Source organism: Lissotriton vulgaris, chromosome 2_1 (assembly GCF_964263255.1).
Source record: "Lissotriton vulgaris chromosome 2_1, aLisVul1.2, whole genome shotgun sequence".
Classification (NCBI taxonomy): domain Eukaryota; kingdom Metazoa; phylum Chordata; class Amphibia; order Caudata; family Salamandridae; genus Lissotriton; species Lissotriton vulgaris.
This window is the reverse complement of record NC_141687.1, coordinates 341395415-342548847: the sequence shown is the minus strand read 5'-3', so window position 1 is coordinate 342548847 and position 1153433 is coordinate 341395415. Positions and strand designations below refer to the sequence as shown.

Here is a 1153433-nt window from a genome sequence, read left to right as displayed (position 1 = left end):
TACACCAATTCTCCAACTTACTTGTAAAATAAAATTTAAAATCCAAAAGTCCTCAATAAATCCAATCCAATGATATGATGCAGCAGACATACGCAAAAAGTGATCCTTCCAGCTCCAAATCCAAATGAAAGTGAACAGCACATGGACAAAGCACTGGGAGGAGCCTGCTGGACAGGAACAGGAAGTTGGAGACTCAGGGGGACTTCCTTCCTCTTGAAAAAAAGAGTAGAAAAAAAGAGGACCCCTTGCACAAAAGACTACAGCCAAATCACAATCTGACGGTTTTTTCTGAGCAAAATGATAATTTTCAAGAAGGTTTTATCATGCTCGAGAGATCTTCTAATCCTGATTGTATTTTCTGCGTGTTCAGAAACGCGATCTTACCAACACTGCGCCGGAAGGAAGATCGCGCGTCCTAATGACGCGATCGCGCGTCCAAATGACGTGATCGCGTTCGCACAGTCTCGTGGGATTGTGCGGCCGGATTCCAAACCTCGTGGTGCACGCGACCGGGAGAGAAAATCGAGAAGGCGAACGCAGAACCACGGTAAGTCATTACCACGAACGTGAGAACGCTATTGAGCGTGCAAGGAAGAAAACAACTACGCTACGCTGTAGATTGCGAAGTATTTGACAACTTCGAGTTCACTGCGAAGCGCGAAGTTGCCGCAACATCACAAACTCCGCAAGCGAAGCGTAGTTCACCGCCCAGGGTTACTTTTTTGTCAATATATTTGCGCAGTGTACAGCACTTTGAATATTTTCCCTATTTGGAGAATGCTTGTGTGGGTGTGGATTAGGGGGTAATTATTCATTGCCTCTGCAAGAGAGCTGGCAGCCCAGGTCCCCGGTCAGCGCTTGGGCTCGGGGAGGCGTCGGCCCTAAACAAACTCACTCGAAGGAGGTCCAAAATGGTTGGGGGTGGCTTGTTAATATAGGGAGGGACGTGGCCTGGGAAAGTGGGCGACCTCAGAACAGGGTGTTTGGGCAGATGGGCTGCACAGCGCCTATGTTATTAGTATTAACTTAATTCAGAGGGATCATAGTGGAAATGGAGCTGTTTAAGATGGCGGGTGCGGGTGTAGATATTTGTTTTAAACAGAGGCTACCTTACTTTTCGCCTCGTCCTTACTGAAAGATCCTATGTTGACTTTCCGGTGGTTAACAGATGCAGCACATGCATTAAGTAGTTACGAATCTGGAAATTGTGCAGATTTTCGGTGGCTCTTGATCAATTAAGGTGAACCTTTTTCCTCTCAGTGTGACCTCTTCTGCACTTTTCATTTTCACGCTGTGCCCCCGCTGCACTCATGCAGAGACAGTGTTTGGGAGTCTGTAAATAATGGTCCTCGACCCTGGGAACTTTTAATGCATAAAGAATGGCCTTGTCAGAAGATAAGCATAAATGCTGGGTTTTGGGCGGTGTTAAATGCATTTAACAGAACAGCAAATGCCAGATTATATGAAAGCATTACACTTCAAGTGGAGTGCTAAAAATCAACATATTGCCTAAAGTTATATGTGTTGACAGTTTGTCGAATTCTGCATTGTTAATAAAAGTTGAAAGTCTTCATATTTGGTTTAGTTAGTTATTTTAGGGGATGTTATGTTGAGTGTGACCAAGTGTATTGCATGTAACCCCTTTGTTTTCTTTGCCAAGTGCACACTTCATAACTCCAAGTTACTGCGGTGCCATTTGTACAATATACAATTTGGAAATTTTAGGAAAATGCAGTTGTTAGGAATATGCAGCTTGGTTCTTTGAAGATTTGGGGAAAGAATATATTTGGGGCAGTCTAGTCTGTTAAACTGTCAGTTTGACCAGTTTGTGTCGCGGATAATACCCCTAGAATTCCGCCAATTTTGTTTTGTTTGGGTAGCTGACCCTTGCTGCTGTGAGTATTGGGCATCCCACCTGTTGTGTTGACATGTTGCCTATCCATTGAACTCTTCGGACAGTAATGATGTTATGTGAAGCAAAATTAATTCTCATTCTGCCTAGTGATGAACATAACCAATAAATGCACTTGTTCTTTGGTTGGGCCTCATTCGCAAGCTGGACCGCGTGGCAAGGCAGGTACATTTTTTAAAACAATGACCAGCAGAGAGGCCTCAGGAGGTAGGTGTATGTTTGGTAAGGAGTATGGAGGAGTGAAATATACTTGTGTTACCAGCATGGCAGCTTTCACATCGGACTGGTTAAGAATTTGCTTCTGATAGAACAAATGGCATCGAAACTGTTGGGGTGCGGTGTGATAATTGCTTAGGGGCAGTCTTGTTTGATAACCAGTTAGTTTAACATATTTGTGCCCCGGATAATACCCTTTGGGTTCCACCAATTTTGTTTTGTTCAGTTAACTGGACCTCGTTGGTGTTAGTATAGGGCACCCTCCTGTTGTCTTGCTGGTGCTTTTAGCAGCGAGATCAGTTCATTGCCCTTTAATACCCTTCAGAGTTAATTCAATCCCTTTTAAGACAGAAAGTACTGGATTAAAATTTTTGGCAAAGATGGACTCCATAAAGTCAGTATTGTCCTATGGTAGAATATCCGGGATCGATTAGAAGGAAGCAGCTTTTTAATGCCCAACCTGGTGGAATTCCTTACCAAATGCTTTCCCTATAACAGTCATAGTTAATTGAATTGTGACAGCACGAGGTTTCCTAAAGCCAAATTTGGTTTGTTATTTAAAATGCCTGTGCCTTTTAGTGGGCACAAGATTCAGTTTGAGCCGGCTCAGGATGTATCTCATTCTCAGTTGCATGTGTGATCCCCAAAGCACCCTTAAATATACATGGATTACTTATGCCCTTGCCACCACCAGAAGGCAGTGGGTGCAACTCCTCGCTCGATGTGAGCCTGGTTAGAAGACCTTGTTCATTATCTGTGTTAAGACTAACAGAGATGGAAGTGTTAGATGTTTTTAATTGTCATGACCGCAATGTATACTTTTTAACGTGCTGTTTTAATGCCTTTTTCTTTCTTTGTATGACTTTAATTAAGTCGAATAAAGATATTCTGACTGACTGACTGAGATGGAAGTGTCTGTTGCAGAAGCACTACTTGTAGTGGCCAGAGCTAAAGCTTTTTTGTGGCGTTCAATCTCTCTTTCACACTCCTGAGAGAGGCCCACCAGAAGGGCCATCTGTGAGTGGGCTTCCTGGGATGAGCATGGGGGTGTCTGGTGTGCTTAAAAGAAGATGGCTCTGTGATGTGAGGCAAGTAGTGCACGTGCGAGAGAATTAGCCTGGGAGGCTGGGACCAATAGACTTGGCCTTAATAGTGCTTTCTGAAGTGTGCAATGCAATTATATTGAGGATTTGGCTGGCCCCTCTGGGCCCTGGTGCCACTGCACCTGCTGCACAAACGAAAGCTGCACCCTGTTGAGTGGAGTTCACAAGATGGGATTTCTTTGCGTGAAAATGCACCATTTGCCCACTCTTTTTTCAAAATCTTCTCCCCCCCCCCCCCCCCCCCCCCCCCCCCGAACACCCATAGGTGGTTCAGGCTTGCTCGCTACCCGCAGTGTAGTACGACATTTGTTTTACACCTCACCACTTTCAAATGTCACCATCCGCCACTGTTTTTGTGAGCTGCAGACAATGCAGTCCCGAATAAAGAAGGGAAAGCTAACGCTCTGTGTTTCCTAGTTCATGCTGCAGGCAGCACAATTTGAGCAAAAAATGGTGCATGGACCCATCCTGAAGCAGAATGTGTTCATGTTAAAGGCCAGGAAAACCTAGTTCAACTTTCACTTCTACGGTCTCGATGTCACAATGAGCTTGGATCCTATGGTGCTGGAAAAAGGCCTGATACTTAGCAAAATCGCCAATATAAACCATAGTATAATTAATGTAGACATTTTTAGCAGTGTTTATTCTTTCCCCAAGATCAAAAATGCAACAGAATAGTGAAAACTGCACAGAATACAAAATCATGCCTACAGTACCTACACTGATTTCAAATAAACAAAACCCCATATGCCTGCTTGGCTTTCAAGTATACACTAAGTTCCATAAGTATGGCTAAACAATATAGATATAAATTTCACAGTGTGCATTGCACCGGGCCTCAGCCAAGTCACAATGCAAGCCATGAGGTTCCTTTACCACCTCAGCTGCTTCTTTATAGAGCAGCACAGTTTGCTGTCACCAAATAACCTATAGCTAACAGTATGCACAAGTATTCCTTTGTAGACTTCTCCCCTTGTGACCATTTTGGACAGGAAGTAGGGTCAGCTCAGACACTAACAGTATATAAAGTAGACCACACTATTATCAATATCTCTGTACAAAGAACACAGCATTGTAACATTGGCTTGCAATTACACAACAGCGAGCTCCTAATGAAATTTATCTTAAGTACTTAGGGGCAAATTTACAAGTCCTTGCGCTACTTTTGCGTAATTTTTCCCATGTAAAAAATGACGCAAAAGTGGCGGAAAGGGGTTGTAAATCTGCTCCCTAGTAGAGAACATTCCTTCGGTTGATATTTGTAATTTGTCTGAAGAATAGAGGAGCAGGAAGGTGAGTAAATGGTTACCATTAACCTTACGCCTGCTGCAATCAAACTTTAATGAGATGCAAACATATCCCCATCCTTGTTCATCCTGGATTTGTGGTGGAACTGGACTGCTGGAAAGAGGAGTTTGAGTACTGAGAAATGAGATAGACAGGGAGGTGAGAGAAATATTAAAAGTTACCTGTAAGAGCAAAATTCAGTAAACAGGGAAGGGAGCAGAGGAAGTAAAAACTTGAAAATAGAAATGAACAAAGGAAATAAAAACCCAATTCTTTATAAGCACTGGAATAGCACCAGGAATTTTTACAGAGCAAAAAAAGTAAAAACTGATAACCACTGTTTTTTTGTACAGTCTTTCAAAACATTTGAAAACAATGAAACAAATCCATTGGAATTCACAACAAATAGAAACTGACACTAGAAAAGCCTATCAGTGTGTCTCAGCAGTGCATTACGTATTTAAAAGATTTGATTTGATTTAAAAACTTCTAAAGTGCACTGCCCTGAAGTGTCTTGGCGCTAGCATAATTATATATCCAGTCACAGAACCATCAATAACCAACACTAGAAGCAACTGTACCACAAGATGAGAGATGGTTCAAAGTCACTGTGACACCATCTTTTAATCCTGACTTTACCTTTACATATCTTTAGAATCATGTATTTAACTTTATGAGGCAATAAACACATAATAAAAATAAACTTCCAGAATGCAGTGATATGTTAAATTAGAACCCTGAACAGGAACAGTTTGTCCTGGTGACAAAGAGCCATCTGCTCAGACTTGTACTACTGCATGTTTTTGATTTGGCATTGTAGTGCTTCCAGAGAGTTACCCATCACATTACAGTGTGATGGGTAACTTGATAGATGTTGTCATTACATAAGGGAGGGTGTGACTTATGGTCCAAATGTAAGGTCACACCTGTGTTAAGGTGTTTCCAATATGAGATGTGTTAAAGGAACATTGGGTGACAGTGAGGACATGGTAGATTGTGTTTACGTCGGAAATATTGCTTGTTGTGAAAAACATTAGATAGCATACTTGTGTGAAGAGGCTGTCAGTACTGTGATTTGGGATGACTGAATGCTGAAAGGGTCAGTTTGTTAGTGGGAGAGAGCTGCTGTGTTTACTTATCAACCTTCACTCCATCTTCAATTCCTACAATGCCTTCAGTATGGCGAACGGACAACACCTTCTCCTCCCAGGAGAAGAGGATGAAGGGCCTGGGATACCCACCACCAGTTGCTAGGTAACGATGGTGTGACCTGGAAGGTAAGAAACGAAGTCTGTCACGCAGGTTGTTTCGCCAGCTGTGGATGTCCACCTGGCGCAGTTGGTTTTAGGGAAAGCATTCAACCTATCCAGGATTCTGGCCCTTGTTTTCCTTTTCTGGCTCATGGTTGTTGTTTGGATCAGTGCTCCAAACAACTTGGTGAAACCCTGTTTATCTGGTCCACCATCACAGTTAGGTTGTTTTCTGAGAATCTGGATCATCTTCTTCCAGGACAATTAATACCTTTTTTTGGAAGATACTCAGCGGCTGGTGCTTCGTGTTCTGAGTGGCAAATGGTTTGTGTGGTGTGAGGAGTGTCTTTTGTAGTGATAACTGCAGGTGTTGTTGGTGAGTAAACTCTCATCAGGTGTGTGTTGATGGTTGCATCTGTCAGCGTTGACAGACACATCCACCTTTGGAAACTCCATCTGCCATTGCTGTCCTCTGTTATAAAAGTACCTCTGTCCCACTCGGACAGCGGACAACTCTAAATGTGGGGGGGGGGGGGGGGCAGATGTCCACCATACCAACGTTGATGGAGTTGTATCTGACAATGGAGAATGAGGGAACTGACAATGGAGGAGTAAAGGACAGACAACGGATCTACCTCCACCTTGACGGCAGGCAGTCTGTCGGCCAATACCATCAATAAAGCAGACAGTCAAGCTCCTGCCTGACAGACAGATCAGTTACGTCATGACAGAGGAATGATGACTCAAACTCTTTATCATCAAGCCCTAATTCTTTACATTATACATGTAGTAGGTTTTAACTTTGCCAAGAAGAGTAATTACCTCTCACCTCACGCTATTGTCTGTTTGGTGTATCATTCCCCCGCCTGTGGAGCCCTTACATTGCAATGAATAAGAGACTCATTTACATCTTGAAAGTACACTGAATCATCACACATTACAATATTTATTTCATGCATGATTTATTTAAAGAAAGCTAGTTTTTTATTTTGTTTTTTAATGCATCAGGCTTTTTAATATTTTAGGGAAGACAACAAGAAACCTGACCGATTGGCTATGCCAATGCATATAGCCATTTTGATCTCGGCAAATAAACAAAGGGACTAATTAAAGAGTTAATTTAGTGAGACAAGGATCTGGTGATCATCAGACGAGCTGGGCTACATATAGGTTTCAGGCAGAACCATGCAGGAGTTCACACTCCTCCCTAATTGATTCACTTAAGGGAAAAACGCATTTCCGAGCCTGTGTTTATCAGGTTACCCTTGGTGCATTCACTTGCTCCTCCCATGCACCTCTGCGCAGCTCATGTTCACAGTGTGCAGGTCTGGCCGATGGACACCCAGGCCTGGTCGCTCACAGCATCTCGGCCTGAGTCAAGGAGGATATTCGGAAAGAAAGGCCACAGCCAGAGACACTTATTGGGAAAGAGCACGTCACCTAAGGGCCTTCAGTCTTAATTCCGTTCTCACATTCAGGCACAAGACATGGGAGGCGAGATGGAGTGTTGTCTCCCACTGAGAACATATCTTAACACATTTCCTGTGTTGATACGTCGTTTCTGGTGCTAAGGACATCTAGACTTTGTCGTAATGAAACTTATTTCATTGCAGTTTCGTACTTTTAAAGTCACTGAATCCATGTCGAGAGTTACCACGTGCTTCATTAACACGACGAGCGTCCTGTTTACCCCCGGCACGCGGGGTGAAGCTAATCAAGCCGGGCTTTCAAGCATCCGCCATTAACATCTGTAGAGGGAGCAGGGCTTGCCCCTTCTAATTAACTCCTGTATGCTGAGTAGCGTTAATTAGCTCATTCGCCTCTTCCCTGGCAGGAGCGAGGGTGGCGGCAATGCAATTTGAAGTGTAATTAGAGGAAGGCACTTGCTTCCTTGATAGAGTGCTGTGTCCTGTGAGATTGGCTGCATACATTGTAGGTGGCAGCTGCAGGTTTGCTTTGGGGCACCTCGGCCATTGGTGGGTTGAATTTGATTTAACGGGAGTGGCTTTATAAGTGTTTTATTCGGGTGAACAGCAAGCTATAACTGGTCAAATTCCGTTCGGGGCATAACAAATTAATTAGTTGGATTTCAATTTTTGTTGCTGAAAGGTATTGCAACAGGATGCTATGAGGGTGGCTGAAAAGAAGTGACTCCAAAGGTAAGATAGGAAACTTCTTTTAATAAACCGACAGGAGCAACACAGCCTCCGTCTCCTTCCTCCCTCTGCCAATGGGTAATGCAGAAGAGCTCAAATGTTCACCTGGCTTCTGGTGGTTTTCCATACTAAAATAATAAAGAGAGAGCCCAAACCTTTGAGGCGGGTAATCTCAGGAACCACAGCACCAATCACAACACCCAATACAGCATTGGAAAGGGCAGTTGCAGCAGAAGGACATAGGCTATGCAGACGCCCACCATATGCATTTAAAAGGTAATAGAACAGTGCCAGCAAAGTAGTCCCTTGTGGGTGTGTCTGGGTTGTGTGGTGGGCGTGTGCTGGGGGCGTGTGGTACGTTCCGCTCTTCATGCCATATCTCATATCGTGTGCTAATCCCACCCTGCTCCCTTTAAATACCCCTGCACCCCATAAACATAACCCACCCTTACTCCTTAAAATACCCCAACACCCTTAAACACTAACCCATCTTAAACCTATAAATATACCCTGTACCCCAAAACCCAAACCTATCCCTAAACCCTAAAAATACCCCTGTACCCCAAAACCCAAACCTAGCCCTGAACACTATAAATACCCCTGTGCCCCAAAACCCAAACCTACCCCTGAACCCTAAAAATACCCCTGTACCCCAAAACCCAAACCTAGCCCTGAACCTTAAAAATAACCCTGTACCCCAAAACCCAAACCTACCCCTGAACCCTAAAATACCCCTGTACCCCAAAACCCAAACCTACCCCTGAACCCTAAAATACCCCTGTACCCCAAAACCCAAACCTAGCCATGAACCCTAAAAACACATTCTGTTCCCCCAAACCTACCCCTGAACCCTAAAAAAAAACCCAATACCCTAAAACCCAAACCTAGCCCTGAACCCTAAAAAATTCCCCTGTACCTCAAAACCTCCCCCTGAACTCTAAAAATACCACTGTACCCCAAAACCCAAACCTACCCCTGAACCCTAAAATACCCCTGTACCCCAAAACCCAAACATAGCCCTGAACCTTAAAAATAATCCTGTACCCCAAAACCCAAACCTACCCCTGAACCCTAAAATACCCCTGTACCCCAAAACCCAAACCTAGCCATGAACCCTAAAAATACATTCTGTTCCCCCAAACCTACCCCTGAACCCTAAAAAAACCCAATACCCCAAAACCCAAACCTACCCCTGAACCCTAAAATACTCCTGTACCCCATAACCCAAACCTAGCCCTGAACCTTAAAAATAACCCTGTACCCCAAAACCCAAACCTACCCCTGAACCCTAAAATACCCCTGTACCCCAAAACCAAAAACTAGCCCTGAACCCTAAAAATACCCCTGTACCCCAAAACCCAAACCTAGCCCTGAACCCTAAAAATACCCCTGTACCCCAAAACCCAAAGCTACCCCTGAACCCTAAAAATACCCCTATACCCCAAAACCCATACCTAGCATTGAACCCTAAAAATACCCCTGTACGCCACAACCCATACCTATCCCTAAACCCTAAAACTACCCCTGTACCCCTAACCCAAAACTATATCTGAACCCTTAAAATACCCAAACACCCCAAAACATATACCTCAGTACCCCAAAACATATACCTCTATACCCATACTTACCTTATCCAAACATTAAAAAAAACATGCTTTTACCATTCATGCATTTACAACGAATTTCGTTGTAAATGTATGCATGGTAATAGCATATAAAATGTAATGCCATGCGTTATAATGGCATTGCGGAGTCATGGTACTTTCGTAATGAAAGTATGCGGAGTGATGGTATGCGGAAAGAAAGTTGCGAATTATGGGTGTTTACCCTCCCCCAGTAAGTACATTGGTGGCACGGCGGCCCACATCTCCAGCAACATACTCATATTTTTTCACTACCCATTTGAAAAATGCACAGGTCTCTCTCATTGATGGCCAGCACCGACATACACTTTTAGACACACCTCCTGCCACAAGTTCTAGAATTGTGTACTTTAGAGCTGGGGAGCTACGTTCGAATTTCGGCAACAGCTCAACATTCTTTGATTCCAGGCAAATCGCTTTGTCTCCCCGTGCCTACCACAAATGAATGTATTCTTCAGTAATGTAAATTGTGCTCATGCCATGTTGTCGAGTTCGAGCTATATAATATTGCAAGGAAAAATAAAGTAGGGAAACTCGAGTTCACACACTACTGAACGCGCACTCGTAAGTGCATCAGCAGTGCACTGTCAATCGGAGCGTTTCACAGGCCTGTCGCAAATAAGAAATGCTATCAAAACGAAATCCTACAAAACAATATACTACTGTTCGGCAGCAATTCATACCCGGACAACGTCGGGACGGGCTGATAGTTTTAGGATAAAGGTGTGATAGAGCACCTACAGCACTCTAAATTTTATGGGTGTATTATACTCATGGTCAAATGCACTTACATATATTTTTTCATTTGCAATGTTTCATGATTATTAAAAATTGCATTTATTGAAGTCATAAAAACATTTGTAATGTAGTATGCACATTTAAGTAGAATTTTGTTTGTATTAGAAAGTTTAGTATTCCTGTATGTATAATGTGCAGGATGAAATTATACTCATATAATGTAACTGTGTACAGTTCAAGTTGCCTGCATTGTAGGCCCAAATTGCAGGTTGTTTTTAGTTTTGATTCTCTTTGGTTGCTCAAGAAATAACTGCTTAAGAAATAATATATCCTTTTTGTATTTGAAGATAGTATGTTCTCATCCTACTGCAGGTGCAGGAATGCAACCTCGTTATTCTTAGACTAAGGAGATACCCGGAATGTCTTTAAAGAAGACTGGAAGGCGAAAAGGGAGGACGCCTTTCGTGTCTGGCCTATCTGAGAACTAAGTCCACTAGAGAGGAGTTGAACAAACTAAGGCTCTTGTGGAAAGTTCCTAAAATATCTCAATGAAAAGGTTCATTATCTGACGTATTGTTGGCTGAACATTGTCTTTTTGTATGATGCGCAGGGACAGATTCGAGAGACTTCTGTTTTTATCGGAGAAGAAGGAGCACCTTAGAACAAGCTCTATAGCCTGAAGCTATCAGATCCATTTTGACGTGAGTACTTCTTAGGAAGTCAACACGTGCTGACACCTTTAGGGTATGATATAAAGGAGATAGGCAGGACCCTCATTTAGAGCAGTGAAGGGAAATATATTTTTCGTTTACTTCTCAATGAAAAGAGAATTGGACTCAGCTTCTATTCTTTGTTGCATTTCGATTTTGGAGTTCTTCACATTGTGCCTTTTATGCTGAATGAATTATATTCGTAGACTTGGCTCTGTATTGATTTTCATGTACCTATATACTCTGATATTGAGGGGCGTTCATATTCAATTATTTTTGGCCTTATAATAAATCCACAAACTGAAATTTGGAGTCTGTGGTCCTTTAAAACATAACTAATTTGTAAGTATAATCTTGAATTGTTTTGCTCTCCTCTACCACTTTTAGCAGGCAAATAAAAGAACATCAGTATTGAACTAAGAAGGGAAGGCAAGGAGTAAATTTATCGTAACCAGGTGTAAAAAGTATGAGAGAGAATCTGTGAGCACTGTTTACTGTTTAGGGGTTCATCTGTTATTTGGGCCTGGCTGCTACTGGGGCATTTTGGAAGTCAAGTCTAAATTACCCCCTTTTTGAAATTAGCTTGGATGTCCATCATTACTTGAATTAGGTTGCTAATAGTTGGTGTTATTTTCCCCCTTTTAGATTTATTGTGATTTTCGTTTCAAGAGGAGTAAAAAGACTTCCATTGGGCCATGCTCATGACGAGCTCAGCTCGTCATGCAGCACAGTGCTCGTGTGCTTATGACGAGCTGAGCTCGTCATGAACAAGGGGATTCAAAGGGGTTCAGCATCCAGGGAGAACTGCTGTAGCATTGAAGGTGTTAAGGAATAGAAGGTGACTTTACTGATTCTATACTAAAAGGTGAGATTTTGGAAGATCCTTGTTTGTCTAGCCTAATCGCCCATTCCTATTTTGAAATAGATATATTAATAGTGGGTTGTTTTTAATTTCTCAGATTTACACTAAACATTCTTCTCAAAAATATAAGAAGAATTTATCCTTAATCAGCTTAGACTTTGTACCATTTCGGGTGTCTTGAGTTCAGATATCCGGTCTTAGTTGAAGTTTTAATAATAGTGGACGTATATATTTTTTATTTTTTTAGTTTCATACAATAATTATCTCACATAGAGATACACGAAGAATATCTCTTTGGACTATTTGGGCTAAGGAATTAACTACACAGGTAAGGTGAACTATATTCGTATGTCAGCAATAGTGTTTTTGTTATGAGTTCGGTAATATAACAGATGACGTAATGAAGAGGGTCTTGATATTTACAGTGCAGTGGATACTTTGCTTCGGATAAATTGGACAGTTAAAATGTGTTTAATATTTTCTTTAGAAAAATTTGAGGTGCAGAAAGGGAGACACAGCTTTCACAACGTTGTTTGATTAACAACACATAGTAGGTACGTCTCGTATTCTGACATCCAAGGCTACATGGAGGGGTCATGTAAACTAATAGCATATATTGGAAATGCTTCTTTTCTAGTTATTATGTACAGCAATGCATTGATGTACTACCAAATATGGAATTGAAATAATTTTGTATTTTGCATAATTCTTATTTTATACGAATTGGAGTATGTTATTACGGAAATCTCTCATGTTGGTGTTTCCTACTGATGAAGTACTCACAGTACATAGACTGGTTAAATGGAAAGGTTATTAATGTATATTATTTAAAATGTGATCAAACTGAGATAACAATGTGCGAAACATGGAAAACTGACAAAAACGTTTAATTTTATAGTTGTTCTTGAACCGGGAGGATTATGACAGTGGTTATATTGAGATATTGTTTTGTTATTTTCACAGCCCTGATATCCCCTTAGGGACGAAACGCGTAGGCTGTTGGCTGTTTTTTATTTCTACAATAGGAAATATCATTGCATCACATCTGCAGATTGGATTATGAATATTGGATCGAATCATTTGTTTGTAACAAAATGAACGTTTCTGTTGGAAAATGAACTTTTGGTTATAAAAATTGAACAAATAAAACAAATATGGACTTCAACATGGACTGTTGATCGTTACTTTGTTAATTTTGGTGCTCCTTTCATCAATATTTAATTTGTGGTTCGTTTTTTTGGTCTTAACGGTGGACCTAAGGAAGAAGAGCACCTAACCAAATAACAGGATACAAACTGAATCAAAAACTAATTTTGTGGACTACTCCCTGGTGCATGCAGAGGGTTGCCCTCACCGTTGTTTTCCTTTTGTCTAAATTACACATGCTTGCAAAGTAGTGGTGTATGATGGGGAGCAAGGTATTTCCGGCATTGACTTCGTTTTGCATTCAGCTGCACTAACTGTTTCTGCAATATACTTTTTAGGAGTAATGAATGAAAGGGGCTGGACTCCGAGGTTTGATATTTTAGAAAAATGTAATTTTTTACTGGTTTTTGACATCGGTGCATTTTATAATAATGCACTATATGAATTTTTTATTTTTAGGTCTCGGCTAAACGCGCGGAAGCGCGTCTCGCCGAGATCTTTTGTTAGCGAGTGTGCTTCCCAGGAGACAGTTTCGGCCGCGCGCATCCTTGGAGCCGATTTGAAATGGGAACGCGCGCTGTGGCCAGGTGCTGTCTCCTGGGAAGCTCAAGCACCACACACGCATGCGCATACACACACACAAGCGCCCATGCACGCACGCACATACATACATACAGAGACACCCCCCCTGACACATACACACACACGCGCACACACACAAGTGCACCGAGGCCCCCCCTCCCTCACTCCCTCCCCCGCCGTCACCGTCGCACACATACATACACACACGAGCATACACGCACACACACAAGTGCACCAAGCCCCCCCAGCCTTTTGGAACTTACCTGGCCAATGTCGGGGACTCTGCTCTCAGCACGCGGCGCCCAACCTCCTGCTGGCACGGCCCGGGGCTCCACACCGCTCACAGGAGCCCCGGGCGCGAGACGCATTTGACTCCGCCTGCCTCCTCTTCCGGTCTGGACGTGGCCCCGCCACCATCACAGGCGACCGTGCCTGACTTCCGGGGCGGCCGCGGCGGGATTCCGGGGGCATTGTCAACCCTTCCCACGTTATTAGCTGCAATCTCACGTGTTGAAAGTGCAAGTGATGTGTTTTGACATCGCCTGCATAGTGCGAAAGACATTCCACCCGTTCGACTTAATGGATGCCCTGCCACAGAGATCACATGAAGCGAAACTGAAACGACGTCCAACACGGAATTGCGGAATTTGAGCATTACTGTTTTAGTTTTTACACGTCGAATTTCCTCGAGGGCCTAATGTCTTTAAATCTATCGATTTAAACCGATGTGCTCTTTTGGTTATTTCGTTTTCCAAGCAATTTACGATATGACTGATTCAAATGGTTCCCAATAATTATTTGCAACTTTGCGTTCTACACTATCAAAGAATGCTTATTTTTAGATATGTATATTGCATCTCATGATTATCCAAGTGAAGTTGTTATTTCTGATAAAATTGTTAATAAACAGCTTCTTGGTTCAGCATAGTTTCTATATCGATTGAGGAATACAAATGCTGCCTTTTATCAAGTTAGGAATACACTGATACGTGATTCACGAATCGAACTGTGATACTGAGTCATGCATTTATGGACTTTCTGCCCTTTATTACGCTCTATGCACTTTAAACCCTTAATCAAGCTCATATCCACCTTATAAACAGTCGATGGAATTAGTGCAAAGAAATACATTTTGTTTGTTGAGTACGTATATTAGCCAAGAACTAAATGAGCTTTTGTATCCCACAATATTGTGCAGAGTGCAGAGTGCTGAGTGCAGAGTGCTGAGTGCAGAGTAGTGAGTGCAGAGTAGTGAGTGCAGAGTAGTGAGTGCAGAGTAGTGAGTGCAGAGTAGTGAGTGCAGAGTGCAGAGTACTGAGTGCAGAGTGCAGAGTACTGAGTAGTGAGTGCAGAGTAGTGAGTGCAGAGTAGTGAGTAGTGAGTGCAGAGTAGTGAGTGGTGAGTGCAGAGTAGTGAGTGGTGAGTGCAGAGTAGTGAGTGCAGAGTAGTGAGTGCAGAGTAGTGAGTAGTGAGTGCAGAGTGCAGAGTAGTGAGTGCAGAGTAGTGAGTGCAGAGTAGTGAGTGCAGAGTAGTGAGTGCAGAGTAGTGAGGGGTGAGTGCAGAGTAGTGAGTGGTGAGTGCAGAGTAGTGAGTGCAGAGTAGTGAGTGCAGAGTAGTGAGTGCAGAGGAGTGAGTGCAGAGGAGTGAGTAGTGAGTGCAGAGTAGTGAGTGCAGAGTAGTGAGTGCAGAGTAGTGAGTGCAGAGTTGTGAGTGCAGAGTAGTGAGTAGTGAGTGCAGAGTGCAGAGTAGTGAGTAGTGAGTGCAGAGTAGTGAGTAGTGAGTGCAGAGTGCAGAGTAGTGAGTAGTGAGTGCAGAGTGCAGAGTAGTGAGTAGTGAGTGCAGAGTAGTGAGTAGTGAGTGCAGAGTAGTGAGTAGTGAGTGCAGAGTACTGAGTACTGAGTACTGAGTGCACAGTAGTGAGTGCAGAGTAGTGAGTGCAGAGTAGTGAGTGCAGAGTAGTGAGTAGTGAGTGCTGAGTGCAGAGTAGTGAGTGCAGAGTAGTGAGTAGTGAGTGTGCAGAGTAGTGAGTGCAGTGAGAGTGTGCAGAGTAGTGAGTGCAGAGAGAGTGTGCAGAGTAGTGAGTGCAGAGAGAGTGTGCAGAGTAGTGAGTGCAGAGAGAGTGTGCAGAGTAGTGAGTGCAGAGTGAGTGTGCAGAGCAGTGAGTGCAGAGTGAGTGTGCAGAGCAGTGAGTGCAGAGTGAGTGTGCAGAGCAGTGAGTGCAGAGTGAGTGTGCAGAGCATTGTGTGCTGCTGAGTGCAGAGTGCTGTGTATTGGCAATGTTAATGACAATGCCATTTATTTTTGATTTAAAGAAAAAAAATGTCATGAGCAATGCCAATAGCTCTACCTTTAATGATGCCGAGACCATTGCATTGCAAATGCTTGTTATTTTAGGTGATACACAGCCAATCATGTTTGTGTCTACATACTACATGTGTTAGGTTTCTTCCAATGTAATCAGTTTTATAATTCTCATGGGAGTAATTCTGTGTCTTTTTTTCGTGAGGGTGTTCTTCTCTCAGCACTCCTGTCTGACAAATGAAAGTACAAAAGAGTAGATGTTATTGTTAATTCAGGAGGAATGATGCCATTTGCATCTGCCCATGGCTTCTGGAGTAAGGCCGGGCAAAGAAAAGGACTGACTACTGCAGGTTTTCTTCTACCACTATGTCTGCATCTTTGAACATTTCGCAGTGAGTACCAAATTAAATGTCAAAATAGTACATTCAGGGGCGATTCCAATCCTGGAAAAAGCGCTCCGATTAGCCGTACAGAGCGTTTTTCCCGTACAAATTGTACCCTGCAACATCCTCCGTACGTACGACGAAGTACGATTCGTACCAGGAGCAGGACTCCGTATGAATCGTACAAAGACCGTATAACTCGATTCTCCGCACGATTCTCCCTCGGAACCCACTGTACGTGACATCTGTATGGATCGCGGCTGCTTCGATTCGTGTCGGGTACGAACCGTACGACCCTTTTCCTATGAGAGCTGAAAACAGCCGTAAAAGCAGAGTTTGCCCCGAAACAGGTACGGAATGGCCCCCCCCCGGGTATGGCGCGTACCCCCCATGATCGCAGGGGTACGGCGCATACCGCTGCGATCATTGGGGGTACGATCCGTACCCCGCGATCTCAGGGTGTACGCACCGTACCCCATGTTTGCTGGGTGTACGCGCTGTAAGGTGTGTATGTGATTGTGCGCTTTTCCATACAAATCGCCCTTACCTGACGTGGACCGTACGAATCGCGTCCTGATTCTCCGGTCCAGATCGTACTCGTCGGGTCGTACGGCATGTGTACGAGTCGTACGGTTCACTGTTTTAGCCTTGCAATACGTACGGATCGCGACGATTCGGACGGATTCACGGAATGCCGATCGTACTACGCGACTCGGACGGACGGGTACAATTCGTACGGAAAGGGCTCCGGAGACGAATCGTACAGACGTTTTTTTACCAGGATCGGAATCGACCCCTCGGTGTTTTTAGAAGACAATTTAGTTGAGTGCAAAGATCTTGCTTTTGCAAAAAAAAAAAATCTCTACATATAATTGATCTACACTGCCCTGGCACACGTATGGTCAGTATTTTCAACAGAGCTGTATAATTGATGATAAGTCACGCATTATTCGACTGTTTAGCTTAATAAAACAATGCTTGTGGTTTCCAGTTTGGTGTATGGGGCCACGTAATGGCTGAATATGATGAACCTGCATGTTAAGAAACGATCCCCAATCTAGTCAACAGAGGTGAGTAGGGTTTCAATGAGGGTAACCTCTTCTCATCTTCGGTCGCTTGGCCTTAGCAACGAGATGAACCTCAAGAAAAGTCCACACAAATTACTTGGAAAAAAATCCAACAAGACAGTAAAAAGTAAAAATGTTGCCCTGTCCACACTACATATCTACATAGAGTTGGTTAGCAGGTTCCAAGGCATGCTTATGAAAATTTATTTGGAAGGACTTGAGAACTGCACACATATGTTTTTTATTGGGGTAAAAGGAATCCCCGCTAATACTTCTTGCTTCCAATCTTGAAAAAGGTAAAAGTGGTTGTGCTGAGCTTCATAAAGAAAGCTATGTTTCTGCATCAAGTAAAACTAGCATATGTTAAAAATATTCCCACCCATAACGCACATTTGTCCAGCAAAGAGATTGTGAGGGATTCCCACGCCGGCGGAATGGCCCGACAAACCCAACATGGCAGCCGCCATGTCCCTGGCCGGAAGCGGGGTGAACTGCCAACCAAGGGTCAGGTGGGCAGAGCTGAATACAACAAGGAGACGCCGGGAGTTGGACTTTGGGAAGAGTTGGAGACGGAGACGGAAGGAGGAGAGGAGACCAGAGAATCGTTCCAAACTGAGGAGGATCATTGGAGAGGAGACCCCTCTAGGAGCAATGCCCTTGTGTCCAGCACTCCACGAGGTAGCGGAGGCTGGTACTCCCATCCTTATGGCCCAGGAGGGTCCTGGGTCCAGGCAAATGTCCCAAGCACGATTTCTATTGTTTAGGGTTTGGTGGGTGGGGTTACGGGCCACACCACCCTGAAGCACTGAAATCCCTTCTTGCACCTAGGCACCATACGTAGACAGCACAGGTGACGGGGGCACGTTTTCCCTAAGACAGTACCAGACCAGTGGCCTGACTGTATCCTTTTGTTTCTCTTTGTTCCATTTTCTGGTTCCCTCCTGAGGAGAAAAGCCAAGGCTGGGATGGAGCCACACCACAACAACAGTTTCCTGGGGACTTGGAGCCCTTTTGTTTTCACCACATACATGACTTTAGTTTTTCCTCATCCCGAGCCGTAGAACTGAAACCTTGCCCAAGAAGCATTGGGACAAGAATGAGAGAGAAAAATAAGGCATAATAAAAGAACTATACTACCACTAGCGACTCCAGGGTCCCTAAATACGGGAGGGGCGGTACGACTGGCATGGCCAGCAGACCACAGTGATGTAATACAGGTCCTGTTGAAATCAATCTGGCCAAATACTTCCCTCCACGAGATAGAAAAAACATTCCCCTGACTCTTGTTAAATGAAACTAGCCAGAGCTCCTAGGTAACAGAAGGCACTCCAGCCATGCCTCTTCAGTGAATGGAGGTTGCTACAAGGCATGTTAACGCATTCCCAGACAAAGAATGGAAAGGGGCGACCACTCGGTCCCCCCGAACGTATGGTAGGGGGCCCGGATCCCCCCGGGAAACCATTTTGGGCGGGGGGCGTGTCACGGCTGGTATGCCCGAAGTGGCGTAGCCGGGGCGTGCCTTTTCCTGCCCAAGAGGGGTTGTCCTAGACACCTACATCGTCGGCCACGCCCAGGAGGCGTACCGGAGGAGGGTACACGCCCTCCCGAAGAGGAATAAAGAGAGCAGGAATCCGAAGAAGCATCCTCTTGTTCCTGTGCTTGGAAGCTGCACCCACTCGTTGCACGTGATCCCTCGACGGAACAAGGAGCAATTTTGAGAACTTGTAATTCTTGTGTTTCTCTTTCAGTGACTTCGAGGCTCAGGGTTCAGAACCGTGTTGATCAACGTAGATCGGACACTCGATAATAATGCCTGGCAAGAAGGTAGGAAAGAAGTCCGGAACCGACCAGATGCTTCGCATGCTGGTAAGAGATATGGCGAACATGAAGAAGCAGATGGCTGCGATGAACAATCCAGGTAGGCCGAAGAAGCTAATAGGCCCGGCATTGCCGAAGGTTGTCCCCGAGGGTAGGGGGAAGCGGGTTAGGAATAGGGCGGCAGGGGGTGAGGTCCCGGTTCCCGAGTTACCCCCGGCAAGCCCGGTCATTCCAGTCGAGGCCCCGGTACCGATCCCAGACGCGGGTCAACCGATCCCGGTTGTTGTTACACCCGCCAGCGAGGAGGACATGCCTCCGGAATTAGCCGCCCAGTTGGCCGCATGGCTTGGCAGAAAGACAGGGGGTGCTACGACACCGGGAGACACGGCCGAAGAGGCCAAGTTACTAATGCAGCAGTTGCGGCAGTGGCGAGATGCCGCGAAGGCGAATCTCCCTTTTGTCCCCCCACAGGTGATCACGGAAGGACCGGCAGCTGGTGTCGAAACAGCAGCGGGAACAGCACCGGAGCCGGGTAAGCAAGCATTGCCGATGGCAAGGGAGGGGTCTTTGCCCTCGAGACGGGAGAAGGTGGTCCAACATATACCGTTGGCCACAAAAGAATTGATATGGGCTGATAAGTATGTGAACATGTTTTCCCTGCTGACTGACCATCGCGAGATGGAGTATGTTAAGACACAGAAGGAGTTGTGGCACCCGAGTGTATGGCGAGCCAAAATGGCGGGATTCAGGGTTGATGAGACAATCTCGAATTGGGCCAGGGCCTTTGCGATGTTTTCTGCAATTATTGGGGAACGTAAGCCCGAGGTTTTGCCCGAATTGTCCTGCTATCAGGCACGAATAATGGATTTTTATGATACATATGAGGGTGACGAATGGATGGGGTACGATATGAAGTTTCGTAAGGCCAAGGAGTACGATTCATCTCTGACGTGGGATTGTCTCGACTCGATCTCTTAGCAGAAGCAGCTCCTGCCGGGCGCGACGAAGTCGTCCTCGCCTGGCGGGAATGGGTCGTGCCTTCCCGCCATCAGCCTGCCTTTCGAGCAGGCCCCGCGGGTGACCACCAACCAAGGAATGGTGGGAATGGGGGTAGGAAAGGGGTCTGTTGGAATTTTAACAGAGGCAATTGCACTAGGCCACAAGGGACATGTAAGTTCAGACATGTGTGTGCAGGTTGCGGAAATTCTTCACACCCCGAGAGTTTGTGCCGAGCCAAGAATGGTGATACAGGGGGTAGAGGAGGGGCCAAACAGGTCTGAGCGGGACCATTGGGTACCGCTACCTACCCCTGTAGATATCATGACAATGATCCCCTGGCTAAACGAATACCCTGATCAGGTCTCCGCTGGGGTGTTGAGGAACGGCTTCTTATATGGTTTCCACATCCCGGCGGGGGATTTTCGAGGGGAACCACTTTGTAGAAACCAACTGTCGGTTCAGCATAATCCAGCGGTGGTTGAGAGAAAGATTGCAAAGGAGGTTGCCCTTGGCCGGGTAGTTGGCCCATATAGACACCCGCCAGTAACTAATTTCATCTGTTCCCCGTTGGGAGTAGTTCCCAAGAAGGACCCCGGGGAATTTAGGCTGATCCATAACTTGTCAGCTCCGAGGGGTCTTTCAGTGAACGATGCGATTGACCCGGGAGTTTGCTCGGTGCGGTACGCATCCTTCGATGATGCCGTCGCCATGTTGCATCACCTGGGGCCCGGAGCGCTGATGGCGAAGTCAGATATTGAGTCAGCGTTCCGGTTGCTCCCGGTACACCCACGGGATCAGCGTCTGTTAGGCTTTGTTTTCCAGGGCCAGTACTACATGGATAGATGTATGCCAATGGGTTGCTCCATCTCTTGTGCTTATTTTGAGAAATTCAGTTGTTTTCTGGAATGGGCATTCACCAAGGCCACTGGCCATACCCAGGTTATGCATTACCTAGATGATTTTTTGTTTTTGGGACCAGCCGGCGACACAAAATGTGCGCAGGCGTTACAGGAATTTTGCACTTTCATGAAGGGGTTCGGGGTGCCTTTGGCACCAGGTAAGACGGTTGGACCATCTACTTCACTCGAGTTTCTCGGAATTGAGCTCGACTCTGTGGAAGGATGTTTCCGTCTGCCAGTGGAGAAAGTAACGAAGTTCAGGGCTTCCCTGGAACTGTGCATTAGCAAAGAGAAAGTTACCCTCCATCAGTTACAACAAGCAGTGGGCCAGCTTAACTTTGCCCTAAGAGTGATACCAATGGCCCGCCCCTTTTCCCGCTCTATTGCACAAGCCATGGTTGGTCTCAAGGAGGGACACCACCGCACGAGACTGTCTGCAGAGGTTCGCCAGGAAATGCGCATATGGTTGGCATTTCTGGCGGATTTCAACGGTCGAGTGGTGTGGAACAAGCCACCAGCGTCCTCGGACGAGCTGGGTTTGTGGACCGACTCGGCTGGGAGCGTGGGATTTGGCGCCATCTTTGGTAATCGATGGTCGGCGCAAGCTTGGTCGACGTGGTGGCATACCAGCGGTCTCACAGGTAACATTGGGTTTCTCGAGTTGTTCCCCATTTTTGTGGCTCTGAAGGCATGGCCGGATGAGTTCCGAGATCGCTCTGTGGTGTTTTGGTCCGACAATATGACTGTCGTTGCATGTATAAATAATCAGGCAGCACGCTGCAAGTGGATATTGAGATTACTGAAGGAAATTGTACTACTTTGCATGAGACTGAACGTACAATTCAGGGCGAAGCATGTGCCAGGTGTACTGAACCAGGCGGCTGATGCACTCTCTCGTTCACACATGCAGGCTTTCAGGGGTTATCTACCTTCCGCGGACCTAGCGGTGGCACCATTTCCCGAAGCACTCTGGCTACTCGGTGCCCCGGATTACAAGACCTCGTGGCAGCAAGCTTAGCCCCCAGGACAAGGAAGGCATACGAAGGAGCGTTTCGTTCCTATTGTGCATTTTTGGGTCCGGCAGGGGGGGACAATTGGGGTCAGGAGGATTATGTCCTGAAGTTTCTAGTAGCACTGCACAGTGCAGGCCGATCAGTGGCAACGGCCAATAGACACCGGGCCGCCATTTCATTCATGGCGCATGCGCATGGCATCAAGGACCCGACATCGTCCTTTTTGGTGAAGAAAGCCCTTCGGGGTTGGCAACGCCTTGAGGGTCGTAGAGTAGACGAGAGGCGCCCGATTGGGTTAGAAAGGTTGTCCCTCCTGATAGCGATACTCCCCACGACATGCTCCTCCCAGTTCGAGGCAGTGCTGTTCCGGGCCGCTTTCGCATTAGCGTTCCATGGGGCTATGCGGGTGAGCGAGCTGGTTGCAAGAAATAAGAATGATGTCGAAGGAGGTCTGTGTCGGGACTGCATTCTGATTAAGGGTGACTCAATGATGGTCACAATAACCAGGTCCAAGACCGACCAGAGTGCTATGGGAGACAGTATTGTTGTCCAGCGCATGCGAGGGTCCCCCGTGTGCCCGGTAAAGTGCGTTGAGGAATATTTGGCACGAAGGGGGGAAACATGGGGGGGAAGCTTGCTGAGACACATCGACGCCACCCCACTGACGAGGTTTCAGTTTCAGAGGGTGCTAACAATGGCAATCGCAGCAGCGGGCTTGGACCCGGGCGATTTCGGGACCCATTCCTTTAGGATAGGGGCTGCTACAGAGGCTACAGCCAGGGGTCAGAGTGCTGAGAAGGTGAAACAACTGGGACGATGGTCCTCGAACTGTTATAAAAGGTATGTGCGGTTGCACATGTTGTGAAGTCATTTTCATGCACTCACGCTTCTTGTCTTCTGTTTGGTTTACAGTTTCGCGAGCAGGCTATGCGGGGCGGACTGGGCAGTCGACTCGGCACCTGGGGACCAGCGGTCAGAGATCACCGGCTGAGGAAAGAGTGGTGTGGGTCGTGGGCCACTCATACGTGAGACGGGCCGGGGACGTATTCAAAGCAGGTGACGTGACTCACGCAGCTGGGGAATACGGTGACAGGGTGACCTTCCACGGAAGGGGAGGGCTCTGTATTGACCAGTTTGAATCTTTTGTTGAGGGTCTCTTAGGGCGGCAGAGGTCACCGCCATCCGTAATCATAGTACACCTGGGGGGCAATGACTTGGTGACACTCGGTAGGCGAGTATTACTCGAGCGAGTTTTATCTACTGTTAGCTGGCTGGCGAGAAGGATCCCGGGGTGCGCGATAGCATGGTCCCACATGATTCCCAGGAAGGTGTGGCGGGGGGGCCTCTCTGTGTCAGCATTGAACCATTCAGTTAAAAAGGTCAATAACAAACTCAGTAGGTTGTTTCACTCGGCGCAGTTGCACTGTCTTCCGCACGGATGTATTCGGGGGGATCACATGTATCTCGATGATGGGGTCCATTTGTCCTGGGAGGGGAATGTCTTACTCATAGGTGACTTCATAGCATGGCTAAAGGGTTTGGAAAAGCATGACCTTTAGTAGGAGTTTGTGGGGGGGCCGGATAGCCGGTCAACTATCCGGCCTGTGGCGGTAAGGTCATGATCGGTGAGCAGTAATTTCAAGGTCCCTAGAGGGGGGGCACCACCCACTATGGATGGGAGCGCCCGGGGGGAGGCGGCCATTGGCCCCTCACACGGGGAGGCGGCACCCACTAAGTATGGGTCGCCTAAGGGAAGACGGTCATAGGCCCCTTCCAGGGGAGGAGGCGGCTAGATGCCCCTCCTACGAATTTCCCGGGGCCCGGATATCTGCGACGGCGGATGTGATAGACAGTGTGGGGTGGGAGGGGGGTCCACGCTACCTTCTTACAGACACCTCACACGAGTCCTCGGATGACCCTTAAGATGGCGTCGAGTTAAAATAGGGGGCCCTCGCAAGACAAGGGAAATTGGAGTTGGCACAGAGGTACAGTCCTCTGCGCGCCCGCCCTCACATCGTGAGGGGGAGAGTTCTGGTAGTAGGGATCTGACACCGGTTGCGACCTTGCCGTTGGCCCGTAATGTTAGGATGTACAATTTTAATTTAGAAAGTATGCATTTGCAGGATGTTAGACTCGGCTAGGAAATCCTCTGTACTAGAGATTTGTTAAGGTTAGCCAAAGAACATGTCTTCATCGAAATGTAATAAATTGAAAATTGTACATGATATGAAACTGTTATTTTAATGTTTTAATTTTGTTTCATATTTTAATAAATACGGCCGGGAGGGTAACTCCCTCCCGCCTTCCAAAAGTTCAGAACTGCGTCTGTCTTCCCATCCTTGGGGATTGTGTTGGGAGGGGGTGACAGGCATCCCGGCCATATGAATGCCTTTGAGATGCATCACTTTTCCCTGCGTTTTGTAAATGGAAGCCTTCATATGGCAACTGCTGACAGAATATGCCCACCCCACTGCACCCCACACCTCTGACTCTATGAGCTCAAGTTGGAAATGTAAGTTTTTTAACTATTATTTAAGATATTCAACTAAACTACTGTAAGTTATCCGTTTATTGTGTGATCTACTAAATCCCAAATGTATACACAAAAGTAATGGATTAGATGCTTGAATTAATCCCAGACACTGGAGCCACATCCCAGTCCATCGTTATTTGCACACCATGCCACCTCAGCTTGGACCCATCTATATGCAAATCAATCTTGACCCTGCTCCTATGGGAACAGTCCAGTCCGAGATGCCAGGCTCGGCCCTACCTGAACCAAAACACAAACAACAGTATACTTCAATTCTAAATCACAGAGGCACCCCAGGTGGGTGAATTTTAAAATATGTACTTCCACCATCAGTTCATGTTCATTCATGTAACAATAAGGTTAATATGTGCATCTGCAGTTGATCTATTTATTTCACATCTATAATGCCAGCCCGATGCACTGAGGTTAGATTAGGACTCCTGATTCAAGGTAGTACTTGAGAGTGAAAGGGGTCTCACCTTCTACCACATGGGAGAATAGAGCGGCTAGCCCTTCAGGCCTCAGTCCTCAGTAGATGTTATGTTAGGGGGTATTTATATAGCGCACATACACCGACAGTTCTCTTGGCACTTGAGTTGAGAAGCCACCGTTATATGAGTCCATACATAACTATATGCTTGGGTGAAAAGCCATGTTTTCAGCTTTTTCTTGAAACACATGTAATCTGCTGCATGTTTGATGGCACATAGAGTTAAAAAATTGGGGTCCTATTGTGAAAAAACTTGACCCTCCTGTCCTTTTACGTCTAAAACTCGGTACCTTCAATAAATTAATTTGCGCAGATTTAAGATTGCTCTTCGTGGAGATCCTTGTGGATAGGTATTTGGGGCCTTTTCTTTGATTCACTTTAAAGATAATGCATCCTGTTTTAAACATAGACCGCTGCCCCCATGGGAGCCAATGAAGCTCCTTCATCTGCGGCTTCATGTGGCAGTGCCTAGGTTGTTGATAGGTGATTCTGGCAGCTTGGTTTTGTATCATCTGTAATCAGTAATTTTGATTAATCAGGAGACCTAGATAGATAGTATTAGCGTAATCAATTCTAGACAGAATCAAGGTGATAATGATTTAAGTGCTGGCCTCTCTACTGTAAAGTCTTCTTATATTCCTAAACTTCCTGAGTTGGAGAAAGCAGGAGGACATAACTGAGCTTATATGAGGTTTAATGGATAGGTACACATTGCTTTGGATGCCAAGACTTTTTATCATACTCTTAGGAATGAGTGCGGAGCCAAGCTCCATTGGCCAGTGAGCAGGGGTGAAATAGTTAGTTTATTATTGGGAATGACAATCTCTGTTTTGTCAGAGTTTCATTTTAGCTTGTTGCTGTTCATCCACTCTCTGACCAACAGCATGGTATTGTGGAGGAACTCCTTGGAGTCAGATGTCTCATCAATTGTAAAAATCAACTGCATATCCTCCACATAATTATAGATTTTAACCTTTTGTGTTGTAGAGAATGTATCAGAGGGCGGATGTGAAGGCTGAAGAGATGGGTAGACAGGGAGGAACCCTGGGGTACCCCACAATTCATACCAACAATAGCAGAACTACGGGTTTTTTCAAAAAGATTTCATCCAGTTTAAGGCTGTACCCCTGAGACCTGCTGCAGCAATTTTATCCATTAGGATCTCATGATCAATGGTATCGAATGCTGTAAATAGATCCAACAGGATCAGTGCCTAAGTCAGCCTTTTCTATTAGGTCGTCCACTACGAATAGGATGATTGATTTGGTGGAGTGAGAAGACAGAAAGCCTGCCTGGTGGGAATCCAGGAAATTAGTTTCCTCTATGAAGAAGCAGAGATGTTTGGCTACATGTGCCTCTAGAATTTCAGTGGGAAGAGGAAGCAGAGATATGGGTCTATAGTTATCTAACTTATGGGGGTTAGCACCTGTTTTGTTTGGGAGCAGAATGACCACTGCTTCTTTAAAGGCTGAGGGTGCAACTCAGGGGCGTAACACAGGCCCACGCAGGCCCCGCGGTGCGGGGGGGCCCCACGCTCCAGGGGCCCCCATCGGGGCCCCGCTCTCCAGGGGCCCCCCTCACTCACGAGAGCCAGCAAGCCTATTCAAGGCTTCTAGAATTAAATGGTGCCAGTTGCGCGTGCCCAGCGTCCCCTTAAAGTAAATGGTGTGCGTGCGCGCCACCGCCCGGCTGCCTCTTGGTGCGCAGGCCTGGGCCCCGGCCGGGCCTCTGAGGTTCTTCATATTTAAATGGTGCACGGCCGCTCTCCGTTGTTTCAGGACACGTGCGCGCGGTCTTCGGGGTGGTGTACAGAGTGGGGCTGGTGATTAATATGCTCCTCGAGTCAAGTCATCTTCTGGACCGCGGCAGAGCTGCCTGGAGATGTCACCGCTCAGCAGGCCCAACAAAAAGTAAGTGCTCACATGGCAATGTAAGGACGTTTATTCAACAGTGAGTTCCCATCACAGTGTGCCTATGGAGCGCTTTAATTGTGAGGTTAAAATGTGCTTTAAATAGCGTGGCTTGCTGCAAGGCACTTTAAATGATACAGAGCCCTGGCTCACTCAGCTGCTGCACTGTGTGTGCGTGCGCACGTCGCAGCCTCTTCTCCCGAATGAAGGCCTGCACCGGTGCTCTATGCCTTGGTGGCTGTTAGTCAGCTACTTTCAAGTATATTGGCTCATTAAGGCAGCAGTGGTAGTCTGGTGCCAGGGCACTGCAGCCTTGCCCCCAGGTATGCTCCGAGCAGTGTTGGTGTCCAGAGCAGAACTCTGAGAGAACATGTCTTGTGCGCCCAGGATGTATCTGGGTGAACCATATTTAAATGGGTCCTTATCTGATCCACCTTTAAATCATACTGAAAGAAATTAACCTTCATTCCGTAAGCCTTTGAGTTGGCTTTTCAGTGGTGGTTTGACCTGGTTTCTGAGCATTAAAGTCATGAAGGAGCATGTTGTACCCATGTATTCGAGTAAATGTCTCTAAAAGAGGTTGTATGTCCCAGTTTTATAAACCTGTTAGCATTGGGGGAGGTGACAAGGCAGTCATCTCTGACATAGAAGTGATTGTGCTGTTTTTACACCTGCTCAATTATGAATTGTCAAAAACTCCAATAACATTAAGGAGGTTTCTCTAAAAATTGCTCGAGCTAAATTGGTGAGTCGTGTAACCTGGCAACAGAGAACTTGAAAGGTAGCGTTTCGGTTAGAGGTGGACATAAAACATTGAATATCTGAGCTAACTAGCTACCATGTGCTGTTCACAGAAGGAGAACCATCCCAGCACAAATAAAACCCAGTATTCTCTACCCACGCACTCAGCCCTGAACCAAAGGCAGGCATGCAGCAGTAAAGCCACAGTGTTCTTTTGGATATGGTTCCGTGATGTAAGCACAATAAACTGCAGACACCTCGGGGTGAGCCCAGAAGAAAGAGTAGTTCGTCAGTGGTAGGAGATCTTTGGGAGGGGGCGCAGGGTCTGCAGCCTCTGCTTCCAATCTCCCTCCGGTGTAAAGCAGTACCCCCTCATCCCATCGGAGATTACTTTGCAGATACATGACGTGACCCTGGTATTGTAATTGCAGCAGGTCCTGCAGGTAAAAGTTATTGTGCTTTGTAAAAGTTGTGTGAAATACTCAGAACTGAAGGGCAATTGTAGAGTTGTGTGTGACGGACTCAATCTTGGTATAAACAGCACAGTGATAGGAGGTACTCTTTCCAGACAAGGAGAGTGAGAGAGAGAGGGCACGAAGTTGTTCATGTTGAAATGCAACTTCAGCATCAGGGTGCACGGGCGGCAAGCACAATAGTTGACACCAGGCCTGATTCCAGGATTCTGAATGGTCTTAGGCACACGACCATTAAGGGAAAGGTGACCCTAAATGTCAATGCAGGAGCTACCTGAGACTGAAAAGCAGAAGAGAATAATCAAGTTCTCTGCCAGATATTCTGTGATTTGGCACCTCTGGCCCCCTGCATCAGCAGCCCTGGCCCCCACGCAGAAATCTCTGCCGCTCGGGCAGGCCCACGTTTAACAACTCATCTGCCCTCCACTTGTGTTTGGAGGGCAGCGTGGGCACAGGCTTGTGTCTGGGGATGAGCGCTGCACTGCCCCTGTCTTTAAAAGACATAGCTGACAAGTATAACAGACTCAACTCACCGTTGACTACAGCACCATCTGAGCCACCCGCAAGCGCAGAGAAAGAGGCTTGGAACCTGCCTACCTGTGCGATGCCAGCAGGGCCAAAGAGTCCAGCACTGCGCAGCATTGAGACGCATGCAGTGTAGCATCCAACATTTCCCATCAGTGGGTAAGTAGCCAGGCCAAAAGGGGCATCCACTGGTTATAGTGATGTCTCTTTGCAGAGGTGTAATTTGATATTTACCTCTGAAAAGGAAGAGTTTGGATTTAAGTATCAGCCTTATGGTAAAGTATATACAGTCAAACATGGTAAGTCATTGTGATTTATCCATAGTAGTGCAAGCAGGTGCAGTGGAGCAGGTGTAAAATTTAGGATGTGTAGAGATTGTGCAAGTGTATAGAGGAATTTTGAGGAGAGTCTATTAGTGACAATCCATTCCAGGTGTTTTGTAGCAGTTTCAAAATCTCTTTAAAGCTTCTCATTGCTCAAGTGTCATTTCTAATATTTCTTTCCACACAGTTTGTTGCTTTATTTTGCTCGCAAAAAATGTCACACATAATCATTGAATGTCACTCATAATTACACTGGAAATATGAAAATGTCACACATGGCAATCTAAATCCTTGGCCGCCATGCCCCCAGCAGCCCCCGTTTTCCAGCCTCCAAGGGCCCCATCAGCGCTGTATCACACACAGGCAACACTACACTCTCTTGCTGGCGTTGGTTGTACAAGTGAGTTGCCTCATAACAGTCCTACCTCATAAATTAAATGGTGCGTGCCGCATGCTGTGGGTGCAGGTGACCTCTGCTTCCAGGCCCAGTAACAAGGGTTATTGAAGGCAACTGCCTCGAGGCCAGAGACCATTTGTATATTTACATACCTTTGTAAACTGGTTACAGAGGCTTAGTTTTATTCTGGTTCCAGTAACCCCTGGGCCCCCACTCTGCCTATTCCTTGCATTTGAAATTTATATTTACTGTTGTAGTGTGAAAATGCATTACATGAAAAGAAATGTAAAGTAGAGTTGCCAAAAGAAAAATGCCAGACATCTGTTTAAAGAGCCTGGAAAGCCCTCGCCTTGGCACTAAATAGGGTTATAAATAAAAAAAGTATATTTTCATTTGTAATATGACTATTCTGTCTTTGTTCCCTTTAATTATTAGCCATGGATTTCATCATTGAGGCAGCCCTAGAACACATTTAACCCCTTCGGTGCTCATGACGGAGCGGTTCCGTCATGAGCGCCAGTTGGGCTGTGTTCATGACGGAACCGTTCCGTCATGACCACACCCGTTTTTAAGAACGTTCAGCACAGCGCGAAAATTCGCGCCGCGCTGAACGGGTTAAAGTGGATTCCATTTATATGTCCTGTTCGAAGTATGCACAGATAAGTGCTGATTATATGGCTTTAGGTGACTGCTTATTTTTGTCGGTGGGACAAAGTGGTAAGTGGTGGGCCGGGCCGCTGGGGGGGGCCCCCTCAGTGTGCTTTGCAGGGGGGCCCCCTCAAGTTTCGTTACGCCACTGGTGCAACTCCCTGTATGAGGGATATGTTCAGTAGGGAGAGAGTGCTCTCAGGAAGGGAGGTTAAGATGAGTTTTTGTATGTGTGGGGGGCAAACATTTTGTCCCACATTAGTTAGGTTCCTGACAGAAATGGAGTTTATGAAGCATTTATTAAAGGACAAATGGTGATATAATTACTTTTTGATTTGCCAATACACACTGAAAATGTTATGTAACTAAAACTTTGAAGTCTAAAAAAACAACAGTTAAAGAAGCTAAAATATTTCACACAATTTAAATGAAAATCATTTACTGTTCAATGTTTACAAGGTTAGTGAAAGCGCAAATGTAGTACAACAAAGACTGTCTAGATGCAATTGCTCAAAACATGTAAGGACTTAGTTAAAGTATGGTGAGCTGTACTTTATTACACTAGGCCAACAAGGTGATGTACTCCTCTGTCACAGTGGAGTAAATCCAATTTATTTAGGGAGCTTCACCAGACAGCTGGAGATCTCTGTACCTTCAGCAGAGCTCCTGCCATGGCGTCTCCACGAGAGGCATTGAAGATTTACTTTGTAAGCACCACATACAATTCACCAGCACAGCGAAGATTTTTGTTTTTGATTAATCCTATTTGTAGCTCTGGCTGCTTTTCAGGATCCAGAGGTTTAGACTGGTTAAAATCCTCTGAACGCGTCTGCACATAAGCAAGATGTTTTAAGTGCTCCCACACAGAGCGAGCACTAGAGAGAGAGCGGGATGGTTCAGGAATGGAATTATATCAGTCATGGGGTGGCACAACACTACCTCAATGTTAGATGGACAGGAGGTCATGGTACAGTCTGTAGGAGAAGCAGAGAACAACAGGTAAGTAGAGAATGAATACACCCAGGGAGAGTGCATACTATAGATTAATGTTTTGAGAGTCTTACTGGTTTCATAGTGGATGTTGCTTCTCTGAGCCTTAAGCAGACCTGCAACGAAGACCAGGACACCACTGCAAACCTACCAGAGGGATCTAGGTAGCAAATGAGAAAGGGAAGAACAATGTAAGCATAAGATAGAAAGGAAAGAAAGATCTTACACAAGGGAAGAAAACAAGAAATGTGAAGGGAGAGCCACAACAACATGTAACACGTTGCAAGACAAAGGCTATATAGCATGAATGGTCTTAAATACTGCTCTGCCACCAATGACCTGGAAGTGCATCCAAAACCAGAAAATGAGTTTAATGAACAGCCTACCAACTAGTAATCTAGTGTTCAGAACCTCTTCAGGTTTCCATTGGTCCATTCTACACAATCGCCTACCCTCATGTGACTTACACCTGATTGTTTGTTTGTGTTCCAGGAAAAAATTATGTTGGAATGTCCACCCGTAATAAGGAGGACAGTCTTATGTTTAATGACCAGTGGCCCATTGTCAGTCAGCCAAAAATGTCTACCCTGCAGAGGCAGAAAAATATTTGCAGTTAGACAATTTGCAACTTCCCTGACTAAATCACAAGTTTGTAGGACAGAGTACTCCGCCATGTCTTTTTTTAGCAGAGTAACTTGTTCATCAAACTCTAAATAAGAATCTTAGATTACATTATCTAGAAAGAGTTGATATAAAAACAGTGAGGTAAAAGGAACTAGAATAAGTATAAGCAAACAAGGAGCGTTTCATACATAAAAGAAGAAAAATGTAAACAAATACTGTTGAACTGGATTAGGATGAGTAAGAAAAAATAGCAGTCTATATGGGTGTAGGGGAATAATGCCTAGAAGTAGGATTTTTTTTTAGCTTTTCAGAACCATTTTGTTGTTATCACAAGTAAGAGCTGAGTGTGTAGTGAGTTGTGTCAGGCACAGTGATCTATCTAGAGAAATTATCCAAGACATTCTGATTTTCGAAGGCAGCCCAAGCCTAGTCTTTAATCAACACAGTTGATTGTGTTTTTTGTCCCATTTAGAGGGAAGATTTGGTCAATAACCACTAATATTCCCTACCAAGGGAGCAGAAAGCCCACTGGACTATCAGAGAAAAAAGTGATAAAAGTTAAAGGTTGGGGTGCAGGATCATCTTGGCATCAGGTGCCATCCATATCTGGACCAAGTGTGTGCCGGAACTGGAGGTTTTACCCCCTCTAAACCAGCTCATATGCCTAAGACTCTTCATGGGGGATGGCTGAAGTATTCAGGCTTAGTCAGCACACTGGTAACCCTAGCTACTTTGGACATTTCTGAAACCAGAAGACCCAGTGGAACCCAGAGTGGTGTGGCTTGTGTGGATCCCGGCACACTTTATTATCCAGATTGCCATGCAACTTGTCCACCATATTCTAAAGCAGGCCCAAAATTACCTCTTCCTCACACTTCCTCTCTCTGTATGAGGTTGGTTGCAGTATTCACATTCTTGGGTCGGCTGGTACCCAGAGATCGCTACCATATCTGGCTCTTTCTGAAAAGTGGAGACCCAGGGAAATCCAGAAAAGTGTGGTTTGTGTAGATCTCAGCATATTTATTTACCCAGTATGCCAAGGGAATTTGAAAAGTATGCCTAAACATACTCAATGATATATTTTTCCATAGGGGAGGTTGCAGTGTTTGGATCCCAGGGTCATCCAGTATGGAAGGAACCCACCAGCTCTGGGCATTTGAAAACTAGAAACTCCAGAGGACTCTACGATGATGTGCTTTCAATTAATCCAATCAAATTCTTATCCAGAATGTCATGTAATTGTCAAAACTATGTGTTAAACACCAAATTACCTTGGTTTCCATGGGGACAACCAAAGTATTCAGATTCATGGTTCGTCTTGATTCATTCTGAGTAAGGAAAAGTAATGGTATCCACATAAGCCAGGTATCTGATTTTCAGAAATGTCTTGGGTTCGCTTGTTTTCCTGGGTGACACCTGGCCCTAGGCCCAAATACTGCAGCTACTCACATCCTAAGGATTATTTTAACTCAAAGTAACAATATTGATGGTGCAAGTGGAGTGTTTTTCAGTCCTTGGTGATAGCCCACCAACACACCCGTATTTGTTGTGTGGGATCGCTAGGTGGCAGGATTTTCTTTGTCTCACAAATATATACGGGAATTCTGTGATTTTATCCATAGTTTGATACTTACAGGTTGTTCTTGGCAGGAATACATAGTGAGAGCATTGAAAGCCACCCCACCATGCACTTTCCTGAATGTGTAGTTTTCCAAAATATAAAGGTTGGTAGGTTTCTTACAGCGCTGGTAGACTTGGGGTACAAATACATCAGCCATCCACAATGATTGTGTGACAGAATATCAAGAACAACTGTATCGACATGCCAGAATATTGTCTACAAAAATTTTAAGTCAAATATTGCCAAAATATTTTATCAAAAATATTGTGGAACAGAATATCAGCAAAAAGCTAATTATATTGGAATATCAACATGTATAGCAGGGGTTTCCAATGGGTTGGGTAACAAGAACCACTTATGCTCAATGAAAAGCATCCTGAGCTATTAGTGTTGTTAGTGTTATAATAGTGACCACATCAGACAATATTATATTGGTGGCCATACTATGCAAGATTACCAACAATGATCACCACTGGGCATCAGGCAGGTATGCCAACAGTATTGCAAAATAGATTTTGCAAGTTCGGAATGCCTTTACATAAGTAATACTTAGCAGCCGTAGTATAGTAATAATATTAGTAATGTTTCCCCACCACATGATTTATTTTCCAGATATCAGGTTCAAACATATTTTGGAAATTCAACAATTTTTTTCCAAACATCATCTTATGAGTTCTGAAAATACACACATTTTCTTCTCAAATGCACACTTTTCAATGGTGGTATAAATATATTCAGCCAAACAAGAGCTTTTAATGTAGTATGCTGGGATGCACATGGAAGATAAACCTAAAAAAAAATGGTTTATAAATAAACATGTAAAAAACACAAGAGGGACCCCTCTATGCCAAGAGTCAAGGTACCATACACAGTTTGACAATTATACTACTCTTGGAAGACTAGTATTAAAAACTTTTTTCCAACTTACTTGCACCAGAAACATTCAGAAGATATATATCACTCCACCAGTCTTGACGATAGTCTATTTTAGGGTTACATTTGAGAAACAAAGTGTTGTAGGCAAATAATGAAATAACGTCAATACTTTGATTCTTTCAAGTTAACCGTTATGAATGACAAATATATGTCTCATATTGTGTCTCTCTTTGATGCTTTTAATCGAGTGTGAAACAACTAATTGAATTATTTTGAATTGTTTCATCGTGACTTTGTATACATATGTATGTGTAATTTTTATTTATACGTGAATACATTTTGGATTATATACGTTTGCTTTTGTTTTCCCATTCAAGGCTGATGGAGTGAAATATAGCTTCTGGTGCAAGTAAGTGGAAGAAATTTTTGAATACTAGTCTTCCAAGAGTAGTAGAATTCTCAAACCTTATAAATAAACATAACAAAAAAAGAACTAACAACAATAAACAATTTACAACAGTAGAAAAAGTGCTGGACTTCAAAGTACTATCCTACCTCAAATTGAAGCAAAAGTAGGAAAAACTTTTGACTTTGTAGAGTTTAGAGTTACTGCAACCTAAGTAAACACAGGGAAAGAGCTGGACTTTGGAGGAGTTGCATTTAGTATTCACACACTAAGGTAAGCAAAAGCACAGAAAGTGTTGGGCTTTGGAAGGGTTAGATTTAACATTCCCTTTACAACATAAGCAAAAGCAATGAAAGCGTTGGCTAGGAAGGGCTAGATATACCATTCCAATTCCTATTAATAACATTTTTTTAAATAGCTAATAACATAGAATTATGAAAACATATTCAAGAAGAAAAATATATATATTATCAATAATACAACTAAATAGAATTGAAAAATACTAATAAACATAATTTAACAAGTTAAAAATACAAAATACTTTTAAAATAAATACAATTCCCTGCCTTCTACACAGAGAAAAACACCAACCCAAAACCTTTTTAAAATGAGTTCAAAATAAAACAGTACTAACAATAAAAAAGCAAATAAATAAAACAAATACAATTACAATCAATAATGAATATAACATGTATTTAGCAAGGGTTATTAATAGGGACACCTATCAATAAATTAACAATCAATTAAAATGCAACCAATAATCCAGCATTTATTATTTAACCCCTTCGAAGCTCATGACGGAAAGGTTCCGTGATGAGCATCGGTGCTCCTGTGCTCATGACGGAACCATTCTGTCATGAGGAAAGGGGCAGGAAATGCCTCTGCTGGAAACAGCTGAGGGATTTCCATTTTTTTGTGTCTCAGGAGAGGGGTAGAAGCTTCTCCAACCTCCTGAGGTCCATCTGCTGTTTTCAGTCTAATGACGATTGTGTGCATGGTGCGCTGTCATTAGACTGAAAACAAAACTGAAACTAAGGGGTCGATTAGGATGTAGGGTAGATCGCCACCACCCGCACCGTGGTGGCGATCCGCCCTACATCTTACCCCGTCCGCCACCCATGTCTCCACGCCATATTAGTATGGCGGGGGGCCCTCAGCGGACGGAAAGACTGTCAGCCGCTTTTTCGCCCGGTCATCGAGTCGACGGGTAGGAAAAGGGTTTAATGTGGTGGCGGTGTCTGCTAGACTCCGCCATCCATATTAGTATGCTGGTGGAGAGAGCCCACCAAACCTCCACCTTTTAGCTCACCTCTTGTAGTTCGTCATCAGTTCATGCGTACTCTATCTTTATCACCTCTTTGAAATACGCCGCTGACCGCCATCTATCAGTCTTTTAATGATAGCCTGCCCCCCTCCCGACTCCTTTCGCATCATCGCTCATCTGTCTCCCGACCCGGTTATACATGTACCACTACATGTTCCACTTTAGTCCTCCCTTTTGGTCAGCTATTTCATCCTATATACCAACGCGTTGACTCCAAACACTAAATGTACATTTTCTAGGATCACCGCCACATTAGAGACTTTATATTTGCATTCAGCCTTTGCTTCCTATCTGTTGCCATGGCTATCGGTCTCTTTTAGAAAACTACTGTTTAAGTCTGTCCTTCATTACTTTGAACATGTGACCCAGTGGGCGGGCAGGTATATTCAGCTCCAGCCTGCCTGCCTCATTTCAGTCATGGCAGCTATCTGCGCCGGAACGTGCGTAGAGACACGGTAAGCCAGCTTCTTTCCCCGCACTGACCCTCGACTTTTGATTTTGCAATTGAACTATATACAAATTGAGGTCTTCTACCGGACTGTAGTTTAGCAATTGGTAGCTAAATATCACTTTGTTCCATCTTGCCTGATATCCCTACAGCGCCAATCTGCAGTAGACTTTACCGACTCGTACCCCTCCGAGGTTACACTCCAAGGGCCCTCATCATTCTACCGCCGACCTCCTGGTCAATGGTATCTTTCTGTGCGGTTGGCCCTTGTAAGTATTTCATTTCCTCTGCCCCCATTCCTGATTTTGCACACCCGATTACATTCGCCCACTTCAACCTGTATTTATCGTCTGTGACTTCCCTCTTTTACAGTTTCCTCGTTGTACTACTCAGCGAAGTGCAAATTGTATTCCATAGTCACCATATTTCCTTGGAATTCACGTTTCTCTTATCTTTGATATAGTCAGCAGCTACCATCATATAAGGTAACATTTATACTCTTTCTCCTTGTTTCCTTGGGTCTGCATTCAGCATTAATGTATTATGTTTATGCATACCCCTCCGCGGTATTACTTTCATGAACCTTTTTTACTATGTTTCCCCTTCCCCCCACCAGCCTTCTCGCGGTCCCATCCTTCGATGTGAGAAGCTCCCTCCCGAACCCCTGCAACCATTGTGACCCCAAGCACTCTATAACATTTGCAATATTAAGGTAATTCCAGCGTTACCCCCTGTCAACTAGGTCCGCTCTATTATTAACTTTATTGATCTTATCTTGTAGATTAGGATCCCCTTTGACTCCCCCCAGCCTCGTCACCGTCCCAATCACCTCTGTGAGAACCTCCTGAACCCTGCAATCATTGTGACCTCAAGTGCTCGATATTATTTTCATAATCAAGGTAATTCTAATGTTACCCCCACTCAACTAGGTCAACTAGGTCCGCCCTTGGACTCTCTATATTAACTTTATTGTTCTTACTTTGTAGATTAGGATCCCTTCTATGCCATACTTTCCGTAACAAATTTTCTGACGTGAATTCTCACTGCAGCGAGACTGTGTCCCTTAACCAAACGTGAGCCTACAGTCTATTACCCTAATTTGGAACATTCACCTCCCTTCTAGATATTCCCATGTTGCACCATCTAGTAACATACTGCATGCCGCAACTCTATAACCCACAGCACTTAAGCAGCTTTATCCAGCCTGCCTGCATAGTGCTACATATATTGAAGACTACACAGAGGAGGCACACTAGTAATCATTAGATCGAATTAACCTACACATCAAGTAAACTGGTCCTATATGGTACTTCATGGAAGATTTAATACCTTGGAGCACATAGACTCCCTTATACACACCTGATATCAAGCAGTGAGACTTTCAGTTTACACCTCGAGTCTCGCAGTTTCAGTTCCTGTTACCGTCTTCTCCACTACAGGTTACCCTCAGTGGAAGCTATATCTACCTCCTCACCTGGTCCTTTGAAATTTTTCTGGCCAAGCGCACCCATTTTTCAGCTTGTAAGTTCCTATCCTTCTGTTTTCTACACCTTAGGGTCCTGTTGGTATGCAGCTGCCAACATTTCACTCTCATTTTCGTGTCTATCTCAACACTACACTGTGGTGATTTAAATACTTTTTCTTACAAACTTTTAAGTGAATTATCTTGGTGATAGCTTTCTCTTTAATTTCTATAAATCACGTGGCTTTCTACCACGCATCACCTGGCAACGCTTTGAGAAGAAGAACACTACATTATCAGTTCTTTAAGCTTAGTGCAAAGACGTATATCCATACTGTACTATATGTATCATGTTTATTTGGATCCACATAAAAATGTTTCATCAATTCTCAGGATATACCTCTGTGGCTCTCCTGATGAAGGCACGCCCTGTGCTGAAACGCGCGTAGAGAACTTTTACAATTATTACCATCTGCCACAATATATCAACTGTTCAATTTTTAATAATTCTTTTTTATACATTTGCTCTAGATTGTATTTCATGTATAATTGTAGTTTATGTATTTGTGCATGTCTTTATTGTCTGGGACAAAGTGCTTACCGCCCGCAACTCATGGTAAATAAGTTTAATCTGATGTATATGCACCTGTATGTAAATGTTGTGTATTTCTTTGCGTATTTGTGTCTGAAAAAACTTTTTTAGATAACCACCAATAAAGATGAAATAATATGTTTTAAATAGTTGTTGTTTGATTGCACTAAGCTTGGGTCCTCCCCCACATCATGCTAAATAAATCAATGTAATGCCACTGGTATTTACTGCCTAGGAATGTTTTTTGTCTTTGGTAATTTACCCTGTCCTAGGAGTACTAGAACCATGCAGGGGGACCTATTTTTTCACATGACAAATTTCCTACCACACAGCATTCCCCCAGGTCTCCCAATAAAAATGGTGCCTCACTCGTGTGGGTTGCTCAAATACCCGCGACAGGCAAGGGCCCAAAACGTATTGAGGCGACATCAAAATTGCCTATCACAAAACAACCTGGTTTTGCAAGGAAGGTCACCTGGATTTTTTGCCCCGTGCTTGGCGGCCAGCTAGGGAACCCTACCAAAATCAAACATTTTTGAAAACTAGACACCCGGGGATTCTAGGGAGGTATGGCTTGCATGGATCCCCTAACGTTTTCTCACCCAGAATCCCCTGCAAACCTGAAATTTAGCTGAAAACAACACTTTTTCCACACATTTTTTGTGTAGGAAAGTTGTGGCATCACAGATATTTTGTAGGAAAGTTGTGGCATCACCGGGCTGACACAAATTTCCTATCACCCAGCATTCCTCCCAGGTCTCTCTATAAAAATGGTGCATATTGAGGCAACATTAAAATTGCCTATCACAAAATGTTTTGGGCCTTTGCCTGTCGTGGGTACTTGGGCCTCCCACACGAGTGAGGCACCATTTTTATTGGGAGACCTGGGGGAACGCTGGGTGGTAGGAAATTTGTGTTAGCCCGGTGATGCCACAACTTTCCCACACAAAAATGTGTGAATAAAGTGATTTTTTCAGCTAAAATTCAGGTTTGCAGGGGATTCTGGGTAAGAAAACGGTAGGGGATCCACGCAAGCCATACCTCCCTGGAATCCCCTGGGTGTCTAGTTTTTAGAAATTGGTGGGTTTTGTAGGTTTCCCTAGGTGCGCGCCGAGCCCCGGGCCAAAAATTCATGGGACCTCTCCTTGCAAAACCAGGTTGTTTTATGATAGGCAATTTTGATGTGGCCTCAATATGTTTTGGGCTCTTGCCTGTCGCGGGTACTTGTGCCTTCCACCCCGAGTTGTTTTTGCAATTATCACCCCGAGTCGGATGGGTATGCTCAGACGTGAGTCCCATGCTCTCCACACCACTGGAGTCAAGCTATCCTGGCTGAAGACGGCTGATAGCCAGAAACCGGTCCTAGGATGCTTGTTTCCGGTCCAGGAAAGACATGGCTTGGCAGTTCGTGCTGGACTGTTCCCATGAGGCACAGGGTCAGTGCTGATTTGCATATGGCCATGTCTGAACTGGGGTGGTGTGGAGTGCAAAAAAACAATGGATTTAGGCCCAGATCTCTGTGCTGGGGTGAATGTATGACATTGTTCTGCATTCTGTCCATCAACTGTTGTTTTTGCAATTTCCACACAAGTGAGGCACCATTTTTATCAGAAGACCTAAAGGAACACTGGGTGGTAGGAAATTTGTGTCAACCCAGTGATACCACAACTTTCCAACACAAAAATGTGTGTAAAAAGTGATTTTTTCAGATAAATTTCAGGTTTGCAGGGGATTCTGGGCAAGAAAACGTTGGGGATCCACACAAGTCATGCCTCCCTGGAGTCCCCCGGGTGTCTAGTTTTCAGAAATGTGTGGGTTTGGTAGGTTTCCCTAGGTGGCTGCCGAGCCCCGGGCCAAAAAGTCATGGGACCCCCTTGCAAAACCAGGTCGTTCTGTGATAGGAAATTTTGATGTCGCCTCAATAGGTTTTGAGCCCTTGCCTGTCTTTTATTCGCATGAAAAGAAATTGCTCCAAAGAACAGGATGCTGAAAACAAAATCATGGAAACCACAGAAAGACTGAGATCGAGAGGATATAGCAAGAGAATACTTGAAAAAAGCAAGAAAAAAGTTGAACTAAAAACAAGATCTATGATTATGTCTACAAAAAGAATAACAGATAAGTCAGATGAAGCACCAAGATTTGTGACAACATTCAGTAAAGAGAGTGGCATCATTAAGAGTAAGATTCAAAAATACTGGCATCTAATCTCTGGAGATCCAGATCTGAGAAAAATTGTAGGCACGGGACCTAAGATGAGTTATAAAAAACCTTCATCTCTGAAGGATCAATTGGTAAATAGCCATTTTAAATCCAAGAAACCTGCAAAAACAAATAATTGGCTAACAGATCAACGAAATGGATTCCGAAAATGTAATGCTTGTAAAGCATGCAAAATTGGCTTGAACAAAAATGCCTACGATGAACCAGATGGCAAAAAAACGCCTATTGAAGGACAAATCACTTGCTCCTCCACATATGTGGTCTATGTGATACAGTGCAGATGTGGATCATGCTACATTGGAAGTACAACTTGTGCTTTAAAAAAACGAATATTAGAGCACATTAGAGCAGTGAAGAACAAAGACTTGTCCTATGCGACAGCAAAACACATGATATCATGTCAGAAAGGAGACTGGAAAGCAATGTCGTATTTTGGGATACATATGGTCAACCTGGGAGAACGAGGAGGCAATAGACTACGCAAATTACGTCAAATCGAATCCAAATTCATCATCAAACTCAAAACCAAGATGCCCAGAGGGATGAATTTCGATGAGGAACTTTATGTACATCTGGAATAATCAATAACATTGACTCAATAAATATGCAGACTGAATATCGAACATTGTACCATAGGGTACTACACCCAGTTAAAAGACTAATGTTTGACAATTGATATACTGACAAAAAATCTCCATTAGAATTGTTATTCATGCTAGGAGTAGCGAGATATGATATATGTCGGGAGATTATCAATGGTTAATGAGAACAATGCCATGTTGGAAATGGGTACTACACCCAATACACGAGATATTGTCTACATATGATGATAATATGAGACCTTAAACATGATGTGCGCGTAAAGCAGAGCGTGTGTATCAAGAACTGTAAATATTAAGATTATACGTTGCAATCTGCAATTTGCAAATTTCAAGTGTAACATAACGAACTACTAGTCCCATAATGCACCATAAATGTCTACATTGGGATAAATAGTGGACATAGAAAAAAGCTCACTTACCGTGAACAAAGCCTGTGATGGCTGAAACGCGTTGGTCCGAGCTGGAGAAATAAAATACAAGCTGTTTAAAAATTTACAAACGCTGAGTGCCGCATCCTCGGTGAGAAAATTGCTGATTGGGCCCTGATCCGGCCCCTTTGTAGAGCACCCACAGTTGAGCGCATAGAGCCTGAGGATCGCTTTGGTGGAGAATATATATATATATATATATATATATATATATATATATATATATATATATATATATATATATATATATATATATATATATATATATATATATATATATATATATATATATATATATATATATATATATATATACAACCAACGGCCACTCAATTACGAATGAGCCCGACATATGCTGACTTGCCAACAGGATTTATTTAAGCAAAATTAGCAGAGTTCAGGAAACGCCAGGCAGACGCGTTTCAAGCGGAGATGTGCACTTTCATCAGTGCCGGTTCCCGTTTCCTTCTTTTCAGAGCCTTGCACCTGGGGGTAATTAAAGTGTCCTGAGCAGTCTCTGGCCACTCCTTTGTTGGTTCCTCCCCGCCTCTGTTTGATGTTGTGCTGCCTCCCGTGCACGTGATGTACCCAGAGGAATGCTGGTGCTGCGAGTCCAATGTGCCAGCCCGTCTAGTGAATGGCTAACAAATGCACAGTGGCTTGACTCACTGCGTTGCACTCCTCCGTATTCATATATATATATATATATATATATATATTCATATTACCTACTGGCGATAGCCAGTAGGTATATATAGTTAGGATTTTTTCTCTATGGAACTTTTGAAAATTCTATGCCTAATAACTTTGGCGTTTGTGAACGGAATTGGCTGAAATTTTCAGGAAAATGGCACATTTTGTTTCTGAGCAGCCCCTGAAAATTTGGTGGGGGTTTGTCAAGGGGGGGCCGAGAAAAAGGGGGGTCCCAAAACACGTTTTTCCCATGTTAATTTCCATAGGGCGGTTGGCCTCACTTTTAGCCCGAACGGCTGAATGGATTTCCACGAAACTTGGCAAAATTGTAGGGACTGTTAGCCTGATGTGCCTTTGCTAGGTCTCAATATATGTGCTTCAGTGGATTTTGAGAAATTAACGTTTAAAACAAGATATATATCTGTAACAGCGCTCCGGGTAGCGCTCCGGTTCGCGAACTTTTCGCGTATCGGAACTTTGCGAAGCGAAGCTGATTGGCTCTCCGGTGTCTGTCAACATTCTAAACAGTCCGGAGCGGCCGCCATCTTGTCTCTCGGTAGGATCGAGAGACAAGAGGAGGCCAAAACAAAGGGGGAAATGAAGGAAAGGGGGCAAGGTAGACCCCTTCTGACCCCCTAGGATTGATGAGGGGGATATTATAGAGCCACGCGAGGCCCAAAAAAAAAAAAAAAAATTCGATTTTTTCGCCGTAGAGACGCGTCTTGGTACGCGAACCGGGCAGCTAACCGGGAAGCTAACCGTAAATAATTAATTTACTCTCTTAATTTCTATGCAGGTAAGTACTTAATCAATAATAACTCAATCAGAATGAAGGAAAACAGAGTCCGTGGTGTAAGAGTTTCTAAGGGTTTTATTCCTCATAAAGGAATCAGGATATCATGTTCTGACCACCACACAGGGTGTCAGAAGGGATAGATGAGCGCGCTAACATTTTATTAACAGTACATAGCTTATATACTTATTTCATTCCATAAGTAATAGTGCAAGAGGCGTAACAGCTGAGAGAAGACAAGATAACAATATTACACGTGGTACATGTGCGTAATCAAGAGGCGTGAACTAGAGGTGTGTTCTGGAAACGTCACTGATAGGTGTCACAGAGGGGTGGCACTAACAGAAAATGTGGCAATGTCAGCAGAAATCGGAAGCTTGAATGCGCGCGCAGCTGCATGACGTGTAACTGGAGGGGTGCAGGGGACTTGACATTTACACTGACGGAAAGAGACAGAAGTCTGGCATGTCAGATCAACTTGTGCTTCTATCATATCTGATATCTGATGTTTAGGAATTAAGCTATCTGGGCAGAAAGGTCTCTAGAGCAGAAGCTATTCTATACTTGCTGTGAGTGCGTGTATAAGCGCCTGAGTGTCGGTATGAGAAGCGTGGGGCATGGGGCCTTCCATGGAAGCATGGCAACAGAGGCTATGAATTACTTGCATAGAAACAGGTCGGCCCTTTAGCCCTGTAGCTGAGGAAGGATGTTTACTGAAGCTAGCAGGCTGGAATGTATTTTCGGGGAGGGAAACAGATAACTCGAAGGTTATAGTCAATCTTGGCAGGCAGCAGGCTGAGCTGAGCACGGAGGGCCGCGCTAGAAGTAAGTCAGAGTTCACGGATACGGGGGCTGCCTGGGCAGAGATTTCTCGGAGTCAGAAGCCAGAAAAGAGGCTCGGTGGCAGAGATTCAGGGCCTACTTCAGCCAGGGCTGAAAAACGTAGGAGTACACTACAAAAAGACGTTGGCATAGCATACTTAGGAACGGACCATCCAACCCATTCATGGTGGGTCTGAAAGAGGACAAGTTAACGTTGGACGCAAATGTATTTGCGTCTTCATAGCTGGTACAGGAGGGAAGTTACATGCACTTTAACTCGTACATGGAGTCGGTGGGGTACTCGCTAGGGAACACAACTTGACCATAAAATTTATATTACCTCATTCCCTCCTTGTTCCCTACGGACCCTTCATGATATATCGATCCTCATAAATCGATCGGTTTGTTCTTGTAACATTATATGTTCGTCTTTCTTTCTTTGACTGTTTGAGAGACAACTGGAATGCTCAATGCAGGATGTGGCACACAGTCCACAAATCGCTGGCCCACACTGCAAGCACAGGCAGCAGCTGAATACTATAACAAGGCCAATGCCTAGGAAGGATAAGATCTTCCATCCCCAAACTGTTAACGTAGTCCAGAACCAACCGGACCAAGTCCAGGTGCCTGGATTCTGATGTATCTGATTTGCAATTTTATGTAGACGGGTAATAGCTTGATAGACAGATGGTGCATTTTGTGGAATGAAAACACAGCAACTTGACCCGATGACCTTACAGGCTCCACCTCTATCTGCCAAGATGACGTCAATTACAAGACGATTTTGAAGGACAACAACCCGCATAGCAGATTGCTCCTCTGTTAAGTTACCTAAGGCGGAGGCAGTTTCATGTACTACTGCTTCAAGCGTTCTGGTTAATCTGCGTATCAATTTACTGTTTTGGACAGGTCCTAGGAAGAAGAAGAATCCTTTATTGAAATCAGTGTACTGTTCCCATGCCGTTTCTGTGTAGTCGACAAGGGGAATATCTCTTTTGGGTCTATTCGGTGCTAGATTCGTATTTCTATGGTAATCAGGGGGAGCTAGAAAAACAGGTGGCAGAAGGAATGCAATGTAACAGGTACCATCCCAATCTGGAGGTAGACGAATGTATGCGGTATGACCACAAACAAAGTAGGAATGACTGGTAGCTTTAAAGGACGATTTACCATGGTCACTGAACTCGACCACAGTAGTGCATTTACTATGACCTACGTGTACTGAACCTTTCTTGCTAACACATAATTCACCTGTGACTGGTAATACTAACATATGGGGCAGAACTGGAGCAGCTTCGGATTCAACAGTAAGGATCATAAGGCTAATTGTGTAATTACCTAATCCATATACTTCATTTTCTAGATCAGTTCCTATTCGAGTGGGAAGCCCCTCTTTATCAGGGTAACAGACGTTGAGCAGGACTAAGTTCAAGTTTCCCCAAACCCAGCCCCCATCAAAAACAGCAATATCGGGATCTAAGGAATTAATTATTTTAAACCATGCTCCACAGGAGCCATTGTGAGTGAACGGGTACGGAAAGAGGGGCAGAGCTCCCTTGTAATTCTGGTAGGGAGGGAGTCGGCCACATATCCAACAGTCTGTAGCATTATTTGTCTGATGGGAATGGTGTAACATACTAATGAATGTATTGTTGCGCAGCGCAAGTCTGTAAGAGAGTTCATGTGCAGGAAGTTCACTAAAAGTGTGTTCAGCAGAGACATTGTAAGCAGATTGTTCACGCCTGAAAATAGGCCAATATATAGGTAGCAGAATGCTGGCAATAATAATTAAAATACTTAGAAAAAACATTATTAACAACGTCACTATACAGTGACTACGCAGTGATTTGCAGTATGTACGTTTCTTTGCTTCTCTCTCTCTCTCTCTATCTCGATCTAGGGGATACATGTCAGAAACTATTTAACCGATTCACCTAGGGGAGGACTTAAACAATTAAACTGTCTGACTTGCTAGATCGGAGCTTCATTCGATATAGTTCTTGGGGAGTCTTTTCTCGTTCGGCAACGGTAAAATCCTTCGTCTCAACACAGTCTTTGGTGGGGGTGGACGAGTCAGAGTCCTGTTTCAGTCCGTTCTTTAGTTCATTGCAAAGTTTGATGTGACTCGTATGGACCCACCCCTTTCTCCCCTCGATTTTCACAGCGGTCCTGGTGGTAAGCAGAACGGTCTTCGGGGATTTCCAACGGGGCTCCAGCGGACTTTTCCGGTCGAAATTCCGGACGAGAACCAGGTCCCCAGGACGGACCTCATGCGCCTTCACGTCGGTGTTGTCAGGGAAGGCTGCGGCAACCTGTGAACGACATGATTGGAGTGCAGACATCAAGGAGGCAAGGTAATCTGTCAACATGTTACAATCAATATCAGTGATCTTTTTCGGAATGGGCGTCCCCCACATATTCGGTGGTCTGCCAAAGACCACTTCGTACGGGGATAGCCCTGATCTAGAATGGGCGACCATTCTCATGTAGAATAGTGCCACGGGCAGGGCGACTATCCAGTCGACCCCTTTTTCCTGACAGATCTTGGCAAGGCGGATTTTTAGTGTCTGATTATGCCTTTCTACAAGGCCTGCTGCTTCGGGATGTCGGACACAGTGGAACCTCCACTGATATCCTAACAAAAGGGAAACTTGTCTCATCAACTCGGACGAGAACGGCTGTCCGTTATCTGAATACACGACACGGGGCAAACCGTACCGTGGGAAGAATTCACGAACCAACTGTCTGGCAGTGGTCGGAGCAGTGTAGTCTGGGACTGGGTATGCTTCGGTCCAACGGGACAGAGCACAAACAATTACAAGGACATATTTAAAACCTCGACAGCTATTCATCTGGATATAATCCATCTGGAGGACTTCAAAAGGGTGATCGGGAGGATGAAATCCTCCTTGCTCTACAGGGACGCTTTTACCTGGATTGAACTGACAACAGATCATGCAAGTACGCACTTTCTGTTTTGCTGCTGCTCGTAAGTGTTTGTTGTACCAGAGATTCTGTAAACTGTCTAACATCGCCTTCTCTCCTAGATGGGCCGGGCTATGTGCTGTATTTATCATGACTTGAACCATTGCGTCAGGGAGAAACCATATAGATTTTCCCTTCGTCACCCAACCTTGATCTGTCTGAATCCCTCCTAGTTCAGTCCATTTCTTTATCTCCTCTGGAGTAGCATGTGTCTGGATATCAATTACGTCTAGGGCGGGATCTCTAACTGCCATACACTTTGTTGGTACTATTGTTTTTGTTATGTCAGTAATCTGGGTGTGAGTTAGTGCTGTATGTTTTGCTGTCTGGTCTGCCAGGTCGTTACCCTGGGAAACAGAATCTGTGACTTTAGTATGTGCCTTACACTTCATGACTGATATGCCCGAGGGCAAATGTATTGCTTCTAACAGTGCTTGAATGAGGGGGCCATGTTGTATCTTGGCCCCATGGGAAGTCAGAAAACCTCGTTCTTGCCAGAGGACTCCGAAGTCGTGTACAACTCCGAAGGCATAACGGGAATCAGTATATATGTTAACATTTCTGTTCTTGGCTAGAATACAAGCTCGGGTCAGAGCGATGAGCTCGGCTGCTTGAGCAGACAGTGTGTCAATACGATGTGTTTCTTTAACTTCAGTTTCAGTGGTCACGGCATACGCGGCCACTAATTCTCCTGTACTTGTTCTCATGCATGAACCGTCCACATAAATTGTCAGGTCTGGATTTGTCAACGGAACATCTGTTAAGTCTCGTCTAGGCTTTGTTACTGCATTAATTATTTCTATACAATCATGTGAGGCTGGATCTGTCATACTTGTGGGTAACAGTGTTGCTGGGTTTAAGATACTGCAGCGTCTGATTTCTATGTGTGGCTGGAATAGTGTTAATTCATAGCCTGTCAATCGTGCTATAGTCAAGTGTTGAGTCTGGGTTCTGTTTAGCAAAACCTCTACAGAATGTGGAACTTGTACTGTTAACTGATGACCTAGAACAATTGAATCACTCTGTCTGATTGCTAACGCTGTTGCTGCTACTGACTTTAAGCACGCAGGGAGTGCTTGGGCTACTGAATCCAATGTACTAGAAAAATAAGCACAAGGCTTATGTGAACCTGCTTGATCTTGAGTGAGGACAGACAACGCTGTACCATCACGTTCTGTAACAAAAAGTGTAAACGGTTTGTTGAAACATGGTGTCGCTAAAACTGGTGCTTGACATAAGGCTTTCTTTAAGTCTTCAAAAGCTTGTGTGTGTTCCTGAGTCCAAGGGAGGGCAGTCGAAGTCGCTGCCTCCTGTGTCGTTAACTGGATGAGTGGCTTGGCTAGAAATGCATACTGGGGAATCCATTGTCTGCAGTACGAGGTGAGGCCTATGAAGGCCCGCACTTCCTTTTGTGTCTGGGGTTGTGGCATATTTGCAATTAACTGAATGCGATCGGGAGTGAGCTGTCTCCCCACTTTGGACAGCAAGTGACCCAAGTACACAACTTGCTGAACACAGAATTGTAGCTTCGAAGGAGACACCTTGTGTCCCTTGTCGGCCAGAAAGTGTAGAACTGTCAATGATGCTTTTTCACATTCGGGTTCACTTCGTGCGGTGATCAGCAGATCATCGACGTATTGCAGTAAAGCAGTGTTAACTGGCATTTGAATACAATCTAGTTGTCTCTTCAGTGCTTGACTATAGATGCTGGGGCTTTCTGTGAATCCTTGAGGTGCGCGCGAAAATTTGAAACTGCGTCCATTTAAACAGAATCCGAAGAGATATTGGCTCTCTGGATCAATAGGCACGCTGAAGAAGGCGTTCTTGAGATCAATTACAGTAAAGAACGTTGCTTCTGAATCAATAGCAGTCAATAGAGAGGAGATATCGGGGACCACAGGATACTGTGGGACAATACATTTATTCAATTCTCGAAGATCGATCACCAGCCGATATACTGGCGGTGCGTTGGGATCAGTACGTTTAAGAATCGGAATGATGGGTGAGTTACAGATATTGGAGTCGGTCTCGACGACCACTCCTTGGGCAATGAGCTCTTCAATGATTTTCAGTAAAGCCACTACAGCATCGGGTGGTAACTTGTATTGTCTGATTCTGGGTAATACAACACCTGCCTTGAGTGTAACACGGTATGGTGTAATGTGCATACATCCTACATCAGTTGGGCCTTTTGCCCACAAGTAATCTGGGACATTTTTTAATCTGACGTCAAACTCACGCAAAACATAATGGCCCTTGAAATCCCGCAGAAAGAGTCTAACTCCCTCCGGGGAACAGCAGATTATGGCTCCTAGAGCCTTCAATGTTTTAATTCCTAACAGATTTTCTGGACATGATTTCGTGAGTAACAGGTCTGTAACGCGTGATAATGGACCCACAGCCAGGGGGACTGGTTCGGACACTTCATTTACAATAGGCTGTCCCGAAAAACCAAGGGAAACATTTTGTGAGCCTGAGAGGGGTGCCCTTGGAACTTCGTCATGACTTATTGTAGTGCGACTTGCCCCTGTGTCAATTAAAAACTTTCTGTCTTTTCCCAATACTTGACTGTGTACATAAGGACCTTCTTGATCTACAGGAATCTCAATAAGAGGCAAGCCACCTTCCCTCTCTAGGCTGTTTCATGTATATCGGGAATATTCGGGGTAAGCAGACTGGGCATACTGGTACATCTGTTGTGAAACTTGCTGAGTTGCAGCAATGGGCTGTGGCTGTGGTACTGCTACGGTCTGTGCTGTCTGTGCGGATGCATGCATTGGCTGTGTATTCTGTGTAGACTGATGCTGGTTATGGTCTTGTCTAGGCGGATGCGGTCTTTCTTTAGTTTTACCTGTCGCTATGTTATGTTTCAGAACTGGGCATTCGTGTACGTAGTGACCTGGCTGCTTGCAATAATTGCATGTCCCTTTAACAGGAGCTGCAGTGTGACTTGTCTGGGTCGTACCCTTTCTGTGTCCGTCGGATGGGACTGTCTGAGCTACTAACATTTTCATCTTCGTGTCTTTCATACGTTTCTGTTCCTGATCTTGTTCTTCCCTAATTCTATTCTGGTGATATTGTAACATTTGTAACATCTGAGATGGCGTATTTGCTTGCCATGTACTCTCAACCTTGTACACTCGATTTTTAACTAACGGTAGGGAATTCTCTACTAACTTTGATACAAAAAGATGTGGGTACGACTCGCTACTTGGCTGGAGGCCACTATTAATAATAAAACATTTCTCGAATCTTGAATAGAAGTCACTAGTATCTTCATCTTGTTTCTGTTTACAGGACGAGATTGCATCCCAATCCTCCTTTCTAGTTGTCAATAATCTGGGCAGGACCTGTACTATCAAACCTGGTAATGCTTTAGTTTTGTCCCCAAGGCCTAACCCTGGGACCCGTTTCTTTTCCTCTTCCTCTATTTCTGCCCAGGCAATCTTTGTGTCTCCCACCTCCCATTCCTTTTCCTTTAATTTCTCGAATATACCCGTGGGCAATAATACTTTCAACATTTTCATGATATCATCATATGTGTAGTCCCCCATTAATAACATGTCTTTAAGCTCTCTATGGAAACCTGCAGGGTCTTTATCATGGCATGGTACTAGTTTCTTCATTTCTAACAGTTCTAATTTAGTCAGAGGCGTGTGCACATACACGCGTTTCAAAATTTTATCCTCACCCATAACAGGGTGCACTTCTCGTAAGGGGTTCTGACTTTCAATACCACCCCCGCACTGCATATGGTACATTTTCCTTTCTGGAGGTGGGGCGGGAACATATTCAGAGCTTACAAAGGTATCATATCTGTGCCGTTGTTCTAGAATTATTTGAATTAATTTAGTGCTTAGACCTCTCCATCTATCCATCAGTAGTGCTTCTAGTGTCTCGTGTAAGGGACCTGGATCGGAATAATGTTTTCTGTATTTAATGAGAAGGTGCTGAATCATGTATACACCTGCTAATTTCTGTTCGTCGGGGGAGAGGTTCAGAAATGTCTGCGCCACTGTGTCATCATTATATATGTCTGCATTTTCGGCCCATGATACAGCTGATCGGGCTAGTTCTTGTTCATCCATAGAATTGAGTACATGGTACCCAACTCGATCTCGAAGCCGTTTATCAGTTTCCTGGAACTGATGCTCAGCAGAATTCGGATTTGTCAAGGCAGAGAAGAAAACTCTCTTGCTCTCTGGACGGATACCCTTCCTAAGGTAAGTTCCCTTACCTACATATGCTATGGTGCCTATATCTCTTTCGGATTCTTCCTGTTCTTCTTCCTCCTCAGAGGAAACCTTTTCTTTCTCTTTCTGGTGTGCTGCTATCACTGCTTTCCTGATCTTCTTGTACATAGAGGCTATGCAATTCTGTCTGTCATGTTTTCCTTCAGCTATATTTTGACCCCATTTGTTCAATGCATCTAATTCACTCTGATCTGTTCCGGGCCTGTCTCGTTCTCTTATTAGACAATTTATGAAAAATCGTAGTATCAACGCTTGCATGTCAACTTTCTGTTTCTCCATGGCATCCTTAATACTGTCAGGGTCTTTCCCTGTCTGAACAAACTCATATATTCTATCTAGACGCTCCTTCATTCCTACATAGCACAACAAGTTATCAGTAGCAGATCTTAACCGTAACGATGCCAATATCATTAAATCGTCCTTTCCGGGTACTGGATCATATCTGCAAACTGACATGTTTTCTTTTAATGCGTCAAGGCGGGATGAATTAGAGGAGTGGGGGGATCTGTACGTAAGAGGACTCTGCATACCTCTGGTATTGAATCTGTGAGTTGGTGGCGGGGTCTGAGGACCCGCGGTCGTACCTCCTGAAGCGGAAGCTTGTACATTACCTCCCTGGGGAGCCTGTACCTGAACGTGAACTTGTCGTTTAGGTGGATCAGGCAAACGTGGTTTCGGTAGGTCAGTTTTGAGTACGGGAAGTGGCGGGGCTGGCGGAACAGGAGAAGTCTGTTGTGGTACCGGCGGAACGTGACCTGGGGGCGGAATACCACCCCCGTCCCTGTCTATAGGCAGGGCACGAACAGGCAGATTGGTGTAAGCTGGTGCTACATCGTCTAGATATGAATTTAGGAATATATCCTTAGTAGTCTTATGCATTACTTTAGTTGGAACTAATGGTGACGGCAAATTTTTCGGTATTTCTGAAATGGCGTTAGGGGTACCTTCGGCCAAAAGATACATGTTGTTCACTTGGCTATTTCGGATGCGATCTATTTGTTCTGCTTTTACTCGAATTCCTTCAGTAACTAGTTCGTTTTCTTGAGCCTTTTCTGATTCTTTAAGTCTGTCTTCTCTACGGAGTGCTCTTTCAGCACGTTTATGTGATTCCTTACGCCAAAATTCTATGGCGTCTTTCTGAGATTGTCTGGCTTTCTTTTTCCGTAATACCTCTTCTACCTTTATGATGCACTCGGCATCCCATGTTCCGTTAACTGGCCATCGGTATCTTTCCTCTAAGTGCTTGGTATAATCGGTCCATAATTCTAGATACAGGATGGCGTCTATGCCATGCTTATTATACATGAAATTACCTGGAGTGTCCCTAGGGGGGATTGGAGTCTCTTCCTCTAACATCCCTTTCCTAGTTCCTATCTGCTTTAACTTGTTAAAAAACGGCATTGTGCCTACTTGATACTGAAATGCTCGATCCTTGATACTTAATTTCGACTGTAACTATTTAAACAAGAAAACACAATAATGCACAAAAACAATCACATTCATACCACGACATTAATTACAAAAATATTTAGAACATAGATGGCTACCCCTCTATACTAGATGTACTGCTCAACAGTACAGATACACTGTTGTAACAGTGCAGAATTTCAGAAATTCGGAATACTAGATATACTGCTAAACAGTACAGATACACTGCCTAAAAACAGTGCAGACCGGACTTGCGTACCCAAACCCGTCTAGATACGACCCAGCAATGGTACTCACCGGGAAGCACGGAAAACAGAAGGCCTCGGAAAACTCGACTGGACTCGACTCGGAACTTCGGAAAACTTCGGAAAACTTCGGAAAACTTCGGAAAACTGGTGGGCCTCTTCACACCTCGGACCTTGCTTCTTTCGGCTGGGCTCTGGTCGGGATCCTCCGCACTCCTCACCGCCTCGTCTGGGCACTGATTGCAGTCTTCGTCACCTCCGTGGGTCAGAGGGAGATGCAGGAAATCCTGCCAGTACACGTGTATTCCATCTAACAGATGGCAGGGGACACAGTATGCAACGCGCCAACCGGCGCGTGAGGTGGGGGAGGGGTCCCTATTCGGGCGCCAAAATGACGTAAATAATTAATTTACTCTCTTAATTTCTATGCAGGTAAGTACTTAATCAATAATAACTCAATCAGAATGAAGGAAAACAGAGTCCGTGGTGTAAGAGTTTCTAAGGGTTTTATTCCTCATAAAGGAATCAGGATATCATGTTCTGACCACCACACAGGGTGTCAGAAGGGATAGATGAGCGCGCTAACATTTTATTAACAGTACATAGCTTATATACTTATTTCATTCCATAAGTAATAGTGCAAGAGGCGTAACAGCTGAGAGAAGACAAGATAACAATATTACACGTGGTACATGTGCGTAATCAAGAGGCGTGAACTAGAGGTGTGTTCTGGAAACGTCACTGATAGGTGTCACAGAGGGGTGGCACTAACAGAAAATGTGGCAATGTCAGCAGAAATCGGAAGCTTGAATGCGCGCGCAGCTGCATGACGTGTAACTGGAGGGGTGCAGGGGACTTGACATTTACACTGACGGAAAGAGACAGAAGTCTGGCATGTCAGATCAACTTGTGCTTCTATCATATCTGATATCTGATGTTTAGGAATTAAGCTATCTGGGCAGAAAGGTCTCTAGAGCAGAAGCTATTCTATACTTGCTGTGAGTGCGTGTATAAGCGCCTGAGTGTCGGTATGAGAAGCGTGGGGCATGGGGCCTTCCATGGAAGCATGGCAACAGAGGCTATGAATTACTTGCATTGAAACAGGTCGGCCCTTTAGCCCTGTAGCTGAGGAAGGATGTTTACTGAAGCTAGCAGGCTGGAATGTATTTTCGGGGAGGGAAACAGATAACTCGAAGGTTATAGTCAATCTTGGCAGGCAGCAGGCTGAGCTGAGCACGGAGGGCCGCGCTAGAAGTAAGTCAGAGTTCACGGATACGGGGGCTGCCTGGGCAGAGATTTCTCGGAGTCAGAAGCCAGAAAAGAGGCTCGGTGGCAGAGATTCAGGGCCTACTTCAGCCAGGGCTGAAAAACGTAGGAGTACACTACAAAAAGACGTTGGCATAGCATACTTAGGAACGGACCATCCAACCCATTCATGGTGGGTCTGAAAGAGGACAAGTTAACGTTGGACGCAAATGTATTTGCGTCTTCATAGCTGGTACAGGAGGGAAGTTACATGCACTTTAACTCGTACATGGAGTCGGTGGGGTACTCGCTAGGGAACACAACTTGACCATAAAATTTATATTACCTCAGGCAGTGTAACGGGAGTCTGAGGAGTAGCTGATTGGCTGTCAACATTGTAAACAGTCCGGAGCGGCCGCCATCTTGTCTCTCGGTAGGATCGAGAGACAAGAGGAGACCAAAACAAAGGGGGAAATGAAGGAAAGAGGGCAAGGTAGACCCCTTCTGACCCCATAGGATTGATGAGGGGGATATTATAAAGCCACGCGGGGCCAAAAAAAAAAAAAAAAAATCCGATTTTTTCGCCGTGGAGACGCGTCTTGGTACGCGAACCGGGCAGCTAACCGGGAAGCTAACCGGCAGTGTAACGGGAGTCTGAGGAGAAGCTGATTGGCTGTTATCATTGTAAACAGTCTGGAGCGGCCGCCATCTTGTCTCTCTGTGGGATCGAGAGACAAGAGGTGGAAAAAAAAAGGTGTAAATGAATGAAAGGGGTAAGGCAGACCCCTCCTGAACCCCTAGGATTGATGAGGGGGCTATTAAAGTTCCCTGCGGGGCAAAAGAAAAAAAAAATTGCGATTTTTCGCGGTAAAGGTGCTTCCTGGTACGTTAACCGGGCAGCTAACCGGCAGCGTAACGGGAGTCCGACATATTGTGTTTTTTGAACGTTTGTGATATGTGCACGTGTGGATTTTGTCTAATTAAGGTTAAAAAAAAATATATATATCTTTAAGCGTGTTCTGGCGCGCTTACGTTTTGGGTTTGGTTTGCGCTGCAGAGACGATACGTCACGGTTATGCGATGCATCATGAGGCGTCTCACGGGCTACGTGATACGTCACTTAATAAAGAATATATTTTACAGCTATAGATATTAGCTTTTAAAAAACCAATGAATTCACAGGAAAAACCATAGGTTATAGACCATATATAGTTAGGAATTTGCATTTACAAAACCTTGAAAATTCACTGAAAAAACCATAGGTTATAGACCATATATAGTTAGGGATTAGCATTTAAAAAACCTTATTTTATTTGCACAAAACCATTGAAATTCCATATATAGTTAGTTGCATTAACTATATATCGCGGACCCGCAATCCACTGCTAATGATGTCACATATTACATCATTCATGACATGGTCAGTGACATCACTGATGACATCACTGATGACATCTCAAATGACATCACTGATGACATCACTGATGACATCTCAAATGACATCACTGATGACATCACTGACATCTCATTTGACATTACTGATTACATCACTGATGATATCATTTATGTGATAATACATCTTCAGACTCTAATATAACCTTAGATACACTCAGTGTAAACAGGCACTCACAGACTGTCACACATCCATGGAGTTACTCACACACCTAGTCAGTCATGCAAAGAATCAATCACATCTCCATTTCCTCAACTATACAGTTATACACACCTTACTTATTCAAACATATAGTAACACATATTTACTCTCTTATACAATCCTTGATACAAGTTCACAATGATTCATACAGCCACTCACACATTCACTGGCTCTTATGTTCAGTTATTTATATATGTCAACTCTCACATGGAGTGTGTTTTACATATGTACTTACTTTGACATGTAGCACTGAGATATCCATTCACTCACCAATATACTCATGCACACAGTCAACTGTCCATACAGCTGTTTCTACATGCACTTTTGAACCCATACACCTAGGGAATCAACTGCTCACACATCTATGCACAGAGTTATACACCTCCCAGCCACCCACACACATACTCAGTCTCCCATACAAATACTTGGGCAACCATTCAATAACCCATATAGTTACTGATATAGCTACTGATTTAAACATGCAGCAGTTTACAGAACAACATAAATAATGATTGCCAAATTAAGACACTTTAATCACTAACCCATACACTCAGTGAGACACATTTAATCATTCTCTCATACAGTCAGTCATGCACCTACTAAATCCTTCATCCAGACACTTATACATCCACTCATTCTTCAATATGTAAGACATACTTTAACTTTACAGAAACATACAGTCACTGGGTGTTGTCATCAGTGATGTCATCAGTGATGTCATCAGTGATGTCATTTGAGATGTCATCAGTGATGTCATCAGTGATGTCACTGACCATGTCATGAATGATGTAATATGTGACATCATTAGCAGTGGATTGCGGGTCCGCGATATATAGTTAGTGCAACTAACTATATATGGAATTTCAATGGTTTTGTGCAAATAAAATAAGGTTTTTTTAAATGCTAATCCCTAACTATATATGGTCTATAACCTATGGTTTTTTCAGTGAATTTTCAAGGTTTTGTAAATGCAAATTCCTAACTATATATGGTCTATAACCTATGGTTTTTTCTGTGAATATATATATATATATATATGTGGCCTAAAAGCACTAGATTTTTTCCTTGGGAAAAGGCCTATGAATTGTTACCAGCATATCAAAGTGTTGATTGAGCTTACATCATGGTGTCTCAATAATAATTTCTTTCTTTTTGGGAGTGACCTGTATCTGCAGAAGCGTGGGGTCGCTATGGGGGCCTGTTTCTCTCCCAGCTACGCGTGCTTGCACGTGGGTTGGTGGGAGGAACGGGTCCTCAGGCGGCAACACGCCCAAGTTTTTTCTGATCATGTTTTGCTTTGGCTTCGTTATATTGATGACGTTTTTTTGTTATGGCAAGGTGATAGAAACAGTGCACAACTGTTCATTGATTCCATCAACATCAATAATGAAAACCTGAAATTCACTAGTTCCATTAGTGATTGTGAGGCAGAATTTTTGGACGTAAAAATCCTTATTCGCAATGGCCAACTTACAACTAAGCTACATCGAAAAAGCACTGCTGGCAACAGTATTCTTCATGCCAGCAGTGCACATCCGCGCCATGTAGTGGACAATATTCCTCTAGGTGAACTCTTAAGAATCAAGAGAATCTGCAGTACAGACCCTGATTTGGAATCTTGTACCAATGAAGCTTTGGGCAGGTTCCGTGCTAGGGGCTATCGTGAATCAGTACTACAAACAGCAGTGGAAAAAGCCAAGAGTAGATCCCGTGCGTCTCTATTAGAGACTAAAAACACTGCTGATACATCTTGTGCATCTGATGACAGCACCACGAACCCTAGGTTCGTAACGCCCTATAGCAGACAGGCCAGGCAAATAAAATCTATTTTGTCCAAAAGATGGCCGGTCCTTACTACTGATCCTGTACTGAAACCCCAACTGGCAGAAGCTCCTATTGTCACCTTTAGGAAAGGTCCCTCACTCAGGTCTCACATCTGCCATGATTTTCCTGAACTTAGAAAAAAGCAGGAATGGATGAAAACAAGGTCAGGCTTTATACGCTGCACCTCTTGCAGGGCCTGCAAATTTGGCAAAAGTACTCGGCAATACTACACGCCGTTCAGTCCTGACCCAATCCAGATCAGGGGTCAATACAATTGTAAAACTGAATTTGCCATCTACGTTTTAACTTGCACATGCGCACTTAGGTATGTCAGCAGTACACGACAACCTGTGCATGTTAGGATCCTCCAGCATTTACGGGCCATCGTCAACAATGACCCAGCCTATCCTGTGGCAAGGCATTTCAAGGCCATACATAACAACAACCTGGAGTGTCTGTCCTATTTTGTTATCTCTGCAATTGACAAGCCTAGAAGAGGCGGAGATAGGGTCAAGATGCTCAGAAGATTAGAATCCCATTTTATTCTTGAGCTTGACAGCATATCTCCCAATGGCCTCAACAACACGGAGGACCTGCATGTGTTTTTGTAATTCAGTTTTTGCATGGGCCGCCCCGTTATGTATTACTTTGGGTATTGGTGCCCTGATTGGTTGCCGCCTTCCCCCATGTGAATTAATACTTTGTCTCCTTGTTGGGTTTTTGCACGTAACATTTATCTTTTTTATACATGTTTTCACGGTGATTCACTTTTTTTATCTGTATTAATTTTTGGGTACACCTATTATTTGAGGACATAGACAATATGCAATTTTTGTGTTTCCTGATAAATATGCTTTTTCAACAGTCTGATAAGTGACAATGACTTTCCTGTGGTATTTTTACCAAATAGCCCCTGCCCTATAAATATGCTGCTACAGTCGTATGTTTACATATTGCGTTGTTTTGCACTTTGATTGACATAGATGCAACATTACAATGTTTACAATTAGCTTACTTTGCACAAAATCATTAGTATTACTATTGATTTTTTATTGCCTCTGTCATGACATTAATTGTTTTAAATTATGCACTTTGCACTTTTCTACGCAATTTTGCACTATGAATATTCTGTGCGGACGAGGGCTTCCTATATCTTATATTTGGTATTTTTTGTACAGGCATTTTAAGCTTTTTATGTCTTCTTTATTACAAATATCACGGGTTTTTAATATTGTCAATATGAAATGTGGATTTTAACCAGTAAATGAATTCTATTTCTGACTGTTGTAAATTCGAAATGTTTGGAAAACAGACTATGCTATGCATTACCAGTAGTTTGTCCTCGCTCTCTATTACCACAAGGTGTATGACGAAAAAACGAAAAAAAATGCACTTTTTTCACTGTTAAGCATTCAGTATTTAAACGCAAGCATTTCCAACTCTGATTGTCTGTGAGCAAGGGCGGATGCCCGAAACGCGTCAGATTGCTTGGTTCGGCTTTTGAATAAAACCTGTGCTTGAAGTAAACTTCTGGATCTGCGTGATTTCCTGGGTCGTTGGTTCGGAGCCTGGGAGGTTACACTTGCTGGATATATATATATATATATATATATTCACAGAAAAAACCATAGGTTATAGACCATATATAGTTAGGAATTTGCATTTACAAAACCTTGAAAATTCACTGAAAAAACCATAGGTTATAGACCATATATAGTTAGGGATTAGCATTTAAAAAACCTTATTTTATTTGCACAAAACCATTGAAATTCCATATATAGTTAGTTGCACTAACTATATATCGCGGACCCGCAATCCACTGCTAATGATGTCACATATTACATCATTCATGACATGGTCAGTGACATCACTGATGACATCACTGATGACATCTCAAATGACATCACTGATGACATCACTGATGACATCTCAAATGACATCACTGATGACATCACTGACATCTCATTTGACATTACTGATTACATCACTGATGATATCATTTATGTGATAATACATCTTCAGACTCTAATATAACCTTAGATACACTCAGTGTAAACAGGCACTCACAGACTGTCACACATCCATGGAGTTACTCACACACCTAGTCAGTCATGCAAAGAATCAATCACACCTCCATTTCCTCAACTATACAGTTATACACACCTTACTTATTCAAACATATACTAACACATATTTACTCTCTTATACAATCCTTGATACAAGTTCACAATGATTCATACAGCCACTCTCACATTCACTGGCTCTTATGTTCAGTTATTTATATATGTCAACTCTCACATGGAGTGTGTTTTACATATGTACTTACTTTGACATGTAGAACTGAGATATCCATTCACTCACCAATACACTCATGCACACAGTCAACTGTCCATCCAGCTGTTTCTACATGCACTTTTGAACCCATACACCTAGGGAACCAACTGCTCACACATCTATGCACAGAGTTATACACCTCCCAGCCACCCACACACATACTCAGTCTCCCATACAAATACTTGGGCAACCATTCAATAACCCATATAGTTACTGATATAGCTACTGATTTAAACATGCAGCAGTTTACAGAAGAACATAAATAATGATTGCCAAATTAAGACACTTTAATCACTAACCCATGCACTCAGTGAGACACATTTAATCATTCTCTCATACAGTCAGTCATGCAGCTACTAAATCCTTCATCCAGACACTTATACATCCACTCATTCTTCAATATGTAAGACATATTTTAACTTTACAGAAACATACAGTCACTGGGTGTTGTCATCAGTGATGTCATCAGTGATGTCATTTGAGATGTCATCAGTGATGTCATCAGTGATGTCACTGACCATGTCATGAATGATGTAATATGTGACATCATTAGCAGTGGATTGCGGGTCCGCGATATATAGTTAGTGCAACTAACTATATATGGAATTTCAATGGTTTTGTGCAAATAAAATAAGGTTTTTTAAATGCTAATCCCTAACTATATATGGTCTATAACCTATGGTTTTTTCAGTGAATTTTCAAGGTTTTGTAAATGCAAATTCCTAACTATATATGGTCTATAACCTATGGTTTTTTCTGTGAATTTCATTGGTTTTTTAAAAGCTAATATCTATAGCTGTAAAATATATTCTTTATTAAGTGACGTATCACGTAGCCCGTGAGACGCCTCATGATGCATCGCATAACCGTGACGTATCGTCTCTGCAGCGCAAACCAAACCCAAAACGTAAGCGCACCAGAACACGCTTAAAGATATATATATATTTTTTTAACCTTAATGAGACAAAATCCACACGTGCATATATCACAAACGTTTTATAATGTAACTAAAGTCCTAAAACCCTCTATTAACTACAATGCTTTTTAATGAGGTGCTATCATGTATATTGGTCACAAGATGGCTGCCAACACTTCTTGGATGAAGTGCTTACAGCCAATCAGATCAGATGTGTGGTTAGGCTCCGCCCAGATATATATCTTTTTTTGAACCTAAATTACTCAAAATCCACGGGAGCACATATATTGAGACCTAGCAAAGGCACATCGGGCTAACAGTCCCTACAATTTTGCCAAGTTTCGTGCAAATCCATTCAGCCGTTTGAGCTAAAAGTGAGGCCAACCGCCCTATGGAAAAATGAATGGGAAAAACGCGTTTTGGGACCCTCCTTTTTTCTCGGCCCCCCCTTCACGACCCCCCCCAAATTTTCAGGGGCTGCTCAGAAACAAAATGTGCCATTTTCCTGAAAATTTCAGCCAATTCCGTCCACAAACGCCAAAGTTATTAGACATAGAATTTTCAAAAGTTCCATAGAGAAAAAATCCTAACTATATAGAGACAAGATGGCGGCCGCTCCGGACTGTTTACAATGTTGACAGCCAATCAGCTACTCCTCAGACTCCCGTTACACTGCCGGTTAGCTTCCCGGTTAGCTGCCCGGTTCACGTACCGGGACGCGTCTCTACGGCGAAAAAATCGGAATTTTTTTTTTTTTTTTTTGGGCCCCGCGTGACTCTATAATATCCCCCTCATCAATCCTAGGGGGTCAGAAGGGGTCTACCTCGCCCCCTTTCCTTCATTTCCCCCTTTGTTTTGGCCTCCTCTTGTCTCTCGATCCTACCGAGAGACAAGATGGCGGCCGCTCCGGACTGTTTAGAATGTTGACAGACACCGGAGAGCCAATCAGCTTCGCTTCGCAAAGTTCCGATACGCGAAAAGTACGCGAACCGGAGCGCTGCCCGGAGCGCTGTTACAGATATATATCTTGTTTTAAACGTTAATTTCTCAAAATCCACTGAAGCACATATATTGAGACCTAGCAAAGGCACATCGGGCTAACAGTCCCTACAATTTTGCCAAGTTTCGTGGAAATCCATTCAGCCGTTCGGGCTAAAAGTGAGTCCAACCGCCCTATGGAAATTAACATGGGAAAAACGCGTTTTGGGACCCCCTTTTTTCTTGGCCCCCCCTTGACGAACGCCCCCCAAATTTCCAGGAGCTGCTCAGAAACAAAATGTGCCATTTTCCTGAAAATTTCAGCCGATTCCGTCCACAAACGCCAAAGTTATTAGACATAGAATTTTCAGAAATCCCATAGGGAAAAAATCCTAACTATATATACCTACTGGCTATCGCCAGTAGGTAATATATATATATATATATATATATATATATATATATATATATATATATATATATATATATATATATATATATATATGTATATGACACCAACTTCCTTCGTGGATACCTTTGCAAGCAAAGAGCGAAAGAACCGAGCCCAAACGTCGTTTTGCATGTGAAAATGATTTATTCAGTCATAAATCGGCAGTCCTGCCCGACGCGTTTCGGAGTCCAGCTCCTTGGTCACAGGTCAATATATATATATATATATATATATAAAGTCCAGTGGAAGGCTGTGAACCCGAAACGCGTAGGCCGTCCTATTTTCATCTGTGATGCACTGTGGTGTGTGTTAAAATAAAAATAACCCTCTTATTAATTTACTCTGGAGTGGTGCCGTGTTCTTTCATTGAAGGCCAAGGATCAACGAGGTGATTTTGTAATAAATAAATATATATATATATATATATGTCCTAAGTTTGCGACAGCGTCTGATGAAGGCATATTCGCCGAAATGCATTACGCCTCGCAACTTGTCTCAATAAAGTCTCCTCCAGAAGTTCCCCGCTGTGGCCTCTGATCTCTTGAACTAAGCGGTCTATTTGTCATAAATTAAACGCGCTTGTCGGCAGCGCGTATAAGGGGCCCCATTACTAAGTGTGCTCCGGCTTTGCTGACTAAAGTGGCAACGCTTTTCTTCAATTATCCGAGATATAGGACGCCGCAGGACAGCCTTGGACACCAGCCTGGGCTAAGTGGCTACTGCCGGGAGAAGCTCGTGACTTCACGTGAGGGTGGGATCACTATATCCGCACTCTATGGCCCTGCCTGACATCAGTGCACCACGGTTGAATGTTGGGGACCCGAGGAGGAACTTGACTGTAATTACAGGCGCTGCCTCCAAGAATCATATTCCCCTTTTGCCAGGTATTTCAGCGGGCATCAAGTCGGAATCCCACCACTGCACTTACCTGTCTGTTGCATGATGGGAGCTGTGGTTTGCAACATTCCAACTACAGCTGCTGGCGATTTGGTGGGGTCAGCTGACTTTCCTTTTCGAGGGAGGACCGGAGAAGTTCAAAAGGAGGGGCTTGGTGGTGTCCTAAGTTTGCTACAGAGTCTGATGAAGGCATATTTGCCGAAATGCATTACGCCTCAGAACTTTTCTCAATAAAGTCTCCTCCAGAAGTTCCCCGCTGTGGCCTCTGATCTCTTGAACTAAGTGGTCTATTTGTCATAAATTAAACGCGCCTCTCGGCAGCGTGTATAAGGGGCCCCATTCCTAAGTGTGCTGCGGCTTCGCTGACTCAAGTGGCAACGCTTTTCTTCAATTCTCCGAGATATCGGACACCGCAGGACAGCCTTGGACACCAGCCTGGGCTAAGTGGCTTCTGCCGGGAGCAGCTCGTGACTTCACGTGAGGGTGGGATCACTCTATCCGCACTCTATGGCCCTGCCTGACATCGGTGCACCACGGTTGAATGTTGGGGACCCGAGGAGGAACTTGACTGTAATTACAGGTGCTGCCTACAAGCATCATATCCCCCTTTTGCCAGGTATTTCAGCGGGCATCAAGTCGGAATCCCACCACTGCACTTACCTGTCTGTTGCATGATGGGAGCTGTGGTTTGCAACATTCCAACTACAGCTGCTGGCGATTTGGTGGGGTCAGCTGACTTTCCTTTTCGAGGGAGGACCGGAGAAGTTCAAAAGGAGGGGCTTGGTGGTGTCCTAAGTTTGCTACAGCGTCTGATGAAGGCACATTCGCCGAAATGCATTACGCCTCGCAAATTGTCTCAATAAAGTCTCCTCCAGAAGTTTCCCACTGTGGCCTCTGATCTCTTGAACTAAGCGGTCTATTTGTCATATACATATATATATGAACACCACATTCAACTCCTTCCCATTCGAAACCGACACAGACACAGGGAGATTTTGGCAATAAAATATTTTATTACATTATTTTGCTGCAACGCGTTTCGGCAACAACTGCCTTGATCACACAGTGATCACTCCATGTTTTGCGCGCATTAAATTAATAAAAACAGCAGGGTGACCCCATCACATGACCGGAAGTTTTACAATGGATCTGGGAGTCAGACTCATGTCAGCACATCAACAACAGTTAAAATCACTTATCTTATTAGTGCATTTACAGTGGTGTGCTTAGTAGGTTTTGGCAATACATTATTATTTCATAATGAATAAATATAAAATATATATGTATATAACAATTAAAATGTCATTGTTATCTATTTATATGATTGGGTTATAAAGTGCATATGCATCAATACTTTGTCTTTCCTGATTAATGTATGGTTATTTTTGTATGACTTACACACACACAGAATAATAGACTAGTTCCTGAAATCCAATGTTAAAAGCCTCACTTCAGAAACAATTCACAATAGAATTGTACATACCATTCTATCTACAGATACAGCGTGAGATGATCACATCACATTTTCATTAAAAATCATGAGGTGCTGTACCTTCTACCACTTCATCTTATTACCAGTTTAGACAACAAAAGGGGAAATACTCAATACCTCAACCAATTACTATACAACACAGTAAATAATTGGAAACATTATCGATCTTGTAAAGGTCCTAGGAGGCATATGTAGGTAGGTGTTTTGCGATCGCAAACCCTGAGATTCGCAGAATCCAGGGTGTTTGCGATCGCAAAAGTGTGTGATGCGATGTAGGTAGGTATTGTGCCACGCAAAATTGCTATTCGCAAAATTAGAGATTAGCAATTTTGCTGGCCATGGATTCTGCGAATTAAATTACGAATTCGCAAGCTGCATCCCAATAAAAGTGAAAATCGCAAAAAAGGTCACGCAAAATGCGAATTCGCAATTTGTTATGTAGGTAAAAATCGCATTTTGCGAATTTACAAAATCCGCTATTTTGCACTTCTCAAATACCACCAACTCAGAACAGGTGGTAACCAGGTGCAACCTATTTAAACTGGCCCACAATGCCACAGTGGCTTCTCACAATGGATGGGCTTTATGTAATAGCCAGGAGGCTGCATATCCGAGAGGCTGAAGAGAGAAGGAGACAACAGGAGAGGATCTACAGGACACACATCACCCTCTTCCAACGCACTGAGGAGGACATCCATGTGCACTACAGGCTGCACCCAGAGAATATCCTGGAGCTGATAGAGGAGCTGACACCCATGCTGGAGCACCTCACATACAGGGCACACACCATTCCCATACACATACAGGTGTTGTGCTCACTGCACCTCCTAGCGTCAGGGAGTTTTCAGGGGGTAATAGCCGCAGTAGGAGGGGACTCCCAGAGTGCACTTTCATGCTTTTTTCACGCTTTCCTCAATGCTATGATGCAGAGGATGCATAACCACATCAAATTCCCAAACACACAGCAGGAACTTGACCAGACAAAACAAGATTTTTACCAAATTACTCAATTTCCCCACGTGATTGGCTGCGTAGACAGAACCCATGTCGCACTGTCCCCCCATCACACAATGAGTATGTGTTCAGAAACCGGAAATCATACCATTCTTTAAACATCCAGGTAGTCTGCAATGCTAAACATGTAATCACAGATATTGTAGCAAAATTCCCAGGAAGCACTCATGATGCCTTCATTTTCCGACACTGTGGTTTACATCGTAGGCTCACAAATGGCGAGTTTGGAGAGGGATACCTGCTAGGTAATTGTGTGGCACACACAAACACTAGTATGTAATGTCTGAAATGGCAGTAAATCACTAAATATCAACATTATTCATCCTTGCAGGAGACAGTGCATATGCTGTGCGGAACTACATCCGAACACCCTACCTCAATCCATCCACAGCAGCAGAGCGGAGGTACAACACTGCCCATTAAGCCACAAGATCCACCATTGAGAGGACCTTTGGAATCCTCAAAAGCCATTTCCGTTGCCTCCATAAGAGTGGAGGTATCCTACAGTACAGCCGGAGACATGTTGCAAGATTGTGGTGGCCTGCGCAATGCTACACAACATCACTACCAAGAAGGGCATTCCAGTGGATCTGACAGATGCAGACACATCAGATGAGGAGGATCCAGCTCCCCAACGCAGACGTGCAGGTGGAGCCGGGGCAGCTGCCGGGCACCTGAGACGTGATGACATCACACAGAACTACTTCTAGGTGAGAAAAAAGACCACAATGCTAAATGTAATGCAAAGAAAATAGGTTAATTCCCTTAACTGCAGGATGTGAAAAGTCACACAGTGTGATTGTAACTATATTGGTAGCACATGTTATTGTCCTCACAGTTCCATCATAGAAGTGAGTTATTTAGTCCTCATGACATGTGTTGCCTCACAAGATGCCATAGATGCATGCCGCCCCATCACCTCCCGCGTGCACGCCCTGATGCCCCTCCTTCAGCCTGCACACTTGCCTCACTGTTGTCATCCACAGCTCTGGCCTGATGCCCACTCCTTCACCTTTCAGCAGGAATTGGTGGAGTCTGTGTGCTCCTGCTGGACTGCCTATTAGTGTCCAAGCTCCCTGGTGTTCCAATTCACCCGGTGACGAGAGCCCGCAGTTGATCTAGTGCATGTGTCACCTGCACCAGGCCCCTGGCAACATCCTGGCAGAAGTGTGCCATCTCATGTTGCTTGCTTATGCATCTCCATGCTAGCATGGAGATTGTAGTTGATTGGCGGCTGACAGCCCTAGTGAACTGGTCCAGGCGGGTGTGTAGCCGATGTTGTTCCCTGCGCCTGGCCTGCCTATCCCTTCTGTTCTCCCTCAGATTGGCCTCCGACGCTTGTGCGATGGTTCCCACCCCAAGTCTCAGCTCCGACATGTGGTGGTTATGGTGTGCTAGCTGGCGCTGGATTGACATTATCCGTTTGCTTTGCAGGCGCTGTACACGCCACATGTTGCCCTCCAGGGCTGCGAAGACCGAGTCTGTACCCGAGGAGGCATTGCTGGTGGTGGCACATGCCCTCTGTCTTGCCCCACTGCCGGTTGCGGTTGGTGTGCAGGATTGTGTTGTGCCCTGCCTTGGGATTTGGGTTTGAGCAGCTTGGGTGTCCTCATCAGCATCCGTAGACTCTGATGCCATTGGTTGTAGTGCAGGAAGAATTCTGCGCTGTTTGGGTGGCGCTGATGGTGTGTCCCTTGTGGCACCCTGCCTCTCCTGCCCTGCCCATTCCTCATCTGTTGCTGTCTCCCCCACTGCAGCCACTGTGTCCTGTGTTGTTGGTCCAGCTATATAAAAATAGCACACATGAGTTGTGTCAATTTTTTTTTCAAAACATTAAAGTTCTTGATACTACTAATGGCATGACTACTTGTCTATTTTGCACATTGCTAGTATGCCTGTTCCCTATGTACCCTTTGTATGTGTCACAGGACCAAGTTTCAGTGCATGGGACTACATGTCCCATAATGCAATTCTGGGTGACTCTGAACACATGGACTGGATTTCTAATCATGCATGGGTTATTTTGGGCTGTGAGTGGGATGGATATGTTTTGGGCATATTGGCATGCATCTTACTTTCTCTTGTCTCTATTTTCGGAGCTGTCAAGATCAGCCACGCCTGTCACTGACTCAGGCATGAGTGTGCCCTCCACCAACTCCTCTAGGGGTGTTGGATCTGGAGCAGTTGAGGTCCCACCTGCAGTCGGCCTTGCCTCTGCCAATTAATGGCGGCCACCCTCTCCTTTGATCTCTGCCTCGATTTGTACCACCTCTTCCTTAAGTCCTCAGTGGTACGGTGGGTTACGCCTGTGGCATTGACCTTTTCTTGGATGACACTCCAAATTTTTCTCTTCCTGGCCTCAGAAACACGGTGTGAGGCTTTCCCAAACAGGAGATCATGTTGCCTCACAAGCTCCTCAGTCAACACCTTGAGCTCCCTCTCTGAGAACTTTTGCTTTCTTTTCCTGCTGTGTTCCTCAGCCTGCTTGTCCCCACCCTGGGATTCCATTTCAGCTTCTATAAGTTGAAGAGACAAAATCACAGTCCCTCCTCACTGTCTCTCAGGCAGCAACTGACTCAGGCACAGGTGCAGGCAATCAGGTGCAGCATGGGCAGTCACACTTCCTGGTTGTGATGTCATCATTCTGCACCTGAATTGCTTTTTCCAGTTTTTGCGATTCCTTATTAGCGAGTTCGCTAATAAGGAATCGCTATTTGAGTGATCACACTCTGCGATTTGTTGGTAATCGCTATTTTATTGCAATTTTCTACTTACATCGCGTTTTGCAATTCCAAAAGTGCGATTTGCTGAAAATCGCATTTTCAGAATCGCAAAAATTGATTTACTTACATGGGGTGCCGCTCGCCAGAGAGTTTGTCAATTGTAAAGCTTTGCCAGCGCTCGTCCAAGCAGGAGTCTTTGTCGCTGCAGGAGCAGCTCACCTGTGAGAACTTAATTGGAGATCCCAAGTGTGGAGAAGCGAGGCCGCAGCGGAGGCGAGAGGCGCGGCCCGGGGACTGCGAGGGACAGCGTCAGCAACATCAGCTGTTCCCTCTTCCCGCGTGCGCCGCGCCCCCTCCCAGTGCCCCGCCCCCTACAAGGAGTTTAAAACCTCTTGCGGCCCCCGCTCCGCGGGAGCCGCTCGCCAGAGAGTTTGTCAATTGTAAAGCTTTGCCAGCGCTCGTCCAAGCAGGAGTCTTTGTCGCTGCAGGAGCAGCTCACCTGTGAGAACTTAATTGGAGATCCCAAGTGTGGAGAAGCGAGGCCGCAGCGGAGGCGAGAGGCGCGGCCCGGGGACTGCGAGGGACAGCGTCAGCAACATCAGCTGTTCCCTCTTCCCGCGTGAGCCGCGCCCCCTCCCAGTGCCCCGCCCCTTCCCTACACCTTACTTACTTAAACAGGACCTAACACGCGCATCGCGGGACGCGCGCGGGCGAAGCCCGGGCAAAGGGCGGGCCCTCTGTGGCCCTCAGGGGCCTGAAGTGGCCGGGTCGGGCCACCCCCCTAAGTACGCCCTTCGGTAGTCACAAGCTAAACCCAGGCTACACTCAGAGGAAAGTGGCAGTTAATACAAGTCAAAGATGACTAAAACCTGCAAAACCCCGATGGCCACTCGATCAACCAGCAGATTAAAAACAGTAAGTACACCTTTGCCCACTATAACCGCTATAGATAAAATGCTCCAAAAAACTATCAACGTAGTGGCGGATGCCATTCAGGATACCGAGAGGAGGCTCTCTCTGACGCCTAATCTATGTTTCCCAGACTTGTCCTCACATACTAGCGGAGAAGACCCAAATATGGAGGACTCAGCCTCATCACAGGAGTCCCTTCTCATGCAATCATTTTCAGAACTACCAAGATCGCACATCAAAGAAAAACCCTCCAATTCTTCTGCCACGGACCTATTAGCGAACACCCTGGATAACAGCCTTATGATTTTAACCGGTAGTGCAAATAACATCCAGCAAGAAAAAGACCCTGCTTCCGCACTGAAAGTTCACACCGTGGAGATTGCCCCATTAGCTATTGCTATAACTGAAACCCAACCATCTAAACTATGCAACACTCCAAAATTTAAGAGGAAAAAGCCCAGAATCACACTTCCTAAAAGGAAAATTCACCTTATATCAGGCAAACCCAAGCGATCGCTCAAAGACATGTGGCAGAAGAATAGTCTAGAGAAACTCCCTGTCACAAAGCGGGGTGGGTCCCAATCAACTTCCCCACTAGTCTACGATGCAAGTGGGAATACTAATCCCAAAACTGGTATCTCTCTAGTTAATGAGGAAACAGGACATATTGAGAAGCAGAGTAGTGTAATCTTGCCAACAATGAGAGAGATCGAAGCCCTAATTAAAACAATTCTACAACCCATTCGCCATCAGATCGACAATATAGAAAGGGCGCTGAGTAAATTTGAGAGAGCACAAAATGATATATCCTCTAGTATCCTCAGATTGCTCACTACAGCTAACACGCCCTCAACCTTTGTTCCATCTTCATCAACCCTAAATGTAAAAAACTCAAAAACAGTGAAAAAAGTAGATAACACACCGAAGAATATAGGAAAGCTAAACCATCCACAACTTCAGAGCTTACCCTTAACTGTTCAAACACCAAAATCTCAATTAGCTCCTACCCCCACTGTGATCCCAAATACACCTATGGTTAACACACCTAATACTCAAACAGATGAGGATGATAGCGAGTGGGCTGCAGAGGGTCACCTACCTAGTACCAACGTAGGTATATCTGAGGATAAAAGTCGTACGGCCCCTCCCAAAGGTAACACTCAACCCAAAGACACAGGAATACAGCCCTCCAGACTTATTACAACACGTCCACTAACACATATTAATCTGCCACCACAGGCCAATCCGTATACAATAGTTATGATTGGGGTGCCAAAAGTTGCTGCTAACAGGGAGGAAACACGGGAGGAACTGAGGAACAAAGCTATGCAATGGCTTTCCATACATAGGCCTCTCCCCTCAAATATAATAGGCACCATTCACCAAGTCAAAAGAGTAGAGTGGGTGGGTACTCGCTTTAAATCTACAGAGGGTGACTGTATTGTGGTCACCTTCAAATATCTAGGTCCGGCGAAATTCATCGCAGGATGGAGAAGCACTGGGACAAAAAGCCTGATTCGAACTATGGGACTTAGCTACTTCTATCCAGTCCGCTCAGATCCCTACAGGAACAAAACAAATTACAACTATACCCAAGAAGGATCTTACAGGACACAGCAGAACAATCAACCCTGGCTGACCACTGTCCCACCCTGCCCAGATACGCCAATGGGCCTAGACCAACATCCATACCCTCATTTATGGGGAAATAATGTCCACAACTATCAACCAATAGAAACAGCTGAACGCCATGGGCATGGTTACCACCGGGCCTTTAACCACACCAACTCACAATATAATGACTACGGGTTCCCTACAGCCAATCGTTACGATGTTTTCCTCAACCACGACCTACTGGAGGAGGTTGACTGACTGTCATTTGACCTGTTTCCAGTTTCACTTTCTGTAAAAACAAACTGTCTGGTAGGAAATATGAAGACTCTACCTAAAACATCTAATCCCCCAGTGGTCGTCATTTCTTCTAACACCACCTGCACAACGAATTTAAAACATTTAGTTAGCCCTAGAGTAAACCACGCTCAGTCCATCTTAGAAGACGTGGCAGGTATCACTCCCTTACCAACAGCATGTAAACCTCTTGTATCACCTGTAACTTTAAGGACAAACACCGTGATAAGGGACAACCCAAATCTGTGCTCTCCATCTGTGATAACACCTACATCAAACGTAGCACACTATGCAGCTAACACAATCAAGATACTGTCTTGGAATCTCGCAGGATTAGCCTAAAAAATTATTGACCCATCGTGGGAAGTTTTTGTCAAAAATTACACCATCCTGTGTTTCCAAGAAACATGGCTAATAGATACCGACATCTGTATTGAGGGTTATCAAAGTTTTTTTGTTCCCGCATCTCCCTCCCCCAGTGGCAGAGCAAAGGGGGGACTGGCAATATTCATTAGTCTATCTCTTAAAATGCAGATCAACCAAGTGCAGCTGGATAACAGGAACATGCAGGTACTGACTCTTAGAAGGGGCAAGAAAGCTATAACTTTAATTAACTTCTACAATTCTGTCGCAAATTTGAACGATTGTAATCTTGTCAGACTTGAAAGTTATCTAAATGAATTTGGTTCAAAACTACCACAGGATAAAATTCTTCTTGGTGACTTTAATACACACATCTGCGGTAATTCTCTCTCAACCACCTTGGGCTCCTTGGGTTGCGGACTCAGAACAGGTCCCCACTTCACGCACTGCCAGCGTGGAACTAAATTAAACACCCTAACGGACACCATGAATTTGACCATGGCGCTATCTATGAAAGACGACTCCTTCTCCTTCAAAGTTCCAACTTTCAAAGGATCTGAGTCAGGATCTTTTATAGATCATATTCTTTTTTCTGCTGGAGTTGCCCAACAGGTTTTAAATTTTGACATCCTTGAGAGCATCCATAGTGATCACAATCCTTTGCACCTTGAATTGCAATGCGGCCCCTCAGTGCTCCATAAAAACATTAAGGACCCTGGGGCACTTAAGTTGATCAATAATAACCGCCGCTTAAAATGGAATCTGGTAAACAGCGACAAATTGTATGAGGACGTTGCTTTACACTGTGAACATGAACTTAAGCTCTGTGCCACAAATTCCGCTCCTCCAGAATCTATTCTATCCGCCTTTGCGGTTGTGTCCAAAAGAATAGAGCAACTACTGACGGTAACATCCAAAGGTTCCATTGCTCAACATCCCCGCTGGTTTGATCATGCTTGTTCCTCTGCAAACCGAAAATTAAAAGCTGCTCTAAAAAACAAACCGAGAGACTCTGTACTTATTAAGGCCCTTCGGACAGACTACAAAAAGGCCCTTGCCTTACGCAAGAAGTCAATTAAAGCCAAAACATGGGAATCTTTGCTCGACCCCTCTACTTTGGGCAACAGCTCAAAATTCTGGAGTATAATAAATAAACCACTTTTTGGCAGTCCAAACGATGAGAGTCTCGGTACAGTTATACCAGAGGACGACTGGATCACTCACTTTGGAGCTATCTTCAAAAGCGACGCCCCACAATCTCCAGAACCACCTCATCTTCCTGAAAGCAACCCGCTACAATTCACGACTAAAGAAATTGAATTAGGGATATTTGGTCTCTCCAGTAACAAAGCCCCGGGCCCCGACGGTCTTCCACCTGACCTATTCAAGTCTAACATCACCCTATGGGCTCCCATTCTTACATCTGTCATCAATGCCGGGGTCGAAGTGGGGGCTCCTAAATCTTGGGGAGCATCTACCATCGTCCCTGTTTACAAAAAGGGGGACAGAACAAAAGCGGCCTGCTACAGACCAATCTCCCTGATAAACTCTGTTGCGAAGGTGGTGGGTGGGATTCTACTAAAGAGGCTGAATGCATGGGCCAAACAACACAACATAATGACCCCTGCACAATATGGATTCAGACCAGGTCATGCAACAACCACACAGTGTCTGAATCTGTATCTAATTAGTGGTAAATACACCCAAGCAAGAGAGGGAACTGTGTATATGGCCTTTATGGACCTTTCCTCTGCTTTTGACTGCGTCGATAGGAGCAAACTATGGGAAGTCCTGCAAAAAATGGGCGTAGAAAACAACTTGATCAACTTTCTGGCTGACTTACACAACGACACCCGAGCAAATGTGCGTTTTATAAGAGACATGAAAGTAACGAGAGATTTTAAAATTAACCGAGGAGTCAGGCAGGGCTGTATATTAGCACCTTTTCTTTTTAACTTATATATTAATGGACTTGAAGACCACCTGGTAAAAACAGACACGGATTACCCTCGAATTGGTAAAACAGGGGTACCGGTCCTGTTGTATGCGGACGACGCTGTTCTTTTATCCAGAACCGCACTTGGACTCCAAAAATTACTGGATTCTTTTTTTCAATTCATGTCCTCACGTGGCCTAAATATTAACAATTCCAAATCTTTTGTTATGACGGTTGGTTTAACTCCCAAAAAACAATACCCCTTTTCAGTAAATGGAGAAAACATACCACTAACAAAAACATTTTCGTATTTGGGTGTACTCTTCGATCATAAACTCAACTGGGGCCCTGCCATAACTAAAAAGAAAGGAGAAATACTGAGGACCAATTCTGGTATAATGGATTTCGCTCGCAAATTGGGTAACACTCCAGTGTCTGCCGTATTGAAGCTTTATCAGGCAAAAAGTGTTGCTGTGGCATGTTACGGAAGTGAACTGTGGGGGTTCTTACCAATAGATACCCTAGTAGATCTTGAAAACAACTTTCTGAAACAGGTCATGAGCTTACCAAAGAGTACCGCTAACTTTTCCATACATGAGGAACTGGGCATCCTTTATCTAGCTGACAAAATTGCTGCAAACCCTTTGCTCTGCTGGTTAAGCTGTTGGCGCAATACAGCGATTCCACTGACTCATAACATCCTAGCTGAAGCCCTTACTTGGGAAGGTCAACTCAAGTTACCCTGGATGAAATACATTCGCAATTGCTGTAAAGATCTGGGCAGATTAGACCTTTACTTAACACCCCAGAATACCACCAAGCAAGATGTCAATTTTGTAAAAAATACCTTTTATATGAAGCGACAACTCTACAGGGAAGAAATTGAGTTCAAAAAGTCCAGCGTAAGGAACCACGTACTAATAAAGACCTGTGTGTTCTCTGAACCTTATTTATCGTGGAATATATCCAGATATGAACGCTTCCTGCTGAGCAGATTTCGATTTGATCTCTATCATTTGCTTTTAGCTGTACCAAGTGGAGCCCATAGAGGCCAAGTGTTGCCAGCTTGCGGCTGCGACAATAAGTCTCCGCAAGACTTGGCTCACTTTTTATTCCTCTGTCCTTATTACTCAAGTCCACGTAATATGTTTTTAAAACCGTTGCTCAAAAAGATGAATTTTACACAAATTAAGCCCGCACTTCTACACCTTCAAATGTTACATGAAGACAGCACTTTTTTTATCTGTAAGTTCTTAAAAACAGCTCTAAAGTATAGATTAAGTATGGAAGGATGACTCCAAACTGAATTATGTTACAGTTACAACTCCGTCTTGATTAAGTATATGCACATAGGACCACTGTATCATGTCTTTTTAATAATCTCTTAATACTTTTTTCTCTTCAGACTAATGGAAGATAAACTTTTTCTTCTTTTTATGAATGAATTGTATATTATTGTATTCTGTGCTTTTATGACTGCTTTCCTGTCAGTCGAATAAAGAAACTTTTGATTTGATTTGATTTGATTTACTTACATATGCCCCCAAGTCTTTAACCCCTTAACTGTGCAGCGAGGTGCCGCTGTTGATCTCTTGAGATTGTGCGGCCAAGTGGAGAGATTTAGGGGAGAGAGGAAAGGAGTATGGGAGGTAGACAAAGAATGAAAAGAGGGTAAGAGTTGGGTGGGTGAAGGAAACCCAACCGGGAGACGAGGAAAAAACAGTATCTGACGTCCCGAGTGCTGTGATCCCAGTGGAAATCGTGTCATTCCCACACCTCCGCTGTATGGGGCTCCCTTTATGCTGTGGACTCTCTCAGAAGGGTCTCTGAGACTCCAGGGCATGATACTAGATCCTTCTTCAACAAGGGGAGAGGGAGTGATTTGGCAAGGGGCGCCATTCCCACACCACTGCTGTGTGTGGCTCCCTTGATGCTGTGGACTCTCTCAGGGGGGTTTCTTAGATTCCAGGGGATAAATGCTGGATCCCTCCCCACAAGGGGAGAAATGAGTGCTTTGGTCTTTAGGGATACTGGTGTAATGCGTTATAAAATAGTTTTACAATGGAGGGGACAGTTCCAATGTCTGCAGAATTGTGAGCAACCCCTCGTTCCTGCCAACAGCCCTCTTGGCGGGAGAGAATCTGAAGAGTAGTCCGTGGATAGTCGCCATCATAAGGTCAGGCAGGTCAGAAATAGTGGATTAAGGCCAGGGGCCTGGTGCAGGTGTGACCTGCACCAGGCCCCTGCCAACATCCTGGCAGCAGTGTGCCATCTCATGTTGCATGCTTATGCATCTCCGTGCTAGCATGGAGATTGCAGTTGATTGGCGGCCGACAGCCCTAGTGAACTGGTCCAGGCGGGTGTGTAGCCGATGTTGTTCCCTGCGCCTGGCCGGCCTATCTCTTCTGTTCTCCCTCAGATTAGCCTCCGAAGCTTGTGCAATGGTTGTCACCCCAAGTCTCAGCTCCGACATGTGGCGGTTATGTTGTGCTAGCTGGCGCTGGATTGACATTATCCCTTTGCTTTGCAGGTGCTGTACACGTCACATGTTGCCCTCCAGGCCTGAGAAGACCGAGTCTGTACCCGAGGAGGCATTGCTAGTGGTGGCACATGCCCTCTGTCTTGCACCACTGCCGGTTGCGGTTGGTGTGCAGGATTGTATTGTGCCCTGCCTTGGGATTTGAGTTTGAGCAGCCTGGGTGTCCTCATCAGCATCCGTAGACTCTGATGCCATTGGTTGTAGTGCAGGAACAATTCTGCGCTGTTTGGGTGGCGCTGATGGTGTGTCCCTTGTGGCAACCTGCCTCTCCTGCCCTGCCCATTCCTCATCTGTTGCTGTCTCCCCCACTGCAGCCACTGTGTCCTGTGTGTTTGGTCCAGCTATAAAAAAAAATAGCACACATGAGTTTTGTGTCAATTTTTTTTTCAAGACATTAAAGTTCTTGATACTACTAATGATATGACTACTTGTCTATTTTGCACATTGCTAGTATGACTGTTCCCTATGTACCCTTTTTATGTGTCACAGGACCAAGTTTCAGTGCATGGGACCCGCTTGCTAGACCCAGAGGTATCAGAGTGCTTTACATGAGGAAAAAAGCATGTTACAAGTTGCAAACGTTTAACAATAGTTACAAATTGAATAAATATACAGGACAGGAGTAATTTAACAAACACGAAAATAAGGATCAGAAAGCCCAGGGAAAGCTGGTAATCCACAGGAAGGAGACAGCAGCAGGGAAGAAAACTAGACAAATGTCTGAAGTCCGGCTGGGTAGGTGATGGCCACAGCGGTGTGCCAGAGTCAATCTCCCCTATATCTGTCAGAGCAGCTCCACCGGGAGTCGGCCATGTATGCGTTTCAGGCTTTGTCAGAATAGAGTGAGGAAAAGGAGGTGATCAAAAGTCTAGAATCCAAAGACGGGAGGTCGGAGCTGGCGAGGATGTCAGGAAATGAGAAGGAATGTGGTTTGGTATCCATAGACTGAAGAGGGTTAGAGGACAGAAACCTGAAACTTCAACAGAGATAAGTCCTCAATCGGCCACTCATGGGGACATTGAAGAAATTGAGTCTGGGCGCCATTTTAGAGTCAGGCAAGTCCCAGGTAAGGAGTGATGCTTAACCCCTCCCATGCTCATGACGAGCTCAGCTCGGCATGAGCCACGGACAATTTGACAATTTTATTAATAAACTGCATGATTACTTAAAATCTTTACAGTATAAGATAACAAAAAAAAAGCTTTTTGAACGTCCCGACTCCCCCCTCACATGTCCCATCCACTCATAAAAGTGAAAGTCACTTTAAGTTAAAATACTAACATATTAGTCCTGATTAGCTGTCCAAAACAGAGTTCTTTTAAAAGGAGTGATGTATAGGTTGCACCAGTGTTTCCCAACTGATAAGGGGAGGCACATGAAAGTTCGGTAGAGTCAATTCATGTACCAAGGGCTGTTGACGAAAGATGGATTCTTCGTGGATCTTTAAACCAGCCCAGGTTGGATAACTGGGGCCGAAGGCTTCCAGTTACTTTGCAGACAATGCCGTTAAGTGGGAGTCGAGTGCCATTTTTACCTGGTGTATAAATTTCCCAACTCGGGCTATCAAACAGGCCGTGGAGACTGAGAGGCACCAGTCTGAAGCCTCTCTGCAAGTTCTATAGTCCGTGTTCCGTAAAATCGGAAGCAGCAAGCGATGGCGGTCATTGGCCAGCTTTGTGCAGCAGCACAATAAGTGTAGCCAGGATTCTCTACGGTAATTGCATAGACGACAGGCTAAGGTGCCATCCGTACGGGCCCATTTGGGGTTGAAGTCCATGATCCTGAGGGCCAAAAGTCGAAAGTACAAAATTTTCTTTCTCGCGTAAGTGGATACTGGGTCTTGCAGGTAAGGTTGGGGTTTACCTGGAATATATGATTTGTCCAGGGCCTGAGTTAGTGGATATTGCCGAAGAGATGCAAGGTCAAGTCCAAAGGAAATGATCCGGACTTGGCGCTTAACTGCTTGGGCCCAGGCTGAGAATGGAATTTCGTGCAGGGGCAATCTCCTTCTTTCGATTTTCAATGCTGCAATAGCTTGTCCTACCTTTGAGTGCCAGGGGGAGCCCACCTCGTCAAAGATTGATTTTAGGGAGTGCTTTAGCGAATGTTCTGGCGCTTTCAATACTCTAATATAGAGTTTTAATTTTAAAAGGTCCCCCAGTAATACCAGCTCAGGTCGCTTAAGGCCTATTTCTAGCCTTAATCTATTGTTCCTTGCGTATCTAGGGGCCTGTAGCACCATCTTATAGGCTTTCGCCTGGGCCACGTTGACCACTTTGTCAAATGCACCTGGGTAGGCTATGTGCCCATATGCAATGGCAGGGATCAGTTTTGCCCGGAGCACTGTCAATATTGGTTCTGCTGAGGGACTGTCCAAGCGGTGGTATAAGCGTCTTAGCGACAGAATGGTTTTGTCAATTTTAGGTTTAAGCTCCTTCAGATGTTTAACTGCAGAGGCACTCTCAGAGACCCAGGTGCCCAGATAGTTGTAGGATGGGGCAGTGACGATACGGTGCTCCCCCAGAGACCATGAAGCTTCTTTTTTGAGGGGGTATTTGCCAAAAATGACGATTTTGGTCTTGCCCACGTTGATCCGTAAGTCATTTGACTTATTGTATAAGGCCAAACTGCTTAAGGCTCTTTGGAGCCCCACCCTAGTGTGGTCCATGGTCACTGTGTCGTCTGCATACTGGAGTGTTCCCAAGACGAGCCTCCCCAGTTTTGGAGGTGCTAAGTTAGCATCTTTCAGAGCTGTCCCCATGTCCGCAGTATACAAGTTGAAAAGCATGGGGGCCAAGATGCACCCCTGCTTGAGGCCCGAGTTGGTGTCAATTCTTGCAGTTGTTATTGTAGGGCTTAGCTTCACCTTGACCCTGGTGCCCTCATAGAGCGCTTTTATAGCTTTTAGCAGAGTCTGTGGTAGCCCCCAGGAGTCACGTTTTGCCCAGAGCCGATCCCTGTTCACTCGGTCAAAGGCTGTGGAGTAGTCTATGAAACAGCAGAACAGGGGAGGTTTGTTCCTCGTATTGGCCTTCTTCGCAAGGTAGGAAAGGGCTAAGATGTTGTCAAGAGTGGAGCTATGAGCCCTAAAGCCGGTCTGTGTGGGCGGAAGAATGCCGTTCTTGTCCACCCAGTCCTCCAGCTCCCTGAGAAGAAGGCGGGCGTATATCTTTGCTTCTACGTCGAGGAGAGCTATAAGCCTGTAATTGTCCGGGTTCGTGTGGTCCCCCTTTTTATGGATGGGGAATAGAATAGAACATTTCCAAGAGGATGGCAAAATTGCTGTGGCAAAAGAATGGTTAAATAAAGGGGTGAGTCTGGATGCAAAAAAGGCTGAGGCAGTTTTCAGAACCTGGGCCAGAATCCCATTTGGGCCTGGAACGCCATCAGTTCTAATGGCCTTGATGCACTTTAGTACCTCCATTTCTGTGAACGATCCGGTGCAGGTCGAGTTTACGCCTTCTGACGTAGCTCTTTCGGGTTCGATAATTTCCGCCGCCACCTTGGACCATGCACGGCTTCCTGCAGTGGCCTGATTTGACTCGCAGGTATACAGCCCCTTGGCATACTGTTCCCACACTTTCCCTGCAACACTATTTTCCTTTTGCTCTCCTCTGGGGGTCAGACTGTTGATGAAACGCCAAAGCTTGCTATTGTCATTTCCGTTAATTAAGGAGAACACAGTCAACCAATTCTGTTCAGTCTGCAGTTTTTTGTGGGCCCAGACTTTCTTTTTATAGTCTGGTCGCAGATCAGCAATGGAGTATCTCCCTGACAAATGAGTGCCTTTCTTTTGTGCCCTGATTGCCTTATTTAGAGCACGCTTACACTGTGACAGGCACCACGATGTTGCACGGCGAGGATCAGAGTGGAATTGGCGACTTCTTGAATGGTGGTTATTGCCCAGACGTTCCAATAAGTCGGAGGTCAGAGTTTCCCAGAGGGGGATGATGTTCTTAGTTTGAACTGGGTTAGGTTCTTCCTCCCTTCTAGCTACATAGTCTAGCAGGCTATGACTGAGATTGGTTGACCATTTTATTCTTTTAAGCACTTTGTGATGTTCCTCCCCCGTGGTAGTTCCAATAACTACTTGTAATTCTGCTTGTACCCGCGCAAGATTGAATGTGGCGCGGAGGGGCCTATGATCGCTTTCCTCTCTGTCGTCCACTGTAAAGTTGCAAAGATTGTGGGCAAGCCCTTCGTTGATAAAGATGTAGTCTATAGTAGAGACATTTCTAAAGGTCGGGTTGGTGGTCCATTCAGGTTGGGTCTTTTTTGTATTCTGTGGGTGGAGTGCAGCTTAAAATTTGCGAGAAATTCAGTCAGTAGGGCTGACTTCTTGCTTGATGGTGCCTCCGAAATTAAACCCAAGCCTCTGTGATTGAAGTCGCCCGCGATTATTACGTCTTGGTCCTTCCAATTTATTAAAAGATCTTCCAAAATTGAAATAAGTGATTCCATGGCCTGGGAGGATTGGGTTGAAATAACAATTAATTAGTAGAAGGGGGCAAGATTTTTGACCCGATGACAACCCACTGATTAGGATGGCTTGAAGATCAGGAGACCCCCAACTTTAATTCAGTTGTGTTAATTTTGCACGCATGGCTTACGTAGATAGAGAGACCCCCTGACGGGCGTCCAAAGATTATCCTTTTGGTCGCTGGTTTAAAATGTTCGTAAAACCACCAATGGCGGTCGTTGCCCTTGCCCAGGTTTCCTGAATACACAGTATGTCCCCCTGTGCGAGGTATTCAGGTGTAGTTATGTCCCTAAAGATGTTGCTCACCCCCGCAATATTCCATGAGATAATGGATAACTCGCAGACTAGGCCCCTAAGTGGATTTGAACAGGCGTTATTTACATGGCTGTTTATTAGGTTAGTGACACTGTCTCCATGTGGCCTCCAGCTGATCTGATGTCTGGTAATGTCGCTGCACGCTCCGTTGCCCGTCGTTTTGCTGGATTTTGATTTTTAGCAGGGTTTTTGCCCGCCCTGATTTCGCCCCTATATCTGGGCGGTTGTGCCTTATGCCTTTAGGAATGGATGACGGTTCGTGTGTGTCATGTTGCGGCAACAGGACGTGTGGATATTTCAGTGTCCTTGGCGCAACAACTTCAATGCCCCATTCAGCGAACAGTGTTGCTTCCTTAAGGATAGCCTGTTGGACTTGCTGACTCGCAAGTCCGATTATGGTGGAATCGTCATGGGTGTCTGTCTCCAGTCTCTTGAATATCACCCACTCAATATTTTCTGAGTGATTTGGGCCAGCGAGGCAATATGGCCAAAGAGGCGGACAATGTTGGACCTGTTCAAGATGTCAAATGAGCCTTTTGCTGTGTACCTTGGGGTTAACTGCAGCTCATAGGTGGATTTTTTTTGTGTGTGTGATGGAGCACAAACTCACCCCTTTTCCCTGGAGCTTTAGCCTCTGGTTACTGAAATTTAAAGGGTTTTTGTGAGTGGATTCTGGCTGCAGCCCATTGGGCCCCATGCTTGATTGGCCTTCCACACTCGGACATCTAGACTGTACTGGCTGTGCGCCCTGTTGTAGTTTGGGATTTGTTACAGACTCATGTTTCAGAACCCAACCGGAAGGGCTGGGGGCACTTAATGGTGCAGCGACGGCCACCTGTGAAGGCCTTTGTTGGAGAGCCTCATTGGTTTGACCCTCCATGAGAGGGATTTGTTGACTTTAGGCCTCACGCGAACAAGAGGTGCGTCACATGGCTTGCCCGTTTTAGACACCTGCTTGGGTATGAAAATGGGGAAGAGTGGTTTAGGGATACGTTTAGTTTCAGTGTCGCCCAGGGTTGATACCACCGAGGATGTGTTTCTGCTTCTAGCTTTGGACTTCTTAAGTTGTTTTTTAAGTCTTTTTTTGGCTCTCCTTGATAACGGAGCTTTGGCACTTGCTAATGCTCCTTCGACCCTCTCCACCTGAGAGGTATTAACAGACAGGTCATCACTAACGGTCTCGAGATCCGAGACCTCGGGGTCACCATTCCCTTTATTAGCCAAAGTAAAGTTAATGCGGGGCCCTACTAGGGGAACCTTTGTGGCGCTATTGCCCGTTGTGCTAAGGGTTGCTGTTTCGGCATGCTCTGTCGTCTGTGGTGGTAGCTTTTGTGCGGCTTGTTCTTGCGTGGTTATCTCGCCCTGACCCTTGGCTAATGCAAGCATCTCTTTTAAGACTTCAGGTAGACTTGCCCATTTATCAATTAAGACGTCACAAGAATTGGTGCTGGCGGCATGAGCTTGTTGGACATTAAGTTGGACTTCCAGCTTTGCCAGTTTATCATCTTGGCACACCAAATGCTGGGCTATCGATTGCAAAAGATCGATTTGGAGTTCCATCTTTACGGACTGCCAAAGCAGTGCCCTAGCCATTGTATCCTGGATTTCTCTTATTGCTGACAAGTTAAGGTCTTTAAAAGTGGGTTCATCAATTGGGTCGGTTAAGTCTTGGTGATGAGTTAAGCTCAGCGGACTCCAACCCTCCGTTTGTGCAGTTCTCGGGGCCTTAGCTCTTCCTAAATCAATAGGGGTAGTTTCAAGTGTACGTTCAATGGTCTGTTCCAATTTTAGTAAGAACGAAGTTGTTGGAACCTCCGTACCCTGGGGGATTGGCCTCTGTGTTTTCCTAGGTGTCACAGTTGCATTAAGACCCTTGCCTGTGCCTGTGCTCTTAGGGTAGGAGGATGCTACAGCCTCGCTTGTCCTCCCAGTGTCTAAATCCACGTTCGCCCCCAGAGTTGGCCTATCGTGAATGTCGGCAGTGATCCTAATCGGGTTCTTTGTCCTGGCCTCAGGCTGAAAGCAAGCTTAAAGGCTCCCAGGTGACTCGAAGTTAGCAGACTCGCAGGAGTAAGAGTCCCCTGGGGCCTGGTGGATCTTTGGGATCCCCGGTATGACATTGGTCGCGGGATCTTGTGACGTTTCATCCAAAGGTGAGGGGCAGTTTGAGGCCTGAAAGAATTGAGTGATAAGGCCTTGGGGGAGGGAATTGCCAGTGACCTGGTCCTGGGATTTTTGGGTACTTATGCTTCTGGTTACCCTTCTTTGTGCTAGACTCTCAGGGTTCACTTCCACCTCATCCTCCGTGCAGGATTTAATCTTCCTCAGCGTCATCTCTTTTTGCGCCGTTTGCTGGGGCTAGGCTTGTTTGTGCCTGATTGTGCTGGGGGGGAGGGGATACCAGTACTAGTGCTGATGTGGGCCCCTGTGTTGAGCTGTGTTTTTTGTTTTGTGGGCACGGAGGGGTGGGGGGGACGGAGGGGTTAGCAAGCGGTGCACACGAGGGGGGCTGCAAGCTGGAGACCTAGTCTACCAACCCCTCAGACCGCGCACTCTGGCTCTTACTTAGCGGCAACCTCTAACGGCTGCCGTGCTTGCCTCCACCTCTTACCTCTTATCTCCCGCGTCGACAGATGCACAGATGCACAGATGCACAGGCTGGTCTCAGTGGCTCCTGCGACTCCCGCCGCCTCTGGGGTAGCCCTGGCTGCTACTGTTACCTGGGCTGCTGAGTGTTCCCGCGGCTTCTGGAATGCTCCTGCCGCTGTAGGGGGCCTTGCTGCAATCCTCCTCCGCTTTCCAGACTGGCCCTGAGCTGACCAAGAGCTCTCGTGGCCCCGGCCGGCTGCCTGCCGAGGGCTCCCGCCGCTACCGGGCCGCTCCCGGTTTTTGCCCGCGGCCGCTGCTGCAAAGGCTGCGAGTTCTGGCGGCCACCTGCGGTCGCGCTCCCGCGCTCTGCTCTGCACTGCACAAGGGAGGGGGGGCAGGGAACAGCCAAGCCACCATCCTGTAAGCCGCCCGCACCGGGGGTGAGGCGGAGAGGCCGGAGAGACCGGGAAGGGTCAAAAATCCGTGGCGCTGCCTGTCCAAAACGCCGTCTCACTCACGTCCTCCAATGCTCTGCTGCCAAGCCAACAAACAGCAGGTGGGTCCCAAATTGCAGGTTGCAGAGGGGGGGCTCGATGTTCCGCCAGTGGGTTCCCAACCCCGGTGGCAGGTGGCTGGCAGCGGTGCACTCAGGGAGAATTTGTCGGGAAGAATTTGTCTTACTCGCTAAAGCCAAAGTTCTGTGAAGCTGCAAGGCTATGAGGCTGAAGACGCTCCAAGATGCTGAGGCGCCGATAATGCTGTGCTGCGCTGGTTTATTGCCTTGTTTACCTTGTGGTGTTTAAATCGGCAGATGGAGACGAGTGACGGGTGTGAAGCCGAGGGCCGGCCGCCCGACCGGCAGCCTGCTTTCCTTTCCCTTTCCTTTCTCACTACGGTGGCTTTCCGCTTCCCTTCGCTCTGTGGCAGCAGCACGGTTCTCGTGTGCTCATGACGAGCTGAGCTCGTCACGGTCGTTAGAACGCTCACACGCCAGGATAATTCCCCTGCTGTGCTGAGCGTTCTATTGAAACGGGCGTGGCCGTGACGAGCTCAGCTCGTCATGAGCACACAAGAACCGTGGCTCATGACGAGCTGAGCTCGTCATGAGCACCAGGGCGCTGTGCGCGCCTCTCCTCCCCCCAGCACAGCAGGGGAATCGGGCCAGCAGCCAAGGGGTTAAGGGGGACTGCTGTTTGTCTTGTCTCTTGTACTGAGATACTGAGGCCCTTGCGCTGAGCATTCCATTAAAACTGCAAGCCAGGGTTCCTGCGCTGAGCGGGCTGCCCCAATGTGTGATGCTGACTGTGGGAGAGGGGACCAGTCAGTGTGTTCAGGTTCGGGCCCTCGGAGGGTGGAAATGGGCTGTGAGTCCCAAAGAGAAGACGCTATGCTAGGAAACATAAGGGGAAGGGAGATGCCGATTTTCCGCCGCAATTAAGTTTCACGTCACGTCGGCAGTGTACTAGGCCCACTGCGGCTCATAGCAGAATCGGGAGAGCACCCTTTGCGTAGGCTTACTGGCTAGCAGAAAGGATCCTCCCGGTGCCACCTGGGGACTCTCACAGTGACCCAGCGGGGGAAACAGCAGCAGCAATTCCGATGAAGATAAGCGGAGCCGCATGAAGAAAGCGCGCTCCGAGGCAGCAGGCCTTTATTCCACTGATCGATTTGGCATCTGCGATATCCTCCAGTTAGATCCTCCACACCGCAACGCATCGGCGTCACCCATCCTGCAAAGCGGTGTTCCACACCGCGACACAGGACCTCAGGACTTCACGCTGGGGTTCAGGCGATAATGAAGCAGCTCGCCGATCATCCCCGTGGGGGAGCCTTCTGGCAGTCTAGGCAGCTAGGCAGGGCAGCTCCGTCCCCGATGCCGAGTCACGGGCTCTCAGTTCCACAGCCACCATCTTGCCTTCCGGACGCCCAGGCACATCAGACGCGATTTCGCAGCTCTCAAACTTCATCGGGAGGCGCAGTGGCGGCTGGTGACATTTGAAAGTTGGGGGGCGTAAAATTTGTGGCGGTATGCATGCACCATGGCAAGCGAGCATAGCGAGCGAGGCCGAACAATGTAAGGAGGGTTGGGGCACCTTTTAGTCCTTTTCTGTATCCAAGGCGGACATTTGGTATACCTGCCTGCATCAGACAGGATCCTGGTACAGGCATGTATATGCTACCAATGTCCGCGCTGGATAAATAAGTAAGTAAAGGTGATAGGTCATGAAACTCAAAGGCGCCTTTAGGTCTGACCAACAGCCTGTCTGACGAACAAGCCTCTGTTTTGGTGCGATCTCATCTCCCAGCAGGGAGCAGCACTGGAGGCCATCAGTGCTTGAGGCGGTCACGGACTAGCGATACTTTGATGTGTGGTGTAGTTCACACTTTGGCACAGAGTCATGCTGTGCAGACAGTCAAGCCCGTCAAATCCATTTTGCCACAGAGGGATTATAGCGATTAAAGTGGCGGTAATTGGTTGTGTTATTTTAGCCCAAATCCAAGGCAAGATTTTTCTTACATTACAAAACACTGAAAGCAAGAAAAATATTGCGGTGGATTTCGTCTAAAATAATGTTTGCACACACATAAGTGTTTTGGTATGCAGTATTTAATTTAGCTCCCGAGATAAACACTACTGCAAAAGAGACTCGAAACGACTTATTTTAGAACAAGTTAAAAAGGAAAGATTATACGTGGTAAATACTAAAAAGTAGTAATGGCAACCAGGGCACAAGTCCTAAAAAAAGAAGTGGGGGGACTCTCCAAAGTAGGCGTGGTCACAGGAAGTGACATCACGACAGGAAGTGACATCACGACAGGAAGTGACATCACGACAGGAAGTGACATCACATGTAAGGCAGATCTATCATTTGCATATAATGCAAGATTTAACAATTGAAGCTGCTTGGTACTTAAGCCTGTGACTTAAGGTCCCTGTATGGAGGAATTAGCAGCCCAAATGTGGATGAAGTTTGGCGAAGGTGACATCAACACATTTTCAAAACACTACAGGAAAGTTTGACTGCAAGATTTTGTATACATTACAGGTTCCCAGAGAGGCTGCTTCCCACACTCGACAATGACTATAACACACACTAGGGCTCCATATTCACGTTATTCTATCGATGAGTGTTATATGTTATCTCCCCACCTATTGTAAACTAGCGACTCTGTATTACATAGTTTTGTCCCAGCTGCCTCTCTCTAGCTGTGGCTAGATTTATTTATTTTATTTATAAAGTTTTATATAGCGCGAACTTGATCCTGAAGGATATCAGAACGCTTTACAATTTGCAGCAAAGGTAACAAATCAGAACATTAGTCTAACATTGGGAATCTTGGTTGAAGACAATGGAGCTGCCGGGGCATTAACTTGGGTCAATGCCTAAATTTTAGATATATATTTACTGGCCATTGTATTTATTTTAGCAGATTTATTTATTTCTATTTATTTTAGGAAATGTATTTAGTTTTGGTATATTTTAGTTTGACTTATTTGCCTTCATTTACTTCAGTGCAACAAAATATAAACATTGCTTTACCTTGTATTAATACTGTTTATTTTTGTGATAGTTCCTAAAAAAAGGGCCAATTATGACTCATGCATTGTAATGGTTGTTTCCCCCTTTACAGAGACTACTTACTATAAAATTGGGGTGGGCCTAGCTTATGATGTCATTTTGTGGGGACCCCTTGAAGAAAGCGGGCAGAACCTTTGCAAAACTTTGTGCCCCCCTATCCAGTAGTGCAATTATCCAAACACTGACAGGATTGAGCCTAAATTAAAAATATACTGACATACGTAATGCCAAGTCAGATGTCATCATGGAGTCATGTTTAAATGAACAATCCAGCGCCATCCTACACCTCCCCATTCCACAAAATTATACAATTCAGACCGACAACACAAACTAGAAGGGGGCGTTGCTGTCATCATTAAACATTCCATGTGGAAACAGCGACACACGGAAGAGCACACAAGGGTACACCATCATACTACTTACATTTTGTAGCCTGGTGTCAATTGTTCAATGCAGGGCTTAATTTGTGCCAGTGCTTAGCGCCGGCACTTAATTGGCAGGGCCGGGTCTAGTGGTACTTGCTAGTACTAATACTTAATTAACTCCTCAAGTCTCGTGCAGCCGCATCGCATTGTGTTTAGTTTTTCACATCTCAGTTTACCCTTAATTGTTCACGATCACTTGAATAATGAAATATTCTGAGTGGGAGAGCTCTTTGGCAGCACTCTGCCAGGTTTCTCTCTCGTCACTCTCATGCTGCTGTGTTAAAAAGCCTCGGTTCTACCGCACAAAGAATTAGGGTGACCAACTGGCATTGGTGCAAATTCAGGACGGTGAGTGTAAAAATTCAGGACAAAGGGTCAAAATTCAGGACACAAATTCAGTACAGGAGGTCAAAATTTAGGACAAAACTTCAGGACAATAGGTACGTTTTACAGACACATCAGAGGTCGCGCAATAGTATATAAGTAAGCCCAGCCATTTCCAAAAGTATTCAACCATTTGCAAACCTATCCATCATGTATCCTTCCATGTATCATTTCACTCATCCATCCCTTCATCCATCCCCTCATCCATCCTTTCACTCATCTCCATTATCCATCCATCTATCCACCCTTTCACCCTATCCTTCTGTACACTTATCCATCCACTCTTCATCCCATCCATCCATTCACTCATCCATTCAGCCATTTACCCTTTCACCAATCCAGCCATCCTTTCACTTACTAATCCTTCCACCCATCCACTCTTTTAGTCATCCATCCATCCTCCCTTTCTCTCTCCATCGACCCTTTCACTTAGCCTTCCTTCCATCCATCCATCCACCCACCCACCCATCCATCTACTCATCCACTCATGAATCCATCCATTGCCCCTATCACTCATCCATCTATCATTTCACTCCTTCACACATCTATTCATCCTTTTGTCCATCTACCCTCCCTTTCACTCACTCATCCATCCTTACACCCACCCTTTCACTCATATGTCCATTCATTCACCCTTGCACTTATCAATTCATCAATCCATCCATCATTTCACTCATCCACCTACCCCCCATCATCCACCCACCATCCACGCACCCACTCATCCATCCTTTCACCCACCCACCATCCAATCCACTGATCCATCCTTTCACCCATCCACCATCCACCCACCCACTCATCCATCCATCCTTTCACCCACCCACTCATCATCCATCCATCCATCCTTTCACCCACCCACTCATCATCCATCCATCCATCCTTTTACCCACTTATCCATCCATCCCTTCACCCACTCTCCATCCATCCATCCTTTCACCCACCCATCCATCCCTTCACCCACTCTCCATCCATCCATCCTTTCACCCACCCATCATCCATCCATCCATCCATCTGTCCTTCCCTTCATCATCCATCCATCCATCCCTTCATCATCCATCCATCCTTCCCCTCATCATCCGTCCATCCTTTTCCCTCATCATCCATCCATCCTTTTCCCTCATCATCCATCCATCCTTCCCCTCATCATCCATCCATCCATCCATCCATCTGTCCTTCCCCTCATCATCCATCCATCCTTTCCCCTCATCATCCATCCATCCATCCATCCTTTCCCTCATCATCCATCCATCCTTTCCCCTCATCATCCATCCATCCATCCTTCCCCTCATCATCCATTCATCCTTCCCCTCATCATCCATCCTTCCCCTCATCATCCATCCATCCTTCCCCTCATCATCCATCCTTTCACCCACCCCCTCATCATCCATCCATCCATCCTTCCCCTCATCATCCATCCATCCTTCCCCTCATCATCCATCCTTTCCCGTCATCCATCCTTCCTTTCCCGTCATCCATCCTTCCTTTCATCCATCCTTCCCCTCACCCATCCATCCATCCCATCCATTTATCCTGCCCTTCATCCATCCATCCTTCCCCTCCATCCATCCATCCATCCTTCTCCTCATCCATCATCCTTCCCCTCACCCATCCATCCATCCTGCCCCTCATCCATCCATCCTTCATCCTTCCCCTCATCCATCCTTCCTTTCATCCATCCTTCCCCTCACCCATCCATCCATCCCATCCATTTATCCTGCCCTTCATCCATCCATCCATCCTTCCCCTCCATCCATCCATCCTTCCCCTCATCCATTTATCCTTCCCCTCATCCATCCATCCTTTCCCTCTGTCCCTCATCCTTCCCCTCATCCATCTTTCCCTTCATCAATCATCCAGCTACCCTTCCACCCATACATCCAGCTATTTACATTTTCTCTCCATCCTTCCCCTCACTCATCAATCCATCTATCCTCTCTCATTATCCATTTATTCAATCTTTCATTCATCCATTCACCCTTTCACTAATTCATACAGCCATTCACACATCCCTTCACTTACTTACACTCCCACCTTTCCATATTAATTTTGAGCTGAGCCCTTTTGAGAAGAGGCCCATCAAGAACTTCACCCGTTCCAGGACTGGGATAGAAGCCACCCAGGGCGGAGACAGGATCCACCACGGGGGGCGGGGGGACAGGAGCCATCACAGGTGGGGGTGGACTGGAGCCACAACATGGGGGGACAGGTGCCATCACTGAGGGGAGGGCAGGAGCCATCACAGGAGAGGGAACACAGGGGTGGGCATGCAGTATTCTAGTATCATCTTGGGCTCCTCTCCTGCACAAGACAACGAGAAGACAGGCTCTCTGTTCAAAATGCCATCCCCCACTGTGATGTACTGTACTTACAGGAGATACTCTGAGAGAACTGATTGTTCTCCATACTTTGTTATTCAGTGTGGGTGCAATTGTGCCATTTCTTTATTTTCTTACATTATAGCCTGCATGTTTTAAGAACCGAGGTTTGCTTACAATTTAGTGACAGTAATTAAGCTATGTGAAGAGAACCACGTGGTGCCTGGGTGTAATCCGGGGTGTAATCTGGCCGAGTCTCGGATGTTTGGGGCCATGGGTAGAAATGGAATGTGTGAGCCCCCCTCTAAATAGCAGATACAAGACGCATTCAGGGCTGTTTGCATGTGAATAGATGTCGCTGCTCCGAAGCTGCCGCCCCTCCCTCCGTCACCTTCAGCACCTCTTAACAGCTCATCAAGGGCTGGAGGTGTGAGGGTAGCCATCCCGCTGTGCCTCTACAGTGCTGCTGGGGGTCTGCGCTTTCATACAGCATCGGAGTCAAGAAGGGAGCTGGGGGCAAGCTGGCCCGTTTAAAAGTACGGACAAATGCGGAAATGCTTTATTTACTTTGTGCGCGCCGCGCTCCCGTTTATAAATGGTGGACGCGGTTTTGATTTAGCAGGGTGGACGGCGTCCACCCTGAAAAACCCTCGGAAATAAGTGGGGGGATGCCGTCCACCCGCGTGGTACCCCGACTCGTGCCCTGATGGTAACAAAGCAAAGTTGCATTTGTTTTTCTTTCACTAACTAATTTGGACGTGCATACACACATTTGTACAGTACAGCCTTGGCATTCACAGTTAAAATTCCCTAAAAATAAAATATAGGTCATCTCATTCATTCACTTCCTTATTCAAAGTCCCGATCCATAGAACCCACTCCCAGCCAGGAGGAACACCAACAATTTCGGTTCCCAAAACACACAATACCACGTCGACAAGGTCAGAAATACTAGGCCCAAAACACCCCTTTTTCTGCTTCAATTTCAAGCGAGTACTGCCTTGCAAACAAAACTGGAGCTACCCAGCTAATCGAAGCCCAAAAATAAATGTGCAGACTACTCTAGTGCAAAAAAACGGTAAACCGCTTTGCCTCTCCATGAATCCCACTTCTCCACCGGCCCCCCACTAACTTTAACAGCCTTCCTTTATTCAGTTAAATGGTGTTTAAAACACTTTGTTTACACAGTAGTGGTTTGAGAACTCTACCCTGACTCCTCGCCGCTTTCCACAAGTAAGGCTGCATGCCACTTATTTTATCATTCATCTGCTTTTTTGCGCTTTCCAATTATTTAATAATTTAACCAATGTATATCCTGGTGGACATAACTGATCGTACTGTTTTGTCAAGTTCACCTTACTAGCTTCAGCTTGTCAAACTCGTCTACATAACCGCTCTAGCAAAACCCTTCAGATAGCATGAAGGAAGTAATTAGACAAAATCAACAAGACAGGCATTTAATTTAACGGGCCTCACGCCACGTTTATTACGTCTAAACAAATATGCCAAAACCAGCTTACTTACATGGTGGAGGCTGCGTGTGTAGTGTAATTTCCACTTTGCCACAGAGTCATGCTGTGCAGCCAGTCACTGTCTTGACTAGAAGGGAAGCTTCAAGATATGCAGCAACACCACCTTTCCACAGGCTCCAGCAGTGTGCCACATCTTCACGAGGAGGCTGCTTGCTAAAATAGCGAACTGCATTAATTGCAGCGCGGGAAACAGATACAGTGAGTCTGCGCAGTATGTCTTCTTCAAAAGTTTTGGCACAGATTTGCTTTTTCGGCTTCCTGTTAACAGCCTCAACCCCACCCTTTTTCAACTCCTCACAGGATAGGATCCACCCCTCTGTGACGAGTTGGGAAAGGGTGGGGATACCATGCTCTGTACCTCTTGACTGACGTGAGGCCACGGTATTACAGGGCTTCTGTCATAAACGCCCGGGTGGAAGTTAACGCTCACGTAGTCAAGGGGAGGAGACTGGAGCTCAAAGCTATTTCTTTGCCGAGCTGATGACATCACAGGCCTCCGGGCTGTGAGCTCGTCCGCTCGGCAAATACTCTTGGCTTTGGACCCGCCCAGGGGAGGTAGTTTATGGAAAGCGTCACATCCATGAAGCCATTACAACAAGCACAGTGAGTGGCAGTACAGCCCTCCGGTCGGCAAAATAGTTAAGTTAAAGTGTGTGAACGTTGTCTTTGCTATTTTAACAAGGATTAGTTTTATTATAATTATAGCATTGAATTTGAGCTTGAAAGTAAGGGGGGCGGAGCCCCGACGGCCTCAAAGAGAAAACGCCACTGGGGAGGCGGCATCAAGTTTTTCATCTTCACCAAGTGTTAAGATAGTTGAATCACCGCAGGTATCAGGATTTCCATGCGGCAAAACCCCGCTTATTGTCATAGCGCGCGGGGTCTGCATGGAGTTTCAGCTCCAAGCGGCCATTACCGCTGGCAACGCCTCCTGCATGATGTTAATTTTCAGACTGTTAAGCCTACCCAACCAAGAGATCTCCAGCTTTCCCACAGAAGAGTGAAGAACATAAAATGGAAGGCACGGCTCCGCCTGCCCGCCAAAGGGAATTGGTACAGTCGAAACAGAATATCACTCAGAGAGTACTTTTAAAGTCTCCATACCCATCATATAACCCCAATAAATCATAGTCCACCAGTTGGAGGGTCAGTTCCCAATGAGCCCCCCTCAGTGTCTGATGGAGACATTATGTGAATGTCGGATGCCCTCAAAGTTCTGGACATTGTCATGTGGCGTCTTCCCACCCATTGTAGATGCCGTATGTAAGTTGTAAAGCGACGCCATATGACATCAAACTTGGCTACTCAATCGCGTATAATGGCAGTTAATTTTTCCATAGCGGAGAATGACCAAATCTTCCCCCCTCTACATTTTCAAGGAGGGGGTAGAGACTGTTTCTACATCTGGGCCGCACAAGCTTCAACCAACAACAAATGGGAAAACAGGCAGCCCTCTGGGGTCATTTAAGGAAAAGGTCTATCTTAACCCTGGGCCCCCCTAGGAGGATCATGAGTGGATTGAGTGGTAGGGATGTATGACAGTACAATGCGGGGTATTACAACACGTACCGTTACAACGCATCTTTTACAATGCAAGTCGTTACCACGTCTTGCGCTGTAGGGGTGCGGACTTAGGAATAGTTACATTTACTATTCCAACACCAGCCTACGTACAGTAGGGAAGGTGTTGGAATAGTAAATCTACTATTCCTTATCCTTGAGCGCCCTCCAGCGCAAGTCGTGGTTACGACTTGTGTTGTAAAAGACGCGTCGTAACTGCACTGCGGGGTAACATCCGCGTTGTAAAGGATGTTCCCCGAGTGGTAGCAAGACATTCGTAATAGCCTGTATTGTATGTTAAACTCAACCCAAAAAGTATGGATCAGTGGGCAAGACCATTAAGTGTGCAAGAATGTGCCTTGTTCATCACACACCTTCTAACATAGGTCAGAGCCCCCGAACATCTTTGGTATTCTTGGGGGCATGAGACACCAATGAGTTAGTATCTTATATCCGTTCTCTTTGTAACAAATGCATATCGTGGATTTAGCTGCTCTCTGCCATATGACTCCCCATGTTTCATCTCAATATCTAATTCCCTTTCCCATTTTAATAGATGAGCATGTTTTTGAGGAGATCAGCTGTAGAATATTTACATACAACCACAATATACTTCTACGGTGGGTGTAATGAGGTAGAAGGACTCAATAGGTGTATCATCTAGCTGAAGGGTCAGTGTGTCAAGGGTTACGCTGGAAGGGATAGGTCAGAGATGCCCTACGGTGTTGCACCTTCCCCAGTAAGCTACAGGCCACCCTCTTCTACATGTCTGCACAGGAATGCTTTTGCTACTCTCAGGGACTTGCCTTACCAAGCAAAGTTGAGTATTTAAGCGTGAATCTGGAGGCAAGTCGACTGCGAGAAGACTGGAGGGAGAGTCTGTAAGACATGCAGGAGACAGGGCATGAAGTTCATTTTCAGTCTGTTCAGCCTACCCAACCAAGAGATCTCCAGATTTCCCCAGCGGTAGCGGTCCTTGAAAAGGGAAGTGAGGAGAGAGGTGATGTTACTAGTGTACATATCTTTTGTAGGGGATGGGAGTCAAATCCCCGGGTAGGTAATGGATGATGATTGCCACTGGAAACCGCTGCACAGAACAGGGTCCAAGAGGCCGTTCAGGGGGTATGCCACTCCGATGCCCCATGATTTTAAGAAGTTGATCTTGAAACCTGAAGCTTGGGAGAAAGAGTTTAATTCCTTAATCAGTGCTAGAATAGTAGTGTCTGGTCAGTGATGAAGCAGAGAATGTCACCAGCAAAAAGAGCCAACTTATACTCTGCCATTGACTGTCACACCATGTATTGTGAGGTTGGATTGAATTTTGGCCAATAAAGTCTCCATCATGAGGGCAAAGATCAGGGGGAAATAAGGGGCATCCTTGTTGTGTACCGCGGGTAAGCCTGATTGTTGGAGAAAAGGAGGAGTTAATTTTGAGTTTGGCAGTAAGCTTTTTGGAAATTGGCGTGAACAAAAGCTTTCATCTTGGGCCCTAGGTGGATCCTACCTATCCAAAACGCTGGAAAGGTAACTCCAGTCGACCCTGTCAAATGCCATCTTGGCATTGAGAGAGAGCTTCCACCATTCAGTCACCTCCATTAAGGCCACCGACAATCATGTATTATCGTTTGGCTGCGGACGAAGCCTGATTTAGGAAGGCCATGAGAATTGAAGCAAACAGTTTCATGTCACAATTTAGCAATGCAAACGGTCTGTAGGAGGAGCATTGAGTGGCAGGTTTGCCTGGCTTTAAGAGCAGAGTAATATGGGATTTCACCATGGTGTCTGTTACTACTCCGGGAACCATAAAATAATTGGATAACTTCATCCAAGGGATTAATCAAGAGAGAAACGTAATCTTGATAAAATGTCTCCATGTATCCATCAGGGCCGGGAGCCTTATATAAGGTGAGACTACTAATCGCTACCTGGCCTCGTCTGGGGTATCCTCTTCAAGGAGGCACAACTCCTTGGCTGTGTCTGGGGGGTACACAAAAAACAATATTATGTGCATAAAAAAATATCTTTACCTTCTAAATTCTGTTCCTCAATATTTATTATTAACAATATTTTCAACACGATATTCATGCAAATCGATATTTTTAAAATGATTTACTTGTTTTCTACCAAGACCACACAAGTCTATATTATTCAAACAGGAAACATCGTTAACATCGCAGTCAGTACACCGCGATGCTGTTACATCGCGGTCTTTACAACGACTGCGGTGTTACCACGCTATGCCATTACAACGCAAGTCTTTACATCGACTTGCGCTAACATTACAAATAGTGTAGTTTACTATCCCAACACCTTCCCTACTGTTAAGTGGACTGGAGTTGGAATAGAAAAATTACACATTTCTAATGTTAGCATGCCATCTTGCGCAAGTCGATGTAAAGACTTGCGTTGTAATGGCATAGCGTGGTAACATCGCAGTCGTTGTAACGACTGCGATGTAACGGCACGCGTTGTACTGCCTTGCGGGGTAACGTCATACATCCTATTCAAACAGAACTTCCTCTCTTCACCTGGCTAAATCTTTGAGCATTTCCTATCCCATTCAACAGACCAACCCACACATGTGAATACAGTATGGGGACACAAAATGTTATTATCATTTGAATTTTTCTATACAGTGGACAAAAACTCATTTTGGGGGTAAAACACACCCTCAGAATAACCTGCTATTATTGGTAGTTTGGAGTGGAACAGAAACCTCATCTCTCTAAACGTAGAATTTTGGGTACGTTTCAAAAATGCATAACTTCCTAAATTACATTTTTATTTCATTAAATATTTTCCATGAAGTGAAGCATGGTCAGTACACTATGAAACTAATTTTCTCTAAAAAAATCTGCAAAAAGCCTGGGTGGTATTATAGCCAATGAGCTGTCCTTGAAATTCCAGATTGGCTCAGTTATTTCAACTTCGTTTCTTATGCTCAGGAACATCAAAATGATAGCCTGATGACTGACACAAGATGCTATAATCATGGTGTTTATGGCCTTAATTACATTATGCCAATTCACTATTTCTGGGCATTTCTAAAAATCAAGTGTGCAGACTTCAGGTTATTAAGAATCAGGCAGCCAGGCATATTTTTTATCACTCTAGGTATTGTCGTAATACTCCTCTTTCATTGGCTCTCGGAGGATTGTGTTCAAAACAAGTCGTATCACCTTTCAGGCCGTTTTTTGCTTGGGCCATCAAACTAGAGTCAAGAACTATATTCCTGGTCAGATAGTATGCTCTTCCTCATCCAATTTATTGATTATTTAAATGTAATAAGATTTAATAAGAGAAGGATGGTGGTGTGTCTACAGAATTCTTACAATCTGTTATTTATTCTTTGTCTCGTTGCTGCGCTCACATGCACGTCCTTACTCGTGCCCTCCCTGTTTTGGAATTCCTCCCCAATCCCTGACCGGAAGTGGTATCTGGTTCCAGTCCCTCCCAGCATGTGGGTGCAGGGTCCTAGTGCCCCCTGACCCTGGTCACTACATCTTCCTCTTCTGTCGAACAAAAATGATGAGAGGAGAGGGAGAAAGAGAGTGAGAGAGAGAGAGAGAGAGAAAGAAAAAGAGGGAGATAAACCATCATTGTCCTTAGTCCCCACCATCATTACAGTTCTTCGATCAGTCTTGCTGGCCTTTTGCTCACTCTTTTCGGACATGTTTCTTCCGTTACCTTCTGTGATCCCTCTTCTTGTCTCTCACCGTTATATGTCCTTCTTCTGTTCTCCCCCATAACTTCCTCTCTTTCCTGTATGTCACGTTATCTGCTGCTGTGTCCTCCCCGTTTCCATCCATGGTCTGTAGTCCCTTGAAGTGAGTCTTATTCCTGGTGATCCTGTATGGGCCAGACGCAGCTGTAATCATTGACTCCTTGACACTTGTTATCGTAGCGGTTCATTTGATAATGCACTGTCCGATTTTCTCACGTGTTGCTGACGCCTCACCACTGAGTCCCCTTGCTTAATTTGCAATGGAGTGGCATGTCTCCTAGCGTATGCATATGTTTTCATCTTTTCCTTCCCCTCCTGGTCTCTGACAGCGATACTGCTGTGCTCGAGTGGCAATTTTGCCTTTAGCTGTGGTAGTCTCGTTCTACATGTCCTTCTCAGCACTGGTTCAGCTGTGGGGAGTGTTTCAATAATCTCTTAGTATTTGACAGAGTGCTTGTCCTATGGAAATCTGCACAAACGTTGCTCTTTGGACTGCCTTCTTTATGTTTTTCCGTGAACCTCTCCACCATGCATTCGCTTGTGGCCACAAAGGCGTTATTTTCCGGTGGTGAATGCTTAATTAGTCCAAGAACTTGCAAAATTCCTCCCCTGAGAAGGGAGGACCATTGTCTGTCTTTACGGTCTGTGGGGAACCCCAGACTGCAAATATGTCATCCAGTACTGGCAACAACACGGTCGCTGATGTTGACGAGACATGTCGCAGTATGGGGAATCTGGAGTATTTGTCAATGACCACGAGCAAGTAGTTTCCCGTGTCCAGTGGTCCATAGAAGTCTGCTGCCAACATTGTCCACACTGCCTCTGAAAGCTCCGACATCTTTAGCTGTTCCGGATTTGTTGGTCGTCCTGTTATTTGGCATGTGTGGCAATTTAAGATGGTGTTTTCCACCAGTCGATCTAGTCCAGGCAACCATATCTTCTCCAGAAGCATCTTTTTTGTTGCTACCATTCCTCTGTGCGATTCATACAGTCTGCCGACGTAGTGCACTTGGCATGACTATCCTTGTTCCCCTCATTATTATTCCTTTTTCAGTTTCTGATAGTTCTTCATTTATCTTTTTGAATACCAGCATTTCTTCCTTGTTAAGTCGTTCTCCCAAGGCGCTGTTGTTGTTGATGTGTCTCCATCTTTGCTGTCATGCCGTCATTTTGACTGCCTGCATTGTAGCGTCCTTTGCTGTTTCTTGCTCTAGCTGTGTTGTTGTGATTGGTGCGGTATTCCTCAGCCATTGATGCGCTTTCTTGTGCCTGCGGTAAGGGGTGCCGTTACATGTAATCAGCCGGGTTGTGTTCCTTCCCTGGCTTGTGCATGATCTTGAAGTCATAGTCCATCAGTCTTGTGCCCCTGTAAGGAGGACCGAGTCGGACCGGAAGTGAAGTACGGTTGGACCGGAAATGGAGTACGGCTGCGATGCCGCAACCCAGACCGGAAGGAGGCAGCAGTTTAGCGGCAGCCCAGGAAATCAGGGAGGAGACTGTGACGCAGGCGGAAGAGGGCGGCACAAAAGACGCAGCAGACCATGAGTCGGGGAGAGTCACCGGAGAAAGAGAGACGGAGAGCGCTGAGGACGGCGGCGCATCGGAGGCAGACTGAATGGAAGAGGAACAGGTGAGGAGACGGCAGAAGAGTGTTGTTCATAACGCGACCATACCCGGTGGGCTAAAGGAAGGAGAAGACCCCCTGGGTCGAGCCGCCACGGTCCTGGGGACGGGCCGTGGCCCAAGGCAATCCCTACAAGGATCGTTCTGGTGGGGAAGTATAGGGAGGTAGGGCACTGGAGTGATGGTACTCTCTTTTGATAAAGACCCACACCAACACTCCCCACACAGACATTGATGACGGTAGCACAAGGACAAGCCTATTTTGAGACCATAATTACTGACCCCGACTTGTATTTCACTTTCTTTTGCGCCCCACCAAGTGTATACAAGCAAGAGTGTAAGAAACAGGAGGACCCCGGCATACCCTACCACGACATCCTGGAGCCAAGAACTAGAAGAAGAAGCTGTCTCATACCTCCTTTTTATGTTGTTCTTTTGACTGGCCATTATACCCACAACTCCCTGCTATCCCTACCCACCTATACCTGAGAAAGGAAAATAAAAGAAGAGTTACGCATAGCATAATACGGCGTCCTGTGATCTATCCCAACCCAGCAACAGTAACTGCCCATTACAGCCCCATTTTTCAATGCGGTGCGGTATCTTTATGTTTGGATTGCTGTATATTGTCACCAGGGCCTGATGGTCTGTTATGATGGTAAATGGTTTTCCATAGATGAACTAGGGGCAGTTCACATGCCCATACCACTGCTAGGCTTTCCTTCTCTGGATGGGAGTATGCCCTTTCTATGTCGGACGAGCTTTTGCTGGCATACGCGACAATTTTCCTGGGCGAATCTCTGCATGGCATGTGTTGTGCTAGGATTGCTCCTAATCCTACCGGGCTGGCGTCCACCGTTAGCTCTGTGCATAGCAAAGGGTCAAAGTGTGCAAGATGAACCACAGCCACCACGGCATGTCTGATGGCCTAAAAATGCCCAATTGCATTCTTGTGTCTAGATGAATTTTTGACCCTGCTTTGTTAGGATCCTCAGCGGTGTGCTCACTGTGGCAATGTCTTTTATGTACCGAGCACAGGAGCTGGCAAGACCCAGAAATTACCTTACTTCTGCGAAGTCTGATGGAGGACTTGCCTTTTCCAGTGTTTTCACCTTGCTGGGGTCTGGCCTCATTCCATTCCTTGTGAAGATGTGTCTAGAAAAAAAAACAGTTCATTCCTCCCCAGTTCGCACTTGTCTTCATTTAAAGTTAGTCCAGCGTGTTCTAGCTGTCTGCAGACTTCACGTAAGGCCTTGTCGTGTTCATCATCTGAACGACCGAATACTAGGATGTCGTCACTGTAGTTCAAACTGTTTTTTACTGGCCTTATTACTTGCCGTATGATTTCTTGGAATATCTCCGCTGCCATGATATGCCAAAACAGAGCCGTTTGTAACAAAACAGGCCCATGTGTGTTGAGAACGTGGTGATAGACCGTGATTGCGGGTCGAGCTGATGATTTTCTTTGTACAGGTCTAGTTTCGCAAACTGGCATGTGCCCGTGGGACAGCTAATCATGTCATTAAGGTGACGTCCAGGGTGTCTTTCCCTCTCAATTGCTGTGTTGGGTACTCTCATGTCCACACATATGCAAATCTTTGAGGTGTTCTTTTTTGGTACTGCCACTATTGGCGACACCCAGGGGGTCGGCCCGTCTGCTGGATCTATGATGTCCTGGATTAGCAAGCTTTGTATTTCTTCCTCCACCTGTGGTTTCAAGTGTATTGCACTCGTCGGTGTTGTTGGGCCACGTATTTTATCACCGCATTGATATGCAAAGTTATTTGTCTTTCTTTTAGTTTTCCTATCCCTTGTAGTATGGCCGGATGTTCTCGCAAGATGTTCCATCTTTCTGACATTCTGTATGTCATTGCTAGGAGACCCATCACCTGCGCTGTGACGTTGATTAGCAGGCAGAGTGCTGGAAGGTCTCCTCGTAGGACATGTATTTCCTCTGTTCTTGGCCTGTCATTGTAAGTCAATGTCTCTATAAACTTCCCTTGTTTACTACTGTTTCCTAGAGCCCCAGGTGAATACATTGGCAGTGGACGGTGATAGTGGCGGCTTCACTTTCATATTTTGATACTCTGACATGCACATGATGTTGCATGTAGCCCCACTATCTAGCCCGAAACCTGTATTGTGTCTCCCTACTTTAATGTCTACTGTCGCTGTCTTCTTGATCTGGTGCTTCTCTACCAGATTGAGGTGTTCTGGTATTTGATCTTCCACTGGGGCAGTCGACATCAGATATGGCCATTCCACCATTTCTGGCGCGGCTGCTTCTTTTCAGCTGAGGAACTGCGATTTGTTATCTCCATGTGCCTTGCGTACCTGCTAGGCACCGTCAGTGGTCTAGCCTGTTGTCCTCGCTCACTTTTAAATTGACCAGTCATGCAGGCGCTTGCAAAATGATTTCCCCTGTTGTATTTCCTGCATTTGTGGCCCATTGCCGGGCCCCGGTCGACATGCGGAAACTAGAGCCTGCACTGATAGCACGTTTTCGCGGTGTGGCACCTCTCCTTTTGCCGTTTCCAGGTAGACGGTTCGCTTGCTCCACTCTTCTTTCTTTTCCGAGTTCCATCTGTCTGGCATTCGTCATTGATCTGGCTTCCGCTCGAGCCATGGTCAGTATTTTTTCTTGTGAGTATTCATGCCCGGAACTCCACTGACTGACAGCCTTCAATGATGCGCAGTCGTATTGCTTGTTTGTTGTCAAACTTCTCGAACTCACAGTACGTGACCAGTTTTCACAGTCTTGTTGCAAAGTCGTCGAGGGACTCCTCTGCTGTTCGACATGCGGTGTTGAAGGTGTACCTGTCGAAGTCTATGCTCCTTTGCGGGTCAAATTTGTCAGTGAGGCACTTTATCAGTTCCTTGTATGTAACTCTTTCCTCTGCGGGAAATGTTATTAGCAGGTCTTCCACTTCATCCCGATGAAATTTAGAAATAGATCCACTTGTTTTGCTTCTGCGATATCAGTGGCACATGTACCTTTCAAATTGCCTGATCCATCTTTCCCACCTGATGCCTGTCTGTGGTTCCGATAGGCTGAATGGCAGTGGTCTCCGAAATATTGCTTGTGTGCTATTCTTGTCACTTGCGTCGGTCATTTTGTTGTTATTCCTTCTTTCCTTTGTGTGTCCGCCTTCTTTTGTTGTACTTTTTTGTTTGTTTCCTCTTTGTGTTGAAATTTCCTTTTCTTTCCACCTTTTTCTTCTTTTCAATGGATTTTTGTTATTGCCTGACTTTAAAATGGCCGTCTGGCCCTCTCTTGCCTTTCATTGGCTGTCCTGCCTGACTCTAAGATGGCCACCAGGACTTCTGTAGGGGCGAGATTTGCTATCTGTTGAATGACCTGACTCTAAGATTGCCGCTGGGTCTTCTTCAGTTCTCCATTGTCTGTCCCGCCTGTCTCCATGATGGCCGCTGAGTTCGCGCAAGATTTCGGCTCAAATCTTCACGCGGGAGGCTAGGGGCTCTCTTTCAGTCAGCGGGCAGCTTTCTCCACGGTCGGTACCTTTTTTTGCTTTCCCCTCACCTCACTTTTCTTGATGCGGCCGGGTTGGGCTCCTGATGTCGCAGTAGGTGCTCCTACACGGACCAGGGTGGGCTTCTGGCTCCGTTAATCTCGCGATCGTGGTGGGCTCCCAATTTTGCATCTTCTTTCTTTGGGGCCCAAAGGACCAGGGTAGGCTCTTGGTTTCGTCTTCTGTAGTCGGGCGCACTCCCGACATCGCGATTTCACGTTTCGTTGATCAGAGGACCATGGTGGGCTCCTGGCTCTGTTTGGACGTCGTGGGCGAGGCACGCGCTTCTGGTGGTGACTTCTTAGCCCACCTTTGTCGCCAGTTGTCATGTCTACAGAATTCACGCAGAGACAGGTAAGGATTCTTACAATCTGTTCTTTATGCTTTGTCTTGTTGCTGCGCTCACATGCACATCCTTAATCGTGCCCTCGCTGTTTTGGAATCCCTCTCCACTCCCTAACCAGAAGTGGTGTCCGGTTCCTGTCCCTCCCAGCATGCAGGTGCAGGGTCCTAGTGCCCCCTGACCCTGGTCACTACAGATGGGTGGCATTAGGTTCTCTATACTTGCCCCTACACTTTGGAATTCTCTAGCCCTTGATCTTCGCCTCGTGAATGATTGTATGAGGTTCATGAAAGAATTAAAAACCTGATTATTCAGGCAGGCCTTCCACTTACCCCAGTCTGTAAAGTAGCTTTTATCTGGGTTCCATTATTGTCACTGAAAGTGCCAAGAAACGTGTGCTGTATAAGTTCGATTAACATAACATAGCATAAGTCTTGGTTTGGTTGATGGCTCTGGGTATTGTGTGTTTTTGGACAACTGTCAAAAACTATATATGTGTGACTGGAAGACTCTGGTGCATATGAAGTATTATTGTTGTAGATCATGTGTCAGTCCAAACACACACAAATGAAAATCTTGTCATCCATTTCTCTTTTTCCCTACTTATTTTCATCATTTGTAGTTCAATTATTTGTTACGTAGGGAAAACGTTTAGTAATCTATACAAATGATCCCATGAAGAATTCAGAAATGTATCTAGTTTTCAGAAATGCAGTTTTCTGGGGTCACCTAGGTTTTCACATCTCTTTTCCACACTGTTTGCAAGTAGGTAGTAACCACAAAAATAGGAAATGTTGAACACCACTTAAAACCTGTGGTTGAATATTTTTTTACTCTGCTGGTTTTTGAAGCGTGGGGCAAGGCCGATCTTAGCACAGAGCTTTTTATGCCATTTGTAAATAAAACACACACTTTCTTGCACAGCACTGTTATCCCATTTTTCTAAAAAAGAATGTGCTAGATTTTGCTTATTTTCACACCTCACTCCAGGGTAATCCTCAAGGCCTGGGATATCTTTTCCTTAACATATGAAAAAAATGGCAGAAATTTGCCTTGTGGAAAAAATGTTACGAAGGCTTAAGTGTAACCTGTTCCTATCAATAAAAAAAATGGCTCAGCACTGGGGAAAATCCTTGGCACTTAAGTTATTAAAAAACATGATGTAATGCTGACACCGTTCTGCACCAAACAGTTTTGTTTTTGAATTGTCTTTTTCTAAATAAAAAAATTATTGCTCCCCTTGCCATGGGAGTCATCTTGCATGTCAAGGGGAGCATTATTACCATTTTACTGTACCTCTCTGCCAGGGTTTACCTGGCAGTGACTGACTTTAAAAAAATGGCTATATGCCCGCTTATCCTAATTGGTCCATCAGAGAGGTTGTGGTGGAGTCGTCAGTAAATGAGAGGATAAGTTGGGTGATGTCTGCATAGGAAATTATGTTGAGACTGTGGGATTGGATGATGTTGGCCAGCATGGTCATAAATGCGTTGAAGAGCGTGGGACTTAGGGATGAACCCTGGGGGACACCACAGGAGATCTCCTTGGGTTCAGAGGTGACATATTTGAGGTGAATCTTCTGGGTTCTTCCGGTGAGGAAGGAGGTGATCCATCTGAGCATGCCCCTTGGATGCCAACGTCGTTGAGTCTTTCGATCAGAGGTCGAGGAGTATCAAAACTGCTGTTTTTCCTCAGTTGAGGGTTCGGATGTCATCAGGGGCTACAACGAGGGTGGTTTTGGTGCTGTGATTGCTGGGGATGCCGGATTGGGAGACGTTGAGTAGCTGGTTCTGGTCCAGGTGTGTCATGAGTTGATTCTTGATATGCTGGGTGGAGTTTGCGGAGTACAAAAAAAACTCAGCTGCTCTACGTGGAGCTCCGTTAGCGGCTGAGTGCGTTCGATAAATGCTGTTTGTGGTGATTTTCAGCGCGGGATGTTTGCCAGCACTGTGCAATCATCGCGAACGGCACCATGCACAGCACGAGCGGGCACGGCTTCCTTGCTACCACTATAGTAGATTTTTACTCGAGCAGCAGGTTCCTCAACGTGAATGGACGCTTTCTCAACACGAGCGGTCACGAGTATACATGACCATTTGCAATGAGAAATCCGACCACCCGCGTTGAGAAATCCACCAGGAGGTTGATTTTCCACACTCGTGCTCGCTAATTAGACGTTAACGATCGAGAACACAGAAAAATTTCACAAGGACGTAGATATTCCTCACTAGCCAACTTGATGTTGATGCGCGCGAGTGAGTAAAAAAATCTGCTACGCGCAGAAGAGTTTTTCGGAACTCCGCATACGCAGAGTGCAGCAAACCTCTTGAGCGGAGTGGAGTTTACTGCCCAGGCTTATTTCTTGAAGATCTTTTCTATTACCTTTGCTGGGAAAGAGAGCAGGGAGACTGGGCCGTGGTGTTTGAGTTTGCTGGGGTCGGCGGAGGGTTTTTGAGTAGTGGTCTGACTACGATGAGTTTCCAGGTGTCAGGAAATGTTGTGGTGATGATAGAGATTTGAGTAGGGTGGTGAGTTTTTGGACGATACTTTGGTTTCCGAGGTTTAAGATGTGGTGTAGGCATGGGTCTATGGGAGCTCCCGAGTGGATGGATTTCATGGTGGAGGAGGTGTCCTTGGTGGCGAGGATAGTCCATGTGGTCAGTGTTTGTTTTTTGTTGTTATGGTGGTGTTGGGGATGTCCATAGGTATGGGTTGGGGTTCAAAGTTTCTGTATATTGTTACGATCTTGTCGTGGAAGAAGTGGGCAAGGTTGTTGCACAGCTTATGTGAGGGTATGATTTTGTTTTTGCAGGCAGCCGGGTTGGAGAAATTCTGAACTATGTTGAAAAGTTCTTTGGTGTTGTTGGCGCTTGTGTCAATGTGTGCGGCAAGGGCTGTCTTCTTTGTTACCCTCAGCAGGCAGAGGTAGAGGTTGAGGGAGGTCTTGGAGACTGCCCTGTCAGAGGTGTCGTTGCTGGTGTGCCAAATACTCTCCAACTAGTGGGAGGTGTTGGTCATCTTGGGAACCCACTTGTTGATGGGTTAGCACACCTAAAGGAGAGAGCATCCCTTATAGAGGAACTAGGAAACTACTGTACAGAGCTGTCAAAGAGCCCAGGATGAGCTCATCAGCAATCACTCATTCCAGTGCAGACGTGACCCATATGATGAAGCATACCACCTAGTGTCAGTTAGGGATCTGTGTCCTTTTCTTAGATCAGATTGTAACAGAGGAAAAAGAAGCTATCAAACACTAAACACATTCTTGGTAACCTATGTTCCACAGTATTTTGTGTATATGGCTGGAAGAAGCAAAATAGTGACTGCAGTGGCATGTCTGTGATATCATTTGTTGCACTATTGTAGGTCTAGTTAAAGTGAGAGGTGGCTACAAGGGATTTTGTTCATTGATAAATTAGCCTAAGTATGATGTCTATCAGTTATAGGTTCTTTAACAAATTAAACCCGATGTATCCACAGGATTACTTTGACATTAATCAACAGCTTTTCAGGTAAATATATTCAGTGTAAAACAATACAATAAAGAGAAGAAGCACACAGCAAAAAAAGGTTATGTTTGAAATAGGTTGTATTGAAATCAATCACAAAGAAAATTCATGGGGACAGAAAATAGAACAAAACGTTCAACTAAAAGTCATGAAAAGCAGTATATCTATGTTAACTGGTCAATTCATAACAATGCATCAGCTCCATAAATAAATGAGGACAACCAAAATCATAAATGTATCGTGGTATCCTTCGGTGCAAACAATGCTGAGGAGTTGATGTCTTTGGTCGACGTTTCGGTCTTGTATGTTGTCATCTATAAGACCATCATCAAGACTTAACTTTTCATCAAATAAAACCCCTAAGGTACACACAATGTGTAGGGCTGATCTTCAGAATGGGCACTAATTCCGGCTGGATAATAGTTCACCAGAGGAATCTGCTAGGGCTCTTCTTTATAATTGGAGCTTGTATGGTGATGTAGGTCGTGATATTAAACACGAACAGAAGGTCGGTCTGGGATCATGGGTCGCTTTCCCGAGTGTTTCCTCACAGTCTCCAGTTGAGAAAATAACGTTATTTTCTCAACTGGAGACCTTTTCTGATCATTCTGGCCGTCTCCTGGGAATCTGAGACAGGGGTCAGACACGCGGGCCGATTGGTGTCTGTGGACGCGCACGTCCAGGCCGGCGCCGTGCTCATCCCCTGCATCAGATTGCCAGGAAGCCGAGAACACATACACTCACGGGCACACACACGCACGCAACAGCTAAACGCGCACACACAGACACATGCGCGCACACAGACACACATACACACACACACGCGCGCACACATTTCCCCCCTCACACCCCATTTTCCATGCCTAAGCGCACTAGCGGGCCCCACTCACCGGGCTGCTGTGCGATGCTGAAAGACACCCCGCCTCTCCACTCCTCCTGGGACCCGGGACTTCTCTGCATTTCCACCGGTACCACAGGGCACTCTCTTCCTCATGGGAGCCCCGCATCAACGCGCAACACCGGCCTCTTCCGGCCGTGTCACAGGCTCCGCCCATGTCACGGGCAAGGATGCCTGACATCCTTGTAATTATTATCTTTCAATGCAGTGATAGTGTCTGAGGTACTCGGAGTAGCACTTCCGCTTGTTAAACATGCGTTTCACTTGTTTGTATTGAGTTTGTGCTTGAAAAGTCCCAACAAACATTGTGATGAAAAAGTTCCCCTTTACTCGAAAGCACAAGGCCCGAAGCATGAAAGCGCAGCCAGCCCCCTATTGTCGGTTCTGGTGGAGTGATGTTTTAATGCAGACGCTTTTCACGCTCGATGTGACGTCAGCACTGTCTTTCCAACCACTGCTTGGGGCGCACTCGTCCAGCGTGAGGCACGTGACCGGAGCAGCAGCTGTTGTGTGGTGTGCTGCGGGCCATGCTCTCGTGCCATGCTTTGTCGTAGGCAGTCTATGCCTTCCAGATGACGTGCGTCGGATATATATTTTTATATATAGCCACTAGTGACACGAATGTTTCACTGGGCACGGAGAGCCTGACCCCTAAAATGAAACGCTTTCCAGAGGAGAACGGGACTGCAGGCTCACATCGGCCTGAAGCAGGTTGTAATGTATGTTAGTACCCCCACAGGATGCTCTCACACAGAGGGTAGGTGAAAGGTCTTCTTTTATTTAGGTTACAACATTAAGATATGAGCTAAGAGCGCCGAGCGTCTAACAACGACTAGCTCCGGTCGCCAACTGCCGATTTGGTTCCTTCGCGCCGTTTCTCTCTCTTCCGTGCGCATGCGCGCCTATCACGCTCTAGCCTACGGCGCAACGCGTCATCCCGTATGCGCCGATAGGCTAGAGCGCACACCACATATCTCCCCCCTTTACGCCATGCTTAAACATAACAATTCCTCCCCAATGTGAATGTCCTCCAACTGTGTCCATAGTCTATGTGGGGTGCCCGGGGGGCTGGCACCAATCTAGTGTCCATTCATCACAAAGTCATTATAACGAGAGGGCACTACAACTGCCCTTCCGCTGCGGGTGTGTCTTACCGGCATGTTCTCTCTCACCGCTGTCTCTCCTTGGGACACCTCAGTTTCTCTCCCGCCTGTTCTCGGCTCCGCACTCACTTGTCTTGCTTCTCCATCAGTCGGCCCGGCTCTCAATACTGCTTCTTCATGGTCCTCCCTTGTGCCTTCCTCTTGGTTGTCTGTGCCGCACTCGGGGAGCGCGAGATCCTCCTGGTGATCCAAGCTTCTCTCGATCTCCTCCGTCTTGGGCCAGACTAGGATTTTGTTGACCCTGGCCATGCGATCCTGCGACCAGACTCTGCCATCACTGAGGAGTGCCGCCCTGCCCCGCACCTCCTTGACTTGTAGCGGCTGGCTGAATTTGCTTTCGCCCTTCCTCTGTAAAGTAGGGAGTTTGATCCTCACCCACTCCCCTTCTTCTAGTTCTGTGTCCTTAGCGCCACGACGTTTGTTGTAGTGTGCTGCATAGATCTTCTGGGCTTTCTCCAGATTGCGTTGCACCACGGCCGGGGACCACTTGCTGGTGATGGTCTTCTCCCTCCATGCCACGTTGTCCCGTGTGAAGGGATGCCGTCCTCTTAACACTTGGAACGGACTGTACCCCACTACTGAGGGCGTTATCCGGTAGGCCCACATCATGTTCATCATTTCTACTTCCCAGTCCTTTCCTTGCGATATGGCTGCCTGAATGGAGCCCATGAGCACTCTATTGAACCTTTCGACCTGGCCGTTGCACGCCGGATGGTATACGGCCGTGTGTCTCACTTCGATTCCGTTCCTCTTCATGTATTTCTCCCACTTATCCGACACGAATTGCGGTCCGTTGTCACTGAGGATAGTTTTGGGTATTCCTTCCCTGAGGAAGAGCCCTGTCAGAAACTTCAAGATCGTGTCTGTGTCCATCGACTCTTGTATGTCTGCTTCTGGCCACTTGGAATACTTGTCTATTACCACACATATGTACTTATTTACGCCTCTGTTGTCCAGGATGGGCCCCAGGATATCTATGGCCACTTCCTCCCAAGGGCCATGTGGGGTGTCGAATTTCCCTAATGCAGGTCGGAGTGGGCGTAGCACTTTGTCCGCTCCTTGGCACTGTTCACATTCCCGCACCTGTCTCTCGATGTGGGCATCCATTCCTGGCCACCAATACATCTGCTTGACCAAAGCCTTGGTTTTCACTATGCCCAGATGCCCCTCGTGAAGCACCTTCAGCAGTCGGGGTATCAGCGTCACTGGGGGCACCACTCTCTCTCCTCTGTACAAGAAGATTCCCGAGTCACTCAGGGACAATTCTTCTCTCATCTCGTAGAAGCGCCTGACCCCCTCCGTTAGCTTCTTCTTATCCGGCCACCCCGACGTGAGATGTTTCTTTATCTCCATCTTCTCCTCGTCGAGTTCATATGCTGCTTGCCATTCCTGCGCACTGATGGACGACTCATGATCCTCCATGCTGGCGACCATCTCTTCTGTGTCCGGAGACTCTCCCGGTGCCTCCTCCATGGCCGCTGCCCGGCTGAGGTAATCAGCCACCCTGTTCTGCGTACCTGGGAGATATTCCACATCGTATGTGAAATCCAGCAATTTCAGGGTCATTTTTGCTATTCTCGGAGTGGCTGTGTCATGACCTGATGACGTCAATACTTTGATGAGTGGCTTGTGGTCCGTCTGGAGCCTGAATCTCGTGCCCCATATGAACTGGCGAAATTTGCTCAACGCCCACGTGACCGCCAGCATCTCTTTTTCAATTACGCTGTATCTCTGTTCCGTCGGGGACAGCGCCCGGGATGCGAAACTGATGGTTTCTCTTGTTCCGTCCTCCCTCTCCTGCGCCAAGACAGCCCCCAAGCCCTTATCGCTGGCGTCCGTTGTTACTATGGACTTTTCTGTGGGGCGAATCCCTGCAGGGGAATGGCATGGCTGATACAGTCTTTAATGGCTTCAAATTCGGCCTGGGCTTCCGTATCCCATTCAAATTTTGTATTGTGCCTGGTCAGTTGTCTCATCCTGTGTGTTCTCGTGGCAAAATGTCTAACAAACCTGCTGTAATACTCGGCCATTCCTAGGAATGACCGCACTTCTTCTTTGGTGGATGGGGCCTTGGCATCCTTTATCGCCTTCACGTTCTGCTCCTTAGGCGAGATTCCTCGTGTTCCTATCTCGTGCCCTAGGTAGGTCACAGTACGAGATCCGATTCTGCACTTGCTCCACTCCGCCGTCATTCCCTTGCCTTGCAGCACTTTCAGAACTTTATGCAGTTTCTCGTCGTGGTCACTTTTGTCGGAACCCATCACTAAGATGTCGTCTTGGAAGTATTGCACTCCCGCGATGTCCTTAAACAACCTGTGCATCAACTTCTGGAAAACGGCCGCAGCGGATGCCAGGCCGAAGGGCATCCTTTTGAATTGGTAGCATCCAAAGGGCGTTATGAACGCTGTGTACTTCCTGCTCGACGGGTGGAGTTCTATTTGGTAGTATGCAGACGTGAGGTCTATGGTGGAAAAGTGCGTAATGCCTTTTGTCCTGGCTAGCATCTCTTCAATTCTGGGGAGCGGGAACCTCTCCACTATGAGGTTTTTGTTGAGCTCCCTCAGGTCCACGCAGAGCCGGACCTTCCCATTGGGCTTTTTAACCACCACCAAGGGCGATAGCCATTCTGCACTGTCGACTGGTTCGATGATCTCCAGCTCTTCCAGCTTCTGTAGTTCCAGGCGCACTGCCTCACTTGTGGAGATCGGTATGTTCCGTACTTTGTGTACTACTGGAACTGCTCCCTCCTTCAGGATCATCTTATGCACGAATTTATCCAGTTTTCCAACCGTGCCCTCAAATACCTTAGGGTATGCTGCTTTCCAGTCCTCCTCCCTCGAGAGGGGCCATTCGTCTGTTAGCAGGATCTGTTCCTTCCCTCCGGGGTTGAGAACGATACCTAGGGCACCTGCGTCTCTCCATCCTAGCACGGATGGGCCCTTTTCCGCTACGTACAAGGTGCATGTGGCTGACCGTCCTCTAAATTCGAACACCAAGTCCTTGCATCCTACCAATGGAATGGAATTTTCCGTGTACGAGATGGGTCTGATGTCCGGCGGATCCAGGTCAGGACCTAACACTGGCGCGAAGTCCTCTTCCCATATCGATCTTTGTATTATGGTCCATGGGGATCCCGAATCCACAGCCACATATACCTTGATGCCTCCTATGTGCATGTGGGTGCGGGGTTTGTCTCTGCGCTTCCCGGATACGTCCAGCACTTGATCCTCGATGCATAGCACTAGGTCATCCTCTTCCTGCTCGTCCTCTTCACTGACGTTGGCCGTGGCAGAGTCGATGCACTTGACCGTGGATTTCGTTCCTTTCTTTCGGCAGACCTTCTCAAAGTGCCCGGTCAACCCGCAGAATGAGCCCCTGGCGCGGAACGCGGGGCAGCGCCTATCCTGGGCAGCGTGCGCGGTACTGCCGCATCTGTAGCACGCAAATTTTGCTCCTGGGCTGGGGCGAGGCATCTGTTTCCCAGGTCCTCTTGTGTCCTTCTTCGGATCTCCGTGCGTGTTTTTGGGTTTGCTGGATTGCGGCGCTTCATCTATCTTGTTGATCATCTGTCTGGGCCCGCTTTCTCTTTTCGCCGCGTCCGCGCCTCTCTTCGACATTTCCGCCTTTTTGACCATCGCCACTACTTCTTTCAAGGTGGTTTCATTCATTGCCCATAGCTTGTCTTGGACTGCTCTGCTGGTGGTGTGCATCACTATTTGGTCTTTTATGTATTCATCCTGTAGATTTCCATATCTACACGTGATGGCCAACCTGCGTAGGGCTGCTACATAGTCGTCGATGGATTCTCCCGCCTCTTGTTTCCTCTGTTGGAAGTTATAGCGGTCTATCGAGACGCAGACTGCTGGGCGGTAATGGCTGTCCAGGTCGTCCAATGCGTTCACAAAGACGTCCGTCTCCTCCGCGCCCCTCTCTTTGGGCACTAGGTTCTTGAACACTCTGACCCCTTCTGGGCCTAAGTTGTGGAGCAGAAGCCTCTTCTTCCTTTCCGGCTTGTATTCCCCTTCACTCTCGTCTTCTAGGGCTTCGATGTAATTTAGGAAATATTCCTTCCAGTCTTCCCATTTTAGTTGGGGTTCCCCTGGCCTGGTTAGGAATGGGACTGGTGCCATTAGGGCTGATGCCTGATTCGCCATTCTGGCTTCCCCTCTAGGTCCTTCTTCCTGGGTCCTATTGGTGGGTACACCGGGCGCTCCTGCGCTGCCTGCCGTGTCTCCTTGACCCCTTGGGCTACCTGGGGTATTGTCCCTCGAAACGTGCGCTGCCTGCGCTGTCCTCCCCCCTTCCTCTGGCTCGGGGGTATCTCCCTTGGTTGCCAGGTTGCTGCCTGGGGGCTTGTGGAGTCTTGGGCCACACTGACCTGGCTTTTGAGGTTGGTGGCTTGTCTCTGGTCGTGCTGTTGCGCTGCTGCCACGCCCTTGCTCTCCTTTGTCGGTCCTGTGCCTTCACTGGCTCGTGGGTGTGGGGGTTAATTCCCTTGCCGTCGTCTTGTACCCGATGGTGTCCGGGTCCCAGCCTCGTCGCCACTGTAATGTATGTTAGTACCCCCACAGGATGCTCTCACACAGAGGGTAGGTGAAAGGTCTTCTTTTATTTAGGTTACAACATTAAGATATGAGCTAAGAGCGCCGAGCGTCTAACAACGACTAGCTCCGGTCGCCAACTGCCGATTTGGTTCCTTCGCGCCGTTTCTCTCTCTTCCGTGCGCATGCGCGCCTATCACGCTCTAGCCTACGGCGCAACGCGTCATCCCGTATGCGCCGATAGGCTAGAGCGCACACCACACAGGTCTCCCTAGAGACAGCCGAGCAGGTCAAATCCTTAAGCAGCTCCTGTGCAGGGGAGGAGGGGGACACTACCTCCTTCGCTATACTGAAATAACCAGCTTTTGTTTTGGCACTCACTTACCTTACTCTTTGTCAACCTCTAATGTACATTGGATACTGGGTACAGTTATATTGAAGTGAGCTAGCTTTTTTTACGCAGTTATATTGAAGATGTTAATGGGACCGTTTATTAGCCGGCCGTGGCGTGCTGCTTTTCTGCTTCCAGCCTGCAAATGTGAACAGAGATTGGAGAAACCCTAGTGATGGCATGTTTCATAACTCCTGTTCTCAAAATCAATGTCAGATGTACACTGCCACGTCTCTTGTAACTCACCGCCTCTCGCTTCATTCGATTCTGGTACTCGTTGTGCAGCGATATCTTGTTTCTGAAGTACTAAGTGATTTAGTGCTACTTGTGAAGGATCTTGGCTGCATTACAGAAGTATTTGCATACACCTTAAAATACATCTGTATTTTAGATCTCCGCAGCTAGAACTCTATTTTTATGTTAGTCTTCCATAGAGTTTTCTTTTTTTATCCAGTAATCTGCATAGGTTCTGAAAGGCAGGATTTTTCATATTTGTGTGAGATCACAGACATTGTTAAGTTTATCTTTATTCATGCTGTTTCTTTTGAAGATAAAATGATAAGATGTGACTGGGGCGCAGGTAGTAGGAGAGAGACATGCATGCTTCATGAATCGAGTTCTGCTTATGTGTAGTACGAATGTTGCTTCTTCTGTTCAAGGAGGGCCTCGTTCTAATAAAGCATTGAGGGATTACATTAGTTAAACAAGCTGTGGTGAATCCAGTAGGTCCTGCCTAGGCTGGCTGCTGCATTTTTATATGTTTTTTATTGCAAGCATACTCTACAAAAATGGAAAGCAGAAAAAAATAAACATTCTACCATTTACATGTGGTGGTCATAATTTGAAATAAAAAAGAGTTGTGTAATTTTAACAGTAGGGTTGCTTCCTAGCAGGTAGGCTGGCTTAGACCAAATAAAGAAACTCTTTTTAGTTTGAACGTATATCGCAGGAAATTGATTTCTTCGTAGCGCAAAGAAGTGGTGCTATTGGCTTGAATTGCTATAACATGAATATATAATTTAAATATCACAATATGTGGGAAAAATATGGAAAGAAAATAGTCTTGGGAAATATTGGCCAGCATGTCAGGCACTGATGTACACCTTCTCTTTAGCCATTTATTCCATATGAGCAGGCAAAATGCTGCCACTCAGGGCGAGGGAGACATTGCCTAAAGTTGACTAATCTGTGCCCCGTGATGTTAGCTGTGATCGATGTATGTAAGACGTGACTGGCAACTGAAGAGACTAATGTATGAAGAGTGTTGCCAAAGCATCTCTGAATATGTAAATACATATTTGTATTTTATTTGTTAGGCTAGTCCTACAACGCATAAGTAAGCTTCAGTATTAATGTACTGAAATATCAGCATTCCTTTGAATGTGATCCAGCAGCTGTCAATTAATCCTTATAAAGATATATTGCATGCGACCCATACAGTCTTTAGTAAAGGCAGCACATAAAAATAATATGTTAAGAAAGCAGAAGGGGTCGTTGTTTTTTAATTTTTTTATTTACATGCTTAATAATGGCTGCCGCGCTTAATGAGACACGCAGCTCACCCATCTCGAAACAAGTATTTCCAATGCAATAGATCTCGCATTTATGCAAGTTTGAGCTGTTGCCATTGTAAATGACAATGCCTTTTATTTATGTATTGGTTTTTAAATTTTAAATGAAAAGCATGTACAATTACAATGTCAATTGCTTAAACTTGTCATTCCTTTCCTCCACATATTGTTGTCACTTAGCGCCCCAAGGCGGATTTAGGACTTATGCACGCTACATTAGGACACCGCGTAACATTATATTGTCCCTTCTCGCCATGCTATGCACCACCACGCCCAGGTGTTCATTTATACACCAATTCAAAGTTTGAAAAAAAATTGATGCAACGCATTGTCATACACAATGCCAATAACTCAAACTTTAATGCTGCGAGACCTATTGCATTGTAAATGCTTGTTAATATTTACCTTCACCTCTTTATTGGAGTGATTGAAGAGTCTGGCCTCACCGTATTTTCGTATGTGGGTTACTCTCAGATTATTTTTTCACTATCTGATGCTCATAATCAAGATCTTTCCCCACTCAGGCAAGGTCTGTCTAATATCTCCCTTTGGATGAACAGAAACGCCCTAAAACCTAATGGCACTAAAACCCAAGTTCTGATTCTGGGAAACAATTGCGAACTTTGGGGTATTAACCACTGGCCCGTGACACTGGGGCCTTTACTCATGCCAGTGAATAAGGTTAATAATCTGGGCATCATCGTTGATAAGAATCTTTCTCTTAAGCTGCAGGTCCCTAAGCTCACAGCCTTTTACTTCTCCACTCTCAAATGGCTTCAGAAAATCCTCTGGCTGATTCCTCGTAGTGCCCAGAGAACAGTGCTACAGGCATTGGTAATGTCGAGATTGGACTATGGGAATGTACTGTATCTGGGCGCTGATAAATCCTTGGTTCATCACTTTCAGATTATCCAAAATGCGGCCGCCCGCCTTCTTTTCCAGCTGCCTAGATAGGCTTCTGTCACTCCCTTACTTCGCAAATTACATTGGCTGAAGGTTGGCAAACGTATAAAGTTCGAGTTGTCTCTGCAGAAGAAAATATGGCTCCAGATTTATGATTTATTTAAAGGCACCTTTTTAGATATGGGCAAGTAAGGAGCTTATTTGACCTGGAGCTGTCTATCGACCATATCCAGAATGCCACTGCCAAGTAGGTTAAATTAAATTCCCATAAGGAATTACAGTTATTGCACTCTTATTTGGACATATGTATGATCTGTGCTTTCTGGCATTGTACTCAGTATAAGCAGTAATTGTTGATTTTTGTCTTACAAAGAATGCTCTAATGGGTAACGTCACCAAATGCACTCAATAAATAAATGAAATTTCAAAAACGTTGTTATGCGTTTGGTGTCAATAAATCTTTATTGACACCAAACGCATAACAACGCATTAATTGTTCCTTCAGCCCTCAAAGGATTACCAAATAGCACCTACCGAATCTAAGCAGAATTTCATCCTTCAATTGAACCAGGAGTGCGATTGTTCTACCACAAAACTATCATTATAAGACCCCTGTATGTGACCCAGAGACCTGACGGCCTCCTCTCTATCTCTTTTCCCTTTTTGCCACTCCCCTGAGAGGAATCATCGGAGAACGGGCACAGTAGAGACCGAGGACGAGGAAGAGAAGCCCACCTCAGTGAAACCGGCGGAGTTAACCAAGAAAAGACTGTCTTCTCGTACAAGAAAGACCCTATCAAAAATAAAGCATTATCCTAAACTAACGAGTGTCCGGCCCCTCAATCAACCCACGTTACAGAGATGAAAGAAAGTTGGGGGATTTCTAAAGAGGAAGGAAATGTGGTGTCTGCATTTTATGAACAGCAGTAGACGTTCAGAGGAAATGAAAGAGTGTCTAGCATGAATCTTTTTACATAGGGAAAACCCCAACCCCTCTTTAGATTTGAGAAGAAATTTGACCTTCATGTATTTCAGCCTGAGCTTCCTGCTTCTTTAGCAATGTACCACTTGATTATTGTTCAGCAGTGCCTCTTAATGGATATGTCTTGCCTTTGACACTTTATCCATCTCCAACTCTGCAGTAACATCACCGAAGGGCAGTCAGGTTAACACAGATGTAAAGCTACTGAAAAATGAATCTAGCAAGATGCTGGAAGAAAGGACACGAAGTGAACAGTGCCACTTTAGGATTTGCAAAACAGCTATCTAGAAAGCAAAGAGATATAACTTTTCCCATCACATCTAAGAAGCCACATGCCAAACGAAACACTCTTTAGGATCACCACAGAATACTGACTGCACCTCATCCACCATCCCACATATGCAGAAATTTAGCAATTTTGTAGCCAACCACTGCATCACAAAATCAAATAATGCTGTGTCCATTTTGTGACACAATTGACTGCTCAATACTTCACACTGAACCACAACCTAGGATCAGTCACTTCAACCTCACCCTCATTAATGGCACAATTCAAACTAAGGCAGGCCAATAATAATGCTGGCTCATCAACAGATCTGTGCCCCCTAAAAATCTTTAAAATTCTCCTCCAGACATCCTCTGTGACCATCCCTAAGCTGAATGTGGTTGTGATCATTGACTTGTCTAACCTGTCTCTCCAACTGCAGGTTAACCAAGTGAACAAAGGCTCCTTATATACCAGGAGAAAATCACTCTGCATTTTTACCTCATGAGAAATTAGATCACAGAATACAAGCCTGACTCGGAGTAGAGCAGTCATGCCTGACTAAACCAATGGACGTTGAATTGCAGCCTATTCTACAAGCTGCAACAAATACAAAATTCAGCAGCAAACATTTTCTACCCTTCTGCCCATGTGACCACATCATTCCCACCCTGCAAGTTCAGCATTGGCTGCCAATTGCAGATACATCTCTCTCAAGGCAATTTATTTTTCCCCAAAAAATCCGTAGCTCCAACTCTTTTACTATAAACTCTGGATCTTCCATCAACAGAGGCATCTCAATTACAGAATATTCAGAAACGTTTGCATTTCAAGGAGGTTTTCTTCATTCAGACATAAAAGCTCTGTAATTCTCTACATGATTGAAAAAGCATAATTGGCAACATTGTGGAGTGGTGTGGCTCACTGGTTAGAGGCAGCAGACCCGAAAGCAGATGTCGGCCCGGGACCAGTATTCGATTCCTGAAGCAGCAGGGTCTTGAGCCATGGTCAGCGGACTCGATAATTCTCGCCTCGGTGCCTACTCCGACCATGGGTCCCACTAAGCAACTCTGGGCAATATCTTGCTTAATCTCTACCAACGGCCCCCATCTGCGCCGGGGATGCTTGTCTTCAACTTGGAGACGCCCAGGAGGGACCATCTCACAGGGAAAGCCAGGATGGGTTCCCCAGTGGTATTCAGCGCCGGGACGCCCCTTTGCTGGGGCAGCTGTGCGCTTTACAAGTATATGACATTTAACATTGTAAAATTGTGAAAACAGATAAGTATCTATCTCTTCCCCAACACATTGCCTGTCAGCCACAGCTTGCATGATCGAATGCTACGTATATATAACCTGAGATGCTAAATATCACTCACTTTCTACAGCACCTTTTGGCACAAGTGGTTCTACAAGACAACTGAAACATGACTGATGCACACCTTTAATTCTCAGCCACCACAACCAACATTGTGAAAACGAGCCACATCGTGAACCCACACTCTAACCATGATAACCAGTAGTCATTTAACTACCTTGAAACTAGTACATTTGGGCTTCATTCAAGGGGGCAAAGTGCTATTCAATCGCCACAATACATATAGAGTTATGACTGGGAAACAGTGCACAACAGAAATGTTTTTCACTGACAGATTCTGAGTGACATCAAAAAGACAAAAGCAAAGCTCAAGTGGTTTAAGATGTCACCCTGACCTCCAAGGTGAAAACTATATATGTTATTCACTTTCTACCCATCTATAATTCAGGCACGGCTCCTCCATGTGGGCGGACGAGGTTCGCCTCACTGATTTCTCGCAGTGCAAGAAGCCGAAACATAAAATGGTAATTTAAATACCATTTTATATTTCTGCTTCTTGCGCTGTGAGAAAGCAGAAGGCAGGGTATGCCTGGTTGGGGGCGGGCAGGTGGGCGGGTCGGGGAGGAGTGACTTGCCCACTGATGTGGGCCCTGACTGCTTGGTCAGCCCTCTGGGGACGACCAAACCAGTCATGTGCACTCTACATAGGCTGCATGCAGCCTACATAGAGAAAATGGCTTCTCTACAGGCGCCCGGCTGTGTGCTTTTGGCACCAATCACAAAGCTGCCATTGCAGCGTTGTGATTGGTTTTGCGGAGGGGAGGGAGGATGTATGCTTCCTGTTCCAGGAAACGGGACCCGGCCAGGACCCGATAAGGTAAGTTTAAAAAAAAAATGTAAGCACCCCGCTCAAACCCTTCCCTGCCCTGCCCACCCAAGAGTCATGCGAGCCGCGACTGCTATCATTTTATGTTATTTGCAGCACCCTAAAATCATCTGCCCATGGTTTCAACTGCTATGCAGGCATTGAGAAGTTAGGGGAAGCCATACATAGCATGGCATCTCCTCAAAGTTCCACTGCAAAAGTAAAATTACTGGCCACCTTCACCCCTCCCCATCACCCTCTGGGCCTTCCTTTCCCCTGCTCACACATCCCAAATCTGTGCTCTCCAGTGCTGCACTCCCAGACTCCCAGAGAGCCCTGTCAGAACAGCCTGTAATTCCTTTATGAATTATGTAGCAAAGGTGGGTTTTAATGAATGATGTAGTAACAGTGAGTTGCTGACTCCCAAGTTGGAGTGGTAACTTATTCACGAAAGGGAAAAATCTCCTTTGGACCAATTCTCCTTTGTTGATTCTCGAAAAGGTTTTTGGGGGAGAAACCACCACCAAATATTGGAGAAACTTTAAAAAAAGACAAGCTTTTTTTAAAGTCAGCCCTGTTTCCTTTAAAGAAATGGGTTGGGGGCGTGGCCAAGATGGCGGGCTAGGAGGACGCACTCTCTGTGAACTCCGACGTCCCTGAAGCCCTGCACCGTCTACTAGCCGCTGATCTCCCCCGGATCGAGCGTGGAGGGAGACCGCCGCTGCCTGGAGCCCCGCTGAGCATACTGGAGCGATAGCTGGGCTGACCGCCTCCGCTGGACACCGATCGGACCCATCGGTGAGACGAGGCCCCGGAGTGCGGCCGGAGACCCGAGGCCCGCCACCCCGTGTCTCCCGGGGACACTCTGCCGTGGAGACACCGCGGCGGCGAGCGGCCCTGGGAGGCTCCCGGATCTGCTCCATCTGCGTTGCTGGTGCAGTGGCTGACCGAGCGGACAGGTAGGCCCGGCGATCGGGCGGGCCCAGCACAGGGAGGAGCCGGCGAGGGAGGCCTACGCAAGACTGGGGATTTGAGGGCCGATTGGGCCGCAGACGCCACCCGCACCCCGGACCCGCCCCTTCCAGGCCAAGTGCAGCCGGACCTGGACCGAGTGCTGCACCGGGGGCCCCCGGGGGTGTGAGACCGCTTTTGGCCCTGCTCAGCCGCGATCGCTGACCCTGCAGAGGCGGCTGACCGCCAGAGCCCGGAGCCCGGTCCAGACCTGGGGCTCGGCCCCCCGGGCCTCCACAGACTCCTGGCGCGGCGGCGCCGAGTTGGCACTGGGCGTGTGTGTGGCCCTGGACAGCGAGGGCCCCGTGGATGCGGCCCTGACATCATCTCTGGCTGACCGGCCCGTCCCTTCCAGGACACGTGAAGCCGGGCCTGGACCGAGTGTTGAATCGGGGGCCCCCGGGATGTGAGACTGCTTTGGGCCCTGCTCGGCCGCGATCACTGACCCTGAAGTGGTGGCTGTCTGCCGGCACTTAGAGCCCGGTCCGAACCTGAGACTCGGCCCTCTGGGCCTCTACAGACTCCTGGTGCGACGGCGCTGTGTTGGAGCTGGGCGTGCGTGTCGCCCTGGGCAGCGCGGGCCTCGTGGGTGCGGCCCTGCCGTCTTCTTTAGCTGACCTGACCGCATACCTGTGTGGGCGAGTGTGGCGGTGGTACACCTCGGAGGCGGACCCGGAGTGAAGAGCCGCTCACCGGGGAGGTTTCTCCGGCCGCTGGTACGACCCACATGGGAGCCATCTGCCCCTACGGGCCCTGCAGCTCCCCTGGTCCTGTCTGGACGCCTGGCGGGCGGATTTGGGCGCGGAGGTGGCACCGGTGAGGTGCGCCCGGAGCACCAGGATCGCACTCTGCCTAGCCGCTCGGTCCACGGGTGGAACCACTGGGGCCACTGATCACCTAGGGGCCTCGAGATGTCGGGATCCAGAGGGGGCAAGAAGGGAGAGCGCACCCTTACGGAGATGTTGGGCCGTGGGACCCCTCGCCAGGACAGAGGCCAGTCCAGCAACGCTCCCCCATCGAGCTCAAGAGGTGCGGAAGGCGGGGAGCCCCCGGTGACCAGGTCATTTCTGGAGTCGTTGTTTGGCACCCTCAGGGAGGACTTCCAGGCGTTGAAGCAGGAGGTGGCTGGAGAGGTCCGCGAAGTGCGCAGGGAGGTCGACTCGTTGGGAGAAAGGGTGGCCTCGGTGCAGGAAGCCGGCCACTCCAGAGATGAGGAGATTGTCCACCTACAACAGGAGGTCCTACGGCTCACAGAACAGTATATCGACCTCCAGACCCATAACGAGGACCTCGAAAACAGGTCCAGGCGCAACAACATTCGCGTCCGCGGCGTCCCATCTAATGAGGAGGGTGAGGATGTGACCGCCTATCTGCTGGCCCTCTTCCGGGATATATTGGGGGAGCCCGAAGACTTCCCAATGAGAATTGACAGGGCGCATAGAGTGGGCCCCCCCCCCCCGAAGAGCCTCGGCGCCCCCGCCGGACATCCTAGCCTTCCTCCCGGATTTCCCCCTGAAAGAGCGGATACTCAGAGAAGCCCGCAAGAAGCAGCCCCTCTCGTTCCGTGGCCACCAGGTGGCCCTTTTTCAGGACTTGTCAACCATCACCTTACAGAGGCGCAAATCCTTCAAGCTTGCCACGGACTTCCTACGAGAGCATGGTACACAGTACTCCTGGGGCCACCCCTTCAGACTTATTTTCCGATGGAACGGGAGGTTACATCAACTACGGTCCCTGCAGGATGTCTGCGAGGTGTTAGGCCTCACGGCCGCTGAAGGAGAGACTCCCACGCCTGACCACCGGCGACCCAACAGAGATGGCTGGCAGTCGGTCCGGAGACGGCGTTCTTCGGCCCGGCCCTTGCGACCCGACTCGCCTACAATCAGAGCGGAGATGGACAGTGCGCTCCAAGAGGTGGCTAGAGAGACGACGACCACGGAAGTGGCCTTGACGGCCTAATCAGACTCCGGGGGGAGATCGACATAGCTTCATCATCAACGCAGGTGCGAGGGTTCCGGGGACGGGAGGGGGCGGGGGGAGTGGGTAGTGGCTGGACGTCCACTTTACAAACTTTCCACGGCCTTGTCCACTAGGGACCGGACTGAGATAATGGAGTTACCTGTAGGGACGGGAGGTGGAAGAGGGGGGAGAGTAGAGGGAGGGTTGGGGAACCACCGGCTGGTGGACTCCTTGGACGCACTGAGGGACTGTTTGCAGTGTGCGAGATCTGGTTTGTTGGGGGGGGTTGAGGGAGTTGGGGGTCAAGAGGTGGGGTCCCGGGTGTTGGGGGATGGGACAGGGGAGGGGGGAGTTCTGAGTTCGGGGGGGGTTGCTACTAGAGCGGGCTGGGGGGGGACTAGGGGACCGTACTGTGCTATAGTATTGCTTGATTTCCTTATGTATTACTCATCTGTATCGCTGATTGCGGGGCCTTCCCTGCACTGTCTGCCCAGACTGGCTTTGCTTGCCCTGTGTGCATTTCCCTGATGGCCCTCAAGATTCTGACCCTAAATGTGAAAGGGTTGAATAACCCGGTCAAGCGCAGGGCAGTGCTCTCCCTTCTAGATAATGCCCAGGCAGACATCTGTCTTTTACAGGAAACACACCTCTTGGCCAGAGATTGCCATAGGATGCGCACGCCGAAGTTCCCCATACAGCTTTTCTCTTCTGACACGTCTAAAACAGCAGGGGTTGCCATTCTTGTCTCCGGGAAGTTCAAGGGGGAGTTCCTACACAAAGTGGCTGAACATAAGGGGAGGCTCTTAGCTTACAGGGTTAGATTGGGTGGCCTGGTGTTCACGATAGGCACGATTTACAGCCCCAACGACCGACAAGAACGATTCCTGCTTCAGGCTCTAGAGGAGGTGACGACCACCCCTGATAGGCACATTGTCCTGGGGGGAGACTTGAATATGGTCTTCGATGCGCCCTTGGATAGATCGGTTCAGAGACGCTCACAGGCGGGCGAATTCTCTCAGGCGCTTAGGACCCGTATGGCAGACCTTGATCTACACGATCTGTGGCGGCTCCACCCTACATCTAGGACGTACTCCTATATTTCCCATGCCCACAGGTCCTATGCGAGACTGGACCACCTGCTGGTATCGGGCCCGGTCTGCGAGTTGGCTTTGTCCTCCGAGATTGGAGTGCTATCCCTGTCGGACCATGCGCCAGTGGAGGGCGTTTTTCGCCTGCCCCTCATCTCCCCCTCCAGGGGGGTGTGGCGCCTTAGGGACACCCTGCTCCACAGACACTCAGTGGTCACACGCATACGTGATTCCCTGACTGAATTCCAATGCAACAACGATAACGGGGACACCACCCGGGCGACACAATGGGCTGCTCTGAAAGCGGTGCTCCGGGGCGAGTTCATCGCGGTTTCTGCAGCGGAAAATAGGGAACGCCGCGCAAAGCGAGAGGAGCTCACAGGTAAGGTGAGGGAACTAGAGCAGGTACACCAAAGGACAGGGGCACCCAGAGTCTGGCGACAACTCAAGGCCGCCAGGAAACTCCTTTCCGCATTGGATATGGACAGGGCGGAATATGCGGCGTTACGCCTAAAGCACAAATACTATAGCGGGGGGGACAGATGCGGTCACCTTCTTGCGAACAAACTTCGCGTACAGCACCAGAGACACCGGGTGAAAGAACTTTCTGTCCCTGGCGGGGGGACGGTAACGGAAGATGACAAATAGCGGAAGGGTTCCGCCGGTACTACGAGGACCTCTATGAGGGGCAGGCCCCGTTGGCGCGGGAGGAGGATGACTATTTAGACGCAGTCACTCTGCCCTCCCTTACCTCGGAACAGGCTCAATATTTGGACCGTGACATCAGACCCGAGGAGGTGATCTCGGCGATTTCCCGCCTCAAACCGGGGAAGGCCCTGGGCCCCGATGGCTACACCCCCCTCTTTTACAGGACGTTCTGCCAGGAGCTGACGTCGATTCTGACGCGCCTCTTCAATTCGTTCGCGGAACCTGGGGCCATCCCCCGGGACCTGCTCCTGGCGACGATATCAGTAATCCCCAAACCTGGTAAGGACCGAGCTGAGTGTGGATCCTATAGGCCGATCTCACTTCTGAACACGGACCTTAAACTTTATACGGGGATCCTCGCGGCACGGTTGGCACTCCACATGCCGGGGCTTATCGATCCAGACCAAGCAGGATTCATTCCTGGCCGGCAGACTGTGGACCACACCAAGCGGGTGGTCCACTTGTTGGAGAAGGCCTCCAGAGTTCCTGGTGAACGTATGCTACTTTCCGTCGACGCAGAGAAGGCGTTCGACCGGGTGCACTGGCCGTACCTCGAAAAAGTACTGTGTAAGATAGGCATCGGGGAGAAGTTTCGCACTTTAATACTCAATTGCTACAGATTAAGCATGGGCGGAAAATCTGTTTCGCTCGCGGATTTTGCGGATTTTCGGTAAATTCGCAATCCGCGAGATTCGCGAATCTCCCGCAAAATCCGCAAATCCGCGAGCAGCGGATTTTATGGCTTGCTCGCACTGTTCGCGTGAGTTCGCGGCTTCCCAGTACAACTTTGCGCCCCGCGAATAAGCGCAAAATTGCAGAAATACGATCTTAGCAAAACTGAAACTACTTACCAGGTTCAAAAGTTCAGGCTCATCATTAGTAGCCATTTCCTGTAGTGCTTCCTGAGGGGCCCCTCCAGAGTTCAGTTGCCAGTTGCAACTATTATGTGACCCTGCTCTGAACCTCAGAATAGTTACACATATGCCACAAAGGTCCTGAATTACAGCTAAGGGAGACAAGCAGGAGCCAGGCTGGAAGTTCAAATCCATTAATCAGCCCCTAATTCATTATTGTCAGTTGGGGCAGGGCAGGTGTTGTAACTAATTTTGCAACAATGAAAGCACTTAGCAAGTGCAAAAGATCACTAATCAGGAAGCACTAAGGAAGCAGGTGCCAGCTAAAAAAATATTCTGTGACACATTAATCAGCCCCAAATTAATTCAGGTCACTTGAGGCAGGGAAGGTGTGCTTGCGTTGCCACAATAATGTACACTGACTGGACAACCAGAGGGTGCTGTGATGAAACAGAGGGTGGCATGGGTGGGCCAGAGGGTGGCATGAGTAGTCAGAGAGTGGCAGTGGTGACAGAGAGTGGCAGTGATGAAGAAGAGTGTCCCAAACAGGCTGGACACGTAGAAACAACAAGTTCGCGAAACTTGCGACCCGACAGGTAAGTTCGCGTTTGCGAAATTGTACAAAACCCTCGCGAACTGGCAGAAACCCGCACGAACACACAAAAAAAAAATCTGCAAATTCGCGAGAATTCGCGGATTTTGCGAATTGCGAGTTCGCAAATCCACAAAATTCGCGAACGCGAGATTCGCAAAATTCGCCCATGCTTACTACAGATCCCCTTCCGCAGTGGTACGGGTGAACGGCTATAGTTCTGGTACCTTCGGGATAGAGCGGGGTACCCGGCAGGGGTGCCCGTTGTCGCCGCTCCTGTTCGCCCTTTATATGGAGCCTTTCGCCCACCGGATTCGTGCCAACCCGGCTGTTACAGGCATTCGAATGGGGGGATTCGTGCATGTCCTTAGTCTCTACGCGGATGATGTCATCCTAACGCTGGACGACCCAGGTCGTTCTCTTCCCGCGTGCATGGACGAACTGGACAGCTTCGCCAGGGTAGCAGGTTTTAAGATGAACTTGGGGAAGTCGGCGGCCCTTGACGTATCCCTGTCCCCCTCGACGAAATCTGCACTGCAGAGGCTTTATCCATTGAGCTGGTCTATGGACCTGGTGCCCTACCTGGGCATCCTCCTGGCACCCTCCCTCCCTGCCATGGTATCGGCCAACTACACGGCTATGGGCAGGAAAGTCAAAGACGAACTCGCCCGTTGGGATAAGGGGATGCTGTCACTGCTTGGCAGGATAGCAGCGGTAAAAATGACCCTCCTCCCGCAAGTTCTATATCTCTTCCGAGCCCTCCCGCTTCAACCCCCTAAGGGTTGGATCCGGCAGATCCAGGCGGATATCGCTCGCTTTGTATGGCAGGGCCGCAAACCCAGACTTAAGAGGGCTCTCTCCACGCTGGCGCCTGAGTCCGGTGGCCTGGGCATACCGGACCTGGCCAAATACTTTCAGGCAGCGCAGCTCCGCCATCTGGTAGAGTGGAGTAGGCGGGAATCCGACAAACCCTGGTTGTTCCAGGACCAGGCAGTAGCGGGACGCCCGTTGCAGGAGATACCATTCTTGCGTAGGCCCCACCGCCCGCCCAATCTCTACGCTTCCTATATCCCGAGGGTCCCATTGCAGGTATGGGATGCGGTGAGCGGCAGACACGAACTTACTACCTTCCCGTCGCCGTTCACTCCGATAGTGGACAATCAGGACTTTAGCCCAGGTATGGAGCCTGGCGCGTTCGCGCGCTGGCGCGCGGCCCGTTGCTCTGCGTTGTTCCACATGTATGGCCCGGAAGGGGCCACCCCCTTTCAAGACCTTCGGCGGGAGTATGCTCTGCCTGAGACAGAACGCTTGCGTTACATGCAGGTGCGTCATTGGGCGCTTCAACCGCAGGTGCGGGGCTCGGCCGATCGGACTCTTACACCATACGAACACTGGTTAGTGACGCGCTCCTCGGATGTCAAGCTCATCTCGGACCTGTATAAATTTCTGCAACCCCCCTCGACCCACATCTATAATCCTGGTCGTGAACGCTGGGAACGGGAACTTGGTAGGCAATTAGGACACACTGACTGGGACCGCATCTCATACCGAGCACGACACTCCGCTTACCACACAGGACTCACCGAAACATTCACGAAACTTTCCACTTACTGGTATTACACCCCCGCCCGGCTACACGAAATGAATCGTAATATCCCCCAGAACTGTTGGAGAGAATGTGGCCAAGTTGGGACACTCACACATGTCCTTTGGGAGTGCCCCTTACTGGGCCCCTATTGGGAGGAGGTGCTGGGGGAGGTTGACCGGTGTTTTGAGATTGAGCTTCCCCGATTCCCCGCTTATGTCCTGCTGGGTCTGCCCAACGACCTGATGTACCCATTGAAATCCAAAAAGGGTAGACAAATAGCAATTGCATTGGGCTCGGCAGTCCAGAACATTCTTATTCATTGGCGCACTACTACACTTCCCACTACAGTTGGATGGTTACACAGGTTGTGGCACGTCTTGGGGATGGAGAAGATGTCCCTGGTGGCGGCAGGGGAGATTGACACATTTGAGGAGTTATGGCTCCCCTTTCATACTCTGCTGCAGTCTGAATTCAGAGAGGTCACCTGCCCCCGGTACCTCAGACTGCTACGTCTGACGTCCCCGACGACCCCGACCACTTGATCTGCTACTGACCGTGGAAATGTTGGGGGCTTGAGCACTCTTACGCTTTAATGATGCATGGCACTTCTAGCACAGTACGGGGGGTGGGGGGTGGGGATAGGAATGAGGGGGGAGGGGGGAGTTGGGTGAGGGGAGTTGAGTTCTGATCATGTCTCAATCGATGGTGCGCCTGTCATACCACCTGAAGTACCGTTGACCCTTTTTTTTTTTTTCTCACTGTAGCAACAGGTCGCACTTCTATTCCATATTGATTGCTCTATTCTCGTTGAGACTCCTGTCTTTGTTGACCTGTTTGGTGCTGTGTTTACCTTTTTGATATTGCAATAAAATACTTTAAACCTAAAGAAATGGGTTGCTTTAAGAAAAAAAAATGAGTTTCTACATTTAAATGCAGTCTCAAACATGGTGATCCACTGACCCTTGGGGGCACCATTCCTGTGAACTGTATTAAACTGGAGTCCTTTGCAATTTGCAACCTACCTAATTAATATTAATACGACAGGTCAGATTGCGACCCACTCTGAATTGGAATTTTGCAAACTGACCTTTCAGTACACAGTTAATACCATGGGCAATGCACTTAATCACAGTAGATAGTTTATTAGTACAGCTTAGTTGACTAGTTACGTGTAGGAGAGTTGGAAGAAGGCACAAGTCCATAAAGTTGAATGTCTTCCTATTGACAGAATTTGGTGAACATATAGGGTAGCCATCAAAACCAGCTTAGCTAATAATCTTTCCAAAAAAGCAAGATAGAAACATAGCATTCTTCCTGATCACAAATTGCAATCTCAGAACACTTCACATGGGAACTCTTTTGAGGATTTACAACAGAAACACAAGACCCACTGAAGCAATGCTGTCTAAGAACTCTTCCAATCATGCTTCAAAACCATTGGCTTGGATTGTAAGGAAAGAATGTGGGTCTTTTAATGTTACAGTAAATTCAAGTCTCTCCCACTGAGCTGAACCTTCAGTTTCCTTTAGAGCAGTGGCGTAGCTAGACCTGAGACAGCCTAGGGCGGTACCTGCGTTTGCCGCCCCTCGGCGGGACTTCTTGAAGGGGGGGGCGGAGGGGGGGTGCTGGTGTATCCACGCATTGCCGCCTGCGACGGTGACACACTGAAGACGACAGGTGAGTGCTGGGGAACGGAATTTTGCCATTTTGTCACCCCACTCAGTGACATTTTGTAACCCCCTCAGGGATGATACCCGGGGCGACCCGCACCCACCGCACACCCCTTCCTGCGCCACTGCTTTAGAGGTAGGATAGCTTCCAGGTTTTTAACAATGGAGCCTCAGCTGGCTCTCCCATCTTGTAGGGTGCAGCCCATGTGTCACAGAGCCTCCATGTTGTTATTGTCAGAAGGCACGCCTTAAGGAGGTGGGCCTAATTCGGGTCTGTCCTATTTAGAACAGGGGCTTGGAGGCCTGCCCGCTTAACCTTACATACGCTTGTTTACACAGTAAATAATCCTTTCCTCTGACAGCAGTCACTAAGAGATCAGGCCAATGGCAGACACACAGTACACAAATTACTGTAACCTACCCATACCTCCTTTTCCACGTTTAGCAGGTTTTCACTACCATATTCTGAAATGGTCGAAAATCAACTCTATTCTCAGCCTTCAAATCTTAAAGAAAATCAACACAAGTGACTGAGACACTCATCAAAAGCAAAGTCTGTAGTCACATCTGTAGTCCTCCTTTACTTAACTCTTGTGTGGTAATATGGCTCTGCTTTAGCGCACAGCATGCATCATATCAATCCGTTATAGCAAGAAACCCACACTAATTTGCACTATCTATACCTTCTTATGACCAGATGTATCAACCTACACATGGACACAATACACATGATTTGCCATTTTTCGATAGCGTTCAGACTTCTGTAAAATATCAGTGTGGTACTTTGCATCCTTGCCCATTAAACATCATTATCGAAGATGGATGCAAATATTACTCCTTTTTCCATATAATATATGAATATGTCAGTAGGCCTATGAATGACTTGACAGAGTATGTCTTTTCCTGATAGCGCTTCCCCACAAAGGTATATCTCCCCCTCCCGTTCTCCTAGCATCGCGTGGGTGAGGGAAACAGTCAGAACACTGCGGTCTAAACTACGAGTGTTCCGACTCCGCAAGCTAAACCACCCTTGCCTTAACCACGCATATGCCTTAACCATGCATTTGTGCGGTTAAGACAATGGGCGGTCTAGCTGCTAACTGCATTGAGCGAAGCAGGGAGAGATCCGCAGTGAGGTAAGTGGGGTTGGGGGGTGGGTTGCAGGTACTCTTGTGGGCTGGTGGGTCTGTGGTAGTTTTGTGGGATGGAGTGAGTCGGGGTACTATTGTGGACTGGGGGTTGAGGGTTGTTTTGGGGGCTAGGGGGTGGGTTGGGTTTTTTTGTGGGATGGGTGGGTGTGGGTAGTTTTGTTGGTTGGGGTGCGTCGGGGTACTTTTGTGGACTGGGGGTTGGGGGTTGTTTTGTGGGCTAGGGGGTGGGTTGGGTTTTTTTGTGGGATGGGGTGGGTGGGGGTAGTTTTGTTGGTTGGGGTGGGTCAGGATAGTTTTCTGGGCTTGGGGGTTGGGTTTAGTTTTCAGGGCTAGTGGGGCTAGTTTTCAGGGCTGAGTTTGGGGGGTCAGTGGTAGTTTTCAGGGCTCAGGGGGTTGGAGTAGTTTTTAGGGCTGGGGGAATGTTGGGGTCGTTTTTTTAGTTAGGGATTAGGGTATTAGGTCTCAGGGCAGGGAGAGAAGAATAGGTAATTGGGGTAGTTTTCAGGGCTAAGGGGAGGGCAGGGCAGTTTTTAAGGCTCGGTCAGGTTAAGGGACAGGATTAAGGGACAGGGTTTTAGACTTAAGGAGGAGGGCACAATGTGGGGGTTAGGAGGGGGTTGGGGTAATTGCACCTCTGGGCGAGGAGGGGGGCCAGGGGAGTCTGTACCTGAGGGCGATGGGGAGGGGGGGTTGTGACGTTAGCCATGCATACCCCTTTACCATTCATGCCGCTACCACGAAATTACATGGTAAAGGCATGCGTGGTAAAGGAATGCGTGATTAAGACGCCGTCGTTATAAAGACCCCATTGTTTAGGCCTGCATGGTTAGGGAATTCGTGGTTCCATCATACAACCCGTGGGTGAATATAATGCATCTGTGGTTCAGAGACACCGACTCGGCAGCGCCCACGTGGATTCCACAAAATGGTTTTATCACCCCCTGCTTAAGGTGGTTCACAATCAGGGCTGTCCGGCGCAGGTACTGTTTGTGCTCAATACGGGTTTATAGGGTCACATTGGGGTTTGTGTTATAATACTTGTGCATAGTCATACTGCCATAGAAACCGGGAGCAACTGATGTGGCTGGAAGGCAGCATGCCAACTGTAATTTATTGGATTATTGATGATGCTTGTCACGCTTGCTGTAGTACATATTGTCAAAACTCAATACAGATGATTTAAAAAATGGCAGCACACCTGTAACCACAGGACCTACTATATAACCTATACTTTTAAAATCCCTACTACTAATTACAGCTCTTTGCCATCTACATTTCAGCCATTCTTAAATCAGATTGCATATATAATTATCAGCACTTAAACATGTAATACCAATTATTTTGAATAGATCTACATTTTAATAACCATATTAAAAACATCTCTATAAGTTAGAACGACATAACCTGGAAAAATTCCATGCTGATTCATAAGGAGGATTCCTTGTCTGCCCAGATTAGGTGGGCTGTGGTTTTCTATAGCTAACAACAGAAATGGTCTCAAAATGGATGCTAGTTTTAAAAAACATTATGCTTACTTACATATAGTCTACCATATCTATTTTTAGATTCGAGCCTGCAAGAGCATGCGCTAGTGCATGTGTCACTCACGCGAGACACAAGTGTCAACAAAAAGGGCTTGGAGCCCGTCCGTTGCTTCCCATTTGGTGGCTTTCATGGCAATCTTCTTTACAGACTTGTAATTTGTCAAGGCAGGCTTAACATCATTTCTGCCCCTTTCTTTGGAGCAGGAACTAAGCACTGATTGATTCAACTTAATCAGTGCCCGTCCACTGCTCTGGACTTGATTCAGATACTATTTTGTTCTGTTTAACTTTTAGTGCCCTGCAAACAGAAGGTGTGTGACTGGCAAAAACATGCCCAGCAGGACAAACAAAATTGCAAAGATTTATTTTCTATAGTTAACTTTCTTTTATTTTGCTGAGTCTTCTTTCCTCACTTTGTACTCATGTTTTCTTTTGATTTTGCTTGTGGGCGCTGTTCTCAAAAGATGATGATTATTTTATTGCAAAGCAACATTGTTTCTTTCTTATGTGTAATTTCTGAAATTATGCTTTAACACTTAATCGTGCAGTATATCCCAATCCATGCCAATACACCCCACCTCACCCCACACCAAATCGCTCCACTCAATTCAATCCACTCTAATCCACCACACTCCAATCCTCACTACCCACCCTACTCCAGTCCAAAACAATCTGCCCAACTCTATCTTGCCCTACTCCAGTCTGCCCCACTCCAGTCCACACCACTGTAATCCACCCACTCTAATCCAGAACGGTTTGCTCAACTCTAATCTGTCCACTCCTATCTGCCCACACTAATCTAAAACACTCTGCCCACTCCAATCTGCACGCACAAATCTGCCCCACTCCAATCCAAAACAATCAGCCCCACTCCAATCCATCCCACTCCAATTTTCTCCAATCCAAAACAATGTGCCCCACTCCAATCCGCTTAACTCCAATCCGCCCACTCCAATTTGCCCCACTCCAATCTACTCCATATCACCCCAAATCCCCCACTCCATCTCAATTCACCAAGTCCAATCTACTACAACCCACCCCACTTAAATCTACCCACCCCACACTTTACCGATCCACACAATCCAGCCCAACCCATTCTACCCTACTCCAATACAATCCACTTTACCTCACCCAATACAATCCGCTCCTCTCACTCCCCAATCCACCCCACTGCAATCCAATCCCCAGTCAAATTCGAAACTATCTACCCAACACATATTTGCCCCACTCCAATCCAAAACAATCTGCCACATTCAATTTAAAACAATCTGCCCCACTTAATCCAAAACATTCTGCCCCACTCCAATCCAAAATAATCTGCCCCACTCCATTCCAAAACAAACCACCCACTCCAAACCAAAACAATCTGCCCCACTCCAATCAAAAACAATTTGCCTCACTCCAAGCAGCATCACTCCAACCCAAAACAATTTACCGCACTCCAATCCAAAACGATCCGGCCCACTCCAATCCACTCTACTCCAATCCAGTCAAATCCAATCTACCCCACCACAGTTCACCCCACCTCAATCCAATCCATATCAATCCAATCCACCCCACTCAGTCCAATCCACCTTACTCCAATCCATTCCATCCCACTGCAAGCAATCTACTCCACTTCAACAATTCACCACACCCCATGCCAATACAATTCACCCCACTCCATTTCAACCACTCCAATCCATCCCACTCCTGTCCACTACACCCCATCCAGTCCACCACATTTCAATCCACCCACTCCAATCTAATCCACCTCACTCCAATCCACTCCACCCCACTCTACTCCAATCTGCCCCACTCTACCCCAGTCTAATCCACTCCAACCCAGTTCAGTCCACCTCACTCAGTCCAGAACGTCCAGCCCAGCACACTCCAATCCACCCCACTCCAATTCTCACCATTCAAATCCAATCCACCCCACTCCCATTGAATCCCCCCTACTCCAATCCACCCCCTCCATTTCAGTCCAATCAACCCCCTCCTCTCCACTCTAATTACCCCACTCCAAACCACTCTACTCTAATCCACCCCACCCTAACCAATCTAATCCACCCCACTCCAATTCACCCCAATCCAAAACTGCAGCCCCAAGTAATGCAGCCATATGAAACTATGAGGAAATAGGCACACTTAAGAATAGTTTTGACAATCATTTGGCATCCTTTCCAATGCGCTCCCCACATGGCCTGAAAGACTGACTGTGCCTTGAGGATGTGAGATGGGGCCCAATGTCAGGATGGGCGGCCCCCCATGGAGCAACAATGTGTTGGGTCCAAGACAGAAAAAGGTAGGGAAACTTGTTCATGCCTGAAGGTATGCACTCACTGCCCTCTATAAAGATAATTTCCAGATATCTAGGTTGAAATTGGTAAACCGCACAAGCAGGCCCCTGTGAGAAGTTAGCCTGGCATATGATGTCCACTATTCTAGTGGGCACCTTGCACCAGTACAAACGACACTTATTGATGGTAGGTTTAAGACAACCTCTATAGAAAGCTATCCTAGTGGTAGCTGTGGAGAGCAGCCTTCAGGCTGAGTCTTGAAGGAATGTAAAGCAGCTTGTTTTAACAATCTATAATCTCTTGAACGATCAAATGAAAGAGCACCACACCAGGTATATATATTTATATGAAATAATATGTATTTTTTCTAAAACACACCCCTCTAGTCTCTTTATGAGGCTAGAGGCAAAAGTACACTACAAGAACTTAAATAGCACACAGTAAATTTGCACAATATACACGTTTTGCCCTAGGGGCCTCACAAACCATATACTAAGAAAGTGGTTAAGAACCACATGAGGGATAGAAGTTAGGCCGAGGGCCTGTAGAACCACTGGGGCAACCAGAAACCACCCTAGGTAGGGACGCAGGAGACCCATGGGCGATGCGTGCAATGTCTAAACACAGCTGCGAATCACCATTGACTTCTATAGCGAAAGTTAAAGTTACAAAGTTAAAGATTAAGGACACTTAGGAGTGCACTACAGTGGAACCCCTTCAGTACTTGACACTTCGAGAGTCAAGACCCACGGGAGCACAGAAGTCGTGTGTTACCTCACCCAGGGAAGCCAGGTGCATAGGTGTTTTTTCATGTCAGGTTTTTTCGTTATTTTCAATGGAGAGCTGCAAAGATGTGCTACAGGCGACCAGGAGAAAAGTGTCCGGATGGATCCAACGGTGGATCGGAGATCTGAAGAACCTGAAAGAAGAGGGAACAGAGTCTGGGTCACTAGCCAGTGACCAGGATGGCGACAAGAGGATGCCAGCTGATGTCGGGTGCTTTCAAGTGAAGTAGGTGAAGCTTGACTCTTCAGCCATGAAGACCAGGAGGCGTTGATGACAACCAGGAGCTGGATTCGAGCTGTCCCCAACGGATGTCGAGTGCTGCAGCATCAGTATCTAGATTGGACCCAACAAGCCCTGGCAACAGCAACTCACGCAAGATGACAAGATTGACTTTGGTGAGGACCAGCAAGGTCTGAGGAACTCACCCTTTGGAGGAGCGTCAGGGCACATCCGGAGCAACCAGGGAAGCCCAAGAAACAAAGTAGATTCCTTTGTGGAGACCCACTAGCCAACAGACTAGGGATTGCGAAGGCGCCTCAAGCGGAAATGCTGAAAGCGGGCCCACGGAACACTCGTGGAGTGTAGGCCCACAATATTCAATGCAAAAGGTGCTCAAGGCTTAGACTATAAGTAGCCCAATGCACAACTTTGGGAAAGCTTGGGAAGTTGATGCACTAGCAAAGCTGTCCAGGAGTTCCGGTCCCACGTCTCTCGTGATAGCTACAGGTCTCAGCTTCGCTGGAGACTCGTGTCAGCCTCGGAGATGTCTGAAAGTCCATGTCCTGTGTCACAGATTCTTCAGGATCTGGCGGGAGCCTTGAAAATGCAGACCGACAAGATGCTTCTTTGTTGCCTGTTTGAACAGGAGAGTCACTCCTTGACCCCAAGGGAGATTTCTTCCATCTTCCAGTCGATATGAAACGACGAAGGTCCAAGATTTCTTCTACAGAGTTTCGTCCAGGGTAATCTAAAGTTTCAGTGACTGGGTTCCTATATTCATACTATGTTTAGGGGTTGGACTAACTCTAGGGTCCCACCTATGGGAGGACCTGGGGAGGGGGTAGTTACACCCCTTCCCCTTTGTCCAGTTTTGCACCAGAGCTGGGGCAGAGAGCTCCAGCAACCCGTTTGAAGTGGGAAATGCATGGGACACCTTGTGTGCCCCAGGCATTGTCTGAAAAGCATTCACTGAATGCAACCCACACTGCCCCAATACACTAAAGCCTTTCTGGGAAGGTGCTGGCACCTCCCTGGACAGGAAACCTATTGTACAGGCCTCCCCTGCCGGAGTTTCGTTCAGCAGCAGGAGGTCAGACTCCTGTCTGTGACAGCACCATCCAATTTGTGATGCTGGGGCTCTTTTAAACTATTACTAGGAAAGTAAGTGTGTACATGACTTCTTCCTCTAGAACGGTGGAATGCTACCCCCTCTGTCAGAACTGGCGGGGGGGTGGTAGTATTCCAAAGTGTTTGACACCAAACACTACATGTTTTGATAAAGCCAAACCAAAAGTTAGCATTTACCGCAAGGATTATAATGCACTTAAGAGTATATGGTATGGCCATATCACAGAACAGCTATAAGAAAGGTATTCTGAAAGCTGCAGAGGGGCTCAGTTCATGCTAGGGCACCCTCTCACACAAAACCAAACACTCTGCCTTCAGGATTGTAAAGGGCTGGCAAAGGAGTGACTTATAGGTTAATAAGTGTCTGTTTTAAATGCTAGATATAGGTATACTATATGTAAATGTAAATGTATTTGAGCTTATATAGCGCACAGCTACCCGCAGTGGGTGTCCCGGCGCTTGCTTAGGGAACCCGTCCTGGTATTCCCCTGTGAGATAACCCCGGCAGGGTATCCACAAGGTGAAAGCCAGGCATCCCGCCGCGAGGGGCCGTTGTGGAGATTAAGCAAGCTGTTGCCCAGAGTCGCAGAGTGTGAACCCGTGAGTCGAGAAGGCACCGGAGCGAGAATTATCGAGTCCGTGGAATTTTTAGCCCAAGACCCGCCGAGGTGGGGAATTGAACCCTGGTTCAGGGCCGATCTCAGCTTCCGGGTCTGCCGCCTCTAACCCCTGAGCCACACTTCTCCACAAATATATAAGTAAGGGGTGCTTACACCACCTTACCCAGGTTGCAAGTGCGGACCTGTGGTGCCATTTTGGAAGGCTTCCCAGGGGTGGCATAATACATGCTTCAGCCCCTGGTAGACCTCTGGGCTACCTATGCAATTGGTACCTAAGGTACCATATACTAGGGACTCACAAGGGTAACCCAGTACCAATCTGGAGTGTACCTAATGTACATGCAATCAATTTAGAGAGAGAACAGCTAGACTGGAGTCCTGATTAGCAGGGCCACAGCCAGACTAAAGTCGGTAAACCAGTGAAACACAGCAAAAAGTGGGGATAACCATAGGAAGCAGATTCTACTCTCCTACAGCTCCCAGGAGGAGTAAGACTATTTTTGTCCTGGGGTGGAGAAGTGTGACCAATTTGACCTGTTCCTTTCCCATTCATGCAACCGTAATAGGCTCCGATGTCTAGTGGTGCTTTCTATTACTTTCGAATGTCCATATTGAAAGCCAACCTCCCAAGTCTGCCTTTGTGGGGGATGCAGAAAATCTATATGGGCCCCTAGCCAGCCACCACCCCATACCTAGCAACAAAAAGTAATCCCTCCTGTCTAGTGGTGCTTGAGGAAATTTCTCATAGACACTTGTCCCTGGTGTATAGCAGTGATTTCTGCCCTCCTGCTATGGTCTTTGTTGAGAGGACTCACACAGATAAGTTTCAAAGCCCTTTTTATTTTTCATTAATAGAACCACCAACTCCAGCTGCCAGCCTTTTTGGTTCTCCTGGTAGTAACTGTCTCACACAAGATGCTACCATGGAGATGGAATATTAGGCTCATGCAGCTCTAAGATAAACATAACAGTCTTCCTTTTCCGATTGTATGTCTCCCACTGAGTACGGTTCTCAGGTGTTGATCCGTGCCCCCGAGCTCAGCATCAATTGAAAGCAGAAGGAGTACAAAGGCGTCTTCTTTGTTTACTCTCAGTAGTACGGACATCTGCTCGCTGTATTTGCTGACCATCATTCACACTATAACCAACTCAGGATACAGGGGAAGATCTTCCCCAGGAGTCCACTTGGGGTTCTGTAAAGGTATGCTCTATGGTGCAAGCACTAAAGGATTTTGATGCCCTGAATGCCATGGGCGTCTCCTCCAATGGAGCAGAGGAGTGTCACCCCACTTATGTGCCCCCAAACCCATAGAGATAAAAAATACAATGGTAATTCACTACTTTATTTTTTATCGTTCCGTTTTGAACCGAGCGTCAGGATGAGGCAGGGCCTGCACAGGGAGCAGGGAGGAGTGGTCGGCAGAGGGCTGCCTTTTGCACTTCTTTAAAGTGTGCATGTGTCTTTGGCCAGCCGTCTTGAGATGGCCAACCACACATGTGCACTTTAAACTTGTCAACCCAGCTGTCTTAAGACCAGGGCCAGCTTTAGTTCTGGTGGCACCTGGTGCGACAATCCTTTGCCCCCGCACTCCATAACCGTCTGCTCCGATTCACCTACAATTGCCAGGAAAAAGTGCCCATCATCTTTCCAATCATAAGTTGTTGATAAACCCAGTGACCCTCCTGAGGGTAGCACCCCCTCCACGGGTCATTGCCCTGTGCGGTCCCACCTGTGGCACTGCCCTAAAGCCAGCCCTGCTTAAGACAGCTAGGTTGAGAGCAAATGCAGGCATCCAGTACCCACGGGAGCGGTGACAGAGGCTGCTCCCACCAAACAGGACACTTATCACATGCTGGTTAACAGCACATGAATGAATGAATGAATGAATGAATGAATGAATGAATGAATGAATGGTTACGCATTTATATAGCGCATGGCTACCCGGAGGCATCCCAGCGCAATAAGTACCAAGTCATTACACCGGCTCAGAGAAACAGACAGGTTTTAAGGAGTTTCCTGAACGTAAGGTGGTTTGATTCAAGTCGGATGGCATCAGGGAGCTGGTTCCAGAATTTTGCAGCGTGTAGGGTGAAACGACGGCCGCCCATGCATGTCCTTTTAAACCTAGGGACTGACAGAAGTTTCTTGTGGTTCGATATGAGGGTCCAGGGAATATAATGGTGCTGAAAGCTGAAAGTCTAGTGTCAGAGATGGACTTATGGACAGTGCACATAGCCTTAAACCAAATCCTTTGTTGCACTGACAGCCAGTGCAACTGACGTAATGCCGATTTGGCCGAACTCCGCTTAGGCACATCCATTAGCTAGCGTGCAGCACAGTTTTGTACTATCTGCAAGACGTTAATAGTTCCCTGAGGGGCGCCCAGATATACTGCATTCGCGTAGTCAAGTTGCGACAAAATGAGTGTCTGGACCAACAGACGTCTAGCTTCAAAAGGGAGAAGATTTAAAATCTTTCTTAATAGTCTAATCATACCATAGAAAATTGCCGCAACCTTACGCGCTTGTACAAGAAAATTGAGATTGGGATCTAACCAGACACCCAGACTCTTAATTTGCTTCTTAGGGGCCAGGGGCAACCCAAGGCAGCTAGGCCACCAAGGATCCAAATTATTGGGGGCCATATGCCCCAACATCAATTTTTCGGTCTTGGACCCATTAAGTTTCAGAAAGGATGCATCCATCCATTCCAGTACTTTACTTAGGCATGAGGAAAGATTAGTGCCAGAGGTGCCATGTCTGGAGAGGGAGACTGCCAACTGGGTGTCATCGGCGTAGGTGACCAACTGGACCCCCCAGGGAAGAACCACCTGGGCTAGTGGTCTCATGTAGATGTTAAACATGGTAGGACTTAAAGAGGATCCCTGAGGGACGCCGTACTGTAAAGGAATCTGCTTTGAAATTGCCTCATCTTCAAAGACAGCAAAAGTTCTGTCCGTGAGAAAGGACTGAAGCCAATTCAGAGCCATCCCGGATACCCCAACATCACTCAACCTCTGAGTCATTATCGAGTAATTAACTGTGTCGAAGGCCGCGCTGAGGTCTAATAAAATAATAGCAGCGCGGCTTTCAGAATTCACTATTTTCCTTGCTTCTTCGATTACGGCTATAAGGGCCGTCTCAGTACCTTGCTTACATCTAAAACCCGTCTGGGTGGGATGTAAGACATTATTATTTTCCAGAAAGGTGGATAATAGGGAATTAACATGTTTTTCGGCCAGTTTACCTATCCCAGGTAACAAAGAAATGGGACGATAGTTTGCCCAATCCTCCGGATCTAAGTTGGGTTTCTTTAAGAGTGCCTTCACTCTTGCCTATTTCCAGGGAGGTTGTACCAGCCCGGTTGCGAGGGAGAGATTAATAACATCCTGTAGCACTGGGGAGACAATCTCAGAGACTAACTTAAGGGTGGTGGGAGGAGCGGCATTGGCCGGAGATCCAGACTTAAGGTTCCCCAATAGTCGCTGGAGAGTGGGTAAGTGAAGGGGAACGAATTCCTCCAGTCTAACCAACCCATCAGGTGGGAAACGGAGTACTGTGGGCTCCACCTGCTGAAACCGCGAGTAGATGCTGGAAACTTTAGAAGCAAAAAAATTTGCTAGCTCATCTCTACGACTCTGTGCATTAGATGGTTCAATGAGAGGGCCCGAAGGAGTAAACAGTGATGTAAAAAGTTTGAAAATTTCCCTAGGAGAGTTAGAGGCAGAGGCAATCTTATCTTGGTAATAGTTGGATTGTGTTGTCTTTATTTTATTTTTATAGGTCCGAAGAGCTGATCTATAATTGTTTTTACTGTTTTTACTGACCTCTGAGAAGTCCTTGCTCCATTTTCTTTCCAACTGTTTACAGGATTGCTTGAGAGTTTTTAATTTCGGAGTATACCATGCCTTTTTTATTGGCACCAATGCGGTGACACAGTTCTGTTTTCGGCAGGTACGGTCCAAAGAGGACTCCAGCCAATTATTCAAGGATGTAATGTAAACAGATTTATAAAGCGCATGGATACCCGGAAGCGTCCCAGCGCTAGAAGAAAGAGCCAAGCTCACAAAGGGAAGTGGAGTCAGTAGGATCACTGGGGAAAAAGAAAAGTTTTGAGAAGCTTCCGGAACCGTAAATGGCGTGGTTCAGCTCGCAGCTTCCGGGGAAGAGCATTCCACAGAGTTGCAGCATTCACAGAGAATTGGCGACCTCCAGTAAGCGCTTTCTTTACTTTCTGAATTCTGGCCAGGCATTCGTGATCAGATCGAAGGGGCCAGTTGGCCTTATATGGCAAGACTAAACTCTTCAAAATAGAAGGTCCCTTACCTTGTAGAGATTTTAGAGCGATACACACGGATTTGAACTTTATCCTTTCGCGAATAGGTAGCCAGTGCAGCGATCTGAGTGCCGATTTAGCTGACACCCTGGCCGAGGTGCCTGTAAGCAACCTAGCTGCAGCGTTCTGGATCTGTTGCAGTTTATTAATTGTGGCTTCAGAGGTGCCCAAAAAGAGGGCGTTGCTGTAATCCAGCCTGGACAGAATCAGTCCTTGAATTAACATCTTCCTTGAGGGCAGAGGCAGAAGATGCTTTTGCCATTATAGGATTCGCGCTAAGAGCTGGAACAGACAGACTTAGATTTGCAACCCATTTCTCCACTGGTAGCTTAGACCAGGCGCGACTCAATTTTTTTGTATTTATAAAAGGAGGTGCCTGGATGGGAGGGAACCAGGAAAAGGATAAAAGGGTATGATCTGACCAAGGAACTACAGTGGATTCCGTCAAGATTGGTGAAGAAATGGTAAAGCAGATGACCTGCTCTGTGGATGGAGCCAGTGACGATTTGTTTCAGGTGAAGCACATCTAAGCCTACCAAAAGACTTTGAGAGGCAGGAGTGTCAGGTTCATCCAGGTGGATGTTAAAATCCCCTAGAATGGACAAATTGGGAGTGATGCTTGCGTGGTTTATAACAGTGTTAGGAAGATCGTTACAAAAGTTAGCGTGTGCTCCTGGGGGGCGATATAAAAGATATAAATGAATCCCTGATAGAGTACATATGGGAGAAAAACTGATACAAAACATGACACTCTCACAATCAGAGATAGTGCAGCCCATTATTCTACACCCGAAGGTATTTTTATAAATAATTGCAATTCCCCCACCCTGACCCTTCTCTCGGTCTTGTTTCATGATGGCATATTTTGGGGGTAAAGCCCGAACAACATCGGGATCAGACGAGGCATTCGTCCAAGTTTCCGTTAAGAAGAGCACATCGGGGCATCTTCCTTCTAATAGCATGCAAAGTTCAATGGCGTGCCCAGAGCAGTCCTGGATTGGTCGAGGGAGTTTGCTGGGACCTGCACTGCAGTCCCAGCAGCAGAAGAGGTCGGAGTGAGGAGGACATTGTCACCGTCACCAGGATCAGTAAGTGCATTTCTTTTTGTTTCTTTTTTCATTTGTTTGCCTGCCCCCCCCCAACCCTCAGTAGATGCCAGCCGCCACTGCTGGTTGCAAAAACGTACAATCTATGTCCTTTACACTTCAGCTGCACAATTAAAATAACCAACTCCAAATGTGGCTGAGGGGAGGGTATTGCCCCAGAACAGAGCTACAAAATATTACTTACCCCTTAATCTCACAAAAGGGTGACACATACCATGGGTGCTGCAGGCATCTTACTAGTAAGTACAAATTGTTGCAGGTGATTTCCCATTGGTCTGATCAGCGGTCTGGGTCTAGAAACTGAAAGTGGAGGAAAGATATTGTAGAAAACTGGATTGTTTGACTGTGGGAGAGAGATACCTCACTGCTGATGTGAGCTGTGGCTGACCTCTTCCGCAGCAAAAATAATGTATTTCTTAAAAGAAAATACATATATGTAATAAATCCTAAGCTTATCCTTGGTATCTTGGCTCCATTAGAAGGGGCTTCACGTGACAGATGAACAGCAATGCCAAAACATAATAACTGTTAAGAAATAAACAGGATAAAGTTCCCAAACTAATTCAGTTAAAAAACACAACTAAGTCAATAATTAAAATGGCACAAAAATAAAGTACATTTAGAAGATTTAAAAAGGTTTTAGTGGTGGGTCAACTGGACAGCAGGGATGTTGCACTGATGAATCTTTCTGCCTCAAACTCTGACCAGCACTCTTTTCGGCTAGTCCGTAGCTCGGCAAACAACCCTTACAACCCAACTTTTACATCGCACTACCATTACAACGCAGTTTTTACATCGCAACATCCTAACATAGCATGCCATTACAACTCAGACATTACATTGCATGTCACTACAACACATACCATTACAACGCATGTCACTACAACACAGGCATTACAGCGCAAGACATTACAACGCATACCATTACAACGCATAGTACACTATCCTACTGTTGCACTCACTGGAGTTAGAATAGTAATTATTACCCCGACACTATCCAACACTTACCTTAAATGGGATGTCATGATATGCGTTTTAATGGTATGCGTTGTAAATGTATAATGTGATGTAATGGAATGCGTTGTAAAGGTAGTTTCTAAAAATGTGTTGTAGTGACATGCGTTGTAAAATCATGCGATGTAAAGTATGTTGCAAACAATATAAAAACTGTGTTGTAAGGGCATGCGTTGTAAAAGTATGCGTTGTAATGTCATACAACCCTGTAGCCCCTGCTGACAACTGCATTGCCTTACCCGAAGGTTATTGTGGGGGTTTTTAACTGAGTGGTGGACCATCACCTAGACAGATCTTACCCTTCATTGCCAGCGTCCCCCACACATAAATTAAGGGCTGTTTTCCGCAATTAGATAGGGTAATGGGGGCTCTTGGACTGCTGGCAGACACACAACACTGTGACTCTATACTGGGGCTCCTGTAGATGTCGAGTGGCCCTGCAGAAGCTTCAACTTACTATGGATGAGGGGGAATCTTGAACTTTCTTACTTGGGTGCGCAGCTACAGGGCTTGACCTGGTGGCGCTCTTATCTTTGGGACACCTTGGGTCATGGAGAGTGTGACCCGGATTTTGTTGAAACCAACCTTGCGTTGATAGTACGCTGTGAGAATATACTTATTAGGACAGTGAGACAGGTCTGGGTTAGGGTGCTGCTGAGGATGCATACGAGGGTCCCCTATACTTCTGAACTCCTCTTGATGACTGCACAGTATTTGCAAATCCCGGGGGAACCAGGGAGGCCTGAACACATGGGTCAAGGCAGGTTTTACTATATGGGCATGGGCCCGTGCAATATCAGCTTTGTAATTCTACTGCTCCAGACGTTTCACCACAGTACACAGTACACATTTCAAAATGTGACAGTTGCGCAATCCCTCAGGGCAATGGAGTAATTTACCAAATTACGTTAACGGACTTACCCTTTCCTCGCCAAAACATAAATCAGCCTGTTAATGTTGAGAGTTACGTTTTGGAACAAGTATTTGTCAAAAGCTAATCAGCTTTAGTTCACATTTGCTTGATAATGACTCTTTTATATCTTTTCGGAGAAGTTTTGACAGAATAATATTTAACTTGACATCAGTACTTCTGATTAGTAATGCGTCTTCTTTCATGAATATCAATATGAATAGAGGACAAACATGGGTACTATGATCTATAATATGCATTCTCTGATGTAGCCTTCCCAGTGGCGGCTCCTCCGCTAAGGCGGAGAATCGTCACCTCACGCCTCATAATAAAAAATAAAATGACTATAACATATTGTTATTATCATTTTATTTCTCCTATGGAAGTCAGTGGCTCTCAAGGTGGGGTGGGAATGGCCAGATTAGGAGGAGGAGTAGGTTGCACTCCTTAACACGTTCCATGCTGATGACGGAACCGCTCCGTCATCAGCTGCGGTTGGGCTGTGCTGATGACGGAACGGTTCCGTCATGGCCCGGCCGCAGCGCCTGCGGGGCGCTTATTTCCCTCCTGCGCGGCGCGTTCTTTTGAGCGGGGCGGGCCATGACGGAACCGCTCCGTCACGAGCACAGCTCAACCGCGGCTGGTGACGGAGCGGTTCTGTCACCAGCATGCGGCCGCCGTGCGGCCGCCCCGCCCTGTTAACGCTGCGGCGGAATAGCCGCCGCAGCGAAAGGGTTAAGTGCCCATTATACAGTCATGCGTACTTTGCTTGTTCCCCACCAGGCTACATTACACAGCCTGGTGAGGAACATGCAAAGCCTCGCAGTCCCCATCTGAGTGTCAAACCACGGTGCCCAGGCAAATCACAACACTACATTGCAGTGTTGTGATTGGCTTAGAGTGGCCTGGGTGCTTCCTGCTGCCGTCGGAGACAGGAAGAAGGAAGAGGACTGAGGAGAGATGGTGGCCGGCCTGACCAGGTAGTGTTTTTTTTTCTTCATTCCCATCCCACCGCCCCTGCCCTACCACCCCAGTCTAATAGCAGACACTATTGAGCCTTCCATCTCTGAAGTAGCCTTCCATCTCATATCTGTGCTATTAAGGGGTAGATGAGGATTTTTCTGAGAAACAGTGTTTGCCTGCATCAGAGCTAATTTCACACAGTGCTCTAGAAAAATTAGACCAACTGAGCAACCCAGCTTCCCAATTAATACAGGGTGCTTTTTGAATGAAGGGCAGTTTTGCAATTAAAAAAATTACCAACCAATAAACTGGCCGTGATTTCCAAAAATAAGCACTGTGGGATAGCTAAGCATGCATTGCTTGGAATGCTTTACTTCAAAAAACACCGTTCCATACAATTGTAGAAGAAGGCATTTTGGTTTTCAAAGTCCAATCAAAGCAAATGTTGAGATCTTCAAAATGTATACCAACTATTTTATAAAAGTAATTCTGGTGCTCAAAATGAACCCACACTTTAAGGGATTGCTCCTGATGCAGCAGATAATGATTTTAAGTGGTAACAAAGGGGTCTCCACCACTCCAATCATGATCACAGCCAGAAGTCCAATTCCAGATGGGTTTGCTGGTCCTTCCCGCAAAGATGTCCTGAAAGCCTTATCTTCTTAAAGGACTTCTGAGGGCCAGCTTTCCTGACCCAGAGTCCTTCCCCAAGCTGGCAGGAATGATCAATCACTTGTCATCTTCTTCTTGTCTACTTTAAAGCAAAAGCACGCTGATGTGATTGACGGAATTCCTTACCTAGAAAAATATTATCCAAAGTGCCCCATAGGCTCCACCTGTCTTCCTCAACAGTTGTGATCCAGTTCTTTGGACCTATGACAGAATGTGTCCCTTAAGACAATGTTTCCCAACTTTCCAATATTGTATAAGGGATCCTTTTCTGTGATTCTTTCTCCTTATTCACAGAAAGAAAAAGAAAAAAACAGTGTTCATTCATCTTATCTCCTTCCTGGAAAGTTTCAGGGTGATTGGTAAAGCAGGAAGAGAAAAAGAGGGGGTACCAAAACACTTTTCTCCCAATGCTTTTTCCATAGGAAAAATTTGTTACAGGCTCAGAAAAATCAGCTGAAAAGAATGATACCAAATTTAGCAGAATGCTAAATATTTATCCATTAAGCGTGCTTTTTCTGATTTGATGTAATTATGTTCAGCCGTTTTAGAGAAATTGAGGTTTAAAATGTACAGATATATGTATAGATATATGTTGCAGTGGGTCTCTAGCTGAAATAACTATCAAAACAGGCAATCTGATTGTTCCGGCCAGAGAGACATCAGCAAGAAAGCGTGATGTGATTGGTGGCCACCATTTTAGGAGTCAGGGATCAAGTCCTCCAGTCCTGAAAAACAAACTAAAAAGACCACATAAGGGGCCAGGGTAGGGATGACCTCACTTCCTAGGCCTTTGTGTTTCGGTGTGGTTCTGCATGGTTCTCACAGGAGCCAGCACAGCCCCCCTCCCCAATGTGGTCCAATGGAACTCCCATGGGACTCTCACAGACCAGCGGGACAAAAACAAATCTTTAAAAAAAAAATATATATATATATCAGCCAACTGACAACTCACTTCTGTGCCCACTGCCCACACAATTGTTGAGTACAGCCAAGGGAAGTGCACGTCGATGGTTTGGGCCTAGTGGTTCTCTTGGACCTGTCAGCCACCTTCGACACCATCTCCCATGACATTTTAGTACAACGGCTCTGGGAGATGGGGTCAGAGGGAAGGCCCTGGACTGGTTTAAAACCTATCTAAAGGACAGCTCCACTACTATGCATCTAGGCTCTCTGGCCACATGCAGCAGACCAGTACGCATTGGAGTTCCTCAGGGTCTATTCTGACCGGCTGATCACATTTGGTACTGCCCCTACAGACACATGTTCCATCTGTTAATGGTCCCGTAGGTACCTTATGTAGATCCGTGGCGTGCTGTCCACGGAGCCCTCAATGGTTTTAGGAGCCTCCTGTCAGTACTGTGCTGACTCTGCCATCGGATGCCCTAAAACCATCGAGGGCTCCGTGGACAGCACACCACGGATCTACATAAGGTACCTACGGGACCATTAACAGAGAAGGATTAATAGATCCTTCCCCAACCACTACATCTGAACATACAATCCTGTTCCAGTGTTATCACTGTCACCGAGACGCCCTTGGTCTCTTTTTGCACTTCACTCTGGTCCTGAAGAAAGCCCACTCGACCCATGCTGGCGCATTAGGGCTGAAACATGTCGACCTTTTTAGAACAATAAATACCAGTGTGTGAGATACCTCAATTGTCTCAATACACACACCTTTATTTTTAAATACAGTCTCGCACCCTGTTTGATTAAAATTTGAAATACAGGGTATACGAGCCTTTTTAATTTTTTACAGCATTGCACTTCCCTATCACTAATCACTACTGCTGTAACCAAAGGGTTTTCCTCCGGATGGAGGTTGCATAACCACCAACCCAATGATTATGCACACACGGGTCTAAGGAGCGGAGAATCAAGATTTACCGCTTTCGCTTAACATCAGACACGTGCATGAGGGTTTTTAATTGGGACAGAAGTACGCTACCTGCAAACCCAAATTAAAGCAGGACAAGTGATCCCTTCTCATTTGATTGCTAGTGACTGTTTGGGCAGCATGAGGCAAGCCCAAACAGTCTATTGTGTTTTGTGTACCGATTTCCGTTGTCCAAAGAGTTGCGTATCCAAGACGGATTATTGCATGGCTTCTGATGATTTGGGAATGATAATGTATGGGTTTCTCTCCCAGAAACCGGTCCTCGGAAGCTTGTTTCCGGTCCAGGGAAGGCATGGCTTGGCAGTTCGGGCTGGACTGTTCCCATGAGGCACAGGGTCAGACTGATTTGCATATGGCCATGCCTGAACTGGGGTGGTGTGGAGTGCAAAAAAACGATGGATTTAGGCCCAGATCTCTGTACTGGGGTGAATGTATGACATTGTTCTGCATTGTGTCCATCAACTGTGGTTTTTGGGTTTCTCTCCTAGCACGAAGTATTCTATTGTCCAGGAGTTCTGGTTATCCCCACAACACTACTTACCAGGCTTTGCTCTAGTAGTTCTTGTCTGATGACATTCCTCTTCCTATGGCGCTACATAATTAATGCATATTGGGCTTATTGAATGTAGAGGCTTTTAATAAGTCAGATATGCTATTATCTGTCATGAAAAATGAAAACAGACGCTCGTTCCCCACAGTGCAGTATTTACGCCCGACACTTTCAAATGTCACCAGCCGCCAGTGTATTCCAATCTATGCCATTCTAGTGCATTCAAATCCAGTATACGCCACTTCACTGTATGCACCCTCCACTGTACTCTGCACCACTATATGCAATTTCATTGTACTAGTCTACTGTATGCTATTCTGCTCTATTCCACTCCTCTCTACGCCACTCCAGTGTTCCCTATTCCACTGTACGCCTCACCACTCTACTCCACTCCACTCTATGCCACTCACCTCTACACCACTCCCCTGTACACTCCACTTTATGACATGACATTCCACTGTATGCTACACCACTCTACGCTAATCCACTGTACACTCCTCCAGGTTTCGCCACTCCACTGTACACTACTCCAATCTACATCAATCTACTCTTTCCTATTGCACTGAATGAAACTCCACTCTATGCCACTCCGCTGTATGCTATTTCACTCTACCCTAATCTACTGTATGCCGCTACAGTGTACGCCACTCAACTGTATGCTATTTGACTCTACAGCGTTGTAATGTGCACCACTCGTATCTATGCTATTACACTATATCCAACTCACAATATGCTATTCCATTTTATGGCACTCGACTGTATCCTAGTCCCCACTTCACTAAATACTATTCCACTCTACCCCCACTTCTTTGCATGCCAATATAACTAATGGTACTCCACTCTACTCAACTCCACTCTATGCTACTCTACTCCACGCTGCTCCACTGTATGCTATTCTATTGGGCGCTACTCCACTCTAAGTCACTCCACTCTACGTCACTACACTCTACACTATTCCATGGTATACCACTCCACTACACACCGCTCCACTCAATGCACTGTATGCCACTTCTCTCTACAACAACATTTGCCACTCAACTGCAGTACACTGTACAATACTTTAGTCTATTCTATCTCACTTCACTGCAAAACACTGTACCTGACTCTATGCCATTACACTGTACACCACTCTACGACAGTTTCATACACTCTACAACATGGCATACCATTCTACTGTATGACACACCACTCCACTCTATAACACTTTATTCCTATATATTGTAGGCCATTACAATATACTGCTCAGCACAGCACTGTACTATATGAGACTCCAATCCACTATATGACACTTCGGTTCACTCTACGCTATGCTGCTCCACTCGACTACACTGTTCAACAGATTAGCCCACTGTACACCTCAACAATGTATGCCACTCCACTCTACTGTACTCTATAAACCTGCACTATACAACACTCTAAAAGACCGAACGTCTCATCAGGCAGGGGGGAGGGAAACATGGCGCCCGCTAACTGAGGAGCAGTGCGCGTCCTAAACAAGCGCTCTCCTTCTCCCTGTTGAGAGCTCTCTGAGATGTGCTGAGCTCTGAAAATAAAGATCCTTTTACCTTCTTTTCCCTCATCGGACCATAGGAGGCTCACTGGATGTGTCCCGGAGCTGCCGAGGAGCCCACACATCCGCTTTTGTCAAGCTGGGCCGGATCTCGCATAGTTGTTCTAGAACAGGTAACAGAGGCTGGCCCCCTTAAATTAAACATCAGTACAAGCAAGAAGGGGGGTAAGAGGAAAGGGAAACGGGCTAAGAGCACCCAAGCTGTACAAACAACTGTTCTAGCAGGATGTTTGGTGGAGAAAGATGTAGAACGGTGTGCCCCCGGAGTCGCGACAGCTACAGCACCAGGGAAGGTGACAAAAGGGCTCCAACAGCAGGAAGAGACTCTTTCGGGACACGACAGTACCTTTCAGAGCTATCAAGTAAAGGGGAGGAGTATAAGGGGAGTCAGGGGTAGAGGTTCTATTAAAGCTCTTTCAAAAAAATAACTCTGTTAGGGTTACTCCCTCCCTACGCTCCTTCTTTAAGGTTCAGCCCCAGATTTTGAATATTTTAAATCAAGAGGCGCCTATCAGGATGCATAGTCTACTTTTTCTGTTAAAAACACTGCCTCCATGGAGTCTAAGGGTCTCCCTGAAATAGCTAGTACTATGTCTAAGTCAAATTCTACAGACTCTAGCAACAATCCTATTATTCCTGAAAATCTTACGCCACTCCCAGCACTACTCTCAGGGCCTAGCAACAGTACCATCAGTCCTGAAAATTCTACGCCACCTACGCCACTCACAGCACCACCCTCAGCGCTCTGTTCTCTGGAGGGCTTTGGAAGAGGCGGGGCAGAGAATTTAGTCGGGAGCTCAATAGAGGCTCTCTTTGTTTCTCTAAAAGAGGATATAAAACAAGGTTTCGCAGTGTCAGCAGTTAATCAGTCCGAGATTAGAGCAGCATGTGACATTCTGGAAAAAAAAGTGGATCTACTGAATACAAGGACCGAATCCTTGGAGGGGTCAGTAGAGGAGCTTAAGACGAATCTGGGTTCTGCAGAGGTAAAAATCCAAGCTCTACGTAAAGATGGAGACGCCTGCAGGAGAGAGTGGAGACACTTGAAAATAACTTGCGTAGAAACAATCTTCGTCTCGTGAAGATTCCGGAGGGTAAGGAAGGGAGCGACATTAAGACCTTTTTAGTTGCACTGCTTAAGGATTCTTTGAATCTCGAGGAGTCGTGGGTTTTTTAGAAAAGGATATCCAGAGGATCCACAGAGACCCTTTTCGACTAAATCCCAACAGGGCCAAACCTAGGAAGATTCTTATCAATTTCCTCACCTACGCGGTGAAAGAGAAGATTCTGAATCTGACCCTGAAGGCCAAATCTTTAAAGGGTCCTGATTTCTCCTTTGAGGTACGTTCTGATCTATCTAAAGTGACATTTGAGCGTCAGTGGGAATTAGGCCAAAGAATGGATAAATTTAGGTCACTGGGTGCCACAGTGCAACTGAGATTCCCCGCTTTTCTGAAGATGAATTACTAGAATCTATAAGTAATGCATCTCGGGAAAAAGAATGACCGTGGGCCTGGTGGGGGTTGGGCCGGGTCATTTCGTACTGTCTTAAGGCTGATCTTGAGCTGTGATATATTTGTGTATCTTTACCTGCCATCCCTCTTTGAATCTCTTTGTTTATCTTTGTGCATTTAACGTCTTTTGCCTGTGTGTGCTTGGAGCTGACAGAATTGGATAGAGAGGGCAAGCGGAAGAGTAAAAAAGGTAAAAAAAAATAAAAAAATAAAAGGTTTCAAATGAATGAAAAACGGAAAAGAAAATAAAGAAAACAATAAAAATGGCGTAAAATAAAGGGAAAGGTGTAAGGAAAAGGAGGGGAAACCTCCAAGTACACTTCAGGTAGGTTCTGAGTCAGAGTGTTGGAGAAAGTCTGATATATCTCTGTAGAAAGGCTGTCTCCCGCTGCGCCCTCAACAGTGGGAGAGCCCACATGGCTGCCCGAAGCTCTTCTAGGTCTAGCATAGCCTCAGCGCTGCTTCTGCCCAAGGGTTAAGACGTTCAAGAAGGGAGTGTATTGTTGTGGGTCCACAGTGTATACTAGCTGCAGATGATGTTGAAACACCTGTGCTATATTAGCTATGAACGTAGCATCCATGCCCACGGGTATCATCAAGTGTGTTATCATTGGCGGGTGTGTTTCCCATGAAGGATTCTGGCTAAGAGTTTCCCGGATTTATCTCCCTCCCGGTGTATCCTCTGACAGTACCATTATAAGGTGTAATAACCTGTCCTCGGTATCTGCAATATAAGTCGGCAGACAGCAAGTTTCGTCCAACAAGATTCTGGACTGATATGCACATTTAACATTTGCAATCTGGTGTAGTATAGTCCCGAAAAGTACCCTGTCATGTAGGACCTACGAAGATTACGGATAACATATACTGTGGGTCTGGTGGCAGACTGACTCTGTGTACACCCGCCACATATATTAGCCTATGGTTTGCATTAGAAAGCTCGCAATGCCACTAGAATCTCCTGTTATCAGAGAGATTAGTTTGTGCAACTTTAGAACACAATAGCCTTAGACTCGTGGAAACAATATATTACTTTTCACCCAGTCACTCTTGCTTGCTTGTTTTTACTCTAAGAGAGATACAGAGAAGAAACAGTAGAACGTGTAACACAGTAACAAAGATATAAAGCCAGCAGTACAGTGAATAAGAAAAAATAGTATTGGTGTACCATTTTTCAATGGCCACAAGCATATACATGTATATAGAATGCATTTATAAAATAAAGTGCGAACTCCTAAGATGCCTGTCTAGTCGTACCTAAGTGTACCTAGTATGTGAGTAGGTGCGAAAGAGCTAATGAGCCTAATAGCCTAGAATCTAAGAGCCAAGAATCCCGCTAGGATTTAGTCCAACCCCCATACCTGAATAGTGAGAGTGTGGAACTCCCTCCTGGTCTCAAGTTGGACACCCCGCAAGTGATGGTTAGACCACTGTTAGCTGGAGCGATATCATGCTGGAGCCGCAGCGTCTCTGGTCAGTGTGTCTGCCTTGAAGTCTCGGGTCCACCCTGCTTCCTGATAGCAAGAGGTGCTGTATTTATAGTCTATGTACGTGTGTTACCCATTGTTCAGTATGCAGATGACGTTTGGGGATTAAACCTTGTCCGTCGATGGGAGAGGTGAAGTGTACCTCCTGGAGAGTGTACTCATTAATTATTCATATGTGCTAAGGATGACATCTTAGCAGTATCGATCGGGCAGAACCCACCCTCGTCATGAACTAGGTGAAAAGTTTAGTCCATAAAGTCTGCAGACCATATAAGGCGTTATGTCCATACAAGGCAGTCTTTCCATATTTGGAGTTATGTCCTTATAAGAGTCGTTCATATGAAATGACGGGAGCTGATGTAGGGAAAGTGTACGATGTTCAATGGACCTATATTATGGTAACAATATTGAATATAACACCCACTCCACTTAATACTTAACAATAATAATACACATTTGCAAATACACATTGATAACAGTGTCAGTGTATAAAATTATCAAGCAGTCATTTAAAATGTTTTAAAACTTTAACATTTTCATTTAGTCTTTGATATTGTGGTAAAGTTCCGCAAATCACAGTTTTAAATGAGTACGATCACACAAGTTGAACTACTGCAAGCGTACTTAGAAGTGTCAATTTGCAAAGTTATTTTGAAAAGGGGAAAGAAAATTACTGAATTTGTTCCCAGCACACGGCGAGCCAGATTTAGATTAGAAGTCCTGGCTGGGAGACATAACATTATCGCTGCCTGCTACAGCACAGGACAAATACTGCAATGCCTCGCATAGCGCATCTAGTGTGCATAGATGAAACTCCTCGCTGACGGCAGCTGTTGTGGAGGTAGATGGTGCTGAATTCCATACCTCGGTGCCAATACTGGAGCTGAAATTCAATTCAGTCATGAAAACGCACCTGCGGTTCCGCAAGAAAGGCATGCATCAAGATGGGAATATACTGGGGACAGAGTTGTGCATGGGACCACAAGGGTTCTAGCCTGGAGTCTAAGTCCACTGGCGTCTCTGTGTCAGATGTCAAACAGATGTCTAACTCGAATTCTCCTCCGCAGATCAGGCATCGGAAGACAGGTACAATGTAGTCATTAAAGACCAGTCTGAAGGATAAGAACGAAGATGCACTTAGTTCTTGTAGGCGAGGTGCACTCAGATGTTGTACCATGCGCTCACGGTAATATCTTTAAAGGAGAGCTGTTGCAATCTCGCTGGCGGAAGGTCCGTCCATTGTGCAGTAGGTAGACGATAATCAGGATTCCAGCTACAGCTAGCAGGATCAGAGGTAGACCACCGAAAATGCCTCCAAATACAGAGTGTATAAAGTTAGGAATAACTCTCAGGATTGTCTGGAAGGTGTTAAGGAATCCTGACCCTATGGTCTTAAATAGGTGTACAAAGCTGTTTGTATCTGACATGTTAAAGATGAATCTATGACAAAATATCGAATACAAAAATATCTACCTACAAAAATATCGACCCGGAAGACCCGGAAGCTGAGATCGGCCCTGGACCAGGACCAGGGTTCAATTCCCCACCTCGACGGCGCTTGGGCTCAATAATTCCACGGACTCGATAATTCTCGCTCCGGTGCCTACTCGACTCACGGGTTCACACTCTGCGACTCTGGGCAATAGCTTGCTTAATCTCCACAACGGCCCCTCGCGGCGGGATGCCTGGCTTTCACCTTGTGGATACCCTGCCGGGGTTATCTCACAGGGGAATACCAGGACGGGTTCCCTAAGCAAGCGCTTAGATGCCTGCGATGTGGGTGGTTTGCGCTATATAAATACCTGTACATTTACATTTACATTTACATCGCAACAAAAATATCGATTACAATAATATCGACATCCTATCTCTAACAAGCTAAGTACAAAAACATCGGAAAAAATATATAGATGTCAAAAATATCGTTTTTTTAAAAATATGGTTTTTTTCAATTAAAAAAAATGTAATATTAACAAAATAATACTTATAAATGTAATAAACATAGTTAAAAATATATTATGATATTTAAAATTAATAAATAATGTAATAAAAACAAATAATAAAGATATAATACATAGTATATACTTCATTAATAATAACAAAAAAATATATTAATAACTTTTAAATAAATGAAAATATAATAAATTACAAATACATTTATATACATAAAATAATAATATAAATAACAATTAATAAAAATGTAAAACAAATTAAAATAAGTAAGTAAATGTTGGATAGCGTATGGGTAAAAATTAGTATTCCAACTCCAGAGAGTGCAACAGTAGGGAAAGTGTTGGGTAGCGTAGGGGTAAAAATTACTATTCCAACTCCAGAGAGTGTATCAGTAGGGAAAGTGTTGGATAGCGTAGGGGTAAACATTACTATTCCAACTCCAGAGAGTGCAACAGTAGGGAAAGTATTGGATAGCGTAGGGGTAAAAATTACTATTCCAACTCCAGAGAATGCAACAGTAGGGAAAGTGTTGGATAGCGTAGGGGTAAAAATTACTATTCCAACTCCAGAGAGTGCAACAGTAGGGAAAGTGTTGGATAGCGTAGGGGTAAAAACTTACTATTCCAACTCCAGAGAATGCATCAGTAAGGAAAGTGTTGGATAGCGTAGAGTTCAAAATTACTATTCCAACTCCAGAGAGTGCAACAGTAGGGAAAGTGTTGGATAGCGTAGGGGTAAAAATAAACATACTTAGAAATAAATGTATTTTTATAAATAATAAAAAAACTTAACTATTAAATAAATATAAACCATTTACAAATACCAATACATAATTATTAAAAACATGATTAGCAATAAATAATTAACAAAATAATTAATAAATAATACCATTTAATAATATTTAATTACCAATCAATAATTATTTAACAATTCTATAATTAACAAAACAATTAATTAAAAAACATTACTTAATTAAATTTAAATTACTTCCCACCCTATTCCCCTATAAACCCACAACCCGCTACAGAACATAATTATCAATCAATCAATTAATAAAAATTAATTACCAATTAATTAAAATTAATTACCAATTAATTAAAATTAATTTATTATTTGTACTAATTAATAATTAATTTAGTATCATTAAATTACTTCCCACCCTATTCCCCTATAAACCCACAACCCGCTACAGAACATGATTATCAATTAATCAATTAATAAAAATTCATTACCAATTAATTTAAATTAATGTATAATTCCTACTAATTAATAATTAATTTATTATAATTAAATTACTTCCCACCCTATTCCCCTATAAACCCACAACCCGCTACAGAACATAATTAACAATTTATCAATTAATAAAAATGAATTACCAACTAATTAAAATGAATTACCAATTAATTAAAATTAATTTATAATTCCTACTAATTAATAATTAATTTAGTATAATTAAATTACTTCCCACCCTATTCCCCTATAAACCCACAACCCCCTACAGTACTTACATACAAAATTTAATTAAATTACATAAAAATAAATTAAAAACATAATGAATACATAATTATATACATAAAATTAATTTGAAAATCGATATTAGTAACATCGAAATTATTAACATCGATATTACTAACATCGATATTTAAAACATCGATATTACTAATATCGATATTAAAATCTATCGATATTACTTACCTTCTATATTATGTCCCTTCGATATTTAAACTTCGATATTATTGTTTATCGATATTTAAATATCGATATTTTGTCTGCATACCGTTAAAGATATGTCCCACCATTTCTATGAAATGTAGAGGGCAGTAGGCACGAATTAGTGCTTGTATCTCTGTCGAGGTCCTTGCAATTTGGAGTTCAAAGGTTTCTCGAGCGGAGCTGTAAAAGCATGGCTTTCATTCTGCTCAAAGTATCAAACTGTATATAAGAAACATTCAGTGAAGGCCATACTAGTGCCTCCCTGACTGTATTTGTCGGATGAAACAATACCTGCATGCAGAAACTAACCCTGGTGTTCACGGTAACAAGATCTGTAATGCCTGGAAGTATGCCACAACAATCTTGATCGCCCAGCTTCAAGTAACTCCCATTCGAAAGTAGCTCAAACACTGGCGGTATCACGGCAGCCGGTGTCCCTTTCATGTGGCAAGACAGATTTGAAACTGAACCATTGCAGGCTCTGTGTAAAACAATGTCTTGGCATATGAGAAAACCGCTTAAAGCATTCTTGCAGTTTGTACCACTAAGCAATACTTCTCGAACCCCACTCTGGCATCGTAATTTATATGGTAAATCCCAAGATTTCTTAAAGTAAAGCTAAGTGTTGTTTTCCCACTGTGAGTATTGAGGTTTCTAGCCAATCTAGGTACAACTTCCCAACACTATAGATGCCACAACCCCTGGATGTTCTCTCTGTACATATCGTGGGTCTGGCCTATGTAAACTAAGTCCCTCTGTGATGTGCGGGAACCGTTTATGACATGTGTTTGTGTCTAAGAGCCAAACCACCCACTCCTTCCAATTAGGGTCTGATCTATTGTACTTTAGTAGTTGATAACAGTACAATTTGTCATAGTCTGATGAACCCTCCAACATTTCAGTATTAGAAAATGCAGCAGTTCTTTCAATATCAGATAACATTTTATTAACTGTTTCAGTGTCTCAATCATCAGAAAATGTACTGGAAGTAATGAAATCACTTTATGAGATTTTAAATATATGATTAATTTTTAAAAGTTTGGTCAGTCTGAATATGTTTAAATCAACTTTGTCCCATACTATACCAGGAGGTATAGGAACAGCTGTGATGTTCACTGATTGCACGTCTCTTTGTTGATGATGTGAAGATGTGTGTGGCTTCAGGAGGATGTTGACCTTTCGGGCTGTGGAATCTTGTTGAAGACAATGTCCATTAATAAGCATGCTAAAAGTCAATACTAAACCTAGCCATAAAATAAAAACATTATCCCAGAAATTGCCCAGAGTTCAATCCAAGGTGATACCAGGTATGTCTTTTGAAGAAAGAGGAGAAAGTTATTTAATTCTTGCTTGAATGGTATTTTGGCTGGCGTCGTTTCTGGCTCGCTTGGATCCAGTAAAAATGTATCAAAGTTAATGAAATAGTCGATCAATTGTAGGAGTTGCATCGGGATTGGTTGAAATGTTATTATCCTCTCGATGAGGCAAGTTGATGTAGACATCTGCATTTGGTCGAATTGCAACTTGTGAATTATTTTGATTGTCATTTTGAATTTGAATGTTCGGTTCAAGTGGAACAAGTTCCATAACATTGTTGCTCAGTCCTTCATTCCTTACTGGTGGCTCTTCAAACACGATGAGTCTTTCTGTTTGAACTTCTTGGATTGTAGCTAGAGGAGGACGTCTGCTGCATCGGAGTCCACTAGGCCTACTGTTTAGTATCAGCCACATAGTGTGGTTTGATTAAGTCGATTGAGACTAATCTTTTCTCCTTTTTCCGGCAAGAGGCAGGAGCAGTACAATTCTTGTTTCGTGTACTGCAAGGACTGGTACAGCTTTTCTGTAAGAAGGTACAAATTCCTTTTTGTCTGCAATTTTCTCCCTGACCAGATTCCCGACTTTTGGGATCCAGACAGGTCTTGCCATGACTACCATGACTTCTTCAGTGGTGGTCTGTTTTAGATGGACATTGCTTTGTTTCATCCTGGATTCTTTTAGATCCTGTAAAACAGCTAAACGATCATGGATATCAAATGATTTTTCATCCACCACTGCGCCTTCACAATCAAGATCAGGTACCCACATTTGTGTCCCAAAGAGGACCTCATATGGAGTGACACCTCCTAGTGAGTTTCCTGGCTGGTTGTTTAATGGCTGCTGGACCCCATAAGGGTGTATGAACCAAGTACCGCTCTTGCCTAATACCCTAGCTGTTAACGACTGCTTTAAGTCCTGTTTTTTTCTCCCCACAACATAATTTCTCTCAGGATGTTATGGAGATGAGAACCGCAATGCTCCGCCCATTCCTTCCATGGCCTCTTTGTAAGCCTGAGAGCTAAACACAAGGCCGTGGTCAGAATGTAATGTGCAAATTGTGTATGTACCGATAAAGACTCGTAAATCTTTAATAACAGTTCAAGCGTCAGCAGAATGCTGAGGCCATAACCATAGGAATCTTCAGCAGGAATCCACTGCCACCATGATAGATCTGTAAACCTCGTCCGTTTGTAAGGGGCCGCAGTGGTCCAAGTACACACATGCGGGAGGTTTGTCTGACTTCAGTAATGGCATCTGTGCCGGGTGTGCCACGTGGAGTCTTTTATCTGCTGGCAATTGTCGCACTTCAAGACATAGTTGTGAGAAGTTGGCCTGATATGTGATGTCCACTATTCTAGTGGGCACCCTGTATCAGTCCAAACAACCCTTATGGTGATGGTTTTAAAGTCAACCTTATAGACCAGCTATCCTACTGGTAGCATGGACAAAGCAGTCTTAGGCTAACACTTCAGAGAGCATGTGAAGCCTATTGTTTTATCAATGATAACCCCTTGAATACCAAATGAAAGGATACCACACAAGGTATATATCAAATATATATGTATTTATTACTAACACAACCCCTATGCACTCTTTATGAGGTCAGAGTTCGAGATACAGCACAAGTTACTCAATAAGCATACTATAGGTTGCACAAATACAATTCTGCCAAGGGGCCTCACGAACCATATACTAAGTAAGTGGTATAAGAACCACTTCAGGAATAGTGAATAGGCCTCTGGCCTACAGAATCGCTGGGGCTACATTGAACAACCACAGGTTAGGAAGTAGGAGTCCCACAAGATGTGTGTGCAGTGTCTAAACACACATGCGAGTTACCATGGACTTTCAATGGGAACGTAAAAGTTACAAAGTAGTTGATTTCGGACACTTCCGGATGGACTACGGGAAAACCCAGTTAAACTAGGACACTTGGATAGTTGTTACCCACGGGAGCACCGGAGTACTCGAGTTACCTCACCCAGGGAAGCCGGGTGCATAGGCGTTCTTTTGTGTCGGGTTTCGTCGTCGAATCCTATGGAGAGCTGCACAAAGATGCTGCAGGCGACCAGGAGGAAGATGTCCAAATGCATCCAAGGGTGGATCAGAGCAGTGAAGAACCTGAAAGCAGAGGGGACAGAGTCTAGGTCACTAGCCAGTGACCAGGAAGGAACCAGGAAGGAACCAGGCGATGTCGAGATGCAATCAGGTGAAGATGTGAAGCTTGTCTCTGCAGCCACGTGGACCAGGAAGCGGCGACGACAACCAGGAGCTAGATACAGACTGTCCCACAAAGGATCTCGCTGTTGGCGGTGTCGGCTTCCGGATTGGGGTCAACAAGCCTTGGAAAAGGCAACCCACGCAGGGAGGAATAACGGCTTCTTGTTCAGACCAGCAAGGTCTGAGGAGCTTCCCCTTTACAGGAAAGCAGGAGCAAGCCCAGAGCAACCAGGCAAGCAGCGTTGATTCCAAAAGACAGGCTCAGCTCATGCTAGAGCACCATCTCACATAAAACCAAACACTCTACCTTCAGGATTGTCAAGGCCTGCCATAGGGGTGACTTATAGGTATATATGTGTCTATATATAATGGTAGATATAGGAATACTATACCTAAGCAAGGGGTGATTACACGACCTTGCCCCAGCTGAGTGATCAGCCAGTTGTGTCAGTTTGGATGGCCAGCCAGGGGTGGCATAATACATGCTGCAGCCCCTGGTAGGCCTTGGATGCACCTATGCCCTGGGTACCTATGGTACACTATACAGGGGCTCACAAAGGTGACCCAATACCCAATTAGGTATGTACCTAAAGTACATGGTATGAATCTAGAGAGAGAACAGCTGGGCTGTGGGTCTGATTAGCAGGCCCACAGCCACACTAAAGTCGAGAAACCAGAGTATCACAGCAAAAAGTGGGGGTGACCATAGGAAGCAGACCCTACTCTTCTATACAACCCCCCTCACCCCCCAAACGCAGGGACATTAAACTAACCTGGACCAGTTGAGTCTTCATGTTCTAAGTGGAAATATCTGGAGAGTCCATCTGCATTGCCATGGTCAGTTCCAGGTCTATGTTCCACTGTAAAGTCCATACCCTGTAGGGAAATGGACCACCTGAGTAGTTTGGGATTTTCACCCTTCATCTGATTTAGCCACAAGAGGGGCTTATTGTTGGGGTTCAAGGGGGTCTGGGTCCTTCTGTCTAGTTCCCCGTTAGTGATTTGTCCTTAGAAGTGCCAGGTGCATATGTGAATTTATGGACGCTCCCTAGAGCTCGTTATAAAAGGGGGCTGCCAACAGGAAACAGGTGCTTGGTTTCGTTATTGGTCCCTTGCCGAGTGATTCCTGTTCCTGTGGTTCTACCTTGTTTCCCTTCCTTCGAGCTCCATTCCAGCGGTCTTTTCTATTGCTGGGTTTTGACCCCCTTTTTTCCCTACGCCCCCCCCCTGTTTTCCTATTCCCTTGGGCATTACTGAACCCTTTTATTGGGGACCTGTTTTTGATCTTTGGGGACGTTCCAGGATTCGCGGCTGCGTTTCCTTGAGTTGTATCCTCCCGTAATTATCCCTTTTTTGTATCCTAACCATCTTGTTATGCGCTGGTTTGGGTGGTTTCACGAAGGAGCTGAATAACGGCCGTTTTTATGCTACCTTCGTGTTCTTTTTTAGATTGCAGGGTTTTTTTGGGTATCTTTCATATTCCCTTGATACCATTTTTCCCCTGTTTCTTTTTTGTACAAAGAATTGTGAATTCCACCCTCTTAGTCATTCTCGGTGTTTCCCGAGTGGGCGTGGTTGGTCTAGGGTTACGCAAGGAAACAACCAATACGATTGCAGTGGATGAATTCCTGTTTCGTATCAAGCTACACCCATTTTTTATCCGGGGTAAGCAGGGAGGTCGGTGGTTTGCGTGTGTACTTGGCACTGGTCATAGTAATAGGGGTGTGTTTAACACTGTCCCCTTCTTTCATTTTAGTGGTCTCGTCTGTGTCAAGCTGTCAGCTGCCAAGAAGCCAGAGGAGACGAGTTGTGTTCCCCAAGACCTTGGGTTCCCTTGTTTTGTTACCCACCTTCTCTCGGTGTCATGTTCTCCACCATCCGTTTTGATTGCGGGTGTTGGGGGTCATGGTGAGGGTAGAGGATTGGACGTTCTTCACTCCTGCGGTGTTGGGCCAGTCGGCATCGGAACATTTATGGTCTGTCTGAATCTTGAAGTGAGTACCAAACAAGTATGGCCTCAGCTTCTTCAGGGCCCAAACCACAGCAAAGGCCTCCCTCTCAATAGCTGACCAACGTTTCTCTCTAGGGGTCAGCCTTCTGCTAATAAAAGCAATGGGATGGTCTTAACCATCTTCATTCAATTGTGAAAGAACAGCTCCCACACCCAACTCAGAAGCATCTGTTTGGACAATGAATTCTTTGGAGTAATCTGGACTTTTCAGAATAGGTGCAGAGCACATGGCCTGCTTCAGGTCATCAAATGCCTTTTGACAGCTTACTGTCCACTGAACCTTGTTTGGCATTTTCTTTGAGGTTAAGTCATTAAGTGAAGTCACAATAGACCCATAGTTCTTAACAAACTTTCTGTAGTAACCAGACAGGCCCTAGAAAGCTCTGACCTGTGTCTGGGTGGTAGGTGGAGTCCAGTCCTTTATGGTCTGGATCTTGCTCTCCAGTGGTTGAACCTGACCTCCACCTACAAGGTGGCCCAGGTACACAACCTTACTCTGCCCTATCTGGCACTTAGTAGCCTTGATAGTTAGGCCTGCCTTTTGCAGGGCCTCCAAAACATTCCTTATGTGGATCAGGTGATCCTCCCAAGTGGAGCTAAAGACAGCAATATCATCAAGATAAGCTGCACAATAGTCATCCAGACCGGAGAGAACTTGGTTCACCAACCTTTGGAAAGTGGCAGGTGCATTCTTCAAACCAAAGGGCATCACCACAAATTGGTAATGAACTCCTGGGGTCGAAAATGCTGTTTTGGCTTTTGCATCATCAGCTAGCCTGATTTGCCAGTAGCCTGCTGTCAGGTCAAATGTGCTCAAAAACTTGGCAGATGACAATCTGTCAATGAGCTCATCTGCCCTGGGTATTGGGTGGGCATCTGTCCCAGTGACAGCATTGAGACCTCTGTAGTCCACACAAAACCTCATCTCTCTCTTACCATCTTGGATGTGAGGCTTTGGCACAAGGACTACTGGACTGGCCCAAGAGCTCTCTGAGGGCTCAATAACTCCCAGCTCCAACATCTTTTGGACCTCTGTCCTTATACAGTCCCTGACATGGTCAGGTTGCCTGTAGATTTTACTCTTCACAGGTAGACTGTCACCAGTGTCCACCTCATGGATACACCAGTTTGTCTGACTTGGGGTCAGGGAAAACAAATGTCTATAGGCCTGTAGAACTTGTCTGCAGTCATGTTGCTGCTGGTCAGTGAGGCTGCCAGCCAAGGCCACTCCATCAACTGAACCATCATCAGGGTTCTGAGAAAGCAGGTCTGGGAGAGGGTCACTCACCTCCTTCTGTACCTCATCTGTAGCCATGAGCAGGCATATGTCTGCCCTGTCAACATATGCCTTCAGTCTGTTGACATGAAGCACCCTGTGGGGCTTCTGGGAGTCCCAAGATCAACCAAGTAGGTTACCTCTCCCTTTTGTTCAACAATAGTGTGGGGTCCAGACCATTTGTCTTGGAGTGCTGCTGGGGCCACTGGCTCCAACGCCTACACTTTCTATCCTGGCTGGTATACAGTCAGTACAGCCTTTTGGTCATGCCAGGCTTTTTGAAGTTCCTAGCGAGCCTCAAGGTTTTTAGAAGCCTTCTTCGTGTATTTGGCCATCCTGGAGCGGGACCAAGTACTTAGTCCACTATGTCTTCTTTAGGCTTTTTGAGAGGTAACTCCCATCCTTCCTTCACCAGACATAGGGGTCACCTTACAGGATGCTCAAACAAAAGTTCAAAAGGGCTGTAGCCAACCCCCTTTTATGGGACCTCTCTGTAAGCAAACAGAAGGCAGGGCAGAAGGATGTCCCACCTTCACCTAAGCTTTTCAGGTAATCCCTTGATCATGCCCTTCAAGGTCTTGTTGAACATTTCAACAAGCCCATTTCATTGTGGATGATAGGGGATGGTGAACTTGTAGTTGACACCACACTCCTTCCACATAGCAGTCAAGTATCCTGACATGAAGTTTGCACCTCTGTCAGAGACAACCTCCTTAGGAAACCCCACTCTGGAGAAAACTCCAAGTAGGGCCCTGGCCACAACAGGAGCTGTAGTGGTCCTAAGAGGAATAGCTTCTGGATACCTGCTGGCATGATCCACTACCACCAGTATAAATCTGTGCCCAGATGCTGTTGAGGGGTCCATTGGTCCAACAATGTCTATCCCAACTCTCTCAAAGGGAACCCCCACCACAGGTAGTGGTATAAGGGGGGCCTTTGTGGTGCCACCTGATTTGCCACTGGCTTGGCAGGTGACACAGGAGCGACAAAACTCCTTGGTATCTTCTGACATGTGTGGCCAGTGAAAGTGAGGGACAAGCCTGTCCCAAGTCTTGTTCTGGCCAAGGTGTCCTGCTAAGGAAATATCATGGGCTAAGGTAAAAAGGAAGCCCATGAATGCCAAAGGTATGACCAACCTCCTGGAAGCACCAGGCTTGGGGTCTCTAGCCTCTGAATAAAGGAGCCCTTCATCCCAATACACTCTGTGGGTACCTGTAGCATTCCTAGCAGCCTCAGCGGCAGCTTGCTGTCTGAGGGGTTCAAGAGAGGAGCAGTCCAATTGCGCCTGCCTCAGGTCTGCCCTTGAGGGTCCCCCTGTCCCAAGAAACTCAACCTGATCAGGCTCCAGTTCTTCTAGGACAATTCCCTCTTGGGTCTAACACTCAGCTTCCTGGGAAGTCTGATCCTCATCCTGAGGCAAGGGGGAAGGCACTGCCTTAAACCTTCTGCTCTTTTTCTTGGAAGGCACCTGGTCCATAGTTTCAGGATCCAGGGCCTGTTCAGTTTGGCACTTTTTGGCCTGTGACCTAGTCACAGCAAGGACATGTGCTGATATGCCCAGCATCTTTGCATGAGTCCTATGCTCCACTTCAGACCAGACTGAAGATTCTAGTTCATTGCCCAACAAACACTCTACAGGGAGGTCTGAACTTACAACAACTCTTTTAAGGCCAGTTACCCCTCCCCAGGAGAAATTAACAATTGCCATACTATGGGTGGTAGTGGCATTGCTAGCATTGGTCACTAGGTAATTCTCACCTAGTATGATCTGTCCAGGGTCCACAAAGTTAGGCGTCACCATGGTGACACTGGCACATGTGTCCCTGTAGATAATTAAAGATGTCTGTCTGTACTTGCCCAAGTTATTGGGACTCACAGTAGAGGACATAGCCATGTCCACATCACAGACAAGAACAGCTTGAGTTGGTACTCTGACTAGGCCAGAGTCCATCTCAGTTCCCAGGGTTAACCTTCAGGTACAACCTTCTGTTGAGAACCACCACTATTAGCTGCACTAGGAGGAACAGTTGCCTTAGGGGCAATGGTGGCTGGAGCTGTCTCGTTTTTGGTGCAATCACTGGTCCAGTGAGTATTACTTTTACAGATATTGCACCAAGGGTTTTCTTTGGCCTTCTTTCTTCTTGGATTTTTTGGAACCCACCTCAGTAGAAGCTTTTTGGGGACCTGTTGAAGACTTCTGGTCTTTTATTTTCTGATCCCCACCCTTTTGGTCTGGCTTCTTCTGATCACCACCTTGGTTCTGGTTTTTCTGCTTCACCCTGGTTCTGACCCATTTGTCTGCCTTCTTTCCCAATTCTTGGGGAGAGGTCAGATCAGAGTCAATCAGGTGTTAATGCAATAACTGGTTCTGACAATTAGTAAGTATTTGTTCTCTCATGATCAAATTATACAATCCTGTATAGTCCTTAACTTTACTGCCCAGCAACCAGCCTTCCAGAGCCTTAGTGGCACAATCTACAAAATCAGTCCAGTCCTTAGTCTGTGTCTTCTGGGTATGCCTGAACAGTAACCTATACTGTTCAGTGGTTAGGCCAAATCCATCAATCAGAGCACTCTTCAGGACTGTGTAGTTGTCAGCATCCTCATCACTGACTGTGAGGAGCTTTTCTTTACCTTTTTCAGAAAAGGAGAGCCATGAAATTGCTGCCCACTGACTTTGGGGTACCTGCTGTACTTTGCAAGCCCTCTCCAAAGCAGTTATCCACTTGTGGATGTCATCCCCTATCTTGTAGGGTGGGACAATCTTACTTAGGTTTCTAGTATCATAGGACCTAGTCTTATCATTACGGATATTGATACCACCAGTGGGTTCTAACCCACTTAACTTTTGCTCTCTTGCAAGAGCAAGTCTCTCTATGGCTAGGGCAAGTTCTTGCCTCTCAATCCTCAGATTGACTTCTCTCATTCTGGCCTGATGTTCTCTTCTCTCAGGGGAAGACATTCTCCTGACAACATCTGACCCTAGTGAGACACCAGAGTGCTGAGATTTTTCTGGATTGGGATCTCCTCCTTCTGTGTTCAGGGTTAAGCCTGCTTGGGGGTCTAGAAGGTACTAGGCCCTCTCCAGTCCCATGTAGGCTTAGGTTGCCCTGGGTAAGTATGCCTACTTGTACCAGGTCATGATTAACATCATCATCATCGTCCTCCTCCCGATTTTCATCAGGGGCATCTTCTGCTGATGGATGACCCTCTTCTCCATTGCCTGAAGGACCTGGCTGGGATGCTTTCTTAGCATCATGTTCTTCCATGAGCTCTATCAAGTGCTTGAGGGTAGGGTTTGAACCCTGTTTTAACCTCCTTGATGTGCACAAGTGCCTCAAATCATTGAAGGTTAGGGTATCATATCTGGAAGGTATCCTTAAAGGATCTTCCTCCACTGGGAGAGATCCACTTGGTTCTGCTCTCAGAAACATGATCTAGTGAGGTGTGGTGTGTGCACCTACCTACACTAAGTTTTACCTACTAAACCTCTCTAGGAGTTGTAGTCAGGGTGTGCTAGGCCCTTTGCTGTACAACAACTAAGTTCAGTAGAACTTAAGTATTTAAGACTAGATTTATATGTACCTCTATGTACCTTAATGTGATCTTTCAAATGATATCTCAAGATATTATGGTAAAAAAAATCAGCAAGCTCTTATCCCAACCGCTGCACACCAATGTGAGAAGTTGGCCTGATATGTGATGTCCACTATTCTAGTGGGCACACTGTATCAGTCCAAACAACCCTTATGGTGATGGTTAAGCATGGGTGAATTTTGCGAATCTGGCGTTCGCGAATTTGCGTATTTGTGAAATCGCAATCCGCAAAATCCGCGAACTCTCGTGAATTTGCGGATTTATTTTTGTGTTCGCAAGGGTTTCTGCCAGTTTGCGAGTGTTTTGTACCAGTTCGCAATTGCGAACTTACTTGTCGGCTCGCAACGGTCGCGACTTTGTTGTTTCTACGTCTGGTTCATCATCACAGGTTCACAGCACCCTCTGTTACATCACTGCCACCCTCTGATTCATCACTGTAGATTATGGGGGGAAAAGCAAGCACACCTGCCCTGCTTCAACTGACATGAATTAATTTCTGGTTCATCACTGTAGATTATGGGGGGGGGAAAGCAAGCACACCTGCCCTGCTTCAACTGACATGAATTAATTTCTGGTTCATCACTGTAGATTATGGGGGGGAAAAGCAAGCACACCTGCCCTGCTTCAACTGACATGAATTAATTTGGGGTTGATTAATGTGTCACTGACTTTAAACTTCCTGTCTGGCACCTGCTTCCTTATCTGTAATTTGCTTTCTGTTGCAGTGCAATTTTTTTTCCCAGGACCTTTGTGGACTACTTGTAGCTATTATAAGAGCCTGCTGTGAGGGTCAGAGCAGGGTCATAGAATAGTTGCAAGTAGGCAACTGAACTCTGGAGGGGGCCCTCAGGAAGCACTACAGGGAATGGTTACTAATGATGAGTTTGAACTTTTGCACCTGCTGAGTGCTTTCAGTTTTGCAAAACTTGTTTTTCTGTGGGGCACTTCCTTCCACCTCCCCCCCACCCCCCAAAATGGACTCCTTGCAAAAAAAAGTGCAGGCAAATGTCAACCTGAGTTATTCTGATAAAAATCATCATTTTCAGAAGGTTTATGCTGCTTGCTGGTGGATTTCTTGTGCAGAATTGCAAATTTTGTAATTTCGCGAGTGCGAGATTGTTGCTGCCCGCCTCATCTACATGTTCGCAATTGCGAACTCTCGCGATGCGTCGCCAAACTCCCACTGGATCCCGCAGCAAGATCCAAAATAGCGCAGCACTCGCAAAATATCGAGAAAAACAACTCGGCAAACGCTGAATGACAGTAAGTGAACTAAGCACGCCGCAATATTGTATCACCAAGCAAAAAAATCCGCTGCGTGCAAATTTGCGGATTTTTGGTAAATTCGCGAGAGTTCGCGGATTGCGAATTTACTGAAAATCCGCAAAATCCGCGAGCGGAACGGATTTTCCGCCCATGCTTAGTGATGGTTGTAAAGTCAACCTCATAGACCAGCTATCCTAGTGGTAGCATGCACAAAGCAGTCTTAGGCTAACACTTCAGAGAGCATGTGAAGCCAATTGTTTTACCAATAATATCCCCTTGAATACCAAATGAAAGGACACCACACAAGGTATATATCAAATATATATGTATTTATTTCTAACACAGCCGCTCTGCACTCTTTATGAGGTCAGAGTTCGAGATACAGCACAAGTTACTCAATAAGCATACTATAAGTTGCACAAATACAATTCTGCCCAGAGGCCTCACGAATCATATACTAAGTAAGTGGTATAAGAACCACTACAGGAATAGTGAATAGGCCTAGGGCCTAGAGAATTGCTGGGACTACACTGAACAACCAAAGGCTAAGAAGTAGGAGTACCACAGGATGCGTGTGCAGTGCCTAAACACACACACGAGTTACCATAGACTTTCAATGGGAACGTAAAAGTTATAAAGTAGTTGATTTCTGACACTTCCGGATGGACTACGGGAAAACCAAGTTAAACTAGGACACTTGAATAGTTGTTACCCATGGGAGCACCGGAGTACTCGGGTTACCTCACCCAAGGAAGCCGGGTGCATGGGTGTTCTTTCGTGTCGGGTTTCGTCCTCGAATCCTATGGAGAGCTGCACAAATATGCTACAGGCGACCAGGAGGAAGATGTCCGATGGATCCAAGGGTGGATAGGAGCAGTGAAGAACCTGAAAGCAGAGGGGACAGAGTCTGGGTCACTAGCCAGTGACTAGGAATGAACCAGGAAGGAACCAGGCGATGTCGAGATGCAATCAGGTGAAGATATGAAGCTTGTCTCTGCAGCCACGTGAACCAGGAGGCGTCGACGACAACCAAGAGCTGGATACGGACTGTCCCACAAAGGATCTCGCTGTTGGCGGTGTCGGCTTCCGGATTGGAGTCAACAAGCCTTGGCAAAGTTAACCCACGCAGGAAGGAAGATCGGCTTCTTGTTCAGACCAACAAGGTCTGAGGAGCTTCTCCTTTACAGGAAAGCAGGAGCAAGCCCAGAGCAACCAGGCAAGTAGCAATGATTCCAAAGGATGTCGTCAGGAGGGCCACTAGCCAGCGGGTTAGCAACTGCAAAGATGCGTTGAGGAGAAATGCAGGCACAGGCTCCACGTGGCACTCGTGGAGTGTGGAGGGCTGAGCTTCAGTGCACTTACGGCTCGGGGTTGGGGCTTCTCAAGTTCCAATGCACAACTTTGAAGACGCCTCAGAAGCTGCACGATTAGCAAAACACAGGTACTGCAGGTAGTCCAGACCCACGTCTCTCGTGTCCGCCAAGGGTCTCAGCTTTGCTGTGGATGTGGGTCGGGGTTAGAGAAGTCTGGAAGTCCAGAGGCTGCATCGCTAAGTCTTCGGGCTCCAGCGGGAGTGGCGACAAAGCAAACTGGCAAGTCACTGATGGTGCGTGTTTGCACAGGGTGGTCACTCCTTGACCACAAGGGAGATTCTTCAGTCTTCTAGTTGCAGTAGAATGTCGAAGGTGCAGAGTTTCATTTCAGAGTTTCAGTTCAGGATAATCTAATGTCTCTAGACACAGCTCCTAGCTTTATACTAATCTAAGGGGCTGGATTACCTGCTAGGTCCCTCCTATGGGTGGAACCTGGGAAGGAGGTAGTTACACCCCTTTCCCTTTGTCCAGTTTCACACCAGAGCTGAGGCTAAAGTGCCCCAGCACCTGGTTTGAACCGGGCTATGCATGGAGCACCTTGTGTGCCCGAGGCAGTGTCTCATTTCATTCAACCCACCCTGCCCCAATACACTATAGCCGGTCTGGGGAGGTGCTAGCACCTCCCAAGGCAGGAAACCTATTGTCTAGGCCTCCCCTGCCGGAGTTTCGTCCAGCAGCAGGAGGTCAGACTTGTGTCTGTGGCAGCAGCATCCATTTTGTGATGCTGAGGCTCTGTTTAACTATGACCGAGTAAAGCTACAACAACATGTCTTCTCCCTCTAGAAGGGTGGAATGCTACCCCTGCCGCCAGGACTGTCGGGGAGGGGCGGGGGGTAGTATTCCAAAGCGTATGACACCTCACACGACATGTTTTGATAAAGCCAAACCAACATTGAATGGGGTCAAAACGGAGGTGTTGATTTTCGGAGGCAAGGAGGGAATCTGGTCAATGAATTGGTGGCCTTCTTCTTTAGGAACCTGTCCACTGCCCTCTCAATCTGCCCGGAACCTAGGTGTCATCTTTGATACCAAACTCTCCTTTCAAAAACAAGTCAGTAGAACGACCTCCACCTGCTGTGGTGTTCTTAGAACCTTGAGGAGATTAGTTCACTATCTTTCCACCGATGCCCGTAAACTGGTGACGACGGCCCTAATCTCCTCGAGGCTAGACTATTGTAATTCACTGTACCTGGGAATTAACAAATCCCAGATACAGCGTTTGCAAACAGTTCAAAACGCAGCAGCCCGGTTTGTCACTGATGCCCCGAAACTCACCTCAGCCACTCTTATTAGGAAGGACCTTCACTGACTTCCCATCCAGGCCAGAATAGAGTTCAAGGTCCTATGTCTCACCCATCGTGCCTTGCACGGGCTTGGCTCTGAAGACATCAAACCCCTGGTAACTCGGTATGTCCCCGGCAGGGCACTTCGGTCAGCCAATAAACACCTTTTGCTTGTCCCTAAAACCAGCAAAGCCAGATGGGGCGATAGAGCTCCTAAAACTTGGAAAACCCTTCCGGCTGAGATCAAGGAACTCAATTCCCACCCCCTCTTCCGTAAGGCTCTGAAGACCTGGCTCTTCAGGCAGGCCTACAACTGATGTTCCAACTCGTCTTTCACCATACAGCTTTTTATTCCATCTCTAGCGCCTTGATGCCCTTGGGCAAAGTAGCGCTCTACAAATTCTCTCTCAACTCAACTCAACTCAACTCAACCGCGAGGATTATAATGCATTTAAGAGTATATGGTATGGCTGTATCATAGAACAGCTATAAGGACATGGTTCCGAAAGCTGCAGACAGGCTCAGCTCATGCTAAAGCACCATCTCACATAAAACCAAGCACTCTACCTTCAGGATTGTCAAGGCCTGCCATAGGAGTGACTTATAGGTATATATGTGTCTATATATAATGGTTGGTATAGGAATACTATACCTAAGCAAGGGGTGATTACACGACCTTGCCCCAGCTGAGTGATCAGCCAGTTGTGTCAGTTTTTAATGGCCAGCCAGGAGTGGCATACTACATGCTGCAGCCCTGGTAGGCCTTGGATGCACCTATGCCCTTGGTACCTATGGTACACTATACAGGGGCTCAGAAAGGTGACCCAATACCCGATTAGGTATGTACCTAAAGTGCATGGTGTGAATTTAGAGAGAGAACAGCTCAGCTGTGGGTCTGATTAGCAGGCCCACAGCCACACTAAAGTCGAGAAACCAGAGTATCACAGCAAAAAGTGGGGGTGACCATAGGAAGCAGACCCTACTCTCATACAATAGTCTTTAGTTTGCTTAGATAACCCTGGGCACCAATAGCGCTATTTCAGTAAAGAAATAGTCACTGTAGCGCCTCTGTGCGCAGAACCCAAACCCTCATGTGCAGCTAATATTAAACCTTGCCTACGTTCCATATTTGCTATCAGTCTCTCCCCCATTCCAGGAATCTGAGGCATATGGAATGTTTTGTGCATCTAACTTGTAGGAGTATTTGAGTGGAAATGTTTTAGTTACTGATGTGCTGCCTTTGCGTGATGCAATGACAGCTATCATTATATTTCCGTCTATTCTCGTCTTTGAACGAGTCAGCACAGACACGGAAGCTGTGCGAACAGCCGCCTCTGCGGCTTCATCAGCCAATGAATTCCCTTCAACGTGCATGCCATCATGTTGATGACGCAGTGTGTGGATCACGTTAGTCCTCGGTAGCTCGGATTGCAATTCCTCTACCTGTTGCATTTTGTGCTTTATTTGTGCCACCTTTTGCATCTTTAAACCCGTTTTGTTCCCAATGTTGTAAGTACTCATTGTGCAACTGTACACAGTAAAAGGAATCACACACGATTAGTGTGGGGAATTCTCGATCTGTATTTACAAGTGCCAGCATTAGTGCTTTTAATTCTGCCAAATAAGCCGTGCAGTCTCCTAGAGATGCATCTTTGTGCAACTAGGATGGAACTTGCCATCATGCATGCAACCTTTTATGATTGCATACGCTGTAAAAATATTGTTGCTCACTCCCTATGGCCGGTTGTGCAGATCCGTCAGTGTATATTACATATTCATACTGTTCAAGAGGCAAGATTTCATTTGGTAGAGGATATTCTTGTTTATATTGCAGGAATGCCTATGTTTTTAAACTGGGATCAAATATGTATTTGTTAGAATTGGGGGTCTCTGGTTGGCACAGGTAGGCACTTGTGACAAGCAGGGACCTTCTCCTCTAGTCAGAGCAAAGGACTACTCCCAGAAATAACCCCTGCTCACCCTCTAGGTGACGTGGCGCAAGCAGACAAGGGTAATCACCAGAGCATATATGCTTAAGCATTTGTAATATCCCACACAGTAACTTATCAACCTACCACACAGAGACACAAGGCTGTTCTTCTGTAAAAATATACTCTTTATATTAAAACGTTCAAGCAGGCTTTAGATACAGGCTTAAAGGACTTAGGCTGGTTCCAGTAACTTTCAAAATGATGCCACAGTTCTTAAATGCAAGGTTCAGTTCTTTCGTTGTCTTTCAAAACAAGTTGTGCGTTTCGTGGGACTCCTGTGCGCTTAGTTCGGTCCGAACAACGAGACCCTGCCGAACCTCACACGCCTTGCGGTACGCGGAGTACGATGCGGGTAATATTCACACAAAGAAGGTACGAGTTGTAGCACTCCTGTGTGACGCGTACTGCGCTTCAACAAACAAAGGCGTTTCCCAAGGATGCGCTCCTCAAGGACACTTCAGCCCGATGCGCCGCGTACAGCACAAGCGTACCAGGGTGCAGTTACTTTCCCAGGGGAGGGGTGCGAGCCGTACTCTTCAGCGCGACTCGGCAGCGTACAGTGCCCAGCGCACGGTACCTGTTTATCTTGAGGGCTCGAGGTGGACGAGGAGAAGGCCGGTCAGTCATCCCACGTCGCGTCGCTTTCCTTGTGTTGCGAGCTACGGCTCGGGGGCTCAGAGGTTGTGGTACATCAGGCAGCGATGGGTTGTGGGGCGAAGGCTCTTCTTTGCTACAGAGTCCGCTCTGATTCTCAAGGGGGGTAAGCGGCAGACGGTGATGCTAGGTGCGGTGCGATCCCCAAGGTACGGGACGTACACCAACCGCTCTTCGCGCCGCAGCTGGTCACGTCACAGCGGCGGGGCACTTCTAACAGGATGCCTCACGGGAAAAGGGAACACGGGCAGGAGTCCGTTCTTTACGTTGCGAGCTATGGCTCGGGAGCCACAGGGTCGCGGTGCTTGGACCGGACGGGTCCTTCACTTTGCGTTGCAAACTACGGCTCGGAGGCGCACAGTCACGGCACTCGGGTCAGGCGGGGCTGACCTTTACTTTGCGAGCTGCGGCTCGGCGGCCAGAAGTCACTTTGCTTGGCAGGACAGGGGGTTGCTCAGGCTCTTCAGAGTGCGCGATGACGGGGCACAGCACACTCAGCTTTCCGAGGGCAGCGCGGCAGAGACAGGCAAACACCAGCAGTAGCTTCTCCTTCAGGGGGGTAATGTTCCTGGGGCGCAGTTCACGGGGCAGGCTCACACGCAAGCCCTTGGAGATTGTTCACACAAATGCACAAGTTGAAATAAAGTCTTCCTCAGTCTTTGTCTCCTTCTTGCAGCAAGGCACCCACCACAGGCTAGTCTCTCAGGCTAGAGACAGTAGTCCTCCATGCAGCTTTCCCAGGTCCTTCTCTTCGGGCAGTTTCTTCTTGGCATAAACAGGATCTCCTTTCCTAGGAGCAGAGCTCCTACATTTATACTGAAAATCCTTTGTTCTTTCAGGCCAGGGTGGCCTTTGCCTAATCCAGGCCAGTTCCTGAGCACTTTGTTTTGGTGACTCTGGCTTCTTCATTCAGGGAGCAGGGCAGAGACATCAGACGCTCCCCAGGGGGTGGAGCCAGCATTGAGGTGGCAGAGCACAACCCTATTCAGAGTCAAGGGGCACTCCTCCCACCCATCCTGGTGTAATGTCTCTATTCACCACCTGGCAGCCCAGGCTGTCGCCTGGAATTCCCCAGCCCTGTCACTCACAGAAACCAGACAGCAGATACACATCCTAGCAGAGGTGGGCTGAAATGGTTAGGCAAACAAATACTAACTTTCTAAAAGTAGTATTTGCAAACGCACAGGATATTAAAATAAACTTTACTAAAAGAAGTATTTTATTATTCTGAGTTCAGGCATACTAAACTTGACTTTCTACCATGCTCTCTGAGTCTGTTGGGATTATAAAGTGTAATAATTTCAGCAGCCCATTCTAGCCTATGGAGAGCAGGTAGCCTTACAATAGTGAAAAACGAAAATGACTGTAATTCACTTTTAGGATATGCAACACACATCAGGGCTTGTCCTACCTTATGCTTACAATGCACCCTGCCCTTGGGCCTACCATAGGGGTGACTAATATGAAGTTAAGGGAGGTTTTAGTGACTGGCAAGTAGGTGCACTTGCTCAATCAGCATGACAGGACCAGACTGGCCGCAGGTTCTGCAATGGCAGACCTAGATACATTTTACTAGGCCGCTTCTGTGGGTGGCACAACCAGTGCTGCAAGCCCACCAGCAGCATTTGCATTAAAAAGCCCTGGCATTCCTGGTGCACTTTACTGGGGACTGACAGTAACCCAAATAAGCCAATCATGGAGACCAATCAATGTATACACTTTTCATAGGGAGCACTTGCACTGTGGCACTGATTGGCAGATGCAAAGTGCCCTGAGCAGCTAACACCAGCAAAACACATGAGGCACATCAGCAAAAAGTGGAAGGGAGACTCACGCCAAGGTGCCAGGTCTAACAGTATTCAATGTCTGTTGCAGTAAGGGAATTAGCCCATTGTATCCACCTGTGATGTAACGCTTTCGCATTGGGGATGCTGGCTTTTGTAACAGGTTCTAAAGCTGGTATTGGAGTTACGACAATAATGCGTTTTTCCCCTGAGCCAGTGCTCTTTCTCTTGCTACAGCAGTCTGAACGGATTTCGGAATTTTTTCTGGTGAAGTGAAACGCATTTCTGCATTTGTTTACAGGTGTGATTTGTATGCAATTGGTACAGTTTCTCCTTCATTAAAAGTTAAATAAGTGTACCCGCATTGACCCTCAATTATTCGTATCACAAAGTGGCGTACGTTTACGCATGTTTGTTAGTTTTTGGAGACAATCATGTCTTCCTGGAGTACAAAAGAATATTAGTATGTTCTTGTGTCCAATCTTTGACCGAAAAGTCTGGTATTATTAATTCATAGAAAGATTTTACCCTTTGTGCGTAATCTAAAATGTATGTCTTGCCAAAATTTTGGAATCCTAATATTGATTGTAAATTTGTTTAAAGATTTTGGAGGCTGGATCAGCGCACACTTTTCTAAAAAGTTAGCTGCCAGACTTTTGCCTTCACTTGACAGCTCATATCCCAAAAATAGGACATTGAGGTGGGCGATTGTTTACTTTTTAAAGTTGAACTTGTAGCCCTCTGCTGCAAATCCCATAGTAATGGTGCATACACTGGTCAAGTGCCCCTCTAAGTTGTCGTCTGTTAGATAAATATCATCCACATAGGACAACCCTTCTTCATCACATTTCTGAAGTACCTCTGTTACTCTTGCTGAAAATACACCTGGGATGTTTTTATACCCTTGTACCAAATGGTAGAATTGTCGCTGGGACCCCAACGCACTGAAGGTGGTCAAATACCTCTTTTCAGGTGCTATATTTTTGGCAGAAAAATCCATTTGAGATATCAAGAGTGGTTTTGTATTTTTTGCACACAATGTTATTCATTAATCAGGCACTATGTGCATTTTGGACATCAAATGTCTTTGTGCATGAGTTTAGATGTCTGTAATCTGAAACTAGACGGTATGTATTGTCTGGTTTAGCGACAAGAAACAAAGGATTGTTCATTGGAGAGGTACATTTTTCAATGACCCCCTTGTATTCAAGTTTATCTAAGATCTCCCTGATGCAAGGCGATGAAGTCTGCGGGCCGATTTTAGGGGAATGCGACTCAAGCCTCAATCAGTGATTGCGATGTGTAAGGCGGAAGGCAGAGCAGCAGCGGAGCATCATCATCCGAAGCTCGATTCCGCTATACCGAGGCTCAGTGGGGAATTTGTCTGAGTCTCAGCGGTGGAGTGAGAGGCCAGTGGAAGTATTGACCCCCCCCTCCGGGAGTGCAATGGGCTGAGCACGCGGCCTTGTGACACAGTACGCATTGGAGCCCCAGGCACTTACTCGCTACATAAGTAGTGAGATTTAGACCCTTTTTGTGACATTTTAAAATGCTGATGGCATTAATATGGCTCCAATCATAGAGGCGTAGTTTGTATCCCTTCCCTGGTGCTAGATAACTTAACTAGTATGGTGCCAATCTCGGAGGTGTAGTTACTACACCTCCGAGGTTCGCGCCATACTAGTTAAGTTACTTTGGTTCAGCACTTTCCCATGCGAGCAACATGCTGAAAAAACGAAGGTCCCCTCATGTCTCCTATTTAGAGTAGTCGTAATGGCCTCCATAAATATGATCCTAGGTGTTGTGTGTAGTCAGCTGTGTCCACTCTAGGACACTGTACGTTTGCCTTCGCGTCTATAAAAATAAAGTACTTACTTTCACCTGCTTACCCGATGGAGTTCTTAACACTAGGCAAGAATAAGAGCAACAAAAAGAACCCTCCCCTCCTGAGGTATGTGGCACTGCTATTGCCACTGCTGAGCCACTCGGTCATTTTCTCTCGGCCATGATGGCTTACTTGAGGGTCAATAAGGACTGTGAGGTTGAAGAGTGCAGGGGAGGGGAAGCAGAGCCGGAGCCAGGTGTCCCACGGTTTCAAAATAACTCCTGGGCCTCGCAAGCGGGGATCTTTGGGAGACAGACAGGAAGACGTGATGCAATGCGTCAAGCGCCAGCCACACTGGGACACCCTTTGATCTCCCAGAAGTAGTCTCAGTCAAGGAGCGTGGGCACTACAAATATTGTGGGAACGATTGGGGAAGAAGCGGTACAGTCTGCACATCATACACAAGCTGAAAGTTAGAGCTGAGCTCACAGCAACATTTTGAAGGGTTCCTGTTACGGTGAACAAGGTCACGGTGCATGTGAGTTGCTCATAGGAGAACGTGGCAGGAGGGGCCCGACGCTCATCATTCAATGCTTTGCCCGCTACTTTTTCAAAAATTTCTCGGAGGGACAAGAAATTGAGGTGGTCGGGCTCACTTGCTGCGCTTGCTCGCGTTACCTTGTCCCTAAAGTAAGATTGACAAAAAGGTGTGTCACCAACATGAAAAGTTTGGAAGGCTGTGCTTTAAAGGATATTGCCTCTTCGCATTAGGTGAAACTTTTAACGGGATCACGTGGTAGGTTGAGCTCTCATCCCATCCTGCGTGATTTTTGTACAGGGCTGGAGCTTGGGCTACTGCCCACTCCTCGCATAAGCATGTTTTAGGTGAAAGGGAACATAGTTGGAAAATGCAGCAAAATTATACTTTCTCCCCTGGTGCACTCCATAACGAATGCAGGAGGCCAATCTTGTTCTGCTAACAGGATGTCAAAACCAGATGATAAGTTCATCCAAAAAAGAGTTTTCACTTTCCTGGGCTTGTCCCCCTCCAGCCGTAGTGTTACTTCAAATAACCAATGTGGGACACTCATCCTGGTGTCTGGTGTTTCCACTGACTCTGAATGACTATTTCAGTCTGTCCCAGGTCACTTGCACACTCCCTGGGCTCGATCGAGTTGGTATTACAGTTAGACAGACCTCCAGTTCTGTTCTGTCTTCACCGCATAGCACTCATACAGCAATGGGCACCAAATCGACCCGTTTTTTCCTATTCAGCCGGCTGTCCCTGATGCTAGATAGACTCATTGTATTGTGGTGAATCCACCAGGCATTATATAGATCACAACGGGCACTATGTCGATCCAGATACAATCCAATGCAGACTATGTACACCTTCTAAAGCCTTTACATCCTGTAACTACGTTTAAAACAGTGGGAACTCGGTTGAGAGTATACAGACTGATACTATCACTAACATACACGGTGGTGACTAATTTAATCGATCATTTAAGACTGAATTATAACAATAAATATAGGCTTCTACCTAGACCAGGCCCGTTATCCCCATGACCGGTAACCTAATTGGCTGCTTGTTACTCACTGATAATGCCATACATATATCCCACACTCTGGGACAACCTTGAGGTGCTATAATATCTTTATACCTCTCCTCAGCCTGATTTACTATGGTTTCTCCCCTGATGTCAGACCTGCCGGGTACTGTTGACACCTATTAACTTTAACTACTAGGTGAGTAATTGCTTCTACTCATTTAGTTACCTTACTAGGTATGAATGCGGCTGCATACAACTGGTTTTATTGCTGTTAAGATATCCAACTTTGAATTGTCACTTTGGTTTTCAGCCACATACTAGTCACACTCTTCACTAGTATGTCACATTATCACTTTGTGCTCACGGTCACTACAGGGACTGCATTTTGTCACTCTCCTGTGGTAACGGCCTCTTTTGTCTCCCAATTTAGGCAAGAGCAGGTGTTAAACAGGTAGTACAACTTGTGTGCTTTTTGTAAATTGACACTTCCTATAGGTCATGTTTCTGTAGATAGTAGTCTTCATTTATACTAGGTCCAGAAGAATCGCATGTCAATTAATTTTAAGCGAGAAACATGTTGACCACACCTTTCACTTCTTAGTACTGTCCCGCTCTTGGAAACTTAAGTTCCAGCGAGTACAGACTAACTCTTATTTTAACTGCGGCAGAGGACCACCAGAATAAAATTGTTTTCTGGTACCTTGTGCCTCATTTTATCTCCACCCACACTGTCTACTTTGTTCTGGCCCCTCACCCACACTTCACCCATAGGCAGTTGGATAAAAAGATCTCCAATAAAGAGCCCCTCTTTGAGGTGTGCCCGTAAGGTGTTGCACCGCCTACCCAACGAGGAGCATTGCCTATGATGAAGCATGACACTCGCAAGGGTGTGTGAGGTCATTATATCCAACACAATGGATACCCAGGTTTAGCTCTCCAACGAGCACCACCCCTTACACCTCAGTGACCGTCCCTTTCTTCTTTTAGGAATAGCCCAGCCTCCTTTTTGTTGTCCATTATTCTTAGGGCTGCGACTGCGGCTGGACCTTTCACTCATCCTCCTTGAATGGTAATCTCAGCCCTTCTGAATCATAACCGATCCTTTCTCCCCCCCCCCTTTTTGTCATATATGTAATCATTAAACTCAGCTGTCACCAGAAATTCCTTTAGGTTCAGGCGAGCTATTGCTACTTCTGCTGCACCGTCTAGCATCGTCAGAGCCCATTCCTCATTTAGAAGTTGTGTTCTCAGAATTCTGGGCATCTCTGATTTTCAGACCAGCAACTTTCTTTTTTTAAAATTGTGGTTTGGGATTTTGCTTACCTTCTTTTTTAGAAGTAAAGTCTTGAGCGTGCTGCTTATCTCTGGACTGTGTGCCCTCCTCTCTATTTTCTGACCATCCTTCCCTGTCTGAGCTTTTCTTCGAGCCCTGAAAGGAACTAGAGGAACGTGTATCAGTATCCTGATACCTGTCAATTTTCCTAATATTATCCCTATTTCTGAGGTTATTCCTCTTTTCAGAGGGCTCCTGTGGAGGAGACCTACCTCAGGACTGAGATCTCTTGTCTTTAGAGTTTTCTTTTTTATTATCCCACTTCTTTTTAGAAGAAGTAGGTGCTTGTTTAAAATGATCCTTCTCAGGACTGCCCTGTAGTTGAGGTTTCAAAGATTTTCCCCCCAAACTATCCCTGCCTAATTCGGCATATGCAGTGTCAATTATTTTGGGTAGTTCAGCCTCCTGATCTACTGGTGAGAACTCCCTTAGGCGTTGACAGATTGCCACTGATGCTGCTTCCCCTTTAATATTAGCTAGTACTATGGCTGACACCTGGTTGTAGTTTTTTAATAACTTCATCCCTAAGTTTAGGGCAGGTTCTGCTTCCTAGTGGTTTTGTATTTGTCCTATTACATCTGGTACTACTGCTAATGAAGGAATACCATGTGTTCTGGTATATATGGCAGCAAAGACTGTACCCCAAGAGGTGCAATCCTCTACCTGGGGTGTAATCCCCATGGGCAAACAGGTTGTTAACATTCTGTGTTTTTCAAATGGTGTTGTATTTGCAAATACTGCTTCTAACTGTGTTTTCTTTTGAACTACCCAGACAGGGATTTATTCACGTTTTGTGGGCACTTTGCCCATTACCACTTGTAATGTTTGTTGAGTAATTTTAGTACCTGAGCTCTGTGTAGAACTGCTGTGGTTGTGATTACTGTAGGTTGGACCGCTAGTGTCCTTAATACAAAATGTGCCATGTTTCTGTAGAGCTTTAGTCTTAAAAATGATTTCCCTTTGGGTTGTAATCATACCACATACATCAATACTCATAGCATTGCCCCTTACCACACAATCATGCACTGGCCAATTAATCCAAAAATATAAATGTTTATTTTCCAATATTTCAAAAAACAGTTAAAATCAGATTGTTAAAAAACCACAAGATATCGATGCACTGTTCCACAATATTCTCCTCCAAGTTTTACAAATGCTATTTTTAAAACCAATTCATAACATAACATACTGCAAAGGTGACAGATCTTCATCAGCAAACATTTTATAAAAATTCATATTTATCCAAAAACATAAAAAGAACATCAACTTTATTGTTCAACATAAAAATGACCAAGAAGCGACGCGTTTCAGTGGGATTAAAGGTCCAACCACCTTCCTCAGGCACAATGATAACAATTTAAAAGAGGGGTCCCATCATTTGAAACCTTCTTATCAGTTGGAATTATCATTGCTTGGGGCAGTACTGGGGTAACTTTCAAAACCTCAACCTCCTGAAAATGATATGTCTCTAGAACCATCTGCCAGTACGATATATAGTCTCACCATCCAATGAATGTATACAGATATCGCCGGGCAGATACTGTTATTTGAATAAAGTGAGTTCTGATATGGTAACTTAATGCAGCCAGAAGATTACAATCCTATTCTCGTCCGTGTGTACTGATAACAATTCCTCATACACGATCCTCTCAAATTAAGAGATTATTTCGTTTTTTCACGTAAAATTAAAAAAGGGCTTCTGGGACCCGGGATTAATAAATCCCCGTCTCTCCCCGTGCGTCTTATCTTGAAGATAGTTCCCTCTCACAGTCCACGTCAGATACTTAACATCAAGTAGGGTTCCCATAGTGGTCCTCCGCTTCCTGGTACCTCTGCATCTTCACTATTGACACTCCGGCAGCCCCTATGACCACAAACCACTCACACAACCTTCCCCAACTACCCCTCCCCCAGAACATGCCCTAACAAAACAACACCCATCCAAATTCTCCACTAAACTACTTCCTCTGTAGCTACCGTGGAACTCTAACTACAATAACAGGGGGTGCCCAGGGGCCAGATGCCTCTGAATCAAAATTATACCACCGCCTCACACCATACCCCATTCCCTGTTACACCACAGCTCCTGCTGCTGTACTCCGAATTGGTGGGGGGCCTTCATCCATAGGACCCCCCCCCCCACCCACGCCACCATCACCCTCCATTCCACATCATCAAGAAAACCAAAGAGAAATGTCAGTACACAGTAGCGCCGCCCAATCCTGGAGAATGTGTTACTGTGCTACGCATCAACCAACTCGTCCACAGTTCCTGGCATAACATGGGGCAGAGCGACAATCGTCGAGTCTGATTCCTCCGATGCTGAACCAGCTGACCGCTTCTGAGAGTGAGTCGCTCCTCTTGAGTCTGGATCTTGCTCTTGAGATATCTCCATCACTGCCTTGAGCACCGCTGTTCTTTCTTTCTTTCTCCATCTGAGACCTCGTTGGTTTCTGGGACCGAAGCCGTTGTGGCATCCCTTCGGCATTTGACCAGCGTCTCCTTGTCCCGCCTTGTAGGACTCCTGCCAATCCCATGCTTCCTAAGGGGTGCTGAAGAAAAAGGTTTTACCGTCCATGGCCACTCTTAATCATGCCAGAAACTCCCCCGGTGCTGAACATTCCATTCGCGGGTGTGGTCATGATGGAACCATTCCGTCATACGCACAGCCCAACCGTGAGGCATGACAGAATGGTTCCGTCACAAGCATCGAAGGGGTTAATGATTGTCTTGAGATAATCTTTTCCTGATGGCTTCATCCTCTGAAATCTCCCCCTTCTCAGCTATCTTTTGTCTACCTGCTAACTTTCCTTTCATCCTGATCCCCTACAGTCCTCACACCCTCCATTTTTCCTCTCCCCTGTCGTGCAAGTCCTTCTGTGGTATTTCACTATTCCTTTAGTCTCCTCTTGCAGACTCGCTCGTCCTGCACCTTTACCCTGCACTCTTCCTCTTCCATCTCCCTTTCTCTCTTTCTCTGTTGGCACTCACTTTTTTCTTTCTGTCCTGCTGCCCTGATTGATTTTGATTTTTGATATTTATATAGCGCCGCAGTCACCCAGGGACATCAAGGCTGCAGTGCTCCACTTCTTAAGCTATCTCTTTCCTCATGTCAACCTGAACCCTGGGAGTCCTCCTTCCACTGGTCTTCCTATTCCTTCTTAATTATGTGGCCATTTCAATAGAACATGTGCAAGAGGGTTGCGGGTGAGAAGTACACGAGAGACCAACACAAAGCACATGGGGGGCATTTAGGGGAAGCATTTGAGGGCCAGTAGGAAAGATCTTGAAAATACATGTACTCTCATGGAGTTCTTACCCAAAAAGTGATAATATTCCCATAAAGTGGTGTGTGGAAGGGTAGATTCTAATCAGTGAGAGAGATGGTAAGGAAGTTATACCCTAGGGCAGGGAAAACACAAGGTGGACAATCTGGGATCAGGAAAGCCAACAAGAGCCAGGAAATGAGACTCACTTTAAAGCCAACCATTGATAACCAATGGACGGGCTGTAAACCCAGTAAGTTCTTGCCCTGTCCGGTAGGTTCGATCTACAAATGTATTGCACCCTGTATAAGATAGGCTCCCAGCACATGTTAGATTTTCTTATTAACTAATTGTACCCATTTACATTTCTGTCAGGTAGCGGGTGCCCTGGAGAGAAGATGTGTTTCTTGGTTAGCAGCCTGTCCCTCCACTCACTTCACAGTGTTGGAGACCCTCTCTTTCATTTTCAACCTGAGGCAACTCAAGATCAGCATTAACTTTTCATGAGAGTGGTTTTTTTTTAACAAAAGGTATGGGATCTGTTTTGGTAAAATTAAGGAAGCTTGGAAACGTTGTTCCCAGTAAATCCTGTCAAATTCACCCTCTGTGCAGGACCCTCAAGAAGAGTTCTGCACAGATATCAGCAACATGCACTATCCCTCTCATCTCCCTTTGCAAAGTATACTATTGGGATTGACGAACTGAATCCTCACATAATATCTCTACTCACTGCCTTTTCAACCTCTTCCTCTCTCACTTCCCCTTTTCTCTATCTGCTCCCTCCTTTCTCCTACCCTTGTTATTCATCTCTGCCTTTCTACCCCATATTCTTTCGCTCCGTTCCAACTACCTCACATTTTGTATGCACCCTCTATTTGTCTCTGTTACTCTGAGCATCTTTCTGTATCTCTTTTTTCCTCCTTTCTCCGTCCTATCTTCCTCTCTGATCCTCTTTTCTCTCTTTCACCATCTCTTCCTTTTCTCTCATCTGGCTAACTCTTGCTTCCTTTTCTCTTGTCTCTCTGTTCATTCTCACCATTCCCACCGTCTTTTCTCACTTTCTGTTTATGTCTCTCTCATCCTTTCTCCACATCATTTCTATCGCTGGTCCACACCTTATCAGTGTTGCTCCCTATCAACTCTAAGTCTACCTGCAGCAACAGAGCCCTACTTTGGGCGTTATTATTTATGGCACGAGGCTAGAATTGTGTCAACTCGCCCTGATGCCAGCAGTCAAATTATGTCTGTAGTTTATATGTTGGTAGCTTTTTTCATCTTTAGATACGTTCAGCAGTATGTGAATGTTTGCTCCATACTCATAATTCATAGAACATAAACCTTCTACTCCTGGAGGCCCTCTAGTTTAGAAAATGCGTACGTAAATCAATGACCTTTTGTCCTGAATTTTGACCTGTTGCCCTTTTTACAGTCACAGGCACCGGTGATGCGATCTCAGATCATTAGACCAGACGAGACCACGATGCAACTATGACTACAGGCTCATCCTGCCACCAGAGGACCTATGAAGCAATAGTGTTGCTTTTTATATATACCACAGAACATAACACCAAGTAGATGTAAAGTCGTAACACTTTGCATTTTCTAATAAGTTTGGACTAGGCGTGGTCTTAGGGAGTGTATTCCTTGGTCCTGACAAAAGCCACAGGGAAGGTTTGGTTTGAAATATGGAGACCGTTCAGAAAGTAGGATCATCGCATCCAAACACACTTTCTATTGTTCTTCTCCGTTTTGATCATACTGTCTGGATGATGGAATAAAACAAAATTTTCCTACCAGACAGATATTTCTAACTCAGGGGCGGCTGGTGACATTTGAAAGTGGTGGGGCGTAAACTAATTTGCATATTGCACCGCAGCGAGCGAGCCCGAACCACCTTGCATCCATTCATACATCATTCATGCATCCACCCATCTATCCACCCACCCACCCTGCATCCATACATCATTCATTCATGCATCCACCCATCCATCCATCCATCCATCATGCATCCACCCATCATGCATGCATGCATCCATACATCATTCATACATCCACCCACCCATCCTGCATCCATACATCATTCATTCATGCACCCACCCATCCATCCATCATGCATCCACCCATCATTCATGCATCCATGCATCCACCCATCCATCCATCATGCATCCGCCCATGATGCATGCATGCATCCATACATCATTCATGCATCCGCCCATCATGCATGCATGCATCCATACATCATTCATGCATCCACCCATCCATCCACCCAACCATCCTGCATCCATACATCATTCATTCATGCACCCACCCATCCATCCATCCACCCATCCATCCATCATGCATCCAAACATCATGCATGCATCCATCCATATATCATTCATGCATCCACCCATCCATCCACCCACCCATCCTGCATCCATACATCATTCATTCATGCACCCACCCACCCATCCATCCATCCAGCCATCCATCCATCATGCATCCACCCATCATGCAAGAATCCATCCATACATCATTCATGCATCCATCCATCCACCCATCCATCATTCATGCACCCACCCATCCACCCATCCATCCATCATGCATCCACCCATCATGCATACATCCATGCATCCATCCATACATCCATACATCATTCATGTATCCACCCATCCATCCACCCACCCACCCTGCATCCATACATCATTCATTCATGCATCCACCCATCCATCCATCATGCATCCACCCATCATGCATGCATCCATCCATACATACATCATTCATGCATCCACCCATCCATCCACCCAACCATCCTGCATCCATACTTCATTCATTCATGCACCCACCCATCCATCCATCCACCCATCCATCCATCCATTATGCATCCACCCATCATGCATGCATTCATCCATACATCATTCATGCATCCACCCATCCATCCACCCTCCCATCCTGCATCCATACATCATTCATTCATGTACCCACCCATCCATCCATCCACCCATCCATCCATCCACCCATCCATCCATCCATCATGCATCCACCCATCATGCATGCATCCATGCATCCATCCATACATCATTCATGCATGCATCCATCCATCCACCCATCCATCCATCATGCATCCACCCATCATGCATGCATCCACCCATCCATCCACCCATCCTGCATCCATACATCATTCATTCATGCATCCACCCATCCACCCACCCATCCATCCTGCATCCATCATTCATGCATCCATCCACCCATCATGCATGCATCCATCCATGCACCCATCCACCCACCGAACAATCATTAATGCACCCACCCTGCATCCATCCATCATTCATGTATTTTTATGACCATATAAAAATAAATTATGGACTCTAACAAGCCTTTAGGATCGATGTTGAAGGATGTGCCAGTTTACATATTACATCACCCCTACCTTTTTATGCTGGAAACATTCTACCGCCCATGTATTTGCCATCCTGTAAGCCCTAGGTATGTACTATACAAATTCACATACAAACATACACCAACATGCATGCAATAATAAATGCATATATCATGCTATTCCGCCTCTACCGTTTGTTAACATTTTGAAATTTTATAACCTTAGTTCAAAGAGTACATTATATTTGTGGTGACAGTTGTTAACTCATTTTGTGGAAAATGTTTATAAAATGAAATCTGTTGAAGGCTGTTGTTGCAAGTATCAAAAAAGAAATTCTGAGAATTTTTACATTTCCAAAACCCCATGCCGTGAAATAAACGGGTGACCTGGAATAGACGCACACATTTCCGCAGCAGATGCTTTAACACACTGAACTATCTCAAGTCATTTGTGCAAGCTAGTTTACTGGAATACCGAAAAACACACACTCCTACCTTGATACCGGTCCCGCACACGTCACAGGCTCACAGCGCCCCTGGCCAATCCTGGCGCCAGGGGCACAGGTACCCTCTCGCCCACAGCACGCCCATTAGGGCTCCTGATGGGCATGCGCAACGCCCCCAAAACACAAGTGCGCATGGGTGGGCACGGGTAAAAATTCATCCTCCGTCTCCACGCATGCGTACTTGTGTTGCCGTCTGTACAATCATGTCAATGAATCAACATGACGCCCGCCCGGCGGTCTGACGTCATGTTGATTCATTGACATGATTGTCATGAGGGAGCTGCGGGTGGCGTCGGGCAGGCGAACCGCGCCTGTTCTAACTTCTAAAAAAAAACTCCAACTCCTACCCCCCCCATCATTTTGTGTAGACTATACGGGGCTCCCGTGATGATGCATTCCACCATGGTGGGTGAGGGTTATACACCAAAGGGTCTTGTGCTTTTTAGGACAATTGGTCCACATCTCTGAGTAGGGCTCCAGCTTTTTGATGTACTTGCAAGTAAAGAGGGCAGGCGCGGTTCGCCCATTGGGGCGTGGGGGCGTAGCCCCCCCTGCCCGACGCCGCCCGCAGCTCCCTCATGACAATCATGTCAATGAATCAACATGACGTCAGACCGCCGGGCGGGCGTCATGTTGATTCATTGACATGATTGTACAGACGGCAACACAAGTACGCATGCGTGGGGACGGAGGGTGAATTTCTACCCGTGCCCACCCATGCGCACTTGTGTTTTGGCGGCGTTGCGCATGCCCATCAGGAGCCCTAATGGGCATGCTGCGGGCGAGAGGGTACCTGTGCCCCTGGCGCCAGGATTGGCCAGGGGCGCTGTGAGCCTGTGACGTCTGCGGGACCGGTAGCAAGGTAGGAGTGTGTGTTTTTCGGTATTCCAGTAAACTAGCTTGCACAAATGACTTGAGATAGTTCAGTATGTTAAAGCATCTGCTGCGGAAATGTGTGCGTCTATTCCAGGTCACCCGTTTATTTCACGGCATGGGGTTTTGGAAATGTAAAAATTCTCAGAATTTCTTTTTTGATACTTGCAATAACAGCCTTCAACAGATTTCATTTTATAAACATTTTCCAGAAAATGAGTTAACAACTGTCACCACAAATATAATGTACTCTTTGAACTAAGGTTATAAAATTTCAAAATGTTAACAAACGGTAGAGGCGGAATAGCATGATATATGCATTTATTATTGCATGCATGTTGGTGTATGTTTGTATGTGAATTTGTATAGTACATACCTAGGGCTTACAGGATGGCAAATACATGGGCGGTAGAAGGTTTCCAGCATAAAAAGGTAGGGGTGATGTAATATGTAAACTGGCACATCCTTCAACATCGATCCTAAAGGCTTGTTAGAGTCCATAATTTATTTTTATATGGTCATAAAAATACATGAATGATGGATGGATGCAGGGTGGGTGCATTAATGATTGTTCGGTGGGTGGATGGGTGCATGGATGGATGCATGCATGATGGGTGGATGGATGCATGAATGATGGATGCAGGATGGATGGGTGGGTGGATGGGTGGATGCATGAATGAATGATGTATGGATGCAGGATGGGTGGATGGATGGGTGGATGCATGCATGATGGGTGGATGCATGATGGATGGATGGGTGGATGGATGGATGGATGCATGAATGATGTATGGATGGATGCATGGATGCATGCATGATGGATGGGTGGATGGATGGATGGGTGGATGGATGGATGGGTGGATGGATGGATGGGTGGATGAATGGATGGGTGGGTACATGAATGAATGATGTATGGATGCAGGATGGGTGGGTTGATGGATGGGTGGATGCATGAATGATGTATGGATGGATGCATGCATGATGGGTGGATGCATGATGGATGGATGGATGGGTGGATGGATGGATGGATGGGTGGGTGCATGAATGAATGATGTATGGATGCAGGATGGTTGGGTGGATGGATGGGTGGATGCATGAATGATGTATGTATGGATGGATGCATGCATGGTGGGTGGATGCATGATGGATGGATGGGTGGATGCATGAATGAATGATGTATGGATGGAGGGTGGGTGGGTGGATGGATGGGTGGATGCATGAATGATGTATGGATGTATGGATGGATGCATGGATGTATGCATGATGGGTGGATGCATGATGGATGGATGGGTGGATGGGTGGGTGCATGAATGATGGATGGGTGGATGATGGATGCATGAATGATGTATGGATGGAAGCTTGCATGATGGGTGGATGCATGATGGATGGATGGATGGGTGGATGGATGGATGGGTGGGTGCATGAATGAATGATGTATGGATGCAGGATGGGTGGGTGGATGGATGGGTGGATGCATGAATGATGTATGGATGGATGCATGCATGATGTTTGGATGCATGATGGATGGATGGGTGGATGGGTGGATGGGTGGGTGTATGAATGAATGATGTATGGATTCAGGATGGTTGGGTGGATGGATGGGTGGATGCATGAATGATGTATGGATGCATGCATTGATGATGGGCGGATGCATGAATGATGTATGGATGCATGCATGCATGATGGGCGGATGCATGATGGATGGATGGGTGGATGCATGAATGAATGATGTATGCAGGGTGGGTGGGTGGATGGATGGGTGGATGCATGGATGCATGCATGATGGGTGGATGCATGATGGATGGATGGGTGGATGCATGAATGAATGATGTATGGATGCAGGATGGGTGGGTGGATGTATGAATGATGTATGGATGCATGCATGCATGATGGGTGGATGCATGATGGATGGATGGATGGGTGGATGCATGAATGAATGATGTATGGATGCAGGGTGGGTGGGTGGATAGATGGGTGGATGCATGAATGATGTATGGATGGATGCAAGGTGGTTCGGGCTTGCTCGCTGCGGTCCAATATGCAAATTAGTTTACGCCCCACCACTTTCAAATGTCACCAGCCGCCCCTGAAAGAGGGTGAGCCCTCTTCTGTAAATACCTCATGCCCCCCCCCCCCCCTCCTCCGTATACACTGTCCAGATTCGCTTTCGAGCCAGGTGGTCACCCCACACTGGAGTATACCTTCACACCTGCGCTGTTCCTGAAGTCTCCCTTCCCCTCCTGTTACCTCCAAGACTCCTCCTCCATGCCAGTCGCCCCTCACATGCAGTACCACAACCCCAGCGCCCCTCCTCTCCCTCTATGATCTTCTCCCCTGCAGACTCTCTTCTTCATTCTGTCATGCACTCCTCCTACCCCACCCCCTCCTTCATCTGCAGCCCCCTCCCTGTCTTGTTCTTTACCCTGCTGTCTCCAGTTTACTCCTCTCCTGCCTTTCTTCTTTCTTTACTTGCGGGGCCCCCCTCTCAATTCTCACGCGGGCTCCCAACGCCCCTCCACCCCCTCCCTTGTGCCACTGCCCTCCTTCCTCTTTGTAGTCTCCCTCTGAGGTCTCCTCCCCTTGTGATGCCCTCTCTTCTGTCATCTCTCCACCTCGTGTTCACTTGTACCATAGCTGCCAAGGTTTCAGATTGCTTATGTGTGACATTTTCATTTCAGTGTAATTATGAGTGACATTCAACGATTATGAGTGACATTTTCTCGTGAACGGTATAATGTTATCCACACTTAGTAGAAGCATGCATCCCTGCACTCCACGCCTCCCCCTATTATACAGTTTCTCTCTCCAATGCCTCTCGCTTCCTCGTGAAGTCACCATCCGTGACGTAGCCATCCCTATGCAAGCAATCAGATTGGATCCCACGCCCTGTTTTGGTAGTAAAAACACAGACCCTAACTCTGGTGAGGTGTGCCGCTAACATACCCCGGGCCTGGTGCCACTACATCTGCTGCACTGTTGGTTGCCACGCCCCTACTCTGAAGCTATCCTTGCTCACAAACACCTGCCGTGCCGTCCCTGGAGCTTGCCTCCTCCCTCTGTTCCCCACGGTGGTCTCTTCCCAGCTCTCCTTCCTGCAGCCGCCTGTCACCTCTCTCCCTCTCCGGTCTGTCCCGTGCCTTGTGCAGGCTGCGCCCACCCGTCCCCCGTGAGGTCGCCTCTTCCGTCACCCTGCAGTGTCCCTCTCTCTGCAGACTCTCTCCTCACTACTCCCTTTCACTCTCACCCATCCTTCCATTCTGTAGCTCCCTGCTCCGGCAGGCTCCCTCTCGGCGCTTCTCGTCCTGTGCGCTCCTCTGCCCTGTAACCTCCCACCTCCCTGCACTCTCACTCCCAGCTCGCCTCCATCCAGTCTCCCTCCTCCCTTTACCCTCCCGTCCCCAGCAGTCTCTCTCAGATCTACCCATTCCTCTCCAACCTGCCGCTTACCACTCGCTCCCAGCTCTCCGCCCTCTCTCTCTCTCTGCCTTCCGTCTCCCCTCCCGTCCCCTGCAGTCTCCGTCGCCGGCCTCCAGTCTCCTCCTCCCCGCAGCGCCCCCCCCCCCCCCCCCCCCCCCCCCCGCGCTCCCCGTCAGCCGGATGGTTGTCTCCGGGGCCGGCGGAGGCGGGCCCGGCATGTTCCAGGGATGATGCTGGGCTCCGGGCAGGCTCCGGACAGCAGCAGGTTCCCGCTGCATCACCTGGTCTGGAGGAACCGACCCCTGGAGCTGGAGAAGGAGCTCAGCGCGCGGCAGGTGGGTGAGCGCGAGGGGAAGGCGGGGCGCGGACACAAGGCATGGGGGGGGGGGGGGGGAATACTTGGGAGGGTGAGTGAAAGCAAAACTGGTGGGGGTAAAGGGATCAGAGGGTATAAGGAAAACTAGGGTGAGGGTTGAGGCGTGTGTGTGGAGAGCACAGGTGTAAACGGCATGGGCAGGAGCAGGGCTGGGGGGCGGAGGGGAGGGGGCAGAGCCCGCAAAATAAAGTCAAGGGGTGAATACGCTGCCGGTGCTTCCGTGCCCATGGGTGGCGGTGAGAACGTGGGCAGCAAAGGCACGAACTGGGTGAGGCAGAGGCTGCAGCGGTTCCAAAGATGTCTTGGTGCACATCCGGGCTGGGTACACGGGGAGCTGGATAGTCAACCAGAGCAGAGTGACTGGTGTTAGAGCTGTTCTGGGTGATGGGCTAGGTTCCCCGGGGCTGAGCGTCTGCTGTAGACCCGGCTAGATGAGAGACTGGGTTACCCAGGTGGGTGTGTCTGGCAAGATGAGAGACTGGGTTACCCAGGTGGGTGTGTCTGGCTAGATGAGAGACTAGGTCCCGGATTGGTGGGTGTCTGCTGTAGATCTGACCAGATGAGAGACTAGGTTCATGGGTGCATGTGTGTCTGCTGTATATCTGGCGGGATGAAAGACTAGGTTCCCTGGTAGCTGTGTGTCTGCTGTACATGTGCCTAGATGAAAGACTAGGTTGAGAGGTTGTATTCTGGGGGTCTGGATAGATGAGAGATTTGGTCACGGTTGAGTTTGCTGTAGACCTGGCTAGATGAGTCTTGATTCACGGGTGAGTGTGTTTGCTGTCGATCTGGCTAGATGAAAGACTAGGTTTAGAGGTGGTCTTCTGTATATCTGGCTAGATGAGAAACTAGGTTTATGGTTGGGAGTCTGCTGTAAATCTGGCTAGATGAGAGACTGGGTTCACGGGTGGGTGTGTCTGCTATATATCTGGGTAGACAAAAGACTAGGTTTAGAGGTGGTCTTCTGTAGATCTGGTTAGATGAAATAGTAGGTTTATGGTTGGGTGTCCGCTGTAGACCTGGCTAGATGAGAGACTGGGTTCACGCGTGGGTGGGTGGGGGTCTGCTGTAGAAATAGTCCACATGAGAAGCGGGGCGCACAGTGAGATGGGTCATTTGCTGGTGCGCACAAGGCCCTGCGCGCGCTGCTGCTGTGGCGGGGTGTGAGCGTGGAGCAGTGGGGTCTGAGTGACTGTGCACAGCGGGCTGGGTGGGTGCCTGCCGTGGAGCTGGCCTGTCTGAGCGGCTGAGACCAGTCCCAGGTGCGGTGCTGGAGGTCCGGTTGGGTCTGACATGGGCACGGATGCGTGGGCGCAGAGAGAGCCCTTCGGAGCGCACGTGCGCAGGGGCCGTAGATCCGCCCGGTACTAAGCACCGGCCACACATCTAACCTGGGATGGGATTCGGTGTTTGAAGGTCTGTGTGAGGGCCTGACGGCCGAGCTGTGGTGTGTGAATGTAGACCGTGGAGCAGCTCACACGTGTGCGGCTCGGTGCCTCTGGCGGGTTTGTGCGGGTGTGGCACTGGCGGGGATGATGGCTCGATGCAAAGCAGCGGTGCGCGGGTGTCTGGTGACTGCTGGTGTCCGCGGCTCCGCGCATCTTGGGAGGCAATTGCCTGGTTGGGTCAGAGTTGGTCGGAGGGCCTGGGTGTGCAGCAGCAGTCTGTGGAGTGACTACCAGAGACGGGCAGTGTGGGTGCTGTGTGCAGACGTGTGTGTCCATGTGCAGCTGGCCTCGTGTGAGGCCCTCCGGGAACAGCCTGAGTTGTTCCGTGCGGCAGGGTGTGCGCTCCGCTGCTGTGTGCGTGGCAGGGGTGAGGTCAGAGGTGCTCTGCATAGCTCAGGGAGTGGGGGTTAGATTGAGGCTTCTTTGTTTGGTGTCTGAGGCAGAGCGGCGCTGTGTTGGGCCTCGGTGCACACCTGCTGTACGTGGACGACAGGCTACCTGGCACGCTGGTGCACAGCTGGGATGGATGGAAGGGTGGGTGGTTGTCTAACATAGAACAGTCTGGCACGCGGGGTGAACAGCTGGAGTGGGTGGGTGTCTGGTGTGGTGTACAGCAGGCTGTTTGACTCACAGCTAACCCTGTGGGGGGGGGGGGGGGGGGGAGGGGGTCCCCGGCGTAGAGCCAGCGAGAAGCCGGGTCCGCAGCTGGGGTCGTGTGTGTCTAGCTTAGAGATGTTTGAAAGAGAAGCCGGACGAACAGCTGGGAAGGGTCGGTCTCTAGTGCAGAACAGTTTGAAGGAGAGGTTGGGTGCACTCCTAGGGTGGGTGGGTGACACACAGGCTACAGAGCTGACCTGGGGTGGCTGTGTGTCTGTGTACAGCAGGCAGGCACAGTGTACGTACACAGTGTGAGTCTGGTGTAGAGCCAGTGACATGCTGGGGTCGTGTGGAGGTTGCGTCTAGCGTAGAACAGTTTGAAGGAGAGGTTGGGTGCGCACCTAGGTTGGGTGGGTGTCTGGTGTAGAGCGGGTTGTAAGAAAGGCTGGGTGCACAGTTGGGGTGGATGTCTGGTGTGGAACAGTTTGAAGGAGAGGTTGGGTGCGCACCTAGGGTGGGTGGGTGTCTGGTGTAGAGCGGGTTGTAAGAAAGGCTGGGTGCACAGTTGGGGTGGATGTCTGGTGTGGTACAGTTTGAAGGAGAGGTTGGGTGCGCACCTAGGGTGGGTGGGTGTCTGGTGTAGAGCGGGTTGTAAGAAAGGCTGGGTGCACAGTTGGGGTGGATGTCTGGTGTGGTACAGTTTGAAGGAGAGGTTGGGTGCGCACCTAGGGTGGGTGGGTGTCTGGTGTAGAGCGGGTTGTAAGAAAGGCTGGGTGCACAGTTGGGGTGGATGTCTGGTGTGGAACAGTTTGAAGGATAGGTTGGGTGCGCACCTAGGTTGGGTGGGTGTCTGGTGTAGAGCGGGTTGTAAGAAAGGCTGGGTGCACAGTTGGGGTGGATGTCTGGTGTGGTACAGTTTGAAGGAGAGGTTGGGTGCGCACCTAGGGTGGGTGGGTGTCTGGTGTAGAGCCGGTTGTAAGAAAGGCTGGGTGCACAGTTGGGGTGGATGTCTGGTGTGGAACAGTTTGAAGGAGAGGTTGGGTGCGCACCTAGGTTGGGTGGGTGTCTGGTGTAGAGCGGGTTGTAAGAAAGGCTGGGTGCACAGTTGGGGTGGATGTCTGGTGTGGAACAGTTTGAAGGAGAGGTTGGGTGTACACCTAGGGTGGGTGGGTGTCTGGTGTAGAGCGGGTTGTAAGAAAGGCTGGGTGCACAGTTGGGATGGATGTCTGCCGTAGAACAGTTTGAAGGAGAGGTTGGGTGCGCACCTAGGGTGGGTGGGTGTCTGGTGTAGAGCGGGTTGTAAGAAAGGCTGGGTGCACAGTTGGGGTGGATGTCTGGTGTGGAACAGTTTGAGGGAGAGGTTAGGTGCGCACCTAGGTTGGGTGGGTGTCTGGTGTAGAGCGGGTTGTAAGAAAGGCTGGGTGCAGAGTTGGGGTGGTTGTCTGGTGTGGAACAGTTTGAAGGAGAGGTTGGGTGCGCACCTAGGTTGGGTGGGTGTCTGGTGTAGAGCGGGTTGTAAGAAAGGCTGGGTGCACAGTTGGGGTGGATGTCTGGTGTGGAATAGTTTGAAGGAGAGGTTGGGTGCGCACCTAGGGTGGGTGGGTGTCTGGTGTAGAGCCGGTTGTAAGAAAGGCTGGGTGCACAGTTGGGGTGGATGTCTGGTGTGGAACAGTTTGAAGGAGAGGTTGGGTGCACACCTAGGGTGGGTGGGTGTCTGGTGTAGAGCGGGTTGTAAGAAAGGCTGGGTGAACAGTTGGGGTGGATGTCTGGTGTGGAACAGTTTGAAGGAGAGGTTGGGTGCACACCTAGGGTGGGTGGGTGTCTGGTGTAGAGCGGGTTGTAAGAAAGGCTGGGTGCGCAGTTGGGGTGGATGTCTGCCGTAGAACAGTTTGAAGGAGAGGTTGGGTGCGCACCTAGGGGGGGTGGGTGTCTGGTGTAGAGCAGGTTGTAAGAAAGGCTGGGTGCACAGTTGGGGTGGATGTCTGGTGTGGAACAGTTTGAAGGAGAGGTTGGGTGCGCACCTAGGTTGGGTGGGTGTCTGGTGTAGAGCGGGTTGTAAGAAAGGCTGGGTGCACAGTTGGGGTGGATGTCTGGTGTGGAACAGTTTGAAGGAGAGGTTGGGTGCGCACCTAGGGTGGGTGGGTGTCTGGTGTAGAGCAGGTTGTAAGAAAGGCTGGGTGCACAGTTGGGGTGGATGTCTGGTGTGGAACAGTTTGAAGGAGAGGTTGGGTGCGCACCTAGGGTGGGTGGGTGTCTGGTGTAGAGCGGGTTGTAAGAAAGGCTGGGTGCACAGTTGGGGTGGATGTCTGGTGTGGAATAGTTTGAAGGAGAGGTTGGGTGCGCACCTAGGGTGGGTGGGTGTCTGGTGTAGAGCCGGTTGTAAGAAAGGCTGGATGCACAGTTGGGGTGGATGTCTGGTGTGGAACAGTTTGAAGGAGAGGTTGGGTGCGCACCTAGGTTGGGTGGGTGTCTGGTGTAGAGCGGGTTGTAAGAAAGGCTCGGTGCACAGTTGGGGTGGATGTCTGGTGTGGAACAGTTTGAAGGAGAGGTTGGGTGCACACCTAGGGTGGGTGGGTGTCTGGTGTAGAGCGGGTTGTAAGAAAGGCTGAGTGCACAGTTGGGGTGGATGTCTGGTGTGGAACAGTTTGAAGGAGAGGTTGGGTGCGCACCTAGGTTGGGTGGGTGTCTGGTGTAGAGCGGGTTGTAAGAAAGGCTGGGTGCACAGTTGGGGTGGATGTCTGGTGTGGAACAGTTTGAAGGAGAGGTTGGGTGCGCACCTAGGGTGGGTGGGTGTCTGGTGTAGAGCCGGTTGTAAGAAAGGCTGGGTGCACAGTTGGGGTGGATGTCTGGTGTGGAACAGTTTGAAGGAGAGGTTGGGTGCACACCTAGGTTGGGTGGGTGTCTGGTGTAGAGCGGGTTGTAAGAAAGGCTGGGTGCACAGTTGGGGTGGATGTCTGCCATAGAACAGTTTGAAGGAGAGGTTGGGTGTGCACCTATGGTGGGTGGGTGTCTGGTGTAGAGCGGGTTGTAAGAAAGGCTGGGTGCACAGTTGGGGTGGATGTCTGGTGTGGAACAGTGTGAAGGAGAGGTTGGGTGCGCACCTAAGTTGGGTGGGTGTCTGGTGTAGAGCGGGTTGTAAGAAAGGCTGGGTGCACAGTTGGGGTGGATGTCTGGTGTGGAACAGTTTGAAGGAGAGGTTGGGTGCGCACCTAGGTTGGGTGGGTGTCTGGTGTAGAGTGGGTTGTAAGAAAGGCTGGGTGCACAGTTGGGGTGGATGTCTGGTGTGGAACAGTTTGAAGGAGAGGTTGGGTGCGCACCTAGGGTGGGTGGGTGTCTGGTGTAGAGCGGGTTGTAAGAAAGGCTGGGTGCACAGTTGGGGTGGATGTCTGGTGTGGAACAGTTTGAAGGAGAGGTTGGGTGCACACCTAGGGTGGGTGGGTGTCTGGTGTAGAGCGGGTTGTAAGAAAGGCTGGGTGCACAGTTGGGGTGGATGTCTGGTGTGGAACAGTTTGAAGGAGAGGTTGGGTGCACACCTAGGGTGGGTGGGTGTCTGGTGTAGAGCGGGTTGTAAGAAAGGCTGGGTGCACAGTTGGGGTGGATGTCTGCCATAGACCAGTTTGAAGGAGAGGTTGGGTGCGCACCTAGGGTGGGTGGGTGTCTGGTGTAGAGCGGGTTGTAAGAAAGGCTGGGTGCACAGTTGGGGTGGATGTCTGGTTTGGAACAGTTTGAAGGAGAGGTTGGGTGCGCACCTAGGTTGGGTGGGTGTCTGGTGTAGAGCGGGTTGTAAGAAAGGCTGGGTGCACAGTTGGGGTGGATGTCTGGTGTGGAACAGTTTGAAGGAGAGGTTGGGTGCGCACCTAGGGTGGGTGGGTGTCTGGTGTAGAGCGGGTTGTAAGAAAGGCTGGGTGCACAGTTGGGGTGGATGTCTGGTGTGGAACAGTTTGAAGGAGAGGTTGGGGGCAAACATACGGTGGTTCGTGGTTGGGTGTCTGGTGTAGAGGAGTCTTGTTTGACAGGTGTCTAGTGTAGAGCAAGATGGGTGCACAGCGGATGGGGGAGGTCTGTTGTAGTTCTGCCTGTATGAGAGGCTGGGTGCACAGCTGGCGTGTGGGTGTCTGGCGTAGTGCTGGGTGCACAGCTGGTGTGGGTGGTGCAGAGCCAGTGTCCATGGGAGCCCTGGTTCTCAGTTATTGTTGACAGTTTTGGGCTCTCTGGATGTGTGTGAGGGACAGATCGCCGTCAGGCAGGCGGCGAGGGGGGGGGGGGGGGGGGGGCTGCTCTCTCGTTGGCATGTGGGGACAGCCGGGTGCTGGTTGGTTGCAGGGCGGGTCTCGGGTGAGTACCTCAGCGCTGAATAGCGGTACCCCAACGCTGGAGGGCGCAAGACTGTACCTGCCTCACACACGTCTGTAAAAACAGTCTCTTTCGTCACAATAAACTGACTAAAATGTATTTTCAAAACGAAAAGTTGTTCCTTGCAACCAGTGGCGGAACACTAAAGGATGTGACCCCTGCAGAATGTGATGAGGGCCCCCTGAGTCTCACATGTCTCAAAACTATTAATTGACTTTGGGCTAAAAGGGGCACACTTGAAGTGTTTTGTGGTGGGGGCAGGGGTGGAAGGATGGGGCCTCCTTTCACCACAGGAGCCTGCGTACCGCCCCTGCCAGCAAACTATGAAATTGCGAGAAAAGTTCAAACAAACAGTAACAACGAACATATGCTTTTTGTCTTGCTGAATGGACACGTGTAGTGATGGTTAGCGGCCTGAGACTTAGGACCTGGACACGCTCCTGCCCCGCCCCTGCCTCCTCGCGCCCTGCCCGGCATCCCCTCGCTGCCGCCCGCCCGCCCTCCCAGCAGCCCCGCCCCCAGGTTCCTCTATGGTATAAATTCTTTATTATCTGTCTCCGCGGGGCTCGGGGACTGCAGGGGGATTAAAAGGTTTGAGCTGTGCTGTAATGGCCGCCATGTCAGAGGGGCTCTTATCTCTCCTCCCGGATGGAGAGATGACCTCTTTAAATGCACCGAGAGACAGTTCAGAGGGGGCTGCAGCCTGGAACCTCTGCATAGTGCCGCAGTCTGCTGGGCATGGACATGTCTTCCGGGCGCACTGAAGTTATTTCACCTAATGTAGGAGCGTGGAGATGGGGTTTTACCATATCTATGTTGGCTAAGTAGCTACAGGGTTTTCACAAAACCACTTCTTAAGGAAAGGTGCTTAGGGATCTAATGGCCCTTCGCAGTGCAACCCCATTACATCAAATTCACATCATGCCACTATCAGGGCTACTGAAATTATACGCCAGGGAGAACCAATTTGTGTGGTATCGTTGACTAAATAATGCGGCAGGGAAAGGCAAATTATGCTATGAAATACTACACACATTTTGTGATAGTATTACTTCCTTATTTTGCCATTTTCACATTCCTGTGCAAAAGTTTCACCTCAATACCAGGTTAGCCCCCAACAGACAGCAATAAGTAACAGAAAGGGGACGAGTCTGCATTTTCAACTGGCCTCCCTGTGCTCAGCAACATACCCTGCCACGTTTTCAGTACATTTTAATCCGTCGGAACCTGTTAAAATCTGCAAATTATGCAGCAGATACATTATTTGATAAATGCAGCAATCCATAATTATAGGGGAAACCTCTCAGCATGATTCCAGTCGGCCTGACCATTATGTAGACACAACTACATCGACATAAGCCACTGGGTACAATTCACAACATCTATATATACTACCAAGAGGAGGCTACATTCACACTGTAAGTCTCGGAGCTAGATAGGGTTGGGGTCATACTAGGCAGATATAGGGTAAGGTTTAAGAGTGGATTTATTGTTAAAGCTAGGGGGAGGATTGGTGGACGTTTGCAGTGTCGTATTGAAGCTTTAGGTTAGGGGTACGGTAAGGGTCGTGTTAGTGTTAGACTGAGGGTTAGGTTTAAGTTTAGGGATGGTGTTGAGTTTTCGTTTTGCAGTTTTTATACAGCGCAAACTTGGCCCAAGGGCGATAGAACGCTTTACATGAGCATCAGATTATATTCTACAAGACTTAATCCTTGGGGGAGATACAAACTTTAATTTACGATTAGGCTAGAGGCAGCATATGTGTAGCATGAGCAATACGGTTAAGATTAGGGTTATATCTAGAGTTAATGCCAGTTTTAGGGTTAGGTTTACGGTAATGCTAACAATAGGTTTATTCTGATGCTGAGTGTATGTTTTAGGGTTAAGTTACGTGTTATGATTATCTTTAGTGATAAGATAAAAGGTGAGGTAAGTGTTAGGAAGAAGGGGAAGGCTAGGCTTAGAGTCAGGGTCATTGTACTTATGCAGACCATACATTGGTGTGGATGTGGAACATTGCATTATTTAAATGTGGTTCACTTAAACGTAGTTCGCTGTAAAGGTCCTGTGCAGTGGTAGAATCATTGTAGTGACATTAGAGGCAGTTAGAAGCACCTCAGAATGACTCTGAGAGCTGCCTGCAGAGACACAGCTCCTAAGGGGACTGGGGAATATGTTGGGGGTGGGGGTATGAAAAGTATCACATTTCCCAACATTAGAACGTTTTCAAGAAGTAACTTTTTCAGCCAAAAAGGGCAACATTAAAGTCCTCTTTGAAATGCCTCAGGCAAGGATGAATGTTTGAGAAGTATGTCGCAAAACAAATCCTTTCATAGGGCCTAATATTCTTCGACGAGCAAATTTACACACGTCTTCTCTTCCTCAGCTAAGTTTGCTGAAGAAGACAAGAGATGTGTATGTTTCTTTGTCAATGAATCAGAGATCAGTGAGAGCTGCAGCAGATGCCTTTCACTACACTCCTTTACAATGGAAGGCCCTTAAATTGTAATCTGTCTGTATTGAAATTTTAGGTGTTTGAATGATAGGTCAATTAAGAACTAATGACCTTTGATGACACTTTGTTTTTGCCCATGTATGCAAATACCAGTCTAGGCCATTGTATAATATGTATTTTTCATTGTAAAGAGACATGTAGGGTTGCTGTAATTTGTGCAGTTAGGATCTTCGGCCCATTTTCTTTGTCAAAACCCAGTCAACTATCGATTGGCCCAGTAGTCATTCAATAATTATTCTCCCTCGGTGCCAGTCTTTCCCCTCAGAATCTTTGCACAAGGACCAGCAGCTGACATTGTGTGAATTTCTGCATGCAAGATGATGCTCTCGTGTTTGTCTCAGTGTGGGACGCCCTCAGGGTTGCCATTGAAGGATCTCCTGATATCACCAGTAAATGTGCTATATATACACCACCCTTTGCCGCTTTCCTCTTACATTTTTATTCCCACTTCCCCTCACCAGTATCTCGCCAGCTGCTTCTGTTCTAGCCTGCCACCTAAGACCAGCTAGTCAAAGCTCATTTTCACTTTCTTAAGTGTGATATTAGTATTTTGGGGAGGACCACTTCATCCTCAAGGCTTCCTATGCCCCAGCTGACTTTTCTCCCCTCTTTTTCTAGCTCCGGGTCTTTCTTTTTCATCTCCCTTCTTTGAAGTAACTATATGGTTTGTGCAATTCTCTTTCCAAATAAGTAACCCAACCTAACTATGTGAATAGACTAACATTTGTTGTGTGACCTTGTGAGACTTCCACTAATGCTAGTGTAGCAGTGTGAGCAGCTTTTGTTTTTGAAAATTATTTTTATTCTGTTCCACTACAACAAACAAGTACTACAATGAGCATATAACTGAATATAGTGTGTCTACCATTTGCAGTGTGAGTACTTGTAAGATAACTATGTGACCTGAAACCCGCACCCACAAATCTATTGCTCAGGATGTCACTCAAGACGTAACCATTTGTGGACATTCCATCTCCAACTGGGATTCCTCAATTGTTGCCCCTTTATGGTACGGAAGTTGGATATTGGATCATTATAGATGTGAACCCGTTTCTTGGCACTAAGGTGACGTCAGTGACGGTGCCTTTGGCAGTGTGATGTCATCAGCAGGACTTGGACCGAGGCGTTAAGGTTGCATAGCTTCTTTTAGAGTTCCATCAACAACTAAAAACTAGATTTCTTGGATTTCTTAGGCAGATTTTTTGTAATCTGATCTTTGTCTACTACTTGATGCTGTATGACTCTGAACTGTGTTTTTTCCTACGTTATAGACAGATCCAATTTTCACTCTAGGTTTTTTGTCTGTAGTTCCCCTTTGTTTTTTCATCTCATTGCTCTGCGCTATAAGGCATTTGAGCTTATGTTGGGTTTTAGTAAATGTTTAATTACAATAAAATACACTGTTGCATTCCTAGACCTGCCGGTAACCATGATGGAAGTTCCCTTAACAAACAACACTTCTTTTGAAACTCTTCTGACAAAGTGCCTAGAGACCCCTCATTACCGTATTCGTGTGAATGAAATTGAAAGAGTCACAATAGGGTCATACATTTGTTACTATGGCACAAAATCCTACTCTTCTGGATTTGTATCACATAAAGTGAGCGCTGTGAATGGTAAATCAAGGGTGGCTTGTCACATAAAGCAAGCTTTGGGAGAACTAAGTTTAAACTCCACCTCTGCCACAGTTTTGGGTTGACTTGTGTCTTAAATCGTTGACTAGTTGGAGCAGCACTAGTTTACCACTTTAGACAGTGATTAATGGCTTCTTGTTATAAGAACTTTCAAAGTCTGAGCTGTTTTAGGCGTTAAATGTAGCAGCATCTGTTGACATATCTAAAGTAAACAACTGAACATAAAGCAATAACATACACAAAGCAACATAACAACACAATCAAAGCATAGCTGGGCACATCATTACAAAACAGTCATAACAGAGTACGATAAAACACATGAAAATCACATTGGAATGATGTAGCACAACAAAACATAACAGCACATAAACAACTGAAAACAACTGAACAAATCACCAGCACAACCAAATGTCACACAAAAAATGTGCAAAAACTTTCTTGTCACATATTACCACCTCAATAATCCTGTTTTCGTAATACAGAGATAAAGGGTGTTGGAGCAAGCACTGCTTAATCTACCACCAAAATCATGAAATAACATCAGTCAAAAATGTTTTGGGATCTGGCCTCTTGTGTCAACATGAATCACCCGCCATTTCTGTGAAATATCAGTACATTTACGTCCATGGGGATGGAGGAGAACATTTGTAGCAAAGAAAAAACGTTCTTAACCAGGTACACCATTTCTACTTTTGTTTCTGAAAGCAGCTGATCCCATTAGCATCACTTCTAAAAAGTATAATTTCCAAAGGTCTCGCAAATGTTGGGCAAATCCATCCTGCCTTTTCTCTGAAACTGGGATAAATGAGTACACTTCTGCAAGTCTTTCTTTAAAATATAAGATATTCATTTTAAAATGAAGCAGAGAATAATAGCCAGCATATGTATCAAATAAACCATGTTCTACTTTTTCTTGAAAACAACCACCTTCCATCAAGATCCAAGTTCAGCTATTCGTTGAGGGTCTCATTATCACACGTTCATTTGTAATTTGCACTCACAAATAGGGAAACCTTGACTTGAAGCAGTAGCAGGATGTGGGTACTCTGATGCAAAAGGTGGATTTTGCAAACTGCAGCAGTGACTCACAGAAGTACGAGTTTGCACATATTTGCAGACATTTTATAGGTACTTATGTACTCTGAAACACTGCTCATGTGAAAGTCATTAAGTACTAGAAGCATCTTTAGGGTGGGAAAGCCAGGATGACATGTCCAGATTTCATGGGGGTGTTAGTGATGGCGTTCACTACAGAAACAATATTTTCCATGGAAAAAAATGAGATGTTCCAATGCACATCTCAAGACCATTGACTCATGCAGAAAGTTCCACTTGGTGAAATTCCACCTGAGAACATTTTCTAAGTTGGAAACCTCTGAATAGATGAGATTTCTAGGATTACTGGCAGTGGCATCTCCCCTACCTGCCAGCAGCCAAAAACTCAAAAAATAAAACGATAATAACACAGGTTTTTAATAGTTTTACTTTTAACACGAATGTGTCTTGAGGCGGGGCCAGACGATGACAGTCTGGAGGGGGAGTGTTGGGCACTGCTGTCAGTGTGCATGTTGGTTTGACCAGTGGGCTTGCTGGGTTGGAGGCAGCAAAGCAAGGGCTCCCAGTCTCTCTGGTAGTGCAAATTGAGGGCACTCAGGCCAATCCTGATGCTGCTCTCATGCAAGAGAGTAGCATCAGGATTGGCTGCAGGGGAGTCTGGGAGCCTGTGCAGTGCAGCAGAAGAGCACTCAGCTGGCGATGCCGCCACTCTGCCCTGATACCAGCCACCACTGAGTACTGGTGCTGGTTTGTGAATCTCTTAAAATTGGCACATCTAGTTCAAACACAAGAGTAACATGTGAAATTGAATTTCTGAGTTGTTTGCGAATAAGATCCTACATGTCATGCAAATTTAGCAAGCATGGGTCCAGGCAGTACTGAGAAGCCATGGACCAATCATGCCATACTGGAGCTAAGATTGAGAAGCACATGTCACCCCAGCTGAATTCCAGAATTTCTTTATCAAGTTTTGCGAATTTGCAAAGTGCATGTTAGCTGCCGAATGTTTGTGTGCCAAAATATTATTGAATACTGGTAAAGGCTATGAAACCACAAAGGATGTGAATAAATGCTTTAAATGGAGGGCCTTCTTTAATACAAATGGCAGACCTTTATAATGCAAATACAAAATACCACCCATGTATTTGCAAGCGTAGATCAATGTTTACTTTCTCAGAATCAATAGAGACTCTGTTAATGGTTAAATGTTTCCTCGTGTTTTATACAGCAGCCTCCAAGTGTGCTTATAAAGTATTTATTTCTTGTCTTTATATTTTGCCGCACTGGGTAATGCTTGCTTACGGCGTATTGTACACATCAGATCTTTGCTTTGGGTGATATTTGCTGTTTTTTTGAATTCTTGAACTCTGCAAGTCTATGCTGATGCATAGGTTAAGGTGCCATTCCTATGAAAATGAGTTGCATCCCAGCCTGCACTAATTACATATCTCTACATACTACGGTTGTATTCTGGAATATCATGCACTGACTATTGTGTTACAGGAATATCATGTATATTTATATTTGAAGCCAACAAGGGCACCCAAACGAGTCAGCAAGGGACCTAGGGGAACAATATTTTTTGAGCAACAGTGGTCCCTTACATAAGCGAATATCAAGCACAATAAATACAGACACAGTCGATTCTATATTAGTATGACATGTCCAGCCGGACAGTGGTCTCAATGTTTACTTAAGGAGGGATAAGAGAAAAGAATTTCTTCAACAGTTCAACATAGTGGGGCACAAGCCAGTGCCCTACTAAAACACATACAGGTAAGTATAGTAAAGAACAAAGAACAAAACAGGGCTTTTTTAGGCAAAAGCTTTAGGATACTGTGATTTCAAATGAAACAGAAAATCCACGGTATGGTGTCCTTCCAGACAATGCGGTACCACCACATTGTCTGGAAGGACACCATACCGACTGAACCGGTCCTCCTTGCTCCTACGCGATCAAATTACCCGTGACGCGTACTCCCGGCTCCCGACCCTGGGAGGCCCGTGAATCCTGTCTTCCCGCCACCACCGCTTGCCGGGCACCCCCGGGCTCTCCGTTGGCAATAGAGGCTTACATCGACTAGGCATTAAATAATGTCCTGATGATGATCCCCATGATTACTTAGTGGGATCCAAAAGCCCTCAACTTTTACGTGCACCTTATACAAACTTATACCATGTGTCATGTATATGTAAAGGTGCCTCATGAATTTTCTGTTTCATTTGAAATCACAGAATCCTAAAGCTTTTGCCTAAAAAAAACCCTGTTTTGTTCTTTGTTCTTTACTGTACAGGCTTGTGCCCCACTACGTTGAACTGTTGAAGGAATTCTTTTCTCTTATCCCTCCTTAAGTAAACATTGAGACCACTGTCCGGCTGGACATGTCATACTGATATAGAATCGACTGTGTCTATATTTATTGTGCTTGATATTCGCTTATGTAAGGGACCACTGTTGCTAAAAAAAAACAGGAATATCATGACCACAATATTGAAGAGATAAGTGCATATAGGTTAGGATGGATTTACTATTCCACATCTACTTACCTTAAAGATACTATGTGAGTAAAGTATAGAACAGCTATACTTACCTAAATAAATATATGTACCTGTTGATATGTTGATCCTCAGTATTTTGGTCACAATACTCTTGTACCTCAATATTCAGTACATAAAATTCTGTTCCTGCACCCACCCATACATACTACCTACAAAATGAAAGCACCTGTCTACTGATTCACCGTGTGTCAGAGATTAAACAGGAAATGGAGATATCAGGAGAATTCTGGTAGTCAAAGTAGCCACATAATTGGTTCAGCCGTAACCTTTATGCATTACAAAACAGGAGCTTCAAAATCCCGAGTACAGTTCCCTTGCAGGTTCTAGGAGCTTATTATCCCTAGAGGAAATCCTTACACCTAAACAGGTCATTCTTGCAAGTCATGGTGGACAGACTAGTTGAAACAGCCCATTTTGTTTCAAAGAAGATGGAACGCCTTCACCAGCTATTTACAACCCATTATGCCCATGATAGTTGCAATAACCATTAGTTGTGACCAAAGGGAGCTTTTACAACCTACCCGTACCTTGTTTCAAAGAAGTTCTGCCAACTTGCCGTGCTCCAGAAAAGTGTTGCCAACTTGCTGTGCTTCAGAGTTCTGGCTACCCGCTGTGCTTTAGAGAGTTCTGTCAACTTGCTGTGCTTCAGAGAAGTTATGTCAACTTGCTGTGCTTCAGAGAGGTTCTGTCTCCCTTCTGTGCTTTAGAGAAGTTCTGTCAACCCTCTGTGTTTTAGAGAAGTTCTGTCAACTTGCTGTGCTTCAGGTAAGTTTTGTCAACCCTCTATACTTCAGAAACATTCTGTCAACTTGCTGTGTTTCAGTGAAGTTCTCTCAACTTGCTGTTCTTCAGAGAAGTTCAGTCAACTTGCTATGTTTCAGAGAAGTTCTCTCAACTTGATGTGCTTCTCTGAAGCACAGCAAGTTGAGAGAACTTCTCTGAAGCACAGCAAGTTCAGAGAACTTCTCTGAAGTTCTGTCAACCTTCTGTGCTTCAGAGAAGTTCTGTCAACTTACTATATTTCAGAAAAGTTCTCTCAACCTGCTGTGATCCAGAAAAGTTCTGACAGGCCGCTGTGCTTCAGAGAAGGTCTGACAACTTGATGTGTTTCAGAGAAATTCTGTCAACTTGCTGTGCTTCAGAGAATTTCTGTCAACTTGCTGTGCTTTAGAGAAGTTCTGTTAGCCGGCTGTGCTTCAGAGAAGTTCTGTGAACTTGCTGTACTTCAGAGAAGTTCTGTCAACCTGCTGTGCTACAGAGAAGTTCTGTCAACTTGCTGTGCTTTGGAGAAGTTCTGTCAACTTGCTGTGTTTCAGAGAAGTTCTGTCAACTTGCTGTGTTTTAGAGAAGTTTTGTCAATTCTCTGTGCTTCAGAGAAGTTCTATCAACCTGCTGTGCTTCAGAGACGTTCTTCTGTCAACCCGCTGCACTCAGAGAAGTTGTGCCAATATATTCTGGTTCTAGGGAGCCTTGTGTACGAAAGGTCCACTGCTCCACTTGTAGACTATGTTGACGAGTTTTGGTCCCATCTACAGGGCACTTCCTAGCAGTTTCCTTTCAGTTAAATATTTCATTCTTTGTTGGTGTGCTGGCTGAGCCCTCTCTTAGATGGACTCCAATAATGGGACACCCTCTCAAGGTGAAAATGGGGTCTAAATTAGTTTTAGGATACATAGATATGCATAATGTCGGTGGTTGACAAACCTATTGAAGCCCTCAGTAAAATAAGTCCTTGACACTAAACAAAACGTGTCCTATTTTCCTAAACGTGTGATAGGTTGCCACTTGCATAAAATGCATACGGATGCCAGAGAGCTAAAGGAGGTCTCTTGTCATAGTACTTGGTAACATTAGCAACAGCTCACAGGCCACCCAAGGCGTTGTTGGTTTGCCCTGGGAATGGCAGCCCTGGTGGGGCCGGGCCCCTGCCTAAAACACTCCTCCTCTCCCCCTTGAGCCCACCACTTGTGACAGCCGCAGCCAGCAAAAACAGAGTCTGTCCACTTAGCCTGGGAACAGCCATGCTGTTCCTGTTTACAGTTCACATTTTATTTACCCTTGGATTCCCTAGAGTATTTGCTTTTTTTTCAGGAAGGTGTGTTTCTGTGCATTTTTCATGCGCTATATTCCTAATGTATAGTGCCTAGTGTCAAAAGAGTTGTTCCGATGTAGCGGTGTGAGTTCAGGTTGTGGGTGGGCCACAATTTAGAGTTGTGGAGTTCAGGCCGAACGCAGTGCAAATGTTTCAATGTCTGTCAGTGGATCATATAGGGTTCCAGAGTAAATACACATACAATCCTTGGCCTCTCTACTGAGCGCACAGAGCAGTGGTCAGATGTGCTAACTGTAAATGTGATTACATGCAAAATATGTGAAAATGCAGTGGTTACAGGTGAGTGGGTGTGTTGTGTGTGGAGGGGGAATGGTGAGGTGAAGGAAATGCAAGGATGTGTGTGTTCAGGAGAGAGTAAAATGAGGGTGCAGAAGAGGAAAGAGATGGCGTGTGAGACGTGCAGATTGAGGGTTTTAGAAAGGTATGAGGAGACAAAGAGCGTAGACATCGAAAAAAAAGACCAGAGTGGTGGTGGGAAGAGGAGAACTGGAGTGATTGAGACGCTTGCCCCTTCAGGGGCGGCTCTAGGCTCATGGCGGCCCTGGGCAGGGAGCGTAGGTAGGGGGCCCGGAAGAGGGGGTCCAGGCGGGGTGGAGCGCGGAGGCCAGTGAAGAGGGGGGGGGGGGGTTAGGGTGTTTGGAAGTGGAACAGAGCCGCCAAATCCCTGCAGGGGCCGCCACGCAAATATGTATCCATCCTCAGAGGATTATTATATTAAGGATATATATCGGCATGGTGGCCCCGGGGGGTTTGGTGGCCCTGTGCAGGTGCACAGCTTGCACATGCCTAAAGCCACCCCTGGCCCCTTCCACTGACCATAGGAATGTTTAATTTAGAGTCTGCGTAAAAAAGTTTATATTACTATAGTGCACAGGCACAAGTACTGATTTGGTAGTATTGTACAGATGGAAACCCTTCTGCTGGATAAAAATGAGTATATCTCTGCTCTTAATGATAGTTTATAGTTTTTCTACTGCCCAGAATGTGCCCCACAATTCTTGTGGTACTACACAGTAAAATTAAAGGATACCAGATATCTAAACCGATCTATGTATTAAAAACTGGTATTAGCCGGACAGAATTTTCAAACTGCCTTTGCGTGCAATGAACCTGGCCTCGGATAGGATTAGGGAGAGTCTGGGTGGTGAATTTAAGTTCACTTCTGGGTCTTAGGAGTCAGGTTGTGCCAAAAGGGTTATTTTCCTCTGCTGCTGCATAGCCTAGTCAAGAGCCAGACGGATGCAAGAGACCTGGCTACACTCTATACACGATGCCCGCTGTTCACAAATATTTGGATCCAGTAGATGAGGTACCAGTTGCTAGATACCAACTTTGCCCAGTGGAGGTCAAACCAAGAAGGTCACAGCCTTTTCTCATAGTGCGTAGGTGTGGGAAGGGGTATGATGCTTGACCTTGATGAGGCGCTGGGCCACTTTTTGTATTAAGAGGGAATGTGGAGAGATACTGAGTCATTGGTGCAGGATGAGCATGCTTGGAAAACAGGGGCACTACTCATGGATGGTCACCTGCCCTTGTGGTTATTTGGGCCAAGCTGGTTGGTGTTCCGGTTTCAGTCATTGGTAGGGTACATAGTGTAGCCTCATGGTCCCAGGATGGATTGTAGGCTAAATCTTTGAAATATGGTGATGGCCTTCTTTTCCTTGAAATGCTTCTGCTCTGTAGACAATATAAGCAGTCAAAGATTTGGTGCATGATCCAATCGTAGATCTTTGTCTAGCTTGTCAAAGCTGGACAATGGCAGTAGGCAGCATATGGTTCCACATCTGGGAAGGCACTCATCAGGGCCATGCAGACTGACACTAGGAGCCTGATACTTTTCCTACCAGTACATCGAATCTGACATTGCCTATGTTTAAATGGCTGGCTCCTCAGAAAAGAGAGATTTTTTTGCAGGATCTTTTCTAACCTGGTGAGTGAGGGATTGGTTTGACTACCAGTGGTGTGTATTCTAGTCCAAAGCCAGACATCTGAAAACAATTCTGAGTTAGAGTATTGCAGTTCATCAGGGAAGACAGAGGTATGCCCATAGGCTCACCCTGAAGTGGAAAAATATACTGAAGGCTGACTCCCTTAAAGATAGATCTCGACTATAAAGCTTAACAGAAAGAAATGTCAGTAAGGGATACTGGAGGGCCGCACCACCAAGCTATACAGATTTGTTATCTACAGAAGCACAATCAATGTTGCCCACCTCTTTAGTCCACTGCCATAGGACCCAACAATTGTTAAACAATATTTTTAGATACAGAGATGCAACATAACATTTATTTAAAGCATAAATGCACAGTATAGTAATCAGATACAAATTCTTTCTTCATTTCTCAGTGACAAATCTGTTTAATCTTGTCTTGTCGTCACACAAAATGCCAGGAGATGTTTCAAAACCAGCAAAAACAGCCAACGCGTTTCGCCCTACATGGGGCTTCCTCAGGGCAAGCTTCACAACTTTCAAGTTCAAATGATAAATTGCTTCTGATACCCGTTAATGCTTAAGTCAAAGCTCAATAGTTTAAGACCTAGCCAATAAAGGCTAGGAAAGCAATCACCGTGGACTGGTATCTGTATTCAGTTCTGATATTGCAAATCTCATGTATTATATTCTTCAAATGTGACACAAACGATTCAGACTAAGCGTAATTACTTCAAAACTCCACTGTAGAAAACAGGCCAATACAATGGTTGACTCCAAACGGCATATGTGGCCGGCTCCGCCGAGTTGGCGTTCCTTCTCACAGATCGGTTTGCGACGATACATTACAACCAGATTACCAAATGCTAGGAGATAGGGGGTCGGGGCCTCTTCAGTTATATGCAAGTACATGGAATTTCCCTCCAGGGCTATGGGAAAAAGTATGTATCCACAATACTTGATAGAGTACCAAATAACCCCCCTATAACTAATGGTGAGTATAAATTGTGTGATTCCATGTACCATAATCACGTGGAATTAACTACATATTTCACAAGATTGTGTGGAATTAAGCAGGCACTTGCTAAATGTGCCCTAGTAGTTGATGTTTTCCCCCAAATTACTCCTAATTACACGGGGCTCAGTTGCTTTATTATCGGTAATTCCTCATCAAAGCGTAACAGGGAATTCCCAAATCTACTCTGATTACTCCAGCATATTAACATTTCTCCCATGTATACTTATAACCAGGCAAAAGAGATCACTTGTGCCTGGTCAAAGCACACGTGGGCACTTATGGTCTCCTCTCCTACTCTCAGCTGGCAGCAGTTCACTGCTCTGGTGAGGCACACATTTTAGTCCCTTGTAGTGTCTGACTGCAGAGACCACACAGGAAAAGTACAAAATGGGGCACTTGCGGGGAAGGAGATGACGTCCTTCTGGACTAAACAGGAGACATCTTTGACATTCCCACCAGCAGTAGCTTCTGGCTCTATTGGTGGACACAAGAGCATGGTGGGCTCTGTGATTCAGAGGCTTACAAGGGAACGGGCATACTAAAAGAAAATGAAGGACATATGCATATGGTCGTGAATAATGTTGCGAGTTAGCCACCGAAATATATGGATTGTAATAAATCCACCTTTGGGATTCACTGTTTAGAGGGCCACATTCCTTCTTAATTAGATTTGAGACATTCAGAATATATATATATATATATATATATATATATATATATATATATATATATATATATATATATATATATATATACCACCAACCAGCAAGATAGCTACACTGCATGCTGGGGAATGCAGTTCCAATGGTGGAGGGTCCGGTGATTCCCGGCAACAATTTCCAGGTATCCGACTCTACTTCAGTGTTCGGATATTACTTAAGAACTCACTTGGGAGCAGGTTGCACCAGAGGCATCGATCAATACTAAGTGGCATTTGAAAAAGGACTTATCCGAAACGCGTCATGCCAATTGAAAGAAATAAAAAGCTGTTTTAAAAAAGCCCCTCTGTGTCGCCTCAAATCTACTTCTACAAGAAGAAGGTTGCCTTGGGAGATATATATATATATAAATATATATATATATATATGTATATTACCTACTGGTGGTCGCCAGTAGATAGTTATAGTTAAAACCTAGTTCCAATAGGAAATCCGCAACATTCGATTTGGAATAACTTTGGCGCCGGTGGGCGAATCTTCGCAATTTTCTCCAAGAAAATGGCCTGCTCCGCTCCGCTCCGCTCCTTCTCTGAAAGTTTGGGGGTGATTCGTTAAGCAGGGGCTGAGAAAAAAGGGGGTTCCCAAAACGTGTTTTTTTCCATGCAATTTTCGATAGGGACTTTTAGCCAGGGCTACAGCCCAAATGGCTGAACAGAATTATACCAAATTTAGCAAAAAGGTAGAGTTCTGTTCGCAGATTGTGCTTTTTGTTAAATGGTGTAAATCCGTTCAGTAGATCCTGAGAAAATCAAAAGTAAACTCATAACTATATATGCGAAGTTGTCCCGTATGCGTACCTTCCCTAGCACGAGCTGCACGGTGATTGGATGTCAACTGTCTGTCAACACTCCAAACCGGGAAGTGTTGGCAGCCATCTTGTGCCTCGGTAGAACTGAGGTACAAGAAAGCTGAAAACAAATGTGGAAAACACGCAAAGGGGGCAGGGTAGACAAACCAGGACCCCCAGGGCCCCAAAATGTATATTTTTTTTAAATCGCGGGGTCCGCGTATGGTGCGCGAACTCCGCGAAAAAAAAAAACACCCGTTGGCTTTTTTTTTTTAAATTAGCCCCCGGGGGGACCAAATCCCAGGAGCATATTTAAAAAACAGTGTGGAGGTCCCAATACCCCCCAAACTGCCCCGGTGACCGCCACGCCCCGGGGCAAAGTAATTATGGTAGCGGGGGGCACACGGCCCCCCGCAGCCCAGGGGACCGGCACCCCCTGAGGCAAAGAGATTAATGATGGCGGGCCCCCGGGGCTTTGTTCTAAAGTATGCGGGGGCTCAGTGCCCCCCTCCCCGCAGCCCCAGGGACCACCACCCCCGGGGCTTCTTTGTACCTAAATACACCTGTGTGGGGGGGCTCCAGCCCCTCCCACATGCCCCGGGGACCGCCACCTCCCTGGGGCACTAATATGCAAATAGGGGGGTCCGTGACAGACCCCCCCAGCCCCAGGGACCACCACCCACCGGGGCTTTTAAAAGGTAGGAGGGGGGCCATGCGGCCCCCCATCCTGGAGCCCTTGATGGCCCTGGGGACTGCCACCCCCCAGGGCCGGCTCCTGCAGTGTCCCGGGGTTCCTACCCCCGGGACACGGCTGTTTGCTGTGGTAGGGCGGGAGCCTCGCGGCAGAGAGGTGTAAAAAGGGGCGTGGCCTCTGTACACCTCTCTGCAACGCAGCCCCCTGGCGCATACTGGAGGTTTCTGGTGGGCTAGTTGGCCCCCAAGGACCCCCAGTATACAAGGGGAATTAGTTCCGCCTCTGAAAAAGCGCCATGGGGGCTGCGTTGCAGAGAGGTGTAAAAAGGGGCATGGCCTCTTTACACCTCTCTGCAACGCAGCCCCCTGGCGCACACTGGAGGTTCCTGGTGGGCTTGTTGGCCCACAGGGACCCCCAGTATGCAAGGGGACTTAATCCCTCAACTTAGAACGCGTTACGGGGCATGTTTGCACAGTGGTGAAGTTAGGGGCAGGGCTTGAGGTGACATGTGTGCAAACACGCCCTGTGGCGCGTTTTAGGTTGGGGAATATATTCCTCTTCAATCCAGAGGTCCCCTAGGGGCCAACTAGTCCAACGGGTACCTCTAGTAGGTGCCACGGAGCTCCGTTGCAGAGTGTTGTAAAAAGGGGGCGTGCCCTCTGAACACCTCTCTGCAACGCAGCTCCAAGGCGCAAACAGGAGGTACCTGATGGGCTAGTTGGCTCACAGGTGACCTCAGGACTGAAGAGGAATATATTCCCCAACGTAAAACGCGCCACAGGGCGTGTTTGCACACATGTGTCCTCAGGCCTCGCCCCCTTTCTTCACTTTTAAGCGAAATATTACTCTAAAATCAGCCGAAGTACAAATTCTGATTTGCTCACCTGTTATCACGAGAGACGTCAGTGCTGCATCTTTGAGCGCAGGACCGACCCTGAAAAGTAAATGTAACCATACTTACAGTAACTTGAATTTCCTTCCATAGGCAAACATTGACCGGTTTCACATGGACATTTTTCTAAGTATGGAGTTTTGGAAGTTTAAAAAATTCCTGTAAAATCATCCGAACTACGAATTCCGATTTACTCTCCTGTTATCACGAGAGACGTCAGTGCTGCATCTTTGAGCCCAGGACGGAGCCTGAAAAGTAATTTTAACCATACTTACAGTAACTTGAATTTCCTTCCGTAGGCTAACATTGGCTGGTTTCACTTGGAAGTTTTTTTAAGTGTGGAGTTTTGGAACTTTAAAAAATTCCTCTAAAATCAGCTGAACTACGAATTCTGATTTACTCACCTGTTATCAGGAGAGACCTCATTGCTGCATCTTTCAGCCCATTACTGATCCTGAAAAGTAATTTTAATTGTAGTTACAGTAACTTGAATTTCCTTTCATAGGCTAACATTGACATGTTTTACTTGGAAATTTGTATGTGTGGAGTTTTGGAACTTAAAAAAATTCCTCTAAAATCAGCCGAACTACAAATTCCGATTTACTCACCTGTTATCAGGAGAGACATCAGTGCTGCATCTTTCAGTCCACTACTGACCCTGAAAAGTAATTCTAATCGTAGTTACAGTAACTTGAATTTCTTTCCACAGGCTAACATTGACTGGTTTCACTTGGAAATTTTTCTAAGTGTGGAGTTTTGGAACTTTAAAAAATTCCTCAAAAATCAGCCAAACTACGAATTCCGATTTATTCACCTGTTATCAGGAGAGACCTCAGTGCTGGAACTTTCAGCCCACTATTGATCCTGAAAAGTAATTCTAATCGTAGTTATAGTAACTTGAATTTACTTTCTTAGGCTAACATTGACATGTTTTACTTGGAAATTCTTCTGTGTGTGGAGTTTTGGAACTTTAAAAAACTACTCAAAAATCAGCCAAACTACAAATTCCGATTTACTCACCTGTTATCAGGAGAGACCTCAGTGCTGCATCTTTCAGCCCATTACTGATCCTAAAAAAGTAATTCTAATCGTAGTTACAGTAACTTGAATTTCCTTCCATTCGATATCATTGCCTGCTATATAACATATATATAAATTTAAAAAATATATAAAAAAATAAAAATATTACAATTTCAATATTTTTAAAAACATTTATTTTTCAAATGATATAAACAAATATGTAACGTAATTTGCAAAATAAAATATCTAAAAATAAATAATTTAAAATAATGTAGTAAATCACTATAAAGAAAGTATAACAATTAATACATTTAAAAATGATCATTTACAAAACCTTTGAAATTCACTGAAAAAAACCATAGGTTTCACACACGTTATAGTTAAAAATTTGCATTTAAAGAACATTAGAAAGTCTCTGAAAAACCATAGGTTTCACACACATTATAGTTCAAAATTAGCATCTAAAAAACCTTGGAAATTCACTGAAAAACCATAGGTTTCACACATGTTCTAGTTAGCTGGGCATTTCACTCATACAAAACCATTGAAATTCCCCCGTTATAGTTAACTATAACTTGCGCGCCCGCAATTCACTGCTGATGACGTCACATATTACATCACTCATGACATGGTCCGTGACATCACTCATGACATCACTGATGACATCTCGAATGACATCACTGATGACATCACTGATGACATCATCCTTGTGAAAGAGTGACAGACCTCTCAGCGTAATAGCGTAATATAACCCTTGATACACACATTCAAAAATAGAAACTAACATTTTCCAAAAATTGAATACCAATTCCAGTTAAAACAACATATTCAGTAATTCTTAAATCTACATACACATCCAGTCATTCACAAACAGTTTTACATAGGCACTCATACATGTACTCACTCATCATATGTACTCATACACCTATACATCTTATTACACACCGAGACTCATCTATAGAGTTACTCACACACATACTCACACATGCAAATAAACTATCAAACATCCATTTACTTGCATATACAGCTATACACCCACCACTACACTTACTTCTACAGAATGTACACATACTTACTCTCTTAAACAATCACTTATAGAAACATATACTTATTTATACATGAACTCTTACAATCTCTTGCTCCCACATATACTCACTTATATACATCACATATACATCAATACTCACATATACTAGTTTAACCCTTTCGCTGCTGATGACGAGCTCAGCTCGTCATCACCCACGGGTGTCGTGTGCTGATGACGAGCTGAGCTCGTCATGAAGAAGGGGAATCTGAATATTTCAGCACAGCGCAAAAATCCCCGCAGCAGCCATGTGGTTAAAACATATGTAGTTACTCATAAAGATACTATTGAGACAGTCATTCACTCACTAACACACCAATACACACACTCATCCACCCATACAGTCCTGCACACATGCTGTCTTCAAAACACATACAAATAGTGAGTCACCCATTCATGCATCTATGCGGTAAGTAATACTCCCCACCAAACCATACAGACACTCATACTGATACTCTAAAAACCAACTAATAACCCATATCAACACTCATGTAGCTAGTCACCAACCCATGCAGCCACTTATACACAAAGTGAGACACTGATACAGATATTTACATATTTAAACATTACTCGCTAATACATGTATTCACTAAGATAAACTTAATAAGTCAGTTATACAATCATTTTTACAAATAAAAATCCATTAGACACCCATTTATTCTTCTGTCGACTTTTAGATATACATATATAAAAATATTTATTTTTCAGAAAGACACACAATCACTGGATGATGTCATAAGTGATGTCATTTGAGATGTCATGAGTGATGTCATGAGTTATGTCACTGACCATGTCATGAGTGATGTAATATGTGACGTCATCAGCAGTGCATTGCCGGCGCACGAGTTATAGTTAACTATAACGGGGGAATTTCAATGTTTTTTTATGAGTGAAATGTCCAGCTAACTATAACATGTGTGAAACTTATGGTTTTTCAGTGAATTTCTAAGGTTTTTTAAATGCTAATTTTTAACTATAACGTGTGTGAAACTAATGGTTTTTTCAGTGAATATATATATATATATATATATATATATATATATATATATATATATATATATATATATATATATATATATATATATATATATATATAGATATATATATATATATATATATTACCTACTGGCCGTCGCCAGTAGGTAGTTATAGTTAGGATTTTTTTCAATACAAAATCTCAAAATTCTATTGTGAATAACTTTGGCGTCGGTTGACGAATCTGCCTGAAAATTTCCTCAAATTTGCCTCGCGGAGCTCCGGTCCTTCCCTAAAAGTTTGGGGGGGATTCGTCAAGCGGGGGCCCGAGATAAAAGGGGGGTCCTAAAATGTGTTTTCCCCATGTTAATTTCCATAGGGCGGTCAAACTCACTTTTAGCCCGAACGGCTGAATGGATTTGCACCAAACTTGGCAAAATTGTAGGGACTGGTAGCCCGATGTGCCTTTGCTATGTCTCAAGATATGTGCTCCAGTGGTTTTTACTAAAATTAACTTTGAAAAAATATATATTAGGCTACATTGGGCTATATATATGTTAGAGCCCAAATGTGGCCCAATGTAGCCCAAAGATGGCCACCAGAGACAAAAAAAACAAATGTAGCCCAAATATCAGCCAGATGTAGCCCAACTATAGCCCAATGACAGAATGTCCCAGAGTGTTCTAAAGAACAACTAGAGCGCTGAAAGTCTTACTTATGACAAAAGTATGGCACACCTGAAGTCATCTTGATTGGAATAAAGTGTTAACACTTAAAACATTTAATTTGCAAAGGAACAAAATGAGGGGGTTCATTTTGCCATAGAAATTATGATTAGTGCTGAAGAAAGAAAAATTGGGGCACATTTTGAGTGACTTCTCAAATCCTCTTATATTTCATTAAAAAAATTCTGATATGCAGTCTCCCAAGATGGCCACCAGAGACAAAAGAGCCCAAATGTAGCCCAAATATCAGCCAGATGTAGCCCAACTATAGCCCAATGACAGAATGTCCCAGAATGTTCCAAAGAACAACTAGAACGCTAAAAGTCTTACTTATGACAAAAGTATGGTACACCTGAAGTCATCTTGATTGGAATAAAGTGGTAACACTTAATACATTTAATTTGAAAAGGAACAAAATGAGGGGTTTCATTTTGCCATAGAAATTATATATATATATATATATATATATATATATATATATATATATATATATATATATATATATATATATATATATATATATATATATATTCACTGAAAAAAACATAGGTTTCACACCAGTTATAGTTAGGAATTAGCATTTAAAAAACCTATTAAATTCCCTGGAAAAACCATAGGTTTCACACCAGTTATAGTTAGGTGGAAATTTTACTCGCATAAAACCATTGAAATTCCCACGTTATAGTTAGTTGGACTCACTATAACTTGCGCGTGCAATGCACTGCTGATGACGTCACATATTACATCACTCATGACATGGTCAGTGGCATCACACATGACATCACCGATGACATCTCAGATGACATCATCCAGTGAATGTGTATCTTTCTGAAAAACAAATATTTTTTATACATGTATATCTAAAGGTTGATGGAAGAATAAATCGGTAAATAAATGTCTAAATGGATTTTTTTGTGTGTAAAATTGATTGGTTAACTGACTTATTAAATGTATCTTAGTGAATACATATATTAGCGAGTAATGTTTAAATATTTAAATATCTGTATGTGTGTCTCACTTTGTGTATAAGTGGCTGCATGGGTTGGTGAGTAGCTACATGAGTGTGTATATGGTTTATTAGTTGTTTTTTTGAGTATCAGTATCAGTGTCTGTATGGTTCGGTGGGGGATATTACTTAGAGCACAGATGCATGAATGAGTGACTCACTATTTGTATGTATTTTGAAGACAGCATGTGTGCAAGACTGTATGGGTGGATGATTGTGTGTATGGGTGAGTTAGTGAGTATGTGTTTTTGTAATTGATTGTTTAAGAGAGTAAATATGTTTCAGTTTCTGTAGAAGTATGTGTAGTGGTGTGTATATAGCAGTATAATCAAGTAAATGGTTTTTTGATAGTTTATTTGCATGTGTGAATTTGTGTGTGAGTAACTATATGGATGAGTATTAGTGTGTAACAGGATGTATAGGTGTATGAGTACATATGATGAGTAAGGACATGCATGAGTGACTATATAGAACTGTTGGTGAATGAGTGGATGTGTATGTAGATGTTGGAATTACCTAATAAGTTGTTGTAATTGGTATTGGTTTCTCCTTTTTTAAGAAAATGTTATTTTCTATTTTTGAATGTGTGTTAAAGGTTATTTTATGCTGATAGGAGGTCTGCCACTTTGTCACAAGGATGTTGTCATCAGTGATGTCATTTGAGATGTCATCAGTGATGTCATGAGTGATGTCACTGACCATGTCATGAGTGATGTAATATGTGACGTCATCAGCAGTGCATTGCACGCGCAAGTTATAGTGAGTCCAACTAACTATAACGTGGGAATTTCAATGGTTTTATGCGAGTAAAAACTATAACTGGTGTGAAACCTATGGTTTTTTCAGTGAATATATATATGTATAGAATTATACCATAAAGTTTAAGATACAAAAATACATTGAGGTGATCTATGGAGAAAGTTCACTTTCCCAGGGAGAGGGGAGGCCTTGGAAGGTGCGGCCCGGGCAGTTGCCCACTTTGCCCGTGCCGTAAAACGTCTCTATGTGGAGAGACATTCTAGCCCCTAAATTCCTGCCTTTCCCATGGGCAGCAGTTCAATTTCAAACAAGCTCCCGCTGCCTTTATATATGTAAAGATCTCTGATCTAAATACCCACTAGGGCGTATTGAAAGGTGATCTCTATATATATATATATATATATATATATATACAGAAACACACAGCAAGAAGGGCACGTTGAGACTGCCTAGCATTTCATCATTAAGTGTTGCTCTGTGAGGCCTCCGGTCACAGTGAGGCTCAGTACAGATTCACACTGGTGAGCACCCTGCATGTAGATGCACACACGAACAAATAAAGCCATGCCAAACCCGCACGCAAAGAAGGCCGCCACGTCTATTGGCCGACCACAATGAAGGCTGCAAATGGGATGTCTCGCCGACAAGGAGTCCTGACTATCACCCGGAGCCCTGGCTGCATTCACTTCCCACCCGGAGGCTGAGGCTGGCACAGCCCACTGCAGCGGCACAGAGGCTCATGTACCACGGTGCGTTGGACGCAGCTCGGAGAAGCGCATCCGTCACCTGCACCGCAACTCCGGCTCATTACAGGGCGGCGCCACAAGCCATCCATAACACAGTGTTAGCATCGAACAAGACACGCTCTTGCGCCAGGGCATTTTCCCTCAGCGCCCGCTCTTTTAAGAGAGACAGAGTATCTTTCTCAGTTCTGGGAACCTCGCAGCTGTCCCAGGCACTCTAGTCTTTTATTTGAATGTGTTGCGTGTGACACGCCCGGGATCTGTTGGCGCAGGGAAGAGGGAAGAGGTGGGCCGGATGTCCGTGGCTCCGTGTGGGGCACACAGACTGGGTTTGCGTGACATGGATCAGTGTTGATGGCTCTGCGGCAACAGGCGGGAGAGCCGCTTAAGGTATTCCCTGAAAAGTTGGGTCCAGGCCTCCAGGGACATGTATGCGGGTTTGGTCCAAGTGAGGGGGCGAGGCAGGGCCAGAGCCCTGGAGAAGCAGAGAGAAGGCATGACTCCATGTCTTGCCTCTTTTGTTCCTGAATGAGACCTATGGAGGTGTTTTCTTACTGAAGATGCCTTTGGCATGAGACAGGCTGGTGGTACCAGGGATGCTGCTGTCACTCACAGTAAGCCATGGCAGCGCCCAGAGCAGGAGAAGGTGGGATTGGTAGATGATGAAGATGAATTCAGATGTTACCTGGAACCCGAGCAAGGGTTGCCAGAGGATGTAATATTGATGAAGCATATTTTTCCATATAATAGATAGGCTTTGGTATTTGGTGTGAGGTTTTGGGAGATTCAGTTAGTACGGCCATAATGAGACAAGTCGGAGACTGTTACAATGAAACTGCACAAAAAGGTAAAAATCTTAGTACACTATTTTCCAACACGCCTATGTTTTGGGATCTGAGAAAGAACCAAGGGTCACAGGTACCCTCCCCGTTTGCAAACGTGGGATGTGCAAATTGCTCAACAATGTGATTTATGTGATTTGTGCACACAATTCTATTCAATAACGCAGTCTGTGCTCTTTTAGGTTATTTCACAAATTGTACATTTGGAGGGGGTTGCAAAGCAACGTGCCTAGTGAATATTAATTAGAGAGGTAGCAATTTGTGGCCCATGTGAGTGGCTGTGAATTTTGGGATTGAGCCCTGCAAGGGGCGCAGACTCCATTCCTACATTTGCATTCTCAAATTGGAAAGATTTTTGTAAAAAAAAAAAACGGGTTCATTAAAGGGGCAGTAGCCCATTTGGGAATACAGCAGAGTGGTCCTGTGTGCCATTGTTGAATTCTCCAGGGCCACTGACATGATTCTGGGGATTGTGCCCACAGAGACCAGTTTCTATTTGCAATTCAGGTGGTTAATTGTGTAATGGTCTGCAAACACAATTGAGATCACAAACCACTGATAGATACCTTTTTTACTATTTAATTAGAGTTCGACACACCTTTCATGCCCCATCCTATTTGTGATTTGAAATTGGTGGCAAAAGCCTTTTCGTCAGAAATAATTTTCTGGCATCTTAAAGAGTTTTGTATATTGTAAAAAGCCCTTTTACTGTCACAAATATTGTGATACAGGATTTGCAACCATAACAGGGCTTTGTACACTTCGCCATAAAATCACAGGACAGTGCCTTCCCATCAATGCAATGCCTCAGTACGTTTCTTTCGCATCTACAGGTGATGAGATATAAAGTATACCTCTTCTCTCTCCCTGGAGAAGCCTCGCAAGAATAGCTATGACTATCTTTATTTGATAGATACCAATAGAATGTACAGAGTTCCCCACCAGAAGGGAAATAGATTAAAGAAGTGACTCTCTCTCTGATGTGGTATGGTCGTGCAACAGGGAATAAGGTAAACCCTTGACGGAATTAAGGATGCCTCACACAAATAAAAGGCTGGACGACTGTTGCCATCCTACCTGATGATTGTCTTGTGTCATCATTGGCCTCCTGCTCCAGCGACAGGCTGGCGGTGCAATGCCTGCCGGGTAGCACGGGGCACTTCTTCCACTCACGCTCACTACTGCACACTTTAGGCCCCTCACACACACGCATCTATTGGCCAGGAATAAAAGAACTCCGCCAAAGAGTAGCACCCCGTGCTACCCAGCAGGCATTGCACCGCCAGCCTGTCGCTGGAGCAGGAGGCCAATGATGACACAAGACAATCATCAGGTAGGATGGCAACAGTCGTCCAGCCTTTTAATTGTGTGAGGCATCCTTAATTCCGTCAAGGGATTACCTTATTCCCTGTTACACGACCATACCACATCAGAGAGAGAGTCACTTCTTTGATCTATTTCCCTTCTGGTGGGGAACTCTGTACATTCTATTGGTATCTAGTTTGTAGGACACGTACATTGGACCCCGGTAAACATTGTCCTCCATCTGTCCCTCCTTGTTGTTAGAATATCTTTATTTGATGTCATCCTTTTAATTAATTTCCATGATTTCGAACAGTGGGGCATGAGAGCCTCTAGTGTTAACTCCCACATATTACTTTTTTTCTGTGTGTACTCAGTACAAAAATTGATCAATCACTTTTACTTCTTTTGTAGTCATTATTGGCCTTGTTTGGGTAAGCCTTTACTTCCTCATTACAGATGTAAACTCTTCGCTATCACTGCTAGAACTTGGGTCTTGCCGTTAAACCATGCCACCATAAGTAAATTGAAAGCCTAGGGCTCCCTGCTTTGCCTATTAAATGACAGGACCCTAGATAATTGGGTTTGAAAGAAAGTTTTTTCTAAAGAACTAGCAAACAATAAAATCAATTTCTATACAAGAAGAGACAAGCCCAGGGTAATGTGTAGAGTTCCACATACAAATCAAATAAATAAAGTAGTCAGAAAAGGACCGGGGTCTTTATGTACGTTTGTATTCTGGTAATAAAGACTGACATTCTTTAACTGGGCACCTATTTGGCACTTGGTGTTAGTTTTATGGGTAAAGCACTGGCAAGCAGGAAGGCAGGGATTTTTTGGGGATGGCAGTAGGGTTTATTTCTTGAACTCTACCCCTCACACTAAGCCAAACAATAGTGGGGATGGCTATTAGATATACTCAGTCAGAAATAGTGAATAAGGGTGGTCGACCAATGCTCAGTGACAGTGTTTGTTCAATGCTGGTACATGACAACATATTCGTTCCAAATGTTCAGGATAACTAATTACTATGTGAGTAATTCCTGTTTAGAGTGGTTTATTTTGACATTAGGGAATTAACCGCCGTATTCTTGGTCACAATACATCAGGCACCATTTTGAATATCCTTCGTATAAACATGCACCAAGTGCTTTACGTGATAAACATAGAAAACATGTTAAAACCTCCAACATAAAGAGCAAGTATATGGACTGACAAATACAATGTAAATTCAACATCAGAATTAATTGTAATTGTAAATATCGTATATGTTTCAATTGCATTTATCCCCATTTCACTTTTACATGGTTCCAAAGATGCATTGTTCATTATGTGTGCAAGTTTATAGAAGATCAGAGATCATTACATATATAAAGGCGGCGGGGACTTGTTTGAAATTGAAATGCTGCCCATGGTAAAGGCAGGAGGTTAGGGGCTAGATTGTCCCTCCATACAGAGACTTTTTAAGGCATGGGCAAAGTGGGCAAATGCCCGGGGGGGGGGGGGGGGAGGCCACCTTCCAAGGCCTCCCCTCTTCCAAGGAAAGTGATCTTTCTCTAGAGATCATCTCTATGTATTTTTGTATCTTAACCTTTATGGTAAAATTCAATATTGTTAGGCAACGTAAGTCTTGAAATCGCAAAAAATGGTTAGTAAAATTGTTCCAAACAGGGGGCTCCAAAATATTTCTTGCCCATGGTCCCCAAAATCTGTAAGATAACACTGCCTCCACAGCCTATAGGCAAGGCCAGGGAGGTAGTAAATTAACTTCCCACTACTCTTGGACAAGACAGACTGACTGTGTGTAGCCTCCCTATTCTCACACAGGTTTTTCAAACTGGAAAACTATATTCATACGTGGGCAGGTTTACCCTCCTACTTGTGAATCACAGAATACCAGCTCACCCACTTTTCAGCTTTCTTTGTTTTCTAATTGTTTTCTTTTGTTTTCCTCCCAGTGTTTGTGAGCATTGGGTGGAAATAACTTGTGACTTTCCAGTGCCCATGCTGACGGGGACTGTGTATACACTGGTGTCCTGTTGTAAGAGCAAGCACAAATGGTCGTTTGCAAAGTTTTTGAAAAATATAAATACTGTGACAAGTGCACTGGGTAGTAGCATTTTGTCTCATGTCTCCAAAATGGCTAAACAGATTTTCACCGGACAAGGAAAAGGCTCTCAGAGATGGAAAGGACACTGTACCACTAAAATGTCGTAACCATCCATGCAGTAGTTTTGCAGTATATCCAATTTTTTTTCTTTTTTTAATCTATTGGAAAGCCTTATATCGTACTTTTTTAGGGTACTTAGCTATTCTTGTTGGATCTACAATTTTATACTCCATTAAAATCTTGTTCATGAAAAAAATATCTACCTCCGATGGGTCTGACTGAAAGCTGTTGTGTTCAAAACTTGCATGGTTGTAGTTCCTTACATTTGGAAGGAACAGCCCTCCCTCTGCAATAGGGTAATTTAAAGTGCTAAGAGCAAGCCTAGATGTTTTATTAGCCCATAAAAAGGATGAGAGCATACTGTCTATCTCTTTACAAAAAGACGTTTGTAATGCACACGGAGCAGCTGAAAATAAAAAATTGAATAGAGGCAGGATAGACATACATATGAGTGCCACACAGCCTAGTATTAATAGTGGGAGTTGGTTCCACTGTGTTAAAAGGTGTATAACTTTTTGTATCAGAGGGATGTAGTTCAGTTGAAATAGATCCTCTACTTTCTCCGTCACATAAATCCCTAGATATCTCTTTGGATAAGAATTATACACTGATCTAAAATTTGGCAGTAGCGAATCGGTAGAACAATTGCACAGTAAAATTTCAGTTTTGGCCTTATTTATTTTATATTCTCCTATTGCCTGAAATTCCGAGAAAATCCCCAGGATTTCCTCCTGGGTGCATTCTTTAGGATTTAAAAAAAGGACAATATTATCGGCATATAGTTTTATATTAGTCATCCCTTGAAGGGGAGCAGTATGAGCCATTTTCTGTCTGATCGCTATTGTCAGCGGCTCTATAAACAAGGCAAATAAAATCGGGGATAGAGGGCAGCCTTGTCTAGTACCCCTATTTATTTGACAGGTCCCCACATTTTTGCAGTTAATTAGAATTTGCTCGTGTGAAACATTGTATACGCGTCTTATTATAGCCTTATAGCCCACCGTAGCGGACTATACCGGCTATTAAAAGCCCGCTGAATCGTTAAAGGCCCGAGCCGAAGGCGAGGGACTTTAACAAAACAGCAGGACTTTATTAGCCGTATAGCCCTGCTACGAAGGGCTATAAGGCTATTAGAACATTCTGCCACTAGAGGGCAGAATGTTCTAACAAATTAAACAAAGGGTTCACGAAGCTCGAGGGGATATAAATCCCCTCGAACTTCGAGAAGCCTTTGTAGAACATTGGAATAATGCTCTGCGGGCCTTTACCGGCCCGTAGAAGCAGGGAGCACTAAATTGTCTGCAATGGAGCTCCCAACATTCCAATGTTCTAATAATTGTGTGAACTCATCTGGGAAACCAAACTTTTCCAGAATTAAACATAAACAATTCCATGTTACCAAGTCAAACGCTTTTTCAGCATCTAAAAACCATACCTGAGCCTCAGTCCTGTTTTTAATAAAATAATTGAATGCTTCTATTAACCCCTTCCGTGCTTACAGTGGAGCTGTGCTCATGACGATCTGAGCTCTTCATAGCGGCCGCGGACGGCCCACGAGGGGCTAATTCCCCACCTGTGCGGACGTTTTATGGGAGTGGGCAGAGTCGTGACGAGCTCAGCTCGTTATGAGCACAGCTTCACTATGCAGCATGACGAGCCTAGCTCGTCACGAGCATCGCGCCACTGCGCGCGGCCCTTCCCCCGCTCCACGGGGGAATTAGCCCCGCGTGGAAGGGGTTAAAAATTTCGTGTTGGTAGAGAGATGTCTCGCAGCTACAAATCCACATTGATCCGCATGTGTAAGTGAACCCACCATTCTATTAAGTCTGTTTGTAAGTAGCTTTGTGAAGACTTTATAATCAAGCTTATGGATCTGTAAGAGTTGACCTTCTCCCTGTTTTTATCCTTCTTCAGGACGCTAACCACTACTGCTGTATGGAAAGATGTCGTAGGGTCACCACTCTTGAGTAGGTGGTTAGCGAGTTTTAAAATGTGTGTGTTGAGAGTTGAGGTGAATCTTTTGTAACATTTCGACTGGCAGACCATCTTCTCCAGTTGCTTTACAGTTTGCCATACAACTAATCACTACTTTGAGTTCTTCATTTGTTATTTATTTTAAGCGTTCTTCTCTAAATTCCATATTTAGGTGGGGAACTGGCAGATTATGAAGAAAGCCTGTAATATAATCAGAGGACTTATGATGATCTGATTGGTAGATTCCCTTGTACTGCTTAGGAAAGGCTTCATCGATATCCTCGGTTCTAGTTAGTCGTGATTTAGCTAGCTCATCCCAGATACTTTCAATTCTATTTTGAACCTGTTTCTCTTTTGCCTGCCATGCTGAGAGCGTTCCTGTATATTCACTCTCATCGTACACTGTCTGAAGATAAGTCCTACTTGCTACGTCCTCTAGTTGATAATACTACTCTCTCGTTTGTGTTTTTGCCTGTAGTAGCTCTTGTTTAGTGTTCAGATTACTGTCCTTATTGTACTCCTGGTTCGCCTGGGCGAGTCTTACCTCGATCTTTAGTCTTTCCTCTTTTTTTTGCTCTTTGTTGTGGGATTTCTTTTGAGGTAATTATACCTCTTAGCGTAGCCTTAAATGCGTTCCAAACTACATTAGTTGGAGCTGAGTCTTTATTTATGGGAAAAAAGACGCAAATCTTGTTGGCTATTTCTGTGCACCAGGACTCATTTTCCAGATTAAATTTATTAAAATACCACCTTCTAGGTGCTTTTCCCTCCCAGCTTCCAACAACAATTTCTATTTTATTAGGGCATGGTCAGAAAAGGCATTTAAAATATGATCATTCTTATTGACAGTAAGGTCGTGTGAAGTCAGGAAGAAATCTATTCTAGATGCTGAATCATATTTTGCCGAAAACATTGGTAATAACGCTTTCCTCGATTTTGAAGGCGCCATCTATCTACAATGTCTAGATCATTTTTACAACTAGACAGAGCAATGGAAACCTGAGGTTTATTTTGTTTTCGATCTTTTTTCGTGGAATCGCAGTATATCACATTTCAACAATTTTCCATGAGAAATCTAATTTTATTGGAAACTGAAAAACAATTTTGGGATCCCCTCATAATTTCTGTACCATTTGTCTAATCTTTACTGAATTTGGCGTGCGCTAGGAAGGTGTCAATGATAAAAAAGGGGGGTTATGGTTAGTAAATCAGCAATAAGTCACCACAAATTTACTCCACAAATGCACTGATCATGATTTTCGACATAATGCCACAAATTATATCACATATTATATTGATTGCATCACAAAAAACCTCAGAATTGACATGCATCCAGCCTCTGTCCCACCAAATTACATGCTTACAGCTGCCAGCCGTCCCTGAGCACAGTCCTGTGCCAACTCTAGACTCATGGCACCTCATTAAACAAGCTGTGAATGATTCTCATGTGTAAGCAGTGAGTCCTGTCCAACCCAAACTCACTGTGCACAACCTTTGGCTCTGTACTGCAGGCTTTGAGCACATGACTTGACTTATGAACTGTGGCCAATCCCTGTGCTCACAATAAATCTCATTGACCCAGCAAGGTATAGCCTGTGGCTATGCACCTCAATGTCTGGGCATGTCTGGCCCTGTACCAGGCACCCTTGCACCCAAACCAGCTGTGCGCTTCATTCAGTCATGCACACAAGGCTCTTGCCGCAGGGCCCTCATCCCACTGAACATATTGTGCACTCCCTTTGACTGTGCCCAATGAATTCTGAATAAATCATATACTATGAGTGTGGACACATGGTGTAGAGTGTCAGTGCTCTAGGCCCCCATGCACTTAAATTAATCACACTGACAAAGTGGTAGGGTATCTGGAACTGGCCCAGGGCATGTGCGCCTGGCCCCATTTATTAACAGGGTCATCTGACCTGTGACACCATCGATGGATTTGCGTGGAGTGATGGTGGACACCAGCCCTGAGGGAGGGGTTGATTAATGCATACACTCAGAAAAATTAGAACGTGACCAGCCGGTCACTATATCCCTCCCAACCTTTATAAAAATGGGACAACAAGTCCAACCTTATGGGAGAGAACAAAATAACAAACAACAACTCCACTGAGTTTATTCAAGTTGATGACGGGACAGGATACATGGACAGGTGCAGCTGGAAGCAACAGGCATCACGGCATGCCTCTGTCGTTTTCACCAGACTAATCTGGGCACGATTTCTTGCTCGCCAGTTCAAATTGTCACAGTTCACTTGAGCACTGTTGGTCATGTTTCACCTAGTCTCACCATATGGAAGTTTATATATACTGTTGGTTGTGAGGGTGCATGAGGCACAATACTGTAATCTGTAGCTAATACATTTTCAAAGGCACTCTGGCTCCTTGGCTAAGAATCCTCCAAAGACTGATAGCGTACCAGCGACTGTCAAAGATTCTACTGCAGATGCCGCAGCGCTTCCAGCTGCCAGACGGTGAAGCAGTTTCCAAAATCCTTCTCTTACCAGGTTTCCCTTCTTAAGGGAGTTGCATGAGGTCCTCTTTACAAGGCTTCAACGGAACTGTGTGGACTACGCCATGTGGTTTCAATGCCATTCTATGGGCCCATGGAAGAATCACTACAAGTCCAACCTTCAAGTCACTCACTTCACCTCAGGGGTAGTTGTTTCTAGGTCGGGGTACTCCTGCCATCCTGACTCGGATGCACCGGCATTGACAGGGCAGTCCTTGGGGTAGCCAGACTCCAACCGAGACCTTCGTGCTTCCTGGCGCCGGCTGGGAAGCTGCTGCAGAAACATCTCTCATGCTTCCTCTAGATTTAAATGTGTGGCCCCGTGCACTACTACACTTTCATCAGGCAGGTTTCGCGGGGTCTGTCACACCCTGTAACAGCATGGGCCCTCTTCCTCACCGGGCTCTCACTCCCGGGATCATGCCCAAACTGTCAGCTTCTCTGGTGCAGTCTTTGGTGCGCTTTTGAGTTTGTGCCCTCTGTTCTTCAGATCTAGCACAGTCTGTGTCTGCCAGTGACCTCCCTTCGCTCAGGCTCTCTTCCATGGGCACTAGGCATCACCACCTCGGCCTTGGCTTGCTGCACTGCCTTGGTTCCAATCAAATTGCTTACACTGTCCTCTTGACAGCTTTGCTGTCGGGAGCCACTTGACATGGGGACAAATAGCCTCCCAATACCCCTCACATTCATGTCTCTGGGTTCTGGCTCTCAGTGTCCTCAGCTCTGCCGGACGTTCCTCAATAAAATGTTCCATTTGGTCCCTTGCACTGATCCACCTGTAGACATCTGAAGTTCTTACCAGCTGTGCCCTATTCATTATCCTTGCTGGTCGCGGTGCTTCGCCTCCTATGACACATCATCATCTCCTCTGACTCCAGGTCTTGTGGAGACACCAGATGCTGCCCCACTCATAGGGATGCCAGTATCTTTTCCATGGATGGAGCCTTCACCCTGCACCGTGTGCTACAGCAGCCTCACCCACTTACTCCTGACATGTGGCCACTGTGAGGCCGCAGGTAATCACATTGCTTGCGGCCGGCACTGTAGGCCTCTGTGCAGTCTTTACTGCATGCAATGCTTTAGGTGGGGGCACGCACGGGCTAATGTCAGGGGACAGACTGTCTCAATATCACGCCTAGCCCCCTCGGGCCACATCCCATTTCACTCACCCCCACAGTGACGCTGCCACTTTAAACATACGGCGCTGGGTGTTGCCGCTGCTGCTTCTGCACCTCCGCAGCAGTCTCTTTGATCCTGCTGGCCTGACCACTTCTTCCAAAGTTCCTCCGGTGCAGCAGGGACACCGCTCTCCTTACCCGCAATGCAGCTGCATTTCTTCACACCGGCTGGCCTCTCACTTGGACTGAGTGAGTAACAACAGGCATACCCATGGCCCAGAGGGAAGGGGCAGCTGCTCAGCATTATCTTCCAAGACTGGGCAACTTTCCTGGCACCATGGCTCTATGTGTGTGTGCGGCCTCTGGATATTCGGGGCTGGCGTGGGCCCAGTTTTACTGGTATCAGAGTGCCATGCACCCTGCTGCCCAGTCTGTCCCTCTGGCACCTCACGACCCACCACTTTACAGCCAGGATGTGAGTCGCCGCACTAGAATCCGTCCTAATCCAGGTTATGGAGAATTAATCGATTCCATTTCCAAGCAGTGAGGCAGCTTACACTATGCCGCAGGGGTAAACATCATCGGGGGTACCTTCCCTGGAATGCGGTCACCTCATATGGTGCCTCGCCGTAATCCTCTGTCTCATGGGGCTTTTTCGGTGCCGTCAACATCCTGCCCATATGGGCACTTCAGCTGCCATACTCTGGGTCCATGTACCAGACCTGGCACTCTCCCCCTTATTTCACTGGGGAAACACCACCACTCCGCTGCTCCTCCTTTCTGTCCCTTACAGGTGACAGGTGGCGGCATTCTCTTCTCCTCCACAGGTTCTTCGGATGGACCGGCTTCCTACTCCTCAGACCCTCTGGCTCAACTCTCGCCCAGCGGGTCACTGGGGACACCTCCTGATCTGCCACTGCATCCCCGCTGCTGGTCAGGGGTGCCCTCAGGTGCAGATCACACTTTCTCCCCCCACACATCATGTCAGGACTACAGCCCTCCTGCATGCAGGGCAGTTCCCGCTCATCGCCAATGTAGAGTGTTAGGACTATAAGACAGCATGCACATAAAGTATTCACACTGACACAGTGGTAGGGTTTATGGAACTAGCCCAAGGCCTGAGCATCCGGCCCCTTTTAGTAACAGAGTCACATGACCTGTGTCACCTGTGATGGATGGGTGTGGGGTGATGGTGGAAATCAGCCCCGTGGGAGTGGCTGGTAAATGCATACTCTCAGAAACACTAGAACAGTGACCAGACGCTCAGTACATGGTACGGCCACATCTTGCACCTAATACCGATTCCCTGTGGGTTCTGGACACAGAAATTGTCTGGGCCAGTGCACATGTCTGTATTTTTTTGGCATATGGCATGCACAGGAGCAATATCCTGTATCCATACTTTCAGTACCCATAGAAGAGACAGACAGATAGACACACACAGACACACACACACACGTTCCTCTAGATATGGCCCACCCTCTTTGTTGTTCTCTACATTAGCTCTCTCTTTCCTTGATTTCACACTCTTATCTACACCCCTCTCCCACCCCACATTATCATATTGGTATTCATGACTCTAGCCACGGTACCAAAGTTAGAGCTAAACTTCCGAGACGTAAACATGTTGATTTCATAGGGTGAAATGGTACACTTCTGCTTTCCTCAGCCTCAGTGACCCTTTCGGTCCCACGAAAGGCAACACCATACCCAGTGCTCCCGAAGAGAGCAGCAAAAGAGGCTGTGAAGTGCCACATCTTTTCAAAGATCTTTTCTCAGCCCATGTTCGAACCTCCCACCAGGACCGCCTGCTTCTAATAAAGACAACATTGTTCACTTGGCCTCATGTGCAGTTCCCTGCTCCATTGGGCCACAGCGGCCTCTGACGAGCCCCAGGCAGCAGCAGGCTCCCAGGAGGCCTGGGTTATTCTTTTCTAGGTGTCATGGGAGTACCTGGAGCCAACGTGCCACCTGTGCCTGTCCCAGCAGTGATTGCAGATGAAGATGGCAAGAGCTGCTTTGTTCGCTGTTCACATCCTCAGTGGGTCTTGTCCCAGTAGCAACTCCTTGATTTCACTTGGCTGAGGGTGAATTGGCTGTTCCCAGCCTGGGTTATGTTGTTTGAGCACTGGTTGCCAGATTGACGCCCTGGCATTTAAAATTAGGTTCATTATTCATTAGTTGCCCAGTCTAGTTTGTTGCTTTTTTAGGTTGACTGTGCCATATTTTCTCCGGTCCTAGCTGCAGACTGGTTAAGAAATGGTTACTTCAGTGTCAACTACTTTTATTCCGCAATGCTGATTCTCAGGTTTAGCTTCTTTTCTGCACTTAGATTGTTTCACATACGTTGCTTTATTAATTTTGGGTTCATTGTGTGTTTGTGTGTAGGAGTCAATATTCTTGTTTTATTTTGACTTAATGTGTCCTCTTACCCTTTTCCCTCGTTCTACTTTCCACTTGTACTGGTTGTGATGGTTGCTTCTATCCCAGTCCTGATCATCTCTAGTTTCCACATGGTATTAGGACAAGATCATCCCTTGCATGATATACAAGCATGTTTCCCTGCCCCGGGGGCCCAAGTGCATGTATGTCTGGTATCTTGAAGTTGTTTGTTATGTCCCTGTGGTAATCTAGGAGTGTGTGAGGAGGCCTTGACCTGTCTCCGACTCTGTGAGATTCTGGACCTGGGTGGTAGAGGGGAGAGGCGCACCCATCATTCCCTCACCGCTGACAGTGGACTACTGCCCCCGTCAAGGGTATAGTGTGTGGAGCAGTGGTGGCAGCATATCATGGTAAGAGGAATCCATAATGTAACCGGACCTTTTTATCTGTGCCACTAGGGTACGGCCTACTTGCCCACCTGTGTAAAGTGTTGATTGTATGTGCATCTCCAGAGTTCTTGAAGTGCAACCAGTTCTGGTATCTGCAGGACAGCCAGTCTCCAATAGATGGGGAGACTTCACCTGAAGCCCAACTTTACTACTACTGAACAAGCTGGTTCTTCCCTTATGTGCCTAGAAACCTGCCTGCTTACTGAGAGAGTGTAGGAGATTTCTCGGTTACATAAGGAGAGACTGTCCAAGACAGAGGAGCGAGGCCAGGCGCGTCCCAGGGGGCTGTGGCGCATCCCTGAAGATGGGACTTCTCGAGAGATAACCGGTGCCTGGGCCTGAGGCCAGATCTCTCTTTGTGGTTCCAGGGGTGAACTGTTGCACTGTGCTCCTCATCGTTACAGGTGATGCTGCAACTACGTGATTGCTGTTGGCAGTGTTTTAATTGGAAATGTAGAAGTGCAGGTACTCACTGTTTACAATACCTGTCTGCTGCTAAGAAGTGCCGGTACTCTCCCATTAAATGTATTGCAGTGGTGCGGAGAAGTGCGGGCACTCTCCCTTTCAAATTACAGAAGTGCAGGCACTCACTGCGGACAGTGCCGACCCATTTAAAGCACTGGCTCCTGGGCCAAGTTGGGGATGAAACAGCGTGTTTGCTGCAGGCCCGGATGAGGGCTGCAACTAAGTGTTTGCAATAGGCCCGAATGAGGGATGAAAGTGTGTTACTAAGGTCGGCCCAGATGAGGACTGAAACTGCACAGCTGCCGTCAGCCCACCCGAGGCTGCACCTACCCTCGATCAACTCAAGACTGCGAATGCCAAGCCAGCCACTGCTTGATATGCAGGACATATATGCTTTGGCTTAGGCAGGGCCCCAGCACCTCAGAAATGCTTGCTTCAGTCTCAATTACTGGTTTGCAATTGGGTTGATGAGCAATTAAGGACTGTTACCAGTTAGCAGATGATCAGGATTCAGACCAGTCTTGTCTTTCAGGAGCAAATCAGAGGGAACACAAAAGGACACAAATTATCATTCCTGATGAAAGTAGGAATAAAGTAATGTTGGGGGAATGTGATGTTTCCAAAAGACTGATAGAACATGACAGTCTCAAAAAGGCTAAGGAGGCTAAGACAATTATTAGTCAGAATAGGAGATTGGGCATGGTAGCAGGTGCTTTAAGGCTAACAAAATCTTTTTAAAACATTTTTGTTTTTAAAAGTGTTTTTAGGGGAGTGTTAACACACTCCATGTCAGAATGCACTTGCTGCATGCTTTGAAGTTGGCTGTCTGTTGTTTTCTTGCTGTTTTTTCATAGGCGATATTCCGCGTACCTTACATTTCTACTCCTCAACTACTACTTAAACACGCGCACAAGCTGCTCTGCGTTTCCCTCTTTGACTGGTTCCTTCAAGATGGATCCATGACTCCGTCTCCTATTCTGTCCCTGACGTCATTCCTCAATGCGTCCTTGTGTTATACCTGTGTGACTTTATAACCACTTAATGCTGTATTGTTCAACTATGACTCTTATGAATCCCCTCATGTACCTTTTGTAAACATTATCACATAGCAAGTAAAGTGCTCTGATACCTTCGGGTCTATCTAATGCTACATAAAACTCAAAATAATAATAATTGTCACTTCTGTTTCATCTTCTTAAATACACATGTGATTGTTGCCATAGTTATGACTTCTTGTTTACTCTCTATTAGTTTTGCACTGGCTAGCCTGGCATTACCTTCTTGATTAAATATGGGCTTGTGGTGCGTTCACTGGCTATCCTGGTGATACACTCTCTTGTTTTCACTTGCACTTGTTATCTTTGGTCTAGCTTAATAATGTCATTTGAGGTTGCTTCCTCGACATTATCAATCACTTAGCGTGAATGTTGTTTGTGCTGTGGTTTCCACTGACATATTTTCTAGTTTTTACTTGAGTGGTTTGTGTATTTGTTGCAATAAGCCTTATTTCATGCTTACAACATGTTTGGTAGTTACTTTTTATCCTTTGACAGGGTATGAATTTGTTGCCCCAAAGAAGGAACTTACACCTATACTTGGCTTGCTATCGTGGTGATTGTGCAAGCCTCGGTGATTTGTTTACACTGGGGTTGGTTGTGCATCTGTTTCCCCAGGGCCTGGGCCTTATTTATTCAATGGCAAGTTAAGCATTGGTCACCCAAGATCTAACTTCTGATTTACATTGAGATGGCCTGTGTATTGCTTGCTCCAGCAGTATTTCATGTGCTCTTTTGTCAGTTGGGCCTTGGTTGCTTCTTGTTTACACTTGGCCTTTTTGTGGCTGCCTTCCTCTTTGCTCACTGGCATCCTGGCTTCATGTGTACACATGGATTTTGAGCGATTAATGATGTAGCTCTAGAAGTACATTTGCGGGAAAGGGACGTGCGATTCCCAGTTAGCACTGGAGGGGGCGGGGAGGTATTTTAGGTGTTTGAAGAAACCTCACTTCTCAGAAGAACCTGAGGCCTCGGGCGACTACTGAGCCTTCTCTGTGTCTCACCCAAGTCTTTCATTTGCCGTCGTTTTAGGCGAGAACGGGGCTTGGAACCAGTCCAGGGAATTGTTGGATGTGACCCAGTCAGGCGTCTGCAGGAACTGGTCCACAATAGACCGGTGTGTTGTGACAGGCAACGGATGAGGCACAGCATGAGATGTGTACCCGTGCGCATGCCTATGTCATTTGTGACCATTGATTGTACGTGCCTGTGCAGCAAACCAAACACACAGAACACTGAGGGTTAACACCTGCGTCCAACGAGAGACACCTACCCCTCCCACAGGGCACACACAGGTGGCAATGCGTGTGCCAAAGAAGTTGGCAGACAACAATGACTCACACAAAGAAGCATAGTAAGGAGGCTGCTCATTGATTCAATCGATGTCCAGTGCCATGATGTGTGGTTGTATCCTTACGATTGTAGGGCAGAAGAAAAGCGAGAGAGGAACTGGTCGTGGGTCAGGGTGAATCGGGAAAGGGATGAAGGTACAAGACCGGGAATGATAGTGCAAGGCAGTCAATGGAGAAACAGCACAGGGGGTGAGAGAGAGCAGGCCGGAAGCAGGAAGAGTACAAGATAGAGACAGGGAAGTGAGACACGTGCATCATTTACTGGAGACCGAGGAGACATACAAACAGCATTTCCAACTATCCTTGGCAAAGCAAATAGGGCTCGCCTTTGGGACCTATTGGTTTTGCTAATGCCTTTCGTACAGCGTTGGCAAGTTACTGGGCAGCAGGACAAAATAAGAAACAAATAAATAAAAATGAAAAAGGCAAAAGCACACTACTTTCCATGTCATATTATGGCGCATGCATGCGTCAGCACGCTTGCAAACCTACAAAATAACACAGGTACATTTTTTACTTTACCACTCCGAAATGGATGGGTAAATAAAAAAATAATCAATTGAAGCAGTGCAAAAGTGCTTTTTGCGGATGGGGAAATGGTACAGGGAGTGAGCTGGGGTGGGAAGTAACATGGACTGGGTGGAATGGAACAAGAGCAAGAGAGCTGGAAAACACATGCTCTCTGACGCAATGTTAAGCCACAAGGAAAAAAGAAGTTCCCTAAAAGTGAGTAAAGGAAGGATGGAAGTAAGGCAATCAGAGACATGGTAACACGACTGGGCTCTAGGGGAGGTAGAAATATTAAATGGACAAGCTGGGATGGGTAAAGCCATCAAATTAGAAGCAAGTAAATGAGAGGAATAATTGCAAGGGGGCCACAGCTCGGTCACGCCAGCAGTATGGTGGTTGCGCCGGGGCCCCGTGCCGGGCCCCTGCACCTGGGGGGGGGGGAGCGCGGGTTGCACAGCGCACAAAGGTGACGTGGCGCCCTGCCTCCCCAGAGCTTCACACGCAATTGGCTGTACATGCGTGAACCGGAAGCACTTGTAAGTGCTTCCGGTTCACGCGTCCGGCCAACGTTGGGCAAGCCGATCCGAACCGGCTTGCCCGGGCCTGCATATTATAAAGGCTGGGGAGCAGAGCGGATGGTCCAAAAGCTCATCACTGCCTGAAGGCAAACGCCGGCAGATACGCAAAACTCACCGCTGCCCTGATGGCATAATCGCCTCGGCAAGCAACTAAACCCCGCTCACTGCCTGATGGCATAATCGCCGCGGCAGGCACCCAAACCTCAACACTAACAGAAGGTTCTAGATGGACAAAGACGAGACTCTCTGAGGAAACATGCTGACAATTCTGCAAACTCTACTGACCGCTACCCGTGGCCCAACACTGAGCTGGCCATGTGATCCAACCTCAACTGTGACAAAGCGTCACACACCAATAAGACAACCTAAACAGCGACTACAAAATTCTAAATGAATGTGGAGTAATGAGGCTACTGCCTCGGTATCCAAAAACTCACCACTGTCAGAAGGAATCTGACAGGAGAAGACAAGACTCAGGAGGATGGTCTCTTTTTCAACGCTCTCCAGCCTGCAGGTCGCTTGGACGGGTCAGGGCCTCAGTCGGAGGCCCCAACGGTTCTCATTCATTGTTTGTTTTTCCTGCTGCAGGTATCAGCAAGGTGAAGACCAGAGAGCTTGCAGGGGCTGTTAGGCTCCCCTAAAAATGCTCTGCTTCTCCTCCAGTTCTTATAAAGCTGTTTGAAACTGATACAAATCCCCCTTAAATGGATACAGGGCTTCCTGGATTGGATACAAAGATTACCCAAATGGCCACAGTATGTCTTTTTCAACCAGACGGCTGTACTGTCTGGTGGGCTCGACCTAAAATAAAATCAAAAACACAATATGTAATTATCACCACCGTCTGGCACAGAGGCACAGCGCTGACTGTCCCCAAAGCCCCACAGAGAGCTGCGGCGTGCTGGAAGATTTCAAGATAAATGTGACTGCAGTGAAGAGAAGTCTAAAGCCATCCGGGAACCACACAAGGAAAAGGGAGGCAGAGCCATAGAGGATCCACTAACGTAAAATAGAAATAGAGAATATGTTTATGGGAAAGAAATACCAGCCTTGGACGAGTTTACTTTTTATAGTTAAGCCTACCAGTTTTCCATTTTTACAGACTTTTAGATTGAAAATATAGGCAGAAAACAATGTGCTTCCAGTCTGTATTTAAGTGGAAAAATACAGGAAATTGGGCTTCTTGTGAGGCACTCTACATGCTGTCTTTCACGAATTCAAAGTCAACGGCTAAGCAGATCGACAGCGGGGAGAGTCAACAACTGGATGAGATTTCCTCAAATACAGGCATACGTTAACATATATTTGTAGCATAATGCTAGCATTTGCCTGCGGATGTAGTGTTTTGTTATATTTGGCTACTTTATTTTGCTAAAACATGACAGGCATCAAAGTATGAGTGCATGCTTATAAATTACATTGAAAAAGAAATCGAAGTTTCATTTTGCGCTAACTTGACCCAAAGGTATCAGGTATCAGAGCGTTTTACTTGAGCCCCTGTTGCATTACACAAAGAGACGTTCACTTTTGTTAGGCACAGGGAGATTAAGTGATTTGCCCAGAATCACAGGATGTGAAGGCGACTGTCCTAGCCATGAGGTCCCCAATGTGGAGACATACCTTTTTACGGCTACATTTATTCTCAAAACACAAAATAAATACGAATAAGTACCAATAGGATGGCCAATTCATAAATATGGATAAATAACAATGCAATGGCCAAAACATAAATATGGATAGATACAGACGGAAATGTAAAAAAAAAATACCATAAAACCAGGAGCCCTAATTATAGGAAACGGAGACTGCATGTAATCAGGTTAAAGCCTGGGCACTTTTAATGAGGGTAATTTCCCAGGAATCGTAAGCATTAATAATTGATGTGCTTAGGGTACCTACTACTAAATGCACCTTGATTCGCATTAGAGCTCCTGAGCTGCAGGAAGTAAGTTGTTTTCATAAGATTATATGTGTGCCAAGCAGATGAGCCAAGATCTGATTGCACCTTCCATAACTGAGAGCTCCATTTATGAATGGTTTCAAATGTTTGGTCCCCGTCCTGTCTGCTTACGTCCATGCCTCCTTTTCACACAGCGATGCCTGAACCATTTCCTTTCTTACCCCACTGAGCTTTCATGAAGCAAAAGATGTCAGGAAATTACATTTAAAAAGTGAAAAAGAAGAAAATGCATAAAACACAACGCCATGCAAGAAATTATGTAAAGAAATAGCAATTTCTGCCTCATCCACTGGGGGCGTCACTTTGTAACCGGACAGGGCCTGGCTCTTAGAGTTCAGCAACACAATTGTCAGCACAGCCTATATTAATGCTCGCTCTCCTGTCTCTACTCGTATTGTGGGAATTTCAGAGTCCATTCTAACCCTGAGTTACTTTGTAGCACCTCAGGTTCCACTGGTTATTTTCTGCTGCACCTGTAGTTGCACCATATGAGGGAGGTTCTCCCCTTCCTTAAACCCAGGGCAAAGACTTTTGCAATATCAGCCAGCATTGATTCCAGGCTCGAGTATGAGTAACTCCTCATACTTGGGTCACCCCTGAGTACTTGATTCAACGACTCCAACTTATAGAGTGCTCCGCAGCTCACTCTACTGCACGCCATTCACATCCCACGCTCTTTCCCTTCTTGCTTCTCTTCATTGGGGACCCACTCACTGGACCACATTAGTTTTTAAGTTTTATGTTTCATCCTTCTTTCCATTTGTAGTTGCTCTATCATGTTTATTCACAAGCATTCGCTGCCTTATAGCCCAGTTCTGAGATCTTCTTCAGTACGCCTTCTACATACTCAAATTCAGAAGATCATGCCACGGTAGGCAGAGTTTTGGCTTAGTATCCCTCCATTTGGCTCTCTCTTACCCCTGTCTCTCTGAACTATTTGATCTCGCCTGACATTTCACAACCCCTTATAGCCCTGGCTTCTTTCCACAAAGGTATAGGTTTATACTTCAGTCAAGTACATTTCGACCATAGATAGCATATTGGACCTTTAGGTGTATGTGCGCCAAACAAGTATTCATTACTATAGCAACATAACATAACATTTAGGTTTTTATTTCCCATTCAACCTAGCAGTAGCAACACTACTCATAACAAAGGGGGTCATTTAAGTTTTCTTAAAACAGGAGGATTGCTATAAAATACTGTTTGTCTCTGCTGACAGAACAGTGTTTCCCCTGTTGCATTTAGAGTTGGCGCAACGACCAGGTTTCTGAAGGTGGGGCCTTAGCTGGCTGTGTTGTGGTAACCAGTCCCTGGCTGTCTGTTCACCACAGAGCTCCCAGATACTGAGCGCTGGAAAGAACACTGTATTTAGGGTTTCCAACACACTCTTTTCCTGTCATTAGCTTCCATTGCAAACTCTCCGGTTACACGCAGGAAAATACAACCCAACGTGCAGAGAGAAAAGCTTCTTCACATCAGGCCCATTCATAACTTGTTTGTCGGAAACAAACCCCTGCAGTAGAGGTTTCAGAAAACCAAAAAAAAAGGATGCCAAGATGGGCCAAACAAACATGTCACCCACTCAACTCTACTTTGACTGCATTGGCCACACTGCTGGATGCACTGTAGACAGAGATTCCCTCCAGGCAGGAAGGGATCACTAAATATGGAGGGCGGTTCTGCGCTAAAAGGTGATCTGCTGGGGCATCCACCTAACCACCAGGTGAGTGGCAACATCCGTTTGTTCGGTCAGGCTACAGACAGACAGGTATTCTGAAGTTCTCATCCCAGCAGTAGCATAAGTAGTAAAATAAAATACAAGAAGCAAGAAAAGGGTGCAGTACCACAGGCTGTTACTAGGTGTCCCTGTGGAGTTGTAAAGAGACCTCTATTAGCCAAATAAGGTACTGCACCCTTACTTATGCGCCTGCTGGGATATTGTTTAGCAAAAACAATCTAACAAACATTATTATTTCCAAAGCCAATAGATCAAACTTTCAGTAATGTGAGACCTATTGCATTACAAATGTTTGCTATCTGAATGCAGCAAGCAATCAAAATGGTGCAAAGTGTACGGAGTAGCGTGCCACAAGTCAACGGAAAGCACTCCAGCTCCTCGACAACAAAGGACTCCCTGCACAAATGCAACTGGGAAATTTAGCAAAACAAATCATACAGGAATCACCATAAAAGATAGGGAGCATGATAAGAAAAATATTCTATACACACCTCAGTTATAATATTTTGTTGATTGTGCATCTGTCACAGACGTACTGTCACGTCAGAACACGTCACCAACACGAATTTCTATTACAAAGATAGACTTCCAACTTTAAGTCAAGGGATGGCGCTCCTGATGCCGAACTGCACATACCACAGACTGGAAAGAATGGCCCCAGAGAGGCCCGCACTGCCTTTTAAAGTTCAACCACAGGAAAATGTAAACACTGACAAAGCCAAGAATACTGGTGCAAGGTGTAATTACATTTAATAAGACACCGAAGGGGAACCTAAAGACACGAGCTCCGAAGCGTTCCCTAACATATTTAGTGCTTCAAGTGCACCTCCCAGACAGCAGGGTTGTGCAGGGGGGAGGGCATGTTGGAGCGAACAAGGAGTACAATGCGTTACGGTCCGTAAAGTAAAGAAAATACAATGCATTACGGCCAACAGCAGTTCAGGAAGGACGGAAGCAATGCCGGGAGGGAGGGGGTGCAAGCGAGGAGGCAACAGATGGCCAGAGATGGCCAACCAAAAAAAACAATTGGTAATGTCCTCTGGGAGGGAACCGAGCACACAAAGCAGGACAGATGGACAGTACTGACCAACCAGAGTACAGGAATTTAGAAAGGATGGCTAACTAACCAACCAGAAGCGCTATGCTCGTTGACTGCTCATATCCTGAATGCAGCATGTCTCGAAGAGACAGCTCAAGCGCTGCCTAGGCAAGACCTAAAAAAAGTACAGTAAGAATGACATGGAGAGAGTGCGATTTGGGTCTGCCCTTTTCAGCCACTGGTTTTCATCATCTCTACTGTGTAGCCAAATATGGTTCTACATTATGGCGTTTTCTTTCCAGGTCAGCTGGGGCAACATACACACAGAGTACCAGATGTTTCCTCTAGTGGAAAAAAAATCTGCCCCAATGGTTGTTTGTATGTGAGAAAGAAAAGGTGCTCCCATTGTAGGTGCTGCATTCATCGTGCTGCCTGAAATGTCCAGTGGGGACATGGGCTGTTTTCCCAGTGACCTTGTGCTTGACTTGGAAGTTTAAAACATGTTCACTGCCGAGGGATTTGCTGTGAGAAACATCAACTGTTAATTCCAGAGTAAGACAAGGATTTGGAGACACTGCAGTAAGCTGGTGGGATGGGGAAATACATTTGATGTATAATCGAGTAATCCCCAGCTCAGAAGCCAGAAAGCTGTTATTATTAATTACTTCCTTGAAGTCTCCTGGTACCACAAATTGCTCTCACACTTCAGAAGGGCGCTTTGACACTTTGAAGGGAGGTGACCTCCTGAAAAGAAGTTATCAATGCCACAAAGACAGGCCTACAATGTGTTGTACATTCACATCTTACAGAATGCTACGCACCATGTGTGAAAGTTGCACAGGCACCTCAGTTGCAGCGCTTCCCCCACTGCCCTTTATGCACCTCTGTGCCTGCTGCAATAAGTCCCAGAGAGCTAGAGAGGGTTTTTTTTTGATAAGCAGCAGCGCCCTGGGCCCTCAATAACGACCTCCAATACCTCTACCACCTCTCTGGGGAAATGCCTGTGAGTTATGTGGCCAGTCCGGCGCCGCTGATGATCTTAAAAGGTACTGATTGCCTGGAATTTTTAAACAACAGCAAAGAAATCCGTCGTAGGAAGAATAGCTGGCGATTTCATTCTCTGCTTTTGCTGAGCTCTTTCTTTTTCAAGTAAATTGCGTAATTTCAATGTGCTTTAAGCTTGTGATGCCTTTGTCACACTGTCCATACATGGAAGAAGAGGCTAGCGCAGGTCCAGATTACACCTGTACTTGCGCATCACCAGAGCAGGTCCAGATTACACCTGTATCACCAGAGCAGGTCCAGATTACACCTGTACTTGCGCATCAACAGAACAGGTCCAGATTACACCTGTACTCGCATATTAGTAGAGCAGGTCCAGATTACACCTGTACTTGCGCATCACCAGAGCCTGTCCAGATTACACCTGTACTTGCGCATTACCGGAGCAGGTCCAGATTACACTTGTACTTGCATATCACCAGAGCAGGCCCAGACTACACCCGTACTCGCATATTACCAGAACAGGTCCAGATTACACCTGCGCTTCCATATTACCAGAGCAGGTCCAGATTACACCTGTACCTGCATATTACCAGAGCAGGCCCAGATTACACCTGTACTTGCATATTACCAGAGCAGGTCCAGATTACACCTGTACTTGCATATTACCAGAGCACGTCCAGATTACACCTGTACTTGCATATTACCAGAGCAGGTCCAGATTACACCTGTATTTGCATATTACCAGAGCAGGTCCAGATTACACCTGTATTTACACATCACCAGAGCAGGTCCAGATTACACCTGTACTTGCATATTACCAGAGCAGGTCCAGATTACACCTCTACTTGCATATTACCAGAGCAGGTCCAGATTACACCTGTACTTGCATATTACCAGAGCAGGTCCAGATTACACCTGTACTTGCATATTACCAGAGCAGGCCCAGATTACACCTGTACTTGCATATTACCAGAGCAGGCCCACTGGCCCAGATTACACCTGTAGTTGCATATTACCAGAGCAGGTCCATATTACACATCTACTTGCATATTACCAGAGCAGGCCCAGATTACACCTGTACTTGCATATTCCAGAGCAGGCCCAGATTACACCTGTACTTGCATATTCCAGAGCAGGTCCAGATTACACCTGTCTTGCATATTACCAGAGCAGGCCCAGATTACACCTGTACTTACACATCACCAGAGCAGGTCCAGATTACACCTGTACTTGCATATTAACAGGGCGGGTCCAGATTACATTGTACTTGCATATTACCAGAGCAGGTCCAGATTACACCTGTACTTGCACAGCACCAGAGCAGGACCAGATTACACCTGTACCTGCACATTACCAGAGCAGGTCCAGTTTACACCTGTGCTTGCATATTACCAGAACTGCCCCAGATTACACCTGTACTTGCACATTACCAGAGCAGGTCCAGTTTACACCTGTGCTTGCATATTACCAGAACTGCCCCAGATTACACCTGTACTTGCACATTTCCAGGGCAGGTCCAGATTACACCTGTAATTGCATATTACCAGATCAGGTCCAGATGACACCTGCGTTTACACATTACCAGAGCAGGCCCAGATTACATCTGAATTTGCACATCACTAGAGCAGGTCCAGATTACACGTGTACTTGCATATTAACAGAGCAAGCCCAGATTACACTTGTGCTTGCACATTATCAGAACATGCCAGAATACACCTGTAGTTGCATATTATTAAAGCAATCCCAGATTACACCTGTGCTTGCACATTATCAGAGCAGGCCCAGATTACACCTGTACTTGCATATTACCAGAGCGGGTCCAGATTACACCTGTATTTACACATTACCAGAGCAGGTCCAGATTACACCTGTGCTTGCACATTATCAGAGCAGGCCCAGATTACACCTGTACTTGCATATTACCAGAGGAGGTCCAGATGACACCTATACTTGCATATTACCAGCGCAGGTCCACATTACACCTCTAATCGCATAGTACCAGATCAGGTGCAGATTACACCTGTGTTTACACATTACCAGAGCAGGCCCAGATTACACCTGTACTTGCATATTACTAGAGCAAGCCCAGATTGCACCTGTGCTTGCACATTATCAGAGCAGGCCCAGATTACACCTGTAGTTGCATATTATCAGAGCAGGCCCAGATTACACCTGTACTTGCACATTATCAGAGCAGGCCCAGATTACACCTGTACTTGCATATTACCAGAGCAGGTCCAGATTACACCTGTACTTGCATATTACCAGAGCAGGTCCAGATTACACCTGTACTTGCATATTACCAGAGCACGTCCAGATTACACCTGTACTTGCATATTACCAGAGCAGGTCCAGATTACACCTGTATTTGCATATTACCAGAGCAGGTCCAGATTACACCTGTATTTACACATCACCAGAGCAGGTCCAGATTACACCTGTACTTGCATATTACCAGAGCAGGTCCAGATTACACCTCTACTTGCATATTACCAGAGCAGGTCCAGATTACACCTGTACTTGCATATTACCAGAGCAGGTCCAGATTACACCTGTACTTGCATATTACCAGAGCAGGCCCAGATTACACCTGTACTTGCATATTACCAGAGCAGGCCCACTGGCCCAGATTACACCTGTAGTTGCATATTACCAGAGCAGGTCCATATTACACATCTACTTGCATATTACCAGAGCAGGCCCAGATTACACCTGTACTTGCATATTCCAGAGCAGGCCCAGATTACACCTGTACTTGCATATTCCAGAGCAGGTCCAGATTACACCTGTCTTGCATATTACCAGAGCAGGCCCAGATTACACCTGTACTTACACATCACCAGAGCAGGTCCAGATTACACCTGTACTTGCATATTAACAGGGCGGGTCCAGATTACATTGTACTTGCATATTACCAGAGCAGGTCCAGATTACACCTGTACTTGCACAGCACCAGAGCAGGACCAGATTACACCTGTACCTGCACATTACCAGAGCAGGTCCAGTTTACACCTGTGCTTGCATATTACCAGAACTGCCCCAGATTACACCTGTACTTGCACATTACCAGAGCAGGTCCAGTTTACACCTGTGCTTGCATATTACCAGAACTGCCCCAGATTACACCTGTACTTGCACATTTCCAGGGCAGGTCCAGATTACACCTGTAATTGCATATTACCAGATCAGGTCCAGATGACACCTGCGTTTACACATTACCAGAGCAGGCCCAGATTACATCTGAATTTGCACATCACTAGAGCAGGTCCAGATTACACGTGTACTTGCATATTAACAGAGCAAGCCCAGATTACACTTGTGCTTGCACATTATCAGAACATGCCAGAATACACCTGTAGTTGCATATTATTAAAGCAATCCCAGATTACACCTGTGCTTGCACATTATCAGAGCAGGCCCAGATTACACCTGTACTTGCATATTACCAGAGCGGGTCCAGATTACACCTGTATTTACACATTACCAGAGCAGGTCCAGATTACACCTGTGCTTGCACATTATCAGAGCAGGCCCAGATTACACCTGTACTTGCATATTACCAGAGGAGGTCCAGATGACACCTATACTTGCATATTACCAGCGCAGGTCCACATTACACCTCTAATCGCATAGTACCAGATCAGGTGCAGATTACACCTGTGTTTACACATTACCAGAGCAGGCCCAGATTACACATGTACTTGCATATTACTAGAGCAAGCCCAGATTGCACCTGTGCTTGCACATTATCAGAGCAGGCCCAGATTACACCTGTAGTTGCATATTATCAGAGCAGGCCCAGATTACACCTGTACTTGCACATTATCAGAGCAGGCCCAGATTACACCTGTACTCGCACATTACCAGAGCAGGTTCAGATGACACCTGTACTTGCGCATTTCCCAGGGCAGGTCCAGATTACACCTATACTTGCATATTACCAGAGCAGGTCCAGATTACACCTCTAATCGCATAGTACCAGATCAGGTGCAGATTACACCTGTGTTTACACATTACCAGAGCAGGCCCAGATTACACCTGTAGTTGCATATTAGCTGAGCAGGCCCAGATTACACATGTACTTGCATATTACCAGAGCAGGCCCAGTTTACACTGGCATTTGTGCATTATTCTCGTTCTCTTGTTGTTTACATTGTTCTTGCAGTAACAATTTAGACTTCCTCACACTTGATCGTGTCAGTCAGCGTTGTGGGTTTTGATGTACAGTAATATTTCGAGATGGCAAGCTATTAGGAATGTGGAAATGGAAGTGTCAGTAGCCTTGAATATACATATGCTTCGCAAATGGCCAGCGGACGGTGCAAACTATGCTACTGATTTACAGAATATAGACAGAGGGGTTGAGGCAATAAGGTGCCGCACTTGTCAAAATGTATTGGGCAAAGATTAGGGGTTCTCTTGTGGTGCACCCAACCTACAGTACAGCCCCTCTCTACTTCAAATTGAAAACGACTTCCAAAATGTACATCCGTTAATGGTGGTTCAGCACTCACAGTGTTAGTAAAATTAAATATGTCTCATATAAGTTTGCAGCTCATCTCATTTCATTTGCAACAGTAATTTTCATGAAAACATAGCACATAGTGTGAAATGAACAGATGAAGAGAAGATGTCTGTATTCATTTATTTTTTATTCATGTTCTTCTTAAAAGCACGCCATTGAGCAATGTTTTCATGAAAATTACTGTTGCAAATGAAATGAGATGAGTGCCGACTTTACATGAGGCATATTTAATTTTACTAACATTGTGAGTGCTGAACCGCCATTAACTAACGCTCCCGATTAGTTAGATAGAAGAGATTGGTGCATATGATTTGCCCATAGTCTTGAAAAGCATCTCGATATGCCAGCTTTCACTCGGAGTAGATTTGTCAAAATAATCTAACTTTGAAGTTGAAAAGACAACACAAACATACCTGTTTAGATATATAGTAGAAATGTGCATCTACACTTTTATTTTACAGGCCTGAAACACAGTCCCGCTCTTTGCATTAATCCACTGAGCCAGGGCTCTGGAATGTCTACACTCCAGGAATCTGCGCTTCATTTGTGGACCCAAGTTCGAATCATGGAAGTTCTACTCATTCATTCATCCTTCAGAGGTCGAAAAAATGAGTATCATTGAATTGGATAACAATAAACATCCATGATTTGTCAATAAGACCAGGAGACCCCCTGTGGGTGGAGGGCACTCTACAAATACGCACTCAAATGATAATAAAGAGAATGCTTGAAAGTCCTAGAGGGAGGCCACCTTGTTGCAGCCAAACAGAAGTGACATCTCCTCCCTTCCCTGCCCTCCTCCCCTCTTCTCCCCTCCCATCTCTTACCATGATACCACCTCTGCTATGAGATTTGTGATTGTTCTCTGTCCATGGTGCTGAAATACCCACTGTGAGAGATAGATTCTAGATTTCTGTTTATCCAATGTCCATGGAGCTGAAAGGTAGCCACGTGTATACAGATACATGTACCTGCAGAGCCAGAGGGCTCCATGGACACTGTATATACACAAATCTGCCCACAGGAGCCGGGCGAGATGACCTTTTCAGGGATTTTGGGAGCGCTGTCATTTCTTTCCTTTGTAATATGTCGGGACACAATGAAACTCTTCTGGGGGTAGGAGAGATGTGCGAGAGGACATTAACGTGTCCTTGCTCTGACGCCCCCTGCAGTACGCATTGGTGGCTGCCTCTGTTACACTGCAGCGCTACCTGCCTTTGCTCGCTTCCTTGATGCTCACCTCTGCCTTGCTTCACGCATGCCCACGCCAGCACTGTGGCAGTGAGGCTTGTGTCTGCCATGGTGCAGTGACCATGTTCCTGTCCTGCTGCATTGATATCTGCCTCTCTCTGGCTGCATTGATAACTGTCCTGCCACGCGATACCAACATCAGCCTTGGCGCAGTGACAGCTTCACCTTCCTCTGTCACACTGAAGTGATACCTGCCTCTCTCATGCTGCAGTGATACCTGCCTCTCTCATGCTGCAGTGAGTCCTGCCTCTGTCACACTGCAGTGATACCTGCCTCTCTTATGCTGCAGTGATACCTGCCTCTCTTATGCTGCAGTTATACCTGCCTCCCTCATGCTACAATGATACCTGCCTCTCTCACGCTGCAGTGATACCTGCCTCTCACGCTGCAGTGATACCTACCTATCACACGCTGCAGTGATACCTGCCTCTCTCATGCTGCAGTGATACCTGCCTCTCTCATGCTGCAGTGATACCTGCCTCTCTCATGCTGCAGTGATACCTGCCTCTCACGCTGCAGTGATACCTGCCTCTCACGCTGCAGTGATACCTACCTATCGCACGCTGCAGTGATACCTGCCTCTCGCAGGCTGCAGTGATACCTGCCTCTCTCATGCTGCAGTGAAACCTGCCTCTCTCATGCTGCAGTGATACCTGCCTCTCTCACGCTGCAGTGATACCTGCCTCTCTCATGCTGCAGTGATACCTGCCTCTCACGCTGCAGTGATACCTGCCTCTCACGCTGCAGTGATACCTACCTATCGCACGCTGCAGTGATACCTGCCTCTCGCAAGCTGCAGTGATACCTGCCTCTCTCATGCTGCAGTGATACCTGCCTCTCTCATGCTGCAGTGATACCTGCCTCTCACGCTGCTGTGATACCTGCCTCTCGCATTCTGCAGTGATACCTGCCTCTCTCATGCTGCAGTGATACCTGCCTGTCGCACGAGGCAGTGATACCTGCCTCTCTCATGCGGCAGTGATACCTGCCCCTCTCATGCTGCAGTGATACCTACCTCTCGCATGCTGCAGTGATACCTGCCTCTCTCACGAGGCAGTGATACCTGCCTCTCTCATGCGGCAGTGATACCTGCCTCTCTCACGCGGCAGTGATACCTGCCACTCTCGTGCTGCAGTGATACCTGCCTCTCTTATGCTGCAGTGATACCTGCCTCTCTTATGCTGCAGTTATACCTGCCTCTCTCATGCTACAATGATACCTGCCTCTCTTATGCTGCAGTGATACCTGCCTCTCTTATGCTGCAGTTATACCTGCCTCTCTCATGCTACAATGATACCTGCCTCTCTCACGCTGCAGTGATACCTGCCTCTCATGCTGCAGTGATACCTACCTATCACACGCTGCAGTGATACCTGCCTCTCTCATGCTGCAGTGATACCTGCCTCTCTCATGCTGCAGTGATAGCTGCCTCTCTCATGCTGCAGTGATACCTGCCTCTCACGCTGCAGTGATACCTGCCTCTCACGCTGCAGTGATACCTACCTATCGCACGCTGCAGTGATACCTGCCTCTCGCAGGCTGCAGTGATACCTGCCTCTCTCATGCTGCAGTGAAACCTGCCTCTCTCATGCTGCAGTGATACCTGCCTCTCTCACGCTGCAGTGATACCTGCCTCTCTCATGCTGCAGTGATACCTGCCTCTCACGCTGCAGTGATACCTGCCTCTCACGCTGCAGTGATACCTACCTATCGCACGCTGCAGTGATACCTGCCTCTCGCAAGCTGCAGTGATACCTGCCTCTCTCATGCTGCAGTGATACCTGCCTCTCTCATGCTGCAGTGATACCTGCCTCTCACGCTGCAGTGATACCTGCCTCTCGCATTCTGCAGTGATACCTGCCTCTCTTATGTTGCAGTGATACCTGCCTCTCTCATGCTGCAGGGATACCTGCCTCTCTCATGCTGCAGTGATACCTGCCTCTCTCACGCTGCCGTGATGCCTGCCTCTCACGCTGCAGTGATACCTGCCTCTCGCATTCTGCAGTGATACCTGCCTCTCGCATTCTTCAGTGATAACTGCCTCTCTTATGCTGCAGTGATACCTGCCTCTCTCACGCTGCAGTGATACCTACCTATCGCACGCTGCAGTGATACCTGCCTCTCTCACGCTACAGTGATGCCTGCCTCTCATGCTGCAGTAATACCTACCTATCGCACGCTGCATTGATACCTGCCTCTCTCATGCTGCAGTGATACCTGCCTCTCTCACGTTGCAGTGATACCTGCCTCTCGCATGCGGCAGCGATACATTCCTCTGTCACACTGAAGTGATACCTGCCTCTCTCACGCTGCAGTGATACCTGCCTCTCTCATGCTGCAGTGATACCTGCCTCTCTCATGCTGCAGTGATACCTGCCTCTCGCATGCGGCAGCGATACGTTCCTCTGTCACACTGAAGTGATACCTGCCTCTCTCATGCTGCAGTGACACCTGCCTCTCGCATGCCGCAGCGATACGTTCCTCTGTCACACTGAAGTGATACCTGCCTCTCTCATGCTGCACTGATACTTGCCTCTCTCACGCTGCAGCGATACCTGCCTCTCTCACGCTGCAGTGATACCTGCCTCTCGCATGCGGCAGCGATACCTTCCTCTGTCACACTGAAGTGATACCTGCCTCTCTCATGCTGCAGTGATAACTGCCTCTCTCATGCTGCAGTGATACCTGCCTCTCGCATGCTGAAGTGATACCTTCCTCTCTCATGCTGCAGTGATACCTTCCTCTCTCATGCTGCAGTGATACCTCCTCTCTCACGCTGCAGTGATACCTGCCTCTCGCATATGGCAGCGATACCTTCCTCTCTCATGCTGCAGTGATACCTCCTCTCTCACACTGAAGTGATACCTGCCTCTCTCATGCTGCAGTGATAACTGCCTCTCTCATGCTGCAGTGATACCTGCCTCTCGCATGCTGCAGTGATACCTTCCTCTCTCATGCTGCAGTGATACCGGCCTCTCGCACGCGGCAGTGATACCTTCCACTGTCACACTGCAGTGATACCTGCCTCTCGCATGCTGCAGTGATACCTGCCTCTCTCATGCTGCAGTAATACCTGCCTCTATCATGCTGCAGTGATGCCAGCCTCTGGCACGCGGCAGTGATACCAGCCTCTCGCACGCAGCAGTGATACCTTCCTCTGTCACACTGCAGTGATACCTGCCTCTCTCATGCTGCATTGATACCTGCCTCTCGCATGCGGCAGCGATACCTTCCTCTGTCACACTGCAGTGATACCTGCCTCTCTAACGCTGCAGTGATACCAGCCTCTCGCACGCAGCAGTGATACCTTCCTCTGTCACACTGCAGTGATACCTACCTCTCTCATGCTGCAGTGATACCTGCCTCTCACATGCGGCAGCGATACCTTCCTCTGTCACACTGAAGTGATACCTGCCTCTCCCATGCTGCAGTGATACCTGCCTCTCTCATGCTGTAGTGATACCTGCCTCTCTCATGCGGCAGCGATACCCTCCTCTGCCACACTGAAGTGATACCTACCTCTCTCATGCTGCACTGATACCTGCCTCTCTCATGATGCAGTGATACCTGCCTCTCACATGCGGCAGCGATACCTTCCTCTGTCACCCTGAAGTGATACCTGCCTCTCTCATGCTGCAGTGATACCTGCCTCTCTCATGCTGCAGTGATACCTGCCTCTCTCATGCTGCAGTGATACCTGCCTCTCGCATTCTGCAGTGATACCTGCCTCTCTCACGCTGCAGTGATACCTACCTATCGCACGCTGCAGTGATAACTGCCTCTCGCATGCGGCAGCGATACCTTCCTCTGCCACACTGAAGTGATACCTACCTCTCTCATGCTGCACTGATACCTGCCTCTCTCACGCTGCAGTGATACCTGCCTCTCGCATGCGGCAGCGATACCTTCCTCTGTCACACTGAAGTGATACCTACCTCTCTCATGCTGCAGTGATACCTGCCTCTCTCATGCTGCAGTGATACCTGCCTCTCTCATGCTGCAGTGATACCTGCCTCTCTCATGCTGCAGTGATAACTGCCTCTCTCATGCTGCAGTGATACCTGCCTCTCACGCTGCAGTGATACCTGCCTCTCGCATTCTGCAGTGATACCTGCCTCTCTTATGCTGCAGTGATACCTGCCTCTCTCATGCTGCAGTGATACCTGCCTCTCTCATGCTGCAGTGATACCTGCCTCTCTCACGCTGCAGTGATGCCTGCCTCTCATGCTGCAGTAATACCTACCTATCGCACGCTGCATTGATACCTGCCTCTCTCATGCTGCAGTGATACCTGCCTCTCTCACGTTGCAGTGATACCTGCCTCTCGCATGCGGCAGCGATACGTTCCTCTGTCACACTGAAGTGATACCTGCCTCTCTCACGCTGCAGTGATACCTGCCTCTCTCATGCTGCAGTGATACCTGCCTCTCTCATGCTGCAGTGATACCTGCCTCTCGCATGCGGCAGCGATACGTTCCTCTGTCACACTGAAGTGATACCTGCCTCTTTCATGCTGCAGTGATACCTGCCTCTCGCATGCCGCAGCGATACGTTCCTCTGTCACACTGAAGTGATACCTGCCTCTCTCATGCTGCACTGATACTTGCCTCTCTCACGCTGCAGTGATACCTGCCTCTCTCACGCTGAAGTGATACCTGCCTCTCGCATGCGGTAGGGATACCTTCCTCTGTCACACTGAAGTGATACCTGCCTCTCTCATGCTGCAGTGATAACTGCCTCTCTCATGCTGCAGTGATACCTGCCTCTCGCATGCTGAAGTGATACCTTCCTCTCTCATGCTGCAGTGATACCTTCCTCTCTCATGCTGCAGTGATACCTTCCTCTCTCACTCTCTCACGCTGCAGTGATACCTGCCTCTCGCATGCGGCAGCGATACCTTCCTCTGTCACACTGAAGTGATACCTGCCTCTCTCATGCTGCAGTGATAACTGCCTCTCTCATGCTGCAGTGATACCGGCCTCTCGCACGCGGCAGTGATACCTTCCACTGTCACACTGCAGTGATACCTGCCTCTCGCATGCTGCAGTGATACCTGCCTCTCTCATGCTGCAGTAATACCTGCCTCTCTCATGCTGCAGTGATACAGCCTCTGGCACGCGGCAGTGATACCAGCCTCTCGCACGCAGCAGTGATACCTTCCTCTGTCACACTGCAGTGATACCTGCCTCTCTCATGCTGCATTGATACCTGCCTCTCGCATGCGGCAGCGATACCTTCCTCTGTCACACTGCAGTGATACCTGCCTCTCGCACGCTGCAGTGATACCAGCCTCTCGCACGCAGCAGTGATACCTTCCTCTGTCACACTGCAGTGGTACCTACCTCTCTCATGCTGCAGTGATACCTGCCTCTCGCACGCTGCAGTGCTACCTGCCTCTCGCATGCGGCAGCGATACCTTCCTCTGTCACACTGAAGTGATACCTGCCTCTCCCATGCTGCAGTGATACCTGCCTCTCTCATGCTGCAGTGATACCTGCCTCTCTCATGCTGCAGTGATACCTGCCTCTCTCATGCGGCAGCGATACCCTCCTCTGCCACACTGAAGTGATACCTACCTCTCTCATGCTGCACTGATACCTGCCTCTCTCATGATGCAGTGATACCTGCCTCTCACATGCGGCAGCGATACCTTCCTCTGTCACCCTGAAGTGATACCTGCCTCTCTCATGCTGCAGTGATACCTGCCTCTCTCATGCTGCAGTGATACCTGCCTCTCTCATGCGGCAGCGATACCCTCCTCTGCCACACTGAAGTGATACCTACCTCTCTCATGCTGCACTGATACCTGCCTCTCTCATGATGCAGTGATACCTGCCTCTCACATGCGGCAGCGATACCTTCCTCTGTCACCCTGAAGTGATACCTGCCTCTCTCATGCTGCAGTGATACCTGCCTCTCTCATGCTGCAGTGATACCTGCCTCTCGCATTCTGCAGTGATACCTGCCTCTCTCACGCTGCAGTGATACCTACCTATCGCACCCTGCAGTGATACCTGCCTCTCGCATGCGGCAGCGATACCTTCCTCTGCCACACTGAAGTGATACCTACCTCTCTCATGCTGCACTGATACCTGCCTCTCTCACGCTGCAGTGATACCTGCCTCTCGCATGCGGCAGCGATACCTTCCTCTGTCACACTGAAGTGATACCTACCTCTCTCATGCTGCAGTGATACCTGCCTCTCTCATGCTGCAGTGATACCTGCCTCTCTCATGCTGCAGTGATACCTGCCTCTCTCATGCTGCAGTGCTAACTGCCTCTCTCATGCTGCAGTGATACCTGCCTCTCGCATGCTGCAGTGATACCTTCCTCTCTCATGCTGCAGTGATACCGGCCTCTCGCACGCGGCAGTGATACCTTCCACTGTCACACTGCAGTGATACCTGCCTTTCGCATGCTGCAGTGATACCTGCCTCTCTCATGCTGCAGTATTACCTGCCTCTCTAATGCTGCAGTAATACCTGCCTCTCTCATGCTGCAGTGATACCAGCCTCTCGCACGCGGCAGTGATACCAGCCTCTCGCACGCGGCAGTGATACCTTCCTCTGTCACACTGCAGTGATACCTGCCTCTCTCATGCTGCATTGATACCTGCCTCTCTCATGCTGCAGTGATACCTGCCTCTCGCACGCTGCAGTGATACCTGCCTCTCGTATGCTGAAGTGATACCTGCCTCTCCCATGCTGCAGTGATACCGGCCTCTCTCATGCTGCAGTGATACCTGCCTCTCTCATGCTGCAGTGATACCTGCTTCTCTCACGCTGCAGTGATACCTGCCTCTCACACGCTGCAGTGATACCTGCCTATCGCATGCGACAGCGATACCTTCCTCTGTCACACTGAAGTGATACCTGCCTCTCCCATGCTGCAGTGATACCTGCTTCTCTAATGCGGCAGTAATACCTGCCTCTCTCACGCTGCAGTGATACCTCCCTCTCACACGCTGCAGTGATACCTCCCTCTCACACGCTGCAGTGATACCTGCCTCTCGCATGCGGCAGCGATACCTTCCTCTGTCACACTGAAGTGATACCTGCCTCTCTCATGCTGCAGTGATACCTGCCTCTCTCATGCTGCAGTGATACCTGCCTCTCTCTCATGCTGCAGTGATACCGGCCTCTCTCATGCGGCAGTGATACCTGCCTCTCGCACGCTGCAGTGATACGTGGCTCTCTCATGCTGCAGTGATACCTGCCTCCCTCACACTGCAGTGATACCTGCCTCTCACACGCTGCAGTGATACGTGCCTCTCTCATGCTGCAGTGATACCTGCCTCTCGCATGCTGCAGTGATACCTGCCTCTCGAATGCTGCAGTGATACCTGCCTCTCTCATGCTGCAGTGATACCTGCCTCTCGCATGCTACAGCGATACCTGCCTCTCTCATGCTGCAGTGATACCTGCCTCTCTCATGCTGCAGTGATACCTGCCTCTCTCATGCTGAAGTGATACCTGCCTCTCGCACGCGGCAGTGATACTTTCTTCTGCCACGCTGCAGTGATACCTGCCTCTCTCATGCTGCAGTGATACCTGCCTCTCTCATGCTGCATTGATACCTGCCTCTCTCCATGCTGCAGTGATACCTGCCTCTCTCATGCTGCAGTGATACCTGCCTCTCTCATGCTGCAGTGATTACTGCCTCTCTCATGCTGCAGTGATACCTGCCTCTCTCATGCTGCAGTGATACCTGCCTCTCTCATGCTGCAGTGATACCTGCCTCTCTCATGCTGCAGTGATACCTGCCTCTCGCACGCTGCAGTGAAACCTACCTCTCGTACACTGCTTTGATGCCTGTCTCTCTCAAGCTGCATTGGTACCTTCCTCATGAAAAACTGCAGTGATAACTGTCACTGTCACACTGCAGTGATACCTGTATATCTCATGCTGCATTGGTACCACCCTCTGAAATGCTGCAGTGATACCTCTCTCATGCTGCAGTAATACCTGCCTCACTCATGCTGCAGTGCTACATGTCTTTGCCAGGCTGCAGTGATACAGGTCTCTCTCATGCATGCTGCATTGGCACCTTCCTCATGGAACACTGAAGTAAAACTGTCACTGCCACACTGCAGTGATACCTGCTCTCTCATGCTGCAGTGATACCTGCTCTCTCCATGCTGCAGTGATATCTGCCTCTCTCATGCTGCAGTGATACCTGCCTCTCTCATGCTGCAGTGATTCCTGCCTCTCTCATGCTGCAGTGATACCTGCCTCTCTCATGCTACAGTGATACCTGTCTCTGCCATGCTGCAGTGATACCTGTCTCTCTTATGCGGCAGTGATACCTGTCTCTCTCATGCTGCAGTGATACGTGTCTCTCTCATGCTGCAGTGATACCTGCCTCTCTCATGCTGCAGTGATACCTGCCTCTCTCATGCTGCAGTGATACCTGCCTCTCTCATGCTGCAGTGATATCTGCCTCTCTCATGCGGCAGTGATACCAGTTTCTGCCAGACTGCAGTGATACCTGCCTCTCTCATGCTACAGTGATACCTGTCTCTGCCATGCTGCAGTGATACCTGTCTCTGCCATGCTGCAGTGATACCTGTCTCTCTCATGCTGCAGTGATACCTGCCTCTCTCATGCTGCAGTGATACCTGCCTCTCTCATGCTGCAGTGATACCTGCCTCTCTCATGCTGCAGTGATACCTGCCTCTCTCATGCTGCAGTTATACCTGCCTCTCTCATGCTGCAGTGATATCTGCCTCTCTCATGCGGCAGTGATACCTGCCTCTCTCATACTGCAGTGTTACCAGTTTCTGCCAGACTGCAGTGATACCTGTCTCTCTTATGCTAGTTATACCTGTCTCTGCCAGGCTGAAGTGATACCTGTCTCTGCCAGGCTGCAGTGGTACCTGTCTCTGCCAGGCTGCAGTGGTGCCTGTCTCTGCCAGGCTGCAGTGATACCTGTCTCTGCCATGCTGCAGTCATACCTGTATATCTCTTACTGCATTGGTACCTCCCTCTAAAACGCTGCTGTGATACCTCCCTCTCCCATGGTGCAGTGATACCTGTCTCTACCACACTGCAGTGATACCTGCCTCTCTCATGCTGTAGTGATACCTGCCTCTCTCATGCTGCAGTGATACCTGCCTCTCTCAGGCTGCAGTGATACCTGCCTCTCTCATGCTGCAGTGATACCCGTCTCTTCCACTCTGCAGTGATACCTGTCTCTCTCATGCTGTAGTGATACCTGCCTCTCTTATGCTACAGTTATACCTGTCTCTGCCACGCTGCAGTGATTCCCGTCTCTTCCACTCTGCAGTGATACCTGTCTCTCTCATGCTGTAGTGATACCTGTCTCTCTCATGCTGCAGTGATACCTGCCTCTCTTATGCTACAGTTATACCTGTCTCTGCCACGCTGCAGTGATACCTGTCTCTGTCACTCTGCAGTGATTCCCGTCTCTTCCACTCTGCAGTGATACCTGTCTCTCTCATGCTGTAGTGATAACTGTCTCTCTCATGCTGCAGTGATACATCTCTGTCTTATGCTACAGTGATACCTGTCTCTGCCAGGCTGCAGTGATACCTGCCTCTGCCATGCTGCATTGATACCTGCCTCTGCCAATGTGCACTGATACCTGCCTCTGCCATGCTGCACTGATACCTTTCTTTGCCATGCTGCATTGATACCTGTCTCTGCCATGCTGCATTGATACCTGTCTCTGCCGTGCTGCATTGATACATGTCTCTGCCATTCTGCATTGATACCATTCTATGCCATGCTGCATTGATACCTGTCTCTGCCAGGCTGCAGTGATACCTGTCTCTGCCATGCTGCATTGATACCTGTCTGCCATGCTGCATTGATACCTGTCTCTGCCAGGCTGCAGTGATACCTGTCTCTGCCGTGCTGCATTGATACCTGTCTCTGCCATGCTGCATTGATACCTGTCTCTGCCAGGCTGCAGTGATACCTGTCTCTGCCGTGCTGCATTGATACCTGTCTCTGCCATGCTGCAGTGTTACTTGTCTCTGTCATTCTGCAGTGATACCTGCCTCTCTCAGGCTGTAGTGATACCTGTCTCTCTCATGCTGAAGCGATACCTCTCTGCAGCGCTGCAGTGATACCTGCCTCTCTCATGCTGTAGTGATACCTGTCTCTCTTATGCTACAGTGATACCTGGCTCTGCCAGGCTGCAGTGAAACCTGTCTCTGCCAGGCTGCAGTGATACCTGTCTCTGCCATGCTGCATTGATACCTGGCTCTGCCAGGCTGCAGTGAAACCTGTCTCTGCCAGGCTGCATTGATACCTGTCTCTGCCACTCTGCTGTGACACCCGTGTCTCTCAGGCTGCATTGATAGCATTCCTGACCGTGCTGCAATGGAACTTGTCTGTGCCATGGTGCAGCGACACCTGCCCCTGCAGTGCTGGATCTATACCTGCCTCCCTCATGCTCAGCTGATTCTCGCCTTGACCGTACTGTAGTGAGACCCTTCTTTGTCACTGTGCAGCGTCATTGCCCTCTATGACCATGCAGTATTGCCTGTCAGTGACCTTTTGTAAGGACTCCTGCCTCTATCATCCCAAAGGATGCCCATTCTCTACCACGGAGCAGTGACATCTACCCCTTCGATGTTGCATTGATACCTGTCTTGTCCATGCTGCATTGGTACCTCCCTCTGCAGTGCTGCAGTGATACCATTTTCTGCCATGGTGCAGTGACATATCCCCCTTCCATGCTGCAGTGATACCTGGCTCTCTTATGCAGCATTGGTACCTCCCTCTGCAGTGCTGCAGTGATACTATTTTCTGCCATTGTGCAGTGACACATACCTCTTCCATGCTGCAGTGATACCTGGCTCTCTTATGCTGCATTGGTACCTCCCTCTGCAGTGCTGCAGTGATACCATTTTCTGCCATGGTGCAGTGACTCATACCTCTTCCATGCTGCAGTGATACCTGGCTCTCTTATGCTGCGTTGGTACCTCCCTCTGCAGTGCTGCAGTGATACCATTTTCTGCCATGGTGCACTGACACAACCTCTTCCATGCCGCATTGGTGCCTCGCTCTGCAATGCTGCAGTGATACCTGTCTCTGCTGTGGTATGACACCTCTGTCATGCAGTGACCACATGCCTAAGGTTGGAATCGACCTACCTTCATTTTAGGAATTGACTAAAATCAGAAGTCTTCAGTGTGCGCTTAGACTGAGGACCAGGAGCACAGGGAAAGTCACTGAGATGCAGCAGGCAATAGATCAGTCCTTACACTCGTTTGGATGTGAGTGCCCTTGAATCCTGCTCATGGGTCGCACTGCTGTACTGAAAATTTAGCAAAGATGTGCAGCTGCATACACCAACAATACTAACCCTTACAACACATATATCACCAAACATACACATGAAAACAGCACATTAACCAACCCATAGCACTGATAATCAGTTGTGTGTAAGAATGTTAACAGGATGTGGGAGCACACCGCTGACCTCTCAGGCAAGGTTCGCCCCTGGCATTCTGGTAAATGCAGTCTCTTGTAGCTCGCTCCGATATTTTTGAGTATTTTGCCAAGGTTGGCGCAGATAGTGCTGATCTCTAGACACGTGTTTCTGGTTTATTAACCGTCATCAGTAGAGAATACAGTCTTGTATTTTGGGGTTTGCTGAGTAGGCTGCCAACCATTATATCAGGTCCAGTACCTCTCACTGGCGCGCAGGAGCTTCATCCACGAGCACGTCAGCTCAATGACTCACAGGAGTACTTTAAAAAGACAACAGGATGTGGGAGCGCACCGCTGACCTCTAAGGCAAGGTTCGCCCCTGGCATTCTGGCAAGTGGTGATAGTAATTTTTACCCCTCTGCTATGCAACACGTTCCCTACTATTGCACTCATTGGAGTGGGAATAGTAATTTTTACCCCTTCGCTATCCAACACGTTCCCTACTGTTGCATTCACTGGAGTGGGAATTGTACATTTTAACCCTCTGCTATCCAACATTTTCCCTACTGTTGCACTCACTGGAGTGGGAATATAATTTTTTGCCCCTCCGCTATCCAACACTTTCCCTACTGTTGCACTGACTGTAGAGGGAAATTTAAGTTTAAAGATATTTAAATAGTTTAATGTTTTAATTTATAATAGAATTTTTTTTTTATTAGATTTTATATTATTGGCATATATATATAATTAATAGTTTATTAATTGTTTTAAAGTAAATATATATATTATGTGTGTGTGTTTAACTTTTTTGAATTACGTGTATTTGTTATATTTGTTAAAATGTATATTAAATCACACAAAAAATGTTATATAATATATTTAATATTTTTTATTTTTTATATATATATATATATATATATATATATATAAAATCAATGTTTTGTACAACTACATTTTTTACATCAATATTGTTTTCCCAATATTTTTGTACTTACCTGTTTAAGTATAGGGAGTCAATATTTTTGCATTCTATATTTTTACCTCAAAATTTTTTTCATCTATATTTTTTAGGTCGATATTCTGTTGTAATGCAACTGACTCTGTCATGGTTATGGTGGTACACTTCCGTCTGCCCCAGTTGCAGTTGCTTGTCTGACTCAGCCAGGGCTGCAGATACATGCCTGACTCTGCCTTGGCTGCAGAGACATGCCTGACTGTGACTTGGCTGCAGTGGTACACATTGTCGTACCACATTGAAGACGTGTCTTCCTCTATCGCATGGGATGTGCACTTTGGAGAATTGAACTTTGCATGGCTATGATATCAGAAGTTGCACCTTCCCAAAATGAAAGGCCTCTGCCCCTGTAGTCGAGCAAATCACTGACTAACACCCAAGAATCAATGGAGAGACCTCCATACAGGGGGTGGAGAGTGCCGGCGTGTGCCGTGTTCTCTATTAGCATGGGAAGAAGGGCCTTCTAGAAATTGAATGTGTAAGACAGGACATCTGAGCTGTGATTCTGGGAGAAGCGTGAAGCCGGCTAGTATAGCTGAGCCCATTATACAGAAGGCGCCAATGAGAAGGTAGGATGGAATGGCGGTAAGGTGGTGGATTTAACTTGGGGTACGTAGGTGAACGTTCAGTGCACTGCCATCTCTGGCAGCCGGGCTCCACCAGAAGATTAAGACGTTGGTGGGGAACCTTTGGATCTTTTAACCCGTTCGATGCGTCCGACGGCCCTGGTCATCTGACATTACGGTAGGCTTGTGCAGAGGAGCCGGGGGGCATCCGAACCACCCCCACTCATTATTTCACCCGCACCGCAGCAGAATTCGCGGTGTGGTCAACAGGTTAATTAACCCTACGCAGGTCTTCTCTGGAGAAGTTCTTGCTATGTAAACTGAGATAAGTTCACAATGTTGCAAAGCAGGGTTTGGTGATGAAGGTTTGATTGGTGATAGTAATTTTTACTTTGTTTTTGATTTATTTTAAGCAAGTACTGTGTATCTTATTTTATGTAGATATGGATTATGTTGTTCGTTAAAAAAAGAGACGGTATGGGGAAACGTTCCACTGGACGGCAGTTAGAGCTGTTCCAATGAGGGCTCTACAGCAGTGGCTGCTGTATTCTGGTGCTGCTAATAAACATAGGTTAAAGTTACCTGGTTTCTCCACGGACTTCATCACAACAAACTTCCTAATGCATCAAACGTAATGTAACATGGTGATTAGGACATTCTCATTAGGTAAAACTATAGGGCAGTGGCAATGATGTTTGTTAGTGTTATATGTTGAGGTTAGAGTAACATGTCTCTTTTGCAAGGCGGACATCTTAGTTGTTCATATGGAAGGTTTATTAAGTTTTCCTCTAATGAGTTAAGTTCCACAGCTGGTTACAATGAAGACCTGGTCTCAGTGATGTGTTCATCCAAATATTTCCCAAAAAGTCTATCCTCAAGGCACTGCATTTTCTGCAAAGTTGTTGTCTTATTTAATTGTTTCTCAAGGTGCAGATAATTCAACCACTGGACATTGATATTTTCTTGTCTAGTTTTAAGATTGTTTCTATATTTTAACTTGCCCTACTGAGGATAGAAATAAGCTATTCAAGTTAGAGTTGGAAAGACTAGAGATGAGATGCGATTTGTAAATAAGAATTGGGAGAGGGCTAATATCTGGCAGAGGTATTTAAGTTCCCTCTTTTACACAACCAAAAAACGCTTTGCAAACATCTCTAATTTGCTTGTAGTCAAAGAGTGTATGGAGAAGGGAGCCATCTTCCGTGCTGCAATGGCTACTTGAGTTGATGGTTAATGAATGCCGTATTCACAATGACTGGTATTTAGTTGGTTTGCATGATGAAGAACAAAGAGGAAGTTGTGGTACAATTTTGTATCTGTATCTATATATTTGTATGCATTGATCATTCAGAGCCTTTTTATAACAAGTGATTTACATGGTATTAACAACACTACATAAGAATAGTTGTTGGCGGGGTGGTTACAGGATTAGCTTTCTGATACTACAAGCAGTATGTGTGGAGCTTATTTACTTGACATACATATTTACCTAGATTTCAGAGGATCCAAGGTGGCAAAAGTGCCCAAGGATGGAAAGGGAGGAGCAGCAAATGGTAGTCAAGATTTTCCAAGAATTATAAAGCTGTACTTAGAGCCGAGAGGGTGGCTCAGCCCTGAAATTAGACCGCATTCTGAAGGATGCGGTGCAAGCAGTTTCTAAGACTGAAATGTTGAGACTGAACATGGTGGAATTAGAACCAGTGAAAGTTTTAGATGGAAGAGTGAAGTGTAAGTCGAGATGTGAGGTTTTAGAGTTAAGAGAGGCGGGAGTGTGATGAACAGCATATGGATTGAAGACTAGAGTAACATTGTATTCTCGACCCTGGATAACCCTCAGCAAATGATAGCTCTGCTTCATCACACTGGATGTAAGCTGCAGATATGGCCAACACCTCATTCCTGAACTGTAAATTCATCAGGAGGGACTTGGACTAAGCCTCGACCAGGTATTTTCTTCTGTCGTTCACTGGCAATGTTACTGTAGTAAATGTCCTCTCTAATGTTCTTCACTAGATAGACTGTACTATGTCATCTGTGACATAATAGAATGCCTGGGTGACTCGCTGGCTCACAGTGTCTCTCTCTACCTGGCTGTGGCAGTTGGTTAACTCAGGCTGAGCTGCTAACAGCTAGCTCCTGGTGGGGTCTTACTTCTGTACCTAATATCTTGGAAGGAACTTACAATAAAGGAACTGAACTCTACAGTGGACTCTGCATCTTCCTTTACTACAGTTACCTCACGGCACAACTCTGTACACTGTTCACCCTTGTATCAAACGCAATGTTTTTTGTTCGCTTGATGCATGGGGAAAAGGCCAGGCACATAATGCTGGTCAACACTTTGCAGACCTGCCAGTTTGTGAATTTTTTTCGCCATGTGAGGAGGAGGCACAGTCATGGCGGGGCAGGGCTTAGTTCTGAGCACGGTGTGGAACACTTTTAAATCCACAGTCCCCCTCTCACAACAAGCCTTCCCCCACCCAAAAGCCAAAAACAAAGTTTTTGAGGCTGTCTCAGATGGCTTAACCTCCAAACAATTCGCTGAAAATCTGCTCTCTGCAGGGGCTATGAGATAATTGTGTCATATCGGCTCCTCACTGGGTGACTGTGTGAAAAGTGCCATTATCGTGTGACACAGTGGCACTGTGGGAGTTGGCAGGGCTGACTTTGATCACCAATTCCTGTCAAGAACATCACAAATATTCGAAGGCGAAGTGTGATTGCCAGGCATAGTGGAGAAAAACCTCACCGTGAGCTCTTCTGCATGTCTGGCTTGTCAGTATCGTTCTCCAAAACAGAAAGTGGAACTAGCCACTGCTCCAGTTCATCTAGTGGAGCGTTGGATTGCATTGCAGGTGAGTTGTGATGTCACCAGCTGCTCAGGAGGCCTGCTGAGTGTCACTTTATCACAGCAAAATAAGTCTGGATTGGTCAGAGATTTGGTTCCTGATGTTGCCACTTGAAAGCCCTGCAAATCCCTAACACCTAAGTTCGACCTTAATCACAATGTATCTCTTCAAGATGGCACCACACAGAGATGTTCCTTCATCCCTGTTTGACCAATTTTAAAGGCGAGAGGAATATACAATAAAGATGCCCAATAAATATAAATCTGGGGTGTCAGCATTCACATTCCATGCATGCAGAATTTGAAGGGTTTCCATTTAGGATAGTCAGATGCTAACCCAGTGCTTTAGGTTGGTTGTAAAAGGTTAGAGGTCTTTATGAAGGGTGAAACCAAAGAGGTGTATCCAGAATCCTTTTGAAGAGGCAAGGTCTATCTGATTAAAGACGTGGCTTATGTGAAGTAAAATTCTGGGCCTGACACGGTGAGCCAACTGACCAGTCAGACCTATTGGCTTTACCAATACTTTTCAGCAGTATCAAAGAAATTAATAATTACGATGGTTTGCTTTTAATGATTAAAACTGAACATTTTTAATTTCTGAAAATGTGAGACTGAAAATTAAATATTACTAATGTCGATGTGAGGGGTACTCGTATTTTGATTGCCTCAATCACTCTTGTTCTCCCCTTCAACCACTTTCCTCTGCCATCTCTAAATCTGTTGGATACAAACACCTTTTTTCTCAACACATCTTCTGAAATCTTCCATCTGCATATCTCACACATCATTCTTGCCTGTCCAGAACCATCTTTTCACTCTCTCCTGCACGTAATTCCTTTAAACTTTTTCCCATAATACAACCCACCCACTTACCTGGAAGCACCCTGTATTGTTTTCCTTTCATGCTGTCCATATTCCGACAGCTGTGTATCTTCCTTCACTGTCCACAATTACAATTTCCATATATCACCATCGCTCTGTGCCCTCTGAAGAGAGGCCAAGGATTGGATGAGCATGGAGTCTGAACACCTTAATGACCTTGAATGGCACTGCTAGAAATTCTCAGAGCCTTCAGACACCTCTCTGGGGCTCTCCATTGTGCCCTCTCATAGACACCCGTACCTACCCTGAACTCACCAGAAACAGGGCCTAGATTTACTAAGATTTTGCATCAGGATTGCGTCACTTTTTGGAGTTACATCTTTGCAAAACGTTTGTTAGGATTTACTAAGCTATGTAAGCCTGATTTGTATGGCTTTGTAAAATAAAAAAAGTAATGCATGGCAGGGCTATGCTTTGCTTTACTTTGCTTTGGAAAGGCATTCAAAGGGTGAAGCATAGGTGTTCCCGTGCATCCACCCATGGATTTTGACACAATCCCAAATTTGCTAAAGTCTTTAAATCTGGGTTTGCTGCAAAATGATGAGCCTCTGTGAGGCTGGCATAACGAGGAAAAATATCTTTATTTCTCCCCATTACTTCCCCTTTGCATTCTGCAGCACACATACAACGAGATATAAGCCTCCAAGAATAGTTTTTGTGCAGGAAGGGACTCTTTCCTGCATATAAACTATTTTGATCTCAATGCAGTCACTCTGGCGTTGTGGCGCAAGGGTGTCTGAGTTGGTGCTAGGCTGCCCCAAGTGCGCCAGCGAAAGGAAAGCGCAGAAGTGCGCCATATCTTTGTAAGTATGCCACATATCTGTTCTATCTGTTTCACGCAACACAGTGCTGAAAGTGCCCTTGCTGCGTTGCGTGAAAGTTAAGTAAATTCGGGCCTTAGCCATCACTCAGTTCACAGTGTGCACTGTACAAGGGCCTTATGATACAAGAAAAAACGAAAACACAACATCTTATTGAAGCAGATAGTCTTGGGAAGGGTAAGATGAAGTAAAACATGTGAAATGTAAACAGAGAATGCATCACTAACCTGGATTACCTAGAGACTTTTTATAGTTATAGTTGAGAAATTGTTCAGTGTTGTACCTGTAAAGTTATGTGTTATAGACAACAGTTGGTCCTAGACGTAAATTCATCATGCAACACAGTTCCCATAGTACTCAAATATTTCTTTTTATGGTCCGCTTTAGATTGAATCACTAAGGTTGTTAGAAAAAACACGACATGATAGATATATTTGCCCAGAATGTCAATCGATACATAAGAAGCACTGAAACATTGAAACTTCAATCGAGTCCAGACGGACTCACTTATTTAATATACATTTTGAAAAAAGATTGGCAAATTTATAAAATTATTTACAAAACCAAGGGGTTCTAATATCAATATAGTGCACAGAGAAGAGTGAAAGTAAGTGCTCAAGTGATTGATCAAAGAGATCAGTGAAACAAAGTTAAAATGATTTATATACAAGAATGAGCCTGCCCTGACTATAAAAGCTTGCAACAAATGTAATTCTTTTTCACTGGCTGGTGGTTTTTAAAGTCCTCCGTATTCCTTGATTTGCACTGCTTGCAAGGGGATTAGGAGGAGGGGTGGGGGGGGCAGGAAATTACAGGTGCAGGCTCCAAAGGAGAGTGTCGACGTTTCGACCTACAAAGAGACCGGGTGACTGAATTCCTCAGAGCAGGGTCTTCGTCAGGACGGGATGAGGAACGGAAGGGGCAAAGGATAACTCAATGTGCACGTAGATTAAAAGGACCCCAATGTCAGTGTCCACCCTTATGTGGTATGCCAACACACGTGCGACGTTTGTCCGCACCAAAACTTATTGCCGATTTAGCACCACGTGTTATGTCGGGAAATCGACTGGTCAGCCACGGCGGGTGCGTTACTTCCGCATTTTCACCGAGAGACAGAGTGAAGCTATCGGCAGCACATAGGAGAAGATTGACTCTTCCGTGCTTTCGGCATACAATTAAGCAATACCACCTACACCAGCGTCAGAACGCTTTCCCGACATAACACGTGGTGCTAAATCGGCAATAAGTTTTGGTGCGGTCAAACGTTGCACGTGTGGTGGCATACCACATAAGGGTGCCCACTGACATTGGGGTCCTTTTAATCTACGTGCACATTGAGTTATCCTTTGCCCCTTCCGTTACTCATCCCGTCCTGATGAAGACCCTGCTCTGAGGAATTCAGTCACGCGGTCTCTTTGTGGGTCAAAACGGCGACACTCTCCTTTGGAGCCTGCACCTGTAATTTCCTGTCCCCCCCCCCCCCCCCCCCTCCTCCTCCTAATCCCCTTGCAAGCAGTGCAAATCAAGGATTACGGAGGACTTTAAAAACCACGAGCCAGTGAAAAAGAATTACATTTGTTGCGAGCTTCTATAGTCCGGGCAGGCTCATTCTTGTATATAAATCATTTTCACTTTGTTTCACTGATCTCTTTGATCAATCACTTGAGCACTTACTTTCACTCTTCTCTGTGCACTATATTGATATTAGAACCCCTTGGTTTTGTAAATAATTTTATAAATTTGCCAATCTTTTTTCAAAATGTATATTAAATAAGTGAGTCCGTCTGGACTCGATTCAAGTTTCAATGTTTCAGTGCTTCTTATGTATCGATTGACATTCTGGGCTAATATATCTATCATGTCGTGTTTTTTCAAACAACCTTAGTGATTCAATCTAAAGCGGACCATAAAAAGAAATATTTGAGTACTATAGGAACTGTGTTGCATGGTGAATTTACGTCTAGGACCAACTGTTGACCCAGGTCCTTTGACTATAATTGGGTCACCCCTTGTTTTATAACAAGTACCTGTAAAGTTAAGCACGTGAATATAAATCCCAAAGGGAACAGTTTTAAGTCAGTTTTTAAATACTGGGGTCTAAGACCCAGCAGGACGCGCCTCTTTTAAAGTCCTATGCGAACCTCTGAAAACATCGAGTATGAATCCCAAAACATTCTGTAGCAATGTCAGCTTGCTCAGTGAGTAGAATTAGTTGGGTAGCATTAAAGAGGGAAATGCCTCGTGTTACAGAGGTCCTGTGTTCCTTGTGCCTAGGTGGATCTGCGAAGGAATGACCCATCATAACGATTCAGCTCTCAAGTCTGGGAAGTCGTATTTTATTCAAATTAAATGTATATTCAAACTAAATATACAGAAAATGGTGACGGAGGGCTTTCCTGAAATAAGCCAGGCAGAAGTTTGATAGATTTTGAGCAGCATAATCCTCAAAGGCAATCATCTTGCCAAGTTCAGCTGTGTATTAAAACAATGGGATAAAAGAATGGGGGGGGGGTCCAAGCTGAGAGTAAATAAGAGCTTCGAAAACAACACACGGGTTTCTCAGGGAGTAGAAAGAGAGGAGGTGGATCTACACATTGACAGGAAGATTCAGAATGAGGGTTGTCTCTGGTTGAGAGGTAGAAGGAAGTTGGATGAAAGCCAAGCTGCAGAGAGTTTAGGTGGGGGGGTCAGGGCCAGCTTTTGGCATGGGTAAGCTGGGCCCAGGCGCCAATCTCCATAGGGGTGAACACTGCCTGCATAAAGGTCCTTGTAAAAGCAATGCCCCTCTTCTTTCGCTCCAGTAAATCAATGTAAAGTGCTTCTAATGCTTTAATGTGCTGCAGTTGCTGTTTTTAGCACCCTGTCAGCCCTACCTCGACCTTCCCTCTATCTCTCACCCCCTGCCTCTACACGTCAACACCCCCTTCCCAGCAAACAACTTGAACCAGTCTGGGGAAGTTACGTTGTGGGTGATTCAGACGCGCTGGGGAGACGCGGGGATATGAGGTGGCCTTGATGACGCCACCCAGGGACAAACCTGTGAAGAGGGGCTGCGACCTCAGTTTATTCACCGGCCCCAGCGAGGGCATCAGAATACTTCTTTCTGCACCGGGCGTTAATGGAGCAAGGGTCGGCTTTGGGAGAGACTATTGCGACGTGACAGTCAATATAACGAGCAGAAAATATTTGCTGCAAAAATATTGACGTCAAATTTCGTGAAGGCCACTGTATATCAGAAGTATAAATGTATTACTATAAAAGTTACGTCGCGCGGGCGTGTGTGTATGTAGGCACACCTATATTTACTTACCTTCACAATATTTTTGTGATGGATATTCTGGCAACATTTTTGTGGTACAAATTTCAAACTCGATATGTTGGTAGTGAACTGAATTGACAGATATTCTAAATGTGTTTTTTGGGTAGGACCGTGGATGAATGTGATCTGATTTTATTTAGAAGAGAATGCCATATGATTTCTGGCGTGTCTCCTGAGGAGGAGTTTTTTCGGGTGGATTATATCTTGAAGGGTTTTGAATCAGTTTATGATCTCCCAGGAGGGTGGGGGCTGAGCGGGGATGCCTTGGAAGGGAAGGTAGAGCCGGAGAGGAGCTCTTCCAAGAACAGATGGCCCCGCCGGGCCCTGATGCTGAATCATTTCCAATAAGTGCGTCTAGGAAAGGGCATTACCGAGGGGCCTCGCGCGCGTTGTTTTGGTGTCTGCGCATCTTCCTTTTCCACACTCCACTCCCTGGCAGTGGGAGGGGGGCCGGGAGCTCAGCTTTACTGGAAGCGGAGGGCAGGCCCGGCTCCTGCTGCTCCACTGCGGCCCTTCATCTGATTGGCGGGCGCGGCCCATACTGTCGTGCGGCGCGCGCCTTCTGCCACATCTAATGATGTGTAATTTGCTTCAATGAGCCTGACATGACTCTCCCTTTGAAGCAGTGCGGCTTCATACCTCGTGCATTAGGGTAGCAGCAGATTGACGGGTGCTGTAAACTCGGCACGGAAGGGGCGGAGCCAGGGCTTTAAGTAGTCCAAGCGATTAAGGGCGTGGCTTAAAAAACAATTAAATCAAAAATCTGTGCTTCGCATAGATATGTACCCAAGCCCCACTGCATTATCTCTCCATGTCTGCAGTGGCTTGAGCCTGTGCCATCGAGGTGGTGGGTTAGCTCAGTATGAAAGGATTCTTTAACTCAGCAACTCCAAGTATGCAGGCAGAGGTGGGCACAGTAAACATAAGGAGATGATGGACAGAGCGCTAAGCTTTTCAGACACTCCCCCCAGTCACAAATCTGGGTTGAGTCCTTCATAGTTCTTTAGCTCACTTTGCCACCCCAGTTCTGACACAGCTGTATGCAATTCAGTCTTGACCCTGTGCCTCATGGGAACAGTCCAGCCCAAACTGCCAAGCCAGGTCTTCCCTCAACCGGAAACAAGCATCCTGGGACCCGTTTCTGGGTAACACCCTTCATCAGCCAGGCTAGCTTGAATCCAGTGGCAACGTGAGCAAGGGACCCACGTCTAGGCACAGTGCCTGGCTGTGAATACACAGAAGCATCAAAGTTTGACGTGAGCACGAGGCTAACCTTGTAGGTGCTATCACAGCCTTTAACTTTATCGAACTACTGCAGTCCCCAGGCCCTATACTTATGCTCATTTAAGAATGTTTCTGTACACCTAGCTTATGCATTAGACAACTATGACCAAAGATAAAGGTGTGATATGCCTTAGTTATACATTTAAAAGGTTTCAATTGGGCTAACATCATAGTTGGTTGAGTGTTTGGAAAACTGTGCATAAGTTTTGTTGCGTAGCATAGTTCATCCACATTGTGAAATTAAGTCTGCTTTGGATAGACTTGTGAACTGCGAGTGGTGCAAAATTGAGTCAGGACTTTTTTTTAATGCTACATTCATCCTCTGTAGATCAGGACACTAGAAACCTGCTCTGGCAAGGACAGTAGGGCTTCAAAAGCTCACCAAGCTGTCCAGGTGGGATTACAGTAAGGGCCGAGCTAACGCTAGGTGACGTGAAGGTTGAGTCAGCTACAATATGATTCATTGTTCTATATATAACATAACACATGTATTTGTAAAGCACACTTATCACCCATGGGTCTCAAGGCACTGAATAACAGATGTTTATTGTTACCCAACTCAATGGTACTCATTTTATCAACCTTAAATAGATGAATGGCTGAGTGGACCCACAGGGGTTTGCACCTGTGACCATGAGGTTGAACACAGAGCCCTGCAGTGGCTGCATTAGTCCACTGAGCCACCAGACCCGGCTATATATAATAAGTACGCAGAACCAGTTATGGTTATTAATAAGAAATCATACTTAAATAAACATATTAACATCATAGTGGAGTAAAACTGAGCAAGATATGAATTCAGGTAGCTTCACATTTCTAGAGACATTGCAAAATATTATTTTGTGGTTGGGCTCTTTCTGTGAACTGCAGGCCCGTTCTGATTCTGTTCAGAGTTCCAAGATGTCAACAAGGCATGCTGACAGGGGTCTTACCTTTCCCCTGTTACAATTAGAAACGACTAAGAATGTATGATCATGGAGTTATAGTCCCAACATTGTTAGTGACAAGGGGACTATTGTCCTGGGTTAAATACCAATTCCTCCTTTAGCTTTAAACCCAAAAACATTCAGTAGTCCCAGACCTAGTGAGTATGTAAATGACACTGCAGAGCTCAAGACTCGTGATCTCTGGATCTGGAGAATAGAGCTTCGCTGTTTGCGGAACCTCTGCACAGCTCGGCAGTCATTGGGATTCCTAATGTATCTCAAGGACTGTTCTGTCGCCTCAATTAAGGTGGGTGTGGAGTCGTCCCTGAACAATTGCAGATATAAACTCACGGTGAGTGGGTTTGATGAAGAGCGCTTTATATTCTTTGTTCAGGGGAGTTGGGTAGCAGCTGTCTGTCAGTCTGTAAATTTGCTAGGTTAAAACGTTATGTGTCAGCCAATCCGGAATACATGAATGCTGATAGGCTCCCGCTCTCTCTTGGAGAGTCAAACGCTGGGTTGGATTGTCGCGTGTATTCCGAGCACCTGTCGCATAGGAGAAAACCAACCTCTTATCCATTGACTCCCTCATAGTTGAGGTTTGTGATCCCGAAGGAAAAGACCACCCACCATCACTGCCACCGCTTCAAGAACCATTGCAGTCTTAAAATCTCCTTGGCAGCAGAAGGGATCCATCTTACTGACAACAAACTAAAATACTGGAATGGTTAGGTCCTTTTATTGTAAAGTATATTTATTCATTTCATTTGATGCTATGGACACCTTGTGACGTCACTGTGCTGTGGAGAATGACAAGGTAGTAATGAATGTAGCTGAATATACAGCCCGCATTGCAAGCTGAAATAACTCTGGCCTCTTTGCCAGTATCGTTTCAGAAAAGGGGGTGGTGATGAACAGAGTGTCTGAATTAAGCAGACTACTCTTACCCAGTCCAAAGATCAGGGCTTGATCCATCACCGTTATTTATCTCACTGCACCATCCCAGCTCAGAACCTGGCTATATGCAAATCAGTCTGTCCCTGGCCCAGTGCATCATGGGAACAGGGCAGACTAAACTACCAAGCCAATTCTTCACCAGAAAGGAGACAAGCTACCGGGGACCGGTTTCTGGCATTTTAGCCGTCTTCGGCCCGGCTTGCTTGAATCCTGATGGTGCAGTGAGAAAGGGACTCATGTATGAGTATACCCTGCCACACCTATAGTGGCCAAAAACGTTTCAGAAAAGGGGGTGGTGATGAACAGAGTGTCTGAATTAAGCAGACCACTCTTACCCAGTCCAAAGATCAGGGCTTGATCCATCACCGTTATTTATCTCACTGCCCCATCCCAGCTCAGAACCTGGCTATATGCAAATCAGTCTGTCCCTGGCCCAGTGCATCATGGGAACAGGGCAGACTAAACTACAAAGCCAATTCTTCACCAGAAAGGAGACAAGCTACCGGGGACCGGTTTCTGGCATTTTAGCCGTCTTCGGCCCGGCTTGCTTGAATCCTGATGGTGCAGTGAGAAAGGGACTCATGTATGAGTATACCCTGCCACACCTATAGTGGCCAAAAACGTTTCAGAAAAGGGGGTGGTGATGAACAGAGTGTCTGAATTAAGCAGACCACTCTTACCCAGTCCAAAGATCAGGGCTTGATCCATCACCGTTATTTATCTCACTGCCCCATCCCAGCTCAGAACCTGAGGCAGAGAAACAGAGAACCTTGATGGAAACTAGTTCCACCTGAACTACCTGCTGCAGGAGTCTGTACCACATGAATCAAATCTTATTAGAAGCTTCCAAACAATGCTCCATATTATTAAACAACATACATGGAATGCCTTTCTTAAAAAGTTATGCAGAGGCTCAACCTTATCATAGATCTGGAATAATACTTGCATGGGCCAAGAAAAACAAACTAGCCAATCCCTCTGCCCTTTGACACTGGATTAGCAGCAGCAGATACTGAACTAGGTGTGGGTCTAATACCGGACAGTCCTCACATGGCCAAACACTCTACATTATTTTAGTGCCCGGGAATCTTTATGAAGTTCAATCATGTGATCGATCACTTCCAGGTCCAACATGGAAAAACATCTGACGCCTGGAGACTAGATAACTAACAGTCCGAGTACCTTCACTGAGACGACGGAGGCCTGCATGCATTCCTAACTTCTTGTTTTTTTCCGGAGTCAATACAATGGGGAATATGCAAAGCAGTCATGAACATTTTATAATCCGATTCCTGCACATCCACAGATGAACAACTAAATACATGATTTGCACCATGCACCTAATAGGCATTTATCAGGATTCTTTTTACAGCACTTCCCATGATTCTTTTTTACTTCAATGTTGAAATACTTTCAATTTCCCGAAATGTGGTACAGAAACATGTTAAATTCAGATACCATTAGTGGTACTGTCACTCACTGCGAAAACCTATCCGGCAACACCGATCACTGGCAGCTATAAGGATCCCTGGTCCTGACACAGGTCCTCGTATCTGGCACAAAGACAAAAGGTGATGGTGAAAGGACCATTCATTTATAGACCACTCTCTTTACATCTTTGAAGGTACTGCACCTAGTTAGTCAATGAAGTAACGGGTCCGGGGCGCTGTGAGGCATACCTTTTAAATATTTAGTGTCCAGTAATTCCATAGCAGTACGGAGTGCTTTCTTTACAGACATCTTATGAATAGAGTTCTAACAGCAATGCAGCAACAGGAGCACTGCAGTTTACCTGGGACATTCTATCAACGCCCAGATGGCCTCCGATGCATGGTTATGTGTGTACCCCACAAATGCAAGTCCTGTACATGGGATATGTGCTTATGGCCAACTGTGCTATTTGCGTGCCGTTGGCCAACTGTGCTATTTGTCAAGAGTACTTAAGACATCCATGTACATCAGGATTCAAGCAAGCCGGGCCGACGACGGCTGAAATGCCAGAAACCGGTCACCGGAAGCTTGTCTCCTTTCCAGTGAAGAATTGGCTTGGTAGTTTGGTCTGCCCTGTTCCCATGATGCACTGGGCCAGGGACAGACTAATTTGCATATAGCCAGGTTCTGAGCTGGGATGGTGCAGTGAGCTAAAAAACGGTGATGGATCAAGCCCTGATCTTTGAACTGGGTAAGAGTGGTCTGCTTAATTCAGACACTCTGTTCATCACCACCCCCTTTTCTGAATCCTCTTTGCCAGTATGGCAGAATAAAGGTGACCAAGTAAGAGCCATGGAGTCTACAGTCTCAATGTGAGAGTGAACTCTTTAGACTGATCGTGTGCTACAAACTCCACAGTCTGTCGGTGTGCCCCAAGCTCGTCACAACTATGTACATGTATACCTGCCCAACCACGTTAGATATTCTGTACATACCTTAAGTTCGTCATACTATCCGGCCATGCACACCAAACATGCAAACTGTCAGTGTGCTTAACAGTCTTCACACTCTCTAAGAGCTACAAGTTAACTACACAGTTTGTTCATGTTATATTGTTATGTTATGTTTGCAAAACATATAGTGCAGGTGCACCCAAGGGTTTATTAGTGCTGTGACAGCCAGAAAGGATAGGAGAGAGGTCTCTGGCTAAACAAAAGTGTGCCTAAATAGCTAGGCCTTCAAAAGCTTTCTAAACCTCAGGAAGTGATGTTTCAGCCTGATCAAGGAAGATAAAGATGTCCTTAAGATGGTGCCAGGACAGAGATGCTCCTGCCCCCTGCTTTCTGTCGCTTGAACCGAGGTATCCCCAACTGGTCGGAAACAGAGGGTCTGAGAGGTCAAGAAGAAACATACTTCTTAATTCTGCTTGCTACAAAGGCTGGAGCTTGGGCATGAATGGATTTAGAAATAATACAAGCTGTTTTAAAAAAGCTCTCTGTTTAACAGGAAACCAGTGAAGCTTCATCAATGCGGTAGAGATATGTGCATGTCTATGCAATTTACTGATTATCTTTTGTGCTGTACTCAGAATGATTTATAATTTGTGTAAAGAAGTTGACGGGAGACCCAAATACAGGGAGTTTGCATAATCCAAGTGGGACACGATTACCTCTGCAATAGCTGCTTTCGAGATCCTCAGGTGAAAGAAGGTGAGCAACCTTCCTAATGGATTTCAATCGGCCAAAGCACTTTGTCATGACTGCCTTGATCTGGGGGACATGGACAGTTGATTGTCTACCAAGATGCCCAGGCTCTTGGCAGAGGCCTCTGGAACAGGATGGGCACCGAGCTGTGGTGAACAGAAGGTATTGGTCCAGAGGTCTGTCCTGTGATTGAAAATAACAAGCTCATTCTTATCGGCGTTGAGCTTGAGGGCATCGGTGCCCATCCATTTCGAATTGAAATTCAGGGTACATTGAAATTCCTGATCTGAGAGCTTTCAGACTGTCCATCTGCTCGAAGGCTGGAAAACTGTCAGCCTACCTAAAACTCATCATACTGTCTATCCATAGGCCTTAAATTCATCACACCACCTAGCCGTGGTCCTTAAGTTCACCACATTCTTTCCATGGGTCTTAAGTTCACTACACTGTCTACCCGTGGGCCTTAAGGTCATCACAATGCCTGCACATGGGCCTTACGTACATCACACTATCTATTTGTGGGCCTTTAGCTCATCACACTGTCTGTCCATTAGCTCCAAGTGCTTTAGTATGGACATGTGCCTCAGGCTTGTCATGTTGTATGGCCATGGGCCTCAAGTACATTACATTGTGGTCTGAGTACCTCTCTATGCATTCTAAAAGTACCTATACATACACACATAGGGACCTGAACACCCATATCGTTATAGAGAAAATTACACCTGCACTTGCTGAGATTCACCAACCACGTCTTTCCGACTTAATTGAAAATGACCCTAAATCATAACTCAAGATTCACATCCTTATCCAGACTTATTTCTCTCTAGCTTGTTCATGCTTTGCTAATTCCTATAGATACTTGGGCATCCCTCATCATCGGAATCAAGCTCTTCACACTTTGTTCAGGTGCCCTAACTCCAGACATTGTCTGTTGGCTTTAAGTTACTCACACTGTTTTATGGGTGCCCGAGCACATCACCTATCTGTGTATGTGTCTCCTTCTCTTGAAATATTTCTGTGATATTGTTCGAATAGGGACTCTAGTTGGCAGTGGTTTACACCCTGTCCAAGTAAAGACCCTCACTCTAGTCAGGGTAAGTAAGTTACACACTAAGAATAACCCATGCTCACCCCCTTGGTAGCTGGGCAAGAGCAGTCAGGCTTATCCCTATAGGCAATGTGTAAAGTATGTGCACAAACATAAAGTAACACAATGAAAATACCACAAAAGTACTCCACACCAGTTAAGAAAAATAGCCAATATTTATCTGAGTAAAGCAATACCAAAACGACAAAAATCTAACATACAAAAGTCAAGATTAGAATTTTCAAAGGTTAAATTAAGTATAGCTTTTAAGAAAACAATAGCTCCTATTGGGCTATGTGGTCGTGCTTGACATCGACGACTCCACAAAATCAGACCTACCTCAAGAGAGCAAATGCCAGCGTCGGGAGCCACACGGACCCCGGTACAGTACCTTGTAGGTGTCGGAATTCAAAGATGGGCATTGAGCCGAGTGGGGACCACAGATTTGGTGCACGCTGCGGCACTGCATCAAAGTTGCAGACAGGTGCTGGTTTCGAAGTCGATCGACGTTGGATTCTTTTGGTAGCACTGAAACTCACTTACAAAGGCCCAGGAACTCGATCTGGCACCACTTGGCAAGTAGGGCTCTCAGCAGAGGACCTCAAGTGCTACAGGTGAGGTCTTTGATGGCCATAAGACTTCCAACAGGCGGCACGCTTAACTCAAGGCGCCAAGCTTAACTCAAGCCCTTGGAGAAACTTTAGAAAGCAGGATTTAGAGATCAAAGTCCAGTTCTCCCACTTCCAGGACAGAAGCAGCAGGCAGCAGGCAGCAGGCAGCAGGCAGCAGGCCAACACTGCAAAGCAAACAGCATAGTGGCAGTCCCTCCTGGTAGCACAACTGCTGTTCTTCGTGGAAGAATGTCTTCAGTCCAGAAGTGTTCTGAGTGTATGGTGTCAGGGGTCCAGTACGTATACCCATTTTAGCCTTTGAAATAGGGAGATTTCAAAGAAAGGTCTTTATAGTGCCCAGGATCCTGCCTTTCCTTGCCCTGGGTCCAGACTACAGGGGGTGGTGACTTCTTTCTGTGGGGACAGACACAGCCCTATTCAAGTGTAAGTGTCAGCTCCTCCCACCACTTTAGCTAAGGAAGGCTCATCAGCCTGCTGATGAGCCATCAGGATATGCAGGCCACACCTCAGCTCCCTTTGTGTGCGATTGTCTAGAGTGAATTCACAAAGCCTAACTGTCATCCAACCCAGATATGTATTCTAGAGACAGGCAGAGGCACAGAATGGTTACGAAAAAAATGCCAACTTTCTCAAAGTGCTGCAGCAACAAATGATGGACGGATTGCTGAATTAATCAACCAGTCACCGCCAGTCAAGAGATCTGGGTTAAATCCATTGTTTTTTTGCTCACTATGCCACCCCAGTTTGTACCCAAACAAATGCAAATAAGTCTTGACCCTGACCCATGATATGAAATGAACTGTCATTCCTAATCTGAGGGAGGTTCAGAGCCAAATATTTGTCCTGAAGAAGGTGGTCAAGATTTGATTTAGTCCAACAAAACGTGTCAGCGTATTCATGTGTTGAATCTGACTATAGCAAGGGATTCTAGATAAAAAACATTCATTCCAGTATGACTCTTGTTAGTTAGGAAATTACAGATCAGTGCCACTAACAGATGTCACAACACTGTTTTTTAAGGGTCTCCCATTTGATTATTGCTTTATACCATATCTTTTTTGTTTGATTGCATCCTGTTGTGCCAATGCCATTGAGGGCTTTGGAAAGGAATTTTTTTAATTCATAGATTGTTTTGACTGATATGGTTTTTTTCGATGCATTATGGGATTATGATAAAGAAGTTGGGTATCTATATGTAATCTATACAACCTCAACTGCACGCCGAGGTGAGCGGTGGGGGGAGTGAAGTCAACGGTTGTATGTCGTGATTCATTGATAGTATCCACAGTGTGTCATCTTGATCCTAAGGGGAGTCTTTTATTCTACTGATTTGTAGTGCTGTGTTCCCTTGGCGTGAGGGGCCCCTCTCATTTTCTCTACCTTTAAATACACTGCACCCTGTCCATGGGGCTACCAAGGGCCTACCTTAAGGGAGTCTTTAATGTAATAAAAGAGTAAGGTTAGAGCCTGGCAAATGGGTGCACTTGCTAGGTCGAAATGGCAGTTTACAGCTGCACAGACAGGCTCTGCAGTGGCAGGCCTGAGACGTGTTTGCAGGGCTACGGGCATGGGTGGCACAATCAGTGCAGTAGGCCCAGTAAGAGCATTTGGTTTACAGACCATGGCCAGCCTTGGTGCACTGTACTATGGACTTACTAGTAAATTAAAAGTGGACAATCAATAAGAAACGGGAAACATCACTTACAACGCAAGCATTAGAATGCACTACCATTACATCGCAACCATTACAACGCATACCATTACAACGCATTGCGCTGGGGGGCGCTCTAGGATAGGGAATATATTTAATTTACTATCCAACACCTTCCCTACTATCCACGGGGACTGGAGTTGGAATAGTAAATTAAATAACTCACTATCCAGCGCCTAAAAGCACTATGCATTGTAATGGTATGCGATGTAAAAACCGCGTTGTAACAGCAGGCGTTGTAATAGCCTGCGTTGTAACGTCATAGATCCATAAGAAACCAATTACCATTTCATTTTAGACATAGAGCGCTTGGACTTTAGCACTCGTCAGCAGTGGTAAAGTGCCCAGAGTCCCGAAGCCAGCAAAAAGGAAATTCAGCATACAGTAAAAAACAGGAGATCAGAAGCAAAAAGGTAGGGGAAACCCCACCTAAAGATGCCAAGTCTAACAGATATGTTACAAACTATTCAAACAGCACAGTAGTAACAATTTTCAAAAAGCACTTGGTGTGGTTTGGAATTAGTAAGTGTGGTGATAAGTTGATGCAAACCAAAGACACCTCCCATGCAGGATATGTCTCGTAACCCTCAGCCTTACATTCAACCCATGTCTGTGCATTTGTACACTTTGTTTAACTGTGCTTTTTGATCTTGTGAGCTTTTTTCCCTAAAACCTCGAGTTTCTTTCATGTATCTACTGTTTAGGTCGGCGTTAGCTGTCATTTGTTCCTGCTTTTGTACTCTGTGTTCTCTGTTCCGTCTCATTTATGGTTGTGGGCGATCACTACAGAAGTCTCTATTGGGCACTTGTCTTGATTTTTACCACCAACCAATAAGCAAAGATGAGATCTGCATGTTTCGTCACTGACATTGTCATTAAGAAGTGGTGTTGGTTTCGGTGTCTTCATGTTCCGTAATAGTACCCTCATTGATTAATTTCTTTCTTTTTTTTATTGCAAAAAATAAACAGAGCATTGTAATGACAATGCAAAAACAACAGTTGATGGACAGAATGCAGAACAATTCATACATTCACCCCGGTACAGAGATCTGGGCCTAAATCCTCGTTTTTTTGCTCACCACACCACCCCAGTTCAGACATGTCATGACAATGCGGCACATGCCATGACCTTAGATCCATGGTACTCTCATTGATTTTGTGCACTGCTCTAGTGGGCGCCTGTGTCTTTCCTTAGTAGTGGTTTTACAGTGGGTGGTTTCCAATGGTTCCGTTTCTGGTGCCGTGAATATGAATACACTGCAACATATGAAGGAATGCTTGAATGAATCTCAGCCACTGGTGATGGCTCCCAGCAGCATTCCAGTCCATTGTTTTTTTTTGCCCATCGTGCTACTCTTGACAGAGCAGTCATGTGCACATCAACCTTGGTCCTGCTTTAATAGGCTGTTTTCATCCCATTTAGGCCTCGGCAGTGCGATCTTGCTTGACTGTTGTGGAACAGCGAGCACAAGACCCATGGCTGGTCATGCCCATCCCATTCAAGGTGTTTACTGCAACAAATAACAAAGTGATAGAAGGAATGTGTGAAATAATCTCAGCCACTGCTGAATGATCAGGCTGTATTCCAGTCCATTATTTTTTGCCCTTCTGCAACCTTAAATCGATACCAGCCACGTGCAAATCAGCCATAGTCTTGCACTCACTAAAAAGGAACAGTCCAGCCAGAAGTGCCATACCAGGTTTCCTCCCGATGGCATCATAAGATCTAAAAGCTACGTTCCTTCATACTGATGTCTTGTTTGAACCCCTCTCCGTCTCCCTGTCTCCAGGTCGGTGTCCTATTGTGCGTGTGGTTTTATCCTTGAAGTCTGTGGTGCTTGAATCTGCTTTCCTATGGCCTCATCTCTCTGCGTTTTATTCGTATTTGTCTAGCTCCAATGTCCAATGTTTGTATTCCACTCTTGCTGGGTCAGCTTTTCCTGTTTCTGTGTCCCTAATCCCATTGTCTTCTTTCCCTAACCCCTGCCCCCGACTTGTGCCCTTTTCTGTTTGCTGCTTCCCTGTCTGTGCCTTCTATTTATGTGCCTACCCCTATGCTGCTTTACCCAGACCTGTGTCTCAGCTGGTTGCAGAACCCCATCTCTATGCTTGTGTCTCCTTGTTTTGTTGCCCTCTGATCCAGTGTATGAGCCTTCTATATCTAGTCGCTGTGCTTTCTTGTTCTTTTATGACCAATCTCTGCCTCTGTTCTCCGCCACCCTACAGTCTGAGTTTCCTTGTCTCTATTGCTTTGTCCCCTTATTTGCGTCCTTCTATTTTCTTTGACCCCCCTCTGTGATTCCTTGTTTTGTGCCTTGCCTGCATCTTTTGAGCTTGTGTGTCACTGTCCTGGATTCTGTATCCTACTTGTCCACGTGACTACCCCACAGCGTCCATTCTGTCCTATTCCTGCTCTAAGTCTCTTTTCTCCTCACATCTGTAACCCTAATTTCTCTGTGCCTACACCCCATTCCACTGCATTTCTTTGCCTCTGTGTCTCAGTCTCTCTGTCCCATGTCCGTACCTCTGTTTCTTTGGCTGTCTACTGTCCATGTGTCTTTTACTCGATTTCCTTGCTGGTGTTTCTATTTTCTACCCTCCTGTCTTTCTCTTTGCCTGTGTCTTCCTGTCGCCATGCCTGTATATCCTTTTTAGGTTTTGCCTAGCGGAAGCTGCGCTCTGCGCAGCTTTTCCGCGCAGGCGAAATCCTGTTGAGAACTGTAGTGTGGCTTTTGTTCGGCCCTCGTCCTTGATTGGCTGGCTCCGTAAACGGAGCCTTGCCATTGGACGAGGGGCCTGTCCGTCAATGCCGGACCAGACACGGGGGCGTTCCCGACATTCTTTGGCTTTTGCCGACGTCACGGGACGCCGGGAACGCCCCCGTGTCTGGTCCGGCATTGCCGGCACTACTGCGTCTCTTCTCCTCCGTCGCCGGCCTCCAATCTCCTCCTCCCCGATTGCATTGCCCCGTGACTGGCCGGCCGGCCAATCCTAGCGCGGCCGGCCGGAAGTGCCCGCCCCCCGCAGCCCGGGGAAGAAGGAGAGGAAGACGGCAAGAACTATGGCGGCGCCCGCGGGGAGACCGGAGAAGTGCCTCTCCGTCCAGGTGAGTGGCTTTCTTGCCGTTCCCTCCCCCCTCCCACTGCCCGTGTGCCCGCCCGCCTCCCTCCCGCTGTCCGTGAGCCTGCCCGCCCCCTCCCGCTGTCCGTTAAACATTAAGGGCGCCAAGGTGCGCACCGTGGGCAACGAACCAAGTTTCACCCACGAGTCTGTGGGTACCAGAAATTTACGTTCCGCCGGCTGGATTAAATGAAATTCCTGTTTTTACACACGTTTGCAATGTTTTTAACTTTCTGGCCAATATCGCGACGATATATATTTTTTCCCGCTAAAACTTTTGCGTAAATATTCTTCAACAAAAAGTAGTTTTGCTAGCTTTATTTTTTTCCTTGAAAATATGTTTTAAAAAGCCATCTTCAGCTGTGGCTGAAAGACTCGGCAAACTGTTGCTTCGTTGTGCTCTTTGTTCTGCTTTAGAGCACATCTGTGTGTTTTCTCGAAGTGTTGTTTAAAATAATAGTATTCCCCACTAAGGTTCGCCGACAGCGCGGGAGCGAAGTTCCGAACGAAAAACTCACTCGAAAGTTCCTCTTGAGCGCGGCGTAAAATGCCCAGATGTCCGGTCTGAAGGGGTTGACCCTAAAAGAGGGGTCCGGGGACATTGACGACCTCGAGTCGACGACACATCTGGTTATATCATGAGACCCCCCCCCCCGCAATCAGGCAGTTAGTCACGTGCCAAGCCTCTCCCCTCCTGTGACGGCCGGCGGGGGTGGGGTAAAAACAGTCAAATGGTAACGAGGGTGTCAGGCCCCCGTCTTGCCATGCCAAGGCGACAAATAAGGCAGCATTGCATTGGAAAAAATGCCATCGCTCATAAATGCAATTCACATGTCTTGTGGGTGGTGTAGGTATCGGTAGCCGACCGGGCTGCAAGTTTTACCCGGGATTACGTGCTCACCAATCGCAGAATAAACACCCACCCTGCCACAAGAGACGCATTCTGCAAAAAGATATGGTTTCAGACCAGAAATAATCACGTTCCAGTGAACATACGGTCCTGAACCACAAATAATGAATCTCCCACAGATTGGGGACGGTCCATAAAGGAATCTCTCAAACCCACAACGTGGTCTCTCGCATAAAGGATGCATATATCAAAGGTGACATGGTGCCCACTGTAAAAGGCCTGCATACTACGTCACTACGCGCGCTAACCAATAAAGGACTCATCTCCCGCTGACAGTAAGGTGCAGCAGATGAATGCTGTGTGCAGGCCCTCCTCCGCCGAGGATTTATCAGGCGACGCCGGGCTTGGGTCAACAGCGCTCGCTCGTCTTTGAGAACCCGCGGTGAAGTGTCGTCTTCAGAGGACGGGGGGCTGGGGGAGTCGGGCACATGTCGGGTTTTATTGTAGTCAACATTGCCAGCTTTTAGTATGTTTTAAGAGCTAACAGTTTTGTAAATAGAAATAAGTGAGGCACACGCACTGTACGCATTGTCATTTGCCTAAGATCACACCGTTCATTAATTCATATGGGGGTAGCTAAGGTTAGAATTCTAGTTTTCAAACTACGTTGCGAGACATCACAGTGGGTTAACCACCTGCTGCTGAGATCTGTATGTGACTTCGAATGGAAGAGATGCGGTTTAATGCTTAAGTTGCTGAAACCACTAAATTGGGTTTTAATTATGGCTTTGCTCAGGACAACATTTTGTATTTTTTCGCACATCATCCTGTCTTTCACTATAATCGGTATCATGTTTGGCAAAACTGAGAAAGCAAGCCAACAGGCTGGATTAAACACCGAGGAAAAAACAGGGCCTCACTGTTGAGTCAGAAAGCGCCTATGCTTGGGACCCTGTTTTCGTGCCTCTGTTGCCTGCTTGTGACCCTGTGTTCGTGCCTCTGTTGCCTGCTTGTGCCTCTGTTGCCTGCTTGGGACCCTGTTTTCGTGCCACTGTTGCCTGCTTGGGACCCTGTTTTCGTGCCTTTGTTGCCTGCTTGTGGCCCTCTTTACGTACCTCTGTTGCCTGCTTGTGACCCTGTTGCTTGCTTGTGACCCTGTTGCTTGCTTGTGACCCTGTTTTCGTGCCTCTGTTGCCTGCTTGTGACCCTGTTTTTGTGCCTCTGTTGCCTGCTTGTGACCCTGTTTTTGTGCCTCTGTTGCCTGCTTGTGACCCTGTTTTCGTGCCTCTGTTGCCTGCTTGTGACCCTGTTTACGTGCCTCTGTTGCCTGCTTGTGGCCCTGTTTACGTGCCTCTGTTGCCTGCTTGTGGCCCTGTTTACGTGCCTCTGTTGCCTGCTTGTGGCCCTCTTTACGTGCCTCTGTTGCCTGCTTGGGACCCTGTTTTCGTGCCGCTGTTGCCTGCTTGGGACCCTGTTTTCGTGCCGCTGTTGCCTGCTTGGGACCCTGTTTTCGTGCCTCTGTTGCCTGCTTGTGGCCCTCTTTACGTGCCCCTGTTGCTTGCTTGGGACCCTGTTGCTTGCTTGTGACCCTGTTGCTTGCTTGTGACCCTGTTTTCGTGCCTCTGTTGCCTGCTTGGGACCCTGTTTTCGTGCCACTGTTGCCTGCTTGGGACCCTGTTTTCGTGCCACTGTTGCCTGCTTGGGACCCTGTTTTCGTGCCACTGTTGCCTGCTTGGGACCCTGTTTTCGTGCCTCTGTTGCCTGCTTGGGACCCTGTTTTCGTGCCTCTGTTGCCTGCTTGTGACCCTGTTGCTTGCTTGGGACCCTGTTTTCGTGCCTCTGTTGCCTGCGGGGGGGCTCGCAGCGAGCCCACAGTGTGTGGGGTGGGGCTCGCAGTGTGTGGGGGGCTCTGTGTGGGTGTGTGTGTGGGGGGGCTCTGTGTGGGTGTGTGTGGGGGGCTTTGTGTGGCTGTGTGTGGGGGGCTCTGTGTGGGTGTGTGTGTGGGGGGGGGGTTTGTGTGTGTTGGGGGGGCTCTCTGTGGGTGTTGGTGTGTGTCATTTGCAAGAGATAAAGCTAGTCGCATTGTAAATGACAATGCCATTTATTTATGTTAAAAAAAAAACATAAATAAAAATAATGTCAAGAGCAATGCCAATCGCTCTAACTTTAACAAAGGCAAAACCATTGCATTGTAAATGCTTGTTTGTTTTTGTCCGTTTGTCCCTGTGTCTGCCCCGGTGTACCTGTGTTTTTGTGCTTCCTTGCTTGTCTTGTCTGAATCTCCATGTCGCGTATCTATATCTACCTCTTCCTGTGTTGGTGTTATCTTGTTTCTCTTCTGCGCCTCCATGTCTACGTATCCTTGTCTCTGTGCCTTACTTCATGGTTGTCTACCGGTGTATACTAGCACCAGTAGCTGCCTTTATCTGTTTGCCTTGCCTATGTCTATTTGTCCCTGTGCATTAGTTTCCTAATTTGTCCTGCCTGTGTGTCCTTGTCCCCGTGCCCGTGTGTTCTTCTTTGCCTTGTCAGTGCCTGCTTGTCCCCATGCCTTTGTCTCCATATCTGTCTTGTCATTGTCTTCTTGTCCCCATGCCTTGTCTTCTTGCTTGTCTAGCCTTTGTCTCCATGTTCCCGTGCCTTGCTTCTTGTTGGTCTAGCCTATGTCAGTACAAGTGTCTTCTTGTTTGCCTAGTCTGTGCCTCCTAGCCCCCATGACTTTGTCTCCTTGTCTGTCTTGTCCTTGCCTCCTTGTCCTCATGCCTGTGTCTTCTTGCTTGCCTGCCTTGTCTCCTTGCTCCTGTGCCTTCCTTCTTGGCTGTTTAGCCTTGTTTATTTGCTCCAGTGCCTTACTTCTTGGTTGTCTAGCCTTCTCTCCTTGCTCCTGTGCCTTACTTCTTGGTTGTCTAGCCTTGTCTCCGTGCTCCTGTGCCTTACTTCTTGGTTGTCTAGCCTTGCTTCCTTGCTCCTATGCCTTCCTTCTTGGCTGTTTAGCCTTGTTTATTTGCTCCAGTGCCTTACTTCTTGGTTGTCTAGCCTTCTCTCCTTGCTCCTGTGCCTTACTTCTTGGTTGTCTAGCCTTGTCTCCGTGCTCCTGTGCCTTACTTCTTGGTTGTCTAGCCTTGCTTCCTTGCTCCTATGCCTTCCTTCTTGGCTGTTTAGCCTTGTTTATTTGCTCCAGTGCCTTACTTCTTGGTTTTCTACCCTTGTCTCCTTGCTCCTGTGCTTTACTTCTTGGTTGTCTAGCCTTGTCTCCTTGCTCCTGTGCCTTACTTCTTGGCTGTTGAGTCTTTTCTCCTTCCACGCTGTATCCGGCAGGGGGAAAGAAACCGGCTCATCTCTAGTAAGATGAGGGAATGGCCATGTCATTGCTGACGTTAAATTGCTTTACATTTCGCGACAGTACTTGAACACATGGATTACCAAATAATTATAATGGTTCAGGTGTTTTATCATTTCAGACAGTTTTTTAGGTCCTTCGGAAGTTAGGGTATTATTTACCTAAAGAGTAGTAAAAGGTCCAAAGTGTCTGTGAGGTTGAAGGGCGAGGCCCGAGCCACAGGTATGTACACTGCATTGATGAGCTTTGAGGTATGGTCATTCCGAAGCTTGAGGTGACCTGCCGGAGCTCGTGCCTGGAATGTGCGCAGCTGAGGAACCTCTTCTGTGTGAACAGAGCAAGCATGGACACTGAGCGAGAGGGATCTGGGCCTGGAGGTCTGGAGCTTCTAGATCCCTTGTTGTAGTTTGACACCCTCTCACATTGGGCTTGGAGATGGTTAGATGTGCTCTGTTAACAAGGTGTTCGAAGAATAAGGTTTGTTTCATCCCTTCGTTGAATGAACGTGGAGCACAAAGCGGCTTTTCTGAGCACCTAGGAATGGTATTCCAGGCTCTTGGCACTGCACCTGAGCTGAAATTGGAGCAGCGTTTCAGTGTTTTGTGAATTTACGGATTTCCAGCTTGTGGTTGTCTTTGTATCTAGAGTGTCTTTGTTCTCTCAGGGCCGTCAGCTGCAGTGCCAGGTACGTGGGTGTTTGCATGAAGTCCTTTGTCGTCTTGCAGGCTGTTCTTAATGAGCTGTGGCTTTCCTCTAGCAGTAGGTGAGGGGTCTGAGGCTATGGGTGACGTGCTCTGACCTGAGGAGTGGAGGTTAGTGGTGCTGTTGAAGCTGCTCAAAGTTTCAGTGGGGGTAGGTTTGATTTTGGTAAACCCGCATGCAAGGCGGTGCCCTGGTCTGGCCTGGAGTGAAAGTGGTCATGGACTTCTGTACCGCGCTTTTCTTCGGTGACTGAGCTGCTCAGGTTTCCGATGGTGTGCAGTGGTCATTGCGCAGCTTTTCACTTTGCTCTTTGTCTCCGCCTAAGGAGAGTTGTTATCCACATTGGCCATTTTACCTTTTCCTGATCCCGCCAAAAACCCAACACCACCCACGTTTTGTGACAGCCATTCCTGAGCAGGGCAAGAACATTCAGGGATGGGGTAGGCCTTAGCCTTTGACTCCGAGTACCTTGTCAACAGTTGCGTAGCCAGTGTGTCATGGGTCTTAGTGCGGGGTAGGTGATGCCCTCCATGGCTGTTAACAGAATTGTAAAATATACCAATAATGAGGCTTCAGTGGGCCCCTCAGTCCTCTGGCCCCTAGAGCCATTGCACCTTTTGCACCACTGGAAGCCACGCCCCCAGCTCCTGGCCTCTTCTGGCTCATTCTAGACTCGAAGCTTTATAGGGAGGTTGGTGAGTGCACCTGCCCTCTAACGTATATAGGGAGGTTGGTGAGCGCACCTGCCCTCTAATGTTTACAGGGAGGCTGGTGAGTGCACCTGCCCTCTGATGTTTACAGGGAGGTCAGTGAGTGAACCTGCCCTCTAATGTTTACAGGGAGGTCAGAGAGTGCACCTGCCCTCTAATGTTTACAGGGAGGTCAGTGAGTGCACCTGCCCTCTAACATTTATAGGGAGGCCGGTGAGTGCACCTGCCCTCTAATGTTTACAGGGAGGTCGGTAAATGCACATGCCCTCTAATGTTTAGAGGGAGGTCGGTTAGTGCACCTGCCCTCTAATGTTTACAGGGAGGTCAGGGAGTGCACCAGCCCGCTCTTGTTTACAGGGAGGTCGGTGAGTTCACCTGCCCTCTCTTGTTTACAGGGAGGTCGGTGATTGCACCTCCCTCTCTTGTTTAAAGGGAGGTCAGTGAGTGCACCTGCCTTCTCTTGTTGACAGGGAGGCCGGTGAGTGCACCTGCCCTCTAACGTTTATAAGGAGGTTGGTGAGCGCACCTGCCCTCTAATGTTTACAGGGAGGTCAGAGAGTGCACCAGCCCTCTCTTGTTTACAGGGAGGTCGGTGAGTTCACCTGCCCTCTAATGTTTACAGGGCGGTCGGTGAGTGCACCTCTTTCTCTTGTTTACAGAGTGGTCGGTAAGTGCACCAGCCTACTCTTGTTTACAGGGTGGTCGGTAAGTGCACCTGCCCTCTCTTGTTTACAGGGTGGTTGGTGAGTGCACCTGCCTTCTAATGTTCGCAGGGTGGTCGGTGAGTGCACCAGCCCTCTCTTGTTTACAGGGAGGTTGGTGAGTTCACCTCCCTCTTTTGTTTACAGGGAGGTCGGTGAGTGCATCCTGCCCTCTCTTGTTTACAGGGTGGTCGGTGAGTGCACCTGCCTTCTAATGTTCACAGGGTGGTCGGTGAGTGCTGCGCCTGCCCTCTCATGCATCAGCTGGGTTTCTTTGGGACTATTAAGGGACTGGTTTTGGAAGTGATGGGTATAGAACCACCCCCACAAACACGGCAGTGCAGGCCAGCGCCGCGGCACACACTGAGTACCCACCTGAGCGCAGACGTCACGGCCTCGGTATCGGAAACTACAAAGGTGCGATAGCGGATTCATTGCCTGTGAACCTTGTAATATGAGATGGCATCTGTTTGCTCACGAGACCGTAAACTGTTCCCAGTGTTTGAGACTCGACGTCTAATTTCCGTTGTTCCCTCCTCGCGCCCGGCGCCCTAATTCCTTTCCAGGCGCAGATCAATATAACTGACAACCCGAGCTACGCAAATGCCGTTTGACTGACTCCAGGCCGCGGTTTCTTCTCGGGCCCTGTGTGCGGCGCCCATGGGGCCAGCCCCGGAGGCGTGTTTGCTTACGGGGCGGAAGGAGAGACGCTTCGGTACCTGAGCTAACATCCGCTTTGCATGAAGGGTGACTTCTGGGACACCCTGCCGAAGGGTGGTGCAACGAGCCAAAACAGGCCCAGGAGCAGCACCAGGGCCTGGCACACCCCACGGGGCACCTGGTGAGGGGGCTGGGCTAGGGTGGGAAGCTAAGGCTGGCGATAGAGGGATGAGCGGTTTTAGGAGTGTGGTGCACAGGGGTACATCCCCCTGGGGCCACAGTCGTGCGTTGTTTGACTTTAGACAACATTTCCTTAGCTGAATCCCGAATCTTTTCCAAAAGATCTCAGAAGAAGGACAGCCTTTTCACATTACCCTTCTGGCTTACCTCTTCTCTGCCAGAGTTTAACATTAGGAGTAGCTAGCGGCAGGAATTTTTACTACCCTTTGCCACATGGTGCCCCTAGCACAGTCCTGGCAGGGCCTGGTCACCAATGCTATGAATGAAGCAACAAGAAGAGAAAGTAAGCAGGGCTCTCAGATCCCTATTTACTCTAGGTAGTTTCCACCCTTGACCTTTGACCTAGCCCCTCAGCAGTAAATAGGAAACGTGGTCAACCCTGTGCTGTGACTTTCTTCCAGTGTCCCTGGCATGGTGTGTGGCACTCATGAGTTTGTAGTGGTGATTACATTCGAGAGGAGACAAGAATCACGCATTCCTTACGACGAACAGACCCAGATCTCGCAATGTGCCGAATAAGTAAAACACTTTGAAATAGTAGAAACAATAAATGCACAGAAATATGACAATTACATTTCATAAAGATAAGTCTGATCACCATCCTCCTTGAAGGAAGTGTCTCAAATAATAGAGTGGAAGCTCAGAGTGAGTTGCATCAATGTTTGTAGCTGTCAGTGAAGAGGAAGGCGGCCTGACCCAGAGCTCAGTTATCCATGACGATGCAGGATTCTGGGTGAGCTGACTTCCTAGTTCAGGGTCTGCTAGCTCTCACGCCTTGATTAAAGAAGTGTGGTGAATTTCAATATCCACCCTGGACTGGCACCAGCTCAGAAAAGAGCAGCATGCGACCTTCCTCCCGAAAATGGAGGAGTAAAGGAATTCTGTGTCCTCAAAGAAAGTTCTGTGCAACTTCCTTTTGGTGCATGCGCGTCACATTTTGGCGCATGAGCATTAAACTGGGCCAGGGCAGAACTTCTCCTTAACATTAGGATATATGACCCCCAGCAGTGCAGAGTGCAGGTGTATAGGTCACTCTCCAGTGGCTGCAGCTCACTTTGGACAGTAAAGAGAAGCGTATTATAAGCCCGCTGCTATAGTGGACTTCTTCACTATGTAAAAGCCCAGTCTAGAGGGAAGTCCTTTACTACACAGTTAAAATAGTTAGAACTGCTCGTGCATAACACAGATTGGAAGTGTGTGTATTTGCATGTGTACAAAACTGACTCCAAAATCTGCTTCGCCCATGGCTGATAGACCAGGTGCACCTCACTACTCTGTCCTGCATTGAGCAAGTGTCATCCGAAGCCAGACCCACCCTTAATGCAGTCAAAGAGCTGAAACTGTCCCTGCGGTGGTTAGACAGAATATTGGAAACAAGACTATTGTTGTCAAGAATATTGAAGACAAAAGTATTGTGAGGGAAAACTTTTGTACATAAGCAAAGTTTTACTATATAATATATGTACCTTGGCAATAAATTTGTATCGTCATGGGGCGTAGATGTAGAGTTAAGAATAATAAATCTCATTCTTACCTATTTGCACTTACCTTCTCGATATTTTGGTCCTCGATATTTTTGACACAATATTCTGCCAACACAGTATTTTTGTTTACGAAATTGTGTCAGTCATCTGTTCCTGCAGCGAAATACCTTCTCATCACATAGTGCAGACCTTGGTAGTCTGAAAAATGGACTATGGAAATCCTATCCTCGCCAGAATCCCCTCAGCTTCATTATCTGCTATTAATGCGACCATCCACTCTGCTACTAGACTAATGTCTGACACAAATATATGATCACATCACGCCTGTGATGAATGACCTGCACTGGCTCCCACTAGCAGCTAGAATACATTTAAAAGTGGTGTGCATTACCTACAAAGGCATGCATACGCAGACACAAAATAACTATGTTTAATTGCCAGCTTCTCAGCGGCCAATAGAAATCTCAGGGGCATCTCCTTCCTCAGGAACTGTTTTCTGAGACAAAATATTCTACTCCTGTAAAGCCACTTCCATAGTCGTTTCCAAAGCTGTGCTTTCAATTGGAAGCACCGGCTGAGACAAAATAACTTCAGAGAAAAATTTACACGGAGGCCTTAGACACAATACCGCACTTGTTATATCTGTGGGAACCTATTATGTGTGGTGCAACAATCATGAGAAAAAAGACCTCCTAATTCTCTAATAGTGAATACATTCATATAAGCAATTACAAGAAGATGATGATCATTTCTAAAGTTTAACACCATTTACAGAAATCCTTCGGAGGGAGGCGGACGTTCGCCTGACTGTGCTTCATTGAGTCTACGCCGGGACCACCGCCAAGCTCCAGAAGAGACTCCAGCGGATCCAAAACGCCTCAGCCAGACTCATCCTCGACATCCCACGATCCAGCCACATCTCCGGACATCTCAGAGACCTTCACTGGCTCCCCATCAACAAGAGAATCACCTTCCGCCTCCTCACCCACGCACACAAAGCCCTACACGACCAAGGCCCGAGCTACCTCAACAGCCGAGTCAACTTCTACGCTCCCAAACGCCACCTCCGATCAGCCAACCACGCCCTCGCCGCCGTCCCCCGCATCCGAAGAGCGACTACAGGAGGAAGGTCCTTCTCCTACCTGGCCGCCAAGACCTGGAACTCCCTCCCGTCCGACCTGCGCCTGACCCAAGACCACCTCTCCTTCAGGAAGAAGCTGAAGACCTGGCTGTTCGAGCAGTAGCGGCACCCCCCCCCCCCCCAGCGCCTTGAGACCCTACGGGTATGTAGCGCGCTTTATAAGTGTCACTGATTGATTGATTGATTGATTGATGCAGTGGCCAACATTGGCCTGAAATACTGGGAAATAAAGAAAAAAAGAAAAAGCTTGATTTGAAGTACTGAACATATTATTCCTATATTAATTAAGCAGAACAAGATCTCTATGTCGTTAGACTCTGGAGAAAATACATCATTGTAAGAAAGCATCACATGACTGAGCCCTGAAGAAGTCATGTGAAGGGACGAAACGCGTTGACTACACCGTAAAGAATAAAAAGAAGAACGGATTACTGAAAAACTCAATACATGTCTCCATGAAATCTTTTCTATCTTATTTTATGAGAATAATGATTTGAGTAAATTAATTTGCCCTTGGAAAGAAGTGTGTGCTGATCATCTTCTTCTGATCTGATCTCCAGAAAAAGACTCAGAACAATCTTTTCCACTTATATCCAAATTGCTCTTGAGGACTACAATGATACTCATCATCCTCTGGTCCTTCCAGGCTCTTTTGTCTGCTCATCTTCCCCAGGTCCTGCTCCTCATCTCTCTATCCCTAAGTTTCCATTTCTTCCTTAACTATCATCTTGGTTAGTTAGAATTTAGCCTCATGGTCTGTTCTGTTAGTGCTGAGTTTGTGGAAGTGATGGTGGTGGTTAAACATTTACTCAAAGATGCCCCGAGGAGGAGTGTACTGTATAAAATGCAAAATTCATACATTAAAAAAGTGTAAAACCCCATAGTGAAAAATATGCCATCCCTTGCCAGCTGAGAACTCAGATGTATCTGGCACAACCTCACTTTACACATTTTGCTGGTGCATGTTCCCCTGCATGTCATTATTCAGGCTGCTGTGCATAGCATAAAACAATGAGCAGGATCTTGCTGTTTCTTCCATCGTTCTCTTTAATCCAGCCCTGAATTGCCTTAATGTGTACAATCCATTCAGTCACCCTTGGGCATCCCATTGGCACAGAGCCTGGAGTTGCTTCTAGCACCGCTCTCTTCTTCATTCACTCTGCCTGTGTGCTGTTCAGTGGGTGTGATCACCGCCTCTAGAGTTTATGATGTCATTCTTAAGTGCTTTGATACGAGCTCCCTAGCCAACACCTGCCCACTTAATGAAAATAAGGGAATGATACATTTAGAGAGGTAGCTCTTCTTCATTTAGAATCACTCGGGCTCCCTCTGCCTCACCACAGGTAAGCTCTGGTCCCCTCTGCTGGACAAAATTGTATTTTATGTGAGCCTCGAGGATAACCCAGTTGCGCTGTTGTTGTCATGACAATCAATAGAAAACCAAACATTCCAGAGGGTACACCAAAGAACTAAGAATGATGAAAAGCTACTGCAAGCAACAGGATGGAAAATGGGGCACCAGCAAGGAGACCACAGACAGACCACCTTCAGGACAGCCCTCAACCACTACCACCGCCTACTGAGAGAAAAGACAAAGAACGCCCTTGCAGACCGCATCCATGCCAGTGCCAACCACAGCAAAGAACTCTTCAACATCATCAGAGAATTTTCAAAACCCTCAGCCATCGAAAATATCACCTACTTCCAAGAACTTTACGCATACTGGCGGACTTCTTCCACAAGATCTCCACCATCTACAAGAACTTCGAACCTCAGCACAAGCCTTTAGACTTCCTCTGCCACCACACACACACAGAAACCAACCCAGACCATGGACTTACCACTTGGGACCAGCTAACCCCCAGGACACCACTGCCATCCTGAACTCTGTCCACTCATTAGCCCCCACTGACCCATGCCCACACCACATTTTCAACCTCGGAAGTAACAGCATCAGCAGTGAGGTCACCAACCTCTACAACATCTTGCTTGCCGCAGCCACCTTCTCCGAGAATGGAAAAATGCAGAAGTCAAGTCTCTACTCAAGAAACATTCCGCTGACCCCAGAGAATTGAAAAACTACTGCCCTATCTCCTTGCTCCCCTTCCAAGTCAAAGTCCTGGAAAATGCCATCAACCACAAATTCGCTGAACACCTGGAGAAGAGCCTTCTTCTAGACTCTTCCCAATTTGGATTCCACACCAACCACATCACCAAAACTGTGTTGATCGCAGCCATTGATGACATCAGAACCCTCCTTGACCGGTGAGAAATGGCGGCTCTGATCCTCCTCGACCTCTGAGCAGCTCTCAAAACTGTTTCCTTCCATACCCTGATCAAGAGTCTACATCACAACAGGATTCATGGAAATGCCCTGAAGAGAAATCACCTTCTTTACCGGAAGAACCCAGAGTGTCCGCCTACCTCAGTTCACCTCCAAACCAAAAGTCCTAATCTGCAGCATCCCTCAAGACTCTCCCTTCAGCCCCACACTGTTCAACACTTACATGACCCCACTAGACAACATCATCAGATTCCACGAACGATCATTGCTGCACTAGCGCAGGTCGCGCTGCCAGCAAGCCACGATATTTTAAAACTTCCTTTAGACTATTTTTGTTGTTCCTGATTTGACTTTTACCCTGATTTTAACTCTATCCTTGTCACTGGGCTGCCCCCTTACTTGCATTTAATTCGGAAGACGCACCGCCATTCGGCGGGTCCGGGTCCCGGGGCTGGAATCCTGTGGGCGCCATCTTAGCTTGGGGTGAGTGTGTTGTAGCGCGGGCGCCATTTTGGAGCGTCCCGACGCTCGAGGTGTTCAGGGAGACGCCTATTTAAGGCGGACTCATTTTTCCTCTCGCCCTGATCATTGCTGCACTAGCGCAGGTCGCGCTGCCAGCAAGCCACGATATTTTAAAACTTCCTTTAGACTATTTTTGTTGTTCCTGATTTGACTTTTACCCTGATTTTAACTCTATCCTTGTCACTGGGCTGCCCCCTTACTTGCATTTAATTCGGAAGACGCACCGCCATTCGGCGGGTCCGGGTCCCGGGGCTGGAATCCTGTGGGCGCCATCTTAGCTTGGGGTGAGTGTGTTGTAGCGCGGGCGCCATTTTGGAGCGTCCCGACGCTCGAGGTGTTCAGGGAGACGCCTATTTAAGGCGGACTCATTTTTCCTCTCGCCCTGATCATTGCTGCACTAGCGCAGGTCGCGCTGCCAGCAAGCCACGATATTTTAAAACTTCCTTTAGACTATTGTTGTTGTTCCTGATTTGACTTTTACCCTGATTTTAACTCTATCCTTGTCACTGGGCTGCCCCCTTACTTGCATTTAATTCGGAAGACGCACCGCCATTCGGCGGGTCCGGGTCCCGGGGCTGGAATCCTGTGGGCGCCATCTTAGCTTGGGGTGAGTGTGTTGTAGCGCGGGCGCCATTTTGGAGCGTCCCGACGCTCGAGGTGTTCAGGGAGACGCCTATTTAAAGTCGTCCTCTCCCGCGCAGCGGGAACGCGCAGTGGGACGCCGTCGCTTAGCCGGAGTCGTGCCAGAGTCCTGCCCGTCTGCGCCCGTCCGCGTCGAGGTAGCGGGTGCGGGCTATGGACTCTGGATCCCTCCCATATTAGCAGCCTGTGTACCATGTCGGCGCTCAGGTACGATCGCGCGGCTCTCATCTCCATAAGAGATAGTCTTCGGGTTTGTAATCATGACCCTCTACCCCCTCTTTCAGGACCTTATGAGTGTACCTGCGGTCTCTTCTCTTTGACCTCCCCCACTGGAGTCCTTCCAGTTAGCAGGACGATTCGTGGTACTCATACGGAATGGTCCGGACAAGCACTTAATATATGGAGCCTGAATGTAAGATCCTTGGTTAAACACCATCAGTCATTGCGGGACATGATTGATGTGGAGCTTCCCGATATCATCTTCTTGACCGAAACTTGGTTACAGGACGCTGACACGGCCATCATCAACCTGGCTTTCCCCTCTACCTATACGGTATCCATCTTAAACCGCTCGACGAGGGAAGGTGGTATAGCCATGGCGACTAAGTCTTGTTTCCCGGTTGAGTGGAAGCCCCTGGATCTCTCTATGTGTGAAAGTGCATCGTTCAAGGTAAAGGTTCGTCATCAATTCACCCTCAGCGGTGTGCTTATCTATCGTCCACCTGGGAATGACACTGCCTTTAAGGCTACCCTTGTGGATGTAGTTAGTTCCTTGTCCGCGACATGCTCCAACTTTAACATAGTAGGGGACCTAAATATACATCTGGATCAGTCGTCTTCTCCTTCCATCAGCTCCTTGCTGGCGGACTTAGAAGCGCTGCAGCTTGACCAACTGGTCACCTCCCCCACCCACATAGGAGGACACATATTGGACCCTTTTTTTACTACCTTAGCTCGGGCTAGATCAGCTGACCCGAGGGTGGTGGGCTGGACTGACCATTTATTGGTTAGAGTGTCATGTCCACTTGACACTCCACAACTGAAACCAGTAGGTAAACAGAGTTTAAAGCGCAACTGGCGTAAACTTAAGCTGGAGGAGTTTGTCAGGATATTAGAGGCACAACCCCTGGGCAAATTGCAGAATGTAGAACAGGGCTATGATCAATTCTGCAACTGGGTTCTTACCGCCCTCGACTCTCTTATACCCTTGCGTTGGGCAAAATGTCATGCGAAAAGCCGTAGCCCTTGGTATAATGAGACTCTTGCCGAGCATAAGAGAACCTGCCGTCAAGCTGAGAGGGCTTGGAGAAAAGCTTTCGATCCCATGTTAAAATCATTGTACTTTGCCCAGCTCAAGTCTTACCACAGAGCTATCTGTCAAACCCGGGCCGCATATTACGCAGCTGAGTTCTCCAACAGCCCCAACCCCTCTAAGTTGATCTTCAAGGTACTTAAAGACCTGATGGGGAAACGGGCCACCTCGCAAGAAATCTGTACGGACTCGCACTGTGAAAGCTTGGCATCCTTTTTCGTCGAGAAAGTACAGAAAATCTACTGAGGCTTCGCACCAGCTGCCCCCGGGGATGCTCCTAGCGACGTAGAAGTCCTGGTGTCTGAAACCCTGTCAACCCTGCCGACTATGTCTAATGAGGTATTTGACACTCTGAGCCTCAAAATTAAATCTGGCTCTCCCTCAGACCCTCTGAAGCCGGAGCTTTTCGCCTCTCTCCCGCCCCTCTGTCGTGAGCCCATTCTGGAGCTCATCAATCTCTCCCTCAGTGAGGGCGTAGTTCCGTTATCCTGGAAGCAGGCTGTGGTCAAGCCCATTTTGAAAAAACCGAATTCTGACCCCTTGCTCCCGGAGAACTATCGGCCCATCTCCCTCCTGCCTTGGACCGCCAAGGTCACGGAGGCACACGTGAATACCACTCTGTCTGCCCACCTCTCGCGCAATAATATCTTAGACGAGAGTCAAAATGGGTTTCGTGCTCAGCACAGCACTGAAACGGCTCTGCTCTTCATGATCGAGCATTTGCGGACAGTGCTGGATGCGGGGCAGACCGCGGCGCTCTTATTGTTGGACCTGGGCGCCGCGTTCGACACGGTGTCTCATGACATCTTGCTGCGGCGTCTGGAGGAGGTAGGGATCGTCGGGAAGGCCCTTAAGTGGTTCCGCTCATTCCTCTCGGACCGGTTTTTTAAAGTAGCCATTCCACCTGGCCAGTCCTCGTACCATTCTTTGGATCTGGGAGTCCCTCAGGGCTCTGCCCTCAGTCCCACATTATTCAACTTGTATGTGAAACCGCTGGCTGCCGTCGTCAGGCAATATGGCCTTACGATGACATCGTATGCCGACGACACGCAGCTGGCGGTGACACTCAGTGGGAACCCTGAGGTGACTGCGCCCAGATTCCAGGCGGGACTGATAGCTGTGGCTAGCTGGATGCGTAACAACTGCTTACAGCTCAATGCCAAGAAAACCGAGGTCCTGATTGTGGGGAAGCAGGCGGAACTCTGGGGAGACCAGTGGCGGCCTCTCGAACTGGGGGCGATGCCCATTCCAGTGGACGTAGTTAAAAATCTGGGAGTATGGCTGGACTCTAACCTTTCTTTTACCAGTCATACGAAAAAGACAGCAGCTACCTGCCATGGCATTCTGCGAGGACTCAGACCAGTCCTCAAATTTTTCGATCCTCCCACACGTCAACTGGTGGTTCAGGCCTCTATCCTCTCACGGATAGACTATGGGAGTGCCCTACTCCTTGGAGTCAACCAGGCTGAGGCGACTAGGCTCCAGAGGGTGCAGAACGCTGCTGCACGGGCCATTGTAGGCCTCCCAAGACGATGTTCGGTCTCCCCTGTCTTGGCCTCTCTGCACTGGCTTCCGGTCAGACAGAGAATTAAATTCAAGGCTCTCTGCCTGACATTCAAGATTTTAAAACTGTCTTCTCCCCCGGCCTTGACAGGCCTTATTTCTTCGTATGTCCCTACGCGATCCCTCAGATCCGAAGCCCAGTATCTGGCGAATAAGCCTAGGTTCAGGCTTAGCAGGATGGGAGGGCGTTCCTTCCGTGTGATGGCGGCGGATTTATGGAATTCTCTTCCTGTTCAAATACGCGCCCTTAACAGCCTGACCCTTTTTAGACGGGCCATTAAAACTCACCTGTTTACCTCTGTCAGTTAAATATCCCCCTTGTTCAGCTTTGATCTGTTATGTTGCTGCATATGATCAGGCGCCAGGACGCCCCTTCGCTGGGGCAGCTGTTGCGCCTAATAAATGTTATTAACATAACATAACATAACTAAATAGCATATCTAATTTAGACACCACCAATTTGCTTGCTCTTAGAAGATCCTACAACCACAAGAGCCAACCTTCAGAGGTGTATGATGAGCATCGCCGACTGGATGAAAACAACTGTCTGAAACTCAACATAGACAAAATGGAAGTGCTGATCTTCACCAACAACACCACCCCTTGGAACAACTCCTGGTGGCATCAGAGCTAGGACCCTCACCAAAACCCACCAACTATGCTAGAAACCTCAGCATAATCCTGGACAGCAAACTAACCATGGAATCCCAGATCAATGCAGTCTTCTCCGCCTGTTTTCTCACATTTCACATGCTTCGAAAGATCTTCAAATGGCTTCCCATCAACACCAGATGTACCGTCACTCAGGCCCTAGTCACCAGCCGACTAGACTGCGGGCCTGATTACGAGTATGGAGGTCCACAGGCCTGAAGTACCCGCTGTGGCGGTCCGACTAATGCCACCACAGAGGGTCCACCCGCAGTATTCTGAGTGTGGCAGTCGGACAACCACAGGACCGCCATGTCCACAGGGATCCAGTATCCAGCGGCACTGGCACAGTGGTCAGGAGCAGTAAAATGCTGGTGGTGCCGCTGTGACACTGTCAAGCATATTATGAGTTGCCGGTCTACCACCCATTTCATGGCAGTGAGCCTGCCACGAAAAGGGTGGCAGAGAGGCAACGAAGGGAGCCCCACAGGGCCACCTGCTGCTCCTGGGCCTGGGGGTGCATGCAGGAAATGGTGCATGCCACACCATGCAGAAATGTGCAGTCCGCGATCTCACAGCGGCAGTCTGCATGTTAGGTTCTCCTATGAGCCTAACAGACCAATAGCATGAAACCCACGCAGCATTGCCCGCCCTGGATTACACTTGTAATTCGCAGGCAGGCGCACTAAGGGCTTGTCCGTTCTCCTGTCGGCATGGCAGTGGCAGGCCAACAGGAGGATCAGCAAACTCTTATTCAGACCATACAACAATGCACTCAATGCAGGATTCACCACTCACCTCCTGGAGAGGTCCCAAACCATACAGAACTGTGTGGCAAGACTGATCCTAGTCCTCTCCAAATAGACCCACATCACCCCTCACCTCAGAAAACTCCCTGGCACGCCATATAGAAGAGATGCCAATTCAAGTTGATGATCCACACATAAAAAGGCACTGCACAACCAAGGACCAGCAAACATCAACCACCACCTGAACTTTCACCAGCCCTCCAGACTCCTGCGTTCCGCTTCTCTCTCCCTCAGCTCACACCCCCCCCACCCCCCCGGATTCGCAGAACCAGCTGTGGAGGATGTTCTTTGTCCTGCATTGCGGCGAAAACCTGGAACGACCTCCCACTACACCTCTGGACCGCCACCTCTCTTTTAGAATTCCGACAGAAACTCAAGACCTGGCTGTTCACCTGAGCCTACCTGATACAGCGCAACCCCCAGCGCCTGGATACCCTCATGGGTGATTAACTGCACTTTATAAATCTACTGATTGATTGTTTGAATAACAAATCCATCTTACCCTCATCATCTTTCAGTATGAGTCCCCCGACTATCTTGTCCTTTCCTTCTAACTATTGCCAGCTCGCTTCCACCAAACAATTCAAACATGATCAAAATGTAGATCACATGCCTGAATCCACGCATGATGTGACCAACTCAGCCTTTTACCTTTTAAAGGTTGGTAAAAAGGCGTGCTTTTGAATTGAGTGATGACAATACCCACTATTTAACCACCACTCAACTGTTCATTTTGACAACTTCATGCTTGCTCACTGAGCTTAAAGTGCATGTATTGTTTCATTCTTCCGCTATTTTTATGCCATTGCAACTTATTGCCATAGCAACAGCAATTCTATCAAGCCATCCTACTGATTTCCAGTAACGCTTTGCAGACCTGCATAGATTGGCATACGGAGAGGCGGCAGAGACCTATTGGAAGGAACAGAGTTAAACTCGGAAGATAGTGTTGCAGCTCCTATAGATATAGACATGTGTTCCAGGCTTACCTCATCAGTCCTTGGGTAACTCTTCTTAAAGTCCTTTCAATATCTAAGTGTTGTGGGTTGAAGTTAGTCCACCTGTTGATGCCCATGTCTTGCAAGCCAGTGAGCCCATTTATTTCCACGCCTCTTTTGCTGACCTCCGATAGCACCCTGGCTCACCTCCCTGGAAGAGGTGTTACCTCATCAGAAGTGCTTTATTAATTATTATTAACGACTTATAATACGCACATTTACGCCAAAGGATTTCCAGCCGTAAGGCAAGTGCAGATTGAATATCCCAGAGCAGTGAACGAGAATAACCACCTCTAAAGGTTTTTGCAAAAGGTGAGAAATGACTTACAGTTTCTAAGAGCGAACAGTAAAGAGTTCCACAGCTTTGGACTCAGTTAGGCAAAGGGACGGCCTTTCATACGGGTTAAACAAAACATTGGTACAGTGAATGAAGCGTGCTACGAGGATCTCAAAGACCTAGTAGGCTGATAAGAAACTACCAGTTCCTGGATGTAGCATGGTGCCAGGCCGAATTTGGCCTTAAACATATAACATTGTTTTCTTTAAAAAAAAAGATTTTTAAAAAAACATATAACACAATGCTTTGAACTCCATACATTTGGAAACCTTAAGCCAGTGTAGTTCCTGGAATAAAGGATAGACTGAAGCATACTTGGGCAAGCGTAAAAGCAAGCTAGCAGCAGCATTTTGAACAATTTGCAAACAATAGACAGAGGTCTTGTCCGCACCCAAGTACAACACATTACCATAATCCAGTCTAGATATGACTACAGCCTGAATTACAGTCCTTTGAACTGCTAAGGGGTTTAATCAGATAATCTTTTTCAGCCATTTAAGGACCACAAAACAGGTGGCAGTTACCTTAGCCACCTGTGGCTTTATAGAGAGTTTGTCATCAATAAGAGAGCCTAGATTTTTCACTTTGATAGGCGGAATTGGCAGAGTCCCTAAAGATTCTGGCTAATGTTTTGGACCTCAGGGAGAGGTGTTACTAACCAGAACCATGACCTCCGTTTTGTCACCACTAAGTTTGAGTGAATTTTGATTCATCCATGACGAATTTTTCACCATGCCTAGGTGCAGCAAGGACGGGTCGTCGCTCTGTGCCGATGAAAGATAGAAGATGACCTGAGTACATTGGCATATGAAAAATGGGTACGTCCACAGCTCTCTAAGTCCAGCAAAGGGCGGACATAGATGTTAAAAATGAAGGGGCTCAGAATAGAACCTTGCGGAACTCCAGAGGTCAAAGCCTGTGATTTAGATTTTACATTTGCCGAAAAGGCTTGAAACGAATGGTCCTTTAGAAAGGAGACAAGCCACCCCAAAGCAGAGTACATTTTCATATCCACCTCTCCACCACAGTACACTATGTACCCCTGACCTACACCATTCCCATTATTTGAACGTTACATTTTAACATTGGTTTCCAGAAACATTTGACTGCTCATTTTTTCTAGATTACTAGCACAAACTCTGTGCTCCTTTATCCTTGGTTTTGCCCTCACTGGCCTCAATCTGTCTTCATGCCCTCTCTTTGGACATGACTCTGTCTACAAACTGAACCTATGCTGACTGCTAAGCTCTGTCTGGAATGTGTGTGGATTGAATGGAGAAGTGTATTGTCTGGGAATTAGGGCTCCTAAGCTAGGCCCTGCAATTGAATGCACAAAAAGTTCTAGAAACAATGCCTAGAAAGGAGAATTGGAAAACTAAGTGAACAAGGCAGTAACTGAAAATTAAGTTTGGAAATCTATGAGGCCGATTTTGAGTTTGGTGGGAGGAGGATACTCCTTTGGGATGATAGAGGACATTGCCCCTGCCATCCTGAGAAACCTCCACCCACCAAATCTAGAACACTCTGCTAGCCCCCAGACCATGCTGAACATTGAGAGTAACTGCCGTTAGGAAGGTTGCTGTTAATTTTGTAAAAGTTTGACAGATGACTCTGTCAAAACACTACGTCTGCCCGTGAAACTTTTGCAAAATTTAGATTTTTCAAAAAGAAACTCCAAAAGCATGAGCTTGTTTTTGAAAACTTAAAATCTAATGACCCCCACTTTGTGACCCACCTTAATGTGGTAGTTATTATTTTTTATACTGTCCCTCACCCCTAGGTTTTACTTGGTGGTGATGGACAGCATGAGAAAACACAGTACCCCATCCACTTTAAGTAAGGTGGACAGTTTTATGTGCTAACCTCCGATGTTCTGTACTCCATCATGCCATCGGAGGAGTATGATGGCGACAAAGCCAGAGTAGGCTCCATAGTCGACAAACGTAGGGTCTGTCCTCCACGTGCATGCACCTTGAGTTTGGAAGAGAGCATACTCCATCACCGTTACGACGAAGCACCCTCTCCACAAAACTCTAAATCTGCCCCAATGTATGGAATTTTAGTGTCAAAAGAAAAATCCTGGAATTAGGAGTCTAAAGCAGGATCAGGGATTTGGCATACAAGGCAGTGTCGGTGAGTTGGTATCAGAAAGCGATAAGAGAGTACTGGGTGTAGAAAGCAATTTTGTTTTGAGATTAGGTGCAGGAATCAATGTGTAGAAATCAAATGTACAAAACTGTGTTTGGGAATTAAGCATGTGGGACGTGGCCATTCAAGCAATGACAAGGAAATGTGTAAACATATGAGTATCGTAGAATTAAGTGTAGAAAGCAATCACTTCAGAGTGAGAATTCACCAGTTGGGCACTCGGCAGATAGGAATTGGGTTGAATGGTAGGATGTTCACTGATTGAAGGGGCCTGGTCCCTCTGGGAGCTTCAGAGACAAGGACTTGGAGGCTGGTGTTCACAGTTCCACAAAAGCTTAGAAACAGGTTAAACCACTAGTGCAAAGCGCAAATAAAACAAGCATTGGCATAGCCAATAGGTCTCACCTTTGGGGCCTTATAAGTATTTAGTTATGCAGCACAATATCCTTCCTGCAACAACATCAACTGTTGCATGGCTAAATACTTATAAGGTCCCAAAGGCGAGAACTATTGGCTATGCCAATGCTTGTTTTAAGATCTGGCCTAGAGACAGCCTTAGCTCTTTTTTTATCCTCATATAGTAAAACATCATACATAAATAGTAAATACGTGTATACAACAAGCAACACCAGGATCGAGGGAGGAATGTTGGTGGTAATTAAAGCAGGACAGAGGATGCGAGGGTGTGGCAGTGGGTGTGAAAAAAGCAAGAAAAAACAGCTGGAAGGAGGCTGAGTGAGGGAGGGAGGGAACCAACACAAGCGATGGAGCAGGAATGGCAGGAGCGAACTATGCTTGGCTTGGTTGCTGAAAACAAAGTAAACCAGGAGAGAGGGGCTGAAGGGGAGGGGCGAGGATCAGCTGAAAACACAAGCTACAAGGGCTTGTGTTTTTAGCCTAACCTAGTTCGTTTGCAAGCAATTAACGAGGTTCAGCTAAAAACAAAAGTGCTGCTTAAACAAAGACACACTTTATTTCCCTATGTACAGTCATTATATTGGGGACAGATGTCCTTAACCCCTCAACATTGTAAGGATACTGACTTGTAAAAACAGCAGCAGAATTTAGAAAATACATCCCGTCTGGGCAAAGTTCGTAGCACACATTAGGGATGCAAACGTGGCCGAGATCAGGGGACTGTGTGCCACGAAGTTCCCAAACCAGCCTGTCACTGCTGTGGCGCAGCTGCTTCCCAGTAAGCAATCTCATGTCCGACCATTTGGGAAGCTGCACACAGGTTGTGCGCCGAGTGGAAGAAAAGGGCTGTGGGATGGGGGGAGGTGAGGGCTGGGGGACAGAGAGCTGGCGCAGAACTCCGAGAAGGAAAGAAAAGAAGCAAAAAAAGAAACTGAAAAATACCCTATGTCACCAATGCAGCACTGATCTTGGGAGAAACTTCCACGTTGACCGCAGAGCATGCAAGGAGCATGAGGCACGAAACAAATAGAACAACAACAACAAGCAACGCAAGGGTCGAGGGTGGAATGTTGATGGTAATTAAAGCAGGACAGAGGATGGGATGATGTGGCAGCGGGTGTGAGTGGGTGTGGGGGTGGTGGAGGCCAGCAGAGTGACACAATCTGTGGTGGGGGAGGGGAGGGAATTGAAGCACGGAGAAAGGCACACAAGGCTTAATGAACCTTGACAGAAACCCACATGGCGGCTGCACGCGTACACACAAGCTTGAGGCCAGGAAAAGCCTGTGGTAGCAGTTTCAAAAGACATTCACTAAATTTCTTGCAGGGCAGCGCATGCGCTGGCTCAGCGAGACCTAAAAACTAGCCAGTTTCCTACTTTTACCATGGATGCAAGAAATCTCAAACTCTTTATCAAATTCTGCATGAGGGAGGTCCTGGTTCAAGTGCAGGAAGTTATGCTTGGCCTTTGGTCACAACCACAAATAGGGCCTATAAAATTCCTGGCCCTTAGGCCTCAATGCCCAAGAATGTCAACGTTCTCCAGAAAAGTTTGCAGGTTTTAACATGCAACCCTACTGGAAGAGGTTGGACTCAGGTTGTTTGCTTTGAATGACTTATACTAACAGCCAGCTTTGAAATTCTTCTGGATACTGCTGGTTGCTACTTGGCTAACGAAGCCGGCGCCCTCTCAGGTGGACATTCTTTCAGGTGCACATTATACTCATTACCCTTTCTTTGTTATGCTGCATTTGGTCTCTATTTAACGTAGCATTGTAAAAAGGACTTGAATTCTGCTTACTTGGGCCTCTTGCAGGTTTTTTATTAGGTGGGCAAAGGCATTTTGTGGAGTGAGGATTTTAAAGCAACGTCTGCGAAATTGGCATTTGTGTTTAATTGCAGGGCCAGCTTTTCTACCGGAAATGCTATACAATGTACCCAAGGTGGTACATAAGGACTGGATTGGTTGGTGGTTGCATAAACAAGTTTGGGTAAGGATAAAGAGGGCAGTGGAGGGTTGTTGAGTGGCAGGCACTTAAAAACATTTCATAGGGTCCCAGTGAAAGTGTAATGAGGGCAGGCTTCTAGGATGGCGTTCAGCTCAATGTAGCTCAGGAGGTTTGGAGACAGCAGATTCCATGGAGAAGATGTGGACCTGACTGTTCTGAACAGCTGGATGGATCCAAATGCACTCAGGTACAGTGAGATACATTGAAACACAGGGTGATTGCATGGGTGATACATTACTAGGGGAAGTTATTAGATGGAGCACAAAGGCTGATTATGTTGGTGAGGCAGGAAAATGAGAGGTTGGGAATTAACTTCCATAGCAGAGTGAGTGGACTGAAGCACACTGCTATGTGCGGACAGCCGTCCTGCTTTTGAGCAAAGCAATGAGATGGGCTGGCCTGCAGCACGTTGAAAGCTGTGCATGTAAAAAAGTTGATGGCTTTATCCTTGGGAGTGGATCAGTGCTGAGAGAGGTGGACGAGGAGGCTGCTACAGCTGTACAATGAGTCAATGACAGGGTCTTGGTGCAGTTGACTATTGGGTTCTTCCAGATCCTGCTAATGTTGAGGAGTCGGGCGAGGGCAGTCAATGCACTGGAGGTGATGCAGAGGCCAGATTGCATTCCAAGATGTCAAGCCTAATGGGCAGAGGCGAGGGACTTGTGGCTGTACGGAGGAGGTTGCCAGATGTAGTGCTGCAGAAGTAGTTTGATGAGGGGGGAAATAGATGTTTACTTTTTTCAAATTAAGCGTGAATAGTGGAGGGCCCACCAGTGCTTCATGGCTGAGAGACAGGTTGCAGCCTTGGACTGCAGTTGGGGAAGTGAAGACAGAACAGGAGAACATTGGGATGTCATCAGTAAACATCTGGTTTGAGAATTCAAGGTGAACAAAATGAGGATGGATCAAGGCGATGGAAGGAATACAAAGAAACAGAGAGGGAGTAGTACTCAAGGTGTGTGTACAATTAGGCAAGCCTTGCGCAGCAGATACCAAGGAAGGGAAGAGTGGTGAAAAGGTAGCATTACCACCAGAGATGACCATAAAGAAGGACAGACCACAGCGATGACATCCGAGGTCTCACTAAAAGTAGTTTTGGGTGTTTTCCTAGGTGGAGGGGGTCGAGTGGGCTGTGTGTGTTGCGCTGACGCATGAGGTAGTTGAAATATGCTTGCTCTAGAGTTTAGAAAGGACTGTAGTATTTCCCTTTAATACTTGAAGAACATTCGGGATTAGCGCCGAAACGTGTAAGAATTATCAGTGTTGCCGTTCGGTGAGCACATTTTAGATTTTAGTTTCACCCTATTGTCCTCACCCGTATAAAATTAAATTATATTGGAAATTAAATGACTTCTCAGAACTGGATGGTAAATTGGCAGTCACTAAAAGCCGCTGTCTGCCTGTGTACACTGAGTGTGCCTTGCAGGGTGTCAGTGCACTGTACACTCATCCTTGGAGGTGCTGGGTTAGAGATCCTTCAGGAGCCCTGAAGCTGGCTGTGCGTTTCAATTGAGTCTAATTTGTTTCCTGTTGAAAGGGCTCCTTCACCCTCAGCAGCAGCTGATTCCAAGCTCTCTATTTGAAGCAGACACCTGGTGCGGTTATGGAAGACCGGGGTATCCATCTTTAGTGGAGATGGGCCTGTGTTTGGAGCTGGGCATCCTTTCCACTCTGTACGTAAAAGCCCAGCTGGCTCGCGGCATGATCTTGGGCACAGACACGCTGGGGGGTCTCAGAGAGGCTTAAATAAATGAAGGGACATGAAGAGCAGATAAGACAGCGAGGCCTCAATGAAAAGGCAAGAAGTAGCCTGAGGTGAATGGAGGACACGGTGAATGAGTGACTCACTGAATGCGCTTTGACAGAACCCAGCACCTCTTTTGGATCTCCTGGTGTTGATGTCAGGCCGCATATCAGAGCCATGGAACAAGAACATCTGCAGGTGGAAGGGAAGGACTGCCGAGGGTCTACATTATTCAGACTTTTGCCTTCTGAATATAGGGGGTGTTGCCTCCCATGGTTATTAGTTTATATTCGGGCATCCAACATGGCTCCAAGAGGGCTGTATCCACCACAGATGTTTGGGATGAGTACTGAATATGTACATACATTTTATTGTCATTCCCCGTTTGTACTTTTATCTCACGCGGCTATCCGGAAATCTGGCTTCGATCAAGACCTATTGGACCTTCACTTTGGACCTTTACCTCTAAGGATTCTGAACATATGGAGATCCAGAGTTGCTTCACAGGGAATACATTTGTCCTGCAGTTATACTGGTGCTACCTTGTGCAGACACATAAAGGACAAACGGTGATAGTAAATCTGCCTCCTACCGGCCAACGTAACAACTGATGCTTGTGACTTGGGATCTGTGCCTCGATTTTTCAGACCCAAATCAGTGTAGGACCATTTGGGGGTTATCTGGAGTGATGCAACATTGCCTTTTCTTTTGAGTATCACTCTCTGGAGACCGCATTGTTTTTTAATTTTTGGATGCCTCCGGAGTCTTAGAGTGCCATCATTAAGAACAAGCAGCCATTTAGCATTCATTTCTCAAGAACCTGCTCCAGAGGGTGCCGTAGTACTCGGGCATGGAATTGATAGCATCCCTGATTATAATGGCTCTTTATTAGACTGATGGCGACGGTATCCATCTTTTTAGTAAGACGCTCTGAAATATGAAGATCTGACTTTAGCATCTGTGGTGGGGCTTGGAGGAACATCGCAGAGTCTAGCGTGATTCCTTGGTCATACACTTGTATACCACTGGGAGCAACTTTGCCTTAACTGGGAGGGTTCAAGTTTCATGGAAGGCTGGATTGTCCCTTTAACCTTACAGAATACCTTCCATGTTGTCAGCACCTGCTTGTGAATAGCTGTTGGTCAAGAATTCACTGATTTTCTTCATTTACTCTCCGGACTGAGGGTGGTCCATGCACGCCTTCAGTAGAATTCATATGTCGTCTTGATATGATAAATGCTTAGGCCTAATTTAGAGACTGGCAGTGTTTACAGATTTCCGCCGCCATGGTTGAGATCTTTGTGCTTTCAGAGTAGACCCTGCCATGTCTGCTCCTCTGAACGCATTGTTTGTGTCCTGCGCAGCCACCATGGTCAATGCGGCCATCAAGCAAACTTTTTTGTTTTACAGATACAGACTCCCAAGGTTGCAGTTTGTTTCTGTAAAACAAAGAATTCATGACTCTGACACCCTGGAAGTTTTTCCAGGGTGACCAATTTTAGGTCTTCACTACCAGGCAGTGCAAGCTGTCTGTTGTCGAAAATACCCATTATCTACTTATATTGGGCTTAAACCCCGCCTATTGCTTACTATTGGCTGGCCGTACTGTCACTCTCATTTGCTTGCTTTTTATTCATTCGTTGTGTGGGTTTTCCTTTCTCTTCTTGTGCTTGTACCTCCCCTGGAGCTTGAACACATTACGTGTGTCCTGCCACGGCTTCCTTTCCAAACACTACTGTTTTCTTTTGGGTTAAGAACTCCATGTGAGTACATACATTTTCAAACTGTCTCCCTTTTGTACTTTTCTCCCCATTAACTGCGTGTTGCTCGTTGTTACCTACGTGCTTCTTCCCACATTCTACTTGTTGCTCTCGTCCTTCTCTGCCCATGTTGCTTCCTCGCCTGTGTGCTTCGCCCCCACTTGCCCCACTCTGCTCTCTCTCACCTGTTGCGTCTTTCCGCTCCTTGTTACTTCCTCCCCCCTACACCCTCTCTATTGCTTACTCCAACCTGCACCTTTACGTTGCATCCCCCATCTGCACCCTCTGTGATGCTTCCCTCACCCAAATCCTTAGTGATGGTTATCCCCATCATGAATGCTGTATAACATAGCTAAAACCATTGGCAAACCAATATGTCCCAAAAGGAGACCTAATTGGCCTTTACAGTGCTTGTACTTTTTTGGGGCGGGTTTGGGCTTCCAGACTTTTACTGATGGTGCCAAATTTAAAAAAAGTACATTACACCGTCTGCTTTAAATAGACTGGACGGTCTGAGATATAAACACCTATGGCCCTAAATCCGTAGCACCATCAAGTTTCTGCCTGTGAAAATCCATAAAGGAATCAATTGTAGTCCTTATCTATATTTTTTAACCCTTTAAGTGCTCCATGTAAGTGATTGAAAAATCCCATTGCTCACAACTCTGGTATTATGTTCTTAGTCTCTATAGAGAATTAGATCGTGCTTGTAGTGCCTCTCCATGCTGTCACCCATGACTGCCTGGCCAATAGATGTGCTTGTGGATAGCATAGATAACTAAACAAGGATATGGTTTCCTAATAAAGTTCAAATAGCTGCATATGGTCTAGAGCAAAAATACTAATGTTTTTCAGAAAGGCTTTTGTTTTATTTTATATGGCTACTGTGCACACAGCGTACACTTATCCGTTAAACCAATGTGGAAACAAGTAGTTGTACCTTAATTGTTTCACTGATAAAAAAAAAATATGGATAAATACCAGTAAAATGAGAAAAAAATATGGATAAACAGTAAATACAGATGAAAATGAGTAATAACAAATAAATGGCATGAAATTGGAAGAGCTTATTCTGACTTCACTGGCAGATGGGTTTGTATATCACTTGGGCAATAATAAGGGCATTTGTGTGCAGTGCCATCTTCATGCGTGGGCACGCCGGGCAGTTGCCCGGGGGCTTGACGAGCATAGGGGCCCGATGCAGACCAGAATTTAACACACATTTTCCGTTAAACATTTTTATTCCTGTGGGTGGTTGTGTAGGCAGGGCTCAGTGCACTGCTTTGCCCGTGTGCCTATAATGCTGTTAAGCAACCATGTGTGTGTGACCTCCATGAGCCATCTCTTACTGAGTTGGATAGAGGTTCCTGCCCTTGCTATTTGATCCATGCCATCCATGCCAGGTAGGATATGTCAGGAGTGGGTGTCCTGCCCCCCACCTTCCCCAGTCAGGCCATCCAGTCTCACAGAGCCGGGTGGTTTCTGATACCAAAAGAGACAGAGGGAATGTGATGAATGGTGAGAGGGGGACTTGTGATAAATGGACAGAAGGGTGAAAGGAGTGGCAGAGAGCTGGTGGCGAGTGATGGGTTTGTGGCAGGGTAAAAGAGTGTAAGAAGTGTGAAACGAGAGATGTGGCAAAAAGAACTTGCTTTGAACAGGGACGGGGAGTAGGGCGAGAAGGAGCGGAGGAACAAGCCCTGTTAAGGATGATGGGCGGGGAGAGCTAGGGACCGTGATGAATGGAAGGACAGGGAAGAAAGAGAAATAAAGCCTGTCATCTATTGAAGGATAGAGTGAGAAGGTGAGGAGAGACCTCGAGATTTAAGGAATGGATCTTACGCGACTGGGTCTGGATCCTCCCTACTCACAAGAAGTGTCATAAAATCCATACGTATTGTATTACTTTAGAATGAATGAATGGACAGGAAAGATGGAGCCTGTAGGGAAGTTATGTGATTCACAGGTTTTACCTAGGGTTTATTGTGTTCAGGAGATGTTTTCTTGCAAGCTACCGCCTCCTACCTGCCACTAGTGGGCTTTCTTTGATAATCTTTATTATTTGGAACTCCTGCTATCTCTATAGGTAAATGCTGTGTTTTATCAAAAGCACACTTAGGTGGTGAAATATCGATTTCATATCCTTTTGACACTCCTTCTTTCTCCATTTTGCAAAACCATACAAAAGTTGATGGGAGATATGCTTTCAAATGGTCTAAACCACTGATATTCACTCTGTGTAAGATTCCAACAACCCATTGTTTTCACCCACTGTGCCATTCTAGAAAGAGGCCCTCATTATGCAGATCAGTATAAACCCTGCTCCCCATGGGAACAGTTCATTACATAATACAGCGTGATGCCTCCTGCAGAAGGAAAAACCAAACCCCAGACCAGTTTCAGCCTTGTTAGGCCTCATCGATGAGGCAGAGCTTGGATCCTTAAGTACCGCAAGCAAGGAGCCCACATCTGTGCATTCCATTGGTCACCTAAGGCGTTGCATCAAGCACATCAAAGTAGATGGGATAAATAATTGAATATACTCTAAAACATGGGTAATGGCCCTGGTAACATTGACTTGAGTCTGTGGATTGTGGCACTCTCTGGTACATAAACCTTCATTCAAAGAAGTATTCAAATTGATCTGGTGTGGGGTGCCGGTGGGTATAACCCTCTGATCCGGGGCATAAATGAGACAATATGAAAGAATGCGCTGTCTACAATTAGATCAGCGTCCCCACTGGTCACACCTTGAAGTGTCAAGAACGTCAGTCAATTGTATGCACTTGTATAAAGTGTTTTATTGACTTTTCATGCTGATATCACAATTTCCGTGTTCAATAGTCACACCTTTTATGACATGAGGCACATTTATCATGAATTAACTCAATCTCAATGCATTTGGGGACACTGCCTTTCGTCAGCGAAAATTTCCATTCTGTTATGAACCTTCTAAATCAATGTGTCCCTGCAGTAGCATTCCAGCCCATTGTTTTCCCCTGTTGTACCACTGTAGACAGAGGCCTGCCTTATGCATATCAGAACTAGCCCTGCTCCTCATGGGAACAGTTCTTTCTGAAATACCAGGTGAGTACTCTCCTGAAGGGAACACAAGTACCCCCAGTCTGCTTGTGTTTAGACTTATTGCAAGCATTCCTCCTAACCCCTTATTGATTTTTGAATTTAAATACCACAGCATTCTGACCCTAATTTTGGTGGATCAGAACCCCCCTTAACCCCTTCAACACTGATGACGAGCTGGGCTCGTCATGGCGTAGCCTCCTCGCACGCTGATGACGAGCCCAGCTCGTCACGTAAAGTGTGTTTTAAAAAATCTCAGCGTACGAGCGGAATTCCGCTCGCACGCATTGACAACGATTCACAGCAAATTCCCTGGGGTGGCCAAGAGCAGAGGATCCAGGCAAGTCTTGCAGACGTGGAAGAGGAGGCGAGGCAGCTGGCAATCCTTGCAGAAGTTAAAGCAAATACATAGATGGAAAATCTGTAAGGCAGGAAAACGATAAGCCTGAAGAAATTTTCAAGTGAACGCAATAGCTAGAGTGAAGTACCAATACATTCCAGATTCATTGAAGACAGTGGGGGAAGTCCCGCTACTGTTTTCAGCCCCTTGCCAACAGGAGTCCTCTAAATCCATACGATGGAAACTCCTTACCATTGTATGGGTTTAGAGGACTCCTCTAAAGAAGTAGAAGTCATACAACAATTAACCAGTGAAGTCAAAGGTGGATATCTAAATTAAGGTGCAATCCTCGGATGTCAGCAAGCGTTGTGAGGGAAACATCGGACTGTAAGTGGGTTGGAAGCAGAGAGCAGACTCAAGATTGTGTGATAGAGATGTGGGATTGGGATGTGGCTGTGGACTTGAGATGCTGTGATGGCTGCTCTTCCCCTGCAGGAGTGTGTGGTGTGAAACCAGAAAGGTATAACATGCAGGATAAATGGTAAAGGAGCACAGTGGAGCCATCAAGGTTGTAGAACAAAACCAGTATGAAGGAGGAGGTAGGAATTATGGGAGTATCAGAGCATCAATCATCACACTGCTTCTTTTAATTTCAAAAGTTGTGGTTCTTGGGCATTGTTAATCATGTTCAAGATGTTCCTGGGCAAAATGGACAGGGCTGTGTTGGTGTGAAGTTTTGTGTTTTTCACCCAGTAATGACTGAGGAGGTTTACAGATAAAGAAAATACTTCCATATATGGGTAAATCATGGTCGTCATTGACTTTCAATCAATCAATCAGGGTGTTTAAAGCACTCTACTCACCTGTGAGGGCCTCAAGGCGCTGGGGCGAGGATGGGGCAGCTCTGAGTCAGCAGGAGAGCCAAGTCTTGAGGCTCTTTCTAAAGGTGTGCAGAGTAGGCGAGCATTTGATGTTAACTGGGAGCTTGTTCCAGGCTTTGGCTGCATGTAGGAGAAGGCTCTTCTGCTCTGGTTCTGTGGATGCGCAAGGTTTCTGCTAGGGTGAGGTCGGTGGAGTGGAGGTTTCTTATGGGTATGTGGAAGGAGACTCTTTTGTTGAGGTATTTGGGTCCGGTGTTGTGAAGGGATTTGTAGGTGTGGGTGAGTAGCTTGAAGGTTACTCTCTTCTCTACGGAGAGCCAGTGGAGGTCTCGTAGGTGTTGGGTGATGTGTTCATGTCGTGGGATGCTGAGGACGAGCCTGGCCGCTGTGATATGGATGGTCTGGATTATGTGGAGCAGTGATTTGTTGATACCGGTGTAGAGGGCATTTCCGTAGTCCAGTCTGCTTGTTATGAGTCGTGGGTGGCAGTCTTTCTGGCTTTGGGAGGGATCCACTTGAATGTCTTGCGGAGGATGCAGCGGGTGTTGAAGCAGGTGGCGGTGACGGCGTTGATCTGGCGGGTCATGGTGAGGGAGGAGTCGAGTATGATGCCGAGTTTCTGGCGTGGTCCGTGGAGGTGGGGATGACCGAGAGTGGTAGGCCATCAGGTGTTGTCACAAGCTGAGGGGGTGGGTCCAAGGATGAGGACTTCTATCTTTTTGAAGCCGAGGAACAGACAGCTGCTGCTCATCCAAGCTGCAACTTCTTGAATTCCTTCCTGGAAGCTGAGTCTGGCGGTTTAGGGGTCCTTCGTGAGGGAGAGGATGAGCTGGGTGTTGTCGGCGTAGGATACTATGCTGAGTCCATGCTGTCTGATGATGGTGGTGAGGGGGTCTATGTAGATGTTGGAAGGCGTGGGACTGAGCGATGATCCTTGGGGTACTGAGTAGTTGATTTCTGTGGGTTCGGAGTGGAAAGATCCTTTGGGTTCTGCCGGCGAGGAAGGAGCAGAGCCAGTCGAATGCGGTTCCCTGTATGCCGGCGTCGTGGAATCTGGCTGAGAAAGTGCGGTGGGAGACGTGTTGAAGACTGCGGAGAGGTCCAGCAGGATGAGGTCTGCGGTGTGGCCTTGGTCAAGGATGGCGTTCTCTTCGATGAAGTTTGTCAGCTGGGCGTTGATGATCTTCTCTGTGACTTTGGCTGTGAGGGGAAGGAGAGAGATGGGTTGGTAGTTCTTCAGGTCCGTTGGGTCTGCCGAGGGATTCTTGAGTAGGGGCTTGACTTTTGTGCATTTCCAGTCATCGGGGAAAGTGCCAGATTCCAAAGTAGGCTTTGATGGTGCGTCGTAGCTCAGGCGCTGTCGCGGTGGCGGCTCCGTGGAAGATGTGCTGTGGACAGGGGTCGATGGGGGCTTCTGAGTGACTGCTCTTCATTGCCATGATAGTGTCTTCGGTGGTGTCCGGGGTCCAGGTGGTGATGGTGGGCTGGCTATCGGCGCTGGGGCCAAGGGTGGTTTCTGGAGTCTGTTCGCTAAAGTTGTCGTAAAGGGCCTTGATTTTCAGGTGGAAGTAGGAGCCGAGCTTGTTGCGTAGGTCCTGGGAGGGTGTGACGTCTGTGGCTTTGCTGGGTGGGTTGGTGAATTGCTGGAAGATGCTGAAGAGTTCTTTTGAGTTGCTGTAGTTGGTGAGGATTTTGTACCAGATGAAGGTCCTCCTAGTGGATCTTATGAGTTGGTGGCATTCTGTCATGGCGTTCATTTTTCAAGACGTCTTCATGAGTATCTGGCTTCTTGGAGATTGGTGGTGAACCTGGTGGCCTTCAAGGAGCTTTGTCTGTCAGGGGTGTGGAGAGAGGCAAGCTTGTCTGCGCAGTTGGTTATCCAGCGGTGTAGCGGTGTTGGCGTCGGTCGATGCGGGGGGCGTGGATGAGGGTGGAGCTGAAGTGCTCCTCTGTGACCTTGCCCCAATTCCTTTGCGGTAGGTGGGGAGTGGGTTCGAGAGCGGCGCCAGTGTTGCAGAGAAGTATACTCAATGGTGGTCTATCCAGAGGGGCTGCGTGGTGTGGCTCTAGTGGATGTTGTTCCCTCCTGCGAAAATGGGGTCGAAGGTGTGTACTGCCTTGTGAGTAGGGGTGGTGACGAGCTGTTTCAGTCCAATGTTGGCGAGGTTGTCCAGGAGAGCAGTGGAGTTGGGGTTGCTGAGGTTGTCAAGGTGGAAGTTCAGGTCTCTGCTGAGCATGTAGTCCATGGAGGCAAGGGCGTGGGGTGCAATGAGGTCAGCGATGGTAGTGGTGAATGAAGTGCTGGCCCGGGGAGTCTGCAGGTGAGGGTGCCGTGAAGAGTAGTTCTAGGGCTGGTCTGGATCTGGAAGTGAAGGTGTTCGGTAGTGGTGGGGGATGGGAAGTTGCTTGTACTGGAGGTGGAGAGTCGTATAGAGCTCTTGTGTGCAATGTCGACTCCTCCTCTTGGGTGGTTGGGCGGTCCTTCCTCTGGATCTTGTATCTATCAGGTATGGCGGTAGCGATGCCAGGGGCGGAGGAAGAGTTGGTCCATATTTCTGTGAAGAAGGTAATATCTGGCGAGAGGGTGTCAAGGAGGTTACAGATTTCTACAGCATGACTGTGCCGGGAGCGCACGTTGAGGACGATGCACTTCAGGGCTTTGGTGGTGTTGGCACCCGGCGTGGGTCGCGGAGGGTGGTGAAGGTTTGGCAGCAGTGGCGGCAGGAGAATTGGCCATGGGTGGTGTTCGACGTGTACAACTGGCAGGTGTTGTTCCTTCTGGGGTTGAGTGCGAGGAGGGCAGATGAGTCATAGCAGTGGGTGGTTGGAGATTCAGGGTCTCTGGCGCTGGTCGCAGTTGGGTCACGGAGGGGCGCAGACGGGCTTGCCCTTGGTGCACCAGCGGTGCGCCTGCTGTGCGCAGCCACGCATCGGTCCCAATAAATAGGGAAGGAGGGAGGGAGGTGCAGTTGGGAGTCGGGAGCGGGGACCGGCTGGGGGTGGGGCCGTGGAGGCAGCAGCAGTGGGAAAGGGACCCGGGCAGAATAACAGGCAGAAAATGACAACACAGAACAGAAACTAACAAAAACAGAACAGAAAATAACAAAACAATAATAACAGATCACAAAAAAAAATACAGAGGCACAATAGCAGCAAGACAGAACAAACATTGGAATAGCCAACAGGTCCCACTTTTGGTACCTTGTAAGTGTTTCATCAGAGCTATTCATTTTGCCAATGTCTTTAAGCTACGCTGTAGAGAATTGTGGCTGCTGGGCAGCATGCTGAAAAGTTATAATGAAAAAGTATCAGAAGCATTTTGTTACCTTATATATGACCAAGAAGGCTTTATGTACAACTGAACTACCATATTTAAAAAAGTATTTACAATAAAAAATTTCCTCAGCTTTCTATTGTCCTGATATTTTATTGTAAGTTGTGTTTGTGGAGGGGGGGTATCAGCTATCAACACACCCAGCCTTTACTGTAATGCAGACAAGTGACCTAGAAGGTCCCCTCATGGAATCACACCCGAGTGCTAATGCAGCCCTTCCCCCCAGTCCTCGCAGACAGTCATTGAATCACACACCGAGGCCTGATGGCTCAGATGGGCCTGCGGTCTGCTTGAAGCTGGGGTGACCTCGCCCAAGCCCTCTGCTTCTGGAGCACCCCCATAATGATATTACACAGTCATTTATGTAAGGTGCGTCACAAATTGAATTGTGTCTTAGTACCTACAGACTAGGTGCTGTGTTAGGTCTTTATTATGTTATATAAGACTTGTTCAATGCGTCATTGTAAACAGGGGTACCCTGTCCGGAGTGACTGCAGGCGGCTGCAGCTTTGGTTGCAAGGTGTCTGTTTGTAGGAAATAAGTTGTATGGAAATAGTTTGGTGTGGTGCACAAAGTCCTGAAACGTTATTTAGTCATGTCATGGTGAGCTCGAGGCTGTCAGTGTGCAGGAAGTGAGTGGATGCTGCAAGCTGATTGCCTGTGCGACCCATGGAAGCAGGTAAAACAGTAAACACACCTCTCTGTTAATTGTAGGAGACTCACTAGGGTAGGGGAGCTTTGGATACAGACAGGCAACAAATACGTTGTGTAGGTGAATGGCTAGACTTGCATCCTATATAGTGTCTCATGCGGCACTTAATTCAGGCACCGACAGCAGGTTAACACTGCACTGGTACCCTAATGGCAGCAATAAACTGCGATCAATTTTCTCAAAATTAATCTGACTCTATCTGGATCAGGGCCCTCGAAGGTACCGTGACTTATCTGGAACACTACAGAACAGCGCTATCTTTAGGAAGAAACACGCCTGAAGATAAAATACTACGCCTACATGTAGTGAACACCCGGATTTACACACTTTCGATATCGATCCGGGCAACCCTCATGCCCCACTCCCAAAAATATTACGGGGTAGACTTACCTCGGAGTCGAAAGTAGACAAGGAGGATGTGTCCTTGTCGGAGCAGTCCAAGAGAAGTAGCCGGTGCAGAGGAGTGAAAAGGGCAGGAGGCAGGGAAGAGTTGGTACAGATCGTTGTTAAAGGCACTCAGTCCCATGTGCCTGGTGTGGACGGGAAGAAATTTGAAGGGGTGCCAATCTCCTCCCTGAGCTTCGGATAAGCTGGGACTTAGGTGTGTGGGCTGGTCCGGGTCCTTGTGAGGTGAAATCGCTCCCCTGGAGTGGGTGGCCGTTCTTCTCCTGCAGAGGTGTTGGTGCCTCTTCTGGTGAACATCCAGTCCCGGGATGGTGGCAGAGGAGGTGGGTTTATGGCTCCTCTCACCTGCCCTCTGATGAGGGGGTATTACCCATTGTGCTGTCATCCGCTCATGCAGGTTCTTGCGCTGGTGCTGTCAGCCAAGTGCCTGCTGTCTTCTGTTCTAGAGCAGCGCTACTACTTCCTGTGCAGGCTCCACCGTGCGGGTGCGGCGGTGGTAAAGGGGGAGAGGGGTGGTGTTCCGCCCATACTCTCTCGCTCCTGTCAGGTTTGCGTCCTCGGAGATTAGGTGCTGCTACATGTGGTAATAGTCCCTCCTTGGAAGTCTTCAGTCTGCTGTCTTTTGGAGTAGGGTACCACTGTCTGCCTGCCTTCCTCTGCATGGGTTTGGGTTTGGACTACGGCAACTCCCTCTACGCCGGAACCACCGCCAAACTCCAGAAGAGACTCCAGCGGATCCAGAACGCCTCAGCACGACTCATCCTGGACATCCCCCGTCGCAGCCACATCTTCGGACACCTGAGAGACCTGCACTGGCTCCCGGTCAACAAGAGAATCACCTTCCGTCTCCTCACCCACGCACACAAAGCCCTACACAACCAAGGCCCAGGATACCTCAACAGCCGCCTCAACTTCTACGTCCCCAAACGCCAGCTTCGATCGACCGGCCACGCCCTCGCCGCCATCCCCCTCATCCGAAGAGCCACCACAGGGGGACGGTCCTTCTCCTACCTCGCCGCCAAGACATGGAACTCCCTCCCGACCCACCTCCACCAGACCCAGGACCACCTCGCCTTCAGGAAACAACTCAAGACCTGGCTGTTCGAGCAGTAGCGGACCCCCTCCCCTAGCGCCTTGAGACCCTCTGGGTGAGTAGTGCGCTATACAAATGCCTTGATTGATTGATTGATTGGTTGTGCGAGGAACGTGATGTTGAAAGGCGGGAGCATAAAACTCTTGTGTGACGGGGTGGGTGGTTGTTCTTTGGGGTGGGAGGCACATTGACCGCTGAGCCCTGCAACCTTAAGGCTCACTTTTCTGCGGGGAGATAAAAGGGGATCGTGTTATTCCCAGTTAGTGTGGTCTTGTATTCCTCCCCAGCCACGTGGCAGCAAAAGTGAAAGCGACCGTGAAGTAAAAGCAGCTGCAGCATCCCACAAGTGGTGCGCGCATGCGAAATCTGATACAAAACAGATGGCACACTGTGCGCTGCTGCTCGTAACCGCAAGTCATAGGCCGTGGGCGGATACATTTCCTGGAGAAGGTGGGACATGCACCCGCCTTTGCCCAATTGCGTTCTGTTTTGGCACGCAAAGACCAATAGAAAAAAGCTAAAAGAAAAACACATGCACAAGCGTGTGAAAAGTCCAGAGTGATTCCAAGAGGTCGTGTTCCTAGAGCAACCTATGCGCGCTGCGCTAGGCTCGACATTAATACAGGCACAACACAATACAGAACAATAGCGGAAGCAGCAGAAGAGCAATGCTCTCCCACTGGACCACCAGGGATGAGACACAGGAAGGAGCCTGCGGGTGGAGGAGGGCCTTGAACACCTACCTGGAAGATATGTTGGGGACAGCGGCAGGCGACGCAACAGCGGAGCTGCTCGGACGGAGAGCGGGACTTTGGCCAGGAGGTCAGAGGTCCTGTTGACCTTGGAATGGGTAGCGCTGCTTTAGGAGGCTGTTTTATGACCCTGTTGGGTATGGCCCAACTAGCTACATGTGAGCAAACACACATGCTCGTGACACATACACACCATCCTCCCTATAAAGTGATTCTGTTCATACATAACAACCACCATGCTGTAGACCTTGGCTTGAAGGAGAGGGTAAATCATAGTTTCTGGGGCTTTCTTGATTGTAGTGGTGCAGCGGGTAGGCATCACCCTATGATCTTGTTGTCCACACTGTGCCACAAACTAGTATCTGCCCCCAAGCAAGTAATCACTATACAGCCAGATAGGCGAGGGTACTTACCTGAGAATGGGGATCACTTAAATACTTTCAGCTCACCGAAGACCACAGTTTCTATGTGGACGTCAGGACTGTTACCCTGTTGTGTCTCTGGGAAGCAGAGCCCACAATTTGGGGTATTAATTTGGTAAACTTGCAGGGGAAATTGTGGCACCACTATATGGTACTCAGAGTTAAAACTTTTAGTCTCACAACATGAACCTTAGTCTTCGTTTTCCTCTTGATGCTTACTATTTACTGGTAATATAACAAAGATATGACAGCCTTTTTCCAGTCGGATATGGCTGCTTCTATTCCTATTTCCTCTCTGTGGCCAATATTCTTGCCTGGAATTCAGTCCAGACAATCTTTGCTTCTGTTCACAGGGCACTAGCTCAGTCTCGGAAGGGGTGCATACCGTGGGGCATTTGCAAAAATACACCTTTCTAACATGATCCTGGTTGGACTCTGCCTCACTATCACCGGTGTAAAAGCATATCTTTTTTTTTTTAAAGCTTGCTGTTTTTTTTTTCTTGCCGCTAGTCTTAATGCATTCATAAGGCGTCTTCTTCGTGTTGTAGATGACGCTGAGGAGATGACACTTCAGCCATACCATAGTGCTTTGAGTCATTATGATGCTGCCTGAAATTACTTGTTTAGCCTCCTCTGCTCATACCGTATTTGGTCCTGTGGATATGTTTAAAAAGACATGATTTATTGTGCACTGTTCGTGACTCTTATCTGAGAAGCCTCTTTTGTCTCCTTTGCATTCCGGTTTTATGTAGGCTGCATGGCTGTGGCGTATCGAGGTTCCCACTTTATAAATATGCATCACTTGACTTACTGAAATAAACAAACCTGTCCCTTGCTCCTCAACCCCATCCTTGCCGCGCACCTCGCGCGCCGAGGGTGCAGCAAATCGATCCCGCTGCATTTTTATGGGCTTGTCCCAGACCAATTTAATCACCCCATCATTAGGCTGTGTGGCTTCATCGATTGTCCTTTTCTTAGCCACGCGCCGGGAGTTCATCCTTCACGCTGCGCTCGTGCCTCTGCGGCATTTCGCTTTAGAGCAGCACGTGCCCCGCAGGGGTAATTGCATTTATAGAGCGATTACAACCCCTGGCGAGGCTTAACTATAGATACAGCGAGGTGCCAGGCCACTGCCGTCTCTAGGCGCCACCCCGGGCCTGGTATACGCAGATAGGTGCGACCACACCAATGGGGGAGAGAGAAAGAATACACACACCTGGTCATGGTTGCATCTTGCTCAGACAGACTGGGGGGTCTCAATGTTACCCCTTGGCTCTAGAGTGCCTTCTAGAAATTTAAAGAGGAAGGCAATTAGCCCTTTGGCTCACAAAATGTGGATCTTTGCAAATGGACCTCATTACGTATATACATCACCGAGATATTGTACATTCAAGAATGCATTACTGCTGACGATACTGGTCTTTGGCTATATTTCCTACAAAATAAAATATTTGGAGCCTTACATTCAGGTGAACATACTTTGACGAACAGTTAAATATATTAAATTCACGCCAGACTCAATATCTCAGAATTCAACACCAGTTGCTGGTCATTGGTTTTCCATACATTTGGTCCAAACATAAGAAGTATACAGAATGATGAAAAACATGATTATCACTGGTTTCAAATTACTCCCAAATGTTGGCAAACTTCAATATTATGTAAATATCAAAAAAGGACTAGCTTGGTTGTGTTTTACCAGTGGAGACTCAGTACGTATGACGGCAAACCATTTGGTTTGGTTGTTAAGCCCTCACCCACCGACCTAGTCGGTGGCATGCTTCATCATCGGGCCCACCACAGTAACGCCGAATGCGTCCCGGGTGTGCTTCGACTCCAGATTACTGAGGAGCTGGTATACTTCTCTGAGTGTGCTGTGAGGGGGTGTATAAGAAAGTGAATTAAAAGCTATGCTGTAGGTCCCAGTGCCCGAGGGTATACAGAACTTTAATAGCTGGGCCCACGCTAGCGTATAAAAAGGCAAGCGGACGCGATGGAGCGGGTTATGAACTCCCGCGTCCTATGTGGTCGACATGTTTCAGCCAGGCCTTTTCTTTATAAAACTGGCTTTCCTCAGGACCAATGAGAGTGTGGGTGAAAAAAATTAATATTAAGTGAAGTGTTTAAAAATGTGTCGCACACGCTAAGGTGCTATACGTGTGTGGAGGGGGGTTCCCTCCGCTTTACTGTACACAAAACATAAAGGACGAAGACAGACGTACATGGTAGAGTCAGGTAAGTATTAATTACCAAAAACACAACGTCCTGCCGGCAAGTTAAAGGTGAGTGAACGACCTCTATCGGCGGGAGTATAACGTGGCCATGAAAATGTATGGCGGCAGTGAAAATAAAGGGCGTATTCTAAGCGAAGTGAAAAGTGGTGGACTAAACAGCGGAGGATAGTCAATGGGTGAGAATGGGTAACAATGTTTCCTCACACATGCTATTTGCTGTAAAAGCCTCAAAGGTCACCAGGCAGGGAAGAGCGGACCCTAAAAAGTTTATAGGGAGGCAGGGGTTAGAACCTGTTGGGAGAGAAAGTAGCTTACCTACTCCGACGTGAAGGATGGATCTCAGTACTTACGAGATTACCGGCCTCCGTGCTCCATGAACCTGTAGTCCTGCTGCGGTGTCCCGAGTGAGTTGAGATCAAGAGCGCTCTGGTATTTATGCTCGTTCAGAAAGGGCGGTACCTGCAGAGGGGTGGAGCAAGGGGTGGAGCAAGGGGTGTAGCTGCGCATGTTGAGAGAACAGTGTCAAGTGCTCATGAATTACGCATGCGCAGAAGTGTATGATTGTTTATTAAGAGTAGCACAGTACAGAGGGACAGGGCCACGAGTCCAGACGGAAACAGGACTCAGTAATTCAGTGAATTCCATGGTATGGAATCGTTAAGTCCAAACAAGTGGGTGGAAAGGCGGTAAATCCACCGTTGTTCCTTGGTGTGAAGGGTTCTTTCATCGCAGTTATCAAATTTCTCGATGACTGTCCACGTGAAGTCGTTAGGGGTATGGTTGTGTGACAGAAAATGTTCTGTCAGTTTGCTGATATTTTTGCCGCACCTCATGGTGCTCCTGTGTTCGGTCATTCTTGTCCTTACTTTTCTGGTTGTCATCCCGACGTATCTTAGGCCACAATGACATGTTATTAAGTATACCAGGTTGGCAGAATTGCAATTGGTGAACTGCCGTTGCGTCCATATTTTGCCATCTTCGAGATTGAGGGTTTTCGATGAAGTGGTCAAATGGCAGACACTGCAGTTGTTGCAGGGTTGGTGTCCAGTCAATTTAGGCAGCCCCCATGCATTGAGGATAGTGTTGTCTGGGGGACGTTGGATTTTTCTTGGTCTTGTCGAGACCAACTGGTCCCTGAGGTTTTTAGCCCTCTTGAAGGCAAAGCGAGGGAGGTCCCACTTTCTGGTACCAGAGTTGATTATTTTCCAGTTCTTCCTGATGATACTGGACACCTGATTAGAGGCTGTGTTGTAAGTTGTAACGCAGGTCATCACAGGAGGTTCCATTGGTTTCGGTATGGTTTCCAGGAGTGCATCCCTGTTCAAATTGCGTGCTCGTTTACAGGTTTTAGAGATAATTCTAGTGGGATACCCACGGTCTTCCAGTTTGTGGACCAAGGCTCCCGACTGTAATTTGTAGTCCTGGATGTTACTGCAATTGCGCCTGATTCTTAAAAACTGGCCAAACGGGAGGTTTTCTCTGAGAGGCCTAGGGTGGAAGCTGTCAAAGCGTAGTAAGGAATTACGCGAGGTGGGTTTATAGTAGGTGGTGGTACTTAAACCATTGTTCTTTGCTGTGATATTGAGGTCCAGAAAAGCCAATTCAGTGTGACTGCTCGTGCATGTGAAGCGCAGGTAAGCATCCCGATCGTTAATCCACGTCAGGAACTGCTTCAGGGTGTCTTCGTTGCCCTCCCATATGATGAAGATGTCGTCAATGTAACGACGCCAGGTGATTATGTTGGCCGAGTACGGGTTGGTTGGGGACTCGATGTGGCTGCGTTCGAAGTGGTGAACGTACAGTCCGGCCACGCTGGGGGCAAAGACACTCCCCATCGAGGTTCCATTGGTCTGGAGGTAGAATTTTCCTTCATACTCGAAGTAATTATCCTTGAGGGCCAGTGCCGCACACTCAAGGATAAACTTACGTGGAGTGCGATGTTGCCAAGTGGTTTCCATCAGAACATCATGTAGGACTTGTAAAGTAGCATCCTGGGGTAAGCTTGTGTACAAACTTTCGATATCCAGTCCGACCAGGAGCTGAGAGTCGGGATTGAATGGCATGTCTTTGATGACATTCAGTAGATGTTTAGTATCCTGGATGTAGGATGGTGTTTTTTGTACAAGGGGATTGAGAAAAAAGTCACAGAAGCGTGAGAGTGGTTCGAGCAGAGATTGGATGCCCGAAACTATGGGTCTCCCTGGTGGCGGATGTACACCCTTATGTACCTTTGGTAAAGTATAAAAATACGGAACCCTCGCGTTCTTGGTGCAAAGATAGTCGCCCTCCTGTTTGGAGATGTGTTCTGCATCAACGGCCTCTTTGACGGTTCGGTTGATTTTTAGTTGGAGTTCCTCAGTGGGGTCTTTATTCAGAAGTTTATAGTTTCGAGTGTCACTCAATAAGCGACAACATTCCTTGTCGTAGTCACACTTGTTCATGACCACAATCCCTCCTCCTTTATCTGCAGGTTTTATGATGCGGGTCGAGTCGTTTTGTAGATGTTTAATGATCTCGCGTTCTTGGAAGGAGAAGTTGTTGAATTTGTTTCCTGGTTGTAATTTGTCTATTTCTGCATAGACGGCATTTTCGAAGGTGATAATTTCCACAGGTATGCTTGTCGGTGGCGGAGTGAAGGTGGATTTCACTTTCAAACCGGTTTCATTGATGTTTTCTTGATTGTTATCCTGTTTTTCTTGTTTTTCAAAAAATGCTTTCAGTTTTAATTTGCGGAAAAATTCAGCGAGCTCAACATGCAGTTTGAATGTGTCAAGACGAGTGGTAGGAACAAAGGAGAGGCCTTTATTGAGGACAGCAGTTTCCTCATTAGTTAGGGGTAAGTCTGAAATATTGAACACCAGAGGGTTATCCAATCGGGGTTCGGTTACTTGCTGGGCCCCGCTTGTTCCCGGGATTTGTTCCGGGTATTCGAGCTGATCGGGTCTTCTTCCGTTTCCCAATGTACCCGTTGTCCGGGATTTCTTCTCTTGCCGCGTGATCTGCGGCCCTGGCCTAAAAAAGGATACCGTTGGTTTTGGTTGTTTTGAAAATATGGCATCTGTCCTGGGGCATACATTGGAGGGTATCCAAAATATGGAGGCATGGGACCAAAAGGAGGAGGGCCGAAATTATGTTGTTGTGGGGGTCCTTGCCAAGGTTGTGGCCAGTTTTGGCCTCTACGTCCCCTTCCTCTTGTGTTGTTCGAGCCCGTGCTGGACCCACTTGAGATGGAGCTGTTGTCATCAGAGTTATCTTGACCTTTGGTCGGTGCAGTGTAATCGTCATCGGCATATGGGTATGTTTTCGAATAACTGAACCTTTTCAGGTCCTTTTCAAACTTTTTCATTTTGGTTTGTGTTAAGTATTCATTATACTCTGAAATCTCACGGTTCTGATCTTCAAGTTTTTTCTTATAACCAGTAAGGGTGGTCTTGAAATGTGTTTCTGATGCCTGGATTTCTATGACTATCGCGTCAGATAAGCGTTTAGCAGTCTTGATGATTAGTACCAGCCAATCTCTGGTGCAGTGCCACGCTATTTGGGCCCAGTCCTTCCTGAAGGTGACATCATCCAAGAAGATCCGGGGGGCGTTGGTAACTAGCAAGCCCCTTGGTGCTGTATTGGTTCGTAGGTATTGAGCGAGGACGATGCCATGTAGGATCGTGCGAATCCTGTTCCGTTTTTTCTCAGTGAGAGCGTCCCAATCTGAAGTCTGTGCTACGGTAGAAGCTGTAGAGAAATCTGCCTGGAGTGACGGGTCTGAGAGGATTTCACTGATGTCATCCTCCGTGTAGGTTAGGCCAAAGTTTTGCGCCATGATGTTACGGTGTTAGTATATCTCTCGCAGCTGTGCGCTGCCAAGTATCAGCAAATCAAAACGGAGAGAGAGGACTAGATAAGCCAGTCCGAATCCCCAATTTTAATATGTAAATATCAAAAAAGGACTAGCTTGGTTGTGTTTTACCAGTGGAGACTCAGTACGTATGACGGCAAACCATTTGGTTTGGTTGTTAAGCCCTCACCCACCGACCTAGTCGGTGGCATGCTTCATCATCGGGCCCACCACAGTAACGCCGAATGCGTCCCGGGTGTGCTTCGACTCCAGATTACTGAGGAGCTGGTATACTTCTCTGAGTGTGCTGTGAGGGGGTGTATAAGAAAGTGAATTAAAAGCTATGCTGTAGGTCCCAGTGCCCGAGGGTATACAGAACTTTAATAGCTGGGCCCACGCTAGCGTATAAAAAGGCAAGCGGACGCGATGGAGCGGGTTATGAACTCCCGCGTCCTATGTGGTCGACATGTTTCAGCCAGGCCTTTTCTTTATAAAACTGGCTTTCCTCAGGACCAATGAGAGTGTGGGTGAAAAAAATTAATATTAAGTGAAGTGTTTAAAAATGTGTCGCACACGCTAAGGTGCTATACGTGTGTGGAGGGGGGTTCCCTCCGCTTTACTGTACACAAAACATAAAGGACGAAGACAGACGTACATGGTAGAGTCAGGTAAGTATTAATTACCAAAAACACAACGTCCTGCCGGCAAGTTAAAGGTGAGTGAACGACCTCTATCGGCGGGAGTATAACGTGGCCATTGTGTTTTTGGTAATTAATACTTACCTGACTCTACCATGTACGTCTGTCTTCGTCCTTTATGTTTTGTGTACAGTAAAGCGGAGGGAACCCCCCTCCACACACGTATAGCACCTTAGCGTGTGCGACACATTTTTAAACACTTCACTTAATATTAATTTTTTTCACCCACACTCTCATTGGTCCTGAGGAAAGCCAGTTTTATAAAGAAAAGGCCTGGCTGAAACATGTCGACCACATAGGACGCGGGAGTTCATAACCCGCTCCATCGCGTCCGCTTGCCTTTTTATACGCTAGCGTGGGCCCAGCTATTAAAGTTCTGTATACCCTCGGGCACTGGGACCTACAGCATAGCTTTTAATTCACTTTCTTATACACCCCCTCACAGCACACTCAGAGAAGTATACCAGCTCCTCAGTAATCTGGAGTCGAAGCACACCCGGGACGCATTCGGCGTTACTGTGGTGGGCCCGATGATGAAGCATGCCACCGACTAGGTCGGTGGGTGAGGGCTTAACAACCAAACCAAATGGTTTGCCGTCATACGTACTGAGTCTCCACTGGTAAAACACAACCAAGCTAGTCCTTTTTTGATATTTACATATTAAAATTGGGGATTCGGACTGGCTTATCTAGTCCTCTCTCTCCGTTTTGATTTGCTGAAACTTCAATATTATACACATAATTTTGTTTATCAGCATATTCAGTTTTCAGTTGCAATTTTACACCCCAAGTTCACTGGAAAATTAGAAGACAAATCCAAACTTCGCAGGAAAGTTCCAATGAACAATTCTCAGCTGGAGAAATATTACTCACTGGACACCTATCCTAGAATTTATCAAAAAGAAAGAAAAGATTCCTTTCATAGGGGAACTTGCAGTTTTGGTACAAACCCCAGTTCGACGATTCAGGCTCCTGATGCCAGGAGACAACTATTAAGTTAGACAAAAACAAGAAATTCCAAAGGGAGGCCTGTGGTGTGTGCAATGCCATCAAAATTTGGGATCTCCTCAACAAGACCTCTTGGTACACAGAAGAACTCTAGGACTCCAAAAGATTCTGCAAACAGCTGGAAAGGAAGTGGAGCACCAACCATGACGCCGACGCCAGATCAACTTCCATGGCTGCCCTCAGGCACTACCACCACCTCCTGAGAGTTACCAAGAGAAGAGCCCTTCCCAATAGGACCGAGGCCAGTTCCAACAGCTGCAAAGAGATTTTTGCCATCATCTAGGAATTTATCATCCCTTGAGGCCTCAACCAGCTCCATCACCCCTCCCAGGAACTCTGCGAAAACCTTTCAAATTACTTCATCACCAAAATCGCGTAGATTTATAATAACTTCAAAATGCATCCGAACCCAGAGGACATCATCAGAAAACTGCACACCACCACTCGGACAGACACCTAACCAAGTGGAGAACACTAACTGAGGAAGACACCACCTCAATCATGAAGACCATTCATTCCGGGGCCCCCACAGACCACTGTCCACAACATGTCTGCAACCTAGGAAGACCCATGATCAGCAAATTCCTCATCGACTCTGCAACTTCCCAGAGGAGTAGAAGCATGCTACAGTCAAGACCTCCTAAAAACACGTTGGCTGACCCCAACAAACTAAGCAACTTTTGGCCTATTTCCATAATAGCGTACCCAGCAAAGGTGATAGAGAAAGCAATTACCTGGCATCTCACCAACCACATGGATCTCCACAATCTTCTCACCACTCCTAATCCGGATTCTTCAGCAATCACAGCACTGAGAGGGCATTTATCGCCATCACAGGTGAGGTCTGCATCCTCCTTGACTGAGGAGAAACAGTCGCTCTCATACTGCTGGGTCCTTTGAAGCATTCAACACTGTGTCGCACACCAAATTTATCAAAAGATTCATAACATAGGCATCCAAGGCTCAGCCCTTAATTGTATATGCTCCTTCCTTCCAAAGAGAACTCAGCGAGTCTGACGCCCTGCCCTCCCCAAAACGTTGGAGGCCAAGGACCTGATCTGTGGAGTCCCTCAATGATTATCCCTCAGCCCCTTCCTGTTCAACATTTACATGACAGCACTCATGGACATCATCAGATCCCAAGTCATCTTCATCACCTCCTATGCCAAAGACATCCAACTCATCCTCTCTGTCAGACAAATCCCCACAACCAGATCCAACTTCACTGAATGCGCGATCCAGGTAGCAGAACGGATAAGAGACAACTGCTTGAAACTCAACACAAATAAGACCGACATGCTGAACTTTGGGAACAAAAACTCTGCCCAGGACTCCACTTGGTGGCCATCAGTGCTCAGTCCTGCTCCATCGCCCACGAACCACACACACAACCTGGGGATCATATTAGATGACAAACTCAACATGGCTTCTCAGGTAAACGCAGTTAGCTCTTCTTGCTTCACATGCTACACATCCTTAAGAAAATCTCCTGATGGATTCCCAAGAGCACCAGACATAGCGTCACTCAAGCCCTAATTACCAGCAAACTTGATTATGGCAACACACTCTATGCCGGAATACCCAACCACCTCCTCCACCATCTTCAGCCCATCCATAACACCCCTGCAAGACTCCTCCTAGACCACCGCCGGTGCGCCACATCACACCTCATCTCAGAGATCTCCACTGGCTGCTGATACACACATGCTGCTAATTCAAAATCCTCATATGCACACAATACACTACATATCATTGAACCAGCATACCTCGACTCCCGCCTTCTCTTCTACCAGCCCACAAGATACCTTCACTCTGCCTCTTTTTCTCTCGGCCACACCCCACAACCCCAGAAGCAGAACAGGATAGCTAGCCTTCTCGTACCTCACACCCAAAACATGGAGCGATCTTCCTCTACACCTAAGGACCTCCTCATTTCCTGAACTCCGTAAGAAGCTGAAGACCTGGCTCTTCAACTAAGACCTTGGAGACCCTCACACCTGATCCAGCACCTGCATACCCTTGGGTGATTAGTCGCGTTTTACAAATCCCTGTAACATAACATACAATAACATAATATCTCTGAAAGGTCAGAAGTGTCAGGGGAGTAATCCATTCTCATGTCCAGTGCTTCAATTCTGAAACAAGATCATTGTATGTCCAGCTTACTTCTATAAGGCATGAAAGTGTTATGAGGCAGTCACATTCCAGAATTCCATGGAGGTTATATGGAATAGTCACTTACAAGTCAGGTGCAATTCTTATTGGTCAGGAAGAGCTCAAACAGTCCCATGCCAGGCACAGCTCTGTCCTCCAACAATTTATTTTTTTGATTTCAAATGTTTTTATTACAATATAAAATGTGCATATCAGAGGTTATATATGCAGTACAGTATAGTAAACATAATAGAACTGCGGCGCCGTTGTCGTCAGAGGAGAAAAGGAGAAAAGGAAGAAGAAAGGGGGGGGGGGGTTCCTCCAGCAATTTATTAATGACATCTTGCAATTTCATTCTAGTTCACTGCATTTATTACCCTAGGTGACTTAAATCTAATGCGGCATAACCCTGACAATCCAATTTCTGCCTTACTGGTCCACTCACTGGGAGATCGTGGGTTCAGCTCAGTTCATCCCCCTTAAATAGGCCAATATTATCGATTATGTGTTTAATACCATTTTTGTAACATATACTCAGCGGCCCCTGACAAATGTTGCACCATGTATATGTTGTGACATATTCCTTTTTTTTATATTTGGGTGCTCACCCACTCTTCCACATACCATTCGAGTGAGAACGTGGCCTTGGATCTCTCTCCCTGATCTTTTCACCCCTCAGCTTGGCATCCTTTGAGCCTCCTTCTACTTCCTGGCAGAGAGATACATTTAGATATCTATAATGGGTGAGCTGATGGAGAAAATTCATTCCGCCAAGTAAGCTAGAAATATAACTCATTAGACCCCGTGTGATTCACTGTAGATCAAACAAATGTAACACGTGAAATGCAGATTAGAGGCTTCATGAATAAAGCACTATAAAAAATAGAAGACAAAGTTCCTTAAGTCAACTAGCTTAGAGGCTATAAGGCTGTGCTTCAATCTGCCAAAAAGAGTATTGATCTATATCACCGAAGACGCATCCAGTCATTCAGTGATGTTAATCAGATCAGTACAAATTTCCTAGCTTCGATCCTGTAGATTTTTCAATAACTCATCAATGACCTTAACCTCTTCTTTTGACTGAAATTAAAGCTATAAGACACAGCCTCGCTGGTAATAATGGATATACCACAAAGACAAGAGCATAGTGCTCTGCAGGGTTTTACTTTTGGTTTCTCCCTGGCTAGTGAGCTGCTGACTACTCTTAAGCCCACCAATTTCACTCGCCCGCCCCCATTTTTGCCGTAAATTTTTTATGAACATGCCAAGATCCTTACCCCAGTGATATCTTCATCCATCCACCGATCCTATGTGAAAAGGTATTTGTGCACATCTTGCAATGAAAGGCTAGTTTCACCCCTATCTGTAGAAGCACCACCTAGATCAGGGGCGCAGCCGACATTGTCAGGGAGCGTTTCTGGGGAGGGGCAAAGTATGTAAATGTTCTAGTGCTGTTGGGCCCGTTTAGGAGGAGTTGGTTCAAATCTAGCAACAAATTGCATATTTATAAGCACTTTATATTAATGTAAAGATAGTAGAATATAATGTTTCCTTTAGAGTCTATCAGACAGTTTGTTTGAAAAAAAGCATTGGTCACATTATAGCAAATAACATTATCTTTAGTCCAGTTTCAGTTTCATCACTGTGTGAGCATTTTGGTTCATGGACTACTGGAATTGTGTTTATAATTATATTTATATTTTACTTGTTGTTAAGACACAACTGCATACATTCATAAAAATTAAATAAAAGCTAACAAAAAGTGTGCAATATCCTTCAACACATTGAGAATAATCAAATGACCTTAACATTAATTAAATAACACACTTTATTCTTTTTTTGAAAGGTTACCAATTAGAGTTTTCTCACCACTGTCAGGATCTACCATCAGATCTTCTCAAACAGCACAGTCATATGCACGTTGTAAAAATGCAGGTCTTGTATGAAGTTTTCTTGGGCTATTGACTCAATTTTTAAAAACTTTTGTTGTGCTGTTAGTCTCACTTGGTTTGGTGAACATTTTCAAAGGCCGCTCCGAGCACCATTGCAGTTTGCTTTAAGGTTCTATGGTCTCTTCATTGGTGTCATTGGCTATACTGCAACTGGTGTTTGTTAGTCTATTTTATCTTTCAGCACGCGTTTCCCAAATACACCAGCCTGGGTCGAAATATATATCTCACCCTTCTCTTTCATAGTGTTTCTAATATGATTCCATTAAAGCAGCCGCTCCCAGAGTTTTCCTTAATCCATGGGTACTTCTTTCTAATCCGCATCATTATAAAAGACAGGTAGAAATGTATAGAGTGCGAATGAAAAAAAAATCTATGAAAAGCAACTAAACAGACATACTATTTTACATGAATAGGGTATCCTTCAAATAAAATAATTAAAGCACTGACATTTATGCACCACTATCACTTCAGCACCAACCAAACTGCTGCCTGCTTGAAAGCTGCTGCTACAATCTTGCGCGTCTGCCAATGCCTGATAAGCTTTAATGTGATCTACAAACTGCTGCACGGGGTGTGTGTGTGTGGGGGGGGATAGTTTGAGTTTGTAATGGTACTAAATACACAGGATTTTCAAACGACTGACAGGTAACATTACCAAGGAGTTTCCTGGACATCTACCTGCTAAAATGATCTGACTGTATGATTCTACAGTGCCACAAGTATTGTCGTCCGTCAATTAGACAAATCACATTATAATACACAGATCAGAGCCAGAATGCTAAGTGCTCCAGGCAAAACAATGCTTTGCTGCTGGGTTGCTCTCGATCTAGCATGAAAAAAGCATTTTTTGTAGTTTGCTTATGATTTGGTGCCTCTTTCTGGGCCAAAAATCACAAAAATACCTCTGATAAATAGTTATATCGCTTTCAGGTAGCGGGGCTTCCACACAAGAAGTGTGTGTATAAAGTGAAACTGAAAGAGCTGTGAGTTCAGTACAGTCTATTTTTATATTTTACACAATATTTGTTTTATAGACTATTCCATGCCAGCACATAACCAGGTCCGTATAGTCATGTGCCCTTATGAATTTGGAATTTAATCACAGATATGGGGTCATCAGAGGCACTAGGTCTAGGGAAAAAGTGCCTGTTTTCTTGTAATGGCCCTGTTTCAGAGCCCACCAGCTGGTCCTTAATCACTGACAGACTCCCCTCATTGAGATTTAAAAACCTCAACTGGCTCTCAGTTACCTCCAATTAGCTTTCAGAGACTGTCAACTCTCCACCAGAGGCACTTAGCCGCCTATCAGGCACACCCAGCTGGTCCTACAACATGCCATACTATGTAGGCTCCAGACCCTCAAGGGATCTCCAATCAGTTGCTCGTGAGCTACTGTAGCTCTCCAGCTACCTCTGAGTTTCTCACCTGTGTGCAGCCCAGCGTATTACATTGGAAAACTTTTGCTTGGTCGAATTATTATATATATAAACAAATTGAAATGATACATCTCTAATAGTATTAGTAGCTCCGAATGCGTTTCATTGAACATAAGTAGCTCTCAGTACAGAAAAGGTTGGAAACCCCACCCCTCGGCCATGTGCTAGCTACCCTTCACCTCCCTTCAGATACCCCAGACAACTCTGAAACGTCAATGACCTACTGCCAGACTCTCTGGACCGGCACTTAAAGATGCTCAATAAGCTCTCAGAGTCCTTAGGATCTGAGAGCCTTCAGACACCCCAGTTTGTCATCAGATACATCAGTCAGTCCTCAATCAACATTCAGCCACCCGTAGCTAGTCATTAGGTACAGCATAAACTGAGAAACTCCGCAATCATCCAGGCACTGACTGCAGGCACTCAAAGATCCTCATTCTACGTTCTGATAACCCAATTGATATATGCCCCAATTGGACCTCTGCCAGGAATTTAGACACTTGTTGCTAATCAATAGCCACAAGATGTCTCTTAGATACTCGCACCCTGCCATCGCACATTCCCAGCAGACCTTCTGAGACTCCAGCACCCACCAGACAACCTCAGACTCCCTGAAGACACCCTAGACTATGCTTAGAAACCCACAGCTGGCACTCAAGACTACCAGCAGGGTGCAGCCTGCTCCTTACACATCTACATTTGGCTTTTAGACACACCATACTGTCCTTCAGCCTACATTGAGATAAAATCTGCTCAGTCATGTTCTTAGAAACACTTGATGTATCCTCCCACGCAACCAGGGGTCCCTTAGAAACCATGAGTATGCTCTAATAGGACCTTGGACTGTTCTACCATCAGGTGTTCCGCAAGCGCTCCCAATCAGGCCTCAGAGACCGAAGGCATGCCGTCTGGCACTTACATGAGGTCCTCAGGCGAAAAGAAAGATTGTCTTGAATTACCCCCAGCTAACATTCTTCCAGCCAGCCATCAAAGACCCTCAACGTGTCCTCAGACACCTCTAGTATAACCTAAAAAGGCACCTATTAAACACATGCTGGCCCTTGGCTAGACCTTCAGAGACCATCATGCAACCTTCGGACACCCTCTTCCGTTCCTTAGAAACCAGTACATAAAGTCCTTTTACGCCCTCTGAGATATACACTATTCAGATTCTAGGGCAACACTTTAAAGTTGGTGATGACAATCAAACGGTTCTACTCAAGGTAGCTCAGTCTGTTACATCTGGCACTATGGGCCATGATACTTGCATTCCTGGACTATCCGCCAACATAAATGCTGACCTTTTGCCGGGGTATTGGTTTCAGTGGATTCAAGAGGACAGATCACAGCTCAAACTCTTCCTAAGTGGTAGGATAAGCATGACCTGTGGTATTCCTCAGGGCTTCCTAGTGTAACCCACCCGTAACAACATCTGCCCCCTTTTACTCCATCATTCCTCGGTGTGCTGTAGAATGCCAGTTTTGTGTTGAGAAAGCAAAAGGAGTCAGGCCCTTAAGGACAGGTGAGTCGGCTGGACCCTATATACATGAGCAAACACACAAAAAGTGCCTAGCCACCTACATTTACATCCACACTTGAGGAATGTCGAAAACGCTAGCTGTCAAGTTCGACAAGGTACTTTTATTTATACCAGTTATTTCATAATCGATCAAAGTTTATCAAAAACTGTAATTAAAGGCATACAAAACCAAATATCTACATCACGTATTTACACCAAAATTGTCGTAATTGTATCTACACAAATGTGTTCTGAACTTGACACATAAACAGTCATGAAACAAGTCAAGGGACAAATCTAGTACAAACAGAAAACAATTTATACATGTGCAAAAGAGACAGTGATTCTCTGCAAATGTGATAAACGAATAAAGCATCAAAATTGAATGAGAAAAGAAGGAAAAGAAGGAGTCAAGTCAATTTATGACTGTTATTGCCACCAGTAATTGCTGGTATAAAGTATTAGATCGCAGTTACTCCTTTTTAACAAGCCTTGTTAAAAAGGAGTAACTGCGATCTAATCCTTTATACCAGCAATTGCTGGTGGCAATAACAGTCATCAGGCTAGGCACTTTTTGTGTGTTTGCTCAGTTTTGTGTTGAAAGCACCAAGCTACATATAGGCTTTCAGGGGCCTAACAGGATTTGTGATCTCTTCGGTCCTGTCTTCACACCATCGAAGCATGAATGCAGGGCAGTTTCGCCACCTAAATAGGGCAAAGACAGACAGAGTTATTTTCACCCAGAGAAGTTCTTCATTGTTTGAGGTTATTTTCTTGCTTCCTATATTAAATGGAAGAGAAGAGAAACTCATTTCTCTTTCTCCACTCTTGCAACCCCTCCAATCACCAACAATAAGAGTGCTATGAAGTTGCTTTGTTTGATAACATCGAAAATTTTCGGCACATTTCTCGCTTCCAGTATGGAATTTCAGAGCAGATTAGTAGCCTTGCTAAGAGTTGTTTATACCTGCTGTGGATCATGATTGTCGCTTCATCACAGGGCCTTGGATGTGACTCAGCTGTCAATGATCCTTAGACGACAACAGTGTTCTCTGTGCTGGCCTCCCTAAGGCTTTTCTGCACAGGCCTCAGATGGTACAGAATGCATCGATAAGAATGGTCTGGAGCTTCAAAAGGCGAGGATATGTGCCAGAGGTCATAAGATCTTTGCATTGGCTCTCTTTGCATAAAATAATTCTTTCCAACCTACCTTGCATCAAGGACCGGTTAGTTGGTGTGAACACAAATGCCACTAAGTAGCTCCTCTGGGTTCTTTGTCTCCGTACCCCCTTTCAGACTCTGTTTCTGTACCCTCTTTCAGACTCAACTCTAAGGGCAAGTGGTATCTGTCAATCCCCCTGATCCTGTATGAAACAATCTGCCAACTCAGATCCTCTCTTGTACCAATCCCACCAGCTTTACACACCTGATCAATACTCACCATTTCTAATGTCACTCTTCTCTCAGTCCCCAGCGCCTAGAAGCCCTTTGAGTACATAATATAAATGCCTTGTGCCAGTCAGCCAGTAAATCGGCTCTAGAATGTCTGTAAGTGGCAAAGCATGATCAGTTACATGCCCAGCTCATCTCTGACAGGAGTGGCTGTGATAGGCAGCCTGTCGACAGCCAGGTGCATGGCAATCCTTCAAAAGTCAGTAGAAAGCAGGGCATGCAATGGAAAGGCTGGTGGGTGTGGAGATGAGTCAGTCTCTTGTCAGGCTCATTTCTGAAAGGTTGAGAGCCAGGAAGAGATAGTCAGTCACTTATCAGGTTTCTGCTGAATGCCTGGGCACACCTAGCATGTGAATGCCTTCGCCCCAACCTTATCTGCCTCTCAGAGTCACCAGACTGTAGAAAACACACAACCCTTTTAGATAGACCAGTCCTCTCTGAAGGCGCAAAACGGATTGAAAACAGAATCTCGCGAGGAACGGTATTTGCAGTGCAAAGGAGGTAAAAGCAAGAAGAAGGGCGAGCCAAGGTGCAGAAATCAATCCAGTAATAAATGGAATTCGCGGACAGACGGGTTTTTTTCATTGTTGTCCTGTGCAGGCACCTTAAGAAGCAATTCTGAAACGACCCCTCTTCGCCAACGCTGCCTGTTTCACATTAAAACCCCATTAACTTGCTGTGCCAGAGAATCCAATCATCAGATACTGTATTTGTTTACTCATTAATGCAATTTCAGGCTGGGGCACTAAGTGGACTCTCGGAGACATAGTGAATTAAATGGCAGATAAGGACTGCAGTGCTTTCGAGCGGCTTGTAAGATAGCTCTGTGGGGTGAGCCTAGCTGCAAAGTCTGGTGTCTTTGATCATGTTTTAGGTGGGACTGACTCATTCATTTTTTCTGTGGTCAGTTGGATTGCTATGGAAATTATTTGCAAGCAACAGTCCTTTCTCAATCTCTCTACAGGCATCTCAGAGATTTTGGTGGACCTGGGTCAACAAACTCATATGTCGCCCTTAAAAACAAAGACCTGTTTCAAAGTTTCTAAAAATACCCTTCAGGGAAGGAGAAAACACAGGAGCTCCAGTATCTGGTTCCTTCTGCTGGTATTAGACGAGTTAGCTGCCTCTTTATTGATAAAGAGGACATGCCTGTTTCATAATCTATAAATAAATGGTGTAGCACAAGCACGGGAACCTAAAACAGCGAGGGACCTGGGAAATATCGACCAATTTCCTAAAAAAAGAGCATCTAGCCACGACTTAAATTCATCACATTTAATAATAGAAGGTAAAGAACAGTAAACATAGGGATGATCTCAGTTGGTAGTTATTGAGATGGCTTTGTCTAATATCCTGTCCATCCATCGAGTTAACCATACCCGACCCAAAAAATTAGCTATCGCTATCATAATTGGACCCTCTACTGTTGCTTTAAATAATCTAAAAGCCTCAATATATGACCTGATGCCCAAGGCAATACAAATGGGTTTCAACCAGCGTCGCCTCTGGTTGCTATAAGCAGGGCATGCAAAAAGAATGTGAGGCACGGATTCTTCTTTATCTAAGCAGAGCGGGCAGTTGCTACTACTGTTATCTGCTTTGAACCATTTTGAAATAAAGGCATTATTGGGTACAGTTATTAGCAGTGTGTGTGAATCAGGCACAACTGAGTGAGTGTTGGGTAAGCCTGAGTGGAGCTCATGGAGTTTCATTCCGCGTAGTTACCAAAAACTCTGTCAAATTCTGTGGTGTTCCGTGAGCAGGCGGAGTAGTGTTCGGCGGCCACCTAAGGAGCATATGCCAGCAAAACTGCAGAGATTTCCCAAGGAAGGAAAGATGGTTAGTTAGTAGAGGCATTATTTGCATAGATTTATTGTATAATTAAAGGTGGAATCTTGTGGTAGGGAATCGTGATGTGGCACAGCCAAACAGTAGCTTGAGGGACTCAAGGGCATATTTTTCTATCACACGTGCACACATGAACAACGGTTACTGCCATCCCTCAGCCCCAAAGAGGGATAGCTGGAGATTGGGGAAGGTGTTGTGGATAGCAGGTCGGACAGCACGTCGCCATCTGTGAACTTGTCGTCAGCTCCTTCGTGAGTCTTGCTGCCTTTCCTTTTCTCAACCAGGGCACCGGACTTGTACACTCCTCGCACCCTGTTTGTTTCCACCGTGCTTTGGCACTAGCAGAGACACAGATCAATGTGTTGAGTGTAGGGTCTCAGCTCCTCCTCTTTCCAATCTTCTGTGGTTGGCAGGAGAGCGCCTAGTTGGTCACCTAGGAAACCGGCATATAGGCGGTAGAGAACGCCCAAAGCTAGCAGTACTGCTAACACACCCATGCCCAGCGGCAACTGGCAGATTCCCATGTGGGCCATGGAGGGGTCTTTGGAAAATCCGGAGTGGGGCGACACGACTGCAGAGCACAAAGAGCCGCCTACCGTACGGCCCATTCACCAACGTGCTCGGCGATGACAGTGCGGGAAGCAACTGGGTAGCAGCTAGACTGTGCACACTGGCTGGATAATTTTAACCAGTAAAATAAACACATCTGCACCTATTTTCGTAGGCAACTGAGGAATTTACCCTCACATAAGATGGCCTCCCTTGGCCATTTGTTTTAGCTGTCTTTGCTACTATTTAACTCTTTTTTCTTTTTCTATTGTACTCATGAAACAGACGCTCTAGCTTATAGTCTCAATGGCTTGACAACTATGGTGTGAATTACTGTATTCATAGACAGCGAGCCAGAGTCTTTCTGGGAGTCAGGTACAGTAATCTACTCCACTGAGCAAATATACATGCATAATCAAAATCCAACTTCCGCAGGCAAAGGTTCACCAAAGTCTCTCCAACTTTACTCAAATGACTAGAAGAAGTCACCAATAGGATACATGAAGTGAGTGAAAATACCCAGCCTAAACAAGTCACATTGCGTGTGCCTGTGGTGGTCTCTGGGCAGATCCTCCTCTGAGCTATCCTGTGCCAGGGATTTTCAGTTCAATGTATGTTCTGTTCTATGGCCACTCAGTTATTGCTGCACACAATTCCAACGAGGTCGGAGAGCAAGCTGGATTCCTGCACTTGTTGTGAATACTGATTTTAAGAGCATGCATACAGCGGGGTGTTTTCTCTTCCCACAGCCTAGCAGTTTCAAAGTAGAGCAGCCTTTTTAGCTAGGCACTGGCAGCTCCCGAATCCCCAAACACCGAGCATGCCGGTACACTCAGCTCGGCTGGCAGGTGGTGGAAGTTTTTTGCTGAACTCCAAGCGGAGCGCGGAGTTGCAAAACTCTGCAAACTTCGCCCGACAGAGCCGAGTTCGACACCCACCCTTAGCATTGTGTCTCTTTTCATGCACGTTTGTGGGAAAAGCCACCAAGTAACTCTGAAAAATATGCCATGTTTTCATACAGTTTAATGCAAACTGACTATTTTAAGAGGCTAGAAAAGCTTGTAACGTGTAAAGGAATATTGCATCCTTGACCCAAGTGATGTCTCCTTCCCTTCGAGAGAATCCGTCGTGGGCCGTCACGCTGAGATAAATCCTTGAAGCACGTGTGTTAGCAGCTTATCAAGGACTGCACATACGTCGCTTCACGTCTAGAATAACTTGGATACTAATATTTACCCTGCGGGATAATCTGTTTTGTGATTTGTGTGAACAACCCGACGGTCCTCGACGTTCTTGATACTTTTATTCCCACTTTGGAATATCTGCACTAGTATATGTACCATTACATTGGCCAGTTCTTTCTTCAACTTGACTGCACAACTGTAAGAAAAATCATCTAGTATAATTGCCCTGACTAAGCTCCCATGGTTGGGGAGCGAAACGCGTTGGCTGTCCTGTGCACTTTGAAAATACGAAAATAAAAAGAAAAATATATTTTTTGACAAAAAACTCTGGTCCTGTTGATTTACTTCGAGCTTAGTGCTGCCTCCATTCTTCTTTAAATCCTTCCCTACTCTACCCTTCACTCACCAATCTAAAATGAGGGGACTGCTTCATGTTGACTGAATGAAATACTGAGAGCGGCTAATAATTCATGTGAAGATTATAATTTCCAACCCACATACTTACTCCAGCAACATTTTTATAGCTCCTTTCAACCCACAGACTATAAAATTATTTTTTTTTAAACTATATGAAACCCCCAATTTGAACCTGTTCAGTGTGTATCCTGAGTGAGATAACTGATTCAGGGACAAATCTTAGGAACTGATTTAGAGAGTCATTCTTGTAGATGTGAAACCAGAATATTTCGAGCCTGTACTCTACTCTTGTTTTACCTAAACAAGCATTAGAACCCCTTGCAGAGGCACTTGGGGAATGCAGGGGTTATTGGGCTCAACTGTGGTGGTTGAAGCCCTTTTACTTCTGATGTCAAGGGGCACAAACTACTATGGATCTCAAGCAACTGAGCGAAGTACTCCTTTCGTACTTGACTCTCAGTGGTAGCTGTGGTCGAGCAGTCAAAGCTCCCTCGGTGGGTGATGCGGATACATGTCAGTGAAAGGACTCCTGGCTGAAAGTGCAAACAGTACGAACACTAAATTAATATCCTGTCAAATACTTTCTTTAATATGAAAAAGAAGTATTTTCTTTCTGACTCTACACATGCAAAGGTATACGATATTCAAAAGCAACAAAACAATCCCTCCTAGGTCGGGGCTCTAGTAGTTATCAGGGAAATCCCTGTCCAACCCTCCTTCATGTAACTTGTTTGGAGTTATTCCCCATTCACTGGTGGCGGCATCTAGGCGATGCACACTATTAAACCGTACTCAAGAGTTCTCCTTTGACTCTTCAGGACTTTAGTCAAAAGTGTCTATGGTGCTGTAGCACCATAAGCAGCGAGTCTCCAAATAGTCCTGTTCACATCTTACCTGCTCTCGCAGCATGGAGGGATTTGGCAGAGCAGCAGGTGCCCTTGGAGCAAGCGCCCTTAAATTCTGCTCAATTTGGAGAAGTCGGGCTGCTCGCAGCCCATGCTGCAACACCCGGCAGTGCAGGCTCACTCCTAAGCGGCACTGCCAGAGTCCTTCTCAGTTGGCGGAGCAGCTCCTAGTGTGTGAATATGCTGTAAGTTGGCTTTATCTGGGAGTGGGGGTGGGTGGTATCCTTTCCTTGTTCCCAACTGGAGCCCAGTGAGTGTTCGATATCATCCACGTCATCTTCAGCAGCCCTCTAGCCAATCAGGTACAGTTCCTTCACCGTGCGTGTCCAACCTGTGGAGCGTAGCTTCAGTCTCTCTTTCGGGTAACAACCCGAATCCTTTGGCACATTGGTACCAGCAGCCCCTCCGGGCATATGGGGTTGCAGCCGTACTAAGTAAACACAGGCACCAACTTTCTTGTTGCAATGCTCACACTAATTCAGTCAGCGGTCCCAGCAATTCAGCAGTAATAACTTTACCAGTGCCCCCTTCTGAAATAGAGGGTCAGCGCAGCGTAGTGGTACGGGTTTTTCCAGAGCCCTACAGCGCTTGACTCTTGGGTCAGTCTCCAGCAGCCTCCTCTTCCTCACAGAGCACACTGGTCTTAGCTAGCAGGTGGGCGCTGCTTCTCCAGTCTCCAAGGCAGGTAATCTTGGTGTCTTGGGGGATGTCTTCTCATCCCAGCATGGAGACTATCACTTCTTTTCCTCCAGTCCTAGTCACAGGAAGAAGTCTTGCAACCTGTCTAGTTATTTGGCAGATGACACATTTTGGAGTCTCAACATCCCTTCTTATATTCCATTTCCAGACACCAAAATGTAATTTAGGGTCTGAGTTTTTAAAGTTTGATGTCTGTCACAGCAGGCACGACTCTGAAGCTGATTGTCCCACAACCCAATTGATGGGAGTGACCAGAGTTCACACCTGGATGTCAGCCACAGTGCTGTGCACATCAAAAGACTAATCCCAGACCCCCAGCCCTACTTTTTATGATTTCCTGATGAGCCTTATCTCGATTCCTAAGATGCGATCTATCACTGAATTAGAGCAGTCTTTTGAAGTGCAAAGGGAGTCTCTTCCTTTTTCCCTCCAATGTTTGTCCACACCCAGCTCACGGGAATGCAGCAACACACACATCTGTCTGGAGGGGCCACTCGCCTCCTCGTGTCTTCACCAGGTAGGTCTGGGCTTCCCAAAATGGAACCCAGTGTCCTCCATGTAATTTACTAGTGCAGGCACACTTACTATTTGTACATTCACAGCACACTGTTCAGCACTAGTACCGCCATGCATTGTACCCTTACATATACACATGCATTCAGTACACACACTCACTCTGCACACTGTTCAGCATTGAAGCTTTTCTATATTTAACCAAGGTGTACTATGTACAAACACACACCTGGCCACCATACATGTACAGTTTTGTGGCTTCTGGTACTTCAACAGTACTCTGGTTAATTTGAAGTCAATCGCACTGCAGCTAAATTCCACAAAAAGAGCATGCTCCACCCGTGTTTTCATCATACCTTTGCTTGGGTGATTGATAGATTACCTGCTACATTTGACCTTCTAGAATCCAGTTTGTGCTTGAGATCTCTTGCACATAGTAATGGAATGAAGCACAAATCTAATGACAAGGATCCTATAGAATCCCTCGATTCCTGTGCTGAATCAGGTCCTGGAAAATTTCTCAGAGAGTTTCTTTCATACTGACCAATGGTGCTCGTGAACCCTTATGTCCTGTTTTTTATTGAGTGCTGGGATTGTGATTGCTGAAGGTGACATGCTCCAAGATGCTACTGTGCCAGAAGACTTAGCAGCAATGCTGCAGGCCCTGTAGATGACTGAATGTCAAAGGCTAGCTCACTCCAGTCTTTGGAGTCATTTTCAGCCTCACTTACTAGAAACACCACACACTGCAGTATGGACTCTGCGTATTCCTCTCTCATCTGCTCTGCATGGTTCTGGGTTTTAGTAACATCCAAAGTAAAATGTGGACTTGCATTGACTTCAGCCATACTTTTCCACCTTTACCAAAGATCTGAACACATCTGGGTTCATTCCATGTTTTATGTAAATGCTTCTTTAACGGTTCATGACGCTACCTGCAGTGTGATGGGTGCTCTGGAATAGTGAACTGGAGTTTGGTGGCTTTAGTAGGATTGTTTTCCCTTATCCCTTGTTAACTGTGGATTATTCAACAGTTGTATATACACTTTCCACTTCTTGCCCCCTTTAAACCACTATTCATACAAAAAATCTGGCAATTAGAGGCACGTTTCAATAGTTTTATGAACTGCAGGAACACTATGTGGAAGATATTCTTATCTTTTCCCACAGCCTGCTATTCATTAGCACAATCCGGCTTAATCCCTCGTGCCCACTTGTTTAAAACAATTACAAAAAACACAAAACAGTGGTCAGTCAGGTCACTCACAACACTACGCCCTTCTATATAAGTGGATGTGTGTTATAAATAAAGGTGTAGAGAAAAGAGAAAGTATCTCATGTGCGCACCACCAGAGGAGCTACTGGTAGGTTCTCACCAGATCGCCCACGTTTTTATCATCATTGATAACTTTCTCAAGTGAAAAAAATGTGAAATTTCTGTCCAGTGAAGATAAAAGTGTGAAGAGCAAAAAGGACAGACAATTTAGACCCTGTGATAATAAAATTGGGCTAGACTCACGCACAACCTTGTCACTTTTATTCCAAAGTGCGTGAGTGTGTGCGTAAGTCTAGCCCAATTATTATCACGGGGTCTAGAAGCTGTTTGAAAACGGAAGAAAGTTCCCTCAACTCGATACAGCCCTTCGTATAGCGGATAAATACATCATGTAAATGTATATAAGGATTCATGAAGTGAACACATATTCCTAAAATGCTTCCAGCACTTCCCAAAATATGCACAAAGCTCCTTGAAATGTCTATTAACATTGAGAAGGACCAGGTTACCCTTTTCACGTGGATTTACCACCTGCAGAGATACATTCACGGATGAAGAAACTATGCAAATCAAACTGATTTTCCTTGAAGTCATTCTCCAAGATCTGAGATGTCTGTGATGCAGCGCTTATATCCTAAAACCCTTCACTTATATCACCAATTCAGGAACATCTTATTTTTACTCATTGGTGGGGCCCATAACACCGTGAGTTGCACATATACACACCCTTCAGATTACACTTGTCCCTGAATCAGTGATAAGTAGGCGAGCTGCATGATATGCGGGGTACCTTATTACATATTCTTATGTAACTTTATACATTATATAAATTAGCGTTTCTAGACACTCCAAAGTCATAGAGAATAGCATCAAGGTTCTCCACTATTTGGTTGATGGACCAACTAGTAGGAATCAATTGATGGCGATTGAGTCCAGCTCAATCACATTATTCCAACAACTTCAACATTTTATCAGCAGGACTCAATTTTAATAATCACAGACTCGAGTTTATATATTATAAAATGTTATCTCAATCATTAAGAGAAATTCTATATTATGAAAGTTTTATTAAAGAATTACATTCTAAGCATTTAATAATACATTTTAAGCAAAGTAAAATAAAAGGAACTCATTACCCCTTGGCCATAGGGCGATGATAGAACAGTAGACCATAGAATAGGTTCCCCCGCTGACTGTCTTTTCTAACCTCCTCGATGTCTTCCTCCCGACTTAATATCCCCGCAACAAATCTCGTTTCTCTTCCCTATCAAAAGTTTAAAGTCCAAAAATGTTCAAAGTCTCTTGCACCATAAGAAAAATCGTCCCAAGCGACAGCATGTCGTGGTGCAAAATAAAAGGCCACACCAAGAATATTTTCATAAGCCATTTTATACCCTTTCACTAAATAACTATTTCCAAAATTGAAACTTTTAGGGGTCTCACTCATCTCTCATTGGTCCATTGGAGGGGTGGCGATGATCACCTCATGTCCTCCTTGCTCAAACCAGTTCGTAAAAGTGAAAAATCATTCCACAGTTTCCCATGAGCTAACCAAATTTTCTCATATGTACTTGTATATCCTTTTGTATCAGTTTCTCACAGTCAGTTTTCAATGTTCATACTTTCCCAGGCTTTTAAATCCGGACAACTTTGGCACAACTCTTGTCTGTAGGCCAGGCTGGCCTTGACATCTCTTGCTCCGGGCATATGCCATTCACACGTGACTGCATTCTCTCTTTACGCATGCGTGGGGGCCATCTTTAATTTTTCATCTCCACCAGTTTTCAGACTAGGCCTCTCAGCCCAAAATGGAAACTACTTTTAGAACAAACATAACTGAAATTCGATATAGGAATCAAACCCTTCTGTTTACCTCCCACCTTCTAATGTTTCCCCTGTTAGGTGTTACCTAGCGAATCAACATATACGCGTTTTACTTACCATCTGCATTCTTTTGCCACAATAAGATTTCTACCACAAGCACAAATACATGTGTTTATTTCTCGTTATTACAGCTCTATATTAGGTAGACTCATATTTCATTAGTAAGGATTGTGTTCGAAAATAGCAGTTAGTTTTTCCTGTGTGTAGTGTCTAAATCATTGTGTACTTTGTTGATTAGTTTACATGCTTCACACAATTAATATTATTATAGTTATGAGGGGACAACATTGTAGGGGGTACAAACATATTTGTTTCTCCCCTGCTCCATCATCTGCAACCCAGGATCCTTGAATATTGCATCTGTCCTGGTGCTAGGCAAACATACAAAAGATGCAAGCTTCTGCAAACTGCACGCTCATTCCACTTACACCTTTTCCTATTTTTCAGTTTCTATTTTAATTATAAACCTCTTCATTACAGTAATTATGGAACAATGTACCTTAAGAGCATTTCGTTCATTTTAATTAATCCTCAGAGCCCCAGATGGCCTGAAGCAGCAGCTTCCCGAAGTCAATTTCCATCCTGGATACTAGTTCATGGGTCCATCCGTAGGGACCTCCCTGCACTGTATGAGATCCTCGTTCCGCTGCGTATCGAAGGATTGCACTACCGGTGTTGGCGGCAAGAACTGTAGGGTTTAGAGTGAGGGAAGAGGAGGGAGACTAGGAGAGTCCCGGCCTGGCCTGGCTCTTTGCTGCCCTGTGACAAGAAGGGTAGCTTATGCAGTCCTGGCTTTTTCAGAGGCGCTTCTAGTTTACTTTGCAGCACAAGTACAAGAGTACATTGATAAACCGGGACTGGGAGAGTGAGTCTCAACTGCCATCAAACCACCATGGGATATATAGGGGTGTGCAATATTCACGCTGTCTGTACAACGTGGTGCCATTTCAACGCAGTCAGTACAACGACTGTGTTGTTACCACGCATACCATTACAACGCAAGTCATTACAACGACTTGCTGTTAGGGGCTTTAGTTGTTGGATTTTCAATCCAACACCTTCCCTACGGTTGCACAGACCGGAGTTGGAATAGTAAATTATACTATTCTAAACGCAGACGCCCCCCCACAGCAAGTCATTGTTGTGACTTGCATTGTAAAGGTGCACGTGGTAACAACAAGGTTGTTGTCCTGACTGCGTTGTAAAGGCATGCGTTGTAAACGCATGCGTTGCAACGTCATATATTCATTCATGTGATATCCTACTGTGTAATTGCAGAGAATTTAGGCAAAATTACTCATAATAACACAAAATGCAAATCTCTCATTTATCGCTATATTTCAATATGAAATGTGTGCTTAAATATGGCATCATTGTAGGAATTTCACGTAAGAAGTGTAACTTGAAATTCCTCCTCATCCCAGTCCACAGGAGTTAGGACTGGTACGAGGAGGACGTGGATGTGATGAGGGTGTAATGGCCCACTCCCTCAGAGTATATGGGTCATCTGTTTACTTGGATATTTTAGTGTGGTCTGGAGGCTTTGGGTACATCATGGTCTAGTATTCCTTGGTCGAGTTTCACGAGTTGGGGAAGAGGGCGTCTGACCACGTGACACAGTTCTCTTGTTTAACCTCACCTAAGGATCCAGACCACTGCTCCTCTCTGGGTCCTCTTTCACAGAAAGAAACTTAAGACATTCAAGGCAGGAATAAATTTGAGGTTAGATGTGCAGAGACCTTTGTTTAGCTCAAGTTTTAGGTGCCCATGGGCCCAGCTTGTGATCTGGTGATGGCTTCTCCCAAGGCATCCAGACCACGTTTGCACTTGGGCCTGCTTCACCCTGCACATCATTGTAGGCAGGGATGAACCTGGGTTCGGGTATGTGGAACACTTGGTATCACACCCTAGCACTGGGGGCCTTAAGAGTGAATGATGGACTGGTTGCGGGAATGTCGGCCGTGCAACCAGGAAACATGTTTTTTTTTTAAAGATTATTATTCCGTCTAAATAAGCAATGTACTAGGCATCCGTACAAACTTTACTGCATAATTATACATATACAAAAAACATCTATCTTTGCACTAGTTTGATATGCGCCAATATTTCTACCATTATGCAGATTCCACTACCCTACTCAGTCGAACTGTGAAAGTCTGCAGTCTATGCACAATTGAATCATTCGTACACAAGATCAGTGGTGAACTGGAGTAGGACAAGTGCAATAATTGCGCACACACTGCAAGATTTGCACGTGTTCTTTTAAAATATGCGTTTACTATTTTGCACAAGTGGGGTTCTCCATTACAGATCCGTTCTCATTCTCGTCTTTGTTCTCTTACAGAGATGTTTGACTTAACAATCCCCCAATGGAGGCATTGGTTGCAATTGCGTCTTACACCTATCACGACTGCTTTAACACACTGTGTGATCCTTGTGAATCGCTTATCGTCCTGTGCTTCGTTCCTTTATCTGCCGAAATGTGGCGTGGTAGGGACTGGCTGACCTTCGGATTGTGCTTTATAAGCAGATATTTGTTTTCATGCAGAGAACTCAGCCTCTCAGGTTGGACCCGTCACTGTTTGCAGGGTGCATTTCTACCCTTTGCAATGCTTGTAGCGCTTTGAAAGTTTGGGTCCCCTTTTTATTTGGCTCTGGGGGTTCCCAAATACCAGTGTCAATGAGGTCTGGTCCGTCCAGCCTGCTATTTATAATGGACTGCGGTGGGTGATTGGAGAACTCCGAGGTACCTGATCTTTTATAGCGTAAAGAGGACTTTTTCATTGAAATCTTTCCACCGCGTAAATGGCTGCCCTTGTTGATGGCTCGTCTGAGGTGACTCTACTGTGGAGCATCAAGGATTGCAAATCGTCTGGCTTTGATGCAATGCTGTGTGGTGTCTTTATGCTCATTTGTTCTGCATGTTTCTGCTGTGATTTGATGGAGGAGACAGATGTGCTGTTGAGGCGTGATCTCTTTCCAACTACATGACTGTGGTTGCGAGGTGGGTGCATGTGAGTGCTGGGAGGTTTGTCCAACGGGTCCTGTTGAGGGTAGAGTGAAGGCCGACATCAGAAGAAGATGCTAAGCTGTAAGTGCTGTAGGGAGTCTCATGTCTGCGCCATTGGTATTCCCACTCCATCCGCCGCGTGCTACTCTGCGTCCTTTCTCGAAGAGAGGAGGAAGGGGGCAGGTCGTGACGGACTCTGGACGCCTGGGGGATTGTGGTGACAGATGAAGTGTCTTCAGCTGGGCACGTGTCAGTGGATCTTTGAAAGATCCACGCTCCGGGGGATGAAGCTGCCTTGACCATTGAGCGCTCTGCCTCTGGAGGACGGATGGCGTCACTCGAGGCTCGGCTCCGCGGAGTCTTGTGGTGGGTTCAGCTGCAAGGACCAGTGTTGGGGGTCTCCGAGTGTAGACGCGGCCCGCTGTGTGCTGGACTGTATCCTTCTCCCCCACTCCTTCCAAAACTATGTATGGGGTTAGTGCATGTGTCTCCACGTACAGCATCGTGTTCATTAGGCACCGAAAGCAACTCTGCATGGAAAACTGCACAGATGAATAAGTGGTGCGTAGGACACCGTCGCAGCCAGGGAAGGGCCCGGGGAGATGTGCTGAGACAGTAGACAGGCAGGTACATTTACACACTATCCCAGGGCGTGAGCGAGACAGAACATATTACCTTTCACCACTGTTGACTACACACTCTGGATATTTTGTCGCATTTATGCATTCAAGATTTACTCTGATGTACTATGGACATACTTAAGTAAACTGCTTGTCCCCTCATGCGGCTTGCAATTTGATTTACAAGGAGGCCGGTAAACATTGTGAGTCATAAGCATGAAGAATTCTGCTAATGTAGTTACTTCATTTTATGCTGTACCATAATACGACATTGCAATATTTGGTATTGATTGTGATTACTTCATAGAGCTCTGATATGAATAACTTAAAAGCAACCATCAGTTATCAATACATATATTGCCCAGGTTCTCAGGAATATTGGGGAAGGCTCTTTCTTCTTCTCCTTCATGTCCGAGGTATAGCTGACATCCGTTCTGACATCTGTCCATCTTGCATGGACTGTGCAGCTGATGACGTCAGACGGGCACATTCTGTTAATGCGCATGCGCTCATTGAGCACTAGTGAGGTACCCTCTTCCCTTGCCCCCTCTAGGGTGTGCACTGACCTTGCCTTCCATCCACTGCCCCTCTGAGGTGCAGCACGGGGGTGGACGGTGCTGCGCACTGAGGCCTCTTCACAAGCGGCATGGGCGCTACTGAGACCCTGGTGAGAAGCGATCACCAGGGACTCTCGACACCCAATGGCCATGCTGCAGAGGGCACGTGTGTGTGTGACATGTTAGTTTAGATATCAACTGTCATGTCCTACCGCCCAGGAACTCACACGGGACACGATGTGATATCACAGATATTCTCTTTATTGGTTGGCTTACATCATGCCTGTATCACGACCTCCTTCCTCGAGGTCCAGCTTCAGAATGTTTCCTCTCCCCGCCCCATGACCGGATGTGGTGTCCGGTGTCCCCTCGCCCCTGCGCTGTCCCACAGGGTCCTAGTGCCCTTGTCCTGGACAGGACATCTTCCCCCTTGTTGCAAAACAAACATTTTTCTTTTTGAAAGAGGAAAGAGAGAGATAGAGAGAGAGAGAGAGAGAGAGAGAGAGAGAGAGAGAGAGAGATAGAGATGTTGGTCGATGGCCCATAGGCCTCTTCATTTACACCTCCTCAATTAGTCTCTTTTGTTCCATTTGTTTCCTTCTTGATCGCTGTTTTCTGATGTCCGCTTGAGCTTCTTCCTTTTGTGTGTCTGTCTACAGTTCTTGCTTTGACCTTTCAGCTTCTCTTGCTTCTGCCTTGCTGACATACGACAGGTGCCCTGTGACGTGACACTGGCCAAGCTGCCGCCTTTGCCATCCGTTCTTTTGCTTTTGTCATCTTCAATTTGCCTCCGGGATCTCGTTGCCACATTTCCTCGCTTGTCCTTCTTTGACCATCGCGATTTCTCCTTTCTTTTATTGGTAAGTCTCTTCGGTCTGCACTTATTTTGTCTTCCACTGGTGGCCGTCTCGTCTTGTTCAGTCTGTCGGGTGTTACTATCCATGCCTCTTCCATGGTGGTGTCTTTCTTTGTCTCTTGTTCTAGCTCTGACGTTGTTGCTGATATCGATGCGTTGTTCTCTAGGATGTAGTTTAGGTGATCTTCTGCCCTTATTCTTGCGTCTTTTTTTGTATGGCCGTGAATGTCTGGACATGTAGTCTGCTAGATTTTGTTCTCTTTCATGCTTGTTAATTATTTTCACTTCGTAGTCCATCAACCTTCTTCCCCACCTTTCTGTCCTTGGTGGTATATTTGCTTTTCGGTTGCCATAAATCTTTCTTAGCGATTGGTGGTCCGTCACTACTGGTGATCTTGGTGATTCTTTTTCTGCTTTGTACTCCAGGTGATCTACCATTGGTGTTACCCAGGCTGTCGGTCCGTCTGCCGGCTCGATGATTTCTTGACTCATTAGTGATTTTCTCCCTTTCAGCTTTCCTAGTCCTTTTATTTGTTTCTGATATTCTCTTGAGATGTTCGTGGCGCCGCTGTCGAGCACGAGCCTCGCTTTGTGGGGCCTCACCTGTTCTTCTTTTCTATTTCTAGCACTTGTTCACTGACTCTTCGTGCTTTCTGTCATTTATTTTGTCCTTTAGCTCTTTTTGGCACTTATTTTCTTCCTTTGTTTTACTTTATTTCGCCTCTTCTGGGCTTTCTTAGTCCTTTTTTTCTTATATTCTCCTTTTCTCTTTTGTGATCTTTTATCCCTTTTTCTTCCTTTGTTTTACTTTATTTGGCCTCTTCTGGGGTTTCTTAGTCCTTTTTCCTTATATTCTCCTTTTTTCTTTTTTTTCTGGTATGCACTTGTATTATTTCTTTGTCTCTTTGTTTTATTTCTTTGTCTTCTCCTTTTCTTTATTTCTCTTTTCTAGGTGCTCTTTCTGGCACTCTTCTGTTTTCTGTGTTCTTCTTGGCACTCTTCTGTTCTCTGTGCTCTTCCTGGCACTCTTTTGTTATTTCTTCTGTTATCTTTTTCTTTTGTCCTCTTTTCTACTCTTCTATTCTCCGTGCTCTTCCGGCACTCTTCTATTCTCTGTGCTCTTCCTGGCACTCTTTTGTTATTTCTTCTGTTATCTTCTTTCTTTTGTCCTCTTTTCTTTATCTCCTGTGCTTGTTTCTTTTCCTGGTGCTCAACTCGGCACTCTTCTTTATTTTCTCTTATGTGTCTTTATTTTCCTTTCTTTCTTTTTATTTGTTGTCTTTCTCTTATTTACTGTTTTTGTCTTTGCTTGTTCTTTATTAGCGCTCAATTCCCTTAGTTCTATTCTCTTATTCGTCCTTGTCACCCTTTGTTCTTTCTTTATTATCTTCTTTGTCTGTGCTTTGTTCTCTTGTATCTTCTTTATTTGCACCTGTTCGTTGTGCTGTCACCTTCTTTTCTGTTCTTTGCTCTAATGCCTCTTGTTCGACCCTTATTTTCTTATTTTTTCTCTTTTTGCCTTTGCTTGTGCTTGTTTGTGCCTTTTTCTTGATTTCCTTTCTTTTCTTTCTTTTGTCCTTTTATTTGCCCCTTTTCTTCTGGTGTTTCTCATATGCCCACTTGTTGTCCTTATTTATCATTCTTTGGGCCTTTTCTCCTCTTTGATCGGCACTTTCTAATGTTTTTCGCCCTTTGCCTGACTCCAAAATGGCCGCCGCGCTGTTCTCCGCTCCTATTGGTTCGTTTTGCCTGACCTTAAGATGGCCGCCAATCTTCTCGTGAGACTTCCTGTCCAATTACAATGCCGCCTGACATTAAGATGGCCGCTGCGCTTATTCTTCGTTTCTATGGACTCTCACGCCTGGCCCCAAAATGGCCGCCGAGACTCTCGCGAGAGCTCGCGCTGGCTTCTCAGCTCTTCGAACTTCGCGCTTCTGTTGCTGGCTCTTACCGGCTTTGTTGCTTTTCCTTTTTGCGGCGGTCGGGGTGGGCTCCCACGTCGCTGCTGATTTCATGATGGCGCTTCACTCTTCCCTCTTCCTTTTGGCCACGACCCGATCCAGGGTGGGCTCCTGGTTTCAAATCGCGATTTCTGCACGCAGGGACCGGATCCGTCCTTCGTCGCCAGATGTCATGTCCTACCGCCCAGGAACTCACACGGGACACGATGTGATATCACAGGTATTCTCTTTATTGGTTGGCTTACATCATGCCTGTATCACGACCTCCTTCCTCGAGGTCCAGCTTCAGAATGTTTCCTCTCCCCGCCCCATGACCGGATGTGGTGTCCGGTGTCCCCTCGCCCCTGCGCTGTCCCACAGGGTCCTAGTGCCCTTGTCCTGGACAGGACATCAACTTTGCAGTCAATCCCTCCTCGGGATGGGGGCTGTGGCTCAACAAAATGTGAGGGGGTCCCTCTGCAAGGTACATGGAGCTCCCCCCCCTGCAAAGTACAGGGAGGGGGCCACCCTGCTCCAGACCCAAACAGGAGCTCTCAAGCCAGGGGCCCACCACCCATGGGCGGTACCGGAAGCCCCCCCCCCCCAGCTCAGGGGCCCCACACCATGGGGATGCATAGTCTATTGTTACACCACTGGATTAGGAGAGGGTAAATGCTGAAATGCCTCTCATAACCTGGTACTTTCCCTAAACCAGAATGTCTGCTTCCTTCCTACCGAGGCGATGACGTCACTCCAACTACAGCTACTGATGCAGAGGGACAAACTGACCAGCGATGACCTAGTCCTAAGGATTATTATTAAAGTGCAGCAGAATTCCTGTATGGAATTCCTCCAGTCTCAATCACTCCTTGGCGTTGTTCCACAACAGTATTTTCCAGATGCAGGAACAGCGCACCTAAAACCTGCCACTATAATCGCTTATGGAGAGGGCTCCATTTCCCTACCCCTGCTCGACCCTCAGTCACAGCACGAAGAGCGTGTAATGCTGGCATGTTCCCTTTCGTTCCTCCCCCCACCCCGACTCTTCCTCCACCCCTGCCTCGCACTTGAGCCCTCTCAGCCAGCTCAGGGCAGCTGGTAAATGTCTCTTAAACCCCATGAAACTGGGAATTCTGTGCGGGATCCCTGCTGGAAACAAAGGTTCCACACCATTATTTCCCATTTTGTGGGGTGTAAGTTGCACTAGCAAGAATTGTAGGCAGAGATATTGCAGAGGTGCCGGCCACCTGGACCCCCTAGCTCGTCATCAGTACCTTACAGTGGTAGAAGTACTCCTGAAACTGAAGCCCTGCAGCGGGGCCGGCTGTCGTGCTGTGCGTCTGGTGCGGCCGCACTGGTGGCTGACCTAACTTACCATTTAAAAACACCTTCTCTTCTAGCAGCACTACAAATGTCAAGAAAACGTTTCTGATTAATGGCCCTGTAAGCAGGGCTTTAAGTGGGCCGGGTCTCAAGGGGTCTGAACACCGGCAGTTTTTTAAAGGGGGCCTCGGAACGGGTCTCTATCGGGCTCTGTTTTGAGCCCTGGCACAGGCTCTACGTTTTTTTTTTTAACGGACTGCAGTGACAGCAGTTTGCTGTCACTGCAGTCAGGACAAAAGTGCCAGGGCGCAAACAGCCAGATAGATAGAGACCCGTTTCGAGCCAGCTAGCACATCGATGTGCGCTGCCCACACTGCTCACTTCTCACTAGTGGAGAAGTTACAGCATGACGGAATGCCAGGTGAGCGTTGTGGGGGAAGGGAAATCCTTTAATGAGAGTCATTTTCTTTCTGGATTTCCCTTCTCTTTCTGAAAACGCAAGAGTAGCAACATTGTGGGGGGGTCGCCAGGGCTTTAATTGAGGCTTTTTCATTATTATATGTAACGAGCCATAGTTGCAGCTTATTTATCTTATGCAACTAATAACCATTGACAAAGCCAATAGTCCTTACTTTTTGTAGGTATGATGTTACTGGTCTCACATATCTGGATGCAATGACAGAAACACCAAAATACAAGTGGGGCGGTACACTATGCTAAACACAGATATTTAGCAAGTGTTTTAAAGCCACGCCCCTAATTACACTGGCCACACCCCTTTGAGAGACCCCCCAGTTTTTTCATCCCACTTATAGCCCTGCCTGTAAGAGAGAGAAATTGGAGCTTTGTCTAGTGGCATAAAGTAGCCCAGATGGTTAACATGCCTGCTGCAAAGAACATGCACATGTGCAGATCACAGATGTTTATTTTGAAGTCAGGGCTGGATTGGGAACGCAAACCGGCCCTGGCAATTGAGTCAGACTTGGCAAGGTGTGGGGGAGGGTAGGGGTGCTGGTGGGAAACACTGCTGCTACTTTTGGTACATGGGGTCGATATACAGCACTGTTGCAAAACCAGCCATCTGTACCAAAAATGCTAACCACCGGTCCCCACACTTCTGGCCCACCGGAAAACTCCTGGTTGCCTCTACGGCCAGTCCGTCCCTGTTTGTATGGATAGCTGATTTTTTCACAGAGATCCTTTTTCTGTGGTGGCGGGCATAGTGCGCGGGTGGTGAGGGCGGGCACGTGGAGGGAGCTTCGAGGCGGGCCCAGGGAGGAAACACTGTGTCTCTGCTCCTGTTCTCCGAGGCACAGGAGGCACAGAAAAGGCTCCCCTGATGAATCACAACACTGTAATGCAGTGTTGTGATTGGTTAGCACCCAGGTTCCCCCTGACCAATCAGAACGCTGCAGCATTGTGATTGGTTTTGAGCATCCTGGTTCTATGCTAAACCAGGGAATGGGGGCCTGGGCTTGTTCTCTTCACGCAGGCTGTAATGCAGCCTGCATGGAGAACGGGGAAAGAGTGCCCTAGAGTGCCGACCAAACAGTCATTGTGCACTCAGGAGTGGACAAACCACTCCCCCCGGCCCGAGAGCAGAGCACCCCGTCCACCTGCAAAGCAATAGGAAACATAAAATGATAATCACTCAAAGTTATTATCATCTTATATTTCCTTTGCACTGCACGGCTTGAAAGCATTGGGGCGACGCTGAGCTGCCTCTGTCCTTTTATGACCCCAGTACATAAGATACAACCCTAATATAGAACAGTGACTGTTAAGAGCTGTCATCAAGAGCTGCGTGCAAACTGCAGAAAATTGTTAGGGCGTTATGTTTTTCGCCCCAGTCTTTCATTATCTATTCCTAATGCTGCTAAAAAAGCTTCGCTTGGGCCCATATACATCCTTATTACTAAAGTCAGCCTTTACCAGCGCGTTACAAAGAATAAAATGTATGTGAGAGAATGATGGGCACTTTTGCCGGTGGTAATGGGAGAATCCGAGGAGGAGGTCAGGGGGGGGGGGATAGAGGGAGGTTATGGGCAAAGCTGTGGCACGGGCGCCACCAGGGCTCGAGCCGGCCCTGCACTGCCGCCTGCCAGTGCAGGGCACGGCTGCCCAGTCTCCAGCGGACGAGAGGCTGACATGACATCGCCTTCCTGGCCTTTCATTTGCATGCGCGGCTCTTGATGTTTTAGGCTGTTCTTGGCCGAGGCCGCGCCTGCCTCGCGCCAGCCTGCTTTTCCTGCTTGCATGCAATGTCAGCTGCATTGTTTGCATATCTGCTCCCACCGAGCTCTTCCCAGAACGGCCCAGCCTCCTCTCATGTCTTTGAATGTGTGGTGCTAACTTTTTCAAAATGTACAGATTTTTTTTTTCTTCGCAGAGGCAGCGCGTGAATCTTTAATTAGCTGTGTATTAAAACTCCCAGTTTACATGGTGTTTAATATGGCAGTATAGCTCCCACATCACCCTGGACGGCGTGTTTAATATTTGATCACCAGGTCCTCTTCACATCCCCACCGATGCAAACCCTGTTTGCACGGATGAGGGAGTCCGGAGTTTCTCAGATTTCATCGTCCCCGAGCCGATGAAACCTGACAGCTGAATGTTCCCCCGATACATTTTGGCAGCTCAGACCTGCCTTAATGTAACCAGGGAAAAGGGCAGATAAATACCAGGACGTGTGGATTTCCGTGCAGAAAGCACGAGAATCCGACGATTAGACCTCATTTTAGAGGGCCTAACTTGCAATCCCACCCTTTGAATTCCGAACCAGGGGTATCTGATCTTAACTGGTGCAGTAAATAGAACCTGAAGCACTAGTAATCAGTCCCCTTGGGGCGTCACTTTCTATGTCATTCCGGCGGCGGCGCAGAGTGCAGACCTATATCCAGGGCTTTAAGTGGGATGAAAAAACTGGGGGGTCTCTCAAAGGGGCGTGGCCAGTGTAATTAGGGGCGTGGCTTTACACATTTTACGCTAAAAATCTGTGTTTAGCATAGTGTGCAGCCCGACTTGCATTTTGCTGTTTCTGTCATTGCGTCCAGATATGTGATACAACAAGTAACATCATACCTACAAGTAAGGACTATTGGCTTTGTCAATGGTTATTAGTTGCATAAGAAAAATAAGCTGCAACTAATGCTTGCCTTGTTACATATAATATTGAAAAAGCTTCCAATTAAAGCCCTGGTGACCCTACCACAATGTTGCTGCTCTTGCGTTTCAGAAAGAGAAGGGAAATCCAGAAAGAAAATGACTCTTTAAAGGATTTCCCTTCCCCCACAACGCTCAGCTGCCATGACGTCATGCCATCACTTCTTCTAGTGAGAAGTGAGCAGTGTGAGCAGCACACATCGATGTGCCTGCTGTCTCGAAACAGGTCTCTATCGGCTCTCTTTTGTGCCCTGGCGCTTTTTTCCGGACTGCAGTGACATGCTTGTCACTGCAGTCGGGGGAAAAAATGGAACCACCTGTGCCAGGGCTCAAAACAGAGCCCGATAGAGACCCGATTCGAGCCCCCCTTAAAAAAACTGCTCAGACCCCTTGAGACCCGGCCCACTTAAAGCCCTGCCTATATCTATGAAGCAACGCATAGCTACTTTGTGGCTTTTCATGGCCTCCTGGATATGATGTAAAGCAACGCAGCATAAGTCGCTGTGCTGTCTTACATTGCGTCAGGGGGGAATTCTTTGCGTGGTGCAGTGGGTTTTCCCACGCAACACGCATGGGTTTTGACATATCCGCAGATTTCCAAGGACCTGTAAATCTCAGATTTCCAAGGACCTGTAAATCCCAGATTTACAAGGATCTGTAAATCCCGGATTTACAAGGACCTGTAAATCCCGGATTTACAAGGATCTGTAAATCCCGGATTTACAAGGATCTGTAAATCCCGGATTTACAAGGATCTGTAAATCCCGGATTTACAAGGACCTGTAAATCCCAGATTTACAAGGACCTGTAAATCCCAGATTTACAAGGACCTGTAAATCCCAGATTTACAAGGACCTGTAAATCCCAGATCTACAAGGACCTGTAAATCCCAGATCTACAAGGATCTGTAAATCCCAGATTTACAAGGACCTGTAAATCCCAGATTTACAAGGATCTGTAAATCTGGGAATGCGTCAGAGCTGTACACAGAGGCGTAACGAGGAGAAATACTGCAGCACACATAGAAAGAGGAAAAAGCTCTATGGATTCTTTTTTGTGTGCAGAAAGGCGTCCCTTCCTGGACAAACACAATCCTGCCAACAACGCAGGCAACGTTGCGCCATGGTGCAAGGATGCGTGCGTTGGCACTAGGCACCAAATTGTAAGCTGGCTGAAAGGACAGGAATGCACGATATCTTGTAAATATGGAGCAGTCCTGCCATTTCAAATTGGCGTTGGGGAACGCAGCAAAAAGACTTGCCTCCTAAGCCAGTCCATTGTAAATGACACCCTGAGGGTATTCGCTCTTCGCTGTGCTACTGTCAGACGTGATAACAATAACATTTGTACAGTCTGCTCACAACCAATCTTTCAACTTTGTACAGCTGTAAAAAAAAAGTTTAGCTATTCGCTTACCCAATCCTAGTTGCTTATTGACTTTAGAAGGATGTAATCCTATATCTGCTAGATTCAAATCTGTGACCTGAGGGATGCACATACTTTTCCGCAGTAGTTTCTTGAACCACAGAGATATCTTACAGCTCACTGCTTTTTCCTCACTGATCTTTTGTGGTCTAATACTATGGCGTTGTCTCCACTCCAGCATGCGGTCTAGTTTTAACCAAATAACTTTTCTTCAGCAATTGAGTTTAAAGCAAACTGTACATATATAACATTTCTGTGCACCTTCACTTATGTTTGCCTTTGCGCGAGACCACTTGTTAGAAGCTGCACTTCTAAAAAAAATAGTATTGTGGATGTATGAGATTATTAACGATTGCTTTATTTCCACATAGTTGGACTCTTGCCATAGGCTACCCCTGCACCTTCCACCCAAACATAGTTTTTCTATTTTTCACACCATGCCTCTAAGCGCTTTACCGCAGATAAATGGGACATGATGAGAACATCACTGTAGTCACCATGCATGACACTATATCACCTCCAATATAAGCCACTCTACAAACCCACACCCTTCCAACCAAGCTTTTGCAATGCAAGAGGTCTCGCATTTGAGAGAGTTTAATCTATTGGCGTTGTAAATGACAATGCCTTTAATTTATCTGTTTTGATAATTAACACATAAATAAAAGTTATTGTAATTTACAATGCCTATAGCTCAAACTTCTGTAAATGTGAGGTCCATTTCATTTCAAAGAAGCGGCCGCCATTGCACCTGGCTGCTTGGAAGGTGAAAGCACGCATGGCATGCTGAATGTTGCAGGAAAGCATGTCTTTTCTGCTGTCTGAGAAATTCATGAAAGACAATAGTGCTCTCAGACTGAATAAGACCTATTGTGTAACTATAGAAGTAAAAGGGCCAGTCCTCATGGGAGGTTACAAATGCAAAGAAGGCGGTACTAAAGAGGGACTAACAAGCCTATTAACAAATCAAAAGCAAGCATTTACAAGGGGCAATGACACAAGCCAATGAAAAATATGGGCGGATAGTGGGCTGAGCTTCAAGTCCATAGTCAAATACAGCTTGCCTAGCAGAGCAGCACATGAACTGCCCAGGCTCGACCTAACAGGCACAGCCTGCAGAGCTTCCAGCCCTCCAAAATCACTTGGTGACTGGTCAAAGAAAGTACAAGGCGCTGTATTCATGCAACTACAATGCAATTAACATGACCTGTTTATATTCACAGATTGCATTGATGTTTGTTGATACATATTTCTATGGTGATGATTTTCCACTAAACTGGGAATCGAGTCCATTGACTGGGCTGACTATTTACCTCCTGGGCCTATATTTGCTATAGTAGTATATATCATGAGAGAGGTGAAGCTCTCATACTGACCAAAATCTTCTAGGAGGTGGGTTTCAATTGGTTAAAAAAAAACCTTAAGTACAGCGGCCCAATGTTTACTAATTAGCTTACTGACAGAGGTGCCAAATGCCACAATTGCCCGCTACCAAGCATGCCCAGTCCTGATTCCACTGAGTGCCTCTTCCTTCCACCACTTTACTCTGGCCTCTTTTTCCTCACTCTTGGTTATTTTCCATCCACGTCACAGTTTTCATCTTCCTATTCCTTAATCGCTTTTCTGTCTTTATCTTTTCTGCTCTTTGGTTCATAGTTTGACAATGAACAATAAGCCATGTCCCTCAAAAGTAAGTGCTGGCACCAAACCGCCTGCAACCAATGGCACAACTGATGCATTTCCAGGATCGGACCATCCAGTGCCCACAAAAGTCTGCACGTGCCTGAAATTAAAATGGTGACGTAGCGGCATCCCTATCTTCCGGATCCCAGATATCAAATATGCGGACTGTGAGCGACCTCTCACAGCAATCAGCGATTTAAGTAACATGCCTTACAGTGGTGGAAAGTAAAACCCAATTAGAAAGGTCACTACATCAGCATTCCAAGTCTCAACTCTGCTTCTCTCTGTTAATGATTTCTCCTGGCTTTTGGCCATGTATCCTAGCAACAATATTTCATAAAACTGTTGTAGAAATTCACATTTTTAACAATCCTTCCCTCTTAGTGGCCACTAAATGAATTAGTCGCCTGCACGCAGCTCTTACATGACATGACACTAGTAAGTATGTATGTATATAAAAAAAAAACGCCCCCACTGCCGCAAAATCTGCCCCATCCTGCATGCCTCCTGGTGAAACACCCAATGCCTACTACGGCCAATCCGGCCCTGTTCCAGACTCTGGGTGGAGAAGGCTCTTGCTTTGTTTTTAATTTACTTTGCCCTTCTTTGTCTCCTGTTTGACAGTGTCCTGGCTGTGGGTGTACCGAGGGCCACCGTAGATGGTGAGCGTGTCAGCCAGATAGGCAAGGGTGTAGGGTTGTTGGCCATGATGTTTTTTTTAGATGATGCAGCTGGTTATGACGATGTTCAGGCCAGCATGAGGGGGAACTGGAATGCAATTGGGGCGGGGACGATGTGGTCATGTATACTTACTGTACTCAGGAAATTACCATTAGACTCACGTTGTGACCAGATGGAAAGGCGCCATATCAAACTATGAACAGAAAATAAGTACAACTCTTCACTGCCTCATTAAAAGAGTTGGTGAAACTGGAAAGTGAAAACATGGCCTGCAGAACAAATATGAGACTAGTTGGTAACTATTGGCAGGAATTTGAAGTGGAAGGCCGTGTGAATGTTGTATGTTTTCAAATTCTTTTAGTTTGGAAGCCAGAACGGGCCATGATTATTTGGCAAGAGCAGGCGATGATTGAATCGGCATGTATAACTGCTGCTTTGATAGTTTTCAGAGTCATTGCACAAATGATGAAAAAGTGTAGGCTTTTCTAAAATGTAGATGAAATATGTAGTTGGTTTAATTTGGAAATCGCTATAGAAGCATCTGAAAAACCTAAACCTCCTAATGGGGAAAGAGTAGTTTGGGGCACTGGTATTTAATGGTTTTGAGTAAGGAAAGCAGGACATGTGCAGTGGCCTGTTCACAGGATCCTTGACTTGACTCAACGCCTGGCAAAACCTTGACACAAACAACAATCACCGGACAACTATGAGCAAAAGCATGAACTAATGCTACCTTATAACGGCAGCTCTGGGAATGGTATTTTGTGTGGCTCTGGTCTTCCATGATCCATGCTAACGCTGCCAGTTGGGCCTATGTGTGCCCCTAGTATGGCCACAAGCCAAACGCCCCTTTCCAGAGTATGAAGATAGCGACACAGCTTCACATCTGAGGCAACAATCAGAGACAGTCCTGGGTGAGGGGAGGGGTGTAATGCCGGCCACCGCAGTTGCTGTTGCGTAGGGGGGCTCGCGTACGAGGGCCCCAATTCACTCTAAAGTCTAATGATATCTGGGAGATATGGGAGTCTAGGGGTACCCTCATCACATTCTCAAGAGAGGGGGCATCATTACAACACTGCCCTAGTCAGTGAACACATGAGAGAGAATAATGCCCCCCTTCCCCTGTTTGCCCCCTTTGCCGTTTGCCTACCTCGCGGGGGGTGCAGAGGACCAGCACAGACCTTTCATCTACAATGTTTCTTGTTACTACACAGTCCTGTTTGCGTTAAAACCAGTTATCCAGCCTCATTCACGGTTCACAAAAGGATTGTTTGCTTTTTCGTTTGACAATATTACACCTGGGAAAAGTCTCTTTGTTGGCGTGTGAGCGGCAGGAGCCTTTGCCACAGTGTTTACGTATTAACAATGTGTTAATATTAAGCAAATTCTGCTCTCTCTTCCCTTTCTGAATACGTCGTAGGCTCTGACGGAACCACTGTTCTATTTTAAAAAAACACAATAGTGAGCTGAGTTAAAAAAAACTGTTTCCAATCCCACCTACATGTGGAAATTTGATGCAGGAAAACTACCGCTCCCTGTGCAGATCCCCGCGAGAGAACTGAATTTGCATTAAGGGGTCAGAGTAACTTGTTACAAGGTCCAGCACCCTCTCCCTGTCCATTAAGAAGACCCAATATTTCGTGGGGGTGAACACTCCAATGTGGCTTGGTTCTAGTGATAGAGAGTCTTACACACGGATAGTGTAAGCAGGTAGGAAGGATGATGGGAGGCCGGGAGGGCCGGGGCGGCATAAGGCTTTTGGGATCAGGACGATCTTTTGATTTTTTTCTGAGGTCATTGAGGGCGGCTATTCCAGGACCTGTATTAAGAAATGTGTGCTACGCTTCCAATGTGGTCAAATACTGGGTGGGTGCCTGGGCTTAGGCCTGTCCGAGAAGAAGAGCCCTTTGCGGGACAAGCTGGACATTTTGTCCTGGAGGTGCTTTGAGGCTGTTCCCTTGATGGATTTGTATAATATGAAGAGGATGCTGACTTGGCTTCTCGGGCTTTGAGAGAAGCCAGTGGGAGCTGTGGAGTGTGGGATGAACCTGGACTCTATAGTTGGGTGCTGAGGCAAGCCTTGCGACCACATTTCATGGTTCATTGGTGTCTGTCCGAGCTAGCCCATAGAATAGTGGTGTAGTCTAGTTTAGCATTGAATACAACTCACAGCAATGGAAAGGTGCTCCTGAGGGTGTATCGAGTAAGACCGCATTAGTATTGGGACCTTGGTTAGGGACCCAGACAAGGGAGTTCAGGCCAAGGTCAGAGTGAAGATGTAAACTGAGGTTTTTAATTCATTAAAAAAATATCTTTATTGCATTTTATCTTTTCTTATACAGTTGCAACACATTATTATTCATATTCAACTTACAGTAAGAGCTGCCATGGGCCTATGTACATAAAATGTAGTATGAATGGGTAAAATTGCCTCCAAAGGAGTTTGTTAATGAACCTGAGTTGGTAATTTGTAGCTATTGAGTCGGTAACTTAATTAACCTGAATGAAATTAATTCGTTGACAATTAAATATGCAAGTGTGAAATCAGGACTAACTAGACAAGACAAAACAAAACAAATAAAGTAATACAATTTCAAACAAAGGACTATTAAGCATGTGTATAAGCAAAAAAATAGATTTTATCAAAATTTTGGTCATCAAGGGAAATTACAATACAGAAACAATATGTACAACAGGAATACAGGAAGAAAATCAGAGATAAATCAAAATCACTGTAATGCCTGTAGAACACCTATCCAAACAGATGTAGATAATTTTTCTTTGGATAAGGTTGGGAGTCGACGTTTCGGTCTTTATGGGTGACTCGTTAAGACCATCATCAGGACAAGGGTAAATTAATATTGTAGCTCCCTTAAAGCGACAAGACTCTTTTCTTATGTTGAGAGGTTTTAGTACAATCAGTCCAAAGAGATATTTATCTCAGTTGCCTCTAGGGCAACAAACAGAAAACGAATTATGTTGAATTAAAAATATTCCACTTCACAAGGTAAAGGATGGTTTGACGTCTTTGTAAGTTGACGATCTGTTCAAATAAAAATAGTCAAAACGGCATCTAGCTGGTTTAAATCCGTGCTTGATTCCGTGGGAATCTGTTTATATCCCAATGGTTCGCTAAACGCGGGAAATATTAGCGTGTACCGAAGCAGCCTCTTGAATTAGTTAGGGAAATGCTCGGCGAAGAACAGTCTGTATGATTCTCGAAGGTTCCCGGAAGCGTAGGGTCTCAGCCGTCACTGCGCAGTGACGCTAATATTTCCCGCGTTTAGCGAACCATTGGGATATAAACAGATTCCCACGGACTCAAGCACGGATTTAAACCAGCTAGATGCCGTTTTGACTATTTTTATTTGAACAGATCGTCAACTTACAAAGACGTCAAACCATCCTTTACCTTGTGAAGTGGAATATTTTTAATTCAACATAATTCGTTTTCTGTTTGTTGCCCTAGAGGCAACTGAGATAAATATCTCTTTGGACTGATTGTACTAAAACCTCTCAACATAAGAAAAGAGTCTTGTCGCTTTAAGGGAGCTACAATATTAATTTACCCTTGTCCTGATGATGGTCTTAACGAGTCACCCATAAAGACCGAAACGTCGACTCCCAACCTTATCCAAAGAAAAATTATCTACATCTGTTTGGATAGGTGTTCTACAGGCATTACAGTGATTTTGATTTATCTCTGATTTTCTTCCTGTATTCCTGTTGTACATATTGTTTCTGTATTGTAATTTCCCTTGATGACCAAAATTTTGATAAAATCTATTTTTTTGCCTATACACATGCTTAATAGTCCTTTGTTTGAAATTGTATTACTTTATTTGTTTTGTTTTGTCTTGTCTAGTTAGTCCTGATTTCACACTTGCATATTTAATTGTCAACGAATTAATTTCATTCAGGTTAATTAAGTTACCGACTCAATAGCTACAAATTACCAACTCAGGTTCATTAACAAACTCCTTTGGAGGCAATTTTACCCATTCATACTACATTTTACCCAAGCCCCCAAAGGTTTATTGGGTCGCTCACTTACAATTCTCTATGTACATAAAGTCAGGTATTTCCACTAAGTGGCATAGAAAGGTTTGCATCTTCAGCTCACATAGCGCTATACATGCACAAAGTATCAGAGGTTCTAATTGCATACGTATACTGTTCTCTCCATCGACATATAAATATATGTAGCCCGTGTGCGCATCACAAAATCGGTAGCTGCCTGTGTGCAGTTACAGCAGGTGACTGGGAGATACCCGTAGCAACTCCTGTGACTCAAGTCGCATTTCCTCATGCTCAATATGTGTGCATAATAATAAATAGTGCTAGACATCAACTTTTGATTATATTTGAAAAAACTTGAACTCCAACTAAAAGAAAAGAGGGAGGAAGAGGAAAAACGGAGAAAGGGAAAAAGAAAAAAAAGGGGGCGGGGGGTAGATATATCAAGCACCAGAAATAGTTGAAGGCCATCAGTTGAGTAGCCTTCCGAATTAAGCTGTGGCTGAGTCGGGTTGTGTGCAATGTGTGCGGGTTGCATTTTCTATTGTAATCATAGACCTGTAGATGCCAGAACAACGTATGACTAAGTAAGAACCTACGGAATGTCGCCAAGGCCTATGTGGTCGTGTTTTAGTCCGACAATTGCGGTAGGTATCAACGCTGTATATAGCATAATGGCCTCATTTGCCAGACCTTCAAGTAATGTCATCTGCCTGTTGCACTGGAGGTGTGTCTGGGGCAGCATGAGGTTGCGTGAGGGCCTTGAGGATATCATCCCAGGATTGTGCTATGGGGTATTTATGCAGTCCCGCCGTTTCCTCCCTATGGAGGACAGTGCTTTTCCCCTGCGCCCATCTAGGGATTTTATCCAGCTGAGTGTCGCGGGGGATCCTTGTGTTTCCATCTTTGAGTAATTTGTCGCTTCGCAGTTATTGGGCTAGATCACGAAATATAGAGCTCACCCTACTGGCTTTATTGCATATATAAAATCCTAGAATACAGACCTCCCACGTGTTAGGTATTTGGGTACTAGTGCAGTTCGTGAGTGTCTCAATTACAGTGCGCCAGTAGGGCAATAGCAGGGGACAGGACCACATCATATGAAGGAAGTCGGCATCTATAAGCCGACATCTCGGGTAGCCAGAAGAGGTGATGTTAAAGTATTTGTTTATTTTGTCCGGTGAGAGGTACGCCCTGTGTAATATATGTCTGTATAAGTTTAAACCGTGAGTTGAGTGGTATATGTGTGGCGCTGGCTAAGACACGTTCCCACTCCTTATCAGTCCAAGGTCTACCCCTATCCTCAGCCCAGCATGTTCAGAGACTTTGCAATGGTTTCAATACGTGGGTAAGTAAGGCCTGCACTAGCAAATGGACCACATGTGACCCGTCCCCCATGACATGCAGATACTGCACCAGTTGATGTGTTGGTGGCTCAGCAGTCAATCTCCCCATGCCAGCATCAACGCCCTTATGATAGCCGCGTGAAGGAGAAACTGACCCACAGGTATACCACAGTCTGCTGCCAGGGTTGCAAAGGGCATAAGAGTACCGTCTACATACAGGTCTCCTATTGTTTCAACTTCCGCCTAATGCAAGGCTGACAACTCCACGTCTGTCACCGCTCCTCCGCCTCTGGGCGTCCGAATGAGTGGTAGCATCGGGGCATAATCGCATCTTTGGTGGGTTGTAGGCTCCTCTTGGAACACCTAGGAGCCAGCTCAATGTGGATCAGTTTCAATTGGGGAGGTTTTGCCAGTGGATAAACAAACTTTATATTTGGGACTGTGTCCACAGGAACAACTCGGTCGCCGTATCCGACAGGTTCCTACCACTCAGCCATTTTTTGGCCCATTGTAGCTGGGCAGCTAGATACTAGAACTCCAAATGAGGAACCGTTAGTCCTCCCTGCTCAGGTGGCGCATATAATTTCTGCACTGCTATTCTGGGCCTTCCCGTATTCCAGATTAGTCCACAACTCAAGCCTTCCAGTTCCTGAATTATATGTACCGGAACATACACAGGAAGGTTCGCAAAATAATACAGTAGTCTTGGTAATACTATCATTTTGACTAATGTAATGCGACTCATGACATTTAATGGGAGAGTTTTCCAGAACTGTATCTGTGCCTTATCAGATGAGATATATATGAAACACAATGTCCCAATAGGTAACAGTAGAAAAGGCAATTTAAGTTGTGCATGCAAAAAGCATTACATTTGAAGGAGAACAAGGAGGCTCAATTTGTTTGTACGTGGCTTGTAATTCACCAATTTCTGGGATAATTACACTTGTAAATACAGTTATAAAGCAGCACTGTACACGAAAAATCACGTGACAACCCAAAAAGCACTTGGTGACAAGGTGATATATACAAGTAGAGGTGACGACGCAAGTGAAAAAAGGTGAACAGCGTGGACGGCGCAAAGTGACAAAGTTATATACAGTGTTGGCTCAGGAATTGATACATTCAAATCATTTTAAATTGCATTAGGAAACAGTTATGAGCCAAATGTTGGAATGCGCCAAACAATTGCGCTGCAGTGTCGACGGCGTTTCGATCCACAGTTATTGGGGATCCTCTTCAGGACAGGGTTGACGGATAGTTGTAGTGCTGGGCTTCAAGTAGGCGCTGGTTCAGTGTAGTGACCAGTCGTCGTAGAACAATGAATTCAAGTGAACGGAAGGATCATCGTGAGTAAGTAAAGATACGGGGAACCGTCTAGGTCGGCGTATCTGGATGCAAGGCTTCTTTAGTCGATGCAGAGGCAGCGTCTGGATCTATCTGTGATTTCTCAGTTCCGGGTTGTAATTCAACCTCATCGCAGGTTGGAACCCGCGCTCCTAAATCATCCCTTGCTTATCCGTGGAGGCAAATGTAGTCAGTAGGGAAGTGAGCAGAGAAGATAGTGCTGCTAGGTCTGGCAGGATAGGATCAGGTGGTGTGGATAGGCATGGGATGTTTAGTCGGAAAGTAAAAGGGGAAAAGTGTGTCGGCTGGAAGAGGAAGAGTTGTTCAGTGGGGGGAAAGAAGAAAGTTTGTGGTGGAGCCTGGGTGGGGGAGTAGGCCAGGGTTGCAGGACTAAACAGAGAGAGGGCTTGAATGAGGGAACAATGTGCAACTGGACAAAGATATAGTGATGGTGAAGAAAATGGAACTGGAGTTGCAGAGGGGAAGAGTTCTGGGGATAGGACGACTAGGGGGATTAGAGGGAGGCTGGGGTATGGGGGTACAAAAAGAAGGACCACATTTAGCCAACTGGAATAGAAATGGCGGATTTGAACACGCCTCTGACGCTGCTGTGGCTGTCTCACTTCTGGACATCAAGAACCCAGTGTTGTTTTCTTGTAAAGTGACTAATTTGCCCCCTGTAGGGGGACAGGTAAAGCAAGGGCTCAAGAAGGAACCATGGATTAGGAGAAAGGCAAGGACAGAAATTGAGGTTATATCATATTGGTTGTCTGGATAGCATTTATGATGCACTTGGACAGTTTGGAGGTGCCTCAGGTAGACACCAGATAAAGGAAGGGGACTACGTGGTCGGGGCGGGGTAGTTGACAAAGAAGAGAGGAAGAGGCAGATTGGTGGCGCTGTTCCTCACATATTCAATCTGCAAAAATAGACAATGCTCCAGAGAATGCTATCAATCAAGGACAAACACTATTTAGAAAAATGCATCCTACCGATCCCCATTAGGCTTCCTCTCAATTTCTCCAATCTCCAGCTTGTAAATTAATGGCTGAGGTCCGCCTCCAGGTTGGGGAGCATGCCACCATTTCTGTAAACACTCAGCATTTCTCTCTGGAGTCAGGAGCTGTTGTGTTCTGGTATGAAATCGTGTGTCGGATCTAGAAATTGCTGGGTTATCTCCAGATATGTGTACTGTCAGGGTGAGATCTTACTAAAGGCCTTTGTAGCGCTAGCCTAGCCCCCGGTTTCAAGGGCCCTTTCCCTACCCGGCACTCTTACAATCTGACCATTGCTTCTGGGACTTCAAGTGTTAACCCCTTACCCGGGTAATTGAGGGACCAGCCTTCAGGTTGAGCTTTTGCAAGGCTACCTACCAGTCTCAGCCTCTGGGTTTGTTGTGCAATGTAGGCGTGGCATGTTGGATATTTGTTTAACCCTTTATGCCAACCTTGGATTGCTTCAAGGAGCTGCAGAGACACAGAAGAGTTATGTCATGTGAGAGAAACAGGCCACAAAAACAATGGAAGTGAGAGTACTGGAGAAGGAAGAAGAAGGCAACCTGGTGTCAGGTCATGCTGTTTGTCAGTGTAGCCCTTATCCCAACATTAGGCCCCTTCAAAGCGCTATGGCGAAAAGGAATGGGACACAGCGACCCTTGGGATAGAATAGGAGAATGTTAGATGGGGTCGGTAAAGAAAAGGCAGACTTCCTACAAAAAAAGGTCAATTAGCACTATGACCTGGGACGCAGGGGGACATAGGGTGACTGTGTACCCCCGCTTTCCTTTCTCTCATACCTACAAGAAAGTGAAAGGCTTATGCTGCCTGATCTACTGCATTCTGGTCTTTTCCCTGCATTTAAGATACACTGGGCTCGCTTTAGATCATGACAGACGGAATCTGTGGGCTGCATCCAATAGGAGCCGACCAGCCACCTCTTGCAAGAAGAAGTGAAAGCTGCGAGTCAGTCAACTGGATAGCAGAATTTCTACCTCCATCAGAATTTTATCACGCTCCATCGGTATCAAAATGAGGTGGCTGTGCCCACCACCTGAGTCCCACTTCCCTTGTGACTGGAAAGAATGCGGGTGGGGTTCTGATGCTGCCCATCACCTGTGAGCTGGCGGCAAACTTCAAGGCTGAGGAAGGGAGTCTCTGGGGCTCCCCTGGCTTGAAGCACCTGAGTAGCATGTCAGAATGAACATTTCAGGATCTCCCTGAGCCACGAGATCCCTGGCCTCCATAGAAATCTTTAGATACAAGGGGAACCTTGGGACCAGCGAGGGAATGCCCTGGATTCCCAAAAAGGCAATTCTAGGTGCACTGGTCGACAAATCCCACATGCTGCCTGGGATTAAGGTATTCTGAGATGCCAGGAATTTACAGAAATTACAAACAAGTAGTATTTTAGCATGCTGGGTAAACTGGATCCATCTGCAAGGGTCTCGCCCTGAAAAGAATGAACTTTCTTATTGCAGCACATAGTGTGACAGCTTGCCTGCTTAAGGATTTAAGCAGAGCCAGAGGTTAATTTGAGCTGGTGGTTGCAAGTGGGGTCAATCGGAATTCAGATTAGGGGACCAGCACTTATTTTTCTCCACCAGGCCTTGATCCACTACAAGAGAGAAAAACACAAAAGGGGGAAAGAAGGAGGAAGAGAAAGGTGGTAAAACGGTGACGAAGAGAGAAAGAAGAAATAAAATAGAAACTGCAAATGTGAGATAACAGGCAGGTAGTGTCTGGTGGTGGATTAAGGAGGCTTAGGATGGAATCAAGAATACGTATCTTTGGTATTAGGCACCCTGACCTTCGATAGTCCGGACGCGAGATTCATAGCAATACTTTGGGCCCCAGCACTTATCCTTTTTACATATTAAGCATCGGGCAGAGTCACCTTAGTGTCTGCTATCTCCCCCTGGACTCTACACACAGTCTTGAAACGTCGTATTTCCAGCCGGTCAACTTTACAGGCAGGCCCTGTTTGTAAGGAGCCGCGTGGCTCCAAAGATGCTGTAAATCTGAGGGATTAAGACCATCTGACTGGAGGACCAAGAGTAAAAGAGCTGCCTTTAAGAGGCATATAGGCTTCATGCACAGAAATACTAACGCATACAGATGCATGCAAAAAATCCCCATTGGAACCAGAGCTTTCCCAGGCCTCACGTTTCTTATAGCCCTGCATTCCCATGTTGACAATAGTTTTGAATGGTCGCTGTGTTCTTGGAATAGATGGTGGCCATGGACAGTACTCGCTAGTCGATGGGTTCCACTGCAGCGACGGGTTGCCCATTGTCGCTGTTAATATACAGACAGCCAGGTTGTTATGGGAGGGACCAGCACAAGGATAAGGAAATAGAGATTACAGGTATCTATGTGTTCAGGGTGGACTCTACAAGAAAGAATATATATATTTTTTTACAACACAAACAGAGCAGTACAAGTGTGCACAGGGTCTCCACAGAAACGTAGTCACAGATCAATGCATATATTTTCATACCAACACCACATCTTGCCACCCTCCCTCTCCTGGGGGTCTCATAAACCAATAAGAAAGAATATTTGTATCTCAGTGCTCTGAAATAATGAGGAGTAATGTGGGATGGATTAAGGTGCCTGAGAAAGACTAGAGTGCTGGTAGGGGCCGAGAGGGTTTGTTTGGGCTTTACAGGGGCTGAATTATGTTACACTATTGGTTATTTGCTTAGCAAATATGCCTCTTGAAACACTGAGGGAAAAAAGAAGAGGGGTAAAGGTTATGTGAAATGGAAGAACAGAACTGTAAAAGGGAAGCACAGTACATATATGAAGAGAATGTGATGTTATGCATGTACTGTTTGCTTTGCTTTAAGGTCTCTTCAAAGTTCTGTGATAGGACCAGAGAGGACAGTGCATCTGCGAGCCCTATGGAGCAGAAGAGAGAGGAAAGGAGGGAGCATGGAGCTGCCTGTACAGAGCATACATAGCCTTTAGATTCCATCTGAACTGTGTAATGAAGAGTTTAGTACAGTAGAGTGGGGGTTTTCCTCTTCTGGACAGAAGTACAGTCCTCGGTACACCAAGAAGGGTTGCATCCCCTTCTGTGTAGTTAGCCCAGTGTGACCTAGCCAATCGGGCAATCTTTGGCACAGAGGCAGTGTGGTGTTTCCATCGACATAGGGCCTGGTATTTGAAAAGAAAGTCTGAGATGAACAACAGTCCCCTCCAGATAAGGTAGAAGATCTGATTCAGTGCAGTCAGTGGAGACCTTGGTCCCCATGAGACATTTTACTTCCCTTTGCAGAGTCTGGCAGGATGTAGCTTGCTTTATTAGAACTCATTTTCCAAAGGCAGAGAATAAGGTATTCCAATTTCACTATCACTGCACTTCATTTGCACTTCCGCACCCCCTGCTGTTCTTTGTCTCCAAGAAGCGCTCTCTCGTAAGCGCCTTTGGAGTTGCCTTCAGCGCCCCATGATCCTGCAGTCTTTCTTCTAATATATGTGCTGTTGATTAGGTTTCCCAACACCTCCTTCTTGTAGCTCGGAGTGTGATCTGCTCAGGTTAATATTAATAGACCTGACGGGACGTGCTGTCTAATTTTAAATGCGTCAGTGCGAGGCAGGCTGCTTATAGCATTATACACTTCCCTCCTTGGAGTTCACTCTGTCTTTCCTTTCCCGCCTTCTCTGTGCAGCCCTGTTTGTCTGGTCAATAGCAACACGTCACCTTTAATTGCCACCATTTTCAGTTCCGTCACTGAAGTGCAGCGACACTGACGTTTGTCTCCAATCCCACAGTGAGCCACAAAGCCACACGATTGATCATTGATGTCCAGCTTACAAGCTTCAGGCTACAGCCTTTACTTCTAAGCAAACTATGTCTATCACCAGGCCTTTGCCAGTGGCGGCCCCTCCATTAGGGCGGAGAAGCGCCGTCCCCTCACCACCCTCAAATAAAACGATAATGAAGCAGATTTTAAACCCGTTTTATATTAATCCCCTGGACCCGCCCTTAGGACTCTGACGAGTGCTGGTTGGTGGTACCAGGGGGATGACCCTACTGGTGGGGGAGTGGTAGTGCAGGCCCTTAACCAGGGCTTTAAGTGGGATGAAAAAACTGGGGGGTCTCTCAAAGGGGCGTGGCCAGTGTACTTAGGGGCGTGGCTTTAAAACACTTAGTCTAAAAATCTGTGGTTAGCATAGTGAGACACCCGACTTGTATTTTGCGGTTCCTGTCATTGCATCCAGATATGTGATACAACAAGTAACATCATACCTACAATAAGTCAGGACTATTGGCTTTGTCAATGGTTATTAGTTGCATAGGATAAACAAGCTGTAACTATGGCTTGTTACATATAGTATTGAAAAAGTTTCCAATTAAAGCATTGGTGACCCTACCACAATGTTGCTGCTCTTGCGTTTCAGAAAGAGAAGGGAAATTCAGAAAGAAAATGATTCTTTAAAGGATTTCCCTTCCCCCACAACGCTCACCTGACATGACGTCATGGCGTAACTTCTCCACTAGTGAGAAGTGAGCAGTGTGGGCAGCGCACAACCATGTGCTTACTGTCTCCAAACGGGTCTTTATCGGGCTGTTTTGCGCCCTGGCACTTTTTTCCAGACTGCAGTGACAGCAAACTGCTGTCACTGCATTCCGGAAAAAACGGACCGCCTGTACCAGGCTCAAAACAGATCCCGATAGAGAGCCGTTTCGAGGTCCCCTGAAAAAAACTGCGGGTGCTCAGATCCCTTGAGACCCGGCCCACTTAAAGCCCTGCCCTTAACTGTGCATGAGGGTTTGGCCTGACGTCACAGGTCTGCCAAACTCTAAAGAGCAGTGAAGCTCTCTCCAGCCCCAGCTGCGCTGCTGGGGCTGGAGAGAGCAGTCAGCCTGGGAGCGTAGGTTGCCAGAGCTCAGTCCAATCCTGAGGCTGCTTTCATGCAGCATCATGATTGTTCACAATGCATTCTGGGAGCCCGTGCCCAGAAGAAGGAAGAGAGCGATGCAATGGACGACGATGGAAGCGTGCAGGTACGTTTTCTTTAGTTTTATTTCTTTGGCACCGGACCTCCCCTCCCCACTCTCCACCTCCCTCCTCCGGCCCGCCTCGTCACTTTGGCAGGAGATGGGCCACTACTGCCTTTGGCCTCACAAACATATCTGGCAATGGAAAGTGGGGCTGAATATCAGCTGAGTAGAAGGGTGTTTCACAAACAATGAATGCTTATCGTTTAAACAAAAAAGGCACTTAGTATAGACCCTTGTGAAATACTGTTGAGCATACATGGCACTGGGACCCGATTCAGGCGGGAGACTCCCGCTTTTCAAAGCAAACAAGGGATTAATTTTGGCTGTCTCCTCCCCCACACCCCCATAAAATCGCCACTGCTTCAACAGAAAATCAGTGGGAGAAATACATTCTCCCAATCCTTTTTTTTTTTTTTAAATCTCACACTTTGCTCTTCTAAAATGATGGTAAGTATAGTTAAGAAAAGGCATAGAAGATGAGGGTGCCACCTAGCAGGAACCAGAAGAGGAAGTATCTGCCAGGGGCGAGTCAAGCAATCAGAGCAGAAGCACAAGTGGCCGGAGGAGAGAGCTATGAAGTGCAATGATCACAGTGCTAGCTGTGTGATGGAGGAGGAGGCGATGTGAGAGACAGGCAAGCAAAGGGAGGAAGAAAGGGGAAAGAAACATTTGAAAGAAGCTGGGATCTACTTAGATGGTCTGTTTTACAGGCAGTCTGTTTTGGGGGTAAGTGGATTAAAACATATAGGCAGATACACAGCAGCTGTCTATCCACAGGGGAAGAAGGGTGCTGTGTCCACCTACACCAAAATGGGGAGATCAAACAAGTCTAATATTGCTTATGGCAACATCTGCAAGGCAGAGGTGGTGTTGAATGAGTAAAATGAAGCCAAACGGATAAGAATACCCGTTGGCGAAGAGGCTTGCAACCTGAGCAGAAAATACAAAATCTTTAAAGGCCCAGATTTCACCTATTTCTGCTGTAACGAAGGAGGACAACATTTCAAGCAAAGGTACACGGCCAAGCACCTCTCATGCTCTGGAGGCCCCCCAAAGAAAATTTAGTAAATATCAGGTGAGCTTAGTTGGGTATTGGCTCAAACCCTAGACACTTTGACACCCTACGCATGCAAAGATGAGATATTAGTCGCTTGGTGGGCTGCTTCCCTGACACCACATGAATGAATCATAGGTTCAACCTGTGTTACGCTTCTGGCCTCATTTCTCCATGCAAGCCTCATATTTTTTGTTGGATCCGAAAGACACATGCACTTTCTAGGGTACCCGAGGTGGTATCCTTCTGCCTTTTTAGAACATCCTCCCACACTAGACAATGGGATGAAAGGAGACATACCATGTTTCCGTGCTTCAGCTAGGACAGGAGCATGGCATGGAATTGTTTATTCTTAGCCCAACTTTCTGATCTGTGAACCTTACAAAATACAGCTTTCATATATGTCTCCACAAGCTAAGTTTCATTTTGATCTTCTCTGCCTGGTACCTTCCCACTCTCCCCATATTAACTCAGCTTTCACCTTTAGGAAGAGGTCTTGGATCCAAAAATGTTAGCCGCAAAACAGACAACGCCTGTTCTAGACAACTCAAACCTCAGCCTATCTGAAAGTTGCCTCCCGCCAGCAAAGTGTGTTAATTGAGTCTGATGGACACTGCAGCTCACGTCTGTCCTTGCAGAGCAGAGCAGGGCTGGACCGGCTGTACTGTGCATCGAGCATATCCCCGGGAGGCCGGAAGGGTGGAGTCCGGTTAGGCAGTGTGGTGGATGTTTTTTTTAATAGTGCTGCAATATCTGCCCCCAGTAACAAAATCAGGAGTGCTTCACAGTCCCCCAGGGCTGGTCCGACAAAATTGCCAGTGCTGCTTTGAGTTCCCAGTCCGACCTTGTTGCAGAGAGGATCTTTCTGCTCTCTTGTAGGACTGTATTGTACTGTAAAGTTTATATAGCCCTTCCTGCTCCACTGTGTGACGTCAAAGAACATTATCAAACAGGTAACACTGTTCTTGGGAAGGAAGAATCCTGTGCCCTGAGTGCCCAACTGTACTGTTGTAGGGATCCCTAATGCTGATTTTTATTTGTCATGGGCGAACACGGATAATGCTTGTGTGCCATGACATAGGGCTGTCTCACGGATTGCAGTCTTGTTGGAATGGGAGGGATGCACAAAGTGCAACCCCCATAGCGGTGGAAGGCTACTGAATTCACCAGGAGTTAAGCACAAGGGTGGTGGTTGCAGCATACCGTGTAGTGATCAGTAGTAGTGAGCAAGGCCTTTTTTCCCTATGTCACTGGAATTAGTCCTACAGACTCAGTGAACTTTTTAAAAGTTCTGCCGCTATGTGCTTAGCTCACTCTTGGCCTACATCAGGTAGATGTGGAGTGCTTCATTGCACAGGAGTGGTGACTCTATGTTAGTTGTATGTCTGTCTGGAAAGTGTATAGTGCAAGGATGGAGCAGTACTGTGCAGCACATGTGCGGTTAGTACATGTACACTTGAGAGGCATACAGTACATGAGAACTGTGGTGCTGTGCAGTGTGTGCACAGGGACAGCATGTGCTGGGTTTATGTGTCCTTGCTTGAAGTGTAGTATATGAAGAGTGAAGTGTTGTGCAGCATGCACATAGTGAGTGTTTGTCTTGGTAGAGTCTGTGTTTTAAAATAGTACACCCTGGTTGAGATAGAGAAAAACTTCAGTGCTGAGCAGTGGGGGCAGTTTGAGTGTGAGCATAAGACTTTTGTTTGCCATATGTAGGGTGATTGCACCGAAGAGTCTGCACCTGATGGTAAGCAGCAGAGCAACCCTGTATTCCAGAAGGGGCTGCCGGTATCACTGTTGCCAACTCTTTGGGTCATGGCTCGGGTGAAAGGATTACTGATGTGACCAGCGGGTCTAGCCCAGCAACTGCACTTGACTGTTTCCCCGAGGATCGTAGGACATCGCTGAAGACGTCACACCCTCGCCAGGGTTGTAGTTGAGAGCCTGAGAACCTCCCTTCACCCCTTTTTCTAGGAGAAGCACAGCTTACCTTTTGTGCCTACTGAGCCGGAGTAGCTTTGATCAATGGAACCGGACTTGAGCATTGCTCGATATGAAGAGTCTGAACTACTGGGTGCTGCCGCGTCCATCGAGAGCAGTCTTACTTCACCATACAGGATCTGGAATTAAGAGCTCCCAAAGAGAGGGCCCTCACTGCACTGCTAAACACTGTCACACTGCCGGAGCGGGCAAGACTGACACCAGGCCTTCGGGGCCCCATGGGGATTCACTGCTGAAAATGCTGCAGCACTATCAACACTTTTGACTGAAATCCTGAAGTGTCAAAAAGGAACTTTTGAGCATAGCCTACTAGTTTGCATTCCCTGATGGACCACCACTGAATGGGGAATAACCCTGTACACGTTACATGAAGGAAAGTGGGACAGGAATCTACCTGACAACTACTAGAACCCCAACATCAAGGACGATTACGTTGTTGCTTCTAAATGTCATATTGCTTTGCATGTGTGGCGTTAGAAATGAAATATACTTTTTCTCATAAAAGCAAGTGGTTGGCTTGACATTGATTTATTGTTTGTACTATTTGCACTTTGAGTTATGAGTCTTGTTTGCTAACCAGTATCTAAGTCCACCCCTACAACCCACTGTTCTCCACCTCCCTCCCACCCCCTCCACCCCCCAAGGAGACTTGACTGCTCTACCACATCTACCACTGAGAGTTAAGTCAAGAAGGGGTACTGGGCCCAGTTGAGCAGGATCAATAGTAGGTTTGACACTGGGACTTCAGGAGTAAAAAGCCTCAACCACCACGGCTGGGCCCAGTAACCCCTCCGTGCCCCATAGCCCTCTGAAAGGGGCCGGACAACTGTACACTGTAGAGTAGTGCCTGGTTGACAGAGTGTTAAACGTGTTGTACTCCTATGCATGGTTTAAAGAGCTAGGTCAGGTAGGGTAAGAAGACAAGCATTAAGTAAAGCAGAAGTTAGATCTACAGGAATGAGGAGAGAAGGTAGGTTCTGAGACAAGAAAGAGGCACACATTCAGAACTTCGGCGTTCATGAAATGTGCCAAACAACTCTAAATTGCAAAAGAGAAAGTATAATATGACATTACTCTTACTTTCAGTTCCCAAGATTAATAAGTACCACCCCTGTTGAGGGACACTTAGCCTTCTTTAACCACAACTTTTGAACTAGCTCCCCAAGCACATCAACGCTAGTTAGTCATACCCAACTTTCAGGAAAGTGCTCAAAACATACTTATCCATTAAATTATTCCACCACCTCCTTTTAACTTCTGTGTTTCCGCGTTCTTTAGCGCCAAGAGGTCTCTCTGAGGTGAGCTTGCATTGTATAATATTCGATTCAAAATCAATAAGTGTAGAAACAAGATGGCTGCAGGAATTTGTTGAATCTAAATCTTAGATTGCTCTAAGCAGCGGAGTGGTACTAGCATCGGGAGGTGAGATTGCTCTAAGGAACGGAGTGATACTAGCATCGGGAGGTGAGATTGCTCTAAGGAACGGAGTGATACTAGCTTCGGGAGGTGAGATTGGTGGGACTAAGGAGCGGAGTGAAACTAGCATCTGGAGGTGAGATGGGAGTGATACTAGCATCAGGAGGTGAGATTGCTCTAAGGAGCGGAGTGATACTAGCATCAGGAGGTGAGATTGTTCTAAGGAGCGGAGTGATACTAGCATCAGGAGGTGAATTTGGTCTAAGGAGCGGAGTGATACTAGCATCGGGAGGTGAGATTGCTCTAAGGAACGGAGTGATACTAGCATCGGGAGGTGAGATTGGTGGGACTAAGGAGCGGAGTGAAACTAGCATCTGGAGGTGAGATGGGAGTGATACTAGCATCAGGAGGTGAGATTGCTCTAAGGAGCGGAGTGATACTAGCATCAGGAGGTGAGATTGCGCTAAGGAGCGGATTGATACTAGCATCAGGAGGTGAGCTTGTCTAAGGAGCGGAGTGATACTAGCATCGGGAGGTGAGCTTGGTCTAAGGAGCGGAGTGATACTAGCATCGGGAGGTGAGCTTGGTCTAAGGAGCGGAGTGATACTAGCATCGGGAGGTGAGATTGCTCCAAGGAACGGAGTGATACTAGCATCGGAAGGTGAGATTGGTGGGACTAAGGAGCGGAGTGAAACTAGCATCTGGAGGTGAGGTGGGAGTGATACTAGCATCAGGAGGTGAATTTGCACTAAGGAGCGAAGTGATACTAGCATCCGGAGGTGAGATTGCTCTAAGGAGCAGAGTGATACTAGCATCAGGAGGTGAGATTGCTTTAAGGAGCGGAGTGATACTAGCATCAGGAGGTGTGATTGCTTTAAGGATTGGAGTGATACCAGCATCAGGAGGTGAGCTTGCTCTAAGGAGCGGAGTGATACTACCATCAGGAGGTGAGCTTGCTCTAAGGAGCGGATTGATACTAGCATCGGGAGTTGAGCTTGCTATAAGGAGCAGAGTGATACTAGCATCAGGAGGTGAGCTTGCTATAAGGAGAGGAGTGATACTAGCATCAGGAGGTGTGATTGCTCTAAGGAGCAGAGTGATACTAGCATCAGGAGGTGAGCTTGCTATAAGGAGCGTAGTGATACTAGCATCAGGAGGTGAGCTTGCTCTAAGGAACGGAGTGATACCAGCATCAGGAGGTAAGCTTGCTCTAAGGAGCAGAGTGATACCAGCATCAGGAGGTGAATTTGCACTAAGGAGCGAAGTGATACTAGCTTCAGGAGGTGAGATTGCACTAAGGAAGCGGAGTGGCACTAGTATCAGGAGGTGAGATTTCACTAAGGAGCGGAGTGATACTAGCATCAGGAGGTGACATTGCTCTAAGGAGCGGAGTGATACTAGCATAAGGCGGTAAGCTTGCTCTAAGGGGCGGAGTGATACTAGCATCAGGCGGTGAGGTTGCACTAAGGAGTGGAGTGATACTAGCCTAAGTGAGATATTCAGGAGTTGAGACACATTACAGTCGATAAAGGCGATGGTTTGGAAACAGTGCCTCCTGCTCAGCCCCTGGGCTGTAACCATGTGTCTTATGCTGTTAAAGTCAGGAGGCAGACAAGTTCGCCTCGGGGAGCACCCTGGGCACTATTAGTACAAGGCCAGGCCGGAGGCGGATATGCAGCTGCCTGATATAAACCTTATGCAAAGAAGAGAGTCCCTGGTCCACAGTGACTGCTTTACCGCGCTCCGGTGATGAAGGAACCGCTGCTGTTTCTGAGCCTAGCCCTTTGAGGTACTGCTGCAGTCCGCTCCAGGGCAGTATGCGTTTCCTGCACTGATACCAGGATGAAGCGCTACCTGAAAAGTTACATGTAAGCGCTTGATTGGATATACTGATGGTGAAAGGTTGTGGACTGCATACACTACTTCTCCAATACAATGAGAGCTTTCCACAATGAAACACAAAGGTGAGGGGTGGATGCACGCCTACAAATCCCTCAACAACATCAGACCCAAATACCTCAACGAGAGAGTATCCTTCCACATACCCAAGAGGAACCTCCGCTCCGCCGACCTCGCCCTGGCAGAGCTCCCCCGCATCTGCAGAAACAGAACAGGCGGGAGAGCCTTCTCCTACATCGCAGCCAAGATCTGGAACGACCTCCCGGTGAACATCAGAAGCAACCCTGATCCTGCACACGTTCAGGAAGGACCTCAAGACCTGGCTCTTCGACTGATCCGGTGCTGCCCCCTCCCCGCTAGCGCCTTCAGACCCTCAAGGGTGAGTAGCGCGCTTTACAAACCCCTGCTTGATTGATTGATGCACATAAAGCTCTCCGACTTATCAGTGTTTATTCATTGGACCCTGCCTATGAGAAAAGGACCAGTATGATCTGCATATGATTGGTCTTCGTCTAGGGATTGGAATTCTCACCTCCCCCATCACATTTGTGTGTCTACTAGAGATAAGTGCAGTGGGTATTTTCAAGTGGTAGCGAAGTGGATGGCACGCTTGCTGCGCTACAGGACCAAAGCTGCTCCTCACTGAGGAGGCCCAATTAGGGCAAAATCAGTCTGTGGTTGTTTGTGTATGGGTTTAGAGGCAACATGTCTGACAGTTCAGACTTGTTTTTAACTCAGCAGGACCAGTTCTGCAATGAATGTGGCCAAGGCCTGTCTGGAGTAGCACGTGGGGGGAAGGGGGAATGCCACCCTCAGTGACCTGAGGCTTTGACAAGCATTCCACCCATCATCTCTGCGTTGCAACAAAATAATATTTACTCAACCAGTGATGCTAAATTTGGATCACAACAAGGAGGGGCTAATTAGGGCTGGGAACAGAGAAGTGTAATGTAAGGTAAACCCGCGCCACACCTTTGCAAATGTAAGGCCTCCCAATTACCCCAATACCTGCCCTCAAGCAAAGATGCGCTCAGATTCTTTAGGTGAAAAGGAAAGGGGTGGAGAGTGCTCGAAACTCACTTACCCTTGGGCAAAAGCAGGCGGAGTAATGCCAGATTTAGACCCAAGTCAGCCAGCTGGCAGGCTGCCACTTACCAAAATAACTCTGCTTTCTGTAAACAGCTTCGGATTCAAGCAGAGGTTGTTGGAAAAAGCACCCTCCTGCCCCCAGTTTCCCTTTTTTGCGAGAGGACATGGCAGGGCACGGCCAGAGCCAGCCACTGACAGAAAGCAGACTCTGGAGCAGACAAACAGAATTTGTAATCAGATGAGAGCTTAAAGGTCAATCCATTCTGCCCTGGTTTCTGCCTACTCTAACCACAGGTTCTTATTGGTCCCCAGCTCCTCTCTAGGATTTCAGTCTTACAGCTGCTGTGCGTCTTTACTGTGCCTTTCTGAACGTGTCTTACTGTGGCGCTTCGTGTGTTCACGGTCCTTTGTCCTTTTAATAAAAATGTGTCTTAGCATTCTGCACCTGTGTGCCTTGATATCTCCCAAACCGCAGTTAGGTCAGAAAGAATAATTCTCATCCGGGGTCTTGGGCTCCACTGATCTGCTCAAAGCCTTATTTATCCTTGCCGATGGTGCTGCTGTTTTATCTAGTTTTGGATTTACTTGGTTTCTTGAGTATTAGATCTGGCTAAACCAGCTTTAGATGTTGCTATAGCTCATGTTATCACACAATAACATCAAAAAGAGAATAGATGATGGCCTTTGCTCCACACCTTTGTTTATTTTCTTAATCAGCTTTTGATTGGGTAGCAGTTGTGTTAGTCTGCCTATGAAGTAGTTCCACTGCTCATAACTGATGGTGACATTGTTATTACACGCCTGTGATAAATACACTATGAAGGGTTTCTACATGGTGTAACCCACTGGCAGTGACAGTACGAAGGGGCTTTTACATTGTGAACCCTGACAAATACAATAAGAAGGGGTTTTACATTGTGAACTGAATGACAAATGCAACAGAAAGGGGTTTAAAAGAAGTCTGAGACAAACACCGTAAAAAGGGGGATTTATATTGCTAACCACTGTGACACATTCTTACACAGATCACTTGTTCACGAGGGAGTATAGAGGTGTGGTTTTCATTATGCAGAGTTGTAATTTTTTTCCTTCTATTTAGTAGTGTGCGAATTAAAATAATTTTTCTTTAAAAAAATAAAAGCTCTGGGTGGATTTTGATTTAGTAACTGTTGTTGTGTGCTTTGTGATGTTCACACCAACTCGCTGAGTAAGGTTTGTACTGCTCTCCCTTTCTACCCTGAGATCAGGGGCTAAAGGCTCAATTTGGGTATAATTTTAAGATGAACCTAGAGCGAAAACTGCCATTTTGTTGATCATTTTGTTTATGAACATTTGTTATGTTATGTTAATACATTTGGTAAGCACACAAATACCAAAAGGTGTATTGGCACTGGTGGTCCGGAGTAAGCCAGGGCCTCTATTTATTAAACAGCCAAGTTTTCAGGGCCCTCCTAAAAGCAGACAGGGTAGGATGTGTTCTAATGGGAAAGGGGAGATTGTTCCAGAGTTTAGTGGATACCACCATGAAGTACCTGCCATCCAGCTAGTTTTGTAGAATCTGGGAGTTGATGTACGTTTTGCTCCTTCTGAGCGAAGATGTCCTTTAGGGACATACCAATGTAGCAGGTGTCTCAGGAACTGAGGGCCAGTGCCATGAAGTGCCCTATAGGTAAGCAAAGGGTCTTAAAGATAATACGGCTCTTAGCTGGGAGTCAATGCAGCTTTTGCAGGTGTTTTCCGACTGATTGAAACTTGGAAATTCTTAACGAGAGCCTAGTTGCAGCATTCTGAATCATTTGCAAATTGCATAGCTGATTCTTAGGCATACCAAGACAGAGCCCGTTGCAGTAGTCCAGTTTGGCCAGGACTAGTGAGGTAACTACTGTTTGCATGCTGTTCATAGGGATAAAAGGTAATATTTTCATGATTACCTTAAAGTAAGAAGAAGCTAGATGAAGAGACGGTGTTAACGTGTGCCTCAAAATGTATCTATAATCTGCCCGAGGTTCTTAGCCTTGGCAGCTGGGATGGGTGCAGTCCCCACTTCATCATGTAACTTGATACATGTATCTGTACCCTTTCCCAGTATTTTACTTCGCTTTGGTACTTTGTAATGCCTTATAGATGTGCTCTAATGTGTTATATCGTATGTAATTACTATGCTGCACACTCGTATATCCTGGTTATGTTGATTGATCACTAGTGCCACTCCTGCATTCTATAACTTACTGTATGTATATGTTCCTATGCACACTATTACATGTGGGCTATGCTGATTGATCAGTAGTAATACTCTTGCACTATGTAATCTACTGTATGTATGGACTTGTTTTCCCGCACATGTGTACCACTATACTATACTCCCCCATTCCCTCCTAAACCATCTTCGCAACATGGATCCTATCGGCAATCCTATCGGCAATCACACATATAAAATCATCTACCCACCGTCACTCACCAAAAAAGCCGCTAAACGCTTTAAACACAACTTCCTGAGGTCACACCCTGAAACGCCCTTTGCTGACACCTACTTCTCACCGGTCAATGGATCCCTGTACACTGATATCCTATTCCATACCAGACGTAGAGCGCAATGGAGAAAAGCGTTCTTCACCCTACTCACCGTCTCCTCCACCAGGAAAACCGCCCACAGCCTAACTCTCTCCATCACATCATCCCAACTCTTTCCAGGCAGAGCCACCATCACCATCTACAATAACGGGATTATTCTAGCTCAATCCACAGACAGGAACCTGGAACTGCTAGACAACCTGTTCCCCACCTTCAAAGAGCACCTCTCCCATCCGCGGTCCAACAATCGTATCCCCTCCAGTCCCACCGACCATGACCTCACAGCCACATACCCCTCAATGAGGGTCACACCTACCACTCCTGATCGCCCATCTCTCACCCACAACCACTCTATCCCAGTTCAGCACCATGCAGTTGTAACACACGCCTCAAACACAGACACAGAGCGCTCCTCCACATACTCCGCTCACACCCCCACCCTTTTTACCAACCCCCAGACCTCCACATATATCATCAACACTCCTATCACACCTACAGCGGGCATCACTACTCCGCTCACCCCTAACAGCACAGATCTCACACACAACACTTCTAACCTAGTCCAGCACCAGGACAACACGCAAGGCGACGAATCCCCCCCCTCATCCCTCCCCACTCTCAGACCACATTACCCCCTAGCCAACCACGCAGAACACACCTCTCTTAATTTAACTCCCCCTCCCCACAACAGGACCACCCCCTACCCCACTTCCCCTCCTACTCTCAGCCCCCATTACCCTTCCTGCTCTCCAACCACGACTTTCAGTCGCCCAGCATACACCCTGACCCCCCCGCCTACCACCAATGCCCTCACTCTTACCTCCAACCTCCTCCCTACCTCATCCACACCCCTCCCACCCAAAACATCTCCCCTCCCTAACACCTTCCCGTACACTAACACAACGCATACCTCCTCATACACCAGCCCAGGCTCCCACCTGCACACGAACTCCCTGGTCGACCATTCACCTCCGACTACCGCCCACACCTCCACCACCTACCCCACGATGGACATCATCATGGCCACCCTCACCCAGATCAAAGAAGACATACACAACATCAAGGAACTACTCGCCACCCACCCCATGCACCCAGCACCCACCTCCCCTCCCAACTTGTCCCCTTGCCCTCCAGCTGACTCCCTCACTCAACACGCCCCAAACCGGGCATCAACTACTGTCCATAGGCGCAGCAACTGCCCCCGTCTCCCTCGTCGCCCCTACAACCCCCCCTCACACAACTACACCTCCCCGCCCAACGGGTCCCCCACCCTTCCGACTAACTCTCTCACTCAACTCTCCCCCAACTTGAACTCACGCCCAGCTAGCAATCGCAACAACCGCCCCCGTCGCACCCACAACTCTACTTCTGACCGTGACACTCTCACCCTTCTACGCTCCTACGACCCAGCCCCCCAAAATCACATAACCACCCCACACCTCAACATTCCCACGATACACTCAAATCCCCTTAGACCCCCCACACTAAACAGCAGATTCTCCATCCCCAATAACCTCAGAAAAGTCCCTCTCTCGCTAGAAAAATCTACCACCCGCATCACACCTCGTCTCAAATGCACCCTCCTCAACTGTAGATCGGCCTCGAAACACTCTGCCGAAATTGCTGATCTACTATTATTAACGGACCTTGACCTAATCATCCTGACCGAAACATGGCTAACTGAATCCTCGACACCTATAATGGACATTCTGGTCCCTCCCAACTACCACATTATCAGGCTAGACAGAACAGGCAAATTAGGTGGTGGAATTGCATGCATCTACAGGAATAACATCACTGTTCAGAAAGTCAATTCTACTTCCCTACCATCCCCAACAACCTGGGAATACATCTGCCTTGACATTATCAGTGAGGGCAAACCGATATGTTCTCTTCACAGCATCTACCGCCCACCCAGGGATAACTCCAACTCCACCTTTTCTCAACAAATCATGGATATGATCTCAAACAATTCTGGACGGCAGCTCACCCAAATATACCTGGGTGACTTCAACCTCCACTGGAATGATGGCAAGGACGCGGTGGTAAATAGTCTTAAAAACTTCCTTGATGCCCTCAACCTCACCCAAATATGTAACAGCCCGACCCACGTGAAAGGCTCTATCCTCGACCTGGTCATCTCCAAAGAGGAATCCACCCAACTCGACTCCATCCAACCCTGTGACTGGTCGGATCATCATACTGTCACATTCTTCATCAATGAAAAAGTTAAAGCTAACCCGGCTCAAGTATCCAAGCCAAAAGTCTGGAAAAGAGACATGAAGAAACTCAACCCAGACTCTCTGCCCCCTAACAGGTGCAATCTCCTACTGCCACCGGCAGGCGATTCGAACGTTCAAAAATTGACTGACCAGTATCTCAACGCTATGACCTCCATAATTAATGAGGCTGCACCTTTGCAGCTAAAAAGAACCTCTACTAAAATCTCGAAACCATGGTACGACGGGAGACTCAATGAAGATAGACGAGACATGCGAATGGCAGAGCGTACCTGGAGATCAGCTCCATCAGCAATGCACCTAAAAGACCTAAAGGAAAAGAGAAACGCCTACTTCAGGAAAATAAAACGCTCAAAATCAGACTTCTTCAGCCTCCAGCTCGACCAAGCAAAAAAACGTCCGAGAAAACTGTTTGAGCTAATCAGATCACAATCCAAGGATCAACCCCAACCATCCATCACTGCGCGTGAGGCGCCTTCCTGCGAAGACTTCGCTGCTTTCTTTTCCCAAAAAACTGACAACATAAAGAGCGACCTCCTTATTGACGCAAGCCTCTACTCCAAACCACAGTGCCTAGCAGCCACTGAACCAAAAAACAATGCCTCATGGTCAACCTTTGGCACATGCTCAGAAGAAGAAATTGGCAAACTGCTCAGCACCCTGAAACCATCCAATCACCTCACGGACCCCCTTCCTGCTGCAGCAGTAAAAGACTTTACCCCCCTGCTTATCCCTCTCTGGACTAAAATTATCAACAGCTCTCTCCAACAGGGGAGCATACCTGACTCACTAAAAGTTGGTCAGGTCACACCTCTCCTAAAGAAACCTACAGCCGACCCCTCTGATCTCAACAACTACCGTCCCATTACCAACATTCCCACCCTCGCCAAACTGCTGGAAAAATGTGCACAACTACAATTGGCCAAACACATTGATCAATTTGATCTTCTCAACCCGCATCAATCAGGCTTCCGAGCAGGGCACAGTACAGAAACGGCTATGACTCACATAATTGACGACGCACTTCAAATGCTAGACCGGAACGACACCTGCCTCCTCATCCTCCTTGATCTCTCCTCAGCATTTGATACTGTTAAACATGAGAATCTACTAGAGCTCCTAAACACAAGAATGGGCTTATCTGGAACTGTTCTCAAGTGGTTCACCTCCTTTCTTCACAACAGGTCGCAGAAATTCAAGAGCAACAACAGGATGTCATCGCCAATACCCGTAACGCTAGGTGTCCCCCAAGGATCCTCGCTATCCCCAACTCTATTCAACCTAGTCATGGAACCTCTCACCACCATGTTACAAGCATCCAATGTACACTTTCACATGTACGCTGATGACACCCAACTCTATCTCAAAATACAGTCCCCCAAGGACATCTTGCTCCTGAACTCAACGATCAGATGCACCCAATCCTGGCTGGCCGATAATCATCTCAAACTCAATGCCCTGAAAACAGAATTCCTTCTGATCTCACCTCCAGCGAAGGCCTCCACCACTCAAATTTGGCTTAAAGACCTAACTGCACTCAATGTCCAACCCACCATCGTGGACTCAGCAAAATCACTAGGCATAACACTCGACACCAATTTGAACATGCAGCAACATATCAGCAAGGCAACAAAGGGAGCAAACTTCCAGATCAACACTCTGAGGAAACTTAAACCCTACCTCCCAGCTAAGGACTTCCAAACCGCAGTACAAGCACTAGTCATACCTCGAATTGAATACGGCAGCATCGCCCTCTGTGGACTCCCCCTAACTACAACTGCACCCCTAAGAGCTTCTCTAAACGCTGCAGCGAGACTCATCACTGGGTCAAAAAAATACTCCCATATTACCCCGGACTTGAGATCCCTGAACTGGCTGCCATTTGAAGCTAGAATTCATCTGAAAATCGCCTGCCTGACACACAAGGCGGTACATCTAAACTCACCCAGATACCTCGCTCAGAAACTGACAATCTCTGGAGGAACTAGAAATACCAGAGGCTCAAACAAGCTTCTGTTGAAACCTCGAAGATTCCGGAAGGAAAAAACATATAAGCGCTCCTTCTCGGGAATGGCGCCCAGGATTTGGAACTCTCTCCCGCCCGAAACAAGACTTATCTCTTCCACCACACTCTTTAAAAATGAAGTAAAAGCTATCCTCATGGCTAAATACACCTGAACTACTATCTGTTAGTACTCTGCACGATCTATACTACTTGTTTGACCCTTTTGATTTTGTATTAACTGCTCTATTACTCACATGTGTGGCCTTGTAGCCACTTATTTGGGCTTAGCGGCCACCTACTTGTATCATTTGACCTATTGATGTATCTGTTTTAACCATGCTCATGTACTTCTCTGTGTAAAGCGCTCTGATATCTGCAAGGATCTTGTCCGCGCTATATAAAACTTTCAAAATAAAAATAAAAATAAATCTGGCCACTAGCTCTGTGACCACCTTGGGGAGAAATTACCAAAGATGACTATTTCACTTTTTCCAGAGTTTAATCTGAGACAGTGTGAGCTCATCTAGGGACTGACTGCCAGCATACACTCCCTAAATATTTGCATCAGTGGCAGATTGTTTTTAAAAACAGACAAGACAATTTCTGCATAAGATGTTAATGCCAAACCGAGGGATCTGATAAGTACTGCTGATTCAGACACATAGATATTAAAAAGAGTGGACTCAAAGAAGAGCCCTGTGGAACCCCACATGGAAGGACAAAGGAAGGAGAGTCATAGCTACCCAAGGCAACCAATTGTATTCTCCCGGACAGAAAGGAAGAAACCAGCGTAAGAGCTTTGTCGGAAATGCCGATAGAATTCAGACGATTAAGTAGCAAATTATGATCGACCGTGTTGCAGGCCGCCGACAGGTCTAGCAGAATCAGAGCAGCAGTGCCTCCTACATCCAAGGCAGATTTGGTACTGTGTTCTGCCCTGAAACCAAACTGGGTTTAATCTAGGCAGTAGTTGTTATTGTACAGATAGAGAGTTAGATGTTAATTTATAACTTTTTCCACCAGTTTACCTGGGAGAGGAATACATCAAATGTGCCTGTAATTATTCAGTTTGTGGGATTAAGGCTAGGTTTTTTCAGCAGTGGCAAAATAGATGCCCTTTTCCAAATAGAGGGAAACACGCTCTGTATGAACATGGAGTTAAAAATGGAGGTAAGACTAGGACCCAGAATCTCCCTGGGTTGCTTAAACATACTGGGGGGAGCGGGTCGTGGGGAGAACCTGATTTGGCCTGCTGGATAAGAGTTATGACCTTATCATTGAGGATTGGTTTAAATTCATACATTTGATTCGGCATCCGTTGTGCTAGCTTGTTTATTACGTTTTATTGGTCATAAGTGATAGAAACGTTGTTAACACAGATCCCTGTGCAAATAGGAAATGGGTTTGAAAGGTGTAACCCTGTGGAAAATACATTAAGAAAGGGTTTTACATTGTTTGCTCCCTGACAATACAATAGAATGGATTTTTTTATTGCAAACTCTCAATTAAGTTAGGAAGGGGTTTCCCATTGTGACATCTCTGCTACATTGTGCTAGTACTTTGGCAAATAAAATTAAAGAAGAATTTACATTTGAATTGCTATATTTCAGAATATTGAGTACAACGTTAATACTTTGAAAATGATGCACTTACCAGAGGACAATAATGAACTATCTGATATGGTTGATAAATATCGTGGCTTCATACTCAATGAGAGCTGACATGCCTACTAAGGTGCAAAGAAAGATGTGGGCACTACTATGTTGAAAGGTACACGCTGTAATGGCGGAAAAAAAAGCTATTTGAAGGGATTGCTGTAAGTCCTCCGTTGTTGTTTATGAAACATCATGTGAAATCAATTAACTGGTATCTAATAGTGTGACGTGATCAAGGCCAGCTTGGCTGGCCAAAACACGTAATGGCAGGTTGCGGGAGCACTGCATACAAAAATGAGAAACAATAAAAAATAACTTTGAATCACAGGAAGTGGTGTTCGTCTGTCTCTTCATCGCCGAAAGGAGGTTGAGGACGTCATTGGATTTAATGACATATATATATATATATATAAAAGCAGGCACTGACCCTAAATACCTCCAAACGTTAGTGCGTCCATACGTACGTAACCGACAATTAAACAATTACCGTCCTATTACCAACATACCCACCCTTGCCAAACTGTTGGAAAAATGCGTCCAACTCCAATTAATGAAACACATTGATCGGTTTGACCTCCTCAACCCTCATCAATCAGGCTTCCGAGCAGGACACAGTACTGAAACTGCTATGACACACATAATTGATGACCCCCTTCAAATCCTAGATCAGAACGATTCCTGCCTCCTCATCCTTCGTTGATCTCTCCTCAGCATTTGACACTGTCAAACACGAGAACATACTGGAGCTTTTAAACAACAGAATGGGTCTATCTGGGACTGTTCTCAAATGGTTCACCTCCTTTCTGCATAACCGGTCTCAGAAATTCAAGAGCAACAACCTGATGTCCTCACCAGTGCCTGTAACATTAGGCGTCCCACAAGGATCTTCCCTATCACCAACATTGTTCAACCTGGTCATGGAACTACTCACCACCTTGTTACAAGCATCTAATGTACACTTTCACATGAACGCTGATGACACCCAACTATATTTGAAATTACAATCCCCCAAAGACATCAAACTGCTGAACTCAACGCTCAGAAACACCCAATCATGGCTTGCCAATAATCACCTCAAACTCAATGCTCTGAAAACTGAGTTCCTTCTGATCCCACCTCCCGCGAAAAGCTCCACCACTCAAACCTAGCTTAAGCACCTTACTGCACTCAATGTCCAACCTACCATCGTGGACTCAGCGAAATCTTTAGGCATAACACTTGACGCAAATCTCAACATGCAACAGCATATCAGCAAGGCAATTAAGGGGGCTAACTTCCAAATCAATACTTTGAGGAAACTTAAACCCTTCCTCCCAGCCAAGGACCTCCAAACTGCAGTACAAGCTCTAGTCATGCCGCGCTTAGACTACGGTAGCGTCGCCCTCTGCGGACTCCCCCTTCCTACAACTGCGCCTCTGAGAGCCTCTTTGAACGCTGCTGCAAGACTTATCACTGGATCAAAAAAACACTTGCATATTTCACCTGACCTAAAATCCTTAAACTGGCTGCCTTTTGAGGCCAGAATACATCTGAAAATTGCATGCATGACTCAAAGGGCTATACACCACAGCTCACCTGGCTACCTCACTCAGAAACTGACAATTTCTGGTGGCTCAAGAAACACAAGAAGTACAAAGAATCTTCTTCTGAAACCTCGTATATTCCGGAAGGAAAAAACATATAAGCGCTCCTTTTCAGGAATGGCACCCAGGATCTGGAACTCTCTCCCTCCTGAAACCAGACTTATCACCTCCACTACATTTTTTAAGAAAGAAGTGAAAGCTATCCTCATGGCTAAATTCACCTGAACTTGTACTTCATTTTGGAACTATTGGAGACTCCTCACCTTTGTAATATTCGTTTTATCTGACTGCCTACTTGTATTATTGTTTTAGCTGATTGACAATGCTCCCACATGTGTATACCCTATTTTGCTACTCATCTATTCCTATATGTGTTCTCTGCTCAAAAGCTTGTTAATCGCTCTCCTGTTTCTCCTACCCCCTGTTTTTGTGTTTTTTGTAAAGCGCTCTGATATCTGCAAAGATCTTGTTCGCGCTATATAAAACTTTCAAAATAAATAAAATAAATAAATTCCTATTCTCTGTCCTGGCGCCGGGAAACCCTTTTTGGGTAGCTGAGCGCCTTATTGATTTAATAAATAAATTAATTAATAAATATATATATATTGGAGTTACCAATAATAATGTATTATTTACTTTTATACACCATCACAATACGGTGGTGGTAGATATTCTGACTAGAATATTTTTCTAAGACAATAATTAAAATTCAACATTCTGGTAGAATACCTTGTGGACTCTGTGACAAATACAATAGGTAGGGATTTTCCATTGTGAAGAGGTTTTACATTTTCACATCTCTGTTACATGTGAACTCTGACAAATGCAGTAAGAAGGGGTTTTCCACTGTATATTTTGATAAAAACTAAAGGAATATTTTACACTAAGAATTCAATGGCAAACACCAAGTGAAAGGTCTTACATTGTTCAGCTTTAAGTAGCCATTTTATACAGATCTGTAGTTTAAAAGGGGCTCCAGTGGTCTGGTTTTCAATTGTGCATTTGTTATTTTATGATAATTATTTAGTTATGTGTAAAGGAGAGTACCTTTTCATTTTAAAAGTAAAATCACTGGCTGGATATTGACTTATTACATGTTCTTGCGTATTTTGTGGAGTACTGAGGGTCTAGCCCACAACCCTCCATGAGTTAGCTTTTAGAATGCTCTGCCTTGCTACCCGTTGGGTGAAGGGCAAAAAATGCGTACTTGATACGCATTGTGTAGTAGTGAGGTAGCCTCAGGGCTTTCTGCCTTCCTTTTTGTGAATATTCTTCTTTGCTGGTATATGTTTGGGCAATAATGGTGTTAGCCCATGTTTACATGTTTACTGCTCATACCTCTTAGAGACATTGTTAATAAAAAGCAGAAGTCAAACACATTAGGAATACCGGTCTTTGTATGGTTTTATCTGTATATAATAGCACAGAAGGTTTTAACATTGTGTTCATTTACTGGTACAATAGAATGAGATTTTTTTTATGGGTAAACTCTGTCAAATGCAATAGAATGGGGGTTTACGTTGTGAACTCTATGACAATAACATTAGGGATGGGCTTTGCAATTTTTGTACAAAGAGAAACCTTTTTAACACAATTTTCTAGCTTGGGTGGGAGTACACTGTTTTCGTTTATAACGTTAGGTTTACTCTTAACCCCTTCACTGCGCGGCTATTCCGCCGCAGTGCTAAGGGGGCGGGGCGGCCGCGCAGCGGGGCCGTGCTTGTGACGGAACCGCTCCGTCACCAGCGTCGGTTGCGCTGTGCTCATGACGGAGCGGGTCCGTCATGGCTCAGCCCGCTCAATAGAACGCGCCGCACAGGTGCGAAATCAGCGCCGCGCAGGCGCGGCGGCCGGGCCATGACTGAACCTCTCCGTCATCAGCACAGCGCGACCGCGGCTGATGACGAAGCGGTTCCGTCATCAGCAGGGGAGGGGTTAAACCAAGTGTGATTATTTTCTTTGTAAACATAAAAGAACTGTCTGGATATTGATCAGTCATGATCATATGCTTTGCAAAGTTCTGAGTCACACCCCACCTTGCCAAGTAAGACTTTAACTGGTCTGCCTTACTAACAATACCTACAAATATACACTTAATCCTGGATCTGGAGCAGCAGGCTGTCCAACTTAAAAGCACAATATTGCTTGCTAGGGGTAGTAAGTGCTATATAATGCAATTACAATACAATATATAACCAGCACTAAAACTAATACTATAACTCTTAGCAGTAAGACAGTTGATCACAGTTCATACAGGTTGCTAAACAATTCAATGCAGGGAAATACCACGCATGCCTTTACCCCACATTTTTTTCTAGAATGCATATGTTTTTACAATGTATGCCTTTACCATGCATTGTTTATAAATATATTAATATATATAAACAATGTATTTGTGGGGAGACACTCCCATACCCTTGAACTTACCATAAATGCGTGGTAAAGGCATGCGTTGTAAAGGCATAAACGTTGTAAAAATATGCGTGGTAAAAAATGCGAAGTAAAGACACCACGTGGTAAAAAGCTTGTTGTAAAGGCTGTTTCCTGACACTCTTACACTCACATAAGACAAAACTGCTATGGGTCAAGTACTGTTGGTCCACAGCAATAAACCACACATCACCAACTGAACGGTTACCGAATAAGATCTGCCACACACCAAAGGCCAACTGAGGACTCTAATTTAGTCTTACACTGCAGGTCCTGACAACATACCATAATCTCTTCCTGGCATTTCCCAGTGATAATCAGATTTGGGATGATATTAGCATAGTCCATTCCTGGCAGATCTCTCTACTGATTCTCAATTTTACTTATGCCTGCTCAGTACCATAAACTTTAAAACAAATATCTCAGAATGGACAACACAGTTTAGTAACAAACTAAATTGACTATTAACATAAGACATACCAAAAAAGAAGCTGCAGCGCTCCTCAAAGCTGCCAGTTTACTGAAAACCAAAAACTGCAGTCCGCACTTTTTCATCCATCACACTAATAAGAGCTGCATTCAATAACATGAAAACTGCACCTCGGCGGTCCTCATACACAACAAGGAAACACTTCTCACACAGTATCAAAACAAAGACCACACACTTCCAACCAAACACACTACATGGTGTAGCATGCTACCCATGTAGGCAAGTGCTTCCGAGCCCCATGTAAGGGTAGGAAGGGTTCTATAAATGTTGCAATACAATACAGTAAAATACCCTGAGAGTCAAGCTTTAAAGAGATGTACTTTGTGCCCAATTTGTGTTCATCAGTAACGCAGCCTCAGGGCTTTGTCTCCGTCCCTTTGTTGATCATCCCTTTTAAAGGTATTTGATTGGGAAGTGGTTGTGTTAGCCCATCACTAAAGTAGTTTCATTGCACATAACTGATAGAGATACTGCGAACATCATGAGAGTTAGTGGAAAGGGGGTTTGCATAGCCGAACCTAATGGTAAATACAGTAGAGAGTGTATGTTAGTTCTGTATGAATTAAAGTCTGTTTATCCTTTTAAAAGAAATAGCACTATGAGGGCATTTATTATTTTTTGCCCTACAACCCATTGTATCAGTTTTTACATTCCAATATAAATTGCGATGGACATACTTTTTTGATACCCACTTCCCAAAGGAAAACTGTCCTGCTACTGTCCTTGGCCCCAGAGCACCATACTGTAGCACTCTGAAGTCCAGCATCTGGTGCATATCTGGGTGCACTTAAAAGGCAAGAGGTAAGGGCCTGATACTCTCTTCAGTGGTGTAACTGGTCCATGGTGATGCAGAAAACACAGCCAGTTATGCACTTGACTTGGGGGGCAGCTATATATGCAGGCAGGGCTGGCTCTAGGGCTGTGCGACTGCGACCGGTGCCACCAGACCGGGTGCTGACTTCAGGGGGCTCTGTGCTTTTATTTTGGTTTTAAAAGCATCTGCTGCCGCATTCCTGGCCTCCAGCAATTTGCAGGCAACAATCAAAATGGCAAGATAGCTAGGGTGATTATTGTTCTTTGCTGGAGAGAGATTGGTCTAGTTTTGATTTTGACCGATCATAGATTAGCACAGAGGGTTAATGTGCTTCCTGCAAAGAACCTGTTCCATGCAGATCACAAAGTGCATATAATATAAATAGGTCAGTGGGTCACTGCTTTTCTAAGAGACATCTTTTGTTACTTGCTGTTTGTAAGTTAAAATCCTATTATAGAACAGTGAATATAGAACTGTCATTAGAGAACTGCATGCACACTGCAAAGTATAGATTAGAGCATAGATTAATGTTGCAGAAAGGGTTCATTTGAGTAGAAATCGATACTTATTATTAAAATATTCAGTTTTCAATTCTGAGTTTGTGTTTCTCCAGACCAACCACTTTTTAACTATTCTGTCTACCAGTATGGATGACATGTCACTCCAACACCTTGCAGTCCTCTGGCTTATGTAACATTTCCTATACATTGATTTACACATGTATGAAGGATTGTCTCTGTGTAATGTGTGTGTGATGCAAAGTGCCACCCTACACTGGCATGAGCGGTGCTATATAAATAATTGAATGGATCTGACATGGTGAGACTTAAGCGGAACTGTTAAAAGGTGGTGGTGAGGGAATCCGAGGTGGAGCATTGGGGCAATAGTGCATTGCTGCCAAGGTTACAATCTGGACTAGGAACCTAATAGTGCGAGTAATTGTTTCATATTATTGGCACAACCTGGTGCAATATTTTAAATACAGAAAGATATAGTTGGCAGAAACCATAACAGTAGGTTTCAAGCGTTGTAGCTCAGGGGCAGTTCTCCCATAGGAGCTGTCCCATTGAGTGACACTATGTTTCTGACTCTTTATTTAAAAAAAATAAAATCTAAATTAAAATACTTCTTCAACATCGCACGACATTCATTGCTTCCGTAATGGGGACGAGGCTACCAAAGAGCTCTTTCTCCTGGCAGTAGGCATGATTGACAGGTGACAGCTGGGGCTGTGTATCTGAACTGTGCATTGGCCGACATTTTGCTGCGGCCAGTCTGACATGCACAGTTCAAGCTTTCACAGTCAGCACTTTCAGGGAGCTGGGGAAGCAATGACACAGTCCCATCGGGCTAGGATTGAGCACGGTGTTCGCCTGTCCCAGCCAATTCTGACTCTGCTCTTATGCTAACTATTACAGACAGCATGAGAGCAGTGCTTGGATTGGCGGGGAGAAGACGTGGCACTTAAATTGGCCCTGCAATCCTGCATGCACTCCATTATAGGCATGCAGTGCGGGACGGGTGTATTTTCATTGCATGGATCCTAGGGGGTAAACAGTTCAATGAAGATCGTTGTGGTAAGAATATTTTTTATTTCCAAACGACAGTACTAGCTGCACAAACACCTCCCTCCCCCGTCCTCCCACAAAGTGGCTACTTTTCAATTGAGTCCGAGACCAATGTGTGTGTACAAAAGGAAAAAGTGAAATGTTCTAAGCGCGTAGACGCAGGTCGGCCAGCACCTGGCTGTTAGATTTCATGTTGTCTAGTTTTGCAAGTCAGCTCAGCAGTGAATTGAGATGCATATCGTACTTGAAATGCAAATATTTAATTTGCAAATCACAGTTACCAGGTGTTCTTCATTGGAACATGGAGAGCTGCTTCTGAAAATGAAATGTTTGCATTTTAGATGTAAAATGAATGCAGGTATCCAGACCTCATGTGGTGCCAGGCAAAGGGCAGTTCAGGAACATAAAAATGAGCTGGGGAGGGGTTGGTGGCAACCCTGCCTCCTCTATTAGCTCCGCCACTGATATATATATATATATATATATATCAGTCCTCATTTGAACCCTAGTAATTTTAAGATTGACTCCTGTAATCTGAGCAACAGGGAAATGTGTTAGATGTATTGTGTCACGGCACATATTCCTCTGAGGTCTCAAGGAGCTACATTTTGATTGAGTCTAGGATAAAGTGGTATAAGGTAGAACAGTCTTACTTTGGGAAACTCACAATTCAGCCGAGGCGCATTTGGTACTTTATCTCTCAGGCCAGTACATGATGGCCGTGGAGTTTGTATGATAAGAGGCACTGGATTCAAAGGAGAAATGTGAATCAGCCAAGAACCTTACCTTACTTGAGAAAAGTTACCGACATTTGTGTTGGTAACTTCATTCTCACGACCAATGAAGTGATGCGTTTCTTGACCGTAAAGAGTCCAATGAACCACAACTAGAGTGTTCATGTATCTTGCAGATGAAGATTGTAAATGACCACATGCAAAGTGTTTCAGTACTGGTAACTGGAGCTACTGTGTCCCAAGAGCACACTGTCGGGCACTGCTAAGCAGGGCACGTGTGCTCCAAATAGTGCACAACTGTTTTGGATCAGTGTTCGTGGTGCCCCCATTTTCGTGCTTCTAAACATGCCCAGTCTACTCATATTAAGATATATATAAAAAAAATTATCAAACTCTCTTAGTTCTGAAACATTCCAATGTGCCCCAATTCATCCGTGCCCACAATAACAGCAGCATAGGCCAGCCTGAATGTACAGACGGCTATTTGTGGATCTGTTTACTTTGTCGTTTCGTTGTTACACGGACACACACTGCAGCTTATGAGGTCTCCCTGCACAGGAGTTTTATCACTCGAGCAAAATGAAAACCAGAAAAAAACTTTTCATTTCACTGCTCCCACACGGGAAAGGTCAGCGAGTCACCGGACAGAGGGAAAAACGCAGTCTGTCTTTGAAGCCTGAGCATTTTAAAATTCACACAAGAGCCCCTGCTCACTCCTTCCTAGCCTGGGATTTCGTTTTACAAAGCAATCTGAACAGGTTGAGTTGTATTGTAATTGCATTTATATAGCGCTTACTACCCCTGACGAGGCGTCAAAGCGCTTTTTCGGCGAGTAGCACGCAGCTCCGGGACTGATAAAGGATTAGTGTTGAATTAGTATAGTGAAACATGCAAGTACATTTTAAGTGGTGGATAGGTTAGTCAGGTATTTGGACAAAGGTTTGTATTTATATAGCGCTTGTTGACGCACGCTATTCAGGAAGCCTACAAAGGATTAGTGGTGAATTAATATGGTGAAATATGAAGTAATTTCAGTGGTGGATATTGGATGTATGACGTTACAACGCATACTTTTACTCCGCATACCATTACAATGCGGTATTTACAACGCATACCGTTACAACGCATAGCGCTTTGGGGTGCTGGATAGTGGTAAGTATAATTTACTATTCTAACTCCAGTCCCCGTGGACCCTAGGGAAGGTGTTGGATAGTAAATTAAACGTACCTCTTATCCTAGAGCGCCCCCCAGCGCTATGCGTTGTAATGGTATGCGTTGTAATGCCTGCGTTGTAGTGGTAGTGCGTTGTAAAAAATGCGTTGAAACAGGTGCATACCGTGGATATTAATCAGTTACTTGGAGTGAGAAGGATAGCGGAGGGATAAAAGGGGAAGATCGATTTGCATTCATATAGCACTTGTTACCCCTGATGGGTGTTGGAGCGCTTTTCTGGCGAGTAGCACGCCACTCCGGAACCCATAAAGGAAGGCTTTACTCAAGTAAGGCCTGCTGTAATTTACCTTCAGTTCCTAGGTAGCACTTATGTTATATTTAGTGTTGCGAGCTTCTTGGTAGCTGCGATAAGAACGAAATCTCGTTTAACAAGAACATGAATTTATTAACATTTGTACTGTTCACATTCCTTGTATTGAAATGAAATTTTATAGTCCATTGCACTTTATAATTCCTGCTGCTAACTTGTTTTAACTATGTGTATTTTTGCATTTGTAATGTATGTATATTGAATTTTATACTTTTTATGATTTTTACAATCGAATAAAGTGTACTTGACTGACTGACTGAGTAGTGGATATGTTATTCAGTTATTTGGGTAGTATATTAGTATAGTTTAATATGGAATTTGAGAAGTAAACAGGTTAGTCTGTTAATTTCGATTGAAAAGGATAATGGAGGGATTAAAGAGTGAAGGATTAAAACAAAAAATGTTTTAGGTCTTAGCAGTAGGAGGAGGCTTTTGGATGAGCATAAGGAGTTTTGGAGGGGAGGACTCAGAGGGAAGAGTTTAGAATTTGTTTTAGGGGATCGGTATAGTAAAAGGTGTTAGATGATGCAAGGAGGGGTAGAGTAGGAGAGAGTCTAGAAAGGGTTATTTTGGCAATCATAGTAGTGGTATGGGGTTAGGGATAAATGAGAGAATGGATGTAGAGGATATATTGAGAGATGTATAGGATGAAAGAAAGGGTAGTGCATTGGAAGGAGTAGTAGAAGAAGTTGGAGATAAGTCAGAAGGTTGGGCTAGAAGATATATTGAGTGAAGTATAGGCTGAGAAATAGGGTAGTGCATTGGAAATCCTAAATTAGAAGAAAGTGATAAATATATAGATCCATAATTACATTGAAAGTATATAGATACATAAAGGAGGTAAGTATATGTAGATTAAAGATATTGATAGAGGATGAGAAATAGGGTAGTGCATTAGATATGCTTTTTCAGGAGAAAAGTTACAGACACACAGATCCAAGTATCAGCTCCCAGAATGCCCCGATTGTGAAATGAAAGCAGTGGACTGAAATCATTACTGTAGAGCACGATTTTCAAACAGTTGTTTCATGCTACAATCTGCTGTAAGCATTTAGTTGATGTAATGGTAAGGCTTCAAATCGTTTACGTGCTATTGCGAACTGTACTCCTGTTTTTTAATACCCCTTTAGGCAGCACAGCTTTAAGAGATTTTCTCTCCATTTGCACAGTCTTACACAGTGAGTAAATCTGGGCACCTAATATGTTGAAATGGAATTTATAGCTACCCATCTGCGGCCAATGTGCACAATTTAATATAAATCCTTCAATTTCGCAGTGTCCTTATTTCATATCCCTGACTCATGAAGATACTTGTGGGGATATTTACAAGGAAGTGGCAGAGAGAGGCATTAGCCTTCCTCGCTTAACGCCTCCCTCCGCCACTTCTGAAATGCAAGGCAAACCATATTTACAACAATATGGTGCAGCCTTGCGTTTCCCCCTGCGATGGCGCTACACTTAGCATGGGTATCTGCTTGCAGGGGAGGATTGTTTATGTGTAGGAAGATGTCCCTTCCTGCACACAAACAATCCTGAAATGCCATTTTGTCACTTCTATGGGTGCTGCTTAATGCAGCACACATGAAAGTGGCAAAATGGCATTTTTTTAAAGATTGTTTATGTACAGGAAGGGGGACCTTCCTGTACATAAACAATCCATGGCATTTTCCTCTTTCCATGTGTGCTGCACACATGTTGCGCAGCACACATGGAAAAAGCAAAAACGAGGAGAAATAATGCATTTGTCCTCGTTTCGCCAATTTAAGATGAGGTATTCCCTGCTCTTTAATTTTGGCATTGCCTCCTTTGTATGCCACCCTTGTACATATGGGGTAGCGTCAAAATCAATCTGTGTTGGAGTGGAACGCCCAGTGCAACACCCACCGCCCACCTCTTTTAAGCTAACCATAGCATGAATGGGGGCTTTATTTACAAGACAGCGGTACGCCACATTAAGTGGCTTAATGCTGCCTTGTAAATAGGGCTAAGCCCCTATTGCAACCGCAACATCGGTAAAAGGAACATTGTGGTGGCAATAGGGGCTTGTACATATGCCCCTTGGTGTTTGAATTGAGACATGAATGTTGTTATGCATCAAACTGACTTCCATGCAATAACATCTCATATGGCAACAAGGTGTAGTTTTATATGAGTGTGTGAAAGAGTTGCATCACATTAAGAGAGCCCCATCCTGATTGAGACAATAGACATAACGAAAATATTTAGTGCCACAAGACCTGGGCGCCCTATCTCAAGTGTTTAAATATTTTCAGGGGACACTTTAAGAATTGTCTTATAAACCTTACCATTTGAAACCAAATGCTTTAACAATTGTTTCTTTAAATGTCCCATTTGGCCATCTATTTTTCAAAATTTCTAACACCTATTAACGTCCTTTATGATAATGTAGCTCACTTGTTTCACATGCTTCATACGTCAAACTCATCGCCAGAACTTGCGCGGCTCACCACTTTCAAAAGTCACCAGCCGCCACTGCTGTAGCTTAAAAAAAATGACTGACAAAGGAGTTATGTTGTTATGAAAACATAAAGATGCACATTTGTCACAGAACTATTGTGACTCCAGGAGTCTGCTTTGACTATATACTTTATTTCAATTGGCTTGTTCTTTTTTGTGTCTTGTAAAGTTCAAGCTTCGGTCGCCGTCTCCTCTGAGTGCATTGAAGGGGGAGTGGTGAAGGGACGCAGTAAGAATATATCCAATAACAACACTACGCTGACCAGTAACGCACACAACACACACAATACAGTACTCTAATCTAACCCCTATCCATTACAAGTCACCTATAAATAGCATGAAACCTAATCAAACACAATACCTACCAGTCAATTTGACTCTGGTTGAGCAGTATGGCAGAACCACAAACGGCGCCAGATTCCCACGCAAAGGGTAGAAATGTGCTCTATAAACTCACAAGGCACAAATGAAGCTGAACTTCCAAAACTGCTTCCTAGGACCGAGGGAGGAAATTAGCATGGCTTGATGTATTATTTCCCATTAGAGTCACACGCTAGCATCTATCTGGAGACACGTTCAGTGAATTATGCCTCCTAGGCTGGGTACAAGGCACCCATCAAGGCGCAAAGATTAGCGGCCTTGCCAATAACAATTTATTATTCGTTGCGGCGCTTGTAGAGGACACTGCAAAAGTGGCAACAACGCACAGCAAAACAAAAAAGTGCATCACCAGCAGATCAGTGCCTTCCTGGAAGAGAATGCAATATCTTCCTGTCAATGGGCAGAGAATTACTGTTAACCCGTGCGCCTTGTGGTCACTTTACAAAATAGGTTTCTGCTTAAATGTTTTCAGGTTTCACCTAAGGACATCTGTTGCCAAAGATCTAGTGTGGGCAATACCAAAGCTTACAGTGGGCTTTGGGTCAGCTCATTGGGAAAGAGGGGAGCAGCACAGACACTTACAACAGGTTTGTGTGAAAAGGGCTGCTTTATTGAAACAGGTGCACATTACAATACGACCTGGGTATTTGTCTTACAAAACTATAACCTCACTATACACCTTTAAACACCTATGATGAACTACCCCGCCCTTAAAATACCCTAACCCACCCCATAACAACAAAAAACTTCAATAATATACCTGCATCAGAGCTAATCAACTGTAAGTGGGACCTCTAAAAACCCATCCCTTATCCTACCTCAATTAATATTTGAACCTCATTCAGCTTCCTACCTAACCTTGAATTTCCTGTCATCCAGGTGTCAACTTGCCTACCTGTTCCCTTTCAGCCTGAACTGCAGCTGACAAAAAATGCTTCTGTAAATCATGGCAACTTCTCAGCCAACCGCCTGTGCACCTGAATCGAGTGACGACCTAAACACTTAGTTTCCCCTGCCCACCTATCTACAATAAAACCAACCAACCCCTTCTCCCCTCCTTCCCCCCCTCCATGGGGGACACATTACAGAAAATAAAAACCACATTACCTTAAAATAGGGACAGGAGGGTGGAGACGAAAGATTTTCCTGCCTAGGTACCAGCCACTGTGTCACCATGACACAATGGCGACTAGCATTTAGGAAAGCGTTAAAAACCTGGCTTTTCGGACAAACTGTTTAATCCGGCCCCCGCAGCAGCTCATGTAGGAACAGCGCCAAGAGACCTATGGTGTAAGTGCGCTTTACAAATCCCCTAACATAGAACATAACATAGAACATCAGGGCCAGACTGGAAATCCAAAGCAGCCCTTGCAATTTTATCGGACCAGCTCTCGGGAGGGTGGGGGGAGGAATGCAAGTGTGAAACACTGCTGCTTTTGTTACTGTGGGCCGATAATGCAGCACTGCTGCAAAACCGGCCCCCAGCCTAAAACCTCCATGCAGTCTCTGGACAGCACCAGCACCCCAAAAACCCCGGGGGGCAGACCTCCCTGTATTCGCTGCCCCACAAGTCCCTATTGCTTATCATTGATTGGCTTGCTTGTCAATCTTGTTTGAGTGCTACTTATTTAATGCCTATCCTTCCTCTTCTTGTGGTTGTCCCTCCCCTGGGGCATAGCTTTTGACTGGGTGACTTCTACTCCCAGTCAAAGGGATACTTTCTTTTGTCTTTAGCACTCCATAGTAGTGCATGTGTTTTCTTTCTCTCTCCCTCATATGCTACTTTCCATCTTATATCCCCGCCACCTATCCATTGCTTCTGCCCTCCCACTTGGCTTTATTAGTCATTTGCAAAATATATCACATTCACCTCCTACAGTGTTCATTGTTTCTCTAGCCTCTCTGGGGCTGTATTACGGTATGTGGTGCATTTTCCTGGTTAGCGCTGGGAGCACCTTTCAAAAGGTGCACCAATCGCTAACCAGGAAAAGGTGCTGCGTTATATTGAATGCACTGCTCCCAGGACAGCGCATTCAGGTGAAAAACAGAGTGGCTGCTTTGAAGCAGTTCCGTGTTTTACAGTGTAAGCATCAACCCGCCTGCACTATTAGAGATCCCCTTGAAGGCGGGTGCAGCGTGTGACTGCACTCTCTTGCAAGAGGATGTCACAGGGGTCCGTGGGACCTCCTTCCCCCCTACAGAGTGCTGCCACCAGGGGGAGGGGGCGCACTGACCGTGTGCCACCTTTTAGGTGGCACATTGTCAGTGCGCTTCCTGACAGCTTCTTTGCCTCTGCACCCACGTCTGTAATACAACGTGGGCGCAGAGGCAAAGGGATTCCCTCATTTGCATTGGGTTTCAACCCCCATACAAATGAGGGAACACCCTCTGATGATATCGCTGGCACTTTGTGCGCCAGAGCTATAGGTATTACACAGGGGACGCACAAGCGCCTGCGGCCCCTTCTGTACTACCAAAGTGCCCTGGGGCGTGCAAAGCAGGTGGAAACACCCTTTGCGCCCCTGGGGCACTCCGGTAATACCAACCCTGGTGTATTTGCTTTTCTCCCATTCACGCCCACTTAACTAATGGTTTCCCACCCTGCCCAATTGAATCATTTTTTTCAAAAAACATTTTCCCTTTTTTTGGAGGGCTCAGCAGCAGCAATTTCTGCCAGAACACTCCTTTTTAGGTCTGGTGTTAGTCCAAGATCTTTTCATTTATTAAAATTATATGTATTATTGGGACTTCCAGCCAGGCCTCTTCATCCATTGGTCTGTTATTGTGTCATTCACATTTTCTTTCTTTCCACAACAGCATACAGCATGGGTTCACTCCACTTCAGTTGCTGGCCTAACTAAACTGTGAGTGACAGTATGTTTCCCTTTCACAAGGAGCATATACATACATAAAGTAGTTCCTTTAAGTCCTAGGGACTACTATGGTAATGCGTGTTTTTGAGACAAAAAAATATGTTTGCTATTCCCCAATGTATTTACCCAAAGTTTTTGCATATTTGAGGGCCTGCCACTTCCTAAACAACAAAGTTTTGCAAAAACAAAATCAAATCAAATCAGTGAATTTGTAAAGCGCGCTACTTACCCGTGAGGGTCTCAAGGCGCTGGGGGGGGCTGCTGCTACTGCTCTTCGAGGAGCCTTCTGAAGGTGAGTAGGTCTTGCGTCTGCCGTAGATCGGTGGAGAGGGTGTTCTAGGTCTTGGCGACAAGGAAGGAGAAGAATCTGCCGCCGGAGGTCGTTCGTTGGATCCGAGGGACATCTGCAAGGGCGAGGCTGGCGGAGCGGAGCTGGCGGGCGGAAGTGTAGAAGTTGAGTCTGTCGTTCAGGTAGGCTGGTCCGGTGTTGTGGAGTGCTTTGTGTGTGTGGGTGAGGAGTTTGAAGGTGATTCTCTTGTTGACGGGGAGCCAGTGTAGGTCTCTTAGGTGGGCGGTGATGTGGCTGCGGCGGGGGACGTTGAGGATCAGTCGGGCTGCGGCGTTCTGAATGCGTTGTAGTCGTCGCAGGTGTTTGGCCAGGATTCCTGCGTGGAGTGCATTGCCGTAGTCCAGCCTGCTGCTGACGAGGGCTTGAGGCACCATTTTTCTTGTTTCGGTCGGGATCCACTTGTAGATCCTGCAGAGCATGCAGAGGGTGTTGAAGCAGGAGGAGGAGATGGCGTTGACCTGCTTCGACATGGAGAGGGAGGAGTCTAGGATGAATCCCAGGTTGCGTGCGTGGTCCGTGGGTGCTGGGGCTGCTCCCAGTGTGGTCGGCCAGCTAGTCATCCCACGCAGAGGGGGTGGGACCTATGATGAGGACCTCCGTCTTGTCCGAGTTCAGTTTCAGATGGCTGCTCCTCATCCACTCAGCGACTGCCTTCATTCCCTCGTGGAGGTTGGTTTTGGCGATTAGTGGGTCCTTGGTGAGAGAGAGGATGAGCTGGGTGTCGTCGGCGTAGGTGATGATGTTCAGATCGTGCTGGCAGGCCACTTGAGCGAGGGGGGCCATGTAGACATTGAACCGGGTTGGGCGGAGGGATGAGCCCTGGGGTATGCCGCAGATGATGTTGGTGGATTCGAATCGGAAGGGCGGGAGGCGGACTCTCTGGGTTCTGCAGGAGAGGTAGGACGTGGTCCAGTCCAGGGCCTTCTTCTGGATTCCGGCTTCCTGGAGGCATGTTCTTAGTGTGCGGTGACAGACCATGTCGAAAGCGGCTGACAAGTCCAGGAGGATGAGGGCTGAGGTTTCACCATTGTCTAGCTGGCGCCTGATGTCATCTGTGGCGGCGATAAGGGCAGTCTCGGTGCTGTGGTTGCATCTGAATCCGGACTGGGATGGGCCTAGGATGTTGTCGTCCTCGAGGTGGCAGGTCAGCTGCATGTTGGCGAATTTCTCGATGACCTTCGCCGGAAGGGGAGCAGGGAGATGGGCCGGAAGTTCTTGAGGTCTTTCGGGTCCGCCTTGGATTTCTTTGATTTCGGCGTGCTTCCAGCTTTCCGGGAAAGTCACTGAGTCGTAGGAGATGTTGATGATCTTTCATAGCTGGGGGGCGATGGTTGCATCAGCTTTGTTGAAAACGTGGTGTGGGCATGGGTCTGTTGGGGATCCTGAGTGGATGAAGTTCATGGCCTTATGAGTCTCTTTGTTGTTGATGTGGGACCAGAAGGTCAGTTGATTGGTGTAGGTGGCGTTCGGGGTGTGGTCTGTTGCGGTCGGGGCGGGTGAAGAGTTGAAGCTGTCGTGAATGTCGGCGATCTTGCGATGGAAGAAGGTGGCCAGTGAATCTCACAGCTCTTGCGAGGGCGGGATGTCGTTGGTGTTGGCGCTGGAGTTGGAGAGTTCCTTCACTATGTTGAAAAATTCTTTGCTGTTGTGTGCGTTTTTGTCCAGTCGGGCTTGAAGGAAGATCTCTTGGCTGTTCTGATGAGGTGGTGATGTCTGCGGGCGTCGTCCTTGTGGGCTGCGTGGCTGTCTGGTGTGCAGTCGTGGAGCCATTTTTTCTCCAGCTTCTGGCACGTTCGTTTGGAGATCAGGAGATCTTCGGTGTACCAGGCTGCTTTCTTGCTGGGGTGGTTGATGGAGGGTTTCTTGATTGGGGCGAGGGTGTTGGCACAGTCGTCGATCCACTATCTGAAGTTTCGGGCGGCGGTGTCTGGGTCGGTGGGTGGGTTCTGGGAGAGGGTGGAGGTCAGCTGGTCTTCTGTGACTTTGCTCCAGCAGTGGCGGGGCAGCTGTTGGGTGTGGTGGTGTGTGGTTGGTTTCTTGAAGGTGAAGTGGAAGCATCAGTGGTCGATCGAGTGGAGTTCGGTGGTGTGGTTGAAGGCGAAGTGGGTGCTTGTGGAGAAGACAGGGTCAAGCGTGTGGCCGGTGGCGTGGGTGGGTTCGGTGACGAGTTGTCGGAGGCCGAGGTTGGCGAGGTTGGCGATCAGGACGGTGGAGATGGCGTTGTTGTTGTACTCGAGGTGGGAGTTCAGGTCCCTGAGGAGGATGTAGTCTGTGGAGGCGAGTGTGTGGGTGCTGGCCATGTCAGCGACTGAGTCGCTGAAGAGGGCCCGGGGTCCAGGAGGTCTGTAGATTAGTGTTCCTCTGAGGGTGGTGTTCGGGTCCGTCTGGATTCAAGTGCAGGTGTTCTGCGGAGTTGAGAGAGTCATCTGTGAGGGTGTGGACTTGGAGGGAGGACTTGTGGATGATGGCTATTCCTCCTTGCATTCCGTTGGTGCGGTCTCTGCTGGAGATCTTGTATCCGTCCGGGATGGCTATGGTGATGTCCGGTGCCGAGGAGTCGTTCCACCAGGAAGGCAATGTCTGGGGTGGTGGTGTCGAGTAGGCCCCAGAGCTCGACGGCGTGCTTGCGTTCAGAGCGGGGGTTGAGGAGTATGCAACAGAGGTGGTTGGTTCCAGTCCTTGGAGGTTTGGTGGTTCTGTCGCAGGTGAAGTTGCAGGTGTGGCAGGAGAAGGGTCCGTGGGTGCGCTTCGGGCGGCCTGGAAGCAGCGGTGGTCTCGGCTGGTGTTGAGAGCGTGGAGAGTGTTGGTGTTGTATTGGATTCTGGCATCGTGGTGAGCGTGGGGTCAAGGGGTTCTGGCACTGGGCGCGGTCCAGGCACGGACAGGCGCAGACAGGCTTGCCTTTGGCATGCCTGCGGCGCGCAATAGGCATGCCCGCTGCGCTTGTCCGGGCGGTGGCCGCCATTTAAGGCATGAAGGCAGGGAGTAGCAGCTAGGAGGCGGGAGCGTGGCGGCGAGGGGGCGTGGCCGCAGGGGGCAGTGGCGGGAAAAGACGGGCACAGAACCAAAGGGGGTTGGGGGGGAATGAAAACGGGTGAGAACACGGGGAACGAACGTGCAAAATAGGCAGGAGCAAGTATGCAGACAATGAGAGTACAGTAAAAAACAAAAGAATTACACAGCGGTGATCCTGGGGCACACGACACTGGAATCCCCTCTAGGAGCGGCGGAAGGCAGCAGCGGCGAGTATACTCAGGTGGTGCTACTCGTCAGTAGGGGGGTGACCTGGCATACAAGAAGGATCAGGGGTCAAAGACAAAGCGTAGCAATCACTGACAAAGACAAAAGGCTGGCAGCAGTTTCCCGACTTTTTGGCTTTGACATTGCTTTTTAATATTGCACTTGGCACAAAGTTAATTTATATATTATTATTTTATTCACAGCTCCAAGAATTACTCCTGCCATCTTGGGACAGTACATAAATAACTGGCAAAATGGCATCTGCATCATGTTGCATGTGCACACATTCATACATCATGACACTAGGCAGCGGTAGCATTGTGCCACATATGTAGCTTGGCATGATAATATATGCGTGCATATTCATGAGTGTGGGGTATTTTTTGCCAGTGCTGTTCAGCCATTCAGCATCGGTAACAAGGATTTTATTTGCACGTTGCAAATGTTGAAATGCATCAGCAAAATGTTTTGGCAAACCCAACTGTTTGCATTTGCAAAGCCAAAAGGCAAGACCTACTGGCTTTGTCAATTGTTACTTACTGTGAATCTGAGGTGAAATGGTTCATACAGAAGCGCGGGGCTAGATCTATTGTTGCTAAAGTTCATCACTGTGCTGTGTTTATATACGCAGCGTTTGCAATGCGACCATACCAGAGAGGAGGCTGATCTCAAGGATTTGCAGAAATCCATCTTCCTCCTGAGTTATCAAATATCCTGGGATCATCTTCCAGAGTAGCGTGCTACTCGCCGAAAAAGCCCTTTAACACCCCACCAGGGGTAGCAAGCACTATACAAATGCAAACCTTTTCCCTTCTCTGTCCCTCCACTAACCTTCTCAATCAAACTAACTTTCATATTTTCACTACACTAATTCACCACTAATCCTTTATGGGTTCAATATTAGCGTGCTGCTCGCCGAAAAGGCGCTTCAACACCACATCAAGGGTGGCAAGCGCTATATAAATGAAAGCCTTTTTCTCTCTTATATCCCTCCACTATCCTTCTCAATCCAAATAACTGACTAACATATCCACAACTCAAATTACTTTCATATTTTCACTATACTAATTCACTACTAATCCTTTATGGGTTACGGAGTCGCGTATTAACCACCAAAAAAACTCTTTGACGCCTTGTCAGGGGTAGTAAGCGCTATATATATATATATATATATGCAATTACAATACAATTACAATCTGCAAATGCAGAGCTGGAGGCCCACAAGGCACAGCAGACCTCCATCTTAACATTCACAATGTAGCAGCATTGTGGTTGTAGTGCCAAGAAAGGTAGACCTTTTGGGGAAGGCGCTGGAGCTTTCAGTGGTCCATCAAGCCGTTGTCGTCTCCGCCCTTATTCCCAATGCCTCCAGCTGTCATCGCACAATAGAAGCTGCCCCTCATAGACAGTGTCTCCTGTTACCCTCAGACCAGACCAGAGGTGTCTTTTCAGTGCTTTGCCATCTGGATACCCTTGGGCACTATACATACGTCACTGGTTATACGTGATTGCATTTAATTTGTGATGATCACAATTTAACGCATTTCCTTAAGCGCGGCGCCTCTCAGCCATTACTTTCCCGTTGCGATTCACAAACATTCACAGGGTTGACACTGCGAGTCGCAAAAGGGCAGTAGCGGAGGAACTGGATTCTGGAACCAAATGTAACCCAGGAGATTTTCAAAAAGAATCCGTAGTCCACGTATAATCGTTTCGAAAGAAATCGATTTTGTACGTTTTTTCTATTTTGGTAAGAACAACAGAACTAACTTGTTTTGCCTGCACCTTATCTATTTTTCATATTTGAAAAGTAGAGAATAGTTATTTTCCTCTTATTGCATACAAACATCACAAATAACTATAAGTCAGGTTTTGCTGTGCTTACTGTGGTGCAAATGCTCCTTTTTAAACAAATAAAGCACCTGTTTATTCAGCTTTTTGAAATTTCTGTAATGTGGCCATGGAAGTGCAAGGGAACGAATACCAACTACTTATACTGAGTGGGATTATTAGAGGGAGTTAATGTTGCTTAGAATACGCCATAAAAGCCAACTGAGCAGGCGCTGCGCAATGCCGGAGTCATGGCTGTGCATTAGAGCTGCAGGCAGGTTCTACATGGTGCAAAAGCTGCAAGCGTTTGAGGTTTCCAGCCTCAGGATTTAACAGAAAGGTCACGAGGTGTGGTGTGAGATGGTGCGGTCAGCCCTGAAAGTTTGTGAATGAGCACAAATACATCCCTTTGTGGTCATTCATAAACTGGTTTCTGACCATTGAAAATTGTGGAATATTTGCTCCTGCAAGGGCTGAAATAAAGCCCTCTGAAGGTCGGAAGGGAAACCAAACCCCTCTGTACTTTGTAGGATGAAGGGAAAGGGCTTTTCTATGTCTCTAAGGAGAAAAAAACAACGAAATGGGCTGCTGTACAGCGCCCCGTCTTTCTTCAGAGCGGGAGGGTACTGCGCATACTATTCCGACTTGGTGATATCTTCCTGCACAAAGAAGTCACATGACTTTCCCAGCAGTATCCCTAGAAAACTGTGACTAGCCCAGCTTTCCAAATTTCCTACTTCCTGGAAACTTTTGTGGTTACCTTGAAGTCCTAAACCCGTGAGTAGGAGTACATGAACTAGTGTAGATTTAAGGGACCCAATCTCACTTGTCTACCAAGTGAATCAGCAGTTTTGGAAAATTCGTCAGGACCTTGGGCACCACCCAGTATGGGCTCTTTCTCATCGGGCTTCAGGCGGCAAAGTAAGAACATCCCACCCTCTCCTTTTCTCCATGTGAATATGGGATCTGTGTTTGCTGTGCAGAAAGGTGAATGGACACTGATGAAATGGCAGATCCATTATTCATTGCTCTCTTTCACTCCTTCATTACTTTAGTGTGTTTCCATCTAGTTATGCTTTCACACATAACCATGCTCTTCCACGTGCCTTCAGCCATCTTGAATGAACAAGGCTTGCCTGTGTTGCCCATCATACACCGAGGCATCTGAAGATGCCTGGCTGCAGAGCCTAGAGCAGATGAAGGACTAGAAGCAAAAGAGCCGAAACATGCCTCGCGCTGGCCTTCTGATGGAGAGAGGTAGTCTCTTTAAAATGATGGTGCCCAAGAAAGGTTTTGAGAACCATCCTCGCTCAATTAATTCCAGCATCTGATCTGCACATGAAACCAAACCACACAGCTGCACCTCCTTTTCAGTCCCCCGGGTTTGGTGGAGCGTTGCATGGCCGATACCACCTGCAGTTCTGTTAGGGTAGCCCCTCAAAATTCAGGAGGGTGTAGAGAGGGTTTTCTCGCCAGTTCTTCTCCTCGTCCTTTTCCAAAACCAGTTGTTGTCTTGATTTGTTAGCGGTGCTGACATTTTTGGGGGACATCAAAGAAAGTGGTCATGTCATAGGAAGAGGGTGGAAGAGCCAAGTCCAGAGACTTACGACCCCCCCCCCCTCATTTATGCAGCCACTGAATTGCAGAAATGCTGTCACACCTAAGACCAGTACGGTCCAAGATGGCCTCTCTGATACCAAGGCACCATGGCATCCTGAATCCGGGTGATGAAGAGAGGTCCGCAGGACCCTCCTTTACCGAAGAGCCATTGTTTGCACTAAAAAGAATGCGCACTGAGATAAGGCGTGGGTCGGGATGACAGGGAAAGCTGGACCAGCTTTTGACTACGATGTATTTTTCTTTTTATTAACACATTTTATTTGGTTTTCCTGATACAGTCTGCACCATAGCCCTGCAATCACATTTAGGAAATAACATAAGTCAGGAGTAGTACCATAGCATTTAAACATTCGCAACTCCTGCACAGCTTGCAGGTAGATAAACATGAACAAAGTGCAGACATTTCCAAATCCCAGTGATTGTAGAGGCGTTACATTAGCACAGGCACCGACAGTAACATAATGTAGTGTGAATCGGTCAGTAGTCATTTGTGCGCGTGGCAATCCCTGTCAATTACGATGTATTTTTGAGGATATATCTTAATGTTTACTCCTTATTCTAAAATTTTTTTTTTTTAAACTGTGCAAATGCACAAGTGAAAAAGAAAAAAGTGCCCAGAGCCACAGTAAGCACAAGCAACAGCAACTTCAAATGGAACCCATCTCTCCTGGTCTAAAGATTGATTTATAGTGAGCCTTTCGCAAGCACTCACAAATGCTTCTGTCAGCGAGGAATTGCATTATATAGAGGTATTCCTGATTTATGCATGTACTGTCATAGATAATGTATGAGCATACCCAGAGATTGACATTTATCTAGTATGACATTAAACCTGCTGAGGTATAAAGATGTAGCAGGACTTAATTAGCATAGTTATTTATTTACAAAATGTGGCAGTGTGGCGCCTTGTACTGAGCCCATGCAAGGTCACGGGTCAATAGCTCTCTGAAAGGTTGGGTTATGCTAGAACAACAGAAAATAATGGTAGATTCATCTAAATCTGGGCTCACATTTGGTGGTATGGTTCTAAGGAAAAATCCTGAAGGAAAGTAGACGTATAAAAAGCAAAGACTTAATCATGTCCTTCTCGGGAAGTGATGTAGAAAGAAGGATATGTGTTTAAACCTTCATCCGCTATTTTTTATAAGGTTTGAGGGATCATCATATACGCAGGGGATACTATTTTTTTTATTTTTATAAATAGGAACACATATCATGTCTGTTACGGGTTAGAGTACATACAATGTGTACTCCTGATACCTTCCAATGAGAAGCGACATTATCTTTTGACCTGCATTTACAGTATTGAAATTAAGAATAAAACGAAGAAAATACTTTTCTTAGCTACGTGCCTAATCCGGGAGTTATCATAAATTTAAAATACCAAATTCTGGGATGCTGTCCATAAAAATCTAGATAGCACTGGTCAAGATTTAAAGGCACACTCAAACATATATGTGGAAAAGAGTGCCAAGAGCCACAGAAGGCATCCCGCTGGGGTTTGACGGACGTTTGGAGGGCGCATCACCCCGCGTCTAGGGATTATTCATACTTCTCGAGCCTCCATGAGCTGCATGTCAGGCTAGATGGCTTTCTTGGTTCGTCCGAACTAGTTTCGGCAGCGGTCCGTTCAGAGTACTTATCGAGGACCATCTCGGACCATAACCCCCTCCTGCTGGACATTCGCTGGTTTCCTGGGACACCGGCGGTACCCACCTGGAAGATGCGCCCGAGATCCTCGAGGACAGTGTCTTCAAGGCGGACCTAGGGGAGAGAATCTCGGATTATTTTGCGTCCAACGGCGGTTCCGCGAGTACTAGGGCGTTCGAATGGGACGCTTTTAAGGTAGTGGTGAGGGGCTACTGTATATCTAAGAAGGTGGGCATGAGGCGTGTTATCCTGGCTGATTTAGACACAGCGGACCGGGCACTCCGCGAGCTTGAAGTTAGCCGCCCCGGACACCCGGAATTGCAAACACAAACGGTAGAGGCGAGGGAGAGGGTAGCGGTGGAGGTCGAGCGGCTCCGCTGTTTTGATTATAAGGCCTATACGGTCCGGTCTATTGCGGAGGGAGACAGGTCGAGTGCATTGCTGGCGTGTTTGGCCAACCCTACGCGCCAGTCCCAGATGACGACAAATATGCGTAGGGCAGATGGGACCGAGGTATGCACCCAACCGGAGATTCTTAGTTGCTTCCGGCATTACTACGAAAGTTTATACCGCAGTCGCTCCGCACGTGACCCAGACCGGCTTGATAACTATCTTCGCCCACTGGAACTCCGCACAGTAGGACAGGAAGTAGCGGAAACCCTGGGCTCTGATATCAACTTGGGGGAGATCCGCGGGGCCATCAAACGGATGGCGAGGAACAAGACCCCGGGCCTAGATGGCCTTCCGGTGGAGTTCTATGCAGCTTACGCTGACCTCTTGGCCCCTCGGTTGCTGGTGGTCTACAGGGAGGTGAAGAGGTTGGGTCGACTCCCTGGCTCGATGTGTGAAGCGTTGGTGGTTCCTCTCCTCAAACCGGGCCGAGACTCATCTGACCCGGGGTCCTACCGTCCCCTATCAATGCTGACGGTAGACTACAAAATATTGAGCAGCATCTTGGCCTCGAGGCTGCTGGGACATATGAGTTCCCTAGTACATGAGGACCAGGCCGGCTTCATCCCACGGCGGAATACGACTATGAACATCCGAAGGTTGTTCCGATTGCTTGGGGAACCACTTGTGGATGCCCCGTCCCCGGTAGTCTTGTCGGTGGACCTGGAGAAGGCTTTTGATAGCCTAGAGTGGGACTACCTATGCACGGTGTTACGGAGATTCGGCCTCGGGGAGGGATTTGTCAAATGGACTGCGGTCCTCTATGCTTCCGCTTCGGCCAGGGTTAGATCGGGCCCTTTGATTTCATCGCGATATCCGGTGGAACGTGGCACGCGGCAGGGGTGCTCCTTATCCCCGCTTCTTTTTGCACTAGCGGTGGAGCCACTGGCGATGCACCTTCGCTCGGGAGCCCACTTGTAATGGCTGGATTTTCTGTTTAGATGGGATCAGCCCCCAGGGGCCCCTGTGACCCAGCCACAACGTACTCACCTTCCCTTCTTAGATCGTATTCACAATAAGTAGATATACAGATAAATATACAAGTTGCACCTAAGAATGGGGAATGACAATATACATATACAGATTTTCTACAATATCTTATTCACATCAGTTGGCCTCGCGGTCACCCCGACCCAGACCGTTCTACCCTAGGGCAGATCTGACACACAATCTGGTGCGTCTACACACGGGCCTGCAGAACCCAATGCTCCCTTTTCCAAACCGTTCGCGATCCTGCGAAACCTACACACTAGTTCGACCACCTAGTGCTCTCATTAGCTCAAGCCACAATCCTGTGGGTATAAACACTGGTTCGACCCCCCAGTGCTCTCATTAACGCCGCATATCAACGACGACCACATTCCTATGAACACCTATACATATATATTGGGATATTATCTCAGCTGTCTACTCGGAATGAAACTACAATAATGACTTTGGATATGGGTCCAGATTGTATAGTGTACTCGCTGCTTTTGGCATCAAAGGTTCACTCACTCCCTATTTGTGTGATCACCACTTACCTGATTGGGATTACTCATCCATTCACGTGCCTAGCTTTCACCTAGGAGTATCGTTTACCAAGATTGAACATAAGCACCAGGCACACGGTAATTCTATATGAATTAGGATATTTATTAACAATAAACATGAATCACATTACTATGCAATAATACATTTGCAAAGGGAATAAAAGATAAAGGTTAGGGTGCACATACTATAAGGATCGGTCGGACTTCACCTGGTTAATGGGAAATCGGGAATCGGCAGTCATCTAGGCTCCTGTCTCGTCTCTGGGTCCTGGCTCGCCTTGCAGTCACCCTCAGCCGTCACAAGTACACGTCTGCACTGCTAGGCTCAAACTCGTCTGCTCTCCCTCAGGACCTCGGAACCTTGCTGTTAATTAGCTACCGTCTCTCTCTCTCTCTCTGCATTAGTGCGCTCCGCGCCACTTCTCGTTCAGTCTATCTTCAGAGAGTTTCGGTCTTAAATCTTTCTCCGACTTCAAAGATGGCGACTTGTCCACCATGAAAGTGAATAATGGCAGAGATGCTAACGGCTAGATGCCGCCTACGGACTAACTGACAAAAAGACTAACACCTTCGCTAATATCAAAGCCCGTTCCTTCATGGAAATTCACGGCCAGTAACCTGCCGCCCACCAAATTCTTGTACCTCCCCGTACCAAGGACACTTTCCCAGCCGGCCGGCCTGAAGTTGTGTCTTCGGAGTGGAGAAAAATACATTCCTTCGATAAGGGTCAGCCTGAACCGGTTCTCTCCAAGCGAACAACAGCTTAAAACTAAAACATCACACTTGACCTAGAAAGCCTTCTCGAGCTACCAGGCAGAAAGCAAAATGGAGTCTGTCTCGTTTAAGGCCTACGGAGCCCATAATATGCATAGCTCCATGAAAAACAGATCGGCATGTTAGCAAATGAGTGAATCATGACTAATACTTATATATCTAACCCCTCACTTAAATTCATAAGCCTTACTCTAAGGGAAGTAACACGCAAATGCCTTTATATATGTATGACAGGGTCCCTGTCTATCGGCCTAATCCCTATGCTATGGGGGTGATAGGCTGGAGTCACTCTCCATCATTCTCCTTCTCCAGAGAGCTAGCAAAAAGACAGCCATAACATTACACCCCTTGACTCCAGTCTATTATCCACCAACTAAATGGAACTAACGTCAGTAGACGAATAATATGAAACAAAACTAACTGATCTACGAGTCTTAGTAAATCTAAAAAATTGTAATAGGGAAGGGATACACTGAATAAAGCAGCAAATTGCTATAAGGATACAAACAGCAACAATAACCCCTCCCAAAATTTGTCGTAAAAAATGCATGTCAGGGAGCCAGTTAAAAAGCCAGTCAAAGAAACCCTGATCTATGTGTTCTCTAATTTCTGCAGTCAAGTCGTGGAGTTTATTAATATGGGATTGGATATCTTTAGAATGGTCAGATAAATTAAAACAGCATAGACCTTCAAATTCAGAGCACTCGTGCCCATGTTTCAACAACAAATAATCGATTGCAGCACGGTTTTGCAAAATAGCTCTACGTTCACCTTGGGAATCTAATAATAAATCGGATAAAACAGCAGACGTTTGATTGATTGACTTCACCATCCAGCAGGCCATTTTGCCGATTGTTTTGGCATTATAAACGGCCAATGCCGGAACACCAATAATAGAAAAGGCTAAACCAAGATATTCAGATCTAGAAAAAAGATGAACAGAGGAATCACAGTCTTCATGTAATGACATAGAGTCTCGAACAATACGAGAATGGGAAGGAGGACGTGAAGAAAACATTAGCAAACTTAACCTAGTGATAGCACATGGGCCACCAGAAATATTTGCAGGAATATAGGGCCAAGATGAATTCCCGCAGGAAAAGAGCCATCCAGCTGGTAATAACATTGAACGATAATGGCTAGTGGCTACAACTAAACTTTTACAGGTCATATTGTTATTCACTGAAAGACATGAATTAGGAAGTCTTTTTGAACACAGTAAACGTTGATGAAATGAAAAAGTAGTAGCTGCTTGGAGTTTCAATCGCAGACACTCAGAAATGGCCTTAGGATTGCAGGTCATAATAAAACAAAGATCACCAGGGGTAATATTAAAAGTAATAATTCTGGAATTAATAGGGACATCCAGGTCTGGAAGAAGAGTACATGAGGGACAAAATTCATGGGCCGCGAAATCGCCCAGAATAACATTAGGTCGGGCATTGGAAACATTAAATACATAATGTAGAGTTTCAATAGATGCAGGGACAGCAACCAAACAGGTCGCTAAAATGTCAGTGACGGACTTCATGGGGGTAAGGCAAAAATGCGGAGAGTTCGTCACTCGCTTCGCGAGTGTGATCCAAAAATTTGAAGAGGCGCGCCACGCGGACCGCGCGGCTCTTATTGTCCCATCACTCGGCGTCGGTGGATCCTCTCCTCTCCCGGCGTAGCAAGCCAAAAGGAGTCCAACGCCGACACATCCTGCAGCAGCAGTCCAAAGAATGATCTGAAAGAATAGAAACACAGGCCTTAATCATTCTCGTAAGTAACATTTATCAGCTGGGACAGCTTCCCAGCCATCTTTCCCTGGCTTCATCACCAAAACGGTGTTGTCATGACCGGTCGCAATAATATCAGCCTGTTCAGGAGGATTTTTAGGCGATTGCACCCATATTTTAGCTCCAGGAAGATCAGACGATCCGAAGCCTTTTTGTCCTCGCACAGTTAGCAACGTTGGGGCAGAGCCTTTCTTGATCTCACCACTGAATACAGGCATAATCAGTAACTGAGCAACACGGTCAGACTTTTTAATCAACAAATCAGTCTCACTGCTATTAAGCAAGAGAACCTTAATCTCTCCCTGATAATCACTGTCAATCACTCCTCCGAGTACTTGTACACCTTTCAGGGCCAGGCCAGATCTAGGGGCAATTAATCCAAAACTACCGGCAGGTATAGAGACACCAATGCCAGTTTCAACAATGATTCGATCTTTTCCTGGGAAGTGTGCATCATTTAATGCATGCAGGTCGAGGCCTGCGGAACCTGGGGTTGCTCTACACGGAGCCAAAGCACCGGGGGTAATTTCCCAATATGTGACCGTAGTTGCAATAGAATTAGGTTTCGCATCAACATGTGGAGGAAACAAACGCATCAAAGGAGATTCAGCATGTAACAAAGGACAGTTATTTAAAATTAATAAAGCTTGAAGTAGGACATCTCTCCACTGGCTGTAACGGTCATCAGTCAACTTGCGCAACTGTTCTTTCAACAAGCCATTCATTCTCTCAATCAGTCCTGAAGCTTGTGGATAATATGGAATATGAAACACCCAATCTATATTATTCTCCATACAGAATTCCTGCACCAATCTTCCACGAAAGTGGGATGCATTGTCTGATTGAATTTGGAATGGGACACCATAGTACAGAATAATTAGCTCCAAGGTTTTAATAGTATTCACTTGGGTAGCATTCTTGCAAGGGAAAGCGACCAAAAGGCCACTATAAGTATCAACCACTGTACAAATGTATTGACAATTTCTGCTCATGGGAAGCGGACCAATATAATCAATCTGCCAAATTTGGGCGGGCAATTTACCTCGATGTAAGTGACCTCGAACAATTTGAGGCACCTCTTTCTTTCTAGAATGTTGGCAAATGGGACAATGTAGAATGGCATCTTTAATTAAAGAAAAGGGAATATGAATTCCTCTATCAGCAGCCCACCTGTTAGTGGCTTTCTCTCCAAAATGTCCTGCTTTCTGATGGGCCCATTTCGCCAATCCCGCCAAATCAGAATCTTGCATGTCAACCACTGCCTCAGAAATTTTAGACTGTTCATCTGCAATGTTATGGAAAAATTTGTCAAGGGAGTCGATTGGAGTATGAGCATCCACGTGAAAGATCGTTACAGTACTCTGCGGAAGCAGTTCCCAAATTTCTTGCCACAATTCTTTACCCCACAACTCTTTGGAGTGCAATTCCCAATTGTGCGAGTGCCATGTAGGCAACCACACCGCTAGTCCATTTGCAGTGGACCAAGAATCAGTGAAAATATGACATGTACCTGGTAACTCCTGTTTCAAAACTTGGTAAACTGCATAGAGTTCAGCATACTGACTACTCTTACCGTCTCCAGTTGTGCTCAATAATTTCTGTGTAATCGGATTATAGGAGACAGCTTTCCAATGTCTTTTGTCACCAATGAACTTCGCAGAACCATCCGTAAACCACACATGTTTTCTATCCTCCGCGGACAGATCATCAAATGATTTACCCCACTTCACGGGAGACTCCTGCACTACGGGAACCGAACACTCACTTTCAACCTCATTGGAGGGCGCCTGCGCCACTCGCTCATGTAAAACCGCCACACCTTTCGGACCCACACGTGCCCTGTCCTGAATGTACCATTTCCATTTAATCACACTAGCCTCCTGAGCATGTCCAATTCGATGGGACTTCGGTGAACTCAAAACCCACTGCATGATGGGAATTTCAGGCCTCAAAATCACAGCATGGCCTAAAGTCAATTGCTCGGTATCCACCAGAGCCCAGTAACAAGCAAGCAACTGTTTTTCAAAAGGTGAGTAACGCTCACCAGCCTCTGGCAACTTTTTGGTCCAAAAACCCAATGGCACTTTTTGTCTGCCCTGCTTTTGCCACAAACTCCAATTGGCATACAGACCTTCCACGGACACATTCAAATCCACATCACCATCACTCACGGGCCACAAATCCAAAGCATACTGAATAGCTTCCTTAGCCAAATCAAAAGCAGTCTGTTGAGGTTCGCCCCATTCAAACGCATTCTTTTTACGAGTGACTCGATACAAAGGAGCCAAAATCTGACTCAAATGGGGAATATGCTGACGCCAAAATCCAAACAATCCGATAAAGGATTGCGCCTCTTTCCTATTTCTGGGAACAGCAAAATCAAGTATTTTTCGTTTAACCTGTGGAATCACCTCTCTGTGACCCTCATGCCAATTAATTCCTAGAAATCTTACAGCTTGGGATGGAGTTTGTAATTTGTCAGGATTAATTTCCCAACCTTTCGCTCGCAAACAATCAATAATTTGATCTAAATGGGACTGTACCTGGTCTTGCGTTTCACCTTGAATCAAGATGTCATCAATATAATGACAAATCTGAACTTGTGGAATCGTGGGCACTTCAGACAAATGTTCCGCCACCAGCCGGTGACAGATCGTAGGACTATGTACATAGCCTTGAGGAAGACTCCGGAACGTCATTTGACGTCCATTCCATGTAAAACTGAATTGCTCCTGGCATTCGGGGGCAATCGGAATTGAAAAGAATGCATTAGCAATATCAATAGAAGCATACCACGTACCTGGATGCTTTTGAATTCTTTCAATCAGTGTAACAATGTCAGGCACTGCAACAGTCAATTTAGGTGTATGTTTATTCAATTCTCGATAATCAACAGTCATGCGCCAAGAGTTGTCACTTTTGCGCACGGGCCAAACAGGATTATTCCAAGCAGATGTGACCGGAGTAATGACTCCCGCGTCAACCAAATCCTGAATCGTAGCTGTAATTTCTTCATGACCACCCGGGATGCGATATTGTTTCTGAGAAATCACTTTCGTCGCTAAAGGGATCTTAATAGGTGGCATGCGTAAACGGCCAACCCGTACGGGTCTGGTCGAAATGTACTGTCTAGTACCAAATTGATAGTAACCATCATCCAAATGCAAAGCCATACCTTTCAAAATGTCAATTCCAATAATGTATTCCAAAAGTGGCACGACCAACACAGAGTATTCTCTACGAGGAATCCTACCAATTTTAATTTCAAGTGCAGTTTGAATTGCGGGTGTTTCTTTACCACCCAGACCGGTAATTGTGAAAGACTGTCCATGAAATTTTCTCGACTTACCATGAATTAAAGTGGCCTCCGCCCCAGTATCAACTAACGCTCGGGCCCTTTGGATATTACGATGTTTCCAAAAAATCTCAATATCTACATAGGGTCTGTAATCTCTGTGGGCCCACCTGCGTACCGGAGCTTGACCTATTTCCTAGTCATTTTTCCTGCGTTCCGTCAACCAAGACAGATCAGGGTAAATGTTTTCAGTTTTCTTGGGTATCAGAATTTCTTGTTCATATCCGTCTCCAGTACGAAACGGATTAGTATCGGGTTCAAAAAGTTGTGAGTTACGGTCAGAGAGTCTGTTACGATCCTCCCTCCTTCGTACGTCAGGGGAATAACTCCTTGTATCTCTACGTCTGCTAGAGCCACGATCATCTCCTCCCCTCTCACGATCATCCTCTCTCCCCCTCCCCTCATTACGACGGGGGGAACCACCACGTTCATGGCGCCGATCATCACGGCGATCAGAATTCACACGTCGCCTCTCATCACCACTGTCATCTGAACCACGATCATACTCATTCTTTCGCACACTACGGGCACCTTCCTTTCGATCCAAACCACGCTTACGAAACATATCCCATAGGACATTATTAGGTTCACCATCAATCTCTTCCCTTTTGATACCATCAGCAAGGAGAGCAAAAAACATGTCACGTCTAGAGAACTTATAGTCCCCACCAGTACGACCCTCAGGTCGGGATTGTCTTTCAGGTTTAAACCATTCACCCAGCTCACCAAGCTGACGAACAGACTCAAGCACAGCAGACAAAGGATTGCCAGTTTGGTTAATCAATAAAGTCATCATGACCTGCTTGTAAGCAACAGGAGAAGTACGTATAATGCGGTTACGCACAGAAGATGTTAAAAGACCATCCAATAATTTGTCAGCAGTACTAAGGAAAATACACGTTTTCATGACTTCTTCCTTTAAACGTTGCGACGCATCGCGCAGAGTATACCACGGCTTTTCATCAGAGGGCCAATCAGACTCAGTTGGATATTTATGATTACAGCCATCAGACGCAAGCTGGAGCAAAGAAGTTTGAACATTACCATTAAAATTCCGAAAATGGTCCTGAATAGTAGAATCAGAACTCAAAGAGCAAAATCGTAAGCAATCAACAGCATCGAGCATAATACCGGAAGCGCCAAGCTCATAAAGGCGCACCATCCAGGTAAGCAAGGTCTCACCAGGCCGTTGTTTAAATCGTTGCAGGATGTCGCTGATCTCCTGCTGAGTAAAGTCTTCAATACAGTCAAGAGCGATACCACCCGGATTACCAGGGGCTTGTTGTAATTTCCGTCGAAAGATCGGGTGAGCAGAAACTGCGGGAAGAGCTTCCGAGGAAGCCCGCATCTTAGACTTAACAGCACAATCAGGGCAAGCTACGTCATCCGCACGGGAAGAACGAGCACGGTCACAATCGGGAGTTGAATCAATACACGAAGCAGATTTACAATCACGTCCGGAGCGAGAAGACTCGCGCTTATCACCCTCCTCTGCCGAGGAGTCAGAAGTATGAGAATCCCAGATATTACCGTCCCACTCATCGGGGTTCCAATCCATTCCAGCTTTTGCGACAACCATACGCACTTTGCGTGAAGACACACGTCCACGACGATGTTTATACTTATATCGTGCAATACGGACCGCAGCCCTTTCGGCAATGGTCTGATATGTTTCAAGTTTATCGGCAAGCAATTTATTTTGACAACGCAACAAAGTGTGCGCATTTTGCAACTCGACACACTGTCCTTCCGAATCTTTAAACTGTTTCTGTAGTTGCACAAACCTCTCATGCATTATTCTGTATGCATTAAGAATAATCCACCCTCTGCGTCCTAAAATAGGAAGCTCATCACCCTTCACTACTGGCGCTTTCTGTAGGCACGAAATCACATCAGCAGGCTCCGCCTGCTCCAAGAATGAAGACCAATTTTCACTCAAACCAGTAGAATCAGCCCACTCACGGGCCAAAGCCTCGTAAGGCGTAGACTCCCAGCCGGGAATCTGGATCGGTAATTTAAAAACCGACGGTGATTTTTTCACAAACATAATGACACACAAAAAATTATATACACAATTATAAACAAAATTTTATACGTACAAGCCGAGCGCAAACCAACGAGATGAAAACAACACAATGCACACAGGCTTCGTAAACAGTTCGTGACGCCAGATGTAATGGCTGGATTTTCTGTTTAGATGGGATCAGCCCCCAGGGGCCCCTGTGACCCAGCCACAACGTACTCACCTTCCCTTCTTAGATCGTATTCACAATAAGTAGATATACAGATAAATATACAAGTTGCACCTAAGAATGGGGAATGACAATATACATATACAGATTTTCTACAATATCTTATTCACATCAGTTGGCCTCGCGGTCACCCCGACCCAGACCGTTCTACCCTAGGGCAGATCTGACACACAATCTGGTGCGTCTACACACGGGCCTGCAGAACCCAATGCTCCCTTTTCCAAACCGTTCGCGATCCTGCGAAACCTACACACTAGTTCGACCACCTAGTGCTCTCATTAGCTCAAGCCACAATCCTGTGGGTATAAACACTGGTTCGACCCCCCAGTGCTCTCATTAACGCCGCATATCAACGACGACCACATTCCTATGAACACCTATACATATATATTGGGATATTATCTCAGCTGTCTACTCGGAATGAAACTACAATAATGACTTTGGATATGGGTCCAGATTGTATAGTGTACTCGCTGCTTTTGGCATCAAAGGTTCACTCACTCCCTATTTGTGTGATCACCACTTACCTGATTGGGATTACTCATCCATTCACGTGCCTAGCTTTCACCTAGGAGTATCGTTTACCAAGATTGAACATAAGCACCAGGCACACGGTAATTCTATATGAATTAGGATATTTATTAACAATAAACATGAATCACATTACTATGCAATAATACATTTGCAAAGGGAATAAAAGATAAAGGTTAGGGTGCACATACTATAAGGATCGGTCGGACTTCACCTGGTTAATGGGAAATCGGGAATCGGCAGTCATCTAGGCTCCTGTCTCGTCTCTGGGTCCTGGCTCGCCTTGCAGTCACCCTCAGCCGTCACAAGTACACGTCTGCACTGCTAGGCTCAAACTCGTCTGCTCTCCCTCAGGACCTCGGAACCTTGCTGTTAATTAGCTACCGTCTCTCTCTCTCTCTCTGCATTAGTGCGCTCCGCGCCACTTCTCGTTCAGTCTATCTTCAGAGAGTTTCGGTCTTAAATCTTTCTCCGACTTCAAAGATGGCGACTTGTCCACCATGAAAGTGAATAATGGCAGAGATGCTAACGGCTAGATGCCGCCTACGGACTAACTGACAAAAAGACTAACACCTTCGCTAATATCAAAGCCCGTTCCTTCATGGAAATTCACGGCCAGTAACCTGCCGCCCACCAAATTCTTGTACCTCCCCGTACCAAGGACACTTTCCCAGCCGGCCGGCCTGAAGTTGTGTCTTCGGAGTGGAGAAAAATACATTCCTTCGATAAGGGTCAGCCTGAACCGGTTCTCTCCAAGCGAACAACAGCTTAAAACTAAAACATCACACTTGACCTAGAAAGCCTTCTCGAGCTACCAGGCAGAAAGCAAAATGGAGTCTGTCTCGTTTAAGGCCTACGGAGCCCATAATATGCATAGCTCCATGAAAAACAGATCGGCATGTTAGCAAATGAGTGAATCATGACTAATACTTATATATCTAACCCCTCACTTAAATTCATAAGCCTTACTCTAAGGGAAGTAACACGCAAATGCCTTTATATATGTATGACAGGGTCCCTGTCTATCGGCCTAATCCCTATGCTATGGGGGTGATAGGCTGGAGTCACTCTCCATCATTCTCCTTCTCCAGAGAGCTAGCAAAAAGACAGCCATAACACCACTATACGGGCTTATGGACGGCAGCGGGCCCGCATTATGTTTCGCTGTACGCGGACGACCTGTTGCTCTTCCTGGAGGATCAGGTCGACGCTTTGCGGGGAGCGGAATTGGCGCTAACGGAGTTCGGAGCAGTCTCAGGCCTCCGAGTGAATTGGTCTAAGACCTGTCTCTTTCCGATGCGCAGGGGTGCCCCCGCCCCTGCGCTAAGTAGGGAGATCAGATGGGAGCCCGACTGCTTTAAATACCTTGGGGTATTTGTTTACCACGACCAACCCGACCTCCTAGATGGGAACATTGCCCGTTGTATTCGAGCACTTCGAGGTTGCATGGACTTTTGGGCCACGCTGCCGCTCTCAGTGGCGGGACGTATCGCCCTGCTCAAAATGGTGGCGCTCCCCCGGCTATTGTATTACTTCCGAACTTTGCCGATCTGGGTTCCACCGGCCACGTTTCGTCGCTTACGTTCTATGGTGGTCGGGTTCCTCTGGGGAACGGGCCGGCGGCGGGTGGCCCTCAATACCCTGATGAGGCCGAAGGACGAGGGGGGGCTTGCTGTGCCGGACTTCGAGAAGTACTATCTGGCGGCGCAACTCCAGACCTTCGCCCAGGAGATAGCCAGGGAATTCAGAGGCCCGGAAGACGGTAGAGGGACGGGTATGGCCAGGCACGTCCTCTCCTTTATCGCGCTGCGACAACGCTTGGTCCTACGGGACTTGTCGATGGAGGAGCGGACTATCCGACTATGTTGGAATCGGGCTCACGCCAGAGGCCGCCTACGGATGCCATATGCGCCTGAAATACCGTTGGGGATGCTGACGGCCCTCCCCCACGGAGGGGATTGGTCACGATTGGCGGACTGGGAGGATTCCGGTTTACAGCTCGTCGGGGATCTGTACGAGGATGGAGCGCTCCTGTCCTTTCAGGATCTCATTGACCGCTTTGGGATCCCCCGGGGCGACTTTCTGCTGCACTCGGCCATTGTGCGAGTGATCCAGGCGCACTGGCAGAACGGGCTGGAGGAACCCCAATTGTCTCAGGTGTGCCAGTACGTGATGATGTCGGCGGGCACGGTGAAGGCGGTCACTTGCCTCTACGGCAGGTTGATTACCGAGGGGTTGGTTCCTCTCACCACATTGAAGTCCCGCTGGGAAGAGGACATTGGTAGGGAGATCCCGGAGACGACCTGGGCCCAATTGGTGAGACGTGCCTGGAAGGGTACACGTAGCGCCCGTTTCCAACTGGTCCACTATTATGTTCTCCATAGAGCGTACCTGACCCCGGTAAAGATCAGGCGTTATTTTGCCACGGCTTCAGCGGAATGTCCTAGGTGCCCGGCTCAGGAGGCAGACCTCCTACACATGTTATGGGCCTGTCCGGGACTGACGTCCTACTGGCAGGAGGTAGCGACGACTCTGGAGGAGGTGACGGGGAGGCACTTATCATTCGATGTGGCGGTAGGGCTCTTGCACTGGTTCCCCCATACCCCCCGGAATAAAATCTCCAGTAAATTTATCGACCTGGGGCTCCTACTTGCTAAGCGAGAGGTGACCAGGAACTGGAAGGCACGAGCTGGTCCGGCAGGTAGCAGATGGCACAGTGAGCTTTTGAAATGGGCGGCGGGTGAGAGCGCGCTAAGATACCAGCTGGCTTGGAGGCAGGGTAATGAGAAGGCGCAGGAGGCCGCGTTGGAGTGGGAAACGCTGGTGCAGGCCCTCAGGGATTATTGTGCCCCCAGCGACTCCGAAAGTGAAGAAGCGACTCGCCCCGAGTCCCGATGAACGTCAGCATTGACAGTACTATTACCTTCCCCGTGGGTCAAGTAGTGGATCCTATGTTGATGAGCTCCCTGGCGCTGATGGTGGGGGGGGGGGGAGGGGGGGTTTTACAGTTAATGGGTATTTCGAGGGGGGGGTTTATTTTGGGGGTTCTGGGTTTGTTTAGAAAATCAGATGACGGACAGTGTGTTATCCGGACCAGCTCCAGCATTCTACTGACCCCTGTTGCATTTCGCCGCCCAACCCCAGGGTCATGGGCTAGTTGGCTGTGTACAGACTTTACGGAGGGGGGTCGGTGGGCTTTATTCTGTATATGTTGCTTATGATACAATGCTGGTCGCTACTGTATTGATTTACTGATTCCTGCAATAAAAATATATTTAAAAAAAAAAAAAAAAAAAAAAGAGCCACAGAAGGCATCATGGGTCCGGTGTTATTTTATGACAATCAATGAGTGACAGAAAAGTGTTTCTATGAAGACCTAGAGAAATGTCATGGAAGGTTTACTAACCAACAGATTTGTAACAAGGAGCACAACAACTTCGTCAGTTACATGTCTTTTGCTTCCAAAATAAACACTGGCAAAACCAATAGAGCTGGCTTGCATGTACTGAAACATTAATAAAATGCTCCCCTCAATGAAATCACAAAACAAAGAGATTGTTTTTTGTTTACAATGAATCAATAGGATAAATAATTAATGTTTTTTATGATTCAGAGTGAGTAGTTTTGAGATGTAAAATAGTTCCTCATGCATGGCACTGCATGCGCTCCATAGGAGGTGGAATGGCACATCAAACAACCAATAGCTTGAAGTGCAGAGTATTAGTCCCTTGGATGGAGCTAAAGCCCACTCTATATATAGTTGGAAGGAATTGATAACAACAGGTCTTGCAGACCGCAAACAGACCAATCCTAAGAAGTCTGATCCTAATTAGGGCATACATTTTTATATATGCCGAGACTCACTTCACATATAATTCCAAACAAATTACATTTCAGAATGATAGCTTTGTAGAGTACAAACTGCACTCATAGATACCCTTCAACACACCAACAACTCATTTCAGAACTCTCACCTGAACATATTTCAGGAGGGCATCGAAAGAGAGCCAGTGGGTGAGAAAATGCCATATTCAAGAAGTCAACCGGAAGGACAGCTGCACTCACAGAAGACAGTAACAGTCTCACCTCATAGTATAGTGATGTGACCAAAGAGACCTGATGTATTTCACTTGGGCAAAGATTTCTAACAGTGAAACGTACAGGTCCGCGTTATTCCTTCCCGCCCCGCTGGTCTCTGGTTCAGACGAGTATCTGCGTCTTGGTTTTTGGTTTTCCAGTAGGATGAGGAGTAACTGATACCACTGACCTGATCATGCCTCAATAAAGTTTATAATTGCTTCCATTTATTGAGTTTAATTCCAGAATTGTAAGAGCGATGGACTGTAGAGGTCTCCGCTCTAACCTTCATATTAACATGCATGAGACAGACCCTCCTAGAGCAGAGTGGCGCAGGCCAGGCGAGCTCTCTCTGGTCATTTGTGTTGTAATCAATATGGCTTAAATTGTACTTAAAGTGAACTGTAGGTCCTTTTAAAGTAAAGATGAGAAATGTCATGTTGTACAGCATGCAGTGTCTCCATGCGCGGAAATAGAGTCGATTTGTTTTGTATAGAAACACATTCGAGCATTTATGTTTGCTGCTTTCAACAATACACAGTGACCGAATTTAAAGGAAAAGATGCTATTGATTTGTTTACATATAATTTTATTAATGAAGCAGAAAAAGAGGATGAAATAAATCAATCAACCTTTACCTACTGCTAATAAAGATATTTAGGGCCAGATGTAGGTAGCCCAATACCGGTCAGTAACAGCCGAAAATACCGAATTTCGGCCGTTACCGACCGGTATTGGCATTTGAGATGTAGGAGGCATGTTTAAGGATTCGGTGATTTACCGAACGGTAATTTAAGGAATCGGTAAATTACCGAATTCTTAAATTCCGATTCGGTAAATTACCGAATCCTTAATGTAGGGAGCACTCAAGTGAGTGCATTTTTCATTTAAGGATTCGATATTTACCACCAACTACAAGTTGGTGGTAAATATTGAAAACCTTTTAAAAATGCAAATTTGTGCTTTTCCAAAAGTGCCATGTGGCAGACATACATGCCCTTAGGGCATGCATGTGTGTCACATGTACACCCATGCACTATTCAGGGGTGCAACAGGGTATCAATGTGACACCCTGCTCCCCTTGTAAGTCTTCCCCCAATCGGTAATTCTCATTCATTCCTATGGGCCTTCAGGCCCATAGGAATGAATGGGAATTACCGAATCGGTAAATACCGAATTTTACCGATTCTGTAAAATTTACCGCATTTTTTCCTACATAGCATTTACCAAATTTTTTCCTACATAGCTTTTACGGATTCTAAAATACTGAATCGGTAAAATTCGGTATTTTAGAATCGGTAAATGTAGATTACCTACATATGGCCCTAAAATGTAACCATTGGGAAAGGTCTGTGTAATATTGTAGCAAGATATCTGATTATAGGCAACTGAAGGTTAATCAACAAACACACAATAACTGAAAATGTAATTGTGTAAATGAAATTAAGTTAAGAGATTAAGTGAATGCTTCATAGAAAACGTGTCAGGTCTCTTGAATAAACCCAAAGCATGTGCAATTAAATCAACTGTGTCTTCATAATAATAAACTCAACATAGATGTGCAGCTTGGTTAGGCTTCATGCTGTTGCTGACACAAACAAATTGTTAGTGTAGGTGAGCCTGGAACTGGGGCAGAGTCCCTTGCACAGTGCCAGAGATTTGCCAATGCTTGGACCCCCTAAGGCAGCGCATGTGCTGTCGAAAGCAAGGCATATTGTTATCATTCCGTGAGCTTGGAGCCCACCCATTGCTTACCATTGATTGGTTTCACTGACACCCTAATTTGTTTACTTCTTATACAGTAGCTGTGTGGGCTTTCCTTCCTATTCTTGGGTTGGTTCCACCCCTGTGAGCCTGCTTAATTGTTTTAAAAAAATTGCTTTTTTCACCTTTTTGTTCCTTATTAGTTACTGATCTAGCTTGGATTGTTAACTAACAAAAGAAAAAAGCATTTGCCTCATTTTGTGAGTGCATGCACAATTGGTACACATGGTTACAAAATAATGCGGAAGCTATGCAGTGGCGCAACACAAAAAGATGGGGCCCCCTAGAGAATATGAAGAGAGGCCCAAGCGTCGTCCTTATCCCACAGATATTCACTGGCCTTGGGCCAAATGAGGGGCACCCTGATGGGATGGCTCATGAAGATTAGGAGGCCCTTTGTGCCGCTGGTGCTGCATGGACCTATGCTACGCCCCTAGGATTATGATGCTCAGCCACGGTATCTGCATTTATTCCTAAGGTATCATGGAAGACCTTGGGTGTGTACACTGCTTGTGTGTTCTGAGTTCCTTCCTTGCAAAATATTGATAGGTATAGGTGTGTAATACGGCAAATAAGAGAGTGCATGGACCATGAAGATGCCCCTGTGCATCAAGTGCTCTTCCTGCCACATTATAATGGCTTGAGGAATTTGCCTTTCAGCGTCATTTTGAGCCTGTGAATGAGCACCGGGCTAAATCTGAGCACCGGAAGCTGTTCCTGATACCGGATGGTGGTACTGCAGCGTCTAACTCTACTGGTGCCCCCTGAGGCTGTAATTTAATTGAAAGCTGATCCTCAGTAGCAGGCTGTGGCATATGAAGGTACCAGCAGGGCCTTGGAGATGGTACAGGTGCAGTTTGAAACTGCTCCTGGGCTGTGGGGCTTAATGTCACGTGGGCTGTGGGGCTGAATGTATTTACCAAAGTATATGATGGCAGTGCATTTTGAGGCTGTACATTGCCTTCTTGGAACAGTGTGTGCCTGCAGCCTCTTCGGCTGTCCCTAGCACAAGATGGCAAGATTGCGAGATTAGAGACATTACATGCGGTGCTTGCCTGCAACTGGCCACTAAACGCCGTTCCTGGCATCCGATACCCTAACCATGGCAGTCTGAAGATGCAAAGAGGCATTAAGCTAGAAGCATCTCCTTTATCAGGTCTCGCAGACTGAGCAGTGAGGGGGACAGATGAGTGAAGTGTCACATGAGTTCAGGGTGAGTAGTGTGGTTGTGTGACTGCAGGGTGAGGTACAGAGTGAACAGCACAAGTGTATTGTGAGTGCAGAGTGATCACTGTGAGTGCTGGGTGAGCGGGTGAATGCTGTGAATGCATGGTGATCAGTATGTGCGCATCATGATCGTTGTGAGTGCAGGGTGAGCGTGAAAGTGAACGGCAAGAATGAGGAGTGAATGGCCTGAATGCAGGGTGCATTCCCAGACACTTAAAGTAATTCAGCATGTTATTGACGGCGGCATAGGGTTTCAGCCATAAGTTAAACTATTGCTATTATAACATTAATCAGAGATCGAGGGTGGAGGAAATAAATAATGTGCTGATCCTGCAACAAACTTCCAGTCTTATGATTGGGGTTGCCAGCTCATTATTTTGATGTCCCAGACGGTACAAAAAAAACCAGTCAAATAAAGCTGTATTTTCAGCACTTATCTATGCATACTTCAAACAGCAAATATAAATAGAAAGCACTTTTACTGTGTTCAAGGCTTGCCTGAATGATCTATGACTGATAATTGAAGGGAACAAAGCAGAAAACTCACATTACAAATGAATACATACGTTTTTTTATGTATAACCCTATTTAGTGTCAAGACGAGGTCTTTGCAGGCTCTTTAAACAACCTATGGCTGGCATTTTTCTTTTGGCAACCTGACTTTATATTCTTTTTCATGAATGTATTTTCACATTACGGCAGTAAATGTAAAATACAAATGTAAGGACTAGGTAGACTGGGGGCCCAGCGGGTACTGGGACCAGAAAGAAAAGTAAGCCTTGGTAACCATTTAACAGCGGTATGTAAATATGTAAACGGTCTTTAGAGTCTGTGAAAAACTCGGGCATGCCACAGATAAGACTCCAGACACTGCCCAGCCGAGCCCACAGAAGCTCGGGCTGAGATACTCAACGGGGTCTGAAGCCCTTTTAGCCCTATGGGCATTGCACACCTGGCCTGATATGTGATCCCGTCTCCTCACACTGATCATGGGTCTCAAGCACCTCACACTGGCTGACACTATAGGTCACAAGCTCCTCACAGTGTCTGTGTTCATTGATCGCAAGCTCCACAACCGGTCTGATATGTAACCCAATCTTCTCACGCTGTCTGTTTGTGCATCACAAGCGCCTCACGCTGGTTGTTAGTGGACCACAACCTCCTCACACTGTCTGTGCACTCGACACAACCTCCTCACACAGTTTGTGCAGTGATCACAAGCTCCTTGCACTGTCTGTGCACTGATCACAACCTCTTCACACAGTCTGTGCACTGATCACAAGCTCCTCACACAGTCTGTGCACTGATCACAAGCTCCTCACGCTATCCACTGGTCACAAGCTCCTCATGCTGTCCACTGATCACAAGCTCCTCACACTGCCTGTCCACTGATCACAAGCTCCTCACACTATACACTGATCACAAGCTCCTCACACTGTCCACTGGTCACAGTGTCCTCATACTGTCTGTGCACTGATGACAAGCTCCTCATACTATACACTGATCACAAGCTCCTCACACTGTCCACTGATCACAAGCTCCTTGCACTGTCTGTGCACTGATCACAAGCACCTCACACTGGCCACTGGTCACAAGCTCCTCACATGGTCTGTTCACTCATCACAAGCTCTTAGGACTGTCTGATCACTGATCACAAGCCCCTCGCACTGTCTGTGCACTGATCGCAAGCTCCTCGCACTATCTGCCCACTGATCACAAGCACCTCACACTGTCCAGTGATCACAAGCTCCTCACACTGTCCACTGTACACAAGCTCCTCGCACTGTCCACTGATCACAAGCTCCTCAAACTGTCCACTGATAACAAGCTCCTCACACTGCCTGTTCACAGATCACAAGCTCTTCACACTGTCCACAGTTCACAAGCTCTTCGCACTGTCCACTGGTCACAAGCTCCTCGCACTATCTGTTCATGGGCCACAAGCTCCGCACAATGTCTGTCCATTGATCACAAGCTCCTCACACTGTCCACTGATCACAAGCTCCTCGCACTATCTGTCCACTGATCTCAAGCTGATCACAAGCTCCTCACACTGCCAACTGATCACAAGCTCCTCGCACTGTCTGACACTGATCACAAGCTCCTCACACTGTGCACTGATCACAAGCTCCTCGCACTATCTGTTCATGGGCCACAAGCTCCGCACAATGTCTGTCCATTGATCACAAGCTCCTCACACTGTCCACTGATCACAAGCTCCTCGCACTGTCTGTCCACTGATAACAAGCTCCTCACACTGTCCACTGATCACAAGCTCCTCACACTGTCCACTGATCACAAGCTCCTCATAACATAACATGTGTATTTGTAAAGCGCACTTTCACGCATAGGTATCTTGGCACTGAATAACAGATGTTTATTGTTAGCCAACTCAAAAGTACTAATTTTATCAACCTCAGATTGATGAAAGGCTGAGAGGACCCGCCAGGGTTTGAATCTGTGACCATGAGGTCAAACACAGGCCGCTGCAGTGGATGCATTAGTCCACTGAGCCACCAGACTTGGCTCATCACACTGTTCACTGATCACAAGCTCCTCAAACTGCCAACTCATCACAAGCTCATCGCACTGTCTGACAATGATCACAAGCTCCTCACACTGTCCACTGATCACAAGCTACACACACTGCCTGTTCACTGATCACAAGCTCAGCACACTGCCTGTTCACTGATCACAAGCTCCTCGCACTGCCTGTCTACTGGTCACAAGCTTCTCGCACTGTCTGTGCACTGATCGAAAGCTCCTTGCACTGTTCACTGCACACAGGCTCTTCACACTGCCTGTTCATTGATCACAAGCTCCTCGCACTGTCTGTTCATGGGCCACATGCTCCGCACAATGACTGTCCATTGATCACAAGCTCTTCACACTGACCACTGATCACAAGCTCCTCACACTGTCCACTGATCACAAGCTCCCCAAACTGCCTGTTCCATGATCACAAGCTCCTTGCACTGTCTGTTCATTGATCACATGCTCCTCACACTCTCCACTGATCACAAGCTCCTCACACTGTCCACTGATCACAAGCTCCTTACACTGTCCACAGTTCACAAGCTCCTCGCACTGTCCACTGATCACAAGCGCCTCACACTGTCCACTGATAACCAGCTCCTCACACTGCCTGTTCACTGATCACAAGTTCTTCACACTATCCACTATTCACAAGCTCTTACCACTGTCCACTGGTCACAAGCTCCTTGCACTATCTTTTCATGGGCCACAAGCTCCGAACAATGTCTGTCCATTGATCACACACTCCTCACACTGCCTGTTCACTGATCACAAGCTCCTCACACTGTCCAATGTTCACAAGCTCCTCGCACTGTCCACTGATCACAAGCTCCTCACACTGTGCACTGATCACAAGCTCCTCGCACTATCTGTTCATGGGCCACAAGCTCTGCACAATGTCTGTCCATTGATCACAAGCTCCTCACACTGTCCACTGATCACAAGCTCCTCGCACTGTCTGTCAACTGATAACAAGCTCCTCACACTGTCCACTGATCACAAGCTCCTCACACTGTCCACTGATCACAAGCTCCTCATAACATAACGTAACATGTGTATTTGTAAAGCGCACTTTAACCCATAGGTCTCTTGGCACTGAATAACAGATGTTTATTGTTAGCCAACTCAAAAGTACTAATTTTATCAACCTCAGATTGATGAAAGGCTGAGAGGACCCGCCAGGGTTTGAACCTGTGACCATGAGGTCAAACACAGGCCCCTGCAGTGGATGCATTAGTCCACTGAGCCACCAGACTTGGCTCATCACACTGTTCACTGATCACAAGCTCCTCACACTGCCAACTCATCACAAGCTCCTCGCACTGTCTGACACTGATCACAAGCTCCTCACACTGTCACTGATCACAAGCTCCACACACTGCCTGTTCACTGATCACAAGCTCCGCACACTGCATGTTCACTGATCACAAGTTCCTCACACTGCCTGTCCACTGGTCACAAGCTCCACACACTGTCTGTGCACTGATCACAAGCTCCTTGTACTGTTTACTGCACACAGGCTCTTCACACTGCCTGTTCATTGATCACAAGCTCCTCGCACTGTCCACTGATCACAAGCTCCTTGTAATGTCTGTTCATGGGCCACATGCTCCGCACAATGTCCGTCCATTGATCACAAGCTCTTCACACTGTCCACTGATCACAAGCTCCTCACACTGTCCACTGATCACAAGCTCCCCAAACTGCCTGTTCCATGATCACAAGCTCCTTTCACTGTCTGTTCATTGATCACATGCTCCTCACACTCTCCACTGATCACAAGCTCCTCACACTGTCCACTGATCACAAGCTCCTTACACTGCCCACAGTTCACAAGCTCCTCACACTGTCCACAAGCTCCTCACACTGTCCACTGATCACAAGCTCCTCGCACTGTCCACTGATCACAAGCTCCTCGCACTGTCCACTGATCACAAGCTCCACACACTGCCTGTTCACTGATCACAAGCTCCGAACACTGCCTGTTCACTGATCACAAGCTCCTCACACTGCCTGTCCACTGGTCACAAGCTTCTCGCACTGTCTGTGCACTTATCACAAGCTCCTTGCACTGTTTACTGCACACAGGCTCTTCACACTGCCTGTTCATTGATCACAAGCTCCTCGCACTGTCCACTGATCACAAGCTCCTTGTAATGTCTGTTCATGGGCCACATGCTCCGCACAATGTCTGCCCATTGATCACAAGCTCTTCACACTGTCCACTGATCACAAGCTCCTCACACTGTCCACTGATCACAAGCTCCCCAAACTGCCTGTTCCATGATCACAAGCTCCTTGCACTGTCTGTTCATTGATCACAGGCTCCTCACACTCTCCACTGATCACAAGCTCCTCACACTGTCCACTGATCACAAGCTCTTTACACTGTCCACAGTTCACAAGCTCCTCGCACTGTCCACTGATCACAAGCTCCTCACACTGCCTGTTCACTGATCACAAGCTCCTCACACTGTCCAATGTTCACAAGCTCCTCGCACTGTCCACTGATCACAAGATCCTCGCACTGTCTGACACTGATCACAAGCTCCTCACACTGTCCACTGATCACAAGCACCTCACACTGTCCACTGATGACAAGCTCCGCACACTGCCTGTTCTCTGATCACAAGCTCCTCACACTGCCTGTCCACTGATCACAAGCTCCGCACAATGCCTGTCCACTGATCAAAAGCTCCTCACACTGTCCACTGGTCACAAGCTTCTCGCACTGTCTGTGTACTGATCACAAGCTCCTTGCACTGTATGTTCATAGACCACAAGCTCCGCACACTGTCTGTCCACTGATCACAAGCTCATCACGCTGTTCACTGCACACAGCCTCCTCATACTGCCTTTTCATTGATCACAAGCTCCTGGCACAGTCAGTCCACTGATTACAAGCTCCTCACACTGCCTGTTCACTGATCACAAGCTCCTCACACTGCCTGTTCACTGATCACAAGCTCCTTGCACTGTCTGTCCACTAATCACAAGCTCCCCACACAGTCCATTGATCACACACTCCTCACACTGCCTGTTCACTGATCACAAGCTCCTCACACTGCCTGTTCACTGATCACAAGCTCATTGCACTGTCTGTCCACAAGCTCCTCACACTGCCTGTTCACTGATCACAAGCTCCTCACACTGTCTGTCCACTGGTTACAAGCTCCGCACACTGCCTGTTCACTGATCACAAACTCCTTGCACTGACCACTGATCGCAAGCTCCTCACACTGCCTGCTCATTGATCACAAGCTCCGCACACTGCCAGTTCACTGATCACAAGCTCCTTGCACTGTCTGTCCACTGATCACAAGCTCCTCACACTGTCCATTGATCACACGCTCCTCACTCTGCCTGTTCACTGATCACAAGCTCCTCACACTGTTCACAAGATCCGTACACTACCTGTTCAATGATCACAAGCTCCTCACACTGCCTGTTCAGTGATCACAAGCTCCTCACACTGTCCACTCATGACAAGCTCTGTACACTGCCTGTTCAATGATCACAAGCTCCTCACACTGCCTGCTCATTGATCACAAGCTCCGCACACTTCCAGTTCACTGATCACAAGCTCCTTGCACTGTCTGTTCACTGATCACAAGCACCTCACACTGTCCATTGATCACTCGCTCCTCACTCTGCCTGTTCATTGATCACAAGCTCCTCACACTGCCTGTTCAGTGATCACAAGCTCCTCACACTGTCCACTGATCACAAGCTACCCACACTGTCTGTTCCATGATAACAAGCTCCTCACACTGCCTCTTCACTGATCACAAGCTCCTCACACTACCTGTTCACTGATCACAAGCTCCTCACACTGCCTGTTCACTGATCACAAGCTCCTCACACTGCCTGTTCACTGATCACAAGCTCCTTGCACTGTCTGTCCACTGATCACAAGCTCCTCACACTGTCTGTCCACGGGTTAGAAGCTCTGCACACTGCCTGCTCACTGATCACAAGCTCCTTGCACTGACCACTGATTGCAAGCTCCTCACAATGCCTGCTCATTGATCACAAGCTCCGCACACTGCCAGTTCACTGATTACAAGCTCCTTGCACTGTCTGTCCACTAATCACAAGCTCCTCACACTGCCAACTCATCACAAGCTCCTCGCACTGTCTGACACTGATCACAAGCTCCTCACACTGTCACTGATCACAAGCTCCACACACTGCCTGTTCACTGATCACAAGCTCCGCACACTGCATGTTCACTGATCACAAGTTCCTCACACTGCCTGTCCACTGGTCACAAGCTCCACACACTGTCTGTGCACTGATCACAAGCTCCTTGTACTGTTTACTGCACACAGGCTCTTCACACTGCCTGTTCATTGATCACAAGCTCCTCGCACTGTCCACTGATCACAAGCTCCTTGTAATGTCTGTTCATGGGCCACATGCTCCGCACAATGTCCGTCCATTGATCACAAGCTCTTCACACTGTCCACTGATCACAAGCTCCTCACACTGTCCACTGATCACAAGCTCCCCAAACTGCCTGTTCCATGATCACAAGCTCCTTTCACTGTCTGTTCATTGATCACATGCTCCTCACACTCTCCACTGATCACAAGCTCCTCACACTGTCCACTGATCACAAGCTCCTTACACTGCCCACAGTTCACAAGCTCCTCACACTGTCCACAAGCTCCTCACACTGTCCACTGATCACAAGCTCCTCGCACTGTCCACTGATCACAAGCTCCTCGCACTGTCCACTGATCACAAGCACCTCACACTGTCCACTGATGACCAGCTCCTCACACTGCCTGTTCACTGATCACAAGCTCCTCACACTGTCCAATGTTCACAAGCTCCTCGCACAGTCCACTAATCACAAGCTCCTCGCACTGTCCACTGATCACAAGCACCTCACACTGTCCACTGATGACCAGCTCCGCACACTGCCTGTTCTCTGATCACAAGCTTCTCACACTGCCTGTCCACTGATCACAAGCTCCGCACAATGCCTGTCCACTGATCAAAAGCTCCTCACACTGTCCACTGGTCACAAGCTTCTCGCACTGTCTGTGCACTGATCACAAGCTCCTTGCACTGTCTGTTCATAGACCACAAGCTCCGCACACTGTCTGTCCACTGATCACAAGCTTGTCACGCTGTTCACTGCACACAGGCTCCTCATACTGCCTGTTCATTGATCACAAGCTCCTGGCACAGTCAGTCCACTGATCACAAGCTCCTCACACTGCCTGTTCACTGATCACAAGCTCCTCACACTGCCTGTTCACTGATCACAAGCTCATTGCACTGTCTGTCCACAAGCTCCTCACACTGCCTGTTCACTGATCACAAGCTCCTCGCACTATCTGTCCACTGGTTACAAGCTCCGCACACTGCCTGTTCACTGATCACAAGCTCCTTGCACTGACCACTGATCGCAAGCTCCTCACACTGCCTGCTCATTGATCACAAGCTCCGCACACTGCCAGTTCTCTGATCACAAGCTTCTCACACTGCCTGTCCACTGATCACAAGCTCCGCACAATGCCTGTCCACTGATCAAAAGCTCCTCACACTGTCCACTGGTCACAAGCTCCTCACACTGCCTGTCCACTGGTCACAAGCTTCTCGCACTGTCTGTGCACTTATCACAAGCTCCTTGCACTGTTTACTGCACACAGGCTCTTCACACTGCCTGTTCATTGATCACAAGCTCCTCGCACTGTCCACTGATCACAAGCTCCTTGTAATGTCTGTTCATGGGCCACATGCTCCGCACAATGTCTGCCCATTGATCACAAGCTCTTCACACTGTCCACTGATCACAAGCTCCTCACACTGTCCACTGATCACAAGCTCCCCAAACTGCCTGTTCCATGATCACAAGCTCCTTGCACTGTCTGTTCATTGATCACAGGCTCCTCACACTCTCCACTGATCACAAGCTCCTCACACTGTCCACTGATCACAAGCTCCTTACACTGTCCACAGTTCACAAGCTCCTCGCACTGTCCACTGATCACAAGCTCCTCACACTGTCCACTGATCACAAGCTCCTCACACTGCCTGTTCACTGATCACAAGCTCATCACACTGTCCAATGTTCACAAGCTCCTCGCACTGTCCACTGATCACAAGATCCTCGCACTGTCTGACACTGATCACAAGCTCCTCACACTGTCCACTGATCACAAGCACCTCACACTGTCCACTGATGACAAGCTCCGCACACTGCCTGTTCTCTGATCACAAGCTCCTCACACTGCCTGTCCACTGATCACAAGCTCCGCACAATGCCTGTCCACTGATCAAAAGCTCCTCACACTGTCCACTGGTCACAAGCTTCTCGCACTGTCTGTGTACTGATCACAAGCTCCTTGCACTGTATGTTCATAGACCACAAGCTCCGCACACTGTCTGTCCACTGATCACAAGCTCATCACGCTGTTCACTGCACACAGCCTCCTCATACTGCCTTTTCATTGATCACAAGCTCCTGGCACAGTCAGTCCACTGATTACAAGCTCCTCACACTGCCTGTTCACTGATCACAAGCTCCTCACACTGCCTGTTCACTGATCACAAGCTCATTGCACTGTCTGTCCACTAATCACAAGCTCCCCACACAGTCCATTGATCACACACTCCTCACACTGCCTGTTCACTGATCACAAGCTCCTCACACTGCCTGTTCACTGATCACAAGCTCATTGCACTGTCTGTCCACAAGCTCCTCACACTGCCTGTTCACTGATCACAAGCTCCTCACACTGTCTGTCCACTGGTTACAAGCTCCGCACACTGCCTGTTCACTGATCACAAACTCCTTGCACTGTCCACTGATCGCAAGCTCCTCACACTGCCTGCTCATTGATCACAAGCTCCGCACACTGCCAGTTCACTGATCACAAGCTCCTTGCACTGTCTGTCCACTGATCAGAAGCTCCTCACACTGTCCATTGATCACACGCTCCTCACTCTGCCTGTTCACTGATCACAAACTCCTCACACTGTTCACAAGATCCGTACACTACCTGTTCAATGATCACAAGCTCCTCACACTGCCTGTTCAGTGATCACAAGCTCCTCACACTGTCCACTCATGACAAGCTCTGTACACTGCCTGTTCAATGATCACAAGCTCCTCACACTGCCTGCTCATTGATCACAAGCTCCGCACACTTCCAGTTCACTGATCACAAGCTCCTTGCACTGTCTGTTCACTGATCACAAGCTCCTCACACTGTCCATTGATCACTCGCTCCTCACTCTGCCTGTTCATTGATCACAAGCTCCTCACACTGCCTGTTCAGTGATCACAAGCTCCTCACACTGTCCACTGATCACAAGCTACCCACACTGTCTGTTCCATGATAACAAGCTCCTCACACTGCCTCTTCACTGATCACAAGCTCCTCACACTACCTGTTCACTGATCACAAGCTCCTCACACTGCCTGTTCACTGATCACAAGCTCCTCACACTGCCTGTTCACTGATCACAAGCTCCTTGCACTGTCTGTCCACTGATCACAAGCTCCTCACACTGTCTGTCCACGGGTTAGAAGCTCTGCACACTGCCTGCTCACTGATCACAAGCTCCTTGCACTGACCACTGATTGCAAGCTCCTCACAATGCCTGCTCATTGATCACAAGCTCCGCACACTGCCAGTTCACTGATTACAAGCTCCTTGCACTGTCTGTCCACTAATCACAAGCTCCTCACACTGCCAACTCATCACAAGCTCCTCGCACTGTCTGACACTGATCACAAGCTCCTCACACTGTCACTGATCACAAGCTCCACACACTGCCTGTTCACTGATCACAAGCTCCGCACACTGCATGTTCACTGATCACAAGTTCCTCACACTGCCTGTCCACTGGTCACAAGCTCCACACACTGTCTGTGCACTGATCACAAGCTCCTTGTACTGTTTACTGCACACAGGCTCTTCACACTGCCTGTTCATTGATCACAAGCTCCTCGCACTGTCCACTGATCACAAGCTCCTTGTAATGTCTGTTCATGGGCCACATGCTCCGCACAATGTCCGTCCATTGATCACAAGCTCTTCACACTGTCCACTGATCACAAGCTCCTCACACTGTCCACTGATCACAAGCTCCCCAAACTGCCTGTTCCATGATCACAAGCTCCTTTCACTGTCTGTTCATTGATCACATGCTCCTCACACTCTCCACTGATCACAAGCTCCTCACACTGTCCACTGATCACAAGCTCCTTACACTGCCCACAGTTCACAAGCTCCTCACACTGTCCACAAGCTCCTCACACTGTCCACTGATCACAAGCTCCTCGCACTGTCCACTGATCACAAGCTCCTCGCACTGTCCACTGATCACAAGCACCTCACACTGTCCACTGATGACCAGCTCCTCACACTGCCTGTTCACTGATCACAAGCTCCTCACACTGTCCAATGTTCACAAGCTCCTCGCACAGTCCACTGATCACAAGCTCCTCGCACTGTCCACTGATCACAAGCACCTCACACTGTCCACTGATGACCAGCTCCGCACACTGCCTGTTCTCTGATCACAAGCTTCTCACACTGCCTGTCCACTGATCACAAGCTCCGCACAATGCCTGTCCACTGATCAAAAGCTCCTCACACTGTCCACTGGTCACAAGCTTCTCGCACTGTCTGTGCACTGATCACAAGCTCCTTGCACTGTCTGTTCATAGACCACAAGCTCCGCACACTGTCTGTCCACTGATCACAAGCTTGTCACGCTGTTCACTGCACACAGGCTCCTCACACTGCCTGTTCATTGATCACAAGCTCCTGGCACAGTCAGTCCACTGATCACAAGCTCCTCACACTGCCTGTTCACTGATCACAAGCTCCTCACACTGCCTGTTCACTGATCACAAGCTCATTGCACTGTCTGTCCACAAGCTCCTCACACTGCCTGTTCCCTGATCACAAGCTCCTCGCACTATCTGTCCACTGGTTACAAGCTCCGCACACTGCCTGTTCACTGATCACAAGCTCCTTGCACTGACCACTGATCGCAAGCTCCTCACACTGCCTGCTCATTGATCACAAGCTCCGCACACTGCCAGTTCTCTGATCACAAGCTTCTCACACTGCCTGTCCACTGATCACAAGCTCCGCACAATGCCTGTCCACTGATCAAAAGCTCCTCACACTGTCCACTGGTCACAAGCTTCTCGCACTGTCTGTGCACTGATCACAAGCTCCTTGCACAGTCTGTTCATAGACCACAAGCTCCGCACACTGTCTGTCCACTGATCACAAGCTTGTCACGCTGTTCACTGCACACAGGCTCCTCATACTGCCTGTTCATTGATCACAAGCTCCTGGCACAGTCAGTCCACTGATCACAAGCTCCTCACACTGCCTGTTCACTGATCACAAGCTCCTCACACTGCCTGTTCACTGATCACAAGCTCATTGCACTGTCTGTCCACAAGCTCCTCACACTGCCTGTTCACTGATCACAAGCTCCTCGCACTATCTGTCCACTGGTTACAAGCTCCGCACACTGCCTGTTCACTGATCACAAGCTCCTTGCACTGACCACTGATCGCAAGCTCCTCACACTGCCTCCTCATTGATCACAAGCTCCGCACACTGCCAGTTCACTGATCACAAGCTCCTTGCACTGTCTGTCCACTGATCACAAGCTCCTCACACTGTCCATTGATCACACGCTCCTCACTCTGCCTGTTCACTGATCACAAGCTCCTCACACTATCTGTCCACTGGTTACAAGCTCCGCACACTGCCTGTTCACTGATCACAAGCTCCTTGCACTGTCTGGCCACTGATCACAAGCTCCTCACACTGTCCACTGATGACAAGCTCTGCACACTGCCTGTTCAATGATCACAAGCTCTGCACACTGCCTGTTCACTGATCACAAGCTCCTCACACTGCCTGTTCAGTGATCACAAGCTCCTCACACTGTTCACTGATCACAAGCTCCCCACACTGTCTGTTCCATGATAACAAGCTCCTCACACTGCCTCTTCACTGATCACAAGCTCCTCACACTACCTGTTCACTGATCACAAGCTCCTCACACTGCCTGTTCACTGATCACAAGCTCCTCACTCTGCCTGTTCACTGATCACAAGCTCCTCGCACTGTCAGTCCACTGATCACAAGCACCTGACCGCAGTGGAGAAGGCCAGAAGCATTTTGGACACAGGAGGATCAGTGGCAGTGATCCTCCTAGACCTCAGTGCGGCCTTCGACACTGTAGACCATCCCACCCTGATCCACCGACTGGGAGAGATTGGAGTAACGGGTCTGGCCCTGAAATGGCTAGAATCCTTTTTGACTGAACGCTCCTTCCAGGTGCGGGAAAACGACAGCTGCTCGCCCATCATCCCCCTCCGGTGTGGAGTGCCACAGGGCTCATCTCTGAGCCCTACACTCTTCAATGTGTACATGGCCCCACTGGAGAAGAGGGTCAGTTCGTACGGCGTGTCAGTCATCAACTACGCCGACGACACTCAGCTGGTCGTCACCCTTACCCACCCTCACCATGCACCATCTGACCTCCACGGCTGCCTCTCCGAAGTCCACCGATGGATGAATCTCTCCTCATTAAAATTAAACGGGTCCAAGACTGAGATCCTCCTGATGGGCCATAATGGACCCTCTCTACCACCGCACCTTTGGCCCAGGTGCCTAGGGGACCCCCCCGCACCCAAGGAAGAGGTCAAGAGCCTTGGTGTGTGGATTGAGAAAGACATGAGTTTCAAAACCCAGGCAAAGAGAACCGCAGGGACTTGCTTTGGATTACTTAGAGCCTGCAGGAAGATCTTTCCCCTGCTCCCAGAGACTGCAAGAAGGCTCCTCATACAGGGTCTAATCCTGGCAAGATTAGACTACTGTAACGCTGTATACTTGGGAGCCCCTGAAGCCACCCTGAACTCACTGCAGAAAGCCCAAAATGCCGCAGCCCGGTTACTTACGGGCACTCCTGGAAGATCCTCCGCCAGGCCGGCCCTCAACTCTCTCCACTGGCTCCCAATCAGAGAAAGGGTTTTGTTCAAATCCCTCTGCCTGGCCCATAAAACAATCAATAACAACGGCCCCCCTCTTCTGAAAGAACTTTTAATCCCTTACAAAGCAGAGAGGGATCTTCGATCCAACACAGAAAATCTCATTGTTGTCCCTAGAGTGAGAAAAGCCAGGACTGGTGGCCGCCGTTTTTCGGTTCACACGGCAAAACGATGGAACCAGTTACCCCGAAAACTTAGGACTGAACCGAACTATCTCCAGTTCAGAAAGACCCTGAAAACCTTCCTTTTCCCGCAAATATAATCCCCTAGTTGGCTAAAAATCTCTGGAGAAGCAGTTCAGCGCTGGGATGCTCCTCGGAGTTACTACGCGCTTTACAAAATTATTAAATAAAAATAAAAAATAAATAAACCTCACACTGTCCAGTGATCACAAGCTCCTCACACTGTCCACTGTACACAAGCTCCTCGCACTGTCCACTGATCACAAGCTCCTCAAACTGTCCACTGATAACAAGCTCCTCACACTGCCTGTTCACTGATCACAAGCTCTTCACACTGTCCACGGTTCACAAGCTCTTCGCACTGTCCACTGGTCACAAGCTCCTCGCACTATCTGTTCATGGGCCACAAGCTCCGCACAATGTCTGTCCATTGATCACAAGCTCCTCACACTGCCAACTGATCACAAGCTCCTCGCACTGTCTGACACTGATCACAAGCTCCTCACACTGTGCACTGATCACAAGCTCCTCGAACTATCTGTTCATGGGCCACGAGCTCTGCACAATGTCTGTCCATTGATCACAAGCTCCTCACACTGTCCACTGATCACAAGCTCCTCGCACTGTCTGTCCATTGATAAGAAGCTCCTCACACTGTCCACTGATCACAAGCTCCTCATAACATAACATAACATGTGTATTTGTAAAACGCACTTTCACCCATAGGTCTCTTGGCACTGAATAACAGATGTTTATTGTTAGCCAACTCAAAAGTACTAATTTTATCAACCTCAGATTGATGAAAGGCTGAGAGGACCCGCCAGGGTTTGAACCTGTGACCATGAGGTCAAACACAGGCCCCTGCAGTGGATGCATTAGTCCACTGCGCCACCAGACTTGGCTCATCACACTGTTCACTGATCACAAGATCCTCAAACTGCCAACTCATCACAAGCTCCTCACACTGTCACTGATCACAAGCTCCACACACTGCCTGTTCACTGATCACAAGCTCCGCACACTGCCTGTTCACTGATCACAAGCTCCTCACACTGCCTGTCCACTGGTCACAAGCTTCTCGCACTGTCTGTGCACTTATCACAAGCTCCTTGCACTGTTTACTGCACACAGGCTCTTCACACTGCCAGTTCATTGATCACAAGCTCCTCGCACTGTCCACTGATCACAAGCTCCTTGTAATGTCTGTTCATGGGCCACATGCTCCGCACAATGTCTGCCCATTGATCACAAGCTCTTCACACTGTCCACTGATCACAAGCTCCTCACACTGTCCACTGATCACAAGCTCCCCAAACTGCCTGTTCCATGATCACAAGCTCCTTGCACTGTCTGTTCATTGATCACAGGCTCCTCACACTCTCCACTGATCACAAGCTCCTCACACTGTCCACTGATCACAAGCTCCTTACACTGTCCACAGTTCACAAGCTCCTCGCACTGTCCACTGATCACAAGCTCCTCACACTGTCCACTGATCACAAGCTCCTCACACTGCCTGTTCACTGATCACAAGCTCCTCACACTGTCCAATGTTCACAAGCTCCTCGCACTGTCCACTGATCACAAGATCCTCGCACTGTCTGACACTGATCACAAGCTCCTCACACTGTCCACTGATCACAAGCACCTCACACTGTCCACTGATGACAAGCTACGCACACTGCCTGTTCTCTGATCACAAGCTCCTCACACTGCCTGTCCACTGATCACAAGCTCCGCACAATGCCTGTCCACTGATCAAAAGCTCCTCACACTGTCCACTGGTCACAAGCTTCTCGCACTGTCTGTGTACTGATCACAAGCTCCTTGCACTGTATGTTCATAGACCACAAGCTCCGCACACTGTCTGTCCACTGATCACAAGCTCATCACGCTGTTCACTGCACACAGCCTCCTCATACTGCCTTTTCATTGATCACAAGCTCCTGGCACAGTCAGTCCACTGATTACAAGCTCCTCACACTGCCTGTTCACTGATCACAAGCTCCTCACACTGCCTGTTCACTGATCACAAGCTCCTTGCACTGTCTGTCCACTAATCACAAGCTCCCCACACAGTCCATTGATCACACACTCCTCACACTGCCTGTTCACTGATCACAAGCTCCTCACACTGCCTGTTCACTGATCACAAGCTCATTGCACTGTCTGTCCACAAGCTCCTCACACTGCCTGTTCACTGATCACAAGCTCCTCACACTGTCTGTCCACTGGTTACAAGCTCCGCACACTGCCTGTTCACTGATCACAAACTCCTTGCACTGACCACTGATCGCAAGCTCCTCACACTGCCTGCTCATTGATCACAAGCTCCGCACACTGCCAGTTCACTGATCACAAGCTCCTTGCACTGTCTGTCCACTGATCACAAGCTCCTCACACTGTCCATTGATCACACGCTCCTCACTCTGCCTGTTCACTGATCACAAGCTCCTCACACTGTTCACAAGATCCGTACACTACCTGTTCAATGATCACAAGCTCCTCACACTGCCTGTTCAGTGATCACAAGCTCCTCACACTGTCCACTCATGACAAGCTCTGTACACTGCCTGTTCAATGATCACAAGCTCCTCACACTGCCTGCTCATTGATCACAAGCTCCGCACACTTCCAGTTCACTGATCACAAGCTCCTTGCACTGCCTGTTCAGTGATCACAAGCTCCTCACACTGTCCACTGATCACAAGCTACCCACACTGTCTGTTCCATGATAACAAGCTCCTCACACTGCCTCTTCACTGATCACAAGCTCCTCACACTACCTGTTCACTGATCACAAGCTCCTCACACTGCCTGTTCACTGATCACAAGCTCCTCACACTGCCTGTTCACTGATCACAAGCTCCTTGCACTGTCTGTCCACTGATCACAAGCTCCTCACACTGTCTGTCCACGGGTTAGAAGCTCTGCACACTGCCTGCTCACTGATCACAAGCTCCTTGCACTGACCACTGATTGCAAGCTCCTCACAATGCCTGCTCATTGATCACAAGCTCCGCACACTGCCAGTTCACTGATTACAAGCTCCTTGCACTGTCTGTCCACTAATCACAAGCTCCTCACACTGCCAACTCATCACAAGCTCCTCGCACTGTCTGACACTGATCACAAGCTCCTCACACTGTCACTGATCACAAGCTCCACACACTGCCTGTTCACTGATCACAAGCTCCGCACACTGCATGTTCACTGATCACAAGTTCCTCACACTGCCTGTCCACTGGTCACAAGCTCCACACACTGTCTGTGCACTGATCACAAGCTCCTTGTACTGTTTACTGCACACAGGCTCTTCACACTGCCTGTTCATTGATCACAAGCTCCTCGCACTGTCCACTGATCACAAGCTCCTTGTAATGTCTGTTCATGGGCCACATGCTCCGCACAATGTCCGTCCATTGATCACAAGCTCTTCACACTGTCCACTGATCACAAGCTCCTCACACTGTCCACTGATCACAAGCTCCCCAAACTGCCTGTTCCATGATCACAAGCTCCTTTCACTGTCTGTTCATTGATCACATGCTCCTCACACTCTCCACTGATCACAAGCTCCTCACACTGTCCACTGATCACAAGCTCCTTACACTGCCCACAGTTCACAAGCTCCTCACACTGTCCACAAGCTCCTCACACTGTCCACTGATCACAAGCTCCTCGCACTGTCCACTGATCACAAGCTCCTCGCACTGTCCACTGATCACAAGCACCTCACACTGTCCACTGATGACCAGCTCCTCACACTGCCTGTTCACTGATCACAAGCTCCTCACACTGTCCAATGTTCACAAGCTCCTCGCACTGTCCACTGATCACAAGCTCCTCGCACTGTCCACTGATCACAAGCACCTCACACTGTCCACTGATGACCAGCTCCGCACACTGCCTGTTCTCTGATCACAAGCTTCTCACACTGCCTGTCCACTGATCACAAGCTCCGCACAATGCCTGTCCACTGATCAAAAGCTCCTCACACTGTCCACTGGTCACAAGCTTCTCGCACTGTCTGTGCACTGATCACAAGCTCCTTGCACTGTCTGTTCATAGACCACAAGCTCCGCACACTGTCTGTCCACTGATCACAAGCTTGTCACGCTGTTCACTGCACACAGGCTCCTCATACTGCCTGTTCATTGATCACAAGCTCCTGGCACAGTCAGTCCACTGATCACAAGCTCCTCACACTGCCTGTTCACTGATCACAAGCTCCTCACACTGCCTGTTCACTGATCACAAGCTCATTGCACTGTCTGTCCACAAGCTCCTCACACTGCCTGTTCACTGATCACAAGCTCCTCGCACTATCTGTCCACTGGTTACAAGCTCCGCACACTGCCTGTTCACTGATCACAAGCTCCTTGCACTGACCACTGAACGCAAGCTCCTCACACTGCCTGCTCATTGATCACAAGCTCCGCACACTGCCAGTTCTCTGATCACAAGCTTCTCACACTGCCTGTCCACTGATCACAAGCTCCGCACAATGCCTGTCCACTGATCAAAAGCTCCTCACACTGTCCACTGGTCACAAGCTTCTCGCACTGTCTGTGCACTGATCACAAGCTCCTTGCACAGTCTGTTCATAGACCACAAGCTCCGCACACTGTCTGTCCACTGATCACAAGCTTGTCACGCTGTTCACTGCACACAGGCTCCTCATACTGCCTGTTCACTGATCACAAGCTCCTCACACTGCCTGTTCACTGATCACAAGCTCATTGCACTGTCTGTCCACAAGCTCCTCACACTGCCTGTTCACTGATCACAAGCTCCTCGCACTATCTGTCCACTGGTTACAAGCTCCGCACACTGCCTGTTCACTGATCACAAGCTCTTTGCACTGACCACTGATCGCAAGCTCCTCACACTGCCTCCTCATTGATCACAAGCTCCGCACACTGCCAGTTCACTGATCACAAGCTCCTTGCACTGTCTGTCCACTGATCACAAGCTCCTCACACTGTCCATTGATCACACGCTCCTCACTCTGCCTGTTCACTGATCACAAGCTCCTCACACTATCTGTCCACTGGTTACAAGCTCCGCACACTGCCTGTTCACTGATCACAAGCTCCTTGCACTGTCTGGCCACTGATCACAAGCTCCTCACACTGTCCACTGATGACAAGCTCTGCACACTGCCTGTTCAATGATCACAAGCTCTGCACACTGCCTGTTCACTGATCACAAGCTCCTCACACTGCCTGTTCAGTGATCACAAGCTCCTCACACTGTTCACTGATCACAAGCTCCCCACACTGTCTGTTCCATGATAACAAGCTCCTCACACTGCCTCTTCACTGATCACAAGCTCCTCACACTACCTGTTCACTGATCACAAGCTCCTCACACTGCCTGTTCACTGATCACAAGCTCCTCACACTGCCTGTTCACTGATCACAAGCTCCTCGCACTGTCAGTCCACTGATCACAAGCACCTCACACTGTCCAGTGATCACAAGCTCCTCACACTGTCCACTGTACACAAGCTCCTCGCACTGTCCACTGATCACAAGCTCCTCAAACTGTCCACTGATAACAAGCTCCTCACACTGCCTGTTCACTGATCACAAGCTCTTCACACTGTCCACGGTTCACAAGCTCTTCGCACTGTCCACTGGTCACAAGCTCCTCGCACTATCTGTTCATGGGCCACAAGCTCCACACAATGTCTGTCCATTGATCACAAGCTCCTCACACTGCCAACTGATCACAAGCTCCTCGCACTGTCTGACACTGATCACAAGCTCCTCACACTGTGCACTGATCACAAGCTCCTCGCACTATCTGTTCATGGGCCACGAGCTCTGCACAATGTCTGTCCATTGACCACAAGCTCCTCACACTGTCCACTGATCACAAGCTCCTCACACTGTCCACTGATCACAAGCTCCTCATAACATAACATAACATGTGTATTTGTAAAACGCACTTTCACCCATAGGTCTCTTGGCACTGAATAACAGATGTTTATTGTTAGCCAACTCAAAAGTACTAATTTTATCAACCTCAGAATGATGAAAGGCTGAGAGGACCCGCCAGGGTTTGAACCTGTGACCATGAGGTCAAACACAGGCCCCTGCAGTGGATGCATTAGTCCACTGCGCCACCAGACTTGGCTCATCACACTGTTCACTGATCACAAGATCCTCAAACTGCCAACTCATCACAAGCTCCTCACACTGTCACTGATCACAAGCTCCACACACTGCCTGTTCACTGATCACAAGCTCCACACACTGCCTGTTCACTGATCACAAGCTCCTCACACTGCCTGTCCACTGGTCACAAGCTTCTCGCACTGTCTGTGCACTTATCACAAGCTCCTTGCACTGTTTACTGCACACAGGCTCTTCACACTGCCTGTTCATTGATCACAAGCTCCTCGCACTGTCCACTGATCACAAGCTCCTTGTAATGTCTGTTCATGGGCCACATGCTCCGCACAATGTCTGCCCATTGATCACAAGCTCTTCACACTGTCCACTGATCACAAGCTCCTCACACTGTCCACTGATCACAAGCTCCCCAAACTGCCTGTTCCATGATCACAAGCTCCTTGCACTGTCTGTTCATTGATCACAGGCTCCTCACACTCTCCACTGATCACAAGCTCCTCACACTGTCCACAAGCTCCTTACACTGTCCACAGTTCACAAGCTCCTCGCACTGTCCACTGATCACAAGCTCCTCACACTGTCCACTGATCACAAGCTCCTCACACTGCCTGTTCACTGATCACAAGCTCCTCACACTGTCCAATGTTCACAAGCTCCTCGCACTGTCCACTGATCACAAGATCCTCGCACTGTCTGACACTGATCACAAGCTCCTCACACTGTCCACTGATCACAAGCACCTCACACTGTCCACTGATGACAAGCTCCGCACACTGCCTGTTCTCTGATCACAAGCTCCTCACACTGCCTGTCCACTGATCACAAGCTCCGCACAATGCCTGTCCACTGATCAAAAGCTCCTCACACTGTCCACTGGTCACAAGCTTCTCGCACTGTCTGTGTACTGATCACAAGCTCCTTGCACTGTATGTTCATAGACCACAAGCTCCGCACACTGTCTGTCCACTGATCACAAGCTCATCACGCTGTTCACTGCACACAGCCTCCTCATACTGCCTTTTCATTGATCACAAGCTCCTGGCACAGTCAGTCCACTGATTACAAGCTCCTCACACTGCCTGTTCACTGATCACAAGCTCCTCACACTGCCTGTTCACTGATCACAAGCTCCTTGCACTGTCTGTCCACTAATCACAAGCTCCCCACACAGTCCATTGATCACTCACTCCTCACACTGCCTGTTCACTGATCACAAGCTCATTGCACTGTCTGTCCACAAGCTCCTCACACTGCCTGTTCACTGATCACAAGCTCCTCACACTGTCTGTCCACTGGTTACAAGCTCCGCACACTGCCTGTTCACTGATCACAAACTCCTTGCACTGACCACTGATCGCAAGCTCCTCACACTGCCTGCTCATTGATCACAAGCTCCGCACACTGCCAGTTCACTGATCACAAGCTCCTTGCACTGTCTGTCTACTGATCACAAGCTCCTCACACTGTCCATTGATCACACGCTCCTCACTCTGCCTGTTCACTGATCACAAGCTCCTCACACTGTTCACAAGATCCGTACACTACCTGTTCAATGATCACAAGCTCCTCACACTGCCTGTTCAGTGATCACAAGCTCCTCACACTGTCCACTCATGACAAGCTCTGTACACTGCCTGTTCAATGATCACAAGCTCCTCACACTGCCTGCTCATTGATCACAAGCTCCGCACACTTCCAGTTCACTGATCACAAGCTCCTTGCACTGTCTGTTCACTGATCACAAGCTCCTCACACTGTCCATTGATCACTCGCTCCTCACTCTGCCTGTTCATTGATCACAAGCTCCTCACACTGCCTGTTCAGTGATCACAAGCTCCTCACACTGTCCACTGATCACAAGCTACCCACACTGTCTGTTCCATGATAACAAGCTCCTCACACTGCCTCTTCACTGATCACAAGCTCCTCACACTACCTGTTCACTGATCACAAGCTCCTCACACTGCCTGTTCACTGATCACAAGCTCCTCACACTGCCTGTTCACTGATCACAAGCTCCTTGCACTGTCTGTCCACTGATCACAAGCTCCTCACACTGTCTGTCCACTGGTTAGAAGCTCTGCACACTGCCTGCTCACTGATCACAAGCTCCTTGCACTGACCACTGATTGCAAGCTCCTCACAATGCCTGCTCATTGATCACAAGCTCCGCACACTGCCAGTTCACTGATTACAAGCTCCTTGCACTGTCTGTCCACTAATCACAAGCTCCTCACACAGTCCATTGATCACACACTCCTCACACTACCTGTTCACTGAGCACAAGCTCCTCACACTGCCTGTTCACTGATCACAAGCTCCGCACACTGCCTGTTCACTGATCACAAGCTCCTCACACTGTCTGATACATCGTCCAATCACCTCACACTGTTCATGGGTCAAAGGCTTCCTACACTGTCGTTTCACAGATTTATTTATTTATTAAGGAGTTCTATATAGCGCTAGCCAGACCCAAAGGTTTCGGAGCACTTTACAACACTTTGTAAAAAAGGAAAACACAAATCATAGCAGTGAAACCACATGGTGCAGAAGAAGGCTATGCGTGTTGCATAACGATAGAGGGAAGGTTTTATAGTCTCGTAATAGTGAACACAGTTGTTCTAGCCGCGCAACCTTCCGGATCACAAGCTTCTCACACCTTCCACCTATAAAACCTTTTTTGAGGTGGGTGATAACTGATAAGGAGCGTCTTGGGACTCGGGCAAGCAGAGGCCAGAAGAACTGAGCGCATTGCAGTTGCGGTCCCAAAACGTCTGGGTGGCCACTCCTGGATCCCATCTTAAGACCTGTCATATTGAGATGTGTGTGGCACTGTCTCTTTAAGAACACATACCCATGCTGCCATTTTGAGAGGACACCAGCGAGTGAAGGAGGCAACACTATTACCTCACCTGCCAGAGTCAAAAGCTCCCAGACCATTTGTGCAGCTATCAGCTCCTGCTTTCGCCCCCGCTAATGACCTCTCAGAAGACTATTGGATTTGAGAATGGACAGCCTCTGGCACCGGAGCAAGGGCCATCCCTTCAGGGCCGCGACGTCCACCACTTCGGTTCTCCTGGCCCTAGGCCCAGGGCGGCTTGTTCCTCTAGTCCCCGAGTGCTTTTCCATCTTCACGCATGCGCGGTTGACACTGCAGGCTGCTGAAACGAGGGTCCTGGGACCCTGACGCGCATCAAGTGGACGGACAGCCCCGGCTCCAGAGACAGCGCGCAGCGGCATTGATTGCACGCCTGGAGACGTGTCTGCGATGAGTGATGGGCCCGGGAGCCGGGGTGTGATGGAACATCACTACATCGGACGCCTCGGCATGGATTGCCCACGAGGCGCGCCGACGCTGCAGTTTCCGTGTCTCGCTGAAGGAGAAGATCTATGGCGCGGCTCGCGCTCACCGGGTGACTTTAGGTGTTTTTCAATCCTACTTTTAAAAGACGTGAGTGGTCCTGTGGGCCTCAGTAAATGAAAGAGCCATTGAGCATTAGGCTGTAATACACTAACAAACGCACCGCTAGAAGGCAGGAGGCGCAGAAGGGCCAATGTGAAGTGTTCTTACAAATAAATGTGACGTGGCTTGACTCTAACAGGCGCCATCATGGAAGGAAATAGATATTAACCAAGCAATGAGCACGCGAGGAATCCAGAGACTTATCACCAATCCGGAAGCAACGTGCTGACAGAGAAAGCAGCAAACACACCAGTGTGCACTTGCACTACGTATTCCCACCTCCAGTATTTCCCCTAAGGGCATATAGAGGGCAGCATTTCACTACTAGACAATCAAACTCTGCATCACTCAAATAAGTGCCAGACCATGCAAGTGGAATGGGTGAAGGGTATGATGGATGGATGGATGAATGAGTGAAAGGATGAATCAATTGATGGATGAGTGAAAGGGTAGATGGATGTATGATGAGAGAATGGATTGGTGGATGAGTGAAAGTTTGGATAGAGGGATGGATGACTGACAGGATGGATGGGTGGATGCATAGGTTTGGAGATGGATGTCTCGGTTGGATATGGGTATAGGTGGATTGATGGACGGACAGATGGAATGGTGAAAGACTGAATGATGGATAAATGAATAATTGGATTACGATGTAAAGGTGAACTTTTGGATATCAGTGGGTGGATGGAAGGATGAATGGATAGATGTTTGGAAGGAAGAGACAAGAGAGCTCTTCTGCGGAGGGTGATGATGCCTTGCTTCGCTTTCTTTTTGCCATTAGAGCTTTTGTTCAGGAGGAGGGGGGGGGGGGATAATTTTCTGGGTACTTCCTTGGTTCCATCAATAGTAAACCAGGCCATATCTGGGGTACATATGACACCTGACTTGCTTCTGATTTCAGTTGTGGCATTTTCGTCAGGGCAGGTGGAGGCATGAATATTTCCAAGTTTGTTTTAAAACTATTACTTTTAATAAATGCCTCTCAACGCAATGATAGAATCTAAAGTACAAAGGTCAAATGCATCTGCATGTTAAAGAAATACACTTTTTTTTAAAGCAACTGTCTAATAGTTTTACAAGATGTTTGTTGCATGAGTTGCATGCCGATTAGTTTCAATTCTCTGCTTGTGAACAGGCATTGAGAGCCAAGCCTGACCCTTGACGTGCTTCTTGCACGGCTCTCCCAGATAAGGTGCTGGCTTGCCAATCTATATCCAGTCTGCAGCAACTGAAACTTGATGTCACCGTTGTGCAGACAGCTGATCAGACGGGCCCTGCCGAGCAAGAGGGACTAGGTGATTGGGTGTATCCCACCCCATAAAACCTTCTGACAGCTTTCTGCTCCCCAGTTCTGACCTGTGCTCTATCCTACTGTAGTAGTGTTGATGAACCCTCACAAGTATGCTGGCACACTCCGGCGCTTGCCTGTTGTGCCCTAATTTCTAATATTGCTATGTCCACACGCTGCGCGTGTGTGCCTCACAGTTGGATCTAAACAACCCCAAGGTAATGCTCCTCTTTTATTGCCTCCTCATCTAGCATTGGGCCTTCTTCCCAGAGCCACCCAAAAGGGCCTTAGTGCTGAGATGCATCTCTTCTACCTGGACCACTGAGGAAAAATAGAAGCACAGGCGCAAACTCAAGCCAAGCAAATGATTCTGAAGGCTGTTGATAACCAGAACCCTGCAGGGATTTCAGTATCCTGCCGTGTCTGCACCGATGCTCTCCATGGAACATCCGGCATCTGTGGGCCAAATCACCTAGTCAACTAACATGTTATTATCCACTGACTCCTTCCAACTAGTGCTTCTTCCAGGCCATCATCAAATTACTACATGGTCACGTCTCACAGACTGAGTTTCATTTTTTATCAGATGAATAATACATTAATTTCCCAGTTACCTCCTCCTTCACTTAGTGAACATGTCTTGAAACCATTAATTCCAAACTGGTCAAGTGCAGAACATCTGGAAGCATCCAGTAGATCATGTCAGAAAGGAGTCCACAAACAAGCCGACAGTCCTTTTGTTTTGATTTATTAGCCCCTCTCGATGCCCTGCAAGTCCAATTGGGTCCAGTTATGTCCATCTTGGTGGGAGTTAAGCGCCTAGAAACCAACACTAGGGCTCTGACATGGAAGATTTTGTTTAGAAAGGACAAGGGACCCGAATATTGGCTAGGGACCTAGGGACCACGGGTAACAATTCTATTAAGAGAAACAATGGACCTTAGCAGACTGAAGAATGAAAAACGAAAATACAATATAGGCCATAATAGGTTACTATATGAATCCACAGTCCAGCCGGACGAAGAGTTTTATTCAACAATACTTAAGAATACAGTCAGATAATTCTGAAACAACGGTTTCTATAATAGGGCACACGCCTGTACCCTATATAGGAAAAGGAGTGTGTAGAACATTTTGTGGCCTATATTGTATTTTCGTTTTTCCTTCTTCAGTCTGCTAAGGACCATTGTTACTCTTAATGGAAGATTTTGTGGCAACACCATGAACCTGCGCTATCACATCTAAACTCCCACCAAGCGCTAGAAGATTGTTCCAGGTCGCCTTGCACCAGACTTTGTACCATTGTTGCAGTGCACAAGAAACTGACTCGTGCTCCACATCCGGGGTTGAACAAAATTGTGCACCAGCTGCTAAGCACCGTTCTAGACGGATATTGATATAGGCAAGGCATGTTAGTACTACCGCCTAACATATATAGTCATTCAGGAAAAGGACTGATTACATGCATTATCCCCAAACTTGCAAAACCGCCTTTTGAATATAACACCTGAAGACATTCACACAACCCATCAAGCTGCCTCTAGTATGAAGTATAGACACAGCTTCTTTCTGCATCTTTCTTCCACCATGTTGGTATGTTGTCACATGAGGTATTTATAGGCCCACTGGTGTCCAGTCCTAGTTTGTTCACCACATCATGCCTGTCAGATATTTTGTTGACTCGTTCTTTTGCTGATTCTGTTTCATTGCCTTGCAGATGGGTAGATAGAGTACGTGCGTTTGTGTGCACGCATGTGTTTGTCATACTTGTGTGTGTTTGTTGTGGGTGTTTTTTATGTTTGGATTGGATGTGAGCATTTGGACATTCACTTTACTTTGCAATATGTTGTTTAAATGAAAAGAACAACTTCTACACATTCCACTGGAAAGATATACATTAGAACACACTCTAATGTGTGATTTGTGATGATTGTCTTATTCTACAAATGTACCCGAGCATAGTGTGGAACACCTGAATACAGAAACTTAAACAGGCATTGGCAAAGCAAATAGGTCTAGCATTGGCCACAAGCCTTTGAGCTTTGTCAATTCCCGTGTTTTATCACGGTTTTAGAAAAATATATCTGTTGGGGAAGCTGTTGGGCCCTCATGAATCTAAAAAAATGCACTACCTCAAAGCAATACTATTCTTTAGTCTTCAAAAGATACATTGCCGTAGTACTATCTGGGACGAAAGAGAATGACTCTGTATGTGGATGCACCCCTTATGGAAGGGAAGAATGCTGTCAGTTGCAGTGAAGTCAGCCAATGGCTGAAGTAAGCTGACCCACTGCCTCTTGTATGCTGTAGTGGATAGAAGACAAATGTGAGTAACATACCAAAAAGCCTGGCTGAAATCTCCTATATATTTTTAGTAAATTCAAAAGGTCATGGCTACCACCAGCCCTAAAAGTATGAGTACAATTTATTTTTATGTATTTATTTAAAGAGTTTTGTATAGCGCGAGCGTGACCCTTGGGCATCAGAGCGCTTCACATTACATGAGGTAGGTTAGAGATAACATCTTGTATAGTAGAACGTTTTACAGTGATATGAGGTAGGTAAGTATACAGCCATAATTGTTAACATAAATATATACAGACATATAAGGTAGGTTTAGGATACAGCTTGGTATCAAGGAGTACTGGGACTTCCAGTACCAAATAGTTCTGGAATGTATTTTCCCTATGCAATCTCCCTTCCTGAATCAGGCGTGGTATAGTACCGTCAGTGGTTCTCCCCAGTATCGCTGGTGACTTTCTCTTTACTTACATTGCTGTTCTGTTTGGTTACATCTATGTCTCGGTGCTAGGGATTACTGTCTTGTCTATGGTAGGTACTTATTCATTAGGAAGATCTTAGCTTCCCTCTTAAATGTTGCCGTATTTGGAATTTTCCTAATGTTTGGAGGGAGTGAGTTCCAGATTCTGGGGGCTGCTCCTGAGAAAGCTCTATGATACGTAGTGATGAAATGTTGCATCCATAAATCTAATAGTGACTATTTAGGCCTCCAAGTAGGTGTGCAACTGTCATTGGGATCAAAAGGCTTCAGCGTCCTCCCTTCTCGTGTGTGGCAGCTGGGGCTGAGACAGTTTCCCGGGCACACACACAACCGCACCCGAGTACTTCACAGGTCTTTAAAAGACCAATCGCTTGTAAATGAGGCTTTGTTGCTTCGTCACCCCTTCTAGAGCCCCTGCATCTCCAGTCCCCCCCCTCCCAGAATTTTTTCTTAGCCCTTCCCCCCAAAAATTTGGCTCTAGTTGCGCTCCGGCCTCCAAGGCATTATCAAAGTGTGGCACAGCGGCCAGGGCGGCTGACTTTGGAGAGTGGGGCTCAAGGTTCGAGCGCCAGGGACAGCTCAGCATCATGTCACTCTGGGCAATAGCTCACTTTATCTCCCCAACGGCCCCACAGCGCCTGGATAGCCTTAGGGGTGATAAGTCACGCTTTAAAAATGCTAAATTACATTTGTTATTTATCATTGAGCACTGGTCTGTTACTCTGATACCTACCAGTGAATGGGAAAGTGTTTCAGTGAGGAATGAACCCTTTTAGTGGCCAGTGATCATGAGCCTGGTGATCCAGGTCGCCGTCACACCCCAGGTCAGCGGGTTACCATGTATCCGGTCCTGGCATTTTATTTGACAGTCTGATGCACTGTGGGAATTGTGGCCTTGAGTCCTCGTGAAGATCACCCATGTAAATAAACAATAAGGTCTTACAGTGGGAATAGCATTACTGGAAGCATTAGTGTGGCACTGAGAGGGTTTTCTGAAAAAACGAGGAATAAACAGCTCTAACCTGGGAGCTGCCCGTAAATGTTGCCTTCTTTCCAGGGTGTGCTGTGCTACTGGCGATAATTGCTGGTAATTCTCATGAGAGTTGCGGTTACCCAATGATCGCACATTTCCTCTGCACTGCCGGTTTACAGGCATGCTCTCACTGAGGGGGTTCGTTTGCTAACTCCCTCATTATGATTTCAGCTGAAAACACGGCGCGAGATCGTAATCCTAATGTTACATTTGTCACTGTGGCATGAAAGTAATGCTGTCCCCTCCTGCCTGTCCTATACGAATCTGCCTGTGATTATCCGTACACTCTGGAGTTCTGTCACTGTCATTTTACCGTTGCCACTCCCTGTTTATATTTCTTCCATTCTCTCAGTCCGTCTTCCTCTCTCTAGCTCATTTTCATTCTTTTTTCCCTTTCCTCAATCTTTGGTCTGTGACTATTTTTTCACTATCCTCTTCACACTATAAATTCTTTATACCTCTTTTCCATTCTCTGCCCCGCACACTCCTGCTCGCCCTCTTTTATTCCACATGCTCCTCTTTTTCGCCAGTTATCCTTAAAGCTTACATGTATTCCTTTCATCTGTCTTTCTCTCACCACAGCCATTCCCTCCCTCACTTCTCATCTTCCTCTCTGCCTTCTGTCACTCTCATTATCCACACTGCCCTCCCCTCCCCTCTTCTCCCCTGCCCTCCCCTCCCCTCCCCTCCCCTCCCCTCCTCTCCTCTCCTCTCCTCTCCCCGGCCTTCTGGTAGTCACAGGCTACCTGTGCAGCTGCCAGTCCGAGTAGTGGCCTGGGCGCAGACCGTGTCATTTTAAGGGTTTTGGGTGCCCTGGGTAAAACACTTTTTGGAGGCGCTATATAGAACCCATTTTAACTTTATGAGCCATTTCCTGATAATTGAAGCCTCCATGATACCAAACAATGCTAAATTATAAGTTATACAGGATCATGCACAAACAGCTGCAATATGTCGTGCCCGCGATCACACAAAAACCCTTAAGATGGCACTGGGCAGAGAGACAGAGTGAGAGGTAGGAATAGAGATTTAGGGGCAGAAATGCAATAGATAGAGGTCAAATAGAGAAAAAGTTCACTTTCGCAGGGGGGCCTTGGAAGATAGAGGCCCTGGGCAATTGCCTCCTTTGCCTATGCCTTAAAACGTCTCTGGGCAGAGCGGGATGGCATGGGTGGGCACCGAAGCAGGCACTTGCACCTTTAGTGCACGTGCCAGAGTTGGGAAGTTCTTAGTACTTGCACACCCATCACCCTTAGCTATCCTGCGACCCACACGTGTGCTTATTTCTTATTTCACCCTTATTCATCATGAGAAAACTGGCAAATGTCTTCCTATTTATCCAGCCAGGCCGGTGTGTTTCAAACAAACGTTTGAGCTGGAAAAGCACTTCATTATCAGGTAGGTTCAGCCAGGGCTCCAGTCAGGGGTACACGCAGGTACAAGGCGTCCGTCCCCCCACTCTTTTCACAGGGTGGATACCGTCCCCCCTGCCAAGAAGCTGGGCCCCACTGAAATATGCTGAACGGGTCCCGGTGTAATTTTCAGACATCGGGACACGTCCAGCACGTGACGTCATGGAGTCATTGTAAGTCCCCCCACTTCTTTTTACAGGACTTGTGCCCTGGGTTCGGCTTAGATGCCTAGGGCCTAAGCATCGATGGGTATAAACGCTCTATTGACCCAACGAGACCAACCCTGTGACCAACAACCTTGCACTGTACACAAGCGAAGCCTATGGACTTTGTCTAGTCTTGTTCCTTTTGTGTCGAACCAATGAAAAAAAAAAGTGAAGTCCTATTTTCTGGCTTCATGGGCCACAGGGCCAGTGTCATATTTACTTTCTGTTGCACATTACATCTAAATTTTAGCTGCACTTATTTCAACGTTCATTGCACTGACATCACCTGGCAGTGGTACTTCTTCAGAAATACACACGGAGAATGATAGGCCGAGCTGGCCCCGCTTGGATTGAAACCAATGAACCACAGATTGCATAGAGATACCTGTGACAGGCGCCCCACCCACCCCTCTATCGCATTGCACGTTCGGCTTCAGCTGTCAGGATAGAGAAACCAGGCTTTGTTCTGATAGTAGCAAAGTGCAAATTAAGCAATTCACTTGTTACTGCACGTCTAAAAATAAAACGCGCGCGAGAGCAGGGGCGCCACGGGCGTCCCCCATCAAAGCAGACCAGGCCATACATTATTCACCAGAGACGAGCGCAGCGTGGACTCGGGCCTGGCCTTTACGTCGGAGTCTACCGCCCACCTGAGGACAAGGAGAATGGGGAGGGGGCGCTGGGGTCAAGCGCCCCAGAGCTGGAATTTAAAAGCATTTCAAGCAGGGAAATGAGGCCTGTGGCCTAGGGAGGCCTTGAGCGGCAGCTGGCAGCGCGGAGTGAAGGTGTGCTGAATTATTCAGCAGGATGCGGCTGCCCCCACCAGACCAGTTCTGCCTACTGGAGTGGAAGTGCAACCCGGGCGGTGCGCGCGGCGGAGGTACCACGTGGTGTACAGGCGGAGGGATACCAGCATGTCTCCACATGATGAAGAAAGAAGTGCGCTGTGTGGGGACCCTCGTACTTGCGCTGTCGCTCGAGTTGGAAGGGGTGATACCTGGGTAATACCCAGGGTCGGATTGGGATCACAATTCGGCCCGGGCACTGACGAAAAAAGTGGCCCACATTCAAGAGGCGTGGCCCATATTTAAGGGGCGTGGCCCACATTCAAGGGGCGTGCCCTTTCATGAAACTCTATTTGCACAGACAAGGAATGAAAGTGGGAGGATACTGTTCTTGCAAAGGACACAGGGCAAAGGTGCCAATGGCCTACATGCTGAATAACTAAAAAAAATAGCAAGGCCCCTTTCTGTCACAAAATTATTCCAGCCCTCCAGCATAGGAGCACCTGAAAAGCAGAAAAGCCCCTGCTATTACTAACCTACTTAGCCCTCCCCAGACCTTCAGCTCAGGAGCACATGAACAGGTAAGGCCCCTACAATCAGTAAATTAATCAGCCCTCCAGGCCTCGGGAAAATGTCCTGGCAGGGGAGCAGAAAACATAGCTTTCTGGGTCATCCAAGGTAGCCAGGTAGCCAGGGGGAGGCTGAGGTGAAGCTGGTGCATGGGAAGTGCCTGGAAGTGCCTTCTCAGTGTGTTCTGGCAGTTTGAGTGTTTACCATTTACTGTAGTATTACCCTTGTACCTGTGTATGGTACCCTTTTGTAACTTGCACACGTCACTTTTCTCTGGTATCACTGTATGCTACCTCTCACTTTTGTTTGCTTTAGATACTTGCACAAGTGCCACCATTGCCTACGTAACGTTTGTTCTTGTGCTGGAGTGTCTGCCATTTATTGCAGTATTATACCTCTACTTGTACTTTGTACGCTTTTGTAACCTGCACACATATCACTTTTTCCTCCTGTAATGTACCGATTGCTACCTCATGTATTTTGGTTGCTCACTATTGTCACTTTTGAATCATGTAACTTAACGTTTGCTTTTGTAATTTGTCCACTTGTAATTTTTCTCCTCATGTATTATTGCTGTTCCTTGTGTGAAGCGCTGTGACACCTTCGGGTAAAGTCCGCGCTATATAAAATCGCATAAATAAATAAATAAAATAAAAAAATTCCAAACATCACCAGGCCCCCACAGCAAGACCCATTCTTCCTCGTTCACTATGCCCTGAATGTGAAGGGCTGTGGGCGAGGTGCTAAGACTAACACCGTTTCTGGGCTGCTTGGGCTCCAGGGGGGCCGAGGTGAAAATGGCTCAAAGGCCTCAGAAACACCTAGCCCCCAGGGAGGCCGATTCTTGCAATCACCCCTCCCCAGCCCAGCCTCAGCTTGATTGCTTGGCAGGGCAGGGGTGAAGGAGAGGCCACAGCTGACAATTGCTGTCCGGCCGCACAGCGAGGCTGCTTTCATTTTCTCTGTCTGTCTCCGTGCACTATGTGGGCCGTTGTTAGACGGACCGGGAGGGTCGGCCGAGATTACGGGGAGAGGTCTCCGGGGAGAGCCGTCTCCAACGACTGTACAGACAAGTAACTTCCCCCCCACAGACGGACACCACACAAGACTGAAGGTTAACGAGACTTTATATGCACTTCTTAGGTTACGATAGTATGATACAAGGAGGTCTGGACTCAGGGGTCCCCTCGATTCAAGTCTTTGGCTGAGGAAAGGGGTAGCGGGACAGTCTTAGTTACCAATGAGTACAAAATAGCTCTCAATCCTCGAGCTCGGCGTTCGGGATGATCGGGCCGTGGCGGAGCCAAGCAGGTCCCGAGGTGGATGAAGGAAAGATGACGGTCCGCGGCGGAGCCTGCAGGTCCCGGTGAAAGATGACGGTTACAACGGTCCGCGGCCACGCCAGCAGGTCCCGACGACGATGAAGACTGTAGGTTACGACGGCTGTGGCAGCGCCAACAGGCAGGATGATGGTGCACAGGACAGAGCTACGGCAGCGCCAGTAGTCCGTCCAGGATGAGTTCCTCTTTACGTCTCTCGACTCCAAGATACAACTGCCTTCCTGCTCTGGAGCTGCCCCAGTTATAGGGCTGGCGTGCTTTGATGTCCGGACCCTCGCACTTGGAGGTCGGGAGGTCCGGGATGAGGGAGTCCAGACACCCAGCAGGGGGGTGGAGCCAGCGCCCGGGGAGGCGATGGGCGAGCGGCACTTGGCGGGGGAGAGCCATCGGCACCTCTTTCTCCCATTGACTTGCCAAGTAGCCCGCTCACCTCCTGGGTGGAGGGTGGTGCCGGAATGTCTGAGGCCGGGCTGGGCCCAGGGTTGAGGTCGATCGGGGGCCAGGCGGCCTCGTGATGAAGTGTCCAAGATGGCGGCCCAGGCTGGGCGCGTGGGCCGGCAGTGGATCGGACCCACGAGGTTAATGTGCTCGAGGCAGGGGTCCCTGAGGGGATGGAGGACGTGCAATGGTGGTGTGTGGTACTTGCGTGACCGGGCTCGGGCCTGGTTGAGCCGGGGGAGAGCGGCCCTTCACGTGGCCTGTCCAACATGCGTCCCCCCCAGCTGAAGGCGGGGAGAGTTACCCATCCTCTTGGGGACTCTCCTCGTCGAGGCGGAAAAACCGGGACAGGCCATCCGCGTTGGCGTGATCTGGCCCGGGCCGGTGTTCGACTGTGAAGTCCATACCTTGCAAGGAGATGGACCAGCGTAGCAACTTTGGGTTTTCCCCCCGCATATGCATCAGCCACTGCAGGGGTCGGTGGTCGGTCTGCACCCGAAAGCGGGTGCCAAAAAGGTAGGGCCGGAGCTTCTTGAGGGCCCATACCACCGCGAAGGCTTCCCTCTCTATGGTGCTCCAGCGTTGCTCCCGTGGTAGGAGTCTCCGGCTGATGAAGGCCACCGGTTGATCAAGGCCTTCGGTGTTCACTTGAGACAGGACCGCCCCAATGCCCTGGTCGGAGGCGTCCGTCTGGACGACGAACTCCCGGCTGTAGTCTGGGGCCTGGAGCACAGGGGCGGAACACATGGCGGCCTTCAACTGTTCGAATGCCGTTTGACACTCTGGGGTCCAGTTCACTTTCTTGGGCTGATTCTTTGACGTGAGTTCTGTGAGCGGCCCCACTATGGTACCATAGTCTTTCACGAACCTTCGGTAATAGCCCGTGAGGCCCAGGAAGGCTCGTACCTCGGTTTGGGTGATAGGGGGCTGCCAGTTCTGGATGGCGGCAATTTTCAGCTGTAGAGGGGCCACTAGGCCGCTTCCCACCTGGTGTCCGAGGTAGGTCACAGACCCTTGTCCAATTTGACACTTGCTGGCCTTGATCGTGAGGCCAGCTCGCTGAAGGGCTTGCAGCACTGCTCGGAGGTGGTGGAGGTGCTCGGTCCAATGGTGGCTGTACACAGCGATGTCGTCGAGGTAGGCGGCGCTGAACCCTTCGAGCCCCGCCAGGACCTGATTGACGAGCCGTTGGAAAGTCGCTGGGGCATTCTTCATGCCGAAGGGCATGACCGTAAAATGGTAGTGGCCATCGGGGGTGGAGAAGGCAGAACGTTCTTGTGCTCGGGGTGTGAGGCCGATCTGCCAATAACCTGCTGTCAGGTCGAAGATGCTGAGGTAGCGGGCAGCTCCCATTCGGTCGACCAGTTCATCTGCCCGGGGGATGGGATGTGCGTCTGTTTTGGTGACTTCATTCAGGCCCCGGTAGTCGACGCAGAACCGGAGTTCTGGTGTGGCTCCGGGGGCGGCTGCTTTGGGGACCAGTACGACCGGGCTGACCCATGGACTGTCTGAGGGCTCGATGACCCCGAGCGTGAGCATCTTGGCCACTTCCGCCTGGATGCAGGCCCGTACCCGATCAGGTACGCGGTAGGCCCGGTGGCGGATAGGAGGGCTGTCTCCGGTGTCCACATCGTGCACACACCAGGAAGTGACACCTGGGGCGAGGGAGAACAGACTGGCGAACTGTGACAGGAGGGCTTGGCACTCTTGGCGTTGTTCTCTGGTGAGGGTCTCCGAGAGTCGGACCCCATCCACGGAGCCGTCCTGCTCCTGGGTCCGCAGGAGGTCAGGGAGAGGCTCGGAGTCGTCTTCAACCCCATTGTCTGTGGCCATCAGTAGGCTGAGTTCTGTTCGTGCAAAGTGGGGTTTCAGTCTGTTGGTGTGGAGGACTCGGGGTGGGTTCCGGGAGGACTCCATATCGATCAGATAGGTGGCAGGACCCTTGCGCTCGATTACCTTGAAGGGCCCCGTCCATTTGTCTTGGAGAGCGCATGGCTCCGTGGGGGACATTACCCATACCTGTTGTCCCGGTTCGAACTTCTGTTCCTGGCGAAATTGTTCTTGTGTGGGCCCCCCCTCTTGGGCCCACTGGTCAAGGTTAGCGAGGTCGGAAGGTTGAGCAGGTTCGAGGGGGGTGTCATGGTCGGTGGTCTCGGCTGGGGCGACCGGAGGCGGTGGCGCCGGCCATTCTGGTTCTTCCGGGTGATGGTTGGCACGGGCGGCCATGGACCGGGTGGTGACGCACGCCCAGTCCGGGACGCCTAACATCCCTAAGTGTTCTTTTCGCTCCACGGCTGCCCACGGGGAGCTCTCCAGGTCATTTCCGAGGAGGCAGTCCACGGGGGCGTCGTCTCGGACCGTCACCTTCAACATGCCGGAGACCCCTCCCCACTCAAAGGGGACGCAGGCCATCCGACACAGACTTTCCGAGTTGTCGGCTGATCGCACAGGGCAGAGAATGTTCGGTAGATATTGTTCTGGGGTCACCAGGTGACAGCGGACGGCTGTCACACTGGCCCCGGTGTCCCGAAGGGCTTCGGCCCGTCGTCCATTGATGCTCACCCATTGGCTGTACTTCTGGGTGTTAGCGGGTAGGGGGACCCGCGGGACCATGTCTCTTCCCCCTAAGCACGCGAGAGTCATGGCGGCTGGCTCCCACTCCTGATACTCTTGCTCGCCTGTTTCTTGTTCCTCGGAGATCTGTTCTTCCCCTAGTGCCGCGGCGGCCACTTGGCGGGGTTTTGGACTCTGATACTGCGGGCAGCTTGGGTCGTTTGCATAGTGGCCGACTCGTTGGCATCGGTGGCACGTGACATTGGCTCTGTACCCCGGTCGCGCCGGGGTGCTGCCCCGGTTGGCCGGGGGGGTGGTGCTGGTAGCGGGGGCGGCCGGAGTGTTGTCTCTTCCTCGTCCTTGGCCCCCTCCTCCTCCTCTGGGTCGGTGGTGACCATTGTTGTTCCTGCTCTGCTCGTAGGACCCATTCCGGCCCACTCTGGTGATCTCCCACCGGTCAGCTTCGGCTGCGAGCTGCCGGGGATCGGTTAACTTGCTGTCGAGGAGGTGTTGGCGTAGTTCAATGAAGCAATTGTTGGACAGATGCTCCCATACCATCAGATTGAACAGCTGCTCGTAGGTCGTGACGTTGTTTCCTTTGATCCAGCCTTCGAAAGCTCGGCTAAAGTACGTTACATAGTCCACCCAAGTTGTACCCGGGATGCGTGTGCAGTCTCGGAACCTCTGACGGTACATCTCGGGCGTGAGGCCATAGCGGGTGAGGAGGGCCGCTTTCATATGGTCGTAGGAGGTCATCTGGTGGTCTGGGAGCTGTAACAGGGTATCGCGGCCCTCATTGAGGAATCTGCCCCATAGGCCGGCTCCCCAATCGTTTCTATCGATCCGGTGCGCAGTCATAGCGATTTCATAGGCCTTAAACCATTGCTGGATGTCGTCCTCTCGGAAATATTCTCGGACCACATCCTTGGGGATGTGTACCTTTTTCTCCGTGGTCCCTGGGGTGTGTGGTCTCTCGGGCACCCCTAACTCTTTATTCTGCTTGCGCAGGTTGATCTCGGCTAGGTTCCGTTCGTGCTCGTACGCCAGTTTCTTTTCCTCGAGCTCCCTTTGTCTCTGTTTCTCCTCTCTTTCTTCTCGGAGACGTAGGTGCTCTAAGTTGATTTTTTGTTCGGCCAACTTGAGTTCCACGTCCATCTTGAGTCGGGCCATTTCTAGCTCGTGTAGTCGGGTTTTTTCTCTTTCTTGGATCTCGTCTTGCGAGAGACCGGTTCTTTGCCCTTCAGGGGCCGTGTTGGTTTTTTTCGCGGTGTTTTGCTCAGGGGCTTCGGCATCCCCGGTCTCTGCCCACGATTCTAGGGCATGCTTAAAATCGTCCTTGGTGTTTAGTCCGGTGGTAGCGATACCTAGTTCGATGCAGAACTGCTTTAGTTCACGATGACTGTACTCCTCTAGTTTTTCCATTTGGAACTTCTCAGTTGATCCGCTTTCTTTAGTTGTCATTGTGGTTCGTTGTGGGGTGAGCTACTCTCTGTACGTTATGCGGTGATTCGGATCGCGCCGCTGGCCACCAATGTTAGACGGACCGGGAGGGTCGGCCGAGATTACGGGGAGAGGTCTCCGGGGAGAGCCGTCTCCAACGACTGTACAGACAAGTAACTTCCCCCCCACAGACGGACACCACACAAGACTGAAGGTTAACGAGACTTTATATGCACTTCTTAGGTTACGATAGTATGATACAAGGAGGTCTGGACTCAGGGGTCCCCTCGATTCAAGTCTTTGGCTGAGGAAAGGGGTAGCGGGACAGTCTTAGTTACCAATGAGTACAAAATAGCTCTCAATCCTCGAGCTCGGCGTTCGGGATGATCGGGCCGTGGCGGAGCCAAGCAGGTCCCGAGGTGGATGAAGGAAAGATGACGGTCCGCGGCGGAGCCTGCAGGTCCCGGTGAAAGATGACGGTTACAACGGTCCGCGGCCACGCCAGCAGGTCCCGACGACGATGAAGACTGTAGGTTACGACGGCTGTGGCAGCGCCAACAGGCAGGATGATGGTGCACAGGACAGAGCTACGGCAGCGCCAGTAGTCCGTCCAGGATGAGTTCCTCTTTACGTCTCTCGACTCCAAGATACAACTGCCTTCCTGCTCTGGAGCTGCCCCAGTTATAGGGCTGGCGTGCTTTGATGTCCGGACCCTCGCACTTGGAGGTCGGGAGGTCCGGGATGAGGGAGTCCAGACACCCAGCAGGGGGGTGGAGCCAGCGCCCGGGGAGGCGATGGGCGAGCGGCACTTGGCGGGGGAGAGCCATCGGCACCTCTTTCTCCCATTGACTTGCCAAGTAGCCCGCTCACCTCCTGGGTGGAGGGTGGTGCCGGAATGTCTGAGGCCGGGCTGGGCCCAGGGTTGAGGTCGATCGGGGGCCAGGCGGCCTCGTGATGAAGTGTCCAAGATGGCGGCCCAGGCTGGGCGCGTGGGCCGGCAGTGGATCGGACCCACGAGGTTAATGTGCTCGAGGCAGGGGTCCCTGAGGGGATGGAGGACGTGCAATGGTGGTGTGTGGTACTTGCGTGACCGGGCTCGGGCCTGGTTGAGCCGGGGGAGAGCGGCCCTTCACGTGGCCTGTCCAACAGCTGTTTTTTTTTCTCCCCTTTCCTAGTCCACTCTCTGTGGACTGGGACCGGGGAGAAAAAAACGGCCCACAGAGGGCACTGAGGCACCGGCCCTTTGGCCCATTCCCGAATGTCCGCCTTGCCAATCCGCCCCTGGTAATACCTAGCAGGGGAGGAACAATAAGTGAGACAGACACAGTGGATAGTCGGTATGGACCGGAAGGCCTTGTCGACCCCGGCCCCTTTATTTAATCCCTCTGGCCACGCCTGGCCAGAGAGTGCAACATAGTGTGGTGGTGCTTCCGGCCTCTGCCGACCCTTGGAAACACTAGACCGCTACATTCCTTCCCAAATAAGTCTTTTAACCAAAATTTACATGAGTATGCTAGCACACAAAGTCTGCAAGTCTTTGGCTGGGTCTCGGCTTTGGTCTGAGGTTGTACGGGCGCCGACCAGCTATGGGTTCCTGTTCAGGACTCCGTCTCCGCGGTGATGGTGACGCTCTTGCGGGAGTACCTGCTGGCGACTCTTGAACATGATCCTCCGACACATCCACACAAGGTTCTCCAGTGGGTGATGTTTCTGCATGTTGCGGGGCGGCCGGCACTGACGATACCTGCTTAAACCAGGAGATGTTTCGTGTTAACTGCTCTCCATTTCGTTCTACAGTGACAGGCGTGCCTTTTGTAGATTTCACGACCCATATTCCAGCTTCGTAAGGAGTGCGAAACTTTCCGCCCGGCCGCCGGGCTCGTATCAGCACGCAGTCTCCAGGGATCAGTGTCTGGCAGTTTGCTCTCCTTTGCTGACTGGCTTTGTCATTGGTCTTCTGTCTTCGCTCTTGGGTTGCCTCCGGATTGTACAGTTCAGGAGCCCAATTTTCCGCCTTGGACAGCATGTCACGCAGCGGCCCCATCAGCATGAGCGACCAGGGGGATCACTGCGCTGTGCTGTGCGGTGTGCTTCTGTACTCCCTGAGGAAGTGTTGGAGTGCTCCCTCCGGATCGGTTCCTTCTGCAGTGGCTATGCGCAAAATCTTGTTGATCGTCCACATGAATCGCTCAACTTCCCCATTTGCCTGGGGCCACTGTGGTGTGATGCGGTGATGCTTTATTCCTAGTCCCTTCAGGAAATCCTTGCATTTGCTCCCTTGAAACGGAGGTCCATTGTCCGTTTTGAGGACATGGGGAAGACCGAAAAGGGCAAACGACTTGCTCAGAATAGGCTGGATGTTCGCAAAGCTGGTGGACGGTGCTAATTCCACCACAGGATACTTGGTGTAGCTGTCGACTAGCACTACAGTGATTCTCCCGTCCGGGAAACTTCCGAAGTCTAAGCTGACCCATGACCACGGGGTGGGGCTGGATCTTCCGTGTTTACTGTAGCTGGAGCTTCAGGTCCGCTGGTGAGCTGACAGGATCGACAGTTTCGAACTACTGCGTCAACGCTGTCTTCGAGATTGGGGAACCACACCTTTTCGCGCATCCTGGATTTCATCCTTCGGGTGCTTTGGTGGCCTTCATGGGCAAGCATTGTTGCTTGTTCTTGTAGTCCTTGTGGAATCACGACTCATGATCCTCTCAGGATAACGCAGTTATCTGCGATACTGATCTCGTCACGAACTCTCCAGAATTGTCCTAGGCGTGTCCTGTCAGCTTCGCTTCACCCTTGGATGTTTCAGAGGAAGCCTCCCCACGAGCCGCCTTTCAGTGCTTCGGTCACTCGTTGGAGGATTACGTCCATTGCACTGTGTGTCGTTATCACATACACTGACATTGCCCGAGGGCATGACCACTGAGATACCATGTTCACAAACTCCTCGGTCTTTGCTTCTTGTTCGGTGTCCAGCTCCACTGCAACGGCTGGGTGCCAAGATAGAAAGTCAGCCAGATTTTTCGCCCCGGGTCTGAAGGACCGGGTTTTAGAACCCAGCGGCGTCAGGGAAAACGCCCGATGCCTTCGAGTTCCCCTGCCTTGGCAAACAGAGACACAGGATACTTCTTGATGACGTCAAAGACCAACGTTTATTGGTTGCAACCAGGAACAGAGGTCTACGAAGCACACACACGGGTGGTTCGCTAGAGACTGCACAAATTCAATGAGCGGAGCATGGTCTTTTATGCCAAAAATCAAGCCTCAGGCAACATTCAAAATTAGCATTGGGTTCATACAAACTGACCAATAGAAATGTGACATTTTGAAAGTAACGTATGACGACAATCCCACTTTCCGTTGCCCAGCCCACCAGAAATGACCAAGCACATTCCAATATTCCAGTTCGATCAGGCCGGACAAACCCATCATAAAATCACAACCCAAATCAGTGATTATGTCGTAAAGGAAGGAGCAGAAACAGATTGGAAGCAAGATAGAAAGGTGGGTGCAGTGTACCATAAACTTCGGCATTTCCTGCTCTTTGATCTTTATCTGACCAGCTGCTTAACAAGGAACTGGATCAGCGAGGTCAGCCTCGGGCAAGGGAGTCAGTTCGGCCAAGTCATTCAGAAGTCAGCTAAGGTGTACGTGTCCCAAAGACTCGTTCGGCCGCAGTCATCGGCCTATGTGAGGGCAACCACACAAAATGGCTGCCACACACAAAATGGAACCCGAAGGTTCAAACGAAATCCCTGAATACATAGTGTTCTCTTCGATCGATTGAAGCGAAAACACTCGTACACACTACACTCATGATTTGCGGTCTGCTGACACCAAAATCGTCTATTTCCGACGATCTTTATTGAACGGGTTCGGAACCACCGATCCTCACCCACAAACTACGGAACTACAGGTCTGTATACTAGGTCCATTTGGTATTGTTGCTCCTGTATTGCCCAACGTTCAATCCGAGGCGGTGGGTGAGGAGCAGTTCCCTTGAACAACGGGATTAGTGGCTGGTGGTCTGTCACCACTCGAAAAGGGTGGCCGCTAAGGTAGAGATGAAAATGGTTGCATGCCCATTTCACGGCAAGTGCCTCTCTATCAATTTGTGAATACCGCCCCTCAGTTGTGGTCAGTGCTTTGCTTGCAAATGCCAGGGGAGCCCAGATCCCTGGCTCAGTTTCTTGTGTAAGCCGTACCCCTAAGCCAACTGGACTTGCATCCACTAGCACTTCGACGTGTCAAAGTAGGCCATGGTTGTGCCATCTAGTAGTGCCAATTTCACTTGGTTAAAGGCATCATCCTCCACGCGTGTCCACTTCCACTGGGTTTCTTTTTTTGTGAGACTTCGCAGGGGCTCCGCAATGGTCGCCAAGTTCGGGAGGAATCTTGCACAATATTGCGCCATTCCTAAAAAGCTTCTTACCTCCGATGCGCTCGTCGGGGATGGGGCAAGCTACTTTGACCCCCTCCGAGTTAAATACATAACCAAAGAACTGTATTGATTTTTGAAAGAATTTACACTTGTCTTTGTGTAAGGTCACTCCATGCTCCGCTAGCCGCTGTAGTGTGGCTCTGAGTCGCCGATGATGTTCTTTAATGGTTTTTGAATGAATCAGAATATCGTCACTCACGTCCTGTACGCCTTAGAGGCCTGACAGGATTTCCTTCACGGTGTTTTGAAAGATTTCAGCCGACGATGATATTCCAAAATTTAATCTTTTGTAACGTCGGAGCCCAAGGTGAGCCTTAATTGGTGGTAGCCAGCGTTTAAATCTAAGTTTGAAAACCACTGTGAGCCATTTAAGTCAGCAAGTATGTCATCTACCGGGGGTGTGAGGTGTCTCTCCAGTTTTATGGCCCTGTTGGGCATCCTCATGTCTATGCAGATCCGGATTTTTCCTGGTTTACTGGGCTTTTCAGCTATGACCATGGGTGACACGCACGGCGTCGGGCCCGTTACCTTTTCAATTACTCCTTGCTGTTCTAGCTTGATCAGCTCCTGCTCGACTACCGGCCTGAGATGAAACGGGATTCTCCGGTGCCTCAGTGCAACCGGCTGGATTGCTTTGTCGATGTGTAACTTCACAGGCTGTCTCTTGATCATTCCCAGACCTTCAAATAGCTTCGGGAACAGCTGCAGGACATCCTCCGTTTGGAGCACTTTCACAGAGTTGGCAAAAGCGATTAGGTTGAGATCTTCTGCAGTGTGGCTCCCGACGAGCAGATCCGCCTCCCTGTCGACAACGTGGAACGTTGTTGTGACTTCTTGATCCTCCGACCTCACCTGGACCACTATTTTCCCTTTAAGGGGGAGTGGCTTCTGGCTTCCATACGTGAGGATCCGAATCTTGGACGGGGTCAGTTGAGGTCTTGGGTTTAGACTCTTGTAGTGCTGCAAGCCCATCACGTTCACTGTTGCTCCGGTGTCGATCAAACCAGTCACTGTCGATCCGTCGATCTCAATCTGGCATTTTGGTTGTGGTCTCCGTCTCTTCTTCAGGGCACTCGCGAATGATACGAAGTAGCACTCGTCGTCCTCCTCTGTGGAGGACTCTTCTAGACACGAGTAGTGGCGAGATGGCTTCTTCACGGGCCGTGATGTCGGTGTTTCTTCTAGGGACAGATGCCTCACTGCACCTGTTAGTGTCTTCTTCCCTGAGGGGTTCCTTCCTCGAAAACCCCCTCGACACACGCTTGCAAAGTGATTCGGCACTCCGCATTTTGAGCACGTCTTCCCTTTCGCAGGGCAGCCATCTTGATTGTGTTCTTCTCGCCCGCAATACCCACACAGTGTGCGTCGCGTTGTTCGGGTAGGCCATCTTCCTCACCCACTCTGGTTGGAGGTACGAATAGCTTCTACTCTTTCCGTCTTCACGCTTGCTCCGGGATCTGTTTGTGGGTTAAGTGCTGCCTCCATCGCCATCGCCCAAACATCCGACAACTCGTGCGATCGAGCGAGGAGCAGGATTTCCTCCAACGTGATGCATGGCTGATACAATACTAGCGTCCTCAGCGGCTTGTTGCAGGAGCCTTGAATAAGTTGTGCTGTGACTTCCTTAGTCGTATCATTCTCTGTGCACGTGCTCACCAACTTTCGGAGGCGTGTGTGAAATGCGTCCGTTGTTTACCCTTCTCTTTGTCTTGACTGTCTGAACTTGAACCGTTCATAGTGGGGATTAAGCTGAGGGTCGAAATTAGCATTAAGTGCCCTGACTGCGGCATTATAGTCATTGGGCGCTCCGGTGTTTGGGAGATGCGCGAACAGCTTGTAAATCTCGTCCCCTCCGAATTGAAGGAGTAGCGACCTCTTGACCTCATTATCTGTCTCTCTGGTGGCCACAAAATAATTATTAAGGCGCCCAATCCACACTGCCCACCTTGGGGACGCCATCGCCTGGTGAATCAGTTCGCTAAACGGGGGTAATGCTTGAATTTGCAAGTGCGCCGAGTGTTGAGGCTGAGGTTGTACAGGAGGTGCTGCTTGTTGCTGCGTTGCTGCTGTTGGGGCTTGCTGGTTCGACATCGTGGGCTGCTTGTGGGGCTCCTGTTTTCCTCTCTAGACTTCTAGCTGCTTGGAGCTAAAACTACCCCTTTTGTCTCCTCTGTGGTGTTGGGTCTGCAGTTCTTACCACTGCGGGTAATTGTAATGCTTTCCCCACTGCTTTCTTTTGTGTTCGGTTACTGTTGCCAGTGCTTGTTTATGTTTGTTTTTTCTCTGCCAATGCTTGTTGGCTTGTTGCTGGTCTGTCCCTTTTTTTCCTTTTCTTTTCCCTTTTTGTTTGTGGGGCATCTACTTTCTACTTTTCCTGCCTGCTGCCGGCTCCTGTTGCTGCTAGCGCTCTTCTACGCGCTCAGACTCTCCCGGGCTGGGCCTCGCACGTCTTCGCACATGCGCGTCTTCTTGCGGGCTGCCGACTGCTCGGGCATGACGCGGGCCTACTGCTGAGGCACACGCGTCTTCTGGAGCGGTCTCCCCGGTGCCTAGTCACAGCTTCTGTGGCGGACGCTGCTTACCGGGGGTCGACCGTCGCCGCTGGATCGTCCCGGTGCTCGCCGCTGCTGTCGGCCGGCCTGCGGGTGGCGCACCTCTTCTACAGCGCCTTATCAGGTATTTCCACTTTTGCAGGGGTGCTTCGGACCACGCGGGCAGCGCGACCCCACCCTCGTCGCCAGTGTGGGGACCCTTGTACTTGCGCTGTCGCTTGAGTTGGAAGGGGTGATACAGTGGTTAATACCTAGCAGGGGAGGAACAATAAGTGAGACAGACACAGTGGATAGTCGGTATGGACCAGAAATCCCAAGCGACCACTCTGGCCCCTTTATTTAAGCCCTCTGGCCACGCCTGGCCAGAGAGTGCAACATAGTGCGGTGGTGCTTCCGGCCTCTGCCGACCATTGGAGACACTAGACCGCTACATGCTGCACTTCAGAGTGCGGGCTGTGAGCCCACATTACAAGTCAACAGGCGGGCTTTGCAGAGTGCCGCACGGCCTCTACTACAAAATGTATCCACATGCACCCTGAGGGCAGAAACTAAATGCAGGATGGTCGCTCAAGGCTCTTCCTGCAGTCAGGGGCGTAATTAGACCCGAACTTTAGTAGGGGTGTTGGGTCTAACACTCCCAGCCAGGGCTGGCCCTAGCACTGTTCGCATACGGTACAACTGTCTTTTTTAGCTCCACCTCCCCCATTTCCTCCTCCATAAATTCCCTCACTACCACTCACCAACAATGCACCTCATCTCTCTATTGCCCCTTTCTAACAGACATAACTTTTTTTTATAGCGCCACTCATAGTTTACTCACATTCACTTCTGAGATCTGCATGGTGCACGTTCTTTATTTATTTATTTATTTATTTATGTATTTATTTATAACGTTTTGCAGCAGGTGCATTAACCCTCTGCCCTGTGAGTGGCAGAAGTGCCCATGTGAGTACACTGTGAGTGATGCAACAGTATGAGAGTAGAGTAAGAGGAGTGACTGCAGGGTGAGTGAGGTGACCATATGAATTTGGGTGCGGATGTAAGTGAAGCGTGGGACGAATTCAAGCATAGTTAGTGATGGGCTTGTTTGAGTGAGATTGCAGATTGAGCAGTGAAGTGTCCCATGAATGCAGGGTGAGAAGTGTGCTTGTATGACTGCAGACAGTTGAGTGCGAGGTGAGCAGGTGAATGGTGTAAGTGCATGGTGATCCGTGTGAGTGCATTGTCAAGGATGAGAGTGCAGGGAGAGCGTGAAAATGAAGGGCGAAAATGAGGAGTGAGTTGTCTGAAGGCAGAATGTATTCCCAGACACTTGAAATAATTCAGCATTTTATTGACGGAGGCATAGGTTTTCAGATACAAGTCAAACTATTGCTATTATGTCATTAATCAAGGCTCGAGGGTGGAGGAAATTAATAATGTGCTGATCTTGCAACAAACTTCCAGTCTTATGATTAGGGCTGCCTGTTCATTATTTTGATGTCCTAGACGGTACAAAAATAAGCAGTCACTTAAAGCCGTATTTTCAGCACTTATCTATGCATCCTTCGAACAGCAAATATAAATAGAAAGCACTTTTAATTGTGTTCAAGGGCTGCCTGAATGATCCAATACTGATTATTAACGCCTTAACTGCGGAGGTAATTCCACCGCGGTGCAGGCGTTCTAAAGGGAGGGCGGGCTGCGATGGCCAACGGTTGTTTGCAGCACCAGGGAGGGAGTGCTCCTGTCGGCTGTTGGCCAACGGGAGCACAGAAGGGGTTAAAGAGACAAGACAGAAAAGTCACATTACAAATGTATACATACTTTTGTATTTATACCCTATTTAGTGTCAAGACAAGGTCTTTGCAGGCACTTTAAACAACACATGGCTGGCATTTTTCTTTTGACAACCATACTTTATATTCCTTTTCATGAAATGCATTCTCACACTACGGCCGTAAATATATAATACAAATGTAAGGAATGGATCCAGGGGGTACCGGAACCAGAAAAAAACAAAGCCTCGGTAAATAGTTTACAAAGGTATGTAAATATGCAAATGATCTTTAAAGACCTGAAAAAACATGGTTGTGCTGGAGATAAGACTACATACACTGCCCAGCCGAGCCCACAGCAGCTCGAGCTGCAGCAGCCCGGGCTGGGGCACGTGACGGGGGTCCTGAAACCCTTTTAGCCCTATGGGCGTTTCGCGCCTACCTGCAGTGCATGCCACTTGTGTGAGTATTCTGTAACTGTGTGGCGCAGTGTGACAGGCCTGACCTCGGGTTTGCCAGACTGAGAACACAACACTGGCCACAAGGCTGGAAGTGAGCTTAGTGACTGCGAGCAGCTAACTACGCCGCTGCACTGCGTGGGCCTGCGGGCTAGAGTGAGGCCAGCTTGCCCTTGACCCCACCGAGGACCGCCAGGCCCCTGTTGCCGCTTGTGGTGAAGTGGTTGCATATCAGCGGTGGGGCCTCAGTACCTATTCCAGCCCGCTCGCTGAGTGGGCCATGAGGAAGAGCCCTCAATCTCCCAGGCACTGGTTGCCCCTGCCACGCTGATGAGTGCCACCAAATCTCGGCCCATCAGCTGCATGCCAAGTGAGGGCGAGTCTGAAATGGCTTGGCCCCTAGCTCCTCATGCCACTGAAATGACACAGAGGTATGGTTATGGTAATTGGAACTGGCCCAGGCCGTCGTGCGCCTGGCCCCTTTTATTTGCAGGGTCACCTAACAGGTGACACCTGTGATGGGTGAGGAGTGAGTGTGGGAGCCAGCCCTTGGGGAGTGGCTGGTTACATGTTACATTTATTAGGAATACTAGAACGTGTCCCACAGGACACTATATCTCTCCCAAACTTTATTGAAAAGAAACAAGTCCGGCCTGTGGGAGAGAAGAAACAACAGTTCAAAACACCACTGAGCCTCTTCAGGCAGTCCTTAGGACAATACAGGATCAGCAAAAAGGTGCAGCTGGTCGCACCCTGGCATCACAACACGTCCCCTTGGTTTCACCATATGGCTCGCGTCACAAGTGCGACGTGGATGAAGTCTAAGCTTCTCCCAATCTCGTGTCCATGGGTCACAGTCTCTCTGTGCCGTGTTCCTGGATTCAGCCTGGGCTCATGGTGTTGAAAGGATTCAAAACAGTTCAAACTGGGGAATGCATCAGGAGTGGAGCAGGAGTCCACTGCAGAGAACTCTTTGAAGGAGCTCTGGATCCATGGATGGCAAACCTTCAGAGACAAGGACGACATTGCAATGGATGGGAGTCAGTCAGTCAGTCAGTCATAAGCTTTTATTCGATATGCAAGATATCTTATAAGCACATTTACAATACAATCATTACAATGTACAAAAAGCATCACTTTAAGAAGTCAGTATAAGAACTCATTTAAAAAGGATAAAAGGACATGAGGTGCCCGATAATAATTTAGCTAAAAATAGGGTTAAACCGCTACTGACAATCTCTTACACCGAATAAGCCAAAACTGTTTTAAAAATTTTGCTGTTTCACATACAATGGGGGGGGATGTGTCCGTGGTTAGGATGCGCAAGGCTACTAAGTGGCTACGTGTACCCATGTTCCGGCAAAGGGGTTTCAACCAAAAACTCCTAGGCCTTGCATAGTCAGGGCATTCAAATAGAACATGCGCAATGGACTCTACCCTACTCGGGCAACAAGCACAATTGGGGGACGTGCGGGCCACTGATTTCCATTTTGATGTCACAGCACCAAGCGGGAGGGATCCAACTCTAAATTTAAAATAAAGGGCTCGATCAAAGGGGAGGGTAATCAGGTCCAGGTAGGGTTCAAAAGCCACAATATCTTTGACTAATAAAAAGGCGACAGTAGACTTGCAGTGGTTTGAGTTTGTAATTAGTTGCTCCGCAGTCCATTTCCAGAAAAGGGCCTTAACAACTTCTTTCGGAGGCGCTGAACGTGTTGACCAACAGTCCCCAAGACCGATCTTCTCCAGAAGCTTTTTAGTTTCTCTTAACCATCTTATTTTAGCCCAACCCCCCGAACTCATTATTTCCCCCAGGCCATCAGCGTAGGATTTTAGCTCTTCACCCCTCCAGATTCGTGTCCATAGGAGGAGAGGGCGAAGCTGGGCTTGATCTTTAATGTTTTTACAGCCTGTATCCAACAACACTGGTACAGATGGTGTGCTCAGTGGGATAGAAATAAGTAAGCATGGGCGGAAAATCCGTTTCGCTTGCGGATTTTGCGGATTTTCGGTAAATTCGCAATCCGCGAGATTTGCGAATCTCCCGCAAAATCCGCAAATCCGCGAGCAGCGGATTTTGCTCGCACTGTTCGCACTGTTCGCGTGAGTTCGCGCCCCGCGAATAAGTGCAAAATTGCAGAAATACGATCTTAGCAAAACTGAAACTACTCACCAGGTTCAAAAGTTCAGGCTCATCATTAGTAGCCATTTCCTGTAGTGCTTCCTGAGGGGCCCCTCCAGAGTTCAGTTGCCAGTTGCAACTATTATGTGACCCTGCTCTGAACCTCAGAATAGTTACACATATGCCACAAAGGTCCTGAATTACAGCTAAGGGAGACAAGCAGGAGCCAGGCTGGAAGTTCAAATCCATTAATCAGCCCCTAATTCATTATTGTCAGTTGGGGCAGGGCAGGTGTTGTAACTAATTTTGCAACAATGAAAGCACTTAGCAAGTGCAAAAGATCACTAATCAGGAAGCACTAAGGAAGCAGGTGCCAGCTAAAAAAATATTCTGTGACACATTAATCAGCCCCAAATTAATTCAGGTCACTTGAGGCAGGGAAGGTGTGCTTGCGTTGCCATAATAATGTACACTGACTGGACAACCAGAGGGTGCTGTGATGAAACAGAGGGTGGCATTGGTGGGCCAGAGGGTGGCATGAGTAGTCAGAGAGTGGCAGTGGTGACAGAGAGTGGCAGTGATGAAGAAGAGTGTCCCAAACAGGCTGGACACGTAGAAACAACAAGTTCGCGAAACTTGCGACCCGACAGGTAAGTTCGCAATTTGCGACATTGTACAAAACCCTCGCAAACTGGCAGAAACCCGCGCAAACACAAAAAAAAAAAATCCGCAAATTCGCGAGAATTCGCGGATTTTGCGGATTGCGAGTTCGCAAATCCGCAAAATTCACGAACGCGAGATTCGCAAAATTCGCCCATGCTTAGAAATAAGGGATTTTAGTAGCTTGCTTTCTGCTGTCGCCAAGGTATCCAGTCGGCAGTGGCCCCACAGTTCTGCCCCATACAAGGCTGATGTCACTACCTTGGCCATGTAAATATCGATTACCGGGGTAAGTGATCTCCTAGGTGAGGCCCGGAACTCCCTCATGAGAGCTCCTCCTACTCTCCTGTGGTTAAGGACCATTTTGTCAATGTGATTTGCCCAGGACATCCTGTCCGTTATCCGAATGCCGAGGTAATCGAATTCGGACACTTTCTCTAAGGCAACAGAGTTAAGGGTAGGTGGGCGGCCCAGTTTCCTTGGTGGATTTAGGACTAGATATTTTGTTTTGTCCACGTTGATTATTAACCCTTTTGCAGCACAAAACTCCTGGAAACGCGTTAGCAATTTCTGGAGGCCTTGGGGGGTCTTCGAGATCAAAAGCGTGTCGTCCGCAAAAAGCAGAGTGGGGATCCGGACTCCTCCGAGACAGGGTGCGTCAGCTGGTTCTTGTTGGAGATGTTCTACCACCCCATTCACATAAAGTGAAAATAGGGTGGGCGCCAAGACGCAGCCCTGTCTTACATCCCTGGACACTGGTATCTTCTCGGTGAGTTCTCCGTTTGTACCCCAACGGACCTGTGCAAAGGTATGGGCATGGAGGCTAATGAGGAGGGACAAGATGTAAGGGGGTAATCCCAACTCATAAAGCACCCTCCAAAGCTCTTCCCGGGGGACTAGGTCAAAGGCAGTCTTCAGGTCTATAAAGGCCAAGTAAAGACTACCCTTGCCTAGTTCCACCACTTTCCACCCCAGTAGTGCCAACCTAAACACCTGCTCTATTGTCCCCATTCTAGCCCGAAAACCTGCCTGAAAGTCCGATAGGATTTTATTCTCCTCCACCCAATGGAGGATCCTTCCGAGGATAGCTTTACGAGCTATCTTTTGGGTGGAGTCTATCAGACTTATGGGGCGGTAGTTCCCCGGGGATTCCCTGCATCCTTTTTTGTATATCGGGACCACCACCGCCCCTTTCCAGGATTCTGGCACTGCCCCTCCCATGATGATGTCGTTTAGGAGAGCAGCAATAACCCTTCCCCATTCCGCTGGGTATGCCCTCATAAGGTCCCCCGGGAGGCCATCTGGGCCCGCTGCCTTACGAGGCGCTACCCACCCTATAACCTTTTCAATCTCTAAGGGAGTGAAGAGATCATAGGCGTGAGGTTCAATTACTAATGTAAGGTTCAACCCAACATTCAGTACCCCATCTGGAGGGAGGTATAAGGCCCCAAAATGATTTACCCATTTTTGAGGAGGGATGTTGCAGGGTCTCATAGCTGCATCGGGTTTATTCCGTGCGGCTATGAGATTCCAGAAGGCCCTTGAATCCTTACTTTTACTGGCTTGGAGCAGGTCTTCCCAGAATTTGTCTTCCCACTCCCTCCTAGCAGTTTTGAGGGATTCCTTATAGGCCTTCCTTGCTTCCTGTATCACACTTCGGGGTTTGTGCTTTACTGCCTCAACTAGGCTTGCCTTGAGTACCCTACATGTTTGGGTATACCAACCATCGTCTTGTTTTTTAAAATCTTTGTTACCCGACTTGCTAGGGTGTGAGGTAAATACATTAGTCAAGGCTTCCACTAAGGAGACAAAAAGCCCACTCACTCTACCCACCCCTTCTAGGGAGGACCCAAGGGTTTTCACTGCGTGATTTAAGAGGGTTAAAATTTCCCCTATCTTTACCTCAGAGAGGACCAGTTTTGCCCATTTTATTCGTCTACCACATGGGGATACTTCAGACTCGTCCGGGGGTGCAGCTACCCCGTTAATATTGGCCTTCCTTGCGGGACACCACCACTGGTCCATGCTTAAAGAGACTGGGTTGTGGTCGCTTTCGGTCGTAGGGACCACCTGCATGTCCCTTACATATGACCATAGGTATATATCTATTAGTAAATAATCTATCCTAGAGGTGTGTCCTGGCCTATTGTACGTGTGGGCACCCCCCCTATCCGAGGTTGTCCTCCCATTTGCTGCCCTTAAGTTAAATTCAAGGCTCAGGGAATATAGCTGGAGCGCCACTTCTGTCCACCTCCTAATTGGTGGGATTTCCAGAACGGGGATCCCCAGCCTGGTATCCTCCTCGTCTTGGTCGAGGGCAACGTCCGAGCCCAAAGGCTCGAACGTGCAGTTCATGTCGCCCGCAACCAATGTGCGCGTCTTGTACGAGGTATTCTTTAGCAAGGTCTCGAGGAGAGATATTACAAGAGACTTTCTCCCACCCTTGGTCCCCCGGGCATAGACATTATAGACATTTAGGACCAGTCTTCCCCTTTGATCTATTAGGGTGATATTTTGTATGTCCGGGCAGCCTGTTGGAAACTCCTCTACTATACAGTTTAGAGAGGCTGCGACCCAAATGAGAAGGCCACCCAGAGGTCGCCCTCTCCCTGTTTCCGACACCTGTGCAGGGGAGGAATAGGAAGAAAATCCCACCCTATGAACCGGCACCAGGCTCCATGTCTCTTGGAAAATACACAGGGAGTGCTCGTCAACCCAAGCAGTAAAGTCTGGTAGAGCCAGTTTTCTTGCAATCCCTGCGACATTCCAGCTGAAAACCTTAAATACTAGGTCCGTCACAGCTGGAGTGTCGCTGGGCGCAAGAATGTCCCTGTCTGTGGTCCTCCTCAGAGGTGTCTGAGGGGAGCAGGGGTCTTGGGAGGTGGCTTTAGGGGCTACTATCCCACTTGCAAGGTTAGTTTGGGTGGGTGATACTCCAATTTGGTCTACTCTACTCCCAATTTCCAGTCAGTAGGGCCCTGGTGCCCACAAATGATTCACCCTTTTGCCCCCCACAGGCCCTACCCAGTGTGTCTCCCAGTTTTGACAGAAATCAGGGGAACTTAAGCTTCCTCCAGTTAAGCTAACAATTTGCCTGGGGTAGAAATAAGAAAGATCTACCACTTTAACCCCTGGAGCCCCCATGTTTTTAATAGGAGTACAGATCGAGGGCACTACTCTAGGGTCTTGAAAATTTATGATTATGCAGCCCCCCTTTTGAGTTTTTTTCCCCTGCCCTACCCACCCTACTCTACGGACACCTAGGATGATACCATCCACACCCAACGGAATTGGCTTGTTTGCCTTCAGCCAATGGATACACTTATTCTTGAGTGATTGATGGTTTTCCGTCTGGCCTTCCTTTAGAGGGAGAACGTTAACCATGACAGCAACAAAAGGTTGACAGTCTGGCGGGAGGTTTACTGGAGGGATCCGGCGTACTGGGTAACTAGGTACCGATAAAGTGGTAACTGGGGCTATAGGTCGGGGTATAGAACTAGGGGCTTTCCCTGTCACTAATCCATGCGATTTGTTGCATGTGCCTGGTGTTTGGGTGACTATCGTTTTGCCACTAGCTGTCTGTGGCTGCTTTTGTGGGAGAGGCTTGGGCTTATTTAAAGCAGGCTCTAAATGTGTTGGTGGCCCCTTGTGTTTTGGCCCTGCTTTGGGACAGGGAGGAGATTTGGGAGCTGGGGTTGTTGCACTATTAGAGCCAACCTTTTTTAGACAGATTGGGGGCTTAGGGTCTCTCTGGAGTGGTGGTTCGTTCCCCTTTGCGACCGTGTCCTGTTTTTCACTCACTCTGGTTAATTGTTTAAATGTAGTTTTGAGTGAGTAAAATCCGTCAAGGGTTGATTGCTCTAATTTATCTATCCTCACCCCTAGACCCTTAACCTGAATTAGCAGAGGCCTCAAGAGACTATCTAGCTTCTCAAGGATGTTTTCAATTGTTACAGAGTCAGTGGGCTCAGGAGCCTTGGCGGTGTTAACATCTGAGTGTGGCCCCCTGGGAGAGATCGCAACATCCCCTTCTTTGTCAACTTCATTCTCTATAGACCGCCCCCTTATGTTTCTCATACCAGGTCCAGAGTGCTTTCTTACTCTTTGATAAAGAGCGGCCTGTCTCACTAGCCTACCCTTTTTGCGTTTTCTTGCCTTTTTGTTTGAGAGCCTATTCTCCTGCCTGGTTTCGGGAGTTTGGATGTTTGGGGACTCCCTATCTATCTCCCCATCTGGTATAACTATAGTGGGAGTGGGCGGTTTTGGAGGCAGAGGATCACTGGTGGCTTCGTTACGGAGATTAGGTGATACTGGCGAAGACAGTTTACTAAGACCACCATCTTCCACAGTGGCAATAGGGAGAAGCGCGGCCAAATTTTCCAACCTATCTATATTTTGCCCTATTTCAGCCAACTCAGGGGGGTCTATAGAGTCGCCAGACACACCAGGTGGGGGAGCAGAGTAAACCCTCTCACTGACCGGTGTAAGCGACAGGGCAGCAACCCCCAAAGATGAGCGTCTTGAAGGGAGGTAAACCTCAGATAGACGCCTCTCAGACATGGCAATCTCCTTTTCAATCACCGCTGCCACCCTGGTGATGAAGCGGTCCATGGTTCCTATAACAGGGCTTCCGGCAATGGGCCCCCTTTCACCATCACTCCTAAGGAGTTTTCCGGATCGTGTAGACATGATTGCAGGGAACAGCTCGGAGTCTCACACAGGCCGTATGTGCTCACTGCAGCTGGGAAGGAAAGGGACGTGGCCCAGCCCAGCCTTGACAGCCCCTGACGGCCACGACGGCCCGCCCTCTGCCCGGGCTCAGCCCGGTGTCGCCCGCGCGCGTCCCGCGACGCCGAGGGGTTGACCCGCCTTTGTAGCGCCTCCGGGCGCGCAGGCAGCGGGAACCGGAAGTGCACGCAATGCCCGCTGGGAGCTGTAGTCTCCAGCCGCCGTGAGATGGTGATGGCGGCGAGACCTACAGCGTTCCTGGACCCAGGGGCAGAGGCTGCGTGTGTCGAGTTATCCTCCAGGTAGGGTTTGGCAAGAAAAGACTCCCGCTCCACCGAGGGGCTGACCCGCCTTTGTAGCGCCTCCGGGCGCGCAGGCAGCGGGAACCGGAAGTGCACGCAAAGCCCGCTGGGAGCTGTAGTCTCCAGCCGCCGTGAGATGGTGATGGCGGCGAGGGATCACTGAAATATTATCGACGGTCACATTATCGACTTACCAAAATATCGTTGACAAATTATCGACGACAAAAATATCGACTTTCTATACTTATTACACAAATTACAAAAATATCGAGTAAAAAATATCGAGTACTTACTATATCGAATACATAAATATCGCTTCAATAAATATCGACTACAAATATATCGTTGGACATGAAATTAGCCCTAACACTACAAAAATATCGACTACAAAAATATAGACTACCAAAATATCGTTAAAAAAAAAATATTGAGTTCATGTTTGTACACTTTCATTTCCAAAATACCATCTTAATCATCAATAAAAGTCATTGCTCTATACAAAACACATTTCACATATAATACCTGTTACTTACATAAAATTACTATTAATCAACATTTGCTATACATTCTATTACATGCATTTTATCATTTTCTAAATATTCTTTGCATTTAACAAACATTTTCATTATTTATTTTCACATAAAAATCTATTTCATTTAAAAACGAACCTGCTTTAATGCGGGAATCACCACATACCACCATTCTCACATCAACAAACACTCCAATTAACTAAAAAAAATTCAAACTAGCCTATACAATGCTTCCTTACATCCTACAACCAATCAAATCAAAGCACACATAATACATATACTATAAAAGGGATACATGCATTCCACCATTTGTTGCTGCTACCTCTCTGGAAAGTAGATGCCAACACTCTGAAGATTTTGTTGCAGAATAAACATCTTTAAAGATCCAGCTCACTAGCTAATTAATCAAGTAAGTAACACTGCATTTTTTAGAAATCTAAATTAGAAGTGCACTATTTCCCTTACATCTCCTAACTCTTACACTTATTTTATTTTCTTCTCTTCCTACATTTCTGATAGAAACTACTCCAACACAATTCCTATTACATGGTCATATTTCTTCACGTGCAAAATCAGATAGTAAGTATATAATAATGCTCTGTTATACACCAACTGCTGTTTTTAAACACTAATTTACAAGAGTATTTAATTTTTAAAAACATTATATTTACAGATATACTGAGATTGCCCTATTTCTACACCAAAAAGGATAAAACTACACTAATTACACATGTAAGTATAGATGTGTTTGTTATGAAACAGCCAATTTTCTTATTGCACATTTCTAAGCAACATATCTTGCTTTTTACATCTTCCCTATAGATCATTTGAAAGATCCAACATCAACTATAACAAAATACAAGAGTACCCTTCTGAAAAATGTAAGTATAATTGTAATGTGTCTAAAACTGGCCACAAAAACGCTAACTATATTCTTAACACCATGTTATATATTTTGAATTGCCTCTACAGATATTCTGAAAACATCATACATCTATTCTACATATCCTATGAAAACATCCAACACAAACTATACCAATATACAAGAATACCCTTGTAAAAAATGTAAGTATACTTGTCATTTCTCTAAAACTGCCGAAAATAACACACACTATGTTCTTAACAACATGTTATCTATTTTATATTTCCTCTACAGATATTCTGAATACATCATACAGCTATTCTGCCTATAACAAAGAAAACGACTTATTTAGAAGTTAGTATACTTTTAAATATTTCCCATTTCCAAATGGTTCAATATAAAAATTATAATAATTTTCATTTATTTCTTCTATCTACTCTACAGATCAGACCTGTACTAACTTGATGTACTCCACCAATTACTACAACTGTACTATTTAAAGAAGTAAGTATATGTAATTTTTACATCAAATGTACAAGTAAGCAAAAATGACAACTGCTTTTTAGTAAGAAAGACGTTTGTTATGTGTAAACATCAATGTGGCTTTTCTATATTTTCATACCAACAGCAAATAAAGACATACATACAAGAAAATCCTTCAGAAGACATTTCTGCTTTTGTGACTACTACTTTGATTAACTGTAAGTATAAATACATCATTAATGATGTTAGCACCACAAAAGGAAAAATATGTGTTTTGATTTTGTTTCTTTCTACTCTTTCCTAGAACAAGTAAATCAAAATGACTGAAGGTGCAGAATTTGTCATGTCTCAGAAAAATAAATTACTATTATGCTACATGGGTTATGTGTATAATCAGGAAAGACAAAGTGGTAGAAAAGTTTTTTGGAAATGTACCAAATATTACTCCAACAAATGTTATGGGAGGGCTACTACAGAGGAAACTAATGTGCTATTTACTAGGGAACACAATCATCCCCCAAATGTCACAGAAATTGAAATTAGAGATGCTTTAGAAAGTATTAAAAGTGCTAGCACACAAAGTGATAAACCAACAACACAAATCCTTAAAGAAAAACTGGTAAAAGTCCCAGCCCATGCTTCAGGTCAACTACCCTCTATTGACTCCCTGAAACGCACAATTGCACGCACTAAACGACTCACTAGCACAACCCAACCCAACCCAACAACTTTTGAGGAAATAATTATTTCACCAGAAATGGCCATCACACACAATAAAGATAAATTTATCCTTTTTGATAATGAAAGCAGTACAAACAGAATAATTATGTTTGCAACTGCAAGTAATTTACGAAAAATCCAACAGTGTCCCCAATGGATGATGGATGGAACATTTAAACCATGCCCAAAACCTTTTTATCAACTGTATTCCATCCACGGTTTATACCATAATTCTAACATACCTTTCATTTACTGTTTGCTACCCAACAAACAGCAAAACACTTACACAGAAATATTAAATGTTCTCAAAACGGAAATCAATAATTATTTTCCTGAAAAAATAATTATTGATTTCGAATTAGCTATGATTAATAGCATTTTGAGAACATTTCTACACACAGCAATCCAGGGTTGCTATTATCATTTTAATCAGAGCATATGGAGGCATCTCCAAAAATCTACTTTAAGTATACTATATTCTACAGATAGCACCTTTGCCTATCAAGTTAAAAAGTTAATAGCCCTGGCCTACGTCCCTGTTACAGATGTAGCGGAACATTACAATTTATTAATTGACAGCACATATTACAAGAGGAATGAGGATAAACTAACCCCATTACTGGACTATTTTGAAGACACTTGGGTGGGAAGGTTGCACAGATCTGGACATCGACGCCAGCCCAAATTCCAAATCCCTTGGTGGAATGTCTATCTTAGTACTTTAAACCAAGAGGCTAAAACAAACAACAGTGTAGAAGGGTGGCATAATGCTTTCCAAGCAACTACAAACAGAGGCAAACCCACATTCCATAACCTTCTAGAAGCTTTGAAAAAAGAACAAAGCTATCAGGAACTAAGAATGGAACAATCAGTGTCACAAATAGGTCCAAAACTCACTAAACAAACTAAACAAATGTTCCGACTACTTCAAAGTCAAGTCACATTATACCCTACAACTAGAGGATTAGAATACCTGTCAATAATAGCTAAAAGTCTACTATAAAAATGTCAACTAAATATACTAATGTCTTCTTACAATAATAGTAAAATTTAAATGTCATAAACATATATAATCAATTATAAATAATACATATTTGTTTGACAAACATATTAAAATTATGAAAAATAATTCGTAACAAATATGCAATGTTTATAAATTCATCACACATACACATAACATTAAAAATCGACATTTCCCACCCAATGATAAATGTAAATTAAATACTTACAATTTTTGGAGATGAGAAAGACGCAATCAAGCAAAAAGCAATCCATACAATCCAATCCAATATCTTACAATTCCAATATGGGTAACCCTCAAAAACCCGAAAATAAAGCATAAAACTTAAAAAAACGCTCCAGGAAATCCCGAAAACAGTAGTGTGGACACTTTAGTATTTAAAGTGATATACACACAACTTTTAAAAAACGGTCACGCATATCAATGTATCAATCCGATTCGAAACCCTTCAAAAAACCCGAAAAAGGTAGAAAAAGTGTTAAAACCGCTCCTGGCAAACACGAAAAATAGGAGATAAATGTCAAAATATAAGCATAACAAGTCAAACATTTGTTTCTCCGTAAAAAAACACGCTTCCTTCCATGTAGTTTTCATGCGAGGAACCGGAACCTGTAAAATAACATACATAACGAAACCCACCCACAAATACCCCCTTCACATTTGTAAATATACTAACAATTAACATTAACCATGTAAGAAGACATTTCGGAACACTTAAAATAACACTTGAAGCAAAAAAATCACGACACATCTATAACGGAGACTTTTCACCAAAACGCTACTTAAACAATTAATACATACACCAAAATACACTACAAAGTTCGATTATACCCTCAAACATGACCACTTACTTATAATTTGTAGGTAAAAATAACCTTACCTCTCTCCACGCGAAGCAACTCCCAACCGCGAGCTTCTCCAGTCCAGAATGGAGCACAATAACCTTACGCGGTAAAAAAGTAGTCCCCTTAACCCATTTGTGTAAAAGTATAATAGACAATACAATGTAATAGTTTAAAAATATAATACATACACATGTATAATTTAACAAATTAATACACTATACTCATTACAATTTTCCTTATTTAAGAAAAATAAATATATTTAATATAAATTAATATATAATAATTATTATATATTAATAATATTAAATAAATATGTAAGGCTTTGAATAAAAGATGTAAATATTTGGTTATTGTGTACATTTATATGAATAAGTTTGTGTTTATTTTTCAGTAAACATTATAAATGTTTATGGTAATAATTAATAATAATAAATAATATAATTTATTTATTGTTATTAATATAACAATTTGAACCATTTACTATATAAACAATGGCCAGAAAAAAAGTATTTATTTTATCTGTGAATGTATTTTTTTTAGAAAATAAGAAATGATTGTTTATGTTTATTAATTAATAATAATAATAATAAATAAAATAGTTATTATTTTTATTAATTATTACAAAATGTTTTAGAATAATTTCTAACTATAACAAAAGTATATAATAGCTTAACTAATATTTTGGCAATACCAGATATTATAATTAAACATATTGTTTCCCTATACAATTATAAAGTTTACAACCGAATAGATTTCTATGTTTAATTGTAAAACAACATTTTCTGAGAAATATACCAACAAATATTTTATTTTGTATTTCAATTTCTTCTAACAAATGTAATAATAGTCATGTTACTTGTTAAAATAAAAAATGTTTTATATATATTTAATGATATTAATATTTAATATTAACATTATTAAATATTAATGTAAAAAATGTATTAAACATCATTTATTTATGTATTTCAATATAAATACTTGTAACTGTAAGTGAATGATGGGAATATGTTAAATTTACTGAAATAATGTTGTAAACACTTTTATTTTTATTATTGACAACATGTATATAAATGTAAATGTGTTATTCTATGAATACTAAAAGTCAAAATAATGTGATGTTATTTTTGTTTGTGATTGTATTGTAGTACACAATAAAAATTTTAAAAATTGTTTAATAAAATTTTTTGAAAACATCCATGTAGCATTATTTTTTTATATTAAAAGACAGTAATGAACAAATGTATGCAAATGTGCTGCACACTGACCAATTTAATATGTCCTATTGCTACTCCAGTCAAGCTAATATCATAAAATGTGGTGGACACTGACCAATGTTTATTTAGTAATCCAACTCCAGTGTAGGTAATATCAGTGTTGGTGCTGGACACTAACCAATTAATAATTAGAATTCCAACTCCACTCTAGCTACTGTCTGGAAAGATGCTAATACATATATTTTTTAGATAAAAGTAAAACTTAATAATGTAAAGTTATATTTCTTTTATTTTCCAGTAATAGCTTTAATGTATAAGTGTTTTATTTTACACTATACACCAGCACTCCAAAATACCCTAAACTGTCCCTGAACACTAAAAATACCCCTTCACCCCAAAGCCCAAAACTGACCCAGAACCCTACAAATACCCCTTTATCCACAAACTTAAAACTAACCCTGAACCCTACAAATACCCCTTTACTCAGAAACTGAAAACGGACCCTCAACCCCAAAAATACCCCTTTACCCAAGAACTTAAAATTGACCCAGAGCCCCAAAAATACCCCTTTACCCACAAACAGAAAACTGACCCTGATCCCAAAAAATACACCTTTACCCAAGAACTGAAAACTGACCCTGACCCTTTAAAAAACTCCTTTACCCACAAACTGAAAACTGACCCTGAACCCTACAAATACCCCTTTACCCACAAACTGAAAACTGACCTCAACCCAAAAATACCCCTTTACCCAAGAACTGAAAACTGACCCAGAACCTCAAAAATACCCCTTTACCCACAAACTGAAAACTGACCCTGATCCCAAAAAATACACCTTTACCCAAGAACAGAAAACTGACCCTGAACCTTTAAAAAACTCCTTTACCCACAAACTGAAAACTGACCCTGAACCCTACAAATACCCCTTTACCCACAAACTGAAAACTGACCCTCAACCCTAAATATACCCCTTTACCCAAGAACTGAAAACTGACCCTGAACCCCAAAAATACCCCTTTACCCACAAACTGCTTCAACATTCTTCGCATACTCAGAAAAACATTTCGCTGGATCCCCTCCGAAACAAGGAAAACAGTCACCCACGCTCTGGTCACGAGCCGACTGGACTACGGAAACACCCTCTACGCAGGTACCACCGCTAAACTCCAGAAGAAACTCCAACGAATCCAAAACGCCTCAGCCAGGCTCATACTTGACATCCCACGCAACGAACACATCTCTGATCACCTTAAAGACCTCCACTGGCTACCCGTCAATAAGAGGATCACTTTCCGACTGCTTACCCACGCACACAAATCACTCTACGACATCGGCCCAGATTGCCTCAACTCTCGACTGTCCTTCTACACCCCCTCCCGCCAACTACGTTCTTCCAGCCAAGCCCTCGCCACTGTACCTCGCATCAACAAGACCACCATGGGAGGCAGATCCTTTTCATACCTGGCTGCTAAAACATGGAACTCACTCCCCGCTTACCTTCGCCTCACCCAGAACCACCTAGCGTTCAGAAAGCAGCTTAAAACGTGGATATTTGACAAATAATCCTCCTCCCCTTCCTAAGCGCCTTGAAACCCTCTGGGTATGTAGTGCGCTATACAAATTTTATGACTTGACTTGACCCTGATCCCCAAAAATACACCTTTACCCAAGAACTGAAAACTGACCCTGAACCTTTAAAAAACTCCTTTACCCACAAACTGAAAACTTACCCTGAACCCTACAAATACCCCTTTACCCACAAACTGAAAACTGACCCTCAACCCAAAAAATACACCTTTACCCAAGAACTGAAAACTGACCCAGAACCTTTAAAAAACTCCTTTACCCACAAACTGAAAACTGACCCTGAACCCTACAAATACCCCTTTACCCACAAACTGAAAACTGACCCTCAACAAAAAAAAAACCCTTTACCCAACACCTAAAAACTGACCCTGAACCCTATAAATACCCCTTTACCCACAAACTGAAAACTGACCCTAAACCCTATAAATACCCCTTTACCCACAAACTAAAAACTGACCCTGACCCCAAAAAATACACCTTTACCCACAACCTGAAAAAAGTCCCAAATCCCACTAAATACACCTTTACTCACGAACAGAAAAATGACCCAGAACCCTAAAAAATTACCCTATACCAAAAATTATTTAACTGACCCTGAACACTATAAATAATAATGTACACAACATTAAACATTAATATTTAATTAACAAAAAAATAATAATTAACAAAAACAAAAAGAAAATATATTATCACATTAGCTATAATAACAAATTTGATTAATTAATATAGTTTAATTCCAATTAATTAATTAACATGAACATAAATTTATACATTAAATTTAAATGCATCCAATTAATGTAATTAAGTCATTATTATTAATTAATTACCAATTAATGAATTAAAATAATAAGCAAAATATTAATAAGATAATTAACTCATTATAATTAATTTTTAACCAATTTTTAAATTTCAATAATATGCTAATTAATAATAAAATAAATCACTAAGTATTATTAATTAATAACCAATTTATCAATTAAAATAATATACACATCAATAATAAAAAAAATCACTAATTATTATTAATTAATTACCAATTAATCAATTAAATAATATGCTAAATACTTAATAAAACAATTAACTAATTAATTTTAATTAATTACCAATTAAAATCTAATTAAAACAATTAACAAACATATATTAATTAATTAATTATTATTAAATTACTTCCCACCCTATTCCCCTATAAACCCACAACCCGCTCCTAAACATTAACTACTATTTATTTATATTATTATTATTATTATTTTTTTTTAAACATTTTTTTCTACATATTCTCGATATTTTTTACTTTCACTATTTTTCGATATTTTGTCTGGTCGATATTTTTGAGTCGATATATTTGTATTCGATATTTTTTGGTCATTTTTTCAGTCGATATTTTGTCCAACGATATTCCTATAGTCGATATTTAGTTAATGTTGATATTTTTCCGTCGATATTTTGTCCATTCGATAATATGTAGTCGATATTATGTCCCGTTACGGGCGGCGAGACCTACAGCGTTCCTGGACCCAGGGGCAGAGGCTGCGTGTGTCGAGTTATCCTCCAGGTAGGGTTTGGCAAGAAAAGACTCTTCCTCGAAGGCCTTGATGTTTCTTGGTACCCGTTTGGTGGAGCCATTTCAGACTTCTCTCTCGATCCAGTGCTCCCTCACATGGTCATTTTCTTGAGGCCCTTTTCACTGGGCTGCTACGGGACTGTCTGGGCTGTGCAGGGCTTCAGATAGCAAAATCTGCTTCTTCATTTACTACCAACTCAGACCAAGGCCTTATGAGTACTATGTATACTCTGCACACATTCCAACACCACCCAGCAACAAACAGGGGGCTGTTGAGTAGCTGATGTCATGAGTGGTCAAAGAGTATGTGATGTCACTTACGCCGCCCATTGCTTTTAGATGAATCAACTTCCATGCGTCGCTCACCCTCCACCACATATTTGGATTTTGGGATGTTGAGAAGACGCCAGCATTAGAGGGTCTTAAATGGCAAGAGGAGGAGTGGGTGTGATTTTCTTGCGTAGGTATTAATGGAGTGTAAAAATCAGGTGCCAGAGGTATTTTTAATGAGCATGTAATTCATGAGCAAGAGGTATTTGCCTCAACTTGTAATACGCTCAAAGTGCAAAACTTGCCACTTAAGTGTTTGCTTCAGATTTTCCACTTTGAGCCCTACTTGGAATATACTGCTTTAAAAGCCCTGATTACTTTCTGTAGTCTCTGCTTCTTGCACTCTCTCTTGCTATTCAGCAGCAAATAGGGGCTAAGGGTGGTTCGTACCACCATCAGCTGTGGTCATTGTGTAGGACTTTGTCGTTTCTGTAGATCTTTTCTTCCTCCTGATGAAGCGCCAAAGTACTGTTCATTGTAATGTCCTCATCAGAACGGAAGAATCCCTAGTCATTTAGTTAGCTTGGATGTTGATTGTGAAGTTCTGGTCAATGATTGCACCAAGTTCCTTCACCACCTTCGAGGTGGTTGGTGGCGTTTTCATGGCCTAAGTGGATATGGGGGTCCTCATTTTGCTTTGTGGCTCCTTGGTGTTTTTCCATTTTGGTGAGTTAAGTTAAGGACGATGCTTTGGCATCCAATGGTCTACTGCCAACATGCATTCACCAAGGCCGGAGGTCTTATGGTGTAAGGGTTTTGATGAGTTTTAAGTACCATTTACATACACACAGTTCTTCACTCTCGAGTGCACTATTGTGTTTATTTTTTATTATTGTATGTGCTGTTAAGTCGTTGATAACTATATGGCGTATCAGCAGTGGGCTGAATCGGTGTGTTAATGCAGTCTTATGTATCTTAGTATGTGTTTGTTTGATGTTGTTAGGAGGGGAGTGTCGGTGTGAGCACGCTGAGTTCCTCCTATATGGCGTTTCAATGCAAGGGCTGAAAGCGTACTCCAAGACTTGCAGTTATTCGCTGCCTCGAATAGCTCTCCGATGTGTTTTGCAGAGATTTTATAAATACTCAGTCTGTTGCTTGACTTCCCACTATGTGTGTGGTTAATTTGTTGCCTTGGATTTCTTTGCTGCTACAACACGTCATACACTAGATGGATGTTGCTAGAGGTACCACTACAAACTGTAGTGTGAGACCCATGCTTTGCCTATCCTCGGGTATACTGGCGAATCACCCAATGGCCAAGCTCTGTTGTCACCATTACAACTTCCAGTGCCATGGTAGGATAGGCTATGCCTAATAACACTACCGTCCTGGGGTTTCTGGCATGGATGGTGGCCCAGTGTTGCTCTCGCTGACACACAACATGCAGTCCCACTCTCAGCCCACACTCTTAAAGAACCAGACCTGCAATCAAAGTCCATGAGGTCAAGGTGCACTGGATGCTAGTCCATCTCCATAGCTTCTCATGTCCACCAGAAAGGGGGAAGCATCCAGCCTGGTCTACCTTCCCCGTGTGGGCAGATATACGCTGCAAGCTATAACCCAAGCGGGCCTTTAACACAGTACTGAAAACTACAGCTATTACTGTGGTTAGCAATGGACCTTCAATAGATTGTAAAACTGGCTTCAGGAAACTACAAAGCCATTGATGCTATGCATTGTAAGGTATAATTTGGAAACAGGCATTTTAAATCCCCTTTGATCTGGATTTTAAATGCTTGGCCTTTTCATCCTTTCAGAAGCCATGTTCTGCCTCTGCGAGGTTTCCTCTGTCTCTTCAGCTTGAGAGCAGTCCACTGCATAGGCCACTGGAAGTGTGCTGTGTTCTCAGCAAGAAGGCCTGTAACAAATCACCGATGTGAGGATAGATCTAGACCTCAACAATCCTTTTTTCAATAGATTTGCTGCTGTGAAATGGCAAAAGCATGCTTGAAAAGAACTGTTTTTAGGAAGGGTAGTTTAGTAGTTCTGCAATGTGTTGGATTAGCTGGGGTGCATTTTCATGCTCTGTAGAATCTGCAGACAGGAGGCGGTCTTTTCACAATGGTTTTCTGTTCTCTTTCTCTGCAGGTGGAAATTGATCTGCTGGACCCACGTGGACGCACACCCCTGCACCTTGCCACCACCCTTGGGCACCTCGAGTGTGCCAGGGTCCTGCTCAAGCATGGCGCTGATGTCAACAGGGAGAACCGCAGTGGCTGGACAGGTAGGTGCTAGCCCCTGTTCATTGCTGGGATCCGCAGAGGGTGGAGAGGTAGGTGCTAGGCCACCATTACTGCTATAACCCACAGAGGCTATAAAAGGCAGGATCCAGCTTCACTGCTCATAACACAGCGGCTGGACAGCTAGGTAGTAGCCTTTTTTTCACTGAGATATGAGTGGCAGGGTAGGTAGGTACAAAGCCCTTCTCAGGCTACTTTATCACTGCTGAGATCAGCAGAAACTGCACAAGCAGATACCAAGGCCCTTTTCTGCTCCATGCCTTGCACATGTCGCTGTTGAGTGAGTGACATTGAGGACATAAGAATTCTTTTTCAACGCATGAGTGTATATATATATATATATATATATGCGGGGGAACACTGAGCAGCTGGTGCTTGCGGCGAGAAAAGGGCCAATTCTCGCAATATTATTTTCCCAAACTTGAAAAAGTATGCAGCGCTCTTCTTGGCTAATGTAACTCTTTATTAGGTCATCACTCTCCTCCTCCTATGCGTTTTGAACGTCAAGTTCTTGATCACGGTCATTAACAGAGTCCATTTTCACTTTCTGCTATTTATACCAAATCTCCACATCCGCCCGCAATGAGGCATTGTGGGACTGGTAGTTGATGTTTTCTACATTTGTGTTCATATTCTTATTTTCATGTTACCATTGTTCCAACATTTTTTCTCTTTAATACCTCCAACGCCCTGAGCGATCTCAAGTGGATCCCTGTTTGGTACTTTGACATCGATGCCATTATTGGCTAGTAAAATGGCGTATCCACACCAACCCGTACTGTATGTGGGATAGGCCTGGTAAAGCCCCTCCCCCGTTTGATATTGTCACTCTATTGTAGAGGCAATAAGGTCAACACCTGAGGCCTCTGCACACTCGGACGCTCGTTGCATTGATAGAGGGTTGGTATGGACATTGATTAGTAACATTGTAAAGAGGTTAAATCTATGTATTAAGGTAGCATATCACTGCACACACTTGAATGGAGGGTGAAGAGGGCCCTTCCACAGTGCATGTTTGGTCTGGAGACTGATCCCTTTCTGGCTCCAGGCCACATGAACGGGATAGGTGGGCATGCCCCTACTGTGGTGCCAGCAAGGAAACTGTGGAGCATTCACTGTTCTTTGATCCACTTATGTGAAGAGGAGGGTAAATGGATATGCCCAGTATGTTGAACAACAACTCTGCTCGACACGGTCCGTCTACTGTGGTGACCCCCCTACAGCTAAATTATTTCTACCGTCCTCCCCACAAGATGATGCAACCCCCACCAGTTTTTCCGTTATATAACAGGTTTGGAATATTTCAGGACCTGGACACATTGGACTGACTGCCCTCCGAAAGCACCGAACTGCCTTCTGTGTGTTTTGACACAATCCAGCTAGTGGAAACACCTCCAGAGGCAGCCCCGTTAACATTGGAGACTTCTCCACCTAGTATATTATGTGAACAACAGGGGCATGTCACAGCTAAATTCGTCTCAGGAACTAACCAGAGTCCTTGTTTGAGGAATGATAATAACTTACAAATTCTCAGTTGGAACATTGCGGGTCTGAAGACCAGGATGGAAATTCCTTCCTGGAGGGACTGTGTCAATTGTTATGACATATTAATGTTTCAAGAAACATGGTGTGTTGAGGACCTGTCGCTTGAGGGGTACAGCTGCCATAACAGGACTGTTTTAGCCCCCCTGTTTGGCCGTCCTAGCGGTGGACTGTCCATTTGGATAAAAATCTCTGCAGAAGTAAAAGTTGACAAACTACTAACCAATTGTCCTAGCTTCATGGCACTCTCATATACTCAGAGGACAAGACTATGTCTAATCAACTTCTATAATAATGATTTTTCGTCCCAACCTAACCCAAATTTTATTCTTTTATTTGATTTTATCAATGAAATTATGGATGGACAGGTACATGGGAAATTTGATGGCATTTGTTTAGGAGGGGATTTTAATGCACATGTACATCCAAGAAATCCCCCATGCAAAAGAGGCATAGAACTGTTAAATCTTCTCGCTACCAGTGAACTTGTCAACTGTATGGAATATGTAGGTATGGAGAACAGCGCCTCCCCATTTCCCACTTTTATTGGCCATGGGGGAGGCACCACAATTGATTATGTTTTCGTCTCACCTCTTGTTGCCAAGGCTTTAACAAAGGCCGAAGTAGTGTGTAAAATTTACAGCGATCATTATCCGATTGCCATTCACTTATCATTGCCGAGGGGTAAGTGTCCAAGACATGAAATAGGTGCAAGGGATTTGGAAGTCTCAACAGATAAATTGAGGGTAATCTGGAAGGGAGCAGACAATAAGGGAATCCTAGCAGGAATTTGCAAAAAATATCCAACTTTGATCGAAAATTGTCTCACTACCGATGACCATGGGGTTAACGTGATTAAATCATTCTCTGAACTTTGTTCTGTAATTAAAGGTGAGATTTCCAGACCAGCTTCTAGTAAGGCTGAGGAAACGCCTAGATGGTTTGATGCCCCATGTTCCAAAGCAAACAGGATGCTTAGAGCTGCCCTAAAAGCTGAACCTAGGGATATACCGCGAGTAAGGTTGCTCAGAGCAGAGTACAAGCGTGCCCTACGCACTAGATCAAATGAATTACTTAAAACCCACTGGGATTCCCTGGCACGATCTGTTGACCTGAAAGATACCACTGGGTTCTGGAAGGAGGTAAAGGTGATAAGATCTATTGGTTCCAACTTGACCGAAATTAATTGTAATATCACTGGTCCTACCTGGGTTGCACACTTTGGAAAAATCTATGCAACACCAGATAATCCTCCTCTGTCGCTACCCTCCCTACACCCACTGAATATTTCTGTATTCGAGGTAGCTGATGCTATATTAGAAAGCGCTGGGAATAAAGCGCCCGGTTCTGATGGGCTCTCTATTGACCAGCTAAAATGTGAGCCCGGTTTTTGGGCCCCATTGCTTTGCAATGTTTTTAACAATCTAACAGACGGGCAAATCCCAGAAACATGGTCACGTAGCATTATTGTTCCCATTTTTAAGAAGGGCGATAGGCTGGATCCTGGGTGTTACCGCCCAATTTCTTTAATTGATAACACCTTGAAAGTTTTGGGACGGATCATATTTAAAAGGATTAGAACTTGGACTGATGAGAATAACATCCTACACCCTAGCCAGCTTGGGTTCCGTAGTAGTGTCGGAACGGTGGAACAATGCCTGAACTTAAACCTGATCATGGCAAAATATAATATTGCTAAGAAATCCCCTTTATATTTTGGTTTCATGGACTTGAGCTCGGCTTTTGATTTCGTTAATCGTTCCCGCCTTTGGTCTACCCTTCTTGAATATGGCTTAGACGACCATCTGGTACACTTTTTAGCTTTTTTTACACCGCGACCTAAAAGCATGTGTGCGTGTGAATCAAATGGGTGAAGTCTCTGACGATATTAGCATTGGCAGGGGGGTCAGACAAGGGTGCGTGCTGGCCCCCCTCCTGTTCATTTTGTACATCAACAAGTTAAGTGGCTCTCTGAGCACTTTAACTAGTGATGTGCCTCACGTAAATGGAGTCCCTATAACCACCCTCCTTTATGCAGACGATGCGGTCTTGATGGGCCGCACTCCAAAGGCACTCCGCATTTTAATTTCAGGTTTTGTCCTTTTCATGGCCGATTTAGGCCTGACAACTAATTTTAAAAAATCCCTGATCATGAGTTGTGGTCCTAAAAATCACAAAATCCCCCAGATCAATTCAGGGTCAAATGTTTTAAAAAGCACCAGCACTTTCCCCTACCTAGGGCTGCTATTCTCAAATAGCGGTACGTGGCATGCCCATGTATCTTATGCCAGGAACAAGTTGGGTAAGGCCATTAACTGCGTAACCTCCTTGAGACAACCCAACCACGCTGATGTAATAACACCCCTGGTCAAGGTCTATCAAACCCAATGTATGCCAACCGGCACTTACGGCGCCGAAGTCTGGGGTTATACCAACTGCTCCCATATCCAAAGAGAAGAAAATAGATTTTGCCGGAAGGTGCTGGGGGGGGGTTATTTGTTCCCCCAACTATGTATGTCACAACGAATTAAATATTCCATACATAGAGGATTTCGTGAGATCTAGACCAGCACTATTCTGGATAAAGATATGGAACAACACGGCTGCTACCTTGACCCGTGAAATTATTCTGGATTGCCTAAAATGTGATAGGGGACACCATATACCATGGTTGAAAGCAGTAAAAGAGTGCCTTGTAAGTGTGGGGTTGGGCTCTCTGTTTACATCACCAAACTTAATAAATCGCTCCCACAAGACCATCACTCTAAGGGCATTGTATGATTTGTACAGCGAAGAGCGTGATAGAAAGAACTTGACTAAATGCACTGTTGTAAAATATTTGGCTTATTCTGAACCACATACTAAAAAACCTGGCCCACCATACAGATATTTACGTCTGCATCTCGGCAGATGGGTTAGGGGTTTACTGTTTCGTTTCCGAGATGGGAGCATAGTTAATCTACTGAACTTCCCACTGGGATACAATAAACACCTTGAAACTTTAAACTGTCCATGCAACCCTAACATGAAGCAAAACCTTATGCATTTCTTGTTCTTCTGTGGTTTCTACAAAAAGCTCACTGGACATTATCTAATGCCTTATTGTAGAAAAAATGGTTTGACTAATTTTAAATCAGCTTTGCGGTCTTTTCTATTATTGGGATCAGATGAAGTTACTTTTAGGGTGAGCTGTTTTCTCAAAGCTGCTGTCAGATTAAGAATCGCTCTTAACACTGAGGTATAATCATCGCACACTGCACTTTTTATTATGCATTTTAGAGAATTTTTTACCTGCTCGTGTTCACCTCTTTGTAATAGTTTTTTCATGTGTATGTAGATATAATTATGATATTGTCCTAGCCATCCTTTTTAACTATGGTCGTTAAAACTGTGTTTTTAAACTGTGTTTTTTAAACTGTGCTCTAAAACATTTTTTCTCTTAAAAACCTATTTTGGATTATGAAGGGACAAATTTTGTTTAGCAAATGGAATTTGATTATGCTTGATTGTTCTCGGATTTATTTTTCAAATGTCATTACTGAATTGAATGTTTTAAATGTATTTTGTCTGTACTTTTATGGATGTTTTTTATTCCGAATAAAGATCTTTTGACTTGACTGATCCCTTTCTAGCTCCAGGCCACATGAACGGGATAGGTGGGCATGCCCCTACTGTGGTGCCAGCAAGGAAACTGTGGAGCATTCACTGTTCTTTGATCCACTTATGTGAAGAGGAGGGTAAATGGATATGCCCAGTATGCTGAAATGTAGGAGTTAGAAAACATGTTGAGGCTCTTCGTATTTTAAGATAGGACACAAGTCAACGCTTTGCCTTTGCTGTCTCCCCTTACCGTCTGATGATGGAGAGAACTAGGTGCCTGATTTCTAAGCCTAATGCGGGTCCTGGTATCACAGCGGCACAGGGTGCTCCCAGTGTCTCTGCTCCCCCTCACTAGCACTTCGAGACTCTCTAACTCATAACTCTATCTGTACTTTATTAAAGCATAGGGTGCCGTTAGAAACTTTGTTTTCCCCTATGCTCCAGCACCATGAGAATTCACAGACCAAGACTGCTTTTGTTCACCTCTGTGACTCTTTTTCTGAGTTTCTGAAATGTTTTGGCTGTATCGATTTTTATCCAATATTTTATGATGCATGTTTGAGCTAAGCAGGTTTTATCGCTTTTTTGGTGCATGCTTGTTTGATTTTAATGTTTATGCTATGTTTTATTGCTCTATTATGGCTTACTGCCTAAATAAAGATTTGCTAATGATAATAAACAATTTCACTATTTAGGTTCCCTCCTTTGCCACTCTACACATTTCATGCTCAATTGCAGACTGTCCTGTAGGGAAACCAAGAGCTGTCTTTGAAAGACCAGTAGGGCTGAGGAAGGGTAAGTGACAGAGCAGATAGTTTTTGACAGGAGAGTAAGTCTCAGTCCTACTGGCCTCTACTTGATAAAGATGTGGGAGAACCTCCCACTTCCCCTGGACGCCAGTCAGTGGCTTTTCTTGCATATTCTTACAACAGAAACATTTGCAGGCTAAGGACGTCCAATGTGGGTCCAAAGTGGCCAGATTTTCCGAAGAGGAATTGACTATGTAAATGTCTCCTTTTTACAATCCTATGTAAAATAAAGTATGTATGCTCAAAGTCTGCCCTGGGCCAACTTTGGACACCACTATTGACGACAGACTTCCATCGGTTAGTGTACCAACAATTCTGATGTGCTTCACTTGACATCATTTATTCATGTTCAGCATTATTAAAAATACGCACCTAGAAGTGAGGCTTATTCACAGTTGTTGCTATACAAACGTTATCATGTAGTGATATTTGTGAAGCCCTTTTATACCCTTTGCAAGGCCACAGACGCTTTTTGGAGGTAGTAATCAAGCATCAGAACAAACGACAAGATGTAAGAGTGCACACAACACAACCCTCAACAGGATGGTTCCACAAAAAGCCTGAACTATATCACAATGCTGTTACTTATAATCTATTGTGGCACCAAAATGAGACCCAAAACACTGAGTAACTGTAGGTCTAAACGTAGAGTGTGGAGGAAAGTCTGACACTGACCTAATCTTTAGTCAAAGCATAGTGAAAAGGATGAATAACAGTGCATGATACTTCTTCAGGTGAAAAAGTACACATCAGTCATCTCTCGGTTCCGCCCTTGTCATCATTTTGGACTCCTTTCACCAAAGAAAGAGCTCCTGCATTTGTTGTAAATGCACAGTATGAACATGGATGACCCAATGTAACTAAATGTATGGGTGGTGTACCCTTCTAGAGGTGACTGAAAAGCAGTGCGTGAAAATATGGGTAAAAGAGTGAAATAGGTGAAGGAATATAAAAATTGGATAATAGAGAGCTAAATAACTTTATTAGGTGTCTCTCATATTTCCAAATCTAAAAAACCAGTGCGGGATCATAGCAGTTTCAAACAAATATCTGCTATATTGATGAAAAAGGTCAACATGTTTCTGCAGTTGGTGGACCTCAGATAGTGTCCGCTGCTTTCTTCAGGACCGTGACTTCGCTACTGCATAGAGGCTAAAGGAATTAGTTAGGTGTATTTAAAACGTTAAATGAACAAAAAGATGTCACCTGGACGTCTTTGTAGAGTAATCATCCTTCTAAAGGAGATGGCGTCCATGAAGAACAGGTGAGTGTATCGGACAAACACAACAACACATAAAGAAAAAAGAAACAAAGACACATTGGTAATTGTAAGACCATCACCACATGAATACTGCCTGCTAAGAAATGTGACAACTGAGAAAACAAAATAAATGAGGCAACATCACCCACAATCTGGCTTTACCGATAGAAAATTATAAATGTGCTATTTTGTATTTTACGTGAATTACATTTTTCATAAAGGCAATCGAGTAGCCAACCTCGTGAAACAAGTACTGAGTGCAATGTAGAGCAGCAACGAAAGAGGGAGAAGGCGAGACTGTTAAAATCAATATTATTGTCAGCATATCGGTGTGTGCCTCGCCCCAACGCTGTCTGTCCAGTAAGGATTAGGAAGGTTCAGCCCTGTTGCCTCCACCATACTCCCCCACCCCCTCCACTAGCTGGTGGCCTTATTAGCAACACAAGTTAGGCAGCGCTTGGGCAGATGCTGATGGAATCTAGTTGGCACATATACATTTCTTCAGATCATGCCTTTTAGGTCCCAGTTGCAGGCTCTTATTGTAGAACGTGGCCCATGGGCAGACAGCATTTCGAGAAACAGCGGTCAGTCGAAGCTGAGAGGGTCATACAATGAATGGGTCGATGGAACCTGACAGTGACTGATGCTCCGGACTGCTGTAAGAGATCACTGGACCAATTAATGACGCTCTCTTCCGTAGCTATAAATTCAATTAAAAAAATCAAGTAATAGGAGCACATTGCCAAGAAAGTAAGTAGTGAAAACCCATTTAGAGAAAAAACAAGAGAATAGAAATACAGTTTTGTGGAAAACAATAGAAAAAAACATGAGAGGTTTAAGACAAGGGAATATAAAGTTGCTTAAAAAGTTGAAAAACCGACCGTTTTAAAAAGAAAAACAAACCGTGGACCACACAGAGAATCTCATCTAGACGACATATTTTAAAATTGAAGTAAAAAACGAAGTAAGGATACATAGGTATATGGAGACTGGGTAGGGAAAGGGTTAAGACGCTAAATGGGATAGGGAAAGGTCCCACAGGGAAGGGGATATACGTGTCAGGCCCTCTCCACTAAGTGCGCAGCGCCATTAACATAATCGCAATAACGGGACCCGGGACACTGCTGTTGCTTTCCGCTTGGTCCGGACTAACTCCGGGGCCACGCCTCCTTTATTATATAGCTCGCGCGGCGTGACGTATCACGCCCGCGCTAGCGCACGGCTACGTGCGCGACCACTAGACTGCAAACATGTAGTCTCTGAACATTACACTCCTTTCAACCTTTATTAAAACAAAATCACAACAGGTAATAGTTAAAGTCACTACACCTCGCCTGGTAGAAGAAGAACATAAATGGCCGGCAGGCCTGTTACCAGTCTGGTGATAAGGCGTCTGAATCTCAGCCTACTGCAAAGTCCGCCAGCTGCGAAGATGGTGCTGGTTTTCTTCTTAGCCCATAGCCTGCGGCCTCTCCCCGAAACAAAACCCTCCGTGGAATGTCCTGTCGGGCGGGGGCTGGCGACAGACCATCCCCAGATGGGTGGGGGCTGGCAGCACAGTGCCTCTCGGACGCTGGTGAGTTTACCGCTGACTGGTCCACGGGGCTTCCGTGATCACTCCCCGGGGGACTGGTGTTGCACTCTGCTGGGCTTGGTGGGGCTCTCTCCTGTTCCTGACTGGAGTGCTCTTCGGATGGGGTGGAGGCTCGCTTGAAAAATGATACATTGCGTGTGACTGTTTCTCCGTCGCGTTGGGCCGTGACCATCGTGCCAGACCGGCGTGTGACTGTCCAAGGTCTGGGTTCGAAAGGGAGTCTGAACTTGCTCCCTGGGTATCTGTCTCTCACATAGACTTGATCTCTTTCCCAGATGGACGACTCTTTGGCTCGGCGTCTGAAACTGGCATAGTCATTTGAGCGCTTTCTGTTGAGCAGGGTTTGCCGGGAGCTTGCTTCAGTTGGGGTCCAGGTATGATGATGGGGTATCGTGTCTCTGATTATTCTTCCCATTGCCGATGGCCCCGGGGCAGCTGTGGTCGTGCGATGAGGCGTGAGCCGGTATTCCCTCAGGAATGTGTATATAGCTCTCTCCAGCGGTGCTTCTTCAGCATGTGCGATCCGGATGACTTTGTTGAGAGTCCGCATGAACCTCTCTACCTCTCCGTTAGCTTGAGGCCATCTGGGAGTCACCTTCCGGTGCTGGATTCCCCATTCCTGGAAATAGTCGGCGTACTCTTGACCTTGGAAGGGTGGCCCGTTGTCGGTCTTAACCTGCTCGAAGATACCATGGGTGGCAATGATTTTTTCGAACTTTGCGACCACTTCTTTGGCAGCCAGTGAGGTTATTATTTCCACCTCTGGATATTTGGAAAAGTCATCAATGAAAACGAGCATGTAGCGGCCATCCGGAAGGTGTCCAAAGTCTGCGCTCACTTGTTCCCAGGGCTTTTCTGGGTTATCTTCGGTGATGACCGGGGGTGGTGATTCGGGTGGCCCTGCCGCTTGGCACCAGCGGCACCCCTTGACTGTCCGCTCGACTCTTGTGTCCATTTCCGGAAACCACACTTTTGCCCTGAGTCTACTTTTTGTCTTCACCATTCCCTGGTGGCCACGGTGAGCCAGTTCAATAGCTTGTTGGGTCAGACTCATTGGCATCACGATTCGTGGTCCTCTGAGAAGGCATCCTTGACTGTCCACTGACAGTTCGTCCTTTATCTTGAGGATGGTTTCTAGGGCACGCTTCGCCTCGGGCGTCCTCTTGTTTAGTGATGTTTGAAGTGTCCTCCAGTCGTTTTGTCGTAGAGCGTTTGCTACTAGCTGGAGAACCTCATCACTGCGAGTCGCCTCCCTGGGATGCCTGGAGAGGTAGTCTGCCGGGTTTGTTGCACCGGGCTTGAATTCCAGCTTGTAATCATACTCTTGAAGTTGAAGGATCCATTCCTCTATTCTGGGTGGAGGTTTGGATACTGATCCCCTGAATAGTGGAAGTAGAGGCATGTGATCGGTAGAGAAGGTGAATGGATGCCCATAGACGTATACATGGAAGTGTCTGCAGGCCCAGTGGATTGCGATCGCCTCCCTCTCGAGCTGAGAATACCGTTGTTCGGTTTCGGTCAGCGACCGGCTGGCGTAGGCGATGGGTGCCCAGTCCTCTCCACCTTGGCTCTGTGTTAGCACCGCTCCCAATCCGTATGGGCTTTCGTCCACGGCTATGTTGGTTGCCTTGGCAGGGTCGAAGTAGGACAGAGTCGTGTTGGCCGACAGGGCCGCCTTGGTGTTTTGAAATGCTAGCTCCTGCTCTTCTCCCCACTGCCAGGGGGTAGTGGACTTGGTGAGCTCCCGTAGTGGTCTGGTGAGGTTGGACAGGTCTGGGATGAACCGCCCACCGAAGTTTACCATCCCGAGGAAGCTCCGCACCTCCGATGTGTTGGTCGGCGCTGGGGCCGCTTGCACGTCTCTCACTTTCTCAGGGTCTGGGGCCACTCCTTTGTCGGAGAATGTGTATCCGAAGAAGCTAATTTTGTTCTGCAGGAATTGAAATTTTTTTCCTATGCAGCGTACGGCCTGACTCCTTAATCCTTTGCAATACATCTCTGAGCCTCTGGTGATGTTCCTCCACAGTGTTAGCGTATATCAGCAGGTCGTCGCTGACGTTCAGGACTCCTGTGAGCCCGCTCAGGACCTCCCGAATCGTGTTTTGGAAGACTTCCGCGGCGCTCGATATTCCGAAGTTAAGTCGTCGATAGCGCCGGAGTCCCACGTGGGTGGAGAAAGTGGTAATGTATCGGGAGTCCGGGTGTAGGAGTAGCTGGTGATACCCTGATCTTAGGTCCATTTTGGAGAACCACTTCGCTCCGTTTAGTTCTCCCAGGATATCGTCTATTGTGGGTGTTAAGTGTCGTTCCCTCTTCACTGCTGCATTGGGCAGGCGCATGTCAACACAGATGCGAACCTGCCCTGGCTGTTTGGGTTTTCGCGCTACCACAATCGGCGACACCCATTGGGTGGGCCCGCTGACTTTCTCGATTATGCCTTGTTTTTCGAGGGTCTCCAGTTCCTGTTCCACCTTTTTCCTTAGGTGGAATGCTATTCGTCGATGCCGGAGGGCGACAGGCTGAATGGACCGGTCAATGTGTAGAGACACTTCTTTTCCTCGGAGACATCCGATACCCTGGAATGTGTCTTCAAATTCTTCGAGAATCGTGTCCAGTTCTTCCTCCAACACCGCCATCGCGAAGGATATCAGGTGGAGATCTTCAGCTGTTTGGCCGCTGAGTAGCATCCCACTGCCTTCTTTGGTGACGTAGATGGTTGACGGTGTCTTCCGGTCTTGGTGCTGTATCTCCGTTTGTAAGCACCCAATTAACGGTATTGGTGTCTTTTGTCCATAGGCAAAGACTCTGATCTTGGCCGCCTTCAGCTCCGGTTTTTCTCACAATTGGTTGTAGACATTTGCCGCCATGAGCTCGATCGTGGCTCCTGTGTCGATTGTTGCTCTCACCTCTTGGTGTTGTACCATTATTCTGCACTTCAGGAGCCGCCGTTTCTTCCTCTGCGGCTGGTCTATGGCAAACACATAGTGAACTGGATAGCTGTTGGCGTCGTCGTCCATGTCCTCGCTATCTGGGTCTTCCCTTACGGCATGGGCTGCTTCGGGCTTTGGCTTGGAGGATCTGCACACTGATGCGAAATGGTTCATGCGCCCGCACGACCCGAATTTCCTCCCGCGCGCTGGGCAGTCTTGTGCCCGATGTGGTGCGCCGCCGCAGTATCCGCATTCTTTTCGACATTCTAGTGGTCTTCCTCTCCCGAAAGGGCGTTGCTTTGGCCGTACGACATTGATTTGCTCGGCCACATTAACTTGCTCTGTCTTGACAGGTCTGTGGAGATCTGCTTCCATGTGCGACGCTCTCGCCTGTGACAGCTCTTTGGAACGACCTAGCTTTAAAATGTCCGCTAGTGGTTTTCCATCCTCTTGGAGGATCTTCACCCTCAGGTTGGAGGAGTAGCAGCCTTGAATGATCTGGCCGCGAATTTCTTCCTGCTCGTCGCGGAAGCCGCATGTGCTCGCCAATTCCTTCAGACGGCCATGGAATGCGTCGAGGGATTCTTCCGCTTCCTGTCGCGCCTGCCTGAAAAATGAAACGCTCGTAGTCTTTACTGGCCATTGGCTCAAAATGTGCATTGAGCGCATTGAGAAGCGTGTCATAGGTATGAGGGGTGGCTTCCACCAGGGTCTTATAAATCTGATGAATATCCTTCCCTCCGAGATGTAGGAGGAGTGCCCTGCGCCTTTCTCTCGCTGTACCAGCTCCCTCAAAGTAAAACTGCAGCCTCTCCGTCCAGTCTTTCCATCGTGGGGCTAGGTACGCTGGAGCCCCATCGACGACAAAGGGTTCGATGGGCGGAATGGTCGCCATGGCGGAGGGAGATGGCTAACCGATGCAGTGTGGGAACGCAGGGGCGGGCAAAGTAGGCTTGGTGCTCCTCCCTGAAAGAATTGCCACACGGGCCGTCGGGGAAACGCTGTGTTCGGCCCTGCTGGAGGAGGCTCTGCTGCAGGCCTCAGGGGCGTGCTCCCTTATGCTCCGATGGAGTCGCTGGGTATAGGTAGGCCTAGTACGCGTAGGACTGCGCCGGTATCTGGTTCACTAGGTCTGGCCACTGCAGATGCACATCTCGCCATGTGCTCGTCGCCACTGGGTCCGCCTGCGATGTCTTCCGGTGCGTGCCGCCACTCGCACGTGGGGCAGACGGCCTCGTACCGAGGTGCGGCGTGCGGGGCCTGCATGGGCCGGGAGTGCAAAACATGCAGCTGCAGAGCAGGTCAAACAGTGCTCCAGGGCACACCATGGGCTCGATTATCCCTCGTCGCCATTGTCGGGCCCTCTCCACTAAGTGCGCAGCACCATTAACATAATCGCAATAACGGGACCCGGGACACTGCTGTTGCTTTCCGCGTAGTCCGGACTAACTCCAGGGCCACGCCTCCTTTATTATATAGCTCGCGCGGCATGACGTATCACACCCGCGCTAGCGCACGGCTACGTGCGCGACCACTAGACTGCAAACATGCAGTCTCTGAACATTACAATACGCTCATTTTACAAATGGGTCAAATGGCTGTTAGGGAATGCACCCCCGTTTCCTCCCCACCCCTAAAAAAGCAGGTAAAAAGAGGGAAGAAGGATAAGTAAGGTGGGAGCGATGAAGAAAGCAGCTTTACTAATGCTTGCAGAATTGTGAGCTGAAATTCGCAGTATTGACTTCGGCATGGTTTGTTTTCCAAAAGCTTTAGCTAGCCGAATGACATTGTTATTGTTGAACCATTCAAAGATGGCGTCACATGTCTGAACACCATATAACCTCAGTAAGAACTGTTACAGCTCTTACACGCGGTGCGGCATGACGTGCATTATGAAAACAAGCTATTATTACTATAGATTTGCACGAGCCATTGACACTGTATGGCTTTTGAAAACGCTGTGTATTGAACCTGTTTAGTGATCAAAGCCCACTCCGAGTGAGAAGAGAATTACCGATAACCCTCAGAATTGGGCTGCCTAGCACTGCAATTGTATGTTTGCTGGGGAGGAGAAACTTTAGTAAAATTGGGGCAGGTCACGTTACTCAAAGGTCACTAATTCATGTAATCTATGATTATGATGTCATTTACTTGAAAGCCACATGCGCATTTCCCCATACCTTGTTTTGAGTTGTCATAATTAAGCCACCCTGGCCCACAAAACTCATTCTTGGGCTGTGATGTCATCTTACAAAACGCTGAAACCCCAACCGTACTTGTGAGGTCATTTCTCAAACCAAAAGAAGCGGGACTGGACCCTACTGAGGCTGGGATCATTCCCTCGAAAGACCTCACTCCAAAATGGAAACGACGAACGAATGCCGTCTCTGCGGACATGGAGGCGAGTCACTACTACAGTTTCTATGCATTTGTCCTGAGCTACAAGACACTCAGAAAACCCTCCTGTGGGAACCAATGAGTAGAGATCAAATAAGGACCTCCAGAGCAGCTGTCATAAAGTGTCTCGGAGGCTCCTCAGTCCAACTGTCCTGCAAGGCAATAAAACCCTGGAATATAGCAGCAAAAGAAGTAGACCAGAACGAGTGCTGAAGCGACTGGTCTACATAGTACTGCTTTGTTTACCTGTTTGAGATTTAGCTGCTCATATTCTCTCAGCACTTGCCCGTTACAATATAATACCGTGGAATTTTAATTAATTTCCCCAGAAGTTTGTTCTATTTTACACAAATGTATTGCCTTGATGTTTTAAGTACCCTGGTGGTTCGCTCCACCCTTTTATGATTTTAAAGAAATCAAATAAATGTATTTCATCATCATCATCATCATCATCATCATCATCATCATCATCATCATCATAATTAAGCCAACGTTTCTGGGATACCATTTCTAGTTATGTCATCTTAATAATTTCACTTTTCATATGCAGGAAAATAGTCCTGTCGGTGGATATTAATGGACATTCTGAATTTGAGCCGGGCTATAGTAGAAACCAGGGCCCAAGCTTATATTCCTTAGGAACATGCCCTTCTAAAATACTTCCCTATCACACAACAATAGCGCCAACAGAATTACCAATCAAAATGGAAAGATGGTATTGAAACTAGTCGAGCTGAGAGTATGTGGAAAATGACAGAGGAACAACTAATGTACAAACGGTAGAGCTTTTCCTCAGTAACACTGCCAGTGTATCATGGGCACTGGTGTAAGGAAGGAAATGTGCCCCATGGCTCCTGGTTGTATTATAAAATAGACCAATAATCAGGGCTCAGGGGCCTGCTCAGGCCTCTGAGCCATAGTGCCACTGCACCTGCTGCACCAATGAAAGCTAAGCTGCTGCTTTGGCTGTCCAGAAAAAACAGTAAACAGACATAGTACCATAAATCATCAAATTGTCCATGTGTTGTCAAGAGTATTAGATATTGAAAAACAGTCCCAGGCTGATAGATTGCCAAAGATTCGATCCCTGTAGCTATTCAGGTTAGTGTCTTCATCAGGACAAGGGAGGATTCACATTTAGTGCTATGTGGAAGTACATGCTGCATACACCAATGACATGGTAGAACATCAGGTTTTCATATCCTAAAGTAATCTTAATTAGGTTAAAAAGGATTTCCTTATAGGTTTGAGCGCTCTCGTGTCCAGCGATAAGCACAATCAAGCTGGTGCAAAAATGACAAACTAGATACATGAGTTGAAAAATAAGAAACATGCCTTCCCTAAGACACTGAACATAGAGACGTAATAAGCACTGAAATATTATTGAAACGACTCAGTACAAATTGAGATAGTTTAAAGGTCTTTAAAGGGTCTAGGTTGCACTAATAGGTCCAGGCTATGTGTGCTATATATAAATGTGGTTTCGTGTCCAAGTGGCCATGTCTCTTCAATCACTTGCTTGTTTTCCTGGCAGTGCTCCAAGAGGCAGTCAGCACACAGGACCTGGAGCTGGTTCGTTTGGTGTTGCGGCACCGCGACTTTCAGAGGGTGCTTAAGAGGCTGGCTGGTATCCCGATCCTCCTTGAAAAGCTTCGCAAGGTGAGTGCAGCACCTGCTCCCTTCCGCAGTCAAGGAAACTTTGTCTCTTGTCCATACATTTTGTCTCCTCTCCTCCAGTCCATTCACTTCCCTGCCTGGTCCCTCCTCCATGCCTGAAGTTCAGATGTAGTATTTGGTGGGATCAAATCTCTTTATAGAGGTCCACCTTCTGGCTATTCTTTTACTGATATTAGCTGTAGGGATCCAAGAATGATACATTTTAGTTGTTTGTCCTGTTTTTGGATCTCAGATCGAGGTTTGTGTTTCTTTGTGTGTTTAACTTCTTTATCTCTGTGTTTGGCTACTCCAGAGTTCTTCTAATGAGTCATGTGTGTGTGTTGTAGGTGCAGCTCATGGCAACTTCTGCCACACAAATCCATATTTGTGGTGTGTTTGTTTTACGATTTAAATAAAGTATCATTTGGTTTATGAACGGAGCGTGGTAGTGGATATTTGAGTTCATGCCAGGGATGGACTGGGACAAAAAATTGGCTTAGCCTCCAAAATAAAAGTGGCCCACTGTAGCAAAGTGGAAATATCAGGGAAGTCAACAATAAAACCCAGCCCACTGCCCCAATGCGTCTAAAAACAGCTCTTGCACTGATCTTTCAGAGCAGCCTATCACACCCTATATGCCAGTCCAACCCTGGTTCATGAATGTTCATGTTTTTTCTGCTTCAGACTTATTAGAAAAAATACTGTGTGCCTTACTTGGAGCACACACGAAAAGAAGCTACCCTGAATACATAGTCGTTGAGAATTGCAACCATATCCTCACAAGCACTGAGCACTAAATCAGTGAGTTGCTAGGCATCTCAAAAAATTTAAAGGACTGTCCTCACACACTACCAGGTGTCATGCTTCATTATTGGCAGTCCACGCTCTCTAAAAACTGCGTTTGGTAGAAAGCGGGCCTAAACCTGGAGACAGGGAGGCAGCTCTAAAAATCAAAGTGGGGGGCCGTGAAAAAGTGATTTTAAAAACCAATGTAAGAACCCAAATCCATATTATTCACTGGGTGCTACTTGGTATTAAAAACGAAAGTGTGGGGATTGGGGGAACTAATACCCCATCACCACCATTTTCGTCGATATGTTTCTGCTGTTTTGGCCAAAGGTTCCGTGGGATTCATCAGGACGAAAAATAGGGCTCCTATCTTACCAAATCCGGTCAGATATTACCACTTTGTTAGGGTGACCTGCGTCATCCTCTAACTAAACTGTGTTTCTTAAACTCCAGAACAGGATTTTATTGCCCCATGAGAGGAGGGGAAGAGGGACCCTGTAGTCGCACTTGCCTCAAGGTGCTTCCCTCACTGTCCTCTTAGACGTGCCTACTCCTCTCACCTGGTGCTGTGTGAGGACAGTCCTTTACATTTTTTGATATGCCTAACACCCCACTGATTTAGTGCTCAGTTCTTGTGAGGATTTGGTCCCTATTCTCAATGACTATTTATTCAGGGTAGCTTCTTTTTGTGTGTGCATGATGAGTTCGGAGTCCAGCCGACCCTGAATACCCCGTAGCCTCTAGTTCCCTCCCTTGGAAAGTGCCAGGGTGTTGTTTGTTGATATTGCCTTATTCAGAGCTCATATTACAATTATTTGTATTGTGTGTCTGCAGAGGACCCTTTGAAAGGAGCCTTTTCTTTTTGTGTTTAAATCTTTTTTTATTAACAATTGAATAAAAACCATTTAAGAATTTCAATAATAAGTGGACCGTAGAAATTTCAATATTAGAGTGACATGAACCACGTGCTGATAATGTACAAAATTATTTTAATTTAATTTTTAGTATAATTTTTGATTAACCCAATAAATTTTTTTTCTTTCTTTTATCATTTTGTTAGTGAAAAATCAGTACTTATATTTCATTTTCATATTCGGAAATTAAATACAGTACATATCACTTTATTCTGTTGGTGTTATAGTACATTAACCGAATCCTATCCACACTCTCTTTCTCACTCAACCACTATTTATCTATCTATCTATCTATCGCCCTCACTCTATCTATCGCCCTCACTCTATCCCCCTCACTCTATCTATCGCCCTCACTCTATCTATCTATCGCCCTCACTCTATTTATCTATCGCCCTCACTCTATCTATCTATCGCCCTCACTCTATCTATCTATCGCCCTCCCTCACTCTATCGCCCTCCCTCACTCTATCTATCGCCCTCCCTCTATCTATCACCCTCCTTCTATCTATCTATCACCCTCCCTCTATCTATTGCCCTCCCTCTATCTATAGCCCTCCCTCTATCGCCCTCACTCTATCTATCGCATCACCACTGCATCCCTCAGCACCACCACAACATCACTCAGCGCCATCACAGCATCAATCTGTGCAACCATTCTACAACAACTGGTTCAAATATGTTCTCTCAATGTTTCAAGATTTATTACAAATGTCACAAAAAGTTGTTATTATTTCACTTCTGTTCTTGGATTTTCGTCACAATAAAATACACTGAACATAATCTTCATAAAAGGTATTTACAAAAGTTTAAGCTAGTGCCATTATAAATTACAATAACTTTTATTTAAGTATTAATTAGTAAAAAAAAATAAAAGCCATTGTTATTTGTAATATCAATATATCTAAGTCACGTAAATACAGCACATATTGCATTACAAATGCTATAGGTGTCACATTTGCTAAAGTTAAAACTATTGGCATTGTAAATGACAAAGCTATTAATTAAGCTACTTTCAAAACCAACACATAAATAGAACATTTGTCATTTACGATACCAATAGCTCAAACTTTCCTAATGCGAGATCTATTGCATTGCAAATGCTTGTTTGTTATTGATAGCTATTAGTCCCCCTCTTACTACCACCTTCATAGCCTCCCAAAGTGTAGTGATGGATACCTCAGGAGAGTCATTAATGTCTAAGTAGTCTTTAATGCATTTGGTTGCGACACCTCCTTTTTGTGGAGCATGTATTATTTGAGCCTCCAACCTTCTGCCCGCCTCTGTTGTGGTGGTAACTGTAGCTTAATAGTCACTGCTTTATGGTCTGAGAGAGCCGCGGGCTCTATGTCTATGTCCTTCACCACTTTGTTAATTTCTGTTGTTCCTAAAAAATAATCAAGTTGAGCATAGGACTTGTGGGCATGCGAGAAGAATAAATATTGCGATGCATAGGGATGAGACTCCCTCCATAAGTCTACCAAACTAATTTCCTGTAGCCATTTCTTCCCCTTGATATCTCTCCCTTCTGATTAAAGCTAGTATTTGACCTATCTTTGGCTTTATCTAGAACCAGATTCAAGCCCCTCCAACCAACGTCATGCATGTTTCCGTAAACAGGACTTTACAGTGTTTGACAATCAGAATGGCGACTCCAGCTTTCTCTTCTACAGATGAGGAGGAGAACTGCTGGGGGACGCCCTCGAGCGCAGCCGATGCCAATCTTTGGGCAGTAGGAGCGACTCCTGCAGTAGACACACATCTGCCCCTGAGTTTTCTAAATAGGAGAGAATCCTTTGTCTTTTAATGGGGTTATTAAGCCCCTTTACATTTAGTAAGGACTTTCACTACCTTCCGTGACATTCCAAGTGACCTCTGCCAGTGCTCATATGGGCCCCATTTCGTACGCCAATTCCCAGCTCATCCTGCTCGCCCCCTCCTCCCCCCTGTTCATTGGTAACATTTGTGGATACCTCTGAATACTGGTTCCCCCTTCCCCTCCCTCTTTAACCCCAACTAGAACAAAAGTGAACATGCCCCAAAATAGTACAGGACCCTCAAAACCAGTCCGCGTACCCTTGGTAAACCAGTTTGTAGGGTGCATAGTGTGGCCACAATCTGCCCCGCTCCCATGAGTTCCGCCCGCCGCCCACTCGACATAGCTATATGCACTTATCTGACCCCTGATGCAGTTCAAATGTCATCTTTGGAGCAGGACTCATTGGATAATACTTCCAGAATTGCCTGTCTCTCTTGTGCGATCGTCTCCGGATCTGGTTTCGACGCTTCATCCAAAAGTCTGCCTCCCAGAACACGTCTCCACTGCTCTCTTTCTGACGTTTTGTCCCCACTCTCTGAGTCTTCCTGTTGGGGGTTCTCGATACCAAGAATTCAACATCCTTCCTGTAGTAACCGAATCTGATGCAGCTTGCCTTCCCACCTAAAGTTAAGTCTAAAGGAATGCCCCCATGAATACGTGGTGCCTTGATTCTGTAGGTGTGTTGTAACTGGCCTGAAGTCTTGTTGTTTCTGCAGTGTAATCATAGCCAGATTCTGGTATAAAGCAATGGTGCGCCCCTGATATGTTAGTGGTTGACTATCACCTACCGTTTGTAGTATTTGTTTGTTCAACTGAAAGTCTGGTAAGTATGCCAGGATATCTGGGGGAGGCGCCGGTGCTTTTTTTTGCAGACCTACCCTATCGGCCTTGTCTATTTTAATTTCAAAGTCCTGGGGCACCTGTAGGATGCTTCTAAAGAAGCCCTGGAGGTACTGTGCGATATCCGTTCCTTCTTCTTTAGGAGGCACGCCCTTCACTCGTATGTTATTTCTTCTGGAGTGATTCTCCACGTCCTCCGCATGGGCTTGGATATCTATCTGTTGGACATAGAGGCGTAGAGGCTGCAATTGTTCCACCTCTTCATCTAGGGCCATCTCATGGTCTTCCATGCTGGCTACTCTTTCCCCTACTCCGTCAAGATCCTGCCGCACTTCTTTTATCTCTTTTGAGAAATCCCCTCTAAGAGCCTGCAGGTCTTCTCGGAGAGTGGAGAATAGATGCTTCGAAAAGGTGTGCGTGACCGGTTCCCCTGTTTTCTCCATTTCTTGTCCGCCTGTTGAAATCCGCGATTCTCTCCCATCTCCCCCGCTTGCCCCCGTCATCTTGGTGAACATGTCCTTTACATTTCTGTCCTTTTTGCCACGTGTTGTAGACACCGCTGTCCCAAGCTTGTAGCAGCTATTTCAGCACTTTGGTAGTGGGGCAAACTCCCACTGGATGCATGTGGGGTCCCCTCCAAAGATTCTGATTGCCCCTAGTGCCTCCCTCCGGCCTCTTTCTCGCTTCACTTTCCACCAGTATGATGCTGTCCCAGAACTTCCGCCTCTGGGTGCGGGGCACCTAGCTTTCAAGTTTGACTTCCAAACTGAGTAGGGGCCAAGCTTCTCCTATCCCTCCTTCTCCTCATTCGGTTATCCCCTTGTCCCAGGTTCTTAGGGAGTGTAGGCCCAGTTGATGCTACTTGGCCCAGTGCAGTGCATTCATTTAGGCGTGCTTGTCACCCGCTGATGGGTACTTTATATCTCTGCGGGGTTTGCCAGCCCTTGTGCATGCCTTCACTGTTGCCCGCCGTGCACCAACAGCCTGCTTGTCACGCCCTTTGTGCCTTCACATTTACCGGTGAATGTGCAGCAGGCCAGGCTCCTCCGCCCTGTTTATACTCCTGCTCTGGAAGCCTGCTGCATTCTTAGTACACTTCGCGCTCACTGGCCTGTTGGTCCAGTGCCTCTCCTTTCCTCCACCTCACACCATCCCCTACTGCTGGCTTCTGTAGGGTGCGGGCCCAGTCTGCACTGTCTGGCACCAAACAATGGGTACCTCCCAGTCTTCGTGCCCCGCTTTGCCAGTGACCCAACGTTGCGTCAGGAACCTCCGCCTGCCACTTAGGAGACATCCCCTATTATGTAGCCTGCATGTATCCGTCCAAGCGCCACCATCCCCTGTTGCGGAGCCCTGACGGAGCGGACCGCAGGACTGGCTCCTGGGCTCTGACCCGGCTCTACTGCTGCAATTTGCCGCACTCACCGGAATCTCCACATGTGCTTCAGGTGCGGACTCAAAACCCCTTGCTAAGGGATATTCCTTGTTGCTTCTCCCGCAGCGCCGTAGCTAGTCTCCAGGGTCCTTCAGATCTGCTCTCTTCGGCCGTGGCACTTCTTCCGGACACTCCCTGCTCTCAGACCGGGGTCTGTGCTGCCATTTTGTCCTGCTGCTCTCGTCGTCCTTTATTCACCTTTCTCGTCATACCCAGCACTGCTGCTGTGTCGGTGGTTCTTTGCGTGCTCTCGCTGCTTCCCCTTCGCGTCCTGTGGTCTTCAGCTATGTAGTAACGTTGGGCAGAGACTCAGCGGGAGTACGTTAGCGGGGAGACAAACTAGACACGTCTTACCCGGTCGCCATCTTGGCCACGCCCCCAAGCCTTTTCTTTTTAAGTGCATTTTTTCTTTTAGATTCTACAAGTGATAGGTGCATGCGCTTTATATGGCTTTTGCAAACACCAGCCAACTGATTGCATAGGCACGAGGACCACCAGACTGTGCTAATATATTGCATGTGTTCTGGTGTTGTCAATGCTTATTGGTGACCATAGCTGCCAGTAGTTGGCTGTTGTTTTTAAGGGCCTGATTTAGAGTTTAGCAGATTAGTAGTCTTTCATGAACATGATGGATAACCCATAAGTGGTATTACAAGTGCCTTATTGGTGTTACAATGTATTTTCGAGTTGGGGTGCTGTTCCATAGCATCACCTCACAAATGCATATGTGGTACTGGACAGCGTTTAATTTAAACCTGAAACCAGTTCTGCCTGAATAACCTTTTAATGCCCTCTTTATTGTTCATTTTCCATCTACAGTCTATACCTTTTCACCCCTACTAACTGCACCACAAATACCATAGCATAAAACTCACTTATCAAGTAACCATCCGCCAAGTTCTAAGAGTAGTGGTAAACTGGTAGGGGTAAACTGTCATCAGCTGCTTCGGGGAGCGGGGATGACTCCTATACACATTTGGTGGTATAACAGCTCAACATAAGCAAAAGGAAACACAAAATGGGCTTTGCAAAGCCCACGTTTGCATCCATCCATTTAGTTCAAGAGAGACAGTTTCCATCATTTTGTTTTACTCTTTTACAAACAAGTTTGCCCAGTCTATTTGTAAGCTGAACTTGGAGACCAGGGGGCATATGTAGGTAATTCATATTTACCGACTCTTAAATACCGAATTTTACCGATTCGGTATTTAAGAGTCGGTAAATATGAAGGGGGAGATGTAGGTAATTCGAATTTAAGAATTACTGAATCGGTAGGATTCGGTATTTACCGATTCGGTAAATACCGAATCGGTATTGCTCATTGATTCCTATGGGCCATGAAGCCCATAGGAATCAATGGGCAATACCGATTCAGTATTTACCGAATCGGTAAATATCGAATCCTGCAAGGGTGCAGGGGGTGTCACTTTGACACCCTCTAGCACCCCAATTCCGGACTTGTGTGCCATGTGGCACACAGACATGCCCTAAGGGCATGTATGTGTGTCACATTGCACAGGTGTGCATGCACAGATGTGCATGCACACCTGAATTCTGAGACATATGAATGATCTGAGACATAATACCAATCTTTTATCTTTCCGGAAAGCACTCAAGACACATCTCTTCTGTGAAATATAGCTCCCCTACCCCTCTTACAGGCATCTTTTCTGGCACCAACAGCGTATCTGATAACACTAGCAAACCAAGCGCGGAGATACCCCTCTGGGGTCGAGTCCAGCGCTATAAAAGAAAATAAATAAATAAATAAATAAATTCGGTATTTTACCACCCAATTGGATTTGGTGGTAAAATACCGATTCTTAAGGGCCTGTGACACTCTTAGGAGTGTCACCTACATGTGGATTTACCGAATCGGTAAAATTACCGATTCGGTATTTTACAGAATCGGTAAATTTACCGAATCGGTAAATTTACCGATTCTGTAAAATGATGGCCCCTACATGCCAAATCCTAAATACCGGTCGGTAACGGCCGAAATCGGCCGTTACCTACCGGTATTTTCTCTCCTACATCTGGCCCCAGGTTCTTTGCAATGCAGTTTCCTTGTAGGGGGTGGTATTAAACTATTTTCCGAGAATTATTTGAGCATACTGCTTCTAAATGTCTTTGCATCGCCTATGATAAAGCGTCATACATTTTAGCACCAATCGGATTTATTTTGGAGCATCCTAGTATACTGGTTACAAGGCTTAGGAGCCTCATTTGTGAACAATAGTCGCTACCGATAAGTGCTTTATCAAACAGATTGAAAACAAATGTTTTAATTGATCTTTCAGTGCCTACTGCTTGTTTCGGAAACCAAAGGAGTACAATTCCACTGGTGGAATGCACAACAGTGCTTGTCACGTATACAAAAACGTCATCCTGTATTACATGTGCAGAACCCCTGATCTTGTTGCTCGTATTTTCTGCCCCCTATTAAAGCAACTTGCTAATGCTCCACCAAAGACTGATAAATAGAAGATGGTTTGGCCTAATTGCATTTTCAGAAAAGATCAATGTTTACCACCTTAACTGCCAAATCCACATGACCTCAAGAGAACATCCATAATTAGATTTGTAGAGCTTCATTCCTTATGGGTTTGGATTCCCACGAAGAGGAACCTCAGTGCAGTAGTCGGAAATGGTGGCAGATCTTGACCAACAGATCTTATATATCATTACAAGTGCATACTGTCAAATGCTCTTGGACTTTTGAAGTTGTTATCTTGATCAGCAGGGCACAAGACCTAAAAAAAGAACTGGGGGAACTAATCTAGTTAATCAGTAAGCAAGTGGCATCACAGCGCGTGACATCATGCCACGTGACATCACGGCACGTGACATCACAGGAAGTGGCATCACAAGAAGTGACATCAGATCTTAAGCCCTAACATACATATTTAGCAGGTGTATGATGAGTACATTGGAGCACATTTCCTGGTTCTGGTCACGGTTGGAGCACTCTCTGAATAACTATATTTATACTTATATTCCAGCAAGAAACGTAAATATATAAGCAATTACAAGGACGATGGTCTGATAATTAGCTCGAGTTGGTTCTCAGAAACCTATTGATTTAAATGACTGTTCACCTTGTATGATACAAGCCTTATAAAGACCCATGCTGAATGGGACTACTCATAGGTTTTGCCTGGATGTATAACGATACAACGAGGGCCATTTTTTTTGTTTATTGAGGTTTTACAATTCATAGATCTCAACACATACATAACACATAGATTTACATGTGTATTTAAGTATGAAACAGTCATGTGCTAACACACATTCGTTATCACTAGCTCATATCCATTATAATCGCCAGACAATAGAGAATACCTTATGGAAGGTGGGTCCTCCCATTATTATGTGTCATCGGCAATAGCATTATGGATTGCGGGTGTGTTTGCTGACAATGGACCTGCATAGACCCAGTTCAATCGTGTGTCTGTTCCAGTATTTTATGCGTCCTTTCTTGACTGAGTGCATTCCCAATAAACTAGCATCAGAGCTCTAACTGCTGATGCCGAACTTTGAACCTGTAACTTTTGGGGTGAACTGTGGGAGGGGTGGTAAAGAGACACCAGATTTTTGTTTTGGAGTGGTCAACAATGAGGGCCATTTTAATGCGGTCTGTTAGATCGCGGTTTTCACAACGCAAGTCGTTACATCGACTTGCGCTGGATTTAGGAATAGTGTGAATTATTATTCCAACTGCAGTCTACATACAGTAAGGAAGGTTTTGGAAACAGTAATTTACACTATTCCTTAGTCAACAGCGCTGTCCAGTGCAAGTGTAGTGAAAACCACGATGTAATAGTACCACGTTAAAATGGATGTATGGTAAACGATGTCACCCTTTTGCCTGGACTCTGGCGGAACTTCTCACCAATTGACAAGTGCCCTGAGGAAGTCGATGGGCGATATACCCAAGACGAAACACGTTTTGGCTACATCTCGACTATACCAACTGCGTACTTTGACTATCAGGAGCCATCTGTAAAAATTCCAAGGCTCTGAATAAGATGAGAGAATAAAGAAGATTGTGACTATATAACATTTGGACTGACAATTCCTTGCATTTGCTCTTCTTGATGTTATAAATTTGTATTTGTGCTCGGGAATGGGATTGTGATTTTGGTTTCTGTTCTTTGTGTACTTATGTGCACATAGGCTTCTGGGATACGTAGGAGGCCATTCCCCTACCTCTCCCTTGAACACTTATTAGATAAGATACAGTGCTGTGATTACAACTAATGGTAATGCACAAAGTTTGACCTAGCCACGCCTCTATATACACATTTCAAGTATACTTGTAAACTCTCCTGAATTAGGCAGAAGTTTTACATTTTTGTACGCTACACATAAAACAATGTTGCCTTTTGTCAGCGTAAAGATTCCTCTAGCCATAGTGCTTTAAAAGAAAAAATAGTGATATTTAAATTATTAAAACGCCTCCTCAGGGGTTGTAAGCACTATATAAATACTATTTATTTTGTGCAAATACTGGGAAAGACCAACACATCTGCCATTCTTACAGTGCATGCATATCTCCTAAACAGGGCTGAACAAAGTGAAAAGCTGCCTCTCTTAAGTATGTGTGAAGTGCTAACAAGGTGTGAGCCTTTGTTTCTCTTCTGCTGCATTTGCTTCTGGGTGTGAGGCTCCTGACTGCTGCCAGCCAGGAGTCTCGAACAAAAGGAGGCCTGATGACCCCTCAGACTCGGCGACCTTTGTTAAGAGCCAGCAGGAGTTAGAAATAAGAGAGGCCCGTCCCCTCCTGCTCGTTCTTGCTGATCGAAAGCAGATAACAACTTGCAGGCACTACTGAAAGTCTCCCAGTGTTTTGAAATTACACCCGGACGATTTCAGCATCTTTATCAGTGGGGCTTAACTTCTTGGCAGGGGGGACGGAGTCCCCCCTTTGAAATAAGTGGGTGGACGCCATGTACCCCTGACTCGTGCCCTGTTGTCAGTACGACTACGCTGACATCGTATGTGACTGTGTGTGTGTTTGTAAGAAGCCCTCTTTGTAGGTTGACCAGGGGGTTGGTTCCGATTCGGGAAAAAATGCTCCGAATAGCCGTTTGGAGCGTTTTTCCCGTACGAATCGTACCCTGCAACGTCCACCGTACGTACGGCGAAGTATGAATCGTACCAGGGCAGGGCTCCCTACGAATCGTACAAAGACCATACAACTGGAATCTCTGCACGAATCTCCCTGGGAACCCGCTGTACGCTACATCTGTACGGTTGGCGGCCGCTTTTTCCGACCCGGCAAGTACGATTCGTGTCGGGTACGCTCAGTACAACCCTTTTTCTACGGGAGCTGAAAACAGCTGTAAAAGCCGAGTTTGCCCCGAAACAGGTACACAACGGCCCCCTCGGTACAGTGCGTACACCCCATGATCGCAGGGGGTATGGTGTGTACCCCTGCGATCTTGGGGTGTACGCACCGTACCCCGCGATCTTGGGGTATACGCACCGTACCCCATGTTCGCTGGGTGTACGGTGCGTACACCCTGCGATCGCTGGGTAAGGTGCGTACACCCCATGATCGCAGGGGTGCGCACCATACCCCTGCGATCATGGGGTGTACGCACCGTACGGTGTGTAAGTGATTGTGTGCTTTTCCGTATGAATCGCCCTTACCTGACGTGGACCGTACGAATCGCGTCCTCATACCCCGGTCCGGATCGTATTCGTCAGGTCGTTCGGCATGTGTACGAGTCGTACGGTTCACTGTTTCAGCCTTGCAATACGTACGGATCTCGACGATTTGGATGGATTGACGGAATACGGATCGTACTACGCGACTCGGATGGACGGGTACGATTTGTATGGCGATGGCTCTGGATGAAAATAGTACGGACGTGTTTTTTTCCAGGATCGGAATTGGCCCCCAGGTGTCCCGGATTTGCCCAGACGGTCCTGGTTTTCACCAGCTGTCCCGGCAGATTTCAGGAATTTTAGCTCCTGTCCCGGTTTTTAGATAGGGTCGACAGAAAACGGCAAGAGTTGCTTTTTTGTGTTTTACAAAGCACAGATTGTTAGCAGTTGTTTCAAGAAAGCAATTTATTTAACAGGCTAACTTCGGGGTTAAAAAATTGCATTGTATGTATGTTCTAACGGCCTGTTCTGTAATTCTCTGCTGCAGAGTGATGTCATTTTGGGTGCTCAATTGAAGTAAAACTGTCGTCCTTCTATTTTCGTGAAATGTCCCGGTTTTTGGCTTTACAATTCTGGTCACCCCACCTCTTTGGGAGACAACTGACATTCTAATGAAGGTCCGCAGGGTCACCTGTGACCTGAGGCCTCCATGGGGCAGAATAAAGCTGATGACTGATTCCAGTCCCGTTCCCAAGTGTGCACTAAAGCGTTGATTTAGACACAGGCAGTAATGGTTGTTGTGCCACAAAACACAGGAGTTTATTGTGAGTTGAGCCTGATCAAATAGTTTGGAACACTGATGTCCAGCGGTCTTCCATTGTAGAATGTGAGGTTCTTGCATCAGGCAGTGAGCTGGGCATATTGGAAGTGGTCCTTAGAACGTTCAAAGTGTCTCGAACTAGTAAAAATACAGTTAGGTAATATGCCCACATTAGGACAATTTGATGTGCGTTAGAGGACAATTTTGACAACTGATGCTAGCCTGCGAGCTCTCGGAGCTGTGCTTGCTCAAATAGAAAATGGTGAGTGTAGAGTCCCCCCCTAGCTCTGGAACGCATAAACGACCATGCCACACACAGAGCTCTCTAACCCATGTCTTTATTCTTTAGCATGCAACCGTTAATTGAACATACTGTGTCATAAACATTATCGGCCACATCCAGACACACCCCAACTGATTGCGTGATAGTATAAGGAGTCTGCCAAGGATCACAAGGGTCCTACTGTTCATAATCACACAACACTACATTGAGGAGGAAGTAATGGGCATTACACCACATAAGGTTTTATTTATGGGGAACACCTTTTGTTGTAACCAGTGATCACAAGTCGTTGGTGAATGTGCCACACCAATGTGTAGCTGGTAGATGGAGGGAGTCAGAGAGTCAAATTTTTAGGTTCAGTATTTGACGGGTTCCAAGAACAAGGCTGCTGATTGCCTTCGCATGGTTACAGGTTGTAATTAATAGTCCAGAAGAAGAGTCGACGGTGCTGCAAGAAAATCCTGATGCCTTGAGAGAATAAATTGAAAAGGGCCTTAGAGGAAGGAATTGTTGTGCTAGAAGATCAAGAAATATGTCATTAATGGTTGGCCTGATATAATGCTTCTCTCTGATACTGAAAGACAGTTTGATGCTGTTAAAGAAGAGATATGTGTAGTGGAAGATGAACTGTGTTGGGGTGGTTGGAGAATACCTCCAGAAGATGTGAGAGGAATGTTTACGAGAACAGAACTGGTGGCCTGGTATGGACAGGATGGTTGAAAGTATGTTTATCATTTACCCAGGCTGATAAGAGTAAAGTTGTAAGATAAGCACCTCTATCACCTGTGCAAGTTCCGGTGCAGCCATGGCAAAAGTTAGGATCGAATATTGTTGGACCTTTTAGACTCCTACAACAGTAGGAGAGGTTTGAAGGAAAGGTTCTCCATGAAGGTTGCTCCCAAAGTCATAGCAACAGTTAATGGCATGCAATTTATCTCACAGGAGATACAGAAATTCCTTTATGGATTTCACATCAGTGCCCTGCACTTTACCTTAAGCAAGCACATGGTCTGGCAGCAGTCATGATACGATGTTGAAGACGTGTGCAAACAGCATTGCGGTGCAGTGTTTTTGACAGAAACATAGAGAGAACCCTTCTGGGAAAATCGTACCACACTTCATTTGATCGAAATGAATCCACTGTTTGAGAGTTTAAAGGGGAGAAAGGCAGGAACTAAACTAGCTTACGGTTGGCTTTCCTTGAGAAGTAAAGTAATTTGCTCATGATCAACTGAAATAAATGGGACAATAAAATAGCATTAAGAGAGGTGCAAGAAATAGCTTGATTCCTCTCACAGAGGTATGTGAAGAGAGAAACTACAGGATATATGGGTCCTTGATATAAAATTACGGGAGTTAAAAGAAGTGTGGTGGTTATGGAAACAGGGGATCACTGACAGAGTATTGACGACAGGAATATCGAGGTACTCTAATATCGTGTACAGAATATCGATGTCAAGAATATCGACATCCTATTTCCATAAAGGTAAGTACAAAAATATTCAAACCAAAATATTGTTGTTTACAATATTGTTGTTCAAAATATCGTTTTTTTAAATGTCTTAAAAATATAAAATAAATTAAATAATAAAAATAATTAATAAAAACATAGTTAGAATTAGTTACAAATGTTAAGAATTATAAATAATAAATGTAATACAAAAAACTATTAAACATACTAATATAAAAAATATTATATATATTTACTTAATAATATTGATAAATAATTATGTTATTAAATTATAAAATGTTAGAAACATAATAAAAAATTACAAATACATATATATATATATATATATATATATATATAATGCATACACCTGTAACATAAATATAAAAATAAATATATATAATACGTTTAAATATTAAAATAATTATTTAATTTTAAAACAAAATTTTACACTACTTTAACTAAAACAGTAGTGAAATTTTGGGAAAGCGTAGAGAATAAAATTACTTTCCCATTCCAGGGAATGCAAAAGTAGGAAAAGTGTTGGAAAGCGGAGGGGATAAAATTACTATTCCCACTCCAGCGTGTGCAACATTAGGGAAAGTGTTGGATAGCGTAGTGGAATAATTTACTATTCCCACTCCAGGGAGTGCAACAGTAGGGAAAGTGTTGGATAGCAGAGGGGAAAAATTTACTATTCCCACTCCACGGAGTGCATCAGTAGGGAAAGTGTTGGATAGCGGAGGGGATAAAATTACTATTCCCACTCCAGCAAGTGCAACAGTACGGAAAGTGTTGGATAGCGGAGGGGAGAAAATTAATATTCCCACTCCAGCAAGTGCAACAATAGGGAAGTGTTGGATAGTGGAGGGAAATAATTTAATATTCCCACTCCAGCAAGTGCAACAGTAGGGAAAGTGTTGGGTAGCGGAGGGGAATAATTTACTATTCCCACTCCACAGAGTGCAACAGTAGGGAAAGTGTTTGATAGGGTAGGGGATATAATTACTATTCCGACTCCAACAAGTGGATCAGTAGTGAAAGTGTTGGATAGCGGAGCGTAGTAATTTAGTATTCCCACTCCACGGAGTGCAACCGTAGCGAAAGTGTTGGATAGCATAGGGGATAAAATTACTATTCCCACTCCAAAAAGTGCAACAGTAGGGAAAGTGTTGGATAGCGGAGTAGAGTAATGTACTGTTCCCACGTCAGCAAAATGATAAACATTAATTAATAAATACTTAAATAATAAAAAATTATTTACCTCCCACCAAATCCCCCTATAAATGACACCACCAATATTGTAATACATGACACAATTAACATAATTGCTTAACAGTTAATTAATTAATTAATTAATAACAATGAACAATTAAATAAAAAACAATCTAATAAATTCATTCACACTATTAAGACTATAAAATAGCAATAACGAAATATTATATAACAAAAATATTAATTTTTTCATTATTTCCCTATAAATCCACAACCTGCTCCTAAAAGAATGACACAATTTACATATTTACCAATTCACTATTAATAACTAATAACGAAATATTAATTAATTAATAATACACTATTCAACACTATTAGCAATATAAAATATTAAACACACAAATATTAATTAATAAAAATGATTAATTATTTATAATTAAATTACTTCCCACCCTGCTCCCTAATAAACCCACAATCCACTCCTAAAAAAATAAGAAAATTAACATATTTACTAAATAATAACTACTCAATAATATCCAATTAATAACTAATTAATAACAAATTATTTAACACAATTAACAAAATAAAATATTAAATACCTAAATATTAAATAATATAATTATTAATTAATTAATTATAATTAAATTGCTTCCCACCCTACTCCCCTATATAATCACAACCCACACCTAAGAAAAGTACACACTTAACATATTTACCAATTAATAATGAATCAATAACCAATTAATAATAAATTAACACAGTTAACAATCTAAATTATTAAATCCCAAAATATTAATTAATTAAATTAATACATTAATAAATTATGATTAAATTACTTCCCATCCCATTCCCCTATAAACCCGCAACCCGATATGAAACTAAAACACAATATTACATTTTTATAAAATTAATAATTTCTAAAAATTAATACAAATATTATAATTAAATTACTTTCCACCCTATTCCCCTATGAACCCACAACCCGCTTTGGAACTAAAATACAGAAACATTTCTTAACATATACATATACTAAAATACAGAACACAAAAATAAATTTTATATTATTAACAACGATATTTTGACTAATGATATTACTAACTTCAATATTAACCAAAATGATATTTCTTATCTGCATGTCGATATTTTGGTCGACGATATTCTTGCAGGTCGATATTGTGTCACATCAATATTTAAACATCGATATTAAGGCATATCGATATTTAGACATCGATATGATGACTCTATACTGGAAAAAGGGGATGTAAGGAACATGTAATGGTTGTTGTAGACCAAGAGTAGTTTGGGTCCACCTGAGTACACTTTGAGTGACTCATGGTTCAGGCCTACCTCTGTAGGACAAACGATGATCTATTTAGTGCAAAAAAGAAATCCAATGGATGAAAGACTTTGCCGGCACTTGAATTTTCTGTGTTTGGACTCAAGCAATAGGACTTGTGGGGGTAGTAAGCCTACCCTAAACATTACCACTGTGTCTTGAATGATTTTGTTATTATTCCTGTCAAGTTCTTTTTAATTAGTTTTACATTTTCTTCAAACGTATCTTCGTTATGTTCTTTGTTGTTGGTAGAAGGGAGATGTGTTGTGAGTTGATTCTGATGAGGTCGTTTGGAACACTGAAATCAATGTCTTCCATTCTAGAATGTGAATATCCTGCATCAGGCGGTGAGCAGGACAGAATAGAAGAGTTCCGTCCTGCAATTCTGTGGTGGTGGCAACTTAGTTGTATTTTTAATTTACTTATAAAGTTATATATAGCTCGAACATGACACATGAGGGTATCAGAGGGCTTTACAGGGGAGAGGAGTAAGAAACCGGAAAAGAGACAGGAATAATCGCAAATATAATATAAATACAATCAGAGAAGAATAAAAAATGTAGGGACAGGACTCCCATAGGATAGTAGACTAGTTGTCTTGATCAACAAATGAGAATATACTAGGGTTAAGATCAATCGATACAGGGTATGATCTTAGGCCAACCATTTGTTCATCAAAAATGTTTTCACTTCTATTTTTAAGGGGGCAGTAGACGGATTCAGATGGATTTCCTTCGCCAAAGAGTTCCACATGTTCGGTACAATACCCGAACAAGCTCTGTTGCATGTTTTTTTGTGTTGAAAATCAATAAAACCTCAGATTGTACTTGAAGTATGGGCATTGTTGCATAGTAGTTACATCAGAGTGCTGTGGCCCCTTTTTTCATTACTCTGACCTATCAAGAGACCACAGTAAGGCAGCCTTCCCAATGGTAGATAGATATTTTTTTATTGCACAATTAATACAAATCATTGCAATCAAGCCATGTAAAAACAATATAAAGTGCATATATTCCAATATTTTAAAAAGGTAAATACATTTTTATCACTCTTATGTTCTTAAGTTTAAAAGTTTAAACACCGCTTAAGCAAATATAAACACGAAGCTTTCCCCATGGTGGAGCTTCAACCCGCTTCACCAACGAGAATGGTGCAGATTGCCAACAAAAATGGTGTCAGACCGGTCGTCAGATACAAGCTGGTTGTTCAGTGCCATTTTCAAAAGAACCCATTCTAAACTGCCTTAACATCATATTGAACGTGCACAGAATGGCGTATAGGTTGATAGACCTGCTGGAGGAAACCTCCCTGCATGTTAGAGGCACTTGTCAGAGACCACTCTTTAGGGGTACATTATAGCTATCCACATATGAAGACCGACAATTCGACCTTACTGCATGGACATGATGGGATTGCAGCCACACAGTTTGACCTGAGGCATATCCTGATGCAGCAGCAGATGCCCCTCTGTGGCAATGTTGGCCACTTCTAATCATCCTAAACTCTCAGGTGGATGACATGCCTACCATCAAAACTCGAAATGACCAAATACTTTTTTCCGGTTTCGCCAGTGATCTACTATTGGCTCAATCTTTGTCAAATGCAAAATCACCAAGCGTTTGAAACACCACAATCTCGGAGTAGTTAAAATACATAATTGCCCACCATTTAATTTTTTGGGTGCTTTGGAAATGAAGTTTTTTAAAGTATCTTTGTTCATGGTTTCCTTATTTTGGGGTTGTCAGTCTAGTTGTTTTTTGTGAACTGGATTTCCTATGCTTAGATTAATAGTTGTTATTGTGTTAATTGCTTGTTAATTGTGTCTATCCATCACCTGCAGTATTGGGGCCTTGCTACCAACCGGCTACTAGACAAACAACATGAGTATTTGTGTTGGGCCAATACTCTCTCTTTGTGGCATACAGTTTGGGTGGGAGTTGATAGTTGTGTGTGCTTCTCTGTGCCTGCATTTGTGCATTTTTTTTACTTTGTTATAGAAAACACTGATGCTCTATGGTATGAGGTTTTATTTCAACAATGATGCTAATGGTCAGAGGAGCTTTTAATTTGTCTATAACTTTGATCTACCCATTGGATTACATTCTGTATTTAAATCCCACAGTCCTTTTCTCTCAATTCCTACATCTTATTCTGCCGGCTTCTTTCGCACTCATATCTAGAAATGCGGAAATAAGAGATAGAGGAAAACTCATTTCATATGGCTTGTCATTTCTTCTTGGAGAGCCATTTGAAGCTCAGTTGCACTCAGCCAAATAGAACAAAGTGTCCTTCATGGACCCCTGTTTCAGACAGCTTTTCTTCAAGCCTTGCAGTTGGTTCCCTCATCACTCTCTGTGTCAGCTGTAGGGGTGATTGATGTATCTTAGCCTGCTGGCTGTTCTTACCACCTTACCTGGGTCACAACTGACGCTGAGCGGTGAGCCGCTGGTAATTCTTTTTTAACAATATTCCTTCCTTCTCAAGTTTGTTCAAGAGGACTTCAGGATCATAATAACTTGTTAGGTCTCACCATGTGCGGTCACTTGCTAGACTTTTTGTACACATACCTGGGACTTAGAGCGTGCCCATTGCTTACCATTCATTGGCTTCATTGTCAATCTAATTTGCTGACTCCTTTTTGGGCAGCGAATGCAAGCATTTCTTTGACTTCACTTTTGGTTTGTGTGGTTCCCCTTTCCCTGGAGCATTGCCCAAGCACTGCTTGCTTTTTTTGGGTGCCCTTTAGCTGCTTCTTTTGTCTCAACCGTTTTTTTTCTTTTTGCAGCATTTCGTAAGACTGTAAGGGTTGTCTCGCTCTGAATTTTCCTTCACGCAAACGCTTTTGCTGTTCATTTCCTATGTTCATTCCCGTTTAGTTTTTATTCTTTCCCCATCTATTCTTTTGTTCAGCATAACAACACCAGCAGGCCACAGGTTGTGTTTTTCCTGTTAAAAGTTTCTCTTTTAACATGATTTAAAAATACTTTAATGGTTTCACGCTATTGCTATTAAGCAATCACTCATTTAATTTGTAGCAAAGTGCTTTTTTGGTTCATATTTTAGGATTTATGGGATGTCTTGGGCATGATTAAAATGATTTATGCAAAAAACATTGTGTGCTTTAAATTGGTTTATGTTTACACAATTGCGGGTTGGATAGAAAGTTCTAGCATGAAATTAACATTATTTTGAAAAGCATTTATTTGTTTGGCCGCTCCTATTATGCTTTTTCTTTTAGCATAATGTGTACATTTTAACAAAGATTACCATACCATAATATACAATGACAGGCCATAACATTCCATACCATTCCATACCATACCATACTATACCATACCAGACAATAAAAGGCCATACCATACTATACAATGACACGCCATACCATACTGTACAATGACACACCATACTGTATCATACCGTACCATACCATATCACACCCTACCACACCGTACCATATCACACCATACTATATACTGACATGCCATTCCATTCCATTCCATCCCATTCCATTCTAGATAATGACAGGCCATACTTCACCATTTCATACTATACTATACCACAAAATGTCAGGCCATACCTTACCACATCATACCATACCATACCATACTATACAATGACAGGGTATTCCACACTATACATTACTATGCCACACTATACAACAGAGTTCATATTATTATATTACCTGCAATGTACATATTACCTTATTATATATTACATTATAATATAGTATTCCTTTTGCACAAAAAGTTGAACAACATGGCTAGAAAAATTTAACAAAGATGACAGTCCGTAGATCTTGCATTAGTATGACCTTCTGTCTGTTATGTAGCACTGCAGACTGCAAATCTGCTGTTTCTAAATGCCGTAAGAAACGGATATTGTTATTACCCAATGTAATTGTATTCAATTTACCAACCTCAACATGATAAAAGTCGGAGTTTGCCTTGCTAACATTTGAATCTGTGACCTTCTGATCATTGCAGATATCCATGGTTAGCTCAGCTCACTGAGGGCTAGGTTTAGAGTTCGGCGAAGGGGCTACTCGTGATAGATATCCCGTCCAGCATATTACAAATGTATTGTTTCCTGCAGCACTTGTAACACAGCAGATGGGATAGCCATCACGTTTGTGACGGAGAAGCCCATCCGCCGAACTCTAAACATGGCCCTGAATCACTTCTATCTAATCAAAGTGGAGCCAGAAAGGCATGTCGCCCTAGAGGCCTAGAGAGACCACCTGTTATCAGTGGCATAATGCAAGGTGATTGATCCCCATGCAATTTTTGATAATGATCCCAGCCATCCAAATAAACAAATTCACAACTGCTCAAGCGAAAGCGTGCCGTTCACAGAGACTCCTTAGTGTAATGCCAGTGCAGCGCTGGTATTCTTCAAGTGTCTGCGACTCTCATTAGTAATGACAGTAGGGTTCTGAAGAGGAATGTGTGAAATTATAAGGCCGCGATCTGAGTTGGGCAAAGTACTTAACCTCTACACTTCACAAATTGTGGAATTTCTGTACTTCTCCCAACGTTACCTACAGGTGAAGTTTTCATGTATCAAAACGTATTAATGGGACCATTCCTCGCAGAAATGTTTTTACAGGAGAATTTCAAGCCAAAAATTGTTTGTCTGCCACTAATGGTAGTTTTTTTGTGCAATTCTGTGCCACTAAGTGGTGGTCTGTTGCTGCTGCCTTTCATTGCCCAGTAGTAACACTGACCCTGTGCATGCTCTGCTAGAACAGCCAGTACATTGTAAGGATGGCTTCAGGTGAGCTCTCATGGCCATTAAGAAGGGTGGGTGCTCTATTGTCACACGGAGTTCACCGCTTCATCCTCATTTCTAATGTTCATCTTGATGGCAGAGCCTATATCATCAGATGCAGTGTCTTGCCCACCAAGTTAGGTCCTTGAGCCTTAGATGGTGTCCCCTGTACAACTTGCAAGTTGGGTATTGTAGTGTCAGATGTAATCATGTATCATCATGAGTAATACTCGAATGTCGAAGATCTCCCATGTAGAACATGATTGCTTGGCGATGGCATCACTAGGCACAAAATATGTTGGGTGTAGTAACCTCAGAGTATTATCCACATTGTGAGGTTTGACTGTTGTTTCCTAATATAGAGCCTCAAATACATTATAAAGGGTTGAGCTGTACTGACAGATCATTAACCAATTGATCAATAAGTTCTTCTAAAGCATGCTAATCACCCGAGGGGTACCCAGATGCTGCATGAGATGGAGCTACTTGAACAGCCAGATCTTGAGTCCACTCCTGAATTTGGCGAAGGAGGTAGAGGTCTGGAGGTGGAAAGGGAGGTCAGTCCAGGCTGTGACTGCGAGGTGGGAAAGGATTGTCCTCCGGCTTTGGTACGATGGATGTGGGGGATGGTGGCAAGGACCAGGGAGACAGACTCAAGTGTCTGGTGGGTTGGTGGAAGGTCAGGCGTTTTTCTGGTATTCTGGTCCTGTGTCGTGGAGGGCTTCATAGGAGTGTGTGAGCAGCTTGAGATGGCATCTCTTCTTGACAGGGAGCCAGTGCAGACTATGGAGGTGCGGGTGATGTGGGATTATCTGGGCAGGTCCAGAATGAGTCTTGCTGCTGTGTTCTGGATGGTTTGGAGGTGCTTAAGGAGGATAGTGGTGGTTCCGGCGTAGAGGTATTCCCGTAGTCAAGTGTGGTGAGGGCTTGAGAGACTGTTCTTCTGGTGTCATTTGGGGTCCATCTGAAGACTTTGTGGAGCATTCTGAGGGTGTTGAGGCAGGTGGGGGCAACCAAGTAGAACTGTTGTATCATGGAGAGCTAGCCGTTGAGGATGATTCTGCGGTTGTGGGCATAGGTGGAGGGGGTGGGTGCTGGTTTGAGGGTGGAGAACCACCAGGAGTCATCCCATAGTGAGGGGGGTCTTCCGAAGAGGAGAACTTTGCTTTTGTCACATGGAGTTTGGTGCTTTATCCTCATTTAGTTTCTAATGTACATCTTGATGCAGAGCCTATATCATCAGATGCAGTGTCATGCACATCAAGTTAGGTCCTTGAGCCAAGTTGATGTCCCTTGTACAACTTGAAAGGTATTGAGGTGTCAGATGTAATCTTGTATCATCATGAGCAAAGTTTGAATGCCGAAGATCTCCCATGCGCATCATGGTTGCTTAGCAATTGCATCAAATGACACAAAATATGTTGGGTGTAGTACCCTCAGAGTATTATCCACATTGTTAGGTTTGACTGTTATTTCCTCTTATAGAGCTTCACATACAATATAAGGGTTCAGCTGTGCTGACAGTAAATAAAACATAATACATAATGCATGTGCAACAGTTAGGTAAAAATCTGGTGTTATGTACATTACATGGGTTGTGTGTTGCAGACTCAAAGAGTGTCATCCTTGTTAGGAGACATCGAAGGTCTGGTTGGTGAATTAATCCCATGTTTATTATGAACTTAGGTGGTGTATTGTATTGCAGTACAGGTATTCTCATGTTCCTTATGAGGGTTGGATGTGTTAGGGTGTTCTAGCATTAGATGTTCTCATGTACATTAGGAATGTTGTGTATAGAAGGATTCTGTATCCTCAGATAGTTTCATGTTCTTTATGAAAGTTAAGCGGTATTGGGCGTTGTAGCCTAAGTTAATCTCATGTCCATTATTAGCTTTGGGTGGTATAGTGTTGTAGCTTCAGATGTTCTCATGTTCATTACGAGGGTTAGATGTGTTAGAGTATTGTAGCCTAAGACAGTTTCATGCTCATTATTCAGGTTGAGTGACCTTGGGTATTGTAGCCCAATGTATTTATTATGACATTGGGTGGTGTAGGGTGTTGTAGTTCACATATTCTCGGGTTGAGTGACATTGGGTATTGTAGCCCAATGTATTCATTATGACATTGGGAGGTGTAGGGTGTTGTAGGTCACGTATTCTCGTGTTCATTATGCCAGTTCGGTGTTTTAGTGAATTGTAGCTTCAAATAATTTCATGTTCATTATGAGGGTTGAATGTGCTGGCGTGTTTTAGCCTCAGATGTTCTCGTGTTCATTTTGATGGTTGGATGTGTTAAGGTGTTGTTGCCAAAGACAGTCTCATATTCATTATGAGTGTTCAGTGGCATTGGTTGTTGGAGCCTAAGTGAATCTCAAGTTCAGTAGGAGCATTGGATGGTGACGTTATTGTAGTTTAGGTATTCTCTTGTTCATTATGAGTGTTGAGTGGCATTGGTTGTTGTAACGTAAGTTAATCTCCTGTTCATTGTGAGTATTAGGTGGTGCAGGGCATTGGAGTTTAGGCATTCTCATCTTCATTATGAAAGTAGGGTGTGTTAGTGTAATTGTAGCCTCCATTAATTTCATGTTCATTATGAGGGTTGGGTACGGAAGGGTGTTGTAGCCTAAGTTAATCTCATGTTCTTTATGTGCATTGGATGGTGAAGTTATTGTAGTTCAGGTGTTCTCATCTTCATAATGATAGTTGGGCGTGTCAGTGTATTGTAACCATAGATGATTTCATTTTCATTATGAGGGTTGAGTGCATTGGGTGTTGTAGCCCAAGTTAGTCCAATGTTCCAGATGAGGCGCGGGTGCATCAGGATACTGTCACCTCTGATAGTCCCATGTTCATTATGAGGCTTGGGCGCTTCAAGATGTTGTAGTCACAGCGTCACGAAGAGGACAGATGTGGTACAGCAGCCTTCACTCTAGACAGGTGACACTCCTAAGCATGAGCTTTCAGCTGTTGCTGAGTGACTGATGCTGAAAAGATGATGATCCTGGCTTGGAAAGATGTCTGAAGATGGGTCTCAACAGTCTGAATCCAAAGGTAGTACTGGCAACGCTTGAAGTTACTTGACTTGCCTCAGTAGGTGAATACTTCAGGAGAGTAAGAAAAAAGTATTTTAGAAGAGTGTTGACTGAACATGTGACTAAACAGAGCAGCAAAATAAAAAATTGCAGAACGGTAGAACTGCATGAAAAAGAAACCAGAACATGAACTTGACAGGGAGAAGATTGATGGAAGAGCTCTAAATGCAGGGGTTCATCAATACAGATGATCTGACTGGTCCAGATAGACCGGTGAGAAAGGGGCCTTCTTGAAAGCTCCTTTGTTATGTTATGTTATGTTATGTTAAAATCATTTGTACCGCTCACGGTCACCCAACGGTTTCATGGCGCTCAAACAAATACGGGAAACAGGTGCAGGAGTTACTCGAAGGCTTGCTGAAAGAGGAGAGTTTTAGGCGTTTTGCGGAAACAGTCATAGCTAGAGAAGAGTCGAAAGGATATCGGGAGGGAATTCCAGAACTTGGGAGCTAAGAAAGAAAAACACAGCCCGCCGTGCTTTTTCCATTTGAATTTAGGGACAACCAGTAGGTAGTACGAAGTGGAGTGGAGAACTCTCTGAGGCACATAGCACTTCAGGCTAGAAGAGATAAAGGCAGGAGCTTGGCCAGACAGGGCCTTGAAGATCGTACAACCAAGTTTGAACATGCAGCGCTTAGCCACAGGGAGCCAATGAAGGCTCCTAAGCAGCGGCGAGACATGTTGATGTTTAGGCTGGTGAAAAACCAGTCGAGCTGCCTGGTTTTGCACCAGCTGCAGGCGGTGAAGATGGTAGGCAGGGATCCCAACATAAAGAGTGTTGGCATAGTCAATACGGGACGTGATGAGAGCCATGATAACAAGAATAAGTGCATCCGTGGTGAGAAACCTACTGATTTTACGAATCCTGCGAAGGTGGAAAAAGCAGGATGACGTGACTGCATTAATTTGAGGGAGGCCTTCAAGGGATTTGATTCAAAACAAAGATCAGTTGTTTAATTTACTTAGAGGCTAAAATTAAATAGCCTAATGTGTGAGTCTTTTACTTGAATATGCACAAACAATTTATAAAACACATCAAAACATATAGACATATAAACAACAAAACACAAAGGTGTATCGAAAAAAGAGCTTTATCAAAAATTTCATTCAGTCAGCAGTAAATCAAAGAAGCAGGTAAGGCAATGCTGATATGAAGAGCCTAGTAGCATTGCCTTACCTGCTTCTTTGATTTACGTAAAAGACTCACACATTAGGCTATTTAATTTTAGCCTCTAAGTAAATTAAACAACTGATCTTTGTTTTGAATCAAATCCCTTGAAGGCCTCCCTACCCTTCCATTGAACCACCCAAGCCCTCAAGGGTATATTTGGGTCTCTCACTCTTTGTGAATCTGCATTAATTTGAGGCCTCATAGACAGATCGCTGGATATAATTATACCAAGGCTCTTTACTGAATTGACAGGGCTAGGCGGGGACCCAAGAGAGGGGGGCTAAAAGTTGGTATTCCAGGGGTTAGCCAGCCCGCCTATCAGTACTAGCTCGGTCTTGGTGGGATTCAGTTTCAACTGGCTGTGGAACATCCACTCCAAGATGTCAAGCATGGTGGATTGAAAATTGACACAAGAGGAGAGGGAAGAGTCAATGGGGAAGATCAACTGCAAATCATCGGCGTAATTAAAGATGGTAACCGGGGTATTACGGAGGGAAACTATGAGAGGTTGCATATACAAATTAAATAAAAGCGGACTCCGCAGGATAAGGGGGAGTAAGAAGCAGAAAAGGTGGACAAGTGCACAGCCTGAGACCGCCGATGTAAAAAAGATCTAACCCACTTGAGGGCCAAGCTTTGAATGCCCGCATTGTTGACACGCTCGATCAATATTGCATGATCGACCGTGTCAAAGGCCGCCGACAAATCCAACAGGACAAGTGCCTGGGAGATGTTTCCTCAATGTGTCCATCACAGCCACAATGACCGCCTCGGTTGAGTGGGCTGGCCTAAAGCCAGCTTGCTGATCATCCAAAAAGGACGAGCTCTCAATGAACGCACTCAGGCAACGAGTGACATATGTCTCCAGAATTTTCCCTAAATAAGGAAGAAGGGAGATTGGCCTAAAATTACTGAGGATCGTGGGGTCGGCATTCGTTTTTTTCAGTATAGGGACCACGACCGCCTGTTTAAAGAAATCCGGGACTATGCCGGTAGCGAGGGAGTTATTAAGCAATGCTAGCGGAGGATCAGGGCAGGCCAAGAAAGCATCTTTAAGAATTTGGGGAGGACAGCAATCATTGGGAGAACCAGAGCTCACCCTATGTAGCAGAGAGATGAACTCCTTGGGAGAGATGGGAGGAAAGGCATCCAGACGGCAAGGGTTCATGGGGGGTAATGACGGGGGAGTAAGGGAAGAGGGGGAAGGGATATTGTTTTTAATGGTAATAATTTTATCAATGAAATAAGAGTTAAGGGAATCACACAGGACTTGTGTAGGTTGAGGTTGGGGGGTTACCCGATCAGGTAAGGAGGGCTCGTTAACAATGGAAAAGATGTCCTTCGCCTTAGAGGCTGAGTCCATTATTTTCTGTGAGAAGTAGGTGGTTTTAGCCAGCAGGATAGATTTTTTATATGCTTTCAGACGATCTACATACACGGTTTTTAATTGCTGATCATAGTTACATCTTCAGCGGCGCTCGGCTTGGCGAAGAGCCCGTTTGTCCAATTTCAATTGATCCGTGAACCACCGCTGGGCGTCATGGGGACGCTTAGTTTTTAAGGTTTTCAGCGGGGCCACTTTATTGCTGGCAGACAGCAGCCATTGTTCAAGGTGGGAGGCCTAGTAGGCCACCGGGGCCGGGCCCTTGGGGGCAGTGGTGGCTCCTTTATATAGATCCCTCTAACTTGAGCATGCGCAGAAAGGAGAGGAACTAGTCAGTTAGTTCCAGAATCTCCAAGTGTGCATTCTCTTTGCAGGAAACACTATTCTTCGGCACATTCTCCGAACGAAGACAGCGCCTTCCATGCCGTTGATATAGCGCACACGCTGTCTCTGCCAAAGTCCCTGTGTCTATTTTTTTCAGCACTTGTCACGCAACTCATAACACAGTTGAAGACAGGTAAGTAATACATTTTACTCCAATATTCCTGACACTTTGTTTCATGTTATGAGGTTTGCGTGCATTAGGATGTTGTAGCCTCATTGGCCCACATTCATCATGAAGGATGGATGTGGTAGAGTGTTGAAACCGAGTGATACTCTCATGTTCCCTCGTAGGGTTGGGTGTTGTCTATTGTTCAAAGCGGTGCCTATCCTCACACGAAGTCTCATGTACATCCTGAGGGTGGGTGTTGGAAGCTCAGATGGAGTCTGATGCGTGGTGGTGACGTGTGCGTCTGTAAGTTTGGTTGGGGAGTCCTAAATACCCTGAAAGGTAATGGAAGTTTCTTACTAGTTTGTGAGGTGGAATCGCAACCTGGAGTCTTGATAAGAAAAATGAATTCTCACTGCATTTGGTGTCAGTGAAGACCAATATTTAATGTATATTGAATCACTGATCATAGACGAAGGAATTCATGTTTTTTTTCTTTCCCTAACAGGCACAAGACTTTTATGTTGAAATGAAGTGGGAGTTCACCAGCTGGGGTAAGTGAGCAGGAAGAGCCAAACATCGGGTCACCTTTTGCACAGACCTAGGTCAGAGGTTGCCTGCTTTACTTGTTCCTCTGAAACTCCACCTAAAACCATATCACATGTACATACTGCTGCACCAACAGCCCTCTCCACCTAAACCCAAACTTACCCACCCTGCGCTTCCTTCTACCTCAGTCTCAACTTACTCCTCCTTGTAGCTCTACTATCCACCAGCCGTGTCACGTCAGTCATGTTTCACTTGTACCCCCTCCCCTCCACCTTTGCCACCAGTTCTCATCAACCAAGTCTGAAAGGACATCATATGCATTTACTGGCAACCCACCAATCATACGCCTCAATATTACGATACTAGACCTACGCCTAAGCCTATAACAGCAGCAGTCTGCATTTCAGCCTGGACCTCCACCACCGACAACGCCTGGAGCACCACCAGACTCTGCACCTACAACAGCTGCATAGCCTGCTACACCAATAGCTCTCTGCCCTCCACCCTGAATATACACCGCATGTACCCTTTGCTTCATCACCACTGTCAAAACCTTCGGTAGGAACTCGGACATGTTTATTCTGGGGAGGGGCTCACTTTTGGATGAGAAATGCCTGAAACGAGACACGGAGGCTGACACTCATGCACGGCACGGGCACACTTAGGGGCCTATTACGATTGCGTTTTTTCCCGCATCCACCGGGCCGGCGGAAGCCACCGCCGGCCCGGAGGATGTGGAAAAACCGCAGCGGACCCACCGCCACATTAGGATGGCTGGTGGGTCCTGGTTTCCGTCCGCAGCTTTTCTGCCACGGTTGGCTTACAACCGCGGCGGAAAAGCTCTAATATGGTGACGGTGTCTCTCAGACACCGTCAGCCATATTAGGATGGGCTGTTTCAAATGCTTTTCCGCGGTGGGTTTTCCGCCGTGGAAAAGCATGTGTAACTTCACTGCGGGGGCCCGTTGCGGGCCCCCTGGGTGAAGGGGGGTGGGGGGTGCACATGGGGGCTACCTATGGTACCCCTCTGCATTTGTATGCAGAAATCGGCAGGCTCCGCACGGTGCCTGCCTCTTTCTGCATACAAATGCAATGTATGCATTTTTACCATTGCGGCGGATGCAGCTTGAAGCCGCACCCGCCGCAATGGTAAAAATAGAGGATGTGACCGCCAGGGTGGCGGTCACATCCTAATTGCACAGGAGTGAACTCCACAGGCCATGCTGAGGTTCCCTCCTACTCTATGGTGGCGGACGGACTCAGGTCCGTCCGCCAACATAATTGGCCCCTTAGTATGGGAAGGGAACACACACGCACACTAGAATAGGGAGACAGGGACACCCTGACCCTGGAGAGTTGGTCACTGACACTGGGCTAAAAGGACACTGACAGTGTGCACACACAGACAGGGACCCTGACACTGAACCAGGAACACAGTAACTCTGGGACGGAAACACACTAACTCTGGGACAGGAACACACTAACTCTGGGACGGGAACACCCTAACTCTGGGACAGGAACACACTAAATCTGGGACAGGAACACACTAACTCTGGGACAGGAACACACTAACTCTGGGACAGGAGCACACTAACTCTGGGACAGGAACACACTAACTCTGGGACAGGAACACACTAACTCTGGGACAGGAACACACTAACTCTGGGACGGGAACACACTAACTCTGGGACGGGAACACCCTAACTCTGGGACAGGAACACACTAAATCTCGGACAGGAACACACTAACTCTGGAACAGGGACACACTAAATCTGGGACGGGAACACACTAACTCTGGGACAGGAACACACTAACTCTGGGACAGGAACACACTAACTCTAGGATGGGAACACACTAACTCTGGGACAGGAACACACTAACTCTGGGATGGGAACACACTAACTCTGGGACAGGAACACACTAACTCTGGGATTGGAACACACTAACTCTGGGACAGGAAAATACTAACTCTGGGAAGGGAACACACTGGCACTAGAATAGGAAATTACTCACACAGGGAGACTCTGACTCTGGCACAGGCATAAGAGGCAGCAGGCTCTTGGATAAGAAGACACAGACAGAGACACAGTGAGATTGTAACACACTGACACTGGATCCAATGTGCACCAGCAGTGGGCTAGTGACACATGAATACTGGGCCTAGGACACACTGAGATAGAGATGCGCCGGCACAGACATTGGAGCAAGGACTCAGGGGCATATTATCAAGAACGGCGTTAAAATGATCGCCGCTTTAGCGGCAAGAAACTGACGCTAAAGCGGCGATAATGGGCTTGGTAATATGACCTTGTGAATTCCCATAGTAGCCCAGGTTCACATCAGAACCTGAGCTTCTATGGGAATTCACAAGGGCATATTATCACCCCCATTATCGCCGCTTTAGCAGCAGTTTCCTGCCGCTAAAGCGGTGATAATTTTAACGTGTTCTTGATAATATGCCCCTCAGTGGCAAAGAAAGATTCCTAAACTGGGATAAGGAGACACTCTGACAACGAGAGCCTTATACTAGGACAGTGTGGTGTCAGTGTGTCATAGTCAGAATATTACTTAATTATAATGCATAATATAGTTTACACAAATATCCCGCCCTTTCCTCAGATTTGACTAAGAACTACAAATCCTCAAAGCAGTAGGTAGAAGAATCCTGGCTGGACAGTCATATTTTGGTGTATGTGTGTAAATAAACTCCACAGTTTTCTGGCTCTACATCCACCTACTTTCCCGATTGACTGCTTCACACCGGAGTGTCAAGAAAACTTTAAAGAGCCAAATTTTCATCTCAGAACCGGGACACGCCACCAGGTCTTATCACCGAACCTTGTGTGGTGCTGCCCCAAGGATATCGAACTCTCTTCCGCCAGAAGTACGCAGACTCTCCTCGACGACGGCGTTCAAATTGGAAGCTAAACAATTAGCAAATTCTTACCTTAAGAGGGCTAGGCCTACTTTGCTCTGTGTCATTGTTCCGGCTACCATGAGTCCTCCATTTGATATGGCTCCTCTTTACTGCTTCTTATTACTCCCCTTCGTTGCCCGCTTACACTTGTTTATTGTATTACTTTCCTTTTCCCACTCGATGTTCGTTATTGCATTTATGTCCTCCCTTCCATCCTATTGTAAGGCACTCTGATATCCTTCGTGATCGTGTTCACTCTATATAAAACTTTATAAATAAAAAATAAAAGGTCAGTTGGGAACACACAGACTGTCAACTTTGATATTCTTGTGTTGTTCAAAGATTTGGACAGAGCCCTCAGATCCTCTTACGTCAACATTTTCAGCACCTCAGTCTGAACTCATTCTATCAGTACGAAACCTTCTATTGCATCTCATTATGAAGGTACGCAACACACTGTTTCACCAGACTGCCCATGTACCTGAGTATCAACTCACATCACCTGTACCACTGTGGGCCCTCTTTAACATAGACAGTCAAATACCTCTGTGTAAATTACCTATTAACAACCCTTATCACCACCTTGAGTCAAGACAATTTGTAAAGTGTGGAATGTAACTTCACCAATTACTATTCTTATTATTGTTATTAATAACTATTACAGCCTAAGGCTCTTAAACACCTCTTAAATATCCAACACCTCTCCCTCTCTAACCCAAATGAACGCCAATTTTACAAAATTTGTAATACTTGTATAAAAGAAGTTGGATACTTGTGAGCTGCGCACAGGAAATCTAGAAGCTTAAAAAAAATGTAAGGGCAAAAATGTAGGACTATTTTATGACATTATACATGAATTACGAAATATCAATTGTTGAGATTTACATTAGGCTCTGGAAAGGTGACGGTCGGATGTAACGTCTAGAAACTATGTTATTTAGGAAAACCTATTTTAGACTATTAGAAATTTAAAAAATGTATTGGTTTGTATTTTAAATTGGTGTATTTTCTATATGAATGTAGAAATTGTAAGATTTTTGTTAATCATGCACATAAAATTTACCTTAACCTCTCTAACCTGCTCTCAACTAGGAAAAGCATACAGGTTGGGCCTCCAACTCTCTTCCCTTTTGTTTCATTCTCAACAGTACCCTTGGTTTCCAAGATCTGTCCGAGTGACACTTATAGAGTGTGGAAACGTGGGCAGAACCTCCGAGTGGACACAACACTGCTAGGATTTGACCACATGGCCTGGCAGCGAGGGAGCCGTAGCTTCATCTTCCGGGGACAAGGTGGGTAGTGTTTGTCTGTGCTCCCTGCCTCATACTGTTCCTTCCCGCTTCCCTCACTTCTGATCAAAGATTTTTCCATTCTCTCTGTCACTATTTACCCTGCTCTGCTCTCTCTCTCTCTCTCTGTCTCTCTCTCATTCGTCCCCTCTACCCTGCATCTACTTTCCCTCTCTTTTATCCTTGGTTCCCTACACTGTTATGAAGGATATACTCATTTGTTGTTTCCTTTAAGGAAGCACTTGGTCTAGGTGACAGTAGAGCCAGTGCTCTCTCTTGCTTAATATGTGTGCACAGAGGGCAACCTTTACATCCTCTCTCCTCATGAAACTGAGAACAGTCAAACCAACACAGCATGTTTCTTTAATGCCCTTCAGGGAAGTCAGTCCATTCGACCAATGATGGTCATATAACCCAGTTCCCTCAGTTTTTCAAGAATTATAATCCCATGCTTGTCTGCGAGATATTCTATGGAAACAAAGGCAGGGGGACATTCCACACTTCCTCCATTTGAACGTTTCTATATGATTTTAATATATGGCTCGACAGATCAGTGTTAAAATTACCAGCAATTAAAATATGATCAACTTCTTTCTTCTCAGTTATCATAAAATACATTCAAAGATTATAAGTAATCCTGTGTTATAAATCAAACACAGGGGGGCGTACACATTAAATATCAACAACAGGAGAGGGAGGGAAAGGACACTCTTAGTCCCCCAGATGTATATGTTTCAAACAACAAAAGAGTATCGCTTATTATATGTGTAAGCACAGACACATGAGGTCGGTTAGCTGGAGGTGATTACATCGCATTGAATTTTTATAAAGCCCTCACTCACCACCCTGGTTGGTGACATGCTTCATCATTGGGCCCACCAGGAGAAGCCGAGTGCCTCCCTGTTGTGCTACGATGCCAGGATACTGCGTAGCTGGTTTTTGTGGCAATAGTGTGAAAAAGTAGTCTAAAAATGTCACCGTTGAATACCACGCAAAAAACTTTATTCAGTGGTCAATGTGACACGTTAAAATATGTGTGAGGAAATTACCAAATTAAATTGTTTGGATATTTCCACTTAAAGTGGGGTCGACATATTTTTGCCCTTGATGTGTTATTTACTGGGCTTTCTTCAGGACCAATGGGAAATGTACCTCGGCGTTATGGACGCGCTAAGGCCCACCCTGACCAGAGGATGTGAAAGTTAAAATAGGTGTAAAAACTATAAGTGCAAACAAAAGAGAACACACCCACAAATTGTGGGATTTACCTCATATTTAGAGGAACCTGTATGGTTTGTTACTAGAAAGATCCACGCCCCATAGGTCTCGGGCGGGGGGTGGAGGCGACAATGGCACACCGCCCGCAACGCCTAGCCTGGAGTGGACCTGATGGGATCATAACTGAGATATATATCACTTGAATGATTTAAAATTGTGTAATTCAGTGAAAACCTGTAAACAAGCGATCCCTCCACTTTCATGGACTCTTGTGGAACAACTAAAAAGAAAATGGGTTCCATCTGGAAATTGCCCGTTTCCCATGGCTCCTGGAGGCAAAGTATGGCTGCCTCTTATTTTAATAATGAGGCATCCTTCTGTTCACCTGAGAAAAACCCCAGTCGTGTTCAAAGAAAGAATCATTAGGTTATGGCTATAAAGAGGATGGGGCTTTGTCAGGGGACATACATCCATTAGGCACACCGGGGAGCCATGTCCCAGGTGATTAGCATCTCTGTCCCAAGACTCTGGATGTGATAAAGCAGATGCATTTACCACTTTCCCACCTGGTCCGGAATGGACTACTATGGACTGAGTTTCTGAAATTACATACTTAGAGCATGTATGCACTCTCCTGGTAGTGGAATCACCTTACATGAAGGGAAGATCCAGTGCTCGTAGATGCTTCTTGACAACTAAGTCGAGTGACTGTGCGTATATCAAATCTTCTACAACTGGAGAAATCCCAGTGTTTTTGTATGGTAGTCTGACAGTCGCCTTTGTCAGGATATTCAGATACAAAGAACACTCCTTCAGAATGTGGCCTAGAGTTAAGAGTTGTATTCTCCAGCAATTTAAGAAGGAGTATTCTCTGAAGAACATGGTAGCCTTCTTGAAACTGAACATACTCAGCTGGTAGATTAAAAGGACCCTCCAATGGTAAATCAGGAGTGGTTGAAAGATTGTGGTCAGGTGATAGGTTATCACTTGGTGCAATATTAAATAAATCCAGAGTACATTTATTAGTATTGCTTATGGCAGGTGGAAGTGGAAGACAACAATCATCTAGATTCAGAAGATTAAACTCCAGTAAACTCTTAAGGAGTTGGGTCTGGTTTGTTCAGAGTATACACAATATACCCGGACTGGGGGAGGTCCCACACCATCTCCCAACTGGGGTTAGTTTTAGCATTTTTCCTCACCTCTAACCATTGAATTTAAGGCTGTTGGAGTAGGTGGGTGGACTGTGTTTGAGATTTCTTGATTAATTGAAATCTTTGAAAAAACGGTGAGACTTGGAGGGAGCAGGTTAAAGGACCAAACATGTAATCACACCCTTCTAGGTGCTTTTTACCTTTGTTACACCATTCTTTCACTAGAATTCTCCCAAGGGTAGCTTTCTTATGGTCATTGCTGTATTCTAAATTATTTGGTTTTCGACTAAAAAAGTGTAACCTAATATTCAATGAGCAAACCTTCCAGCATTGGGAACCGTGCCTGGAGACCCTCATTAGGGTGCTCCTCATTACAGTTTCCAGAGGCATCTTGTGCTCACCCAGCTCGCTGACTATGTCCCCTAGTGGCTTCCATTACTCTAATGGCCACAGGAACTCCCCTGTGAGGAAGGAGGACCCAAGCCACACCAAGCGCCGCCTTCGTCCCCTCTGGACTCAGAGGTCACTGTTGATGGCCTTCTCATCTTCCCTTTTTCCTTTCTTTACTGCAGTGAATCCTCCATGCTTTGGAGCTCGTTCTACTCCTCTCCTCACCACTGCACTCCGCACTGCTCTTTACCACTGGGCTGGTTGTTTTTCATTGTTGCATTATTAAATACTGTTGAACAATACACAGGTGTCGACCACAGTAATTGGTACAATACGAGACATTTCTACCATTGTTATATCCTCATTACGTGTGCCCAGGAAAGTGTTCTCACTTTGACAGCTGCGCCGTGGCCATGATGCTCAATGTTCTCTTCCTCCACAAGGGCGAGGGTAAGGCGAGTCAAAACTCCAGCAGTGCTGACAGCTCAATGCCAGCACTGTTATTTACCAGCAGCATGCCGGGAGCTGGAGCGGGTGCAAAGAGCTTATTCTACCTGCCTTGACCTCTCTCGGAGCATCACTGAAGGCCACAGAACTCCTCAGAACTGAGCAAGCAAGCCCTGGTGAAAGGTGGGCGGGCACCGGAGGCCATTGCAGAAGCAACAGCGACCAATGACAGTGCAGCGCATGTGAAGGAAGTCATGAGTACATCTTATTCCAAGAGACTACAGAGAGCACCTGCATGACTCGCTGTGTTCAGTGCATGAAGTGGGCGGTTCCTCAGTTGCTCATAGGTGGATACTGTAAAGAGAAGTTCAATCAGGTAAAATAATGACTTACTGTAAATTGATCCGTGCTCTAGCTCTCACTTCTCTTCCCACAATCCCACTCCTAGGTGTAGCGACCTACGACAAGATAAGAGCGCCAGTCTGTTCACTCATGCACCTCATCAGAATGCTGCCCAGATAGGTAACGATGCAATTCACGAAGGCAGACCCTGTGGTATACTCTGCCACCTCTCCTGGGATGTTCTTCAGCTCCTCGTCAGGGTTATCAAGCACTATATGAATGCAATTACTGTACAATTAAAATCCAATGATGCTCTAAAGACACAGCTACCAGTGGATGGCCTAAAACTTCTCGAAATTGAATATAACTTTTAGCATTATTATTCACAAAACCTCTGAGGTGGACACCTTTATTAACCTCCAGTATTTTCCATATCTGGCTCTGGCACCATTTCTTTACTGTTGCCACGATTGCTGCTGGCCACCCTTAGGGGCATCCTTCACATGCCCTTCAAATGCGTACACCCTTTACTTGCCTTACTGTTGTAGTGATGATGATTTCAAATGTATTTTACCACTCATGACTGCTTTGGACTGCTGCTGTTCACCAGTGTATATATAAGCTACATGCTGTACTATTATATTGCTGACTTCAGATGTGTAGATCCACCTCGCATAGCCACACCTGCAAATATTCTGCAACTGGATTAATCAGTTTCGCTAAAGGAAACTATGCAGAACAAGCACTGTGCCAGCATCCTGGGTGTGGGAGTGAGACATAAAACCAATAAGGTTCTCAACCCTGCTGATTCGCAGCATAGGTTAAGGGACGCCCTTTTTCTGTTTTTCTGTTTTCTAATTCTGTTTTGTCACCTTTGTGTCTTTCTTTGGTTCCATCTCTTGTGAAATGGGCAATGGAGGTATAATTCATGAGCTGTACAGCAGGCATGCTCAAACACATCTACAGAGCTGCTTCCTTCCAACGTGCCGCACCCAAGATCTGCCTATCCTGTGTGTTCAAGTTCAAGTTCAAGTTCAAGTTCAAAAGACCTTTATTCGAATTCCTTAAAATTCATAAAAGTACCAAACATAATTCATCAACAAACATAAAGTAATTAAACATACAGATAGTAATTAAAAATCAATATACATATAACATACCCTTTTATGCAGTGACAATACAATGTGTTTTAAAAACAATATGCTAATTTCCATAGTAATGTTAACAAAGCTGATTTATCATACTCATGGGTTTTCCATCGTTTTGCGTGCTCGTATAGCCAGTCTTAAAAAAGAACTGACGCGGAAAGTCAGTTCATCACTATCCAAGGCAATTAACATGTTATATGAGTCTTGAAGGGTCAGTGGTCTGGATTTTTTAAAATACGGAGTTAAAAACCATTTGATGTACACAGAATAAAATTTACAGAAAAATAAAAAGTGCAAATCATCCTGAGTGCTCACACCATCACAGGGACATGAGGTAGAATCAACGCTATGACAATGTCCTAGTGGAAATGACAACATAAATTTTACTGTTCCTGCCCTTAAACGAAACAACAATGATCTCTCCCAGCTAGTCATAGGCAGCGAGAGATAGGGCGGCAGAGTCGGTCCACACAAACCATTGCCTATATATTTCGTTACAGTTGATTTTTGTAATTCGCTTCTGAGTCTTTCATTGTTGTAAAGTGCATATAGTGCGTTCTTGACCTGAACTTTGTCCTGCAGTTCTATAGTTGTGGGATCATTAAACAAAGTTCCTCTGCCAACTTCATTCAAAGATTTTAAAACTTCAGACAACCATGGAATTCTCATTCCATGGTCGCTACTTAGACAGTCCTTTATAATATTCTGAGTAAGAGCAGCAGCTTCATTCTGCCAGATTCTGATCCAAAAGAGTGCCGGTCTTGCTCTAATAAAATCACTAATATATGGAGTATTTAGTTCACTATGACAGATAAAGGTTGATGAGGAGATTGGTACACCCAACACTTTCCTGCAGAAGCGGTTCTCCTCACTTTGGATGCATGGACTGTTTCTTGATCCCCATACCTCCGCTCCATACGTGGCAACAGGTGCGCACTGTAATTTAAAAATCTTTAAAATAGCCCTAGTGGCACCTATTTTCTTTGGGCGCGGGAGACTTAGAATAGAGTTGTTGGCTTTCGAGAACTTGCTCGTGGCGTGGGCCATATGCCCACTCCACGAGCCGTTCGCAGCGAAAACCAACCCTAAATATGGGAATTTAGTGACAGATATCAATTTATCTGTGCCTAACTGGATGGTATTAAGTTTCTTTTTGCCAGGGCCACAGGACATAATAAAAGATTTTTTAAAATTGACCTTTAAATCCAGATCCTCCATGAACTTAACAAAACTATGTACAAGCAGACGAAGGGCATTAGGAGTGCGGGCCATTAGCACCGCATCGTCTGCATATAAAAGTACTGGAAGTGGTTTCCCTGAAACAAATGGGACATCTGTGGTAACTTTTTTCAGACAGGAGGATAAGCCATTAATATAAATGATGAACAACAGGGGTGCTAGAACGCACCCCTGTCTCACCCCCCTTCCTATCTCAATGGCTCCTGATACCTCTCCGCCCATCCCGATACGTACCCGTGCTTTCAGGTCCGTATGGAGATAGGCTAGGAAATTTACCAGAGTGTCATCAAGACCATTAGTTGAGAGAATGGACCAAAGCTTTGATCTATTAACAAGATCAAAGGCGGACGAGAGGTCCATAAATGCAAGGTAAGTGGGGGAGGAGCGGGCAACACTATATTTGTCAATTATCAATTTTAAGTTTAGGCATTGCTCCACTGTTCCTACCCCACTACGGAACCCCATCTGACATGGGTCTAAAAAGTCATTGTCATTCGCCCAGTCCAGTATTCTGTGAAAAATTATACGACCCAATACTTTCAAAGTATTATCCAAAAGGGAGATAGGGCGATAGTTCGCTGGATCAGACCTATCTCCCTTTTTGTAAATAGGGACAATAATACTGGTGGCCCAAGTAGTTGGCATGGCTGTTTTTGGTAAACTGTTAAAAACATTAAGAAAAATGGGTGTCCACAAATCAACATCATGTTTAATGATGTCAATAGGGAGACCATCTGGTCCGGGAGCTTTATTTCCCAGACTCTCTTTTATGGCTATTCTAACTTCATGCTCTAAAATTGATAGACCACCTGATTGGTCAGAAATAGATGGAGAATACTCCTCTTTAGGGGCTGCATAGATGTTAGAAAAATGGGTCTCCCATGCAGCACTTGTAATATTACAACTGATTTGGGTAAGTTTCTTTCCCATTTCCCGTGTTTTTCTAACAGACGACCAGAACGGGCCGCTGCCACCCAAGTTTGCGCTGATTACCAAAGAGTCCCATTGGTCGGAAAGTAAATTAGCCTTCCGTTCTGATATTGTAGCTTTGTACTGTTTCCTAGCTAACTGAACGGTTGTTTTACACCTGGGTTTCATGGAGAGAGCCTTTCTTAGTTCTCTATTTGCCAGGGAACATGCTGAATCGAACCATCTTGGCTCTTTACCTTCTATGGGTAGTGGAACAGACAAAAGGCTTTTGATGGCTGAACATAACGATTCAAAATCAGCAATTAATTGATCATAATTATTACTTAAAACTTTACAAGAGTCAATCAAATGTGGGAATAGCAATTGTACATTTGTTAAAATAGCCTCACAATTCACTCCCCTCCATTTTAACCGTAGGCCATCAATTGATGGGGTAATGTCCCTTGCACCATTTAATTTTTCGAAAATCGAACTTGGGGCAAGATCCAAAATTACAACCAATGGATTGTGATCGCTAAAGGGTGTTTGTAAAACAGAAGTTTCCACTATGCAATCTATTAACAGTGGTGACATAAAAACGTAATCAATAGTGGAGCTACTGTTCCCACCAATATATGTGGGAGCGTGATGGGAGTCATAATTATGTCCTACACTCAAAGCGTCATCTAAGTCAAATTCAGTGAGTAGTTTGGATAGTTCAAAACCCCTACGCTCTGCTGGGTCAAAATAAACATGATTGACAGATCCAGCACTCCCTGCTAATTTTGCGTTAAAATCACCCCCTATTAATATACATGACTTTTTGTCTACTGCAAGGGAACATTCCAGATTTCTTAAAACATTAGATAATGCCAAAAAATTCTTGTTTGGTACAGAATAAAAATCATTGTTATAAAAATTTATTAAATAGATTGTGGTCTTTGACTTCAATTTATACTCAAGAATCTGGATGTTGGGGTTTGCCGGACCATCGTATTGCAGGTTTCCAATTGTACCACCTGCAAGAATCTTGATCCCGATGAAAAGACCACCCACCGCTCGGCCAAAACATGGTTTTGGCGATGTTAAACTAAAGCAGTGATAGCCCTCAATAAACAAATTACCAACAGCCCATGTTTCCTGAAACATAACAATATCCGCATCATTAATTATCTTAATCCATGCAGGATCCAATAATTTGGATTCTAATCCTGCAACATTCCAACTTAAGATTGTTAGCCCATGAGTGTTGCAACGGTTACTTGGCCTAACCCTAATACAGCTACTCCCTGTTTTTTCAGAAATGATATTAACAACTGCAGGTTGATTGTCGTCAACAGGCATTAGGTCCAGGATTTCTTCGGTATCACCCATAGCCTGAGCATGTACAACCGGAACCTCTAGTATATCAACTGTAGTTAGGCTATCGGTATCTTTTGTTGGCATTATATTCAGTCAATCCTGTTCATCTAGGTTGGAAAAATAGTCAAAACGATTATAGGTAGGGATGTTAAATGTTGACCTCGCTTCGTATGATGGTTGGAATAGATGAAGATCAGAGGCAGGATAGGATCTATCTCTATAATAGTTAGCTTGCTGCATGTTTGGGAATTGAAAATGGTGCGGAGGGTAACTAGGGGATACTAACATTGGCATCTGGTTTGGCATTTGGTTCCGCCAATTATTGTTGCCATTCAAATGACCAAAATCCTGATTTTGTAAGAAGAGCGGCGATTTGAATCTTGCACCAAAATTCAAATCTTGAAAGGTGGTTATGGGATTGCTCTCCATGACTTGGTTCTGGGGTATCAAATGTCTATAGAAATACCCTAAGGGAAGGAGTGTAGTAATGAATTCCCGAGTTGAGGGTGATGGGGCGCTTGCTAGTGTTTTCTCTGCCCACTGTGGGTTTTTAAAATTAATTATAACACAGTCACCCTCAAACTTTTTCCTGAGTGGGCCTATCCAGCCCACCCGCTGAGTATTAATAATTTCTCTTGCACCTTCTATTGGGAAATTGCAATTTGCAATTAACCAATGTAGGGTTTTGTTTTTAAGAGATGTGGGAATTTCTTCTTGGTCCTTCCTTAGTTTGGATACATTAACTAGAACAAGGACGTAGGCCCCGCATTCAGGTGGTAAATTAATGCGGGAAGGAACATGTCTAGATGTTTTTTGTGGTGGTTGGGCCTGGATGGAACCACCTCCAGAATTTGGGGGCTGGCCCATCATAGGGACATTTACATGTTTCGTGATATTATCCTTCCTTATTACAGGGGCTGCCTTGTTACATTTCGCTGTTGGTTGGCTGACACTTATCCCCTTCGGTGGAGCTAGGGCAGGTTTGGGTGGGTTAACTGTATTTGTAAATAATACCTGAGAGACATTCGAATCGGGACCCACTACTTGATTTTGAGTGTGTTGACTTGTGTCTTTTGCAACGGTTACTTTAGCTAAGCTCTTAGTTGGCCTGGTTAGTTCTGCTAGATGCTTTTCTATCCAGGTGAGCCTACTTTCGATAGGAGATAGATAAATACCAAGAAGTTCACCCAGTTTTGCCAATATATAGTCATTCATTAACTCAGTAGGGTCGATCAATCTACCATCTTTTACTGCTAACCCTTCCAGGTGTTCCGTTTCTTTTCCTTTCCCAGCCTCATTCTCATGGCGATTGTTAGCTGTGACCGCAGTCCTGCTTATATTTAAGTTGGGGTTGGGGTTGATGCTAATTTCTTCCCCTTGGTGTTTACTGACCCTAGGGGCTTTTGACGTGGGTGCGCTTTGGTTATGTTGTAATTTTTGAATAGCGCCCTCACGTCTGCCCCTTACTTCCCTAACATTCTCTGCTGATATAATTTCAGGTGAGGGAGTCATATGTAGGTCAGGGGTCTTCTCCAGATCTAGGCTAGTGTCTGTATCGGAATCAATCAAGGGAATGGAGGCAGATAGATTTACTTCATTGGGTATGGTATAAACATCAACACACGTGTTCAGTAAGGATCTATTGTTATTAACAGCTAGAACCTGAATGGGAGTAGTAGCAGAAGCAATGAGTCCCAAGGAAGAGCGTCTTGCATGAGCAAGATCTTGTGAGACCCTACGTTCCAAAAGGGATATACCTTGATTTATGGCATCATTGGCCTTGATTATAAAGTTGTCAATAGGACCTGTTTTGCTAACTTTACTACTGCCCCCGGCAGCTGCAGTTCTGCTGCGACTTCCCCGTGGAGACATACTTATTAACGGTAGGTAAGGGAAAGTAGTAACTGTAGTTGATGTCACCTCAGAAATCGAAGTGTAAGAACTACAGCAATCAATTTATTAGTTAGCAAATACCTGGTACCTAAAATAAAATATACGTGGTCCCACAGTCTGTGAAGCAACAGCAGCAATAGCTGATAGTAACAGTCTGGTTTTCTCCCGATCCAATAGTCTTTAGAATGGTTGGCAAAAACACAGAGTCACTCGGAGAGGACTACCAAATACCTTATGTTGATGGCAACGTTAGGGGACTGGACCCGTCCCGTCCACCTCCGGCCGCTGACGGCCTAAGACGGCCCGCCCTCTGCCCGGGCTCAGCCCGGCGCCGCCCGCGCGCGTCCCGCGGGGCGGGAGGCTCTCGGAGCTTTTGTGGCGCCTCCGGGCGCGGGGAGAAGTGTGTCACGCCCTCTCCGGGGCTGCTGGGACCGGTAGTCCGCTGGTCCGCTGGTGAGTTTGCCTGGAGCCGTTTCCCTCACGGCGGCGTCAGGCTGTCCAAATGCCCCCCAGGAGCTCTCGGCGCTCGGAGCTTTTGTGGCGCCTCCGGGCGCGGGGAGAAGTGTGTCACGCCCTCTCCGGGGCTGCTGGGACCGGTAGTCCGCTGGTCCGCTGGTGAGTTTGCCTGGAGCCGTTTCCCTCACGGCGGCGTCAGGCTGTCCAAATGCCCCCCAGGAGCTCTCGGCGCTCGGAGCTTTTGTGGCGCCTCCGGGCGCGGGGAGAAGTGTGTCACGCCCTCTCCGGGGCTGCTGGGACCGGTAGTCCGCTGGTCCGCTGGTGAGTTTGCCTGGAGCCGTTTCCCTCACGGCGGCGTCAGGCTGTCCAAATGCCCCCCAGGAGCTCTCGGCGCTCGGAGCTTTTGTTGCGCCTCCGGGCGCGGGGAGAAGTGTGTCACGCCCTCTCCGGGGCTGCTGGGACCGGTAGTCCGCTGGTCCGCTGGTGAGTTTGCCTGGAGCCGTTTCCCTCACGGCGGCGTCAGGCTGTCCAAATGCCCCCCAGGAGCTCTCGGCGCTCGGAGCTTTTGTGGCGCCTCCGGGCGCGGGGAGAAGTGTGTCACGCCCTCTCCGGGGCTGCTGGGACCGGTAGTCCGCTGGTCCGCTGGTGAGTTTGCCTGGAGCCGTTTCCCTCACGGCGGCGTCAGGCTGTCCAAATGCCCCCCAGGAGCTCTCGGCGCTCGGAGCTTTTGTGGCGCCTCCGGGCGCGGGGAGAAGTGTGTCACGCCCTCTCCGGGGCTGCTGGGACCGGTAGTCCGCTGGTCCGCTGGTGAGTTTGCCTGGAGCCGTTTCCCTCACGGCGGCGTCAGGCTGTCCAAATGCCCCCCAGGAGCTCTCGGCGCTCTGAGCTTTTGTGGCGCCTCCGGGCGCGGGGAGAAGTGTGTCACGCCCTCTCCGGGGCTGCTGGGACCGGTAGTCCGCTGGTCCGCTGGTGAGTTTGCCTGGAGCCGTTTCCCTCACGGCGGCGTCAGGCTGTCCAAATGCCCCCCAGGAGCTCTCGGCGCTCGGAGCTTTTGTGGCGCCTCCGGGCGCGGGGAGAAGTGTGTCACGCCCTCTCCGGGGCTGCTGGGACCGGTAGTCCGCTGGTCCGCTGGTGAGTTTGCCTGGAGCCGTTTCCCTCACGGCGGCGTCAGGCTGTCCAAATGCCCCCCAGGAGCTCTCGGCGCTCGGAGCTTTTGTGGCGCCTCCGGGCGCGGGGAGAAGTGTGTCACGCCCTCTCCGGGGCTGCTGGGACCGGTAGTCCGCTGGTCCGCTGGTGAGTTTGCCTGGAGCCGTTTCCCTCACGGCGGCGTCAGGCTGTCCAAATGCCCCACAAATGTGTTATTTGTATAGGTCATATAAAATGCACTGCAAAAGGGGGTGGTGATGGACGGAGCATCTGAATCAATCAAACACTCACACCCAGTCAAAAGATCTGGGTTTATTCCATCACCGTTCTTTAGCCCACTCTGCCACCCCAGTTCAGACATGGCTATATGCAAATCAGTCTGACCCTGTGCCTCATGGGAACAGTCCAGCCCGAACTGCCAAGCCATGTCTTCCCCGGACCGGAAACAAGCTTCCGAGCACCGGTTTCTGGCATTCCAGCCGTCTTCAGCCCGGCTTGCTTGAATCCAGTGGCAAAGTGAGCAAGGGACTCACGTCTGAGCATACCATGCCACACGTATGGCGGCCAAAAGCGGTGCAAAAGGGAAAGGTGATGGACGGATCATCTGAATCAATCAAACACTCACACCCAGTCAAAATATCTGGGTTTAATCCATCACCGTTCTTTAGCCCACTCTGCCTCCCCAGTTCAGACATGGCTATATGCAAATCAGTCTGACCCTGTGCCTCATGGGAACAGTCCAGCCCGAACTGCCAAGCCATGTCTTCCCTGGACCGGAAACAAGCTTCCGAGGACCGGTTTCTGGCATTCCAGCCGTCTTCAGCCCGTCTTGCTTGAATCCAGTGGCAAAGTGAGCAAGGGACTCACGTCTGAGCATACCCTACCACACTTATGGCGGCCAAAAGCAGTGCAAAAGGGGGTGGTGATGGATGGAGCATCTGAATCAATCAAACACTCACACCCAGTCAAAAGATCTGGGTTTAATCCATCACCGTTTTTTGGCCTACTCTGCCACCCCAGTTCAGACATGGCTATATGCAAATCAGTCTGACCCTGTGCCTCATGGGAACAGTCCAGCCCGAACTGCCAAGCCATGTCTTCCCTGGACCGGAAACAAGCTTCCGAGGACCGGTTTCTGGCATTCCAGCCGTCTTCAGCCCGGCTTGCTTGAATCCAGTGGCAAAGTGAGCAAGGGTCTCACGTCTGAGCATACCCTGCCACACTTATGGCGGCCAAAAGCGGTGCAAAAGGGGGTGGTGATGGACGGAGCATCTGAATCAATCAAACACTCACACCCAGTCAAAAGATCTGGGTTTAATCCATCACTGTTCTTTAGCCCACTCTGCCACCCCAGTTCAGACATGGCTATATGCAAATCAGTCTGACCCTGTGCCTCATGGGAACAGTCCAGCCCGAACTGCCAAGCCATGTCTTCCCTGGACCGGAAACAAGCTTCCGAGGACCGGTTTCTGGCATTCCAGCCGTCTTCAGCCCGGCTTGCTTGAATCCAGTGGCAAAGTGAGCAAGGGACTCACGTCTGAGCATACCCTGCCACACTTATGGCGGCCAAAAGCGGTGCAAAAGGGGGTGGTGATGGATGGAGCATCTGAATCAGTCAAACACTCACACCCAGTCAAAAGATCTGGGTTTAATCCATCACCGTTCTTTAGCCAACTCTGCCACCCCAGTTCAGAAATGGCTATATGCGATTCAGTCTGACCATGTGCCTCATGGGAACAGTCCAACCCGAACTGCCAAGCCATGTCTTCCCTGGACCGTAAACAAGCTTCCGAGGACCGGTTTCTGGCATTCCAGCCGTCTTCAGCCGGCTTGCTTGAATCCATTGGCAAAGTGAGCAAGGGACTCACGTCTGAGCATACCCTGCCACACTTATGGCGGCCAAAAGCGGTGCAAAAGGGGGTGGTGATGGACGGAGCATCTGAATCAATCAAACACTCACACCCAGTCAAAAGATCTGGGTTTAATCCATCACCGTTCTTTAGCCCACTCTGCCACCCCAGTTCAGACATGGCTATATGCAAATCAGTCTGACCCTGTGCCTCATGGGAACAGTCCAGCCCGAACTGCTGATTTCATATAGCCATGTCTGAACTGGGGTGGCAGAGTTGGCTAAAAAACGGTGATGGATTAAACCCAGATCTTTTGACTGGGTGTGAGTGTTTGATTGGTTCAGATGCTCCGCCCATTACCACCCCATTTTGTACCGCTTTTGGAAGCCATAAATGTGGCAGGGTATGCTCAGACGTGAGTCCCTTGCTCACCTTGCCACTGGATTCAAGCAAGCCGGGCTGAAGACGGCTGGAATGCCAGAAACTGGTCCTCGGAAGCTTGTTTCTGGTCCAGGGAAGGCATGGCTTGGCAGTTCGGGCTGGACTGTTCCCATGAGGCACAGGGTCAGACTGATTTGCATATAGCTATGTCTGAACTGGGGTGGCAGAGTGGGCTAAGGAACGGTGATGGATTAAACCCAGATCTTTTGACTGGGTGTGAGTGTTTGATTGGTTCAGATGCTCCGCCCATTACCACCCCCTTTTGTACCGCATATAAAATGCACTGGCAGAGCATCATGACAATTTGTTTATGTCTGATTGAGCCCGTCGGATTGGATTCCCCTGTTGTTGTGTCTCTGTGCTGTCTCCTTCAGGATTCGCCTGCTCCTTACATCATGTCTTTTGTGCTCACTGCCGGTCACTGCACCTATGTTCTGAAATGCCCTATCATGTCTAAGTCTTGCTGTCTTAACCTCACATACAGGAAAAACCTTTAATTAATCGTGTTCTGTATTATTGATCTTATGTCTATCATTGATGCTTTCTGTTGCCTTGCACTAAAGTGGAAACAGCTAAGTTTGACTTTTTCCCATCACTGTGAACTGATATGATATTATATAGAGATACAGAGATTTATAAAGCGCACACATTCTTAGCTGAATGTCACGGCGCTGGCTTCAAGCTATCTGCACAGCCAAACAGTGACACTATTTCTGTTGAAACATCCAGGTTTTTGTTTTTTTCTTGAAGATTGATTCCTCAGCTGTTGTACGTTATTTCAGGCAACCTACCCGAGAAAGGAGAAAAGCCTGCCTCCAATTCTCACTCGATGAATCTTGGGGATCTTAGCCAACCATCCGGTCGAAGAACGGCGACTACTAGAAGGAGCTTACTCCTTAATACTTTCCCTGACATTGCCTGTCCTGGTGGCCTGCAGTGCTTTGTGAGCAAGGACTTGTGTTTTAAAAAGGAATCAAGATTAAACAGAGCTTGACAAGTGCCAGTGGAGCTGGACCTGTGCAGTGTTCACTGTGCACCCACTGGTCCACGGACAATCACTTCCATGGCCGAATGTCGGGCATGCAAGCTAACCGCATTCATCCTGTCCCTAAAGTAGGATACACTCAAGATGGCTCCTGCTTATGAAGGGGACAAAATCCACCCACACAATCATTTGTTAGTTCCAGGACATCCTCTTCACCCTTTCCATTCAACGATGGGCCCATCAGGCAACCACACAGATGTGCAAAGGTTTTCAACCCGTGCACACATGGGTTTAAGTTATGATCCCACAAGACAGATGAGCAGCTACTGGAAACCGACACACAAGCAAGGGATTTTTGGATTATTTTGCACAAGCACCTAGGTATTTGAGAACTGTTTGAGATGGAGATGAGAAGGGCCAGAAAATGTCTAGTGGTACTTGAGGAGTGTATCACGCAAAAAAAGCAAGTTGTTTTACCACTGTAACAGACTAGTGTCCAGTTCTGGAGATTACTTTTGAGAAATCATGAAGTCCATAGGAGTGTTAGATAGATGGTGTAATGTCAGTATCAGAAAGGAAAGGAAGAGTTTGCCAGGATCAAACGTCAGCATTCTGCGAAAGAGATGAGAGGGGGAAGATACGAGCGAGACATTGAGATAGCTCCAGAGTTTGAATACAATAAATGAGCACCCGAAATGGAAGAGCGCAAAGGCACCTTTGTACAACCTGTTCTACGCAGAGAGGGCTATAAGTGCTACAAAACTCTTTTCAGTAGCAGCCGGCAGAAATAGATACCAAGGGTTGACAGTGACACATGGAAATAACCAGTCATAGTGAGGAAGAAAGCTTGAGGTAGAAAAAGGCAAGCAGTTGTTTTTCAGGATTTCCCATTCAGAAATTCTGCTGACTTAAATATTGTGTCATAAATATTGTTAACCCCTTGCATGCTGCCGCGATTCTGCGCCTGTGCAGCAAAATCGCGAGTGAGCAGGTTTATGATGGCCCCAGCCGTCATCAGCACACGAGCGCCGTAGTGCATGACGGATGGGGGCCGTCATCAGCTTGCAAGAGGTTAAAAAAAATATTGTCCATTGAGTTCTAAGCCTATTATTATGGTAGACCTGCAAACGTAAAACAATATTTCACTGTCAATGTCCAGGAGTATTTCACATCTCTTAATGGACATCAGCTCTTCTGAGCCTCAAAAGACAGCTGGAAGCCTCGTCCAGGAGGGGCTTCCAACTCATCTTCACTGCTACTTTGTGATATCGGCTCCTCACCGTGATGGGAAACAACCGTTACAACGTATGCTTAACAATGCATGCTGTTACCCCGCATGCCATTACAACAAAATAGCTTGCTTTAGGGGTATAAGGTGTTGGATTTACCTCTAACACCTTCCCTACTGTTGCACAGACTGGAGTTGGAATAGTAAATTAAACTATTCCAAACTCCAGCGCACCCCGACAGCAGGTTGTTGTAAAAATCTGTGTTGGAATGGCATGTGGGGTAAAAGCATGCATTGCAACGTCATACAACCCACCGTGATCAGTTACTGCACTGCTTTGGTTGGAAGAGGAACTATCAAACTAGATGTGCCAGCGGTGGGGATTGTTAACTGCTGTCATTGCCCCTATATCATTGTAAAAAGGTATTGTTACACATCCACAGGGCTGTTTCCTGGATTTTATAACCTCTTTGAGCATTAAACAAAAAACTGAATGGTCAGACAATGTAAACCCTAGTGTGCTTTGCCATGTTTTAAACCTTAAAAGCAGTTGCAAAACCAAAATAGATGTACAATCCTTAGGTGAGCACTCAAAGGCAGCCATGATCTGGCACTGGACAAAATGAGTTCAGGCTGTGCAAAATTGTCTTAAATAGGAAAGATTGGTGTAAAATAACATTCGCACACCAAAGCTGTGGTTGTTACGGCATAGAGACCTGAACACCGGGATTTAGCATGGTGTCAAGCTTTTACTGCGTATCCCCAGTACTTCATGTAACCTTCCGGTGCCTCAGTCTTACAGACAATTCAAGAGGTTGCAGCATTGTCACAGGCCCTGTTTTAAAGATTGAGGCAGAAGACCTCAGTGGTGGGACATGTAAAAACTCTGGAAAGTGTCATGATGTGCACTGGTTCGCGTAAGGTGTCCTCAAGGAAGGATGCATGATGATTGGTTGAAGCACGCAACTCAAGGTTGGCCAAGCTGTTCATCTTAATGTCTTTCTGTTTCCCCCACAGACACATGTGCAGTGGTGATGGAGATCGATCATGACCGCAGAGTGGTCTATTCTGAAACACTGACGCTGGTGTCTCAGGACCGGGAGGTCCTTCTGGCTGCTGTGCAGCCCTCTGAGGAGCAGGCCATGAGCCGCCTCACCGCACCCGTAGTCACCACCCAGCTCGACACCAAGAACATCGCCTTCGAAAGGTACGGGAAGACCTCGACACACAAGCCTTTAATGAGACAAACTGGGAATGAGATAAGCTATGTATACCTAGGTGTCTAGCACTGGGTGGAATGATTGGCCCTGGAAGAGTATAGGTTGTATGCAAGAATATCTCATGGGTACTATCAGTGTGCCAAAATATTGTAGCCTAAAAATCGTGGACCAAAATATCTAAAAAGTAAGACTATATAGAAAAGTATAGATTTACTATTCTTAACCCCTTCGATGCTTGTGACGGAACCATTCCGTCATCAGTCACGGTTGGGCTGTGCTGATGACGGAATGGTTCCGTCACGACCACACCCATTTTCATAGAAGCCCAGCACACCAGGATACTTTCCCTAGCAGCCAAGGTGTTAACACCACATCTTCATATATTGAATATATTTATGCATATATATTGACAATATACATATAAGTGGAGTCAGATTCTGTAAATATATACTTACCTTCACCATGTATTGGTTCTCAGTATTTAGGCTGCACAGTTTTGGCACACCAATATTTCTCACACAATATTATATAAGTAGTATACCATAATTTGGTTCTTGAAGAGGGAACTAATGGACAGTTAACTAAAGTGTATGACTCAAGTGATGGACAATATGTTGGAGAAAACTAAAAAGTGATGGAATGTGCACAGAATAATTATAAATGATTCAGATGGATTCACAATTTCCATTTATCGCTTTTGTGCTGTGGAATGGAGGTACTCCATGTCATGTGGGTATGTCCAGAGGTGAGTCACAAGCTTGTGCTAGTGCACGACTTAGGAGATGGGCTGGACTCTCCCTTCACAAGCCAGGCTGATACCGGCAGACCCGAGAGCAGAGGACGGCCCGGGACCAGGGTTCGATTCCCGGCGCGGCAGGTTTCTGGACCAGGGTCAGCGGACTCGATAATTCTCTCGCCTCGGTGCCCACTCTGATCAGCGATCACACTCGGCAACTCTGGGCATTAGCTTGCCTCATCCTCACTAACGGCCCCACCAGACCGCTGGGGATGCCTGGTCTCACCCTGGAGATACCCATTAAGGGACCATCTCTCAGGGAAGCCAGGAAGGGTTTCGCAGCGGTCGAAGCGCCTTGGGACCCTCCGGGTAAGTAGTGCGCTATATAAATGCCTATACATTTACATTTACATACATATAATTGGTTATGATATGCAGTGATACAGACAAGCTCCTACCAGCCGCGGGAGTGGGAGTACCTGCCGGGCGGTGATGTGGGGAGGGGCAGGGTGGGGATGGTAGTAATTATGGATTACAGAGCTTTACAGGTAAGTAAACATATAAATAAATGAAACAAATTTCATTGCGTGCACTGCATCGCCAAATCGATTCAGTGCGCGCATTGAAATTCGTGTTTATTTATTTATATGTTTACTTACTTGTAAAGCTCCGTAATCCATAGATTACTACCCCACACCCTACCCCTCCCCCTCCCCACATCACCGCCTGGCAGGTACTCCCACTACCAACCGCGGCTGGCTCCTACCTATGGAATGGATTGTGGCCAGAGTTATTATCAGGGGTTTAGATTAATTCAAGTATGTCCTTCCACCAATAACAAGTGGTGTCCCACAATACAAATACCAATATTAAACTCTGAGAACTTCTAATTGGGAAGTGTCGTGAATCTATCAAGGATGTAAACCTGAAAATTAATACTCAGGTGCGAGAGAGGCAAGAGGTAAGAGGTTCTGATATAGCTGGTACACCACTGTTATTGAAATCCTAACACAATTACTAACACAATGTTTACACAAATTTTGCAAAGTGGATTAAAGAGGCTGTTCACAAGAGTTTTTTGTTAAAAAAGCGTATACAATTTTTTAATTATTATTTCATACAGTTTGGTATCTCAATGCATCAAGAATCATTCTTGTTTTATGTAATGTTTTATATTTTATAAAGTTTGTATTGATTGTCAAAAGTATTGAGATGTGTATTCATCTATGTTTTTAACGCATTGAGATACCAAACTGTATGAAATAATAATTAAAAAAATTGTATACACTTTTTTAACAAAAAACTCTTGTGAACAGCCTCTTTAATTCACTTTGCAAAATTTGTGTAAACATTGTGTTAGTAATTGTGTTAGGATTTCAATAACAGTGGTGTACCAGCTAGATCAGAACCTCTTACCTCTTGCCTCTCTCGCACCTGAGTATTAATATTCAGGTTTACATCCTTGATAGATTCACAACACTTCCCAATTAGAAGTTCTGTGAGTTTAATATTGGTATTTGTATTGTGGGACACCACTTGTTTTTTCTTCTCTTCCCCCTGGTCCCAGACAAACCAAGATAGGGGGCCTCCTAATTTTTCAAGCATTCACCAATAACAACATTAAAGTGTTACAGGAATGAGTGAAACTCCATAAAATGGAATGATGTCAGTAATGTCCAGAGTAAATCATACTGTATCGAAGTGTAAAAAACTCATACTGTATAGAAGTGTACACAACTATAAAATTTGAAGGATGAAACTCTATAGATGTATATGAGACAGAGCTGTGGGAAATTAGTGATTTTTGAGAGGGCCAAGGCCCATTTCATTCTTTATGTTTTATTCATTGATTTTCTCTGGCAGAAACAAATCGGGTATACTGGGCTGGAGAAGTGAACGAACAGAGACTGTGAATGGCTATGAGGCCAAGGTAAGGCTCTCGCAGCATCATTGGTCCAGGCTTTGACCACCAAAGGTGAGGCCAGCTAACATGTTTAATGTCAGTGCCAGGTTGTACCAAGACCAACTAGCACTGTAAGATGGCTGGGGCAGTAGCACACTTCAGGATACTAGAGGCACTCCTACAGGCATAGAGGGCTGTACTTGGACACATAACCCACAAGGATGTAGCTACATCCAGCACTAGCCAACATGTGACCATGACATTGCTCTAAGTAGTTGGAGCACACCATCATGGCCATGGGGAGACATCAGTTAAGTCCTTGCCTTTTGGAGGGTGTTGCATCAATCAGATAGGTTAATCACTTCTTGCATGAGAGTTGGTAACCTGTTGAAGGAAGCACCACTGCTCCAGGCATTATTCAGAATTTAACCGCATCGCTGCGGCGGTTATTTTTCCGCTGCACGGCTTTTTTCTAAAAGCTGCGTTAGATGACGAGCTCAGCTCGTCATCAGCACACGACCACCGTGGCTGATGACGAGCTGAGCTCGTCATCAGCATCGAAGGGGTTAATGGGGCTTAGCTCACAGGGACTCATCCCAGCGGGATGATTGGGATTTAGAAGGAGGAACATAAGCTTAGAATGTGTCATGCACTCCTCAGGCAGCCGCTGATCCTTTGGGTGATGTGGACCATCAGGCACATCAGTGGCGGTGTAGTACCATAGAGAGTGTTACAGTGAATTGGAAGTAGATCAACATGTTTTAATATCGGATCTATGCATGTTGGGGTAGATAATGGAGACCTCCTGGTAAGCAAGCCATGTTTGGGTGGCACTTTCCTATCCATACTGTTTGGTTTTTATCTGTGCAGAGTTTCCAAGTGAAATAGAAGTTTGTGTTACTGCGCCTGACAATAACCACTATTTCCCTTGGCACAGGTCTATAGCGCTTCCAACGTAGAGTTAGTGACCAGAACGCGGACAGAGCACCTTTCAGACCAGCACAAAGGGAAAAGCAAAGGTAAATATAAGCAAAGGTGTATGTGTAATGCTCACTACAGAGATTCACTAGTTTCTAGCTATTATCCATGTTCCCATATAAGGTAGAAACATAGTGAAAGAAACATGTTTCCCAAAAGATAGCACCAGTTGGCCAAACTATTAAGCTAAGATTATAATTTAGTTCTGGGTCTACAGCACAAGAGTGAGTGCATTTAATGTGGGCAGATTTGTATACGAACCACTTAGTGTGTAGATTATTTACATTTAAATAATTATACTTAAATATATCTTATGTGGATAGACTGAAAATGTAGATTGGATTTATCCTTCCTTGGCCTTCGTTGGACAAACCAACACTGGAGCACAAATCTCCCCGTAAGGAATATTTCTACCAGAAACGATTGTACAAATTTACCGGTAGAGATGTTTCATAGCTACATTGTGATTGGTAGAAGCTCTACTAACAACTCAGCTTCACACCATCACTTTCACTGAGGATCTCCTTTCTGCCTAGATCTTCACTTGGACCCACATTAGTCGTTTTCTCTTTATTCTCCCTCTATATATTTTATTCTGTCTTTGCCATCAGGGCCGCATCTCACTGCTTAAGGTTAATTTGGGCATTATGACAGCCAGAAATCGAACAATGAAAATTCTGAAAACAATAGCCTAATGCCCGTGGCTTCCCTAGATCAGGAACACAATGCAGAACCCTGACGATAAGAGGGTTGCATCCTTTAGGGGGCCCCTGCTCAGCCGAGAGACATTGTGTTTCGGCCGGTACCATGACTGAGTAAGATTTTAGTGGTCCGTCACTAAATTTTGCATCGGTCATGGGAGTGATTTCCCCATAGACTACAGTGTGTTTAACATGTCACTTCTGGCTATGGAACCTTAGAAGTTTTTTTTTCTTGAAAGAGTTACCCCATATTACATATGTCCGGACTGCCAGTCTTACAAATCCCATTGCCTACTCTCACTTACATTTAATATTACTTACTAATCGATTTTTTAAAATTAAGTTATGGAAGTCAATCTGATATTTTAAAGCGTGCAAATATTTTAACTTAAAGTTAGTTCTACATTTAGAAATAGGTATGTATTCGTTTCTCTTCCAATAAGTTAACGGAAACTCTTCTTCCTGCTTTGGCCAACATTGTGGTTTCCTGATTTTTATGCAGGCAGTAAAACACCCCTCCAGTCTTTTCTGGGAATTGCTGAGCAGCACGTTGGGCCCAACAATGGGGTAAGTAAATAAGGCTTTATAGAATCATTCTTGGACCGGTGAGAAATTTAAAGAACGTTTTCAGAGATATATAGCCAAACTGGTCACACAGGCAGATTTGCGATCTACAGCAATAGATGTACATACAGAAACAAAAACATATACAAACGATCCAATGTCAAGGATGTGAAGTAAAGAAATGTTTCAAAAGTTTTACAAAAACTCCACACAATCATTTCCTAGTGTCGTCACACACAAACATAAACGGTTTACTTGACTGAATATATAGAGTCATAGATTGGTGACTATGACTTTAAGGGATGTTTTTTCACTGAGAATGTCTGGATGACATCATAAGAGCAAAGTTCGAGTTGACTGCGGCGTCACTAAAAACCCTGGGACCTAAAACATTCCTGTTGTTCACTTTTTACTTATCTATGATATTATGTTACATGTGGATCGCCAATCATGATGCCCCTGTTTTCACCTACTACACAGGGCAGAAGTAAAGCAATGAGCTGCCATTCGCCCACCACCGTCTGTGTTTTCCATTTTCCTCCCATCCCAAAGCTGTACTCTGGACTCTTCGTCTGAGGAGAGAGTTACTCCTGCTTTGAAAGGCTCTCAGAGCATTCTCAGAGCAACCTGGGATTCTTTTTTGATGTATTAATATAGGGTGACACCTTTTGTGCCCCACTGTTGTTATGTGATTGTAGTGAGTAACCAGTTTTAGAATCTGGCATTCACGTTAGTGGCGCTCAGTGAAAGCCATACATAGATACCCTCCACAGTAATAGGCAGAGGCTGTAAATCCTCTTATTGATCAATGAACTCAACGGAGCACTGCACAAATACAGACACATGCATAAGAAGACTTAACAATCATAGGGTCAGAGTTTTCTCAAGCATGTGAGACCAGGCTCTGATCTATGATCAGCTTGGTACATTTAGAAAGTGATCAATAAGTGGGCCTGCACCCTACTTTTCTGCTGATGAATTGCTGAAGGTAGTTTGCAGAGCTCAGCAGTGTAGGTTCCAACATGTTTTGAAGTGCCCCTGGTGATAGGCTATCTCATAGGTGTATTTCGAGTTGCTATTTCGTAGTAACCTCAAACTTCTCACTTTGTGGAAACGTTTTCAATTATATGTGCTGTGGTTTTCCTGCAAGTTTTGTTTTGTATTGTTTCCTTACTGCCCAAGTAAGTGAAGTACGTGTGTGTGCGGGGGGGGGGATGGGGGTGTCTCTATCTATAAACAAAACAATGGACTGGGTGCCTTTCAAAGATGACCTGTGTCCACCCAGAGGAATAAGCCGTTAGTACCTGAGTCTCTTCAACCACTTCAATCGAAATAAAACCTTTATGCAGGCAATTCATTTTTCATCCCGTTAACCTATGAACCTACAGTAAACAATAGTGTTGGTAAGAAACGTGGCGAGACCACATGAACAGTAACCTGGAGACAAACAATGCTCTTTATTGCCTGCGTACCTTAAACTTCATTTGGGTAAGATGTCCACCCCAGACTCAAGACACAGCTAGAAGCCAACATTCATGGACTTCATTAAGGGGTCGCAGTTGTGACTCCATGCTTGTCCCTTGGGACCCCTGCCACTGCCTTTAGGACCCCCAGCATCAAAGGTAGTCAAGGCAGTGCAGGGAATAGAAATTAAACGGGACTCTCTGAGCTTTGTTTACTTTCTGACGCCTCGAGGGAACGTAACTGTGTATAGCACATTCAGTATAAAATGCTACTATATTAAACATTTGTAACGTGTGGCTCTTTTGTGAGGTGCTCCAAGATTAGTTGCAACTGGTGCATGAAGGCATGAAAACAAACTATAAAAAAACACAAAAAATAACACTTGGAAAAAGGTGTTTCGATTTCTCTAGCTGCCCCTGGATGGCAAGGGAAACAAAGAAGAGGCAAGATAGAGAGCCCAGGGAAAGCTGAAAGAATGGAAGAGAAAACAAGTTGGTTAAAGTCTGTTTAAGCCCCTATAGTCTCGCAAGCTCAATGTGCATGCGCATTGACAGGCGAGACATAAAAAGGGCACTACAGAGTAATGTAATAGATGAGGTGTGTGTGCGTGTGTATGAGAGAGAAAGAGAATACAGAGCTGGGAGAGATAAAAACAGCTGTGAGAGAGATATGCATTACAGAAGGTGAGGGGGTAGCGAAACCGAGACATGCGGGAAGGAGACAGGAAAATGAAAGGAGAAAGCAAGTGAGAGAGTAAGACAGATGAGAGTTGAAGGCGGCCAGTGAAAGAGGTGTGATAAACAAGCTGGCTGGAGCGAGACAGTTTAGAGCGAATCAGGGCGACAGAAGAGAGAAAGAGACACATGATAAAGAGACCGACTCTGGAGAGACAACTGAGAGGCTTAGGGAGGATAGACGGGTGGAAAAAAGATCATAGACTGATGAGAGAGAAGTGAAGACATTTTAGAGAGAGGCTTTAAAGAAGCAGACAGGTTAGAGACAGCTGAAAGAGAGACAAAGAAGGATAGACAGGTGACCGGTATTCGGTAGAAAGAGAAGCATACAAACAACGTAATCTGTGGGCCTACTGGAGCAAAATCCTGTTAGTAGAAGGTACTGAGAGAGAATGTGCCAAGTTGATTACAAAAAGGGGAAAGTGTACAGAGGGAGGAGACCCTAAAGAATAGATTGGATTCCCGTCACTCACCAAAGTGGGCATCCTTCCTACCATCCACTATACCTCTTGATCATAGAGGAAATCGTGGTGGATTCATCCCTCAAGGGTCATGAAGAAAGAACAGAAAGTGATAGCTCTTCTAAATCACACGGATGTGATCACAGACAATATGTGGGAATGATAGGCGCAGTGCATAAGTGTGAAGGTGAAATTAAAAAAGGATTATAGGAAGAGAACTTTTATTTAGATATCTCCTATAATCCTCATTAAAAACAGTGCAAAAGCAGTTTTCAAACATAACTACTTATAAATGAGGTCGACATGTTTCAGCCTAATGGACTATTCAGTTCCAGGCTTTCTTCAGGACATGTCTGTTATTAGCGTTGCTATTAGGTTGGAATCCATACAACCTTCTGAACCAAATTCGAATCCTCCGTATCAACGGGATGCAGATGGCACCCGCCGTCTCTTACGAGGAGTGGACCTCACCTCGCCTGTTAACAACTCAGGACTAAGAGGCCCGCTCTATCCGTCAGGATAGCTCTGCCTTGACCTGAGCTGGATGTGGAGAGAAGAGAAGCAGACAGGTTATAAACAGACAGCTGAGAAAGGAAAGTGGGAAGGTACAGTGGCGTAACAAAAGCCCCCGTAGCCCCCACGGTGCGGGGTGCCCAGGAGCTTCAGGGGGGCCCCTCAGCACAGTAGCTTGGATTGACAGCTCCTGAGTGAGTCCAGAAGAGGGGGGCCCTCCATCTAGTTTGAAGGGCCCCCACCCCCCTTCAAGTTTCGTTACGCTAATGGGAAAGTAGGACCCATAAAGGATAAACAGGAAACAGAGAAAGCGGCTAGAGTAAAAAGTAAGAGATTGGTGAGAAATTTAGCTGAGAGAGCAGAAGAGACATGCCAGAGATGATAAAGAGACTGGAAGGTGGCAAACAGATGGCTAATGGAGGAGACAGATAAAAAAGGGATAGATGCGAGAGGGATACAGGTGAAATAGAGTCAAATAATATAGAAAAGGAGAGAAGGCAGATGACAACAAGGAGAAACACGAAAAAAAGTAGGCAATAGAGAGAAAGAGATGAGCTGGGGAGAGTGGGAATATAAGAGATGACGCAAGAGAGAAGACAGTGACAGAACAAGACAAGAGAAATGTGAAGCACTGAAGAGAAATACACAACAGAGAAATTTGACATGAGAAAGAGAGATTTGAAATGAGAGAAGGGGAGAGATAAAAGAGGGAGACAGGGGCAAGGAAAGCAGTCATTTTCTACATCAAATAAAGCGGGCACTCTAGCATGATGATGGACAGTGGAGCAATGATGGTGAATATCAGAGCATACAACAGGTGTGCTTGGGAATTGTAGGCCTTTTTATTTTATAAAAAAAATAGACACTGCACTTATTTCATGGTTGTTCATTTTGGTGAAATCATTTCCAAGGATTTGCTTCAGGACAAAGGTCTAATGATGTCCCTTCCTGTGATGTCCCTGCGTCGGTTTTGTGATGTCACTTCCGTTACCCCAGGCATTTTGGTGAATTGACGTCCCTGCCAACATTCTGAAGAGTTCCACTGGGCAAGACCCACTTTTACTTTCAAAGATTCCAAGCAAAAACTCAGAATAAAGTAATCATTAGGAGGCAGCATCCCGCTGAGGTGTAACATTGGGTGTTGCTCATTTTGAATGTGTATTCTGAGGCCACCTGCTACTGTTTTCATTCTGGGGTGAAAATCCTTACTAAATAGATGTCATTTAGGAACATTGAATGCCTCCTGTATTTACGACTCATTCCTCTACAGCATACTGACGAGCCCAATCAGAAGAACACACCACACTGATTGTTGAACATCTGAGAGATGGCCGGCTTTGGCTGACAACACCACGTTTAAAGTGGCATCCCTTGGGATTTTTACCTTATTTTGAAACTATTGAATCAGTGCAGTTACAAAGTTGATATTCTTAGTTCTGTGTCTTGATCCGCGAGTGAATTACGGAGGTGAACTCTCTCGGCAAAAAAAGGACTGTATGGTGAGTGTGTGATCATAGTGAGGGCTTTTTTATTATTTGAAATCCTCAGAAGGTGAAGCATGTTAAGCTTCCAACACTTTTCTATCTGAATATTATTTTTATCTAGATGGGCAAGTATTTTATGACTTTCTATGTTCATAATTATTTGATAATATTCATTATTTTGTCACTGAATAGAATGGAGTAGATATTTACCAATTTGCATTGATTGTTATGAGCGCTCTTCAAAAGTGTTGGCTGTTGACCGCTGTCCTTTATCTGTTTAGACTCTTATCACCCAGACGCTCACAGATACCAACCCCACAGCCATCACACCCGAAGAGTACTTTGACCCCGACTTTGACCTGGGAAACAGGGATATGGGTCGGCCGATGGAGCTCACAACCAAGACACAGAAGTGAGTTATAAGATCCACTACGCTGTATCATCATTGGAAATTGGACCACACTGACAATAAGATTATATTGTCTCAGTCCATTTCCTTTCCATGGCCAATAAAAGCTGTGCGTCACCAGGCAAGTCCAAGGAAGGATTGGTTGTGGGTTGAGATGTCTCTCATTGGACCAATCTAAATGTACACACTTGGTAGCTTTCAAGACCAAACAAGGGTGTTTGACAGATGTATATGTGTGTTTGACCAACAAAAGAAGTACTAAGTTAATGTAGATTTCTCCTCATCGGTTTACTCCTCCCAGGCCCTACTTTTTGGGGCTGACCATAGTTATAATATTTTTTAAGAAACCATTGTTTAAAATGTAGGCTTCTCCTAGAACAGCCATGCCAGTATGTCCTCCCATGAGCCCATCACACAATAAACAGTTTTTTCCAGAGTATGACTGGGCCAGGCTGAGGATTAACCCTGACCTTGGCCAACCTATATTCTGGAAAGCCTGCAGGTAAGTTTACCCTATCTACTCAGTACTGTGCTGCTCTCTCTCGCTGAGCCTACATATTGCCATCATTGATTCGACAGTCAACGAATGGTGACAAAGGTGGATGATGCTACTACTAACACTATGGAATAGGCCAATGAGCTTAATGGGGAAGAGTCTGCCAAGGAGCTTGGCTCGCTCTGGCAATGTCCTTCTGTCTCAGGCTCCTTTTCTGAACATCAGGATGAATCAGTTTCTCTCTACAAAGTACGACCACGTTCACCTTAAATAGCATACTACTTGCTGTTTGGAGGAAATTATTTCAAATGAGATGCTATTTTGTCAGCCATAGAGCTTAGTTTATCTTCTGCATCTTAAGAAGTAAAAGTATTCCCTGAAAGACATTTTCATTGGTATCAAGATCAAAGGAGTCAGTCACTTATGTATTTCTAAAGGATCTGTCCAAGCCTCTAAACATGCACTGACCTCTTCTTAGTACATATGATTATGGTTAACTGCAGAATGCACTAGTCTTTGTCAAATTAACATTACCACGAACTATTGCATGCATATTTTTGCTAGTGTGTCTGAACCTAAGAGTTTTCTAAGAGTTAAAAATGAACTGCGGTGTGTTTTTCGCAGTATGTGATGTGTGCAGATGCTCACAGCATCAACAAGAGAAGTGTTTTAGCACCTTCTCCTGAGCACAAATGTGTGCCATTCTGTAGGGAATTCATCCACTTTCTGTCTTGTCTTTCTGATAGTATTTCTTTTCAATTAGGGCAGGACGCCTGAACGAAATACTTACTTGTCTTGGGTTGTGCCTCGTAATTTGTGTTTGTGTCAATGCGTGATTGGGTAGCCACTGACAGCAAATGTTCAAGCTTCCCTGCCATTCCCAATCGCCTGATGTCTACAAGGGCTATGAAATGGTAGGTATAACTGGTATATTGTGTTGTGTACAAAAGCTGGAGCAGGGACCTACATCTACTACTTCCTGTGCAGCATTGCATCATCGTTTCAAGCTTGGGAAATGCTGGCCTGATGAGTGGGCTCCAAATTATCGCTCAGGCATTTGCAATGTAGCCCATATGCTGTACCCTGAAGCGCTTGTGTGGTGTGTGGAAGTGAATGGCAGAATACTGGGAAAGTGGTGTTTTGTGCTGAGGAGTGTGGGAATAAGAATTTGCAATATAGCTTCGAATGTATGGGGAGAATGTGTGTATGGGTTGTGCAAGGGATGAGAACAGTAGAACACGAGCAGTGTGTAGTCAGAACAGAAGTGTCACCTGGTTGCTTTACAAAGTATTTGATCCATCTTAAAAGCACCAGAATCCAATTTTAAATACAGTTTGTGTCATATTGAGGTCTTCAGAATTCTGTTATGAGTTTGTAAAGTAATTTGCAAACAATGCAGACTCATCAACAAGGGCGTCATGGCTCACCCCTGCCACATGTGAGCCTATACATACTGCCCCTTGTCTCTGTCCACACAGCTCTGTATTTAATTTAATAGTATCCATGAAAACACAACTTGTGTGTGTCCATGAATCCTTCCAGTAAGCATGTCAGCCCTCAAGGCCTCTCCAGGCTCTGATGACAGCAGCAAAAGGAGGAGTGGGTTGAGTCACGGTCCATCTACAGGGTGTTATTTAAGAGCACAGCACTCTGTTGGTGGATGTTTAAAATTACACATGTTTGAGGAACATACTTTACCTACTGTGCCCTCACACAGGTACAACCTATTTTATTTGGGAGACATACTGCACATGCCTCAGGAAGCATCCTATATCTGATAAAAAGGCGCTGTTAGGGCACACAACAGTGCATCCTTGAGACCAACGAGAATCTACCCAGAGCAGCAGGGGTGGAAACCCAAGCCCTAGCTTCTGATGGGGCATGGATTTGAGCACCGGCAGAAGCTCAGAGAGGACTTGAGGTGGACCTTCCTCAGGCCTCTGTTGCTTTGTCTGGCTCTTTGTTTGAATCATGCCTTGCTTGGTCCCATTTCCAGTGTTGGATGCCTGCCATGCTGGAGTAATCAGCAGAGGCAGGGTAAGCAAAAACAACTCCAACGTGTTATTCTGTGCATTTGTTGGTGAGAATGAATGAGAATAGGTGAGAGAGTTAGAGTATCAGTGAGTGTGTTTGTGAGTGAGTTTATGAAACTAAGGGGCATATTTACAAGCCCCCGTCGCCACAATGTCGCTTTTAATGACGTTGTGTTGGTGATTGGGGCATTGGCACCTTTTCACTCTGTACTTAGCATGAAAGGGGTGTGCAGTGGGTGGGGTGGAGGGCGTTCTATCGCAGCAACCATTGATTTTGACGCTGCCCCCTATTTACAAGGGTGGCGTAAATAGGAGGCAGCACTAAAATGAAGACCAGGGAAAACCTGGTCTTAAACAGGTCCTTCCTGCACATAAACAATCAAAACAACAAATTACGTTTTGTAACTTTTATGTGTGCTGCATTAAGCAGCACACATAAAAGTTACAAAATGCCAGTTAAAAATTGTTTATGTGCAGGAAGCAAGACCTTCCTGCACATAAGCAATCTTCCCTTCAACGCAAACACCCTTGCACTATGGTGCAAGGGTGCTTGCAAATAGGGCCAGGCTGCTACATTTAGCGCCAGAGCAGGGGGAAATTCAGGGATGCACCATATTGTTGTAAATGTGGTGCAGCCCTGCGTTTCTGAAGGGGCAGATTGCAGTGTTAAGCCAAGGAGGCTAACGTTGCGCTCCTCCACTTCGTTGTAAATATGCCCCTAAGGGTGAGGGAAGGTGAGTTTGAATGAGTTGAGTTAGTAAGAGGTAGAGGGAGTGAGTAGCAGGTGGTGAGTGTGAGCGAGATAAGTTGAGTATGAAAAATTAATTGCCAGGGGTGAGAAAAAGATTTGATTTAAATATTTGTAAAGCGCAGCTGTCACTCCGGAGGGAGCATCCTGGCGCTATGTGGAAGAGGCAAAGGTGAATGAGTAGGTATGAGAAATGATCCTGTTTATACAAGTGAGGAACAGAATGCATCTGTGACCCCGAATATCCAGGTTTTCAGTAATTTTCCGAATAGGGACGCGGATTCTATTGCCCTTAGATGTGTGGTCATGAGATTCCATGCTTTTGTTCCTAAGACCTCAAGTAACGTCCCTCGTTTGGTTTTGTATCTAAAGGTGGGAGGCTAAAGAAAGTTAGCTGTGGAGGATCCGAGAGTCCTAGCCATGATGTAATGAGTAAACTTAGCTGCCATGTATTTGGGTCCAGAGTCTCTAAAGGCTCTAAAGGTGATTGTCAAGATCTTAATTACATTTATTTTTCGTATGGGCAGCCAATGCAGAGTAATGAAAACTGAGGCGGTCGATGATCGACAAGGCATTTTCAGCACCAAGCAAGCCGCTACCGTCTGTACAATTTGTAGCTTTTTTTTACTACTTGTTTATTTGTTCCTGTGAAAAGGCTATTGCGATAATCTAATCTAGAAAGGATCAGTGCTACTGCCACTGTCTTCTTTGCAGAGTAGGGAATATAGTCAAATAACTTTTCAGGGTTTTTATAAGGTTGAACCACATTCCTACCACTGCAAGACCTTGTGGACGAAATGACAGAGAAGCGTAACATTTTACTCCCAGATTCTTGGCAATTTCAACTGTGTTAGGTGGGGCAGGTGCGTCTTCTGGCCACCATAGGCTCGAATTGACGCGATTCTCTTTCCCTATCAATAGTATCTCGGTTTTATCTGTATTACATTTAAGATTGTTTAGTCTCATCCAGGGGATGATCTCTGTCATACATTGCAGAAAATGAAGCTCTGTTTTGGTAGTATCTTTATCCAGAGCCAGGATAAGTTGTGTATCATACGCGTATGAGGTTGTATCAGTATTGAAGGAGGATATTAAACAAGATCAGTGGAGCCATATTGATATTAAATAAGAGCAGGCTGAGAGAGGAGCCCTGTGGGGAGCCTGAGGTAATCTGGCTTTTGGTTGAGAGGAAATGTCCTAGGGTCACTGTTTGTCTACGGTTGGTAAGAAAGTATTTTAGCCAGGCCAGAGCGGTTGAGGATATCCTGCGCTGTTTGATTCTTGATAGAAGGGTGTCATGCGAGATGGTATCAAACGCGGCCGACAGATCCAGTAGGATCAGTACCACATTTTTCCCTTGTATAGAGTCAATTTCAGTGTGTGTAGGACTTCCAACAATGCAGACTCAGTTGAGTGTTTGGTATGAAAACCAGATTGGCTGGGGTGTAGTATCCTGGCTTTCTCCAGGAAGTCAGTGAGCTGTCTATTAACCGGTCTTTCGCAAATTTTGCCAAGAATTGGTAGTAGTGATATAAGGCGAAGATTGGAAAGAGTAGAGGGATCTAAGTTCTGAGTTTTTTGTAGTGGTTAGACAGCTGCTTGTTTCCATTCTGCGGGGATTGTAGCTTTAGTTAGGGATGAATTAACTATATTGTTGATTACTGGATTAACAATGTCTATCATTTTACGGAGAACCGCATGACAGTTTGGCGTGACTGTTCCAATGAGATGTACTCGAAGGCCTGGAAAGACAGTCCAGTAATAGTGGGGTTGGGTTTTAAATCTATCGACTGTGTGTGTAGAGTATTACATTCTTTTTGAATGTTACAAATTTGCTCATCGAAGAAGACCGAGATTTGATCACATAGCATCTCTGATGGTGGAATATCCTTAACTAGCACTTTTGGGGCAGTAAGGGATTTTACCACTGACAAGATAATATTTTGATCATTATGAGCCTTTAAGATTCTATTAGAGAAATACTCATTTTTTGCAAGCTTGAGTTGTGAGTGATATTTTTTCTACTTAATCGGAAGAGGTTCAGTTCTTCTGCTCTGTATGCTCTTCTCCATCTTCGTTCTAGTGGTTTACACTGGAGCTGGAGTACTGCTAGTGTAGTCGTATACCAGGGTGCTGAAGTTTTAACTGTCTGTTGGTTTGTAGCTTGCTCTATAGGAGCTCATTTGTTACTGGTCGCTATTATCCATGTATTTAAGCGACGAGTGTCCTCTAATGTGTTGCCTGATAGGGTTGGTAGAGTAGCTGTTATACTTAGCTTTGTGTTTTCCCTGCGACTCAGCTGGTGTGGCTCTTGGAATGTCTGATGTCATGGGAGAATCCTGTGTGCCTGGCTTAAGTGGGGTGGCAGTTGATGGCAGGCAGGCTGAGTGGCAGGGAGGCCACTCCTGGTGGGGTTATATTTATATTCTTCTTAATTCAACACAGATCAACCTAAACCAGATATAGGATACTCACCATCCTCTTACAACTTCCCAGGGCACTCACCACCCCATAACTATTATAGGACACTCACCTTTCCAAACTACTATAGGACACTCACCACCCTCAACATTTGTTCACTATAGGGCACTCACCACCCAAAAAACTACTATAGGGTACTCACCACCCTAGAAATAGGACACACACAGATCAACCTAAACAACATATGGGCACACACCACCCCAATACACTTGCATGGGGTACTCGCTACCCCACAACTGACCACTACAGGCACTCACCAACCAGAAACTGACACTATAGGGCACTCACCACCCTAGACAACACCCTTCCACATGGACCACTTTCAACAACAATTACTACAGCACAGGACGTTCCTCACCCCAAAACTGTTCGCTATAGTGGTTAGTTTTGGGGTGGTTAGTAAAACGTTCACATATTTTGTTTGTCTATGATGGTGAGTGCCCTATAGTTGTCAATTAGGGGTGGTCAGTGCCCCGTGTAGTGGTATTAGGGTAGTGAGTGCCCTATATCTTGTCTAGGGTGGAGAGTGCCCTATAGTGGTTTGTCTTGGGGTGGATAGTGAACCATGCAGTGGTTTTGGGTGGTTAGTGCCCTATGTCTTGTCTAGGGTGGTGAGTGCCCTATAGTGGTATGTTTGGGGTGGTGAGTACCCTGTGCAGTGGTGTTAGGGTGGTGAATGCCCTATAGTTTGTGGGGTGGAGTGTGCCCCGTGTTTTGTCTAGGGTGGTGAGTACCCTAAGTTTTGGGGTGGTGAGTTCCCCATGTAGTTTGAGTATTATTTTGGATTTTCATACATTAATTGTCTAAGGGTGGTGAGTGCTCCATCTTGTTTGTCTAGGGTGGTGAGTGCCTTAAGTTTTGGAGTGTTATGTTCCCTAAGGGAGGGGGATGGGCAATGTTATTGTTATGTTTAGAAATGCATTGTTTATTTTTGGAAGTTGATGTTTATCTTTAGTGTGCAATGTATTGCTTTCTGTTACAATGCTGTGTATTTGCAACTCAATTGTTTTATTATACCCTGCATTGTATTTGGAACGCTAATGTTTTCTTTTCAGATTGCATTGTATCTGTTCACATTTCTTTCATCACTTGTGAATGGTCTTTTCCCTAAGGAAGGGGGATATGTTATACTTAGCTTTGTGTTTTCCCTGCTACTCAGCTGGTGTGGCTCTTGGAATGTCTGATGTCATGGGAGAATCCTGTGTGCCTGGCTTAAGTGGGGTGGCAGTTGATGGCAGGCAGGCTGAGTGGCAGGGAGGCCACTCCTGGTGGGGTTATATTTATATTCTTCTTAATTTAACAACTTAATCTGAACTTGTAACGAAACCTAATTAAACCTACATGATAATTATACATGACCCATGGTCTTCTTTCAAGTACAACAGTAGCCTTTGCCAGTGAAAGTATGAACGAGTGAGAGTGAGTTAGTGTTTGAGTGTCTGTGAGTGTGCATTAGAGTAAGAGAGACAGTGAGTGTGTGTGTGAGAGAGAGGGGAAGTGAGAATCAATAAGAGTTAGAATGAGAGAGTGAGGGTGAGGGAGTGTGAATATGAGTGAGTTAGATTGAGTGAAAGAGTGTGAGTGAGCAAGTGTGTGTGTGGGTGATTGTGTGTTATGCTTGTGAGTATTCCGCTGGCCATGTCATACACAAGGTAATTCTTGGCTTATGGAGGTCCTTGTGGCCTGACTTACTAGAGGTCATTCTTGTAAGGGAGAGCATCTGTTGAATGGGAGCACACTGCCTCACATCACAGCATAGTTCGCCCTTAGCATTGTGGTAAATGCAGTAGAATGTTTGCGCTTACTTGAATATTAGCTGTAGTTTTTCACCAGAGTTGGTGCAGATAGTAATGTAAATTTCTAGACATGTGTTTCTTGATTTTTTCCTTCGTCGGTAGAGATAAAAAAAAACTGATCACAACAGTGGTTGCTGAGAATGCTGCCCCAATTCTTCTAGGTCTCAGTACCTCTCACTGGCGCACAGGTGCATCTTCAAAAGCCCGTAAGCTCTCTGGCTCAAGAGAGCCTTGTTAAACAGAAGGGGAATGGGAGCACACCGCCTCACATCACAACACAGTTCGTCCCTTAACATTGTGGTAAATACCGTACAATGTTTGCGCTTTCTTCTAGGGAATCTCATTGCTGACATTTTATAATGCATTCCATATCTTTATGGAGTAAATACAGCATAGAAATAGGTTTGTAGTTTGAGGGAAAATGCAGTACTCTTGAGCTTTTATGTAGATTGATGATTTAACCTGTTTAAAGATAACTGCACCTTTCCTTTGTAGATGAAGAAATGTAGGAATATTTTGATGTCATTAAGATTTGTCAACCAGACTCTACAAGTATTACCTAAGAAGAGTTTTACACAAGGCTTTGACTTTAAGTAGGGTGTCTCCAAGACAAGGGAAGAGCGTTGGTGGAATCTATGATGTTATTTGATTTTGGTGGCAAAATATTATTTATTTATTTATTTATTCATGTTCTTGTAAAGTATTACTAACCCCCAACGGTGTAGGAGCTCTTTAGGATCAGTTAGAATGGTTAGGTGGTACACCGGCAGATGAGACAGGTATCAAGGAGAACCAGTAACCATGTGACCTGATAACCAATTGTAGCAAATGTGTCTTTTCTGTATGGTCACCACAGATTGTTTGCTTTTTTCTCTACCTATGTTTTGTCAATAGCAATCTATGCCCCCTGACACTGTTATTCAGGACCCCTGGCCCTAAAATGGTATTGGCAAAATTGGTTTCACTCCATTGGTCTATTTAACTTTTTTGTACAGCCATGGGAGATGGCACAGAAAATGCACAATGGCATCTCTGTTAAATGTCAAATGTGGGCTGCAGTATGTATTTGCACCACCCATATATAAATATATGCCAGGTGCCAGGAGTACCTTGCATGCATTTCCCCGGGACCTTACCTTGAAGGTATCTGGCCTTGTAGAGCTCTTCCCAAATAGAGCTTCCAGTCATGCCTTGTTGGAGGATTTTGCGAACCAAAAATTTGACTAAGTATGAAGGTAAAACTGTGGTCCAAGGTGCAGGGGAAAAACGATCTGCTACGTGAAGTAAGCTCAGTCACTAGGAGCTCCAGCTTTGACCCACTTTGTGACATTGGTGCCAAATGAATGGCTTCAGAGATAGCTCAACAACAATGCATCTGACTTCAAGGAACTCTTGTCAGCATCGGCCTTGCTTCATGCCTACCTGAAGGATTCTGGCTTTTATTTCAGAAACTAAGTAAATTTAAAGTGTTTGACCGCCATGACCCACTCTACTGCGCACATTCTCAAATCATACAGAGGTCCTGGTCAACAGAAAACTTTTTTTTTCAATGGTGCTTCAAATTTTTTAACCACCTTTATCTTAAATCTTTAAACGATCAGATCATCCTATCCAATTCTTATGATTTTAATACTCATTTTGTTTATTCTAACTTGCTTAGGGAATTGCTCTGTGCTGTGTTTTTTGCTTGACTTTGAAATTGCTGATTCTGCTTGAGTTTAATGCACACTTCTTTGGGAAATTGCCCCTGCTTGTGGCATAGCTACCAGGGGTTGAGCAGAGATTCTCCAAGTACTGTGCTCTGGCCAGACCAGATTGTGTTTATTAAGTCAGTGAGGGTCACCAAGTGAATAACCTAATTTCCGACACAAATAATTTAATCCTGGAAAGAGATTATAGTGATGGAGTTGATTGCAGAACATTACATTAGCTGGTTTTGGGTTTCTAACCAGCAGATCCGAAGCCGGACACAGATAAGGCAGGTGCAGGGAAAGTTTCCTATAATGATTTCTAAATACATTTTTAGCAGTCTTTGGAATCTTAAGAAGTCTGTTTTCAGTTTGTGATGCAGTGGGTAGGCGTTCCTTACAGAAGATATTGAACATGAAGGATTCTACCTCTAAACATCTTACTGTGGCACTGCGCATAGGCAATAGGTTGTGGGCTGCCGACATTATCCTTGCTTCTAGGTGGAGACTGAGCATGCAGAGCTTTATGATTGAAGCATATGGATTTGAAATTTGATCTTTCCATCACTGGGAACAGTGGAGGGATCGCAGTACAGGTGAAATATGATCAAAGTGATTCCAACTAAACAGAAGACAAGTAGCATGGTTCTAGTCCTCCTGGAGTTTGGAGATTGATTTGTTAGGAAAGCCCGTGTGAAGGCTGTTGTATCACTGCCAAAATTCCAGAGTAGCATTGATAGAGCAGGAGGATAAGGATGGTATTGTGTAAACTAGGAGCAGTCTCCAGTCCACACTGCACTTAATCAGATGGATCGTAATCCCTTTCTGAGGCTTACAGGGATCTATTTGAACAATTCAATTTGCTCCACAGTAAAGACAGAAATCAGTACATTTACAAACCATAAAGGTTTATTAACAAATTAGTAAAGTTAACATTTTAAATCAGTTAGTTCAATACTAATTCAATAATCACCGGGTTACAGAATAGCGTAAATCAGGCAGGCAGGTCAAATAGGCAATACAAAGTTCAGTTATTGAAAGGCACAGGAAGAGCCAGTTCCCCTTAAGGGAAATACCCTAAGCTAATCTAAAGGGGAACTTAAAGTTGGGGAAGTCATAAGCAGCAGGTCTCAGCGGGCACAGAATCTCACACAGAATCTCACAAAGAACCAAATGAAGGTTCTAATCGAGAAAAGGAGAAATTCACTTGCTCTAGGATGTAAGTCTATAAACAAACATATCAGGAGCTTTGAGTCTCAAAAGAGAGAGAGAATGTTCTCCTGCAAAAGTGGACAAGGGCAAGCCTTCTGACTAACTCAGTTCGCACAGGTAAACACGAAAATATGTCAAAGAGGTACCATTCTACAGGTTTTCACTGAGTAAGAACTATTCAAAAGCAATGTTCCTGATGTACTTGGCAGATTGCCAGATTCTTCTATCATCACAGCCTTCACAATATCTCATAAAGGAGTATTCGCAGAGTGAGAGTGAGAGCGCGCATAGCACGCAGAGCACCAGGCCCACTCCAATACGTCCTGAAGCGCCACTGTTCCATTCGTCCACCCACACCATGAACGCATGAGTCATGTACAAGCTATGAGTGTACCACCAGTTCTCTACTTAGGTTAACCATGTTGTGCCAACTGTCTGTCGCTGTCATGAGGGTGGGGGAGGGGTGTACAGGTTGGATTTGAGGAGGGACTCTAGATCTCTGGTTGTGATGATTATTGTTGTTCATTTGTTACTAGGGATATTGGTCTTATAATATAAGAATATAAACTGAACTTGCACTGTTATAATCAATCAATCAATCATATCATTTGTAAAGCGCACTACTCATCCGTGAGAGTCTCAAGGCGCTGTGGTGGGGAATGCTGCTACTGCTCGAAACGCCAGGTCTTGAGGAGTTTTCTGAAGGTCAGCAGGCCTTGGATCTGCCGTAGGTGGATAGGGAGGGTGTTCCAGGTCTTGGCGGTGAGGTGGGAGAACGATATGCCGCCAGAGGTCGCTCTTCGCAAGCGGGGAACTGTGGCGAGGGTAAGGTCGGCTGAGCAAAGCTGGTGGGTGGGGGTGATAAAGCTGAGTCGTCTGTTGAGGTACGTTGGTCCGGTGTTGTGGAGTACCTTTTGTGCATGGGTGAGGGGCTTGAAGGTTATCCTCTTGTTGACCGGGAGCCAGTGCAGGTCTCTCAGGTGGGGTGTGATGTGGCTGCCATGAGGGGTGTCGAGGATCAGGCATGCAGAGGCATTCTGGATGCGTTTGAGTCGTCGCAGGAGTTTGGCCGAGGCTCCTGCGTAGAGGGCATTTCCGGAGTTCAACCTGCTGCTGACGAGGGCCTGGGTGACCATTCTTCTCGTTTCAGTGGGGAACCACTTGTAGATCCTGCAGAGCATGCGGAGGGTTGGATGAGTAGTACTGCTAACGAAATAATGAGATTGTATGTAAACATGATATGATATGTGGATATCACTGACTGTATATTGCTTATAGGATCATAAACTGCATATGTATGTCCTTTGTCTCTGATGCTGTGGAAGGGGTTTTAATAAAAACAAGTTTAAAAAATAAAACTAAAGAAGTATTCACTTCCTCTGTCTCTCATCCCGTGAAGGTGCTCAGAATCATCGTTCAAACCTGTTCATTTGTACACTACGACCTTCAACTATAAGCTAACAAAGAATAACTATTTTTTTTTTTTTTTTTTAAATTTTTGGAGACCTTTATTGTGCATGTTGCAGAAGTACAAATACGGGCCTACAACCATCCGGCCGGCCACAAAACTTATGAGCACAGATGTCAGCATTACGGTCTTCCGACGGCATCAAGTATTACGACAGTAATTGAACACAGTTACGCTGGAAAGGGCATGCCGCCAGGGAGAAGGATCAGTAAGGGTCAATTTTTAAAGTTTGATAAAAGAAAAGTCAGTGAAGGATAGGCATAAAGGAGATCCGAGTCCATACATTGAGTCCACATGAGTAGGCAACAATAGATATAATATCAGTTACATGAAGCTCGTCGTCAAAGCGGCAAAACAATAGAAGAACAAATCGGTCAACAGGAGCCACGCTCATGCCACTTCCAGTGCCACCCACTCCTAACCACCCCCTATCGCAGACCCAGAAAGGAAGACAGTATGAGAAAGCGCAGGAAAAGAAGAAAAAAGGCCCATAGAAACTAAATACAAAAATTAAATCTACCCCCCCACCCTGCACCAACGCGGAGGCTACGGCCTACCCCCCCCCGACAATGTGCCTGTCGCCCCATAAAGAACCCGAAATGTAGTTCAAGCAAAAAGGAAGAAAGGAAAAAGAAGGAAAAGTAATAAAATGTTACCATGAGATATAGAGAGTGAGAAAAGGCCACCCTAATCTGCGACCCTCAAAAACTACAAGTGAAGCGGGAGGAGGAGCCAATCAAACCATTCCCGGTACCCCAGTTAGAAACACAATCCCACACATTTCGCGGCTGTTGTGAGCCAGTCATTAGTACAAACGCAGTTAGGAAAAAACATTTAACTTATGCGACTGAGGCAAGAATGTGCAACTTCCAAGCCCTGTCCCACCAGCCCAGCAACCGACATTACATGGAGAACCTAGCCCCGACCCGACCCCGGACAGACCCAAAAATGAAGCACATGGAAAAGGCCCGCCCCCATCAAGACAAAGAACCAACCTGGCCGCACATCGATCTAGCCCTGGCCCGAACGTGGATACACCCCCAGACGCGGCGCCCAAGAGAGGCCCGCCCACCACATGACCGAGGAGTAAAATGGCAATAGGGAGAAGGTCAGCAACAAGAATGCACAAAATGGCCACAATGAGTCTTCAGGGAGTCGTACAAGCGCAGCAAAATGTACCATAATTCCACCAAAAGCACACGTTGTTGTCAGCAGGATAGAAAAGAGGTTCATACAGCCCCATTGCAAACATTACCAAACAGTCCCGCCATACAATCCGCCACCGCCCCAAAAATTTTGGTAAACAAGTACAGTCTCGGTATAGCTAAAGACGGGGCGAGGCTTATCAAATCACACCTTACAACACATATGGACTAGTTCCCGTTTCGTGTCCCCGCCAACCTGTCAGTCCCGGTCACAAAGTTTAGCACATCAGCCCTGTCCAGAGCGCGTGCGTTCCTTAAAACTCGGCAACCGATGAGAGCCAGCGTCACAAAGTACCTGAGAGCAAAATGGCCACCGCCGATGAGGATGGGAAAAGAAGAGGCAAAATGGCCGTCCCATTGTAGCAGCCGAGCAGCAACCCATCAGAAAAATTATCCCCGAGTGCCAGAGAGTAGATCCGGGCCAATGCTGGAGAAAGGGCACTCGGGAGGCAGTAGACGCAGGGGGATACTTATGTAGCAGCAACGAGGGTCGGGGGCATAACACCAGTCCTAGAGACAAAGTGCCAAGTTCCGCCGGGAGTTGCAACAGTGTATCCCCATCCGAGTCACCAAGCAGCACCGTGTCGGAGTCACAACTTCGGGGAACAACCTCCCCCTCGTCTACAGCGGCCGGCATCACAGTATCCCCCGTGTCCGTGTCAGCTGGGAAAGTTGATCTCACACTTCGCCAGGGAACAGGCACACCGTCCCCTTGCAACTGTTGCACCGCACCGTCCATCCGGTCACCAAGCCGCGCAGAAAGTGACCGCAGTTCCACCTGAAGTGCAACGAGCGCGTCCATAACATCTCGGCGCGTTGGCACTCTCTGTACTTTAGATTGCCGCTCCATACACTGCGAGTGCCGCAATGGAGCCTCCAGGTCGCCGGCAAGCGGCGAGATAATGCCAGCGGGCGAGTCAGCCATCGGTGTTGTGCAGGAGGCAGCCGCCATTTAGGACATCCAGGCAGAGGGGGGCTGCCTTCCAGGAGGAAGCCAAAGGGGACCCAGGGAGCTCGAACTAGCTGTGGGAGCCGAGCGTAACAGGAGGGGTGCACGGGGGGGGGGGAACACCACCGCCGCGCAGCAAGAAGGGGACAAACCGCAAGGTGACCCGCCCAATGGCCGCCGTAGCTCGGCTGCAGCTTCGGCCAGCGGTGCGAGAACTAGTGCGACCCCCGCTCCTCACCACTTCGGCTCACCAGGACGGGACTGTTGAGTGCAGCGCTTGGATTTCGTCCCAGGTCCCCAGCTCCGGTACCAGAATCGAGGACGATCTCATTCCCCGGGTCAGTGCAGGCGGCCGTCGTCTCGGAGGTCCTCAACGGCAGGGAGTGGCGCCGGTCTCAGGACAAAGCCGCGGAGCCCAGCGCTCGGCACAGCGCTATCATCGGGATTCCGGCAGGCAGGGACTCCGGGAAAACACCCAGCGCCTCAGCGCGATCTCGGCCACCGTCTGCGGCTGCAAAATCACGGGTTTGTGAACAGGATGTGGGTGCAGAACGCACTAGCCAGCGGAGCCGGGAATCGAGCGTCCGTTCAGGTCGCCATCTTGGCTCCTCCCCTGAAGAATAACATTTTTAACAAGAACATGATGACTTCGATGCCTAAAACAGAAAGAGAGTTATGCACATCAATCAGAAATGCAGTGTTTACTTTAATATGGAGTCAGGCATTTAGGCCCACTCATGTCAATGTTAGGATGCACATATTGTAACTTTAGTAAATTAAAAATCACTTGTTTCTCTAAATCTGAATGTAAAATAATGTATATGATAATTTGTTCATACATGCAAATAATGGTTATGCGTGTTACATGTTAACATTTCATTTAGCGCAAATAAAGGATGGTGACTGTGAGAAGTTGGCCTGATATGTAGTGTTTCCAATTCTGGAACCACTTGGTATCAGTCCAAACAAACCCCAAAGATGTCAGGTTGTAAGTCAACCTTGTTAGACAAGCTATCCTAGTGCTAGCATGGACTAAGCAGCCTTAAAGGCTTAACTTAAGAGGTCGTGTTAAGCGAGCTGTTTTACCACATACAATCCTGTAATCAAATGAAAGGACACCACACAAGTATATATTATAAAAATATATGTGTTTATTTCTAAAATAATCCCCAGTACTCTTTATGAGGAAAGGGGCACAAGCGTTAAATCAAAAGCACAGTATAACATACAAAGTTGCACAATTTTGGGTGAGGGCCGGTGGCCACTTAAACCATATACTAAAAAAGTGGTATAAGAGATACCAATCGAACAGTGGTTAGGCCTAGGGCCTAGAGATTCGCTGGGAGCAGTCAGGACTAGCAATGCTGAAGTCGGGAGTAGCCCACGGAACTCGGGTGCAGCACGGAAAGTGTGGCTTGCACCAATGCAATGTCAATGGTGCGTAAAAGTTACACAAAGTGAGTTAAAAGATACTTCCGCTGAACCTAGAGGAACAAAACTTTAGACACAGACCCTAGAGGTGTGTACCAGTGTAGGAACACCGGCGTTGCAATGTTACCTCACCCACAGGCCGTGGGTGCACAGGGTCGAAGTGGCGTCGGGTTTTGACACGCAGGCTCTTGGTGCTTGGAGCTGTTGAAGCTGCAGGCGATGTGAAGCAGAAGTGTCCGGTGCGATCCAAGGGTGGATCGAAGTAGAAAAGTACCTGAAAGCAGAGGGGACAGAGTCTGGGTCACTCAGCAGTGACCAGGGTGGAACCAGGAAGGAACCAGGCAATGTCGGGCGCAATCAGGTGGTTGTCAATAGGCTTCTCTCCGCTGTCACGTGGGCTCTGGGGCATCTGCGACGTCCAGGAGCAGGTCACGCTCTGTCCCACGTAGGCTCTCGCCGTCAGCACCGTCGGCTTCAAGATTGCAGCAAACAGCACTTGGCAAAAGCAATCCACGCGGAACCGGGAGATTGCTTATCACTTGAACCAGGAGGGTCAGAGTGGGGGCTCCTTTTTACAGGAGCTGGTGCAGATCTGGAGCAACCAGAAAAGCGAGTCGTATTCAAGTTTTCGTCGGCACAGGGGCCACAAGCCAGCTGGCAAGTGACCGGACCAGCGCGTCGAGCCAACACAAGCAGAAGGGCCCCACGCAGCACTCGTCGAGTGTGGAGGGGGTAGCTCTGGTGCAAGTGGAGCTCGGGGTTGGGGCTTCTCAAACCCCGGTGTACAGCTTCGAGGGTCACTCGTGGGCTGCACGGTCAGCGTCTCGTGGCCTTTTCAAGATGGCGTGCCCCACGCTTCCAGTCGCCTCCACTGGTCTCAGCTCTGCAGGGACTGTGGATCGGGCAGGGAGAAGGCAGACAAGCTTGATCTCGTCGATCTCTGTCGCTCGAGTTCCGGCGGGAACTGCAACAAAGCAAGGGTCGAGGGCTGGATGTTGCCTGTTTGCACAGGGTGGTCACTCCTTGACCACAAGGGAGATTCTTCAGTCTTCTATGTTGAGTAGAATGTCGAAGGGTCCAGAATCCGTTTCTTATGTTTCTTCAGGATGATGCGAGTTGCATTGGCACTGCTCCCACTCTTATTCGAATCTGGTGGGCTGGACATCCTGCTAGGTCCCCTCCTATGGGTGGGACCCAGGAAGGGGGTGGTTACACCCCTTTCCTTTGATCCAGGCCGCGCTGGGACTGGGGCTGGAAGGCCCCAGAACCGGTTTGGCCGGATTATGCAAGGGGCAGCCTTGTGCTCCCCAGGCAGTGTCTGGTTTCTTTGAAACCTCCCTACTACAATCCACTATCTCCTGTCTGGGGTGGTTTGACACCGCCCTGCGACAGGAAACCCTTTGTCCAGGCCACCATATGCTGAGTTTCGGTCAGCAGCAGGAGGCCAGACCCGTGTCTGTGGCAGGGGCATCCATTTTGTGGATCTGAGGCTCATTTTAAATCAACCGCGTTTCAGTAAAGTAACATGTCTTATCCCTCTAGAAGGGTGGAATGATACCCCCGTCGCCAGAACTGGCGAGGGGGTAGTATTCCAAATCATATGACACCTTACACGACATGTTTTGATAAAGCCAAACCAAAGTTGCTATATAACCGCGAGGATTATAAGGCGCTTAAGAGTATATGGTATGGCATTATCCCGGATCAGCTTAGGGAGTTGTTCCCGACAGCTGCAGACAGGCTCAGCTCATGCCAGAGCTCCATCTCACATAAAACCACGCACTCTGCCTCCAGGATTGATGAGGCCTTCCATAGGAGTGGCTTACAGGCTATATATGTGTCCAGATATAGGTTTAGATATAGGTATACTATATCTAAGCAAGGGGTGATTACACCCACTTGCCCCAGCTGAGTGATCAGCCAGTTGTGTCAATTTAAGAACCAGCCAGGGGTGGCAAAAGCTATGCTTCAGCCCCTGGTAGGCCTTGGTGGCACCTATGCCCTGAGCACCTATAGTGCATGGTACAGGGGCTGACAAGGAGTCCATTTCCAATTGTGGTATGTACCTAAGGTACATGGAATCCATTTTACAGAGAGAGCAGATAGCCTGGGTCCTGATTAGCAGGGAACCAGGCCAACTAAGTCGAAAACCAGCTAAACACAAGGCAAAAAATCTGGGGTAACCATAGTCAGGTAGCCACCTTCCTACAGTGACATTGTGTCACTAGCATATTTTTTTTAGATGAGCATCCCATATTACCAATTCAGACTGCTGGCACCCATGGGATTTAAAAGAGTCTAACTTCTCAATGGATTCTCTATTGAAATTCAATTAATATTTTTTCATAGAATAATTAATCTCACAAATTATAATTATAACTGTACGTGAAATCCCCGAGCCACGTGGGCAATCAATGCAGCATTGTGCATGAACATAAAGGAATTAGTCCTTACATTGTCAACCTAGTACTATTTGCCCTGCAGAGATGGCATTTTGGTATTACAGTAGGACTTGTGCACCCCTCTTTAGAATACTTAATGTGCACCTTCTGTTTTCATGGTGGTGCATTTGAGATGGGGAGTTACCTGCTGTCCATGGAAGCTTTATATTTTTTTAAATAGGCAATACCCACGTGATCTGGTGCATGTCTGTATTGTAAAACATATACCAGGCCAAGGCACCATCCAATGGAGCTGGAGAACCATGAACATCCAAGTGGTAGTGGTCTACATTTAGAACCCCTTTGGCGGGCGCGGGAGCGCACTGTGCAAAAGGTGAATTGGTATTCTCAGCTCATCACCCACTTGAAGGGTTCAAGTATGCACTGCACTGCAAGGCGAGGGGCTACTGTCCCCTACTTGGACATGTTTACTTCTTTGCTGCATTTGGCTGCTCGTCTTACATCTGACACAAGGAACTTTGCCCACATCATCCTGGTGCTCAGAGACCTCCACTGGCCACCACAGGACGCCAGAATTAAATTCATGCTTGCCCATTTTACTTCAAGGTTCTTCATCGACAACATGCCAATTACCTCTAGGCCATCCAAAAGGATTCCGTCACTGACAAAGATTTCAGAGGCATAGATGTCCTAAGTATAGACCCTCTTTGGAACTCTTTCTGTCTAGCTATAAAATGCCATGAAAAATGACTCCTCTTCCGGAAAACTTGAAAGAATGTTGGTAAACCTTGAGCTGGTCTTGTAATCCAATATCCCATAATGCTCTTGTTTCCTCCTCTCTATTTCACTCCATCCTCCGTCTCATCTCATCTCCTTTCCTCATTTGGCAGTAAAGAAATGTTGATTGCCATGTTTCATCATAAATCTGTGTTTCTTCTCTTTGATTTCTACACGTTGAAATGTATGAAGACCCAGGTCTCTAAAGTTGTTATTTGCAACGTGCATTTAAACCTGTAGGGGCTGAGTTCTGTTTTATAAAAAGGGCAAATAAATGAACATTTTGAGCGTAGTAAGGCAATACACTCAGCCTTGTCGGTACACTCTTTACCCCGGTGGGTTACAGTACCTATTAGCAGTCACACTGCATAGATTTTTATAAAGTGAGCCGAATGGGGAACTAAGGCTGGTTTAGAGGGATCCCAGTCTGCTAGCTACAGTTACTCATAAAACACAATGAGGAATCCTGGCTTTTGGTGCATATGGCTTCCTCCATTTCTTTTCTACCAGTATTTAATTTCTACTGGTGATTGCAGGTGGCAAGCGTTGGCATTTTTTCTTAGCACTGGAACATATTTTTTAGCACCAGACTGATATCCAGAACACGGGATGGAACGGTAGAAAAAGGGGAACGAAGAGAAAAATAAAAAGCAGTGAAGAAGGGATAAAGTAGGGATGAGAAATAATCTACAACATTGAGATAAAGTGTTGGTTGGTGGAAAAAAGGCATGAAATGGAATCAAGACTTGGTAGCTGAGGAGGAGCTACGACAGCAAGCAAGATGGCCGCATAGTCTCTCGGCTCCGCTGACCTCCGTCCTACGCTTCAAGATCCTGTCACCTATCCTGATTTCCTGCCCCGGATCCGTGTGTGTGCACTAATCCGCACTCCGATGGTGTGATCCCGGGGTTTTCCTGACATTGTGGAGCGTAGTAACGTCGAGGACCGATTTGTGGCCTAACCTAGTCTGGAAGCCGGGGTGTTGAGTGCTGGCTATGCCGGGTCCGAGTTGAACAACAGCGGACTGTTGAGGGTGGCAGGGTCCGGTCTGTGGAACTTTCGAAATTTTCGGATTGCTTTGCTACCATCTGCAGCCTGGTGTTGTGTTGGAGGTGAGGAGACGAGTGACGCACGGTGCTGTGTTGCGGGGGTCCCTGACTCGGAGGCCCGGCATTTGCATCGCCGGCGCACCTTGGGTTGGAGTCTCGTTGTGCACTAATGCATGCTGACGGTTGGTCCCTCTATGCCTGAGGAAATATGGAACCGGGCGGAGCAGGCCCAAAGTGGCCCATCATTGCGGACGGTGCTGGCGGCCCCAGAGGCACTTCAGGCGACTGTGGCAGCTCAGACCTGCGGCCTGTTGTCGGCGGCAGATGGACTTAAAGGACTGAGACCGGATCCTGACTCGATGCCCGAGACCCGGCAGCCAGCTTGCCTTTTGATCGACGCCCCAGTGGCGCACTTAGACCCGGTGCTGGAAGCTGTGCCTGCCCCTACAGAAGTAGATCTACTCGTACGGGCTGTGATCGGTGACTTAACTATCTTTTTGGAATCCCCGTTTTTGCAGCTGTCGGAACATTCAACTGCTGTCCCTATCCTGGAACCTTTTACTCGGTACTGTGAACTGTTTTGGATTGTGTCGAACCCCCTCCCCGGTCGGTTTCTCAAGATGGCGGATGTGATAATGCCTGGCTTCGGAGACGGGGAGGGACATTGTTGGTACCAGCGGCTTACTTTGGGATCTACTGTTCTGTTCTTTTTCCATCTGCTGAACCATGTCCGACCACTTCTGTGTATCTTTTGACATTTTGATGATGGGGCTTTATTCGTCTGAGGAACTCGGCGAATTTGATAGACGGGGCCAAAGCTGAGACTGTTGTTTGGGTGGTTCTTTGTGGTTTTATTGGTAACGGGACTGCTTCATTAGATTAACGGAGTCCGGGGCAGGGTTGGCGGTTCCCCCCGGGATGTATTTTCAGTTTGGAATATTCGGATGCGACAGTTTCGGGGGGACCCCTTTGTTAGGGTGGGGGGGAGAGACCGGGAGCACGTAGAAGATTGCCCTCCTCCATTTCCCCTCTTAGGGTGGGGTTTACTTTCTTTCTGTCTTTCTCTGGGTCTTTCTATATTTCGGGTTCCAGTTCTTGGGCGACAGGCATGCTGCTAGGGGGGTAGGCCGTAGTCCTCTGCAGGGGTGCAGGGTGGGGGTTTGGGGGATGGGAGTTTTGTTTTTTGCTTTATTTCTATGGCCTTTTTTCTTCTTATCCTTCTTTACCCTTTTCTTTTCTTCTTTACTGGGTCAGTGTAACAGGTTCATTTTTATGGCCATCTCTGCTGTTTCATATGTGCCTCAATTCTCGCGATGTTTCAGTGCTACTGGGCGGACATTTAGCCGTCGCGAACTGTATTTGTACTCTCGCTTATCCTGAATAGTATATCTTAACGCCGCTGACTTACACGAAGATGATTTAACTGTGGACATATTGCTATTTCGCCCCCTCACCCCTTTTTTTCACAACTTGAGGTATTGTATGGCACCTGATCCTTCTATCTTATATTATAAAATGGAACCTTTTTATCCGGTTACCAACTTGATATGTTTTACAACCAGTACGTATTGTGGACGTGGCGAATCTGCTCCCCGGGATGCTGAGTCTGGGTTTTGATTGTTTTATTGTGTTGCAACTGCTTAGCGGCCGGCCCTGGGGGTTGTAGGCCCGTGTTTGTACTTGGTTGAAATGTCAAATAAAGGTTTTCCAAAAAAAAGACTTGGTAGCTATGGTATTCAGCAAACCTGTGCATTTAGCAACATCATCAGCATAAGAAAACTTTGCCCCACTCCCTAACGTATTTCTGTAAAAATGAAATGCTTCTATTATTCAGCCTTTTCTTTTAAAACCATGTATTTCTTGTGGTGTCACACATTTTCAACTTGCTTTCTGCAACAGGCTTGTCTTTTTGTTTTATCAATGCTGCGCTGAGGGTATGAAGGTTTTTAGGTCTCGCCTGAGACACCACATGCGCTGTCTCTTCGAGACATTTAGTAAGTGGCTTTTTAAAAGTGCCACCAGAGGCTTTTGCTGGCCTACAGCTTGTGTTCACGAGTTTGTGCACGTGCACTGCTGCCATCTGTGTTTTTATTGCTGTAATCAGGCTCCTCTGCTTGCACTACTCCCTCCCTTTCCCCCTCCCTCCTGGTCAGCTTCATTTGTGTCTTCTAGCTCTGAATCATGCTTCTCTGCTCGCACTCCCCCTCCTTTCTCCGCCTCCTCTTCGTCAGTTTCACTTGTGTCTTCTATCACTGTGAATGCTCCTGCTTCCACTAGGCACACACACCACCAGCCGTCAGTGCACGCTTTCACCAGGCACACACACACCACCAGCCGTCGGTGCATGCTTTCACCGGGCACACACACCACCAGCTGTCGGTGCATGCTTTCACCAGGCACACACACCACCAGCCGTTAGTGCACGCTTCCACCAGGCACACACACCACCAGCCATCAGTGCACCCTTCCACCAGGCACACACACCACCAGCCTTCAGTGCACGCTTCCACCAGGCACACACACCACCAGCCATCAGTGCACGCTTCCACCAGGCACACACACCACCAGCCGTCAGTGCCCACTTTCCCCAGGCACACATACTACCAGCTGTCACACACTACCAGACGTCGGTGCACGCTTCCACCAGGCACACACCACCAGCCATCAGTGCACGCTATCACCAGGCACACACACACTCCACCAGCCATTGGTGCGTGCTTCAACCAGGCACATACACCACCAGCCGTTGGTGCAACGCTTCCACCAGGCACACACACCACCAGCCATCGGTGCACGCTTCAGCCAGGCACACACACCACCAGCCGTCAGTGCACACTTCCACCAGGCATACACACCACAAGCCATCAGTGCACGCTTTCACCAGGCACACACACCATCAGCCTTTAGTGCATGCTTCCATTAGGCACACACACAACCAGCTGTCAGTGCACGCTTCCACCAGGCACACACACCACCAGCCGTCAGTGCACGCTTCCACCAGGCACACACACCACCAGTCATTAGGTCATGCTTCCACCAGGCAAACACACCACCAGCCGTCAGTGCACACTTTCACCAGGCACACACACTACCATTCGTCACAACCTACCAGCCGTCAGTGCACGCGTCCACAAAGGCACACACCACCAGCCGTCAGTGCACGCTTCCACCATGCACACACACCACCAGCCGTCAGTGCATGCTTCCACCAGGCACACACACACCACAAGCCATCAGTGCACGCTTCCACCAGGCACACACACCACCAGCCGTCGGTGCATGCTTTCACCAGGCTCACAAACTACCAGCCGTCACACACTACCAGCCACAGGGCATGCTTCCACCAGGCACACACCACCAGCCATCAGTGCACACTTTCACCAGGCACACACACACCACCAGCCGTCGGTGCACGCTTCCACCAGGCACACGCACCACCAGCCGTCAGTGCATGCTTCCACCAGGCACACACACACCACCAGCCATCAGTGCACGCTTCCACCAGGCACACACACCACCAGCCGTCGGTGCATGCTTTCACCAGGCTCACACACTACCAGCCGTCACACACTACCAGCCACAGGGCATGCTTCCACCAGGCACACACCACCAGCCATCAGTGCACACTTTCACCAGGCACACACACACCACCAGCCGTCGGTGCACGCTTCCACCAGGCACACGCACCACCAGCCGTCGGTGCACGCTTCCACCAGGCACACACACCAACAGCTGTCAATGCACGCTTCCACCAGGCACACACACCACCAGCCATCAGTCCACGCTTCCACCAGGCACACGCACCACCAGCCATCAGTGCACACTTCCACCAGGCACACACACCACGAGCTGTCAGTGCACACTTCCACCGGGCACACTCACCCCAGCTGTCAGTGCACGCTTCCACCAGGCACACACACCACCAGCCGTCAGTGCACACTTTCACCGGGCACACACCACCAGCCGTCAGTGCACACTTTCACCAGGCGCACACACACCACCAGCCATCAGTGCACGCTTCCACTAGGCACACCACCAGCCGTCAGTGCATGCTACTACCAGGCACACACACCACCAGCCATCAGTGCACGCTCCCACCAGGCGCACACACCACCAGCCGTCAGTGCACGCTTCCACCAGGCACACACACACCACCAGCCATCAGTGCACGCTTCCACCAGGCACACACACCACCAGCCGTCGGTGCATGCTTTCACCAGGCTCACACACTACCACCCGTCACACACTACCAGCCACAGGGCATGCTTCCACCAGGCACACACCACCAGCCGTCAGTGCACACTTTCACCAGGCACACACACACCACCAGCCGTCGGTGCACGCTTCCACCAGGCACACGCACCACCCGCCGTCGGTGCACGCTTCCACCAGGCACACACACCAACAGCTGTCAATGCACGCTTCCACCAGGCACACACACCACCAGCCATCAGTCCACGCTTCCACCAGGCACACGCACCACCAGCCGTCAGTGCACACTTCCACCAGGCACACACACCATGAGCTGTCAGTGCACACTTCCACCGGGCACACTCACCCCAGCTGTCAGTGCACGCTTCCACCAGGCACACACACCACCAGCCGTCAGTGCACACTTTCACCGGGCACACACCACCAGCCGTCAGTGCACACTTTCACCAGGCGCACACACACCACCAGCCATCAGTGCACGCTTTCACCAGGCACACACAACACCAGCTCTCAGTACAGCAGGCAGGCTCTTCTCAGAGTTTCTTGGTAAATATGTGTTCGATGCCTGGGAGGGAGTAGGTCAAGTTTCCTTAAACCATGCAGTATGCAGGTGCAGTACATGAACTCCTGTGTGAGTGAGCCATGCTGCCTGCGGCTCACTCACTCCACACTTGTAAATTGCACCTGCACCAGGGTTTTTCTCATTTGCAAAGTTTGGCGCATGCACACAGCTAGGCAGCCCCAACGCCCCCTGGAATGACTGCTTCCTACAACCAAAATGGAAACAACATTCAGAGCAATGAAAACAAGTTCATTTGATGCAAAGAACTGTTAACAAAAAACCATGTCCAGCTATTGTAGATCTGGCAACTTAAACAAAACAACAACAAAAAGCAAACAAGCATTGGCATAGCCAATAGGTCTCGCTTTTCGGACCCTATAAGTATTTAAGTTATGCAGCAGAATATCCTTGGTGCAACAACACCAACTGTTGCATGGCTAAACACTTATAAAATCCCAAACGCGAGACCTATTGGCTATGCCAATGCCTGTTTTGGTGTAGGTATGAACTCAACTGGTCTATCATTTGAAGATGATGGATGAAGCAGCTACCCGTGAAATTTCCAAACGTACTATTTGTAAAGACTTTGGAACATTATATGGTTATGTTTTGTGTAATGCTGATTATTTTATGGTGGATCTAGTGAGACATTAGCCAGAGTGAAGAAGATGATTTGCGGTCTGATCCGAAATGTGGAGATATTATTATTATTATTATTATTATTATTATTAAGAAGCTTATAGAGCGCACAGCTACCCCCGAAGGGGGTGTCCCGGTGCTACAGAATACTTGTCAATCAGAGGGGGAAGGACCGAAGCAGGTAGGAAAGAGGGAGAAAGAATTTAAGGGAGAGTGAACAGCCAGGTCTTAAGTTTACGACGGAACACTTGCTCAGAGTCGATAAACCTGAGGTCCAATGGGAGGCAGTTCCAATATTTGGCGGCAGCCACTCCAAACGTTCTGCCACCGCACCTGGCGCGGCGAAATCTGGGCACCACCAGGAGATGTAGACTGTTAGATCTTAATGTTCTGACAGAGCGGGAAAGTTTAAGTCTTGTACTCAGGTAGGCAGGACCAGAGCCATTGATGGCACGAAAGGCCAGGATCAGGATTTTAAACTGGATACGTCTGGAGATGGGAAGCCAGTGCAGTTCTTTCCGATAAGCCGCAACAGAGTGGCGGAAGGGAATATTTCCAGATAATATGGCGGCTGCATTTTGAATCACTTGTAACCTTTCAACAAGGTAGAGAGGGGCGCCTGCATAGAGACTATTGGCATAGTCTAAATGCGACGTGATCAGGGCATGGACAATGGTCTTACGAGAGTCCAAAGGGAGGAAAGGAAAAATCTTCCTGATCATGCGCAGTTTGCCAAAGCAGGCGGATGTCACCTTGTTGATCTGGGCTTTACAGGACAGAGTGTTATCAAAATGGAAACCCAGATTGCGGGCAGACTGAACTGGAATAGGAGGCGGATTCAGAACAGCAGGCCACCAGAGGGTGGTGGGGGGAGCAGATTTTTGGTTAAAAAATAGGACCTCTGTTTTGTCAGCGTTTAGAACCAGATGGTTTGCAGCCATCCAGGAGCAAATATTGCCCAGGCAGTTGCGGAAGTTAGAGAAGTGGTGATCAGAGTGGTCTCTAAAAGAAAAAAAATAAGCTGCGTATCATCAGCGTAAGAGACCACCCTGACCCCCCACGACTCAACCACTCTGGCAAGAGGGCCTAAATAAACATTAAACAACAAAGGGCTCAAGGCCGAACCTTGAGGCACACCGCACAGGAGAGGTTTATCGTCTGATTCAAAGGGCCGCAGAAGAACTCTCTGTGTCCTCCCAGTAAGGAACGAACTGATCCAGGTCAATACAGTGCCTCCAATACCCAGCTGCTGCAGGCGATCCAGTAATATATCATGAGACACCGTATCGAAAGCGGCGGACAGGTCGAGGAGGACCAGCATAGCCTCCTCTCCCCTGTCCACACACTCTCGAATCGTCTCCGATACCTCTAGCAGAGCAGTTTCTGGGAGAAGAGCAAACAATGTAGAAGGTGGGGAATTTGTTGTGTCACTGACATTTTGTGTTTGTTATGCAAATAGTGTTGTGAAGGAATCTAATATTGTCAAGTGTGAGGATGACTTTGTTGGTGTGTATGTTCTCATGCCTTTACAATTTCAATTATCGATAAGAGTTTTGTTGGATAGGGATTGTAGATGATCGATAAAGTATGTTGATCGGCTTGTGATTTAGGCAACATCTGATTTACATTAAGAAGAGAGCAGGGCAAGGAGTCCAGGCTATTATCCCTTCCCTATAACCCGGACTGTTTATTTGATGGGATTCATAGACGTAGGGAGAGCTCATCATTAAAACCACAAGAAGTTTCCCTGCTGAAGGCTTGAAAGTTAGAATAGGAGTCACCCGGAACAGTGTCGATGTTGGACATATATTTGGTGACTGACCCAACATTGCAAAGACAACATGAAGTATGCATTACCGGTCTCTGTACTTCTTTTCTCATCACTTCTACCCTTTCCTTGTTCAATTGTATTTTGAAGGTAAAGCAGGTCAATGGCAATAAAATGTGATGGTGTTTTAATCACCCCGGTTCATTTCATTTCCGTTCTTAATCTCCCCCTGTGCAGGTTCAAGGCAAAGCTCTGGCTCTGTGAGGACCACCCTTTATCCCTGGCAGAACAAGTCGCCCCCATCATTGACCTCATGGCCATCAGCAATGCACTGTTTGCAAAACTGCGAGATTTCATCACACTCAGACTACCTCCGGGCTTCCCTGTTAAAATAGGTTTGTGACCAATATGTGTGTGAAATTGTCTAAAGGTTTACGGTATGCCTGTCTCTGGAAAAATAGCAATGCATGATTCCTCAGGGGTTTTGATGGATATCTAGATCTGGTCGGTTGTTACTCAATGGGCATAGAAGGTATTCAAGTTCTGAAGGTGAAAGATTACCAACATCTAAAATAATCCCCGCCTCTTTTGCCAAAAAACGAGAGAGTAAATGCACATGTCCTGCTGTTTATAAAGCACTTCATACTGGCCATGACCCTATTTCCAAGAATTTCAAATTAGAGTATGCAAGGGAAACATGGCATAGTGAAAAGAAGCAATGTGGCCAAGGTGTCACATTTTGCTCCAAGGGATAAAGCACTAAGATATCCTGCTTTTTCATGGACACTAAACTTCCATAATGGGGAAACAAGTTTCCATAATGGCAGCCAATCCAATATCCAGTGTGAGTGATTTTTGTGTTTATTTGTAGGTTACATTTGATGCATTGTATGTGGAACCATCTTATCCCTCCCCAAACACACCCCTACGTATTTGCAGTAGTTGCTTAATGTCAACTATGTCTCAGTTAAGCCCCTATTATCAGCCAGCAGCGGCAGAGCAAGCAAGGACAGCAGGAGGGTTGTAGAGAAAATACCAGACAAAATACCCACCCACTCTTGCTCATTTCTCTCCCCTGATTTCCTTAGTTGTTTACCTCAAACTTCTTTATCAGCGCCTAGAGCGGATTTCTGTTTTTGGGACTGTGGTCAGCTCCCTGTTTCTAAGGCATATAACTAACCAAGGCATAGGATAGGGCCAGTTGACAAAGATAACACCATCTATGGCAGCATGACATGGAATATATCAAAATGCACAGAACCTTCACTCAAATTGGAACAGAACATACACTGGCACTGGGACAGGAAATACACTGGCACTGGGACAGGAAATACACTGACACTGGGACAGGAAATACACTGGCACTGGGACAGGAAATACACTGACACTGGGACAGGAAATACACTGGCACTGGGACAGGAAATACACTGGCACTGGGACAGGAAATACACTGGCACTGGGACAGGAAATACACTGGCACTGGGACAGGAAATACACGGACACTGGGACTGGAAATACACTGACACTGGGACAGGAAATACACTGGCACTGGGACAGGAAATACACTGACACTGGGACAGGAAATACACTGACACTGGGACAGGAAATACACTGACACTGGGACAGGAAATACACTGACACTGGGACATGAAATACACTGACACTGGGACAGCAAATCTCTTCACACTAAGGGATAGACACACACCAGTGGGACCAGGAGACTCAAGCAATGGGAGTGAGGCAGTGGGCCAGGGAATAAACTCTATACAGAAACAGGTAATGCACTGACCCTGCGACAGTGTAGCACCCACGTCAGGGACGGGGAAAAGTACACAGGAATTGAATACACTCACACCCGGTGTGAAAATTCAAAGGTAGCAAACAACAGTCTGCAAATCAAGTTACCCAGGAGCAGCAAGAGATCAGGTAAGTGACAAAAGCAGTTCTGTACAAAGCCGGATAATGTATGTTACATACCCTATGTTGAGAGATTTATACTTCAGATCCACTCCCAGTGCCCTGCTACTCTTGTGAGGAACCCTTTGATATCCCCCTGGACTGGTCTATAGGTTCTCTCACAGGGGCCCGTCAGGACTCATTGTTATCCCTTACTGAGCCATATTATCACCTTATTTGGACATGGGGTTTCATCAGTGCATCAAATAATATCTCAGTATATGTATTCGAACAGAAATTCCAATCTTCCACATCCTGAATGCCCGCATCACTTTTGGGAACCTGAATGGCTGTGAAGAGCGCGTGAGTTCGGTGCGTCAGAGTCCGGGCAGCGAGGCGCCTTCCCCCAGCAGTGACTCCTCCAGCGTCAGCAGTTCCAGCTCCATGAGTATGTATCCACATCATTACCACTGCTGACTTATTTCACAAATAAAGTTCTCAACTCTTGTGTTGCGTGATGTGATTTGCATCTGTATTTTACTACTTTCCTTCACAAACCCACTAATGTCATCTGTTCGAATTAATTTAGGCTTCTTTGATGTGGGTTTACTCTTTTAGTTAATTTTCTCCGACTTTCCTAATATTCAACTCTTCGTCTTCGGCATGTGGTCTCTTCTTCTCCTTCAACAATGTGTAATGTGAGACTTGACGGTCATACTGTTTGAGTTGCAGTAAAGTTCTTTGGTGCACTGTGTCTTCTAGTTCATAATCCAAGATGGTTGACATATTCTGATCACAATGAAGTGAGAAGAACTTGAGGCGACTGTTTGTTGTCATAAAGTAGGCAATATCACATAACGCTATTTATATTTTTATTAACATCTCATGTTGTCCTTTTATGATGATAAAAAGTGTTGCACACCTGCATTGGCAAGTCAATATGCAGAAAAGCTGGTAGTTTTGGCCACCATTGAGTCTAGTTCCACTTGAGTTCTGTGCCTATTTCCATGTCATTCCCATGATTTACATCCATACAATACCTGGCCCCACTCCGGCCTATTGACAGAATTGTCTGTGGGACACTTCCTAAAGATCTGTTGTAGACCTGAAACTGGCCCATTGAGGGCATCCCACTCTGTTGTAGGGATTCTGCTCAAAAACAGAACCATGCTTGGGACCATATAACATAGGCATATAAGGACTTAGTCACCATACCACCTCAGTACCTGTGAGCCTGAGTCAGACTAGTTATAGTGCTTCACTTGCCCTCCTATCCTTACCAGAGAAACAAGTGAATTGGCACCCCAGAACTGAACACTTTTGACCCGTTTAGGGATCGCGATAACAGGACACACCCTTTTGCTCACTCATTCGTACTTGTCAACAATAAAATAAAAAATATGAAGGAAGTTTAGAATATTTATTCAAACTATCATGTCCTAAAATGCAGTATTCGTGCCACAATTGGAAAACAAATGCATATCAAAAATACCATTAGCCTTGAAATGGTATAAGGCAGATTAGCCTTCCCCTTTTCTACTGAAGCTAAATACTTATATATCAAAGATCTCTGGGATTAGTGGCTAACCCCATGGAGGGCAGTGACACTGGCTGCTGGGGTGGCCAAGACAGAGCCTGCTGCACACTCCACTCTACAGTAAGAGGCCCTCAATGCAAAGCAAAACCAAACATTCATGAACTTCCGGTGTACTCTATGGAATGCAGGGCATGAGTTGGGGGTACACGCGGGTGGACGGCGTCCACCCACTTCTTACACAGGGTGAATGCTGTCCACCCTGCCAAGAATTTGGGCCCCACTGAATAACGTGCTGAACTAGTCCGACACTTTCAGCAGCACCTGCACTTTGTCTGCTTCCATCTGCAACAAGCAACAACGTGCAGGCGCATATGGGGCTTTCTTGTTTCAGACTCCTGCGGGGCCATAACAAAGCGATACAAAAGGGGATTTTGGACGGAGCGTCTGAGCAAATCAAACACTCACCCCCAGTCAACTGATCTGGGTTTAATCCATCACCATTCTTTAGCCCACTCTTCCACCCCAGTTCAGACATGGCCATATGCAAATCAGTCTGACCCTGTGCCTCATGGGAACAGTCCAGCCCGAACTGCCAAACCATGTCTTCCCTGGACCGGAAACAAGCATCCTATGAACGGTTTCGGATTCATAATCCTCATCAGCCAGGCCCATAACAAAGGCGGAATCTGAGGGGTCATCGCATCTCCTTTTGTTCCAGTCTCTTGGCTGGGAGCAGTCAGGAGCCTCACACATGATGTAAATGAAGTGGAGGGGAAACAAATGCTCAAACCTTGATAGCTCTTCACACTTACTTAACCTCTGCCGTGCTCATGACGAGGCGCGGTGCGCCGGTGCTCATGACGAGCTCAGCTCGTCATGAGCTGTGGAACGCTCACATGCGGGGATAATTCCCCTGCTGTGCTAAGCGTACAACGGAAACGGGTGTGGTCATGACGAGCTGAGCTCGTCATGAGCACACAAGCACTGTGCCTCATGACGAGCTGAGCTTGTCATGAGCACCGGGGCGCTGTGCACAGCAGGGGAATTACCCCCGCACGGAAGGGGTTAAGAGAGGCAGCTTTTCACTTTGTTCAGTCCCTGTTTAGGAGATATGCATGCACTGTAAGAATATCCAATGTGTTGGTCTTTCCCAGTATTTACACAAAGCAATTACATTTATATAGAGCCTACTTCCCTTGCGGGGTTGTTGAAATAATTTAGGTACCATTTTTTTTCTCGTATAGCTCTACTCATTCAAATGCAGGGTGTTAGAGCGCTTTACATCAACAAGTGCATATTACATGTCCCAAAAAATATGTTTGTAAATGAATGTACAGGATGTATTACATAAAACTGGGGGATTGCAAGGTGTAAAAGTCACATATCTTCCATAGCTCACTGTGCTGTTACCCTCGCAATGCGTCCAAACATACACATGATAGACCTGCTAAACATATATGTGAGGGCTTTAGTTCAGATGTCACTTCTTGTGATGCCACTTCCTGTAAAGTCGTGGCCAGTGATGCCACTTTCTATGATGTCATGCTACGAGATGTCCTGGGCCGGGATATTGCGCACCGTGATGTCGCGACCGTGATGTCACTTGAATTCTGCCTAAATAACTAGGTTAGTTCCACCACTTCTTTTTTAGGGCTTGTGCCCTGATGGAATGTGCATAAAGGTGATCACCACAGATGGGGCAGACTCACTGAAGGGGTCAAAAGGTATGAGCAAAAAAAATCCTGCATGTCCTTCCAGGTTGGGTTCAGCTACAGCCAAAGAGAGCTCTGTGTCTTGTCTTCTCCTGTCAGATTCCTTCTGACAGTGGTGGGTTTTTGGATACTGAGGCAGTTGCCTCATTACTCCATATTCATTTAGAATTTGTTCGTCGCTGTTTAGGTTGCCTTGTTGATGTGTGACCCTTTGTCACAGTTGAGGTTGTATCACAGCCAAAGAGACACAATTCAACTGTGAATTATACCCAGCTCTGTGACTCCAGCCGAGCGTCTGTTTGTGTCTGCGGTTGCCTATTTACCTGTCGTGATTGCTGTGCCTGCCTCTGTGTCTTTACAGCTTCCTGTCGAGGGTGTGAGATAGACCCGGCCTTGTTCGAAGCCCCGCGTGGGTACAGCGTGGTGGGCAACCACCGGGACAGCAGCCGGGAGGAGGAGGAGGACCTCCTGCAGTTCGCCATTCAACAAAGCCTGCTGGAGGCCGGCAGCGAATATGACCAGGTAGCCTGCACCGCCCTCTGCTGGGTACTGAATGGAACCGACCCAAGCTAGCAATAATGCCTTATTAGAACAGCGGCCGCTTAAACCCTTCGAACCCTTGTCTATTCCATTGAGCTTAAAAAGAGGCAGCCAGGTTAACATGTATAACTTCGTAATGAATATGTGTTTTGTAGCAGAGGTCCACCAGAGCTAAACAAAAAAACAAAAACAAAAATATGAACATTTAGTGTGCTGAAAGTTATTCCCAGTATGCACTGAAAAACCTTTTGCCATAGCTTTAGTAGCTAAGGGTGGGAACTGTTTCTCTCTTTAAAGCATGTCCCCATAGAAGCAGTAGGCAGAAAATGAAAACACCTTTACTTTGGCTATACCTCCAAGGCAGTAGTTCTTAACCTTTTGACTTCATTAGACCCCCACTTAATCATTACTGGACCCCGAGGACGCCCCAATGAATCGTTATTGGAATCCTGGGACCCCCTACTGAGCCATTACTGGAAGTCGAGGGCCCCAGCCTAAGCATTTTCGATGAGTTGAACCACAAAAAAGTTCTAATGAGGTGAATCCTTTGTCCAGACAGTATTAACAAGTCAAAATGTCAAAATCGTGTAGTAATACTATCATAACTAGACCATATAATTAGATAATATTACTATGTACCGCATGATCTGCCACCTGCATAATTTAGTCAACTCTGACATAATTTGATCCAACCGTGCTGCCCAATTCCAGCGGCTCTGCTTATCAATAACAGACAGAGCGGGTTCATTAAGTAGTAATTATACTTACTCACTGACCCAGTCTGCTGTCCCACCGGGCCTGGGGCCGGCCCATGCTCTCCCTGCTTAAGGGGGGAGTTCCTCTGCCAAAGGCAGTGAGATACTAAGAGTGGTAGCTCTTCTACTCCTTAAAATGTGTCCCCATTTCTACAGCATTCGAAATGTTCCAGTCTTTAAAATGTTTTTGCACACATGCAGTAGTTAAGAGCGGGAAGTCATTCAGTCTAGTATGTCAGCATAGAAACAGTAGCCAGGAGCAAGAATTGTTCCAGTCTTTAAAATACGCCCCCTTTACATGCAGTACCTAAGTGTGAAGTTCCAGTCTTTGCCCACATCGATTGTGATGTCATCAACGTGGCCTGAGCTCTAGACAGATATCCCATTGGACGATAAATGTGTACGCCCTCTTCGATGGAACAGAGCTTTTAGTAAAAGACACACAGGATATATTTTGCCCACATGTTGAATGGGCGGCAGGGGAGAGGGGTTAAGGGTACTGCCATCTTAACACATGGGAACGCTGGGTAGTTGCTTGGGGGCCCACAAGTGTAAGGGCTGTATGCAGACCAGAATGTAACATTCATTTTCTATTAACCCCTTCCCTGCGCCGCGAATTCCGCTGTGGCGCAGGGGGAAGGGGTGACCAATCGCAATGGTGTAGGTATGACGAGGTTGGCACAGTCGGAGCAGGTAAGCCATTAGGACTGTTGGGCAGCGGATGGGGCCTAGTTGTTTAGAGAGATACTAGGGCTATCATGCCTCGCAAGGAGTAGGTAAGGTGCAAAATAAATAGTACTACAATAGAAGACCTGCAACTAAGTATTGTTTAGATCTGGCCTTTCGTGTCCCCAAACCAAGGCCTGCAGGTTAAATGTAACGCAATTCAGTAATATCTATCTCATATTTTACTGCAACATTAATTGCACTGGAATACTTTTTTTTTATAAACTGATTTTTATTGTTTTTGGAAGCAAGAAACAACACATGACGTCCCCCAGCACAACTGCCTAATACTGGAAGGGCTTATTATGAATGGCAGTAAATCCCACCTGTAAATATACATCATAGTCGTCCACAGTACTCCAACCTTTGTATGTTTTTGGGGCATCCCCTGGCCTCCTCATATACAGTCTTCTCTTTAGTTGAACACAAGTCCATCTCCTGTTTCCATGGATCTAGCGGAGGAGAAGAAGGCAGCCGCCACCCTCTAGCAATAGCTGTCTTTGGCAGTGCCACTCCAATCCCACCAGGTTCTTGTCTCCACTGTCATCACACACCCCTTCCAGGACTCCTAACAGAATGGACGTGGGTGAGGTGTCAAAGGCCCCCCCCCCCACTCTGAATGACCCCCACCACTCTGGATAGTGCCTCATTGATCTGGCCCTAGTATCTCGCAATCACCAGACAGTCAAAGACCATATGATAAAAATGTGTAGGTGTCCGAAAGCAGGGCCAACACTCTGGCGACTGTAGTGTGCCTGTGCGCCAAAGACGCTCAGGTGTATTGTAGGTCATGTGCAAATAATTAATCAATCTAAGCCAACGCTTGTAGGATATAACCTGTACTCTGGGCACCATGCACGCGTCTCTCCAGTCTTGAGTCTTCCGGGGGCCCCTCCCATTGTTCCCACTGGGACCGGAGGGGTGCAAACTAGTCAGGGGCAGGGGCCATCTGGGTCAGTGAAATGGGGGGTGCGCTTCAGGTTTTCTAAAAAATCACTCTGGCATATTATGGCAAAACACATACATGAGAAGCAGGGCATGAGGGAGCTCAAGAGGTAGTGAAAAGGGAGAGCAGTGTACATTGTTAGGGGTACTTCAAACACAATATTTTGTGAAATAACTAAAAAAAAATTGAAAACTTCTAAACAGAGGAGAGAAAGAGTATATGTATTTATTTTTTTGTCTGTGTGTGCATGTAAAAATCCCAAATGTAATCTGACATACACCTCACCATAACTGACTGAAAGCACCTGTCCCCAACTATTTACAAGAAAATACATTTATTAGAGGGTGTAACACCTCTCCTGAAGCTCCACCCCGGGTCAGGAAAGCATATCATAAGGGATCAGTAGATACGTGAAATTCCTTTCTCAATGATACATCCCATAAGGGTCTGGAACTCAAGGGGGCTACCTTCAGGGATGTTCTCCAATAAGCCACGGTGTTTCTCCAGAGCATGGCATAGTTGCAGGTAACTATAAAACTGAAATCCATGGAAGCCAATCTCTTCCTTTAGAGCCGGATAAGATATAAGGTATTCACCCTGCCATATGTCCCCCACCCTGGAAATATCAATCTTGTCACACCCATCAAACCCTTCTAGGGAGGTTGTCTGCTGCAACCACCTACCCACCCAAAGGGGGGGTCACCTGCATAACCTTCCGGTCCCATCCAACCTACTGCAGTGCCATACGCTAAGTCTCAAGAACCACCTTGGTGGGCTCAGGAAGGGAAGATGGAATAGGATTGCTATGCAGTAGCCCCTCCATCTTGCTTAGACCCATCCTGGCCACCTTGTTGACCACCAGCAGTTGGGCCACCCAATAATAAAGACACACATCCGCCATACATAGCCCCCATCCCATGGGGGTTGAATACATTTCCTATACTCTATATGGGAAGATTGATCAAGCCACAAGAAGGCCCGGATTTTGGCCTGTAGCTGTTGCCACCAAACCTGCGGCAAGCACAAGGGATCCTTTTTTAAGACATAAACCAGACAGGGGAGGGTGATCATGTTAAACAACGTGGTGCATCCTTAGATAGTAAGAGGTAACTTCGCCCTACAACTGGGGTCTGATGTTAAGCAGGAGTACACAGGTGGGCATTCAAGCTCATGCTGAGACCAGGCTCGAAAGCCACATACATGCCCAGGTACCAAAATCTCAGTCTGCACACTTCAAACCGCTGCCTCAAATCTCAGCACCCACAGGGGAACCAAAACTGAGCTGAGCAACGGAACTGCAGTGGTTGAGACCTTGGATGTATCAAGCTATCTAAAAGTTTTGCTCATAAGCCTTGTACTAATAACAATTAGAAAAGCATAACACCATCTGTATTTACTCTTGCAGAGCCTGTGAGGTGACAAGATGTGCGGGGGAATCTGATGAGAGGGGGTAAATGCAGGAGTGAATGACTGATGCAGCAGCATTCATTTTTTCCAAAATGTAGGTTTCACCAAAATGTGTATACCTAAATCATGTGTATATGCGAATAACTAAATCATGTTAATAACCACACTTCTAAATCTCATATTTAACTCATTTGAACTGTAAACATTATAATTCATCCTTTGCATATTGGATCTAACATATAAATCATTAATACTCAATATTATTTGTTAGACAAAATATAGGCTTTTAGAAACGCGTTATACCTCCACTGTGCAATGCTACACCAACGTAGAAACATCAAGAGGGCTCACACATGCACCTCTATTTCGATTGGCTTTGTGAGTTAACATCCCAGACTGAGGTATAGCAAGTCCATGTCTGTAGCTACACCACAAACACCTTTACAGCACTGAACTATCCACAGAGCTCTTGCAATTCTGGAAAACAGCCAGGCTTGTCAGAAGTTAACGGGTCAAAACTTAATGCGGGCCCTCGGGCATGTTCTTCTGATTTGGTCAGGTGTGATGAGCAATATCTCTTTCTAAGGGTTAAAAAAACACAACTTCAGAGAAATAGAAAATGTAGCTTCTGGCACCATCTAGTGGTGTGCCCACACAACTTGTTATTAACAAAGACGTTAGGCTTGCAGCAATTAACAATCTATAAATAAATTATGCTGAAGGAGAGCAGGCCCCTAGGAAACTTGGGGCATAATGCCAGTCCTCTTTTTCCTCTCTCCCTCCCCCCTCGCGCCCCCTGTGATGGCAATGACTATATCATACACTACTGTCCCAGTGCTGAGGCACAGCTTTTTGTTAGGTCAATCATTAGCCAAATCTCTTTGATTTTTCTAAAATTGTGCATAATATACTTATGCATATGGGCTTCCAGCTCGCGCTCTCAGTCCATTGGTCTGTTATTTTGTCACTCACATTTTTCTTCTGTCCACTACCGCATACAGCATGGGGCAGTGGGTGAACCCCACTTTAGCCGATGGCTAACTTCATTGTGATGACAACATTATGACCTTTCACAAGGAGCACATCCACACACAAATTAGTTTTCGTTTCAGTCCCAGAAACCACTGTGGCAATGCATGCATTTTGAGACAGACTTTTTTTTTATTTAAGACATTTTTTTTAGAATGACAAGACAGCTTCCCCAGCAGTAAAGTTAAACAAAAACCTTGAAAAAACAAAACAAGTATTAACAAAGCCAAAAGGATGGTATCCAGCGCCCGATCTACTAGCTTTGCCAAGGTTTATTGTCATAGAAGTGATGACTTCATGGACTGACGGCACATGCGCGCGGTGCTCTGCTCTGTCAGCAGTAGGTGTCCTGCAGAGTCTGGTAAATCTCCTTGCTGCCGCGACAGGGTTGAGGCTTACCTGGTTTCCAGCCAGCTCTACTGAATGAGCTGAATAACACATGACTTAATAAGAGCCTCGCGGGTATCCCTTGATCTCGTGCCATTTGTCTCTCGCGCAGCAGGTGAGATTGTGCCTATGGGCTTGATTCGGCCTCCCACCAGGTGCACTGCATAGGTAAATCGGCCAACATCATTCTGAGGCCTTTGTCCAGCTGTTGGCCACTAGCTGTACCTACCAGTTCACACCAGTGAGTACCTTACAATTGTAAGAAGAGGTGCACAGTGGCGGCACCTCCACTATGGCGGAGGAGTGTCGCCCGCAAAAAAGATAATAGAAACCGCTTTATTATCATTTTATTTTGTTTCCAGGCCGAGTCTTGGGGGCGAGGCTAGGGGGATGACAGGCACCGACGGGGAGTGATGGGCACTGCTATCAGTGCGCATGACGGTTTGGCCGTCTGTCTCAGTCCAACCAAACCGTCGTGAAAACACTGAAGCTCTCTCCAACCCAGCTGCATTGCTGAGTTGGAAACAGCAAAGCACAGGCTCCCAGTCTCCCTGGGAGCACAAATCCTTGACACTCAGGCCTATCCTGAAACTGCTCTCATGCATGAGAGCAGCTTCGGGATTGGCCTCAGGGGAGCAGATGACCGGCGATGCAGCGGGCTGGAGGTAAGTTTTTTTTTGGGGGGCGTCGTCACAGGGAAGGGAAAACTCACAGGCCCTGGGACAATCTGTGCTGAGCTGTGTATTTATTTCCCAACAGAATTTTTTGGGGGAATGGGAAAGTAATCTTTTTTAGGGTAATAGCACTTTGTTCACTTTGCATCAGGGGGCGTTGCATATGTGAGAATTCCGTCCGAAAGCCCTGTCTACTAAAATATTAGAAGGGGCTCAATGTAAAAAAAATAATGCCTTTTTGAGGCAAGCACAATGTTGGAGAAATATATTTATTTCTCCAAACAGATCGCAAATGGTGCAAAGATGTGTCTGTAGTGCTTGGCGATAGTAAATATGGCCCTGCGCTGCTCTCTCCCCTATGCGCTGTGCAGCAAGTTTGGTTGGTGTGCAATGCTGCGCCACAAATCCGATAAAGTATTAAGATTTGTTTTAAATGAGGGTGACTAGGAGGGGCTCCAGGTATAAGTGGGGACACCGCTATTATATGCATTACTGTGTATAGGAATGTGAGGTGAAAATGTTTGTTCTTGTGGTAGCTAAAAATCCTTAGTTCAGGTTAAGCTAAAGATATATTCACTTCACGTCAATAGCACCCAGTCAGTGAGCCTGGAGCCACATATTTAATGTTGCGTGGCGGGGGGACGGTATTGCAGCTCAATAAAGTTTAAGTACTGCAGACAAAAAGTTAAAGCTAAATTCTACACCCTTTGTGCACTGTTAGTGCTCGCGCAAAAGCAGCCAGGGTGTGAAAGGCCACCAAGTGCAGCTGCGCACCAGCACGCGTTCCTCGAGTGACGTCATCGTCTCCTTTTTTTTTCCTCACTTGTTCTCCGCCATTTTCCTCTGTAGGTGACCATCTGGGAAGCTCTGACCAATAGCAAACCGGGAACTCACCCGCTGCCCCACGAGAGCCGGAGAGGAGAAAGGTTAGTAAGGCCTGCAGAGGCGCCATGCAGGCCGGGCCCCGGACCAGACGACAGTGCACGAGGTCAATGTGTTTTAGGTTTGCCTTCTCTTTGTTACTATTGCAGGGGGTGACGGTGGTGGTCTATGCAGTCTCGCTGGTTTAGGGCTTGCATGTCTCTGTGGGATGCTCAGACTGGAGATGTGTTCTTGCTGTTATGTTATTGGAGGGTGTCTAGAGGTCATACGTCTAATTCTGGCTCGCTCTCTTGATCTACTCTGTGATCCTGGGAAAACTGTTTGATTCAGTGCCACGGTTCTTTCCTCTGACAAAACTGAGAGTTACTAAAAATTCTAACTCCTATTTTTAAGACTATACTAATGCGTGTTTACATTTCTATTTAACTCCTGTTTTGATGTTGTGTTCTGTCTATATTCTGCAGTTGGGACCCTCTGGGGTTGCCTCTTGAGAGGGGAAACACCGCTAATGACATCATCAGTGTGCTGGGAAGAAGTCGGTCTTTAGAGAACGACAGAAAGCTAAATGCCCATTTATGGGTAAAGCAATCTATAGTTTTCAGCAGGGTACAAGTCCTAAAAAAAGAAGTGGGGGGACTCTCCAAGTTAGGTAGTATCACAGGAAGTGGCATCAGGAGGCGCAACATCACATCACAGGCCTGCAGTCTCAGCGGAGAGGCCAATGATTGCCTGCAAAACACCCTTTGAGTGACTGGCTCTCCCACTAACTAAATCTCTTGCTTGATCAAGCTCGGTGATGCCCTCTGTCAGACACACACTGGAACTCCATCACCTTTTCGTTCGAAAGGTTAATCAGTTGCCCCTTACACCCCAACTCACATAATATTTTCAGCTTGCTCACTCACCCCCTCTGTCGTGCCCACACGATGGCACTAGGACCCTGGGGACTCAGGGCCTGGGGACAGGGACACCGGACACCACATCCGGTCAGGGGAGGGGATGAGGGACAGTCGGGATCAGGACCTCGGAGCAAGAGGTCAGGGGGCAGGACGCGCCGCACCACAAAGCTATTGTATCTAATAAAGGAACACCTACCACACTCTGCATGTTTCCTGTCTGGTCTGTGGGGGCACACGACGCGACAACTGGCGACGAGGATGGGATCGGAACACTCCGACGTGAAGAAAAGGCGATTTTAAACCAGGAGCCCACCCTGGATCGCGTTGTGACCAGAGAAGGAGCAAAAGGGACGTCAATGCAGCGGCAGCGACACGGGAGCCCACCCCGATCGCTGCAGGAGGACCAGGAAAGTGACCGAGCGACCCCCGGTAAGCGCCCAGCAAAGCAGCAAAGAGCGCGAAAGTAAAGACTGAGAAGAGAAGAAGGCAGCGCGAGCTCTCGCGAGAGTCTCGGCGGCCATTTTGGGGTCAGGCGCGGCAGCCAATCACAAGCGAGAATAGAGGTGGCGGCCATCTTGAAGTCAGGCAGCGCTGAGAGTGGACGCGAAGTCCCGCGTGATCAGCGGCGGCCATTTTAAAAGCAGGCAAACGAACCAATAAGAAGCCAGAACGGCTCGGCGGCCATTTTTAAGTCAGGAAGAGATCGAGTTTTGGACAAAAAGTGCCGATTTCGAAATAGAAAGCGATGGAAATGCAATAAAAGCCATAACAGAACAAGTAGAGGCCTAAAATACATGAAATAAAGGACAAGAAGGGGAATAAAAGAGTAAACCAGACATAAGAAATAAAGTGAGACAAAGGAAAGTGAGAAAGAATAACAAAATAATAAGAAGTAGAAAGAAGTGATGGCAGAAACAACACAAAGCGCGCAATACAGAAGACCATTGCCATTCAGTCTGTCTGAACCACAGACAGGGATAAGATGGGAGAAGTGGCTCAGACGGTTCGAAAATTATGCAGAGGCAACAGACGTCCTAGAAACAAAGAAACGAGGACTGCTTGTAAATCTAGTGGGCGATGAGGTCGAGGACCTGATGGTGACGCTACCAAAGCAGGAGATTGACACCTATGACAAACTGATCAAATGCCTAACAGACAAGTTCGATCCGCAAAGAAATGTGGATTTTGAGAGATACAGCTTCACGATTGCTTTTCAACAAGCTGAGGAATCATTGGACGAATTCGCAACGCGGCTGAGGAAACTGGTGACGCACTGCGAGTTCGAGAAATTTGACAACGAACAGGCCATAAGATTACTCATAATAACAGGCTGTCGAGACATAGCATTCCGAACAAGGATACTAAAAGAACCGATAGCCCTAGAGAACATCCTTGCACTTGGGAGAGCGGAAGCGCGAGCAACATCACACGCTCAAGTGATAGAACGTGGCAAAGGAAGAGGTGGAGAACAAATCAATAGAATGGCTAGCAACAATAGAACAAAAAACTGGAGACAAGACAGAGGGGATCAGCCAGCAAGGAAGCCGCAAGAAGGAACATGCTACAGATGTGGTCTGGAATTCCCACACCGAGGACCATGCCCTGCATTTGGCCAGACGTGCAGAAAATGCAACGGAAGAGACCACTACGCCAGTGTGTGCCGAGGAGCACAGTTCAGGAACGATCGGGGAAGAACGAGCAGAGGAAAAATGTCGACAAGGAGACACATCAGACACGTCGAGACTGGAGTGAGAGGCTCATCAGCAGAGTCAGAAGGAGAATATGAAGAAGAAAAAACAGAACGCCTATACCTCATGACAGAGGGCACAACGGACTCTGAAGATGATGAGGAAGAGGGCGATGAGACAATATGCTTGATAGACAAGAAAAAGATACGGAAAACAGAGTCAGTAACAATAAAAGTGGGGCCACATGACGCCACTTTCGTTCTGGACAGTGGTGCAACGTGCAACATCATGTGCGTTTCGGAGTATGAAAAAATGAAAATAAAGCCAACCCTGACGCCGTCACGGGTGAAAGTTTTCACGTGGGGGGCAAAAAGACCAGTGATCAACTTGGGAAAGTTCAAGGAAGAACTACGGTACAAAGACCAAAGGACAACGGAGCGGATACATGTACTCAAAGGAGACATCCCCGCGCCATGTTTGTTGAGCAACGTCACAGCACAAGTGATGGGGCTAATGGAAATGACATACCACATGGCGGAAAAAAAAAATCTTAAAAGAATATCCAAAACTGACAGAAGGTCTAGGAAAACTGAAGGGGCGGCAGATAACACTGCACATTGACGAAACGGTGAGACCGGTTGCGCAACATCACAGAAGGGTGCCCATACATCTGCAACCACAAGTGGAGGAGGAGCTGAAGGCCCTCCTACAGCAAGACATCATCGAACCAGCAGATGGTCCAACACCGTGGGTATCACCAATCGTGGCCGTCCCAAAGAAGGATAAATCAAAAATAAGAATATGCGTGGACATGAGGATTCCAAACAAGGCAATTGAACGAGAGCGACACCCAGGCCCACACCTAGATGATATGATTAGCTGCCTCACGGGTACAAGAAGGTTCTCAAAGCTAGATCTATACAAGGGCTACCACCAGCTGGAACTTGACCCCCAGTCACGGTACATCACGACATTCTCTACTCACCTGGGATTATTTAGATACAAGCGCCTGAGCTTTGGGATTTCGTCAGCTGCGGAAATATTTCAAGAGACAATTCGGCAAGTTATCAGGCCCGTCAAGAACAGTCTGAACTATAGCGATGACATCCTGGTGTTTGGCAAATCGGATGAGGAACACGACACCGCCCTAAGAGAGGTGTGCTCACACCTAGAAGAAGCAGGTCTAACGCTGAACGCAGAAAAATGTGAGCTGGGGCGGAATGAGTTGGTGTTCTTTGGTCACATCTTTTCCAAAAAAGGAATGCGGCCAGACCACAGCAAAGTAGAAACTTTGGAGAAGGCAAAAAAGCCCACAGACGTGGCAGAAGTGAGATCGTTTCTGGGACTAGCGAGCTACTGCTCGCGCTACATCAAGGATTTTGCCACTGTCAGCGCACCATTGCGAGAGCTGACGAAACAGGGACAGAATTTTAGATGGACCAGTGAATGTGACAAAGGGTTCGAAGAAATAAGAAAGGCAGTGACAGCAGTAGATCATTTAGCCTATTTTGACCCGCAACTGTGCACAGAGGTGACAGTGGATGCAAGCCCCGTGGGTCTGGGAGCAATCCTAGCGCAACATCAACCGGGGAGAGATTCCCCAAGACACATCGTCGCATATGGGAGCAAGAGTTTGACAGAGGTTGAGAAAGGGTATTCACAACCCGAAAAGGAGAGTCTGGCGGTGGTGTGGGCCTGTGAACATTACCACATGTTCGTATACGGAAAACCGTTCACGATAGTAACGGATCATCAAGCACTAATCACGATATATGGCAACCCAAATGCAAAGATACCACCCAGAATAGAAAGATGGGGAATAAGGCTCATGGACTACAATTTCAAAATCATCCACAAGCCAGGCAAAGAACAAAATCCAGCAGATTACGTGTCAAGACACCCACTGCCACAGAACTCCCAAGTGACCACAATGGCAGAAGAATACCTCAACTTTGCACTAAAACTCAGTACACCAGCGACAATAACAATGAGTGAACTGGAACGAGCAACGAAACAGGACGACACCATGCAAGAGGCGATGAGGATCAACAAAACTCAACGATGGAGGCATGTAAACAGCGACATGCATGCAGACAAAGGAGTAGACAAAGAAGAACTGCTGGCATTCAAAAGAATACACGAGGAACTATCAGAAAGTGAAAATGGAACAGTAATGAGAGGCACGAGAATAATAATGCCTCAGTCGCTGAGGAAAAGGACAGTGGAGTTGGCACACGAGTCACACCGGGGCATGGTGGCCACAAAAAAGATGCTGAGGGAAAAGGTGTGGTTCCCAGGACTTGACAGCATGGTGGAAGAAATGATAACAAAGTGTCACATATGTCAAATCATCGGGTCACCTCCAAGACCAGAACCACTAAAAATGTCTCCCCTACCAACAGCGGTGTGGACGGAGCTGGCCGCAGATTTCTATGGGCCTCTAGAAACAGGAAATTACTTCCTAGTAGTGATCGACGAATACTCAAGGTTCCCCATTGTAAAGGCAGTGTCGTCGACGTCTGCGAATGCAACACTACCAGTGCTGGATGACATCTTTGCAGCGTGGGGCTCGCCACAGACATTAAAAACAGACAATGGCCCACCGTTCTCAGGCGAAGAATTCAAAAGATTCATGACATACCTAGGCATATATCACAGGCGCATAACGCCCCTGTGGCCGCAAGCAAATGGAATGGCGGAAAGGTTCATGGGGACCATCAAAAAGGCGGTACAAAGAGCAAAACTGACGGACATATCAATTGGACAAGCGCTATGCCAGGTACTGAGGGACTATCGAAACACGCCCCACAGCTCCACGGGGAGATGTCCCGCGGAATTGGTACTAGGGCGAGTGAGCAGAACACATCTGCCACAGATGGAAGAAAAGAAAAACTTGGGCCAGGAAGACATCGCCGCCAAAGACAAGAGGCAGAAAGAAAAGATGAAAGAATACGCGGATCAAAGACGACACGCAACAAACAGAAGGATAGAGGAAGGAGACATGGTGTTTGTGAAACAGCGACAGATAAAAAAGTCAGACAGGGCATTTGCAAGAGAACCAGCAGTAGTGGTAAAAGTGAATGGGCCCATGATCACAGCCACAACTGGCCAACGAGAAGTCACCAGAAACAGCTCCCATTTCAAGGCAGTGAAATTAGAAGAAGAAACAGGGATGCCAAAACAAGAAGAGGCCAGAGAGACATTGCAGGGAGATCATGCACCAGAATATGGAGAACAACGACCAAGGAGAGAATGCAAAAAGACCAAGAGACTAATAACGGAGATGTAAGGAACATAAGCCACATCACATCTCTCTCTCTCTCTCTCTCTCTCTCTCTCTCTCTCTCTCTCTCTCTCTCTCTCTCTGTCTCTCTCTCTCTCTCTTTTTTTTCTGTTTCACCTACATGTTTTCTCCATCACTGACGTGAGCCACGGGACAGCTGGCGAACAACTTTTGTTTGCAACAAAGGGGGAGATGTCGTGCCCACACGATGGCACTAGGACCCTGGGGACTCAGGGCCTGGGGACAGGGACACCGGACACCACATCCGGTCAGGGGAGGGGATGAGGGACAGTCGGGATCAGGACCTCGGAGCAAGAGGTCAGGGGGCAGGACGCGCCGCACCACAAAGCTATTGTATCTAATAAAGGAACACCTACCACACTCTGCATGTTTCCGGTCTGGTCTGTGGGGGCACACGACGCGACACCCTCTACTACTGTCGCTCTCTCTTAGTCACTGTAAACATCTTTTCCTCCATCCTCTTCACTCCATTCACCAAGAATCAGCCCAAAACAAGTCCTGAGGTGCATTGGGAGTGCAGAAGTACAGTGGTGAGAGGGAGTTGATGGAAGAATCGAGAGAGGCAAAGGTGAGGGAGGTGGGGCTGGTGATTGAAAAGCAGGGATATGAAGAGACATCAAGACAGGAGTGGAGATGGATGGTGACCGTCAGTCCGGGAAATTTCAAGGATGCGGCCGGAATCACCGGGAAATGCTTGTTTGGTGCACTGTTATCACAATATTGATGGGCAGGGTGGACGTTTTAATTAGCAGGGTGGACAGCGTCCACCCTGTAAAACTAGTGGGGTGACGCCGACCACCTGCATGTACCCCCAAATCGTGCCCTGGATTCCACAAGAGATAAAAACACGAGGCACGTGAGACTTCACACAGTTCAAAAAAAAATAATTCACCTGTGGGCTGGATTTACTGCGTGACTGGCTCCAGGTGCTTCTGCCTTCAGCATCGGAAAGCATCCCTTTTAACTTGCACTCTCTGTTACCATTGAAGCGCACTCACCAGGCGCTAGAATCCGAAAACACTACACGATTTATTTGAAAGGCACACACCTTTCTTCCTGACAGAGACCGGAGCAGTGGGAACCGAATAACCGCAATCAACCAGGCGCTATACTTCTGCTAAGCTAAAATGCGCTGTACATAAAGGTGAAAAAGCCCCCACACACCAGCTCCACCATATGCTTAGTTATCCCGCAATGAATGTCAAGTGCAGTTCTGAAATGCCCGACACAGCGTACTGTTTCACAAAGTTTGGTATGCGGCGCACTTTTTACGCTTTGGATGCTTTGGATGAGCAGGGCAGGGTGAACGGTGTCCGCCCTGAAAAATAAGTGGGGGGACGCCTTCCACCCGCGTGGTACCCCGACTCGTGCCCTGTGTATTCTGCATGCGAGGGAAGTTGTATGAGGGCGTGGCACTTGGAGCTTTGCTTAGTGACAGGTAGTTGTGCCCTTTGCTTTAGTTAGTCCTAAAAGAATCATGTATATTCAACAATTTATCACATCATCCAGCGCCAGTAATCAGATGCTTCTGGGACAGCCATGCTTTGTGTACATAGAAAAATAACTGCAAAACGTTTTCATCTGCTTGTACGGAATGCTGTCAATACTGACATTTTCAGATTTATTTGGACGGGGCGCGGTGAGAGGAGTGGACACGAAGGGCTCAAAGCTCCTAGCAGACTGGGCTGTCCTGTCCAGCACTGGGTCCGAGATCCGAAGAGCACCCCTGTTATGCTGTAATCCCCTACTCGGGCTTGCTTCACCATGCTCTACTTCTGTATTACTTATAAAGCAAATCTCCGCACTCCTACACCTCCTCCTTACTACCCATACAAGATATATAAAGCAACCCTGTTGTGGGGCGGGCGTAGCTTTTTGCCCTGACTTCTGTTCCCTGGAGCGATCTTCCTGTCTCCCTATGGCATCCTAAATCCGTCTTTTGTTTAGGTGAAACCTGGAAACCATTACGCTTTTTTAGCCTTGTCGAAGTATCCATTGATCTGCGTAGGTTGTGTTAGTTTATCTTTAGCACCTAGGAGCCACATCAATGACCGAAGTTATGATCCATAACACAACAGTGTGCAAACATGACCAAGCCAGCTATAAACCTTTTTCTGCATAAATTGACAGTTGAATTGTGCAGACTACAAACATCAGTAAATTAGCTGTAGTTTTATGGAACATCTGGGTTCTGAACATAAGGGATGTCCTACTATATTTCCTGGCAGAAAGCTACTGTAGTCGGTATACAAGAACACATTTAGGTGGGGAAGGACTGGTTGACAAATGTCATAAGTTCGGTATCGGAAGAAGCTATGGATGGCATGGGGATGGGGGCGGCGGTGGTATCCCTTGCAATGCCATGCAGGGCAGCTCCTCTGGCATGGTTCAGATAAAAAACTTTGATCACATGATCAGGAAACCACTTCCAGATGGTGATATTCTGCATTTCATAAATTTAACGCTGAATATGAGGTAACGATCCGGGGGTTTGTATACTTGTGGATGCATAGCATTCTTTATGGAGGATAATAGGATGTATAGAACAGTTATGCTTTTCTCATGAGGCGCAGCCTTGTGAGAAGCGTGTGATCAGTAGGGAGCCTTCACCGTAGGACTGAAAGACGGGCGACATTGGTGGCTCTCGTGCTATCTAGTCTTTAACAAATTCAGTGACAATGACAACTATCTCCCCGTGTAACTTAAAGCCCTTACTGTTAGCACCACATGTGTGGTTGTTATTCACATTTGTATAGCTCTAACTGCTATTACTAACATATGACTTGTGTGTCTGGTCCCTTTTCCATGTAGATTTGGGAAGTCTCTCAATTGATTGTATCAGAAAGTAACCGGTTAGTATTAGATTCCTTACCTTAGAATTTCTCCATTTACAAAAGGGGGTGGTGATGAACAGAGTGTCTGAATTGAGCAGACCACTCTTACCCAGTCCAAAGATCAGGGCTTGATCCATCACCGTTATTTATCTCACTGCCCCATCCCAGCTCAGAACCTGGCTATATGCAAATCAGTCTGTCCCTGGCCCAGTGCATCATGGGAACAGGGCAGACTAAACTACCAAGCCAATTCTTTACCAGAAAGGAGACAAGCTACCGGGGACCGGTTTCTGGCATTTCAGCCTCTTCGGCCCGGCTTGCTTGAATCCTGATGGAGCAGTGAGAAAGGGACTCATGTCTGAGTATACCCTGCCACACCTATAGTGGCCAAAATCGATTTACAAAAGGGGGTGGTGATGAACAGAGTGTCTGAATTGAGCAGACCACTCTTACCCAGTCCAAAGATCAGGGCTTGATCCATCACCGTTATTTATCTCACTGCCCCATCCCAGCTCAGAACCTGGCTATATGCAAATCAGTCTGTCCCTGGCCCAGTGCATCATGGGAACAGGGCAGACTAAACTACCAAGCCAATTCTTTACCAGAAAGGAGACAAGCTACCGGGGACCGGTTTCTGGCATTTCAGCCTCTTCGGCCCGGCTTGCTTGAATCCTGATGGAGCAGTGAGAAAGGGACTCATGTCTGAGTATACCCTGCCACACCTATAGTGGCCAAAATCGATTTACAAAAGGGGGTGGTGATGAACAGAGTGTCTGAATTGAGCAGACCACTCTTACCCAGTCCAAAGATCAGGGCTTGATCCATCACCGTTATTTATCTCACTGCCCCATCCCAGCTCAGAACCTGGCTATATGCAAATCAGTCTGTCCCTGGCCCAGTGCATCATGGGAACAGGGCAGACTAAACTACCAAGCCAATTCTTTACCAGAAAGGAGACAAGCTACCGGGGACCGGTTTCTGGCATTTCAGCCTCTTCGGCCCGGCTTGCTTGAATCCTGATGGAGCAGTGAGAAAGGGACTCATGTCTGAGTATACCCTGCCACACCTATAGTGGCCAAAATCGATTTACAAAAGGGGGTGGTGATGAACAGAGTGTCTGAATTGAGCAGACCACTCTTACCCAGTCCAAAGATCAGGGCTTGATCCATCACCGTTATTTATCTCACTGCCCCATCCCAGCTCAGAACCTGGCTATATGCAAATCAGTCTGTCCCTGGCCCAGTGCATCATGGGAACAGGGCAGACTAAACTACCAAGCCAATTCTTTACCAGAAAGGAGACAAGCTACCGGGGACCGGTTTCTGGCATTTCAGCCTCTTCGGCCCGGCTTGCTTGAATCCTGATGGAGCAGTGAGAAAGGGACTCATGTCTGAGTATACCCTGCCACACCTATAGTGGCCAAAATCGATTTACAAAAGGGGGTGGTGATGAACAGAGTGTCTGAATTGAGCAGACCACTCTTACCCAGTCCAAAGATCAGGGCTTGATCCATCACCGTTATTTATCTCACTGCCCCATCCCAGCTCAGAACCTGGCTATATGCAAATCAGTCTGTCCCTGGCCCAGTGCATCATGGGAACAGGGCAGACTAAACTACCAAGCCAATTCTTTACCAGAAAGGAGACAAGCTACCGGGGACCGGTTTCTGGCATTTCAGCCTCTTCGGCCCGGCTTGCTTGAATCCTGATGGAGCAGTGAGAAAGGGACTCATGTCTGAGTATACCCTGCCACACCTATAGTGGCCAAAATCGATTTACAAAAGGGGGTGGTGATGAACAGAGTGTCTGAATTGAGCAGACCACTCTTACCCAGTCCAAAGATCAGGGCTTGATCCATCACCGTTATTTATCTCACTGCCCCATCCCAGCTCAGAACCTGGCTATATGCAAATCAGTCTGTCCCTGGCCCAGTGCATCATGGGAACAGGGCAGACTAAACTACCAAGCCAATTCTTTACCAGAAAGGAGACAAGCTACCGGGGACCGGTTTCTGGCATTTCAGCCTCTTCGGCCCGGCTTGCTTGAATCCTGATGGAGCAGTGAGAAAGGGACTCATGTCTGAGTATACCCTGCCACACCTATAGTGGCCAAAATCGATTTACAAAAGGGGGTGGTGATGAACAGAGTGTCTGAATTGAGCAGACCACTCTTACCCAGTCCAAAGATCAGGGCTTGATCCATCACCGTTATTTATCTCACTGCCCCATCCCAGCTCAGAACCTGGCTATATGCAAATCAGTCTGTCCCTGGCCCAGTGCATCATGGGAACAGGGCAGACTAAACTACCAAGCCAATTCTTTACCAGAAAGGAGACAAGCTACCGGGGACCGGTTTCTGGCATTTCAGCCTCTTCGGCCCGGCTTGCTTGAATCCTGATGGAGCAGTGAGAAAGGGACTCATGTCTGAGTATACCCTGCCACACCTATAGTGGCCAAAATCGATTTACAAAAGGGGGTGGTGATGAACAGAGTGTCTGAATTGAGCAGACCACTCTTACCCAGTCCAAAGATCAGGGCTTGATCCATCACCGTTATTTATCTCACTGCCCCATCCCAGCTCAGAACCTGGCTATATGCAAATCAGTCTGTCCCTGGCCCAGTGCATCATGGGAACAGGGCAGACTAAACTACCAAGCCAATTCTTTACCAGAAAGGAGACAAGCTACCGGGGACCGGTTTCTGGCATTTCAGCCTCTTCGGCCCGGCTTGCTTGAATCCTGATGGAGCAGTGAGAAAGGGACTCATGTCTGAGTATACCCTGCCACACCTATAGTGGCCAAAATCGATTTACAAAAGGGGGTGGTGATGAACAGAGTGTCTGAATTGAGCAGACCACTCTTACCCAGTCCAAAGATCAGGGCTTGATCCATCACCGTTATTTATCTCACTGCCCCATCCCAGCTCAGAACCTGGCTATATGCAAATCAGTCTGTCCCTGGCCCAGTGCATCATGGGAACAGGGCAGACTAAACTACCAAGCCAATTCTTTACCAGAAAGGAGACAAGCTACCGGGGACCGGTTTCTGGCATTTCAGCCTCTTCGGCCCGGCTTGCTTGAATCCTGATGGAGCAGTGAGAAAGGGACTCATGTCTGAGTATACCCTGCCACACCTATAGTGGCCAAAATCGATTTACAAAAGGGGGTGGTGATGAACAGAGTGTCTGAATTGAGCAGACCACTCTTACCCAGTCCAAAGATCAGGGCTTGATCCATCACCGTTATTTATCTCACTGCCCCATCCCAGCTCAGAACCTGGCTATATGCAAATCAGTCTGTCCCTGGCCCAGTGCATCATGGGAACAGGGCAGACTAAACTACCAAGCCAATTCTTTACCAGAAAGGAGACAAGCTACCGGGGATGGTGCAGTGAGCTAAAAAACGGTGTTGGATCTAGCCCTGATCTTTTGACTGGGTGAGAGCTTTCTGTTTAATTCAGAGACTCTGTCCCTCACCACCCCTTTTTGTAAATATTTTTGTCCACCCTAAGCGTGGAAGGGTATTCTCAGATGTGAGACCCTTGCTCATTGCACCATCAGGATTCAAGCAAACCGGGCCGAAGACGGCTGTAATGCCAGAAACCGGTCCCCGGGAGCTTGTTTCCTTCCCAGTGTAAGAATTGGCTTCTGTAGTTTGGTTTGTCCTGTTCCCATCATGCACTGGGACAGGAACAGACTAATTTGCATACAGTCAGGTTCTGAAACTGGGATGGTGCAGTGAGCTAAAAAACGGTGTTGGATCTAGCCCTGATCTTTTGACTGGGTGAGAGCTTTCTGTTTAATTCAGAGACTCTGTCCCTCACCACCCCTTTTTGTAAATATTTTTGTCCACCCTAAGCGTGGAAGGGTATTCTCAGATGTGAGACCCTTGCTCATTGCACCATCAGGATTCAAGCAAACCGGGCCGAAGACGGCTGTAATGCCAGAAACCGGTCCCCGGGAGCTTGTTTCCTTCCCAGTGTAAGAATTGGCTTCTGTAGTTTGGTTTGTCCTGTTCCCATCATGCACTGGGACAGGAACAGACTAATTTGCATACAGTCAGGTTCTGAAACTGGGATGGTGCAGTGAGCTAAAAAACGGTGTTGGATCTAGCCCTGATCTTTTGACTGGGTGAGAGCTTTCTGTTTAATTCAGAGACTCTGTCCCTCACCACCCCTTTTTGTAAATATTTTTGTCCACCCTAAGCGTGGAAGGGTATTCTCAGATGTGAGACCCTTGCTCATTGCACCATCAGGATTCAAGCAAACCGGGCCGAAGACGGCTGTAATGCCAGAAACCGGTCCCCGGGAGCTTGTTTCCTTCCCAGTGTAAGAATTGGCTTCTGTAGTTTGGTTTGTCCTGTTCCCATCATGCACTGGGACAGGAACAGACTAATTTGCATACAGTCAGGTTCTGAAACTGGGATGGTGCAGTGAGCTAAAAAACGGTGTTGGATCTAGCCCTGATCTTTTGACTGGGTGAGAGCTTTCTGTTTAATTCAGAGACTCTGTCCCTCACCACCCCTTTTTGTAAATATTTTTGTCCACCCTAAGCGTGGAAGGGTATTCTCAGATGTGAGACCCTTGCTCATTGCACCATCAGGATTCAAGCAAACCGGGCCGAAGACGGCTGTAATGCCAGAAACCGGTCCCCGGGAGCTTGTTTCCTTCCCAGTGTAAGAATTGGCTTCTGTAGTTTGGTTTGTCCTGTTCCCATCATGCACTGGGACAGGAACAGACTAATTTGCATACAGTCAGGTTCTGAAACTGGGATGGTGCAGTGAGCTAAAAAACGGTGTTGGATCTAGCCCTGATCTTTTGACTGGGTGAGAGCTTTCTGTTTAATTCAGAGACTCTGTCCCTCACCACCCCTTTTTGTAAATATTTTTGTCCACCCTAAGCGTGGAAGGGTATTCTCAGATGTGAGACCCTTGCTCATTGCACCATCAGGATTCAAGCAAACTGGGCCGAAGACGGCTGTAATGCCAGAAACCGGTCCCCGGGAGCTTGTTTCCTTCCCAGTGTAAGAATTGGCTTCTGTAGTTTGGTTTGTCCTGTTCCCATCATGCACTGGGACAGGAACAGACTAATTTGCATACAGTCAGGTTCTGAAACTGGGATGGTGCAGTGAGCTAAAAAACGGTGTTGGATCTAGCCCTGATCTTTTGACTGGGTGAGAGCTTTCTGTTTAATTCAGAGACTCTGTCCCTCACCACCCCTTTTTGTAAATATTAGAATTTCTCCAGGCGTCAGAATGGATTCGGAAAATTTGCGTAGCAGTACCCCTGTGCGTCGGTAGGCATCGTCTGTGGCTCCGCGTCCGTCGGTGGCGTTGGCGCCGGGATGACGTTGTCGAAGTACTTAGACGCCGCCCTCGCGTGCTGACGCCAGTTCTTCTTTTTTCCTTTTTGGATTCGTTTCGAGTCATATGACTCCATTGGTACAGGTAGGGATGCCCGGGTTCAAGCCCTGTGCCGACTGCCACAGACTGATGCCGGTTACCGACCCCCATCGCCAGTGCCTTCATTGCCTGGGGCCCGACCATGATGACAAGTCGTGCCCCTACTGTCGGGCCTTGACGTCGAAGGCTAGGCGGGATCGGTCCCATAAGCACCTCGAGCTCCGGCAGTCGGCTTGCGCCATTCGAGGTCCTAGTCCGGAAGGAGGTCGAGGGACCGGTCGTGGGGTTGGAGTCATCACAGATCGGCGAGTCGACACCACTCGTCGGGCTCCAAGTCCTCAGGTAAGAGGCACAAGAAGTCGAAGAGGCAACATCGCTCTTCTGACTCCCCGACGCTCGCGCGATGTGGCCGGGGGTTCGGGTGACACCGCCACCGTGGCTCTGCCGGAGCCGCAGGCATGGCGGCCTGCTCCATAGCCACCAGTCCAAGGGCAGAACGCGACGCCGGAGGAGATCGAAGCCTTCCTCATGGCCATGAGGTCGCTCTCTCCTCCGTCGGGTTCTGCGGCTCCTTCGGGCCAAGCGGCCCCGACTGGGAGCCCAAGCGGACCGGGTGCTTCGGCCTCAGTACCGTCTGGTGCTTCGGCCCGGCGTCGTCGGCGACTTCGGTCCTGCCGCCGCAAGGCTCCGCTGGATCCGAATCTGGGTCGTCGCTGGTCGACCTTACGACCCCGCCGGCGTCGGCCCCCAGGGTGTCATCCTCGGCATCGTCCCCGCACGACGCCGTCCCTGGTCCACTCCTCGGTCCGGATCCGGCGTTGGAGCGGCGTCGCTCAACGCCTGATTCGGCGCCGGCCGAAGAGGAATTCTTCGATGAGCTGGGTCCATCCTTGACCCCTGAATTTCTGGACACGGACGACGAGGGAGACTGGTGGGGGTCTGAGGACCCTGTGGCACGTGAGTGCCAGTCTTTACAGGACTGGACACAGAAACTAGGGGAAGCCAGTGGCCTGGATACATCCCCAGACACTGGTTTTGTCTCCTCTCCTACCGTGGCTACGGAGGAGGGGCTGCTTATAGTGTGGTGCTGACGAGGGCGGCCAAGGCCTTGGCTCATGAGCTCCCAGTCGCAAAGGTGAGGTCTAACATCCTCACCTCAACATCATCTCCTACGCCGACGACACCCAGCTCATCCTCTCCCTCACCAGCGACCCCACCAGCGCCAGAGCCAACCTACACGAAGGGATGAAAGACGTCGCCGACTGGATGAGGAACAGCCGCCTTAAACTGAACTTGGACAAGACGGAAGTCCTCATCCTGGGATCATCACCCTCCGCCTGGGACAACTCCTGGTGGCCCCCGGCCCTGGGCACCGCTCCCAAACCGACGGACCACGCACGCAACCTGGGCTTCATCCTGGACTCCTCCCTGTCAATGACCAGACAAGTCAACGCCATCTCATCCTCGTGCTTCAACACCCTGCGCATGCTCCGCAAGATCTTCAGATGGATCCCCACGGAAACCAGGAAGACCGTCACCCAGGCACTCGTCACCAGCCGACTGGACTACGGGAACACCCTCTACGCCGGAACCACAGCGAAACTTTAAAAAAGACTCCAACGCATCCAGAACGCCTCCGCTCGACTCATCCTCGACATTCCCCGACACAGCCACATCACCGGACACCTGAGAGACCTGCACTGGCTCCCCGTCAGCAAGAGAATCACGTTCAGACTCCTCACCCACGCACACAAGGCTCTCCACGACCTGGGCCCCAAGTACCTCAACGACCGCATGACCTTCTACACGCCCACCCGCCAGCTACGATCGACCGGCCATGCACTCGCCACCGTACCACGCATCCGCAGAGCCACCGCCGGAGGAAGATCCTTCTCCTACTTGGCAGCCAAGACGTGGAACTCCCTCCCCACCCACCTTCGGCGAACCCAAGACCATCTCGCCTTCAGGAAGCAGCTCAAGACCTGGCTGTTCGAGCAGTAACTTTCCCCTCCCCCAGCGCATTGAGACCCTCCCGGGTGAGTAGTGCGCTATACAAATGACGTGATTGATTGATTGATTGATTGAGGTCCTTAAACCGCAGGTAAGCTCCCCAGAGCCTCTACTGCCGTTTAATGAGGCTCTCACGGACATCCTGTTGGGCACCTGGTCCAGGCCCGCTACAGGTCCCCCTGTAGATAGGAACGTCGCTAGGCGCCACCGCCCTGCTCCGGGCGACCCTAGTTTCTTGTCCACGCACCCCACCCCGAGAGCCTGGTTATCCAGGCCTCTACTTCCCAATCTGCATTCCCGACTGCACCACCAGATCGGGAATCCAAGCGGTAGGAACAATTCGGCAAGAAGATGTTCTCCTCCCTTAGTTTGGGATTGCGGTCGGTCAACACTGCATGCCTCTTGGGCCGTTCCACTCTCTCTCTGTGGGATACGGTCGCGAAAGTGCTGCCTGAGTGCCCGGAGGGAGCCCGGGTGAAGCTTGCTGAAGCCCTCGCGGAGGGAAGAGACGCAGCGCAGTATTTAATACGATGTGAACTGGATACCACGGACTCGCTGGGAAGAGCGATTTCCACGTCTGTGGCCGTTCGCCACCATGCCTGGCTGAGATCCGCCAACTTCTCGGCCGATGTCCAGAACACTCTTATGGACATGCCGTTCGATGGCAGCCACCTCTTCGGTGGCAAGGCAGATAGTGCACTGTATAGCTTTAAGGACTCCAGGGCTACGGCCAAGTCCTTGGGCCTGTCGACCCGTGCCAGCAATCTTCTGCCCAGCGCTCCTTTCGTGGCCACGGAAGGGGCACCCCCACACGTCCTGCCAGCCACAGGCTGCAGACTACCATTTAGCGCGCCATCGGGCGTGGTTACCGTCGAGGCGGTAACAGGGGACAACAGCGCGGCCAGTCCACATCCACCCCCGCAGCATCCGCCTCAACGCCTTCCTAGTCCGAGCTTTCAGGCCCATTTGACGCCAGTGGGGGGCAGGGTTCGCCATCACCACCTCTACTGGCGCTCCACCACATCGGACAGGTGGGTGCTGCAAATCGTCCAAAGGGGCTACTCCCTCCCTTCGAGGCGACCCTTCCAGCCATGCCACCGCAGTACCACTGCATGTCGGGGGATCACTTGCAATTTCTGCAAGAGGACGTTACGGCCCTCTTGGCCAAGGGGGCCATTGAGCGCATTCCTGGGCCAGAAGTAGGGTGTGGCTGTTACTCCCACTACTTTCTGGTTCCCAAGAAAGGCAAAGGGGGCCTACCTCTATCTTGGACCTGGGGAACGTCAACAGCTTCCTCCGGATGGAGAAGTTCAAGATGCTGACTTTGGCTCAGGCCTTTGCTGCCCTAGACCCGGGAGACTGGATGGTAGCGTTGGACTTGCAGGACGCCTATTTCCACATTCCCGTCTTGCCGGCCCACCGTCACTACCTGCGGTTCACGGTAGGCCACGAGCACTTTCAGTTTACCGTGCTCCCCTTCGGCCTTACCAGCGCCCCACGGGTGTTCACGAAAGTGATGGCGGTGGTCGCAGCTCATCTGCGCAGGTTAGGGATTTCAGTCTTCCCTTACCTCAATGACTGGTTGTTGATGGCGGGTTCGCCCCAGACAGTTGTCAGCCACTTCCAGACTACTGCTGACCTCCTGCACCTGCTGGGATTCTCCATCAATGTGCCGAAGTCACACCTGTGTCCTTCTCAGAAGCTCCTCTTTATCGGAGTGGTTCTAGGCTCGGCGCAGTTTCGGGTTTATCCTCCCGAACAGCGGGTTCGGTATATTCAGGCTCTGATTCCGATCTTTCAGTCGTTATCCCGAGTCTTGGTCAGGTTGACGCTGCGGCTTCTGAGGCTGATGGCCTCCTGCATCCTTCTGGTGCATCACGCCAGGTGGCGGATGCGGGCTCTAGAGTGGGACCTGAAGTTTGTGGGCCCAGCATCCGGGCAACTTGTCCGACCATGTCTTGATCTCGGAGGGCACTGCTAGACAGTTGCAGAGGTGGCTCGCGGACCGCGATTGGGTCAGCGGCAGATCCCTCTCCCTACCCCAGCCGGAGCACGTCGTTGTGATGGACGTGTCCCTCCAGGGCTGGGGGTGCCACATGGGAGAGGCGGAGATGAGAGGCCTCTGGTCTCCGGCGGAGTCCCGGCTCCACATCAACCTTCTGTAGCTGTGGGTGATCCGGCTTGCACTGAAGTGATTCCTCCCCTCTGTCCGGGGGAGTGTAGTGCAGGTGTTCACGGACCACATCACCGCCATGTGGTACTCCAACAAACAGGGCGGGGTGGGGTCGTGGACCCTATGCCAGGAAGCTCTGTGCCTCTGGCAGTGGCTGGAACATCAGGGCGTGACCCTGGGGCGTCTGAACTCAGCCGTCGGTGCATGATGAATCACGAATGGTGTCTGAACTCGGACGTGGCGCAAGGTATCTTCAGCAGTGGGAAGAGCCTTGGTTAGATCTATTCGCCACAGAAGAGAACGCGCAATCTCATCAGTTCTACGTGTTGGAATTTCCAAGGCTGCACTCGCTCGGAGACGCTTTTCGTCGCGAGTGGAGTTGCGGTCTGTTGTACGCCTTTCCGCCTATACCACTTCTGCCCAGAGTGCTGAAGAAGATCAGGCGTGACCGGGCCCAAGTCATCCTTGTGGCTCCGGACTGGCACGAAGATACTGGTATCCTGAGCTACTCAGCATGTCAGTCGATCCCCCAATTCGTCTGCCTCTTCAGGAGGACCTTCTGTCGCAGCAGCAGGGGACGGTCCTCCACCCGAACCTGTCCAGCCTCCACCCCCATGTGTGGAGATTGAGCGGCGACAGTTGAGGCCATTCGACTTGCCTCCTGAAGTCTGATGTTATTCTGGCAGCCAGGCGTCCCTCCACAAAATCGGTATACGCCTGCAGGTGGAACAAATTTGTGGCATGGTGCACAGCAAAGGCTATGGATCCACTCTCTGCCCCTCTTTCTGAGGTTCTCCTCTTTCTTCTTTCTCTTGCCCAGCAGGGCTCTGCTCTGGGCACTATCAAGGGCTACCTCTCTGCCATTTCCGCCTTCTTAAGGCTCCCTGATCAGCCCTCTTTGTTCAAGTCCCCAGTTGTAAATAGGTGCTTGAAAGGCATCACTCATATGTTCCCCCCTGTTCCTTTCGTGATGCCTCAGTGGGACTTGATTGAACCTTGTTTTGACTTATCTGATGTGCGCTCCCTTTGAGCCACTTCATAACTGTCCTCTTTGTCTTCTTACCCTTAAGACTGCATTCCTGGTTGCCATCACCTCTGCCAGGAGAGTGAGTGAGCTCCAGGCTCTTTCTTCACAACCTCCTTTCCTTTCTGTCCATCTGGACAAAGTTGTGTTGCGGACGCAACCCTCTTTCCTGCCAAAGGTAGTCACAGCCTTCCACATTGAGCAGTCCATCACCTTGCCCACCTTCTTTCCGCCTCCGCATCCCTCGAAAGAGGAATAGAGGCTCCACCGTCTGGACCCAAAACGTGCGCTCTCATACTATCTGGATCGTACAAGCCAGTTCCGGGTGGATGACCAACTCTTTGTTGGTTACGTGGGCGCTAAGAAGGGACGGGCGGTGCACAAACGGACCATTTCCCGATGGGTCGTCTTCTGCATCAAGGCTTGTTATTCACTGGCTAAAAAGGAGGCTCCTGTGGGGCTACGTGCCCATTCCACTCGGGCCACGGTGGCTACTACTGCACTGGGTCGGGGAGTCCCCTTGCAGGACATCTGTCAGGCAGCTACGTGGGCCTTGCTGCACACGTTCGCAAGACACTACTGCCTGGACAGCCAAGTCCGGAGAGATGGCTTTTTGACTGTTCCGTTCTCCAGGACTTTTTGGTGTGATTATTGGTTCGCAGACCCACCACCGGGGTTGGTATTGCTGGGGAATCTATTCTAAGGTATGGAATCTAATACTAACCTGTTTCTTTCAGATGCACAAGTTACTTACCTTCAGTAACGATATATCTGTAAGAAACAGCAGTTAGTATTAGATTCCTTACCGCTCCACCCATCTTCCCCGTTCTGCGAACCGAAATCTAGGGTTGAGGTCATCCCCTTTTTTGGAAGATACTTATAGGTGTTGTGTGTGTGTGTGTCCTCGCCCAAAGACTCTTCCATTCCCTAGCCGTAATATGAAAGCAGCGAGAGTTGGGCAGGGTGTGGGGTCCCCTTCTCACTGGCACATTAACAACGGGGAGTAGCAGTGAGCTGTGCTGTGCTGGAGGGCATAGCTCAAAACCACCCGAAACCATTGGGCACGCCTGGGTACACGGTTGTCTATTCTGGCACATTGGGACCTTTCGCCAATTGGAGAAGGATGCTGGCTTGCAGCAGCCTCCTTTTCTTCACCATCTTATCTGAAATCAAAAGGCCCAATCTGTTAACATTCAGCAGGCTCTCACTGCGGTGAGTGCATTTCTGTTAAAACGAGAAGGGGAGCTGTCCATGTTAATAGTTTACAAGCCAGTCTAGAGACAAGCGATGAAAAGTTGCTGACGTGACACTTTAAGCTGGATCCACGGGCTCATGTCCTGGCTATTAATGCGAGTAGTGGCCCCTTGTAAACTAGCCAGAAGCCAGTGATTCCCAGGCCGGTCACTGTCCAGTGGGACAGTCCGTGCTGTGTGGTCGTGCCGCGCCTTGCTGCACCGCCGTCATGACAGTACAGGCAGAGCTTGAAGGGAAGGATCAGGGCACAAGTCCTAAAAAAATAAGTGGGGGAGACGCTGTCACCGGAAGTGATGTCATGACAGGAAGTGACGTCACGAAAGGTGGCTTGCACCATCGGGCTCATTGCCTCCCCTCGCTCCCCCCTCTGTTCATTTTTTTTTTTTAACAAAATGTATTGAGTTTTGCCGGCCAGTAAATATATATTCTACCAAAAGTGTCATGTTAAGATACATAAAATGAGATGAGCAAGAACGCTATTGTGGGCAATTCAATTATAACAACTAAATTGCACATAAGAACCCCCCACCCACCTCCCAAATATCCTACATTGTGCTAAAACCGGCTGGCATTCAGTTCGGCATTGTCACATATCTTAAAACATCTCTTCCCTCTGTTCATGGCACCATCTTTTTGGTAGTCCCTCCTGTACCTTTATGGCTCGAGCATGGGTGGCAGTCGTTCTTCTGTGTTTAGCACGCAAGTTCTTGGTCGTCTCCTTTCTATGCCTGTGGCTCCACAGTTTGTTGCGATTGCATCTGAGAAGCCAGCGCGTGAGCAGCGCACTGTGAGCTCCAATCTCGTCCCAGAGAGGTGAGAGTGAAGTCCAGCTGTTTGGCAGGGAGGACGGTGTCCACCCGGTAAAATAAGTGGGGGGACGCCGTCCACCCGCATGGTACTCCGACTCGAGCCCTGGTTTTCAGCCTGAATGGAGAGAGCGCAGCCTCCGGCGATTCTGGGAATCACAGGCAGGCTCCATTGAGATGGAAGAAAGACTGCCCCTGGCTGTAGGGCACACATTTCTTGTAAATGAAAGTGTATTCAGTGTATTCTGCATACAGTTCATCCAGTCTACCGCACTCACCACCCTCCCTAATAAATGTATGTTCTGGTTAATAGTTGGGTACAGGTGCTTTCACTCGTGTATGGTGAGGTATCTGTCGGATTTCACCCCTAATTTTTACAACACACACAAACACACAAAAATCACACACACACTCTCCCTGTCTGTTTTGAAAGTCTCCAAAAACATGTGGTTTGTTTTAGAAAATATGTTTGTAAGAGTGTAGATTAGTACCCCTATCACTCCGCATTCATCTCCCTTTCCACTGCCCCTTTAGCCCCTTTCATGCACCATGCTTGTCATATGGTGTATTTTAACATTATGTGCCAGCGTGATAGTTGGAAAATCTGAAGCTCATACCCATCTCAATCTTACTGACTAAGCTACGCCCCTGGCTATGGCACCTGGTCCCAATGCCTGCAGCATTCCAAAGGGACTGTAAAGCACTATCATTAGATGGTGTCAGATATCTGAGATGGAATGGATCCAGGCGTTGATGCCTCCATGACATCTGCTGTGATCCACAGGTCACAAGGTAAGGCCCACTTAGCAGTTCATCCTTTTAAGGCCAGCAAAAAGAATACCAATACATGGTGTAATAGCAATATCTGATAATTACAAAACTTAGATCATTTAAAGTTTTGTGAGTGGCGTGTACACTGGCCGAGTCGGTAGAGGCTCTTGCCTGCACTCTCCGGGCATACCCAGCATACTCAGAGACCCCTGCCATGTCAGCAAGGCTTACTTTAATGGAAGTGCTTTCTGGTGTAGCAGAAGCACTTCTGACAAATGCGAAGTGCAGGCTGGTGCCCATATGATGGTGGCCAGTTGGCTTTATTTCTGTTTTGCAGAAACCTTCTTGAAAACAGGCGTTTTTTCTGCAACTCAATTCTCCTGACACACAGCAAGTTTTCTCCTGGGACAAAGGCCCACAGACTATTTTTCCTACCCAGAACTATCATACCACGAATGGCGGTCCTGGTCCTGGTCAGATGAATAATGCATCTGAAGGCCAGCCCATTTAAGGTGGGGCTCCTGCACCACAAAAACTCTTATCAACCCCCTTAGTCCCAACGAAATTGTACATGCTTTCCACAAGCCCCATACCAACCACATACAGGTGCTGCTAGAATTGGGGACACCTCGTAGGCTAGTATGCTGGCATACTTGGCACTGAAAAAAGGTTGGAGTCCCTGTCTTTACCGTGGCAGACTAGAATTGCTGAACCATTACTCTTAGACGGGGTTTAAGTTCGTCAAGATCGAAAAAGCACCAAAACGCCGCGCCGACTGTTTCACTTTTGACTGTACATATATCTATTGCAGTACCACCGTTGGTGGTATTTTTTAAAAGTGGTTTTTATTAGGTTTTAGAATGTAACCCTGATCGGGAGGTGAAGAATACATTTTATGATTACTTTTAATTGATAAAAATTGCTTGCTTAATTTGTTTTTGAGTTTAATTGTTTATATGCTAGTTGTCTACTCTGCCCTGCTTGTGTTATGCATTTGTTATAAAGGTAGGAAGAATTACTTTTACTTCCGAACTTAAACCCCTTCTAAGAGTAATGGTTCAGCAATTCTAGTCTGCCAGGGTAAAGACAGGGACTCCAACCTTTTTTCTAACGCCAAGACCCCCCTCCCTGTCATAAGTTACAGGGGACCCTCCTTCTTGATTTCACACATACTTGGCACTGAAACAAGACAGACCTATAGTTACGCTGCCAGCATGACAAATGTGGGACGGAGACCGTACATCACTACTCGAAGACAGGAAATGGCATAGAGCTTGTACAGTGAGTCTCATGAAATGCTAACTTCAAGTTAGCAATTTCTATGTTCTACATCTCTCACCAGCGATACTGCGTACTGATAACGCCGGACTCTTATCTAATCTTTTATCTTACCTTTTCCAATCTTAGAAAATCCTCTGATTTTTACCTGCTAAGAAGTGTAAAGGTGAGTAACTTAATTTACCACAGAATTTAAGCAGTTCAATCATGTAGATCCAAAGGACCACAGACTCCAAATCGAAGGTTAAGGGATTTATTACAAAGCCGAATATAACTAAACATACAAGCACCTCAGCACGAGGTTAAGAAAATAAATGGGCAAAAGTAATCCTGCGCAAGAGTCTCATTCGACTCAGAATAAAAATGAGAGTTATCTCCAAGAGCATCAGGCATGCGATAACTGCTCCAACTTCTATACGATCATTCATTAACCTAAAGGGAAAATCGATTAGTCTGTCCCCACGCTATCACTAAAGTAACATCCCTACATAGCATCATTCCCAGGCAAGAGAGGAGAAAAGGTGTCAGTGGTTAGGACTTCCTCAGAAGTACACTCTCTTGAGCTTGTTTTAAGATGCTCCTTCTCCTAACCAGCCTTCTCCCGTTCTCTCCTTCTCTAGCTTTCTCTAGTTCTGCCTCTCGTCCCTTGGGGCACTGTCCTAATACAAAATCCCAAAACAGTAGCACAAAACCTTAACATGCCCCTTCAGAGGTTTCTTCTTCTTGTACTTTTCCATCGAAACTCTGACTTCGTCCAGCAACAGTTTGGATGTCCTTGGGTCCCAGGCACCATTTCTGCAGAGAGTATCATATCTGCATTTCTGTACACTCCCATGACGGCTTCTCTTACCATCCTAACTCCTAAAACAAGGGGTTATTCTGTCTAACGAGACGTGTCTCCTTGCACCTGCAACAAGAACCATGTGAGCAGTATAGCCTCGCAACCACACAAATCTGCTGGATACCTTCGAATGAGAGCCTTCCCAAGGAAAATACATGTCAGGCCTACGACATTTCAGCTAACATAAGAAATCACAAACAGGCCTTCTCCTAAACGTATATGCGATTTGGCCTTTACACATCTAAATCATGTAATAATAGTATTACATTCATAAACACAAAAGACATTACGGGGCATATAATCAAGCCTATAAGTGCCCCTTTAGCGGACGTTTTTGGCTGAAAAGCGGCGATAATGCCATCGCATTATTAGCAAGGACACTCTAGCGCATGTTTCCTTGTCTTAGCACCGGTTTTCCTTACGCCTTGCATCGCATAGTAGGCGTACCCTAGCAAAACAACATTAAAAATATCGTTATCTGTCCTTGGCTGTATTTACAAGCCCACCCAGGACACATATAGCGATATTAAAAACCGCGGTTATCGCCGGTATTTTAAGTCTGTGAAAATCCTGACTTGACTATCTTTTACATAGTAGGTGGATTGTACGGCTAAATCCACATCTCCCTATCACCAAGGATTCCCCTATCGATGCAGGTTTATCTCTGGATTCACAGCAATAAACCTGCATTTCACCGCTACCGCCGGATTTTTCATCGCGTAGAGATAAGCGCTGTAAATAACGCTATATCTCGGAGATCAAATCCGCCGATAGCCGGCGTTAAACAAAATTGCGCTAAGCGCGCTCTACGATATTTATCGCTGATCGTTGATGATATGCCCCTACATTTCATTTTCTAAATGAATGAGCATACCTACATGTGCAGACTTTAATATGGTGCACATTTAAATCTAATGCATCACTTTATACGCAAACTAATTCATTGGGCATCATTTAAAGTACATTTCAAACAAACACTACATTAGTCTTCATAAATGAAATGACTACATTTCTATTCGCACTAATATACGTTGCATTATTACTACATTTCTAATGACTACAAGTTAATACATTCCTTTAGATATGCGGGTGATATCGGTGATTATGATGCACCCCTACAATTTTCAGAATAACATGGACGCTCTATCAATACAATATACCCACCAAGACTGGATACTTGCCCAAGATGCAGGGTGGAAGGTGCAGATTTTCTGCACATGATCAAGTATTCCACTCATCTGACACCCTACTGGGAAACCATTATACATCGCCTATGTGATGTTACTGACATAAACATTGACAACACTGTTAGGAAATGCCTATTGCCAGGGCCGCTGGAATCATGTGACTGTGCGGCTGCAACATTTTTCGCATAATTTAAGTTTTACTGCATTTGCCACATAATCCATCATCTGCTACATAATGTTAAGATTTTAACAAAAATATAATGTCTCTAGCTCAAACAGTACAAAAGTCACTAAAAGTGCAGCGTCACATGTTTTTGCGTAGTGGAAGGCCCTTTGTAAAGCTTAACTGGACACCATTTTGTTGCGTATTGCTATATTTGAGTGTTAAACTGGAACTAATGAGGTGCAACCAATGCCAAGACAGTGTTAAGAAGTGTAAATAATTACATAAAATGTGCCCCATTACGCTGCTTAATTTGCCTTTTCTTTTTACTCAACCCTCTTTTTCATTTTGCATTTCAATAAAGTAATTTCTTTTTTAAAATGTGCCCCATAGGGCTGCATTTAAGGAAAGAAATCTAATAAGAAAAAAGTTTAGGAGTTGGTAGTGCTATATCAATCAATCAATCAATCATCAATCATAGAACTTGTAAAGCGCACTACTTACCCGCGAGGGTCTCAAGGTGCTGAGGGAGGGGGGAGGTGGGAGGGGCTACTGCTACTGTTCGAAGAGCCAGGTCTTGAGGAGTCCTCTGAAGGCGAGTAGGTCTTGGGCCTGCCGTATGTGGGTAGGGAGGGTGTTCCAGGTCTTGGCGGCGAGGTAGGGAAAGGATCTGCCACCGGAGGTCGTTCGTTGGATGCGGGGGACGGTTGCAAGGGCGAGGCTGGCGGAGCGGAGCTGGCGGGTGGGGGTGTGGAAGCTGAGTCTGCTGTTCAGGTAGGCTGGTCTGGCGTTGTGGAGTGCTTTGTGTGCGTGGGTGAGGAGCTTGAAGGTGATCCTCTTGTCGACGGGGAGCCAGTGTAGGTTTCTCAGGTGGGGGGTGAAGTGGCTGCGGCGGGGGACGTTGACGATCAGTCGGGCGGAGGCGTTTTGGATGCGTTGTAGTCATCGTAGGTGTTTGGCTGGAATTCCTGCGTAGAATGCGTTGCCGTAGTCCATCTGCTGCTGACAAAGTCCTTTGTCACTGTTCTTCAGCATGTGGAGAGTGTTGTAGCAGGAGGAGGAGACGGCGTTGACCTCTTTAGACATGGAGAGGGAGGAGTCGAGTATGAATCCTAGGTTGCGTTCTCTTGGATCCCAGCTTCTAGGAGGCGTGTCATTAGGGTGCGATGGCAGACCGCGTCGAAGGCGGCTGACAGGTCCAGGAGGATGAGGGCTGATGTTTCGCCGTTGTCTAGTTGGCGCCTGATGTCCTCTGTGGCAACGATGAGGGCCGTCTCGGTGCTGTGGTTACATCTGAATCCGGACTGGGATGGGTCCAAAATGTTGTTGTCTTCCAGGTGGTGGGTCTAATGCAGGTTGACAATTTTCTCGATGACCTTTGCCGGGAACGGGAGCAGGAAAATGGGCCGGAAGTTCTGGAGGTCCTTTGGGTCCGCTTTGGGCTTCTTGAGGAGGGCGTTGATTTCGGCGTTCTTCCAACTTTCCGGGAATGTCGCTGTTTCGAAGGAGATGTTGATGACCTTCCGTAGTTGGGGTGCGATGGCTGCATCTGCTTTGTTGAATACATGGTGTGGGCACAGGTCTGACGGAGATCCTGAGTGGATGGAGTTCATGACCTTGCGTGTCTCGTCGTCGTTGACGTTCGACCAGGAGGTCAGGCGGTTGATGCTGGTGGTGTTCACAGGGGAGACGGGGTCTGGCGTAGTCGCGACGGTCGTGTTGTTGAAGCTGTCGTGGATGTCGGCGATCTTGCGGTGGAAGAAGGTGCCTAATGAATCGCATAGTTCTTGTGAGGGCGGAAAGTTGTTGGCTTTGGCGCTATGGTTGGAGAGTTCCTTAACGATGCTGAAGAGCTCTTTGCTGTTGTGTGCGTTGTTTTCCAAGCAGTCTTTGAAGCAGGATCTCTTGGCTAGTCTGATGAGGTGGTTATGTCTGCGGGTGGCGTCCATGTTAATGTTATCTGGATTTATAGAGCTCTCGTTTACCTGGCGGGGTCTTGGCGTTATGAACAGTGGGCATGCCTCTAGTTCTGAAACAACCAGGTTTTCAGGCCCTTCCTGAAGGAAATGAGGGTCAGGGCGCTCCTAAGTTCAAGGGGGAGGGAGTTCCAGAGCTTAGTGGTGTGATAGTGAAAGCTACGGCCGCCCCATTGTAAGGTACAGATTTTTGGCACCTGAAGAAGTTTGGTGCCTGAGGATCGTAGATGTCTGATGGGCTCGTACCAGGTGAGCAGATTCTGCAGAAAAAACTGGCCACTTTGGTTCAAGGCTTTATAGGCGAGAGATAGAACCTTGAACTTGATCCGCTGCTCCACCCGGAGCCAATGCAGTTTGCGAATTTCTGCAGAAATCGAGTCGTGCCTGGGGATGTTAGCTAGTAATCGTGCTGCTGAATTTTGTACACTTTGTAGTTTTTTTAGACATTGTTTCTGTACATTACCCAGAAGACCGTTGCAATAGTCTAGTTTGGACTGTATTAGGGATGTTACTACCGTTTTTTTGTGTCTGCTGGGAGGTAAGGGAGAATCTTCCTTATTTTCTTTATGAGGAAGTGACTGGCTGAAACCGTGGCGTTCGTATGCTGGCTATAGGAGAGTTTATGGTCCAACCACACCCCCAGGTTCTTAGCTTTTACCACTGGTTTAGGGGGCTCGCTTAATTCTGCGGGCCACCACAGGTTTCCCCGGCTGGGTAGTAGGTTGCCAAAAATCCGAATTTCGTTTTTTTCCAAGTTTAATTTGAGGCAGTTTGTGTTCATCCATTGGTTAATGGAGGCATACAATTTAGAAATTGTAGAGTGGGGGGACCTCATTTCTGTAAGCTGTTACTTCTGTCTGAGTGTCGTCAGCGTAGGATGTAAGGTTGAAACCGAAACTTTGCATTAGCAGGGCCAGCTCTGAAACATACACATTAAAAAGTGAAGGGCTCAACGAAGAGCCTTGTGGCACCCCACAGGGAAGGGAGTAGGGCTCCGAGAGAAATGTGTCTGGAGCTCGTCGGTGAACCAGGTGGCTCTCTTGCTGGTGTGGCTGTTTGAGGGTTTCTTGAGCGGGGCGAGGGTGTTGGCGCAGTCGTTGATCCACTGTGTGAGGTTGCGGGCTGCGGCGTCTGGGTTGGTGGGGTCGGTTGGTGGGTTCTGGGCGAGGGTGGTGATCAGCTGGTCTTCTGTGACTTTGCTCCAGCACCGGCGTAGCAGCTGTTGGGTGCGGTGGTACGTGGTTGGTTTCTTGAAGGTGAAGTGGATGCAGCTGTGGTCGGTCCAGTGGAGTTCGGTGGAGTGGTCGAAGGCGACGTGGAGGCCTGTGGAGAAGACGGGGTCCAGCGTGTGGCCAGCGGCTTGGGTGGGAGTGGTGAAGCGTTGTCTGAGGCCGAAGTTGGCGAGGTTGTCGATCAGGGTGGCGTAGTTGGCGTTGTTCTTGTTCTCGAGGTGGAAATTCAGGTCCCCGAGGAGGATGTAGTCCGTAGAGGTGAGTGCGTGGGTGCAGGCGAGGTTGGCGATGGAGTCGCTGAACTGAGCCCGGGATCCGGGGGATTGTAGATGAGTGTTCCTCTGAGGGTTGTGTTGGGGCGGTGTGGATCCGGAAGTGAAGGTGTTCAACAGTGTTGAGGGTGTAGTCCGCATGGGTGGCGACCTTGAGGGTGGACTTGTGGACGATGGTTATTCCTCCTCCGATTCCGTTGGCGCGATCCCTGCGGGTGATCTTGTAGCCATCCGGGATGGCTATGGCGATGTCGGGCGCCGAGGAGTCAGGAAGGCCACGTCTGGGGCGGAGGTGTGGAGCAGATCCCAGAGCTCGACGGCGTGTTTGCGTGCGGAGCAGGTGTTGAGGAGTATGCAGTGGGTCCAGTCCTTGGAGGTTTGGTGGTTCTATCGCAGGTGAAGCTGCAGGTGCGGCAGGAGAAGGGTCCGTGGGTCCGATTTTGGGGCGGCCTGAAAGCAGGTGTGGTTTCGAACGGCGTTGAGTGCGTGGAGGCTGCTGGCGTCGTAGTGGAGTCTGGTGTCGTGGCGATTGCAGGGTCCAGGGGTTCTGGCGCTGGGCGCGGTCCAGGCGCAGACGGGCTTGCCTTAGGCGCCCCGCCGCCATTATAAGTGGAGGTGGGATGGAGGAGCAGCTGGGAGGTGGGAGGAGGGTGGCAGGGGGCAGCGAATTGGCGCGGGGGCGGGGTCAAGGAGGCAGCTACGAGAACTGCGGGGAAGGGGAATGGGCACTGGGGAAGGCGCAAAGGATACAACGGCACAAGGGACGCAAAGTGGCAAAAGGGACACAAGTACACAAAACGGTAAGAGGCAAAAGGAACGATGAGCACAAAAAACATAAAGGGACACAAGAAGGGAGTGAGACAGCAGTGGTCAGTGGGCACAGACCACAGACGGAAGAGCACTGGTGGAGCTGCAGCGGGGGGGGTGCGACCTACCTGGTAGGGTCTATGGTCGCTTGACCTTACCAGGTAATGTTCAGTATTTTTTTCTGCATTATATAAATCATTTACTTTTTGTGGGGATTTTTAAATTAAAACTTCAAAAAATAATTATAATTTAAGATATTTAAATTGTGTAATTGTACTTGAAAATAAGTTAATTGTGCTGCAACATTTTTTTTATTTTGCTTTACATTTAAAATAAATATAAAAATAGTTTAAATAAAAATGTACTATACAAATATTTTTAATTTATTTTTGTTTATTGAAGTTTTTAAAATTTCCTTACACTTTACCATAGGGAGATCTTTTTCCTGGCGACGGACCTCTGCCTATGTGTGAAAACGTACTAATAGTTACTTTAAACTTGAAAATTTGGCTCCACTCTCTGGTTTCAGGGGATGGGTCACCTGTAAATCTACATTTTGTAGTAAATTTACATTTGGATTTGGTGACTATCCAAAAGTAGTATATTTAATACAAAGTGTAAGAGTAATTTACATGTGTTGATATACTCGTGTTATTGTACCTTTTGTGATTTGGCTCTTAAAGTAGCATTTTTTTGGTCATTTCAGCCTATTTTGTGTCTCTATAAAAATGCCGAGATTCGATTACTAATTGTGGAATATAAAAAATGCAAACTGTCATAAAAATCTGTGTTTGTACAGTGCTTCAAATACCAGTTGTTGTGGTATTTTTAAATTCAACTCTTCACAGTCTTATTATAGGCAGACTTCACAAATGCAATGTGATAGAAGGTTCAAAATTAGCCTATATTATAGTCCAACTTATGAGGAAGGATGAATACCCAGATCTGTGACTGTTCAATCCCAATAACATCTATAGAGGTGTCCCAAATTCCAAACCTATCGAAAGTGATAGTAGGTGCACCATTATTCACATATAACCAACTGAATGCCAACTTTCCTAGCACCTCCTTTATTGTGCCTTGTTGTTGTGAGAGACACAATATTTTCTCAATGTTGTCCTTGGAAGGCAAGAGAAAGAGACAATACCTAACAGCAAAGATCGGATAAAACACATGAAAGTGAAACAAGGTAATCATACAGGCTTGTAGAAAAGGAACAAAAGCATTTTCACAAAATAACAGGCCAACTGAATTGGAGGATTTGAAATCATCCATCCCATCAGGCACTGGATAACACATGAGCCACTGACAGCAATCAACAATGAAGTCCTATGGGAAACTAAGCAAAGTGGCACAAACTAACAGCAGATCAAAAGAGAAATAAATTCAAGGTAAGATAGCAGACATGCTTGCAGTGCAAGGCGGTAAGAGTGCGAAGGAATGCCCAGGCTACCGTGATCACAGCTTAGCCGTACCATGTGCAAGACATTCTACACACAGTAGATGTGCTTCCGGCAAAGCAGCCCACACAATGCATTTGTGTTGGAATGAAGAGCTGGGGGTGACAGGCAGGCAATCAAACGCATGATTGATTGGGATGTACTGCAATAGCCTCTTGCTCGCTGGGTGCACCATAGGCCATTGTCAAATGGCTCCAACTGTACAGAAACCCCACTGCTTGTTAAAGGAGAACCATATGGACAGAACTGGACTTCCTCTGGCTGTCTTGGCTGTCTTAGCCAACAGTCCTTTAAATCACAGTGGTCTTTTTTAAATCAATGGCAATAATGACCTCTCCGTACTACAGGACATTGAATTGAGCAGTACTAGTACTGTTGACTGCACTGGATTACGTTTAATGGGATCATTCCAATATTTCCTGGACTACTTTTTTCATCACTTCTTGTTCTACCTTGGAACTTTGAAGAGGGAAATACGAATGTTTACCAACATGTGATATAAACGCGTAGTCCTGCATCACACTTTTCAAATTCTTTCATGAATAACTTGATAGTTTGCAAATTGATGTTGAACCCTGAGGTACTGTTGACCAAACTGCACTGATGATTTTGAGGTCTGAGCCCCAGTAAAAAGCCAACGTTCAACAAGAAGCTGTTCTGTTGTGAATCATCCTCTTACTCACAAGCTTTGATGATTTGCCGATGCCGGCCAATGCCTTCACACATCCAAGGCCACGCCCTAGTTTTCTATGCTGCGTACCGCTCTGCTGCAGAGACTTCCTTTCTGAATCTCCACCTAGGTATCTCCTATCCATGATAAGATGATCAAAACCAGCTGTCTATGGGTATCGTCACCTTTCAACATGACTATCCGTTTGCAGATACTTTAAAATGTTCATTTGTTTTTGGGATCTTTGTCTTAAAGTCAAGAAATTATCAGGTCAATAATAACTGAAGCCAAGTAACAATCAGCTAACGTCTTTTTAAACCTTTGCCTAAGAACCAAAAAAATAAATATTACAAAGCAAGTCTAGCTAAAGGACAAATATATATATTTAAACTCAAATTTAAGTTTGGAATAGCCACTTAACTAATGACAAAATCGTGATCTGAGAATTATTGACACATATTTTCAGATTTTCCTTAACATGAAGAAAACTCGTATAATAAGGAACCTCTCCTTCACACGCTCCCCCAATGCTCCAAAGAACACAATAGCCCTCCTGATCCCAGTGCTCAGATTTGAGCATCACAGATCATCATTACCCAGCGACAATACATTCTCCCACTCATTTCCTTATATGTGATATACATGACTGTGCCTCCAAAATCAGGACTCCTCTACCATTAATCTATCCTCATTCTCCTACACCCACTGCTTCCCCAAATTCCGGACTTCGATACCGATTAACCCTAGCAATCCAGACACAGTCGAATCTCAAGATTGTCCTAAATCTTAACATCATTGAGAGTAAAATTGACATCCTTATCGTGGTAATGACATGAATGGCATCAGACATCACTAGATCCTAATCGTGCTCACTACCTTAATGAATATGTTTAACCTCCAACAATAACTCAACTAAGCCGCTACCACCAATGACAATACCACAAAGACTAAACCTCCAAAGACCAAAGATCGATGCTAAAGTAAGTCATCTGCTCCCCATACAAAAATGAAGATGTATTAAGAGATTTTGACAAAGAAAAATCTTGCAAAACAAATTGAGAAGGCTCCTACATCCCTACCATTGAAATAAGGGACGAAAAATAGAGTAGTCATGTTAAAGGCATAAACCAAAGAAAACTATTAGAAATAAAAACTGTTTGAACCAGCCGCTCCGTCTTTCCCACTGCAGGCGGCACGCTGCCATCTTCTGAAGCGTTGATAGAGAGTCTCCTACAGATGTGTGCTATGTGGGACTGCGCTTGCATGCAGGGAAATGACAGGAGGGGCTAAGGGATCCACTTCCCTCCCTTTCAAGGGACGACCTCAGGGGAGCACACACTGACTCTGCACATTTTTGTGGTGCACAATCAGTGCACCTTCTGACGGGCTCTTTGACTCTGCACTCCCCGTCTACGGTACCTCGAAGGCCCACAGAGAAAGTGTTCTCTTTATTCTTTCGGGGCCACCCCAATGCAAATTAGGGATCACACCCACAGAACGTGCTGGCGTTATGTGTGCACCCTGGTGTCCTATACAACATAAGGGTCTGCTCAAGCATCTGTGGCCCTTCTGTAATACCAAAGTGCCCAATAGTCATAGAAAGCAGGCCGGCACACCCGTTTAACCCCAGGGGCACTTTGTGTAATACCATCCCAGGTAAGCAATATAACTGTTCAGGACCAGAGAGTATTGCATTTTTCCAGATTTGTGAAAAAGTAGCACTCTTCATTGAGTGTGTACACCCACTTTGGAGGAAGGTCGGAAGCAAGATGAGTAAAAAGAGATATTAGTTTTGTGGATGATGGCTTCCCCCCCCCCCCAATAAAAGGCACTTGTCAGAAAAGCAAGTGACGATGAGAAGAGCAAGGATGAAGGTGGTCTCCCGCTTATAACAGTTTGCAAAGTGGCAAAGATGTTGCTTATGGGTGTATCGTTGGTCCCAGCAACCTCTTTGATGCAGGGGGCAACCACCCCGGACTCCCAGTTCAGGCCAGCACTTATGAATATCTTTGAGATATGGCCCCTCACTGCATTCTGCTTGGAAGGGGGAGGGGGCATTGTATGCCTATGTCACGAACTATGCTGTAACAAAAACAAATTATTGTTATACTGAAAAAATATTTAAATAGAAAAAGGTTTAACACGCATGAAGGATTGAGGATTCTACATGTAATGAATTCAAAATTATACTGAAGTGCAAAACAAATGAACAAAAGTAAGCCTAAAATATGTGACTAGAGCATTAATGGTATGGCTCTGAAATGTAAAACTTTCTTTGGATGGGCACAGTCCTATATTAAACAAGCAATGACAAAAGCAATAGATTGGTGTTTTTTATATTAAAAGTGCATCTACTCAAAATGGCAATGGGAGGTGAATGGATGGATTAGTGAGGGCATGGATACATGAATGGGTGAGTGAGTGCATGGATGAATGAATAGATGATTTTGTGCATTAGAAAACTAAACGAGTGCAAGGAGTGAGGAAGGAAAGAGGCTGAAGGACTAAGAACCATCTCTAAATACGAGGATTGGAATCCTTATTCTGAGACAACCTAAGAAGTGGAGCATGGTCAGTAAGCAGCAAAAAGAAACTTCCCAACAAATAATATTGCAAAGCCTCAACTGCCCATGTAATAGTTGAACACTCTTTTCCAATGGTTGAATAATGGAGTACACGGGGCAGAGTTTTCCACTAATACACACTACTGGATGTCAGTCCTCAGCCTCATAAAGCTATCTCATTGTGATAAAACAGCTCCAACTCCATATCCGGAAGCCTCAGTTTGTAGAACAAAAGGTTTTATGAAATCTGGACATTTTAATTCAGGTTCCTAGCATAATATTTCTTTCAACATTTCAAAACTGCGAATTTGGTCGTTTGAACAGGCAGACAGTGCGGCAAGATGACCTGAGCGGAGCATATCCTATAAGGGACTAGTCAAGGTAGAGAAGTTAGGAATGAATTTCAGATGTTATGTTATGTTAAATAAACTTGTATCACGCTCAGCTACTCGACAGAGTGTCCCGGCGTGTGCAAAGGTAAAGGCAGATAATACCCCTCCAAGCCCAGAAAGACCAAATGTCCCATTTTGTTTGAAGTTAAGGGATTCAACAAATTGCCTCAACCTTAGTTGCCTGTGGCTAACGGCTCCGGATTGAATCATGTGCCCCACGTATTGGATTGAATCAGTGGCTAACACATGCTCTACCAAGGGCTGACTTGTGTAGGGCAGAAAATATCTGATTTAGGTGTTTCATATGTAGTTCCCACGATGGGCTGAATATTACAATATCATCTAAGTAGGCAACCAAATATTGACAATGTAGTCTTAATACTTCATTCATTTAGCACAGGAATGTGGCGGGAGCCCTGTGTAATTCAAAGGGAAGGACTTTGAATTGATATAGTTCAGAGCAAGTGACAAATGCTGTCTTTTCCTTCACCTCCCTTGTTAGGGGAATTTGCCAATACCCTTTTGTTAAGTCCAGTGTAGACATTACTTTGGAAGGCCCTAGATAATCTAATAACTCATCAACCTGAGGCATGGGATAGCTATCAAACGTTGAGCTACTATTGAACTTCCTGGATTCAATAAAAATTCTCAGGCTTCCTTCGGGTTTTAGGATCAATACTATTGAGGAATACCAGGTGCTCTGTGACAGTCAGTGTTGTCTTCCTTTAACATCTCCTCAACCTACCTTTTTACCACTTCCCGCCTGGCTTCTGGGATCCGATAAGGGCGGAATTTTACTACCTGACTGTTATCCATAATTATATCACGATGGACCAGATCGGTTCTCGCTGGATTTCTAGAGAACAAAGGACAGTATTTCTGAATAAGGGTTCTCAGTTCCTTTTCCTGGTCTGGCCATATTTGTTGGACTACCTTTACTGAGGGTACCCCTTCTTGTACACCAACCAGACTGAAAGAAATGTATAATGGATAAAAATCCCGGAACACAAAGAGTTGGCAGTCACTCATGGAGTTACAATTTCTGATGCTTTCCATTCCTTTAATAAATTTACATGGTAAATCCGACCCTCTCAAGGTTTATGGGTGACAGTTACTCTGTATATGACCGGAATCATTTTTTCCATAACAGTATAAGGGCCCTGCCACGTAGCTACTAACTTGTTATCAGTAGATGGAAGTAGAACATGGACTCATTCTCCTTGTCTGAATTCCCGTAGGCGAGACAGGCTTATCATAGGCAGACCACTGATGTTCCTGTGCCTTTCCCAAGTTCTTTTGAACTTGATTCCAGAAAGAAGTGACATTCGTTCTCAGGGTTGTCACATACTCTAACAACTCTCTACTCTTTTATATCTCCTAGCCACATTGTCTGCTGCCATATCTGAGAGTCTGCTGTCAAAAGAAAAATTCAGTTGGGGGGAAAAAACCAGTTGAGTTCTCTTTATGGCATCGAATAGAATAAAGAACCAGTGGCAATTTCTTATCTCAGTATTTCCCAGTTTTGTAAATCATCTTATTTAATATAGTCTTAATGGTAGGGTTATATCATTCCACCAGACCATTTGTCTGGGGATCATATACTGATATCCTTATTTGTTATACCCCTGGTACAAACATGAGCCATTAGTTTTGACATAAAGGGGGCCGTTATGTTTTGGCGTAAAGTGTTCCCCGTGGTTTGTCAAAAGCTCTTTAGGAAGTCAACGCGGACAAGAAAGTGATCATGGCTTGGGCTATCAAGGTGATGGTCATGCTCGTTAATGGTATGGCCTCAGGATAACGGGTCGCATAGTCTAATAATACCAATACATATTGATGCCCCCACATGAATGGTAATAAGGGCCCAACCAGATCCATGCCTACTCAATGAAATGGATCTTCAATAACAGATAGGGGTTGGAGGGAGGCTTTGATGACTCCCGATGAATTAATCAAATGACACCGCTCACAGCAGACCCAGAATTTCTTTGCCACTTATGCCCCGGGCCAAAAAAACCTTCCTGTAATATAGTCAACAGACAGTGCCCAGTGACCACACTGACCAGGCACTAGGACCAGCCCGAGGGAAGGCCGAGGGCGGGAGGAAAGGGAGGAGCTGGGGGACGAGAGGGCAGTTCACTGCTGACCACCATGGCTGTAAGACCTGAATAAAGAAGCTCCCTAAGTAAGAAGTTGTCCGCGTGGTTCATAGGTCACTAGACCACTACAACTGGCGACGAGGGTTAAAAGACACCCTGTGCATGTGACTAGCGCCTGCAGCGACCTGCGACCGACTGACCCGGGCTCGCCCCACGTATGGAGGCTTGAGCGCGCTGCGACCGGAAAGGAAGGAGAACGCCCACCGAGTGCCCACCTCGGCGGCGTGCGGCCAAGAAGATCGCCCACCGAGTGCCCACCTCGGCGGCGTGCAGCCAGAAAGAACGCCCACCGAGTGCCCACCTCGGCGGCGTGCAGTGAAGAACAACGCCCACCGAGTGCTCACCTCGGCGGCGTGCAGCCAGAAAGAACGCCCACCGAGTGCCCACCTCGGCGTCGACAGCGTGGCGAGACGCGGACCTGAGGAGCGCCCACCGAGTGCCCACCTCGGCGGCGACGGCGTGGCGAGACGCGGACCTGAGGAGCGCCCACCGAGTGCCCACCTCGGCGGCGACGGCGTAGCAAGACAACCACCCACCGAGTGCCCACCTCGGCGGTGAAAAATAAAGACTGCCTTACCCCTGTGCCTCCAGCGGCGGATCCCGGTCTGGGTGAGTGAAAACGCCGACCCAGCCAGGCTCCCGGTCAAAATCGGAATCAAATTGGCCGAAATCCCGCCAGAAACGAGATTCCCGGCGGCCAACTTGGAGTCAGGCGGCCTCGACCAATCCCCTGCGAGGGATTGCCGGCGGCCATTTTGAAGTCAGGCAACAGTCTTGAAGTACCAAAAAGAAAAAAAAAGCACTGGCGAGTGCAGAGAAACAAGCACAGGCGAGTGCAACAGAGTACACAAACAAGCACTGGCGAGTGCAACGGAGATAACGAACAAGCACTGGCGAGTGCAACGAAGGTATCAAATAAGCACTGGCGAGTGCAACGAAACTTGCAAACAAGCACTGGCGAGTGCAACGGAGATAACAAATCAGCACTGGCGAGTGCAACAAGAACGGACGAAAGAGTGAACACAGACTGCAAAAGGCGTCAAGACCTACGAGCAAACAATGCCCGACCCCGCCCCGGAAAGCATGTCGCGAGCATCTCTCCTGCGGCGTCCTGAGCCCCTTATTGTCGAGTCTGGCAGGAGTATGAGCCTGCGGTGGCAAGAATGGATAGAAGACTTTGACAACTTCATGAAGGCGTCCAAGATAACGACCGAGGAAGACCAACTACTCTTCCTCAGGAACCTGATTGGCAGGGACGGTGGACGGATCATAAAAGAACTGCCAACAGAATCGCTGGTGTCCTACACTAAAGCACGGGAAGCCCTGAACGGTAAATTCCTGCACAAGAAGAATGTTGACTATGAGCGGTACACTTTCAACCGGGCCCTGCAAGAGAGAGATGAACGAATGGAGGCATTCGTGACTCGTCTGGATCGCCTGGCAGAGCATTGCGAGTTTGATAAATTTTCGAAGGAAGACGCTATGCGACTAAGAGTCATAGAAGGATGCCTCTCCGAACCATTGAGATGCAAGCTACTGAAGAAAAGCTATGCACTAACGGAAATCGTGGACATGACGAGAATAGAGGAACAAACTGACGAGCATGCAAAGAGCATGGAAAGCGGGAAAAGCGAGCGACCGGAGCGAGCCTTCAGGACGCAGTCTCGGCGCGAACCTAGGCGGTCTCCGCCAAGTGATCGTTTATCCAGGTCCAAGAAACACCACCACCAATCTCACCGGGGGCACAAAGACGCAAGATACACGAAAGGACGGTCGGACAAGCACACCAAATGTTACCGATGCGGCTACGACTTCCCACATGCAGACGCATGCCCAGCGCTGGGAGAGCAATGCCGGAAATGTGGGAGAGACAACCACTTTGAAAGCATGTGCGGGGCCATATCAAAGAGTGACCACAAGAAAAGCCACCGACGATACCCGAACTCAAGCAGTCGCCATCATGTCAGGGCTGTCGAAGACAAACTTGACTCGTCCTCCGGGTCTTCACAATCAAGTGACCGCTCCTGCAGGACATGTCAGTCTCGGTGATCATCCTCCAGAGAATCTCGATCTCCACCACCTGCTCCTCGAAAAGAATACCTCTATCGGGTAGCAGACCTAGACCAACTGAAAGAGTACCCGCGTCTGGACATCAACGTTGGCTCTCACCCCACCCAGTTTGTGCTTGACAGTGGGGCAACGCTCAACTATTTACCAGCCACTGAATACCGCCGGATGAATCCACAACCCGAACTAATGGAGGCCCATGTGCAAGTGTATAAGTGGATGGCTGAAAAGCCACTGACGTGCCTCGGGAAGTTCGAAACTGACCTATCCTATGAAAACCGGACAATACCAGCATACATCCACGTCATTGACGGGCCCGAAGCAGACTGCCTCCTGACCCTGGCAACTGCAGAACGGCTGAAACTGGTGGATATCCTATTCAGAGTCACTGACAAACCAGCACTCATCCGAAAATTCCCAAAGCTGTTCCAAGGCCTAGGAAAACTTAAGAACTGTCAAATAAAATTACATATAGATGAACAAGTCACGCCGGTGGCACAACACCACCGAAAAATTCCATTTCACCTCCAAGAAGCAGTGGAGAAGGAACTCGGAGACCTGCTAGAGGCAGACATCATCGAGAGAACGGAAGGGCCGACCCCGTGGGTCTCCCCGGTCGTAGTGGTCCCAAAGAAAGGAGAAACTGGCCGAGTTCGTCTGTGTGTAGACATGAGAGCGCCCAACACAGCCATTGAAAGAGAGAGACATCCTGGCCCACACATCAGTGACATGATCACGTCCCTCAACGGAGCAAAGATATTTTCAAAACTGGATCTCAACAAAGGATACCATCAGCTAGAGTTGCACGAAAGGTCAAGATACATCACAACATTCTCGACACATCTTGGACTATTCAGATATAAGAGGCTAAGTTTCGGAGTGTCATCAGCGGCAGAGATATTTCAAGAGGCCATCAGGAGAACAATACACCACATCCCACAGGTCCTGAACTACAGTGACGACATCCTCGTATACGGAGCAACGGAGGCTGAACACAACAAGGCGCTGAATGAGGTCTGTCAAGCGCTGCAGGACGCGAACCTCACACTTAACAAAGCTAAATGTGAACTGCACAAACCAACACTAAAATATTTCGGACACCTGTTCTCTGGAAACGGAATGAAACCAGACCCAGAAAAGGTAGCAGCGCTGAATGACACACCAAGCCCAAAGGACGTTGGCGATATACGATCGTTCCTAGGTATGGCCAGCTACTGCTCCAGATATATTCCCGACTATGCTACACTAAGCTACCCATTAAGGAAGCTCACTAAAGAAGGTCAATCTTTCCAGTGGTCCACCCAGTGTGAAGGAGCATTTCGGGAAATTAAGAGAACTGTTGAATCAGCAAAGAACCTAGCATACTTCAACCCAGCAATGAAAACGGAGATAACGGTGGACGCCAGTCCCGTAGGATTAGGTGCCATCCTGGCACAGTATGACAGGGACGAAGACCAAAGGCACATAGTAGCGTATGCTAGCAGAAGCCTGACGGACACAGAGAGGGCCTACTCGCAACCAGAAAAGGAAAGCCTGGCGGTTGTCTGGGCGTGTGAACACTTCCACATCTTCATTTTTGGAAAACATTTCACACTCATAACGGACCACCAAGCCCTAATCACAATCTTCGGGAACCCGAAAGCAAAAATGCCACCAAGAATAGAGCGGTGGGGCCTAAGGCTGCAAGAGTACACATACACCATCATCCACAAGCCAGGCAAGGATGCAAACCCAGCAGACTACATGTCACGACACCCCATCAAAGACAACAAACGAGAACAATCAATAGCGGATGAATACATTCACTTCGTAGTGAATCAAGCGAGGCCTCCGGCTGTACCACTGGATGCAATCTGTGAAGCAACACAAACGGATACCACCCTGCAAGAAGTGAAACACATGATCCAAACCAACGGCTGGAGACGCAAGTCAAGCAATGGACAAAACAACACTGACATGGCGGCATTCAAACATGTCCATGAAGAACTGTCGATAGCCGCCAATGGACTCATTCTACGAGACACCAGAATAGTAATACCACAACAACTCAGACAAGGGGTTGTCAACTTAGCGCATGAGCGACACCGGGGCGTTGTAGCTACAAAAAGAGCACTCCGCGAAAGGGTCTGGTTCCCAACACTAGATCAGATGGTGGAAGCGACATTGAAGGACTGTCTGCAATGTCAACTCGTAAGTCGTCCAGACCCCCCTGCACCGCTACAAATGTCCCCACTACCGGAGGGCGTCTGGCAACACATCGCCATTGATTTCTTCGGGCCGATCAAATCGGGCCAATATGTCCTGGTCATCTTGGACGAATACTCCAGATTCCCCATCGCCCAGCTGTGCACCTCCACAAAAGCATCGAGTGCCATACCCATCCTGGAAGAGGTTTTTGCCGCCTGGGGAATTCCCCTAGTGGTAAAGTCAGACAATGGACCACCTTTCAATAGCCACGACTTTGCTGAGTTCGCCCAACACCTCAACTTCACACATCGCAAGATCACGCCACTATGGCCCCAGGCCAACGGAATGGTTGAACGTTTCATGGCCACGATCAAGAGGACCCTACAGCAAGCAGAACTGACCGGAAAGCGCCCGCAGACAGCACTTGACGAGGTGCTGCGGGCCTATCGAAACACGCCTCACTCCACCACGGGCAAATGTCCCGCTACCATCATGCTAGGACGCCCAGTGCGCACCAGAATACCAATGATGAATCTGATTGCGCCAGAAATGGATTCTGACTCTGATCACGAAGAGATCGCGGCAAGAGACAAAGAAAAAAAGGAAAAGATGAAAGACTATGCGAACGAGCGATGTCACGCGGCCCCCCGCAAATAAAAGAAGGAGACTGGGTGCTGGCAAGACAAGAGCAGCACCGAAAGACTGACTGTCGATATAACGAGGTTCCACTCAAGGTAATCCAACAAAAGGGAACCATGATCACCGCGGAGACTGAAGGGAAGAGACTCACCAGAAATGTGACATACTTCAAAAAGTGCGGACCCACTGTCACCGAGTCACTGGCCAATCCCAAACAGGAGCCGGAAGACCATGAGATACTGACAACCAACAACTCACCACCAATGGAGGTCACTGATGAGAATGAGAGCGACAACCCCGACCTTCAAGCACGCCCCAGACGTGTGATTAAGAAGCCATCGCGTCTGATCGAAGAACCTTAAAGAAATGAACTTGTGATCTGATCAGGGACACGTCATTATGCCACCATTCACCGAGGGGGGAGGTGTAATATAGTCAACAGACAGTGCCCAGTGACCACACTGACCAGGCACTAGGACCAGCCCGAGGGAAGGCCGAGGGCGGGAGGAAAGGGAGGAGCTGGGGGACGAGAGGGCAGTTCACTGCTGACCACCATGGCTGTAAGACCTGAATAAAGAAGCTCCCTAAGTAAGAAGTTGTCCGCGTGGTTCATAGGTCACTAGGACACTACACTTCCCAACAGATATTTCTCCATTTTCCCTCTTTCGGAATTTTTCTCTCCCAACTGACAATGGGCCAAATGCAATACCTGTAAAATGGATGGCGTACTATTAACTACATTTTTTCTCTCATCCTTTAATGTAACTTAATACAACAACCCTTCATGAAGTAAGGTCCTACTCCGTCTCTCTCTTCATGGCTGGCTTGTTTCCAGGTGGATTCTACGTTGCTATCCTTCGCCCTGGCTGTCCAGAACCTCCAGCTGTGTTCCTTGCTGGCATCCCTAGATCTAGACACATTTATTGGTTTGCTGTGAAGGCCTTTTGCAAACAACTTTCTCTCCTTCTGTCTATCGCACTTTTACTTCCTCTCTCGCTTCTTACCAGTCTCGATTTCTGCATTTTCGAATGGAGAGGTCTTCAACCAGTCAGTTTCCTTGCTTTTAGATCCATAGGATACAATATGATGATGAAAATTAAGGTGGCATGTTCCCCGGATCATATTATCCACCAAGTCAGGGACATTTATTTTTCTTTCTGCCCCATCTATATCTAGGGATATAGTTGTTCTCTGATAGATTTTTCTATCTCTATGTACACAGGTTATGGCCACCTGCCTTTTTGTCTCTTTTTTAAAGGGTTTACCCACTTCAGGTGTAGAACTGAAAAATGACTTCCAGAATCAGCCTATGCGTTAATTGTAATACCATTAACTTCTACAGATTTCCTATATACTTTGGATGGTTCTGTAATGCATAGCACATTCTCCATACTGCACCCTACTTTAATATGCTCTGGGCCCTGTATTTTCTGTGGGCAATTTCCCACTCTGCTCAATTACCAACATTGAGGCAGTGCCTAATTTGAGCCACTGGTTTCCTGTGCTCTGTACCAGCGCTTAATTGTTAAAACCAGTCCTTATGGCTGTCTGTCACATGGTGGCCGTGTTTGTCTTATTTAGAGAAAAGCATAACAGTTGTTTCATCATCATCATCATAAAAACTTTATTCGGCATCAATACAATACCATAAAAGTACCAATAAAAAACCTTCAATAACATAAATAACACAATAAAACCGATCCCGGCATAAAATACATGTACCGAACAGTCCATAAAAAGGAATTGGCGTCATTAGATAACATTTTAACACTCTTACAAAAGTTCACATTCATGACAGGTTGGCCCAATGAGTTTGCATTTCTTTAAGAAGTGCCCTTGCCTACACAATTCATTTACAGGACTTTTGACCTAGCTGTTTTGAAGTTAGTATAATTATACCTCTCCTCTGGTATTTCTAGAACGCATTGCCAACCTTAGGAAGTTAACAGTAGAAAAAAAGGTTAGCACCTCTGAAGACAATTTAAAAAACAATAAAGCCACCTTGGCCTGCTTGAAACCCCCCTTTTTAAAAATACTTCTTTAAAAACGCTTCCTGGGGTGCTCGTAGTAGGGACACAATAGCACAAAGTGATGGGTGTCCTGCGGAGACCGTTGGTCGCAGCCGCATGGGCCCTTCAACTCTGTGGTCTTAGTGTAACCTGCCGGCAGATACTTTTCAATGCCCGGGCAAGATTTGGTCAAGATGTGCATTCTCACAGAGGGTTTATTCAATTCACTGCCCTCCCCCCGGTCAGCCACGTATTTTGTGAATACCGTGGTAACATAGGCCTTGTCTGGCGGTAATAGTTTTGTTGGATTATTAAAAAAGTCCGCACACCCCAGGGCTGACAAAATTCCCTCACATACTTCAGCCATGCGATATTTCTTCCTTGATCTCGTGCCAAACAGTCCCTCATAATCCCCTTGGTTAGTGATGCTTCGGGTTTAGTCAAAATCTTAATCCAGAACTTGATGGGTTTTAATTCTGACCTATCTCTGTAGACCATGACGCAGGCATGCCTGACTCTAAAGCAGCATTGATGACTCTGGTCAGGATTGGTGCCCACAATTGTACCTCACTCAGGAAAAGATCAGGGGGGGACCTCGTCAGGCCCTGGGGCTTTGTTCTTCGTCAGCCCCTCTACGCTTGCCTGTATTTCACCCAGGGAGAATTTTATATGTCCAGCATTCCCGCCCTCTTCCTCAGCCACTATATGGTCCTCTATCCTACCATAATTATATAACCCACTATAGTGAACATACCAGGATTCTGGCAGGATGTGATTTATGTTCGGGATATTAGCCTCTTAGAAGCAAGGGTCATTAATAACCCTCCAGAAGGCAGTCATGTTCTTTGACTCTACCGCTTCCCTCATGTTCTCCCAGGCCTGGTGTTGCACAAAGATTTTACAGCGTTTAACTGCCTGCTTATACAGTGCCCGACAGGTGGACACCCTACTCTTTTCCGTAGAGACTATTTTAGGGCCCACTTCAGTTCTTTTGCAGCCCTAGAGCAATCATAATCGAACCACCAAGGTTCCTCCTTTCTCATCCTATCGGATTTGGTCCTGAGTAAACTGTCAATGTGCTTGGTGACTTCTTGATGTGCTATAACCAACTCAGCCCCATTCACCAGAGGGTTTAACACTTCCATACACATTATTGCTTATCCGCTAATAAAGCTCTATAGAGGGCATCACCATCTGCCTGAGACCATGTGAGTCTCCTCCCTTGGTCAGTAGCTGATAAGACGCCACTCTTCCCCATAGAAGGAGTGGGCTTGGATAGATTTGGGTCCCTAAGTGAGAAAACCAGTGGGTTGTGATCACTAAATATACTTGGTTGTATCAGAAACCCTAGGATCCTGGTCGTAATAGAAACATAAATATAATCAATAAAAGAGGCGCAGCCTCTTCCTTTAAAAGTTGGGTGAATCAGACCATTCTCCCCTATGTTGATCAGATCCATGGTATGAGAGAGGGCGAAGGATCCTAGCAACTTATTTAATTCCCTTCCCTCTATTGTGTGCTCTAGATGCGGTCCCTCTTCTAGTGGGCATAAGGACCATTCCTCTGTTCTAGGTTCCACGTTTGGGCATAGGTGACAGTTAAAGTCACCTAATAGTGCCAACTGGGGTGCCCTGCCCCCCTTCTCATATATCCCGCTTACCCTACGCTCCAATTCCTTAAATCTTATTAACGACTGGCCCGATAATCCAGCATTATAAAAATGTATAAAAATTAGCTTGAGGCCCCTCGTACACAATCTGACCCCTGCACAAATTTTGAGTCCCATCCTAGATCATCCCACCTCCCCCTAAGGCTTAAATCCACGTATATGATTAAACCTCCCTTCGCTCTTCCTACCATTCCCTTGCACACCGGGACAAAGTACATTTTGTAACCCTCCAGAGCGGACAAGCTACTGTTCGTCTCCTGTGTTTCCTGGAGGCAGATGACCTGGAAGCGCTTTATATAAAGTAGCCATTCCGGGTTAGAAATTTTGGATGAAAGCCCGGCTATATTCCATGAGATGATCTCAATAGAACCATAACTATGAGTGTCTGGGCATTCTGATATTGACCAGGTTGCGAGCCTAGGGGAGGTACTATTTCCTAGAGTGTTCCCTTTCCTTGTGAAACCCTGAGAATCTCCAGCGGTAATCTTCGACATAGTCCTCTCGGCCTGTGGTCGTGGTGTCCCTCTCCCACTTATATTCAGGGATGCAGCATACAGAGCTCCATCCTCCCCGGGTAATTTACTCTTTTTGCGTCAATCGATATTATCTAAGGCTGAGACTTTTGCTAGCAGACCATATCAATTGGATAAGTGAACCGGGGTGGCACCTCGGGCATAACCTGCCTGGACACTCCTCTGGTTATCACTGGAATTTATTCCCTTCCTATCTCTATAAAAGAACCCCAGTGGTAACATCTTAATAGTCGAATCGTCCTCTGTTTGAAAGAGCCCTTGCCCATAATAAGGAGATCTTGTACCAGTCCAGCGAACCTAAAGTTTAAAATCACAGTGTCTCCTGGAAAGCACTTCCTGGTGCAGCCAATCCAGGACACCCGTCTTGCCATTAGAATGTGCCTGTAATTGGCGATATTAAATTGCAGATTCCTATTCAGCCAATGGGCCGACATATTAATTAACATTTGCGAAGTTTCTTCTTTAGTTCCACCACACGTGGGAACCCCTGTCAAGAGTAGTGTGTAAGGAGAAGCTGCAGGTAAAAGATCTATAACCGGCAAGGCCATAGAGCTCCTAACCCAGTCATCTTGCACAGACCGACTATTCTGTCTTGCTAGTACTTTTTCTGTTCGATCCCCTCTATTTTCCAAAACCCCTTGTGATTTCAGATTCTGGTCCTCAATTCCCTCTCTTATCCGACTAGTATCTCTCATATCAGGTCTTACACTTGGGGCATTACCCACCCTAGATCCTCCCAATAAATCTTTGTTAGCAAACTCCTTTATTACCTGCTGTTGTTCACCACTATGTGCTGTGTTGCTGTGTCTCTCTGGGGGCAGCACGGCCCATTAAAGGGCAGAAACTTCTGAAACCCCCAAACTATCTGCTGTATGTGCCATTACAATATTAATGTGATTATTGGTCTGGGCAAGCAACATAATCACTTTCTCTTCGATTAAGGTAATCATTTTGTGTAGGGGTCCTAGGTGAGTATTGAACATTGTTTCCAGCCTGGACCACATTTCTGCGCCCCCCCCGCCCACCACATTACCTGCCTTCCTACATTTTGTGCACTGGGAATTCTCCAATTGCCCTTCTGTGGTTATAGCCCTGGCCGAGATTAGAGCTCCTTTCCTCTTGGAATTAATGTTCTCATTTTGACTCCCCACCCCTCGAGTTCGCTTGGTTTTTGCCAATGGGTCCAATTGTGGGGTAGTAACCTGTCCAGTCTCGCTTTGTTCTAGTCGTGCCCTTTTTGATCGAGCGGCCACCTCCCCACCTTCCATTAAGGTTTCTCCATTTTTATTTGAAGACACGGCCAAGATGGGGGTTCCCTCCATCTGACCTAGCCCTCAAGATGATTCTATTTGTGGGTCACAACCCCCCTCACTCTCCTCTCCTGCCGGTGTTATCATGCACAGCCTCTCCTGTAATATCTCAGTTGCCTGTACTGACGATTCTGTCACTTGTGATTCTATAACCACAACATCTGGGCTATTGGCAATATAATCGCCATTTACAGTATCTTTATCTATTGGGTAGTCGACTTTAGGTGACCTGGCCAATACTATGGCCCCCATTGATGACCTCTTGTGTGATGCAAAAGCATAACAACAGTTGTTTATTAATTCAGTGTAAATTAAAAATGACTAATACCTGCCACCAAAGCCATTCTTTATAGCTTCAGAGGCCTAGAACAGTCAGATTGGTCACTCTTGTAAGAGTGTGATTGTAGTTGTGTTGCTACTGCAGTTTACAGCGCTGGCAAGGGCAATGTGGGGGTGCAAGCAGAAGTGGCCCCCTGAAGGGGTCCCTGGCACTTACAGTTTTACAAATTAAGCACTCCATTGGGGATCTTGAGTGAAGCTATTTGCCAGTGGATTCAATGGCTGTTTGTTAATTGGGGATAACTGATGTTCTTAGTTTGGTAAATGTTTTTCTTACGTTGATAGGTGACAGATAAGTTTTAATTTCAGGAGATCTGTGGTATGCACACGCTAACTCAGTGGCCACAATAACTGTGAGATGCAGATGTTGTCAAATCCAAACTCGTGTGCAAGAGGGTAAGGTATCCAGAAATTGTTTTAGAAGTACTTTATTCACCTATTTTTCCATGGTGGGTGTAGTAGGTTGTAACAACCTATTCTCTAGATATTAAATGCAATAGTATAACACCTAAGGATTGTCCCATTGGGCCTACCTTTCTTTCCTGAACTGTACCCGATAATACTCCACGTCATATCCGAGCCTTTCCCATATGGCCTTTTTTAACTTCAGGGTATGGGGTAGTTCCAGAGGAACTGGCAGTCTGATTGGCTGTTGTTTGCAACGCCTCAAACAGCAAAGGGGCCACATATTTCCCCAGCATTCTGTGGGCCCAGTGGCGGTGGTTGACGTCCTCTCAAAGTTCGTAAGAAAGAAATCCGGATCCTCCTCAGCTTGGTAGCTCTGTAAGACTGTACTGGGAACATTTATGCGGACCTTAGGTTGAGGATAAGATCTGCGAGGCACAATTTAGCAGTGTCCTCCGCCTGTTGGTTATTAGTGATTGAGGTGGCCTCATCTTTGAGCGCAGTCAATACAGTCTCCCTGTTCTGCAGAGCGGATTGTGCCTGCTGTTCTTCTACCAGCTTTAGGTGTCCTTGCTCTTCTGCTAGTTGTTAAATCATGTCCTCTACGGTGACTGACTGTGATAATGTTTTGCAGCAAAAAAGTATCTCACTTATGACACCACTGTAAATGGGCAACAAACACCACGCTAGTCTTATTTGACCAGTTTTAAGGTTGTTTATTGGCCTCAAAATGAAGGCAACAACAAAGGTGTGTACCTCGGGGCAAACGAAATTAGCAAAATCTGAGTCTAAATTACTCCCAAAGCCATACCTTCCGGTGGTACCGTCACCATGTTGGTCAGCATGTGTGGTTGTCAGACCTCCAGCTCTTCAGTGGTTATCTGTGGCTTTAATTTACTCAGGCCCTCGGTTCTCCTCACTCCTGGGGCTTCTATTTTCCTCAGACATTCCCCACCAATCAAACCACCCTCAAAACCACATACGAGCCACTTACCTGTAGCCACTACCCTGCTAAGGGCTGCAGCTTCCGTTTCCGCAGCGACTCCTTCTATTGGGTTGCTGAAGCACTGGTGTCTTCCTGCACCGTCCTCAGTCGGCTGGGCCACCGCCTTCTCCACTCTAGAATCTCCTTCCTGCTCCTCTGCGTACTGCTCTCGCTCTCGCTCGTGGAGAAGTGTGGCTCACTGGTTAGAGGAGGCAGACCTGGAAGCAGAGGTCAGCCCGGGACCAGGGTTCAATTCCCGGCTCGGCGGAGTCTTGAGTCCTAAAATGTCCATGAACTCGACAATTCTCTCACTCCGGTGCCTACTCGATTCACGGGTTCACACTCTGCGACTCTGGGCAATAGCTTGCTTAATCTCCACAACGGCCCCTCGCGGCGGGATGCCTGGCTTTCACCTTGTAGATACCCTGCCGGGGTTATCTCACAGGGGAATACCAGGACGGGTTCCCTAAGCAAGCGCTTAGAGACCGGTTGGTGATTTGCGCTATATAAATTCCTGTACATTTACATTTACATTCACTCTGCTCCATTGAAGATTTTTCCATCACCTTCCCCAGACACTCCTCTTCTGCTCCTTCCTTCACATCGACCTCCTCTGTTGGGTGACCGCCCCTTTAAATCCAGTCTCAGCTTTCCTCTTTCAGTCATCCGCAGCCAATCACAACACTAGACTGCTAACCCTCCTCGACAGCGGATTCATTTGCTGAGGTATCGGAACTCCCCTATTATAAGGAGGCTCCTCTCTGCTCCCACCATTGTTCTTCATTTGCTCAGTCAAGCACTCATCCATTCATCCAAGTAAACCCATCTATGCACTCACTCATCCATCCATACGCCCATCCACTAACTCAGTCTTGTATTCACCCACTCCTCTCTTACTGAGAGACAGAAGTAATTATATTCATAATAGGTTAAAATATTTCCTATGGTCCTGAATACAGCCAGCAACTTTTCTATTCCAGCATCGACCCACTCAAAGGTGCAGAGAGGGACCATGGGGACCGATCACATTGCAGACTGAAGGCACACTGCTTCTTTAGCAGCTGTCATGGCAACGCTCCCACACTGCTCCCAATGATATACAGTAACACTACATCATGCTCTGAATGCATCCTTGAAGTAGGAGATTGTTCTATACAGCTCTGTAGTAGTTCACTTCCCACTATTCTTTCCTAACATCACTTGGTAGTCTCAGACATTCATTAATAAATCTTGAGTCACAGCTGTGCTAGATTGTGCTTGCATCCTTGTTGGTGAACCATCACCTTTTCAACAGAAAAAGAAGTACAATGCACTTCTGTGGCAGTGCATGGGCAATTCATTGTCAATGCATTGTAATGGAAGCACTCCTTAGGTCAGTGGTCTCCAACCTTTACAATAGGGCCACGTCCAATAAGATTCTAGTTCTGTACACCTCATTTAGAATTACCTATAATGACCACCGCTGCAGCCATTCACTCAGGTAACTGTACTCTTGCTCCTGCTGTCATTCTTCGATGGTCAAGTGTTCATTCACACAATATGTTTGATACACCGGAACCTGCAACATCACTAGTCTTTATGCAACCTTGCTTCACTGCGAGCAGAGATAGATGGTCAAGCTGTAGACGGTCCCACTCCCACAGGCTGCCAGACTGTGTGTTTATCAGTTAGCATGGAGACCTGCTATAGGTTTGGTTGTCTGCTACTCAAGAGATCTAAGATTTGCTTCAACAACTCCTTCCATGAGTCTAGTCCCTCTCTATGACCTACTGGACTGGGCTACCCTCTCACAAACTGCTTCCAGGGATCTGTTGAGCCACAAGTAGCTCCAGAGCTACTTGGTGGCGACCCCTGCTCTAGGCCAATACACCTCATATTTCAAATATCACAAGAGAGGTAACCTCAATACACTAAAAGGGGCCTTGCTATCCAGAGGACAGAACTCCTGTTTCTTTAACAGACTTTCACCCACATATTTCTATGTGGCATGCTTCATCATCGAGTCCTCACCTGGTATGTTTTTACAGTGCCAGGTGGGCTCAAACCCTCTTGTGCTACAATTGTTCAACTATGAGAAACACTGTTTAGGATTTTCAAGAATTGTGAAAAAATCCTCTAAATAACAGTTTCCGAAAATGTTTTCTGTAATGTTTTATGTTTGAGTGGAGCACTTAGAGGATTTTGAAAAATTGCTAGCTTGTGAGAATTCACTTAATTGAAACAAATCAAAAAGTGTGCACATATGCAATCATATGTCTACATGTTTCTATATTCAGAGAGTGCACTTATTTTCATGTATAATTTTACAACGCCTCTTTGGTGGTAATTTCTCTCTTGATACATGGGGGTCACATAATGTTTATTTGAGGGTCACTTATAATTCCATATACGGGTTTCCAACATCCATGAGGAACACTTTGAAATTCATTGAATGATTTAAATGTGTTGTTTTCAGTGGTGGCATCTATAATTCCATATATGTTTCCTTATATTAGTTCAATACCACTTTACAATTGTAAAGCACTATTCAGACCCTCCAGGATTTAGCAATTTACCAAAGAATTGCGAAATCGGCAGTTTTGTAAAAATGCTGTAATTTTTATAATACTGCCTGCGAAATTTGGAAAATATGATCATTTAAAAAAAATCTTTTTTTCCACCTCTCAATTATGAACTGTCATTGGCAGCGATATCCGGAGCAATGCAATGGTTGGTGCAAGCTGCAGCGGCCTCCTGATTGGGGCCCTGGCCCTTATTTATTTATTTATGTGTTTTACAAATGATGCACTGGTGTCTGCTCTTGAGTCACAAGACTGTAGTCTGAAACGTGACTTTAACTACAGTGAGATGCTCACGTCCCTTAGGTGGAGCCAGGAGTGCTCTTGTGAATGCGAACATCTGGAAACTGCAACATAAAATAAAGGGCTAGATGTATCAAGCATTTTTTTGGTCGCAAACGCTGCGAATCGCAAAATAGCAGCGTTTGCAACAAAAAAATCGCTATTTGAGATTCGCTAAAGGGTATCTTCTTACATCTAGCCCTAAGTTGCTATTAGTTTGCGTTTAGGGACGGGACTAGGCTTGGAAGCATGTTTAAATTGGATCAAATAGTTTGACCCTGTCTTTTAAAGCTGTAATTAGACAGACTTTCTTACTCCACTAGTTTAAGTCATTCTCAGGGGCCCTCTTTGAGCTAGGACAACAGGAAGTGATGTAACATTGAAGGACACCCGATTGGTTAGAAGTGATGTGAACAACATGTTAAAAGATAACAACCTCTCCAGGAAAAGACGGGTGCCGTGTTTCGAGCTCACAACGAGTGGAGGAGAGTATGCACACGCATAGCCTTTTGTTATCTTAATTTGAAGACTACGAGGAACAAGCATTGTCTAAGCCAATAGGTTTGACTCTGGCACTTGAGCACTGAATCAGGCAATAAAAACATCTTCTGCTGTGTAAAACACTTATAAAAACACAAAAAAGATACAGTTCTTTGACCCGATCATGAATCATCTTTTTCCTTAATCTCTCTTGGTGGTCCCTGCCTTTGTCAGGCTCTAACCTTAATCTCTGCTGCTTCAAGGGCATCACCACTCTGGTGGTGTGGGCGTAAACGATCGAAACAATAGTAAGTCCAGCCGCACATACTGTCAACCACTGGCACTGCAACACCTTTCCCTAGCAAGTAATGGAGGTAGGGTTTTAAACAAACGCACAAAAGGTGATGGGAGGAATGCTTGTAAATAGTCCGTCCACTGGTGTTCAGACACTACTACCTTACCTTACCTTGGGTCAAGTGCTTTCTGGTGGATAGTCTACCCCAGTGCTTAATTTTAGCCCAGGGTTTCTGGCGCTCGGCATCATTGAAGTACAGCGCAATTTTGAAATAAAATTATGTGTCCTAGCATCTGCTTTAGTGGTGCGTGCTGCTTTTGTAGTGCAAATTTAATGTTTGCTCCCGTTTTTCGGAAACACTTGAGAGCTACACTGAGACAATAGTTTGGCCTCAAGACGGCTGGTCTTGTAAGGAGCCCAAGAGCTGACCTTATAGGGGAAGGCAGGAACTGGCTCAATAGTGCTCTCGAGGGATACTTTGCATCAGTTTCTCTCCATGGCATTTATTAGCCCTGCTAAACATGCCTATTTCAAAGTGGAATACTCTGATAAAACAGTTTTCATTGATTTCAGGCTGAAAATGAATGATTATGAGTAAAATAAAGTGGTGCAAAAATGCCGTAAAGTTCCATATTTGTGCTGCTAAATTTGCGAATCCATGCCACAATATCCTGGGGGGGGGGTCTGACTATTGGACTAATATTTATTTGCATTAATTGAATGATGTCATTTTCAAGGATTGTGGAATGGGCATAGATGACTTGTGACTCAGCATTGTGCATCCGAAAGCTTTGCCACTTGCTAACTTGTGGTTCCTTTTGTTTGCAGGACACCTCAGCACACACCACCACTGCCCCCACAGCCTCGCAGCCCCTTGCCCAACGGTACCAGCCAGCTATTTGTCTCTTACGATGAGCAGCTACGCTTGGCCATGGAGCTCTCTGCCAAGGAGCAGGAGGAGGCCGAGCGCAGGAAACGACAGGAAGAGGAGGAGCTTCAGCACATCCTTCACATCTCCCTGACTGAGAAATAGCACATGATCAACCCAACTGGACCATCTGGGCATTACCGCCATCACTTCCAGCATTAACGGGCAGTCCAGGAGTGTGGCCACTGGACTAACTAAGGGCCCAGGAAGTGGGCTCCAAAGGGTTTACAATGGCTCAACATGGCACAGGACTTACTGACACCTCACTCACAGGGTATGGCTAATCTCCAGGCATGGAAACAATTGCAAGACTAACCAGTAGGAAGGCTCAGCAAATCTACACATCAATTCAGTTGGGCGCATTTCAAGATTTGGGAGTCAGTTTCCTATAATAATGCACTCTTCATCATAGCAGAAGAAGGCAGTGGAAGTGCATCCTGGGTGAGCTCTCCCTTTCCACATCTCAGCACATGGACATGGAGGACTTAGGTCTCGTTCCTTGCACAAGAGCCATCTGATCATTCGCCTTACTATATGTTGATACATGGAAGAACTGAGCACCACAAATTTTTATTTAGGCAATTAGATAGTGGCTGAACACCATGTGGCCTAAGTGATCTTGGTATGAGCCAGGCGTGGTGAGTGTCACTACATATGGACAGATGAGGTGTCTCTTTTTCCACTCAGAGGTTGCCAATCTCAGGAACCTCTCTTGTGCACCCTGTGCCTGATTTTGTCACTGTAAAATGGTTGCTCCTATATTCTGTCCTCTGGTATCACTTGACACTATAGACATATATTCATTCATTGGCACTGCTGGTGTTTGGGAAGACCAGCTTTCTGTCTATGGTGAGGCAGCTTTGGCCGACTTTGACTGTAGTGTGGCAGTGCCATTGTGACTCACAGCAGTTGTGTTCCTCTACATAGTTGGTGGCCCCTGATTTACTATGTAATGCACAAATTGTTTATTCATTCTTCGAGTTCAGTAGAGCGGAGTGCAAGGTGACTTGAATGTGCCCAAAACCTCGGTGAATCATCCCTCTGCTGCGAAAACCTTTGACGAAGCATAAAAGGGGTCTGTTTAATGGCTGTCTCTTAGTTCTGATGCTGAGTGTTGTAAAAAGCATGAAATCTGTTTTAAGTATTTTTTACAGAAAGACTGGATGACATCTTGCTGTAAGTGGGAATTTGAAAACAAATATGTGGATCTCCTGCAGCTGAGTCACAGAGGGCTTCCTGTCAATACTTTCACAACTAAACATTTTCACAAGATCAGGCCAATGACGAAGAGCACACCAAATGCACTGACGCTACTCTACAATCACCATCCTGGAGAATCACCTTTGCCATTCCCTGTACCCACCACTAGACTGTGTGCTAAACTCACCATAAGCGCTTACTCTTTTTTTACCACTAGGGAAAACCCTGCATTTACCACGAGTGCATACATTGGAGTGACCACTGGGGACAATCTCCTTTTACTTAAAGTCTACACCACTCTCTTATTTATATGATATACCCCGCACTTGCCACTATATTATGCGGTGTATTCACCATTAGATTAAAGTCATCATGAAAGTATGAACCCTGTACCTAGTTGTAGGGTGTAATATGCACACACTACTGGAGAATACGCTGGCCTACAGTTTTTACTAGGGTACGCTGTGCTCTTAGTACTCAAATACAATATGCCCATACTAGATTAGAGTACTCTAGAGCTAAGAGTAAGGTACATGAAACACTCATTGTTAGTTTGTATCCAGCACTTACCATCAGACTATACCTGCTCCAATTACTTAGGTATACCCTGTAATTGCCACTAGGCTATACTATGCAACCACCATTCGGATATGACCAATAACCTCTCAAAAAGGTAATCTCTAAAGTCAGCACCTGCTACCATTTGGATTTACGCTTCACTGACCACCAGAGAATACTCTGATCTCTGACTTACCATTGGAATGCACTCGCTTCTAGCTGGCACAGTGTCATCTGTTTCAGTAGCCATATTTACTTTCGACCAATAGGACATACTCTTCTCTCACTACTTGCTGTCACCGCTAGGGTATACACTGAAAGCTGGGCCACCACTAGTGTATACTCTGCACTCACTACAGAGTATATGCTATGCACCCCATTTGAGTGTATTTTGTACATTTTTCACTGCAATCAGATCTTCTACCATTATGTCTCTACACACACCCGGCATCCAGTGCTGTGAAAGCGTATCCAGTCTTGATTACTTTGCAATGGGATGGCAATACACCAATACATTGACGTATAGTTTGACGATTGTTTAAACCAATCAGAGAATATGATTTCTGGCTCAGTGTCAAGCACAAGCCATAGGATGACTTGGGATAATAGCTTCAAATATGCCAGGTACATTTTCTGAATTTGCCCTGACACTCGCCTGTCATAGTCGATCAGGATACTCAAACTGCCCTGAACTGACTTTGGCATAATGGGCTCATGGCCTGCTTCGAGAAGCGTGCTATATTGCTGGAGCCGGGAGGGAAATATTGGCTTTCATAAAAACTTTTATTTATTGATAACAATATTATTTCACCACAGGATTTGATGGGTGGTGTGGTACATAGTACCTTACTATTTAGAGACAGAAAGCGAGTTTCTGAAGAGCAGCAATACCAAATATATTCTTGTGCGGTAAGGGTAGGGTACCAATAGAAGACTTCGGGCACTTGAAGGCAAGGATACCAAACACCGGGTTAGAGAGCAGGAGCACTAAAAGAAGAATTTTAGGCATTGGTGCACCAAACAATACCTTTGAGAACTAGGACACAAAAAAGTCATTGCGAGAATCCATAACACCCATCTTGGGACAGGCCCATCTGATGGCACTTTGGAGTGTAGCACACCAAAACACACCTTAAGACCCTAAAGAAACATTCAAGAGGAGGGACTTTAAAACAAACATTGAAGAGGAGGGACACCAAAACAAACCTTAAAGAGGTAGGACACAAAAGAGATTTAAGAGTGAAACATCAAAATTAGGCTTTATGGAGGATTACTTAAACACCATGGAAACTAACAATTCAACATGGAGTGGATACATCATAGAAACGGACAATTCAACACGGATTAGATACACCATAGAAACCGACAATTCAACATGGATTGGATACACCATAGAAACCGACAATTCGTAATTGGATCGATTCTTAAAGAAGAAACTCTCAAAAAACCTTTATTAAATGGTGCTATTATCATCAACAGAAATAAAGAAAAACTATCCTCTTACTCCACACATCACCCCTTCACTCGTACATTTTTATTGAAATTCAAAAAATGTGAAAGAGCTACACATTATGATAAACGTTTCAACATAAAAATGCTGAAAACTAATACCTCAATCTGCAAAATTTCATATTTGAAAGCTTCAGAATTGTGTTTAATCATCAAAAGAATCTGAAAATCAATTAACATTTTGATTTGAAGTCCAGACTGTGCTGAACAAGTGTGATCACCATCTTGAGTTATTTATTTGTTTGCTGCTTTCTCAAGTTCCTTGGAAAGTTGTTGCGGTCCCTCTGATCATCCCTGAAAAGGCTACCTTTGGGATTCTGATAAAACCAATCTCAATAGCACGAATCCTAACAGTGACCGAGAGCACTTTGCAGTGGTCATGTCTTGCCCAATTCCATCTGAAACTATACCATGTTGAATTTGTAAATGTATAGGGGTAACAAGCTTATCTCACCTGAATTAAAACGTTTTTTTGCACTTGCAGCTCTGATTGGAAATAATCTTACATTTTTGGCCACGAAATATTACTTTATTCACATGGAGCATTCCATCTAGTATGGCCCATCCAGCCCACAATCCATTACCTTTTTTAATCCCCTGCAATATCAGCTGGGACGTGACTGACATTCTATAATGTACTTTTGCACCATGAGGCAAGCCTCAACCTTTTACATATCTACTTTTTTATTTGAACCCCTTTTCACATCTGTCTTCTCAGGTTTGAGTTTTTCCAAGTGCTTTTTATATTGAGATCTTTAGTTTGCATCAACGTTTTTGTTAAAAAAGTAGTTTTGTCTATCTTTTTTTTTTCGTGCCCAAAAGATTATCTGGCGCAGCCCAAAGTGGGGACGGTGAAGGGACTGTGCACATTTACTAGCAAGGGTCATTATACTACTTGCTTGTAGCTTGTGCTTACGGTTGCCCTCAATGTGAGGAAATCTTGATTAAAGACAAAGGACATAAAAACCACCCCTTAACAATCCCCCATGTCTTTTACAGGAATGCCTTGTTTCAAAGAAAGGAGACTGCAGTTTATTTTGTTTTCCTACCTTAACGTATGTTCAAACACTAAACTGTTACCTCTCCTCACACCTTCCCCACCATTAAATGTGGTTCTTTTTTGATTTGATGGGACTGTCCGAGGTGGCAACCCCGGCGACCAAAAGATAGTTTCAGTTAATATGAATTTCTACTTAGACGTGGTACCACCCTTACCATACTTTATGTTGCCATTTGGTCACAGTTAATGCCCTCCATGGTCACACCTGTGAGAATACTTGTTCAAGGAACTGTATAACACCAGAGAATTATTCTCTCACTTTCAAGGTAAGTAGTGGAACTGCATTCAGCACTTTATAAGATGCAACAGTTTGACCTTCAATGAATTATGATGATTACCCTTGCAGAGGGGGGGGCTAAAAATTGCCACCTGTGTTTTGTTTACCTCTGTAGGTGATATGTCAACCATTACACATTCTTTTTTCATTAAATCCTTCCATTCCAATTGCACATTTAAAGCACTAAAGGGCATCCAAGCACCCAATAAAGTTTTTTTTTAAAACAGGGATAAATCAGAATAAAAGGTTCTTGACATAGCGATGGAACTCTGTCAATCTTAATGCTTTGAACACCACCTGGGACTTTTTGTCCATGCCAGAACCACAGTGAAGGTAGTCCTTGCTCCAGCAGCTCTAACGCATGTACATCTAGGAACCACCATAAGACCTCTATCCAAGGAGCATAAGGTTCTCATTGGCCCTTTGAAAGAAGCCAATCTCTTTAAATTCTGTAGAGTTTTTATAAATAGTGTGCTGTCAGTGAGAATTAGTGCCTCCAAGGTCATACAAGGCACTCAGAGCCAGTGCAGGCGGTGGAGAATAGGGCACATATGAGTTTTCCATGGACATCCAGGTACGACGTTTGCTGCCTGCTTATTAATCTTTTGAAGTTGATATAACAAGACTTACGTCAAGCCAGAATTCCAACTTGGTCCCAGTCTGTGTCAGGTATCCAGCATAGGTCCAGGAAGGGCGAATCCATGCTAGATTTTTAAAATAACATTTGCCTGTATAAATAAGTGCCATTTAGATTCATTGTTCACAAATTTATCTTGGGTGCCAATCCTGAAAATATGTTATGTATCACGTCTTCCTGGACCTATGCCGGGCACCCGTTTTATAGAGGAAAGAGCTGAGTCACAATAAAAGCTTAAGATAGGAAGCGACTCCAACCACTTAAGCCACTTGTGCCATTTGGGCAGGGTGAGTCCGATGAAAACTCCTAAAGTTTGCATCCTGAAAACTACTAAACGTTGCATTTGGAAGTTGTTGGGATAATATTTTGAATAAATGAGAGATACTACTCCTGAATAGCAATCAAATAATGAATGATAGCACACAGCAAAAAACTATTATTTCAGGTGAGGCAGTTAGCCTTGATCTTAGTCTTCATATATTCAAGGATGTTCTGGGAAATGGGGTAATAGTGGCCTAGGTCATAGTTTTACAATGAGCTGACTATAGTTGGCCTAAGTATGGAAAGACGCACCACACATTGTTAGTAAATCATGCAGAAGCAGCAGGTACTTGTGTTAAACAGGAACACCAATTGACAGGAGCCCTGGGGCCCCGCACAACAGGCGTTCAATACTATAAAAACCCATATAGTGTGACACAACTCCCACATCTTGGGAGAAAGGAGAAAAACAGTTCCCAACAGACCATCGTTCCCTTAGGACTCTAAGATTATAAGAGTTAAAGTCAATGAGCCGGTCCCACAGTTTTAGTCCAGCCACCTCTCATTAATCCAGAGCTCTTCACTGCCCCCTAGAGCATCTAACAGTATAAGCAGAGCACTGCCATTCCAGTTGAGTTTGCAATGGTACATATTTACTCTGACAATTACTTTATGCAGGAAAGGGATATTAGGAATTGGCCAGAAATTGGTATGCTGCAAAGAATCGAAGGAGCCTTTACTGAGTAGAGTAAAACCATGATGCTTTCAAGGTTTGCAGAGCCATGGCAGAGCTGAAGGCGCTACTCATCAATTATTTTAATAAAATGACAAAACATGTGTGCTCCTTTTTTGTTAACCCCCCTGTTCCATCTGTAATATTAATGATCTGAAGCAGCCACATGTTGACACAGTCTTACATAGAAACCCCAATAATTAAATTAAGTAGGCCTTGGAACCTTATGGCCTTTCATCTATGAGGTCCAGAAAGCCATTACCGTTGCTCTCCAGTAGAAGGAAGAGCACATTTTGGTGGTAGATTTTCTGGTAATTTGGGCTTTTCTAAAATTGCACGTTAGTGCCTCCAATCTAGCATTTTGGATACCCACTCCAATTTTATTGAAACCCACACCTTTCCGGTAAATTTGTTGTGCCAATACAAACTGACCTCTCTGGCTGTGAGTAGGGTGGTATTGTAGGCAGTGATGGCGCGAGTTAGTGCATCTGTCAGTGAAATCCAATCATAAATCCTGCAGCCCCCATATAACATTCACGCAGTCCACACCAATCTGTCACGCAGACAGATCTACTACCACTTTAATAGTACATCTTAGGCTGGCCCATGGTCCTACACTATTAGCTACAGGATTTGGACAAACATTGTCAACGTATTGCCATATACTGATCGTGACAGGTTTTGTTTCTACATTAGGGACAGATCTTCCCTAGGTTCGACTCACGGCTGAACCTGTGCGTATATTACATCCTGAAAAGTGGTAGCGTGTTCATATAACACATGATAGAACTTCTTTTTTACATCCATCGTCTTACGTTGTGTGATGGAGCAGCTGCTGCTACGTGTCTCGGCTGCGGCGGGCTGGAGGTATGTGCTTTTATACTACCAAGATGGCGGCCACTCATAACGCATCTGCCTCTTGTTCCTACACACCACCAGTGCCCTTGCGTTAAAACAAAGTTACAATTATTCTCCTTTTATGAATGTTATTCTACAATACATCCATATGCATCTTGACATATTTTATTCTCATCACCTGGCAGCTGGGTTGGATGGGGATAAAAAATAGGCCCGGGCATGATAAAAAACAAGTGGCCTACATTTGCATATTGCCTTTCTGTAAAAAAACTGCTTTGGTGAAGTTTTATAAAACGAAGGGGGGATCTCCGACAGAGACTGTTTTCTTAAGTTTACTTAGATAAAAAAAAACACCTGTAACAAGTGAGGCCACTTCTGCTCAGGCATCTGGCCCCTCCCCATCCCCAGAATGCATACATTAATTGCCCGACCCAGCGAGAGAAAGGGAGTGACACCTCTGCCCATTGATAAAAGGGAGGTAATGGACATCCATCTGCCTCCAGAACGGCTACTCAGACACCCAATGGGCCGCTGGTGGCATCTGAACACACCAGACACATCCAAAATGGGCCCCCAGGCTGCCCAAAAAAGCAGCCCAAAGCAGGAACTCGGATACCGGCCCCTCGGCCATTGCCCTAGTGCCCGCCTTACCAATCCTACTCTGCCTGGCAGGGTAGCGCAGCATCCGTTGCTCATTATTAAGAAACCACAACCGGCGTCTCAGGTTTAAGTAGGCGCAGCATGTTCTGGAAGAGATTTCCTTCTTCTAAGAACGTCTACAGGTAGAAATGTGCTTAGGACAATTCTGTTTGGCGTTAACCAGCTAACCTGCATTTGTGTGATAAACTGCCCCCTTTACATGTTATTCCTCCGGATCCCGCGTCTGTCCTGTAAACCGACTGATGTCCGATAGTCATGCTGTTGGTCACCTGCCCAGATCCTGGACTTTTAACTCTAGTGCACAAAAACAGGGTCTTCCGTGCTGTCCAAAATGTAAGATTTTTTAGAGCCAGGTTGACGTATAATTCCCCTCAGAAATTAAGTGACGTCAGCAGTTTTAGGTCCTGAAATGGTAACATGACAAAACGATCCCATATGTTTAACCCTATTTAAGTGCCGATTTCACTATTAGTGAGCAGTTTCCCAGCCAAAACCTTTTTTTGTTTTACTTGAAGCAACAGGCTCGGGACAGCTACAGTACTCTGTAAACATCAGTGCATTTTTTAATGGGGGGGGGGGGGGGGCGGGGGTGGAACGATAGTCATTTTTTAAACTTTTCTAAAAGACAGAAGTTAAAATAATGAATTTGTATTTTGCATTTTCGGTATGTTCGTGCCAGCTGGACTGGTTATGCATTGAAAGCAAGTGATGACCATGCTTCGTGCAGTACATGACACAAAAGTAAGTCCCAGGCATTTCTAGCTGAGTGTAATGTTTTTACACAGAATGAGGCGAATCAACCCTGCCTTCCCCTAGCATGTCAACATGCGCATTGCCTGGATCTTAGTACTGACTTTCGAAACCAGTCATCCATTGAATAACCCATGAGAATGTACCGGGCTGATGATCTCGTGGCCCTCTTTGCCATTCCACAAGGCACCATTTGCTAAATTTCTGAATTGGCAAACTCTTTAATTTTTAAATAAATACTGGGTATTAGAGGAGATGGCGGAACTAGTCTCTGATTGATGCTAACACATATACCCCTCCTTTGGGATTCACTCACCATGTAATTCTTAAACAAACTGAATTTTGAGAGGATGTAGCCTTATGGCTAGAGCTCCCTACTTTGGAGCTGGGAACCACGTTTGAACCTCAGCAACGGCTCAGCATCCTGTGATTTTGGGCAAATCACTTAATCTCCCCGCGCCTACAAAAGAATGAATGTGCCCTTGTAACGTAACTGGTGCTCATATAAAGTGCTCCAATACCTTCAGGTGAAGTTTGCGCTATATAAATCTGTAAAACACAAACACAATGTTTTAGACCAGCCCCTGTGGCTGCATTAATACAGACCGCAAGGAGGACAGTTACAAGCACTAAAATGGCAAGAGTGAGCCTCCACTGTAATAAAAGGTGCCATCAATATACTGTATGTGAAACTGCTTATGTTAACATATTTTGACTCAACATATTTTTACTCAATTTAAAGAGATCTTGGGCAAATCCAAACTCTCTTTTCCTGGCCTGGGATTACACCTCTTTTACAGCCGCCGTATCCTGGTGCACGGACTTTGTGGTATTCATAGTTTGAAGTATCAAATATGTTAGCTCAGCCATAGTTTATCCTCTGAATACTGATATTTTAAAATATCTGGGATCGTTTTTCAATCTATTTCTCGGTGGACCTCACTAAGGAGGGAGCTGGAGGAATTAAATCTACATCATCAACATCTACAGTTGATCTCAGTCCTGCAATTAAAGAAAACTATTCAGTTCTCTGTCGCATATGCTCTAATCCCAGTAACGCAGCCTGGGCCGTTGTGTTGCTTAAAAGTGGCTATGGTCACAACCCTTATTATTGGAAAAGTGTGGCCCTGCTCTTATAAGTAACTGTGACATAATTAAGTTGCCCTTCATGAATAAGGTAGCCTGTGTTGCTTCATAGTTGGTCAGGGGAATTGCTGATATTCACTTGTGGCGGCCTCACAGATCAGAATTGCAGTCTTGCTTAGTACGGAGACCACTTCCCTTTTCTAAGCGGATAACTCACTACATAGTATAAGTACACTATTATTTAAGCCTGTTATTTTGTGCATCACATGTATGCCTAACGGGCCCATTTTTTCGTCCATAAAACGTTTTACTAAATACATAAACATTCACATATCACACCATCATTCGCCTGTAGCCCCATCAACTAGTTGGAACACAAATAGATATAGCTTAAGTGCGCTCAACTGTGCCCTTCTTGCTTTCACATATTTTTAGAAGAATCCTGCATCACTGGAGAGCCATATTTGTTTAAGGTACAAAATGGAGTTTGGGTGGGTTTCCTATTAAATGAACAGTCAAAATGTTCTCACTCATTAAGAAGTCCTCAACCGTTGGAAATCTAATCTCCTATAGGATGTTGTTGCAGAGCCCTCTTTTTAATTGGAAAAAACCATTCATACGGACGTTACCTATGTACCAGTTGCAAGATGGTAGTTGCAGGAATTAAGTGCATGGAGAATGAGGGTGTATGCTGGACATCTCACATTCCAGATGAAGAAAAAGACCAATCATGTAGTATACCTAATCTGAAAGATTCTAAATGCATCTCTCTTTAACAGATTCTCTCTTAAAGACTTTTCAAAACAATTTCCTAATATAAATATGGATTGCAGTTTTTCTGATTATTTATTAAGCCATGTGACACACTAGGTCAAGGGACTGTGCCATGATGTCAGTTAAAAGTAAAGTAAAACACAATTTATGTGGACAGGCCAGAGGTAGAAGTTTGAAAGCTCAATGTATGTAATGGTTGCCAACATTGCACAAACCCCACATAAAATCCGTAAGGCTTTGACTTTCACAAGCATATTTGGAATGCCTACGAAAAGGCAATATTATTTCGTTTTGCATGGAATTAAAAACTAACTAACATGTTTCCTTACACCAATAAATAAAAATAATTCAGTGTTCTGATCACATTATTGGTACCCTTCGGATTTGTCATAATGAATGCAGAACGAACCAACAAAAATTTGAAATTTGTTTGACTCTTCCATATCCAAATCTGCCCAACAGCCTAATTTGACCGAAGCTCACTTGTTTTAGGTTTTGTTTTACCCATTGACTCTTCCTTTTACCATTTGTTAGTTCTTTCGCAATGTTTTTTCATTTATTGGACATAAGCAAGAACAGGTTAAAAAAAAAAATATACCAATAAAAAAAATTGCACAACGAAAGTTTTGATTATGATATTTTTGAAGACCATATCCATCTGCTTCAAAAATAGAAAAACATTGTTAACACTACCTATCAGTCAAGAATAATATAAATGATCAGTTTAGGCTTAGATTAAAATTTGTTTTATGACGATTCTATTTTTTATTTGCAGTTTTGCTTTACTGCCTTAGATTTCTATGAAATGAAGAAGTTGGATTTTAAAATGTAATTATTTTCTGTCCTAATTTAACCTGAATTTAGATGAATGTGACTTCTCAGGAGGGACCAGGTTTAGGCATCTGAAGTTAAGTTACATTTTTCTCTCTTACGTCTGCTATCTAGCGACTAGATGCTTGGATCGCTAAGGGAACCTGAAGAAGCCCACCAGAGTAAAAAAAAAACCTTCTCATTTACAAAAAAAAAACATTCTCAAAACCCATTGGTGGTGATGATAATGATAGCATTTGAATAGCACATTCTATGCGGTGCTCTCAAGGCGCATTGAGAGACTTCTGTGAAAGACATTTGAAAACTTGAACAAGGCTGGACTAACACTTAAAAACATGGAATCTTTGATTTATTTATTGTTAAAGAAGCAGATACTTCTGTGAATGCAAACAAAGAATATATATAAAACAAAAAAAGAGAATTCTTAAAGGGTACTGTTTCATGTTTTTACAAAGTCTTTACTTTTATTCACCCATGGTTACAAAATAAAAAAAATTCAAAATCTATAAAAATCCACTTGAATGCCAATCATGACAGGGATGAGAGGGGAACACACTGTGTGTGCATCAGTCATCTGAAGTTTTCATGTCTGATGTCACCTTTTTGTTTTCACAAAAGATTATTTCTTAATGTAAGCATAAAAGCAAAAAAAAGATATGTATAATAGGAATTTGTGATGCCCTTCTTCTTTGAGGCGAGGGAAGTGGACAGCAGGTTTAGTGGCATTGTGTTTGCTTACGTTCAAAAGCTGAAGGCCACAAATAAAAGCAAACCGACAAAGGCACAGTAGGAGTTTGATTGATATTTTAAAGTGGAGGGTCTTAAATCTGGATGTGCATGAGAAGAAACACAGAGCAAGAAAAATTTACACCAACCACAGCTTATTGCACAATCGGCTTTTGGATAGTGGATACTGTGTGAGTATCTTCCACCCTAAATCATTCCTATTGGAGGAGTAGTTCCTTTAAAGGAGCACCATTATTCTCATACTAGCATTTCTTAATCATCATGTTTGATTTGAAACTACACACTTAGTATTTGTTGTTACCCTCCAAACTTTGAGGTCAGAAGATTTTCTGAGTATCGCCATCCTGAGGAGATGTCTTATACTTATTTGTGGGCCCATCAACTGATTACACAAGATCACATACACACCTGTTATTATGGTCTTTTTATGCCATCAATATGTTCTAATGACAGTTGACTGACTGGTCGTTCCATCAATATGTTCTAATGACAGTTGACTGACTGGTCGTTTCAATAGATGTTTACTAACGTGATGCAAAGCAGCGCAGCAACCAAAGTCGCTGTGCTGCTTTGCGTCAAAGGGAGAGTGAAAAAAGTGCTATATCTGGTAAGATATGGAGTTCTTTTTCTCTCTTCCCCATGCTAGTGCAGGTCAGCTTGCGATGGGCCAACACACACACCCTTATTTATTTATTTATAAAGTTTTAGCACCATAGTGCAAGTGTCTGAGCCTTCTATCAAGCATTGTTTGCGTAACTATTTTGCCCACTTTATATTTGTTCTGTACAATGCAGCACACTGCAAAGTGTGAAAAGTATGAGGAAATAAGAACATTTCTCCTTCGTAGTACCTTCCTTGGGGAGGCGTAAGGTTTTGGTGAAAACCCTTGTCAAACTTTGTTTGTAGATATGGATTTGTGTACAAACCCATGGTTGGTTGCATGGAAATTGCCCATGTGCCACTCATGGAACTCCTCCTTGACACAAAGTAGCCAACTTTAAAAAGCAAATTCTGATTTGCATTAGAAAGTAAATACCACTACAACAGTTTTGTAACGCAAACCCAGTGCAAAGTATCAGTAACTCTGGGCCTTAATTTATAGTTCTCAATGTTTCCCTCTTTTTCAGGGAGATTGGCTTATTGTATTCATCACAGGTTGGTTATTTGTCCTTTTAAGCACTTCTTTGACCAATGTGGAACAACTTCTTTATAACTACAAACTGCAGTATTGCTTTGCATGAAATCTAATAAAAAGATGTTCGATAAAAATTAACCATTTGCTACTGGAAAAACCACACAACTGATGAATAGACCTAGAACAAATAATTTCAAATTGACCTGCTGGACCAGTCTAATATTTGGAGAACATTTAAAGCAGGGGTACTCATAGTACGGCCCGTGGGCCGCCAGCGGCCCGGCAAGCCTTCTTTGGCGGCCCGCGGACCTTGCACACATCCTACCGGTGTTTTTTTTTTTTTTTTAGAATGTCAGCAAACACCGCAGGTTGGACTCCGAGAGACTCTGCTCTCTGGGGGCTGGGCGATGTTCCGGTAATAGAGTGGAGATGCAGGGGCGCTAAGGAGAGGCGAATCACAACAAAGCCTCATTTGCAAGTAAATGGTCTTTAAAAGACCTGTGAAGTACTCGGGCCATACTATGAGTACCCCTGGGCTAGAGATAGCACAACATTAAATTGTGGCAACTCCGGCAGAGGGCGACTTGCGTGTCCTACCCCAGACATAACAGTTCTCAATTTAGGAAGACGAGCCGGCGGGGACGTGCTTCTCATGACTTTAGACTTTACGCTGGCCAGGAAATGGAAATTTTTCCAACCGGCGCAGAGCAACAAAAACAAGACTTTGAATATACGCGGGGAGTGTTGTTTGTGTGATGTTTTGGAAGCGGCCAGTGCGGTGTTTACTAGCTGTGGTGATTTATAAACTATGAGAATTAAGAAGAGAGGTTTATATTTGTCAATAGACTCACAAGATGCGACGTCTGTCTCATGGAACTTGAGCCATTGGCATTTTGGAATAATTTGCAGATGTTAAAAATGGATCTTTGCGCAAACACACTTTTATATATTATTTTATGTATTTTTTTTAAAGTTTTGATTTATTGTGTGCGTGTCTGTATCCTTATATGTCCTCAGCTCGAGTAAGACACTGCCGGTTGGACTCCGAGAGACTCTGCTCTCTGGATGCTAGGCAATGTTCCGGTAATAGAGTGGAGATGCAGGGGCGCTAAGGAGAGGCGAAACACAAAAAAGCCTCATTTGCAAGTAAATGGTCTTTAAAAGACCTGTGAAGTACTCTGGTGCGGCTCTGTGTGTGCCCTGGGAAGCTGTCTAAGACGGGCTGCCACACCGGGGGAAGGAGCACATTTTAGGTGGTCACAATTCAGTTCATCACGAGAAGAATCAGAAATGCTGTGCAACTTCACATAAGGCTGCTTTGTGTTACTGCTCCGTCATGGGAGGGCCTCAACCTAAAAATTAATGTTGCTGAACACTTGGTAAGATCACACACAGCCAGCCCTAATAAGTATTTTCAATTAGTACACGACCTTTCAATTTGTGAGATATGCTAATCGTTCTTGCAAAGTATCTTTTTTTTTTTTTTAAATGCACTAAATTACGATTTTGACAGCATTGTTTTCACCTACATTTGCCCACAAAGTACATAGATACTGAAGGGGAATCATACATATCCCTGTACTTTTATGGTTCACAACTATGGCTCCCAGTTTTATGGTATTTATTTTTTTGCCATTTCCGTCTGTATTTATCCATATTTATTTTTTGGCCATTTTTTCTGTATTTATCCACATTTATTTTTGCCACAAGCAAAAGATGAAGCTACACGGACACAAGAGAATCGAGGGAACAACAAACTAAATGGCAACAAATTCAACACACAACGATCACAATGCAAAAGGGACACCACAAGCCACCAGGCTGCAGACAGACATGGGGTTAAGTGTGCGTCCAGCTACAAGAGTTGGATCTAGAACTAGTTACAGACCCAGAACATGAGATAATATAGGGTAATGTTTGCCCAACATCCTGGGCCTGACCACATTATTTCGGACAGCCCTCAGCACATACAATGATCTCTCACCATTGACCACTGTACAGGCACATGCAGCAGAGGAAGGGCCTATTGAGAGATGGCTGAACTCCAGGTATTTGCAATAGAAGGTGTTCTCGGGGTAATGAGAGATAAAGTTTTATGCTGGAGAATATTGTCATCAAATATAGGAGTGGAAACAGTGACTGGGGTAATGCAAAACCTCACACCTCTCACAGGCTGCACCTGTCTACTTAACTATCGAGTACTCTCAATTTGAGAATTTCTGTTTTCCTCTGTGTAACTGCGTTTGCACACTAACGTTTATTAACATTTTTTTAAACAAAATGTGTATATGTAGAATACCAGCCCTTAATGTAAAACAAATGCTTCTTGGCCAAAAACTATTCATCCTTCAGTGTATTATTGGCATTATAAAAACACTGTGCTGTTCAGTGTCATCACAACATGGTTGCCGAATTTAAAGTGTGGATACAGAATGTGTAACGGATCCTGACATGAAATGACTGATGCCATTTCAGTTGAGTAAACTGTTAAGATTTCTGGCCTGCTTCCACAACAAATACAGACCTAGTCCGAACTGCAACAATGAGATAAAACAGGCTTCTATGTGGGTGTCAGTGTTTGATTTTCGAGTGGCCTATTCCCCTTTTTATGGAGATTGATGATACAGGTTGCCTTGCTTTGGCGCTGCATGTGTAACACCTCATTGATTGCTCGCTAATGTGCCCTGCTAAGAATTCTTTGTTTTGCTAATGCCCTGCTACCTTCTACCTGGGCTGAGATGTAGAGCCAAATTTCGGGGTGTGTGCTACGAAGAATTTCGGGGGGGGTGGGGTGGGGGCTTATTCTCCCAGCAATATGCAGAGCGGAGATGCAGTGACGCTATGAAGGGGTGAGAAAACATAACAAAGCCTCGTAACTAAATAAATGGTCTTTTAAAGACCTCTGAAGTACTTGTGCGGCTGTGTGTGATCCCGGGAAGCCGGGCTGATACACACAGGTGGGGTGGGGGGGGTCGGGGTCACAGGTCTGAAGCCCTTTGAGTCCCATGGCTGCGTGCCATTAATCTGTCCCCTGAGGCCACAGAAAGAGACTTGTCGACTTGTCGAACAGATGCTGAGTTCAAAAGAAGGGCTGGGGCAGCAACAAAAGGAACAGGGGCATGGCAACTCTGTGCTGAAGCATGGCAATATACTAGTATTTTGCCGTTTTTACATATAAATACAGACAAAGGAAAAATTGTTTTCCATCTGTATATATATGTCAAAATCCGTTTAAACGGAAAACCGGTAGCCCTATTCACAACCAAGCATACCTCTCCCCAGGACTGTTGCTCCTTCCCGTGGTACTCATAGTGAGGCCGGCAGGTCTTCCTTGGTGGCCCACTGACCTTGCAGTTAATGTACCCATGGACTTTCAGAAACCAACTTTTACCAGTGACAGAAGAGAGTGGTGAGAGAGGAGAGAAGGAAGAGTGGAGAGAGGGGGAGAGAGAGTGTGGAGAGAGAAAAAGGAAAGAGAGAGAGTGACAGGTTGGTGAGAGAGTGGAGAGAGACTGACTAAGAGAGAGATAATGATTTACTGAGAGACTGACTGACTAGAAGAGAGAGAGACTGACAGACTGACTGACAGAGACTGACTGACAGAGAGAGACTGATTGAGAGAGACTAACTGAGAAAGACTGAGAGAGACTGACAGAGAGAGTGACTGAGAGAGACTGAGAACCTGACTGACAGAGAGACTGACAGACCAGCTGACTGACTAAGAGAGACTGACTGATAGAGAGAGATTGACTGATTGGGAGAGGCAGACTGACTAAGAGAGAGACTGACTGAGAGACTGATTTACTGACAAAGAGAGACTGACTGACTGAGGGAGAGAGACTGACAGACTCAGAGACAGAGTGGCTAAGAGAGAGAGAGAGACTGACTGACTGAGAGACTGACTGTCTAAGAGTGAGACGGACTGGGACAGAGAGACTGACTGACTAGGAGAGAGAGACTGATTGCGAGAGAGAGAGTGACTGACAGAGAGGGACTTCCTGACAGGGAGAGACTGACTGAGAGAGTGACTGATAGAGAGAGAGTGACTGATAGAGAGAGAGAGTAACTGACAGAGAGAGAGACTGACTGACAGAGAGAGAGTCTGACTGACTAGGAGAGAGAGAGACTGATTGAGAGAGACTGGCTGAGAAAGACTGAGGGAGACTGACATAGAGGGTGACTGATAGAGAGAGAGTAACTGACTGAGAGAGAGAGACTGAAAGACTAGCTGACTGACTAAGAGAGACTGACTGACAGAGAGAGATTGACTGACTGACTGAGAGAGACTTACTGACTGACTGAGAGAGAGACTGACTGACTGGGAGAGACAGGGGCTGACTGAATGAGAGCGACAGAGAGAGAGACTGGCCTCAGCAGTCATGGAGTTTGCTCCAGGAATAAAAAGTAAACCCTTGGGAGTACTCTTGACTTTATGCAGTTTTTGGTCCATGCCTTTCCACCATTGCGTTTGCAAGACATTGCAGGCTATTGCGGGGCTAAGGATGGGCCAAAAGTAATGACGGAATTGGGGTAAAGTGTGTATGAAGCTATGCAATGCCTGTTAAGATTGCATTGTCTACTTTTTTAAACAGGGTTGATTTTTTTACTCTAGTCCCGCCCTCCCACTGACCCCGCTCCCCACTGACCCCACCCCTACCACTGCGGCCCTCGGCCACAAACTACACTGTCATTTTCGCCCCCTACAGAAAGTTTGTGAGTACCCATGATTTAAATGGTGCCACTGATTTGGAAGGTATTTCATGTGATGAACGGTATTACCTGCCAGAATATGTGTTTGTCCAAGCAGTGGGTGGGGAGGGATGGGTCTACTCAGGGCAAGGTGTCATTTCTAATTTTTGTTCAAGCCCTGTAGGGTATGTTGACCCTTATAGAACAGTACCATTGTTTTAATTAAGAGCCACAGAGGCAGGCCAAACCACAGTAGGCTAGGGTTCTATTTAGAACAGCTGTGAAACCCAGGAGAGTAGGATAGAGGGCAAGCACCCTCTAAGTTGTGGTCTTTTCTTTTTTGATGAAGCCTCATGAAGGAGTAAATATCTGAAGCTGGATCCTCAACACCCTCCTGCAGCCACATCACTGCAGCCAACTCAGAGATATCCACTGGCTCCCAGTCAACAAAAGAATCGCCTTCAAGCTCTTCAGACACACCAACAAAGCCCTACTCAACACAGGACCTGCGTAGCTCAACCACCACCTCGCATTTCACATACCCACAAAAGACCTCTGCTCCACCCAAATGGCCCTGGCTACCGACCCACGTATCTGCAAGACCACAGATGGAGGAAGACCCTTCTACTACCTCGCAGCAAAGACCAGGGACACCCTGCCTCTCCACCTCAGGGAATCGCCGTCACTGCTTCAATTCAGGAATAACCTCAAGACCTGGCTCTTCAACTGAATCAAAGCACCTTTGACGGACCAATAGCTCTCCCCCAACCTCCAGCACCTTGAGACCCTTACGGAGGTGTAGTCACTCTTTACAAGCCATTGATTGATTGATTGATTGATTGATTGAACCATTTCAGTGTGGCAATAGGAGTTTGACCCGAGTATGATTTTAAAACCAGGTGTGACAAATCACGTACTGGTTGTGAGTGAGGATTGATTAAATGAGCAACAGTAGAAGAGTTACTTGGGAAAAAGCTGGATAGCTAAAGAAGTATATGAACCATATCAATTTGTTGAAAAATTCCTCCTCACTGAGGTAACGAGCATGTTCAAAGAAAACAATAAATGACCGGTAACATCTAGGGATCGTTGTCAACAGTGTGATCGCTAAAAAAAAGCACAGCAGATTAAGATTCTGCATGGATTTGAGAATCCTGGTCAAATATAATATTGTTTAAATTAAATGCTGTTGATGTTGCAAGGGGCAATATTTGTCAACAAATTCTATGTAATATCTGCTTCACATCATATTTATCCAGAGTCCAACACATAAACCGCCCTATCCCCATGGGAGTGACTTTTCAATGCAATTGATTAGCTCTTTAGTTTTGCATCTGTGGTCAGCATTTGAAGCCTAATTTGTTTATGGAGCTGAAAGATATATTATACTTCCAAGATGGCATTTTAGTGTTTGAGTGGAATGAGGAAGAGTATAAAAACGCCTTAGTTGCTGTGTGGTGTAGAGGCTTGCTAAAGCCGGGCTAATTCTATGAAAAGAGAGAGATAAGTCCATGTTCTGAGACACTTAGGGCAAAGTCCGCCCGCCATCCTCACGGTAAAAGGGACCGCCCCCCATATGTGCGGGCGTCCCGTGAGTGTCATTAAGATGCGCCCGCCACGTTGGCGGGCGCATCCTGCATTTTTAACATTGCGGGGGTCGGTGCTTTCAGCACTGCCCGCCGCAATGCCAAAATTGCATGTTGTGCATGCACATGAAGGGGGGTACCATAGGGAACCCCCATGTACCCCCCAACATCCTGGGGGCCCGCAACGGGCTCCCAAACTAAAAAACCGCATGCCTTTCCGTGGCGACAATGCCGCCACGGAAAGGCTCCGTCCCGCCTGCATCCTGATATGGATGGCGGTGTGTAGCAGACACCCCACCGTATGAAACCCTTTTCCGCCCGGTCGACTTGTCGACCGGGCGGAAAAGCGGCAGACGGTCTTCCCGTCCGCCGCGGTCCCCCCCCCCGCCATACTAATATGGCGGGAGGAAATGGGTGGCGGGCAGGCTAGAATGTAGGGCGGATCGCCACCGCCAAGCGGGCGTTGGCGATCCGCCCTACATCCTAATAGGCCCCTTAGAAATTGGGTCACACGCTTTCTGAGAAGGCTAAAAGCCTGAAAATGGGTTGGTGTGATATCATAAACCAAGGGAATAAGGAAGAAGAAAAGGCCAAGGAGCATGCACTCGTAATCTTAATAACACAACAAAGAATACTCCTAGTAGGCTGTCAGGTTTTAAAATACATGTCTGAAATCTGTGGGTTCCATAGAATTCAAGGACCACGGTTCTCATCTGCCCAAGAGTGGCATGCTTCATGAGAGGTCCCCTCCTCACACAAATCCACGTGTGGTGCTGTTGTGGGCTACTGCCCTCCGGAAAGGGAAGATTTTGGAGTGTAAACACGTCAGGAGTGGATCCTCTATGGGGAGTGTTGTGGATGCATAACAGAATATTTGCAGAGGGAAAAACTATCTCCTGGCAGACCCTCAATTGTATTTTTGCCCCCAGTGTGTCGAGGATAAAAAGTAGTACTGGAAATAGAAAAGGATGAAGCTGGAGATGGATCAGAACAGGAATCTGCCGAGGAGACACTGCCAGTATGAGTCTCTAAAACACATTTATGTTAACCTGTCTAGACCTGAGTCCTTCGAGGGTGTATACCTGATTAGGATCAAACCTCAGGATCACCACAACCCCCACCCCCTTCCCCTAGCGAGGCATGAACAAAGTCGAGCTTTTGAGCTCTAACCTGTTTAACAGTCTTCCCACCCACAGTATTCACAGAATCACCAAGAAGTTCACATTTGAGACACACATAGAGACACCCACACGGGTGCTCAGTCACGCGGATGCACTGTCAATCACAAGGATCCCATGCATGTTCACTACAGCACCCCCAGGTTACACATCCATGAAACTGCACTCCTCCTGCCTAAACATGCACTGTGAGTCCAGGCCTCTAAGCACTACATACCCACATTAGTAGTGGTGGGGTCTTACACCTCAAACTTTGAAAAGGTTTGAGGGTTTATTGAACCATGAATCACCTGAAAATGTGGGTGGGTCAAGTTAATGGCAGTTCGGTTTTTCCAGGACTACCCATGAACCTCTACTGGACATGCGACCTCTAGTATCTCATAACAGTCAGCTCTGTAAATAAACATGAGTGAACCACACTACTTTGTGCTTCTAGTTTAGAAGTTATATCTTTGTGTCGAAAATGTGATCTCAGATTCCACATTATGGAAAATCTGTACCAGAAAGTGAAAGAAGGCCCCCCACGAACAAGCCATATGTCGAATATGAAACAACAAGCATGGGCAGAGCATCAAATGTTTCAGAAAGCATTACAGGTAAAGGGAGCTGTACAACTCACTAACCACAAAACGCACCAGGAAGCAGTAATCCAGCTGACCAGCTCCATAACAGTGGCCCAGATTTATCCCAACATCGTTACATGACCCTATCCTTCCTATAGAAATACATCCTGCAGGTTGAGCCTGAATATTTCTGTTCAGCGTTTGAAAGACGTGCAAGGAATGCTGCCTGACTAAAAGATGGAGTACATTTCTCCATTTTCTGGAGGTTTTCAGCTGTAGCAATCGACTTCCACTTGCGGAACCCACATACCCCAAAATCTTTAACTCTGTTGTTGCCTTTGACTCTGTACTGAAGCAGCTTCATACTATAGAAATACCTCACACACACACACACACACACACACACACACGCACACACACACACACACATATATACATACATACATGCATACATGCAAAGCAGTATGGTGGCAGGGCCAACGAATGTGGGAACACAAGTCAAACAGCCAGAGCCAGATATAAATACAGAGTTGGTTCAGGCGGCAATAGCTTAAAAAAACACCCCAGAGAAATAAGAAGGCCTAGTGCTGAACTGCTTGGAAGTGTTCCTGGTGGAATAGCGACTGTGGCAACGGTGCTCTCTGGAACATTGATTTTGGCTCTGCAAATGGGGTGCCGCCAAAGGATGAGATACCTAAAATGGTTCGGATTTCATGTCTTATTGGTTGTCTTATGGATTGTGGCTGGAGAAGAAAGTGTGGGATCTTCCAAAACATCCCCTTCTCAGCACAAACAGGAATAGCTCCTTAGTGGCAGGGGCAGCACAGGCAAAACAGGGAGCCCCCACATTGAAACATAGGGCAGTGAGTGAGGCAGCTACTGTCTGAGCAAGAGGAACACGTGGAGAGATATGCTAATGCTGCAACACTAGGCCCATAGATTTTGGAGAAACATTTGGGAGTGGAGAAAAAAGACTGCTCAGCAGCCATATGGTGGGTGAGCAGAACAACAGGGGGCAGGAGTTTACCAAGATGAAGCCATATCTAAGGATTCAGATGGGGAGAGCATTGGGGTGGGGGTACTCTAAATCGACACAAGCTGCAAACACATTTAGGTTGCTTAATTCACCATTAAGCATAACTAAAAATAAAATCTCCTGGTCTGAGACTTACAGTTAAAAGCAATTAAAAATACTTGTACCTGTTCCAGTGAAGGATATCAAGGGAAATATCTGGAAACTTGGTGCTTGCCAAAAAACCCCACTATATATCGAAAAGGAAAGCTAGTATTTCAAGGAGTAAGGCACGGGGCAAGAAAACCGCACAGTGCCATATCTTTAGCTTATCTGGAGAGGCTGTTGATTCAAATACAGGTGTTAGGGTGGTCAAGGACACCCAGGTTCACAATGGTTCATTCTCTGCCATTTGAAAACCCTACTCAGCTCATTGTCAACAGTTTTCAGTAATCATTCACAGATCTAACCAACAGGGATTTTGATTCACAAATTCAGAGGGCCAACAGTTTTAAATGTTGCCACAGCCTGGATACAAAATTAAGGTTTAGGGTAATCATGATATGTGTTATAATTTGCTTGTTAAAAGAAATGATATATGAGAGTGCCAGACCAACAAATCCAGGGGGGTATGTCCTTTTTCATTTGTTGTTGTAAAAGTAGACCAAAAAAAAGCCACAGCACTTTTAACTTAATTGTGAATTAATCTTTAAATTAAATCATCTTTAACTAATTTAGATATATTAAATAAAAATATATTTATTTGAAGTTTACATTATAAAATAAATTCCCACCTAAATTAAAAATAGTATTATATGTTTATCACGCATTAATGTTATCAATATTGTCATGCCATCTTTCTGCTCACAAGTAAAAGAAAGAAAGGGAGTACCAAGCTCTATCCCAAAAAACTAGGACAGTCGATGCAAGAATCCTTCCTAAAGAGTGTAGGCTTTCTTCCTCACTCATTGGCTCTGAACGTACTGGGAATCAGCATCCTATTCTTTCAAAGGCTCTTCAAACAGAGAATCTGAAAACTCATGCCTCTGATCAGAGGATTGCAAAAGCAAATAATAGGATGTCTGCCTGTATAGCAGAAGTTGGGAAATGAACTGTCGAAATGGACGTTGCTATATCAAGGTTGATGGACAAGTTAGGTAAAAAATAAGAAGCAGTAAGGTATATTCAGAGGAAACTAGAGGATATTGAAAGTTGGCAGCGGGAGCAATAACGTTTGGGTGCTGGAAATCAGGGAAAGAGCAGAAGGTGAACAACCCTACTCAGCTCATTGTCAACAGTTTTCAGTAATCATTAATGGATCTAGCCAACAAGGATTATGATTCACATATTCAGAGGACCGACAGTTTTAAATTTTGCGACAGTTTTACATTTTGCCACATCCTGGATTCAAAATTATGGTTTAGGGCAATTATGATATGTGTTAGAATTTGCTTGTTAAAAGAAATGATATATAAGAGTGCAAGACCAACACAACCAGGGGCTATGTCCTTTTTCATTTGTTAATGTAAAAGTAGACCAAAAAAATGCCACAGCACTTTTAACTTTATTGTGAATTAATCTTTAAATTAAATCTTTACCTAATTTAGATATATTAAATAAAAAAATATTTATCTGAAGTTTACATTTTAAAATAAATTCCCACCTAAAGTAAAAATATTATTATATGTTTATCACAAATTAATGTTATCAATGTTGTCATGCCCTCTTTCTGCCCACAAGTAAAAGAAGGAAAGGGAGCACCAAACCCTATCCCACAAAACGCAAAAACTAGTATAGCAGAGTCAAGAATTCTTCCTAAAGGGTGTAGGTTTTCTTCCTCACTCATTGGAGCTGAACGTATGGGGAATCAGCATCCTACTCTTTCAAAGGCTCTTTTTTGGGCAGAGACCAAACTGGTTACAAGATGCAGCGTTTTTCGTTGACTATCTCCTTGGCCATCAAAAGGATAAACATGATATAAAGAGAAGAGTAGGAATGAAGAACTTAAAGAACAATAATGAAGACAGCACCTCCCCTCCCAAGGGATTCCACAAGTAGTGTCATGCTGAATGGATATTCATCAAAGCTTCAGAGGAACCAAAAACATGGCCATACTCTGCAGTAAGTTTTACTGTTAGAAGAAGACTGTGAAGACTCTTCAGTGAGCCAATTCTTTCAACAAGAAAGAGGGTTGACTCATCATATAGTTCCAGGGAGCAGACAAAAACTACTCATACCTCAAAAATAGAAGCACGCTGTGTTACAACTGACTCATGGCTATCCTCTATGCCTAGGCAGAACTTTTGGCCTCGCACTACTGCCCTTGGACACAAGGCTGCACCAGTTCCAGTGTCCTCAGCACTCACTGTGCAGAGTCTTTGACTTCTCCGCATATCCTCCTTTGGGGTCATGGGGCACTTGATTTTAAGATCTGTGCATAGTTTACAGGTCACAGGTTTAAATCCAGCCTTTCTTCTTCGCAAGGTTGATAACATAAGTAGGACTTAGTAGACTAATAGTAATGTTTGTTGTTTACGGGTATGTAAAAAAAGATATTATTGTAGGCATGTGGTTAATACATATAATACACTTGTCAACTGTGTACTGGATTAGTAAGACATGTAAAATATAGCAAAGCCCAGGCAATAGCAGACAAGCCTTACCCCAATCACAAGATAGTTTTAGATGCATGATGTATGAATAGAAAATGAGAATTTGTAGATAAAAGCACATGTATTTCCATGCAAGTATAAAACAGAGAATACATGGAAAATAAATTGCATTATAATAAAATTAGCCTCCTGTGACCCTCCCCTGATAGACTGTAGAGTGACACTGCTACAGACACTCAACACATCATGGGTCGAGAGGAGGTGGACCAATGGGGCGGCGGGGCTACGAAGAGGGTTTATGGAGTCTCCCGAACACTGAGGTCATTTTTGTGTTCTTGCATTCACCTGTAGAGAGTTTGGTTACAAGGGTCACGCTCCTCATGCAGTAGCGGTCAGTGGTGGGAGTAGCTGCCGGGCGGTGACGTGGGGAAGGGAGGGGCAGGGTGTGGGTAGTGATCTATGGATTACGGAGGATTACAGGTAAGTAAACATATAAATAAATAAATCGATTGTTGCGTGCACTGTATCGCATTTGGGGATGCAGTGCGCTCAACGAAACTGCTCTCCACCCAGCTGTCTTAGACAGCTAGGTGGAGAGGTTTACACTACCATGTCAGGCTGACTGTCGGATGACAGCCGGCCAAAGTGACATGCGAAGTGTAAACTGGTGGAGTGAGCACCACTCCCCTGCTGCCAGTGAGCAGCAATGCCCTACCCCGAAACACTGATTGGGCTCTGAGCAGTGAAAAATTCATTTTATTACCATTTTATTTATCACTTTTGCTGCACTAGCAGCAGGGGGTGGTGCTCCTCGGCCATCAATGGGGGCTGCCACTAGTCCATGCCACTCATTTTTGAGGACCAGCGCTTAACTTCTTTTTGCATTAGACATTTCACAATCGCAAGAAAAGCACACAAAGCAAAAAGAAGGAGGAATATAAGGTGGGAAAATATGTCACAAAGGGAGAAAGCAGGAGCCTGCAAGAGGAAGATAAAGGGCAGGAGTAAAGAGGTGCTGGACTGAAGAGGTATGAGGTAGAAATAAGACCATGCAGCTTTGGTATTAGGTCCGACATTTAATTGCACCTGTCGCGAGCTTCTGAGCAGATCTTTGGGTGCCGGCACTTATTCATATTTAAATTAAGCACTGTTTTCCAGTAAGCCAATGAGTACCTTTCAGGACTTGCTGAATCAGATCTTTGTAAAGAAAAGTCTCTGAACTCCTCCTGGACTACTGTTTAAATACTTCTGCTTTACTTACATAAAGGCAAGTGCTCAGAGTTACCATAACCATATTAAACAAAAGCAAATCAGAGGGAAGAGTTTCACAGTTCTCTTGACATAACTGAGGAACAAAATCCTTTCAAAATAAGATCACATAGCTTTCATGGGTTCCAAAACATGTATCTTTAAGCAACAGATAGATCATCCTATCAGCAGAACACCCAAACCCTCTTATGCAACTCATAAAACCACATACTGAGCCAAACTACCACCAAGATGCCACCACAAACATACCCTACAAACCACACCTACTGAACGCAATGTCCAAGATCTCCTCACCCTGTTGAGCACATCATAACATATTCTTCACTCAGCACTCTGCATGTTTGAACCCACACAACGTAAAACAATCAATAACAGACATCCACCAGAAACAACCAAAGGCAAACAACTACACAGCCCCTGGATCATCAGACAGAAATCAGTTCACATGCAGTTTTTATGGCCCAGCCTCGGCCAGTTGAAACTGGAATGTGTATGCTGATCACCACTACAAACATAGCTTATCAACCACAGACAATGGCACCGCCCAGGCTTGACACAGTTACAAGCACCTCAATGATAACAAAAAAAAATACATTAGATCATAGCACAGGCTGATTCACACTCACAAAAACAAAAATCAAGATGCATACCACTCAAGACACCTAACCTACAACAAATCAGAATCTAGAAAGAGATTAACATACACATCAACATTATATAGTGACAAACAATGCAACAAGGTAAAACATCACAAATCCTTATTTACCCCTCCAATGTAAATTGATACTTGTATAGGGCACTACTCACCCCCAATGCAACGCTACTACCACTACAACCCATCCTTGGCACTTGATGGCTATCACCATCTCCTTGCAACACATGGTAACTGCTGTCTGTCAATAGCTGTAATATGGTGTCTGCCACCCATTATCTGGTGGCATCCACCCTCTACATAGGGTGTATGCCACCTTTAGCATCCGGTGGCCACCCAAACCCCTTCGCTTGTCAGAGAGCCTGGCATACGGTTGTGCACCTTGTTGAAATATAGACATGTTAACCATTTTGGTGACTGTGCCATACTGCGATCCTCCTCGAAATACAGTGGGTATTCTAGTCATTATGTTGGTCTTGCAATAATGGTTTGGTTTAATGCCATTGGAAAAAAGAAGTCAGTAGGACTCAGATAGCATATGATTTATACAATGTCAGCACACATTTGGTAAATCCTACTTGACGTATTAGACTGTATATTAGAAATTCATCCTTTTGCCCTGTTCACTCCCATTTACTGCTGACTGGTATTGGTGGTAACTGACTCTGACTGTGCCCCGGGCTCTCCTAACCAAGCCCAGGGCCAGTGCTCTGATTAAAACAGGTACATGTAATTGGGTACACTTACCATTGGCAATGACAGACCGCTTTAAGTCCCCAGTATATCATAGGGCCAGAGCAGATTCAATCTACCTTTGAGTCCCTAGTAGATAATAGGACATGGAAGTTTAGAGGCCCAGCATATTTTCTGCAATTGCATGTGTGCACTGCTGTGTGCTTGATGTCCTTTTAAAAGCAGCCCTGCCTTGCAGCCTGTCTTTAAATATGAATTCTCACAATGGGTATTGGCAGACCCTATAAGTCCATAGTATATATTAGGGCATGGAAGTTTAGGGGCCCAACAGATTTCCTGCACTTGCTTGTGTCCACTGCTGAGTGCCTGCTGTCCTTTAAAAGGCGATACCAAAGGGGGATGATGGACGGAGCATTTGAGCAAATCAAACACTCACCCCCAGTCAACTGATCTGGGTTTAATCCATCATCATTCTTTAGCTCACTCCGCCACCCCAGTACATGGCCATAAGCAAATCAGTCTGACCCTGTGCCTCATGGGAACAGCCCAGCCCGGACTGCCAAGCCATGTCTTCCCTGGACTGGAAACAAGCATCCTGGAACCGGTTTCTCCCTTTGGTGTCGCGTCATTTAAAAGGCAGCCTTGCTTTGAAGACTGTCTTTAAAAGTAAATTGTATGCAAATTCGACTTTGGTGGTATGGGCATTTTAAAAGTGATAATCTACCCTATTTGTACATATTTTGCACCCCCTCTCCTCTTGGTGTCCCAGGGATGGAGGGCCATGTAACTATAAACAGTGAACTTATAAAATATGATTTATATGCCAAGGTGAAGGAAAAACTGGGCATTTAATTTTCCCCATTGTAGTTACTTAGCTCCATAGGCTAACCTTGCAATATTTTATTCACGTATAACTATTGTTAAGAAAGGAGAACAATGTCATTCAAAGACTCAAAGGATTGGTACTGATAACTTCAACAACTTGCCACTGTTGAATTTATCACAACTGGTACAGAGAAGAAGTTATAGAACTTTCTTTTCTGTGAGCCAAAATCCAGCCTTCAAGCAGCCCCTCCTGATTGGTCAGCCTTAACAGGCTTAGCCAAGCTTCTTTGATAAAGTGATAAGTGGCTGGCCATGGCCAAGGTTATCTGATGGGGGAGATCTGCAGCTTCAAGGACCTGGTTACAGAGAAGGGGCTGGTTAAATCAAACTGAGCTCAAAAAGAGAGCAGACCAGTAAGGAATGGCAGCCCTACCTACCCCCACATCCTGTACCCCCAGCCAGATGGCAGACTTAGGACAGGAATTAGCAGAGGTCAGTGGGAGGAGAGCTAATGGAAATGAGCCACACTGTGGGTTGGTTTAGCCAGCTCTTACTACTCTGGAGAAAAATCATCCATGTTGAATTTTGGAAGTGCAGTGCTTTGTGGGACAAGAAGATGACACACTTTGGAAGAATTTGTCAAGCTTTTAGGTGGCACCCAGTATCTCATTGGACAGATGTTCCCCCTGCTTGTTGCCCCAGAAAGCTGAATAAATATGTGAGAGCTACATAGTCTCCCAGATCTGCTGCCTGAAACTACAAGGGGAAGAAGGACTGCCCTGATGGAATCTGGATTTGCACTCAAAGTCCTACACTCTGACTGACTGCTCATGCTGCACAATCTGGTACTACAGCCTTGGAGACTATACCTTGCTTCAAGACGGACCAAGGAGTGGACTTCCTTCAAGCTGAAGGGTAATAGAACCCACTTGCATCATCTCTACCAAGAGACCCCATACTGGAATGTGTCCAGTGAACTTTTAAGGATTTGGCCAAGTACATTGTGGGAATTGTAGTCCAGATATCCAGAGACCATTTAGGAGATTCAATACCTTTGGATTGGTGTTTTGGACACTTGAAACCTACAAGGATACCTTCAGGAAACATCTCCTGAAGTTGGAGTACATTTGTGAAAGAACTCCAGGAGGTTACGACCCGACGTCAGGAGTCAAGCCGACTACTTTCAACTGTGACCCGGCCAGGATTTCAGGTTTGTCCCGCTGAAAGCTATGGAGCTCCAGACTTCCAGGATTTCACCAGGGCTTTGCAGAAAGTCAAGCCAGCAATCCCTCATCGAATCTGGCCTGCTGTGGAGGGTTGATCGACGTTGGAAGAAAAAGCTGTGGAAAGGTTCCTAAGAGTGAAGGTAAAGTTTTAACCGAGGACTCCCACTTAATGTATCTGGCCAGTGCTCCATCATGATCTGCCTTAAACTTTGATTTTGTCCCGGTCAAGAGCAACCAGATGTTTCCAGGTGGCGTTATAAGCTTATAAGCACAAGAAAATGTTAATTCTTTACAAATGTATATCTCCAGCTCTCTACATTGGATTTTTATTGTTTGGGTGTCTAATTGTTCATACAAATCTGACCTATTTGTATACATTGGTGTGGGATTTTCTTTGTTCTTGGTGTGTTGCTTATTTGGTTTATTTTTGTTTTTGAATGCTTACACTCCTGTATCCTAAGTCAGGCCTGAGTGCTCGCTGCCAACTACCAAGGGTTGAGCGAGGGACTAATTTATTGAGACCTTATTGGACCTTACACTGCGTTAGTGGGTAGGTGCATACTTACCCCTACCAATGACCCACTTTCCAACACTGTACTATTCTTACATACTCCATTGATGCTATCAAGTCACCTTGGCTCTTGCATTATATTTAAGACACCTCTAGGTGTTGCACATGCACCACTCACCAAAAAGTTCCATTTTCTAATTTTTATTGAAATTAAAAATGATCTCTTCTTAAAAGAAATTATTTAATAAATACCTCAAATCTTACCACAGCAGTATGAGGGGATTTTGAATATGGTAGACATTTGGAGGGCACAGAGGGGCAATGTCTTTCAGCTCATAGGGTGATTTTGTGACTTGTCACAGCTGATGCATTTTAGACAATTTAATGTCTCCCTAGCTTAGAAACTAAAGACATTTCATTCCTACCTCTGAGGCCTCCAGCATTCTCCATTTAACACATTAGTATGAGAAAACAGTGCGGGTCAGTTTGTAGTTAGTGAAGGGACAGAAGACTTCCTCACTCATCAGTGGGCTGGAGGTGTCCGTTGATGGTTCGTGCTTTGCTTCTGCCCCCATAGCACACCTGAGGAATAACTGAGCGATATGGGTAAGCTCAACACCATCTAAACAATGAGTCTTCCCAGCCACGCCTGTGAAACAAAACCAGCCCATCCAGAACTTCCCCTGGGCCTGGGCACTAAAGCAGAAGGTTGCTCTATGCAACAAATGCCACTCAATGGAATCAAGGAAACCCCATATGGAGTTGGACTTTGCATGACCGAGCGAACCGCTGAAGTCTCTCCATGAACGGTGGCAAAGCATGTATTTTTATGGTTGGCTGTCATGAATGAAGGGCTGAGGAGAGAGCAACCTGACTTGGACATCCTATGAGCCTCATTTCCACCACTCTGTTCTGCAGGAGGCCATCTTGGATGTTGAGAGTTCTTGATCAAGCTTTGCAGTGCCTTCTTGGATGGCGGGAACGAAGGTCTTTGCTCTAGTCCGTGCCATTGGTGAGTTGGGAAAGCTTATTCTCCAGTTCTGAAATGCGTTTCCCCTGGACCCGCACAGTCACCTGCAGCATTCGCATTTCCTCCACCAAGTCTTCCAAGGATACCTTTTGCTATTGACAGGAAAGAAAACCAAAATGATCCGTTACTTCCAAACACCTCTTCCTGCTGTACTTCACACTCTAAAGTGCCACAGTCCACAATGCAAAGCTGGCCTATGCAGGGCTCAGGCCTTATGTGTAGTGTGGGTGAGCACTTGTCTCAGTAACCCAAGGGTTCTAAGAGTGGAAACGTATTCTCAGTGCAGAAATCCAGATAGATGCACACAACTTCCATGGCCAAGCCTATCTTATAGAACTTTATTTCAAATAATATGTTTTCAGAGGGACATTCTCAAACCCATTACGTTAACCAATTCTGCATTTTATGTATAAATATACAGTGTTGATGAAAGTATGCTTTCAGCAAAAACCTAATAAGCGATCTTTTCCTGATTATAAATGCACCTGGGTGAGGTGTACATAGGCATTCTATACCCTATTTTTCATTGGCCGGCTCATATTTCAACGTGCACTGTAACTATAATTAGAAATAGAATGCAACATTTATTGATTTTAAAAAAAGATGAGTTTATACTTTTTTCTTTATCATAATATCCAAGGAATACGTAATGTTACACAAGACTTCGCTTACGGCTTAAACAGTACCTATAGGATACAGAAATATGTAAGTCACATCCTGTATTTAGTCTCTTCACACCAACCTACTGGGGAAGACTATTTTTTAGGTTAATACAGACAGGGTCCACAATGGAAGGCCAATTTGTTTAAACTATCTATGGTGCAGGCTTTATTCAATGTACGTTCCTCTGCAAGTGAATTGCTTTGTGACCTCTACAGCACTAACTAGCTTTGCCTTAAGGGAGGTACCCAGCCTAGTCCTTGCATGCAGGTAGACTGTGCATCTCTTTTAAGGAAGACCTCGTGCTTGTAGTTGCACATAGAAGGCAATGGCTTCAGGTCTCCTAAGAAGTTAAAACTCATATTTGGTTTTGGAAGACAGCAGCCCCAACTCTCCTACATGGGGCAGCATCACCTGGAGAAGAAGCCTGCATGTAACATGGAAAAGGACGCTCGTGTGGTGGAATACATGCTGAAAAGACCTGCATGTGACTACCAGGACCTGGAATCAGCCCAGCCTTTTATCATCCACAGATTAATAAAATCAGTTCCATTAAGTTGGGTGGTACTAAAACTTGAAGGACCCATAGACAAGTTAGTTTGTAGTGAACCTTTCTTGTGTCAATGGTCACAGTTATCATGAAGGTGAAAAGTGACTTTTATTAAAATACTTGTTGAAATGTGGTGGAGGCCTCATCTTCTGTAGTTAATATTTGGGGATTGGAGGATACCCAATGGACCACTGAAAGGTAAGAACAGAGATACCGGGGAAGGTTTCAAATTGAAAAACTTACGTTGAAGTTGGCGTCACTGGAAGAGAAGCTGCGGCGTGGTGCTGTTGGGGGTTTGTTGTCCAAGATGTTTTTCTTGGTGACTTTAAGCTCTCTATTCTTAACAGGAACATACCCATCCCTTAACGAGACCAGAATGGGGTCTGCATCTTTTCCTGAAATCCACTCTTCTGCCTCCAGGGCTGGCTCAGGGCCAGGAGTGTCTGGGTACAAGTCATCCTGGAATAGATCGGACTGTGGGAAAGAGCGAGAAGATGCATTAGGCATTGTAATGTGCAAACGAGTCTTCTTGGGCAGCACAAGCTATTAACTGAATCATCTCTAGAGTTACTCAATTTTGCAGCATAAAGAAACTGAGACACAGTGGATCGAGATATTTTATTAGTTCTGCACAATTTGGTCGTGCGAGGGAGCCAGAATTATCACCCAGGCCATACCTTAGTTCCAAAGTTTTCGCAGAGTAACTCGACCAGAACTCATCTTCAACGAGACCACATGGAGTTAAAAGTCTCTCATCCCTTGTAGCTGAAGTCCCCCAAGACAGCAGTTTGTAAGAAATTCCGTTGTTTTATAAACCTTATTTTTATATGACAGCCTCCCTAAATAAGAGCAAGAGGTCTGCCTCCCATTTTTCATCCCTAGTGCAGGAACACTAAGACTATTTTTAGATATACAATACAATGCGATGCGAATCGCCAGAATGTATAAAGCGCCCTGGTACCAGCGGTTTCCTGGCACTAAGACTGAAGAGTAACAGTGACCGGCAAAGGGGACTCAGAAGTGACATGTTTTCAACTTTTTATGATAGGCTAGCAGGGTAGGGGCAGTGGTGATATTAACTGGAAGAAAGTTCCTGTGCTTGGCAGCTCGAAAGGAAAAGACGCTATCCCCTGTTCTGGAACCCATAGGCCTATGAAGAATCCTACACTGTTTGAAGGCATTGGACAATACATTGAGGGAACCCAAAGAACGGGAACTGCCCTAGTCCAGTCAAGCTTTAAGGAGTGCTTGGACAACTCATTTCCTGGAGTCCATAGGCCACAGAGGCAGGATTTTTCGTAACATTCTATGTGATAAAAGCAGGAGGCTGCACCATCCTAGGTGATTTCAATCTACACCTAGAGAAAAAATCAGACCCCAAGATAGCGGCATTTATTGATGCAATGGCAAGCTTCGACCTGAAACAGAAAGTCAATTTAGAAACTCATAACGCTGGACATACACTAGACGGTATCTTCACATCTTGCCAGAACCTAAATAAAATACACACCCTCCCAATCCCATGGACAGACCACAAACTAGTAAGATTTACGCTGGAAGTTAAAAAGGACACTGGAAGACCAGTGGAAATTATTAAGAAAGTAACCTATCGTGACTGGTCTAAAATTGACAACCAGGCATTCATAGAAAAACTCCAATCATCCCATCCAACATTTAATGACAATAGCAATATAGCCTGTAAAGAATTTAATGAGTGGATAGACAAGGCAGTCAATTCGACCGTCCCTCAGAAAAAGGCAACCTTGAAAAGAAAAACTCCATCACAACCATGGTTCTCTGAAGCTCTAAAAACACAAAAACAAACGTGTAGAAGAGCAGAGAAAAAATGGAGAACTAACTACGACGCCCACCTTAAAAAAGAATATAAAGACACCTTAAACAATTACAAAAAATTAATAATAGAAGAAAAAAGCAAATACTTCACTAAAAAGATTAACGAGTCAAAAAACTCCAGCAAAATTCTTTTTGACACCGTCAAAAAACTTTCAAAGTTCGAGAACAACAACCCAGAAGCACTGTCATCAAATTTCTGCAACATACTAGGGGACTTCTTTGTTAACAAAGTCTCATCAGTATATGACTCTTTTAAAAATCAGAATACCGAAACAATGGAAAAGGACATATCATACTCAATAAACCCTGTAACACAACAAGACCAAACATTAGCTTTCAGATTCATACCCCCTACAGCTGAGCAGATCCAGAAAGAAATCCACACCACCAACTCAGGTAGTCCAACGGACCCCTGTCCACCCAGAATCATGCAGGCCTGTTCCATAGAACTAAGCCTAGTTCTGGAAAAATTATTCACCAAAATCATTAATACCAACATCTTCCCAGATGACTGGAAAATGATATCCATCAGACCACTGTTAAAGAAACCCAATCTAGACGGCGAAAGTCCCAATAACTACAGACCCATAGCCAGGATCCCTTTTGCCGCAAAAATTCTGGAGAAGCTGTTAAACAAACAGCTCTCTCAACACCTGATGGACGGAGATTGGCTGGACCATTCACAGTTCGGCTTCCGGGTAGAACATGGGACGGAGACAGCCCTGATCACAGCAGTGGAGGAACTCAGGAAAATAATGGACAACGGATCGAAGGCCGCGCTGATACTACTCGACCTATCAGCGGCCTTCGATACGGTCAGCCATGAAATCCTTATTAATCGGTTAAAAACAGCAAACATACATGATTCAGCCTGCGCCCTTACAGCCTCCTACCTAGAGAGCAGAACATTCTCAGTTGAATCAGGAGAAGCGAAATCAAATCTGTTCAGCCTACCATGCGGAGTCCCGCAGGGTTCATCAATGAGCCCCACTCTTTTTAATTTATATGTAGCTCCTCTTGCACAGATAATAAGGAACAACGGCTTCACCCCTATATCTTACGCCGACGACACCCAAATTGTAGTGTCAATAAGTAAGGAGGTACAAGACACAGCAGAAAAATTCCAATGCTGCATGACAAAAATCAGCCAATGGATGAAAATGAACTGCTTAAAACTGAACGGCGACAAAAGTGAAGTCATGATACTAGGAGGAGACACAAACATATGGTCCCCTCTATGGTGGCCTACAGATATGGGAAGATGCCCAGAGTCGTCAGAAAAGGTGAAAAACCTAGGGATCATGTTAGACACTAACCTTTCTTTTGACGCTCAACCAAGCAAACTAGCTTCATCACTATGTTACATCTTAAAAATGATTATAAAGATTTTACCATACATACCATATGACTCACGAAAGACAGTGGTGACAGCATTAGCCTTGTCCAGACTGGACTACGGAAATGGCCTATATGCCGGAGCAAGAAAGAAAATCCTTCTTAAGCTTCAACGCTTGCAGAATGCAGCAGCTAGACTGATACTGGAAATACCAAAATTCGAAAAAGTAAGCCATAAACTAAAAAGTCTGCATTGGCTCCCAATCGCAAGCAGGATACAATTTAAATCACTATGCTTGGCATACAAAGCAATAAACGGAACCGGATCAAAATTCCTAAAAACACACCTGCAACTATATGAGCCAAACAGACCTCTTAGATCCAGTCAAATGAAACTCATAAAGGTACCCAGATTCAGAAGAACCAATTGGGGCGGTAGAAGTTTTCTGGTACAGACGGCAAGAACATGGAATCAACTACCGCTAGACATAAAAACCAGTCCATCCCTGAAATCCTTCAGAAAGGAAGTTAAAACATGGCTTTTCACTAAACATCTCTAACCATACACCTTCAATGAGCTATTGGGATTTCTAAGCGCCAAGACGCCCTCGGGCATTCGCGCGCTATACAAATAGAAAAATCAAATCAAATCAAATCAGAAATAGCATGCTCATTCTTTAGCTCACTCCACCAGCCCAGTTCAGACATGGCCATATGCAAATCAGTCTGACCCTGTGCCTCATGAGAACAGTCCAGTTCGAACTGCCAAGCCATGTCTTCCCTGGACCAGAAACAAGCCTCCTGGGACTGGTTTCTGGCTAATCAGCCATCATCAGCCAGGCTAGCCTGAATCCAGTGCCAAAGTGAGCAAGGGACCCACGTCTGGGTATACCCTGCCAACTTAGGGTGAACAAAGCGATACCAAAGGGGATGATGGACGGAGCGTTGGAGCAAATCAAACACTCACCCCCAATTGGGTAGAATTACCCAATGCGACCGATTGCGTCCTATCCGCTAAAAAGGAGGAGACCAATGCCAGTGCCTTTCCGGAGATACTAAAGGAATGTAAAGTTTTTTTTGTTTGTTTTTGTTTTTAATAATTTTTATTGCCATTTTCACATTTACAACATATGACACTTAACAGGTATAGTCTCTTCACGATTGTTCTCGCAGGGGCCCCTGTCATTGAGTTTTGGTTGTTGGTTTCTATGGGGTTTTCCATTTGTCCATATCTGCCCGCGCTTACTTGCCCATCTGACCTTCAAACATTTAACATAAAACATGTAGGTACTTGCGATTGTTCTGAGGTGTTCAGACATATAACACATAACATATAAGTATTGGCGCCTGTTTTAGGTTTGACCATCAGCCTGGTGGGGGTGCTTGAATCTACTGTCGATCCAGTCTCCCTGTCACGTCCGCTACACCTGCCTGCCTCAGCTCCTTTTGTGGGATTGCCCTCCCATTAGTGCAGACTGATTTTCGTTGTTCATGGGGGTTCGTATGTGTTTAGGAACTTGTCTAGGGTTGCCCACAACCCCCTGTTGGGGTTCTTTCATGGTGGGTATGTTAGCGCTGTGTTGTCGGCTCCTCTAAGGAATGTCACCCAATTCAGCCACCCCTTGAATATGCCTTTGGCTGTGTCTTACTGTCTTTCCATTTAGTGAGCACTGTTTTGGCTGCTGCCGTTAGGAGGAAGTCTAGGAAGTTTCTGTCTTGTTGTGTGGCTATGTCTGCCATTATGAGTGCAGTGGTGGTCGTGGCAAATTCTTCTTCTTTTAGTGTACAACCTAAGGCCTTATTTATGAATGTGAAAACTTTTTTCCAGAATTTTCTGACCTTAGTGCAGTGGAAGATGAGGTGCGCCAGGTCCCCCTTTTCTAGGTCACAGTTCCAGAAGCGGTTGTTTTCTCTAAGTCCTAATGACGTTAAGTGCGCTGGTGTGTTTTGTGCAGTAACCAGAATTTTGTCTGTGCTAGCACTGGGGAGATCATATTTTTCGAAGGGAACGCCCAGAGGGTGTGTAGTTCTTGCTCAGTGAGCGTGGTATCTAGTTGCATTTCCCAGTAACTGAATTTCTTGGTGTTAAGCTTTGAGGAGTCGGGTCGGAGGAGTTTGTATAAGTGGGACACATGGTGGCCCACTTTGTTTAGGTTCTCCATATAATGAATAATCAAGGGTTTGTCCTTTGTTATTTTTGATTTAGCTATGGCTGTTTTGATTTTGAGGAAGTTGTAGAGTTCTATGTCCGGTAGGTTGTGTCTGGTTTTTAGATTGTTAAAAGTGTATGGCTTTCCCTCGTCTTCCAGATGTGCAGTGTATGAGAACCCTAGTCTTTTCCATGATTCTATGTCTAGGGGTTTCCCCCTATATTTAATCTTGGGGTTTGCCCAGAGGACTTCCCAGTTCGAGTTTTTAATGCTGTGTTCAAGTTTCTGGTCAACCTTAAGTAGCGCGTGTCTTGTGTTTTTAAATATAGGGTTATTCTTTTGTGCCTGCTTGTTAGCGGTGAGGAGAGCTATAGGGTCGGTGTTGTTTAGAATGGCCTTCTCGATGGTGAGCCAGATTGGCGTGTATTTCTGGTTTGGTAGTATCCAGTACATTCCCTGTCTTGCTATGAAGGCCGTCTGGAATGTCCTTAAGTCCTCCACGTTTAGCCCTCCTAATCTCTTCTCTAGTTTTAGTTTTGGGAGGCTTATTATAGGTTTTTTGTCTAGCCATATGCATTTGTTTATCATTTGATCTACCTTGCAGTGAAATTAGTCTGTGAGTGTGAGGGGGAGCATTCCCGCAAGGTAGTTTACCACTGGTGTGATCATCATCTTTATGGTGTCTATTCTCCCCCACCAAGTGATGAATTTGGGCGACCAGGATTCTAGCTGCCCTTTTTGAGGGTTAGTTTCTCGTTATGCTCGAGGGGGGTCTTCAGATTTTTCCCGAAATGGATCCCTAGGTATTTCACGAACCCGGGTTGCCAAGCTATTCCTGAGCCTATTGCCTCTCTGGTTGTGTGTATGTTGAGTGACATGCATTCCGACTTGTCTTTGTTTAGTTTGTATCCAGAGTGGTTAGAGTACCAGCCTATGGTGTCCATAAGGGCTGTGATAGATGTTTCTGGGTCTTCTGTTATTATGAGAATGTCGTCCGCATAGACAGCAAGTTTGGTTGTGGTCTTGTTAATGGTGACTCCCGTCATATTTCTATTGGCTAAGATGCCTCTAATTAGGGGCTCAGGCGCTAGGAGGAACAGTGCCGGGGACAGAGGGCACCCTTGTCTCGTCCCCCGTTGAAGGTTGAATTTGTGTGAAGTTGACCCGTTTATGGCTATCTGTGCCTGTGGGGTTTTATATAATGCCATTACTTTCCTCATGTATCTTACTCCCAGGCCAGAGCTAACACAGAGCTCCAATCGGAGAGACTTGATACTAAAAGACAAAAACAGGCATCATAAGCACAACGATGGCGAGCCACAAGCGGAGCCTCCACAAAAATATGCAAACCAGCTGGTACCCCAGAGAAGGAGCAGGAGATTTGAGCTTCACCAAGCAAAAAGAGGGCTAACAAACATGGCTGGCAAAGATGGCGAAAACACTCAGCTACCGAAAAAAAAAAACCAGAAGGTCATGCGGAGTCCCCCATCAAGCACAAACCTGACATCAATAACACACTGAACAGTATACTTTAGTTCACGACCTACCAAATACAACCAAGCAAACCACAGACGCAATCCAGCTTGAACTGGCGGCAGTCAGAGCAGACATCCACGCAGCAAACAACAGATTATCACTGGTGGATCAGCGGGTGAGTGATATAGAAGACGGGGGCTGTCTCACAAACAAGGCGATCGTAACGTTAACCAAGTCGACAACAGTCCTCCAAAAACAAGCAGTGGAATTTGAGGACCGCAGCAGAAAAAAAAAATATAAGAATCCTAGGAATACCAGAAGGAGAGGAGGAAAAAGCGGGCTCATGCGTGGCACTCATACAGGACCTCATACCAAAGCTCACAAATCTCAAATTCGATAACCCCTTTAAGCTAGACAGAGCATACATATAGGTCACCGTCTATAATTACGCGGATGACCTCCAGCTCATCTTTGATCTGTCCCTTTCTCCTCTCTCTGTCTCTAACTTCCAGTCAACTATGACATTCATCAGGGACTGGATGAACCACAACCACCTCAAGCTGAACCCGGATAAAACCGAGCTGATTCTCACTGGTGGTTCGTCCAGCCCCTGGAACTCTCTCTTCTGGCCCCCCTCTCTTGGTCCCGCACCGACCCCCTCCACCACGGTCAAAACACTCGGTGTCAAAATAAACAACCAGCTCACCCTCCATTCACAAATTAATTCCGTGGTATCCTCCTGCTTACTCACTCTCCGCACCATCCGCACTGTTTCCCGTTTCTTTTCCCCCCAGGCACTTAAGATCATCATGGCCGCACTAGTGATATCGCGACTGGACTACGCAAACGCTCTCTACCATGGCATCCCCGCGTACAGTTTGCGTAGACTCCAGACTATCCAGAACCAGGCAGCCCGGCTGGTGTACGGCCTCCCTCGTTATCACCATTCCACCCCTCTTCTCAGGGAGCTTCACTGGCTCCCTGTAAAAGAACGTTCCCTCTTTAAGATAGGCTGCATGGTCTTCCAGGCCCGCCAGGGCACTGCCCCCGCTTTCATCTCCTCATTAATCAATCCCTATGTACCTGCAAGAGAACTTCGGTCTTCCTCCAAGTCCCTCCTTCAGATCCCTCGCTTCACTCGTAAAAAGTGGGGCGGGGCCAATTTCTCCAACCTGGCTCCAACTTTCTGGAACTCACTCCCTGATCACCTCCGCTCTGCCACCCAGTATCTCCCCTTTCGTAGAGATCTGAAAACGTTCCTCTTCAGCCAGGCCTTCCCCACTTAAACTCTCTCAATACCCCCTTTATCTTTTCCTGGTCTTTTTTCCTCAGTTGCCGATCCCCCTAGCGCCAAGGAACCGCAAGGTGTACGCTGCGCTCTAGAAATATTTTAAATTAGAAATTAGAATACATATTGCCTGCCTTCAAACTAACAAACAGATCGGGCCTGAGACATATAATCTGCAAAACGCTACGCTCACATCACACAGATGCCATTTTTGGAGTAGCAAGGAAAAACCCAAACCAACATTGGAATGGCAACAAAATACTCCTTTCACAGGACTACTCGAAGACCACAGTAGACATAAGAAAAGGATTTCTAGCCCAGAGAGACAAATTAAGGAAAGAAAACATCATGATCTCCTTCGCTGGCCCCACTAAACTAGAATAAACAGCAGAGGGAGATCGCACACATTTGAAGACCCAATGGAACTATTAAGATATCTGCTCAGGCCAGTCGAACAGGAAATGGAGACTACAGCGTTGGCGTCGAGCAAGAGGAGCGCGTCACCAGATCTTGCGACGGAGTAGGAAGGAGCTGCAAGGAGAGGAGAAAAGAAAAGGGAGGAAAATGACAGACACTCAGGATCAGCCTATATGGTCCATAGCTGGAAACAGGAACTCTGAATGAAGTAACTTTAAGGGACAACATATATACCTCAAGATACCTCAAGATATCAAAGTCTGCCTCATGAACATGCCAAAGCATAAAATACGGTAAATCGACCATTCCGAAGACAGCATGACATGGTTTTGGAGGTCAGAACCGTGGAACCAAAGAGGAGCGCCCAGACCCTTTGAGCACTGGCGAGAAAAGAGCCACGACCGGCTAGATGACCTTGTTATTAACTTTCTACTTACAACAAAGAGGGTAGCGAACTAGATAAACATCCGAAACATATGTGTCTAAATGTCAGAAGCATAGTCTAAAGTAAAATATAACCACCATAGCAAGCCAATATATCCCGGGGAAAGGGCGGGGTGGGGGGGATCTTGCCCTTGCACGTCTACAGTAAGAGGCTCTAGCTCAGGGAGGGGAGGGGAGGGAGGAGGTGAGGGGTCTGTCTGTATTGGCCTGTACGACTGTATTGTCCTGTCTACGTAAGTGTCCATGTTATACCTTTTGTAGACCGTCCTGTCCGATTTTGCTACACCAATCATCTACCCTGTCACACGCCACTATGCGAAAAGAGGCCAAGCACCGCAGCCATCAACCCAGAACAGAACACGAAAGCAATTTAAAGTTTTTAACAGAGTTTTATGGTCTACCATGTCGAAGGTCTCCGACAGGTCAAGCAGGACAAGTGCTGCACCGCCCCCTGTATCTAATACTGTTCTTATTTATTCTGTTGCCTTTATTAGTGCCGTTCAGTGCTATGTTCTGCCCTGAATCCAAATTGCGCCTCATCCAGTAAGTTGTGTTCACGTCAATATGAAGCAAGCTGGTTGTTCATGACCTTTTCAGTCAATTTGGCTGGAACTGGGAGGTGAGTTATGGACCTATAGTTGCCTGGGTATAGTGCATCCAGGTTAGCGTTTTTCAAAAGGAGTAGAGGCTCTCTTCCATATGGAGGGGAAGACATCTTTGGAGAACATGGAATTGAAAATTGCCGTAAGGCTAATTCCAAGGATTTCGGGGTCTTGTTTAACAATCAATGGAAGTAATGGATCATGAGGAGATCCTGATCTTATTTTGGAGATAAGAGCAATTGTCTACTCAGCAGTTACTGCTGTGAATTCTGCAATGATAGGGGCAGTTTAATGTGAGACACTTGATGTGTTGTGATTTAACAAGCTTGCCTCATTGCCAAAAGTGATGAAGATGTGCTCCACTTTGTGTTGGAAATGCTGGGCGAGGGCATCACAGAATTTCTGAGAGTTATCTCTTCCTTTTCTTTCGGGGGTGAAGAAAGTTTGGTTACCACCTGAAAGAGCTCTTTGGAAGAATCTTCAGCCTCTCTGATTTGTTTTAAAAAATAGGAAGCCTTTTCTGACAGGATTAGTTTTTTATAGTCTGCTAAAAGTGTTTACCAATTCCTGTTCATCATAGATTATTCTCCAGCATCTCTCCTGTCTTCTGCACTCTTGTTTTTTAAGTCTAAGAGTGTCCGAAAACCAGGGGGCAGATGGAGTGGTCCTGTTCCTGGAGGATTTTTTTAGAGGGGCTATCCGATTGGCAGTTGTTGTAAGTCAATTATTGAAGTGGATAGAGGCCTGTACTGGTTCTAATGATCCTGTGGTGAGTAATTGAGTGAGCTGGAAATTAAGTTGGTTGTTATCTACCTGTTTTCAATTAAGATATGACTTAGCTGTCTGGTCGGGTAGCCTAGGTAGGACCTTGAGGGATTCATCAAGCTTGAAAATAATAGTCCTATGATCAGTCCAATTTAATGGTAGAGTTAGCTTGATCTCGAGTGCATCATGGTTGGGGAAAATCCCATCCAAGGTGTGGCGGCCAGATGTGTGGGGCCTTTCACCCCTTGGTTTAGCCCAGCAAGTGTCAAAGTGTCAAGTAGTGAGATCGTATTTGGGTCCGTGTCAACATCTAGATGAAAATTAAAGTCACCTAGTATTGTGAAATTGTTCTCCAGCCCACACGTTTCAAGTGTGTTCAGGAAAGCAAGGAACTAATTTTTCTTTTCCCCTGGTGGACGATATACCAATATACCTTTGAATACAAGACAGTTGGCTATTTTAAAGCTAAAGGATAAGGCCTCACAGTCCTTGTACAGCGCCTTGAGACCCTACGGGTGAGTAGCAGCGCCTTGAGACCCTACGGGTGAGTAGCGCGCTACACAAATTCTGTTGATTGATTGATTGATTGGAAGGGACGTATTCAAAGGAGGCTGAGAGATTATCTTTATATATCATAGCAAGACCTCCCCCTTTTTTTTGCCTCCTGTCTTGTCTAAAAACTGTGTAGCCAGAAGGTACCGCCATGCCGAAATCCAGTCCTGAAGTTTGGTTGGCTCATGTAAGGAGCCAACTGTAATTGCCACCATATGTGAAAAGTTACAGGACATTGGATGCTAGTTAAATGGCAGAATAACACACAGAGTTGTGAAGTGAGGTCCCTGTTCAGTGAACATGCAGGAAGGAATCTGTGATCCCCTGTAGTGTTCCTCTAGGGAACAGACATGTGGATCAGTTTAATATTTGGCATATTTATGGGACAACACAGTGGTGGTGTCTTCAAGTGTGAGCAGTGAAAGTCTTGTTTGACCCCAATATTCCACTGTCAACCGTAATAAGATATTGCTTGTTGACAATACAATAACCTCCTGGACAAACCTCTCCTCCTGGGTTCAAAAATCTTTTTACAGAACAGAGGGCAAACGTGGTGGAAGGGTAGTTGTAGCCTAAGCCACTGAACCAACCTGAAATGCCATTCCTGGTGCAACCTATTAGTCGCTAACCACCTCTCCATTAATCCCAACTGTTCTCTCATCACGCTTGTACTCCCTCACCTGGACACAATCCTAATTTTCTGAATACATAGTTGGAATTGGCACCATAACTCCACATGAAGGCTGTTAACGTTGTGATCATGAGTGGTTTCAAAGTATGGGTAGATAGGCTTGATTTCATACCTTCTACAGACCTCTTGCAAACATTCAGCCCTCGGCTTCTAATAGATAGCATCCCAGCACACAGCACTCCACACACCCTATGTATCTAATCACGTATAACACCGAAACCTCACATTTAGTGGTACCGCCACAATTGTGGTCAGGCTGATATTTTACCTCCACCAGCTAGACTAATCTAACATAAACACCCATCACCCACAATTCTACCACACCACAATAGCTAGGAGCAAAAACTTGAGGGATCGCCCTGAAAAGTACATGGAGGGGGCCCGCTAGAACTCAGTCAGGAGCTCTCAGGCCAGGGAACTGTTTTGCAGGGATGCGCCAGTAATTGTAAATATGCCCCTCTATTTATATTTAACAATTTAAAGATGGGGCATAGGTGTGGATATTCGTCATGCTATGCTTCCTTTATATAGCAGATGGGTAAGGTTTCACAAAAACAATGTTTAGGGCTGTACCTTTAGGCAATGTCATCCTTCAGCTCACGTTGATTTTTTTGTCTAACTGATTTACCCGTCCATACTGTTAAACTTAGTTAATTTACTTAAGCACCTTCAAAAAGTGTAAAAACTCTCCACCAACGATTCTTACGACCATTAAATGCTTTTAAACCCCAATCCTCCAAGCACTAAACATGAAAAACTGGGCCAAGATGTTCATAAAACAAAGTATTGCTGTTTAAAGTGCCAGTGCGTTTTGCAATTAAGAAGTACAGTCTGTCCTTACTCCTTCTTTTTGGACATTTCTTTTAATAATGGCGTTAAAAACTCTACACCCCTACAAGCAAGGGGGACTGACATTCCCCTTAGCCAGATAATAACAGCTTGCCTACATGAGCGTATTCCAATGTTCCTGAAAAGTGCTTTCAAAAGGATTTTCCTTTGCGTCAAGGGTACTGGACAGATACATAAGATGTGGGCTAGTGCCTCTTGTTTGTATCCACAAAGTCTGCAGGTTAGATTCTGCGACAGATTTTTCCAAGAGGGAATAAAATCTTATGACTCCATATTACCAAACGGAATAACATGAATAGATGCTTTAGTGCTAATTAAAAAACGCTCTGCCAGATACCCATGAAGGCAGAAGTTAGAATAAGAGTTTATCACTATCCAGGCATGTCTCCTTTGCACGAGTGCCTTCTTATCTGTTAGAGTAGATGCAATTCGAGTGGAGGCATTTAGTACTTGATTAAATGCTGCTTTTCCCATGTTTGCTACCCGTGCTTCTTGAATATCTAAATCCTTAATTGCCTGCTTTAAGTGACTTCCGCAAGAACGTTTTATGTTGCTGAGTTGCTGTTCCTCGATTTCCCGCCAGCATAAATTATTAATGGATCCCCTTTCAGAAGCTCGCAATCTCCAGCACAATTTTATAAATGCGCTTTTGCATTGACATGCTTGAAGCCAAACTCGAGGCGAACTTGGGCCGATGACGCTGACTTGTGTAAATTGAGTACCGATCAGTAGATTTCGTTTGGCTCTTGTTCGGCGTGGCTATTTCCTGCCCCTGCATAATTTCTGTGCCATAAGATAACGATGGCAGTAGCCAAGCTGCCATAACCGTGAGTAGATGAATTAATGACTGGCAGCTCAATTTCTGTTTTAATGTTTTTAATTCATAGGTTAGCGTTTGTGCTTTGGTCTGGATGGATACAAAATGGGGGTTTCCGGTCATTTGCTGGTCCACAATGAATCACAGATATTTATATGAGCGCACTTCATCCACTTTCTTCCCTTTCAAAAACCAGGAGTGAGTTTTTAATAAAAAATTGACCAACTGAATCACTTTGGTTTTGTTCAGATTTAACTCAAGCCCTTGCTTGACAATATTGTTTTTTAGAGTGAGCATCCATGCTCCATTGCAGGCCTATCAGTGTTTTACCCAATAGGACGATATAGTCCGCATATTGGAAGGCAACCCAAATTCTCTGTAACAAAAGGTTGGCGGATGGCTGTTGTCCAAATCCAAGCGGCACCTAAATCTGCAAGATATAAATGAATTAGACTTGGAGCCAAAACACATCCTTGTTTGAGGCATTTTTGTTTGTTACTTGTCTGCAGTCTCCTAAGTTTCTGTCTGTAATTCAAAAATCAAACTTAAAAGATCTTTTGGCCGACCCCAATTTTCTCCATAGTTGACCTCTGGGCACACAGTCGAAGGCTGACTTAAGGTCTATGAAGCATGCAAATAATCGTGATTTTTTGTAGCTTGGCCTTCTCCATTAGGAGGGTTAAAGATGTTAAATGTGTTAATGTCCCCATGCCTATTCTGAATCCTGTCTGAATTATTGGTATTAGTTGTTTTTCTTCTACCCATAATTTTAAATATTGAAGAAGACATGATGCTTAGCGTTTGGCCTCAACATCGATTAATGCTATGAGCCTATAATTTAGAGATTACACATGATTTCAATTTTTTTTAAAAGGATGGAAGATGTGGCCTGTCTAAGACTGGTAACCAATTTGAGTGATAAAGATGGTTGAACATTGTGATCAAATATTGTGCCCAGTAGATTACATCTTGGAATAAAGCATTTGGTATTCCGTTAGGTCCTGCTGCACTCTCAGATTTAAATCTCTTTAGAATTCCTTTGAGTTGTTCTACGTCTTTCAACAAGATGGGTTTTCTTTATATTCGGCTTTAGATTCTCAGTAAATACATGAATACCCAAGGTGGTCATACAATTTGGTTGGTACGGCAAGATTTGCCTCATGCTCGCTGTTTCTGTCGCTGAATACATAGCAAGGTTGTCTGCTTCCCATGTTGCTGTATCAATCCCTGCATTATACTGCCTTTCTTTTCCTATTGTCAAGTCATGTGCTGCTCAACAACACCGTGAAGACGAATTTGAGTTATTCAAACCCACAATCGGCAATAACCATGATCCTCTCACCAACATTTCCAAACCTTGCACCTACCAAATCAATGGACTACCTAAGCTCATACCCACTTTCATCTCTCTCAAGCCTCTTGAGACTGATGAAACGCTAAAGCTGCCCAGAATTAAGTATTCAAAAAAGTATTAAAAAATGTGATGGATGGAATGCTTGAATTTTTCTCAGCCATTGGTTATTATTCGGGCTGTATCCCATTTCAATGTCATTATGCACACCATAACACCTTAGTTTGGACTCAGTCATTTCCAAATCAGTCTTGACCCTTCTCCAGGCCAGGCCCTCCCTGAACCAGAACACAAGCAACCCAGGGCTGGTTTCGCCATTAAATGTGCTCTTTAGTCGGGTATAGCTTAATTCTAGTGGCAGCCGGGTGCACTGGATCCACGTCTGGCCAGATGCAATAAAAGTGTCCAATTCACCAATGGACCCATGTTCAGTTGCTTTCCTTTCACAACTCCTCCATCCTCTTTCCATGCACGTAATGAATCTTATACATGTCTCCCTCTTATCTGGCAAGGGGTGGTGATGGACAGAGTTTCTGAATTAAGCAGAATACTCTCACCCAGTCAAGAGATCAGGGCTAGATCCAACACTGTTTTTTAGCTCACTGCACCATCCCAGCTTAGAACCTGGCTGTATGCAAATTAGTCTGTTCCTGTCCCAGTGCATGATGGGAACAGGGCAAACAAAACTACAAAGCCAATTCTTTCACTGGGAAGGAAACAAGCTTCCGGGGACCGGTTTCTGGCATTACAGCCGTCTTCGGCCCGGCTTGCTTGAATCCTGATGGTGCAATGAGCAAGGGACTCACATCTGAGTATACCCTTCCACGCTTATGGTGGACAAAATAATTAAACAACGAGGGGTGGTGATGGACAGAGTTTCTGAATTAAGCAGAATACTCTCACCCAGTCAAGAGATCAGGGCTAGATCCAACACTGTTTTTTAGCTCACTGCACCATCCCAGCTTAGAACCTGGCTGTATGCAAAATAGTCTGACCCTATGAAGCATGTTACTGTCATTTCCCTCCTGAAAGAGAAAATACAGACCCTAAAATCTGGACTAATTCCAGACCCATCTCTAACTTCCTATTCCTCAGCTAAAAAAAAGTAAAATTAGGGTAAGAAACGGTGACAAGAGTAGGAGGAACTAAATACCCATCTCATACACAAATTCTCTTTCTTCGTTAGAGCACATTTTTAGAGTTATATCTGTGCTGCTGTGGGAGAAATTAGTAATTGTAGGTTCTGTAATATTACAGCAAGAGGTTTCATTCGGTCTCAATCTTTTCATTAAACAAAGTAAACAAAATCTGCTCATGAAAAGTATATCAGATGTCAGGAGCACCTAACTCCCTCACATTACCAATTCAACAAGAGAATAACTTAATACATTCAAATGATAGAAGTATTGTCCGTCATTTACCCATTTAATGATATCAAGAACTCTCTATGAGCCTCAAAGAATGTAGATGAGAAAGAAGAGAAACAAAGCAAAGGCGATTAAAACCTTGGTGGTACTCAGAGCATCATATGCCCTCCTCCACCCATCACACTACCTCTGCCCTAGCTCTGTTGTGGTAGGGCCATAGTTAATTGCCCTACCAAAACATTCCCAGAGCAATGAATATCCACCATGTAACATCAGTAGATACGTTTTACAAAAAACGTCTTGTATGAATCCAGTGGGAATTTACAGAAGCCAAACTACCCTGTGTGTATCTTTCTGGGACTTCATGGTGAAGCATGGCTGAAGTATCTCCCTATTCTGGAACCCAAGTACTTTGTCCCTTCTTTCGGCAGACATCAAAATGACCATCATCGCGTCATCTCCTTCTGAATTGTTCGGAATTGAAATGAGAGGCCACCGGGCAGCCCAAAGGTGTTCCTCACTGTTATTTTGCTGCCTCAGATGTCAGTGCCAGTGTCAACGTCAAATATTTTTCACATTTCCTTTATGAATGACTTAACTTGGATCTCTGTGGGGAGCCTGAGAACCCTCAAATGAGTCACCTTGCACAGGTTGTCAAGCCACTAATTGTTTAGTCCAACAACGTGATGCCCTCTGTTTTCTGGCCTTAACCCATAGTAAATTCAGAACAGCCTTTGTTTCGCACTCTAAGATCTGTAGTCTGCTTCATGCCTGTTTATTCTCCCACACCATACATGTAATTTACGTCACAAGCCCTCATGATTTTCTGGCACAAATGTAACTGCATTTGTAATAATTGTCAGGTCATCTTGCAGCATTAATAATTTTAGGCCAATTGTAGATCACCAGGAGTTAAAACGCTGTCTCCTCAGTTGAAATGGTCTTTCCACTTAGCACTCTGGATGCCATTGATACTGCCCAGCGCTCAAGGCTCCACTCCCCCAACCTTTTATGCACCTGGCAGCTCCAAACAAATCTGCGCTCCCAGGATGCCATTGACACCAACTCCAAAAGACGGCCCACTATCTGGTGCCACCACCACCTCCTGATACCTCTACGGACTGGGTGGACATGGGGGCTTGAGAGGTCCCTGCCATCTATAGCCCTCAAATTTCTGGAAACAGTTTCCCCCACTACCTCTACAATTCCAATGGTCTCAGGACATCCTCGGAAGAAATAGCAGATTTGAGATCGGGCATTGATCAGGAACACACAGAAATCACTGCCATCTTGGAACTGGATAGGCTCAGATCAACCCCTCGCATTCTCTCATACACCCACCCACACTCCCACAGCTAGATATTTTTTACAAGCAATTATCTGGACTTCATCTCAGGTCAGCACCTTACCTTGCAGTGAGCTATTGAGTATTCCAGACACTTCTGTGTGTCTAAGGCTTCTGCCTAGTCCATCAAGTGTTTACGTTTTATAACGCATGAGACTTATGATGTTATAACACATTATGTACACAAGTAGACCGTATTATTAGAAAATCAAAAGACTCGCAGTGAGTCAATGCTTTTTGAGAGTCAGCAGATCTAGGTCTTTTTGTTCTGGCATGACATGGGATTGAATCTTCCCCAGTAGTGCTGGCTTTTCAAATAAACTGATCCATCCAGGGGCGTCTCCTCTGCTAAGGTGGAGGAGCGTCGCCCCACTGCTCTTTGGGGCTGGGTTAGGACGGGGTGGTGCTGGAGTCACAAAAGGAGGAGTAGTTTGCGCACTCCAAGTACCCATGATTGCAGTCATGCATACTTTGCATGTTCCCCACCAGGCTGCATTACACAGCCTATATGGGAACATGCCCAAGCCCCCATTTCCCATCTGAGCGCTGATCCATCAGTTACGTAGCAGGGGAGGGTGGAGTGGGGGAGCAGTCTGCCCCGGGCAGCACAGGTTTTGGAGGCTGTAACCTACCCCGCTCTTACCTGCGGCCGTTAAGGTGCGGCGGGAATCCCCAGCACCCCACTCTTCCATTCACCCACTGCGGACGACAAATGCAGGGCTGCCATGGGCGGCATGCAGCCTAAGTACCCCACTGCAATCCACAGTGCCACAGAGCCAAATCACAATGCTACATTGCAGCATTGTGATTGACTATGGGGAGCCTGGGTGCTTCCTGGTTCTGGGACTCGAGAAGCGGAGGAGAGACGCAGCCGGTGGAACTGGTATTTTTTTTTGTCCCCCATACCCCCACCCTCCACCCTAATTCTCTGCCACCCGCTACTGGATCCATCAGATCTTCCAATAGGCCAACCTGTCTCTGCTCTTAAATTCATGACACATGCATCATGGTTGCTTGCAGGGCCAAAGCTTTAATTGAACATGTGATATTGCCCTTTCAATAGTAAGCTGCAGGGCCAAAGCTAATACATAAAAAATCAGAAATGAGTCTGCTCTGCCTGCAGCTTACTATTGAAAGGGCAATATCACATGTTCAATTAAAGTTCTAACACAATGTTACTTGTACACATTGAACAGTCTGTTTATTGCTCTGAAAGTCAAGTCTCATGGACAGTGTTCATTTACAGCATTACTGATAGCCCAGTTCGAAGCCAGTGTAAGATATAGAAATCTGGGCTAACATTCACATAATGGTATAAGGCAACAACTTCCCATAACTTTGGTGACATCAAATTAGCCTTAGTTTTCTCCAACCCCCTTCACATATAGCTCACCTTCCGTGGTACCGTCATGGCAATGGGCTCGCATTTCCGCTCGTGCAATTTGAAGAATCTGTGTAAAACATTGGACATTATCATTAAAAGTACAAGGCGGCTATGTCATTGTCATTGATATTTTGTACAGTCCTACATATCAAGAATGAGACAATTTCAGGGTGTTTCTTATTACTCTAGAGAGTGGACTGATGAAGTTAGCAAATAAGGATTTCTTTAACATGTTGTGTGAATTTTTCTATATTTTTAAATATATTGTTCCTCTCTGGGTACTTTGCCTATTGAATTTGATATCACATTCTCATCTCATCTTACTGCAATGTTCCCATTGAAGTACCTCCTCCTGTACGAAGAGCTTTTGTAAGTGGAAAAGTATGTGCTGACCCAGGGCTCGGATTCAAAACCAACAAAACTTTGCACAGCTGGAGAAAGGTATTGAGACAGTCTAGTACTACTGAAGCACCTTGGGCCCGATGTAGGTAATCCTCATTTACCGGCTCTAAAATACCGAATTTTACCGATTCGGTATTCTAGATTCGGTAAATGAGATGTAGCTAAAAATTCGGTATTTTCTACCGAATCGATAGGATTCGGCAATTACAGAATCGGTATTTACCGATTCAGTAATTGCCATTGATTCCTATGGGCCTAGGCCCATAGGAATCAATGGCAATTACTGAATAGGTAAATCGGTATTTACCGATTCAGTAATTGCCATTGATTCCTATGGGCCTTGAGGCCCATAGGAATCAATGGCAATTACTGAATCGGTAAATACCAATTCGGTAAAAATACAGAATTGTCAAGGGGAACAGGGTGTCACTTTGACACCCTGTTGCACCCATGATTTTGGCTTGTATGCCATTTGGAACACATACATGCCCTAAGGGCATGTATGTGTGTCACATGGCACAGGTGTACATGCACAGATGTGCATGTACACAGGTAGCGCCTTGAGACCCTCACGGGTGAGTAGTCGCGCTTTAACAAACTCTTGATTGATTGATTGATTGATTGATATTCGTTATTTACCACCAAATAGTATTTGGTGGTAAATAACAAATCGGTAATGGCCTGTGGCACTGTTTAAAGTGCCACCTACATCTGTATTTACCAATTCGGTAAATTTACATATTCGGTATTTTACAGAATCGGAAAATTTACCGAATCGGTAAAATTAAGGCCACCTACATGTCAAAACCCAAATACCGGTCGGTAACGGCCGAAATCGGCCGTTACCGACCGGTATTTGCCGTCCTACATCTGGTCCTCAATTCGTTGAAGGTAGAACTGGTCAGAATAAGTTAAAGTCAATCTGTGGAAACTTTCAAATCTTTCAAGGAGATCCAAAAGATTCCCTTGATTTGGTGGATCTCATCAAAGATTCAGCCTTCAGTCACACATCGTTCCAGCAAGTTGGGTCTTCAAGGACAACCACCACAATTTGTGTATTTTTGCCTTAAGTCCTTTGAATGAGGTGGGGTCGTTTGCAATGTGTGTTAAGGAAGGCTGCCCTTACAGTTGTGATTTCCTACTTCTGTTAACATCCGTGTCCCATCATGCAAATGTGGCCTTTCAAAGGAAGCAGGTACCAACAAGATACACTTTTCATGCTCTTTTTTGCCTGCAGGGCTTCAAAAGATAGTTAACTGCCACCTGCATATCAAATGATCAAACTTTGAAATAGTTTTTGTTTTGATGGTGCTTGAATTACAGGACAATTCAGGTGATTTAGGTGTATGGCATTTCGGTTCACCGTGATCTAATTGAGGGCTCCATTGACTTTCCCCACTGTAGAGCACATCAGTATCTTGGAGTTCCTTTTTAAGTCCACCGACTTCAGCTTGGCTGCCTCAGCATAGAACAACCAAAGTTCATGACCCTTGAAGATCTGTCAGTCAGGTGCCATGACAACAGTAGTTTTAGCTTTGCCCTCTCCTTACTCAAGATGGAGGAATACCAATTGAAATCATATCACAACTGGTCAATATAGATTTTCATGATGCAATAGATATTAGATTCTCTCAATGAATGATCATTGAACTGATATATTTTCTTTCTGTAGTTATCATGACATTTGGCCTCATTGTTCTGGAAGAGGAAGCCTTGGTTTGTTAGTACGGCACCACAGGCACTTTGAACAGACTGGAATGTTTCACTGAGACACACTAGTCTCTCTCTCAGTAACTTGCTAGCCTTTTGCCTCTCCCCTACCTTCTAGAAAGAAGGTCAGTACAAGTTAACCACTGGATAGAAGGAGGAAGAGCAGCATGGACCTTTTAACCCTTGGACTTAACATGTAGCTATCCCCCCAAAAAAAGACTTGCTTGACTCCCTGTTTCAGTCTAGCCCCAACCCCACATTGACCAGTGTGGAACTCAAAAGATGGGTCTCCACAGCAGGTCAGTGGCTGTATGTTCTGGTGCAAGCCAGGAACATGGCTGCTGTATGCCAGAGTGTGTTGCAATTTAGGGCCTGATTTAGAATTTGATGGACAAGTTACTCTGCCACAAATGTTACAGATATCACGTTAACCGTACTACGAGTGCAATATAGACTATGGGACTCGCGGTGGACAGAATATCTGTCACATTTATGATGGAGCAACCCACCCACCGAACTCTAAATCAGGCCCTTATTCTTTCAAATTGCACCACACATGAAAGACCTCAATTCCCCATATAAATGGTTGTCTGGCACCTCAGAATGAAGGTGGACTTGAACCAATACTGCACTGGTTAGAAAGGTGTAATCTCCAAAAGGCCTTCTTCTCCTGGGTGATATATACCCTGGACTGTTCACTAATCTATCATTTGAATAAGTTGTTATATATAGTGAGATTGGGGACTTGGGAATTGGCCATGTGTTTTCATCTTCCAAAGGATCATTAGCCTTTTTTCCATTTGTCCTCTAGGGATGACCTCCACATAGGAAGGAGGACCACTGGGTACGGCATGTCATTTCTCACTGATAGAAGATGTGTTGTGTACTATTCCATAGTCCTCTAGTACCCCTGTCTTCTTTAAATTTGAAGTTCCATGCCTCCTTTCCTCTGAATGGATGGGACTCTGCATTTGAGAACTTTAAGTACAACAGACACTCAGAGTGCAGGCAAGGACCCACCAGTAGGTTCTCAGACAGGACATGGAGTAGGCGCCTTGTTCAGCTACTGCAGCTGCTTGTACCTTTTTGCATATGTCTCTAAACCAGTGTGATGTGGCAAATATGCATAAAATGAAAAAGAGGGCATCTAGAAATCAAAGAACAAGCACTGACAAGGCCAGCATGCCATTTTATGAATAGATCTGTGGAGAGTAATGCAGGGAGAACCTATGTCTGTTTGAGGGGGCGGGGTGAGTGCAAATAGAGGGTTGTGAGTCTTCAATATAAACCCCCTCCCATGCTCCCATGCCTAGAGAAGCTGCTGCTGATAGATCTACACTAGTGGTGTGTGCAGTAAGAAACTACTTTGTCACATTACCAAAGTCATAATATAAAGTCAATGGCACAGTTTTACCATCCATGAAATGCAGTGGCCCATATATTAAGAACGAATACTCGCATCAACAGCTAAAACTGTGTGTGGCCTGATGCTAAAAAATATGGGGTAGGGTACTGCAGTATGTATTTACCAAGCACATGAAAAGAAAATTCCAGGCTACATTGATCTGTGTAAAAAAATGGAAAGGTGAGCTTGTTCATCAGTGAAGGTGTAGTTAGTGCAGTCATGAGTACATTGTAACACTTGTACTTGTTCAGAGTTGTGCATGTTATTACATATGGCAGGCACTGGTTGGTCAAAACTCAGAATTAAACAAAAATGACAAGCAGCTTTCAATCATGTTTGGTACACAGGCATTGGGAATCAGAAAAGCCCAGGAGGTATGACAATCAGAGCTAAAAATTAGAAGAGAGAATAAAAGTATTGTGTCATGCAAACTTTTTCTACTGCAAAGAACTGCTAACCAAGTCTGAATTAAGCATCTGAAAAAAAAATGTCTACACCAAGAGAAAATATCTTATCTCTAATTTTTTGCTGTTGACTGATAAGTGATGCCAACTCCTTCTCTACGGTGTGACAGTTCAGTAATGTATCTCTATTTATTGCATTACTTTAAAGATTCTGAAAGAGCATATTCCAAGGTACAGCCACTAAATGTCTCAATTCCATGTAATATGTTGCTGTGAGTGCCCTTATATAAAATAGACAGCACTTACTCAATCTCTACATATTCAGACTCCAATCAAACAATGGTTGATGTTGTTAAATAGCTCAGTGGGTGAAATGCATCAACCATTAAATGCGTAAGTGCCACAAGACCTTCTCCACTTCTAGCTCTAGCTCTGCCACTATAAGATACCCCCATGTCCTGACCATGCCCTTACCACACCATGGTCCATTCAAGGGCCATTCTCCTTTTACATCATTGCCCATTATTGGTCCAAAACCCATTCTTGTGTATGACCTCAACTGCTTGTCACCCCACACAGGCCCCATTATTTAGGGTTAATCGGCACAGCAAACAGCAGAAGCTATTTTCAAGGTACCAGCTATGACTATGCTGTTTTGAAGTAGTCTACATCATTCTCCATCTCTGCAGTATTGGGGGAGTCTATGCTCTGAATGAAAATACGCCCCCGCTGTGTAGTTTGAGTAGTATACAAGCAAGTTGTTTATAGGAGCATGCACAACACAGATGTCATCACAATACAAGAGTGTGGCATTAGTTTAATGCAATATTTTGCAGGGATTTGAGTCCTATTCCCCATTCCCAGTCACAGCTCCACAGGAGTCTCTGCAATCCCATAGACAAGGTGGGGCAGGAACTCAAAGAGCATGGGGCCCTTTGCCAAGTTCCATTACTGAGGTGGTCCCCCTGAGGAGAATAACTCTTACGTAGCTTCCAAAACTTCTGTGTACCTTATAGGGCGAGAGTGCTGAAAGAGCTATAAGTTAATTGCTTCTGCAGAAATTCAGCATAAACCTGATGACATCACAGATTGTAAGGGGCCACGGAGATCCTAAATCCAACCACTCCTTAGTATATTACATTTTGTAATCCGGTGGTTCCAATATTTCCCCTTCACTTGCCAGTATTTGTCTTCCTATTAAGTAGTTTTACACAGTATGAAGGGGTGAGAGGCAAATCTCTCTATTCCAGCCTCCCCAATCATTTAGCACTAACACATCAGGAGAAGTAGCGAGCAGTGTTGAAAAAGTGGCACATGCTCTGTAAGAAAAGGATCACTGAAAAAATATCGAATACAAAAATATAGACGAAAAAAATTTCGAAGTAAAAATATAGAAAGACAAAATATCAAAATCCTATCTACAAACAGGTAAGTACAAAAATATTGAATCAAAAATATCGAATAAATATATATACTTAATAAAAATATCGAATTTATTACAATAACTTACAAATAATTTAAAATTAATGAAATAATAACTATAATTAATTAAAACATACTTAAAAATACTTAAATACCTTCAACATTATTAAATAATTATTTAAGTTAAAAATACACATACATATATATATTAACATAATATTAGTTAAACATATACAATATTTTTACTGTAGCATAGCAAGTGGTTAAAATTTACTATTACCACTCCAGCAACTGCAACAGTAGGGTAAACATTAGATAGTGTAGGGGTAAAAATTACTATTCCCACTCCAGAGAGTGCAACAGTAGGGAAAGCGTTGGATAGCGTAGGGGTAAAAATTATTATTCCCACTCTAGAGAGTGCAACAGTAGGGAAAGCATTGGATAGCGTAGGGGTAAAAATTACTATTCCCACTCCAGAGGGTGCAACAGTAGGGAAAGCGTTGGATAGCGTATGGGTAAAAATTACTATTCCCACTCCAAAGGGTGCAACAGTAGGGAAAGCGCTGGATAGCGTAGCTGTACAAATTACTATTCCCACTCCAGAGGGTGCAACAGTAGGGAAAGCGTTGGATAGCGTATGGGTAAAAATTACTATTTCCACTCCAGAGAGTGCAACAGTAGGGAAAGCTTTGGATAGCGTACGAGTAAAAATTACTATTCCCACTCCAGAGGGTGCAACAGTAGGGAAAGCGTTGGATAGCGTAGGGGTAAAAATTACTATTCCCGCTCCAGTGAGTGCAACAGTGGGGAAAGCGTTGGATAGCGTAGGGGTCAAAATTACTATTCCCACTCCAGAGAGTGGAACAGTAGGGAAAGCGTTGGATAGCGTATGAGTAAAAATTACTATTACCACTCCAGTGAGTGCAACAGTAGGGAAAGCGTTGGATAGCGTATGGGTAAAAATTACTATTCCCACTCCAGTGAGTGCAACAGTAGGGAAAGTGTTGGATAGCGTAGGGGTAAAATGTACTATTCCCACTCCAGAGAGTGCAACAGTAGGGAAAGCGTTGGATAGCGTAGGGGTAAAACTTACTATTCCCACTCTAGTGAGCTTAACAGTAGAGAAAGTAAATATTTAATATATTAATAAATATAAATTAATATCAATACCAATAAAAAATTAATTTAAATACCAATTGAATGCAATATATTAATTAATCAATTAAAAATATATATTAATTATTAAAATTCATTAACTATTAATACAAATTAATTACCAATTTACAATTAATCAATTAATAAAAATGAATTACCAATTAAGAATTATTTAATTACCAATTAAAAATTAATTAACAATTCATTCAAAATAAATACCAATAAATACATTAACATATTTAATTAATTATAATTAAATTACTTCCCACCCTATTCCCCTATAAACCCACAACCCACTACAGAATTAAATAACATAAAATTAATAACTTAAAATAAATTACAAAAAAATATACACTTTGCACACATATACTAACATACAAAACACTTTAAAAAAGTCGAAATTATAAAAAATTCAATAATTTTAATAACCTATATTATATACTTCGATATTTTGACTTTCTATGTTTATAAAAATCGATATTACATTACTTACCGTAAAAACAATATTTTTAATGACTATATTCTGTCCATTCGATATTTTGTCCATTCTATATTTTGAAGTCGATATTTGTGTAATTCGATATTTTGTACTCAATATTTTGTCTGTATACCGTAAGAAAATACTGCCCTCACTCACAAAGTTGTGACATTCTTCTTTGGGCTTGCTTACAATACACCCTTGCGCAGACCAAGGCCTGGGGTGGTGCATAAGGGAGGGGAAGACAATGCACACATAAAAAAGAAATGATATCTCAATATGCTTTTTGATCACTGAAAGAAAGTGCAGTAAAGATATAAAATTAGCTTGGTGGTGTCTTTGTGCAACAATTTAATGTATCTGCTTCCCACAGGTAAACTCTTGTTGATCAATATACTGAATACACGGTCACTTGTTAACACTGTAACCAACCAATACTTAAAGGTTTTATCTCATTAACACAAACCAAATACGTTTTACTCCACTCCAGTAATTGTGCAAGAGCACACTATGCTCAGACCTGTGTTTAATTCTGACCACCTCACGATGTATGCACTTTTCCCAGTGTAAGTGTGACTGAAAATAGAATAGTAAGTATGTTACTCCCAAAATATATGCACTTCCCTCAATGTTTCATTGCCTGTAGTTAGAATAGTAAATCTGAACCTCCTTTAATTCATGCACTTTCACATCTCACCATCCACACGTTTTCTTTCAAATATTTAGACAATTCTAAATGTCAATGTATAGCACACTTTTTTCACCTTGTTTGTGTTTTGTTGTATTTTGATTTTTTTAATTCTTATGTGTGTGTTTTATTACTGTTGCAAGAAGTAAAAAGTAAACATTGATATTTAATGAATTATTGCTTTAATATTGTAACAATCCAATACATTAATTATATATGTTTCCGTATACATCTTTTGTAATGTAAAATTTAACATCAATTACATAACCTTTTTGACTGTGATTTTTTAAAATCTATTAATTTACCTAAATGTAGGTTTTTAAAATATTTTAATTAAATTTCATATGAACGACATTTGATTTAATTTATATTTTACTATGCAATAAACGAGTGTTAAAAGTATTGTTTTTACAGTTAAGATATTTTGAAATGTTTAGGCTTAACCCCCCTAAACTGAAAATATCATCAGCCACAGTATTTACCTAATTTAACACATGAGCTGCCATATAGTCCAGCTTTCCTTATAAATGCTGTTGCACAAACATTCAGCCTGCACTTGGCTCTCTACCTATTCCTCATATTTCCCTGCACATAAGCCTGCAGACACAATCTGATCTCTAGAAACCCTTCTCAATGTACACATCTGAGACATAAGCAGGTCTAAAACGTATTGTACAGAACAGCTATAATCCTTTCCAGTGCTACCCTTGACACTCAGTACCATGTATAAACAAATCCTAAAAACACACTTAAAATGATTTTACTTTGTTTAATAAAGTAAAAGACAGTATATGCCTTGCATTAATGACTATGCCTCTGAGTCTACACTTACTATTACCAGAATAAATTAAAATAGAATTTCAAATCTTACTCTTCAGAGGCTTATAATCCAATTTCTCTATTCAGAAAATGTGTATCACTCTCTATTGAATTCAAGAACCTTTACCTACCTACCCGGGACAGTGCTTGGTTATCAGATCCCTTCCCTGTGCCTTTAACATTTAACTCACTCTTTTGCATTCTCTACCAGAACTTTCCTAGTGCGATTCTAACTACAATGACACAGATTTCACAACACTGCAAACTGTGAAAATCCTTGTCAACACATGTTCCCAGAACTTGAAATCTTTGTCATTTTTAGAATAATGTCTGATTATACAAGCAGTAGCATCTTAAATATTCTATGGTATCGTATTGTTGTTGCATTTATGAAGAGTGTCAAGTGGGGTAAAAGGGAAGCGCTTTCATGTCATGCGTGAAAACCAGGGGCGTGCTCTTTTCATGATTTGTCACTGTATTTAGGTAAGAGGCTTACATGAAGTATGACGTAAGCATTAAAGCAGGTCAATGCATGGGTAAAGAGTATGTGAGTACTTGGTGACCTATGGAGAAGTGCTTTGTGTTTTGCAAGTATGATGGCAGAGAAAGCGTAACCCATGTTTCCACAAGTATAAGGTAGTGCCTGGGCGTAGTTCGCAGAGTTTTGCTACGAGGAACTCCGCGCAGTAACAAAAAAACTCTACGAACGGAGCGGAGTTCACTGCCCAGGCCTAGTCAATTGCAGTTACGGAGCATGCAGATATTTAGCTATTTAGAGTGGTCTGTAACAACCAGTTTAAACCACATTGAGTATTACCCCTCTTTGGTGGTGTATGCTTCCGATTACTACAGTGTAAGCTCCCGAATTTCACACAGGAGTGGCAGAGGAGCAACTCATGTAAATGGGCCCTATGCACTAGCTGTATTCTATGTTCTAGCACTATACCCAGGAGTGTCAGAGGTGCCACTTCTGTGAATGTACATCGTACGACCAACTGTAGGATATGTTTTTGGGAGTCTAGTCAAAAGCGGCTGAGAGGAAACCCATGTGTATGCTCTGATGTTTATCAAGGAGTGAAACAGAGTACCAATACTCTGGGCCAGAAAAGGTGAATGTTTTAATAGGATTTCCTAGGTTTAGCACAGATAAACCCAATCCAGTGTTTTTTAAATCAACTAGATCTGGCAAATGCTATTTAGCAATTTACACTTTACTCCCAGGGGTGGTGTTTATATAAATGTAGGCAGAACCAGAATACATTTCCTTTTAGGTTAGTCTGGAAGGTCCAGCTAATTATGACTCCAATCGATTCATATCAACAGCATTATACGACCATTCCGTATTATGTGTTAAAAGAATTACTCCAGGAGCAACATATGAGCATCCCAGGGTTGGTTTTCTATTTATCAGTTATAGAGTCAAGAAGTAAAAAATAGAGGACTATAGCATAACATCCACTTCTAGAAACACAGAGGTATAGAACCTAATCATAAAAAATCATATACATACAAACAGACACAATTCCAGTCACTTATCGTAATCATATCCATAACCACTTTTATACTTTGACAGCATATTTGAGAAAATACTAAGGCAACCGTATTAAGAAAAAACATAATTTTGTGGTTTATGGTTCAGTGTGTGATATGAAGGGAAATAAGATGGCTTCACCATTGTTTAACAAGCTAGCCACTTTCCAGGTTATTCGTCTAGAAAATGTTCTGTTTATATACTTCCTTTATTACCAACTGGTGGAGTGGCCATTATTTACAAGGAGAAGTGGGACCTCCGCATGGGCATTGCTAATTCATGGGGTAACTGTGAGTCCTTGGACTTCAGTGTTCGCTTCTCAGCCCACTTCACTATGGGAGGCTCTTTGATCTTTAGGCCCCCTGGTCCGGTGGGCTCCTTTCTGGAAACTTGGGATGGTGCTGTCATCTCTAGAGCCTTGAAGTTCACTCAGTATATGGTGCTAGGAGACCTTAACATTCATTTTGACCAGGTTAACAATAAGGACTCACTTGATTGTTTGAAGTCCTTGCACTTTGCTCAATTGTCTCAGTGGGTCAATTTGCCTACTCATAAGGCAGGCCATATTTTGGATCCTATATGCACCAACTTCCCCATTGTAGTAGAGGAACCAGGTACGGTTTCCTGGTCGACCACTTTATAGCATATTTTACTTGGAAAATAACTAACTGCGAACCAATAGTATGCACTAATGTTGAGCCAGCTTTTGGTAAAATCAACCATCTGGCGCTGAGCCAAGCCCTGGAAGTCTCTAGACCCTCCCTCATAGACCCTCCCTCATGGGAAATCTCGAGGGTCGGCTTGCGGTTTTTAGTAACTGGGTTTGCAGTGCCGCGGATTCGCTTGCTTCGCCACCTTGTTCTAGATTTTCCAGGGACTCTCCATCTAAGCCCTGGTTCACCCCCGATCTTAAAGTGCTGAAACACAAGTGTGAAATTTCGGGGCGGGCCTGGCGCCGCAGCAAATACTGGTTGAGGGCCAAACAGAGGCTCCGCTCTCAACAAACAATCTATTATGATGCAATAAACCAGGCAAAAAGGGAATTCCATGCCTCTCGCATTGAATTAGCAACAAATAACGCCAAATACATTTTCTCCATTGTACAAAGCTTTATTTCCCTTGCTGCTCTTTCTAGGGAGTCCAAATCTACGGACACGTGGTGTGAGAGCCTTTCTAATTTCTTTCGTAATAAAATCTTGGCTATCCAGGCGGCCTTCGCCCCCTGCAATATGGACACCAGGACTATGATGGTGTCACTACCTGCTGATCCAGAACATTCCCTGTACACCTTCAGGCCCGTGGACCTCTCCAAGTCCCTTAAAATTCTCAAGGGCCTGAAGTCAAGCTCGACTTCGGATCTTTGCCCGGCCAGATTGTTAGCAGCTGTTGCCGGGACCATTAATAACGAGGTCAACAGCATTATCAATCTGTCTCTTGTGGATGCCTATGTACCAGGCCAAGATTCTGCCTCTTTTAAAAAAGCTGTCCATGATCCCTTCATCCTAGCAAACTACCAGCCCATCTCCCTGCGACCTGGCTTAGCCAAGGTATGCGAGAAGGTGGTGAATAGACAACTCACGGAGTTTGTCGAGAGAGAGGGTCTGTTACATCCAGCCCAGTCAGGGTTTAGAGCCTCCCACAGCACAGAGTCTGCCCTGGTGGAAGTTGTGGAGTCAATTAGGGAGTGTTTGGAAGCTGGAGGGAAAGGCAGCATTGGTTCTGCTCGACCTGTCGGCGGCGTTCGACACTGTCCCTCACTCCCTCCTCCTATCGAGGTTAACAGAGATTGGGGTGTCAGGCGCAGTGTGGGGTTGGCTCAGATCCTTCCTAGAAGGACGGGTGCAACAGATATGGCTTCCCCCATCTTCCTCCTCTGCTCAGGTAGTGGCCACAGGGGTTCCGCAGGTGTCCTCCCTTAGCTCCCTCCTTTTTAACATCTATGTTACACCTCTGGTGTACCTAGCAGAGCAACATGGGGCTAAGGTCATGGCATATGCTGATGACACCCAGCTCCTTTTTACTTGGGACAAGAATGTTGACTCGGTTTCCTCGGCTCAACATTGCCTGTCCTCTATTTTTCAATGGCTAGCTGCTGCACAACTCAAGTGCAATGAAGAAAAATATGAGATTTTGCTCTTTGGGAAGTTCCCCCGGAGTTTCTCAGTCCCACCTCTATAGGGAAACCGGCTAAGAACTTAGGGGTGTGGTTCGAGGAAAATCTCTCTTTTGCCACACAGATCAAAAAACTTGTGGGGACCTGCTTTGGGCTTCTAAAATCTTTGAGAACATTTCTCCCACTTCTACCTATGAAGGCAAAGGAGTCTGTTATCTGCGCCCTTATTCTGTCTCAATTGGACTATGCCAATGCCCTTTATGTGGGCTTTCCGGATTACATGCTAAGGAAACTTCAGGTGGTCCAGAATGCGGCAGCCAGGCTCCTTTTGGGGATTCCGGCCAGAACTAGCATGAGGCCGCACTTGCGCTTTTTGCACTGGCTGCCGGTGGCTGAACGGGTCAAATTTAAATCCCTAGTCATGGCCCATCGTGCCCTGCATGGGCTTGGCCCCATCTACTTACAGAAACGCTTTGCCTTTTACACTCCAGCTAGTCACTTGCGTTCTCTGTCCCAGCGCCTGGCCTTGGTCCCCCGCTGCCAACATCAGAGACTTGGAGGCAGCTCCATGGCAAGGAAAGCGGCGGTTACCTGGAATGCTCTTCCTTTTACACTCCGGAATATTCAGGATCCGGGCATTTTCAAGAAGAACATGAAAACTTTTTTCTTCGCCTAATTTTCTGTTGGTTACCTCTCTGTGCTCCGCACCAGGACACTTACGAGTATCTGTGCGCGATACAAATCCAATTAACATAACATAACATAACTGGAGTACAACTATACCTGTTCACAGCATATTGTGGAATGTTGTGGATTCATGTAACACCCACTAAGCATTTATTTTAGGTTTCATAGTTGTTGGTTGCCTGTAAATTTATGTCACATGACTATATGTTTCACTTCTAACCAGCAACTGTAAATATTACATCTATGACTGCTGCTTATATAGATAGATACACATGCATGTCTGCAATAGTTCAGGATAAAGGTCAGCCTTTTCTGTCAGATAATAGGTGTAATCTTTTTTAGTGTCCGAGGATTTCCAACTGCAGCAAAACAAAAGCATTCACTTATCAATCGTTTGTAAAATTCATATGTGCCACATGAATGTAGATTACATTCAGTATCTAGAGTTTTAACATCATTTAGATTCTATATAGAGGTGCTGCTTGAGGATGCACAATTTGAAAGTATAAGCACGAATCACAAAAGTGTCCTTTGGCAAAGTTTGCCAGTGGTTTGTAAATCTTGAACAACTTAGAAACGATGGAAGAGTAGAAACTGTCTTTCCCTTCTAGGAACTATCGTACTATACATAACTGATTAGAGGGCCCGTTAAGAATTTCATGTACAAAGCCAAACAAGTCGCTTAAAAGTTTGTTTCAGACAACTGTACTCTATTTCTATTCAATGGGAAAGTTATAAATGTAAAATAGGGTCTAAATTATTTTTGCTCGTGTGTCTTAAAAGCTGGAAGTTACAGCGGATAGTTATTTTAAATTTTCAAAGTCATATACATTTCAGCCACTGTTGTCTTGGAAGCTGAATATGGGCCACCTGTCCTCAGAAGGCTTTTAGTTCGAGCCTAGCAGCAGCGTACATGCACTGCTCCAACTGTGAGGCATTCTGTATTAGGGTTTGCACTAGAGGCCCCGCCCACTCTGCACCCATATTTGTCATTGGCTTTGTGTCATTGTCCTTCTTAAATGCTGGCTACTGATTGGGAAATAGGCTTGTTAGTCCCTCCTTGGTACCGCCTTTTCTCCATTTGTTACCGCCCATAAGGACTGGAGCATTTACTGGTGGTGTTGCATGGCGTGCTTTATCTAGGCTCTCAGTACTATTTTGTCTAATGTTTTTTTTTATTTGCAGCGCCGTCCGACATTCACTTTAGCGGCCGTGCTTCTTTACTTAATTAATTTGCATGCAGCGCGGTCTGCTTTCACTTTATCGGCCGTGCTGGTTTATTTAATTAATTTGCAGTCTCCCAGCAGACAGTATTGAACCTCGGTTTACCTCCTACCACTTCGAGGTCTGCGACTTGAGGGATTTCCCTTAGGTAGGTGAGTCGAGACCTAACTCTCTAGATAGAATTTCAGTTGTCTTTGTTAGACCATTTTGTAAGAGCATTTTCATTTTCTTTTATTATGCTTGTTCCTGGCGCCTTTTCTGTTTTGGCCCTCCCGTACTCATGCTGGTTACTCCTGAAATTATCCACATCACTTGTCCTTAAACCTTGGACAGGTAAGTACTTGGCTCTTTGGACTCCATATATGCATGGCACCAATGGAGACCTGCATTTCTACTGTGTCTGTGTTTACCCACTGGCAGACCTTGGGTCAATAGTCTTTTATTCAATGATACCTTTCGGAATTTCATAACCCCTACCACCATTGGCACATTCTGAGGGGAATCTGTGGTGCATGTTTTATACCTCACTTGACCCTACTCGGTTCATTGGTGAGATGGGGCTTTATGCTTTGTCCCATACAGTACACTCTTGGCACTTTCTGCATGAAACCTGTAGCCCAATTACGAACGTCTTCCTACTTTTTCCCCATTTCCTGTCTATTGCTCAGTTTATCGCTTATTATTTCTTGAGCCGAGTCACTCTGCTCACTGCTTTATTCATTATTTTTATGTTTTCAGAATGTGCCTACTGTTTCACACCAAGACTCTCTGATTCTCCCATGTTCTTAGTGCCCCGAAGAAGGTTCGACCTCTTTCATAGGTCAATACCTAAAGGTGCGTTGGCGCACTTTGTGGAGACGACCTCAACACGACTTTCATAGCGATAATATATATAAGCGACCCAGAACTGTATTCTCTTAGGATACTGACTAACCCATATCTTGACAAAACAGCTCTGTGAATAATCTTTGTTTGTTATAGATTTCAGAATAATACACTGAGACAGATCCAGTCTTGTACAAGTAGATTTTTTTATCCTGGGTTGAGCCTAGAATATTGTACAAAGAACGTTTCCTTAAAGTTATCTATTTTTTGTATTGTTTTTAAAATGTGTTAATTGTGTGTGTTATATGAATGAGCATTGTATGGAAGCGTGACTCTGTTTGTGTCTTGGCGTCGTATTTATTAATTGGTTTATTCTTCATGTTCTATTAATCATCATGCTATGATCAAAGAATACTTAGTTTTGACTATGTTTGATATGAATGAAAACAGGAATGCAATTTATGTTGACTTTTTGTGATTGATTTGAATGTTTACTTTGTAATTGAACTACTGTATTTCGATTTGTTATATATATAGTGATTGGAGTGTTACTAGGCTTATGTTGTGACTCGTCTGAGCACCTCTATGAGACGAGTTTTCTCTGCCTACTAAAGCAGTTTGCAGACAGGTTTATTTTCTCTTTAGATTATTATTTCCCCCAATTACCTAACTGCGTATCTATTTCCCAGAGGCCCTCCTCTTTTGTATTTATTGTCATTTACAATGTCAATTGCTCAAACTCGCATAAATGTGAGACCAATTGCAGTGCAAATGCTTGTTTGATTCAGATGCCTGCATGTAAGTTATTGCAGAGTATCTTCAAAATATTTTTAGTTGAAAAACAGCAGCATACTTCATACCACAGTTATGAGACTTCTAATACTTCGCGGTGTGATGCGAATATATGGATATACAATAGAATATTTAAAACAATAATAATGGTGGATTAGTTAATATGAGCTAGAGTAAACATACCAATGTGCTATTCTAGTACAATCGGCATTTATAAAGGCTTCCAGACTAAAATAATCTGAAGTAATTTAGGATGTATCAGAAACTGTAGTTATCTAGATAAGCATTGTCATATCCTCCAAGTGATAACTCATGCTTTGTTTGGAAGATTACTGTTTTTAACATACTGTATTTTTTAGTTACAGTTTGTTTGAAGAAACAGCCCTGCTGATAGTTCCCAGGCAACCCTAAACAGAATGCTTTTATGGTAGGCCACGTACTGAACCAAAGCAGGTAGGATTTTTACCAGGAGGTTAAACTGTTAGTTTCTTGGAAACCATTCATGGAAGGTGGAATGGATGATAGAAAACGTTTTTGTTTCAGATTTACAAAGTTGTAATTCTTTCAGATTGATTATATGAAGCCCATTCTGTTCTTGGTTTTCAGGTTCTTTGTTACTTTAACGTTCTTCCACAGGGGTTCGCGATGCTCTTCTTTTTGCCAGCCGAAACACGTTTCGTCCTTGTACGGCACGCAAGGGAAACTTTCTCAAAGCTGTAGGTGAATTTATGAGTATAAAATTAAGGGTTACATGAAGACATAATAGTAAGTCCATAAATGCTTGAATATTCAGTATGGAAGGCACCGCCATACAGGAACACTACTGTCTTGAATGTTATGTGGAGCAACCAAAGGATATAAGCAATGTGGTAAAACAGTCATCAGCAACAAACGTACAATCAGACAACCTTTTTTTCTCACTCCTTCCTTGCCAAAGTTTCTTTTAATACCAGACTATTAAAGTTGTGAAAATTTTAAAGTAACGTTCCCCAATTTACCTCAATCTTTGATTCAGAAAAAAGTAACATATAAACTCTCACTCTATAATTATGAAACATAAATGGTTCCCACTATTTGATATAGCTCTTTCTGCTAGTTTCTACCTTCCCCTCATGCAACTATGAGACTTCTCTGAAAATCACAAGCCCCTATTTCCTTTATCTATACTAGTATTGCTCTCCATCTTTTCAATTCTTGCCTATGCCTAACATTATCTGCTTCCTTGATGCTCTTTATCACTATAGCACGTCACACAAATCTGTTCCTGGTGTGCAGTGCGCCCTGAGATACAGTGATTTACCAAAACCCAATAAGTTGTGCCTGGGTAAATCAGCGTATTGAGGATAAAGATACTTTTGCTTCATGTGACCCTAAATTTTCATGCCCATAAATTCACCTATAGCATTGAGAAAGCCTTAAGCCTGCGCACCACAAGAGGATGAAACATTTGTCAGAAGTGGTAGTCATGATGGCAAGAGTATATTCCAATAGGATGTAAACTGAGAGAGGGCCAGGGAGGTGTGGTGATGGAGGGTGGGCCTCTGTCAGGCTGTACAGTGTAGACAAGAGGCCATGGCTACCTGTCAATTTTAAGTTTGATGGTGATGTTATTTTCTCTCATTCTTTCAAATAAGGTCTCATATTCCACTACTACAGGTTCCACGGGTGTTCCTGTGTATTTTCCTGCTACTACACTGCTGACTTTTTTGCCTGCCCTAAGTGTATCCTTCAATATTAAAATATTGGCCTCACCTTCAAAGAGAGAAAAGAAAAAAAGACAAAAAAAAGAAAAGGCTGGGTTTAAGACCCCAATAGCTCCTTCACTTAATCTCTATTTTAAGCCGGTCCCTAAGGTGCTGGTGTTGAAACCTGACTCTACCCCTCAGCTTAAAGTTAGGGCCGGTGAGGTAGTAGAGCTTGAAGAAAAAATTGAATATACATCAAAATCTATGGAAGAAGAAGAACGCGAACAGGACTGGTCAACTCTTTCAACACCAAACCCATTTCAGGTTTTGGATATAGAGATGGAGGCGGATAAGGGGGCTAGTTGTGATGCAGAAGCATCTATGGAGCAGATATTCCAATCTACGACATCAGGCACATTAAATACGTTAGCTGAAAGTTCACTTGCTGTCTCTGCTGAATTGAAAGAGAAGGCGGAAGAAGATATATTTACAAGGAGGGATGGGACCCTTAGCAATGAAAAGACAATGTTCTCCATAGTCGAGTTGGGCTCAGGACAGCAAGAGAGATCTGCCCCATCAGATGTGTCTGTCATGGAACTCTTAAGAAAACTGGAACAGGATATCCATTTAGGTTTTGAAGCCTCTAGAAAGAATCAAGAGCGTATTAGTGCTACATGTGCGCTGTTAGAGGATAAGATAGATAAATTAACGACACGTGCAGGAGAGATGGAATCCGCAATGAAAGTGGTGCAGGGAAGAGTTCTAGATAACCGTAAGGAGATAGAGACTCTATATTCTAAAGATAGGCAAATGGATGAAAGGGTAGAAAGGTTGGAAAATATGCAAAGGCGCAATAACCTAAAAATTCTCAAACTTCCAGAAGGAAAAGAGGGGACAGATATAAAGACTTTTGTAGTGCAGTTGCTGAAGAAAGAGTTAGCACTAGAGGAAACGGAGGAAAATTTGGCTCGTGATATTCAACGAATACCTAGAGATCCTTTTAGGTTGAATCCAGACTGGGCTAAGCCAAGAAAAATTTTGATTAATTTTGCGACATACTCATTAAAGGAAAAAATTCTGTCACTTGCTTTAAAGAAAAAATCTATTGTGATAGATGGAGTATCAGTTGACATTAGGTCAGACTTGTCACCAGCTACAGCAAACAGGCAATGGGAGATGGGAAAGCGATTAACACCCTTAAGAGAGATAGGAGCTACGGCTCAATTAAAATTTCCCGCCTTTCTAAAAGTTATGTGGCACAATAAAATGTATACATTCTGTACCGTGGACGAGGTAGATGCTTTTTTGGATGTGATTCATAATGTAAAGGAATAGAAGTAGAATATCGGCCATAATACTCTGTAAAATAATAGAAAAGACACCACCACTGAGACATCCACAGGCCTAGGCCATGGGAGTAATGGTTGGGTTTTCCAGGGAGGGAAGCGAGTGTAGGGAGAGGGGAGGGACAGGGGCAAGGGAGAAAATTAAAAAAAACATTCCTCATGAGCAGTCTTGCTGTGACTTAAACAGAAAGAAAATTTGGGTAGTATGTGACAAGTATGATAAGGATGACGAGCAAGGCTAGAGATAAGGAGCTAAGGTTCCTTACATGGAATGTCAATGGGCTCCGAGTTAAATCTAGGAGATTGCTGATTTTGAAATATTTAGAAGATTCACCAGCGCAGGTCATCATCTTGCAAGAAACACATTTAACACAAAAGGAAAGCAAAGAGATATTTAGTACTCAAAAATGGATTGCACATGCTACCTATACATCCCAAGAGTTGGTTACTAAGGGGGTAGCTATTTTGATTAAAAAAGGATCCGATGTAGTAGTAGAAAATAGTGTAGTAGATAGTAGAGGAAGATGGGTGATTTGTAGATTACGACTGTCGAGTGAAGTGCTGATAGTTGTAGGCTATTATGGTCCGAATATAGATGACCCCACAGTTTTAGAGAAAGTTGAATTGGAGTTATTGGATTTTCCAGGTAAAGTCATCATGGCAGGGGATTTCAATACAGTATTAGACGGTAAGCTGGATAGAGCGGGTAATGCCAGAGCAATAATGAATAGTAAAATGACTGCCAAAGTTAAGTCAATGATGGGGCAACTAGGACTCTGTGATATTTGGAGATTTAAATTTGCACAACAGCTAGGGTTTACTTTCTATAATAAAAAGTATAAACACAACTCACGGATAGATTTTTTTCTGATTGATAACAGACTGAAAGAGAGAGTTATAGGTGTAGATCATATAGGGGCACATCTATCAGATCATTCTGGGGTGAGTTTAAATTTGAGTTTGGAAGCAGAAGAAATTATTTCAGTTTGGAGATTAGATCGGACAATTTTAGCTGATGCAGAAGTCCTAGAAACTCTTAAAGAAGAGATACAAGTTTTTCTAGAAGTAAATGTGGGCTCAGCTAAGGAGGATACAGTATGGGAAGCGTGTAAAGCGTTTATGAGAGGTAGAATGGGAGCTCAGGGTGCAAAGAAACGAAGACTGTATTATAGTCAGGTCTCAAAGTTAGAAAAAGAGATTCGAGAGTGCGAAATTAATCGAATCTCCCAGGATGTGACTACTTTAGACGGCCCATGGGAGAAAAATCTTTTAGACTTAAAGGTTCAACTTACTGCGATACTTACACAACGAGTCAAAGAGAGATGGGAAGCTAGTCAGTTGGCACATTTTTCATACGGAGAGGGATGTGGCAAGTTACTAGCATGGAAAGCCAAGAAAGATGTCGTACGGAATCATATTAAAGAGATTAAGAAACCGGGCACAGATCATACTATTACAGAAAACAAACAGATTGTAGAAGCATTTCAGGAATACTTTACGAATGTGTATGCAGAAGACCTTTGTCCAGATAAGGATGAGATTGAGACCTGGCTACCTCTAATAAAACCATTGTCAGATGAGGATATGCTTGGGCTCAATAAGGAAATTACTCAAGAAGAGCTGATAAAAGTGATCAAAGATAGCAAAAGAGGGAAAGCCCCTGGACCAGACGGTCTACCCGCAGAAGTGTACAAAGCCCTAGGAAATACGTTGGCCCCCACTCTGTGCCACTTGTATAATAAATTTTTTAGGGGGGAAGCGAAAATTCCAAGTTCTTGGAACGAGGCAAATATTGTTTTAATACTCAAACCAGGGAAATCTCCAAAAAATATGGATGCCTATAGGCCGATTTCACTTTTAAATTGTGATTATAAATTTTTTTCTAAAATTTTGGCCGACAGGCTAGGTAAAATCATCCATAAATTGATACATGAAGATCAAAGAGGTTTCATTAAGATGAGGTATTTAAAAGACCTTACCTACTCTTTGATAGGCATGATAGATTTAGCCTCTAAGTATGAATATCCCTTGGCAGTGATAGCATTAGACGCTGCCAAGGCTTTTGACCGAGTTAATTTTGTATATTTAAAAACTCTCCTGCAATATATCAACTTAGGAGATAAATTTACGCAATCCATTTTTTCATTATATTGTGCCCCGATTTCACGAGTACTTATAAATGGAACTCTCACACTTCCTATCAGGGTAATGCGGGGTACCCGGCAAGGATGTCCCTTATCACCTTTACTTTTCAATATATATATAGAGCCTCTTGCTTGTAAAATTAGAGCCTCAGAAGAGATACCCCCTTTTGCTGTGATGGACTGGTCAAAGAAATTAGGTTTATATGCGGATGATATTATAGTTTATTCTACTAATTTAGTTAGCTCTTTGGAAAATTTAGTAAACACAACAAAAGACTTTGGTAGGATTTCCGGTTACCAGTTAAATCAAGAAAAGACTGAGATAATGACTTGGAATCTTAACACAAGAGGGGCAAAAACTAGTCAAGTCAAGTCAAGTCATAAAATTTGTATAGCGCACTACATACCCAGAGGGTTTCAAGGCGCTTAGGGAGGGGAGGAGGATTATTTGTCAAATATCCACGTTTTAAGCTGCTTTCTGAACGCTAAATGATTCTGGGTGAGGCGAAGGTAAGCGGGGAGTGAGTTCCATGTTTTGGCAGCCAGGTATGAGAAGGATCTGCCACCCATGGTGGTCTTGTTGATGCGAGGTACAGTGGCTAAGGCTTGGCTGGAAGAGCGAAGTTGGCGGGTGGGGGTGTAGAAGGACATTCGAGAGTTGAGGCAATCTGGTCCGATGTCGTAGAGTGATTTGTGTGCGTGGGTGAGCAGTCGGAAAGTGATCCTCTTATTGACGGGTAGCCAGTGGAGGTCTTTAAGGTGACCAGAGATGTGTTCGTTGCGTGGGATGTCTAATATGAGCCTGGCTGAGGCGTTTTGGATTCGTTGTAGTTTCTTCTGGAGTTTAGTGGTGGTACCTGCGTAGAGGGTGTTTCCGTAATCCAGTCGGCTCGTGACTAGAGCGTGGGTGACTGTTTTCCTTGTTTCGGAGGGGATCCAGCGAAATGTTTTTCTGAGCATGCGAAGAATGTTAAAGCAGGAAGAGGATACGGCGCTGACTTGTCTGTTCATTGAGAGTGAAGAATCCAGGATGACGCCAAGGTTCCGTGCGTGGTCTGTCGGGATGGGTGCAGTTCCGAGGGCTTCCGGCCACCAGGAGTCGTCCCATGCGGAGGGGGATTTACCTAAGATGAGGACTTCTGTTTTGTCTGAGTTCAGTTTCAGACGGCTTTGTTTTATCCATTCGGCAACTTCTTTCATTCCTTCGTGTAGGTTAGTTTTGGCGGTGCTGGGGTCCTTCGTGAGAGATAGGATCAGTTGAGTGTCATCTGCGTAAGAGATGATGTTGAGGTTGTGTTGGCGGGCGATGGCCGCGAGGGGGCTCATGTATACGTTGAAGAGGGTGGGGCTGAGTGAGGATCCTTGTGGTACGCCGCAGATGATTTCAGAGGCTTCGGATTTGAATGGTGGGAGGCGGACTCTCTGGGTTCTTCCGGTGAGGAACGAGGTGATCCATTCGAGTGCCTTTCCTTGTATTCCGATGTTGTTTAGTCGTTGTAAAAGGGTGCTGTGGCAGACTGTGTCGAAGGCTGCAGAGAGGTCGAGGAGAATGAGGGCGACTGTGTCTCCATTGTCCAGTAGAGTTCGAATGTCGTCTGTTGCTGCGATGAGGGCGGTCTCAGTGCTGTGTTTGGCTCGGAAGCCAGATTGTGAGGGGTCGAGAGATTTGTTGGTTTCGAGGAAGGCGGCGAGCTGGTTGTTGACGGCTTTCTCGATGACTTTGGCCGGGAATGGAAGAAGCGAGATAGGGCGGTAGTTTTTGAGTTCGGTGGGGTCTGCTGTTGGTTTTTTCAGAAGGGCGGTGAGTTCAGCGTGTTTCCAGTCTTCTGGGAAGGTAGCGGAGTTGAAGGAGCAGTTGATGACGTCTCGGAGGTGCGGAGCTATGACGGAGTCTGCTTTGTTGAAGATGTGGTGAGGGCATGGGTCTGTGGGGGATCCAGAGTGGATGGAATTCATCAGGCGGATGGTGTCCTCAGTGGAGATTGGGTTCCAGGTGTTAAGGGTGTTAACGTGGGGAAGATGGTCAGCTGATGGTAGGGTGGGTTGGCTTCCGGGTTGGCTGTCAAAGCTGTTGTGGATGTCAGCAATCTTGTTATGGAAAAAAGAGGCAAGGGAGTCGCAGAGGGTTTGAGAGGGGGTGATGTCGTTGGAGTTGGCCGAGGGGTTGGAAAATTCCTTGACGATGTTGAAAAACTACAGCAGAAATGAGATATCTTGGTGTCAGGATTACACAGAAGATTGAGGACTTGGCTAAAACTAATCTTGATAGAGGGAAAAAAGAGGTTGGTGATATGCTAAAAAGCTGGATGAACATACCTTTGTCAATATATGGGAGATCTAACCTTGTAAAGATGGTGATTATACCAAAAATTACTTTTTTGTTTGAGACTATTCCGTTGTGCTTTAAAAAGGAATGGCTGGCGAAAATACAAAGTATGATAATTTCATTTATTTGGGCGTCAAAAACCTCTCGAATTTCATGGAAGAAAATAAGAAGAAGTGTAAATAAAGGAGGATTGGCGGCTCCAGATCTACAAATATATGCATGGGCTTTTTGTTTAAAAAATTGCAGGATGTTATTGGGTACCCTTGTTCATTCTCAGATCGGCGGACTTTTTGGGATAATGCTGAAGATATCAGGTTATCACGAGTTTGGTTACTTATATAAGTTTGGAGATCCCAAGTTTTTTAAAAAGGTGAAACTCAAGACTTTGAGGGACCTGGCTGAGATTTGGTATAAAATAAGAAAAATATCTAAGATCCCTTATCTTAGTTATATGGCTCCGATATGGGAATCGCCGGGAGCTCCTACCTGGACAAGAGATGCGTTAGCTGTAAATTTGATAAAGGAGCCCGCCTTGCAAAGATGGAAAGATTTATTTCAAGATGGAAATTTAATTTCTTGGAGTTCCTGCCAACAAAAGTGGGGCCCAGTTTTTTCGAAATATAAATACTTACAGATTCAAAGTTGGGCAAATCAGGCAGAATCAGGGATTGGACGGGAAAATGATTTTGAACTAAAGTTGGAGTCAATGGGTTTTAAGAAGGAAGTTGCTTGCTGGTATTGGCGAATATTGGAAATCGAGGATGGAATATTTGACTTACCAGAGACCCTGTGGAAGAAAAGCTTGCCAAGGATCGCTACAGAAGACCAATGGCAAGTAACTATGAGCATGCTATACAGAATTGTCAAACCTGCAAACCTAAGGCGAAATGTTTTATTTACCATTCACAGGGCATACTGGTCCCCGTACAGGCTCTCTAAATTTAAGGATGGAGGAATTGTCGAATGTCCAAAATGTAAAGCTCCAAATGTCGATGACTTACATATGTTTGTATCGTGTCCGAATATCAAACAATTTTGGATTGACGTGAGTAACTCTCTTTACAAATCATTGAATCAACCCATCGAGGTAAGCCCTGAATTAATTATTTCTGGGAGATATGATTTACAAAACAGAGTTTTGGGTAACAATGTTAGACTTATTTTTTATGCTATGTTGTTAGCACGCCGAGAGATATGTAAATTATGGGTCTCACCACTTAGTCCTACTTTATTGGATTGGATCTTAGCCATGAGATACATGGCTAAGCTTGATATGTTAGATCACTCTAAAAGAAATAGAGGTTTTTGGATACCCTTCCTGCTAAATTTTGGTTAAAGTTATATTTATGTTAAAAGTCCGATGATTAAGCCCGTGCCTGTCTCGCTGGTATATGGAGCATCCGAAGACGAGGAATAGAGATGGTGGAGGATACACATCTTGGGTCAGGTGGGCAAGAAGGATAGTTGAGAGGAGACCAGACCCAAAAATATGTGTTGTCTGCGCCCCATTACTCTAAACTAGCCTAAGAGACAATAACAGCCCAGTGGTGGATTAGTACAAAGTTATGGGCGGGAAGACGGCAAATGAGGATAAAAAAAAAAAAAAAAATTAAAATAAAAGAGAATGCAATGTCCCCTAAGTGTAAAAACCTTCATTTCTTCTGTGGGTCTAGTTTTGTATCTTCTATTCACCAGTTAAAATATGCAGAACTTGTTGATGTGGTTTGTGTTGCAAAGCTCTCACAGTATGGGCTGGCTGACCTTGCAATCTCACATTTGCTGACATCCAGGCCCCGCTTTGGCATGAATCCCATCCCTCTTTGGGGTTCCTTACTGCTATATGTGCTCAAATAATGCACATAAGGCGCCTCATCTGTGATCTCAAAATACCGGATGCTGCTGTCACCCTGCGGAAAGAAGACAAGATGTTAGTGTGATGCTTCTGCTAGGACAAGAGACCATTGCCAAGTTTTGAAAAATAAATTGATTTGCCATTGACAAGATTTATTTGTACCACTCATCCCCTTCTTAAGATGGAGAATATCCCTGAAGGTTTTGCGCTCCACCTTGTTTCAACAGTTTAAAGCCCTACAAATGCTGAAAACGTGAGTGTTCATTGCCTTTGAAATACAAGATGCCTGTTTCTGTTTCCTTCTAGTTCTATGGTAGCTCTGCAATGCATATTCCCTCCTTCCTCCAGAGACTGACCTTCCTGCCTCACATTTCTTTTTCCTCTCTACCCACACTGACACCCCCCAAAACAGTTACCTTCCTTCCACTCCACCTCCTCCGCCACGCACACAATTACATTTTCATCTCTATGGACATTTCAACCCCTCTCTCCTCCGCACATCTGCTTCTCCACATCATACACCCACTAATCTTTCCCTCCACGATTATAGTGGTATATCTCCCCTACACAAATGAATGTTCCCTCCATTCTATGCAGATTTTTATGCATCATCCTTCCAAGCACAGAGTTACCTTTCTCCACCCTCCACTGTCTGTGAACTCTTCTCTAGATACACACAAAACAGCCCAACCTCAAACCACAAATCGAAGTGCTGCCTCCACACAATTTCTCCTCCTTGCTTCAACAAACTGACCTTTTGTATTTCAATCTAAACAATGATCACCTATGACATGTACAGAATAAATGGTAAATTATCACACCTACATGTCTTTTGATCCTCTCTCCCTATGATGTACTTCATGTGCCTTCATTAATACACTGACCTCTATTCATTCCACAGGCAGAATAAAGGTAGAAATATCTTTCACTGCCCATCAAAAACCTGTGCATGCTGACAATCTGACCTGATTTGCCCAACACTATGCTTCAAATTCCATGAAAACGTCCACTGAAAAATCGATAAAAACGGGTTTGATAGAAAGAAACCTCCCTATAAGTGCACTCAATTGCATACAGATATATATATTTTAATTTCAAGCTCTCTGATGCATTATTGACCTATAAGCACCTCTTTACTGCTTTGTCATGGCCATGATTTACCTTTCCACACAAGTAGACTATATTGGAATCTGCATCGTAGAACGGCAGTAGGATGCCATTGCTGGTATCCATTTCTTGCAGGTTGATGGGCTCTTCAAAGTTAGTCTATGCTCAAAAAGAAAAAAAGGACAACAGTAGCATTTTAGAAACCAGTGCTGATCCCACATCAAAGACATCTGTTAGTAGCAAATGCATTCTTGAGTCCCTTTTAGTGTCTGCAGTGAATGCTAATTTAAGGGATTGCTCTTCTCAAAGCAAGGCAGGGTAACTGCATACCCTTTGTATATCAGAAACCCACTCCACCCTAAAGCACTGCCTTTCTCTGACTTGCAGACTTGAGTACAGTCTCTGATAGGTCTACTATTCAACAGACAGCATAGGGCACCGTCAACAAGTGGTCCTAATATCCTAGCGGATTTGTACCAATTTAGAATCATTAGATACAGAAGACGATTGGTGAGGGTTTCAGTGATTACGCTTTTTTCACTAGCTATTCACAAAGACTTTTGACCTAGTAGGTGTGACTTTGTCCTTTCTTATGTGGCAACTACTCCTGAATGTCCAATAGAAAGAATCTTTGCAAATTGTCCCACTGACTTCTCCCTCGAATGGCTTTTGTCAGTGTGGCAGCTTTTGTGCAAGCATTACAGAATTGGGTTGATAAGCCAGAAGCTATGCCTTTACTCTTGCTATTAGCTGGTTCCGATGAGATGTAGCAAAGAAGAGAACAATTCATCTTCTGACGTTAGGAACCCTATTGCACAATCAACATAAATTCAATATCAGCCCTAAAAAGCCAAAAGGAGATAAAATAACAACTAGCACAATACCACACATGATACCCCTTTGTATTCGCACTGGATGGTAATTTCATTACATGGGTTTTTCTGTTGAATACTGCAGTGATTGTCTAAAGTTATGCTCCTATTTTCCTAGCCTTAATTTTACCCACTCTAGGTCCTGAAACTTTTATTGGGCTAATAAAAGCATTAAACTAGTGTAATATAATGCATAGGCTGTCCAAATCTGACAGTGTATGTGATTCACCCAGTTTATGTACTATGTATACGCCACCTCCTATTTTTCATCACATAAAAAAGTATGAAGTCCTGCATTGTGGTTAATATAGTAGTTTGTTTTTGATACACCTGGGATGTTGATGGTATTCTGATGAAATGCGGTCCCCTGGAAGCCTTAATGAGAATTACTAGAGCAAATACATACTGATGATCTTTATTAATCATGATATACTGAGTTTAGAGGTCCATTGCATTACAATAAATTTACCATCAGTGACCCACCTTCACTCCCATCATGCACTGTTCTCAAGCCAGTGCTTCCCACCCATGCAAACACACAGCACTGCAACCAGGAGACAGGGTGTGGCGCCATTGTCAGCAGAGTGACCTGTTGGATGTGGTAGTAAGGGATGGACGTTCACTTGTTTGGTAGGCCTTTGGTACGATGTGTATTCGTTTATTTATGCATGTATTTGTTTACCTTGCTTGTTTTCTAGATTAGGGCAGTGTCGGTTATGCTGCCCGCTAGACAGACGAACCACCATGGATTCTGATCGAGCAGCTAGGTGTTGTCCAGTTGTGGGTATGATTCCTACATACAGACACCCAGCTCTCAACCATCAGGGTACATGACATCATTGCCAGAAGTCTCAATTGATTTGCATACTTTTATTGATCGCTGAGTGCACCTCTTCATGATGGGGCATGGAATTAGCTAATGTAGCAAGATTACGTCATTGGACGCACCATTATGCATGAGGAGGTATTGTCACGGAGTAATTGTCAGCAGATGAATAGGCTCTGGACTCTTGGTGACACAGTGCTTCGTTTCCATATTGAATTGGTGTTAATGCCTTTTACAGTAGACTATAGGTGTCATTTAGGAGTCACCAGGGGGTCACAGCGGCGAACCCTGGCTTGCCTCTTCCTACCCCTGACACTGCCTTTGTGTCCCCTAGCCTCAGAGGCGACAAAATCAGTGGCAAAAACACAGAGCCCGCAAATCACTCCTTGTTTTCTGATAATTTTTCAGTATACTAATAGTGAATAAAATATGATTCACTATTGGTGTAATAAAAACTGGTGCAAAAATCGGAGGAACGTGACTTTGGTGCCAGCTTAGGTAATTAAAAAACTGCCTTTGAATGAATGTTGTGCGCATGGCTGCAAGTGAGAGTGTATTTGTGTGTGAGAGAGCATGTGTATTTGGGAGCATGTGTGTGTATATGTGAGCCTGTATGTCTATGTGAAAGCATGTGTGAATGAGTGAAAGTGACAGGCATAGGTAGATAGCGAGTGAGAGTGTGTAATATTGAGTGTCAGTAAGTATCGCTGCTTCAAAACCCCCTTGTCCACTCCTCAAACTCCGACCAAGCAGCCATTAACCTCACCCAATGGCTATCCAACAGCGCCGACATCCTAGCGCCGTTGAAAAAACGTCAAACCAAACTAGGCAGCAAAAACGCCTCCTAGTTCAACGATGATCTTAAGAAATCGAAGAAACTCTGTCGCTCCCTCGAGAAGGCCTGGAAAAAAGACCCAAACACCAGCACCAGGGACGCCTTCAAAAACGCCACCCGCATACACCACCAATTGATCCGGACTGCCAAGAAAGCCGCATTCAACGACCGACTAGATAACAACGCCCACAACAGCAAGGAATTATTCAACATCGTCAAAGAATTTACCAACCCCTCAGCCAACTCCAACGACATCACCCCCTCTCAAGCCCTCTGCGACTCCCTAGCTTCCTTCTTCCACAACAAAATCGTAGACATCCACAACAGCTTCGACAACCGACCCGGAGACCAACCCACCCAACCCTCCGCCGTACCTTCACCCCCCTTGAACTTCCTTAATGACTGGAACCCAATCTCCACTGAGGACACCATCCGCCTGATGAACTCCATCCACTCAGGATCCCCCACAGACCCATGCCCTCACCACATCTTCAACAAAGCTGATTCCATCATAGCACCACACCTCCGAGACGTCATCAACTGCTCCCTCAACTCCGCCACCTTCCCAGAAAGCTGGAAACACGCCGAACTCAGCGCCCTTCTGAAAAAACCCACAGCTGACCCCACCGAACTCAAAAACTACCGACCCATCTCGCTCCTACCATTCCCGGCCAAAGTCATCGAGAAAGCCGTCAACAACCAGCTCGCCGCCTTCCTCGAAACCAACAAATCCCTCGACCCCTCACAGTCCGGCTTCCGAGCCAAACACAGCACGGAGACCGCCCTCATCGCCGCAACAGACGACATTCGAACTCTACTGGACAATGGAGACACAGTCGCCCTCATCCTCCTCGACCTCTCCACAGCCTTCGACACAGTCTGCCATAACACCCTTCTACAGCGCCTCAGAAACATCGGAATCCAAGGAAAAGCACTGGAATGGATCACCTCGTTCCTCACCGGAAGAACCCAGAGAGTCCGCCTCCCACCATTCAAGTCAGAGGCCACTGAAGTCATCCGCGGCGTACCACAAGGATCCTCACTCAGCCCCACCCTCTTCAACGTATACATGAGCCCCCTCGCAGCCATCGCACGCCAACACAACCTCAACATCATCTCCTACGCTGATGACACCCAACTGATCCTCTCACTCACCAAAGACCCTAATACCGCCAAAACCAACCTACATGAAGGAATGAAAGAAGTAGCCGAATGGATGAAGCATAGCCGTCTAAAACTTAACTCAGATAAAACAGAAGTCCTTATCTTAGGAACCTCCCCCTCCGCCTGGGATGACTCCTGGTGGCCAGAGGCTCTTGGAAAAGCACCCATCCCGACGGATCACGCACGGAACCTGGGCGTCATCTTAGACTCCTCACTCTCGATGTCCAGACAGGTCAGCGCCGTCTCATCATCTTGCTTCAACATTCTTCGCATGCTCAAAAAAACATTTCGCTGGATCCCCACCGAAACCAGAAAAACGGTCACCCATGCACTGGTTACAAGCCGCCTGGACTACGGTAACACCCTATACGCCGGTACCACCGCAAAACTCCAGAAAAAACTCCAACGCATCCAGAACGCATCAGCCAGACTCATACTAGACATCCCGCGTAAAGACCACATCTCCAGTCACCTGAAAAAACTCCACTGGCTCCCCGTCAATAAGAGGATTACTTTCCGCCTCCTAACCCACGCACACAAAGCACTTTACGAACTCGGACCCGATTGCCTCAACACACGACTTTCCTTCTACACCCCCCCCCGCCAGCTACGATCCTCCAACCAAGCCCTTGCTACCGTACCTCGCATCAATAAAACCACCATGGGAGGTAGATCCTTCTCCTACCTGGCTGCTAAAACCTGGAACTCACTCCCCACTCACCTTCGTCTCACTCAGAACCATCTAGCATTCAGAAAGCAACTTAAAACTTGGATATTTGACAAGTAATTCCCCACCCTTCCTCAAGCGCCTTGAGACCCTCTGGGTATGTAGCGCGCTATATAAATCCATTTGACTTGACTTGACTTGAAAGTGAGCGACAATGAGAGTGACAGCAAGTAAGAACGAATTAGTGTAAGAGATTGTTAGAGAGTGTGAGTGAATATGAGTGAGAATGTGGAGTTGTGCTTCTGAGTCTGTCATTGGCTTGGCATGCTGAAAATACTTCTTGAAACACCACTGGCAAAGTACTGGCACTGCCATACTTGAGGCAATTCTTAACAGTACAGACATCTGTGGCAAAATACAGACACTGGAATTAATTCTTGGCATAATAGCATCAATGGTGAAATACATTCACTGGCATACTAGACGTACCTATTACGTATGGGGTGCTCATGGAAAAATAATGCCATACTTGAAGACATTCTTAGCATGGGCGCACCTGTGGCAAAATGCTGGTGCTACCACATTGGAAGTGATTCCTGGCATAACCGAGTACAACCTGAAATATGTGAGGGTGGCAACCATGACAAATTCTGACCCTGGCATACAGCGGTATTTTTTAAAATAGTGGTCACCTATGGCATGCACAATATAAATGGCACATTTCTGGTTTGGCACATTGGGGGCACCCTTGGCACATGGGGCCCGCATGGCAAAATGTGTACCTCAGCACATTGGAGGTTAATTTTGACATATGAGGGGACACATAGCACATTTGGAAAATGGGGTCAACTCCAAAGGAGCAACAGGTTTCGGTGGCTTGACACATCATGACAGAATTTGAATATTTAACTAATTTTCTTTCAAACCTATGGTATTTTAGCATATTTATGTGACAAGTTGTGCTTTAATGCTCTATTACATCCCTTTCTTTTCACTATTGTTTATGGGAAAGAATATGGGAGAGAAACTCCTTAGAAAAGGTTGAACGTACCCGCTCACTACAATTCAGGACAAGTATTATGCCCCAGAGCATTCAAAGATCAAGCCAGCACCATAATAAGGACATTGTAAATAGACATGCTTGTGTTGTTACATTAATCATGACATTATTATGGAAATGTAGCAATATTTTTGGGAGGAGAGGGTCAGTGTTTTCTTTATTCATGTGCCATTTCTTTGAATGACAGGGAGAAACTCCCTTCCACAACGCTCCTCCTTTTCTTTTTTGGTTTGGATTTTGATAGCACAGCTGTCAGACATATTACTAACAGCATATGGATAGTGGGCTTTGAGTCTCCACCTATCAACCGCTGATTTACCTCAATCAGCCTCTTTGAGCCCTTTGCTAGAGACTTTGACAATAACGTTTGGGCTCAGCCCACAGGATTACATGTTTGTCACTCAATGTTATTTTTGTTTGGATGTTTCCTTCTACCTACACCCCATTGCTCGTGCTGAACTGCATGAGGGACTACTTTACAACTATGGTCCTCTCAATCAGCCTTTCCTGCACTGCACACATCAGCACATACCACTATTCCACTCAAGACTTTTGTCTTTGCCAATGCTATTCAGTTTTTGAATCTTGGCAATCTCATTTTATAATTTCTTCAACAATATGTAATACAAAGATGTACAGAGAGAAAGTGGGCTTTGGGTCAGACCCCCATAGCCAATGTTTTCATGTGTATTTCATGCATTGCTGTTGCTTAAATGGGCTACCATAAAGACCATGGGATGGTTCCATTGTCCCACCGTTGTTGCCAGTAAGCTTTGGTGATGGGTCCATCAAGTGGTCCTTATTTTAGGCTGCAGAAGTGACATGTAGCTTGAGACACCGCGTTTTTCTTTGATGCATCCACTTCAATAACATTACAGCTTTATAATTGCTGATTTGTGGCTTTGTTGTTTACAAAATACTTGCTGTTTGCATTCTGAACCCTATACTTAAGGAACAGTGCACTTCTTAAGTTGTCCTCACACATCCATTTGGTTCACTTTGCTGTCACAATAACATGTCACATGAATGTCTTGTTTCCTTTACAAATAAAAAGGTGCCCACAGTTGGTCTTTTCTAAGGAAGCAACGAAAATACTGGGCCTTTGCTAAAAGAATCTACTACACAATATTGCGCAATGTATGTCCTTTAGGTTGTTACCTTCCAAGGCAAACTTCATCATCTGACTCCCTTTTATAATGGTTTTCTTTGAGGCTACAGCTTAACTCTGTTAATGCAGGCTGTTTAGGATATAGCTCCTACCCCAGCTTCCATATTGTTATAGTCCTAGATGTTACTTGAGTATAGGACTTTATTTCTGAGACAGCTGGTTGCAACACAGATAAAGTTGCCCCACTAGAATCCAACTCTCTTGCTTAGAAAAAAACTGCTGCACTGGCTTTGCAAATGTTTGCTACATGTTTAACTACGGTATTCATTCGTTTTTACCTACTTGCACTTCTCCAATATCTTAGGGCATTTCCACTTCCAGGGCAAATTGCCAACCTCATTGTTCAGCACCAAAATTAAAATGTTATGCGTCTGTAGCCAAGGTAGGGCAGTTTTGAAGCCTTAAAAAATAGTTTCAATAATTGCAAATGTTTTCAAGTTTCTGTTATTCAAATGATTGTATTATGTAATATTCCGATGCTATTGTTAGGAATATGCCTTCATACCCCACTGCCAGGTATTGGCGAGGGATCTAAGCGTCAAGAGGTTACAGCTCAGTGACTGGCACGAGCAGAGCATGAGTAAGGCCAGGAACAGAGGGTCATCCCGAGTAGCAACACTGGAAGAAGAAGATACGGAGTGCGCAGGATCCGTCTTTACCTCAAGCGGGGAAAACAAAGAGGTGATATGGATAAAGTGTGTTCGGGACAGATGGTGGCCCCCAGACACAAGCACGGAGCAGAAGAGCCTCCTCAATGACAGCCATTGAGAAAGGTTCAGGAATGATAGGGGAGAGGATGTGTCGTATTGGCCAAAGCTGCCGACTTTGAAACTGAGGAAGCAGGTTCGAGCCTGAACGTTGGCTCAACATCCTGTGATTCTGGGCAAATCACTTAATCTCCCTGTGCCTACCAAAAATGAATGTGTCCTTGTGTTGAATGTGTCAATCCGTAATGTAGCTGGTGCTCATGCAAAGCGTTCCAGTACATTCGGGTCAATTTCGCACTATATGAATATGCAAAAAAAATATATATATCCCTCCCAAGGCTACACTCTCGGTGGAGATGAGGAGTGTCAAGAGACAGACCTTTACCTTTGAGACAGGTACTTGGGAAAGACGAGAATGGTTAGGACCTTATTATTAGTGCCAGTAATCAGTACTGGATTGGGATGAGGAGTGCTTGGGAGGGACAGTAGTTCACCCCATTGACAGGCACTGGGATACACTGAGAGCTATTTTGGACAGATCTCCATCCACAGGGACAGATATTGAAGTGCAAGACAAAAAAGATTATGGAACATCCGGCACCTCTTAGTAAATTTAAAATTGGGTCATTGTGATATGGAACATTTCTGTAAACTCTATTTTACCGGGTCATAGCATTTCCGCTGTGGCATTGTACCAACACCCTTCGCCTGGATCTCCCATGTAAAGATGTAAAGTAGCTACAGTGGGCCTGATTGGTGAAAGACTGAATCTAGGTTATCGAAAAGATGGAAATAAAATTGAGTTGTTGAAGTCAAGTGATGGTTCTTATAACTTTGAAATAAAACCTGCATCATCATTCCCTGGGTGGAATTGCTACATTTGATAGACGCTGGGGTGAATTTTAGGAGCTGCCCTGCTCTAATTGATATGTGTTATCCACAGAGGTTTTATGGTTTCAATGCATTGTTTAGTTCTGTTTCCTTGCTAGCCTTTCCACATCCTTCACTCCAGTGATAATAATGTAATAATCAAATTATAGTATGCTTGACTGTATGTTATATTTTGAAGTGTGTGGTTTGCATTTATGTATCCATAAATCAAGAACAAGCAAGATCCTACACCAGAGCCCTCTGGGGGCTGACGCTGCAGGGTCCTAAAGGTGACAATGGCGCGCACACCCCCTGCCGTGCCCCGCCCTTTTACCGGGTCCCAGAGGCCCAGCTCCCTCTGACTCATTCGACTGAAGCCTGTGGTAAAGATGTTTCCATCTCGGGTGAAGATAGCCCTCATCGGTCGCATCCCGTCGTGGGGGGCAAATTTCTCCTAGGGGAGGAAGACGAGTTATTTGCAGTTACAAAATACGAGGAAAACACAGAGATGCCCCACTCAGGCGTCCGGGGCAGAATTGGCCACGTGCTGCACCGCGTCCAAGGTCACAGGAAGTCCAGAATGCATGCGTGTTAATGTTATCATCTGTCATTCCCAGCATTCCAGTGGGCAGGGGGGCTCACTCCAGTGAATTGTAGCATGGACTCCCACCCCTCTTTTTCCGTTGTGCCCAGTGTGCTACCTGCGACTAGGAAGACACAACACCTATCAAGGGAGAAGCCCTTTCTCCAATTGTGCTGTGGATTACAATTTACATGTAGATACTTGCTCATAAATGTGACAGCAAATCACCCCATCCTTAGTCAAAGGGCTAACTAGGTCAAGCCCTTGCAACAAGATAGTTGTATACATGTGACCCTGTGCTGCAGTGTTTAGAGCCATGTGTTGGAGAGTGTGTGCTCTGGTTGTGGGACGAGGACTGAAATGGGAAAATTACCTAAGCATTTTAAAAGCAATATGTACCATTTCACAATTCAAAATAGGGGACTGTATTTCTAATGAAGAACAGAGCAAAAGATGTCTCCTGTTGAGCTCATGACTCTGACTGAAGACCAATGTCCACTCCAAGCACTGGTCTAGTATATCTTTTTATGAATGTGTATGTCTATGCATTGTACTAGATGACATACCCCTCACCACTGGTCCTGAGGCAAGCCGCTATACATCTACAGAAGGTATGAGGCTGAAACATGTCGACCACCACAGTACTATGACAGGTTTAATACACTTCTGCTATAAGTTTTGCTCTTTATCCTAACCCTGGGATGCCCCAATAAAGTCTATGGTGTCCTCGGAGCTAGTTTTATTTCACATACACTTCCCGCCAAACCTTGCACACCCTTCACCACACTCTGCTCATCTATAGGTTTTATTATACCTCTAATTCTACATTACAGCATCCCTGAGCTCCTGCCTCTCAGAGAGGGGGTTGTAGCCCAGTTTGTGACCAGGTTCACATTGCGAGGAGGTTACTCTATGATGAAGTACACCACCTTCTGGCGGGCAAGGGGAGCCATCCTATAAAGGGGACACTCATGTATTCTTCTGCTATCTCCACCAGATCCAGGGGCCCAATTGTGTTATATGAAGACCAATGTTCCCAGCCATTTCTGTGAAAGAAGATTGAACAATTTCAGGAAGGTTAAGGGGGTTTCAACGGATTGCCCATGGGGTAATTTAATAGCCACCCCAACAAACTAAAGATTGGGAAAGGAGATAAGTTAACAGTTTGCAGATGTATGAATAACACCCGATTGTTGAGGTCAACAATGCATTCCACTGGACCACTTGCCCAAATTCACCACCTACATTCAGTATCGACTTTGGTAAACACATCCTTTTCCTGTTACCTTGACATGGCGATGCAACAGGGGCATTCTTAAACTCTGTGGCAAGGATCCACAAGCAGACAACGCTTTGAGGAAACCAAGATGGCGGGTGTGATTTTTCCTCTTGCTCATCAAATAATTATGCTGTGCCATGGAGTGCTTAATGGTGAATTTGTGATAAGAAAGAGTATCTATTTTATGATTATGCTGGTGCACATTTTAATACCACAGTAATGTTTTGAGGATTCTAATTTATGTCTTTTTTAACTTTATGAAAAGTGAAGCAACAACCCAACATTTCTTGTTGGCAGACCAGGCGGAGGGATGTGCACAGCATGTGCACTGCACTCATTTGTAGACCTTTGGCGTTTTGATAGTGCCGCCCGCATAGCCTCAGGAGTCTTTAAGATGGCTGTTCCACCAATCACAGATCAAGAGGGCCCTGGGCTGCTGGGAAGAATGGAATTACCGGAAGGGAGTGATGAGGGCCATGGCACGTGGAATCTGGTTTCGCCTTAAATTCTCTGCTTGTGGAACCTTTTGACATACACAACATCCATGAATATTAATAGATAAGAGCGTAGAAAACACCTTGTCATACCGGATCCCACAGAGCAAGCTGGCGTTCGCTCATCCTGCTGAAACCGGTGGTGAAGATTTTGCCATCGGAGATAAAGACGGCCCTGACTGGACGAGCTCCTTCATGTGGCCTCTCTTTCTCCTAATGCGATTGGTTAGCAGATTAGTGGCACCACAACAGGTAAACACAGACAGAGACACAGACATATCACATTAGTATGAGATCAGTGACACAGCACCAGAGCCGAAGTGGCTTGTAGGAAAATCATGCGATTTCCTTGACTTTGGAGGTATGGCGATGAAATGACAGACCAGACTACCGCAGTCCTACTATGACGACAACTATATGCATGAAGGCAAATAGATTCTGGGTAATAAAACCACAAAACCTAAGGAGAGCCACATTAGCTGGCCTTTCAAGATGAGGGATCCAGTGTACAAGGTAAAGTGTGTGTGCATGTGTGTCTTGAGGGAGGTATGTGTCTCAGCATAAAATACAAACCAAAGAGAGGATAATGTTGGGAGTTGGTAATGTTGGTCTCTACAGCAGAATAAGTGAAACCTACACCATAGATGGGGTAATACTGGGCACTAGATGTTGGGATGCAGTGTACAGGAGGCCAATGCTAGAGCTGACTCCAGAGGAAGAGAAGCGGTCTATATGGTGGTGTCATGCGGGAGACACCACCAGAGGAAAGGAGCCAGAAGCCGCAGCTAGAGTAAGAATAACTAACTCCAACCAAAGGATGTTCCTGCTCTTAAACGGGTTCTCAAAATGGTAGAGATGGTGCAAAGGCCCTTCAGAAGCCTTCCGAAGTGTAACTTTGCTGCACATTTAATACTATGGCCTGATTACGAGTCAACTGACTGCCAGACTCACGGTGCACAGTGGTGGTGGTCTCCCGACTGCCCTATTACGATTCGGGCAGTTGCACCACAACAGCCCTGTTGCAGCCGGAGACCGCCGCAGTCCCGCCAAGCACATTAGGAGTTTCCTCTCCGCCAGGTTTTCATGGCAGCTTCTCCTCCGTGTAATCCCTGGCGGAGAGGAAACAAAGGGGTCCCTACGGCGCCACCAGTGCCTTTGCGCCATGTGGATGTATACAGGGGGGGCACAACGTGTGCGGTATACAGTCATGATGCTCTTCCGTGGTGTATTAAAGGTGATGGAGTGATGGGGTGATGCTAGCAAAAGGCAGGTAGTGGGACTGGATATATCAAAGGGCCATGCTTTGTGGACATGTTTTTTTGCTGTGAATGCTTGAGAAGGAATAACTGAAGGTGCCTTGCATTATGGCATGTCCTTGTGCAGATGCCTGGGAGGGGCAAATCTAGGGCCTTTGGAGAAATGCCTTTCTTCTATGGATTCCCGGGAGAGAATACCTCATGGGTCTTTGGTGACATGTCTTTTTTCGGCAGATGCCTGGAAGGGGATAGATCAATGGGCCTGGAATTATAGACATGGTTTCCTTTCCATGGATGCCTGAAAGGCGAAAGAGAGATGGGACTCACATCATAGACAAACCTTCCCTCCCTGGATCGATAAGTGTTGCAGAGCTTCATGAAAAGCCATAACAAGGTCATGTCTGCTGCACCTTCCTAACACAGGCTCCGATTTCCAAACAAGGCCAAATCATTGGCTCACCATGCACAGCATGCATTTAATACACAATGTATGGCTTTTCTATATTTGGAAACAAAATTGAGACAAGACCAAGTAGGAGAGAGACAAAGAAAGAGAAAGTGACAGAGACTGAAAGTAAGAGAAAAAATCAAGAGAGAGATACAATGTCTAACAGCGAGTAAAAGAATAGGTGAGGAGAGAAAGGAAATTAAAGAAAGAACAGAGTGAAGTGAAGAGAAAGGGCAAGACCAAGAAAGAGATGGTAGATACACAAAGAGAAGGCTAGAGGTGGGTGAGCCACTTAAAGGTCGAGCCAGATGCTGGGTTCTGGCTCAGCTCGAGATCCTCTTGGAACCTTGAGCCCAAAACCAGCCGAAATGCCAAGCGGCTTCTGCCTGCCGCCCTTGATCTACTCCTGTGCACAAGTTAAAACAAAGTATTAACCTTTCAGGTAAAAAAGAGAAGGATAGATGCCCATTTACTGGCTGATTTGTACATAATGAAACCAGAAAACCTAGAATTAATTCTAGCTTCTCTGCTTAACCAAAATCTGATCTTAGGCAAATCATTTGTGTCATCAATCCCCTTTTTAGGTCTCGCCTGAGCCAATGCGCTTGCGCATTGCTCCGGCAAGATTATAGTAAGCGGAAAAGAAAAGTCTACCACAACGGCTGCGGATCGCATACAGTTCATGTGATCTATGCGCGTGCACACCATCGCCAGCCACATAACATACCACCATTTGTCTGTGCCTCGGCATCAGACTTCAAAGGCTGCCGCTCCCCGCGCGCACATCGCGCACCACCATTTGTCTGTGCCTCGGCATCAGACTTGAAAGGCTGCCGCTCCCCCCCCTCCTCCCCCGTCACAGCAATGCCGAGAGCTTGTTGTTTCTGGACGAAAGTGAAAGTCTACCGTGCTTGTTTACAGTAGCCTTGCTCCTCAAATGCTGTTGCTGTTTTGACATCTCTCTAGGGACACTCAGCTTGAAAACACTCGACTTGCTAGCTACATCCGCTATGCTTTGCCTCTAGACACGTTGATCCCTCGCAAACTGTGCTGACTCTGCCACTCCTGATTCTGAAACTGACCAACGCAGTCACCACGCAGTCTCTTCTCTCTGTCTTATGATGTCTGCCCGCCACCATTTACTTCGGACCCCCACCCTCACACACCCTCACCCCCATCACCCTCACCCCGTCACCCTCACCCTCCCTCTCCCACACCACCACATCACTCAGGAACACCATCACATCACTCGGGGACACCACCACATCACTCGGGGACACCACCACATCACTCAGGGGCACCACCACATCACTCAGGGACACCACTCAGGGGCACCACCACATCACTCAGGGACACCGTCACATCACTCAGGGAAACCACCACATCACTCAGGGACACCACCACATCACTCGGGGACACCACATCACTCGGGGACACCACCACATCACTCTGGGACACCACCACATCACTCACATACACCACCACATCACTCAGCCCAACCACATCATCACTCAGCACCATAAAAGCACTGTCCTTGCTTGCTAGCAACAAGCATTGCCATAGCCAATAGGACTCGCATTAGGAAAGTGTTAGCTATTGGCTTTGTGAATGACATAGCTATTAATTTATATATTTTCAAAGCCAACACATATTTAAAAAAATTGTCATTTACAATACAAATAGCTCACACTTTCCTAATGCGAGACCTATTGCATTGCAAATGCTTGTTCTTCATTACCTCTCAACAAATCTATAATGTGACTTAATAATGTCAGCACTGCTGCATATTAAAGAAATGTGGCTTTTCTAAAAATGTTGTAGAGACTTTATCATGTTTTGTTTACATGGTAAATATTTCCAGAGCTCGACTTGTGCATGGGCTCTTAGAGCCGAGCCCGACCCTTGGCACGGCTCTGGCTCGGCTCTCCCTGTTCATTTGTTGGTTCGCCCACCTTTAGGGAGGGCATCGAGGCATGTAAGAGAAAGCTATAGATATGAAAGGTATAGAGAGATAAAGTCAACCAGAGAGATCATAGCAGAACGAAAAGAGAAGACCAGAGAAATAAAGAGAGAGAAGAGAGAGAAGAGAGAGAGGATGGGATGACGTAAGACAGAGGCAGCAACAGAAGGTATTCGAGTAAGAGAGATTCAGGGTGACGGGACGAAACATAGACACAGACAAAAGACAAGACAAAGAAAGTAAAAGCAACATGATGAGTGGGGGTGAAGGGGGAAGAAAAGGGGAGACGGAAAGTGAGACTGGATTAAGAGGTTTGTGTGGAAAGGGAGAGCTGCCGAGAGAAAGACAGCTAAAGAGTAAGAGGAGATAGAGTGGGTGAGCGGCATAGAGGGACTGGTGCAGACAGAGAAACAGGGAGAATGAAAGGGACAAAGATAATAAGAGGGAGAGACAAAGAGAAAGAACCTATGATAGAGACACCACATTTGTGATGCAGCGGTGGTGTAAACCATTCGCCAAGCTGCACCCTATTTACAACGTGACGCATCTAGGGAGATGTGTCACGTTGTAAAGCCCTGCGCCACATGAAACCTGCGTTAGGTTTCATGTGGGTGTTCCGGCGCAAGGGGGGGGGGTTCGTCGCAGGAACACCTCTGAAAAGTGCCTGAGTGAAATCTACAAGATTTCACTCAGTCACTTTTCCGACGCCGCTGCGGCAAAACCTTGCGCCTGCTTGAAACAGGCGTAAGGCGTGACGCACCATGTTGAGGATAGGCCAGGTTGGAACAGTGCTGATGTTGCATCGCGGCCGCAAGACAACTCCAGCACTGCGTCAACCTTATGCCGGCAGATACCATGATGTGCCGCATTGTAAATGCGGCGCATCTGTGGTGGCGCAAGGGTAAACTTGCGTCACGCATCTTTCCTGGCACATCCTAGCTGATTTGCAAGGATGCGCCAGGAAACGCAAATCTGCCCGGTACGTCTAATATGGGCGGATAGTTGAAGGTCAGACAGAGAGAGGGAGACAGTGAGAAAATGAAAAAGAGAAAGTGGATGAGCAATAGTGGCATAAGGGGTGATAGCAAAGAAAGATTACCAGTGCTAATAAGGGAGAGCCAGAGAGCGTGGTAGTGATAGGAGAGAGGGGAATAACAGCCAGTGACCGGGAGAGGAAGTGACGACAGTGACAGAGATGGCTGCAGTTACTCACAGCCACCGCTTGCTGCTTCCGGGGGTCAATGATCCGGATTTTCTTGTCCTTGCAGGTCGTGCAGATGAGGCTCCCGTTGTGATTCCAGCTCACATTGTAGATGAGGTCGGGGTGCATGTCGTCCAGGGTGATGAGCGCCTCGCCCGTCCCAACGTTCCAAATATTGATCAGATTATCACTTCCTGGAGTGGTGGGAGGAGAAGAGCCGATAAGAGATGGTTAGAGAGGGCTTCATACTACTGCGTCCCAGGCAACATTGAAGAAAATAAATCTGAAACACTGCTAATTACTTTCAGTGCATTCCATTCCATCTTTTTTGAGCTTGACTGTTCCAAGCTATTTTTTTTTTAGTTTTGAGGTAACATACAACAGGTGTGTTTCACAAGGTGCATGCAAACACTACAGTATGGTGGTGTAGACATACAGCTACTATCAGTTTGGTCATTTCGGTATATCCCCTAGGCTAACAGTCTAATCCAATCTTATAGGATGAGGAGGTCTCACCCTCAGTTTGTGGTATGCTTCACCACACTCTGGTAAGATAGTGCTACCAGGGCGGACTAAGTAGCATTTGGAGGGAGTTCCTAATAAAGATTCAGCTGGATAGAACTGTTATCCAGATATCTAAGAATACCTTGGAATAAAACTAAAGGAAATACCTTTATTCACAGGTACCCCAAGTATGAATAAAATAATGGCTGGGATGAGTATGGTTACTATATCATGGTCATTCATGTAATATAATGTTAATGAATTGTGTGGCATTGTTATGTACTGATTATTTCATGTGGCTTTAAGAGTCTGTATTCCTTTGAATGTTTCTGAGTGTTCCTGGCTCGAGGTTCGCTTGGTGACCACAGTTACTGAGTGAACTCCGGCCGTCAGGACGCATATGTATCGTGGGTGAATAACTCAGATTAAACTTCTTTCTTCTACATAAGAAGTCTACAGCCTTCATGCTTATTACAGATTGGCGACGATTGGGATCATCTTTATTCACCCACCAACCCACGCAAGGGATTACATTTGTTTTAGTACTCTACTGGTTGTTAATTGTTTTGGTGATAAGCTGGCATAAATCACCTGTGGCCTACGTCAGTATCGACAATTGGTTTGCTTCAATCTTTCATCTACGTCGGATTACAGTAGGACCAACTTTATTTTTTCTGGTGTAGTGGCTTTTCCTTACAACCCGATGGTGGAGTAACCGGTGGAGTAACTGTGGTGTTTGCGTTTTCGAGGACATGTACTGTGGAGAGTTTTGTGTCTAATATCCGAGCTGGAATCGAATTGTGGAAAGGGCGGTGCATATCAATTTTGGCAAACGGAGATAGAATGTGCATCTTCTGAAGTTGGCCATCTATTCCACTTACCGCCTCGCTCACAGTCATTGTCTTGGCACTATTTCGGAATTCTCTGCTTCTGAAAACTCGGAAGCGACGTGGTTTATTCAACAGCGTCAAAGAATTCTGGGCGTCAAGGAGTGTGACGTAAGTCGTTCAGCAGCTCCTTTGTTTCCTCTACGCCACCCGGCTGCGTGTTGACGGCGTGCCTCCATTTTCCAGGAAGTCAAGCTCGTAATAGGAGTTCAACAAGACGTTTTGAATTTATCCTTGAGGAAAGTTTGTGTCGGCGAGTCCCGACAAAGCGCTTCTACTATTTTGAATAGTTGTTGCTGGAAACATTTTTTTTTCTTGCAAGGTAACATCTGTCTGTACTTTGGCCTCATCGATCTTCAAGTTGTTTGGATTTTAAGACTTTTACAAGACTTGAACATGTAATACCTTTCTCGTTTTCATTTTGTGTGCTTTCTATTCTTCATTAATTTGGAGATTAAGGTTTGGGATGGGAATTTAATTGTTTTGGTTTTGTAACAAGTCTGATTATTTTTAACTATGTCTTCTGTCAAGGATATACCACAACCTCCACCCTTTCTCGACAAACCTAGTAAACCTAACCTTTTATGGCCAGAGTGGTTAGGTTTATTTCAAAATCATTTTGTAGCTATAGACGCAGTTGAGTATTCCTCACCCTGTAAATTTGCTTCATTATTTGGTAGTTTAGGACTTGCTGCTCAGTGTATTTTTAACAGTCTTACACCTATTCCTCCTTCTGTGGCTGTGGGTCAATCGGGGGACAGATAATGGAATGTTTATCTAGAAGCACTAGCGAGATTAAAAAAACAATTTGATGAGTCTCCTAATATTATGCTGGAAAGGCATAATTTTTACAAACGAAAACAAAAGGAGGACGAAAAAATAAAAGAATATGTGGCAGCTTTAAGGGTTCTGGCTATTTCCTGTGATTTTGGTCCACTTTTAGATAATTATATTAGGGATCAACTAGTGTTTAATTGTGTTTCTGCTAAAATCAAGGAAAGAATCCTTAGCTGTAAAAACCCTTCTCTATCAGAAGTGATTGACCTAGCCTTAAGCATTGAAAGGTCAGTTTTATCAACTAAAGCAATGGCGATGGATACATCTTCTAAAATTAGTCTAGTTGCAGATGGGAGTGATGAGGAATGTTTGTACACTGTAGGTAATAAAGACAAGGCAAAACCTCCTCAAAATAAAGGTCAAAACGTTTGTTTCAGAAGTGGTTTAAAATTTCACATTGGTAATTTTAAAGGCTGTCCTGCTTTGGGTAAACGTTGTTCAGTTTGCAAAAGAGTAGGGCATTTTCAAAAAGTGTGTAGGTTTCAAAAAAAGAGTATTAAAATTAACAATGTGGATTGGGATGATTGTTCTGTATCCATGGACAATTTACTACTAACTTTGGATGCTGGAGAAGAAGAAATTAAGGGTCCTTTGTGTTCTTCAACTATCGACGGAATTCAACTACAGGTGATGGCGGATTCTGGATCGCCCATCACGATCCTTCGGGATTCTACATTCTACGAGAACTGGGGAAAATAAATGATTCTTTTGGAAACTGATGTTAACCCCAAAGCTTTTGGGGAAAAAGATATTGATATGCTAGGATTCCTCATGGGAAATTTAGAAATCTTGGAAAGATCCATATGTACAAAGATATATGTATCAATAAAAGGTAAAAATATTGTCGGGTGGAAGGACCTGGCCAGAAGAGGGTTGTGTTTAGTTCCGGGAGATGAACATCCCATAAAAGCAAGAGTACTACCTATTTGTTGCATTGAAAATATTATGATTGATCGGGGAGACCTGATACAAGTGTTCAAAGGGGTTTTTAGCAACAAGGTGGGTCTGGTGAAGCGAGTGGAACATAAAATCAGGCTTCTTCCTAATGCTTCACCTGTTGCACATAAGGTTCGCAATGTTCCGTTAAGTGTAAGGTCAGAGCTTAAGAAAATGTTGGGGGATTTGTGTGAACAAGGGATTATTCAACCGACTAGGCGTCTCAATGGGTCGCCCCTATTGTGGTCGCACGAAAAAAGAATAACGAGATTAGGTTGCGTGCGGACCTCAGGGGTTTGAACAAAAACATCAAGGTGGATTGTCATCCCCTTCCAAAGATTCAAAAGTGTTGGCAAATTTAGGGGGTGCGAAGTGGTTCTCTTTAATCGACCTGAAATTGGCGTACCATCAGATTCCATTTGCCAAAGACTCTCAGGAATTGACAACTTTCGTCACTCCGTTTGGGGCGTTTAAATTTTTGAGACTCCCTTTCGGTAAGTATGAGCGGGTTAGGCGTGGTGTTAAGTCAAGAGGTGAATGGTGTGGAAAAAACTGTAGCATTTGCTTCGAGGTCATTATAGGAGTATGAGAAGCGTTACAGTACCATCGAGCGAGAAGCTTTGGCCTGTGTGTGGGCAGCCAAGAAGTTCACAATGTACGTCTGGGGCAGAAGATTTTTGATGTTATCAGATCACAAGCGTCTCCCTTTTATTTTTAGTAAAGTATCTGAAAACAATAATTTATCTCCTTGATTGACAAGGTTAGCTCGAAATTGCAGGAGTAAAATTTTGAATTGAAGCACATCTCGGGGGGAAGAAACTTTCGGGCTGATTGCCTTTCTAGGATGTCGCTGGATAAAGAGGAGGGAGATGATTTAGTGGATGATGATGTGGAATGTGTGACTTTAGTGGATGCCATTGATGATTTGAAACTTTCAGTTTCGGAAAATGATTGGATAAGAGCTAAAGAGAAGGATTTAATTTTGTCCAAGGCTATGGAGTTTGCATCTGGGAGATGGCCGGATGTGAGAAATTTGTCTGGCGATCTAAGGATCATGGCTCAAGTGGCAGAAGAGTTGTCATTAAAGAAAAATGTCTTACTGCGAGGCGATAAGGTTGTTCCACCTGCCGAGTTAAGGAAGGAAATTATTAGGTTAGCTCATAAAGGTCAGTTAGGGGTGTCAAAGAGATGCATGAGGATAAAGTTCCATTATTGGTGGCCTGGTTTGGATTAACAGGTAAGGTCTGTGGTGAATAATTGTGAAGAGTGTTTACTCTCGGATAAGCACTGGAAATTTCCTAGTGTGCCTTTACATCCCACTATTTTTCCAGATTCATCTTGGGACAAAGTAGGTTTAGATTTCTCAGGCCCTTACAATAATTAGCCAGAAAGTATGTGATTTTTGATCTTGGCTGTGGACTACTTTTCTAAGTGGTTGTATTATAAGTTTGTAGATGCTCCTAATTCGGATAACACTATAATGTTTTTGGGAAAACTTTTCATGTTGGAAGGGGCACCCAAATTATTGGTGACGGACAATGGGACTCACTTTGTTTCTGAGAAGATTTGTAAGTTCTTAAATGCACAGGATGTGAAACATCTGAGGGTGGCGCTTTATTCGCCGGCCTCTAACGGTTTAGTTGAACGTGGCAATAAGGTAGTGAAAGAGGGTATTCAAACGGATGTGGCTTCAGGTGTGGACGTTGGGTCCTTTATTGAGGAAAAGGTTTGGAATTACAACACGTCTCCGCATTGCACTACGGAGGTTACGCCTTTTGAGTTACTTAGAGGTAGAAAGGTACACTTGTCTCTGTTCCCTGCTTGGTTAGATAAGAAATGTCCAGGATTTGGTAAGGTAAGTGAAGATAGGGAATTGGCAGAGGTGGTTAGGAAAAAGCAAGAAATTATGAAAAAGAATTTTGATGGAAAGAAATGTACTGATTCACTAGGTATTTTGGTAGGAGTCTGGGTGATGATTAAGAAACCTTTCAGAGTTTCAAAAGGAAATTCTGTCTTTTCTAATCTAGTGCAAGTTATTAAAATTAGTAAAGGTGCAGTTTTCCTAGGGTAAAAGGGTTGGTGGAGCATGAGGCAACTGGTAAAAATTTCCAAAAATCAAGCCTTGGTGGTTAACAGCGTCAAAAACAGATGGGCTGCGGATAATTATGGGTGGTCTCACTGGTTATCGTCTAATGCAGGTGAAAATGAAAGTAGTCAAAGTAATTTATCTGTGAATGTTTCTGCTTCCAAACAATCTTCCATTTCTCCTGATTTGAATGCTACTACTTCCAGTCGGCCTTCTTCATCTTCCAACAGGAATGGTAGGCTGATAAGGGCTCCTACTAGATTTAACGATTTTGTTAGATATTAAGAGTAATGTTTTTTTTTGTGTCTTTTTGTTTTTTTGTTTTTGTTCAGATATGGGGGAAGGTGATGTAATAGAATGTTAATGAATTGTGTGGCATTGTTATGTACTGATTATTTCATGTGGCTTTAAGAGTCTGTATTCCTTTGAATGTTTCTGAGTGTTCCTGGCTCGAGGTTCGCTTGGTGACCACAGTTACTGAGTGAACTCCGGCAGTCCGGACGCATATGTATCGTGGGTGAATAACTTGGATTATACTTCTTTCTTCTACATAAGAAATCTACAGCCTTCATGCTTATTACAATTCACTAGTCAGATCATTAACCCCAGCAGAAAGCCTACACCGAATGCTGCGGCAATCGTTGTATCATATCAGACCTTCTGCCCTATTTAAAGTGGAAGCTATAATGTATTCATTTTTTCTGTTCAGGCCGCTAGGGAAAAGCCTAGCAGTCCCAAAGAGAAAATAAATCAAAATGACCCCATCACCATGGGAAAAAACTGTAAGGGTGTCAGGGTCATTAGGCTTTTGTTATTTTCAAAAACTAATACCACATTTTGGAGTTTGTTTTTGAAAAACAAAAACTTCTGAGGAGCCGCTGTCTGAAACATGGAGGTCGCTCAGCAAACATGTGTGCCACTGTTTCGGCAGCTCTCCTGAAGCGGGCGGGCGGAGATTCTAAAATATCGCAAAAGGTAATCCAGCTACGGTGGTGAAGAAATGACAACCCCAGTCTTGACCTAAGGACGGCCGCCTGCCCAAGTATAAATGAGGCCCTTGGTAGCACCAGTGGGGCTTGAACACAAATGTTTACTATTAAAAACAGCAAAACTGTGGCACCTGGTTTCAACAGAATATATGTGGCATGAAGTACCCTCTACCAAGGGTCATATGGATACTGCATGAGACTGAGGAGCTCCGTAACCATATAGAGCCAAAGGCTGAGTTCTTTAACCCCTTCGATGCGTGTGACAAGGTCAGCTCATCATGGGCATTACCTGCGCTGTGCGTGTGATGAGTTGACCTTGTCACGTAATGCGGGATTTTTAAAATCGCAGCGCTCAGCGGGAAAACCGCTAGCGCGCATGCGGGTAAAAGGTCATGGAACTCCAAGTTGACGTGCAATATCCTGCTAACAAGTGGTAGAGAGTATTATATTCCTTATAGTATATGGTCCCATGTGTTGGAGCATCCCTTCCAAACATCTTTGTGCAGCCGCTGCATGTAAGAGCGGTGCGGCCGGCTGGAGGGTATTTCGAGAGAGGACCACAAGGGAAAATAAAATAAATAATACATTTTCCCTCATGGTCATCTCTCGATGCAGTCCGCACCGCCCATTGCTCTTACCTGCAGCCTGCCGCAGCTGTCTTTGTGACCAAAAAGCAGACACCTCACTCACAGTATGGGATCCATGGGCAAAACGCAGGCCAAGGGTGGGCCCAGCCACTGTGTGGCCTGTAAAAGGCCAGAAGAGGCCGGGCCTACTCTCTTGGCCCTCTCCTCTAGATCACCTAACACATCAGGGGGAAAGGAAGGCCTCCTACATCCCTTCAGAATCAACCTGCAAGGAAGATATTGAATGACAGCTTTGGAGAGAAGACTGCTCTGTGATTACTGATGAAATTGCACAAATAGATCAATGTTTAAATAATGGGCAAGGAGCTATCAAAAGGAGAGTTTCCCTGGAACTGTTGCCTTTCTGAGCAAGTGATCCATCGTCTATCAATTGTGATGGTGCCAAAACTGCTAAAGCCATAGGGAAACGGTTGCAGTAGAAGCAGGAGCACACATGCCTTTTGAGCCATCTGACTCATTGAGTAATGTACCTGAATCACTTCCCAAGCCTGCTTCCTTGAGGAAGAGCCATGGGCCCAAAAGTAAACCTATGGCTAATTATCTGAACTTTTCACAACTAATTCATGGCCTCTTCTCAAGTATAAAGGATATGTTTGTTCCCCTTTTTAAGTGAATTGAAGATAAGTTGACCATAATCACATCTATGATTTAGTCTGACAAACAGCTGCTGTGTCGTTTCTTGTGGGACTTCTACTTCACCTGGTGGAATAATTAATCCTAGTATTAAACATGTACTATCTTTTCAAACATCATCAACCCTAAATGACCAACACAATCAAAATGGACCTCTGTATTGTTGTACGGATCCTGTGCCAGATAGTAATAATTCTACTAATATGGCAAACAATGTAAAGCTCCCCCTCAAGCTACTCCCTATGTTATGGTGCCTCTTTGACTTAGCCACAAAGGGAAGTTATGATTAGCTACAAAATAAAACAATCAAATTGTAGGGGCGGACCCATAAGGTTTGATGAAGTAAATATGCTGAGGCGCTTTTCTTAGGTGAGTTGCTCAATAAAAATGACTCAAGATGATTGCTTGGTGATTGATTTTAGAATACATGCTCTGTTGCACCATCCATTTGATTTTATTGACCGAGGGAGCAGACCCCGATCTCGGGTCAAAGTGATAGCACATGTTTATGTTGCTGCCGATCTCCCACTCTGTACTTGTGATAATCAGTCAATACAGAATGATATGCATTTTTTGCTATTTTGTAAACATTACCATAATGAGAGGAAAAGGTTTATCATTCCCATTATGCAAAAAATGAATCTTAGACAATGTTGTGTGGCCTTTTATTATTTGCAGCTATTGTCTGTCCCCTTTATTTGTTTTTCTGTGGCATCCTTTCTTTTAACCACTCTAAAAAAAAGATACGTTCAATTTGTGGATCTAATCAACTGTAATATGAACTTAATCAAGCATGAATTTTTGTCATAAATTTGAAACTGTATAGTTATTGTATCTTAAAAATTATTGTACTGTAATGATGAGGAATGTTTTATCTTATATCTTTTTATATATGTAGTATACTTTCATGCCTTCATCATGTCGGTGAAATAAAGTTATTTTGACTGACTGACTGATAACACTTGGCTATTTTTATAAATGCCCCAGCAAAGTACCCATTATAATGTGACCCACACCAGCTTTCCCACTAATTTTATTGAGTATATGATTTGGAACTCCTTAGAGAGCCACATATAATAAAGTAACAAAAAAGCAGTATGAGAATAAAACAACTTATTAAAACAGATTGTTGTTAACATGGTTTTACAAATTTTCATGCAAATTATTTAATACAATTCTAAAAAGCATTTAAAAAAGTTAAAAATTCTATTGCAGAAAATTTCATTGGGAGGACAGAAAATAGCATCAATGAGAGATCTTGCCGATAAAATACCCAATTGCATACAAACTGGTCTCACCCACAAACGACGATAGGCCATTAGGGCAGGACAAACTAACAAAACATGTACGGTGTCTTGGACTGAATTATTGCAGAAACTGCATATGTTGGGTATACCGTACCATTTGGCCAACAACTTATTCAAAGGAAGGAGATCCTGCCTTAAAAGTAGCCAAAAACGACGCAAACCATGGGGCATATTCCAGGAGACATACGGTTGTAATTGTCTAAACAGGTAAGAATTAACAACTTGAGTGACCCCCTTCTTAAGTGTAGTAGAGTTGTAGTCCCTTTCGAAGCTGAACTTCCATGTTGCATGTTTTAATGTAGATTTTAGCTGATGCACAGAAAGGTCAAAGAGGGTTGCTTTCTCCAGATCCAAGAGTGTAATAGCCTTCCTAAAGTTCTTTATGAGTAACGAATACTCTTTTAGGGGGCCCATTAGCTCTTTTTTAATGAGAGATCTTAATGTGGCTGGATTTCCTTTAATCAAGCAGGCGACCCAGCGAATAACTCCTGCCAAACCCTGTGCACAGCTACTACTTAATCCAAATTCTAATCGAAGGGATGCTGCAGTGCAACTGTTATTGACAGAAATTAGGTTTCTCAAGAGGGAACCCTCAATGGTGTCCAAAAAGCCCCATTCACCTAAATCGATAAGTTCTATGCCGTAGAGCAAAGTTGCAGGGATTTTTGCCCGGAATGCTTCTAGAAGATGCAAAAAGTGTCTTTTACCGGTTGATTTATATAAGGCTCTCAGCCCATTTCCCTGCGACTTTGCTTTACGGGAACTGTTATCTATATGGGGTTTATTACTCAAGTTGCTACAAACTATTTTTCCTAAAAAAACATGATTTTACACTTTCCAATTTTTGACCTCCCAGCTCCCAACTAATGTGACCTAATTTCAGTTTTTTCTTCCCCTCCAAACACATTACCTTGCTCTTAGAAATGTTTATTTTCAGATAGTGAGCTTCGGGGAATAAGTGTAGGGCATGCAGACGGTTATTAAGGCCTTTTGGGGTAAGGTCTAGAACTAGTATGTCATCTGCATACATTAAACAAGAAATGTGTCTCCCAAGCGTGGAGCAATTCCTTCACTGAGGGATATAGTGCGGGGGAGGTCACTAACATAAAGGGAACACAGAAGGGGAGCTAATAGGCAGTCCTGTTTGAGACCACTGGCAGAGGGGATAGGCCGGGATAAACCCCTTTCTCCCCCCAATAGTACTCTACACCATGTATTATCATGCAAGTCCTGTACCAAGTGCAGAAGCCTAGGTGGCATTCCGAGAGCAGATAGTTTTTTCCACAGCAATTGACGATCGACCTTATCGAATGCTGTGGAAAAATCTATAAATGCCACATAGACTCTCCCTTTTCTGGCTCTAATATATTTATCGGTTATTACCTGGAGGGCTGTTAAATTATCCATAGTACCATGGTTCTTCCTAAAACCAGTCTGCTCAAGTGGGAGTATGTTTGCATGATCCAACCAGTCATTTATACGCTTCAGAAAACATCTTGTAAAGACCTTGCCGATTGCATCCAACAATGCAATCTGGCAGTAGTTTTGAGGGAACAAGCGATCACCCTTTTTAAACAATGGAACTAGGATGCTGCCCTTCCAGGAAGGTAGAACCTTGCCTCCCAATAGGCAAATGTTGAATACAGGACAAAGTAATTTACTCCATTTGGCACCACTTTGCTTTAGTATAGAAATGGGAAATTTGTCGGGGCCCATTGCCCCAGAGCGCCGCATTTCTCTGATGGCTAGGTCTATGTCTTTTTCTAAGAATGGTACCAGGGGCAGACTAGTCTCCTCTGGCCATGCTTGTGGGGCCACAGAGCTGTTACTTGCATAAAGATTAGAAACAAATTCAATCCATATTTGTTCCTCAATTGGGATGGGTAAAGGTCTTGTTCTCAATCCACACCCCTCACCTATAAGAGACCAGAACTGCCTCATTTCCCCATTAATAGAGGCTTCTCTTATTTTTATCCAGATGGCATCCTCTTTTTCTTTACGTATTGTGAATGATAACCTTCTCCTTTTCCTTTTTAACAATGATATTTTTTGTGCTGTATCAACAGATCTAGCTAAATATTGAGCCCTTACTAATTTGTTAATTTCTATATTAAGCAATCTCAGGGGGCTTGGGAATATTCTAGCAGACTTTTTCTTATTGGAGTTTTTAGCCACCGCTATTACTGCCTTCATGAACAAAGAAAAATTTTCAGTTTCCAAACCGTGCCAGGAAGGAAGATCATTTATTGCTGCATCGAGCATTCCCTCCAAATTTCGTTGAGCTCTTGCATTCGAATGACACCTTCCTGATTTAACGCCAAAATTTACCCATTCACTATTTAGAGACCACTTATCACATTTAGCGGGCTTTACATTAGCAAAGATAGACAGTATTTTGTGATCACTAAACGGCGTGTCAATAATACTGAGATCCTTCAGTAGCTCAAATGAGTGAGTCCCCACTAATACATAGTCCAATATCGATTCACCCTGATAGGATTTATGCGTGAAGTTGGCAGGGGAATCCGAGGGGAGTCTCCCATTTACAATAATCCCATCCATATCTGCCAACTCATTTAGAAGTAACTTTCCTCGTTTATTTAATATTTTCAGGGAGTAATGCCTGAGGTGTATGGAGAGTTTCTTCTTTGAATTTATCGCGAAATAAATTCATGCTTAGATTGGAAATTTTGCAATTTAAGTCCCCAACTATGACTATGGCAATCATCGGATCTTTCTCCCTGATACTCTGAACGTGAGAAAAAACCTTTTTCAAAGTTACATTATAGCCAGCTTCCGGTGGAATGTAGGCATTGATCAGAACTAAGGGTTTAACAGCATCATTGTTGCTAGACCTAAATAGAGTTACTGCTTGAAAAAGGTTAGAGGGGTCCATATAGTGGGCATAATTCCAATTTAGATGATTCGATAAGAGACAAGCTATACCCCCAATGGCATGTCCTCTCTTGTTAATGGTGGCACTGCCTTCCAACACAAAATAATCTTGCCCTACCTGAATTTTATCTGGGCACCATGTTTCCTGGAGGCATATTATATTTGCCTCCAGAGACAAGAGGAATTGCATTTTTTCCGGGCTATTTTTTAGGCCAGCTGTATTCCAAGATATTATAGATATCTTGTCGCTAAAGATGTGGATTAGACGTTTGATTGTTTAGGGGTTTTCCTGCTAGAATTCCAGGTAGCCAGTTCCATTGATCTCTTTCATCCCTGGAATCAGGTTGGCGAGATAACAAAGACGGATTAACATAGGACACTAAACAGAGGTCCTTAGACTTACATATTTTTAAATCCGCAAGATCACTTGCCTGTTTTGTACTACCTGTTGCTGCTTGCAACAAAGAAAAGGGGGACCTTGAAGGGATTAAGGGTTTAGAGACTCTATTTTGTCCAGTATACCCTAGCAAAGGGATTACGTCTATCCCTCTGCTCTGAAGGTCTTCAGAGCGTTGCAGGATTAAATTTGCTACTAGCTTAGACTGGAACTTCACCCTAGTTATCATCCCTATCTCGGACTTTAATATTAATACCCTGTCGAGATCAGCAGATTGTATTAATGTCAAGTTAGCCGATTCTTGAAAGTACTTAAGTAAAAGAGATCTATTCAAAATGCATTCAGCGTCAAAAAGGGGGGAGAATTCTAACCACATGGTGTCAATGCTATTTTCCTTAATTTCTTTTAACAAAATGCCCCGTGAGACTGCTCCAGCAAAAGATGCTGCTAAGGGATTGAGAATTGGAATTACATGTCCGGGGGGGTTATGCTCCTGTCCCAGAGGTATCGAGCCTATAAATCCAATTGTATCCCTATTAGCATTAACTGGTTGGAGAAGGCTATTTGTGTCAGTTGTTATGGGAGGGAAGGGAAAGGGAGTAGCTGTTAAAGGTGCAGCCGAGGGCGGAGAAATGATATTTTCCGTTATGTTCATATTTTCAGAAATGTTATCATTTTCAACTGCCACCTCGGATGTTTGGCGTACTTCTTTGTTCGTAGAGGAGTTAAGGTGTTTTCCAAAAAGGATTTTCCTCCGCCTATTTTTCTCTATCCGTCTTATTAATTTCCTCTTGTTCTTCCCATTCTTTTTAGATTTCACTAGATTCCCTTTATTACTATTCTCCTCTAGAACAACTGCCTCCCTGTCTCCCTCTCCTTGTTGCCTCTTGAAGATCGGGAAGAGATCATTCACCGTTTATGGTGGGGACTCCCCCGAGACCTTTATTTCGGAATCTATATCTATTGAGCAATTTAAGGTAGGGATTGGATGGATAGGACTTGAGTTAGCTTCCTCTTCCCCATTTTTAAGTCATCTTTGGCTATAGGGAACAGATCCTTATTACTACCTCATCTTGTGCTGTAGGGGACTGCTCCTTTTGGACTACGTCCTGGACAATGTCCTTCCCATGTCGATTGCCCAACAGAACTTTCAGAATTTGGGTCACTGTGTCTAATACACAATCGGAGCCACCCACAAATTTTTCTAGTAGTTGCAGAATAGACAACAATAGGTGTTCTAATGCGGAGAGAGAAGCAGAAATAGGTTTGTCCATCCCATGGAATTGAAGTGCATTTATCCCAGTTAGATTTAGGTTGGGACTCATTGAAAAATTAGAGTGTGAGGTCTTGGAGGGGGTACTACTGTAAAGATGGAGACCTGCATGTGTTGATGTTGCCGGTGTTTTTAGGTCAATCTGAGCCTTGTCTAGATCTGTATCTATGTATCTTTGACATAAATCCTTATCTAGGACCATAGGAGACAGGCCATTATTGAAAGAGTCTCTTGATGGTGGGACAATCAATGAGGGGTGGTTATCATCATGGGGGATTTTCACATTCTGTAAAATATCTTGTGCTATCTCTTTCCTTGTTTTTATAATTACTTCAGGTACAAGATCAATATTGTTTTTCATTGTGGAGAACAGAGGAGGCGAAAAGCTATGTACAGGGGGTGTAGGTTCTACTCTTGCTGCTACAGAACCATTATCCACGTTTACCTTTCCCAGTGTGTTAGATAGCATATCTGAATGATTTGCTCCAGAGCCTTGGTATCCTCAGATATGGTATCCGCCGTCATAGCTTTATTCTTACCCCTTTCCCAAAGGTTAAAGAGCTGGCAGGTGCCTTTCAAGTGGGCTGCTTGGCTAGTCTTATTTCGGAGGGGGTTCGATTTGGTTTTAGAGCATGATCTTCCTACTAAAATTCTCCCAGACCTTAATTTTTTTGTCGTCATCTCACTCAATGAAAACAGTTGAGAAAATAATTACGGAAACGTACTGTTCAACGTACATAAAATACAATACTACCCCTTTGCTTAAAGATAAGAACAGAGGAAAGAACACAAACGATCTATGTCAACACAACACTTAGTGGGATCGCAAACCCCCTTATTCTTTGCCCAATAGGAGCATAGAAGTGGAAAAAGAAAGCTGGTCCCTTCCCAACGTCCGTAGAAACCAAAGTCAGGAACGACCTTAATTCCCCCCAAAAAGTTTAGTTGGGTAATAAAACAGTATAAAAACCCTCTCAAAGTCACTACTCCCTTCCCAGGGACCTGGGCGATTCAGCGGCGGCTCGTGTATCACCGCTCGCTGACCCCCGTCTGGATACCGGGAAAGGGGAGGGGTAGGAGGGCTATGAGCAAATAATTTATAACTACCATAAAAACCACTGGACGAGATGGATATGTTGTGTTGGGATGTTAGGGGACTGGCCTAGCCTAGCCTTCTCGTGCCTCTGAGGGCCTCAGAGGGCCCGCCCTTGTCCCGGGCTTCTCCCGGGCTTCTCCCGCGCAGCGGAGGGGAGTACTACGTTTATACGGGAGTAGAGGGAGGTGGGCGTGGCGACCAAGGAGAGCGTCCCAGGTGACTCGGGTGAGCAGCAGGGACTCCTGGGAATCGGAGTCCGTGCACCACCTTGCTCGCAGCCCTGCTTCAGCCAACGCCCGCAGCAACAGTGTCCAAAGCACTCCTCAAACTCACAGGGAGCAAGTGCCCCGAAGTGGGACCCGCTGAGCGGGTCCGGCGAGGTGTAGCGCTGTGCAGATGAAAAGGCGCTCAAAGATTCCAAATTGGCCACACCAACAGCGAAGATCCTGGTCAGGCAGGTAGGCGCTGAGAGAATGCGCCGAGGGATTGCAGACCGGTGAATTTAGCAGTCAGTAGGAGGGCGTGGCGACCAGGGAGAGCGTCCCAGGTGACTCGGGTGAGCAGCAGGGACTCCTGGGAATCGGAGTCCGTGCACCGCCTTGCTCGCAGCCCTGCTTCAGCCAACGCCCGCAGCAACAGTGTCCAAAGCACTCCTCAAACTCACAGGGAGCAAGTGCCGCGAAGCGGGACCCGCGGAGCGGGTCCGGCGAGGTGTAGCGCTGTGCAGATGAAAAGGCGCTCAAAGATTCCAAATTGGCCAAACCAACAGCGAAGATCCTGGTCAGGCAGGTAGGCGCTGAGAGAATACGCCGAGGGATTGCAGACCGGTGAATTTAGCAGTCAGTAGGGGGGCGTGGCGACCAGGGAGAGCGTCCCAGGTGACTCGGGTGAGCAGCAGGGACTCCTGGGAATCGGAGTCCGTGCACCGCCTTGCTCGCAGCCCTACTTCAGCCAACGCCCGCAGCAACAGTGTCCAAAGCACTCCTCAAACTCACAGGGAGCAAGTGCCGCGAAGCGGGACCCGCGGAGCGGGTCCGGCGAGGTGTAGCGCTGTGCAGATGAAAAGGCGCTCAAAGATTCCAAATTGGCCACACCAACAGCGAAGATCCTGGTCAGGCAGGTAGGCGCTGAGAGAATACCTAGCTTTCCCACTACTCACATGCCCTTCTATTTGTTTCTTGCTTCACTCCCTTGGAATTGCTTGACTCCATTGACTGACTGTCCACTACTGTACGTGCTCCTGTCCACCGGTCACTTCACTGATATAGCATATCTGAGTCCTACTGCAGATCTCACGGGGTGCAGAACCTGATTTTAGCGGGACAGTAGAACTCATTTCCTGGAATATTATAAGTTCCAAAATGGTCAGAGGGTACTGTGTTTATTTTACTAAGCAGCATAATATTATTCTGTTCCAGAACACCAAATGGATTCCTATATCATGTTTGTCGTTCCGGACCGGCCACACCTTCTTCCTATGGAAGAGCGAGAGGAGTGTTGATCATCTGGTTAGTAGTATCTATTGGTTTCTATGTCAGAGTTGTATCTACTGGTCGCTTTGAAACACAGACTCTTATAGTTAGCTTTGTTAGCTTCAAGAACAGTTACAGGGTTTTTTGATTCATTATTAATGATAAATTCCTTCCCTTTCAATCTATCAACTTCGAAAGGATGTCACTAAAGCACTAACTATTTATAACTCTGGAAGTGGCAGTAGTTGTTTCTATTATTTTGGTGGATAGCATTAAATGTGGCACCTGTAACCATTCCTATGAGGACAATGGTCGTGGTCATGTGATCAGAGATGATGTTCCGCATTCGCACAAATTAAAGAGCCAAGGGGGTTGCAGCGAGATCTTCTTCCAAAATGGTTTTTGGCACACTGTCGTGCAATGGGTAGCTAGGTTGCAGCAGTCTGAGGTTGCGATGGGAGCTGATGGACACTCAGGGGGTTGTGAAGGAGTTGGTGATGGCCTCCCATTAAGACCCTGTGTTATGTCTTGAGACCTCCAACAGCCCTGAAACTATGCTAATAACACCATCTGCCTTGTTGTCCACAAACGTTTAAGTACCACACAAAACAATGCCAATGTCCAACAGTGACAGATGTTCTAATCCCTTTTGCAAAAGGACAAAACAAAACTCGTATTCATCCCTATAGAGTTCACCACTTGATAGAGAGCATATCATCCAATGCAGGCCTGTTTTTGGATTGTATTGAAAAATATTAAAATTACTCTCAGGAACAAAGCTTGGTAGGATTTGAAATGTTTGCACCTACAATGATTTCAGAGCTTTTTGCAAAATAGGGAATAGCCCTTTTCTGGTCCCTATTTTCCAAAAAGCTCTGTCTCAGAAAGATACTAGGTTCGAAATGGAAGTACACATCATGGCTGACACTTGGGTGACACAGTTCATCAGCATTTGTAGTCGAAAGGACATAATATAACAGATACTAAATGAACTTCTAGTTTGCAGTAGGTTGTCTTGGCAATGTTGGGAATGTTCCTATGGATCCCTTCGAGAAAAAATTAGCCCTCTGAGCCACAGTTGTGTTATTTTATTTGTTGCAGTTTAATATAGCGCAAATGTGACCTGAAGGTATTGCAGCGTTTTACACGAGTACCAGTTACATTACATAAGGACACATTCATTTTTTATTCTTTTAGGCATGGGGAAACTAAGCACTTTGCCCAGAATCCCAGGGCGTTGAGACAAAAGACGAAACTCACAGGTGTAGCTTGTGATATAATCTATTTTTTTAATCCACTGCATTTAGATCTTTCTGCCTTGCAAGCTGCAGTTGTTGAATCATTCCTTTCACGTGGGTGTTGTGCTAGAGGCACTAAAGCAGCTGTGGTACAGCTACTTTTAGAAAAGAAAAACACTGAAGATCATAGGAGTGACCAGTTTTAGGCCTGTTTCTCTTTTGCTGTAGTTAGCGAAAATATTGGATCGAGGCACTACAATGTAACTCTGCTACTTTGGGGAGGCAAATACAATTCTTGATACTTTCCTGTCAAATGTTTGGCAAGGTTGGTGATCACCTTGGAGCTCAAAGACCTACACATGTTTTTTGATGGGGGCGGTGTAAGCACTCCTATATTGCTTGATTCACCACAATTGTTTCCCTAGACAGAGGCATGTTCCTCCACATTCACTGGGCAGTAGAGCTCCCTCCTATTCCAGGGCAGGTTACAGCAGCAGGCATTCCACCAGAGACCTAGGCCTGTTCCACTTCCTGCACAAACTGAAGCTTTCAGAGTCCTGGTCAACTTCACTCTTTCAAGCTTCTCTGTCCAAACACATAACATCTACTGGCCACTAATCCACTGGAGAAGCACTTAACTAAACCTGGAGGCACTGTCAGGAATCCAGAGACAATCAAGATCGGGATTTCAAGTTAAACAATGGTAAGCCCCCCTCTTAACCAAAGAAGGGAGCCTCGTCATATGCTTTCACAAAGGAGAGGAATGGCATGCAATAACTGGTCAAGAAAATGCAGATTCCCACAGAGGCCGGGCAAACCCCTTTAGTGCATTGTTTGCAATTTCTAGATGGTCCTTAGTAGAGCACAAACCGTGAAGCCACAGATGGCCATGGGACGTGGATTGCTTCGCAGAGAAACCAGGCATCCTGACTAGTAGCAAGAAATCTCCAGGCAGATCTGCAGGATGATCTGTCCACATGGTCAACCCACTTTAACACAGTCATTTGTCCTCAGGGAGAGCTTTGTTCTGAATGTATATGCTACAGTCGAAAAAAAAGACATGGCTGAAACTAATATGGGGAGCCATGAGTGCAAACCAAAGGATCACACTCAAATGTGTGTTTTTCTCAACTCGGCTCCGATCGTTCTGTCACCAATGATACACTCCTCCCACCCTTTTAGGTGGAAATCATCTGGATCTCATCTTCATCTAATACTTTGAGCCCAACTTTACACTTCACCCTTCAGCCATGCTCTCATTCACTTGTCCTGAAATGCACCCTCTTAAACCACCACTAGACATCAAATCTCAAATGGAAAGAGCACCCTGACGCCAACACTCAAACCTAATCCGGGTCCACAGTGATGCTCTAAGCAAATAATTTAACATGAATTTCATGCATTTAATGGCACTTTTTTCTCTAATTTTGATGTCCACAACCTCAACTGCACCATCATCCTAGTGGCTTCTCGTCCTAAGCCCCAGACAGCTCCCTTTATTCCAAAAAGCCATATCTGTTTCATAAGTAGAAAAGCCATGCAACCTTATTCATCCTGAGAAGTACAAATGTGCAATAAACACCATCACTGCCACTCTTGATGAAGTCTAGTACTATTGAGATTTAATCATGTCACTTCACCTCAATTCAAAACAATTCTCATGCAATTAACTCACTCACTACTATTTCGCAGCTATGAATTTCTCTACAGACTTACATAAGAACAAACATATTAGAACCATTATGACCACTGTTGTAACGGCCTTGTTGCCCTCTCATACCTCCTTCCTTCTTAGTGTGATGTGACTATTCTCTCAATTTCACCATCACCCAGTTTTTTAACTTTCCTCCTTAAAAAATTCCAGACCATTTTACCCAATCCTTTTTCTATCATTATTTACTCATGCCCATTGGGTATTGCCTCTGTGCCATTCATTCTACTAATGCAGTTCCTTCATGCATCTATAAATATTAGTGCTGCACACCACATCCTCCTCTCACCAACATTGATCCTCCTTGACTTGTCCACTGCATTCAGTATTATCCACCATACAATTTTACTCTTGCTTCTCATGAAGCACAACTCTTAAGTTGTTCCTTCCAAATCTCTGTTAGTGCTTCTTCACTGAATCTTTTTGTTCAGACCAATCATCACCCATCCCTCTTCATGGGATCATCCCCAAGGTTCAATATTGGGCCCTTCACTCCATCACATCGGTGGTGCGTTCATACCCTTTTTCCGCTTTTATTTCACCTCTATGCAGAGTCCACACTCAAACCACTAACTGACCCCTACCCCTCACATGATTTCTCTCTGCTCTCTTACGCTTTATCTGAATTAAAAGTGAATTTCTCTTCACTTGACTGGTTGAAATAAAAAATGAGATACCAGCATTTGTAAAGCACACAGCTAACTCCGGAGGGGTGTCCCGGCGCTGAGGGCAGTCGGGAAGATTAAGCGAGCTATTGCCCAGAGTCACATGGTGCTGGGCTAACCTGCCACCGGGGATCGAACCGTGAACCTGGTGGTCCGGAGTCAGGCACCCTGGCCACTGCGCCACACCTCTTGGTTGGTTAAGCCCCTTAGTGTTTAGTGAAATAATGTTCAAAGGGTGTACCATTGAGATGTATTGAGGTCTCTATGGGTTGCAGGTAATAGTATGGGGTGGCCAGAGACCACTGAGATGGACTATTCCCTAACGCTATGTTTTGGTCCGTCACAGGTGCCCTTTGGTCACGGGTAAAAATCATACATGGTAGTCAGTGTATGGGTCCTTCTAATCAGACTGTGGAAACAAAATGAGTGCATGAGTGCCAGGTCCCAGGAGGGATGAGGAAGGGTGTAGGAGGAGGATGGGAGGGTTAGGATAGGTGGAGAAGATAGCGAAGAGAAGAAAAGCCAGTGGCACACAGACTACAGTTGAGACTGCAACAAAAGCAGAATAACCATAACCAAACCCCGCCCACCCACCACCCCACCCCTAAAATGCATGATGGACGCATTCCCCCACCCATGTTCTATGTGAGGTATTTTGGGCCACAAGCTGGCTAGTTCTCAAAACTAACCAGGTGGTTTCCCAGCCATGTAGTGTGGTGATAGGATTCTAGAGGGAAGGGAGATGAAGGTAATTGAGGTGACTTAGGGAGTTGACTAGGTCCTGGTTCTGTGCAAGGGAAGATATTGCAATACATTATTTACATATCTGCGTTTGGGGTGGGTATGTTTCAGGAGGGTGCTATGGATAGGGTGTCGCACCCAATGGAAGAGATGATAGGGGGTCATCTGACGTGTAAGTGAATCAGTAAGGGTGATGTAAGGTATGGTGGACCATCTCCCAGGTTAAGTTTGCGAGATCCTGTGTGTAGCAAGGATTTTTTAGACATCCGGCAGATGGGAGAGATACTAGGCTCTCCAGTTAGTCAGAACTTTTAGCAGTGTATTGGTGTGGTGCTACATGCACTCCTAAGTATTGAGACCATGTGATGACCTTTGACTGCCATTGTTTTAATTGACTTTATGTCTTTTAATACACTCTGCAGTTGCATTTTGCCTTATGATTTCATTTAATCTCTCCTTGTAGCTTTAGAGCATGAGTACTCAGTGCTGCATTTCCTGGCTTGAGAAGTCTCTTGACCCCAGGACTGTGATTTAGAATTCCCCATTCTTGTGTGGGCTAAGATGAAGATATTGCAGCCAGTTAGGTATTTTCTCTGATCATTGGCATTGATATGGATATAGATTTGTTTCTACGTGTGTTTTTGTCTATGTTCTGAGTGACTAGCCTGTGAAGTATTTTTATTCATTGGTTCTTGTTCATTGGCATCATCTGATGTATTCTGTGTATATATTTTATAAGCTTCCATTCTGTGTATACATGCTCTTTATATTTGATCTTCTTATGTTATGCTCAATTATTATTATTTAACTTGTAAGTGCTCATTATTTGTGTGTGTTTTACCATAATTATCTGTTTGTGTTTTATCTCATGCATTTGAACTTGTGATGCATATATATATATATATTTGCATGTTGTTTTCAGTTGACATCTGAGGACGCATTTCTGTTAGAAAGTGTTGCACTAATAAAACCCCACGCTTTAATCTGAAAACTGTCTCTTGATGTGCCTCATTTGTTGAGGGTGATGCCCCTTTCCAGTTGTTTTCTTGCCTTACCGAATGCCTCTGACAGGGAGTGCTGAATTTCTTCTATTTGGGAGTGTAAAGCAAGACAATTGGGCAGTGTTACAACTACATATACTCTTAACACACAATCTCAGGTAAATGCATAACACTCATCAAAAATAAAAAGTCTTGTATCATAAACAGAACAGTGACTGCATGGGGTAGTAAGTATAATATTGTTTTAGCCAGTAGCAAGACTTAGATAACTTTAGGGAGAGCAAGGAGCACAGTACTCTCACACTTCAGTCTCTAAGTAGCACGGTAAGGAGGCAGTGTTTGGATTTTATATGACTTCATGTGATCAAACTCCTGTACCCTGTGACTGTGTCTGCAGTACAGTACATTATAACCACGGAGAAGTGGCTACCTTATGAAAAGACATAACTCCATCAAAAGTAGGAGTTTCTTTGAGCAGTAGAGAACGAGATCTCTTATTGTAAGGTAAGTCAGATAGGCGCTAATCCACTTACAGTAGTAGCTTTCCATATCGCAGGGTGAACACAGAGCAAACTGTTCTCATCATGTAGACTCTAATTGGCCTAGTAAAGATGCGGTATCTCGAACTCACATGCCTTCATGTGGTCAAGCTTTTGTACCATGTGGCTGTGTAAAATGTACAGAACTGTGTAGGGACAGTTACATTATGAAAAGACATAAGTCTATCAATAGCAGTAGTTCCTTTGAGCAGTAGAGATGGTGAACACCTATTGCAAGGTGAGTCAGATAAGGGATGTGCAACTTACAGTAGTGGCTTTGACACAAGTCCATAATAGGATGTATAACAGACAGGTGAATAAACCAATACGTTTTCTAGTTTAAAAAAAAATAGTTTAGCTTATCTTACCTATCCAGCGAGTCAATACTAGATGACCCGTAGAAACTTACAGTAGTGGCTTTGACACAAGTCCATAATAGGAAGTATAACAGACAGGTGAATAAACCAATACGTTTTCTAGTTTAAAAAAAAATAATTTAGCTTATCTTACCTATCCAGCGAGTCAATACTAGATGACCCGTAGTGGCGAACTACTGTCATAAACTGGAGGGTGATACCATTCTCCTCCAAGATCCCACTTAAAATCCACTCATGGCTCTAAATTCTATGGCCCTTTAATTGCCAATATGGGCATCTCCCTAGCCATAAACAAAAAAAAAGGGGTAGTAGCACTATTCTCAAAAACATCAGGTATATCCATCTTATAACACACCCCAAATCAAGCAGGCAGGTATATCATGTCCAAATGAAAAAAAAGAAATCTAAAATTCTTCATTGTGAACAAGTATGCACCTAATGATAATGCCCCAGACTTCTGGAGGGAAATAGGCAAACAGATCTCGGACCTACTGGACAACCTAGGCGTTATTTTGGGAGGGAACTTTAATGTCCTCATGGATGGCAATCTAGACAGGCTATCTGCCCACAAATTTATAAACAACAAATCGCACTAACAAATGAAAATCTGCTGTAAAAATAACAATCTGGTACACATATGCCACCTCCATAATCCTACAGCTTTTATTCATTGTCACACCTTTCCTTCACACACATAGACTATATCATGGTAAGCAACTCCCTACTCCACAACGCTCACTTCCCAAAGACTGAGCCCATAGTGATCTCTGATCACGCATGTGTCTAATTTCAAATAAAACTTAATGATTCCACACCACCACCCCATCACTGATGTTTGAACGATGATCTCTTGGACAACCCCGACAATAAAGCCCAAATAAAAATGGCCATACAAACTTTCTCAAAGAAAGGGCAGCTAATTTTACCTCACATACAACATATTGGGATGCTTTTAAGGCCACATTAAGGGGATACTGATAAATATTGCATCTACTAAAAATAAGGCCATCTCGACTCACCTTAAGGGGATTGGAAGGCTCGATCCAAAATCTAAGCACCCAAGCTACACATTCAAGGGGCTCATCCCTCCTTTCCAAACTTCATGCAGAACATTATGAATATAGTAAAATCCTGCTAAACCAAAAAGATGCTCAGGTCCTGTCACCTGGCCTGGACCACTTCATATCATTAACACACACGTGACCAGGTAGGTTCTTCAGTACTTACTTACTAGACTGAACTTGAACCGTCAATTCCAAGTGCTAGTGTTTTATTTCACATAAATATTAAATGTTCTGCACATATTCAAAGAAACATTATACATGTCATTTAAAAACACACAGATTTGTCAGTGCAACAAAAATAACAATACGAACCATAAACAATGTACCTAACATCACAGTCATACGAAACAATTTTTGAATTTTTACAAAAGACCACAGTGCTTTCACCTAAAGCTTGTGCATTACATAAAAACTTGTTATGTTGTCAATTTCCTCACGAAATTTAGAGGGTACCAATCCTTATATTAAACAAAAAGGGGGTCAGGTGGACTTTTCACAGTTTAACATGCCCTGCCTGAGTCCTGGGCTAGAAGCACCGGAGTGGTACAAGGGGTTGTGTGTCCACTGGGGAGTAATTTCTTTTAATCAATTCCCATGTGCGCCCCAACTGAGATTGGCTTCAGCCCAATTGCAAACGCGTTTCAAACCCTCCCTTGTTCTAGGGTTCTCCTCAGGACGTGGACTGGAAGAACTTTGACTGTAAGGGGAAATGTGAAATAAAATGTGGTATCAGTGAAGTTGAAAATTGAAACCCTTGTGTTTATGCTAACATTTATCAGGTAGCTTTTTCCCCAACTTTGGTACCTACTGTTTTATGAAGTTTTCATGCGATGTGTTGCAATCCATGGGGCGTTCATTTATTAGTGGTCAACACTGTCAGAAAACAGAGAGTGTAGCCATCAGGGAATGTCACAGACACAGTAACATTGTAATAGCAGTCATTATGCTTCGTTCCTGCACAAGTTCGCTCATACCTTTATGGATAAGCGTGCAAGGGAATCCTCCGCTTTTATCGCGAATGGCGTCTTGTACATGCAGAGTTGACTTAGTATGTATTAATATCCTGTTGGGACAAAGGCGGAGTTTATGTTAAAGCTCACAAAGAGAGTTGAACAGTTCTCAGCACTCGCGGTTCTTTAACTAACTTCTGTGTGTTTGCAGAGTGATATACAACAGGATATTAATACATACTAAGTCAACTCTCCATGTAGAAGACGCCATTCGCAATAAAAGTGGAGGATTTTGCAGGGTAGGACAGCAAGGAGATTACGTGGTAGTTATCAGTGTATTCGGGTCAACTGAAGGTTTCTTAAGAAGGGGGGTGTTTTATGGTGTGCTTCCAGGAGTACAGAAAGGCGGCCGTTCAGTTGGGGTTAGAGCTGAGCTGATGGGAGCCAGTCCTTTGGAGACGTTGTTGTGAGGACAGTAGTGCCAATAGTGCCAATGAGCGCCAGAGTGAGTACCATAGTGGTGATGGTGTGCCAGTTTGTCATGGTGGGTTTCTGAGTGCTCATCTTGAAGGTTAGGAGATCTACAAGAGTGGGTGGTCTTGGCTGGGGCTCAAAGTTGTTGTAGATATTGCCGATATTGCTGCAGAAGACGAGTTGGGTGCGGAGGTATTGTGAGTGGGTGATGGTTGAGAAGTTTGTGGCTTCTGCAATGGATCCTTCATAAATGACAAAGATTTATTTGGCGCTGTAGGAGCTGTTTTCCTACGTTCTGTGAGTGCTGATGTCTTGGTGGACCTAATTTGCTGAATGTAGAACTCGAGGAATGAATTGTATTTGTGCTTGTTGGTGTCGTCATGGGACTGTCTACATCTGCTTTTGAGTTGTTTACAGTGGTGTTTGCAAGTTTCTCTGTGTATCAGGTTGCTTGTGGCCTGGTCCTGTTGGCGATGGTGACTTTGAGTGAGGACAAGATGTCTGTGCAGGAGGTGATCTAGGCTTCAAAGTTGGTGATGGATCATGAGAGGTCATCGTCATGTTGTGGTTGGTGGGCTAAGAATTCTGATGTTTATGTTTCTTTTGAGATAGTCATCCAGTTGCAGTTGGTTGATATGGTGGGTGCTGTTCCGTTATAGGGAGGGATGGATTTGAAATGAATGGGACATGGCTGTCCAGGTGGGAGTTGTAGGTTTGTCCACCGTGATGTTGTTGAGGGTACTGAAAATGGGATCCAGGAGGCGTGGATGGATCGTTCACTCCCAGGGTTAGTCAGAGTTGAGCAGGGAGTCCAGAAGGTAGTTGGGGTCGGTGGGCTCCTCCAGGTGGTAGTTGAAGTTGCCGTGGAGAAGGAGGTGAAGGTGAGTACTAGGAGTGCCATGAGGTCTGCAATGAGGTTCTCCGAAGTTGGTACGCGGTCGAGAAGGTCGGTAGATGAGTTACACGTTGTTGCTGGTGTCTGGAGACGGAATAGGCCACGTATTCATGCATGCCTTTACAACTCAGGCCTTTACAACGCAGGCTTTACAACAAACGCATCGTTACAACGCGTTCCATTACAGCACAAGGCATTACAATGACTTGCTTTAGGGAAGTGCTGGAGTTTGGAAGTATATTTTACTATTCTAACTCCAGTCTGTGCAACAGTAGGGAAGGTGTTGGATTTAAAATCAAACACTGACTTGCGTTGTAATGGAACACGTGGTAACAACGCGTTTGTTAACTGCCTGCAATGTAATGGCACTGCGTTGTTCTGACAGCGTTATAAACGCTGTTTCCCCTGCAGACGTAGTGTGGAGCAGTGGATTAATTCTTTGAAAATTATGTCTTGTATAATGAATCGCTATGGCAATGTCAGGGGCTGACATCAGGATCAGCCAGGTTTTAGTTAACACCTTGGCTGCTAAGGGTTTTCCCACTGGGTGCTGGATTCCAATATTTACCATTGTTTGTGACAAGGTCAACTCGTCATAAGCACAGGGCAGGTAAAGCCCATGACGAGTTGACCTTGTCACTAGCATGGAAGTGGTTAAGAAGAGCAGAACTGGTGAGAGGTTGTGCAGCAGGTCCCAGACTTCAGTGGTGTGGCTGGCAAGTGAGCGGGAGTTTAGTAGGCACAACAGAGAAGGAGGGGGCTGTATGGGAGTGGTGTGGCGTGCATAGTCATTTGTGTCAGGAGAGGAGGCGTTGGGAGTATGGGCTTATGGGGGTGTCAAGCTGAAGACGAGACAGATGGTGTACCTGAGTGAAGCTGTGGTGGTGCTGAGTAATGCTGTGGTGGCGCTGAGTGATATTGTTGGGCCCTGAGTGATGATGTGGTGATGCTGAGTGATGTTGTGGTGGTGCTGAGTGATGTTGTGGTGGTGTTGAGTGATGCTGTGTTGGCCCTGAGTGATGATGTGGTGTCGCTGAGTGATGCTGTGGTGGTGCTGAGTGATGCTGTGGTGGCGCTGAGAGTTGCTGTGGTGACGCTGAGTGATGCTGAGGTGGTGCAGTGTGATGCTGTGGTGATGCTGAGTGGTGCTGTGGTGGCGCTGATTGATGCTGTGGTGGCACTGAGAGTTGCTGTGGTGACGCTGAGTGATGCTGAGGTGGTGCAGAGTGATGCTCTGGTGATGCTGAGTGATGCTGTGGTGGCGCTGAGTGATGCTGTGGGAGTGCTGAGTGATGCTGTGGTGGCGCTGAGTGATGCTGCTGTTGTGCTGAGTGATGCTGCTGTTGCACTGAGTGATGCTGTGGTGCTGCTGAGTGATGCTGCCGTGACACAATGTTTTTGCTAGTTACAGTGGGTAGAAGAGGGGTAGAAGAGGGGCAGAGGGGCAGAAGAGGGGCAGAGGGGTAGAACAGGGGTAGGGGGTAGAAGAAGGGTAGAGGGGTTGAAGAGGGGTAGAGGTGTAGAAGAGGGGTCGAAGAGGGATAGAATAGTGGTAGATGGGTAGAAGAGGGGTAGAGGGGTAGAAGAGGGGTAGAGGGGTAGAAGAGGGGTAGACCGGGTATAAGAGGGATAGAGGGGTATAAGAGGGGTAGAGGGGTATAAGATGGGTAGTAGAGAGGAAGAAGAGGGGTAGAAGGGTAGAAGATGGGTATAGGGGTAGAAGAGGGGTAGAAGAGGGGTAGAAGGGGGTAGAAGAGGGTGGAAGAGGGGTAGAGGAGTAGAAGGGTAGTAGAGGGGTAGAGGGGTCGAAGAGGGGTAGAGGGGTAGTAGAGGGGTAGAAGAGGGGTAGAGGGGTAGAAGAGGGGTAGAAGGGTGGAAGGGCAGAAGAGGGGTAGAAGGGTAGAAGAGGGGTAGAGGGGTAGAAGAGGGGTAGAGGGGTAGAAGAGGGATAGAAGGGGGTAGAAGAGGGGTAGAGGGGTGGAAGGTTAGTAGAGGGGTAGAAGCGTGTAGAGGGGATAAGAGGGGTAGAGGGGAAGAAAATGGGGGCAATGGTAGAAGAAGGGTAGAGGGGTAGAATAGGGGTAGAGGGGCAGAAGAGGGGTAGAAGGGTAGAAGAGGGGTAAAGGGGTACAAGGGTAGAGGGGTAGAAAATGGGTAGGGGTAGAAGAGGGGTAGAGGGTTAGAAGAGGGGTAGTAGAGGGATAGAGGGGTAGTAGAGGGGTAGAGGGGTAGTAGAGGGGTAAAGCGGTAGAGGGCTAGAAGAGTAGAAGAGGGGTAGATGGGTAAAGGAGGGGTAGAGGGGTAGTAGAGGGGTAGAAGAGGGGTAGAGGAGTTGTAGAGAGGTAGAGGGGTAGTAGAGGGGTAGAGGGGTAGTAGAGGGGTAGTAGGGTAGAGGGGGGTAGAAGAGGTGTAGTGGGGTAGAGGGGTAGAAGAGGGGTAGAAGAGGGGTAGAGGGTGGTAGAGGGGTAGAGGGGTAGAAGAGGGGTAGAGGGGTAGTAGAGGGGTAGAAGAGGGGTAGAGGGGTAGTAGAGGGTTAGAGGGGTAGAGGGGTAGAAGAGGGGTAGAGAGCTAGAAGAGGGGTAGAGGGCTAGAAGAGGGGAAGGCTTGACTGAGATGTGTCTGGATCAGGCAGCAGAGCATTTGTCATAGTCTATGATGTGCGAGGTGAGAGGCGCCTCTAACTAATAGTAGGTAATCAGCCCTGCTGTGTGGTACTGCTGGATCAATCAATCAATCAATCAGAGTACTTGTAAAGTGCGCTACTTACCCGTGAGGGGCCCAAGGCGCTGAGGGGAGAGGGGGGTACTGCTACTGCTCGAAGAGCCAGGTCTTGAGGAGTCTTCTGAAGGCGAGTAGGTCTTGGGTCTGCCGTATGTGGGTAGGGAGGGTGTTTCAGGTCTTGGCGGCGAGGTAGGAGAAGGATCTGCCGCCGGAGGTCGTTCGTTGGATGCGGGGGATAGCGGCGAGGACGAGGCTGGCGGAGCGGAGCCGGCGGGTGGGGGTGTGGAAGCTGAGTCTGCTGTTCAGGTAGGCTGGTCTGGTGTTGTGGAGTGCTTTGTGTGCGTGCGTGAGAAGCTTGAAGATGATCCTCTTGTTGACGGGGAGCCAGTGTAGGTCTCTCAGGTGGGGGTGATGTGGCTGCGGCGGAGGACGTTGACGATCAGTCGGACATAGGCGTTTTGATGCGTTGTAGTCGTTGTAGCTGTATGGCTGGGATTCCTGCATAGAGTGCGTTGCCTTAGTCCAGTCTGCTGCTGACGAGGGCCTGTGTCACCGTTCTTCTTGTTTTGGTCGGGATCCACTTGTACATCCATAGAGCATGCAGAGGGTGTTGTAGCAGGAGGAGGAGACGGCGTTGACCTGCTTAGACATGGAGAGGGAGGAGTTGAGGATTAATCCTAGATTGCGTGCATGGTCAGTGGGTGTTGGTGCTGTTCCCAGTGTGGTCGACCACCAGGAGTCGTCCCAGGTTGAAGGGGTGGGTCCGAGGATGAGGACCTCCGTCTTGTCCGAGTTCAGCTTCAGACGGCTGCTCCTCACCCAGTCGGCGACGGCTTTCATTCCCTCGTGGAGGTTGGTTTTGGCGGTGTGTGAGTCCTTGGTGAGGAAGAGGATGTGCTGGGTGTCATCAGCGTAGGAGATGATGTTGAGGTCGTGATGGCGGGCCACTTGTGCGAGGGGGGCCATGTAGACATTGAATAGCGTTGGGCTGAGGGATGAGCCCTGGGGGAAGCCACAGATGATGTTGGTGGCTTCAGATCGGAAGGGTGGGAGGCGGACGCTTTGGGTTCTGCCGGAGAGGAAGGACGTGGTCCAGTCAAGAGCCTTCTCTTGGATTCCAGCTTCTAGGGGGAGTGTCTTTAGAGTGCGAAGGCAGACCGTGTCGAAGGCGGCTGACATGTCCAGGAGGATGAGGGCTGATGTTTCGCTGTTGTGTAGTTGGCACCTGATGTCATCTGTGGTGGCGATGAGGGCTGTCTCGGTGCTGTGGTTTCGTCTGAATCCGGACTTGGACAGGTCCAAGATGTTGTTGTCTTCCAGGTGGCGGGCCAGTTGCATGTTGACAATTTTCTCGATGACCTTTTCTCGGAACGGGAGCAGGGAGATGAGCCGGAAGTTCTTGAGGTCGTTGGGGTCCGCTTTGGGCTTCTTGAGGAGGGCGTTGATTTCGGCGTGCTTCCAGCTTTCCGGGAATGTCGCTGATTTGAAGGAGATGTAGATGACCTTCCGTAGTTGGGGTGCGATGGCTGCACCTGCTTTGTTGAATACGTGGTGTGGGCACGGCTCAGACGGAGATCCTGAGTGGATGGAGTTCATAACCTTGCGAGTCTCGTCGTCGTTGATGTTGGACCAGGAGGTCAGGCAGTTGGTGCTGGTGGTGTTCACAGGGGAGGTGGAGTCTGGCGTAGTCGGGGCGGTCGTGGTGTTGAAGCTGTTGTGGATGTCAGCGATCTTGCGGTGGAAGAAGATGGATAGTGAGTTGCACAGAGGGCGGAATATCGTTGGCGTTGGCGCTGGGGTTGGAGAGTTCCTTTACGATGCTGAAGAGCTCTTTGCTGTTGTGTGCATTGTTATCCAAGTGATCTTTGAAGGAGGATCTCTTGGCTAATCAGGTGGTGGTGTCTGCGGGTGGTGTCCTTGTGGGCTGCGTGGTTGTCCGGTGTGTGTTCATGGAGCCATGTCTTCTCCAGTTTCCGGCATGCACGTTTAGAGGTCTGGAGCTCGTTGGTGAACCAGGTGGCTCTCTTCTTGGCGTGGCTGTTGGAGGGTTTCTTGAGCAGGGCGAGGGTGTTGGCACAGTTGTCGATTCACTGTCTGAGGTTTCGGGCTGCGGCATCTGGGTTGGTGGGGTCGGTGGGTGGGTTCTTGGTGAGGGAGGTCATCAGCTGGTCTTCGGTGACTTTGCACCAGCAGCGGCGAGGCAGCTGTTGGGTGCAGTGGTGCGTGGTTGGTTTCTTGTAGGTGAAATGGATGCAGCGGTGGTCAGTATAGTGGAGTTCGGTGGTGTGGTCGAAGGCGACGTGGGAGACTGTGGAGAAGACGGGATCCAGCGTGTGGCCGGCGGCATGGGTGCGTGCGGTGACGAGTTGTCTGAGGCCGAGGTTGGTGAGGTTGTCGATCAGGGTGGCGTAGTTGGCATCGTTGTTGTTCTCGAGGTGGAAGTTCAGGTCCCCAAGGAGGATGTAGTCCGTGGAGGCGAGTGCGTGGGTGCTGGCGAGGTCGGCGATGGAGTCGCTGAACTCAGCCCGGGATCCAGTGGGTCTGTAGATGAGTGTTCCTCTGAGGGTGGTGTTGGGGTCGGTGTGGATCCGGAAGTGCAGGTGTTCGGCGGTGTTGAGGGTGTCGTCTGCGTGGGGGGCGACCTTGAGGGTGGACGTGTGGACGATGGCTATTCCTCCTCCGATTCCGTTGGTGCGATCCCTGCGGGTGCTCTTGTAACCGCCTGGGATGGCTATGGCGATGTCGGGCACCTAGGAGTCGTTCCACCAGGTCTCGGTCAGGAAGGCCACGTCTGGGGCGGAGGTGTCGAGCAGATCCCAGAGCTCGACGGCGTGTTTTCTGGCGGAGCGGGTGTTGAGGAGTATGCAGCGGAGGTGGTTGGGTCCAGTCCTTGGAGGTTTGAGGGTTCTGTCGCTGCAGGTGTGGCAGGAGAAAGGTCCGTGGGTCCGTTTTGGGGCAGCCTGGAAGCAGGTGTGGTTTCGGCTGATATTGGGTGCGTGGTGAGTGCTGGCGTCGTAGTGGATTTTGGTATTGTGGCGTTCGCTGGGTCCAGGGGTTCTAGCACAGACGGGCTTGCCTTAGGCGCGCCTTCGGCCTGCATATGAGGTGGCACAGGAGGGAGGAGCAGCTGGGAGGCGGGAGCGGGGAGCCGAATGGGTGTGCATTGGGGGCGGGCCACAGGGAAGCAGCGGCGGGGGGGCAGAGGGAACTGGCGCACAGGGCAGAGGGGAGGGAAAACCCAGGAACAAGGAGGCACTAGGGAGGAGGGAACCAGGCAGTCAGGTGACGAGCAGCGGCGTGGGGGCCCAGAAAGGTCACAAAAAACGGGGGGAAATGAGTGGCACAGAGGCACAAAGGTCACAAGAAAGGGCAGAAAGGGTCACAAAAAACGGGCGGAAACAAGGGCACAGAGGCAGAAAGGTCCCAAGAAAGGGCAGAAAAGGTCACAAAAAACTGGGGGAAATGAGTGGCACAGAGGCACAAAGGTCACAAGAAAGGGCAGAAAAGGTCACAAAAAAATGGAGGGAAACGAGTGGCACAGGAGGCAGAAAGGTCCCAAGAAAGGGCAGAAAGGTCACAAGAAACGGGGGGGAAACGAGAGGCATAGAGGCAGAATTCTCACAAGAAAGGTCACAAAAAAACAGGGGGACTCGAGTGACACAGAGGCAGAAAGGTCCCAAGAAAGGGCAGAAAAGATTAAAAAAAACGGAGGGAAACGAGTGGCACAGAGGCAGGAAGGTCACAAGAAAGGGCCGAAAAGGTCACAAAAAACGGGGGGAAAGGAGTGGCACAGAGGCACAAAGGTCACGTGAAAGGGCAGAAAGGTCACAAAAGACAGGGGGAAACGAGTGGCACAGAGGGCAGAAAGATCCCAAAAAAGGGCAGAAAAGATCCAAAAAAACGGGGGGAAACGAGTGGCACAGAGGCAGGAAGGTCACAAGAAAGGGCAGAAAAGATCACAAAAAACGGGGGGAAACAAGTGGCACAGAGACAGAAAGGTCAGAAGAAAGGGCAGAAAGGTCACAGAAATGAAGGGGAAGCTATGCAACAGAAGGAAAAACGGGCAGAGAGACACAGGGGCCGCGAGGGCGCTATGAAAAATTTGGTAACATAACGTTATAAGCCATGCTTTCTCTTACTGGTCCTTGGCCACTCAGTAAGACATCCCTGTTCCGGGCCATCGCTTGAAATGGTTGAGTACTGGTTATCTGCAGTTCCTTCATTTGAAACGGACAGTATCGCCGCTTCTCACTCAGAATGCAGTACCTTTAATGGTCGAGTACAGACACTTTGCAGTGACAGACAGGTACTCTGAGAGGCAGTACCTGCATTTCTGTAAATGTGTTGGGCAAATACGCAGTATGCTCGCTTGTGAGACGAAGCCTCTCGTTTAACGCGGATTCGTAATAAAGCGCACTGAAGACCGTGTTAACCGCTTCTGTTGCCCTAGACTATAGCTTCTGCAAGGCATCCCCTTCACTTTCTGACTGGCCAGAATAGTGACATTGGAGGCATACCAATGCTAACCATGGATCTGGGAAACACCACTTTTATCAGAATACACTGCAGATGTTTTTGGCCACAGCCTGTGCGAAATAGGTGTCCTGAGAGGTTATTATTGAAGTCAAATAAAAGCGGTGAAATCGCTGACAGGATGAAAACACCTCCTGCTGCCCACGCTTGGCACTGTGTACAGTAAGCAACAATCTTGAAAATATGTTTGCACTTGGAACTGTATGACGGGTGCGCCATGCTCTTGAAAGCAGAGGCTGGGCAAGTACAGATTTATTTTGCTTCTCTTTCTGAGCAAGTTTAGACATCTGCCATGAGCCATGACGGCTCGTAACTGTAAACAAGCATTGGCCGCGCAGCCGTAAAAGTAACGCGGCCGCGCAGCCATGAAATCAGAGTGACACGATCTGTGGTGGGGGAGGGGGAGGGAGTTGAAGCGCGGAGAGAGGCATGCAAGGCTTAATTACCCTTGATAGAAACCCACATGGCGGCTGCGCGCGTGCACGTGCACACAAGCTTGAGGCCACGAAAAACCTGTGGTTGCACTTTCAAAAGCCACTCGCTAAATTTCTTGCAGAGCAGAGCATGTGCTGACTCAGCGACAGCTAAAAAGGAAAATACCAAGAAGTATTGAAGAGGATTGCAAGCCTAGGAGCCTCATTACAGTGAAGGAGCTAGGTCCGCAAGGAACAGGTCTGGTCAGTGGACCTGGCACAGCTAAGCAGCGCAGATGGGGTCAGGCAGTGCTTGCTTAATGCCTGGTTCATGCTGCAGGCCCATTAAGTAAAAGCGGGAGGGGGAGGAGTACTGGGGCATTAGGGAGGCCTTAGGGGAGCAGTGGGAAGTTGGTGAGAACTAGCAGCACAGTGGAAAAGGTGAGAAGTTTGTTGTGTGGAGGGGGAAAGGCACAAAAGGGGAAGCAAGAGAAGGTAAAAAAGAGTGGGAAATGAGCAGAATGACATAGGAAAAATTAGGCAAAGCAGAGGAAAAAAATAGCAGCAGTGATAGGGAGCAGCCCCGCTTCGTGCCTCTGGTGAGTATTATCAATTAGTAAATTATTATTTTTTATACGTGCTGTTGGGTATGCAGAGAGCAGTACTATTATTTAAAGTATGTATGCACCCAGGCCTATTTTTTGCAGAGCCATAATTATGAATGGCCATTCTAATGAATCAAATGCCTTTTCAGCATCTAAAAAACACTTATCACTGGCACTTTTGAGTTTATCTGATGCATAATTGTGAGTAACAGGCAAATATTTAGGGCAGTAGCTCTTACAGGTATGAATTCTGCCTGATGAGGGAGGAAAAACCCTTTTATAACATGCAGCAATTCATTGACAATTACTATAGAAACTATTTTACTATTCATGTTTAAGAGGGACATGGGATGGCATGACTTAGATAAAAAGGGATCTTTGCCTGGTTTTAGCAGCATATTTATTATGCCTTCACCAGTGGATAAACTGAGAGTCTGCCCATTACAAGACCTTCATTGTATACATGTGGCAGGTGTGGGGTCAGCAGGTCCTTGTGATCTTTATAGAATTCTGTAATTAATCTATCGTAACTAGGTGCTTTACCATTTGTCATACATTTGATGACCAAGTATTTCCATAGTTTGTGTAAAGGTTGTCTGTCAGTTTGCTCAATCTATTAAATGTTACTAATATTTCATATACGGTGAGTCTATGTGCTCCACCCTAGTCTGTTATATTCGATATGATCTTATTCTTGGAGTGATCTCTCAGCCAGGCTAGTGTTTTGCTTGGGTGTTCCCTCTCCCCATATTGTCTAGCCCTATCCTCTCAATGAAGTAAGTTGGATTCCCTGTCCACAGTATCTCGATGTGATACCAATGTCAGGTTTAGTTCAATTTGCAGATCTACTTTATCCGCTGTTACAAGTTTAAGCTAAATTTCTTTGAGCTTGTTTTCTAGATGTTCAGTTGACCTCTCAGGACCAAAGCTGAGCCAGCAAGCTTTACTATCTGATACCAGATTCTAAGCCTTCCCACAGAGTAGCGTAGGTGTCCAATGAATTTTTGTAAGTTGTAAGTATTTCCTAATGGCAAAGGAGGCCACCTTCATTTTGAATGTCGTATCCTTTAATGCACTGGAGGGCAAGTACATGTTAAAAATAATCATCAAACAGTGCTGACATGCCATCATAAAATCCAATTATGGCAGTAGGGCCACCTTCACATGTTGCCTGTCCAGGTAAGCCTGCACCAACCTATTCTGGTTCTGGAGAGTTAAGCTCTGTTACATTCTACTTCATGCAGCGGACTGGGTCATATGTGTGTGTATCAGGCTCTCTATTGATGTGCATTACCTTTAATGATATTTATAAATATTTACAAACCACAAGGGCAACCCTAGAGCAAGAACCGGGGTAACAATAGCTATTTTCCAAACAATGGTTTTTGAGCTAAGTTTACAAACTAAACAATTAAATAAAGAATAACTAAATATGAAACAACTGTGTATAAGGGAACACCACCTTATATGAACACAATCTCACAAATAACCATGTACATAAATAATTATATAAATAAATGTAATGAAAAACAAAAAGGCCTCTAAGACAGTTACACTCGTACTATACAATAAAAAACATTGACAAGTGTGAACTCAAAAAACAGTGGCAGAGAAAAATATGCTTACAAGAATTAACACATTACACAATCAAACAATAGTGTCATCTCTTATTTAGGTCATGTTAGAAGCGTTGACGGCGTTTCGACCCAGAATTGCTTTAAGGGCCATCATCAGGACAATAGACTTCTTAGAGTGAAAGCGACCACTTATTTAGGTTCTTAACAATCTTCCTGCACGAACAGTACTCATCCCTTATCAGACCAAGATTCCAAAATATTTGAAGGGGAGTCCCTGCAACATTGGACATGATCCCTGCAGATCATGGATTCTAGGTTTCCTAACAATAGGCTATCTCCACCTTTTCACGTACCAGGCTCAGAACAGTGTGTCTGTTTCTCAAGCATTAAGGAAATGTGCAATGATTAGGGGTGGCCGTACCCCTGTTATTGATCTGGGAGTTAGAGCTCTGTGAGCTCCCTCAATAACACAGACTGAGGAGAAGTTTTTTATGATGGCATGTCAGCCGTGTTTAAGGATTGCTTTATAAATGTTGCTCCTGTGATTGCTCCTCGGTGTTCTCACTGGCAATCTTTACCTTTTCCGATTCAGGTGCCAGCCTTTTAGACTCAAATGTGAGTTTAGTTTGTCTGTCTGTTTTACCCAAATTAGCAAAGCAGTTTGAATGCAATCTCAGTGTGTACACTGATTAGTAGTGTGCACCCCAATTCACTATACGTTAGGATATATCAATGGGAGTGAAATCAATAGTTTATGGTGCCATGCCACACGCGTACTAAGCCATCCACCCAAGTTTCTTTTCAGCTTCACCACTAGCATCAACCATCAGGAACCCATATACATACTCATTAGCTGCTTCAAGCCGGTCGCCACATCCCATTTCCACAGTCTCTGGGACACAGAAAGCCATACGGGCACACCCTGCATGCGCACATGCCCTGCCAATTCAGCATCCCTAGCCAGAGTGCCGTTATCAGAGGCCACCCTTCTCAAATTCACAGGCACAAATATGGTGACAATCACATAGAGATGCTGCAACATGCACCTCCAGACAACAAATGGCATCAGATTTCACGCGAAACATACAGACCAGGTCAGCCTTGGAGTGGAACAGCCACAACCATCAAACGCCTTTTGGCTTCTGTCAAATTAATCTGGCAGCCTCTGCTGAGTGAGACAACGTCTGCATCAGCGCTGGCTGCTTCGGTGCCCACACCGGGGACCAGCAGAGCATGCTGCTCCCCAACCCCGTGCCGTGCAGCCAGGGAGGTCTACGCCCTGCAAGCCATCAGAGCCCCATAGGCTGCATCATAGGGGACAATCCAGCCAGACCCACAACTAGGGCAGCTGGGTCCTGCAAAGCAGCAGCATGGAGGCTTCATGTTAGGTGTACACTCCTGGATGACAAGGATTATAGCAGGATTTAGAGGCACTCTGCCTGAGCTCACTCAAGATGTGACGAATTCGGATATGGCCAACATTGCTCCTCCCCCCTTCACCAATCATACTTCACTATCAATATCACTTTTAGATTTCCACATCAAACTAGAAATGTGTTCACCTTTTCCCAGGCTTCATTTCAAACTGTTGCAAGAAACTTTAACAATGAGGATGTCAGAAAGGTGTCATATTTCTGAAACAATCACACAAATAACAAATGCCGCTATTGGGAAGTTTAGCTTATCTTTTAGGTTTTTGTCACTTATTGCAGAGGAGGTGCTAGCAGACACACCATAATGGGTCCATCACTTTCAAGGCATTATCTTGCACCTCCTACTGCTCTGAGAAATGAGGAAAGCCTTCCAAATGCTGTCATTGTCTATTCCAGGAGTGGTATAGCAGCATCTGTGCCTCATCAAGACAGCCACATGTTATTTTTTTAACATTCTCTAAGCATTACTCTTTGGGTACCAGTTGCAGAACTTTACAAGTCTTATACTTGGTAAACAACTGGCAACAGTTGTGAATGTGAAGGACTCTGGATATCAGAGTAAGGAAATGCTACTTAGCACAGAAATTACAGAACTCTGATTCAACAATTTTCCATTCATAGCGTTCTAAGAATATTTGATTCATTACTCAGCCATGTGCCCTCATGAACTATCCATCTACGCCATCTTTAAGTTGCGCCATACCTGCACTGAGTAGAATGTTGCGGGCCGTCGGGTGCCAGAGGACGATGCCCACGCGTTTGGAGTGTCCTTCTAGTGTCACAATAGGTTCTGTGATTGATCTTATTGGTGTATAATCAGGGATCTGCCACACCTGTAGGGACAATCAGAAAAGGGCAAAGGTACAGCATTAGAGAAAATACTGATTTTCCGCTTTGACTCATATCCCTAAAACATTTCTGCTGTTATTCCCATAAAATTGCAAGAATCTTACAAATCACCCCTCAAATCTTTGGCTACAACAGATTAATTCAGCAAATAGTACAGTTGATGTAGCGCCTAGCCCATGATTCTTCATCCGACAGAGTAGGTTTAGCTGTGAGGATTGGTAGCCTTCTCCCTACTTAGGTGTTTTATGTCATGCTGTTGTATTTTGGGGACTTTAAGAAAGAAGTCTGGTTAAATATCCTGCAGACTCTGCGCCTGCGGAAGGGACCTGTGAGTAACTTGTAGGGCTCAGGTTCAAGTCCATGTCAGATATTTATCCACCTAATGTTTGATACATTAATACATTTTCACTGGATATCAAGAACAATTATTCTTTATGCACCAAGATACAATTCCCTCTGTTACATGTCATGGAAACATGGGCAACATTATACTTCTACTTATTATTATTATTAGTGGTAGTAGTAGTACTACGATAAGATGTTGTAGTAGATATAGGTTAATGAGTGTGGACAGCTAGCAGCAACAGCAGTACATACTATTATGTACGAGAAATATATGATCAGCTCAGAGAGCATCTTTTGCGTAATACAAAGCAAAACTACACTCCAAATAAAATACAGTGACATTCGAGCAGAAACTTCAGGAGATTTCAATAAACTGCAGATTTCTAAGGAGAGGATGGAGGGAAGTGGTAATCAGAAAGAAAAGTTTTCAGTTCTCTTTTGAAAGCAGATAAAGAAGTGAATGAGCAGATAGATTAATTGAGTTCCGGGCTTTGAAAACACATCTAAAGAAAAACTGGTTCATTCCTCCTGAGATATTCAGTTTTTTGGAAGGGATAATGGGAACCTTCATTGCATAAAATGAATGCACATGTGTGGCACCACTTGCTGTGTTGTTATTGTGTTTGTGGAGACTGAGTGTCTGGCTTAGAGTTTGGCACACAGATACTGCGTCCCAAATGTGACTGATATCCCATCTGCCTCATTACAAGTGCCATAGGATATAAACCACTTGTAATAAGATGGACGGGATATCCGTTACATTTTTAATAGAGGAACCTGTACGCCACACTCTAAATCAGGCCCTAGGTCAATTACCAAGAGTAAGTTCCAATTATTTGTCACTTTCATTAATCGTCAGGTGTATGCCCGCCCTCCATTAAACCAAGTTTTTGGAGGGCGAGGACTGGTCAATGATGAAGCAGGGCTCCAGGTGGTGTGTGACACCAGTCCTACACTTTTTGTGAGATGCCTGCACTCCCGAACTAAGAAATATTTGCACTTAGCCCTCTTTTCCTGCTGGGAGCAGCTCCGTTGTGTTTAAATATTATTGTTGGAGGCCGCTAGCTCCTGGTACCTCGTGCCTCTAGTTCCCTCTTCTTAGACTCGCTCTGGGATTCTGTGGTAACACTTTAATTAATGGCCATATTGGAGTGTAAGATGTTAATAGATTCTTCAAAGATGCAAGACTGGTGCAAAATGTGCAAAAAGTCAAGGTCTCATTAGGTCTTGGTGGGCTGCCCACGGGCCTACCAAGTACAGACCTAGCAGAGGTCTTTTTGTATCCTACAGTTTTTGCATCCTTCTAGTGGAGGACTGGCGTAACATTTAGAGATCACCCCCAGGTACCCTAGCGGAGGACTGGTGGAACATTTAGAGATCCCCACCAGGCATTCGGGGATATATGTGCTTCAGTGAAGCCACTATTGCAGCTGTCAATGTTGATTAGCGGCTATGCTTAATTAGACTTGAAATCAATTCAGTATCTTGCATTCACAACACATGCCTTCCTTTAATGTTTGAATGAAAATATTATATTTGATGGTGTCAAACACCACTGAAATGTCTAGTATTACCTGTGAGCATGAGTGTCCATTGTCTAGGTTTTGCAGTGTGTTATCAATCATTCGGAAATCTGGAAATAGTCAAGGAGATAGCTATTGTTAGAAATGGGGGTCTCTAGTTGGCAGAGGTAGGTACCTTTGTCCAAATAAGGACCCTTGCTTCTTGTCAGGGTAAGGGGGATACACACTCTAGATAACCCCTGCTCACCCCCTTGGTAGCTTGACACAAGCAAACAGGCTTATCCCAAAGGCATTGTGTAAGGTATTTGTACCAACACTCACAGTAACACAGTGATAACACCACAAATGGACACCACACTAGTTTAGAAAAATAAAGTATCTTTATCTAAACTTTAAAACACCAAAATGACAAAAATCCAACATACAAGTATTAAGAAAAATGACTTTCAAAAGGTTTCAGCAACTGATTCCATAGAAAACTATGGATGCGTGATTTCTTACAAAGTACCTGTAGTTGTGACAAAATTCACCATGCTAAACAGCCGCAGCAATGGGAAGCGTTGAAAAACAAAAACAAAGAGATGCGTCAATTCCTGAGACCTTCGTGGATGCAATGCGACAGTTCCGCTGGACACAGTGGGAAGTGATATTTCGATTCTGAGATGACTCCGATCCGCGGGTGATGCAGCGGGTAAAACTTGCCGCACAGGGACGATGCGTGGAAATCCGGGAAGCGTCGGCAAATAATGTGGCGTCGGCGTCGATCGGTGATGCGTCAATTTCTTCAGCCTCGATCCCTCGATGCGTCAATTCTTGCAGCGGCGACAGGCGCCGCGTCAGTTTCAGCAGCAGCGGTGCAGGGAGAGTCTTCTCGCACCACAACGTTGCGTCGGAAAAACTGTTGCCAGAAGAGTGATGCATCGATTTTCTTGATGTTGCGCTGCTTTCCAGCTCCCAGCAGCAGAAACAACCTCCAGAGGCCACACACAGTCACAGGGACTCCTGGCAGATCAGAACTTCCAGCAAGGAAGTTCATGGGAGCTGGGGGTGACGTCTTTGTGTTCCTTAGACTTCAAAACAGGAGGCAAGCTCTACTCAAGCCCTTGGAGACTTTCCTCAAGCAGGGGACACAGCACACAGCAAAGTCTTTCTTCTTTTTTTGGCAGAAACAGCGACTGCAGGCCAACCCCAACACACAGCAAGTGCAGTACTCAATTTCTCCAGCTCTTCTCCTCAGCAAAGGTTCCTCTTGATTCCAGAAGTGGTCTAAGGTCTGGGGTTTTGGGTCTGATACTTCTACCCCAAAATGTCTTGGTTCTCTTTGTGCAAGGGGCTCTGGGCCCAGTTCAAACCAGTTCTGGGGGCACTTTGCCAGTGCACAGGAACATCCTTTTTTAGTGTGGGCTTTGGTCCCAGACACACCACAGGGGGGTGGAGCCAGCATTGTGGAGGCAGGCCCAGCCCTATTCAGGTACAGGGGCTACTCCTTCCCCCATTCCAAATGCAGATCAGGCCTATTCAACCTAGTGCTGACTCATCCAGACTCCTCGAGCCACTGCACTTCCCCAGCCCCTGTCACTCCAAAACCAGACAGTCAATCCACAAACAGGCAGAGGCACACAGGATGGTTGAACAAGAAAATAGCCACTTTCTAAAAGTAGTATTTTCAAACTCAGAATGTAAAAATCACCTTTCCTAAAAGATGCATCTTTAGATTCTGAGTTCAGGCATACTAAACTTTATTTTCCTATCTGGTCCCAATGGTAAGTTATATTTATAAGATGTTATCAGTTTACTCCCATGCTTTCCTATGGGCCAGATAGCCTTACAATTGAGAAAAATGAAATTGGCAGTATTTCACTATCAGGACATGCCCCACACATCAGGGCATGCCCTACCTTTCACATACAACGCACCCTGCCCACAGGGGTACCTTGAGCCTACCTCAGGGGTGATTGACATGTAAGAAAAGGGAAAGTTAGGGCCTGGCAAGTGGTTGCACTTGCCAAGTTGACATGGCAGCTAACGACTGCGCACAGACACTGCAGTGGCAAGTCTGAGTTACTGTTTCAGGACTACTCATGTGGGTGGCAGAATCAGTGCTTCAGGCCTACTAGTAGTATTTGATTTATCAGCCCTGCCACACTCAGAGCACTCTACTAGGGACTGACCAGTAAATCAAATATTTGTTAAGAAAAGAGGTACCCCCGACTAATATTCCTAAACCGGGGCAAGTAAATCAATTATGAAATAAAGATATTTAGGAAAGGTAGATAAAATTTATGGAGCTAAACATACAACATGATATAACATAATCAATAACAATGTACATATAACAAATGTGGTGTACAATGGACAAAAATGTAATTTGTTAATTTATTTATTTTATTTATATTATGAGAATTATTGAACAATAAATACATAGATTAAAGTTGTCCAGTGCCAATGATATTACTGTGCTTGAATTTTATACTTGATTGTCAGTTTGTAAAGTTCAATAATAACTTTTGAAATTCATTAAAACAAAGAACACATTTGAAAGAAAAAACAACAATCAATAATAACATGGCTGTAAATTCTGGCAGTTGCTACACGCGTTTCGGCTATCAGCCCTGATCAGGAAGCCATGATTTTAATTCAAGAAAAACCTAAACAAAAGACAAATATCCAAAATCCATAACAGTGTTGTGCTATGGTCCTATATACATAATTACAAATTGCCAATTCAACAGCACAAGGTCAAAAGAATGTTAAAGTTAATGTATCAATAAAAACTACTAGTCATAGCATACTTATTCTAAACAACCTAACAAAAAATGACCCAAAAATTAATGGGCCCGTGCCAATTAGTCAATAACACCACAAATCTATCACCATGTGAATTCACTCAAGCTGTCCTTTATCCATTAAACTTTTGACTGAAATGGGATATAAGGAAAAAAAGTTTAGAAAAAAGTCAAAAAAGTCAAACAAGAAGAAAAAAAAAACAGAAGAGAAAGGGTACGCACAATGGTGCCATATCATGGTTACTGAATGTACAAGGAACATAATCCGATATGGTGCACACTGTTATTATACTACCACTGTATTGATGATAAGCCTATGTATAAAAAAAGGGGGGACTAAATGGAATGAATACTGGATTTGCCCACAGCATTTGACCTAGTTAATAGGTCAAAGCTGTGGGCCATCCTGTCTGCAAGCGGGCTGGATGAAACATTGGTAAATTTCCTAGCCCACCTGCATAGTGGTGGAGAGGTGTGGCTCACTGGTTAGAGGCGGCAGACCCGAGTGCAGAGAACGGCCCGGGACCAGGGTTCGATTCCCGACGCGGCAGGGTCTTGGACCAGGATCAGCGGACTGATAATTCTCGCATCGGTGCCTACTCCGACCAGGGAGCACACTCGGCAACTCTGGGCATTAGCTTGCCTCATCTCCACAACGGCCCCACACAAACGCCGGGGATGCCTGGTTTCACCTTGGAGACCCCCAGGAGGGACTATCTCACAGGGAAAGCCAGGACGGGTTCCCCAGCGGTCTATAGCGCTACGAGGCCTCCGGGTAGCAGTGCGCTTTACAAGACACAACAATTTACAAAAAAAATTTACAATAGTGACTTTCAGGCTCAAGTAAGGATAGGGATGGGTGGTGAGGTCTCGGGGACCATTAATATCGGCAGGGGTGTCAGACAAGGGTGCGTGTTGGCACCCCTGCTTTTTATTATATACATAAATGGGCTTAATACCTCCCTGAAAATGGCTACCAAGGACGCTCCATATGTCGACAAAGAGCCCATCCCGGTACTTCTTTACGCAGATGACGCGGTTTTGATAGGCCGAACCCCTAACTCCCTGCGTCTTCTTGTCCGAAGTTTTAATAACTATATGAAAGAATTAGACCTCCGGGTAAATTATTTGTATTTTGTTTAGCTTTTTCTTGAATTAAAATCATGGCTTCCTGATAAAGACTGATAGCCGTAACACGCGTAGCAACTACCAGAATTTACAGCCATGTTATCATTGATTGTTGTTTTTTCTTTCAAATGTGTTCTTTGATTTAATGAATTTCGAAAGTTATTATTGAACTTTACAAACTGTGACAATCAAGTATAAAATTCAAGCACAGTAATATCATTGGCACTGGACAAATTTAATCTATGTATTTATTATTTAATAATTCTCATAATAAAAAGGAAATAAATATATTATCAAATTCAATTGTTGTCCATTGTACACCACATTTGTTATATGTACATTGTTATTGATTATGTTATATTGTGTTTTTTGTTTAGGTCCAGAAGTTTTATCTACCTTTCCTAAATATCTTTATTTCACCTTAAATCAAATATGCCAATCAGGGAGAACCAATCATAATAACAATTTACACAGGGAGCACTTGCACTTTGACACCGATCAGCAGTGGCAAAGTGCCAAAAGCATCAAAGCCAGCAAAAACGAAATCCAGCACAGCATCAAAAATACAGGAGGTAGAGGCAAAAAGTCAGGGGTAACCACGCCAAATATGTCAAGTGTAATAGTTATCATTTACAAATTGTTTAACTGGCTGTTCATGCAACCTTGAGAAGGGATAGACCAGGGGCTGGGAGATAATTATTAAGTTAACCTAGGCCAGTACAGATTGTTTTTAAGCGAGACATCACTTGACTTATTTTAAAACAATCCTTTAACTCCTCAAGACAGTGCCATGGATTGAACTCTGACAAGGTCTGTTGAGTCCTCTACTTAATTGCCAGAGGAAAGGTCAATGTAGCCACTGTGCCAACCTGCACAGAGTAGTATGTGTGAAAGGAGTCAAGCGTCTCCTGAAGAGGGTCACCATTTTGAGAAAAAAAACACAAAGTGGAGAAAACCTCCATGGTAATCTTGTATCTCTTGATTGATGATGAAGATAAACACTGAAGAAATCAGTAAGGGACCAAACTCCACTTGGCATCAGGGAGGAGAAAAGAGCCAAGCAAGATTTCAAGTGTAGAATCCAAATGAAGATCTGAACTGTTTGAAACAAAAATCTGGAAGAGAATAGCAGCATGAAGTTGAAGAATGCAATGGGAAATAAGAGAACAAATGCATTGTGGAACAATTGCATTGTGATGCATCTTCCTCTCAAGATCACCTCCCTTGTGTATGATGTAAAAAGGAACTGACATCACAAGAAAAGGCTCTACTTTATCTTAGATGAGGAACTTTGAATAACATCCTATGGACAGACCATCAACTAGGAAGGTATTGTTAAAAAGCTTGCCCACACCCCTTTTCAGAAAGTCATAGTGTTCATTTGGTAAAAGAAGAGGCCGAAGATTGACATCCTTTGTCCCGCAGTGGATTCAAGAGTCCTGCTACTGCTCTTTCTGTCTACTGTTTCAATTAGCTCTATAAACACCCCTCTGAGTTTGACGGTAAGCAAAGAAAAGTCAAAACCATCTGAGCAATGCAGACACTTAGCCATGTGCTGAGCGCGGTGCCCGGGAACACGCTGGCCAGTAGTGGGAGGTGTGCTTCTTCTCTCCCTAAATTTGCATCATCTTCATTAATTAGGGTCAGCTGGAGAGGTTGAGCTTGTAAACGGTGCAGAGACGTTTTGCCTGAAAATACACTGATGGATTAGTGACCGGTTTAACAATCTCAAAAAGCTTCTTTGGTAGATTATCAGATAGTTTAATTGGCAATTTGATGGCTATGGATTTAGCTTCAAAACACGTTGCTTTTCATGGTTTCATGTATTTGGCACCTAGAGTGATCCATCATTTGAAGTAGTTTTTTCGCCCATTAAGTTTCTTTGTGTGCCGAGAACAGACTTCTTACTCTTACTCTTAATTCTTTCCTCCATGAGTGAAGTCATTACTACTCCCAGTCATAGTCTCATTGCAGTTATTAGTGGTGTATGTTTTTCAGGAAAGGAAGAGACACAGGTACCAAAGGAGGCAGTAAGAGCTAAAGCCCAGTTGTTCTGTTCCTTATGTTGTCCTTGGCTATTAGCTTTAGTGAAGGACAAGTAAATATGATTGTGTACAGCGATTAATCTGCAACTCGTACTCAATCCTTTTGCTGCTATAATGAGATCCAGGATAGATTTCTTCACATTTGCGACTTTGAGGAAATGCTGGATCAAGTCATTCTCGTACAATAAGGATGAAAATAGTGAGGATGATGCATCATTAAGGCTGGCCCAGAGTAGGATGATATCTCCAACATATGTGTGACTGTTGTTCGACAGGATAAGTTGAGAAGTTATAGTGTCTAGGCACTGTTCGACAAAGAAGTTGATGTCATCTGGCAAATTGTAAACTCTATGAATTCCAGAAGGATTGTATGTGATGGACTAGAGGTCCATAATGAGGCATGGAGGTCTGGGAGGGGTTCATACATAACACAAGGCTGGGAATAGAATCCCTGTAGATCACCAGTGCTCCACTCCCAATTTTATCTCCTATATCAAGGCACACAAAGCAGTAATGTGGCAAAAAAGTTAGATCTAAGATGGGCTGAGATGCCTCATTGGACCATGTTTTCATCAGGATCATTGGTTTCGGTGCATGTAAACGATCATGGTTTTTGACTACTAATATGCAGTTGAGGAGAATATATTGAAACAAGTGGGAGTGATAAACTTATAGGAAGAGGGACTAATTGGGATCTCAGTGGGAGACTTAGGTTGCATCCTTAAGTTGGAGAAGCATTTGGGGGAGGTTCCAGACAAAACCAGAATGTTTTGAATATCGATTCCAACACTGATGAATGTAAAAAGTAGATTTATTTGGCAAAATATTTCATAAATAATTCCCAATACAGCGCTTTAAATAAGTCCTAATTACTAGACTCTTTGTGGTTATGAACACAGTTCTGTACATGAGTGAGAAGCATTTGTATATGTATGTGGGGGTCTGTTTGTGGGTGCGTATGTGTAAAAGTTATTGAAAGAGTGACAAAAAAGAATTAGTGAGTTATAGAATAAGTACATGAGTGAGCATGTGAGTGAGTGAGAGTATCAGGGAGGACTTTCTAAGTGACTGTCGGCCACATGCATCAATGTTCCCGTCTGTGAATTCTTAATTGCGAAAATTAAGGAATCTCAATTAAGAATTCGCAAACGGCTATGCATTAAGAAATCGCAATTATTTTTGCGATTTCTTAATTTTCCTTAATTGCGATTCACAATTTGCAAATCGCAATTAAGGAATCCCTTTTCATTGATTCCTATGGGCCTAGAGGCCCATAGGAATGAATGTGAAGGCATTCTCATTTTGCGTTTCGCAATTAAGGAATCGCAAAATGAGAATGCAATTTCAAGGGTGCAGGGGGGTCCAAAGGACCCCACCCCCCCCGCACCCCTGAAATGTACCTTTAAGTACTTTTTACACACACACATGCCCCAAGGGCATGTGTGTGTGTAAAATGAAACTTTCAAAAAGGCACTTTTGTGCATTTTTAAAAGTTATCGCAAATTACCATGAAGTTTAACTTCATGTTAATTTACCACTTCCTATTTGCGATTTAGCAATTTAAAAAAAATCATGCATTGCATTTTAGAAATCGCAAAATTGGGATTTCTTAAATGCAATCGCAATTTAAGAAATCGCAAATAAATTGGGATTTCTTAAATTGCGAAAAAAGCAAAAAAGCTTAATGCATCCCAAATCAATGAATTGCATTCGCAAACGGACGAATTTTGCGATTCGCACCGTTTGCGAATGCAATTCAGTTTGATGCATGTGGGCACGGGTGTATTATTTTATCGGCTAGAAGTGGCAGTGTATGTGTAAAAAGTAATACTATTCACTTAAACTATGTGCAGAACATATCAGCAACCAGCCCATAATGCATATCAAATAATGAAACAATGTTTTTGATCCACCTAATGTGCTATACTTTGTTCTCTATTAAATAATTCAGAAGATCTGAAGCTAGTTCCCTACAATCAAAGTTGCTGTTTTCTTACTTCTTTAAATGGCCCACACGTGGTTAAAAAATGAAATCCCATGCCATGCAAATGATTGCATTAGGTCTGTAAGTGTACTTAAGAACCCACTAGAGACACTTAAAGGCAGAAATCGATATTGATTGTGCCATAAATATCTTCATATATTTTTCGTTTTACTACTCTGCTCCTTTCTAAGATGAGCTAAAAATCTATTGCAGAATCCCATGCAAACATCACAATATCACTGAAATATTGTTTTCTTTTTTTCTAGTTATGTATTTATATTCTAAACACTATAACGCCAGTTCAGTCATGTAAGGTTGTTGGTTTTGTGAAGCCTGGTGCCATACATTTGATGATGCAATTTGTGATATCATCTATGATATGTGTTAAGTCATGAGCTGAGCGGAGGTGGGAGCATCATGATTAATGAACAGCAGAATTGTTTAATATCTTGGATCATTCATTTCCATGACATCTCTTCAAAGTAAGATTAATGTAACATAATGATATAATTTTAATTAATACAATGTAATATATGGGATTCTGTAATACTTGCACAAATGGCAGTCTCTAATTTCTCTATAATTGGCGTCTTGTGATGCACCAAGTCACCAATTATAAAACAAAAAGCCCTCAGAACATGACTATTATAAGTTATTACAGTCGAGTTCTGATGTTACAATACCTGCTGTCAGAGCCAGCAGCCCAGATGAAAGGCAGGTCAGCTCATGGAGCATAATTGTACAGCTGTTTAGAGCAACAAACAGAACATTGCTTTTCTTTCTTCGCCTCTATTGTAATAGCTTACAATAAAAACAGAGAGAATATGTTTATTTTCTGCACTCCTTCTATAGAGAAAAGCTAGAATACTTCATGCATTTTTCTACACGTTCTGAGATAATGCGGCTTTATTTTTATAAGGCTTGCAGTGAACTGTTTAAAATATATGTTTGTAACAAATATCTAACTGGTTTTTGACTTGTCTAATTTTGCACTAGAGGTTTTATTTTTATTCTTCATGTTTGCAACCATGCTCGCTCTTTCATGTGAAAGATCTATGCACCAAGGTTTTAAATGGTTTGTGGGAAAGGTGATGGTGTGATCATGTAGTAAATAGGATAAAGTACCCCCTGGTGTACACAATAAAGATATTGCAAGTCACCTCCGAGTTCCATAACCTTATAAAGGAACTCAGTCTTCGGCCTCGTTCCACTATATAGTTATGGAACCCCTCTGTGACTTGCAATATCCTTATCATATATGGCAGGGGGTACTTTATCCCTAATATAATGCCATGGATCCTGGAATATCCTTATAAATATGAATGCTTTAAATCTTTATTAAGGATGCGTATACGCTTGCAAAAAAAGAAAAAAAGTCACAGGTCTCCTATAATGACAAATTTTAGGCGGCCTGTGACCTCACTATGCACACACATGGTGCCATCCAGATGTTTCTTCCTGACCTGTAAAAAAACATAACAGGCCTTAGAAACAAGACAAACCTGTTTTGATTCAAATGCAAGCCTCGGTGTGTATTGGAAAATCAAAAGAATGCCAGAAGACGGGGAGGGAGCAGAAAGTAATCTCCAAAGCAGCTGACTGAAAACAAACCTTTTGAAGAGTCCTTCAGTGCTGTGCCTATTATAACAGAAACTGCCTCCCTCAGAGCCACATTGATTGCAGACGCTGCATTGCTTACAGTGAAAAACATCTAAAAGGCCTCTTACAAAACCAGTAGTGGCTGCTACCAGACCCGGTTGGTGGGTAGGGGGGATGGGAGTGCAGGTGGGGGACGAAAATAGTTTAAAAAAAAAACACTTACCTGTGACGGCCGACCGTCCGCTGCCTCTCCTCCGATCTCTTCTTCCTGACTCCGGTCCCGCAGCAGGATTCAGGAAGCAGCTCCAAGCACCCCGCTCCCAGCCTCCCGATAGCTAATCACAATGCTACAATGCAGTGTTGTGATTGGTCTGAGCGCCTTGGATTGGTGCTCAGCCAGGGAACGGGGGCCTGGGCATGTTCTCCACGCAGGCTGTAATGTAGCCTGCATGGAGTAGATGCGAAGTGCACATGAACATTTGACTGGCCCAAGAGGGCCAAACCACTCCCCGCCTACTCCTCTGTCGTAAGAGCAGCCCCACCCCAAATGCAAAGCTGCAGTAGAAGGAAACATAACATGATAATAACGCGAGTTACCATTTTATGTTTCCTTTACTTTACTACTGTGAAGCAGTGGGGTGACGCTCCTCCGCCTTATTGGAGGAACCGCCACTGTGCAAAACTCAGCTCTGCATTTTTTCAGAAACACCACCTTCACCCTCACTGTAGACCTCAGTACGGATTGTATTAAAGACTGCATCACAAAAAGCATGCTCCTATTTAAAGGAAAAGTCTCTACTCATAACTAATATGAATGGAAAAGCCTCACAGTGAAACACCCAAAAAAGCACAAACAATTTGTATACCACTCAATGATATTGCACATCCACTCGGAGTTCCATGACCTTATAAAGGCACTCGGTGTGTGGTCTTGTGCCACTACATGCCTCCATATGCCATAAAACTCATATTTGGCTTGCAATATCCTTGTAATGTATGGTAGGAGGGTACTTTAGCCCATATATATATTAAATAATGACCTGGTCTTGGGATTCTTTTAGCATTATAGTTATCGTACCATACTGCCTAAAATACTTTGAATGAATTTAATTTAATATGAATAATTAAAGATTTACGATTGGTGTGGGTTATCATTTGTATTAGGATTAGTATATGTGTCACTTTAACAATTTTAATTTAATTTAATCAATAACAAATAATGTAATATTTTACTGGTAAAAAATGGCATTTTGACTTCAGAAATTAAATTATTTTGAGAGTTGTTTAATTTAGTGAAATAAACAAAATAAAATGACATTCAATTATTATATGTATTACATTTAAAATATGCTAAGGGTAGTGCCAGGTTAGAATAATCGTACATATATATTCTATTCCAAATGAATAATAAATAAAGTACTTAATACTATAGTAATACTAAAATATGATTGTTGGTGAGGAATAGGTTTAAGCATTAGTGATCACGTATAGATCATAATGATGAAAAGGTTTAAAGATAAATATAGGATGACAAGGTAATGTAAGAGAAGGTAAGTTGTCAAGGTCATAGTAGGAAAAGATAATAATGAGAGAGATAATTGTCTGAGGTGATGAGGTAATTGTAGGAGAAATAATGTTAAGTATAGCTCAGCACCAAAGTTCTGATTCTTTCCCAGCAGATGTACACCCTTCTCCCAGTCTCGCCTCCCTCGGTCCTGGTGGGTTGAGGCTTCTTCCATGTACAAGGAACTCTTTGCACGGGGCATGGACTTTGGCAATGTCTGGTCTGGCAACCACTGTCTATAGTGCCTGATGAGAATGACTGAAAGACGTGCTCAGTGGGCCTGGGTGAAATGCTTAGCCTTTAACTACCCTCTGCAGCAACTCTCCGTACCGCAATAGCCTGCAGGGCATGACCAACGGATTACAGCAGAGGACAGGACATTTGACAATACCCTAAACCCAGTTGTGCTGTCTGCTGTCCATTTAGCCATATGCAAAGGTGTCTCAGGTTGTGATCTTCAGCCATAACCTGTGGCAATTCTTGTTCTTCCAAAGCCTGTCAATTTTGGCCATTTGTAGTTGATTCATTCTGCAAGTGGCTGTGCACCACTTCCATTGCCCCGCTCAAAGATCCAGCAGAGCAGAACCTTCAGCGGTGCCTAGCAATTATCGGGCACAAGATGTGAAGCTTGACCACACCCTGACCCCACCACCTGGACCACTAACACAGAGACTGAAGGCATGACCTTTTTCTGTGCTCCGTAGGTACAGGTTGCTGGGTGTGCCCTTATGGTTTCTCTACCATTACATGCCTTTGATCACCCACTTCACCTGTGCTTAGTAGGCTTTAACAACTTTTTCCAACAATTTAAGAAAAACTGGTAATTAAATACATCCAGAAGTAGACTATATGTGATTTCTCATTCTATTATTTAATTCAGTATTCATAGGACTTTTATCCAGCAGGGTATGCAGTAATACATTGTACTCATGTATCCTAATGTACATCTGTTTTACCTATAAAACAATCAACATGTGTTGCCTGAGGATAAGACTATGTACACCACTGATAATCTATTTACATATTTGTCATCATTACAGAAACCATAATGTATGGTGATACATCAATTAATATCAGTTGATTTTCTTGAAACACGATGCCCGATGCATTTCGGGACCAAAAGGTACCCTTCTTCAGGGACGAAATCCTGAAACATACAGAAAGCTTATTCAGTACAATCAAAGAGAATAACTAATTTCAACTTTATATGAGCTGTTTAAAAAATAATAATAATAATAATAAAGGACACTAAAGGGGAGAGATGAAACATTATAGCAGCAAACGTTAAAAGATAATATGGAGTGAGTCTCCCATATGATGTGCTGCCTAACTGTCTAAATTTTTTTGTTCAAACATGATTCAAATCACATCATTAATTAAACAAGTTGTAGCTCCTGAATGGTTACGACACGTGTTGTACTAATAGTCCATGCAAGTGACGTAAAAAGAATATACATCATGAAAAATAGTATAGCCCCAAATATAAATACACAATTATACACACTAGTCAATCTCTAAATCAAGAAAAACGAACAATATTGTAACATGCTAAAAGGAATACATGGTGGAATCGAACCATTAAACGAATGTGCACCAAGGAGCGATTGTCCTTCTGAACCAACTGGGATCAAGTTTACATACAAATTCATCTCGTATTGTGTTGTTGGCTACTAATACATTAGATACCTTTGGGCTGAATTAGAGTTGTCTTAAAATGAAATCCTAATGCTGGAACAGGGGCTCCAGCAAAACATAGACTGGGTGGTATATCACGATGACAAAGCCTATTGGTAAGTTAGACGAAGAAGACCTGATATAAAACATAACACTTATAATACGGATTGCAAAATGCCTAGAAACCAATATGTGTATATATACCTAACGCGCTGGTAGCTGATTTGAAAAACAGTGGTGCTTCTATGCCGAACGTGTGTATGTGGTAACTTCTCTCTCAGAACCAGACGAGTCTGTCAATATGCCTCTGAGTATGGGAAGATAAGTGTTAAAATTAGAGTAAATTTATGAACTCTAATACTTTAAGCCACATATTATCACTAGGAAATACTCAAAAGCGCATACCTGGGACTGAAAATCTTTTGCCACAGGTAGAGAGAATGGTTGCTGCAAGTACGACTAAAACAATACTCGAAGGAGGAGATGCAGGGTAATGACAAGGTCTGGTCACTGAAAAAACAATAAGTGGGACGTTACTAACACTCACTGCAGCCCGAAAATCTATTCCAGACTAATTAACCTAAATGATTTACCTCAATTCCTTTTGTGTAACTTTGAAAACGTAACAGGACGAGCGCCGATGATTACCCGATGAAACTTTCCTGCAGAGTCATGGTGAAGCATAAACTTCTAAATAAACGATAAAACTAGTATGAAAGTAAAACTACTGTTATAACGGGGTGAATCTAGAAAAGTCTATACTAATGCAAGACCATTTACCTTAACTGTAACTAGGTGCACGTCTTCAATCTCAAGTACTCCAAATGTGACTCTCAGGTAACTGCGGAAGGTTACAATACAACTATTTAAAGAGTTCCACTAGACGAAAAATTGTGAAGGGTACTGATGGGAATTGTAGTCCCATCTCAACTAACCTGTCATGCCGAAGTAAATAATGGCAAAAAAATAGCGCCTAGTATAAATATCCTATTCGTAAGATCGGATTATTATGTAAGGTGGCATGACTTGTGGTGTCATGCATTAAATGATCGTGCGTCCGGGGGAACTAAGCTAGAGAAAGAATATGCTCATCTAAACAACAGAGGCACTACTTAAGTGCCCCAATATTGCCTAAAATGCAAAGCTTAGATATACAGAGAAATGATGGTAACTAAGTAGAAACTAGGTGCGTATGTGTAAGTAGTGTACTGGAATGATAGACCATAGTCATTACAAACAGAAAAGTAAAATAAAAGCAGTGACTCGTATGTGAGAGAATCACTTACACTGGTATCTGATACAAACACAATCGTTATTGATAAAAGGTATTTACTATTGGTCACCATTAAGTGTTCATATAACTGTAACTTATCCCGCTACTGTCTAGATGGGTAAAAAATATAAAAACTGTAGGATCTAATTTCTAAATACTCCGCAGTCTAAACTGGAAAAGATAACATTACAGAAACACTATTACATGTGGCCACAGGGCGTTTCTAATTTTTCACAGGTAGCTATAGCCTCCCATATTGCCAAATTTCAGAAGGTAGCATGTTAGATAACCTAAATACAACATATACCAACAAAAATATATATACAGACGCATCCTAAATAAAAGACAATACTGTAACATACTGATAATCAGAAAAACACAACAATGTAGAGAGCACATGGTGGACAGGGCTGGCCCATAACTTGTGTGTGAGACAGAGAACTTGCATATGAACTGTAAGTACTACGCTAATGTGAAGGTCAGAATTATATTAGAAGTATTGATATAAAAAACTTGAGATCATGATACACAAAACATACTTCTATAAGTCATAGAAAACATCCTAGGTCCATACGATCATTGAGGCCGTTAGGAATGCATGTACATAAAAAGTCAATCCAATAAATTTCTCGCTGCAATAATCTCGCTGAATTATCTTGGCCCTCCTTTTTCTGTACCACCTCAATTATCTGTGCACGTAGTTGTGCTATGTTGTGGTGACTTTCATCCCAATGAATAGCTATAGGGGTGCTCTTATTGATGGCCCGAATGTTACTCTTATGCTCTGTGAGCCTTATTTTCAGTTTTCGTTCAGTTTTACCCACATATAATTTACCGCATGGGCATTTAAGACAATAGACTAAATTGGTACTATTGCAGTCTGATGTGTGCTTGAGGCTGATTTTCTTGCCTGTCATTGGATGAGTTAGAGTATTGCCAGTGATAATATTATTGCAGTGTATGCAGTTCTGGCATTTCATGGTACCCTTGTACACAAATTGTGTTGGTAAGTTCTTTGGTGACCGAACTGTGTCCATCAGTTTGCGACCTCTTGTATAGGCAAATATGGGTTTTTCAAGAAAAATGCCTTTGAATTCACTTTCATTTTGTAGTAGTTCCCATCTTTTGAGTATTATTTTTTTAATTTGATTGGCTGATGTAGAAAATGTTGAAACAAATGTGAATTCGCAAGTAGATGCTTTGGTGACAAGAGGTCAACAACGATTGGCGGTCAATGATGGCTAGTCTGTCAATACATTGATCCAAAATCTCAGCTGGATACCCTCGTTGTTCAAATCTTTGACAATGAATTTTTATTTGCTTGTCAAATATGTCCTGAGTTGCACAAATTCTTTTCAATCTCAAAAAGTGAGAATATGGTAAGTTTGTAATAAGGCTTTTCGGATGAAAACTTGTGTACATCAGGGTATTGTTTCTGGCAGTAGGTTTGGTGTAAACGTCTGTAATCAATTTTTTGACATCCACATCCTTGGAAACAAGTACATCCAGGTAGTGAACTGAATCAAAACTTATGTTGTAGGTGAACTGAATCCTCGGGTTCTTTGTATTCAGATCAGCAATCAGTCCTTCAAGTTCTGGTTGAGTTTTGGACCATATCAGAAAAATATCGTCAATGTAACGACCATACATGACTATACCTTGAGGCCATAGTTGATTCATTAGAATGTGTTCATGCTCAAAAAACGCCATGAATATATTAGCATAAGCTGGTGCCCCAGAAAATCCCATGCTAGTACCGGTCATCTGCCCAAAAAAATGATCTTGCCACTGAAAATAACTGTTATTTAAACAAAAATGTAACAGTTTGAGTATGAATAGACTTTTGTCTTGACTAAGATTCATTTGTAGAAGTGCCCACTCTACTGCTTCCATGCCCTGATGGTGATTGATTGACGTGTATAGTGCAGTAACTTCAATCGTGCACAGTATCCAATCTTCCCTGAAGTATTCTTGAATAGATTGAAGTTTGGATAAAAAATGGGTGGTATCCCTAATGTAAGTGCACCATGATTGAACAAAATCTTGTAGGAAATGATCTAAGTATTTTCCAATAGGGTCAAAAACAGAACTGCAGCCTGAAACAATAGGTCGAAATGGGGGGTCTGTAGGATGCTTGTGTATTTTGGGTGTCATGTAAAGTGATGGTCTTCTTGGATTATGTGTCGTTAGAAACATTTTTTGTGTTTCAGAAATGGTCCCTTCTGTACAAGCTACTTGTAACAATTCAGATAACTCCCTCTGTAAGAAGTGAGTAGGGTCGTTTTCAAGTTGTAGATAAGTGTGTTGGTCTTGGACATGTTCACATACTTTCTTGTTATAATATTCTGTGTCCATAATAACAAGGGCACCGCCCTTGTCTGCCGGTTTGAGAGTAAGTTTGGGATTTTGAGTGATCGATTGTACAGTATGGTAGTCATGTACTGTAAAGTTCTTCTTTTTCATGGATGTATATCTAATCCTAGATAAATCCCTCTTGACAGTATCCTCAAAAAAGTCTAGGATTTTGTGTGATGTAGGAGCCTTGTATTTACTTTTAGGTTTGAACTTCATCTCCTCCGGTGACAAATCTTGGTCCGATTGGTAATCCATAACATTCTTGAAGTAATGACGGAGTCTAAGTTTATGCATAAACTTGAAAAATGCCACATTAGTTTCAAGAGATGTGGTGTCATTCGTGGGTACAAAGGACATGCCTTTGTTAAGAGTCATAATTTGCTTCTTGGATAACTCAACAGTAGAAATGTTTATGATAAGGGTAGATTTTTCCCACTGCGAAGTAACCTTCCCTTGTCCTCTCCTGGTGGGACGTTTAACTGTCCTTGTGGTGCTTCTACTGACGGCGGTGGTGGTTGCCCTTCCGTCATGGCCTGTGATAAAAAAGAACCTGTTGTGGTAGTATTAACTGTTTGCACATTAGGGGCAGTTAAAGTGGAAGAAGTAGAAGCTACTGCGGATTTCGCTAATGGTTGTCGGGATGCAGAGATATCTTGATCTGTGGTGATGCTTTCTTCACTGGATGTCATCTTTTTTTGTGGAAAAACACGTCTCTTAACACATATCTCTGCCCACGTATAGACCTCGTTTAATTTATAGTCTATAGTATCTCGGCGATACTTCCTTATCTTCCCTTCCTGGAGTTCACGGTTGTAACGATCAAGTTTTGCGTTAAGATCTGCCAGGGTGGTTTCCCAAATAGTCGTCTCAATTGCTGCTGATAGATCTCTTTTTAGGTTGAAAATTTCTTCATCCAAGTCCTTGATAGTACGTGATAATTCTTCTATTATTAGAAGAATAAGATCAAGGGAACATTTGTTAAGTATAGAGAACCATTTATCCATAAATTGCGGATTCAGATGGAATCTAAATAGCATAGGTCTGAGTGCTATCCTTAGTCCCCTTGGTATTCTTTTTGCTCGGTGATATTGAACAATGGTGGATGCGTGGAGACGTTGATTGAGTTGCCTCCTTGTCGAATATTCCAATTGTTTAAGACGTTGGATTGTAGAACCCCCTTTAGTGTCTACTAGTTTGATCTCATTGATCAAAGCATATATATCTGTAGCTTCTTCTGCAGTGTATGCTAGGGTGTTGGCTCTATTTTCAGTGATATGTGTAATGCTATTGAATGATGCCATATTTACTCTAATATGATCACTTAAATTCTCTAAGTTAATTGATGGTGCTACCTCAAAAGGCCAAAGTGAGATAAAGAGAACAGGGAAAGAGGAGCACTCAAAGTGTAATCTTAAAGGAACCTGTAAATTGATCCTAATCCAAGGGAGCTACACTACAGAAGTGTGTTGGCTAGCACACATATATCGCAAATGACTGAGTAGGCAGAAAACCTACTTGTAGTGAGCACTGTTCCTACAGGGAAAAAATAACTTTTTTCAACAATTTTAGAAAAACTTGTAATTAAATACATCCAGAAGTAGACTATATGTGATTTCTCATTCTATTATTTAATTCAGTATTCATAGGACTTTTATCCAGCATGTATGCAGTAATACATTGTACTCATGTATCCTAATGTACATCTGTTTTACCTATAAAACAATCAACATGTGTTGCCTGGGGATAAGACTATGTACACCACTGATAATCTATTTACATATTTGTCATCATTACAGAAACCATAATGTATGGTGATACATCAATTAATATCAGTTGATTTTCTTGAAACACGATGCCCAATGCATTTCGGGACCAAAAGGTACCCTTCTTCAGGGTCGAAATCCTGAAACATACAGAAAGCTTATTCAGTACAATCAAAGAGAATAACTAATTTCAACTTTATATGAGCTGTTTAAAAATAATAATAATAATAAAGGACACTAAAGGGGAGAGATGAAACATTATAGCAGCAAACGTTAAAACATAATATGGAGTGAGTCTCCCATAAGATGTGCTGCCTAACTGTCTAAATATTTGCGTTCAAACATGATTCAAATCACATCATTATTTAACCAAGTTGTAGCTCCTGAATGGTTACGACACGTGTTGTACTAATAGTCCATGCAAGTGAAGTAAAAAGAATATACATCATGAAAAATAGTATAGCCCCAAATATAAATACAAAATCATACTAACCCTGGGCGTAGTGTGCGGAGTGGGGCTACGCGGAGCTACGCGAAGTGGGCACAAAACTACGCCCACCCGCGCACTCTACGTAGCCCCACTACGCATCGCCACCGATTCAGATACTAATGCGCATGCGCGGGCGCCCGCGCATGCGCATTAGTATCCGAAATGGCGGCGCAAATCCAGGGACGGCGAGAGGGAGCCCCGGGGACGCGACGGACAAGCTAAGTGTTTTTAAAAGCTTTCTATCCTTTTATTTAAGTATTTAGGGAGGGCGGGAGGGAGGCGGGTGGCAGCTGGCTACGCACCGTCTGCGGAGCGCGCGTGGTGCCGCCTGGCTACGCCCGCTACGCAAAATGCGTAGGAGACGGCACTACGCGCACTCCGTGCACGGAGCGTAGCCGGCCGCCCACCCTTAAATTAAACACACTAGTCAATCTCTAAATCAAGAAAAACGAACAATATTGTAACATGCTAAAAGGAATACATGGTGGAATCGAACCATTAAACGAATGTGCACCAAGAAGCGATTGTCATTCTGAACCAACTGGGATCAAGTTTACATACAAATTCATTTCGTATTGTGTTGTTGGCTACTAATACATTAGATACCTTTGGGCTGAATTAGAGTTGTCTTAAAATGAAATCCTAATGCTCGAACAGGGGCTCCAGCAAAACATAGACTGGGTGGTATATCACGATGACAACGCCTATTGGTAAGTTAGACAAAGAAGACCTGATATAAAACATAACACTTATAATACGGATTGCAAAATGCCTAGAAACTAATATGTGTATATATACCGAACGCACTGGTAGCTGATTTGAAAAACAGTGGTGCTTCTATGCCGAACGTGTGTACGTGGTAACTTCTCTCTCAGAACCAGACAAGTCTGTCAATATGCCTCTGAGTATGGGAAGATAAGTGTTAAAATTAGAGTAAATTTATGAACTCTAATACTTTAAGCCACATATTATCACTAGGAAATACTCAAAAGCGCATACCTGGGACTGAAAATCTTTTGCCACAGGTAGAGAGAATGGTTGCTGCAAGTACGACTAAAACAATACTCGAAGGAGGAGATGCAGGGTAATGACAAGGTCTGGTCACTGAAAAAACAATAAGTGGGACGTTACTAACACTCACTGCAGCCCGAAAATCTATTCCAGACTAATTAACCTAAATGATTTACCTCAATTCCTTTTGTGCAACAAAAAAATTTTCTAACGACACATAATCCAAGAAGACCATCACTTTACATGACACCCAAAATACACAAGCATCCTACAGACCCCCCATTTCGACCTATTGTTTCAGGCTGCAGTTCTGTTTTTGACCCTATTGGAAAATACTTAGATCATTTCCTACAAGATTTTGTTCAATCATGGTGCACTTACATTAAGGATACCACCCATTTTTTGTCCAAACTTCAATCTATTCAAGAATACTTCAGGGAAGATTGGATACTGTGCACGATTGATGTTACTGCACTATACACGTCAATCAATCACCATCAGGGCATGGAAGCAGTAGAGTGGGCACTTCTACAAATGAATCTTAGTCAAGACAAAAGTCTATTCATACTCAAACTGTTACATTTTTGTTTAAATAACAGTTATTTTCAGTGGCAAGATCATTTTTTTGGGCAGATGACCGGTACTAGCATGGGATTTTCTGGGGCACCAGCTTATGCTATTATATTCATGGCGTTTGAGCATGAACACATCCTAATGAATCAACTATGGACTCAAAGTATAGACATGTATGGTCGTTACATTGACGATATTTTTCTGATATGGTCCAAAACTCAACCAGAACTTGAAGGACTGATTGCTGATCTGAATACAAAGAACCCGGGGATTCAGTTCACCTACAACATAAGTTTTGATTCAGTTCACTAACTGGATGTACTTGTTTCCAAGGATGTGGATGTCAAAAAATTGATTACAGACGTTTACACCAAACCTACAGACAGAAACAATACCCTGATGTACACAAGTTTTCATCCGAAAAGCCTTATTACAAACTTACCATATTCTCACTTTTTGAGATTGAAAAGAATTTGTGCAACTCAGGACATATTTGACAAGCAAATAAAAATTCATCGTCATAGATTTGAACAACGAGGGTATCCAGCTGAGATTTTGGATCAATGTAATGACAGACTAGCCATCATTGACCGCCAATCGTTATTGACCTCTGTCACCAAAGCATCTACTTGCGAATTCACATTTGTTTCAAAATTTTCTACATCAGCCAATCAAATTAAAAAAATAACTCAAAAGATGGGAACTACTACAAAATGAAAGTGAATTCAAAGACATTTTCTTGAACAACCCATATTTGCCTATACAAGAGGTCGCAACCTGATGGACATAGTTCGGTCACCAAAGAACTTACCAACACAATTTGTGTACAAGGGTACCATGAAATGCCAGAACTGCATACACTGCAATAATATTATCACTGGCAATTCCTAAAAAAAGGAGGCTTATCAGGGAGAGAAGAATCGCCTCTGCCCCCTGGTACACTCCGGAACTTTAGAGTTGTAGAACTTCTTGCAAAAGGCTTGAACGTGCCTGGAGGAGAGAGCAGACGGAAGAAAGCCGGGCTAATTATAAAAGAGAGATGAGGAAATACAAAAGTGCACTGAAGGATGTCAAAAAGAATTTCTTTAGTGATAGGATTGAGAGGGCAAGTAATTCTCCAAGAGAATCGTTTAAAATTTTTAAAGAACTTTTGAAAGCCCCGGTCCCGCCAGTCGTGCATGCTAATCCTAAAGATAAATGTGAAGAACTGGCTAGTTTCTTCCATTCAAAAATAGATACAATCCTATCCTCTCTGCCCGCTATGCCTCAAATCTCTGAGCCGGCTGCTGGTCCAATAAGTTGTCTGACCGAACTTGTCTCCTTTGGCCCCTTCTCGGAAGAGGAGGTCACAAAGGTCTTGTTGGAGATGAAGAGTGGTTCTCCGAGTGATCCAGTGCCTATGAAACATCTTAAACTTGTGGCTAACACTCTGTCAGCTCCGCTGACCGACCTTATCAACCTTTCTCTCTCTCATGGCATAGTCCCTCAGAGATGGAAAAGGGCAGTAGTAAAAGCCTTACTGAAAAAACCAGGCTTGGATCCCGCCAATTTGACCAACTTCAGGCCAATCTCGCTTCTGCCGGGGTTTTCTAAAATCGCCGAGAAGCTGGTTAACCGTCAGCTTTCGTACTATCTTGAGTCCAACCACCTGTTGGGAGACTCCCAGACTGGTTTCTGTCCCGGCCAGGGAACGGACACAGCCCTGCTGGCGGTGGTGGAGGAAGCAAGGAGCACTCTTGATACTGGAGGATCAGTGGCAGTGATCCTCCTGGACTTGAGTGCTGCCTTTGACACCGTGAGTCATCAGGTGCTCCTCCAACGCCTGTCAGAGGTAGGTGTCTCAGGGACGGCCCTGAAATGGTTGGGATCCTTCCTCTCCAACCGTTTCTACCAAGTCTGGGAAGGGGCAGAACAGTCTTCCCTATTCCCTCTTCAATGTGGAGTCCCGCAGGGCTCATCGCTGAGCCCTACTTTGTTCAATGCATATATGACTCCACTTGAAAGAGTGGTAGCCCCTTCGGGGTTGAAGATCATCAGCTATGCTGATGATACTCAGCTGGTGGTGGGCCTCACTCAGCTGGCGGAACAACCCAACGTGTTACATGACTGCCTGGCCAATGTCTACCAATGGATGTCCAACTCGGCTCTAAAGCTCAATGGAGGAAAAACTGAGCTGATGCTCTTGGGCAACTCCAGTCCCTCCATTATTGCCAGCTGTTGGCCCCGGTCTCTTGGCGATCCACCATCTCCCAAGAAGGAGATCAAGTCCTTGGGAGTATGGTTGGAGGAAGATCTGTCCTTTAGGACCCACGCCAGGAAGACCGCGGGGGTTTGCTTCGGTCTACTGAAGTCAGCCCGAAAGGTGTTACCACTGCTTCCGGATCCAGCTAAGAAGCTTTTGATGCGTGGTTTAATCCTGTCGAGGCTCGACTTTGGAAATGCCCTGTTTCTTGGTGCCCCTGAAGCGACCTTTAAAACTCTCCAACAGGTGCAAAACGCAGCTGCCAGAGTCTTGATGGAGATCCCTAGAAGGCAGTCCGCTGCCCCGGCCCTCAAAGCGCTTCACTGGCTCCCTGTTAAGGAGCGGGTGAAATTCAAGGCGCTGTGTACGGCCCATAAAATTCTACATGGCAAAGGCCCCCCCATCCTTTTTAATATGGCCCGTCCTTATAAACCTCCACGCCCTCTGCGCTCGGACCAGCAACATCTTTTGCAATCTGCGAGAGTTAGGAGAGCTCGGACTGGGGGCAGGCGTTTCTCGGTACAGGTGGCATCTCTGTGGAACTCTCTGCCCCTTAAGATTCGCTCAGAGCCCAAGATCCTACTATTCAGGAAACTCCTTAAAACCTACCTGTTTCCACAGTAGTGAGTATTCGAGTCTCTCCTTCTTTGGTCTGTCGCGCCGGGATGCCCCTGGGTAAGCTGGGCGCGTTACAAGTTTCATATAATAATAATAATAATAATAATAATAATAATACTCTAACTCATCCAATGACAGGCAAGAAAATCAGCCTCAAGCACACATCAGACTGCAATAGTACCAATTTAGTCTATTGTCTTAAATGCCCATGCGGTAAATTATATGTGGGTAAAACTGAACGAAAACTGAAAATAAGGCTCACAGAGCATAAGAGTAACATTCGGGCCATCAATAAGAGCACCCCTATAGCTATTCATTGGGATGAAAGTCACCACAACATAGCACAACTACGTGCACAGATAATTGAGGTGGTACAGAAAAAGGAGGGCCAAGATAATTCAGCGAGATTATTGCAGCGAGAAATGTATTGGATTGACTTTTTATGTACATGCATTCCTGACGGCCTCAATTATCGTATGGACCTAGGATGTTTTCTAAGACTTACAGAAGTATTTTTTGTGTATCATGATCTCAAGTTTTTTATATCAATACTTCTAATATAATTCTGCCCTTCACATTAGCGTAGTACTTACAGTTCGTATGCAAGTTCTCTGTCTCACACACAAGTTATGGGCCAGCCCTGTCCACCATGTGCTCTCTACATTGTTGTGTTTTTCTGATTATCAGTATGTTACAGTATTGTCTTTTATTTAGGATGCGTCTGTATATATATTTTTGTTGGTATATGTTGTATTTAGGTTATCTAATATGCTACCTTCTGAAATTTGGCAATATGGGAGGCTATAGCTACCTGTGAAAAATTAGAAACACCCTGTGGCCACATGTAATAGTGTTTCTGCAATGTTATCTTTTCCAGTTTAAACTGCGGAGTATTTAGAAATTAGATCCTACAGTTTTTATATTTTTTACCCATCTAGACAGTAGCGGGATAAGTTACAGTTATATGAACACTTAATGGTGACCAATAGTAAATACCTTTTATCAATAACGATTGTGTTTGTATCAGATACCAGTGTAAGTGATTCTCTCACACACGAGTGACTGCTTTTATTTTACTTTTCTGTTTGTAATGACTATGGTCTATCATTCCTGTACACTACTTACACATACGCACCTAGTTTCTACTTAGTTCCCATCATTTCTCTGTATATCTGAGCTTTGCATTTTAGGCAATATTGGGGCACTTAAGTAGTGCCTCTGTTGTTTAGATGAGCATATTCTTTCTCTAGCTTAGTTCCCCCGGACGCACGTTCATTTAATGCATGACACCACAAGTCATGCCACCTTACATAATAATCCGATCTTACGAATAGAATATTTATACTAGGCGCTATTTTTTCGCCATTATTTACTTCGGCATGACAGGTTAGTTGAGATGGGACTACAATTCCCATCAGTACCCTTCACAATTTTTCGTCTAGTGGAACTCTTTAAATAGTTGTATTGTAACCTTCCGCGGTTACCTGAGAGTCACATTTGGAGTACTTGAGATTGAAGACGTGCACCTAGCTACAGTTAAGGTAAATGGTCTTGCATTAGTACAGACTTTTCTAGATTCACCCCGAGATAACAGTAGTTTTACTTTCATACTCGTTTTTATAGTTTATTTAGAGGTTTACGCTTCACCATGACCCTGCAGGAAAGTTTCATCGGGTAATCACCGACGCTCGTCCTGTTACGTTTTCAAAGTTGCACAAAAGGAATTGAGGTAAATCATTTAGGTTAATTAGTCTGGAATAGATTTTCGGGCTGCAGTGAGTGTTAGTAACGTCCCACTTATTGTTTTTTCAGTGACCAGACCTTGTCATTACCCTGCATCTCCTCCGAGTATTGTTTTAGTCGTACTTGCAGCAACCATTCTCTCTACCTGTGGCAAAAGATTTTCAGTCCCAGGTATGCGCTTTTGAGTATTTCCTAGTGATAATATGTGGCTTAAAGTATTAGAGTTCATAAATTTACTCTAATTTTAACACTTATCTTCCCATACTCAGAGGCATATTGACAGACTTGTCTGGTTCTGAGAGAGAAGTTACCACGTACACACGTTCGGCATAGAAGCACCACATTTTTCAAATCAGCTACCAGCGCGTTCGGTATATATACACATATTAGTTTCTAGGATTTTGCAATCCGTATTATAAGTGTTATGTTTTATATCAGGTCTTCTTTGTCTAACTTACCAATAGGCGTTGTCATCGTGATATACCACCCAGTCTATGTTTTGCTGGAGCCCCTGTTCCAGCATTAGGATTTCATTTTAAGACAACTCTAATTCAGCCCAAAGGTATCTAATGTATTAGTAGCCAACAACACAATACGAGATGAATTTGTATGTAAACTTGATCCCAGTTGGTTCAGAATGACAATCGCTCCTTGGTGCACATTCGTTTAATGGTTCGATTCCACCATGTATTCCTTTTAGCATGTTACAATATTGTTCGTTTTTCTTGATTTAGAGATTGACTAGTGTGTATAATTTTGTATTCAAATTTGGGGCTATACTATTTTTCATGATGTATATTCTTTTTACTTCACTTGCATGGACTATTAGTACAACACGTGTCGTAACCATTCAGGAGCTACAACTTGGTTAATTAATGATGTGATCTGAATCATGTTTGAACGCAAATATTTAGACAGTTAGGCAGCACATCATATGGGAGACTCACTCCATATTATGTTTTAACGTTTGCTGCTATAATGTTTCATCTCTCCCCTTTAGTGTCCTTTATTATTATTATTATTATTTTTTAAACAGCTCATATAAAGTTGAAATTAGTTATTCTCTTTGATTGTACTGAATAAGCTTTCTGTATGTTTCAGGATTTCGTCCCTGAAGAAGGGTACCTTTTGGTCCCGAAATGCATCGGGCATCGTGTTTCAAGAAAATCAACTGATATTAATTGATGTATCACCATACATTATGGTTTCTGTAATGATGACAAATATGTAAATAGATTATCTGTGGTGTACATAGTCTTATCCCCAGGCAACACATGTTGATTGTTTTATAGGTAAAACAGATGTACATTAGGATACATGAGTACAATGTATTACTGCATACATGCTGGATAAAAGTCCTATGAATACTGAATTAAATAATAGAATGAGAAATCACATATAGTCTACTTCTGGATGTATTTAATTACCAGTTTTTCTTAAATTGTTGGAAAAAGTTCTTTTTTCCCTGTAGGAACAGTGCTCACTACAAGTAGGTTTTCTGCCTACTCAGTCATTTGCGATATATGTGTGCTAGCCAACACATTTCTGTAGTGTAGCACCCTTGGATTAGGATCAGTTTACAGGTTCCTTTTAGATTACACTTTGAGTGCTCCTCTTTCCCTGTTCTCTTAGTAGGCTTTAGCCACAGACCTTGCCCTGTACTAAAACTCTATGGCTTCAGAGCCTACAAAGCATGTTAAGCAATATCATAGCAATCCACTTGGTTGCCAGATCTCATATACATTTGTTAAGTGCTGTTAGCAATGAAAATGGTGCTCTCCCTATGGGTCAGTGGTGTTAACCATAAACCTACAGAGTGTGCGACCACTGGTGACTTGTGTCAATAGGCCTACTTGTGTGTATGCTTCTGTTAGCCACATGTGGTGGTACCACCATACGTCGTAGTGCTTCATGCAGGATAAATGCAGGGCCCCCAAATAAAAGGAGAGTGGTTTGATGATCTGTATGGGCCTGGCCTTGCCTGGCTATCAGACCAACATGCCTAGAGTAAGAACGCAATGGGCCAGCTTGATGGAAGCCGTGTCTGATGTCTGTTTAAGCCTTTCAGAGAGCACTGACCTTGAACTGACCATAGAAGGCAGAAATATAATAAAACAAAGTATCATTTTTCTCTTGTAGATGAATGATTCAATTTGCTGCACGGATTATGGAATAATACAAACTTCTTTGGGACACTAGATAACCTTTCTGAATGTGTTAAGGTTATCAGGGTAGTCACCAATGAATAGAAATGTGTTGAAAACTTGGTGCCTTTTAAGCGAGGTGGTAATCACCATTCTTGGAATTCATGACAAAAGGCACTTGTGTATTCTCTAGTTTTAACATACTACCTATGTCTTGTTTCACTGCAGTTAATTCAGAATGTAACAACTTATTTTCTGACTTCTCTTAACTAACCTCTTGCTGCAATTTACTTATAAACTCTAAAACCTGAGACATCGTAGTGTCACAATCCATCACTCAAGCTGGATGATCACCTGGGCAAGGCACTCTGTGAAAGAGCACTAGCCTTGTACACAAGGTCCAATAGAAGCGACGCACTCTTGTGTCTCTCACCATCCCCACCAATCACCACATGCACAAGAATATGAGGACAAGTGGCAGAAACTGGGAAAGGAGAATGGAATATGAGAGAAAACAGAGACACAGGACTACACCAATCTAACTCCTCCCCTTTCTTGGGCACCGAGGTCTGCAAGACATAGGAGGTTGTCTAAAAACAATAGGCGATATCTTTAGTAACTGCCCTGAACATTCTTGCATTTACCTATAACAGTGAATGAATGTACCATTGTGATTTCTCTGTGTAACCAACTCTATGCACTTTGATGTAGAGCTGAATTAGTATCTTAAGTACATGGTGGCCTATTCACAAACTGCATTTTGTAGTAGGTTTAGTAGTACTACATTAGTACCACTAATGTACTACAAAATGCTATTCACAAACCTACAAATGAAAATCTCCACCTCCACCTCTCATACCATTTCTATACGGCGATCCTCACGCATGAATGTGGAAGGGACCAGGGGGAGATGATGGAAAAGGGGCATACTCACTACTAAATGGGAGGGATTTAGAGAGGAATAAGGAGGAGTTAGAAAGGGGCATACACCCGTCCATAAAAGAGTAAACCCATTGCTATTTGCAAAAAACTGCAATTCAAAATTCCAAAGCCAATAACGGGGCCCAAAACAGTATCTGGAATAATCCAGCACCACACATGGCCAATTACTGGTCCTTCATCTCCTTTCCATAGAACATAATTGTAGTAGGGACTTAAAGCACCATAGGAAATTATGTGAAATTAAATTAAATGATTTAAAATAATTAAAGTATAAATAAATATAATTTTATGTTAAAAAATCGAAAAATAAAACATTTATTATTTCATCATAAAATATTTTTAAAACTTTTTGAATATATTTATTAACTTTTATTTACATATAATTATATTAATTGTAATTAATTCTATGTATCATTTTTAATAATGATTACTGTGCAATAAAAGATATTTCCTTTTTACTTTAGCTGGGAACTTATGTTTTAAGTAAAACTCCAGAAAATATTTTTTTATTAAACTTTATATATTTAAAAAAAAGATTTTATTGAAAAGTATGTTAATAGGGCTGTAGCATTTTTTTATTTTGTTCTACATATATAATTAACTTAAAATAATATAACAATAATGTATTTTTACTCTTTTTTTTAGTTAAAGTATATTTATACTTTAACTATTTTAAATGATTGAATTTAATATTATATCCTTTGAGGTTTCATTTTAAATCACCTACCTCTGCTACTTTTTATGGAAGTTTGTTGCAGTACCACCGGTTGGCTTTGTGTAGTTCTGGACGATTCTGAATGATGTAGTGGTTCAGACTTGTTGGCACATTGCACCTCAGACGTTGGATGAAAAGCAGTAAGTAGGGTAGCATGAATGGTCTCCAGTCCCGTGGGCATAGGCAGCTCCTCATCTATTCTTGGGCGCATTCTGCCCCTAGTCTCCATAGCATGAAAGATGTCGGCCTAGACAGATGCTAGCATATTTGATGCAAGACAGACCTGCCATGTAGCTATTTCCTTAGAGATGAGATGGAGTGGGAGAGTTTCTCAAAATAGACCTACAGGCCATGCAATGTAAATAGGCCACTGCACACTTTTATCACCTACACACAGTCGTCAGAACTCTACTGCCTTTACTCAGCATAAACTGTGCCACCTTCGGTTCCTTCAATAGGGGGGGGTGGGAGACAATAAATTACACCCTAGCACGTGGCATTCCCTCTGCATTGACGGGCACAGGGGTTCAAAGGGTCTCCAATTCTCCCAATTCTGTAATGGGATTGTCACCAGCAGTTCATAATGCACACTGAATTAACTATATGGCTGAATTTCAATATAGCAAACGACTACATTAGTATTGTTAACATTTTTATACTCTAACTCTAGTGCAGTTACCTTCTGCACATAGCAATCTGTATCTTTAATGCCATATATTAAAAAGATATGAATATACTGGGATTATCCTGGAAAAGTTCCTCTAGCAACATCTACACCAGAGGGAAAGACTGATGTACAAGGGTTTTGTGATGCTGGACTTTACTCCATTCATTGATGTTCTTTCTTTGTTTGTTTCACTTCTGGCACTCTGCAGTGGCCAAAGGGACGGATGAAGCTATATAAAATAAATATGACTGTTCACACATGACAAAATGTACCTCAAGAAAAGAAGGGAGAAGTATAGTAAATGTAGCAGACATAGAGGCATCATGTGGGACACTGCGGGAGATTTGGAAATGCATTCACTGAAAGTATGAAATGTACTTGTTGCACTCGGTAGTTGTCTTCTTTTTTTTTCTCATGATCTCCGTCTACAAACACCGCAGTGCTTCCTTTATTTCAATCTATCATGTTTCCCGATTGCGAATCCGAGTGTACTCTTTTATAAATGTATGCATGGCCGTTGCTTGACAAGCATGCTCCATCCCAGTTTTCCAGGGGGACACTCTGGGAATCTGTGACTAAACATTTTCCATTTGTTACTAAACCCTTTCAGACTTTGATTGGCGTGTGAGCAGATTTTCTGTATGCTGGTTCCACCTGTAAGCGTGTATGTATGTTGTACAATGGTGGAGGAGCAGACCATCGAACAAGACCATGGGTAACATTAATGGGTTATGAGAGGGCCACCTAATACTCTAATCACAAGTCACTGAGGGCCATATTATCAGGAAAGGGTGATACATTATCGTAGCTTTTATCGGCAGGAAACTGCCGCCAAAGCGGCGATAATGGGCTTGATAATATGCCCTTGTGAATTCCCATAGAAGTCCAGGTTCTGGTGTTAACCTGGACTTCTATGGGAATTCACAAGGGCATATTATCAAGCCCATTATCGCAGCTTCAACGGCAGTTCCCTGCAGATAAAAGCGACAATAATGTATCGCCCTTTCCTGATAATATGGCCCCTGAGTCCTGAAGCTCTCTTCTTTCAAATCCACTGCTCCCCACACCTCACTTATCTCTAGTCCGCTTAGTACTCCTCCTTTCAATTTCATTGTATGTCAGGTCACTAATGGTGTGTTGTTGTAATTGTTCGTGAGTTCACCAGTTTTCCATAATCTCTGCCACCAGTGTTCAGTATCAATTATACAAATAATACAAGAGCTACCCAATATGGACATAGGAACCTGGGAATCCTGTATATTAAAGCCTGCTTGACAGTGGTATTCAACTGGCTGGCCATACACCAACTAAAGTGTAACGCAGGCAAACCCGAAATTCTGTTCTTCGGTAACACTTCCCCAGAAACATGGAAGAACTTTTGGCCTGAAAGTTTCCTCCGTCCATGCCCACAGGGGGTTACAGCGAAGAACTTGGGTGTCGAATGTGATAATTACTGGCCTGCAAACGACAAATTAAATCAGTGGTAGGCACATGCTCTGGAATGCTGCGTTCACTAAAAAAGTTCTTGCCGTACTTCTCATTCACGGCAAGAAAAACAGTCCTCCAGGCACTGATAACCTTAGGACTGGGCGATGGTAATGTCCTCTGTCTTGGACTGACTTCAGGTGGTCTAAACGCGGCAGGCCGCTTTCTTTTTAATCTACCTGCATGAACGCATATGTCCCTGCATCTACGAGCCCTCCACTGGCTCCCAATAAGGAAAAGAATCATGCATAAGGCATTAGTGTTGGTTCATGGGGCACTTTACCAGCCAGGTGCGGGTTACCTCAGAACAAGGCTCAGCTTCTACTCCCCTACAAGAAATTTGTAGTCTGCTAACAGCCTTCTTGCTAAGCTTCCCAGAATTTGCCGCTGTAGAGCTGGGGAATGGTTGCTCTCCTATCTAGGACCAGCGGCATGGAATAAGCTCTCCTTGGAGCTTCGAGCAGTGGACGCTATCTCTATCTCAGTGTTCAAAAAAGGTTGAAAATCTGGCTTTTCATGCAGGAATAGACAACACGATCATACAACACACTGTAACTTTGAGCTCAGCACAGGGACTCTCCTTGGACTGTAGGTCGCAGTCAAGCAGTAGCAGCGTGGGTGCAGAAGCAGGAGCAGGAGGACGCTGAAAAACGCTGCCAAACTGCTTGCCGTACTGCTAGTGGTACCGGCTCCAGCGGATTGCCCCGCTGCTCACAGCACACTATCAAAAATGGGGTAACCCAAATGGTCCTGGACCTGGGTGTAAATCGATATGGAAAACATTGGTCCTAGACCTTAATTTAAGTGCTGCAATAGTCAGTACATAGTCAATAGATCCGAAACATTTATAGCATATATTTATAATTCATCTGCTCATTGTATTGAATACTTAAAAAGGAGCAAGAGCAACAGACCAAATTCAATTATTACCAAGCAATTTAATTCATTGCCTATCAAAGAATTATTATTCGTTATTCACATGAATATCATTGATAATTCACAGTAGTACCAGATTACATTCATCGGTGAAGTTCCCCCAAAGTGGAACGTGCAAAAGTAAAAGTGATCAGAAGTGTTGTTGGTGCTTGAAGAATGAAAAAGAGGAATCGGAAGAAGTGACAAAAATGTTTCACAATCTTTAGGAAGAGTTAGGATCAGTATTAAAATCACCGTCCAAACATCCACCTGGCCACAATGATATTTATATATATAATCATTCAATTACAAAAATAGGACATGTATTCCAATTTGAGCACATCAAAATTAGGATTAACAGGGGTCCAGGTGTGGTCAAGGGGTGAGCGTCGACGTTTCGACTCGTCTTGTGGCCTGACGGGTAATTTAAACCTCGGCCGTGAGAGTCTTCATCAGGACAATGGGAGGGATGGGGGCAATTTCACCAGGGCTTGGTATCCCTAAAAGGATTAAGGAGAATGGTAAGGCTGTTGCATAGATAGTGTAAATTCCAAAACGGGAACGTGCTTACCCGAGTAGGAAGGAACATAAAAAACGTATCCTGTGTGTGGATTCTCTCACACCGGGAAAGGTTTATAATTTCACCTACAGGACAAAGATTTAAAGCTAAAGTGAGAAAACTATCCCCAAGGATAGAATACTCGAGTTAAAAACAATAGTGCCCCTGATCATAATTACCTTATGGACGTTCAAGGTGCTCAAGGAGTTCACAATCTCCTGAATATCAAATCATTAAATCGATAAACTGGGCGCCTCCACATAAATCATGATAAAACACTGGAGAGGGGGGCCGTACACTGTACACCTATGATACAAATAGTGTAGGAGTAATACCAGGTATACTATTTATATGGAAAATCACCATAAAAGTTGCGGACCATAAAGTTAGTTACCTTAAGTACAAGGGGTCCGTTTCCAAAGCTAATTGAGTTATTTGAAAATCCGCTGTGTTCAGGGAACCAGTAGTATTCCAACTGAAACAAAAAAAGGGGGGCCAGCGGTAAGCCTGAATAACCTCCTGTGACACAACAAATTGTCAGGCAGTCATTTAATTCATAGGGTATTTTTGATACAAACATACCTGCGTGATGAGATCTCGGTGTCTGCCAAACGGTCAAGGATGTAAGTATTCCCTGACGACTACGTAAGCGTATTGTCATACAGCCGACCATGCGTCAAAATGGATATAGTAGACAGACTCGTGAGTTACAATGCGGGTATGAAAAATTCCCGATGTATCTAACCAAAGAATTATTCAATTAGTAAAATATTCTATATATGTTCTTGGCCGAAAAAATTGCCATTTAAATGAAGACAAAATAAATAAATTATTTGGCGGGGGTTAAGTAGATCGACATAGACACTGAAGAGTTACTCTGCATTTACGATGAAGAGTAAGGGTGCTGTTACCAAATCCTCCAATGTGTAGGTAAGTACTTGAAAAAAGGGGGCGCGGAGAGCGGATGGTGCAATTATATATTCAACAGACACCGCATATTAGAGCAATTTAGAACAATTATCTACAGCCCACTATGCGCTACACATATTCGAAACATGCTATACACTGACAAATATGCATGAATAAATGTACAGTTCGACCCTACGGCTCACATATAAGGAGCTGTGCCAGAAGGACCGGTGGGCGGTCGGCCAGGAGCCGAAGCAGGCTGTGAGCGCTGCTGCCATAAGGAGGCAGCGTCTGAGTATGTGCCCAAGCGGGGTGGCAGAAGCGGCTCCGCCAGTTTGGGGTGCGGCTTGCTGCCTTGTCGTGTATGTGCCGCATGACAGCTTCTCCTCCACCACAGACCGCCCGGAGCCAGTCATATCTCCCCTAGCCAGAACGCAATAACCCTCCCTCAAAACAGGAGATGCCACAAGCACAGATTGTTAAACCAGACGAATCAGCAAGGGTCGATACTCACCATCTAACTCACTGTCTAATATTCAAGGCTATCACTGCCACCCGGAAACCACCATAATAGGCAGCGCAATCAGGTCAGGTAGGACAAGGAAGAACCCACCACAACCTACAAAGCGAAATTGTAGGCCTAAACAAAACTCCTAAGGAACTGCATCCCCCAGGGCGGTTAACTAAAATCATCACAAAATCAAGGAGCCACACTTATATCACCCACCTACTCAATTTTTGGTTCAAAGAAACCAAATGGGAAATTTACCTTTCTAAAGGACCCAACTGCAGCTATTTACTCAACGCCAGTAAAGGTAAACGGCCTCTTAAAACCACTGACGCCATATAAATCAGCCTCCACCCAGATGGAGGACAAGAAAGATAACGACCCACATAAGACGATGGCAATACTCACGAATGTTGCCCCACACATTACCAGGAACAAAGAAGCCCTTCAAGTGATTGAACGTACTGAACAACATGTTAAAGAATCGTACTGTTGGAGCAACAATTTACAAGTCATCCAAGCACAGTACATACAAAAACAGAAGTACATTCCAAGGATGAAGCTTTAACACATAGCAGGAGAACAGATGCCACCCTGGGGACTGCGAACACTGACCAAGATGCTACAACACCACTTCTCCAAAGTAGCTTGATGTAACCAACGCAAGTGCATTTTCATTTGCATACCAATCAGGACTCAATGACAGGATTGATGCAAGACCCGCCAATAGATTGATTGCTACCAGAGATGCAGAAAAACCCCAACATCTATCTACAACGAGATAACAGTCAAAACAAAACAACAAAAACGAGGACACCTATAATACAGATGAATTCAGTGACTCCTGGATGGAGTCCCAATCAATACTAAACAACAAAGAGATACTGCAGGCTATAAGCACAACATTCAAAACTCCAAAACAGTTTTTGCAATATATCAATGGCCCAACCAGAAGAATAATTAACAACAGTAGTAACATCAAGTTTTCCAGTACAGGTAAAATTTAGCACAGCAAATCAAATAAACAATACCATAGAACAAATATATAACAATAATCCTAGCAACTAAATGATGAAATCAGAGGAAGAAGCCAAGGCCCAGTTTACAAAGTCAACACATGTCAATTTAGTACAAGGATAGGGACTATCTGAAAAGAGCCCAACAGAGGGTCAACCATGGACAAAATTGACGCTGTTACTAATAGATAAACAGCAAACAATAATCGACATATCTAGCGCATCTGAGCAGTCAGGAAAAAAAACCTCTACCCCAACCATCGCAGCTCATGGCAAAAACAAATTCATCAGTGAACAGTGGACCCAAACGGATAAAGCAGAAGACAAAAACAGCACTAGCTACTTACCAAGTAATGCCATGAAGTGGAACCATCAGGTGCATTATAACATCACCGAACACCTAATGGAGCTGAAACAAGAATCAGAAAATAACCTGGAAGCTCTTTCAAACCTACATGCTTATCTAGTTAAAGCACTGGAAACGTTAATCAGTATCCTTAACATGCAATCAGATAAACTCAACATCCAAATCAATGCATTGAACGTAATAGCGGAATACATCTCCGGCATAAACACCAAACTTGACTCCATGATGGGCTAATTACCATTCATCAATAAAAATGCAAAAGGTACGCGAGTACAAGCTCTTAACTGTGCTAGCAGTCCCATTTTAGAAAATCTAAGGGACCTACCAACAATATTAACAAGTATTCTTCGTGAATGCAAACAGGCAAATCATCCTCCTGAAACAAACAAAGCAAATGGCAGGAACCACCGAGTGAGGAAAAAAGTTCCCCAAATATTGTCTTACCAAATACCCAACAGATAACCCGCTTGCCAATAGGAAACAAGACAAAAGAAGTGGAATTAAGTGATGAGCTATCCATTGTAGATTCTCCGGCATAACATCCTGCAAATCAGAACCACGCCTCACAAACTTAAGTGCTCCAACAACCATCCAATCAGGTGAATCAAATAATCAATTCCCCACACCCCGTTCTAACAAAAAGAAAAAAAAACCTGGGCCAGGAAAGCAAAAAATTGTCTTCATAAAAGCAAAACATCAAAAATACAGGTGAAGGACAACTACCCAATTTTTCATTTTGATGACGGTAAAGACTGGTTATTAGCAACCGCAGGGCAGCATCAAGAACCCAAAGAGAAAGATGAGGCAGGCCACCGGGACCAGTTGGGGACAACTGAATCATCAGACTCATCGCAAAGGGCATCGTCAGCACCAAACAGCCCAGCCTCCACAAACCTGAGCTTCGAGAGCAGTGGCCTTCCGTCAAATTGAAAAAACATAAAAGAACTCAAATCTGGTGTGAGTAGAGTGCGATGCCCAGGGGACAATGCAAAAACAACATAAAATCCTAAAGGACCAGCAAGCCACCAGCGGAGAATGACCCCTAGCACACAAGATAGGCCCTGCCCCCATAGGAACCTAGTACAAAGTAGCGCAGTCCCAGTAATGTTAGGACTAACTAAACAAATATTCAATCTAATACAATTCTACACAAATAGCAATCGTCCAAGAAAATTGAATGGCAAATGTTATTTAATCACAATGCTGCATAAAGAAATCATGTTATATATTTGTCAAAAGAAATTCAGTACACAATGGTGCCCGAGAGTACAGGGAAAAAGGGGGATAGGGGTAGGTGAATTGGTGAGGATATGTGACTGTGAAAGAGAATGGAAATTCAGTGACAGCAAGAGTGAATGCCAATTTCAAAAGACAATCAGGCTTAATTTGGAAGCCCAAAAATACAAAAGTTATACATTAATCCAGATCGCGAGACCCTATTGTTAAAACACAATTATTTCAGTCTCTGTTGTTTTGTAGGGCTGGCGTAATGCAGAGTGAATGTCAACGTTTCGACCCCAAAATTACGTCGTAGGTAAATTGACACCTTACACCGGGGTCTTCATCAGGACTGTCGTAAAGGGAGTGCACCAGTCAAGGTCCTACAATGAGGCCTCTGAAAAGGGTTGAAGGCCAAAAGGCTCCTAGGCAGAGAGTGCAACAGGAAGACGTAAAACGTGGAAGAATCCTAGGTGTCCCTTCCGAAAGTGCATTCAACATTCAATGTAGCGACTGCCACATAAGTCACGGCTAGGTAAAAGGTCAGTAGATTATATTTGTTCAATGTCGGTAGTAAACTGCTGGTGTGCACAAGGCACCATGTCGATATTCGATGAAGAAACATCCTACTGAGCCAAGCAGTGCTTTGTCGCTGCTGCGCTGGCTGCTGGAGTATCAATGCACAAACGTGGCCCATAGGAACCTACGTTCCATCTCACAAGTCCATAACGGGGACAAAAGAGGAGATAGGGAAGTTATCTCAAGGAAAGGCCAGCAATCAGGAAGCACTAAGAGATACCAGATACAGATAAACATAAAATCGCAACGTGAAAATGCAAACTGGAATGAACCAGAAGAACTGGTAAGAAATCAAAGCTTCAGGCAAGTATCAACAACTCACTTGCAAAAAAAGGAGCCTAAACCAAACTTAAACAAAAGGATCTTTTTCACACCACACTATTCGTCACAAGGACCACAAGATTATTTAAACAGAGGGAACATCATGCGCCTCATGGCAGTTATTCAAACATTAAAACATCTGACAACCACAGACTTATTGGCAATAGAATTCATCAGCCTAGCAAATTACAAAGGAAAGGAAAAAACCTTAGCAATTTGGAAGACAGAAGAAATGGTGTCAGGCATCTTAAAAGAGGCCACAAAGTTTGAAGATTGGAGTATATCTCTCTCTACGCCTTCAAAACAATGTTACCCGTCACCTTTTCTTTCATCAATTACACCCTCAAATAATAGTTCAAGCATAAACCCAGCCCCCTCGAGCCTGTGAGGTGCAAAAGGGGCAGATGGTATAAATCCTCAACAACAGAAGTTCCAAAATACACCATATCAAAGTCTCAACAGACCCGACCAGAAAGGAGAATGACGTGCAACTGCACCACGCACATCAGAACCCCCCCAATCAAAATCATGTCTTGGAACTTAGCAGGAGCAAAGAGAAGCCTTCAGGAAAAAGGGCCTCCTGAGAACTGGGATAACTATGAAATCATTGCCCTCCAAGAAACAAGAAAGAAGGATCCTCCACCACATGAACACAATACGAATGCAGCAATACGGTAGACCTAAAGGTGACTTAGCCGTCTACATTTTAAAGATACTAAACATGTCTTCAGTCCAACTGTTAACAACAACATCCACTATGCAAATAATAAAAATGGAGCAGGGCTCACACTCTGGGGTCAGCACCATTATTCTTATCAACATCTACGCACACCAGAAACAAATGATTTTTAAAAAAACTATTTAAAAATGTCATCACCACTATTGCAGAATTCTGGTTTGCACAACCAACCTGGGAAATTATTCTAACGAGAGACTTCAACTCAAATCTAGTATATACTCAAGGAGAAGACAACATCACAGCAGCAAATGCAATCCGGCCAGTACAAACACAATCTTATCCCATTCCAAAACGAGCAGACCATGTAGGACAGCAATTCGTAATAGACCTCGAACATCTAGGGTTGATTGTACTAAATGGTAGAACAAAACAGGATAGACCCGCTGCATGTACATACAATGGCTCTCACTCCAGCTCAGTATTGGATTATACAATAGTAACTCTCCCGCTCATAGGGCAAATAGAAATCTTCCTGATCAAATGCTCCACCAAGAGTGATCACTCGGGTCAGCACATTGAACTAAAAACGACATTTCGAAGACACATAGAAGCCCCAGCAGTGGAGGGGTCCACATCGACAATAAACCTGAAACGACTACGATGGAAAAATAACAAACTAACGCACGTAGCTTCAAGGGCAAAAGATCTGATGGCGACCCTTCAGTCACAAAAAAACTTGACGACTGAAACATGGACTACATTCCTGGCAAGTCCTTCACAATCAGGGGCATCTACAAAACAGTAAACTGATAAGAGAACGAATTACAACAGTCACCTTAGTCAAACTGCCCGATCTTTAAGGAAACAACTGAGAAGGGCACTTAGGATGACATAGCAACAATGCCCTTCACCAACCACATGGGAGCAAGTACGTCAATTAATGAAAAAATCAAAAAACTAATTCAGGACGACAAAAAAACAAAAAATAATATCTTTTGGACAAAGCTACTATACAACGCAAAGAAATCAAATGCCAGAGCTTTCTGGGACCAAGTGAAATCCTTGACCAGAACTTCGAAACTCATAAACGCGACTTGTGTCACAGAACCTGCTTGGGTACAACACCTAATCACTACATTTTCAGTAGCAAACGAGGAGGAATAAACTCCACTGTAACCATTCTAAAGGGAGCGCAAACAGCTTTGGTGACTCCAAACAAGCACAGTATTAAGAAGGACAAGTTCCCCATAATCACTAAAACAACAGAGAACGGCATACAGCAGAATGAGGAAACACTACAGCCACATCCTCCCTATTCTGTAGTAGAAATTTCACAGGTAATATTAAAAAGCCGGCTTGATGGGGCACCGGGCCCGAATGGAGTACCCCAAGCAATTTAGAAACAAGACCCCAACTTTTGGGCAAGAAAGATGTATTGCCTGTTTCAACTGCTAGGCACATCAAGTCGCATCCCGGAGAGCTGGAGAGGCACAATAATTAATCCAATATTTAAAGGAGAGCTTACAGACCCTGTTAATTATTGTCTGGTCGCGTTAATAGATGCCATGGCCAAATACTATGCATCTTTCATCTTAGCGGACCTGACAAGTTGGTTCGACGCGAACAAAAAAATCCCCTTCAACCAGTCGAGCTTTCGACGGGGTACAGGTACAATCACAAACGCACTAGCATTAGGGCTAATTGCTGATAAAAACCTACGATGGCGACAAGAACTTCATCTGTGTTTTGTGGATTTCAAGGGGGAATTTGACTGTGTCGGTATACGCACATTGTGGGGCAAATTGAAGCAGCAGGGTTCACCAGATTCAATCCTGAAACCAATGATGGATCTCTATACTGATACCTGGATCCAGGTCAAAATCGCTGATGGCCAGAGGCTTACCAGGAAGATCTACACCAAGGAGGGTTTAAAGCAAGGCTGTGTCTTGGCCCCATACTTGTTCAACCTATTCATGGCCGAATTAAAACCAAGGCTAGATGGGGTTAATTCGCACCCACCGCGCCTGGACACACTGCCACTAACACACCTATCCTACGCGGCCTCCTAAGCCACACATGAATTGGCTTGCAAAGAGCAATTCACGAGTTAGCTAACTATGCTAAAACAAACTTGATGGAAATAAACACAACAAAAATAAAGGTTATGATCATAACACATACTTTGCATAACCAAACGAAGTTCACAATCAACAACGCGAGGTTAGAAGTGGTGAACAGCTACAAATATCTTGGGATATATCTGGATCGAAGGTTCTCCTTTTCAATGCAGAACGAAGCCATACAAAAAAAGGGCAATGCTCTAATAGTTGCATTTTGTAGCTTATCAAAAACCTTAAAAGGCCCACTCTTTACCCCATTATTGGTATTCATCAAAGCAAAATTGCTTCCAACCATTTCATACGGAAGTGTTGTTCACCGTGGAAACAACGCAGCAATCCTGGAAAACCTTCAAACACGAGTGTACAAAAGGGTATTTTCTCTGCCACGTGACTCCTTGTCAGCCCAGATTCAATTAGAGTTTGGGCTGCACCAACAACAACTATACAGAAGGTATGAGGCAATCAAAACTTGGTATAAAATGTGGCTTAATCGTGGTCTTGAGATCAATAAGGCGCTCTGGGACGCCTTGCAAGGTGACCCTCAGTCCGCCTATGCAAAGTATTTAGAAGCTTTGTTACAAATAACCAGTACGGCTAACCTCTGGCAGCGGAAATGACCCCTGGCCATATTCCAGTTTATTACGGAAAAGGCTGTACAAAATGCACATGCTACAATATGACAAAGCAATGTTAAGTCGGCGAGCCCATGCTTGGATGGTATTACATTCCTACACTAAATCTGAACCTGTGGCATATCTGGGTCTTGCCTTTTCCCCTTAACTAAAAACATGTTTTTAGAGCTACTGGGGAAGCTCCCCTCCAATGCAGACCTTCCCAGCTGGAAGTACCAGGGTTCAAAAGCATGCAGCCTATGTGCGTCACCCATACAGGACTTTATATATCTAATATGTATTTGTCCGGCCTTAGGTTCTTACCGCCGTCATCTGTTGAGGAGACGGTTTAATGAAAGAGGCACCGCACCTGCAGTTCTGCTATACTAAAAAGCCTGGACTTAAACGACCTACAACTAATCTACCACTTGATAACATTTTTAATCTGTTATAAGAAAGAAATGACACAATGAAACTGGTCACAACGTCGTTCAGCGGACCTCCCCTGCCTTTTAACAACAATATTATTGTAAATAGAAACAACTAACCAAATTTTAATGTACTGAACAAAAAATTTGGTGTTTTAACTTGCCGGTTCAACTAATTTTATGTATTGGAACATTGATTTGGTTTTAATTAACTATACAATAAGAATTTTTCATTTGTTTGACTCTGACTCGCTGCGTGCAGTACAAGTTGCTTTTCATTCATTCGTTCATACATACAGCATTATTTAAAACAATGGTTTCCTGGGGACTATTTCAAATGGATGGCTAGTGAGTGCACTGCAGTTCCATGGAAGAAGAGGGTAATTACTAAGAGTGAGCGGTAACCTCCGCTCCGTGGGCGGAATTCACAGAGTTTTGCTACTCTGCGCTCCGCTTGAAGTGCAAAGTTTGGCAAAACCTCTGCCGCGACCTCTGCGGTGTAGCGGCGTTTACCAGCGCTAGTGACTCAATTTGATTGAGTTGGAACTGTTGTGAGGACATACAGAGCGGCCCGGAACCATAAAGCAAAAGGGCACATGCTAGTTCAATCCAGCTGCAAAATAAGTCATACTCAGGTGAAGCTGACGCACACAACATGCTTCTCGGAGCCAGCACCAGAAAGAAAAGGGCGCTTGACAGTGCACCAGCTTTTTTGAGGCATCCAAGTTTGAGCTGCAGTGGCTGGTGTAAAATGTAAATACATTTCTCTACAGAGACTGGTGAAGCTGCCCTCCTTGCACATGTGCTCACTGCTCCCTCACCTGGCTAGAGGGGCAGAGAGAGACTGGGCATATGCGCTGCTTGCTGCCCGGGCCATTCTCCTGGATGGCATGTCCATGACCATGGTGCACTGCAAAACTCCCCATGGTGCTAGGAGAGAGGTCGAGCCGGCTGGCAGTGGGACTGGAAGGCGGCCTTCGAAGTGGATTGCAGTGCCCACAAGCCTTGCTTATTTGGCTGGCCACTTTACGGATGGCGAGGAAGAAGCGGGCACGGAGGCATGGTGAAGTCAAAGTGCTGGGGTGCTGAAGCGGTGGTCTAGCTCCCGGCTGAAGAAGCCCATGGCGGCAAGAGAGACCCAAAAATAATAATTATAATAATACAGATTTTTATAGAGCGCGAACAGTTACCTCAACCGGAGGTGTCCCGGCGCTATGTGAGCAATACCAGCGGTACTAAAGAAGCAACAACTGCTCAGATCTAGTGAGTAAAGAGCCATGTTTTTAATAGCTTCCTAAATCCAGTTTCTGATGTAGCCAACTTAATGGCAGGTGTGAGGGCATTCCACAGCCTCGCCGTGCTGGCCGAGAAAGTCCTGCCGCCAAGACGCGCTTTTCTAACTCACGGGGCGCGCAACTGGCAATAGGAATTTGACCGCAAGGATCTCGCTTGGGCATACCTGGGGAGTCTAGCTTTAAGACTGTTGGGACAAGTTCCATGGAGAGCTCTAAAAGCCAGGGATAAGGCTTTAAATTTAATTCTGCTTGCCACTGGGAGCCAGTGCAGATCGCGTAAATGCGGAGAGACATGTTGTTTAAAAGGAATGTGTTTTAACAGCCTCGCAGCCGCATTTTGCACTGTCTGCAATTTCTGGATCAAATATTTAGGAAGGCCCAAGTATAGGCCATTTGCGTAATCCAGCCTTGAGGTAACCGTCGCATGGATTACCATTTTGCGACATTCAACCGGTAGAAGCATAAGGAACTTACGCAGGTTCCTCAGTTTACTTAAACATCCTGCTACTACCTGCTGGATGAGGGACGAGAAGGAGAGGCTATCATCCCACCTCACCCCCAGATTTTTTGCCTTTGTGTTGGGGACTGGTGCGTGGCCCATCTCAGATGGCCACCACAGGTCAGAAAAGGGGTGATCGCCCTTCCCAAAGAAGATCACCTCCGTCTTCCCCGCATTCAGTTTTAAATTATTAGTGTTCATCCACCTGACCACATCGTGGTGACAACCTTTGAATCTGGCAAAACTTGCCTCCGACACTTCAGAATAGGGGAACACCAGTTGGAGGTCGCCAGCATAAGAAATTGCCGTGACCCCCCATTTGGCAATCAGGGTGAAGAGTGGAGTGAAATAAATATTAAAAAGTAGCAGACTGAGTGCCGATCCCTGCGGGACCCCACACCCCAGCCGCTTTGGTTTGGAGCAATAGGGACCCAGTGCCACTTTCTGTGAGCGATTAGTCAGATAAGACTTAAGCCACCCCAGTGCTTTATCCTGAAGCCCAATATCCCCCAAAGGCTGCAGAAGTCTGACATGGTCCACCGTGTCAAAAGCGGTCGATAGATCCAGGAGCACCAGCATAGCTGATGCCCCTGAATCTAAAGACCACCTCAATCAGGGCAGTCTCGGTACTAAAGCCCGCCCTAAAACCTGATTGAGTTTCATGCAGGATCTTACTCTTCTCTGTAAAACTATTTAGTTGGCGCTGTATCAACTTTTCCATAATTTTTCCTGGAGCAGCCAATAAAGAAATAGGGCGGAGATTGCTAAGATCCTTCGGGTCCCCGTTGGGTTTTTTTTTTCAGAGGGAGGAGCGTAGCGTGCTTCCAGCAGTCTGGAAACACCCCGGATGTAATAGAGGTGTTCCATATCTGCATAAGAATGGTCACAATTGACTCAGACATCATATTCCAGAGCTTAGGGGGGCAGGGATCGTCCGGTGCCCCGGATTTACACCTCTTTATTTCCTGCAGTGTCTCCGTAGCGGAAATCAGATGGATTTGGCTTAGGGTCATGGTGGGTGTGTCGATTTCATTGGTGTCTGCCATTTCAGTGGGACTGGAAAGGGAGAAAGTGCCATACACTTTCTTAATTTTGTCATCAAAAAAAATGGAAATATCTTCACACAGGGATTCAGATGGAGTGATTTCTGTTTCAATACTTTTGGGCTTAAAAAAAGACTGCACTATTTTAAAAACTTCTTTACTAGATTGTTCCGCTTGATGGATGGAAGTGGCAAAAAATGATTTTTTTGCTAATCTTATAGATTTCTGCAACTTCCGGATGGCAATTTTATAGCAATCTTTGGCTGATTCACAATAGTTTGCCAGCCACACGCGCTCCAGTCTCTTACAAGCCGACTTTTCAGCCCTCAACTCTGTTGAGAACCACGGGGCTGACGGGGATTCTCGACGCGACAGAGTGCGTTTGGCTGGAACAATAATCTCCACCATATCGCCTATCCATCGATTCAATGCAACTGCGTCAGTATTAGAATCAGCAGTCAGTACGGGGGGGGGGGTTAGTAGCCAGGACAGGTCCAATGGTGTCAGGCCGAAGGTTTTTTCCAATTCCTACGCAGAAAGGAATGTTTGCCCGCAGCCTGTCCGCCAAAAGGCAGTGTAAGAGCAAAGAAAATCAAAAAATGGTCTGACCAGAGCAGTGGTTGCGGCGCCTCTGCTATGGTTTCCTGAATATTGGAAAAAATCAGATCCAGGGTGAGACCTGCTTTGTGCGTGGGGCCGGTGATAATTTATATTCAATTAGCAGCGCTCAAGGTAGATGTTAACTGAGCCACCAAAGGGCAGCTAGACCTATCTATATGTGCATTAAAATCTCCCACTACTATGAAGTGGGGATGAAAAAGAGAACTTTGGACAATAAAATCCATTAGTTCACTAGTGCTGGTCCCTGTACAGTCAGGAGGTCTATATATAACTATCCCGGCTAGGGACAGTTGGGGGTTAACATGCAGGCAGAAATGTAACCCTTCCATACCTATGATAGTGGTCGGTAGGGAGGATGTAAGCGTGAATTTATCTTTAAAGATAAGCGCCACTCCCCCCCCCCCCCCAGCTCATTTTAAAGCCCTGGGGGACAGCTAAGGCAATAGAAGTCAAATTGTCTTCATTCAGCCACGTTTCTGTCAGAAACAGGGCATCCCACCCTGAGTCCATCAGCATAAGCCAAATGAGCTCTGCGTGCCTAGTTTAGTGTGTTTTTGTTTCGAGGTCATGTCGTTTTCAGAGGTTTTGGGGTAATGTTGTTGGTATGTAATTGTTTCTTTTCTAGCACGTGAGTCACCTTCTCATGTTTTGAATTTGTTAATATATTTGTAAGTGTTTGGTTTTCGCCGTCTTTGCGTAGTGCAGTGTATTCTCATCATCGTGAATCAAGATGGCACTAATTGCCTGTTACCGCTTACAAATGATTGCTTGCACGACAGGATGTATGCATCTGCACTACACATTCATCGACATGTCTTTAATGATTGTGAACCGCTTCTCTGCTGGAAGGTGGGAGCTTGAGAGATGCTAGTGGACGGCCTTTCCAACCAGATTGCGGCGGCAACTCCGTCTTCTGCTCACGGTATTCCGTGGAATTTGGTGGAGTTTGTCTGTATCTCTGTGGAATTCCACGGAGTATAACTCTGCGAGCTGAGTCCAGACCAGTGTTACACATCAGACACTCCGTTTATCCAACTGCACTGTAACTACAGTTCAGATTAAACAATAACTACGCTGTAGCAACAGTGCAACTGCACTGCAAACACGCTTTAGATTTGCCACACCAGATGCATCGTCAGTGGAAATACACGATTTTAACTCATGCATCCAAATCCAGGTCCAGTTCTATAAATGGTAAATAATGATGAAAGCTGAAGCCGCAGAAGACGCAAAGTATGCAAACCAAAGGCACACACACACATCTGCCTTCATTTAAAAAGAACAGCACGGCCTCTCCCTGCACGTAAGAAACATATCTTCTTAGTGCTGGACAGAAACAGGTCTGCGGCGCGCGGCGCCCATGCAGACACACGTTGTTGAAATATTGCGACGTTCCACGCATACTTCAACGTCAAGAAGACGAGTATGTGTCCGCCAATATAAGCCGTTCAAACACCTTCACGCGCACCGCTTGGCCGCCGAGGGGGACCCCCGCCACTTTCACGGGGGACAGACAGTACCTGCCTTCCCCACCGTGATTTACAGAGCAGGCGAGCGACAACTGTGATCGACTCATAAAGTAAAAATCCATATATTATTTAGTCAGTGTGATTAGCCTGGAGCATATTTTTAATTACTAGAAATAGGTGGTGCATGTATTGCACTCGGTCAGCACCAGTGATGTCCTGCAGCAGAGACTCTACAGACGCACAGCGCCTCCTGTCGATCAGCGGCTCTGCTGACAGCTGAAAACTGGAGCAATCAAGCGGCTGGAACACATGGGTAGGTCTAACCCTGGTGAAAGACAGGGAGAGGCAGCTTCAAGGGGAAGATGCAGGGAAGTGCTAAGAAAACTTGGCATGTACTTGAGGATGAGCCAGAATGTGATCAAATACCATTTATTTCAAACTTTAACGAACGGATTAGCACCAAAGCAATCTACATGGCTAGGATGAACCAAACTCTACCTAAATGTTCCTTTAAATTAACTCTGCCGAGTGTTATTTGCTCTAGCAGAGAGCAAAATATCCTATGCACATTTGAAAGGGAAGAAGAACTCCCAGCCCCCCTCCTCGCTAAAAAACACTCAACACATCAATTTTCTTCACCATTCTGCAAGAACATTTCCAGGATCAATCCTTGATCCTGGTGCACGGCTTTTGCTTGTTCCAGGCTGGCTTTGATGGCATTATATGGTAAGCCTAAAAAAAAAGAAAAATAAATTCAAGGTGGCGTGCAGGGATTGGGTGCAGGGCCTGATTGAAGGCTTGGCTCTGTGTCTCTCCTCATCACAACTGGGCATAGCCTTCGACCGTGCTCAGTGGGATTTGGGCAAATGGTCTTTGGCCCGGCCGTGAGGCCAAACACACAGCCTTTAGGGTAGTGGCCGTTCTCCCTTAAAAGTTCCAGGGCTAAGGCAACTTGTTTTCTGGACCATTACTATTATTAATTTTTTAGGGCTCGCCTGCTGATGCGCATGCGCATAGCTGGCGAGCTATATTGCAGCTTAAACAGAGTTTACCTAACTCGGCGATTTGTTGCAGTGCCCGAAGCGCGTGCACATCAAAGCCACCAGCCTCCTCAGGCATCTCAAGCTTCCCCCATCCGGCATTTCTCCTCCCTTAATTATTCACTGCACGGCCGGCCGGCACATCAAAGGCTGCTGCTCCCGGCCCCTATTCTTCCCTTCTTGCCTCTCCCCGCCCCCCTTCCCACCACAGCAATTCCGAGGGATTGTTTATATTGCAGCCTAACCATCTCGCACGCTGCTCTTGAAACAATAACCGTTGTTGGTCATGATATAATTAAACGCTCTAATTATTTTATCAGGGCCACACAGAATTTTATAAAGTCTTTTGCTGGCATTTTCGTTTTATGCTGATTGCTATTTTACACCTTTCACATGCTGCCAATTTGCTTCAAAGGAATACATTCATCCTGCATCCCGTTACTAGAGCTTTCTCCTCTTCTGCTATATATGGGTTTTAGTTGAATTTCATTGATCTCTTTTACTAATGATTTATAAAAAGTGCCACACACCACACAGCTCCACCTACACAGCTTCAATGAGGCACTCACCACACAGCTCCACCGAGGCACCCACCACACAGCTCCACAGAGGCACCCACCACACAGCTCCACAGATGCACCCACCACACAGCTCAAGCGATGCAGCCACCACACAGCTCCACCGACACAGCTCCACCAATGCACCCACCACACAGCTCCACCGATGCACCCACCACACAGCTCCACAGATGCACCCACCACACAGCTCCACCGATGCACCCACCACACAGCTCCACCGATGCACCCACCACACAGCTCCACCGACACAGCTCCACCAATGCACCCACCACACAGCTCCACCGATGCACCCACCACACAGCTCCACAGATGCACCCACCACACAGCTCCACCGATGCACCCACCACAGAGCTCCACCGAGGCACCCACCACACAGTTCCACCGAGGCACCCACCACACAGCTCCACCGAGGCACCCACCACACAGCTCCACCAATGCACCCCCCAAACAGCTCCACCAATGCACCCACCACACAGCTCCACCGATGCACCCACCACACAGCTCCACCTACATAGCTCCACTGATGCACCCACCACACAGCTCCACCGATGCACCCACCACACAGCTCCACCGATGCACCCACCACACAGCTCCACCGATGCACCCACCACACAGCTCCACCAATGCACCCACCACACAGCTCCCCCGATGCACCCACCACACAGCTCCCCCGATGCACCCACCACACAGCTCCACCGACGCAGCTCCACCGATGCACCGACCACACAGCTCCACCTACACAGCTCCACCGATGCACCCACCAGACAGCTCCACCGATGCACCCACCACACAGCTCCACCGATGCACCCACCACACAGCTCCACAGATGCACCCACCACACAGCTCCACAGATGCCCCCACCACACAGCTCCACTGATGCACCCACCACACAGCTCCAAAGATGCACCCACCACACAGCTCCACTGATGCAACCACCACACAGCTCCAAAGATGCACCCACCACACAGCTCCACTGATGCAACCACCACACAGCTCCACCGACACAGCTCCACCGATGCACCCACCACACAGCTCCACTGACACAGCTCCACCGATGCACCCACCACAGCTCCACCGATGCAACCACCACACAGCTCCACCGATGCACCCACCACACAGCTCCACTGATGCAACCTCCACACAGCTCCACTGACACAGCTTCACCGATTCACCCACCACAGAGCTCCACAGATGCCCCCACCACACAGCTCCACCGATGCCCCCACCACACTGCTCCACTGAGGCACCCACCACACAGCTCCACCGAGGCACCCACCACACAGCTCCACCGAGGCACCCACCACACAGCTCCACCGAGGCACCCACCACACAGCTCCACCGACGCACCCACCACAGAGCTCCACCAATACACCCACCACACAGCTCCACCGAGGCACCCACCACACAGCTCCACAGAGGCACCCAACACACAGCTCCACAGATGCACCCACCACACAGCTCCACCAATGCACCCACCACACAGCTCAACCTACACAGCTCCATCGATGCACCCACCACACAGCTCCACCGAGGCACCCACCACACAGCTCCACACCGATGCAGCCACCACACAGCTCCACCGATGCACTCACCACACAGCTCCACCGATGCACCCAACACACAGCTTCACCGATGCACCCACCACACAGCTCCACCGATGCACCCACCACACAGCTCCACCGAGGCACCCACCACACAGCTCCGCCGAGGCAGCCACCACACAGCTCCACCGAGGCAGCCACCACACAGCTCCACCGATGCAGCCACCACACAGCTCCACCGACACAACTCCACTGATGCACCGACCACACAGCTCCATCTACACAGCTCCACCGATGCACCCACCACACAGCTCCACCGATGCACCCACCACACAGCTCCACCGATGCACCCACCACCCAGCTCCACCGAGGCACCCACCACACAGCTCCTCCGAGGCACCCACCACACAGCTCCACTGATGCACCCACCACACAGCTCCACCGATGCACCCACCACACAGCTCCTCCGATGCACCCACCACACAGCTTCACCGATGCACCCACCACACAGCTCCACCGAGGCACCCACCATACAGCTCCACCAAGCCACCCACCACACAGCTCCACCGATGCACCCACCACACAGCTCCACCGACACAGCTCCACCAATGCACCCACCACCCAGCTCCACCGATGCACCCACAACACAGCTCCACCGATGCTCCAACTAAGCTCCACCAATGCACCCACCACACAGCTCCACCAATGCACCCACTAAGCTCCACCTATGCACCCACCACACAGCTTCACCGATGCACCCACCACAGAGCTCTACCGATGCACCCACCACAGAGCTCCACCGAGGCACCCACCACAGAGCTCCACCGAGGCACCCACCACACAGTTCCACCGAGGCACCCACCACACAGCTCCACCGAGGCACCCACCACACAGCTCCACCAATGCACCCACCACACAGCTCCACCAATGCACCCACCACACAGCTCCACCGATGCACCCACCACACAGCTCCACCTACATAGCTCCACTGATGCACCCACCACACAGCTCCACCGATGCACCCACCACACAGCTCCACCGATGCACCCACCACACAGCTCCACCGATGCACCCACCACACAGCTCCACCAATGCACCCACTACACAGCTCCCCCGATGCACCCACCACACAGCTCCCCCGATGCACCCACCACACAGCTCCACCGACGCAGCTCCACCGATGCACCAACCACACAGCTCCACCTACACAGCTCCACCGATGCACCCACCACACAGCTCCACCGATGCACCCACCACACAGCTCCACCGATGCACCCACCACCCAGCTCCACCGAGGCACCCACCACACAGCTCCTCCGAGGCACCCACCACACAGCTCCACTGATGCACCCACCACACAGCTCCACCGATGCACCCACCACACAGCTCCACCGATGCACCCACCACACAGCTCCACCGATACACCCACCACACAGCTCCACCGATGCACCCACCACCCAGCTCCACCGACACAGCTCCACCAATGCACCCACCACCCAGCTCCACCGATGCACCCACAACACAGCTCCACCGATGCTCCAACTAAGCTCCACCAATGGACCCACCACACAGCTCCACCAATGCACCCACTAAGCTCCACCTATGCACCCACCACACAGCTTCACCGATGCACCCACCACAGAGCTCTACCGATGCACCCACCACAGAGCTCCACCGAGGCACCCACCACAGAGCTCCACCGAGGCACCCACCACACAGTTCCACCGAGGCACCCACCACACAGCTCCACTGAGGCACCCACCACACAGCTCCACCAATGCACCCACCACACAGCTCCACCAATGCACCCACCACACAGCTCCACCGATGCACCCACCACACAGCTCCACCTACATAGCTCCACTGATGCACCCACCACACAGCTCCACCGATGCACCCACCACACAGCTCCACCGATGCACCCACCACACAGCTCCACCAATGCACCCACCACACAGCTCCCCCGATGCACCCACCACACAGCTCCCCCGATGCACCCACCACACAGCTCCCCCGATGCACCCACCACACAGCTCCACCGACACAGCTCCACCGATGCACCGACCACACAGCTCCACCTACACAGCTCCACCGATGCACCCACCACACAGCTCCACCGATGCACCCACCACACAGCTCCACCGAGGCACCCACCACCCAGCTCCATTGAGGCACCCACCACACAGCTCCTCCGAGGCACCCACCACACAGCTCCACTGATGCACCCACCACACAGCTCCACCGATGCACTCACCACACAGCTCCACCGATGCACCCACCACACAGCTTCACCGATGCACCCACCACACAGCTCCACCGAGGCACCCACCATACAGCTCCACCAAGCCACCCACCACACAGCTCCACCGATGCACCCACCACACAGCTCCACCAAGGCACCCACCACACAGCTCCACAGATACACCCACCACACAGCTCCACAGATGCACCCACCACACTGCTCCACAGATGCACCCACCACACAGCTCCACAGATGCACCCACCACACAGCTCTGCCGAGGCACCCACCACACAGCTTCGCCGAGGCACCAACCACACAGCTCCACCGAGGCACCCACCACACAGCTCTGCCGAGGCACCCACCACACAGCTCCGCCGAGGAACCCACCACACAGCTCCGTCGATGCACCCACCACACAGCTCCGCCGATGCACCCACCACAAAGCTCCACCGATGCACCAACTAAGCTCCACCGATGCACCCACCACACAGCTCCACCAATGCACCCACCACACAGCTCCATTGATGCACCCACCACACAGCTCCACTGATGCACCCACCACCCAGCTCCACTGATGCACCCACCACCCAGCTCCACCGAGGCACCCATCACACAGCTCCACCGAGGCACCCACCACACAGCTCCACCGAGGCACCCACCACACAGCTCCACCGAGGCACCCACCACACAGCTCCACCGAGGCACCCACCACACAGCTCCACCGATGCACCCACCACACAGCTCCGCCGATGCACCCACCACACAGCTCCGCCAATGCACCCACCACACAGCTCTGCCGAGGCACCCACCACACAGCTCCACCGATGCACCCACCACACAGCTCCACCAATGCTCCAACTAAGCTACACCAATGCACCCACCAAACAGCTCCACCGATGCACACACCACTCAGTGCAACCACAGCATCACTCAGCGCAACCACAGCATCACTCAGCGCAACCACAGCATCACTCAGCGCAACCACAGCATCACTCAGCACAACCACAGCATCACTCAGCACCACCACAGCATCACTCAGCACCACCCCAGCATCACTCAGCGCAACCACAGCATCACTGGTTCAAATATGTTCTTTCAATGTTTCAAGCTGTTTTCAAGCATTCACGCTTTATTACAAATCACAAAAAGATGTTAATATTTCACTTCTGTTCTTGGATTTTCGTCACAATAAAAAACACTGAACATAATCTTCACAAATGTTATTTACAAAAGTTTAAGCAATTGCCATTACAAATTAAATAAATTATTTAAGTATTAATTATTTAAAAAAATTAAAAGCCATTGTTATTTGTAATATCAATACATCTAAGTCACGTAAATACAAAACATGTTGCATTACAAATGCTTTAGGTGTCACATTTGCGAAAGTTATAACTATTGGCATTGTAAGTGACAAAGCTATTAATTTAGCTATTAAAAAAAAACACATAAATAAAAAAAAAATCATTTATAACACCAAAACCTCAATCTTTCCTAATGCAAGCCCTATTGCATTTCCAATGCTTGTCTTTAAATGCCGCCCAGCACCAGCCTGATACAATTGGTGATGCAGTCTGATGGCTGGCACATGCGCCTCCCCAATCAGAGAGATGCTCCAGTGCTGGGTAAAGTCCCAGTCCTGGCCAGGGGACCTGGCTCACTTTCGTGTCTCCTGTCTATGACGTGCTGAAGCGTCATGCCCAAAGGTTGCCTTGGGCAATGCATGCTTGAGCCTTGTAGTGTCTGTGGCTACACGCCAATCAGTCTGTCACCTCACCCTTTCCCAACTCGTCAGAGAGTTGGGAAACAGTGGGGTGAATGAGTAGAGACGGAAACATCGGGTTCGATGTTACAGTTTCATCCTTCAGCACTAGAAGCAGAAAGGAGCACGAGTCCAACTGGGACCTGTGCAGGCAGCAAGGTAAGTAAAAAGATTTTACTTGGGTGTGGGTATGGGTGAAAGTGGGTGTCTGTGAGAGAGCATATGAATGTGTGAGCTTGTTTGTGTATCTGTGGGTGAGAGGGTCACTGTAGAAGTGAGTCACAGTGAGTGAGAATGAATGAGAGTGAGCGAGGGTGGATGACAGTCTAAAAGTGTTGCAGTGTGTGAGATTTTGTGAGTCTGAGTGAGACTAAGTCAGAGAATGAGCGAGTTCAAGGGAGTTAGAGTGAACATCAGTGAGATTGGCTGAGTCAGACCGAGTGGGACTGCGTAAGTCTGTGGAACTGAGTGGGCCCTAGTGGGACTGCGTGAGACTGCATAAGTCAGTGAGACTAATTGTGGTGTTGAATAAGACTGCGTACTTGAGTGAGACTGAGTTAGTTAGAGTGGGAATGAATGGTTGGAGTGGGACTGAGTGGGGCTGCTTACGTCAATGAGACAGAGTGGGGATGAGTGAGACAGTGAAATTGAATGGGTTAGAGTCGGAAAAAGTGGGTCAGTGTCAAAGCAGAAATGAGTGCGATTGCGTAAGTAAGTGGGATTAAGCAGTCACAGTGAGGCATAGTGGGTCAGAGTAGGAATGAAAGATACAGTGTAAGTCAGTGAGACTGTGTGGTTCAGAGAGGGGTTAAGTGGGTCAGGATAGAAATGTGTCAGACTGCTTCATTCAGTGAGACTGAGTGGGTCAGAGTGGAACTGAGTGGGTCAGAGTGGAACTGAGTGGGCCACTGTGAGAATGAGTGAAACTGCGTAAGCCAGTAAGACTAAGAGGGTCAGAGTGGGACTGAGTGGGTCAGAGAGAGAATCAGTGAGACTGTACAAGTCAATGAGACTAAGAGAGTCACAGAGGGACTAAGTGGCCCAGAGCGAGAAAATCTTTCTCTGGCCGAGATGCTAGGTTGGCCAGGTAAGTTGAATGGATTTTTGTGTACTTTTGGAAGTAAATATAATACAGGAATAATTGGATGGCCATTCTTTAAAAAAACAGGAATTGTGACTAAGATAATAATCCCTGTTATAACCATTTAATCAATTCTTTTACAAATTCTGTAAAAGAATCAATGTATCTTTCCTTAGTGATCACTTCATAAAATGTAGTCTTTGGTAGCTGCCGAAGTGCCTCTTCCACTGACATTTTATTCAGCCATAATATCATATTTCCACTCATATCATATTGTTTGATGGTGCAGCCGAGCTCTTTGTCAGGGCCAGTTTCAGCTGGTTTTGTTACAGGGGGCCAATATGACAGCTCTGCTGCAAAACAGGCCCCAAGGGTCCAAAATCAGCCCCCACCCTGGTGTCCCACCGGGGAAAACGCCCAGTGCCCGCTACACCCAGTCCAGCCCTGCAAATCGATTAATACTACCATTATCACCATAGTGGCTAAGTGCATTCATATTTATTTATCTGCCATGGCTCCATGTCATGAGTGATGTCACTGACCATGTCACGAGTGATGTAAGATGTGACGTCATCAGCAGTGCATTGCAGGCGCGCAAGTTACAGTTAGCTGAACTAACTATAACGGGGGAACTTCTATGGTTTTGTACGAGTAAAATGTCCAACTAACTATAACGCCCCTGAAATCTATGTTTTTTTCAGTGAATTTCTAAGGTTTTTTAAATGCTAAATTTTAACTATAACTTGCCTGAAACCTATGGTTTTTTCAGTGAATTTCAAAACTTTTTTAAATGCTAATTTCTAACTATAACGTGCCTGAAACCTATGTTTTTTAAGTGAACTTCTAAGGTTCTTTAACTGCTAGTTTCTAACTATGCCTGCAGAGGTAGGACATGGGAAGAAAGAAGAAAAAACGCACAGAAAGAAAAAAAATATGCAAAAAGAAGCAACAGAAGTCCTCAAAGACGAAGAAAAGTGCAGGCAGAAGCAAGACATGCAGAAAGAACAAACAGGGGAGCAGAAAGAGGCCTTGTTGCAAAATCATCCTGTACCCTCAACTTTTTCAGATGGGTACTGGTGGTAACTGACTCTGACTAACCAGTCCTAGAGCCAGTGCTATGCTAAAAGACACTTAGAATACAGTGAAAGCACCTACATACACTAGGGAACACTATGCGTTGGGGTACCCCTGTGATGACCATGGCCTCCTCTGTAAGACCCTAGTACATAATAGGGCAGGCGGATTAAAACTACCTCTTAAAACGCGCCACAGGGCGCGTTTGCACACTGGTGAAGGGAGGGGGGCCTGAGCTGACGCGTTCAAACGCGCCCTGTGGACGTTTTAATTTGGGGGATAAAGTCCCCTTGAATCCTGAGTGTCCCTTGGATTCAACTAGGCCACCAGGCATCTCCAGTTAGCGCCACAGAGCTGCATTGCAGAGCGGTGTAAAAAGGGGCACACCTGGACCACCTCTCTGAAAAGCAGCGCAGTGGCGCTTACTGGAAGTACCTGGTGGGCTAGTTTGCCCCCAGGGGCCCTCAGAATTGAAGGGCAATTATTTCCCCAACTTAAAACGCGCCACGGGGCGTGTTTGCACACGTCACCTCAAGCCCCGTCCCCTCCCTTCACCACTGTGTAAACACGCCCTGTGGAAGTTTTAAGTTGGCAGATTTAGTCCCCTTGAATCCTGAGGGTCCCTAGGATCCAACTATCCCACTAGGTGCCTCCAGTAAGCGCCACAGAGCTGCGTTGCAGAGAGGTGTAAAAAGGGGAACGGCCTAGACCACCTCTATGCAACACAGCGCAGTGGCGCTCACTGGAAGCACCTGGTGGGCTAGCAGCCCCAGGGGCCCTCAGGATTGAAGGGGAATTATTTCCCCAACTTAAAACGCGCCACAGGGAGTGTTTGCACACGTCACCTCAGTCCCCGTCCCCTCCCTTCATCACTGTGTAAACATGCCCTGTGGCCGTTTTAAGTTGGGAAATTAAGTCCCCTTTAATTCTAAGTGTCCCTAGGGTCCAACTAGCCCACTAGGTAACTCCAGTAAGCGCCACAGAGCTGCGTTGCAGAGAGGTGTAAAAAGGGGCACACCTGCACCACCTCTCTGCAACGCAGAGCAGTGGTGCTTCCTGAAAGCACCTGGTGGGCTAGTAAGCCCCCAGTGACCCTCAGGATTGCAGGGGAATTATTTCCCTAACTGAAAACGCGCCACAGAACTTGTTTGCACACATCATCTCAGGCAAGTCCCCTCCCTTCACCACTGTATAAACACGCCCTGTGGCCATTTTAAGTTGGGCGATAAATACCCCTTGAATACTGAGGGTCCCTAGGGTCCAATTAGCCCACTAGGTACCTCCAGTAAGCACCACAGAGCTGCGTTGCAGAGAGGTGTAACAAGCATTTACAATGCAATGGTTTCGCCTTTGGAAAAGTTAGAGCTATTGGCATTGTAAATGACAAAATTTGTATGTATGTGTTGGTTTTGAAAACAGATAAATAAATGGCATTGTCATTTACATTGCAATTAGCCTCTGCAGTCACTCTGCAGTCCCTAGCACTCCATAGCACTCCCTAGTCTCTCTGCACTCCCTAGCACTCCCTAGTCACTCTGCACTCCCTAGCACTTCCTAGTCACTCTGCACTCCACAGCACTCTGCACTCCCTAGCACTCTGCACTCTGCACTCCCTAGCACTCCCTAGTCACTCTGCACTCCCTAGTTACTCTGCACTCCCTAGCACTCCCTAGCACTCCCTAGTCACTCTGCACTCCCTAGCACTCCCTAGTCACTCTGCACTCCCTAGCACTCCGCACTGCCTAGCACTCCCTAGTCACTCTGCACTCCCTAGTGACTCTGTACTCCCTAGCACTCCCTAACACTCTGCAGTCACTCTGCACTCCCTAGCACTTCCTAGTCACTCTGCACTCCCTAGTCACTCAGCACTCCCTCGCCCTCCCTCGCACTCCCTAGCACTCTGCACTCCCTTGCACTCTGCACTCCCTTGCACTATGCACTCCCTTGCACTCTGCACTCCCTAGCACTCCCTAGCAGTCCCTAGTCACTCTGCACTCCCTAGCACTCCCTAGTCACTCTGCACTCCCTAGTCACTCTGCCCTCCCTAGCACTCCCTAGCATTCTGCAGTCACACAGCACTCCCTAGCACTCCCTAGCAGTCACTCTGCAGTCCCTAGCACTCCCTAGCACTCTGCAGTCACTCTGCACTCCCTAGGACTTCCTAGCACTCTGCAGTCACTCTCCACTCCCTAGCACTCCCTAATCACTCTCCACTCCCTAGCACTCCCTAGTCACTCTGCACTCCCTAGCACTCCCTAGTCACTTTTCACTCTGCACTCACTACTCTGCACTCTGCACTCACCACTCTGCACTTGTAGTGTAGTTCCTATTTTCCCAATAGGCCCTGCGCATTGGAATAACATAAACAGTAGTATAGACGTAGAAGTGCGGTTCTTCTCATGCAAGAGAAATGAATTGCCACAATTGCAAGACTAGTTATTATAAAAAGTGCGTACAGTAAGATGAGGATTGCGAAATAATACTGTAAAAGCATTGATATGGTTTCTTAGCCATACAATGGTTTAAAATGAATAAAATATATACATTCATATATAAATTTAGCTAACGTACTCAACTGGTGCTTCTAACTATGCATACACCAGTGTACCTGACCTAAGCCTAATACGTGGGAGGGAGTAAGCAAGTAGCAGTTTTAGTTAAGTTGGTTTTGCCAAGGTTTGCTTCAAGAATTCTCTCTAAGGGTTTAGTCAACACCATACCTCTGGAATAGAATGTTGGAGGTCTTGTATCTCCTTCCAGGACTTGATATCCCAGTCACTCGCAAGAGTAGGCTGGAAACGCCGGAGCTGGATTTTCTCTGCAGGAGAAAAGACAGCGTCTCTCTCAGCGCGTCGAGGAGGAGGAGGGGCAGCGTCCGTGGGCAGCTTGTATCTGCTGGGCTTTGCAGGGGACAGTTGTTCTGCTCCTATGTTCACCACACCATCGCTATCATCGATGTCATTGAGACAGCAGCAGCGGCAGTAGTAACATCAGCGTTTGCTTAAGGCAACGTTGGTAATATTTATACCTGAAAGGTGCCTGGTTTGACGTAAGTTTTTGGACATAAGACGTCAATAAAGATGTCACTAGGATGTGATCGTCTCTCAGTGCTCATTAGAGTTCTATTACTAATCAAAACATAGCAAGCAGGGATTTCCCAGGTTGCTGAGTTTTATCTTGTTGAAGAACTCGGAGTGTAATCTAGGAATCTTAGATAGTGGCTTCTGCTGTGTCATTTGCTCTAATGAGCTGCAGAGGAAACTGCAGAGGAAGAGATTCTGAAATGTGGCTCTGATCGTGTGAGGCCAGAGACGAGTTTCTGAAATATTATTCTTGATCGTTTATGCCGTTATAGGGAAATAAATGGATTATAGCCGTATAGGGGCATAAGGTCACAGTATTGATCGGGGTCCTAGACTAGAACGCGACACCCACTCCACGAATTTATGTCCATCAATTTACTAAAAACTATAGCAAAAGATGCATGTGTAACATTACCCACCCCAAAATACATATTTGCATTTGAAATGGCGTATTTGAAATACATGGATGTACTGTACGTCTTTAAGCATAGAAATCATTCAAAATTATAGCATATGTAATCAGTGAACGATTTTGCGAAAAAATTACACATGAAATATCTCTTAATACAGAAAAGAAAGGCGAGATAATTTCATCACATATAAATGCATTTGTTATAAAATGTGCTAGAGGCTGATCTAAAGTTATTATGTCTCTAGATTTACCTAAAAATAGAAGCTTCTGTTCTTTATGAATAGGTCTACGTTAAGCAAAGAATTTTTGTGCCAGAAAAAGGTAAATATTTTTTTTTAAAGTGTTCAATTAAAAAAAAAATTCTTGTTGAACGGGGGAATAGAGTTCCAACGCTTTTCAGCATGTTTTTTGTTCATCAAAACTGAAGGCCGAATTCAGAGTTCATGGGAACGCTGTGTGTCGGAATGCTTTTCTAAAGTTATTGTTTCTGTTCGGGGGAGAACATCATATCAGACAGGCTCTCAAAAAATTGGTCTACAAAATCAGGTGACAGTTCGACCAAGTTCGATAGTGCTGTAACTTGGCAGGTGTGAGAATGATTGCTATCATCAAAGTCTGGATCAGCAATGCTCACAGATGGTCATACCTGGGTGATGTTGCTTTTATTTCTCGCTCCACTGTCACCACCTAGTTGTAGCACAGGAGTCTCAACGAATGCCGTCATCAGGATTGGTAGCCGCTGGGGACAACACAATGCGTGAGCCGTTATAGGACTTAGCAAAGTATCGATATCCATTGGTACTGCTGATGGAAGTGCAAGACAGATGTCCAACACGCACTCATCTCCGCATAGCATACATCGAAGCACAGGTAAGATGCAGGTCTGCCATATCGGTCTGAATGAAAGAAACTAGGTCATGTTCAGATCTCTCAGCCTGGCCAATCCAAGGACTCTAGTTATGCGGTCCCGGTAGCGTATTGCTAGGAACGTTTCTTCCATCCTTGTAGGAGTCATGTCTGAGTTTTGGCTTGCCATATCGGAGCAGGAGGGTCAAAAATAAAATGCCTGCTACAAGTCCCAAAAATAGGGGTATGCCGCCAAAGACTGAATGGACAAAATTAGGAATGATTCCTAGAATTGCTTTGAATGGTGTTAACAGTCCCGTAAAAATCGTCTTAAATATGCCTGGGAAGCCTGTGGCACTAGACATGTTAAGGAGTTGGCTAAGCATTTCTGTGAAATGCACGGGCAATTTGTTGATAAAAGGTCATGAATCTCAGATGTTGTCCTTGCAACTTGGAGTTCATATGTCTCTTTTGATGATGTGATGGGCACTGTAGTCTGCAAAAGCACAGACTTCATTCTGCTTAAAGTATCAATTCGTATAGAAGAGAAATTCAAACAAGGCCATATGGGAGTCTCAGTGTCTCCAGGGCCGTTTGGAAACAATGCTTGCATACAGCATTTGACCATGGAAGTTACGCTTACGAGATATGCTTTCCCTGGCAAAAGGCCACAACAGCTGGGATCCGTTCTTAGAATGTAACTCCCATTCGAGAGCTGCATAAAGAAAGGCTCTATCTGTGTTGCAGGCGTGACATGCTGGTGGCATGAAATGTTGTTAGAATTTACTTCACAGGCTCCGTGTAAATGAATACCCTGGCACAAAAGTATACCGCTTAGTGAATGTTTACAGTTTTTTCCACTAAGAAATACATTTTTGTTGCTGTCACTATAGCATGTGTGTGTGTATGGTAATTTCCATGTTGACTTAATGTATCCTTTACCCAATCGTTCATACTGGCCAGTAGGTATGTATTCAAGGCAATTTTTAAATCGGAAAGTTGTTATCGGAATTGTGATAATCCTGTGTATTATCCATTCAATGACAGGACTTTCTGACATTGTCAAAGGTAATCTCTCAAGTTTTTCGATGCTCAGGATTGTATAGTCTGCTCCTTTCTGTGCCAAGCTGATTTGTTTATCAGTAAGGTTAAAGATGGAAAACAATGACGTTGTGTTTATTAAACCCCAAGGCACATAGCCTGAACGAAGATTTTGCAGCGTCCAGCCTAACTGTACAATAGAACGCAATTGTGACTGGCCATGCTGTAACATTAGCAAGTCTCTGTCTATTATATCTATGGCAGATGATACAATATTGTCCAACGAATATATTCTGGAGGACAGAGTCATTAACCCATTGTCCACTACAGAAAGTGATTTTTCCAAATTAATACGATCAATTTCTCGTATTTTTTCAGCTATTTCAATTTGTGTGATTTTCCAAGCCTCGTTGTATGTCGCATATATACTGGTCGCTATGAAACGCTTTTGACGCTGTTTGCGTGGTCCCAGAATGAAATTGCGCAAATCAGCACCATCTTTAAGTAAAGATAAGTGTTGCTTAATTTCAGCCAGTGTGGATGATTCTAGACATTTAAGGCACAGCTTCCCTACACTGTATGTTGTTATTATCCCTGGATGTTGTCTCTGGGAGTATCTAGGGTCTGGTCTGGACACTGTTAACCCCTGTGTTTTATTCAGGAATCTATCTTGACAGTTGTTTGTGTCAGTAGGCCAGTTTAACCACTTTTTCCAATCAGGATGTGTTCTGTTTAGATGTAAAATTTTTGATACGTCTATTTCAATATCTGTTGTTGCATTATCAGGTATTGGCTTTGGAATAGACGGTTTGTTAAGGTCTTTGATCTTAGCTAGGCCAAGACAGGTTGTTTGGTGAATTGTTTCATTTAAAAACATTATTTTTTCTGGGATCATGCAGTTTCAAAATAGTGCTTCTAGGCCTTGTACCTGCCAATCTTTTGTACCCCAGATTGTTTTTGTTTCAATGTTAGTTTTCCAATAATCAAAACCAAATGTCATCATTTTTTCATAAAATGCTTCTGAATATATCAATTTAGTATTTGTCAGCATTGTTTTCAATCCTGTTTTATCTAACAGTTTATAATAAAACGTTTCTCCATCACTGGTATTAAACCCTGAGAAGTACTGAAATTTCTCATAGAATGTTTTAGAACTGCTTTTAGGTGGTGTAGCACATTGTTCCCATTGGTTATATTTAAAAACATTTCTAGGTTGTGCAGATTTATGCAAGTAATGATCACCATACTGTGTGTAGCAGAACATCTGTTCATAACTAGACAAACCTTGTAAATAATCATGTTCTGTGAATCTTGCTGATATTACTAAATCAGACATCATATTATTAATACTTTCAAAGTCCCAATCATCAGAGAATGTACTAGGTTTTACAAAGTCACTTAATGAAACCTTGAATTGATGAGGATACTTCAGGATTTCGACCGGACCATATATTTCATAGTCAGTTTTGTCCCATACTACCCCCCCCCCCGGGTATTGGAATGGCTGTGACATTTACTGTTGACAGTTCACTTTTCTTCATGTGGGATGATCTGTGTGGTTTTAGGACTACGTTGATGTTCTGACTTGCCGTGTCCATTGTATTGTAATAAACCTTCCTAAAATTAAAACTAAAATTAGGCATAGTAGGAGTATGAATACCCCTGAAATAATCCAATGCTCAATCAATGGTGCATCCAGATATACTTCCTTGATTTGATGAAAGAGTTCTGTTGCTTTTTCTTTAAAAGTCTTTGTTTCTGGCATCACTTCGGAGTTGCTTTGATCCTCAGAAAAGTTGTCGAAGTTGATGAAGTAGCCAGAGGCAGTTCTGTCAATTGTTGGAATTGTTCTTTCAATTTGTCTTTCGGTAGCACATTCTGATGCCACGTCATTGTAGACTGGTGTTTCTTGACGAACTGTTTCAATCTGTGTTTCAAGAGGCACGAGTTCCATGGCATTATTGCGTAGTCCCTCTCTGTGCACTGCAGGCTTATCGAATGTGATTAGTCTTTCAGTTTGAACCTCTTGGATTGTTGCAAGTTTGGGTATTCTGTTGATTCTCGGGAGTCCACTGGGCCTACTGTTGATTATAGGCCACATGCTTGTGGTTTTATCAGGTCGATTGATACTACTCTGTTCTCCTTTTTACCAGCAAGGGGCGGTAGTACTACTGATCTTGTTCTGTTGATTGCTAAGACAGGTACTGCTTTTCTGTAAGAAGGCCCAAATTCCTTCTTCACCGCTATTTTTTCTCTGACTAGATCCCCAATCTTTGGAATCCAGACAGGCCTTGCTGGGGCTGGTGGTGCCTCGTCAGTGGTAGCTGTCTGTTGCTTTAACTTTATGTTGCTTAAGGATTTTCTTGTTTCATTCAAGTCCTGTAAAACAGTCAAACGGTCTTTGATGTCAAAGTCTGTTTTCTTATCTTTTACCACTGATACCTGACTATCTAAGTCCTGAATGTGCATTCTATTTCCGAACAATAGTTCATATGGTCTGAAACCTTTTAGAGAATTTCTTGGCAAGTTGTTTAGGCTTAACTGGACACTTATTAAATGTTTGACCCACCCATCACCCGAACCTAATACCTTCGCTGTTATAGATTGCTTTATGTCCCGTTTTTTTCTTTCTACCACACTGTTCCCTTCGGGGTGTGACGGACAAGAATACCGCAAGCCAACGCCCATGCTGGCCATGGCCTCCTTATAAGCTCGAGAGCTAAAAGCAGGACCCTGGTCAGAATGGAACATGGAAATTGCGTATGTGCCGATAAAGACTCGCAGATCTTTTATAACCGTTCTGGTGTCAGCCGAGCGCTGGGGCCACATTTTTTAAGTGGATTTAGCCTTAATGATATACAATGGGATGCGTTTCTCTTGTTTGATTGCGCGGATAGATCGCCTTATGCTTTCTATAAGGGTTTCTGACACTACACTGGCCGGTTCTCCACTGCGATCTCTGTTGCAGTCTTCACAGTTTTTTGCAAATTCATGAATACCTACACTCATTTCCGGCCACCAGTACTCTGATTGCAATTCTCTTAGAGAGTCCCTGATTGTTTGGTGTCTCAGACCCAACCCCATATGTGCTTCCTGTAATAGGAATCTTCTCCTGTTCATGTTTGGAATTACTCTATCCCCCACTCCAGGGATTCGAGCAAAAGGAACGGAGTTTGCATCAATTACGTATGCATAATTGAGTGGATAGTTCATGGGTAGTGCTGCACAGTCGCCTTTTACGGACGTTTTGACTGCCAGCACGGTTTCCCCGTCTATGTATTTTTCTGAACGCTTTTTTGTGGCTACGGAAGCCGGTTTAGTTGCTTCCGCTGTGGCTGTATTAGCCAATGAATTCCCTGCAAGTGAACGCCATCACGTTGATGACTCAGCGTGTGTATCACGTGAGTCTTTTGTAGTTCTTTCTGTAAAAGAGCTACTTGTTTCCAAAGCATTTTATGCTTTATTGTGGCACCTGTGTCATCTTTGTAATCATTTTCAATCCAGCTCTGCAACTTATTATTGTAAGAGTTGACGCAAAAATGCGAATCGCACACGATTAGTGTCGAGAATTCACGTTCTGCATTTTCAAGCGCCATCTTTAAAGATCTGATTTCAGCTCTCTGAGCCGAACAGTTTCTAACTGATTCAGTTTTTGTTATTTTTGGTCTGAATTTACCGCACAGCCAGCGACCTCTAACAATCGCGCAGGCTGAATCGTAGGATTTGCTCTCTACGTTGAAATGCTGTACAAATCTATCTGTATAGATTATACAGGCGTACTGTGGGAGAGGCAGAAGTTCGATTGGCAGAGGATATTCTTCTTCATAAGTCAAATCATTCAGTTTTTCGAGTTGCGGGGCGAAATAATATTTCACATCTTCCGCTCCAAAAGAGAATCTATACACTGTATCCATTTCGGATCCAGTGACACTGTAGGCAGGTTTACTGGGCTGAATAGCGCCTCCAAGGCGGATTCCGCTGTGAGGATATTAATCCTTTTGCCGTGTGCTAGTTCCCTTTCATTGGCTAATGCCGTTAGTACTGCTTTCACAGTATTTTCTGTTGGACTGAATGTTTTTTCTGCTTGTGTGTGCAAGTGAGATTTAATTGAAATTGGTACCGTTTCTCCCTCATTAGAGGTCAGGTACGTGAATCCGCATCTTCCTGGGATGACTTTGATTACAAGATCGCGTGTGTTGTCACGTGTATCTAATTTTGTTTTTCCTAACATGTCTGTTTGCAGTGATCTCAAAATTTCTGTGTTTTTGAATCCAGTTGATTGGTTTAAAATCAGGTTTAATTAGTTCGTAGAGAGGTTTAACCCTCTCCGCATAATTTAGAATGTAAGTTCTTCCGAAATTCAGAAAACCTAGAATCGATTGTAAATTCTTCAGCGTTTTTGGAGCTTGTAGTACAGCGTACTTCTCTAAGAAGTTGTCCGCTAGGCTTTTTCCTTCACTTGATAATTCGTATCCTAAAAATAATACTGTCAGATGGGCAATTCGAGACTTTTTAAAGTTGAATTTGTAACCCTCTGCTGCGAACCCAAGTATTATGGTGTTCACTCTTTTCAAGTGAGTCTCCAAGTCGTCGTCTGTGAGATAGATATCATCTACGTAAGATAATGCCTCATCATCATACATTTGTAGTAACTCTGTTACTCTGGCTGAGAATAGTCCTGGGCTGTTCTTGAATCCCTGTGGGAGCCTACAGAAATTTTCTGAGACCCCATTACTGAGAAAGTGGTCAAGTATCTGCTTTCTGGTGCAATATTTTGACAAAAGAAACAATTAGATATGTCTAATGTTGTTTTATATTTTTTCCTAACTATGTTATTCATTAGTGCAGCACTATGCGAATTTTGTACTGCAAATGTTTTGCAACATGCATTAAGGTGTCTGTAAACCAAAACTAGACGATATGAATTGTCTGGTTTGGAGACAGGAAACAAAGGATTGTTCATTTGAGAGGTGCATGTTTCAATCACCCTCTGGTATTCAAGTTGATCTAAAATCTCCCTGACTTGTTTTTTAGCTTCTTGCTTAATGGGTTACTGCCTTTGTGCAGTCGGGTGACTTTTTAAGTGGATTTTGTGAGGAGGAGAGTCCTCATCCCATCCTACATGATTTTTATATAATGCTGATGCCTGGGCTACTGCCCATTTCCTTGCATAAGTATATTTTGTGTGAATCGGAATGTGATTCGAGAAGGCAGGCATAATCATTTCTTCGCCACGAGGGCACTCCCTGACAAACTCTGGGGGCCAATCTTTTCTAGCTAACAGAACAGAATGTCACAGCCTTTTGAGAGTTTATCCCAAAATAGACCCCTTATTTTCCTAGTCTAATCACCCTCTATACGCAGTGTTATTTCGTATATCTTATGGGGCTCGCTAACTCTGGTGTCGGCAGTTTCTACTTGAATGTATTCATTTGTGTCCACTGTCTCCAGATGACTCATCAGGATCTTGCGAGCTATACTGATTTCTGCTGCACTGTCTAGCATTGTCTGTGCCTACTTCCCGTTTTTCAACTGTGTCCTCAGTATTCTCGGCATGTTCGATTACTCTAATACTGGCTACCTTCTTTATTGGAAATTGAGATTTTTTACTCTGAGCAGGTTCCTTGTCTTTGGACTTGGTGTGCTCTCCTGGGTCTGACCGTCCTCTTCTTTCCGATTTCTGCGAAAAAGATCGAGAGGGACGTGTATCAATACTTTGATATCTATCAGGCTTCTTCAAATTATCCCTATTTCTAAGGTTATATCTTTTCTCAGAGGGCTCCCTCTGGGGAGACTGGTGTTCTCGAGTCAGAGTTCTTTCCCTCCGACGAGGAGACCTTCCTCTGGACTGGAAAACTTTTTCTTTGGGAGTGGATTGTTTATTTCCATCCCAGCTCTTTTTAGGAGTGTTTGAATTATTTTTAATTAATAATTTTTCAAGATTTTCGAGCAGTTGGGGCTTTACTGGTTTTCCACCCAAGCTGTCTCTACCTAATTCTTCATAACATTTTTCTATGATTCTGGCAAGCTCAATTGGTTGATCTGTTATATCTGTTTCCTTCAACTTCTGGCGGATCGCCAAAGATGCTGCGTCTCCTTTTATATTGGCTAGTAATATAGCCGAGACCTGCTTGAAGTCTTTCAGTAATTTCATACCTAGAGTTAAAGCAGGTTCTGGACCGTATTCATTCTGAATCTGTTTTAGCAGTTCTGGTATTACCGCCATTGACGGAACACCATGTGTTTTTGTGTAAATGGAAGCAAAGACTGTACCCCAAGTGTCACAGTCCTCCACGTGTGGTGCGACCCCCATAGGAAGGCAGATGGTCAGAATTCTATGTTTCTCAATAGGGGTAGTATTCGGAAATACTGCCTCTATTTGAGTGATTTTCTGCGCTAACCAGAAAGGAATTTGTTCCCGTTTTATGGGTGTTTTACCAAGACATGACTGTATGTTCTGTGGTGTAATTTTATTTGTGTTCCGCTGATGAGGGGTCAGCTGTGGTACATTAACAGCTGTTTGGACTGTAGCAGTCCGCATTACATATTGGACTAATTGCCTATGTATTTTAATTAATGTTTTTAGCTGTGCTAAAAGTTCTTCTCTAGACATTTTTGCAATGTCCGGATGTGGTGTGTAGCTGGCTAGAACCGGCTACGTTGCTCCTGGTCTACCTAGTGGACCGAGCCTGGTAATATGATCATTGTGTTTTAGGGTGCCTTTAAACCAGAGCAGGTGCTCTTGGTATTTTAATGGGATTTCAATCTCCTCGAAAGGAGCGTACTCTTCCGGTGGATCCCCTATTTTGTAATAGTGGAACTCATGTGTTGCGGTGTTTGCCGCTGGAAATTTTATCCATGAATAGAATACCTCTGTCTGCCGATATTTGCGTGCCTCTATCACGAAGATGACTGTGCCACCTTGTGTGGTCAGTCCATTTTCTATAAGTTTTGACGTTATAGATTTTCTTAAATGTGCCGGGATGATTATTGCACCCGGTTCAGTAGTACCCTGCTCAGTCACATTTACTGCGGGTGCAGCGGTTCCGTTTTGTCCTGGCATTGTATAAATGCAAGGTTTGCAGAGCAGGTCTCCAAGGAGACAAAGATTAGGTGCACAATATTTTGGAACACTGTATCCTTCAACGTTGAATAAACCAGAGCTTTACATAGGAATCTCTCCTACTAAGGTCAGGCGGATTTTAACCTTTCACCCACTCCAGACGTCTATTGGAGTATTTACGGTAGAAAGGGGTCTGTGTGAAAAATGCACGACTGAGTTACTCTAACGTCTTGCATTAGTTTTATCGCCTTACCAAACGTTGGGCGCCATGTAGTGTAGTTCCTATTTTCCCAATAGGCCCTGCGCATTGGAATAACATAAACAGTAGTATAGACGTAGAAGAGCGGATCTTCCAGGTCTCCACTGACTATGCTAAACTTAATTGGGTTTGTTACCAACTAGCTCAGAGGTCACTGGAAACTTTCTTGACTGAATAGGAAGTGATCAGCTTCCCTGGTACAGACAAGAAGGGATTCCGTTTTCCAACAACCGCATAAACATGACAACTTTGCTCCTTAGAATAAGAGTCAATCTCTAGAGTTGTGTGAAACAATAGACAGTTATTTTACTCAGTCAGTTTTGTGCAGATTACTTTCACCAATATGCAGAGAATAGAGAGACGGGCGTTTTCAATAAAAAGGTATTATTTATTGAACAGTCTTACTTCTCATGCAAGAGAAATGAATTGCCACAATTGCAAGACTAGTTATTATAAAAAGTGCGTACAGTAAAATGAGGATTGCGAAATAATACTGTAAAAGCATTGATATGGTTTCTTAGCCATACAATGGTTTAAAATGAATAAAATATATACATTCATATATACATTTAGCTAACATACTCAACTGGTGCTTCTAACTACGCTTACCCCAGTGTACATGACCTAAGCCTAATACGTGGGAGGGAGTAAGTAAGTAGAAGTTTTAGTTAAGTTGGTTTTGCCAAGGTTTGCTTCAAGAATTCTTTCTAAGGGTTTAGTCAACACCATACCCCTGGAATAGAATGTTGGAGGTCTTGTATCTCCTTCCAGGACTTGATATCCCAGTCACTCGCAAGAGTAGGCTGGAAACGCCGGAGCTGGATTTTCTCGGCAGGAGAAAAGACAGCGTCTCTCTCAGCGCCTCGAGGAGGAGGAGGGGCAGCGTCCGTGGGCAGCTTGTATCTGCTGGGCTTTGCAGGGGACAGTTGTTCTGCTCCTATGTTCACCACACCATCGCTATCATCGATGTCATTGAGACAGCAGCAGCGGCAGTAGTAACATCAGCGTTTGCTTAAGGCAACGTTGGTAATATTTGTACCTGAAAGGTGCCTGGTTTGACGTAAGTTTTTGGACATAAGACGTCAATAAAGATGTCACTAGGAAGTGATCGTCTCTCAGTGCTCATTAGAGCTCTATTACTAATCAAAACATAGCAAGCAGGGATTTCCCAGGTTGCTGGGTTTTATCTTGTTGAAGAACTCGGAGTGTAATCTAGGAATCTTAGATAGTGGCTTCTGCTGTGTCATTTGCTCTAATGAGCTGCAGAGGAAACTGCAGAGGAAGAGATTCTGAAACGTGGCTCTGATCGTGTGAGGCCAGAGACGAGTTTCTGAAATATTATTCTTGATCGTTTATGCCGTTATAGGGAAATAAATGGATTATAGCCGTATAGGGGCATAAGGTCACAGTATTGATCGGGGTCCTAGACTAGAACGCGACACCCACTCCACGAATTTATGTCCATCAATTTACTAAAAACTATAGCAAAAGATGCATGTGTAACATTACCCACCCCAAAATACATATTTGCATTTGAAATGGCGTATTTGAAATACAGGGATGTACTGTACGTCTTTAAGCATAGAAATCATTCAAAATTATAGCATATGTAATCAGTGAACGATTTTGCGAAAAAATTACACATGAAATATCTCTTAATACAGAAAAGAAAGGCGAGATAATTTCATCACATATAAATGCATTTGTTATAAAATGTGGTAGAGGCTGATCTAAAGTTATTATGTCTCTAGATTTACCTAAAAATAGAAGCTTCTGTTCTTTATGAATAGGTCTACGTTAAGCAAAGAATTTTTGTGCCAGAAAAAGGTAAATATTTTTTTTTAAAGTGTACAATTAAAAAAAAAAATTCTTGTTGAACGGGGGAATAGAGTTCCAACGCTTTTCAGCATGTTTTTTGTTCATCAAAACTGAAGGCCGAATTCAGAGTTCATGGGAACGCTGTGTGTCGGAATGCTTTTCTAAAGTTATAGTTTCTGTTCGGGGGAGAACATCATATCAGACAGGCTCTCAAAAAATTGGTCTACCAAATCAGGTGACAGTTCGACCAAGTTCGATAGTGCTGTAACTTGGCAGATGTGAGAATGATTGCTATCATCAAAGTCTGGATCAGCAATGCTCACAGATGGTCATACCTGGGTGATGTTGCTTTTATTTCTCGCTCCACTGTCACCACCTAGTTGTAGCACAGGAGTCTCAACGAATGCCGTCATCAGGATTGGTAGCCGCTGGGGACAACACAATGCGTGAGCCGTTATAGGACTTAGCAAAGTATTGATATCCATTGGTACTGCTGATGGAAGTGCAAGACAGATGTCCAACACGCACTCATCTCCGCATAGCATACATCGAAGCACAGGTAAGATTCAGGTCTGCCATATCGGTCTGAATGAAAGAAACTAGGTCATGTTCAGATCTCTCAGCCTGGCCAATCCAAGGACTCTAGTTATGCGGTCCCGGTAGCGTATTGCTAGGAACGTTTCTTCCATCCTTGTAGGAGTCATGTCTGAGTTTTGGCTTGCCATATCGGAGCAGGAGGGTCAAAAATAAAATGCCTGCTACAAGTCCCAAAAATAGGGGTATGCCGCCAAAGACTGAATGGACAAAATTAGGAATGATTCCTAGAATTGCTTTGAATGGTGTTAACAGTCCCGTAAAAATCGTCTTAAATATGCCTGGGAAGCCTGTGGCACTAGACATGTTAAGGAGTTGGCTAAGCATTTCTGTGAAATGCACGGGCAATTTGTTGATAAAAGGTCATGAATCTCAGATGTTGTCCTTGCAACTTGGAGTTCATATGTCTCTTTTGATGACGTGATGGGCACTGTAGTCTGCAAAAGCACAGACTTCATTCTGCTTAAAGTATCAATTCGTATAGAAGAGAAATTCAAACAAGGCCATATGGGAGTCTCAGTGTCTCCAGGGCCGTTTGGAAACAATGCTTGCATACAGCATTTGACCATGGAAGTTACGCTTACGAGATATGCTTTCCCTGGCAAAAGGCCACAACAGCTGTGATCCGTTCTTAGAATGTAACTCCCATTCGAGAGCTGCATAAAGAAAGGCTCTATCTGTGTTGCAGGCGTGACATGCTGGTGGCATGAAAGGTTGTTAGAATTTACTTCACAGGCTCCGTGTAAATGAATACCCTGGCACAAAAGTATACCGCTTAGTGAATGTTTACAGTTTTTTCCACTAAGAAATACATTTTTGTTGCTGTCACTATAGCATGTGTGTGTGTATGGTAATTTCCATGTTGACTTAATGTATCCTTTACCCAATCGTTCATACTGGCCAGTAGGTATGTATTCAAGGCAATTTTTAAATCGGAAAGTTGTTATCGGAATTGTGATAATCCTGTGTATTATCCATTCAATGACAGGACTTTCTGACATTGTCAAAGGTAATCTCTCAAGTTTTTCGATGCTCAGGATTGTATAGTCTGCTCCTTTCTGTGCCAAGCTGATTTGTTTATCAGTAAGGTTAAAGATGGAAAACAATGACGTTGTGTTTATTAAACCCCAAGGCACATAGCCTGAACGAAGATTTTGCAGCGTCCAGCCTAACTGTACAATAGAACGCAATTGTGACTGGCCATGCTGTAACATTAGCAAGTCTCTGTCTATTATATCTATGGCAGATGATACAATATTGTCCAACGAATATATTCTGGAGGACAGAGTCATTAACCCATTGTCTACTACAGAAAGTGATTTTTCCAAATTAATACGATCAATTTCTCGTATTTTTTCAGCTATTTCAATTTGTGTGATTTTCCAAGCCTCGTTGTATGTCGCATATATACTGGTCGCTATGAAACGCTTTTGACGCTGTTTGCGTGGTCCCAGAATGAAATCGCGCAAATCAGCACCATCTTTAAGTAAAGATAAGTGTTGCTTCATTTCAGCCAGTGTGGATGATTCTAGCCATTCAAGGCACAGCTTCCCTACACTGTATGTTGTTACTATCCCTGGATGTTGTCTCTGGGAGTATCTAGGGTCTGGTCTGGACACTGTTAACCCCTGTGCTTTATTCAGGAATCTATCTTGACAGTTGTTTGTGTCAGTAGGCCAGTTTAACCACTTTTTCCAATCAGGATGTGTTCTGTTTAGATGTAAAATGTTTGATACGTCTATTTCAATATCTGTTGTTGCATTATCAGGTATTAGCTTTGGAATAGACGGTTTGTTAAGGTCTTTGATCTTAGCTAGGCCAAGACAGGTTGTTTGGTGAAATGTTTCATTTAAAAACATTATTTGTTCTGGGATCATCCAGTCTCAAAATAGTGCTTCTAGGCCTTGTACCTGCCAATCTTTTGTACCCCAGATTGTTTTTGTTTCAATGTTATTTTTCCAATAATCAAAACCAAATGTCATCATTTTTTCATAAAATGCTTCTGAATATATCAATTTAGTATTTGTCAGCATTGTTTTCAATCCTGTTTTATCTAACAGTTTATAATAAAACGTTGCTCCATCACTGGTATTAAACCCTGAGAAGTACTGAAATTTCTCATAGAATGTTTTAGAACTGCTTTTAGGTGGTGTAGCACATTGTTCCCATTGGTTATATTTAAAAACATTTCTAGGTTGTGCAGATTTATGCAAGTAATGATCACCATACTGTGTGTAGCAGAACATCTGTTCATAACTAGACAAACCTTGTAAATAATCATGTTCTGTGAATCGTGCTGATATTACTAAATCAGACATCATATTATTAATACTTTCAAAGTCCCAATCATCAGAGAATGTACTAGGTTTTACAAAGTCACTTAATGAAACCTTGAATTGATGAGGATACTTCAGGATTTCGACCGGACCATATATTTCATAGTCAGTTTTGTCCCATACTACCCCCTCTGGGTATTGGAATGGCTGTGACATTTACTGTTGACAGTTCTCTTTTCTTTATGTGGGATGATCTGTGTGGTTTTAGGACTAAGTTGATGTTCTGACTTGCTGTGTCCATTGTATTGTAATAAACCTTCCTAAAATTAAAACTAAAATTAGGCATAGTAGGAGTATGAATACCCCTGAAATAATCCAATGCTCAATCAATGGTGCATCCAGATATACTTCCTTGATTTGATGAAAGAGTTCTGTTGCTTTTTCTTTAAAAGTCTTTGTTTCTGGCATCACTTCGGAGTTGCTTTGATCCTCAGAAAAGTTGTCGAAGTTGATGAAGTAGCCAGAGGCAGTTCTGTCAATTGTTGGAATTGTTCTTTCAATTTGTCTTTCGGTAGCACATTCTGATGCCACGTCATTGTAGACTGGTGTTTCTTGACGAACTGTTTCAATCTGTGTTTCAAGAGGCACGAGTTCCATGGCATTATTGCGTGGTCCCTCTCTGTGCACTGCAGGCTTATCGAATGTGATTAGTCTTTCAGTTTGAACCTCTTGGATTGTTGCAAGTTTGGGTTTTCTGTTGATTCTCGGGAGTCCACTGGGCCTACTGTTGATTATAGGCCACATGCTTGTGGTTTTATCAGGTCGATTGATACAACTCTGTTCTCCTTTTTACCAGCAAGGGGCGGTAGTACTACTGATCTTGTTCCGTTGATTGCTAAGACAGGTACTGCTTTTCTGTAAGAAGGCCCAAATTCCTTCTTCACCGCTATTTTTTCTCTGACTAGATCCCCAATCTTTGGAATCCAGACAGGCCTTGCTGGGGCTGGTGGTGCCTCGTCAGTGGTAGCTGGCTGTTGCTTTAACTTTATGTTGCTTAAGGATTTTCTTGTTTCATTCAAGTCCTGTAAAACAGTCAAACGGTCTTTGATGTCAAAGTCTGTTTTCTTATCTTTTAAAACTGATACCTGACTATCTAAGTCCTGAATGTGCATTCTATTTCCGAACAATAGTTCATATGGGCTGAAACCTTTTAGAGAATTTCTTGGCAAGTTGTTTAGGCTTAACTGGACACTTATTAAATGTTTGACCCACCCATCACCCGAACCTAATACCTTCGCTGTTATAGATTGCTTTATGTCCCGGTTTTTTCTTTCTACCACACTGTTCCCTTCGGGGTGTGACGGACAAGAATACCGCAAGCCAACGCCCATGCTGGTCATGGCCTCCTTATAAGCTCGAGAGCTAAAAGCAGGACCCTGGTCAGAATGGAACATGGAAATTGCGTATGTGCCGATAAAGACTCGCAGATCTTTTATAACCGTTCTGGTGTCAGCCGAGCGCTGGGGCCACATTTTTTACGTGGATTTAGCCTTAATGATATACAATGGGACGCGTTTCTCTTGTTTGATTGCGCGGATAGATCGCCTTATGCTTTCTATAAGGGTTTCTGACACTACACTGGCCGGTTCTCCACTGCGATCTCTGTTGCAGTCTTCACAGTTTTTTGCAAATTCATGAATACCTACACTCATTTCCGGCCACCAGTACTCTGATTGCAATTCTCTTAGAGAGTCCCTGATTGTTTGGTGTCTCAGACCCAACCCCATATGTGCTTCCTGTAATAGGAATCTTCTCCTGTTCATGTTTGGAATTACTCTATCCCCCGCTCCAGGGATTCGAGCAAAAGGAACGGAGTTTGCATCAATTACGTATGCATAATTGAGTGGATAGTTCATGGGTAGTGCTGCACAGTCGCCTTTTACGGACGTTTTGACTGCCAGCACGGTTTCCCCGTCTATGTATTTTTCTGAACGCTTTTTTGTGGCTACGGAAGCCGGTTTAGTTGCTTCCGCTGTGGCTGTATTAGCCAATGAATTCCCTGCAACGTGAACGCCATCACGTTGATGACTCAGCGTGTGTATCACGTGAGTCTTTTGTAGTTCTTTCTGTAAAAGAGCTACTTGTTTTCAAAGCATTTTATGCTTTATTGTGGCACCTGTGTCATCTTTGTAATCATTTTCAATGCAGCTCTGCAACTTATCATTGTAAGAGTTGACGCAAAAATGCGAATCGCACACGATTAGTGTCGAGAATTCACGTTCTGCATTTTCAAGCGCCATCTTTAAAGATCTGATTTCAGCTCTCTGAGGCGAACAGTTTCTAACTGATTCAGTTTTTGTTATTTTCGGTCTGAATTTACCGCACAGCCAGCGACCTCTAACAATCGCGCAGGCTGAATCGTAGGATTTGCTCTCTACGTTGAAATGCTGTACAAATCTATCTGTATAGATTATACAGGCGTACTGTGGGAGAGGCAGAAGTTCGATTGGCAGAGGATATTCTTCTTCATAAGTCAAATCATTCAGTTTTTCGAGTTGCGGGGCGAAATAGTATTTCACATCTTCCGCTCCAAAAGAGAATCTATACACTGTATCCATTTCGGATCCAGTGACACTGTAGGCAGGTTTACTGGGCTGAATAGCGCCTCCAAGGCGGATTCCGCTGTGAGGATATTAATCCTTTTGCCGTGTGCTAGTTCCCTTTCATTGGCTAATGCCGTTAGTACTGCTTTCACAGTATTTTCTATTGGACTGAATGTTTTTTCTGCTTGTGTGTACAAGTGAGATTTAATTGAAATTGGTACCTTTTCTCCCTCATTAGAGGTCAGGTACGTGAATCCGCATCTTCCTGGGATGACTTTGATTACAAGATCGCGTGTGTTGTCACGTGTATCTAATTTTGTTTTTCCTAACATGTCTGTTTGCAGTGATCTCAAAATTTCTGTGTGTTTTTGAGTCCAGTTGATTGGTTTAAAATCAGGTTTAATTAGTTCGTAGAGAGGTTTAACCCTCTCCGCATAATTTAGAATGTAAGTTCTTCCGAAATTCAGAAAACCTAGAATCGATTGTAAATTCTTCAGCGTTTTTGGAGCTTGTAGTACAGCGTACTTCTCTAAGAAGTTGTCCGCTAGGCTTTTTCCTTCACTTGATAATTCGTATCCTAAAAATAATACTGTCAGATGGGCAATTCGAGACTTTTTAAAGTTGAATTTGTAACCCTCTGCTGCGAACCCAAGTATTATGGTGTTCACTCTTTTCAAGTGAGTCTCCAAGTCGTCGTCTGTGAGATAGATATCATCTACGTAAGATAATGCCTCATCATCATACATTTGTAGTAACTCTGTTACTCTGGCTGAGAATAGTCCTGGGCTGTTCTTGAATCTCTGTGGGAGCCTACAGAAATTTTTCTGAGACCCCATTACTGAGAAAGTGGTCAAGTATCTGCTTTCTGGTGCAATATTTTGACAAAAGAAACAATTAGATATGTCTAATGTTGTTTTATATTTTTTCCTAACTATGTTATTCATTAGTGCAGCACTATGCGAATTTTGTACTGCAAATGTTTTGCAACATGCATTAAGGTGTCTGTAAACCAAAACTAGACGATATGAATTGTCTGGTTTGGAGACAGGAAACAAAGGATTGTTCATTTGAGAGGTGCATGTTTCAATCACCCCCTGGTATTCAAGTTGATCTAAAATCTCCCTGACTTGTTTTTTAGCTTCTTGCTTAATGGGTTACTGCCTTTGTGCAGTCGGGTGACTTTTTAAGTGGATTTTGTGAGGAGGAGAGTCCTCATCCCATCCTACATGATTTTTATATAATGCTGATGCCTGGGCTACTGCCCATTTCCTTGCATAAGTATATTTTGTGTGAATCGGAATGTGATTCGAGAAGGCAGGCATAATCATTTCTTCGCCACGAGGGCACTCCCTGACAAACTCTGGGGGCCAATCTTTTCTAGCTAACAGAACAGAATGTCACAGCCTTTTGAGAGTTTATCCCAAAATAGACCCCTTATTTTCCTAGTCTAATCACCCTCTATACGCAGTGTTATTTCGTATATCTTATGGGGCTCGCTAACTCTGGTGTCGGCAGTTTCTACTTGAATGTATTCATTTGTGTCCACTGTCTCCAGATGACTCATCAGGATCTTGCGAGCTATACTGATTTCTGCTGCACTGTCTAGCATTGTCTGTGCCTACTTCCCGTTTTTCAACTGTGTCCTCAGTATTCTCGGCATGTTCGATTACTCTAATACTGGCTACCTTCTTTATTGGAAATTGAGATTTTTTACTCTGAGCAGGTTCCTTGTCTTTGGACTTGGTGTGCTCTCCTGGGTCTGACCGTCCTCTTCTTTCCGATTTCTGCGAAAAAGATCGAGAGGGACGTGTATCAATACTTTGATATCTATCAGGCTTCTTCAAATTATCCCTATTTCTAAGGTTATATCTTTTCTCAGAGGGCTCCCTCTGGGGAGACTGGTGTTCTCGAGTCAGAGTTCTTTCCCTCCGACGAGGAGACCTTCCTCTGGACTGGAAAACTTTTTCTTTGGGAGTGGATTGTTTATTTCCATCCCAGCTCTTTTTAGGAGTGTTTGAATTATTTTTAATGAATAATTTTTCAAGATTTTCGAGCAGTTGGGGCTTTACTGGTTTTCCACCCAAGCTGTCTCTACCTAATTCTTCATAACATTTTTCTATGATTCTGGCAAGCTCAATTGGTTGATCTGTTATATCTGTTTCCTTCAACTTCTGGCGGATCGCCAAAGATGCTGCGTCTCCTTTTATATTGGCTAGTAATATAGCCGAGACCTGCTTCAAGTCTTTCAGTAATTTCATACCTAGAGTTAAAGCAGGTTCTGGACCGTATTCATTCTGAATCTGTTTTAGCAGTTCTGGTATTACCGCCATTGACGGAACACCATGTGTTTTTGTGTAAATGGAAGCAAAGACTGTACCCCAAGTGTCACAGTCCTCCACGTGTGGTGCGACCCCCATAGGAAGGCAGATGGTCAGAATTCTATGTTTCTCAATAGGGGTAGTATTCGGAAATACTGCCTCTATTTGAGTGATTTTCTGCGCTAACCAGAAAGGAATTTGTTCCCGTTTTATGGGTGTTTTACCAAGACATGACTGTATGTTCTGTGGTGTAATTTTATTTGTGTTCCCCTGATGAGGTGTCAGCTGTGGTACATTAACAGCTGTTTGGACTGTAGCAGTCCGCATTACATATTGGACTAATTGCCTATGTATTTTAATTAATGTTTTTAGCTGTGCTAAAAGTTCTTCTCTAGACATTTTTGCAATGTCCGGATGTGGTGTGTAGCTGGCTAGACCCGGCTACGTTGCTCCTGGTCTACCTAGTGGACCGAGCCTGGTAATATGATCATTATGTTTTAGGGCGCCTTTAAACCAGAGCAGGTGCTCTTAGTATTTTAATGGGATTTCAATCTCCTCGAAAGGAGCGTACTCTTCCGGTGGATCCCCTATTTTGTAATAGTGGAACTCATGTGTTGCGGTGTTTGCCGCTGGAAATTTTATCCATGAATAGAATACCTCTGTCTGCCGATATTCGCGTGCCTCTATCACGAAGACGACTGTGCCACCTTGTGTGGTCAGTCCATTTTCTATAAGTTTTGACGTTATAGATTTTCTTAAATGTGCCGGGATGATTATTGCACCCGATTCAGTAGTACCGTCGGGACCCTGCTCAGTCACATTTACTGCGGGTGCAGCAGTTCCGTTTTGTCCTGGCATTGTATAAATGCAAGGTTTGCAGAGCAGGTCTCCAAGGAGACAAAGATTAGGTGCACAATATTTTGGAACACTGTATCCTTCAACGTTGAATAAACCAGAGCTTTACATAGGAATCTCTCCTACTAAGGTCAGGCGGATTTTAACCTTTCACCCACTCCAGACGTCTATTGGAGTATTTACGGTAAAAAGGGGTCTGTGTGAAAAATGCACGACTGAGTTACTCTAACGTCTTGCGTTAGTTTTATCGCCTTACCAAACGTTGGGCGCCATGTAGTGTAGTTCCTATTTTCCCAATAGGCCCTGCGCATTGGAATAACATAAACAGTAGTATAGACGTAGAAGTGCGGATCTTCCAGGTCTCCACTGACTATGCTAAACTTAATTGGGTTTGTTACCAACTAGCACAGAGGTCACTGGAAACTTTCTTGACTGAATAGGAAGTGATCAGCTTCCCTGGTACAGACAAGAAGGGATTCAGTTTTCCAACAACCGCATAAACATGACAACTTTGCTCCTTAGAATAAGAGTCAATCTCTAGAGTCGTGTGAAACAATAGACAGTTATTTTACTCAGTCAGTTTTGTGCAGATTACTTTCACCAATATGCAGAGAATAGAGAGACGGGCGTTTTCAATAAAAAGGTATTATTTATTGAACAGTCTTTCTTCTCATGCAAGAGAAATGAATTGCCACAATTTCAAGACTAGTTATTATAAAAAGTGCGTACAGTAAAATGAGGATTGCGAAATAATACTGTAAAAGCATTGATATGGTTTCTTAGCCATACAATGGTTTAAAATGAATAAAATATATACATTCATATATACATTTAGCTAACGTACTCAACTGGTGCTTCTAACTACGCTTACCCCAGTGTACCTGACCTAAGCCTAATACGTGGGAGGGAGTAAGTAAGTAGCAGTTTTAGTTAAGTTGGTTTTGCCAAGGTTTGCTTCAAGAATTCTTTCTAAGGGTTTAGTCAACACCATACCTCTGGAATAGAATGTTGGAGGTCTTGTATCTCCTTCCAGGACTTGATATCCCAGTCACTCGCAAGAGTAGGCTGGAAACGCCGGAGCTGGATTTTCTCGGCAGGAGAAAAGACAGCGTCTCTCTCAGCGCCTCGAGGAGGAGGAGGGGCAGCGTCCGTGGGCAGCTTGTATCTGCTGGGCTTTGCAGGGGACAGTTGTTCTGCTCCTATGTTCACCACACCATCGCTATCATCGATGTCATTGAGACAGCAGCAGCGGCAGTAGTAACATCAGCGTTTGCTTAAGGCAACGTTGGTAATATTTGTACCTGAAAGGTGCCTGGTTTGACGTAAGTTTTTGGACATAAGACGTCAATAAAGATGTCACTAGGAAGTGATCGTCTCTCAGTGCTCATTAGAGTTCTATTACTAATCAAAACATAGCAAGCAGGGATTTCCCAGGTTGCTGGGTTTTATCTTGTTGAAGAACTCGGAGTGTAATCTAGGAATCTTAGATAGAGGCTTCTGCTGTGTCATTTGCTCTAATGAGCTGCAGAGGAAACTGCAGAGGAAGAGATTCTGAAACGTGGCTCTGATCGTGTGAGGCCAGAGACGAGTTTCTGAAATATTATTCTTGATCGTTTATGCCGTTATAGGGAAATAAATAGATTATAGCCGTATAGGGGCATAAGGTCACAGTATTGATCGGGGTCCTAGATTAGAACGCGACACCAACTCCACGAATTTATGTCCATCAATTTACTAAAAACTATAGCAAAAGAATCATGTGTAACATTACCCACCCCAAAATACATATTTGCATTTGAAATGGCGTATTTGAAATACATGGATGTACTGTACGTCTTTAAGCATAGAAATCATTCAAAATTATAGCATATGTAATCAGTGAACGATTTTGCGAAAAAATTACATATGAAATATCTCTTAATACAGAAAAGAAAGGCGAGATAATTTCATCACATATAAATGCATTTGTTATAAAATGTGCTAGAGGCTGATCTAAAGTTATTATGTCTCTAGATTCACCTAAAAATAGAAGCTTCTGTTCTTTATGAATAGGTCTACTTTAAGCAAAGAATTTTTGTGCCAGAAAAAGGTAAATATTTTTTTTTAAAGTGTTCAATTAAAAAAAAAAAATCTTGTTGAACGGGGGAATAGAGTTCCAACGCTTTTCAGCAGTTTTTTGTTGATCAAAACTGAAGGCCGAATTCAGAGTTCATGGGAACGATGTGTGTCGGAATGCTTTTCTAAAGTTATTGTTTCTGTTCGGTGGAGAACATCATATCAGACAGGCTCTCAAAAAATTGGTCTACAAAATCAGGTGACAGTTCGACCAAGTTTGATAGTGCTGTAACTTGGCAGGTGTGAGAATGATTGCTATCATCAAAGTCTGGATCAGCAATGCTCACAGATGGTCGTACCTGGGTGATGTTGCTTTTATTTCTCGCTCCACTGTCACCACCTAGTCGTAGCACAGGAGTCTCAACGAATGCCATCATCAGGATTAGTAGCCGCTGGGGACAACACAATGCGTGAGCCGTTATAGGACTTAGCAAAGTATCGATATCCATTGGTACTGCTGATGGAAGTGCAAGACAGATGTCCAACACCCACTCATCTACGCATAGCATACATCGAAGCACAGGTAAGATGCAGGTCTGCCATATCGGTCTGAATGAAAGAAACCAGGTCATGTTCAGATCCCTCAGCCTGGCCAATCCAAGGACTCTAGTTATGCGGTCCCGGTAGCGTATTGCTAGGAACGTTTCTTCCATCCTTGTAGGAGTCATGTCTGAGTTTTGGCTTGCCATATCGGAGCAGGAGGGTCAAAAATAAAATGCCTGCTACAAGTCCCAAAAATAGGGGTATGCCGCCAAAGACTGAATGGACAAAATTAGGAATGATTCCTAGAATTGCTTTGAATGGTGTTAACAGTCCCATAAAAATCGTCTTAAAAATGCCTGGGATGCCTGTGGCACTAGACATGTTAAGGAGTTGGCTAAGCATTTCTGTGAAATGCACGGGCAATTTGTTGATAAAAGGTCATGAATCTCAGATGTTGTCCTTGCAACTTGGAGTTCATATGTCTCTTTTGATGACCTGATTGGCACTGTTGTCTGCAAAAGCACAAACTTCATTCTGCTTAAAGTATCAATTCGTATAGAAGAGAAATTCAAACGAGCCCATATGGGAGTCTCAGTGTCTCCAGGGCCGTTTGGAAACAATGCTTGCATACAGCATTTGACCATGGAAGTTACGCTTACGAGATATGCTTTCCCTGGCAAAAGGCCACAACAGCTGTGATCCGTTCTTAGAATGTAACTCCCATTCGAGAGCTGCATAAAGAAAGGCTCTATCTGTGTTGCAGGCGTGACATGCTGGTGGCATGAAAGGTTGTTAGAATTTACTTCACAGGCTCCGTGTAAATGAATACCCTGGCACAAAAGTATACCGCTTAGTGAATGTTTACAGTTTTTTCCACTGAGAAATAAATTTTTGTTGCTGTCACTATAGCATGTGTGTGTGTATGGTAATTTCCATGTTGACTTAATGTATCCTTTACCCAATCGTTCATACTGGCCAGTAGGTATGTATTCAAGGCAATTTTTAAATCGGAAAGTTGTTATCGGACTTGTGATAATCCCATGTATTATCCATTCAATGACAGGACTTTCTGACATTGTCAAAGGTAATCTCTCAAGTTTTTCGATGCTCAGGATTGTATAGTCTGCTCCTTTCTGTGCCAAGCTGATTTGTTTATCAGTAAGGTTAAAGATGGAAAACAATGACGTTGTGTTTATTAAACCCCAAGGCACATAGCCTGAACGAAGATTTTGCAGCGTCCAGCCTAACTGTACAATAGAACGCAATTGTGACTGGCCATGCTGTAACATTAGCAAGTCTCTGTCTATTATATCTGTGGCAGATGATACAATATTGTCCAACGAATATATTCTGGAGGACAGAGTCATTAACCCATTGTCCACTACAGAAAGTGATTTTTCCAAATTAATACGATCAATTTCTCGTATTTTTTCAGCTGTTTCAATTTGTGTGATTTTCCAAGCCTCGTTGTATGTCGCATATATACTGGTCGCTATGAAACGCTTTTGACGCTGTTTGCGTGGTCCCAGAATGAAATCGCGCAATTCAGCACCATCTTTAAGTAAAGATAAGTGTTGCTTAATTTCAGCCAGTGTGGATGATTCTAGCCATTCAAGGCACAGCTTCCCTACAATGTATGTTGTTACTATCCCTGGATGTTGTCTCTGGGAGTATCAAGGGTCTGGTCTGGACATTGTTAACCCCTGTGTTTTATTCAGGAATCTATCTTGACAGTTGTTTGTGTCAGTAGGCCAGATTAACCACTTTTTCCAATCAGGATGTGTTCTGTTCAGATGTAAAATTTTTGATACGTCTATTTCAATATCTGTTGTTGCATTATCAGGTATTGGCTTTGGAATAGACGGTTTGTTAAGGTCTTTGATCTTAGCTAGGCCAAGACAGGTTGTTTGGTGAATTGTTTCATTTAAAAACATTATTTGTTCTGGGATCATGCAGGCTCAAAATAGTGCTTCTAGGCCTTGTACCTGCCAATCTTTTGTACCCCAGATTGTTTTTGTTTCAATGTTATTTTTCCAATAATCAAAACCAAATGTCATCATTTTTTCATAAAATGCTTCTGAATATATAAATTTAGTATTTGTCAGCATTGTTTTCAATCCTGTTTTATCTAACAGTTTATAATAAAACGTTTCTCCATCACTGGTATTAAACCCTGAGAAGTACTGAAATTTCTCATAGAATGTTTTAGAACTGCTTTTAGGTGGTGTAGCACATTGTTCCCATTGGTTATATTTAAAAACATTTCTAGGTTGTGCAGATTTATGCAAGTAATGATCACCATACTGTGTGTAGCAGAACATCTGTTCATAACTAGACAAACCTTGTAAATAATCATGTTCTGTGAATCTTGCTGATATTACTAAATCAGACATCATATTATTAATACTTTCAAAGTCCCAATCATCAGAGAATGTACTAGGTTTTACAAAGTCACTTAATGAAACCTTGAATTGATGAGGATACTATTTCGACCGGACCATATATTTCATAGTCAGTTTTGTCCCATACTACCCCCCCCCCGGGTATTGGAATGGCTGTGACATTTACTGTTGACAGTTCTCTTTTCTTCATGTGGGATGATCTGTGTGGTTTTAGGACTAAGTTGATGTTCTGACTTGCCGTGTCCATTGTATTGTAATAAACCTTCCTAAAATTAAAACTAAAATTAGGCATAGTAGGAGTATGAATACCCCTGAAATAATCCAATGCTCAATCAATGGTGCATCCAGATATACTTCCTTGATTTGATGAAAGAGTTCTGTTGCTTTTTCTTTAAAAGTCTTTGTTTCTGGCATCACTTCGGAGTTGCTTTGATCCTCAGAAAAGTTGTCGAAGTTGATGAAGTAGCCAGAGGCAGTTCTGTCAATTGTTGGAATTGTTCTTTCAATTTGTCTTTCGGTAGCACATTCTGATGCCACGTCATTGTAGACTGGTGTTTCTTGACGAACTGTTTCAATCTGTGTTTCAAGAGGCACGAGTTCCATGGCATTATTGCGTAGTCCCTCTCTGTGCACTGCAGGCTTATCGAATGTGATTAGTCTTTCAGTTTGAACCACTTGGATTGTTGCAAGTTTGAGTATTCTGTTGATTCTCGGGAGTCCACTGGGCCTACTGTTGATTATAGGCCACATGCTTGTGGTTTTATCAGGTCGATTGATACAACTCTGTTCTCCTTTTTACCAGCAAGGGGCGGTAGTACTACTGATCTTGTTCCGTTGATTGCTAAGACAGGTACTGCTTTTCTGTAAGAAGGCCCAAATTCCTTCTTCACCGCTATTTTTTCTCTGACTAGATCCCCAATCTTTGGAATCCAGACAGGCCTTGCTGGGGCTGGTGGTGCCTCGTCAGTGGTAGCTGGCTGTTGCTTTAACTTTATGTTGCTTAAGGATTTTCTTGTTTCATTCAAGTCCTGTAAAACAGCCAAACGGTCTTTGATGTCAAAGTCTGTTTTCTTATCTTTTACCACTGATACCTGACTATCTAAGTCCTGAATGTGCATTCTATTTCCGAACAATAGTTCATATGGGCTGAAACCTTTTAGAGAATTTCTTGGCAAGTTGTTTAGGCTTAACTGGACACTTATTAAATGTTTGACCCACCCATCACCCGAACCTAATACCTTCGCTGTTATAGATTGCTTTATGTCCCGGTTTTTTCTTTCTACCACACTGTTCCCTTCGGGGTGTGACGGACAAGAATACCGCAAGCCAACGCCCATGCTGGCCATGGCCTCCTTATAAGCTCGAGAGCTAAAAGCAGGACCCTGGTCAGAATGGAACATGGAAATTGCGTATGTGCCGATAAAGACTCGCAGATCTTTTATAACCGTTCTGGTGTCAGCCGAGCGCTGGGGCCACATTTTTTAAGTGGATTTAGCCTTAATGATATACAATTGGACGCGTTTCTCTTGTTTGATTGCGCGGATAGATCGCCTTATGCTTTCTATTAGGGTTTCTGACACTACACTGGCCGGTTCTCCACTGCGATCTCTGTTGCAGTCTTCCCAGTTTTTTGCAAATTCATGAATACCTACACTCATTTCCGGCCACCAGTACTCTGATTGCAATTCTCTTAGAGAGTCCCTGATTGTTTGGTGTCTCAGACCCAACCCCATATGTGCTTCCTGTAATAGGAATCTTCTCCTGTTCATGTTTGGGATTACTCTATCCCCCACTCCAGGGATTCGAGCAAAAGGAACGGAGTTTGCATCAATTACGTATGCATAATTGAGTGGATAGTTCATGGGTAGTGCTGCACAGTCGCCTTTTACGGACGTTTTGACTGCCAGCACGGTTTCCCCGTCTATGTATTTTTCTGAATGCTTTTTTGTGGCTACGGAAGCCGGTTTAGTTGCTTCCGCTGTGGCTGTATTAGCCAATGAATTCCCTGCAACGTGAACGCCATCACGTTGATGACTCAGCGTGTGTATCACATGAGTCTTTTGTAGTTCTTTCTGCAAAAGAGCTACTTGTTTCCAAAGCATTTTATGCTTTATTGTGGCACCTGTGTCATCTTTGTAATCATTTTCAATCCAGCTCTGCAACTTATTATTGTAAGAGTTGACGCAAAAATGCGAATCGCACACGATTAGTGTCGGGAATTCACGTTCTGCATTTTTAAGCGCCATCTTTAAAGATCTGATTTCAGCTCTCTGAGCCGAACAGTTTCTAACTGATTCAGTTTTTGTTATTTTCGGTCTGAATTTACCGCACAGCCAGCGACCTTTAACAATCGCGCATGCTGATTCGTAGGATTTGCTCTCTACGTTGAAATGCTGTACAAATCTATCTGTATAGATTATACAGGCGTACTGTGGGAGAGGCAGAAGTTCGATTGGCAGAGGATATTCTTCTTCATAAGTCAAATCATTCAGTTTTTCGAGTTGCGGGGCGAAATAGTATTTCACATCTTCTGCTCCAAAAGAGAATCTATACACTGTATCCATTTCGGATCCAGTGACACTGTAGGCAGGTTTACTGGGCTGAATAGCGCCTCCAAGGCAGATTCCGCTGTGAGGATATTAATCCTTTTGCCGTGTGCTAGTTCCCTTTCATTGGCTAATGCCGTTAGTACTGCTTTCACAGTATTTTCTGTTGGACTGAATATTTTTTCTGCTTGTGTGTACAAGTGAGATTTAATTGAAATTGGTACCTTTTCTCCCTCATTAGAGGTCAGGTACGTGAATCCGCATCTTCCTGGGATGACTTTGATTACAAGATCGCGTGTGTTGTCACGTGTATCTAATTTTGTTTTTCCTAACATGTCTGTTTGCAGTGATCTCAAAATTTCTGTGTGTTTTTGAGTCCAGTTGATTGGTTTAAAATCAGGTTTAATTAGTTCGTAGAGAGGTTTAACCCTCTCCGCATAATTTAGAATGTAAGTTCTTCTGAAATTCAGAAAACCTAGAATCGATTGTAAATTCTTCAGCGTTTTTGGAGCTTGTAGTACAGCGTACTTCTCTAAGAAGTTGTCCGCTAGGCTTTTTCCTTCACTTGATAATTCGTATCCTAAAAATAATACTGTCAGATGGGCAATTCGAGACTTTTTAAAGTTGCATTTGTAACCCTCTGCTGCGAACCCAAGTATTATGGTGTTCACTCTTTTCAAGTGAGTCTCCAAGTCGTCGTCTGTGAGATAGATATCATCTACGTAAGATAATGCCTCATCATCATACATTTGTAGTAACTCTGTTACTCTGGCTGAGAATAGCCCTGGGCTGTTCTTGAATCCCTGTGGGAGCCTACAGAAATGTTTCTGAGACCCCATTACTGAGAAAGCGGTCAAGTATCTGCTTTCCGGTGCAATATTTTGACAAAAGAAACGATTAGATATGTCTAATGTCGTTTTATATTTTTTCCTAACTATGTTATTCATTAGTGCAGCACTATGCGAATTTTGTACTGCAAATGTTTTGCAACATGCATTAAGGTGTCTGTAAACCAAAACTAGACGATATGAATTGTCTGGTTTGGAGACAGGAAACAAAGGATTGTTCATTTGAGAGGTGCATGTTTCAATCACCCCCTGGTATTCAAGTTGATCTAAAATCTCCCTGACTTGTTTTTTAGCTTCTTGCTTAATGGGTTACTGCCTTTGTGCAGTCGGGTGACTTTTTAAGTGGATTTTGTGAGGAGGAGAGTCCTCATCCCATCCTACATGATTTTTATATAATGCTGGTGCCTGGGCTATTTTGTGTGAATAGGAATGTGATTCGAGAAGGCAGGCATAATCATTTCTTCGCCACGAGGGCACTCCCTGACAAACTCTGGGGGCCAATCTTTTTCAGCTAATAGAATGTCATAGCCTTTTGAGAGTTTATCCCCAAATAGACCCCTTATTTTCCTAGTCTTATCACCCTCTATACGCAGTGTTATTTCGTATATCTTATGGGGCTCGCTAACTCTGGTGTCGGCAGTTTCTACTTGAATGTATTCATTTGTGTCCACTGTCTCCAGATGACTCATCAGGATCTTGCGAGCTATACTGATTTCTGCTGCACTGTCTAGCATTGTCTGTGCCTACTTCCCGTTTTTCAACTGTGTCCTCAGTATTCTCGGCATGTTTGATTACTCTAATACTGGCTACCTTCTTTATTGGAAATTGAGATTTTTTACTCTGAGCAGGATCCTTGTCTTTGGACTTGGTGTGCTCTCCTGGGTCTGACCGTCCTCTTCTTTCCGATTTCTGCGAAAAAGATCGAGAGGGACGTGTATCAATACTTTGATATCTATCAGGCTTCTTCAAATTATCCCTATTTCTAAGGTTATATCTTTTCTCAGAGGGCTCCCTCTGGGGAGACTGGTGTTCTCGAGTCAGAGTTCTTCCCCTCCGTCGAGGAGACCTTCCTCTGGACTGGAAAACTTTTTCTTTGGGAGTGGGTTGTTTATTTCCATCCCAGCTCTTTTTAGGAGTGTTTGAATTATTTTTAATGAATAATTTTTCAAGATTTTCGAGCAGTTGGGGCTTTACTGGTTTTCCACCCAAGCTGTCTCTACCTAATTCTTCATAACATTTTTCTATGATTCTGGCAAGCTCAATTGGTTGATCTGTTATATCTGTTTCCTTCAACTTCTGGCGGATCGCCAAAGATGCTGCGTCTCCTTTTATATTGGCTAGTAATATAGCCGAGACCTGCTTGAAGTCTTTCAGTAATTTCATACCTAGAGTTAAAGCAGGTTCTGGACCGTATTCATTCTGAATCTGTTTTAGCAGTTCTGGTATTACTGCAATTGACGGAACACATTGTGTTTTTGTGTAAATGGAAGCAAAGACTGTACCCCAAGTGTCACAGTCCTCCACGTGTGGTGCGACCCCCATAGGAAGGCAGATGGTCAGAATTCTATGTTTCTCAATAGGGGTAGTATTCGGAAATACTGCCTCTATTTGAGTGATTTTCTGCGCTAACCAGAAAGGAATTTGTTCCCGTTTTATGGGTGTTTTACCAAGACATGACTGTATGTTCTGTGGTATAATTTTATTTGTGTTCCCCTGATGAGGGGTCAGCTGTGGTACATTAACAGCTGTTTGGACTGTAGCAGTCCGCATTACATATTGGACTAATTGCCTACGTATTTTAATTAATGTTTTTAGCTGTGCTAAAAGTTCTTCTCTAGACATTTTTGCAATGTCCAGATGTGGTGTGTAGCTGGCTAGAACCGGCTACGTTGCTCCTGGTCTACCTAGTGGACCGAGCCTGGTAATATGATCATTATGTTTTAGGGCGCCTTTAAACCAGAGCAGGTGCTCTTGGTATTTTAATGGGATTTCAATCTCCTCGAAAGGAGCGTACTCTTCCGGTGGATCCCCTATTTTGTGATAGTGGAACTCATGTGTTGCGGTGTTTGCCGCTGGAAATTTTATCCATGAATAGAATACCTCTCTCTGCCGATATTCGTGTGCCTCTATCACGAAGACGACTGTGCCACCTTGTGTGGTCAGTCCATTTTCTATAAGTTTTGGCATTATAGATTTTCTTAAATGTGCCGGGATGATTATTGCACCCGGTTCAGTAGTACCGTCGGGACCCTGCTCAGTCACATTTACTGCGGGTGCAGCGGTTCCGTTTTGTCCTGGCATTGTATAAATGCAAGGTTTGCAGAGCAGGTCTCCAAGGAGACAAAGATTAGGTGCACAATATTTTGGAACACTGTATCCTTCAACGTTGAATAAACCAGAGCTTTACATAGGAATCTCTTCCTACTAAGGTCAGGCGGATTTTAACCTTTCACCCACTCCAGACGTCTATTGGAGTATTTACGGTAGAAAGGGGTCTGTGTGAAAAATGCACGACTGAGTTACTCTAACGTCTTGCGTTAGTTTTATCGCCTTACCAAACGTTGGGCGCCATGTAGTGTAGTTCCTATTTTCCCAATAGGCCCTGCGCATTGGAATAACATAAACAGTAGTATAGACGTAGAAGTGCGGATCTTCCAGGTCTCCACTGACTATGCTAAACTTAATTGGGTTTGTTACCAACTAGCTCAGAGGTCACTGGAAACTTTCTTGACTGAATAGGAAGTGATCAGCTTCCCTGGTACAGACAAGAAGGGATTCAGTTTTCCAACAACCGCATAAACATGACAACTTTGCTCCTTAGAATAAGAGTCAATCTCTAGAGTCGTGTGAAACAATAGACAGTTATTTTACTCAGTCAGTTTTGTGCAGATTACTTTCACAAATATGCAGAGAATAGAGAGACGGGCGTTTTCAATAAAAAGGTATTATTTATTGAACAGTCTTTCTTCTCATGCAAGAGAAATGAATTGCCACAATTGCAAGACTAGTTATTATAAAAAGTGCGTACAGTAAAATGAGGATTGCGAAATAATACTGTAAAAGCATTGATATGGTTTCTTAGCCATACAATGGTTTAAAATGAATAAAATATATACATTCATATATACATTTAGCTAACGTACTCAACTGGTGCTTCTAACTACGCCTACCCCAGTGTACCTGACCTAAGCCTAATACGTGGGAGGGAGTAAGTAAGTAGCAGCTTTAGTTAAGTTGGTTTTGCCAAGGTTTGCTTCAAGAATTCTCTCTAAGGGTTTAGTCAACACCATACCTCTGGAATAGAATGTTGAAGGTCTTGTATCTCCTTCCAGGACTCGATATCCCAGTCACTCGCAAGAGTAGGCTGGAAACGCCGGAGCTGGATTTTCTCTGCAGGAGAAAAGACAGCGTCTCTCTCAGCGCGTCGAGGAAAAGGAGGGGCAGCGTCCGTGGGCAGCTTGTATCTGCTGGGCTTTGCAGGGGACAGCTGTTCTGCTCCTATGTTCACCACACCATCGCTATCATCGATGTCATTGAGACAGCAGCAGCAGCAGTAGTAACATCAGCGTTTGCTTAAGGCAACGTTGGTAATATTTATACCTGAAAGGTGCCTGGTTTGACGTAAGTTTTTGGACATAAGACGTCAATAAAGATGTCACTAGGAAGTGATCGTCTCTCAGTGCTCATTAGAGTTCTATTACTAATCAAAGCATAGCAAGCGGGGATTTCCCAGGTTGCTGAGTTTTATCTTGTTGAAGAACTCGGAGTGTAATCTAGGAATCTTAGATAGTGGCTTCTGCTGTGTCATTTGCTCTAATGAGCTGCAGAGGAAACTGCAGAGGAAGAGATTCTGAAATGTGGCTCTGATCGTGTGAGGCCAGAGACGAGTTTCTGAAATATTACTCTTGATCGTTTATGCCGTTATAGGGAAATAAATGGATTATAGCAATATAGGGGCATAAGGTCACAGTATTGATCGGGGTCCTAGATTAGAACGCGACACACTCTCTACTCTGCACTCTCTACTCTGCACTCTCTACTCTGCACTCTGCACTCTCTACTCTGCACTCTCTACTCTGCACTCTCTACTCTGCACTCTCTACTCTGCACTCACACTCTGCACTCACACTCTGCACTCACACTCTGCACTCACTACTCTGCTCACTCACTCTGCACTCACTACTTTGCACACTCACTTTGCACTCTGCACTCACACTCACGCCACATGAAAGATCGGCTGGTTTAGAGCTCCAGTGTCCATTAGGAACCTCAAGCTGAACCGGAGCCAGGCATCAGGCTGGAACGTGTTCTTTTCAAGCCTTCATAACAAAGCCTGGGCAAGGACCCTGGTAAAGGACCACTGGACTAACACTGTCCGCGAGGGGGCAGTATTGCGCTACCACAGACTCCGTGCGTGTCAAGTGACAAGATTCCCTTTCCTTATTGCAGGGGTTGTATAGGACGCTGTCTTATTTGATAATAGAAAATCATTTGCGTTGTCGCTCACCCTCGTTTTCGCCAAAGACTACATTTTCTTTCAGTGTGTAGGCTGCTGCTGCTTCATGTGTAATTACAGCTAAAGACGCCCGCATTTTCTACCAGTGTGTGTGTTGCTTCATCTGTAGTTAATGCTAAAGACGTCTGCATTTTCTACCAGCGTGTGTGTTGATTCATTTGTAGTTAATGCTAAAGACGTCTGGAAAGGGGCGACCAATCGGTCCCCCCGAACGTATGGCAGAGTACCACGATCCCCCCGGGAAGCCATCTTGGGCGGGAGGCGAGTCTCGGCTGGTATGCCCGAAGCGGCGTAGCCGGGGCGCGCCTTTTCCCGCCCTAGAGTGGGTTGGCCTAGACACTGACGCGGCTGGCCACGCCCTTGGGGCAGGCAGGGGCGGGTTTACGCCCGCCCTGAAGACGGATAAAAGGAGGAACAAGACCAGAAAGCATCCTCTTGTTCCTGTGCTCTGAAGCTGCACCTCCTCGCCGCACGTGAGCTCGAGACGGAACGAAGAGCCAATTTTGAGCGTTGTAATCGTTCTTGTTTGTTTTCCAGCTACTCTGTTGGAGAATGCCGAAGGAGGTGGGAAAGCGAATGACTACCGACCAGATGCTGCGTGTTCTCATGAAAGAGGTGACCGACCTAAAGAGGCGAATGGATAAAGACGAGGAAGGGGGGCCGAAACGTCCTTTGGTGGGAGCAGCCCCGGGAGGAAAAGGCAAGAGGCCCAGGAGGGGAGCAGCTGGGGGAGATATCCCGGGTCCCAGTGTCCCGCTCGGAGCACCCACTCCCGTGCCTGAGGAAGCGAATCCGATTCCCGTTGTGGTCACCCCCGTGTCCGGGGAAGATATGCCGCCCGAGCTGGCAGCACAATTAGCAGCGTGGTTGGGTAAAGGTAGCGAGGGCGCCACGGCTGTCGACGCGCAGGTGTTGATGAAGCAACTGCGTGAAACTCGGGAAGCAGCGAAGGTATCCACGCCGGCTGCGGCCGTAGAGAAGTCACAGGGGACGGTTTCAGTCGCAGACACAGCGTCCAGTTCAGGTAAGCGGCCATTGCCGATTGCGAGGGAGGAGTCGGCACCATCTCGAAGGGAGAAGTTGGGTCAGCATGTCCCTTTAGCTATTAAAGAAAAGATATGGGCAGGGGAGTATGTAAACATCTTCTCGTTGCTTACTGATCATTATGAGATGGAGCATGTTAAAGGTCAGAAGGACCTCATGCATCCGAATGTTTGGCGCGCAAAGATGGCCGCCTTTAAGGTAAATGAAAACATTGGCAATTGGGGCAGGGCGTGGGGGGTTTTCACATCGATCTTGGGAGAACGAAGGCCCGAATTGCTACCCGAATTGCCGATTTATCAGTCACGGATCATGGGGTACTCTGTATCACACGAGGGTAATCATTGGTTTTGCTATGATAATCTTTTCAGAAAAGCAAAAGAGCATGATAAAAACTTAACTTGGGATTGTTATGATTCTGTGTCCTGGTCCAAAATGAAGGATACGGGTATGTTGAAATTGCCATTGGTGGGGAGTAACGAGGGCGAATCCTCCCGTCAGTATGCGGGGACGCCCTTTCGATCAGGTACGAGTACCGACAATCACTCGAGGCCTACCGGTAATGCAGGTAAAAAGGGGGTTTGTTGGAACTTTAACAGGGGTAAATGTACTAGGCCCCAGGGGTCGTGCAAATTTAGACACGAATGTAGTGGGTGTGGGCAATCATCCCATCCTGAGTCCACGTGCAGAGCCAAAACGGGTGATAACGGGGGTAGAGGAGGTGCCAAACAGGTCTAACATAGTCCGAGGGGCACCTTTACCTACCCCGATTGATACCTTGGCAATGATTCCCTGGCTCAGTGAATACCCGGATCGTGCTTCTGCTGGGGTGGTGCGGAACGGGTTTTCACATGGTTTCCGCATCCCAGTGGGGGACTTTCAGGGTGTGGAAAAATGCAAAAATCAGTTATCGGTCTTGCAGCATACGACCGTGGTACAGGAAAAGATCCGGAAGGAGGTTACTCGAGGTCGAGTCGCCGGTCCGTTTAGTGTACCCCCGGTTGCTAACTTTGTTTGTTCGCCTTTAGGAGTGGTTCCCAAGAAGGACCCGGGTGAGTTTCGGCTGATACATAATTTGTCAGCCCCACGTGGTCTTTCCGTAAACGAAGCGATAGACCCGGAAATGTGTTCGGTGCGGTACGCATCCTTCGATGAGGCCGTAGCCATTTTGAATCGCCTGGGGCCCGGTGCGCTGATGGCAAAATCTGATATCGAGTCAGCGTTCCGGTTGCTCCCGGTACATCCAGACGATCAGCGTCTCTTGGGATTCATGTTTCAGGGTCAGTATTACATGGATAGGTGTATGCCGATGGGATGCTCTATATCTTGTGCCTATTTCGAGAAATTCAGTAGTTTCCTACAATGGGTCTTCACTAAGAAGACGGGTTTCCAACATGTGATGCATTATCTCGATGATTTTTTGTTCCTGGGGGCAGCCGGGGATCCGGAATGTGGGCAAGCTTTGGCTGCATTTGGTGTTTTAATGAATCAGTTTGGCGTGCCATTGGCACCAGGTAAGACGGCGGGTCCTTCGACTTGCCTTGAGTTTCTGGGGATCGAGTTAGACTCCGGAGAAGGTTGTTTCCGTCTACCAGGTGATAAAGTGTTAAAGTTCAGGGCATCCCTGCGAATGTGTATGAGTGAATCTAAGGTTAAGCTGCATCAATTACAGCAGTTAGTGGGACAGTTGAATTTCGCCCTAAGAGTTATCCCAATGGCCCGCCCTTTTTCCCGTTCGATCGCTCAAGCCATGGTCGGACTGAGGGAGGGCCATCATCGCACAAGGCTCTCGGCAGAGGTCCGCCAGGACATGCGCATTTGGTTGGCATTTCTGGCGGATTTCAATGGTCGAGTCGTCTGGAACAAACCGGCCGTGTCCTCTGAGGAGCTGGGGCTGTGGACAGATTCGGCAGGGAGCATGGGTTTTGGTGCCATTTTCGGCACTCGATGGTCTGCACAAAAATGGCCGGCATGGTGGCATAACAGTGGACTGACAAGTAACATTGCTTTCCTGGAACTTTTCCCCATTTTGGTGGCCCTGAGAACGTGGCCCGAAGGGTTCAGAGATCACTCTGTGGTATTTTGGTCTGACAATATGACCGTGGTTGAGTGTATCAATAGCCAGGCAGCACGATGCAAATGGATTTTGAGACTGCTCAAGGAAATCGTATTACTGTGTATGCAATTGAACGTGTTATTCAAAGCAAGACATGTCCCGGGGGTAATGAACCAGGCGGCTGATGCCCTTTCTCGTTTTCGTATGCAGGCCTTCTGGGGTTTTCTTCCCACAGCGGACCCGGAGCCGGCACCCTTTCCCGAAGCTCTCTGGTCTCTCGGTGCCCCGAACTTCGTAACCTCGTGGGAGAGAGTTTAGCACCCAGGACGAGGAAGGCATATGAAGGGGCGTTCCGGTCCTATTTAGCCTTTTTGGGGACTGCTAGAGAGGAGCTTTGGGGCCAGGAGGAATGGGTAGTGAACTTTCTGATGTCGTTACATCTGGCAGGGAAATCGGTGGCCACGGCCCAGAGGCATCGGGCTGCCATTTCCTTTGTTGCTAGGGCTCATGGGATCCAGGACCCGACAGCGTCTTTCGTTGTGCAAAAAGCGCTACGTGGGTGGCAACGCCTTGAGGGTCGCAGAGTAGATGAGAGGCGCCCGATAGGTTTGGATAGGTTGGCCCAGTTATTATCCAGACTCCCTACAACATGTTCATCTCAGTTTGAGACAGTGTTATTCCGAGCCGCTTTTACGCTGGCATTTCATGGGGCTATGCGGGTAAGCGAATTAGTGGCAAGGAACAAGCAGGATGTGACGGGAGGACTGTGCGCAGAGCACGTTCAGATCAGAGGGGAGACGATGACTGTCTCGTTTGTGAGGTCCAAGACCGATCAGAGTGGGATGGGTGACTGCATAATTATACGCAGGATTCCCGGGTCGTCCATGTGCCCAGTGAAGTGTTTGGAGGATTATTTAACACGAAGGGTGGCATCATGGGAGGGGACCTTGTTGAGACACGCGGACGCCACCCCACTGACAAGGTTTCAGTTTCAGCGGGTGCTTGCGATGTCGATTACAGCTGCGGGCTTGAACCCGGGCGAGTTTGGGACCCATTCCTTTCGGATAGGGGCTGCTACAGAGGCTACAGCCAGGGGTCTGAATGTGGAACAAGTTAAACGTGTGGGGCGTTGGTCCTCCAATTGTTATAAAAGGTATGTGCGTTTGCACATGTTGTGAAGCTGTAATGATGTACTCACGCTTCTTGTTTTTGTTTGGTTTTCAGTTACGCAAGCCTACGAGGCGGGGCGGACTATGCAGTCGACCCAACACCGGGCCAGCGGTCAGACATCACCGGCTGTTAAAAAGGAGGTGTGGGTCGTGGGCCACTCATACGTGAGGCGTGCCGCGGACGTATTCAAGGCAGGTGACATGGTGCACGTGGCTGGGGAATACGGGTACAGTGTGTCCTTCTACGGAAAGGGCGGTCTCTGTATTGACCAGTTTCAATCATTTTTCGAGGGTTTGCTAGGGCGGACGAGGTCACCGCCGTCTGTAGTCATAGTACATCTTGGGGGCAATGATTTGGTCACCACTGGTAGACGACTTCTCCTGGAGGCGATGCTTTCCACTGTAAGTTGGTTAGCGAGGAGAGTTCCAGGGTGCACAATTGCGTGGTCCCATATGATCCCACGAAAAGTGTGGCGGGGGGCTTTTTCTGTTTCTGCTTTAAATCACTCTGTGAGAAAAATTAATAACAAAGTGAGTAGGTTGTTCCGTTCCAATGCACTGCATTCTATCCCGCATGGATGTATTGGTGATGACAGTATGTACTTGGGGGATGGTGTTCATTTGTCTCGGATGGGGAATGAGTTACTCATAGGAGACTTCATAGCTTGGCTGAAGACGTTAAAACATGACCTTTAGGTAGGAGTGTGGTGGGGGGTCCGGATAGCCGGTCAACTATCCGGACCTGTGGCGGTAAGGTCATGATCGGTGAGCACTAATTGGAAGATCCCTATGAGTGGGCGTCACCCATTACGGATGGGGGCGCTCGGGGGAGGTGGCCATTGGCCCCTCAACGGGGAGGCGGTCCCTTCTAAGGATGGGTCGCCGAAAGGAAAGGGAAGGCGGTCAAGGCCCCTTCATGGGTAGGAGGGGTTACAGCCCCCTCCTGGGGAATTTCCCGGGGCCAGAACGTCTGCGACGGCAGATGTGGTAAGTTGTGTGGGGTTTGGGGGGGGGTCTACGCTACCTTCTAGATACCTCACACGAGTCCTCGTACGACCTTTAAGTGGCGTCGAGTTTTATTGGGGCCCCCGTCAAGTCAAGGGAAATTGGTAGTTGCACTTGAGGTATGCCTCCGTGCCGCCCCTCTCAAGTGAGGGGGATATGTCTGGGTTAGGGATCTTGACACCGGTTACGACCTTGCCGTTGGCCCTTAAACGTTAGGATGTACAATTTCAAAAGTTAAGTAAATGTTTGGTAGGATGTTAGATCGGCTAGGAGAACCTTTGTATTAGAGGATATGTTAAGGTTAGCCAAACATCGCAATGTGGTAATGAAATTGTACATAATATGAAACTGTTGATTTAATGTTTTAATTTTGTTTCATATTTTAATAAATACGGCCCGGGAGGGTCACTCCCTCCCGTCTTCCAAAAACTTCAGAACTGTTTCCGGTTTCCCATCCTTGGGGATTGTGTTGAGAGGGGGTGGCGGGTATCTCAGCCATATGGAAAGGGGCGACCAATCGGTCCCCCCGAACGTATGGCAGAGTACCACGATCCCCCCTGGAAGCCATCTTGGGCGGGAGGCGAGTCTCGGCTGGTATGCCCGAAGCGGCGTAGCCGGGGCGCGCCTTTTCCCGCCCTAGAGTGGGTTGGCCTAGACACTGACGCGGCTGGCCACGCCCTTGGGGCAGGCAGGGGCGGGTTTACGCCTGCCCTGAAGACGGATAAAAGGAGGAACAAGACCAGAAAGCATCCTCTTGTTCCTGTGCTCTGAAGCTGCACCTCCTCGCCGCACGTGAGCTCGAGACGGAACGAAGAGCCAATTTTGACCCACCCACCAGCCCCTGAAGACAGCGAGTGGTTTTTGAATAAAGTTTGATGGATAATTCTGATTTTCGTTTACAGGTTGTGGTATTATCGTGAAGATTTTGAGTATGCAATAAAGAATGATCGATTTGTGTTATGTTTTGCAAATAAAGTAATTGTGCTTTAGTGTTCATCAGTAAGCATGCTTTGAATAAAGTTGTTGTTGCTACTGTCTGTTATATTTAGTCTTTAGTTATTTAGTTATCATTGTCGTATTTATTTTGGTCGGGCGGTAAGGTCATGATCGGTGAGCACTAATTGGAAGATCCCTATGAGTGGGCGTCACCCATTACGGATGGGGGCGCTCGGGGGAGGTGGCCATTGGCCCCTCAACGGGGAGGCGGTCCCTTCTAAGGATGGGTCGCCGAAAGGAAAGGGAAGGCGGTCAAGGCCCCTTCATGGGTAGGAGGGGTTACAGCCCCCTCCTGGGGAATTTCCCGGGGCCAGGACGTCTGCGACGGCAGATGTGGTAAGTTGTGTGGGGTTTGGGGGGGGTCTACGCTACCTTCTAGATACCTCACACGAGTCCTCGTACGACCTTTAAGTGGCGTCGAGTTTTATTGGGGCCCCCGTCAAGTCAAGGGAAATTGGTAGTTGCACTTGAGGTATGCCTCCGTGCCGCCCCTCTCAAGTGAGGGGGATATGTCTGGGTTAGGGATCTTGACACCGGTTACGACCTTGCCGTTGGCCCTTAAACGTTAGGATGTACAATTTCAAAAGTTAAGTAAATGTTTGGTAGGATGTTAGATCGGCTAGGAGAACCTTTGTATTAGAGGATATGTTAAGGTTAGCCAAACATCGCAATGTGGTAATGAAATTGTACATAATATGAAACTGTTGATTTAATGTTTTAATTTTGTTTCATATTTTAATAAATACGGCCCGGGGGGGTCACTCCCTCCCGTCTTCCAAAAACTTCAGAACTGTTTCCGGTTTCCCATCCTTGGGGATTGTGTTGAGAGGGGGTGGCGGGTATCTCAGCCATATGCATTTTTTACCAGCGTGTGTTTTGCTTCATCTGTTGTTAACGCTAAAGATGTCTGCATTTTCTACCAGCAGCGTGTGTTGATTCATCTGTAGTTAAAGGTAAAGGCGCCTCTTTCGGTCCTTCCAACTCATCTGCTCTTCTTGTTATTTACAGCGGTTCCAGTAAATAATGTATATACGTATGATCAAAGATAAGTGGGAAACCTAGGAGTAACCACCGACTCGCATCTGACCCACAGTGCTTTAAATTGTAAAATAAATAAATAAGTGGTAGGGTCAATGCGCAAACAAGTCTCTCATAATCATACCAAGAGCACGCGGAGGGCTGGGATCGGGAGCGGTTGAGTCCCAATACGGATTTTGGTGCTTTCCGATTGGCCCTATCTCCAGTTTATTCTCTGGGCTTGAAATCAATAATCAGAACAGTAACAATGACCGACACAAATCAAAGTTTCAAAGGGTTATATAAAGGATTAACAGGCATAACACAGGAATTATGCCGTCAATAAGTTCATCAGCAAAGCATGCAAGTCATAAGTACAGGGATCTCAAAGTACGGGAAGTAGGGGCTTCTAATTACAGAAAAAAGCATGTCGGGGGGACGGGCTCACAGACAGCGGGAGGGGGGGACGGGCACACGGACAGCGGGAGGGGGGACGGGCTCACGGACAGCGGGAGGGGGGATGGGTTAATGGACAGCGGGAGGGGGGACGGGTTAATGGACAGCGGGAGGGGGCGGGCTCACGGACAGCGGGAGGGGGGCGGGAACAGGAGTAAAATATGCTGCTTACCTGCTAGCCGATGCCAGGCAGACGTCCCTCGTTGCGGTGACTTCCAGGAGAAATTACCAAAACAAACCTCCCCCCCCCCCAAAAAAAAGCACCGCCTACAGCCGCATGACGTAGGCAAAAGCCTAAAAGTCTCAGGAACGCCCACGAATCTGCTCCGGCTTTGACGGACAGATCTCTGTTCCAATGGCTAGCCTCCATTTATGGAGCTAGCCAATGGAACAGAGGGGCGGGACTACACTCACATACTCTAAACAAAAGATTTTGCCTGCGCGAAACGCTGCTTGCGCAGCTTTCGTCAGGCAAAACCTAAAAAGTGGAGTGACCTCTGAACACCTCTCTGCAACGCAGCTCCCTGGTGCATACTCGAGGTACTTGGTGGGCTAATTGGCCCCCAGGGACCCTCAGTATTGAAGGGGAATTAATTCCCCAACTTACAACTTGCCAGGGGGCACGTTTGCACAGTGGGGAAGGAAGGGGGCAGGGCCTGAGGTGACATGTGTGTAAACACGCCCTGTGGCACGTTTTAAGTTGAGGACTTAATACCTCCAGTATGCACCAGGGAGCTGTGTTGCAGAGAGGAGTTCATAGGCCACGACCCTTTTGACAACATTCTGCAACGCAGCTCTGTGGTGCTTATTGGAGGTACCTGGTGGGCTAGGGAGGGGCCGGGGCCTCCCGCACGATGCCGGTCTTATTTTTATTTTATTTTTTAAGAAGGGGAGCTGTGTGTCCCCCCCCTTCTTTTCCTTTGTTATCGGCCCTGGGGACCCCATCCCCCAGGGCCTGACCGGTATTTTATTTATTTTTATAAAAAAATTGGAAGGGGGCTGCGTGGACCCCCTCCCGAGGCCATAATCGGCCCCAGGTACTTCATCCCCCGAGGCAGGGCCTTTTAAAAAATGTTATTTCTTTTTTGGAGGGGTGCTGTCTGGAACCCCTCCTTATGGCCCCGGGGACCCCATTCCCCGAGGCCGGCCTTTCAGTGTTTTTTAAATAAAAAAAAAAAATTTATAATGTTGGAGGGGGCCCATGTGGCCCCCCCTCCTGGGCCACTTATGGCCCCGAGAACCCCAGCACCCGCGGCCGGCACTATCCGTTGGGGACCGTGGGGGGGTCCCTAATCCCACCATGGTCCCGCAGGTTCCTCGCGTCCTGCGGGAGCCGTGAGGTACCGGGTTTTTATGGACCCGGCGGTGCCAGGGAGAACACCCGAAGACCTCGAGTCCTTCCTGTTTTGGACCACAGAAACACAGTCTTCTAGGTGATGTCAAGGATCGAATTTATTGGCTGCAACCAGTAACAGGTATCCTAGAAGTACAACAGCGTGAAGCGCATGTATGTTCTCAGGAGACTGCTCGTTTTTAGAGAACCAGCCTTCTCTTTTTATACTAAATAATAAGCTTCAGGCAAGAATTCCTTGTTTTACAGTTGGTCATACAAATATTTTCATTACTAAGAAAAAGCAGAGTCATGATGACAAGCCCACATTTCAGTTTGTTCAGTTCATGATAGATTACCCGGCAAGGCCCAGAACTTTCATCAGATATCGACGGACCCCCAATAAAATCGGGCACCTCCTCCTTGTAAAACAGGCCATAAAGAAGAAACAGGGACAGGTGTGTGTGTGTGTATTAAACATGGCTTGTATGCGATGAACGGTTTATGACATGTTGTGCCTTGATGCTAATCTCATTCGGCCACTGGGAGAGAAACTGCTCGAACAGGTTTGGCTTGAGGCAGTGGAGTCAGCAAAGGTGTACGTGTCCTTTCAGATCAAATTCGGCCTTGGTCATTTGACTATGTAAGGGCAATCACAAAATGGATGCAGCTCACAAAATGGAACCCGAGGGTTCAAGGCGAAAACTACGATTTCAGGGTGATTTCGTCACTCGATCATGACACAAATGCTTAGGTATAGTATCCCAATTATTACCGGTCTGCCAATACCAAAATCGTCATGATACGATGATATTTTTGACACGAGTGTAGGGCTTCGGTACCACACAATAGCGGGGTCCAGAATTTTCAGTACCACAGCCGGCATTGCTTTTCCACACGGGGAGCTGCCAAGATGCAGCTCCTCGTGTGGAAAAGCAATCTGCTTTGGTTGTTAGAGGAGAGAGCAGGTTTCCTGCTCTCTCTTCCAAAAACCAAAGCAGAGTTTAATATAGCAGGGTGGGGGCCGCGAGGGTGGTCCCCAGGGCTGGGGGGTCCGTGACGGACCCCCAATTTGCATACTTAGTGCCCCAGGGAGGTGGCGGTCCCCAGGGCATGTGGGGGGGCTCGAGCCCTTTTTGAAAGTCTCAAAATTAGCACCGGGTTTTGTGCATATTTTTAAACATCCTGTAGACGCCTATTTTTATCTAATTTAGTTCAACTGACACTTTTACTTCAGGTTCAACTTATTTTATTGAATTCTTTTTTTTCCTTTTTTTTCCATATATATTATTTTTTCTTCATTAAATATGACATAATTTCTTTCTTAACATATATATACAATGGGTTGATTTATGTACAAATTTTAAATTACTTGTATAGCTATATTGATAATACAAAATTCAAAATTCATAGAATACAATACTGTTATCCATGATTATATACAGAAAAAATTCCATTCAACGCGTTTCGGCAATGCCTTCCTCAGGAATTCTGTATATATTCTTTATCACTGATAACTATAAAATGAAAAATAGTGTCAATTAGTTCAATGCTTTTTTTACACATTATCAGCGTCAAGTGGATTGTTGTTTTTTACATCTATACTGTATATACATCATTATTACATAAGACAATCAACAGACTATTGGGGTCAGGCCTGGTCACTTTCTCTTGATTATTAATATACCCTTGATTCACATATCACTGTATAACACCATTTTAAGCATTTACATATATACACGTATGTACATTACATTTCCTATATACCATAGAATATTCCAACACTAAACTTGTTTTGCTGTACAATCTATTTCCTTTTTATATACACTATGTACAATTATTTCTGACAATAAATATATTTACAATGGGATATTTAAGTTGGCATCGTTCATACTTCCGGAGAGCCGTATATTGACACTAAAACGATTTTGTATAACATTGTCACTGCCTAGTAATGTGTTCTCAGTTAGGCTTATTAAACCACAAATGTCACTTAGTCCAAGTCATGAGTCTGGATGTGAGAAACATATCTCGAGTCTTTAACTATACCAAACATGTACTTAAAGACAAATTTTCCATTTGAAACCGGTCTACAAGTGAGAAAACTATGTGTCTCCTTATCTAGTATGTGCCATTTGTTCAACACAAGACTAAAACGTACTATAGTTTGTCATCAATTACTGGGTTTTGTGTAAAGGGATTGGGGTAATGCGATTAAAAAGCCTATTACATCGGCGTTATTAGTTAGTAACCTCAATTACCTATTTCCGATTTATTGTTACTTGTTCAATTACCTGGTTGAGATAACGGAATACCGTATCCCAGAAAAAGGCAGAAACATCTGCGTGATATGTCTGGGTCTGATGTTTAATCTTCTTCCATCTGGGCACGTAACGAGATTAAAAATCATATAAAGATCTAACAGGCAAGGTACAAAAAGGTCTTATTAGAGAGGGACTATTTAAGATGCCGCAAAGCATGAGTTTATTATCTCAACCTCCTATGTACATACCTAATGTATAAATGTGGATATATTTACATAACGTGAGAATACTCGCGCAGAAACAGGTATCTCAAATCGCTTGTAGATTTCGGTCCCTTGTTTGATCTATAAGACAAGGTAGATTGCAATATTTACCTGGAGGCATTCTAAATATTTAAACTTTATCTTATGCCTTCATATGAGTAAGGCATCATACCTGATGATCTTTACTGCAAGGGCCAGCAGTCCAAAAGTGTAATACTGTCAAAACGTATTGCTTTAAAAGTTGTGTTCTTCACCTGTGAGAAATAATTTACAAACGCTATTAGGCCTTTGTCCGATTCTATTACTAGGCGGTATCTAAAGTCTGCGATCGAGTTCTATGTAATTCTATATCTGCAACGAAGAATACTTCTTGTGCCCTCACGATCATACATTTAAATTTGCCCCATATTAACATCTGTTTATCCAACACTCTATAATCTATTATGGATAATTATCGTGATTCCTATGAACCCGCACGTTGTGACCTCCCTATCCCCGGTATAGGCACTTAGCCGAAATGACTCCTGGTCTGAATACATATTAAAACGTGAATGGGTTAAGGCGTAGCCTGTTATCTACAAATGCGTTAAAAAAGGCCACCCACTTCTATCAGGGTTATTCCAGACATATAGCTGCTATAATCCAGTGACTTTAAATTAACTGACCTGTAACGTCACTAATGTAAAAGCTAATCCGATCACTGACATAATTTCGTGCATAATTGAACGTTAAAGTGCACGTAAAACCCCTCCAGAAAACAGCGCTCTTGCAATTCTGACTGCTTCAGCTACTTAAGGGGTCCTACTTACTTCATGATTAGTGAAAAAGCGTCCCGTAGTATTCCAGCATGGTATCGTCTCGATCCTAGCGTTCTTGTGTAATCGGTCTTTTTAAAGCCGATATTTTTCGCGCCACTATATGAAATCTCGCGATATCTTTCTGGGCCCTAATGTTTCGGGAATACGTAATACGGGTAGGACTAACAGCTCCGCCATCTTAAGATGGAGCTTACATAGAGATGAGAACCACGAATTCAATATAAGTTGTATTCTTTGAAGTAGAACTGTATGTGCATAGAAACGCATTTGGTCCGTTAAAGCTCAAGTCAAACCACTGCCCAAAACACAGCGCCTAGGCAATTCTAACCGCTTCAGTTTCTTAAAGAGCCTTCTCTACTTATAACATGAATAATGCTACATGAATACTTAATGCGGGTGAAATTAATGGCTCCGCCATCTTAAGATGGAGCTTATATAGTATTGCGAACCATGGATTTCCAGTATTTTACATTATTTAAAGTACACTTAACGTTCATTTAAGGGCATTCATTGGTAATATTGTATTTCCTAGTCTGCTTTAAACGTATCATGGAAAGTATATCGTGGGTAGTGATTTCATATTGCAGTGAATGTTTGGACTGCGATAGAACAGGAACCCAGAAGGTAATACCCTATGAATAAGCATTTCATCACTCGTGTTAAACAATGGGCTCGAGCCCCCCACAGGTTAGGTTTGTTTATTTTTTTGAATAAAAAGCCCGGGGGTGGAGGTCCTCGGGGCTGCGGGGGGGGCCATGAGCCCTCCACAAATATTTTCAAAAAGCCCCAGGGTGGCAGTCCCCGGGGCTTGGGGGGGCCTTTGAGCCCCCTACCCATTTAATTTACAAGCCCTGGGGGGCTGTGAGCCCCCGCACATATTTTTGAAAAGCCCCGGGGAGTGGTGGTCCCTTGGGCTGGAGGGCCCCTTTAGGCCCCCATTACAATATAAAGATTGCCTGTGGGACTTGGCCCAGTCGGGGGCTAAATATTAATGAAGCACTGGAGCCCGCAATTCTTTTTTTTTTCGCTGACGGCTCAGCAGACCCTCCGCGCATCCCGCGATTAGAAAAAAAATGTATATATATTTTGGGGCCTTGGGGGTCCTTATGGGACCCCCCTGAGCAGGCCTAGGGGGTCAGGGTGTTTCTATCCTGCCCCCTTTACGTGTTTTGCGTGTTTGTTTTTCCATTTTCCTGTGCCTCGGTTCTACCGAGGCACAGGATGGCTGCCAACACTTCCTGGTTTGGAGTGTTGACAGCCAATTAGCATGCAGCTCGTGATCGGGATAGTGAGCAGATCCTGCGCGCCTCTAGATATATACATTTTTTTAATTTTGATTTTCTCAGCAACTATGGAACGGATTTACACCAATTAACAAAAAGGGCTCTTTCTGAACCAAAGGCTACCTTTTTGCCAAATTTGGTGTAATTCCGTTCAGCAGTTCAGGCTGTAGCCGTGTCTAAAGTTTCCTATGGAAAATTGCATGGGGAAAACACGTTTTGGGAACCCCCTTCCCCCCCCCGATAAATCATCCCAAAGCTTTCAAGATAGGAGCGGACCGGAGCGGGCCATAAGTTTTGAAAATTTCTCTTAGCTTCGTCAATCGGCGCCAAAGTTATTGGGAATAGAATGTTGAGATTTTCCTATGGTAACTAGGTCCTAACTATAACTACCCACTGGCGACCGCCAGTACGTAATATATGATATATATATATATATATATTCACTGAAAAAACCATAGGTTTTACAGACGTTATAGTTAGGAATTAGCATTTAAAAAACCTTTGAAATTCACTAAAAAAACATAGGTTTCAGGGATGTTATAGTTAGTTGGACATTTGACTCATATAAAACCATAGAAATTCGCCTGTTATAGTTAGTTGAGCTAACTAGAACTTGCGCGCCCACAATGCACTGCCGATGACGTCACATATTACGTCACTCATGACATGGTCAGTGACATCACTGATGACATCACCGATGACATCTCAAATGACATCACTGATGACATCACTGATGACATCATCCAGTGGATTTGTGTTTTTGAAAAGTTTAAATATTTTTCATATATATCTATGCCAAGGTGTATTGAAGAATGAGTGGATTTACAAGTGCCTAAATGGATTATTTAGTAGGTGCATGACTGACTGTATAAGTGAGTAACTGAACTTGTTTTACTGAATGCATGGGTTAGTGACTAAACTGTGTGAAAGTCTGTATTAGTCTCTCAGTTGGTGAGTAAGTGACTGCATGGGTTGGTGAGTAGTTACATGACTGTGTATATGGGTTATTGATTTGTTGTCTGAGTATCTGTATGGGTGCCTGAGTGTCTGTGTGGGTGGGTGGGGGGGGGTGTGACTCTGTGCACAGATGTCTGAGTGAATGATTCACTGGTTGTATGGATTCAAAAGTGCATCTGGTAAGGGCTGAATGGGTGAGTTAGTGTGTGTATGGGTGTGTTGGTGAGTGCATGAATGTGTCAGTGATATATGTGTGAGTATCTACATATGTTTTAAGGCAGTATATATGAGTGTTGGAGTGTATAAATGACTATACCTGAGAGTAAGTTATTTGAAGAGTGGGTGTATAAATGAGTGTCTGCTTGTATCTGTGATTGTATAAGACAGTAAGTATTTGTTAGTATCTATATAAATAAGTGATGTGGTGTGTGTATAAATAACTGAGTTGGTGTGTATAACTGTGTACATGAGTAAAGGGGTATGTGATTCATTCTTTGCATGACTGACAAGGTGTGTGAGTAACTCTATGGATGAGTGGTAGAGTGTGACTGTATGTATAGGTGTATGAGTGCATATTAAAGTACTGTATTGATGAGTAACTGTATGTATAAGTGACTAGATGTGTGTATAGACCTAGTAAATAGTCGGTGGTATGTAGTATCTGGCATTGTTGTATGTATGGTTTAAAAAATGGTAGTCTATATTTTAGAGTGGGTGTATCAAATTTTATATTAGAGCATCAGTATGTGCATCAGATTATCACGTGGATGATGTCATCAGTGATGTCATCAGTGATGTCATCCGTGATGTCAACAGAGATGTCTCTTACCATGTCATGAGTGATGTAATATGTGATGTCATCAGCAGTGCATTGTGGGCGTGTGAGTTATAGTTAACTCAACTAACTACAACAGGCGAATTTCTATGGTTGTATATGAGTGAAATGTCCAACTAACTATAACATTCCTGAAACCTATGTTTTTTTGTGAATTTAAAAGATTTTTTAAATGCCAATTCCTAACTATAACGTTTGTAATACCTATGGTTTTGTCAGTGAATTTCAAAGGTTTTTTAAATGTTAAAAAACATAGGTTTCAGGGATGGTATAGTTAGTTGGACATTTGACTCATATAAAACCATAGAAATTCGCCTGTTGTAGTTAGTTGAGCTAACTAGAGCTTGCGCGCCCGCAATGCACTGCCGATGACGTCACATATTACGTCACTCATGACATGGTCAGTGACATCACTGATGACATCACCGATGTCATCAGCAGTGCATTGTGGGCGTGTGAGTTATAGTTAACTCAACTAACTACAACAGGCGAATTTCTATGGTTGTATATGAGTGAAATGTCCAACTAACTATAACATTCCTGAAACCTATGTTTTTTGTGAATTTAAATGATTTTTTAAATGCCAATTCCTAACTATAACGTTTGTAATACCTATGGTTTTGTCAGTGAATTTCAAAGGTTTTTTAAATGTTAATTTCATATTTTAATATTTATAAAACCTTTATTTTTTCTATTTTTTTTGTAATATTTTGGAACTCTGTTATCCTTTTATTTTTTCTTTAAAGATTATGTAATGTTTTATATCTTCCCCCCAAAAATATGTATATCTTTTTTTTTTTTGAGAAAACTGCAGCACCATACCGGTAGTGTACCAAGCTCCATCACCACACGAATCCTATCCGCCATATTGCTAAACTCGTAAATGATGCGCCTTTCGCAACCGACGGGTTTGTGGCATCGCATCCCGCGTAACATCATATATGTATGAGGTCGCGCCAGCTGCTACTTTAGTATCCGACAGGTACGCAGTACCAAGCCACGCATTACGTCATGTTTATATGGGGTCACATCTGCTGCGTGTGCACGCTGCCAGGCCCTGTGTTACATCATAGACGTATGGTGTCACGTTGGGTACGCCATTCCCTCATTCTTTTTATGTCTCAAAACTATATCTAAATAAGTTTAAAGTGTATATGAGAGCAAGCGATAATCGAAACTATTTTAAACACTTATATATTTCTAGCTGTAATACACTTATATCATGATAAATATATTTTCTCAAAATCGCGTCAGGTGCGGCCTCCTTGCGCGCTCGTTGCACGATTGCCATGTGATCTTAAAAAAAAGCATTTGATTAGTTCATAACACTTCCTATTATAACAGTTGAAGGACCCCACCCATTTTAGTCATTCTCTCTACAGCGTTTGATGAGACACACCCCTTCTGCTTAGAGAGATTTTTTTAATTTGTTTTTGCTGTGTACACATATCTTATACTACACACAACATACAACGATGATCTTGATCAATATTCATGGTCTGTACATTAGACTTCCACGTGTGATGGCAATGCATCTGAAACGTTACATCGAAAAACAAATGTGTGTTACACGATGCCCCTGGTGTGTGTGTGTGCACATTATTGTGCTGGCTTTCAGCCTGGGTATTGGTGCCTCGAAGGGGTATCAGCAGCCACAGGCAGAGTGCACAACCTAGATCACATGTGACAAACAGTAAAGAGTAATGTGTAAATGTGTGTTGCAGTATTCTCTGTTGTCAGGCTTTACCAGTAAAGTAGTGTGTCATATGTGAGACTTTCAGATTCACATTTGACATGCATTGCTTGACTGTAATGAGAGTTATCACTATGTATGACGTAGCCTCATTGCGGATTCTCCCTCCATCCAAGCATATTCACATGTGTGCTCTTCGCGATAGCAACACTTTCAATAAAACCGCACACCATTGACATCCGTGTCTGCGCATATCCACAAGCTAGACAACAACATGGGATGTTGGCAATTCAATGTTTTCGAACAGCATCTCATTAGCAATAGTTGCCGCCCTCCCGGTACATGCTACAATAATGTAAATTGAGCATTCTGCGACGTCAAAACTGCACCAGAAACACACATAAGTAGACTTCCTGGCCAGGCAGGAACTGAACAACGCCCAGGCCTCCAGAATAATTATTCACAACCCTACGCTGGCCTGGAGTACGCAAGCCCAGCCCACTTTGTGTACATATAAATAGGATAACGACGACGCCACATGTCCCAGTTCTTCCACACTGCCTCAGGTGATATGGCCCCATCCACCTCACACATCACAATGCGCAATTAAAAAAAAGGGATCCATGAGGTGTACACCATCCTGCCAATCAACACTGGATATGAATTGTGAACCCTACTGGCCGTTGTGTTTGGAAAGGGATCCATGAGGTGCACACCATCCTGGCAATCAACACTGCACATGAATTGTGAACACTGCAGTCTGTCGTGTTTGGACACACAACAATGACTGCAGGTGAGCAGTGGGTCCTGGGTGCAGAGGGGCTGCAATTGAGCGTGGTGCAGTGGGAGGGATGCGGTGCATCAGCATGTGTGGGCAGGAGCAAACAAGCGATGTTGCCGTGCGTAATGATGTGATCTCAGACCTCATTCAGTCACACCTCTGTCTCATTTTAAGGACCTGCTGGACCGTACTGTAGGCCTGAGCCAGCAGGCACCGCTGCCCTACAAACACGTGGCATTGGCTTTTGGAACACTGTAGTGAGCTAATTACTAAGTGTACATGCACACAGGCTTGCGCCACTGCATTACAAGCGCACATTATGCTTCTAGCATGCGCTCTGTTCCTTTGTATGTAAACGTTGGCATAACATTTTTTTATTTAACCTTGTGTATTCTCGTGCACTCCAACTCCTCTTTGAACCATAATTACCACTAACAGTTGGTAGATCGTACTCCAAGAAGGAAGGAAGCACTCAACTGGTGTTCTCTATTAAGCTTGAAATAAACGTTCATTTACCGCAAGACGTTTCCAGCATTATATTATTTCTTCCTTTTCAGACACTGAGTTGCTTGCGCCAAAATGGGCGGAGCGGGTGCTCACCCCGTGAGGATGCCCTGGGCATTCTGACGCCTTCCATCGTGGTATCAAGACACCGTCCCTGACCGGAGACCTGCTGTGCCACCCTGAGAGAGGCACCCCGGAGTCAGAGCTTGCACCGGCACGTCGTTGGACACACAGGTGGTGGCAAGTGAGCAGTGAAGCCTCGGTGTGCAGGAGCTGCAATTGAGCATAGTGTAGGGGATGGGTCTGGCGTGCAGCAGCCTAGGTGCACCGGTGCAGGCAAGCGATGTTGCCGTAGATAATAATGTAATCTCTGGTCTCATTCATATCTGTTTCATTTTAAGGACTTGCTAGACCACACTCTTTCTCGCGGACCCCAGCATCCTAGACACACGGGTGACAGGAGGTAAACAGTGAGGGCTGGGTGTAGTAGGCCGATGCTCTGTCTCCTCCTCCCTCTGTTATTTTAACTCTCCCTCCCTTCTCCCTTCCACCCTCTCCCTCTCTGCCCCTTTATCACTATCTTCCTTTCATTCTGACTACCTTTCTTTTTCTCTTGGACATTTCACACATACTTATGTTTCTTTTTTGTCTTGCACATTTTGTACACTGCTTCCGGAGGAGTCCCACCCACTTATTTCATGTTATACTGTTGTTTGTTCGAATACAGTTGCGTTTCCATTTATTTGTTTTGTTTTAATAAAGGTTATTTATTTTACAAATAAATAAGTGTGTATGGGTCTTCTTTTTCTGACAACACTTATCCGTAGTTTATTGTCAAAATCAGCTGTTTATAGGAGTTTATGAGGAAAAACATTTGTAATTTTGAGGTGCACCTACCAAATATAAACCAACAGACCATCCCATAAATGAAGCCTGCGTAATTCTACAACTGCAAGGGTTCTATGAGTGTATCACTTTATAACACCATGAGTACTGCCTGTGTGATTACAGAACCAATAAGGCACTGCCTAGGGCCACCAAGGCTCCAGGGACTGGCGAGGCCCAGCCTGTATATTTAAGTAAAGCCCCGGAGGGTGGCGATCCCTGGACTTGAGTTGGCCTTGAATCCCCCCGAACAATCAGTAAACAATACACGTGGACGTGGCGATGCCCTAGGCTGCCAAACGTCTCTGTGCCCTCCCGTGCCTAATTTACATGTGAGATTAAGGTCCCCAGTGCTGCAGAGACCCCGCAATATAATAATAGGATTGGCCCCGGAACATTACCCACCAGGGGGTCCATTTAAATGAACGGGTGAGACCTTGCTTCATTTTTTTTTCCTGCATTTTTACCACCCGGATCCGCTCTATTAAAGTGATACAAGGTTTTCCTCCTCTCGCTTCAATGAGGCAAACAAGGATTTGCGATCACAGGGTGGAAGCCATGCATCTGCCCTGTAATAGCAAACATAAATGTCCCGCAGATGCACACCCCGGGAAATTGTATGAGCTGCGCCTGGGAGGTGGCGCTCCCTAGGACAATGATGCATTGGTTACTGCATAACTACAGAATTAGTATAAACGCATACTAACACTACTTGCACATGTGTAGTACAGCGACTAGAGTGTAGTGACAAGGCAGAGGAAACCCAAAATCAAAAAATATAAATCCTACCAGAGGTCGGATGACATAGTTCAATAAGCCGACGACCCTGGGATGTGTAAAAACAGCTCCACAAAGAAAACTGGTCTTCAGCAGAACACAAGCAAGCTCAAAATATTGGTGAGTGCTGCCTTCTTTTTACCTTCTCCCGCTCTTCGCCAAATTTATGTAGTGAAGAGGCAGACATCAGTGGATCCGATAAGTAGATTTATTGCAGGAAAACAAGACAGCTTAAACAGCCACCAACAGGAGCAGACAGCAAAGCAACCGTCTTCTCCAGCACTGTGTACAAACTCCCCAAGGTCCCCCCATGACAGCCCTACATTCTAACATTACATAGTTACATTTTAGTAGCATTACATACTAACATTCTACTATGACTTACATTGGAAAAACACACAGAGCAAATGACTTTACAGCAATGAGCTCATGATTTCATCCACGTGTCTTGAGACCGATAGGGGTGAGTAGTTCGCTTCCCACTCCCTGTATTGTATAAACGCAAAGAAACACTATTTCCACAGGTATGCTACACCGCCCAGAGCACATCATTTTACAGCAATGGGTTCACGATTTAGGCTCAGAGTTTAATCCCCGAGTCTTCAGACAAGTAGGGGTGAGTAGTTCACTTCCCACTCCCTTATAGTATAAACGCATACTAACACTATTTGCACAGTTATACTACAGCGGCCAGTATGATATAGCGCCCAGAGCCCATCACTTTTCAGCAGTCATCTCGCTTTGATCCCAGAGTCTTCACACCGGTAGGCGTGAGTTCTTTGCTTCCTACTTCCCGTATAGTAAAAACGAACAGTAGGGGTCAGTAGTTCGCTTCCCACTCCCTGTATGGTATAAACGCCTACTAACACTACTTGCACATGTATGCTACAAAGACCAGAGCACATCACTTTACAGCAATGAGCTCACGGTTTAGGCTCTCGGTTTCATACCAGAATGTAGCAGCATCTCATCTCAGCACCATGTCACTCTGAGCAACACCGCACTTTCAGACCGGTAGGAGTGACTACTTTGCTTCGCACTTCCCCACAGACATTACAGTGCTCCTATCCTCCTCTTTCCTCCTCTTTTCACCGTTTTTTCCCCTTACTCATTTTAACTTAATCACAAAATGGCTGCTAACACTTCCTAGTTGCAAATGCTCGCAGCCAATAAGTAGCAAGCTCGTGCTTGTTACGCCTCAGCCAAACAGATGGCAGAATTCCCAAATATCGATATGCGTAAATTTCGATATTTCCCCAAAACTACTGAACGGATTTACACCAAATAAACAAAAGCGTGCTTTGTACACCAAGACCCGTCTCCCTGCCAAATTTGGGGTAATTCCGTTCACCCGGTCGACCTGTAGCCTTGTCTAAAGTTTCCTATGGAAATTGCATGGAGAAACCACGTTTTGGGACCCTCCTTTTTTCTCGGCCCCCCCTTAACTAATCACCCCCAAACTTTCAACATAGGAGATGATCTAAACAAAGAATTCATTTGGAAAGTTCATGAAGATTCATCCAACGATGCCAAAGTTATAAGCAAAACAAAAAATGTTCTTGGAAATTTGGTCCTAACTATAACTACCTACTGGCGACCGCAAGTAGGTAATATAAAATATATGTGATATATATATATATAGATGCTGTGCTTTCCAGCCTTCGGCGTTGGTGCCTGCAAACGGCTGCAGCAGTCTTCAAAATGCGAAGGATTTCTCGTATTCTGCCCCAATGACAAAAATAACAAGATGCGGCACACCAGAAGAAGCACACAAATGTATTGTGCACCAACAAAAGGGCGACGAGTTTCGACGTTACGCCTTTGTCAAGCATTTTCCTGTACCGCGATTACCTATAGAAATACGCTGAACAGTATCACATTCCCTTTGGCCTGTCTGCACCTCACATAAGTAAAAATGTCCTGTACCGAATACTATAGAGTGTTCCAAGATACATAGTACACCATACTACAGCATCCACATTATATTTATAAAATATATGTCAAGGCATAGGATATCTGGACCAAGGGCACTTGCTCTAAATTGCATGGATAATATAGGAATCCGCTGAAGCTGAGACCACATGTGATAAACACTGCATTAAGGTGACGCACACTTTAAACATTTGTAATCATCATCCATAAGCTCTTTTTCATAATATGGCATGCCAATATCAAGATGAATTGCGAGAAAGGGTACAATGATTGGTAAAGAACATTAATCCAAGCATCACCTTTTTAAAGATGTCTCGTAAGTATAGTGGATTGTATTCAACTACGTTAACCAGAATGCCTGAATCTTGAACAAAACTTTATTGTTTGTTATTCGGGTTGAATGGTATGGTGAAATGAGTCGAATTCCGCGACCGCAATGCCGATGTTTTGCATTGAAAACTTTATTAATTGCATTTGATATTTAAACTATATAACTGCAATTCTGATTATTACTTTGATCAGTATTTAGATTGAAGGGTATAGTGAAATTAGTTGAATACCGCCGACCACTATACTGATGTTTTGAACAGAAAACGTTATTAACTGCAATTGAGACTTAAATTATAAAACTGCAATTTTGGAAGCTTACGAATACACTATGTAATGCTAAAATGTATAATTTAAAATTAAGGCTTAACGCCAAAACGCGTCGCCCTTTCCTGGTGCACAATACATTTTTGTGCTTCCTCTGGTGTGCCGCATCTTGTTATTTTGTTATTGGGGCAGAATACGAGAAATCCTTTGCATTTTGAACGGCTGCTGCCAGCGTTTGCAGGCACCAACGCCGAAGGCTGGGAACCACAAAGCGCAGCATCTGTGAATAATTTCCAAATGTGCAGTGGTTTCTGCAGTTCCCAAAGACGGATTAAAGACGAGGAAGAACATCAGGGTAAGCGGGTGCTGCGGCCAACAGAGGTACATGTAGGGGTGGGGGGTCTATGTCAGAGGACTGAGATCGCTTGCCCTTGTCATTTTCCCCACTCGCTTGACCAACCCTGTCTCTGCCCACACCCATATCGAAGCAGTAATTGGGAACAGGCGTAACTGTCGCAGTCTCCATTGGACCGTGTGCGTCAGAAGAACGTAAATAAATATGTCAGAATGGGAAAGTGAAAGAAAAGCAGTCGCAATATCATTATTCAATGAGGACTAAGATCCAATTAACAGTGGACCATCGAGCACTGTTGGTACAAGTGGAGCTGATTCAACAGTCAAACAGAAGCTTTTTTTGCTGGAAAAATTAAGCAAACATGAAATCAATAAATGGTGGGAAGTTGCCTCACTAACAACCTACGTGGAGGTTGGTCGAGCGCCTCGAGGCCTCAGAATATCTATTGTACAAATTTATGAGAATCTTAATCAAGATCCTCCCACGGAATGGGCAGAGTGTGGTAGCGGACAATTACAAGATAAGACACCACGTGAGTTAACTGTAGATAGGTTTATTCACATTAAGAATATACTGCACGACCTCAGCCACAGCTGTGCTCTGGGCTTCCTTCACTCTCACTCTCCCCGGCGCTCGCCTTGGAACGCTGGTCGCGGTGACATTCGAAGTGATGTCACCGTGAGCAGCTCCATTACACGCAGAGCTACCGGGGGACAACTATGTGGAAGATACCACACATCCCCCTCCCCTGCGGAAGGAAAACATTAGAACAACACAAATGACAACAGAAAACGTAAAAACATGCTGATAGAAATACCTGAAAAATCAGGCCATTCTCAAGCTAGGAGGAAAGAGTCCAAGACAACAGAATAGCAAAGATTACATCATGATATATTGGTCGAAATGCCTGGGGGGTCTGGTCACTCTCCTACTAGACCTACCACCTGGGTGGGGGAATTACAGCCACTGCTTGGTGTTGGAACCTTTGTTCTGACTAGCATCACCCTCCCCCATCCTTTCACTGCTAGAGTCGTGACCTGGCGGGTGGAATCTCACTACCTTCCCTAGATTCCAGATCTTCCCCTCTTGAGTCTTGACGGCATTCTTGAACAGTTTCGTGATTTTGGTTGGACTACTGTACCCAGACCAATTAGCTCTCCCAGTGGGGGTTCTGATCTTGATGCTATCCTCTACTTTGAATCCGGCTTCCCGTGTGGCCTTGGACTGGTCATATCTTTCTTTCCTTTTCTTCATGGCTTCTTCCTGTTTCTCCAAACTTCCTGCTCTTTTGGAGTGGTCAGACAATCCCTTGTGCCACCCCATCCACCCTGGGGATAGCTTGGTGTTGGGTATCCTTGCACGGAGCATCTCGAATGGGGTGACTCCCGTTGTCTGGTGTGGTGTGAATCTGTAAGCTTCTAGTCGTCTCCATGCTTCTTCTTTCCAGTTCAAGCCACTGGCTTTGGCCAGCTGGATACTTTCCTTGAGGGTTTTGTTAAAACGCTCGACCATGCCATTGGTTTCGGGGTGGTACAAAGCGCAATGCTTGTGCTTGATGCTTCTCTCCCCCAGGAAGTCTTCCATTTCTTTAGAACACAGTTGCACCCCATTATCCGTGAGGATATTGCTGGGTAGCCCTTCCCTGATGAACACCTCTTCCAGGAATCCAATGACAGCCCTGGTTGTGACTTCAGTTACAAACTTCATTTCAGGCCACCTAGAATACAGATCCATGAGCACCAGGATATAAGGCGTCTGCAGTTCACCAGACAATGGGCCCACGATGTCTAGCGCCAACTCTTCCCAGGGTCCTGACGGTGGTGGCCTGCATAACATCGGGGGCGTCAGTTGCTTCAAGACTTTGTCACTGTTGCTGCATGGAATGCATTCTCTAACTTTCCTTTCAGTGGCAAGGTCCATGTTCGGCCACCAATAGTCCTCTCTGAGTCTTTGTTTTGTCTTAGTAATGCCCAGATGCCCTTCGTGGGCTATTTCAAGCAGGTTGTCTCTCACCGACGCAGGTGGTACAAGTCTCGTTCCTCTGAATAGGCATTCGTCTACAATAGACAGCTCATCTTTGACAGTCCAGTATAGACGCAGGTTTTCTTCCCGCTTGTCGTCGTTCCTCCACCCGTCTTTTATCCTCTTATTGACCTCTTCCAGAACCTTGTCTTCTTCCAAAGCCTTTCTCCATGTTTCCTCTCCCAACGCTCTCTGCATGGCACAGACATTTTCCATCTGAAGTTCATCCCCTTCATCTTCCTCCTTTCTTTGTTTCTCCCACGCCTCATGTTCACTGACTAGTCTCGACAGACAGTCTGCTGCGAAGTTATGCGTTCCTGGGACGTACTCGACACCGAAAGTGTATTCTTGAAGGCTGACCACCCACCGCCTTATCCTGCTGGAGATGGAGTCCAGCCCTTTTTTGCTGAACACTTCCACTAACGGCTTGTGGTCTGTATGAAGGGTGAACTGGGTTCCCCACAGGAAGTCTCTGAATTTCCCTAATGCCCAAGATACCGCTAGGGCCTCTTTTTCAATCACCGAGTAGTTGCTCTCGGATTTCTGGAGTGACCTTGATGCAAACGCAATGGTTTCTTCTCCGTCTCTTCCTACTTGGGTGAGGACTGCTCCTAGCCCTTTGGCACTTGCATCAGTGGTGACTACAGTCGCCCGGTTGGGTACGTATGACTTCAAGCTGGGGGCTTCTGCGAGTGCCCTCTTTACATCCTCGAACTCCCTCTGGCACTCTTGACTCCAGATGAATTCAGCCTCTTTCTTTAACAGCAGCCTGATGGCGTAGGTCCTTCCTGCCAGGTTCCTTATGAATTTTCCGTAGAACTCTAACATCCCCATGAATGACTTGATTTCGTCTTTGCTTGTGGGAGGTGCCAAATTTACAATGGTGTTTTGCAATTCAGCCTTGGGACAGATTCCTTCTGTCGTCACCTTGTGCCCCAAGAAATCCAACTCTGCGCAGCCAAACACGCATTTGTCTCTTTTCACGTAAGCCCTTGTGACTGGAACCTTTCTAGCACACGTCTCAGTCTCTCATCATATTCTTCATGGTTCTTGGCGAATATGAGCACGTCATCTTGGTAGCACATGACGCCTGGGATACCTTTAAGGATGTTGCCCATGAGCCTCTGAAATACAGCAGCTGCGGAGACTAGCACGAATGGCATCCTTTTGAACTTGTACGCGCCCATCGGTGTCACAAAGGCCGTGAGTTCTTGCGACTCTTCGTGTAGTTTTATTTGGAAGTAGGCTGAGGTGAGATCGAGAGTGGAAAATACCTTAGCTCCCTCCAGCATGCTCATCATTTGGGTGATGTTCGGTAGAGGGTATCGGTCGACTACGACCTCTTTGTTCAACGCCCTCAGGTCGATGCAGAGCCGGACTGACCCATCCTTCTTCTTTGCAGCCACGATGGGTGCCAACCATTCCGTCGCTTCCACCGGTTCGATGACTCCTGCCTTGCAAAATTTCTCTAGTTCGGCTTTTACTTCTTCTTGTATGGCAATGGGGAGTTTCCTGACTTTAGCCACAACAGGCTTGGCGTTTTCTTTCAATTTTATTTTGTGGCAGTAGTTTCTTAGGCATCCTAGTCCTTCTCTGAACACACTTTTGAACTCTGTCACGTTGTCTGACTTGTGTTCACATATTTCCTGTATCAGGATCTGGGGATTACTGTTGGGATTGAGATAGATCCCTAACTCCTTCTGAGTTTGCCATCCCAAAATGTTGTCCCCTACTGTGGACACATAAACCTTGGACACTGTAGTTCTGTTCCTGTACTCAATCTTTCCTTGGAAATAGCCTTTCAAGGAGATGGGACGACCAGCATACCCCCCAGGCCTCAAATCCATTTTCCTCAAACTATCTTTCCTTTGGACACCTGGGAGAATTCTTCTGCATTGATGATGGTTATCCTAGAACAGGAGTCGAACAATGCTTCTAGATCAATTCCCCCTACCTTTATGATGTCTTTTGGGCTGCTAACTTGACCTTCGTCAACCTGCACCACTACTTCACCGCACATGGTGTCATTGTGGACCTGTAACTCTTTGACTTGCACCACAAATTCGTCGCACACAACATTAGTCCTGTCCCTGCTCTGTCTACTGGCCCCTTGCCCACTCTTGCAGTATTGTTTGAAATGACCTTTCTTTCCGCACTTGTTGCATGTAAACTTGAGGGCGGGGCACTCTTTGTCGTTGGCTAGATGTCCCTGTTTGCCACACCTATAGCAGGTGCCCTTAAACGATCCCCCCAGTTTACTCTCCTTCTGTTCTCTTCCCACAACCTTTTTGCCCTTGATCACGGACACAGCCTCACATTCGGTCACCACTTCACTGACATTGGTCTTCTCATCGCTTCTCTTTTCCCCAGTGTCTTGCTTAATCTCTTTTACACACTGTAACATGTGCTCCACCTGTTTGGCTATGATAAGAACCTCCCTCAACGGTGGGTCATCCTTAAGCCATAACTCTTCACGCACCCGCTCCATCCTGCACGTTAAAACAAACTGATCTCTAATTCTTTCTTCATTTGCCCCACCGAACTTGCAAGTAGCTGCTAACTTCCTCAACTCAGAAACGAAATCCTCAATGGATTCTCCCTCCTTCTGTGCCCTTTTACCAAAGTAGTACCTCTCCATAATAGTGCTTGTCTTGGGGAGGTAGTGTAAATCCAATTTCTTAAGACTGACTTCAAACTCATTGAGACCCCTTGCTTCCTGGGCCCCTAAGTCTGGGAGATGATCTAAAACTTCTTCCCTTCCGCACCTAGGTAATAGGCCAACAATGCTACCTTCCTCTCTAAGCCCAGATTAGGCCCACATACAGTAGCGTAATTCAAAAACACTTTTTTCCATTTTTTCCATTGTATGGTGGGATCACCTGGGTTGGTTAAGAAGAAGGGTGGAGGGGTCACACTTTGCATGGTGATGAGTTACAGAGCGATAGATGCAGAATTAAAGCCTAGATTAAAATGTGGGAGACTTGCTATACCCAATGTATAAGTGGGACAGAGTACTAATTTCCTGCGCCCAAGGGGAAAATATGCAAATGTTAACTTAGTGTACAATACTTCTACCAGCTAGTTTGAAGGGACTATATATGAGGAACAGTAAGTGGGGCAGAGTACTGATTTTCTTGCGCCAAAACAGGCAAACATGCAAATGCTACATAGTGCACACTACTCTAATTGCTTAGTCTGGAAGAAACACTATCATAGAAACAGATGGTTTGTGAGCTCCAGTTGATTTTGCTTCCAAGTTTCTGTCTCACATGTACATACATTAATGCATTAATAGCGCAGTACGGATGCAGCCTGCAGGTGGCTTCCTAGTTTCCCTTGCACGGCCCACCTCCCTAGAGCATACTGTAACCTACTTAAGGCTCACTGCAGGAGAATATTGACCCTAATTGCGCGTGGCCTCCACCTTACAAATGTCATTAATTTTCCACAGTGTGTACTTCTTCTCGTTCTTTTCTCCTTTATGCTAGTACAGTTCTTGTTGAAACACAGCTGTGGGGAAAGAGAAGCCTCCTACTACACTTGCCGCTAAATGCGTTTAATGTCAACTCTTCCTGGCAAGTTCCTGTTAATATTCCTTTTAAACACCGGTAGTGTTTATATTCACTCGTGACAGTGCATAAATCGCGCTCCGTTTACTTTTGCAGAGAAGTGCTGGCAAAGATTTTTTTTCTATAAAAAAGGTCTCCGAGGTGACAGCCTCGCTCCGTTCCTTCTAATTAGCTGTTTCTCCGGTCACTATTACAGTCTTGGCAACAGCTGAAGGGGGCAGGTGCGTTGTAAATCTCACACACAGGCAAGCGCTAGCACCCGCTCAGTCACCAGCAGGGGGCTACCTATGGACTTCTGGTCAGCAGGCCCATAAGTGCCACCACCTTCCACGCTCGGGTGACAAACTTTTCCTCACACAATTTCTCACTGGAACGTCCCTTGACTGGCTGGGTTGCCGCACTCACTTCGAGCCTCTGTACAACTTCCTTTCACTCATAACAATAACCAACTGCACGACCTCAGCCACAGCTGTGCTCTGGGCTTCCTTCACTCTCACTCTCCACGGCGCTTGCCTTGGAACGCTGGTCGCGGTGACATTCGAAGTGATGTCACCGCGAGCAGCTCCATTACACGCAGAGCTGCCGGGGGACAACTATGTGGAAGATACCACACATAGTTCATGGCCAAAACGTGTAAGGGCATGCTTGAAATGCTAATCAAGTATGCACAAATTGATTTGGATTCTACCAGGAAAGAATTGGGTGCCTTAAGAGCTGAACTTGAGAAAATTAAAACGGGCACATTAGTAGTCGAATTTTTGAAAACACTGCCCAACAAATTAAAAGAATACGAGGACGCAGTAAAGACCACAAAACAGAGCACATTTCTTAGAGATAAGAGAGACTATGCTGAAGGGCGAATTCTTACATACGCTAAACGTTTTGTTTGGGCCCAGAGAAACTTCAAAGCCTCCTACAATACCCGTCAAGGTGAAGCCTTATCAATTAGATCCAGCTCAGATTTGAGCACAGACTCAGAGGACTGCAACAATGTGGGGCCTTTAGGGGTATGTCTTATGACATTCCTACACAAATTTCAAAACTTGAAGCAGAAGAAAGAACAGAATCAATCGGACAAGCAACCAACAAGAGGCAGGGGCAGAGGCAAGGGTCCAAAAAGAGGAAAAGGACAAGGGACAAAAAAATATGCAGACTGAATGGCAACAGGAGAGGAAGGACAAAAAGCACTATATCCAACATGGAAGATCCCATGTCGAACAGATCAGTGATAAACTTATCGTCTAGAATATTGACTGCAGAAGCAAAATCTGTACTAGAGCTAGGCTTGTTCTTTTGTCCCACTAATTATTTCAATTACACGGATACTCGAATTGATTTGTTTCTCGTTATTCGCAAGCTAAAATTAATGAAACTGTTCAAAATGAAAATTGGATCAAGCAAAGCTCTAAGGGACCCGAATGACACCTGGGAGGTTGGAAATCTACAGATCCAGGACATTGATTTGTTAAGGGATATGTATGATCTTGACGGAAACAACCAGCCAAGTCAAAGAGAAGATACCTCTGAAATGCTGGGAGCATGTGGAGTAACCATCAATCAGACCAGTCACAGCGGATTAAAAGGGAAATCCAAGTTTAATTCAAATGTTCCGTTTGACAACATAGAAGCATACAGCATAGCAATATTAATTGAGTTAAAAAAAGATGCGTGGAAACATTTCCAAACCCAAAAGAGACAATCTAGCCAAAAATCAAAGAGCAGCAATTAATGGATTAGAGAAGGACTCAAACATCATTATCATCCCATCCCCCTGGTGCAAAGCATTCCATACGGGGAGGTGTTGCGGGCCCGCCGTAATTGCAGCGCTAATGAGGATTTTCAGAATGAACAGAATACCATCATAACACACTTTAAAAAAAGAAGCTACAAGGAGAATGTTTTACAAAAAGCAAATGACAAGGTGAAGAACATCACACAAAGCGAGCTGTTATTTAATCCACCTACAAGTAAAATCTAGAAACTCGCACAGAGAGACAATATAGCACCAAGGATGATCACCACCTTCAGTACAGGCGCATGGGCCCTAAAGAAAGCCATGAGAGCACATTGGAATTTACTAGCGGCTGATCCCATAATAGGCAACAGTGTGGGAAGCGGCCAACAAGTCCCATATAAAAGAGCAAGGTCGCTGAGGGACCGTCTAGCACACAGCTATCCCCCTGACAATACACCCACACATTGGTTAAATGCATTAGATGGCTTTACTACGTGCAATACTTGTAAAGCCTGTCACTATGGCAAAAATTGCAAAGAATATGCAATCGGACTTGGCGGAACGAAGAAAATCTCACAAATAATCAATTGCAACAGTGATTTTGCTGTCTACATGCTTGAGTGCCCTTGTGGTCTCCGGTCCATAGGCAGCACAAACCTCCTATTAAAATCATGTATATTGCAGCACTTACGAGCTGTAAAGAACTGTGATTTTAACTACCCGGTGGCCCGGCATTTTGCCGACAAACACAAAAGCAATAAGAGCCATCTGCTAATTTATGGGATAGATAGAATTCCAGCACAAATACGGGGCGGAGATAAGGAGAAAAATCTGAGGGTTCTTGAGTCCAAGTATATAATTAAATTGGACTGTAAAATACCAAAAGGTTTTAATGGAGGGGAGGAACTTGCCACTCATATAGGCTGTTAAACCACACCCCTTCGAAACCGACTGTTGTTACACTATTTTAAGTGATTTAATTTTTATGCCTTGAAGTTAGTGTCTTACCACATTTTTAATGTGGACCTTCAAAGAGGGGTACTGTCAGTTGATTCTGAATGCTGATTTTAGCAGGCCTACAGTAGCTAAGCCGCACTGGTGGCTGTAATATTCTGGTGCCATATGATGGTTTTTAAGGCACCTAATCAACGGATCTCACACTCTAGGTTACCAACACTTTTCACATTTGTCCAAGGAGCACTCACCCAACACATTCCCTTTTGTCTGTCTGCACCTCACATAAGTTAAAATGTCCTGTCCCGAATACTTTAGAATGTACTAAGATACATAGTACACCATACTACAGTATCCACATTATATTGATAAAATATATGTCAAGGCATAGGATATCTGGACCAAGGGCACTTGCTCTAAATTGCATGGATAATATAGGAATCCGCAGAAGCTGAGACCACATATGATAAACACCGCATTAAGGTGACGCATACATTAAACATTTGTAATCATCACCCATAAGCTCTTTGTCATAATATGGCGTGCCAATATCATGATGAATTACAAGAAAGGGTACAATGATTGGTAAAGTACATTAATCCAAGCATCACCTTTTGCAAGATGCCTCGTAAATATGGTGGATTGTATTCAACTACGTTAACCAGAATGCCTGAATCTTGAACAAAACTTTATTGATTGTTATTCGGGTTGAATGGTATGGTGAAATGAGTCGAATTCCACCGACCACAATGCCGATGTTTTGCATAGAAAACAATATTAATTGCAATTGATATTTAAACTTTATAACTTCAATTCTGATTATTACTTTGATCACTATTTAGATTAAAGGGTATGGTGAAATGAGTTGAATACCGTCGACCACTATACTGATGTTTTGTACAGAAAACTTTATAAACTGCAATTGAGACTTAAATAATAAAACTGCAATTTTGGAATACACTATGTAATGCTGAAATGTATCATTTGAAATTTGGGTTGATGTGCAGGTAACATGTCAAATAATAAGGCGCGCGGTATGTACTAAAGAAGTATTTCTTCTATGTCGTTTAACTGGTCAGCGTATTTCTATAGGCAATCGAGGTACAGGAAATTGCTTGACAAAGGCTTAACGCCGAAACGCATCGCCCTTTTGTTAGTGCACAATACATTTTTGTGCTTCTTCTGATGTGCCGCATCTTATTATTTTTGTCATTGGGGCAGAATACGAGAAATCCTTCACACATATATATATATATATATATATATATATATATATATATATATATATATATATATATATATATATATATATATAATTATATATATATATATATATATGTATATATATGTATATGTATATATATATATGTATATATATGTATGTATATATATATATATATATATATATATATATATATATATATATATATATATATATATATATATATATATATATATATATATATATATATATATATATATATATATATATATATATATATATATTCCCGGACCCCTGATATACCTTTATAAAAAACTGTTGTTCAGAGATTTAAATTTTTGATTTGTTTTCTGGATCATTAGAGAAGCAATTTAGCTTGGGTAGACATTTCTGATACAGGCCAATTTTTTTCTGGACGACATTTGTAAAAATGGCAAATGTGTTGTAGTTGTGATGTAATATTTCAGGAACCATGAGACCTATATACCTCTTTTTGTTGTCAAAACATAGGCTTTGGGGTTGTCAAGTAGACTTATAGAGACAAAAAATAACTCCTCAAAACAACCCTTTTGCCATTTTCTAAAATGACGGCTATAATAGAGGAAGAAGAGACATATATTGAAATGAAAAAAATAGTCATGTTTTTTTTCCTTTATGTATACACCAATGTTTATGATCTCAATATGAAAAAAACATGTTTATCACTCCTGTTTTTAACACATTTTCATAGTTTAATTCATTTATTTTTTCATGCAATCGCTCATGGTACATTGCAGAATGTTTAATATTTGAAAAGAGCATATCGACAGGTACATCTTTTTGTAGCACAGGCTTTGCAAGTACATATACGTGTAAGTTCTGTAGGAAGAGGCTTTAGAAATGTTGTAGGTTTAGAACCCCATCAGTATCTTCCCAACCAAATTCACGCGGATCTTTCTCTATATATGCGTGATCGAAAACATTTACATAACTTCTGATCAAGTAGAACACTCTTTTAATGTGTCCACGCACAGAATATGACATTGATGGAAGGTCACTTAGCGGGACTGATCTCTTGAACTCACTGTAACAAAGATCGACAAATGTTTGACAGTCAGAACTTGTTTTCCACACACCCATTATGTATTTTTCTATGTCTTTAAAGTCACATTCTTCTTCTATCTCAGCAAAGTTTTTTCGAAACTTCACAGGTTCGGCAGTTAATGTTCCAAGCTTCGTTCCAATTTTGCTCATAGTGTCATCACAGTGAGAATATGCGCCTCAATAAGAACGCTGGGCATCTCTGGATCAATTTTCTTGTACAGAATATGAAGTGGGATTAAGTGTCTTTTCTCACCTTTTCCATAACGTATCCATAACTCTGACAATCCTTGACATATGAATATTGCAGCAAATCTAAGTAGAACAATCATAGCATATGTGTCATTTGACAGTACAATGACTCGATTGATACCATTTTGAACAGCTCACTCAACATGTGGCACATCACGAAGGTTAGCTTCCTTCAATTTGCTGTTAAGTTCTTGAACACTATGGCCCGTACCTTTTGAATACATCTCTGCAGGCACCAACTCCTTATTGACAATCATTCCCCTTATAATAATTGGAAATTGAGTGTTTACTGAAGCTTCAGCAATATTTTGACGAGTTAACATCTCCAAGTTTATCTTGTTCGATGTGGATGACCATAATTTATCAAGTTGCACAGGTATAGGTGTCGACTTGTTGATTAAGGTAAGGTTAATTGTTCCACTTGTAGACATTTGTCTGATTCGTTCACGTTCTTTGACAGATAGTTCAAGATAACTGTCAAAGACAATGTGCAGTTCTTGCAAGGTGCACACTGACTTTGATATCTGTTCTACGACCTCTCCAAAGCTTTGCATGGATCAAATATTCACCATTTGCAATTGTGACATATAGTCCACAACAACATCAGTTTTCAATGAGGACACCTTTTCGATTAAAATTCTTCAGGTGAAAGTTTTTTTCGAGCTCCTATACGAGTTTGTACTTCACTGGTTTGGTTGCAGGATCTCAATCAAATAATGTGTTTGTTAGAAGAAGATCATGCAACAGAATGTCCTTGATAAACCCACCCCTTTCTTTTGCTACATTCATGCATGCTTGCAAAAGTAGTTTTTTTGTAACCTGTTTTGTAGTGGCTTGTTGGAAGAAACTCTAACAATGGCACTTAAAGTGTGGAAATTTAGCTTTAGTGATTATGTCAAATAGCTTTTTCTTTTTCAATACAAATCTCTCCTCATTCAGTTCTGCATATAGTTTCGAACCATGTTCTAGGACATCCAGTAGACGTGTCTTTATATCGTTATCCACATATCGTTTAGTCACGATGTTGTATAGCCGCACGGGCTCAGTCCTTTTAAAGGGGTTTTGTTGCTGCTGCATGAAATGAAGAAGGCTGTCAACATGTTTATTAAAACGTTTCCCTCTCTTTCCCACAGCTTAATGGTGAGGAACAGTTTCATGGTGGTCCATTAGTTTTGCATTTGTCACCTCTCTGAAAACATTGCAAATAGAAAGGACTTCATGATAAACTAGATGTCATTGAGCAACATATTCCCTTGTACGTGTCTGACCAACAATTCCCTTGGAGCTTTTTTGTGATCTCTGGATCGTCTGTACTATTTTTATATCTGGAGCTACAGCATTGAACCTTCCATCTCTGTCTTTCACCACAAAATGTCTTTGGATTCATTTTCTATAGAGATATTGTTTTTCGACCGCAAGATTCTTCACTGTTTCGAAATACCAGGACCTTTATCTCACGTAGTTTATGAAATCAAATTAATGAAACACAGTAATCAGCGGCTCCGCAGTCTTCATGTGCAGCTCTCAATCACTTTCCCAATCAGCACATACCGTTTTTCACTTGAGCTATTATGTGTAAAATATTTTCAAAGTTCTGAGTTTTCTTCACATTCTTTGACAAACTCTACGAACTTGGTTTTCAGTTTTTCTGATTTTGAACTGAGTTTATTGAACATTGTCTGGCTTTGCATTATGAGCAATTTGCGACCCCATTGGGATGGTGCCATGCTGAGGTCAGCAGACCACCATGTCTGTGACTGCTTTTTCATTAAAAAAGTTTTCTTCTTTTAAATGCAGCCCGTTTTCCTTCAAGGAAAACAGGGTGCATTTAAAAAAGGGGAAGGGGTCCCCTACTTGAAGTAGTTGGTAAACTACGAGTGTTTTGCGACCACAAATGCTGTCACAAAATAACAGTACATGGCATGGTGACACGCTATTACGAAGGGACACCCCTTTCTAATAGCGAGAGTCGCAAATGCTATTTTGCCAATCAGTAACTCGCAAAATAGCATTTGTACATGCCTGGAACCTTTTTTGCAGTAGCAAATGGGCCGATCTCCCGTTTGCGGCCGCAAAAACGGGTTGTACATCTGGCCCTAAGTCTTTTGAATGAAGTGCATCCTGTACCTTGTTCACTTCTGAAATGAGATATGCAAAACTTAATTTGTCATTTTTGTTCCAGAAAGTTTTCCAACGCAATGATTCTATAGCCTCAGATATGATGAGCATACCTTGTAATGAACAAACATAATGAGTTCCACTCAGGACGGACTGGACAGTTTTGCTTCCAGAGATTTCAGCCTTGATAAGTGCATCGTCTATGCCACATCCACTGAGATAAATTCCTGTACATGGCAACACAACTTTTGTCATGTAGGAAACGCCTATCATTGGATAAAGTACATCAAACTCTACTGGATTGCTCCTAAAAATGTCAGCTACAATACAGAAAACACCTTCTTTGCAGACAATTGGCAGGATAGGCTGGTCTTCAAGCTGAGCATGCACACTTTGGACATGTGTCTACTGTGGCATAGTTTGTGACTGGAGATGCTATTACTGGTAGAAACCCAACTTTTTTCAGTGGGACGGTATTCTGGGAGATCAGAGCATGAATTCCAGCCTACAGAGGAACTGGCTTTTCTTCATCCTACAGTGCGCACCAAATAAGCAATATGTTAAATTCAGTTAAGTCAACTTTGCAGACCGCAGCGACAGGTAGAAGAAGATCCATGTCGTCAGCCACTTTGAAACTGTCTGGTAGACTGGAACGTGTTGATGACTTGTAGTGATAGGCAGTTGGGTTATACGTTTGCAGCTTCACTTGTTTATCCCCACAGCTGATGCAGCTTATTTTCCAACAGCTACTTCATTGGTACCGTCTTGAAAAAGCACCATTGTAGTATCATGTGTGCTCAATGTTCCAGACAAAGAAGACTAAAATTGTTATGCGCAGCAATTCTAAATCCTTTCCTGGTAAAGTAACTTGGAAGTGGTGTGCTGTCGGATGCACTAGATTTTACAGCATGAGCTGGTAACAAGTTCCTGCTCCGTAATATGTGATTATTACTCATTGATACACCAATCCTATTCATTGCAGTGAGTAGCTTGCTACTTTTGCACTTGTCATAGATTGCGTGGTCAGTCATCATGTGCAGCTGAGTTTTCTTTTTGCATTGATGTAATTCATAAAACATGATTTGGAAAAGACAGTACATTTATACAGCATAAGCCTGTCAATTCATGAGATTGTCTTCCACTTCTTCGCTTATATCTTCAAAGCTGTCATCTGCTTCTGTTATGAACTCAAGAACTTTAGTTTGTAACAGTTTTCCTTTGCTTATATTAAATAATTATGTAAGACAATGTAAGACAACATTACAGCCAGTGTGAGAACATGCCAAGGCTCCCTGTTCCTGGCTGAGCGTCGAACCACGAAGCTCAGACCAATCACTAAGCTGCATTGCAGCATTGTGATTGGTCAGGGGAGCCAGGGTGCTTACCAGTCACAACCCTGCATTGCAGTGTTGTGATTGGTCAGAGGAGCCTGGCTGCTTTCTGGTTCCTGATACGGAGGAGCGACGTGGCGTCATTAAGGTGAGTTTTTAACAAAACATTTACATTCTCCCTCCTCCCGCTCCCCCATCCCTCCTGCCCCGCAGCCTGCTATCCATGCCGTCCGCTCTGCTTTGATCTCACTGAGTGTGAACCCATAGCCAGCACTCAAGAGTGGCTTTAAAATTTCATTTGCCTTTTCAAAGAGTGCTAACTTAATTGAAGGCTGGTGGTTATGTTGCTGCTGGGAGCTCATTGTACACTGATATTCTCAAATGCATGCGCGCATGCAGTGCGGGTCGGCATACAAATCTGCTGCAAATACATCCACCTTGCTGTTTAGATCAGCTACTCTGCTGAAAACTTCACCTTGGAAGAAACTAGCTGCAGGTAAAAAAAACATGCTGGCCCTTTTAGACTCACATAGTCTGTACTTTGTTCTTTCATCAATCCCTTTGGCCCTTGTTTTGGCTAAATCACAGATAACACTTTGAAAATCCTCTGCTTTCGATCATTTGTTGGAGGTAGATGAGTGGTAGCCATCAATCTTCTAAGTGGATGGGCATTGGGTTGGTTGTCGTCACTTTTTTCAGAAGACTCGGATTCTTGTAATTCACTGGTTTCTGCTGTTTTTTGATAACTTTTCTGGCTTTTTTCCATTGTTTACGACTTGAACCACTTATTGTTACAATGATAAAATATTTGATCCTCTTCACCCATCGTTTCAATCCTTTGAGAACGTTGTCTTGCCGTATTTCTACAGCATTTCGAACTCTCTTCGGTCCAGCAGCAGTTGATGTTAGCTTTTCTTTCGATTAGATTTGCATATGACACATTTTTATTTGTTGCAGTAGATTTTGTAGTTATAACAGAAACAATGCCTATGGTAAACGTTTAGAAAATTAGAGCTTAATTATAGAAAAGACACCAAGAGAGAAATGAATTGACCCTTTGAAGCCCTTATTTGCTTTTTTGTTGATGACCGGATATAGGGAATGCTTTGACATAATTATAGTCAACGTCCTGCTTTTGAAATAGGTGTGGGCTGTTTAGACCATCAAATTGGTTATTTTTGAAATGTTGTTTGTGTGTATTGTATAAATTGTGTATATTTGTGTTTTGTATATATGGCTTTGTAAAAATATGTGTTACTAAAAAGAAGAAATAAGCTTTAACGAATAATAAATAGCTTTAATATTCCTTCTATGAGTGATTGATATAACCTTAAGTTATATAGCAAAACAAGTACTTTTGATTTGATTCAATTGAGATTCAATTCTGTATGACCATAATTCTAGGTTAGGAAAGGACAATTAGTGGTGTCTTTTCTATAATTAAGTTATAATTTTCTAAACGTTTACCATAGGCATTGTTTTTGTTATAGTTGCTTTAATCCCAGATGCCTTTGGTTTATTCGGGTTCCCCCCGTTGATAGATAGTAGATTTTGTAGTTAGCAACACTTTGTCGGGAGGTAAGATACTCTGCTACCATACTCTGCTACCACCTGCTTCGCTCAAGTTTACGAATTTGAAACAACAGAAAACCTGAAACAAAAACAATATTAAAATAAATTATCAATATGATGGCTAAAACACATCATTATAGAGCCGCCATTACCCAAGCTAAATTACTTTTCTAATGATACAAAAACACATATTAAAAATGAAAATCTCTGGGGGGCGTGGCTTAGCAGCATGCCGAGCTAGACGCAAGGCTCGGGAGCTCCCGGCCGTTGCTACCAATATCCGACTTAAATCTATTGCCACGGACTTCAAAGTCACCACACAGATCGCCCAAAGGGGCACTGAAGCTGCGACGCCACCAAGAGAGATCCGCTGACTCGCAGAAAGCCTGTTTTACGCGATCTCCCGGGTCAGAGGCGGAGGGGAAGGCGAAACTAAGATGGCGCCCCGGGACCGGTGCTAGCCTCGGCCGGACACCGGACGACAAGAAGCGGAGCGCAGCTGCCTAGAGGTGCACACACTGGCACTACAGGGTGAGGAGCAAGAGAAGAGGGTACTGCGACCCACCTGATCACACAGACTGACCCCGGGGGATGGTGGAGCCGCTGTGGTCAGAAGAGGTATGAGCGGCGAGGAGTCCGGTATCCGATACCGGGGAGGAACATCGCGCTGCACGACGGACCCCGGTCGGGCCTTGAGACACCCGGCGGCGGCGACCCAAGTAAGAAGAGGGAGTCCCCCCCCCCCTCCACACTGCCCCTCGGCCGCTACCGCACTTTACCAACATGGCGGCCTGACTTGCGGTCCGGGGCTCAGGACTGTCGGGGGGGACGTGGCCTGATCGGAGATCAGTGTGCGCTACCTGAGGGACCTCCCCACCTGCCTGCAGACGATCGGGTGCAGCGGCAAGAGGCCCCGTGCAACTTCTTCGAACGGGGCTGCCCTTCACCAACATGGCGCCCAAGTGAGGCATCCCCGCGCCTGACAACGACGCGCCCGGGAACAACATCGGCGTTGCCGCGCAGAGGAGGCGGACAGCAACAAGCCGGGGCACCGGCGGACCTGGGGGCTAGTCAGGGCCGGTCCAGGGGAGGAGGCTCAAGTCTACGCCGGCAAACTTCGGAGTGAGGTGGCCCGAGGAGAGACACGGAGGTGGGGCCCTGTGTTGCTGGGGTGCAAGCCCCAGGGGAGGAAGACGGCGCTGCCTCCGGCCTAGCTTGTATCGGACCACTGACCTGGAGTCTTGCCTGTCCCCCCACCCCCATCCGCGTGGGCCTTACCCCGCGTGACCAACTGCCCATCCACTACCATCGACGAGACTTGAGGAGCACGGATACCGGGGCGCAGCAGGGACGATTAAAGATTCACCTACGGTGTGGAGGAGACCCAACGGGCAGAGAGCGGGAACACGTGAAGCCCTCCCGGGTCACGCAGTGGGCTCTGGCGGCTGGCACGCGCGAGCCCTAGCACCATACAGACCGCATCAATCAGCGCACGGGGGGAGTGGACCTCGCCGGCAACAGAGCCATACGCCTCGTCCGTGGGCGAACATAGGAAAGAAGGATCCTGTCCCTAAAGCCCTGAAACAAGGCCCTATGGACAATTTCGCGACTTCCCGCCCGGGAAGAGATCACCCCAACACAGCTCAGGAAGGCTCGCCGGACACCGATAGACTCCTAGCGGCCATTCAAGCCTCAAGATCCGACATCCAGGAATCGAGAGCTGTGCTGGAAGTTAAAATAGGCGAGGTGGGGTCCGAGGTCACCCTCCTCCGGCAGGATTTCAGGAATCTTTTGGCGCGAGTTACGGAAACTGAGACACGAATTGGTGAGGCGGAAGACTCTCTTACCACGCTCCGCAAAGAAATGGTGGAACTCCAAGCACCTCACAGACAACTCCTTTGGAAGGTGGATGATGCGGAAAACAGGGCACACCGCAACAACCTACGCTTTGTGGGCTTTAGGGAAGGAATTGAAGGGAACGACATGGCGGCCTTCCTTCACACGTGGCTGACCACGACCTTCCCGACAGCATGCTTTTCGGCGTGCTTCGTAATTAAAAGAGCCCATAGGGCACTGCTGGCGAAGCCCCCGGAAGGTGCAAGACCTAGACCAGTGATAGCACGTTTCCTGAACTTTGCGGATAGAGACCTAATTCTTCGTGAGGCCAGAAAAATGGGGGAGATCCGGCTAGAAAACACCAACATCATGATTTTCCCGGACTATAGCCAGGAGGTCCAGAAACAGCGTCGCTCCTTCGACCTGGTGAAAGCAAAACTGAGAACACTAAAGATCACCTACATGCTGCTCTTCCCAGCGAAACTCAAGGTCCTTTACAAAGACAAGTCAATCTTCTTCACGCACCCTGAGGACGCTTGGCAGTGGCTAGAGGAGAGGCCTAACCTCAACAGCAGAGAGGCGGCAGGACGCGAGGAATTGGACAGGTCACTGAGAGAAAGAGTCAGCTGGGGGCTCCCAAAACCACAAAGGCGGAAATCAAGGAGGCTGCACTCCCGCACTCCTGGGACGCCATATCAAGCCCGCACATCCGCGGGGGCCAGAAGAGGGCGATCGGAATCGCCGGGGGAATCCTCAACGGCGGGCGCACGGCGACAGGTCCCACGACAATCGGCACTCTCAGACGGAGACGGCGAAGATCGACAAGAAGGTGGAGAATCAGACCCTGAGGCGGTGGACCCCAATGAGGAACGGGACTCGATGCACCCGCTGGAGAGGGAGATCCACCATCTGGAACGGGACTCGTCTGGCAAACTGAGTGGAACTGACTCCGCCACGCAAGACTCACACTCGTGAACACTGCAAAGTGGCATTCTAGAGAAGACGGCCGGGAGGCACGAAGACACGCAAGTTGATAGTCCTCTCTTGTGTTTTGTTATCTTTCCCATGTCCAGTGTATATGTTTTCTTTCCTTGAACTGGTTGAGACATTGGGCTAGAAACGACACTGGACCTAGTGCTCTCACAGCCTTTCGAGTTGGGGTGAAAGGTGAGGGCTAGTTAAGTTGAGGGGAGGAGGGGGTGGGCGACAGACCGTCTCCCGCTGAAAGCTCGGTCCTATATTGAGATGAGCCTGGAAGGGGAGGGTGGTGGGGAAGAGGGGGGGGTTCAAGAGAGACCAGAGTTATTTTGAGTTGGGGGGGGGGGGACAAGGATGGGGGGTAGCCACAGTTGGGGGACACGCACGAAAACATACATCGCCACTTTCACAGACATACCCACTGTACGCACCGCTAACAGCTGAGAACCAACACACAAGATGGCAGGTACACTAACAGCGCAACCAGGGGAGGAAGAGGCATTATCCATTTTAACGTGGAACGTTAATGGCCTCGGGTCGAAAGTCAAATGGGGCCTGGTGAACACATATCTTAAGAGGCTAGCACCGGATGTCGTTCTCCTGCAGGAGACTCACCTTAAAGGTGACAAATGTGCATTCATTGCGAGAGTTAGGCTCAGAGCTCTGGCACACGCGGGGTACACCTCGGACTCGAGGGGAGTAGCGATTCTGGTTAAGAAGTCACCACCTTTCTGTGTCACACACACATGGAGCGACCCACAGGGCACATACGTGGGGGTTCAAGGGACGTGGAGGAGACAGCGATACACTATAGTGTCGGTCTATGCGCCGCCTAAGCTTCAATCACGTACATTGCAAGCGATCACGTCACTCCTCATCGACACGGCAGACACCATACAGATAGTGGGAGGTGACTTCAATGACGTGATGTCAGACGAACTGGACCGTACGGGGCAAATAGGTAGAGGAGGATCACAGACAGCTTTGGCACAAACGATGAACACACTGGGACTCACGGACTTATGGCGATGGCGACACCCCACACAACCCGCCTACTCCTTTTACTCAGGGGCACACAAAGTCTTCTCCAGACTAGACTATCTTTTTATGGCTAGGCAACACTTAACGGCGGTCGATGTAGTGGACTACAAGGCGAGGGGTATTTCTGACCACTCGCCCCTATACGCGAAAGTGGGGGGTCGAGATGGAGGAGAGGAACTGAATGGCACCTGGCGGCATGGGACATCCAATCCCCAGACCTTGCTTGCGGCGTCAGGGCGGACATTAAAGTGTACATAGCCGAAAATGAAGGGTCCGTAGCTTCTAAGATAACCCTCTGGGAGGCGATGAAGCCAGTACTAAGAGACAGAATACAGGGTAGACTAAAAGAGGCGAGACAGAGTCAGCAGGAGGAAGTGGCGGCCCTGGAGGCCTCCATCCTAACACTGGAGGAGGACTATCAGGCACATAAGGGGGAGGACACGTTGCGGCGCCTGCTGGATGCCCAACGGAATTATAGGGAGATGGTGTCAAATGAGGCAAAGACACAGTCGCTGGCGACTCTACATCGTCTATACGATGTGGGGGATAAGTCGGGTAGGCTTTTGGCCTGGCTCAGCAGGAAGGAAAGAGATGCACGGTGGGTAGAGCAAATCAAAACGGGTGATGGTGCTGTGCGCTGCACCGATGCTGGGATAGCGGAGGCGTTCGCGACCCACTACGAACAATTTTACACAGCTAGAGACCTAGGAGACGTACACGTGGCGCTACAATACCTGGAACAGACGGAGATGCCAGCCCTATCTCCTGAATCCAGTGCGGCCCTGGATGCTGACATAACGCTTGACGAGATTGCAGACGCCATAGCGAAACTAAAAACGGGCAAGACGCCGGGCCCCAACGGGTTCCCAGCGGAATTCTTCAAAAAAACGTCGGACCTCCTGACGCGACACCTTAAAAATCTCCTTACTGAATCTTTCCAGCAGAATGCTCCACCACCGGACCTCGCGCTGGCCACCATCGTGCCGATACACAAAGAAGGCAAACCTAAAGAGGATTGTGCATCGTATCGCCCCATTTCCCTCCTTAATATCGAAGTGAAGGTGTTAGCGACCATCCTAGCAACACGCATGAGGGGGGTGATCTCAGACCTTGTCCATATGGACCAGTCAGGGTTTCTCCCGGACAGGGCGACGAAGCTAAACCTTAGACGCACTCACAACTGGCTACAGGCGGTCAAGGGCAGGAGCGAACCGCACTGGTTCCTCTCCCTTGACGCAGAAAAAGCATTTGACGCGGTGCACTGGCCCTTCCTTATGGCGGTGCTCCAGAGGTTTGGCTTCGGTCCGGCAATCTGCGGCTGGATACGGCTCCTATACCATGCCCCGAGAGCTCGAGTGAGAGTGAACGGGAAACTATCCCGCGAATTTAAGGTCGAACGGGGCACTCGGCAGGGATGCCCGCTATCCCCCTACTGTTCACGCTTACCATTGAAATCCTGGCCATTAACATCAGACGGAACCCAAACATCCACGGCTTCTCACTAGACACCCAAGGGGCGATACAGGAAAAGATATCACTCTACGCAGATGATGTGCTCCTATACATCACCAACCCCGACATAACAGTGCCAGAATTATTCCGGGAATTGGGCAGCTTTGGTGCACGAGCTGGCCACACCATCAATTGGCACAAATCGGTGCTATACGATCCACAGGGGAGGGAGCAATGGGGAAACGTCCCAGAACGCCTGGTCACGACCTCCACGGGCTTTCTATACTTGGGGATATATATCACTCAGGACGAGAAACTCTCCTTCTCCAAAAATGTTGACAGAATCATGGGAGATGCGGTATGTGACATGGACAGATGGAAACGGCTGCCGCTCACGCTCCTGGGCCGGGCAGCGATGTACAAAATGATCACCCTGCCTAAGTTCCTCTATGCACTACAGAATGAATACTACCCACTCCCGCCGGATACGATACGGAAGATACATGCAGATCTTCGTACCTTCCTATGGCTGGGAAAGCAGCCGCGAATAGCCCTACAGACTCTCCAACGACACCAATACAGTGGGGGCATATCCCTACCGAATTTGAAGGCCTACTACTGGGCGGAACACCTGACGCCCATAAACGACTGGATCCATGTCCCGGCGGACCACCCGACATATATCCTTGAAAGACACACGCTATCAAACAGAAACATACTATACTATTTATACGGTGGGAAGATTGGGAAGTCGCTGCTACCGGCGACGTCAATCACACTTAAGGCGTGGCGGCAAGCAACCAAACGCATGGGCTGGGAGGGAAGGCTCACCAGACAAACACTGTTGTGGCACTGCCGGTGGCTCCCGGAACTTGGTAAGCTCAGGGGCTTCAAACGATGGGACGACATTGGCATGTCCCACATAGGCGACATGATCTACAGGGGGGAATTGAAGGAATTCCAGGCTCTCAAGACGGAATTTGGGCTCCACCACTCACAATTATTCAAATACATGCAATTGAGACACGCTTGGAAGGCACAAAAGATACAACTCGCAGACATACCTGAATATGCGCCACTGGAGGGTAGACTACTCCAGGAGCACATATTGGGTAAAGCGGTCTCCCTCACCTATAAAACCTTGAAGAATAATATGCTGGGCGACCTAGTGAGACTGAGGGGAGTGTGGGAGGCAGAGGTGGGTGCGATGGAAGATATTGACTGGGAGATGGTCCTTATGCACCCCCGGGAGGTGGCGATCAAGTCCAGGCTCTGCCTCATCCAGCTCAACGTGCTACATAGGACATATTTTGATAGGGTGAAACTGCTCAGGATGGGGAAAATTGCAGACGCTACATGCTTACGGTGTGGTAGCCAGCAGGGGGACTTCTACCACACCCTATGGCAATGTACAAACATACAACACTACTGGTCAGACATCTTTACAGAGCTGGGGGAGGTTTTGGGGGCGGAAATCACCCAGGAGCCTAAGCTAGCCCTACTGGGCCTGACCACTGAGGTGGACCTGCCTCGTCCCCAGCTCATTTTTCTAGTTCTAGTGCTAGTAGTCGCCAAGAGAGACATAGCAAAATATTGGGGAGCAGCAGAATTGCCGACCCTTGAGGAGTGGAGACGGGGGCTCCACCTCTACATGGCAGCGGAGAGGGTGATCTATAAAGCGAGGGGATGTCCTAAAAAGTTCCGACGGGTGTGGGCCAAGTGGAGGCAGTATCACGGTCTAGAGGGTGGGCAATGAGGGAAGGAGTTGGAGGGGGGAGGAGGATTGGAATGTGAACTGTGAACTACCAAGCCATGTGTTGACTATGCCACCTAACAATGAGGTACTGCTGGTACATGAAACCCCGTGGGGTACCAGAAATGCTGAAATGAGCGGCTGCGGGGGGTAGGGTGGGGATGCAGTGGGAATGGCAGTAGTCAGATTGGACTATGTGCGTGAACAACGACTCCTGGAAACAACCCAAGGTGTATCAAGTGGCTATACAGTTGACAAGTTGAAGGGGGGAGGGAGGGGGAGTTGAGGGTTTTAGTGGGATTCAAGCCCAAACCACAAAAGCAGATGTTTACGGTGATGTAGACTATCTCTACCGGCTGAACTGGTGTGCCTTCAACATACTTTTTACAAACGCCGCCCAACCTCCGGGGTGTGGGCTGAACGGCTGTGTGACGAAGTGTTTTCTATGCATATTGCCTTTCCCGCATAGGGGACGGCGGAGAAATCGCATACCATGCTGGTCTTTTCTGCAATAAAAATAATAAAAAAAAAAAAAAACATGAAAATCTCTGGACAACAATTTTTTTAATGAGGTATATCAAGGGACCAGAACACTATGAGAGCGGAGGGGAGGAATACCCTTTCCCCCACCCACCAAGCCCCTGTTTGTTTGTTTTTTTATAAAATCCAGTGGTGCTCCTGCAGAATCGTGGGGGGAAAAATTGTAGACATTACCTTTTTTAAAGTAAAATTACCCCCAGGGTGGGCAAGGGGTCAATTAAAATACATAATGGGGAGTAAGGCGGTAGTGCCCCCCATGCTGCCTCCCTCCCTCAGCTGTTACGGCCCCAGGACCCCATCCACCGAGGCCTGACATAATATTCATAGAGGAGCTGAGCATGCAACCCCCCACTCCCGAGCCAATTACAACCCCGGCAACACCATCCTTTAGGCCTGGAACACTATTGAAAGGGAAGGGGGGCGGCCACCCTCCCCGAGCTCATTACGGCCCCAGAAAATCCCATCATCCGGGACTGGCTTAATCATTAACTGAGAGGTGGAAGTGCAGCCCACCTCCCCGAGCCTCTTAAGGTCCCAGGGACCTCATCCCCCAGAACCGGCTTCACTGTTGTGTCCCAAGAAGCCCACACCCGGTACACATTTTCCCTGCCTGCAAGAGTGCCGGCAGGATAGTCTGATTTCTACCACCCAGCGGAAGATGTGAAAAATACTGGCTCCCGTGAGGTAGATGCAATTCCAGCTCCTGTTGAACCCAGGACGGGTGCATACGGAAGTCAGCGGTACCACAGGGGCCTGGGTCTCCCCCCAGGCTCCAATGGTGTGTCTTGTGGGTAGTATGAGTGGGCATTGTCTCCCACATTAGGCCCCAGGGGATGGGGTCCCCAGGATCGTAAAAGCTTGGTGAGGGAGGCTGCATGCTCCCTCCCCTAAAAAAGGGCCCAAGGGACAGGGGAGGGAGGCTGGACTGCACTTCCCTTCACCTTAGAAAATAAATAGGCTCAAGTGGTTGGGGTCTTCGGGCCTGTAGAGGCTTGGGAAGGGGAGCTAGGTGCCCCCCTCCATGAAAAGGGAAACAGCCCTGCTGTCCATAAAGGCTTGGGGTGGATGGCCACATGCTCACCTCCCTTTGATAAATGAGTAAGACCCCAGAGGATGAGATCTCTGGGGCATGTAAAGGCTCAGAGGAGCAGATAGAGTGTCCCATCCCTAATATATATTAAAAGGGGTGTCCCAGGTGGGCATTGGGACATCAAACAAATGAACAATAAATCAGCTGCAGCTGATTTATTATTCCTTGATCTTTGAAGAAACACCACATATTGCCCTTCAAGGGCTCTTTAATAGTATTCTTTCAGCTTGGTGATGTCCATGGAAGGAGCTGGACCACCACCAAACATTTTTAATGCTGTGGGGGAGGTGCAGGGAGTGAAGCAGCCCCCAAATAACATTAAAAAAACCAGTAAGTCCCCTGGGTCACTGAATCCATGAGCCCTGGAGAACTTATCATATTGTTCAAGCACACTCTTCGCTGGCACTCTATGCTTTTAAGCTGGAGATCAAGGGTCTGTTGTGGTTGTTATTATGATTGTGATTTGTTGGATGGAAAATGTTAAAAGAATCATTCAACAACATGTTGGTTTTATTTTTATCTAAAAAACTAACGTCTCTGACTCTTTTTTATATTTATTTTTTGTTGATTCAAACTTTATTAAACATTTTTATAATAATCACTATTAATAAACATTGCATTGTGTCAATTACTGAAAAATACATTTAATTAAAAATATTGGGGATATTTGGAGAAGGATGAAAGATCTGCTTTATATATACTAATATGCTCGACCCTTGAGAAAGCCAATAGGCCCAGTGTGGGGTTGGCTGCTGACAAGGGGTTGGATGCAGGGCCTGGCTCTGTGCTGCACATGTGCTTTAGCCATATGTGCGGAGTAGGTGTTACGTACCATTTTAAAATATAACTTTCTCTTTAAAAAAAACTAGAAATTGACTGAAAAACAAACCAACGTTAAAGTGACTTTATATTTAGGAATTGTAATTATATCTTACTTTACATTAAAATAACCTTAGAAATCCACGGAAAAAAAACAAAGGCTAAAGTAATGTTATACTTAGGTGAAACTTTTAGTGACACAGGAACGTTTTAAGCTAGATAAATACCGAAATTGACAAGCTATAGTTAACTCTAGTAACTATAACTCATGCCCTAAATGAATTGTAACTTGCATCCTAGTTATGCACTGCTCGTTACCCCACATAGTTAATTTAGAGCATAAGTTATAGTTACAAGAGATAACTATAGCTTGTCAATTTCTAGGGATAACTTTAACTGGTAAATTTCACTGGTTTTTTAAAACTTTAAAATGTTATGTTGTCACTGAAATTTTCACCTAACTATAAAGTTACACTAACCTTTGTTTTTTCCAGTACATACATATATCAATGAAAAAAACAGAGGTTAAACTTAGTTATACATAATGGGAAGCCCATCGCCCAGGGCTGGTACCTGCTATGTCACGGGCTGTACACCCCCGGGGGATAGTAGTTTCTCTGCTCACACTGGCAGTGAACCGGTGTTTTCTCTTGCTTCGCAAGAGCAGTTTTAAAGCTCCAGCAAGGTAAGAGCAAACACAAAGTCCACCCCAGCTGGTGGGAGCTTTAAAAATGCTCCCGCCAGCTGGGAGAGGACTTCAGATCTGTTTTCCTATCAATGGTGATGTGGGCAGGTAAAAAGATCTGAATGTTGCTCTTGCCCACATTTTTGGCTGCTCCCTGCAGGGGGGATCAATGAAGGCTCCCATAGGATGAGGGGAGCAGCTTGAGGCTTGGGGCTTCCCTGGTACCTCCAACTAGGATATGGTGGGTGCCCTGGGTGGGCAACAGGGCACCCATCCTCTGTTGGCACTGGTCCAGGGGGATATGATCCAGATGCAGCCAGCATGACTTGCGGGTGAGGGGACAGGGGGGTCATGCAGGGAAGGGGTCGCACAGGGGGTTATTTAAAAAAGTTACCTTACCTTCGCCGGTCCGGACCCACGCCGTCTCTGCTATCCTGCTCCTCATAGGAAGCAGGCAGCCTCCCTCCCCCTCCTCTAAACCAATCACAATGCTGCAATGGAAGCATTGTGATTTTTTGGGACGCTGACCACACAGGCATCTATAGGTAGGACATTTTTCCCCATGTAGGCTGCATGCAGCCTACATGGTAAAAAGGCAGAGTGTGTATGACTGGTTTGGTCGGCCCTTGGGCCAACGAGACAGTCAGCACCCTCCGAGTAGGCAAGCCACTCCTCCCCTGTCCTAGAGCAGGACCGCCCACCCCCAACCAAACCCTTCTGCTATCTCACAGTGCATTAATCAGAAACATAAAGTGGTATTTATAATAGCATCTTATGTTTTAGCTTCTCACATTGCGAGAAAGCAGTGGGGTGACGCTGCTCCACCCACATGGAGGAGCCGCCCCTGATATGATCCCCAGGGCCAAAATTGACTCAGGGAAGGGGGGCTGCGTGGCCACCTCTACTAATTGGGCGGGATGATCAAGTAACTATAACTCTTGCCCTAAGGTAACTATAACTCGCGCCCCTGCTATGCACAGTTCTCTTAACAATAATTTCAATGCAAATGTTGCAGCGATATTGATGATGTCATAGAAGATGTTGTGAGTGATGTAATATGTGGGGTAATTAGAAGTGCATGGTGAGGTCTCGAGTTATAGTTACCTTAGGGCACGAGTAATAGTTACTTGAGATAACTATAACTCTTGAACTGAGTTTTGTGTGTGTAAAATATGAGCCTAACTATAACGTCCCTGTAACCCTTGATATGCAGAGTGTAATTTGAATTTTATTACCACTGTTGAGAGTGGGCAGTGGCCATGACTCACGAGAGAGGAACCCCCAGGTTAGTCATGCTGTCCCTTCCCTCTTTCAACCATGGTGATAAATAACATATTACGCTCAGAGGATCTGCAGGTATGGTTTATGCCATGCTGTGTTTTCATGGGCAGAGTTTACAAGGATTGCAATTTTCTATGCCTGTTAGATTCATATGATTTGGTTACAATACCATTTAACAATATTGTTTAACAATTTGAAGTGTATCATGTTAGATTGAATGCTAAAGGACAACTGTAGATACAGATATAAGGCAATAATGTTTGCAGCTTTTTTCAGAAAGGAAATTGTAGCTAAAACTACTAGATAGTCTAAAAAAAAATTTTTTAAAGGAGTGCTCAGCAAGTGTGTCTGTCATCTCACTTTTTTAGGTCGAGCATTCGAGACCTCGTGTATGAGCTTTAGTATATATTTCTATGTGTATGTACTTTGTGGGCTCTGGAGATCATCTCCCTAGGACTTGTCTCCTTCCACTTAGGGACTTTTTTCTGTTCAACTTTTTCAATTTAACTGGCTTGATAGAAAACGACCAGTAGAGGTCAGTAAAATACAAGAATTGCTTTCTGCTTGTTCAACTGCCTCTATTTAACTGTCTCGATAGAAAATGACCAATAGAAGTCAGTAAAATATCCGAATTGCTTTCTGCTGAGGGACTTCCTGTTTTGAATTTTTCTGGCAACTGACTCTATTTATCTTTCTTGTGAGAAAACGATCAGCAGAGGTCAGTAAAATACCAGAATCACTTTAGCATTCTCTAGATTCCAGTCCATAGGAATTGTCTTCTACGAGCACCCGTAGACAATAATATTTTTTTCAAATCTTGTATTTTCAGTGATATGACCTCCGAAGGCCCTGATTTTATATTAAAAACAGAGCTTTGGACTATAGCATTTCCAGCTGAAAGGCAATATTTCTCTCCATGTGTTCCCATACCTGGTGTGTCATGCAGTTTGGTGCTTACTTTTCCTCCATGTTAAAGGACAGTAGATGTTTCTGCACCCAGGCTAATGTGTTGCATAGCTAAATACATGTAAGGTACCAACGGGGAGACCGATTGCATTGCAAATGCTTGTTTTTTTCCAGAGTTTTATATAGCACAAACTAGACCTGAAAAATCGAGTATCAAAGCACTTTACATACCCACTTTCATTACAGATGGACACATTCATTTTTGTTAGGCACAGAGAGATTAAGTGATTTGCCCAGAATCACAGGATGTTGAGCGTCGTTGCCGAGACTCGAACCCGGTTCCCCAGCTTCGAGTTAGACTCTTCTAGCCTTAAGACTACATCCTCTCCCCTTTCATTTTTCTAAGAATAGATAGAAGGCTGATGAAGTATTGTGACAGACATGCCTTCGTCCTGCAGTGCCCTTGCAGCCTCATCAGTTGCTGGAATAAAACATCAAATGCTACTTAAGCCATTATGCTTTTATCATGAGGGACTTCCAATATTAAAACACGTATGAAAAGTAAATAATTTGTAAAAACAATGCGCCCGACAGTGGATCCCTCTGATCGGCAGCACCTGAGTTGCTATACCTCTGTTATTCTCACCTCATCTATCCTTGTAAGATTGTGTGCACACTATCACACCCACGGTCACAATGCTATTTGCTTTTGTTTAAAAAAGAAAATAACTGCATAACTTTAAATATCAATTACACTCTCCTGAGTATTTTATATTGATAATATTGACAAAAATTTTACCTAGATCATTAAGGTCACAAGTTAATCTATGTAATTTTTAGGGGAAAAACAAACGTTGGTGAAGCCAATTAGTCGCACGTTCAACAAAAAGTTGGGGAGGGTCTAAGGGCAGGTTTACCGACCGGCCAGATATAAGCCCCGGACTCAATACACAACAACAAATAATATCTGGGGGTCAAAGAATGGGTCAGTAAGTTAGGCAAGAAGGACCACTACACCAAATGCATGCAAAACAGTATCAGTGAGAAACAATAGTGAGTGAACGGTCAAGTCAAGACTCAAGAGTATATGGAGAAAAATGTATTGTTCCCATCAGAAGCCACACTGTACCGCCCTTGTTATCATCATTTGGGATCTCCTTACCCAGGAGACACGACGGCCGGTAAGTAGTTACCGTGACCGAGATGTGATGTGAGGGCAGAACAGAAGGGTATGATAGTGGCTAATGAAAAAAGCAGTGTATGGTGATTGGAGTGAAAAAGTGAAGGGTAATGATAAAATTAGGTGAGTTGGGTGGAAAAAAGAAATTTATTAGTATCCCCCAATCCCTAAGATTAAAAGGCAGGTGTGGGTGCAGGTTTTAAATAATAACCGCACTTAATGGTGGTCGACATGTTTCTGCATTCACAAGAACAGATTTTCTAATGCATTCTTCAGGACCTAAAAGGTACACTACTGCTTTGTAAATAGAAATAAGATGGATAATAAAAAGATATCACCTGGACATCCAGGCGTACTCAACCGTATACCTTGTGTGTAGGTTGAGAGGCTTCACCCCACCTGGCTGCAGCGCAGGTAAAAGGAGCACCGCTCTCTCCGTCGGTGTCTCCGGGCAGTCTTCAGTACTTCAGTACGGCCCCCCCGAGCAGTACTGAAGACTGCCCGGAGACACCGACGGAGAGAGCGGTGCTCCTTTTACCTGCGCTGCAGCCAGGTGGGGTGAAGCCTCTCAACCTACACACAAGGTATACGGTTGAGTACGCCTGGATGTCCAGGTGATATCTTTTTATTATCCATCTTATTTCTATTTACAAAGCAGTAGTGTACCTTTTAGGTCCTGAAGAATGCATTAGAAAATCTGTTCTTGTGAATGCAGAAACATGTCGACCACCATTAAGTGCGGTTATTATTTAAAACCTGCACCCACACCTGCCTTTTAATCTTAGGGATTGGGGGATACTAATAAATTTCTTTTTTCCACCCAACTCACCTAATTTTATCATTACCCTTCACTTTTTCACTCCAATCACCATACACTGCTTTTTTCATTAGCCACTATCATACCCTTCTGTTCTGCCCTCACATCACATCTCGGTCACGGTAACTACTTACCGGCCGTCGTGTCTCCTGGGTAAGGAGATCCCAAATGATGATAACAAGGGCGGTACAGTGTGGCTTCTGATGGGAACAATACATTTTTCTCCATATACTCTTGAGTCTTGACTTGACCGTTCACTCACTATTGTTTCTCACTGATACTGTTTTGCATGCATTTGGTGTAGTGGTCCTTCTTGCCTAACTTACTGACCCATTCTTTGACCCCCAGATATTATTTGTTGTTGTGAAGCCAATTAGTCTGCATTGGTTGTCAGTCTTTTGGCTTTGTCAATGCTTGTTTCTTTGGTCACAGTTTTACAAAAAATTATTATTGTGGGAGCTACCATGCCTACCTTAACAGTCAAAATTATAATTGTCTTGGTGTTCACTTATCACTCAAATCAACCGGTCAGCTTGCAATCTGTTCACAAACAGTGACTCAGTCTTGAAAAAGCTGAGAACTCCACGGAATACCAAAATACTTGCATCTCCACTTTTATTAAAAATATGAATTCAAGCACAATATTCAATGTAAAAACATATGCATAAAGTCTGATAAAATACAATATAAAAATTGGAGAGAAAACACATAAGACAATAACATTTGTCATAAAATTAAGTTAATTTGTGAGAATACATAAGACCACAACATTGCAGAAACCAATTTCTTCTCAAAGTGTCATTCAATGTTCCACAAATTTAACAAACACAAAGCATTGACGCGTTTCGGTGGGTTGTGTAGAATAAAACCACCTTCTTCAGGACAATAACAAAATATATTCCTCTCCTAATGATCTCATAAAAAACGGCGAGGAGCACTCTTTTATGAAGCCACTATATCTGAGTATTTTCCAACGGTAAAAGCGAAAACCTGTTTTTTGTACATGAACTTTTGTCAAGTGGCCATATCGCTTCAAATCTCAATTCCGTTCATATTTCAGTTATGTCTAAGTTGCATGAATCTGTGTTGCGCTTCAGTTCAGATGCGTATGTGTTGTGTATGTGATTGTCAAGGCCTTCAGAGCAGAGCTTCACCTGTGTCTCTCATAAAGCGCAACTTGAAATTGAATGGAAATAGAGAAAGTGAAAATAATATAATCCATACCTGCTGAGAGGAACAGAAGAATACTTCAATAAGGGGTGGAAGTACCTGGCATAATTCCTTCAAGCGTAATTACTTGTGATTATCACAAAACTACTCGTAATTATGTGAGAAGTGTAATAAAGCATTTAGCAGAATTTTCTTAGGGCAAAATGCATCCTCACGTCCAAAATAGGCCCGAACATGAATTTTGTGCTAAGCAAATATTATTAAACGCTACAAGAAACGAACAGCAGTAGCCAGCACCCACTCCCTCTCTCTTAGTTTGCTGTGCCGGGCTCCTGCGATAGATTTTTGACCCAAATTACTCTTAATTACTGAATTTGACGTAATCATCTAATTACAATAAGTTTTGCATCACAAGAATAATGCGTAAAATAATCAAATTACTCAGATTACTCTGCCATAATAAAAATTTCTCCCATGCCTAATTTCAATAAACCAAGCTAGCTAATATTCCAAATAAAATTACAAAGTTAACATCACTTTGAAATTCTTTAAAACCTTTGCTGCCATCAGTGAAGTAATAATAGCTCCCACGGTGACAAGGGATGGTCGTGGTCCAGGGGCCCCCCTCCAGGCCCTCCTGCACTGTGCACTTGGCCTGAGAAATTCTGACTGGGTCCAGAGTGTGGAGGCCCCCTTCATGTACTTTGCAGGGGGAGGTCCTCAAGTTTGGTTACACCCCTGGCTGTCATGCCACACTGATGAGACAGGTTATATGCATATTCGTTTTCAGGACATTCTGCTCGCGTGCACCTTTGCGTGCATATGTCTCGTGGCCAGCTCTGGTTCCCATGAGGCCCGGGGAAGAGCAGCTTTCATGCCATTGGTTGCACGCTCGCTCCCATCATGCACAGGGGGGCCTATTCATAGCCCTCACTTAGCCATTTCGCCATCCCCTTACTTTGTATATTTAGCACAAAGTGTTGTCTCATGCCCGGAGAGACCGACTCAAGCACTGGCACGTCACCTCGTGCTAAAGATAGCCTGGCTTTCCCCTGCTGCCGAAAGGCCCACTCAGGCACATCCTGCCTGGAAACGTAGCATCTTTCTTGGCAGACTCGGGTCGCCCTCCCTCTTTCGAACGCTTACATTAACCTTCGCTTCTCCTCAAGCGCTGACACAGTATCAAGACGTGATGTGACGTTGGAGCGTAATGCTCTACGTCATATTGCGACGTAAAATAACATCAAATTGCATAGTATATGAGTCTGACCCCATACATGTTTAGAGATTCGAATTCTAGGAGCTCTTCAAACTTTTTCATCTATCAAGTTCGATGAAAGGAGTACTTTTGACTTAGGTAATAATAAACATCGTGTTGGTTAATAGCGCCAAAGCGTCCCCTTCAGGCCCCCCCCCCCCCCCCCCCCCCCCCCGCTCAGCTCCTCTCTCAAGTGTAACGTGCCGTCTGTATATTCGCGCCTGTTGTTACGTTGTGTTATCTTGAGGAACTACAGTACAGAGTAACGTAACATGGCATAGCATTCAAAACATTGCACAATGTATTACATAATGTAGCATAGCTAAGCGACACAGACAGGAGAGAGAGTCATACAGAGAGCCATCGTGATGCCAACCTTGAACCACAGTAGCAGCACCTACCATGACTGTCGTGTCGTCCGAGGCGCTGGCGATGACGTTGTCGTTGTGCGGGCACCAGTCGATGTCGAGCACCGGGGCCGTGTGCCCGCTGACCATGGGGTAATTCTTATCCACGCGCCCGGTCTGTAAGGGAGAAGGAAAGGTTATGAGAGGACGAGGACGGGTCGATGAATGAGCTTTACAACACTGAGGTCTCAAGAGATCTCACGCACAGAGGGCATATGCAGCAGTTTGATCCTAGGCCAACCCGCCCAAACAAAAGCCATAGCTGCCAAGGTTTCAGATTGCTATGTGTGACATTTTCCTAATTTCAGAGAAATTATGAGTGACATTTCAATGACTATGAGTGACACTGTCTCGCGGGCAAAATCAACTAATGAAGATTAGGGAAACCGATAAATATCAGAAATGACACCCACTTGAGCAACAAGAAACTCTAACAAAGTCTTCAAACCGGAGACAGACTGCATGACTACAGTTCTCAGTGACATTTCCCCCCTGAAATAAAACCAAACACATAAGCCCATGGAAAAAGCTACATATCAGAAATTACCCCCTTTAAAACAGTAATAAGCTTTGGAAAGTCTTTCAAGCTGCTGCATAGTCTCGGAATTGTAGTTACTAACCTACTGCCCCTTTCTAAGATGAATGTTAACTTACAGGAAGGGAATGAGAGGACCCATTTTATAATTCATGCTAGCAAAAGGCTTGTCTTAAAAAACTCCATGGAGATAGAAATTGCAAATGCAATCGTTTAGACAAAAACGCAGTCGTTTAGATAAGAACCAGAGTATGTGTAATACAAGATTAAATACACTAGTGTCACTGCTAAACAATTCACAAGCAAGCCTCTGCAACAGGTTATGAAATAATTGCGTAAGATAATGTGAATGCAGAGCCCGCACACTGCCCAGAATAGAAGGGCCCCTGCACACATTTGTTTTCAGAAGGTGCTGTCACAGAGCTAACACATAGATACAAAGCACGTGAGCTGAGTTCTCTGGCACTGAAAGTAGTAGGACTGGCAGCGCGCTAGCGCTTTTAATAAAATGGAAAGTACAGTTTGAAGAAAACTGATACCTCACTGAGGCAACTTACTGTGTGATTCGACAAGCGGCAATTGTTGTACAACGGCCTTCAGTTTTGTCTAAGGAAGCCTGGATAATAATGCGTCCGTATCTGCTCTTAATATGCTGTCTGCACGTGACCTTTGACACACTCCGTCTAAATTCTAAAACCCTACAAGCACACAAATGAAAGTCTGTCTAGCTCCTTCACTGACGTCCGGCGGCCGCGGCATGAGCCGCACAGGGATGCATTGCTGCAGCACACTGCATGATGCACTCTGCAGCAGAGCACGCTCTTTCTCCCAGACCCTGCCTGACTCATTGACTCGCACCCGGCCCGCCCGGCCGCACTCGTTTACGCCTGCAATCACCCGATGCCTCTGATGCGCGGCGGGCGGCCGGAGAGTTCTGTCGGTGTGTGACACATTATTCAATCACTCTGGGTCTCGGCGCCCCCACCGGTCTGGCAAACTGAAGGGGGTGGGGGGTGGGGAGTCGTTGCGGTGCTGTGCTGCGCACCGTGGCAGACAGTCACCAGTGGACTTGTGGACTCACATTGAATCCCCCGCTGCTTCTGCCTCGTCACTTCCAGTGTTGCCAGATTTTTAGACCTGGGCCCAGCCCAAAGCCGCTCAAATATAAGCCCAAAATAAGCCCAATGAGACCAGTTCCAGCCCAAAAACCACCCCAAATTAGCAAGTCTGAAATTATGCACAAATTATTATCAGAAACAATTTTAAGGACAAATATACATTGTATTCAATATACAGATGGTGGGAGGGCATTAACTGGGCACCTGCCTTAATGCTACTCAATTTTAAGACCAGTCCTTACTGTGGCTGGGCCTGGGCTGAGGCTGGGACGAGGCTGGGATGAGGCTGGGCCTGGCGTGGCTGGGTGCTGGGCCTGCCTGAGGCTGGGGGCTGGGCCTGGGCTCAGGACTGAGGCTGAGTGCGGGGCCTGCCTGGGGCTGGGCCTGGCGTGGCTGGTCCTGGGCTGAGGCTGGGCCTTCCTGAGGCTGGGCCTGGCTGGTGCTGAGGCTGGGTCCTGGGCCTGGGCTCAGGGCTGAGGCTGGATGCTAGGCCTGCCTGGGGCTGGGGGCTGGGCCTGGCTTGGCTGGGCCAGGGCTGAGGGTGGGTGCTGGGCCTGCCTGAGGCTGAGCCCGGGGTGGCTGGGCCTGGGCCTGGCGTGGTGTTGCTGTTGGGACTAGGTTGAGGCTCACACCGCATCACACCGATGTTATCCACCCTCCGCTGGCTTCCCATGGAGGCTAGAGCTATCTACAAGACTGCCTGTATCACCCACAAAGCCTTGCACTCCTCCTCTCCACGCGATCTGGAGAATAAACTGAAACTCCCTGGAGGCTCTAGACCAGGGGTACTCAAAGTACGGCCCGCGGGCCGCCAGCGGCCCGGCAAGCCTTCCTGTGCGGCCAACGGACCTTGAGACATCGTACCTTGTTCTTTTAATTTTTTTTTAAGTGTCAGGAAACACTGCTGGTACTGCTCTGTGGGGGCCGGGTGATTCCAGCCACAGTCAGAGTGGGGCTGCAGGGGCGCTAAGAGGTGAACAAAGCCTCATTAACATGTAAATGGTCTTTTAAAGACTTGTGAAGTACTCAGGTGCGGCTGTGTGTTTGTCAGCCTGGGCTGACACAGCTTCCCGGGCACCCCTTGCTTCCGGGCACTGAAAGCAAAACACACGTGTGGGTAATGTTCGGACATTTTAATGTGTATCATGACTAATTAGTGCATGTTGCACACAGCGTACTTTGAAATGCCAGTAAATCAGGCAAAAATATTAATCCCAGAGGCATTGTAAGTCCCAAACAAGGAACTTACTCGTGGCCTACTACTATGAGGAATAAGCATTCACAATGAAAATTTGTCTGGAATTTTAGGTCTGGCTTACTCATTGTACATTGGTCTTCCTGTATATCCATTTTCAATATATCATGTAATGCACAATCAGAAAACTGGCCTAATCAATAATTCTTCTCATTTTATCCATTCCCCAAGAATGATGAAATCTGTTCATTGGCTTCCTGTGCTGGGCCTTACAAACCAAACACACTGCTGAAGGATCCACCCGGGTCCTACTCGTGGGAAGGGAAGAGAGAACTTCAATATGCACGCGGGGGTGGGGGAGGAGGACAGGGGATGAGGTGACAGAGGGCAGCAGGAAGTGAGAGCCCGGGTGAGGTGGGAGGGTAGCAGGGAGTGAGAGCCCGGTGAGGGGACAGAGGGCAGCAGGGAGTGAGAGCCCGGTGAGGTGGGAGGGAAGCAGGGAGTGAGAGCCCGGTGAGGTGGGAGGGCAGCAGGGAGTGAGAGCCCGGCGAGGCAGTGAGGTGGGAGGGCAGCAGGGAGTGAGAGCCCGGCGAGGTGGGAGGGCAGCGAGGAGTGAGAGCCCGGCGAGGTGACAGAGGGCAGCTGGGAGTGAGAGCCCAGCGAAGTGACAGAGGGCAGCAGGGAGTGAGAGCCCGGTGAGGGGAGACAGATAGAGACATATAGAGACAGAGACAGATAGAGCTAGATAGGGAGACAGACAGCGGGAGGGAGAGAGAGGGAGGGGGATATAGAGGGAGAGGGAGAGAGATGGATGTATGCCGGGTCTGGTGGCGCAGTGAACGAAGGCGTCCGCTGCAGGGGCCTGTGTTCAACCTCATGGTCACAGTTTTTTTTGTCTCTAGCCACTCCCCCCTCCCCCACTGACCCCGCCTCCACCAGTGTGGCCCTCGGCCACAAACCACACTGTAAATTCGGCCCCCGAGAGAAAGTTTGCCAGTACCCATGCTCTAGACCATCACGTAATGCGGAAAATCTACTGCTTGAACCTCCCATTTTCAAGAAGGAAAGATCAATGGCCCAATCCTTTTCAGGCAACGCAGTGAGAATCTGGAACTCCCTTCCGCCTCAGCTCCAGACCACCACTTCCTCCCAGGCCTTCAAAACGGACCTCAAAGTTCTCCTCCTCCAAAGACACCTCCAAAAGTAATTCACACCCTCTCTATTATCTGAAAGAAGACCTCCCATTACTGAAAATTATATTCTCCATGACTATGGAAGTGCCTTCCCAGTGTGTTCTTGTGGTTGGAGTGTTTGCCATTTATTGCAGTATTATCCTTGTACCTGTGTTTGGTACTCTTTTGTAACATGCACACCCCACTTTTCTCTTGTAACACACTGTTTGCTACCTCTCACATTTTGTTTGCTTTTTATACTTACACAAGTGCCACCATTGCCTACGTAACGTTTGTTCTTGTGCCTGAGTGTCTAGCATATATTGCAGTATTATACCTCTAATTGTACTTTGTTTTCTCTTGTAACCTGCACACTTGTCACTTTTTCCTCCTGTAATGCACTGTTTGCTACCTCATGTATTTTGTTTGCTCGCAATTGTCACTTTTACCTCATGTAACTTAACCTCTGCTTTTGTAATTTGTTCACTTGTAATTTTCTCCTCATGTATCATTACTGTTCCTATTGTGAAGCGCTCTGACGCCTTCGGGTAAAGTCAGCGCTATATAAAAACGCATAAATAAGGATGGGCCTGCTGGGGGCTGGGCCGCTGGGCCTGGCGTGGCCAGGGGCCGAGTGAGCGCAGCAAACGTGCCTGAACCACCTGAAAAAAGAGTGAGCAAATGGTGCATTTTCAAGCAAATTTGTGAAAGCAGGAAGGTGTCAAGCACTCTGAGGTCTGATGACCCCGTCCAGAAGTTGAAGACACGTTGAAGAGCAGTGCTTCCTTCCACGTGTGTCTGATCTCAACTTTCCTGTGGGCCCTCGCTGCCCAGTAACAGCTGCAGCCAAAGGGATTTGGTCTCAGATCTGAGTGAAAGTGTGAACTCGCTTATGCAGAAATACATGGGGGATGGGTGCATACCCCTCACACCACCAGGCATACAGCGCGCACCCCCCCGTCCCCATCACTGTTCACCACCCCCTCCCAGCGCCATGATAAATATCAGCCATGGACACCCGGCCACCTTTGGAACAACAGTGTACACATTCTATCACCGAACATACCCATGCACACTCGCGGCACTACACACGTTCAATGCTGATGCAGCAGTGGGCACAGTGTCACCTCTCTTGCTGCACTGTGCACCTGGCCAGTGAGTGTGCAGCGCCACCTTGTACAGTCCATGCGCATTTTCACTGGCGCCCTGCACTGTACAGGTCTTGGACAGGACTGTGCACACTGCCAACCTCATAATAGCAACGTCCGTGTTGTCAGCCCTGACACAGAACTTTCACACTCTTACCCGCTCTACAGAACCCACCGAGCTACCTTCCCGGGGCTGCGGCCGCTCAGCCTGCAGTGGGGTGCACAGAAGATACAGTGTGCCTTTATGCAAAATCTGCACTGTTTCCGCTGTAGCGCTCACGTCTTGAGGGCAGTCACCCAGCCAGCATAAATCTGCAGTTTGCCATCCCGGTCTCGGCGAGTCCTAGAGTTGGAGATGCCCAGGGCCCGCCCTAGCCCTGTGCCCAGGTACCCGAGGGTTGTTAGAATTAAAATAACAAGCATGAACATTGCCGGCGCCATCTTGCTTAACGTAGGCCTCTGCGAGCGCGTAAGCGCAAACCATTTTAGATATCGCAGGCATTTCATACACTGCTGGTCACCTGTGTGTCTCCCTGACCTCGCCTTCATCCCCCGCGCTCTGACTAAGCCTGAACACACGTACTAGGGTCGTAAAACCTTGTCAGCATGACAGTTCCCCGGAGTCACTTCCCGCGCCAAAACCACGTGTCCTTTCATCCTCCATGCACAGGCAAGCCCCCTTTTATAACCTTCTTCCCTGCACCTGGCCACTCAGTCCGGTCACAGGCTCTAACCGACCCCTGTGGACATTGTTTATTGCCTACACATGGCAGGGCTTGTTTCACCGACAAAGGGACCTGACTTAATCAATAACCCAAACCCTTAGATCTGACCGATCTCACGTACTTTTAGATCCTGTTGGAATGTCCAGCTGCGAGATAGCGATCATCTGTTATATCTGGGTGGGGGACGATTGCTGCAAGGCCTGTGTGGGAACTAGCTTAAGGTGGGGATTCCAAGGATGTTTGAATATGCAATTAACTGATGTCAGGAATGTTTGGCCATGTAACAAACAGACAGAAAATAGTATAAAAGGCCATGCCACAAAGATGCAGTTAGAGCACCTCCTAACGATAGCCCCGGTGTCTGATGTGATGTCTTCTCCTCCGGAGAAATAAACTTGTTCTTCGCCTTCCAATTCCAGCGCCTGCCTCGTTATTTTGATCGCTATTTTTATGTGAATTAGAGGTGTTTGCACCAAGCGGCATCGAAAGTCTTGGGAGTCAAAGCTGCTTTTTCACAATTGGCGCACCAACGTCGGGCCCATGAGCGACATGTGGGTCCAGTAAGAGAGGTCCTAACGACGGAGTGAACATCTAAACGATCGGTAAAGTGCACCTGCCTGAAAGAGACCCTCGCCTGGCAGTCGATCAACTGAACTTCACCGGTTCCGAACGGACCTCTCTCGAGTGACCTGCGGACCTAACTGGGAACTTACAGGAACGCCGCATTGTTTGGAGTGAGAGGACAAAACGGGCGCTGGAAGGAGACGACGAAGAAACTGTCCACAACGGTCCAGGTAAGGTCGTGAAAAATCGATTCTTGCATGTTATTTGATTGTTTGGCTGGTCGAATAAGTCCGACCGAATACTAGTATTCCCCTTAGTTGAGACATTCCCTGCATGCAAACAAACAGAGATTAGGAATACTCTCTTTCTTTGCAGACAGCGAAGGACACGTAATGCGGGCTTTTTGCCTAAATTGATTTGAGATTTTTTGTTGACATAAAAGAAAGAAGAAACTCGATTTTCAATGGCCAATAGAATAAGTAAAACAATCCAAAAATGTAATTGATTAGGGAGATACAGTACGTGGAAACAACGCTAAAAGAATAATTACGATATGTTTCATTCCACAACATAGGCCCTTTGTAAGACCCTGGCGTTTTAGATATGAGCAATGAAAAGGATAGTAAACTCAGCCTCTTTTACTTCACGGCCCCTTTGACAGAGCAAAAGCACACATTGTTGTTGAAACATTTTTGTACTACTATTATATGGTCCGCAAGGAAAGTACTGTGCCAGATATTAGGTAACTGTGAACCCTAGGTGCATACTGGTTCTTGAGGTCCTAGACATTGACATTTTATTTTTGCACACCAAGTGTTTCGCCTACCTTCCCACCCACGTTCCCAGTGCTTAATTTGTCAGTTTCCATTGACATACATTAAAACTGATTAGCAAAATGTATAGGCTCCCTTGCTGTGTTCACCCGCCTGAGGTTAAAGGGCTTAAAACTGTTACCTTAGGAAGTAAATGCATAGGCTTTGTAAAAAGCACCAGCACAAATTAAGACTGCACGTTCCACACTAAATAATATTTGCCGACTTTCAGAAGAGTTTTTTTAAACGTTCCTGAGCCTTACCAGGGGTATGCCATCCAGTGAAACATTAGACAGAAGTAAGGAGTAAATCTATTAAATAAAAAGAGAGATGGGCTTCACCAAAATTGCTTGCTTTGCCAAAACAAGGGCATGAAGAATCATCCCCAGAAAAGCTCACTTTAAGTGCCAACATTTGATGTCCATGCACAAGTTACATGACCTGAATGAACATTTAAGGAAAGTCTTGCTCTGCTTTAACAAACCACAATCTCCTTGAAAGAAAAGGTTATCTGTTTAGATCATGACATGGAAAACTTTTTCTTGCAATCGCATTTTAGTAGTCAGTCCCAATACACATATTGCTGGTTTTGGAAGTCAGCCGGCCCTGGCAGTTACAAATCAATAGTTTCATAGCACGACTGTGCCCACGCGTTTTCTGAACTAAAACTGCACTGTTTTTCCCCCGTCCGCCCGAAAACCAAGCTCCATGCAGAACATTAAAGGAATTTCTGTTAGCGATCTTGCCACTGTAACAAACATGCACACCCATAAAAACTAGGATACAACCGATGGAACTTGCCACCTCCTATAGTTTCCCTATTTTTGCAGATGGGGACAACCCCAAACTGCCGTAGATCGTTTTTAATGAAAGCATTAATATGTCGCCCCTCCCCTACTCTAAACTGAATGCATCTAACATCTGACCGCTTCCTACAACGCGGTATGTAATGCTGCACTTTGAACAATCCATGTAGTGAACGTTCCACCATTAGTTAACCTTGCCGCACTGAATCTTTCTGGGCTTCAATACCCAGGTGCCAAAGACTGCATCTCAGAAGATGGGTCTGATTCATGGTGGGGTAATAGTCATCGTCATAACGTGTGTTGATGTGTTTTAGATGCTGGCCCCTCGCACCCTTTTTCTTTAGGTTATAGCGGTATTTTCAACTGAAGGTTGGAAAGGCTTAGTACACTGTGCTTTAGGCGAAAATAGGCTAGTGTTATGAAATTGCGCTTTGTGTGTAGGGACTATCTCTCAGTACGTGAAATGTTTGTGTAGTATGCACGTGTGTGTGTCATGTACGTATGGGCCCATGTGAGAATGCTTTTGTGTGACTGGGTTGCTAGCAAAGTGACGTGCATTAGCGACAATGATGAATTTCGATTTATGAACTGACCAAATGAAGAAGTGAAGGGCCCCTGAGCTCGGGTTCGTACTATCTTCCACCAACTAGAAGCTAGCGACATTGTCATGTTTGAGATTTACCTCTTCTTCTTCCATCCACATAGAAACATAAGAGCTGTGCCATTGTACATCTGATTGGCATCCCTACTTTATGCCTATACATCAACTCGAACTATCGCTGCTAGATATTGGGGGACCCCACTGTAAGTATTAGTACGACTGCACTTGTGTCTAGCCATCAGGAAAAGAAAGTAAGTATTTTTCAGGTCATCTGTTTAGATCTTCTACTGTGAAAAGGGGAAGGAAGGAGCCTGGCCCCTGGGCAAATTGAAATGGACTATGAGTTGTGAGATATGCATGAAAAAGTCCCTTTTTGTGTAACTAACGCTGCGTTTTTCGTGCTTGGTGCATGTATTGTCACGTCCTATTGCGTATTGTGTGTATACGAAAACTGTGCGTTTTGTGTTTTTCTTTGGTTTATGTGCTTAAATGTACGAATTGTCCTGTACTGTTCGCCACTGTTGAAATCGCCATCAGACTGAGACGCCGGACTCGCGGCAGAAAAAACGAAAGATAGTGTGGAATTTTTAGAACACAGATGTGCCCGGCTACCGTTCAAAAATAAGATTTGGCGTTCAAACTCGATCAACATTGTTTTTTCTTTAAGAAGGTGCAGGAGACTTTTACACCTTCATTATAAAGTCAAAGATACCCTTACCGGGTTGGAATTATCACCGGTTAAGCGGAACTACAACACACGCCATCACAAAGAGTAAGCCCTGAAGAGTCAGAGTGACTTGTACTCTGATGAAACACGTGTCGGCTGGCGTGGTACAACTTGAGCAATAAAATGAAATTAATGCTCTAACAAGAAGAAGTGGATATCATTCCTTAAAGACTGTTATATGTGATCTGTTAAATCACACTACTTAGTGTTTTGAATTCAATCGGGTGTGTGCGTGGGATTTGGTCATTTATTTGTTCAAAGTGTTGTAAACCAACACCTTTTTTGGAGGGGTTAAGAGGGTCCCCCCTCCCCTATAGCACCACAATCTGTAACAGGAGCAGCCAGACAGGCAGTCAGCAACAAAGCAGAGCGCAAGTATTCCCTGTAGTTTTAGAAACCCTTGTCTTTGGATAACTGTACTACGTGGTAAGTGCACTGGATAAACTTGTTGTAGTGCACTCACTCTCTCACTCTCTCTCTCTCTCTTTTTGAGCCTACCTACGCTGTCCAGGAATGACCATGCTGGGATCAATTCCATATGACAACTGGGTGGACTCACTCTTAGAATGCTGTGAATTTGTTTTTGAATAAATGACAACACTGTACCTCACCAGTACACGTCTAATTGGCTTCAACACAACAGTGTTTGAATAAATTGACAGAAACGAAATACCATATTTTGCCATGTTACTACCCCTCCTCTCTATGAAAAATGATGGAATTTGATTGGCTGAAAATTAAAGGACGGGTAAGACGACTAATGCCCCTAATCTGACCCTTAAAAGGGAGCTACATGTCAGTGGCGTTAGTTTTAGATACCTTAGTAGCACCACCATCATCGTTCATGTTACTGCATACACTGCACATAAGTAGAGTGACCAAACTTCCCCGTTTTGCCAGGATGGTCCCAGTTTTGTACCAGCTGTCCCAGAAACATTTCAAGAAATGTAGCTCATGTCCCGGTTTTTAAAGATAATCGACAAAAATTGTTGGGAGGTGTTTTCCTAGTTCTACGAAACAGGGATAGTTAGCCGTTGTTTCCAGGAAACAATTTGATTAGCAGGCAAGCCGCCACGTTTAAAAATTGCAACTTATGTATGTTCCTACTGACTGTTCTGTAACTCTCTGCTAAGGAGCGCGCTCATCGCCCGAAGTAACATAGTAGTCCTTCTCCCAATTTTGTGAAATGTCCTTGGTTGTTTTGGTTTTAGAATTCTGGTCACCCTATATATGAGTTGTTACGACATTGCAAGTCCTTCATTGACTAGTGAAGTAATTGGGTTGCAAAGGATGGCGCAGAAATGAGAAACATGTTTATAAAAATTATTTGAACTAAAGAAAAAGGAATGTTGTAGTAAGCCCTGCTGAATGGGTACTGAGGTCAAGCTGTTTAGTTAAAAGTAAGAAACATTGACAGGATGGGACAACGCTCAGCTCGTGTACTATTATGGTGCACAATACTAGGAAGGGTACCTGTAGGCCCATGATAATAATGCATCACACCTTCTATTGTGGTTAACAAATCTTGAAGAAAACATATCCCTGCAGGAATTTGTTTTGTAACGACGTTTTTTCCTGGAAAAGTTAGTTTGAATTTGACAGACCATATGGTTAATAGTTTTAGATTTCCTGCCACAACCATATTTGTGAAAGAGAAAAGTACACGAAGGATAATATGTATGATTGGAATTCCCATGGGTGTTCGTAGACCTGCACAATAGTGAAAAGTAGGAATGAATAAGTATACCCAGACAAAAAGACACAGAGTATCCACATTGTCTTCCTTTTTAGTAGATAATACGTATTTTCTTAGCTGCTTGGGGTTGGGAGAGAAAACTACAATTGTGTAACATCTTCCCTTGCCAGTTCTCTAAAAATGTGTTTTATACTCACTGCTAGATTCAAGAATGCCCTCCAGTCATTGGAAGAGAGAGGTTGGAAGAGGTCGGACGCGATGCACAGCCTGACTGCAAGGAGTGGAACACCTATAACTACGACCAAGGCGGAGCCGCAGAGCCAAGATTCTGGACGAGGCGCGAACACCGTCAAGAAAGAAAGAAAGAAAGAAGGGCTATTCAGAAGCCCCCAGCTTGTTGGTCTACTTGTGCCTGAAGTCTCAATCCATTGGGCCCAATTAGTGGCCTCATTTGTGCGGAGTCTCTGTCCCCCTTGGTCCATCTCCAGTTTGACCCCCACTCCACCCCCCCTTTTTCTCATGGGGTTTTTATCAAACTGATGAAGGAACAATGGACAAAGATAGGATAGGGTTAGTAGGGATGGACTTCACGGATAAAGAATAGGGTGCGGGTGCCCTGTCTAAGGTACCAGCGATAGATTAGTAAACAGGGAAGACGGATTGCGACCCCAGAGAAGGAACGACCTCGCCCTGCAACGTGGAATCTGGACCCGTGCTGGACGCATAGCTCCATCGCCTGTGCTCAACAGCGCCAACGCCAAGATGAACAATGGGAGCCTACCAGTGATGGCTCACTATAAAAAGACACTGGAAAGAAAAGCTCATTGATTATATTAGGTTAAACTTCTCTCCAAAATCACCTTGTATTAATTGTGCCCCAAATGGACAAGAAAACGTTTTTTCTGTGAAATTCTACATCACTCGCATTTATAGTTTCATTGTATTAATGATAGCATTGGAATGTCATACCATATGGAAGAAAAAGTAAACTATGTATCATCAGGATTGTACAACGCCAATTGCCATCATGAATATGCTTATGAGTTTTGCCCCCCCCCCCCACAGGGTATACACCCGTTACAACGCATCTTTTACTCCGCACTACCATTACAACGCGACTTTTACTCAGCATACCATTACAACGCATTGCGCTGGGGGGGCGCTCTAGGATAGGGAATAAGTATAATTTACTATCCAACACCTTCCCTAGGGTCCACGGGAACTGGAGTTAGAATAGTAAATTATACTTACCACTATCCAGCACCTCAAAGCGCTATGCGTTGTAATGGTATGCGTTGTAAAAGTCGCGTTGTAACGGTATGCGGAGTAAAAGTATGCGGAGTAACGTCAAACATCCCCCCACAGTCCAGTTTTCAAAAGTACACGCAATGGTCTCTATCCTCCGAAAGAATTAGTACGATAAACTGGTTTTTGTGTTACAAAGAATGTACTGCCTCATGTAGGAATTGTGCTCATCACCAAGTTTAAACTGCGGTACAGCAAATACCTTTTTGCATACACCCTCTCCCAGTTTGTTACCCTCACTGCATAAGTTATTGAAAATACTGTTTGTGCAGATAACGATCTTCCTCTCCTATTGTCTGTATATCTGCCTGTACAACATGTACGCCACCAAAAACTACAATAATCAGCCCAACTGCATGTTTAGCTATGAGACATCTCGAAGGACTAGGGTTAGAAAATATCAATGTTTCTCTTGGTCCCAGTACTGACAATATGTGGTTGTTTGTTGGATGTACACTGTAACACTGTATACCGCCCTAGTGTTCCCTTTACACAAGTACCTTGTACCCCGAAGACATTGGAATAGATTAGCAAGCTGGCGAGGTATGTTCAAAGGGAGGACTGTTGGAATTAAAATAACAAGCATGAACATTGCCGGCGCCATCTTGCTTAACGTAGGCCTCTGCGAGCGCATAAGCGGCAACCATTTTAGACATCGCGGCCATTTCATACACTGCTGGTCACCTGTGTGTCACCCTGACCCCGCAATCATCCCCCGCACTCTGACTAAGCATGAACACACGTACTAGGGTCGTAAAACCTTGTCAGCATGACAGTGCCCCGGAGTCACTTCCAGCGCCAAACCCAATTGTCCTTTCATCCTCCATGCACAGGCAAGCCTCTTTTTATAACCTCCTTCCCTGCACCTGGCCACTCAGTCCGGTCCCAGGCTCTAACCGGCCCCTGTGGACATTGTTTATTGCCTACACATGGCAGGGCTTGTTTCACCAACAAAGGGACCTGACTTAATCAATAACCCAAACCCTTAGATCTGACCGATCCCACGTACTTTTAGATCCTGTTGAAATGTCCAGCTGCGAGATAGCGATCATCTGTTACATCTGGGTGTGGGACGATTGCTGCAAGGCCTGTGTGGGAACTAGCTTAAGGCGGGGATTCCAAGGATGTTTGAATATGCAATTAACTGATGTCAGGAATGTTTGACCATGTAACAAACAGACAGAAAATAGTATAAAAGGCCATGCCACAGAGATGCAGTTAGAGCACCTCCTGACGATAGCCCCGGTGTCTGATGTGATGTGTTCTCCTCCGGAGAAATAAACTTGTTCTTCGCCTTCCAATTCCAGCACCTGCCTCGTTATTTTGATTGCTATTCTTATGTGAATTAGAGGTGGTTTGCACCAAGCGGCATCGAAAGTCTTGGGAGTCAAAGCTGCTTTTTCACAGGGTGAGGCGCAGTATCCTGGAGTGCCAGCACCTTCCCCCGGGCGGGGCCTCACTCACACAGCTCCAACCCTCACAAGTCCCGGCCGGGTAAAGTTCGGCTCTCGGTCTAAAGAGAGCGTGCTCCAGTCTTGGCGTGCTCACGTCAGCCCCCCGCATATATGGGAAGCGCGCGGGGGCTGACCAACAACTGCTGCCCAGGGCCGTCATTGGTAGCGTTTTCGCGCGCTACACGAATGAAGGCCCTGGGGGACCCCCACATTGGCAGGCCACAATCAGTGATGGATGCCAGACGGTACAGACTTCTATGGCTGCCTTCTGCTCTAGGGATGGTCGGGGTCATCATGTGCCTGCGGCCCTGCACAGAGGCAGGCCCATCAATCATCTGACCGCTCTAGGCTCCAGACAGTTAGTGACTGTGCGCGTGTGTGATTGTGGGGGCCCGCCCAAGGCAGTTTTTTGCGCACAAGAACCCAAATGTAGCCCAAAAAGTAGCCACCCACCCGGTATAGGTTTTTCCCGCACAACTGGGAAAAAAGTCGCCCAATTGTATGGTAAATAGCCCAATCTGGCAACCTTGGTCACTTCCCCTTCCTCCAGGACCGGACGTTACAAGGCAGTACTACCGCCGCGCCGCAGGAAAGGCAGCCTGGAGCCAGGCACTACGCTGCGCAGATTTGTTTCTTTGTTGCGCTCTCGGCCACTCCAGAGCTATTTAACTATTTATTAATGTACTGAACCCAGGAGCAGCAGAGCCGGCACACAGGCGCCGCCGTTGGCGCGCGCTGGCACCTGCATAGCCAACATTTCAGAGTGGTATAAATGTGTGACAATGCATTTCAGTGTGGTGATGCGGCACACCCCACTGAAATGCGTGAGCGTCAATGCTGATGCGTGATACTTGACATGCATGCAAAACTCACATCAGGCCCAGCGCCTTTTCTGGACCCAGCACTTATGCTGGCGCATTTAGTACTTGATTTTTAGCCCATTTGCCGTTATTCTTAATGAAGCGGATGTAAACATGGCAAATACCATTAAATGGAACCAGATGTACGACCTGCTGTTTCCTCTGTTCATGAAAAACATTTTTTAAATATTTTAATGGGATTGCTTCAGTTTGATGACACGCCTGCCAAGTGAACTGTGCCTCCCTCTGAAAGGACTTGTAGATGTGAGTCAAAAGTCTGACATATGACAAACTCCAATTGTACAGAAGAGGGTCACTGAATACTAGAATGCAGGGAGAGGACAGGAGGCAGGGAAACAACAAGTACATAAACACAATACCTCTCCCTAGCAATAATTTAACACAAGGGTGTTACCTCATTCATTAAGTGAACATCAATATTGTCCCAAACCAGAATTATATAAACATAATTTCCTTTTATTGAATCATAGGTTTCATCACGCTATTTATAACATTTACAACGTTGCTATATATACATCCTAAATATTTACAAAAGGCCCCAAACAAGAATATATATACATATAAGTCATTCAAGTCCTACTAGTTCCACACATACCCACATGCATCAATCAAACCATACATAACACAAATACATCAAACTAGGATACATAAAACATCAAAACTCCATCCTGGGCCTAATGGGCTTCTCAAATACGTACCTGGCAATAAATGGCTGTCTTACTAGGTCTTTCTTTAAGCTGTGGCAACTGCCTCCACCCATAACTGAGTTAGGAAATAGCTCAAGGCGATGTGCAGCCATCATTCCAGAATTCTACGATTGCAGGTCGAGGGTCACTGAGAAGAACATGGTGTGATGAGTACTATTGCACAAGTAGGTCTTATGTGCGCTTCCATCTTGGAAGAGTCCCCCAATTGTCTGGACCACGTCTGAGGTTGCGGAGAGGAAATGGTCGATCAGGAATTGCCTGATTCCTGCAGTACTCATGTAGGTAAGATGGGGTGGAAGCAGCTACAAAATGAAGCAAGAATGTACTAAATGAGAATTGGTGTTTTGAAGTCTGTAGACCCCAAATGGCTGCAGTTTATTATCTTGAAGGTTGAGTGGGTACTGGAAAGAAACGTTGAATTATGGAGATTTTCTGTCAGATGTATGTTTATTGGGCCATGAATGCTTAAAAACTCTAGTTCAGGGGCTTAGCTACGGGCAGGATGCTACATGCTCCTAATAAACGTATTTCTGCTAAATAGTTGGGTACAGATGCTTTCAGTTCGGTATGTTGATATGCCTTTCGGATTTCAACATGAATTTTTACCTCCACACAGACAAAAACGCACACACACTTTTCCCACTCTGTTTTGAAAGTCTTCAACAACGTTGAGTATATTGAAAAATAAAGTGTTTTCTCTCACTTAGTAGCCCACCAGTCTGCATGCTTGTGCTATAATGGTGCATTACATGCTGGTCCAAAACAGAATAGGACAATCAAGGTTTCCTTACATTGTTATAGGTGTGATGTGGATATCAGTGTGATTGTGTTGCTTCTTTTCCACCTGGGATGGCGGCGCTGCAATATGTAACTCGCGTGACTACTGTGTTTTACACTTTTGAAGTACTTACTGGTACAACGTGCACACCGGCCTGGCGATGGCGCGTCGCACATACTGCTCCAAAAACTACCAAGCATTTCAGAGGTGAGATTAACTCTTTAGCAGCCTTACTGGCCTTGCTGTGGCACTGGCCTAACAGACCCCTCGTTTTCACAAAAAGCCAAAACTTCACTGACATAGATGTGTACAGCAAGGACCAGTTTTATATCATGTGCGCATATTTTGGCACATGTTGCGGAATTGTTTCCACACCTAAAGGTCACAAATCGTAATCCCAGTCAGAAAGCTCAATGCTCAATTCTGCTCCGTTTTGAACTGCATTAAAACGACGTGCGTTTCAAGTAATCTTATTCATGCCGGATTGTGTCTCGCAGAAGAGTCACTTTTATCATCAGTTTCGCGATTTGGCTCAATTGCGACTGTTTTACAAATTGGATACAGAACATTCGCTACTCCACATTTAAAAAGCAACTGCAGGTCATTTTTGGTCTGCAGAAAACCGAGATTCACTATTTTACTTCAGTTAAAAAATGATTTGCGCACATCCTATCATATGTGCCACGGCGTGAGGAGGTCTAGCAAGTAGAAAACAATTTCAGACAAAGAAAAGACCATCAAATGCAACATGTCCTCCTAGCCTGACGCCATTATGGCCCCTGCCCTGGCCCCAGTGCTTAATTTGTAAAAAAAAAAATAAATACGCGCCAAGGCTTTAGTAAGGAAGCCACTGCAGCTTGCACCACACATTGCCCCGCCATGCTGTTAATGATTGTAACAAGACAACTACTAACCATCGCATTCCTAGAAGTGGGACAGTGCAGGCTATTTGAGGCCTCCAAAGCCATAAGAATGGCTTGGGCAGCAAGGAGTAGTCATTTTGAATGTATATTGAATTAATAATTACCTGTTGTTGTGGTCATCTCTAAATTAGTCAGACAGCGCCACCTTGTGGCAGACTGTCACAAGAGTTAGTGTTGAACATAAGTGTTGATGCACAGCACAGGAAACCACCGTCTCAAATTAAGTTTAATTGATATAATACTAAAAATCTTCGCTAGGCATATTTTAATGAGAGTAAATGGTTGGCTTGAAGAGAACAGTGTGCTCTCCAAATTCCAGGCAGGATTTAGATAGCAAATTTGCACAATTGATCAGGTTTTTAGATTCATTTGCTTATGCTGGAAATACATTAATTAAAAAAAGGCCCACTTGTATATCGCATTTGTAGATCTCAGAGCCGCTTTCGATCTCATTCCACGGAACCTACTTTGGGAATCATTGAACTCCCAGGGATTGCCTAAGAAATTACTCGCTCAAATAATAAGGTTACATGAGGACAACTTCGCTAAAGTGAGATGGGGCCTGAGGGGCGCACTCACTAATGCAATCCCGGTCAAAGGGGTGTGCGCCAGGGGTGCGTACTCACGCCCACCCTATTTTCTTTATATGTCAATGATATCCCAAGTTACTTGCTTGAGTGCACCTATGACTCGCCAAAGTTGGGGGGGGAATTTGATGCCAGCATTTGCTGACGATACAATACTAATATCAGAAACCCCCAAAGGCCTACAGCGCTTATTGGATTCTTTTAATATATATTGCACTACTAAGGACCTTGAAATAAATGCCAGCAAAGCGAAATATATGGCAATAAACACACACAAGACTTTTAAAAAGAACCTAGCAATCAACAACCAAAAATTTGATTATGTCCAATCCTTTAACTATTTGGGTATAACTCTGGATACCCAGCTGTCCTGGAAGCCACAAAAAGAAAATTACCCTGCTCCAAAACACACTGCCTATAATAAAGATGCATGGGACCAGTATCTCGAAGGCAGTGTCTAACGCCCTAGAGGTCTTTAAACATAGAGCTCAATCAGCTTCTCTTTACAGGGCAGAAATATGGGGGCCTAATTGTAAAAAGAGTTTTGAACCAGGAGAGAACACATTTTTTAGAAGATTGTTAAGTATACCAGTGCGAACACCCCTAATCCCAATTGTCATGGATTTAAATGTTAAGCAAACTGACTATCACGCAATATTAGGACCCCTATTATATTGGGTCAACTCTCTGGTCAACTCAAGAACTATTAGTCTATAAGGACGGCCTTGAGGAGATTTTAAGTATTGACCAGAGCAAGAACATCCTCTGGTTCAAACACGTTTCTTCCTGGTTTGAGAAATTAGGCCTGCACCATTTTTGGGAACATCCGACACAGCTGACACTAACATCTAGGGAACTGCTAAAATCAACATTCTGGGCTTACATCCAAAATAATTTCACGGCACAGATAATGGTTCATTAACAACATAGGGCCCGATGTAGGTCGCCAATTACCGGTCGGTAATGGCCGATTTCGGCCGTTACCGACCGGTATTTGGGATTTGACATGTAGGTAGGCTTAATTTACAGAATCGGTATATTTACCGATTCGGTAAATTTATTGATTCTGTAAAATACCGAATCGGTAAATTTACCGAATCGGTAAATACAGATGTAGGTGGCACTGAAAACAGTGCCACAGGCTATTACCGATTTGTTATTTTCCATGTCATACTATTACATGGTAAATAACGAATTCCAGTGTACATGCACATCTGTGCATGTCCACCTGTGCAATGTGGGCATGTCTGTGTGTCACATGGCACACAAGGCAAAATCAGGGGTGCAACAGGGTGTCAAAGTGACACCCTGTCACCCTTGCAAAATCGGTAATTTTACCGAATCGGTATTTACCGATTCGGTAATTGACATTGATTCCTATGGGCCTGTAGGCCCATAGGAATCATAGGAATCAATGGACCTGTAGGCCCATAGGAATCAATGACAATTACCGAATTGGTAAATACCGATTCGGTAATTACCGAATCGTACAGATTCGGTAAAAATTACCGAATTTTTACCTACATCTGATTTACCGAATCTAGAATACCGAATCGGTAAAATTCGGTATTCTAGAGTCGGTAAATCAGATTTACCTACATCTGGGCCCTAGTTCCTTCTTTTCAAGGAGGTAGCCAGTTTGGAGTCTATTCTAGATGAAATTCGTCCACAATTGGCCAAATCGTTGTATTTGAAGTTCAGATATGGAGTGCTACGAACTAATACAAATTCGTTAAACTGGGCCGTAAAGAATATTGTGAATTATGTCAAATTATGTCTAAGGAAAATGATTCACATATCTTATTCTCTTGCCCAGCGTATGTAAAATCAAGGAACAAATGGATCAAACCCATTTGTAAAAATATGAATATTAGACATTGCCTAGAGGCAGGAAGAATATTGGAAACCGATACATCTCAAACGGTTGTTTTTAGTATTAGCAGATTCTTGTTTAATGTGAGCCTTATAAGAGCAAAAGAAGGGTTAAAATTTTAAGGTCTATCAAAGTAGGAAAATATATTTTTAAGCTAATGGTTTCCGTGAAATATGCACACGCACTTTAGGCCCAATTGTGCTTTAATGCAACTTGTGCACCCATTGATTGCTACTAAGTATTTGTAACCTGTGTTAACTACATGGGAACATCATTTAGAGCTATATACATAATGGACTATTAGCCTATATTGGAGTAATGGACACTGACTCCTTTTACTCACTACACAACGAATTTAAATGTTTATGTCTAGTTTTAACTATTTATATATTTTATCTGTTTCTATTGCGGTGAGAAAATGAAATTTTGTCTTTTTAACGATAGCCCTTAATTTAATGATTTGTTATTTATCACAACAGAAGCTATTTATCACAACAGAAACTACTATTTTTGCACATTAATATCCAAACAAAATTGTATATTAATTTTATGTTGCATCTTTTATGGTTTTATGTGAACCGAAATAAAGATATACTGAACGAAGTACTGCCTGGCCCCTGTGTTTTTCTTCTTCTCTAGACCTGCGCACATTACAGCACTATGTATTACTCTTAACAAGAACGCAATGAACCACTCCCGTGAAACTCATACCTGTACTTTCACAGCATGTGCAGTCTCATGGGTAACTGTTTATATAGAACATATAACGTGGAAGGAGAGAAAAAACATGCCAAGGAAGACATATTAAGAGAAGAAGGACAACGAATAGGCATAGAAGAATGGCCCAGCGAGATAGCTCAGCTGGGTAATATACCTACTGCAGATTGTTGCTAATCCAAGAGAGAGCCCTAGACTGGACATCCTCCTTCTTCTCCGGCAGAACACAGAGCGTTCGCCTCCCCTTCCGCTCCGAAGCCACCGAGATCATCAGCGGCGTACCCCAAGGCTCATCCCTCAGCCCAACGCTGTTCAACGTCTACATGGCACCGCAAGCCCACGACGGCAAGACCTCAACAACATCTCCTACAACACCCAGCTGATCCTCTCCCTCACCAAGGACCACCACACTGCCAAAACCAACCTCCATGAAGTAATGAAGGCCGTCGCCGACTGGATGAGGAGCAGCCGACTGAAGCTAAACTCGGACAAGACAGAGGTCTTCATCCTCGGATGCACTCCCTTGGCCTGGGACGACTCCTGGTGGCCGACTGCACTAGGAACACCCCCAACATCTACCAACCATGCACGCAACCTAGGGGTCATCCTCGACTCTACCCTCTCCATGACGAAGCAGGTCAATGCAGCGCCCTCTCCTGCTTCAACACTCTCCACATGCTCCGCAGGATCTTCAAGTTGATCTGCCCCGAAAAAAGAAGGACGGTCACTCAGGCCCTCGTCAGCAGTATACTGGACTACAGGAACGCCCTCTATGCAGGAGCCTCGGCCAAACTCCTGAGACGGCTCCAACACATCCAGAACGCCTCTGCGTGCCTGATCCTCGACATCCCTTGCCGCAGCCACATCACACCCCACCTGAGAGACCTGCACTGGCTCCCTGTCAACAAGAGGATAACTTTCAAACTCCTCACCAATGCACACAAGGCACTCCACAACACCCGCCAGCATACCTCAACAACCGACTCATCCTCTACACCCCCACCCACCAGCTCCCCTCCGCAGACCACGCCCTCGCCACCATCCCCTGCATCCAAAGAGTGACCAGTGGCGGCAGATCATTCTTCCACCTCGCCGCCAAGACATAGACCACCCTCCCCATCCGCCTTCGGCAGACCGAAGACCTTCTGACCTTCAGAAAACTTCTCTAGACCTGGTTCTTCAAACAGTAGCAGCTCCCCCCAGCACCTTGAGACCCTCATGGGTATGTAGCACACTTTACAAATGGTTGATTGATTGAGAGGCCATAGGTCCTAATCCTAGACAGAAAGCTCAGTGCGTGACTGTGCAAACTGCAGAGGTGTGCAGTTTAGTGCATGTGTGTGTTGTAAGTAACCCTGTAGGTCACTGTTTCCAAACTCAGTGGCTCAATGGATTGTTGACCATTCTGTGTATCCGGTAGGTAAAACGAGCCAGCCACAAAGAGAACACTGAGTGAGCTAATATTACACCTTGTGACCTGAATGTAGCCATAGGTCATCTGTTCCAATTCCAAGAAGCTCTTTCCTTTCCTGCAACAGAATGACAGTGAACACTCTCGGCACAAAGTCATACAGTAAATGTTCCCCAGCCCCCTCCCTGCCTCTTCTTTCCTCTGCTCTGCCAGCAGAGCCACAATCCATCCACATTGGTCAAGGCACCTCCATCTGGACCGGGTGCACCAAAACAGTAGTGCAGCATCCAACACTGCGTTGCCAAATTCACCCAACCCCATGGATGTCATTTAGGGCTCACCAGGGGTCGTAGTTGTGACCCCTGGATTGCCCCTTGTGACCTCTGTCACTGCCTTCGCGACCCCTGGCTTCAGAGTTGGCAAAATCAGTGTCAGGAACACAGGGGAAACTTGTACTTATGGACGTTGTTTGAGGCTCCAGTCTCCCTGTTTTAGTACTTTTTTTATTACACGAATAGTAAATCATATATTTTGTTATTTTATATTACATGATTCACTATTAGTGTAATAAAGAACAGAGTACAATTAGCTGGACTATGACTCCCTCTGGCAGCTGAGGTAAGTATAAAATGTTTCAAATGTATATTGTGTACATGCATGCTTGTGGGTGAGAGAGTGTTTATGTGAGAGATTGTGTGTATGTGTAAATGTGTGATGTCACTTCCGCTACCCCCGATATTTTGTTGAATTGATGTTCATGCCCCACCCTATACTTACTGTAAGTCTGATTCCAAGACACAAGGACACATCATTTGCACTCCCTAACCTTCCTCTAACAAATCATTGTTTTTCAGTCCTCACAGTTGTAGTAGAGGTTCAAGAAGAAATAATATCCAAGTAAATCCAAGTTTGTAGAGAAGAGGTGTTTATTGGAGCATCCACCTTCTTGAAGATCAGCAGAGCAACTGCTCACAACAGATCTTTCAAGATGTAACAAAACAAACAACATTTCAAAGATATACAGCCCAAGCAAAGAACATAGTGCAGAATACATTCTACAGAGAATGAACCATGAGAATTCCTAGAGGAATTCTAAAATAGTAAACATTCTAATATAAACACAATACTACACATCCCCTCCCTTTATAAACAAAAAGAAAAAGAGAATATAAAAAAAAAATATTTGTACAAAACATAATAATCAAACTTCCTAGGAACAAATTTCTGCCTTTTAGAGAGACGTTGAACATTATCTCCCAGAAAAGAAGTTTGTGTCAAAGAAGAAAAAGCATTAGTATCAACACATTTATGATCAAGAATCTCAGAACCTGAACGTTTTTTCTGCAACAACAGTATCACTTGAAAAATCAGGATCCATAGACATACAATTTCTAAAAATGGATCAACCTTTGCAATTTTTGAAATATTCCACCAGGGTCCATTATCCAACAGCACAGAAATTTTTCCAATTTTACAAATCTCAAAAATATCTGAAAATTTAGACTGACCTTTTTTAACAAAAATAGGTAGTTTAATTTTAACTTTGTCACCTACACCCAATTTGGATTTAAATGTTGAATGAACAATATTATTTGAGACATCAACATTTTGTTTAACCTTTTTATAAATGATACTCATGTCATCTTTTTACTTGGTCTTTTCAATCCAAGAAAGAGAAATTTCTTGTTGGGGACTCCTGCCTTTAAACAAAAGAAAAGGCGAGAATTTTGTAGATGAATGTGGAGTACAGAGATAAGACCAAACCAAGTTTGCCAAGTGATTTTTAACATCAATGTGAGATTTAATAGCTAACTGTATACCCTCAACCAAAACTCTATTAAATCTTTCTACAAGACCATTCATGTTAGGTGAATATAAAGCGGTCTTGCAATGCTTAATATTATTTATTTTTTAAGGAAAACATCAAATAAATGTGATGTAAACTGAGTTCTATTATCAGAGACAAAAATGAATGGCAAACCCTCTCTTTTAAATATTTCCTTAAGAAATTTTATCACAGAAATAGTATCAATTTGTGTGGACCATTTATATTCTACCCATTTCGAGAAATAATCAATGACCACAAAAATATACACTTTTTGTGCCTGAATACCCTCATACGGACCTAAAATATCAATCGCTATTTTATTCCATGGAGTATCAGGAGTCTGAACTTTTACAACATTCGAATGTAAGGGCTTCAAAACTTTATCCGAATTAGCACATAAAGAGCACTTTTTGATAAACTGAACAATTTGATCATCCATATAAGGCCACCAAAAAATATCTCTAATCTTTTTAATGGTACTAGACTGTCCTAAATTACCAAGATGAGCAATAGAAATAATCTTTTGTCTAATAGAAACCGGTGGTACAAAGCAATCACCCTTCAAAACCAAATTTCCATTACAAGTCAAGTCATCTCTAACTTTCCAAAACACAGCAAGATCTTTTGAAAGATATTTCTCAACAGGCCAACAATCCATCATATATTCACAGACTAACTTAAGTTGGCATTAACAGGTTCAATAACACCTTCCTTACATAATTTCTTAATCATTTCAGAAAGTTCACCTCTGACGGATAAAGGCACATTTCTCAATTTATGTTTTGAAGGTACTGCATTCTTTTTAAGCACAATTTTGTGTGAAAATCCTTTAACCTTACCAAGTTCTTTTTTTTAAATATTGCTGTGTTTACTGATAATATCTGACATAGAACATCCATTATTTCCATTTTCAATACTGTTCCCATGCAAATCTTCAAAGAAACACACTTGAACCTTGGCATTGGGACACAAAGTAATGTCAAATTTTCTTTGGTGTTTCCACCCGAGTACTTGCAAACCGTCTACTGCGACATAAACTTTTCCAGAAATAGTTTTATGCCTAAAAATAATATCAGAAATAAAATAACCCAACATATGAATTTCTTTTCCACCCAAACCAAAAACTCGAATATCATTTGGGAGTAAAGATTTGTTATCCCAAGATTTATAAAAGAAAGAATCAGAAATAATAGTATAAGGAGACCCAGAGTCTGCCATAACTTTAATATCCCTTCCTTCTACTGAAATGGTACATACTGGAGGAATGTAAGGTTCAGAGTCAACATCACCTTCATTGGTAATAACTTGTCCCAATGTATGAACTTCAGTGACAGCAAGAATCTCATTATCACAAAAAATTTCTGTAGATGTTTTTTCCCGATCCTCAAGCTCAGAAAGAACAGCAACCCTCTTATTGGATAAACAATAAGTCCCAAAATGACCAATTTTTTACATTTAAAACATTCTTTGCCCCTAGCTGGACACTGTTTGAATTGAAAAGTATGTGCTCTTGAACCACAACGATTGCAAAAAATCTTTTTAGAATTAATATGTGACTTCACATTATCTTGAACATAAGATTTTTTAAAGGCATTCTTGCTGTTAGAAACAAATTGGGTTTTTGCATCTTTCACATTAACCGCAGCAACACCAGTAGTAATTCGTCAACATTGATAGTGTTGAAGGAAATAATAGATCGTTCCACACTTTTTGCAATCCTTATCGTTTCCTCTAACGACGGATTGCGTTGTCTAAGTAACTGCTCCTGAATCTTTTTATTTGAACAGCGAATAATCAGTTGATCTCTAATATATTTATCAACTTGATCCCCAAAATCACAGTCAGCAGCTAAAACTCTAAGACACTCAACATAAGTATCAACAGGTTCATTAAGTAATTGATGTCTAGTGTAGAAATTATATCTTTCCATGACTATAGGAGGCTGTTCAGTAAACCTTTTTTTTAACCTGTCAATAGCTTCAGTAAAACAATCATAATCTCCACTGTCCATTCCACTAGGAATAGTAGAGACGGGTAAATGAATAAACACATCCTCAGCATGACCCCCTAAAGTGTTTAGTAAAATAGCTAATTTCCTAGAAGCAGTAAATCTTGCACCACCAATAGCTAATAAATAATGGTCAAATAATCTATACCATTTTTCCCATTTCATGCTGGGCTCATTAGGACCTGAATAAAAAGGAGGCGGGGTGTGCCACACACAGTACTCATCATATAACAATAAGCAGTAAATCGTAACTAAACAATTAAATAATAATACTTACAAGATAATAACTACTACAACAATATTGAAAATTTGATATTTTCTCATTAAAAAGGATCAAAACTAGTATAAATAGGCAGTACCAATGCTCGTATAAATTTTCGTTCGGTTGCTAAGCAACCAACAATAAACAAAATGTCCGCCCTAGCGTGATGACAACACCACGCAAAAGAGAATGTTAAAGAGTTGGTGTGCGCGTCACCGCAACGCGCCAGGAACGTAGCTTGACGATCGAAAGAGGAACGGAGAGTTCGACGAAGAGATCAGTTCCAGGTTCCGAAAGATGCAGACCTCACGGTACGTTCTCTTTTAAATATACACAGACTCCAACTGTGCGAGTGCAGGACGACCGTGGCAAAATGTTCCCACTATCTCCAAGTTCTCCGAAAATCCTCCGTTTTCCACACAATCAGGCACTTTCAATCGCTGCAACACACTCCAGTGGCAGGAAAAGTACAATGCCTGTAGCTGTAGCCAAAGTTTAAATAAACGGCAATAACTCCAATCAGCTTCAATTCAATTGCGATGAAAGAATATTTCTGAGAAAAATATCGGGAATTCAGCCACGCTTTTCAAACGAAATGCCAAACTTTTCTCCAGAAAATAACAGCATACATATTTTCGTTGAAAATCGTGAAATACTCAAATCTTACTTGAAAATGAGCATAATCTGGAACAATCCATTAATAGATTAATTTCCTGAGTGCACTGCAAGGAAGTCTAAAATCCATAATTTTAATCCATTATCCATGACTTAAAAATAGAGAAAAATAAAATAATAACTTCCAAATATAGATCAGTAGATGCTCCAAACACATATAAATATCCCAAACGTCGCCAATATGTAGTAGAGGTTCAAGAAGAAATAATATCCAAGTAAATCCAAGTTTGTGGAGAAGAGGTGTTTATTGGAGCATCCACCTTCTTGAAGATCAGCAGAGCAACTGCTCACAACAGATCTTTCAAGATGTAACAAAACAGACAACATTTCAAAGATATACAGCCCAAGCAAAGAACATAGTGCAGAATACATTCTACAGAGAATGAACCATGAGAATTCCTAGAGGAATTCTCAAATAGTAAACATTCTAATATAAACACAATACTACAACAGTCCAGTGGGTTCGACTGAACTACTCCAGACTGCAAACCCCACAATGCACTGACATGTGACATGAAGGGACAGGGCTAGAGATGAGGGCCCCCAGCTATCCTCTCCCTATCCAGGCCAGAGTATAGACGACAGGACGCAGCTCCGTTAAAGCACCCCGATCTTCCATGTCATCACCCATTATCCTTTGAAAGCACTCTGGAACCGTGCCTCGATAATTTTAAACAGAAATTTTGCGAAAGCACTTTTAAGCATTTTGAAAGCTTTTTTAATCTGTGTACTGCTTATTTTGCACTGACCTTTGTGCTCCCTTCTGCTTCCCGGTCGTGGCCCCGGTCCACCGCGGCAAGTGCCGCTTGTGTGGAGGGCATTCTGACCGTGGGCACGCCCTCTGAGGGTGTCACTCTGCACCAGAGGCGGGGCGGTGCCTATATAGATTCCTTCACTTACTCCCGCGCAGCGGACGCGCGCGGCGGGTAGCCGGCGGGGCGCCAAAGGCGAGCCCGTCTGCGCCCGTCCGCGCCAGACCGCTGCCCGCTGCTCAAAAACTCTGGTTGCTCGTCTACAATGGCTCCATATGCCCGGGAAGAGCTTCTCGCTCTTAGATATCGGTCTGACTGCCTGGCTCACACATGGTATCCTAACTCCCCCATTTTTCAATGTAATCTGTGTGGCTTCAATATCTCTACGGCCTGCTTATCGTTACCTTCTGCTTCCTCAGTGACCACTGGCTCTTCTAAACTACATATATTGAGCCTGAATTGCAGATCCCTTGTGAAACATCACAAGGACATCCACGAGCTCCTCTCCGATAAATCCCCTGACGTCCTGTTTCTAACAGAAATCTGGTTAACCGAAGATTCCTCGGCCATTTTAGCCCTGGCGCTTCCCCCAGGTTATTGCATCTGTGCTCAGAACAGACCTATAGGCAGGGGAGGTGGAATAGCGGTGATTTACAAGTCCAAATTCTTCTGCACTTCTGAACCCATTAATATAGCAAACAGTGAATGTGCATTATTCAAGATAAAGGTCTCTGAAACTTACACCTTCTCAGGGCTTCTGGTCTACCGTCCCCCAGGACCAGCGAGTGCATTCCAAGAGTCGTTGGTATCAATGATTTTATTATTAGCGCTCCAATCAGCCAATTTTAGCGTATTCGGAGACTTTAATCTCCATCTTGAATGCCAAGACTCCTCTGCTATATCAAAGTTTCTGGGTGACTTGGAGGCATGTCAGCTCCACCAGCTGATTGTGGGTCCCTCTCATCAGGCAGGCCACCTTTTGGATCCTGTCTTTACCAACATAGAGGAAGCCACGGCTGAACCCCCTAGTCCTCTCAGCTGGACCGATCACTTCTTGGTCTCTGTTTTAGTTGAGACCCGAGTAAGCCGCAAGGAGAATCCTTCCCCTCCCATATGGAGGCGCCCCTGGAATAGCCTAGATAATGCTGTATTAGAAATCAAACTGATCCAGTCACGCCCTGTTTGGTCGAACAATATGGAGGAGGCAGACTCTGCATACAGAGAGTGGATAAACACCTCTCTGGATCATCTCATCCCCATAAAATGCTCAAGGCCCAAACGAGACTACTCTCATCCTTGGTACTCGGAGATGCTTGCTGATACCAAAAAACAATGTAAACGGCTAGAACGTATTTGGAGACGTTCGTACGACCCGCTGGCCAAAAGCGAGTTTAGGCTGGCCACTAAAACATACCACAAACTTATAAGAAAAAACAAAGCCACATACTACACTGATCTGATCACGTCTAGTACCAACCGCTCCAAAACTATCTTCTCCCTGGTAAAAGAAATGACCAAGGCCCCGGAGGGGTCTGCGCTCAGTCCCACATTGTTTAATGTGTACGTCCGCCCCCTGGCCGTGATGGCCCGGGAACGTAAGATACAATTAATATCATATGCGGACGAAACACAACTTATCTTTAACTTCTCCAACAACAATGTGACAGACCAAATGAAGTTTCAAGAAGACATTTTGGCCATTTCTAAATGGCTATCTAACAAATGTCTTCAATTAAACTCCTCCAAAACAGAGGTACTTCTGATTGGCAATGGCACACAGACATGGGATGAGCACTGGTGGCCTCCTGCGCTGGGACCAGCTCCCATACCCAAGGAGCTGGTAAAAAATCTAGGAGTGGGGGGGGCGTGGCTAGCAGCAGACCATGGCGGCTGCGTAACGAGGGAGCTCCCTAAGGCACACCGGCTTTAGAGTGAATCCGGCACATTTATCCGTCCCATCGCCCGCCTGAAGTGGCGGCACCGAATCGGGGAACCTTTCAGCAACGTCCGTTCCGGTCCCGGTGGGGATTGGAGTCCGAGAACTGCTCCTGCCACCGCGGCCGATCGAGGCCCTGCAGCATCTGTCCAGCACCGACCCTGCGTGTCTGCCGGGCCCGGCGGGAGTGCAGCCTGCCTGGCCGAGGTCTGGTGGCGGCGGCCGCCCCCTGGTAGGGTCGGAATAAACATCGCGCCGGAGGGGGCGGAGTGGCTGGGGGCCCCCCTCCCCTGTGGCCAGAGCGGAACGAATGGCATCGGACTAAGGCGTCAGAGGCCGGTGGAACTTGCGGTACGGCCGCTGCAGAGACGGAGTGTGAGAGGTCTCCGTGCACAGGCGACGTCTCCTGTAGTGGCGGACCGCCATCTTTAAGGCTGCACCTGGAAGGGGGGCGCGAAGGGAGCCCTGGCATTTCCCCGCATCTTGTGCCCTTGGGACAACTCGTGGGCAAACCAGCAGTGAGGGTGAGTGCCCCCCCCCCCGGGACCCCTTGGGTGACCTACGTGCACACAGGAGTGAGGTGACACATTGAGGCACGGCCCCGGGTGCAGACGGGCACCAGTAATTCCCGATCCGGTGGACTCCTGGGCGGCCTCCTGACGCTACAACAGGGTGGCACCTGTTTGCCTGAGACGCTGGCGATACAGCGCGACCAACGCTGCAACGGAGGGGTCGGTGTCTGAACAGGGCCGATTGCACCAGCTTGGAGGGGGACACGACACGGCGTGCGTCACGCAGGAGCACTACAGGCCAAATTGTTACTCTGCAGCCGCGGCCTGGTGCCCACGAACTGGGGGAGCACAGCGGGGGTGCGCAGAGACTGAGGCTGGATTGACGGTGCGTGAGTGGCTGAACTGAATCAGCCGAGTTGGGAGCCGGGGGAGACAGGGGTTAAGGAACACCTCTGTAGTGAGAAGCCGGCCCTACCGGCGCGAGACTCGCTCCAGACTCTGAAATACGGCGGCGCCCCGGTCGGGCCACGTGACCTCTGCACAAGATACGAACACTCAGACCCCCGCCACGAGCGGACCGGGGTGCCACCGAAGACGGGATAGAGCTGCCGCACCCCTCGAGACATGGCAGGTAAAGGGACCAGGAGTGGCTCGACCCAGGCTACGCTGGACAAATTTGCATATGGCCAACAAGGGCAGTCCCAGGTCGGTGGGCGTACTTCCATAGGCGCTACTCCGGACAAGGAGGGAACCAAGAAAGTGACCTTGGAGGACATTATGAGGACTCTCACAGCAGTACAGACGACGGTGGGTTCCATTTCCTCCGAGGTTACTCTGCTGAGGGCGGACTTTAAGAAAATGTCTGAAAGGGTGTCCCAGGTTGAGGTGGTTACTAAGTCACTCATGGAGGACACCTCAGAGCTGCAGGTGGCGATGGAACGCATGGAGAAAGTCACCAAGATGCTGCAAGACAAGCTGGATGACCAGGAGGGGCGTTCACGAAGAAATAACGTACGCATCCTTGGCCTTCCGGAAACGGAAGGTAAAGAAGCGATGGACTTGTATGTTGAGGAACTCATACAAAATAAGCTTCGTCCCAAAGGTCTGTCTCACTTCTTTTCAGTAGAACGGGCGCATAGGGTGCCTGGTGGAGCTCCAAAGCCAGGAGCGGCGCCACGACCTGTCCTGGCTCGACTCTTTAACTTCAGGGACCGGGACGCGGTTCTACAGGCTGCGAGAGTCTCGCCACCTGTCAAGATCCAGAACTCGACCCTAGCCTTCTTTCCGGATTATACAGCGGAGGTGGCCAGGCGCAGGAAATCATTTACTGAGGTGAAGAAAACGTTGCATGACAAGGGCCTGCCGTACGCAATGTTGTTCCCTGCAAAGTTGCGGATTGTGGCTGATGGGAAAGCTTGGTTTTTTGACAAGCCTGAAGTAGCACGGGACTGGCTGGATGGGTGGAGACAGACGGGCCAGCCCCAACGTCCGCACCGGGAACGTCAGCGCAACCGTGACGACAGACAAGAGACTCCGCCGACCAGTCATCCTGCAAGTCAAGAAGATGCAGTACGTTTGGACTCTGATCTGGAGCGGGACCCACTTGACTCCGGACAACCGCCCCTGGAGTAGAGGTTGCTCTTTCTGCTCCGGGACAATTGCACTATACGGGGAACTGAAGCTGGTGCAGCTGAGTAGGGTGGGCATTAGCCGGTGCCTGTAGGGGACTCACCAACCCCACGAGCAAGTAAGATGGTTCTATTTGGGGAAAAAAAGCACTCTGCCAAGTTGGGGAAGCGGGCGGGGACTGGTCCGTGGAGCAGGGGAGCAGGGAGGGGGGATGGAGGGGGGGTTGTAATGTTAAAGTTCTTGTTAATTGTCATCATCTATGTGCCACATCACACTAGCGCGCCACTCGCCACCGGGTTTCAGAGCGTCAACACACGAAGCAGCGTAGGGTATGCACTAGGCTGTCCATCACTCGCATCACCACTAACACGACCCAATGGCCCAGCAACTGCAAGCGACACCCGCCGAGGGGCCTCGTAATACAACAGAGGTGCCCCCCCTGCGCCTGCTCACCTGGAACGTTAGGGGTTTAGGAGATAAAATTAAGAGAGGGCTAGTTCTGCAGGCCATCAAACGCCAGAGTCCTGACCTCATAATGATACAGGAATCACACCTCACTGGGAAGGCGTGTAAAGCACTGGATAGGCGTGGGTACACAATGGCGGTCCATGCGGAATTCACAACGGGATCCAGAGGGACTGGGATACTCATGAAAAAAACGACACCGTTCTTAGTGGAACATCGTAAGACGGACGACCAGGGTAGGTTCGCTGCGCTCCATGGCCAATGGGAGGGTAGACCTCTCAATGTGGTCTCAGTCTACATCCCCCCGGCACTCCATTCCACGGCACTGCTGGCCCTAGGCAAGTTCCTCCTTGAACTTCCGGAGGGGAACATGATTATTGGGGGAGACTTTAATGCAATTGCGGACCCCGCGTTAGACACCTTTCCCATACGCACTCAACCAAGGAGTGCTACTGGACTCCCTGGCTTCCTGGAAGCCATGGGACTCACAGACGTGTGGCGTCAGCTAAACCCAGCGGCGACCCAGTACACATACTACTCCGCTACTCACAACAGCCTTTCACGCATAGACTATTTTTTGTTTCTGGGAGTCGGCCTGGGGGTGGTAGATAAGTTGGAAATCCTGCCCAGAGGCGTGTCGGATCACTCACCGATATCCCTGTCACTCGCCACTAGAGAAAGGAGATGCACTAGACTGTACCCATTGTATCACAATTATTTGAAAATCCCCAAGGTTAGGAAGAAACTAAAATTGGCTACCACACAGTACTTTACAGAGAATAACGGGACGGTGTCTTCGCCGTCGGTCCTTTGGGAGGCTTACAAGGCGGTCCTCCGGGGAGAGGCGATCGCAGCGGTCACGGGGCACAAACGGGACTCCAGGCGCGAACTCACAGAATTAGAATTGGCACTCCACAACGCAAATGCCGCTCACATGTCGGACCCCACCCCTGAAACGACACACATGCTACACCTCCATCAACAATAATATCAGACCCACCTCAAAACGACCGTTAAGGGCTATATCGCAAGCACAGCACACAGAATATATGACGTGGGTGACAAAGCCGGGAAAATGCTGGCATGGCTGGATAGAAGAGGGGGAAATGCCAGAGGTATACAAAGACTCTACACTCCCGACGGTCAGCTACTTACGCACCCTGAGCACATAGTACGCACCTTGGCACGTCACTTCCAGGACACTTACACCCCGGAAAGGGTGGTCACTGCACAGACGGCGGCGGCCTCCCTCGAGCACATTGACATCCCCGTGCTCCCGCAGGCGGCGCAGCAGGAACTAGAAGCTGCCCTGTCGGAAGAGGAAATTCAACTAGCGATACAGTCACTGCAATCCGGCAAGGCCTTGGGTCCCAACGGACTGCCCGTGGAATGGTATAAGGCAATGGCCTCGACATTGAGTAAATCACTGCTAGATATGTACATTGACAGCTTTGAGAAGGCAGAATTGCCGCTTGACCAACGTACGGCCACGATCGTGGCCATTCCTAAGCCAAACAAGCCACCGACTGCCTGCTCCTCGTATCGCCCTATCTCCCTGCTAAATGTAGAAGCCAAGATTCTGGCGAAACTCCTAGCCAGCCGCCTAACGCAACATTTGCACACGCTGATACACCCTGATCAGTCGGGCTTTATGCCTCATAGGAGTACTGCTCTGAATCTTAGGAGGGTACATGGGGTGTTGGCACAGGCACACCTCTTCTCCGAACCAGCGGTGATCCTCTCCCTTGATGCCAAAATGGCGTTTGACTTGGTGGAATGGGAATATTTATTCGCAGTACTTGCACGCATGGGCTTTGGCCCAAAATATATTGCGTGGGTGAGACTCCTATATACATCACCGATAGCACAAGTTGTAGCGAATGGCCACATTTCACCATCATTCCCACTGGGACGGGGGACAAGACAGGGGTGCCCATTGTCGCCCCTGCTCTTTGCCCTAGTGCTGGAGCCACTGGCGATCCTGCTTCGAACGACGCCGCTGTTTCGGGGTATCAGGTGGAAGGAGGGGTGGGAAGACAAGATTTCCCTGTATGCCGACGATATGCTCGTCTATATGGTCGACCCAGACAACGGGATCCCTGCCCTACTGCATCTCTGCGACACCCACGGGCAGGCGTCAGGTTACACCCTGAACTGGACTAAGTCCATAGTGTACGTACTCAAGGGCCCAGAGCCGCTATTGCAGGAGGACTGCCCTCTGGCATTGGCGACCACCTCCTTTAAGTACTTAGGTATTGTAATTACGGGCACCGCCACAGACTTTTTTGAAAGAAATTTGAAGCCACCTCTGGACCGCCTGCGGGCAGACGTCAGGCAACCCTACCCTTGACCCTCCTTGGGCGTGCAGCCCTGTATAAAATGATGGCGCTCCCGAGGTTCCTCTATGTGCTGGAAAATACCCCGTATCTGATTCAGCCACAATACTTCAGGAAGGTAGCAGCCCTGGTCAACAGTCTGCTCTGGGGAAATGGCCAGGTGCGTATCGCACATGACAAACTGGTGAAAAGTTGGTATGAGGGGGGAATTTCACTACCGAATGTACAGTTATACTATTGGGCGGCCCAACTCAAAATTGTTAATCAATGGATCCACATCCCTCGTACGGATCCAGCTTACAGGGCGGACTGGTTGCAACTGGGGACGGACTGCATGCTCTCTGCCTTGTATAACACATCACAAGTTAAAAAACTGATAGGCCCAACACGACATACAGTAGCCCTATGGCATATGGCACAGACACGGATGGGATGGAAAGGGAGGATTACCAGGATGACACCGTTGTGGGATACTAACTCACTAGGTAATCTTAGGTCGTACAAAGGGTTTGCGCAGTGGGACTGCATAGGGATTTCCACGGTGGGTGACCTGTGGGATAAAGGCACGGTGGTGGCACTTTCCCACCTTCAACAGCAATACGGCCTGGGTCCCACCGAGACGTTCAGATATGTACAGATACGTCACGCACTGCTCCAAGCGATCCCGGCGAACACCGTATTGCCGGAATCCTCACCGTTGGAGGACAGGCTATTAACAGACTTTATGCAACAGAGTGCGACCTCCCTTTCATATAAAAAACTAGTGAATAACCTGGATGACCCTACACTTAGACTCAAGGAGAAGTGGGGGGAGGAGTTAGGCGACCTAAATGATTCGGAATGGAACGCGGCACTTGCCTCCCCAAAGGAAATAGGTATTTCGGCAAAATTTAGATTAGTGCAACTCAAAATTCTGCACCGCACCTATTACACTAGAACACTACTACATAGGATACAGAGGGCAACCCACCCCTTCTGTTTGAGGGGATGCGGGGAGGAGGGGACGCTACTCCACACACTATGGGATTGCCCAAAGATTCAAGAATTCTGGAAGCAAGTTATGCGCACGATCTCCCAAACCCTCAAAATTTCCATTCTACCTGAACCTCGTAAGTGTCTGCTAAACGTCTGGGACCCCAATGACCTGGATAGGTATGGATTGATCTGGGCCACTCTGGCGGTCACGTTGGCTAAGCGGGACATTGCGCAAAAGTGGGGGGCCCCGGATCTGCCTACGGTAGCCAGGTGGACTAAAAACATGGACCTGGTGATGGTGGTGGAGAGGGCGGTATATGTGCTCAGGGCTTGCCCCCGTAAATGGAACAAGGTTTGGTCACCATATAACACGTATAGGGGGGACATTTGTGAGCCCTTGCCGGACGACGAAGACCTAGACTCCGAAGACGAAGATGAGTAATGAGAAGGACGGGGGGGATGTTGGGTGCCTGTTTTGGGCACGCTGATGTGTAGTTATAGCTTTATCTGGGTCCGGTTAGAATGGCTAGGAGTGATGCGGATGATTAGTTAAAGATGCATGTAACACACCAAATGATGATGACATTGGTTAAATTTGCTTTTCTTTGTTCTGTAATTCTATACTTAGAAAGTTATTACTTGTAATGTGAAGGTATGAAAGATGTGGCTTCTATGTTGAGAGACGTTATGCTGTGCGTCGCCGCCTGTAATAAGCTACCAGATAGCTGCCAACCGTGTTACGATTGGGATGATAATCGCATGCGTTTGATTCTAAAATGTGTACACTGCCCTAGCATAAACTGATTAAGTGTTGATTGTTGGTATTCTGAACTACAATACTGTGTATGCAACTTATGCCTTCATGATAATAAAGATTTAAAAAAAAAAAAATCTAGGAGTGATGCTTGACAACTCGCTCAATTTGGACTCCCATGCCAAAAAAGTGGCAGGCATCTGCTACGGGCGCCTGCGCTCTCTCAGACCCATCTTGGGGTTCTTCGAACCCCCAACTCGTCAACTCACAGTCCAGGCGTCAGTCCTTTCTCACCTGGACTATTGCAATTCTCTCATGCTAGGATCCAACACGACTACAATAAATAGGATGCAAAGAGCGCAAAATGCCGCTGCTCTTGTTTTATTTGCTCTGCCCAAAACCTGTCACACTTCCCCTTTTCTTCGGCGATTACATTGGTTGCCTATAAAGCAACGCATTCAATTCAAAACCCTCTGTCTACCCATAAAATCTTGTATAGTGCCGGCCCCCAAACTCTTCAAGGACTATGCTCCTTTTATACCCCTACGCGCGCACTTCGCTCAGCGGACCTTTTCTTAGCACGTACCATTAAGATATGGAGGAGCAGAGCTGGTGGCCGCTCCTTCAGGTATTTGGCCCCTAAACTTTGGAATTCCATCCCCTTAAAAGCTCGAGCCACCTCAAATCATCTGTTATTTCGCAAACTTATAAAAACTTGGTTGTTTGCATCCATATAATACACCCTCTGTCGCATTAGTGGTAGGCATGTCCGCAAGCGCTGGGACGCCCCGTTGCTGGGGTAGCCATGCGCTATACAAGATTCCGTAACATAACATAACATAACATAACAGTACAGAGAGCCACACTGGTCTGTGAAACGCATGGTCCAATCGTGACCTTCAAAACCTCCCCTATTTAATTGGGCACCCCCCAGAAGTGTCCTCTATTAAAGCGGACAGCATCAACTCTGTGACTTGTTGTAAAAGCGCATTTTGTGTGGGGAGTGGGCTGCTGCTCTTCTCTCAAATGCAGCAAGGTTTCCCAAGTAGGGTAACTAGGAGTCCCGGATTTGCCAGGACGGTCCTGGTTTTTCACCAGCAGTCCCGGCAGAGTTCAGAAAGTTGAGCTCCTGTCCCAGTTTTTAGAGAGGGATGACTGAAAACGTCGGGAGGTGCTTTTTTATGTTTAACAAAGTAGGGATGGTTAATAGTTGTTTCCAGAAAGACATTTAATTAACAGGCAAGCTGCTGGGTTTAAAAATAGCATTTTATATATGTTCTACTGCCTGTTCTGTAATTCTCTGCTGAGGAGTGCTGTCATTCTGTGCGCTCGCTTGAAGTAAAATTGTAGTCCTTCTTCGATTTTTGTGAAATGTCCCGGTTTTTGGCTTTAAATTCTGGTCACCCTGCTATCAGGACACTCCTGCCACAAAGCCAGGCCCAAGGCAGCTGATAATTCACGCATGATGTAGGCAAGTGAAAGGTGGGAATGTAAACTATTTCTGAAAAAGGCTGAAACCACACTAAACGGAGCAACGAAAGTTAAACAAGAAATGTCTGGTGTGTATCTGTGTCTCTACGCTCCCCACACGCGGCAACAGGGATCACCATAGTAACAAAACAAAACAATCAGCAGTGCCACTTTTAGGTCTCGCCTAAGACAAGGCATGGGCCCACTCTTTCGAGGCCTTTTGTTATATTACAGGGTGTTTAGAAGCCACCCATTGCTTACCATTTGTTGGCTTCATTGTCATTTTCATTGCTTACTTCCTATTGGTCAGCTTTCGTAGGCTTCGTTCCTCTTATTTATTTATTTGTTTATTTATGCGTTTTTATATAGCGCGGACTTTACCCGAAGGCGTCAGTGCGCTTCACAAAAGGAACAGAAAATTACAAGTGAACAAATAACAAAAGCAGACGTTAAGTTACATGAGGTAAAAGTGACAATTGTGAGCAAACTAAATACATGAGGTAGCAAACATTGAGTTCATTACAGGAGGAAAGAGTGACAAGTGTGCAGGTTACAAGAGAAAACAAAGTAGAATTAGAGGTAATATACTGCAATATATGCTAGACACTCAGGCACAAGAACAAACGTTACGTAGGCAATGGTGGCACTTGTACAAGTATCAAAAGCAAACAAAATGTGAGAGGTAGCAAACATTGTGTTACAAGAGGAAAGTGGTGTGTGCATGTTACAAAAGAGTACCAAACACAGGTACAAGGATAATTCTGCAATAAATGGCAAACACTCCAACCACAAGTTATGGAGAATAGAGTTTTCAGTAATGGGAGGTCTTCCTTCAGATAATAGAGAGGGTTGAATTACTTTTGGAGGTGTCTTTGGAGGTGGAGAACTTTGAGGTTCGTTTTGAAGACCTGGGAGGAGCTGTTGGTCCGGAGCTGAGGCGGAAGTGAGTTCCAGATTCTCACCGCGTTGCCTGAAAAGGATTGGGCCATCGATCTTTCCTTCTTGAAAGTGGGAGGTTCAAGCAGTAGATTTTCCGCATTATGTGATGGTCTAGAGCCTCCAGGGAGTTTCAGTTTATTTGCCAGGTAGCGAGGAGAGGAGGAGTGCAAGGCTTTGTGGGTGATACAGGCGGTCTTGTAGATAGCTTTAGCCTCGATGGGAAGCCAGCGGAGGGTGGATAACATCGGTGAGATGTGGTCGCTTCTTTTGGCCCCATAAATGAAATGAGCTGCTGAATGGAGAACATATCTAAGGGGGGACAAGTGGGATTTGGGGAGGCCAGTAAGAAGAGAATTGCAGTAGTCCAGTCTGTAGAGGACCAGCGATTGCACCAGGGTTTTAAGGTCCTGCTCCGGGAAAAAGCGACAAATTCGGTATCGAGCAGACTTTGCAATGGAACTGATGTGGGAGATTAGATTGAGTTTTTTGTCAAGCATGACACCAAGGGATTTTGCCGTGAAACTGGAACTAGACCGTATTTAGGGCCTCTCTGAACAGGAGCGTTTTGAGCTGCTTCCTAAACAGGAGGAGAGTGGGTTCCTTTTGGAGGTGTTCAGGTAACTGGTTCCATAGCTGTGGGACCAGGACGGAGAAGGCTCTGCCCCCTTTTGATGCAGTATGGTACCTAGGAGGACCGCAGTGTATGGCCTGAAACATAGGTCTCGAGGCGTTCTTTAATATAGGTTGGAGCTTGACCATAGATCGCTTTATGGGCAATACAGAGGCCCTTGAATTTTGCTCTTTGCCTATCTGAGAGCCAGTGCAACTTGCACAGCAGTGGAGTGGCATGAGACCTTCTTAGGAGCCTGAAAATCAGCCTGGCTGCATCATTCAGCCCCACCTGCAGTCTGTTAGTAAGTTTCTGCGGAAGGCCAATATATAAGGCATTACCATAGTCCAACCTCGAGATGATAGTGGCTGACACTATCATCTGAAGTGAGGTAGTGGAAAGGAGGGGGACAAGCTTCCGCAGCTGCCGTATCAGGCCTGTGCAAGTGCCAATCACAGAGGTGACCTGGTTGGCCATGGAGAGCTCGGAATCTACTTTTATACCAAGGCTCTTCACGACCGGCATAGGTAGGGGGTGGAACCTAGCTCTTGGGGCCAAAAATGATAGTACGAAGGGGAGCTTTTGGTGGGGATAACAAGGACTTCTGGCTTGCCGGGTTGATTTTCAGTGAATTTGCTGTCATCCAACTCACTGTAAATCTGAGAATGTTTTGTGCTAAGTCCTGGGCATGGGGGGAATTGTCAATACTGAGGATGAGTTGGGAATCATCCGCGTAGTTAAAAATTCTACAATCCAAGTTGGCTAAAGCCGCTACCAGCGGCTGCAAATATATATTAAAAAGAAGAGGGGACAGAGCCGAGCCTTGAAGGACGCCACAGCTAAGCATACCCTTGTCTGATACCAGCTCACCCAACTGGAGTCTCTGGGACCAACCTGATTAAAAGGATTCAAGCCATTGGTATGCCAATCCGCGGATGACCAGAGCAGTGAGTCTGGCCAGCAGTTGTGCATGGCTGACAGTATCGAATGCCACTGATAGATCTAATAAAACCAGGGCGCTGGGTTTTTTACTGTCAGACATAACTCTGAGCTCGTCAAGTACTGACAGCATTACCAGCTTAATACTGTGATGGGCCATAAAACCGGCCTGGCATCCCTGGAGTAGCTGGTGGTCCTCCAGGAAAAATGAGAGTGTTTTGAGGACATGTTGTTCCAAAACTTTTGCCAGGAAGGGTAGCTGGGAGATAGGCCTATAGTTTTTAGGGTTGGTCGCGTCTGCTCCTAGCTTCTTTAGTAGGGGTATGACACTAGCCTCCTTTAGGTTAGATGGCAGGTACCCGGTCTCCAGAAGTGGTTTAGCATGGTGATGATCTGTCTTTCCAAACCAGGAAGAGCCATTTAAAAGAACCTAGGAGGACGGGGATCTGCGGGAGAACCTGATTTGATCCGACTCATCAGTGATGCTAGGGAAGCAGAGTCCAATTTAGGAAAAGTGGTAAGCAGCTGACAGGGAGAAGGGTCTTGGGGCAGGGATGGGGAGCTATGGTTGACAGGAGTGTTGTCTATCTCAGAGAGGATGTCCCTGACCTTCTGCAGGAAGAAGGACTGGAAGGTGTTACAGTCAATAGACTCAACTGCTGTTTTCCGCTCTGACTTTTGGCTGAGTTCCTTCAAAATTCATGGAAGCATTACTTGTGCCCTTACACTGCTCATTTTTGCAAGTGATACTTTTTTATTTTAGTTTAAGCACTCGCCTTTGTCTATTGATCCACCCTTCGTGTTCCTCCCTCAGTCCCAGTTCATCAGCTTGCCCTCAGAGTCTCCCACCCTCTGCAGACTGTCCCTTGCCCAAGCCCCTCCCTTCCTCTGTGTTGCCTCCCTCCATGTTGCCCCCTGCCCTCACTCATTCTTACCTCCCTTCATGTTGCCTATGGGAAGTAATTAAAAAAAATATACTATGATGCAGTCAGCACTAGCCACCTCGCTGCGCTTGTTTTTATACCTCCCCGAACCTAAGTCGTTGTCTCCCTTCCTCCCTCCCTCAGTATTGCCTTGGGGTCGGGGGATTAAAAAACAGCACCATGATACAACTGAGTCATAGCGCTTTTTAAAGTTACTTTTAGCCATAATACACAGCAGCCACACTGCTTTATAACATGGCTATAAAACGTTGACCAAGCCATTAGCTCTACTAGGCCAGACCTATTGCTTTGCCAATGATTATGTGAAATGTGACTCCTTTACTCCTTTATTGGCGCCTGGGGCCCATCAGAGCCAGTGATTGTGGTCTGATTGATGCTGCAGGACACAAGATACTGTGTAAGTGTATACTATTATTGCACTCTATACTACCAAAGCTCTTGGTTTAGCCCTGGGTTGTATTCTGTAGCTTCCTCCACCAAATTCCATGGCACGGATTACCAACTTCAATGGAGAGTTTCAAAGTCTATGGCAAGAGTCACTACATTCTGTGCCCCATAAAAGAACATTCAGTGACATACTTCATCAAATTATTAATATTATTATATATTTTTTTCAATTGATTTTATAGAACAATGAACCATACATCATAAAGAGGCACAACGACATACAATGATTTGATATAATATGGCATGTTTACATCCAGTGCAGACTGATATCCGTAACTATGACAGGCTTCTGTAAGTGTCCTTGTATGCATTACATAGTGGTCCAGGAGTTTACCATAAGTCTCCAATGGTATGTCAGCACTAAGTTCTCTCAGTGGTCTCGCCTGTATCAGGAGTACAGTTGCGCAGACGGCTGTCCATCAAAGCAATCAATATTCAGTACAGTTATAACATCCAAACAAACAAGCATTGGAAATGCAATAGGTCTCGCATCATTAGAGTTAGTGCTTTTAGAATTGTTTATGGGTTTTTTTTTGTAAATCTTTAGCATTTTTGTTTCCTGTAGCCAACGCTCTATAAATGTCTTTTCATCCATTCACTGGCGAGCCAATGTCATCTGCAAGAAAAAATACCGTTTCACCACTAAAAACATAATGAGCGGAGCTTGCCAAAAGGATAAACAGATGTTAATAAGTAACTTTAGAGAATTGTAATCAGCAATGAGATATCCACAATACGTCAAAAACCTGTGACGACACCAAGGTTGGCGGTATACTCAAGGAGTCAGCCACTCCATATGACGTGCGCATGTTTATGACGCCATAGTGTTCCTATTAGGTCGAGAGCTCCCTCACCTTGTCCCTGGGAAGCAGTAGATCACGAACCGGTGTCCCATCGCAGACAGTACGACGGTCAACTTTTCCGGTGAACGGTTCCCTCACCCACACCGTCACGGCCATCGCACGGGACTGAAAGGCTTTCAGCCACACGTCGGAGACTCAACCACTACCCGCAGAGGAACTCACGGGAAGAAAAACCAAAACAGACGCCCGTGAACAGAGAAGGTGGACTCGCAGGGTAAGCTCCCTAGCAGTTCAACGGAACACTACGTCAGCCGACGCTGTAAATGCGTCGGCCATCTTGGAACGGTCAAGGGTGAATGCCCTTTAAGTGGACGTTGTTCATAAATCAGTCACAACACGGGAAACGTGTGGCCTGTTGTATTTCGAAACGGATTCGGGGAACTTAATTCACGGAACGTGTCATGCAAAGTTGCCTGATTATAGGAGGCTGGGTCGTGACTCGTACGTTTGGTATTCGACAGGCTGCACTGGGTCTTCGTTCACTCGAACGTAAAGAAGGCAGCTGTCTAAAAAGGTCTGCTGCCTGGTGATAGACCAGTAGAGGAACAGTGGGGGTCTCTCCACCAAGTGACGTAGCGTGGTCTCGAAGGTATTTTAACGTAGGCGGCAGAGCTCCTTAGGATTTGACCAATCTTTGCATACATATTATAATCTGGGGAGGGGGGAGGAGAAATGCGACACGGTGGGCAGGGGAGGGGGCGGAGCGGGGAGAGGGAACAGACGGAGGGAAAGCAGATAAGGGGAGGGGGGAGGAGAAATGCGACACGGCGGGCAGGGGAGGGGGCGGAGCGGGGGCCTGGAGTGCGGCTGAGGGAACTGATGTGCACGTGCTTTTAAGCTCAATGCGCATGCGCATTGAGCTTAAAAGCCACGGGCACTGCAAGGAATCGCCACGATTCCTTGCAAGTTGGGTAAAGAGTGGATAAGCCCCCATAGTCTCGCAAGCTCGATGCGCATGCGCATCGACAGGCGAGACCTAAAAACTATTGCCCAAACCCCCACCCTCCCTGCGTGCTCACTCCTCAATTTCAACAGTAGCATTCGCATATCAATTGTGTTCACATGTATGTGTATATCGGTTCCAAGGTCTTGTCATGTTTAAACTGCATATTCCCGGTGTCTTACCCACAATAGCACAACAGTTAACGTAGGGAGACCAATCGCTCCATAACCGTGGATCAAGCTCCCACATGGCATACCCAATACTTCACCAATTTATAGGGCCTCGAAAGGTTAACCAAATTATTTAGCAACGTTTAACAGATTACCTGACACGGCTCATCACATTCAATGGCAAGGCTTACCACATTTTTTTGACAAAAGTAACAAGACTAAGAGCCTGATTCAGAGTTTGGCGGACAGGGTACACACTATAAACGTGACAGAGTATTCTGTTATCCAAACCCTCAGTCTGTCTAGTTTGTTCTGAGTGACCCACCATCAGTTTTTCCAACAGGGCTGCCCACGCTGGCAAGGGAAACGGCCTTTACGATGCAGGAAGTCAGTGGTTTAGATGTGTGGATGGGCGGGGAGAGGAACAGGAAGCTCGGGGACACGGCCAGGTAAGTGGGGCTGGCTTGGGTTTGGGGGAGTAGTTTTTAAGGGTGGAGGTCGGTTATAGGGCTCAGGGCGGGGGTGGTCAGGGTAGTTTTCAGGGCTTGGGCCAGGTTTTAGGGCTCAGGGCGTTGGGGCTGGAGTCAGGGTAGTTTTTTGGCAGAGTTTTAGCCGGCAGGGCGGGGGGGGGATAAGCACAGTTTTCAGGGTTAAGGGTCAGTTTTAGGGCTTAGGACAGGTGGGCTAATTCGTGGTAGTTTTTTGGGCAGGGGCTGAGTGTTAAGGCTCAGGTGAGGAGTTGGGGTAGTTATAAGGGCTGCGGCAGGGTGGATTGCAGGGCAGGGGATTGGTTATTAGGGCAAAGTGTGAAGGGGCAGGGTTGTGCAATGTACCGCGCATATCCCTTTAGCAATCATGCCTTTACAACAAAAATAATCATCTTCAGACAAGTACTATCTCCATAGAAACCTGTCAGTATCCATTATTAACTTTCTATCACTTCACCAGATCAATGTGATCTCCTAGGCAGTGGGAGTCATCCTATGCCCTTCCAATCTCACACATTTGTTCACCTACAGCTACTCTTTTTTTTATTTTTGTAGTTTTATAGTTAAATATAATTCGACCCAAAGGTATTGGAGCACTTTACCTGAGCACCAGTTACGTTACACAAGTACACATTCATTTTTTGGTAGGCACGGGGAGATTAAGTGATTTGCCCAGAATCACAGGATGTAGAGCCGACGCCGAGATTCAACCTCCAGCTCCGAAGCCGGTAGCTCTGGTCGCTAGCCGGTAGCTTCCTTTGCTTTTGCCTTCACACCTTTGATAAAAGTACCCAATAAGACCACAATGACATGTTGAACACACTGCCACTTACTACATCTTCCTTTTCAACCTCACTATTCCTTCCTTCTCATTTACAAAGCAGCACCTCTACTACCCAATGTGTAGTTGCATTTGACTATACCAGCACATACTCCATTTTGTGATACACTCTTTACTTTGTGTCAGCCAATTCTTGGCATTCTTAAATACTGAAAAAGCTAAAAATAAAAAAATCTAAACTCCAAAAATACAGGCCAGGAGACTTCCTAAGGAAGAAGACTTCCATAGATTGCAATATGTTTAAATACGATACGAGTTCTGGAGCGTTTAAAGGTTACTTTCATCCCTTCATTGTGTTGCTTTCTTTCTCTTCTCCCTCTCCTGGTTGCTCTCTTTCTCACTTTTAGTTCCCACCTGCATCCTGATTATAGGAGCTGACTCTGTATAAGTTTATAAAAAAATCAATAAACAGAATTGATCTATGCACATGAGTTCCACATTTGCAGCGTCAGAGTTATTCTTCACCAAATGGTATTTATTTTTACTTACATTGCTTCCGCTGTGTTCCCTCAACTCTCTTTGCCCGGATAAAGGCTCCTACCAATCCGATTGGCTGCTCTGCCTTTCATTTCGTTGTTAGAAGTAAAAATAATGTTTTTTATTGTATTGTATGGTTGTTAATATAACACTTTCCATACCCAGTGTGAAACCTAACTCGTTTTAATGAATGGTTCACATTATTCATATAGCGCTTCATATCCCTTGTGGCTTTATGTAAAGCTCCAATATTCATTGGATCCTGAGTGTGCTTCAGAGTGCATGGTTGAAAAGTTGTTCTGTGTGGGATATGTTAAGTGCGGTGTATGAGGTTTTAAATGTGTGGTGGGTCCACCATGCATTGAATGTCACTATAGATAAACACGAGTGTGGCAAAAAAGTGTGAAAATAGATGCAAGAATGCATATAAGTACTTACTTCAGCGTGGATGGGCAGTATTCCAATTTGGTACCGCTGTTGATGTACAGTAGGAGTATTAAAGCGGGTTGTACCCAGGAGTGACAACTTGGCAACATAATTAGACACTGTGAGAGCACCAATGGTAGTAAATAAGGTCGACCCAGTAACAAGAGATGAACAGTCCAATGAAGGTACAGTTAAACCACAAACGAATATTAAATTTAGTCTAACCAGGTGTAATAGGTTAGATGCCATTTGGAGACAGCAAAATCAAGCTACAAGGGTTTTAAATGGAATTTACAGAAAAGCAACCTATTGGTCAGTGTTAGGCCGCCAAGGGTATTAGATATGATCTACCTAGTTACAACAGATGAGCGGTCCTTGGAGGCACTGTTAGACCATCAAGGAGTATTAAAGGGATTACATGGAGTCTACTAAGTCCTGGGGCTCTCGTCAAGAGGAAGCTTGCACCAGACCATTTCTCCTGTGAGCAGCGCCTAGAACAGAATCAACTATTAACCATGAAAGTCGGGAAAAGTGATATAATGGGCAGAGCTGCTGACTTCTAACCTGGGGAACCAGGTCCGAGCCTTGGTGTCCGCTCAACATCCTGTGATGCTGGGCAAATCCTTTAAACTCCCCAGGCCTGCCATAAATGAATGTTTCTTTAACTGGTGATCATGAAAAGCTCTGGTGTTGAAGATGAAGTGCCGTTGCTGAGCACCGGTAACCACTGGTTCGAATTAAGCACTGTTACGGAGCAAAAGAGGAGCAGCCCATTCTAGTCAGTGACAAACCACCAAGGAGTATTAAATTGAGTCTAAACTAGAAGCAACAGTTTTGCAGTCCATTGGAGGCACTGTTAAGTCATTAAAAGGGATTTACCCAGGCGAGAGAGAAGAGCAACCTTCTCGTCACTGTTAAATAAGTAAAGAGTATTAAGTGGATAAGATGGAGTATGCTCAGAATCAAAATATGAGCAGCCCACTGAGGGCACTGTTGACCTACCAAGGAGTGTCCTGAACAGGCGCACCCTGCGCCTAGGGGAGGGGTGCCCTTAGTAGCGCCACTGGACTGAGCTTCCTTCGAAGCCAAGAAGGGGGCTGATGAAGAAGGGGCCAGGTGACGTCATCGAAATGTGCAGGAAAACCTGTTTGGATATTTAAGGCTGCGCCCCAGGGGTTTCATCCTCTTTGTCCCCTTGGACCTAAGGCAAGCTGCATGGGCGCATCGTCGTGGAGCGAGGCTTCAGGTCAGCGGCTGGCGGCGTGCGGCACAGTAGGTGTGAGGGGCCTTGGCATAGTCAGTTGCATTGTGTTACCTGTGTAATAGGGCTAGTAGTAATATACATAATCGGGACTGCGCCCCAGGGTGTTGAGGCAGCTGCAATATGTGGGGACTGTACCCGTATGGGAGGGTGGCGGTAATGGTGGCTCGCTGCAAAATTTTGGAAAAATGTAATAGAACATTGCCGGATTAGCTAATTTGAGGAATGAGGTCGCCGCAATATGCGAGGGAGGCGGTAATATGCTAAATAAAAAAAATGTTAATGGAACATTGCCGGGGTCATTAATTTGATAGATGAGGCCGCTACAACATGCAGTGGCCGCACCCATATGTGGGGCGGCGGTAATGGCGATGAGTAATTCCTCTGATTACTTTTACCAATAGACCGCCCCTATGATTTCCCGCCAGAGTATCCCTCGGGAACTTCTAAATTATTGGTGTCGCGGTCTAGTCAACCCGGTGTATTCCCGGCAGGTTTCCTAGGAGTTATCTCCGTTAATACCAGGTCTCAATCTTCCTGATGGAAGCAGTAGGAGTCCTCTAGCTCCATGTTCTGTCTCTTTTGTGTGGCGTTCCTGGGTTGCCGGACGTTAAAGAATGCTTCAACATCATCAGTTTAAATAAAAAATAAAAAATCCACACTTTCTTCTCACTTTCACAGCAGTGTAGTGGCAGAGACAAATGGAGTGGGTTGCTTGAGTGTGATCCCTCATGATCAATTATTTTACAATCAGTCTGGGGCTTGCAGGCTCGGATAGCAATAATAACTATTTGGTCAGGAGGTATATGGCACAGAGTTCACAGGGTAATCACAGAACAGACCAGGTGTTTAACATGTAATGTCTTTTGTTTCCGGCTAGTAGGTTTATGAGACATAGTGCCGTAGCTCGCACGCTCCAACCCTGGGTAGTCGGCAACGCAGGAGGATTTGCACGCCCTGAGCCAGCTTTGGAAGGCGGCAAAGCGGCATGGCATGGAGGCAGTGCTGCAGAAGTTGGCAGGCGGGCCAGAGCAACAGCAAGACGATAGGGCACCAAAACGGAAGAGGAAGGTCCCGGCTCGCCATAGGGTGGGGCAGCAACACAAGCCCAGCGCATAGCCTGAATCAGTAGCCACAGTGGTGGGTGGATCAATTGCTCAGGGCATGGCCGCTCGCAGCTTGGACTGGGCGACGCAGGGGCCAGTACTTAACATGACTGTGGGTGCGGTGGGGCAGAGAATAATGGCGAGCTCAACGGCAGCAGCATCTGTGTGTTCACTACAGATAGGGGGAGTACAAGCAGTGACACAAGCGGCAGGGAATGCTGCGGCCCATCAGTCCCCGGTAATGATGGTGGGGGTGGATGTGCAGCCGCCACCCGGGCCGACAGCGTCAGGAGCACAAGAGGGGTTGTAAGCGGCAGGGAGCGCTGCCACCCACCAGTCCTCAGTAATGATGGGGGCGCCAGTGACACCACCACCCGGACCAGTTGCAGTAAGAGGAGTGCAAGGGGGTTGGCAGCGCAAGTGTGGGGGGGACGCTGGCGACCTTGGGATCGGGAGTAGTGCAACCTTCTCCCACAGTGGCGACGGTGGGTGCAAGCATAGTACACTCTCCTACCGTAGTGACCCCAATGATATTTGGGTCTACGTCATTAGTGCTGGCACCTCCTTCAGCAATTGCATGACATGTAGCAACGGAGACACGAGACAGGATTCACAAGGGAGAATTTGTGAACGTCTTTCACTTGATCAATGCAGGGGTGGTCCCAAGTAGGCCCAGAGCAGGACTGTTAAATCACCTTCTTTAGCCCCACAATTATTTAGGTATATGTCCCTCATACATGGGGCGGCCTCTGAGTTCCAAGGGTCAACAAAGATGCAGTACGACATAAAGTTTAGACAGATGAATGCGGTCAGGCCTGAAATAGCATGGAACCAGAGGGACATCAATATTTGGCACGCAGAGTTCAATATATCTCAAGTAACGGGGAGGGTGGCTCAGTCAACATTTCAACAGAAGCTTGGGAGACAAAAAACTGGCCTGCTGGCAATACAACAAGAAGGAATGTAGCAAGGGGGCTGCATGTAAATTTAAACATATTTGTGCCTTCTACGGGGGCAAGGCCACCCAGAGTTTAAGTGTTTTAAAAAGCTTTTGGAGGCAGAGAGAGCAAACAACCCTTAAGAGTCGACAGCCCAATTAATACTATGAAGCTTTCTTCCCCAATCCGCCTTCACGTTCTCAGGCATCTCTTCAGCAAATATAAAAATAGCAAGGATGCACACATGCTGTACTACGGTTTCAAGGACGGGTTCCGCATTCCTTCCCACGAACCCCCTACATCAGTCCCACCCAAGAATCAATTGTCAGTTCTTTGACAGTATGAGTTGGTCCGGGACAAGATTATGGAGAACTGCATACGGGGAAGATGGTGGGTCTCTTTAGTTATCCACCCTGCACATCCTTGGTTTGTTCGCCCCTGGGGCTGGTTCCAAAGAAAGAGCCAGGCAAATTCCGCTTGAATCACAAACTCTCTTACCCCACTGGGTATTCCGTAAATGATGGATTGGACCAGACAGAATGCGCAGTGCGATATACCATCTTTGATGAAGCCATTGCAAAACTGCAGAGAATAGGCAGGGGGGAAATGATGGCCAAATCAGACATAGAGGCAGCCTTCCGCCTTCTACCCATTTCCCCAAGGAAACTCGCTTGCTAGGGATCACTTTTGAGGGTCAGAACTTCCTTGACTTGTGCATGCCCATGGGGTGTTCAATAACGTATTCAGTGTTTGAGACATTCAGAAGATTCCTGGAATGGGCAGTGAGGAATTTGGTGACATCGGACAATGTGCTGCATTACCTAGATGATTTCCTGTTCATGGGTCCGCCAGCTGACCTGGCATGTGGAAGGGCACTGCAGGGCTTCTGGTAGCTGGCACAGGCATTGGGGGTTCCATTTGCTGAGGGCAAGACAGAGGGCCCCTCAACATGTTTGTGCTTCCTGGGTATTGAGATACACTCAATGGTAGAGGAGTGTAGGTTGCCCCAGGAGAAGGTGAGGGCATTCTGGGATATGGTTAACACCTGTATAACTGCCAGGAAGGTTATGCTACATCAGTTGCAGGTCTTGGTAGGGCAATTAAACTTCTCCTTGAGAGTGATTCCCATGGGGAAAGTTTCTTCAAAGAACATAGCACGAGCAATGACCGGCCTACGGGCAAAGCACCACCACACAAGATTGTCTGCAGAGGTCAGAGAGGACTTAGAGACGTGGAGGGATTCCTATATAATTTCAATGGAACACTTGTGTGGCAGCAATCAGCACAGAACAGCATGGAGATAGCCCTCTACACAGATGCGGCGTGCAGCATTGGATTTGGGGCAGTGTTGGGCTCTAGATGGTGCCTGCAGCATTGGCCAGGGAAATGGATTCCGTCTGGGTTCACACACAACGTTACCTTTCTAGAATTGTTTCCCATCATTGTCACCATACACATTTGAGGGGCATCAATAGCAAACACCAGGATCATTTTTGGTCAGTCAGTATGTCAGAGGTCATGGCAATCAATAATCAATGTGCGAAATGCCTTTGGGTGCTGCGGTTGCTCGACTCTTATTCTCCTATGTCTCTTGCATAACATGCATTTTTCTCCCAAACATGTACTTGGTGCTTTGTCTCGATCTAAGTTGACAGTGTTCAGGGCACAGTGGCCGCAAGTGGACAAGGTGATGGCAGAGTTCCCAGAGGAGCTGTGGATGTTTGGTGCCCCATTGCCACAGACCTAATTGCAGCAGTGCTGGCACCCAAGATAAAATGTATGTACGAGAAGGCGTTGGGGGGTGTACAACGCAGCGTTCAGAGCAGGCGAAGAAGCAGAAAGGTTCACCCCAGAAGGAGTACTGGGTTTTCTGGTGGGTCAGAGGCATGAGAGAAAATCGTTGTCGCTAGTGAGCCGGCAATTGTCCACCATTGCCTTCTTTGCCGGTTTAAAAAGGGTCAGGGTTCCCACCAAGGACTTTAGGGTATGAAATCCCATCAGGGGTTGGGAATGCATGGTAACGGGTGTATAGGACAATAGGTGACCTATAAATGTGGAGAGGCTGGGGAGGATTTGGGGGGTCTTGCAGCAGGTTTACCGGCCCCAAGTATGAGGTAGAGCTATTCAGCCTCTCGTACGTGATGGCCTTTTTTGGGGCCTTGTGCATCTCAGAGCTGGTAGCAACGTCAAAGAAAGGTGAAGGGGGGCTAGATGTGGTGGATATCCTTCTGGAGGTAGGGGTGATCCACCTCAGGATCAGGAGGTCAATAACAGACCCGCTAGGGAAAGGCGCGTGGGTGAAAATGCACGCTGCGCCCGACACTGAGTACTGTCCAGTGGCATTGGCTAGGGATTACCTATGGGGACGCCCCTTGGTGGTCTCAACCAGGCTTCTAGTACACAGGGATGGGGTACCAATGACGCAATACCAGTTCACTCAGGTGTGTAGGCAGGCGTGGCCTACCTGGGCGAAGATTCAACGCAGTTTAGCTTCCATTCATTCCGCATAGGGCCGGCCACCAGAGCAGCAGTGATGGGCCTTCCAGCGGAAGCAATCAAAAGGGTGGGTCGATGGCGGTCAGCATGTTTTTTGTGGTATATGCGGCCAAGTCTCGTGTAGAGGGAGGAATGATGCCCACGGACCCACCAGTCATGGTCATAACAGCAATTCTATCTCTCTTTCAGTTGACATGCACAGCCCAGTACACGTATGTTGGTGTGGGCATTTCTTTATTCGAAAGAGCGGAGCAGCAATTCCAAGTGTCCAGTCTGGAGAAGGCACAGGGAGCCACTGGGTTTGCACACCATTGGATTGGGGTGGGAGGGGTCTAGGATTGCAGGATCTGTTTGGTCGGCTTGAACAAGCAATAGACTCAAAAGCAGTTCCATCCCCCCGGTCATTTTAGTCTTTTACGCCGGCAGGAACTGTATGATGCCACTAGGCAGGCGAGGGGTGAGGGAGGCCTTGTTCGCAGCCATGTCTAGGATTAGACAATACTTACAGACAACGCCAATACTGTGTTGGGAAGTAATACAGCGGGCGATATGGGCTGGGGGGGCTCCGGTTAAGGGAATGAACAAATCTGTAAAGAAGCTGAACCATTCAATCAAAGGAATCCGAGCAGGTTCACATGGGCACAATACTATACTACTTTCTCTAGCTAGGAAGAAGGGAGCTGTTCCATGAGGATGCGGTGCATCTGTCGGGAAAAGCACAGGAATTCTTTATCCAGACTATACTCCATTGGGCATAGGGTCAAGACTGATTTCCATATGGCTGGGTTCAAACTGGAATGGCATGATGAGCAAAACAAACGATGGATTTAGGCCCAGATCTCTGTACTGGGATGAATGTATGACATTGTTATGCATTCTGTCCATCAACTGATGTTTTTGCATTTGTCACCCTAAGTGGGAAGGGTATGCTCAGACATGAGTCCAGTGCTCTCCATGCCACTGGAATCAAGCTATCCTGGCTGATGAGGGCTGAAAGTCCGAAACAGGTCCTAGGATGCTTGTTTTCAGTCCAGGGAGGACCTGGCTAGGCAGTTCGGGCTGGACTGTTCCCATGGGGCACAGGGTCAAGACTGATTTGCATATGGCTGCGTTCAAACTGGAATGGCAGGGTGAGCAAAAAAACAATGGATTTAGGCCCAGATCTCTGTACTGGGGTGAATGTATGACATTGTTCTGCATTCTGTTTATCAACTGTTGTTTTTGCATTTGGTACAATGTGCGCAGCAGAATAGGTGCTTGGTGGCCCGAGACGGCCAAATTCAAGTTCAAGTGTACGGCCAAGTTCAAGTGTAATGACATGCCTAATTTCCTTACTGCCTTTGACATGTTGATGCCGCTAAAGTGTGATGCTGTGAACAATTTATATGTATCCAAGTAGGATACTTTTACTCTTGTATTGGTTTGCGGTGATTTACCTAGTTTGATCTGAATAAAAGGGCCACGCCTTGGACAATATACCCCGATTCTGAGAGTTCTTGGGCACAGCGCGGAGGAAAGGTGATGAAAGTTGGGGAAGAGTGAATGTCACGTTATGCGCGTATTATGTAAAGTCTACCTAGTAGTGGAAGGGAATCAAGTTAATGGAAGTCCTGTTAAACCACCAGCCATCACATATAGTCTACTGAGAGCAAGAAATGAGCAGCCTTTGGAGGCACTGCTAAATCATAAAGGAGTTAGCCTAGTAGGGACAGTTGAGTAACCCACTGAAGTCGCTGTTAAGCCTTCAATGAGTAATTAAATAGGGTATAATCAGGAGCAACAGTTGACCTGCCCATTGGAGGCAGGGTATCAGATAGGGTCTATGCAGGAGCAATAGAGGGGTAGCCCTTGGAAGCACTGTTAAAATGCCAATGACTACTTGCAGTTTGGGAGGGAAGCAGATCATGGTATTTATGATCCTGGGCAATTGTTCTCTGTGTTATCCATCTAGTACTCCGATCATGGTATTTATGATCCTGGGCAATTGTTCTCTGTGTTATCCATCTAGTACTCCTAGAAGTGTTTTTAAAACCCTTCAATTAGAACATAGCATCATTTCAGACAATCCATTAAGTCCCTAGTAAATTCTGGAGGGAATCAGTCCAGTCCTCACAGAACTGCTAAGCCACCAGCACGTTACCACATGGAGACCAAAGAAGGGGGGCTCAGACCTCAGCTCTGACAGCAATGTTAAACCAGCAGTACATAATGAATTGTATCCACCCTGGGGCATTGATAACCCAGCCCCTGGAGGCACTGTGGAGCCATCAGAAATACTATATAAGGTCTAGCGCATTAGGTTTATGTGTCATTTTATAACTCTTGGTCATTATAAACTTCGGGTAGGAGCTGCAAATGGCAGTGGTGCGGTCTGAGAAACATCTGTGGGAGGAAGGCAATTGGTTCAGTGAAAAAAGGGCATTGGCTCTGGTCCCTGGACATTTCCAGGTCCCATGAGGACCAAACAAGGAAGATGCCTTTAACTTGGGAGAGGAGTTGGCTGAACAGCTAGAGCGGTCGACCTCGAATCTGGGGAACTGGGTTTGAGTCTCGGCAATAACGCTGAACATCCTGTGATTCTGGGCAAATCACTTAATCTCCCCGTGCCTAACCAAAATTAATGTGTGTCCTCATGTAATGTAACTGGTGCTATGTAAATCGCTCTGATACCCGATTCGGGTCAAATGCGCGCTACATAAAACTGCAAAAAAAACAACTGGTCAACAGTTCAACCAGCTATTATCCACTAGTGTTTGTCATGCAAGCACTTTACTTTGAGGTTGGTAGGCCTGAAAATATTGAGACTTTGAATATGCTGCATAACTGGATTTATGATTACACTGCTCAATTTTCAAACTTAAATGTCTATCCTAGTCATTGTTCTGTTTGTGCTGTGCATGGTGGTTACATCATTAAACATTTGAGGTCCATTAGTACCACAAAAGAAATACCGAAAAATTATTGGCAAAATAATCAACAGCATACACACATGGAGGCATTTCCGGTTCAATCACTGATTTGTTCACAGCAAGTTTTTCCGCTTGGCGAACCGTAATATTGTATTACGTACACATTCTTATACCAACTCTAAAGACATGAGTGCATGTAGTAGTAAAGGTTTGGAAACTTAGGGATGACACATTGCCTCTATACTTAAAGAATACTTCGTCTGAACGAATCCCCACACATATGCAGCTCTTTTTTGATTTCCTTCGACGTGGCAATATCTGATCAGCAAAGTGATTAATATTTGTGGGATACAACTCCAATATATCAATATTAACTGGCTGCATATATGTTTCAATTGCTTCCGTTAAATATTCTTCAATTAATCATGACCTCCAAAATGGTATGAACCATTTTACTCATTTTTCAAAGTGCCCAGCACATTATTGTACAGCACAGCACACAACAAACATTTTCAAATGACTGTTTGGCTTTAAAAAGTCACCTTCAATAATTTTTTGCAATGTTCCTAAAGATATGGTTCACGAACAATTGAAACATTAAATTTGAAAAAGAGGCCAAACAGCATCCCTTTTGGAAAGGGGCGACCACTCGGTCCCCCCGAACGTATGGTGGAGTGCCTCGATCCCCCCGGGAAGCCATTTTTGGGCGGGAGGCGTGTCTCGGCTGGTATGCCCGAAGCGGCGTAGCCGGGGCGCGCTTTTTCCCGCCCTAGAGTGGGCTGGCCTAGACACCGACGTAGCCAGCCCCGCCCTAGGGGCGGGCAGGGGCGGGTTCTCGCCCGCCCCGAAGACGGATAAAAAGAGACGCAAGACCAGAAGACGTCCTCTTGTTCTTGTGCTCCGAAGCTGCACCTCCTCGCTACACGTGAGCTCGGGACAGAACGAAGAGCCAATTTTGAGCGTTTTGATCCTTTTCTTTGTTTTCTAGATACTTCCTCGGGGAGATGCCCAAGAAAGGCGCGAAGAGAATGACGACCGACCAGATGGTGCGGGCCCTTTGCAAAGAAGTGTCCGACATAAAGAAACGGTTGGCAGAACGGGACGGGGAGGAGGGTGCGGGCCCTGCGCCGGCTGGAGAGAGACCTAAGAGGCCGAGAAGGGTTCCAGCCGGTGGAGACGTCCCTGTTCCCTCTGCCCCGCTCGAGGCGCCGACCCCAGTACCGATCGAGGGGAATCCAATCCCTGTTGTCGTCACCCCGACACCCAAGGGAGACATGCCCCCCGAGCTGGCAGCACAGCTAGCAGCATGGTTGGGGGATAGTAGTGATGGCGCCGCGGCTGCCGAGGCACAGGCGCTGATAAAAGGACTTCGTGAGAAAAGGGAGGCGGCTAAAGACAAGCCGCAAGCAGCAGAAGTCGCGTCCGGTTCAGGTAAGCGGCCATTGCCGATTGCAAGGGACGAGTCAGCACCCTCTCGTAGAGAGAGACTGGGACAACATGTGCCTTTGGCTATAAAGGAAAAGATCTGGTCTGGGGAGTATGTGAATATTTTCTCCCTGCTTGTTGACCATTATGATATGGAGCATGTTAAAAGTCAGAAGGACTTAATGCATCCGAGTGTTTGGCGAGCAAAAATGGCCGCCTTTAAGGTGAATGAGAATATTGGCAACTGGGGCAATGCGTGGGGTATTTTCACATCGATTTTGGGGGGTCGTAGGCCCGAGTTGCTTCCTGAGTTTCCCGTTTATCAATCACGAATTATGGGGTACTCGACATCGTATCAAGGTAACCATTGGTTTTGTTATGACAACCTGTTCAGGAAAGAGAAGGAACATAACAAGAGTTTGACTTGGGATTGTTACGATTCTATAACATGGGATAAAATGAAAGAATCGGGAATGTTAAGAATGCCATTGGTTGGGAGCAATGTTATTGATCACTCCCGCCAAAATGTGGGGACGCCCTTTCGTCCAAGTACGAGCACCGACGACCAGTCAAGGCCCGCAGGCAATACAGGGAGAAAGGGTTTCTGTTTTAATTTTAACAAAGGGAAATGTACCAGGCCTCCGGGATTGTGTAAATTTAAACACGAATGTAGTACGTGGGGGTCGTCCCATCCTGAGTCATCGTGCAGAGCCAGAACGGGTGAGAATGGGGGAAAGGGGGGCGCCAAACAGGTCTAAGATTGGCCGAGGGGCGCCGTTACCAACCCCGATTGATACCTTGGCAATGATTCCCTGGCTCAGCGAATACCCGGATCGTACTTCTGCCGGGGTGCTGCGGAACGGTTTTTCACATGGTTTCCGCATCCCGGTGGGGGACTTTCAGGGGGTAGGGATGTGCAAAAATCAACTTTCCGTGTTGCAACACACATCTGTAGTGCATGAGAAAATTCAGAAAGAGGTTAGCCGGGGACGGGTTGCCGGCCCGTTTAGTGTACCCCCGGTACCGAATTTTGTTTGTTCTCCGTTAGGGGTGGTCCCCAAGAGGGACCCAGGTGAGTTCCGTTTGATCCATAATCTGTCTGCTCCACATGGTCTTTCGGTTAACAACGCAATTGATCCGGAAGTTTGTTCGGTGCGATACGCATCGTTTGATGAGGCAGTGGCCATCTTGAATCGCCTGGGGCCCGGGACGTTGATGGCGAAATCTGATATCGAGTCAGCGTTCCGGTTGCTCCCGGTACACCCAGACGATCAGCGTCTTTTGGGATTCGGGTTCCAGGGGTCATTTTACATGGATAGGTGTATGCCAATGGGTTGCTCTATATCATGTGCTTATTTTGAGCAATTCAGTACTTTCCTGCAATGGGTGTTTACGAAGAAAACGGGTTTTCGAAATGTAATGCACTACCTTGACGACTTTTTGTTCCTGGGCTCCGCCGGAAGTCCCGAATGTGCCCAGGCCTTAGATGAATTCTGTGTGTTGATGGGTCATTTTGGTGTGCCATTGGCAACGGGTAAGACTATGGGTCCCACGACTTGCCTCGAGTTTTTGGGGATCGAGTTGGACTCAAGGGAGGGGTGTTTCCGTTTACCAGCTAGCAAAGTGTTGAAGTTCAGGACAGCCCTCCAAGTATGTTTAAATGCACCTAAGGTTACACTGCACCAGTTGCAACAATTAGTGGGAAAGTTGAACTTTGCCTTGAGGGTGATCCCAATGGCTCGCCCGTTTTCCCGCTCGATTGCCCAATCAATGGTTGGCTTAAGAGAAGGGCATCATCGCACGAGATTATCGGCCGAGGTCCGCCAGGACATGCGGATTTGGTTAGCATTTTTGGCGGACTTCAATGGCCGAGTCGTCTGGAACAAGCCGGCCGTGTCCTCCGAAGAGCTTGGGCTATGGACAGATTCAGCAGGAAGTATAGGTTTTGGCGCCATCTTCGGCACAAAATGGTCTGCACAAAAGTGGCCCCTATGGTGGCACGAGAAGGGGCTGACGGGTAATATAGCTTTCCTTGAACTATTTCCCATTCTGGTGGCCCTGAGAACATGGCCAGACGGGTTCAGAAATCATTCTGTCGTGTTCTGGTCCGACAATATGACCGTGGTAGAATGCATCAATAGTCAGGCAGCCCGTTGTAAATTGATTTTGAGGCTGCTCAAGGAAATTGTCTTACTGTGTATGCAACTGAACGTGATATTCAGAGCAAAACATGTCCAGGGGTGATGAATCAGGCTGCTGATGCACTGTCTCGTTTTCACATGCAGGCTTTCTCGGGTTTCCTTCCTTCAGCGGACCCAGAGCCGGCACCCTTCCCCGAAGCTCTCTGGTCTCTCGGTGCCCCGAACTTCGTCACCTCGTGGGAGAGAGTCTAGCACCCAGGACAAGGAAGGCATATGAAGGGGCGTTTCAGGCCTATTTAGCCTTTTTGGGGGAAGAGAGAGGGGGACTGTGGGGGCAGGAAGAGTGTGTAGTACTTTTTCTGATGTCTTTACGTAGGGCTGGGAAATCGGTGGCTACGGCCCAAAGGCATCGTGCCGCCATTTCCTTTGTTGCCAAGGCACATGGCATCCAGGACCCGACAGCGTCTTTTACGGTACAAAAAGCGCTGCGTGGGTGGCAACGCCTAGAGGGTCGCAGAGTAGACGTAAGACGACCGATAGGTCTGGATAGGTTGGCCCAGTTACTGGCCTCACTCCCTAACACGTGCTCGTCCCCTTTCGAGACCTGTTTGTTCCGGACTGCATTTACGCTGGCATTTCACGGGGCTATGAGAGTTAGTGAGCTGGTTGCAAGGAACAAACAGGATGTGTCGGGGGGCTTGTGCAGGGAACATGTCCGGATCAGGGGCGATGCGATGATTGTCTCCTTTCTCAGGTCCAAGTCCGACCAAGACGGGAGGGGGGACTGCACGATCATTCGCCGGACCCCCGGATCCTCCATGTGTCCGGTACAGTGCTTAGAAGACTACCTAGCACGAAGGGTGGCATCATGGGGGGGGACATTGTTGAGGCATGCAGACGCCACCCCACTGACGAGGTTTCAGTTTCAGCGGGTGCTTGCAATGGCCATTGCCGCAACGGGCTTGGACCCGGGCGAATTTGGGACCCATTCCTTTCGGATAGGGGCTGCCACTGAAGCTACAGCCAGGGGTCTTAATGTAGAACAAGTAAAACGTGTGGGGCGTTGGTCCTCCAATTGTTATAAGAGGTATGTGCGATTGCACATGTTGTGAAGCTGTAATCATGTACTCACGCCTCTTGTCTTTGTTTGTTTTCAGTTGCGCAAGCCTACGAGGCAGGGCGGACTGTGCAGTCGACCCAACACCAGGCCAGCGGTTGCACATCACCGGCTGTAAGGAAGGAGGTGTGGGTCGTGGGCCACTCATACGTGAGACGGGCCGCGGACGTATTCAAAGCAGGTGACATGGTTCACGTACCTGGGGAATACGGGTACAGAGTGTCCTTCTACGGAAGGGGCGGTCTCTGTATTGACCAGTTTCAGGCATTTTTTGAGGGTTTGTTAGAGCGGATGAGGTCACCGCCGTCCATAGTCATAGTGCATTTAGGGGGTAATGATTTGGTCACTACCGGTAGACGACTTCTCCTGGAGGCTATGCTTTCCACGGTAAGTTGGTTAGCAAGGAGAGTTCCGGGGTGCATAATTGCATGGTCTCATATGATCCCACGAAAAGTATGGCGGGGGGGTATCTCGATCCCTGCTTTAAATCATTCTGTTAGAAAACTGAATAACAAAGTGAGTAGGTTGTTCCGTTCCAAGACATTGCATTCGATCTCGCATAGTTGTATTAATGATAACAGTATGTATCTGGGGGATGGTGTGCATTTGTCGAGGGTGGGGAATGAGTTACTCATAGGAGACTTCTTAGCCTGGTTAAAATCATTAAGACATGACCTTTAGGTAGGAGTTTTGTGGGGGGTCCGGATAGCCGGTCAACTATCCGGTCCTGTGGCGGTAAGGTCATGATCGGTGAGCACTAATTGGTAGATCCCTATGAGTGGGCGTCACCCAACACGGATGGGAGCGCTCGGGAGAGGTGGCCATTGGCCCCTCAGTGGGGAGGCGGTCCCGTCTAAGGGCGGGTCGCCGGAAGTAAAGGAAAGGCGGTCAAGGCCCCTTCCGTTGTAGGAGGGGTTACAGCCCCCTCCTGGGGAATTTCCCGGGGCCAGGGTCATCTGCGACGGCAGATGCGGTAAGTTGTGTGGGATGGGGGGAGGTCCACGATACCTTCTAGATACCACACACAAGTCTTCGAACGACCTTTAAATGGCGTCGAGTCTTAAGTGCCCCCGTCAAGTCAAGGGAAATTGTTAGTAGTTGCACTTGAGGTAAGCCTCTGTGCTGTCGCCCCTCACAAGTGGGAGGGGTAAGTCTGGTTAGGGATCTTGACACCGGTTATGACCTTGCCGTTGGCCCTTAAACGTTAGGATGTACAATTTCGGTTTTTCTAGAGAATGTTTTGTTGGATGCTAGTTCGGCTAGGAGAAACTCTGTATTAGAGAATATGTTAAGGTGAGCCAAACATCGCAATGTGATAATGAAATTGTACATAAAAATGAAACGTTTAATGTTCTAATTTTTTGTTTTAATAAATACGGCCGGGGGAGGGTCACTCCCTCCCCACATCCAAAAACTTCAAGACTGTTTCCGGTTTCCCTTCCTTTTGGGGATTGTGTTGAGAGGGGGTGGCGGGTATCTCAGCCATATGGAAAGGGGCGACCACTCGGTCCCCCCGAACGTATGGTGGAGTGCCTCGATCCCCCCGGGAAGCCATTTTTGGGCGGGAGGCGTGTCTCGGCTGGTATGCCCGAAGCGGCGTAGCCGGGGCGCGCTTTTTCCCGCCCTAGAGTGGGCTGGCCTAGACACCGACGTAGCCAGCCCCGCCCTAGGGGCGGGCAGGGGCGGGTTCTCGCCCGCCCCGAAGACGGATAAAAAGAGACGCAAGACCAGAAGACGTCCTCTTGTTCTTGTGCTCCGAAGCTGCACCTCCTCGCTACACGTGAGCTCGGGACAGAACGAAGAGCCAATTTTGACCCACCCACCAGCCCCTGAGGACAGCAAGTTGTTGTGCAATAAAGTGAATTTATAAGTTTGTTTTTCCATTCCGTTTACAGGCTGTGAAAGTATCAGTTTGTTGTTGATCATAATAAAGTATGGTGAATATTGTGTAGTTTGTTTCGATTAAAATGATTTGGTGTAGTGTTGTAATTTTTAGCATGTTCCTTCGGTCGTAGCGACCAATGTTTTTTGTAGGTTTGAATAAAGATTGTCGTATTTATTTTTGGTAGGCGGTAAGGTCATGATCGGTGAGCACTAATTGGTAGATCCCTATGAGTGGGCGTCACCCAACACGGATGGGAGCGCTCGGGAGAGGTGGCCATTGGCCCCTCAGTGGGGAGGCGGTCCCGTCTAAGGGCGGGTCGCCGGAAGTAAAGGAAAGGCGGTCAAGGCCCCTTCCGTTGTAGGAGGGGTTACAGCCCCCTCCTGGGGAATTTCCCGGGGCCAGGGTCATCTGCGACGGCAGATGCGGTAAGTTGTGTGGGATGGGGGGAGGTCCACGATACCTTCTAGATACCACACACAAGTCTTCGAACGACCTTTAAATGGCGTCGAGTCTTAAGTGCCCCCGTCAAGTCAAGGGAAATTGTTAGTAGTTGCACTTGAGGTAAGCCTCTGTGCTGTCGCCCCTCACAAGTGGGAGGGGTAAGTCTGGTTAGGGATCTTGACACCGGTTATGACCTTGCCGTTGGCCCTTAAACGTTAGGATGTACAATTTCGGTTTTTCTAGAGAATGTTTTGTTGGATGCTAGTTCGGCTAGGAGAAACTCTGTATTAGAGAATATGTTAAGGTGAGCCAAACATCGCAATGTGATAATGAAATTGTACATAAAAATGAAACGTTTAATGTTCTAATTTTTTGTTTTAATAAATACGGCCGGGGGAGGGTCACTCCCTCCCCACATCCAAAAACTTCAAGACTGTTTCCGGTTTCCCTTCCTTTTGGGGATTGTGTTGAGAGGGGGTGGCGGGTATCTCAGCCATATAAACGTAAGCAACCATCCACAGTAACAGATGCCGTCAAACAGCACATCTCTGAATGGAGCGCCTCATGAATCAGCACTGGCTTCATGGCAACACCTTTTGTAGCAGTTTGCAATCAAATTGAGGTTTGGCTCTAGGTGTCCTGTGGTCTGCACACGCCCTTACAATCCCATTACTTTTCCATATCACTATAATTGTACAAGCCATTCTGATGATTGCATTCATCCTGCAATTTTCTCCTTGCAGAATGTTTACAATATTTCATCCGGTCTTTCCCATGCTGTGAATAGCATCCATCTTAATCTGTAATTAACTAAAATAGTAACCTGTTTCAATGTGATACCGTTCTTACATTAATTTAACCTTCCCAAGATGTGTATAATCAATTCTGGAAGTTGCTCCTTTATTTTATTTTCAGATGCTACATGTTCAACTTGTAGTACCTTGGCCCTAACATACGAAAAAAATATGCAGGCACAATGTTTGCAATTCGCAAACTCACAGGTTCTGCAACTGAAAAATGGCATTTTACAACGTACAAACCTACCACTCTGAGTTGGAAACGATTTTCCAGCTAACAATGTACACCGATATCAAACTGAAAAGAAAAGCGGGCATGTCAAGGTAATCCCTTCTCCTTTGTGAGTGGGGATGGAATGCATCAGCGGTATGTGACAGAAATGATGGCACTAGGGGGATGGAAATACTGGGATGCAGGTTTGCAGTGCCTCGCAGGTCTCCATCACTGCAGTTGCAGATTTTCACACTAGTCAAAAATGTACTCTGCCTCATAACTATTAATGTAGTAGGAGGATTTGTGACCTTCTATAAATGTGCATTTTGAGGTGTGACTGATTAAAACATCAGCCACGTCGTAAAATGAAGCAAATTCACTAGTCAGCATCAACATTACACCAACAGATTTGCGACCTGGGCTTTGTACCTAGATTTCAGCTGAAAGATTTAGAATGGATATTTCATTTCTTGCTACTTTCTTTTAGCAGCTTAATTTTATACCTGAAATAAAAATACGAAAACAGCAAAGTTCACTAACGCATTTACGTTTGAATGTTGTTGCAAAGAACAGCATTTACCCACGATTTCACTAGACCTTCTTTACATACCTCATTTAAACACCAACACTGTGCCTTTCTTCCTTTCTACCAATAACATGATATGCTGCATACCCTCACACTGCCTCACCCCATCCTCCTACTTCATGCTTTTGCACATACGATTACATTTCCTGTTATACCTCTTCTGCTATATTCCTTAGCAAATGATGGCCATCCCTTTTACCATTCCAAATGTGTGAAATGTCCACAATAATAACAAGCAGCCAAACTTCAGTTTTTACTGTTTTTGCTTTTTTACCACACACATTGCATTTCTCATGCATACCCATGGCGCAAACAATCATCTGTGCTAAAGCTTTTTTAATGTTGTTAGCCTTTTCCAAAACCTGATCATCAGAGGCCCAATGGTCCCCATGACATTTCTATTCTTTGCATCTACCAGGAGTTGATCACTTAACTTTCCTCAAAAAGGTCCTTAATTGCATGCAGAAGACAGTTCTCGAACAGTAACAATAACCTTATAGGAGCTCTCCGCCCATGGCACCTTGTATAAAACTCAGCGCTCAGTTTTCTGATACAGTACTTCTGGAGTCTTTGACAGTAGCTCTGGCATTGGCTCTCCATCAGGAGCTATGTGTCCTGGGACTCTCTCAGCAATATGTTTATCACAAGGAGAAGACACGCTTTCTTACCACATTTTGTTTTCCTGTCCGTGCATTTGGAAGGGTTTTTTGTTCAATAATTTTTATTAGCTTCAAAAAAGGCATGTAAATAGTTAAATACAATAAAAAAGTGAAACAATGACCAAAAAACAAAAACAAGAATACAGATGTAAATATGTCATGTACAATGCCTATGGCCAAGTTCATAAGTATGTTGCAAAAGAAAATCAATACCACCAAGGAACCATAGTAAAAAAAAAAGAAAAACAGATGTATGACTTTGATAAGAATTGATTAAAAGAAAAAATAAGAAAAGAGAGAAATAAGAAAAGAGAGAACGAAGGAAAGTGGAAAAAGGAGAGAAAGAGGAGAAAGCAAAGAAGAAATCAAAAAAGAAGAAAGAAGAATAAGAGTAGGAATAAGAATGGAGAGGAGGAGAGGGAGGGAGGGGGGAGGCGGGGGATTACATGCAGCACTACAAGAAGAAAGAAAGAAATTAAATAGACGACACAAGGGAAATTGCCCCACCAACCCCTTCGATGCCAAATCCATATTTTCATCCAAAGCTCTCCATACCCCACTAGAAATAGAAGGGGAGAGATGAGCCTCTTCTACAGAGGTATGAGCCCCTCGTAAGAAGGATACCCAAGCCCACCATGTATGATAGGATATGAAACCAAATGATTTCCATTCCGTAAGGACAATCTTCACCGCGATTGTCAATAACGAATTTCACAATTGCATGTCCAAAGAATCCAATGGTAATGGTATAGGTGACGCCCATGGACCCAACAAAATTATAGTAAAGGATAGCTGAAATTTAATCTTAAATATTAACATGAGATGTTTATGGATCAAATCCCAAAAAGGCTGGAGTAGAGAACACTCAAAAAACATATGTGGATAAGAACCCGCGGCTAAGCCACAACTCCAACAAAGATCATCATCTTTAAGATTGAGAGAATGTAAATGTACTGGAGTCCAATGGTATAAATTGAGAGAAAAAAATGTAGATTGGATTAAAGTAGGGGCAATCTTATGGCGAAGAGAGAGTCTCCCAATCATCTGCCAAGTGTCCGAGGAAATATGCTTAGTGAGATCATGATCAAAATGATGTAACCATTTCTGCTGTGTGACAGTAGTCAACACAGGTGGATTGGAAGATAAAAATGTATAAATCTTAGATGCCACATGCCCAAACCTGAGCCACATCAACAAAAGAGAAATTGTAGGAAAAACTGGAACAGGACGAACCTTAGCAAGAGCAACTTTGATGTTTAAAAAGGTATACAAATCCAAATTAGTAAGAGAGAACTGCTGGGCTAAGGAGGAAAAAGGTAATGGCTCGTTATTGTAATCATAAAGATGATGAACCAACGTAATCCCTTTACTAGCCCAATAGGTCATCAAATTTGTATCAATATCAATTTTAATTTAGGAGTTGCGCCATAGAGAGGAACACCTAGATTTATGTATTCGTGTAAACACTTTCTTATCAATAATTTTTACCGCTGCAATGGTGTCTAAAATAATAACATGAGAAAAAGGAATAGACAATGTGGACATAGTTAAGAAAGAGGAGGAAGGTAAAGGAAAAGAAAGTTCTTGCTCAATCAACACCCATGACGGCGTATGACGAGGGTCTGAAGAGAACCAAAGAGCCCCTTGTGAAGCTAGGAAAGCTATTTGATATTTATCCCAATCAGAAAAATTACAACCACCCATATCATAGGGCTCCCTCAAAGATTTATAAGCCAATCTGGCTCTCTTATCACTCCAGAGGTACTTAGAGGTGAGGAAATCAATGTCTTGAAAAAAAGACGAAGATAACCTAATGGGAAGCATAGAGGACACAAAATTAATAATAGGCATCATCATCATTTTTAAGGTTTGAAGACGTCCCCACCATGAGATATGCTTAGGAGACCACGTATCTAGAAGTTGACGAATCTTAAGTAAGGTTTGAGCTTCATTAAAAGCTACTGTGTCATATAGAGTGCTGCAAAACCAAATTCTCAAATACTTAATCTGTTTTGATTGCCATTTAAAGCCAGCACAGCATTCCCCATATGTGCTGGGAAACAATAAGCATTGAGGGAAAACATCTCTGTTTTATCCTTATTAAGGGTATACCCAGAAACACTAGAAAAGAGGTTAATGGTATCAGAAATGGCAGGAATTGCTGTAGCTATGTCATCAGAAAAAATGAGAACATCATCTGCATAAGCAGCTGTTTTGATACAATGTGAGCCAAATTTAAAACCTTTAATATCTTGATGAAGGTTGATTAACCGAAGAAGCGGGTCAATAGATAATAAGAACAAAAGAGGAGATAATGGGCACCTTTGTCTAGTACCTTGACAAAGATTAAAGAAAGAGGACGTAACACCATTGACTCTAATATTTGCCCTAGGATGTGCATATAAAGACATAACCATTTTGACAAAGGAATCTCCAAGATTATGCGCACAAAGCACTGCATGTAAAAAAGGCCAAGAGACCTTATCAAAAACCTTCTCGGCATCGAGGACAAGAGCAGCCGCCGGAAGGTTAGATAATTTTGCTTTCCCTATAATATGGCAAAAAGTTTGAATATTATCCCTAGCCAATCTACCTTTAACAAAGCCAGTTTGTGATGGATGAATAAGTAACGGAATATAGGATTCTAAACGTTTGGCCAAAATTTTGGCCAACATTTTTGCTTCCATATTAAGAAGGGATATTGGTCAAAAATTCTTAGGATCCGAATGACCTTTACCTTCTTTCGGAATTACCACAATAGTAGCTTCCGCTGCTGAACCTGAAACCGAACCCGATGAGATAAAATTATCGAAGACATCTTTAAGGCGAGGAACAACAGATGGAAGAAAGGTCTTATAAAACAGGATGGGAAAGCCATCTGGACCCGGAGCCTTCCCAGAGCGAGTAGCTTTAATAGCATGAATGATCTCCTCTGATGTAATCGGACTACCCAACTTTACACCATCATCATCCAAAACAGTCTGAATAGGAATCGTCTTTAAAAATTGTTGGCAATGGTCAAACAAAGATTGGTTATTAGGAGTATACAATTTACTATAATATTCACGAAAAACCTCAAGAATTTCCTTAGTTTGAAATTTCCTAGTACCAGAACTATCAGTAATACAAGATATCTGAGATGACTTAATATTGGACTCCTGAAATTTTAACGTCGCCGCCAAAATCTTACCGGCCCGGTTCTTTAAAAGTAGTCGTTTAGACTAGTGTTTCCCAAACTGGGGTCCGCGGACCCCCAAGGGTCCATGACACATTCCCAGGGGGTCCGTAGGCAGCAGTTTTAAAAGCACAGCAAAGTTTCTTGTATAATTATCAGCTTTCAAGCAACAATAAAAATGGCAAGATAATGCCAGTGATTAATGTACCTGCTGGAGAGAGAATAGTGTTTTTTCAGTGGCAGCTTTAACTTAACTAATGTAGCACAGAGGGTTAATATGCCTACTGCAAAGAACGTGTAACGTGCATTTTAAAAGCAGTATTTTATGTGCATAGGTCCGTGGTTACTGCTTTTGTCACAGAGATTCTTTTGTTACTGTGCACTTCATAAGTGACAATCGTAATCTAGCACTGGGACCTATAAACTGTCATCAAAGAGCTGCTTGCAAACAGCAGGGTACTAGTTAGTAACTTATGTTTTTTCGCAGTCATTCGTTATCCTGATGCTGCTAAAAAGGTTTATTTGGGTGGAAATACATTTTTAATGGTAAAGTCAGTGCTAGCCACTGTGTTATGTTCTGAATCCTGAGTTTGTGCTTTTCCAGACCAAGCACTCTTTAAAAATGCCTACCAGTATGAATGACATATGAATACTACACCTTGTAGTCCCCTTTACCTTATGTAACATTTTCTATACACTGATTTACATGTATGATTCATTGTCTCTATATGTGCATGATGTAAAGTGCTCTGACGCTACAATGGTAAGAGAGATGCTATGAAATAAATGAAATACATTTGACTGAGGGGCTATGGAGAGATGAGAGGCACGGTTGGAGGGTGATAATAAGAGAATCATCGAAGAACCCCAACAAAGATTGTCGCATCCTGGTGCATAGTAAGGCCTTCATTTACTATTCTTTAAAATGTAATACAATTCAATATATAATGAGAAATGTGTTGTAGAATGCACCATTGTTTCCTAAATATTTTGAGGGGTAGAGACTCCCAAAGCCCCCTTTGTAGTGGGGAGGCTCACTCCTAGCACTTGGGTGCACCGTGTGGGGACTGGTCTGAAAACATTTACCAGGGCTGCTTTGGGTTTCTAGTCTGGGCCTGGCAGGAGCAGGAGCCTCGTACTGTGAAATAAAACCAACAATTTAAAAGTTAGTCACAGAGATGCAGCACCAACCTTTCCATTAATTTTTTTCCTTTTTTTCAAATTCCTTCACTATAAAATACTAAGGGCCAGATGTACGACCCACTTTTATATACGAAAACGGGTTCGCGAACCCGTTTGCAAAAACCTATTGGGCCATGTACATAGTCTATTTCGCGAGTCGCAATTTTCTTACGACTCACTAAATAGGTTTTGCGACTTGCTATTTGGAAGGGGCATTCCCTTCCAAATAGCGAGTCTCAAAACAATGCACAAATATTTTGGAACCGCAATTGCGGTCGTAAAACACTCCCAATTACCACCTACTTCAAGTAGATGGTAATGCATTTGCAAATGCATGCACAATTGTTTTTTAAGGGCAGGCAGTGGTCCATGGGACCACTGCCTGCCCTTAAAAAATGAAACAAAAACGTTTCATTTTCTTTTTATAAATGCATGGAGAATGGGCTGCATTTTTCAAAAAAATACTGCTTGATTTAAAAGCAGTCCCAGACATGGTGGTCTGCTGAGCCCAGCAGGCCACGATCCCTGGGTGGGCTGGCATTCCCAATGGGCTCGCAAATTGCGAGAGGCTCATTAATATTAATGAGCCTCGCAATTTGCGAGCCCATTGGGAATCCCAAACAGTGTTAAACACACTATTGTACATTTCATTTAGCGACTCGCAATTTGCCACTCGCAATGTGTCGTAGATTGCGAGGCGCTAAATTAAATGGTCGTACATTTGGCCTCAAAATCCTTAGTAATTTGAGTGTTTGTTTTGTGTGCACACAAGTGTTTTTTTTAATTACTGTTTTAATATTTGAAATTGAAATCATACAAAAAGCTTGGGGGTCCCTGGATTCCAGTGGTGACTCAATGGGGGTCCTCAGGAGTCAAAAGTTTGGGAACCACTGGTTTAGACTTCTGAACTTGAACCCCAATGTGAGCTCTTTTAGTGACAATAGAATTGTAAGAATATTTTAAATTCTTGATGGTTTGTAATAATTGCTTATCTTTAGAGTGTCAATAGAGAGATTCTTGCTTCTTGATATTATCTGATAAATCAGAGAGTTCCTTCCTAATATCAGCATTTCTTTTTGCCATTTGTTTAATAATTTGTCCTCTAATCGTGCATTTAAAAGTATCCCATAAAACCACCGGGGAGCTGACTGAGTCCTCATTATCAGAGAAAAAAATTATCAATCTCCTCATTGAGAGCCACAATTTGACATTGATCATACCGAATCACTGAATTTAACCTCCAACTACTAGGTTCTGTCTTATCAGCAAGATAGAGGAGAGAAAAGGACACAGCAGCATGATCAGAGACAAGAATCGGATGAATAAGAGCTGAATGGACTAAAAGAAAATCAATACGAGAAAAGCTAGAATGAGAAGAAAAAAAAGTGAAGTCACTACCAGTAGGGTTTTGTAATCGCCACAGATCATGAAGATTAGCGGAGGAACACATATTAGTCACCTGTTTATGAGTTCTAGGGGTACGAAATTTAAAAGCAGAGTGTCTATCTAAAATAGGATCCATTGGAAGATTAAAGTCCCCACCCACTATCAAATTACCATTATGAGGAACATCTGACAATTTTTTAGTAATAGAGCGCCAAAAAGATGGATCATCACTAGTGGGTGCATAAATATTCATAACATAGAGATCAAGAGAACCATTAGATTATTGAGTCAGCAACCACTGTCCTTCTGAATCATGCTCCGCAGTGACCACAGACAACCCTGAATTTTTAGAAATCAACGTCACCACTCCATTTTTCTTACCAAAAGCATCAGAGGACACAACATCAAGGACCCACTCTTTCCTCAAAAGTAGGGGTTCTTTGTATGATATTTTCATTTCTTGCATTAATACTAAATCAGTAGAAAGATTTTTACTATAGTCCAACATTTTTGCCCTTTTCACCGGGTGATTCAGACCACGTACATTAAGTGATAAAATGTTGAAACCTGACATAAAAACAGAAAGACAAAATACTCTCTGATAATAGAGAAGATACTCCAAAAACAAAAACCTCAATGCAACAAAGACACAACAGAATCGAAGACACCACAAATATAAAACACCAGCAAGAGACCCAGGGAAAGAGGGAAAAGAAGGAGAGGGAAAAGAGAAAAAGAAGAAAGAGGACCAGAGAAAAGAGACAGGAAAAAAAGAAAAAAAGAGACCCACCAGGTGAAGTCTATAATAGACAAAATTCATACGAGGGGGGAACATGGAGAGGCAAGCAAAAAGGCCAACAAGGGAAAGAGAAAAAACCCATTACCCCATATGCATAAAGAAATACATAAGAAGAACTATAAGAATAAATGAGGAAGGTATTCAGACTCAATATATAGATACACTATGTTCAATATAATAATAGAAAGAAAAAAGATAATAATAAATTCGGTCAATGCAAGGATCATCAAGCAATAGAAGAATATTACAGAATGGATGCATAAAAAAAAAAAACAGCCAAGTTATTTCGCAATGTAGAACATCAAGAGTAGTATCATCAGTCAAATGTAGCAAGTAAAATCATTAAATAGAAACTCATCAAAGCATCATAAAACCATAGACATATTAATTCATATCTCACAGGTCTAGATCAATTAGCATAGAACAAATAATTCATACAAGCCAAGAGGGTTACAAAAAATCCCCTCAGGGAATACTCAAGAACCAGAGGGGCCAGGAGAAGGTAAAGATTCCATCTGGGACTCCATCTGATTATCCAGGAAGGACAAAAGATCCGAAGGCTCATGGAAGATCTGCGACCTCTAAAAGTTATGCGGAATCGCGAAGGACCAGCAAAGGAGAACGGAATGTTCATTGTCAAGTAATCTTCTTCGTAGATTAAGAAAACCTTTCTGTCTGATAACAGTGTCCCTAGCAAAATCTTGTGAAATAGCAATCCTGTGGCCTTCCCAATTAATCGCCTTGATCTTCCTCATTTGTGCCAGGATTTGCTCAGAGTGCTGATGGCGCAAAGGTTTAAAAATCACCGGTCTAGGATGAGGTGAAGATTTAGACCACAATGTAGGGACTCGATGTGCACGTTCAATTTCAAAGTCTTTCTGAAAGGAAATCTGCAAGACAGAAGGAATCCAATGATACAAAAAGTCTATCAGTGATGACGCTGATTTCTCTGCATTTTCGGGCAGACCAAAAATACGCAAATTACTCCTGCCATTCCGATCTTCCTGCTCCGTAAGATCTCTCCTTAGTGCAGACATGGAGCGTTCCATCTGTTGCATTGATTTAGAGTGTTGTTGCGCAGTATCTTCCACACCACTTATCCATGATTCAGCAGCAGAGACACAAAGTGATAACGTCTTAAAGACATTTCTGATTGCTGCAATCTCAACTTGAAGTAAGCTAGTGTTAGTTTTGGTCGACTGCGCAATATCATGAACAGCGTTTAGACAAGATAAAATAGTATCCAACGTAGTGCCAGCGTCTTTCGGAGCTAGCTCTGGAGTAGGAGAAGCTTGCTTAGATCTTTTAAGGTTACCCTTCGAGTCTTTGGTTTTGGGAGAAAGGCCCATGTTATCAGCCATTAGAGTATGCAAGAGAAAAGTTCAAAAGCACACAACGTGTATGAACTCCGTTTGAAGAATTCCAGTCACTTCACAAAACAAGATCAGCACCTTGGAATACAGTAGCGTGCGCTGTGTAGGGCGAAACACTTAATGATTTACACAGAAGATCTCAACATAACGTAGCTTCTGAGACAGCATAGAAAAAAGAAGTCAGCAGGTACCATCAGTAAAAAGCACCAACAACGTTCCAGTCAAAATACAGATGGTACCATTTTGAGGAACATGTCTGAGGAGACATTTACCTAAAAAATACTGTGCATAGAAAAAACAACGGCACAGCGTTACATTCATAAGCAAAGCAGCAGCTTAAAACATCATTTACAATTAGTAAACCACCAGAAAATGAATGTAGAAGAGAAATGCTGCCAAAAGATATAAGCGTCACCAAGGAGAGCTGACAGAGCGCAGATTCACATTACTGACATGTAGTCTTCATTGGAGCTCCATTAGACATCAGAGAAAGAGGAAAATCTCCTTCAGAGAGACCTAGGGACAACTGTCATTGAATATCGCCGCCTCAATAGTTGTCAGCAGAAATGACAGGTGTACAGCACAGCAACTGAAGAAAAACACGAGCGTCACCACCAGAATATAAAATGGCGGATCCCGCGAAAACGCTGAAGAGAAGGGCTCACCGATGCAGGGAGACTCAAACCGGGTAGTGGGAGCAGCAAAAGTAGCACCGACTGCTCACCGCATATTGGTGTATGAAGCGCCGGTTTTGGGAGAGTTCCTTCACGTATGGGGACCGCAAACCTCCTTGTCAGCCTCTGTCACCCTCTGTCACCCCGGAGCTCAAGCGCGACCCGCCATTCTACAGTGGCCCGCAAGCCACGCCCTGTGCATGTGGAAGTGTTAACCACAAAGGCAGTTCTACTCACAAATCAACTTCTACATAACACAGGCAGAAAATAAAAACACTGTGCCACCACTATTTTTTTTTACGATATTACCAAATTAAATATAAATTGTTGTTTATCCTATTTACACCATTACGTACTTTTATGTATTTATTCATATAATGTGAACATATGTTTCACTTCTAGTAATAAATAAACCTGTTCATCTGATAATAATAATATACATATATATATATATATATATATATATATATATATATATATATATATATTATGAAGTGCATTTATCTGTCCCTTCAAATTTCTTAGTTTAAACCCAGTGAGGAAGATTATATGTTTCATCTTGGCATTATTTTAAATGATACAGATATACAACTGCATATTGTGTGCATATCCCTTCATGGAGTGCTCACCCTTGAGGCTAGAACCCAACCCAAATCATATATAATTAGGGTTCACAATTTTTTTTCTGTTTACATTTCTGTCTGTAGTTATAAGTATGTATTTATTGCCACGTTATCAGTTTTATCCATATTTAGTTCGAGGTTTGTGAATAAATGAAGTTGTAACTTGTATATTTCCACGCTTATTTAACTGATAAACATGCCCCATATACTTTGGCACCTTTCTGGCTCTAGCACATTGCTGGTATGTTATGTTAATATAACTTTTTGAGCGCATGAATACCCGGAGGTGTCTTGGCGCTAAAAACTAAAGTAAGATCTAAGCTCAGGAACCTAGTTCTGGAATAACGTTGTTTTAATATCCTTTCTAACTGAGGCTAGTGAACTCACAGACCTGATATGCATTGGAAGCGCAGTCCATAATTTGGCCGTGCCGTAATCAATGCTTCGCCCCCCCCCCCCCCCCCCCCCCCCCCCCCCCCACCTCCCCACCTAGAGGTGCGTATCCTGGGAACCCTCATAGGTCTGGCACAAGTAGAGTGTAACTATCTGCCAGAATGATACCAGGAGAAAACATTTTTTAAGGACATCATCCCTTATTGTTCTAGGCCTTATAGGCTAGGCATAGCGTCTTAAACTTGACGGGACTTGCTGCAGGAAGGCAGAGAAGTCTCCGGATTTCCTTACAAGCTGACTGCTTGGGCAAATTTAATAGGAGTCTTGCAGCTGCATTTTGTACCATCTGTAGGTTTTTCTGATGTTGTTTCTGCATATTCTTATACAGTCAGTTACAGTAATCTAGTTTTGATAGCACCAGTGCAGTCACAACCGTCTTCCAAGAATCGATTGGGATATAAGGAAGAACCTTTCATCAGTTTTTTAATCAAATAAAAGGTGGCAGAAACAGTAGCATTTGTTTGCTGAGAGTATGCTAGTTTGTTATCAATCAGTACCCCGAGATTTTTTGCTTTTTCTACTGGTTTTGACAATTCTCCCATCTCAACAGGCCACCAAAAGCCTTCCCAAAGATCACTATTTTGGTTTTCTCCAAATTAAGTTTAAGAAAATCCTTGCCCATCCACCAGTTAATTTCCAGCATACAATTTTGAAATTGCAAGGCAGTGGAAACTTGGTCTTTACACGCAGCTACCACAATCTGTGTGTCATCTGCATACGAAGTTAAACTGAAGCCGAAATGCTGGATCAGAGGAGCCTGTTCCGACACATAGATATTAAAAAGGGATGGGCTAAGCGAAGAACCCTGTGGAACCCCACAAGGTAAAAGATAAGGGGTCGATTTATACTGATCCAGGGTGACAGTTTGTCTTCTTCCATCAGAAAAGAGGATAGCCAGGACAGTGCCAAGCCCTTAACCCCCAATTTTTCCAAATGCAGTGTCTGCAAATTATGGCCAACAGTATCAAAAGCTGCTGACAGATCAAGGAGGATCAGGGCAGCGGCACCACCTCTATCCATCACTGTCCTAATCTCCACGGTAGCCTTGATCAAGGCAGTCTCAATACTGTGCTCCGGATGGAAGCCGAATTGGGAGGAATCAAGTAAACCATGTTCTTTGACATACTGAGCTATTAATTCATGATTTTCTCCACCATCTTAGCCAGAAAAGGCAGCCTGGTGATAGGACAGTAATTGCTAGGGTTAGATGTGTACAGGTTTTTTTTTAATCAATGGAAGTATCGAGGCATCCTTCCATAAAGCAGAGAAAATTCCAGAGGTGTACATGGTATTAACAATTTCCGTGAGAATAGGACTCACCTCCTTAGCTATGTGTCTCAGTGCTGTGGGGGGACAAGGGTCCAAAGGGGACCCAGATTTAATTTCCTTAATCAGTTTTTCCACTAACTCACTCGATACTTGGGAGAAGCCCCGAAGCATATTTTTTCCATGATCAATATTGGGGCTTTCCTCAGCTAACTCATGTGTGAGGGCGACCTCAAAGGAGTCATAGATATCATTGACTTTATTACTAAAGGTGCCAGCAATATTATCACAGAAGCTTTGATTGCTTTCAGTGGCCTTTTTATTAGGCAGGGAGGTGAGCTTCTCTTCTACCCCAAACAATTCTTTAGTCGAATTCTTAGCTCGCTCAAACTGCCTGATAAAAATGGTCCCTTTTTCTGTAATCAGCATGGTTTTATATTTGACCGATGCAGACTTATAATTGTTTTTTTCTAGTTTATCATATTGTGCTCTGCAGCGTCTTTCTAATCTACAGCATTTTTGGTTGTCCTGTCACAGTGCCTCTGTAAACCAAGGAGCAGAGGGTAGTTTGAGATTACCTGAATTTTTATAAATAGGTACCGTATCCTTAAAAGCTTCATTAAGCCAGTCTGTATATTCGCTGGCTGCCAAATCTACAATTGCACTTAATGTAGGCTGAGACATATCCAGATGGGTCTGAAGCATGGCCACGTCAATCTTGTTCCAGGCTTTGCAAAGCCAAATATAATAAAACGACATACTCAAATGAAAATATTAGTGTTATAACACAAATGTTTAGGCATAGAATTGTTTAAGGACATCTCATTCTACTTAAGGAACTCTAATCCTATTTTTAGACTCCCTGTGCTGTCAATCTACACAGCTATATGTCTGGAATATATGAATGATAGAATAGCGAGTCACTCAAAAGAAGCCCAATTATCTGTATTTTTCTGCTTTTAAAAATAAACACAGACAGGAAACACACTATTTAATGTCTGTATTTATCTGTAAAAATCAGTGAAATCGGGAAGCCTTATATATAATCATCAACATAACTCCTCTTGACCAACTTAAGAGAACAATTAAATTTATGGAGATTCGGTATGGTACTCACTACACAAGGACTTCTAAAATTCGATCGTCCCAAACAGCACTAGCTTTGGGGCATGCACCCAGAGTGCAGCCTCTTTACACTGTGAATCAGGCCAATGGCTCATTCTTACAAATGTGTTTTTGACCGTTGTTTAGGACACCAAGTTTTCCTATCTTGATAGTGTTAGATGAAGTGGGTGGGACGTGCTCAAGTGGTTCTCCTCCTTCTTGACTGTGGGAAGAAAAGTGTAAAGCTAGAACCTTGATTTTCCCCACCCGTTGATCTTGCATGTAATGTGCCTCAATGTTCTCTCCCCTTACATGTTAACAATTATATGAAAACCCAATGGGTTTTGTTGCTAAGCATGCACTTTTTTACCACTTTTACACAAAGGATAATCAGATTCTGGTGGAGAATAATGGATACCAACCTCAATTTGACAACCTTGTCAACTTTGTTAAGACCATCAGTATCAGAAGATCCACAGCTAAATGGGAAATTATACTGTTTGGCGACCAGGCAAGGATCAACAAATTATTACCCTCCTATGTTTGTGTATTGTGCGCTGGATAAAGTTAAGGCCAGGAGAAATTTTGTTTATGACAGTTGAATCTCGGAGGTCACTATTTATATTGATTGCTGGCTATGGAATGCCCATCGTGATACTCCATGGCAGGATCATAACTTCTTCTTTCTACACACAATCTCAGAATTGATCTTAAATAGATTTTTCAGGTAACACTCATCTTATGTTATATGATGTTAATTTGTATAGCGCACAAATCACCCTGAAGGCTATCCCGGCTCTTCACGGAGACCACCATATTTGTGATTACTTGCTACATACATGTATTTAGGTTAAGTGGATCTATTGCACTAAAATTTCAAGTCAAATGACTCTGTAAAATGTTTGCAGCTTAGCTAAGACATAGAAGAAGGTGTGGTTAAACATTTAATTCAAACAGTGAGATGCAAAGCCGATTGGTTCAAATATCCTAAATGCAGATATTCTCTTGAGTTTCAGTGTCTATTGGAATGATTTTATGCACTGTGAATTCCAACGTCATGCAGACTATCACCCTCAAACGCACTCACAACAACACAGAACGGAGCGAACAATGACGACATCTCTAACAGGATCGGAAGGGCCAATCAAACATGGGTTACAAAGGGAAAGGAGGTTGAACTAAGAACAGATCCAAAAAAGAGAAGAACAAAATACAAATCCCGGATAAACAGATCTGTCTACCCTAAGAAATCACATCAGAACAAGAAAGATATTAATATGCTCCAGAAACTAATAAACAAGATGGCACAAATCACTATAAATACCTCACAGGCAATTGAAAAAATCGAGGAGTTGACGGCGAGCATTCACGCCAAGGTCACGCACATCCAAAACGTCGTAAATTGTTCACAGAAAAAGAATAACGAAACGGTCTGGCAGCTGAAACATAATGACAACCGACCGAATAGGGCAAAACCACTATCAAAAGAGGAAACTCTGGCCTTAACCCGATCGTATGAAATACTGGACCACGAGAGAGAGGAAAGAATCAAAACAGTTCCACTCGACCCTAACAGAACATCGAGAAAGAATGATAGAACATCTAACCCCCACAATCTACAACAGATACAGTTCACAGCAACAGAGAATAAGATTGGCGACCTTAGCAACAAAGAAAAACCTCTGACATGTCTACTACTCAACTGTCGGTCGGCAACCAAACATTCCTCGGACATAGCCGACCTCATCATTAACAAGGACATTGATATAGCAGTCCTTACTGAAACATGGCTTACAGAATCCTCATCCCCTTCCATGGATCTCCTAGTACCACCCCAATACAACATTGTGAGACTTGATAGACCCATAAAGTTAGGAGGAGGTATAGCCTGCATTCACAGATCTGATATTGAGGTCAAACAAATCCTAACCGACCCTCTAGAATCCAGCGAATACCTAGGTCTTAATATAAGAACAACTAACAACCAAAGCTATGCAACCTGCACTCTTTTTACCATCCACCAGGAGACAGCGCAAAGTTTACAGAGGAACTAATGGAAATCATAACGACCAACTCCAACGACGGCGCTAACAACATATTTCTTGGTGATTTCAACTTACATTGGGAGGACCACAACGACAAACTGGTCAAATCGCTGAAAGACTTCCTTGATGAACTGAACCTTACTCAACTATGCACACAACCCACTCACTCGAAAGGAGCGACGTTAGACTGGATTATCTCACGAAACAAAGAGACATCAATCCTCTCTATAACACCATGCGACTGGTCGGATCATCATGTCATAACATTCGTGATACCTATAATGGTAAAAGGCATGACCAGACAACCCCTCAAGACCAAAAAATGGGTTAGAGACACAAGAGATGCAAACTTAAAGCTACTAGTTGAAAGCTGTGAAAGAGACCTAAAACCGCATAACAACCTGCATAATGTGAACGAGCTGACCGACCACTACATAACAACGGTCGAAAATATTGTCAACAACACCATGCCCCTAAAACTGAAAAATATCTCGGAGAAGACAAAAAATCCATGGTTTAATTAATCACTAAATGAAGAAAGGCACAAATTGAGAATGGCCGAAAGAAAATGGAGACAACACCCTTCATCCCCAGAGCTGAAAGCACTCAGAAAAATTAGAAGCCAATATAACAAAAAGATCATCAACTCAAAACAAGAATTCATACGGTCAGAACTGGACAGTGCCAAAAACAGACCACGGAAACTCTTTGAAATCCTAAAGCAACAATCAAACAAACTAGCCAAATCAGTCCATGAGAACTCCAAAACACCGCTAAACTGTGAAGAATTTTCTACATTTTTCACAGAGAAGGCGAAATCGCTAGAAGTAGAGCTCAAAAACGCCGTGGCAAACCTTCCCATAGATCCAATGCCTACGAGAGATACTGCTACGACAACGGAGAGTATCATGACAAAAAACGAGGCAAGGTGGGATACGTTCGAACTTTATGACCAGCACAGTATCGCCAAAACGCTTTCCGAAATAAAGCCAAACAACCACTACCAAGACCCAGTACCTGCAAAATGTGTAAAAGAAATCAATCACGTTTTGGTTCCAATATGGACTGAAATTATAAATGCTTCACTATCACAAGGGGTCCTCCCAGACTGCCTGAAAACAGGTCAAGTTGCTCCCATAATCAAAAAACCCTCAGCAGATAGATCAGACCCAAACAACTTTCGCCCAGTGACCAACATCCCGCTACTGGCCAAACTAATTGAGAAATGCGTTCAGAACCAACTAAGCCGACACGTCACCAAGTTCTCATTGCTTGATGAATGCCAATCAGGATTCAGAGCAGGGCACAGCACTGAAACAGCGATCCTCCATATTGTCGATGATGCTCTACAGGCACTTGACCAAAACAAAGCATGTCTACTGATTCTCCTAGATCTGTCCTCGGCCTTCGACACGGTAAATCATGAAGCTCTATTGACCAGGTTAAGGGACAGGATGGGTCTGTCAGGAACTGTGCTGGAATGGTTTATCTCTTTTCTACAGAACAGGACACAGCGATTCCTGGTCAACCAGTCTATCTCACCTCCATGCCCTATTTCAATTGGAGTCCCTCAAGGATCATCATTATCCCCAGATCTGTTTAACCTTTACGTCGAACCGCTCACAGAAATTCTCCAAAAATCACAGATATCCTATCACATGTATGCAGACGACACGCAAATATACTTAAAGATCTCCTCCCTAAAAGACATGGAGATAATGAACGAGACTCTAAAAATGGCTCTACAATGGCTAACCACCAACCAGCTGAAGTTGAACGCTCACAAAACAGAGTTTCTACTAATCGCACCAGCTAGGAGCCATACGGAAATAAAGGAATGGACGAAAGTAGTGACTGCGCTAAACTGCACCCCAACACTAATCAAGTCAGCGAAATCGCTAGGAATCACTCTTGACGAGAATCTGGACATGAAAGCCCATATCAACTCAATGGCTAAAAATGCCCGGTTCCACCTGAACTACTTAAGAAAATTGAAACCATTCATCTCAGAAGCGGATCTCAAATTAGCAATCCAATCCTTAGTTATCTCGAGGATTGAATATGGCTGCACCACCTTAGCGGGACTACCAAAATTGTCCACAGCGCCATTGAAAGCATGCCTAAACGCGGCGGCAAGAATTATCACCGGATCAAGAAAATACGATCACATATCGCCACACTTGAAAGCTTTAAGCTGGTTACCCTATGAAGCGAGAATCCAAATGAAGATGGCATGTATCACCCATAAAGCGCTACACCACAACACCCCAAGATACCTAGCGAAGAAAATCCAGCTATCGGGAGGCAATCGACCAGCGAGGAGTACTGAGGAATTCCTACTACGGCCAGCACTTTTCCACAAGAAAAAAACCTATGACAGAGCGTTCTCAGGATCTGCCCCCAGAATATGGAACTCACTCCCTCCTAACATCAGGAAGATCCAAAATGTGGCATCATTTAAGCGAGAAGTGAAGAGCTTTCTGTTGAAGAAATACACTACCTAGAATAGAACATTCACGATCTGATAATGACATATCAGACTTGCTTATTCATTTTACTTAAGAAAGTAATACACTCACCATTGACTTTCAACGCTAACTGCACACATGATATTGTATATTTATCATCTACCTCATATTTGTTGTCCGTATAATCTGTCGTATATATATGTCTTTCTCATATGCCTTCTATGTTAAGCGCTCTGATACCCACGGGTCTTGTTCGCGCTATACAAAACTTTATAATAAATAAATAAATAAAACTGCACTACTCTACTGTGACCCAAAAATAGCATTCTACAGGAGATTCCATTGCCTCTTTGTGTACATATTTCAATGTTTTTCTTACTTTTTCTTTTTCTGTTGTTTTTTCCTAACTGTCCCATGCACCACAAACCCGTCAATATGAAAATAGGAAACTCAAAATCACATGCTGCAAATCCCCGTAGATGAACCTTTTATCCAGCCTGTGGGTGTGGTATGCTGTGCCTCTTCATTGTATTTTTACAACGGGTACAATGGAGTCAGGAAAGCCACAATAATGTGCATTTCCTCAATGTCCTCAATTAGTTTGTGCCTTTTTAAATGCCAGTAAAACCACACTCCACCGTGCTTTATTACACCTTAGCTCATTTAGACCTTAGCATACAAAGTATTAAAATACTAATCGAGATACTAATAGAACAAAATAAACTAAAGAAGAGGAGAAGAATTGATACTACCACATGCCACGAAAGTCTAAGATGAGAGGGATATCAAAAGAAAAGCAGATCCCCACTGGAAAGGTTTACCCGGGATGTAAAGGTGTGGCATTCCCTCCCTCTCACCCTCCTTGGCAAGGCCGCACTGTTTAAAATGAAGGCATTGCCTCGTTTTCTCTACCTACTCGTGAACACACCATTCCCGGTCCCCTCGTCCTACTTCAGAGCCATCGCAGCTGCGGTTTCTACTTTGTTGTGGGACGGGAAACCGGCACGAATTGCACAATGCAAACTGGTAAAAGATTGGTATGATGGGGGCATATCACTCCCTGATATCGAATTATATTACTGGGCTGCCCACCTTAAGCAAATTAATTACTGGTTACACGCCCCGCAGACTGAGCCCGCCTTTATGGCTGACAGAATATCGAGTCCAGGGGACTTTTAAGAACCCTTTATGGTCGTGGCGTTTCGTCCGACCTTATCGGTCCGACCCGCCACATGGTCCAACTCTGATATAAGGCACATAGACACCTTCAGTGCACAGACACTATCACACAAATGACACCCCTGTGGGACTCACACAGACTAGGCTTCATGGGAAATAGCAAGGGGTTCCGGGCTTGGGACGCCATAGGCATTTCAGTGGTGGGAGATCTCTGGAGGAAAAATAACATAGTGGACTTCACTTATTTACAAACCAAACACGAAATGGCCCAGTCTGAGTATTATAGATATATGCAGATCCGACATTCCCTTCTGTCGGTCATCCCGGTGGGTACGACACTACCAGAATCCACTCCGTTGGAAGATAGGCTGCTGACAGAACATATGTCCCACAAAGTGACGTCCTACACATATAGGAAGCTGGTCAACAACCTGCCTGACATGCTATCCAAATTGCGCCTGACCTGGGTGGGCGAAATTGGCGACCTTGATTACTCGGAATGGCAAGAGGCTCTCTCGTCGCCCAGAGAATCAGCGATCCCATCCAGATTTAAACTAGTTCAGTTAAAAATACTACACCGCACATACTACACCAGAACGGTCCTTTACAAAATAGGGAGGGCCCCCCACGAATTTTGCCTCCGCGGATGTGGAGAGAGAGGGACATTCTTACATACCATTTGGGACTGTACCCGGGTGGCCACGTATTGGGCAGGGGTGATGCGAACCATTTCTCAATCCACGACTATTTCGTTAATGCCCAACCCACGTCGCTGCCTGTTAAACATCTGGGATGCGGAGGATTTGACCCACCGTCAACAAGATTGGGCCATACTGGGGATGTTAGTGGCAAAACGGAATATTGCTAGACTATGGGGATCTAGCGTACTGCCTACATTGCGAGACTGGTGTAAGGACATGGACGAAGCCATGGTGGCTGAAAAGGCGGTATTTGTCCACCGGGGATGCCCCGAAAAATAGGGGCAAATCTGGGGGGCCTGGAACAAATTTAGGGGAGACATATGTGAGCCACCACGAGTTGACCCGGATGAGTGTCTTTTTGATTCACAGGTTTGAACTAAGGTTTACATAAGCTAACGTGGAACTCCTTTGGCTGTGATAGACCCCGTCCGACTGCTTATCATGTTTCATACTGTGAGATTGGTTTTTTAGTCACAACACCAATGTTGATACAGCTGCAGTCCTGACAGTTGTTTTGTCGCCTTTGAGGAACTGAACATGATTACTGTGGTTTATTTTTGATGTCGGGTTTGTTTTTTGTTTTAAAAAAGAGAAAACTCTTAGACCTAAGTCATGTCGTATATTTCCATTCTTACCATCATGCTGCAAGATATTTTCATCCGCCGCCGGACCCCCTGGGTTGTCGGCTCTAAGGCCGTGTGCTCAGTAGCCTGCCATGTAGATTGTATTACCGTTGCGGCCAGCCCTTGGGGTTGTAGGCCCTACATTGTGTATTCCTATTCATGTACAATAAAGGTCTTCAAAAAAAAAAAAAAGAAAAGCAGATGTGGCTAAAGAAGATAGACAAACCCACCACTAAAAGATTTTCAAGGTCCACACAGTGGCGTAGCAAGGGGGGTAAAAGGGCGGCCTCCTCCGTCTTACTTGCAGTCGTCGCGGGGCGGCAAATGCAGGAATTGCCAATGCCACACCCCACTTTTACCGCTGCCGGGTGGCAAAAGCAGTGACCTCCACGGGCGGCAAAAGGTCTAGCTACGCCACTGGGTCCACACCTTATTATCCATTGATTTGGTGACATTCTGGGCTTTTTAGTTGATGGACATTTATGTATGTCATTGCATTGTGGTGCAAATTTAATGGATTGGACTGTAACCCCAGGGTGAGTACGAGTGTTTGGTGGTAAGACAAAAGGAGAAGGGGCAGAAATTAAATAAATTAAGAGATTGACTAGGGCTCTGTTTTTTGGCCACTCTGAAAGAGCTTCACTTGATTTGAGAGCAAGGTATGACAGTGCACAGTTAGGACGTTGCCTCATTCATTCTAGCTGAAGTCTTTGAAGTTGTGTCCAGGGCAGTAAAGTGTGCACTTCTGATGTTCTGGGGTGCCCTTAGGAAAACCATGACTTTCTGTGTGATTTCTGGAAATGGTCTCCCATAAGCATCGAACCGGTAATAGAATGTTCGTCAGATCGAACAGTCCTCAGAGTTTACTCAAGAAAGATCTTTCTGCTCTTGGAATTGGAGCTCAGCACAGGTAGGCACTGATAGATAGAATTTTTTTCCTTTGAAGATTTTTTTTCATGTCATGAGGCTAGTTGGAATCGGGATCCTCAGTGATGCTGGAATCCACAAAAGAAAGCATAATTTTCTTTGTATTTAATTTTGAACTCTTGCCAGATTTCCCTCAGCTCTATGGGGCTCTGAGACTTCTCCAAATTTCTGAACCTTACGTTAGATGGTGGACATTCCTGCTTCTTGATCGACTGCCGCTTCTTATTCCACCAAACCAAGAGGTTAGTTGTGGGCTTCACTTCCTTCCACTGCTCAGTGGCTCAATGCCAACAATACTAGTAATTAAAAGTGAGAAGGGTACCCCCTGCACGTCAAATTGTCCCAACTCCCCTCAGGGCATCTATGACACAACCAGCCTAGGAGAATTGTGGGTGGCTAGCTCCATTGTTTACAGTAGGGCCCATTATTTATCGCTAGACCACTGAAAACTACTTCCATGGCCCAGGACTGAACGCAGCTTGGGGGTTATACTTCTCCACACACCTTCAGAGAACATATGACCTCCTAACTGGTCTATGCATTAGATTTGTTTTCCCCACCGAGAGCACCCCTTAGGTTGACCGGCTAAGAACTGCTACCCGATTGGAAAGACCATTACTAAAGGGGAATGACTTTGATTAGGGTAGGGAGCTCTCCAGCTGGAGACTGAAATCCGGCACACTCAATTCAATCAAAGTATCAAAACTCTGGATCTAGGGAAAAAAAAGAGTTCCCAAAGAGAGGTATGGGCAGCGAAACAAACACCACTCTCCATTGCCAAGTTGTTGGGGTACATATATACATGCCTCTTCATTGCTTTTCTGCTGAGGTGCCCACGATACTCAGGATACCATACGCTGTCAGCACATATGCAGCTCATATTAAGTCTAGTCTGAGACTGAGGAGCTCTTACAGATGCCAATTACTCCTCTTCAGAAACATAAAATAAACAAATACAGTACTGGAGGGTGAATTTGCTCACACATGCCACTCTCCCATTCCTGTCTTCATATAATCAGAATTACTACTCTCACAGACGTGTCAGAAGTGTTAGCAAAGCCTGCAGAGAAGGGAGGGATGGATTGAGCCCTGAGTCTGAACTCCACACCCATCTGCCTCAAACAGCTTTAAGAAAAATGTATTGGCTGTATGAGAACACGCACAGCTGAGGACCAATGTAATCTCCAGCGCCCACGGCACAGGCATCTTTCACGTGGAACTAACTTCAATTCAAACTTTTCCCAAGTACCTCGTCATGATTAAAATTACAATGTAAACTACAAGAAAACTCACACACTCCTTCATTCATACATTCTGGTTGCAGGTCCTTGGAGGATCTCAAGCCCACCCATCTTTGACCGAAAAGAACCCATTGCCTCTGGAGTCACTCAACTCAAGGAATGACAATTGATCTTGGAATCAGGAGGTATGGTTTGGCATCTGACTTCACCCTAGACATGCCTTGTGATCTTCAGGGAGCCACTTTCCACTCTATTCGCACTTCCTCAACCGCATTTCAAGCACCACTTTACCACATTTCTCTGTGGCATGCCTAAGGTCTACAAATATTGTGCACACTAGCAATTCATACATTAAAACTATGAACCCTGACAGTATTTATCTAATTATCAATCAACTGGCGATCTGTTGAAGAACAATCAGTATTCCAGACAGCTTGCCAACTCTACGGGGACACCCCGTATCACTCTTTGAAATCCTAGGCAAGAAATGTACCCATCCTGTCGCAGCAGAACTTTGCACAGTGAGAACACTGTGTGACAGCAGGAAACAGTAAAATAGTCAATTTATGGATGCGCAATAACAGTGTGAAACTTAAAGCCAATCCTGCTGACTACGACTTCCCCTACTGAACCTATCAGAAAAAAAGTACTGTCCGCTTGTCCCACCTGAAGCTCCAGGAAACTCGTCGAACACCAGTCCTGGTGACCATGAGCACCAAGACACAAGAGCCGTCAATGCAGTGAGAGCACTCAGCATGCTTTGGACATGATACTCCTGGAAGAAGTTGGCCTGCAGCACAAGGAATGCTCATTTGACCCTTGAGCACATACACTTTTGCTAAGTTTTTGACTTGATTTTTGTCACTGATGTAACATTATTGCACTTGCCTCCTCACAACCTATCTGGCTGATGATACCCATATTTTGACTTTACTTTTCATGGTCTACCTGCTTGATCATCATCTCTGGGTGTTCTTGCTCACAACCTCTCTGCTCAATGATCATCATCCATGGACTTCCTTCTGACAGCATCTCCACCACGTGTCCATCTTAAGTTTAAATCTAGACAGCCTGTCATCTGAACCTACAATATCAAGAGCATTCTGTTTTCTAAAGACGTCAAAATGATAAAAGAATAAAAGAATAAATACAACTGACAGGGTACATTGAAAAGGAATAATCCGGGGAGTCTGATATTGGCTAGTTAGGTGAGTACAAAAGGCAGCTAACAGTACGTCAAATAGAAAGGGCCAAAATAGTTATGCCGTAAAACCATGAATCCTAGACAATCTCAAATTTTCCACAATTGTCAATACTACCCTCTTCAATGTCAAGTTCAGGCCCTGAGGTGCTACACCACTTTCTAATCTGGTTCAGTTAATTATCAAAGGAAGTTTATCATAGTGGTAAATGCGGCACTCAATATATTTTCATCACATAACATGAGAGGTGGCCAAGCTGGTTTGAGATACAAGCTAACATAAGATGATAACGGCTTGAAAAAACTTTTATAATTAATTTAAGGTCATTGGGCATGGATGTAAAGATGCCCTATGCCCCGGAAATGGCAAAGCAATAGCTCTACTATAGACGCGCCGAGTATGTATCCGCATGCCAGCCCTTATGGGATCGAATGTTTTACTACATCACTGGCTGGCCTTGGTGCAGGCAGTTGGGTCAAGGCAGATTCTAGTCCACTCTCAGTGAGCAGGGAAGACATTTTGCCATTTCCTTTAGTGTCTGGATCCAGCATCATACTTACTCTGTCTCGCGGGGAAGAATTATGTGTAGATTTGCTCAGAGTCTGCGTCAAAACCAGTACTAGAGCTTCCATTGTAGGCTGGCCATTAGACGTGCTCTGGAGATAGGGATGGCTCAAAGGATAACATGGCTTCTATGCTTTGCGGGCTGGGCTGAAGGATGGGTGTTCCCAGTAATGGGTTATAGATATACAAGAGGAAACACAGTGGTCTAGAGTAGAATGTACCCTCTGTCCTGATTCATAAACTACCAGTATCCCTGTAGTGACGATAGAAGTCTCAAAATGCCTTCTGCAAAGGCAGAGAGCAAGGTCAATGCTTTCTCTCCACTACATCCAAATTGATTTATTTAGGTGACAGACAGTTGATTCACGTTGAAGTGAGCCAATCAAGGGGGTGCATAATTACAGAAAGCACTCACAATCCCTAATGCACTACATCCTTTTTTGTAACTATTTTACCTATGCGCCGCAACTCTTTTTGAAACTGCCTTTATCCTTGGGGCATCGAAGCTGCGAACAGAATTTGCACAACCTGCAATTATTAGGTACCCCAATTATTTGTGCCAGGGTGGGTCTTTTCTCAAAGTTGCTGCTTTAGCTAGGAAGTCTATGGATGAACAATAACGCCTGCCTCAAAACGATCTTAATTCTGGTGTTATTGTGAGTCCCGGCCGGTGCAGGTAGGAGCGGTGGGGCAGTGCGGCAGAGAGGGGGTAAGGGAGAGAAGTCGACAAGCAAAAAAAAACACCCAAAAAAACATTACCTTGCTGTCGTGGCATCGCCGACTCGGCGATGAGGCAAGCGCAAGGTAAGTGGTTTTCTTTCCTTTCTTTTTTCCCCTCGTTGTCGTCTGCTGACTTACACCCCCCTCCCTCCACCCCCAAGCACCTCCATCCCACCCGCTCTTACCTGCACTGGCCACGGCTGTTTATTGTTTTCTTGATTAGCTTACATTTTATAGCTGCACTATGCACTTTATATGTACATTAGTTTAAAGATTTATGTGCTAAAATGTGTATCTTGTTGAGTATCAGCTTATTATGTTTTATGGTCATTGGGTTATTTATCTTATTAATTATGCTATGGTTGATGGAGTTACTTTAAATTATATGAACATTTACCTGCTCTGTATTGTTTTTGTCTTTTATGGCCATATACGACCGAATAGAGATTGATTGCATTGAACAAATAGCACCCTAAGGTTCACAGCCATAACAGGAAGCTCAGCCTTTTATGATCAGCTGACCTCCGTGCCAAATACGGTCCCTGTGAGGCCGCCAAGTCTCGATAGCAAACTTTGCACTCTACAAAAAGGGTAACCAGCTGTTCGCTTCCCTTCTCCCGACTACTGGTCATTACTATGACAGTGACCGGCTTGCTGAGGCACGAGAAAAAGCATTCCTCTGCTAAAAGGAAGACCCTTGACGAGAGCACTGCACCATTGGTGACATTGAGTCATATAGTCATCTAACTCCTGCTTATGGTCTGTCAGCACCCTGTGATGGCTGTATTGTGGCCCATCCCTGGAGATACTGAAGATTTCTGAATAGCGTGTCATACTTTTGATGAGGCACTGATGCCTTTTTGAGTAGCTGAATGTGGCCAATGTGGAAAACAGTGGCGGCCAGCACAGGTAAACGCAGTGAGGCAGGGTGGGAGAGGGGAGGATCGACATATGACGGAATAGGTATAATTAATTAAATAAATAATACCTTCGTCTTTTTACCCCCTGCCGTGCCCTGACCCGCCTCACCACGCTTACCTGTGCGGGTCACCGCTGGTGGAAAGAGTTTAGGTTTTGTGCATGAGGTTCGAAGGGTGAGTTTGAGTGTTGTGCATGAGGTTCGAAGGGTGAGTTTGAGTGTTGTGCATGAGGTTCGAAGGGTGAGTTTGGGTGTTGTGCATGAGGTGCTGAGGGTGAGTTTGGGTGTTGTGCATGAGGTTCGAAGGGTGAGTGTGAGTGTTGTGCATCAGGTTCGGAGGACAGTTTGGGTGTTGTGCATGAGGTTCAGAGGGTGAGTTTGGGTGTTGTGCATGAGGTTCGGAGGGTGAGTTTGAGTGTTGTGCATGAGGTTCGGAGGCTGAGTTTGGGTGCTGTGCATGAGGTGCAAAGAGTGAGTTTGGGTGTTGTGCAGGAGGTTCGGAGGATGAGTCTGGGTGTTGGCATGAGGTTCGGAGGTTGAGTTTGGGTGTCAGGCATGAGGCTTGGAGGGGGAGTTTGGGAGTTGTGAATGAGGTTCGGAGGCTGAGTTTGGGAGTTGTGCATCTGGTTCGGAGGACAGTTTGGGTTTGTGCATGAGGTTCGGAGGATGAATTTGAGTGTTGTGCATGAGGTTCGGAGGCTGAGTTTGGGTGCTGTGCATGAGGTGCAAAGAGTGAGTTTGGGGGTTGTGCGGGAGGTTCAGAGGATGAGTGTGGGTGTCGGGCATGAGGCTTGGAGGGGGAGTCTGGGTGTTGTGCATGAGGTTCGAAGACTGAGTCTAGTTTGAAGGGTGAGGTTGGGTGTTGCGCATGAGGTCCGCAGGGCAGTTTGGGTGTTGTGCATGAGGTGCTGAGGGTGAGTTTGAGTGTTGTGCATGAGGTTCGAAGGGTGAGTTTGAGTGTTGTGTATGAGGTTCGGGGTCTGAGCATGAGTGTTGTGTATGAGGTTCGGCGGGCAATTTGTGTGTTGTGCAGGAGGTTTGGAGGGTGAGTTTTTGTGTTGTGCATGGGGTTCGGAGGGTGAGTTTGAGTGATGTGTATGAGATTTGGAGGCTGAGTCTGGGTGTTGTGCATCAGGTTCGGAGGACAGTTTGGGAGTTGTGCATGAGGTTCGGAGGGTGAATTTGTGTGTTGTGCACGAGGTTCAGAGGGTGAGTTTGAGTGTTGTGCATGAGGTTCGGAGGCTGAGTTTGGGTGCTGTGCATGAGGTGCAAAGAGTGAGTTTGGGTGTTGTGCAGGAGGTTCGGGGGATGAGTCTGGGTGTTGGCATGAGGTTCGGAGGGTGAGTTTGGGTGTCGGGTATGAGGCTTGGAGGGGGAGTTTGGGAGTTGTGCATGAGGTTCTGAGGCTGAGCTTGGGAGTTGTGCATGAATGTATTTATTTATTTTGGAAGTTTTATATAGCGCTAGCCTGACCGGAGGATATCGGAGCGCTTCACAACAGTTACAGAGCAGAGGAAAAGAGAGCAGAACATAATACAATAAAGCAAGACACTCCAGATAACAGTAATCGTAAAGACAATGACAAAGAGTTCCATTTCAAGGTCTTGTTAACACCGCATCCGAGAGGGGTAAGGTGTCAATCTCAAGACTCCAGCTGCTATTATCTATTCGCTAGGGATCGATCAAGGAAAAGGGTTTTAAGCTGAATTTTAAATTTAGCGAAAGAAGGAATAGTTCTGATCTGAGGGGGAACAGAGTTTCATATTTTGGGCGCGTTTCTGGCGAAGGACCTGGTGCGGTTTTTTGTTTTCGTGATTATAGTGGGATGACAAGTAGGGTGTTGGAGCTTCTGGCCTGCTTTTTTAAGTTTGGCCACCAGGTATTCGGGTTTGTCTGTGTGCAGGGCTTTGTGGGTGAGGCAGGCTGTTCTGAAGTTTACCCGCAAATCTATTGGTAGCCACTTGAGTTCTTTGAGTGCAGGAGAGATGTGATCAAATTTCTTTATTCCAGTGACCATTCTGGCAGCCGCGTTCGAAGGGGGAGTTTGAGTGTTGTGTATGAGGTTCGGCGGGCAATTTGGGTGTTGTGCAGGAGGTTTGGAGGGTGAGTTTTTGTGTTGTGCATGGGGTTCGGAGGGTGAGTTTGAGTGATGTGCATGAGATTTGGAGGCTGAGTCTGGGTGTTGTGCATCAGGTTCGGAGGACAGTTTGGGTGTTGTGCATGAGGTTCGGAGGGTGAGTTTGAGTGTTGTGCATGAGGTTCGGAGGCTGAGTTTGGGTGCTGTGCATGAGGTGCAAAGAGTAAGTTTGGGTGTTGTGCAGGAGGTTCGGAGGTTGAGTCTGGGTGTTGGCATGAGGTTCGGAGGGTGAGTTTGAGTGTCGGGCATGAGCCTTGGAGGGGGAGTTTGGGAGTTGTGCATGAGGTTCGGTGGCTGAGTTTGGGAGTTGGCATCTGGTTAGGAGGACAGTTTGGGTGTTGTGCATGAGGTTCGGAGGATGAATTTGAGTGTTGATCATGAGGTTCGGAGGCTGAGTTTGGGTGCTGTGCATGAGGTGCAAAGAGTGAGTTTGGGTGTTGTGCGGGAGGTTCAGAGGATGAGTCTGGGTGTCGGGCATGAGGCTTGGAGGGGGAGTCTGGTGTTGTGCATAAGGTTCGAAGACTGAGTCTAGTTTGAAGGGTGAGGTTGGGTGTTGCGCATGAGGTCCGTAGGCCGATAGGTCTATGAGAATGAGGAGGCAGCATTGGTCTGAGTCCAATGATTTGTGGATGTCATCGATTATGTTAAGGATCGTGATTTCAGTGCTGCAACCTTTCCTGAATCCCGACTGATGAGAGTCGAGTAGGTTGGTGTTGTCCAGGTGTTTGGTTAGTTGTTGGAGTACACATTTTTCTAGGATTTTGGAGAGAAGAGGAAGGTTGGAAACAGGTCTGAAGTTATTTAAGTCATTTATGAGCAAGCCTGTTTTATTCAGCAATGGGGTGACTTGTCCCACTTTCAGACAATCCGGAACAATTCCAGTTTTTAAGGAGCTATTAATAATCCTGCACTAGAGTGGGGCTAGGGAGAGTTTCAGCTTTCAGCTTTTTAGTGAGTTGAGCCGGTAGAGGGTCTAGGGCATGAGAAGACTGTTTGGAGGTGGAGATAAGTTTGACTATTTCTTCTTCTGGGATGGGCTGGAAGAGTGACCAGGGTTTAGTAATGAGAGAGGAAGCGTTACCAAACACCCCACCCGGGCTGCTATAGGGAAAGGAGGCATAATTGATGTTGAGAGATTGCTCGATCTTGGAGATCTTATCATTGAAGAAGTTGGCAAAGTTGTTGCACTATTCTTTGGAAGCCGGCCCTAGGAACGTATCAGGTTTGAAGGTTTGGCATCTGATGATATTAAAGAGCTCCTTAGGTCTGTTTTCTGCGCTATCCAGTGCGGATCGGAAATACATGGATTTTTTGTTCTTGATATGACTGTTGTATTTTTTCAGGACTGTTCTAAGTTGGTCACGATGAACGGTAGTGGGCAAAGTCCTCCAGCATTTTTCTGTGGCTCTTAGTTGTCTCCTTTCATCATTGATGTCTGAGTCGAACCATGATCTGGACGGGATAGGACGATTTTGTTTTAGTTTTAGGGGTGCAAGTTGGTCAAGCAAGATTACCATATTCGAGTTATAGAGCGAGGGGAGATCAGTTGTGGAGAGCTCATTGTTGCTAGGTAGGAGCAAATTTAGCCTCTCTTCCATGACATCCAGGGGAATCTGGGTAATATTTCTGGACCATTTGGGGGGGTCATGAACAGGAGGCAGGGATAGAACTCTGGTTGATGTGGAATAGGATCAAGTGGTGATCCAACCAGTCTACTGGAAGAATGTGGTCAATCGTAATTGCGTCCCGGTGGGCAATGATGGCATCCGGGGTTGCTCCTTTGTTGTAAGTTTCTTCAGGACAGTGTTGTGAAAGATTATTGTCACAGAGGAGGTTATTGAGAGATTGAATTAGAGAGTTGTTGGTATCATTGCAGCGTAGGTTGAGATCACCCAGGATTAGGTAGTTAGTGTTTTTAAGTGCGCAATGGGCAATCAGGTCAGATAAGTGTTCCCCAAATGTGGGGGTGTTGTCTGGAGTTTTGAAGAGTGAGTTTGGGTGCTGTGCATGAGGTTCGGGCGGTGAATTTGGGTGTTGTGCATGAGGTTCGTAGAGTGAGTTTGGGTGTTGTGCATGAGGTTTGGATGATGAGTTTGGGTGTTGTGCATGAGGTGCGGGGGCAGTTTGGGTGTTGTGCATGAGGTGCTGAGGGTGAGTTTGGGTGTTGTGCAGGAGGTTCGGAGGGTGAGTTTAAGAGTTGTGCATGAGGTTCGGTGGGTGAATTTGTGTGTGGGAGTTGTGCATGAGGTTCAGAGGCTGAGTTTGGGTGTTGGGCATGAGGTTCAGAGGCTGAGTCTGGGTGTTGTGCATGAGGTACGAAGGCTGAATCCGATTGTTGTGCATGAGGTTCGGAGAACGAGTTTGGGCGTTGTACATGAGGTTTGGGACCGTGAGTTTTGTCTTTGTACATGAGGTTTGGGACGGTGAGTTTGAGTGTTGTGCATGAGGTTCGGAGAGAGAGTTTGGGTGTTGTACATGAGGTTCAGAGGCTGAGTCTGGGTGTTGTGCATGAGGTGCAGAGGGTGAGTTTGAGTGTTATGCATAAGGTTCAGAGGCTGAGTTTGGGTGTTATGCATGAGGTTTGAAGAGTGAGTTTGGGTGTTGTGCATGAGGTTTAGACTGTGGGTTTGGTTGTTGTGCATGAGGTGCGGAGGGCAGTTTGGGTGTTGTGCATGAGGTGCTGAGGGTGAGTTTGGGTGTTGTGCATGAGGTACGAAGGCTGAATCCAATTGTTGTGCATGAGGTTCGGAGAGCAAGTTTGGGCGTTGTACATGAGGTTTGGGGCCATGAGTTTTGTCTTTGTACATGAGGTTTGGGACGGTGAGTTTGAGTGTTGTGCATGAGGCTCGGAGAGCGAGTTTGGGTGTTGTACATGAGGCTTCGAACCGTGAGTTAGGGTGTTGTGCCTGAGGTTTGGGACAGTGAGTTTGAGTGTTGTGCATGAGGTTCAAAGAGGGAGTTTAGGTGTTGTGCATGAGGTTCGTAGGCTGAGTCTGGATTGAAGGGTGAGTTTGGGTGCTGTGCATAAAATTCGGAGAGTGCTCTGAATACATCACAGTGAACGTGCTGCTGTACTTAAGCATGGAGTGAAGCAGAGAGATGTAAGAGTTGCATTTGTACTTACCATCCTGAATCTCTTCACCGCCTCTTCAGAGACAGCAATGTACACCACCTTCGTACACCACATCAAGGCACACTATGGCACTGTGTGCCTGTATCTCACTGCATTTTGGTCGTAACTTGTCAGAAAAAAGCAAAACCAGTTCTGTGCCCTCAACAGTACTCCCTTCCTCCTTGCAGCCCGGCTATCTAGTGATAACCGTATGTCTTAAGGGATGAGGCCTGTTGCGTAACTTATGTACCACACTCTGATGACCTGACCATGGCCGGGTGCAACAAAGACAAACAACAATGCATAGCTCTGAGCTCCTGGGCTCCTGGGCTCCTGGGCTCCTGGGCTCCAGTGAGTATGGGCCGGGTAGCGTGAGAGGGACCTGCTGTATGAGCATGCAGGGGGTCAGAAGATCAAACCCTGTCATGGACAAAACAGGAAAACCAAAAAAGGAAAAATGTACCCCTGTAGCAACGCTTTCCTTGGCCTGGATTCAGGGCCATTGTTTGGCACTATGAGATCATGGTTATTGTATGAAACAAATCCCAACGCAACTGCTGCTGTCTATCAGGCCCTGAGATTAAATGACCACAGCAGACTACCTCAGCCGACCCCCCTCCGACTATCACCCCTCCCTGGTCCAGTGTCTCCCCTCCCCAACCAGACTGACGTTTACCAGCTCAGGGTGTGACACTTCACGAGAAAGCGAGAACAGTCTTAGGAAATGATCATTTTGGACACATAGCGCACGAACAAAAACGAATTACCCTTACAGAAGATGGGGGCAGTTATGTTGACTCTGCGGATAACTAAGTGCATGTAGATTGGATAACATGATTATTGCATTTTTTGTTGAAGTATATCATGCGAACAGCAATAAAATCAGTAAACAACAATTTAAAAAGATGAGCTAAGCATTGGGGCCAGCTGAATCAAGAATAAAGACAAACTAAAGAAACAGTTGTCTCTGGTCTCGATGCTCTCGTTTTGTCCTCTATCTCTTTCTCTATCACTGGTGTTGTGTTTTTTAAGCACCTCGTTCACACACCACTTCAAGGGTTTTCTTTGTAGGTAAATGTATTTAGGCCTGCAAGGGCCTATCGAAACAGTACCTCTATTGTCCAAATCACCTACTCCTACAAAGAGAGACAAGGTAAAAGAGGGGAAAAAACAGGTAAATAATGGTCTGAAAAATAATGGGGGGGAGGGAATTGAAAGGAAATACAACCAATTAACATCCTCTTGCTTAGACTTCTTGTGTTGTCCCTCCCTCCAAGTTCCAGTGCTCCCCTCCACTCCCTGAACCGTGGTGACAGTATGCGCATCACTAGTGTGCGACCGGGGACCACCTCTCTTTGGACCAATTCTCCGGATTCTTGTTCTCCGCTGCAATGGTATCTGTGGTTTCAAAGTTCTCTGTACAACCTTTTTTCCCCTGGGTATTTGGTTTCATCCGGGGGACAGAAGCCTTCTTCATCTTGCTCCCTCTGATGTTCACCAGGAGGTAGCTTCCTCCTCCTTGTCCAGGGCTTCTTCTTGGGGCTCCAGTCAGTTGCCTCCTTCGTGGTCAATCGGGGATAATGTGTCTTTCCTTCTGCTTTCTGCATTTTTCACTTCCCGCTGTCTTTCTGTTAGTTCTTCATCTCTTTTCCTCCTCTCCCTGGTATGGCCCTTTATTCTGTGTATACGACTCAGCCTATTTTCATCTAATTTAATGTTGATTACTTTTTTGTTGGTAGACGAGCAAACAGTGGTAGGAGCATGTCTGGTAAGTTAGGCTGTCACCTCTCATCCACAATATATTCAAAACAAGGCCATAATGTGTTCAGGTACTAGCACTTTAGCTCTGTTTTGATAGGATAAATCATTTAAATACTGAAATTCATCTAGCTTTGCACCTCTTATGTATTCATATTTTTGAATCAAGTTATTTGTCAATTTTTATTCGTTTTTCTTAAATTTCCAAGAGTCTGTATAGGGAGTATTTTATAGTACCTCTTATCCTGTTTATTGTCATATAAGGATCATGTGCTTACTTCTTTTATGGTACTGTAAAACTGAAATAAAGACTTTTGATGATGATGGTGTTCAGGTATCCACTCCCCACCAAATCAATACCATATACCAATACCACCTGACACCATGTATCCAGTTATCGCCGCCATAAGCAACAATATTAATAAATAATGTGCCGGATGTCCCAGTTACACTCACGTCAGCTAATGGTACCTTATGCCCAAGTAACTCCATCATTAGACAGTCAATACTATGGTGCAACCAGGCATCCTTCTTATGGAATTGAATGTCATTCTGTGTTCAGTTGTCCCCATATGACTCTCATTGCCACTATGTTGTTATCTATTTCACATACTCTAGCCAATGCAGCTATGCACCACGCATATCCATCATATGTCAGGCAATACCATCTTGCGCCCAGATGCCCTAACATACAGTCAATTTTATGATGTAGTCAGAGATCTCCAACTAAATGCCTGTTAGTGGCGTCACGTCTCGTAGTCACTATCATATCTCAGTCAGTGCTGCAGTTTGCAGTGTTATCCACTGTATGCCAGTCAGTACCATCATATGTCCAGTGACATAACAGAATATGAGAATTATGATACCATCCTACACAAATGTTGGGTGCTAAAATCATTTACAAAAATGTGGTCCTTCTGGAGTTAATAAAAGAAACTCTACACCCAATGGGACGATTTTTGTGCAACCAATATTTAGGGCAAAATGTTTCTGTCAGATGATATTATTGTTAATGATATTCGGACATACAGCCCCAAAAAGCATCATAAAACGTTATCCTATGTCATCATGTGTTTAGGTACTTTCATCTGCCTCCCAATGCCAGTATGTGCCTATTTTGTGCCAATCCATTGCACAATATCTATAGGTGTCAATAGCAAAAACCATAATGTGCTGTGACACCACCATATGCCAGTGATTGCCACCATGTGCCCATCTAAGCTCCAGGTGCAAGTCCATGTTAATATGTGACCCAGTATCCCCCATTTCTCCGTTTGTTTGTCTGTGCTTGCACCCTACTAGAGTACCCTATCACACACACCTACAAAACATACACAAATGCACACATTCACATACTTATAATCAAACACACACACACACAACATAACATAGCTAGTATCATGATGGCTGTCTATTAACCGTAATGAAGTGTGTAATTACTATTCTAACTCCACGCGCTTTGAAAGTAGGTTAGGTTATAAAGCGGAACGAGGCAACTCCAACTGCGCTCTTATGATTTTTATACATTTGCTCAAAAGTACCTAAACACACTACGGGGACGGGTCCGCACAACACACCGGTCCTCACAAAGACAGTGTTTGTCTGGTTCTGACAAGGTTCACCCACGCAAGAAGTGTGGCTCAATTATTAGAGCGGCAGACCCTGATGCAGAGGTCTAGCCTGGGACCAGGGTTCAATTCCCCGCCTCGGCGGGTCTTGGGCTCAAAATATCACGGACTTGATAATTCTCGCTTCGGTGCCTATTCCAATCATAGAGTCCCACTCTGCAACTCTGGGCAATAGCTTGCTTAATCTGCACAACGGCCCCCACAACGCTAAGGATGCCTGGCCTCCACCTTGGGGGTGCCCAGGAGTGGACGCCTCACAGGGAAAGCCAGGATGGGTTCCACAGCGGTATTTGTACAAGCGCCTTGAGACCCTTGGGGGTGAGTAGTGCGCTATACAAGTATCAATTTTACATTTACGCAATGAGGACCGAGCCGGTGGGTAATACATGCCCACACACACCCACACACCTCAATTGCAGACACCACACACACGCACAAAATCACCCTCTTATATTCCACATCTCTCCCTTCGTTGCCAGTCTGCTGTTCTACTGCTGGCCCTATTGCCCACTCCAGGTAAGGACATGGAAACATGGTGTAGGGGCAAGAAGAAGTAGGTGTCTGTCTCCAGAGCCCCATTTACTTCCGTCACCACAGCCCACTCTAGGGGTTGTCCATGGGCACATGGAAGAGGAGAGTAAAGTTGGGCAGCACCTCAATGAAAGTTTTCTCCCTGTCCCATCCCCTTACCCACCTCCTCTTCTCACAGCTCTTAAGGCTCAGCCTTTCAGGGACCATGCAGAGACCTTTGTGGTTTACTAATATTTGAGTAAATAGGAAACAGGAGATGTGTTGTCTTTTCAGATGAAGGTTTCTATTAAGAAAATGAAGTTAAGATCCTACTTATAGTATGGGTTGTGCAGCAGAAGTCACCCACCTAATGTATCAGCGCTGCGAGGCCTCAGGGTAGTCTATGCGCTATATAAATGTAATTTTCATTTCATTTCATTCATTTCATATTGACAGTATCACAAGAGAGGCCTTACCACCCCATGAGAAACATACCAGCCCATGCCGGTCTTTGCAGCTTGCATACACATGGCACCACACACTGTTTGTTTTGCGCCTCTGATCGTGGACTGATTCATGGCCTCCATTGTCTTTTTGTCCCTATGGAGGAAGCAAGCAGGAAACCCTTCCCCAGTTCTCTGGCTCAATCAGAGATGCCAGCATTCTGTGATCAATCAAGAAGGAAACTGGCAGACACGACTGTGAGCGAGTGGCACCTGGGACATCCCTCTCTGATGCCTGGGATGGGATGTAAATCTAGAGATGTGGGCTGCAGTCACATCACTTTCAATCTGGCATGTCTGTCCCATAACAAACAATGGACGCAAAGATTGAGGAAACACTTATTAACTCTCCACGTCTATTTGTTTAGCTAATTTTGAGGGTCATGTCATCGTTTTTGTTTGTCTCATGAGGGGGGCGAGCCATCGAAAGCTCGAGCCAGGCATGAGCCAGAAGCTTGGCTCAGGCTCAGCTCGAGGTCCTCTTGCTACGACCATACAAAATCAAGCCAAGCTTTTACAGAGGTGATGTGGCGAAGTGGCTACTGCTGCCGACCATGCATTATGAGGAGCCAGGATTGAATCCCAGCTTCGGCTCAGCATCCTGTTGATCCTGGCAAATCAACCTCTGCCAAAATGAAAGATGTAACATAACCTGTGTCTGTTGTACTTGTGCACTATGTAAAACTGACAAAATTAAAATCTGGATTCTACCAGTCACCAACAGCTCTAATTTTATTCTTCTAGAATTAAAGGCAAAGCATTAACCTTTGATGTCAGAAAGAAATTACCCACTAGTCCCTGAATTGCAGTGTTAAACTGGAAAGTCTTGGATCCATCTTGGCTACCCTCCTTGATCAAATTGTGTGATCCTATGCAAATACATTATTTCACAGTTTTTTCCCATTCTCTGAACACTTCAAAGGATGTGCACTGTACAAAAACATCTATTCTGCTTGATTTAATAGCCTATACTGTTGCTTCATCCATAACAAGAATCTAGGCCACATATAGGTGCTTGACCACTGACTTGCCTCTTTGGTCACTAATATTTGTTTATTTATTTGAAGAGTTTTATATAGCTCTGGCTAGACCCGAAGGTATCAGATCGCTTTACATGAGGAATCATAGCATTACAAGTTACAAATTACATCCGTTACCAGAGCATAGTAAAACATAGGCAAAACAACAATGTTACAGTAATTCGTAGAAGGGAGTGGGAGGAAGGAGACATGGCGGGGAGACGGGGCGAACAGAGCCAATGTCAGGCTGGGTAGGTGACGGCCGAGGTGATGAGCCAGGGCAGATCTCCTCTATAGCTGCCTAGTAGCTCCACCGGGCATCAGGCATGTTGCTCAGGTTTCGGCGGTCAGGGAAAAACAAGGTTACAATAGTTACAGTTGCATAGTCAAACACAGAAGAAACAAGTCCCCAATAGAGGAATAGAGGGAATGCGGGGGCGGTAGTAACAGGGGGCTGAGAAGCGGTACAGTTCTGGCAGATCGGTAGTGATAGAGCAATACATTGTGGGGGCCCAGGAAGTTAGAGTAAATGGGCCCATAGCTCAGATGGGGTCACAGAGTCGTTAAGTCCAGTGTCAAGATTAAGTGGTAGGTCATCTCGGCAAAAGGGGGGTACCGCGCAGCACCGCGTTCCATGCCTCTGTCTGTGGTAACTGTAGTCCAGAGAGAACCAGTCATGCGATTGGGCGGTGTTTAGCAGGCTTCTGCACTATCGGGTCAGAAGGGCGTGGATGCTGAAGATAGGTATACAACACTACAGGGTGGTCCTACAGTAGTGACACTCACTTAGCTGTATCGTTAAGTCTATCGCTTATTCAGCACATCTACAAGCCTTGCTGTGGTCCTTGTTGGCGTCTTTTACTATCCTTGAATTCCTGCATGTCTATGTCCATTAAGGGGGAAAGTAGTTAATAAATTGTATAGGGCGTAAGAAAATAATTAAATTCCCTATACTAATCTAAACCAATCAGGACGATCATTGAAAACTATAGATGTACAGAGCCATTCCAAGATGGCCGCCACTTGGTAGAGAGATTTGCTCAGCTAGTAAGTCCTTTGTTTGTCTCCCCGGCGCAGTCCTCCTTCCATTGCCAGCTTCTTAGCATGGAGAGCCGATAGCTGCCACTTTGCAGGGACTGTCAGTGAAATATATTTGTGAGCTCAAAATGGATGAAAAGGTCTGTTTTCAATATTTAAGGAGTAGTGAATTAGACATGCAACTGGCTACGATTGATTGGGCAGCGAGGGGTTTTCCTTTACCTGTGCACATGCTGCAGCAGGCATCTTAATTATAGTGATCATTCTCCTGCCGTTTGTGCCTGTGTTGATCAGGGGAGTCTGACTCGCAGCATCCGCCTTGTCCTGGGCTGTATAGGTGGCTAAAACCCAGACCCGGAGTTTTGAAGTCCGGCCCCAGCCACTCACCACTAAGACCGTTACCAGCGCCCAATAGATTGGTCTTTCTGGTGCTGTCTGGAGTCACTCGTAGGCAGTGTTATGCGGCAGGGGGTGATCAATGCGGCCACACAAGATTGCGTGGGTCCCGGTGTCACTGTAATTCAAGGCGGGTCCGGAGTGTCCCGTACAGCTCTTCTCGCCGGTCCGTCGGCACTGTTACGTCTCCCGGTGGGCCCCCGCCGAAGCAACACCGCACAGCTCACTTCCCCCGCCGTTGCTCGGTCCAAGGTCCCAGTGCCACTTGAGGGATCATGGTGTCAGAGTTCTCCTAGCCGTCGTAGCAGCCGCCGCTGGCGCGTCCACCCGCCAGACGCGGTCTCTCCCGCATTGTCATCAGGGCAGGGGTAGTATTGTTTCCCAGTGCATTTATAAAAACTCTCTTTCTATACATACTTTTTCAAATAATCTAAGGTTAAACACTTTCATGAGTGAAATAATACACTTTTTTTGAATTTTAATGAGACTTTATCATATCTTTACATGTTGTTTGGTGTATGATTTACATGCCAAATATTTTCAAGCCTCAGCTCATGCATGGGCTGTTAGAGCCAGAGTCGACCTGTGACTCAGCTCTAGTTCAGCTTTCTGCGTTATTTTGTTGGCTTGCCCTCCTCTATTCATCTCATTGCAACAGATGTACAATCCTAGGTAAATCAGTTTGGTCACCCCTCTTAAGGGTAGATATCTGGCCTCAGTTCCCTGAGGCATTTTTGGTCTGTGTCAAGCAGCAATCACAAAGTGGTATAAAACAAAAGCACACCTTTTTAGCGTTCTAAAGTCCCAGTGGCCGGTGAATCTTGCTCTGAGATTGTCACTGACATCTTTTGCCCTAGCCATGATGTGTTAACACACATATGAATGCTCCAGATGCAACTAAGTTTCTGATTTTCGGGGGGCTAGTGAACTCGAAGCAAAATGGCTGCACGTTAGTGCAGCTCTGCTGGTCGGGCCACAATCCGCATAATATCCTGCATTTCTCCCAATCAACTAACGGCGAGAAACGGCGACTCTGGACCCCCTACCTGCGCAGGACGAGATGATGTAAGCGTGGAGGTGATCGGCGATATTTCAAGCCCCGTTCTCAGGACTTGTCAGGTCGGCTCCAAAATGGCAGTTCCTGCTGGTTGCTGACTCGCTGTGGTGACCGCTGGCCGCATCGAGGTGCGGATCTGCGGACAAACCACTGAAACTGGCTGCTGCAGGCGGATAATGGCGGCAGCGATGCAGTTCCGTCGGTGCCTTGGCAAAATACCAGGAAGGTGAGCGATCGGATGCAAGCAATGCATTGAGTGCATGGGGTTTGGAGAACGCAGCAGGCCCGGCAGCGAGGTGGCCGTGGGACCGGCAGCGAAGGTACAAAGTGCTGTGTACCCACTGATGTAAGACAGAAGCACTGCAATGAGTTACTGAGCACGAGTGCAGCTGACAGTGAATGGATGCGCACACCTGCAGTCCCGGTAACAATTGTGTTGGTTGCGAGGAAGTGCTGACGGCCCGTCCCCTCCCATTTCAGTGCGCAGTATCTTCTAGATGCACTGATGGCGCATCTAGAAGATACTGCACACTGGTCATGAAAAAGACTCACTGTCAGGCTGCCACCGGATGAATCAGTGAAGTGATCGTGCCCGCCATTTTGTGCCCACGTCTTCACCATCTTTGGCGAGTGCTGTTGTGATTCTACTGTGCCACTATAGTAAAAGTGTGAAAGTGGGCGACAGAAGCTAAGCGGCAGTTACACTGTGAGAATCACATACTAAAGGCTGATAGCCCCGCTGCGGCCCCCATCACCTCTGGAAACTGTGCCTTGTGTGCATGCCTGTTGAGTGAGTCGGTGGCAGTGATCACACCTCCGGAGCGGAATTTCTGGTCACTCTACAGCTGAAGGTGGCGCTTTGGCCATCGGGGCACGAACTACGGTGGCTGTTGGCAGAGTCAAGGCGGACCCTGCCCTCCTGATGCAGAGTGGGGAAGCTGGAAGGCTTGAATAGTGTGACGCTGTGCTGCGACCCCCTAAAGACCTGACTTGGCCTGGAAATTACCCTAAGTGGTGTGGTATGACTGTATTATAACGTGGGTACTGCGAGCCAGATAACCCAGTAACAAATCCTTTTGGACTGCTGACACCTGTGGGAGTAATGCACTGGTCGCCAGCGGAGACCCCCCTGGAGCCAAGAAATTGTGGTGCAGTGTCGAGCCTTGTTGCGATCAGAGTGAGCAACGATGGGTACATCGGAAAAGCAGCAACAATCCAAGCTTTCATTTGAATCCAAACATCTAACAAAATTGCTGCAACGGGCAGCTCGGGACATAGAGACAGACCTGGAAGCTAGCAGCAGTAGCAGACTTGAACGCATGATGCCTGCTATGCAGCAAAGTCTCCAACCATTGACAGTTAAATAGACAACTTGAACCTATGTATGGATAATATGACGGCAAAACTTGACAAGCACGGTTCGCGGGTCAGCGGATCTCTAACACGGGGGACAAGTTGAAAACATCACTAACTCCTGCACTCAAATGGAAAAACTTCTAGCGGTGATCCAGGCAAAGAACGAAGACCTGGAAGCCAGAACCCAGCATAATAATCTTCACATCACGGTGGTTCAGGAGTCCACCAATACAGGCAAGATGGAGTTGTATATGGAGGACATGCTTAAAACCATGCTGAGAGCGGAGCATTTTTCGAACATGCAGGTTGTGAAAAGAGCACAACGTTCTCTTGCACCTAAGCCAATCCCTGGAGCTCCGCCGTACCCTATAATAGCCAGGCTGCTAAACTATCAGGACAGGGATGCTGCCCTAGGGCTGGCCAGGGAAAAGGGAGCCACTGCGTACCAAGGGGTGGATGCTGCTCTGTTCCTGATTTCAAGACGGCAGTGCAGCAGGCACGGTGTGAGTTCCAGCAGGTAAAGAAAAAGCTGCAAACAATGAAACTACAGTTCGCCATGAAGTACCCAGCGTGGCTTAGAATACAACACAGGGGATCTTCACATCTCCCAAAGACGCTATGCAATTTGTGCGGCATCTGGAGCGCCAAGAGTCTTCAAGAACAGCTGGAAATGAAGCGGATAATGAAGATTGAGTATCTACGTTGAAGACCACATTTAGACTGGTATTGTTGATTATCCCTAGATGAAACTGTAAAGGAAGGTGTTGTTGATGTTCGGTGCTGGTAGGATTCTGGGCACCAGGCACTCAGATGATTGATAGATGGTAACATATACGGGATGCAAGATTGGGGTATGCTGTTCAGGTCACACTGTGGAACTATGATTGCCCAGCCAATGTTATGGACATGTTGTGAATACTATGAACCAAGGTACAGTGCTTGGGCTCACATCAAGAATTACAGTCATTAATGTTCATTGTTCTTCTCTGTTGAAAATGCTGATAAGCAGGGCGCCTGTGCATGCTGTTCTCTGGCATATTGTTCTGATGCTGGTTGGGAGAGATCACTATAAATGCCCCGACCCCCCCCTACTACATCTAGGGGGTCGGTGGGCAGCTGACGACCTCTGAGAGGGTACACCCCACATATTTCAAGGTTAAACGTGAACATGGTGGGCAGGCTAGCTGTCTACTGCGGAGCGGATGGTTTATTGTGTATTTTTTGTTACTATTTTGGGGATCCTTAGCTGAAGTGAGAGGGGGGTATTGTTGGGGTAAGTTTCACAGGCATAAGCATGAAGTACAGAATACAAAGGGTAGTGAAAAAGCGCATAAACATAAAGGATGAAGGTTGCGTAGCAGACACGACGTAGAGAAACAGGAATGGCGGACACTAGAGATGGCAAAATAATGTGGGTAACATGGAATGTCAGAGGTCTGAACAACCCAAAGAAAACAAGGCAGGTCCTACTTGGACCGTCATAATGTCCAGGTGGCATTATTGCAGGAAACTCACCTTACTAAACATACACCGCAGCAGTGGCCACAAGATGGGCTGGGGTACGTTTGATGTCCTCCTAATCCTTGAAATGTGAGAGGATTGATTTTAATCAAGAAAAATATTCTGTTTGCAAGTTTGCATGTGGATGAAGATGAGCACGGCCGCTATATAGTGGTACAGGGAAAATTATGCGGAACATCGTTGACTATTGTCAATATATATGGGCCTAATATAGATGGCCCTGGTTTCTATGAAGCGTTATGGAATAAAGTACATAGATTGCTGCCACCTGCGATTATCTGCGGAGGCAACTATAATGTTGTATTAGACCCTTTGTTCGATCGTAGATCCGATGCAGAGTACACAGTAAAGAAGGCTGCACAAGCTATTAAGGATGGCATGCAAGATCTGTATTTGTCACACACTTGGAATTTTAGGTGTCCAGAGGTGCTGCAGGGTTCATGCCACTCATATATTCATCAGTCGTGGTTGTGCCTTGATTACTGGCTGACCACAAGTGATGTGCACTCGTGGACCACCAGTATTAAACTGTTGCCTCGCACATTGTCAGATCACTCTCCAGTATTGCTTACCATGGTCATACCCACACATACACCACCACAATTTCAATGGAGGTTGCAGTGTTCTGCACTCAAAGATCAGGTGTTCTGTGAGGGGGTGCGGGAAGCCATAGAAAACTATTTTACTACTCATGTTGGGTCAGTACAAAGTCTAGGCACACTGTGGGAGGCGTTCAAGGTGACAATACGTGGAATGTGCATAGGGTTGCAGGCGGGAGTGCTTACATCTTTAAAGGGTCCATGAAGCGATTAGAAGGGGAGCTGGTGCTCCTCGAACGAAGCTATGAAAACGCACCGGATCAAACCACGCTAGCTAGTATTAGATCAAAGATCACTAGCAGATCAGGAGGTGAGGCACAAGTCGTGGTGATGGACAGCCAGGTATTCTGGAGAGGGCGGCAAACCTGGGAGAGCTTTAGCCACCAGAATTGCAGAACCATGGACTAAAAACCATATGGTGAAAAATAAAGGAAGCCAATGGCACTGTTCACTGTGACACTCCGGGCATTCCTAATTCCTTTGTGCAATACTACCAAGTTATGTATGACAGTAGGCAAACATCAACAGAAGACAACATAGCGCAATACTTAGAGGACATAGCCTTGGTATGGTTGTCACGAGGGCAGCAGGATTTTTTAATGCACCCACCGATGGTAGATGAAATTCGGGAAGCTATAACTGCACTACCCAATGGAAAAGCCACGGGCACAGATGGACTGCCGGCAGAATTTTATAAGGAGTACATAGACTTACTGGTGCCTTACCTTCACGAGATGTACGAAGAGGCATATGAGCAACAACGACTTCCAGACACACTCCGTGAAGCGCTAATCATAGCTCCATTGAAACCAGGAAGACACCGGATAGATGTGAATCCTATAGACCCCTTTCACTTATGAAAACGGATGTAAAGATTTTAGCGAAGGTCCTAGCAAATCGGCTGCGGTTACTGCTTCCTGATATGATGCTACTTGACCAGTCAGGGTTTATCCCTACTAGATCCATGGCGCACAATATGAGGACGATATTCGCGGTACTGCACCTCCTCGAACCTACACTGCCTGCTGTGGCGGTCCTACTTGACGCCGCTAAGGCACTTAATTCTATCTCCTGGAGGTATATGTTTGTGGTGTTGCATCACATGGGGGTGCCATACATTTATGCAAACTGGATCAAGCTGTTGTACACGGATCCAGTGGCACGTGTGTGTGTTATTGGACAGACGTCCGATACATTCACAATCCGGCGCGGTATGAGGCAAGGCTGCCCCTATCACCTCTATTATTTGCAGTAGTACTGGAGCCATTGGCCTGTATATTGCGTCAATGATTATGCGCAGGTGGCGCTGCGTTTATAGCAGAGGCCGCTGGCAGTATCCATGTATGCAGATGACATGGTGCTATATGTGCGCGAACCCGCAGTGTATCTAGAGCAGCTAATTCGAGAGTATATTCGCTTTGAATGGCACTCAGGTCTCGGAATTAATTGGAATAAATCAGTCATGCTCTCCTTGACGGAATGCACGACGAAAGTGGACTTGGGGTATCCGTTAGAATAGGGGACAGACCCAGTAAAATACTTAGGTATATTGATTCATATAGACCCACAGGTAATCATACGGACTAACTATGGAACGGCAATCAGACGACTTACTCAACAAATAGCCAGATGGATAAAACTACTGTTAACGTTCGCGGATAGAATAGCATTAATCAAAAAGGTCGTACTTCCGAAGTTCTTATATTTATTTGTAAATATTCCCATAGAGTTAACACAGAATTTCTTTACCACACTTTGTGCCTTATTAATTACACTAGCTTGGTGAGGTAAAATGTTGAGAGTTTAATGGGAGGTGCTAACGTTACTGTACGAGAAGAGTGAATTTCCAGTACCTGATTTACAATTATACTATCTTTGTGCACAAGTACAGTATGCCTACTACTGGCAACATGCACCACAATGCACACCACATGTGGCAGTAGAGGCTGATGCTGTTCACCCAATAGCACTCAAAGCAATGATTGTTAACACCACCTCTGTCTTTGAAAAGGACGAAATAGATACGGTGCGCTGTACAGCAAATGCATGCAATGAGCTGGGGATGAGGGCGCGACTGTTGCTCCGGCAATGCCGCTGGTGCATCATACGGCGCTTTCTGTGACGGGCAAGACGGGCTCACTAAGGGTTCTGCAGGACGCGGGAATACACACAATGAGAGATATATACCCTGAAGGTAAATTTATTGAGCTCTCCTGTTTAGCGGGTGACAAGGAGAGCTCTGTCATGCTCATGTTCATATATGGTCGACTGCGAGCGGCCTTGCGGGCACTGTACCCATGTTTTCCTGAGGAGCCTCCAGCGTTAGGAGCACTGCAACTAATATACACAACACAGACACGGGTCAAACTTGTTACTAGATTATATAGAATCTCGCAGACAGACGAGATGAATGTTGAGATGGGCCCCATGGAGAAATGGAATAGTACGCTATCTCAGTCATTAGCGGAGGATGAATGGTTAGCGTGTTGTAAGCTGACGGGTCAACTGACTGCCAATGGGAATCTCAGGCTTATTCATTACAAATATATACACTAAGTCTATTATATGCCTGCACAACTTCATAAATATGGTCTGAGGGACTCACATTGTTGTATAAGATATGGAGAGGAAAATGCTGACTTCAGGCATTTGGCATGGAGTTGTCCAAAGGTGCATGAATTTTGGGAAGAGGTTAAAGGTATACTGACGTAAATGGTGGGCGAGCAGATAGAATGTAATATGAAAATATGTTTATTAGGCAATGTGCTCAAAATTAAAGCTGTGTATCGAAACTGGTGGCCATAGCTTTACTTTTAGCGAAACGTAGAGTCTCCATTCACTAGGGTAGCAGACCGGCACCGAGCATGAACATTGGTTGAAAGATATAGCATATTGTTGTGACGACTTACATATTATGCTGAAGAACTGCCCAGCACATCAAGACCACATGAAATTTGGGGTCCATTCACATTGTATATGATGACTAGAAAAGAGGACTAATGACGTTCTGTATTTTTTATTTTTTTTTACAGAGTTTTATATAGCGCGAACTAGACCCAAACAGAACCGGGTATCAGAGCGCTTTACATAGCACCAGTTACGTTACACAATGACACACATTTGTTTTGTTAGGCACGGGGAGATTAAGTGATTTGCCCAGAATCACAGGAGGTTTAGCGACATTACCGAGACTAGAACCGGGTTTCCCAGGTCCGAGGTCGAGCGCCCTAGCCAACTCCTCTCACACTGTTTGTTTCAGCCATGGTCTGTGTTTCGCTATCACTGCGAAATTGTTGCTGTGATGTATCCACATAATACACTGTATTCTGTAACCATGTGAAAATAATGATGTACTTTATGGTTGCTATACTATGAAAATCAATAAACAAACAAACAAACAAAAAATCTGATTTTCTAAACAGGTTGTAGTGCTTCCTGTAATCAAAATATAGTATGAAGCGAGGGTGGCACCTACTTCTTTAAGAGGGATGCATTAAAATTGATGGTATGATGCCTCATAGGCATATATGTACTGTTCCCTCTGGAGGCACAGGAAGACTAGTCCCTGAGGGTCCCGGGGTCAAGCAGCCCCATCCCATTATTTGTTTCTCCTATGTGATGGGCCAAGAAAAACAGTTATTGGTCTGCACGCAGTCTACCATACCTTACAAAGCACCTGCATAGCGGGTTTTTACAGGTTAAAAAAAGCCCTGGTCTGCAAATATGGGCCACGCTTTTAGCTATCTGACTCGCTAGTGGGGCCACTTTTATTTTGGTGCCCTGGCCTTTTTTCTGTCCCAATCTGACCCTGATAGCAGTGGCTGCAAATAAGGAATGGGATGCATTGATACAGAGTTTGTGTGGTGTGTCTGGCTGTGACACACCCATACATGCGTGGTCCCAACACCAGAGCATCAACAGTGCTGCAAGACAGCACTGCTGAGGATCTACTGCTGGAACAGAAATGCTGATTGATGCACAGCTGGAATGCGGTGCATTGGAAGACCTGTGTGTGGATCCCAGAACAAGGGCACCGATGGTGCATCAGGCAGAGATTGGGGTGCACAAGCAGAGCTTTGTGTGGGACCCAGCACCGGAAGAGCAGAGAGTGCAGTCAGTCAAGACTGCAATTGCGATAGCAATGCAGCGGATCAGAGATGTTTTAAGGCATGGTCAAAGTGGACCTGGCCCTGGGCCCCAGTGTTTCATGACAGAGCCAGCTCTGTTCTGCAGAATCTTACCCTAATGACATTGAATAATTCTTAAACAGATTGTTTTAAATACCGTTTACTTGTAATTTATTTTTAATGTGGCAGATGTTTGAGATTCTATTACAGACATTTTGCAGAGAAATGTTGTGTTTCATGCAACAGCCACAAAAAACGTTTTATTAGATCAAAAGAGAACCTCGCGTATGACAAATTGGAGGTTGTCACAGAAATTATTTTCAATAATTATAGTGAGCTGCTTCTGGGTTACAATATGGAAAACACACGTAACTATCTCTGAATATATGTAAACACATTTAAAATTTGGATCAGTGTCCTATGCACTGTCAGTGGCCTGGCTAAAGAGGGCATAAGGATCATAAATTCAAAGCTGTTCCAAATAGGGCCCCCCAAAAGACGTTTTTTCCAGGGTCCCCAAAATCCTTAAGATGTTCCTGCATCGAATAACTCCAGATGCACTGACAAGGCTGTGTGTACGCTTCAGTGTTGGCTAACACGAGTGCTGAGTAAATGGATCTAGGCTATTCATTCTGGTAAAGCTGTGTGTGTGAATAGCAGGCCGTGTGCATCTGCCTATCAGGGCTGTGATGGTTCGGCAAAGCTGCGTCTAGCCTCCAGTAATGGAATAACCAGTGGTGCCAGAAGTCAGACCTAGAGTGTAGAAGCAGCCGTGTTCATTAGTGCCAGTGCAGGAGTAGGAAGGAGAGGATGCTCTAAGGCCACGTCTGAGCTTCACTGGCAAAGCTGACTGCTGTCCCAGTACTAGAGTAACCAAAGTTTGGACTAAACACACTAGCAAAGCCTAACTGGGTATCCACCACTAGAATACTAGAACACCAGGTAGCACCACAGACCTGGTGTTCAAGGGTAGAGCTGTGTGGAGTCCCTTGTGTTGGAAAAGCAGTGGATGCTACAGGTTAGAATAAAAGTTAACACCTGGACGGTTTAATAACCAGCATGACCGGTATTTTAATGTCTTGGCTGATACAGAAATTAGAAAAGTCACCTAAAGCAGGTATTGTTTCCCCTTATCAGTACATACTTTTAAACAGTCCCAGTTCTAGTGGGTGGGCCAGATGGGCCAGCCCCCCCCCCCCCCCCCCCCCCCCCCAAACATCACGTTTGACTCTCCCAGCTACAACAGAAGAAGCCACAGAGAAAGCACCACTTCACATGCTCTGTATGGCTGTTTGGGAGAAAATATGGCTAACTCCGGAATTGTCAAAAATTGGGCACACATTGGTCAGGGCCTGCCTTTAAACAGTAAATATTAGAAGCAAATACTTTAAATTGTGTTTTACAGCTCCCCTAATGACCCCTGACTGATAATTAAAGTAAATCATTTTATGTAAAGTTCTATTGAAGTATCATGACCAAGCCTTTGCAGAATTTAAACAAGCATTGGCATAGCCAATAGGCCTCGCTTTTGGGCCCTTATAAGAGTTTAGTCATGCAGCACATTATCCTTGGTGCTGTGCCACAAGGGATTGAAGAGCTATACAATTGCTACTGATTGGGTCATGCAGTCGTATTCAGGAATACAAGGTTGCCTTGGGAAACATGTATGGTCATATTCCAAGGCTTTTTTAACACAGAGAAATACAAGTGCCTAGTTCCACGTCAGCAGCACTATAGCATTCTTTGTGCGGCTACCTTGAAGCTCGTTCCTTGATAAAGGTGGGGAGCATGGCAAAATGCTATATATATTTTTTTAAAGTAGTGCAAAAGTGCTTTTTTGTAGTATGGGACAGCAGAGATTCACTGTCTGTTCCCCACCCACAAATAATAATTTTAAAATAAGAGTGTGGGTGGGACTAGGGAGCAGCAACAGGAGAGAGAAGTGATAAGCAGCGGGAGGCTGAGAGAGGGCATCCATGGGAAGAAGATGGGAGACGGGAAAAAGCAGCACTCTTCTAGTTCCCAGAATCACAGAAAATTAAGCTGACACAGTGGAACACAAAAAAAAGCCAACAGCAAACCAGCCGAGGAACGACAATTATTTTTTACAAACTATCACCCTGGACAATATCTATCAAAACATAAATCCTTAAAGCCCGACTGGAATTAAACTACCCTACACACTAATCTCTAGCCGGGGAGATGGGAATTGGAAAACTGGTAAGGCACTTGGTTAGTGCATTTGACCTTTTTCGTGGCCATTTGTAATCCTGCTGCATACATGTGCATTATCAGTGCCTAGAAGGGAGCGAGAGAAGCACGATCGGCTTTGTTAATGATACAAATGATTTTACAGCACCCCATACCGCACTCCTGCCGTTCCTACATTCTATAATTAGCAGCTGTTGTATTATCGTGCACTCAAATGATGAAACAAAGTAACATTAGTGCAAGCTGCAAAAGTATTTATCTGGGTTCCTTCATACAACATAACTGATGCCGCAGGTTAAAAAGAGAAGGGGCATGGACTACATAAGCATTGTTTTAGAGTCATGTATAAACCGTATGCTTTTCTGGACAGAGCACCTCAATTTTATGTAACATACAGCATTGCTGACTATGGAAGTGGGGACCCGGGTTTGAGTCTCGGCATCGGCTATCCACGTGCCTCAGTGATTTGCCCAGAATCACAGAATGTTAAGCAGAGGAACACAAAAAAAAAGCAAACAGCAAACAAGCCGTGATTTCTCTGCCCACCTCAGTTATTAATGCTATATATACATGGTGAGGTAAATTACACAGTATGAAAAAAGGCTCCTCTCATATTTATATTTTGAATGAAGAAGAAATTAACTCTTCCCACCACAGCATTATGAACTTGAGGTGGGCAGAGAAATCACGGACAGGAAACTAAACATAAGCAATCACCATGAGAACAAGCTCATGGCGAGTGAATGCTTTTAACACAAAAAAGCAATTTGCCTAAACAAGCGCAGCTGCAAAAGTGAAAGCGACTGCACTGTGTTTAATTAGTCACCTGATCCACGACGAAGGAGAAATGCAGCTGCCATCCTGCACGCCGTTGCTCGCTCCTGAGAGCAAAACGCAGTGGGAGTGAACCTTTGGAGAAGTTTTGGGACATGCACCTGCCTTTGGCTATTTGCATGGTTTCATTATTGAAAGCCACACACAAAGTCCAATCAAATGTGTGGGAGGAGTCACTCCCACATGGAGAAGTTTCGGGGAAGTTTGGAGTGTTCACAAGAAGCTTCCCACAGCACAGCGCATGCGAGCTGCGCTAGGCTCAACCTAAAAAGTGAATGGAATTTTTCTCTGTGGAAAAGGGACAGAATAGGTCAGAACTGTGATACTTTAAAAGAGCTCTATATGGGTTGCAGGACTATAATAACAGGCGGAACAACATTCGGTTAACCATGTGTTGAAAGTATGAATTCCCCACTTAAACACCAAACCTTCAGATAGATAGAACATAAGCTCATCCACCGTGTCTAAGCCCTGACAAGCAGGACGACATACCCTGCTCTCAAAGCGCACGTGCTGAGCAGGTAGTTTGGCATCCCTTGTCTCCAATCACTTTCCTGGAATTCTTTTGATGACCTCTACAGTTTCACTTCTTTAATCTTCCTCCTCTGGGCTCCGACATCCTTCCCGTGCTTAGAAACTAAACACTTGTTAAGTGGCTGGTGCATAAGCAGATTCCACTTCACACAACGATTTCCTGGCAATCTTCCACGTCGTGACAAGATTTATTTATACCACGAGTAAACCATCCATGAGTATGTCCGTTGTTCTCCTGATATAGCACATCTACCCCACATGAGGGTGGAAGGAAATATTCAAGGAGAGCTGAGGTTAGCATCCACTTTATTTTGGGTTTCATCGAGAGAGCGATCGTCATTCACGACCTCTCCACCCAACCTGTATGTATTGTAGGCACAGTGTACCCATTAAATCTTCCACCCCAAAAGACACCCCAAGTGCACACCCATGGTTCAGTGAATCGTGGATGGTTTTAAATCTCAATTTCATGAGGCAAAGTGTCCCGAGATAAAGTGCAAATCGATATATGGAAAAATACAGTCACATTATGAAGGACAGACTAGCACGGAATTAGAAAATTCATAAAGGCTTATTACAAACATGTAAGGATACAACACAGAATAATTAAATGCAGAAAGTGATGGATTCCATAGACAATCAATTGCCATCCATAACGGTCATCAGTTCAGGAAAACAATAAATCAAGGGCACAATGCTAAGTCCCAAATGTGCAGCACATCAGTAAGAATTCGGACGACATTCCTAGTAGCTTAGGGAAGGTCTCATCTGAGTTCTGGCTCACCCCCAAATTTGAGGGTTTATATAGGAAATCTTCGATTGAAAAGAATGGAGAGTGCAGAATTATCATGGTGTGAGCAAAATAAATACTTTCTCAGCAAGTCAGCATTGAATCAAAGAGCATCTTACCACCTAAGCACTATCTCACTACATGAATATTGATTCAGACCCTTCTATGTTAATGTCAACCGGAGATGTCAGAACAAACTAAATACAAAACAACAGTGAATTTTTGTGAATGAATTCAATATTACAAGCAGGCAAAAGATTCCTTGAAGAAATGAAACCACAGTGAGACCATGCTAAAGTGAACAGTGTCATTTGGAAATAAGCAAACATGACTTGCTTTATATAAACTCTACTTCTCAACAGAAGTTGTCTAATAAGTGTCACATTAGTATCACACATTAGGTGTTATTTCCTCCGAGTTCAACGGCCCAAAACTCCTATTTTTATACAATTAAAAAACAGATTTAAATCAATTCTTCTGATTGGGAAAGGACTCTAATATTCATAAATGATTGTAGTTCGTAAGTTATATTCCTCAACCAGTTCATATAGTTGTGGTTCAAAATGCTCAGGGAAAAATGTCCACCACACATATATGGCTTCAAGTTACAAAAACTTTATTGTTCCTTTCTTCAAACAAAACCCATCCTTCAGCCAACAACGTGTTTCATTCACACAGAATCTGTTCAAGGTGTCAGTACCACACACCCAGTTTGGGGAAGTGTTCAAGGTCATTGGTTGTGATGTAGTTTGGGATACCCAACTTAGGATGATTTACCTATGCCCACAACTACTGTATATGAATACATTTGATGACTTTGGAGATTGAGACTGACACATTCTTTTATTATAAAAAAACTTGCATTTTGGGCAGCTAAACTCTGCAGCAGAAATAATAAACTGAGAACGACCAGGATGCGTCATCCATTTTGAACAAGATCGTGCTAAGTCCTGGCAGAGGCTGTTAGCATAAGCCACGAAGACGCACTTTAAAAGTTCATGGGAAAATCATTTCAAAGGCAATAACATCATATAGGTGTACACGTGAATCCAAGTGTAGATTACTATTCTGCATACTGTTAATAAAGCATAATGTTCATAAAATGGATTGGGTACAAATAGTAGCAATTAACACAGAAATTTTACCAAATGCATTGTTTTTTTGCAAAATGACATATGTTCAAACATGTTGGTTGTCAAAATTCCGATTAGTAGGCGGCGAATTCGACCTACATCATTGATGTGCATGAGGTAGATCATAAACTGTGACCCACTATGAATCGCTGCCATCACATGGATGTCTGTGATTGCTTTAAAATAAAGTATTTTTTATGCATCCTGTTTTCCTCAAAGGGAAGCAGTATGCGTTTAAAAAAAAAGGTTCGAAAACTTTTTTTTAATGAGTAAGCAGTAGTCCCATGGACCACTGCCTAAGCTTAAAAATGTTTTAACGGCATTGACAAATGTGAAGTGGTTCCTATGGGGCCTCCTTCCCAATTGTGTGCGGGTTACCACCTCCTTTGATGCGTCATTAACCTATCAGTGATGTGCAATCACAATTGTGGTCTCAAACCATTGATACATACTAAAAGAAATCGCAAATTGGAAAGAATCAGCTAGATTCATGAAGCATTTTTGCGGGCGCAAACGGTGCGAATCGCAGAATTCGGCAGTTTGCACCCGCAAAAATGGCATTTGAAATTCATCATTGGGTCAGGTACTCGCAATTTGAGAAATCGCAAAAAATTGCGATTTCTCAAATTGCGATCGCATTTAAGGAATCTCAATTTGAGATTCCTTAAATGCTATTCATGACCCAATAAAAAATTGTGAATTCGCTATTTTTTCCCGCTATTTACCGCAAAGTCAGACTTTGTGGTAAATAGCGAAAACTGAGAAAAATGCACTTTTGTGCATTTTTCTCAGTTGTATGTTACACACACACATGTCCTTTGGACATGTGTGTGCGCAACATGAGTCTAATTTAAATTTCAGGGGTGCTACAGGGTCTCCTGTGGATACCCCTAGCACCCTTGAAATCGCATCCTTATTTGCGATTTAGGCCCATAGGATTGAATGGGGAGTTATTCCTTATTTGCGATTAGCAATTTGCTAATCGCAAATAAGGAATGTGTAGGAATCGCAATTTATTTTGCGATTCCTACATGAATCCCGTTTTGCGAGTCTGTAATAGCGATTCCTTATTATTCGCTATTACAGACTCCCAAAACATGCCGATGATGAATCGGGCTGAATGCCCTAAACATGCCTCTTTCAATTAGCGATTCGGTATGCAGTCACAAATCTATTTTGTAATTCTGTAATAAGTTATTGTATTTTGATATGGGTTTTATGCATATGCAAAAGCTATTTGTGGTTACAAAGGTTCAGATATTGCAAAACGGAGGCCTTGCGCCTGCTAAATAGCTTTGAATATAAGGCCCTATATCTGATTAATAGAGAGGTAGGAGTGCAAGAACTAACTCCTTTCCAAAAAACTGTTTACTTCCAACAGTTACCCTAAGGAGCTATTCACACACATACAACAATGAAATATGCAATTTACATGGAAGCCCACACTAAGTAGGCAAATAACAGCAGGGTAATGGCACAAATTATGGCAGGCCATGTTGAAACCCTTGAGTAGTGTCCAGAATCAATCAATCAATCAATCAATCAATCAATCATGGGTTTGTTGAGCGCGACCACTCACCCAATAGGGTCTCAAGGCACTGGGGAGGTGGGGAGGTGCAGGTTTCAGTCCATCAAGGAGGAGGTCTGTCGAAGAGCCATGTTTTGAGGTTTTTTGTGAAGATGGGAAGTGATGTCATCTGTCTGAGGTGGAGTGGTAGGGTGTTTCAGTCTCTGGCCGTGAGGAAAGAGAAAGAGCGGCCTCCCATTCTGGACTTCCTGGTGTGGGGCACCACAAATTAGGAGAGCTGGGCTGATCGTAGGGTCCTTTGGGGTGCGTGGAATTCGAGTCGGCTGTTCAGGTATGCAGGTCTGGTGTTGTGGAGGGCTTTGTGTGCGTGGGTGAGAATCTTGACGGTGATTCTAGCCTCGATGGGGGGTCAATGGAGTGTGCGCAGGTGCTGTGAGATGTGGCAGTGTCTTGGCAGGTTGAGGACCAGTCTTGCTGCAGCATTCTGGATGTTTTGTAGCTTGCGGTGAGTTTTTTGTTTATTCCAGCGTACAGTGCGTTGCCGTAGTCAAGTCTGCGGGTGACGAGGGCGTGAGTGATGGTCTTTCTGTGCTCGAGGGGGCTCCATTTGAAAGTCTTGCATAAGAGTCGGAGGGTGTGGAAGCAGCAAGATGCAACAAAGTTGATTTGTCTTCGGTGGTGGGGGCTGTCAATCGTTGGCTTCAGGGTGTCAGGGTGGATGGTGAGGGTTCACATACACATGCATACACCCATTCCAAGCACACATGAGCTAATACACATATGTTCACACACACACACACACACACATACACACACACACACGTAGGTATTAAAATATTGTTTTTAAATGTACTGGGCTGCTAAGGTGAATTTGAGTGGAGGAAGGGAAGCCTCCAAGATTCCTGGATGTTTGAGAATGTCTCCTCCTAAGGCCAGCCAATGATAGGAGGTGGCATACCCGTACTCGTTACAGAGTGGCATAAGGTCAATGAGAGTTGCTGACCCCACCCTGCCCAGGCTTGAGTGTCACTCAGTGTTGCCTAGGTCTGAGACTATTAATGACATGATCCCTCATCATAAAGGGGAAGACCATGGCTGAGGATGTCACACTCACAGCCATGTGAAATTGTCAGCCTGCAAAGTTCCACTCAGGCATCCAGGTGCCTGGGCATTTAGTACATGTATAGAGCCTGGCTGCGTGACCTCAACATGAAGACTATCTGTCAGGCTGACTTTTACTCAGCCTGATAGACACTCTTTATGTCTGTAAAATGGTGGGGGTGGGGGGGCAGGGCCCCTCTGCCCTTAGTGACAGGCTGCGTTTGTATACAGTTGGTATAGATATATCTCTAGTTGGCCTCTGACCTCTGATTGGAAGAGGCATCTCTTAAATATAATAGGCATTAAAATAACTAATTAAAAGATAATGAATGAGAGGAGCACATTCAGTACCATCATGAAGCCTTTAACGGCTATCACTGCAGTTCTTATGAAGGCACTGCATGTTTTGTGTGTGACCGCCATCTTTTAGATTATCTTTGTTTTTAAAAAACAAGTTGTATGAATAATTTTGTTTTCCACTGTTTTCCTGAAAGTGACCGACACAAAAAAATACATCAGATCATCTGCTCTACATAGGGTTGGAGGTCTGAAGCCCTTATTCCTACGGGCACTAACCTGTCTGACCATTGGGGTAAGCTTTCAGACAGCGCAGCATGTGTGGGCACCACCATTTTGGAAAGATGACGTCTAACCAACTTAGAGCATGAAAGGTGGGCCGAGACAGAGTACTCCGCCAAGTTTGGTGTGGGGTACACTGTCCACCAAACTTCATATGGCCCCTTGATTCTGTTTAAAGTTCATAAGTCTTTCAAAGGATATTTGACCTTGTGTAATTCCAGTGTGATTCAGCCTGCCTTGCTTGGACGTGTAAAAACGGACTTTTCACATACATTTCTTTGACTCAAGCACAATTTGTTGGTAAGAAAATACCTCTTTGTAGTCAAATAGGGGTTCAGAGAATATCACAACATAAACAAAGCATAGAATTCGTATGTTGTTTTACAATTAGCACATATACTCTCTCTAACGCAGTTTACGAACAAGACCCCCAGCCTTTCACACAGCAAAAAAGGGAGGTACAGAGCAAAGAGTGACCCCAGCACAGCAGATCAGCTGAGACACAGTTGAATACATTGACTGGCCCCAGTCATATTGGCAGTCGCCCTTCCAGTCGCCTCGGTCCTCTCTCCATTGCAAGAGTCTAAGCAGCATTGGGCTCACCTTGTGTAGAGGTAGGACCATGAATGCCCCTCCACCGCTGGACTCCACAATGATGGCCACAAATTTCGGGTTGACGGCGCAGAAGGAGCTGTCCCACGTCACCTTGGACACACGGATGTCTTCATACATTTGGTCAGCTTTTAAAGGCTGTCCGAAAATGTGCCGAAACTTGCTCTGGCGAACCACCCTTCGACTCATGATGGTAGTGCTGCAACAACAAGAAGTATAGGCAAGAAGTGAGAATGGCCATTCACTTACAGGGTGGACAACATTGAATTTTCATGAAAAAGAAAGAATTAAAAGGCAGTGGTGGAAGGCAATATTAAGCTTGAACACTGGACTTGGTTTCACCTGGTGAAGTCCAGTAGGAGAGGGTCCTAAAAACGAAGGAACAAAAAGACCTGGGTCGATGTTCACACTGAAAATCGGGCCTTCGATGGAAAAAAACACAAATGAAAGGGTGATTAACAAAAGCATTTATGGAGAGAGGAAGTAGTGCTACAGTAGTACTACTTCCCACACTCTTACATGTCTGTGATTCGGCCCCGGAGCGTTCCTCTCCTTGAATATTCTTCTTTCTTTCTAATTTTAGGGGACAATTCACAAAGGCACATAAGTGACTAGAGTACAGGAGGGCATTCGGCGGTAGGGGGGAGAGGTGCGTCAGGAGGGTGGGGAGGCGACGGGGATGGTTTTGCCCCGGCATGCTGGACTTCCTCGCTTTGTTCTTGGCAGGAGCAGTTGGTTAGGGGCTCGGGTGAGCAGTATGCGGCTCCAACCCGCCGAGAGGATGGGCCGGCTCTGCCTAGTACAGGCGGTCGCGCTCCAACGAGGGACCATGTGCGTGCTGGCAGCGGATGGCAGGGTCATAGGTCTCCAACGCCCCCCTCCCGATGGGTCGATCCGGCCGCCGGGGGACGGGGATGGATCAGCAATCTGGCAAGCTATTCTGATTACCAAACAGAGGGTAGGAGGAGGGAGAGTGTGGATCTAGGGACACTGATGACAGCGTGCAGGGACAAGGCAGGGCTGAGCAGGGTGTCCGCAGGAAGGGTATTGGCAGACGGAGATGGAGGTGGAGATATGGAGTCGGAAGAGGAGGGAGAGCTTCGGGAGGACGGGGGGGAGGCCAGTAATGTTGTAGGCAGTGTTTTACAGGTATGCCCCCGGCAAACGGTGCCGCGAGTGACGGCCCCCCGAGCGGAACTGGTTAGGCAGCGGGATCCGGTGAGGACGCCAGCCTTGACGCCAGGTAAGACCAGTGCAGGGTCGGGGAGTGGCTTGGGTGGGCCTCATGGAGGCCAGGCATGTGGGGGTGTGGATGGCGGATGCCAGGTGTCCGTGGGGACGGATGCGGGGGGTGGGGACGAAGTGCGATTGGTGAAGGGCAGATACATGGTGGATGCCGGGGTGTGTACGGAGGCGGTGGATGGCGCGGCATCGGTGAGTGCGGCGAAATCTGGCAGGTCGGCGGCGTCCAGCGCCGGGGCGAAGGAGAGCTGTGAGGTGCCGGTCAAGAAGCTGCCGTACATGGGGGTGGCGAAGCCACTGGGGGCGCATTTGTCGCTGGCAACCAGGGAGAAGATATGGAAGGGGGAGTATGTGGAGATTTTGAAGTTGCTCCACAGGGAATTGATGGCCAAAGAGGGCTCGAAGGAGGAGGAGCAGGAATTAGTTAGGCGTCCTAAGGTGCCGGTTACCATTGAGAATTGGTCGGCGGCTTTCCTGATATATGCAAGTGTACTGTGAGAAGTACCCGGACAGGGCGTTCGCGCTGTTCAAATACATGGACGTGGTGCGGCGGGCGCAAGTGACCTACGGGGGTAATGCTTGGTCGCATTACGATGAAGAGTTTCGGGCGCGCATGGCGTCGGATCCGGAGGCAAAGTGGGGGGAGTTGGATGCGAACCTGTACCAACAGAAGATGAGTGGGGCAAAATTTGGCCGCACCATCTACACGGCCAGTGGGTTGCCACTGGCGCCGCACCCCTTTTCGGCCCGCCCCACCCGTGGGGGGGTGGGGGCGGGGGGAGCCGGGAGCAGTCACAGCGTCGGGCCTGCTGGGACTTCAATAGGGGTTCCTGTCTCCGGCAGGTGTGCCGTTGTCGGCACGAGTGCTCCGCGTGTGGGAGGCGCCACCCGGAGGCGCGCTGCTGGGGGCTTTGGGGAGGCCCCGCACAGGGCCAGTACCCGGCTCACGTGCCCAGCAGGGGGAGGGGAGGAGGCGGGGGGGGAGTACCCTGGGGAAAGGCTCGTACACCGGTTAGGCTGGACCGACTGGAACCTTTTTTGGAGGCTTATCCGCGGGCGGACGATGCGGCCGTGCTGCGTTGGGGTTTCAGGGAGGGTTTCCGGTTGGGATACGAGGGTCTGCGGATCGCTCGATGGGCAGAGAACCTGAAGTCCGTGAACGCACACAAGGGTATCGTCCGGGAGAAGCTCTTTAAGGAAGTGAAGGAAGGGAGGATGGTGGGTCCTTTTGAGGAGGCGCCATTGCCGGAGTTGATCATTTCACCCATCGGAGTGGTCCCGAAAAAAGAGCGGGGTCAAGTCTGGCTGATTCAGCATCTCTCATGGCCGGAGGGCGCGTCGGTGAACAACTTTATCTCAGCGGAGTTGGCGTCAGTGTCGTACTCATCCGTGGACGTCGCGAGGAGGTTGGTGACGACGGCAGGTCGGGGGGCCGCTCATGGCAAAATGCGATGTGAAATCGGCGTTTCGGTTGCTGCCGGTTCATCCGGCGGATCATCAGCTGCTGGGGGTTCAGCTTGACGGGCTCATTTTTGTCGATAGAGCGCTTCCTATGGGGTGCTCCGTGTCTTGTGCCTTGTTTGAGAGATTCAGCTCCTTCTTGCAGTGGGTTTTTTCCTGGCGCACAGGCTCTGAGGCGATAACGCATTACCTGGACGACTTCTTCCTGGTGAATCGGCCCGGTTCGACGGACTGCCAGCAGCGACTGGACAGTTTTACGGGCCTGATGGGTTACCTGGGGGCTCCTTTGGCGCCAGAGAAGACGCAAGGGACCAGCACGGTGCTGTCGTTCCTTGGGATAGAGCTCGACTCAGCGGCCATGGAAGCACGCCTACCGGAGGAAAAGCGGGCGGTAATGGTGGACTTGGTGAAGGGCATGTTGGTCAGGCGAAAGGTGACGGTGCGAGAGGTGCAGGTGTTGCTGGGGCATTTGAACTTCGCGTGCCGCGTGGTGCGGGCGGGGCGGACTTTTTGTCGGTGGCTGGGGTTGGCCTTATCCGGGTTGACGCTGCCCCATCATCATGTGCGCCTATCGGCGGGCTCGAGAGAGGATCTGAGCATGTGGTTGGCTTTTTTGGAGCGCTTTAATGGTGTGCCTATGGCGCCCCCGGAAGACTGGGAGTGGGACGTGACAATGTCCTCGGACGCGGCGGGAGTCGGAGGTTTTGGACTTTACTGGGCAGGCAGGTGGTGCGCGGAGCAATGGCCGGAGCAGTGGCAGGCGGGAGGTAGGAGCATTGCGTTCTTGGAGCTGTTCCCGTTGGTGGTGGCTGTGACAGTGTGGGCGCGGGAGTTGGCGCACAAGCGTGTGTTGTTCAAGGTGGACAATATGTCGGTGGTGCAGGTGGTGAACCGGCAGTCTGCGAGGGAGCCTCAGGTGCTGAAGTTGATGCGCGTTTTCATCTTGAGGTGTTTGGAACACAATATTTTGTTTAAGGCTCAACATGTGCCGGGCGTGGACAATGACATTGCTGATGCGTTGTCTCGTTCACAGTGTCAGAGGTTCCATGGGCTAGCCACGGAGGCAGCGGCGGACAAGACGGAGGTGCCGGAGGAGCTGTGGTTGGTGGGAGAGCGCGGGTCGTTCAGTTGGTGAGGTCGTCCCTGGCGGCGTCCACGTGGAAGAGTTATGAGCAGGCCTGGCTGGAGTTTCTGCAGTTTGGAGCGGTAAGGCAGCGGGGCAAGTGGCGTCGGGAGGAGCAGGTGGTGCGTTTCATGCTGGGGTTGATGGACAAAGGACTGGCGAGAGTGACGATCGCAGGAAAACTGGCAGGGTTGGCTTTCATGGGCAAGCTCTGGTGGGGTTATGCCCACTCGGCGGGAGAATTGGGGGGACATCTTCTGGAAGGTTGGGAGAGGGAGAAAGGTGCTCGGGCGCGGAGGAGACGGCCGATTACGGAGGCGATGCTGGAAGGTCTGGTGGGACGTTTACCGGTAGTGTGCAGGGATCAGGCGGAGACGGTGTTGTTTTCCACATTGATGTCATGGATGTTTTTTGGAGCCTTTCGGGTGTCGGAGTTGGTGGGTTTGAAAGGACGTCCGGGTTTGACGTGGGGGGAGGTGGAGTTACGTGGCCGGGAGGTGGCGTTGCGGCTTCGGCGGTCTAAGACTGATCAGCGTGGGAGGGGTACTTGGGTGTTGTTGGGTCCTGGGGGAACAGAGGCGGTGTGTCCGGCGGAGTGGGGGAGAAAGCTGGCGGACGGAGGGGTGCAGGATGGTGCGGAGGTTTTTGGCAGGAGAGGGGTGGGACGGGTGACAGCTGCGCAGTTGCTGTGGGTCCTGCGGCACGCCCTGCGGTCTATGGGTGAGGACCCGAAAGAATTCTGAACACATTCCTTCCGCATCGGGGCGGCGACGGAGGCGGCGCGGAAAGGTTGGGGGAAGGAAAAGATTAAAAAGCTGGGGCGCTGGAAGTCAGACTGCTATAAGACATATGTCAGGATGCGAGGGGTAGTGGTGGAGTAGACTTGAAGTTTGGGGCTCGCTGCTCACATATGTCTCTTTGCAGGTGCAGTGGCGGGGCCTACGGCGGCAGCAATGACCATATACGTGGTGGGCCATTCTTTTGTAAAGAGAGCGGAGAGGGCCGAGTGGGAGAAATGCAGGAACCTCAATCTGGAATTGGATGAGCAGTTGTTTAGGTGTCATTGGAGGGGAAAAGGGGGTATGCGTTGGCACGAGTTGGTGCCGGTTTTGAACAATGTTGTGCGGGGGGGGGGGGTCTGTCCGGATGTGGTAGTCATCCACCTGGGTGAAAACGATTTAGTGCAGTGTAAGGGACTGGCACTGGTGAAACAAATGAGGAGGGATTTGCTGGAGATCAAGAGGCAGTGGGCGGGTGTTATGTCATCTGGTCAGAATTCATACCCAGGAGGTGTTGGAGAGGGGCGGAGAGACCAGGAGCTATTGACAGGACTCGGAGGAAGATTAACAGGGAGATGCGGGCCTTTTGTGAGAAGGAAGGAGTGGGTAGAATGGAGCACCCGGAACTGAAGTATGGGGCGGTCTACTTTTTCATGGAGGATGGAGTATATTTGTCAAGATATGGGATGGAGTTATATATTGTGCAGCTGAAGGAGGCGGTAGACCGGGCAATAGGGGTGCACATGTATCCAAAGGTGCAGGGGTCCTAGGGGGGGGGTCGAAAGCCGTATGGGGCTTTCGAGTGGCGCTTTTTTCTAGTTAAACGGGGGGTAGGATAGGAGGAATGAGTTGTACTGGCTGAGGGGGAGGGAGTGTACATATGGCAGATGTTTAAACAGTTGAGGCAGGCGTTTGGGTAATTGATAATGATGTTTATGTTGTTGGCGGGGAACTGTTTAGGGGTGGGGGTGGGGGGTTTGGTCAGGTATATGTATAGTTAGTTAGGTCTAGTTTTGTACGGCAAAGGCCAAGGTTTGTGGTATAATTTCAGGATGCCCCTGTTTTCCAATAAAGCGGCCTTTATCACACCTTACATCTGTCTCCGGTCGGTTCTTCCCCTCCCGTCTCCCGATGGGCCCCAATTTGTTCTTTAAATGTAGTTATTTCAGTCCTTAGTGTTTTTTCCGGAGTATTTCCACTCTTAGCTGTATTAGCACTCTCCCCATTGCACAAATTCATAACAATGAAACTTTCAATTTCAATTCGGTCTGTCACTTCACAGTTTTTAAACTAAGAATGTTGGCACTAACCCCGCCCCTTACCTTTGTATCTGATCGTTGTGGCCTGCTGTGAGGGACTAAAGCTCACGGCCTCTGCTAATTGTGCTGCTTGAAAGCATCAGCAGCTCCCCAAGAACTCAAGATGGGGGGAGATGCTCCATGCTGTGTCTCCTCTGCCGGCCCATTGTCATACTGCCCATGACAATGGAACGCATGTCTCTGTGACCTGCTGGGACTCACACTCGGGCTGTACTTAGCAGCCTTTCAGGTGTCGCCCCAGCAGAAAAGTCGGCCCAGGTATGTGGGCCCATCCTCTAGAACCGGGCCTGGATCCAGGGGGGGGGGCAAGCGCCCCCTCTTGCCCCCCCCCCTGCGGACGCAGTAGGGCAAAATTACCACCTGTTTCCGAGTCTCATCGGATGAAGCGAAAGACGCCCTGTAGAGTTAGGGTTATGACATTGTTCCAGAGGCAGGGGGTGGAGATGGGTCTCTGTTCCCTCTGACAGATGGAGACTGTACTGAACAAACATGCCTGCGTTGCATCTAATAAGTCACACACAGTAGAACAAGCAGCTATTGGTTCACCATGGATGCAGCAAATCTTCATCTCCAGGCTGACTCAGCAGTAATCCCTCATGCATTTCACCTCCCATATTCTGTCTTCTCATTCCATGACTTTACATGTGTAAAACCCATAGTAAATGGATAGGACCGGGGCATTAACAAGGAATACGTAAAACAGCTGCAGGAGGACACTGGTCTAATGGGAGGTCCCAGAGGTACAGTATGTCTGATCGAGGCCACGTGGCCCACAAGAGAGCGGAAGTGTAGGTCTGAGTGGGGGCTGGGGACGGTGATGCCATAAGGACAACGATGCTGTGTTTCCAGTCCTGGCCCCACCTATGACAGAACCATGCATTCTGGGAGTTGCGCTATTAATTCATTTATAAACGGGAACACCGGGACGGTTCTAGGATATGCGTGGCATCCCTAGTAAAAATATGTGGCGAACACAGAGCTGATGGCAAATGAAAATTACCAGGGGGAGGAAGGAAGTACGGGTGCAGTGGTGCCAAGCAAAGTATGGAGTAGCGATGTGCGCATCAGGTACAGTAGTGCCTGTGTGTGAGGGGCCCACTTCAATGGCATGACTGTATTTTATTACACAACTGCAGGGGCATTTTCCTAGCTTGCTTTTGTGCCATGTCACCCTTGCCACGTCACTGGGCACCCCAGAAAAATCTGATGATGCTCCTTGAGGTACACTACTCAATGGAGTGTGTGTCAGTCCATCAGAACAAATGTAAGCAAACCAGGAATACAAGTACCAGAACACTTTATGTCAATTAAAAGGACAGAACTAGAACAGTGGTGTTCTCTGGAAATGGAGTGAGGTGGCAGCTCTAGTTGGCTGCCCTGTCCGAGATATACAGCCCTTGCACCCTGACTGACACCAATGGACAAAACAATGGAGGCCCATCTGCCAGAGGGGCTGCAGCCTTTCATGCAACCTGAGGTGTTCCCTGTTTAACGGGGTCCACCATACACGTTGACCCAAAGAAGCAAAATAAATAGTGATCCCCCAGTGTGCAGGGAAAACAGTCACATAGGGCGTTTACGTCTAAAAAGAAATTGAATGCAAAGAGGGCTGCACTAACATGCATTTTTACTTTTCTGCAATTGTACCTGCCACACTCATGGATACACTTGGGCCGCTGCAGGTAAGAGCTGTGGGCCAGTGCGGCCAAGTGAAGGGGTATTTCGAGAGACGACCACGAGGGAAAAGTAATTATTCATTTGACTATCAGCAAAGAGATCCCTGCCTTGGGTGGAGACGAGGGCTCTGCTAATCACTAAATGATTGTGCAAGTTTTCAGCTCCATGCTTTCATTTGACAACCTAATGTGTGCTGGCAGCTGTCGCCTTGGTTGCCTTCCATCTAACCAATGAACTGACACAACTGATAACAATGCTGTACAGCAGAAAAGTCAAGGATGGAAGCATGGTGTCCTGAAATCACGGAGCAAGGCAAAAGGAACAAATGAGAAGTAGTTCCAGCAGGATAGATACATACAAAATTGCAAAAAGAGGTAGACTTATTATTTGTAACCTCAATGGGACTGAAACACGCTTTAAGATGAAATTCTGCATGTTCAGTTGAATAAAGTCCAATAATTATTAGAAGCACTGCTATATGACAGTCAAGAAGAACTCTGACATCAAAAAACTGTTCACAATGTTTACTTGGGTCACATACCTTATATATTTTGCAAACAAAAATATACATTTATTAATCCAATCAGTTTAGACCTGACCAAGCCTTCTGTAATAAGTTGGCTAGTTTTTTTTCAAACGAATGAGCAAGTTATTCATGATGATCTCCTCCTCATAGTAAGTACTGCAACTACATCTAGTAAGTCACCCGTGGAGAAGAATATCTCTCAGAGCCAACTTACGAGTTTTCTAAGCTTCTCACAGGAGAAGGTAAATCACCTCCTTCTAACTACTAAGTCAGGTGCACCCAATGATCCTTGTCCCCCGACATTTTACATCTAGTTTCAGATACAATCAGCACCTATTTAACTCCCCTACATAATAAAGTAGTGGAATCAGGGATCTTTCCATGTGCCTGGAAAAAAACTTGTATTAGGCTGAACCTTAAACAACCTGCCCTGGACCCGACTGAGGTTAAGAACTACTGACCAATCTCTTGCTTGCATTACCTGCCAAATTTTTGGAAAAATCAATGAATGTGGAATTAACTCAATTCCTCAAATCTAATAATTTGTTAGATCCTAGTCAGCATGGCTTTTGATCTTTCCACTCTATCGAGTCGGCCCTGATAATGGCTAGAGAAGGGATTCGCTGAGAGGTTGACAGGGGAGACTGGGCCATCCTCATCCTTTTAGACCTATCGGCAGCATTTGACACCATGAATCACATGGTGTTAGTGCGGCGGCTAAAGGCTCTGGGGATTGGGGGAATGGCCCTGGCCCTCCTCACCTCCTTCCTAGCCTGACGAGAACAGAGCATAATCTGGGACCATTTGCAATCTAACACTTTTCATCTTCCTTGCGGGGTGCCGCAGGGCTTGGCCTTATCACCCACCCTCTTTAACATCTATGCTACTCTTCTGGCTAGAATCATTAGAGAGCATGGTTTCACCTTGGTCTCCTATGTGGATGACTCTTAATTTATCATATCCGTATCAAAAAATCCAGTAGCTACTGCTGTTAGCTTCCATTCCTGTCTGACCGAAATCATGAGCTGGATGATTCAAAACTTTTGCAAGATTAATACCGAGAAAACTGAAGTGATGGAATTTGGTGAGGGCCCTTCCGTGTGGAACCAAACCTGGTGGCCAACAGGGGCGGGTGAGTGTCCCTGTCCAACATCTAAGGTCAGGAATCTAGGAATCATCTTGGACAATTACATTTTTCAGGCCAGATAAACCGGCTTACGCCCTCCTGTTTTTTCTTACTAAAGATCCTAGGTAAGATTTTCCTTTTTATTCCTCAGGAACTCAGGAAAACGGAGCTGGTAGCTCTTATTCTGTCTAGAATCGACTACTGTAACGCACTTTTTGTGGGCATTGACAAAGCTCAGTTGTCCAAACTACAGTCTTTACAAAATGCAGCTACGCGCCTGCTTTTTAATATCCCCAAAGGCCATTGTACCTCAGCTGGAATGAGAGCACTACATTGGCTCCCTATTCAGCAATGAGTGGAGTTTAAGGCCCTCTGTCAGGTCCACAAGGCTTTACATGGTGGCGAAGCTGCTGATATTCAAAAACTATTCCTAAGGCACTCGCCTATGAGGAACCTAAGATCAACTAATGTGGGTCTTGTTCAAATTCCGAAATTTTGCAGAGTTAGATGGGGAGGGAGTTTCTCCTACTGTGCTGCCACTCTGTGGAACAAGCTGCCAACTGTTATGAGGCTGCAACCTAACTTGTAGCATTTTAGGAAACTACTTAAATTGTGGCTGTTCCCTCCTAAATAAACTGCATGAACTTGCAGAACATCACTGAGTCACCGCTTTCAGCTCCAAGACGCCACGGCATTCGAGCACTTTAAAAACGTATTTTTATTCATTAACAACATACATTAAAGAAAATGTCAGAGAACAACATTTATGTGCAAGTAAACATTAGGACTGGCGTGACGGACAATACACTGTTATTAAAGGAGTCAAACAATTACGTCGATAACCGGTAAACTTTGGGAGAGACGTGTCGTGGACAGCGCACCCGCTGTGAAGATCCACGGACGATCCTCCATGCCCTTAAAGCGCATAGCACGCTTTCTGAAGTTTAGTGCGCTCGGCATATCCGACACGTACCACCTCAGCTTATCCTCTGAAGCAACACAGATTATTCGCTGTGTAGCGTTTTTGCCGTAGTACGCCGGTTTTGGACTTTAACGTCGGATTAGATTTCTGAGAGAATACACAGCTTACAAGTTGTAGATGTAACCTACTGGTATATGCTTTTATCTGCTTCCTGAACAACATTACGGCTTATGACCGTTTGTTACCATCACCAACAGCTCGATTTTTGCTTACTACTATCTACGTTTGGATCTTGGACTTTGGTCATATTTTATCATTGAAACACCCTGGAATTATCACCGGCAGAGCATTCATACAATTACCAATATTGCTATTCGACAGCCCTGAGGAAGTCACTGGATCACTCCCATGGCAACGAAACAAGTGTCGGCTGGTTTTTGCTTGTCGTTTGAATAATAATAACAAGATTCAACACACTGGAGATGAACATTGATATTTCTTTGAACCTTCTAAATAATATCACTTGTTCAACACCGTGCTAACGTGTGCCTAGGACTTGTTTTTTAATCACTGAGTCACCGCTTTCAACGCCAAGACGCCACGGCATTCGAGCGCTTTATAAACTTCTTTACATTCGTTAACATCATACATTAAAGAAAATGTCAGAGAACAACATTTATGTGCAGGTAAACATTAGGACCGGCGTGACAGACAATACACATGTTATTAAAGGCGACAAATAATCACGCCTTAAGATAAGAACGCCAAATTATAGTAGAATAGTAATGTTGAAGCTGATGTTCTATACCAGCCATTAACGGATTACTGGCCTATGTCTACTCCATTGCCTTTATTGTAGTTCCTAATATTTCAATGTTCTACTGTAGAATTATGGCCATGGGCAATGGCACTCTACTTGAGTTATAGCCCTGAGCTACAAGGTCCTATAACGATTAATAGCGGTTAATGACTGCTAAAACCCGAGTTAAAAGGGCAATAATACTTTTAGAACACACAACTCAATGAAGGAAGAAGGTTCTAAATTAATGGGGGGATAAAACAAGATAAACATTGGGATTTTGGAGGAAAAGGTCTACCACAGCCATTATAGAACCATCTGCCATCACATTTTTTTCAGTGCACACCCAACAGTCCGATGTTCTAATGTAGCATTATAGCCCACTTCTGTGGGTTATAAAGGTTGTTAAATGCCCTCTCCTGTAGTTATAAACCTGAGGCCCACGCAAGAGCCTGTAACGGGATAGAGCGAATTTTACAACCAATGTAGCTGGAGGGCCTAAAAAGCTATTAGAACCTTCTACCCACTCAGGGTAAAATATTCCAAATTAAAAATGGAGAACCAGAATGACTAACCTTGAAATGCTGAGACTGAAGGCCTGCACTAGCCACTGGGGGCCCTGAGCCACTGCATTGTAATTATTTGAACTATCAACAAAGCAATATTCTAATACAGTGTTTGGGCCAATGCCCAAGAACCGAACACGTATTGCAGCCGAAACAGAATATAGAGCTAAACCTTCCCTTCGTGTCACGCCACAGGTCCAGGTCAGATAAGCACATGTTAAAGATGTAACACTAAGAGCATGCGCTATGTGCAACCTGTTCTACTTGTAGTCCTTATTTTAAGGGCCCTCAGTTTGTACATTAAATGCATCAACGCTAGAACCAACCAACAGTCAGTAAGGAATCGTTTCATTTCAGTTTAAAGTGTACTTTTTATGCGAGTCATGGTTTGAAGGATATAATTTGCAACAGTTTATATTTTCAAATACCAACAACAGAAAATAGAAACACAATGGACTAACATTACATCAAATGTTATAAAATGCAGCCATCATGAAGGAGCATAAACTATTTAAAAGGTAATGCCGGACCAGTTGCCTCTAAATATGGCAAATACATGTGGAACTTCAAGTCATAGGCAGTCACTGATTTTAACTTTTCACTTTGGAACAGCTACATAAAAATAAAAAAACCGTACTCGGACAAATATCTCATTCTAGCTGGAATTGAACTGTATACATATTGAAAGCGCAGCCTCAATTTTCTTACTATTAGGATATCACTTTATATCTTCTGGAGATCATGCTTTTAACGCTGGTTTTAGCTACACTGTGCTACTAGAATATGCAACAATGCGATTTAATTACACAGCACGCTCCTTAAAATTAATTGATTGTAGTTGGTTAAATGCTAGACTTTCTTAATACAGAACTCCTTTTATCAGCTTCAGAAGGATAAAGGGATGAGCTAGCCCCGACCTGATGTGAATCCTGCCTCACAGTCTGATTGGTCACTATTTTACCAAGAGTTCCTAAACACCCAGTGCTAAGTACTACTTGGTAGGGTTGGCACTGCCTGAGATGTGCCAGGCTCTACCAGAGTCTCAGGAGTGTGGGTACATTTCCTAGTTTCTCTGTAGGCCCGTCTGGCTCCAGAGGTGGCTCCAGGGGTCACCCACAGTTCTTGAATTTGTCTTACCGGCTCCCCTCTATCGCACAGCGGCTCCTGCACCTCAGCTCTTCAGCTGTGCGATGCAAATGCAGGTTGTCCAGAGTAGCACGGAGGAGGGGTCCTGGTGCTCCACAGATGCCCCTGAGATAGGATGCCTGGAATGATAAACTGGCCATGCCTCTCTGGTCCCATCACATCTCTATTTTAGCACCACCCCAGTGTGCATTGTGTTCTCAAAACATGTGCCATAGAAACGCAAAGCCAGGAAAGATGCACAGAGCTTTTCATTCGTCCCAGTGAAAGGTTATATCCTTTTCTGTCCTATGATTACATGGAGTATAGGAAACAGAGCGCTGGCGTTGTCGAAACCGGATTATGTCAACATCAGCGGCTTGTGACTCTCGCATTTTGCATGACAACAACTGAAGACACAGTGCAAGGACAGGGGCATAGTGCCAGGTTATCCCATGATAAGACCTCTATTTGACACACTGATGTCTTCTGTGGGACCAAACAAACCTTTTGCAAATACTGGGCCAATCTACTCCACCAGCCCTTTTATTCAGGGCACAAGTCCTACAAAAAGAAGTGGGGGGAATGACAATATGGAAATGACCTCATGACGTCACGTGCTGAACGTGTCCCGGTGTCTGAAAATTACACCGGGACACGTTCAGCATATTTCTGTTGGGGCCCAGTTTATTGGCAGAGGGGACAGCGTCCACCCTGTGAAAAGAGTGGGGGCACGCCGTGTACCTGTGTGTACCCCCAACTTGAGCCCTGCTTTTACTTTGCCCAGTCCTTCAAAAGACGTATCTGGGGCTATCTTCCTGCCCTCAAATGACAAATATGGGCGACACTTTGGAAGTGAAAACACGAAATGGAGCTTTTGCTTTCACCTTGGAAACATTCCATCTCAGTTTGAAATTCAGTCTTCTCTACATTTGACGCCTCTGGCGCGACTCAAGGTGTCAAAGACTGACCTGGCAGCTCCAGCTACAAGGTGGAGGTCGGAGTAGCAAAGAGCCATGGAATTTAAATGTTTGGTATCTTTAAGTGAGGTCACAGGGTTCACTCTTGAGCCTAACCCGCTGCTCGCCCTGCTGGGTGACGATGTGGAGATGGATAAAAGTGTAAGGAAACTAGGAGCGATGGGTTTACTACTAGCTAAACACAGAGTAGCTATGCCTTGGGCTAAAGGCCCAGTGCCATTAATAGACGATTGGGCTGAAGATATGCTCTATTGTAACACACAATCAGACACATACAATGAGTTACTACCCCCGCAGAACCGCCCTAAAGTGTGTTGGGGGTTATACCAGCAGTACTTAGTGGGAAAAGAGACAGGGGAACCAGAAGGTGGTAATACGGGTAATTAAATTGCAGACATGGTTGAAGACACCAAGTGGGCTGGCTATAAGGGCATGGTCCGGAGGGTCGTGCATACATGCTTTTCAAATCATGGTTGGACTTGTTAACCTCGAAAGTACTCACTAATCAATTCCGAACCCTGTAATTATGATAATAATATGTGCCCTAGACGATGCATAATAGAAGCTGTGCTGCACAGTATCCAGCCAAAATGAAAATGCAACTGTATTGTATTTTGATTATATTCAGAAAATCAAATAAATAAATACATAAAAATGTTTGGTATCTTCATACTGCCTTTGCACACGCTGGGACTGAGAGGCAGTATGCATGGTGATCAGGGCAGGGAACATGGCATAAAGTCAGATATTCGACTACGATTCTATGACATTCAAAGGACCTCATTGGTTTAAACATCAATCCCAGATAGTCATTGAGACTAGCTGTATAATCCACAAGGCCCACTGAAACAACACCTCTTCATATCAGACCAGGAAGTTAGTCAACTCTGGACGTCACAAAAATGGAGAATGGCAGGTACAAGAAAAACAAACTAGAAGGGGAGAATTTCGCCATCTAAACTCCCCAAAACAGCATGCCCAACACCATCAAAAAGGCTCTAAACCACCTGGGGATTAAGGAAACAACTGAAGATGCATCTCTTCAAAGAACAATAACACCCATACAATAACCCAACCCATTATGGAACTCTTACAAACAATGTGAATCAAACTCTTGGGCCCTCACCCTTGTACAGAGCTCTGATGCTTCCCAGCTAGGATTGTACTCTACAAACCCCTCTACATACATACCTAGAGCACTAGAACATCAGTGAAGGGACACCGGATGTCATATCCAAACTTGGCTGCATATATCCTAGTTTGGGTCCCATTTATCCTATTGCATCACACTTCACATAATGAATTACAAGAACTTCAACGAAGAATTATTGACAGGGTAAGGTATAGTGTGGTGTGATGTGATACGATATGAAATATGTTTTGTTATATTCTATGTTATGCTGCGTGGCATGTGTTATGAGTTGTGTTTTGATATGATATATGATTTGGTATGCGTTAATGTATGAAGTGTGAGTGAGTTGCTGTTAGAGTAAAGATGTGCGATGAAGGCTCTCTTGAGCCTCAGAGAGCCTGTGGGACAGGGGTTAGTTGGTAGTGTATCTTTGTTGAGAAAATGCCTTGCATCGTGTCAGCCCGTGAGAGGGTACGTCAGTATTAAAGCGAGATTATAATCATGCAGTGATAGAGGAATCTCTGGTGACTATGAGCGAAACCTTAAGGTAGGAAACAATTGTAGTCTGATATGAAGATAGAAAAGGATACAGAGCAGGGAACTCTGCAGTGGCCTGTATCACGAGTTCCCAGAGGAAACAAGAGCAGATGGAGGGACTTGTCCCGTGTCCATTGAGATAGAACTCTTTTAATCTAGAAATGACCGTAGGTCTTTTGGGTTGGTGAAGAATGGTTTCTTCTGTTGTGATGACTTTAAATTTCACTGGACCGATGAATGAGAATTGAAGGTTTGGAGACTTAAGACTGCGTCTGAGATCTAGGAAGCCCTCCCTTGTCTCTAATGTAGGTCTGGAGTAGTCCTGGGAAACATAGATTTTCTGTCCTCACCAAAGGATATAATTGTTTTTAAGTACATAATTGAGGATCATTTCTGCGTGTTGGAATCACAGAGGACGGCATACGATCTGTCTGGTGGTGTTCTAGATCTGAAGAAGGGAACTCAATGAGCCCTTTCGAGTTCAAAGTCTTTTTTAAAGGAGAGGCCTGGTGTTTGGGGAAGCCATTTTTCTAGGAACTCTAGGCACGAGGAAGATGCATCTTCTGAACCTTCCTGTAGACCAAAGATGCGCAGGGTCCCTCTGCGGTTACGATCCTCCAATTCAGCGACATCTTTCTTCAGTGTATCTGTAGTTATTTGTAGGTTTTGGATGTCTCTTAGTGAGGTATGGGATTTGTCCTCCAAAGTACTAATGCTGCCTTCCGCTTCCGGAATTCTATTATTAGGGAAGCTGAGTTCGGATTTGATGGAATATAAATCCTGCTGCATAACATTCGTGTTAAGCTTGGTAGATTTCGCTAGGTCAGGGACCATTTCCAGTTTTTGAGCATTTTGTCCATCATGCTGGTACTTTCATTTTTACTCTTAATTGGCGAGTCAGGTAGTGAGAGTTCCACTTTGGTATGTTTATTCCCTGATTTAGTCTCTTTTTCGGACATGATTTTCCCTGGGCAAGCCGAAGTTGGGAGTGTGCCAGTGTGTACCTTTATACTATTCTTCACTGCACAGATGAGCTGACCAGAGATGGCATGCTGAGGCAAGGTAATGGAAGACCCAGGGGGATGGATATAGGTGGCCGAATCCTGTTTGCAGGGTCTTGTCAATAGGCGACCAAAGGCGCAGCTATCAGAGAGACCTGAGATTTTACAGTTGCCAAAGATACTAGTGACAGGGATAAGAGTAGATACTGGTAGATAAGCCAGGAGCATCGCAAAGTGTCTTGGGCGGTTTGTTTGTTTTAGGCCAGCTGCAATGTAATTGTCATCTGAGGATAATAAAAAATACTGTTCACGTTATGGCGTTTTAGCTCACTCTCTGTAGGTGGAGTGATAATTTAAGTCACATAAAAGTCCTTTATGACACGGTTATGACACAAGGTTTATCTTAGGGTCAGGCAGAGTGTTTATTGGAAATAGACTGACCTCTTCTTAGATTCAGGGGCTGTGAGGCAGGAGATATGTTGCCTGTAGCAGAATCAGCAGGTGACCAGGGAGATCAAGAGTGATGTAAGCCTCGTGGTGGCAACCATTGCAGGGTGAGGCAACACGATGATGCTCCAATATCTTTATACACGTAGCATAACAGTGTAACTATACCTGTCCTGGTGTCCACGGGCACACAGAGGGGGGCAGCCTCTCAAGGATCCGCAATAGTGATCCCACCTGATATCCAAAGGCACCAGGAACGCTGGGGCCGCTTATGGGCGCGTTATGATGGATGCCATTTTGTGCTCTGGGGCAGCAACCTGTCCTCGCGGCTCCTTTGTGGAGGAAACTCGGTGATTAAGACACCTCTCTGGGAGATCGTTGTCTCAGGAGGTCCCTGCCGTCATTTCCTTCATGGGCCTCTCTGAGATCTCACGGATCCGGGTTAGGGAACAGGTACAGATTAAAACTGAAAGGAATCAAGGATCCACCAGGCTAGAATGTGAATACTGATACTCATAAGTAAGAAAAGATATGATGTTTTGGCTAACATTCTTTGAAGAACTTCAACATTTCACTAAAAGGTGTATCTGTATAAAACATTTTGGGCCCGATGTAGGTAGGCCGTTACCGATCGGTAACGGCCGAAAATACCGGTTTTGGGCCCTTACCGATCGGTATACTGCCATCGAGATGTAGGGCAAAGAAAAACGTCCAAATCGGTGCAAATACCGAATCGGAATGACTACCGAATCGAAAATAATCCGATACGTACATACCCCCATTCGGAAATGTAACGAATCGGTAAAACACCGAATCGGTAAAACACCGATTCGTATAAAAAGACCGAATCGGTCCATGTACCGAATCGGTAGTGACACCGATTCGGAAAATATCCGAATCGGACCATGTACCGAATCGGTAGTGACACCGAATCGGAATTATTCCGAATCGGTCCATGTATCGATTCGGTAGAGACAGCGAATCGGAAATAAGCCGATTCGGATAACCTACCGAATCGGTAGAATCACCGATTGGGAAAATCCCCGATTCGGACAGATAGGGAGATGTAGGGAAGCACAGAAATACCGATTTTGCCTCCAAATCGGTATTTCTCACTCTGTATTTACCATGGATAACAATCAGGTGGTAACCAACTCCAACCCATAAAAACAGACCCAAAATGCATTGCAACTTGCAGGATGGCAGCTTTTTATGTCATTGCAAGGCGGCTACGGCTACAGCAGGAAGGACAGAGGGAATGGCAAAGAGAGGAACAGGGCTACAGACAAAGGATCACCCTGTTCATGCTCACAGAGGCAGAGATCCTACAGAGGTACAGGCTGGACTCAGACACCATTCTGGAGCTCATCAGGGACCTCAAACCACTGTTGGACCACCCCACCCCAAGGGCACACGCCATCCCAGCACACGTCCAGGTGCTATGCAGCTTACACCTGCTTGCGTCTGGCAGCTATCAAAGTGGAGTTGCAGCGGTAGGAGGGGTGACCCAGAGCAGCCTGTCAAGGTTCTTCCACACATTCCTTGACGCCATGATACACAGGATGGACCAATACATCTCTTTCCCTGCAACCCACGCAGAACTGCTACAAACTAAAGCTGACTTCTACCAGATGGCACAATTTCCCCAAATCATTGGCTGCATAGATGGCACGCACATACCGATTTGCCCCCCAGCTGACACAGAATACATATACCGCAATCGGAAGTCTACGCACACCATCAACGTTCAGGTGATCTGCAATGCGAAGTGCACCATCACAGACCTGGTAGCAAAATTCCCAGGGGGTACCCACGACTCCTGCATTTTTCAACAGAGCGGCATCTATGCACGGCTGATGGCTGGCGAATTTGGTGAAGGATACCTCCTAGGTGAGACACATCATCAGACCCCCATTACACAAAGTAGCTAAGTGTAATACATGTATGCATGTGAGTAATGTTACCCCTTTTCCTTCCAGGCGACAGTGCATATGCCCTCCGCTCTTTCATACTCACCCCCTACCTCAACCCCACCACACCCAGCCAAAGGAGGTATAACCGGGCCCACAAAAGCACAAGGAATGTAGTTGAACGGACCTTTGGCATCCGGAAAAGTAGATTCAGATGCCTGCACAAGAGTAGAGGTGCAAGGCAGTATACCCCCATCACCTGCTGCAAGATCATAGCTGTCTGTGCAATGTTGCACAACCTTGCGGTGAAGAAGGGCACTGAGGTCGAGTTGTCTGACTACGAGGACCATGACGACGACGATGCTGTGCCACTAACACAACCTGCTGGGGTGTGTACGCCAAGTGATGGCAGATACAGACATGAGAAGATTACAGAAAACTATTTCTGAGTGAGTACAGATGCACAGACAGGTAAATGGTTGTGGGGAAAAGCAAATTTTAATAATGTTGCAACACCGTTACTGCACTGATGTGCAACAAAATAAAATGTCAAAGTAAAGAAAACAAATGTCAAAGGTCCGGGTTGCCTCACCCGCCCTGGCAAGCCTACTTTTTGGGGCGCTTGGCAGCCCCACTGGGGTGTGCCTCACCCCCTTCCGCATGTCCTGCGGCTTCTGCAGAGCGCCTAGTGCTCCGGCACGGCTCCGACGCAGAGCTGGCCGGGCTGCTGCGGCTGCTGCTGTCCCCAGCCTCCCCCAGGTCCAGGGCTGGATTGGCCGCAGTGTTGGAGATGATCATTGCCTCCATGGCTGTTGTTATGCGGGCCATTCCCCTGGTGACCCCAGCGGTGTTCTGTGCCAAACTTGCCTCCATATTAGCCCCACGTTGGCACAGTTGCGCAGTAGCAGCAGCAAGGCGGCTAACAGATCTGTTATGCATGCGGGCATCCCGCCTGCGCGAGTGCTCGTGCTCGTCAAGTCTGCCGCATAGCTGTGTGATGGCTGTGGTCAGCCTGCCAAGACCTGCAGCTACTTCCTTGTTTGTGTCAACAAAAGCCTTGAACCCTTGCACCATCTCGCCCATCTGCAGGTTGTGTTGGCGGAGCTGGCGCTGGCAGGCCATGATGGACTTTGCCTGCATGCGCTGGATTTTGACCATGCTGCCTTCAAGCCCCTGGAAGACGCTGGCCTCCCGTGCCGGCGGTGCAGTGCTAGAAATGGCACGCCTCCGGGAACTGCTGCTGCCGCCCTGCTGTGTGGGCTGGGGTGCCACTGGTGTTGTTGTGGTGGTGGCTGGGGCCTGACCCGCTGCTCCCTGGATAGGGTTGAGTGGAGCCACAACCATACTCCTGGCAGGAGATGTGGTAGGTGCAGGGTGGGCCGTTGTCGGAGAGTTCTCAGGGGAGAACAGCAATGGGGGTGTGCCTGACATTTGTGGGGAGTGAAGGAATGCGTAGTCAATTACCAGGTCTCCCTCATTTCCCTGGCCAATGGTGTTGTCCTCCTCCTCCTCCTCCAGGGCAGCCTGACTTGTGCTAGGCCCTGCCACGGCACTGGTAGTTGGTGCTAGTGCTGGTGCCTCAGTAGCTTGTGGTCCTCCGCCTGATGGTGCCCCTAGGTATAAAGAAGCATTTGTAAATTGAGTGCCGATGTATTGCAGTCACTACAATTAAAGCATTGCACATGTCCTTGCATATCCTTTGAATGTGTTCCACTGTTTTCTATATTGTGGTTCTGCTCTGCCATATTTTGCCAACTTCTGCTGACTACATTTACCATGATGCTTTTCTCTTGTATGTTGGTTACAGTACTGGGCTGGTGTTTGGCTGTGCATTGTGTCTAAAGGGGAGGTGTCTGGTAGGGTGTGTCATGTTGCGCATGCTTCTTACCTGTAACTGTAGCTCTGGCTGAGCTATCCAGGGTCCCGATTCCTGTCACACACTCCCTCTCGATGGTGCTGGACACCAGTTCCTCCAGCTCAGTGAGGGGTGGCGCCGGGTTCCTGCCTCCACCAGTCAGTCCGGCTTGCCTCTGCAGCTCAGCCATCTTGCGTTTCGTCAGGCTGCGGATGTCGTAAAATCGTTTTTTTAGGTCATCAAGGGTCCTGGGGGTGACACCTACTGAGTTGACCTTCTCAGCTATCTCGCTCCAGAGCCTCCTCTTCGTGCTGTCCGGCACAGTGAGGGACAGCCTCCCAAATAGCTGCCTGTGCACCCTCACCACCTCCTCCACCAACACCTGCAGCTCCATGGTGCTAAACTTGGGCTTTCTTTTGTGGCCAGCCTTCTGGCTCTCACTGCTGCTTGCCATCTTGCTATCACAGTGCTCTGGCTCCTGCTCCCACTGCTGCTCACTGTGAATGTTCAGCTCAGGCTGCCTCTCCAGAAACTTCTTAATGAGCTGCACCTGCCTGGGTAGCCACTCCCTGCTGGGGTGGGGGAGGGTGGATCCACCTCATTGGCTGTTTCGGATTTTACCGATTCGGATTTTACCGATTCGGGTTTTGCCGATTCGGATTGTTCAATGCATTCCTATGGGCATTTTGGCATGTGGGTGTATTCCGACCTCCGAATCGGTAATTGCCGAATCGGTATTTGCCGATTCGGCAATTTCCGATTCGGTGGTAGCCGATTCGGTACATTCCGATTCGGTCCGTGCCGATTCGGTACGTATCGAATCACAATACCGATGACGAACAAATCGGTATTTTTTCGTTTTTTTTTTCCTACATCTCGTTTTCCGATTTCAGAATACCGATTCGGCCCGCCTCGGTATTTTGAAATCGGAAAAACCCATTTACCTACATCGGGCCCTTTATCTCTTCCTTGCTCAAATTTCAACATTAATTATTGAAAATATGTAACAACTAACCAATGTGCAATCTAATACTGTTGCTACTATGTGATTTCATGACATCCTGGCCCATCTAATCTAATCCATGTGGACCTCCCACACACACTTCACTCTTCTATGTGCAGCACCTCATGTTGGAGATGCTTCTTCTCCAAACACAAATGTTCTCTGTAAAGTGCTTCACTGCTCTTGGAGGTAAAACTAGGCTGCATAAATTACTAGCCTTTTTTCAAACAAATCATTCTATCCATTTAATTGATATATGCATAGTTAATATACTTACTGGAATGTTTTCAAATATGTGTAATGAAAAGTGAATGTTGCATTGTAATCATAAGACCTAGAGGTATGTGGAAGAAAGTAAACAGTGAGTGTCAACAGTGCAGATAGGAGCTGAAGTGGTGAATTTGCAGCTATATTGAGCTCGAAGGAGGCAGAGTATTATCATCTCACAGACAGTATGACTGTGTAATTGGCTTCATGCATGGCGGTCATCTCCACAGGATAAGAAGTTTCATCAGCTGGGAAGGAACACAGAAGGATACATAAGTTTTGAAACAGCATACTGAGGAGAGCCCATTAAATGTGTTAGTTAACCATCCACACCGCAAGTAGCACAGCCACTGTTTTTATGAAAAAAGACTAGTGATGTTGTTCCTAGAGAAGACAAGCTTAAATTACATTACCAGTCATGGCAAACAACTGCAATAGAATATGGAAACCAGGGAGAGTGTTCTCTCTAAACCTGATCTACACGACACTTAAAGCCTGGTTAGGGTTAAGGAAGGAGATGAGTGGAAGACTACATTTAAGACTTAGGGCCTGATTACAATCTTGGCGGACTGGGTTACTCCGTCGCAAACAAGACACATATCCTGTCCACGGTATTAAAATTCAATTATATCCTATGAAACTTATGATACGGCAGACAGGATATCCGTCATGTTTGTTAAGGAGTATCCCATCTGCCAAGATCGTAAAAAGTCCCCTAATGTCCATAATTAAAATGGGATGTCTTAATGCATAACTTACATTGTGCTGTTTCTAATGTCGACTCCCATACATCCCCCTAAAATCAGCATCCAGAAGCTTTATTTGAGGCTCCTCCTGCAAAAGCAACTTCACTAAGCTAAATCTTGCTGTGTTATTGTTATTTATAGGGTCCTCAATGGTTCTAAAATATGTAATACCATTAGATTTGGATAAACTACTTTCCTTTCATAGCAAAACTAACATCAAGAATGCCCAACTGGGAACAATAGAAACAACCAGGACGATTCTGGTCACCGCCCTGATCCTAGAGTTCACTTTTTACCGACAACAGGTAGAGACTAGGGAAGTGGATTGATATCCATTGCGAGCAGTGAGAAGTATAGGTACGTAGCAGAGACACTGTGACACATAAGAGGACAGTGCCTGGTTGTGGGAAGGAGCAGCTGGTTAAAGAGAATTGGCTCTGGGAGCTCCAAGTTAGAAGAAGACTACAGGAAGGGAGTGTCTTTCACAGAGAACGTTTGGATGTCTGGAGAGGCATTGGATGTCTGGGATGCAGCATAACAGAAGCACTCTGTGTTCGGATGGACCATGCTCAGAGAGTAGTCAGAAGAGAATGATGAGATGCGGCCACATCCATTAAGACAGAACCTGACTCTGGGTACCAGCAGAGCTGGAGTATATTGATGCTGGACAAGGCAGCCTAATAAATGGGAGCCTTTTGAATTAATGGCTGTTGTAGGTCACAAAGATTTTGCCTATGAATAGAGAAAGATCATTAGATAGGAAGGTCTAAAGACCCATGGTTGGGTTTGTAGCCAAAATGGGGGAGTGAGAGGACGTGCTCTACGGTCCCTCCACTCCAGCCTCGGTTAAATCGCCTGATGCCTCGGTACCTGAACGCATACGAGGGTTGGGCCGACTCCAGGGAGCCCACTGGGAGTCCCCTGGACCCAGTTGTAATGGCGTAGGCTCCTGGACACCAGAGCAGAGGGAGATGCCACACCTCACGGCCTGTGGTAGCTCAAGCAGTGGGCTAGCACTGCGCAGAGGGTGACGGCGCTGGAGCCATTGCGGGCCCCAAATCGGGGGCCGAAGCCTGGCCCTACAAGATGGGAGAGTAGCAGAGAGCGGCTGGCACAGGAATTGAGCGACGGAGGCTGAGAACATAGAGGAATGTCACAGCCCTTTTTGCCCAGATCTTGGGAGACACGCAGACATCAAATATCCGGCTAGACAGGGTCCACTGAGTTGGTCTCCTAGATCTGCAAGTTCTCTACCCCAGGACATTCTGGTGTGTGTCAACAGCTTTCCCATGAAATAAACGGGTCCTTCCCAGGGTCATGGACACCAACCCAGTGCAATATCATGGCCACCCGCTTCAATTGTTCCAAGGTCTCTCGTCAATCACGCTACAGAAAAGGTGGGAATTTCACCCAGTGACAACTTTTCTTTAAAATAATAACATCGCATACTCCTGGGGTCATCCTTCTGCTTAATTCTCACCTGGGAAGGGAAACTTAAGCAACTTCACTCCATCAAGGAGGCCTGTGACTTGCTACAGATCAAGGCCCCTGAGGGCCTCTCAAGTGGCGAGGTGGCACCAGGCTGATCAGCAGTCCTGTTGCCAGTGGGAATCTCGGGGCTAGTGTCTCACGAGGCCTGACCAATCTACGATTGCCCAAGAGAGGAAGAGTCTTGCTAGGGACTTAGCGCCGCAGGATTCCATTTGAGGTTCTGGGGCAGCTCCACTATCACTGCTAATGTGCATTTTAGACAGGGCAGTGAGAGGGGGACCTACATTGAAATGACTGGCCAACCATGGACCCCAATTTTTGTCTACTTCCTGAAGTGTTACTGGCCTTGCCGGATGTCTTGCCCCTTCCAGAGACTCTTTCTTGTTCTTTCCTCAACTTTTTGTTTTAGTTCTGTTTTATGTTGGGGTTGTAGAGGTGTACCAGAGCCTGTGTTTCTAATGCTGTGCATGTTGATGCTTCCATACCCAGGGGGTTCGTTCCACACTAACTTACAGCGCGGGGTGCGATAGGTCTGGGTGTGCGACTCTAGCTTAGACACTCATTCACCCTCAGACAATAGGTGACTCCTTGAAAGTGATCTCCCTGAATGTGAAAGGACTTAACAATCCTGTCAAGAGGCGAGCCGTCCTCTCATATCTGGAGCGTACCGGGGCAGACATCTGCCTTCTCCAGGAGACCCATCTGCTCACAGGGGATTGGCACAGGCTAAAATCCAGGGCCTTCCCGCACTAATGTTTTTTCGCAATGGGCCGAAAGGCAGCAGGTTTGGCCATGTTGATTTCCCATAAATTCCAGTGATTGATTGCTACCAAACTGTTGGAACTCAAGGGATGTCTACTGGTAGGTAAACATCGTTTACAACGAGGTGTTTACACCGCAGTGCCTTTACAACGATGCCATTACAACGCAAGTTGTTACTACGACTTGCACTGGATGGCGCTGTTGGACAAGGAATGTTGTAATTTTATATTCCAACACCTTCCCTACTGTCACGTGGAATTGTGTGGGAATATAAAATTATAATATTCCAAAATCCACGCCCTCCAACGCAAGTCGTTTTAACGACTTGCGTTGTAATGCCCGCGTTGTCAAGTACCGCGATCTAAAAGATCGCGTTGTACTGACATACATCCCTACTGGAATATAGCATATGGCTGGGGACACAGACAGTCACCTTAGGCTATCTTTGACACCCCTATTGAGGGCCAGGAACATTTCCTTCGGACGGCCACCTCACAGGACTGATTAGTCTTCATAGAGGGCGACTTCAACTTGGTGTTCAATAACGATATGGATCACTCAGCCCACAGGGAGAGAGGGGCATTCACGTACAAGAGCATAGCCTATTTGTGGGAGATGGGTCTGTTGGATTTGTGGAGGGTACTGCATCCTCATACCCACGACTTCACCTCTACTCACATGTGCACAAATCTTATGCCACTAGGATTACTTCCTGGGTTCCAGGGAACTCCAGTGGTTGCTCCAGTCGATGGAGATTGAACCAAGATCCCTCACTGACCACTCGTTGCTCCTTGTCGAGCTGCACACCCCCCTGCTGAGGGACTCACCCTGGCAATGGAGCCTTAGGGAGAAGCTGCTACAGAGACCAGAGGTGGTGAGACAGATCCAAAGGGCTATCACTGATTATCTTATTCTTAACAATACCACAACACACCTGTGTCCATTCTTTCGGATGCCCTGAAGGTAGTTATCAGGGGGAGCTTATAACACTCAATGTGGCAGAGAAAAAGCTGTGCAAAGCCAGGAGGGCAGAACTTCAGGGACAGGTACGCAAGCTGGAACATATCCATCACCGCACAGGGGCCTCGAGGATTTGGCGCCAGCTAGAAGCCACAAGGAAACAGTTGGCGGGGCTGAACTTAGACAGGGTTGGTACAAAAGGGGGTGGCGATGCTCAGACGTGAGTCCCTTGCTCACTTTGCCACTGGATTTAAGCAAGCCGGGCTGAAGACGGCTGGAATGCCTGAAACCGGTCATCGGAAGCTTGTTTCCGGTCCAGGGAAGACATGACTTGGCAGTTCGGGCTGGACTGTTCCCATGAGGCACAGGGTCAGACTGATTTGCATATAGCCATGTCTGAACTGGGGTGGCAGAGTGGGCTAAAGAACGGTGATGGATTAAACCCAGATCTTTTGACTGGGTGTGAGTGTTTGATTGATTCAGATGCTCCGTCCATCACCATCCCCTTTTGTACCACTTTTGGACTTAGACAGGGCCATTTATTACCTCTTGCGACTAAAACATTCCTTCTATGTGGTGGGAATAAATACGGAAGGCTCCTGGCTAACAAGCTCTGAGCACAAAGGCTGTCAGCGAAGTTGAAGGAGACACTCTGATAGCAGCCCAGTTCAGAGATTCTCACGAAACCCTATACTCAGAGCAGTCCCTTCTCCCGAGAATACAACTCGCTACCTCCATTCTGTGACTACAACCCGACTGACTGACACACAGGCAGCCTCTCTCGACAGTCCGATTCACATAGATGAGGTCATAACCATCCTATCCAGAAAGAAACCTAGGCCTCAATGGCTTCTCATCGAGCTTTTATAAAAACCTTTGGCCCTGAACTAGCTCCTGTCCTAATGAGCCTCTCCACCTTTGATGCAGGAGGCAACCATTGTAGTCATCCGCAAGCCTTTGAAAAGACAGAAGACTATGCGCAAATTATTGCCCCATTTCACTGTTGAATGTGGACGGGAAATTATTTACTGGGATTTTGGCTGCCCCTCTCTACCCCTTCATGCAGGGCCTTGCACCCCCTGATAAGGCTGGCTTTATCCCGCAGAGGTAGTATGCAGATAATACAAAGCTACTCCTCTACATCATAGACAAAGTCAATCGCATGGGGGGCGCAATTATGTTGCTCTCGGTCATAGAAGGCATTTGATACCGTTTACTGGCCCTACCTGGAGGCGACGTTGCCCCACTTTGGCATGGGGGAGAAATTCTGCTCTTGGGTCCTCAGCAACTATGGGACCCCAGTCACCTCAGGCGGGTGAATAGGCAGGGGTCCGAGCTTTTTCCGATATTCCAGGGCATGCAGCAGGGATGCCCCCTGTCACTCTTCTTCGCACTATATATGGAGCCTTTCGCACAAAGAGTGCAAGATCACCCAGGAATCAGGGGAGTTCCCTTTGACGGGGATGGACACTTGATCAGTCTATATGCAGACAAAGTTTTGTTGATACTAGATGATCCCCAAGAGACTCTACCCCATTTCTTGGAGGAGCTGAGGGAGTACAGGGAGGCATCGGGGTTCCGTATGAACCTCAACATGTCGCAAGCCCTTAATATCTTAGTCCCGCCTGCCACACTTGCCTCTTTAAAGCAGGCCTATCCGTTACACTGGACAACGGGATCCATCCCATATCTGGGAGTACAACTGGCTTCGACTCCTGAGAAAATGAAAAACCTAAACTATCGTGAACAAGTGAAGCGAGTGCAGGGCGAGTTGGGTCGCTGGTGGCATTACTTACTGTTTATGTTGGGCTGCACTGCGGCCCTGAAGATGACTATCCTCCTCAAGATACTTTTCCTCTTCCAGGTCCTGCCTCTGACTCCCTCGACAGTCCATGCTACATCACTTTATCTGGGTGGGCAAGTTACCTCAGATAAGTAGGGAACCGAGCTGCGCCCACCAGCTGAGGGGGGGTTGGAGTGCCATGCCTACTTCATTATTATCAAGCAACCCAGCTAGGTACCTGGTTGAGTGGTCTAGAGCAAAGTTAGAAAAACGATGGCGTTTCTTCAGCACCCGCATTGTGCGCCCAGTCTCTACATATCCCCAGTCACGAGCTCCCTGCTGAAGGTATGGGACTTGTGCACCTTGAGGGGAATCTAACACCTATTCCCTCTCTCCTGATGCTCAATAATCCAGCCTTTGTGCCCGGAGTGGGGCCCACCTTTCGAGCCTGATGCAAAGCAGTCTGCCAGGCAGCAGGGCACTTTTCCAATCAGGCAGGTCCCATTCCCTTTGACACTCTCAAGAGGAACTATTTCACCACTGAGGATAAAAGGTTCTGTTATCTACAGATCAGACACTGGCTCCTACACCCATCAGTAAGAGACGAAGCCAAGAGGCCACTAACGGCATACAAAAAATGGCTTCCTGCCAAAAGGTCGGACAAATGCCTTGTCACTAAACTGCACGCCTTGCTTCGGCAGGCAGAGGCTGAGAATAAATTCCCCGCCCAGCAGCGCTGGGAGACGGAATTGGGACAGCAGTTTTCCTAAAAGGATTGCCATGATATCTTTTACAGAGCAAGACACACTGCATTGAAACGGCGGTGAAGATTGCCAACTGCTGGTATTTAACCCCGTTAGGCTCCAAAAGGGTAACCCGACTCGCAGCGAATATTATGCACTCACATCCTCTGGGACTGCCCAAAGGTAACCTCATCCTGGGATTCTATCCTCGATTATATCAAAAACCACTCCCATACCCCGCTCCCCAGGTTCCCTTCATATACCCTGCTAGGATTACCCAATCCTCTCACTTATCCGGTAAATAACGTTTACCCCAAAACAATCTCCCCGCATGGAATCACAACGTGGTAGTGATTCCACAAACCATTACTCCGCAAGTCGGAACAGCAACTTGCGGAGGGAGGGGGAAGGTGTTGGATTTAAAAATCCAACACGTTACCTAGTCTCCTCCCTGACTGGAGTTGGAATAATAAATTATACTATTCCAACATCCAGCGCCCCCCAGTGGTAACGACCGGGTTGTGATTCCCTGCGGGGAGAAAGACTGCGGGGTAAAGAGACATATTCCACTTATCCACTCACATCATGCAGGGGGCATAATATTAGCATAACCCTAGGGGTGGCCTACCAAACCATTCTAGCTCTTTGGGGTACCACCACCACACTGAGACATCATTGTGAAATGGGGCATTACCCTAAATGCCCAGGTATATAATATTGATGATGGAAATTGTTTCTCTATTGCTATGGACAGAAACATAGACATTGAGAAAAGACTATAATAAATATCTAAATCTATGGACAGTATCTACAGAATGTGATAACAAAGGAATTTAAGCCAGAAGAGACCCAGCCATCTCTCAATGTTATCCTCTCAATGTTTCCCCTCTAACTTAAAATATTAGAATAATACAAAAAAAGCTGAATTGTATGTAGTGCAATATGTTGTGTGTCAATTAACTACAGATGGAGATGATTAATGTTTACTGATGTTTATGAATGCATGAATACGAAATGAAAATGAAAATAACAATTTTTAAAAAAAGAAAAAAATATAATATATATATATATATATGTATATATATATATATATGAGCACACAAATTTTCAGTTGGTGCCAGCGATGGGACCAGGGCAGTGTCCCAATTCATTCAATACCAGAGAAGAAATCGCTGCACACTCCTTGATGCTTCAGCAGTTACTTTATTTTTCAAACGTGAAAAAACTCCCTACGCGTTTCGAACCGTAGTTCCTGTTCACGGTAGCTTTGGTGATTTGTCCCTCTGCTATTTCTACGCATCTACCTGTAAACACACCCTATGATTACCTGGGGCATGCTGGGACTTGTGGTTTTATTAGATTTTTGCCTCGTAATTTACATTACAGTCTGTGGGTTTTGCATGACAGTGGGGCAGTTATTTGAGTTACAGCATATCAAAGCGTTCCCACTGTTTACGGGGATAATATTGCTTTATGACGCTCGTGAAACTCACATGCGTGTGTGATCAAAACTCAATGTACCTGAGAATTGATTCAAATGCGTAACTTGTTGGGACTTAAGGTCCTTTTCACAATTAAGGGCTGAGTGCCCTACGTCCCCACTGTGTGCATTAACCCAAAACTAATGTTACATTCTAATCATCGGCAGTCCCTTTTAACAAAATCAATATAACTCAGTTTTACGTGACTGTTATTTACAAGAGCATTTCTGATTCTCTTAAAGAGACAGTTCGAATAATAGTTGTCCAAATGTTTGCGCAAGATTGTCAATTTCTCAGTTCTTATAAATGAACGTAAAGTTCTTCATCGCCGTTGAGGCCAGCAGGCTGTTTTGTTCTGAACCTCATAATTAGCTTTGATTCCAATCGCCTCAATCTTTGTATACGATTTCCCCCTCTTTCGTGCTGTGGTACGCTAGCGAGTCCAAAATATTTTACATCCATCCAGGTTTTAGTTTCATGATTGGTCAGATGTTTGGCGATGGCATAAGAATGATCGCCGTTCTGGATTGCACGAATATGTTGGAGTATTCTTGTTTTTAGCGAGCATGTCGTGCTTCCAATATAGGATTTTCCACAAAAATATTGGATCATGTATACAACGAATGATGACTCACAAGTTATGTTGGTTCTGATTACAAAGTTTTTTCCCTCAGGATCCTTTAAGTTCTTAATGTTTCATCCAATCTTACACGCTTTGCAGATTGCGCATTTACTAAATCCACGTTTTCTCATTTCCAACCAGGATTCTGGCTTCTTCATTTCGAAATGACTGAGTTAATTGGTCTGCGAGATTTGGTGCTCTTTTGTACGAGATCAAAGGATGATCTCCTATGGTCATCCCTATGTCCGGATCTTTACGCAGTACGTGCCAAAATTTCATCATGGCTTTTTGTATTTTGTAGCTCTCTTTGCTAAAAGTCATTATCATCTGTGGTTGTTCTTCTGTTTTGTTTTTGTTTTGTGGGGATTCTTCTGTGGATAGATTTGTTAGGCTCATTTTATTGATGAGCGTCTCCGCTCTTGTCTTCATTCTGGCTTTTGTTTCACATATATTGAGGTCTGTTGTTTTATATCCTCTCTGTTTGAAGTGTTCTTTCGTTTCTTTGAATTTCTTTTCCATCTCAGTATCCTCCGAGCAATTTCTTTTCATTCGTAGGAGCTCGCCATACGGAATGCTCTTTTTTAACTTCTGGGGGTGAAAGCTCAGGCCGTGGAGAAGGCTGTTGGTCGCAGTTTCTTTCCTATGGACAGTGGTTTGAATTTTTTCATCGGCTATATAAACCTTTGTGTCCAGGAAGACTATTTCCTTGGCACTGATGGTGTATGTAAATTTCAGCCCTACTTGATTGTCATTGAGGATATTGAAAAATGTTAGGAATTCAGCTTCAGTGCCTCTCCATAACAGGAAGAGATCGTCGATGAAACGTAGCCAAAGAGCCACTTTGGCCATGTGATGATCGTTTTCTTCTCTCCAAGCCACGCTCTTCTCCCACCATCCCATGGTGAGATTGGCGTAGCTTGGAGAGAAGGAAACTCCCATCGCTGTTCCACAGCATTGTTTGTAGATGATTTTATTGAAAAGGAATACATTGTTGTACAGGCACATTGAGATCAATTCCATGATCATTTTTGAGTGTTCTCTCCGGCTGATGGATTGTTGGTCAAGAAAATATTTGATCGCTTTCAATCCAATGTCATGGTTTATCGATGTATATAACGATATCACATCGATGGTCACTAGCAAGTAGTCTGCTTGCCATTCCGTATCCATTAGAATTCGTAAAAAATCGCCTGTGTCTTTTATGTAAGAACTTAATGTAGGTACAATTGGAGCTATGAAGTGGTCCACGTAGCTGGACACATTTTCATATAGGCTACCACAGCTTGAAATTATCGGGCGTCCAGGAGGTTTATTAAGAGTCTTGTGCACTTTCGGTAGAAAGTAGATGGTCGGAGTAATTGGATTCTCGACCATTAGGAATTTTCTTTCTACATCAGTTATCAAACCTTGTTGGCACCAAACATTCAGTTTAATTTCAAGTTCATGTTTCATCTTTTCTGTTGGATTTTTTGTTAGTGCTGTGTAGTTATTTTTATTGTTCAATTGTCTCATAGCTTCTTCCATGTAAAGTTCTTTATCCATTACAACAATGTTTCCGCCCTTATCTGCGGGTTTGATTTCAATTTGAATGTTGTTTTTTAGGCTATGTATCGCCTGTCGTTCACCTTTTGTTAAATTCTCTTTTCTGTTCTTGTTGTAATTCTTGGGCATTTCTTCAATTTCATTCATTACGAGTTCTTAAAATGTATCAATTTTATTACCAGGATAGAGAGTCGGACAGAATTTCGATTTTGGTTTGAAATCTGTATATTGGCGTTCATCTGATGTAATGCCCATTTCATCCAATACCTGGGTGTCTGATGTTTGTGTTTCTCTAATTTCATTGGCCAGTTCATATGCCACTCGTATCTGTGGAATTTCTGATGTCCGGTATATAGCAGTCTGATTTGATCGTTCTTTCTCCTCTATTGTTCTGGTTCTATTCATGGGGTTCTTGGCAAAGAATTTCTTTAATTTCAGTTTTCTAGTGTATTTGTAGAGGTCTATTTTAGTTTCAGTTGTATCATGATGGGTTTCCGGACAGAAAGAGAGCCCCTTGTTTAGTAGTTTCATTTCCATCTGTGTCAGGTTATATTTAGATAGATTGATTACTAGGTTGGGGGTTGTTGTTTGTGATTGCATATATATTAGAATAATAGGGTTATGTATGGACTTCAACACACCTTTGAAGATATTGAAGTCAACTCTGCAATGCTGGTGTTGAGGAGGGGGTGGTAAGGTAAAGCTGCAGTTTTCATATCAGTTTTACAGAAGCAAAAGGGGCAACTAATGTGTGGTTATCTTATATTACATATTACTTTATGACCATCATTATTGAGGTTCATTCAGAAAACAATAAAAAAAAATGTGTTAGGTAGCACTCCTACATTTATTGGACTATATATTCTGGAAGACCAGCTCCTCATGAACCTCCAAATTTCTGCCTACAAGAAGGTTCTAGCTCTCCCACGACAGGAGAGCCAGAGTAAGGCTGGAGCTGGGACTCATCTGCCCGGCTATCACTTGCTCAGGGGACATATTAAAATACTACATTATTACCTTGTGTGCCAATGCATTCTAACTGAAAGCTCAAATCAGAACAACATTTTAAGAGGGTGGCTCTCCATGGCAGGCCCAGTTGGTAGCAGCTACAAGTCTACTTGAAATAGAAGCCCAAAATCTGCACAATTTGGATATTCCGGCCACAGCCTGAAAAAAGACAGTGAACACACAGGTCAAGAGAATATCTTCCGAAAGGGACCTGGAATCTCTACACCACAAACCCAATCTTTCCACCTATATTCTGGGATAAACCTCAGCCCTGTTTTGAGCAAGCCTTGACAGTCCTGGCCGTAAAAGAATCACCTACATGAGACTTCTCGCTCTGCCCATTGTGGACTACAATCCATCCTGGGCCCGACCTGTCGTCCTTGTAGTTACCACTGTGAATCTTGGCTTCGTCTGCTGTGTTGCTGCCAAAGTTAGCTAGAGAGCGGCACTGCCTGGGACTCACAATTTGCAGGTCTCACGGCTCTGGACGATGCAGAGAAGCTTCAGACCTGTGCTTCTCCGCCAATACAGCTCAAACTGTTACCCGACTAGGGAAATTCATAGACGCAATCCAGACACAAACCATTAAGACACAAGATATAACCAGTCGGCCACCAAGCAAGAGTGACTATGACTAAACATTTCTTAAAACAAAATAGCAGTCTGTGACCACAACATACTCCTGCCTCGGATTACAATCATTATAAATCCCAGGTACACAAGGGTACAAACAAAAAAAAGATCAAGACCAGGAGACTAAATAAGCTAATCTAGGTACCTGGCACAGAAACAAGGAATATAAAGTTGTTTTAAATGGCTAGTAACCAAAATAAATGTTAACATTATCGGACACAGGGCTACCTAAAAAGACGCGCAAACTGGGCCACCCAATACAGGAGCAATCTCCACGCACCAGCACTTTGATTCCAGCTTGGACAATTGTTTTTAATGATTTTTCCTTAGTTTTAAGCAAACTCTGTGAGTCTTTTAACTTTTCCTTCTTTCTCCTTCTCTATAGTATGTTGTAATCATAGCATATTGTAATGAGTTTAATTAATTGAACAATAAAGTACAATTCAAAATATACTGGAAAACCACAAATGCTTTTGTCAACCTTTTTCTAGGTGATATGTTTCAAAGATCATGGATAGAATGATAACATGTCCTGGTTGAGAAAACCAACTTTAAGCTAACCTTGAAAAATATGGGTTAATGTTGAGGTTGCGGAATTCATGAGATGCACCATCAGAGATGTTTTAAGGCATGGGAAAAGTGTACAATTGCTCTGGGCCCCCTGAAGAAAAAGATGTTTCTCGCTCTTTCCCTATCTCACCTCTGTTTATTTCTTTTTCTCAGCCTCTCTCCTTCTCTGCTGTCATCTTGGGGATTTTTGGGACCATCTGCAAGACATATTTCAGCTGTGTTTGTGTGATACCTTTTCTGAAAGATATACTTTCATATTTTGGACATTATATGTTCTTCAATTAGCAATGGGTAATACATTCAAAATTATTCTTCAACAGGGTGCCCCAAGAATGCTGTGCCCCTGGCCCCTATAATCCTTAATGCGACACTGTGTCTCATAGCTCATAATCATAAAGCAATTGCTATGTATGAAAATGTGTTTCTTCATTTCTCTCAACCTACAAATAAGACAAAGGTTTAAAGAAGTGTTATTTGCTTTGTCATTTTCTACATAAACTACATAACTAATTACCCTATACTGGTGGCTTCATCGACTCCTTAGACAGGAAAAAAAGTGTTGAATTTTTCAGTAAAGGACTGTGCTTTCATACCTTAATTTCCCAAACAAGCTGTGGTTGAGCAAAACTGGCTGGACTCACAATTTTGGTGTTGGCCAAGACAGATTTACACATCGCTGGACCCTTTGTAGGTCTCGGCTAGCGTTGCTGCGCACATGCGCAGCTCGCTCACCGAGATCTAACGTTTTGGAGGACTTTCAGTAAAGGGCTTCAAGCCCCGCCCCTCTTTCCCATTGGCTGGCATCACCGTTTATGCTAAACGGTGGCCAGCCATTGGAAAAGAGCTTTTTGTGACGTATACTTTTATCTTTTTGAGACGGCCCACTTGGATGGGCTCGTCTGCCTTCCGTGCGTCATGAAAGGTATCTTATCTTTCTGGGGCTATGTGTTTCAAACACATGGCCCCATAAAGACAAGAGATCGGCTGCAGCGCGGTCATCTTTTGCTTTCGGGACCGCGTTTGTTAAGCTCTGCACATAGTAAGGCGAATGGGTGAATACCATCTAACTGGCTCAGACAGTACAAAGGTGACTTTTTCCCTTGGACAGTGGGCACCGCTGCTTCTGCTGCCCCCACTTAGGAAACCCGGACCGGAGGGGATGTCAGTGGTGACTTAATCAATACAGACGGCGAGAGGAAACAGCAGCAGCTCCTCGAAAGCACCCCGGTTTGGGACAGGGGCATGCTTCACGACTACTTATCAGTGTAAACATTCCGCATTGTACGTGAGTCAGCGAAAAGGGCGTAAATCCACCCCTGGCTCAGGTTTCCTAACTCGACCTGGTGCAGATTTCTGGCGTTTTTGATTTTACAAAGGTTTTGAAGGACTCTCGTGGGCACACCTAGAAATTTGCACCAATCAGTTTGCGGAGCGCTCTGGGAAACTTCTGTAAACGCAATTTTGTTCAGATCCAGCTGTAATTCCGAACGCATATTTGCATGTAATGTACAACTCCGCCTGCAGAAACGCTTTCCCAAAATATTTTCTTTCCCCCAGGAAAAAATATTTTATCCTGTGAAATAAGTCCTTCCCCTACACTCCCAAACAATTTTGGAGGCACTCCCTTCACCCTCAGCACCTGGGAAAGGGTGGCCTCGCCTTTGCCTCAAGGCTACAAACTTGGTGGAGCGATCCATTTTTCTATGTAAATGCCTCCAATAATGTCCACCAAAGCTGTAGGGACAGGTGAGAGTTTAGTACCTGGCTCCCTACCTACAGGAGTCTGGAGGGGATGTGGTCCATCGGCTAGACTGCCGACTTTGGTGCTGGAAACCAGGAATCAAGCCTCGGGGTCACGTCCACATCCTGTGATTCTGGGTAAATCACTTAATCTCCCTGTGCCTGAATGTGAAATGCAAATATGGTGCTTGTGTAAAGCACTCCAATACCTTCGGTCGAGTTTACGCTATATATATTGTAAAAAAATAAAAACAGCTGCTATCACAAGTGAGGGACTGGGGTACCAAAAACGGTGCCAGCTAACTTAGGCCATGCTCCCATTGGCAGGTGGCTTCCTGAGCTTAGACAGGTAATGGTGGTGCCAAGTAAAAACAAAAGGGCTGAAAACTATCTTTTCCCTGCGTATGGGGAGCATCCCAGAGGCAAAATAGCATTTTGCCTAAAGTGCTTAAACATCTTGCACTGTTCCTATCACTAAGTAGCCATGACAACTGGTCCTGTGTCTCGCTCAAGTGGGTGAATAGGAGGGTCTACACACCACAGTATGTTCCCTTGGCGCCCTGGGAAATACCAATATAATTCCCAGCTTACGGCCTAAAATATAGGTGTTGACTCGGGACTTCAGGAACATCTTGTCCCGATCACCCCATATGATAGCCCAGCGAGCTGGGCGCCCGCCCAGATCACCCCATAAGATAGCCCAGAGAGCTAGGCGCCCGCACAGATCACCCCACAAGATAGCTCAGTGAGCTGTCGCCCACCCCCCCAGAGACATGCATATTCTCAGATCTGGATCATGACCAGGCCAGCTCAGTGGTTCATCCTTCCAAGGTTGATATAATGAATATCACTGAGTCTGATAAATAACAACTAAAATTTAAGACCTAAAAACAATTCTGCCTGTGGAATGACTCACAGTCATCATCATTATAATTATGATCAGTATGACATGATGCTGACTAACAATATTCAAATTAATAAAAGCAGCAATAACAAAAATACTCATTACAGGAATGCAGAATAGTATCCCAATTGTTAGTCGACAAAGCCTATTATTGTTATTATTAGTAAGAGTAGGAGTATGGGCAACAATGCAAACAATTACCATCATTAATAACAGTGATAATTATTACTATTATTATTGTAGACATTTTCATTCTCATGAATTATTATTATTATGCATACTCTGAATAATCATTATTAATATTACAGCTGTCATTAACACTGGTAATAACCACAATAATAATGTGTTATATATTGTTTTTATTATTATTATTTTAATTACAGGCGTTATTAATGTTACTATTATTTGTGATAATTATACTAGTAACACCACTATTAATATTATTATTCTGAGTATTATTATTCGTAGTGTTCTTACTATGTTGAAAAGGCTCCCAGGCCTGGATCACCAGACGAGAGAGCTGCATTCTCTACTTTAGTAACAATATGGCCCTCAGCCCCCATAAAGCCCCCTCGCTCTGCAGGGGGTTGGAGGGGCATGGTTTTATGGCCAATAGCAGGGTTGCAGGGCTACATGGGGCAGGATTGTAGGGGCAGGATTGCAGGGGCAATAGCAGGGTTGCAGGGGCAGGGACAGGAGCAGGATTGTAGGGGCCTGATTGCAGGGGTAATAACAGGGTTGCGGGGGCAGGGACAGGACTGCAGGGGCAGGAACAGGATTGTAGGGGCAGGGTTTCAGGGGCAATAGAAATAGTGTTAGGTTACACAATAGGTCTCGCCTTTCATTAAATTAAAGCTATTTGCTTTGCTATACATTACCATTAGCAAAGCAAATGGCTTTAACTTAATCAAAGCCGAAACCTATTGCATTTTCAATGCTTTTTGTAATTACACAGTGAGCAAAAATACAAAGCAACCCAGGTCAATGCCAGTGAACTTAAGTGGTCAAAGGCGTCCTGCATTCATGCTGTTTGGAGTTAACAGTTGTGAAATGCCCTTTTCCTCATTATGTGCCTTCGGCCCAGTTCTATAATTTTAGGCTAAGCAATTAACATACATTAGTAGCCTCTGCCAGGAGTGTTAACTGCTGTTAATGCTGTGAATATTTGGCTAACATGCTTTATTAATGCCCTCTGCAGAGGGTTTTAACTGCTGTTAGTTTCCCACTCCGCAAATTATGGGATCAGCTGAAGGCAAGGGAGCATTTTAAGTGTAAGGGTGTTGTGGCTGTATATTCTTTATGCAAATGTGTTTGGCAGGAGACATGGAATGTCCATGGGCAGGGTTTCACTGTCCAGCATTCCTTGTGCAATGGGCAGTGGAGATGAGCCGACCTGTCCTCTTTGCATGGAGCATAAATAAAGATATCTATAGAGAACCTTGTGCAGCATCATTTATGAGAATCGCCTCACATAGCAATTGCCAATGAGCTGGTTTATACCTGTGGCAGAATCTCACGTGTGCAGTGCCACCAGAATAACTCTGGAGGACATTGTGGGAAGTGCCGCTTTGGTATCACAGGGGCTGTAGATCGGCAAATGCATACCGTGCCAGGCACGCCACTGAGTGAACAGCGATGGAAAAATAAGGTACATAGTGCCAATATCGGCAACACTCCCCATCCCTCCCACAACAATACTTCAGAGAAATAATCAGACACAACACATTTTTAGTGGAGAAAATTGCTGCAGGTTTATTTACATAACAAATATGCCAACATGGTGGGTTATCCCTCGCCGCCTGCCCACCTGATGAGCCAACCTACCCGGTGGCCCTCACCAACCAGTGTTTGTCGATTTGGGGGAGGGTATAGCCCCTCCCACCGGTAGTCCACCAGTCTACCCCTTACTCACGCCCCTCCCAGCTCAGGGGGACAGAGTGTTGCCGGCACCCCTCGGTTGCTCAGGTCCACAACCGCCCGAAGGACTAACGGGGCGCCGTCGCTCCTCCAGGGGCCAACGTGAGGACCTCCCTGGGGATTATTGGCTTTCGCACCCATGCTGTGCTCCTGCAGAGGGTACCCTTACTGTACTCTACAGCCTCTGGATCACCCTGTAACTCCGCCTGCAACACAAAATAATAAGTTAGTGAAACACAATCCCCCTGCCTGTATGCAGGGTTCGCTGTGGGGAGGGAAACAGCGTCAGGGCAGCAAGAGAAAGAGGGTGCTCAGTGGGCGGGAGAGGTATAAGTACCTCTCCCCCCGCCCTCTCCTGCCCGGAAGTGACGTAGGCCTGGGGGACCCTCGAGGTTCCCCCCAACACTGGGAGGCTAACAGTGTGCCATCCTGTGGCACTAAGTGGGGCCGCCCTCTAAGGAGGCCCCCCCTTAGTGGGCCCGGAGCAGCCCTGCATAGTGCCAATATCAGAAACACTCCACATCCCTCTCACAGCAATACTTCAGAGAAATAATCAGACACAACACATTTTTAGTGGAGAAAATTGCTGCAGTTTTATTTACATAACAAATATGCCAACATGGTGGGTTATTTTACCGGCAATCCCAGGGCAGGCAGCCCCTCGCCGCTTTCCCACCTGATGAGCCAACCTACCCGGTGGCCCTCGCCAACCGGTGTATGTCAATTTGGGGGAGGGTATAGCCCCTCCCACCAGCGGACCGCCAGTCCACCCCTTACTCACGCCCCTCCCAGCTCAGGGGGGCGCAGCGTTGCAGGCAACCCCAGGTTGCTCAGGTCCACAACCGCCCAAAGGACTTTCGGGGCACCGTCGCTCCAACGTGAGGACCTCCCTGGGAATTTTTGGCTTTCACACCCTTACTGTGCTCCTACAGAGGGTACCCTTACGGTACCTTACAACCTCTGGATTGCCCTGTAACTCCGCCACAGCACTGGGTGTGGCCACTGTCACCCCAGGGCCCCCACCACTATAGACCTAGTTACCTACACCCTGCTGATTCCAAGGCCTCCCTCAGATCAAGCACGAACAGGTCCTTTCCCACTCTGGACAGCTGTGCTGACCAGCAACCAAAAGCCCCTATCAGTTCTGCTGCTCTACAGGCCAGTGAACTTGTATCCCCGGTCTGGCTTCTGGCCTCCTAACTCTTACTTGGACATACCTGAGCTATAACCCCACATATAAAAGGCCTGCCAGCCGGCTGACCACCAAAATGCAGTCCCAATGTTGGCTGACAACTCCCAAGGACACTTCGCTTAACTGAAGCAACTGGTAACATGCAATCCTTTTTGATCAGGGGACATGGAGTAAACATATGAGTAATGCCCCTGTACCCTCTCAACTGTGACTGCAAACTGTGCTCTGGTAGTTGTCCGTATTAGTGCTCCACCCTCTCCATTTCAGCACTATCAAGGCAAACTGCACCCTATTGGGAATGGCTCACTCACGCCCCCGCTGACAGAAAGGCCTATTTATGTGTAGCCCATAACCTTGCATTTATTCCCGACAGTATACCAGGGTTTCTGCTGAAACTTAGCTTGCTTTACTGCTGAGTGCCCGTTGCACAATCACAGATATGTCTTTGCCTATTCTGTTTCTGGCCGCCAAGATGATGACCTTGCCAGCCCCAACCCTGGGCAATATAAAATAAGCTTTACTGCTACCCATGTGCGCAGCTGCTGTTGCTAATGATGGTCCCATATAGAACTGGTAAACTAGATGTTGTACTATATAATTAGCGGGCCCATGCATCGCTTTATTTATGTTTGTAGCTGACCTATTCACAGATGGTAAAACGAGAGGCTGTAAATTTGAACTCAACTGAGATGATTGTTAGATAGACCCGACAGGGAGTGTTTCTGTGAAATGAGGCAAGGACCACCCCCACCATACCCCGCATGTGATTCAACCCGGGTTTACTCTGCCATGAACCCTCCTAAGCCCTTTGAGATCACCATAAACCCCTGCAGTGGCCAGGCGGCAGGCACCCAGCGGTACCTTACAGTCCTATTTTTCACCAACTCCTAGCCGCCTGACGGCACTCCCTGCTGCAGGAGTCTTGTTGCAACCCCTACTCGCCCCTCTTGACCCTTAATGATTCACACCCCTGAAGATGTGTGGTTACCTCTCACTGGGGTCGGTGGAACGTATACATGTGTCCTGAAAGTACCATATATGTGGTGTTGTGCCGGAGTTGAGGAATCAGAACGTAATAGTAACTGTGCATAGGGCATGTGCCGTACTGGTTACCCCCAGGTCCCTGCCGTGCACACCTTAACCTACGGAGCTCTTACTAACGGAGCATTATCCAAACAGAACTTGCACATCTGTATATCACTTCCGGATTACGATCTATGCATGTATGCCTGCTATACTGCTCGTTGTTCCAGATCTTGCACTGCTATATCCAACCAGTTATCTACTATCCCGTGACTACCTGGAAGAGTGGGAAATGTAAGGGCCCCTCCCCCTGCTGTGTGTAAAACCAATTGTGTGTCACATATACTGATCCACAGATCCTTGCCGTGCACGCCTTAACCCACAGAGCTCTCCTACTACCGGAGCATTTGTCCAAACAGAACTGAAACCTCTTCATTTTTCTTCCAAAAGACGATCTATGTGATTTATGTTTGCTGGCTTATTGCTAAGTGTCCCAGACCATGCACTGCTTTAACCAAACAGCTTATCTACTTTCTCTGACCGCAAGTTAAAGTATAATGTAATCACCAAACCCAATGTAACCAAAATTGCAAGCCAAACTTGTCAGGATACATTCAACCTCTATCCTAGAAGCACAGCAGACTTGGCAATCGAAATGACAGAACTGACATGCCTCTATATAACTTGAACTCAAAGTGTGACAAATGAGGCAATCCAGGCCCCCAAGGACAACCGAATGGCTTGGGCAGAAGGCAATAGTCAATAATGACTTGACTTACTCAGTGCCTGTTGTAGTGGTCCTCTCTCCAAGCCGGACAGTGCCACCTAGTGGCAGACTGTCAGAGGCGCCGGTGGTGACAATTAACTGACGGTGCCTATTGCACCAAAAAAACACCCAGGCAGATTTAAGGTGAACTTGCTGCTGAAGATCACAGTGGTGCGCCAATGCCGCACTTACGGAAGTCCAGACTTGACTTTCTCACCTTGTGGGTTAAAACACGGTACAAAATTGACAAGTGTGTACCCCGTGACTAACTAGATAGAGCGGAAAAGGTAGCTCCCCCTGCTGTGTGCAAAACCAATTGTGTGTCACGTATGCTGATCTACATGAAAAAGAAAAGATAACCTTGGAAAGATACCACACCAGCTTCACTTTAAGGAACCTCACTAAGCACAACAGTTTAACATATGCTTATCCCTAGAGAGGTAACCCCCTTATTCTCTGAAAATCGTGATGAGCTTAGCTGGCAGGACCGTGGCTAAACTTCCTTACAGTTGAGTGCACTCAGGCCAGTCAAAAGTAAATGTAGTTCCATAGTACAGCTGTGCAAGATCCAAACCATTGGCTCTCCATGTTCCCCGTCCTTACCGAATGATTAAGAAGCTTGCCAACTGAGGTTGCCACAGGCCGGGGGGCACACTATCCCTGTCACCAATCACCTCTGTATGCTGTGCACAAACTCCCAGTGATCTCAGGCATATCCCATGCAAGCTAAATAAGGACACAGAAGATCATTGCACTCTACCAGTGCCACAAGGAACGCGCTCAACGGCCAGCATCATCAGGAACGAAAGGTGAACCCTAACACCAGGCCGGCTATAGCACTGGTGACGCCCTGTGCGACAATGTTTTTTGGGCTCCCACCGTGACCACCTGCTCGACGAATTCCCCGCACTACCAAATACCCCTTATGTCGCCATAACCACTCTCACTCTGATGCATCTAATTAGTTTATAGTGTCACTCATAAAAGTGAAGGGTGTCGGAGCACTGTACATTACACACACATTACTTAATCATGTGTAAACCAATGTACTGGAAACATTACATCAGCCAGAGTGGTGGAATTTATATGTCATCCATTCTGGTAGGCAGTAAAGTTTAGGGGGGATTGGTCTGGAGAAGCAAAACTCCAACTTTAAAAAGTAAGACCATGGTAAGGTATTATCTCTAATAATTGGAACTTATTTCTGCGCCTTGATGCCCCCTGGGTTAAGTTTGTGCAATATAAATAAACTTTCATTCATTCAATATAAATAAACTTTCATTCATCCACAGTTTATACAACCTTAGGATTCTGAAAAACTGGGGGGGGGGAAATCAATACGCTCTAATCTATACTTCTCTGCATTTCAGTTCTTTGATGACAGTTAACCGCTCACTGTTTCTTATTAGTATTTTAACTTACAAACTACAAGTAACAAAACAAAGTCTCTCATGAAAGCAGTAACCCCCTGACGTATTTATGTTATGATCACTTCATGGGTTGCATGACACACATTCTTTGCAGCAGGCATAATTTCATGACACACATGAACCGGACTGCCTGCCTCTGTGCCTTGAATCTTAGACCCACAAACCACCACCCGAAGACTGAGTCTGTCCACCGTGCAGGTCCAAGTGAGGGAAGGAGGGCAGTGAAGGATAAGCCCTTACCGAAGGCTGGCGACCCCTCCTGGCCGTGGGCCCCCCACACCTCCTAGCAAAGGCGGGAGACTCTGCACACACCCGACGCCTTGAATACTACAGCGCGGCCCGGCACCAACACTGAAGTGGACAATGTGTCACAACCGGAACCTCAGACCTAACGGGATTCAACCTCGCCAACATTTGGTGCTAGTAGTGTGCCCATGTGTGATATTAACAAGTATGCGTGTATGAGACACATTAGTCTGCAAAGTCCCGGGTATGGTATGACCAGACGTCGCTCCTGTTGAGCCAATGCCATACAAATACAGTCAGTCTGAGCAGCCTAATTAGGTGCAGGAGACTGGCACATACAAACAGATAATTACTGCAGCTACCCCTATGCATTATACTGATCCTTACAGCCTTACTAGCAGCACTAGCCTAGTGGGAGAACTGAACCAGCAGCCGGTACCTGCTTTGGACTCATGCGGTCAGTCCGCAAGATCCTTCCCCTGCTCTCCCCTCTCTCCAGGAAATTACTGATTCAAGGACTGGTCCTTGCACGACTGGATGACAGCAATGCTGTCTATTTAGGAGCCCCCGAATCCACCCTGGGTAAGCTGCAACGCACCCAAAATGCAGCTGCTTGGATGCTGTTTGGCCTCCCTTCCAGATCTTCCGCAAGACCTGCCCTCAAAGCACTCCACTGGTTGCCAGTACGAGAGAGGATCGAGTTCAAGGCTATGTGCATCGCCCACAAGCTCCTAAATGGACAAGGCCCCTCCATCCTAGGAGAAATGGTTACCCCGTACAAAGCCCCGAGATCCCTGCGATCGGACAGTGAGCGACTGGCAAATGTCCCCAAGTTTAGGAGGGCAGGCACCGGAGGCCGTCGCTTCTCAGTAAAGGCAGCCTCCCGCTGAAACTTGCTCCCCCGCAGTTTGCGATTGGAACCCTGCTACCTTCGCTTTCGCAAACAACTCAAAAAGCTGCTTTTCCCTAAATAAATAGTTTCGCTCCCCTCTCTCCCCTCTTAGCCAACCTTACAGGTTTTATAGCACGGGGATGCCTTCGGGTCACCAGGCGCTCTACAAATCCTTAAATAAATAAATAAATAAATAAAATTGAGCAAACCCAGCTAGTCCCACTGCACGAGGCAGTACCTGGTAAAAGCCAAGCGCTGTTATAACTAGGTGCCTGCGCCCCAAAACACCCCCTGAGGATAGCTGAATATATGCTTAGGGTTCTTACTGCCCATAAGTTCCTGCAACCGTATACACTGACCCGTGGCACAAAGTCCGAGCAGCCATGTCAGTGCTCCCCCATCAACTACGGACAAGCCACGTCCACTCTGCCATGAAATAAAACCAATCTACCTCTCCCCCACGAGTCACCATGAGACCTTGAGTCGGGCTGCAATGACTGGTCCAGCGGGGGGCCCCCTTGGCTGTATCCAACACACAAATTAACAGTGGAAAAGTTCCCTCAGCAAACTCATCAGCCAAAGCCACTGTCGATCCCAATAATCAAATTAATGGAACCCTGGCATCTTTTTATGATCAGGGAGCCGAAACCTGCCTCTTAGAAGAAAAACGCGAGTGCGGAACACATTCCCGGCGCGCTATTTACATCCTTTACCCGATCGGAGACTTGGTGCAAGTTGTTCCGTCCTTTCTGGAACAAATGAACTATTTGCGCCCCTGGAAGGCGCTTACACTCCAAAATGTTAGACACAGTACGGAGCCTCCCGACAACCGCGACTGAGCCCAACATTTATACATAGGAAAAAAGTATCATTTGGTACTGAAATTTCGAAAATGAATTTCGCAGTAATATGTGCCTGCAACAATCCTTGTAAGCCCCGGTACAACTGTAAGCAGACTGTCCGACTAAAGGGAGTATCACTAGTGTAACTGCCGGGGTGAGCCACCAACCAGCATGTCAATACAAAACTGCTCGGAGCGCACTCCACCAACGCCCTTCCCCCCAGGCGACAAAACAAGCCAAGCTGTGCCCAGGACTCGACCGATCGTCTCCAACCAACCCCGAGCAGCAGCTCAGTTCACTTACAAGGTTTTGCAAAATAAGCACCTTAACCCCTTAAAATTCTCCTCCACTTGACGGGCCCTCAGCACAGGCCACACTGGAAACTGGCATAGCAAGGGCGGACAGGATGCCGTAGCAAAGTTTAACCTGGGACTCGATATACGCTTCTGGTAGTGGACACCAACCGGCATAGCCTGCAGCTCAATTGAGGCCGCATGCTTGTTGGCCCACCCATTCACACCAGCGCCACCCAGGCACAGGGGATCACACAATCTACCCAGGATGACACTCAGTTTCAGACGCGGAGACCAGCTCCCGGCTCATGGGCATTACAGCCGCTGTTTCCCTCCCTACCGCTTACCCGGCATCTTCAGGGTGGGGGGGGACTATGTTCTAATCCTTTTTTCATTTGTGTTGCAGGTGGAGTTACAGGGAGATCCAGAGGCGGAAAGGTACTCAGGGGTACCCTCTTCAGGACCACAAAGGATGCTGAGGCCCAATATCCCCAGGAAGTATGTGCGGTGGACCCTGGTGTGCGACGGCGCCCCGTTATCCTACGGGCAGTTGGAAACCTGTACAACCGGGTGTCGCTTGAACGTTCCTCCCCTCGTAGGGGGAGGGCGTGAGCAAGAGGGTGGACCGATGGTTCACTGGAAGTGGGAGTGGCTACCCACTCACCACAACTGCTAAGCACCGATTGGCTAAGGCCACGATGCAAGTTTGGCCCATCAGGTGGTAGGCCGCGAGGGGCGGCTTGCCTTTGGATCGCCTGTAAGATAACCCACCTTGTTGGCATATTGTTATGCTAATAAACCTGCAGCAAATTTTTCCCAACAAAAAAGTTGTCTTGTCTGCTTATTTCATGCTGCATGTATGTTGCTGCGGATGGGATGGTCAGTGGGCCGATATTGGCACTATGGGCCTTACAGCTGCACTCCACCGTAGCCCAAACGCACAGCAATTGCCTCCGCCCTGAAGTAAGTCTTGGGTGAGGCCTCGATACCACAACTTCATTTGTACTAAGCATGGACAATACACAAGGTGGCTCACAAAGGGTCTATAAACCGCGCAGAATCCCTTAAGCTACAACAAGACCCCCGAGGGAGGTGGCGGGTCACCCACATGCTGCACAATCATCCCCACCACTCCTGAAACCGGGGGCCTGCATACAAAACTGACACCAACCAGGGACCATAAGCAAAGAGCTTCCTAGCCCATAGCGGTTTTAAAACCCTGCACGCAGTACTGGGCAAGGGAGACCTTGAACCCCGTGAGACACAACCTGAGACACAACCCACGCCCGGGGATGCCACACATGGACCCATGGAGCTGTACCAAGACCCCCTGGCGAGCCGCAGCGATGGTCGTGCTCTGGATGGCATGCATATGTAATACAAGGGGGCAGAGTTCACCGACTCACTGCAACGTCGGTTCTCAAAGTAGCCCGATCGCTTACCAACTGCTGCCTTAACTAGGCACTTAAACAAAAGACCGGGGAGCTGCACCCCTCCCTGGCGGACACCAACCCAGGCAAAGACTGGGCGGTGGCCGCCCTAAATGTTTAGAAGAGAGGGGGACCAACCATGAGGTGCAGCTCCTGGACCCGACCAACAACACGGTAGACGACGAGGGACCTCGGCCAAGCAGCGTCAGGGAAGCAAGAGAAAGAGGGTGCTGAGTGGGCGGGAGAGGTATAAGTACCTCTCCCCCGCCCTCTCCTGCCAGGAAGTGATGTAGGCCTGGGGGACCCTTGAGGTTCCCCCAAACACTGGGAGGCTAACAGTGTGCCATCCTGTGGCACTAAGTGGGGCCGCCCTCTTAGGAGAGCCTCCTTCGTGGGCCCGGGGCAGCCATGCATTGCTTTAAGGTGAGGATAATTCATCTGTTAGAAATCAACCGCCGGGTCGGCCACATTTTTCGAGTGGCAATTGTGTTCTGTCCTGCGGCATTGTTCGGCCAACATCATTGGTCACGATGCCAGGTCACTTAACGTGGCCTAGCGTGGTGGCCATTTTGGAAGCGTTGCTTTCAACACAAGAAGTTGCCGGGTGAATCATTTGCTGCGTGGCACTAGGGATGCGATATTTGCACACGTACCCCGAGGGAAATGCACTTTAGGACTTAAACTGGTCAAGTCAAGTCAAGTCAAGTCAAATAATTTGTATAGCGCGCTACATACCCAGAGGGTCTCAAGGCGCTTGGAGAAGGGTGGGGAATTACTTGTCGAATATCCAGGTTTTAAGTTGCTTTCTGAATGCTAGGTGGTTCTGAGTGAGGCGAAGGGGAGTGGGAAGTGTGTTCCAGGTTTTAGCCGCTAGGTAGGAGAAGGATCTTCCCCCCATGGTGGTTTTGTTGATGCGAGGTACAGCAGCAAGGGCTTGGTTGGAAGAGCGAAGTTGGCGGGAGGGGGTGTAGAAGGAGAGTCGTGTGTTGAGGCATTCTGGTCCAAGTTCGTAAAGTGCTTTGTGTGCGTGGGTTAGGAGGCGGAATGTTATCCTCTTATTGACGGGGAGCCAGTGGAGGTCTTTCAGGTGACCAGAAATGTGGTCTTTACGCTGGATGTCTAGTATGAGTCTGGCTGATGTGTTCTGGATGCGTTGGAGTTTTTTCTGAAGTTTTGCGGTGGTACCGGCGTATAGGGTGTTTCCGTAGTCCAGGCGGCTTGTAACCAGTGCGTGGGTGACCGTTTTTCTAGTTTCGGTGGGGATCCAGCGAAATGTTTTTTGAGCATGCGAAGAATGTTGAAGCAAGATGATGAAACGGCGTTGACTTGTCTGGTCATCGAGAGTGAGGAGTCCAGGATGACGCCCAAGTTCCGTGCGTGGTCCGTCGGGATGGGTGCTTTCCCAAGGGCCTCTGGCCACCAAGAGTCGTCCCAGGCAGAGGGGGAGGTACCTAAGATAAGGACTTCTGTTTTGTCTGAATTCAGTTTCAGACGGCTGTGCTTCATCCACTCGGCTACTTCTTTCATTCCTTCATGTAGATTGGTTTTGGCGGTGTTAGGGTCTTTGGTGAGTGAGAGGATCAGTTGGGTGTCATCAGCGTAGGAGATGATGTTGAGGTTGTGTTGGCGAGCGATGGCCGCAAGGGGGCTCATGTATACGTTGAAGAGGGTGGGGCTGAGTGAAGATCCTTGTGGCACGCCACAAATGACTTCAGTGGCCTCTGACTTGAATGGTGGGAGGTGGACTCTCTGAGTTCTTCCTGTAAGGAACGAGGTGATCCATTCCAGAGCTTTTCCTCGGATACCGATGTTTCTGAGGCGTTGTAATAGGGTGCTATGACAGACTGTGTCGAAGGCTGCGGAGAGGTCGAGGAGGATGAGGGCGACTGTGTCTCCATTGTCCAGTAGAGTTCAAATGTCGTCTGTTGCAGCGATGAGTGCGGTCTCAGTGCTGTGTTTGGCTCGGAAGCCGGACTGTGAGGAGTCGAGGGATCTGTTGGTTTCGAGGAAGGCGGCGAGCTGGTTGTTGACAGCTTTCTCGATGACTTTGGCCGGGAATGGTAGGAGCGAGATGGGGCAGTAGTTTTTGAGTTCGGTGGGGTCTGCTGTGGGTTTTTTCAGAAGGGCGCTGAGTTCGGCGTGTTTCCAGCTTTCCGGGAAGGTGGCGGAGTTGAGGGAGCAGTTGATGACGTCTCGGAGGTGTGGTGCTATGATGGAATCTGCTTTGTTGAAGATGTGGTGAGGGCATGGGTCTGTGGGGGATCCTGAATGGATGGAATTCATCAGGCAGATGGTGTCCTCAGTGGAGATTGGGTTCCAGTCGTTAAGGATGTTCAAGGGGGGTGGAGGTATGGCAGAAGGTTGGGTGGGTTGGTCTCCGGATTGGTTGTCAAAGCTGTTGTGGATGTCAGCGATTTTGTCGTGGAAGAACGAAGCTAGGGAGTTGCAAAGTGTTTGAGAGGGAGTGATGTCGTTAGAGTTGGCAGTGGGGTTGGTAAACTCTTTGATGATGTTGAATAATTCCTTCCTGTTGTGGGCGTTGTTGTCTGGTCGGTCTTTAAATGAGGCTTTCTTGGCGGTCCGGATCAGTTGGTGGTGTATGCGGGTGGCGTTTTTGAAGGCGTCCCTGGTGCTGGTGTTTGGGTCTTTTTTCCAGGCCTTCTCAAGGGAGCGACAGAGTTTCTTGGATTTCTTAAGATCATGGTTGAACCAGGGGGCGTTTTTGCTGCCTAGTTTGATTTGACGTTTTTTCAAAGGTGCTAGGTTGTCGGCGCTGTTGGTTAGCCATTGAGTGAGGTTGATGGCTGCTTGGTTGGCGTTCGAAGAGTGGGCAGGGGGGTTTTGAAGAAGGGATGAGGAGATCTGGTCGATGGTGATTTTGTTCCAGTCTCTTCGCAAAGTGGGTTGAGGATGGTTGTGGGTTGTGGTCTTTTTGTAGGTAAAGTGAACGCAGCTGTGGTCCGTCCAATGGAGAACTGTGATGTGACTGAAGGAGATGTGTTTGCTGGAGGTGAAGATAGGGTCGAGTGTGTGACCTGCGTAGTGAGTGGGGGTATTAACAAGTTGCATGAGTCCGAGGTTGGTGAGATTGTCCAGGAGGGTGGTGGCGTAGCTGTCGTTGCTATTATCTAGGTGAAAATTGAGGTCTCCCAATAGAATGTAGTCCTCGGAGGGGAGGGCGTGTGGGGTGATGAAGTCAGTATCGTAGAGTGATTTTCATTCTATTTGGCTTTGCATTTAACAGGAAACAGGTAAGCGTGTTTCTAGTAGCCTACGAAGGTTGTGGCAATTACGAGACTGGGGTGTGGGTGCACTTTGAGTCTTAAAGGGACATTAATTTTTAGAACAAGGAGATTCTGTATAGAACATGGCTCAACAGAATTTTACCATTAGCCCACCTCAAGCTTTTTGGGCTTCAAAAGCTGAACCAGCTATGAAATGGGTTGAGTGGAAGGATTATTTTGTTAACTATATTACTGCTGTGAATGAGGCTGGAAAAACGAAAGCAGAGCAAACGAAGAAGATTCTATTACACTCATTAGTGCCTGTAGGGACGAAAACTTACACAAGCATGCCCAACACCGTCATAAGTGGGGACATTCATGTTTTTGAGGCAGCATTAAAAGATTTGAATAATTCTTTCATACCAAAGGTGTTACACAACAAAGGGACATTAACATCTATGAACATCTGATTGCGTGTAGGGAATAAGACTAATAGCGCCAGTGCCCCTAATCTCGACAGTAGGGCAGACAGCCCAGCTGACCTGCTTGCTCTATGTCCCTGCTTTATACCATCACTGAACTTAGAATTCAGGCAAACAACAGTAGTTAGGGCAACTTTATAAGTATTCTGAATGATTCAGTCAAACTCAGCATGCTACACAGTGCTCACATATTAGTGAGAAAATTATTATAAATCTTCTTGAGAGCACACGGGAATGGCTCATAATAAATATTTGATAAACACCCTCATTTAAGTCACTCAACTGGCACTCTCATTTATGTCACCCTGCTAGCACTCTAATTTAAGTCACTGTGCTAGCACTCTAATTTAAGTCACTGTGCTAGCAATCTCACTTAAGTCACTCTGCTAGTACTCTCAATCTGCTAGGGCTCTCATTTAACTCCCTCAGCTAGAACTCTAATTTAAGTCACTCGGTTGGCACTCTCATTTATATCACACAGCTAGCAATCTCTTAAGTCGCTCAGCTAGTACTCTCATTAAGTCACTCAACTGGCATTCTCATTTAAGTCACACAGCTAAAGCCTAAGGACCTTTATTTGGCCTGGGAAGGATTTTGTTCAAGAAGGGGATGCTGTTGCAAGATTATTAGCAGATCCTAGGCAAATAGTACAGAGAAGCATCTTTCTATCTGACTTAAGTGAAGAAGACATTGAAGTATCTGACCAATAGGTGGGCTTCATTACATTTCACAGTATGTCCCAAATGAGAGTCCTCTTTGGTCAGCGATGCCTCTGGCACTGTCCCCTTAGACATAGTCACATTTTGCGTTGTTGAGGGGCGTAGTGTTGTAGTATCTTTGGAGAAGTACCAGTCACCAATGGCATGTTGGTAACCCATTGAAAGGGTGAAAGGGTTGCGGGAGGGCTCTGAGAAGTCGTGACCCTTCATGCATATAGTTGACAAGAATGCAGATGGTCATTTTATTTTGGAACTGAGAGTGAATGACCATGCTCAGAACGATTGACAAGGGGAGAGAATGCTCAACTGTGAACCATTCTGCCATATATGTTGAACTACTTCCAGGTTAAGGACTACATTTTGCAAAGTGTTTATCAGACTTTACAAAGCTGATTCCCTGATTTGGCACACTAAATTATCACTGCCAGTGTCGATTGTAGTGTCATGGAGAAAACAAGGCACAAGACCATTCTGAACCTGAAATAGGTTAAAAGTACATATAATCTAAATTAAACTCATGGTCTTATTTGGCTCACTGGATTCAGAAATGTCTTAAGTCTTAGGTCCATATTATCCTCCTGAAATCCCTGCAGTTTCTCTCTTGGGAATGGGGGGTTGATTTGTGCTCTTTGAGCTGAATTAGTAATTGTTGTCTTTACCTCTGCGGGTGACTGCAGAAGGTTTTGGCCACGGGAAACCATCCAGCAGTATTGTAATCCAAATTCAATTATTTTGTATCATTTTCTCATGTGGGATTTCACCTATACCAGCACTTAGCATTGTCTTTTTTCGTGTCATTGTTTTCTCCTTTGAATCTTTGTCATTACATTCATTTTGTCACGTTTGGTTTTGCTCTTCAACCACTTGATTGGTCTGCAGCTTTCCCTTAGATTCTTTGTAATTGGTGTTGATTCACAAAAGATGCTAAGAGCATCAGAAGTGACATGACAAACCCTTTGACTCAGAAGTGGGGACACGCCTTGTGCACCATGCATTTCCTTCGTTTCCGATGACACGATCGCGTCGTCAGAAACAAACATCGTAATCTGGACAGCGGTCGGAGATCCCTGTACAGCTCTATGGATGCAGTTTGTCGGAGTCTGTGGTTTTCCAGCGGTTGGTTGGAGTACACAATGCATGAATAGGAATCCGGCAGGCCTACTGCTTCCGAAGAGACCTTCGACGGGCCGACCGCCTCCAACAGGTCTACGGAATGCAGTCCGACCGGCACCATATCCAGGCATTTAGTTCTCAACAGCCTCCTATTTCTGTGGATTGACTTTCTTTTGCAGACACCACCTTGGTGTTCCCTGACACTAGGAATAACAAGGGCAGTGCCTGGGGGACCAAAGGTCGAGCTAGGGACAGCAATTCTGACCCAAGACCAATCCTAATGGACGTCCATGTTCAATGCGCCTCTGCCTTTGCTTCGGCAATAACTGCTCTGTCTGTTTTGATTTTCTCCGGGTAAGATGTTGCTACCATACTTTGGTACACGTTTTATCTTTCTGCCCTCCTACACCATTGCAGGATGAGGGTGAGGGATTAAAAATGTAACCTCTTCTAGCTCCTGGTTTTGCCCATCTCTCCCTATTTTTCACACCAATGTATTATTTTTCCTGGGATGCTTCCTGCCTCTGCAGGACTTTTTTTTAAGTCAAGAACTGTCCCTCATAAAGCAGAAGTGCTGGCTCAGGTCTATCCTGGGACACAAATATACATGTGCAACTGGCAGATCTGAGGTTGAGGTGCAGGCCGTAAAAAGCTCAGGTTTTTGAGAGTATGTTTTTTTTTTTATTCCACACTTTTTCAGTCTCTATTTTCACACACTACCACAGTGTTTTTGGGCACACGCTTTTTATGAGCGCCTGGAACACTAGAGCAAACCAACAGGGGTTAAGCACTATCGGAAAATAGATTGGGAAGGACAAAAGGTCCTCATCATGTTTCTGTTCCAGATTCCTGGAGTCACTTGCTCACAGTTTCCCACATGTGCGGCCAAGCACTTTGTAAAAGCCAGCAGCACTGTGCACTTCGAAACTCAGGCACCTCGAGGAAACCCAGGCGGGGAGATTTCCATTGGCCAAGAATATTTAACTGCTCTTCATATCCCAGAACCACCAAAAGACAACAGCTGAGTACGGAAATGTTTCTGTATGTTTATACCTGAAAACTCCTGACCAGGTTCTGAAATGACCTAAACATGCATGACCATGCTGTGTCCTCAGTGGTCTCCCGCAAACATTCTTGACAAACATTAGAGGGTGATGGAAGGGATCCCATACATCAAACTCTGTCACTCGGATTTCAGCACTTCCTTTATCGGCCTTTCTTGCCTTTAGTAAAAGCAACACTAATTACGATCAGGAACTTCTAAAAAGTAAAGAGCCATCGAATCAAGAGGGTGCCATTACAGACCTCTACTCATAAGGCCCTTGGAACATATTGCAGAAGATGCATGCGCCGCCAGTGCTTGAAAAATGCACTGAAGTCAAAGGCAGGGAGCGAGTATCACAAACACACTTCCTATATTACCACACCCGCTAGGTAAAACTGATGCCACACAGGTTTAGGCCATTGACTAGTCAAGGTTCACTGCACGAGGCGGTTATCAGTAAGGCACTGTATACTAAGCATCACTAGCCAATCAGAGGTACTACTTTGAAAAGGAGTAAGTCTTTCATACACCCACAGAAAAGCAAAGAGTTAGAAAACAGTAATGACAGCTAGATATGGTTGGTATTTAAGGCTAAAGTGATAGGATTGCCAAATATAACCCAATGGAACTTTCAGGAGCTAAAACACCACTAAATGTACCTGCATCTATTGTAAGCACTGTTGATGCTCCGGGTTACTACACTGTTTACTTTCAAAGCTGCAGTCGCTGGATAGATGGAACACGCTCACGGTGCTGGCCACAGCCAGCATGAGAGCCTGGAAGAGTTCAGAGTAGATCAATATATCTAGATTCTGCTTCTGAGTGTGGGCCAAACTGTCCAGAAAGTCGAGCATCCATGAAAGATAACTTATTTGGGAGATTTGGCTTTTGGGAATGGGTCACAGGAGGCATTTCTTTCAATAACCCAGAGTCCCCCTCGGCTCTTGGGGACCAGTTGAGGTTAGCAGGTAAACAAAAGGGACCAGCATCTTGAAACGGATCAGTTTCAGACGACTTTTCCAGACCCCCCCCAGTACAAAGATATCTGCACAGGCTGGCTTAAGGGTCCCAGAAGCTAGTGTGTTAAATGAGGTCAGGCACCAGAGAACCTACGAGGGTCTACGTCTCGGGAAACCTCGGTCAGGGAAAACATCATTTTACTTATGGGTCTCCCGATGACTGGGCATCTGCTGGAGAGGAGTTGAGGGCTCATAAGACAAAAGGAGCCATAAAGGGCAAAAGATGTCTCTAGGTTAGGCTGTTGGGCCTCCAGTGCATTAGCAGACAGAGCTCTTTGGAGAGCCGCAGGCCCTTCTGGCGCCTGTGCAGTCGACTTGAGTACCGCTGCCTGACTCATCTCGAAGGAGATGCTTCGCTGAGAGAGGGGTGGTTTATTAATGAGAGTTTTGAGGACAGTTTCTTCCCCCAATGCAAAGTGAGTTAAATGATTGTGGTATATATTCATTTACTCAAGTACAGTTTTTTTACATGCCAAACATCGGTTTGCAGATGCTACAACATGTTTAGGAAATTATAAAGCAAGGAACAGGGAATTGAATAGTTAAATAGTTGGCAAACAGGACCTGCTGAGTCAGATCCTGCTTATGGGCCCATAGACAATTCATCTCCCTCCCCTTCCCTGAATCTAGCTTTAAAGAGGCACCTTTAACTGCATAACATGTGAGACTTAGGGCTGCTGTTCGTCACCCCCTTTCCTTCACGCCACAACCACATGCAGTATCCAACTATGTATGCTACCAACTCTGCCAGCCTCAGTGTCCTCCTCCTCCTTCGACTCCCTCAGACAATGGTACTGATGCTTGCTATAGTCATACCATGGTTGTATTACTGTAATGTCCTACACATTGGTTTTACAAAAATAGCTCTCTGCATATTTCAATCTTTCTAGAATCATGCAAGACTTTTAACATTCAGTCTGAAAGTACAGGACAATATCTTCTCATCCGCTCCTTCCAATAGATGAGACATCTAAATTCAAGATCCTGTACCTAATGGAGATGGCGCTGCATTTCATAGCTTTTTCTCCAACGGCTTACAGCTTTGTCCCATAAGCAAATGGCTTAAGCCTAATCACTCACACAGAATCTGCTCCCCTTCAGCCTGGCCGAATGCACAAAATGCCGAGGTAAGTCTTTATATGAATCATCAACATTCTAGAATGCCCTACAACCACATCTCCGACTTTTAAAAAACCTTTTGAAATTGGATCATAGCACTGTACATGCTTGGAGCAGCCAAGCAACTTATTGGACAATATTGGAAAAAGTTGGAGGCGCCCCCTATCGCCGCTTGGTATGTGCGCTTATGGCATGTCATAACCATGGAGCTCATTACAGCGCGAATACAAGCATGTGATACCCGCTTCACTGCAGTTTGGCAACCCTTAGTTAAGTATCTCTGTAAGGTGGAGCATGCCCGATACCTGCCTGCCAAGCTTCGAGCGCTGCGCCTTTTCGAAAAAGCTATCCTCCCGTCTGACCCTGGCAAACTGCTCCCGCAATAGGCCCAACCCAGCGCGTGATCTCCAGGCATGGAGTGTAATGTTCCTCACTGACCTGGATCGTTGACCCCGACTATTCCACTCCTTCTCCTCCCGCCCGCCCACGAGTCTGTCTACCTTTTCTTTGTTTCTTTCGCTTCTTTCTCTTCTGGGCCTCTTGCCCTTGTTGCAGTATTAATGGTTTTCAAGGGTCCTGCGAAGCACCACAACTAATTGATATTGCATGTAAAAGTTTACCATGCGGCCGGCCCATCACAGGTTGTAGTTGACATGCTGTGTTTAAAAAACTCCTACACTATTGCTCTCTTTTTTTTTTAATTATATGCTACGCGGCCGGCCCTACATGGGGTTGTGGGCATAACGCTGTGTGTATCTGACCGGATGTTCTGTTTTTACTGTGTAAAATAAAAAGATTTGAAATTTAAAAAAACATTTGAAGCTCAAGTACATCCTACAGACTTACTTCTTCCTTTCTTCCACCCATGCATAACAAACGCGCTCGTCTATGCCGCCAGTGTTTTGGGCTGCGAAAGAGGTATGGAACCACCATGCTTTTGCCAAAACAATACAGTACAATACTTGGTCCGCCTCACCAGCCGTGCCTTCTGCACAGAGCCCTCCCTTTTTAGGTCTCGCCTGTCGATGCGCATGCGCATCGAGCAAGCGAGACTATGGGGGCTTATCCACTCTTTATCCACACTGCAAGGAATCGTGGCGATTCCTTGCAGTGCCCGTGACTTTTAAGCTCAATGCGCATGCGCATTGAGCTTAAAAGCGCGTGCACGTCCGTCTTGTTTTACCCGCTCCGCCCCCTCCCCTTCCCGCCGTGTCGCATTTCTCCTCCCCCCTCCCCTCTCTTCCCTCCGTCTTGTTTGTTTTACCCGCTCCGCCCCCTCCCCTGCCCGCCGTGTCGCATTTTTTTTTAAATCCCCACTTCCCCCCTACCCCCATCAATGCCAACACTGACGCCGTGCTCTGCTGCTTGTTATGTTTAGCTTCCCCTTATCTTTGCTCCCTGTCTGATTCCCTCTGTCTTTCTCCTTCTCACTCTCTGGGGTTTTCGTGGCCGTTCACTTTCCATTCTATCCTCCTGTTTTCGATCTCACTGCATATCTCCGCCTCTCCCTACCCGTCTCTCATCCCCGTTTCCTTTGTTTCCACTCTCGGTACAACTCTACCCCTTTCTGTTTTACTTCCCAGTGCTCGCTCCCTTTCTTCACTTCTCTACACCTTCTGGTCAGGTTTTGTGTAAATTCCCTTTCCCCGATCTCTAAATTTCTCTGCTGGCTCCACTGGCAGCGCCTCTCTGGCCCCTTTCCCTTTCCTCCTCTCAGCTGCTCCCTACTCCCCCCCCCCCCCATTCCTGCTCTTACCGCTGCTCTCTCTGCCCACACCCTTCCGTCTCTCCATCTTCCCACTCCCTCTGCTCCCGCTTCTGACACATGTACATTATATTCTCACAAGAAATAACGCCCCGACACGTTCCCGCAGCGCAGCATATGCCAAAAACAACACCGACGCTGCTGCCGTGAGCAATTCACGTATTTCCGGCTATTTGCGCGTCCACAACACTGTACGCAGAACAAGAACATCTGGGGGCGCCGCCATGCTTTCAATAATCTCCAAATTCTCCACGGACCACCCTCCGGCGTTTTTCACAAAGCTGCTCCTATTTCACACTCCCCAGTCTCACGTGGTACACCCCTCCTACCAGCCTTAGTGGTACTCAACCCATACCAACCCCAGAGATCTTCTTGCCATTCCAGCTTCGCGCGGGTTCTCTGTCCTGCCACTGTCCCAGTGCGTTTCTACCCTGGGAATGCCCCACCGTGCGCCGGTCACAATATCTCACAGAGTTCGCACCTTGCTGTCTCGCTGTGGTGCTCTCTCTGCCCTGCAAATCTCTGGCCGTTTTCCCGCTCTATCAACTCCCAGTGGTATTTATGCTATAGCCCCCTCCTGTGGTATTTCTGCCCCCCCATAGCTTTGCGGTCCCTCACTCACCCTCAACCCCTCACCCTCAACCCCTCACCCACCCTCACCCTCACTCACCCTCAACCCCTCACTCACCCTCAACCCCTCACCCTCACTCACCCTCACTCACCCTCACCCTCACTCACCCTCACCCTCACTCACCCTCAACCCCTCACTCACCCTCACCCTTACTCACCCTCACCCTCACTCACCCTCACTCACCCTCAACCCATCACCCTCACTCACCCTCACCCTCACTCACCCTCAACCCCTCACCCTCACTCACCCTCAACCCCTCACCCTCACCCTCACTCACCCTCAACCCCTCACTCACCCTCACTCTCACTCACCCTCAACCCCTCACCCTCACTCACCCTCACCCTCACTCACCCTCATCCCCTCACCCTCACTCACCCTCAACCCCTCACTCACCCTCACTCACCCTCAACCCCTCACCCTCAACATCAACCCCTCACCCTCACTCACCCTCACCCTCACTCACCCTCACCCTCACTCACCCTCACCCTAACTCACCCTCACCCTCACTCACCCTCACCCTCACTCACCCTCACTCACACTCACCCTCACTCACCCTCACCCTCACTCACCCTCACTCACCCTCACCCTCACTCACCCTCACCCTCACTCACCCTCACCCTCACTCACCCTCACTCACCCTCACTCACCCTCACTCACCCTCACTCACCCTCACTCACCCTCACTCTCACTCACCCTCAACCCCTCACCCTCACTCACCCTCAACCCCTCACTCACCCTCACTCACCCTCACCCACCCTCACCCCCTCACCCTCACACAGTGCAATAGGTCTCGGAGCATTTGAGTTAGAGCTTTTAGAAATGTTTATGGCTTTTTTTTTTTTATTCTTTAGCATTGGCTACAGGAAACAACAATGCTAAAGATTTACAAAAAAACCCATAAACAATTCTAAAAGCACTAACTCTAATGCTGCGAGACCTATTGCATTTCCAATGCTTGTTATTCCTTTTTATTAGGCCTGCTTTACTGGCCAGGTGTCTTTGGCAGGTTCTTGGCACTCAGGCACCACCGGATCTCTGCTACCAAACCGTTGACATCCTCCCAGCTCAGTGGCTGTTTCAGAAGATCAGATTGTGGAGATAATCTTTCTCCAAGCCAGACTTGCTCAAGACATCTTATTCCTTAACCTCCAGCAGCACACATGGGTAATCATCGGTTTACTGAACCTTGTCCAACACGGAGGCAAAAGCGGCACGCAGAGCTCACAGACAATACAATAAAGGATAAATACTAGGAACCAGCTATGTAGACTGGGTGGTAAGGCTGCCCAGTCTACTGATGGTCTTTATGTGCAGTAGAGGAAAAAGTTGGTGAAGCATTGAAGAAAGAACAATGACTTTCCCTGGTTGGAGCGCATGAATGGTTCACGTAATTGGCATCTGTTTAGTTTGTGGAAGGTTGGCGTTGCTCAGTTATGTAGGGTATAGAGTTGTCGTAGCAGGGACACTGGACCTGTAGGTGACGTAGAAAAGGTTACTTTTTATTCCTCTGCAGCAGAAACTCAAGAAGCTTTTGGTGCTGTGGGATGGAGTCCAAGAAGTCTGAGTGATGAGTGAAGATGTGTATGGCACATTAGTGTGATGATGTGCATTTGTGTGAGTGTTTGATGTGTGATGGTGTGGTTGTGCCTGTGTTGCTTCAGGTTCTGCACTGGACCATCCCAGTGCTTCACACACCACTCGATGTTCTTGGTACCGCTCCCTGAAGTCAAGCATCTTCAGACTCCCCAATCCAGACCATCCCGCTTAGAGGCTCACACACTTGAGGCTGCCTGCGCCCTGGTACTTCGATAGAGCGCACTTAGTCGCTTGCATCTGTCATTGGTGACCATATTTAGCCCAGCAATGACCCCAGAGAGATAATGGACCCATCCCTATGGCATCCAATTTAGGAGGAGGGTGTAAGTTCAACAGCGCTTCCAGCAATACTTCCCATTGTAACATGGTGATGCATTTGCATAAGAGAAATCTCAAAACTATGCTGCTCCCTTATGCCCTACAGTGACGACAACGGCATCGCATCTTTACAGGTTTGGCACATACGGTGATTCAGTTTGCCACTTCTGTGCTTCTCGGAGTCCTTTTTCAAACGTCATTTTAGTACCTCCGCTTTACAGTGTTTCAGCCACTAGATGCCTTAACTCAGGCTTGTAAACAACTTATTCAGATATTGACAAGCCACAGGCTTCACTTTAAAACCAAGTAAAGCAGCTGAACAAATAGTTTTGGAAATTTGTGGAAGTAAGTCGGTCTGGTGACTGCGTTTGATATGGTAAGATTGATGTTAGATCCTGTCAGTTTCAGGCCCTTGTTAATGTTGGGCCTCAAAATATCATTCTATACTGTCCAACTATTTCTCAGACCAGGCAACCAGGAGTCCACACAGACAGGACCCTTAACAGTCCTACGCCATTCTTATACACCCACCAATCACAGTTAGATGGTCATATTGCTCTGCTCTATGATAACAAGTGTATTTGTGCAGCGCCGTTCACCCCTGAGAATTCTCTTGGCGCTATTAACCCAGCTCAGTGACACTCATTTTAGCGACTTCAGAAGAATGAAAGACTTTCGGGACCCATTGAGATACGAACCGGTGATCCGGAGGTCAAACAGATCCATGGAGTGAATGCATTGGTCCACTGAGCCACCACTGTCCTTTAACAGTCACTGCCACACATCTGCGAATATGATACATCCATTACAAGTGTCACTGTGTTTTTACTGAAGTGAAGTCACCAAGTGTCTGCTTTGCATTCCCGAGCACAACTGAAATCTTGACTGTAGTAAATTGTCACTAGGTAACATCTAGCCCTGTAGGTAAATCGTCACTAGAAGCTCCTGGTGCCTTTGGCGGTGACCGCCCGCTCTGTGAACACAAGCAAACTCCGGCCCTGTCAACAATAGTCTGGGTGATCTGCTTGACTCTGATCTTTCTCTCACCCCATACATTTCTTTAAAAAAAATATATTTTTGTATTGTCCAGAGAGAGAAAAAGAAAAAATAGCATACATAGTTGAACTCGAGAATATTTAGTGAATAATACACCATCAATTCATTAAATTAATTGGTCAGCTGAATTATAAAGAAAGGCACCAGAAGATAGCTAAAAGTAAAAGGTTAAGACAACAGCGTAATACCCTCTAGATTCCCATCATTCGGCTTATAATGGGTTCTGGGTCTAACAGGATAAAAAGCTTCAAACAGGATGCAGCGTACATCATCACAGTAAATACAGGATTACTTAATCAAGGGAAGAAGGGGCTACATTTTCCCTCAAGAGCTGGTTTAAAACCGTTCAAAAGAGTATATACCAAGGCCCCCAATCCCATAAGGCCCCAAGAAAAAACTGCCACTTTATCTCCGCCTACTCGTAAGCCACCCCGTCAGCGGTGCCCACATCTTGCTGACCCTACTGTTTGCCCGTTGGTCCTTACACTTATACAGAGATGTTTCTTGCACATAAATACCCAAGAGGTGACTATATCAAGCCTGATAGTTACGGGGGTCTGCATCTGTCCATGCAGTTGCAATCAGCAAGCGGGCTACTGCAACTGAAATAAATAGGAAATTCATTTGTGTCGCATCTAGTTCAGCTTGGCTATCATAACCCAATAACATCATAAGAATTCTGATGCATTATACAAGTCTGCAATCCTAATAATCCCAGATTGATCCCAATACCTGCCTATTACGTCATAGAACATAGCTGGAAAAAGCTGCGCGCCCCACAGAGGCGTATACCTGCTATATCACGGGATCTTCAACAATCTACCGACCTTCATCTAGATTTTCCAAGCTGCCTTTAGGCACTTAAAGCAGGTTTTTTTTTTAGAGTAGCTAGGTTCGAGTTGTCGAAGTAGAACCACAGATGCCTCGCTACCGATAGCCAGATGGTATCTGGAAGGGGGATCCATGACAATAGTGCCTGATCGATCTGCTGTGAACAAGATTCCCATCTAATGGCTCAGGGAGGGGGGGCATGCGACCCCTCCATTTAAAGACCCCGGCAGATGGGTCCCTGAGGCCTTCTAGCTCAGGCAGGGGTCCACCTCCCCTTTACAAATATTAAACTATTTGATGCCACGCATGCCAAAGGATGGCCGCGTCATGGACTTGGCTATCTGCGGGGGTTAGAAGTAGGGCGGACCAGACCAAAAGCTGTGCATGGTGTGGGGCTGGCTCCCATCGGGTGGGATGACCAGGCCCTGTGGCCCACACTCTGTCGTGCATAGCCGAAGGTTGGCTGCCTGTGGGGGGGAGGGGATTGAAAGCACTGGGGTTGTCGTTACGTATGGTAACAAAAAATTATTTTTATGTTATAAAACACTAGAAATTCACAGAAAAACCAAAGGTTAATGTAATGTTATAGCTAGGTTAGAATTTCAGTGACAACGTAACAATTAAACTTACAAAACCACTGAAATTCACCAGTCATAGTTAGGTCTGGTAACAATAACTTGTGCCCTAAGGTAACTCTTATACCTACTCTAATACCTTGCACCTCTGCCATGCACTGCTAATTACCCCACATATTACATCACTCATTTATCTTCTATGACATCATTGATAAAATCACTGCAACATTTTAATTGAAATTATTGATGAAAAATCTGTGCCTAACAGGGGCGCGAGTTACAGTTACCTTAGAGCCTGAGTAAGAGATGCAAGAGCTAACTATAACGGGTGGGTGTTTTGGTACAATTAAAATGTTACGTTGTCACTGAAATTCTCACCTAAATATAACGTTACTCTAACCATCATTTTTTTTTCATTTTTCTTTTCCTTTAAAAATGAATATAAATTCACATTTTTCTTAATTGGGGGAAACCTGCCAACCCCACCCCTTTTTTAATTAGGTCTTGCCTTAGCCAGCGCATGCCCTGCTCTGGCAAGACTTTTAGTTAGTGGGCTTCAAAAAACCCGACCACAGCTTTTAATGAGGCATAGAGTGAGTGGTTACGCGCACAAGCTTGCGCGCTTCGCTCCGCCTCTCCGTCTTGCTCGCCTTCAATGTTCCTCCTCCTCCCTCTACCCCACCACAGAGCGCATCTGGCAGCTGCGCATCTTGTTCAGGTAGGAGCGGATCAGTGTCTTTCTGAGCTTTGTGAGCACCAAGTCACTCCCTGCCTCCCTCCTTCACTCTCCCTGTCTTGTATCCCCCTCTCTTCCATCTCCCAACCTCCTCCTGGCTCATCTACTGACACCCCCTTCCGTTTCTGAGCCTTAACTTATCTGCCTTCTTTCTGCCCTCTCCTGTGTTCTCATCTGTGCTTCATTCCCGTTTCTTACTCTCTACCACCCTGTCCACACTTTAAATCCACTACTACTCTCTCCCTGCATCCCTCCGTCGCCTGACTGTTCCCCTTCTGCTACTACTTTCCTCTTCCTATATATCTCTTGCCTACTTAGTCCATGTTCTCGGCTTCGGCGCTTACCTCTGCCTATCGTTGCCTCTTCTTGCACCTCCTCTTCCTCTCTCTGCACGGCACCGCCGCTTCCCCTCCCACTTTCTCTCTTCTTTTGATCTTGCTAGGTGTCTATCCTCTTCCCCCTGCCATCTTTGTACTCAGACTGGATGCAGGGAAACGTAAAGTGATTCTTCAAGGCGTATTACTGCATATCATTTTGGTCTTTTTTATGAACTATGGTGAATGGTGATATTACGTGATCTTTCTTACTGCGTGTCTGCTGGTGGGTTTACAATGGTGATGCACGCACCATTTCTTTTAAAACATTTTTAATCGCTTAATGTTTGAGTGGCTAATTTTTCATAATTGCTTAGCTTCAAAAGTACCTAGTTAATAAGCATGTTCTTTTATCTCTTAGTGTTAGGACAGTAAGCTGAAATTCTTTAGGTCATTTTCGGGTATGAACTGCACTCCGGGGTGACACATTGGCGTTCTGATATTTAGGTCCTGGGCTTTGCTTCTGGTATCTATTTACTGTATTCCTCTTAAAGATGCAGAATGTTATGCCCCCACCCTTCTTTTTGTCTAATCCAGGAAAACCACCCATTAGGTGGTCTATGTGTAACATGGTCTTTATGAATTACGCATTTGTGTGTAGTGTCTCACTAAGTGCTGGGAGAAAGACTTCTTTGTTGCTGCACTGCTATGGACCCAAAGGTCAAGAGGTCCTCAAACATTTACCTGACCTAAGTGGAAGTGATACTGACAATCTTAATGAGTTTGAGATATGATTGGCTAAATTGGTTTAGGGACTATCTACCAAAAGTGATTACGATCTTAGAGCACTACCATTTCAGTAGACGTATGCAAAGGACACAGGAATCCATTGAGTCTTAGGTCACAACCTTGTGTAAGTTGGGTGTTACTTGCAAGTTTGAAGGCTTGTTGGAAGAGAAAGCACACGACTAGTTAATGTTGGGTTGCAGCTTAGGAAAGATTAACAAGCAGTGGCATAGCCAATAGGTCTCGCCTTTGGGACCTTATAAGTGTTTAGCTATGCCACTATTGATGTTGTGCACCAAGGATATTGTGCTGCATAATTAAATACTTATAAGGTCCCAAAAGCGAGACCTATTGGCTATGCCAATGCTTGTTACTCTTACCACCTTATACCCTATCATTTGACAAATCCAAAATGCCATTTGATCAAGTGCCCAGTGTGAAAATGGCTTTTCTACCAGTCTTTTCTCTGCAAATGTTGTTCTAAAATTACAGCACCTCAAATTCAGTGCCATCTATGCAACCTGGTAAGCAGAAGATATCAATACAAGTTTTCCTATGGGTAATATATCTAATCCATAGATGTCAATTCAGAACTGCAACAGAACATATTTGTGAAAATTGCAATGTGGTAACCCGTAAATGTCAGTGCAAAATTCCATACTCCAAATGTAAGTCTGCACTATAACGATACAAGTATATAATACAAACGTATTTGTAAAAATGTGGACTTTTGTTAAATCGCACCAGTGCAATCCATGTAAATCAAATTTCAAGAGAGCAATCTATAGGGTCTGCTATTTAAACGACAGCATACTAAGGAAACTCTTGACTGTGTTAAAACTATAAATGAACAAAAGAAAATGATTCTTGACCTGCAGGTGCATCTAAGGCAAATTAGGAGGATGAATAGGTCGAAAGGGTAGTAAAGCCGGCAAAGGGCCATGTGCTTGACACAACTGACTCTATCTCAATCCAACCGGGCTCCTAGAGGCTTCAGCCTGCTATGAAATCTGCCCAGTTCCCTAGCGGTCAGACCACTCGGCGCCTTGAAATAGCACACAAACATTTCCACCCCATCACTGGAAGACAGCGCGAATTACAGCCAGCGTGCGTCCTAGCAACCCTCACACTGTTATTGTTATTGTTAATTGTCATGTCTGTGCCCCTAGCACTGCACATGTATCTGGTGCAACTGTGATGCTTCAGACGAATACAGTAGAGGAGAGGTGCCTAAACTGCCTTATGGAAGCAAAGGGGAACGGTATATAATACAACTGACTACTGAATGAGTTATTTGGGGCTGCAGTGGGATAAGACAGGATCATGTGACTTGTCGAAGATCACAACGTGCATTCAGGATGAGCCAGAAAGTGGATGCCAGAGCTGCTAATCTCCAATTCAAGATTTCGGCTGCTGGAAGGGTTATCAAATACCTCCCAGAATAAATGCTCCAATCTAAAAAAAAATGTAATTTCGTCGTGCTCGAGTTCTCTCAGTGCATATATAGAGTTAGTGTGCAGATCCTGTTGTGCAGAATTACAGCCACACCAGTGCGATGAGCCTCCACTGCTGTCCAAAAAAGGTCTGGTACCACTTACAGACGGATCTTTCATATGACTCCTGTAGGGAGAGTTTACATAGACTGAGTAAGCACTGCATTAATGGCCATGCCACGGGGTGGGGTGGGTGTCAAAAGTGAGAGTGTGAGACTGGAGAGGGTTGGGGGCGCACGAGTAATAGGTCATGATCTGAGGTCAGGGGAGAAGGTTCAAGTGTAAAAGGTCATATGAGAGGGAAGGAGGAGGGGGTACCAGTAGGAGTCCAGGGGGGCTACTCAAGAGCAGCAGCTCATTATAGACACTGAAGGAACTCCCTGTAAGGATTGGAAGGGAGTGTTATGAGCTACAGGTCTTAGAAAGAGACTAGAGGGGGGGGGCAGATGTAAGAGATCAAAACATGAGAGTGGAAGAAGAGAGATGATTAGAGAAAAGATGCCAGAGAGTAAAACAGGCGGAGGTTCAGGAGCAAGAGGCCATGGTATCAGTTGGGATGGACACTGTCATGACATGTCAGAGCATGGAGGGCCTCGCTATTCAAGGTGCCGCCATGGGCTGGACCGCTCTGAAAGATCGAACATCACCTTGCTCCTGGTCCAAGCTCCTTTCTACTCTAACACCTACACGCCTTAAAGTCTCATCCTTTCTTCACTTTTCTTTAGTCCTGTTCTGGCACACATTAAATTAGTCTATTTCACCTGGATTAGCCATGGTGTTGATTCTCAGATCATCCTCAAGCTCCAAAGCCCAGCAGACCTTGACCCCACTGGTCTAAAATAGTGCCTCAAAGCAGTGGAGTCATGGGGGCGAGTTAACCTCCTCAAACTCAACTCCACAAAAGCAGAGATTCTCACAATTGGAAGCTGGGCAATGCATCAGCCGATCACCATCCGGCAGGGAGGGCCATCAACAATCATCTTCACAAGAATAGTTAAATCTTTTTATTAACACTTTTCATATTTTGAGCATACGACCAGAACAATGCATATATGCCATTGATAGTTACTTGCAAATTTTACATTATCCAGAACCAGTCCGTAAGAGAAAAGAATCAAATGAGTTGTTCAACTGAGACTAAGAGGAGCCTCAGGACAGCGCCAGTAGAGATGACGTACCGGTGTTAAAAAAATCTGACCACTGGACATCTTGTAAACATTTCATACATGGCACATCGTAAACCAAACTGTGGACATAGGGTACAACAAAATGAGGACAACTGAAACAATCATCTTCACAAGAGTAAGGAGGGAGTAATCACGGAATCCATTCTCAAATAAATTAATGAATCAAAAGCTACTTCTGCATTATGCAATCGCTACGCTGCACATTTCCTTACCTAGACTTCTCTTGCGGGGTCCAGGCCCCCATCACCTCAATCCTTTCATGCCTACTTCACACCGACAATCTATAACCTGGAGATTTGCTCTATTACCTGCAAAGACATATGTTGCTGCCAAATAGCTGCAGCCTCCATGCCTTCAGGACCATCCACTGGTTACCTGTGCTCTTTCAGGCACTCTTCATCTCCCGCAGGCCATCCACGGCACTGATCCCACCTTTCTCCACCCAAACAAATATACTCTGTTCCAGACCGGTCTCCCTTAAGGCTATTCTGCCTTCCAAGAAGTTGCACATTGGTCGTTCTTCCTTCTCTATGCTAAGCTCTGGAACTCGCTAACTTCAAGTATCAGAACCATCCATGATGACCCCGATATTTGAAAAGGCTATAAAGAATGGCTGGTTCCAAATGGCCCACCCTATGCCGTACTGCATTAGTGGCATAGAGTCAGCTACAACATCACATGACGACTGTAGTCCTTTGTACTGCATGCAAGATTTATAACTCTTCCTACCTCTTCCAGACTTCAAATCCTCATTCCGTCAAACAAATACCTGCCTGGGGCTACCTACTCACCCATCCGTTGGAATTTAGAAGTGTATGGAAAACACTACCCACCTCTTTTCCATCTCCCCTTAACACACCATGCTCTAGCGCAGAAACAGTAGCGGCATATTTGAAGTTCCCCACCAGAAAGTCTTCCAACAAAGGAAACTCTCTTAACCACATCCAAGCATTCCAGCCACAAACACTGAAGAGATTAGCAGATGTTAAGTGTCTCGTCCTCTCTCTCTGACCTCTTTGTTCTTTGTTGACCTCCATCTGGTAAGTGAAGCAACAAGTTTGCTGCACACCATGGAGCACTCCCCCGACCTCACCCACAACAAATTCTTCCCTCATAGACCACTCTATAAACCCACACTCCACCAACCACTCATCCCTGAAGCATTCCAGAGCTTTGTCAGGCTATGAGCCACTATACAAATGTTACGATACATAACAATATATGGACACCCAACCTCAACAGCATGTGACTGGTGCTAAAAAGTCCGAGCTCATTATATGCGAAAATAAGGACTCTCAGAAGTAAGGATCTCCCCGTAAGAGGGAGTGGGGAGCTATGAAGCAAGAGGTCACAACCTCATACTAAAAGGAGACTGATTGGTGCTCATGAGTAAGAGACTAGAGGGGGCTCAGGAGTAAGCAACCATACACTGAAACTCAGTAGCGGCTGCTACCGAACGGGCCGGGGGGGGGGGGGGAGCAGGGAGGGAGTCAGGGAGTGGATTGAGGGGAGGGAAAGAATAATAAACAAAGAAAAGAAAACTTAGCTGGAAGTCGTGGTTGCTGACGCAGCTGCCGCGTCTTCTCCAACAGGAAGCACCTAGCCTCCCAGAATCCCTTGACCAATCACAATGCTGCCTTAAGCAGCATTGTGATTGGTCTGAGCACAGTGGTTCTGCGCTCAGACAGGGGCTTGGAGGCTGGGCATGTTCTCCACTAAAGCCGTATAATACAGCCTGTGGAGAACATGCACAGTGCGCATGATGGTTTGGCTGGCCGAGACGGCCAACCAAACCTTCATGCCCACTTTAGTTACAGCCTCCCGCCTCGACATCAGGGGGGGCCAGCCCGACCCCGCCCTATAAGCGTGGATGCACTGAGGTGCAACTAAAATAGTCAAAAATAACATGATAATAATGGACGGCCGTTATTATCAATTTCTTTTTACTTTTCGCTGCTCTGAAGCAGTGGGGAGACGCTCCTCTGCCTTAACGGAGGAGCTGCCCCTGCTGAAACTGCAGAGAGGGGTTGTTTGAAGTAAGTTGCAATATACAATATAAGGCTGAAGTATGCCCCTCAAGAGAGGGGTAGTTTGGAGTAAATTGTAATATACAATTAGGTTTTCTGGTCTGCAGTTAAAACTGATTTTACATGATAAAACACCACCAAATTGAATATTTGTTTTTCACTAAAAACTGAGACTCATTGGATTTTGCTGGATTTTACTGCTCTGGTGCCCTCTAGTATCAAAGCAGTAAAAGTGCAATCTCTACCCCTAACGCTTTTCTGTGACTGATGCTCCCACTATGACCCTTTTTGGGCCATGGTAAAGCAATCAATATGCCCATTTGCAAAGTCTCAGGTCTTCCTGGACCTTCTTCCGCCCTCACTTTGGGCACATGGCTCACCCTATATGGATTCAGCTCACTATTCACTGCATATTGCTATATAGTAACCAGCAGAATGACAGCTGAACTATGAGCAGGGTCTCAGTCCAGGAGAAGAGACATCCTCATTCACGAAGAGCGGAACAGAGCTTTGTAGCAATAAAGATCATTGAATACATTGCCTCTAGAATGAACGTCCTCATCTGGAGTACTGTTTCCGCACTGTACCCAACACTGATGTTTTGAGATTTATATGGCAGTGGTCTGAAAAACTTCCAATAGATGCGTCACCCCCTCATACAGCAGGACAAGTATAATTTCATGAACATCTTCAGCAAAAAAACAGGCTCAGAAAAGTTCCATGCGCCAGTTTTTGCTAAAACTGAGCTGCCTATGGTACATATATTATCTCAGAAAATCTATGAGTTAGTGTATAAATTGCAGACATTGCAGCTTAAAAACATGAAGAGCCAGCCATTGCTCTGTCTCCAAGTTTGTGCTGGAACCAGCACAATTTGATCAAAAATGGGTGCATGGACCCATTCTGAGCCTGCATACTGCATTAGAACACGTTTATGAAACAGACCCCGGATCATCAAGTTCCATTTTCATTCCGATTGCCACCGTGTCAAAATGAAGCTGGAAACCTATACTGAAAGTACACCTAGTGCTTAACAACATAACCAGTACAAACTACAGTGACCTGTTTAATGAAATCATTTTGAGCTGTGTTCATTCTTTTCCCCAAGACAGATAATAACTAGTAAAGTGATTGCTGCATAGAACAATAAGGTATGGTAAGAGCCTTGGGCAACTCTCGCACAGTCCCCATACTGCTCTGAAATAAACAAAGGCCAACAAGATTAGTCAAAATCAATTCTCATCTTTCAAATAAACACAAAATACCATAGGCATGATCATGCAGAGCTGAAATATGCCTAGATCAGACAATACAGCCATATTTCTCAACCAATTTCTTGCTATCAAGGAAACAAAAACCAGGGCAGCATTACACTGGTTAGTGATGACAAGGCACCAATTATATATATATATTCCATCAAAAATGCTGGAATAGAAGTCCAGCTTGCAGAGGGGGCAGTGCTGTGCTTGTAAAAGTTCCTCCGGCAAGGAAAACACCAAAAATATCCCAACAAAAGGAATGATACTCAATTACAAAGACATGTAATTCATTTTTTCAATGTGAAACACAAAAGAACATATATGGCACATTAAGAAACTCCTGCTGTATATCTACAATGGGCCATTCATTTAAATTTCAGTTAAAGTTTAAAACAATGCAACTTTCTAAATATTTAGATTATGAATAATGGTCAGCTCTTTAACAAATTCTTTCATTAGAAATTATATATATAAAAAGCAGGTAAAAACATGAACAATTGCAGGAGTGTAATACCCATTATCATCACATCTTGTTTCGAAAGAACAATCATTCTTCTAGGCAAATGCCTGATGTCTATCTACACATTTTCCCCCTCTAATCACTTCAATAAAGTGCAAAGTGTCATAACAAATTCTCCATCAAACAGAGGATAGGAAGCTCTTCATTAGCCAAATTAATTGTAATACTGATAAAGTGTTCAATATGTCATGAAGTAAGAATACTTGAATTCAAATTAATAGGCTAATGCACACGGCCAACCACAAAAATGATTTGATTGTTTTCTAAAATATAAAGATTATATGTATTGTTTTCTCATAGGCCCATGAGACAAAACATCTATTAAAACATAAATCCATAAGGTTATTAAGACAAGAGATACATATGATACACAAGATCATTATCTATTACAGTTCAAGATTATCTTAATGAGAGTGGATATACACAGAAATAAATGCTAGTTATATCAACATTGATGGAAATAATTAGAGAAGACAGGTATACAGTTCTTCATCCATACTGAGAGCCATTGGTTCCGAAATATCTAATTCTAGGATATACCAAGTTTCTAGTTTGTGCAGTTCTTTCTCTCTGTCGCCCCCTATTTTTCTTTTTGCAACTTGTGCCACACAGCTATATTTCAAAACTGAGGGAACACCTTGATGTTGTTTTTCAAAGTGATGGATAACAGGGTAACTGTGGTCCCTGTGAATGATGGCATGTATATGGTGGCAAAGAGCTGGAATGCCCTACCTCTGGACCTCCGCCTGGAGTCATCTGAGCCTAGCTTCAGGAAGAAGCTAAAAACATACCTATATACACGGTAACCGAGCAGACTCTACGATCCAGTCGGCGGGAGTTCTTCTGTTTTAGCGCAGGGACACGCCATCTGAGCGTACCAAGCGCTTTATAAAATTCCCTTATTATTATTATTATGTTGTAATATCCTCTGATGAACCGGCAATGTGGTGCTCCCCACATATATTCTTCTGCAGGGACATGTGAGGATATATACTACAAATTTAGATTTGCATGTAAGGTTACCCTGTATCTTAATTTTTTTTTTTAAAGGGCGTCTCACTGAACCTTTTTTTCTCTCTGTTCTTACATACTTTGCACTTAAATCACTTTCTGAAGCCATCATATTGAGTTAGCCAGGTTTGGGGTATCGTACCAGTGTCAAAATCCCTCTTAACCAAATGATCTCTCATTGACTTACATTTCCTATAGCTTATAATTGTCCTTTCCACCGAGCACCTGCTCCACGCACCAGCCCATGTGAAGATTTGCATAGCTGGGGGCGAAGCAGATGCCCATGGCAGTCCCTCTCTGTTGTTAGTACAATTGTTTACCAAAAATAAAGATGTTATTAGTAAGGCACCATTAAATCATTTCTAGAAGCATATTCTTGTGCATGGCAATTGCTAAAGGTCTCATACTTAAGAAATGTTGTACTGCACTTAATCCATCTTTGTAGTGTATACTTGTGTATAGGGACGAGACATCAAGGGTTATCACTCTCCCACTCAACATCATATATACGCTTTAAAAAGTCAGCGGTGTCCCTAATATAAGACGGTAATGAGCTGACTATAGGGTTTTAAAAAGTAATTGCAGCTGCTGACTCACGCAGCATATGTGCTTTGGTTAATTTGAGTTTTCTTATAAATTTATACACATTGATTCTGGTACTTGAGTAATGAAAATGATTTTTGAAGCAGTAAGAGAGTCCCAACTCCAATGTTGTTACGTCTTTGTTGGTCAAAGCGACAGAGATTATATTTATGACCGTAGCATTGTCATTATTTATTTGATCTTCTTCTTTTCATTGCGTGTACTCCTCTCTGCAGAGTCTTCTCGTGTTCCTTCTTCACCCTTAGCCACCCCTCCTTTGTTTCCGCCTCCTCTGGGTCTTTCTCGCCCTCTTCCCGTTTTGAATTCCTTGAGTTGATTTTCCTGTAAAAAGCGTAGCTCATCCGATGTGGACAATTTGACCATTACACCTTCTTTTCTTGATAGGTCACCCACTTCAACTTTGGATCCCGTGTCAGAGCTGATTTCACTCCCAGAATGTTCTTGGCACGATTTTTAGTGTATTGTATCCTTGACGTCGCAAATTATCAATTCATACTTATGCAATCGTTCTTCAAGTTCTGCTTGGAATTTTTTGATTCCTTCTTGATTGCTATCTTGGTCTAGTTTAATATTGAGCTCTTTGATTTTCTCAACAACCTCAGCTCGTTTCATTTCAGCATATTTTATCAGCATATGGGACATCCCCATAGAACTTTGTGCATTGTGTTCCGCCCATTCTTTAAGGAGATCTGGGTGAGGGTTCTCATATGTTGGTGTTATCACGTTGCATGAGCCTCTCAGTACCCATCCCACCTGGACATATTGTTTGAGAGATGCACTCTCCCACCAGCGCGAGTATTTCCCTCTTTTTTAATTTCTCCAAAAGGTTCAGATTTTTCCCCAAATCATTCCGTAATACAGTCAGGATTACTTTCATTAAATAGTTGCAGAGCTTCCTGCTCTCTGGCAGCAGATTCTTCTTCACTCATCTCTGCGCTGTATTAGAACTGAATTACACCTTGTTCAGCACAATTACATACGAAATACACCAACTGGTGTCTGCCGAATGTGCTGACCCCGGCTCCCGCTATCGCTTGCTATGCCACTTACCCGGAAGGGAAAATCCAAATCTCCAGCGTTCTCCGACTCCCGAGTTCGGAATCTCCTTCTTCTGCTCTTCAGGCAACATTTCTCGAGCTTGTGGGGGGGCACGCCTGCCTCGTCACTTCAAATCATCCCAACGTGCCTTGCTGGCCTGCTTCCTGAATGCCGGTGGTGCCGTCCTGAAGCAGCTTGCCGCCAAGCCGCATAACATGCAGAAAAAGTATCCACTAGTAAAGATAGGGATACGGAAGAACTCCTCAGTGAGTTTTTCAATAAAACGTTATTAAAGCGCTAAGAGTGACAAACTGTCAACGCGTTTCAACTGCTCACAGCAGCCTTGATCACGACAGAGTGCGCTATCTTGGGGTGCAATAAATAATGACGTGTAACATAAACATAAAAAATATCTTCAGGTTGGGGGAAGAAGTGTGGTAGACATAGTAGATTGCAATAATATCCCAACAAAGGGAATGATACTTACAAAGATATGTAATTCATTTTGTAAATGTGAAACTCAAAAGTACATGTATGCCCCATTAAAAAACTCCTGCTGTATATCCACAGTAGCCCATTCATTTAAATTCCAGTACAAGTTTAAAACAATGCAACTTGCTAAATATTTAGATGTTCATATACACATTAGTTTAACAGCACCTACAAAGAACAAGACGGGCACTCAAGAGGCCAATGCCAAGATGATTTATTCCTACAAGTGAAAGCGTTTTGGCAAATCTGATTAGAACAGCAGGGAGGTGTATTAAACTTTCACATTAACTTTTATCTGCTAGAATCAAATCTTAATAGGTGCAAAGATATCCCCGTAAATGTGCATCCTGTATATAGTGCAGAAAAGGACTGCTAGAAAGAGGTGATCAAGCTCTGGAAAATGAGACAGGCAGGAAAGTGTGGGAAATAATGAAAAGTTGCTTGGGAGAGCAAATGTAACGGAAAATATAAAGAAGAAAAATAGAAGCAGGAAAGAAGAAAGGAAGAATTAATAATGAAAATAAACACCGGAAGAAAGGAAACAAAAAGACAATTTCTTCCTATCCACCGGAACACAACACCAGGTTTTTTTTTACGTGGTGAAAAAGAGCAAACGCTGATGACTGTTTTTTTCAATTTTTGGAAATATTGGAAAACGCTGATAAAAACCATTAGGATTCACAACAACTAGAGGCTGAACATAGGAAAACCAATCTACAATGTAAGGCTGGAGTGGGCATCTCAAGAGTAATGCGCCATAACCTGACACTGAAGAAAGGGTGTGGTTTGGAATAAATTGTAAAATACACAGTGAGATATTAGAAGGGTTAAGAAGTAAGAGGTCATACGATGAAACTGAAGGGAGAGGGGTGTATTATGCCGTGTAAGATTAGAGTGTGTGGCTTAGGGGTGAGAGGTCACGGTGTGAGACAGGAGGGAGAGGGCCTCTCAAGTGTTAAAGGGGGTGATATCAGACAACTGAAGGGTGCCACAGGAAGAGACCACAGGAAGAGGCGGAGGAGTAAGGGCCTCTAAGGAGAGGTAGAGAGGCCACGCTGAGGAGGCAGATATCATGATATCACATTGAAGGGAGGCTGGGGGTACTGTATTTCAATTCTCCACAGGAGGTTGCTCGCCGGATGACGGTCAATTCAGCGTGTCTATGACACACACATACAATCTCGCTATGAAACGAGGGGCGTCCCCCATTATTGCTTTCTACACCCCTCGAACCTGCAAGGGGTGCAAAAGGGGCCCGGGCGGAGGCCAGCTAGAAATGACGTCTATAAACTGAAATTTCTGCAGGAACTAAAGAGGGAGACAGGCCGCCCTCCCTCCGGCGCGGAGTCACACGGCGAGGTCACCTTCCTAATATAGAAGTATCATGCCATGCTGCCGGCGGGTCCTGTGACCGAGGGAAGGGCGGGGGGCACCAGGGGGAGGCCGCCCCGCACACCCTCAGCTGCATTTTTATGCATCCACCTAGAGGTCCGTGTATTCATTCATCCCTTTGTGCGTTTTAGCCTGAGGTTTGTATAGCGCCAACACGCCCCTTTTTCCGATTCAGAACGCTTCGTGGCCCTGGGAGGGTGGGGGGTCTGAAATGCTTCACCGCAGAAATAGCAACTGCACAACTCAGTATAGGAATGCAGAGCGGGTCGACACCTACTGTATAACCTTCACTTCTGCGGTTGCGCACCCTGACCAAGGTCCCTAATAGTCAATTATTTTAATTAGTCGAAGTGATTTATAGCGGCCACAAAAAATCATCTTGTCTGTACCTACATTTGCTGTCCAGAAAGTTTTTCGCTGATACACGGATACCTGTCCGATTACATAAACATTGTTATTCCAAAATAAATAATAGGAAAGCGCCCCGAGTCTTTGCCGAATTCCTGGGCCACGTGTGTGGTGAGCGGGGACAGGCATCGGCGGGTGTCTGTTTCAGTCTGTTACAGCAGTGGTGTTAAACCTTCGAAGTACCTGTCATTTTTACTCAAATCAATAGTATTCCGTGTACAGACTTCACGTAAATGAAAGGCAGAACCAGTCTTGCCCATGTGATCCTATCTGCATACACCTCGCTTCATTAAGACCGCTCAACCCGCCGAGCTACCTCACCGACTTATCACCACCCGCTGCTCACCTCCCGTGGGGTCTGCTGGCCTCGTTCCCTGGTGGCCCGGCGCCGGCTCCGGTCCCTCTACCTCCTGGGGGGCTCCCCCACCTCGGGGTGGCGCGGCTCGGCTGCCCGGTGGCGCCCTCCCTGGCTCGGCTGGCGGTGCTGGCTCTGCCCGGCTGCAGGAGACGCTCCTCTGGCGGAAATGGACGGTAGAGGGGGACCGGTGTCAACAGCCGTGGAGGAGGCTGTGCTGCAGTGACAGCTGCTGCCTTCAACTTTGCAGGCCAAATAACTCAAGCGCCGACAGCTGAGAGCCGGAGACACACAGAACACGCTTCGTTCCCGTCATCACATGTGCGCAAAACCGAGCCCAACTTGGAGACACCCAGCCCGCGCGAGCGCCGAGCTGGAATGCAGCATCGAGGGGCTATTCACGGGCTCCAGTACGGGCGCCGCGCCGCTGAAGGGCGTTTCAGCACAGATACGGCAGAGCCGTGTCACGCAGGAACCTGTCTGCAGAAATAAAACACAACGGGCATCTGTGGGTCAAATGCATTTCCCCTGTATTGATGAAGGGCATGCGGTCCTTGGCTAAGTCATTGAAACCAAAAGCTATAGGCACGCACTCCTGCTTACCAGAAGTGAAAAACATTATAACCGATGCTCTGGTTGGGAACCTGCTTCCTGCAGTCCAGAGAGTATCAGTCAAATGACCAATGCACACCCTGAAAAGCTTCCCCGCCAAGTCAGACCTGATGGTGGCTCCTCGAGGCGAAGGATAGCCACATTCACCAAGGTCAAAACCTTATAAGAAAAACAAACCGTGGGATCAGGGCTCAAAAAAAGAAGTGGGGGACTCAGCAAGTTAGTCAGAATGCGTGTGACATCACCGTGGATGACATCACAAGAAGTGCCTTCACTGCGTGTGACATCACTTGTGGCATCACAATCCATGACCTTACAGGAAGTGGCATCAGATCATAAAACCTCGCATATGTTTAGCAGGTCAATCATGAGTACAGCTAAGTGCAAACAAAAATTAACAAATTAGATTTTGTATAGGGGGTTGTGCCAAAATATTGCACAAATCAGGCGCAAAATCTGGGCCTCAACGTATACATTTACTAGCAGCCCGTCCCGACGTTGTCCGGGTTTGAATTCCTGCTGGCCAGTAGTATATTGTTTTGTAGGATTTCGTTTTGATAACATTTCATATCTGTGACAGGCCTGTGAAACGCTCCGATTCACAGTGCACTGCTGATGCACGTAAGAGTGCGCGTTCAGTAGTGTATGAACTCGAGTTTCCCTACTTTATTTTTCCTTGCAATATTATATAGTGCGAACTCGACAACATGGCATGAGCACAATTTACATTACAGAAGAACACATTCATTTGTGGTAGGCACGGGGAGACAAAGCGATTTGCCTGGAATCACAGGCTGTTGAGCTGATGCCGAGATTCGAACGTTGCTCCCCAGTTCTAAAGTTCGCAATTCTAGAACTTGTGGCGGAAGGTGTGTTCCAAAAGTGTATGTCGGTGCTGGCCATTAATGAGAGAGACCTGTGCATTTTTCAAATGGGTGGTGAAAAAATATGAGTATGTTGCTGGAGATGTGGGCCGCCATGCCACCAATGTACTTACCGGGGGAGGGTAAACACCCATTATTTCGCAACTTTCTTTCCGCATACCATCACTCCGCATACTTTCATTACGAAAGTACCATGACTCCGCAATGCCATTATAACGCATGGCATTACATTTGATATGCTTTTACCACACATACATTTACAACGAAATTCGTTGTAAATGCATGAAAGGTAAAAGCATGTTTTTTTAATGTTTGGATAAGGTAAGTATGGGTATAGGGGTAAATGTTTTGGGGCACTGAGGTATATGTTTTGGGGTGTTAGGGTATTTTAAGGGTTCAGATATAGTTTTGGGTTAAGGGGTGCAGGGATAGTTTTAGGGTTTAGGGATAGATATGGGTTTTGGGGTACAGGGGTATTTTTAGGGTTCAGGGTTAGGTGTGGGTTTTGGGGTATAGGGGTATTTTTAGGGTTCTGGGGTAGGTTTGGGTTTTGGGGTTCAGGGGTATTTTAAGGGTCTAGGGCTAAATTTGGGGTTTGGGGTACAAGGGTATTTTTAGGGTTCAGGGCTAGGTTTGGGTTTTGGGGCACATGGGTATTTTTAGGGTTCAGGGCTAGGTTTGGGTTTTGGGGCACATGGGTATTTTAGGGTTCAGGGGTAGGTTTGGGTTTTGGGGTACAGGGTTATTTTTAGGTTTCAGGGCTAGGTTTGGGTTTTGGGGTACAGGGGTATTTTTAGGGTTCAGGGGTAGGTTTAGGTTTTGGGGTACAGGGGTATTTTAAGGGTTCAGTGCTAGGTTTGGGTTTTGGGGTACATGGGTATTTTAGGGTTCAGGGCCAGGTTTGGGTTTTGGGGTACAGGGGTATTTTTAGAGTTCAGGGGTAGGTTTGGGTTTTGAGGTACAGGAGTATTTATAGGGTTCAGGGCTAGGTTTGGGTTTTGGGGTACAGGGGTATTTTTAGGGTTTGGGTTTTGGCGTACAGGGTATATTTATAGGGTTAAGATGGGTTAGTGTTTAAGGGTGTGGGGGTATTTTAAGGAGTAAAGGTGGGTTATGATTATGGGGTGCAGGGGTATTTAAAGGGAGCAGAGTGGGATTAGCACACAATATGAGACATGGCATGAAGGGCGGAATGTACCACACGCCCCCAGCGTTTGTCACGCTCCCAGCACATGCCCACAGCACAACGCAGACACGCCCACAAGGGACTACTTTGATGGCAAGGTTCTTTTACCTTTTAAATGTATATAGTGGGCGTCTGCATAGCAAATGTCCTTCTGCTGCAACTGCCCTTTTCAATGCTGTATTGGGTGTTGTGATTGGTGCTGTGGTTCCTGAGATTACCCGCCTCAAAGGTTATTATATTAGTATGGATTTTGTTTTAACACTGCCATTAAGAAATTGACAACAAGGTGAAAGGCAGCAGTAAATCTATTCTACTTAAATAGTTGTTTTGTCTATAGTTTAAAATATCTAATGGGGATAAGGCACCTGCTGCAGAGATCTTTATGTGCCAGATACATCTCAGGGAATAATAATAATGGTAAAATAACTTTGGAGAAGAATGTATTTGATCGAGAGATCTGTGTTTTGCCCGGTCTAGTTTTGAATCAAAGTAGAATTGAGGGTTAAAATGTCTTTTGAAAAGCAAATTATGTAACACACAGATGACAGATTTTTATTATATGTAAATGGGCAAGTGGGTAACTGCTTTTAAGACAGCGATCCTTTTGTAACTTGCAGTTCATAAATTGTAACCCTTCTGATATAGCACAGTGAGGTAGGAAGGACATGTTGTACTCGCACCTTGTATCCCTCACTGTCTTATGTAACACATCCTTTATATTCATCTACACACATATGATTTATTGTTAATGTAAAATCTGTATGTGTGATGTAAAGCGCTATTTAGTTTTATTTCTTTTATAGCGCTTTAGGACAAATGTAGTGGTAAAGCTCTATGAAAGAAAGAAAACAAAATAGTGGCATTTAAATTGTTATTTGCCTAAATACAGGGGGCGACCAACAAATCTGACATTCTTACAGTGCACACATATATATCTCTTACATACAGGGACTGAACAAAGTCAATAGCATTTCTCTCTTAAGTACCTGTGAAGTGATAAGATGTAAGTCTTTGTTTCCCCTCCATTGTATCTAGGTGTGAGGCTCAGAACAGTTCCGGACCAGGGCACTACAACAAACATAGCCCTAATAGGCCCTGAATTTCAGGCTTTGTTATGGGCCCAGCTTGCATCTTATATCCCCCCCTCCCCTCCTGCATTTGTTGCTCAGAACAAAAGAAGACAACTGCAGGCGCTACTGAAAGTGTCCCGGTGTCAGAAAATAAAACAGGGACGAGTTCAGCATATTTCTGTCGGGCCCAACATAGACGGTGTCTACCCTCTGAAAATAGTGGGTAGACTGCATCTACCCATTTCTACCCTCGACTCGAGCCCTGCGTGGGATGGTGCTTTGCGGCAGGTGAATGTCTTATAAAACTGATGACCGAAGATAGCTGAGTTCCTATATCAGCTTCCTCACTTGACCAACATTTTGTGATCCTGAGCACATACCTTTCTCCTCTGTGTCTCATTTCTTTATTTTCCAACATTTGTGTGGAAGGGTAGTCCTAGAAATTGAATGAATGCCAGCTGCCTCGCCTCAGACAAAAAATATCACACCATGTGCCGTTCAGTCGGGAAGTACCTAATGGTCAGTTTACATTTTGCGCTACCCACATCTGTGGACTTTTGGGTATTTCTTCTTTTCCAGTGACACTAGTCTTAGAAAGGCTTTGCAACTCATTTCACAAGCACAGCATCAAGGCCAGATTTCATTAGCCCTTGGCGAGTTCCAGAAAGTTCCATTAAGTATCCACACACACTAACCTCAGCGCTTGCCAAGGGTGGAAACTAGAGGCACAGGCTAAGGAGCAAGCCAGCCTACACTTTACTATGTATACACAAAAGTGGTCTGCCCCTAGAATGTGTTCCTACGGGTATCTACAGAATTAGGGAGAGATGAGGTGCATTGGGGGCTTCTCATAAAAAGTTACGGACTGGCCTCACACACCGCCCAGTGTCATGTTTCATCATCGGCTGTCCTCGCCCTCTAAAAATTTGATTTGATAGAGGGCGGGCATTCACCTGGAGACAGGGATGCACTTCTAAAGCTAAGTGAGGCGGGTGGAGGAGGGATGAGTGAATTAAAAACCATTATCTTTGTCCATATCCTATGTTTATTAAGGGAGCAAAAGTATGGTGATTAAAAGAGGTGACCGGTGATGTGGGAGTTATTCTCCCTTCACCGGGTTATATACGGTCAACATGTTTCTGCTTATGTGTCCCCGAAGGGTACGTACAATTCTTCAGGACCAAAGGGGAGGTTACTACCTAAGGGTCTACCTTCTCACGCCTAGTGTCAGAAAGGATGAACCTGCCTCTAGTGTGGGAGGGGTCTATGGTTTAAAAATTACATTACCCCTCTTGGTGTAGTACCAAAGTAAGTGACTCTGTAGAAAAGGAAACACAAAGAAAAAGAAGAAAACATACAAACCAAAGTGTGTGAGTATGTAAACAGCTAGCACATTGTACCATCCATACTGCGCCATAGCTATTGCGCGCGTGATGTGGTCTTTATGAGACACGTGACATGTGCACATGTATCCTTGCAACCATATAAAAGAAAAACTGGTAAAATACCAATCCTTACCCTATATTCTAACCTACTTGCTCCATGGGAGGGCAGAGGTGGAAGGACCTACTTTGACTTTCTAAAAATGAGAAGTACAAAATGTCACAAGTGGTGAACAGGTCTGAATCCCAACTCAAACGGTAAGCCAAGACTGGACTCCCAGTAAGGCATAACTCCAATACCTCGGTACCCTATAATGTGGAGCACCCTCACATTCACTACCATTCAAACACATTCTTACTGTCTTGCTTCAGTGCTTCCAGCCATTCTTCCCAGAGGCGTCCTCTCGGAGGTCATTTGATTGTCAGTGGCATTTTTCATGGTCTTTGAGTGCACCAGGTTATCCCTCATGTTTCTGCTATGTTTGTATGTGAAGAGTGGGGGCTCCCATCTTCGGCTTCCGCTGTTTAGGATTGCCCATTTTTTTCTGATGATGTTCTGAATTTTATTTGAAACGGACGTGTATGTTGTTACACAGACTAAACGGTCACTCTGTTCCTTTGGTATTGTTTCTAAAATGGCGTTCCTGTCATTATTCCTTGCCCTCTTTTTCGCTCGGTTGACCATTCTTTTGGGATAGTGTCTTTCAAGGAGTTTACTCTCAAGTTGTTCTGCCTGTGCTTGGAATGTATTGAGCTGAGAGCAATTCCTTCGGATCCTTAGAAATTATCCCACAGGTAGGTTTTCGCTGAGAGCCCTCAGGTGGCAGTTCTCGTACAGGAGCAGACTGTTCCTGTCTGTTGGTTTTATGTGGACCTTGGTAGAGATCCCTGTGAGAAGGTGGCCTGATATGCAGTGCTCACTATTCTGGTGAACACTATGTATCAGTCCAACAACCCTTATTGATGATTGGTTGTAAGTCAACCTTATAGACCAGCTATCCTAGTAGCGTGGATACGAGCAGTCTAAGGCTAAAGACTCGAGAGGGCGTGTTAAGCCAGCTGTTATACCATCACATATACCCCTTGAACACCAAGTGAAAGGACACCACACAAGTGTTATGAAAATAAACAGTGTATTTATTAGAGTCACAACAGCCCTGTACTCTTTATGAGGACAGGGTACTAAGCACAAAACAAAACTCTTACGAAAATACTTAAGTTAGCACAGTATATACAAATGCCTGAGGGGCACGGAAAAACATATACTCTGAAAGTGGAATGCGAAATTACTAGCAGGTAAGTACAGTACTAATAGGCTTTGGAATCACTAGGACTTGACTACTGAACCTTCAGATTACTAATAGGAGGCCTAAGGGACTCGGGTGCAGAGTGTGCACTCTCACGCGTGATGCGGGACAAAGTCTATGGTAGCTAGATTTCACAAAGTTAGTGTTCTCGGGCGAACCCGACCTGGTAGGAGGAAAACGAAAGTGGATTCTGACCCTTGGATAGTGAGGCTATGCTGGGGCACCGAAATGCAGAAGTTACCTAGCCCAGGGGCTGCAGCTGCATAGGTCTCAAAAGACGTCGGGAATCCTCGTAGACGGACCAGGAGCCTGAAGAAAGAAGTTGCTGGCAGGCGACCAGTGAAGAGAGTTCGAGTTGATCCAAGCCTGGATCGAAGATGGATGACACCTGAAAGCAGAGGGGACCAAGTTCGTGACTACTAGCCAGTAGTCAGGTGGCACCAGGAGGGCACCGGATGGTAGTCACCTCGACTAGGTGAGTGGGCGACGCTGTGCTCTGCAGATCTCACGGACCAGGAGGCGTTGTCGGCGACAGGATGGAGGAGCGAGCTGTCCCACGATGGATGAAGCTGTCGGCGCCGCTGGACCCAGGATTGGGCGCGGTGGACCTAAAATGGCGTCTTGAGTGGACCAGGAGGGTCCGGGGTGCTTCTCTTTTGGAAGGGAGCAAGGGCCAGTCTGGAGCAACCAGACCAGCAGCAGTGATGTCGTCGGGCGTCGTTAGGAAGGCCACAAGCCAGCGGGCTAGTAGCCAAACAACGCGGTGAGCAGCAAAAAGCAGAAGGGCCCCACGCAGATCGTGGAGATGCTGGGAGGCTGGACTTCGGTGCTGGAGCTGCTCAGGGTCGGGGCTTCTCGGACCCCAAAGCACTCACCAGAGGATCCCTCGGCGGCCGTGCTGGAAAGAAGTCGTGCAGTCTTGAAGATGGCCGGTCCCTCGAGGTCTCGTCGCACCCACGGTTCTCAGCTTTGCTGTAGAGGTGAGTAGAGGTCAGAGGTGCCAGGGAAGCCGGTTCTCGTCGAGCTGAGCAGTCGGATTCCGGAGGAAGGACTTGCAGCAGACCGCAGTGTTCTTAAGATGGTGCCTGCGGATGCAGGGTGACTACTCCTTAGTCACAAGGGAGAATCTTGAAGAAGAAATCTTGAAGTCCTTTCGTAGAAAGTCGTGTCTTGATTCCAAAGATGATCTAATTTGGAAGGGGGCCCGCTCCTAACTTTATACTAGGAAAAGGGGCTGACCCGGTGACTAGGTCCTGCCTATGGGTGGGACTAGGAGGGGGGTGGTTACACCCCTCTCCCATGCCGGACTTTCCCCAGGCCAGGGGCTGGTGTGCCCCTGGAACTGGTTCTGGCCGGCCTATGCGTAGTGAGCCCCGGGGTGCCAATCAGCAGTCACCTTCCTGTAAAGCCCTGCCTACCCAGGATACACAAAACCCTGTCTGGGATGGTGCTAGCACCGCCCCTGACAGGAAACCCTTTGTCCAAGCTCTCCTCGCTGGAAGGACTCCCAGCAGCAGGAGGTCAGACTCGTGACTGTGGTGGCAGCATCCATTTTGTGGAGCTGAGGCTTCGTTTAACTTTAACTGGGGTTCACAGTTACATACATGTCGTGTCCCTCTAGAAGGGTGGAATGCTAACCCCGTCACCAGAATTGGCGAGGGGTTAGTATTCCAATTCGTATGACACCTTACTCGACATGTTTTGATAAAGCAATACCAAAGATAGCATTTAACCGCGAGGATTATAATGCACTTAAGAGTATATGTATGCGTTATCATGGAACAGCTATTAGGACTTGGTTCCGCAAGCTGCAAACGGGCTCAGCTCATGCCAGAGCACCATTTCACATGATTCCAAGCACTCTGCCTTCAGGATTGTCAAGGCCTGCCATAGGAGTAACTGATAGGAATCTGTGTGTCCATTTTTAGGGTTAGATATAGGTATACTATATCTATAGCAAAGGGTGATTACACCACCTTGCCCCAGCTGTCGTGCAGCCAGTTGTGTCAGATTTAGATGGCCATCCAGGGGTGGCATAATACATGCTTCAGCCCCTGGTAGGCCCTGGGTACACCTATGCCGTGAGTTACAGGGTCTGATAAGGTGGCCCAGTACCAATTGGAAATGTACCTAAGGTACATGGAATCCATTTTAGAGAGAGAGCAGTAGGCCTGGGGTCCTGATTGGCAGGGCCCCAGGTCAACTAAGTCGGAAAACCAGCAAAACACCAGGCAAAAAAGTTGGGGGTAACCATAGTCAGGTACCTACCTTCCTACAATCCCTTCCACCGATAGCGTGATGTCCAAATCCAGGAAAATAGCATGGTTCTTGTCAATGGTGTCTGTGTACCTGAGGTGGGGGTCTTTACTGTTGACCCACTCGACAAACCATGCGGCTTCCTCTCTGGTGCCCTTCCGGATTACAAGAATGTCTTCTATATATCGCTTCCAGGTCTTCATCTGAGGCATGAAGGTGTTAGAGGGGTTAAACATGTAATCCTCCTCAAATGTATGGACATACAGGCATGCCATGATCGGCGCAAACGTGCTGCCCATGGACGTGCCTTTTACTTGATGGTATAGGGTGTCCTCAAACTCGAAAACATTCTCAGTGAGGACTAGTTCAGCGCACTCCATAATGAAGTACGTGGGTGTCACGTATGCCCACTCCTGTTCTTGTAGGATCTGTTCCACCACCTCCAGGATGCGCCTCTGGGGGATGCTCGTGTAGATCGCTTCAATGTCCATGGTTATGAACATATCCTCGTTGACGTCAGTCTCCAGTTCTCTGAGATGGCAGAGTATGTCCTTGGTATCTCTCAGGTAGGACCGTGATTTTCTCACAAATGGTTTCAAGAACCAATCGCAAAACTGGGAAAGGGGTTCCAATGCTGATCCTATTCCCGATACTATCGGTCTACCTGCTGGGGGTGTTCTGTTATGTGGATTTTGGGGAGTGTGTAGAATCTGGGTGTCCTTGGTTCCGTATTCACTAAAAATTCAGCCTCGTGTTTAGTTATCCAATCATGGGTCTCTGCTTCAGTGATCATGTTCTTCATCCTAGTCATGATGCGAGGTGTTGGATCTTCCTGGTGTATCTCATAGCTAGTGGCGTCTGACAGGAGGCGCAGGCACTCCTCGTTGTACGTGGTGTAATCCATCTGGACTATAGCACCCCCCTTGTCAGCTGGTTTGACAATCACAGCATCGTTGTTCTTCAGGTGTTTCAGAGCCGTCCTCTCTCCTCTGGTCATATTCTGAAAACCCCTTGAGTTGTTGAAGTTGGTTTTCTCCACCTCAGTGAGGACTGCCTGTTCGAAAGCCAGAACATTGCAGGAAACGTTCTGGGTTGGGGGGGGAGAAAGTAGATTTTTTCCGTAGGCCAGTGCTGGTCCGGTCGTTATCCAGTCCTTCAGTCTCACCAAGGAATCCTTCAGCTTAATCTTCCTGAAACATTGGGCTTGTTCTATGTTAAGGAAGAAAGGATCGTTGTTTGGAGAGGAGACAAATCCCAAGCCTTTTGCTAGAACTGCTTTCTCCTCTACACTGAGTACGTGTTTACTCAGGCTGTTGTTCTCCAGAGAGTCTATGAAGGCCTGTAGTTCTGTCTGGTTCTTATCCCATATTACAAAGAGGTCGTCGATGTATCGACACCAACTTTTTATTTTTCGATGTTTGTTTTCTTCCAACAGGACCTCTTTTTCCCAGATGGCCATAAGTAGATTTGCGTACGTAGGGGCAAAAGATGTCCCCATCGCTGTCCATTGTTGTTGTAGGTACAGTTTACCTTGAAAGAGGAAGATGTTGTGTGTCAGGCAATAGGTTAACATCTCAATTAGCATGGCAGAGTGTTCCAGGAAATTTACTGATCTTTCTTTTAAGAATGCTTGGACCGCATCTATACCGTCCTGATGTTGTATGGACGTATAGAGGGAAGAAACATCAATTGTTGCCATTTAATATTCCGTGTCCCATTCTATGTTGTTCAATTTGTTCATGAAATCCATGGTTTCTCGTAGATGCGAGGGTAGTTTCATCACATAATTCATCAGGAATATATCTATGAACCTTGAAGTTGTTTCTAATAGGGATCCAATTGAGCTGACTATAGGTCTGCCAGGTGGTTTGTTGACTGATTTATGTACTTTCAGCAGAAAGTAAATTGTCGCCGTGATGGGATTATTCGTTTTCAAGTACATATATTCATCAAAATCAATTAGTCCACTCTCTTTCCATCCTAGTAGGAGGGTAGGATATTCCCCCATCCAATTTTCACTTTGATTTTCTTTCAAGAGTTCATAATGCTCTCCAATTCCCAATTGCCGGTTGGCTTCTTCCACATAGTCTGCAATGTTTTGGAACACGATGTTGCCCCCTTTGTCCGAGGCTTTGATTATTATTGTGGGGTCATTTTTGAGTTCCGTCATAGCTTTATATTGATTAGGTGTGAGGTTCCAATCCTTTTTTCTCTGGATTTTGCTCTTGTTTTGATTTTGACTGTTGGCTGATCTCACAGCCATTTGTGTGGTTTCCTCCACCATAATCTCTTGAAATAGATCAATTGTATTGCCAGTTTGCAACTGTGGACAGTATATGGACTGTTTTTTGAGTCCACTCTCCCCTCCTCTGTTTGCGGCTACTCCTATTCTACTGCAAAATTCTATGTCCGAAGCCATTGAATCTTGGGTGTCTTCTATGTTGGATGACACTCCTGTTCCCAGCAGAGTTAGTGTTTTAAGGGCTGGAAGTTCCCTTTGCATGATTGACGATGGTTCTGCTTTCTTTTTGACGGTTTTCGGGTGAAGGTTTTTTCTCCAGAAACTATTTTTTGAGTTTTACTTTTCTGCAGAATTTGTAGAGGTCTATCTGTGCATTTGGGTAGTCCATTTCCTTGTTTGGGCAATAGGATAAGCCCCTATTCAGAAATTTTTTGTTGGGGTTCCGTCAGAAGTTTGTTTGAAATATTGATGACCAAGTTGTTGTTCAAATTTGCCTCCATCTTTATGAGAGCTATTTTTGTTTTCCTCTTCCTCTCTTTGGTTTTGCTTCTTTTCCTGCCCCTTCTGGTATTTTTGGCTGTCCTTGCCCCCACGTGTTGATTCTGCCTCTTCCTCGTTGCCGCGTTATCATTTGGGCTAGTTGCAGCTCCCCCCAAAAAATCCAATGGCATTGTGCCTGCGTCTTCATCAGCAGAGCTCACCTCTGAGCTATCCACATTATCTATGGTTGTTGCAGAGGTTCCTGCGCATTTATCCATCACCACTCTGCTTCTCAGTGTGTTGTAATTTCGGGCAAAAGTCTAGATACGCCCGTTGGCATAATCCAGTCTGTCTCTCGTGAATTTGTGCGCCTTCCTTTTTTCCACTTCTGTTTCGTGTTTGTTTATTTTCTTCTCAATGTTTTCAATTAATTCTTTATTTTCCTCAGATGTTGGAAATTTCGCCACTTAAGGAACTTTGCATTGTCCTTTCTACTTTTCACTGTGGTAGAAAAGAGCACTGTTGAAGAATTTTGTAGAAAACTTTATTGACAACGTCAGATGTAACACATGGAATAGAACGATGATGTTGTATAAGTGCAGGTCAGATCCGATATGTATTACACATCTGTGCCCATTTGTGGGCTAAATATGAAATGATATGAATTGAGAAATGGATAAATTTTATGAATTATGTTCCTTTTTTCTGTTGTCGGTACCAAGAATTTTATCTGATGAGGTGTACATGCAACATTGCAAAATATGGTAAAATATGGCATTTTTGAGAAATTTTGTTGACACTTTCGAGTGTTTGCACATTCCAATATGTCAGCTGATACACGGCAACACTGTCTCTTCTTGCTGTTGTTGATGTGTAATGGACAAAAAAACTGCCGTTTCGGTTGCGCCATATCACCATCGAAAAAGGCGTCAGCCGAAACGCATCTGGACACCGTGAGAGCCAAAAATAAAATCTTGGGACTCGCCAGCACAAGTGCTTTTCTTTGTGTATCAGGGACACGAAGTTGAGAGCAGGCAGGCATATATGTGTGGCTCAATGGTTAGAGCGGCAAACCCTGATGCAGAGTTCTGGCCCGGGACCAGGGTTCAATTCCCACCTCGTCGGGCCTTGGGCTCAATTTCCTCGGACCTGACAATTCTCGCCTCGGTGTCTATTCTAATCATGGGCCCCACACTGCAACTCTGGGCAATAGCTTGCTTAACCTCCACACTGGCCCCAACAGCGCTAGGATGCCTGGCTTCACCCTGGGGATGCCCAGGAGTGGACACTTCACAGGGAAAGCCAGGAAGGGTTCCACAGCGGTATGAGTATTGTGCCAGGAAACCGCATGGTGGCAGTGCGCTCTAAAAATACCTTGACATTTACATATATATATTACCTACTGTCGGTCGCCAGTAGGTAGTTATAGTTAGGACCTATTTTCCATAGGAAATCTGCAACATTCTATTTAGAATAACTTTGGCGCCGGTTGATGAATCTTCGTGAAATTTTAAAAACTGGTGGGGCACTCCGGTCCGCTCCTATCCTGAAAGTGATTCGTGAAGCGAGGGCTGAGAAAAAAGGGGGGCCCCAAAATGTGTTTTCCATAGGTACCGTTCAACGCGGCTACAGCCCCAACGGCTGAACAGAATTACACCAAATTTGGCAAAGTTGCAGTCCTTGGTTCAGACTCGTGCCCTTTACTTATATGGTGTAAATCTGTTCAGTTGATCCAGGGAAAATTACAATTAAAAGTACATATATATCTATGGCCTCGGTAGATCCGCGCACTCTTAGCGCACCGTCCCGATCACGCACTGAATGCTAATTAGCTGTCAAGTGGTTGTTAACATTTGAAACAAGGAATTGTTGGCAGCCATTTTGTGCCTCGGTAGAAGCGAGGATCTTGAAAATTAGAAAATAGCTGTACAAGTGTTCAACAGGTATAAAGGGGGCATGTAAGAAACATTTTGATCTAGACCTGCTTATGGGGTCGCACAAGGACCCCTAGGGTACCCCAAATTTTTTTTGGGGGGGGGGGAGGGGACAGAGAAATGTGCGTTGGGTGCATGGATCCGCCGTAATAAAAATAAAAACAAAGCGGGGGCTCCTATACTTGTTTAAGTTTAGGCATTAGCTACCTGGGAGGGCCAAATCGCGGGTTCTAACATATTACATTTGATGGGGTCCAGAGGGGCCCTGTAGCCCGGGGACCACCATTTCTCGGAGCTACAAAATAAATGAGTGAGAGCTCAAAGGTCTGTCTAAGCCCCGGGGATTACCACCTTTCGGGGCTTTTTACATTTTGGGAGGGGGGCCGCGTGGTCTGCATTCTGGAGCAGTCGAAAGTCTTGGGGAACACCACCCCTCAGGAGTGATAATTTTAACGCCGTTCCTTGATAATATGCTCTCAAGTTTGCTATGGCAGGACGAGAGCCTCGGCTCGCACTCTTGCATAGCAAACAACAATGTTGAAAAAATCTTCCGGTAAGATAACAAAGGATTTTGAAGTCCATTATCACCGTTTTAGTTTTAGTTTTCTGCCATTGAAGCAGCAACAATTTTAACGCCGTCCTTGTAAATATGCCCCTAAGTTTTGTAATGTTGATAATCCGGTCTCCCATTTAAATAGGCATGAAGTATTTAGTGAAGTTACCCCTATCAGCCATACTGCCACATAAACAACCTCCATTGCACTAATAAAGCCTGGTACCGGATGGGCAAAAAAGCGGGCAAATTACCGCTATACGCACCCAACCTACCATTGCCACATCATCCGGCGCTCTCAGTCACCCAAGAAAAGGTGGTCATGGATCTGCTACAACAGGCGGGGATAGATAAAATGGGCAATCTATATACTGAGGGACAATTCAGGCCATTGGAGAGTCTGAGCTATATTAGCAATCCAACATTACTGTTCAAATTCACATACTACTGTCTACAAAGGGCAATAAAAGAACTATACCCGACATATCCTGTAGAACCCCAACAAATGTCCTCCCTGCAGTTTATATTAACGGCACCCACTGCGAACCACATTGTCTCTAATCTATATACTAGATTGCAGGAGGATATTGTGGGTAACACCGAGAAAATGAGGAATAAATGGAACGGTGCCCTGACCACACCACTATCTGAAGAAAAATGGTCCACAACATGTATGCTGACCAATATGTTAATGCCAAATGGCAATTTGAGGATAATTCACTACAAATACTTACACCAAATGTACTATACACCACAACAGCTCTATAGATATGGTTTATGTGCAGATTCCAGATGTAAAAGATGTAAAATAGAAGATGCTGGTTTTATTAATCTGGCATGGGATTGCCCGAAAGTTGCGCACTACTGGATTCAGGTGACGGTGGCCTTAAGTGTTATGTTGGATGTAACCATTGAATGTACGATACGTACCTGTCTGCTGGGCATAGTCCCTCATATAGCGTAGAATTTTGCTCAACTGGAATGGGTCGGGATGCCCAACGCTAAGGCAATGGATAGAAGACCTAGCTTATTGCAGAGATACCCTAGCGACATATGAGGAGGAACTCCCAGCCAGATCACGTCCCAAAGACTACTGGTTGTATCTAATTGACTACCTAAAATCGCAATCATCACACCAATGCGAGTAAGCTTTGATGTAATGTGCGCCACACTGTTAGGGGCTACAATGTAATTGCAAAGTGATGGGAGGGCGAATGCTGTGGTGTAGTGGTCGATGTCTTTTTTTTTTTCTAATTACCTCATGTTTGTATGTTTTCATATTTGAAAATGCCAAGAAAAAAAAATAAAGAATCGTGAAGCAACACTGTCTAATTGTGATCGATAAAGAATTCAAAGAGTTATTTACTTCTTTTGCAAGTAATGTGCATAGGGGCAGATTTACAAGTTCCTTGCGTCTCTATTGCATAACTTT

At 45.7% G+C, this 1153433-nt stretch overlaps 2 protein-coding genes across 6 annotated transcripts; one reads left to right on the top strand and one right to left on the bottom strand.

Annotated features, from left to right (window-relative positions):
- The first annotated feature begins 190560 nt into the window (after positions 1 to 190560).
- On the top strand, positions 190561 to 665780 carry ANKRD13B (ankyrin repeat domain 13B). Of its 5 annotated transcripts, none has more exons than XM_086955096.1 (15): positions 190561 to 191048; positions 495960 to 496095; positions 511779 to 511903; positions 539823 to 539868; positions 543928 to 544071; positions 561294 to 561483; positions 564096 to 564162; positions 565073 to 565154; positions 566317 to 566381; positions 571316 to 571446; positions 598597 to 598754; positions 600551 to 600703; positions 603866 to 604026; positions 610818 to 610971; positions 664596 to 665780. In XM_086955096.1, exons 1-15 carry the CDS (start codon positions 190941 to 190943, stop codon positions 664787 to 664789), a joined length of 1914 nt encoding a protein of 637 aa, XP_086811222.1. In that variant the 5' UTR covers positions 190561 to 190940; the 3' UTR covers positions 664790 to 665780. The 5 variants fall into 5 exon arrangements, with proteins under 5 accessions (XP_086811222.1, XP_086811221.1, XP_086811220.1 ...); XM_086955095.1 differs by having other exon boundaries at positions 190859 to 191048; positions 610818 to 610894; XM_086955094.1 differs by having other exon boundaries at positions 190859 to 191048; positions 610818 to 610956.
- Positions 665781 to 694777: 28997 nt separating this feature from the next.
- Positions 694778 to 1138438, bottom strand: CORO6 (coronin 6). The gene is made up of 11 exons (XM_086955093.1): positions 1138087 to 1138438; positions 1062163 to 1062370; positions 944060 to 944182; positions 794619 to 794748; positions 757032 to 757213; positions 750133 to 750252; positions 741684 to 741788; positions 740432 to 740577; positions 715524 to 715581; positions 697071 to 697301; positions 694778 to 695709 (listed from the first exon to the last, which is right to left on the bottom strand). The coding sequence occupies exons 2-11, from the start codon at positions 1062358 to 1062360 to the stop codon at positions 695584 to 695586; spliced, it is 1419 nt and encodes a 472-aa protein (XP_086811219.1). The 5' UTR covers positions 1062361 to 1062370; positions 1138087 to 1138438; the 3' UTR covers positions 694778 to 695583.
- Between the last annotated feature and the right edge of the window lie 14995 nt (positions 1138439 to 1153433).

What these genes read in the sequence shown, in the direction of transcription:
- ANKRD13B (XM_086955096.1), top strand. Translation starts at nt 190,941, where the DNA reads ATGATGCTGGGCTCCGGGCAGGCTCCGGACAGCAGCAGGTTCCCGCTG. An exon ending in TCCTTGAAAAGCTTCGCAAG is followed by an intron (nt 511,904 to 539,822) that starts GTGAGTGCAGCA and finishes TTTCCCTAACAG; the next exon opens with GCACAAGACTTTTATGTTGA. An exon ending in GGGCTTCCCTGTTAAAATAG is followed by an intron (nt 598,755 to 600,550) that starts GTTTGTGACCAA and finishes GTATTCGAACAG; the next exon opens with AAATTCCAATCTTCCACATC.
- CORO6 (XM_086955093.1), bottom strand. Translation starts at nt 1,062,360, where the DNA reads ATGAGTCGAAGGGTGGTTCGCCAGAGCAAGTTTCGGCACATTTTCGGA. An exon ending in TGGTCCTACCTCTACACAAG is followed by an intron (nt 944,183 to 1,062,162) that starts GTGAGCCCAATG and finishes TCTCCCTTACAG; the next exon opens with ACCGGGCGCGTGGATAAGAA. An exon ending in GGAAGCAGCAAGCGGTGGCT is followed by an intron (nt 750,253 to 757,031) that starts GTGAGTAACTGC and finishes TTCCTCCCCTAG; the next exon opens with GAGAAATTTGCCCCCCACGA.